General features: G+C 40.3%; 1 protein-coding gene across 1 annotated transcript; it reads right to left on the bottom strand.

Annotated features, from left to right (window-relative positions):
* Nucleotides 1-250,148: 250,148 nt before the first annotated feature.
* Nucleotides 250,149-1,024,774, bottom strand: NALF1 (NALCN channel auxiliary factor 1). Its single transcript, XM_075562620.1, has 3 exons — nt 1,023,845-1,024,774; nt 305,422-305,593; nt 250,149-250,438 (listed from the first exon to the last, which is right to left on the bottom strand). Exons 1-3 carry the CDS (start codon nt 1,024,772-1,024,774, stop codon nt 250,149-250,151), a joined length of 1,392 nt encoding a protein of 463 aa, XP_075418735.1.
* Between the last annotated feature and the right edge of the window lie 128,659 nt (nt 1,024,775-1,153,433).

The raw sequence follows: 1,153,433 nt of genomic DNA, 5'->3' as shown, positions 1-1,153,433 counted from the left end.
ATCCAGCATAGAAGTTGAGTTGGTGGGAGGAACGGTGGGTCTACTAAGGCATGTCTGATCCCTGCCTCTTGGCACTAGGGAAGCCAGAGGAGGTCAGCTCCATTCATCCAGTTTACGGTACTTACCAAACAAAGCAAAAATATATATGTGCCAGATAGTCAGACAACTTATAGTGTGCGGCATAACATTGCCATTTCCTCTTTATTTTCATATTAACATGTATAGATTTTTCAAATGGAATATATCTACATATTATTTCCTTTTAGAATGTTTTAATTAAATGAATTTGGATGTTGGTTGGATGAATATGATTTAGATGCTGCAAATCGGGAACACTTGTTCACTTTAATTTGTTAAAAATGTAAGTTTGTTAAATTAAAAATAATATATCAAAAGATATTTCTGCTGTTTTTATACCAAATACAATTATAAAATATGGAATTTAAATCTTGAACATCATTTGGCTACTCATCATTTGTTAATTCTTCCCCCCTCTCTTGTTTTAAAGAGATAGACTACCAAGTTTTCAAACATACATACTTTATTTTAGATTATTCAGATTTTAAAAGCTTCGAATGCTCTAATTTTAAGGAAATTCCTTTACTAAGTGATTTAATTAAAGAATTTCAACAAAATTTCAAGAAAATGATAAGGAACTCATTTTATTAAATTTTAATGTCATCTTAAATATTTTTGGTAAAGTTAAATTGCTTAATATGGCTCTTTTATACATTATCTTGTAACTGCCAACCAGTGAATGGGAGGAAACACAAATAATGTATAGAGGGCTTGGAGATTGGTTAGTCTTGCCATTCAGCGCAGTGTAAGAGTGAACTGTTTCAAAGGTAAGATCAGGAATCCCAGGATATCAAAAAAGAACTGCCACCAGTGGATCCGTGCACTCCATGGTGTGTGGAATCAGTGGTGGTGGCTGCAGAGGCCCTGCGAGGACGAGGCAGAGCAGGGACGGCATGCCCTGACCATGAGGCAGATCCTATGAAGGAGCGCACCGACCCTATGAAGCAGAGCACCTGGCTTCTGTGTCCTCAGAACGAAGGAGAAGCCCATGGACCAAGAGGCTGAGAGGCTCAGGAAGAGAGAAAAAGTGTCGTAGGTAAAAGAGTTAGATCCACATCATTTTGTAACCAGACAACAGAGCTGTACTTCACCTGCAGCTTCTCTAATACACCTCTATTAATTATGAGCATTGTCTGTGAGTTATGTGGCCACGGTAATGAATGATTGAATCCAACAGATAGGGAGAATGCTGTGGGAGGGTAAATAGGTGTTGGAAGTAGGATAAGCGTTTCGGTGGTGGTGGTGGTGGTGGTGGTGGTGGTTACAGGGACGGGGCTGGGGGGTGGTGGTGGTGGTTATAAAGGGAGGCAACAATCTCAAGAAGAAAAGAATGCTTGGAAACTGCTTGTGGTAGCAATTGTATAATACTGCTTGATGTGATTGAACTATGGAATGATATGATAGATGTGTTAACTCCAAATTAACAAGATAATATATATCTTGTTATATATATTTAAATAAAAAGAGTAGGATACAGAAGGCTGGAGGGTAGAGACATGTCTGGTCTCCACTTTATGGCACTTGGTCTTGGGCCGGTTTCCAGCGGGATTCCCCTTTTCTTTCCTGTAGGCACTAGGAGGTTGGAGGTGGCTCCTCTGCTCTGCTCCTTCATATGACACCAAGGTTCTTCCAAGTATTTCAAAATCTCATTGGTTGAGTATAGCAAACAGAAAGTGAATTGTCTTGTTGAAGAAAACCCTTACTGCCCTTGGGTCAATTCGGACTCAGAGTGACCCTATAGTATAGGACAGGGTAGAATTTCCCCTGTGGGTTTCTGAGGCTATGACTTTTACTGGAATAGAAAGCCTCATCTTTCTCCCAAGGAGCACTTGGTGATTTCAAACTGTGCACCTTGAGGAGTGCAGCCCAACACAGAACCACTGCTCTGTAAGCACATTAGTGTCCATATATTTCTCAACAATAACACTGTCTTATCATAATGCCGTGCTTACTGATATTTAAACTTCGCACTATCAGTAAAAATAAATTAACAAATAGAAAGCAACAAAACCCAGAATGTATTTCTAATTTTGAACTTCTAATTTATTTGGATAAAAGTATTTACAAGAATACTTCACATTTGACTGGATGGCTACCAAAGTTTTCGAATCTCTGAACGGGATGAAAAAGCAATTGACTGTTTTTATTCTTTGAAACATCTGATAGCACTGATATAAAACTGATAGAATTCTTGGGCAAGTTCTTTTGCCAATGCAGAAAACACACAAAGATTGCTTTACTTCTGTAAGTGCCGGAGAAAACTTGAAATTAAAACCACGTGAAATTAATTTGACTGAGTCATTGATCCAAATGAAAGTCATGATTCACTGAGTGGTATGTAAACAGTCCTTCCCCAGAACTGTTAGATGATCTTTGTGGTGAATCTCAGAAATAACCGGTACATTTTGATGGTTTTCAGCAGTTCTGTCTGCTCTGGTTGTCATGGAGGTCAGTGCATGACTCCAATTCTGCCCTTCTCTGCTCTAGGGAAGAGAAATGTGCAGACACAATTAATGCAATCTACTTGTTCATCACCAACCTTCTTGAAACATGTAAGTCCAAAGCTTTATTTTCTTTGAATAATCACTTTCTCTTTTTGTAGTTTAGTTACTGAAAGAATTTTTCAAAATAAAAAGCATTACCAAACAATAATAAACAAATAGTTGTGGATTTGCCATGAGGATGAGACAGAGTCCCAGCTATCTGTACTGCATTGTACCTGCCTGGCCTCTATTTTCTTTTCATATTTGCCTGCCATCTACCCTAAGAGTGTCCATCTTCTCCACTGAGCTACTGAGGAGTCATCTGGGACTTACAGCTCATGGAGTATACGAAGACAACCGTCACAGCAGAACTGGGTGCGTTTTGGAGCTGAGAGTCTACAAGAGGAGTGTAAATATTTTACATTATAGAGGCAAGAGGAGCGACTGGATCCAACATTGCATGTGTTAGTGAATATCCCACATGCTTTTCTTGAAAGGAAACCCGATAGAGGAAGTCTAGTTGTGATGGGATGTTTCCTCTCTTGTACACATATTTCAACCAAGGAGGATAAAGAATAGGACCTTCGGACTTTGGGGTGACGGAGCGCTAGGAAAGCTATGGGTGGGCTTCACAGACATCAAGAACCTCCTAAAGTACCATGTACAATATTGTGAGCGACCAATAAGTCTTGTGAAATTTTCAAAGAGGTTAATTAGTAGAAAAATATATTCAAAACATGAAAATAAGGCAAAACCATGGATGGCATGCACTTCTATGTCATTTTGGGTTATTGTTCAACAAGTTCTCTCGATATCTCTATAACATATTACACTTTGAAATTATTCTTGGGCAAGTTTTAAGGCTCAGTGCGGTTATATGTTAATTGCAGATTTCTGTATTAAGTTAGGAGACTTATTGGCACAATGATTAAGAGCCTGGCTGCTAACCTCTTGCTCCAGAGGAGAAAGTTGTGACAGTCTGCTTCCATAAATATGGCAGCCTTAGGAATATTCTGGGGCAATTCTACTTTGTCTTATAGAATTACTGTGATTTGGAATTGACATACACAATGGAATTTGTGTCACTTTTTTTCTAATAGATTATAGCAACCCCCAAAGATCTAGTCTTATTGTTATAAAGTGTATTGATCTGTTCACTATTTAACCTACCCATCTCACTCGAAAATCCACGTTTTAAAAATGCATTTCCTGAGTATCTACTCAGGCTTCTTTTCCGCAGATGTTCTTGGGACTAGCATTTTCTTAACTCCGGCACTAACTAAGGAGCTTCAAAAACAGTTTTGACCTCAGTAATTCTGTATTGATATGCAAAACATATATGTGACTATTTAAAGATGACACTTTAACATGTCAAATTACTAAACACCTCTGGTACAGAGGCTGCCAGAGGACACAAGGCAATACAAGGAATACAACTCTTCCGACACTTATCTTCACCCTGGAAACTATCAAGCAAGAATAAGGATGCGGTACAAGTGCTGCAGTTGTTTAGTAAGGAAGTAGAGAAAACTCGCTTTCCTCCCCAGAAATTGGTGCAAAACAGGAACCTCACCTGTGTTTGTGCAGGCTGTGCAGCAGAAAACTTCTGGCTTATTCCTGACATCTACATCTACACAGCCCTTTGTTTAGTCTTACAAAATTCTCAGTCACAGAGCTTGCAGAAATGCAAGGCAAGTTTTTGAGACTGAGGATCAAGAACAACAACAAAACAGATTTTCCCTATCCAAAGTGCATCTATCCCTTAATGCACACACATCGGGGACGAGAATTTACAATTACAGGAAGAAAGGCAGTACCCATATAATCCACTGTTGGCCTGGGAAGTTATCCCTTTATTTATTCACATATGACTTTGTTCTTTTATCCAAACTTATTGTTACCTGCTTTCTGAATGTTAGGCTGAGTCGAGATTCTGGAGTTTCAATGCAGATGTGTTTGGAGGATTCGTGATTAGAGAATAATTAAAAGACAGACATTGTAGGATACTCTTGGGATTTGATGAGGACAGTTCTTATCCACATGCTGGAGATGGGGACATACATAGTAACTCCCTAAGTGTGTATACGTGTGTGTGTGTGTGTGTGTGTGTGTTGGGGGGAGGGGTGTATCCAGAAATAAAGAGCTGGAAGAAAGTTTAAGGCAACATGAAATGTATAGGGAAAAGCTAAAAGTGATGAAAGATTATGACTGATTTAATGGATTGGCAGAAGTGAAAATAGCTTAATGTGTTTAGAGATATGATGTTAAAGGAAAAACCAGAGGCCAGAACACAACAGGTCTTCGAAGACATCTTAAATATTTTGATCTTTTGATATTTTCTAAATACTACTTCTCCTAGTCTTCAACTATTATCATATGCTCAACCAGATTTATTGAGAAGACTTTGGGTGTGTTTGGATGTAACCGAATATTTCCTCACCTCTGTTGCTCCCCCTCTCCCCTGACTCCCACATACAACCCAGTGTCTTTCTGAACTTCTAACTCAGAGCAGAAGAAGAAGCAGTGAATTTGATGCCCAAGTTTAGGCAGCATGCTCCATGCAACTCATATAATCTGTGATGATATCTCAAAACTCAAAAAAATTCACTGTCTTTGAGCAGATGCGAACACATAGTGACCCTATAGGACAGGGCAGAGATGTCCCTATGAGTTTCTGAAAGTATAACTCTGAACAGAAGTAGAAAGCCTCTCTTTCTCCTGAGGTGTGGCTGGTGGTTTTGAACTGCTCACCTTGAAGTTAGCAGCCCAATGTGTAACCACAATGATATAAACTGATATTAACCAACGGTAAGTTATTTGCACAGGGAGTGAGATGGTGCAGATGGAGTCTGAGATTTGAAATAGATCAGAAATCATAGTCAACAGTTAATAGACAGAGAAAAGAATGAGTTTGAACATTTATATTAAAATAAAATGACTACTTTTGAGCCAGTAGTTTTCTATTTGTTTCTAAGTGGCTGAAAACAAGTGACCACAGACTTATCAAGGTGCTGTATACTTACAAATAATAAAACAAAATGGTCCCTTTCAAATATTGTCTTCCAAAGAAACTTTCTTGTAGTACAGTGGTGCATTTAAAGATATATTTCAATGTGCACATTTTGAAATTTAAACTTTTTAAAAGATCGATTACTTCAAAAACATACTGGAGACTAACTTATCCCATGTGAAATTATAACAAGTTTTACCAAATGTGTCAATTTTATGACATCACTTTTCAGACTAGCTACTTTTAGCAGTTTTCCTTTTAAAAATTTTTATACTTTGCACTTGGTTCAGTTTTTGTTTACAAGTGGAAAGGGTTTACTGCAATTGATTTCTTTGGATACTCTTTGGTTGTTTGGTCAACGGTGAGCCTTTTTCTCAAGATAGATTTCTCAGCCCCGTTAATCACACTATTTGTTAGATTCCTCACACCCTAAGGAGAACAAACTCCTTCCCGGTGCAGCCTCCATCCACGCAGCAGATATTGTAAAGTGAAGCGAAGGAGAAGACATTTAGGCTTCCCTTAATTAAAGCCCTAATCTACTACAGTTTGTGTTGGGGAAAAAATCAATCACAAGCTACCTACAAAAAAGAAAACTAGTTCATTGTGAAACTTCAGTGAATTTAACACCTGAGCTAACCAGTAAAGGGGCATATGTACACCCATCTTTATTCAAGGATTATAGTTTTTTTAGTCTTATCAGTTATCTGCACATTGAAACTATTTTGCTGGTTTATTGATCCTTTTGATCTGAGCTGCTGCTTTATCAGCCATGATGTCCTTCTCCTGGGACTGGTCTCTCTGGCAACATGAATAAGGACTGGAGACCAAATCTTACTATCTTCTCTTCTCAGGAACATTCTGGCTGTACTTCATCCAAGATCTATTTGTAGTCCGGCAGTACCTGGTGTCCTCAATATGTGTCTTCGACAATATAATTCCAGGTCATACAGTCTTCTTTGTCCAGATTACAGTGTCTAGCATGCACGTGAGGCGATTAGACTTGGTTCAGACCCAGCTTATTACTTAAAGGGACAGCTTCGCTTTCTAACTCTTGAAAGAGGTGTTTTGCAGCAGATCTGTGCAATACAATGCAGAGTTCAATGTTTTGACCTCTGCTTCCATGGTGTCGATTGCATATCCAATTAAAATTAGTTCTTTGACACCTTTAACATTTTTTATGATCATAATGTTGTTAACTGGTCCAGTCATGGGGATTGTAGTTCTTTTCATGTTAAAGTGTAACGTATACTGAAGGCTGCCGTCTTCGGTCAGCATCAGTGACTGCTTTCAGCCCTCTTCCCTTAAAACAAGAAGGGTTGTGTCATCTTCACATCACAAATTGGTATTGACTCTTCCCCCTATCCTGAAATTGTGTTCTTCAGATAGTCTATCTTTTTTGGATTATTCACTCAGGACACAGATGGAGAAAGGATAGTGAAAAGACAGAAATCTGATTTCAAACCATCTTGTGTCCATTGTTACCTAATGTCCTTTTCGTCTATTTACAGGTTCCATGTAAGCACGATTGCCTGGAATTTTCATTCTTTGAAATAACTCACATAGTTAGGATCTTGTGAAAAACTATGCGGGGACCACATCCGACCTCCTGTCTCTCAAGGCTGATTGACACAGGCAGAGGTCAGAGATGCCCCACCCTCCATCCCTTTGTACTCTATTGTGTCACCAACCATCTCTCCTAGGTCACTCTACTTCTGTGGTTGGGTTCAATAATTAATTGTAATGGCCCACACAGAACTCAAAGAAAGTGTTCATGATTAGGGGGTTTATTATGGAAGTCAACAATTTGCAAATTTGGTGAGAAATGGTCTAAATAGTCTCTTCTCTGCCATGCCTACTGAAGGCCACTCTCTAATCCGTAGTCACTTGGCCTGGCCTCTGCCTTGCTTGAACATATTACAAAGCTCTAATAGGACTACCAGTAAATGCCCAAACGGCATGACACTACTATAGACCTCAATCTGAAGGCACTCATTTCCAGCTCTGTCGGTCAACAAACCTACATCACCCAATTAAGTGTCCAGGGGCACCCTATTCCCCAAGCCAGCCTACTGATAAAAATCATTCAGCTTAACTTGCTGTGTGGACTGAGAAGTACACCACTCTGTCGCACACTCTGGCTTCTAGTTCTTCTGTTGCTGGTCCTCTGTCATTTTCAAAGATGCCTCCTCCTTAATGCTCATGGATCTTGGGTTCCATCTCCATCTTTCCTCTCTTGTTGGTAGTTAGCTTTCTCCTTTCTGTTTCTGAGATGGCTGATTTTATACCCAGCAGGATGGCAATAACAATGAACCTTGTTAATCACTGACACTGGAATTATATAATACAATCAGCATATCCCTTCACCTTATTTAAACCCATCAGGAAAGTGAATATTGTTTGATGGGAATAACAAAGGCTGTGTGTAAGAATCATATTAATTCACTGCATTGAAGATCCATATAGTTAAATGCCTTTGCATAGACAATAAAACACAGGCAAACATCTTTTTGATATTCCCTGTTTTCAGTCACGATACACCTGCCTTCAGCAATGTTATCACTCTTTCCACATCCTCTTCTGAATTCAACCTGAATTTCTAGCAACTCCCTCTCAATGTACTACTGCAACCATTTTTTAAAAATTTATTGTCAGCAAAATCGACCTATGTGAGATATTGACATTGTTTCATAATTTCTATATCCTCTTGCATTCCTTTTCTTTAGAATGCGTGAAAATATGAATGCTTTCCAATCTTTTGGACAGGTAGCTATGTGGAGAATTTCTTGGCATATGCCAGTGAGAGCTTTGAGCATTGGATCAATTTGTTGAAACAATTCAATTGGTCTCCTGTCAACTCTTGGTGTCATGTTTCTAGCCAACACCTTCAGTGCAGCTTGAACTTTCTCCTCAATAGCATGGATTCTTCATCGCGTACTATTTCCTGAAGTGGCTGAAAGTCAAACAATTCATTTAAGTTCAGTGACTCTATTTTTTCTGTTTTCCACATCATTCATTCATTTTCCCATGAGGTCGTTCAAAATGACAACTCAAGGTTTACATTTTGTGTCGGTTCTTTCAGCTTGAGGAAAACTAAGTGTATGCTTCCGTTTTGTTTTTCTAATTCCAGCTCATTCACAGTTCATTATAATAATCTACCTTGTAATTTTTTTAATTGATGCATTTGAATTTTGATGCTGAAGAAGAATATTGAAATTACCATGGACTGCTAAAAGGACAAACTGATCCATCTTGGAAGAAGTATAGACAGAGTGCTACTTAGAGTCAAGAACTGTGATATTTCATCATACATGCTTTGGACGTGTGGTCAAAAGTGAATAGTCCTTGACATCTTGCCAAAGACAAGACAAAAAGACATCATGATTGGTAAAGTAGAGTGTCAATTAGGAGAGAAAGGTCTTCAAGGAGATGGATTGATACCTGTTCATTTCAGCTCACAAATGCCTTCGATATCAAGGTCAGGCACGCCATTAAAATTTTTTTTACAACTTATAATTTTCATACATCATATATTCTAGGTTCCAATTCTTAGTGGATAGTTAGTTATTTCTTTTCAATTTGAGTTAGCTCCATCAGCAAATGAAGGTCCTACAAGCTGTACACTATCCCAGACTCCACTTGAAGAAAGCAGGTCTTCTCAGTTTTACCCTTAGAGCCTCATCTTCTGGTACTACATCAAATATTTCTTTTGCTGTTCTTCCTATGATTGACTGGCCAAATTTCTCAGAAGTTTATCACTAGATTTACTCTACATTTCCTTCTTCCTAGATTTACCCAATCAGAAAACTCTGCTAAAACTTATCCGCCATAACAGACTGTGCTGTTATTTAAAATTTCGGTGGAATAATCTAGTATCACAGCAATTTGCAAGCAATGTACAGTAAACTGACCAAAGAGTGGTAGATTTGTGTGTGTGCAGACACACACATATATATGTACAGATGAGCATTATGGGATGTTGACCAGTTTGTTCAGAAAACTACAGTATCATAACAGGATGCTCTCCATAGCATGCTAGTTGATAAATGAAAAATTTTTAAATTTTCTCTAGAAAAATGGAAGATAGATCAAAAGGAGTTAGTGTATTAGTCCTCTGAGTAAGAGAGGTTTTAAAGACTCTGGAAAAGAACATAAAATAAATCTAATCTTAGTATTGTGAAGACCTTTCAAAAATTCTAAACAGGGCATTATTGATTTTTTAAAATCATTTAATTGGGGGCTCATATAGCTCTTATAACAATACATACATACATACATACATTGAGTCAAGTACATTTATATATTTGTTTCATCATCATTTTCAAAGCATTTTCTTTCTACTTGAGTCCTTGGTATCAGTGCCTCATATTTCCCCCTACCTCCCTCCCCCTCCCTCCCTCTCTCATGAACACTTGATAATTTAGAAATTATTATTTTTCATGCCTTACATACACCAATGTCTTGCTTTACCCACTTTTCTGTTGTCCATCCCCCAGGGAGGGGCTTATATGTAGGCCATTGTGATCGGTTCCCCCTTTCTCCTCTCACCTTTTCCTTCCCTTCCTGGTATGCTACTCTCATTATTGGTCCTGAGGGGGTTATGTGTTCTGGATTCCCTGTGTTTCCAGCACTTATCTTTACCCGTGTACATGCTCTTGTCTAGCTGGATTTATAAGGTAGAATTAGGATCATGATAGTGGTGGGGAGGAAGCCTTAAAGAACTAAATGAGAGTTGTATGTTTCATCGTTGCTATACTGCACCCTGACTGGCTCTTCTCTTCATTGTGACCCTTCTGTAAGGGTATGTCCAATTGTCTACAGATGGGTTTTGGGTCTCCACTCCACATCCGCCCTGAGTCACATTGACATGATTATTTTGTTCTGGGTCTTTGATGCCTGATACCTGATTCCATTGATACCTCATGATCACACAGGTGAGTGTGCTTCCTCCATGTGGACTATTTCTCAGCTAGATGGCTGCTTGTTTATCTTGAAGCATTTAAGACCCCAGACGCTATATCTTTTGATAGCCGGGCACCATCAGCTTTCTTCACCATATTTGCTATGCACCCATTTTGTTTTTGGCGATTGTCTTGGGAAGGTGAGCATCATGAGCATCATGGAATGCCACGTTGAGGGAGTACTTGAGTACTTGAGTAGAGGCCCAATGTCTGCCTGCTACCTTAATACTAAGCCTATAAATATGTATATAGAGCTATCTCCCTATTGTTTTATATAAATATATTTACACATGTACATGCCTGTATTAAAAAGGGCATTCTTCTCTATTTTGTGGGTAAAGAGTTTAGGAGTTTATGTTTACTGCCACAGGTGATAGGAATTATTTGAATGCCCTAACGTGAAGGTAGCACAGGTCTGAACAATATTTTTTCCCTGTTGTCCCTAGGAATCAGAAGGGGTTCCCAGGCAACTAAAAATCGAGAGCAGCTGACCATGTGGATTAGATGTAGACATCTGGTAGAAGTGTGTAGGCTGCGCTGAAGCTACGGAGCGGTGTCTTCACTATTAGTTCTATTGAACACTAAATGATGATAATGGCATTGACAATGGCAGTGACAGTGAATGCTAAGTTTATCTGCTAGACCCCAGAACCAAACTCACTGCCATCGAATTGACGCCGGCTCATAGCAACCCTAGAGGACAGGCTAGAACTGCCCAAGATTGTAACTGTGGGTGAGAGTAGAAAGCCTCGCATTTCTCCCTGGAACAGCTGCTGGCTTCAAGCTGCTGAACTTTCACATCCACAGTCAAAGGCAAAGCCACTACACCATGAAGTATGGTGTCTCCGTAACCAGGGTAAAATCTTCAGGTCTGCATCTGAGTGGATTATTAAGGGGCATGTTCGCAGATCCAACAGAGTAGAAAATAAATCTTTGTTGAATAAATAAATGAAAGGATGATGCTAAAGACAACCCTAGTATTTTTTAAAATTTCAGGAACTGAAAAGAATAATGCTGGTTGACCAAAAAAAGAGAAGATGTGGAACATGTGCTGGATTGGAATTAAAGATATGATTCAGATTTAGTTGCAAGGGAAGTCACTCTTTCTAAAATCTTCCACAAGCAATGAATTTGCAGAAGAGAATTCAGGAGAGAGTTTGCAGGTACGGACAAATGATTCTCATAAAGAAAATAGTTGACACCTTGTGTCCAGATTCCATATGGTGTTTTCATTTAGCTACAGTAGTGAAACTCAGAAACCAACCCACAGGGCTTCGCTGTGAATCGGCATCCACTCCATGGCCGGGAATTTGCTTCTGAGGGGGTGGGTAAGGTATCCTGGTGGAGTAAAGTTGACGCATGGGCCTGCTAACACAAGGTACTGGTTCAAAACCCCCAGTGGCTCTGTAGGAGAAAGAGAAGGCTTTTTATTCTCATAAAGAATTGCAGACTTGACTTGCAGGGACATGGCGGCAAGGTCGAAGCACCCACGTTGGGAGCTCCGTGAGTGCTTGCTCATTTGGGGAAGTGGGAGGCTGAGAGGGAGATCCGGGATGTGCAGTTGGCCTCCGGGCACCCTAGGGGTCTGCTTGGGTGCTTGGGCCAAGCCTCCCTGCAGCACTGATCTGCCCTGCCCCACCCACGCACACATGCTGCCAAGCTGCTAGTGTGTGTGAACTGGTGCCCAGGCCACATAGCCTGCACCACTCACCACCAAACACGGTCCACAGCTGCCCACCCCCATCCCCACCTCCACTGGCCTGACCACCACCGTTCACCACCGACCACCTGCTGCCATTTTTCAAAGGTGCATGGATGTGGTGCCCTTCACTCCCCACCCCACCTCATCCCCCTCCTGCATTGCCTGCGGAACTTGTGCATGGCCCCACATCTGCCCAGCCCAGTCCACATGACCCAGGCCACTGGTGCTATCCTGAGACTTGTGATCCTGTGTTCCACCCTGTGCACCCCACGGTCGGTGGCTGACAGCCCCAGCCAGGCTGCACAATAGGAGTACTGGAAGCCATAGAGGAATATGGCAAAGTGGCAGGATAGAAGAAGCCAATTGGATTGTTATATAAAACTGATGAGATCTGAGAAAAAGAGATGAAGAAGTGAGTAAGTACCCTTCACAACAGGCAAGCATAAAGTGAAATATCTAGGGATATACCAAACCAAAAAAACCAAAAGACCCGTACAAGGAAAATTGCAGAACATAAGTTCATAATTCCAATACTAGCCTATATGTCTGATAACAATCTATAAAGTCCTCTTCAGACTCACAAAACACACACAATGACACCAAATGCAGGATGCTCACAAGCCAGTGAATAGAAAGTCTTTGGCTCCAGTGGCATTGTAAGTATCTCAGTGCTGGAAGGAGTCTCCATGTGGCTTCTCCAGCTCCCAAGGTCTGGTTGCGTCCAAGTGTATTGTCTTCTGCAATGTGTCCCAGGGAGTGAGACTTGTCAGTAGAGAGAGAGGGGTGTCTTCCACCTCCAAAGAGGAAGTACCAGATTCCCCAGAATTCTCAGAAGGCCATGCCCACAGAAGTCTCATGGGCTTTCTCCAGATTGACAGCCTAGACTCCACCCCTACTCTCTTAATCCTTAACTTGACACCAGATTAGGCAATTACCACAACTTTAAAATTTATTATACAGTTACGGTTGTCAAAATATCATGGTAATGGTATAATGAGAGATATCCAGTTCAATGGATAAGAACAGAAAGTCCAGAACTATAAGCAGCAGCATACAAATAACTGATCTTTTATAAGGGCCCCAAACATATGAATGCCCTGTTTAATAAATGGACCTGGAAAACCTGGATGTCAACCTGCACAAGAATGAAGCAAATCCTTACCTCACTCCATACACAAGAACAAATCCACAGTACATTACATACCTTGAAATAAAACCTCAAACTCTCAGGATTATCAATTTAAAAAACCAAGACAAAGCTAAGAACTTTGGCTCAGGGAATCCATGGGCTAACAGAATTAACAAATTATACACTCTCAGAGGAAGAGAGCTTAGATGGGAAGGACATACTAAAGATAAAAACTGTGTATATCAAATGAGTTGAGCAAGAGAGTAACAAAAGAGCCCACAGACTGGGAAAAGATATTTGGTGATGACAGATTGGATAAAGGGCTTATTACTAAAATCTTCAGAATCCTCCAAGCCTACAACAAGAATAAAATGAATAGCCCACTGAGGAGGTGGGCAAAAGATTTGAACAGAAGATTGACAAAGGAGAAAATCTGCATGTCTGGTAATCATATAAGAAAATGCTCCCAATCATTAGCCATCCATAAAATGCAAATTAAAACAATTATGAGATGCCACCTAACACCCACAAAGAGCCCAACTAAAAAAAAATCAGAAAGCAACAAATGTTGGAGGGGTGTGGTGAGAGAGGAACTCTCACTGCTGGTGGTCTTGTAGATATGTAGATATGAGAAGTGATTTGGCAATACCTAAAACAGAAGTTGAGATACTGTATAACCAAGAAATTCCACTACTGAAAATATCCCCAGAAGAATTAAGAAATAGACCATGCAAAAACATCTGTTCTCCAACGTTCATTACTGCACAGTTCACTATTGCAAAGAATTGGAAGCAGCCATAATTTATATCAATAGATGAATGGATTATAAAACTTTGTGGTATATCCACACAATGGAATATTCAACATACCTAAAAAATAGTGATGCACACACATGGGAGCAAACCAACAGGAGGATCCGACAGACCAGCGATGGGAGTGAAGCCTCGAAGTACCCAAGGAGTCCCAACTGTAGATGTCTGACTCTGGAGAGAGCCTTTGGCACCTCACCCGAACTGGTTGGGGCCACACACTCACAAGGGGGCCACAGTGAACGTCTAAAAGTATAATGGGGTGTGGGTTGGGGGCACTAGACTGCTACATCCCTTATTGCAGGAAGAGCAATAGGGACCTATAGGATGCCCTTTTGGACATGAAGGCTGGGGACTAAAAGGGTATAAGTGACATTAGCTAAACAGGCCCCAGGATATGGAACACTAAAAGAAAAGGGGATTGGACTAGGGATTATAACAGGTCTTTCCCACTATTTAACAGAGAGATATTCATCTTCTCTGGGTCAGGATACCAGTTAGACTTAGGACTATTTATATAGTTGTTCTCTTCTTTTCTTTTTTCTTTGTTTTGTTTTGGTGTCTATATAAGATAGGCAGGATAAGCAACCCATGGAGACAGCCACAGGACCAGGACCGATGGTTGGTTGGGTGGGGGTGGGAGGAGTGTATAGAAGGGATGGAGGCAGGGGGAGGGGGTGGTGAGCCCATAGTGACAGGGACAGGGAATAGCAAGGGTAGGAAATTGGTGGGGAGGAGGGTGTAGTGTTCCTGGTTGGGTTCGATCAATAGAAAAGTATGTGAGAGGAATTACTGAGAGGTAAATAATGGGGAAGCATGATGGTGGGGCAGTTGGAAAGAAAAAAGATAAAGAAGAAAGAAGAGGAAGGCAAAAATTTATATACAAGGGGATACTAAACAAAAAGAAAAACCATTTTTTCAAAGCTTTGCATTAATTTTTTTTTTACAAAACAACTTTCTCACCTTCAAATTACACTTAATTTCTCAAATAGACTATTCCATTCTTGGAAGCATTTTTCAAATTCATCTGTTTGGATGGATGATCGCACCTCCTTCATTTTTTTCTTCACCTCTTCTACTTTGTCAAATTGTTGTCCTTTCATGTCCCTCTTCATTCTCAGAAATAAAAAGAAGTTGAAGTTAGTGAGGTCAGGTGAGTAAGGTGCATGGGGCAAGAGAGGCATGCTGTGTTTTGCCCCAAACTGGCATATTGAGATGGTACATTATCGTGGTAGCAAAACCAGTCCCCCATCTGCCATAAATTAGGCCTATATTTGTTGCAAACTGTTACTCAATCTTTTCAGAACCTCTAAATAGAAAGCTTGATTAACAGTTTGACCTAGTGGAATGAACTTCCAATGCACTATAAGTCCACATTTTCATCCCTTCAGGAAGTTGACGGATATCCAAAATGAGGTTTGTCATCAATTGAAATTTTGCCTTTTTTGAAATGAGAAAAGCACTCATACCCTTGTGTTTTTTCCATAGTGCTGTCCTTGTAAGCTGTGTTCAACATCACAACAGTTTCTGTGGCGTTTATCCAGAGCAGAAAACAAAATTTCATAGCTGTACACTGTTCTGATAAATTGGCCATAATAAAAAATAAGGTTCGAGTGAAATGGCACTGTGACCAGGGAGAACCTTCCCAGGCGATGCCACTGGGTGCACTAACTCAGAGCAAGTTGCTAAATGTTCACCTAACAGGAAAAATGCGTACTATGTAAGCTCACCTCCAGCTGAGTACCCCCTCATATATAGGTATAAATATAGATATATCAATATGTAAACATATACTTATGAAAATATAGGTGTATTTGTCTATACATGTACATAGATATACATACAACAAGGAAGCAGATGGACTTGTGCCTCTATTAAAATTTCACCTCTGTACAAGGACAGCTTGTTCTACTAACGTGGCACTGTATGATACTCACCTTCCTGGCACAATTGCTGAAGAAAAAAATGGGTGCATAAGCAAAAGTGAAGAAAGCTGATGGTGTCCAGCTATTAAAAAGATATAGCAATAAGAAAACCTATGGTTGAAGAAAGAAAAGGGAAGAGAAAAAGATGAAAGGGTTGCCTAATTTATGGGTTGGACCGTGGGATGGAACCCCATGGAAAAGGCAAAGTAGAGGGGGAAGAAGGAGGTGGGGAGAAGGGTGTGGTGAGCAGATGGCATCATGGACAGGAGATCAGCTAGAGAAATGGAACAGGCATCTAGAAGTTAGAAATCCTGTGTGTATTAGAGCAACACCAAGTTAGTAGAGAAGAAGCACTAAGAGGTGGAAGAAGGGGGAAAGTGATGGCAGAGCAGGAGGAGGCAAAAGGAAACAGAGGCAAGCTCTAGGAAACAAAGGCATAGATAGGGAGATTAACAGAGGTGTGCATTTATGTAAATACATTAATCTATAACAATAGTGATATATACATATATACTGGGTCTACAGACAGGCCTTGGGTCTTGGCTCATAGCTTCCCTCAATACAAGAACACTTTGTTCTAACAAATTGGCATTCTGTGATGCTCACCCTCCCCCCCAGCTTCCCCTTCCTCCCCGCCCCCACCCCTGCAATCACTGAAGACAAAATGGGTGCATAAGCAGATGTGGTAAGACAGAAATGGTGCCAAGGTATTAAAAGATATAGGGTCTTAAAGGCTTGAAGTTTAAAAAGCAATTACCCAAGAGTGAAGCAAAAAGCCCACATGGAAGAAGCACACCAGCCAGTGAGATCGTGAGGTATTGAGCATCAGAAGATCCACAACAAACAGTCAACAAACAAACAAAAATGCATTGGTGAGAATGGAGGGGAGTTGGAGGGGAGACCCCAAACCCATCTATGGACAATGGAACATCCCCCCACAGAGGGGTCTTAGGGATGGGAATTATTAATCAGGATGCAGTAGAGCACTAATGGGTCAACAATATACCTCTGTTTCCTGGAGGCCTCCTCACCCCCCACTATTACAACCTTAGTGCTGCCTCCCAATCGAGACTAGACAGGAGCATGCACATAGGTATAGGCAAGAGATAAAACTCAAAACACATGGAATCCAGGAACAGGAATGGAAATGGAGATATCAAAGGGTAGGGGGAAGGAAGAGAGAGGTGGGGAGGGAGGGGGCACTGAATGTAATGAATGGCACATAACCACACACCCCCAGTCAAAGGGAAGAACAACAAAAACCAGAATGGAAGGGAGTTGGCGGTCGGAGTGAGATTTGAGAATAATTAACAATCTACAATCTATCAGGGAGCCACGAGGGTTGGGAGTGGCGGAGGGAGGGAGGGAAAGAAGGAGGAGCTGGTCCCAAGGGCTCAATGGAAAGTAAATGTCTAGAAAAAACAATGGAATGTATGTATGAATATGTGGGATAAAATTGATACATGATTTGTAACAAGAGTTGTAAGAGCCCCCAATAAAATGCTTTAAAAAACCAACAAAGAAAAATATTATTAAAAAGAAAACAAATATAGCAGATAGATATCGCATCTGCGTTTTAAAGGCTTGTGGTCTAACAAGCGGCCATTGAATAGAGTAGCAACAAAGTCCACATGGAAGAAGCATATCAGTCTACGTGATCATGAAGTTTCGAGGGAGTAGGTATCAGAAATCCAAAAACAAGCAATCAAATTGATTGGAAGCAGCATGGACAAAGTAGAGTCCCCAAACCCACCTGCAACACACTTGGACTGTCCCTCACAGAGGGGTCACATTGGGAGGGGGTATCTCAGGCTGTGGTATAGCACAAAGGAAACGCATAAGTATTCTCTGGTTTTTAAATATTTCCTCCCCTTACTATCAAGAATTATATTTCACCTCACTAATAATGTTAGACCTACATATATTCGTGCCAGAATGGATGACCCTTTAGAATCAGCAACAAGAGTAATGATCCCCTGAGAATACAGGAAGACAGGGAGGGAAGGGGGAGCTGATAGCAATGATGACACTATAACTCCAACGAGGGGAGCAAATAACAAAATTGTAGGTGAATGGATATATTGTGTGGGGTAAAATATGACTAAAATAGATTGTAATAATAATAAGAATATATAACCACAACAACAGCAGCTTCTGGGGTGAAGGGTGGGGGAGGGAGGTGATAAAGGATATTACAGAGTTCAAGAAGAAAGAAAATGTTTTAAAACTGATTGTAGTAATAATTTGTACAATACCACATGATCTATTTGAATTATGGGCTGTTCTGATATCTGTAAGAGTTCCCAATAAAATGATGAATAAGAAAAAAAAGATTGAAGTCTTGAAAACCCATATGAGGCAGTTTTACCATGTTCTATAGGGCTACCGTGAGTTGAAATTGACTCAATGGCATTGAGTTTGGCTTGACTTTGAGATGATGCTGACACTTAGGTGCAACTACTACTTAAATTCATATTGCCCACTGTTTTTTTATGACCATTTATTTGTTGGGACAGCCTGTGAGATAGACATTAGTACCTCATGAAGGAGGAAACTGAGGATGAGAAAGGTCATGTGACTTGTTGAGAATCACAACCAACATTATACTCACTTCTGTTCCATAGAGCAAACTGCCTCAAACCAGAGAGACTGGAACTATCCATACAGAGTTGATCGTCAGCTGTCATGTAGCACCTCAACTGTTGTTGTGTTTTATCCATTTTGATTCTAGAAGTCTGACTAAACCAACCATATACCTATCCTTCATGTTTGTTCCTTTCTCTGAAAAGTTCCATTGTCATGGTAAGAATAGTCTGTGCACTGTGAGTCCACTACTTAAGTTATCTCACATTTCAGTCAAACGATGAGCCATTAAAATAAGTTAGAAGGGAAAATGTAACTAAATTCTCAGCAAGAGATGATTTTATATGTTTTTTCTTCTAAATAATTATAGGCTTATTCATGCTTTGAATTTTTTTCCCTCTGTACTCATTTTTATATCCGTAGTAGCAAAAGGTATCAGATAAAAGATAGTTTCCTCCAGTTCCCCACTCAAGAAAAGCAAATATGCACGGACACACATCCGAAGTGATCTCCACCTTGTCTTTCTGAAGAACTTTACCCCTTACTGTTACTTCACAATGAGATCATGAGCGACATCTGAGTTTAAGTGTTTAGCCGTGTGTGTATTATGGCTTACAGAATGGATTTGTTAAGGTATTGACTTCAGAGACACATACAGCAGCCCTGGGAAAGAATCTAATTACTACTGTTGGTTTGGAAAAAGCTTTGACTAGTTCATGAGTAGAAAGAATTAAATTTGTTTCTGACCAAATGTCTGTCAAAAGAGAGGGCATTACTGGACATGACTTCTTACTTTCCTATCAAGTCGAATTTAAATATCACTGTCCCTCATAATAGTTATTGTGCTGAGATACCATGTAACTCAGATGAGAAAACGGTGATTTAGTGGTTGGCTTTCCAGAATAGTCACTTCATTATATTTCTGCATTCCAAATCCTTCCCAGGTCATCAACATTTATAACAACACATCTGTATTCGATATGTCTTTGGATCCCCAAGTGCCTAGCTTTGTTAAATAATATGTGTTCTAAAATATTTGTTGAATAAATGTATACTTGTGTCAGCAATGAAAGTAAAGGGCTAACAATGTCAGGCTAGATGACATTGAAGGTCTCATTTACATTCCCTGCTTTTCCAAATTCATTATCCTCAGATAGGGCTCATGTGGTCTGTGGTTGTCATCTCTTCCCCACTTCCTACCATCCTCCCCTCAGAAAATGAGCAAAACAAAGCAAAAAACAGTTGAAAGAGAAATCATTTTTAAATCAATTTAGAAGAGTTAGAAATTTGACTGTATAGATCAATTTAATTGACTGAATTAAGCCAAGTAGTAGAATTATATAAAATGGCGGACCAGTAGAGTTTATTGTATAGACTATAATTTTACTGCTTCCAACTGTGTTATGGAGTGGGAATCAAAGCAGAATTTCTCACACTATGAACCAAGGCTCACAAATGGTCAAAAGAATTAACTTTCTGGATTGGAATAGGATTTAAAAACTAATAGGCTAGAAGTGAAATGGAATGAAGCCAAGGAAAAGACAGAGGAAAAATAAAACCAAAGCAAAATAAAACCAAACCCTTTTGGTTCAGTTAAATATGTAAAACTGACTGGGACCTCTCCACTTGTGCACACGGTCAAAGGCTTGCAACACAATGATCTAGAAACAAACCAACAAACCCTAAAGGTCCTTGGATGGTGCAGGCAGTATGTGTTTGGCCCATAACCTGAAGGTGTGTGGTTCGAATCAAGCCAAGGGTACCCTTGAAGACCAGGTCTGACAGTCTGCTTTTGGAAAGACCACAGCTAAGTAAGTCCTATAGGGCTGTTTTCTCTCTGTTTCACCTGGAGTTGCCAAGTGTCTGAACTGACTCAAAGGCACAGGCAACAATGACAACAGAGGAATGTTAGCATCACATATAAGTGAGGTTATAGTTAGAAGATGTCACTGTTTTCCTAGGTCTAGATAAAAGGCATAAACGCTTCTGCCTAGTTAATACTGGCAGGCTACATGTAAGTTCTGACTCGATACCAGCAGACCAATTCCGTAAAATGATTGACTTGGTGTGACCGTGGGCACAGCCTGCCTCACCATATAAAAGGCACTGTGTTAAGAGCGGCATTAAGCGGGGGAAATCTGCAAAACATCTCTAGTTGCAGGGAAGGTCAGACTAATTCTGTTTTTTAACAGAAAAGCCTGTTACAGAACACATTAAAAGAAAAACACTTTCATTACTTTCTCACCCGTTCAGCTCTCCGCTGACAGGAAAAGGCTTAGAGCATTTGTTAAGTGCTTCACAGAATAACTTAGAAGCAATTGTGAGGCGCATACTCATTGTTCGCATGCAAATTGTGGCTGGAATGGCTTAGTAATTATTTATTGACCTTTATTCCCCAAATCATGCTCATTAATTACCCTTCATTTTCTTAGCTGATCCCATTTACATAGCTTGCTTTTAGATATACTCATATCCATGTTTTATTGATGATTTGATTATGAATATTAACAGTATTTAGTCAGCCTATACATATGTATTCGTTTGTTGACATTTCAGTTAGTGTAATTTACTCATTCATTTGAAATCATTCATTGTTTTTGACAATGTTCTTGAATATGTGCTAGATTCCAGAGAAGCTATGCATATCCTAGAACACTCGGCCTTTAGGAAGTTTGCAATTTGGCTGCGGGTAATTGGCATGGAGCCCTCCCATGATAGCAGGACAGTGGGATGGTGGGTTTGAGTTTGGGGTGTGAAAGATCCTGATAGAGCGGTGAGGTGAGCATGGGGCTGCTAACTTCAAGGTTGGCGGTGCAAACCACTGGTCATTCTACGGGAGAAAGATGGGCTTCCTCCACCCATAATCATGCACAGTCATGGAGGGGTACTGTACGCTGGAATAGACTCACTGGCAGCAAGTTCCGGTTGGCATTATGGGAATATTGGGCAGAGAAATAAGATCAGACAAGGCATTAAAGAAAGCTACTCTGTGAAAGTGATACTGAGGTGAGATTTAACTGATGGAGTGGCCAGCCAGGAAGCGGCTGTTGGGGTAAGTGGTGGTGGAATGGTAAGACCCAAAGAGTAGCAGGAACACAAAAACTATACCAACCTCATAGCTTGTCATTGGACCACATAATTACAATAACTTATTAACAATTAACTTCTTCCCCTACATTTTATCCCGGATGACATGGCCAATGTAAGGACCTTACATTGTATTTCCACCATGGCACTCCTTCTAGTCACGGAAGATACATTTTATTCTGACAACTAGGATTCTCCCTGATTAAATGACCCATTTCTTTTTAATTTTGCTCTTTTGACTGCCCTTACATTTCTTCTTTTCTCACTTTCATTTTTTCACCCTAATTACTTTAGAGAAAGCAGAGATCATTAATCATTTCAGCTTTATCCCTCTTCCCAACAACTACAATGGACCCAATCCCTCGTTCCATCCTCATGTTTCAGAGGAAGAGATATGCTTTTAATCGTCTGGCCTTTTGCAAGGTGGGCAGTTCAAACCCAGCCGGTGACTATTAGAAAAAGACCTGGTAGTCTGCTCCCATACAGAGTACAGCTAAGAAAATATTATGGGCGAGTTCTACTCTGTCACACGGGGTCACTATGACCTGGAATTCTAGCACTCAATAACTATATATATATTTTGATCCATATGCATGATTTTAATTACAACACAATGACCAATGACTCTAAAAACAGTATCTAAGTTCCATCACCTAAGATCTCAATTCATACATGCAGCTGTCTACTAGACCCTGCTATCTCAACCTAAGGAGCATTATTGACACTGAAACCAATTGTGATTTTTAACTTGAAGAAAATAGTGTTAAAAATTAAGTAGATAAAAAGCATTCATCAGCTAACAGTCATCCAGCAATAAATGGTCATCAAGTCAATTCATCCTATGATTTTAAAAAGTGATTTTTTTAACACTTCATATAAATTTCACAGCAACTTTACCTAATAGGTATGATTTTTATCCTCATTTATAGATAAGTCTAAGAGAGACGGACACACCTTTTCCCCAATGTTATGTGGCTCATTTATAGCAGAAATTAACCATAAGCATAGTTCTGGTCATATTCCAAAATCCTTGCTTTTAAATATTTGAGCTATACTGTTCTCACATATTTATTCCTTAAACAACAGTATTCTGAAAGCATCATGTTCATCTCAACGTCTTTAGGTACATCTGTTGCTTCTTCTTCTTCTCTCTTTTGCCAATTATAAACTGTAATAAAGAATCCGGAAGAAGAATTTTCAGGTTTAGTGTGCTCACACAGTTAATGGCAGACCCAGTAATTGATTCCAAATTTAGTCATGGACATCATTTAAAATTAAATTAAACCTCTAAGTCTTTGTGTATTTTGGAGTTGCAAATTATTTGAGGACTATCTATAATATTTATTTTAATCAAATGTAGTCTTTCTAAATTCATAAAGAAGCAAGCCACTACCAATGCTCAATACCATTAAACAAGTGAGCCTCCATTTCTCTTTTCAGTATTATTTTAAAACCAGAATTCTAAGGAAACATTCTCTTTAAGTACATTATGAAGCTACTTTTTGTGATCTCTTATCTGTGATGACAAAATGAAATATTACTGCACAACTTTTTTCTTCCCCCTTCCTTAAAATGAGAACTAACCGCTGAGACAGCACCCATGAAAAGGCAGATAACACAGATTTCAAATGACAGAAGGAACAAAAACCAGCCTATCAGAATGCCTTACAAACTTAACGCCAACAGAAAGATAATTTTGTTCCTGAATAATCATTAAGGTTTTGAAAAGAAACAATATTAAGCTGATTGCTTAAGGTCAGCCTTGAGAACGACGTTTTTGTTCCTGTGGAGGCAAATCTGTACCCTGATCTCCCACAGGATCAGAGAGAAAAGAGTCTTATCCCATGTTATTGACAAACCAAAGATGTTTCAAAAGTTGTGAAAAAAAATAACACTAACCTGGGGGGTTGGGGCGGAGGGGGAGACAGGAAGAAGATAAAAATGTGCATGTTAATGCTGAATAAACTTTTCAGGTGATGAATGTAAAAGTAACTTTAAAAAATTTCCCGTCATTTTAAAACACCATCACAGAGTGATATATATTTTTAATAATTATTCCCCAGAATTAACACGCTCAAGAAACATACCCAGTAGTTAAATTTAATTTTCTATCAGTGTTTGTATTGTTATTGTTTCTAAATAAAGCATTTTAAAACTCCCCCCATGTTTATAACCCCACAACATCCATTGCTCCCAAAGCATTCAGGATGAGCTCGGGGTGAGCCTGTTGCATTTGTTCCTTGGATTTTCATCTACCATCCTGCCAAGGGTGGTTAACTGCAATATGCTGAGAGTCTTTGGGTGGCACGATTTCTTGTGCGATTATTCACACCCATGCATAACCCACTAGCTCAGGATGACTTGCTCCTCTTGCTTAAGAAATAGCACCTAGATGAGCAAGACATTTAACAAGTTCTTGTTAAACAGTTGTCAAGACTGCTTAGTAGGTAATGCTCTGACTATGTCTAAGTTATATATTTTTAAAGTTTTCTTAGATCAGAGGTTTTGTACTTCCTGACTCTCTCATTTTTAAAAACATGTCTTAACACTTCGCTTCCTTTGCACAATCCCATGTTATTGATTTGAAATATGTTTTAAGAAAAAGTGGCAAAATCTTCCCCATATTACATTCTCTATGAAAATACTGCATTTGGAAACAGAAGGATAAGTTTAAAAAAAAAAGAATCCTAATATACTCTCTGAAGTGCTGTAAGACCTATAACAAAAAAAAGTTGTAAAATGTGCTATAGCTCATACTTAATGAGATAATATTTGATTCACACATTTCTTTCAAACCATCATGATCAAATGGATAAACGTTAAGATTCATACAACTTTAAGGATTTCCTATAAAAGCACTATCTTTAAAGTTTTCTTATGATTCAATATCCAGAAATACTGTCACAGTGGTTTTATCCCATTGAAGTCTTTAATATAAACACTTAAATATTTTCCTTTTCAGCAGTTACAGCCTTTAGAAAATTAAGTTCCTCACAGGCAAAGAATTATATAGCATTACCTATGTATGTTAGGATGGTAATTTTTATTTTCTGTGTTCAGATTAATTTGGGAATCTAGTTAAAAGCGATGAACCCATGCTTAAAACATTAATATACATGCACATAATTTTTGTATGTTAGTTTGAGAGCTTCTCAAATCCCCTGTAGTTTTGAACCTCACAGAGTAACATTTCTAAAGACAGTATCATGCCATAACATAACCAGCAGTGTACATTATTAGATTCCCATTCCTCGGCCAACCAGCTGTGGTTCAGTCCTTACCAGTCATCAGGAGTCAGCCCCCTGAGCAGCCTTTCTCAGTGCCTCAGGGGAATGTTGGGGCTGGTTTCAGTTTCCCCTTGTATTCACTCAATTCCTAGAAAGAAAATTTAAGGAAAAAAGAGAAATAAATTCATTTGAGAAGATCAAACTAACCATGCCATAAGTTGTGGTTACAGTGAATACCAGGATCATTTATATTTCATTAATTTAAAACATAGTATTGTTACTTATGCAAAGAAAGATCAATGTTATGCTTTCATTAAACATATCACCTGGGAATTTAAAAACATTTGCTCAAGGTGAGCCGTGGTCTCTTCATTTCATAGGTGGAAAAATATGTTTGGAGAGGTCGAGGACAAAGGCAAACGGAAAAATACGGCTCACTGTGTGACGATATTTAAGATCTGGCCAGATGATCATTTAGCGGGAATGAAGTAAAGAGTCAAGTATGTGACTGGTGATGGACAATTTTGGGTGTCTTTCAGAGGTTCCTTGATTTTTATTATTAAAAACACAGGTGGTCTGGATGATTATAACTGAGCCAGGAGACAGGTAAGTGGCCCATGTGGAGTTTCCCAACAAATAAGGAAGTCTCTACAGTCACCAAAAACAAAAACAAACAAGCCTTTAAAGGTGGAGCTTATGAACTGGCTGTCTTGAGCTAAAAATAGATTATGGACATTTGCCAGTGTTTTTCCGTCTTGACCCCTTTTCAGAGCCATAGTAGCGGTCAGTTCTCAGGATAAGGAAGCAGAGATCAGAAAGGTCAGTAACATAAGTCACTCTGACTGAGGCAGAAAGAGGATGTGTTATCTAATTCCCCGTCCTTTTTCCTGCTGTCTTGCTTTCTGCCTGTGCTTTTATCAGTTTAGCGGAGGAGGGTTAACTCAATGGTTCCCATTATTAACCCCCAAATCCACATGCCACTCTGGGTTGTACTCCTAGTGGTGTCTCAGAGGGAATTAAATATTCTCGATCTAATAACAGCCATCCTGTTTAGCCACGGTCTCTCGTTGTGTGCTCAGATCCAGGAGTTGCCTGGGGAGTGGTGAGTAAGGAAGCAAGATGGCGCTAAACCAAGACCAACTGCCCCAACGCTGGTGTGACCCGTGTTCAATCAGATTACCTTCCTTTCTTGATATCACCATGGCTTGAATGCTCCTGCTGAAGGGGGCCTGCCTTGTTTTGTGGGACCCCTTGTTGAAACCGAAACCTGGAAATAACAGGGCATACATTTCCAGGGTGAAGGCAGTTTACAGCAAATATGGCTAAATATTCCCCAACCCCCATCTGGCTGCTCCAAAAGTACTCTTCCAGGAACTCGCAGTGATGGTGGGAAAACAAACGATCCTCTTTAATTCGTAGCAAGATTTATTCTGCCACCTGGACGATTGTACCTTCACCTACTAAAGGTCACAAATCATGATCTGAAGAAGAACATTTTATTAGCAAGGCTTTTTATGAACCTTGGCTAACGTAGTTTTAAAATAAATTGTCCACTAAAAATCAAACCAAGCTCTTGAAAAACAAATCCGCCCACAGCACCTTAGAGTTTTGAATGTAAAGATAAGAGCTTGAAATCCAAGTTACTTAAAAATCTGAACAGAAACTTCACACCTGCAGATCATCTTAGAAATGTGCAAAATGCAGACACATTTTAACAAATATAGAAATAACATCCACACATTAGAAATAGAAACTGAGAAATATGAAATCTTATAAGCTTGCCATAAACTTTTGAAAGAGAAAAAATAAAATGACCCCAAAGGAACAGATCAGTGACTTTTATCATTTTAATGCTAAAATGCAAAGACATTCACTATCGTTTCTAACACATTAATTTTTATAGGAAGGCATTTCAAAAGTCACTTGCCTGAAAGTGTAAATTTAAGACATTAAGGAGTTTTCTTAGGAGAAAGGCTTGGCTGGGCTGATTGGAATGATGAGATCAATTGACATCTTTATATTACCCCTTCTTGAATCTGCAAAGAGGAGTCTATCCTCATAGAGATTATAATGGAAGGTTCCCAAACCAAAACCAAACTATAGCCACTCATTCGGCCCATTCCAACTTATAGGTTTTCTGAGAATGCGGATGAGCACGGGAGCAGGCAACTTCATCTCTCTCCTGCAGTGGGCGCTGTTGGGTTTGATCTGCTGATTTGGAGGTGAGTAGCCCAATGGCTAACCCACAGCACTGTGAAAGTATAGATACTTTATATTTACAGAGAAGAAATAATTAGAAAGCAATATACCAAGAGAAAGCAAAATGTGGAAAAGCCTTAATATTTCAATTCTATTTTTCCATGCACTTTTTGTAGGCTCCTCATGATATCAAGTATTACATGGATGGTGAGGTAGTTAGTTTATTGTGCCAACCTGGCCGATAAACATATGTGGAATTAATTGAAGGGCGGAGGGATAAATGGCTCCACGAGCATCACCTTTCTAGTTCTCGGGTCTCTTGCTTTCTGATGGTCAGACCAGGGTGCAGCTGCCTTAGCCAGTTCCCTGCTTCAGCTGGCAAGGTTCACTTCCTGCAAGACATCCCTGAGGAGAAGTCACATGGACCTACCCTGATGCAGCCCGGAGTGCTGGAGCAGCCGTGTGGAGACCCCTGCCAGCGCTGAGATGCTTACACATTCACGGACTCAGCTTTCCTCCTGCAGTCGGCATCATAGTGTGTGTTTTGTGAGATGGAGGAGGACTTTGTGGATTGGTGTTGGACATATGGGTTAATGTTGGACTTGTGGGCTTGGGCAGCACTGGGCTGGGATGTTTTCTTGATGTGCACTTATGCTTTATATAAAGCTCTCTCTTATACATGAGTTTCTGTGGATTTGTTTCTCTAATGTACCCAGACTAAAACAGATGGGTATAGCCCCTAAATTCAGGGGTTGTCTAGGTGAAGGGGAACACAGAACAGCCAAGGCAGAATCAGTGTTTGTAGGATCTTAGGAAGGAACTGAAGTGTGCATTACACTCAACTGACAGATACAGCATCATGCCTCGTGTTCATTAGCCGTCCAGTAAATGACAGGTGAATTTAACAAACACCCATGATTTCTCAACTTTCAAAATCACTTTCTACTTTTGATGGTTTGGTAATGTTAACCTAAACCTGGGCGTGATGCCCACCCATGTAAATTTTATGAGAAAATGAAAAAATGATATTCAGCGCTCCTGTCACAGTTATAAAATTTGAAAATCCATAAGTGTAAACATCTTTTTTCCTTTTTATTTCTAGCATCTGTGTTACAGAGGTACCTCAATTACATCTCTGTTAAAGGCTATCCAATTTGCACAACTCCAGAGACCACTAGTCACATGAATTCAAGTGAAGGGATCCCAGTAGAATCTATGTGACCAGGACCCCCTACAGGTATGCGGTGCTTGGCTCTGGTTTCCTGTCGTCATACCTCCCTTGGGCACTTGGTACTGATTTTTATCTATCTCTTTTCTATTTTTTCTTACCCCCATCTACTGTCTGAGCTGACACACAACTACCTTTCAAGAATGCAAATCTGACTGTTTTATTCCTTTGTCTTACTTCTATCTGTCACTCATCCATTCTTTCCTCTATTCATTACTCAAAAATTACTATACTCTGATAGACACATACTGCTTTCATAAGAACAACCATGCTTCTCAAGATAACATGCTATTCCTTATCATCGCAATTTTCTCTCCATGTTCATAAATATGTTGTGGTTACGTGTTAGGGAATTGACGAGACCAAGGAACACCCATAGTTGTCTTGACCCGATTCCTGCCCATCTCACCAGGCACTCCTTATCTTGACTATGACACTCCATAGCTTGTCGAGAGTCTGCAGCTATTGTTTGGTAACACTACCAGGTTGTTCAGTGAGCTCTGGGAGTGCAGTGATCAACTTCCAGGCTGCTTTTGAAAAGGTCGCAGCTTTCACCCCAGCTGCTCTACGGGACAGAAATGTGGCCGCTGGCTTCCATTAAGATTACAGGCTGGGGGTCACTGTGAGTCAGAATCAACTCCGTGACAGTGGTTTTTCATGCTGTCCATTGAATCTTAGTGTTTTCTTATGCCTTTCCTTTTGTTGCATCCCCCCTTTTTTATCCTTAAGGATCCACGAAATGCCTACTATATAAAGCTATAGAATAGGGAATCATGGAGTTTTTTTTCCCCCACTGATGTATCCCTAGACCAGTATTAACATATAATAGACACACAATATATATTTGTTAAATGAATGAATCAATGAACTTAGTTCACATGACTTCCTGTGGAAAGTACTGGGAATCTGTTATCGCATGCATCCCAATAACTAAATGGGATCATCCCGAGTAGGTAATTCAAGGGAAGCCAGGGGCTTCCCATAACAGAGTGACCAGAGCAGCTGCCAGGAACTTTCCCAGGAAGACTTTTCCGAAGACGGGCTACTAAAAGTAAAAGGAAATGGTTAGGATTATAGAAAGCTGTAGATGCTAGCTTACAAAGGTGTCTCTTTTCTAAGAATCTGCTTTCCCCCTTTATGCTTGCTTGATTTTGCTTTACTTGTATATGAGTACACTTCTGATGAACCACACAAAAGTGTTTGCTTGTGTTAATTAGATACATACATACATACGTACGTACAAAAGTGACCGGAAACATGAGCAAAGGGTAAAACAAACCTGTTAGAACAATGTCCGGAAAGGCTCAAAACCATGTCAAATGAAGTTCATGAAAAATGCTAGGGGAAAAAGAATAGAACTGTTTTTTTGTTTGTTTTTTAAGCAACAACCAAAAAAAAAAGAAGAAGAAGAAGAAGAAGACATAGATCCTTGGGAAATACGTTAGCCTAAAACGGGACATAGAATTTCCTTTTGGCTTTACAGCATCTAATGCAGAGACTGTTTCCAAACTGTTAAGGGTAGAACAGATTTGATGGTGAAGAAATCAAAGCTCCAGCTAAATGTAAAGAAAATTTAAAATTAAACCTCTCAAAGCAAATCTCTATGCATATAGGAGTTTGTTTTTCATAAAAGCATAATCTCGGGGGAAAACACTCTCTTTACCATATTCTTAAATAGGTAGATGAGATAGGTTAACTACAGACCAGAAAATAGTGCAGATGTTCTGAAATTTTCAGAAAGTATAGCTTGTTGGAGATTTTGCCAAAAAGAAAATCAACTCTTTTGGGTGAATTGTTTTGTAAGGAGTTGATGGTTGTGAGTTTACTAAGAATCTCTGTGTCATGCGAGCTTTAGCAATTTAAATGTGTTTTAAGATTCCTAGATATGTGCTGAGATGCACTTTCTGCATTCGACAACATTACTGTGGTACGGCCGTGGCAGTGATAATGAAAGACTGGTGAGAGGGAGAGGAGAGAACGATGCCGGACCTTTCACAGAGTCCCGACGCCTGCATTCCATCTCTGTGTCCTTGTCGGTGGCAGTCATGAAGGGCTCCAAACATCCCTGCACACCTGTCGTTGGAGCCGTCTTTTTCACGACACATAGTAATCATTGAAACGAGAGCATAAAACAGCCTCATCTATGTTACGAATATAGATCCATTTTAGGACTATTGACTAACCTTTACTTCAAGTCCAGTGATTCTTAGAGTACCTATCAGAATACCTGGGCCACTGAATTAAAATGGATTTTGGAGATAATGTCCATTTTAAAACTGTGATAGGAGCGGTGTATTATTTCCAATTTCTGAAAACTTGAAATGCTTTCATTATTACATACTTAGGTAAATCTTTCCTTAGGATAGACATTTCATGGAACTTAACCTATTAAGTTCTGCTGATGAGCAATCAAATTTATTGCCACAAGGAGTCCTGTTGGCATAGTGGTTACATGTCGGCTGTGAGCCTCAGAGTTGGCAGTTCAAAACCACCAGCAGCTTTGAACCTGAAAGGCTTGGCTTTCTACTCCTATAAACTGTTACAGTCTCTGAAAACCCACAGGGGGTCGCGGTGAGTCAGCATTGATTCAAAGGCTGTGAGTTTGGTTTGGGGTTAGAGCTTGGCCATTGCCAAACATTTAGAGTGCGTTTTTCCGTCTATCTGGAGGTGAAGCTCTATTGGCAGCTGAATAAAATTAGTTTAACTAGTCTTGCTTTCTGAGTTCATACAGCAGCACAGCCCAATCAGGGAAATAATGCAGAGAAAGCAGAAAACTATAGAAATAAGGTTAAGATATAAGCATCTCAGCCATCAGTTTAGTGTGGTCATTGTTAATGGATCCTTGGCTGGTGTCTGCCCTAGTCTTATAAGTTATCTGTATAGGGAAATTGTGTGGACAGATGTGGGGGTGGGGGGTGGGAACCAACACTGTGTTAGTCTGGGTACTTTAGAGAAACAAATCCACAGAAACTCATGAATAAGAGAGAGTTTTATATAAAGGTTAACTGAACACCAGTAAAACACCCCAACCCAGTGCTGCCCAAGCCCACAAGTCCAACATTAACCCATATGTCCAACACCAATCCACAAAGTCCTCTTCCATCTCACAAAACACACACTATGATGCCGACTGCAGGAGGAAAAGCCAAATCAGTGAACGTGTAAGCATCTCAGCGCTGGCAGGGGTCTCCACACGGCTGCTCCAGCACCCAGGGCTACATCAAGGTAGGTCCATATGGTTTCTCCTCAGGGATGTCTTGCAGGAAGTGAGTCTTGCCAGCTGAAGCAGGGAACTGGCTAAGGCAGCTGCACCCTGGTCTGACCATCAGAAAGCAAGAGACCTGAGAACTAGAAAGGCGAGGCTCATGGAGCCATTTATCCCTCCGCCCTTCAATTAACCCCACATGCGCTTATCGGCCAGGTTGACACAATAAACTAACTACCTCAAACACCAATGTGTAAAATAAAGGGAACAAATACTTCCAGAGCTGATTGTGGCTATGAATGCATAGCCCTTCTTGATATGATTGAACAACTGAATTGTATGATACGCTAATTATTGCTCAATTGAAAATATATAAATAACAGAACAATATGAAGAGACTGGAATTTTCTCTTTCCATCTGTTTCAGAGGAAGAGATGCTGCAGGATTCAATAAGGAAGCATGAACAGAGTTGCAGGTTTAGGCAAACCAAGTTGATAGAAGGGTAACAGAGGCAGCCCGCTGTTAATCAGTACTGGTTTGGGATCTAGGATGTTAAGATTTGGTTTGCTAGAGTGCCAAAGCTAGCAGTCCTTTTACCCTCCACCCCCTTGCAGTAAAATTTCTTTTAAACTTGGTCAGCAAATGATGGCAAAGTAGACCATCTAAGAAAGCAAGGGCATTTAGATAAGCAATCATGGTTGAGACCTTTGGGGGTGGAAACCCCAAGGGTTCCTCCAAGTTCCCTGTGAACCATGTCTTCTTACTTGAAAATTGTTTGTTGTAACAAACCCACTGATTGTTCCCTTAAGCTACATAGTCTATGGTATATAACTGGCTTATTCTTCACTGAATCTTTGGAGCAGTCTTGGGAAGTAGGAAAACAACAACAGAAACCCACCATTTCCTTCTGTCAAGCAATTGCAGAAACAAATAGAATTTCTCAAATCAACCAGATTTGTATTCAAAAAATATATATATAACTAATGTACCCAAGGTTAGGCAAAGAAAAAATGTGATTTTAAAGTTAAAATTGAGCAGAATGGCAAGAGTGTATCCTGGAATTCGCATCCAATTCTGGAAGCATCACCTGAATGACCACACAAATCCATCTGTGACTCTCGGCAGCAGCTTTTCCATCAGGTAAGTGGAGGGTGCCATGTTTCGTGATGATAAGTGTAATAACCATAATTTGTATAGCATTTTGGAGTTTACAGAATGCTTCCCAGGCATTGCTGATTCGATATCCACCATAACCAAATAAAAGATTATGTGAAATTGCTGTATTAAGGATCGGGAGCTTGATGCTCAGAGAGATTGAGGTTTTTATGCGTGAACTCTTGGTCAAGCAGCTGATATGTAGCAGAGTCAGGACTGAAACCAGAAATTCCGTTCTGGCACTCTCTAATCCATGCCAGACCACCAGCAAACTGGGAGATCTTCAACAAGACCATGAACCTCTCACACTATAAATCTCCATTCTGAAAGGAAGGGCTTGAAGATTATAAAGTCCTTACAAGGAAGTAATCCAACAATTTTATACCACTGATGTTTACTTGTTTATTTAAATGACTTTACTTTAGGTATATTGGTACTAAGCATTAGGAATTCTGAAATATCATGCTATCCTAGAAGAAGTGAAAGAATAGAACTCCCTATATGTCTTCATGTTTCACACCCTAACCAAATTTAAGGGCAATTTTCTAAGAATGTTTTAAGAAGAATCTCAGATAGGAATCTAACTTTCCTTCCCATTTATATATATATATATATATATCCTTGCATTTCAAAATTCTGAACCTCATCTTAATTTCCAACTCAAAAGGGTGATTGCTTTCAATGATCAGGTATGACTGTATGAATCACACCTACCCCCTCCCTTTTGAAAATATCTTCCAATGTAATTGTAGAAAAACAAACAAACTGTTGCAGGCTTTTCAGTCTTAACAAAAGCAGCAAATCTGTGTGCCTAGAAAGTTCAAGCAGAGGCTAGCATCAATAGATACAACTTTAAAATAAACTTGGAAACAGAACTCTTTAGACTCTCCATTCTAGAGAAAGAAGAAGGAAACGTTTGAAGAAGGTCGGAATTTATGATCTGTACTCCAAATTCTTTGGCTCCAACCGGAGAAGAGTTTCAGCACAATGTGAACAATTTTCAGCCAACACCTTCTTTAAAACATCCTTTCAACTCTCTGGTTTACATGGATGGTGACTGGACACATATGTTAAGGGTATATGTTTACACCAAAGCTGATGCTGAAATAAAGCCACTGGTTATTCTTCATGTTCAATACTATCCACAGAGCTGTACAGCCAAACTGAACCCTCCTCAGACCCCAGGATCTTTTATATTCTGATTTGTTCAGTCCTAATGAGCCATTTTATGTGGTCATTGCTTTGGTTTGCTCAGCCTTCCTTGATCACCTGTCATATGTCCCATGTAGGGATCAAGCTTAAACTATCTCCTGTCAAGTTATCTCTTTCCATATGACCCCTTCTATATGTTTACTGCTATAAAATGATATTCACAATAATGCCAGAACCTGCCTAATTGTATAGGGGACAAAGACCAGAGCTAATTCCCAGGAAGCAGGTCGACCTGTCTCCACTCTTCACCTTTCTACCGATTCTGATACCAGGTATTCCTTCCATAGTATCTCCAGTTCTCTGCTGCTTTGACTATTGGTGGGAATGGCCACGCCGAACGCATGAACTGCACTTCCACGGTGACTTACTGTTATTATGGAAGTAACAGGCTGCACCTTGTTCTCCGGATCTGTATGAAAATTTATGTGCAATTAGATGCATATATATGCAAAATTCTGGTCCATTTCAAGGACTGGCCCTCTTTCCAGGGATACAAACCACCAGTCTCCTCTTTGTGGCCCACCCCACTTCAATTGCACAGTAGGATATAGTCAAGTAATTTGCATAAATATATTCCCCACTCCCTTCAAGGTCTGTGAAATAGACCACTGACCCGGCAGACTTCAGCACAGAGCTAGACAAAAAGCATCACACCACAAGTTATTTAATAACTTATCCAGGGAGTATCAATCAAGCCCTTAGTTAGAAAACTAGGGAAAAGGGGTTACCACAAAGAACTCTCAAATTGTTCTTCCAAAGAAGCAACAATAAAGGCCATGTCAGGGCCTCATTTGACCACACAGTCTCAATATTATATTTTGTGAGTTGACATTCCAAGGTTATTTCAGCTGAACTCAATGAGAGCCCTGGAAGAGACAGATGGTGCCATTGAAGATTTTAATTAAGGAGTGTTTATTAAAGACATTATTTGCTGCTCTAGAGGCAGAGTTATGGGACCACAAAAGGAGGGTAAAGCATTCAGGAATTAGAAATAGTGGGAAGTATTTTCACCGGTAGTCCTGAAAAGTCAAGAGTGGGGACCATATTTCTATGGCAATAGGTCAACGCATGGATGGGGCCCTATTGCTGGAAATTAGAGAAAGTTTGGAGCTCTAGAGAGAGACCTTCTCAACAGAAGCTGTTGTGAATAATTCAGCCCAAGAATGAAAATGTGTCAGAGGGACAACCATAGAAGTATCTCTGTTCAGTTGAACCCATAAAAATTCTGAGAGTGAGAGAGCCCTCATGATGTATCCTGAGAGGAATGAGCTCCGGAGAGATAAGAAGGGCAGAAAAGGGTGAAAGGAGAGTTGTTGCTCACGTGGTCGAAAAAATGGTGAATAAATTGTGTACTAAGAGAGAGGACACCCAGGGAATATTTCTTTGGTCCAAAGGAATTCCTCCCCGTCCCCATAAGTTCAGGCTGAGACAGGAAAGAGCAGCGTTAAGATGATGCTAGGAAGAGCAGGTTGAAAACATCCCAACATAATGGACTGTGGCATGTGATCAAACCTAAATGTAATAGGTAAATTCTTGAATTTTTCTACTAATTTGAATTTTCACTGGAGATCCATATTGGAAATCCTCAATGGAAAAAGGAAGTGAAATAGCTAATTCTTATCTCCTCTAAGATTCAAGCATCTTGAATTATAAAAAGAAGCACTTGTTCTTGCAACAAGTAAGGGAGCAATTACACATCTTTTCAAGAAATGACAAAATTGTACTTTCAGCTTCAAGGTGAGTAGAGTTTTTGCTACTCAAGATGAAGAATTTCTCCTGATTGTCAGGTTGCAAGGTTGGCTCAAAGAGACAACAGCACACAATCAAGTTTCTTGTATGTGACTACACTTTTTAAAATTCTGAAGCAAAGTCTTTTTCATAGAAAAGTTTCAAGCACAATATAAAGAACCCTTTCCCATAAACTATTGATGAATATATTTTAGCAGGAGGTTCTCCCCCCCTTCTTAATACTATAGCATATGTCTCCTATACGCAAGAAATGTTCTTCTCTCTATAAAAATCATTTTAAACTGGCCGTACCCACTGCCATTGATGTGATCCTGACTCATTCTCATCCAATATAGGGTTTCTGGGGCTTTTAAATCTTTACAGGAACAGACAAGCACAAGCTATCAACCCCGCTGGATGGGTTAACAGTCCAGCACTCACCGCATAGCACCATCATGCCTCCTACCATGTCAAAACACAGCTATCAGATGAGGAGAATAACATAGGACATGTCTGTCTTTATGGATTACACAGACAGACAGGCTGAGCCGTAACCATCCAGGCAGCCATAAAACTGCTAGGAATGAGACATGTAAAACGGGACTTCAAAGAGTTCACTGAAAAGAATCCCATTATCTTTTAAATCCATTATTTGGTAAACTTTTTGAAGCCCGAGTACACCTACTGACATCAACCATTTATAGGTTCTGTGCTTATCTGTGATTTTCCAAGACAGTTATACCATGTTGGCAAAGTGGAAGTTTATTATTATTAATCATTATCATTATTAGAAAGCAAACAGTCATAACAGCAAGTTCCTAAAAGAGGAATGGCTTGTCCTTCCCCAATTGCCCAACTGTGCCTGGATTTCTTTCATCTCTCCTTTCGTTTAAACTTTTTATTGTGAACTGGGGGAAGATGGACAGGGAAAACTGGCTTTCTATTCAACCATTCGTAAGCACTTGGTTTCATGGCCCTGTTTGTCAATCTACGCAATGTAGCAATACTCACGCTGTGGCCTCCTTACATTTCTGGCTTACATGTCTCCTTCCTTCCTAACTTCTTGCTTTGGAACGTGTCCTTGAGCAAATGCTACCCTTTGGATTTCAAGTGGTTGATTATCTTAAGCAGTGCATGCCTCTCTGGTGTTGTTATTTACCTAGTACACTTGTCCATTCTTTGGCTGAAACTTGAGTCACAGAGGTGAGTTCAGTCCCGTCTGCCAGGTGATTCAGGCCATCGTCTCCAGGTTTCCTCCGGTCTCAATCCAGTCAGCGAACCTGGTCTGTTTCATGATTTGGGTTTTGCTCCACAGTTCCTCCCATTCTGTCGAGGATCTTCCATGACAATCCTGGTCAGAATGGTAGCTGGGCACTGTGCAGTTCTCCGGGTTGTGGGAAGTGAGGTTCACATGGTCCATTAGTTCATTGCACTAATTGTTTCTATGGCCCTTCGATTTTCTTCACTCTCCTTTGTTCCAGATGAGCAGAGACTGATTGTTGCATCTTCAATGTTCCCGCACAAGCTTATGCAATTCTAGTTGCTACTCGTTAATATCGGATATAGAATGTTGTCTTTATGGACGCTGTTTTTTGTGCCCTTAGACCTTGGTATCCTCTGAGACTGCGGTCCTGAGCCCCCAGGCCACTGACTCATTCTCTCAAGGTGTTTGGCTATGTCTAAGATGTTTCAGAACTTTGCCTTCTGAATGCGCTGCTACGTTCCTGGGTTCATTTGTTTCATAGGGAAATGCATATGGTGAAATATCCTGTCAATCTCTATATAGTTGTGGATTGAGTCCACGCTGATATGGGTTGGCAGCCATAGCCTAGTTTTGGCTGGATGCTCTCTCCATGTTTTGAACGCAGCTGGTTACATCAGGATTTGGGGGTGGGGTGAGGCGTGGCTGAGGTTTCTGTTCGGTCATAGGCTGCATTGGCTTCTGCTACCACCATGCTACCTAGGCCTGCAAGTTTCTCTCGTTGCCACATAGCCAGGAGCCATCCTTCCCTCTTGCCTCACACAAGCAAACGTTACAGCTCTTTCAGCAATGCTGGCAACCTGCTTGACCAAACACTCTATCCTGTGGCATAAGATCATCTAAGGCAACCACAAAGAAGCCAAAACAGTGGAGAACATCTGTGGATCTGTACGGAAAAGGCTCTTGCAGTTGCAGAGGCTGGCACTTCCCAAGTCTGTGGGACAGATGCCTGGCTGGAGGCTTCTCTTTCTCACATAGGACTTCTCTTAACTCACTACAGGTGCTGGCGAACACAAGCCCATGCTGGGTGTAGGCTGTTGACTCACAGACTCTAAAGGCTAGTGAATCCGAAGGTCAGCAGGCAACACGACAGGCCACTAGCTGAAGTCCAAAGAACTGTAGGTCAGATGACAGCAAGCTAGGTGTACATTCCAGACTGAACCTTGCCAGTGCATTCTCCAAGGTAATTCCTTTTCAACCGATTGGTACTCAGAGAAGATCTTACCATGAAGGTGATCACATTATACTAGAATTCATCATGGGGCATTACTACATCATAATTTCTAAGCCACTAAGAATTGTGGCTCAATTATACTAATACTTCTCAGTTATACTAATACTTAACCTTGCCAACTACCTCATATGGTAAACATATGAAAACGAATCCCTTCTCACAGTGAGCCAAGACAATTATCCAAACTTCTTCAATTAATAATAATGGTCACAGTTGTTTTCAATGTGCTTAAGTTTGTGGCTGAGCTTCTTATTAAACACTAAATTTATATCCTGTTATTTTCAGATTTACCCTTTAGTTTTATATCTTGCTCCTTGAATAAGGAAGATTGAAGAAGAATTGATACATTTGAATTATGCAGCTGGAGAAGTCTTAGCTACCAAAAGGACAAACAAATCCATCTTGGGCTCTGTATAGCCAGAATGCTCCATATAGGCAAGGATGGTAAGGCCTGGTCTCTTGCACTTTAGTTATGTTGTCAGGAGAGACCAGTCCATGGAGAAGGGCATCAGGCTTGGAAATGTAGAAGGCAATGGAAAAAAATGAAGGCCCTGAAGAAGATGGGTGGACACAGTGGTTACAACAAAGGACTCACACATGGGAATATTTGTGAGGATATTTCGTCATGTTGTCCGTATGGTTGCTATGAGTGGGGCCTAGCTTTATAGCACCTAACAGCAGCAACAACACAAGGCATTGGAAACGATCATGCCACCACAATGGGGCTATTCGTACTATTTTGTAGACAAGTAAGCTGTGTGTGAAGTACAAATATTTGAACATAAAGCATATATTTAAATGAGATTCTCTAAAGTCCAATTTTGTCTTCAGCAAATTTTTTTCTTTAAAAATGATTTTATTCACAGTCAAAGTTGCACTCCTTTACTCTGTCACTCACCTGTGTAACTTTGTAAGAAAAGATGGTGGCTCAGCAGGTTAAGTGTTGGCCTCTAACTTCAAGGTCAGTGGCTGAACCCCATCAGTTGTCTCTGTGGGAGAAAGATGAGACCGTCAGTTCCTAAAAAGATGATAAAACTTGGGAAACATCAAGGAGCAGCTCTAGACTGTCCTGTAAGGTCACTGAGTTTGAACTGAGGCAACAGCCATGGGTTTGATTTTATTTGGTGCATAATTGGTGTTCAATGTTTCACAAAATAATTGATTCTTAAATCTCTGGACTTTCAATACCCAACTACTCCACTGTTTGCCACACAAGCCCTTATTTCTGGTTCAGGCCTAAATCATCACAGCTGAGAAAAATTAAAAAGTAGTAACTTGTATTTTGTTTCTCCACTCACTGTTCCACAATTTATAAGAATAAATTCTTAGAATTTTATTAATTTTTTACTAATTAAAATTCCATTTTAATTAGTAAAAATATTTGGATAATTTCATCTAGCTCAGGACACATTTTTATGTCTGATCTATTTTGTAGGAATAAACTAGTCTTTTTACAAGGGCTCTTAAATAGGAAGGAATTCCTGGGTAATGCAATTGGTTAACACGCTTTGTTGCTAACTGAAAGGTTGGAGGTTCCAGGCCATATAGATGTGTCTCAGAGAATGGGTTGATTGGTGTGATCGTTACAATAGGTTTATTGGAGCAACAAGGCCTCCATAGAAACATGTGGGTGGAGTTTAATCAGTTTTCTGCTTGATTGGAGGGAAACTAAGATAAATACCTTCCATAGTCAGCATCACATCTTTCGTCCTCCCTGGTGATCAGAGTATGCAGATGCTTGAGCAAATTCTTTGCCTTAACTGTGTGCTGTACTACCTGTGGGCCGAGCCAACCTGTGTATCATTTTGCTAGATCTTAGGCTCCTTCGAGACCTGCTTCACAGCACTGCTGGTGGGCACATCACTTGAGCTTGAGGCTGGTGGATCTTGTTGCCATGCAGTACATTTCTTGAGTTTGAGAACCCTTCGAGGCCTGCTTCATTAAGCTACCAAGCTACGGACTGTTGCTGCCTCAACCTGCTGTCTGCTGCCTGAGGAATGACTGCCTGAGGGCAGACTTGCCTGAGGGCAGATTCTGCAGCCTGCTTCCTTGACCTTGGGCCAGCAGCTCATGTGAGTTTAAGAACCTTCAGTATATTAACTGTTCCACAAGAGTGATTTAAATTAAGCCCTCTGTACTGCTGTGTGCATTAATTAGCTGTTATATTTCTTTCTTCTTGCTGTATAAATCTATCATCCATCTATCTATCTATCTATCTATCTATCTATCTATCTATCTATCTATCTATCTATCTATCTATCATCTATCTATCATCACAAGTGCCCGGGTTTTGTTTTTCTAGAGAACACTGCCTAGCACAGTTGGTAATCTGCTTCCTAAAAAGTTACCCATTAGGACCCAGTGGAGCACAGTTTTTTTGAGACACACGTGGAGTTGCCATGAGTCCGAATTGACACACTGGCAATAGTTAAAATCGGAAACCAATTTTATTTTCAAGTAAGAAGATTTTCTTTTCATTACTAATACATCAGACACACACCCAAAAGAATAACAGTAAACTACCAACTTCAGCCTGTATTATTCTACCAGATGGAAATGATACAGAAACTATATCAGGAAACATAAGCCAGAGGTGTTCTCCAAGATGTTCAAAGTACACCTGAACTTTTAGCTTTATTGTTCAAGCAGGAAATCACCCAATTAGCCACATTTTATATTTTCTCTCTTTCAAAGGATATATTTAAAGCTTATTTATATAAGTGGGTGTCACACAATCTAGTTCACTTTCGCAGATGACAAAGGTCTTGAGGGAAGTTAATGTTTAACTATTAACTTATCAAGCTAGCTCAGTCCCAAGGAATTCTTTCAAACAACAACCATATTGCCTTTGTTGTTGGCTCACCCTTTATTTTTATGCCCTACTAAACAGAATTGAATTAAAATAAAATTTGTGTAAGTGTATAATGCCCATGTAAGTAATCTTGCAAACGAGTGACTCATCTGAGCACCAGTATGCTGCAGTGCCAGAGGAAGCTTATGATTCAAATGCTACTATAGATTTTAGAAGACGGATGGTAAAGAGGCATTCTTATTTGAAATCTGATAGCCAAAGAAAAAGAAGGCATTTTTTAAAAATGCCAAGCAAGATAAATGCCAGTCAAACTTCAAAAAACATTTCATTTACATAGAAGAGGAGGGGTTTTTGAAAAAATGAATGGAAGGGATATTCTCCATTGGAGCTAGTGAAGATTACTTATTCATGCATGCAGTTTCTTGGAGACACCTCATATCAGTGTCACCAAGAGATAAAATTTTCTGGACTACTTGGTCCACTTTTCAAAATGATTGTTGTTTGATGCTGTCAATTTTAACTCATGGTGACCCCATGTGGCAGAGAACTTCCCAATGTGTTGCTCTAGCCTGTAAACTTAACAGAACGAGATCACCAGGTCTTTCCTCATGGAGAAGCTGAGTGGATTTAAAGCACCAGCCACTCGGGTATCAGCTGATGCCATCAAAACACACTAAAGCTTCGTGCTCAGGTGTTCATGTGTATGAGGGGGAAAGAAGAACTCACTTACCATTCTGATAAAAACATGAGTAGGTAATTTTTTAATGAGGAACTATCCATGACTCATCAAACCCCTCATGGTGCTACTTGGGTTTGAATTCTCTTCCTATATTAAGGGAAGAATTTAATGAAGTTGCTTTTTCCAAAGGAGAGGAAATGAGCATCGTGGCTCCCATGGACTGGCCACAGAGAGAGCTTCTTCTGACTTGGTTGAGACTGTGACAATTGGGAGACGGGGGAAACATCACTTGAGGTTCGTGTTGTTATATGAATATCTCACTAACAGATGATGTTCCGAGGGAGGTGGACGTTCCTTGCTTTGCAGGATATTACTACAGTCTTGTGAAGCACAGTGCTCCCAAATACTTCTACTACTGTACATGAACCTGTCATTCGCTATGTGATACTGAAACCCAATATTATCAAATACACATGTACTTGGATTTAGGTACCACAGCTAGAAAGAAGAGGCGCTTCTGCTATAGAAAGGCAAAGGATTTTTAATCAGATGAACTTAGCTTTAATTTGGCTCCATAATTTAATATATAGGCTCATGGATTCTTCTGTAAAATGGACATAATGCTACCTACCACTGATCTTTTGCTAAGAATTACATGAGAAATTGTACATGATACAATTTCATGTACAGAAAGTTCAAGAATAGATACAATAAATATGTTAGTCCGGGTAGACTAGAGAAACAAATCCATGGACACTCATATTGAATAAGAAAGAGGTTTATATACAAAAGTAGTTGAATATTGAGAAAGCATCACATCCCAGTCCAGATCAAGTCCACAAGTCTGTTATTAGCCCGTATGTCTGATACCAATCTGTGAAATCCTCTTCAGACTCATGAAACACATGCAATGATGGCTAATGCAGGAAGATCAAGGACCAACATGTGGGAAGTCTTAAAGATCCAGTGGCATTGTAAGCATCTCAGTGCTGGCAGGGGTCTCCATGTGACTTCTCCAGGTCCAGGGTCTGGCTGCCTCAGGGTAGGTCCACATGGCTTCTCCTCAGGGATGTCTGGCAGGGAGTGAGCAGAGAGAGAACGTATCTCTTGTCTCCAAGGAGGAAAATACAGAAGTTCCCAAAATTCTCAGGAGAAGCCCATGCCCACACAGAGGACTCATTGGCTATCTCCAGATTGGCAGGCTAGACTCCACCCCTACACTCTTAATCCTCAAATTGGCACAAGATTATGTAACTACCACAATTGCTAGTACATTTTAACAATACAAACAACTTTAGGTGTTTGAATTTTCAGTTGGATTGCTTTAACCTATTGCTCTCCTCTGGGTTTCTAGTTCATTAATTCTTCCAGGGAAATACAAATTTGAGGAGGAACTGAGTGATTCTCAAAGGTTAGTCTTAGCAGTCCTCTTTTGTGATAAATAGTCTTTCAATGCTACATTTAATATCATAAAATATGTGTACATAATACAATATGATATTATACACACCTAGTTTTAAAACCAATGCTCATGGAAGCAGGACTCGAGAAATCAAACACTAGCTTGCATTGAGTAAATCTGTCTCATAAGACCTCTTTAAAGTGTTGAAGAACAGCGATTTCACTCTGGGGAATAAGGACCTGATCCAATGCATGGCATTTTCTATCACCTCATATTTTTTCATATGCATATAAAAGCTGGAATTGAATAAGGAAGACTAGAGAAGAACTGATTCATTTGGATTATGAATATTAAATATGCTGTAAACTGCTCTTAGAACTAACACATTTTTCTTGGATGAAATACAGCCAGAGTGCCCCCTTAGAAGTAAGGATGACAAGCCTTCATGTCAAATATTTTGCTTCAGTTATGAGGAAGGACCAGAAGAACATCATGCTTAGTAAAGCAAAGGGCCAGAGGAGCAAAGAAAGTGCCCCAACCAGAAGAATGGACTGGGTGGCTGCAAGAATGGGCTCAAACCTCGCCACGATCCGTAGGGTAGCCCAGGACTAGGCAGGCTTTCATTCTGCTGTGCACCTATGTGCCTTATGAATTGGAACTGACACTGTAGCACCTCAAAAAAGCAGCACAGTTTAAAAATATAGTCATGAGAATTAAAAGTAAATAATTTTCAAATTCAATAATATATAGTTCTGAAAGTGAAGTCTCAATTCAGTCACACCACTCTCAAAGATATAATTGTCATTTGCTCACTTTTCTATGTAGGAGCTCCATGAATACAGTAGATAGAGATGCAGACACACTCAGAAGTGTCATAATAGTAATATAAGGACCAGCAGGAAAATCATGGGATTTTCTGAAAGGATGAATCATTTTGGGGAAAGCTGGTGGTTGTATGGGGCTGAGGTGGGGGTGGGGGATCAAGGGTGGAGGCAGGGAGAATGTCCTATTCCAATGTATACATAGTTATATTCCTGAAATAGTAAATTTTATATCGAAGCTGTATGACAGTTTTCCTTCACAATTAAACAGATGGGTTTGGGGAATGAACTATTATACTTAAGTTTTCTTGTCCAACATTAATACCCTGTGGAACCCTGGACAGTTATGGGAGATCTGGAACTGTTATTTAACTGTCATTTTCTGGAAACGGTGCTCCAGATTTCTGTTTATGAATTGCTTATAGAGCAAGAAAGGGTCCCTCTCTGGGACAGAGCAGTGGAGTGCTTGGTCACTAGCCACAGGGATTGAACCCAGAGACGCAGAGATAACCAGGAAAAATAGGTGCCCCAGAAGATTAAGATGGAGATCTGCTTCTGAAAGGTCACCACCCGGGAAAGCCCTTGGAGTAATTCTACTTTGTACACTTGGGGTCACCATGAGTCATAATCCATTTGATAGAAAACTCAGAAGACCGGGAGCCCAGAAGATGACATGACAGAATTTCTCAAAGAACATAGGACCATCCTGGGGAATTATTTTGGGGAGGTAAAAGAAAGAACAAAAATTGAGACTGTAATGAAAGGCAAGGGCATTTGTCCACACAGAATGGCGTCTACTCATTTTTCCAGGGGTGCAAGGACTGGCCTGTGAGAATTTCACTGGGGAACCTTCTCCGTGATCTAGCCCATTCTGACTTGCTTTTGCTCCCAGAACTCAATATTTTAAAAGGCCATTATTTGAAACCTTCAAAGATGCTCAAACTGACATTTTGACACGGCATAGATCTAAGAGTGCCAAATTCTTCTGGAGAGGGTTAGGGAGCTGGAAAGACTGTGTTCAGAAGCGCATTGACCTAGATGGCAGGCATGTGGAGACACAATAACTTCACATCTGGATAGTTTTGTTTAAGGAAGGTTTCTGCAATTGGTATCGATACATTTTAACTTATTCCCATACATATTTGCATCTATGGCAATCATTACTCACGTTGGTTCCTGTCAAGTACATTCTGATTCATAATAATCCTGAGTGTGAAGAGAAGGGGCTTTTGGAAGCAGGCGTCAGGTTTGTCTTCCTTGCTGCCTGTGGGTTGGTTCAATCTTTCAGTTCGTATTAGAGCTTTTCACCTTCCATCCACCCTGGAACTGCTCATTTCCATTATAGGTGTGAAAATAATGGTGTTCAGTCACCCAATATATAGGCATTATGCTTACTGTATTAGCCATATTAGGCTAGACTTTGGCCCAGAAAACCATTAGTACAATGAAAGTTTATATCTTGTTCACATAAAATTGAATATATACTGGGTTGCCCTCTTTGTTCTGGAAGATAAGTTCATTTAAACTTATGGACCCCAAAGCTTACAAAGAACAAAGAATGGTGGACATAGACTGTGTAATAACTCTTGAATGCTTTGGCCTAGAAATAGTACATGGATTACGCTCACATTTTGTTAGTCAGAACTAGACACGTGACCCCCCCCCCAGTCTAATTCAAATTGTGCCTTTGAGTTTCTGAAACTAAATCTTTATGGGAGCAGGCAGCCTCATCTTTCTCCTGTGGAGTAGCTGCTAGTTTCAAACTGCTGACCTTGTGGTTAGCAGCCTAACATATAACCCACAGTTCTAACAAGCATCCTTCCTAGTTGAAAAGAAGCTAATAGAGAAAGTAGATAAAAACATTTGATGAACACTCGCTCTACTTTCTAATCATAGTACTATTCTATTTATCAAGAAGTTGCCAACTTTATCTAATATAAAGAAATTAGAATAAAATTATGCTCACTAAGAGACTGGGGAATACTTTCTCCCTAATGCAGCAACATGATTAAAAGATTGTTTTTGGTAATAGTTATAAAGTCAGGTAGATAGTGTTATGCTGCATTGGGGAATATTTAAACATTTTGTAGAGTACTTTAGATTTTATTTTTCAGAAAATTAAGAGCCTTTGCTCCTCTATGAACAGAATAACAAACTACCTGAGAAAATTGGCATTAACCATGAAGTAACCATAATTGTGACTCCATAGTTTGGGCTGAATTATTGTAAGAATATGTGTTCATAGCAATGATAAAGTCAATTTCTATGTCTGAGTACTCTTTGGGGATAGATAAAATTGTTTTTCTGAATGTTGAGATGTTTAACCTTTTTTGTTCAAAACCTCAGTGAAAACATTAGCTATCTTCTAAGAATTTTTGAGTTGCATTAGCATTCATGATATGTAGGACACCTTGTAAAGGTGTACGAAGAATACAAAGGTTTTGTCATATAGGAATATCTTACAACCATCACCAATAATTCCAGAATATTTCAATCAAGTGTTACAATATTTGGGGGTAATTTTAAAACAAAAAATATAGTGTGACTCTTCTGCTTCTCCTAGTCTATAAATGAATGCAGATAGAGTAACTGAAGATTCAGTAAGAGAAACCAAGTCCCTAGCTTTAAAAAGCAGGAAATGGTGTCCATTGCAAAATGATGATTGCTGAAAAATTGGATGTCAGTCACCACTTTTTCTGATTCCTGCAGTCTCTGTGTGAGGAGTCAGAAGAGGAAACTAAGAGTGAAGCAAAATATCATACATTTAGATAGCACATTCTTGAAATGTGAAGACTGTGAAAATCCAGTTCTTCTTCAGTTGTTAAAGATGAAATCAGTGAAGTTAACTTCCTCTGCAGGTTGGATCATGACCCTTTTATATCCTTCTCTGCATATATTGAAGATGAGTTAGACACAAACCAAGGAAGGCAGCATAAATTAGAGTCTTTTTCAATCAGCAGGTACTAATTGAAGTGTCCAAGGCCATGGAAGGAAAAGTTTGTTGATGATGAAGAGGATCATGGCCAGTTTGGGATCTGCAAATAATGGAGTCTCCAAACAAATGGTCCACAAGAGCTATGGGAAGCCATTGAGTTACACACTTCTTAGGGTATCCAGGAAGGATCTAGGGTGACCAGAATCACAGGCCATCCATCCTCTCTAACCTTAATTGTCTAATCTATCTTCGAGTTCATTGATATTATTTGACATAATGGATCAGGATGCATAAAATGTTTTTCTTGATCCCTTTCCCACCAGCCCTAAAGTCTGTCCTGATTTCCAGGCACTAGGAAAGTTCTTGGCAGAATGCTCATCAGAGCAATTTTGTCATCTGTTACAGAAACAGTATTCTGGAAACTTGAGAAAATTCAATAGTGGGCTCAGGAGCCATGGAATGTCTACTGAGGTACTGCAGGGTCTGCATGCGGCTGACACTGGGAACACTATCCCAGATAATGGCTGTGCTGTTAGTCCGAGGTCCCAAAGATGGCTGTGAGAGACGGTAGTTTTTACAGTCAAATCTGGAGAGATTTTTTTTTGTTATTTTATATTGCTATTCAAGAAGAAATGAAGAATTGACAACAGAATTGTTCACGTCTCTGACAAAAGGCATCAAATTTTTGAGAACACTACTCATACTGAAAAAGCATTGAAAACTCTAAACTCAACTATTTTGAAAGCAAACTAAAGGATTAGCTCTCCTAAAAAGTAAGCACAGATATAATAAGTAAAGGTCAGGAAAACTAAAATAATTTGTTTGGTCTTAATATAAGTAGTTTTAGAAAAAAACAAGTGGAGAAGGGAATTCAAAATGTTTCCAAAGCTGAATGATGATGAGCATTACAAGTAAGAGTAAGTCCTTAGAAGACACATGCAAGCCGATCCAATGTAAAATAATTGAAACAAAAAAATCAGGAAAAAAATAGAGAACTTGCAGAGAACATTAAAAGAGGTGTTGGAAATGTTCAGTCTTCTGAGAAACAGAAAACTATTTTCACAAGATTCTTTAAAATGAAAAGAGATAGTGGACAAAAATATTACAGAGGAGAAAACAAACCTCAGCAAACTCTAGATTGCCTATGATGAAGTAAGTCCTGATTCATCAAGAGAGTTAGGTCAACTATATAGAGATGTTTTCCAAAGACTTGTTCCTGGGATGATAAAATGGATTGTGAGAACCTGGAATTGAACATGTCACAGTCACCGGTTATGGATTGAATGTGTCTTTCTACAATATATGTCGTAACTCCAAACTTCTATACTCAAGAATGTAATTACATTTTGAATTATGATTTATTTTTATGGCAATGAGAATATACCAGTGTAGGGTATGGTTTAAGCCAATCACTTTCCCCCAATTCAAATCCATTGCTTTTCAATTGATTTTATTTGATTCTAACCCTTAATAACCTAGAGTGTCCAAGACTATAAATATTTATGGGAGCAGATAACCCTCTCATAGAATGTACATGGGTTTGAACTACAGACCTTGTAGTTAGCAGTTCAGTGCTTATTAGACAGTGCTTCTAGGGCCCCTTTAGGATATAAAAAGAGCAAATTAGGCACAGTAAAGGAATAAAAAATGGAAAAGTAAGACAGATACACTTAAATATTATATTAGGTGAGGGTTTACATTTCAGATGATTACTTTATGAATAAAGTTTGACAACTAATAATGTCTGATTATCAACAGTTTGAACCTACCATTAAAATTCCCAATAGGCTACCACTCATCAACTCCCTGATTTCTAGTTTCCCTTTTGTGAACCGCTCTCACCCGAACTTAGCAACCTTCAACAGTGTAGCCCAGGATTCAGCAAACTGTGGCTAGGGAGCCATATGCTGCTCTTTCAGTACGTACATATGGCTCTGAAGTATAAAAGAATATTGTTCCTATAAGGGTGATCTCATTTGTTTTTAAAAGTATATTTAAGGTTCTTGACTAGTTTTTAAATTGTTGTGGGGGCAGGATTGACTCTTCCATCCCCAAAATTTGCCCACCCTGGTCTAACCCATTGCTTTATCTTATCTCCCTTGTCTCACTCTGCTCCACCCTCCACCTCGCTGAACCCACCTTCGGCCAAATCCAAAGTTTGTTCCCTTGGGCATAATTTTTAACATATATTTGTTAAAGATATAACAGTGGCCTCATATAACATTTGTCCTTTTGTGATTGGCTAATTTCACTCAGCATAATATTCTCCAGGTCCATCCATGTACTCTTAAAGATTACCGATGAAGCAAAGAATAGAAACTAAAGAGACAAGGACCTATCCCCTGAGCCAACAGAGAAGGATTTTTCCTAGACATGGCACCCTGAATTCAAGAGAAAGGAAATCTCTGAGAAAATAAATTTAAGCGTGTTAGTCACCTACTTGTGCTATTTCTGTTGAACAGCACCAAGAAACTAGGCATTAGACACAGAGACCTTTCAGAGGATGAATCCAAAAGAGTTTTGAAAGAAATGACTTATGCAATTGAGTTAAATAATTATAAACACTTGAAAGGAAAACTAATAAAGAAACTAGTATAATCAATGTACTTAAAGTTCATATAAAAAATCCACAGACCAAGAAAGTTGAGTCGCAGTTAGGCAACAACCAGTTAGAAAAGGAGACGTACAAAGTTCCAACAGACACCTAAAATTCTCCCTGAACTGTATCAATAAAAAGACATACCTATTGATGTGATATCTAACTTAGAATTTATCCTGTAACGACAGATACATGATAATATTTCCAAAGCATCCAAATGGGAAGAGCTGCATACCTATAAAATTCATGCCAAAATATTCCAAAAAGTTCTAAAGAACCACAGAGGATGCTATTATCAAACCATCTTAATTCCCTAAGGAGAAAACTCATGAATGGTACTGGCATGAGACCAGTGTATGGAGAAAAATCTTAGTAAAATAGGGAAACTAAATGCACATAATGTACATACATTTTTAGAGAAAGAATTTTAAAAATTATGAAAAGTACACTTCTTCCCTAATATTCTAAATGGAATATTAGTCAGAGGTCTGAGAGAGCAACCAGGAATACTCCAGAGAGCCTGACTCCCAGGGTGAAATGGTGTGGGCACTCAGGGCCTGCTGTCCAGTGTGGACTAGTTGATAAACCCTGAAATTCTTTCTAAGTGACTGTCTTTTTCCCTGAGAAGTTTCTTCAAAGAGCAAGCAAAAAATTGACATGTTGCTCCCCCTTAACCCTTCTAAAACCCTCCTGCCTTTAGGGCTCCATTTGAGCCAAGGTTTTGGTCTTAAACATTATCCTCTTGTTTGAGGTCAGATGTAACAGAAGGGTTCTAGACAGAGATTCCTGAGACTCAGATAGCCTGTACTTTCTTCTGAGTGGAAAGTCAAGGAATGAGTCTCCCATATTATTTTCCACTAATGATCTTAACTGGTCTATTAGCACTTTTCTTCACTGACAATAAGAAGCAGCACACTATGAAATTCTAGATTTGCTGTTTTGTCCACCAAACATGGAAATTCAAATAGGTCATGTTCTTAACCGACTAACCTTCCAGTGAATCTACATTTTTGTCTCTCTATACTATAGTATTATTATTGTCTTATAATATTATTTTATTAAGCGATATACAATAGCTCAATTTGGAACTTGATAGGTTATAATTATTAGTCCCATATTTTAAAACTGTAGGTGGTGTAATTATAGTATTTTTAATGTTACTAGCTAAAATATCCCAGAATCATTGTATATTGATTTTTACTGCTTAACAAGAGTTTTTACATGAGAACTTCCAGAGGTGGAAATGTTTCAAATCAAGTTTCACTTCTATAGTACAAAGACATGATATCCTCTGATTATAGGAAAATCTTTTATCACTATATATTGATTATATGCATATGAATTAATATATATTAATAATTAAAAACCACCAAAGTTTATCCCAGACGTTGCCATGCTTTGATTTAGATAGTCAGAATATGTATTGTGCTTATTAGTAATATGCCTTTCGATCTACACTTACTCACAGAAATGTAGTTATTGGAAATTCTGCCATGGCTTATATTTTGTCATTCTTGATTGATCACATTATGGTCAATTTATATTGTATTTCTATGTGCATAAATGACCATCAAAATACTGGATTAGGTATGTCACACATGTATTGTTTTCCAGGTAGTCCCTATGTGTTTTGTCCTACTTTTAGGCCCGTTGGAACACTAGTAGTGAGTTAGTAGGTTCCCAGTTGTGTTATTGCTAAGTCGACAGTTCAGACAGCTGCCTGGTTGTTGTATGAATCCACTTATCCTTACCATATAAGCTAGTTTCTGACATGGACAAACACACCTGAACTAAATTCAATGGAATCAGCTTGATATTGATTAAACTTAGGAGACTGACAGAGAGGTAAATAACAAAACAGAAACAATAACAACAACAAAACATCACTGTCATGTCAATTCCAACTCAGAGGGACCATATGGACAGAGTAGAATTGCCACCTAGGGTTTCCAGGCCTATAAATCCTTATGGAAGAAAATTGCCACATCTTTCTCCATCTGATTATAGGTTGATTGCTCAGCCACTGTGCTAAAAAAGATACTTGACGTGGAGTAGAGTCCATAAATAATTTTTAAATAATTAAATAACAGAGATTAACTTTTAAATGAATTTTTCTAGGTGCCTAAACCCGTCTATTTATATTTACTGTGAAACAGTTTCTTTTAACTCACCTTTCATACAATTCATTCATTTAAACTGTAAAATGCAATTTAGTATAGAGTTGTCTATTTTAATAATAAATTTTAGAACACCATCATCACTCTTAAAAGAAACTTTGTACCCATTAACAACCCTTCCTTATTTCCCTCCAGTCTTCCTAACTTTATGTAACTATGAAGTCATTCTGTCTCAAAAATGTGCCCATACTAAGAAATCCATTTAATGAAATCAACAACAGCATGTGATCTTTCATGTCTATACACTGAGCATAATGATTTGAAAGTTCTCACTAAAGCTAGTGATGAAGAAATTTAAAAGTTCATCAACAACTTTAGTTAAAAATTGATTAAGCAGGAGGCTTGGCCAAGATGACGACCAGATAGGTAGCTTACGCCTGGTGCTCTATGGAAATTGGTGAGTGGGGAGATTTGGGGGCCAAGTAGGGGTCACAAGTCTGTTGGTCAATTCCCAAGGCAGCTCAAAGCATGTCTCTAAACCAGAAGCTGACTTTATAACCCCATTGCCTGCACTCCCTGAGGACACCTGGGGTCTCAGGTCCACCAGCTGCCTATTTTGTGGCACTCAGGATGCCCGCTCTGCCTTGACCGGTACCACAGGCCAGCTAGGAATACAGCTGAGGCTTCTGCCCATCCTCGGTTATCCCCAGCAGGCCCACCAGACAGACAACCCCACACCCAGAGGTCTCTACTCAAAGGGCCCCGTCCATCTCGGCATTCCACACAGACCCGCTAGCGAGCTCCCCTCCCACAACCCCAACACACACACACACACACACACACACACACACACAGGTTCCCATCCTGCCTCAACTATTCAGGCCTGCCAGGCATCGGACATAAGTCAGAAGCTTGTGCAGCTGTGGCATACAGAAAACCATTGGGGCTTTCAAACTGCATCCTTCCATCTCCCTACTCAACCCCTCCCCACCCTGGGTTTCAAGCAGTGGACCTGCACCCTAACCGAAGTAATGGGCCCTGTATCCCACCTGCCTACCTGTGGGAAGTGCCCCTAGCCAGAAACAGATCACTCAATCCCCAAACCATCCCCAAACTACACTCCCTTGCACTTGGGGCAACACTTTTCAGGGAACTGCAGCATTCACAGCTGCAAATAGCCCTTAAGGAGACCTGAGGGTGGCTGGAGCACAAGGCATAGGCCAAGGTGTGAGGGAAATCCCAGCAGGACAAAGGTGAAACACAACCCCTCAAGGCAGTTGACTCTAGGCACTCTAGAGAAACAACAACATCAACCTCCCCAAAACAGAGCCCAGTGCTCTGAGACTCCCGGGAAAATGGCACCTAGTTCCAATAAATTGACCAAACACCAGCAAGCTGCTTCCACAGCTTCAACAAGAAAAGAGAAACAAATTCAAATGCCAGTGGCCACCTGGACCTAATGGTAGTCATAGTGAAGGCAAATGTTGACTTCCTACAAAAATAGACCTTCAGAATGCTGCTCAGAGTCATACAGGACATGAGGGAAGAATTACAGAAAAAGGAAGAAATGATAGAGGAGATAAAGGCCATATGTCAAAGAGAAATACAAGAACTAAGGGGCGAGATAAGGAAAACTAATAGCAAACTCACAGACTTCACCAAGAGAATGGAGGAGGTACAGAACCACACCAGTGACCTAGAAGACTCACAAGCAGGAATTAATGAACATGAGAAGAAGTCTAATAAGTTCATCAGAGAAGCTGAAGAAAACCTCATAACTATATCTGGTGCTGTGAGAAGGAACAGCATCAGGATAATTGGATACCAGAAAATGAATATAGAGGAAATCAATGTCAAAATGTGATGGAATTCTTGGAGGAGAACTTCCCTAGCTTAATGAATGAAAACCAGGCAACCATCTAGGAGGCTGAAAGAACACCAGATAGACTGAATCCCAAGAAGTCGCCAAGAAATAGAATTGTTAAACTATCCAACTATAAGGAAAAGGAGAAAATTATGAGAGCAGCTAGAGAAAAGCAGGCTATCGCATATGATGGCAAGCTGATAAGAATATGCTCAGACCTATCAGTAGACAGTATGAAGAAGAGAGGAGAGAGTGGAGCAGCATATTCCAAAAATTTTAGGAAAACGGTGCATTCCAAGAATACTCTATTCAGCCAAATTATCTATCAAAGTTGATGGGGAAGCGAGAGTCTTCCCAGTCAAGGAAAATCTCAAAGAAAGTGCTGAAAGTAACCCAGCACTACATAAGAACCTCGCCAACCCAATATGGGCAGAAGAACAACACTCACCAAGCACATATAAGAGACTGCCACCCAGATCAACTCGACCCAGAGGCCATCAAAGGGAAAACAGCCCCCAAGATAACATTGGCTCAAGGAACACACATGCACAACTCATGGAAAAGAAATGGAAGTAGGAAAACACCCAGCACAAGATAAAATGACATCACAGAATCTACAGAGAGATGTAATAACCTTGAATATGAATGGAATGAACTCAGACCTTAAGAGTCAGAGGTTAACAGATTGACTTAGAAAACACAACCTCTTCATCTGATGCCTGCAGGAGACATATCTTAAGATTACCAAAAAAAAAAAAAAAAAGGCTGAGAGTCAAAGACTGGAGAAAACATACCAAGAAAATAGCAGTTCATAAGAAAGCAGGAGTTGCAATCCTAATCTTGGATAAAATTGATCTCAAAGTGCAAACCATAAACAAGATAAGGAAGGACCCTATATAATGCTCAAGTAACCAGAGATCAAGGATTACTAATCATTCTAAACATTTACTTGCTGAACAAGCAATCAGTGGAATATGACAACCAAACTCTCCAAAAGATGATAAAAAGAAATCACAACTTCAACAATTATAGTAGGTGACTTGAATAGCCGCTCTCTGAGAAAGATATATCACTGGAAGGAAAATAAACTCAACAAGGACACTAAAGATCTGAGCACTATAATTAAATGATTTGACCGATAGATATCTAAAGAGCTCTCCACCCAAATACAAAAAATAAATTCACATTCTTTTCAAGCCCACATGGCACTTATTCCACACGCTGGGGAATAAGTCAAATCTGCATAAATTTAAGCACATTTATATTGTACAGACCTCTCTTTCTGACCACTGTGTCATAAGACTCGAAATCAACTAAAGGAAGATGAAGAAAGCAAGGGCATACAATTGGAGCATGACTAACTCTCTATTGCAAAAGGAGTGTGTACTTGTCCAGATCAGAGAGGAAATTAGGAAATTTCTAGAAACCAATGAGAATGAAAACACGACATACCAAAACTTATGGGACACAGCAAAGGCAGTTAGCAGAGGAAGTTTCATAGCAATACATACACACATAAAATAGGAAGAGATTTTCAGCAACTAGAGCAGAGTCAGCAAGACAATCCAACTAAGTGCTCTTAGAAAAGAAATAATAAAAATTAGGGCTGAGATTCAGGAGAGGGAAAATAAGAAAACTATGGAAAAGTTAATGCTGCTAAAAGTTGGTTCTTCGAAAGCAAAACAGAATCAACAGACCACTGGTGAACTTAACCAAATAAAGGAAGAAACAAATTTCAATAGCAAGGATGAGGGATGAAAGAGGGAACTTTAAAATGGACCCTAATGATTCAAAAGGATAATTACACAGTACTATGAAGTACTTTGCTCCAAAGAATTCAAAAACTTGGAAGACATGGACAAATACTTAGAAAAATAATCCCACTCTGGACTATCCCTGATGGATGTCAAGAATCTCAATAGACCCATAGCAATAGATGAAATAGACAAAGGTTATCAAGGGATTGCCAACAAAAATATCACCTGGACCAGATAGATTTACAGGAGAATTCTATCAAGCATTCAGTGAAGAACTGACACCACTCCTACACAAACTCTTCCAGAGCATAGAAAAAGATAGCAACCCCCCAAATTATTTCTATGAAGCTAGTATAACTCTGATACCTAAACCAGGCAAGAATCCCACACAAGAATCGAGGACTACAGACCATTTTTCTTAATGAATATCGATGCAAAAGTCCTTAACAAAATGCTGACCAACAGAATACAAAAGTTTATAACCCAAATAATGCACTATGACCAAGTGGAATTCATAGCAAGGATGGTTCGACATATGAAAGACCATCAGTACTATTCATCACATTGAAATGAAAAATTATAAGAACCACACGATACTATCGATAGATGCAGAAAAAACACATTCGACAACATCCAATTCCTGTGAGAAAATAGGAATGGAAGGAAAATTCTTCAATAGAATACAAACTATATATGAAAAACCAACAGCTAATGTGATAGTCAATGGAGAAAAGATGTGATCTATTCTGACAAAGGGAACTAGACCAGGATGTCCATTGTCCCCACTACTATTTAACATCATACTGGAGGTCCTAGCTAATAGTATAAGGCAAAGAAAAGACAACAAAAGTATTCATCTGGGGAAGGAAGAAGTGAATCTATTGTTATTCACAGATGATATGATTTTATATATGGAAAATTCCAAAAGTTGCACAAGAGGAGTACTGGAAGCAATAGAGGAAATATGGCAGATTGGCAGGTTACAAGGTTAACAAACAGAAGTCTATCGGACTATTATACACATTGGAAAAGACCACAGAAGAGGGGATCAAAAAGGTGATACACTTCACAATAGCCAAACACAAATTGAAATTTCTAGGGATATACCTTACTAAAAAAATAAAATATCTGTACGAGGAAAACTACAAAACACTATTAAAAGAAACCAAGGGTGACCTCAACCAATGAAAGGACATCTCATGCTCATAGATTGGAAGACTTAATATAGTAAAGATGTCAGTTCTGCCCAAGACACTATATAAGTTCAATGCTATCCCAGTCCAAATACCATCATCTTTCTTCAAAGAATTGGGGAAAAATATTGCCAACTTCATATGGAGAAGGAAGAAAGCCAGAATTAGCAGAGATCTCCTCAAGAAGAAGGACCAAGATGGAGGGCTTGCTTTACCTGGCTTAACACCTACTATACAGTCACAGTGGTCAAAACAGTTTGGTATTGCTATAATGATAGATATTCAGACCAATAGAAAAGGATTGAAAACCCAGAAATAAAATCATCATCATACAAACAGCTGATCTTTGAAAAGGGTCAAAAAATATCAAATGAGAGGCGGATGCCCTCTTCAACAAGTAGTGCTGGAAAAAAATGGATACCTATCTAATGAAAGTAACAAGTGTTGGATGGGCTGTGTAGAGATAGGAACTCTGGTTCCCTGCTGGTGAACCTGTAGGTATGTCCAACCACTATGGAAATTGGTTTGGTGATATTTAAAACAAATGGAAACTGAGCTACAATACAACTCAATAATCCCCCTACTGGACATATACCCAGAAAAGACAAAAAACTAACCGTGACCAGAGACATTTGTGCTCTAATGTTTGTGGTGGCACAGTTCACAATTGCAAGGACTTGGAAACAACCCACATTTCCATCAACAGACGAATGGATTAAAAAACTCTGGTACATACATACAAAGGATTATTATGCTCCCCTAAAAAGCAGTGATGAACACATGAAGCACATCACCGCTTGGGAAGAACTGGAGGAAATTATGCTATGGGAAGTAAGCCAAGCACAAAAGGATAAGTACAACTTGAGTCCACTGATGTAAGCTCAAAAAATGCAAAAGGGTCATAGGGAAGAAACTACTCTGTGCATACATTCCTGGGGTGAAGTCCATGCAATATGGCAGGGACCAGACTAAACCCAGGGATACATATGGTAACCAACTAAAGAGGCGGGGGTGGGGTGGGGGAAGAGACATGGGTAGCCAGGGAAACAAAACACCAACCCATCCAAGGGGAGGGTGTTCTTTATATCTCCACAGGGAAAGAGGGGCCAGACTTCAACCTGGTGCTCCAAGACAAGAACACAACACACTGGCATGAAGCAGGGAACCAGTAGAGAGACCTGAAGGGCTGGCCCCATTACCAAATAAGTGGACAGCCCCCTCTACCCCCAGAAGAATTCATTTCAGAGGACAGTACTGAAGCTACAGCTCAAGGAGAGGGACGTGTCTGATCAGAGAGCCCAGGAACAAATGAATGGGGAGGATAAAGGACACATCCTGGCGCACCAAGCACTGAAGACGATATTCCTGCTCAGAGCAGCCAATGCACAGGGAGGACCATAGGGCCGGCCCAATCACAAGACACAATGTCCCTCTGACCCACATAGCATTATGGGGGACAACACTGGAGGCACACTGCAGTAATTGTGCCTGCTCTGACCCCACCACACTGAGGTGAAACACTACGGGCATAACAACAGAACAGCAAAGGGAGCAGAACATTGAAGTCCCGAGGGAACCCCCAAAATAGACTGTGAGCCTTGGCATGGCACCCCATCAGACTTGACCAGAAAACACTCCTAAAGCTCAATAAATAAACTTTGAACTATTTATAGGCTTTTCTCTTTCTTTGTCATTGACATTTGTTGCTGTTATTGTAGCTATTCTTTTATTTTCTATTGTTGTTTTGATTTGCTTGGTCTTGTGCTTGTGCATATTATTATCTCTGCATGTCTATCTAGATAAGATAGGTGGGATAAATAACCCTGGAGGAGAAAACAATGGGATGACAGTTTCCCTGGGGACATGGGAGAGGGGGAGGCAGGGGAAAGGAAGTGGGTGTTGACAAACCCAGGGACAAGGGAACAACAAGTGACCGAAAATTCATGGCAAGGAGGATGTAGGAGGTCTGGTAGGGCTTGATCAAGGGCAATGTAACCGAGAGGATTTACTGAAACCCAAATGAAGGCTGAACATGATAGTGGGACAAGAGGAAAGTAAAAGGAAATAGAGGAAAGAACTAGGAGATAAAGGGAATTTATAGCGATCTAAATACAGGCATGTACATATGTAAATATGTTTATATATGATGATGGGAAAATAGATATATGTGCATATATTTTATAGGTTTATTACCAAGGTAACAGATGGACTTTGGGCCTCTACTCAAGTACTCTCTCAACATGGGAACACTTTGTTCTATTAAACTGACATTCCATGATGCCCACCTTCCTGACACAATCACTGAAGACAAAGCGGGTGCATAAGCAGATGTACTAAAGAAAGCTGATGGTACCTGGCTATCAAAAGATACAGCATCTGGGGTCTTAAAGACTTCAAGATAAACGAGCAGCCATCTAGCTGAGAAGCAACAAAGCCCACATGGATGAAGTACACCAGCCTGTGTGATCATTAGGTGTCAATGGGCACAGGTGGATATCAATGGACATCAAAGACCCAGAGCAAAAAATCATAATGTGAATGAGGGTGGTGGAAGGAGTGTGGAGTGGAAGCCCAAAGCAAATCTGTAGCAATTGGACATAACCTTACAGAAGTATTGTGGGGAGAAAACAGGCTAGTTGTGGTGCAGCATAGCATTGATGAAACATATAACTTTCCTCTGGTTCTTTAATGCACTGCCTCCCCACCCACTATCATGACCCTTATTCTACCTTACAAATCCAGCTTGACCAGAACATGTAAATGGGTACAGATAAGAGCTGGAAACACAAGGAATACAGGACAGATAAACTCCTTGGGACCAATATTGAGAATAGTCATAACAGGAGGGGAAGGGGAAGGTGGGGGAGAAAGAGGGAACCAATCACAATGATATGCTTATAACCCCCTCACAGGAAGATGGACAACAGATAAGGGGGGAGGGGAAGGGAGACATCAGACAGTGCAAGACTTAAAAATAATATTAATTTATAATTATCAAGGGTCTATGAAGGAGGGAGGTGGAGGGGAGGGAAAAATGAGGAACTGATACCAATGGCTCAAGTAGGAAGAAAATGCTTTGAAAATGATGATGGCAACATATGCACAAATGTGCTTGACACAATGGCTGACTGACTGGCTGGATGACTGGCTGGATGGATGGATTTGGATAAGAGTTGTATGAGCCCCCAATAAAATGATTAATATAAAAAATTATTAAGCATGCACTCAAGATGCATTGATAAGAATTGCTGATTACACTAAAAAGTTGGAAACAAAGAAGAGGCACCAATAATTGGAAAATATGATCTTGGTGATAGAAATGAAGCTGGAGTTAGAATGATAGAATTTTCAAGACCTATGATTTCTGTATTGCAAATAGTCTTTTCAACACAATAAAGGATACCTATATACATGGAACTCATCAAATGCAATACACAGGAATCACATTGACAACATCTGTGAGAAGAGGTGATGGAGAAGCTCAAGATGAACAGCCAAAATGAGGCCAGGGGCTGAAAGTGAAACAGACTACCAATTGCTCGTCAATAATTTAGGCTGAAGCTCAAAAACAACCAGTCCATGAGAGTCCAAATATGACCTTGAGTATAGATCTCACTCGAATTTAGGGAATAGCTCAAGAACAGATACAGGTCATTGAACACTAATAACAGAAGACTTGACAAACTGTAGCATGATATTAAGAAATAATAAAACAAAAGCTCTAAATGGAAAATTTCGAAGGACAAAGTATAGTGAAATGGGTAATGATATGAAGTTAGAAAGCCAAAAATGATGAACACACTCAGCATTTATCACGATGAAAGAACTAAAACAGATTCAAGCTTTGACTTTCAATATTGAAGGATTCTATGGGAAAAATATTAAACAATGTAGGAAGCATCAAAAGATGAAGGAATAAACAGAGTTGCTGTACCAAAAATAACTCTTACAACCATTTCAAGAGGCGGCATGTTATCAAGAACTACAGCTACTGAAAGAAGTAGTATAAGCTAAACTGAAGTCATTAGGAAAAAACAAGGCTCCAGGAATTGATGGCACACCAACTGTAACGTTTCAATAAGTTAATGGACTATTGGAAGCACTCGCTAGTCTACACCAACACTTTTGGAAAAAGCTAATGGGCCAACTGACTGGAAGAGATCCATGTTTGTGCCTATCCCAAAAAAGGCGACCCAACAGAATATGGAAATCATTAAAAATGTTATTAGTATCACATGCAAATGAAATTTGCTGGAGACAACGTAGTTTGTTATTATGCACCCAAATGTCTTTGCATTATCACTAAAAACAAGCATCTTTTTAGCATTATTTGCATTCAGCCAAGATCTGTCTGATATCAGCAGTGATATCCCTCTTTCCATGTCCCTCTCCTGGATGTGACTTGAATTTTTGTCAGCTCCCCTTTCATCAAAATTTTACTTTTCTGTGATATTGATGATATTTTTCAATAGTTGCCACATTCTGTTGGGTCAGCCTCCTTGGAATGGACACAAATATGCATCTCTGTCAGTCGGTCGGCAACTAGCTGTCCTACTAATTTGTTGGCATAGGCTAGTCAGCTTCCTGTACTACATCAGCTTGATGAGACATTTCAATTGATCTTGTAACCTGAATGACTTCTGTAAATAGAAAGTTTTATGTAGTGTGAAAATCAGATTTATTTCAGAAAAAGTTTCACATAAAATTTGATAGCATAATAAATTATTGGTACTAATTAGTGCTTTCCTACTTTTCCGAGAAATAGCACATACAAGGAAGTTTTGAAAAGTCTGTGCAAAAATGGAATCGCAAAATACTAAACATTTTCCTTAAACACTTGAAGCTCTCTAATACCTATTACTTGCAGAAAAATATGGCATAAATAATATTTTTGTCATTCATCCTTTTATATGTTATGTTTGTTAAAGGTTATTTTTTGTCCAAAGTAAATATGTTTATATTATTCTTAAAAAATAATTATATTTATGTGTGTCTTGCCCAAATTCAGGAAATGTTTTACCATATTACGATGATACTTAAGATTTTTTAAATTAAATATATTTTATGAATCTCATTATGTTTTTTCAAAATCATTTTATTGTGGCTCATACAACTCTTATCAAAATCCACACATGCATCAATTGTGTAAGCCGCACTTACACATTCGTTGTCCTCATCATTCTCAAAACTCAGTTTCTGCTTGGGTTACTGGAATCAGCTCCTCATTTACCTTTTTCCCCTCCCCCTCCCTCCCTGCTACCCCACCCCTCATGAACCATTGATAATTTATAAATTATTATTTTATCTTATTTTACACTGCCCGGCGGTGTCTCCTTTCACCCACTTTTCTGTTGCCCATCCCCCAGGGAGGAGGTTATATGTAAATCCTTGTGATCGGTTCCCCCTTTATACCCACCCCCTTTCCTCCAGGTATCGCCACTCTCACCACTGGTCCTGAGGGGTTCATCTGTCCTGGACTCCCTGTGTTTCCAGTTCCCATCTGTATGCTGTGCATCCTCTGGTCTAACCAGGTTTGCTAGGTAGAATTGGGATCATGATAGTTGGGGAGAGGAAGCGTTTAGGAAATAAAGGAAGGTTGTGAGTTTCATTATTGCTACACTGAACCCTGAGTGATCATCTCCGCACAACTACCCCTCTGCATGGGATGTCCGGTTGTCTACAGATGGGCATTGGGTCCCGATCACGTGCTCCCCTCATTCATGATGATATGATTCCCCGCCCCCAGCCCCTGCTTTTGGTGCTTGAAACCTAGTCGCCTCGGCAATTCATGATCACATATGTTGGTGTGCTGCTCCCATGTGGGCTTTGTTGCTTCTGGGCTAGATGGCCGCTTGTTTACTTTCAAGCCTTTAAGTACCTGGATGCTATATCTCTCAATAGGCAGGCACCATCAGCCTTCTTCACCACACTTACTTATGCACACATTCGTCTTCAGTGATCATGTTGGAAAGATGGGTATCATGGAATGATCATTTAGCTGAGCAAGGTGCTCTTGTATTAAGGGAATGTGCGTGAGGAGGCCCAATGGCCACCTGCTACCCTACTACTAAATCTATAAGTATATGCCCATAGGTTTATTTCCCCCATAATCATAAATATATTTACATATGTACATGTCTGTATTTAGGCTTCTATATATGCCCTTTGCCTCCTACTCCTTTCCTCTATTTCCTTACACTTTCCTCCTGTCCCACTACCATGTTCAGCCTTTATTCTGGTTTCAGTAATTCCTCTCAGTTACCTTACCTTTGGTCACTCCCTACCAGTTCTTCCATCCCCTCCCTCCACTGGTTTTGAAGGCCCGTTGTTCACTTTCCCTGGGTTGGCCAACACCTCCTCTCTTCCCCTATCTCCCACACTCTCATGTCTCTTCAGGACCACTGGTCCCATTATTTTGTTCAAACATTGTTTGTCCAGCCTATCTTATCTAGGTGGACCCGCAGATATATTAATAAGTGCATAAAATTGGGGATGGCTTTGACAGCAGCTAAGTGGCACATAAAATCATGGCGACGACGGCAGCAACACTGACAAGCTAATAAACGAAAAAGTCACTGACATACAAAATTTAAAAGAAGAGAAAAAAAATTAAAAAACAACAACAAAAAGACAGAAAAAAAAAGAAAAGCCTGTCAGTAGTTCAAGGTCTGTTTGTTGACCCTTAGGAGTGTTTTCCAGATGAGTCTGATGGTGTGCCATGTCCTGGCCCCAAATTCCATCCTTTATACTCCCTCGGGACCTCCTTGCTCTGCTTCCCCCACCACTCCATGGCATACCCCCAGTGTTTTGCCTCAGTGTGGTGGGGTCAGCTCAGTTTCATATCGTACATTGTGTCTCTGGTGCTGTCCCTTGTAGGACTATGGGTCAGTGCAGGATGCTGCATCTCGCCGTGGGGCCAGCTATATGGTTCTCTCAGTACATTGTGCACTCTGAGCTGGGCTATCGTCCTCTGAGCTTGGTGGGCCCAGGTGTGCTCTGCTCCGTTCCTCCTCCTTCCTTTGCTTCAGCTTCCTTCTGGGTGTGGTGTGGTAGGTCAGTTCCTTTCCCTCACCAGATGATCTATTTTCATTTTCTGTGGTACTTCCTTTGATGGTGGGGGTCGGGCTAATTCTGGTTAGGGCCGGTGTATGGTCCAGTTTCTTTGTGGATTCCTCTGCGTGTTAAATTGCCCTCCTGGTTTGTTTGGCGTGTCATGGTGGGATCCATATGCATGTTTCAGATCTGTCGGGACACAACCAATATTCTTCCCCTGGGTGGGTTAGTGCCCTGTTCCCCCATGCCTTTAACTCAGTTTCTCCCAACCCCGATTGTCCCTTCACCTGCCCCCTTCCCCTTTGTTATGTTGGATTCTCATGTACCTCCCTAGGTTTGGCCTGCCCTCCCTCCAACTAGCTGTTTATTGCGAGATAGGTGTTTATCCTTCTATTCCTGGCATGCTGATTTGTACTTACTTCAGGGGACTCATGTCATACCTGTCCTTTTGAGTTTGACTTACCTTGCGTAACATGATTCCTTCCTGCTCTTCCCATGAAACGACTTGTTTCATGTGACCGTCCGTGCTTTTCAGTGCTGCGTAGTACTCCATTGTGTGCATGTGCCAAGTTTACTAATCCATTCATCAATTGATGAAAATTAGGCTGTTTCCAAGTCTTTGCAATTGTGAATTGTGCCACAATAAACATTGCAGCGCAGATGACTGGTCGTGCTTTATTTGTTGCTTCCACCGGGTATATGTCCAGTAGAGGGATGGCTGGGTCATAGGTAGATCAATTTCCATTTTCTTTAGGTTTCGCCAGTGCTTTCCACAGTGGCTGTACAAATCTACATGACCACCAGCAGTGGAAGAGGGTTCCTACTTCACCACAGCCCCTCCAACACTTGTTGCTCTGTGATTTGCTAATTTGGGCTAGCCTCTGGGTTGTTAGGTGGTATCTCATGGTTGGTTTGATTTGCATTTCTCTTATGGCTAATGACCTGGAACACTTATTGGGCTTATGGGTCTCCTCCCTAGTGAAAGTTCTTTTCAGTTCTTTTGTCCACTTACTTAGGGGGTTAACTGTTTTCCTCTTTTTGCAGGCCATGAAAGTGTTGTAGATTTTAGTAATTAGCCCTTTGTCCAATGTGTCATTACTAAAAATCCTCTCCCAGTCTGTGGGTTGTCCTGTCACCCTCTTGGTGAAGTCTTTCAAGTTGCACAAGTGCTTTATTCTTATTAAATCCCATTTATCGATTTCCACTTCACCTGTGTGTGTATCCTTCCCTATTTCAGTGAGCCTATGAGTTCCCTGGACCAGTGCTCTGAGAATAGTCCCAATTCCCTCCTTGATGATCCTGATGGTTTGGGGTTTAACTTCTAAGTCTGTGATCTACCTTGAATTTATTCTTGTGCATGGGGTGAAGTAAACGTCATGTTTCATCTTTCTACATGTGGATATCCATTGTTTCCAGCACCACTTGTTAAAAAGGGCGATTGCTTCCCACTTGATGGTTTAGGACCCTTGTCAAAGATCCGTTGTCTATATGCTGATGGTTTTATTCTTGGGCTTTCTATTCTTTTCCACTGGTCTGAGAGTCTGTCGTTTTGCCAGTACCACACTGTTTTGACCACTGTAGCTGTGTAGTAGGCATTAAAATCTGGTAAGACTAGTCCTCCAACTGTGTCCTTCTTCTTGAGGAGTACTCTATTAATTCTGGATTTCTTCCCTCTCCATCTGAAATTGGTGGTCAATTTTTTCAATTCTATGTAAAAGGTTAAGGATATTTGAATTGGTATAGCATTGAACTTGTAAAGTGCTTTAGATAGGATTGTCATCTTTACTGTGTTAAGCCTTCCAATCTTCGAGCAGGGGATGTTCTTCCATTTGTGGAGGTCACTTCTGGTTTCCTGTAGTAGGGCTTATAGTTTTCCTTGTGTAGGTCTTTAGTATTTTTTTGTTGTTGTTAAATATATTTTGTTGTTAAATATATTCCTAGGTATTTCAGTTTGTTCTTAGCTACTGTGAAGTGTACTTCCTTCTAAATTCCCTCCTCCATGGTCCTGTCAAATGTGTATAGAAAACCTACTGACTTCTGTTTATTGATCTTGTATCCTGCCACTCTTCCATATTCCTCTATCAGTATGTACTCCAGCTGTGGAGCTCTTGGGGTTTTCAATGTACAGGATCATACCGTCTGAAAATAGTGATAGTTTTACATCCTCCTCTCCCATTTGGATCCCTTTGATGTCCTTCTGCTGTTTTTGTTGTTAGCCAGAACCTCCAAAACGATATTGAATAGAAGTGGGAATTAGGGGCATCCTTGTCTTTTACCCTTTTTCAGTGGGATTGTTTTTGTCTTTTCTCCATTGACTATGATGTTGACCGTTGGTCTTTCATAGACAGCTTGTATCAGCTTGAGGAACTTAACTTCCAATCCTATCTTCATGAGTGTCTTGATTATGAATGGGTGCTGGATGTTGTCAAATGCTTTTTCTGCATCTATGGATATTATCACATTGCTTTTATTCTTTTTCTTCTCAATGTGGTATATAATATTGATGGAATTTTGGATGTTAAACCATCCCTGCATCCCTAGGATGAATCCTACCTGGTCATGGGGTATGATATGTTTTATATACTTTTTTATTCTAATGGCCAAGATTTTGTTAAAGATTTTTGAATCTATGTTCTTGAGAGATATTGGTCTGCAATTCTCTATATCTGTGGGGTCTTTGTCCTTTTTGGGTATCAAAGTATTGCTGGCTTCGTGAAATGAGTTTAGGAGTTTGCCATCCTCTTCTATGTTATGGAATGTTTTGTGGAGGATCGGTGTCAACTTTTCCCTGAATGCTTGGTAGAATTCTGCTGTGAAGCCATCTGGCCCTGGGTTCTTTGTTGGTAGGTTTTTGATGACCCTCTCTATTTCTTCTTTCACTATGGGTTTGTTGAGGTTCTTGATCTCTGTCTGAGATAATCTAGGGAGAGACTGTTTTTCCAAATATGTATCCATGTCTTCCATGTTTCTGAATTCATTAGAATACAGACCTTCAAAGTACTTTGTGATTGTCCTTTTAATCTCATTGGGGTCTGTTGTTATTGCCCCCGATTCATCCCTCATCCTGGCTATTGATGTTTGCTCCTTTCTATCCTTGGTAAACTTTGCCAGAGGACTCTCAATCTTGTTAATTCTTTCGTAGAACTATCTTTCAGCTGTCTTCATCTTTTGCATTATTCTCTTGTCTTCCCACTGGTTTAACTCTGCCCTGATTTTTATTATTTATTTTCTCTTGCTATTGGAGGGGTTGTTCTGCTGACTCTGTTCTAGTTGTTGGAGGTTTTGTGTTAACGTATATGTCATATGTGTCTCTTCTTTTTTCATATATGCATTTAATGATATCAAGCTACCTCTGATAACTGCCTTTGCAGTATCCCATATATTTTGATATGTTGTATTCTCATTCTTGTTAGTTTCTAGAAACTTCCTAATATCCCCTCTAATCTGGGCCTGTACCTATTCATGTCGCAGGAGATCGTTGTTCATCCTCCAATTGGTTGCCCTTGCTTTTCTGGGCATCCTCTTATTAATCTCAAGTTCTATGGCATGGTGATCTGAGAAAGATGTCTGGATAATATCTATGTGTTTGAATTTACTCAGGTGGACTTGTGTCCCAGCATGTGGTCTGTTATTGAAAAAGATCCATGTGGACTTGAGAAGAATGTGAAATTCTTTGCATTCAGATGGAAAGCTTTATAAATGTCCATCAGGCCCCGTTGCCTAATTACATTGTTTAGCTCTATGGCTTCCTTGCTGAGCTTCTTTCGGAGTGATCTGTCTTTCTCTGATAGCGAAGTGTTAAAGTCACCTACTATGATTGTTGGTTCCGTGATTTCTTTTTTCATCTTTTTAATAGTTTGTTTGATGAAATTCGCCACACCATTATTAGGAGCGTAAACATTCAATATGCTAAGTGCTTCCTGGTTTACTGAACCTTTGAGCATTATGTAGCGTCCAATTAGGGAGCTGGGATAGTTGAGGGGAAAATGCTCTTCAGATCAGCAAGAATTCCCAAGTCCCTGCAGGCCTGTAGAGTTGAGCCTGTGGGGAGAAGTTACACAGGCGGGAGAATCACCAGAGGGGTGAGCCTCCTGTACCGTCTGGAAATGGCTCCGGCCACAAGGAGTGCTCAGGGAGGCACAAGCTGCAATGCCTGCCTCCTATGCCTGCTGGAATTGCACTTGGGCAGGCTTAGAAGCTGGTGCTGGGGACCCTTCAGGGCATCGCAGTGGTGAGAGCTGGCTGGAGCACACAGATGGCTCTGGCTGGAATCACAAACCTGCGTCCTAGCCTCCCTAGCAGGTGGGCCACTTATCCCTTGAGCCACCAGGCCTGTGAGCGGCACAGGCTCCTCAGCGACGTGTTCCAAGCCGGTTCGGACAGCGGAAGCTCTGGTGGGAAACAGTGGGCAATGGCGCCTGCCCTACACCCTGGGAGGAATGCACCACGACAGGCTTAGAGTTCAGAGCCGCTGGCCGGTAGAAACGCCTCAGCACACCAGGGAGGGCAAAGCCTTGTTGCTCGTGCTCCCAATAGGCAGGAGCATCCACTGTCATGCCCAGTGCTGTCAGCGCTGTAAAGAGTGACCTGCAGGAGACAGGTTTAGCGTTCCAGGCTGCGGGCACAGGGCTCTGCGGTGACGCACACCAGCCTGAAGGGGCTCTGGTGGAAACACAGTGTCGGGTATGGAAGTGGGAAGGTCTCCGGCTGCAGGCTCGCAGCTTCCCTAGCTGGGAGTGATGCTGGAGCTAAGCTGGTGGGGGTCGGTGGCTGGGCAAACGGGGTGCTGTTGGAGAGGTCCCAGGCAGCAATGGGGGTGGACGGTCCCCAGTGGAGGTTGCCCAGGCAGCTCTCGGTAGATTGCAGGTCAGTTACCTGGGCCTTGGATGAATGAAGGAAGGGACGAGACGTGGGCCCAAGGGCACATTGCTGCCACGTGGGGAGAGGGGAACCACAGGAAAGGGAAACATCTCTCCTAGTGGGGTCACATGAGTGTAAAGCTGCTGTAGGGGGTCCCGCCACTGCTGCACAAGTCTCAGCAGAGCAGGCAAGCGACTCTGGGTGAGGGATCCTGGTCTGAGAATGGAGTTGGGCTATAGCTAGTTGCGGCTGCGGTGGTGGCAGCCTAATGACCTGAGATGTCCCAAGAATCGGGTCCTGGATCACGGAGGTCCCGGCTCAGGTAAAAGTGCGTGGGGGTGGGGTGCTGTCCTGGGGGGATATTTCACTCACCAGACTCCTTCCACTTGGCTACCCGGACACCAAACCCACCTTGTTTGAAAGAGCTCTCAGAGTATGTGGGTCCCCTGATCCGCCATCTTATTATCCTCTCCTCGTTACGTTTTAAAAGTAAGATATGTTTCCTATATTTGATAAGGACAAGAGGGAGAGATATTTAATAGAATATTTTTTATTAATGGCTTTGTGAAGTAAGGGAATTCTGGAACCCTTTATTTTACTCAGGGAGAACTTGTATGTAATAAGCAGAATGAGTATATTGCCTAGTTTACAATCAGGAAACGTGTATGTCAGGAATGTATCTTTTTGCCTTATTATTCATTCTGTATCTCAACCAAATAATTTGAGAAAGTGAGCTATATTAAGAAGAACACGACATCTAGATTGGAGAAAGCCTCAGTAACTGTGATATGCAGATGACACGAGCTTGCTTGCTGAAATCAATGAGAAATTGAAGCACTTGCTGATAAAGATCAAACTCTAAAACATTCAGCATAGATTACACCTAAACATAAAGTAAACTACAAATCCTTATAACTCAGTTAATAAGAAACATCGTGATAAATGAGTAAAGACTGACATTGTCAAGGATTTAATTTTATTGGAATCTACAACCAATGCTCACTGAAGTTACAGTCAGAAAATCAAATGATGTTCTTGTTTTGAACAAATTAATTGCTAAAGATCTCTTTAAAGTGTTAAAAAGCAACGATGTCACTTTGAAGATTAAGTGCACTTGATCTAGGTTATAGTAATTTCAATTGCCTTATACACATGTGGAAACTGGACAATTAATAAGGAAGACTAATCCAAAGGCATCCATAAAGAAGAGTTGATGCCCTTAAATTAAAGTCTTGGTTAAATAAATAAATAAATAAACCACGACAGATAGAAGAATGAACAAATATGTTTTATTAAATCATATTATTGGGGGCTTGCACAATTCTAATCACAATTCATACGTACATCCATTGCATCAAGCACATATGCACATTTGTTGCCATCATCCTTCTGAAAACACCTGCCCTCTACTTGGACCCCCAACATCAACTGCTCATTTCCCCCCTCCCTCCCCACTGCCCCCTACCTCATGAACCCTTCATAATTCACAAACCATTTTAATACTGTCATCTGTTACACTGTCCAACGTTTCCCCCTGCCATCTTCTCTGCTGTCCATCCCCCAGGTAGGAGGCTATACCTAGATGCTTGTAATTAGTTCTCCCTCTCTACCTGACATTCCCTCCATCCTCCAGGCATCGCCACTCTCACCACTGGTCCTGAAAGGGTCATCTACCCTGGATTCCCTGTGTTTCCAGTTCCTATCTGTACCAATGTACATCCTCTGGTCTAGCCACATTTGTAAGGTAGAATTGGGATCATGATAGTGGGGGGCATTGGGGGGGGAAGAAAGCATTTAAGAACCAGAGGCAAGTTATATGCCTAATCATTGTGACCCCACACTCTGACTGGCTCATCTCCTCCCTACAATCCTTCAGTAAGGGGGTGTCCGGTTGGCTACCGATGGGCTTTGTGTCTCCACTGTGCACTCACCCACATTTACAATGATTTGATTTTTTGTTCCTTGGTGCTTGATACCTGATCCCTTTGACAGCTCATGGCCACACAGGCTGGTGTGTTTCTTCCATGTGGGCTTTGTTGCTTCTGAACTAGATGGCCACTTGTTTATCTTCAAGCCTTTAAGAACCCAGATGGTATACATTTTGATAACTGGGTACCATCAGGTTTCTTCGCCACATTTGCTTATGCACACATTTTTCTTTAGCAATCGTGTCGGGAAGGTGTGCATCCTGGAATGCCAATTTAATAGAACAACGTGTTCTTGTATTGAGTAAGTGCTTGAGTGGAGGCCCAATGTCCATCTGCTGTCTTAATACTAAATCTATACATATATGCACATATATCTGTTTCCCCACACTCTCATATAAATATATTTACATATGTATATTCCAGTCTTTAGACCTCTACAAATACCCTTTGTCACCTAGTGCTTTCCTCTATTTCCTTTTACTTTCCTCTTGTCCCACTATCATTCACTATCACAACAAATATGTTTTATAAGGATATTCCTTAGAATTAAGGATGGTAAGATAGCACTACTTCATCTCATGTACTTTGGACATGTTTTCAGAAGGGATACATCTCTAGCAAAAGATATTTACTGGCTTAAGTAGAAGGTCCCAAGAAAAGAAAAATAGAACATGAAGTGTTGCCTCAGTGCCTCTAGCAATGGACTCAAAGTTAGTGACAATTGTGTAATTACAGAGGACAGGCATCATTTTGTTGTGCATAGAGGCTATGAATCCAAACTGATTGAATGGCACTTAATAACATGAACAATTCATTTTGGAATTCTATATGCACTAATTTTTCAGCAGTATGCATTTACTGAGAATAAACTCATCATAAACTTTGAGGTGTGAATTTTTTCCCATACAGATTTATACTTATCCATATATAATTCTAAAGGAATCTGATGGGGTACTGGTTTGTGTTGGGCTCTGATACACATGGTTGGCAGTTTGAAACCACCAGAAGCTCCATGGGAGAATGACTGGGATTTCTACTCCTGTAAAGAGTTAGTTTTGGAAACTACAAAGGGGCCACTGTGAGTCAGCATGGACTTGATGGCATTGATTATTTTGGATCTGTAATTCTATTTGTATATTTCAGACTAAGTTATTAGAAGATGCCACATATCTCTGCTATTTATTTAAATTAGTAAATTTCAGTTTTCAATATAGGGCAAGTGAATTATAATAAGTTGCTCATTCTTATGCTTTTATTTAATCAATGTTTGTTAAGTTTTTGACTCACTAAATACAATTTGGTCAGGTGGAGACAGAATAAGTTTCACTAAACCATCTCTCTATAGAACACCACACCCACTGATTCTGACCTTTAATTTTTAAATCCTCATTAAAAATTCAGTTTTAATCAGAATCTCTACAATAAGTTATTTTATGACCATGAAAGTAGGGCAATTGCTGTGAAATAACAGAGAGAAGAATGGACTATGTCTCTAGGGAACTTATCGGAAGATAAAAACTTAACATGAAAAAGTCCCAGGGTGATGCACAAACTTGAAACTATATAATATCAGAAATAATTGATGTCTTGTGGTATTAGGACTAGAGACTGGGAACACATAAGGTTTATCTTCAATATTTAAGTGGCTATCATTTTGTGACAGACTGATTTGATATTGTAGACACAATTCCTGTAAGGTAAAGTTTAAACAAGGAGTGTAAGCTACAAGAATGGGAGTGTCAGGTAACCAAGTAGAATATTACTTAATGGCTTTATGTTTATGAAGACGGAAGCTGATGTCTCTTAAAGTCGTATTTTCCCTGTCAGTGGTCTATTCAAACATGGGACTCAGTCTACACCCGTGCCATGTTTGTTGGTAGGATATCCATGATACCAAGTTTGTCTAAGTACCAGGTTGTTACTTATTTAATAATGCTCCCAAATTTAAGATTTTATGAATCTGCAAGGCAAAGGCAAAGCCCAAAGAAGTATTGAGCAGTAAAGCTGGGCGGTGCTGGCTATAAGAAGCAAATATCAAAGATGGTGAAAGAGTCTAAGGTGGCTGAGCAGGGGAAGGGAAACGTTGTAGGTGTCTTGGGAAGTTGTTCAGGGTTTGAAGACTATTCTGAGGGAATTCGAAAGGGAGGCCAAAGAATCCTCAAGCAGATTCAGTGGTCAGCTTGACTCAAAGAGAGCTCACGTGGAAATGTGTAAAAATCAGGACTCTGTGTACTATAAATTGGCAGGTGTCGTGTCAGGAATGCTGGCAGCAGGCAATACAATACCCAATTCCAAAGGGGACTAAAAATGAGTGTCCAAACAGAAGCACAGCGTTCTAATTTCTAGGAAAATGATGCTCGATGAAAGGGGCAGAACTCAGGTCACCTACAGGAACTAATGAGAGTAACCTATTCCCATCAAATTGATTCTGACTCCTGACCTCCTAACGACCCTATAGGACAAAATCAAATTACTCCGTAAGATTTCTGTAAATATTTATGGTAGCAGACAGCTTCATTTTGTTCTTCCACAGAGTGGCTTGTGGATTTGAACTTCTGACCTGTGGTCTAATGCAAAGCCCTCTATACTACCAGGGCATGTAATAAGAGTAAACCAATACCATAAATTCCAAATAAATTATGTCTCCCCAGATCTGAACTCCGACATGGAGTTCTGTACAAGGACTTTCAGGAACAAGTCAAATGTTAAACTTGTATGGCTTACAACTCATGTAACATAAGAGTAACACCAATCAAAATGCTGATCTCTTGCTGTTCCTCTGAAGTATTAATCTGAGCTTCTAAATGTTTATTGTTAGTCAGAATGTTGACTTCAGAATTTGAGAATGAGGTCAGTTATATACCTGGAAACCAAGCAGTTTTAGCTGTGCATTGGGAATAAGGGAAGGAAGGAGTATTTTAATTTGTATCTCACCTCTCATCCTAGGATATGTTATCAAGAAGATTTGAGAAGATGTGCTGTTACTCCACATGAACGGGCCCCCAGTCAATTGATAATGCCTGCGTGGGCTCAAGAAAGTGAAGGTCAACCCACGTACCACAAGTTCATTATTCCTGGACATTATCAGTCTACATTAGAGAGAAGGCTATGAAATGACCTGGAAACATCACTGGACTGAAGGTTTATGACTTCGTATTAGCATTAAGGGCAGTGGTTCTCAAACTTCCTGATGCTGGAACCCTTTCAGACAGTTCCTCGTGTTGTGGGGACCTCCAACCATAAAATTATTTTTGTTGCTACTTCATAACCGTAATTTTGCTATTGTTATGAATCCGACAACCCCTGTGAAAGGGTCATTCGACCTCCAAAGGGGTTGTGAGCCACAAGTTGAGAACCACTGACTAAGGGGAATCACTGGAAGAAAGTGACCATCTGGGATGAATCCTCCCGGTGTGAACCTGGTTTAACTGAACAAGGTTGGGGAGACAGGTTGATCAGGAGAGAAGCTTTTCTTCAACAGCTGTGTTTCTGGCTCTCAGTTTTCACTCTAGTGTGAGAAATGGAATTCCATGCCCTGATGCTAAATTTTCTGTGCAGTGAATTGTAAAAGCAATTGCCAGTAAGAATTATTTCATGTACACATAATCCCCTGTGCAGCATCCTGCAAATTTATTCATGATCTTCTCCAGCTAATATGAGGAAACTCAGCTGCAGTGCCAAAATGACAGGATGATTTATATATAAAACTGCAATCCACATTAAAATTCTTCCACTTGATCCCGTGCTCTGGAATTTGAAGGGGAGTACAAGAGGTGTTTTAAAAAGAACCTGTCCTGTGGTCAGATGTGCAGGTAGGTGATTACCATCATTGCTCATGTGAAGTAGAATGTGTTTCTTAGGAACATATAGGAGGAAGACACTGAAGAAAAGCCAGCCACATTAATATGGAAGCTAACCAAAAATGATGAAACCAAAATGGATTGAAATGCTACCTCAAGCCCATTTTAAAGACAGAGAACTGTTGAGACTCATCTAAGAATCTATAACTATTAGAGGCAGAACATAACTGGATATTAAATCTGCAATGTGTAAAGTCATCTTGCTTTTCACATTCTCAAGAGGCACTTTGGGTTTCTGATATCTTCTAGTTATCCTCATTCCCAAGATAAAACATCTGAATTTTGGTGAGTACATTCACTCCTTGTCTCCTCCTCTCTCACCTCATGCAAACGAAACTCAAGTGTTAATTTATGCTTATTTTTCTGCTGACTTAACTCTTGCTTTTTGCTTCTTCCTCTTCTCTTCATATGTTCCTGTCTCCCTCAAATGGTTTCTGTAAGGGCATATTAATTAGCTGGGTTTGATTTTCCTCTTGGGCATACTTTATGAGTTGCCATGTTTATAAAATACATTTTTATAAAGTTTTATGCTCATAAAATACATATTATACCTTCTTTCTCTGGCTCTGAATCCTTAAGGAGTATCATTTCCTCACAACCTTAGCCTCACATTCAAGGTTCGGACTCCAGAACTCGCCTCAAATTCTCTTCCACAAACACACAAATCCTTCCCTTAATGCTCCTCTGGGAATTTACACACACATCCTCACACACCCACCCCAAAACACATACAATAAAGATTTATATATGAAAGGAGTTTGCATATATGAGCAGATGTGTGACATCTTGTCAGTGTGTACATATCTATAAAATTGCTCCCATCCCATTGACTTCTACTCATTGTTTGCATGTCAACCTGTACGGAAACACTGTGGTAAGAGAACATCTAGCACTACTCCCCTGGATTCAGCTTGTTGAACACCACCCTATAAGCACTTAGACTCAATGGACATTCCCTTCCACTTACTATCTGCTACTGATTCCTTAACGAAGCACTCCCAGCCCCACTGAATTAGTCTATTTGCTGCCCCCAAGAATATGGACCGTACTGTCTTGCTTCTATACACTTTAATTTTTTCCCCTCTTTCTCTCTGTTCAAACCCAGACTGGATTCTTTTCCAACTTACCTACAGCTGTTTTCCTTTGATGTCATTTCTTGATCACCATGAGTGGAAGAATATTTTCTGCTCCACATGTCTTGCACGGTGAGATGAGAGTGCGCTCGTCCTGGACTGTCTTCTCAATCACTGGGATGCTTGGGGCAGCACCTGTACATGTGAGTGCCCTCCATCCTCGGGTGCTCAGACTCCAACCTGTATCTGATAACGTTCTGATGTGAGCCACAGTGTTTTCATTGGACATTCATGGAATTACCCCCTCAGGCCTTTCCTGGTAGTTGTGTCCTGAAATCTGCCTAGCAGAGGTGGCCCTGCTGGTCTTAGAAATACTGGAGGCAAAAGAAAAGGTGGTGAAGGGAGATGCCGGATAGGGCAAGATATGACAAAATAATAATTTATAAATTAGGGCTCATGAGGGAGGGGGGAGCGGGAGGGAGGGGAAAAAGAGGACTTGATGAACAGGGCTTAAGTGGAGAGCAAATTCTTTGAAAATGATGAGGGTAAAGAATGTACAGATGTGCTTTATACAATTGATGTATGTATATGTATGGATTGTGATAAAAGTTGTATGAGTCCCTAATAAAATGTTAAAAAAAAAAAACAAAACAGCAAAAAAAAAAAAAAAGAGAAATACTAGAGACAAAGCTTCTAACATCATAGCAACATGAAAGCCACCACAGTGTGGTCAACTGACCAATGGTGAGGTGGAGGGATCAAACCTCATATTACTTAATAATTTCAATACAAAGAACTCATAAAAATCATAAATGCCTTATATTGTAATTATTTTGCATGTTTTATTTCATTGTAGATGAGAACAATGGTGTTGCTAATATTTGTATTTCCTAGAGAATTTGACCCAAAGAGTAAATTGATAATATTGTTTCAAAATAAAGCACCTGTCATAATACTTAATAGTCATAATATAAGCCAAAAGGTCCTTAATAATAAACAGGATAGTGTTATTAGAAAATCGGAAATATTGAGGAATTTCTGAAAAGTACGAAAAAGGTATTTTAATAAAAGCTAGTGAACATTTTGTTTTTCCACAGATTAGGAAAAAGAAAAATAACAGGTTTCTATGCGAAAACATAGGAGGAAGTATTAGAAAAACATTAGGTTTCTGAATAGCAAAGTGTAATGTTTGAGGACTATGCTACAGGACAAATAATTTCTCTCTTGGAATTTCTTAAGACTCTGCCCTACCATACGAACACTGTAGCATTTGGGCAAAATTAGAATACTTTCAAAAATAAAGAGTTGCTGAAAGTTTATTTAGTCATGCATTATTTCAGCTAAAAACAATGAAAAGCAAATGCAATAAAAATACAAGCAATCTCAGAAGAAGAGGACATAGGTTTCCATAGAGGTGGAGCTCACGTCTGAGGGGGAAGAAAACCTCAGATAAATTATTGATAGTTGGCTAGAAATAATCATTCCAAATGAGAGCCTGGAGTCTAAGGGCTACCTGCAAGCATCTGTAAGAAGAAAATAGATAGTGTCATATAAAACGAGTGATTATCTTCTTGGTCAAGTAAAAAGAAAGGTAATTATAAAGTAGAGTTAAAATAGAGAGAGATGATGAAAATAAATCATGGCCCCCAAATGAAATTCCGACATACTATTTTAGCAATTGATGGAGTTTAAAGAAGAGTGCCTTTTGAAATAACAAAGTCAAACAAACACCGTGCAGGTAATTCATAGGACAAGAGGAAGCTGACTGATATCCTCAATTCAAGTATAATCTCTTTGGATTTATGATAGCCACAAGCTATAATTACTTCACTATGATTTTCTTTTCTAGAGAGTGATTTATCACTTTTTATATAATAGCCCCAGCTTCAAAAGTTTTCAAAAATTTAAAATGTTCTGAGGATCTTTAAGAATTAAGAGTCCATGTCGAAAGACATTTTAATTCTAAACTCAGAAAAATTTTAAATTTTATTCATTTATATTTTAATAAATATAATTATAATATAGCATTTTAATTCATGGGACTTTCTTAGAATCATTTTCTCTATTTTCCAAATTTTATGCTACTGTGTATTGTTTTAAAATAAAATATCAGTACATAACATTTTAAACAAATACGTTCATTAAAAGTATCAAGCATATATATTTTTGTGTGTGTGTGTGTGTGTATAGGAAAAAGTTTTATATACCAGAGCAACTGAATATTGAGAAAACATTCCAGCCCAGTCCAGATCAAGTCCAAAAGTCCGATATTAGTCCATAGCTCCAATACCAGTCTACAAAGCCATCTTATTATGAAAGGCATTCAACGACACCTAATGCAGGAAGATCATAGGTCAGTGGGTGGGAAGTCTTGCGGCTCCAGTGGCGTTGTAAGCATCTCAGTGCTTGCAGGGGGCTCCATGTGGTTCCTGTGGCTTCAGAGGTCTGGTCCTATCAGCTTCTCTCCATGTGTCTTCTCCACAGGGATGTTTGGCAGGGAGTGAGCAGAGAGAGCAAGTGTCTCCCGCCTCCAAAGAGGAAAATATAGGAGTTCCCAGAATCCTTATAAGAAGGCTATGCCCACAAAGAGGCCGCAATGGCTATATCCTGATTGATAGGCTAGATTTCACTCCTACACTTAAAAAAATCATTTATTGGGGGCCTCTAACAACTCTTCTTACAATCCATACCTCAGTTGTATCTGACACATTCATACATATTTCCACTGTTCTTGTCTAGATATTTACTTTCCATGGAGCACTTGGGATCAGCTTCTCTTTTATTCCTTCCGTCCTATCCCGGCCAAAACCCTAGTGACCTCCTGATAGATTGCAGATTGTTAATTATTTTCAAATCTTATATGGACCGCTGTCTCCTTTCCCCTCTGGTTTCTGTTGTCCCCACCCTCCCAGATGGGGGTGTGTGGTTATGTGCCATTCTTGGGATAGATGGCCCCCTCCCTCACCACCTGTCCCCACCCTCATCCTACCCTTTTGGCATCTCTATTGCCATTCCTGTTCCTGGGTTCCATGTGCTGTGAGTTTTATCTCTTGCCTACACCTACGTACATGCTCCCGTCTCGTCTAGATTGGGAGGTGGCACTGGGGTTATGATAGGGAGGGTGAGGAGGTGTGGTCCATTAGTGCTCTACTGCACCCTGATTGACTCATCCCCTCCCTGTGAGCCCTCTGTGTTCCATTGTCCATAGATGGGTTTTGAGTCTCCACTTCAACCCAGCTCCATTCTCACCAATGTGTTTTTGTTTGTTTGTTGACTGTTGTGAATCTTCTGATCCCGTTGTCTGGTCTGGATGACACCTCATGATCACACTGGCTACTGTGCTTCTTCCATGAGGGTTTATTGTCAAACACATACCTGTAATGCTTTAAATTATTGTAACCCTTACCCGGAAACCATTAGAGTATTTGGTAGATATTGATTGGTTTCTCAGGCCCTGATGCTGACTGCCAAGCTGCCATCTTGCTGCCCTTCCTTCCCTTCTGCTAATAAAAAAGACATTTTTGGTTTACATTGAATTGTTCAGTACAGTTATTAAATACTATTACTGATATTTAATCCAAAGTTAACTTTCCTCCTATTTTGAGGAACACAAACTTCAAATTTTTTAATGAAATCATTGAGGTTTATAAAGAAAAACAAAATGAAATAAAGCAACCCAACTTGCTTCAAAATCAAGGGAGGAGGCAATCTAATAATTTGAAAAATAATCAGGAATCTTTAACAAGTAAACATTATTTTTGTCTGTTTTCAACTCATAGTGATAGACTAGAATTGGTTTTCATGGAAGCAAATCACAAGGTTTTTCTGCTGCAGAACAATGGGCTTGGGTTTGAACCACTATCCTTCCAGTTACTGATTTGATATTTAACTATTGTATTGTACCACTACCGCTACGGAGGTGATGCCGACTCATGACAATTCCATACCTACTGCAGTAGAACTGTGATACAAAGCACTTTAGATGCCTTTTATTTGTTTCTATGTATTATCTATCTATCTGCCTATCTATCATCTTCTTTTTATTTATTTAATATTCCTGCAGCAGAGTTCTAGGCCTTCTTCTGAAATGACTGAATAATTTCCACAAGATATTTAATTAGTAAACAGTGGAGTATATGTGCAGTCATAAAAATGAAGCTGAAGGAGTAGAAAATTGGGGGGGGGGTACCTAAGCTGGTGGGTTGGTAACAGAATGTTGTACAATCGAGCTGGGCTTGGATGAAAACACGATGACCTCAAGAAACTACCGAGAGAAATGCGAACGACAGGGAAGCAGGTGAGACTGACAAAGACCAGCGCACCAGCATGAGGCCTGCCATACTTCGGTCTAAATTCAACAAGAGAAGCTGTAGAGCAGTGTTAGGGACTTAAAGTGAAAATGCAACCATTGGAGTTGGACAGGCTTTCACTTGAAACCCATTAGGGAGCAGATGTGCAACCAAATGGTTTGTCCTGTTTAAGTTCGATTGTCTTTATCTTCAAAACGGAGATAAGAATTCTTATCCAAGCCCTAAACTCAGCATTTTCTTTTTAGCTATAATGGGTTCCTGCCTAGCAGGTGGCGTAATGTGTGGCATGTAGCATACACTCAGTACACGGTCAACCATCATCATCATCATCATCATCATCATCATCATCATCATCATCATCTTTACTCTGGTAGGTATGGAAACAAAATCGATCCAGTTTAGTCTGCAAAGAGGGCCAGAAGTTTCAGGTATCTAACTTTGGACTGGTGACATTTTTGTGGTCTAAGAGGATCTGATATTACAAAGCATATTATTTGAAGGTGGGTGGAGATTCAGAGCAGAGCTGTGGCCTGATCAAAAGAAAGGGAGAGCTGACAGACGGTTGTGCAGAATATAGGTTGCATGGTGTGGATATACACAGGAAGGGCTGAAGACTTCTGAACTTTGTTTCAGATACAAAGGGCTGAAGTTTAGTCAGGTCTGTTCTAGGTACATGGTGACTACGTACATTCCAGCTGCTCAAGGTGCATCTGGATGTGAGCCCCCTCGGGCTTCATCCACTGTGGTTCTATTTTCGGTTGAATTGGTTTTCCAAGTAGCGACTCTCTCTCAACAATGCATTGGGTGGTTGAGCTCTATTTCTCCCTGCCATCAAGTCAATTCTAATTCACAATGGCCCGATGGACAGAGCAGAGATGCTGACTTTGTAATTAGCAGCGCACTGTGTAGCCCACTACACCAGCTGGGCTCCCTTTGAATGACTGAAGGAGTGTTGACCCATACATTTATCCCTGACTTCTACTCCCGACGATTTTTGTTGACCTGATATAGTGTAATTGGGATAGAGAACCAGAATTAAATTCATTCCTGTATACATTGAAATAATCATAGTGAGGGGGTGGGGATAAAAACACCTTACTAACGTTGACATGTTTCTGACTCATAGAAGCTCCATTGTTGTTAGGTGCTGTCTAGCTGTCCTGACTCGTAGCACAACAGAACAAAATACCCCCCGGATGGTGCCATCCTCACAAGTGTTGTCATGTTTGAGGCCATGGTTGCAGCCACTGGGTCGCTGCACCTTGTTGATGGCCTTCATCCTTTTCATGGCCTCTGCTTTACCAAACATGCCTTTCTCCAGGACCTGGTCTCTCCTGACAACCTTGCCTCTAAGGAGCATTCTGGACATATTTACTCCAAGACAGATTTCTTTGTTCTTTGGGAAATCCATGATACTTTCAATATTTTTCACCAGCACCGTAATCCAAATGCATCCGTTCTCCTTTAATCTTCCTTATGTAATGCCAAACCTTCACATGCAGATAGCTTGATGGAAATACCTTGACCTAGGTCAGGTGCACCTTAGTTCTTGTGTTAGTCTGAGTAGACTAGAGAAACAAATCTAGAAATACTCATACATGTATAAGGAAGAGATTTATATCAAAGATTAATTGCATATTAAGAAAACATCCCAGCCTGGTCTAGATCAAGTCCATAAGTCTGATATTAGCCCATATTTCCAATGCAAGTCTATAATTTCCTCTTTAGACTCACACAACACATGTAATGACAACAAAAGCAGGAAGATCACAGGCCACTGGGGGAAAGGTCTTGGGGATGTAGTGGCAGTGGAAGCAGCTCGGCACTGGCATGGGTCTCCCTAGCACTGCTCTAGCTCCAAGGCTCTGGTTCCATCCGGGGTCTCCATGTGTCTTGTCAGCAGGAAGACAAGCAGAGCGTCTGTGTGCATCTGGCCTCCAGTCAGCTATTTATCTCCATTGAGCCTCCAAATGAGGTCATCATGCTGCAACCCGATTGACAGGCTTGACTCCACCCCTTCACAAGTCAACAGGAGATCATGTAACTGCCACAGTCCTCAAAGAAACCTCCTTGCTTTTCAATACTCTAAAGAGGTTTTATGCAGCAGATTGACCCACTGTAATATATCATGTGATCTCTTGACTGCTACATAGCAACTACGGGACAGAGCAAACTGCGTACTTGGGATTTCCAGGCTGTAAATCTTCATGGAAGTACACAGTTTCCTTTTCCCTTTGAGCTCCCTGTTGACCCCAAGGGGCACTGGTTGGTTTTGAACCACTGTGGACAGAGTAGAACTGCTGACCTTGTAGTTAGCAATTCAACTCATAACCCATTATACCACCAGGGCAATGCCCTCAGAGCCCCACTGGCATTATGTGCTACACAAGGTCAGCAGTTCAAAAACACCAGCCACTCTTTTTACACCTGAGAAGATCGACAGTCTCAGAAACTCACAGGGGTATTTCTACCCGGTCCTTTGGGGCCGCTTCGAGTAGGAAATGACTCAACATCAGTGAGTTTGGCATACAGCTAAATAGAGATGAAAACTGCAGGCCTGAAAATTGGAGGCTTCGGTTATATAAAGATCCTAACATCCCCCCATTCTTGACTCTTAATTCTAGAAATAGCTACTATCTTGGGCTCAATCCCAAATTCTAATTTAATTGAGACACTATTTACCCATACTCAAGTTTAAAGACTATGAGAAGGCTCTTCAAACTGAAACTCTGCATGGTGCAAATAGTTAACGCACTCAGCTGTTCACTGAAAGACTCGAGATTTGATTCCATCAATGAATGCCTTGAAACAAAGACTTTGAAATCAAATTCTATAAAATGAGCCGCTGATACCTTATAGAGTACTGTTCTACTTGGACAAGATGAGATTGCTATGAATTTAATTTGACTTGATGGAAACTGGTTAATCCCCCCTACCCCCACTACACACACACACACACACACACACACACACACACACACGCACAATCCAAATCCACTGCCACAGAGTCAATTCCATTTTAGAATGACTTTCTACCAGGTTTCCAGGGCAGGGAATCTTTATAAGAACACTCTCCTCTTTTGGGTTTGAACACTGACCCTGAAGTTGGCAGCCCAAGGCTTATCAAATAGCCCCACCAGGACTCTTTTAATTCCATATAAGAAACCCTGACCCTTAACAAGCCCTCTTGAAAGAAAACTTAAAGGTACAGGCAATACCTATGTGGGCAAGAGCAATAGGAATGTCTTTAAAAGCCTGAGACTACAGGAGCATAGCACTGTGATCACAGCTGTACCTTCAAAGTTTCTAAAAAGAAACAGTCTCCTTCAGGGATTTGTTTGTCTAAACGAGGCCTCTTCAACAGGGTGAGGTAGTTTTGAAGAGGAACTCATTAGTAATTTTGTCCAAGTGTTCAAATAAAAAAGAACGGTCTATCAATTAGTCACTGGTGATACTCTTAGAGCTAATGTCTGTGATATTAATAGGTCTATGTTGCATATTTATTAAAGTTGCACACGCAAACATATTTATTAAGTTCTTCCATTCAACTTTCCAGTAAAGCTTGAAGTCAATGTGATGTTTCCACAATCGTGACCCTATTTTTATATCTGCTCTTGCAGAACACACCCCAGCGGTGCAATCGAGGCTGAAGCTGGTCCGTGAGTGACATGTTGGTTTGTCTGTTTGAAAACGCCGAGTGTGTGTGATGTGATCTGCAGTCTGTTAGTTCATTCATCATTACATATGGCCCATTGACAGGCGATCGCAACTTTATTCATCATTACAGTTGGGTGGTTGACAGATGACAGATGTCAGTTAGAAATGACTCTCTTACACACAGCCAACCAATCACTAGACAATCATAAAAGGTGGGGACAATATCTGAGCCAACAGATGGCTTGGCCTGTCTTGATTAGGCAGTAATTAAACATTTTGGCTAGAAACTCCATTTTTGAGGGTTGCATGAAGAAGTTGTCACTCAACCCCATCTGTAAGGATTTATTCTATCACAGAACAGGCTTCCGCTGCCATTCAGGCTCTCCACAGTAGTTAGCACAAGTATACTTCCAGAGCCTTTCTGATCAAACCAATTGCGGAAAAATCAAAACATAAGTCAAGTCATGTTTAATTCTTCACACAGATACAACTGAATGATAAAATAGCAGCTTTATGGTTATCAGAGATGGCTTTAATAGACTATGTATCCTCTAAAATTTTTCTTTACATTATTGCTAATGCTTATGTTTAAGAAAGTTGCTTTTTTTTTAACCCCAACTATGATTCTTTATTTGATTATTTGTACAAAGGAGTTACATCATATTCTCTGGCCAAAGGCATGGTATTTCAGACTGGTCCTATGAACATGAAAGGAATGAGCTCCTTCAAATGAAAAGGAAACCAATTGAGCTAAAACTCTCCTCATCAGAGACCTTACCCAGACTCACTTCTGTGGATTCTCTGCTTCGTGCTTCTTCTTCCTGTTTCACAGAACTTTTTCTATAGCTGCATTGCTATCTCACAAATGTTCTATGTACAAGGAAGAATATGTACCCATTGGGAAATATAATGCAAAATTTAAAAGGCTATAAAATCTTTTGGCATAATATAGGAAATGTGCCATTGGAGGATAAAATCTTGTTTAGTATTAATTAGTAAATTAACTAATTTGTACCAAAACAAATGTTAATTTTTGAAGAAATCATGTAGAGTTTTACCGAGGGAAAAATATCTCTTAAGACCTGTGGATTTCCTTGCTTCAGCGAGTGCCTATATTTCAAAGAAGCTAATATTTATATTTATTGATGGAAAAACACGTTAATATATTAAATTAAAATTATCAACATGCTTGTTTTTAATCAAATCCTATATTTTAAAAAATCTTAAAGTTGGTTTCCTTTAAGGAATGGCTTCTCATTAAAGAAAAATATAAGACACAGAATCATAAATAATAAAGAAGACATTGCTGGAACTGAATTGTTAGCTGCTGCTTCTTCATGTTAGCATTCCTGGCCACATGCTCCATTTGCAGTACACTAAAGTTTATTGTTCATTAACATATGGGAGCATTATAACTCCCACAGTCCTCACCGTGTGTGGCAGAGTTGTACATTATAGATCTTTCTGGTCATAGACAATAGGCTGGACAAGAAAACCCACATCTTCAAAAACTTACCTCATACGAAGCAAGAGCACACTACTGATACTTCCTAATTGAGGATGATTATGTATTTTCTTTACAATTACCCTCATTTTCAATCTCCCCTCCTCCAACAGCTTTATTGGCATACATTTTAAATATAACACAAGTCACCTTTTCAATCATATTAAGTGCTGGCCAGTTACCAGTCATGAGTTGGTAGAGTAATTTAAACTCCCAGGCTCTTCAGCTCACAACTGGATCAGCATGGACCCAACATCCAAGGATTATCTTCTGAGGGTGGCCATTAAGTGAAAGCTAGAGAAGTTGAGGGAATGGAAGTTGAGGGTAATGAGTCAGGGACAGACACGGACTCAGACTGCTCTAATGACCTTGAGGAGTTAGTCACAAGCTCAGAAGTCCAGACTCCTTACTTGTAAGAAAAGAATATCATGGAGTAAAGACAATACTATTGAACGGTAAGTACAAAAGGGGGCAAAGCTTAATGTGAAGGGAGGCACCTCAGAAGAAAAGCCTGGTGATTTGCTTCTGAAAAAAAATCAGCCCTTTATCATGGGAGAGGGGGAGGAGAAGGAGCGCGGTGAGCCCAAAACAACAGGGACAGGGGAATAGCAAGGGATCTAAAATTGATGGTGAGGAGGGCACAGCATTCGTGGTCCTGTTTAATCAATTGATATGTATCCGAGAGGAATTACTGAGAGGTGAATGATGGGTAAACATAATGGGGTGAGAAAAAGAGGAAAGAACCAAAAAGAAAAAATTATATATAAGTATAAATACAGTTATGTATATATGCAAATATATAAAGATAGGTGCATTTGTCTATGTGTATGAGTATATATGTATATAATGTAGACATGTATATGTATATTATGTATATATGTATAAGTATATATACAATAAGGAATTAGATGGACTTTGATCCTCTACTTAAATCTTACCTCAGTACAATAACAGTTTGTTCTAATAATGTAGCAAGGTATGATCCTTACCTTCCTGACACCTTGAAGACAAAATGGGTGCATAAGCAAATGTGGCAAAGAAAGCTGATGGTGCCAGGTTATTGAAAGAGATAGTGTCTGGGGTCTTAAAGGCTTGAAGTTAAACAGGCGGCCGTCTAGCAGGGAAGCAACAAAGCTCACATGGAAGAAGCATATTATCCTGTGTGATCATGAGGTGTCAATGAGAATAAGTATCAGAAAATTGTCTGTGCTCCTTCACTTTGAATTGATGTAAAGGAGCATAGACAAAGAGGACCCCAAATGCACTTGTAAGACAATAGGACATTCCCTCACAGAAGGACAACACAGAAGGGATGATATATCCAGGGTGCATGATAGCACTGATGGAACACATAACTATCCTTTAGTTCTTTAATACTTGCTCCCTTTACTACTATGGCATTAGTTTACCTCGTTAATCTTGTGAGACCTATGTATATTCATTTGTATAATTAAGATCATTCAATGCATGAAATCCAAGCTAGATAAGGCCCACAGAAATAGTAATGGGAGTAATGATTTCCTGTGGGTGTGGGAAAGTGGGTGGGGTGGCAAATAACAGAATTGTAGGTGAATGGATGCACTGGATGGTGTAAGATATGGCATAAATAAATAAATCATACATATAATATAATATTAAGGACTCCTGCATGGGGGGCGGATAAAGGAGAGGTGATATCAAATAGTTCAAGAAGAAAAAAAAGTTGACACTGATGGTGGCAGCAATTGTATAATTATGCTTTATCTAATTGAATTATTGATTATTATAATATCTGCTAGAGCTCATAATAAAATGATTTTTTTAATCAGCTCCTGAAAACGCTATGGAGAGTAGTTTTTTTATGACACTTGTCCTGTCTCCTTAAGTTGGATAGACATGAGTTGTGGTTGACTAGATAGCAACTGGGTGTGGAAGATTGGGAGGTATGTGAAATTTCCTAGTGCAGCATCTCCAAATCACCAAGCAATTAGAATTCCTTATCATCATATTTCTTAATAAAAATGGCTCTCTGCTTAGTAATGATCAATGCTCATTGTTCTGTGAAAATAAGTTAGAAGAATTAGTCATAGTGGATTAGGAGTCAGCCTGCTAACCACAAGGTTAGCAGTATGAAACCATCAACTGCTCTGAGCGAAGAAGATGCGGCTTTTTATTCCCTTAAAGAGTTACAGACTCAGAAAGACACAGGGGCACCTTACCCCTGCCTTACCGGCTCACTGTGAGTCAAAGTTGATTCAATGATGGTGAGGGTCGCAGTTTTTTTTGGTTGATTTTTTTTTAAAGTCCGAGGAGTTGGAGATTCAAAATGTCTCAAATATCCAAATCTTTCAAGAGGTTACTTTGCTCAATTCCTACCCCATGGCCTGCCCCTGCCTCCACACTGCCTTGATTGTGTTCCCTCATATCTCTGGGTTCTGTGATTTGCTGCCGCACCTCCCAGAGACCTTCTAAATGTTAAGGACAGCTCTCACCTGGCTGTGGATGCTGTAAAGCCCCAAATCTGAAGATCAAGCCAAGAGGTGAGCCAGAATGCAAACATGACAGAAAGTCCAAGCAGATCTTCTTGCTTCCACCAAAACTCAGCCAGGAAAACAGAGCCCAAAGCATAACCCACGATGCCCCCACGGGCCCTATTGCCCCAGCAACCCTCTTCTGAGACTCTATAACTCTTTATAGGAGTAGAAAGCCTCATCTGTGTCAGACGAGCAGCTGCTGGTTTTGAATTGCTGACCCAATGGTTAGCAGCCCAACATGTTGTCCAATACACTAGCATGCCTACAGACCCCCCTTCTAGCTCCTTGATTTCTCAGTCACCCTCCCCACAGGCTCTGTATTTACTGTGAAGTCTCCTCACTGTGAAACCTAATTGTCCCCATCCTTCAAGAGCCGCTTCTCCCCTCTACCCTCTAAGTCACTCTGGTCTCAGGCAGGCTGTCACTCCTTCTTCTGAACTACCATCTCAGTGACAGTTTATACTTAGTGTGTCAACTGTAATCAAGCACTACTGAGACAACTATCAGGATCCCAATTGTTTATGTCTTTTCTCTCTTAAAACGTTCTATGCCCCATGGGAGGCAGGATCTTGCTTATTCAACGCAGTGTTCTAACTCTCAGGAGTCAGAGACTCAAAATCCTTAAGTGCACAGAGTAGACACTGAAGTGCATGATGATCAGTTCTTCCCTGTCGTCAGCGTAAATACCAAAGAGTGAACTTGCTGCTGTGCCAGATGCTGGGCAGCTGATTCAGACTGACAGGGACCCTGCATACAGCGAATGAAGCACTGCCGGGTCCTGTGCCTTCCTTGCAAATGCTGCTAGGTTTGAACCCAGTATTGCAGCCACTGTGCTGACCCATCTCTTATTCTGTGACCCTTTACAATTCATGAGTTAGTCACCCAAGACGAGATATAAACACACGAGTGAGCGCCCAGCGAGTGAACGCACAGCACAGAATACACTCAAATCACCGCCATCTAGCCAATTCTGACTCATGCATCGTACAGAACAGAGCAGAACTGCCCCTGTGGGCTTTTTGAGACTCTAATTCTTTTTTTCTTTTAACCTCAAATATATATTTTATTTTTCTCTTTGACAATTTTATTGGCATATGTCATATGTCATGCAATTTAATAATTTAATTACGTCAAGAAGACTTGCATAATCATCAATTTTAGAAAAATTTTTTCCTCCTTGTACCCATTGTTATTAGGTCCCCATTGCCCCTCGACTTCTTTTGTCATATTCCCAAGGAAGCATTAACCCAGTTACTGTCTCTATAGATTTATCTATCCCAGAATTTACATACAGAAAAAACCATTAAAATAATAATAAAGTAAAACAGAGAAAAACCTCAGTCTAAAAGAAAGCATAAAATATTAAAAACTAGGAAAAATTAAAAATGGACCAAAATGTTGATGAAATGATCAGGTGTTAAATTTTAACCTACTTGCTTCTACAGGGACCCACTTTCTAATGCATTCTGCATGACAGCAAGGCTGTTCACAGCCTGGCCTATGATCAAAGGGAATTCCCCTTTCTCGCATGGAGCAGCAAGTAGCCCCAAACTACTAACCACGAAGTCTAACCCACCACGCCACCAGGGCTCCTGCATGGCACGTAGCAGATACTCAATACATACCTATTGAATTGGAAAATAAATGGGTGATTAGATTTTATTTACATTACTCTGTCTAGTTTATATCAACATTGATGAATGTTATAACCTTATTAAAGATTATTAAGCAAGGGAAGAGGCTATCATTCCCACCAGGGAGAAAGAAGTTAAAGTTTCTAACAGATTAGAAAATAAAGAATAGACTTTTCCTAATACTACCATTTCTAAAGTAGTAAAGGGTGTCACAAACTACAGCAATCTATTGTAAGGCACTAAAATAACTGTTGCTCTGGGCTGGTTAATGATACCTCGTTAGTGATAGAAGATAATTAGATGATAAGGGCAAGATTCATTGACCTTTCAAAGGCTTTTGATTTACTAAATGACACTGTTGGATAAGCTAATTAAATTTGGCTTTTCTCCTGCAGTGATGGCTGGGGTCTGATCTCATTTGATTAGTAAGAAAAATCAGGGGTTGTTTTAAGGCTATCAGCCTGATTTATTACTATTCGTATCTGATGGTGCCTTAGGGCTCAATAACTGATAGACTTTATTTTATTTATTTTAAAATTATCTCTCTGATGCTAGGGATAAGCCAGGAAATCACTTATAGAGCAATAGTAATCCCACTTTAAATAATGTCTCCCTTAGTGTTCCAGAAGTCAATGTGCTTCTCCTCCCGAGACGCTGTACTCCGCAGCAAGGAAAACTGTGAAAGATCGCTTTCTCGATCGTGAAAACATTACTTGGTGGCCAACTCCCCTGATACACATGGAGGCAAACAAATCTGAATTTAAGAAAAGCAAGCACTTTGGTAAAAATTTAGTTAGTTAGGCAGTCTATCTAGTTGTCAGTTTTCAGGTAATTTCTTGCCTGTAATGCAATTCCCTTTCCAATGGTAATAGCTTGGCATTTTTTTCTGAATAAAATACTGTTTTGGCTGTGTTAAATCAAGCCCTACATTGAATTAGAGACTACACAGTAAGAGAGAAAATGCTGAATTTCTCCACCCCCCCACCACCCTTCCTTCTTAGATTGACGCATATACTTACAATGCTTAGCACCAACAAAAAGCCTTTAATTCTGTTCTTCATTGATTGTTGGTAAAGGTAAAGACCATAAAGCAGTCTTCCTTTTAAATCAAATAAGTCTTATTTTTCAGAACCTGGGAGTGTACATTCATTTGGCTTAGGCTTTCAAGGACACACCTGTAAACAGTCATCCAAAAAAATTGAGCTGAACTCTAAGAATGTAGTACATCATGATTCCCAGCTAGACTGTGTGGGCCAATGGCAACTTGACCTTCTGACTGCTCTCTTACATAATAGAGAGCACCCACCAGTTGCTCTTCAGTTCCTTCCCACTTTTGGTAAGCCCGTGGATGTCAATGTAAAAACCCTGCTTCCGGGGTCTCATGAATGCAACACCCCAGAAGTAGATTACCAGTCTTTTCTTCTAAGATGCCTCATGTTGTTGTTAGGTGCTATCGAGTCGGCTTTGACCCAGATTGACCCTATGCACAACAGATGCCTCTGAGTGGATTCGAACCTCTAACTTTCACTTGAAAGCCAAGCACTGGTCACCATTTGCATCTCAAAGGAGGCCACTAGAATGCAATACCTAGCGAAGAGCAAATGAGCAAAAAATAAATTTAAAAAAATTTTAATGAAAAAACTATGGTGATTATATGCAGGTTCTGCTTTGGATAAATTACATGATTTAACAATGTGATAGAATGAACATTACATTTGATACTCTTGGACCTGATGGAAGACTGAATTTCTAATATTAATTATCCAGTTTGGGGGTGTGTGTGATATTTTGGTTGTGTGGAAAGGATAGAGGCATGCCACACCCCGGTGTACAAATTCATGTTGACAAGGGCCATGCACACAGAGGAGTGGTGACTTCTGGAAGGATAATTACCCATGAGACTAAAAGTCCTGTTTTATTTTTGTTTTGTTTTTTTCTTTCTCCCTGACCTCATTTCCTACCCTGCTGGTTATTGGTAGATAATGATTTTAGTACCAAAATAAACCTTTTAATTATTCAATCTTTCTTGTGAAAAAAAAGAAAAGAGAATTACATTCATTTCGTGCTTGCAAACGTTAATCAGAATCTGAGAGATGTGTTAAATGAAAGTCCAAATGGAAAGTTAATGTTATTTAGGGTCAGTTGACCCAAGGCCCTCCAACAAGAGTATTTTATTAGTAATTCTTCAAGAGTAAGGGCAAATCCTTAAAAATGATAAGTTTGATTTAAAAAAATTCTTTCAACATAAACATATAAAGTTGATATAGCCTTCCTATCTATTGGATCAATGAAGTGCGCCTTGTTCTGGTTGCTTCTCTTATTGATTTCTCTCTCTTTTGTAAGGACTCAGTGAATTGACCAATGTAAAAATACCTGCCCCAGCAGTTTGTCCCTCTCAGGAGAGATAGGCATCACATACAGATTCAGAGTCTCTCTCAACTGTGGTTCCAGGAAGATGTTCGTGTCCATCGCAGGATCCTGAAGGAGTTGAAACCAGACCATTACTGTTGGAGCAAATGTCCGGGTAGATATAGAAAACCCCACTCAGAAGACATACATAGAGTAGAACCATGGGTATAAAACATAATGCAAACAAGCCCTTACTAGGCTGGCTTTTCCAATCACACCTCCTTTTAAATCTCTCTGTATACAAGTACTATTCCCCTATCTGGATAGCGGAAGTCAGAGGAGGAAGGACTGAGTATGAGAGAAAGTTCTTCTTTTTGTAAGTGCAGAAATGTCACAAAGGATGATTCCAGCTCTCTATATTCAGGGCATCCAATTCCAGGACAAATTCTAGTAGATGCTATTTCTCATTAGTATTCTTTCTGGGATGGTGGAGTTACGTTCATTAATAACCCAAAGGGGAAGTCACTTGTGAATCTTAAATACTTCTGTAGTTATTGGATAATGTATATTGTTCATAATGCTCCTGTAAGGGGGGGTACTGAGTGTCCAAAATTATCACTCCCATTTCTCATGGGAGGAAGGCGAGCCAGAAGGAAGTTAAGTACCTTAGTTAGGTGGAGACTAGTTTAGGCACAGACAGAGCAACCCGTTGCCTTTTATTGTTGAAAATTACGTTCTTTCTCTAGGGAGATCTAATTTCCATATGCTCTCCCATCCACCACCCTCTAGTTTCTTATTATACGAGGAAACCACAGCTTCTCCCATAAATATTTTTCTTCCCTCCAATAGCGCTGTAACTAAGACTTAGAAGTATGGAATCCCACCACGCCGTCATCCCCTCCTTCTTTGAGGCACTCCATTTATCACCAGTTATTTCTCCAGCAGCACTAATAACCCCAATCAGGCTTGACTATTTTTTAAACACAGGCATAAATATTCTGTGGAGGGAAACTACTCCAGTTAGGGAGCAGGGGGCCATTTGTTCTGTGTTCATTTATTTTGCATCATTAGAGGGCAAAGGGATATTTTCTAGCATGCTTGTCTGATTTCCCCAGATTAAAACTTGTGCCTCTGAGAAAGCTTTTCCACTTTCACCCTCTATGTGTCTCTTGTGATCACTTCATATCCAGACAAGAGAAGCAGCTTCAGTAATTGCAGTCTTAATTGGTAAGCATGGATCTCCAGGCTGCACTTACATGTCTCATCATGTCAGGTTGCTCCACAATTGTCTGTCTCTCTAGAAATCACATTATTCCCAAGATGTGTACCATACATGCCTTTCAATTTCAATTACTGTATTAAATCCCACACTCCACTCCTGCTCGTCTCAACGATGTAGACTGTGAGAAATTGGAGATGGGGGAAACACCTGCAGGCACTCTGGCATGTGAAAATGTGTGTGTGTGTGTGTGTGTGTGTTTGTGTGTGTGTGTGTAAACCCTAGTCAAGAAATTAATGAATAAGTGCCTTTCAGAGAGAAAACAGTGAGGCGCTCCTCCAGGGTCTTCACGGGGCCCAGACCCCATGTGTCTTGGCAGGGACAACTGGCTTAGTATTTCTCAGCAGACTGAAGATGAAATTGCTTATTGAGATTGGAAATAAAAATAATGAAACCATAAGATCACAGAAATCCACGGATTTTAGAGTTGAAAGGAACCTTGGAGGATATCTGACTTAATTCCTTCTTCGATGATAAATATGAGTCTGAGTCACGGAGAGGTTAGAATATTTAGAGAAAATAGTTCCATGGTTCTGTTTCCTTGCTTCTTTAAGGGCTTGCTGTATGTTTGTTTGTTTTTGTCTGCAGTGTGTCCTCTCTCAGGGTCAGTCCTTGATTGTGCTTTGATAGTGACATGTTCAAGGCAGATAAAAGGAGGATTACTTGCATTTTTAAACTTCTTTTTGTGAATTCTAATGGTCAGAAATTCACTATGATTCCATTATGGAAAGAAACTATATCCCTAAGAGCATCTTAATATTATAATATAAACTGTTTGACAGTACCTTATAATATTCTTTCTGTCCTCTATACATAGTTAAATCCAATTGTCTTTCTTTGAATTCTTCTTCACCTCAACTGTGAAAATGTCTACTAAGTCATGAAGGAACCAAACAGATTGTTTCTCTGCTGTTGTTCTTGCTATTGTGTGTCCTTTACTTGTGGCAACCCGTGTGATAGAAGAGAACTACCATGTAGTGCTCTCTAGGCTACAATCTTTCAAAAAAGAGATCAGAGTTTTTTCTCCCTCAGAAATTCTGGATTCGTTTGTACAACTGACCTTTTGTTCAGTAGCCCAGGGCTTAACCCTTGGACCACCAGGACTCACTACATCTCCTAAAATAATGACATATTTCTGCACAATTGCTGCTCAAGATCTCTTTAAAGTGTTGAAAAGCAAGGACTTAAAGGTGCACTTGCCCCAAGTCATGGTATTTTCAATAGCTTCCTATGCAGGTGAAAATGGGGCATTGCAGAAAAAGACCAAAGAATAGATACATTTGAATATGAGGTTGGTGCAGAATACAGAAAGTACTACAGACTGTCAAAAGAATGAACACATCTGTCCCGAAGAAGTACAGCTGGAATGCTCCTTAGAGGCAGAGATGGTGAGACTTCAGTCAATGTACTTTGGCCCATGTTACCAGGAGAGCCCAGTCCCTGGAAATGGACATCATCTTTGGTGACATAGAGGGCCAGTGGAAAGGAGCAAAGCCCCTGACTAAAGGGGTTGACAGAGTGGCCTCAACAATGGGCTTAAACCCAAGAAAACTGTGACTGCGCAGGACCACGCAGTGTTGCTTCTATTGCTCTTTGGATCTCGATGACTCCGAACTGACCCAATGGCACCTAAGAACCACAGCAACAAGCTCACTGTAAAATTCAAAATTCGCACACTGTCATGAATACATGCAACTAGTACAGTATACACACTAATATAAACAACACCTACAACAAAACTCATTGAGACTATAAAACGTTACAGGAGCAGACCACCTCATATTTCTTCTAAGAAGTGGCTGCTGCATTTGAATACCTACCTTGCAGTTAGTAGTTCAATGCTTAACTCCCAGCACCACCAGGAAGCCTTTCCGTAAGGATAGGAGGTGAAAATACCAAGAGAAATGTCAAATTCTGAACTTTAAAAAAAATTGCTATTGGTTGATGTCTATTTGTAGAATATTCCATCTTGTCTTGGTATCAATTACCTTACTGAGAAGTCTTATAAATATATGATCACTCAATCAGAAAAATTACATATCCATATACACTTAGAATTCTTAAAAAAATCATTTTATTAGAAGCTCTTACAGATGTTGTAAGAATCCATAATTCAATTAGATCAAATTTAATTGTACAATTGATTACCATCCATTTCCAAACATATTTTTTCTTCTTGAACTCTGATATCAGCTCTCATTTTTTGGAAAACTTCTAGAGCATCTAAAGACCTTGGGGACAAGAAGCTTTTTTATGAATAAGAAACAATGACCTACTTATAACCCCCTCCCAAAGGGATGGACAACAGACAAAGGGGTAAAGGGAGACATTGGATAGTGCAAGACATGAAAAAAATAATTTATAAATTATCAAGGATGCATGATGGAGGGAGGAAGGGGAAGGGAGAGGCAAAATGAGGAGCTGATACCAAGGGTTCAAGTCAAAAGAAAATGCTTTGAAAATGATGATGGCAACATACGTACAAATGTGCTTGACACATTGTATGTATGGATTGTGATTAGAGTTCTATGAGCCTCAATAAAATGATTAAAAAATAAATATTGTGTTTTCCAGATTGATTTAAGAGTTGACCTTGTGTTATAGTCAAGTTGGACCAATGGTAGAACAATGTCTAAAATAGTTACTGAAGGGTTTATGAGTAGAGCAGATGATTGAATCTGGTGAAAAATCTACCAGTCAAAGATTAAAAAAACAAACAGAAAAAAACACTTGAAATAACTACACCTGGAGATTAACCAATATAAAAAAGCTGATAAATATATTGATAATAACATTGGCATAAAATAAGGATAAAAATACAAATAAGATTAGAGTTATTAATTAAATGTTTTATTATGCTTTAATATTTCCAAAGAATTTTAACTATGGGATGCAGGTGTGGTTAAATTAAGAATAGTTATCTCAAACAACCCTCCCATCAAAGGTGAGCCAAAGTTCAAAATAATATAATCCATGACAAATGTGTATATTTTTAGAAAAGCAGAATTATGTGAAATATCAATGCACACAGAGTTAAAGAAAATAAATGTAGTTCACTAGAGCTTGAAATTCCTCAAGACAGTCTTTGATGAAATTCCAAAAACAATGACTGGCATCGTGAGGAGGTGAATCCATTAGTTAGGATTTTTAGTAATTCTGGAAAATGGAAAAAGAGCATATTTCACTGAAAGACACATTTTTTGTAATTGCACAAGAAAAACAAACAAACTGAAAGCTGTAGACTTAAGGTCCATAATTTATTTCGATCATAACTTATATCTAATACTTTTTCCTGACATGGAACAAGGCATTATACATTGGGAAGAGAGCAAAATGAGTCCACTTAAACATAAAATGTGATTTCTATACTAAAGAAAATATGGGGATCATAAAATTTACATTGAAGGTGGTATTAGAGTATTGGCACAGTGAACCGAACCATGAAGAGATCAATGAAGATATATTTTGGGTAATTGTTCTAGTGGAGTTGTGGATTAAATAGAAATTTTGTCATAAAAAATGGTTTAATGAGGGTATACGGACAGAGAAGGAGGGCCAATTGTTTTTAGTTTTACCTTTCTGCTATATTAAAATATTTTCCTGCAATTAGAATTGTTGGCTGAGGAAGGTATTTCAATCAATTCACCAGTGACTGAATTCTTCAAAGAGGATTCAGGGCATAACAGCTTACTTTCCAAGTGATGGCTGTAAGTGGAGACAAACCTTCCTACGCCCATCTTCCTTAAGGCTGTATGTGAAGGCGGATTGCAAAATCAGGGTGCTCTTGACATTTTGCAACAAGTGCGACCAATTAATTCAGCTAAAGCATTAGCCAACGGGTCCGCTTGGTGTCACATAGACAAAACAACAGAGTACAGTAGCCAAATCTGTCACTTTTATCAAGCGATTATTTTGAGGCATGTGATTATGGGTCTCACTTATTATTCCAGGCTTTGAGGATATCTATCTTAATGAGACTATAGGTATTGTGAAAGGAAACAGAGATATACTTTCCTTAAGGGAAAATAGTGCTTTCCCCAGTGGAAATTATTACACGGTAATTTCTAAGAAAGAAGAGGCTATGGAAAGAAAGGTTTCTCTTTTACAATTTGGGGTTGGGGATTGTGAAAGGAGTGGTTTACAGACTATATCCCAGAATGCTCTCTGGGTTTGCCCAGACAATGTCAAACAAATAAATGCCAAACATTATTGGGATGGTTTATCCCATTTCTTTCATATGTGAAGCTCCGTTGATTTATAGAGGGTTTGAACTTACAAGCGCTCTTATCTTGGTCTAGAATCTCCAGAGGCATAACAAGTGCCTGCCACCATGGACACACATCTATAGGGTGCTTTTGTTTGTTTATCATCTTCCATTAAAAACCCTCTTCTTTGGCAAAGCCAATCTTGCTTTCATGTTATTTGAAATAAGTGCTCATACAAGTGTACCTAATATGGGGTGTGCCCTGTCGTGTCCGCAGCCACTGATGATTCAGAATTTTGATTTGAAAGTGTACTCCCTGATTTATTCTTTATTCTCCATACAGAATGATGAGGGTCATTGCAAGTCAGAATCTAGTTGACAGCAGTTAGAATTCCTGCCTTAGAAGGCCCGGAGGCAGCTGGAAAGCCTTTGAATGACTAGAGTATTGGGGATTTATTTATTTTTGTCTGCATCTTTTGTGCATCAATCTTTGCAATATACTTTTAAATGGATCTTTTTAAAGTCCAAAGAGTACTTTGCTATAGGTGCAAGCAAATAATAAGTGTACTAAATACAAATAGTTAATTTTATGTTTAAAAAATAATTACAAATTATAGCATAGCTTTAGATTATCCCCTGATTTCCCTTGTTATTAAATAATTTTAAATAGTCAACTGAAACAATTTCAATTTTTTCCTAAAATATACACAATTAGTAATATTGATTTTTGCCCGGGAACCAATCCTCTGGTTTTAATACAAATTCAATTATGGCCATAAATGTGAATGGCCAGTGTCAATCCAGAAACTACCCGAGATAAACAGAAGCATTGTGGCAAGCCACACATCAACATGGAGAGGAGGTTAATGAGATTTGGTGGGGCCAAGATCCATGGGTTGTGGTTGGACTCAAGAAAAGTGTAAAGAGGTAATTTGGGGGCATGAGGTCATTCAGGTTGAATTCTAATCTAGGACTGATGGATTTACACCAGGATTCTAGGACCATAAAGACAGAACACAGAGAACAAGTAGGTCCGTGTAAAATCTAAAGACTCAGTAGTGTACAGAAGGCACTGTCTTGTGCTTTGTGAAGAGATGGGACAGGATTTGAAGAGTGTATGTCCCCCTCCATGATCAGGAGCTCGCTCCCCTGGGGGAAGTGAGCCAGGGACCACAGAGCAGAGTCTTGGAAGCAGTTCAGGCTACTTGAGGAGCAGAGACTCAATCCCTCTACTTAAATGTAGGCTGCACCCACAGGAAAGAGATCGGCCAACCAAAGACAAGGTGGTTTTCCTTGGGAGGACAACCCACACCACGATGTCCAGGAAGACAGTATTTTTGTAACATTCCCACAGAGGCCAAATCTGTCCAAGTTGGGAGGGATTTGAAGAAGTTGAGATGGTTTCTCACATCGCCAGTTGGGGACTGTGCCAGAGTTCCTACTATTGATACCCCAGGAAAAGATGGGACCCTTGTATTCTCAGCCCAGGTCAGGACCTTCGGGGTTGGGAGAAGTGTTTCTTAAGTCTCCAGTTCCCACTGAATAATAAATTATTTTAATTTCCTTCAATACGGTCAAGAGTAAAATTCCCCAGGGTTGGAGCCCTTGTCTCTGACATCCACTGGCCACCTACCTGGCGATGGTCAAATTATTTAAAATTTCTGAACTTCTACTTCCACACACACCCCGCCCCCATCTGTGGTATGTCGATAAAATCACTACCATGCCAATTTGTTTGAGGTTTAAATAAGAGGTAAAGTGGGTGGAAGCTTCCATAATGTAGCAGGTGTGTTTAATGTTTCTTTGTAAATGTTGAATTGCATAAGATCTGTACTGAGAGCCTGCTCTCCAGACCTGCTGCCCTAGTTATTTACTTAGATCCTTTGGCTTTAACCAGAAACTCCATGTCCATGACTTCATGTTTATATTTCCTGCTGTAACCAAGGCTCTGAGTTCTAAACTTTCATGCATAATGTCTGTACAACTGCCGGAAGGGCAACATGAGGTTAGGATTGTCTTGACTACTTTAATCCTTTGCTATGGACTGCTGCATAAATTATTACTTGTGCCTCCCCATCCCCAATGTGTTAATAATAATAATACCGCTATCAGTTACATGAAGAGATTCAATGTATCAATGTATGTAAAGTGCTTAAAACAAAGCTTGGTGTATAGTCAGAACTCAAGACATATGGGAGCTTATCAGATCCATTGAATTTTAATAGACACCTCAAACTGAACACCACTGTCTAAACAGAGATATTTGCTATGTTGAGATGGGATATCTATTGTCAAGGTCATATTTTGGCTCTTGTGGGCTTGTTTGAATTTTCTTCAACTTCATTGATGGTCTCTCCCTCAGTCATACTCTAGTCGTGTTTTAACTAATAATATTGGACTTCTCCTTTGACTCTTGCCACAGAAGTAGTCCATTTGATTCTTGTGTATTCCATTTGCAAAGGTCTGTGTGTGCACTCATTTGTTTATGATGTTGGAACAAAGTACTTGCAATGAAGAGGCTATTGGTCTCCCAAATTGTATCATTCAATCCACAGCCATGCTTTCTCTCACCAAAGTTATTTTCCAACAATTTATACTTCCTCGTTGTCTTCAACATTCATATTCCAACTTCCAAAATTATTAAGGCAATTTGATTGCGTGTTTGATCAATTTCACACTGAAGAAAATGAAAACAAGTTTACCAGCGTGAAAATATGATTTTGAATGTTTTGACCTTGAATTTAGAGACATCTTGAGAAGACATTTGCGTATTGAATTTTAAGGACAGAAGCCACGATGAGCTGTGGGATGTCATCGAGAACATCATACTGAAGGAAGCAAGAGGTCCTCACAAAGATAAGAAAAAAAGAAAAAAACAAAATGGAAGTCAGATGAGACTACAACACTTGATCTTTAGCATAAATTAGCTAAAGTGAATTGAATGAATGATGAAGTAACAGAGCTTAACAGAAAATTATACATTCTGAAGAGAAAGTAGCTTATTATAATAAAGTGTAAAGACATCTAGAGTTAGAAAGCCTGAAAGGACGAACAAGCTTAGCATATCTCAAGATGAAAGAAATGAAGAAAAACATTAAGCCTCAAATTGCAATAGTGAAGAATTCTGTAGGCAAAATATTGAATGATGCGTGAAGCATCAGAAGAAAATGGAAGAAATACATGTTCACTGTACCAACCAGAATGGGTTGACATTCAACCATTTCAAGAAGTAGCATATATTCAAGGACTGGTGGTACTGAGGGAAGAATTCCGAGCTACACCGAAATTGTTAGTGAACAAGACTCTGGGAATTGATGCACTGCCAATTAAATTATTCTTGTGGATCCAGTGATGGTGGAAGAATCTTCAGGGCTCTGGCTGCCATCAGCATGATTTTATGTAGCTTGAAAACAGGAAGGTCAGGCAGAGTGTGGCCCTCCTCTAAGGAGAATGAGAGGAAGTTCCCAGAATCCCCATGAGAAGACCACTCCCACACGAAGATCTCAGCAGGCTGAGAACTGACTGACAGGTTAGATTCCACCACTAAACCTGTTTATCCAGTTGACATGAAATTACATAACTACCACAGAAAGTGGTAGTTGAAGATAATTCAAAACAGGTTGCAACAGTCCATTAACAGAGCACAGCCAGACATCAAGTCGGATTCAGATGGGAACATAAAGCAAGGCCTCTAACTGACACTGTCAGATAGGTATTGCCTGAAAGCAGAGTATACCAGAAAGGTGTTTTATAGACTGCTCAAAGGTATTTGACTATGTGGATCATAAACAACAATGGTTAATTTTTTTTTGAAGAATAGCAATTCCTTAGCAATTAAATGAGCTCATGAAGAACCTGTACATAGACTAAGAGGCATTAGATCAATAGAACAAGGTAAGAGTTTATGGCTTTAAAACAGGAGAGGTGTGCTGCCTTTCATCAGACTTACCCAATCTATATGCTGAACCAATAGGTAATCAGAGAATCTCAACTATAGAAGAAGTATGTGAAATCAGGATTGGAAGAAGGCTTATTAAGAACCTTCAATGTGCAGATGAGATAACCCTGTTTGTCAAAAGCCAGAGGGACTTGAGACACTTTCTCATGCCAATAAAAGACTATATAGACTATAACTCAAGATAGAGGGGAAAAAATCACATCACAATAAAAGGAGACTAGATTGAAGATGTTAAGGATTTGCTTTTATTTGTAGACACAATAAATGCTCCAGGAAGCAGGAGTCAAGAAATTAAGCTCTCTATTGTGTTGGGCACATTTGGTTTAAAGTGTTAGATAGCAAAAATGTCACTCTGATTTCCTATCTCCTCATATGTATGGGGAAGTTGGACAATGAGTTAGGAAGGCTGCAGGAGAAATTAATGTATTTGAATTACTTTGCTGATAAAAAGTATTGGCTGTCCTATGGACTGCCAGAAGAACAAAAAAATTTCTTGAAAGTCATTACAAGGATCTACATATAACACCCTTTGTCGGGGATGGACTATGGAAATGTGGGTGAAGGAACACGTTGGACAGTGTAAGACATGACAAAAAATAATAATTTATAAATTATTAAGTGTTCGTGAGGGAGATGGGGTGGGGAGGGAAGGGAAAAAATGAGCTGATACCAAGGGTTCAAGCAGAAAGCAAATGTTTTGAGAATGATGATGGTAACAAATGTACAAATGTGCTTGACACAGTGGATGTATATATGGATGGGGATGAGTTGTATAAGCCCCCAATAAAATGATTTTTTTTAAGTGAAGATGGTGAAACTTCATTTTACATATTTTGAGCATATTATAAGGGAAGTCCAGTCCCTGGAAGAGGAAATCGTGGAAAGAAGAGGAAGTGGACTGGCAACGTGGCTGCACACACCACTTGTGAGGATGGATCAGGGTGAGGCAGTGTTTCATCCAGTTGTGCACAGGGTGGCATTCAGGAGCAACACATCTAAAGAGAAAGGGGCCCTGGTGGCACAGTGGTTAAAATGCTCGACCATGGACTGGGAGTCATTCTAATGCTCTTCCAAGGCAGTCTGCTTCTGTTCCACTTTACAGTATTGAAAAACCTATAGGGCAGTTCTACAGTGCTCTGTAAGACTACCGGGAGTCTGAATCAACTCACAGTTGAGCTTGCTTCAGGTTTAGTATCTAACCACCACCTAGAGCTTCCCAAGTCCCATCTGGCACTCTTTCATTCAGCTGTGCACTCATTCAGGAAGGACTTAGAATGTGACCAACAACAGGCTAGGGGTAGTTTATTTCCATCAAATTATTTCTGACTCATGGTGACCCCTCACAGCAGAGCAGAACAACCAGACAGGCCAGTGGTTCTCAACCTTCCTAATGCCGCGACCCTTTCAGACAGTTCCTCATGTGTGGCGACCGCAGCCATAAAATTATTTTTGTTGCTACTTCATCACTGTCATTTTGCTACGGTTATGAATTGGGCGACCCCTGTGAAAGGGTCATTTGACTCCCAAAGGGGTCACGATCACAGGTTGAGAACCGCTGCTCTAGGGTGTGTAAGGTTATGACCCTTTGGCAAGTAGAGAGCTGGCACAATCTTCCAAGGTGCCTGTGAGCGGGTTTGAACCTCTAACCTTTTGGCTGGATGTAATGTGCTTAGCTGTTATACCACCTGGAGACAGGAGTGAGCATAGAGTGGCTGTGAAGATGGAGCTCACATTTTAGGGGAAAGGAAGAAACATTGTTCTATATAGAATGAATACACAATGAAATTTCAATCTTCTCCGTCTCAGTCCACAGCTCCACAATCCACAGGTTCAGCACACATGAATGAGTATGTGACTACTGTCTAAACTCATTCTACAAAATTCTCCTCTCTGCTGCAGCCTCAACAGATTTCTTTCTGCTTCTCAGGTGTGTTAGGTTTGTCCCTGGATACAATGCTTCCTCACCTGGAATTCCCTTCCTGTGATCTCCCACCCCCACCCAGTCCCCCCACCCCCATGGTTGTTTTGTTTTAGAATCCAGAATTTGGACCCAAATGCTTTCTTCACAAAAAGATCTTCCTCGTCTTATCTCACTTTTTCTCAGTAGCCTGAATCAGGTGTCCCCAGTATGTTTATTCTGAAGTAATTTATGTTTTCCTTCCTTATTGTCTTCTTGCTACAAAAATGAAAGCTCTCCATGAGAAAAGATCTTTTTAGTTCTGTGTATCACCATATTGCTTCATTTACAAATCCTGGTCTTTGTCCATGCTCAGCAACATTTATATATAAATGAAAAAATAAATGCATACTGTGTCATTGTTCCTTCTCCGTGGGGCTTCATCAGTATGCTAATTTTTTCCAGGTCTCCTCTTAAGAGAAGGCCTCAAATTTATAGTCTATTTGAGATAATGCATATGATTATTTTAGTTATATTGATATTATTTTTAAAAATTTTCAGATGAACTTGTTTGTCACTAAAGACCTCTAATCTATGTAAATTTTACTTAAAACATTGTTTTCATTGAAAACCCGACATTTTGGGAGTAGATCTGTAGGACTTAGACATTAATTAATGTCTGGGACTATTCTTACTTTTAAATGAAGAAACACTAACAGAGGATCATGTACCTTGAAATATTCTCTGCAAACTCTGGCTCTTCTGGGTTTATTTGTTTGTTTGTGGTTTTATTTGTTTATTTTGCTCTGAGGATTGAGGAAATGGCCTGGAAGCGACCTCAGACTTCTCTGGCCCAGTAGAGAGAAGGAGAATCCAGCACTATCTACATCAGCCCAAGACCAATTTCTATGAGGCAGAAGTAAGACACGTCTCCACCCTTCAACCTTCATTACCCTATGCTGATACCAACCGTCTGCCCCTTGCCACTGCTTCTTGGATGTATTTGATCATTCATTTCAATGGCCGCACCAAATTCATAGATAGCATACTAGCAATTTGGGGTGTATGTTGGGAAGTTATCCGATTGCTACAAGTTGGGAAAAAAAAACAACAAAAATACAGTCCTAAATCTACCTCAGTGCTTCTCAGTCATGCAAGTGGCCGTGTCCCTAGCTCATCCTCAACCTCGCACTAACTGCACCCCTGGGCTTCTGCCTTGTTCTGTGGGCTAGGAAACTCCCCCGCTCCATCATCATCTTGGTGTGGTGCCTCTGCTCTGTCACATAGTCTCAATGTTGCAACCCCGAGGTCTTTGCTGCCTCTACCACTTCTGTCGGGCATCTCATAGGTGCGATGCTGGTAGCTTTTCTTTCTTGGTAGCTGTGGAATTTCCCTTCCTGCTTCAGAGATTGCTTACTCACATACACAGTGACACTCACATACACAGTGACACTCACATACACAGTGACACTCATATACATAGACACTCATATACACAGTGACACTCATATACACAGTGACACTCATACACAGTGACACTCACATACACAGTGACACTCACATACACAGTGACACTCACATACACAGTGACACTCACATACACAGTGACACATACACAGTGACACTCCTATACACAGTGACACTCATATACACACTCACATACACAGTGACACTCACATACACGGTGACACTCGCATACACAGTGACACTCGCATACACAGTGACACTCGCATACACACTCACATACACACAGACACTCACATACGCAGTGAAACTCACATACACAGTGACACTCACATACACAGTGACACTCATATACACACTCACATACACAGTGACACTCGCATACACAGTGACACTCGCATACACAGTGACACTCACATACACAGTGACACTCGCATACACAGTGACACTCGCATACACAGTGACACTCACATACACAGTGACACTCATATACACACTCACATACACAGTGACACTCGCATACACAGTGACACTCGCATACACAGTGACACTCGCATACACAGTGACACTCATATACACACTCACATACACAGTGAAACTCACATACAAAGTGACACTCATACATAGTGACACTCACATACACAGTGACACATACACAGTGACACTCGCATACACAGTGACACTCATATACACACTCACATACACAGTGAAACTCACATACAAAGTGACACTCATACACAGTGACACTCACATACACAGTGACACATACACAGTGACACTCACATACACACTCACATACAGAGTGACACTCACATACAGAGTGACCCTCACATACATGGTGACACTTGCATACACAGTGACACTCGCATACACAGTGACACTCACATACACAGTGACACTCATATACACACTCACATACACAGTGAAACTCACATACAAAGTGACACTCATATACACAGTGACACTCACATACACAGTGACACTCACATACACAGTGACACTCGCATACACAGTGACACATACACAGTGACACTCACATACACACTCACATACAGAGTGACACTCACATACACGGTGACACTCGCATACACGGTGACACTCGCATACACGGTGACACTCGCATACACGGTGACACTCACATACACAGTGACACTCATATACACACTCACATACACACAGACACTCACATACGCAGTGAAACTCACATACACAGTGACACTCGCATACACAGTGACACTCACATACACAGTGACACTCACATACACAGTGACACATACACAGTGACACTCACATACACAGTGACACTCACATACACAGTGACACTCATATACAGAGTGAATGGTAAAACCAACCCATTCCCAAAGTTAGAGCGGGCTTGGGAAGTCTGGAGTTGTGTTTAGCTACCAAACCGAAGGCAGCGCACCGTGCGTGATTGGATTCAGACTCACAACAATCCTACAGGACAGAGTAGAGCTGCCCTATTGGGTGTCCAAGACTGGGAAGCTTTACAAAGTGTGTACTCTACTGCCGGAGTTGCATGTGCTCACTCAGTTATTGGATGGGAGTTCTAAAATCTATAGAAGAACAACACCAAGCAATTCCACTCCATCACAAGGATGCAGACCTAGATGTCTTCCTTATGGTTACTACTGACCATGGAAGACCCCCAAGATGGACTGTCAGTTATTGCAACAATGAGTCCAAGTCAAACAACTATTAGGATATCACAGGCCCTGGCAGTGTTTTGTTCTGCTCTCCTGAGGGACACCGTGAGTTGAAATTGAGTAGATGGTACATAACAGCCATGAAAACAAGTTCATATGATTATATAATAAATCACATAACACACATTTAGATTCAATAGTGAGATTTTGTTCAACACAGGCATTTAATGTTTTCTTTGCATTTTATGCCTAGTTATATATATTCATATTTTATGTTTTTTATATATAATTATGCAGAGTATATGTTATTTTTATGTTGCCTCCAAATGAGGGTTGGGATTCTAATCTGTGGCTCTAGTTCCATTTGAGAATAGAGTTTTCTTTGTTATATCCATGAGCCAATATCAGTATAAGAAGAGCCGTACCTCTCCTGGGCATTTGAGGTATAAGAACAGATCAGGCACGGAAAAGCAAGCTAGCAAATATGCGTGCATGAATGGAGAAACATTGATGCCTATGGAAATCCCCAAGGAATAAATACTGAGAAGCAATGGTGGAGAAGCGGAGACAAAGATGATCCCACAGAATGTACAGAGAGCGCGCCTCGCGTGAGGTCATGTGCACTGAATTTGGACTTCTAGCTTTCTACAATATAATAAAATACATTTTCATTCTTTAAAGCTACCCATTTATGTTATTTCCGTTATAGCAGCAGGCGGTAACTAAAACAGTGAAATAAAACTAAAATGAAATAGATCTAGTTTATTGTTCCTAGGTGCCTTCGAGTTGGTTACGACCCATAGCGAATCTACCACAACAGAATCAAACACCGCGTGGTGCAGTGGTCCTGGGCCGCCGTCACCACTGCTCCTGTGCCCGGGTTGATTGTGCAGCCTTCGTATAAATCGGCCTCGTGGAGGACCTTCTTCTTTTCCCTGCTGCTCCGCTTTACCAAGTCTGATGTCCTCCTCCAGGGACTGTCCTCTCCTGACAACATGCACAAAGTAGGTAAGTCTGTCTAGTCTTCTCTCTCAGGAGCACTTTGACTATATTTCTTCCAAGACATATCTGTTGGTCCTTTTAGTAGCCCCTGGTCCTTTCAGTGTTCTTTTCCAGCCCCACAATGCAAATATGTCTATTCTTTCCCACCCTTCTTTACTCAGTGTCTAACTGCCACACGCGCACAGGCAATGGGGGATAGATGGCATGGGTTGTGTCGGACGCACTAACTTCTCCCAGCAGCAGCCTTGCTTCGCAGTACTCCAAACAAGTTCTTGTGCAGCCGATTGACCGAAGGCAACACATCTTTTCATCTCTTCACTGCTGCTTCCAGGAGCCTTGATTGTGAATCCAAGCAAGACAAAATCCTTGCCAACTTCAAATTTTTTCTCCCTTGATCGTGATGCTACCTACTGGTCCAGTGGTGAGAATTTTGGTCACCTTTACCTTCGGTTGTAATCCACACTGAAGACTGCAATCCTTAATCTTCGTCAGCAAGCACTTTAATTCCTCCTCACTCTTAGCAAGCAAGGTTATGCCATCTGCATATCATAGGTTGTTAATAAACTTTCCTCCAATCCTGATGCCACGTTCTGCTTCATATAGGTCAACTTTTCTCACTATCTGCTCAGCATACAGACTAAACAAGCATGATGAGGGAAACAACCCATTTCTTTTATTTATTTATTTTAAATCATTTTATCGGGGGATCATACAACTCTCATCACAATGCACACATCAGTGGAACCAGGCACGTTTGTACATATGTTGCCCTCAATCTTCCCTTGTTCTATTTGCGCAACTGCCTCTGGATGAATGTACCATTTTCTCATGAGCACAATTAGAAGCTTTTTTGAATTCCTTTTCTTCTCAACATTATGCAAAGTTTATTATGGCCCACACAGTCGGATACCTTTGCATAGTCAGTAAAATATAGTAATCATATTTCTGGTATTCTCTGCTTTGACCCAGCATCCATCAGGCATGAGCAATGATATCCCTTGTTCCACATCCTCTTCTGAATCTGACCTGATTACTGATTACTAGATATACAGATATATGAGGGGACTTCAGAAACTCCATGAAGAGATCACTGAAGGTATGGGTGCTATAGACAAATGTGGCTTAAAAACACACACACACAAAATGATGGTTCCTGGCTATCAGACAGAATAAGGTCTAGGGTTTTAAAGGCTTGTCTTAAAATAAGCAACCATCTCAGTGAGGCATCAACTAACTCCATATAGAAAAATCACACCAGCCTCTGTGATCCAAGGATGTATCTAATCAAACCCAACTCCAAAGGCGGGAGTGATATGAAAGCTTAAATCATGAACACCTGGTTTACAGAAGGCTATGGTTGACAGTGAAAGCCCAATATCCATTTTCAAGGTTCCCACATGGATTAAAAGCTCCAGTGAATCTCCTCTGACGATAATCCGGGATTATATAGCCTGGCTATCAGACAGAGAATCTTGTAAAGTCGGTTATAGCAGATGTAGTCAGGTTAAAATAAAATACCTTATCACTTCATCTCCCATTTGAACCACTTTAAAGTTGTTTTAGTTAAAAACAAAACAAAAAAGTAAAGGGAAAATAAATGTGGATTTAGCGTCCAGTGAATCGCTTCTTACCGTAGACCAGGGCTGTGAGCAGCCTGCTGTAATGCAGACTGCATTGGAAAGTGGATTATTGCAGATGCAGTTGCGTAGGTTAAAATTTAACATTTTCTCATTTAGTCTCCCTTTGATCCATTTTAAATGTGTTTTAATTTTCAATATTTTCTGCTGTCTCTTCAATTGATGACTTTTTCTGTTTTATTTTGTTGTTTTTCTGCATCTGAAATCCAGGATAGGTAAATCTATAGAGACAACAATTGGCTTTATGATGTCGTGGGGGTATGGCAGGAGTGGCTGGAGGGAAACGGGGAGCCAATAACAATGAGTACAAGAAAGAAGAAAATGTTCTAAAATATTTTAATTCCATTTACCCATAAACTTTTTGAAGCATACACATATACTGAACTGAGTTAAATAAATATATATATATCAAGACAAAATAAAATCATTGATAACTTCAAAGGATCCATTACATTGGGTAAATCTACTGCACAGGACTGAAGGGAGAATGGATGGATTTGAATGATGGTGCTGGTAAAGAATATTGAAAGCTGCATGGACTACCAAAAGAAGAAACAAATCTGTCTTGGAAGAAGTACAGCCAGAATGCTTTTTAGAAGGAAGGATGGCGAAATTTTGTTTCATGTACTTTGGACAGGTTATCAGGAGAGACCAGTCCTGGGACAAAGGCATCATGCTTAGTACAGTGAAGAAACATTAGAAAATAGGAAGACCCTGGATGAGATGGATTGACACAGTGGTTGCAACAATGAGCTTAAGCATATGAACAATTGTGAGGCTGGTGCAGCATTTCAGGCTGTTGCACATAAGGTCACTGGGGGTCTGGACAGACCTGCATTACCTAACAGCAGCAGCAGCAACAACAACAACACATAAATAAAACAACTGTGTACATACACATATACGTGTATATAGAGACACACACATGCTTCAAAACATTTGTAGATGAATGCACTTAAATGAAAATGAACATTTTCCATGAACTTTTTGAAATGCCTTGTACATCTACATAAATAATATTTTATTGTACATCTATATAAATAATATTTTAATAATATTTTATAAATAAAAAAACCTTGGCCTTTTATTGAGTTTTGGCTTAAAAGAGTGTACACAGTAAATTAAGTTCCCATTTGACAATTTCCACTCCAATTTTTAGTGACATTAATTTACATTTATCACAATGTGACAATATTCCTTCTTGCATTTTTTGTTCCCCCAAGGATATGTAGCATTTTATTTTAAAAGAAACTGTGGGCAACCTTTCAGAAAATCTTCTTTGAAACTTCCAGAAAAGCCCTGCAGCCTTTACCACAATGCCTCTAAGATCAGATATAGAATTGGAAGCACACTGTCCCTACTTTTATGAGCACTGCTGTACTCAAACTCGTTGTTTTCTTTAAAGAAAAACACACAGTTCTATTGACAAAGAATTCATGCACCTCACAATTCAATGGTTTAAGGATTTTAAAAAGAGCTGTCCAACCATCACCACAATCAACTTTTGAACATTTTATCATTCTTGTGTCCATGACTCCCATCACCCTCCAAGTCTCCTCTGCTATAATGCCAAGTAATTATTAATCTAGTTTCTATCTCTACAGATTTATCTATTGTGGATTTCATAAAGAGAAAATCATATCCCTGCAACTAATATTCCAACAACAACACATAAAACCCAGAGAAATCTGAACCCAAGAGAAAGCAAAAGATAGAAGGACTAGACCAAATTAAAAAATAGATGGAAAGGAAATGTTAATGGTGATATGTCAAATGTTAGCCTAACTCTATCAGCAGTATTCCACTTCCCTGCACAGTCTGTCTGAAGGCAAGACGATGTTCATCCCTGCTCAAGATGACAAGGGAATTCGCTGGAATTTCACCCTCATGGGAACTCTGGAAATAGGCTTGGGGATTCTACTGTCATCCATGACTTTCTGCACACCAGGTTCTCAGAATGTAAACTCTAAGTGAATTATCTCTGATATTTGATTTTATTGTGTACAGTCCTTGGAATTAATTAGGGATTATAATTAAATATAAGCTTAGAATCCATTTGTGTACCTGAAGTTTATATATATCCTTGGTCCACCTCAGAGGCAGCATCATCAGCTTCACCATTCTCTTTTATTTTGTTCGGTTTGTTTCTTCTGCAGTACTCTAGTTTACCTGTCCCCTAATCGTCTATCCTGTGACTTTGAGTAATTGTTGACTGTTTAGTCTTGGACCAATGGTTTTTAAGTAGGATATGAATCTTTCAGAAAATGTTCTTTATTTTGTGGGACATCCTGATACTTCATTGAAGGGCAATTTTAGGAAACAGGCTCATCGAAAATATTAGTCTTAGGGTTAAAGTAGGGGTGTCTTCTTTTCTCTGCTGCTCCAGCTTATTTGGCTTAAAACCATTTTTAAGATTAAAAATCAGTGGTTAATCTAATATAAATTATATTTCTGCTCCATATTTTTCTCCCATTCTATATAAATCCAATTATTCTATCCCCAGGTGTAACCTGGCACCACCTAATTCTTCTGGTCTCAATTCCGATGCATTTGCGGCTTATGGAAATCTGTTTCTTCTCTGTGCTTTTTAGTTACCTTCTACGGCTTTGTTCCCTATGAATAGAGGCATGCATTTGTATCACAGATAGCCATTTTCAAGTTTTTAGACTCCAGAGGCTTCACCAGGAGGCAGATCCTATATATATCATGCCTTATATCAATTGACCAAGTTGTATCATGAAAAGTATGGTCCGAAGTCTTCAAACCAAGCAAACCAATGTTGGAAGAGTTTTAGTTATGCCTGAGGAATATATGTATCTGTGTCTGAAATTCAGTGACTTATTTAACGTGGCCTTTCCAGCTAGAGTCCTGTGACTCCCAGACAATGATTGAGTAGGACCAGGAAAATAAGGTACATGTATTTTGTGATAATTTGGTTAATCTATGAGTCCTGGCATGGATTGTCCTCAACTTTGTCATATGACATTATAGCTCTCCACAGGTTATGTTGTGAATTCTGACCTGTAGGTGTTAATGAGACAAAACGTGTTGTTGTTATGTGCAATTGAGGCAGATTCCAGCTCATGATGCCCCTATAAACTGCACAGCGAACTGTGCCCGGTCCTGCTCCATCCCCACAAGTTTTCCGATGGTTGAGCCCATTGTTGCAACCACTGTGACAAATCATCTGGACAAGGACTTTCCTCTTTTTTTGCTGCCCCTCTCCATTACCACGCATGATGTCCTCCTCCAGGGATTGGTCTCTCCTGATAATAGGTCCAAATTGTGTGAATCTTGCCATCCTAGCCTCTAATGAATTAGGTTATGCTAATTAAATTAGGTTATAGTATGCCAGTGAGACAGAATCAAGATATGATTCATTTAAGTCAGCACCTTTACTAAAGGAACCCCTCACGTTTGAGTCACCCCTTTGATCTTACCAGAAATAGTAGGAGGGAGAAGCAGGCAGAGAAACAGGACCTTCCTATCGCCAAGGAAGCCGAGTCAGGGGAAGAGTGCATCCTTAGACATGGACTATCTGTAATGGAAAACTTCTAGGTCCAGGAGAAAAAACGCTTTACTATTGCAGATGGTGAGAAACATGGGAAAGCAGTGACAGAGAAATGGTGACAATAGAACTAGAAGGTGGTCAGAGGACACAGTAAGCTCTCCAGTCCATGGAGGAAGAGAGCTGTTAGCCTTAGAGCAGATTTGTTGTCAGCACGGGGTACCTCGAGACTCTTATTGACTCAGGGAGCAGGAGAGTTGAGCATCTTCGGGCAGAGGTTCACAGGTGAGTGGGATGCCTCTGAGCATCTGTTGGTGGAGCTAAGGAGATGTGCATGAGCATTTCACCTGCTGAGCTGGTCCCAAAGACCCAAGAGGCCTGCAAGGCCACGGAACTGAGGGCTTGGCCTCCACATGGAGACCTGCGTGCAGGTGAAGCTGAGAAGTCTGTCCTGTTGGACACGGTTATCTAGTTTGACTTTTTAAAACCTGAATGGCAACCTACTTCTCCAATGAGTCTTAGAATTAGGAGTGTGGTCTCCAAGTTCTACGTGTCGACTGCAAAGGATTATGAAGCTCTAGAGAGAAGAAGAGAAGGCTGTAGGAGAGAGAGTTTGGGTTAGAATTGTAAAAAGGCTGGAACAAGGAGATATTTCTGACCTCTGTTTCATAGAAATCCATCTTGAGCTGCTGCTAAGAGTGATTCTGCCTTTTCTGAAGTTGTCTTTGTTTTTCAGTGCCGTTGAGTCAGTTCCAACTCATAGTGACCCTGTGAAGAACAGAACAAAATGCCTCCGCTCCTCTGCCCTCCTCACAGTTGTTCTCTGGCTTGGGCACATTGTTGTAGCCCCTGTGTCTTTCCATCTAGTCAAAGGTGTGCCAGGCTTCCCCTCTATTTCACCACACATAGCATCCTTTCCCAAGGACTGGTCTCTCCTGATAACGGGCCCAAAGGACATGAGACAAAGGCTTGCCATCCTTGCTTCTAAGGAGCATTCTGGTTGTACTTCTTCTAAGACAGATTTGTTAGTTCTTTTGGCAGTCCAAGATACTTTCAGTATTACTACCAACACCCTAATTCAATGCATTACTTCTCCAGTCTTCCTTAATCAATGTCCAACTTTTACATATGAGGGCTACCACCCCCCCGGGGGAGGCACTGGAAAATTTATTTAAAGCTATGTATTTAATTTTTTTTACAAAACAAATTTATCACCCTTAAAGTACTCTCCATTATACTTAATACCTGTCTCAAATCCACAATTCAATTCTTGGAAACATTCTTCAAATTCATTTTTTTGGATGACTGATAGACACTCTCTCATTTTTCAATTCACCTCTTCTATACCGTCGTCAAATTGCTGTCCTTTCATGACCTACTGCATTCACAGAAACAAAAAGAAGTCGCTTGGAGTGAGGTCAAGTGATTAAGTTACGTGGGGCAAAACAGCCATGCTGTTTTTTGTCAAAAACTGGCGCACTGTGATGGCTGTGTGAGCAGATGCATTGTCGTGGTGGCTAAACCAGTTCTCCATCTGTATAAATCAGGTCTTTTATGTGGCCCACTGTTACTGCTATCTTTTCAGAGCCTCTAAATAGAAAGCTTGATGTGGTGGAATGAACTGCAAATGCACTACAAGTCAACATTTTTGTCCATTTGGGAAGTTGACAGATGTCCAGAATGAGATTTGTCATTAATTGACATTTCACCTCTTTTGAAATGAGAAAACCACTTATACACTTGAGTTTTTCCCATAACGCTGTCCTTGTAAGCTTTCAACATCACAATTGTTTCTGCAGCATCCCCACCCCACCCCCACCGCAAGCAGGAAACAAAATTTCACAGCTGCACACTGTTATCTTAAATCAGCCACCACAAAAAAAAAAAATGAGGTGTGAGCAAAACTGCTCTTGCAAAAAAATTCACTGTGACTAGAGAGAACCTCCCCAGGCGACACCACTGGGTGCACTAACTCAGAGAGGGTTGCTGGATGGTTGTCTGATGATAGTGTGTTAAAACTATCTTATAAGACGTAGAACTACTTTGCAAGATGTGGAACTATTTACAAGACGCGGAACTTCATTGCAAGATGCTGAATTACATTCCACCTATGAACAAAAGTGACTCCATTTTGAGAGGGACTAAAAGCCCATAAAGAAATGCTGAATCACTGCACACTCACTGAAAAGAAGTAGACCCCCTACCAGGGCGGAACCTAGAAGCTCTCCAGACACATCTGGGTAACCCTGATAAGACCTTGAATGATGTCAAAGTGTCAGCAAGACCGCCTATAAAAGGCCCAATTAGAGAGACTGAACTCAGAGAGCGAGGAACCAAGGGGGAGGCATCAGCTCCTGCTCTCTCCAACTCCACCCGGATGAGTACCCCGATGAAGGCCATGCCTAAGGGATTGAGGGTCAGCGACTGATAGGATGCTGAATTGATCTTGTATTACCCTTACAGCTAATGACTTAAGTTAACTTTACGGTTGTTAGATTGTTTGATGTGTGTTTGAAGTGAATAAACTGAACATTCAAAAATGTTAAAGAGTATTAAGGAATTATTGATCACACTGCTCTGTGACATTGTCTAGTGGGAAAAATGCATACTACAAAAGCTCCACCCAGTGGAGCTGTTTTACAGTTTTTGGGGGGAGATATATACATGAGGTTAAAAGTACCATGGCTTGAGTTGAGTCAGGTGTTCCTTAGTCTTTAAAGCAGCAGTTCTCAACTTGTGGGTCATGACCCCTTTGGGGGTTGAGATAGTTTATTGTGCCAACCTGTCCAATAAACCCACGTGGGATTAATTGAAGGGCAGAGAGATAAATGGCTCGGCGAGCCTTGCCTTTCTTATCTCTTGCTCTTTGATCATCAGACCAGTGTGTGGCTGCCTTGCTTGTTCTGTGCCTCAATTTGCAAGCTACGGTACCTGTGGGACACCTAACCTGTGGACTGTGTCGCTGTAATTTGAGGTTCCTGCTTTGCCACACCATTGGAATTTACATGTCTTGAGCTGGAGACTGTTGGACCCTGTCATCTGGCTGACTGTTGGTGACCTGCTTGCTGTTTTCTGCCTGTATCCGAAAGCCTGCATTGCTCTACAGAGGACTACCCAGTGGACCTCAAGACTTGAAGGACTGCCAGTGTCTCACAACTGTCTCACAGGAGTGAGTTGAGCTGAGCCATTTGATCTGCTTTATAATTTAATTAGCTCTTTATTTCTTACGTTATATATCTATATAAATATATATAAAAGTATTAGCATTCTGATTTTGTTTCTCTAGAGAACTCTGTCTAACACATTTTGGCACCAGAAGTGCTTCTAGAGAAATAAAATCTTAAATATGGGCTTCTTAAATTGGCTCTCCAGCCTGATTAGCCTTAACAGCACTAAAAATGCTACTTCTACACCCAAAAGCATGGACACGTCTGCTACTCTTACTAATAATCCATGGTGTGAAAAAGCAAAGCTAACATCTACAGTATCACCACTGGTAGATGAGGTGCTGGTGCGAGGAGAGGTTCTGGGGGAGCATATCTTTGATATTTGACAGGGAAGCTGGTTTGTTGGCGGGTCCTTCTTACAATGGAAGTGTGATTAAGGAGAGGGATGGTCTTGGAGTCTCAGAAGGAAGCGCACCTCAGGTGCAGACTATCAGATTTGAAAGTTTCCGTCTGTGCTACAAAGAGAATTCTCTCCTCTAGTAATAGAGCTGACATTGCTGAGAACCAGGTCCAAAGTCTTATTACGCGAGTGGCTGAATTACAACGTCAGCTGAATTGCAGATCTAGAGCAGTGTGTGATACCAAAGCGAGGGCATTGATCAGAAAAAGTGGGCACCCTTCAGGGATGGGATGGGAACATGGGATGGGAACATATGGGCTAATGATCGAGAAGAGGAGGCTCTTGAGCTCCTAGAAACAATTGACCTAGCGCTGTCAATAGATCCACCCCTCCCAGGTGAAGGTATGAATTCACTATCAATAAAACAATCCACACCTGAGCAGATTAGCCAAACTGCTCAAGTTGAAATGCCATGTTGGGCTGCATCGGTAGCATTGCCTGAGGGAGATGCCTTACAAGATGTTGCTGAGAGCACCCGGGAAACACCCTCACCACCCATTCTTTCCTCTAGACCTGTAACTAAAATAAAGTATCAGAAAGCTCCTAAAGATGAGATTGAGATGATTGCCCAAGAAGAAGCATGCTATACTCACAAAGATCTGCTCCAATTTTCAAATAGAAGCCTGGGGAATATCCCTGGGAATGGTTACTAAGGGTGTGGGATACTGATGCACAAAATATAATATTACACCAGTCTGAGTTTCTGGATATGAGACCCCCAAGCACAGATTCTTCTTTCAATGTCTCTGAGAGAGGCTAAGAGAGGATCTCATTCTTCATTTGGTTGGTTCGCTGAAGCATGAACTGCTAGATGGCCTAGATTAGACCAACTTGAAGTACTTGATCTACCATGGTACACTGTGGAGGAAGGCATCCAAAAGCTTAGGGAAATTGGTATGTTGGAATGGATCTATCAGGATATTACCATAGACCCCAAAAGGGGGTGTCCTGAGGACATACTCTTTACCACCACCATAAGGAACAAGTTTGTGAAGTGGGCCCCAACATCTCTAAAGATTCCTGTAATTGCTATTTTATGTACAACAGTGGGATTGCTGTAAGCAAATTCTGACCTTTGCCCACAATGGGGCTGATTGGTCCCTGTGGTGTCAGAGGGCCGGTGTCAGGACTGAATCAACAGAGACAGGGTGGGAGTGGTTATAATAGACAACAAGGTTTCCGTGGTAATCAAAGCAACCTGTCTCGTGTGGAATTATGGCATTTGTGTCCCTAAGAATGAAATAAATGGGAAACCTACTAAATATTTACATGATCTATACAGGCAGAAGAATGGTAGATCAGGTGAACAGCAGAATAGACAGTCACGATCACTCAATCAATTCCCAGACCTGAGCCAGTTTGCAGACCCACAACCCCTTGAATGGGGGAAGGCCGGGTACCTTTGAAGGAGGACCCTGCTACATCACCGAAGGTTTATACCATTAGTCTTTCTTCTATCCTTCCCCAAAGGTACCTGTGGCCTTTCACAATTGACTGTTCATTGTGGGAAAGGAAATAATCAAATGTTTCAGAGATCCCTGGACACTGATTCAGAACTGACACTAACTCCATGAGACTCAAAGTGTTTTGAAGGCCCACCAGTCAGAGTGGGGACTTATGGAGGTTAAGTTATCAATGGAACTTTAGCTCATGTATGCCTCACTGTGGGTCCAGTGGGCCCCTGAACCCATTCTGTAGTTATTTCCCCAGTTCCAGAATGCATCATTGGAATAGACATATGTAGTAACCGGTAAAACCCCCATATTGGATCCCTGAGATGTGGAATAAGGGCTACCAGGGTAGGAAAGGCCAAGTGGACACCATTAGAACTGCCATTGCCTAGGAAAATTGTAAACCAAAAGGAGTGCCTCATTACTGGAGGGATTGCAGAGATCAGTGCCACCATCAAAGACTTGAAAGATGCAGGGGTGGTGATTCCTACCACATCTCCATTTAACTCACCTATTTGGTCTGTAAAGAAGACAGATGGATCCTGGAGAATGACAGTAGATTATCATTAACTTAACCAGGTGGTGACTCCAATTGCTGCTGCTGTTCCAGGTGTGATTTCATTGCTCGAGCAAATTAATACTTCTCCTGGTACTTGGTATGCAGCTGTTGATCTGGCTAATGCCTTCTTCTCAACACCAGTCTCAAAAGACCACCAGAAGCAGTTTGCCTTTACCTGGCAGGGGAAACAATAAACTTTCACAACTCTCCCCCAGGGGTATATCATCTCTTTTTCCCTGTGCCATAATTTAGTCTGAAGAGACCTTGATCGTCTGTCTATTCTACAAAATGTTGCACTGGTCCATTATATTGATGACATTATGGTGATTGGATCCACTAAGGAGGATGTATCAAAGACTCTAGATTCATTGGTACAACATCTGTGTACAAGAGGTAGGGAAATTAACCCAATGAAGATTCAGGCACTCTTGACCTCAGTAAAATTTCTAGGGGTCCAGTGGTGTGGGGCATATAGAGATATTGCTACTAAAGTGAAGAATATGCTATTGCCTTTAGCTCCCCCAATGACTAAAAAAGAGGCACAAGGCCTAGTGGACCTCCTCTTGTTTTTGGAGGCAACATCTCCCTCACTTGGGTATTTTGCTTTGAGCTATTTATCAAGTGACACGAAAGGCCTCCAATTTGGAATGGGGCCCAGAACCAGCAAAGGCTCTCCAACAGGTTCAGGCTGCTGTACAAGCTGCTTTGCCACTGGGACCATATGATCCAGCTGATCCAGTGTTGCTAGAGGTGTCAGTTGCAGATATAGATGCAGCGTGGAGTCCCTGGCAGACCCCTGTTGGTGAATCACAGTGTAGACTGTTGGGATTTTGGAGTAAAGTCCTGCAATCCTCTGCAGACAACTACTCCCCCTTTGAAAAACAACTGTTGGCTGTTACTTGGCCTTGGTAGACACTGAAAGACTCACCATGGGCCACCAAGTCACCGTGAGGCCTGAACTACCTATCATGAAATGGGTACTGTCTGACCCAGGGAATCATAAAGTTGGACGTGAGCAGCAACACTCCATTGAGATCGGAACAAAGCAGGACCTGAAGGGACAAGTAAGCTGCATGAAGAAGTGGCCCAAATGCCCATAGTCTCCATTCCTGTCCCATTAACTTATTTTTCCTTTCTGTCCCATTAACTTCTGCACCTATGGCCTCTTGGGGAGTTCCTTACCATACTTTAAGTGAAGAACAAAAAGTCATGCTTGGTTTACGGATGGCTCTGCACAATATGCAGGTGCCATTTGTAAGTGGACAGTGGCAGCATGACAGCCCTTTCTGGGATCTCCCTAAAGGACAGTGGTGAAGGGAAATCTTCCCAATGGGCAGAACTTTGAACAGTGTACCCGGCCATTCAGTTTGCCTGACAGGAGAAATGGCCAGATGTGAGACTGTATACTGATTCATGGGCTGTGGCTAATGACTTGGCTGGATGGTCAGGGAATTCAAAGGAACATGATTGGAAAATTTGTGACAAGGAGGTGTGGGGAAGAGGTACGTGGATAGACCTCAATGAATGGGCCAAGAAAGTAAAGGTAATTGTTATCTCATGTGAACGCTCACCAAAGGGTTACCTCTGAAGAGGAGGACTTTAATAATCAAGTAGATAAGATGACATGCACTGTGGAGACTGATCCTCCTCTTTCCTCTGCCACTCCTGTTATTGCCCAATGAGCACATCAACAAAGTGGACATGGTGGCAGGGATGGAGGTTATGCATGGGCAAAACAACATGGACTTCCACTCACCAAGGCTGACTTGGTCACTGCCACTGCTACTGCTGAGTGCTCTATTTACCAGCAGCAGAAACCAACATTAAGTTCAAGATATGGGACCATTCCTTGGGGAGATCAACAAGCAACTTGGTGGCACCTTGAGTACATTAGACCACTTCCAACATTGAGGGGGCAGCATTTTGTTCTTACTGGAGTAGACACCTACTCTGGATATGGATTTTTCTTCCCTTCACACAATGCTTCTGCCAAAACTACCATTTGTGGACTTACAGAATGCCTCATCCACCCGCATGGCATCCCACATAGTATTGCTTCAGATCCTGGAACTTACTTAACAGCAAGCGGGGGTGCTTGCTGAGGGCAAAGGTAATACAGAATGAGTAATAGGAGAAGGTAGTTAGGTAGTTCTACCTATCATTTACGGCCACATGAAAATTGCAAAAGTGAGGTTTGAACTTGTCAGTGTATTTTCTTTATGTGTGCTTATTGAATAACTTTCCTTTGTTCATGTAAGATATACCAGATACAACTGGACTCAGTTTGTTTTCATTTAAATATATGATAGATGTTTGATGTTAACTATAAGTGTGTTTTCATTAATGTCCAGAAATTATATATGGCTAAAGAATTGTGTACAGGTGCCAAGCTGGCAAGGGGTGGATTGAGGTAGTTTATTGTGCCTACCTTGCTGATAAACACATGTCAGATTAATTGAAGGGTGGAGAGATAAATGGCTCAGTGAGCCTCACCTTTCTTGTCTCTTGCTCTTTGATCATCAGACCAGTGTGTGGCTGCCTTGATTGTTCTTTGTAGCTTCAATCTGGAAGCTACACTACCTGTGGGACACCTAACCTGTGGACTGTGTTGCTGTAATTTGAAGTTCTTTCAAGACCTGCTTTGCCACATCATTGGAATTTACATCTCTTGAGCTGGGGACTGTTGGAGTCATCTGGCTGACTGTTGGTGATCTACTTTGCTGTTTGCTGCCTGTGCCTAGATAGCCTGAATTGCTCTGCAGAGGACTACCCGGTGGCCCTCAAGACTTGAAGTACTGCCAGTGTATCAGAACAGTGTCATGGGAGTGAGCTGCACTGAGCAATTTGATCTGCTTTACAATTTAATTAATTGTTTATGTCTTATGTTATATACCTATCTATCTGTATAAATATATATAAAAGTATTAGCATTCTGATTTTGTTTTTCTAGAGAACCCTTTCTTACACAGGGGTCGAATGACCCTTTCAGAGGGGTTACCTGATTCATAACAGTAGCAAAATTACAGCTATAAAGCAGCAACAAAAATAATTTTATGGTTGGGGAATCATCACAACATGAGGACCTGTGTTAAAGGGTCACGGCATTAGAAAGGTTGAGAATCACTGCTTTAAAGTAACATCTATGCATATATGTATCTACATATATACCAAATGTCCTAGACCTATCCATATGTGCCCAAATGCTCATATCTACTTGATTGTACTATATTCACGGCATCCTGATTCTGTGCCATTCTTCCCATTACCAAAAATCACGACTGTCTACAATGTAAAATATACTTTCCCCCTTTCCCCTACCTGGAAACCACCAATGAACATTCATCTCTCTGTAGTCTTTGTTGTCCCATTAGACACAAGAGCAGAGCCCATCATTTTCTACTTATTTTTCTTTGCAGGGTTTTTGTGTGTTTTTGCTTAAAACTTAGAGCTCTGATCCAGTTTTGTGTATGTGTGAGGCATAGGTTCTCGTTTATTCTCTGCAAGTGGATATTCCGTTTTGCCAATGCCATTCATATTGAGTGGATTTTGTTGGTCTTCAACAAAAAATCACTCATAATTGGTTAGGTGTAATTTTGAGTCCCCAATTCTATTCAACATGTTTCCCTGTCTGTTGTTGAATTGATGCTCGGTTGTTTTGATCCTAGTGGCTGTGTGATAGGTTTTGATATCTGGGAGTATAAGGCATGCTGCTTTGTTTTCTTTTATACTGCTTTGGCTATTTTCTATTTTTACCCTTTCTATATGAAAGTGGTCATTAGCTTTTCTTTTCAGCGACCAATATGGAGATTTGTATCAGGGTTGCACTGGTTCTGTAGGTGACTTTAGGTAGAGTTGACATCTTGGCTCTGTTAAGTTTTCCAGTCCCGGAGCACCGGATCTCTTTCCATTCAGAGACCTCTTTTAGCCTCATCCTGTAATCTTTTCTAATTTTAAGTGTTATTATTGGATATCTTTTTCAGAGCACTTTTTGATAGTGTAACCCAAACTGATTTTTATCTATTGACCTGGCACCACTGCTGATCTCCTATTAGTTCTAGCAGTTTTCTTTCCATTAGCAACTCAGCTGTCAACCCACTGCACACCAGGGCTCCTGTGACGAGCAGTTTTCTTAATGTGATCTTTGTGACCATCTAGAATAGGATTATGTCTTCCACAAGCAGAAATCTTTTAACTTTCTGATTTGCATACATTTTATTCCTCTTTCTTGAACAGGATTGCCAGCACAATATTATGATCTTGATTAAGAGTGGTGATACAGAGCATTTTTTTTCCATTCTCATTCTCAAAAGGAAAGACATTCAGTCTTGCTACCTTATATTTAATGTTAGCTGTTTGTTTTCATATATCTTTAATTATATTGAGAACATATCCCTCTGTTCCTGTTTTGCTGAGGGTTTCTTTTCTCCTAATGTGGAGAGTGTTGATGTTTTTCAAGTGCGTTTTCCACATTAAATGAGATGACCACATCATTATTGCCCTTTGTTTTATAGGTGGTGAGTTCCATTGAATACTTTTGTAATGTGAAGTCCTGGTATGAATTCCACTCGATCATGTGTATGATTTTTAAAATACATTGCTAAAATCTCTTAGGTAGAATTGTTGAAAATTTCCCCTCTATGTTCATAAAGGTTATTGATCTGTAATTAAAAATTTTTTTGCCTCTACTTGATTTTGGTATCAGGATTATGGTGGCATTACAGAAAAAGTTGATGGTGTTTCTTTCACATCTCTATTTACTCCATATGTTTCCTTTTGTTAGTTTCTAGTTTCATATCAGCATCAAAAGTATGTATGATGGTATAATTTTAATCTCCTTAAATTTGTTGAGACTTACTTTGTTTCCTAGCACATGCTTCCATTTGAGAACTGTCTGTGTGTTGCTCGGATGTTGGGGCGTGTTCGATGTAGGTGCAATTATTTTTATGGCTTTATTTAAGTTTTTAATGCTAGTGATCTTTTTAATGTGCTGTGTATAATTGAAAGTGGTATGCTGAAGTGCTGTTACTTTACGCTGGAGTTGTCTTTCTTCCTTCACATTAGCCAGTATTTGTTACACTGTTCAGGCGCATTGTTGTGCGGCACATACTCATATATATTTAAAAGTCTACGCATTCTTGCTGCGTTGACTATTTTGTGATGTATTGTCCTTTGTCTCTTGGATTAGATTTCAATTTTATCTGTTATCAGTATGAAGAAAATATTTTTATCCATACATTTCCAGGTTGCTTGTGTCTTATGTAGAAAGTGTCTGTTGCTATTTTAAATTCATATTACCACTCTCTCTGCCTTTTTCATGGGGCATTTAGATCATTGACATTTAAAGTTAACACAGAAAACCAAGCGTCTACCTCACGTGCTTTGTTAATGTTTTGACTGTATTGGATCTTCTTTGTTATTTTTCTGACTTTGTTGGCATTTGACTGCTTTATTATAATGAGCATTTTCCCCCTGAATGTTTCCTCTTAGTTATTTCTTAGTTGTTATGACAGCACATAACTTGCAATTGCAATAACTTAACATGTTAATGTAAATATATTGATATGTTCCACACTACCCTATTTCTATTATTGGGTTTTTACAAACACTAATATACTGCCATATTCAATAAGTTTACTTTATATATTTTTCCTTACAATTTTGAAATCATATTGTGTGCAGGACTTAGTTAATGATTGAGCTGATTCCTTAGTAATATCATCCACTTAATATTTCTATCGCAATGCTATTGTGTTTTTGAGACATAACTCTCTTGTTCTTTATGTGTTTCCTGTGCTTAGATATGAATATTTATTTCTCCCATTCTCATCTGTAGAGTACTAACTTGAGAAATAGTTGCAGAACTGGTCTGGAGGTGGTTCATTCGAGGATTTTTGCTTGATTAGGAATGTCTTGATTTTCCACTATTTTCGAATGACAACTTTGCTAGGCACAAACATTTTTGTTGTGAATAATTTTTTGTAAATAATTTTCTGTCAGTACCGTAAACATGTTGTTCCACTGATTCTCATGAAAGGCTCTTTGTAATATAGATATCTATTCTGATTTCAGAATTTATTCCTGGTGTTAGGTTTAGAAAAATTTTATTAGGATAAGTCATGGAATTAATATTTTGCTCTCTCTTTTAATTGAATTCATGCATTTTTTTAGATTTGAAGACTTGGTTCCCTGTTCAGATCTGGAGAATCTTTTCTGATTATCTTTTTAAAAATTATTTCTGTGCATTTTTGTTCTCAATGATCTGGGATACAGCTAATTATTTTGTTTTATTCTCATGTTTTAGAAGTTCTTTATTTTAATGTTTTCAGTTTCTACATAATCTCTCATTTTGTTCTTTCGTTTATTCCCTCATCTCCACTAAGTTGTTCATGCTTTCTTTAAACCTACAAAGAGACTTTTAAAAGTTTGTGAGAAAAATCCATTACCTTCTAATTCCATTTCTCCAGACGTTTGTAGCCTCCTTATATTTGGCACTATAATCTGAAATGATCATTTCTTTGTCTTATCCTGGCCTCCAGAGGAGAAATATCCTATTTATGGTTTGCTTTTGATTATTGCTTTTTCTCTTGTAATTGTGTGTGTTTTACTGTGCTTTCCTGTTGTTGTTTTATTTTTACTGAAGGTGGACAATTTTGTTGCCATTTTTATTATTTAACTTTGTTTTGTTTTCTTTTATTTGTGGGAAGCTTTTTCAATGGCATGCCTGGTAACCCAGGGGCAGTCACCTAACTAACAATTGAAAGCCAGGGCCCATATTTCCCAGTCACTCTCTGGAACACCGCTGCAGCAGCTCACCTCCACAAAGACTGCCAGTCCTGGGCACTCCACAGGCATTTCCACTTCGCCTCACACAGTCTCTAAGTCTACAGTGACCCAGGAGCAGCAGGAGCAAGCCTGGTGGTCTCAAGAACCACTAGAGGACACGGTTATTTTCCGTTTGGGGGTTTGGTTGGTTTGTTTACTGCCAGTGCTGATTCAGCAGGTCTAGATATTTGATCTCTGGAATCCAACATGCAGGCAGAAGAGATGGGGTTTGCTCTTTCTATATAGAAACCTGATAGTGGTGCTTGACTTTCCTAAGATGAACATGAAAGGCTCTCTCTGGCTCTCCCTCATGGGTGTTTCTACCCAGGCCTGCCCATAACGTCTCTGTGTATGTCCTTATCCCACTGGTTGCCCTGAAAGTCTGCGGTATTTCCATTGCTTTGCTGTCCTTGTTGATCCTTCTGGTCCTAGTGTCCATCTGTCTCAGGCCTCAACACAATGCAGTAGCCATGTCTTGCAGAGCCAAGGTCTTTCCTCAGCCTCTCCCCGTGGCATTACCTGCCAACTCCCACAGCCACTTTTCTTTTAATTAAAATTTTTAAATCGTTTTATTAGGGGCTCATACAACTCTTATCACAATCCATGCATACATCAATTGTGTAAAGCACATTCATACATTCATTGCCCTCATCATTCTCAAAAATATTTGCTCTCCACGTAAGCCCCTGGCATCAAGTCTTCATTTTTCCCCTCCTTCCCCACTCCCCCCTTCCTCATGAACCCTTGATAATTTATAAATTATTATTTTGTCATATCTTGCCCTGTTCGATGTCTCTCTTCACCCACTTTTCCATTGTCCACCCCCCAGGGAGGAGGTCACATGTAGATCCTCGATATTGGTTCCCCCTTTCCAACCCACCCTCCCTAGCCCCTCCCAATATGGCCACTAACACCACTGGTCCTGAGAGGATCATCCACCCTGGATTTCCTGTGTCTCCAGTTCCTATCTGTACCACTGTACAACATCTGGTCTAGCCAGACTTGCAAGGTAGGATTGGGATCATAATAGTGGGATGGGGGGCAGAGGAAGCATTTAGGATCTAGAGGGAAGTTGTATTTTTCATCGTTGCTACATCACACCCTGACTGGCTCATCTCCTCCCTGAGACCCTTCTGTAGGGGAATGTCAGTGGCCTACAAATAGGCTTTGGGTCTCCACTCTGAACTCCCCCCCTCATTCACTATGGTAAGATTTTTTTGTTCTGATGAGGCCTGATACCTGATCCCTTCAACACCTTGTGATCTCACAGGCTGGTGTGCTTTTCCAACCAACTTCTCCCATGTGGGCTTTGTTGCATCTGAGCCAGATGGCCACTTGTTTACCTTCAAGCCTTTAAGACCTCAGACACTATATCTTTCGATAGCCGGGCACCATCAGCTTTCTTTGCCACATTTGCTTATGTACTCATTTGTCTTCAGCGATCCTATCAGGGAGGTGAACATGCAATAATATGAATTTTTTGTTCTTTGATGCCTGATAACTGATCCCTTCAGCACCTCGTGATCACAGAGGCTGGTGGGCTTCTTCCATGTGGGCTTTGTTGCTTCTGAGCTAGATGGCCACTTGTGGGCCCCATAGGATGCCAATTTAATAGAAGAAAGTATTCTTTCATTGGGGGAGTACTTGAATAGAGACCCAATATCCTTCTGCTACCTTAATATTAAACCTAATAAATATATGCACATAGATCTATTTCCCCACAGCTACTTTTCACAACCTTAAACACTAACAAGTCCACTGCCTCCTTGGTTTAGACCTTTTTCTGTGTTCCTTGTTTGCTATGCTACCCAGTCTCATCCCAAAATTCCTGGGAGAACAAGCACTTCTTGTATTAGTGGGTGAATTTTACCAGGTTCTGTGCCAACCTCGCTCTGCCTCATGCCTACTTCTGTACTTATCAGACTCTCCAATCCCTTAGCTGCTATCTGGGGTTCTGAGATTTCAGTCTGTGCGTGTGTTCTATTTGTTGTTGATTTGACCAGTTAGTAGGGGCATTAAATGGGAGCCTGCACTCATTTTACCATCTTGCTCCACTTTTCTATAAATATAGTTTTGTTATATTACTTATTAAATTATTAATCAACTATAAAGATTTTGCTTTGTGATATGCACCACACTACATGTTCGTGACAAAAAGGAAAAGGAGAAAAAAAACAACTTTGCATTCCAAGAGGAAGAAGTATGTGTGAGAAAGTCTCACTGAGCAGAGGATGGGCACGTGCTTCTGCCTTGGAAGCTAGTGGGGGGAGGGTTGATTAAGAAGTTATCACTTGAATTGAGCTCCTCGGATAGCTTTTCTAGGGAAGAAGGACCTGAATGACAGTCATTGACTAAAAACGACGTGTGTAAGTTACAGAGGAAATGGGAAAGTGGGTAGAAATCTAACCAGTTTGACGTGGAAGGAATATAGGAAAGGACATGATGGTAAGTGAAGAAAGAGGTAGTAGGGAATCAGAGTGGATTTGACTTAAAGATTCTTGTTTTGCACAGCGTTTTTTATTTATATTCTGGAAAGTCAATAGAATGTCAGGGGCAATGGGGCCGCTTGACCATTGTGATGATGCTGTGCTGAAAGGATGGTGATGTGCATGTATGTCAGTCAGGAGAACTTCCATGGTAGCTGTTCTCGTATTTCAGGGGAAACATACTAGGACCATAATGACGTTGCCGTAAGGGGAATGGAATGCCAAAATTTGAGAGACCACAGAGAACGGAGACTGTTTTGTGGTAATTTAAATGTTGGAGTTTGCAAGTTTTCTAGACTTGATAGTTAAATGGCAATGAAGTCATTCACTGAGACCTAAATTATAGATGGTAGAACACAATTTAAGATGGGAATGAATTCCACGCTGGAACTGTGAGATCTGCTTATTGCAGACAGTTAGAAATACAGCTCTAGATGGAGGAAGAGCATTCATGCACGTGATTTCTTATTTATATTGATGATATTTGGATCCTGACGGTGAAGAACAGCTGACAGAAAGTGGAAAAAATGGCCAATAGACACAGTGGGTCCCTGTGGGCAATGGCGAAGGAATCTGAGCCAAAAGAACAAAAACCACGAGAAAATCCAATTTTGAAGAAATGGAAACTAAAAAGGCAAAATAAACAAACTGACAAACGCAATGAATTTCCTAAGTAACTGCAGCACAGAAACTAGGACCTGGCCGCCCATGAAAAAGACTCACGGTGACTCCAGGTTTGTCCCAACAGAATTGCACTTCATTGGATTTGTAAACTCAAACCTCCATCTTCTCAGTTCCTCTCTGAGTGAAGATCATTTGCACCCCACCACAGTAAGTGTCTATGAACAGGAGAATAGATTGAAATTCCTCAGAGAAACAGAATGAAAATCCATGCGCATTTACAAGTGTAATGTCACATTGCCGAGAATGTTTTCTTTTGGGTCTTTCTTCTATTCCCTCTCTCTCGTCTGGGTTAACTTCCACGTGTACCTATCACTGTATCCATGTCCCCTCCGCAAAGAGTTCGAGCGGCATTGGGCTGCTAACACAAGGCGGCAGTTCAAACCAACCAGTCCCTGCACAATAGTGATTTACGATCTTCAAACTCTGAAGGGGTTTTCTCCTAGAGGTTGCTCTCAATTGGAATATACTCTAAGGATGTGGGTTTGGTTTTGTTTTTTTTGGCCCCCACCCTATGAAAATGTTTGCCAGACAATACATTGATCAACAATTTGTATGAGTGTTTTAATTTGTACATTAACAACAATGTAGTTCTCTGTAGCTTGAAACCCAGATTCAAAGGCAAATAATTAGAATTGTCCAAAAGCTTTGTTCAGAAGGCAAGACCACCAGAATGCTGCTTACCTTAGCCAAAAATCAGAACACTACTCCCATATACAATATGTTAAATGAATTTTCATATGCAAAGGAAAGTTAATAGTGGTTAATATAATGTCACAGAAAGATATTATATTAGGCAAAACAAAAAGTTTCAAAACTCTGGCTATAGTCTGATTTAATTAATGTATCCATTTTCCTGGAGCAACAGAGGAAGAAGGAGGGTCATAAACAGGAGAAGGAAATCGAATATGTGGCTAATTGCCTTCATGAACCATGAAACCAGAAGAATGGAGTGTTGACTAGCTACCAATAGTGGATGTTGTGATGAAAGATCTATGAAAGAAAAGTGGTCAATAGACCAAAAAAATGCAGAACAGGTTTTTCAAATGATGATAAAATGTAGATTTTCTGGAGGCATGGTAGCTGGATAACCCCCTGAAATTTACCCAAGAGAATCTTTAAATCTGTTCAAGAGGGTTGTCTGGTCACGAGTAGCAAATCCTTTCCCACCACCAGGAGGAAAACATCCAGAAAGATAAAGTGGGGGGAAAGCAAACATGGAACCTCCTCCATAGAGAAGTAACACTAGCCCCCTGAAGTCCAGAGACGGCAGAGTGGGAGTGGGCAGAGGGAAAGGGGAAAGGGGAAACAGGCTACAGGATGTCTAGCCCTTCCTCCAGCCTGCCCAGTTCACTGGACTCACAGCAGATTTGTGTGCCCACCTGGTTTCCCAGCAGGTGTGGATTCCATACACTTCGCCCCCCAGGATTCCTATGCAGCCTTCTCTTCCCTTGGCCAACCTGTGTCACATGCATTCGACTCTGACCAGCCGGCATAACTGCCTTGCTTCCCAGCAGATGCACGTATTGTTCCCTCCAGGCCTCTGGCTGGCCTGAGCACCTGCCCTCCTGCCCCATCCCCCTCTCTTTTCCTAGCTGATCTCCTAGCCAGCATCCCATTAGACCACCCGAGGCCATCCAGAGTAACAACCTGCCCTTTGCAGAGGTTAGTGCCTCCCCCAAACACCGTGGGCTGTCCTGAGGAACAGCCTCTCCTCCTAGATGGCATCTGGTGCCCAGTTGTGCTTTGTCCTCTTGGAGATTTCCCCCTCTGAATGATGTGAGCCCAGCTTTCAATTATTAGGTGCCATGGACTGTCCTCCTTGACCTGTTCTCTGCCCTGCGATACCTCTTCACCTTCTAAATAGAGGTCTGGTCTCTGGTCCTGCTGCCCCACATGGCCTCCTTGCCTCATGGCCAGCATCCTACCTAACTAGTCCACGCATCTGGCTGCGAAGAGCCCCCCACATTTTCTACTGTTCATTTGGCCCTCATTCTGTGTGCCCCCAATCTAGATCTGGAACCTACCAAGGCATCCTCACCTTCTCCCCTTCCCAATCAAGGCCAAGGAAAGAAGTCTTGGAGCAGCCAGGGGAAAAGTAACAGTCACATTCAAAGGGACAGCAACTAGCATAAGCTTGCATTTTTCAGCAGACACCAAGCAGGCAAGAAGACTACACAGTGGCACATATGGTCTTGGAGAAAAAAATTCCAACCAAGATGCTGGTATCCAGTAAAATTGTCCCTCAAACAAGAGGGGGAGACAACAGGCATTTCCAGAAATGGAGAAATTAAAGGAATTTGCAAACCTGTTCTGACTCCCACAGCACGCTTTGTTAATCTGCTTGATCTGATGATTAATTGCAATGGCCACACAGACCTCAAAGACAGTCATCAAGATTATGGAGTGTATTAGGGAAGTGAACAGGGTGCAGTTCAGGTATGAAATGCTTAGGATAGAGTTGTCCTGTAAGAGCATGCAACAAAGTTCTTTCAGGTCTCTAATACATGCCCGAATGGCCTGCCTCTCCACCATAAGCTTCCACTCAAAAGCACTTGACTCTAGCTCCAGGATTCAGCAAGCCTAGTTCCACCACTGAAATGCCCAGAAGCGCCCTATTTACCAGACCAGCCTCCAGGCCCAAAGTATTCAACTAAGCTTCTGTCTGGGCTGGCAAGTCTACAACTCTGTTTCATACTCTGGCTCCTGATGCCGCTGCCCCTCTACCACTCCTCTGGTATCACAGTTGTCGCTTGGATCAAGGAGGTTCACAGTGCTGGAATCTTGTGGTCCAGATAACATGCTCCTCTCCTGCTGCTTGCTGGCAGTGTGCTTCTGAGATGGCTCACCTAGCAGGATGGCAATCACAATGAATCCTGCTAACAAGCACTTACATCTGAATCCTCTCCATATCCTCGCCAACCGTCCTTACCCAGACCCACAAAGAAAGGATTGTTTTGTGGCGGTTACAGAGACTGTGGCCAGAAAAGCCATAAATAATTCATTGTATTGCAAAACTTTAAACCAAAATTCTTCCCCAAAGCCTTTTGAAACCAAACAGTAGTTTAGCTTCCCCCAGAACATATCCCTGCCGATGAGTCAATTGCAACTCATAATTACCTCCTAGGGTAGTGTCGAACTGCCCCTGTGACGTTTTGCAGGGGTAGAAAGCTTCATATTATTCCAGTGGAGCAGCTGCTGATTACGACTGCTGACTTTGCAGTTCACCGAATGTCTACCATGAGCATCGTTCTCTTCTACTGTTTATCTAGATGGGATCTAACTGATAATAGAAACTAGAAAGATGCAATAGGAAGTATAGACAGGATTCATTGAAGTTATGGCAACACGGAGACGGAAGGTGGGAATGGGGAGGTGGGTGTGGGGTAAAGGTGGGAGGTGTTGTGTCATACAAGTAGGCCTGTAGTATATGGACCAAAATGTAAAACACAATGATTTTCCAAGGAAGTGGAGGTTTTTTCTTACCTGTGTGTTCTAAAATAATGGATGTATGTCAATTTTGTAATAAGAGACTAATATAATAAAAGCCTTATAAATGAGGAAAGTGAAAACACAAGCACTAGAAGAGTGACGTGAGCGATACAGGAAGCAAGAGGGTGTAGATTTTCTGCCTTTTAATAATATATATATATTTAGGTGTAGGAATGAGATGCTTCTATTGTAACCTTGCCAACTGTATGGTCAACAGTTCAAAACCCCCAGCCACTCCATGGGACACACGTGAAGCTTTCCATTCCTGCAAAGGATTCGCCTCCCAAAGCCACAGGGACGGTCCTACCTGTCTGATAGGGTTGCTAAGAGCTGGAAATAACTCGATGACAGTGAGTAGATTAGTTTGTCTATTTGTGTTTCTGTCTGTCTGCCTGTTTGTTTTGAAGACAGTACCAGGAGGGAGCCCTGGTGGTTTAGTCGGTTACAATTGGGGTGCTAGCTGAAAGGTCAGCAGTTCAAAACTAACCACAGCTCCATGGGAGAAAGCTGAGCCCGAGTTGACTTGCTGGCAGTGAGCAGGTACTTCAGAGAACTTGCAGAACAGAATAGTTCAGTGCTGGGCTGCTAACTAAAGTGTTAGCAGTGTGAGTTCACCTAGAAACTCCATGGGAAAAAGACCTAGTGGTGTTTTCCATCAGGATTATTACTTGCAGCCATTGAGTTGATTCTGACTCATAGTGACCCTGTAGTCGGAGAAATTCCATGGGTGAGTTCTACTCACTTATGTAGGATAGGGTCACTATGAGTAGAGGTTGATGCAGTAGCATACAACAACAAAAGAAAAGTGTTGAGCATAAAGAAGAAAGACAACAAATATGATTAGAAAGAAGGATAATTAAGGGTTTCTTAGGAAAAAGGAGCCCTGGCAGGTTATTAACTGAAAGTTGATGGTTTGAATCCACTCAATGGCTCTGAAGGTAAAAAGACCTGGGGAAAAGCTTCCAGTCTAGAAAATCATAATGGGCAGTTCCACTCTAGCTTCAAAGGTTTTTGTGAATTAGAATGAATCTGAAAGATTCAACCACAACATATCTTAGGACAGAGGAAATGATCTGCCTTTTCCTGGACAGAGTGCAGGAGATAGGGATTCCTTCCCAACTTGATTTATTCAACAGTAGAAAGGATGGGGAAAGAGTTTGGGTGATACCTTGATTAAGCACTCAATTGGTACCGGAAAGACCTAAAGTTCAATACCATAAACTGCTCTAAGGGAACAAAGATATGGCTTTTTGTAGGAAGGCTGGGAACTGAAAACTCCACTTCTCCTTGAAGTGGGAAGTAGACATGTACCGAGTCCAAGGAAATCCTCATACAGAGAGTGCACCATGATGGTGGTGAACCCGTGAGACAATGACAAGCATGGAGTGATTGTCCAGGTGACTTTCAAATGCAGAAAGGGCTGTGAGTGAGTTGTGTGACTCACTGGAGAGTAAAAACAGAAACCTCTGTGTGGGAGTTACATCATCTGGTGTCAATTTGAGGCTTAAGAAAGAAGGGGTGCAGTTTAGCCTGTCAATCAGGTCGCAGTTTGATGACCTCAATTGGAGCTGCTAAAGAGATAGTTCACTCCCCGCGAGACATTCATGAAAATGAGCCACATGGAGACACACTGATGGTGCCAGACCTTGGAGCTGGAAGAACCATGTGGAGACCCACGCCAGTGCTGAGCTGCTTCCACCGGCACTGGATCCACAAGACTTTCCACTCACTGGATCTTCCTGCACTCAGTGTCATTGCATGTGTTTCGTGAGTCTGAAGAGGAACTTGCAAACTGGTATCAGACTTATGGACTTGATCTGGACTGGGGTGGGGTGTGTTCTCAAAATTCAATTGCTCTTTCTGGTACACACATGAGTGTCTATGAATTTGTTTCTCTAGTCCACCTGGACTAACACACTCTGTGTGAATATATGGTATGGATTTTCCTGTTCTCTGATTTTAATACAAATGCTACACACACATACACACTCTTTTTTTAAGGGAAGTCTTTTTTTAAGTAGAAATATGCTTGGACATGGTGTGCTTTCTGGGAAGAATAGAATATATTTTAGTTTAATAATATTGCTTCTAGCCACTCACTTTCATTGTTTCTTACTTTGTAGAGTTATATTCCTGCCATGCCTAGCAATGGTGTATCACTGGAGTCTGTGTTCGGTTACTTGGAATTTGGGGACCTCTGTATGTACACACTTCATTTTCAAAATATCACATTAACCATTGCCATCAGTTTGCTTTTGCAAACAGGCGTTGCTCACACGGTGTCAATGGTGAGGTGCTTGGGCACTGATGTGTCAGAGCTCCCAGTGCTAGTGGTTTATGTGGAAAGAGAATGAGCATTATAATTTCAGCCTTGATCCCAAAAGGAAGAGGCTGTCAGGTTTGAGCAGGCTTTAAGGAGCACTTTACTATAAGCCTATGTGAGATCTTACAATATTGGTCTGGGCAGATAGAATAAAATCATATGAAAGGGCTGGGTAAATGACATCATAACAATATCTTACAAGCACACCATGGGAAACCAAGCAAGCAGGTAAGACGCATCTTGAGGCCCTAAGAAAAGGATTAGTAGAATCCAGACCGTGCCTATAAGACTGTGACCAGTATGCACCCAAATGGAGGCACCATGGTGCTGCTTGTTGTTGGGTGCCGTCATTCTGACTCATAGCAACCCATTATGGCCAAGAACTTCCCCAAAGGGGGTTCTTGGCTGTGATCTTTAAGCATTAGCTTGCTAGGTCTTTTCCTATAGTGTCTGGATGGGTTCAAACTGCCAAGGTTCCACTTAGCATCTGAGTAAGCTCATAGACATTTGCGCTACCAGGAGTCTTTGTGGAAGAACTACAAGTAGATGATAAGAGAATGAGAATATCAAGGAAACAACACACATGTTGGAAATTTGACATCCTGTACTCTTTATTGTGGTTTATCTCTATGCATGCTCAAGAAATATTTCTCTCAAATATGTTTCTATTAAAAAGCCCTGCCAGACCTCTTAATACAGACATGCCCATGTGTAAAAATCAACTCACCAAGTGGTAGCTGGTAACCGATGTCAGATCTCAGAGGGTGGGAACTAGACCTACGGTACTGAGAAGGGGAAATGGAAATAATGCAACTCCAGGCTGAGGATTGCTGATTAGAGATGGGAAAAGAAGACGGGCCCCATGTGTCTACCTGCTCTCACAAAATGGCCTGGGGGATAGCAGTACCTCTACTTGCTATGTTGTCACAGCTACATAGTTGACTTTCAAATGGAAGGAAACAACACCTGTGTAGTTGAGGCCAAGAGGGACTCTAGAATTAGTCAATTGCAATAACCCAGCATCTATGGTTTCTGACGCATTTAGCAACAGGCCACAGTTCCAAAGCAATTCTTGTAAGGGTGTGTTAATTAGCATTGTCAATAGGATACATGGATTTTCACTTAGAAGATACAGGTGTTCATGATACACAAGTTGGTTAAAGTGTTTAGAATTATGTTTTATCTTTACATGAAGAGATTCTAACAGTCTAACAGAATTCCAAAGATGGCTGTCAAGTTGGTAAACCTTACCTGGTCTTGTGGACTGTCACAGGTTCAGGTAGTGGCCTAACTCTAACATTTGGTTGTCTGGAGTCTGCTTCTTCAAGATGGGTATACTTACCCGAAATTGAGCTAGGACTTCACAGCAAAAAAGACAGGTTTCTTGTCCATTTTATTTTCCATTAAATGCCTTCACAGGTGGCAGAACACTGATGCAAAAAGTAATATATAGGTTGTCTGACCATGTGAAATCATTTTCCCTGGAAAGTGCCCATAGATGCCAGTATGCTAACAATACTCTTCTTTCAGGCTCAAAACTGTCCTGGTTACTGACAAATTCATGTAGAACTTGCTATCCCTCATCTACCTCTAATCTACTAGCAGAACCTAATGCTTGTTAAGGTGTGTAATATAAGATCAAACCAAGGGACTACAGGATTCTTGGTGAATTGAATCCTAAAGGCAGTAAGATTGTAGATGTATCAAAATAATTTTGCTCCCATATTTTCACTGAAGAGAGAGAGGTACTGCCACTTAAAAAAAACCAATTTATTAGGGGCTCATACAACTCTTATCACAGTCCATACATATAGATACATCAATTGTATAAAGCACATCTGTGCATTCTTTGCCCTAATCATTTTCTTTTTTTTCTCCTCTTTTCTTTTTTTACATTTTATTAGGGACTCATACAACTCTTATCACAATCCATACATATACATACATCAATTGTATAAAGCACATCCATACATTCCCTGCCCCAATCATTCTCAAAGCATTTGCTCTCCACTTAAGCCCTTTGCATCAGGTCCACTTTTTTTCCCCTCCCTTCCCGCTCCCCCCTCCCTCATGTGGCCTTGGTAATTTATACATCGTTATTTTGTCATATCTTGCCCTATCTGGAGTCTCCCTTCGCCCTCCTTCTCTGCCATCCCTCTCCCAGGGAGGAGGTCACAAGTGGATCCTTGTAATCAGTTCCCCCTTTCCAACCCACTCACCCTCCACTCTCCCAGTATCGCACCTCACACCCCTGGTCCTGAAGGTATCATCCACCCTAGATTCCCTGTGCCTCCAGCCCTCATATGTATCAGTGTATAGCCTCTGCCCTATCCAGCCCTGCAAGGTAGAATTTGGATCATGGTAGTTGGGGGAAGGAAGCATCCAGGATCTGGAGGAAAGCTGTGTTCTTCATCGGTACTACCTCGCACCCTGATTGACCCATCTCCTCTCCTAAACCCCTCTATGAGGGGATCTCCATTGGCTGACACTTGGGCCTTGGTTCTCCACTCTGCACTCCCCCCTTCATTCAATATGGTATATATACACACACATATATACATACACACACATATATATACATATACACACATATATCTTTTTTTTTTTGGCATGATGCCTTATACCTGGTCCCTTTGGCACCTCGTGATCGCACTGGCTGGTGTGCTTCTTCCATGTGGGCTTTTTTACTTCTGAGCTAGATGGCCGCTTGTTTATCTGCAAGCCTTTAAGACCCCAGACACTATCTCTTTTGATAGCCGGGCACCATCAGCTTTCTTCGCCACATTTGCTTATGCACCCATTTGTCTTCAGCGATCCTATCATGGAAGTGTGCAGCCAATGATATGATTTTTTTGTTCGTTGATGCCTGGTAACTGATCCCTTCGGGACCACGCGATCACACAGGCTGGTGTGTTCTTCCATGTGGACTTTGTTGCTTCTGAGCTAGATGGCCGCTTGTTTATCTTCAAGCCTTTAAGACCCCACTCACTATCTTTTTTGATAGCCGGGCACCATCAGCTTTCTTTACCACATTTACTTGTTCACCCACTTTGGCTTCAGCAGTTGTGTCGGGAGAGTGATCATCATAGAGTTCCAATTTAATAAAATAAAGTATTCATGCATTGAGGGAGTGTTTGAGTAGAGGCCCAAGGTCCTTCCGCCACCTTAATACTTAACCTATAAATATAGACAGATAGATCTATTTCCATATCCTCCTATATATATTTGCATGTACATGTCTTTGTCTAGACCTCCATAAATGCCCTTTGACTCCTAGCTCTTTCCTCCATCTCCCTTTACTTTCCTCCTGCCCTACTACCATGCTTCGTCGCCACCTGGGCTAGAGTATACCTCTTCTCTACGCAACCTTACCCTTGATGAGGTACTGCCACCTTTAAAGTAAAATTCATGCTTGAAAAATTAATAGCTCTGTTGGCAATGCTGCCATGAAGGCTAGAAGTCCTTACCAAGTTTCTATACCTAATAATTCCAATCCCCAAACCTGTGGGTTTCCTTACCCTGACAGACGTCAAGCAGACATTGTTCCTCAAGGCTTTGAACCAGATTCAGTTTAATATAGAAAAGTTTGATGGTCCCTGTTCCAATATTTGTGCTCATTTATGTCCATAACAGTAGTCTTAATGGAAAATAGTTATTTCAATCATCTTAAGTAGCTTATGTACAATGATTGAATAAAAATGGAAAGATTCAGTTATCTTTGGCCTGCTTTCAAGCTTCCTGACACAAATGTCAGTTTAGTGATGTATGAGAAGAGATGAAATTATTCTGATTCACTTCATCTTGCCCCTCAAATTGTATTTGAACCAAGCTTGTACTTACTCAATTATAATAAATAGTTACAAAGTCTTTAATACTCCATGAGGTCAACCACTATCTCATTTCTTTCTACTGAAAGATCAACATTTGTGTCACTGATTGGCATCTTGTAGCCTCTCAATATTTTCTGAATTGTATTCTTAGACACTTAAGTCTGAACATCTGCTGATTAATATTTAGGTGTAAATACTAGTATCAATGGGCCACCATTAATCAATACCCACTATTTCTTGAATACTGAAGAGACTGGTGTTGTCTTGTTTGGGCTGTTAGCTGTCATTGAGCTGGCCTTTGACTCATGGAGATCCCCTGTACAATGGAACCAGATGCTTCCCAGATCTCGACTACTCCTATGATCGGTTGCTGATGGAATTCGTCTTGATTCCTGAAACCCATGTAGTATCATAACCACACACCTCTATTGACAAAGAGACTATGAATGAGGTGCATTAGTCTAGAGTGGAAACTATATCTCCCTTATGGAAGTAGCAAATTATTCCACGGAGCCTCTGCTGGCTCTTTAAAATGTCTTAGCCTGCATTCCAGAGGGAGGCGAACCCAGGGATGCTTGTATGTGCATAAGCAGAATTTTATACCCAGAAACTGGTGTTGTAGATGTGGGTAAGCCAAAGTGCAGGCAGGCTCCAAGGCTGCGAATTGGATGTAAAGTGGAGTCCCCGCATGGCAGGGATGATGCACATAGGATCAGCAGAAGGCCAGATGCTGCTGGTTGCAGAAATGAACAAGTCAAAGGTTGGTGAGTCAGATAAGAGATGCTTGAATGGGGGATGTGAGCCATTAGCACGACCAGCCCCCCAGAAATCACATTAAAAATATTCACTAACCAGGAGGATGTCCTGGTGGTGCTTAGGGTACGTGTTAGACTGCTGCTAATCTTAAGGTTGTGGTTTTAAATCCCTCAACACCTCTGAAAGCTTAGCTGTTCTTGTAAAGATCTACAACCTTGGAAACCCTGTATGGTGTCATTATGAGACAACATTGAGTGAATGGCAATGTTTTGGGTTTTGTTTGTTTGTTTGTTTGTTTTTTAAGGCACAGGCAAGGAGCACAATGATTAAGCACTGGTTGCTAACAGAAAGATTAGCAATTCAAACACTCCAAATGCTGCCTGCAGAACAGAGATTCAATCATGTGATTTGGTAAAGGTCCGGGTACAAACTTGGAAACTCTACAGGGTTTCTCCGTGTTAGGGGGTCACTGTGTGCTGGAGTTGAATTGATGGTATCGTGTTTGGTTGGTTTTAAGGCTCAAATTGTAATGTATAGACAGTAAGATTTGCATGGACAAATATGTTATAAAAAACATATGCATACATATATATGCTAAATATGTAAAACAATGTTTGCCATTTCAAAAACCTTTAAATGTTTGATTTAGTGGCATTAAACACATCCATCATTTTGTGAACCCATATCCATTTTCAACCTTCCCCCTCATTGTTAATGTAAGATTAAAGACTCCTGTTTACTCCTGGTAACCACTAATAAGCTTAAGTCTGTATATTTTGGTCTGTTCCTGGTGTTTCATCCCACTGGGATTAGATAATATCTTTCCTTTAATAACTAATATTTCATTCAGCATCCATTTTTCTTTTCTTTTAAACATTGTATTAGGGGCTCATACAACATGTATCGCAATCCATACATATATATACATCAATTGTATCAAGCACATCTGTATATTCCTTGCCCTAATCATTCTCAAAGCATTTGCTCTCCACTTAAGTCCTTTGCATCAGGTCCTCTTTGTTTTCCCCTCCCTCACCACTCCCCCCTCCCTCATGAGCCCTTGATAATTTCTAGATTATTATTTTGTCATATCTTGCCCTATCTGGCATCTCCCTTCACCCCCTTCTCTGTTGTCCATCCCCCAGGGAGGAGATCACTTGCAGATCCTTGTAATCGGTTCCCCCTTTCCAACCCACTCACCCTCCACTCTCCCAACATCGCCTCTCACACCCCTGATCCTGAAGGTATCATCTACCCTGGATTCCCTGTGCCTCCAGCTCCCATATGCACCAGTGTACAACCTCTGCTCTATCCAATCCTGCAAGGAAGAATTCGGATCATGGTGGTTGGTGGGGAGGAAGCATTCAGGATCTGGGGGAAAGCTGTATTCTTCAATGGTACTACATCGCACCCTGACTGACTCATCTCTCCCCTAGACCCCTCTTTGAGGGGATCTCCCTTGGCCAACAAATGAACTTTGGGTCTCCACTCTGCACTCCCCACTTCATTCACTATGGTAAGATTTTTTTTACGATGCCTTATACCTGATCCCTTTGGCACCTCGTGATCGCACAGGCTGGTGTGCTTCTTCCATGTGGGTTTTGTTGCTTCTGAGCTAGATGGCCGCTTGTTTACCTTCAAGCCTTTGAGGCCCCAGACACTATCTCTTTTGACAGCCAGGCACCATCAGCTTTCTTCACCATATTTACTTGTTCACCCGCTTTGGCTTCAGCAGTTGCATCGGGAGGGTGAGCATCATAGAATGCCAATGTAATAGCAGAAAGTATTCATGCATTGAGGGAGTGCTTGAGTAGAGGCCCAAGGTCCACCTTAATACTAAACCTATAAATATAGACACATAGATCTATTTCCCTATCCTCATATATATATTTGCATGTACATGTCTTTGTCTAGTTCTCTATAAATGCCCTTTGTCTCTGAGCTCTTTCCCCTATTTCCCTTGACTTTCCTCCTGCCCCACTATCATGCTCCATCCTCACCTGGGTTACAGCTATACCTCTTCTTTTTTACGTATCCTTACCCGTGATCATTCCCTACCAGGCCTGCCACCCCTCCCCCCCACCAATTTTGGGTCCCATGTTGTTCCTTTGTCCCTGGGTTTGTTAACACCACTTCCTTATGCCCCCCTCACCACCTCCCCCTATTCCAAGTCCCCCCAGAACTGTTGGTCCCATTGTATTTCTGCCAGATAGTTCATCCAGTCTGTCTTATTTAGACAGACTTGTGGAGATAATAACATGCACAAAAACAAGACAGAGGAAAACAAAGCATCAGTATACAACCAGACAACAAACAACAACAATAAACCACTGACAAAGAACAAAACACATCAAGAAAGAAAAGCTTGTGGTTAGTTCAATGATCATTTTTTTGGCCTTTATGAGTGTTTTCCAGTCCAGTCTGTTGGGTACCACGCCCTGGCCCCAAAGTCCACTTTCAGCATTCCCTAGGGGCCTTGCCACTCCATTCCCTTGCTGTTCCACTGCACTCCCCCAGTGCTTTGCCTCGGTGTGGTGGGATCAGGTCAGGTGCAATTCGGACACTGTGTCTCCGGTGCTGTCCCCTGTAGCACCATTGGTCACTGAGGGGCATCATGTCTCATAGTGGGGCCAGCCATGTTGTCATCTCTGTAGACTGGCTGCTCTAATCAGGAACATCATCCTCACGGCCTGGAGGGCCAGGCTGTGCTCCACTCTCTCCTCCTCCCCCTTCATCTGCTCCAGTGTGCTCTGATCAGATATATCCCTCTCCTGGAGCTGCAGAATCAATGTCGTCCTTTGAAACAAATTCTTTTGGGGGGAGGGGCAGGAATCCACTTAATTTTTGGTGCTAGGCCAGCCTGCCGGACATCTCCACTGGTTCCCTACTCCACGCCGGAATGTTGCATTCACACCTTGTGGCACTGGGTTGAAGTCTGGTCCCTCTTTCCCTGTGGAGATATAAACAATACCCTCCCCTTGGGTGCGTTAGTGCCCCATGTCCCCGCTCCCCTTTGCTTCTTTATATTCATCCTTTTATTTTCCTTTCCCCAGCTCCTCCAATGTTGTCTACCATGTGCATCCCTGGTTTTGATCTGGTCTCTGCCATACTACACAGTCTTCACCCCAAAAATGTTTGTATACAATAGCTTTTTCCCTCTTCCACTTTTGCATTTTTTTTAATACTTACCTCAGTGGGCTCATGTTGTTCTTGTCCTTTTGTGCCTGACTTCTTCGCTTAGCATGATTTCCTCAAGTTCTCACCATGCCGCTATGTGTCTCATAAGTTCATCACTGCTTTTTAGTGATTCAGCATCCATTTTTCAAGGCTCACCATGTAGAAGAGATCAGAACCTCTTCTCTTTTTGTGACTGAGTATCTATCCCATTTTTGTATATTCATTTGTTTATTGGTACACAGCTTATTTCTACCTAATGACTTGAGAAAAAAAGCTGCAGTGTCTGCTTACATTCTGGCGATCCATTCTTTTGCCAGCATACTAGGATAGGAAATACTAGATCATATGGTAATATTAGTTTGATTAAACAGAGGATCCAGGAAGATGAGGGAAGCCCCCCATGACATGAAATGATATAGTAAGAACAATAATGAACTCAAACATGCCAATGATCACAAAGTTGGGGCTGAACAGGGAAGGGTAAGTACTATGATGCATATGGTTACCATGAACATGGTAAGACCTTACTGACCAGAACAATCAAAAGTTACTAAACAGCTCAATATTCAAAGCCAGTCACTGACAAACCTTGAAACCAAGCATGCAATGTGGCACAGTGGGTTATGTGTTAGGTTGCTAACTGTACATCTGGACTTGGGACCCACACCACATCTAGGAAGAAAGATAAAGCTTTCTGTTACTATAAAGACTTACAGCCCTGGAAACCCACAAGAACAGTTTTATGCTGTTCTATGGTGTTTCTAGCAATTGGAACCAACTCAATAGCAGTATGTTTGTTTGTTTGACTGTTTAGTATGAAAACCTGACTTGCTGGCAAAGTCCAGTGATCCTTAAGAGAGACCTAGGAATGATGGGCCACGGCTACTTACCAGAATGCATAGTGACATCAAATATTTAATCAGCTGAGATGGTCAAATTTATGAGTACTCACTGTATGTCGGTCCTGTTTATTTACTGCTTAGGGAAGGAATCTGCTAAACCAATGCCTGTGGATGAAACTACCAAATTATGGGGGGAAAACTGTTTATACAAATGTATTAAGAGGTCCAGTTCTTTATGATGGGGAAGAAGAGAGAGACTCTCAGAGAATAAAAGGGGTGGCTCCTGAATTCTGTCAGCTCTCTTCCCTTGCGTCTTGTTCTTCTGCTAGGAGTGCCTCTCACGTCTGCTCGGTGCGTCAGTTACATGGCCACAGAGCCTCGGTGCTGCCCCTGTGTACACAAAACCGTAGGAAACTGCCTTTATTAACGAGAGTGCTTGCCCACTGGAACTATTTGCTTCCATTCATAATTCATCGACATTCTCGCTAAATAAATATTGGGGTATTTACTCATCCTAAGCAATTATCTTAAAGAAGGTACAATTCATCACAAAGGTTCATAAACTGGGAGGCTTGAGTATTTTTTTAAAAATCTAATTAAATAAAGTCCACTTTTAATAGCAAATACCCCTTTCTCATGCATATGTGTTAACGACTTACCAGTCCTGGAAATGAGATGCCAGCGAAGATGATCAATTAAAACACAGCAACTCGCCTCTCTCCTGGAGTGTGACTACTGTAGTGGAATTTAAAGAACGTAACAGCTGCTTCGCCTATGGACTATGAGCAGGTAGGCATATGCTTTCTCTTACGAACCTTATGAAGTGCGATAGAAAAACTATAGGCCGCTGACAGTAGTGCCAGGGGAGCCTAGTCTTCTCTTCCATGTCAAACGGTGGTGCCTGGATTTTGAATCAGATCCATTCCTAGGTGGGTTTTAAGTAAAAATATAGGTAATTTGGAACCACTACATACTATTCTTATCGAGCTGTTCTTTAATGCTAGACAAGACTAGACACCTTTCCCAAGATTTAAGAACTGTCTCTGTAGTAAGCAAAGGTGATTGCTATGGAGAAGAATGTGGTGCTAGTAGGATTGGTTCAGTTCTTTCACAATGAGGGCATATTTACCTAACAGTGCTGTCAATACGTCGGACTTCCGTAACTTGGTAACTGCCAATATATGGATTCAAGTAGGTAGTGACCAACGCATGTCACATGGACACTCAGCAACTCCTCCAGTCTGCTTTGGCCATTTAATGAAATCTGCAAAGGTGGTGGTGGTCAGTGGGGGAGGGGGTGATAGGTAATAGAACCAAGACATCCATCATGTTCCAGGATATCCGAGCTCAGAGGGGGAATTTGGTCTCATTCCCAGCTCTCAGAGACTTAAAAGAAATCTTTAACACCAGCACATCCTTCTTACATCTTTCAGTGTGAGTGGATAATCATTAGTGTTTCCTCGTGGATTATGTCAGCTCTTAAATTAAATAAATTAGGCATGGAAACAAGCAGGGTTTTTATTTGTTTGCTGCTGCACTTTCATTCTTCCCATGCCTATACCTGGCTTCTCTTGTGAGATAGAGGCTGCTCTGGGTATTGTAATAAAATCCTCCTGTTGACTTTACCTAGAGAATTGGGCAGTAATTCAAATAAGTTCCTTCTTCTGCTAAATCTCGTACCCTGCTCTTATCCCTATGACAAAACTGCCTCCTTATCATTAACCTCAAAAATGCAATGGAGTGCTGTCACAAATGCTATGGATATTGGCCAACATGCAAGCACTTTTGCTAGAAATATTTTGATGCTATTCCTAAGGTTTCAATGGTTAATTCCTCTGAAGTGGACAGCCTATTCCTTCTTCCTAGTTTGTTCTTATTCTGGAAGGTCCACTGAAACCTGTACCCTTTGGGTCACTGTACTGAGATTTGAAATAATAATGACATCGCTTTTTAATATCCCAGCAACACACAAGCCACCACAGGACGACAAACTGACAGGCAAGGGGTGGAAAGAAGTACAAACTGAGGGACCAGTGGTAAAAGAGTTACAGCCAGAATTCTCCTAAGAGACACAGAAGACAACCCTTGGTCTGACTTATATACTTAGGTACTCAGGAGAGACCAGTCCCTGGAGAAGGGCATTTTGTTTGGTAAAGTAGCGGGACAGAGTCAAAGAAGAAGATCTTTGATAAGATGGATTAACACAGCGGCTGCCACTATGGTCTCAAACGCAACAACACTTGTGAGGATGGCGCAGGCCTGTGCAGTACTTCATTCTGTTGTGCATAGGGCGGGAATAGGTCCTACTGGGCCTTCATTTGCTGATGGCGAGTGACTCAAGGTGAGGAGAAACAGGGGCAAAATCTTCTGATGATTAGAACTTTGAATGTCTGAAGTATGAACTTGGGAAAATTGGAAGAGGCGAAAAATAAAATGGAACTCATGAAAATTGATATCCTAGCCACCAGTGAGCTGAAAGGGGCTGGGATTGGCCATTTTGAATCAGATTTACAATGCTGGAATAATGCAATCAAGAGCAAAGACACGGTATTCATTGTCAGAAAGGATCTTGCTAAATTCATTATGAAGTAGCATGCTGTTGAGGAGGCAGGGGGAGACGTCAAACAGCGTAACATATGACAAATAATAATAATTTCTGAATTATGAAGGGTTCATGAGGGAGGGGGAACAGGGAGGGAGGGGGAAAATGAGGAATGGATATCAAGGGCTCAAGTAGAAAGCAAATGTCTTGAGAATGATGATGGCAACAAATGTACAAATACGCTTGATACAATGGATGGATGTATGGATTGTGATAAGAACTGTATGAGCCCTCGATAAAATGATTTTTAAAATATCATGCTGTTTGTGATAGGATTATATCTCTCAACAACTTCAGTTTGAAATTAATCAAATGTGCACTCAAGAGGCATTGTCATTGGAGATGGGAATGCAAAAGTTGTAACCAAAGAGGAAAGAATAGTAGTTGTCAAATATTGTCTCAGTGATAGGAAAGAGACAGGGCATTCTCATTTAAAAGATAGAAAAGAAAGAAAAGATCAAAGTGGATGTCAGAAGAGACTCTGAAAACCTGTTACTAATCTTGGATGAAAGAAATCATGACACAAATGAAAAAAAGGATGAAGTCAGGGAGCCAAACATTTTCCAAGGGAAGTTCAAGAAGACAAAGCCAAATATGATGACAAAACGTGCCTGGGCCAATAATTAGAAAACCAAAAGGTGAGAACTCAAGAAACAATCGAAGCCATGAGTTGCAATCTTGAAAGATTCTAGAGGCAAAAAATTGAACGATCCAGGAAGCATTAAAAGAAGATGGAAAAGCATAAAAAATGGAAAGATTACACACTTATTCTACCAAAAATAACTAGTCAACATTCCATACTTTCAGCATATGAATGAGAATCCATGTTACTGAAGGAAGACATCCAAACTGCACTGAAAGCAGAACTCCAGGAATTAGTGGAATACTGAGTGAAAGGTTGCAGCAAGCTGAAGAAGCCAATGGAAGCACTGACTAGTCTGTGCCAGAAAACTTGGAAGACAGCAACTTGGCCAATTGACTGGAAGAGATCCATATTTTGCCCATTCCAAAGAAAGGCGACTCAACATAATGCTCAACCTGTATGTCACATGCAAGTACAATTCTGCTTGGGAACATTCAGCAATGGTTGCCACTGTACCTTGACAGGGAACTCCCAAAAGTGCAGGCCAGGTTCAGAAGAGGACCTGGGACAAGGGATAGCAACGCTGATGTCAGATCGCTCTTGGATCAAGGAAGAGAATACTGGAAACATGCTTATTTATGTTTCACTGTCTATGCAAAGGCATTCTACTGTGTAGGTAACCTTGGGAAGCATGGAATTCCAGACCACCTCATGGTGCTCATTTGGAATTTGTGCATGGATCAAGAGGCAATTGTGCAAACAGAACAAAGGTATACTGCATGGTTTAAAATCAGAAAAGGTGTGCTTCAGGAGTGTATCCTTTCACAATGTTTGTTCAATCTCTATGCTGAGCAAATCATCAGAGAAGCTGGATTATATGATGAAGAATGTGGCATCAGGGTTAGAGGAAGGCTTATGAGCAACCTGCCTAATGCAGATGACGTAACCTTGCTTGCTGAGTATGAGGAGGACTTGAAGCACTTGGTGATGAAGATCAAAGATTGAAGCCTTCACTATGGATTACAACTCAATGTAAAGTAAGACCGAAGTCCTCAAAACTGGCCCAATTGGTAACATCAGGATGAATGGGAAAAAAGGTTGAAGTTGTCAAGGATTTTGTCTTTCTTGAATCCACAAACAATGCTCATAGAAGCAGCAGTCAAGATATCAAAAGATGAGTTACATTAGGTAAATCTGCTGCACAAGACCTCTTTGGAGTACGGAAGAGCTAGGATATTACTTTGAGGACAAACACATGCCTGACTCAAGCCCTGATATTCTCCATTGCATCATAGGCATGTGGAAGTTCAGCACTGAATAAGGAAGACCCTACAAGAGTAGATGCATGTGTGTTGTGGAGCTAGCTATGAATATCAAATATACCACGGATTGATAGAAGGAAAACAGATCTGTCTTGGAAGAAGTAAGGCCAGGTGCTCTTTAGAGGCAAAGATGGCAAGACATACTCCAGCAGTCCCTGGGGAAGGACATCATGTTTGGTAAAGTGGAAGGGCAGCAAAAAAGAGGAAGGCCCTGAATGAGTTGGACTGAGTCCACAGTAGCTGCATCAATGGGCTCAGGCACAGGAACAGTATAAGGATGGCCCCGGACTGGGCAGTGTTTGTACTGTTGTGCAAGGGCTGTCCATGAGTTGGATCTGACTCCATGACACCTCACAGCAACAACAGACAGCGAGACAGGACCAAGCAGAGAAGGTGGAGATTCAGGTAGAGCACGTGGAGAGTCCATGACAACACCCTGGAGACACATTTGTTTCCTGTAACCCCTTGGGACCCCAGGTGGAAGTTCCCAAGAATCTTGCACACATAGGAACCTTTACAAATGGTATGTGTAAGGAGTCAGTGAGAAACTCCAAGGCTGGCCATACTTGGCTAGTAAGATTTTCTCTTACGAAGCCCTGTGTCTTTCAAAAGTATATTTTTCTTTTAGTAAGGAAAGACCCTGAATTTCTGGGAGCACGGATTTTCCTTTTTCCCAGAATCATTTTTCCCCCCTTCTGTAGCTGGGTTTAATAATCAGAATTGTCATACAAATTCTAAAATGTCACCCACTCTGGTTCTTACAAGTTACAAAGGTGTAGCTTTCTGCTTTGTTTTAATGAATTGGATGCACATTGCCAGAGGAAATTAGTTTTCCATTTCAACAATCCATCCGCATTGCTTTTCACCATCGATTCAATCTCCACAATTTAACATCACTCACTCCATTTCTTCTCTTCATTTCCTTTTTCTATTCTTTCTTTCTCCTTAAACTTTCTTCTTTTCTGAACTTTCTTCTTGGGACAATACTTCTGTTTTATTTTTTCACTTTTTTTGTGCTTTATTATTTTTTTAAAAATTATTTGGAGATAATCCACATATCATACAATTCAATAGTTTAATCATATTAAGAAGGGTTATACAATCTTGACCATAATCAATTTTAGAACATTTTCTTCTTCCTTATACTCCTGTGACTAGCTCCTATTTCCCGACATGCCCCCAAGGAACCATTAATCCAGTTATTGTCTCTACAGAATCACCCATTCTGGGGCTAATATATCAAAAACAATCAAAGACAAAACCCAAAGAAACAATAATGCTAGCAACAATAACCAAATAAAATAGATGAATGGCTCAATAGAAAACAAAGCAGAAAATATTAAAAACTAGAACAACTTTAAAATGAGCCCAAATGAGATCAAATGATAAGGTGTTAAAATTTAACCCAGTTATCACTCCCATGTTCCACTGTCCAAGGCACCAGGCATGCTAGCAACAACATTTCTCTGGTTGATTGTTAGTAGGAGTTCCTAGAACCCTGGTGTTATTGTTCACCTTATATGCCTGCCTGTTATTTGGGAGAAATGGAACAAGGATTTGGTTTCATTCCAGCCCTGGAAGACTGACCAAGTGTGATAATCATGGAGGTCTACCAGCCTTTGTGTGAACAGTAAACCTCTTTTTGTGATTTGAGTTTTAATCCACATCATCTCCCACTCTATTCAGGACCCTTTCAGACTGGTGTGCAGTGGGAGCCCTGTTCTTCTGCTCTCAGGCTCATGAAGGCTGGGGTTTTCACGGTCCACTAATTCCTTGGACTAATTTTTCTCACGTGTCTTTGATTTTTCCACACTCCTCTTTGCACTGGAGAGGGAGTGGCCAGTAGTTGCTCTTAAGCTTTTTAAAATCTCAATCTTATCACCAAAGTTGAATTTATAACATTTTATTTATGGACAATTTTGTACCAGTTAACCTTGATATCCTTTGTGACTATGGTCCTGAGCCCCAATACCCAGTGAAAGTATTTGATTATGACTTAGAAGTTTATATAACTTGCTCCCTGAATGCCCTGCAATATTCATGGCTATATTGCAGCATAGGCAAATACATATGTAGACATATCCTGTATCAAATCTTATACATCTTTCTAAGTGTACCCTTTCTACTTTCCAGAGACATTTTTCAGCTTGTTTATGTATCGATAGTTTACTGCTATTACAGGATTGTATGTATAATAAATAGTATTTGCCTTTGTAGCTTTAACTCTCCTACTTCTCCCAGGGATCAAGGCAAAGAATTTAACTTTACTTGGATCCACAATCAATGCTCATGGAAGCAACAGTCAAGAAGTCAAATGATGTATATTACATGGGATTATCTGCTGCAGGTTTGCTTGTTAAACTGTTGAAGAGAAAATATTTTATTTTGAAAACTAAGATGTACCTGGGCCAAGCCATGGCATTTTCAACCATCTCATATGCACATGGAAGTTGGACAATTACTAAGAAGACTGTGGAAGAATTGATGGAATGGAATGGTGATGGTGAAGACAATTGAAAATACCGCAGGCTGCTGGAACACATCCTTAGATGTGAGGATGGTCAGACTTCCTCTCCTGTGCTTAGGACATGTTCTCAGGAGGGATCTTGGAAAAGGACATCCTGCTTGATGGAGTAGCAGGGGAGAGAAGAAGAAAAAGTCTTTCAACAAGCTAGGTTAACACAGTGACCGCATCAGTGAACTCAAACCTAACAATTTGTGAGAAACAAAACACATGTAAAAGCAGGCAGTGTGGCATTCTGTTGTGTATAACTAAAAACAACCCCCACCCCCCAAAAAAACACAACTCCTTGTCATCCAGTCAGTGATGACTCATAGCAACCCCTGTCACTGTTTATGAGACTGTAACTGCTTCAGGAAGTAGAGAGTGTAGCATGCCTCCTGTGGAGCCGCTGGTGGTTTCTAACTGCCGACCCTGAGGCTTGCGCCCCAACATGTAACCACTGCACCACCAAAGCTTCTGTTTTGCATAGCGTCCGTTTACATCTGAACCAACTCAACGGCATCTAACAACATAATGAACAGCCCCTTCTTGTCTCTTCCTTCCACTTTACTCAAGTGAGCATGAAGGGGCATCAAAAGGTTCACAGAAGAATGTAATTGAAAGATAAAGGAATTATTTCACAAACTTTTTAAGCCTCTCATCTGTATACACCTTCTAGTTAGTGACGTTTTTCCTTTCTCTCCTACCTCTGGTAACCACAAAAAATGTGCCTTTTATATGAAAACCTTTTCTGGCATTTTTACTACTGAAGTCTCATAGACTAGTTGTTCTTTTGTGACTGATTAATTTCACTCAGTGTAATGTTCTCCAAGTGCATCCGTGATTTGAGGTGCCTCATCCATTGATCAGAACTGTTTAAAATTGTCTAGTATTTCATTGCATGCACATACCATAGTTTGTTTATCCATTCATCCATTGATATGAATTTAGGTTGTTTCCATCTTTTATGCTACGGATGTTTCAGAATTTTATAAAATGAAAGGTTAAGTTTTGATTCCTTGCCGGAAACCAAAGTTTTATTTTAATCCTAGGTAAATGGGATTATAAGTGCATTAGAAGTTTGTGAAAAATCATTATTAATTATATTTAAGAGGGCACATTTGACGCCTGTGTAAAAAGAGTCCTTAAAAAAAAGTCGTGTAAAAGCCAGATGACAAATATATATATACATATATATATATAAATTAATTAATTACTTTAGAAAGCCAGATGATGACTACTACTATTCTAGTAATGGCTCTTCATTGAAAATTTTGTGTCACTTAGGAATATGGACTGTCTTCAGCTAGGTTCTAGAGAAGCTCATTTTTTTATATATAAGGTTTATATAATGAAAATAACTCACAACGTTGTAGACATGGACAAATTCCAAGAAGTGGGTCAGATGGTTAATTTGATGCCTCTCCCGACTTGTGGACTTGTGGAAGCTAGTGAACCCAAGATCAACAGGAAGAAACAGGTTTGTGGCTGCAGAGGGGAAGGAATCCAAGGTCAATAAGCCAGATTTGGGGCTGCTGATGACTCCCATATTGGATAGACCATTGGCTCAAGTTCAACGAGTTGGAAGTCTAGAAGCCACATGCAAGAGCCAGACCCAGCCAAAAGCAAGCAAGCTTTTATATAGCATCTACTTATATTGAAATCAGGCCAAACCCTTGAGGAAATTTCATCATGGGTAATGAGTAGGTCTTCACTACCAAATCACTGAGAATCCTGTCGCAGACAAGTTGCCACAAAAATCTGAACTATCATATATATCTGCTTTATTTCCCTTCTTTTTGCTTTTGTCTCTCCAATTTGAATAAAAATTATATTTTCTATTTGCTGTCTGATTATAGTAATTAATGAAAACATGTTAATGTGGCATTTATTCTTTCCCCTTTTTGCATAATGTCTAGTCTTAGTGCTCAATAGTTTCATATGTTTTATTATTTTCTTAAAATGCAGAATTGATAAGCCTTCTTAAATATTTTCATCTCTTGTACTGTATAATATCATAACTAATATTAGTGAACAAAGGATTATTGAATATTTTCTAATGCATTTCATTGTGTAGAACAGCAATGTTGTGTTGCGTATCTAAATGACCAAATACCAATTCCCAGTTGCAAACATGAAGTATCTGAAAGCAGCTATCTTATTCTCGAAAACTTCTTTCCATAGAAAAGAGCAAATAAAGTCTGTGTGAAGGACACTATTGGTTCTCAGAAATTCCAAGGGCAGTTTCCAAAGTCAAAAAATAAAATATTCATATCATTCATAGGCTTTCCAGAAATGTATATCATAAAGTAAACATGTCCTTTATATTTCAAAAACGGTTCAAACCCACCACCTGCAGTGGTATAGGGTTTCACTGTTAACCATAAGAGGTGATGATTGGAACCCACCGACTAATCTGTCTGCGGGAGAAAGGTGTAGCAGTCGGCTTCTGGAAACCTTTCCAGCCTTGGAAACCCGATGAGGCTGTTTTACTTTTCCATTGGGGTCACCAAGAGTCAGAAACAATTCCATGGAAATGTGTTGGGTTTGGATTTGGGGCTGTAGAAGTTAAATCCAGTGCTTTACTACAGAGAGCATCTCTTATTTGAAAGTTAAAATCCACACCTTTGCACCTATCACCATGTCCTCATATATCCTGTGGCAGCTAGATTTTGTGTCAATTAAAATATCGTGAAAGTGAAGGGGTGGATTCTAACCTGTCCATCAGGACACAGCTGGTGATATTGCCTTTGGAAGCGTGGCCTTTTTATAAAGAAGAAACTTGGACCCTCCCTCTCTCTGTGTCCCTCCGACTTCTTGCTTGCTGGAATGCCGTGTCTCCTTGAGGCCCCATATGGGCTCTCCAACCCTGAGAGCTGTGGGTGACCTGCCGTGTTTCCACCAGCCTCGGATCTATGGGACGGTGCACCATTGACCTAAGTTCTTCCTGCATTCTGCTTCACCTGTCGGCATCATCAGCCTGAAGCTACCAGTAACTGAAGAGGGCCCTGGTTTGCATCAGACATAGGACTTGAGTTGGATGGGCTGAGATGCCTTCCTTCTATAAGATTACTTTTTAATATAAAACATTTTTCTACTTATATGAATGCCACTGAAGGCCCCTATCATGTTGTTTGTTTCTGTAGACAACATAGCCTAACATACATCTGCATGCTCTGGCATTGCATTTTTCACAATTGACATCAAGTCAATAGTCCAGTTGTAAAAAATAATTTGAATAATATGATGAGGATTCAAAAATGTGTGATAAGTTCTATTATCTTTTAATTCTATTTTTCCACACATTTTTGAAGCTCTCTCATATTACCTGAAACACTTTTCAGACTGGCAATTTGGAAGAACATTAAAATGCATGCACATGCCAAGCATACACACACACACACACACACACTGAAAAATTCTAAAAGCCTGCCATCATTGAATTGCTCCTACTACATGTGATATAGTGACTGCATACATTGTTCTTGGTTCTAAATTTCATGGAAGCTGGACACCAGGTTTTCATTTCTTATTATGTGCAGTATCACTGGGTGGGTCTGAACTGCCCATTTTAGAAGTAACAGTTGATCATAAACTGCTTGTGCTCTCTAGGAATCTTGGAAGAAGAGAGAACGTTACAATATAGAGTGAATGTGTAATGCAGACATATGAAGTGTTACTTTTTATCAAGGTTATCAAAAAGTTACAAGTAAGATCATGCATATTCTTTCAGTTAGTACGCAGCTTTTGTCTGCTTTCTGAAACCTTCCTGGATGCAATAATGAGGTGACTGATTGGACTTGTCTGTGTGCTCCATTTTTGGTGGGGAGCTCACCTGGATCCACTAGTGAGATGACTGATATTGGTCATGTGTGTATGCTCCATGGTTTGGCGGGGAGCTTATCTGGATCCAGTGGTAAGATGACTGGTATTGGTCATGTCTGTGTGCTCCATGGTTTGGTGGGGAGCTCATCTGGATCCAGTAGTGAGGTGACTGATATTGGTCATGTATGCTTGCTCCATGGTTTGGTGGGGAGTGCCTCTCTTTCAATGTCCTCTGTTCCCAAAGGAATGGGTGAGCTCCAAAACTTATTTTACTTGCCATGGAAATCACACTAAGCAAGAACAAAAAGGAAGAGCTGTTATCAAAGTTTTAGAACTGCTCTTCAAGGTGAGTACAGCTAAGGTCATTTCAAGTAAAAAACAAACAAAACCCCACCGTTGATGGATGAGGAGTAGTAAGGGAGACATGCTCTCATTTCAAATATCAAAATAACTCAAAATGTCCACACTTTAATCACTTTTGTCAAACCACATATTTTAAATGCATTGGGTACAGGAGAGGACGGCTAAACGTCATGAAAAATTGAAAATGTATTTTTATTTCCGCAATGATGAAGTGACATTGCATTTTTCAGTACTCTGCTGTTCGCTGGTTTTTCAAAATTTATTGGCGTGATACCCCAGTCAGTCCCAACGTCAATCAACTTTATTAAATATTTATTTCCTGCTAAAGAAAATAAATGAGAAAGTGAGACATGCTAATAATCAAGTGCATGAATGAATATCAAGAGGCAATTTTTAAGTGTCTAGTTTCAAATTTGTCACCTTTCATTTTACTTATAAACAATATTCCTAGATCTTTAACACATTTCTTTTGTTATAGCTTCCATTTCTATTAGAATAATATGGGCATTTTTTATTTATTAGAGCTGGTTTTTAAAACATTCACACATGCTTTTGAATTACAGAAAGATGAAATATAAATGTATCTGATAGTAAAAGGGTGACTTAAACATCATGCTTTTCAAAGAAGAGAGGGAGGGTGAAGTTCTGGTAAAAGAAGATGCTAAATCACAAATTTTAGCTGCAATGGGTGAATAATTCTTGGGAGAGAATAATGTTCAAATTCTTAGAGCCAATGAAGGTTTTATTTGTCTAAAATTATCACCACTAGCACTGACTTTCAGAAAGTCACAGAACTTGAGGAGGGCACCTCTCCTACTCTTACTGGTTTCAAACCAAGGATTAATGCATGTTAATGAATAATAAATCATTACACTGTCAGATCCAATACCAATTTACTAATTATTGAACAATATAGTTCCCTTGCTTTCTACAGATATCTGACTTGTGTTTCAAATGAAGGTAGCGCAGTGGTGTGAAAACAAGCAGTACCACCTTAATTGTTCTCAATAGCATAATTGTACAATCTGGTTTTCTCTGAAATGGCCTCTGTAAACGGAATGACGAATCTGATTGCATTGGAGCTTGGTTTCATTCTGATACAGCATCCTCTTATGCCACCCAGCCTGGTACACCGAGGGTGTTTACACTGTGTTTCTCCATCTGAAAAGGCAGGTCATTTAAGGAACATACTAGCAAGTTCTCGGGAGGATGAGACAACATACGTAGAGAGTTCTCCAATATTGCTTACTGGAAGCAACTGTGATTTTGAACAGATGGAACTAGGTAAGAAGCTTTACAGATCCCAGAGAAGTACTCCCATTGAGGAAAGGCAGTTCAGGGTGGAGAGCCCAGTGAAATCTGTATCATTTCCTGTGAAAACGCAGAAGCCTTGTGAGCTCGTCTTACCCATCCTAGAAAGTCACATTATTTCAAAGGAAAAGCTACTTCTCTGTGTTCCCAGCCATCTTCAAGGTGACTATGTACCAATTATTCCCCTGTTATTTTTTTCCTCTGAGCTTTGAATACTTATAGCAGGAAGTGGACTATTCAGAGGGCTGAATAATTGTTGGCGGAAGGACAAGTGAGTGAGGGAGTGAGAGAGAGAGAAGGATGTTTCAGGAGAGAAATATTTGAGAATTCCTGAGCTTGAAGAACACGGTGTGAAGAGGTGCCCTAAGGCTGTGACCTGACCCTTCTTAGAACTATGTATGTCATGCTTATCATTTGATTTTAAGGGAGGAGATATGAAATAATTCAATGGTTCGATTCCATTTAAAACCAACCTTTAATTACTTAAGGTCTAAGAGTAGTTTATGTTTATGTGATTTAGAAAAGGTTGTCAAGTTAATTAGATATGGGAAATTAATGAGATTGCTATTTAGCACTCTTGGTTCTACCCAAGATGAGAGCAGAGTTGTCTAGTGGGAGAATTCTCCCCTGCTATGTAGAGAACTGGGTTCTATTCCTTGCCTCAGACACACCTCAGCACAGCCCCTACCCCTTGCTCAGGAGAGCCAGGTGTTGCTGTGGGGCTGAGCAGGTTTCAGGGGAACTTCCAGTCTAAAACAGAGGCCTGGTGATCTATTTCTGAAATTCAGCCCATGAAAACCTTATAAATCACAATGGTCTGATCTGCATCACATCATAGGGAAAGCCCAGGAATAGACAGTGTTTCCTTTGATTGTTTCATTGGGTTGCCATCCATCAAAAGCCCGCTAGCTCTATGGCAGCTAACAAAGGCAACAACACACTAAAAATAAGTTCTTGCCTGCACTTTTTACTTATTAATTTGAACATGCCAATAGTTTACTCTCAGATTGTCTAGTACTTAACATTGCGCTAGACATTTTTGAGAGCAAACAAGAAAACAAGTGTCATAAATTTTAAATCAGGAACTATGGATCTAAGGATCCCTGCTTGCACAGTGGGTTTAATGTTGGACTGCTAACCAAAAGGTTAGTAGTTCAAGCCCACCACCCACTCTGTGGGAGAAATATGAGGTTGTCTGCTTCTATAAAGTTTCATAATGCTGGAAACTCAATGGAGCTGTTCTACTCTGGCTTAGGGAGTCTCTATGAGTCAGAATCACCTCTACGACACCAAGGTAATTATAGAGCTACAAAGATATAACTAGAAATCACAGATAAATCCTTGAGAAATTATTTCATGAAAGTTTACTTATAGTTAATTGTATCTAACTGAAGGCATCGAGTATGTAATGTTAGTATGCACACCATGATAATGCAGTGCTTGAATACTTGGCTACTCCCCAGAAGGTCATCAGTTCTAGCCCATCAGCCATCCCACAGCAGAAAGACAAGGTGGCGTCAGTAAAAATGTGCAGCCTTGAAAAAATTTAGAGTTCTACTCTACCCTACAGGGTCACTATGAATAGGAATCAACTTGATAACAATGGGTATCTTGATTTTTAAAGTTAATAGCAACCTGAGGGAGATTTGTAGAGAGTTCACAAAAAATAACAATAACAGCAAGAAAATGTAAACTTATAATATTCATTGAGCTTTTAAAGGAGGGGAATGTATTTACTGTATTTAAATGTTTCAATCCCTAAAGCAATGTGTCCTCTACCAGTGCCTGGGTGTTAAAGAGATTGGCATATGACCTGGGGAAAATATTTATTGAGCTCTTTCTCTGATTATCTATCTTTGAGTTCTCTAGAACTAGTAGGTTCTGCACTGGCAATCAAGGCATTTTGATTTCTTGTAAGACATACATTTCCTTCGTAAAGGCTTTAACTTGGAGTGCTGGTCTATAGGATGATCTTTTGTAAATGTTCTTAGTGTGAGTCGGTACTAGCAAATCCCTGGCCTCCCCACCTGTAATTAAACGATTGCCCCAAAGCCATCATTTCCAACACTTAATTATAAATCCAAATCCTCTAATTTCTAGAACCCGAGAATCAGAATAAATTTGAATTTGCATACCTATGCAAAGTTGGAATGGCATCGTGTCACCATTTTTCATGGGGTACAATTGGCAACTTGGCCACATTTCCTAAATATGCATGTTATTGCAAACAAGAATAAGTCTTCTTTCCTCCTGCTCCACAGAGCACAAGAGATCATGCATGTAGGGAGGGGATGCAGTGTGACGTGGGCATGCTCTCCTCTCCTTTCTCCTTTGGACAAGTTCCCTTGACAGGGCTCTCTGGTATTAGCTATGGTACGGCACTCCGATCCTGACTGTCCTGTGTAGGTGATTTTGAGAGGGAGCTCTGCACGGGGTGGACTGTACATTTCTATAGAACGAGTGACCACCATATGTAACGTCTACTATATTGTCAGGAAGAGCTGCCTCTCCCTATTGCAGGAAGCCTCTGTTTACAACCTAACAACCAAGCGTGCTGCGAGGAGCTAATGGTGCCTACTGGATTTTGCACTGTGTGGAACAAATAGTATGTTAGGTTAAGATAAATTTACTACTCAGGCAGGAAATGTCATAACTCCATGACATTAAGGAGTGGTACTGGCCTTAGAGATTATTTTAGAAACTGGCAAACAGGTTTAACTCCCAAGATACTTCTGCATGATTAGGCATAGTTCCCAATACACTAGCTGATGATCTGTGTTAAGAACCTCCTGAACGTTGCCTATACGCAGTAGTAAATAGAGCCAAGTGGATTTGTTCTGTTCGCCATGTGTATAATAAACATTGTTTGTTTGTTTGTTTTGCTGTACCATCCTCTTACAGTCCACTCCTAATCGTGTTCAAGTCCCTCCTTTTTCCATCGAGGAAACTGGTATTTAGAGGGATAAACTGATTCTATGTTGTTTTACATTTCACCGTGAACAGGGATTTCCTAAACTTGGGCATAGCTGAGATATTTCATTGTCACTCTGAAGAGTAAAAGAGAATTTTTTTATTGGGATTTCTGATACATCTGAATTTCAACGTCTCTAATTTAGATATGCAATAAGTATAAATATCTTAAACTATACAACTTCGTGAATATTTAGTAGGAGAAGATATTTTAATCTAATATATTGCTATAATGCTTAATCTAAATCCTACAGATTATTTAAATCATGATAGCAAGAGATAATATGTAATGAGAAAATCAGATGATTTTTAAAGAACTTCTCTGTGTGTGGAAAGTTAGTATTTAATAAAGGCCTTTACATGTCATGAAGGAGTTTGAAATCACTTATAAATCAATGATGCTCAACCTTGGCACTATGGACATCATGGGGAAGTCATCACTTTCAATGGGTCGGAATTGACTAGAGAGCATTCTGTTTGGGTCTTAGTCTTAGACATTGCAAGGTGCTTCGCAGCAGCCTAACCTCCACTCGTATATGCAGGAGGTACCTCTCTCCCCACGTCATGAAATGCACAGTGTCTCAAGACAGTGTCATAGCAGTCAAAAATGTCCCAGTGGAGAATTACTAACTACGTCAGTAGCTCGAAGTCTATAGTTAGAAGCCTCTAGGAATTATTAAGAAAGGAATTATTTGATGTGGGCTTTTAGAGTGATTAATCTGTCATCTCTAGCAGGATGAATTATTTATTTAAACTGTATAACCTAATGGCATGTTTTGGAATGTTTTTAACTAGATGGGTTCAAGAGGGACATTGCAAGATGATATGATTTTAGGAAGCCATCTCATTGATTTGTTGTTGTTGCTGTTCATTTCAAACCTACCTAGTGACCATTCAAAGGGCACCAGACACTGGGGAATAGAGTGACAAGAAATATGATTCTTGTGCATGTGAACTCCAGAGTCCAGAGGGGAATGCCATTAAACAAGCAATGGCAACTGAGCGGTGGTTCCCAGGGGACAGGAGGTTGCCTCACCTGGAAGATCTGTGACATCACAGATTGCTGGATTCAATCCCACAAAGTTGCTGATTCAGTGGATCTGAGGGAATTTCAAGATAACTTACATTCTAACAAGTTTTGAAGTGATATTGTTGCACAAGGCACTAGATTTGAGGACTACTGTCGCAGCATCTACTTGGATGACAAAATTACCTATTGCAATGGGTGCTCACCTGTAAGGCCTCTTGAAAGGTATGCATGTGTGATGTAGCTAGATGAGTGAGTGGAGGGAGATGCTGAAGATGAGGGGAAATCATTCCAGACACACAGACACAGCGTTGAAATAATGTGTCTTGAGTATGGCACATGAAAAGTTAGGTTTTTTATTTTATATTTTTAACAGTAAGCTAATACTAGAGCTTATGACATGTCAGAGTTAGACCTAAAGTATGCATCCAGTTAAACAGAACAAAAGCTCTTTTGTGGTATGCAAACATACATAGAAATATTATTGCAATATTGACAACATTATTTTAATTGTATGGCTTGTCGATACACCTTGTACACATTTACATCTACACTGCATATGATGGTTGAGTCTGGTTGTTTATTTACCTCCCATCTCCATACCAATGCCTGACACAACGTGCGCTAATGGGGGAGTCTTCACTCACTCTTGGGCAATATTGGAGACATATTGATCAGTTTATCACTTGGAAAATACTAAAGGTGTTAGGCTGGGAACCTTGGAGAAGCAATACCAGTGAAGTGTGTGTGTGTGTGTGTGTGTGTGTGTGTGTGTATAAAGATATGTGGCTCACAGTTGTAGATGTGGGTAAGTCCAGTGTAGTTCGAGTTCATGGGTTAGATGTTAAGCTGGAGGCATCTCTTAACTCATGGTTCTGTACTAGCTAATGAAATAGGAAGCAGGAAGACCACTGGCTGATTGATACAGACTTGAAAGAACCCAACATCAGCAGGACACAGATGGCTCATGGGATTGTCAGACTATATGGCAGCCCACTGATTTGAGTCTAAAGAACCACAGAATTATTGAAATAGATGCAGGTTCCAGAATCAGGAAAAGTGAGCTAAGCTTCCTCCCTCCTTGATTTATATAGAAATAGGCCAAATCCCCGGTGAAAATTCCCATTAATTGCATCAAGGTTGTGGTTGTATTAAGGGGGTAGCACTAATTTTCCCACAACTACTATGCTCAAAATAGATCCTATCATGACATTTATTACATTATGTTAGATCACATCATGGGGAAAGCCTCAAATTTCCAAGAAGCCTGACCCAACTAAGTTGACATAAAACTCAACTATTACACTAGCCCAGTCATGACTTATTTTCTAGGTCAGAACCACTATATAAAAGTGTCCATCATGGAAACTAGAAAACAAACAAAAAAATGTATTGGGATTGACAGCTATGGAAACCCTATGTCAGCTCACCATGAGACAGAATGGAGTCAGGAGCAGTGAATTTTGGTTTTTTTGTTTGCTTGTTTTTACAACTAAGAGAATTCAAGGTCAAGTGAGTAATAAACCCACTTGGCTCACCAGACTAGAGAATCATGATTCCTCAATCAATTTCCAGACTTAAGCCTCTTTACAGACCCATGAACTCTTGAATGAAGGGAAATCTAGGTCCCCTTCAGTAAAGACCCCTCTGAACTGTCAAAAACGTATGCTATTAATCTCAACACAAAAATGTACGCTATTACTCTCGACATGGTGGTCACGATGACAGCTTCAAACATGGCACCCTCTGCATGGATGGCACTGGGTCAAGCATTCTTTTGTTCGGTTGCACCGCCTGGTTTACAAAGAATCAAAAGTGATTCCACAGCTCTTAAGGACAACAGCAATCTTTCTCCCTCTCCTCCCCAAAGGCATCTTCGGTGTTCAAGGAGAATGCCTGGCCAGTGAGGGAAAGGAGCAATCAGGTGGTTACCAGATACTGGCTGTGAGCTGACGCTAATTTCAGGAGACTCAGAACATCACTGCAGTCACCAGTCAGGAGGGCTGGAATGGTGGTCAGGTTAATAATGGAATCTTAGCACAGGTCAGTCTGAGCCCATCCTGGAGTGACTTACCCATTCCAGAATGCATCATTCGATTAGGCAAACTCAGCAGCTGGTACAAGGGGTAACTGCTTTTCTGACAGGAAAAATCAAGTGGAAGCTGTTAAAACTGCTTTTCCCTAGGAAAATTGTCACCCATACCCAATGCTGCATTCTTGGAGGGCCTGCCTAGCGTAGTGCTCCCATCAAAGACTCGGAGGACGCAGGGGTGCTGATGCCCACCACATTTCCATTGTGTGCTCACCTAATTGGCCTGTGCAAAAAGCAGATGGATTTTGGAGACTGTCAGTGGATTGTTGCAAACTTTACCAGGTGGTGATTCTAATGGAGGCTGCCTTTCCAGATGTGGTTTCATGGCCTGAGCAAATTAATGCATCTGCTGGTACCTGTTACGCAGCTAGCTATTGATCTGGCCAATACCTTTCTCTCAATTCTTGTTTGGAAGGAACACCAGAAGCAATTTGCCTTCAGCTGGCAGGAAGGCAATTGTAATGCCCTATCTTCTCCGTTTATCAGCTCTCTAGCCTTGTATCATACTTCAGTTTGTAAGGAGCTGGGTCGCCTTTCCTTTTCCTAGGGTGTCACACTGGTCCCTCGCACTGAAGAGCTATGCGGACTAAGCACAGTCAGGAAGCGCTATCCGTGACACTAGGCATAGTAGTGCTGGAGAGTGGGAAATTAACCAGGCCAAAATGAAGATTCCTTCTTCCTCAGTGAACGTTCCTCGAGGTTCAACGGTGTGGGACATAGCTAGGTATTCCTTTTAAAGTGCAGGATAAATAATAGCACCCAGGAGTCCCTACAACCTGAAAGGAGGCCCAATACCTAGTGGGTTTCTGACTTTTTGAGGCCATCCCATCACTCTCGTTTGGCTCTGCTAAAACAGCCTCTTTATCAAGTGACTTGCAAAGCTGTTAGCTTTGAGGGGGGCCCAAAGCAAGAGAAGATTCTGCGAGCAGAGCTGGCTGCTTTGCAGGCTGCTCTGCCACATGGACTATGGGGTTCACAGATTCAGTGGTTCTCAACGTAGATTGGTAGATTGAAATGCAATTTGGTGTCTTTGGCAGAACCCCACTGATGAATCACAACATAAATACTTAAGATTTTGGAGCAAACCTATGCCATCCTCTTGAGATAGCTCTCTCCTTTCAAGAATGAGCTTGTATTTGTTACTGGGGCATAGTGGTAATAGGAGATTTTGTAGTGAGTAGAACTTAGTGGGCAGTAATTTTAAATATCCATTATGATTACATGACCAGATATAGAAAGACTAATTTCTTTTGGTATTTCTCCCTCTTTTCAGTACACTTGTGTAAAAGAAATATTTTTGTTTACTTCTTTTTTTTCACCACTCATTATAAATTTGAGATGTAAGCAGGCCTAGTGTATTTTGGATGAATACACATTAATTGCATCATGTTAAATGCAAGTATGGCTTTATATTTTTTTAGTTGAGATACTATGTAGGTGTTAAGGAAATGTGTATTTGTGCTACGTTGACAAAGGGTGGACTTGATAGTTAAGGTTGTATGTCAATTGGATAGGGCAAGATTCTCAGTGGTTTAGCAGACATTGTGTAATCATCCTCTATTTTGTGATCTGATGTGATCTGTGGTTAGTTGGAAAGGTAGTCTTCTTTGGGACTCTAGCCTGCTAACATAGATGATAGATTAGAAAGATAGAAAGATGATTGAGATAGATAGATGTTGTTAGGTTTCATCAAGTCAGCTCTGACCCATAGCAGCCCCAAGCACAACAGAACGAAACTGCCCAGCCTTGTGCCATCCTAAAAATTGTTCTTATGTTAGAGCCTATTGATGTAGCCACTGTATCAATCCATCTTGTCAAGAGCCTTCTTGTTTTAAACTGCCCTTCCAAGCATGATGGCTTTTTTTAGGGACTGATCTTTCCTGAGGACATGTCTAAATTATGTAAGATTAAAGTTCACCGTCCATGATACTAAGGAGCACCTGGCCGTACTTCTTCCAAGGCAGATGGACTTGTCCTTTTGGAAGTGCGTGGTACTGTTCGATACTCTTCTCCAGCGCCACAATGAATATGCACCCATCCTTCTTCTGTCTTCCGTATTCAATGTCCCACTTTCACGCGCATATGAGGGATTGAAAACACCATGGCATGAGTCAAGTGCATCTTAGTTCGCACAGTAACCTCCCTGCTTCTCAGTCCTCTAAAGAGATCTTATGCAGCAGGTTTACCCTAGGCAGCAGGTCGCTGGATCTCGACTGCTGCTGTCATGATCAGTGATTGCAGATCATGTCAGAGCAGGTGACCTATCGGTCTAATTAGAAGGATTTTTGTCTTCTTTACATTGAGTTGTAATCTACACTGCGGGCTTCAATCCTTCATCTTCATCAGCAAGTGCTTCCAGTCCTCCTCACTTTCAGTACTGTGATGTCTGCAGATCACACGCAGGTTGTTAATCAGCCTTCCTCCAGTCCTGATGCCACATTCTTCTTCATACTGTCCCCTTTCTCTGATGATTTGCTCAGCACACAGATTGAGGAAGTATGGTGAGAGGACACAGCCCTGACACACACCATTCCAACAACCAGGTGTTCTGGAATTACTATTCTTATTAACATTATCCATAGTTTATTTTAGGGTTCACACAGTTAAATGCCTTTGAATAGTTTATAAAGCAGAGTAAGCATCTTTTTTATATTCTCTGCTTTGAGCCTAGATCAATCTGACATCAGCAATGATATCTGTATTGGTTAAGATTTATTGTGACAACCTGACCGATAAACACATGTGCGACTAATTAAAGGGCAGAGTGATAAATGGCTCGGCAAGTCTCATCTTCCTAGTTTTCGAGTCTCTTGCTAAGGTAGGGTACACCTACCTTAGCCAGTTCCCTGCTTCAGCTGGCAAGGCTCACTTTCTGTCAGACATCTCTCTGGAGAAGCCACATGGACCTACCCTGATGCAGCCCTGGGTGCTGGAGCAGCCGTGTGGAGACCCCTGCCAGTGCTGAGATGCTTACACATTCACTGACTCGGCTTTCCTCCTGCAGTTGGTGTCATTGCGTGTGTTTTGTGAGATGGAGGAGGACTTTGTGGATTGGTGTTGGGCATATGGGTTAATGTCGGACTTATGGGCTTGGACTGCACTGGGTTGGGATGCTTTCTTAATGTCAACTTACCCTTTATGTAAAACTCTTTCATATACATAAGTTTCTGTGTATTTGTTTCCCTAGTTTACCCAGACTAACACAATATCCCTGGTTCTCTTCTGAATATGGTTTGAAACACTGTCAGCTCCCTTTCAATGTACTACTGCAATGTTGCTAGATGATAGATTATGACAGACGATAGATAGATAGATAGATAGATAGATAGATAGATAGATAGATAGATAGAGATAATATTCTGAAAAAGCTCACCATCTTTTATCCTCCGTCCAATTTATTATTCTCTGACATCTAGTTTTTGGGACACATGCTAGAAGCCTGACATCTGTCCTAAAGATTGTTGGTTTATTAGCCCCTGAATCCACATGGGTCAAATTCTCCAAACGTAAAGACTAGTTTCTATTTGACTTGCCTTTAAGGGAATAAGAACCTACTCCTACAGTGAAAGGATATTATTAAGGGTATTAAGGATAAATCACGCAGCCAATAATGCCCATATAGAAGCAAAGAATATTGCAAGTGAGGAACCCAATCAAGAACTATAGCAGGTTAATCGTTTTTGTCAGGTAATCATTTTTATTAATACCATAACCCTTTCTTAAGAGTAATCTAATTTTGTGTACCGCTTTATTGGTTTAAAAATTTTTTATTTCCATATTTACTGTATGCATTAATAAACCACCTTTGGTTAAAAAAAATAGAAACCACATGAATCAGTAAAACTTCCAGCCTAACGTCTCTCTCTCTCTCTCTCTCTCTCTCTCTCTCTCTCTCTCTCTCTCTCTCTCTCTCTCTCTCTATCACACACACACGCACCATGCACGCATGCACACACACACACACACATGAAATCTCATCCAAGGTCTTACTAATGACAGATGATAAGAAACTGAATAGTTTCTAACAAAACTCAGAGAATGCAAATAGATCTGGAAGTGCACAGAATATGAATCCGGGGCTTGCAAACCCAATCAAGTAGTCTTATCTGTCATGGCCAAAATGGTTTTATCAGAAGATAAAATAAACTATATAATTTGATAAGATATGATAATTACTACTGTCAAATAACTCTGAATAAAAACTCCAGTGTCTAAACAAGATTGGTTGTACCCTAAAAAAGAGTTCTTTTTCTCCTGCCAAAGTAAGGCTTATCATACCTGACTAAGCTGCATGAGGGTGTTTCAAGATGTTCTTGGAGAATGGAGTTTAGGGAAGGGAAGATAACTCCTATTACTTTGGGAAGAAGATAAACAATAAACTCTACTTTTGAAAAATGTCTAACACTTATGTCTAGCACTTATTTTTTTAAACATTTTATTAGGGACTCATACAACTCTTATCACAATCCATACAAACATCAATGGTGTAAAGCACATCTGTACATTCTTTGCCCTCATCATCCTCAAAGCATTTGCTCTCCACTTAAGCCCTTTGCATCAGGTCCTCTTCTTTCCCCCTTCCTCCCCAGTCCCCCCTCCCTCATGAGCCCTTGATAATTTATAAATAATTATTTTGTCATATCTTGCCCTGTCCGATGTCTCCCTTCACCCCCTTATCTGTTGTCTGTCCCCCAGGGAGGAGGTCACATGTAGATCCTTGTAATCGGTTCCCTTTCTAACCCACTCTCCTTTTACCCTCCCAGTATCGCCAGTCATACCCCTGGTCCTGAAGGTATCATCTGCCCTGGATGCCCTGTGCCTCCAGCTCCTATCTGCACCAGTGTACATCCTCTGCTCTATCCAGACTTGCAAAGTAGAATTTGGATCATGATAGTGGGGGGGGGGGGAGGAATCATTTAGGAACTGGAGGAAAGCTGTATTCTTCATTGGTGCTGCATTGCACCCTGACTGACTCATCTCCTCCCCTAGACCCCTCTGCAAGGGGATCTCCAGTGGCCGACAAATGGGCTTTGGGTCTCCACTCTTCACTTCCCCCTTCATTCACTATGGTGAGGTTTTTTTTTTTTCTGATGTTGCCTTATACCTGATCCCTTTGACACCTCGTGATCCCCATACTCTGGTGTGCTTCTTCCATGTGGGCTTTGTTGCTTCTGAGCTAGATAGCTGCTTGTTTACCTTCAAGCCTTGACGACCCCAGATGCTATCTCTTTTGATAGCCGGGCACCACCAGCTTTCTTTGTCATATTTGCTTTTGCACCCGTTTATCCTCAGCGATCGTATCATGGAGGTTTGCACCCAGTGATATGATTTTTTGTTCCTTCATGCCTGATAACTGATCCCCTCGGAAACACGTGATCACACCCGTTGGTGTGTTCTTCCATATGGGCTTTGTTGCTTCTGAGCTAGATGGCCGCTTGTTTATATTCAAACCTGTAAGCCCTCAGACGCTATATCTTTTGATAGCCGGGCACCATTAGCTTTCTGCACCACATTTGCTTGTTCACCCGCTTTGTCTTCAGCAGTTGTGTCAGGAGGGTGAGCATCATAGAATGCCAATTTAATAGAAGAAAGTATTCATGCATTGAGGGAGTACTTGAGTAGAGGGCCAATATCCTTCTGCCACCTTAATACTAAACCTATAAATATAGGCACATAGATCTATTTCCCCATTTTCATATGTATATTTGCATATGTACATGTCTTTGTCTATACCTCTGTAAATACCCTTTGCCTCCAGCTCTTTCCTCTATTTCCCTTGACTTTCCTCCTGCCCCAATATCATGTTCTGTCCCCACCTGGGTTTCAGCTATACCTCTTCATTACTTTACCCTTGATCATTCCCTACCAGGCCTGCTACACCCCCTCACCACCAATTTGGATCACTTGTTGTTCCCTTGTCCCTGGGTTGTTAACACCACTCCCTTTCCCCTGACCTCTCCCTATCCCAAGTCCCCCCGGAACTGTCGGTCCAGTTGTTTTTCCTCCAGATAGTTCATCCAGCCTGTCTTATTTAGACAGACCTGAGGAGATGATAAATTTAGTTTTCTGTTCCTATTTTTGAAATATATTCACTATTCACCTCATTTTGGTTACCACATACAGTTTTTGATAGCTCCTTAGAATTGTTCAATTCCAAGTACTTTATAGCTGCTTTAGAATGCTCCAAAAGGTTAACTTTGTAATATTTTGGTTGTGGAAAATTTATTTTAAATGATGATATTTAAGTGTTTCTCAAACTGTCCAGAGAATAATAACACTTCGGAATTATCAAGCGTTTCCCTCCAGCGAGATCATAGCGCTTTCCAGTGCTCGCTACAAGCTCTCAGAACCACCCTGCCAAATATAATTTCAGCTTCAACTTCTGAAAGGGCATCATTTACCCATAAGCAGATCACATTTTGTCTCTTCAGTTTCTTAATTTGAAAATGAAGTATTTCTATTAAATCTATAATGGCCTTTTAAAATATGAATATTTAGATTGGGTACTTTTGGAAAATGAGAAGGCTGCTTTTGAGCATCCAATCCTATACCCCTCTTTGAAAATTCAATCATCAAAGCACCTCCCTTTGCATCTCTCATCATCCTGTTCTCCTGAGAGTTATGTGAGTTTCTTAAAATGCACTTACGATAGATGATTCTTTAAAACAACTGCTGGGTCGGTGTGCTGTAAAACAATGTAACTTCAAATGGTGGAAACAGCTTCGGGAGAACAAAGTCCCTTTCCAGCTCCTTGCCTCATTGAACAGACTGAAGGGCCTATCTAAAGGGCAAGGCCCTGAATGGCTAGGTTATCACAGTGAAAAGCTCAGCCCCAAGGAACTTACTTCAGTGAAGAGCGAGCCCTCAGTGCCTGTGTGTGGAGGATAAAAAAAGAAAGAACAAAGGCTCCAGCCCATTCACAGAGCAAGCATTCACTGGGCCGGGCTGCTTGGTGAAAGCAGTCTTCAATGTGCTTCAAGTCGAACAAAACTGAGGGGGAAATATACGCTAGTGTTATTACAAACTTAGAGGGGAAAATAGATATCACTTCCATTTAGGGAGGATACAGGTTTTGGGAGCAGATGCGTCAAGGTAATTAGTAAGTGCATATATGTCATAGTCATGAGATAGGCCTGCCGGATTACAGATGGACTTAACGGCATGGGTCTGACATCTCTCATTAGCAGCGTGTATTGTCGTCTTGGCAATATACTTGCTATTAATAAAATAAACAAAGTGGCCAAATGGCAGAATAATATTCATCAATAATACGTCCCCCTCACTAAAAGATTTGGAGGGAGGTATGAGGTTTTAAAATTCAGCGGTTTCAAGCATGCGACCAAAGATAGATAAGCAGAAAGCCTGGCTGTTTTGCATTGCAGGTAGGCATTTGACAAGGTCTTGGCCAAGTTAAGATAAATCACAAAACCGTTTGATCTTCAGTCGGCGAGATAGAAAGAGAAGGAATCACAAATATTTACATCCAGTCTGATGTCCCAGGTGGAATGGTTGCAAACCATTAAGACCTCCAAAATAGATGGCACAACGCTAGCCATGCTTTGATGACTTGATACCCATCTGAGCATTTTCCATTTCCCTAGTAAACACCACCAATGCTGGAAAAGTGGCGTATCTATACAAAGAAGGAGTCTCTGATGCATAACGCCATTGCCCTATCCTTGTTTGAAGGCCTACATAGCGATTACAATTTTATTTTAAGTTTTGTACTATTAATTTTCAAATTTTCCACTTTGTTGCTATACTGATGAGAACCAGACCATGAGTGGCATTACAAAGGGGTTTTTGTAATGAGTGTGCATTATGAAGGCCCATGAGTGGGATATAGAAGAAAAACGAGCTTTTCTGCTCTTGGGCAGAGTTACACTCTCTGAAACCTACAGGGGCAGTTCTGTCTTGTCCCATAGGGTTTCTATGAGCTGGAATCGACTGGATAGCAATACCTTTTGGTTGAGGGGCAGGACAAATGGTTTGTGCTTAGGTGCTCACAGGTTGACAGTTTGAACTCACTCGTCAGCACCATGGAAGAAGGATCTCTGGATCTTCTGTACAGATGAAAGTCAAGGAAACTCTCAGGAATCACACACCACATCATTATTCAAAGTCAATGGCTGGGGATGCAGGATAGGCAGGCGCCAGCCTGTTGTGGGCATGATGTTCGTCATCCTTGTTCTCCAGATGCAGAATACCGCATTTGATGTATACTTTTTGTTTGTTCCACATATAAAGCTTAACAACAAAAACCCAAACTGGAAGCATTCACAATTGAAAAAGTTCTTAAAATAGACGATGCCCAGATTAAAATGAGGAACTAGGCACGTGTTTGCTTTGCTTCCTTACTTAGAAAGCAAACGGCCTGCAAAAGCATTCTATTTGATATAAAAATCTGCAGTGCCTCCACCCAAAGTGCACCTAATTCTCCTTTTTTTTAAAGCTCCCCAATTCCTTTATATTGCTCCTATTTCAGAAGCTCTATAGCTGAGAGCAAATTGAACTGAAATGGAATTCTTAGTAGGCATAATTTTCTCCACCTTTATAAAGAAGAATTCTAGGCCAGAATCTGATGAGCTGATCTTATTGCTTCTGCAACAGTTAGATAAGCTTAGAACTGATTCACTCCTTGGTAGAATAGACAGAGTTTGGGGGGAAAAAAAACCCAGCAAGCCTTAGCCGATATTAAATGCACTTACCCGCTGTTTATATATTGCTCTTTACATTCGGTCACAATGCCATTTAAATAATACATTGTTTTCAGCTTCATAGCTTTCACTAAGACATAAGGAAGGTCAGGCTATACAGATTGTTTCAGGTCTTGCCATTGGCCTGAATGTCTGCCACTGGGATTTAATCTCACCTTTTTTGTATATTTATACAATATTTATTGAGTCAGGATCCGTGTGATGCTCCGTTGAGCATGGGCACAGTTTATAGAGTCGCCTCCCTTTGGTAATGCAGCCACTGCTTGCCCTGACATCTCTGAAATTCTCTTGCAAGCTCTGAAACCCAGCAGGAGTGAGGGCAGGCCTTGCTTGGTTTTTATTTATCTACATGATTGGGCACCTTTCTACTCTCTGTGCCTCCTTAAAGGAGAAATAGTTTTGAAAGCCCAAGCACAAATTGAATGAGGCCTGGATGAGGCTGTTCACCAGCATAGTGACTGGCACCGAGGAAGAGACAAATAAGTCCGTGCTGAATGGATTAGGTGACGAAGCTTCTATTTTGGAATTTCGTTTAGCTTGTAGCTTTATGAATCTCTTAAGGCAAAGTTCTCTTATAACACACCCCCTTACATTTTCTTCTTCCTCTGTGTGTTGTCACGAAAACAATTGAACTTAAAGAATATGTTTTAGTGTACTATACCAAACACATTGCTGAGTTGATTTTGACTCTTGTGTTTGTTAGGTGAAGTTGAGTTGATTCTGACCCAGTGACCACGTGTACAACAGAGCTGCACAGCACCCAGTTTTGTTCTATCTTCACAATTTTTCTTATTTTTGAACCCACTATTACAGCCCCTGGGCCAATCCATCTTTTCCAGAGTCTTCCTCTTTTATACTTCCTCTCTTTATCAAGTGATATTCATTTTTTTAAAGGGACTGGTCTTTCCTAATAACATGTCAAAGTACAGTTGATGAAGTCGCACCATTCCTGATTCTAAGGTGAATTCTGGCTGTACCTCTTCCAAAATATATTTGCTTATTATTTTGGTAGGCCATGGGATTTTCCATTTTCTTCACCAGCACCATAATTCCAAAGCATCCATTCCTCTTTAGCGGTCCTTAGTCAATGTTCAACTTCCATGGGTCTATGAGACCTTTGACAATTGCTAGCTTGGGCCGGGCACACTTTAATCCCTAAAGTAACATCTTTGCTTTTCAACACTTTAAAGAGGTCTGGTGCAGCAGATTTACATAATGCAATTTGTCTTCTGATCTCTTGCTTGCTGCTTCCATGAGCATTGATTGTGGATACAAGCAAGAGGAAATCCTTGACAACTTCAACTTTTTCTTCGTCTGTTGTGAGGTTTTGGGTTTTCTTTACATTGAGTAGTGATCCATACTGACTCATAGAGATCCCATTAGACAGGGCAGAACTCGCATATGGGGAGGCCAAGTCTAAGTGGAAGCTGTCCGATTTGCCCCTGAAGTGCAGCTCGTGTATTTGAATATCTGACTGCTTGTTTAACAGGCAAGCGCTTAACCGCTGGATCACCAGGGATGATGGATGTGCTATAACTAATAGTATAACATAGGCAGTCCTGCCCCATGGGGTACACTCTGTGGTTTATTCCAACTTTGATTGCCAGGAAAACTCCGTCTGGAGTGAAGAACAAACAGAACATTTATTTGATCATTTTATAGTCCTTTGCACTTCCCCCATCCTCTATTTGATTCAACGTTTTGTTTAAGACCCAAGACATGTGGATTCAGATTTAGTCCAAAGTTTTGTGACAATACATTTCATTTTTATATTTCATTAGCAAAATGATGATAAAATTGACACCTAGTTTATGCAACCATGGCAAGCCAGCATCTAAGATGTGTGCTAGCGCTGTGCCAGCTGCATGAGAGATGATGTGACCAAGTTCTCATACGATATAACACTTAGATTGGCCACTGTGCATTTCAGCATCACTAACACATGATTTATATTGTGTCCTTCATGACCAAAATAAAACCCTGAACAAATTCTCCTCACTACATATCTAGATCCTTCACCTTATAATTAATGCCTTTTTTGGGGGGGGTGATAAGAGTGACTATTAATATCCACTCTGTGCAGATAATGATATAATAACAAATATTATCTTCTAGGATTAAGTACATGCTGACTCCGTCTACTTGAACTTATAAGAGAATAAATGTGACAGGGGGCTTCAAAATTTTGTATAACAATTCCATTAAGCCACAAATTTTAGACCCATATTTACAGTAGAATCCATAGAGACAAGAGTTTCCAGTGTATAAGCATTAAGTGTTCGGTGATCCTGATCTTGTGATTGAAGTACCACAGACCCGGGCTAGGTTTCCTACTACCCATACCACTGAGCTGCATTCATCCTTCATTTCTCCCGACTCCACGTAGCCCTCTTAGAACCAGTTTCCGAAATTCCTTGGCACAATCACATGACGTGCGATTTCTACAATATGTGTACCTTTATCTTTGTTGCCCATGTACCTATAGGAGTGTCTTTGATTTCTACTTGCTTAATAAATTCTGATCAACACCAGTGAAAGATTTTCTTTTCTTGGAAACTCTCCTTAATTTCTGTAGATGAATAAAGCACTTCTCCCTAATTTCTGCAGATGAGTTAAGTGTTTCCGTGTATGAAAGAGAGGAAGTAATCAGTCAATAACTTTATTTTTCTCTTTTCCTCAAAGGTGGGAAATTTTGAAGTTAATCTTTATTATCATGCCATCTACCATTGTTTGTTATATGGCAATATTTCCAGGTCAATATTCTCAGTGATTTGGCAGTTATGGTCTAGTAATCTCCCATGTTGTGACATAATACAATATAATCAACTCTGTAATAGTATACGCTGTGAGTAGCCAATCAATTATACGAAGTTTAAGGTGGAATGCAAACCTCTTACTCAGATAAAACTTGTTACACATTGAAAGGAAATTTCTTCAGGGTGTCACCTATTTCCTATATAAGTAGATGCTATGGAAAAACATGCTTGCTTTTTGCTGGGTCTGGGCCTGGATCCAGGTCATTTATTTCTAGTTCTTTGGACTTGAACCAATAGTCCACCACATGGTCTGCCTATCTCAGGAGCCATCAGCAACTTGCTAATTGCAAGCCATACAACTGATGGCCTGCCTCCTTGTGAATGCATCCTCCTCTGCACTCACAGGTCTGTGGTGTTGCTGTCTATGTTGGGTCCATCAGTCCCCAAAGCTGCTCAAGGATAACTTGCATCATGAGTCAAAGTCCTACCCTTCTTGCCTTTAAAGAGCATTCTGGCCATAGACAGTCGGTGATAATTATCAGCTCAAAAAATAAGGACTGCTTCAATCAGACACGTATTCTCTTTGTAATTCCTTTACTTGTGTCCTAGGACCAAGAGCCTTTCTTTGTGTCCCTCTTAGGCCTTCTTGTGTCTTTTTTGTATACTTTAGGATATTTTACCTTGGGCTATTAAACACCCACCTATGCCAAATGCAATACATCTTTTGATCTCTTAACTTCTGCTTCTATGAGCATTGATTGTATAGTTTGTGTGAGACAATATCCTTGACAGCTTCAATCTTTTCTCCATTGATCATGATGCTATCTAGTGGTCCCACTGTGGGATTTTGATCTTCTTTAGATACAGTTGTAATCCATTCTGAAGGCTGCAGTCCTTGATGTCCATCAGAAAATGCTTCAAGTCCTCCTCACTTTCACAAGTATGTTTGTGTCATCGAATAGCACAGTTTGTTACTTATCATATATACTCAAGTATATGCTGACCCAAATATCAGGCAAGGCATCTGATTTTACCACAGAAACTGCATAAGAGATGTGCTGAACTTATTAATGTTTCTGCATGTCTATCTAGATAAGATAGATAGGATAAACAATTCAGAGATGAAAAGAATGGGACCAATGGTTCCGGGGGGATAAGAAAGAAGGGGAGGTGGGAGAAAGGAAGGGGAGTGGGGAACCAACCCAGGTACAAGGGAACAACAGGTGAACCAAAATCAATGGAAGGAAGATCATGGGGTGCCTAGTGGGGCTCAATAAAAGGCTATGTAGCAGCAAGGAATTACTAAACACAAATGACCGAACATGATGGTGGGACAAGAGGGAAGTAAGTGAAAATAGAGGAAAGAATCAGGAGGTAAAGGACTTTTATAGAGGCCTAAATAAAGCATGTACATGTGTAAATTTATTTATATATAACAAGAGGGGAACAGAACTATGCACTCATATCTATATGTTGAGAATGATGGTTGCAGATGGATATTGGGCCTCAAATCAAGTACTCCCTTAACACAAGAACACTCTGTTCTAACAATCTGGCACTCGGTGATGCTCACCTACCCGACAGGATCGCTGAAGACAAAATGGGTGCCTAAACAAATATGGTGAAGTTGATGGTGCCTGGCTATCAAAAGATATAGCATCTGGGGTCTTAAAGGCTTGTAGATAAACAAACAGCCATCTAGCTGAGAAGAAACAAAGCCCACATGGCAGAAGAACACTAGCCTGTGTAATCATGAGGTATTGATGGGATCAGGTATCAGGCATCTAAGACCCAGAATAAAACCATACTCAAGGTGAATTGGGTAGGGGCATGGAGTGGAGACCCAATGCCCATCTGTAGACAATTGGACATCCCCTAACAGAGGGGTTATAGGGAAAAGATGAGCCAGTCAGGGTACAGTATAGCACCAATGAAACACACAATTTTCCTTTAGCTCTTTGATGCTTCCATCCCCCACTATCTTGACTTCAATTCTACTTGACAAATCAGATTAGACCAAAGCGTGCACATTGCTACAGATAAGAACCCGAAACATAGGTAAATCCCTCAGGGCCAACAAGGAGAGTAGAGATAATAGGAGGATTAGGAAAGGGTGGGGGAGAAAAGGGGAATCAATCATAAGGATCGACATAGAACTCCCTTTCAGGAGGATGAATAACGGTAAAGTGGGTGAGGGGCGATGGAAGATGATGTATCATATGGAAAAAATAATCTATAACTTAGGGTTGTGAGGGAGGGCAGGCGGGGGAGGGAGAGGGAAGGAATGGGGAGCTGATATCAAGGACCCAAGTGGGAAGAGAACACTTTGAAAATGATGACGGTGGCATATGTGCAAATGTGCTTAACACATTAGGGGAATGCATGGATTGTGATAAGAGATGTAAAAGACCCTAATTAAAGTGTTTCAAAAAAAAAAGGAAAGAAAGATGTGCTGAAAAACTCGGCTTATACATGAGTATGTACGGTAGCCTTCCTTCAATTCTGATGCCACATTCTTCTTCATATACCCCAGCTTCTCTTATTATTTGCTCAGCATACAGTATGATACAACCCTGCCGCACAATTTTCCTATTTGAAACCATGTAATATTCACTTGTTGCATTTGCAAAATTGCCTCTTGATCTATGTACGAGTTCCACATAAGCAAAATGAGGTGTCTGGGACTCCCATTCTTCTTAACATTGTCCACAGTTTGTTATGAACCACACAGTCTAATGTCTCAGAATAGTCATTAGACACAAGTACAAATCTTTCTGGTGTTGTCTGCTTTTGAGCCCAAATCCATCTGAAATCAGCAATGATATCCCTTGTTTTATGGTAATAGGTAATTAGAAAGCAGCTGCTAAAAAACAACAGTCTATCTCCCAAAGTAGTCACTTTCTGGTCTTTCTATACAAAGTTTACAGCTTCTGTTCCAGATTTCTTTATTTCAAATGACGGTACTCTCATTCTTGTCATTCAGGTTGCAAACCACATTAGTTATCTAGAGCCTTCTGTGTGTTAACTATTTCTAATCACAAGAACATTACGTAAATATATTTCTTTTAAAAGTCCCTAACAAACTCTTTTCCCATTTTCCCATACGTATCATGCTAGGTCTAACGATAACAGCTATTTGATTCATTTCCCTATGTTATCACGGAAGGCCCTATTTGTTAATTATCCTAGCGCCATGAAGTCATCTCTTCTTCATGTCTTGAGCAGTCATTCCCTGAAATTACTCTTAAATCCATCTTACTATATAATGTTGAATCTCAAAACACTTTGAGAATTTTGGTCTTTTTTTTTTGTTGTTGAGAATTTTGAGGAATCCTTCAGAACGGATTAAAAACATATGTAAGGCTTGGCTGATCACCACTCTACATGTTTCAACACCAGACACATATGTGAAATGGGACCAAATGGAAGATAAACAACTTATCTGCCATAGCAAACCGAGTTTATAATGCAAATTTTTTATTTCATGAAAAGATTTTTACTCTGAAGTCTCCTCTATCGGCTCTTTTCCAGTCTGGCCTCTGTGCAATACTTTTCTGTTTCCCATGTTTACATTTTAGTTTTCTCATCTTCTTTCCAGGGGATATTACCCATTTTCTCTGCTCCCCCCCACCCTACCCCACCTCTTACGTGGTTGCTGTTATTGTTAACCATCTCCCAGCCAGACTTGAGCAAATGGTGGCCTTTGACCTAATGGCATCTCTTGCATAATTGAATGAAATGCTGCATAGCCTTATATAATTTTTATGCTTTTATGGATCAATCCGTTGTAACTGATGGAATCTTCTTTGGCCAATTCGCATAAATAAATGACCCAGACTTTCCATTCTTAGTCTGGAAACTTCACTGATGTCTTTTCAGCATCTTTGCAACATTTCAGCCTCCACTTACATGCAGATGGTAGCTGTGTGTGTGATGTATTAGCCTGAAATAAAACTGGGGTCTCAAGCATGTAAAGTGAAAGACAAAGATTTCTAACACTGAACTCTCTCAAATGCTCTTCCTTGATAAAACCTTCTAATGGTTTTCTATTCTGCACTTCCTTTCTTTGGATGTTTGCTTTTTGTAGGTGTACCACAAACAACTAACTTATATTGCCTCCAATATTTTGCCAAATATATTATATGTGCTTTTGCCTATATTATAAGTCTATGGGCAAATGGCTAATACTCAGCTGACAACTGGATAGTTGGTGGTTCAAAGCCACCCAGTGGTTCCATAGGAGGAAAGATATGATGATCTCCTTCTTTCCAAGAAAGCCCCACGGGGCAGTTTTACTCTGTGGTATGGGGATCTCAATGAATTGCATGGACTTGAAATAGCCCAACAATTAACAAGTACTGCTCTAGGTTAGGACTTCAGTTGCCAAAATTTCATTGGAATAAGTTATGGGTCATTGCTGAGAACTGGGAGATCAAAGCTTGCTGGTGTGAGGCTGAAGAATCCAGGTGTAAGTGACTAAGGATGAGAAAGCTACTCAAAAACTCTCCCTCCCATTGAGTCGATACCAATTCACAGTGACCCTATAGAACAGGGCAGAACTGCCCCTTTGAGTTTTTGAGCTAGAACTGTTTATGGGCGTAGTAAGCCCCAACGAGCAACTGGAAACTCAATGAGTAAGCACTGCACCACTAGCACCCCTAAACAACTCTTCATATTTCCATTCAGCAAGGGCTCCTATCTGCAAAGTTTCATGGTTGATTGAGAGGCACAACAACAGATATGCTGCTGGTGGAATACTTGGAGTCAGGTGAGACAAATAGTAAATTCAGCACTTCATGTTATGATGTAGTTAAAGTTGAGGCATATAAAGTGGAATGATAAGAAATATGTGGGTGGAAAGCTGACTGAGTCAGGGGACTGGAGGACATGTTAAGACTACTCTGTTCAAGCAAGTAGAAAAAGAGATGAACTGAGACAAAGCCAAAAATGTAGTTACAAAAACTGAACTGGAATGATGAGCGTGCAGAGAATCTTAGATCTTGGGTTCGACGTCTTCAAGGAATTGGCTGGATGTTTAATCCAGTTGACCATAGAAGACAGATATACAGGTTGCCTTGCAGTATTGGGGCTTGTAAACAAGTGGACTAAAGCTCTTAGCTGAAGCTGTGAATGTCCACAGATAAGAGCCCTGAGGAAGACAGGGGCTGATACCCTTCTATCACACCTCTTTTGATCCCAAACACTTAGTACAGTGTTTACCACCAGCTGGCACTCTGTGTATGTTTTACTGCTCCTGAAGAAGATTGTAAGTAGTGCTATGTTTGTATCGTGCACAAATGAGTTTAAAAAGACGGCAGGTCAGACAGGGGAGGCAGACGAACAGGTATAAAAAAGACAGTTGTGAATTTAGAGGTGAAATGCCAGTGCTGACCTATTTACATGAAGATGAGCAGTGTATGACAGAGATAGAGCCTATTTCATACCACCACTAAAAGGCTGACATTACAAAAGGAAGAAAGTAAAAACCAAAGCAAGAAAGAAGACATGGGAATAGGAGAACGGATGATCCTCCAGACCATAATCTACAGCTGATGCTGTTTGGCCTGCCGTGTCCAGAGGGGATGCCCGAAATCTCTTAATTGATTGGCGAGAAAAGGGAAAGAGTTTGTCTGAGAGGGAAATGGATTTTCATAAGGAAATAATATGAAAATTGACCAATCATTCACTGGCCTTGAGATATACATCCAAGAACCTTCTCTTCAATGTACACAAATGTACACATCACATCAAATTCACATCCAGGAAAAGTTAGAGCAAAAAGTACAATAGGTGGGAAATGCACAAAATACCTCAATCTGATGATAGACAAGTGGATAAGACAGGGGCATCATCAAGAGTGTAGAGGCCCTGATATGGCCACCTACCTACCAAGCCCAAAATGGAATTCAGAGACAGGTGTCACTGGATTTCGGCACCGATTGCATTATGCTCCTCTGTTTTGAGAACAGCAATTGGGATGGATGGTCAGAAAGGAGAGCAATTTCCTTCAATGACAGAAAAGGGCCAACTTTCATGGTGGTGTTCCCTTATTTAAATAATGGATTAAGGTTAGGGGAGAAAAGTTTTGTCTGGCTTAGGATTCAATTTGAAGCAATATTAAGCTTTATTTGTATTGAATCCTCACTTGTTTTTTTGTTTGTGTTTTGTTTTGTTTTGTTTTGAGCAAAAGAAACTCCAAATTCAGCCCTATGGAATCTCCTGCTAGCCCTCCCACTATGAAACTCTTTGCAAACAAAACTCATGAGAGTGTTTATTTAAACTATATTCTTTTATAACAAACTGGGATTTATTCTTAGAGCTGCTGATTGAACACTTTAATTTACAAACGGGTTTCCCAAAGCTTCATAAAGCCACCAGATGCAAAGAAAAGTGTCCGCATCACCGTGTCGCGCCTGTTTCATGCAGGCAATATTGTAAACAGCACTCTGGGGAGAGGTTTCAGAAGTGCATTTAATTGCATTTTCCACTTCTCGTAACAGCAAGGGATTAAGCTGAGATGGAACGTAATGGAACCTGCTCCATCCTATCTGCTTGAAGCAAGAGAGGAGAGGCATACATGATGGTGAGCTTGCCAGGGAAAAAACTGCCGTCATATTGATTTGAGTAAGCTCATGAATGACCAAGAGAAAATAAATTAATTTGTATTTTAAGTTTTCTGGTAGTAAGTGGCAGTGACATACATAAAAGTGCAGCTCACATTTTCCAAAAAATATCCATTCTTACAATAGAATCTTAATTTCAAAAATAAATTCTAACAGGTATTATATATGCTACATCATTTTAATTTTTCTAAAATTTCTATCCATATATGATTTTAAATATATGAACTGTGGAAACAGATGAGTCCTATTTACAGAAATTTTTAGCTTATTTGGAGCAATTAAAATACCGTGAACCATAGAATACCAATTGGCAAGAGACATGAGCTGCATGTTTGCCTGCATTATTTCCACTCATGTAAAACAATCTTTTAAAAGAAAATAAACACTCACTGCCATTGAGTTGGTTCTGACTCCTGATGGGTGACAGGGTAAAAATGGCCTCGTGGATTTCACAGACAGTGTATGGGAATCAAAAGCCTCATCTTTCTCCCACTGGGCAGCCTGTGATTTCAAAATGCTGACTTTGTAGTTAGCAGCCAAATGAATGAATAGCCACCATGCCACCTGGACTCCTCCCTCAGATCTTGGGAGAAATATATTGACGTCTGTAAAAATAAAACAAAACAAAAATCTTATTTTAAAAATCTCTCTCCTACACTTATAAATAGCAGCCTGTGGGAAATAGAGGTTTCCTTTGGATATGTTAATGAGTCAAACTTAGAGAAGTAGTGCGTGTCCTAAACCTTATCACATCTGAGTGGTGTCTTATAAGAAAAGCTGGCTAGACATAAAGAAATGTACACAGTGGGAAAACAAGATCCATCTAGAAGTCATTGAACAAAAGAGACTCCCAGTGCTTTTGATGTTGTGTTAGACAAGAAAAAGCATGCCCCAGAAGCAACACAGCAAGAGCATAGCTTCATCCAAATGCCCAAATTTATCTTTCTTGCCTCTAAAACTAAGAAAATGAAAGTTTGTTCTTTAAAACTACCTATTTATGCTATTTTTTTAATGGCAGAAGTAGGAAACTAAGATACATAGATACTGCCTGGACAACCTACTATAAAACAAAACAAAACAAAAACAAAAAAGGAAAGGAAAGCCTGTTGCCTTTGAGTTAATTCTGGTTTTTGGCGACTCTGTATATAGAGCAGAACTGCTTAATAGGGGTGCCTGGGCTCGAACTTGGCAGAAACAAGCCTTTGTTCTACAGTGCTGCTGGTTAACAGTGCCGATTGGTAGGTTAATGGTTGAATTTGCACTGTTAGCAACCACCTGAGCCTTAAAGCATCTTTAATATATACACATTTGTATAACTTTAAATAATGTGTTTAGTTTCTGTGTTAGTCTGGGTACTTTAGAGAAACAAATCCACAGAAACTCATGTATAAGAGAAAGTTTTATATAAAGGTTAAGTGCACATCAAGAAAACATACCAACCTAGTGCTGCCCAAGCCCACAAGTCCAACAGTAACCCATATATCCAACATCAATCTACAAAGTCCTCCTCCATCTCACCAAATAGACCCAATGATGCCGCCTGCAGGAGGAAAGCTGAGTTAGTGAATGTGCAAGCATCTCAGCGCTGACAGGGTCTCCACATGGCTGGTCCAGCACCCAGGGAAGCATCGGGGTAGGTCCATGTGGCTTCTCCTCAGGGACGTCTTGCAAGAAGTGAGCCTTGCCAGCTGAAGTAGGGAACTGGCTAAGGGAGCTGCACCCTGGTCTGACCATCACAAAGCAAGAGACCTGAGAACTAGAAAGGCGAGGCTCACCGAGCCATATATCTCTCTGCCCTTCAATTAACCCCACATGTGTTTATCAGCCAGGTTGGCACTATAAACTACTACTTCAGTTTCATAATGGGTTTGTTGAGAGACTCACTGGATTATCTGCTCAGCTACAAGCTAAACTCACCCTGAGGTATCTTGGGATGATGGTTAGAATTTATATCAACTGGACCTGTCTGAAAGTGTAGGGATGGAGTCCATGCTATCAGCCAGGTTGCACAGTCCAATGACACCTCCTTGGGGAGATTGCCTTTTTATAAGGCAGAGAGTGAGACCTTTCTGGGCCTTCATCCTTTCTGCTTGCTGGGTGTCCGTATCTGCCTCCACGGCCAGCCCCATGTGGGCTGCTGGCCCTGGGAGCCAACCTGGGAGCTGTCGTTTCCCCATTGATGTAGAATCCACACACCTCTGCCCCCACCAGACTGCGGGGGCACTGCTTCCCATTCCACCCTTCTGTGCCAGAGACCTGCAGCTCCATGCATCTGGCTAGGATCAGACCCATGGACTTGATTGGGCTGGACTAGGTTGGGATGCCTTCTTGATATAATATTACTTCTCAAGAGAAAGTTCTTTCTTAAACATGTATGAGTGTCACTGGTTTTGTTTCCCTAGGCAACCCAGCCCAGTACATACCTCATAAGACAGGCCTAGAGAGCAACTTCTGAAGGGTCCTTGCCTTTAAAATGTTTATGAAGCAGCTTTACCCTCACATACGTGCTCACCACGAGTCAGAGGGGTTTCTGTGATACCTCACAAACGCACGTGTTGTACAATTCTGGCTGCGTAAGTAGATTAGGGCTGAGCTAGTGTGCCTCCTTAATCACCTATGTCCAAATCACTTGGGTGATTTCTAGGAGTTAAAAATGCAAGCTTCAACCAGCACACTTAAATCTGAATTCTAGCCCCCACCCCCACGCCCCAGGAGCTTATTCTACACACAAAAGTCTGAGAATGGGTGTTCTACAAAATATTAAAGGTCTCTCCATCGGATTCTCTTGGGGCCAGTTAGAAACTGTTTAAACAAGAATTGGCGAGATGTCTTATATGACACAAACTCGTGCGTGCTACTTGAAGTAGAAGATTGCAGACTTCGTAGTGTTTTACGTATAATTTATTACATCAGTTGATGACATGTAGTTGCATACTGCAGCGTCATCTGCAACACGCACACCTTCTCTCCCTAACACCAAACAGGCATTGCACGGACCGAAAGGGACCTAATTGCTACAACAATCTCCAAATCTCAGGGGCTTGAGGTGGCGTCAGCCTATTGTACCCTCCATGTTATTATTCAGACACGCAGACTTTTCCCACAGGTTGACTGCACTTGGCCGTGTGGCTCAGAGTTCTGCAGGGACGGCTCTGCTTCTAGCGGGCAAAAAAGGAAAGGCAGAGACGAGCGGGAAGCATCGTGTCAGAACTGTGGAGAGGTGCGGTCCAGAAGTGGTGAATACCACTTAGTGACCTTAGATCAGGCACCAGGGTTCTCTGCAATCAAGGACAGTTGAAGAACAGTCTTGTGTGGGCCGACTGACAGGAAGTCATGGGTTTGGTAAACTAATGTCCAGCTCTGGCATACCACGTGTCTCCATTCAGTGCCCGGCCACTGCATCTGAGGTTCACAGATGTTTCTGCCTTTGGAAAAAAGAATAGTGACACCTTCTTCAGAAGAGAATGCTGACCATTGGGTGAGATAAATATGCAAAGCATCCAGAATGACGGATGACACACAATAAGGACTTCATGTGAGTGACTCCCAGGATACCCCCCTGTGTTCTCATAACAGTGAGGAACGGTATTCTGAAACTCATCATCTGCTGTTTCTTTATTTGTTAACATGTATTTTTCTAGTTTGTTTTCCCCTCTGTGCAAGAAATTTCATTAATTTTTATATTCCTAATGACTTAGCATCATCTTCATTAAAAATACAGTGGCAAAGACTCTCGATCAAAAATAAAAATTAAAAAACCAAGCTCTACCACTTACCCGCTGTTTAATATCTCTTTGTCTCCATTTTCAAGCTCATATACTGAAGATGATAATGGAGCTCACCTCATGGGAATTTGTGTGAATTAACAAATATAAATGCTTAATAGAGTGTCGGGCAAATAACAGACAATAAATGTAAGTCATTCAAAGCATTAGTCTTACCTCTGCTACATAGTGGGTGAAATTGAGATACAGAGGAATGTGCGAGACAGCAGAGGCTGGTAAAAACCAGCAGGATACGAGGCAGCCAATCTGTTCATTAAAGTTTTTGTAAAGGAACTTTGCAGATTTCAGTCTAAATCAAACAACTCTAAAGTATACAAATGTGCAATTGATACATGCAAATGATATTTTGCATTTCATCAAAAAGACTCTCAGTGCTGGAGTAGGGGCAAATGCACTCCTAATGAAAACCTTTTTTCTTTTAAATAAAGAGATAGTATGTTCATTTTTCTCATATTGCAAACTTTAGCTGCCATTTAGGAATTAAGAAATCTGAGCCTTCCTGTGTTGAAGTGGAGGTGGGAATGGTGGGAGAAATTTTCAAAAAACGTCCAGTGAGTCAGAGTTAGGGAAAGATTATATATACATACATATCCTGAGCAGTTATCTGGGAAGCTATCCTTTTGATTTATAGATGGGAGCTAAAGTCTAAATGCTAGATAATTTGCATTTAAAAGGTCAGCAAAGTATGTGGCACAGTTGTCAACAAAAGAATACAATTTATTGTCGATAATTATTAAGACTTCAAAGTGGATTCAAATCCATTGAAACCTAGTTAATAAGAAAGCTCTTTCTTTCTGTTCTTTACAAAGTTAAACATTCACCTGACATTTCTTTTAACAATATGCTATGAGTCACATATTTCACCCTGACACACAGGCAAATCTGAAATGTCTGCACATGTCCAAGTGTAGGCATACTATAAGAATAAATTATGATTTAATGGATAGTTAATAAAATGCATAACTTCATTAAGTAGTTTAGAGGTTGGTCTTAAGTAACATTCACCTGCTTATTCTCATTTCCCCTGCTCAGTCTCAAGTATGACACCTAAAATTGAAGAAGAAAAACATCGTATTAAAGGATAAGAAATTGTTTATTAATCAGAGAATTTTTTAAAGAGCTCACAAAAAAATAATCTTTAAAACATTATATTGCCCACTCGTCCCTTAGACCGGCAAGCCAGGGCCCTTGGTCCGAGGTTGTATTGGTATCTTTGTTCTGAAAGGGATAGAGGCTCAAGGGTATAGACAGTACAGTGAAAACAAGAAAAGCGATGCCAATGACAATCTTGTTACACTATCTACAAATGTGGGGGGGAACCCCAAATCTCAACTCTGGAATTTCTGTCAGTTCAGATGACAAGTGTTCCCGTCTCTCAGACATTAAAATGATGCAGACAAGGATAAGGAGGTTTCCTTTGGTCCCGGAGACTAGATCAAAGCAAACCTGTATAAAAGCAGATCAGAAAAAATAATAGAAGATATGGCATAAAAATTTGTATAGAAGAGCAGTCAGACACTTAAAAGGGCACAGGGAATTGAGGTTGACCAGTGACTGCTCAGAGCAATTCCTCAGGAAGGTGCAGAATTTCAACTGCTTCAAGGGGATCCTCTACACCCCAAGCCCCAGAACCAAAGGTTTTTCTGTTTCTTTCCCTCCAAATTTCAAACTCACACTTTCTGCCAAAGCGATTCCTTATGTTAAACACTCCTCTGCATTTCTTCGTTGATTTATTTTTATTTCTTGATTTGGCATCCGTACTAATGTATCCCAAAGAGGGAGAGCCCGGGGTAGCACTAGAAAGCTCCTGAGGGGCTGTGAAAAAAGATAAGCATATTCTACCCTGGATTATGTACTAGAGTATACAAACTTTTCATTGCTTGTGGGGCACTCAGTAGTTTTTGGTTTTGATTTTTTTTCTGAAAAGGGGGAAGTAGGGCCAAAGAAGTTTGGGAATCTATAATCAACCTACATATATAAAAAACCCAGCCAAAGACACTGTTATCCAGGCCATTTCAACTCACAGCAACTCTGTAGGGCTGAATCTAACTGCTTCTTAGGGTTGACACGACAGCCTCATCCTTCTAGTGTGAACTGCCCCATCTGAGATGAGCACTTCCATGCTTCACCCCTTATTCCACCGGTGCAGTTTCCCAATGCATACTCAGCTAGATCTTGAGGGAAGCGCAAAAGTGTTGCTGGTGTAACTATGTTTCGGTTCCAGTGTGGTTAGTTGCTCTGAAGGTTTCATGAGGCGCCACATAGCTGCCCTGATGTTAAAACAGTATAGAGAATTCTTTACATCTATGACATGAAATACTTTTTCAAATTATTCCATCCCAGAGCCACTGACTGTAGCACAGGGCAGAGTTTCCAAGTTGATCAATCCTTAGAGGAGCAGACGTCCTCGCCTGTCTCTGAGAAGAGGACGGTGAACCCACAGCATAATCCCCACGTACACCCAGGATCTTTCTTTGGACTAAACTACCATTCAAACCACACAAAAAAATTGTAAGTTGATTATATTTATTTTTGAAATAGCCTATTCAGGACCAAGCACATTGAGGATCAGTGCTGAGGAGGATGGTTAGTAGAATCAGAAACAACTGGCTGTGAAACGAAGCATTGTCATCTACAAAGCTCTATCAAGTCACCTTGGAAAAACTGCATGACTCTTTGGGACTTGTTTTTCTCGTTTATAATAGTTCACACAGAGATCAAGTAACAGTCACCCATAATTTATGGGAAGGGCTAAATATTTTACTCCAATTTGAATTTCCCTATGCTGTGTAAATAATATAATAATCATGGCTAATGATTATTTAGCCCTTACTACATCCCAAGGGCAGTTCTTTGATAAGTTGTTCCTCATTTAATTCCTGCAACCACCCTACAAAGTCAATATAGTTATCCTGTCCAAAAATGAAGGACCAAAAGTAGAAAGGGTTTGGATAACTAAACTATCATCCATCAAGGTTACCACCAAGTGGGGACACTACTCTTTGAATAGCGGATGCCATAGTCCACTCTCTTTATCCTTATGCTAAGTATTTAGGCAGCCGTTATTTCCTGAGTGTGCATGATGTTTTAGGCAGTATTTTAGTGAACAAAGATACATACAGTGGACAATAAAAGAGACACGAATGCCTGTCCTTAGTAATAACATTCTATCTTCGGAATAACCCAAAAGCAGAAGAGAACTACCCCGTTTGCAGGAGCAGAAAGCCTCAGATTTCTCTGAAGGAGAAGCTCATGGGTTCTAACTGCCGACCTTGTGGTCAGCAGTTCAGTGTGTAACGCATTTCAGCGCATGTGCTGATGGGCTCTAGTGGCGTAGTGGGTTCCTGCATGGCTGCTAACCCACAAGATGGGTGATTCTGACTCATCAGCTGCTCTTCCAGAGAACAGTTAGTCTTTCTGCTTCGGTCGGAATATACAGCCTCAGAAACCCTACAAAGGGCAACTATGGGTGCAGATGACTGAATGGCAGTGGGTGGGTGGCTATGCCAAGTAGATTTCAACTCATGGTGTACAGACTAGACCTGTTACAGAGGCCTTTCAAGGTTGAGATCTTGGAAGTAGATTGTGAGAATTTTGGAATAGATTGTCAGACCTTGGCAGTAGATTTCTAAACTTTTGTTCCGACAGGCCTCTAGATAGATCAGAACTCTTTGACTAATAGTTGAATACGGGACTCCATCGCCCAGGGACTATGGCTGCTATGCTAAGTTCTTAAATAATTATCATATATTTCATAAATTATTTCTATGAGCTCTGTATTGATTTTGTTTCACTTTATAAATAAGGAATGTACTGTTTATCATCTGCAAGAATTTTACATAACTGCGCAGAGTAACAATAGCAAGTAGCAAAAAAATGTCTTTATTTCATTCAACTAATAGAGTGATTTTTAACCAATTCAAATATTGGTTTATATCCATTTTCATTATGATCAACTTTTTGGTCTATATCAACAGTTCAATAAATTAATAGGCTCAGTACGTTTTCTTCAAATTTACTGGGCTATTTAAAAGTTGTTTTTATGAACAAATTATTATTCTTATTTCACTTGTAGCTCAACCAAAAGTGTGCAGGATATGAAGGCTTAGTTCCCAGGTCAAGTTTATTGGTCAGGATTCCTGATATTTATCACTAATTAATGCCCTTACTTAACTGCCATGGGTTGCTGTGAATGTTAAGTGAAATACTTTATTTAAATCTTAATTTGAGGGCTAGTACATATTAAGAGCTCAATACACAGGGGCCATTATTAGATAAAACTAGAGAGATATCTCCAGTTCCCGGTGATGCAGATAGTTAATGCACGCAGTTGTTGACTGAAAGAATGGAGGTTCGAGTCCACCTAGAGGCAACTTGGGAGAAAGACTAGTTTGCTACTTCTGAAACACAAGACTTCGAAAATCCTATGGACTAGACTAGAGACAACTCTACAGCACCTGGCTTCTGGCAGGGTCATTTCTAATAGATCCGTCGGAGAGTCATTTAGGACATTTAGCAGAAACTCTAAGTACAAGGATAAAAATAGAACTGCTGCCGAACAGTGAGGACAGTAAGATCTTATGATGGGAGACCCACTAGGCACTGCTGGATAGAGAAACGTATTATTAGCAGAAAACGAAACCTTGACCCTGCCTAATGGAGTGCGGCAGAGAAGCTGAGGTGAAGCGAGGCTCGGCATTTGCGCCCAGAAGGGATACTGCAATCTAAAATTGGTAGCTTTCCTTGCCTAAAACAAGGGCCTTTGTCTATTGAGAATGTGACGGTATATGTTTGGGTGAAGGAAAACTCTACAGGGGAGTTATATCCCATTTGGAAAAGGGTTCGGAAATGTTTGTGAGTGGCTCTTTTAAAATGCGGTTTAGCATCCACACTCGGCAGCTCCACTGACACGAATCAGCTGCAGGCGTCCCAGCAAGGACAATAAAGATGAATTTTGTAAACTTTTCCTTTCATTACAAATCGTGCTTACTTTTTAAGTTCAGAAACCAGCAGAGTTTCCAGTAGTATCCAACAGTTAGAGCTTGAAAGGAAAATGAAATCTCTGAGATTAATTCTTCAAACACAGGCCCCAGAACACCCCAAAGTGGGATTTGGGGCAAGAAGGAGGGGGTCCACAGATGCAGGGTGGTGTATGTGGTCGAAGTTCAACAAATACACCCTGGATGTGCAAAAACAAAGGAAGCAAAACGAAACAAATCAAAAGCCTCAACGATTAGCTGAACCTCATTGCGTAACTTAGTCTTTATTAACTATCATTTTTCATTTCTTGAAATTCATTTTCTTTATGGGAGATTTACTTCGCAGATAATGTTTTCCTCCATTCAGTGGACCCTCGTTGTTATTCAGATCAAAAGCCCTTCATTGAATTGACCTGTAAGCACCCTCAATGTAGTTTCCACCCAGGTTCTGCCAATTTCCTGTGACTTGATAGTACCCAAAGGGATCCAAACAAAATACCAAACTCAGCACCGTTGAGTTGACTGACTCACAGCGACTCAGTCTGACATAGTAGAACTGTCCCCTCTGGATTCTAAGACTGTAAATCTTGACCAGAGCAGACAGCTTCATCTGCCACACAGCGAGTGTTAGTTTCAAACTGACCTTGTGGTTAGCCACCCAGCACCCAGCCCGCAGCACCATCAGGATTCTGATTCTGGGCGCTCCAAATGCAGAAAGAGAATCTTCCCTTGGGCTCTACTGATGTTCAGAGTCTCCCGAAGTGTTTGTTAGTTTCTCTACATCAAAATGATCCTCCTGAAACATCTTATGTTGAAATTAAGTATTGCCTATTTTTGAGATCCAAGAGACACACAATTTCGATACTCTTATACAAATTAAAAAATCAAAAAACAACCTTCGCCTAATTAGGCCAATGACTGTCAAGGACATGTTCTCAACCTTTGTTGCTATTGTTGTTATTTTGGGAACATAAAGCTGAAAGATAAATCAGCTGGATTACAAAAGACCAAATTTGTTGCTTCGTTTAGTTTTATTGCTTTTAAGGAAATTTTAGTGTTCTTGTGAGGCATCCGGATGGTGAAAGCTCCGTAATTTAATTTGAAGTGATGTAAGTTATGAGGGTAGTGAACCAGGGATTTGGGTCATGCTACAATCCTAAGAACTTAATACCCCGATGATATTGGTAGCAATTTTTGTTATCACTCTTGATACGGCATTTGATTCAAAGAGGAAGAGTAAAACCACCCAAACACAAGCCCTTCTAGAGCACACAATACTAATTTAACATGTAATTAGAACTAACAATCTCTTTTCGTTTATAGAGTAGTCTCTGATGACCTTTGAGGTCGGTGGCAAGATGAGACATTAGCTTATAATTATGCTTTGATTTGCAATGAAAAATTGAAAAGACTATTCCTGTCCACTTGAAGAAAGGGCAAAATGTTCAAGGGTGAAGCATTACTGCCATCTCCTGGAATTATTTGTTATATCAACTTCTAGAAAGAAAGGGCTCTTTTAACAAGAAACCAAATATTTATTAAATCATTTTACTTACTCAGGACGACCATTTTCCTTTTTGACTCTCTAACGAATCAATTTAAATGTCATTATTTTATGCAATTTCCTGAAATTAAAAATGGTGTATTAAAAATGGTGTATACATCTTTTTGAAATCCAGATATGAACTAATGAGCCAGAAAAAAGTAGGAGCGCTAATAATGGCTGTTAATATAACGCATTTATAAGACATTTTCAAAGAGCACTTAATATATGTTTTCTCATTTAGCTTCATTTCATCCTCGGGAGGAAGCAAATCATTATATTTTATTTGTACAACTTCTTTAATCTGTTGTTGCAAGGAGTAATTGATTTTTCAAATTCAAGTCTTAGACACTTAATTTGAAAGCTTTTGTGATTCGCTTATGTGTTTTCACCCAACCATATCAGCAAACGATCGTGCTGAAGTACATGGAAGTGGATGATTAAATCTCTTGAACCAATACTAATCCCTAACCAGAACAGAAGGGACAGCAACACACTTTCTAGTGAAATACTGTTCGTTTAGAGTTTTTCATCATCTCATCCTGTCTTTAAAATGAAAACTTTGGTAAAAAGATGAGATAACACACCATTGGATTTAATTATAATTTATGATCCACTTAAGCATTGACCCCTGCCCCAAATCAGAGTTTACTCTTTCATTTCTGTATCCAGAAAAGAAAATCGCATGATTCTTTGCTTCAGGACTAGAGGGATTACAGGATGATTGCCCGCACTCTGGTTTATATCCATGGTTGCACAAAGGGAAATCCAGATGGGGAATATTTGCTTTGGATTTGAGCAAGAAATTTGCTAATGCTTGTTTTTTATTTTCTCTTTGGGAAACTTCATAATTTTAGGCTCTGCATGGTTGCTTGCAGGAATATATCCCGGGCTGAAAATGTGGGTTCGTTCATCCATAGGATTCATCTGAGTTGGGTAGTGACCAAAGCTTAAGCCCATTCTAATTGTGTAAAATAAAAACCAATTACCTTTTGAAGCTCTCATCTTATAAGTCCCTAGAGCATGTTCACCGTAATGTGTCAGTTTGCCAAGTCAAGATCTTGGGAAAATATCACTGAGATCTGGGTGTTTGCCCTCTGAAGCTTTATAACCGTCCTGTGACTACCAGCACCCCTGTTTTCAGATGTACAGCCATCTCTTTAAGGCCACAGTCAGTGAGTAAGTGCTATACAGAAACAGGGTTCCAACACAGTCTCCAAAGGCTCTATGGAAATCTGCTGCACAATACTTCTCTCTTGCTTAATCTAATGGTTTCAACTAGATACGGGTATAACTAAGAAGGGGTGTACTGATAAATGGAAACAAATTATAGGGCCCCTGAATTAAAATATGTAATACATTTTATAAGCAATATTAAAATGTAGTTTCATTAATGCATGAGCAAAAAAAAGAATAAATGAAAATTCTTTTTGCTAGGAGATGGGAAAAACAGACTTGTGTCCTTTTCAAATTTCACTCTGCCACCGGAGCCCAGGGATTTAAGCTGCATAAGACTGGACCACGAAGCACATTTACAAAGTTTTCCCATAGTACACTAGGAAAAACTTGTGTCGTACTGGGGAATTGATTGTGGGAATGAAAAACAGTGAACACATGGGCAAGCTATGCGAGAAAGGGTTTGAGTAAGAGGAAAAACTGTCAAAAACACTCAATGTTCTGGATCGTTCAGCTGTGCACTGGAACCAGTCATTAAGATAGAAATATAAGCTTGAGGCATCTCTAAAGATGTTTTTAGTTTGGGACATATTGGATTTGAAATGCCAAAATATATTCAGATGGAGTGTTGTAGCTGGGATTTAGTTACTCACACAAAACAAAGACACCAGGCCTGGGATATGGGATTGCAAGTTCGTAACTCATTGATTGTATTGATGTCCTGGAAGAGCCTGAGATCACCACCCGGGGCCAGTAAGAGAAGTGGGAGATATTGAACCCAACCTTGAGGGTGTGATCTGAGGCAATGGAGGAAAGAGGAAAGGAAACAGAGGAGGGCTGGCTTAGAGAACTGAAGTCAGACAGCAACGAATAGAAGGTATTTCAAGAAGCAAGGAGTGTTGAAGAGCTGCAGAAAGGTCTAGCTGAAAGATCTAGCTGGGGTGCCCACTGGTTTTTTGACAAGGAAGTCATTAGTAACCCCACAGAGAGACATTATTTTGGAGAGAAACCGGTTAGAAGGTGACCTGCAGGGAGCTGAACAGGAACAGGAAAGTGAGGACGTAAAGATAGGAAGTGTAAACAACTCTTTGAAAAAGTTTGGTTTAAGTGGAGAGAGAGTTTTCGGTAGGCAGGTCGTGTGTTTATAGTAGGATGGGCAAATGAAAACGAGCTAAGAAGTGTGTACAAGTATCCAAGAAAGGAAAAAGCTACAGAGACAAGAATCAATATATGTGACTAGACTTCCAAATGTCATGGAAAAACATCATGGAATTTTTCTACAAGCTCCCCCCACCCAAACCATTTTATTAGGAGCTAATCCAGACATAATATTTTAATCACATCAAGTGGTATTTTAGAATTGCTACCACGATCCATTTCAAAACATTTTCTTTCTTCTTGATCTCCTTTGTATCAGCTCCCCTTTCTCCCCCCATCCGCACCTCCCTCTTCGTGTACACCCATGACCCCTTATTCTAGTACCTTCTCTATGGGTTCATCCAACCTGGGTTTTGTATCCTGAAAAACAGACAAATAGCTAACAAAGATTCAAGAAGGCTATCCACAAGGACAAAATACATCAGAGATACACCTCAATGTGAAGAACAAAAACACACACAGAGAAAATATTGAAAACCAAATCAGGCCCAAAGGGCAACAGTGGGCAGATCAAGTGACAGGATCTCAACTGTTCATGTCCAGTTTATCATTTTGATCTACCACCATCATCTCGAAGGAAGGCCCTAAAAATGCCAGGAGGGAATGGTGTTTTGAAACCAAATGGATGGATAACCAAAACCAAGCTCACTGTCAAAGTTGACTCAGAGAGACCCACTGTGGGGGTCTGGGACCGTCTCTGTAAGTGGAAAGCCCAGTCTCTCTCCCACTGCTGCCCCTGTGGGCTGCAGGTCCACACATCCCTGCCCCACCAACAGGGCTCCAATGGGTGGATAAGGAGAAAGGTGTCATTCATATTGCCACTCTGATTATTTTAACAAGGGAGAGGCGCACAGGGTGCAGGAATCAACCTGACAGCCATCGCTAGCAACAGAAAGTGTACAAATCGGTGGTCGTTTCTCTTTGCTCTGAGAAGTAGGAAAATGGATTGTTTGCTCTGGTCAAAGGGTAATAAAAAGGCCGGTGATTTGAGAAGAGAAAAATAATATTTGGAAAAAACTGCTAGAGAGGCGAGGATATCTAAAATAACCATTTCAAGAAAGAGACAGAGAAGGTGAGTTTGGTGTGGTAGTAGTGTGCTCTCCTCCAGGTCCCCGTCGCGGTTAGATATGATGTGTTTGTAATGGCGCCAAAGAGCATTGGGGTATGTTTTTCTTCTGAGTAGATATATGACTATTCCACAAGGGTAAGATGTTGGCAGGCAAGTGCGATAGAAAGAATCTAGGTTTAGAGTTTGGATAACACACACAAACGTTACTGTTTATCAGTATTTCCCAAAGTGGGTGATTCCGCCCCTTCATGGGATGCTGGAATGGTCCAGCAGTTTGCAAAAGCGATATCTACGATGTAATGTAGATTATGGGTTCTAGTACAAAAGTGTTTAGTTGCTAGTGGGAGGTGCTGAGTAAAAGCATTGTTTGTTGTTTTTTCCTGAAAAAGGGTGGTAGGTAAAAAAAAATTGAGAACCAATGGTTTCAAATGATAGGTGATAGAATTTGAACCTGGGAAGAAAAGACACAAATTCAGGACAGACCTGACCAGGTGGTGCGTGGACCGTAGGCCCTGATGAAGCTGAGAATGTGAGGCGAGGCAGTGTGCTCCCAAGAGAGAAAGCGCGGGGCCTGCAGGTTGCGATCGATCACCATGGAGCATTCTTTCTGCTTTCAAAGTGCCCCCTCCGTGAGCACTGACGCGCCCCATCACTTTTCTGTTCCATCTTCGGTAAAGGAAATTGTGCTCCAAATACAGTCTTAATTCCATATTTAGAACAGCTACTTTCTTTTTCCTTTCTTATTTATTGTAAAAACCAGCTTGTTTTTTTTAACAGTGTCGCTGGTATATCATTCACATAGCATGTGCTTCCGGAGTTCAATCACATTGATTAGCATTGTGCAACCATCACCACAATCAATTTCGAATATTTCTTCTTCCTTGTATGATTTTTAATATTCCACTTCCTGCCATGTCCCTTTGAAACTATTCATATGGAAGTTGTCTCTAGAGGTTTATCTGTCCTGGGTCTCCTCTAGAGAAAAAAAAAGTACAAAATCAAAACAAAACACAAACAGCCCAACAAAAATGACAGGATGAAGCAGAGAAACACCTCAATTGAAAATGAAGCAGCAAATATTAAAACCGAGAACAATAAGTTATACATTGGCTCAGGAGGGAGCTCACATAATGATGTGTCACATTTTGACCGAACCACCACTTCAGACATCCACCCTACGATGTACTCTGTCTGATGGCAGGGCCTTGACGAAGCCTGTTCCACAGGCAGAGGGGATACACCAGAGACTCAATCCGCATACTGGACCCTGTGAAAAGGTTCTGGGCTTTCACTGCCATCCAAAGCCTTCTGCAGACTGGGTTTTCAGCATTTACTCGATGATACTGTCCCCACCCACCCGCAGGTCTGGTTTTCATCACTTACAATTCTTAGAACACGTAGGTTGGTCCAACAGCCTGTTTGAGGACGCAATACTGCAGTGGAGAAATGAAGGGCCTGCTCTCTCTTTCCCATTCTCTATCCACAGCCCTCCAGTCTACCTGCACTTAGCTGGAGAGCTTTTCCTTCTACATCCCATGAGCTTATGCCCAGCAGTGTCATTTGTCGGGAGGAAGCAGGTGGTAGTACAGTGGAAGAATTCTTGCTTTCATGATGGAAAGCTGGGATTCCCAGTTTCTGTACCTCATGCACACTCATCACCGATCTCTCAGTGGATGCTTGTGTGTTGTTATGATGCTGAATAAGTTTCAGAAGAGCTTCCAAACTAAGATGGACTAGGAAGAAAGGCCTGGTGAGCTACTTCTAAAAACCAGCTAGTGAAGACCTGTAGATCACAAAGGCTGATCTGCATCTGATCAGTGGGATCATACGGTGCCCTGTAGCATTTAGTTTTGTGCCTGGAGTCAGTCACCAGGAGTTCAGAATCCCTACTCTAAGTCAGTTTACAACAAGAATTATTTGTTTCCTGTGTCCATGTTCTCTAGATTTAGAATATTGGCAGAAGAATGTATATGTCTATGATAATTTTCCTCCACTTCATTTTGTACTAATGGAGAGGCTTTATCACACAGTTGTCCTCTACATTCCAACACACACACACACACATGTATGTGCACGTGAGCACACACACACACACATACACACACACACATAGCTTGACACCAAAAGATTGTATGTGTTTTCTGTAGGAACCTTAACCATTGCTGGGATTAAGTACAAGTTCCAGGAGGAGAAGGATAGAGGGAAAGTGCTTCGGAAAATTAATATAGAATGAAAGGGCCAGAGGCCCACACAAGATAGAGGTTCAAAATCCAGATGCCTGAGGGTTTTCCTGACCGAAGGTAGCTATAGCATAAACTCAGCCAACGCCCATAACTGCTCTTTGGTCCCAGAACTGACCTCAGACGTTTGTCCATCCTTCCCAGTGGTGAGGATGCAATTCACCTTCAACTCAATGAAGGGAGAAGTGGTGTTCCCCAAATAATACATGTACTTGACCATGCAAAAGTCAACAGGCCAGTGAAAAAGAGGAAGACCCTCAGTGCACTGGATTGACGCAGTGGTTGCAGCCATGGTTTCAGGGCGAACAACAATCATTAGGAGGGCAGAGAACTGGATAGTGTTTCCCTCTGTTCGCGGGGTTTCCAATGAATCAGAACTGACTCAGTGGCATCTCATAGCAACAACAACAAGAAGTTGGGAATTAACATTAATTTGATCCCCACCAAATGTCAACATAGAGTATAATGATATGAAAAATAAAGTATTATTTTTAGTCTTAAATATATGCTTTTAAAATGATAACTTTTTGAAGTACGGATATAATTGCTTAACTTGTGTATGAACAGTCAAATATATGAATAGCACAATGTTTTCTTTAGTTGTTAAAATAATATTTTTCCAATATCCAATGTTTAGTAACTAATATTTTGTGTAGTCAATGTAATGAACTAATTTCCTATCCCTTATATTATTTTATTGAACTATGTCTAACTCTATCGGGCCTTAGTGACATTCCTGTGTCCTTCACAGAGACTACTGTTATGGAGTGGGCATAGTTTTTCCTTTCTGCAGCAAGTATCTACATGGCAAGTCATTGAATTATCACACACCTTCCTGTGACTTCTCTGTGTCCTGGCATCATAAACCATAGCTATGCTTTTGAATAATAAAAAGTGAAGGTATCATTACTGGGTCAGTGGGTGTCATGAATTAAAGATGAAAGACTGAAATGACAAGCTTATTTCTAAAATTTTACTTAATAGAATATCCAATTGACTAAATTTTAATGTTTCCTAAACTGTGTTCTCTTAGGTATATATAAAGAGCCAAATGGAAAATCTCAAAGTGCAGATCAAGGAAATAAAATACGGCATTGTAATCAAATGTACAATGAACTTGATTTCGAAAGACACAAAGAAAGAACATGCTCAGCATATCTTAAAAGCCAAAAATTGAGGACAAAAATGCAGGTCTTGGATTGAATTATTGAAGGATTTTATGGGCAAAATGTTGAACAGTGCAACAAGTATCAAAATCAGAGGAACAGAATCCAGTACTTGTCATGAGAGTCGGTCAATATGCAACCATTTCAAGAGGTAGCAGATGATCAAGAACCAATGGCATTGAAGGAAGAAGTCCAAGATTCACTGAAGGCAGTGACAAAAATAAACTTCCAAGAATACCAATGCAAACACTTTCAGATGGTGATGAAGCCTGGAAGCACTCACTTGTCTCTGCCCCCAAATGGGGAAGACAGCTACTTGGCCAACCGATTGGAAGAGATCCATATTTATGCCTACTCCAAAGAAAGCTGACTCAAAGAATGTGGAAATTATCAAACAATATCAATACTATCACAGACAAGTAAAATTTTCCTGAAGATAATTTAAAAATAGTTACAAGAGTACATCGAGAGAGACCTGTGTGAAGTTCAACCCAGATTTGGAAGAAGAGATAGACTTAGCACACGAACATTGCTGACATCAGATGAATTTTGGCTGGGAGCAGAGACTACTAAAAATAGGTTTACTTTGTTTCATTGCATATGCAAATGCATTTGGCTGTATAGATCATAACACATTATGATAATATTGAGAATAATGGGAATTACTGTGATTATGAGGAACCTACACATAGGGAGTTGTTCACACAGAATAAGGGACTGCTGTATGGTTTAAAATTGGGAAAATGTCCATATTTCGCCATATTGAATCAATTTGAATTCTTAGCAAATAATAAGAGAAACTGGGTTATACAACAAACGAGGTGGCTCACGGCTGGAGGAAAGCTTATTAACAATATGCAGAGCAAACAACCTAGCTTGCTGAAAGCCAGGAGCTCTCGAAGCACTTGCTGATGAAGATTAAAAAGTCCCTAGACTGATGGGGAGCATCATGATCAACAGAGGATGGGCTAAAGTTATCGCAGGTTTGATTCGGCTTGGATTTGCCCTCAAGGCTCCTGGTAGCAGCACTCAAAGAAAAGAAACCAAAGCATTGCACTTCACAAACCTGGGGCACGAGGCCTTCTTTAAAGAGTTGACGAGGAATGATCTCACTTTGAGGACTGCGTTGCTTCTGACCCAATCCATACTATTTTCACCTGCCTCATATGCAAGTGAAAGTTGCGCAATGAATAAAAAAGCAAGCAGGGAATGGTGCAGTTGAAAGGTGGTGTTGGTGAAGATTTTTGAAAAGCCCACGGACTCCCTGAAGAGCAAACAAACCTGGCTTTGAAGAAGAGCTAGGTTGCTTCGTAAAATCCAAGATGGCCAGACTTCATCTCAAGTGCCTTCCAAATGGTCTCAGGAGAGACCAGTCCTTGAAAAGGGACATCATGCCTGGTAATGTAGCACCAGTGTCATAGAAGGCTCTCAGCAAGGTGCACTGACACAGTGGGTTGGGACATAACCATGATCGTGAGGACAGCACCAGGCTGGGCAGCGCTGGCATCTGTTGCAATAGGTCACTATGATTGGGAATCACCTGGAAGGCCTCTAACAACCCCAGCAATGTCCTTGAATATTTGCTAGCAAAATATCCAGTAAATGCAGTTTAGACGATCTCTAGTCTAACTTCCTCTGGCTCCAATTTACACAACCTTGATAACTGTGATAGGAAGGCTTATTGTGCCAACCTGGCCAATGAACACATGTGGGATTAATTGAAGGACACAGAGATAAATGGCTTGATGAGCCTCACCTTTCTTGTGTCTTGCTCTTTGATGATCGGACCAGTGCTCAGCTACCTTAGCTGGTTCTCTGTCTCAATTTGCAAGCTACACTACCTGAGCAACACTTAACCCGTAAACTGTCACTGTTCTTTGAGGTTCCTTCAAGACCTGCTTCGCCACACTACTGGAGAATACATTGCTTGAGCTGGGGGCTGTTGGACCCTGTCATCTGTCTGATTGTTGGTGAGTTGTCTTGCTGTTTGCTGCCTGTGCCCAGATAGCCGGAATTGCTCTACAGAGGACTACCTGGCGGCCCTCAAGACTTGAAAGACTGCCAGTGTATTAGCTGTCTCATGGAAGTAACTTGCACTGAGCCATTGTACTGCTCTATAGATTAGTTAACTTAATTTCTTATTAAGTTATTGTGTATACACACACACACACAATCATTAGTGTCCTGGTTTTGTTTCTCTAGAGAACTCTGTCTAACAAAATTGCTACCAGGATTGATTCTAGAGAAATAAAATCATAAATATGGGCTTGTTAAATTGGCTCTCCAGCCTGATTAGGCTTAACAGCTGTGATAATGCTATTTTTACCCCTACAGGCATGGATAAGTGTGCTACTCTTACTAATCCATGGTGTGAAGTAGCAAAGCTAATATCTACAGTAGCACCACCGATGGATGAGGTGCTGGTGAAAGGAGAGGCTCTGAGTGATCATATCTTTGATATTTTCCAGCTGTTTTGTTAGGATGACAAGTGTAGGGAAGCTGGTTGACTGGTCCCCCTTACAATGGAAAGTGTGATTAAGGAGAGGGATGTTCTCAGAACCTCAGAAGCACACCTAAAGTGCCAAATAACAGACCTAAAATCTTCTGCTATACAGATCTAGAGCAGTGTCTGATAATAAAGTGAAAGCATTGATAGGAAAATGTTGGGACCCTGAAACATGGGATGGAACATATGGACTGATGATCCAGCAGAGGCGGATATTGAGCCCCACTAGAAATGATTGAACCACCCCAGTCAATATATCCACCCCTCCTAGCTGAAGGTATTAATCCACTGTCAATAAAACAAGCCCCACCTGAGCAGATTAGCCAAACTGTTCAAGCTGAAATGCCAGATTGGGCTACATCTGTAGCATTGCCTGAGGGAGATGTCTTACAAGATATTGCTGATAGCACCCGGGAAACACCCTCACAACCCATTATTTCCACTAGACCTGTAACTAAAATTAAGGCTCAGAAAGCTCCTAAAAGTGAGGTCGAGATGATTACCCAGGAAGAAGTGTGCTATACTCACAAAGATCTGCTCAAATTTTCTAATATGTATGAGCAGAAGCCTGGGGATTAACCCTGGGAATGGTTACTAAGGGTGTGGATACTGGTGCATGAAATGTAATTTTAGACCAGTCTGAATTTCTGGATATGGGGCCCCTAAGCAGTGATTCCTTTTTCTGTGAGAGAGGCTAAGAGAGGATCTAATTCTTCTTTTGGTTAGTTCATTGAAGCATGGACTGCCAGATGGCCTAGATTAGACCAACTTGAAGTATCTGATCTACCTTGGTACACTGGAGAAGGCTGCATCGAGCAAAGGGCTGAAGTGGAGAGCGAATGCTTTGAGAATGATTGTGGTGGGGAATGTATGGATGTGCTTTATACAATTGATGTATGTATATGTATGGATTGTGATAGGAGTTGTGTGAGTCCCTAATAAAATGTAAAAAAGGAAGAAAAAAATAGATATTTATCAAAGTATACTAACATTTATTAAATGAAATGTATGAAAACCAAAAAAAAAAAAAAGAAGGCTGCATCAAAAAGCTTAGGGAAATTGGTATGTTAGAATGGATCTTTCAGGATATTCCCATAGACCCAAAAAAGGGGGTGTCCTGAGGACATACCCTTCAACACAACCATAAGGAACAAGTTTGCAAAGGGGGCCCCAGCATCTTTGAAGACTCTAGTAATTGCTATTTTATATGCAACAGGATTAACACTGGGAACTTCCCTAAACCAACTCCGTCATTTGCCTACAATGGGGTTGATTGGGCCCCTTGGTGGTAGAAGGCAGGTGTCAGCACTGAATCAACAGAGACAGGGTGAATGTAGCTATAATAGACAGCAAGGTTTCCATAGAAATTAGAGCAACCTGTCTCATGTGGACTTATGCATTGACTACTTAGTCATAGGGTCCCTAGGATTGAAATACATGGGAAACCTATACATGATCTATATAAGTGGAAGAATGCTTGATCAGGTGAACAGCAGAATAGGTAGTCACGATCACTCAGTCAATTCCCAGACCTGAGCCAGTTTACAGATTCACAACCCATTGAATGAAGGGAAGGCTGGGTCCCTTTGAAGAAGGACCCTGTTACATCACCGAAGGTTTATACTGTTAGTCTTTCTTCTAGCCTTCCCCAATGGGACCCGCAGCCTTTCACAAGAGTGACTGCTCATTGAGGAAAAGGAAATAATCAAAATTTTCAGAGATAACGACACTGGCTATGAAAAGACACTAATATGAGGAGACTCAATGTGTTTTGATGGCCCACAGGTCAGAGTGAGGACTTATGGAGGTCAAGTTATCAATAGATTTTTAGCTCAGGTACACCTCTCTGTGGGTCCAGTGGGCCACCTAACCCAGAAATTACCAATGGTTATTTCCCCAGTTCCAGAATGCATCATTGGAGTAGACATACTTAGTAACTTGCAGAACCCCCATATTGGATCCCTGAAATGTCGAATAAGGGCTATCATGGTAGGAAAGGCCAAGTGGACACCATTAGAACTGCCATTGTCTAGGGAAATAGTAAACCAAAAGCAGTACCGCATTCCTGGAGGGATTGCAGAGATCAGTGCCACCATCAAAGACTTGAAAGATGCAGGGGTGGTGATTCCTACCACATCCCCGTTTAACTCACCTATTTGGTCTGTAAAGAAGACAGATGGATCCTGGAGAATGACAGTGGATTATCCTAAACTTAACCAGGTGGTGACTCCAATTGCTGCTGCTGTTCCAGATGTGATTCCTTGCTCGAGCAAATTAATACTTCTCCAGGTACTTGCTAAGTAGCTATTGATCTGGCCAATGCCCTCTTCTCAATACCAGTCTCAAAGGACCATCAGAAGCCATTTGCCTTTACCTGGCAGGGGCAACAATAAACTTTCACAACTCTCCCCCAGGGGTATATCAACTCTTCTTCCCTGTGCCATAATGTAGTCTGAAGAGACCTTGATTGCCTGTCATTCCACAAAATGTCACACTGATCCATTATATTGATGACATTATGCTGATTGGCCCCACCAAGGAGGATGTATTAAAGACTCTAGATTCATTGGTATAATATCTGTGTACAGGAGGTTGGGAAATTAACCCAAAAAATATTTAGGTACCATGAACATCAATAAAATTTCTGGGGGTCCGTTGGTGTGGGGCATGTTGGATCATTCCTACTAAAGTGAAAAATAAACTATTGCATCTGGCCCCCACAACAATAAACAGGAGACACAATGTGTAGTGGGCCTCTTCAGATTTTGGAGGCAGCATCTCCCTCACTTGGGTGTTTTGCTTTGAGCTATTTATCAAGTGACATGAAAGACCTCCAATTTGGAGTGGGGCCCAGAACAAGAAAAGGCTCTCCAACAGGTTCAGGCTGCTGTGCAAGCTGCTTTGCCACTGGGACCATATGATCTAGCTGACCCGAAGGTGCTAGAGGTGTCAGTTGTAGATAAAGATGCAGTGTGGGGTCTGCCACACTGGTGAGTCACAGCGTAGACCATTGGGATTTTGGAGTAAAGTCTTGTCATCTTCTGCAGACAACTATTCCCCCTTTGAAACACAGCTGTTGGCCTGTTACTGGGTCTTGGTGGAGACTGAACACCTCACCATGGGCCACCAAGTCACCATGAGGCCTGAGCTGCCCATCATGAACTGAGTATTTTCTAATGCACAGAGTCATAATGGAAGTGGTATATATGAGATTGGGCCAAAGCAGGACCTGAAGGTACAAGTAAGCTGCATGAAGAAGTGGCCCAAATGCCCACAGTCTCCACTCCTGTCCCATTAACTTCTTTTTCCCAGTCTGCACTTATGGCCTCCTGGGGAGTTCCTTACCATGCTTTAAGTGAAGACCAAAAAAGTCATGCTTGGTTTATGGATGGCTCTGCACGACGTGCAGGTGCCACTCGTAAGTGGACAGCAGCAGCACTGCAGCCCCTTTCTGGGATCGCCCTAAAGGACAGTGGTGAAGAGAAATCTTCCCAATGGGCAGAACTTCAAGCAGAGTACCAAACCGTTCAGTTTGCCTGGAAGGAAAAGGAAAAATGGCCAGATGTGAGATTGTGTACTGTTCATGGGCCGTGGCTAATGGTGTGGCTGATGGTCAGGGAATTGGAAGGAACATAATTGGAAAATTGGTGACAAGGAGGTGTGGGGAAGAGGTATGTGGATAGACCTCTCTGAATGGACCAAGAAATTAAAGATAACCATGTGTCATGTGAACGCTCACCAAAGAGTTACCTCTGAAGAGGAGGACTTTAATGATCAAGTGGATAAGATGACACACACTGTGGACACTGGTCCTCCTCTTTCCTCTGCCACTCCTGTTATCACCCAATGGACACATGGGCAAAGTGGACATGGTGGCAGGGATGGAGGCTATGCATGGGTACAACAACATGGACTTCTACTCACCAAGGCTGACTTGGCCACTGCCACTGCTGAGTTCCCCATTGCCAGCAGCAGAAACCAACATTAAGTCCAAGATATGGGGCCATTCCTCAGGGAGGTCAACCGGTAACCTGGTGGCAGGTCAATTACACAGGACCTCTTCAGTCATGGAGGGGACAGCATTTTGTTCTTACTGGAGTAGGTACCTACTTGGGATATGGATTCACCTTCCATGCACCCAACGCTTCTGCCAAAACTACCATTTGTGGACTTACAGAATGCCTCATCCACCGGCATGGCATCCCACATAGCACTGCTTCAGATCAAGGAACTCACTTCACAGCAAATGCAGTGCGGCAATGCGCCCATTCCCATGGAATCCACTGGTCGTATCATGTTCCTCATCATCCTGAAGCTGCTGGCTTGATAGAACAATGTAATGGGCTCCCTAAAGACACAATTATGCCATCAACTAGGTGGCAACAACTTGCAAGAATGGGTTAATGTTCTCCAGGAAGCTGTATACGCTCTAAACCAGCGGCCAATATATGGTGCTGTGTCTCTAATGGCCAGAATTCATGCGTCCAGGAAACAAGGGTTGGAAACCAGAGTGGCACCACTCACTATTACCCCTAGTGACCCACACAGCATTTTTGCTTCCTGTCCCAGCAACCCTATGTGCTTCAGGCATGGGGTCCTGGTCCCAAAGTAAGGAACTCTCCCACCTGGATACACAGCATGATTCCACTGAACTGGCAGCTGAGAATGGCCCCTGGCCACTTTGGGCTTTTCATGGCTTTGGATAAACAGGTCAGGAAGGGTGTCCCTGTACTGAGTGGTGTGATTGATCCTGATTACCAAGGAGAAATTGGACTGGTGCTGCATAATGGAGGTAAAGAAGAATATGTCTGGAATCCAGGAGATCCCATAGGCCGATTCTTAGTGCTACCACACCCTGTGATTGAAGTAAATGGTAAGTTACAGCAACCCAATCCTGACAGGACTTATAATGACCCAGAACCCTCAGGAATGAAGATCTGGGTCACTCCACCAGGCCAAAAACCCACATCCAGCTGAGGTGCTTGCCGAGGGCAAAGGTCATATAGAATGGGTAGTAGAAGGTTGTTCTACCTATCAGTTACAATCATGTGATCAATTACAAATGGAAGGTTTGCAATTTTCAGTATATTTTCTTTATATGTGCTTGTGGAATATCTTTCCTTGTTCATGTATGATGTATCAGATATAATTGGACACAGTGTGTTTTCATTTATATGTATTATAGATGTTTGATGGTAAGTATAAGTGTGATTTCATTAATGTCTAGAAATTATATATGGCTAAAAAATTGTGTACAGGTGCCAAGTTGGGAAGGAGTTAATTGTGATAGGTAGGTTTATTTATTCTGCCACCCTGGCCAATGAACACAAGTGGAATTAATTGAAGGACAGAGAGATAAATGGCTTGGCAAACCTCGTCCTTTCTTGTCTCTTGCTCTTTGATGATCATACCAGTGTGTGGCTGCCTGAGCTTGTTCTCTGCCTCAATTTGTAAGCTACACTGCCTCTGCGACATCTAACCCATGAACTGTGTCACTGTAGTTTGAGGATCCTTCAAGACCTGCTTTGGCATGCTACTGGAGTATACATCACTTGAGCTGGGGCCTGTCCGACCCTGTCATCTGGATGACTGTTGGTGACCTGCCTTGCTACGAAGGACTGCCAGTGTATTAGCTGTCTCATGGAAGTAAGTTGCACTGAGCCATTTGTACTGCTCTATAGATGAAATAACTTTATTATATCCATAAATATATATAAAATCATTAGTGTCCTGGTTTTGTTTCTCTAGAGAACCCTGTCTGGCATCATAACTAAAATTACTTTTCAAAGTTCCTGCTGCTTTATCATTTAGTGTTGTACAATTGTAATGATGATGATGATAACAAATAACTACTTTCTACTGAGTCTTTTACATGCCAAGCCTTTTCGTGTTTTCATTCCTCACAAGCACTCATGAAGTAGATTGTATTATCTAAGTTATTTTACAGATGAAGAAATAAGGATACAGTGAGATTCAGTTTCCAGGGTTATATGATTCAGCAATGCCTCTACTACGATTCTAAGTCAGTAGTGTGATTCCAATGAACTCGCTTTTACACTGATGTTCTCTCATGAATGATATTACAAATGAACTAAGTCAACTATGTGCCCTTGTTTTGAAATGTCAGTCAAACCAGATGGACAGTTTTACATCAGTCAAACTGTCATCACCAAGATATCTTATTTCATTTTGTTAACTTTCTAGTCAGTAAATTAGCTCATCATATTGAGCTCTCCTCAGTACCTCACGCTTGCTTTCTTCTTGTCCATGGCTCTTTGTATCCACAAATAATAGGACATATACCATGCCTTTCTTCCAAGTTATCTTTTTTCCTTATCCTATTATTTAATATTCTGTTATTAAAACTTTTACTCCATTCTTAATCTTTCCTATCTCTATTTATCCCACTTCATAAACTTAAAAAAGAAGGATCACCTTTGACTTTTCTCCTTTCTTAATGTACACACGCAATTAAGCACCAGGTTCAGATGGCTCTGCCTTAAAAAAAAAATCACAAAATCAACTGCTTCTGATCGCTTTGGGCTATAATCAAATGCAACCGAAGATACAGCTATTCTTACTTGTAATGGTTTTCATTGACTTCCACTCTTGATACATTACAGTCATTTCTCAGCACTGGCTAACGTATCACATTACCCTTCAGTGGTTTTATATTATACTTACAAAAACAAAACAAGCAACTAAGCTCAGTGACGTAATTTAGAAACGAAACACATGTTATCCCATTTTAGATTTGAGAAAGTCATGGCGACTGGTTAAGCATCCAATCTCAAGTCTCATGGCAGTAGTTGAAAACCACCAGCGGCTCTGTGGAAGAAAGACAAGGCTTTCTATTCCTGAAAAGAAGGATCAGTCTCTGAAACCCGCTGGAAAATGTCCTGAAGGTCACTATGACCTTCACTATGGGTCACTAGGAGTTGGAATCTACTCCATGGTAGTGAGTTAAATGGTCATACTTTCACACTGTGATCTACTTAACATACCTAATTTTCACTGTCCACAACATATGGAGAGTATGATATTTGATTGTTAGGGTTATGAATAAATGTGGTAATCTAAATAAAAATTTTGGCAAAAGCTCATGAAATATCTATAGATAACTATCTTTATGTAAATAATCATGTCTTTCCTGGTATTTTGCAATAACTCCTAAAGAGTTTCCAAATCTTTATATTCTTCCAATTTTTAATCCTATTTACACACTATGATTCCAGATTTATTTTCTTGTACTCTTATATGATCTTGCCAAAAAGTCCAATCGAGTTGTAATGTGTTTTATATAAATATTAAACCTTTATTTTGATGACATATGTGTTCTAAAAGTTGCCAAAACTTAATACCTTTTCCTAAACTTTAAAATCCTGCACTTCAATCGAATATAATTTTCATGGTCACTGCACATATCTTACATTTTCAGGCAGCATGTACATGTCTTCATTTTTGTCTGGAAAACACTACTTTATTTTTTTGTTTAGGAAGCTTTCATTCTTTAAAACTGTATTTTTCTAGTAATCCTCCCACAGTTTTCCATCTAGAGCCTTTCTGCAGCATATTTCTTAAGAACATCATGTGAACTTCATTCCACTTCTCACTAGTTGGTTTTGTTTCATCACAATGTATTTTAATGTACAGAAATAATAGAATACCACTTGTTTATAATAAATCATTTAAAATATATATTTTACCTTTTCCATAGGTTAATATATTATTTATAATACATGTCATATTTGTTAAATATAATCATGAAAAAGGATATTCTCTATAGTAGTGTTGAGAAACCACTATAGATTCATATTTTTCTTCCGATGTTATAGTTACATCTTACCAATTTGATGTGTTATGTATTACTTTTGTAGTACTTACATGATTTCATGGGAACTTGCTATAGAGAAGTGTAGGGGTGGAGTCTAGCCTATCAGCCAGGTCACAGTTTGGAGATGCCTCCCTGTGGCTTTCTCAAGAGGAGAGCCCTGTGGCCCTCCCTCGCCTTCTCTGCCTTCACCTTCCTGCTGGTGAACCATGCTGGCACCTGCCACAGCCGGGAGTTACATCCACCGCTAGGGGACACATGACTTTGCATATGACTGCTTTCTGCTTCATTGCAGGTGGTTTTGTGAGTCTGAAGATAGACTCATATTGGATAGACTCATTTAGTTGAACTGGGCTGGGATATTTCCTTGATATAGAATTGTTTCTTGATACAAAGCTCTTTCTTATACATATATATGAGTCTCACTGGATTGGTTCCTCTATTCAATCTGGCCTAACACATTATGGTGCATTGGGAGTAGGGTACTAGAGAAACAAATCATGAAGAAGGAGAATGGATTGAACATTAAAATTATTAATCTAGGGAATTGAAAATACATTAAAATGAAATGGAACATGTAAAATCAATATTCTAATGATTAATGAAATAAAATGGGCTGCTATTGACTACTTTGAATCAGACAATTATATAGTCTATTGTACCAGGAATGATAAAACTTAGATGAAGAGTGTTGCATTCATTGTTAAAAAGAACATTTCAAGATCTACACTGAAGTATGATGCTATTAGTTATAAGATAATATCCATGCACCTGTAAGCAAAACCAGTAAACCCAAGCATTATTCAAGTTTATGTTTGAGCCACTAATGCCACAGAGGAGAAAATTAAATAATTTTACTACTTGTATTGTCTAAAATTGATCCAACATGCAATCAGGATGCATTGGTAATTACTGGTAATTAGCATGAGAAAGTTGCAAACAAAAAAGAAGGATCAACAGTTGGGAAATATATTCTTAGTGTTACAAACAAAACTAGAACTTTCAATGTAGAATTCTGCAAGACTAATGACTTATATGGTGCAAATAACTTTTACCAACAATGTAAATAATGACTATTTATGTGGTCTTCACCTGATGGAATACATCCGAATCAAACTAGATTGGTGGAAAGAAACCATGGGAAAACATAAAATAAGCAGCCAGAACAAATACTGACATGGCTCATGTGGACCAGACCATACTTTCTCATCAGCAAATTCAAATTGAAGCTGAAGAAAATTAAAACAAGCCCCACTCGATCCAAAACACAACCCTGCTTATATCACATTGAATTTGGAGACAACCTCAAAAGCATCATTGACACATTGAACGTGACAGCACCTAACAACAATTGTAACCCCAGTGAGGTAGCCCTTAATTTCTTTCAGTTGCATCTAAAATTTTAAAATCAGTATGTACATATCACAATGAGTGAGGAGCCATGCTGATGTAACACTCAGCTCAGCTGCTCACCCCAAGAGTCAAACCTACCCAACGTCTTTGATGGAAAAGACCTCGTCATCTGCTCACATACAGATTATAACCAGGGAATCCTGTGGGTAAGGTAGGCTCTGTTTTACAGGGACCTCGAGTCTGGCTTGATGAAAGAGCACACAATTATGGGAACAATTATTATGAGTAAATAAATATTTTTCATATGAGCCACATAATATAATAATCTTTTTATACTTATATATTTTCTGAAATTTTAAATTGTTATTCATGTGTACGGGTTGTCTTTGAAATAGCTTACATTTTTCTTAAATGCACCATTATCATTTCTATCAAGTTCTATTTTCTCCAAATACTGCTTTCCCTCTTTCCCTGCTATTCTCTTATCCAATCAGATTGTTTTCTTTCTCATCCTGTAGTTTTATAGTAAGCAGGACTTCCTTTCACTTCTTTCCAAGATGAGTTTGTTCTAGTCTCAACTCCACAGGCAACGGAAATTACTGCTTCTGAGCAGCTATTCTTTTGTTAAAACAGATGCTGATTTTTTGTTGCTGAGTCATCTCTTTCCTAATCCTACATATTTTTGTTATAGATTGTGCCTCCATGGCTTGATACTCTGTATATGAGTCACCGTGAATGCAACTAGGCCCACAGAAGTTAATTCTGGAATGTAGTGACCCTCTGAGACAGAGAAGAACTCACCCATAGGGTTTCTGAAAATGTAAATCTTTTAAAAAAATCATTTTATTGGGAGCTCATACAGATATTATAATAATCCATAATTCAATTAGATTAAGCATATTTGTACAATTGCTGCCACCATCATTTTCAAAGCATTTTCTTTCTTCTTGAACTCCTTGGTGTAAGCCCCCTTGATCTGCCCCCCAAGAATCCTTATTATATATTAGTTATTTGTTTATTTTGGCCATGTCTTACACCATCCATTGTATCCGTTCATCTGCATCTCTGTTATTTGCTCCCCTCAAGTGGGGTTATACAGTCATCATTGCTATCTTTCCCCCCTGTAAGCCATTTACGATGACAAGAATTCCTGATTCTAAATTTGTGTATACATAGAACACGCAAGTTTCAAAAGTACAACAGTGATCTGAAGCAAAGGACACGGCTCTGTGCAAAAATCTGAAGGTTCTTTCCTAGAACTGCTCCATAAAATCCTACAGAAAATTTCACATAGCATCATTTGCTTCTATGGATATGATCTGCTGAACCGTAATGTTCAAAAAGCAAAGCCTCTTGCACTGAGGCTGTATAAAATTTTCTCATTCATTCTGGTAATGTTAAAGGTATCTACCTTACTTTCAATAACATCTAGACTTACAGCCAAAAAGGTAAGGGTCTGTGAACAGGGTGACTTCTGTAAATTATATTTAAAAAGTGTGGTTCCTTAAAGGACCGGTGCCTATCAGACTTCAAGAGATTTTAGAGCTAAATGGATTAATCAACACTTATTACGCCACCCATTTATTTAATCTGTAGATGCAGCATAATGAAGCATCCTGAGGTAACTTTGAGTAAACCCCTATGACTGACATTGAATTACTGCTTCATATTTCCATAATTTCACTTTTTTGTTTCTAAAAGTTTGACAATTTTTTGGCCTATTTCACCACTATAAGGTATCACAATTGTTACTGAAACTATGGAGTCCATTTCAATGAATGCATTTCTCACTTTAATCCATAGTTATAGAAAAGTTCCAGAATAATTATCAAATAGCATATATACTCAAGTATAAGCTGACTTGAAATTTTCTAAATAAAATTTTGACATTTTTATTTTGAAATTTCGGGTTGGCTTATACTCAGGTATATATGGTAACTTTCTGTGGAAACTATTGCTTCTTTCACCTACATTATGCCTAATATTTTAGTTTTCTGGGCCCTGAGAATTGACATAGTTGAGAAGGAGATGAAGTCTTGGCATGCAAAAAGAACACCCTACATTCGGCAAGTAAGATGGCAGGCTGCTGGCTCAAGACTAAAGAACCAGAGGTCAGATTACAAACCAGAAGCAGGATCCTGATTTAGCAAAAATAAAACTTTTCCATTTATATCACTAGCAGACCATACCCTTAAGAAAACATTTTCAATTTATTGCTCCTTTCAGTTCTCATAATGGAGGCAGTTACTCGATGTTAGATGACTTCATGGGGGATTTCTACACATTCACTGAAAAATCATTAAGAGCCAGGATAGACAAATGGTAAGTATCAGACACCAGTTTCTTTGGTTACAATAGTCTCTGCCATCCTCCTGCCATCAAAATGGAAATCACACCACGGTATGCTGTCATGTATACATACGTAGCACGATAGATACCACACCTATTGTACATCCTACTACTTCTTTCCAATCAATACTCTGTTCCAACCATAGCTGTGAATGCTTATTATCATATTAATCAACATAAAGTTTCCTTTAAGTAAATAATTTCGGAGCTTTTGAATTTAAATGCTAATGAGATTTTTATGTAAAGATTCTTAGAACCTTCATTTTGTAACATAACCTACATTAAGGGTTTTTACTATTATTATTATTTCTTCTTCTCTTTTATTTTTTTAACTCAGGAGTACTGTTCTTCGGGGCACATTGAAATACTACTCTAAATCTTAATGTCTCATTCTATTCCTTGTTGATATAGCATCATAGTTTGACTTTTGTCCAGTGTTAGTTTTCTGTTGCTGTATAACATATTACCAGAAATCTAGCTGCTTGAAATAATATACCTCTATTGTTTCATATAGCTCTGTCACTTAGATTCTCCTGAGTCAACCATCAGGAGGCTGGACAAGGCAGCAGTATCATCTGAAGCTTCACTGGGAAATAAATTCCGTTTCATTGGCAGAATTCACTTTTTTTCTGGTGTGCTTTTCAGATAGATTTTTGCTGTTAATCAGAGGACCCTTTCATCAAGGCCGTGAGTTTCCCCAAATAAGCCCACAAGGAGGCAGCTTATTTGCTCAAATTAGTAGAGAGTGTGGGACAAATAAGATGGACAGTCCCATCTTTCTTTTTTTTTTTGTTTCTAATTTTTTTAATGTTTTATTAGGGACTCATACAACTCATCACAATCCATATATATATATATATATATATATATATATATATATATATAAATTGTGTAAAGCACAGCTGTACATTCATTGCCCTCATCTTTATCAAAGCATTTGCTCTCCACTTAAGCCCTTGGCATCAGGTCTTCATTTTTTCCCCGCCCTCCCTGCTTCTCCTTCCCTCATGAGCCCTTGATAATTTATAAATTATTATTTTGTCATATGTTGCCCTGTCCAATGTCTCCCTTCACCCCCTTTTCTGTTGTCCATCCCCCAGGGAGGAGGTCACATATAGATCCTTGTAATTGGTTCCCTCTTTCCAACCCACTCTCCCTCTACCCTCCCAGTATTGCCACTCACACCCCTGGTCCTGAAGGTATCATCCACCCTGGATTCCCTGTGCCTCCTCCAGCTTCTATCTGCACCAGTGTACATCCTCTGCTCTATCCAGACTTGCAAGGTAGAATTCAGATCATGATAAGTGGGGAGGGGAGGGGGAGGAAGGATTTAGGAACTAGAGGAAAGCTGTCTTCTTCATCGGTGTTTCATCGCACCCTGACTGACTCATCTCCTCCCCTAGACCCCTCTGCAAGGGGATCTCCAGTGGCCAACAAATGGGCTATGGGTCTCCACTCTGCACTTCCCTCTTCATTCACTATGGTAAGATTTTTTTTTGTTCTGATGATGCCTTATACCTGATCCCTTTGACACCTCATGATCACACAGGCTGGTGTGCTTCTTCCATGTGGGCTTTGTTGCTTCTGAGCTAGATGGCTGCTTGTTCACCTTCAAGTCTTTAAGACCCCCAAACACTACACCTTTTGATAGCTAAGCACCAACAGCTTTCTTTGCCACATTTGCTTATGCACCCGTTTGTCCTCAGCGATCGTATCATGGAGGTGTGCACCCAATGATATGACTTTTTGTTCTTTGAAGCCTGATAACTGATCCCTTCAGAAACACGTGATCACACAGGCTGGTGTGTTCTTCCATGTGGGCTTTATTGCTTCTGAGCTAGATGGCCGCTTGTTTATCTTCAAGCCTTTAAGATCACAGACACATATCTTTTGATAGGCACCATCAGCTTTCTTCACCACATTTGCTTATTCACCCGCTTTGTCTTCAGCCGTTGTGTCGGGAGGATGAGCATCATAGAATGCCAATTTAATAGAAGAAAGTATTCTTGCATTGAGGGAGTACTTGAGTGGAGGCAAAATGTCCTTCTGACACCTTAATACTAAACCTGTAAATATAGGCACATAGATCTATTTCCCCATCCTCATATATATATATTTGCATATGTTCATGTCTTTGTCTAGACCTCTATAACTGCCCTTTGCCTCCCAGCTCTTTCCTCTATTTCCCTTTATGTGGCATGATCACATCTGAGTCCTGGGGGTGAGGTTTGTTCACCAACTGCTTTATGGGAGAAAAATGCGTCCATCCAATTCTGTAAGTATTTGCAGTCATGGAAACTCTATCGGGTCAGTTCTACTTTGTCCTATAGACTCACTATGAATCAGAATTGACTGAACAATGGGTTTTGTTTGGTTTAATCACATGTACATATACATAGTCATATGAATTCCATTATATATTTCCTTATCCTATTGGTTAGAAGCAAATTCTAAAAACACCTTCCCCTCATACACTAAAGGAATGAAATTACACAAAAGAGCAAACACCAGCAGATGGCGAACATTGGTGTCTTCCTTAATAGTCTGTCCATCAGACTTACTTTCTCTCTCTCTATCCATCTTTTGATTTATGTATTAGTAGCCCCAAGGTCACCAGTGCAATCCACCATATTTTCTTTGGGAGAAAAACGGGACTTTCTACTCCTTTAAAGAATTAGTCTCAGAAACCCAGAGGGGCACTTGTACCCTGTCCTATAGAGTTATAATGAGTCAGCATGGACTAATAGCTTTGAGTTTAGTTATCTATATATTCATTTTTGAATGGAATTTTTCTTTACTTTGGCTGCAGCCTAGTAATTAAGTGGAAAAGCAAGGAGCCCTGGAGCACAGCGGGCTATAGATTGAGCTGCAAACAACCAAGTTGGCATTTCTAAACCACCAACAACCCCTTGGAGAAAGATGAAACTATCTCTTCCCATAAAGATCCATCTCAAACACCCACAGTGTTCTACTCTCCAGTAAGGGAGCCATTGACTCCAGGGTGGTGAATTGTTTTTCTTTTGAGTTTGGCTGAGGAATATACTTGGTTTTATATGTAATACACAGCTTAAACTCTCAGGGTTTCTTTTTGTTGTTGTTACCTGTTTCCTTCAAAACAAATACTTCTCAATGGAAAAATGAATAAGTAATGATAAATCTAGTAATGTTAGTTTCTTCAACAGCGTAGGTTTATTTATTTATTCGATGTGTCTTACATTTGACTATTTGCTGCCAAAAAGATGCCCGGCTCAGTCCTAGACGTATGACTGTGCTAAGGGGGTTATGCGAATCGGGACAGAATTCCAGGGATGCCATTTGGAGAACTTCATTGCTTTTCTTCGTAGCTGCCCTGGACTTGATTCCAACATCTAAGTTACATTGCCTCTTCCAGTGCTTCGGAAAAGGAAGGATTCCTGGAAGCTTAGTGGTTACACTTTGGACTACTAAGTGGATGTTAGGAGTTCGATACCACTATCAGCTTAATGAGAGAAACACAGGGCTTCCGACTCCCGTAAAAAGTGACTGTCTTGGAAACTCACCGGGGCATTTCTCCCTGTTCTCCAGGTTTGGGATGAGTAGAAATGGACTTTGCAGTGAGGGATGGGATCATGGGAGAAGGCTCTCCAATAGGATGCAGGCTGACTTTCGCTACACTGGTACTCTCTTCAGGTGACAGCTATCTATATACCATAATTTTTTTCAAAATTTCCAAGCATTATCTCCTCTGGCTTAATATGCCAGCACATTTTAAAATCCAAGGACATCGCCTCTCAAGTGGTTTCCAAGTGACACATTGCACCATCATTTGTTTATACTCATGAATTGGAATTTTTATGATTATGCAAACAAAACTCTGAAGGTGAATTGGGTGCCAGAAATATGTAGATTGTGTAATAAAGCCAAACATAAACATCATAGGGTCATTCACGCCTTTGCATTACTTCTACGTCTTTTCCATGCTATTAGTATGGATAATTAAGTCGACTGAAATTTCAAAGCTGCATCTGCATAAAAAGCCACCAAACTATCAGAACATTCAATGGTGATTGCAATGTTCCCCACGTTGACACTATCTTCTTAACTAATTTGCTTTATTATCTTTCCAAGATGTGTCCCTTCTGATTTGAGTAACCTGGAACAAAGCAGCCCATTTGGCTCAATGTAGTATTTCTTTTGGCTCACAATTTCATAACATACAATTGAGTTCACATCGCAGTAGAAAAATTGTTCTGCCAACATTGCCTAATAACACTATCCCTCTTTTCCACCGGGCAGCTAATTATTCTCTAGGTATATGCAAACACATAACGAGAAGCTCATGATGTTTTATAAATTTCTTTTTTACTTAGAACTTTTTCCTCCTAATAAAAGAAGTCTTCGATTTTTGGAAAGAAAATTGGTTATAATCCAAATATTTATATGAAAAATGTCTGGCTGAACTTTTTAATGCTTTTTTCCACAGATGCAGTTCTGAAAATTTTGGTCAGAATTCCAGCAAAATAGCAATAACTATTTATTGACAGCCTATAGTTTGTTAAATAGTTTTACACTTTGAGTTCTGCCTTCTTCATCAGGTTTTCATTGTCTACTCATCCTTAAATTTGTTTCATGCATACCAGAAATTGGCAAGTATTTTCAGTAAATGCTAGAGTTACGATATTTTGATGGGTTTCTCAGGCCATCAGCTTTCTGTAGCAACCACTCAATGCTGTCAATTATAATGCAAAAGCAGCAATATGGCCATATTAATACTTTATCCTTTCCAGACAGAGCAATCTAAGTTTCACATACTTTTCATGTCTCATGAGATATGATTTATCTTTTGATTCCATTCCTCTCCCATCTAATTAGAAATGTAAACCAACGTGCTTAGCTTGCCAGCTCTACCAAAGACAGGTAGCATCAAGATATGGCCAATTCTCTTGTTAACGCTTGATACTATCATGCTCTCTCCCTCAGATTCTTTGTGTCGGTCCTTCTTTCTAGCTAGAATGATCCCTATTATTCTTTCGCCTTTATTTTATATCTCACTTTTATCAAAGTAATTCACAATCACTTGCACAACCATAAGAACTCAATTCAATGATAATGTTCTTAAGGAAGCCTGTCTGTGGGTGGATTAAAGAGAGAACTTGTTTAAGAATAAACTGGAAGATTTGAGTCCACGCAGAGATAGAAAGCGAAGTCTAGTAATACAATTTTATAAATTCCAGCACGGAAATCACTATGGGTCAGTATTCTGTTCTGATGCATGTGATGTTGCCATGAATTAAGATCAACTCAAAGGCAACTATTGAGTTATGGAAGCCTGTATGACTACAAATACCTAACGAACTTTTCTAAGGAGAAGTACAGATTTGCTGGGACAGTAGGCTGTAGTAGAGGATAGAGCTGGAGCTGACTTCTCATAAGTAATGCATGTGTTAGATGTTGACTCCTTTTGACTCAGAGTGCCCTGTGTAGAAAATACGAGAAAGAACAAAATAGTACCCGGTCCTGCATCACCCTGACAATCACGGCTGTGGCTTGAGCCTGTGTTGCAACCATGTGTCAACCCATGTCATGGAGGGTCTTCTTTTTCACGGACCTGTTTAACCACATGTGATGGTCTGCACCAGAGAGTCATCCCTCTTGGTAACCTAGAACAGAATCTCTTCGTTCTCACTTCTGGGGAACATTCTGGCTGTATTTTCTAGACAGATTTGTTTGTTTTTCTGGCAGTACATTGTATACTCAATTTTTCCCCAACACCATAATTAAAATGTATGAATTTTTCATTTATCTTTCTTATTTATTACCAGCTTTCCTATGCATGTGAGGTGATTGAAAATACCATGACTTAGGTCAGCAGCATTTAGTCCTCAGTCTGAAGGCAAAAGATTAAGGCTATAAAAATAAAAAAGATCAAGTCTGTCTGACTCTAAAGTTCTTGCTCTTCTCATTATTGTGCTACTGTATTTAAATGATTATGTAAATTTATTCCATTCCATTTAAAATAGAAAGGGTTTTGTTTCCATAAATTCTGTGTGAAACTTAAATTTGAAGACAAAAAACCTTTCTTTCACTGATGGAGATTTTACTCTGATATTTGTTTAATTGTGTGTGTCTCTTCTAGCCTCTGCTTTTAAAAATTGTGATTCCATCTGTATGTCTTCAAAAACTAAATTAGTCTCTGCTTGATTTTTTAAAATCAAAACTCTTTTTTTAGTAATGAAATGCATTTCTAGTAAAATGAAACAATTTTTTAGGTAATGAGAGTGTTATTACAATTGGTGGGACACATAGGCTCTGAAGCAGGGGTTGGTGGGATAAGGTTTTCTCTTCAGAGGCACACAATTATACAGACCTCCACCAGGTAGAAACACACTCTAAAAATGAGCTGGTAGCTTTCTAAAACTATGTGCGTGTATGTGTGTATAATTTTTTGAATACTTGGAATAATTTCCCTAGTTGACCTTCTGCACTGCTAATTCAATTCTACAAAAATCTCAATTTATTAGCATGACATTTTAGATTAAAATTATTTTCAATAATATGTTAATATGTTTTCTGATATTTAGCTTTTCTTAAGGACCCTTATGGCATAGTGGCTACTAATTGCAAGGTGAGCTGCTAATTGCAAGGCGAGCAGTTGAAACCACCAGCAACTCCACGGGGAAAGATGGTTACAGTCTTTATTTATTTATCAGGAGTATTCTTCCATGTTATGATTATTGACTTTTAAAAAAATATATTTGTAGTCTATTAAGATCCTTCATGAGAAGGAAAATTTGACTTTTTAAAAAAATCATTTCATTGGGGGCTCGTACAATTCTTATCACAATGCATACATACATCCATTGTGTCAAGAACATATGTACATTTTTGCCATCATCATTCTCAAAACATTTGCCTTCTACTTGAGCCTTTGGTATCAGCTCCTCATTTTCCCCCTCTCTCCCCACCACCCCCTACCACATGAACCCTTCATCATTCATAAATTATTATTATTTTGTCATGTATTATACTGTCCGAGGTCTCCCCCCCCACTTCTTCTCTGCTGTCCCTCTCCCTGGAGGAGACTATACGTAGATTCTTGTAATCAGTTCCCCCTTTCTACCCCACATTCTCTTTACCCTCCTGGCATTGCCATCTCACCACTGGTCCTGAAAGAGTCATCTGTCCTGGATTCCCTGTGTTTCCAGTTGATATCTGTACCTATGTACATCCTCTGGTCTAGCCAGATTTGTAAGGTAGAATTTGGATCATGATAGCGGTGGGGAGGGAACACTTAAGAACTAGAGGAAAGTTATATGTTTCATCGTGGCTACCCTGCACCCTGAGTGGTTCATCTCCTCCCCCACAACCCTTCAGTAAGGAGTGTCTGGTTGGCTACCAATGGGCTGTGCGTCTCCACTCTGCACTAACCCACATTTTCAATGATATGATTTTTTGTTCCTTGATGCTTGATACCTGAACCCTTCGACAGCACCTGGTCACACAGGCTGGTGTGTTTCTTCCATGTGGATTTTGTTGCTTCTGAGCTAGATGGCTACTTGTTTATCTTCGAGCCTTTAAGACCCCAGACACTATATCTTTTGATAGCTCTGGGCACCATCAGCTTTCTTCAACACATTTGCTTATGCACAGATTTGCCTTCAGTGATCATATCAGGAAGGTGGGCACCCACTGATATGAGTTTTAGTTCTTTGATATCTAATAACTGGTCCGTTCTACACCTCGTGGTCAGCCAAACTGGTGTGTTTCTTCCATGTGGACTTTGTTGCTTCTGAGCTAGATGGCTGCTTGTTTATCTTCAAGCCTTAAGACCCCAGATGCTATATCTTTTGACAGCCGGGCACCATCAGCTTTTTTCACCACATTTGCTTATGCACACATTTTTCTTTAGCAATCATGTCAGGAAAGTGTGCATCCTGGAATGCCATTTTAATAGAACAACGTGTTCTTGCATTGATTAAGTGCTTGAGTGGAGGCCCGATGTCCATTCCTCAGGAAACGGTTTATTCTTTCATTCTCTAGCTGTATAGCAAAATTAAAGCCAAGTCTCTTAAACCAAAGGTCCTCATTTATAGCTACTCTTTGGACACCTTAGGTGGTTAAGTGGTAGATGTTTCACTGATTTGCCATCCAATGGGCTGACAGTTTTTAAGAAATCAAGACCACCACCATTTCCTGCTGTTGGTGCCTGTGGTTCAGCAGGAAAACAAACGTCAGTGGGCAATTTCCCATTCATAGTCGAGAAAAATGCTGTCTTTATTCCTGCGTGTTCTTAAATTTACTCTGTGAAAATGTTAAGTTTCTCTTATTTCCATTGGAACCAGCCATGTCAAGGACGCACACGTAATCTGTGTCCTGTTTAGCTGGGAGGGAAGAAAGCTCATTGAACCGCCAAATCTCCCATGGATCTCTATTTCTCCTCTCATGCTGATCCTGAGTCTTTTATCTGTCAGCAAAGAAGATCACCTTCCCAGTATGATTATGTTTTATTGAGATTTGGAGAATGCTATTTGTTTTTAACATGCTTCCTCTGCAGTAACACAGTGTTGGAGTCCAGTTCACAGATGAGTCTTTTATATAATTGTATGCAGGCCACCCAAAATCAGTACCTAATTCTGATGATAAAAAATACGACTTCAATTAAAAAATTTAAATGCTTTATTTGTGTATCTTGAAAGATGTGAGCTTCAGTAGAAGATGAATATTATTGGTATAAATATTCATGGCTATCAACATGGATTTCATGATACAATCTTTGGGTGCATCATAGGATTATTTAAGACTCCCTTGGTTTTGTTAAGGAGCTCTGATGGTATAATGGGTTGTGCACTGAGGTGCTGCCACAAGATTCTTAGTTTTATTATGTGTTCTTTGAGATCATTTATGTGTAAAACTGTGACAATATAACTCAGAAGGTATTGATTTGTTTTGTTGAGCTACATACCTATGTGAAAGTTGTCATTTGGTAACAAGTTTTTTAAGACATTTTATTAGGGACTCATACAACTCCTATCACAATCCATGCATACATCAGTTGTATAAAGCACAGCTGTACATTCGTTGCTCACATCATTTTCAAAGCATTTGCTCTCCACTTAAGCCCTTTGCATCAAGTCCTCTTTTTTCCTCTCATTCCCTCCTCCCCCTCCCTCATGAGCCCTTGATAATTTATAAATTATTATTTGGTCATATCTTGCCCTGTCCGGTGTCTCCCTTCACCCCCTTTTCTGTTGTCCATCCCCCAGGGAGGAGGTCACATTTTTAAAATTAAAATATAAGTACATTAATTTTTAGGCCTAACACATGTCACCATCAGTCAGAATTGGCAACTAACAACATTATAGAGAAATGAAACAAAAAGTCATTATAACTAAGCCAGTTATTTTGTTTCTTTCAAATTAAGTTTCGTATCTGATGTAAACAAAAGACAGCAAAACAAAATTTAACATTCCCAAAGCATCTTCCATTCTAAAGATGGAAGATCTTTCATCAACATTTTTCCATTGTTTGTTGGTTTGCCTGTAGTTGTGTCCCAAATGATTTTTAATGAGGATGCATCTGAGCATAAACTATTTTTAACTCTGGCTCCAGAGTTCAGCGTTTAATCAGAAAATACTTAAAATCATGTCTTTCAAAACAAGTCCAAATCATTATTTTCTAAAACGAGTCATCATGGCAAAGCACTCTTTGTGTATTTTTAAAATTCTCGCTTTTCAAAAATAAACTTTAGAAAAGATTATAAGACCTATGACATAATTTCAACACACATGGCATTTCTTTAATATTATGTTTCCTTTAATGAGATTATATTTAATTTTAGGCAGTAATTCTCTACCAGGGACAATATGCCCTACAAAAGATATTTGGCAGTGTCTGGAGAGATATTGAATTTATTACAGTTAGGAAGGTACTATAAGCAATGTGTTGATGGAGGCCAGGAATACTAGTAAGCACATTAGACAACAAAGAACAACCTTTGGAGATTATATATATATATATATATATATTCCAGCCCCAAATATAAATATTATTGAAGTTGATAAAAACTGATCTAAAGATATAATTCATAAAAAAGGGACACAAGGATACTTATTCTTTGTTGTGTTAGATTGTTCTGATTCAAGCAATGGTAAAAATTATTCTGAATGAATTGCAATTTTAACCTAAAACAGAAATCGGATCCCTGGCTGTATACTAGTTATGTCCTGGCTTGCGATTAGCAATGTCGGCAGTTCAAAACCGCCTGCAGTCCTAATGTAGACAGTCAGGTATCGTCTTGAAGCCCCACAGGGGACACCTCTAGGGTTGCTAAGAGTTGAGATAGACCTGATTGCAGGGAGCTAGACTTGCAAAAAAGAAACCAGGCATTTCTGTATCCCTGAACAAAAGGCGATTTAGTGTCAGAGACAACTTTAGCCTAGATGAAAATATTAAAATCCAAAAGATTGTCAGAAATTAATGTCATGTGTAGATGACAACCAGGTACAAAGGGCTATGATTCTGTGATAACTGCTTGTCATGTGAAATCTACTTAGGCAATTTCTACCAGTAGTTTGATTCAAAAAAGACAACACTATCTGAGACATTTATGTTTATTTTTTTTGGATACAAACCTACATAGTCATTGAGTAAGGATTTTGCTGGTTGAACTACCGTATATACTCGAGTATAAGCCGACCCGAATATCAGCCAAGGCAACTAATTTTACCACAAAAACTACATTAAGAATGTGCTGAAAACTCAGCTTAAACATGAGAATATATGGTAATACTAAAATTGGATTGTTGATAAAATCCAGTTTGGAAGTAGTGTTTCTACATAGAATCAAATATACTTTATTGAATTTCTTATTTAACAAAATTATTGATTAGTCTCATAACTAGGTATACAGACTTCCATTTTGAAACCAACCCAGGCAACACATTAATGTGAACTGGGCCATTCAGAGAACACTGCAAATCTGTACTGTACTCTTGACTGCAAAAATATAAAGTGTTTGATCCACTTGATAATCATCGGTATTATTTTGTATGAAAAACCATATTATTTCTATGAGGGTTATTTAAAGGGTGTGGCATTTTCCCTTGTGAAAAATTAAGATTTTCAATATAGATTTAAATAGCTCAGTTACTTGCTCCCTTTAATACATTCTCACTCTAAACAGCATTTGGGGATCATGGAGAACCGTCTCCTGGGCAATTTTCTTAGTTACTTGGCTTTCCGAAGAGGAATACTGTTTGGTGGGAGGTGGGGGGGAGGATTCTGTAATGACAAACAATCTGACCGAGGATTTTCTATGTACAAGGCACTGCATTAGCCTTTCAGAAAGACAGTTATGTCACCAAATATCTCTAATACAAAACAAAATTGTTTATAATTATTTCATCCTAGAATTTTAAGAAAGGAAAGAGCCATGCAATTTTGCATTAAAAAGAATTTAAAAATACATGTGGCACCAATTATTTTATTTTAGAAAATATCAAAAATCATTTTAAAAAGTTAAGCTTTTTGCTCAGTAGCAAAAAAAAGTCATTCAATTTCCCTTCATGTTTTATTGGCGCTCTAAGCAGATCTATCCCTGGAAATACATGAACTAAATGGCTACATTAATATCAAGGGCATGCGCATACTGAGTCACAGTGCTTGTCAAATAAACAACATGAATATCTGTTTATAGCTAAAAAGCCTCTCATATAATCTGAGAGATCTTCTCAGAATGAGTTTCATAAAAATAAATATTAAAGCACACTGTAGATTTTATCAGGCAACTTCATTTATTAAACATAAAAATACGTGTGCCTGAACATTTATATAACTACAAGAGTAAGTGAAAAATATTGCTTCTATGATTCCAGCTCATACATGCACAGGGTTATTTTCAGACAATGCAGCTTTAAAAATGGGTCAGTTGATCGCTGCAAACCAAATTTCTCAATAATCCGCTGGTGGGAAAACTGCACCAAGTGGCCATATCTGACCTCTTTTGGCCACCTTATAACCATGAGGGAAAGGCCAGACATGCCTCCACCCTTCATGGTTGTTGTTGTTTTTTTTAATCTATTCTGACACCAGCTGTGTCTCCCATAGCACACCACTTTGCTGGTGGGGTCTATAAACTGTTGCATTGGCCACACAGAACTCACAATTATGGACTGGTTATTGGGGGAAGTTCAATGGCCCTGATAGCATAGTGGGTTATGCACTGGGCTGCTAAGAATAAGGTCAGTAGTTTGAAACTACCAGCTGCTCCTCAAGAGAAACATGAAGGTTTCTACTCCAGTACCAGTTCTTCTCTGTCCTATAGGGTGGATAAAAGTCAGAATTGACTCAATGGCACAAAGTTGAGTTTGCTTATTTGGGAAGTTAATAGGTTAAAAAAAAATCTTGAAGGATACAGTCATGAAGGCACAGCATCACCTCTCCTCAGCCAGCAGCCATGTATCTCTCAAGTCCTCATTCTCTTATCCACGTGGTTCTTTGGTCTCTCCTTTCATGGACCAGAGAGCTAGTTCTGCCTCCATTTCAACATCACACTGCTGCTCCTCTGCTCTCTCCCATCGTCTTAATGCTGCAGCCTCTGGTGACTCTGGTCTCAGCTCTGTCACTTTAGATAGAAATCTGAAATGTTCTTCACTCGTACTTCCTTTTCTTGTGGTCCAGAGAATTCTCTCTGAATTCCTGCTTCAGAGTTGGTGGTTGTCCATAGAGGGATAGCTTTGATGGAGGTGTGTTTTCTATCAGCAGACCCTATCCCCAAAGAAATAAAGTATGGTGATGATTCACGCCTCTACTGTAGAGGTAAATTAATCTCATCTTAATCCTGTCCCTTAGCAGAGTGGATAATTCCTTCCAAAATGGGATTCTAGCCATAGGCATAGAAACTTGAATTTATAACACCCAAGGGATTATGGCTAGGAGGGAAATATTGTGATTGTTTGTTGTTGTTCTTGTTAGGTACCACCGAGTCAATTCCAACTCATAAGAACTCTGCACACAACAGAACCAAGCACTTCCCTGCACTGTGCCAGCCTCGAAATTAGTCTTACGTTGGAGCCAATTGTTTCACTCACTGGGTCAATCCATGTCATTTAGGGCCTTCGTTTTTGCCCCTGCCTCTGTGCTTCACCAAGCATGATGTCCTTTTACAGGCACTGGTCTCTGCTGATAAAATGATCAAAGTATGAAATGGAGTCTTGCCATTCTTGCCTCTAAGGGGAATTCTGGATGTACCTATTCCAAGAGAGATTGATTCCTTTGGAAATCCATAGGATTTTCAATATTGTTCGCCAACACTGTAATTCAGTATTTGGATTCTCCTCAGGCTTCATTATTTAATGTTTAACTTTCAAATACATATGAGGAATTGAAGATACCATGGTTTGGGTCATGCACCCCTTAGTCCTCAGAGTAAATTCTTTGCCTTTCAACACTTTAGAAAGGCCTTGTGCACCAGATTTACCCAATATAATACGTCACTTGATCTTTTGACTGCTACTTTCATTCCATGAGCTTGATTACGGATAGAAGCAAGAGGAAATCTTTGATGACGTCCATCTTTTTGCTGTGCATCCTGTGCTGTTACCTAATGGTCCATTTGTGAGGACTTTGGTTTTCTACACATTCAGCTGTGATTCATTGAAGAATGTAATCCTTGATCTTCATCATCAGGTACTTCTAGCCCTCCTCACTTTTAGCAAGCAAGGTTGTGCCATCTGCACATTGAGTTTCTTAATAAGCCTTCCTCCAATCCTGATGCTTCATTAATCATATATTAATAAATAATCATATAATCCAGCTTCATTGATTATTTGTTCAATGTACAGATTGAATAAGTATGATAAGAGGAAATAATGCTGACACACAGTTTTCTTTATTTTAAACCAAGCTGTAGTTTCTTGTTCTGTCCCTACAATTGCCTCTTGATCCAGGTATAGAATCTATGTGTGCACAGAATGAAATATTCTGGAATTCCCATTCTTCTCAAAGTTTTCCATAGTTTGTTATGATCTACACAGTTGAATGCCTTACCATAGTCTATAAAACACACATTATTTAGGATTCTGTTTTTAGCCAAGATCCATCTGATGTTAATAATATTCTTTGTTTATATCCTCTTGTATGTTTGATCGATTTCAGGTGGAAGAAGTTGGTAGAGTCCTCCAGCTTAGTCATGATTAACTTTATTTGCTTTATAAATTTGAGTACTATCTGTATTGATGGGATTACCTTATATACTGGTAGATATTATTCCAAATAGACACCATAGTATTTCAAAGTATATCTTGAAATGTCCTTTTTGAAAACAAATGCAATGTTATGCCTCTTGAATTTGACCTCCCTGGCATAGTAAATCATATAATTGTCCAATTCAAAGTGATCAATATCAGTCAATTTCAATTCACTAATACCTAGGATCTTCATCTTTAGGCATTCCATTTCATTTTTGATGACTTCCAATTTTTCTAGATTCATACCTTGTACATTCCAAGTTCCAATTATTAATAGATGATTGCAGTTTGTTCATCCCATTTTGAGTTGTGCCTATCAGAAAAATGAAGGTCCTGATGGATTTACTCTGTCAGTTGTCATTGTGATCAATCTTGAATATATCCTAACTGATCTTAGAGATTACCCAAGAACAGATTTGATGCATTGAGCATTAATGACCCAAAACCAGGTGACTTGTGGGATAGCAAGGACAATGTGCATAAATAAAAGAAACTGGTCATTTAAAAGACCAAAGAGAAAGAATAGCCCAAAATTTAAGATATTCTGATACTTATTCTTAAATGTAAACTAAATTGAAATGAAGACATTATAAAGTAAACTATTTGAGCAAAAAATGTGAAGGGAAGCTTGAGGAGACAAAAGAGATGATCATATTTAACAGGAAAAGACCTGTAGTTGGAAATCCGGAACAGAGAACATGTCCAGCATTCCTCAAGCTGAGAGATCTCAGGGGAACTCCGGGCCTTGAGTTGTAACCTTAAGGGATTCTACAGGCAAAATATCAAATAAGGCAGGGAATATCCAAAACAAAAATAAAGATGTAGATAATCTACAGAATAACTGTAGATTGGTCATAAATATACTCCTAAAATATTTGGTCCTCATCTTGATACATAGTTTGTCAGGTTAAAAAAGAAAACCTTTCAACTTCTGAAGGCATTGCTAAATTATCTTCAGCCTAGGGGAATGCAAATGAGAGTTCTGATACTGGTATGATTTTTCACTCAGTTTTATGACATTTTATTCCTTTTATCTAGATAACATTAAACTGTTCTCTTTAGCTCAGTTATTCTCCAATCTCATCAGGATGAGTCTTTCATGAATTTTGTCAAAAAATTATGTTGTACCTTTCTAACTTCCAATCACTGTTTCTTCAGCACTGGAAACTTTTCTAGTTTGTTCTCACTTTCTCTAACCCTCTGTGTTGGATGCTACTTCAATGGCTACCAAGGAAGCATATCTTGGTATAGTACCTTGGGGTGCAGTGAATTACTTAAAAGGACCATTCTTACTATGGTCTTGTGACTCTTGCAAAATGATTGGGTGACAAAATAGATAAGCACGATAGGATTGGACAGGTTGACAATTGTGCATTTCAGGAGCTGGGAATACTTGTGGAGGTAGGGCCATGCAAACCAAGTATATGGAACATTAATGAAGAGATTGGCTGATTGTGCTATCCTGTTAAGAGAAATCCAACACCACAAGTGAAAGAAGAACTCATCATCAAGAAGACCTGGAAGCAGAGTGTGTTTTGGACCAGAATCTTTAAGCTGAGAACTTCCTAGACACAGTAGACAGGAGTTTCAGTAGTAGAAATGACCCCCAAAAAGTAGAAAATAATGGCCAAGAAATAGCACCAATAGAACCAGGAGACTAGCTCCCTGAGAAAGTGTGGTAGGCTTCCTTGCCCACTAAAGCAACTATAGTGGGAAGGTTGGCCATCAAAACAAGAGCCTTTGGACAGGAGGTATTCTATTGAAGTTTGGTGCCTTCAGGCACTTGTCTACAGTTATAAAGAGTTTTTTTATAACACTCCCGTATCAGGATGGGATTTGTAGGGTCAAGGTGTCAAGGGGCTGAAGGGAGAGTTGAGAGAGGTTTACCTGTGGGCACAGTTGAGAATCTGTCTTGACCACAGACATATTCTGAGTTACTTGTTACTTCACTAATCAATCCCATAATTGTGATTCTAGTCTGTAAGATTGAACTTGACTGTTTTAAGAATTGAGTTTAGTATCTGATTCTACTTTGTTTATATTGATATCCTCTGATTATTGTTGTTGATATAAGTATTTATAGAAATTATTGGGAAGTATGAAAATAGAGAGCGTGTAAACCTGCTTGCCTGGAGCCATTAAAATTTGATCTTTAAATAGGTTGAAGACACTCCTGCAAAGAAAGCTCTGAAAAGATAAGTCCCACCCAGTGCTTTGGAGTGCTCAGGGTGTTTGTATTCAAAGACTCTTGCCTAAGGGGCCATTGTTGACAGATAGAATCAAAAAGAAGGAACTCTGGATATTTGAATTTTTAACCAGTGGTTTTTGTCAGAAGCTGGAAAATATCTGAAACCATGACGAAAGCTCTCTAGGACTGAACATTAAAGAGAGCTTGTGGGAAGGCTGAAATGCTTGCTAGGTGACCATCTGGATCCACTTATTGAATAGAAGTGGGAGAAAAGCAGCAATAGAGAGATGGGTTGAGTCTGGCCACTGACACCCATGGACCTAGTTTACAGGAACTAGAGGTGAAGATGAGAGCGGGTTGACTGGTCTGAATTCATGACTTAGCCCAAGGGGGCTAGAGTTGTTGAAAATTTGTGACAGGCCCATGGTCTAAAAGTGAGATGACAGCCTGGTGAGGCTATGTAAGGCAACCCACATTGAGATGACCAGAACCCAATCAGATGAAGAGAAGATATTTGAGCCTGTAAACTAGTGCATATTGCTGCAGACTTTATGGATGGCCTGTTCTGATTTAACTTTGCTTATGGATGTGGATATATTTTTTCAAATTTGTTTCCCCAACAGTTTTATTGGCATAGAATTCACATATCATAAAATTCAATAGCTCAATCACACCAAGATGAGTGGTTCATTCATCACCACAATAAATTTTAGAACATTTTCATTCTTGTACTCATTGCTAATTAGCTCCCATTTTCCTCCCAGTCTCTGCTGGCATACCTTCAAGGAGCCATTAATCCAGTTACTGTCTCTATAGATTTACCTATTCTGAAGCTCATACACAGAAAAACATCATAAAGCAAATTCCTGAACTTCTACTGGATCTGTCCACATGATTGCTTAAGTATACAGTGCAGATGATTGCAATCTCTCTGAAATCCTAAGGTGATGGATGTGGATTTTACAAGGTTCCAATTGGAATGAAGATTCTTCATGTCGGAGAATATGATTGTCTCCTCAGAGCACCAGGTTGATGTAAGTGGGCAGTATAGAAATTGGATACCCAAAATGGGGTGGAATAAAGGCATGAAGTGGTTGGCTTAGAAACTTTTATAGGTGGGATATACATTCATAAGATTATAGGATTAAGATGAAGGTGTTACTTAACTGCAATTGTTAGGCATAGAATATTTTTGTTTTCTTCACTTAGAGAATGTTATGTTTAAATGAGAGTGGCACATTTTTTAATTGTATGCATTTTAATTTTATCCTGTTAGGTACAGATCTGATTTTATTTGTTTGTTTGAAAATTATATATGCTAGAGAGTTATGTTTAAAATGTCAAACTGACAAGGGATGGTCTGTGGTAGCTACATAAACTGGTGCCAATTTGAGGATTAAGAGTCTGAGGGTGGAGTCTAGTCTGTTAATAAGGATATATATAGCCAATGAGGTCTCAGTTTGGCCAGGGCCTTCTCCTGAGGATTCTGGGAACTCCTGTATTTCCTCCTGGGAGGCAGGAGACACACTCTTCTGCTCACTCCCTGAGAGACATCCCTATGGAAAAGACACATGGAGAGAGGCTGATGGAGCCAGACCTCTGGAGTGAGAGAGCCACATTGAGAGCCCTGCCAGTGCTGTGATGCTTACAATGCCACTTGATCCACAAGACTTCCCACCCACTGGTCTGTGATCTTCCAGCATTCAGCATCATTGCATGTGTTTCATGAGTCTGAAGAGGATTTTATAGATTGGTAGCAGACATATGGGCTAATATCGGACTTATGGACTTGATCTGAACTGGGCTGGGATATTTTCTCAATATTCAACTGCTCTTGTATATAAAGCTCTTTCTTATACACATATGAGTCTCCATGGATTAGTTTCTCTAGTCTACCCACACTGGCACACATTCAAAACATTAATGAAACACTTCTAGATACACATTTTAATATAATAATATAATAATTTGGTATTTTCCACAAGGTAGTGCCTGTTTGTTATTATAAACCATTTTATGTACCTCAAATTTGTAATACAACAAGCTCTACTGGGATTGATTTATAACTGCAGCTTTTATATAAGTCAGATATTTGTAACTCTGGGAATTCTTATAAAGGAAAAAATAGTTTGGGAACCTATCAGTGGTTTAGAAAATAATTAGCTGATTACTAGGAGAGAAAGATGGAAGAGGAGCCTCGATAGAGTGGTCAAGGTTATACTGTGCAGCAGGCTAGACAACTACCTTCAGGAGTTTATTGTGTTATATAAGTGAATTGATTCTGAGTAACATTGGTTTTCTCTGTATTACAATTTTAGTGTTTTTACCATCCTTGATGGGAAAATTGCTTCTGGAGTACTGCTCTTCCCTTGCCATGAGTATTTGCTCTGGTTCTGTGGCCTGGCTGAGGTTAGCTCTGAAGCAAGAGAGTACCACCGTTCACGCAGGTAATTTAACAAAATTAGTTAACCTCTACCTAATCAATGGATCCAGGATCATGGAATCAATCATGAGGCTACATAAGAGAAGTGAGGAATGGGCTAGTGACAGGACCACAAGAGGGAGTTCAGTTCGGCCCTGTCTCCTAAGGGGATGAACAAAAGACCCTGTGAAACAAGGGATGAGCGAAGGAATCTGTGAGAAGTGGCTTGGCGAGCACTTTCACTTTGAAGTCAGGCCCCAGTCAGATTTGGCACAGGACTGTACTTGAAGATAATTCTGAGACATGTTGACCCAGAGCAGTAGTCCAAATAAAACTGGAAGTAATGACTTATGAGACTCAAGGAAGAACTGAGTAACTAATTAGAAAGTTGCTGGACCACCTGGAGAGTGGCAACCCCCTCCCTTTTGAAAATAAACTGGAAACATTCCTTTAGATAATGTCCTCATCTCAACACAGGATGTGGGACCAGCTTTGCTTCCAGGGAGATGTGTATATCAACTATGTTTAAAGTGTCCCTTCTCACCTCCAGAGAGGTTCCCATTTAATTTCTTTTGAAGGGACTCTATGCCTTAATGAATTTTTGGCTTACCTCTTTGTTGCTGTGTGTGTGAGTGTGCGGCTTATCTATGAATCCTAATAAACCACACTGGTTCAGAGATTGCTAGTTCCCCTGTGGACAACAGTTCAGAAACCAAACTTCACAGCTAAGAAAGTGAAACTTCAGACTCTTAAGTGATATTCTTAATTGTTCTTACCTGTGATGGCTAAAATGAGGCCTGTAAGAGATGTTAAGCTAAAAGTTAAAAGTGGAAATGCTGCTTCCAAAGTGGCAGAGGACAAAAGTGAGGCTGGTTAAACACGAAGGTTGCTATGAGACCAAGACCTGCTCCACAAGTTTCGAGAGAACCACGCATGTATGCATGTGCATGTGATATTCTGAAATGGGTAAGAAACAAATGAACTTGAATGTGGTTTCAAGACAACACTATGAATGTTGGTCTCTATTACCTCATTCAGTCACTGCCCTCGAGTTGATTCCCACTCATTGTGACCCATAGGACATGCTAGAACTGCCTCCGTGTTTTGGAGCTGTAACTCTTTCCAGAAGAAAGGCCTGTCTTAGAGAGAGTAGACTGGGGAGGATGCAAGATGGCAAGCAAGTAGCACACACAGGAGGGACTGCGCAGGGAACGGTGCAAAGGATCAACTGAGAGGGATCTCCTACCCTTCCAGACCACAGGATTATCAGCATAAAGATAAGTAGACACAGATTTACTAAAATTAAAGAGCAGCCATGTCTGTCAATAAGACTCCCTGTTGTGATTAGCCCATAGCAGCACTAGCCAGCTGAGAGAAGACTCTTAAATTTCTAACAGAACCTGACCCAGTGCTTGGGCTAACTCGGTGGAGGAGCAGTGTAGCTGCAGGGATGTAGTTCTAGAGTCCAGAGCAGACAAAAGTATAAATGGCTTTGTCTCACTGCCTAGGCGGAGAGAACTCTGGTAGAAGCCTCATAGCCCTAACTCTCCAGTAACAGGGACAATACAGCCCTCAGAGATGCAGGGATACACATGGACTAATCAACAGGCATATTTAGGGAATACAAGCCTAGGGAACTCCAGGCCCACTCTACAAAACTAACCCCCTTTCCATGTGGTAAAGCTCAGCACAGCCCTTGATCTTAAGACATCCCAAAAGCCCCAAGAGCTTTGATAACATGTCATTAAAAGTTTTTGTTTTCTTTTTCTACTTCTCTGGGTAGCAGCTTAATATACGTCTGGCTCATTAACAAAGTATTAGTACAACAAAACAAGTAGAAGCTGCTATTTTACTAACAAAGGCAGGGAGTTTAGGCTTAGACAGAGACGGAAAGGCTAGGGGCCCAGAAGCGGCTCTAGGTGCACTTAACTAGCTGTCCACTAGCTGTTCTGTGACTCGAGGCCATGGTCAGTAGCCCAAGCCTCTCACATAAACCACCTGTCACTTCTTTATTCCTCCCTCCTACGCCACCTAGGTAGGTGGTAGATATAGATCATTCTCCCAAACCCACTTGGTCACCATCACTATCCAAAAAGAGCAAACACCATCACCTCTGATCTGATTCAACTGAGATCTCTTCTCTCAAGATAATTCCATCACCAGGATACAGGACTCACATCCATAGCAGACACCAAAATCATTCTCCTAACCATAATTTTAACCCTACTCTGACACCAAAAACAGTGACTCTCAACCTGTGGGTCGTGACCCTTTCACAGGGGTCATCTGATTCATAACAGTAGCAAAATTACAGTTATGAAGCAGCAACAAAAATAATTTTGTGCTGGGGGGGTGGTCACCACAAGATGAGGAATTGTTTTAAAGGGTTACGGCATTAGGAAGGTTGAGAACTACTGCCTTACAAGAATGCAAGCTAGTAAAATATCATATTACAATATACATTGTCCCCAATTGCTTAAACTTATGCTCCACTTAGTCCTGAAACCCCCAAGGGCAAGGTGCGAGACCTAGCTGCTCTTTTTTTCTTGAATTGTTGTTGCTCTGTGTTCTATCACTCTTAGACCTTCACCCGCTTGTGAAAAGAGTTAGACTATATGCTTTTCATTCATCTTCAATCAGGACTTCCCCATTTGTCGGTATTTGTAGGTACAAAGGGACAGGGCATATATGGGTTGTCACCCTAAAACACAGAACTATTTTTCAAAGCTATGTATGTATAATTAAGGTATAAGTGATAGTTCCAGGGTTAATTGTAATTGTAGAAAATATAGCTGCAATTATAAAAGAGGGTTTAGGGAATGAATTCTTCCTGTATGGGAAGGACAATGGACAATGATTGGAAGAGCTGTGGAGAAATGACATGTCTTGGTATGGCTACATAGTCTTCCATCCACAGTGTTTGCACCTTCAAATTAATTTTAGAGGACTAACTCAGACTGGTCAGTTTTGCTTCTTTGCCACTCCTTCCAGGAAACCCTACTTTTCTGCTGAGTTCAAGACTGTGTTGCAATGAGTATAACAAACAGAGACAATGCTCATGGGCATTTAGGAGGGAAGTTAACAGGTCTAACAAATCAGAATTAGAAAACATTAAGGATGCAGTCTTTGGTCCAGTGCAGCACCGCTTCTCAGTCAACCATGTCTTTCTCTGGTCCCCAGCCTCAGCCCCACGATCTAGGTCTCTATCATGTTCTGGAGGCCAGGGAGCCCATTGCTCAACCTGATGACCTTGGCAATTCTCCTCTGCTGCTCTGTCTCAGTGTGACACAGACTTTGGTGCCTCTGCTGTCCCTACCACTGCAGGCAGCAATCTCAAAAGTGCTCCACTGGGGACCCTTCCTTCCTGATGACCCTGGAGTTCCTTGCTCCTGCTCCTGAAGGGCCTCTAGTATACAGAGTATGGTCCGTTGCTCTGGGTGCTGTCACTCCTATATCCTCCCCCCCCTCTTAAGAAAAAAAATTGGGCACTATTCCTATAATACATCTTCATTTGTGAATTTCCCAGTAGGTTTATACATTAGGTTTTGTTTTGTATACATCGAATAATAGTGTGCCGAGGTTTTTTCTTTATGGTTTTCAGATATTTTTCAAATGTATGTTATGGTAGCTAAATAATCTGGTGTCAATTTGGGACCTGAGAGGATTAAGAGAGAAAGGGTGGAGTCTAGTCTGTCAATCAGGTCATAGTCAATGAGGCCTCTGTGTAGGCATGGCCTTCTCCTGAGAATTCTGGGAACTCCTGTTTTTCCTTATTGAAGGCAGGAGACACTACTCTTTCTCAGTTTTCTACTGACAAGGCTGACTCCCTGTGAGACATCTCTGAGGAGAAGCCATATGGACCTACCCTGATACAACCCTGGGTGCTAGAGAAGTCACATGGAGGACCATGCCAGAGCTGAGATGTTCACAATGCCACAAGACTTTCCACCTACTGACCTGTGATTTTCCTGCATTCAGCATCATTGCATGTGTTTTGTGAGTCAGAAGACTTTATAGCCTAGTATCAGACATAGGGGCTAATATCAGACTTATGGACTTGATCTGGACAGGGCTGGGATGTCTTCTCAGTATTCAACTTCTCTTCCATATAAACTTCTTTCTTGTACACAAATGTGTGTCCATGAATTTGTTTTTCTAGTCTACCCAGACTAACACATATGGATGTTTGTTTTTAAAAAGCTGTTAAGTCTTTATGTACACATATACGATGTTTGGCTTGTATGATGTTTCCCTTTTAAACATAATATGCTTACAAATGTTTCACTTTTACAAAGAATTTGGTGAATGGATTTAAAAATTGGCTGTACCATTTTATAGCATTGCCATATATCTAAATCAATTAGGATTCATGTCAACACTGAAATAGAGAAAACATCCTGGGATTTCCCACACGTTGTAATCTTTATGGAAGCAGACAGCGACATTTCTCTGCCATGGAGCAGAGACGGGGTTCAAACCACTGACGTTTTAGTGATCAGCCGAGCACTTCAACCGGGATGCCACCGGGGTCCCCCTTTCACGTTTACACAAGAAGCTTACAGAAATTCGACTGCATCACCAACATTTAGTATTGGAAGTTTTTCTTTTATTCTCTTCCTTTCCTTTCATATTTTTTAACTTTAGCTTTTCCAAATGGGTAAATAGTATGTCTCATCACAGGAAGCTATATAGGAAATTTTTTACTTAAAGAAAATACATGTATGAAGTATTTGGTAATGACGAGACTTCAAATCAGCCATTGCTTTAGGGAATATTTTAGTTTGGGCAAAGAGAAGAAATTGTTCTTTGCACCATTTTCAGAAGTTTCTGTAGTTTTGTGAACTATTATGATAGTTACAAAGTGAAAAAAAAGCCTAAAAAGTATTTCATAATCTGAAATGAATGTTATTAAAATTATAGGAACCTTATGCTTAAAAGGCTATATAATTGGCTAAAATCCTTCGCCAGACAACTTAGGTAAATTCTGAACTTTTAAAAAATCATTTCATTGGGGGCTCATACAACCCTTATCACAATCTATACATCCATCCATTATGTCAGGCACATTTGTACATGTGTTGCCATCATCATTCTCAAAACATTTGCTTTCTACTCAAGCCCCTCCCTCCTCAAGCCCCTCCCTAATGAACCTTTGATAATTTATAAATTATTATTATTTATTCATGTCTTACACTGTCCAATGTTTCTTTTCACCCACATTTCTGTTGTCAATTTCCCAGGGAGGGGATTATATGTAGATCCTTGTAATTGGTTCCCCCTTTTACCCCACCTTCCCTCAAACCTCCCTGTATCACCACTCTCACCACTAGGCCTGAAGGGTTCACCTGTCCTGGATTCTCTGTGCTTCCAGTTCCTATCTGTACCAGTGTACAGCCACTGTTCTAGCCAGCTTTGTAAGGTAGAATTGAGGTCATGATAGTGGGATGGAGGAAGCATTTAAGAACTAGAGGAAAGATGTGTGTGTGTTTGTGTATGTGCAGTTCATTCTTGACTTCTTTCTACCCTTAAGTCAATGCTAACTTGGGGGCTGTTTTCTCTTTGTTGCCCTATGAGTGGGATTGTTCTATGTGGCGTTCTCTTATTTATGCTTGGTGAGTGATGTTCTTCTGCCCCTATGTGGTTGGCAAGGATCTTTTATAGGGCTGAGTTTCTTCTAATATATTCTTTGACTTTTTCCTTGTCTGGGAATGCTCTTACTTCTTCATCTATCTTAATAGATAATTTGACTGGGTAGAGTATTCTTGGATTTGTGTTATTTTACTTCAATTTTTGGAATATATTACTCTACTCTCTATACTTCTTTGTAGTTTCTGCTGATAGGTCTGAGCATATGCATATTTGGAAACCTTTATATGTGATTGCTTGTTTTTCCCTAGCTGTTCTCATGATTTTCTCCTTTCCTCAAAGTTGGATAGTTTAACTTATGTGTCTTGGTGACTTCTTGAAATGTAGTCCTGATGGTGTTCTTTCAGCCTCCTGAATGGTTGCCTGGTTTACATTCATTACACCAGGGAAGATTTTAATCCAAGAATTCTCTGACTACTGTTGCAGACAACTTCTTTGGTGTGTTTTCCTCTGGTAATCCAATTATTCTGAGGTTGTTCCTCTTCATAACATCAGACATAGCTCTTAGGTTTTCTTCAGCATCTCTAATGATCTTATTAGATTTTCCCCCTCATTTGTTAAAGTCTGCTTGGTTGTCCTCTAAGTCACTTGTGTGGTTCTCTGCCTTCTCCAGTCAATTGGTGAAGTCTGTGAATCTACTACTGGATTTTGTTATCTAATCCCTAAGCTCTTATATTTCTCTTTAGTATGTGAACTTTATCTCCTCTATCACTTCATCCTTTCTTTGTATTGCTTCCCTCATATCCTGTATGACTCCAGCATCATTCTGATAATTTATTTCTGTGGCAGATTAATATCTGCTTCTTCTATGCACATTGTTAAGTTCAGGACATCTACCATTACCTTTTGTTCTCCTGTTTGTTTGTTTTTTTTTATCGAGGTTGTTGGGGCTGATTGCTGTTTGTGGTACATTGTTTTAGAAGATCCAGGGGCCATTTTCCAGGGAGTTGAAGGGCTTTCTCTGGGAGACTCACAGGAATGCTTCTTTGAACTGCCTACAGCTAAATTCACTATGAAATTGGTCTACCACGTTATCCTTCTTTCACTAGTCAGTCAGTATTCTGTTCTTTGGAGGGCAAGTTGGATGGTCCTCTCAGGGGACACTGGCTGGGCTTTTGTGGACCCATGAGGATGGTACTGTACTAAGTGATCTCACAAGAAGTCATGTTGCTGTGACCCGTGGCAGTTTGGGGCACCACAGAGGGTGTGTGGGGTGCCCGCTGCAATGGGAGTTCCACAGAAGGCTGGTGGGTTGCCCGCTCTGGTGTAGAGCACAGCGAATAGTGGGTGGAATTGCCCTATTCTGGTTGATTTCTGTGGAGGTTGGACAATGGTTCCCGCAGCACATGGAATGTTGGCGAGTGCTGGCTGAGCTGTCTTAGACTGTGTGACACACTATAGCAGGCGGGAAGAAGTTCCCTCAGTCATGTGGAACCACAGACGATGGATTGGAGCTCCCCCAGCCATGCAGGCAGGATTTCCCCAGAAGAGATTGGCAGGATTTCCCCAGCCACATGTTAAGCACTTAGAGGGAGTGCATTTGGGTGGAATTTCCCTGGGATGAAGGTGGGCAGGATTTCCCCTGGAGTAAGTTCAGCAGGATATCCCCTGGCGGAGGGTGGGTGGTCTTTCCCCAGCCTTATGTTATGCTGCAGAGGGTGGAGCTCGCCCATTTGGGTGGAAGGCAGGCACAAATGCCCTAGGTTAAGGGGAGTATTCTAGAAGTGGGCAATGATGTGTGAGAGAAAAGGAAGAGAAAAAGAAAAAAAAGAAAGCCCACTGTGACTATGAGAGAATAGAGAGAAGAGTGGGAAGCAAAAGAAACAATATCGCTGAGCCCCAATCCCTGACCATGGGGCTGGAGGGGCTTAACCCCTGCCCCAAGGCAGCAGCAAGCTGTGACTGTGTTGAGATAAAGCCCCTGTACCATCTCCAAATGTTCCCAGTTATGGCCGAGACAGTGGTGGGGCTGTGGTCACACCCTAACTGGTCTCGACTGTAGTAAGCCAAAGCTCCAGCCTCTCAAAACTCGGTGGATCCGTGCCTAGTTATTCTTGTGATGTTCCTCCTGGGACCCGGCAGTGTGGAATTTCCCTCTTCATCACTCTCCTGTGAAGTCCCTCGGGTATGTGTTACTCAGTCATGATCTTCCCAGAAGTCCCTGGTTCTCACCGTTTTTGTTAATGAAGAAATTACCTAATTTAATCTCATGATGAGAATTTTACTTTTTATGTTCAATAATAAGTTTAAAATCTATAGTTTTAGCTCTGAAATAGCAGAGACATATCTCTTTTTACCTTAAAAATCAAATACATGTTTATTTTTATGCTAATTCTATAAACCCATGCTCATCTAGCCAAGTCTGACTCATGAAATCTTGATTAAATAATACTATTTAGCATTTGGACCAGTGAGACTGTTGGAAACCTTTGAGATACTGGCTGGCTGTTTGAACACCCCCTCATCACCCCCCTACTCCCACTGTGCTGCGGGAAACAAAGCCCCAGCAAACTTCATCTGTGAAGATTATGGAGGGAGTGCGGTGAATAGGAATCAATACACATTTGTTTGTGTTTGGTTTGCTTTCCCGCTCACCTGGTACAATTGTGCGAATCCGTATCATCTTAGTGACCATGCACACAGTGCAGTGGGCTCTCTGTGGTCCCAATCTATTTTCTCTCCTGAATTGTGTATTGGATGAGTAGTCAAGCTAAATGATTAACCTTTGCCTCTGACTTTCTTCTCCCCTCCCTGCCCTCCTTTCCCTTCTTCCGTTCTTTAGTTTCCTCTCCCTCTTTCTCTCTTCCACCCCTGTCCTTTGTCCTGCCCTCTGTCCTTCCCTTTCTAATGCCATGTTTATTTTGTTACTCCCTTTGTCACTTTATTAAAAATCACCACTTCCCACTGATTGTTTATCTTAACATTTCTCTAATGTATGCCTCTTCTAGTTCTCATTTGCAACTGCATTGGTTCAAAATCTCAATGCTACCTTGCCTTGACTCTCACTGCCCCTGCCCTTTTAGATTCACCCTGCTCAATCTGCTCCCTGGTGCTGTTGCCGTGGATTGAATCCTGTTCCCCCCAAAGATATAGGGAAGTCCTAAAAACCCCATGCATCTGAGGAGGTGACCCTGCTTAAGGAACCCCATTTTAGATTTTTCTTTCTCAAAGATTAAGGATAAACAGGGAAACAGATACATACACAGAAGGCAGAATATGAGGAATTATCTTCAAGAAACTCCCAGAACTACCAGAAACTGAAGGAGGCAAGGAAGGATCTTTTTTATAACCAACAGAGAAAGCACAGTTCTGTAGGTACCCTGCCTACAGGCTTCTTGCCTACAGGAAGAATACATTTCTGTATTTTCAAGCCACTTACTTTATATTATTTTGGTGCCATAGCCCCAGGAACCTAAGAAAGTTTCAAGGGAAAGTAATTCATAGTTCAGTTCTTAATTATTTCCATCACCCTTGCCTTTCTCAAGCTTTTCACACTCTAATTTTAAGAAAAGACATTTCTATCTATTTATCATCTATCTAGCTATCATCTCTATATAATGAATTATTCATTATTCACTCACTGCCATTATGTCAATTCTGGCATATAACTATCTCTGTGGGTTTCTGAAACTGTTAAACCTTAGCATGAGTAGAAAGTTTCTCTCAAGGAGTAGCTGTTGATTTCCAACTGATTTCATGATTAGCAGCCGAACACATAATGCAATACTTCGTCACTGGGGCTTCTGAATTTTATATATAATGAAGTATATATAAATATATAATCAATCATATAAGTATATAGATTATATTTGTGTGTGAATATACATAATATGTGCAATGTGTGTATATACAAATATATAAATATAATTCCTCCACTTGACTGTCAATTTGTTGTACTGTGTTGACTTTGTGTTACTGTGATGCTGTATCACTGGTATTTCAAATGCCAGCAGGGTCACCTGAAGTGAAAGATTTCCGCAGAGCTCCGGACTAAGAACACACTATGAAGAAGGCATTGGCTATCCATTAAGGAAGACGTTGCCACTGAAAACCTCATATGAGCATGGAAACATTGTCAGATACTGAAGACCTAATGCATGTAAATAGAACATTGCCAGAGCAGGATTCAAGGATGGGTCCTTGAGTCAGAAGATACTCCAAATGTGACTGAGGGGAAGCTGTTTTCCCAAAGCAGAATTGGCCTTGTTGACGTGAATGAAATGAAGAAGAGGACGTAGAAAAGAGATATCATTGCTCATGCAGATCGATCTTGACTCAAAACAAATGCCCGAAAGATGTTTACTTGTGTTGCATTGACTACGCAAAGGAATTCTACTGTGTGGATCTTAAAAAACCATGGATAACCTTAAGAAGAATGAAAATTCTAGAATACTTCATTGTGTTCATTGTACATGGATCAAGGGGCAATTGTGCAAAATAACAAAGGACTACTTACTGGTTTATACATAGGAAAGTTGTATCTGGGTTGTATCCTCTGACCATACTTATTCACTCTTTATGCAGAAAAAATCATCAGATAATTTGGATTATAAAGAAGAATGTTGGAGGGGAGGGAACATTTGAATTGATTGTGATGATGTATACATAACTCTTTAAAAAGAGATTTAACTATGGAAGTGCATGATATATAAATACTATATCAAGAAAAACACTAAAAAAACTAAACAAAACAAATGAATAATGGTTACAGTGGGTGAAAGAGAAAATGTTGTTGCTTAGCAGCATCGAGTTTATGTTAATTGTGGTAGAATAATTTGTAAAAGGATATCAATAATATTTGTGCAACACAAAGAGTATAATCAATTGCACTGGATTATACATGTGGTAGTCATTGAATTGGAAAAGGTTTTGTTGTGTATATTTTTTGCTATAATTTAAAAAATAAGTTAATTTATAAGAATGAGTACAAGGAAGAAACATATGTTCTAGAATTGATTGTGGTAAGAATTATACAACTATTCTTGATATGAGTCCATTATTGAGTTGTATGGCATGTGGATGAAGTGCCAATATAACTGGTAAAAAAGTCACAAAAATATGGCATCAGGTTTGGAGGAAGGCTTATTAACAGCCTTCACTATGCAGATGATGTAATAATCCTTGCTGAAAGTGAGGAGGATTTGAAGCACTTGCTGATGAAGATTAAGGATTGAAGCCTTCAGTATGAATTGCAACTCAATGTAAGGAAGACCAAACTCCTTACAACTGGACCAATAGGTAACATCTTGATAAAAGGAGAAAATGTTGTCAAGGATTTTGTCTTGCTTGAATTCACAATCAAGGTTCACCACAATATTCAGTAGTTAAGAGATCAAAAATTGCATTAGGTAAATCTGCTGCACAATACCTCTGCAGTGTACTGATAAGGAAATATGTTCCTTTGAGGACTAAGATGAGCTTGACCAAAGCCATGGTATTTTCAATGGCCTCATCTGGGTGTGAAAGTTAGACATTGACTATAAAGACTGAAGAAGAACAGATGCTGATGAATTGAGGTTCTGGAAATGAATATGGAAAGCACCATGGATTGCTAACAAGGACAAACAAATCGCATTGGAAGAAATATAGCCAGTTGTGCATTTTAGAGGCAGGAATTGTATGATTTTGCCTTACGTACTTTGGGTATATAGTCAGGAAAGACCATTGCCTGGAGGAGATGGTGTTTGTTAAAAGGAAGGGAAAGGGGAAAAAAGAGAAAGTCCCTCAATGAGATGGATTGACAGAGTGGACGCAATAGGTTCAGACTTTGGAACAATTGTGAGGATGGTACAAGAGTGGGCAGTGTTTTGTTGTGCATAGGGACACTATAGGTTGGAACCAACTGGGGAGCAACTAACAACAGTATGAGTTGGAATCAACTTGATGAAAGGGGTTTGTGTTTTGCTACATATTATATTGATATAGCATACATATATATGTGTGTGTGTGTGTGTGTGTGTGTGTGTCATCTTCCCTTAAGGATCAGTTTCCAGGTCCCAACTTTGGTTAAAATACCAGGTCTATTTTCTCTCACTTTCTAAAAGGTTTCTATAGCCACAGCTGCCTCTGTGCACTTTATCAAGGTCTCTTCAATTTCTCTTAGTATGTGACTGCAATGTTTGTCTTCCTTTGGCTTTTGTAACTTTGATGATTAAATTAGATTCACTTCATTTTCCAAAGTTCTTTCATTTCTGACCATCACAGTTGCTTATAAAGAATTTAAAGTTCACCGTGTTCTTGCCATTCCATGGTAATTATAAAAAATTCCCTCTCTTTTAACCAAACTAATGATCAACTAAATAAATATATGTATTTGTCCTGGAGTTGATTTTGAATCGTGGTTTCAAGAAATAACTGTGTTCATTAAGGAAGCAAATTGGTAAGTTTTCTTCAAGGAACCTATAGGTTGTTTTGACAATCAGCCACCTGCTTAGTATCCCAGGGCATAACCCTTTGGGTCATCTAGAAGACCCAGAATGCATCTGTTTCCCCCAAACCTAGATTAGATGCTGGTACATGTACGATGCTTAGTAAGTTTCTTCACATAAACAAAGTGGTGGATTGATCAAGAAATGACAAGCCAAGACACGTACACTGTTCTCAAAATAAAAAGAATAATCATCAACTTAATATTCAGTTATTTTCACTTTTTATGAAATTCACATTCAAATGAAAAGGAAGAAAATTAATCTAGGTAATGTTATCTTTCAATACCCTGATCCATGTTTTTGCTATCTAGAAATTTTGTTAGTGTCAAATAGAACATCTGATTCACCTTGTTTAGGTTTGATTGCAGACATCAGCAACCTTTATCAGTGCTCCGTAGTAGAATTACTGAAGAAGGGTGTACATAAGTTAGGAGGTGTACCATTGTCAGATGATGAACATTGAGCATTGAAAGGGAATGTTAAGTGTAACACTTCATAATTTCCTATGTCATGTCACAAATGAGAACTTTTACTTTGTACGCATCTTGAGAAAAGTTGAAAGAAATGTTCATTGATAGACCAAGTTCACAAGCTAAACAAGGAAGAAAATTTCTTTATCTGCTTTTTGCAATATAGTCAATAACCTACTGATTTGATACATTGATTATTTTATGAGTTAGCTGCTAATTGCAATTGCACAATTATAACATTCTAGATAGTTTTAAAGAAAAAAAGCTTAATATCTTCTCTTTAGTCTTTTTTTAGATGTATGTGCATAGCTAACACAAATGACACAATTGTCTAATTTGTGAAGTATTCTGATAGACATAAAACTCAGAAGCTTTGATGGATGGGGAGTGAATCTTGAAAAAGATGTGATCTGTATAAAAAACATAAAGACCATAATTTCTCAAGCTTTTCTTTAAATACCATGGGCAATGCAATTACATTTCCATCTGGTTTGAAGCATATTTTTCTATTTCAAAATAAAAAAATTGAAACGATACTCCCTATATTTGATTAGACTATATGTAAACCAAACATCTAACCCTCCAAAGTCAAGCTCATTCTTTGCATGTTTCACTGTATCCTATGAGGTTTTTATAGTAGTAGTATTCACAATCTCAGACCTGCAAGCAATATTTCTTTGGAAGTCATTGTAATAAATTAGTGTTTATTATTTTAGTATAAAATTAAAGGGTTTGTTGATGAATTAAATTTGTTATAATAATAGAATATTTTATGTAACACATATCACATATCTTAAATTGGTTCCTACACAATTCTAAGGATTGTGAGTCAATATAGTAAAACAATTTAAAAAATCACAGCAATATTAAGAACAGCACTACCAACACTATAGCCCATATTTGTGAGATCAATTCCTGAAGTTGAGATGAACAGCGAGGGTGGAGAGGAGAGGATATGAAAGAGACCAGAGTAAATGCAAGGAATTACATCTCCTTGTGACCACATGGGTTTTTCATTTTATACATATTTGGACTGAGAGATGAGTAAAGCAATTTTAACTGTAACTCTCTAACTGCGCAGTTTCATTTGAAATTTGAAGAGATACAGAACCCTATAACAAAAGGAAATTTCTGAAAACCCAAATGAATTAAATAAGATGTTCTGTTTTCTTAAGGGGGGAATAAAATAAAATAAAACACAAACGTATACATTTTAGTCTCTATTTATGGGAAATTACTGGAGAATGCATTACATATAGATTACTTAATTTTGTATCATGCTGTGCCTGTTGCATATTTAAAACCTGATTTGATTTGATTTCAGAGAAAAGGAAATTGCATTAAGCACAATGCTTTCGGTGAGCTTGACTTTCGCATAGAGCAGTAGAAATGCTTCATCAAATCTGAGTAATAATGGAAATGCTTGGAAACAGACCTCATTCTTATTAGATTGAAGTAAGATAATTACGATATGCTTTTAGGTGAAGAAAAACAAATGAATGACCTCAAATATTTCTGATCCTTCCTAAAAATGAAATCTTAAGTACTTGCTTTCAGCAACAGCTATGATCATGACTGCATCTTCACATTGTTTATTTAAAGACATCATCAATGTAGACATATATGCAACTTGAAGGATCAAGATACTTCAGTTGTCTTTCATTTAATATAGTGGCCCCTGGTTTCCTTGATGAAATAATAAGCCATTTAGTCAGTCAATTTTATGAACTTTACTAGGCTGTTCTTGTATTTCGCACCATATATAAACATGCTGTTATGAACTATTGAGTCGATTTTTGACTCAGTCATCCAAAGTGACAGGGTGAATTTACCTTGTGGGTTGGCTGGTGGGTTGATTGATTGGTTGGTGGGTGGGTTGGTTGGTAGGGGGGTTGGTTTGTTAGTTCATTGATTGGTGGGTCGGTGGGTGGGTTGGTTGGTTAGTTGGTGGGTGGATAGGCTGGTTACGCTGTCATATTGAAGGCAGCAGAGCACTTCCATGGAGCCACTGGACAGCTTCCAACAACCAGTCTTCCAGTTAAAAGCCAAGTGCTTAAGCATTGAATACGTATAGGCAGGGACAAAAATTAAAATAAGACACAAAAGAAAGAAGTCAAATGGAACTCCTTTACTTTTCATAGCTAACTAAATAAAAGTTTTTCAAAGTAGATTTAAAAACTTCCAAAAAAAATTAAGTTTACCATTCTAGATCAATTGCCCAATGACATAGATGGGGCATGAGTATTCACCTAAATGATTAATCAAACACAGCAAGCAACAGAGTATAAATATATTTTAGCACAGTTTCTGTGCCTTTTAATTCCTTGAATTGTATTGACTTGAGAATTTTCAGTTTAAGGAATAAACTCTTCCTTAAAAATTGATGCAGTAAAGCTTGTTAATTTCTACATTTTTCTCAAAGTCTCAGAATATATTGGATGTAGTATTTTTCTCTGTGTTTTTATTTTCATAAGAATTCTCTTTTGAGTACATTCAGAAAAATCAAATTAAATATAATATATATGTGTTTATGTAGGTTCTTAGTTTGGGTATGTTACACATCATCAACAAATCTAAGTAAAGTGAAAATGGAGGCCATTGGGTTTCAGGGCAAACATGAAAACATGCATTATGGAATAGAAATAAAGCTCTGTATAGGTTATCTATGTTATAGTGCAATGGTAGGTGGGAACTTGACATAGGATGGAATTTGCTAATCCATCAAATCGTCTTCCAGTTAATCAGAAGAGACAGTGGGTGTCTTGAAGCAGCTGGTGGTGCACTGAAATGGGGTTGATTCTTCATCTCTGAAGAGAGATCTGTTTATAAATCCATGGACTGACTCCCAACAAATAAACACTGGGACTTTGAATGTTTCTGAAGATATTAGTTATAAACAGATAAAAAGAGTAGGTCAAAATATATGCAAATATGTTAGAATACTTAATAAGTGATATGTAGGTGGACTGGGAAGAGAGAACTGCATTCATGAAGTAAGATCCATTGATCAAGAAGCCTGCTTAATTCATTTACCTCAGCTTCATTAAGAAAGCCTGAGACATCCTAACTTATTTCACTGTGACTTTACTTTATGGAAACTATAATATTACTGTTAAGATGAGAGGCATTGATTCAGCGAATATATTCATTCTTAATAAGTTCAAATTTATGACCATATTTTTTGCTTACACGATCAAATGACTTACGTTAAAAAAACTATGAGTGCTATCAAAAACACCTTGAGGCTGCATCATTACATTCTAGGTAAATTTATTCTTGTACGTGAAACTACCTCTGCTCTTCATCAGCATTTGATGGGAGAGAAACGTAGAAACCAAAGTTGCTTACATGAAAAGTCATGAAAACTCAATTTAAAACAGTAATGTCTATCAGCTCTTTCCAATTTCACTGAGAAAACATTCTACATTTAAAATGTGAGTGCTTCTAAAAACGTATAATTAAGAGTTAAATCAGTGCAATTTGCAACCCTGAAAGGTTTTCAGCAGCAGTCTCTATTAGTCAGTAAATACAGTTTCACTTCATAGATGAGTAATCATTATAACTTATTGCTATTGGGTTATGGTCTCTGCAGGTAGTCCCTGATTTACCACATATTCAAATTATCATGGACCACACTTTGCTAGTTTCAGCACATCTATGTAGATTATGTGCAATGTTACAATATAGTGGTAGGTTTATATGTAGTGTTTCCAATCCCTAAAGACAGATGAAGGTCAGATTAAAAAAGATATTGATGTAAAAATATTAATAATAATCATGAAAATAAATTAGGTACATGACTTATTTTGGAACCAATTCTCTGCATTATTTATATCATTTAAGCCTCAGGTAGTCTCTGTGGTATTTTTCTTAACCTCATAAAGCCTCTTGTTCACATAATTAAATCATACCCATGACAACAGGTACCAATTTTAGGGCTCAACCTACTGCTTTTATGCCAAGATCCTGGTCCTGATGGTGAAAATTCAATTAAAACCTATACAGCACGGCCACTTCTTAGGTATACATTAAAAACAAAAAGCAAAAAAACTCCTCTGATTATCTTTCCTTTAACTTCCAAGAGGTTTTTTTTTTAATTGGCAGCAGAGTGAAACAAAATGAAATATGGACAGCCATACTACATGCTATACCTATACTAGCTTTGGAAGGTAGTTTCTATTTTTGCTGCTTTTCATTTAAAACTTAGTGCTTTATTATGAACATTTTGGACTCTTAAAGAAAATAAATTATGTTCCCAGAGTATGTTCAAAATCTAAGTATCCAATTGAATCCCAGAGAAAAACTATGAAATTTGAAAGCCTAAGGCATAGTTTGATTTTTATCTTATGATTTCCAACCTTTGTGGCCATGGGAATAATCTCTAGATGATTCATTTTCAACTTTTATGTGAACATACTGGTCAGGTAAGCAGAGTCCGCTGTATCCACAGATCGAAGAACACATGCCTAAAATTTTGTTTCATTTGAGAGAATTGATTATATATTTTATCATTACTTGAGGAATTTATAAAATCTGTAATAGAACTGGATACTTTGTATAAGTATCATGGAGATGCTGCTTTAAACTGAGCTCACTTTCCTCAATTGAGTGTTGTTGATGCAGCTTTGTCTAATGCCTATTCGTAACCTATTCGTTTTTTGCCCCCTGAACATCATTAGCTCTTGACAGATGCTAAAAGGTTTTACTGAGTTAGAAATTGTTGTTCATTAATGGAGATACTTTGCTGGTCTCTTTTCCATAGCAAAGTAGGTGTTTTTGTTTTCCCCAAAGAACATGCTGTTCAAATAAATAGGGATCATTCGTAATAGCAACTCGGTTTGTTATTATGGACTAAATAATTTGGTTGGTAAAGCTTTATTTGCAAATGATCTCTATGCATATGAAATGTCAATGGCTATATATTCTTTTCGCTTTATATATACAAATACATGCATACATAATATAATACCTGTCTGCAGTTCCAATAAAAGCAAGCAAGCCCTGTGATTTTAGCATTCTGAGGCAACACCTTCAGTCGTAAGAACATTACAAATTTATTTCATAGGAAAAATTAAAATGGTGCCTCAGCTTGATCAATATTTCAATGACGTCATGTCAAGTTATCACATATAGTCTTCTAATGCAGGTATTTGGCAAATGGATATGAATTCCAACTACTGTATATACTCGAGTATAAGCTGACCCAAGTATCAGGCGAGGCACCTAACTTAACCACAAAAATTGCTTTAAAATGCTGAAAAATGGCTTATGCACAAGCATATATGGTACATTTTTCTCCTCCACCATTACCCCTGGCAAACTGTTACATTTAAGCATTCATATAAAAAATGATTTCTCTCTTTCCTTCTTCCTCCCTCCCTCTCTTCTAAGTCCTTCCTTTTTCTTCCTTCTTTCTTCCCTTCCCCCAGTCCTCCCTCCTTCCCTCCCTGCTGCCCTCGCTCCCTGTGCTTTCTGTCTACTTGCCTGTCTTCTTTAATTTTAAGCACTATTTGCTCTGCTACTTTTCAGTTCATTGGTAATAAATTAAATTATTTTTAGCTAATGATGTCATTTAGAAGACAATGTTCACTGACTATATTATGGAGGAGAGGAAGAATAATTTCCTTATAATTAAATAAAACAAAATGTATGACCAAATGAAACTTCAATAAGAAACAGCACAACTTTAGCTATATTTTTAGCATATGGCTTGACAGTATTAGCATATTCCAGAACTGGAATTTCTCCTCTGCAGAAAATAACACAATATGAAACAAAGAGAATGCCTGTCCCATACAATTGTGAAATGCATATTATTTACGTGGCTTTCATCTTGCTTGCAGAAGTAATAGATTTAATCACAGTTCATTATCAAGTATGCAATCGATGCTCACTCTAAAACATGGAGTACGATGTTGATTGGAAAGGAGCAGGGCCTGAATTAATTCTGTCAAAATTAACACATGCACAACATCATGCATGATCAAGTTTGTGCCAGGAAACATTAGTAGAAATGATAAGTGGATGCAGTGAACTGTGCACCATCTCTGATTCTTTCTTAACTTTATCAGGATTTCACTGCCTATTTGGACTCTTTAGCTGCCAACAGGATAAACAGCCTCACTTCATGCATCAATGGAAATGGTGTGTGGGGGGGGGTTGGAGTGGAGGAGGGAGCTGTTACACATGGATACCAGTAAATATCAGGTGTTGATATTATTCTCATTTAATAAGTATAAATTAATGTAAATGAACAAGGCAAGAAACTATATGGAAAACTTGCAGACAGTACCAAAGCTGGCTGATTTGTTGGAAGGAAAGGACTCCTCCTTTCTTCCTATTACTCTTCCTCATCTTATTCATGACTTTATATTTGCAAATCGTGCTGCATTGGTTTTTTCAACGTCTGAAATTATCTTGGTTCTTTTTGCTTTCCCTCTTTAAGCTACCATCCACTTGAACCCCTAAAACACAGGGATGCGGGACATGTCGATGCCTTAACCAGTGGTCAAAAGATACTCAGGGAAATGAAAGACTATTTTGGTTTCCCAGTGATGCTGTTTTCATCACTTCCCAGTGTTTAGAAATAGAAACTTGTTGTCATACCAGTAAAAGGAAATTGGCTAAGCCATCACATCTGTGCTGATGTATTGTTTTCCTCAAAGGATGGAAATAAATGCCAATGGGATGAACAAAGAAATGTGAGGACCCATAAGGAAATGGATCATTATCTGGTCTTCCCACAGCAGAGCTGGAGAGAGATTACAGCAAACTTTGTCCATCTGGTGTGTACGGGTGCTTCAAGAAGTTCAGAGAGCAGTTGAGCAAGGGCTGGCCTATTGAGCGCACTTAGGCATGCCTCCTGAGCTGCCATCCGCGGGGATGGCTTTGAAATGCTCACCGCCATTGAACTCTGCATTCCACCAGTACTTCCGGCTTTGAAAACGCTCATTTCTACAAGTCTAAAGAGTTGCATCATCTCAATGCGGTTGATATGTCCTCACGAACCATTCCTCAGCCCACGCACACCTTCAAAAAAGCACCATTTTTTCCCAATAACGAAAATACCGGTGTCTGTGTACACACGCGGATGCATTTGCATTTGTATTCAACGTTTTTCTTTAAAGGAACAAAAACTGGAACATTTTGCATTTGGGGTATTTTTTTTGTATTTGCACAGATCATTTTAAGATTTTTAAGTCTCAATAAAAACACTCTTAAAACAAAGAATCTAGTAAAATATTTAGGCATGTACTGCTAAACCATTCTAGCAATTTTATTAAGCAATACCTTTATTATTTTTGAATATTCTTAACAGACTGGAACAAAACAATTTTTTTATCCAAAACAAAATATGCATACTGTACGCATGTCGCAGGGTTAAGTATGATGCAGAGGTTAAAGTCTCTTTGAACAAAAACAAATGCTTGGGGGAATTTCATAGCTATAAAGTTAGCAACTAAATTTTGTTCGCTAAGAGGACCTTTTCTAGAATTTTCCTTCATCTCCCAGCTACACAGCAAACATATCTGAAGTGCACTTCCCAAGTGTAGTTTGAGAATAGGAAGGAATGTAAAGTGTTTGTTAATCATATTTTGTTTTTGTTTGTTTTTTTAAAAACAGCCCTTATTGAACTCTTCCTTCCACTGATTCTACTGTAAACTCATAAAAATCCTTTGAAGAAAGCAAATTCATATACACTCAGCAAGTGAAATGTTCCCACACACAAAATAAATAAATAAATGCGAACCAGGCAATCCGATTCCTCCTCTTTTCCTAATTACCTAGGATATGTCAGGATGCTACAGATTTTGCACTTTCACAAAAAATGGCTGACCTATTTATTTTTAAAAGAAGTTGTTCCGTTGTGATAATGCATAATCGCATACATTGTATACCTGAAGTGAATTTAAACAATATCGGGGGAAATACTGGGGTAAAAGTGTATATATTTTGCGTACTGCAGCTGTGTGAGCATTTCTAGTATCTCTTCCACACCAAAAGAAGAAGAAGAAGAGGAAGAAGAAGAAGAAGTCCAGATTGATTCCTCAGACTCTGCTCCCACTAACATGGCCAGCGTGGGGTCGTGTCAAATTATTGCAGCAGGACTGGAATCACAATGAGAGCCAGCCAGCCTCCAGCCTCCCAAGGCCGGGCTTTCTACGTCTACCTACCTCTTTACATTCTTGGTCCAGCTGACTGCTACTCATCACCTGACCGGAGCGAGTGGACTGGACATCTTGGAAATGGGGACTGGAGAAACAGAGTTCAAGATATATATTTTTTCTTTTCCCTTTATCTTCATTTCAACAGAAAAAAACGATACCTGTCTGATTCCCTCTACGATGGAGAGCTCTTGCTGTTCAGCTAAAAGGGAGCCCCCTGTCGGGCCCTCTTGGTTCTGCTCGGTTGTGGGTTTGTGCAGCAGCGGCTCAGGAGCCCACCTGGGTATGCACACCCGTTCACTGTGGTTACACAGACAGAAGCAAGTGGGTTGTTGTCTGCTTACGGGGATGAGAAGGGGAGCAGAGGAGGGCGGGGCCTGGAAGGGTGTGGATTCCTTGGAGAGAAGAGAGTAAGGGATATTTTTTTGGTAATTTTTCTTGTTTTCTGTTTTTTTTGTCTTTTTAAAATTTTAAATTATTTTTTTGTTGTTGTTTTTTGCTATACCACGGGGTCATAGCGATCATTCCTCTAATAGAAACTGACAGGACATAGAAGACAGAACTATCTGATGAACATACACGATGACTAGAAATATTGAAATAGAGACAGTGAAAAGACTTAGTGTACCTCTGAGAAACCATCCCCCAAAACAAATCCTGTATTAACAAGTGCAAAAAAATAAACAAACAAATAAACAAAACAAAAGCAAATAAAACCTCCAAACATTAAAACACAGTGTATAAAATGGTGTGAGAAATTTAAGTCACTTTACAGCCTTTTAGTCAAAAAAAAGCTGTGTTTGTGTCCTTGTTTGGATTCAGGCCCATCTTTTGAAATTTTACCCTAAAGGCCTTGCAAGAAGTCGTTAAAGGGTAAAAGCACCCAGTTTCTGTTACGTTTGACAGCAGCTTCATTTTTCCTGGTGGGCCAGTTGCTTCTCTGATGACGTGTCATCCTTCCGCTAGTCCTCATTGGTGGAGTTTTCGTCCAGTGCATTGATGCCTCCGAAGCTCAGTTCCGTTGCATTCTGCGCTGCGGAGGCTGTGAGTACTGTATGTAAGAGAATTAGTACAAGGACACAGAGTTTGAGTCTGCTGTTGCACAATCGTGTTGCTGACGATGCTGTGAGCGATGTCCTATGGCAGGAGTCACTTTTCTCCACTGTCCCTTTGGATAGGCTATTTGAGTGCTCTTCTCTCCTGACATCACAGCACTGTGGTTCATCATTGGTTAGAAAGGTTTCGTAGAGCCCTGTGGGATAAAGAAAGGAGAGTGTTTTGAAAAAGAAAACAGACAGCAAGAAGTTCACAGTAGTAACAATGAAGTTGTTCCTTAACATTTTGCATCCCAAAGTCTTAAAACAATGTACTATATCTAGGCCTGGTGGCATAGTGGGCTACCTACTGAGCTCTAACCACAGGTCAGTGCTTAGAACCCACCAACAGCTCTGAATCGGAAAGCGGAGGCTGTCTGCTCCCCACGTGATGTAAAGTCTTAGAAACCCAAAGCAGCAACTTTGTTCTGTCCTGTAAGAGGGCAATGATCCAGAATCAAATCCGTAGCAATGGGCTTGGTTTTCTGGTAAATATATGCATGCACGTGTGTGTACATATGTACACATACACACAACGCACATACGTGTCTATGTCTGTGTATATCCACCACTTCTCTGAAATTTGTTACTTTGCCATAAAATGGCAACATATATTTCGATGAGGCTGACAACTATGTCACCTATATTTCAAATACCAGTCACCGTAGACAGTTTTCAGCAGGGCATTTAGTGTAAATAAGATTAGGAATAAAAGTCTTGGCAACATACTTCAGAGAAAACTGGCCAGCAAATAACTCATGGACAGCAACGGAACATGGTCTGATAGAAAGCTGAGAGGTAAGTCCCTCAGGTTGGAACATACTGGACTTACTACTGGAGCACAGTTGTCTCATTGCAATAGAGTTGACCTTAGTGATGTAAATGGAGCAACGCTTTCAGGACATTCATTTACAGAAGTGGCGTGATGCAAAATAGGGAGAAATGGCTACAAATATACTTTTATAATCAGAATGTGAAATGTACAAAGTATGATCCTTGGGAAAATTTCCAAAATGAAATGGAATATTGATCAGATACTCTAGGTTTTAGGGAGTTGAAATGGACTGGTATTGACTACTTTGAATCAGAAAATTATATGGCTTGCTATTTAAGGAATGACAAAATTTGAAGAGAAACAGCATAGCATTCATCAAAAAGAACATTTCAAAATCTGTCCTGAAATACAATGCTGTCAATGCTAGGATCATATCTATATGCACACAGGAAGACCAACTCGTACTGCTATTATTTAATTTTACATACCAACCATTTAATCACAAAAATAAAGAACTTAAAGACGTTTACCCACTTCTTCAGAATGAAAGCAATTAAAACCACAACTAAGGTGTAATGATAATTACTGGTGATTTGAATGTAAAACTTGGAAACAAAGATGAAGTCTCAATGAATGGCCTTGGTGATAGTGAAGACATGAGAAATCAGATCATAGAATTTTGCAAGACCAACAGTAAATTCATAGGAAAAAACCCATTTTTAAAACAATACAAAAAGCAACTGACCACATGGACCTTGCGGGATACAATGAACAGGAACTGAATTAACCACACCTGTGGGCTGAGATGCTGAGCCGTTACCCACACCTGTAGGCTGAGATGCTGAGTCACTTAATGCCCTCAATCAAGTTAGACCCATGGCGGCCTGTGGCACAAATCATCAACTGCTCATTGAGGAGTTCAAGTAGCAGCGGAAGAGAAATAAATTAAGTCCAAGAGAGGAAAAATACCTCCTTGAGTACATCCCACTTGAATTTAAAGACCCTAAGCAAGAATAGATTTGATACAGTGAACACTAAAGACTGAAGACAGAAATATTGTGGGAATTACATAAGGAACCCAATACAGGAAGAAAGCAAGCTGTTATTAAAATGTAGAAAAGAAAGGAAAAACCAAAATGGATATCACAGCAGACTTTCAAACTTGCTTTTGAAGACAAAGTCCCTAAAGTTTATGTAAGAAATGGTGAGCTGAATAGAAGATTTGGAAAACGTGGCTCAAGAAAATAAAGACAATTATGAAATGTGTGAAGAATTGGAGTTAGAAATGCAAAGGGAAGAAAATATTTCAAGGTGAAATAACTGGAGGGAAAAAACATCAAGCCTTCAGTCACAATTTTGAAGCATTCTATGAGTAAAAAAATGAATGGCATATAAAGAAGGTAGAAAGAAGACACAGATTCACTATATCCAAATTCAGTAAGGAGGTAGCACATGGACAAGAACAAATGGTACTAAAGAAAGAAGCCAAGCTTCATTGTAGGCTTTGACAAAAATCAAAGCTCTAGGAATAAAGAAAGAAAGAACTCAGATACCGTGATAGTTAGATTTATTGTGCCAACCTGGCTAATGAACACATGAGGGATGAATTGAAGGATGGAGAGATAAATAGCTTGGGAACCTTGTCTTTTTCTCTTGTTTTCTGATGGTTGGACCAGGGTGCAGCTGCCTTAGCTAGTTCCCTGCTTCAGCTGGCAAGGCTCACTTCCTGCAAGACATTCCTGAAGAGAAGCCACATGGACCCAGCCTGATGCAACCCTGGGTGTTGGAGCAGTTGTGTGGGGACCCCTGCCAGCGCTGAGATGCTTAGACATTCACTGATGCTGCTTTCCTCCTGAATTTGGTGTTATTGCATGTGTTTTGTGAGATGGAGGAGGACTTTGTAGATCAGTATTGGACATATGGGCTAATGTTGGTCTTATGGGCGTGGACAGCACTGGGTTGGGATGCTTTCTCAATGTACACTTACCCTTGATATAAAACTCTCTTTTATAAAATACGAGTATCTATGAATTTTGTTTCTCTAGTCTACCATGACTAACTTAGATATTTCAACAAATGGATGCAATGCTAGAAGCCCTCACTCAGCTATGCCCAGGGATTTTAAAAAGAGCTACCTGGACAAATCACTAGAAAGTTCTATATGTGTGCCGATGTTAGTGATAGGTGATCTGACAGAATTTCTGAACAATATTACTAATTCTACATTCAAGCAAAATTATGATGAAGAAAAATTTTAAATCAGTTCCATAATGCATCAACTGGGACTACCAGAATCTCGAGCTGGATTAGGAAGAGGATGTGGAACATGCAGTACCATGGTTTATGTCGTATGGATCTTGGGTGAAAGGAGAGAATAACAATAGGTTTGCTTGTGTTTTATTGACTATGAAAAGGGATTCCACGGTGTGTCATACTAAATTATGTATCACCTTGTAAATAACGGGCATCTGAGGATCCTTAATCATACTCATGTGAAACCTGTATGTTGACCAAGAGGCAGTTGTTTGAAAAGAACAAGGGACTAAATACATCAGGTTTTAAAAAGAAGAAGGTGTGCATAAGGGGATGCATCCTTTCTCCACACTTATTTAATTTGTATGCTGAGAAACAAATACCCAGAGAACCTTGACCACACGAAGAATAATATGGCATAAGAATGGAATTAAAGAATGGGAGAATTATTACATTAATAACCTGTAATGTAAATGACACAACACGCATGTTTAAAATGAAGAGGATTTGAAGCACTTACTGATGAAGGATTGTACCTTCACAGAAATAGCACAGAAGTCCTCACAACCAGAGCAATATGCAACATAACAATAAATGATGAAAATATGAAATTGTCGTGGATTTTGATTTGCTTGGATCCACAATCAACATCTATGGGGAAAGCTTTCAATAAATCAAAGGTTATATTGCACTAGATAGTCTTGCGGCCGACTGATTTAATATGCTAAAAAATATAGATGTAAGATTGAGGGCTGAGGTGCCCTGACCCAAGCCTCCGAATCATATGAAAACTTGGCAGTGGATAAAGAAGACTGAAGGACAATCGCTGTATTTGAACTGTGGTTGTGCCAGAGGGCTATGCATGTCTTGGACTACCAGCAGAATGAACAAATCCGTCAATCCGAATGCTCCTCGGAAGAGCCAGCAGGAAGAGACTTTGTCCCTTGTCCTCTGGCCATGTTATCTGGAGGGACTTGCCACCGGCAAAGGATTTCATGCTTGGCAGATGGCCAGTAAAACAAAGGAAGACCCCCAGCACAGTGGCTCTAACAATAGGCTCAGACAAAGCAACAGAAAACAATGTGCTCAAACACAGCAACGATTGTGAAGATCTCATAATATGGGGAAGAAGTGCTTGCTTCTGCGGCAGTCAGTTCACTGTGAATTGGAAGTAACTCAATGGCACCTAACAACAACAAATACACATATATTTGTGTAGACATGTGTGCATACATCTACATATAGATTTCAAAAATGCATGGGAAAAGTCCATGATCTTTTAATTCCATTTTTTCACAAGTCTTTTGAAGCCACTCATGTTGTGTGTGTCTACTCTAGATACAGAGTAACCTATGAAATCCAGAACCCAGTGGAAAGCCATTTTGCCCCGGTCTCACAGTTGCTCTGCCTCTGACAGGGTGCAGTCTTACCACCTATCAATAGCTTGTTTAACTGGAAAATATTTGAATTTTTCTTTTCTGATACTTTTCTGTCTTCCACAGCTTCCAGCTTTCACATTTTAAAAAAAGTTTTATGGGGAAAGTAAAGTCAATACAATATAGAGTATAGTCAATATTTGTCTCCAAGCAGTACTTTTGTGCTCCTCAATTTGTTCTTCTATATCACCATCATCTGGACCAGGACATGTTTAGTATGTGATGAATACGTAATTTAAAAAATAAGGCAGATCAGAACTAGATATTCAAGATGGGCTTGTGGCCCAATAGACTTACCCAGCCTGTCATTTTAATACAAATGTTCTTCATTAATGCAATTCATAAGTAATGTTAAATCATTCTACTTAATGAAGTAGTCAATCAACTATAATACCATAGGTGTGAGAATCATGCCTACTAATCACTTCTTTTTTGCAGATCTCCGTCCTTTCTGGGTCAATGGGCATAATCCTCCACACATCCAATGCATAGCCAGTTACTTACATCTTTCTTGTCTTCTTTCCTTTGCTTTTCTATTTGGTGACTGCCTAAATTGAAGCCTTTATTATGTTTTGTTGGTATTGGCTATTTTGAATCAGAAAATGAGAAACTGATTCAAAGAAAAGTGAAATTCTCTAAGTTTTGAAAACACAATAACCACACTTGTTACCTGTAATCTTTCCTTTCTCTCTCTAGGTCTTTACAGAGCTATGGATGCCATTTTGCATTTCTTTATTGGACTGAAACATTTTCTCATGAGTGTTTACAGTCACATTTTCAAGTCCTTTCTTTGCTCAGCCTTTCATTGTAGACTTCACAACTTTAATATTGTCTCCATTTCCCCATTATTAAACTTTTCAAGCATGAGAGTATCATGACTAAATAGGCATAGCAAGTTCATTCTAACATTCACTCATCAATAATAATAATAATAATAGCTATCGATAGTATCTCTTTGCCTTCACTAAAATAGCAGCAATTAAGGGGAAGTGGGGCAGGAATCTGCTGTCCTTTCTTTCTAAGCTCATCTCTCAATGTTTTGCAATCCTGAAATGTTGACTTTTCCCGGAACACATGCTTTTCTGTGATGTTTTACCACTGGTCACGTCACTGGTTCTGCTTGGACTTCCTTAAACTTCACTTCTATTTTAATTATCCTTCAAGTTTAACTCACATGAAATTCACTGTGTGAAAGTCTAGATTTACAGTCTTGGGTTACTAGTGCATTTTGCAATTCTTCTAAGAGCCACTCCCCCTTTTTTAATGAACTTGGAAACAAATCCTATGTATTTCCAGCTTTGCTTTCCCAAATACATCTTAAAATGCCTGGACAAAATATATATTTAACAAACATTACATGAACAAAAACATGTGTTATAAAAAGTATCTATATTAAACAACACATGATGCACATCAATCTTCAGTTCCTTTTAAATAAATGATGAAGATAGTCTTATATTGATGCTTACAATATTCATTTCTTCTTAGGCATTCAAAGGTAAACTTCACCTTCGCCTAGGTAGAATATGGAAAAAAAACTGAATTAATGAGATCTGCAGCTCTGACATCTTTACCGTATGATATTTTATTTTTTCATATAAGCCACCTCATTGGTAGGTTAATCATACATCGAAGTATATGTTTTCCAATATTGTCTACAAAGAAAAAAATGTTGGCATTTAGGATTACAGGAATAGAAGTCTAAAGCTCATTTCAATTGCCATTTTAGGAGGTTAACAGGATACATTTAACGAAAGCATCCAAATAAAAGCTTTTCCAATGTTGCTCAGAGCTGCCTTGAAGATGTTTAACTGAAGTCATTTCCAAGAGAACAAAATGGTACAATCAAGTCAGCTTTATCATTTGGCCCCATCTTTATGACTGGCACAATTGTCATTTTATTTTCCCCTTATTTATTAGTCTAATAGAAGTTTTTATACAGTTATTCATGCATATATACTAAAGAGTTGAGCACAAGGTATCCTACAAAATAAAATAATTCGTCCATCTCCTCCATATCATCTTATTCAATCTCAGAGGTCAATACATTTAGATGTTAGTATATTTTTACCTCCATTTCTGTAAAAGGCATGTTTTATTATTTTCTTGATTAAAATGCTTTTAGCTGTAGCTATAGACTTATCATGAGAAAATAGAAGAATGCAATAATTTCCATTTTCTTCCCCTAGCACATATGTTCCCCACTTCCCTCCGTCTGTAATCACACCTCTGTAATGAGTTCTTTCAGTTTCCCTTTCTTCAACCAAACCCCAAACGCACTTGCCTTTGAACAATTCCAAGTTATAGTGGCCCTATAAGGCAGAGGAGAACTGCCTCTTTGGGTTTGTGGAAGTTAAATCTTTATGGGAGCAGAAAGTTTCCCCTTCAGAGTGGCTGGTGAGCTTAAAGGGCTAGTCTTGCAGCTCGCAGTGTGATGGGTAGCCCACTCTGCCACCGGGGAGATGGAAACACTGTTCTCAGTTTCACTCAAGCAGTACACTTGAATTTCCCCTTCTGATCTGATTTTATTTGTCCTAGAGCAAATAGTTACCTTTGTTGTTGTTGTTGTTGTTGTTGTTTTTAATATCCACTAATTTAACCCCAGATAACTTTTCCTTTCCTTCAGGGGCATAAGGTGTTTCACCTGGTTTATCTTTCTGGAGATCGACATCTTGGGATGTCGATCCATCATCTGATTCCATCATCTGGGATGGTTGATTCCATTCCAGGATGACTGCATAGCTTCCACTCTGGATCTCTTTGAGCCATTACCTTGGAAATTCACAGTGACGCTCTCCTGTGGTGGGTTTCTGCTTTCAGTATCCTGTACCTAATTCTTTCTCATTTTGTTAAGTGCTATTACTGCTACCTTCACAAGGAAAAGTCCATAGTGACAAATTCTCTAGCTACTGTTTACGTAAAAATATATTTATTCTACCTTACATTTCATTGATTGCTTGGTCTGGAATGGAAACTTTCTTTCTTTTTTTTTTCTATTGCCTCAGTATCAGCTCTTTTTTCCTGTCTCCCCACTCTCGTGACCCTTGATAAATTACAAATTTTATTATTTTATATTTTACAGACAGCTGTCTCCCTTCTCCCACAGTTTCTGTTGTTCTCTCAGGGGCGGGGAGGATGTGTGGGATGTGTGGTTATGTGTGGATCATTGTAATAGCTTCTGTTTTCCACCCCTCCGCTCCCCACCTTCAGAATGGAAACGTTCAAGATGGTAGAAACAATATTTTTCTTGTTTACTCAAGTATTATACTCGTGCTTGACTGGGGACATTCTGGGGCTCTTCGTTTAATTTCCTGACCTGAGACCTCTATTTCATAGAGCTGCTCAGTGCACTTGGGCAGCCTTGCCTTGGGACAATTTTGTGCAGATTTTTCTCCCCTCTCCCCCACCTCTTATATTTTAATTTCGAAGAATTCTGTTGATTTTGAAGCAACTCTTTTTAATTTCATAGTTAATACTCTATTTATATTCTCTTCTCTCTCTGAGATATTAATAGTACTATAGTTTATATTCCCTTTAGCATGGGCTATGCTTTGTGCAGGAAACATTTTTTCCCTCCTTATTCAAGTGGGAAGATTTAAACAAGAGTGTGTTCTTACTTGACTGTCTTCTGACATGAACAGCTCTGGGCTACCAGAACACTAAGTGGTCTTTTAAAATATGAGCTACATTGTGGAATGACATGCTTGAACTATTTAGATGGAGGGACTTTTACAGTTCTTTCGCTGGGTTGGTCAGACTTCTCAGAATGACAGTTCACCCAGTATCCCGTCGGCAGAGTGAAGGCTGGAGAGTCAGTTTTCAGAGAGCTAGATGTGAGAAGAGGGTTTAGTGGGAGACACTGTGGCCTTTCTGCACTTGCTAAATGGTGGCACAGCCTCCTTAACCAATTCTGGTATCATCTAGTCCAATAAAAGTATCTTTTAACATTTCAAAAATAATTATTCTGCTTATTCTCCTCCCTGCAAAGTCACCCTCTTCTTTCTAAAGTGGAGGAGGATGGAGGTGGGGTGGGGCTGCTTGTTTTTGGAGTAGGGAATAGGATAGGGAGCGAGCTCTGATTGATTCTTAAACAGATTAGTCACCAAAACTCTTTGTTTCATCTCCTTCAAAGTATGTTAAGCAGTCAGTTCCTGTATGTAGAAAGCTTTGGATGCAAATCAGTTTCCTGCTGCTTCAGTATCAAGGTTCCTATCAGTTCACACGCTCTTTAAGATGGACAGAAGCCTGGTGGTGTAGTGGGGTGCTCGGCAAGCTGCAAATTGCAAGGTCAGTAGTTTGAAACCCCAGTAGAAAGATGAAGTTTCCCTCTTCAGTAAAGATGTACAGTCTCAGAAACCCACAGAGACAATTCTACCCCATCCTAAAGGGTCGCTATGAATCGGAATGAACTGGATGGCAGTGTGTCTGGTTTTGAGTTTTTGGAAGACACGTCAATATATTTTTCTGGTTCCTAAGAAGAACTGAGGTTGTCTCCTTATCTATTCTTCTATCTTTCTGTGTTAATATCTTTAACATTTTCTTTTCTGCTGAGATTTCGCTGCAATATTTTATCGCTGCACTTTTCTCTGTATCACTGGGCTCGGTACTGAGTGAACTATGAGAGTCATCTGGTTTTTGGGGTCTCTCAGTTTATTTTGCTTTTCTGTTGTCTACAGTGTCACACATTCCTGTGTTCCTGCCCCTCAGTAGAGCAGAAGTCATTCTTCCAGCTAGACATGTTGCTTAGAAATAACTTCTATTGGAGAACCTCTCCAAAATCTATCCTGAGCTGAAGTGAGCATCCCTACTGAGATAGTAAAGGTTTATTGTGCCAACCTGGCCGATAAACACATGTGGGATTAATTGAAGGGTGGAGAGATAAATGGCTCAGTGAGCCTCACCTTCCTAGTTCTAGGGTATCTTGCTCTCTGATGGTTGAACCAGGGTGCAGCTGCCTTAGCAGTTCCCTGTTTCAGCTGGCAAGGCTGACTTCCTCTGAGATATCCCTGAGGAGAAGCCACATGGACCTACCCTGATGCAACCCTGGGTGCTGGAGCAGCCTCGTGGAGACTCCTGCCAGCACTGAGATGCTTAAATGAATTGGTTTTCCTCCTGCACGCAGCATCATTGTGTGTGTATTGTGAGATTTAGGAGGACTTTGTAAATTGGTGTTGGATATAGGGGCTAATGTTGGAATTATGGGCTTGGACAGCACTGGGTTTGGATGCTTTCTTAATGTACACTTACCCTTTATATAAAACTCTCATATATATTATATATACATATATATTTCTGTGGATTTGTTTCTTTAGTTTACCCAAACTAACACACCTACCTAAGGATTCTGCTTGCTCTAGACAGCCTGCCTCCAATGGATATAGGTTACTTCCTTTCAGTCAGAACATCTCTGATGCACATTCCGGATTGACATTTCCCCCACCTCAACCCCCTGTCCCCTAGCTTCATTACAGGGTTTTTGTTGTTGTTGTTGTTGTTTTAATATTTCCTTACAAATCCACTGGTCAGGTTTTGTATGAACCTTACCTAGAGAAATTTACTTTTGTCTACCATATAGAGAATTCAAGAATATACTGCAAACTGGAAATGAGTAATTTCTCAAACAGTAACATTATTATACAAATATATAGCTGATTGGATTTAGGAAGGAAAAATGAACAACTTTTAATTTAGTACAATGTTGTTCTGATATATTTTTCTTACAAAAATTTTAAATTGAAAGGTCACATAAGTATTATCTTTTATTTGGCATTGAATAATCCAGTTTCTTTTTATGCATCATAACAATAACAAAGCGCATAAATCACTGGCACCTGGTTGAGTTCAAGTCATAGTCCACAGCGATCCTATGAGACCAAAGGAGAACTGCCCAACAGTGTTTCCCTAGGCACTCCGATAGTGCTGTTTCCCCGTGGGGCTGCGAACTGCAAGGTCAACAATGGGAAATCATCAGCTGCTTCTCCGGGGAAAGATGGGGGATTTTCTACTCCCAGAAGAAAGACTTGCAGTCTCAGAAACCCATAGGAACAGATCTATCCTGTCCAATAGGGTCGGTATGAGTCGGCATCAACTTGATGGCAGTGAGAAATCTTTACAGAAGCAGGCTGACACATATTTCTCTAGGGCAATGGCTAGTTGATTCAAACCACCAATCTTTCAGGTTGTAGCCAAGTGCTTTAATCACTATCCCACTATACCAATAGGGATCCATCCCTATTATTATATATAAAATAACCATTTTATTAGTAGTACATCTCATAGTAACAATATCATGAAGCTTTTGTGAAATATTTTATGTAATACATTGAAAACCATTTAAAGCCATTTCAAAGACCGGCTGGGAGATAGGAAGCTCTCATACAATATTGGTCATTTCCATTAAATACTCAATGAAGTAGTAAAATCAAGATGATATTAAGAAGGATTTGAAGGAATTTAAAGAAAATTATTTTTCTTTACTTAATTGCTGTAGTCATTCAAAGGAACCTTCATTTTTCATGGCTTAAAACAAGTGTGATGAATATGAATACTATCTGAGCAAAGGAAATAATTAGACTAACACATAATATTCTTTTAAAAACAAATCCTTAATTTTCTTAGTTACATTTTACTATCTTCAATTCCCCCACTATATAAGACTAAATTTAATTTTCAAATATTTGTGTGAATCAGCTTTTAAAAAAATACAATTTTTGTTTGTAGAAAGTTGATTTTTAAAAGTAAAATGGAAAAGTGTGGAACAGAAACACTAATCAGATATGAACCCCTCATAATAATCAACCATTGATATCAAAAGGGCAGCATTTACCCTGAAGAACAGAATGGGAAGTCTGGAAAGAAGGATGAATGGAAGCAAGAAGCAAAGCATAGACTGGTGTCAATTTGAGACTTAAGAGTGAAGGGGTGGAGTTAACCTGTCAATCAGATCACAGGCTGATGACCTCATTTGGAGGCACTAAGGAGATAAATAGCCCACTGGAGGCATGATACATACTCCCTGCAAGCCATTACTGACAACAAGCCTGATGGGCCTACGTTGATGCAGTCAGAGTCCTGGAGCTGGAGGAGCCACATGGAGACCCACACCAGCACTGAGTTGTTTCTATAACCACTGGATTCATAAGACTTTCCACCCACTGGCCCATGATCTTCCTGCATTTGGCATCATTGCATGTGTTGCGTGAGTCTGTAGAGGACTTATAGATTGGTATCTGACATATGGGCTAATATTGGACTTAGGGACATGATCTGGACTGGGCTGGGATGTTTTCTCAATATTCAATTGCTCTTGTATATAAAGCTCTCTCTTATACACTCTTATACACTGTCTATGAATTTGTTTGTCTAGTCTCCCTAGACTAACACAGGGAGGAAGTGGGACACGTAAAGCTACCTGGAGCGAATTACAATCATTGAGATAAAACAATGTATGTATGAATTATTTTATCCCAAACTAATGTTCTCTACAAACCTTTTCCCAATTTATAGTAAAAAGGGTTTAATAATAACTGTGCAAAGTGAGAACAGACATTAAAGATTTGGAAACTTCTGTTGTACAAACCAAAGGGCAAGTGCTCTAGAATGTTTACCAAGGATGTGGTTGAACAAATTGTTGTTAAAGAAATTAAACCTGTATCTAACTGGTCTAACCCAGTACCACAGCAGAGTACCCATCAGCTTAGAATACAGGGGATAGAGAAAGAATGAAAGGAAAGAATTCAGTCCTCCTTTTGGGATTCTACAGGCAAGAAACAGGCCAAAGTCTCTCCACTTGTTAGCCTAAGGCCCATCTTTGAAATAGCTTGGAGGACAGTAGACCCGTTGAAAGGAGCATGGGTAGCAGAGCCGTCTTGGTTGTCAACGCTGAATCGCCAGGCTTCTGGATCGCCTAGGGTTGGCTCACAACCTCCAAGGCTTCAAGGAGTCAGATCTTTGCCACTTCAGTTCTGGAGCGCGGGGTATGTCAGGGGGGTAAGGGCCACCACCTAAAACTTAAGGGCAGGCCTGCCATGCCCATTGGGCAGAAGAATGGGACCCGTGGGGGCTGAGGTTAGAGTCGTCACTCAAATGGAGTAGGAGAGTCTGACTGCCCTAAGGGAGCAGAGTTGCTGTCTCAGTGGGCTAACGGGTCTCCACTCAGAATCCAGAGAACGGGGGCAGTACCCAGCATCTATTGCCCAGAGAGTCTCAGAGGACAGAAGGTCAATGTCAAGACTCGAATGCTAATGGAAATTGCTCCATTTGGTTTAGCACTTACTTAGTACCGACCCCCCCCCTTTAATATGTAATGTCAAAAGCTACCTATTCCACCATTGCACAGGTATATATAACAATATCTTTTCAAGAAAACTCCCCTTTCCTTAAGAAAAAGGCTTTTGCAAGGGATGTCCAGTTGTGTAGCATCAATGAAACACATAACGTTCCTCTAGGTCTTAAATGCTTCCTTCCCCCCTCCCCTACTATCATGATCCCAATTCTACCTTACAAACCTGGTTAGACCAGAGGATGTACAGTGGTACAGATGGGAACTGGAAACACAGGGAATCCAGGACAGATGAATTCCTCAGGACCAGTGGTGAGAGAGGTGACACCGGGAGGGTGGAGTGAAGGGGGGTGTAGAAAGGGTAACTGATTACAAGGATCTACATAGAACCTCCTCCCTGGGGGATGGACAATAGAAAAGTTGGCGAAGGGAGAGTTCGGATAGTGTAAGATATGATAAAATAATAATAACTTATAAATTATCAAGGGCTCATGAGGAAAGGGAAGTGGGGAGGGAGGGGGGAAATGAGGGGCTGATATCAAGGGCTCAAGCAGAAAGCAAATGTTTTGAGAATAATGAGGGCAACGAATAGAGGGCAATGAATATACAAGTATGCTTTACACAATTGACATATGTATGGATTGTGATAAGAGTTGTATGAGCCCCCCCCCCAAATAAAATGATTTTTAAAAGCACTTTTATTTACCTCTAATGATTTTAAAGACTCCCAAACCCAGGCTCTGGCAGCCTTGGATCACAGGTGAGAGCTAGGCAGGGAAGCTGTCTCTAGAAGGTGGGGATAGTGACAGTCTAGCAACGGTGGTGGATGCTGAGGAGGCCAGGTAGAGCAGTAGATACGACTGGGCACACTCCATTTCCCCCTTGCTGGCTGCTTCTAGACCTACCCCTGTCCTCCCATCGGCTGCTGCCGGCACTAGTACCTGCCTCTGCTACCACAGCAGCTCCTGCAACAGCAGCAGTGGCAGCAGCAGGCACAAAACCCACCAGATCAGGCTGACGTAAGGTTTTAGAATGTGTTCTTTACAGCAAGTTCAAGTCGTGCAATGTTCTGTTTGATAGAACGTAGTCTGGATATTGAGCAGTGCGGTCCTATACTTTGGAAAGAGGTCACGTGTATTCTATATTTCACAGAGGAAGAGGACTTTGATCCAGGATAGACTATGACCCAGACGACGACGAAAGTCTCATCTGTACGAGCTTGAGATGATTCAAGACTGAGACTTTGGATTTGGAGTTGATTTTAACACTGTCAAGATGAGGCGATAGAGTGACTGTCTTTTGGACATGGCAAAAGCATGGATTTGGGCAGGCCCGAGAGTGGCGTGGTACCAAATTGCATCTAATCATCGATTATGTCCCACCAAAACTATGTGTTTTACATTTGCACTCTTAAGCTGTGGTTATAATCCCATTTGGAAAGAAATTGTCTGTCATACTAATGAGGTAGGATTGAGGTAGCTTGTATTTTAAGTCAATCTCTTTTGAGACAAAGAAAAGATTAAAGAAGTGGGGAGAACAGAGATGGGGTAAAGTAGATGCTGAGGTACACGGAGATCCCAGGCAACCACCACGCAGGAGCTGCAGAGACAAGGACCTTCCTCCGGACCCACCACGGAGACAAAGTCTTCCCTCCCCTTGAGCTCCAAATTCTGACTTCTTTATTTTAAACTGTGAGAGAATGTGTTTTTGTTTAAGCCAAATATATGCATTTGAAGTTTATTTAGAAAAAAATCCAATAATAACTCTAGTGACAAAAAGGAGGAAAATGCCCACATTTGGATTTCTTACAATGGGAAAGGAAAATGAAGGAACTCTTGGCATTTGATTTTTCAGGTTTTTTAAAAAAAAATTATGTAGACACACAGTACAGAAACATAATCTATACATTTTATATTTAAAATATATTTAGTTTCTGTAATTGTGTTTTGCATTATGTTAGTCTTGATTTGATTTGCTAGTACTTGTATATGTCTCAAGTTGTAGAAAAAGAACATTTAAAAAATATTCTTTTACTCCCTAGAATAGTTTATGTAGCATGGACATTATAAACCTTTCTGGATCTAATTTATTTCTTCAAGTTAATTTAATCTTTTTCAATTTCTTTCATGGTTATTAATCTGTCAAAGCTTTTTTGGGGGTCAATTTTGATAGTACATACTTCTCTAAAAATATCTTGCCTTAATGAGAGTTAAAACTTTACTGAGTTGTGTATCACTGTCTCATTTAAAACTCTCAATTGGAATATAATCTTCTCATTGTTAATATTTAATACTTTTCTTTTCTCCTTGATTAGATTTGCAAAATTTTTATTTTTCTTACATTTATATTATGAAAGATAAAAATTTGGACATGTCAATACTTATTCTATTTTCTCATGCCTCAATTTTTTTCATTTATGCTAATGTGTTCTTCAACTTTAATTCAATTTTTTTGTTATTCTCCTTCAGACTCTATTTGGTTGAATGTCACATTACTCATTCAATACGTTTGCCTTAATAAGTCAAACATGGAGGTGGGAGGATGATGGAAACACAGTTTATGAACAAACAAACCCTTATCTACTGGAACCCAATTGCTCCGTTGGCATGGGGCAACTCCTTCAGTTTGGTGTATTTTCCTACGAACTGAATCCTGGAAACGCTGAGAATAATCCAGAATTGGAGAAGATCTAAGAAGAGAAAATCTACTGCTGACTGGATAAACATATGCAAAAGTAAACAAACAAAGTAGGAAGAAAAGATTTAAATGTTTTCTGAGGAGTATTTAGACTTGGCTGATGAAATTCAATATATCTTGGATGAGAGGGGTCCTTTGATGTAAGGGCTAACGAGGCCGCGTGGATCTGGATTTTCATGGAGAAAGGAGCCATGCTACCGCTGCCAGCGGGAAATTCCTACCATCTTACACAGCATCAACAGAACTAGATCAAGGCAATGGTGAAGTTTGTTGGAAGACCAATATGGATGGCCAAACAAAACAAAAATATGGATGGCCTACAACCGGCCTACTGACCAATTGGATGCTGGGAAACAGTACATAAAGTTTTTGGCCCAGGCAGTCTAAAGGTGCTCTCTGGAAGTGAACAGGGTAATTTTAAAGGTCCTAGGCAGATAATTGGGCAGAAAATAGCTATGTCTCCTATGGGTTTACACTTAAGGCTAGATAATCTTTCCTTTGCAAGATTACCTGATCAGAATCTTGAGTTACAGAAAGGAATAGTACATATGGTCGGGATATAGGTACAACTATGAAAATTCAGAGAGGCCACACTCATTTTCTGTCATTAGAACAAGAATAATGTGGTTCAGCAGTCCTTTGTGAGTTCTTTTGGGTTCATGTGTTTGACTTTAACCTGGATGAAAGTTTAGTTTCTTGAAATATGACTGCTTATATGCTTTCTGAATATCATTCATAAACTTTAATCCACAAATGCCATTCCAATATTAATAAAAGTATTTAGAGAATAGCCTAATTAAGCAAATCTAAGATACCTTTTCTCCAAAAATTATGCCCTGAGATGGAAGGTGGATGGGAAAGTGCCTCTCCTTCTTGGGTACACACTCAATTCTTTATGCCACATTCTAGTTCAGAACAGAGTAATTGCCTTAGTTTTATGGTCAGGGTTGGAATTTCTTAATATTTAGATGTAAATCAGGGGCCTTAAAATTCAATACAAACTTATCTTTTCTTTCCATATTTCTATGACTTCTTGAGGCCTCCTTGTAGAGTATTTTTATCTTGTTAGGTGCACTGATTTGGCCCCAACAATGACTCTGTGGACAACAGAGGAACACGCCACCTGAGCCCGCACCATTCTTACAGTTCTTGGGTTTTGAGCTCATTTCTGCTGCACTGTGTCAAACCATCTTGTGGAGGGACTTCCTCTTTGGGCTGCACAAATGAACTCCTTCTCCAGGGACGGGTTTATTCTGACAACATGTGCAAAGTTGGTGAGGCTTGGCACTGGCTAATGTTTTCAGTGCAGCTTGGACTTCTTTATTCAGGCGTTCTCGTTCATTTGCTACCTCTTGAAGTGGTGGGATGCGGGCGCATTCTTCTTAGAACAGCGCCACTGAGCATTCCTTCCATCTTCTTTGGATGCTTCCTGCACCAATCATTACTTTGTCTCTAGCATTTTTCACTATTGCAACTCAATAATGCATTTTTCCTTCGAAGGAGCATTCCAGCATACTTCTTCCAAGACAGAATTGTTGTATTGGAAGTCCGAGTTCCTTTCAGTATTCGTCACCAGCACTGGGGCGCAAATGCGTCAATTCTGCTTCGGGCTTCCTTATTCCATGCCCAGTATTCAAATACATGGGAAGCAATTGACAACACCATGAGATGGGTCAGGTGCACCTTAATCCTTGAAGTACTGTTCTTGCTATTCTACACTTCATGGCGGTCTAGTGCAGCAGATTTATCTAATGCAGTGCATCATTTAGTTTCTTAATTACGGATTCCATGAGCATTGATTTTTGAATCCAAGCAGGACGAAATCCTTGACAACCTCAATCTCTTCTCATTTATCACAACATTACCTATTCGTTTGGTTGTGAGGATTTGGGTTTTCTGAAGGCTACAGTCCTTGAACTTCATCAGCAAATGTTTCAATTCTTACTTTCAGCAAGGGAGGTTATGTCATCTGCATATGGCAGGTTGTTGATAACCCTTCCTCCAACTGTTACCACATTCTTTATCATGTGATCCAGCTTCTCGAATTATTTGCTCAGCATACAAACTGAATACATATAGTGACAGGATACAACCCCGACATACACCTTTCTGATTTTCAACCATGTAATATTACGTTGTTCAAGTCACACAACTGCTTCTTGCTCCATTACAGGTTCCACCTGAGCACAGTGAAGTGTTTTGGATAGGGTTCTTAAGGTTTTCCATAGTTTGCTATGATCCACATTGTCAAATGACTTTGCATAGTCAATAGAACACAACTAAACATCTTTCTGGTATTCTCTGCTTCCAGCCAGGGTCCATCGGACATTAGCAAAATCCTGCCTTGTTCCACGCCCTCTTCTGAAACTACCCTGAACCACTGGCAAGTTCTTGTTAGTATACTACTGCAAACTTTGTTGGACGATATCCAGCAAGATTTTCTTGCATGTGAGAACAATAATATTGTTCGATAGTTGGAGCAACCTGCTGGGTCACCTTTCTTTGGGATGTGTAAAAATATGGATCTCTTCCAGTCAGTTGGCCTAGACGCTGTCTTCCATATTTCCTGGCGTAGACAAATGAGTGCTATCAGTGCTTCGTTGGCTTGTTGAAACATTCCCAGTTGGTAGTCCATCAATTCCTAGAGCCTTTTCATTGGTTAATGTTTTCAGTGCAGCTTGGTTTCTTTCTTCAGTGCAATTGGTTCTTGCTCATTTGCTACCCTGAAGTGGTGAAATGTCAACTAGTTCTTTTTGTTATAGTGACTGAATATTCCTTTCACCTTCTTTGGATGCTTCCTGTAGCATTCAATAGTTTGCTCATAAAAATCCTTCAACATTGCAACTCGAGACTTGAATGTTTTTCTTCAGCTCTTTCAGTTTGAGAATTGCTAGGTATGTTCTTCCTTATTTTGATTTTCTAACTCTAGGTCTTTGCACATTTGATCATAAATGTTGACTTTGTCTTCTCGAGTTGCCCTTTGAAATTTGATTTTTTTAAATGTAATTTGATTTATTTTTTTTTTAATTTAAATCATTTTATTGGGGGCTCGAACAACTCATAGCAATCCATATATGCATCCACTGCATCAAGCACATTTGTACATTTGTTTCCCTCATCATTCTCAAAATATTTTCTTTCCACCAGGGCTCTTGGAATCAGTTCCTCATCACCCCCCACCCATTCCCCTTCCCTCATGAACCCTTGATAATTGATAAATTATGATTATTTTATCATATCTTACACTGCTTGACGTCTCCCTTCACCCACTTTACTGTTGTCCATCCCCCAGGTAGGAGGTTATATGTAGAGCCTTGTATTCGGTTCCCCCTTCTTACCCCCACCTCCCTCCACCCTCCCGGCATTGTCACTCTCACCAGTGGTCCTGAGGGGTTTGTCTGTCCTGGATTCCCTGCGTCTCCAGTTTCTATCTGCACCACTGTATATCTTCTGATCTAACCAGGTTTGTAAGGTAGAATTGGGATCATGATAGTGGGGTGGTGGGGGCGGGGGCGGGAAGTAAGCATTTAAGAACTAGAGGAAAGTTGTGTGGTTCATTGATGCTACATTGCACCCTGAGTGACTTGTCTACTCCCCGCTACTTCTCCTCAAAGGGGTGTCCAGTGGACTACAGATGATCCTTGGGTCCCCACCCTGCACTCCCCCTCATTCATGGTGATATGATTTTTTGTTCTTTGGTGCTTGATACCTAGTCCCTTTGACCCCTTGTCATCACACAGGCTGCTGTGCTTCCTCCATGTGGGCTTTGTTGCTTCTGGGCTAGATGGCCATGGCCGCTTGTTTAACTTCAAACCTTTAAGACCCCAGATGCTGTATCTCTTGATAGCTGGGCACCATCAGCCTTCTTCACTACACTTACTTATGCACTCATTTGTCTTCAGCGATTGTGTCAGGAAAGTGAGTAGCATGGAATGTCTATTTAGTCGAGCAAAGTGTTCTTGTATTGAGGAAGTACTTGGGTGGAGGCCCAATGTCCATCTGCTACCTTTATACTAAACCTATAAATATATGCACATAAATCTATTCCTCCCTTTTCATATATGAATATATTTACATATGTACATGCCTGTATTTAGGTCTCTATATATGCCCTTTGCCTCCTACTTCTTTCCTTTATTTCTTTTTTCTTTCATCTTGTCCCACTATCATGCTTAGCCTTCATTTGGGTTTCAATAATTCCTCTCGGTTACATTGCCTTTGATCACTCCCTACCAGGTGTCCCACCCCCTCCTTGCCACTGGTTATGATTCACTCCTTGTTCCCTTGTCCCTGGATTGGTTACCACCACTTCCCTTCCCCACCTCCCCCTTTTCCATGCCCCCTGGAACCGGTCCGTTGTTTCCTCCTCCACATTGTTTATCCTGCCTATCTTATCTAGATAGAACTGCAGAGATAATAATCTGCACATAAAAACTCGGCAGCACCAAACAAAGTGACACAGAAAAACAAAGCTACAGCAGCAGCAACAACAGCAAAAAGGCAATGACATACAACATTTTAAAGAAGAAGAAAAAAAGAAAGAAAAGCCTATATATAGTTCAGTGTCTGTTTGTTGACCTTTAGGGGTGTTTTCCAGCCAGGTCTGATGGGGTGCCACACCCTGACCCCAAAGTCTATTTGTGATACTCTCTTGGGACTTCCTTGTTCTGCTCCCCTTGCTGTTCTATTGTACACCTTTAGTGTTTTGCCTCCGTGTGTTGGGGTCAGCTTGGTCACACATCCCACACTGTGTTTCCAGTGTTGTCCCATGTAGGGCTATGGGTCAGTGCAGGATGTCACATCTTGTAGTGGGGCCGGCCATATGGTCCTCTCTGTGCATTGGCTGCTCTGAGCGGGGATATTGTTCTCAGGGCTGGTTGGGCCAGGGTGTGCTCCACTCCCTTCCTCCCCCTTCATTTTCCCTTTGAAATTTTCTAATCAGCTCTTTGACATAATCATTTATTCCATTTGTCTCAGCTACTCTACCATTAAGAACAAGCTTCAGTCTCTTCTGTCTTCCACTTTGATGTTTCTTTCTTTCCTGATTTCTAATGGCTTTTTGCTTTCTTAATGCATTATGTTCTGAATGTCACCTCAATGTTCAGTTTTCTGTCAGTAAGGTGCAGTGTATCAAATCTGTTATTTATATGTTCTCAAAATTCAGAGGAAATATATTTTGTGTTTTGGCTCTCCTGACCTGTTCTAGTTTTCTTCAGCTTTGGCTCAACTTACATATGAGTAATTAGTCACCTATCCCACATTTTGTCCTCATTTTGGCAACTGAATTGAGATACTCCATCATCTCCTCCGACAAATATAGTGAATTGATTTCCGTGTATTGCACGCTAGGAAATCCATGTGTATGTATAATCACTATGTTGTTGAAACAAAGATATTTGCTCTGCAAAAGTAATTGGTCTTTCAAAATCCTAAGATGTGATCAGTAACTTTATTTCCATTATGAAGGCCATATTTTCACACTATTGTTCCTTCTTCTTTGTTTCCAACTCTTGCATTCCAATCACCAATAATTATCAATGTATCTTGATTGTATACTTGATCAACTTCAGAGTGAGGGAGTTGGTAGAATTCTTCAGTTTATTCATCACTAGGTTTAGCATTGGTGGATACATTTGAATAAGAGATATAATGACTGGGTATCTTTGTATGGTGACAGATATTATCCCATCACTGGAAGGATTGTTGTACTTCAAGATAGACCTTTAAATTTCCATTGTGAAGATGAATGTGGTGTCATGCCTCACGAACTCAGCATTGTCACAGGAGCAAGCCAAATGTTTATCTGCTTAAAATTGGCCTATGCCTGTCCACTTCACCAATGCTAAGATATCGATTTTTTTTTCATTCTATTTCATTTCTGATGACTTCCAATTTTCCTAGATTCGTACTTGATAGATCTCAAGTTCTGATTATTAGTAGATATCTATAGCTATTCTTTTCATTTTTGAGTCATGCTCCATAGTAAGTGAAGGTCCTGAACCTTACTCCATTCTCATCATCATGGTTGACTCTACTTTGAGAAGGCAGCGCTTCCTTAGTTGTGTTTTCAGTGCCCTCTGGCCAGAGATTCATCTATCTGACAATATTCCACTGCTACTCATGAGGTTTTCAATATCTGACACCATTCCACTCTTTTTCATAAGCTATTCTGTGGTGAGTTCCCCAGAATTGAATTGCCTGTTCCTTCATCATAGGCTGTTTTCAGTCAGGGAGCTCTGCTGGAACCACACACCTTGCAGGAAACTGCTGGTCTTGAAATACTGGCACTATAGCACCCACCAGCACAGCAACACCCAAACCACCATAATACAATCAACTGGCAGACATTATGTCAGCAGTAGGTAAAGAAAATTCATTATTTTTATATTACCATCAGTCATTAATAGGCAGTGAATCTAGAAACAGGAGCCCTGGTAAGGTATCAGGTTAAGTACTCAACCAAATCACCCACCAATTCTTGGGCATTGATAGCGATGCGTCTTCCACTAAAGATCAGTCTTGAAACCGTCCACAACAGTCCTCCCCTCTCCTCGAGGGGCCCTATGAGTTGAAATGGACTTGATGCCATTGAGTTTTGAAATCTAGAAATATGAACGACATTCTTTTTTGCCTTCATTCACAATTTTGAAAAATGTTCTTTTTTCTATTATTGACATTCCTGCTGCTTTTACCATAATATTTGTCCCTTGGCAGTACTATAATCACTTTATTTGTCCTATTAGTTTGTTGTACTACAGTGACTTGCATGTTGCTATGATAGCTATGTTAATGGCTTTGTTTCCATCATTTCCAACACTGGTAGGGTCACCCAGAGGAGACAGCTTTAAGCATATCTCTTACTAAGTCCGAGGAGAAAGAAAGTCACTTCCAAAAATTTGCCAGTGAAAATCTTATGGGTCACAGAAACATTGTCCAGTGCACATGCTTTATATGTTAGGAAATATCAATCAATGGAAGTGAATATTGTATTTGGTAACATAGAGGGCCAGCAGGACTAGAAAGTCAGCAGGGTAGACCCTCAATGATACTGGCACAACTGTCCCCAACAACGGAATCAAACATGCCGCAATGAGGAGTTTGACACAGAACCATCCCTGTTTTATACTGTTGTATATAAGGACATGTGAGTTGAAAGTGAGTTATCGAGCTCTTTCAGCTGTTCCTGTCTGGTGACCTTGGACTGCTTACTTCATGGTCCATGGTTTAAGCCCCCACTTGCTCTGCAGGTGCAAGAAGAGGCTGTCCGTTCTTACAAAGATTCACAACCTCAGAAACTCTATATTGGGTTTCTGTGGGTTGGCATGGGCTGGGCTGGGTTTGATCTCTCCATATCTTTGTACATTTGCCTGATACATTTTATTATTTAATTTTCACATTCTTTATATTTTTCTCTGTAATGTGATCTACATTTCATTGCTTCACCATTACTGAAACTCAAAAGCACCAAACTCACAGCCATCTATTTGATGTCAATTCAAAGTCACTGTAGAACAGAGTAGTACACACCCTGGTGAGTTTAAGACTGTACATTTTTATGGAAGTACAGTAGAACCTGGGTACTTGACCGCATCACTACTTGACATACTCGGACTTTGACAAGAAATGTCGAGAAAATTTTGCATTGGAGCTCGAACAAAACATCAGACTCCAACCCAAGGCACAGGATTTCTGTAAACCAATGCAGGTCCCATTTCTGTAAACCAATGCAGGTCCTGTTTTGGTCACTGAGCGCTAGTTGCATTCTTAGTGCGTGTTGTTTAAACCGTTTATGGCTGTGTTTCAAGCGTTTTGCTATAGTTTTCTTAGTTTTTGTGCCTTTTTATACTGTTTTTACATAAGAGTTTTTTTTTTAAAGAAACATCATGATAAAGAACTAGTTAACCATGTTGTCGATATTGTTGTTGAAAATTTAGTAAATCCTTTTAGAGAACAGTTAAGGAGATGCCAACAGCAGACCACATTAAACAGGGGTTTTTTTGTTTTGTTTTGTTTTGTTTTGTTTTTCAGAGAAAGCCAGCCAGGTCCTGGTGAAAAAAAGCAAATAAGGGGAAAAAATCCCGAAAAGCAGCTATCAGCTGATTTTATGGAAGGGGATTCCCCTTCCACACAAAGTCTGTCTCTCTCTCTCTCTCCATCCCTCCTCTCAACATCCAGTTCCACAGATCCAGATCCACATCAATCTCCAGGCATGGGCCATACTGTACTTGTTACAAACATTTTAATGTGGTGTTTCTTATTTAAATTATATTATTTAACTGTGAACTTATTTACTTTGAAATTTCTGTGTAATGTTTTGTATAAAAAGGCAAGGTTAGGGTAAAACCTTGGTGGTCGAGAATGGAATAATCAATTTTCAGTTTATTCTTTTTCCCCTTTTTATCTTACATAATAGTTTTATTGTTTTTTGCCAGGTTATTCATATTTTTTCATTAACATGTTTAATTATTTTATTAGGGGCTTATACAACTCTTATCACAATCCATACATCAATTGTGTAAAGCACAGATGTACATTCATTGCCCTTATCATTCTCAAAACATTTGCTCTCCACTTAAGCCCTTGGCATCAGGTCCTCCTTTTTCCCCTCCTTCCCTGCTCCTCTCTCCCTCATGAGCCCTTGATAATTTACAAATTATTATTTTGTCATATCTTTCCCTGTCTGACATCTCCCTTCACCCACTTTTCTGTTGTCCGTCCCCCAGGGAGGAGGTCACATGTAGATTCTTGTAATCTGTTCCCTCTTTCCAACCCACTTTCCCTCTACCCTCCCAGTATTGCCTTTCACACCCCTGGTCCTGAAGGGATCATCTGCCCTGGATTCCCTGTGTTTCCAGTTCCTATCTGTACCAGTGTACATCCTCTGGTCTAGCCAGACTTGCAAGATAGAATTCAGATCATGATGGGGCGGTGGGGGGAGGATGCATTTAGGAACTAGAGGAAAGTTGTATTTCAGTTATTTCTTATGGGAAAAATTGATTCAGAACTTGACTGCATCACATCTTGACACTCCTCCTGGGACAGATTAGCATCAAAGTCTGATGTTCTACTGTAGAAAGTCTTTTATTTTCTCTGGCAGAATTGCTGGTGGTTTTGAACTGCTGTCCTTGGGGTTAATGTCCAAGTGCTTAACTCACGATGTCACCCGGGACAACCAAACCCAAAGCCAATGCACTGCAATTGAGTGTATTCTGACTCACGGCGACCCTATAGGACGGGGTAGCACTATCCTTGTGGGTTTCTGAGACTCGTGCATGTGACTTTATTGTACACTTTGTAGTGCTTGAGATCGCTTCCACTATAATTTTTGACAGTTTTGCTTTGCCGTGCCCTTCATTTTCTACCCTGAACTATGTGAACATATCTGTAAGTATATTTTTCCTAATTTGTAAAGCATGTCTATTTTTAATTTACCTTGTAATTTATTAAAGTTGTATTCTTTTAATTACAAATTTTCAACATTTTTGTCTAATGATCCAAATTAATAGTGCGATCGCATGCTATCACTGGAGTTGGTACCCCCCACTCCAGGAATGTCTGGCATCACTCCCCACAGATGTCCTTCATCCTAGAAAGCATGGCATCCTGTGTAAGGTCTAATATCAACTTTATTTATCGGATAAATCTGAATATAGCTGAAAATTGCTTACATGTAATATTTCTTAGATTATACATACATTGTTTCAATACTCCTTCATTCTCAAAAAGAGTAACTTCAAAAATACTAATTCTCACAACATTGTAGCTAAAACAGAAAATCTGACAAAATCAGCAACTATGAAAATAGCAGCAAATAAAGCATTAATTCATTATTGTGGTGTGTATAGACAAAACCACTTGAGTCAGAGCATTGTTGTGGTTGAAGTATGATGACAACTCTGATATGATCCGACTCTACCAAGTGCCATGGAGTTAATACTTCTGCCTCTTCCCACCACCTAGGACAGTGCAGGCCTGCTCCTGAGGGTTCCCAAGGCTGTAAACCTTTACAGGGGCCAGTGGCTCGAACTGCCGACATGGTTGCTGGCAGCCCAATGCAAACTGCTCTATGCCACCTGTGCTCCTTTTTGAAGTTTCCAAAGTAAGTGAGCATAGAATTTTATCTTTCTAAACTGGGTTTACAAAAATATTTTGTGTTGCGATAACTAAATATGGTATTAACAAAAACAATAATTGTCTGCTGAAACAATGCACAAACATTTAGTCTTTTTTTAATCATCCTCTCTGAAAGTGTTGCTGGGTAGACGGAACAGGGCAAGAGGGCCATTGGAAATGAAGAGAGAGGTGATAGCACCTTTCCTTTACCAATAGCTTCCCAGTACAAAAGGAGGTGGAAGGCAGAGACAGGCTGTTTTGGGAGGGACAGGATATGCACCCATGCCCCACCAGTGATTGGAGAATGGCAAGGGAAATCTCACTAGGGTCCTGGTCAGACCACAAGGGCACAACATGAACATGGGGTGGGTGTGCAACATTTGCAAAGGGGAGGTATACTACAAAGAGCCAGCCAATAACAGAAGGCCCACCATCAAGAACATAAAGATCTTAACTCCCCATCCAACAGTGTGCTTTCAAATGAGCCGAGGCCCATCTGCACAGTGTGCGAGATAGACTCCTTTAATAAACTCACTCATTACATTCCATTGTTTTTCCTATCTCTTGTCTGAATTCCTTATTAAGAGTGTGACAAGAATTGAGAGAGGAGGGGCCTGACACTTCTAGTTCCACTCAGTAGCTGTGTCACCCAGTGGGTGTCCCCACCCCAACTCCTTAATCATGCACTGGATCGATCACATAACTTCTCTTAATTTTATATCCTTGATCTCAGCCTTAGACTTAGTCACCACAGTCTTGGAGGAAAGAGTTTGTGCTACATTTTTCTTATTTCAATCTTGAAATGACTGATGATAAATGTTTACGATCTTTGTAAATTATATTTCTGCAAACTTTCATTTATTGCAACATTTACTTTTAAAATTCTATTTTTGTTTACTTATATCCCAGTCCAGTCATTATTTCACTCTTCAGCTCCTGTGTTTACAGGTCCATTTGTTTTTGAGTTGTATTGAAGGCTAGAATCACCTTTGGGATAAAATTTCGCCTATGCATTCATTCTTAAACAGACGTGCTCATATGCCTGCCTGCAAGACAGGGCATGTGGGTGTATGTAGGGACACATGCTAATGCTTGAAAATGGCTGCTTTAGCTAAGCAGGCACTTCTCATGTGCTCTCTGGACACTTCAGTCATCCTCTTGCACACACACACACATACACACACACAGAGCCATGGCACCACAGCATGGCCAGAGGATTCTTGACTGCTTCCTGCTCCTTCCATATTTTCTGAGTTTAAGGACTTTCATGTATGTTAGTATCGCGGGGTTAACGACTGCCACTTAAAATGCTGTAAGGAGTAAGTAGAGATCCAACGTCAGAGATCGAATGTCCTAGACCATAATACTATTTGAATTCTCTTCACTTGAAATATTCTGGGACTCTCAGTGGTTACACACTTGACTGGTTTCTGACTGTAGAGCAAAGAGATGACAGTCTGTTTTCTTAAAGATTAAACTCAAAAAGCAAACCCATTGCTCGCCGGCGGATTCCAGCTCATTCCAACTGTCAGCTAGACAGAGCTGGGCGAAGGGGTCAAAGGTCACAGTGAAAGGAAGCATAACGTAAAAGAGAGGTGGAGGCACACCGTCCCCAGGCCTCTCCAGCACAAAGAAAGCTGAACAGCAGATTAGACATGTTTCCTTATCAATGGAAGACAGGATGTTCACGCTACCCGCACAATGGCTGAATTCGTCCTTGGGTTTTAGGTCTGGCAGCAAGGACACAACATGGACTCTAGGGTACAAGGCAGATGTACCTGCAAAGGGGAGGTATGCTACAGAAGGCCTGCCAATAGCAGGACACAATCTAGTTCTTCAAGCTAGGAGGCTGTCACTTTAGTGGCAGCCCTTTGGTGTTCCACACTAGAACACCTTTCTCAATAGACTGGCTCATTCTGTCCAAGCCGTTTCACCAACTCTGGTCTGAATGCTTGCTGCCCCTTGTCTGATTTTTATTTATTTTGGAGGGTGGGGGTACAGAGGGTTGGGTAGGACAAGAGCCCAGGCTGGATAAGCTCAAATCACGTGTGTCCCCCTGTAACACAGGCATTCCCAGCAGGGTAGTTCGACTCTGCCCTCGCTGGTCATGAGCTGAAACCCACTCCATGGCAGCAGGCTTGGGTTGGTCTTGGTTGTATTGAACTCTAGCGGCAGATTAACTCAGCAGTCTTCTTGGTGTTGTTTCCCCCTGCGTTCCAGAGGGTGCTTGCCCGTGTTCAGATAACAAAGCCTCTTCTGGTGCAGGGGCTTCCTACCCAGCTTTTACCAGTGCTTTCTCATGAACACAGGCTTCAGGAATTTGAGCAGAATGTTCCTGAACATTCACTCCACTTGTGCTCATGCCCAAACTGGTCTCCTCTAAATAAGGACCCCGCGGAATCACAGATTTTCTTGATTTACATCTACGTCACACATCTTTGTAGGGGCAAAGATTCACATGTGAGCTCTCAGTGTGCTTTGATCCTATCTGCCCTCTATGACTGAACTGCATCCCCCTCCCTTGTTCGGGCACTAAATCCTCCCTCTTGTTTCCACGGTCCATTTTCACATTTCATTTCAATTAGAATGAGAAGCGAGGTAGTCAGATGCTTCTGTTGTTGTGACCACTTACTTTCAACTCCGGGTATTAGTAGTCCTAGTGTTTGGAGTCATTGATGCGGTTCAAGGTGTCACAGATAAAAGCAGAAAAGGTGATCTTTTACTCACATGCATTTGCAGTGGCGCCCTGAGGGAGATGCCCAGGTACAAACCCTGTGGAGTGACACTGTCAGAGTGGAGACATCAAAATGACTGTAAAGCACTTTTGTGCACTGTTTCAGCAGAAATGTCTTCTCAACATAGAATGATCTCTGCATTTAGTAAAAGTAACGAAAACATTCTTTGAAAGTTCAGCGTACACACCTCAATGCGTGATTAAGACTCCATGCTGGTCTACAATTTGCACCTTCCAATGGCTAGAGCTGTCCTTATTGCCAATTATATCGATGCTTCGAATCCGCTAGCTTATCTAACCAGGCTACACAGGAACAGCTGTTTTTGTTGTTGCTGCTGCTATTTGATTGTTTGTTAATTTTTTTGCTAACTGTATTTTCATAGTTGCTAACTTTGTCAAACTTTTTGATGCATTGATTATAATATGGTGATAATTATCTCGTGTTAGCCTATATCAATAATTTTTCTGGGAGCAAAATAAAAAAATAGTTTCTGCTTAGTTGCTAATACCATTATATTTCCATGCAGGAAGATTTTACTCCCCCGCCAAAAAAAAGTTGGTAGCATTCATGCTATCTAAGACCCATAACACTTAAGCAGATTACAACAATATTTATCACATAATATTCCATGGGTAAACTGATAATAAACATGATTGGGGATTATGTATGGTCTGGTAGAAGAGGAGGTTCTAAGGGAGTGGGGAACACCCTGTCTTCCCTGTGTGGGACACCGCCTACTGTTGACGCTGCTCATCCAAGAGTAGTGAGTGATAAGGTACTTTCATGGTAGAGTGAGCGAATATTTGGAAATAAGCCAAATAATGGACATGGAAAAATTATTCCACATGCATGGGAATCAGTCGAACTCTGGGATTGGTCAGTGTTTGCCATTCTTCTGGACCTATGTGAGTGACCTCTGAGAGAGGAAGACAGAGACTATCCCCAGCAGCAGGAGCTGCCACAGTGGTCTGGGACACCTGCCTGGAGAAGCATCAGCATCAGAGACTGTGAAGAAGAGTCCATGGCGGAGGCAAGACCATCTTAGAGGCGGCAGCCCTCCCTGACCCCTGAGCATCCGCAGGTGGGAGATTGGCTTGAAAAGGAGGGTGTCCTGTGGGAATTTAAAGAACCCTTGCCTAAGCAGAGCAGAGGCCCAAGTGTCATGTTTCTGAAGGCTCTAGACCAGCAAGTGAGGTACCTGTCAGCATGGCTGAGAAGAGATGTCGTGGGGGCAAAAACAAAAAGGACTACTTTACTTGTGACTTGTTAATTTCTCTAACCCCATCTTTCCCTGTCCTGCTGTAAATAAACAAACTCTAAATTCACTGCCATTGAGTTGATTCTGACTCATTACTTCCATAATTGACCAGTATAATCATGAGTGTTTTCTGTGGGTACTGTGTGGCCACATCACGGGATTATTTGACCCAGCAGAGAAGTAGAGTGACATAGGAGGGGTGATTGGTGTCAGAATTGGATAATTAAAGATGATGGGTGGAGGTTTGCCTTCTTCCTATTGAAGAGGGAGAAGGTCAGAGTGGCCCCTGTGCCATTGATTCAGAGGTCCAGGGGTTTACATTAGGTCCAAGGTGGTAATCCAGGTTAATCTGAATCTCCCCACATCTCGAGGCCCATAATCTTAACTATTCTTGGAAAGTCTCTCTCTCTCTCTCTCTCTCTCTCTCTCTCTCTCTCTCTCTCTCTCTCTCTCTCTCCCTCTCACACACACACACACACACTATTCCTGAAAAGTCACACACACACACACACTATTCCTGAAAAGTCACACACACACACAAACACTATTCCGGAAAAGCCACACACACACACACACACACACACACAAAACACTATTCCTGAGAAGTCACAACCCCCACTCGCACATATTCACAGATTCTAAACATTTTGTTATAAACATCTAGCACAGTCTGTCTTCTGCTCCCCAAAGATTCAAGTCTATGGCACATTCCAAATATACTCTTTTCTAATTCAAGGTTACTAATGTCTCATATCTAACTCAAAGTTACCAAAGATTACCATATCAATTCAAAGTGTAAAATCTCATCTAAATCCTATTGATTGAATATCTCCTAAATTTGATTATGCAAATGACTTAAATTGAGTAAAATCCATCCGGGGCAAACTTTCTTTTCATCTTTTGGCCTCTAACACAAAAGATTATCTGCTCATGGAATAAAATTATGAGGCAGGAATACGATAATAGCTATTCCACTTTAGAAAGGAAGAAAATCAGAGGGGGGAAAAAAGGTGCTATCAACCCGAACAGATTTTTTAATCACACCAGTGAGATACCTAACCTGGGGAATACATATTTGGGGTTCTCAGGCTCACCCTTTGAGTTTGCAGCTGAGTCATCTGAGTTGTCCTACTTCTTCCTCCCTATTTTTCAGCAGAGTTCATAAGCATGTCCTCTGCCAGGTGAATTGGGTGAGGGTATCCATTCAATTTACTTCTGTTTTCCTTTTTTCTATCCCTCTCAGTCGGAACTGTTAGTTTCTTTTGCTGATATAAAATTCTGAAGAACTTCCTAGGACTCGTATGTCACCTGATTGGACAAAAAAATCTTGCCACTGATATTTCCTACCTAATCCCATTTGCATTTTTGGCTTCTGCTGTGATGGCTGGTGGATGCACTGAATCTCTTCAAAGAACGTTCTGTGTGGCTTCTTCCCCTGACCCTTCAGCCTTTCTACTGTGTTTGGGAAGGGGCTGGATGGCGAATCCCCGGTTGTTTGATGTTCCTCTAAGTCACACTTATGTGCATTAAAGTTCTTAATTGTATGCCTTTTCATTTTTTCCTACTGGGTAGGTTGAAATTCTCCAAAGCCATTTTCATGAATTCTTTAGTTTCTTCTCTCAAAATATCTCTTTTCTCTAGCATTTTACCACAAGCAGCAAGAACAAACCAGATGATACCTTCAACATTTTGCTTGGAAGTTGCCTCAACTAACTACCTAAGTTCATTGTTTACAGTGTTTGCCTCCCTTGTAACTGCAGACTATAATTCTGCTATGTTTTCTCATTTTATACAATATGAATCTCCTTTCCTCCAATTTGCAATATGCATATTTCCCTCATTTCTTTCTGACCCCTTTGTGTACATATTTCTAGTAATATTATTTTTATGGCAATCTATACATTTTCTATTATGCTCCTCCATAATCTTCCATAATCTACCCACTGTCCAATTTCAAAGCCACTTAGACTTTTTAAAAAGGTGTTTTGCAACCCTTCTTTCAGTATTAAGATCTGCATTTGATTTTTATTGCCGTTGCTACAAATTACTACATATTTAACACCTGAAAACAATACTATCTTACAATTATATAATCTAGGTTGAATTGAATAATTTCTCTACTCAAGATTTCACCAAACCGAAGTCAAAAGTGTCAGCCAGTTTTAAGTTCTTATCAGGAGGGTGTGTGGGGGAATTTACATTGAGGCTTACTCAGGTTGTTGGCAAGATTTCATTTCCCTGTGACTGTAGGACTAGGATAGGGTACCCTGGCTGTGTAGCGGTTAGGTGTTGGGCTGCTAGCCACAAGATCAGCACTTTGAAAGTACCAGGCACTCCTGCGAGAAAGATGGGATTTTCTACTCCCATAAAGCGTTAGCCTCAGAAACTCACAGGGGCAGTTCTTCCCTGTCCTATAGAGTTGCTGTGTGTCCATCAGCATCAACTCCATAGCAGGGAGTTTGAGTTTTAAATGTTCAACCATTGGTCTCGCCCCGTTCAGAGGAAAGAAGAGTGAAGAAAATTGAAAGCACGGGAAAACAATGGATTAAATGGACGAATAAACCACTGGAACAACAGTCTGCCCAAATTAATTCCTCCGAAAGAAATCACACTAGAAGATCCTGGGTAAAACAGGAGAACACTATGGAACCAAACTCAAAATCAAGAAAAAGACCTCATTTCATGGTCAGGTAGAGACTAGTTGAACCCCTCAAACTGTGTTGCCTTGATCATTTTTCTGATCTTGGAAGAAACTCACCCCCATGGCTCATTTTTTATCCAAAAAATAAGTCTACTTTTTCTGATTTCTCCCACTTTGCCTGCCTATCTGATTGGCACATTTGCAGTGTGTGTGCATGTGTGTGTGTGATATGACACTAGGTCCATCCACCTAATTTAGCATCATAAACTGTCTATTTTAAATTGATTAAAGCCTTAATTCCATTTGCAAAATCCCTTTTTCTTAGACTCACTTCTGTGGAGTCAGTGCGACTCGAAGCAACCCGGTGTGGGTTTCCCGAGATGGCAGCTGTTTACAGGACTAAAAAGCCAGCCTGTCTGGGGCACACAGAACCCATGAACGTAACTCCAGGGTGAATATGAAAAAGAGCTGAAACCCTGACTACCCCATTGGAGCTAGTATTATGTTTGTTTCATCGAAAGTGTATTTCCTTTCTGCAACTTCTTTAGATACTCTGCTTATCTCTTGAGGTCTACAGTTCCAAGGAGATGTGTCTGCATTTTAAGAAAATAGTTTCTCCTTGGAGTCCCTTTAAACCCGAGGCCTGATCGTTATTCAAAACTGGCAAGATTGGTTGTCGCATGGCTGTTATAGCCCATCTCTTCCACCATTTCCACCTTGTTGTTTTTCTTTCTTTTATTCTCTCTCCACAAAGCCTACATTTGGTGAACCCGCCATTTCTATAACTGCAATGGCTTTTACCGTCTTCCTACCTTGTCACCTTGAATTCGTTGGTAAGACTCCCAGTGACCAGATTCATTTTTAGGGTAAGTGATCCCAGAGACAAACTGAGCGACTCAAGGGCAGCCATGGGAGCTCCCCGCGGAACCCAACTATAAGAAGAAGACCATGAAGCTGGGTTTGTCACAGTCATCTCAGGGAACTTATCCAATGTCTTAAAACAAAGTTCCTCTATCATAAAAAAAATACCACCAAGATATAAATAAGAATGGAAATAAGCAGTTTGCTCAGATGATTGCATTTAGTCTTTAAATTTTGATAATTTCTGGCCCTTTTGTTCTATGACTGTGCCTTCCTCCAAACTGATTCCCGAATGATTTCTCTCGGCAGAAGGGCCCCCACCTATGCTACCTTCTGTATCCCTATGCTACCTTTTGTATCCCTATGCTACCTTCTGTATCCCTGGCTCCAGCATCTTTCTCAACGCAGGTGTGCTTGTCAGCACGGCCCATCTCCTTTTTCTCTTCGAAACCCTGTCTCAGCTTTCTCCTCTGATACTGTCCCATTTTCTGGGTTTTCCTGCTTCCATATTAGAGTTTTAACTTCCACTCCAAAAGGACTTAGGAAGAAAGGGGAAGAAACTTTGGTTTCAATCTGTCAGTTTGATGCAGAAGCCACACTTGGATCCTATAGCAATAATTTAATCCCTGCCAAGGGAATTCGTTCCCATTATGTACATTGTAGTTTAGTGTTGCAGATGTTTTTTTTAATCAGTGTTTACTACCACTTCTTTTTAATATTTACATTGCAAATATACAATATGAAAGATATTCTATATTAGACACAATATAAAAATTTGCATTTTTATATTGTAAAGCGATCTCACATGAATATAATCAAGGAATTATTGAGAAGAAACCTTAATAAAGAAACAGGAACAGCAGCACCTGTAGCCAGTGTGATCCACCAGCATCTGTCCTCTTTCAGTGAAACAACGATAAAATAGATGATCTCTAGATAACTTGCTAATTATATTTGAGGCAGCTCACATATAAAATAGAAATCTAGAAAAAAAATCTATAACTAGTAGATATCATCTGAAGGAAGGTCTAAACTCATGAGTATATCTATATTTGTAGTTTCTTTTCTAACCCAAGGTAATGTCAAGTAACTGGAAAACACACATGAAAGATGTAGAATTGTTGTTGTTGTTGCTGTTGTGTTTGAGGGGCAGGACTATCAGATTTGTATTGATGATTAAAAGTTTGCATTGTTCTTAGTCTTATTTAACTTTACTTCTTCTTACATTGCTGAGAATAAGGATTACTACTCCACCACCCCTGTGTATTCTCAGACCCTAGAAAACAGCGTAGCTTCAAAAACCAATGAAGCATTTGCCGAATGAGGGGAGAAATGGAGAAATTATGGTCTAATAATCTGAATTGTGAGAGAATGTCACGATCAATTGACTACACTGGGCACAAAGCACAGAGTTGCAATCTAATTAGACACTATAGTCCGAGTATACATGCCAATAATAAAAGTGACATGGGATCTCAAGAAAGGTTCACACGCAGCCAGCTACAGAGAGGCATTTCAGACCTGTAAGCTAAGTACATGCCCTTTAGAGGGAATATAAATTGCTCTCAAACTGAAATTGATACAAAATTAAATTAAAATCAAAGGGCCATATTAACATGGCAGAAAAGTTTTACAGAGGAGTCACTCATTAAAATCAAAGCTGAGGAATAAATTAGCATTTGAAATGCCTTGATGCTAAGCAGAGAATTCCTTAGTCAATTATTTCTAAAGTTTCCTAGTATTTTACTAGAGGAACAAAGACTGCATGCAGACAGGGAGACAATAATCAAAACAGAAACCTACATGCACTGTTAAATCTCTTTACTATCACATTACACGTTGTTATTTTTATCCCAAATGGTTGCAAGGATTTTTCCTTTATTTTTAAAATTTGGGTGTGGCAATTATAGAAACTTATCCTAAGAAGAAGAGGACGATAAGTGAATGGATAAAAAAGAAAATAAACACTATATATTTCTTTTAATTCTTCACTCCACCTCTATCGGATCTTTTGATGACTGGATTGATTTTTGTTGGACCCCAAAGGATGGTGTAGAAGGAAACCATCTATACTCCTGGAGGAGCGGTCTGGCCTCCATAGTGCAGCTCTTTGCATCCGTGCAGAGCATCAAAGCCAGCTGGAGGCCGACATAGTGGGCATTTCCAAGACAGAGGGAGTCTATTCTGTTTTCGATGACAAATGCCTTCAAATGGACATGATACAAGTGACCAGGGAAAGTAATAAACGTAGTGAGCACTTTCTTTTTAGTCATTGACCATTGTTGCCACATGCTATCGCTATTTAGATTATATTCCTCTCTGACCTCGAGGGCATTTAAAGAATTTTAAAGTGCAGTGAAGAATTCAGAACAATTCATGTAACTGTTTCATATGAATCTACAGAAAAGTTTGGCTCTCTCACATGGGTGGGTGTTCCGTGACTTCATGTGCAGTGCTAGGTAGCTCAGCATTGGTTTTATTCCAATCATTTCCCAGGAAGCCACATAAACAAACTGCATATTCTTTTTCTAGAACGCTATCTATTTCGTTCTTTATCTACTTATTACTGTAATTATCCTCTATGAAATAGCACAGTGGGACCCAGATAAAGGAAATCAATGTCAATGTTTATTATGATGGCAGTCATTTTTCAATTTGGAAGTTCTTAATAACCATAAAACAAAAACATCCTTGAAAACAGGAAACTATGTAAATACGTCTGCAAACACGGTACCTCCTACAAAGAGTTGTAATTGAAGCGGCAGTATTGCGAATGCTTTGATCCATCAGTCTATTTAGAGAATGAACACACTGTCCGCTTTACTTGTTACAGAGAAAACCAGATTTTCCGTGTCGTCTCAGAATACATTCAAAAAAAGCTCCTTGTCTGTGCGTACTCATGCATCCACAGACGCAAACCAATGTCTTCCAGGCATGTAACAACACCTCATAAATAGATTCTGGCTTCAAAAGTAGGCCTCTTTTCAATTAGGGAGAAAGTATTTCTAACTGGATGCACTGTTTTTTGTTTTCTTTTGTTTTAAGAGTTGGGAGAGAGAAGGGGAAGCAAAGTTGTGATTTTCATTGACATGCTTTCCCTCAAAACCAAGGTCAACCTTAAGATGACACTAGTCTGCCTCGGAACCACAGCTCCGATCTTTCGAACCAAATACGTGAAAGCAGTTTAGGGACCTGGTAAGAAGACCAGTCTCAACAGTTATGTCAATATTAGATTTAACAGCAATACCACACAAAAATTCCCACACCAAGAACTACTATGACCTTTTCAGAGTTAAATCGAATCACTTAGTATTAGGAGTAGCAACATTTGAAGCAGAGAATTCAAACCAACGTGAAGCAGTTTTTGTGGTTGGTAACATCATTGCTAAGCAGGAGGGTGAGGGGTGGTTCAGGGTGGGGTGTAAGCGAATAACACTCATTAGAATGCACACACCAATGGAAAACAAAGTTATCTCCTAACCACACTTAATTTCCTCTGAATGGTTGAAAAGAATCACTTAGTGCAGACTCTGGCCTGGCAGATGCCAAAAGGCAACTTATTAGAAACGTATTCCCTTAGTTACAATACAATGCGCAGGGCAGAATGATGAGGCTTTTCAGCAGTGGTACTGTGGATTCTCTCACTGGCTTGTTTCCCAATCATAGCCTCGAGGATCATTAGTTTTCCTCCCTATTCTTAGAGACACACTTCTCTAAATTTAGTTTTAAGCAACTGACAATGGCTACTAATTGGTGGAAACAACGAGTTTAACTGTTGTGATACAGATGAAATACCAGGGAATTCTTTGTAGGAAAATCCCCGCATTTGACCATCTCAACTTTGATTTGGGAAATCGTGAATGCACGTTTTTGTAAATAATAAGAAAAGCAACAACGCTTTGAATAGCTTAGCTATATACTGTTTTTCTAATATTTCTTTTTGAAAAATATCTCCAGAAGAGTAGAAGCACCTATTGAACTCACCTATTGAACTAAGGCAGTGGTTCTCAACCTTCCTAATGACCCAACCCTTTAATACAGTTCCTCACGTTGTGGTGACTCCCAACCATAAAATTATTTTTGTTGTTACTTTACAACTGTCATTTTGCTACTGTTATGAATTGGTTGACCCCTGTGAATGGGTCATTCCATCCCCAAAGGGGTTGCGACCCACAGGTTGAGAACTAAGGGAACATACAAAAAATAAAAGTGAGTGTTTAAAGCATATATGCCTTTTAGAAAGAAATGTATTATATGAACTAAAATTAGGCTCCTAGGTGCCCCACCTAATTGACACGTGCAAAGTTTAATACAACCATCATTCTACTCCATGTCAGCAACACAGCGTCTCTTACAAATCTTTGTTGGTTAGAAGCAAAGATCCAGGAAAGGAAAATATACCTGGATGATGATAAAAAAATACTCAAGTATTAATTAAATGAAGATTAATTAATTAAGTATTAATTTAATTAAGTATTAATTAAATGAAGATTAGATGTTAAGAAGCAATATGAAAGAGAAAGAACAAATGTGCTGGAAGTGAAGAGGATTTAAAGCATGCACCGGTGGTGGTCAAAGCCTCCAGTCTGCAGTATAGCCTACACCGCACTGTAAAGCAAACAAGAATGCTCGCTACTGGACCCATAAGGGATACCACTAACAATGGAGAAGAGATTGAAGGAATCCATGATTTCTTCATTGTATATGGATCTATAATCCACACTCATGGCGGGGGGTGGGGGGGACTCAAGAGATCGATACGGGCAGGAAATCTGCTACAAAAGACAGCATTCAAATGCTGAAAAGTAAAATTGGTACTTCCAGGAATTAAAGGCTACTTGACCCAAGCCAAGGTATTTTCTTTTTAAAAAAATCATTTTATTGGGGCTCCTACAGTTCTTATCGCAATGCATCCATTGTGTCCAGCACATGTGCACATTTGTTGCCATCATCATTCTCCAAACAGTTGCCTTCTACTTGAGCCTTAATATCGGCTCCTCCTTTTTGCCCCTCCTTCCCTACTCCCCCCTCCTTCATGAACCCTTCATCATTTATAAATTATTATTATTTTGTCATATTTACGCTGTCCAACGTCTCCCCCTGCCCTCTCTTCTGCTGTCCACCCCCCAGGGAGGAGGCTATATGTAAATTCTTGTAATTGGTTCCCCCTTTCCGCCCCACCCTCCCTCCCAGTATCACCACTCTCACCACTGGTCCTGAAGGGACCATCTGTCCTGGATTCCCTGTGTTTCCAGTTGCTATCTGTACCAATGTACATCCTCTCATCTAACCAGATTTTTAAGGTAGAATTGGGATCATGATAATGGGGAGAGGAAGCATTTAAAAACTAGAGGAAAGTTATTTGGTTCATCGTTGCTACCCTGCACTCTGACTGGCTCATCTCCTCCCCACAATCCTTCAGTATGGGGTGGGGGGTGGTATCCAGTTGCCTATGGATGGACTTGTATGCAAGTAAGGAAGGCTGGAGAAGAATTGCTGTCTTTTCACTATGATGTTGATGAGGGCTATTGAGGAGTACTATGAACTGCCAGAAGAATTTGTGTCAGAAGAAGTACAACTGGAATGTTGAGACTTTGTCTGATATACAACTGATTCTTGGACAACAGTTGGTAAACTAAAGGGCTGGTGAAAAAGAGGAATAATCTCAAAGGCCCAGGACCGTGCAGTATTTCTTTCTGTTGCATATAGGCTGGTTATGAGTCATTGTCAAACGAATAGCCCCTGAGCAAGAACAGCAATGTGTACATGGAAGTTTCAGAGTAGTGTTAGTTAATGTGCTTGGAGATGAAGGGTAGTGAAATCCTATAGCACATAGTCTATTCTGACACACATGGGTTTCCTGTGGGTTGGACTCAAATCAACTGCAGCCAGTTTGTGCATGTGTAGAGCTTCACATTTAAAGAACTGTGAAAAAATAATAATAGGCAATATTATACTTGTAAGGTGGGAAAAATAATTCTAAATCTGCATGTTCACAGGAAAGCGGCCCCAGTGGTGCTAAGGGTTGGGGGCTGGGCTGCTCAACAGAAGGTTTGGAGTTCAAACCTGACAGTGGCTCTGGAGGAAGAAGACGAGGCTGTCAGCTCCTATAAAGATGTCCAGTACAGAAATCCTATCAAGGGTCATTATGAGTTGGAATTCACTCGATGGTAGTGGAGCACACACCCACTTGAGCACAGAGGAGTACACAGAGTATTCCGTAACCAAGCAGTGCCATACTCTGCTGGTGAGAATCTATATTTTATATTAAATTTGTGTAGCATTGTTGCCATAAGTATCAAGCCTAAATTTTACTAGCCCTTTTACCTGCGAAGTTCAAGTCAATGAATTTGGTTTGAGGAAATAAATCAATATTTATTGTAGCTTTTTAAAGTTGAAAACAATAGAAATGACAGTGTTGCATAACATAAACTAAATTTACTTTATGCTCAGAAATTATACAATAATGAGTGTTTAAAATAACATGATGAAAATATATTTAATGATACTCATTATATACTGTTATTTTTCTCTGGATGAAGGAAGTATGGGTTTTTAGTATCAGTTTTTGCATATTTGCTTAACTCTTTTTAAATGAGTAAGAATACCTTTTCTGTTATAAATATAACAGCAAATGATAGTATACAGAAAATATACTATGTTAGTATAGGATATTAGAACCCAAAAGTTTCATTGTAAAAAACAAAACAAAACCCAAACTCACTGCCATCCAGTCAATGTTGACTCAGGGGCGCTCGGTGAGTTTCCGACACTGTCACTGTTTACAGAAATAGAAAGCACAATCTTTCTCCTATGGCCCTGCTGGTGGTTTAGAGCTGTGGACCATGCATCACAGTCCAATCCATGACCACTAGACCTCCAGGGCTCTTACATTGTCCAAGGGACTAATTTATTCCTTCATATCCAGAATAGCAGCAACACATAGAGGGAGGATGCTGTTTCAGATCAGTCTGGTTTGGTTTTCTCATTTATTGATCAGAAGATGCATGCAGAGAAATTTACTTGGGTTTTCTTTGCTTGAATGATGAAACAGACAACAGTGGGCAGCTGTTTGATCAGACAGCATCCACTACCCTTTTGGGGAGCAGCACCCAGATTTCAAGTCCTTTTCCAATTTAGTGTGCAAGTGGGTCCGACCCCATCTCACCATGGGACCAGGACCACCATGACTACCCAGATTCCATCCAACTTGCTACAGTGATTGTTCAAGTGCAGGAATAGAGTTTAAACCAAGACAATGATACTTAGACATAGAACTTTTGCTAAAAATATTAGGCATCAGGTGACCTCCTTAGGTAACAATTTTGAAACTGAAGGGTATCCTCTGGTGCGATAAATCATGGGAGAAAAGTCAAGTCAAGATATGAATAAAAAGAGACGTAAAACTAGAATGGGAGCTGGGATAGAGCAAATTTATCTATATCTGTCTCATCGTTGATGTGTCCGCACGCCTATCTTATGTCAGTCTCTCTTGCTCTCTCTATCTATCTTTCTTTCAATTTATCTTTCATCTATGTATTGATCTATCCACCCTGTGTGAGACAAGTGAATAATATGCCCTAAAGTTTCCCCTCTTGCTTTTCTGTTACATGAACAATGGATTGTCTTTTTTTGCTCACAGCATTTCTGGTTCGATTTCGTCACTTAAAACAGGTCTTATTAGCACATGTACTACGCAGAAACATCTTGACAATTTAAAAAGTTAAGGAATCTATCTTAAGCATTGGCCTAAATGTCTTACACACATTAAATACTCAAATTATTTGCCAATTCTACTAACCCCAGAAAGAACAGTTTGAAACCACCAGCTTGCTGCTCCAGGAGAGAATGAGGAGTCTTTCTACTTCTGTGAAGAGTCAGATCAGGGAAATCCATAGCAAAGGTTCTACTCTGTCCTACCGGTGGCTATGCATCAGAATGAACTTGATGGTGTGCGGTTTGTTTGTTTTTGCTTTCAGTCTTGAGTGATGCTGGCAGTAAGTGCAATCACAGTGGTCGTTAAATGCTTACTGGTGCTTCTTAAAAGAAAATAAATTCAGGGTTATTTCCTTGTTTTGGAAATAACCTACTTCAGTCTGGATAAAGTTAATTTGTCTGTACTTCCTTTTCACATCTGCCGTGTGATAAAAGTCTACATACATATTTCTTTGAGAAGTTATTTCTTTGAGAGATAATTAATCGGTCCTTTCTTCCTCTGCACTTTTGAAATATTTTGCACATGATGCTTTCAGTCTAGAAATCATCAGATGGGTTTAGTGTTTCAAGTGAACTTATATTTACTAGGTTGTGGATTACATCATTGATCAAGTTTGGATTATGAGCATCTAGCATAATGACATGCCTGTCATAGGTATAGTAGGCACGATAATGATACTTCAAAAGGTGGCCATATCCTAATCCTGGGATTTGTGAATACATTACTTTATATGACCAAAAATTAAGGGTGCTATTTGGCTGATCTTAACATGAGGTGATTCTCCCAGAGGTCCCTTGGAGGTAGATTTGATGGTTTGCTTCAGAGAGGCCATAGTTTTGAAAGCCCTTTGGAGTAGTTCTGCTCTCTGCACACATTGCATTGGGTCATCATGGATAGACACCACTGGATGGCAACTGACAACGTCAATAACAATCCTTCATTAGCCGGGCAGGATCATCCCAATCTCATGAACTCTCAAAACCTGACGAAGGAGGCAAGAGCTTGGGCCAAGGTCTGTGACTTCAGAAGGACTTGCTCCACCACGGCTAACTTTAAAAATGGGTAAAGGAGGCCAAAGGTCACAGGTGGCCAATCAAATCAAAGATCGGCTTTCAGTTTACAACCAGAGAGAAAATTGGGAGCCCAGTCCCCCAACATCAGGGAACTGAAACCGTCAACAATCAAAAGATCAGAAAGCCGGTCTCCCCTGGAGCCCCTGCAGAAGCACAGAAGAATTGGCAGACATGTTGACGTTAGCTTTGTGATGCTACATTGTCCCTACAGACTTGTGGGAAAGTAACATTTTGTTATTCTTGAGTTAATTTAGTGTGATTAGTTAAGGCAGTGACCGGAAACATATACAAGGAGTCTTTAGCAAATGTTTATGGAATGAGGTAAAATGCAGAAGGATATCTTTTGGACAATGTGCTTAGAACATACTAATCAGTGTCTTGTATATTCTAAGGAAACTAAACAGCCCTACTTGTATCAAATGGTTTCTGACTCATGTCAGCCCTGTGGAAGGTCGCTGACAGCTTAATTTTTTATAAGATGGAGTACCCTATCTCTCTTCGCAGGAGCAACTGGTGGATTTCAGCCATCAATCTTGTTGTTACCAACCAGCGCTTATCCCGCAGTGCCAACAGAGTCCTGTCTGTTCTGTCTGTTATGAAAGAAATACACACACACACACGCGCACACACACACACTCACACACATTTGAAGGAGCCTCGGCGGCACAGGAAGCTTAGCCTTGGGCTGGTAACTGGGTGCTGGATGGTGCAAACCCATCCGTCAGCTGGTGGGAGACAGACGAGACTGCCTGCTCTCTTAAGACGACAGTCTCAGAAACCAACAGGACAGTTCTACTCTGTCCTAGAGGATCACCCTGAGTCAGAGTTTTGTCGGTGGCAATGGATTTTATCTTTTATATGCATTAACCACACTGAAAAATAATGTTTTTCCCCTCCTAGGCATGTATTTTATAATAAATGTAAGGAAATAATTTATAGCCATTCAAACTTGAGTGTAGACTTGTGCCTAGAAAGTCCCAAGTAAGAGAAAGTGAGTTTGTGTAAGACCTCACAATTCTGCTTACGCCAAGCAATCTGTGGAGGCCAGCAGGAAAGCCACCAGTGGGAGGTGGATAAATAACACAGGCTCCTTTTCTTCTAAAAGATCCTGGATTTGTAGACTCATTTCCTTCATTTTGTGTTCACATTTGCTTCTTTTGTATGTGTGTGCTGGTTTGTGGATGGTTCTTGATGATTGGGGGAGGGTTATTTGTACTAATGACACTTTGTAATTGACAGGTGCGGGTGCACCCTCGAGTGTGGAAATACGTCATTCTTTAGGCAAACACTGAAAGGAGCTGCAGTGGAGTAATGGCTAAGAGCTCCTCTGCTCACCAAATGTTTGGACCACAAGGTGTTCTGAGAAGCAAAAGACTCCGTAACTGGCCCCCCTAACGGTGACAGCCAGGAAATCTAAGGGTCAATTCTACATTGTCATATAGAGTCACTGTGAGACAGATGAATTTATTGGCATAGAATCGAAACAACAGTTAAAGAATGAGATTTAGAGATTGAAGGCTGTCCAGAGAGTAAAACTACTGTGTAAGACAATACTAGTCTCTCTTTCGGCCCCAAGCCATAGGGGTGGCATGTAAAATTAGACTAACAAATAGTAGCATGATAGGGAAAAAGAAGCACATTCTCAAATAGAAGGCAATCTACCTCGCGGCTGCTTAGTAGGTCAGATTTTAGAAGTAAAAATTCATAGTTTGCATATTCCTGACACAGGCTTTTTCAGATTGGGATCTAAGACACTGTAATTATTAAAGTAGGCAAAGTGGGCACGGCTTGCACAACAGCATAGCGAACTTATTGTGGTTCTAAATTTCCTCACAAGGAGATATAGGTAATTTTCAGAAATACTTTTATTTTATAATAAAAGTGATCTATAATGTTAATACCCTTTCATCTTCGTTATTACATTCTCCACATTAAGATTATCCTCTAAATCTTCTCAGCTGCGCCCGCTCATCATTTTTATAATTCCTTCTTCTTATTTCCTGTCCTCTCATCCTCTAAAACATATGAAGTACGCAAAATTTCATTTTCATACAAGACTTAGACATTATTCTACTCTTGTGCTTGTTTTATTCCAAAATTGCTAGATATTGTTCAGGTTTGGGAATGCATTTAAATGGTAATTCCCATAAGGTTATACATTTCATCACTTTCTAGGCTTTAAACATTTTTAAATCCAAGCCTTTCACGTTGTGCTGAGCCCAGTGGCAATGATCTGCATCCAGTTCCATACTGAGTCCCATATTGCATGCGGCAGGAGGAGTATCTCTGAAATACAAGAGTGCTGTTCTTATTTTATACTATGAATGGAGAACATTTTGTTTAAAGTGTATGTCACTCGTGGTTATTTGCCTGGCAGGACTTACTACCACTTTCAGATAAAGGCTGGGAAGTAGAGGGCCCCTGTTGACCTGGCTGGGCATCGTTCCTCTTACCCTGCCTTTCTTAACTTACTGTTCTTTCCTTGGAGACCCTTTGCTGTTCAAAAGAACAACTCCACAAATTCCTCATCTTCCTTCCTGCTTCCCTCCTTCCTCCCCTCCCTCTCTCCTTTCTTTCCTTCTTTCTTGTTAATGCTATTTGCATAGCACAAACATACTGGGCATAAAACCCTGTATCTTTGTTCAGACACAACAAGAGTAGCACATAAAATCAAAGTAGAAATGATAGAATGAGAGAACATACTCGGCACCAAATAGATATATTCTGCAATGATAAATGGATATATCACACACAAGAAAGACCCTACTTAATCCAACTCATCATAAAATGGAAAGGAGATAGGCAAGCACGTGGTTCAACTGCAACTCAGTGGGTGGTACAAAAGAGGGAGCACTAGAGGTGACCATGCTGGCACACTTCTAACTTTTCTTTCCAAGGGGCTAAGGGGTGAAGAGATGCAAAAGGAACTGACTGTCTGACAAGCATTTGGACCACTGGATCCCAAAGAGGGGGATGATCGTAAATGAAGCTGGAGGAGTCAACCATGGTTAGATCAAGCCCTGCTAAGGAGCTGAAACACTCCTGTAGGGAAACTAGGGCAGTAGGGGATTGGGGTGATCAGAATCCAGAATAGATAGAAAAGCAAAATCTTCCTAATTGCACAGATGCTTTGATTTATGAGTGGTACACCCATGTGCTGGTATCCTACTGACACAGACGAACTCACATGCGTAGAAAATGATGTAGCAATAAAAATATTTCTTGTTGGACTTCATTGAATAGCAGAGGATTGTAGATAGCCTTAATGATCGTCTTTAAAGACTGATGAAATATACTATGATAAATCTATAACTGGTCAACACAGTTTTCACTCTTTGAATTTAAAAAATATTGTACCATGTTTGTCTAATATCAACTGACCAGGAACTTTGCTGTGGTCATGTAACATAGCGAATCATGTATGTGGTGTCTAATCGTGGCCGAGTCTTTGAAGGTCTACTTATAGAGCTCTAAGAGGTCAAGGAGCAGTGGTGAGTCTGAACGGAGGTAGTTAAGATGCAGGTTCTCAGTGACAGTGGCTCCTCACCGACTGCAAGACATTACCTACATGACGAGATGAGAGGTGCCTAGTGAACATGATTTGGGTTTTAGAACCATATCTTGAAAATTGGGCTTTTTAAAAAAAATCATTTTATTAGGGGCTCATACAACTCCTATCAAAATCCATACATACATCAATTGTGTAAAGCACATTTGTACATTCGTTGCCCGCATCATTCTCAAAGCATTTGCTCTCCACCTAAGCCCCTGGCATCAGGTCTTCATTTTCCCCCTGCCTCCCGACTTCCCTTCTATCATGAACCCTTGATAATTTATAAATTACTATTTTGTCATATCTTGCTCTATCCTATGTCTCCCTTCACCCACTTTTCTGTTGTATGCCCCCCAGAAAATTTGGCTTCTAAAGCCAATATTTTCTATAGAAATTTTGACCTTATGTGTACATATGACATGCACATTAAAATGATCAGAAGTAGTGGTCCTTGTCTCTTTTCTATTATGAAAAGGATGAAACTTTTTAAAACTACCAATCGAACAAGAACTTACGGAATAAGAAGGAGACCCGAGTCTGCCTTGGACTTTTCTAGCTACCTTCACAAGGAGAGACTATCTGCCACCAGAACCGGTTTTGACCTCCGGTCACAAAGAACGGTCAAGCATTAAAGACATATTACTGAAGGTGGCAAGAAAGCCTACACTCACGAGTAAGGGTGTGGGTGCTGATACCTGTATTTTCACTGTCCTGGAACAGAGGTGGATGATGCTTTTACATTATGAACTAGAAAAAGAAGAAAAAGGCAATATGCTATACTTGGAAGTGAAAGATCAGTAAGTCAATAATGGCAATAAAATGGTCTTAAGGCTGACATTGTGTATTAATTAAACAAGAGTTAGATTCGTTCATTTTCCTCCTGGGAATTGATGCACTTGCTTCCTTTCCTAGAGTGGACACACTCCATTTTTGGAATTGACTTCAAAGCCAAATTTGAAGCCATGCCAAAACAAACAAACAAAACAGCAATCAAAGTTTCCAGTGTGAACTGCCTGCAAGCTTCAACAATAAGATACTTGAATAGTATGCATGTATATAAATTATATTCATATCAATATAGCTATAAATATACATATGCATGCGTTAGATACACTAATCATATATAAAAGAATTAATCATATACATGTCTGTGTGTGTATGCCCACATACACACTTGGATACTAGCCCCAAAACTCAAAGAGAAAACTGAACCATGTGACAATTGTTTACAAAGGAAAGGTTTTAAATAGTTTTAAATAATGGCTTCCTGATGGATATAAAAACTTGAGCCTCTGAATTTTGCTAATCCGAGGAGAAACACATGTTGAAGATATATTCTGATATTCTTTTGGTAAACACTAGGCATTATGATTATTTAATGAATTCTATCTTAGGACATTGATACTCCCATATACCTTATTTAAACCCCAAAGATTGAAAAGCCAGAGTTTCACAATTGAGAATAATTGGCTCATTTAAAAAATTTTTAAATGTACCTAATACCTTCTTTCACCAGGAGACACTAACCAACATTTATGTGTCTCAGTTATAAGATACAGATAAAAGTAATTGAAAGTGACTGAGCCTCGAGTAGAGTGCTGGGAATGCAAACATTCTTTGAAATCTTCCCTCTCTGTCTGTGCGCTCGCATCTCTGGGTATATGTGAGCATAAAATCCAATAAACTTGCTGGCCAATTGATCTGAAAATGATCGTCATCTAAGCATATCGTTTTCCGGAGATACTTGCACAGACTCTGGACATGACAACAGCCGGACAAGCTCTCCTTTCTGCATGTAAGCAGAAAAATGGTCTCTCTTGCAAAATACATGCAATTTTTCTTTTTAGTGTGAGCTATGCTGTTTCACAAGAAGGACATGTTTGTTGAACTGTGTAAAATTGCACAGGACAGATTGCGAGCTGAGCCCCCCCATCTTCTGCCTTATCCACGGGCGAGCCTTCCCTCGCTCTGTTACTACTAGAGAATGACATGCTTGCCTACAGATGACATCCTGGACGGTCTGACTGCCAGGAGAAACATGTAGCCATTGAAACATGAAACCAATAGCCAGGAAATATGGATCTATTCCTCCTTCTGAAATAAGCAATTCCTTTCGGAGGTGGGAAGGTAGGCATGACTGCTTAGGGCTGTGTAACCAAAGAAATGGGAAAACTCACACTGCCTTCCAGGTGAGTCCATCTCAGAGCCAGCGACTCTGGAGGATAGAGGCAGGTCCTCGGGGTTCTGCACTGCCGATCTGTCTGGGAGCAGAAAGCCCCATCTTTCTCATGCGGAGCAGCTGGTGGTTCTAATTCCGATTTACTCTAAAATTGCCTGAATCTGTAACCATTGAAGATAATCTTCAATTTTCAAAACGACGCCTTGTCTGGCATCACTATGAAGATGGGACGCATGCTTCCAACTGAACCAAACTTACAGTGCTTGAGTCGCTGCTGACTCCAAGTGATCCCATAGGACAGGGTAGGCTGGCCCTTGTGCATTTCCAAGACCGTTACTCTTTCTGAAAATAGAAATGACATCTTTCTTCCCCTGCACATTTAGTGAATTCAAATGATGGATCGTGACGTTTGCAGTCCCATATCTAATGCCCTACAGCCCCGGGGATTCACGTTTAGCAAAGATATTTTAAATGCAGACAAAGTAGGCACATGACTTTAATAAGTAGATTTTCACTTGCTGTGGAACATTCATCTTGGCCCAGTTATCCTTGAAAAATTGAAATTCCAGAATTAACTTCTTCCTCCTATGACCGAATGCCTTGCTTGCCCAAACTATAAACAAAACAAACAAACAAAAACCTGACTGTCGTGGAGTAGATTGCAACTCATAACAACCTTAGACGTGGAGAACAGATTAGAACTGTCCCCATGGTTCCACAAGCCGTAACTCTTTACTGGAGGGGAAAGCCTTGTGGTGAGCAGTCTCGCACATCATGCACACCGCTACCAGAGTGCCGCCTTTCCTGCAACCCGACTGTAAATATTTCTGCGTTTCAGCGTTCATAAACAGTTGTGTGGTTCTGGAGGGGCTGTATAATGATTAGGGTTCCATGACTGGCCTTGCCCTCGGGATGATCGCTGGACGTTTGCATCCAGTCTCCACGTGACCACGGACTAAGTCAGCTGTCCAGGTGCCTGGCATCCCCCGCCCCTCCCCTCTTTATGGGTAGCCTTCTAAAGTGCTGACTTCGGTAAAGGGTGCTATCCATTCCAGCTATTTCAGAGTGCCCTGGCCATGTTTGCCAAAAGCACACCCGTGTCCCGACACGGGAAGGTTAATAGGCAGTTGTGGGCTGATGGCAGTGAAAGTCTTCCAAGGGGGCACCAGAGGACAGCTAACAGGTTTTCTACGCAGCCTACCTGCAGCGCACCCTTTCAAGACGACAGGGCACTAAATCCACATAGACTCAGCTGCATAGAGCCCCCTGGTGTTGCTAACTTTGATCTAGGTTGGATTGTTGTTGGGACTGACTCCATTTCTGTCCATGAGAAGCTCAGACATATTGTTGCTCAGTATTTATCTCCCATGCTCTCGGACCATCTTATCTCTTTCATTTCTCCTCTTAAATCAGGCAAAGCATGGAAACGAAATGCAGAAAGGTCCGTGTAAGGTTAGACGTTCCCGAAAGTGTGTCCAAGTCAGCAACATAGAGATGAGTTTACCCACAAGCTCTTCCCTGGTGTCTGGCAAAGGGTGGTTTCCGGTGGACTAAGTCAGATGCCTTCCTTCCCTCAGGTCATCCCACTGAACTAAGCCCAGGATGAAAGCTGCAGTCACTTCGGAAGCCCTCACACTTGAGCTGTGTGTGAGCATGGGCAGACGGGCCAGACACATGGCCTATTTAACCGGGCACTCGGCTCTCAATGAGCCCGGGGACAATGAATTCAGGGCGGCTAAACACTGTCATCTCATTTTTATATAAGAAGGAAAATGAAGCATTGCAGTAGGCATGACTTTCCAAAATTCAGAGCCAAGAGAAGAATGCAGATCCCTTCATTTGTACCCCCAGGCATTGTGCTCCGAAGGCAAGCTTGAGTTTTGTGAATGGCTGTCAGGAAAAACTGTCTTTATGTATTCATGATCTGAATTCACCAGCAAGGATGTGATTTTCACTACATCTCGGAAACTAGAGTATAGTGATGTAAGGTGGGACCTCAAACATGAAGTTACTATAATATTTAATTTACATTTCTTTTTATTTCTTTTCATATTTTTACCATTTTTTTATGACCACCGGCCACTCCGCAGGAGAAAGACAAGGCTTTCTACTCCCATAAAGAGTGGCAGGCTCAGAAAGCCCCCAGAGCAGCCCCACCCTGTCCTGCAGGGTGGCTGTGGGTCAGAGCTGTAGCCAGGTCCACCAGTGGATGTTGTTGGTTTTAGGCTGTCCTGGCTCCTTTCTCTCCCTCTCTGCCTGCACTTTCACCATGTCGGTTAGGATTCTGACACACTCAAGCATTGTCAATCAATATTAAAGAAGGCTATGAATACGTGGGCACCTAGCATTCTTTCTGATAATTTAAAGAGTTATTTTTATATTATGAAAGAGATGGACACGTGAAGAAAATAGGGATATCGAAACGCTTACAAATGCACACATTAAAATATACGGAAAGTGGAGGTGTTTTTTCTTTTAAAGTAAAGGTCCTCTTCATTTTAGAAAATCTTTTTAAACATCCTTTTCAACTAACTAGTACTCTCTAAGCAAAAATCTTGAAAGTGTTCCTGCTTTCACAGCTGAGAACTCTCACACACGACTTAGGAGACGCCAGCTACCGGTATTTCCATGGTGAGGAACAGCGGTGAGGGGCTTGTCGGCTGGTGTTTCCTCCTGTTGTGCACTGGGTCACTAGGAGCCACAGCTGCCTCGATGGCACCTCACAACAACGACAGCACACAGGTCTTTGAGCTCCTTGCTAAGCTGATCCATGTTCATATCAAAGTTCTCACTGTTGAACCCTCTGGGAAAGATGTAAAAGTTGAACCATGCAGAGGGTCCCCCGCGCTCTACTGGGCCCTCCAGGTTTGCTGTGTGTCAGGACACTGGGTGTGTTCTGGTCTGCTCTGGCTCGGTTGGCTGACTGCTGGCAGTGCTCCTGGGTCCCCTTGGACGAGTGTGTCATAGCCCAGCACCGCCACGAGAGGGCTCACAGCCTCAGTGCACATCAGGCCTGTCAAGGTAACTCAGGCAGCAACCCACAGTGTTTTCTCAAGCGGCAGAAACATAACCTTATTCCTGTCGCAGCCAAAAAAAAAATGGAAGGCGGAATTTACATATCATTCTCAAAATATGTTTTATTTCTGTTGTCAGTGGCCCTCGGGCGGACCAACTTTTACTTCCTTTTCCCACTGATAATTTCTCTCGGAAAAATATAGCATCCAATCTAGGCGATTTTATCTATGAAGCAAATGGTGATTTTCATAATATTTGTTACTCTCGCACCACAGACCATGATACCCTGCTCTTCCTGTTTCTTTCACTTGGGTTCCTTGCAGGCAATCCAGGATTTCCCTAAGGGATTCCCTGAAAAGGAGAGGGACCTCCCATAATAATCACAGTGATGGGCTAACATTGAGGGGTTCAAGGACAAAGTTTCCCTCCCTTCTGTGAAAAGGGCTGACCACACACACACGATATAACCCCACCTGCTAACAGCACTGCTTGGGTAACTTTTGCCTCCAGATGCCTAATATTAAATAACAGGTTTCACCTTGACTTTCTGATGAATTCTTCAAATGCTTGTCCAAGGACATGCCAGAACTGTTCTTTCACGGAGAATCCAGAGACGTCTCAGGTAAGGAACGTGCCCTGCCCCTGTCTCTAGTAACAGCAGAGAGCAGAATGAGCCATAGAAGGACACAGCCTTCCTGCCATCTGCGTGTGCAGCCAGAGAACATTTGGTCATGACCTGCTGTACTGTCTTTAATCAAAGACATTGTGTAGCAGTGGATATGCATTTTCAGATTTCACTTTTGGCTTTGACTCTTGTCTGACTGGCTGGCATGAAAAATGGCAGATGATCAGAAAACATGAATTGTAAACCTTCTAATCCAGGACATGCATAAGTCATGTTTGCATCCTATGGAAGTGATGCACTGATCGCTGAGTTGCAAAATTGGTACCATGATTATATATGACACTTGATTATATAGAGCAGTGGTGTTCAACCTGTGGGTGGCGACCCCTTTGGGGGTCAAACGACCCTTTCACAGGGGTTTCCCGATTCATAACAGTAGCAAAATTACAGTTATGAAGTAGCAACAAAAATAATGTTATGGTTGGGGGGCTGGAGGTCACCACAACATGAGGAACTGTATTAAACGGTCTCAGCATTAGGAAGGTTGAGAACCATTGATTTAGAGGGATTTCCCCTCCACCACAACCACCACTCTGTTCTGAACCTACCAAATGCTCACCAATTCAGCGGACCAACATTCACTCTTTGGCAGATTATAGGAAGCCTAAGTACCACTCTATGCCTAAGAAAAGTTATGGGAGGAAGAACCTGGGTCCTATAACATTCTCTCTCCCAGGAGAGTCTTCACCGCAGCGCTGGTTTGTCACTAGAGAGAAGCACCTTGAACAGAACAGAGCCTCACTTGGCAGCAGCTGGCTCAGGATGCTTTGCAGTAATCTGCTTACTGAATACATTCAGAGGCTGACACAACAACTATGTAGATAATTCTCACTATCATTTTGGAGGAGCTCTCTCAACCCACTCCCCTCCCCACACTTTGACTCCCCCCCCCACCCTGAAAAAAAAGAGGAAAAAAAATGCAATGGAATCAATTCTGCCTCACAGTGATCCTACAGGACAGGGAAGAATTGCCCCTGTGGACAGCCAACACTGTAGCCCTTTGGGGGAATAGGAAGCCTTCTCTGGTGGTTTTGAACTGACCACCTGTAATTAGTAGGCCAACTGGCAGCCACTACATCAGCAGGGCTCCTTCGAGGGGCACTATAGAGGCTGAACATTGGATATATTTTCAGATGCCAGGGAAACCGCTATGCTGATCTTGAAGAAAGCTCCATCTAATAGGTAGCCATTTTTATGAGCCATAATAATGGAATAAAACCTTGACCGAATTGAAAACAAATCAATGACATTACTGAAAGCAAATTAGAACTAGCCTAGTCGGTTAATTTCTTTTAACAGGAGTGAGTTCAGTGATTGTCCATGTATCCGATTCCATGAATAAGCCATCGAAGAGATCTGATATCACGTGTGGTCACATAACATTGCTAGCACCTAAATTTATCTCTGCAACCAATGAGAAGAGTAGGAAAAAGGCATCGCTCTGGGTCTACTCTAGTTAGTCTGGTGTTTCTTGAGCACTGAGTCATTTCATTTGGAAAAACGCCTGGAATGGCTCGGGTGAAGCCCAAACTCATCTAAGAAGTCATCTGGATGTCTGGCCCCAGGCCTTTCTGGTTCCCCTCTAAGAGGCGCATTTCCCCAATGAAACGGCTTCACGTTTAGGAACACACGCTATGACTACCTGCGTTTTCCTGTTTGCTGGAAGCTGGCTGACTCAATCAGCAGCATGGGTTTAAGCAGAGGGGCACTGGGGTCTGCTCTCTATGCCAACACCTTCTAAACTGTGTCTCCAAATGGGGAAGGGGCAGGGGCCTCTGCTTGGAGCTCAATTCGAATGAAGACAGTGGTTTGCTCTGGACCCCTTTCCTTACTTGTAACTTCATAAGCATTATTTTACAAATAATAATTTATAAAAATAATAATTGAAAATGAAATAAAAATAAGATGGGCTCTTTCCCCATCCTATGCAGAAAGAGATTAAACCCCATCTCTGTGATTCTCATGGCCTTGCAAGACCAGTAAGGAAGAAGACATTGATGCAAACCTCTACTCCAGATTCACATACCTCCTGAAGGATCAGAAAATTCAGGGTGGATGTGGGGGTGAAGAAGAACTAGCTCCTCCGTCAACGGGGATGGGGTCTTTTCAACTCTGGAAATCTGACAAAAGCTTCTGACTTTTACAAGAAAAACAAAATAAAAATGATGTGCAGGTAAAGGCACAGGCAGTTTTAGACAAAGGTCTCCCACTTCATTCAAATCCTGGATGCCTCATTGACTCCAACGGACACCTCCTTTATTCAGAGCTCCAGGTAAAGGCCACGATCACTTAATAGCCTTTCGTGAATTTTGGCTAGAATTAAACGGAAAACATATTGGTGTCTTTCCTTCCTTCCTTCCTGGGCTCCCCTCTCTCTCTTTTCCTCCATCTCTATCCAGAAAAGAGGAGCAACCTCAAAAAAGAGCTGAGCATCCAATCATTTGTAGGAGCTGAAAATGATTGGGAAATCACTTTCCATCATGTGGCTCACGTGCATCTTTACAATGGCAACCGCTCATTGACAGCCCACTTGTTTTCTTATCTGGAATCCTGACAGCATAACTACACTGAGAGTATTGCCCTTACCCATGTCCTTTAGGGGACCTGGTGGCTGTGAAGTCATGACTTCACCATAGAAAGATCAGTAACGTCTACCTCCGTTACCTTTCAGTTGGATGGCACTCCTCAATATTTGGACAGCATAAGAAAGAATCAGTTCTAAGGGAGGGAGGGGAGGGAGGGGGGAAATTGAGTGGGGTGTTTTTTAATGGCTTATCATCTAGAGCTTGGAGTACATATCAGCAGGCAGGCAGTGAGGCATGTGTGGCTGATGGGTAGTTATGGCAATATGCAAGTTGAGGATAGTTGGACACATTTTCATATGGATCATTGAATTAAGTTTATTTTAGGGGGCTTCATGAAATATAATTTTAAAAAATAGGTCTTTAATATTTCTCGATTGGGGTTGTTCATACTATAATACTTGTACCAGTCTATAGTTTGTATGGATTTTTTTGGTATTATTTAAATCCATTCAATTTAAAAGCGAACCATGCAGCCATCCAAACCATCGTGATGTTAGAGGGTTGGACACGTTTTTGCGAAAGGATAACGTACAACAGTAGCCCTGATTCCTACACGCAGTTAGGGGAGAAGGAGCTTGTTCGTGTAGTCTGCTCCTCACGTTACGAAACAGACTGCTCTGGTCCTTTGCATCTTACTCTGTGTCTGAAACTGGACGTTCTTATACATATCCAGAAACTATGGGAAGATATTGGTCTTTTGCCCGGTCTGAATCATTTGCTCAAAGAAGTCAATAAACATGGTTAACTGGAAATAGAATCATTGTATGTCCCCTGTTCCTACGTAATGTTAATACACAGAAGCACGCGACTTGGGCACACATGCATGGATGCTGGTGATCATTTGTTTTTGAGATGGTGCGTCCTGGGATTCTCAGAAACCAAACCTGGCGATACGAGTGGGAAGGAGAAATACCACTTCCCTGGCCTCATCCCATCCTTTGTTCTGACGTGATGCGGAGGTCGTGCAGACAGACCGCCTGCCCTGCCTCCGCTCAAGTTGAAGTCAGTCGAACCATACTACTCTGCTGTCCTCAGAATTCTCCTTGTACAACGTGAGTTTGCGTGGGTGTCTCAGCTGATCTAGAGAGAATGGGCCATGGAATGGAAACGCCTCCACATCCACGTGGGAGCGCGCTCTGCTCATCTTACTGGAAGCTGGGGAACCTCCGGCTCTATCTTCCAGGTAAGGACCTGTGGGAGGAAAGCCCAAGGCAAACAAGCCACCCAGCCGCGAGCAGAACAGCACACGAGAGACCGGCTGCCGGCAGACGGCCCTGACTGTACCTGTGCAGATGAAACTGGAGAGTCCTCCGTAGATGACTTCGTCATTGTCGGGCAATATAAATGGACACCTTGTCTGAACCTCCAAACAGTATTGCTTGCAAGGAATGGTCTTTCTGCAGTTAAACTGCGTGACTTCAAAGTACTGGGAACAGAGCCAGGCTTTGTAGACAACCTGAAAGAAGAGAAGAGTCAAACATACGGAGGGATGGCACCAGTTCTCTGTCTGCTGGAAGGGCACGAGGGGCGGGAGGAGCTTGCCGGTTGCCCGTGCTCTGGGAGAACACGCGCATTTTGGAAAAGCCTTTGCACACCAAGCCGCAAGCGCCAACGCGGGAGCAGCGAAGGTCTTTGTAAATACGGACAAAGGCCTTATTTGTTTGAGCCCTTCCTTGAATCCAAGATAGATGTTGGCTTTTGCTTTGAGGTTTATTTGGGAAAGAATAATAATAATAGTGGATTGGGGCCGGACCTGCAGCAGTCCCCCCTGTCCCCCCTGTCCCCTCCACCACACACACACAAATCTGGTGATATGGAGAGTGATCGGCTGTACTGCAGTGGTTCTCAACCTGGCTAATACTGCCTGCCACCCTTTAAAACACTTCCTCGTGTTGTGGTGACCCCAACCATAAAATTATTCTTGTTGCTACTTCATAACTGTCATTTTGCTACTGCTATGAATCGGGCGTTCCCTGGGAAAGGATCTTTCGACTCCCAAAGGGGCCATGACCTACAGGTTGAGAACCGCTGCTGTAGTGATTTATGCAGCGTGCCATGCAAGGTCAGCTGGCTAGTCCCTCCAATTTCCTTTGCCTTGCTCAGACCTGCTATGCTTGCAGCGGACACTAGAGGGTGCTGACTCCTTTAGAAAGAAGACCCTGCAGAAAGCCAGGAAACTACCCACTAGTTAGTACTTGAACTTCAAGAGGCACAGAACAAGCAGAAATGGCCATTAATTTTAACGACTCACACCAAATGCATTAAAAATCGCATTTTCCAAAAGCCCAGGTACACCCAGCCTAGATGAGCGGCGATATTCTGAGTGGTAGTGAGGAGGAGGAGGAGGAGGAGGAAGAAGAGGAGCAGGAGTGAGATGCTCCTCAAAACAACCACATTGACCTTCAGAGGCCGTATGTCACAATACAATTATTGGTTACCTATTTACGGGTATTCCCGGCTTAACACAGATTGCAGGAATTCACGCTTAACATCTATTTCTTAGTAATATGTGGTCCAACCCAGCGTCCTCTTGTCTACTCCGACTCGAGGATTTCTGAGATTGTAAATCTTCATGGGCTCAGACAGCCTCATCTTTCTCCCACCGAGAGGCGGCCGAGTTCTAACTGCTGGTCTTGTGGTAACCATTCCAAAGCTTACCACAGCACCCCCACACAGGCCAGCACCACCAGGCCTCCAAAAGCTCATGGTGGAAGCTTATGTGCACTGCTCGCAGCCCCACAAGACAGAAAGGGAGCACACTTATAAAGAGCCTGACAATTATAATTAGTTTTAAAACTTGAAAAAAGTTATTAAACATATATCCGAACCTACATTCAATGGAGCAGTCAGAAAGGAATATTATGTAAGTCAAGGACTACCTGTATTTAATTTTTTAAACGTGAATGGACTATTGCATTAGTAAATGCACTATTTTTATGTCTATTTTGGGGCGATGGATAGAAAAATGAACTTTTATGATAAAACGCAGCACGCAGAATTCAGATAAAACAATGGCCAGAAAACATGTCTATCCAGTATGGTGTAATTGGCTGTCAGAGGGCAGGCTCTGATGGCATCACTGAGCTTCAGAATGACTTCCACCTACTTGACCCTGCTGCTTTCATCTATCTGATTCTAGGAATATTACGATTCACCTAAACCTCCCCCTCCCACTGTCCGCCAACCTTGATTACACTCCCTGTGGAAATGTGAGTGCGCTATAATTTCATGTCCAGTCAATCACCATCGAGTTGATGAGGACGCACGCGTGGCAGCCCATGTATGTCCGAGTCGACCTGTTGTCCATAGTGAGTTTTCAGAAAGTTTGAGGGGTGAGTTTTCAGAAAGTTGCCAGACCTTTCTTCCAAAGAATCTTTGGATGGGATCAAGCCTCCACCATTGCAGTTGGAGGCCACTTTTTGCATGGTATCAGGAGCATGTGCATAAACATCTGTTGTGGGTGTCTGGAGCTCTGGTCATGCTGTCAAGTAAGTGCTGGATGGCTTACCACAAGGTCACCTGTGCGCCTAGTATCAGCCAGGTGAGAGAGCAGAACAGCCCCACAGGGTGATGTGGGCTTCACAATGACTGGATCAGATCACCAGCTCTTTTCTGCAACAGAGTCTCTACTGGGTTTGAACTTCAGACCTCTCAGCTGTCCAGAATGAAACCACTGTGCCACTCAAAAGTACTCTCTACGTGGGATCGAGTCCAACTCATAGGGGTCAGGTTCGAACTGCCCTGTAAATTTCCAAGAGTGTAACTCTTTCCGGAGTAGAGAACCACATCTTTGTTCCACAGAACTACTGGTGGGGTTGAAATGGACACCTTGAGGTTAGCAGCCCCACTTAGGACCACTAACTTCACACGCGGAGGTCACAGCAATTGATACTAACAGCAAGGGTCATGCCTCGTGGTTATCACGTGCATACCATGCTCTAGGCCAGTCCCCATCTAATTCTCACCACACACTTAGACTCTAACAGCATTCCCACTCTGCTGCAATTACAAGTATTAGGACCACAGGCCTATGAGGGTTCCGAAGCCCGTGGTCTTTCAAAGCATCTACATTTACTCTGTAAACTTTTAAGAAGAATGGATCAGGAGGGAAGAGTTGCAATCAGAAGGGGGTTTCTGACTCACCTAAAATCATAACTGAATCGCAGGCCTCTGACTAGTCCAAGTTCATTTGGTAAGAGGACATTGGTCTTTATTGATGGTTAACTATTAGTCACACTAAAATGTCATTCTTTGATTAAACGCAACCAACTGGAGTGAGACAAGGTGACTGTGAAACCAGTTATAATTTTTAGGTAGTCAGTGTGGTTTTATTTTCTAAATTATTAAAAACAGAATCACCATATAGCTTCGTAAGGAAAATATGCATATACTTACGATCATGATACCTCCTTTGAGTGGACTAAACACCCTGAAAAACTTCCCTAGAAAAGCTAGGGGTTTAAATGTTCAAGTATGAGATGGAGCGAGAGTATATGGGCAGGTCTGTTTCAGAAGAAGGACAAAGAAATGTCCTCTAAGGGGAGAGTTTTCAAAACACCACTTCTATTAGTGCACTAGGGCAGTATCACACGATGGCACGGAGTTGTATACACTGATGGATGCAAATCCCCTTGTAAGAAATTGCCCACTCTGTATCTTTCTACGATTCTATGGAAGAGCGCTCCCTGTTTTCTCTTGGAAGGTACGCTTCCACGATTCCAGACAAATGCACCTGCTGTATGGGCTGGATTGTGTTCACCATTTCCATTCCCTAGTTCCTTTGGTGAAATTATTAAAATCAAATGGCTTCCCAAAGTCATCCACACCCTGGATCTGGTAGCTCTTAAGAAATGATCTCGGATGTATGGATTGTGATGAGTTGTATGAGTTCCCGATAACATTTTTTTTTAAAAGAAATGATGTCTCCTCAATGATGGACAATGGGCGGTCACATATCAAGGTTTCTCCTTTTTTTTTTTTGCTCTGGAAAATATTTCATTGGGAATATTTTTGCTACAATTGAAAACAATAATAATTATTACATTAATCACCGTGAGTGCAAGGAAGAAGAAACTATTCTGAAATGGATGGTGATGAGGATTGTACAACTCATCTTGATAGGATAGAAACATGGAATTGGATGAGGTTTCTTACACACATCCTCTTTCCACTCGGTTTCCTTGTGCCCAACGGATGAAAGATTCCCTTTGGATTCTAGTTTTCGAAAGCTGATTTCAGCTGTCTGTGATTCTCAGAGTTCCTGACTCAAACATTCCGGAGAGACCAAAGCAGTCCGAGAAACGCCACACGCTCCTGGGGAAGAGAGGGCTCACCATTGGCAGAGCCACCCACAGCATTCTGGAGCTTTCATGGGGCTGGACGGGCCTCCCAGGACAGATTCCTCCACAGCCTTGACTTCTGATGCTCCAACCCCAGTCTGCGGAATCCGCAACGAACAGACCTACCTTGAGTCATAAGCATTTCCTAAACTGGTCATTCTAGGGATGACGTACGTCAGAAGCAATGAGGGAAAACCCCCACTCAGGATGCGAACTCACTACCAGCAAGTGGGCTCTCCCTCACAGCCACCCTACAAGGACAGAGCAGAGCTGCCCCTGTGGCTTTCCAAGCCATCCCTTCTTGACTGCAGTGGACCGGCTCATCTTTCTCCCCCAGAGGCGCTGGTGGTTTGGAAATGCTGATCTTGGTGTATGCAGGTCCGTGTGCTACCCCCCTACCCCCAGGGCTCCATCTGAATGGGCAAAGGCAAACAAAAGTAAGCAGCGCAGGAGAGGTGTTTTATGGTTACTTAAAAATTATGATTGAAAAAAATAATTTTTACATAACTAAAGAACGTATCTCCCCTGGAAAGAGGCATGTTTGTGAACCCAGTGTCCAGGAGGGGGCGAACCGGTGTACTGCATGCTTGCCAAAGTATCCTGAAGTAGACAGATCTAGGTCTGCAAAGGAAGTAAGAAACGTCTTCTCTTCTGAGATAGTTAAAATATATTGTGTCAACCTGGCTGATAAACACATGTGGGGGTAATTGAAGGGTAGAGAACTAAATGGCTCAGTTAGCCTTGCCTTTCTAGTTTTCAGGTCTCTTGCTTTGTGATGGCCAGATCAGGGTGCAGCTTCCTTAGCCAATTCCCTGCTTCAGCTAGCAAGGCTCACTTCCTGCAAGACGTCCCTGAGGAGAAGCCACATGAACCTGCCCCAATGCAGCCCTGGGTGCTGGAGCAGCTGTGTGGAGACCCCTGCCAGCGCTGAGATGCTTACACATTCACTGCTTCGGCTTTCCTCATGTAATCGGCATCATTGCCTGTGTTTTGTGAGGTGAAGGAGGTCTTTGTAAATTGGTGTTGGACATATGGGTTAATGTTGGACTTGTGGGCTTGGGCAGCACTGGGTTGGGATGTTTTCTTGATGTGCACTTAACCTTTCTATAAAACTGTCTCTTATACATACGAGGTTCTGTGGATTTGTTTCCCTTATGTACCCAGACTAACACATCTACTCTTGAAAAGATTACTGAAAAGATAAATACGAGGTTCATAAAAATTTGAAAATGGTGTGGTGTAGAGAACACCGAAACCTCAGGGTCTGTGTGGAGAGGAGAGGTACACGGCAGGAGCTCTGGTTGCACAGTGGTGAAGCACGTGGCTGCTGCTCGCAGAAAGGCTGGTGATCGAAACCCACCAAGTGGAGGAAGCAGGAAATAGACCTGGTGCTCAAGCCGCTCCCAGAAAGAGCATCACCTAGCAACCCCCATAGGGCAGTCACCTGGATGTTGCTTTGACTCAGAATTGTCTCCAAGGTGCACAATAAGAAAAACTAGGGACTCTTTCCCGTGCTGATCACTGACAACATTGCCTCTCGCTGCCACTGAGTACACCCTGATCCCATGGCACAGAGTAGAACCGCCCTGTGGGTTTCCAAGACTGCAAATCTTCACGGAAGAGGAAGGTCTCATCTTTCTACTCTGTAGTGGCTCGTGGTTTCGAACTGCTGACATTGCAGTTAGCAGCCCAGTGCCTAACCACTATGCCACCAAGCTCCTGTTAGGCTCATCACAGTAGCGTGGTTTTTTAAACATGAATCAGAGGGAAAAGACAGAAAATAAATAGATCAGCATTGTATGAGATAAATAATAGTTTTATTCCCAGAAGAGGTGTAAAGGAATAAAATGGACTTCTTGAGAACTACTGAGTTTTCTATAATTGAGAAAATTCAAATAAAGTTTAAATGACTTTTGTCGAAATGTTGTGAGAAAAATTTCCATCAAAAGGATCTAAGAGACTTCCCAACTCATTTCCACACGTGTTTGAAGGAAGGAGGTTGAGAAAGGTAAATGTTTTATGGTGGAACAAATCTATAGAGAACCGAATGATTAGAGTTTTAGAGTGCTAAAGGATTTTAAAATAAAAGCAAAGAGTGAAAATTGAATATATTTGTCTTATTTTATGATGTTAGAACAGTAGAAAGGAGAGAAATCTTTATCATAGTGCTATAACCTAATATTGAGATATTACATAAATCATGTTTTAGATGTTACCAAATCATATGAATAATTATGTGATGGTAAATAAAAATAGCTACCCTACACATTTCATTGAGAACTTTCACCTTGTTTATCTGTAGAAGTATTTATATTTATGACATAATTGTGGCAATGAAGGACATTTCTTATAATCTGCTCATCTATGCATTCTTACTCCCACTAAGGCCTCTTGGAAATAACAATTGATTATACAAAAACTAGATACCCTGCTAGTGACATAAATCTGGAGTCTGACTGCTAACTCTAAGGTTATCATTTCAAAACCAACAGCTACTTCTTGGGCAAAAGCTGTGTCTATCTGATCCTATAGGGATTTACAGACCCAGACACTCGAGGCACGGTCACTCTGAGTCAGAATCAACTAAATGGCAGTGAGTAGTACATATACAAAAATGTGACTTCACAGTTGCCAAAGACAAAAATTTGCTGTATACAGTAATTTGGCTTAACAATACAGCAAATTTCAAGTTACAACTTTGAAATTGTCTGTGGCAAAAGAACACTCCAAGTCACAAAATGGCATAAATGGAGTTATTTTCACTTAATGTGGCAGTTACTTAATATCTTGTCAAGTTGGGCAAAGGGGTGGAGTCTAGGTGGTCAATCAGGATACAGCCAATGAGGCCTCTGTGTGGGCATGGCCTTCTCCTGAGGATTCTGGGAACTCCTGTTTGTCTTCCTCCCCAGAGGTGGGGCACACATTCTCTCTGCTTGACATTCCTGTCAAGCAGACCGGACAAGCCACATGGAGCCATGATGATGGCAGCCAGAGCCCTGGGACTGGAGAAGCCACGTGGAGACCCACGCCAGCGCTGAGATGCTTCTACCACCACTGTATCCACAAGACTTTCCACCCACTGGACTGTGATCTTCCTGTGTTTGGCATCATTGCATAAATCCGAAGAAGAATTTATAGACTGGTATCAGACATAGGGACTAATTTTGGACTTAAGGACTTGATCTGTACTGGGCTGGGATGGTTTTCTTTTAAATATACAATTACTCTTTGATATAAAGCTCTCTCTTGCACACACATGAGTATCCCTGGAGTTGTTTCTCTTGTCAACCTAGACTAACACATTTAATATTTAGATAATATATTTTTTCTTTTTTTCCCCTAAAACCTTTTAACTTCAAAAATGTTTTCTTCATAGTACTCCTGAGATGATTTGAGAAACATTATACCAATAATAAAATTGAGGTACCCAGATATTACACAGAACATAAATGGAAATCAGGTTTCCTAGCATATTGCTGTTTAGGAGCTGGACATGTACTCAGAGTCATAACCTCATGTACAACGGAAGGATAACCTGCTGGGGCCTGCACCACCCTCATAACTGTAACTGTGTGTGAGCTCACTCTTGCAGCTAGTGTCGATCTATATCATTGAGGGTGTTCTTCTCTTTCAACGATGTTCTATTTTCCCCAGCATGCTGTCCCTTTCTAGGAACTGGTTCCTTGTGAGAAATGGTTGAAGTACTTGAGGCAAATTTTGGCTATCTTTGTTTCTAAGGCGCATTCTGGTAGTACTTTTTTCCAAAGCAACTCTTTATTTTTCTTCTGGAAATTCACTTAATATTCTTTGCCACTAGCACAACTCAAAGGCACCAATTCTTTGGGGTCTTTAAAAATCATTGTCCAGCTTTTTCTTGCATCTGAGATGATTGGAAATGCCATGATTTGAATCAGGCAAGTGTTATTCCTTATAGTGGCCTATGTACTTGTTAATGATTTTAAAAGATATCATGCAGAAGATTTGCCGAAGCAATTTGTTGTTTGCCTTATTGGTTGCTGTGTCCATGGCTGTTGATTGTGGATCCAAGTAAATTGAAACTTTTTAAATTTTCAAAAATTTAAATTTTTTCATGTTGCTTATTGACCAAGTAATGAAGATTCTTAGTTTCTTTATGTTGACGTGTATGTGCTTCAAATTCTCCTTACTTTCAACAAATATGGTGCGCACACTGCATGTTTTGTTGTTGTTTGAGTCTTCTTCCAATTTTGAGGATGCTCAGTTCTTCATATAGTCCAGTTTCTCTACATATTTGCTCTGTGTTGAGATTGAATAACTAGAGTGAAAAGATACAACCCTGATATAGAGCTTTCCTGAGTTTAGACCATGTAGTAAATCTTTTTCTGGTCAAAGAACTGCCTCTTGGTCTATGTACAGATGCTACATGAGCACAATTAAGTGCTACAGAACAGCCTTTCCAGTCAGTGTTATCCATAGTTTGCTATGTTCCACATAGTTAAATGCCTTTGCATTCTTATTAAAACAACCCTTGTGCATTTTCTTCTTTCAACCAAGATCCATTTGACATCTGCCATGATAGCCATCTTTCCACATCCTTTTCTGAATCGAGCTTGAATTTCTGACAGTTCCCTCTTGATGTACTGCTGCAACTGTTTTGAGTTATCTTCAGTACATTTTTACTTGCAAGTGATATTAATGATATCGTGAACTATTTTCTACACGCTGTTGACCCACCTTCCTTTTCCATAGAAATGAAAATTTCTTCCAGTTGGTTGGCCAGATAAGTGTTTTCTAAATTTCTTGCCATAAAAAAATTGAACATTTGCAGTATTGCCTATGATTGGTAGACTCTCTTCATTGGTATTCCATCAATAGTGAAGTCTTACTTTTTTGGCCAATGCCTTCAGTGCAGGTTGTTTTTAAGAACTAGATTAGTGTGAGTTTCACTTTAGAGCACGCCCAAAGGGAAGTTTATACAGAATGGAACCTTATGTGTATCCCATTGGAGGACTTACAAAGGGATAAAGCAGGAAAAGTTCTGAACCTAAAGACTCACAAAGCCATGGATTCGCAGAAACAGAAACTGTTTTAGGGGCCGTCCCGACATGCATTTTAATTTTAAAGTAGTGGTTGGAGTGTGGACAGAGCATAGTTGATAGCAATAAAAGATGGAAGTCTAGAACCTGAATTCCTGGACATGAAGACCTTGTTTTTTTTTTTTTAATTATGTTTGCTAACTGATTTGGCCTACTGCTGCCTTTTCAGAAAAAAAAAAAGTATACACACACACACACACACTCAGCAGTCTCCTGGCAAATAAAACGTTTGCCCAGAATAAAGTGTAGGTATCTGCCTTTTCCGCCTGACTGTGGGGAACACGGGTAGTCCTTGTAGAGAAGCAGAGAAGAAAGGCTGGCAGTCTGCATCTGCACAGTGCAGCCAGGCAGCCCCATTGAGCTGTTGTACACTGAAATCAGCACCCACTGGGCAGCTAGGGGCCATGATTTTAAGCACTGCTTTTTCAAAATGTGTGATACCATTCCCCTGGGGTGGCAATTATTGGAAGCATCCGGGAGTGGAGGTGGGCGTGGGGGTGGGGGTACTTACTGCAAAAGAAGATACCTAGGCTTGATCCAGGATTATGAGTTATCTCACAAAAGATTTCATTGCTTGGAGGAGGGGAAGAATGCTTTTTTGTTGTTTTTTCTGAAAAGGGGTCAGTAGGCCAAATGCCTTTGGGAACCTATGCTTTGGGTTAATAGTAGCACACACCCAGATGCACTACTTATTTTGAAGCGTGTCCAATAAACATTATTCATTCCAAACATCTTCAGTTGTTGTTGTTGTTTGTTTTTTTTTGCAAGTCACTGTTTCAGAACCACACTTTTGAAAATTCCATTGTAATTTCGGCAAAACGGACAATAATGGTCACTTCTTACTTCCCGGGGGTGGCGGGGGTCGAGGAGACTTCCCCGTCTCTTCTCAACACGCACCTCTCCATTTTGCATGCCGACGATCGGAAGACGTGATCTACAGCAACCCAGGCAAGTGGGTGGGACATGCTCTTTCCACACTCCTCGTGCAGGTTATCTTGGAAGCAGCAAACCATCTTCATTCTCAGACGGGCTTCGACTGTAATGCGTTGCGTTGAAATGCTCAGAGGAATTCTTCCATCCGTGTCTCTGGGCAGAGATGTTAAGCTGTGCACCTGGGCAGACAATGATTTATGTGGACACATGATGAGCCTGAAGTAGGTATCCCTGTCATCTTGCTAATTAGTGTTTCCTTTAAAGTGGTAGGCAGCACAATCTGGATTCACAGTATGGTCATGATAAATGATTGTCAGCATATTCCTCTGTCAGGTTCTTACTACGTATCTTGATTCTAGAGATTCAACTGGGCTACAGCTCTAACACACGAGATGATCTTGGAGAGAATCCTCATAAACTGCCTATAGCTGGTAATTTCTCAATAGATGTCCAGATTCTCAAAATGTTAAGCATGATTGATTTCCCCAATATCTATCTCTATCTCTATCTATCACTATCTCTATATCTATATCTATATATTTAAATCTACCTAAATATTTACAAGCAGGCTTTGAGAGACATTAGGTGTAAACTACGTGGTCTCCGTACAGTTCTACGGGATTTCTTGCTTTGATCTAGCTGCGATAGGAACGTGTGTTTAAAACCAGTTGCATCAAGGTGGTTCCAATTCATCAGGTGGACCAGGGCGTGTTTAGAAACTAGTGACTAGCAGTCTCTCACCTTTGGTAAAGCGCAGACTAGAATAGAGCCTTCGGTAAGGCATGGAATAGCCAGGCGGCAGCTAGAATTACAGTGCAAATTAGTTTCACCTGCTGAAAAACAAGTGGCTTTTTTTTCTAAGTAAAATCTAAGGTATTGAAAATCACTGTCACCTTTATATTAGTTTTTTTCGCCACATATTAGTGAATATGTCCTTTGTACATTTGGAGCATTGGCTGATATATTTGATTAGATATTTTTCTACACGCTCTAATGCTTTAGTGGCCTGGGTTTTGAGTGTGTGTGGGTGAAATAATTGGTTCTGTAAGCATTAGCTTGCTATAGCAACCGCTTCAGGCTATTGTCCTTTGATGCATAAAGCATATAGTAACAATTATGAAGTAGCCACAACAACAGACTTGCGCAATAAAGGATCATGAAGATGGCACGGAGCGAGGCATCATTTTGTTCTGTGGCGCATAAGGTCATATGCATTGGCAATCGAGTGGATGTCAATAACAACGATGACTTTGACATTCCTAGTATCTGAGTGGCTTCTTTTATCTTTATCTGTGACACTACTTGATTCAAACATGTTGCTCCTGAAAATTGGAGACTGATATATTCTGAGTGACAAACCAACCAGCCAAAAATCGCTGCAGAAGGAGCTGAGTCACTTGTACAAGGATAGGTAAGATGGGCATTTAAAATTCAGACTTGGGGATAAAATTAATAAGATTCTACTCCCTAAAATATATAGACACCCTCCACAATTAACAACAAAAAAGACAGATTACCGAATCAAAACCTGGGCCAAGGACATAAACAGACACTTCAGAGAGGAAGCTATTTAAGTGGCACGATGGTTATGTGCTGGCCTTCCAACGCTGCAGGAGAAAGAGGGGGCTTTCCACTCCTGTAATGACTTAGCAGTCTTGGAAACCCACGGGGGAGTACTATTCTACCCTACAGGCTGATGTGAGTCAGAACTGGCTCGATGGCAGTGAGCTTTTGTAAACCCCTCACGTCCCATTGTGCACGCATACAAAATACTACTTATCAATAAAGAAAGTTTCAATACAACATATGAAATGGATTAACTATTGATCAAAATAAGTCAACCAGACACAAACCATCCTGTATGCTCTCCCTTTTGTGAAGTGACGGGAATAGAGGAATGCACAGAAAGTATTCTTTAATGATTACCAAAGGCCAGGGTGGGAAGGGTGAAGTGTGGCCAGCATCTTTCCAGTGGCGAGAAATGGGTAATGGGCATGAAAGCACACAATATGGGTGAAGTTGTACGTAGGCATATATGGGCAAATGCAAGGCTGTGTATGGTTTTTCAACAAGTGGCCAGAGATGTTGAAAGTAATGAGACAGAATCAATAATCCCATGGGCACCCCCCAGAAGAATTCACTTCAGAGGACAGCACTAAAGCTACAGCTCAGGAAGAGGGTCTTGTCTGACCAGAGCACACAGGAGCCAACAAGAGGGAAAGGGAAAAAAAAATAAGAGTGAAACCCATCTGGCTCAGCAAGCCCTGAGGACAATGTTTCTGCTCAGAGCAGTAACACACAGAGATGACCACAGGGCCGGCCTCACCACAGGACACAACATTCCTCTTTGACCCATAGCACCATTGAGGACAACACTAGGACACATGGCAGGATTTGTGCCCGCCCTGCGCACACTATGCTGAAGCCAACCATGGGGGGAATTCAGCAGAGCAACGGGGGGATCAGTGCAATGAAGTCCCCAGAGATAGATGTGGGGCCAGGGCATGGCACCCCATCAGACTTGACTGGAAAGCCCTCATGAAGGACAACAAATAGACCCTGAACTATTTATAGGGTTTTTGTTGTTGTTGTAGCTATTGTTTTACTTCCTATTGGTGCTTCATTGTATTCAATCTTGTGGTGATACATAGCATGTCTACATGGAAGGGATAGGTGGGATAAACAAGGCGGAAGAGAGAACAACAGGGTGACAGTTCCAAGGGGACATGGCAGAGAGGGAGGCGGGGGAAAGGAAGTGGGTGTTAACAAACTGAGGGACAAGGGAACAACAAGTGATCCAAAATCAGTGGCAAGGAGGGTGTAAGATGTCTGGCAGGGCTGGATCAAGGGCAATGTAACCGAGAGGAATTCCTAAAACTCAAATGAAGGCGGAGCATGATAGTGAGACTAGAGGAAAGTACAAGGAAATAGAGGAAAGAACTAGGAGGCGAAGTGTAGTTATAGATATGTATTCAGGCATATAGAGATGTAAATATATTTCTATATGACGAGGGGAAAATAGATCTATGTACATATATTGATAGGTTTAGTATTAAAGAAACAGATGGACAGTGGGGCAATTCTCCAGTACTCCCTCAACACAAGAACACTATGTTCTAACAATTAGGCAGTCTGAGGTGCTCACCTTCCTGGCACAATCGCTGAAGGCAATGAGTGCACAAGCAAATGTGGTGAAGAAAGCTGATGTTCCTGGCTACCAAAAGATATAGCGTCTTAAGTCCTAAAGGCCTGAATATAAACAAGTAGCCATCTAGTTGAGAAACAACAAAACCCACATGGAAGAAGCACACCGGTCTGTCCCAACTCGATCGCTGAGGACAAAATGGGTGCATAAGCAAGAGTGGTGAAGAAAAGTGATGGTTCTGGCTAGCAAAAGATATAGTGTCTGGGGTCTTAAAGGCTTAAAGATAAACCAAGGGCTATTTAACTGTGAAACAACAAAGCTCACAAGGAAGAAGCACACCAGCCTGTGAGATCACAAGGCATCTAAGGGATCAGGTATCAAGCACAAAAGACCAAAAAAAAAAATCATACATAGCATTGTGAATGAGGGGCAATGCAGAGTGGGGACCTAGGGCCCATCTGTGGGAAATTGGACATCCCTTTGCAGAAGGGCTGCGGGGAGGATACAAGCGAGTCAGGGTGCAGTGTAGCGGTGATAAAACATACAACTTTCCTCTAGTTCTTGAACTCATCCTCCCCCTCACTATTATGATACTAACTTTACCTTACAAATCCAGCGGGACCAGTGGATGTACACTAGTACAGAAGGGAACTGGAAATGCAGGGAATCCAGGACAGTTGAACCCCTCAGGACCAGTGATGAGAGTGGTGATATCAGCAGGGTGGAGGGACGGTGAGGGAGAAAGGGGGAACAGATTACAAGGATCTACATATAACCTCCTCCCTGGGGGATGGACAGCAGATAAGTGGGTGAAGGGAGATGACAGAGGGTGTGCAATATGACAAAATAGTAATATTTTATAAATTATCAAGGATTCATGGGGGAGGAGGGAGTGGGGAGGGAGGGAGAAAATGAGGCGCTGATACCAAGGGCTCAAATAGAAAGCAAATGTTTTGAGAATGATGATGGCAACATATGTACAAATATGCTTGACACAATGGATGGATGTATGGATTGTGATAAGAGTTGTACGAGCCTCCAATAAAATGATTTTTTTTAAAAACCCCATGGGATTAGCTCTCTTGTTTGGGGGTTTAAGTAAATGGTCTCATAAGAAATTTAATCAGTTTACATAATAGAGTTCTTCAAAGTTCTATTCTACCTTTCAGTAAGGTGAGTAGTATCAGAGGTCTTGAAAACTCATGAGGGGCCATTTAAAATACAAGTGAACTAAAAAGCTCACTGCTCTCAAGTCAGTGCTGACCCACAGCTACTCTGTAGGACTGAGTAGAACTGCCTTGTGCATTTCGGAGACAGTAACTTTTTATGGGATTAAAATGGCCTGTCTTTCTCCCATACTGGTTTTTATTCTTCTGGAACAAAAGAGAAAGAAACAATGGCAGCAGAGAAGAAATTGAATGACTGGACTAATTATTCACATAAACCACGCCCCTTCCCTCTCAAGATCAGAAGAATTAGATGATGCCCTGCTCCCACTGTGGAACATTCTAACCAGGGACCTACTAGATGCATCTTTCTTAAGAGGAGGATAATATGGAACAGAATTTCAAATTCCTAAAGAATTCAACTTACTGAACTTATTGAGGTTGCAAGAATGCTTGAGACTATGACCTTGAACAGTTGTTCAAAACTTGAAGTTATCCTCTGAAGCCACCTTGAAATTAAGTTATCAGTTCAGTCTAAAGTGTAAATAATGACACCTTTGAGTATTATCTTACTTAATATAAGATGCAATGGTCAACTGCTCTTTGAAAGAACAGATGTGAAGGTTGGAGGCAGGGAGATCAAGTAAATAGAAGTGAAACAAGTAGGATGAAGCTTAGGACAAAAGTGTTCAGTAGACAGGTAGTTACTAGACAGACTAACGCATGCCTTTCCCTAACAGTTCTATCAAATATCTAAAAGTGAAGATTAACAACGAAGGGAAAATGTGACCCCAGGTCACCCTGTGTAGATATCCACTTCTGGCATCAGGAAAGATCTCTGTACATGAGCTTCCTTCATCCGGGTTTCACACGAACGACAAAGATGACAGGAGCTTGGTTGGTGGGGACCTAGCACAGAGGGTTTCTTCCATGGAGGCAACTACTCAGCCTCTGTTGTGAGTGGATATTTCTGCTGTTTTCTTAAATAATCAACCTTTTCCCAAGTCAGAAAAGGATACATGGCCCAAATGACAGCTCTTTTTGCAGACTGCTAGTCACTCAGTGCCTTGAGAACACCATATTAGGTGTTCCATGGTATTCTAAGCAAACCATTTCTTTAAGCCAGGATTGGATGGTCTGTGTGAAAAGCGCCAATGATCCAATTAGAATTTACAGCTTAAAATGCTGTCAGGCAATCCTTTGATCTAGACTCAGTTTTGGCCTTCATATTTTAAGCAAGTTAAAAATGTCTTAAAAGTGGGAAAGCAGCCCTCTGTAGAGAAATGAATATAAGCGAGGCTGTAGATAAGAAATCTGAAAGTGGCCTTAAGCACATAAAGGAACACTTCAGCCAAGGAAAGGGAAAGAGCGCAATGTGATTCCTCTAGAGGAGGAGGGATTTTTGGTAGGCTTCTCTTATTTTTGTGGAACTCTCATGGATTCACTGAGCTGCGATGGTTAATAAAGCAACGAATATGTATTACACAGCGGAGAGTATATGCAGGAGACAGTGCATTCACCGGTGTTCCTTCTCATCACAGAGCTGTGATAAGTGATGCACAACGTTGCTATAGCCATGCTCCCTAAAACCAAACAGAGCGGGACTTACTGTAGCTCATCCAATCATAGAAGCTCCCTGACATGTCTACAAAAAGTTAATATGTCACTTCATCATGCAACCCAAAATAGGGACATTTTGAAATAATGTAAAATAAAATAAAGTAAAAATATGTATAGATGACTATTTTATATAGCAATTATACCTTAAGGAAGGAAGAAGCATATAAAATGCCTCGGAGGTATCTCGACATTTTCTAGTGCTCTGTCACACTGTCAGGGCAAATAATGCATAGTTGCTGCTTCTTTCGTCTGTGTGAGTTTCGCAAGGATAGTCAGCAAGACCAGAATAACCTGCCTTTGCTCAAGGAAGGTGCTGTTGTCTCTCTGTTTCTCCCCATAGACACGAAGACGTATGGTTGGGTCACCACACAGGGGATGCCCATCAAATCGTGTCTAACACCATGGTGATGATGTTTTGTTTTGTTTTTAATGTGCTTTTCTAATTGTCCTGCTAGTGCTGAGCAGGGACAGGAGTAACAACAGCTCCTTTGGGACACTGAGCAAACAAGCCCCTTGGGAATGCCATGTCAAATGTTACATGGCCCTTTAAACACTCTTTCTTGAAAGCTGATCTGACTGTCAGAAAAGTCCTCATCACCCTGTTAGAATGTACAGCTCAAAACAGAGTGAGCATCTTGATATCCTGACGGGGTACAGAATGGCCTGCTATGAAAGAGAAAGAAGTTAATGGCTTTGGATGAACAGTGGCTTCAGTGGTGTCATTTAATCTACCCATAAATCCAACGTTATTTCTGGAAACTCGCAATGGATCAGCGCTCTTGCTAAGGGTGATAAGGACGGGTTAAATATGCACAACATGCACGCTACACTCTAATGAAAGGAGACAGGCGCGGTGTGTTCAGCCGTGTGTCACTCTCAGTGCACTTCAGTCTGGAGAAGAAGAAATCACTGGTGACTGAGGGTTTCTGGAGGTTTGCTATGAAAGGAAGTCACGTGGGCGCACACACACGTCATAGAGGGAAGGTTATTAGAACTCTCAAAAAAGGGACAGGGGTGGAGAGGAAGGAAGGAGTTAATGAAAGATTTACTATGATCTGTTAATTGGCTAGGTGTTTCCACATGACGTGAGTGATATTATTCTGACTTTACAAATGTGAACGCGAAGACTCCGCAAGTGTAACTCATTTGGACAAGGTCCCGCAGCTGAATATAGCAGAGCCTGAACTGGAATGTAGGTCATGTTACTCCTCAGTCACAGCCCACATCAAAAATGGTTTTCACTGTGCCACAGACACAGTCAGATGTCACAATTATCAATTCATTGTGTTTAAGAATAGATGCTTGTGAGTTGCAAGAAGCAACTTCTTTCTGGGGGGAGGGGGGGTAAGGTTTTGGAAGCTGAAACATTTCCTATGCTCCATCGTTTACTCTTGCTTACTTTAATCACATTTCAGCAGTTTCTATGTGCAGTTTTCTTCTATCAGTTAAAAACTCAATCCCTTGCCATCTAGTTGATGTTGACCCAGAGAGACCTCATACCAAAACTTGCTCACTTAACATCAGGTTGATGCCAGCACACAGTGACCCTGTAGAACAGGGTAGAATTGTAGTGTCTGAGACTGTAACAGTTTATGTGAGTATAACACCTCCTCTTGCTCCCAATGAATGGCTGCTGGTTTTGTACTGGGGTTAGGAGTCCAAAACCAGAGTTATCAGCTGACAAAGCACAGTAAAACTGCCTCTTTGGGTTTCTAAGACTGTAACATTCAGGGTTGCAGAAAACATCTCTATGACATTAGAAAACCTTATCTTTCTCTGATGTTAGATGGTTGGTATGCACTGCCAATCTTGTGGCGAGAAGCTAAACTCATTATATTATCAGGTGTGCTAGTCTGGGTACTTTAGAGAAACAAATATATAAAGGTTAAGTTGCACATCAAGAAAACATCCCAAGCCCACAAGTCCAACATTAGCCCATAAGTCTGACACCAATCCACAAAGTCCTCCTCCATCTCACAAAACAGATGCAATGATGTCAACTGCAGGAGGAAAGCGGAGTCAGTGAATGTATAAGCATCTCAGCACTGGCAGAGGTCTCCACATGGGTGCTCCAGCACCCAGGGCTGCATTGGGGTAAGTCCATGTGGGTTCTCCTCATGGATGTCTTGCAGGAAGTAAGCTTCAGGGAACTGGCTAAGGCAGCTGCACCCTGATCTCACCATCAGAAAGTAAGAGACCCAAGAACTAGAAAGGCAAGGCTCACCAAGCCATTTATCCCTCTGCCCTTCAGTTAACCCCACATGTGTTTATCGGCCAGGTTGGCACAATAAACTAACTACCCCAATCCACCCCTTGCCAACCTGGCACCTGTACATAATTCTTTACCTTTAAGATTGAAATTAAGTAACACCTACACCTTAATGTTATAATCCTGTGAATATGTTCCCCCACCTATGAAAGTTTGTAAGCCAACCACTTCAGCCCTTTATCCCCCAATTTTGAGTATCCAATTTATATATTGCCCACTTACATCAAGCCAGTTCTCTGAGAAGGCAATCATATTTTTCAACATGAAGAGTCTTCATTTCATTGGAAGTTTGTGAAGTCTGCATCCATAAGCAAAATCAAATCTGGACAGACCATCCATGAAGTCAGCAACAATATGCACCAATTCACTAGCTCAAAAATCTCCAGCTGGTTGGGTTCTGGTCAATTCAATGTGGGCTGCCTCACTCAGCCTCCTCAGGATTCCCATTAGACCATGGGCTCTAAAGGCAGGTTGCCTTGCCTTTAGACCATGGGCTCTCACCAATACTCAACAAGCCTAGCCCCATCCTGATAGGTCATGAACCTTAGACCAGTCCACCTGCTCTCATCTTCTCCTCTTTTTCCTGTAAACTAAGTCCACAGGTGTCAGCGGCCAAACTCAACCCGTCTCTTTATTGCTGCATTTCTCCCACTTCTACTCAACAAGTGGATCCAGGTGGTCACCTAGCAAGCATTTCAGCCTGCTCTCAGGCTCCCTTTAACATTCAGTCCCAGAGAGGGATTTTCTTCATGGTTCCAGATTTTTTCCAGCTTCTGACAAAGACCATTGGTTCCCGAGTACTCCAAAGCACTGGGTGGGGCATATACTTCTTTGTAGACATGGCCTAAACCTACCTAAACATCAAATTTTAATGGCTCAAAGCAAGTGGGCTTACAAACTTTCTATTTTCATACTTCCCATTTTTCCCCATAAAATAACCTAGTAAATAGGGTGGCTTTATCTGACCTCTGGCTAGACAAGAGAAACTACCAGGAGGGAGAGGTCAAACAAACATCTACTCTCTATTTTATGATTTGTTTCTCCAGTGCCCCACTCACAAGGTACCATAATGTGTTAGTCTGGGTACATTAAAGAAACAAATCCACACAAACTAATGTAAAGGAGAGAGCTTTATATAAAGGTTAAGTGCACATCAAGAAAACATCCCAACCCAGTGCTGCCCAAGCCCACAAGTCGAACAGTAACCCATCAACCCATATGTTTAACACTAATCCACAAAGTCCTCCTCCATCTCACAAAACACATGCACTGATGCCGACTGCAGGAGGAAAGCCACAGCAGTGAATGTGGAAGAATCTCAGCTCTGGTAGGGGTCTCCACATGGGTGCTCCAGCACCCAGGGCTGCATCGGGGTAGGTCCATGTGGTTTTTCCTCAGGGATGTCCTACAGGAAGTAAGCCTTACCAGTTGAAGCAAGGAACTGCTAAGACAGCTGCACCCTTGTCCAACCATCACAAAGCAAGAGACTTGAGAACTAGAGAGGTGAGGCTCACCAAGCCATTTATCTCTTAAAAAATCATTTTATTGAAGGCTCATATAATTCTTATCACAATCCATACATACATCCATTGTGTCAAGAACATATGTACATTTGTTGCCACCATCATTCTCAAAACATTTAACTTTCTGTCCTTCAATTACCCCCACATGTGTTTATCGGCCAGGTTGGCACAATAAACTACCTCACCAGGTTTCCTACTTTTCTCCATGATCAAAGATTTTAAATATGTAAAAGCTAGACATGTGGTTGATCTTATAAAGGCAAACTTAAAACCCTATGAATTTTTGATGTGAGTAATAATATTTCTGAAAAGGACAAAACAATTCTGCTCATTAGAATAAACACCCACCACTAATTCAGAAGCTTAGTTCATATCATACAAGCTCCTCTACTTCTCGGGGGTTGGTTATTTTTACATGAAAATTATTCAGATTTGAGATTATACTGAAATTAAATTATGTTTTATTTATGTTCAAAACTGTACTTTCTAAACAGTTTTAGTACCCACCCTAATGAGTTTAAATGCTATCGTCTTCTCACTATAAATATTTACTGATATGTATATGCAGAAACTATTACATAAAGTGTAAATTTTTTAAAAATACACAAAACCTCAATGGAAGTGATGGGATAGTTGAATAATATAAGTATAACTTTAATATTTTCATGTCATTTCACAATGTATCATCTTGTACATATTCTTGGGGTATACACACCCACTTATTAGAAGTCCAGTTTAAGGCCTTTGCAAATTTCTTACAACTGACGGACACTACTGACAGTGATGTCTCCAGAGTGAACCAGAGACATAAATAAACCATAGATATAGGAATGGTTTGGGGGCTTGCATTTAATTCTTGACTCATTCTAAGAACAGTTAGTCCTTATTACGTGGATCTGATTGGTATGTGACGTCATGAGGTAATCAATGAAAATAGGGGTGCTACAGCAAGATTTGGTGAAGAAACAAGATGCTGCCAGACTTTCAGAAAGAACAGGGGCCTTAAAAGCTTGTCTTCAAACAAACAACCATCTAAGTAAGGCCTCAACTAAGTTTCCATGGAAGAAGCACACCAGTAAGTGTGATCCAGGGATTATAAGTACTATAATCCAAATCGAAAGTGGGGGAATGGCATTGGAGCTTAAACCGTGAACTCCTGGTTTGCATAAGGCTGTGGATGAAAGCGCAAAGTCCATTTGCAGGATCTACACATAGATTCAGCCTCCTGTGATTTCCCTCTCTGATCACAGTCCAGGGGTATGGATAGCTTTGGTATCAGTCAGAGACTGCTTTATAAATGAGCATCATAGATTAAAGTGTCATATCTGATTTAATCCCCTTTGACACATGTAGAAGTTATAGCAGTTAAAGAAAGAGTGAAGGGGGAGTGCCCGTAGATGACGCGTCTGGTAAATCCCTTCTGATGATAGAGTAGGGAGGCAGACAGCCTGGCCATCATAAAGAATGCCTTGAAAAGTGGACGATGACAGAGATAACGAGGCTAAGACTTAACCCCTTATCATCTGATCTCCCTTTGACCTATTGTAAAGTTACTCTCGTGTCTACTCTTTTGTATTTTCTATCAAATTGGCTTACTCCCTTTCGTTACTCCTGTTAGCTTTTTTGACTCTTTCTTTGTGTGGTACTTTTGTGTGTTTTCCAGCATATGAAATCCAGGTGAATCTAGAGAGACAGGAACCGGGTAAATGATTGCTTGACGTGTATGGCAAGGGAGGCTATGGGGCAATGGGGAGCTGATTACAAGGAGTACAGGAAAAGAAAATGTTCTAATATCGACTGTGGGGAGGATTGCACAACATTTCTTGGTATGACTGAATTATTGAATTTTTACGATATTTGAACTTCCCCATGAGTAATCGATGGTTTGTTCCACAATTAAACCATAGCTTTCTCTTGACTGATGATGATGAGTTTCAACAACATCTCTTGCAGTCAACTTGTGAATCCTCTGGGGAGGTCCAAGTGAATAATTATTGTTTTGTTGGAAAAAGGTGTTTCCAATGAATAAATCATTGGTCTGTCTGGAAGAGTTCCTTCATGCAGTCTCCAGTATTGCTTCTATCACCATGGATGTATTTTCTAACTACTGTTCCTTCTTCTTTGTTTCAAACGTTGGGAATCCAATTAAAAGTAATTCTCATAGTTCATAATACCAATTGAGAGAACACGACAGCTCAACTGCTTGTAATTTTATGATAGTCCACATGTCTCTCTTTACTCCTGAATTTAGTGGGCAATCATAAATATATTTTAATGCAAAATAATGCTTTTTAAGGTTATGAAATATTCACTATTATTGAAAGCTATAATGATTGGAATTCATACTCTGTAATAATAAGATTGCTGCTGCCAGTAGAAGGTGCAACTTCAGGGCAAAGAGTTATCACAAATTGTTTTGAGTAAAGCCTGGCAAAAAGTGCATAACCGTATTGAAATATGCCTAACTTAAATAAATAAAGAACTTCTTATTTCATTATGTAAATCTGACTATTTAATTTTTTCTTGAGAATGCATATTTATATTAATCGATAAAATGTAAGTTTTCACAGAAACTATTATTCTAGGCTTTAATATTACATATACTCTATCAGCTCCATGTAAGCAAATGCTAATCAGTAAAAAGCTTATGAATTCTATGTCCACGACATGCTTTCAAATGAAAGACAAGCCCTTTCCTTCCATAGAGGGTGTTATGCAGTGCCGATTACCAGGGTCTCTGAAATATGCATCTTAAGAAATCAGCCTTAATTTCAAATGATAATAAGGTTAACAGATCATTTCTAATCAGTGGCAATGATGAAGGTTTCTGGCTTAGCATTGATAGTGATCTCCAAAATGTGTACTTTGACACATCATGCATAAATTTTAATAAATATTAAAACATAAATCCCAAATTAGGGTTTCAGTTTATAGTCATATAAGATATTGCTTATTATAAGATTGCTCTCACTGTATTTGTAAGACATATCTATAACTAACAATTGTGTATTCTTTCTGCTGCTTTGTGGGAAACAACGATAACAACACTGACAACAACAAAAAAGAGGACAACAAAACAAACCTGCAACCAAGCACGTCAAAGTAAGAAGGCTCAGGGAACATTCACTTTTAAGTTTGAATATTGACCAGGTAATATTGACCAGCAGTGTGAGGTAGAATATCCCTTAATCTAAAATAACTAAGTGAATTTATCGTTTGCTCCTTTCTTGACATAGATGTACTGAACATCCAAATCAAAGAGCCATCCTCGTCCACTCAATTCTGGTGGCCACATGCATAGTTCAAACACACACACACACACACACACACACACACACACACGTCTTTGTAGCTTGACAGCGTCGATGACCATCTGCAGTGCCTGCACAGGTGGCCTTCACGGTGGCACGGGGGCTGAGCTGCCTCTCAATTGAAAGCAAAACAAGGCCCGCTTGCCCGGTGTGTGATTATCCTGTGCATTTCCCCCTCTCAGTAAAACTATGACCCCAATAGACCCTAAATAATTAAGGATTTAATAAACATTGTTTTGAGGGCCATTCAATTATAGCTTTGAGGTTCATTCAATTAGAAAGGAAATATTTTCCAGGATGGGTACTTGGGACTTAAATGCACAACACAACCCAATAGAAGCGTGCGAAATTCACTGCATGGGGGATTGGGGCTTTTTATTTGATCTGAAATAAATGCTTTTGGCATATTCTAATCAGAAAATTCTTGTAAAATCACAGTTTATTTCAATAATTTAGAATGGAAGATCCTCTTGATTATTTAGACTCAGTTTGAACTAGGAAACACCTTCCTATTTTCCAATGTGAACGTGAATTAATGTTAAGTATACATTTCTTGGAATGTATGAACACTTAGATGGAATGGTTTCTTTCATAGTAAAATTCCCAAATACTTGTTTCTATCATATTTTCCAAATGTACATCCCTCTTATTTGTTCATTATGGAATAAAGTAAGATAAACACATGAAGGATCCCAATGTTTGAGTTCCATAGACCTACAGATGTTAAACTACTGATCACATCAGTGCCCTGGCTGTGCATCACCACTGTCAGTCTAAGGCAACACAATCATGGGTTGAACAAGTCGAGGGACTCCTGGCGGTGCAGTAATTAAGCCTTGATCCGCTAACCCACCAGCCACTCTTTGGGCGAAAGTGGTGGCAATCGTTGTAAATGATTACAGCCTTGGAACCCCCCAAAGAAAGTTCTACTCTGTCCTCGAGGGCAGCGGTTCTCAACCTGTGAGTTGCGACCCCTTTGGGAGTCGAACGACCCTTTCACAGGGGTCACCCAATTCATAGCTGTAGCAACATTACAGTGATGGAATAGCACTGAAATTAATTGTATGGCTGGAGGGTCACGACAACATGAGGGATTGTATTAAAGGATGGCAACATTAGGAAGGCTGAGAACCACTGCTCTAGGGTCTCGATGAGTTGAAGTTAAGCTGATGACAGGCAGGTTGCTTGGTTTTATTGACAGGTAGGTAATTTCAAAACTTACAAATGCAACTTAGCATGCAAAAGCTAAGATAAAAACAACTAGCGCTTACTGTGTGCCAGACTCTTTCCATGCTCGTTAAATGCTCACAACAAACTTCTAAGTAATACTACCGCATTGATGCCCATTAATGCATGCCAGTTGATATGATGAGATTGAAAATGAATGGAGCAAAGTACATAACAGAGAGGGGTGGGCATGTTTAGTGAGAACGCGCTAAGTGAAACCATGATCGGCGACACCTGTTCATTGTGACATGCACTTAGCTTCCTTATTTGCGCACCATGTAACAATACTGGCCACGCAGTGTTTGAGGGAGGATGAAGTAACTTTATACAAGTAAAGGAAAATAAAGTACAATTGAAAAGTCTAACAAGACTTTGTCCATGACGTCTGTCGGCAGAGCCCCATGTTTTAGAAATAAATTCTCTTTGCGTAACACAATGGTAGAATGACTGAAATCACCTTTTTGATTTACAAATTCATTCCGGTAATATTTACTGAGTACCTATGATATCAAGCATAAGAGAAAGAAAATATTTACCCATCTTGACCAATCTGTATTTATTAACTCACTTAGAGAAGCTAGGGTATCCATGTAGCTAATGGATGCTTCAAGATAGTGTGCCCTGTTTGGAAAATACATATGAAAAAGGCAGCATTGGATTCTAAGCAGAACTCCATAATTGTCCTGCACTGTTCTCACTGCCAAAGCGATGGCCTCATTCAGTGAAACCAAAGCATCTACAGCCTTTGTTTTTGTCTTGTACAGAATCAACTCTTAAGTGATGGTACACTATGTACCCAGAAGATGGTGGTTGGTGAGAAGGCAAATCTTTCCATACTGTTCATTGCAGTTAGGTTAAAGATTAACCCCTTAATATTGGATCTCCCTTATAGTCTTTAAAAAATTTTTTTATTAATAAATCTTTTTATTGAGTCTCATACAACTCTTATCACAATCCGTACATACATCAATTGAGCAAAGCACCCTTATACATTCGTTGCACTCGTCATTCTCAAAATTCACCTTCCACTTGGGTTCCTGGAATCAGCTTGGTTTCCTTTTTCCCCCCTCCCCTTCCCTCCCTGCTCCCCACCTTCCCCCTGGTCCCTTAATAGTTTATAAATAATTATTATATCTTATCTTACACTGCCCGGTGTCTCCCCTCACCCATCTCCCCATTGCCCATCTCCCAGAGAGGAGGTTACACATAGGTCTCCAAGATCGGTTCTCCCTTTCTACACCCCCTTCCCTCCTGGTGTCGCCACTCCTACCGTGGGTGTTGAGGGGTTCATCTGTCCTAGATTCCCTGTGTTTCCAGATCCCTACTGTACATCCTCTGGTATAACCAGGTCCGCAAGGTAGAATTGGGGTCATGATAATTGGGAGGGGAGGAAGCATTCAGGAACTAGAGAAAGGTTTTGAGTTTCATTGTTGCTACACTGAACCCTGAGTGACTCATCTGCTTCCCACTACCCCTCTGGAAGGGATGTCCAGCTGTCTAGAGATGGGCCTTGGGTCCCTATCATGCACTCCCCCTCATTCACGGTGATGTGATTCCCACCCCCACCCCCCCGCCTTTGTTGTTTGAGACCTGGTCTCCACTGCCCTTCACGATCACCTATGTTGGTGTGCTGCTTCCGTGTGGGCTTTGTTGCTTCTGGGCTAGATGGCCGCTTGTTTGCTTTCAAGCCTTTGAGTCCCCAGATGCTATATCTCTCAGGAGCCGGGCACCATCAGCCTTCTTCACCACACTTGCTTATGCACACTTTCATCTTCAACGATTATGTGAGGAGGGTGGTCACACAATGGTTGTTTTTGTTCCTTGGTGTCTGCTTCATGGTCCATTCAACACCTTGTATTCGCTTAGGCTGTGTGCTTCTTCTCTGTGGGCTTTGTTGCTTCTGGGCTAGATGGCCGCTTGTTTGTCTTCAAGCCTTTAAGACCCCAGACGCTGTATCTTTTTGATAGCCGGGCACCATCAGCTTTCTTCAGCACGTTTGCTTACACACACGTCTGTCTTCAGTGATCATGTTAGGAAGGTGGGTATCATGCAATGACCATTTAGCAGGGCGAGGTGCTATTGTATTGGGGGAGTATGCGTGAGGAGGCCCAATGTCTATTTGCTACCCTACTACTGAACCTATAAATATATGCACATAGGTCTCCCTTATAGTCTTAGATGATCCTTAATCATAGGAAGTGAGAAGAGTGGAAGGCTCCGCGTTAGGAAAGTAGGGGCGTTACAGGAAGGCGAGAAGGCCGTCCCATCACAGCAGGGCTACAAAGTCTCAAAAGGACTTAATCAAGAGACTTTGTTGTCTCTCTCATCTCAAGCATAAGTCAAAATAATTCAGTCCTTCTCAGTTTCTTACCCCATACCTGGAATACCCTTAGGCACGAACATGCACATTTTGGAGAGGTTTGGCTTCTCTGCATGAACAGCCTTTGGTTTCAATGATTGAGCTTCCCTTTCAAAACTTCATTATCTTTTCTCTGGTCCAACCCAATCCGCTTCATGCATTGCCATGAAAGATGGGCCATTGGAATGTTTTATAGTGTTTTCTCGTTCACTCCCCTGCAAAATACGACACGAACGAGGGATCTCTCCGGTAAAATAGAAAGCATATTTTATACATGCATACTCAAATATTTTGAGGGACGAGTAGACCTAAGTGAGCAGATTCATTTCAGGTTTAATTTAAAATGTTGTAATGAGGGAATCGATCATGGCTAATGCAGGCTAATCTAACCACAGGAGCAATCATTGTGATAGGGACCACGTGCTGCTGGAACAAAGGGCGTCTCCAGGGCAGTTGTGTCTGAGGACAGGGGCCTGTGATAAAGAGAGTGTCAGGCTCATTTCTCAGGCTGGGGGACGAGCAACACCTGCAGCATAATTAGGTGCTCAAAGTCTGCTTGTATTTTAAAAGTGCTTTATGTAACTGTTCTTCTGCTTGAGGGGATGTCATTGGCTCAGCTGCTAACTTCCCTAGCATAGTTCAAGAGAGGAGGGCCAGTTGTCCACCGGAGCCTCGGAGTGCGTGAGAAGCTTGGAGAAGAGCTTGTTGACCAGAAGGAAGGGAAGCTCAAACCGAAAAAGCCGCATACACTATGCACGGACATTGATATTTTTATTCCTGGTGTTAAATCAATTCCCTTCTCTACACCCTGACTCAGGGCGCAGAGATCATTAAGAACACGTTTAAGTGCTTAATTGGGTTTTGAAGGAGGTTTCTCTATTAACATTAATTAAAGTCTCCCTAGGCTCAGGAAAGCTCATTTGCCAGGTAGGGGTTTTTCCAGGTTCGCTTAACTTCCGATTGCTGCCTCAGCAAAAGTTTTTGGAATCTCCCCCCTCCCCTCTTTTTTTGGCCTCAGGTTTCAAATCAGATTCCAATCTCAGCCCCTGGTGCCAGCAAGGAAAAAGGTAAAGAAAATGAATCGTGTTCCCTTTTGTGATGGAAGCATCAGTAAACTCCCAGAGAAGTCATTTTTCTCAGGAGTTTGCCCTTGAGAAGCAAGATAATTAGAAAGTTAGTGAAGTAATGAGTTAGTGTCTACTAACTGCCTGGAGTCAACTGTTTGTTTGTGCAGCTGCAATCTTCTGTTTATGGACCAAGAGCCACTCTCAACTGCATCGATCTTTATGTTGAATTGTAGTTTTCGTTTCACGAGTGTATTTATGATTTTAGGTTGAATACGATGAATTTCCTCCTAACCACCCATTTTTGACCTACAGCTTTCAAAATAAATATTCCAGAAATTCTAAATTTTATAGTAGGAAGAAAAGTATCTTGCAAACATTTCAGAGTCCTTGTTTTGCTCCCTTAGCTCTATTCTGTTGAATTTCAAAAGCAGTTCTTCATCGATGGATATGAACTTTAAACAAGGAATCAGGTCAGCCCAACTTTACCTTGGTTGCCTGTTGGCATGAAAAATAAAATCTCTTTGGGAGAATACGTTGTGTTCTTATATTTATAGCCACAGTCCTTCTCCCACTGCCCCGTCGGCTCTTTTGTTTTTTCAAATGTAAGGAGCAGAGGAACTTAGGCAAAACTCCACCTTCACGACGATAAACATTCAGTGCTTGTCAAGCATGTGTTGGGATGAATACAAAGCAGAGAGGACGAGGGAGATTAGAACTAGAGGAGGAAGAGAAAAATATCAAGACTGAGCATCAAGGCAGTAGAGGGCAAGAACAACAGATGATATCTTGATAACCCACTGCCATTGGGTTGATCTTCAAGACTCAGAGTGACGCTGTGTAGACTTTCTGAAGCTGTAAGTCTTTGCAAGAGTAGGTAGCCTCCTTACTAGCCTATAGAGTGACTGGTGGATTTGAACCTCTGATCTCGCAGCTAGCAGCCCAATGCTAGCCCCACCACCCTACCAGGGTTCAATATGTCTTGAAGTAGACTTTAATAGTGGTAGACCCATTGATGGTGGGTCTAGATTCAAGAGGTTGCAATCTACTAATAGAAAATTATTTTGCATACATTTAAAAATATTAATTGGCATATAAAGTTTATTAAAGAAAATTGACCCAGACAGGAGGGAAAGGGAATAGAAAACAAAGCATATGACAATATTAAGACTGTCATCAATGTAACATAAAACTCGTCAAATAAAAGAACTCCAGTTTCATCAATTAATAGCATACACATATTTTTGCCTGTGAAATCCCAACAGAAAATTAATGCTATTAAGCATTCCAAAATTTAAAACCAAACTCACTTCCATCAAGTCAGTTGTGACTCATAGGACCTTATCTATTATCTTAGCGATTGTGGCCCCTTTAATGGTTCCTAGAATCAGGGCAGTTGTTTTTGCCATGCTCTGAATAATTCTGAAGAGTTGAAGTTCTATTATCGTCAGACTAAGGAGAATTCTACATGACAAATCTATGTCTCCTATTTTATCCTCTTTGACTCTCAGCACTGCTACTGACCAATTTAATTGCACTTTTCTTTTACTGGTGACATCCTTCAGAGGAGGTCCTCGTTGGTGCAAACTCTCAGCACACTCAGCTGTTAACCAAAAGTTTGTGGGTTCTCATTCAATCTGGAGCATGTCTGCAGAAAAGCTGGTTGATATTTCGGGAAAAGTCAGATGCAGAAACCCCTGCAGAATACATTCCTACTCTGACACACAAGGGGCCTCCATGAGCTATAAGGCACCCAACGGTGGCTGGTTTTCTTCTCTAAGGCCTTCTGAGTAGAAAGTGTTTGTTACGTTTCTTCCAGCTGGTTTTGACTCATAGTGATCCTGTGTATAACACCACACAACACAACACTACTCTGTCCTGTGCCAGCCTCATACCTGTTCTTACATCTGAGCCCACTGAGGCAGCCAGTATGTCCATCCATCGTTTTGCTGTCCCTCTACTTTACCAAGCACGGTGTCCTTCTCCAAGGACTGGTCTCTCCTCAGATGTCGAATATAGGTGAGATGAAGTTTCGGTATCTCTTCCTCTAAGAAACACTCGGCTGTACTTCATCTGAGACAGATCTATTTGCTCTTTTAGCCATTCATAGCTCTTTCAATAGTCTTTGCCAGCACCATAATCAAATACATTGATTCTTTGGTCTTCTATCTTCAATGCCCATCTTTCAGATGCACGAAAGACCGAGGTGAATGAAAAGACCATGACTTGGATCAGGTGCCTCTTAGTTTTCAAAGGAATGTCCTTGCTTCTCACCATGTTCAAGAGGTCTTGTGCAGCAGCTTTATCCAATGCAATGCATCCGACTGCTGCTTCCAAGAGCATTGATTGTGGAGACAAGCAAGATGAAATCCTTGACAACTTTAATCTTTTCTCCTTCTCTCAAGATGCTACCTATGGGTCCCGCTGCAAGGACGCCAGTTCTCTTTACATTGGGTTGTAATCCATATTGAAGGCTGCAATCCTGACTATAGAACAATTAAAAGCTGTTAAAAAAGGTTCTCTTTCCTTCAAAGAGTTCTGTCAAGTTCTGTGAGTATGATTATGAAAACTAAAACTGATGTGTGCATTTGTAACAACAACCTAGAACAATGTGATATCCAGGAGGTACAGAAAATGGAGAACGGAAAACCTAACTTGTCCTTCAAAACGTTTTTCACTTTTCTACTTCATTGAAGATTGCAGAAAACACCCCCCACAGCAAGGACATCCCGATGTCTCATCGTGTATGAACGCATGTTCGCATTTTTAAACTCTTACAATTTATTTATTTATTTTGTTGTTTTCTAATCATAGAGTTCAAAGTGACTAGGTATTGATGAAATGTGTTTCAGTATCTTTGGAATAGCAGTCAAGCCTTGCTCGAGCATAAGGTCTGGAACGTATGGCCAGATGCTTGGGTATCGGTCTTACACGCTACAACCCTTTCCTCTGTTGCAGTCACCATTTACATCGGCACTTGGAAATAAAACCAAGATGATTAGGTGGATAAAAGCATGCCGCAGTACCCCTGTCATGGTACTTAACGTCCATATTGAAGGATGAAGGAAAGGACAAGTGAAAATAAGGGGAATAGTTGCTCGTCATTAGAGTGATCTGATAATGGTGTAGCAGTTTCCACAGATGGAAAGGATTCGGGTGGGGGTGGGGGTGGGGTCGGCAAGTAAATGGTGAAAGCCATTCTCAAAGGCCAAGAATTGGAATAAAATACCACTGACATAATGTTCACCGTGTTTTAGGCATTATAAGAAATCTAGAGAGATGACTTATAGCGTACAGGAGGATGTATGTAAGTTATATGCAAATACGCTGTTACTTTATATACGGTGTTTGAGCATCCAAGGGTCTTGGTGTCCAGAGAAGAGCATTGGTAATGGTGGTGGAGGTGATGGGCGATGAAGGGTTTGGGTGGGGCCTTCGGTTCATTTCCTGTGGATACTAAGGAAGGACTGTTATAAAGCCTACCAATAATTTCACATTGGTCGCTTATACTTAACATCTAGGCAGTTGCGTTATTGTAGTGCTAAAACAAAGGATAGCTAAGGAGAGATTTCATTTGGGGAGAACTTATTCTTTTCAGTTATTGTCCTAGATGTTAGAATGTGCCAAGACTCATATCATTCCTGTAACATCTTCACACAGTTGCCTGCCATTAGCCTTATCTTTACAGACGACGCCATTGGAACTCAGAGAAGTTAAGGAACTTGCTTAAGATTGCACAGGGGGTTTGTTTCAAAGCCAGACGTGGAACCTAAGCAGACTGAGTTCAGAGCCTACCTATGTTTTTCTAGCCTCTGATACACTTCTTCTCTTTTTGGGTGGTGGGAGATTTATTTATTCCTCTGCAGTTAAGAATCAAAAGAAAAGTTAGTATGATAATTAAATCTAGAGATCTGCTTTAATTCTGAAGGCTTTGAACAAATACAAATATAAAGGTTGCCATTGCTGCCTATGTCATATTTCGAACTCCTGTGTAAGGAGGATTGCTTAGACCAACAAGAAATGTAGACATGCGGGATGTAGAATAAGGGTGAGCCATTATGAGAAAAGCAGAACACAGTCACAGAAGACTGCACCAGAGAGAGTTTTTGAGAGCCATCCCTGGCTGCCTACATCATCATCTTCTAGAGAGAAAAGATTACAAGCTTAAACAAAAAGCATTTGGGTAGTTTCCTGTATCTGAATTGAAGTGATAATGGGGTCAAGCAGTTCTCACACCAGTTTCTTCTTTATAAATTCTTGAATTGAAAGAAGCTGCCAGGTACTAAATTCTGAGTGGAAAACATTCTCACTAGCTAACTGGGTTGGAATTGTGGTGCCCAAAGAGGGGGATGGGGTGGGGAAAGTACATGTACTTTGCTTATGAAGTTACAGAGGCTTATTTGCCTGGCTCTGCTGTGTGTTGCATAAGCAGGAAGAGCGGAAGCTAAACTGAATTCAGTGCCTGAACGATGACACTTACCACACAAGCCGTGCAGGTGGGAGAGAGACAGAGGACAAGGGAAAGCTTGAAGTAACACTTGTGCAAGGTACTCTTACATTTAGCATAAATAACCAAATACTGAGATGAGCAATAGAGTTTTTCCCTTTAAAATGAAATATGCCAACTGTACATAATATTGAAACAATGAATTTAAAAAGCTATCCTTTTTAACCCTCTACCTGGTAAAAGAGCCAAATTTTCGTCTTTTCTTGTAAAAGAGAGTGTCTGGAATGTATTTATCATTTAAGAATGTGTGATAGTTACATAATTTTGTGTCAACTTGAAGTCTAGCCTGTCAATCGCATCACAGCCTGATAGTGACCATAAGGAGGGTCCTGGGAATCCCCGCCCGGCCCTCCCCCCTCTCTCTGTCTTCATCTTCCTACTGGCAAGTCATTTGGAGACCCACTAGAGACCTGCCAGAGCCCTAGGAAGCATCCATTGCCATTGGCTCCACAAGATTTTTCACACACACGCCTGCAATCTTCCTGCAGTCTGCATCATTGCTTGTGGCCGCATGAGTCTGAAGAGGGATTTATGGACTAGTATCGAACTTATGGACTAGTATTAATCTAAGGACTTGATCTGGACTGGGCTGGAATGTTTTATTGATGCATAATCACGTCTTGATATACAGCTCTCTCTTATATGAGTATCACTGAATTTGTGTCTCTGGTCAACCTGACCAGATCTCACAAATGTACATTGGGCTTTCCACTGCCATTCGCAGCCTTCTGCAAACCAGAATCTCTTAGGCTCCAATACTACTCCCACCTTCGATTTTGGATTATGTAATTTACAATCCTTGGGTCACAGATGCTGGTGTGGTTCTTCCATGTGGCTTTAGTTGACATCTCACTTATGGCTGTTTGTTTGCAAACAAGCTTTTAAGACTCCAGATGACATTCTATCTGATAGCTGGGCTCCATCTTATGTCTTCATCACATCTTGCTATAGCACCCCTGTCTTCTGTGCCCACTTCCTGAGCATGAGTATTGAGCAGGGTCATGATGTAAGAACTCATTGTGATTAAATGGGAGCTAGGAGTTAGCGCGAGCCCCAAGTCCATTCCTAGATCTATGTTTTTATCTGCCTTTGGCTCCCCTTAGAGACCTCCTCGTTCATTTGAGGTAGAAACTCTTATTGATCATTTTCCCGGAACATAAGGATCTTCCATTAATATTGTCATTGATTAGTCCCTGGAACTAATTTTTAAAACACTATTGAGAGAAGTTAAGCCCATCATTTTAAACAAGGCCTAGTAGTGGTGATTTTTTGTATATGTTTTTTAGTAGTAAACCAACATGCTCTGCTTAACACTCTGTTTCCTCCTATTTTTAAATAAAGCAAACCCATGTACTGTTGGAACAGGCAACTTTCTCAGGGGCTTTGCCAGCTGGCCCCTTCTGGAGGGAATCTCCTGGTTTGGGCTCCATCGTCAGCCACAAGATTGCACAACCAGCACAGATAAGTCTGTGCCAATTTGTGACCTGATTATCCTTTCACGAGGGAGACATGTCCTTGAAGTGGCAGGGCTGTTTGGTGCTCTGCTTTAATGAGGATACCATTTTTTGTAAACATCAAAGACAGGCTGGACAGCCAGCCTCGGCAGGACAGAGCGGTTTCACCCAGCGCTGCCTGTCAGCCGGCCCTGGGCACAGCAGCAGATTGGGTCATGTGAAAAAGAAAACAGAAGCAGCTTCTGCAAGATCATCTGTTCTACTTCACCAAGGGTTACTGAGCCTTGTTAATAGCATCCTCAAATGACTTCCCCAGAGTCCCCACTACTGTCTCTGCAGAGACACAGCAAACAACGTAGCATATTGAGCGCCTTTCCTCCTTTGCTTTACTGATTTTAAACATCTTACGACTTGGATAATCTTAAAAACTGGCCCGTGATGTCTCTATTTTGGGTAATCACAGTCTGAGTGATTGGCACACAGCATCCTCTCTTTAGGCATCAGACAGCATTGATGACATGGTAATCCTAATGATCTGCTTTCTTGAATGTTAACCAGCCACAGAGTGGCTCTGGTACCCACCCCTCCCACTGCCTTCCTCCTAATAATTTTCATATCAAATTAATCCCCATCTAGGCTTCCTCTCAGGGGAAAGACAGACTCTCTCCTCCTGTGATGGTTTACCATCCCAGAAATCCCCAGCGGCCGTTCTAACCTGTTCAATAGGGTCACTATGAATCAGTATTGACTAGATGCCAATGAGTTCATCTGTTTTGGTTTAAGTCTTTCTCTGAACTCGAAACATCCAATTTTTTATTTTTGCACTTTCTTCTTCATAATTTTGAGTTTATCTAAAATTACTAATATATCATGATGCATTGAATGTTCTGTAGCTTATTAAAAATCTTACTAGAAATCAGTAAGAATAGGTTCTATTCATTATAAAACTTCACTGTCTTCTTAATATTCTCATATCGTGGAAGCCATCAATTAATTATTTACAAATAATAATAGTCTTTTAAAAATGTTGCTGCTTAAACAGGCACATTACAAACAACCCAAGGTTTAGTAAATGCATACTTCTAAAGACAGTGACTTCATCTGGGGTAGTGTGCTTTGGTTGCTTTTATGATTCATAAAACATCATTTTCAAGAATACTTTAATTAAATATTTGTCAAAGGTTTTGAAATGTTTTATGATAAAAGGATAAGAACTTCGAAGTGATAGAGATTGATTTTATTCTATTTAGGGCAATTAGAGAGGGTCTAATACATGGGAGGTATTGTGTTCCTGCTATACTTTTGGTGCTTTGAAAACAAGAGTTTTCCTCACTTGTGAATGCTAATATTTGGAATGGTACTATCACTGTGTGTGTACCTGCTGTACACACACACACACACACACACACACACACACTTATCCATTGCCTCTTCAGATTGTGACCTCCTTCCCCAGCCCCATCTGCTCAAGATGGAGAGGAAGGCTGGCACAGACAAAGACTGAAGTCCCCACGGGCTGCTATTGTTGGCTGTTCTCTGTGTTTGTGGTAGAGTTTCTCCGAGGTCATGGCATTCTGTCTGGTCTCAGATATGCTGTCTGAAAGAGGTACAGGGGAGTAGCTTCAAGAGAGGGCCAATCAGTAGGGGACTCTCAGTAGGGGAATAACTTTCTATAGGATTTGATTGCTCTTCCAGGATGACTGCACTTTTTACTGGATTTAATCTCTTACAATAAGGTACAGTGCTTCCTTAAGAAGAATAGAAGAATGGTTTGTACAGTCCAGAGATAGCAAAAGGGTAAGTTCCCAATGTAAAAGAATTGATAGAAACCATATCTTCATTTTGAAAACTGAAATACACATACAAATGTGTGTTTCTCAATGAAACACATCAATTGAGTGAAATATGAACTGTAATTCTCATTTCTCCATTAAGTTGTTTAATTATATTTCAAATGCCACCACACACATAACTTCTGGATATACGTATATACTTTTGAGTTTTCAACCATCTGGTTGGTTCTCCAACTTTTTGCACTTATGACAAGCAAAAAATCTATGATTTTATGTATTAACAATGAACATCACGGGGCAAAGTGACAGTTCCACTGACTGTAACGGCTGTGGTTAAATGTCACCTTGTCTAAGCCATGATTCTGGATCGAGGACCTAGCACAACTCATCTGGTTCTCAATCATTAGTGTTCAATGCATCAAACCTGTTCTTGATGTGAACACCATGTTCAAGGGGGATCTGCACAAGGTCACTTTTACTTAGTTTTACTTGTCTGGTTCTAGTGTACTTGCTTTAGTTTTCTTCACCTTCAACCTGAACTTGTGCATAAGTAATTTATGATCAGTTGTTTGGCCCCTGTCCTTGTTCTGACTGATGACCTCCCATTTGGTGAGGTCCATGCGTATAGCTGCCATTTATGTTGTTTAAAAAAGGTAATCACTATGAAGAAGTAGTTGTTCTTGCAAAATTATATCGTGTGATCTCTAACTTGGTTTATTTTTTCTAACCACTGATCTTCCTCATTGTTTCCCACCTTCTATTCCCATCACCAGTAATTATCAATGTATTTTGATCGCAAGCTTGATAAATTTCAGACTGCAGGTGTAGGTAGAATTCTTCAATTTCTTCATTGATGTCATTAGTGTTCAATGTATAATTTGAATAATAGTGATATATGCTGGGCTTCCTTGTATGCAAATGAATATTATCCTATTAAAGGCATCATTGTGCTTATGGATTCTGTAATGTGTCCATTCCTGGCTGTGGTAGTTACATAATCTGGTGTCAACTTGTGAAGGGGTAGAGTCTAGCCTGTCAATCAGGTTGCAGTTTGATGACTTCATTTTGGAAGCCCTACAGAGATTAAATAGCTCACTGGAGAAAAGACACACTCTCTTGCTCTCTCGGCTTTGTATTCCTGGTGACAAGACACATGGAGCTATGCTAGAGCCCTGGAGCTGGAAGAGCCAGATTGAGATTCACGCCAGTGCTGAGCTGCTTACACCACCACTGGATCCACAAGACTTTCCACCTGAGGCCTGTGATCTTCCTGTATTTTGTGTCAATGCATGTGTTTTGTGAGGCCAAAGTGGGATTTATACATTGGTGTTAGGCATATAAGCTAGTACCAGACTTGTGGACTTGATCTGAACTGGGTTGGGATGTTTTGTCAATATTCAATTGCTCTTGTATATAAAGATCTTTCTTATACCCACATGGGCATCTCTGAATTTGTTTCTCTAGTGTACTCAGACAAACACACTGGCATACTAAAGGCTATGACTAATTGATTCAACATGGCCAATACCTGATATGCATCTCTGTCCATTCCATTTCAGTTTGGATGCTTACTAATTTCCCTAGATCTTTATTTTGCTCCTTCCACATTCCAATTACTAATGGGTGCTTGAGTTGCTGCCCTCCTCTCATCTTGAGTCTTACCCCATCAGCAAATGAAAGGGCTGCACAGCTTTGTTCCATATACATCAATAAAGTGCACTCTCCTTTATGGAAGCAGTTCTTCCTTCCCCTGTAGCATTTGAATATCGTCCAGCTATAGGCTCCTGCTCAGGCTCTGTATCGCACTATGTTTGCTACTGCTCAAAAGACTTGCAGTGGCTAATCCTGCAGGCGTCCACTGCCAAGTCCTGCTTCCTAGTCTGTTGTAGTCTGCTGCTGAAACCTGTCCATCACCGGTCACCCTGCTGCATTTGAAATTCCAGGGGCATCGTTTCTAACATTGCAGCAACATAAAAACCACCACAATATGAGAAATGGACAGACAGCTAGTGTTAGCTCTCTTTCCAAAGCCACTGACTTTGAGTGACGTCTAACTCATCATGATCTTATATAGGATTTCAGACACCAGACATCCCTATAGGGACCGGAAGTCACATCTTTTTCCCAAGATCGACGGGTGGATTTGAACTACCAACGTTGTGGCTAGCAATCAAACCCTTTTATCCCACAGCACCACCACTACTCAGGAAACACATAACCTATTACCCTTGATTTATTATCTCTGTTCTGAAGCATTAAAACATATTTGGGCTAAGAGTAAAATTAAGGTTACATTTTTTTACAAAAAGAAAAAGGAACCAAATTCTATGCCCACTGCCATCACCTGATGCTGAGCATACTGACCCTACATAGGATTTCCAAGCATATATAGCTTTTCTTCTTTTTAGCACTGAATCTTTTAGTTTGGAAAAATTGGCGTGATAAAATCTATAAAACAGAGAGGCTGTCATTTTTTACATGTGCACTTTAGTGATATTGATTGTGTTCATCATGTTGTGCTGCTATTCCTATTTTGAGCATTTCATTTGGTTTTTCTTCTAGCTCTGCCCCCTAACATCTCATGGCCTAGGATGCAGCACTATACTACTGTGTGATTGCTTCAGGTCATATATATATAACTTATAGCATAATATATTTATCATAATACTATTGTAAAGAACTGTGTCACTATGACATACACCCTTGATTGTTAGAGATGTGGGGTTTGAATTATAGTACAGATCTATTTTAGAGGAATATAGTCACTGACAGTAGAATTTAGCATCATCACACGTGTGTATTTGGGAAAAATAAAAATTTTCAATGCAGTTAGAGCTTGTGCCCCCTGTTCTGTTACTTGGGACCAAGTAAGAAAATAGAGTAAATAGCAGAAGATAGCTTTTACGTATGTATGTATGTTTGTATGCATGCATGTATGTGTGTATGTATGCACTGTGCACGCATACATTCATGCTCACTCCCCGTGGCTTCTTTAGCTTCTTGGTGTGGGACCATGACAAACTCTCCTCTTGCTGTGGAATGACAAATTTTATGAGGAGATGCTGTGCACGGCCTGCATATCTTTTCATGAGCATCGAGCCTCAACCTTCACCCCAGGAGCTGCTGGGGGAAGGGGGGGTTCAGTAGGCATTGCCAACCACCAGCCTGTGCCACCAGTGGCCCTTAGGTGAGAGACTGCCTATTTAATAGATGAAACTTATTGCAAGGGTCAAAATCCTCAAATGTAGAGCCAAATGCTGTGTAATACAGCTAGGGTGGAAACCAGTCATTATTGTTTTTCCATTCTTTGGCCTTATACAAGGCCTCTTTGTATAAGCATCCACCAAGAGTGTTAAAGTGTGTTGTGCCAACCTGGCCGATAAACATGTGTGGGGTTAATTGAAGAGCAGAGAGACAAATGGCTCAGCGAGCCTCACCTTTCTAGTTCTCAGGTCTCTTGCTTCCTGATGGGCAGACCAGGTGCACCTGCCTTAGCCAGTTCCCTGCTTCAGCTGGCAAGGCCCACTTCCCTCAAGATGTCCCCGAGGAGAAGCCTTATGGACCTACCCTGATGCAGCCCCTGGAGCAGCTGTGTGGAGACCCTGCCAGCACTGAGATGCTTACATACCCACTGATTTGACTTTCCTCCTGCAGTTGCATCATTGCATGTGTTTTGTGAGATGGAGGAGGGCTTTTTGGATTGGTGTCAGACATATGGGTTAATGTTGGACTTGTGGGCTTAGGCAGCATTGGGTGGAGATGTTTTCTTGATGTGCACTTACCCTTTATATAAAACTCTCTCTTATATCCATATGAGTTTCAGTGGATTTGTTTCCCTAATGTACCTAGACTAACACATCCACTAATAACACGTTGATTACTGGATGAGACCGATGTGAGTTTCATGCTGTGTGTTTTCCTAAAATGATATGCTGGCACATGTATCATATAGGCAATGATTCAGTTCTGTAAACAAGGTTGCACTGAGCACCATCGGGCCAGTTCAAGATGGCCTCTGTTTCCTGGAGGAGTGAGGCAACCGCAGCAATCAGGTCAAGGCAAGCAACTCTGGGAGAATATTCCATCAGCCAGAGAAAGATTCCTAATACTTTACTGATCTGAATATGGAATGATGAGTTGTTACCCCATGACACCCAAAAGCAAAGGGCTCTGGGGCACAGGGCACACGAGTGACAGTACGGAGTCATGAAACCGCAAACTTCGGTAAAGGCAGAAAATAGCAGGCGATTTAGAACTCTGGTGAATTGCAAGGCAGATGGTGAGTTCAAAGAAACAAGAGGTGGGTCAAAGAAACAAGACCTTCTAAGTTATTCTAAAACAAGCTTAGACTTTATTATGTATTTAATGAGGATCTGCAGAAAATAAAGTGATTTTAACAAAGGAAGAACCATACTCAGAGATGATTTAGTTAGATTATTTTAACAGCTCTGTGGAGCATGTGTGTACATGGGGCAAGACTGTAAGAAAGGAAGATAGGCCACGTCTAAGCTTCAGAAAGAAAACGACGAAGGTCTGATGGAGTCACGGCAATAGGAAGAGCGAATTTCAGAACTGTCCCAAAGGATTAAGTGGATGCTTGAATAAATAATTGACTGACTGGAGAAGATAAAACAGAAAAGAGAGGAAATTTTTAAAACTGGATATCAAGTTTCTAGCTTGGGTCAATTGATATTGTTTATTGCAAGAGATTGTGAAAATGTGATATTTTCAAGAAACCAATAAGTTCCAACCTTTCTCTGCTTATGAAGTCACCAGGTGGTCATTCCAAAAGTAAACATTTATCTGCTTCTGTTATAAGATCACATTAAAGTGTTTACTTTCTCTTGTACACTCATCCCAGATTATTCATCATCTCCTTATCTACCCCATTGTGTTACCCCCCAAAAAATTCCCCAAACCCGTTGTTGCTGTTGAATTGGTTCCAATCATAGCAACCCCATAGGAGGAGAGGGAAGACCCACCCCATAGGGTTTCCAAGATTGCAATCTTTATGGAAGACAGCCCCATCTCGTTTCCATGGAGCCGCTGATGACTTCCAACCGTGGACCTTTCCGTTTCAACTGACTGTGGCAGCAAGACTCCTTATTCTGAGTTTGCCACAAGATAAAAATCTTCAAATAAGTTCTTTTATTATATCAGGTACAACATCTAGCTGTCTAAATTGATTCATTTACTACAAATTGATTATCCATGTTGCTAACAGTGAATAATAACTTTTTGTCCCATCAGTAAGGAAGAAAATCATCTTATGCACAATCTAAAATTTTAATTATGAATGATAACAGCCTCAACATGAGTTGTTGGAGAAGATATATGAATCATACAATGCTTGCTATAACGAGCAAACAAAAAGATAGCTAATACTCAGTTTGTCTTGAAAAATAATACATTGGGTAGCTAAGTAAATCTTCAGGGTAACTTGATAAGACCAGCCTGATTTCCACGGAATTTGATCAGGCTATAATATTATTTCAATGCCATTCCTTCTCTATTTAATCAGAATATTTGTCTTACTTCGTGTTTGGTTACCTCTAATGCATAGCACAGAGTTATAAACATGTGGAGCTGCTAGGGATTTGTGTGTTGTTCTGGTTGCATTAGAGAAACAAATCCACAGAAAATTATATGTAAAAGAGAGAGTTTTATCTATAGGGTAAGTGAACATCAAGAAAACATTCCAACCCAGTGCTGCGCAAGCCCACAAGTCCAACATTAGCCCATATGTCTGACACCAATCCAAAAAGTTCTCCTCAATCTCACAAAACACATGCAATGATGCCAACTACAGGAGGAAAGCCGAGTCAGTGAATGCAGAAGCAACTCAGCGCTGGCAGGGGTCTCCACATGGCTGCTCCAGCACCCAGGGCTGCATCCGGGTAGGTCAATGTGGTTTTTCCTAAGGGATGACTTGCAGGAAGTGGACCTTGCCAGCCAAAGCAGAAAACTGGCTAAGGCAGCTGCATCCTGGTCCGACCATCAGAAAGCAAGAGACCCGAAAACTAGAAAGGCGAGGCTCGCTGAGCTATTTATTGCTCTGCCTTTCAATTAACCCCACATGGCTTTATCGGCCAGGTTGGTACAATAAACTTTAACTATCTCAGACTTGTTCCTAGAGAAAGTAGCAGGAGAAGTCAGGACAGAGATCCTGGTTATTCCCTTGTGTCTGCCGCTGTATATTTGAAATGGAACCCATTACGTTATGCGTATGAGCTTGAATTGGCTCCATTTGAAAACAAAGCTTCCTTGCATTTCCTCCAAGTGTGATCCTTGTGGTTGATTGCCACAGGCTGCCCGGAGAGTCAGCACTTTAGTTGCCATGCAGCATGGTCATTCTCTGTTCATGCCCATATGAACACCTGTTACAACACTGAATGAAGTCATAGTCTGAGCCATCACACTTGATCTTGGTGATAAATAGCTAAATGTCAATTCGAAGGCAAGTGGGGAGATGTAGCGACTCCCTGGTGCGTGACAATGATCAACACGTTGAGCTGCTAACTGGAAGACTGTCAGTCCGTATCCAGTAAAAAGCCACTCGGAAGACAGGTCTGATCATCTCATTGGGAAAAATCAGCCGCTGAGAGCTATACGGGACACAATTCTGTTAGGAGGCTCACGCAGTTTCCATGAGTCTGTGTCACCATCGACCATCGACGGGGGTCAAGTGGATGGGGGGTCAAGTGGATGGTTAACATTTGTGAGAGAAATATATTGAACAAAAACATAAATTCTCACTAGTGTCCAGATAAGGTGCTTCTTTTATGTATCCTTGTGACTAAGTTACTTAATGTGTTAGTCTGGGTAGACTAGAGCAACAAACCCATGGACACACATATGTGTATAAGAAAGAGAGGTACATACAAGAGCAACTGAATATTGAGAAAACACCCCAGCCTAGTCCAGATCAAGGCCATAGTCCGATATTAGCCCATATATCTGATACCAATCTGTAAAGTCTCTTCAGACTCATGAAACACATGCAATGACGCCAAATGTAGAAGATCACAAGCCATTGGGTAGAAAGTCTCTGGATCCAGTGTCATTGGAAACATCTCAGCGCTGGCAGGGGTATCTGCATCAGGGTGGGTCCATGTATCTTGTCAGCTACTATGTCTCCCAGGGTATAGAGTAGTGAGTGAGAGTCCCTCCTGCCTCCAAGAAGCAATACTGGATTTCCCAGAATTCTCAGGAGAAGGTCATGCCCACACAGAGGTTTCATTGGCTATTTCTAGATTGACAGGCTAGACCCCACTCCTACACTCTTAATCCTCAAATTGATACCAGATTAGGTGACTACCACACTTAACCCTCTGTGCCTCAGTTTCCTTCTATTTATAAAAACAACGATACCTAGCTCATTGGAAGTTGTGAAAATTTAATGAGGAACACCAGGAAAATTCTGGTGTTTTTTAAAAAACTGTAACAACAATATCTGGCATACAATTAACATATATCTTATTATTGTTTGTTGTATTGAATTTAATCCCCTTCCTCAAGGATTCTGCTGCTTAGCTTTTCACCTGCAAAATGGAAATGCCTCTTTCCCAGTTTACTGAAGTTGATATTAGGGGGTGGGGGAGCTGGAATTGCCTGAGCACACAGGTGAGCAGAGTTGGCAGATGGCAAAGCTTCAGTTTGCTTCTTGGTTCCCAGCAGACACACACATGCTCAAGCCTTCCCAGGGTCCTGCTGGAAGCAGTCGGATTTATCATAGAAAGAATAGTGCCTGGTACATGACCGACGGCCCTGCAGGCTCTGAAAGATCTAGGGAAATCTTATTTCCAAATTAGTAGTGCTCCAGCTTTGGAGAAAGAAAAAAAGAAACAAACACACACTGTGACACCCTGGGACGAATAGAACATCTCGTCACTAAACATTAATTTTTACACTGCTTCCAACTGGCCCCGGAAACCCATTTCCTGGCTTGCATTCTGTGTTCAAAGAGAATATGACTGTGTCTTCCAAAGGGCTCTGCTCTGACCACAGCCTGCTCTTTGAACAAAGATGCTCTGCCTATGAGCAGGCAATGGATGCTTTCCCCTCCGCTTCCTTCTTCGCATTCTGCTGCAGGCAGCCTGGTGTTTTCATGGGGGGGGGGGGTGGAAAGCTGGGCAGTGTGTGGGGGGGTGGGGGGGGAAAGGGGGATGACCCTGGCTGGGAAGGCCCTTCTTTCTTCTTCATCTATGTCCTGCCCCAGGTGAGCTCCTGGCAGGGAGCCGTCAGGTGGTGACAGCAAGGAACTATGCAAAGGAGATCTGGAAGAGCAGCGAGCCTCATTTGATAGCAGGGGTCGTCTTGCATGTGTTTCACAGGATAGAGTACCACGTTCTTCCCCACCCCTACCCACTCCCAGGGGCACATTTTTTTCTGTCAAAATATTTGAACACGTTACGAGCGGTATGTTTTGAATTCATTTACATTTATTTAAGTTAACTTATTAGCATTAATTAACACCACATTAATAAACTATTCCAGGCTGTAGTCATGTGCACATTATGGAGGCCTCCGTTCATCTCAGGGTCCCTATTGCAGTGAAACATAACATGAAGGAGGTTTGGTTAGAGAGTCAACCCTGTCCTGCAATTGTGGGTGATATAAAGCCTCTGAGCACAGGATTTTTCCTAGATGTATCCTACAGAGTCTGGTGATGTGATACTTTAATGCTTGTTTACTAATGAAAAGTTGGCAGTTCAAACCCACTAACTGCCCTCGGGAGTGGCACAGCCGTCTGCTTCCCTCACCATTAACCCCCGACCTGCACTGTTGCCAAGCCCACTGGATTCCTAGTGATCCGCGAACAGTGTGGAACGGCTATGGAGGTTTCCTAGCCGGGACTCCTCAGAGAACCCGACTGCCACGTCTTTCTCACCCACAGTCGCTAGTGGCCCCCACGGTCACAAGGAGTATAAATTTACCCGGTGTGCACAGCAATAAAAATAATAATAAAGCGATGGTATTTGATTCACTAGATACTTACACAAGTATTTCCCACATTTGCTCTGTTAGCAAGTCCAATCAATCTTGCCTCCAATGAGCCTCACAAAAGTGCCCCTTCTCTCTATCGATACCCCCAGTCTGACACTGAGTCCCCAGTCCTCTTGCACACACACTCTCACCAGGACTCACTTGCAATCTAATTCAAACGAGTTGATGGGGAGTAATTGGGATTTAATTTCAACCCCAAACCCACTTCCATGGGGCAGATAACCTCATCTTCCTCCCTCAGAGTGACCGGTGGGTTTGATCCCTTGACCTTGCAGTTAGCAGTCTAGACGTATCCAACAGCACCACCACGGCTCTCCCTTGGCACTTAGATACACATGTAGATGTCTCATGACACACTGTGCCCACTGCCCAGATCGCCGTCGTTTCCTAGGTCTCTTTCCTTAAAGTCAGCCAGGTGTGCTTACTGCATTTCTTTACATCGTCGGAGGCCTCTTCTGCATCTGCTACTTCGGACTTCCGCTTGAATGCTATCTCCTAGATGAGGCAGGCCAAGATCTCTGGATTCCAGTGTCTCTTCCATTGTTCCTTCCATCGTTCTCTGTCACCGATCCTTCTGGCTTCTTTCATAGCCCTCCTCACAATGTGTACTTCTATGCTGTCTTTGTTTAGATGGTGTGTTTTCTTTTCCCCCTTCAAGTCAGGGAAGTCAGAGATCTTTGTTCATTCATTGCGCAGCCTCTAACATAATACCTTGGACGTATTGGCACTCAGTAAAATGTATTTAACAAACGAATGACTGAATAAATAAGATTTATGCACACAGGAGCAGAAGGAGGGTGTTTAGATATTTAAGCTATCTGCTTACATCAGCCTCTTGACTTGTTTAAGTGTTTGCTCCATTTATTTTGCCATTAATATTAGAAGAACATGATACGTGAGGGCCGATGACAGACATTCAAAAATGACAGGAAAATCTTGGCAGCTGTGACTGGTGGCCCATAGATGTGAAGCTAATAAATCGATGTGATATCCTCATTTGATTCCCATGCTGCGGGTTCTGTGAATGCTTGTGCAGTTCAAAGGATTTTCCACTTATCCCGCTTCTTTCTCTTCCCTCCTCTAATCCAATTTCTGAAGAAAAAAATTGTCTATAGCTTTTCCAAAAGCTCCCGGAATCCTCAAACTAGGTTAGCCTTGTGGACAATAAGAAAGTTGCCTTTTGCATTGAGCTCATCAATTAAAAGGCATATCAAGGACATTCCAACAATCGGTGCCGTCGTTTTGTGTCAAGATGTACTGTATAATTTTCCCTCCGCAGGAATTCATTTCAAGACCAGCAATAAATTATTCCACTGTCCATCTTCTCTCAGGACAATGACACCACAAAACCGGAGCCAGCAAAACAGGGACATGATAAAAATATTCAATTATTGTATTGATCTTACAAGGGAAGTGGTGTTTCTTATGATTTTCTGGTGGCCAAATATTCAAAGAACAACTTGATTGATCATTGCATCTACTGTCACTTTCCAGAGTTATAGATTAAGTCCAACCCTACATCCATTTATTTCTCACTTAAATGCCGTATAAGCTTGATCATGGTGACTAAGCATATTATGAAAATAGGTTCATTTTCCTCCTGGAAGCTTGAAAAAGGACATGAATTTTAGGCTTTAGAGGACAGAGCTGTTTTTCTTCATGAACATCAAAACCCAAAACTTAAACTCTCTGCCATTGAGTCAATGTTGACTTTCCAGGAGTACTTTCCAGAGTTTGAGGCCCTGTCAATCTTTACAAACTCAAGCAGCCTCATCTTTCTCCTGCAGTGTGGATGGTGGAGTCGAACTTCTGACCTTTCCGTTAGCAGCCTGATGTGTAACCCAAGAGTGTTGCTTCCTTTGTCGATAAATCCAACCCATCAAGTTGATTCCAACAGATATTGACCCTACATTGGATTCCAATGCTGGGAATCTCTCCAGGAGCTGACAGCACTATGGTTTTCTTCAGGAGTCTCCTAGTGACTGTGAGCGTGTGGTTAAGCAGGCCAGTGTTTCTCTTTCAGCACCACCAGGACTCTTTGGATATATTTATTGTTTTCTATGTCAACTGTCAGACCCAGCCTGTATTTGGGGGTTTCGATAATATGCTTCCTAAACATAACTTGAAACTTCTCTCTCTCTCTCACCTTCCTGAATAGTTTTTTTTTAATTGTTTTATTCTTGGTAGACAAAACTCAAGATCTCCTTGAGGAAACTGTATTTCTCGGCTTACTTCAGGGTCGGGTCAGGAGAGCGCAGGTCACAGGAGAGGTGTGGTGGCCGCACGCTATCTGGAGGTGGCGGTGACCTTATGCACGACAGAATCCAATGTCGCATGAGCCTGCTCCATTTTGAAGGACATTGGTATGTTTAAGCATTGTTATGGCTACTGTGTAGTGCTTTTCATCATAGAGGGCTTTTTTCCGGCAGTGTCCTGCATAATATTTGCCTTAACCAGTAAGTGTATGGGTCTGAACACTCCATACATGTGGCCGAATTGAATTGGATTCATAGCAACCCTGTACAGCGACCCCGAGGCTATACATCTTTCCCTGAGCAGATAGTCACATTCTTCTTCTAAAGAGTGAGGAGTGTATTTGAACCTTGGACTTTATGGTTAGCATACCAAAACTTACCCAACAATGCCGCCATGGTATATGGGTAATAAATAGGGAATCCTTTAACAAATAATAAAGCAATCCCCAAATATACATACAAGCTATTATTGTTATAAAGCTTAAGAAACTGTTATTACCAACCAACATTGCTTTGTGTTAGTAAGAGTTACTATATCATTTTGATAATCAGCATATTATTATATACTTGCTCTTCCCATATTAGTCACTGAGCTATCGTCTGTCCCTGGATTATGAATATTTTCTGTTCCTAAGTCTGTCTTTATGTCAAATATGTACCTAAACCTGAATAGCTAGGCAAGGTTTGTATCTAACTTCTGTTGCTCAGATGTGGCTACCGAGAGAGCTGGAGGTTTGACTCTACCCAGAGGAGCACTGAAATGAACGTCTGGCCAGGTACTTCTGGAAACCAGCTTTTGAGGACCCTGCAGAGTACAGCGCTCGTCGGACACATGTCGAGTGTCCATGAGCTGGAACAATCCATTTCATCTTAATTGGTCATCACACATGGAACATGGCAGAAGTTATACCTTGGATACTTTTCCCAAAATAATTCTATCTTGAAAAAAAGAGAGAAAGAAATCAGGAATGTTTTTCTTTGAAATTCCACTCAAATTAAAAGGCGTCCTCCATCTAGAGAGATAACCATCTCCTTTGGGAGTAATTCCCATGGCCATAGCTTGGCATCTCACTCCATCTTTCTCCTGCATAGAATGGAGGCCACACCTCCACCCCACAGGGCAAGCAAATAGATGTTTGCTCTTGTACAGAAAGCATCATACCCCAATTAGCAAACCGAGCTCACTGCCCCAACTCCACTCTGACTCATCGCAGCCTTAGTAGAACCAGCCGTCTTCTTCTCTTGGTGTTGGTGGTCTCTCTGCCTCCAAATCCCTCTCTAGTTCATCCTTCAAAAATGGTGATAATCTGCGTCCCCAGGTCCCCAGAGGTGTACTTCTCTCTTCATCCATGCATGCTTTGATTGAACGGTAATTCCTACTTTCTGGTAGATTTTCAAGTGTATTTTAAAGAACTCTTATTTGTTTTCAAACTCCACAGAATGAACGATACATGAACTTGTTTAGTTCTCACTTCCTCCTAATGATTACAAAGTTTCCCCTCACACCATGGGTATAAGACAATAGTACCGAAAGCCAGCAGTTTTCAACCTGTAGATCGAGACCCCTTTGGGGGTTGGATGACCCTTTCACAGGGGGCGCCCAATTCATAATGTTAGCAAAATTACAGCTATGAAGTAGAAACAGGAATAATTTTATGGTCAGGGAGTCACCACAACCTGAGGAACTGTATGAAAGGGTGGCGGCATTAAGAAGGTGGAGAGCCCCTAGGCCCCTGCCTCACGGCCTGCTCACCTCTAGATAATTATCATCCCTTGAGAGTGTGCTGGACCATAAGTGATGGAGTGCCCTTGCCTAGAGGAGGTTGCGAAAAGACTGTGCCTTCCTCTCCCAATGCTTTCTCTCGTTTATCCTGGAGTGGCTCAGGCCGGAAGAAGCAGCTGTCCTATTATAAGGTGACCCTGTGTAGATCCCTAGGAGAATTGAAGGCAGATCCGGGTCATGCCAACACCCAAGTGAGTCAACTTGGAAATGAATTCTCTTCTTGTCTAGTTTTGAGATAGCTCCACACCGAGTCAGAACCTAGGAAGTCAACCAGACCCAGGACCTCTCAGCTGTCTCTCTGAGCTTGTCAATACGGAAGCTGTGATGTAATACATGTTTGTCCTCGAATCTGATTAACCACTGGGATTTTTAGATAATGGTTAAAATGCACCTCGAGCAGTTTTAGCTTGTCAGTCTCTATCCAAAAAGAGAGGATTTACCTGGCCCTGAACATGCCTGGATGCCTGGGGTAAAGATGGAAAAAGAACAGGGGGAAGATGAAGCGGTGATGGCATTGATAGAGAAAAGTGGGACCTGTTCCATCGTTTTCTAATGGGAACAAATCAAAGTCAAAATGACTGAGTCATGCCCATGTGGGGGCTGAACTCACAAGCAGTTCACTAAACTGTTCTACCTGCTTTCCAACCTCCCAGCCTTTTCGCTCTTCCACCTGCTCTACCCTGCTGTCGCCCATGCAAGTGTCTAATATGCTACTGTGATCTATTTAATTCTTTATGCCTGAAACTTATAGTTGATGAACAATATTCAGGGTTGGTTTACTTGTATGGTGGCTTTTTCTACCCTTTTAGGCATGCTTTCATTTTTAGAATTGTAAGTAGACAGAACACAGAGTATCTGTCTCCATTCATTTTTGCCAACTATATTGTGGTAGTTACATCAGCTGGTGTCAATCTGAGAGTGAAGGGGTGGAGTTCAGCCTGTTACTCAGGTTGCAGCTGGATGACCTCATTTGGAGGCGCTAAGGTGATAAATATCTCACTGGAGATGGGACACGGGCTCTCTCCCTGTGAAACATGCTGACAATGAGCCTGATGGAGCTATGCTGATACAGCCAGAGCCCTGGAGCTGAAGGAGCCACATGGAGACCCTTGCCAGCACTGAGACACTTCTACCACCACTGGATCCATCAGACCTTCCACCCACTGGTATATAATCTTCCTTAAATCAGTATTATTGCATGGCTGCATGCGTCTAAAGAGGAATTTATGGACAAGTTTTGGATATATGAATTACTATAAGACTTATGGACTTGATCTGGACTGCGCTGGGATATTTTATCAGTATTCAATTGCTTTTATATAAAAAGCTCTTTGTTATACACATATGAGTCTCTCTGATTTGCTTCTCTAGTCTCCCTGGGCTAACACATATATGAACACACAAACAAAGCACCGTGGTGGCATATGGAGTACACTGCTAACGTTTTGATTTAAGGTCACATGGCTGGTTTTGAGGTACATCTACTGCCATTGTTAACAGATGTTCTCACTCAAAAACGTCCCTTCCATTTCTGCTTATGAGCCCATGGGAGCAGTCAGTATGAGACTTGATGGGAAGCCAGAAACCCAGTCAGGAATTGACTTCCCCCTTGCCTCCTGGATCATCAGAGATGGAGGAAGCAATTCTATTACTTTGACCATTCTTTCTTGTTGGACCACTGCTCTTAAAACTTGGAAGCTACTTTAAACCTAATCTGAAGAGGTCTTTCTGGCCTTCTAGCTGAGGAACTCCAAGGCCAACAGAGCAGTAATCTCTGAACTTCCTGTGTTTAAGTACACCTATGCCAAACCCATCCATGATAACAGAGTTAATGGAGAGAGGAGTGGGCTTAGAGAGCCACACGGACAGTTTCAAGCATAGATGCCCTAACTTATGTGGCCTATTTCCTCCCCTTCAGAACCCCATGTGCAATTAAAAAACGTTTGTACTGTAGCCTGTAACCCAGAGTAAAGTGTAGGTTCCTGCTTTTGCCACCCACACCCATTCCCAATCTAGCAACCTCCCCTAGGGGGCAGTATCATTGAGTTTGGGAAATACACAGGTACAGTATGTAGCCCTGTGTTCCAAGAAATCAGAATCCAAACTCACTGCCATCCAGCCAATGATAACTCACAGTGACTCTATAGGACAGGGAGAACTGGCCCTGCGAGTATCCAAGATTGCAACTCTCATGGGAGTAGCAAGCCCATCCTTCTCCCCTGGAGGGCCTGATGGTCTCAAACTGCTGGCCTTGCACTTAGCAGCCCAACACACGCTACCAAAGCTCCTTAACCATGCTTTGGGACCCATCTTTTCTGCCTATTAGAGCTGAGCTTCTGACATAAGGCCCAACTTCTTCTCACAGTATTTTAAGCTCATAAAACAGGTTTAAATGTTTGAATAAGCACTTATTATTTGATTATATTTAGTTGTCTGTTCTGTTGTTTTGGTTTGGAAAACAAGTAGTTGAACAAGTTAATCGTGCAGAATTTCAGCAAAACAGTTAAAATTCTGTTAGAATACTACAAAAAACAAACTTGGAATTTTATTAGGAAATTTCAGACATTTTAAATTCTTTCATCTTCGTGGTTCTCTCTTCCAAGTGATCTTACGGTGTTGTTTTGAGTTGTAATGTGGACCTTGAAGGCCCAGCATTCTCTACCCCAGTGTTCTCTGGCAGTTGGCCTGGGTCCCCAAGGGGTATAGACACTTGGGCCAAAGTGGCTTATTAGGTGCACATTACCAGGCATACTCCCTCTTTAGGGTGTTTATAAATATTGTTAGTCTTTTCCCCCACTTTTAGTCATTTTCCCCCACAACAACTAAATATTTTCTACCCAAAGAAAAAATTCTCACCTCATTTAATTTTAATTAGTTTGGCCTTTTGAATTATTATGCAAAATAAGAGGGATCTGTCGAAAATGCTACAGTGAGGAATAATGTATTCATTGAGATGCATAAGGGCAATGTGTTATGTAAGTTACCTAAAAATCCCTGATGCCTTTCTCCTCCTCAGTTGGAACCAAGGCACCTTCTAAGGTCAGGAATAAAAATGCTGTTTGATTTCTCAACTCATTTGGAGTCATATGTTGGAATGGAATGCCTTGAAAAATGCTGAAAGACAACCGTTTATTTATCTGTAGTAAGAGATGTAATCATTGCTCTCAATGGCAGCCCAAAGACGTTCTCTTCATACATATGATCAAAGCCAACGAGAATAGAAAATGATGATCAAATGTATGATTCTTCATAGAGTCTGACTTTAAAACAACCCTTAAATTTCTTTGGTGAAAATGTATTTAATAAGAAAAAATATGAATTAACTGCCTCAGGATAGCCACCCACTGCTGTCAAGTTGACTCTCAATCACAGTGACCTTGTAAGTAGAAGCACCCCAGAAGGCTTCTCAGGCTCTAAATCTTGAAGAAAACAGACGGCCTCGTATTTCTCCAGGGCAGTGCTGGGTGGGTTTGAATTGCCGACCTTCCCATCATGAGCTCAATGCTTAACTCACTGTGCCATCCTAGTAGACAAGAACAAGAAAGGACTATCACCTAGTGGGATCATGAAGTAAATGTCTAGCTGCATCACACACACTTGATAGAGTTCTATTGCTCAAAGGAGGGGGAGTGTGTCTGCTATTTGGACTGAAAAGGACTTTAATGAATCCGTTATCAAAAACCAAAGGCACCGATGATTAAAAGAGCGAGGGCCAGGAAAAGTGAAAACTCGGATCTTCAGAGGAGACTGTCTGTGTTTGTCTGAATTTCCAGAGGCAGAAACAAATACCAACAATCAACCCTCTGTGGGCTCAAAATGCCTGACTTTTGTAGCATTTCCAGATGGCTGAGTCTCCACCCATGTGCCTCTGTGCAATGCAGAGCAAGGTCACAGCCGGCCTTCTGCTCAAGCTCAGCGCTTGATAGTAGCTTACTGAAGTTGTGCGATAAGAAAGCAAAGGACATCAGCAACTAGCTTCTTGGAGGATATGCGCCTTGGCAGGGAAGCTTTAAGACACTTCATGAAATAAAATAAAAAATAGTACCAACGATTATTCTCCTCCTTGTTAAGACCACCACACGTCGCTGCAACCTGTTGCAAACTCCAGAACAAAGAGTGACGGAGGAAATGCTGCCCTGAGTAAGGGAAAAGGTCCAAGGCAGGCATACAGACAGTAAGGGACAGGCTCTTCACAAGGAATGCAGAAACAAAAGGCCATGGATTAAAGGAAAACAGCTCTGGTATTCAGCAGAGTTTGGAAGGGAATTCCAAGCACAAACTTACATTGTGCAGTTTCCAGGTGCTCTCTGCTGCAGGCAGGTCAGGTTTAGAAGTTAGGTCACAACTTAGCATTTTCTGCGGATGCCTTCCTAGTTTAGCTATGCAGCTGATTCTGGCTTACGCTGAGGTACTGTAGACGCCCATTCACAGGTTTCTATTCACCCGTTTCAATTCTTGCTATGATGTATACAATACGCTCAGTATTCCATAGGGCCTAAGGAAAAGTTAGCAGTAAGACTTAATTTAATAAAATCTGCCTCTATTTTGGAAGAGATGTGTGTTAAAAAATTGCACTCTCCAATACGATGTCCAGCAGACAGATGAGGGTTTTACATTTAAAATTAAATTAATCTATCCCCACAGCTATAGTCTCCCAATTCCAAACTCATAGGCAAGGGGTGGATTCTGACTCCTAACAAACCTATAGTGCAGGTGGGGTTATCCCAATGGGTTTCAAAACCCCAACTCTTTTCTTCCAACAGCTGCACGAGGCACATTTTAATTTCACAAATGACTCATCTCACATGTGACTTGCATCTATCATATCGAATGGCACAGATGAAACTTCACTGTCTTTGGAAACTGGTCAACTGAGTAGTCTTGTTCTACAGTTTGGTGACACCTTTTGAGGCGACAGAAACTTTGTCAGCATGTATATTAACGGACAATTTTTGTTCTCACTACATAGAAAGGAGAGTGACGTGATATTAAGCAAATCAAATTTACATTGATGAACGTGGACAAAAACATAGCAGTAAATACACACATACCTAATATTTTCTTAAAGGATGATTTAATCATTTACATGTGTATTTAGCATAGATACATGGCTCTACACTTGGTTTTGACTCTAAACTATGTATTTTTAAAAGAAAAATGATACAAGTTGCAATCTCAGAAAATGCACTGATTCCCCAGGTTACATTCAAAGCCAAATTTTTAGTCTACTCAGTGAGATTTCTTACCCATTTAATTTTAGTTTCATACAATGGGGAAGCATATTCAGGTTACTATGCACACAAAATTTACCTGTTAAAATGATAGTAACAGTGATGTGATGGGAGATCATTTTAACTTCAGTCATTGGTTTATAGACAGATATCATTGTGATGATTTATGGTCAGGGATGCTAAATTAAATAGAGTTCAAAGGGAATCATATTTTCTCACTGAGGAATAAACTTGGCGAAATGCAAAAATAATGTAAGATCAGTGAATGGAAAAAAGAAATTAATGTGGCAGCAATACATTTTCTTAGTGGTCTTGATTCGAGGGCAGTGAGTTGGTTTGATGAGTTAAATTAAATTGGATCACAAGTGCGTGACTTTAGAAAGTGTACATTATTTTCTCACAGTTTAGGTTGCCCTCCCTCACTGTCATCGGCCAATTCTGAATTGGAGGAACGACCTGCACCCCCTTGTGGGTTTCCAGGACTAGAACTCGGTATGGAAATAGAAAGCCTCATCTTTTCCCCACAGAGGCTAGACACCCAAAGGTAGGGTGCCAGGTTGGTGAGGGCTTTCTCCCTCAGTAGGATCTGTTTTTTAATCTCTTCAGCAGCTGTTTACTGGTTCTGCTTCAGGTTAGGCACCAATCTTTTCTCATCTCTGCTTCCTGGCTTTGCTCCTGTAATCTCTTTTATATCAAAAGAGATAGACTCAAGACACACTCTACATGGATACTCATCTTATCTTCTCAGAGTACAGATCACCCATTCTGAAGTGAGGTTTGAACTACGGGCATAGAAGGTCGTATTAATAGCACAGTTTTGGATGGGACACGGTTTGATCTCTAAAATAAAGACACAGTGACACGCACACAAGAATGCTAGTCAACAGTGCCTGTTCCCACTCATGGCCTTTTATTTTCCCTAATGAAATTGCCAACTTTGGGAAATGCAGGTATTTTGTGAGTGACTGTTGAGTGGGTTGTTTTCTACAAAAACAGCACAGGTACTCCAGCTATATCCTGTACTCCAGAGACAGACCCGTGGAGAAACTTGTCATCTGCACGTATTTTCTTTTAACTTCAGATGCAGGAGAAGTGGAAAGCTACGTCAACCTTGAATACAGACATGAAGAGTTTCCCAAACTTCATTATGCTAAAGATGTACTGCACATTGATTTTGTATTCTATTCATTTTTATTCATTTTTTTCTTTGTTTCAGCATTTAGAACCTATGCTGGCAAGTTAGGTTGCCTTTAAGCTTTATCTGTATGTTTCAATTTTGGAATTATATTCTTAACACTTTTAATCAGTATATGTACTAATTAAACACATCAACTAATCACCTTATAAAAATGTACTGTTACAGGGACTGTTTGAACGTGTGACCTTGCTGTAAGGGAAGTCAGTTAATGTAGGTCACCGATTCCCAGTGCTGGCAGCATGCATGCTTAGGGAGCTGATCCTAGGCACTGGTGTTCTTTTTAACTTTTGTTCTTACTCTCCCCAAGCTCCATATATAATCTTAATGTGCAGAACATATTGAGAATTATGAATCCAATACATTCTTCAGTACTGCTGGGACCCCCGACTACAAGGATGGACAATTATTTATTTGAAGTACTATTACTTGAAGGACACTATCACTTAAAAAAAAAATTACAAGACCGAAATAAACTATAAACAACACAAGCACTTATTCTATTACAAATGAGAGGGTATTAAAGAATTTCTAGGTATGTTGGACTGGGCACATACTTTCTCTTTGAGCCTTATTTTAGCGCAAGCAAGGCAGCCCTGGTGATACTGTAAGTTAGAGGATGAGGTGCTAAACGCAAAGTCAATGGTTCAATCCCACAAGCTACTTCCTGGTTGAAAAATGAGACTGTCTGCTCCATGAAGATTTATTCTTAGAAACCGATCTTGGGTTTCTATGAGTCAGAATCAATGCGCTGGCAGTGAGTTTGGGTACATTAGTGAGTTTGGGTTCGTTATACAACTTTTGAATGATTCAGAAGCTGTGCCACAATAAGTGATGGTGATTTGTTGAAGAATTTGTTGTAAGTTGAGTTTGGGTCAATCTTCTCAAAGTGAAGGCAAATTTACATAACATTAAAGAGCAAGTAGGCGCTGTTTTAAATAAGGAAACTAGGAAAGAACTTGCCTAAAGCAAGATGGTGATTGTAGCTCCCTTCGCATACAGGATTCCAAGGGCAGTTTGGAGACCAAGAATATTAGACTTGACTGGTTGACAGGATAGCAATCTTACCCAGATTTTTAAATTTTATTTTATTTTTAATGTGTTGTGCTCTCATTGTCAGAGAAAATGCAAAATGTCACTCTTCATCAGTTTGGACACATTTCTACAAAGTGAATTTCCTCACCAGTAAATTGCATGAAATAAAACTATTTCATATCTACACCTAGCAGATGTTAACATTTGGTTTACTCTGTAGCCTGCCACTTTGTAGGATGGGCAGCAAAGAGTTTATTCAAAAGCAAGCAAACCAAAAGCAACAATATAGCCGCCTATGCAGGTCAGGAGAAACAAGAAACCTTTCTCTTCCAAAGTCTCGGCTTGTCTCATTCTATACTTGGATGTTTCCACCTCTTTGAGTGTACTAGTTTTTAAACTCATATAATAAAGTAATTAGGATATTTCCAGAAAATGAAAATGTACCCATTCCAATTAGCCAGTGTTTAACAAGCATGTCCAATCTCATGCTTCCATCTCACTGCACCATGTAAGTGAAAAGCCATCTTTTTTTTTTCAGCCTCTGTAGCAGGACCAAGTTCAAACAACAGCAAGAAGCCCAGAGAGGCCGAGGAAGTCATGTTTCAGCCGGAACAGTAAAGAAATCACAGGAATTGAGGAAAAATACAACGCATAAGTCTCCCTGTTTTCTTAGTTTTTAACGACACAAATTTGGTAAATGCAGAACAGAAAACGTTGGCTCTGCAGATGAATGAGGCAGCCTTGCTGCCTCGGCCAATGACAACTAAGTGTCCTCAGGACAGAGATAAGCTCCTGCCAGTGCAGGCACAGACACTATGCCAAAGGGTCTCAGAAGTCACTGCAGAATTACAGGAGATAAACTTGGATGTGGATTCAAAGAATTCTCTAAACGGAAGGCATGAGAACACCTAAACTTAATTTTAAGAAGGTCAAAGAAGGTGGTGTAATAGAAGCAATATAAATTAAAATCTATTGTGTATCTTTTCATTTGTATTCTCTTACCAAGAACCTTTTCAAGTTTCATTTAGTGGGGAGTTACATTGTTGCGTTCAGGTGAAAGCCTGAGGCTGGGTGTGTTTGTTAGAGACTGGCTGATTGGCATGTGTCGATTGTCATTTCCTGGAAATACAGAATTATTTTCTTATATGACATTCAAAACCAGTATATTCAAAGAGATTTTAAAAGTCGTCGCAGTTAGTATAGAGTAAGACAAGCAGCTCTTTCCGTCTTCACCAAGAGAGGGCAGCCTCGCCCCTCTCCGGAGCTTCCTCTAACAACTGAGCAAGCCTGGACACACACAGCCAATAACAGAGAAATCTAATAGGTGCAAAGAAGGCGCCCAGCGGCTTGGCGATTTTGGAGCTGGAATGGCAGGATCAAGAGTTCTCTGAGCATTCTTCTTGCCTTCTTTCGCCATTCTTGACCGAGCTCTGTGGAAGCCGCCCGTCTGAAACAGCCAGCAAATGCAGGGAGGAAAACCTGGATCCCCTAGCCTGCGTACGAGAAAAAGTGTGTTTGAACAAAAGAACCTGTTTGGGGCACTAGGCCGCTCCCTGGGAGTCAATTGTGTATCTCTCCCAAGAGAAGAGAAGAGAAGATGGCAAGAACATTGGCTTATGTGTCCCTCTCTTCTCCGTGCTGACACAATGCCTGGGTGTTTGGGGTGTTTAATCTACATCGAATGCCAACTCTACCGAGGCTAAGTTTTGTACACAGTAATACATTCTAACCCATTTTGTCGCACCGTAGTCAGAGAGGGAGGAGCTGTTACCTTCTTCACTGTATAGTCCAGCATTCTCAAGCACAGGTGTACTGAACACACAGGTAGGAAGAAAGGAAGCTTCGTGCTACGTTCGGGAAGCTCTAGGTGTCAGGCTGCTAAGCACCAGGTTGCCAATCCAAACTTACCAGCTGCTTTGTAGACAGAAGTGAAGGCTCTCTGACAGTTTCAGAACCCTGGTGTAGACTCATTATGATGGCAGTGTTTTATTATTCATTCATTCATCTATCTATCTATCTATCTATCTATCTATCTACTTATTTATTTGTAGGAATTTTGTTTTAAGAGTTTGCAGAGGCACGGAACCAGAATTCCTTAAAAGAGATATAGTGAATTTTCATTAAAAAAAAGTATTATAGGAAGTACAGATTCATAATTTCTACAGGTCCTCCCGGTAATTTCTACAGGTAGAAATTTGATACTTAGCACTTGCCCATCTGTGACAGATTTGTCCCAAGGTAAGCTCAGCACCTACGGGAAGTGATAAGACATAAAATACATAACAAAAAGTTTGCCGTTCAGTGCCCAGACATCGCTGACAGTGTTCATCCACTGTAGTTCATCCACTGTGGTTCATTCTAACTTCTCAAGTTCCTCTCCAAGTCTCCAGATGGGAAACTCCGGGCTGCCCCCTCACCAAGTGGCTGCAGAGAAGCCAGGGCTGGCGACTAATTGTCATGAGATGACAGCCATTGACGATCTGGGCAGCTCAGTCCTCACTGGATATACATGACCAGGAATAGGCTCCCTGGGAAAAGGTTTGTTGTGGTATAATTGATTTATAATTTGGGAGAAATTGTATTTCAGTCTTATATAACTTAATCAATAAAATATTCAACTTTTAATGATTATTATTAGTTTATTGGTTTAGAGCTCTAAACTATCAAATTTTAGTTATATGAACTCCTGGAGTTAAAAAAAGTATTATTTAATACAGATGGTTGGATTTAGGAGAGATCATATATTCTTAATTTTTTCTTTTGAAAATCATTGGGTGCCTCTTAAAAAATGTAAGATCATAAAATCCAGAATGTATTCAATATCTTCTCCTGCTGCTACTCTCAGACATTTCCCTAGCACTACTTACAGATCTTGACTGTGCGGGAGATGGCTTTTACGTGGTGTGCAGGAACGATCTGTCCGTTTTATTTACAGATTTGTGGTTTCAATTTGAGAGCTAGAAGCATAGAAAATATCAAATTTGCATATTCTCTGCCAGAAGGGTAGTTCCTGGGCAGAAAAACACAATAAACGCTCAATTCTTTACTACCTCTTTCCTCTTGTGTTGGCAGAAGGTTTTTAATCTTCATTTTCAATCAGAACATTACTTTTTTTCCATTCACTTAGGTTTTAAAATGTCCTCATGTAGCAGTAACTCCATTTAGGTGAGAGAATGGGTCATATTCAGCTTCTCTGCAGCTCGGCAGATGCTAGGCAAAATAGTGTGTTTGCCAATAGAGCCCTTGTTGTTTACACAGCATGCTAACAGCCTCAATCATGTCATCATGGCTGATGTCTCACAAGAGTTGGGATGAAAAGGGGAATCAACCTCATGATACAGTTTTTACAAATCCAACTTCCATGTAAACATATTACAGAACTAACTCAAATATGATAATAAATCTTCATATATGCCAAGTATGTACATGACCAAATCTCAAACCAAACACACTACAATGTAGGCACATTTGATGCACAGCAACCTCATGTAGACTTTCAGGGACGTCAGACGTTACAGGAGTTGCATTTCATAAACTTCATGCAGTGTCTAATGCATAGAGCAACCTACGGTGTTACTCTTGCTATTATCTTTTTATCATTGATGCAACGTGGGCCATTTCTTTTGTTCTGTGCACAACCAAGACTTCAACACACTTTCCCTGGCCTTTGGAGGCATTCTCTTCATCCCTCGCCTTGCTTCAAATTGAGAACGCGTAGGAGCTGTATTACCTGGTCAGAACATTTACTGGCCATCCACTATGGTGAGAGGTTTTTAATATATAAAACTAGGCATGGCCACAGGGGGATAAATGTATTCAAACGAGAAGCGCTGGAGTTGCAGTCTTTTCTTTGTTTGTTACATACTACAACTAATTGTAAATGTATATGGTTTTTTTACCAGTTCTATTGGCATTTAATTCACACAGCACACAATTCAATAGTTCAATCATATCATGAAGACTTGTGCAATCATCACCACGATCAATTTCAGAACATTTTCTTCCCCCACCCCCTCCATGATTCAATCGCCTTTATGAGTTGGATAATCACCCTCAGTTCTACTCACTCCCCTTCCCACCCTCATGGTGTACTCCTGACGCTGTCCCCCCATCTGCACCCCCTACAAGCCCCAGCATCAGCTATTATCTCTATGCTGCCACCCGTTCACCTTTCAGAAACTGGTAAACTCAACAGAAACAAGAGAGAACAAAAAGGAATTGAAGTGGTGAAGATAAAACAATCATAATATAAAGATAAAAAATACCAGCAAGGTGTAAGGCAAAAGGACCACCATTAATATTTTAAAAGCCAGGGAAGAAGTTTTTGTCATGGAACAAGCCAGAGCTCCTTGCACCTGGAACAAATTCAGGTTGGGTCTAGAGCAGCGGCTCTCCCCCTCTGGGTAGCGACCCCTTTGGGGGGCTGAGCAACACTTTCACAGGGTCACCCGATTCATAACAGTAGCAAAATTTCAGTTCAACGTAGAAACGAAAATAATTTTATGATGGGTGTCACCACAACACGAGGCACTGTATTAAAGGGTCGCGGCATTAAGATGGTTGAGAACCACTGGTCTAGAGGGAGGTCAACTGACCTAGTATCAAGCTTGACCCAGTGTATCAGGATGACCATGAGCTATGCTACATAGTAAGGCTGTTCTAGACCTTTGCCTGCGGCTTAATCTGAGTAGATGCTCTGCAGGTGGTTGGGCTCCGCTGCCTTCCACGGCCTTCCATAAATTGGCTGTACACAATGTTAGCTCTCATCCTTTTCCCCTCGTCATATTTGGATTTTATTATTGGCCTCTTTGGATCACACAAGCTGGTGTGCTTCTTCCTTGTGAGCTAATTTGACCCTTCTCTTACATGGCTGCTTGCTTGAATACAAGCCTTTGAGACCGCAGACACTATTCCCTTCTGACTGATAACTGAGCACCATCTGCTTTCTTCACCTCCCTTTTCTCTAGCCCCTTAGCTTCAGTGATCATTCCGTGCAGGTAAACCTCAGTTACAGTCTCAGAAACCGAGGGGGGCCACTGTGAGTCAGCCTGGCTCTATGGCAGAGAGAGAGAGAAAGAGAGATTGCACTATTGGATGTGAATTGGACTTTTAGTCACAAGATTTTCAATGCAAACCCACCAGCATCTTAGCAGGAGAAAGTTGAGGTTCTAGGCTTCCATAAAGGCGTGCAGGGTTTAGAAGATCTGCTTCGTGGTTTATTAATAGGTAGTTTTTTTTCCAGCTCAACAAGACTAAGACAACTGCTTTACTGCAAAATGTGTCTATAGTTATCTAGTAATCAAATAATGTTTAAACATAAACTGTTTGAAACAAAGCTTGCATGTATGAACTAAAACCCTAATAGTAACACTTTTTGACTTTCCTTGGAATAATTCATATTGACCTGAAGTCGTTTTCAAGCAAAATGATTTCTCATAAGACTGTTCTTTTTCCTAAAGCCTCATCTGCCCTGGAATATTCACTAAAGCCAGTACTCAAACTATCCTGAGACCACGTTCTAGTTTAATAATAGATTAACTCACAAAACATAAAGGAATATTTGTCCACACTGTGCTCCTTAAAAAAATCTATATGAAAGTAAAAGGTCAGCAATTACTTTAAAGCACAGATGAAAAAGTGAGGGAATAAGGAAACAGGTTGTTGGAAACAGAAGACTACATGGGAATCATGAGCACGGTGACAGATGAAGAAGAATGTAACCAACATCACAGAGCAAATGGTATAGAAATTGTTCAATGGGGACACAATGTGCTGTGTAGCCTTTCAGTCAAAACACTATACAAGGCTATTAGAAGAAAGAAAAATAACATACTTTTATGAAGCCACCTACTATATCATTTAATAAGAGCCAAAGACACACATATATATATGTATATATATATTCTTGTCTGGAACAGTAAAAAGTCAATAATAAACTGGTTATAAACAGTGTCCATTGGAGAGATGACTACAGATCAAAATGACAAACCCGATATGAACAGTAACCTTGTAAGTTGATCCCTCGTTGGACCTGTTATGGTTTTCAACATTTTATGTGTTGTTGTTTTTTCTCCAAAGCGGGGTTTAGCTGTAATGAATTTTGTCATTGCGGATAGCCTCTTACATTTTTGCTCTTTGTTTTTTCTGTTTTTCAGTATATGAAATCGAGGATTGATGAGCCGGTAGAGACAGAAGTGGAATAAGGACTCCTGGGGGGCACAGTGGGGGACAGAGGGGAAGGCAGAGCAGATATCAAGGAGTTCAAGAAGAAAGAGAATGTTTGAAGCCGACTGTCCTAGCAATTGTACCATATTGCCTGATGTGTTTGAACTATGGAGTGATATGACCTGGTAATAAAAAGGTTTGGGGAAGAAAAGAAATGTCTGATCAGTCAAAGGTGAACATTTGCTTTTATCTTTTATTTCAAGGTCAATAAATAAAGCAAGATTAGCACTGTTTTTATCTTCTGTTTGTGTTGTGGGGGTTGGGGTGCTGAAATGCAAATTCTAATCTCTGTTTTCCATCTTCTCCAATGTCTTTGAAATCAGGAGCAAGATAAAGTGTCATACCTTGCCATGCCTCATGCCATTAGCTAATGAAACTCAAAAAGATTACGGTATCAGAATTCAAAAGATAGTAACTAGTTAAACATTGAGAACATTTATAAGGAGGAGATTTAGTAAGGATAAAAACAAAGTTATTCTCCAAGTTGGAAACCTTGTTGTGTGTTTGCATGGGTTGTGATTTATCCACAACTTACTATGTAATAAAGTTAATATAACAAATTAAGATGATATAAAAGCCAGTTGCTATATCTTGATCTTGGATTTCTTGAAGAGTGACATTTCAAGGGAAAGAAAACTAGAGTATTCTGCATTATCAATATGATTCAGAAATACTGACTTTAAGGCTCATGCTCTAGTGACTAAAAGTGGGTTACATGTTGGGCTGCTAATCACAAGGTCAGCAGTTCAAACCCACTAGCCTTTGCTCTGGAGAAAGATGAGGCTTTCTATTCCGTAGAGATGTATAGTCTCAGACACCTACAGCAGCAGTTCTACTCTGTCGTATAGATTATGTTGATGGCAGTGAGTTTGGTTTTATTGGTATAGTGACTACATGAAACCAGATGAAACCCAAATGAACTGCCATCCAGTTAATTCTGACTCAAAGTGACTCTATGGGACCCAGTAGAACTACTTACTGCCTTTTGGTTTCTGAGGTTGTAAATATTAATGGGATAAGACACTTTCAACTTTCACTATGGTTGGTGGTTTCTAACTGGTGGCCTTGTGACTCACAGCTCAACGCACAAACCATCAGCCCAGGGTTCCTTGACTAAATAAAGAGCATCTAAGAGCAAGGGGGATGGTTACATGATCTATAAACGGAAATCGATTTTGTATAGACTAAGGATGTGTAGATGTCACACAGGCAGAAAGATGCCTAAGTTGTTTTCCAGTATTTGAAGAAAATCCATGGTAATGCAGGATGGGTGGGTCCATATCCTCTCTCTCCAGTCACCAGTGAGTAAGCTCATAGTGCCCCATGTGTGCGTAGCACAACTGTTCCTTGCGGTTTTCAATGGCTACATTTTCTAAAGTAGATCTCCAGGATTTTCTTTGAAGGTGACACTGCCAGTGAGTATATGCAAACTTCCCATATGGTGGCTGGCAGGCATTATCATAACTGTTTATACCACCCAGGGGTGCCCAATTACAGATTTATGAATGACTTGTTACAGCCAGGGAGCCAATGTACTGCTTAACATAGAACCTGTGGTGGAGCTCTCTGAAAAAGAGTGGGAAGTCACTCTGGCTCAGAGTTGAACAAATTGAGGCAGCAATTAGGTGGTAATTTCGTTGAGGACCTTGAGCCCTAAAGTTGAGCTAGAATATATTTTGGCCCTTTCTAAATATTGAATTTGTATTCTGTCAAATCCTACCAGAAATTGCCCTAACAAGGGAATCACGGTTGTCATCTAGCTCATGCAGAAGTTTGAAACTGGCATGTCAGGAATTGAAATTTACTTAAAGACAGTTTGGAGGAAGGAGCAGGGAGTGGGGGGCGCAAGGCAGTGACAAAACCCTTGAGATTGGTATTAAGTCACTATTGAGAAACTGCAGTTGAAGGTCTAGAATATAAGAATTAGCAAGAAAGGAATTATTTATAAATCATCAAGGAGTCATGGGGGAGGGAAGGTGGGGACGGAAGGAAAAAATGAGGAGTTGATATCTAGGGCTCAAGTAGAAAGAAAATGTTTTGAAAAAGATGATGAAAACATATGTACAGATGTGTTGGAGACAATGGATGGATGTATGGAGCCCCTAATAAAATAAAAAAAGAAAGGGTTAAGGAATAGCAATAGCTGCAGTAGATTATGATTCCGCTGGAAATTATGCGGAATGTAATGATTCAAAAGCAGTTTAAATGTATCTGTTGAAACATAGGACACAATTAGGCTCTCCGATTTGAAGCCGGCCCAAAGATCGGGGGGTTGGGGGGAGCAGTCGTATGTATGACCCCATGACTTGTATTCTTGATGACAATTCATTTTCATACTATTCACAAGACACCTCTTTTGAACGCCAGGAATTCCTTTGCCACTTCCCTCTTGTGTTAAGACATTTCCACTCCACACAGATATATTTCTGGATGGAAAGACTTGTATTTCTCTCTGTGCCTAAGATAGTTTTTGCAAATGGTGAGTCTTGAGTGAATGGTTACCTTGTGTGCCTTTGTTTGAACTGAGTATGAAAATCAGCCTGTGCTCACTGGGAACCAGCGGTTCCACGGAGTCCTTACTTAAGGATTGAACCCATAGCCTTGCAAAATCTTACTCTGGAATCTCTGACTTTTTGTGGCTTTGAAGTAACACACCCTCTAAATGTCACATATTGACGTCATCAAAACCTGTCAATGTGTCTACCTGCTTCTCCTCTGAGCCTGTTTGCTGTGCAGGTGTCTCATGGCTGTCTCAGACATTTGAATTCATGATTTGGATTTACGCATCCAGGCAATTGCCAGAGAAGTAAGTTTATTAGTTACAAACTTCTAGATGGATGATTAGTGAAAATGTGCTCCCTGAATGAAGGTAATAATGGCATAGTGAGCTGCATGTCGGATTGCTAACAGACAGGTCAGGATTCAAAAGCACTAGCTCCTCTCTGAAGAACGACCTGGCGTCTGCCGCTTACAGAAACGGGCAGCCTTGGCGACCTGTCGGGCAGTTCTACACGGGCCAGCACAATTACTGCACGGCTGGCTCAGTTTGATGGCAGCAAGATTTGTTTGTTTGTTTGTTTGCTTTGGTCCGGGTCAAGAACGAGATACGAAACCCCCTTTTTCAGACTGTAGTACATGCAATCCAAAGAGGACCGAGGAAAAGATTCCCCTTCATAAGTGGACAGCATGGGTGACATAGTCATTACCTGTTGGAAATAGACTCCTTTCATCTTTGGGAACCTAGATAAGACTATAATGACAAAGGCAATATTCTGTTAAATCACGAGCATTTCAACTTCAGAGCATTTCAGCTCACAGTGCGTGGTTTTCAGAGCTCTCATGAACTTGTAATAGAATCGTATGTTTCACCTTGATCTTCCAGCTCCTTCTCTTCCACTGCTCCATTCAAAAATGTAAGTAGTGCTGGATTATCGACAGACTCTTCCGATTTGGCTTCCTGCAGGAGAGCTGACCAGAATATGGAAATATTCTTCTTCTCCTCATTGTCCGTTTACTTTTCCATTTACATTGTGAATTCCAAGAACCCGGACAGTCATGATACCTGGGGGCCCTGTGGCAGAGACGGGTGCTTACCACTCTGTGTTTGCTTTCTTCCCTGGCACCTGGCGAACCACTTTTCCCAACTGATTGTAGTTAAGGGACACGGGAAGCCTGCGTTCCAGCCAATAGGATGTAGCTGTGGGCTTCCTACATAGCTCTTTCAAGTCTGGCCCACGCACATCTGTTGCACATGCTCCTCTGCTCTTTCCTTCTCTGGCGTGCGCTGGGGCTGGTGTCTCCAGAAGATGGACCGAAGCTGGGTCACTGAGTCTCTGCACGGAGCCTCCTTTACTCAGATTTGGGATTTAAGGTTTAGACCATTTAGCCCACCCATCCTTGGGAAGCTACTGTTCACAAGTAGATAAAATTAAAAAACAAAGAAATGCATTAAGTATGCTGTTGGGTTCAGAGAGGAGGGGAGCAGGTTGAGATTACTAAATAAACAACATGAGATAAAATAGAAATCCATCTCTCTTAGACTCTATTGCAACTCTGCCCTCCTGGGCCTTGACCATGGCCATCCCCCCAGGTCCCTCAGCAAATGTGGCTGGTGTCAAAGAAAGAAGATGGTTTTGCGAGTGTCGATGGCTTATATTCATTCCTTTCCGTCCCCAATCCTATCGGTATTAATTTCCTGTTGATATATACCCTGACCCAGGTTCTCTGGGAGAGGTTTCCTCTCCCTTCAAGTCTTGACTATAATCAGGTTTAAGGCAAACACCTGATCTGAGTGCCCCAGGTACATCGCAGAGCTACCCTTTGGGCCTTGGGAGAGAGGCATTCTCTCTCTCTCTCTCTCTCTCTCTCTCTCTCTCTCTCTCTCTCTCTCTCTCTCTAGATGCCAGGGCCTGCGGCAAGGAGACTGGTGGCTCCGCTCCGTGATTGAGCTCAGAAAGGCCTCTGAGGGAATCTCCAGTGGTGCCATGAAAGCAAAGACTTTGAATTTTGATCCAAACATGACAGCTGGGGAGACCCCGGCCAATACACTTCTACTTCGCCCTTCAGGGCCACTTAAATCGTGATGAGCAATATGCAGTCCCGCCGTTGGCTTCAGAGAGGAAGGAAAGGAGTGAGACTTAATGAACAACATGATCTGAATCATGATGGCAATGAGTTAGAGACTGCTGGGATTGTGTTACTACCCCGGGGTAGGAAATCTGCTGACAAAACCAATAGAAGGAGAGGACAGAGTCATAGAAATGCCAGAGAACAGGAGAGGAACCACTGGATGAAACTGACCTTGAAGAGTGACCTGCCTCTGACTCCTGGTTACCTGAGCAACAGATCCCTTATTTGTTTAAATCATACACACACACACACTCACACACACATACATGAAAAAATAAAATCGTACTATTGCAGCTCCAAATTTAAGACCCGGTTTTTGTTGTTTACAGTTGTAAAATGGCTTTATGTTCTTAAATGTAAGATAAAACGTCCATGCTTTACAACAAAACACTTGACGTTTCAAATCACCTGTTAGCTAATGTGACTTTAATAAAGCTTTGTGCACACACCCACACATCACATACATACATAGATGTGTATAGATATGTATATATATCTATATGCTTTATCTAACCATTCTTAGTTTTTGTGGGTTCTTAAAATCATTTTATTGGGGGCTCTTACAGCTCTTATCACAATCCATACATCCATCCGTTGTATCAAGCACATTTGTACATATGTTGCCATCATCATTTTCAAAATATTTTCTTTCTACTTGGGCCCTTGGTATCAGCTCATTTCCCTCCTCCCCCATCCTCCCTCGCTCATGAACCCTGGATAATTTTATTTTTCTCTTGTCTTAAACCAACCAATGTCTCCCCACACCCCACTTTCTGTTGCCTGTCCCCCTGGAAGGGGGTGTATGTAGATCCTGTGATCATTGCTTCTTTCTCCCCACACCTTCTCCTTCCCCTTCTGGTATCGCTACCCTCATTATTGGTCCTGAGGGGTTTATCTGTCCTGGATTCCCTGTGATTCCAACTCTTATCTGTACGTGGACATGCTAGCCAGATTTATAAGGTAGAATTGGGGTCATGATCATGGAGGCGGTGGGGATCATTAAAGAACTAGAGGAAAGTTGTATGTTTCATCGGTGCTACACTGCATTCTGACTTGCTCATCTCTTCATTGTGACCCTTCTGTAAGGGGATGTCCAATTGCCTACAGATGGGCTTTGGGTCTCCATTCTGCACTCCCCCTCATTCACATTGATATGATTTTTTGTTCTGGGCAAGACCCAGTTTTATAAGCTTAAGAATTTTCTTTTCAGCCCCCACTCTCTCTTCATTTTCAAAAAAGTACCCCGGAAATGGAAATATATCTATGACATGTGCAACTTCCAAAGCATTTCTGGGATCATTTGCCTAAAGCTAGATCTTTAACTTCTGAAACCACTATTAATGCTCCCCCGATTTCAAGCAGTATACCACATCTAATTCATTTTATACTTACTGGGTTAGAACTGGATTTGTCTTTGATAAATGCGTCTTAAAATAAAGCAACAAATAAGATTCAAGTGTATTATGGTGCAATAAAATGTGATATAACTCAGAATCAACTCAACAGAGTTTGTGTTTTAAACCTGATCACATTTATTGACTTATTTATTTCTTTATTTGTTTGCATCTTTAGGATCACAATGGGATGTAAATTCATGAAATCTATCCAGCTTCTGCCTCTGATTCTAACAAAGAGAGCTATTGGGAAGAGTCTATGGAAGGTGCAGTGTTTCTTTCATGCAAGGCACACACTTCATCTCAAACTAGAGCAGTAGTTTCCTCAGCATGATCTCTTTCTCCTAAAGAATCCATTCACTTCCAAAGGAAATTGATAGAAGGACTAAAAATGGATTTTACCTAAGCACGCCTATTTCTTTACCTATGTGGTAAATGCATGCTTGTAAGGTTATATTGTGACAAGAATATGTACCATTTATATGTACCTAAATTATATATATACCTAAATAATTAGGTATTTAGGCTCCTACTTGGGATCTACACAACCTTTCACTGCAAACAAACTACTCCACGGAGCTCTCCTCTCTCCCCCAAAGCTCATGAACACACACATGCATATAAACAAGCACCTAGCCACGGACTAAATATAAAATTATATTTTTCATTTATATATATAATTCATCACCAAACTCACTGCCATTGACTTGATGTCCACTCATAGTGACCCTTTAGGGCAAGGTAGAACTGCCCCTGTGAGTTTCTGAGATTTTAATTCTTCATGGGAGTAGAAAGCTATATCTTTCTCTTGCCAAGTGACTGGTGGTTTTGACCTGCTGACCTAGAGGTTAGCAGCCCAAGCATACCCATGATGCAAACCAGGGCTCCTAGATAGGTGTGTATATGTAATAATATTCAAATCTGCAATCTTATCTGGATCAACTTGTATATAAATGTGTCTATGAATCTTTGCTTGATTATTTCAAACTGACCTTGTTTCACGAAAACTCCTACACATGTAGATTAATCAATGTGTAAATGATTTTAATAGTTCATTAACTTGTTAACTGTCCATAGAGCTGATCTCATCACTTCTCTACCATGTAACCCAAAATGATAGAACTTTTCAGAGATTAAAAACAGCACCAGGCTTAAGGCTTCTCTGCCTGTCTAACTGGTATTCACAGAGGCCTCATCGCAGGAGTCCGTGCAAAATGTTCTGTTAAATTAGAGTGAATTTGACCATTGCCTATGAAATTGTGAGCAGATTTAATTTGGTCAATGCAAAGTGTACACTTGGGAATTTGGGATACCAAATAGATTTTAAGGAGAAAGAAGCTGTAATTTGTCTTCATTCGTGATCTTTAAATCCCCTTACATAATCTTAATGCCATCTTTATATTTTCTGATGAAAATTTACATTATAGTTTGTGGTGAAATAAAATTTCACATTCTCTAATTATACTGCCAACTTCTTAACAATTCTTGAGATAATTTTAGAAAGGTAATTCCCTAAAGCTTGTTTATAATCATTGATTTATATACACAGATGATTTGTTTCTCATTACATTGTAAAGATTTAATTCATTTAACTGGTTTCTGCAAGAAACTCATTGGGGAAGCTATGGTTCTGTGATTAAATGGATATAATTATCCCACCGTTGATTATAAACTCGCCAGCGAAGGAGCCCTGGTGGCAGAGTGGGTAAACACCTGGATGCTAACTGCCAGACAGCTGTTAGAAGTCATGGACTCTTCTGAGAAAGATGGGGCTTTCTACCCTACAGGATAGAACGGCCTCTATGGGGATCATTTTCCTGTGGACCCGTTTGGCAGTTATGTCCCATAAAGTCACTGGGAGTGGAAATTGACTCAATGACAGTGAGTTTGTTTTTTGTTTGCTTGTTTGTTTTTTGGAGCCAAATTTGATGGCGTGAAGGGTTGCTCTTAAGCAGAAAGCATTTACCAGGTCTTGGGATGATATTTGACTATTTGGCTTTGCTGTCTTTACTCACTAGCTCTACTGACAATGCGGGATTTGTATACCTTTCTTTTATTTTTAATTGCACAAATAATAGGTCATTTAATTTTCATTTGAAAATAAGTTTTAGCCAATAGAAGTAGATGAAGGAAACCAATTGGTATATGTGCGAGATATATGGGAGGAAAAAAGCCCCCTTTGTGCTACCTCCACCACAACCTAACGTTAATCCCCCCTGCCTATGCTGGAAAGAAGAGATCTTCCATAGTTTGATACTTATCCCTTCGATACTTATTCTGTACACATATATTTGTGGGTACACACATCTCCCTGGCTGCTCAACTGCATGTGTAATCAACATTTTTCAGAATGGAATTACATTTGTTATTTTTCTACTTGCACATTGTATAAGTAGAATAGAATTTGTAAATACTTAGTTGTTGTGGTTTTTTAACTTCCTAATGGATAGATATTTACGTAGTTGCTAATATTTTCATGCTTTCAAACACTGTTGTATTGTGCAGGAATATATGTAGATAGATCTTCCTATGGAGGATATTTTTAAAGACCACCTGTCAGGTGAGAGAACATGTACATTGTGTCCTTACATGAATTCTGAGAAACACACCCTCCTGAAGGTGAGACTTCATCTTGTTTTCTATTTTTGACACTTTCTCTTCCAAAAAGATTGAAGTGATTTCATCGATAGTACTCATTCCTTGTTTTCTTATTTGATAAGCATATTTTCATATAGTTATTGGAACCATTATTTTTCTTTCATCAGTTGCCTGCACACACCTTTTCTCAGTTATCTATTGGGTTGCTTATCTCACCTTTAATGATTTGATGTTCCTTTCTAAGTTATTTTCCCATCTATACAGATTATTATATTTGGTTATTGTTAATGCTAATTTATCATATTATTCTCTTATTTCACTGTACTTTAAACATATTAACTCAGTGACCGAATTAACAATAAACTTTAATTGATTTTTAAGTCAAGCCATATACTTTACACTTTTAAAAAAGATATTCACATTTAGAGGAATGACCAGACTTACTTTGGTCTATAAATATGAGATTAGTTTGCCCAGGTGAATCTTTTCTTGAAATTTTTGTCATTTTTCACAAGGAAATGACATAAGAATAAAATAAATAATTTTAATATTTCTCAATTATATCTTCAGAAAGAAACCAGGCTTATAGCTTCAGTGTGAGCAGTTGTATAAAAGTAGAAAATACAACATTTGGTTGTATCTAAGGAGTTGAGAGATCATTTTCTCATATGCCCTCTCATTATTCTTTTCAAGCTTCCTGGATACAGGATCAAATATTACAATCTCTATTCCTAACATCAGGAAATGAGACAGAGAAAAGGTCTGCAAAGTAATCCTGCAGAAGGAAATGGTTCAATAGCCGAAGGTAATGCTACATACAAATTCTACAAGCAGGCCTAAAATGTATTTTCAATTTTCCTTCAATGACCTTAACTGGTTATATCTATCCCATTGTCTCATATAATATAGCTGGGTTTACTTGGGCATGATCCCAAATATATATATAAAATCACTATGACTTCCTCCTCCTAAAATGAAATAAATTACACATCTATTATAAAAGGAGATTTTAAAATCCCTATTTATTACAATTAAACACTTTGCCTACTTCAGTCTGGGAAAATAAATGGCTACAGGTATTGCTTATAACATGATCTCCGACTGTTAGAGAAAGATCTACTTTCTTTGTGCACATTGATTCTTTTCTTATTTAGGTTCTCTCTCCACTTTCTTCTATGTTAAGTTTCTTTCCCTCGTGTTTCGGCCATCGTCGCTGGAAAAATTAGATACCCTGACTACACGCATGGGCATCTATATTTTAAACAAATATGTGCACAATGTACATATATATTAAATATTTATCACTGTATACACACACACAGACAGGGGTAGAAGATCATGGGAAAAGCACACCACAAGAGTTGACCAAAGACAACTCAATTTCTATTCATGCAAAACAAAACAAAGACAGAGGCAATGAAACATGACTGCACATGTTTAAGTATCGTCCAATTATAACACAGTGCAAAAATCACTCTATTAAAAAGACCCAGCATCAACAACAAACAGCTTGGACTTTGGGTCCTGGGTTCACAGCCCTCCACAGTAGCTGACCTTTTCCAGGCTTGGCTGGTGCCCCATCTCTGATCTGACATTGACGGGCATTGTCTGGGAGGCCACCAACTTGTAGTTGACCTTTACATAGATTGGATACATCCCACTCCCTGGGAATGGAAAAACAAACACGCAAACAATCAAAAGCCCTGAAATTTCGAAGCTTAGCTGGAGCTTCGTGATGGAAGAGAATCGTTTCCTTCTGTGTGCGTTGGGCACGATGAACCTGGCAGGCAAAGTGAATGTAGGGTGGGAAAGGAAGAAGCAGAGACAACTGCCCAACCCAGATAACAGCATCAGACGGGACCCCAGCTGAAGGCTGAGAGGTGCAACTGGCTGGCTAAGTGAAGTCACTGTTTTAACGCTTCTCACCAGGTGAAAAGGAGCATTCGTTTTTTCATTAAAAGGTAAGTGCATCTCCCTTTAGGGATTGAGGCCTCATGCTGGGGCCTCTCCCTAAATCTTGTTCTTTGCATATCTTCATTGCTGCTTCTATTCATTATCCTCTTTGACCGTTATTAAAGCTGTTATGGCAGCTATGGTGCTTCCACGCGTTTTCTGTGACTGTTTTAATAAACTATCAAGTCCAATAGGAAAGTGCTGTGGGGTGTGGGAATTACGCCGGATCTGATCCAGCCACACCGAGGCAAAACACTAAGGGGGTGCAACAGAACAACAAGGGAATGCTGAAGGTAGACTTTGGGGCAAGGGCGTGGTGCCCCCAACAGACTGGATTGGAAAACACTCCGAAAGGCCAACAAACAGTCCTTGAACTAACTACAAGCTTTTCTTTCTTGTTGTGTTTTGGATTTTGTTATTGGTTTATTGTTGTTTTGTTGTATATTGTTGCTTGGTTTTGCTCTGTCTTGTTTTTGTGCATGTTATTATCTCTGCAGGTCTGTCTAAATAAGATAGGCTGGATGAACAATTTGGAGGAGAAAACATCAGGACCGACAGTTCCGGAGGGATATGGGAGAGGGGGATGGGAGGTAAATGTAGTGGTGTTAACAAACTCAGGGACAAGGGAACAAGTAATCCAAATCGGTGATGAGAAGAGTGTAGGAGGCCTGGTGGGGCATGATCAAGGTTAATGTAACCAAAAGGAATTACTGAATCCCAAATGAGGACTGAGAATGTTAGTGGGACAAGAGGAAAGTCAAAAGAAACAGAGGAATGAGTTAGGAGGAAAAGGGCATTTATAGAGATCTAAATAAAGGCGTGCACATATGCATATATACTTATATATGAGGATGTGGAAATAGATCTATGTGCATATATTTATAGGTTTAGTATTAAGATAGCAGAAGGACATTGGGCCTTCCTTCATTGCAAGAATAGTTTCTTCTATTAAATTGGCATTCTATGACGCTCACCTTCCTGACACAACCACTGAAGACAAAGCTGGTGAATAAGCAAATGTGGTGAAGAAAGCTGAAGGTGCCTGGCTCTCAAAACAGATAGCATCTGCGGTCTTAAAGGCTTAAAGGTAAACAAGTGGCCATTTTGCTCAGAAGCAACAAAGTCCACATGGTAGAAGCACATCAGTCTGTGTGATCACGAGCTGCTGAAGGGATTATTAGGCATCAAAGAACAAAAAATCATTTCATCGTGTGCTCACCTTCCTGATACAATCGCTGAAGATAAATGGGTGCATAAGCAAATGTGGTGAAGAAAGCTGATGGTGGCTGGCTATCAAAAAATATATTGCCTGCGGTCTTAAAAGCTTGAAGGTAAACAAGCGGCCATCTAGTTCAGAAGCAACAAAGTCCACACGAAAGAAGCACAGCAGCTTGTGAGATCACGAGGTTTGAAGGGATCAGGTATCAGGCATCATCAAAACAAAAAGTCTTATCACAGTGAATGAGGAGGGGAGTGTAGACTGGAGACCCAAAGCCCATTTGTAGGTCACTGGACATCCCCTTACAGAAGGACCTCCTGGTGGAGATGAGCCAGTCAGGGTGCGATGTAGCAGCAATGAAACATACAACTTTCCTCCTCCCCCACTATCATGATCCCAATTCTACCTTACAAATCTGGCTAGACCAGAGGATGCACACTGGTACAGATAGGAACTGGAAATGCAGGGAATCCATGACGGATGATTCCTTTGGGACCAGTGGTGTGAGTAGTGATACTGGGAGGGTAGAGGGAGGGCGGGTTGGAAAGAGGGAACCAATTACAAGGATCTACATGTGACCTCCTCCCTGGGGGATGGACAACAGAAACGTGGGTGAAGGGAGACGTAGGACAGGGAAAGATATGTCAAAATAATAATTTATAAATTATCAAGGGTTCATGAGAGAGGGGGGAACAGGGGGGAGAGGGGAAAAGTGAGGAGCTGATGCCAGGGGCTTAGGTGAAGAGAAAATGTTTGAGAATGATGAGGGAATGAATATACAGATGTATGTATGGATTGTGATAAGCGTTGTATGAGCCCCTAATAAAATGATTTTTTAAAAAAAGAAAAGAAAGTGCTGTGGGGAGATCAGTAAATGTCAGAAGCAGTAGAGAATTTGGGGGATCGGAGTACATTTGACTTCCTCACATTGGAATCAAGTTGGCACAGAGTCTCATGAGCAGGACTGTCCTTTCAGTTAGTGATCAAGAAAATTCTCTCTTTGACAATGACGAGGTACCAAATCATCAATGCCAATTGTTTTTAAAGCTTCTCTTCAAATGTGAAGTGTTATTCCCTATTCCAGGTTAAATTCTAAAACCAGAGTTGACTCTTTGGGAATCATCTCAGAGAGAGGTAAACCACTACAGCATCAGAACCAAAATGACAAATCCTAAACTTCATGTACAGAGTTTCTGAGCCGTAATCTTTACGGGAGCAGAAAGTCTCATCTTTCTCCCACAGAGCAGTTGTTGGTTTCAAACTGCTGACCATATGGTTAGCAGCCCAGTGTATAATCAACTGCACTAGGGCTCCATCAGACGTTACCCTCCAGTTAAGCCTCCACTTTCTAGCAAAGTATGCTCAGAATAACACAGTTGGTGTTGATTTCAGAGTTCAACCCATTCAGCCTTCTACACAAGAATGTTTCCTTGATAAATACTATTCTATATCTTATTTTCCTTCATCTTCTTCTTGCTCTCTGCTGTCTGGTAGGTTCTGACTTTCTGCAGAAGGGGACACAACACTCCATCCCATGCCATTCTCACAAGAGGTTTTATATTTGAGCCCATTGCTGCAGACACTGTGTCAATCCATCCTTTATTTTACACACGAGTTAATTGAATCATATACATAAAGTATTTCTTCATTGACCCCGTTCTAGAACCTGGAATCCCCGATAAATACTGGGCCTTGGGCCAAGGTTACTTTGCTGTGTTCATTTTTTCTAGAGTCAATCAATCAGTTAGAAACCTACTTTCTGCCAAGGAATGTGAGAGAAGCTGAAATAAAACCAGGGATGAACAGCTTGCAGTTTTAGCTGAGAATGTATACACAAGTAAAAGCTGACATATAAGATTGGTAACTAAACCCAAACACATTAGAGTTGAGTTGAGTTGAACTCCTAATGATTCTAGGTGACATTGTGATTCTAACCTGCTCAACTAGGTTGCCAAGACCTTACATCTTAAGAGGAGCAGAAAGCCTTGTTTGCTGGTGGGTTCAAATCACTCTCCTTGTAGTTAACAGTCCGATGATTACCTGGTTGAATCACCAGAGATGTGGAAAGTTTCCAAAAGCATGTATAAAAATGTGAACAAAAAAACTGATTAATGACTGGCAAGATTAAGAAGAACTGAGGGTGGAAGGGAAGCAGAGATACTATGGAATTATTGGAGTGATGAAATTGATATTTATATGATCTGTGGTGGCATATTCACAAATGCATATTTGATAAAATTGTGTGGAAACACATACAAAGACACGCCAACCATGTGCAGGCAAGTAAAATAAACCTGGAACGTCTTAGTAAGATAGGTGAATTTCAATGTCCATATTCTGGCTGTGCTGTTATAATGTGTTAAAAGTTGGAATCTACGTGTGGAGATTCAAGGACAATAGCATTTGAAGGACCTAGGTAAAGGGGCATAGGATTTCGGCAGTATTTTTATGGACCTACCGTATATACTCGATTATAAGCTGACCCAAAGATCAGCTGAGGCAATTAATTTTATCACAAAAACTGCATGAAAAATATGCTGAGAAACTTGGCTTAGACATGAGTATATATGGTATGTGAATCTACAATAGTCTCAGTATCAATTTCAATTAAACGTAAGGGACGAGGGGTAAATTTCATCTGTTGACTATAACTCCAAAATCTTCCATAAGACAATGATGTTTCAGCTTTGACCCAGAATAGAAATTGAGGAGTTGAAGAGCAGCGCAGGCAGCCGAGAGCCTATTCCAGGGACAAGTAGCCATATGTTTGGACTGCTTAAAGGACATAAGGCTAGAAAGTCCAGCTAGAATTACTAAGAAAAGTCCACCAGAGAGCACTAGAAAGGGAATTGATCTTACAATGAAACTCAGTAATAAGCAAGTGAACTAAAGACACAATACTTCTTTGAGTTTTCACACTTTTGGGGGGGGGGTAATGTGTTATAAATAGGGAGAATTTAAATATGCCTCAGGCCCTAAGGTCTAAGGTTGAATGGGGTTAAAGCTCTGCCCAGCAAGTAGGAAAGGAACCCTAGTGCCCTCGTGGATGGAATGTTGGGGCATTAACCACAGAGCAGTGGTTTGAAGCCACCAGATGCTCTGCTGGAGAAAGGTGAGGCTCTCTGCTCCCATAAAGATGCACAGCCTCAGAATCCCCCAGGCCATTCTGCTCTGCCCTCCAAGGTCACTATGTGAATTGGAATCGACTTTGTGGCAATGAGTTTGGTTTTGATTTGAGTCAAAAGGAGCTAGTGGACTTGAAGCCCAACATGAACTCGCTAAGTGGTTATCAAGTAACTAAAAACGTTCTCATCTCCCTGTGTGAAGAAAATGGTTTGTTTATTTGTTTGTTTGTTGTTATTGTTTTTCCCCCAAGAAGCCCTGCTGATGCAGTGGGTTAGGAGGTGGGCTGCTTACTGAAAGGCTGGCAGCTTTAAACAACCAGCTGCTAAAAGGGAGAGAGTCTGCTTCCACGGAGACTGACAAGCTCAGAAACCCCAGTGAGTCCTTCTACTCTGTTGCTATTAGTTGGAATAGATTTTATGACAGTGGACTTGGTTTGGGGTTATGGTGATATTATCAGGTAAGTGTTTTAATAAATTCTGGATGTCGAGTGGAGATTTGATTAGAAATGGGGGAACTAGCTAAAGGGGAGTGCTTTAGAGGCTGTAGCAATAGTCAAATATCGTGAGTATTAATCAAAGAGATGTCATTGTGGATGGAAAACAAAGGATAGATTCAGGACATATTTGGATGCTAAAAGAGTTCTACTTAGTATTGCAAACAGTGCGTGCCAGATAGACCTGAAAGAAGCAAGGGCCTAAGGGTCAAATATTGTGATCCATTGCTGAAAGGCTCCGGAGGGGAGACTTTTTATGTTATCTTAGAATAGAGCAGTGTTTGAGAATGTGGAGAGACTGGAACCCTTGGATACTGGTAGAGGGACTTGGAAACAGTAGAAGCACTGTGGAAAGCCATATGAGGCTTCCTGTAGCCAGTGCAATAGAAATACCATGTGACCCAGCGATCTCTCTGTGGGGTACACACCCTAAAGAAATCAGGAACAAAGCACGAGCAGACATGCGCACACCCATGTATCACAGCACTATTTGAGATAGCAAGAAGAAGGAAACAGCCTAAAATCCCATTGGTGGAGGAATGGATGATTAAACATGGGTAGATAGATACAATGTTATACTATGCCTCACTAGGGACTAATGATGAGACTGTCAAACAACTCATGCTATGGATGAATCTGTAAGATATTATGTGGATTGAAGTGAGTCGATCAAATACTGTATGAGATAAATGCTGTAAGGAAAAATCAGGAAAGCAGGTTTTCATATAAAAAGAAATCGACTTTGGTGTTTATAGGTAAGGGAGGCAGAGCACAGAAAGAAAGGGAACAACTGGGAATCATCAGTGAATAAATTAAAAAATTTAAGTTTGACCTGTTTTATTTCAATATGTAACAGTCTGTGTAGCAACTCATTCTGTAGTTCTTAAGAGTACATTCCAACGTGAAATTAAAACGTGTATTATTTTTCTTGCCAACTATATCCTAGCACATGGAAGCAATATTACGCCATTTAAAGATTCCAGGGCTAGTGACAGGGTCATCAGTGGCAGCAAATGATCACAAAGGGGACAGGCAGTGACAGAACATGAATTGGTAGACTGTTGACCTTACTAGCAAATCTAGTTCTTATAGGAAGAACAAACAGGTTTTTCATATTTTTCTGAACTGTGAATGACAGAATTTGAAAATAACCAGTGATATATCATGCTAAAAAAAATTTAAAGTGCATATTATGGAAGACAGTTATTTGGACAACTTACTGGAAGAAATATATAGTTGTGCCCACTGTAAAAAATACTGACTGATCCAACAGATTGTGGACTTTATTGAACAGGATCACTGAAATCACATGCAGGTAAACTTTACTGAAGAGCATTCAGAACTAGTTGCAGTCAGAAATTCCAAAAAGGACATGACTGAGGGGCATCATGGCCGATGTCAGATGACTCTTAGCTGAAAGCAGAAATCCGTTTGCCAGTGTTTTGTTGGTGACGCAAAGGCATCTGATTGTGTGAATCAGAACACAATACAGATACCTTTAGGAAGAAGAGAAATCCAGAACAGTCTCTTGGGTTTATGTGGAATCTGTGCATAAACCAACATGCAGTCATTCTAATAGAAAGAGCATTATTACTTTTTATGCAGTATTAAAGCAGGATAAAATCAGGAAAGGGGTGTGTCAGAGTTAAATCCATGTACCCTACTCATTCAATATGTGTGTGAGCAGGTCATAGAAGAAGCTGGGCTATGGAGGAAGGATGTGTCAACAGGATTGAAAGAAGACTCATAAACAACCAGTGGTTTGCTGAAGACACAGCCTTGTTTACTGAAAGCAAAGAGGACTCGACACACTGATGAAGATCAAGTGCCATGGAATAAACCTCCACATAAGGAACACAGAATCCTTAGCAGCGTGATGACACATGGAGATGTATAGAAATTTACAAAGGTTTTATTTTACTTGGATTGACAACCAATGCCAGCAGTAGCAACTGTGAAAAAAAAACAGCAATGGATGTAGTGGATCAGGTGAATCTGCTGTAAAATACCTCTTTAAAGTGCTTTAGTATGTCTCTGTAAATTTCATATAAAGCATCTCTATAAAACATTTATTTAAATTTTTAAAAGATGTCGCTCTAAGGACTAAGGTGTTGCTCACATGATATTCTCACCTGCCTTCCATGCAGTGATCGCATGAATAGCCGTGTAGCACACAGAGAAGGCAAAGCAATGTTTGAGGAAGACAAATCTCTTGGGTGTTTGCAGAAAATATTGAACATCCCATGGAAAGTCAGAAAAATGAACAAAGTTGTCTTGGACAAAATGCATCTGGAATATGTCCTGGAGGGACATGCACTTCGTACATGTCATCAGGAGGAGCCGATCTTAGGGAGAAACACTGTGCTTGGAAAGGTAGAGGCTCATCAAAGAGACAAAGCCCCTAAAGGAGAGACTCTCTCAATGGACGCCAGAGTGGACTCGATAATAGCAATGATTATGAGGAGAGCACAGGATGGTGTGGTGTTTGTGTGTGTGTCAGGCCGTGTTGACTAGAGGAACAAATCCAGGGACTCATATATGTGTAAGAGAGCTTCATAGCGAGACGTAATTCTGTATCAAGCAAACATCTCAACCCGGTCCAAATCAAGTCCATATGTCCGATACTAGTCGATAAATCCCTCTTAAGACTCTCGAAGTCACATGCAATGGTGCAGAACATGGGAAGATCACAGGCGGGTGGGTGTGGGGTTGCATGGGTCCGATGGCGGTGGCCGCATCCCAGGGCTCGTACAAGTCTCAGAGTGGCTCACCAGCAGGTTTATATATTCTGGTACATAAACAGCATGAAGATGAAGGCAGAGAGAAACAGAGGAGGTTCCCAGGATCCTCATTATGAGAAGGCCTTACCCACAATGATGCACCAGCAAGTTGTGACCTGATTGACAGGCTAGACTCCACCCATATCTTCTAACTCTTGCCACACACACACACACACACACACACACACAATCACTGTGTGTGTGCACACGCATGCAATGTTACTGTGACTAAACTGATTTGATGGCACATCACAACAAGAAAGCAGCATTCATAAAATGGCCAAGCATTATGAAGAGTGTTAAAAAAATTCTACAATTATTGGTCATTCATTCTACCGAACTATTAATGGTGCATAAGAAATAATTTCCCAAGGACCAACGGTATTACAATTTCATATTCTGAGATAGTCCATGCACTATCTTCCAGGTTAATTTATTTTATGGTTTGCTTGATCCGCAACCTGAATGAGCTGAGAAGAGAGCATGCGTTAACTTGTGAGCACTCCCACCAGGGAATGACCTCGATTGCGGTTTGTCGGCCGAGCAGAAGGACAGGTTGTTCTGTGCTCAGAAACCGTGAGTTAAGAAAGAAGTCGTTTTTAGCCTCTAATTTCATGACAATGTATTATACAATGAACAAAAGCTAATGTATACTTTTAAAGATTATCTGTGAAGCGAATGTAAATCTATCACTAACCTGTGACTACGGAGTGAATGCGTTATAAACAGAGTGCTTTCCATTCAGCTGCTGACCCATTATTTTGCTATTTCATAAACCACATAGTATATCACAGTCTAATTCTGAACCGAGATTTCATTGCCAGTTCTAGTTTGCCCATGCACTTAACTGATTCTGATTTTCAAACTAATATAGATAAATAAAAATCATTTTCCATATTTTATAAATGATGATGATAATGGGATTTTAACAAGGCCTCACATTTCAGTAGTTACACAAAACTCTATTCTAGAGTTTGTTTTTAGGTAGCCACTGCTCTATACTTGCAAACTCTGTGTAACAATATAACAATGAAAGTGCCCAACAATGGGAACACCTCCATACACCATAATATGTATATTTATGCACACAAGTATTTAAATTTTGGGCTGACAAAATCAATCAAGCTACAGAAATTTCTACCCAGGGAGAATTCATTATCAGGTGTTGCTTTTTATTAGATGGGAGTAGGGCAGATGTGTTTAATTTGATGTGATGATGCGCTTTTCAATTCCCTGTATCTTTGCCATTGGAATGCAGTTACTCTAGGTTAATGTCTTGTGTTGGGTAATATAATTTATGCAACCATTTAAAACTTTCACCAGAAAAGAACAAGTCCATAGTTTAACATCAAAACGTATTTTTTATCCTTGAGTACATTGTATCCATGTCATAGACTATTAAAACGCCCAAAAAGTCATTTTTCAGAAAGATTTATGCAAGAAAGCAAGTGGCATAAATCACTAGTTATTTGATGGACTGTTGAGACTAAGCGATCTTGTAGGCACACGTCAGCTCAGGCCAAGGAAATCCTATCATCGTCACGAAAGAAGGAGATGAAAATGGCAGCACTTACAAAATACACAAAATAACATATTATTGCGATGGAATATGGAACTAATTATAAAGAAGACATGTTTATGCTTTCATCAAATCTGAATGATATGGTACTGATATGCTGTGAAACTGAACATAGCAATGAAAGTCTAGATCATGAACAATGTCATTTAAGAAACTTTGAACTGTTTACAGCCACATACCATTATCTGTGTTATAGCAGTATTACTCATATTATTCCCAACTTCCAATAAAATGATTTTCAGTCAAATGTTATCAGAAACTATCATTAGCCAGACTAGCACAAGAGCCTACATGTGCTCAGATATTGTTGTCCTTAATGATGAATACATTGTAAAACCATACTTTAAAGATATATGTCATTCAACATTTGTCAATTCAAGATTTTTCTCCTGTACAATTTAGAACATCAAGTTATCATGTACAATTTTCACTAACATCTGTTATCAAATATTCCATCATCTAAACCAGAAACCCAATATTTCCTAACCAATGCTCCCTCTTTTCTGTTTCCCACCACCTTTAAGTAATACTTGTACTGGTGGCATAGCAGCTTATCTGTTGGGCTACCCACCTCAAGGTCACCAATGAGCTCTGTGGGAAATGGATGAGATTTTCTACTCCTTTAAAGAGTGACAGTCTCGGAAACTCACAGGGGCAGGTCTACCTTGTCCTTGTCCTAGAGGGTTGCCATGAGTCAGAACTGACTCAATTGCAGTGGGGTGTACAGCAACGGGACAGAGGAATCCACTGGGGAGAAGAAATATGACCAGGAGTACACAAAGTAAATAGGGAGCTACAGTTACCTTCTAAGATGGAATGCAGTGTCTCCATCGAAAGAGGGCTGAAGACATACGACAGGAGCAATATAAGGTACAGGTAGAATCATACTGCAATGTTATGGACTATTAGGCTATGTAAAAAAGCAGTAAAATAGTAACAGGCTTTAATGACAGCACAGGGTGATATTGGGTTATGACACTACTTATAATGGCCGTGTTTATTTATTTATTTACAAAAGTAAATGTTTATACCTGCTCCATTGACAATTATTAAGAAAACCTCCGTTTATTTCACTTCATTTACATAGTTCAAAAGTGACTATCACATTTATTTTAAAGACTACATCAAGAGATAAATACATTTAAAAATAAAAATAAGAAACATCTAAAATGTACACATTTATGTTTAAAATGAAAGGTGTTCTAAAACGTAAAAGCCATTTTAAACCAAATTACCTAAATATAAGAATTTTAACTCTTAATTATATTTTTGAAATATAACTTTGTTCTACCACTAAGTATGCATCTCCACGAGAAAGATGAAAAGAAAACTCCCCAAGAAACATTTCCACCTTTAACGAAATTACCTTCCCATTAAGTACGTCACGTAAAAGATGCAGCATTTTATTCATCTGCTAGTCTTTCCCCGGGTTCTAGGAAATTATTTGGACTTTCTGGCAATTTAAGGCAGTTGTTTCCTTCAACTGTGACTAAGAAAAAGAAATAAGGCACAGTGAGTATCTTCAAGAATTTTAATTTATTACTTAGGAATTGCAGAGTGTTTTCCTGTCTTCATGTCTGAGAAGCATTTTGAGTGCAATAATTAAGAGAAATTTTAATCATCTAGCCAAATCTCCTTCCACCGATCTAATTATTAGGAAAGCTGTATTTTCAGCTAGTCGATATATGCAACTTTCTTTAAAAATTAATCAATTTAGCTTTGTTATTCTTTTTACTTAGTTTTCTCTTCTTAGAAAAGGGAGCATTCCCAGCACCAAAAATTAAGTGGATTCCTGCCCCTCCCCCGAAAAGAATTTGTTCCAAAGGACGACATTGACTCTGCAGCTCCGGGAGATGAACATATCTGATCAGAGCACACGGGAGAAGATGAACGGGCAGGAGGAGAGAGTGGAGCACAGCCTGGCCCACCAGGCCGTGATGATGATGTTCCTGAGTAGAGCAGCTAGTCCACAGAGAGAACAACATATCTGGCCCCACCATGAGAAATGATGCCAATCAGTGACTAAGGGCGATACAGGGGACTGCACCGGAGATGCAGTGTGGGAATTGCACCTGACCTGATCCCACCACACCGAGGCAAATCACTGGGGGAGTGCATCGGAACAGCAAGGGAAGGGAGTGGCAAGGTCCCCAGGGAATGCTGAAAGTGGACTTTGGGGCCAGGGTGTGGTACCCCAACAGACTGGACTGGAAAACGCTCCTAAGGGCCAGCAAACGATGCCTGAACTAACTACAAGCTTTCTCTTGTGAACTGTTTTGTTCTGTTCTTTGTCAGTGGTTTGTTTTTGTTGTTTTGTTGTCTGGTTGCGTACTGTTGCTTTATTTTCCTCTGTCTTGTTTTCGTGCATGTTAGTGTCTCCACAGGTCTGTCTGAATAGGACAGGCTGGATGAACTATCTGGAGGAAAAACAACGGGACCGACAGTTCCGGGGGCACTTAGGGTGGGGGGGTAGGGGGGGTAAGAAAGTGGTGTTAACAAACCCAGGGACAAGGGAACAACATGGGACCCCAAATGGTAGAGAAGGGGGAGTGGCAGGCCTGGTGGGAAATGATCAAGGGTAAGGTTGCTTAGAGAAGAGGTATACTCTAGCCCAGGTGGCGACGAAGCATGGTAGTAGGGCAGGAGGAAAGTCAAGGGAGATGGAGGAAAGAGCTAGGAGTCAAAGGGCATTCATGGAGGTCTAGACAAAGACATGTACATGCAAACATATATAGGAGGATGGGGAAATAGATCTATGTGTCTATATTTATAGGTCAAGTATTAAGGTGGCGGAAGGACCTTGGGCCTCTACTCAAACACTCCCTCAATGCATGAATACCTTCTTTTATTAAATTGGAACTCTATGATGCTCACTCTCCCGACACAACGGCTGGAGCCAAAGTGGGTGAACAAGTAAATGTGGTGAAGAAAGTTGATGGTGCCTGGCTATCAAAAGAGATAGTGACTGGGGTCTTAAAGACTTGAAGATAAACAAGCGGCCATCTAGCTCAGAAGCAACAAAGTCCACATGGAAGAACACACCAGCCTGTGTGATCGAGTGGTCCCGAAGGGATCAGTTACCAGGCATCAAAGAACAAAAAATCATATCATTGACTGCACACCTCCATGATAGGATCGCTGAAGACAAATGGGTGCATAAGCAAATGTGGTGAAGAAAGCTGATGGTCCCCGGCTATCAAAAGAGATAGTGCCTGGGGTCTTAAAGGCTTGAAGGTGAACAAGCGGCCATCTAGCTCAGAAGCAAAATAGCCCACATGGAAGAAGCACACCGGCCAGTGTGATCAGGAGGTGCCAAGGTACCAGATATAAGGCATCATGCAAAAAAAAAAAGATATAAGTGTGTGTATGTATGTGTATATGTATATATGTATATATATATATACCATATGAAATGAAGGGGGAAGTGCAGAGTGGAGACCCAAGGCCCAAGTGTCGGCCAATGGAGATACCCTCATAGAGGGGTTTAGGAGAGGAGATGGGTTAATTAGGGTGCGAGGTAGTACCGATGAAGAACACAGCTTTCCCCCAGATCCTGGATGCTTCCTCCCCCCAATTACCATGATCTGAATTCTACCTTGCAGGACTGGATAGGGCAGAGGCTGTACACTGGTACATATGAGGGCTGGAGGCACAGAGAATCCAGGGTGGATGATACCTTCAGGACCAAGGGTGTGAGGGGCGATGCTGGGAGAGTGGAGGGTGAGTGGGTTGGAAGGGGGGAACTGATTACAAGGATCCACATGTGACCTCTTCCCTGGGAGAGGGACAGCAGAGAAGGGGGGAAGGGAGACTCCGGATAGGGCAAGATATGACAAAATAACAATGTATAAATTACCAAGGGCACATGAGGGAGAGGGTAAAGGGGAGGGAGGCGAAAAAAAAAAGAGGACCTGATGCAAGGGGCTTAAGTGGAGAGCAAATGCCTTGAGAATGATTGGGGCAGGGAATGTATGGATGTGCTTTATACAATTGATGTATGTATATGTATGGATTGTGATGAGAGTTGTATGAGCCCCTAATAAAATGTAAAAAAAGAAATGAGGAGAAAAAAATGATTAGGGCAAAGACTGTACAGATGTGCTTTATACAATTGATGTATGTATATGTATGAACTGTGATAAGAATTGTATGAGCCCCAATAAATTGTTTAAAAAAAAAGAAAAGGGAGCATTGCAGTGTATTTACATCTGCTTTAGGTAACTTCAGCTACACACTCAATTGTCATAAAGAAAAGTGTTCTATTCCCATTCTTGGTCAAGATGTTGTTGTGGAAATTATCTTCAGCCCGAGAAGAGACTTTATCAGAATCTACATTTGCATGTTGGCTGTCATGGTCCTCTTAGCCTTGTTTTAGAAAAAAAAAAAAGGCTTCATGACATCGCTCAAACTGCTCATGAAATTGGCTTAAAAACCAGTGTTGAAAAAGTGATACTAAGAAAAAAGAAAAATTGATACTTCCCATTTCTGTCTTTTTCTCCACGTCTGTCACTTTGCTTCTGTCCCCACTCACATTATCGGTCAACTGTTAGCTGTTCGTTCTTTCACTTCCGTGTTACTAATATCACTGAGATAGTTTACAGGAATGTTTGGGAAACTGCAAACATTAAATCAACACGATTTTGCAAAAATAAGCAAATGCTAACACTCACTTGGCTCTCTGACCTATTCTGTCCTCTCCTCTTTTCTATCAATCTCCCAGGAATTCTTCTGAGGAGACTCTATTGCCTCATTTTCTGTGTGCAAACATTTTATTAAATATTCACATTGTCATGCTTGCACCCTGACTAATGAGAAAATTGATCAAAAATTGGTCAAAAGTAGCCAATATTTTCTCATTGTATATCATGGTTTAAGGATGTAGACAATTAGCTTTTTTTGGCTACTTTACATATGTGTCATAAGATATTGTTTCTCATGTAATCATCTGTTGTAGTCATGATCAAGCCTCCGATCACATACATGTGTCGCTTCGAATGAAGGGATTTCGTAGAAGAAGGGTTCGTTGCTGTCTGTAGCATTAGCCATGTTTTTGGTCCATTCATTTCCAGAGAGATCGGGACTGAATTTTAAATTTGACTTTCCTAAACTCCTCACCCAATATTGTTTTGCTTATCATCTGCCAAACATATTAAAAAATAGAACCACTCCTAGTAAGTGCAGAGTATGTGATAGTATACAAACATGCACATAGAGTATACATGCAAATATAGAGAGGTGCAGATATGGATAGGGATGGGGACATCGAAATGTAGTTACATACTTAAAACTGAAACTAGACTCACTGCTATCGAGTGGATTCCAACATATATACAAGGCTTCAAAAAGTTCATGGGAAAAATTCCATCCTTTCAGTTCTCTCTTCATTTTTTCACACACTTTTTTGAAGCCCTGTGCATATAATGATCTGAGACGTCCAACTGCAAACTCCCCAGAATGAGGTCTCTGTGGGTTGGTTTTCCTCCTTTTTCTCTGTGACTCTGTGGTGTTACCTGCACTCTTGGCACTGTGTGAGTCTATGGAGTTTCTCATTATCTATGAGCCCAGAGCAAAAATGAGTGCAATATATTATGAATTTATCATCTAATTTGGATGTTTTATACAAATGAACTACTTGCCTGCAAATTCATAGGCATGCATTTGCTTTTGAATCTAATTATTTGCAGTACACTTGTATGATACTGTTTAGCTATGAAACATAGGAACCTGAGAAAGCAGGGGGAAAAGATCATGTGGTTTTGAACAAATATTTTGAAGAATATTGTTCAGAGTAACTTGGAAGCTTTAAATATTCTACCACACTATTGTTGCTTGTCAAAAACCTAGATGTCCCTTTCCACATGAAAACAAAGTAAACGGGAACGTGAGGCAGTACCACTGTTGAATGGAAGGCAAATAAACATCATCTCTCCTCAGAACTCCAGCTGCCCATGTTCCCCCACCCTTACCATTTGTTAAGAATGATCTGTGCTCCCTTAAACCCCCATTTCGAGCAGCAGCCTCTCACTAACATGCAATAATGGCCATCTAGCTTTGGACTCTTCCAATGTTCATTAAACTTACCTTGCATCCCCCATACTTGATTGAGGCTATCAGGTTGCTATGAGTCGAAACCAACTCAATAGCACTGTGTTTCGTTTTAGTTTTCTACAGAGTAAGTGATATTTGTCCCATTGCCCATTTCTCATGAGGGCAAACTATCTGAGCAATGCCCTGATTCCCTCCTCCTCTGAGACATGGCACCATCAAGCATCCTCTTTGTCTCTCCCATCGTCAGTCTCTCCATCTCTAAGTCCGTAACTCAGCCTACAAAATGCTTCCTCATTCTGAAAACATCCTTCCTGCAACCTTGCTTCTTGGCACTGTATATTCTTATCCCTGCTCTTCCTTGTCAGTCATCCCACCACCTTTAATTCCAGTCTACATACTCAATAATTACTTGCAATCTACGCCCCCCCCCCATGTAATAGAAACGGCTGTTTTCTAAAGTTACCGGTTACTTTCTAAATACCAATTAAGATGACATTAAACAAAAAATCTGCTGCTTTCTACAACACCACAACTAGTATGTTCCTTTATAAATTCTCTATTCTCTAGATGGACTGAACTAACAAGATCGACACTGTACTCTATGCCTCTGAAATCGATGATAATTCCTGGAATTCCCCTAATGACAATCTCCAATTGCTAAGTTAATTTTCCTCTTTACTCTATAGGCCCACCTTGAATCCTTCTTTTTACTGTGAAAATGATTCCTTGCTACTCTGAAATTTCATAGCTCTTATTTTTTTCACCTATAGAGCTTCAATTATCTGATTAGTTACATTTGTAAGTGTTATTGTACCCACTTCTCGCCTATTGATATGGTTAGATTGCAAAGACCAGGTCATTATATGAAAGTTGGTGTTATATGAAAATGTAAGATGATTGCATCAGACCACGTAATGGAAGACAATTACATAACTATCAAATCATATCACTAAATAACTGCCAATTTATATCACGAATAACTGTCGAACCTCTGAGAAGCATAGCTCAGGCAAGAAACATCTAGCCTTAGCCATAAGAACAAGTATTACTCTTACCCCAGACCTTGGTGTTCAATACTACTAGATGTATATTACTAAGCCACAAAAATGATCAGATGGCAGATTACATTATTTTTGTCATAGCTGTAAAGTGTTGGGTAATATTCTAGTTGATAAGTGAGGAGCAAGTGTATTTCTTTACTTACATAAATTGCATCAAGACTGTTAATTTCATACATCTTTTAAAGTTTTTGCAATATGAGTGTAATAATTGGTATTCTATACGAGATCCAGAAGTGTGTTGGGACACAAAGTGTACTATGTTTATTAATTATTTCCTGAATAACTGAAGGATGAAGCTCAGCATATATTGATTAATTTTCTTCAAAAAAATTAAGAAAGAAACTTGAAAATCAGATAAAGAACCAGTCTATAGGACAAAATGAGCCAAGATCTTCTCTTTCTTGATACCCAACATTGGCTCCTCTGCAGTGAGCTGAAAAAAACTAAATGGTGCCAAATAACAGTAGTGGCAATCCTGAGCAAGGACATGGGTATTGGTTCCTGATGAGATGGTAGAAAAAAATCTAGAAGAATTCCTAATTTTCAAAGGACCCAGATGGAGGTTTATGAGATTGGAGGACTCCCTGAGACTATTGCCCTGAAATAGCTTTTAGACCTGGAAGTGAAGCTATCTTTTGAAGCTACCATTGAAATCACCTATTAATTGAGTTGTATGGAAGCTTTAAAGAGTAAAGAATGTCAACCTTGTGTCCTGTGATATTTTTAAAAATTAGCTATATGAGAACCCCTGGCTATGGGCAAAGAGCCACCTGGTTGGTGGTGATGCTCTTATAAAATAATTTAGCTATATGAGACAAAACTGTCCACAGATTCTCTAATACATGCATAAGAATATTGGAGCGCAATGAGACAAAATAATGGGAATAACACAACAACGATGGGAATAATGAGACTGTAGACAAAATGGGAAGACAGTAACCAATGTCAATGAACATTATGTGTGGAAATGGTTGAATGGAAATCCGTTTTGCTGTGCATACTTAGATCAAAAATACAATCAAATATCTTTGACAAGCATTATCACAGGGGTATATTCCACAGAGTACAGCCAGAATTTTAGAATCCTAGTACACTTCTGTTCGCTATTAAACTATCCTTAAAATGAATTTCACTCAAACAAGTGCCAGTTTGCCTTTAGTTATGATGTAAACTGGAAGACTTTAAGATAGTTTATGCCCCGATTTACCCCTTTTAGGAAAACTGTTGATGGAAAATTGTGATAGTTAGGTTTATTGTGCCAACCTGGCCAATAGGAACATGTGGGCAGAGAGCATGGAAATCAAAGGGTCGTAAGACCATCCCCTGTCTCTCTTGCTCTCTGGTGATTGGACCAGCATGCTGCTGCTTTAGCTGGTTCTCTGTCTCAACCTGTGTACTTCACTACCTGCGGGCCAAGTCAACCCATGGATCCTGGTGCTAGGGCTTGAGGCTCCTTTGAGATCTGCTTCACCAAGCTGCTTAAGCATACGTTGCTTGAGCTTGAGGCTGATGGACCCTGTCATTATTCTTCATTTTGAGTTCCCCTTGCGGCCTGCTTCCTGACTGCTGCTGACCCACCCTGCTATCTGCTGCCCTAGGGCAGACTCAACCTGTTTTGTCTGGGGGAGGACTCCATTGTCTGCTTCCTTGACCTTGGACTGAAGCCTCCTCTGTGAGTTGAACAGCTTTCAGTATATTGACTGTTCCACAAGAGTGAGTTGAACTGAACCCTCTGTACTGCTGTATGGACTACTTAGCTTTTATATTCCTTCTCACTGTAAAAATCAATCTATCTATCTATCATCTATCTAATCATAAGTGTCCTGGTTTTGTTTCTCTGGAGAACCCTTCCTAACACAGGGATTCTACAAACATAATGAAAAAGAGCAGTTTGTATGTGTGTGTTTTCTACTACCCATCTATGAAAACAAAATAGATATAGACTTCCATGCCAAACTTGAAAGTTTTACAGTTGGAGAACAACTGTCTAGATTTCCCAGAGCATCTGAGAGATGGTGCTGTGATTTAAAAAAAGAAAAGAAAAAACAGGGGGAGTATTGCAACCCTTTCATTGAAAATTTTATATAATCATTTTTATGTTTAGCTTATTTAAAATTTCTATGAAATATTCTATGACATGTGTTCATCTTTTCATATGCCAATCTAACAAGCTAATGTAAAGATCTTTGTCTAATCAGCAGCTCTATCCCTGCAAATATTCATTGGTGACTATGTTCATTTAATCCAAAAATATTTATTGAGTGCTTGCAACACAGAAGTTACTGCTAGGTTATTTGGGAGCTGTAAAGATGAAACAGACCAAATGTCTGCTTCTAAAAGACTCATGGTATAATACGCAACATAAACATACACACACACATACACAACCCTCCGATGCAAGGTTCACAGTGCTAAGTCTCCTTCCTAAAAGCATCACAAATGAAATGCCATGGGAGTTCATGAGATAAAGTGGACTCCTTCAGCATCCGGAAGGAGCAGGAAAACATTCTCAAAAAGGTAGAGCTCGAGCTGATCCTAGAACAATGGGAAAATAATATAACTAGAGAAAACAAGCGGGGTCCTGAAGGCATCGAGGTTACCAGTTGGGCTGTAATTCACAAGGTCAACAGTTCCAAACTACTGCCTGCTCCCAGAGGGAAAACCAGAGATTTCTACTCCTGTACAGAGTTACAGCCTTGGAAACTAACAGGGGAAATTCTACCTGGTCCTATAGGGCTGCTATGAGTTGGCCTGGACTCGATGGAATGGGTTTATGAATGAAAAAACAAAATGAGGCAACAGTAAAGAAGGTACTTCACAGTCCAGCGCTGTGGGCCATAATCCGTCTTAGAGCAGTTCTCATGAAACAGGGAGGAAGGGAACAGGAAGGCGTGGACACTTGAGTGATAGCATCACCCGTTTATAGCAGACAGATATGAAGATAGTCCATAAGACTGACTTCCCTGAACCTGAACCCAGAGATGTCTTGCCCTTCCCAGACTACATTCACTACCAAGTAGTGTGTATTTGAGTAAACTGGGAAGGAAGACATCAAGGAAATACACATGCAATACTGGAGATGAATCTTATCTCCTGTCAAACACACTTGGCCTTGTGTTTTTAAACAATATCATTGAAGTCTACATGCCAGCATTAATGCTAACATCCAGGCTACACAAAGCAACTAAAGTGAGGATTAAATTATATGACAAGTGTGGCATGGCTTATTGGTCCAGGTATGAGGGTTTGGCTTTCCTTCCATCTCAGGGTGATCTGTGCTACAGTTTGGAGTCTTTGCTCCTCCGCAGTAAGTGCTTCTAGCCCACCTTGCTTTCTGCAAGCAAGCTGGTGCCATTTGTATTCGGCAAGTTGTTAATGAGTTTTCCTTTAATCATGATATCAGAGTCATCATTTGCACCACCATCTGAGATTACTTTTTCAGTATAATGATTGAATAAATATGATGAAATATTTAACAAATTAATGTCTCTTACAATTCCTTTTTTACATTTAAAGGATATTTATAACATAGAGAAATATCCCCTAATGGGGAAGTCCTATGCTTTCACATGTAATCCCTGTAAACCAAATTATACCACAGGGTACCATATACAATGACAACATACACATGAACATGTATGAAGGAGGTGTGTTCAAAAATGTTAACTGGTTGTTTAGAGATCAGAGAATTAGGCAGACGATAATCAGATCCAAATGAGCTTATCTTTTCAGGGATCAGACAATCTGAGTGTACACATGCAAATCCATCAATCTCCATCTGTAGTCATCCAGCTGAGAGCCATTTGGAGATAAAATAAGCTATTTCCTGGAAGAATTATTCCCCAACGCTCCACCAAAATAGTTCGGAATATAGATGTTTCAATGACTAAAAGAACATTAAAGAAATAGGACTGACCACTCCTATGCATCACGATTTATAAGGAAATGGATGTTTGAGAGGGTAAATAGATGTAAAAAACCAGTTCACCACCAGGGCCAGTAGTGGTGGAATGAACTTGCTGGAGGGCAGGAAAGAGTGGACTTTGGGTAGGAATATGCGGGTGAAGAGGGGCAGGTAGAAGGACATTGCCATTTCCACGTGCTTCCCTAGATCTAGACGTCAGTAGATCTTCTTGGTGGAATTTCTTTCTTAAGCTTTGTGTTTATAAGGATTCCCACTTCTTGGCAACCCACCATCATCTCAACTCCCTGAAGCACTTACAACACAGAAACTGAATATACATTTTGATACAAATTATATCTGATGAGTTCAGTGACTTTATGTCATAAAACTTTTTAGTGATTTTTATAACTTGTGAAATTTCTCCCTTGAAAGTAAATTTTTAAAATGGAGGGAAATTCTGTATATCAATATTGTATTTTGAAAATGAATTCATGGCAATTTAAGGAAATAATTTAATACTGAGGGGTTTGCCCTTTGTCACACATACATTTGGGTGTGTGCTGTCTACAGCTTTTTATTGATTGGCTTATATTTCTGAGTTTATCTTTATGTTTTCATGCCATTGAATGAAAGGAAAAATAATGTCTTAGCAGACTCATTTGGAAAACAGTTATTAATTGAAGGTTTAGAGCAGTGGTTCTCCACCTTCCTAATGCCACGACCCTTTAATACAGTTCCTCAGGTTGTGGTAAACACTCAACCATAAAATTATTTTCCTTGCTACTTAATAACTATAATTTTGCTCCTGTTATGAATTGGACAACCTCTGCGAAAAGGTCGTTTGGCCTCCAAAGGGGTCACGACCCACAGGTTGAGAACCCCTGGTTTAGCATCTTCTGAAGTCTTCACTAGATTGTGATGCCAATGTTAAAAACAAAGTCTCTTGATTGCTCTTAGTCAGCTAAAGCTCATTCTAATGAACCATACTCTACCCCAGAGGTTGTCTCATCTGAGGCAGGTTATCCAGTTTTCCATAGTTAGAGTGTTGTGTAACAGCCAGTTCAAATATACAGTCACATAAGCAATTCTCCTCCCGACTACAGATCTCTGCTCTGGAAGCCCGTTCTTCACCAGTCATCTATATTAGTACACACAACGAGGGGAAAACGATGCTTACTGTTTCTGGGATATGTTTTTTTTAAATTTTTTTATTGGGGCTCATACAACTCTTATCACAATCCATAATACATCAATTGAGTAAAGTACCCTTATACATTCGTTGCCTTCGTCATTCTCAAAATTCGCCTTCCACTTGGGTTCCTGGAATCAGCTCGGTTTCCTTTTTTCCCCTTCCCCAACCTCCCCACTTCCCCCTGTTTCCTTAATAGTTTATAGATAATTATTTTATCTTATCTTACACTGCCTGGCGTCTCCCCTCACCCATCTTCCCATTGCCCATCTCCCAGAGAGGAGGTTACACAAAGATCTCCAAGATCGGTTCTCCCTTTCTACACCCCCTTCCCTCCCGGTGTCGCCACTCCCACCGCTGGTGTTGAGGGGTTCAAGATGGTCCAGACTAAAAATCTCTCTTTAGGTGGGTTTATAGCAATAAAGGAAAACCTGAAGTGCCCCAAAGCCCAAGATTTATATTACCCACCTCTGGAGGTACCTCATATTTTAAAAAGTAAGGAAAAATATATTTTGAAAGTTATTGTTATAAAAATATAAGGAAGACAACATTTGCCAATTCAATATTCTTCACAGGTCTATCAAACAATGACGGCGGTAGTGCTGTGTGGCCAAACTAATGCCACGCCGCATTTTCCATCCTCCCAAACAAAAACTACGCCAAGGAAAGCCAGGGTTGAATGCAAGGTTTTGTGTCTCTCAAACGGAAATGTCACATAGGTTCCCTAACACCGAATGCAGACCCTCATTTACTTACTGTCAAATAGAACACATTCATGAAATAATTTGACTTTGTGTATGTTTCAGTAAAACGAAGGCTGAAATTTAAAGGGGAAAATCCCCCCGCCGCGATAGTTATTCACGTATCAGAATGTGAGTCTTTAAAAAATATGTATTCGCTTGGCATTAATTTTATTTTCCCTTAAGAACATGAAGTGCATGCTTGTAAGGCATGCGGATGGCGTGTGATTGAGAGCACGGCTCCCAGAATGCGCAGTTCTAAGCCGCAGGTGGAGGAGAACCTGACCTGCTCGTACAAAGATCACAGGCCCGGAAACCTAGAGGGACAGTTCTCCTCGCTCCTGTAAGGTCACGACAAATTGGAAATGACTGGCAGGAACAGAACCATCCTATTCACCCCCCCACACCCCACTGCAATACATGAATTGTTGATTTACACAGATGAAGCTCTTAAGTGACTAGACACTATTTACACAAATAATGGGGGTTGGTGATAGGACGAAGCCTTCAATAACACTCATTCACAAAGACAGAACCATGCCTACAAGATCAATTCTTATTTTTAGTCAACCGTAAACAAAAGATGAATCATAGAAAAGTTAGGAGACCCTCTAGGCCTTATTTCCCTTTTTCTCAGGGACACTTGCGTGAGCTCCATGAGAATGGCTGACTTGGCCAGGCTCCAAGTCCAAAATGGCTTCAGGCAGAAACACGGTCAATTCCTTCATGCAGTGATAATTAAACCTGAGTTGTCTGGGTGGTTGGATGGTATTTCCTTAGGCACAGAGGAAGATGGCAGTTCTCGGAATGGTCCCTTGTTAACAATGTAAATTCCTGCGCTGGTCTTCAGGAAACCCGGAGTGGTGCCCAGGAAAAGACATGTGTATGAAGCATCCAAGATTATTTTGAGACACAGACTCAACAACAACAACAACAACAACAAAAATTAAACCCAGGAAACGGAAAACATCTTCTTGGACAGGTGCCGTGGAGAAAATAGCCTTATTGAAAACCGCCAATATTTTGCACTGTCGAGAGCAAGTTTTGCATTTAAAAAAGGAAGGGGTGGGGTTTCAGGCAAGCTGTCTGAGACCCCTAACTAGAAGCAGAGAGGGCTCGATTTGCTTTCTTCTCTGTGAGGTGAGGTTAGTGGGGTCTCCTCGGAAAGGATGCTATTTGCTCTCTTCAGCTTCTCCACAAAACGCCGCCCTCCACTCTCCCCACCGTCATGGAAAAGACCACGTTGAGCATGGACAGAGGGAGTGGCTAAAAGAGAAAATTACGCACAAGTTGCTATAGACCTGGGTCTGATAGGACCTTAGGCAGTGTCTTTGGCTTCCTATGCACATTATTTTATTTAATCTGAATAACCTTTAATGGCCTGGAAAATTTTTTTTAAATCCTACAAACAAACAAAAGGGCTGCGTTGCTTTTTTTATTTATTAAGGCCAACTGAGACGTAATTGTCCACTGTCACACAGCGACTGAACATCAAAATCAAAATTTAATCTCAATCCTCTCCCCTCCACACAAGCACTAGCTGCAGGATTTAGAAGTTACTTAATAATAATTTTTCAAAAGCTACAAACCACAAAAATATTAGATAACATTTATCTTAAAATGTACCCTTCTTGCTAATATTCATCCCACACCTGACATATGCCAGCTACTTTCTAAAGTATTTTCTATGTAGTTCTTACTTAGGAATTTAGCATTCAACAGTGCTGTAAAGTCAGTACTACTATTACCTCCATTATAAACATATGGGGAAAGAGGGCCCCCAAAAGAGAATTGAGAATTCGAACCCCATCAAACCATAACCTTTCTGTCTGCTGTGCACATTACATGCATGTGATGTTTTTTTTAATAGTGGTTCTCGGTATATATGTTAAAGATTAACTTCTTTAAACTAAAGGTTTGACTAAAATACCAAATCCATATAGCTGTTGCGAAGATTAACAGGAGACAAACACACAGTTTGGAACATACACTAAATGCGGAATGAAATGTTACAGCTGAGTTAGGGGATGTGGCTGGAGGGAAGACACTCAGAACAGGAGTCTTACCTTGATTCGAAGGTGTTGGGAAGTCAAGGCTGAGTGAAGGATATTGAGAGAAGGATTTTTAATACATTTCTAAGAGTCAGGTATTATCTAAGAAGATGACGTATTTCATGGAGGTCTAGACAAAGACATGTACATGCAAATATATATAGGAAGATGGGGAAATAGATCTATGTGTCTATATTTATCGGTCAAGTATTAAGGTGGCGGAAGGACCTTGGGCCTCTACTCAAACACTCCCTCAATGCATGAATACCTTCTTTTATTAAATTGGAACTCTATGATGCTCACTCTCCCGACACAACGACTGGAGCCAAAGTGGGTGAACAAGTAAATGTGGTGAAGAAAGCTGATGGTGCCCGGCTATCAAAAGAGATAGTGACTGGGGTCTTAAAGACTTGAAGATAAACAAGCGGCCATCTAGCTCAGAAGCAACAAAGTCCACACGGAAGAACACACCAGCCTGTGTGATCGAGTGGTCCCGAAGGGATCAGTTATCAGGCATCAAAGAACAAAAAATCATATCATTGACTGCACACCTCCATGATAGGATCGCTGAAGACAAATGGGTGCATAAGCAAATGTGGTGAAGAAAGCTGATGGTGCCCGGCTATCAAAAGAGATAGTGACTGGGGTCTTAAAGGCTTGAAGATAAACAAGCGGCCATCTAGCTCAGAAGCAACAAAGTCCACATGGAAGAACACACCAGCCTGTGTGATCGAGTGGTCCCAAAGGGATCAGTTACCAGACATCAAAGAACAAAAAATCATATCATGGACTGCACACCTCCATGATAGGATCGCTGAAGACAAATGGGTGCATAAGCAAATGTGGTGAAGAAAGCTGATGGTGCCCGGCTATCAAGAGAGATAGTGTCTGGGGTCTTAAAGGCTTGAAGGTGAACAAGCGGCCATCTAGCTCAGAAGCAAAAAAGCCCACAGGGAAGAAGCACACCGGCCAGTGCGATCACGAGGTGCCAAGGGACCAGGTATAAGGCATTATGCAAAAAAAACAACAACGATATAAGTGTGTGTATATATGTGTATATGTATATATATACCATATTAAATGAAGGGGGAAGTGCAGAGTGGAGACCCAAGGCCCAAGTGTTGGCCAATGGAGATCCCCTCATAGAGGGGTTTAGGAGAGGAGATGGGTTAATTAGGGTGCGAGGTAGTACTGATGAAGAACACAGCTTTCCCCCAGATCCTGGATGCTTCCTCCCCCCAACTACCATGATCCGAATTCTACCTTGCAGGACTGGATAGGGCAGAGGCTGTACACTGGTACATATGAGGGCTGGAGGCACAGGGAATCCAGGGTGGATGATACCTTCAGGACCAAGGGTGTGAGGGGCGATGCTGGGAGAGTGGAGGGTGAGTGGGTTGGAAGGGGGGAACTGATTATAAGGATCCACATGTGACCTCTTCCCTGGGAGAGGGACAGCAGAGAAGGGGGGAAGGGAGACTCCGGATAGGGCAAGATATGACAAAATAACGAGGTATAAATTACCAAGGGCACATGAGGGAGGGGGGAAAGGGGAGGGAGGGGAAAAAAAAAGAGGACCTGATGCAAGGGGCTTAAGTGGAGAGCAAATGCCTTGAGAATGATTGGGGCAGGGAATGTATGGATGTGCTTTATACAATTGATGTATGTATATGTATGGATGGTGATAAGAGTTGTATGGGTCCCTAATAAAATGTAAAAAAAGAAAAGAGGAGAAAAAAATGATTAGGGCAGGGACTGTACAGATGTGCTTTATACAATTGATGTATGTATATGTATGAACTGTGATAAGAATTGTATGAGCCCCTAATAAATTGTTAAAATTAAAAAAAATTTTAAAAAAAGATAAAAAAGAAAATGATTAGGGCAAAGAATGTACAGATGTGTTTTATACAATTGATGTATGTATATGTATGGATTGTGATAAGAGTTGTATGAGCCCCTAATAAAATGTTTTTTAATAAGAAAAAATGAACGATAAAAAAAAGAAGATGATGTATATTTAAACCCTTTAATCATCATTCCTGATCGTTACTGCTCTAACCCAGAACATACAGGCTAAGTGACTCAATGATGTACTGTTAATTCAAATTGAGCATGAGGAAAACCAGAAGGTTTTGATTTCATAGATTAAAGGGAAGATTATACTTTTAGGGCAGAAGTTTCCTCAAAGAACATTCACAATTTCATGTCCAGAAAGTAAATGATTATGACGCAGTGGGATATACACGGGACTCCCATATGGAAATGCCATGAAGCACTGAGAAAAGATGGAATAATACGGATGCAGAGAGGCAGAGATCCCCAGAAGGATATAAAAACTCTAGCTGTATGGGGCAGTCTTTCAGGGAGATTGTATTGCCTTCCAGATCTCTCAATAAACACATGCTGTTGCTCACCCTATCTCTGGGATTGCCTAGGTAGCTAGCAGCTAGACCTTAGTTCAGTTTCAATATGGTATAGTGGGTTATGCTTTCTGCTGCTAACTGTAAGTTGCCTGGTTCAAACCCACTAGCCATTCTTCAGGAGATGGAAGAGGCGTTAATAAAAGTAATTATAGAAATTACCCATTGTCTGAACTCTTTTGCAGGTTGGTATTTTGAATTGGCACAGAAGTTCTACAACTGGATTTCTTAAATGAAAGAAGCATAAAATCTGAAGAAACATGCTTGCTGAAGTACATTCTGGCAATGTTTACATAAGGTAGACACAACATTCAAAGCCATTTTTTAAAAACCTAACCATTGCCAATTTGGACCTATTTCCAGGTTGACATATATGTTTTTATTTAGTTTAATAAGATACAAATTAACAGGGAAAACAAAATTGCATAATATAATCAAATTAAAGCATTTCCCTAAACTGTATTAAACCAGACTGCCAAAAACCACTGCCCCGAAGAGTACTTGTAATGCATCCAAATTAATATTCTTTGCTAATTTATTCTACTGTCTAACTTTTGAATGTTTCAAAAGAATAACAAGAAGCCATACCTCCTTAGTGCTATTAAAAATAGATGCAGATGAATTTGTCCATTGCCTATGATTTCTGGTAATAACATTTTAAAGGAATGTTGAATGAATATTCATCAGTTAAGCCAAAAATACATGAGTATAAAATAGGATAGGATCTCTAAGGTGTGATTAAAATAGGAATCATGGCAAAGAACCAAGGACATTGTATAAACTTGGGAGCTAGAACTAGCATGGCCCTAGACACAAGGATTGCAACAAAACTCTTGTTTAAGATTGCTGGTTACAGCTTTACTGAGGAAAGTTTTCAGCAAGAGCTGTTATGGGGTGCCATCAAGTCGGCTCTTACCTATAGCAACCGTATGAACCACAGAACAAAACACTTCAGAGTCACAGCTGTACCTATGCCCGTGCCCATTGGTGCAGCCACACTGTCAGTCCCTCTCCTTGAGGACCCTCCTCCTTTTCTCTGCCCTTCCACTTTACCAAAGATACATTGCTAAGAGTTGGAATCGACTCAATGGCGTTGGTATTTTTGTTGTTGTTGTTCGTTGTGTGTGTGGGGGGCGTGGTTTATATGTTCTCTATGAGTCAAATCCCTGTGAGTTGAAGGTGACCCAAAAGAATTAGGAAACTATAGAATAATATAATTAATATCATATGAAAATGAAGTTTTGCTGAAGATCATCTAGCAACGGTTGCAGCAGCACATTGACTGGTTGCTGCCAGAGGTTCAGGAAGGATTCAGACAACTTGGAACAAAATTGCTGGTTTCAGATGGATCTTAGTTCAAAGCAAAGAATACCAGAAAGATGTTCCATTAACTATACAAAAGCAATCGAATATGTGGATCATAACAAACTATGGAAAGCCTTGAGAAGAATGGGAATTCCATAACACTTGTGTCCATTCAGAACTTGTACATGGATCAAGAGGGAGGTGTGCAAATAGAAAAGGAGGATGCTGTATGGTTTAGAATCAGGAAAAGAGTTGTGGCCTCTCACCATACTCAAGAGAAGCTGGATTATATAAAGAAGAACGGGGCACCAGGTTTGGAGGAAGGTTATTAACAACCTGCAATAGGCGATAACACAACCTTAACATGAGAAGGATTTGAAGCAATTGCTGATGAAGATCAAGGATTTCAGGCATCAGTATAAATTGCAATTCAATGTAAAGAAGACCAAAATTCTCATTATGGGACCAATAGGTAACATCAAGATAAGTTTAGAAATGGTTAAAGTTGTAAAAGATTCAGTCGAGCTTGGATCCACAACCAATGTTCATGGAAGCAGCAGTCAAAAGGTCTTTAAAAGTATTGAAAAGCTTGCTTAACTTCCAGCCTTGAAGACCCCAGATGCTATGTCTTTTAATAGTGGGGCAACATCTGCTTTATTTACCACGTTTGCTTATGCATCGATTTTGTCTTCAGCGATCGTGTTGGGAAGGTGAGTATCATATATTGCCACATTATTAGAACAAATCATTCTTGTATTGAGGTAGGATTTAAGTAGAGGTCCAAAGTTCATCTGTTTCCTTATTTTATTTACATATGTATGCATACATAGATACATATATCTATCTTTATGTTTATATATTTCCATAAGTACATATCTATATTTATACCTATATATGTTTTACTTCCTTACTGTTTCCTCTATTTTTTTGTTCTTTCCTCCTGTCTCACTATCATGTTCACTCACCTTTCACCTCTCAGGAAGTAACCCTTTTTGTCTGGGCCTTAAAGTTTTGAATTTAAACAAGCAGTTGCCTAGCAGGGAAGCAACAAAGCCCACATGGAAGAAGCACGACAGTCTGTGTGATCATGAGGTGTCAACTGGAATAGGTATCAGAAGTTCAAGTGATCAAAATGATGTGAAGAAGCATAGCCAAAGCCCACTGTAAGACAGTTGGACAGTACCTCACAGAGGGGCCACCCGGAAAGGATAATATATCCAGGCACATTAGTCTGGGTACATTAAAGAAACAAATCCACAGAAACTCAAATATGTAAGAGAAAGTTTTAGATAAAGGGTAAGTGCACATCAAGAAAACATCCCAATCCAGTGCTTCCTAACATTAGCCCATATATTGGACACCAATCTACAAAGTCATCCTCCATCTCACAAAACACACGCAATGATACCAACTTCAGGAGGAAAACCAAGTCAACGAATGTGTCAGCATCTCAGCACTGGTAGGGTTCTCCACAAGTCAGCATCTCAGCGCTGGCAGAGGTCTCTAATAGCTGCTCCAGCACGCAGGGCTGCATTGGGGTAAGTCCATGTGGCTTCCCCTTGGGGATGTCTTTCAGGAAGTGAGCCTTGCCAGCTAAAGCAGGGAACTGGTTAAGGCAGCTGCACCCTGGTCTGACCATCAGAAAGTTAGAGACCCAAGAACTCAGAAGGCAAGGCTCATGAAGCCATTTATCTCTCCACCCTTCAATTAACCCTACATGTGTTTATCGGCCAGGTTGGCACAATAAACTTTAACTGTATCACCAGGGTAGAGTAAAGCACTGATAAAGCACATAATTATCCTCTGGTTCTTTAAAATTCCAACTTCCACTATTATGGCCTCAGTTTTACCTCACTAATTTCACTAGACCTGCGTATGCACTTTGGTACAAAGAGGGTGTTTCGATGCACGGAATCTAAGATAGATAAACCCTCAGAAACAGTAATGAGAGTAATGATTCCCTGAGGGTATGGGAATAGAGGGGGATATAGGGTAGAAGGGGGAATACAGAGGAGATGGGGGAACTGATAGCAACCATGACTGTTTAATCCCACTGGATGGGAATGGAATGAACATCAGAATTTTAGGTGAATAGATACATTGTAATCCAAGTTTTTTATGGCAAAATAAACAACAACTATAATAATATATTAAGGGTTCAGGGGGATAGTAGAGTGGGGAAGGGGGGGATAAAGCTGATATCAAGGAGTTCAAGAAGAAAGAAAATGTATTGAAAATGATTATGGCAGCAATTGTACAATTGTGCTTGATCCAACGGTCCTATGGATTGTAATTATATGTGTAGAAGCTCCTATTAAATGTTTAAGCAGAGATAAAGAGGAAAAGTATTGAAAAACAAGGGAGTAAGGTGCGCCTTAGTCCCTTTGAGGACCTTTACTTTGAGGACTAAGGTGCGCCTGCCTCTAGCTATTTTCTCTTCAATTGGTGCATATGTGAAAGTTGGACACTGAAGAAGAATCTAGGCGAGTGAATTATGGTGCTAGCAAAGGATAAAGAAAACACTTTGGACTGCCAGAAGAACAAATAAATCAGTCTTGGAAGAAGTTCAACCACAGAATGTTCCTTAGAGGTAAGGCTGGCAAGACTTTGTCTCACCTACTCTGGACATGTTATCTGGAGAGACCAGTTCCTGCACAAGGACATCATTCTTGGTGCAACAATAGGCTCAAATATAAGAATGACGTGAAGAGCGTGCAGGGCCAGGAAGGGTTTGGTTCTGTTGCACATAAGGTCACTACGAGTCGGAACTGGCCCCTAACAACAACATGCATCCAATCACCAGGATGGCAGTGGGTTTGGTTATGGTTAATACATCTAATATTAGGAGCCCTGGCGGTGCAATGGTTAAAGGCTCAGTTGTAAACAAATGATTAAATTATCCATTGGTCATTCGAACACATTTAGCAACTCAGCAAAAGAAAGTCTTGATGATTTGCTTCCATAAAAATGACACCCAAGAAAACCTGATGGGCCAGTACTCCTGACACGTGGGGTTGGTCAGAGTCAGAAATAATCAAAGGCATTCAACAGCAACACACCAGGCAAGGTTGACATAATGGTAACAGATGACATAATGAGGTAAGAGATGGACGTGGCTAGAGATTAGATTCCAAGGTGGTGAGCAGGGTTCCTTTGTGTGAGAACCGTGGAGCGATCACTTGAATGAAAAAGAGAAGCCCCTTGTTCAGGTAACTGGAAGAATGCATTACTATAAGGTACACATACACCATGAAGCTGATTTCAACTCAGTGACCAGCTTAACGCGTTGCTCACTGCGCCACTAGGGCTCCTTAAGTCACACATAAGTAAAGTAATTTGGAATTTGTTAGCCTATTGGTGCAGCACCACTAATTCACCTTTGATCCACATAGACTAGAGTATTATTTTTATTCATTAACAGAGCTGTAATAGGACAACCACCGCCAATAGAATCCACTTAGTTGGTGTTTCCCCCCCCCCCCCCCATTGGTTTTGCTGATGGGCTCTAGTATTACTGTCGAATTTTCTCTGTCTCACTAAATATGCAACTCGGTGGAAGGAAAGATCAACTCTCTGTCATTGTATTTTGACTCCTGGGATGAGGACATAGTAAGCAAAATAATGTTTCCGGAAGGGTTTAATTACTGCCTTGATAATGAAAAGAGACACGATTTTTCTCAACTTTACCACTACTGCTAGCGAGATCTTATAAAATCAGATAACTTCTCTGGGTTTAATAGGAGGCCATGGGATGTGAAAAAATGTAAGCACTCAGCTACTAATCAGAGATTTGATTCCATGTGGCAGGACCTGGGACACAAACCTGGGGAGGCACTTATGAAGAGTCATGGTCATTCAAAGAAGGGACAACTCGATCTTTGCATTTTACCAAAGAATTCACAAAAGGTCATATTTCAGAAAGTGTACTTCACAGAATGAAGATAAATGAAAAATGTTTTCAGAATTTATGGAGAAAGGAAATGACTGTCAGAGTCACTGATAAAAACTTTGAAGGCAGAACTAGCTTGGCTGATAACATTTTAAATTAAACTAACCCCATTACAGCACTTTTTTTTACTTTTATAATTAGACTTATTTTTATACTTTAATAACAACTTTTTAAATTATTTAACAGATGGTAACATGGAGCAGACTTAATGAGTAGTTGCTGAATAGATTATAGCCGCATGGCTGTCAATCGTGTGCACATGATAAGTAAAAAGAAAAACAAAGCACATTTATGAATGTCTGCATGGATCCACACAGGTCAAATGATGCTATCCAATTCTGTGAGAAATTACTGGACAATTAAAAGGGGCACTCATTGTAGTAAAATCCATTTGATCACCCTAAACTTGCCAAACACCGCAGTCAAAATAATTTCTATATTTATTAATTAAAGGATGGGCAAATTTCATAGAGCTTGATTGTAAAAAGTAAAGAAATTTATCTATATCTGTATTTTTAAATTTTTATTTATCGATTTAGACTTGCAGAAACATTACAAAGATAACACAGCTATCTCCCCTGTACCTTTCACCCTTCTGAGCGTAACAAAAACAACTTATGGAATCATGGAACAATGACCAACACCAGGAAATTAATTTTGGTACAGTGTTCTTGATTATTTTTCTCTGCTATGAATTTTCTGTTCAATCTAGAAAGTCCTATTGTCATTTGTTCTGGTGTCTTCCTATCCTCCTCCATTCTATGACATTTTCTCATTATTCCTTTGTCTTATATGATTCCGACATCTTTGATTAGCACTGGTCATGTCACCACCATCAAGCTGATTGCAACTGACAGCGGTGCTGGGACAGAGTGGAACTGTCCCCTTTCTTAGGTGGTACATCCTTCGCTGATCTTGTTATTAACAACCCAATCCCATTCCCTACAATGCCACCAGCGCTCCTGTTTTGGGAGCTCCTTGCTGGTGCTGTTGAGTCAGTGTTGGACTGCTAATCACAAGGTTCAAAGCCACAAGCCACTCTGTTGGAGATAAATGAGGCTGTCTGCTCCTGTGATATTTACAGCTTCAGAAATCCTGTCGATGTTTTATTTTATTATTAGTTGTCAGTCACTGGGTTCTGACCCCTAGCGACCCTACACACTACAGAAGGAAACACTGCCTGGTCCTGTGCCATGTTCACCAGTATTCATATACTTGAGCCCATTGTTGCAGCCAAGGTGTCACTCCATTGCCTGCCGGGCCTTTCTCTGTGTCTCTGGCCTTCTACTGTCCCAAGCATGATATCATTCTTCTGAGACCGGCTCTCCTGACATGTCCAGAGTAATTAAGACGGAATCTTGCTATCCTTGCCTCTAAGGGGCACTGTGGACTGAATTCTCTCCAGTTAGATTATTTTGTTGTTTTAGCAGCTCATGGTACTTTCCGTCTTCTTGTGCAGCCCCCAACTGAAGGCAGTGAGGCTTTCCTTGTTGTTGTTTGTATATGTGTGGGTTGGTCCTCTTGCAGAAGGCTTTCCCTGTGCTACTTATCTGCCCTTTCTTCATGTTTAGATGATCTGTTGGCAAGAACACAGAGAGTCTCATAGCTACTAATGAAGGGCGGCTGGCTTGAATGAGTAAAGAGGCAACTAAGAGCAAAAAGATCCAGTTCTGAAAACCCTAGCCATTTAAATTCCTACAGAGCAAAATTCTACTCTGCAATCCCCTGGGGCCTCCATGAGTTGGAATTCCCTCTTTGGCACCTGGTTTGGGTTCATGATGGGCATTTTTCCTATTGCTGCTGATATTCATCTGGATCACTTAGTAAAGTTGGTGTCAGCTGGATTTCTCCACTGTGAAGTGATTGTTTTATTCAGCTATATTTTATAAATATCTTGGGGAAGAAATATTGAAACTGTGGGAGTATCTTTTTTCAATCTCTCACCTACTCGATCATTTACAACGTCTGTAAGTGGATCTTCTCTTCAATAACTATGACTAATTGTAATTTTATGTTTCATGAGTTCGTTTCAAACGTGCATGTCCGTGCGTGCGCGCGCACACACACACACACACACACACACACACACACACACACACTACTGCTACTGCTTACAGTCTGGAAAACCATGTGGGCAGGCTCACCCTTATTGCAAGGGAGCACTGAGTCAAAATTAACTCAATGACAGCTATCAAAAACAATCACATAATATTAGACTGAGTCTAAAAGGTACATTAGGCAGATCAAACTAGTGTCAAAATCCTACTAAACCTTAATTTTATAGGAAATGAAAGAGGCTTCGGGGAAAAATATTTATTGATACACTCCTCTAGATCAGACGTACCAATGTATAGTGTGTGTGTGAGAGGTCATGGATGGAAAGTGCCAGAGGACAGAGGAAAGACTAAAATATTTCCTGTAAAAAATCTCACATAGAAGGTGTCAGGCAAGAGGATATTGGCCTAGTTCCAACATGTCTCAATTATCGGAAGGGAATGAGAATTCTGGTTCCTAAGTCAGACTTTGAATGTATCCCTATGAAGTACTCTCAGAGTGGGCAGGATCCATGGATGGTGTAAGGGAAAAATAATCTCTAATTTCTTTATTATATCAAGGAAGACTTTTTTTTAATTTTCTCTTTAGTTTGCAGGGATTTTTGCTGTGTTCAAAGGCAAAGAGGTTCTGGGCATCACCAACAGAGTCGGCTGAGCAGATTCATGGTGAAAATCCGGGGTTTCCATTACACCCGCGGAGCTCATTGGACCCTCACATACATGCAGCCACGTTGTGGGCTTGCTTACAAATAACAAGAGAAATGTTGTGTTCCTTTGTCCAGGTGAGATGCCCTCTCCCCTAAATGTTTGTGAGCAAGCTAGTAGTCCTATTTAGAGAGTATGGACTTCTGAAATGTGTGACTAAATTAACATCTGAGTTCACTCTAACCTACTATCTAGCAAGGCTCGAGGAAACGGAAGTGCTGTTATTAAAGGATATCGTTCAAAACACGTATACATATACATGGCACAATGCTTCTCTTCTGACCATCATTCATGCAAATTTGCCCATCTCAACCCAGTTGGAGAGCTAGCTTACATGGTCTTTGCCAAGTTTAGAATAAAGACCTAATAGGGCTATACTTTCTGCAGTTGATGCCAGGGGTTCTAAGCTTAATCAGTTGTGTTTGTAGTCCTCAATCAACTAAGTAAATTCTCATTTATATTGCTGTTTTAGTTAGGCTCATTTGGACAAGTAGATTGCTTGATAGTAATGTTTACACTACTTCTAAATAACAAAAAATGAGCATACTTGGCAAGCTGAATTGCTTTTTTAAAAAAAAATACTTTTATTGGGGGGCTCTTACATCTTTCTCACAATCCATACATTCATCCAGTGCATCAAGCACATCTGTGCTGACTTGTTTCTATAAACCATCTCCACAGTGGCAGCATTCATTTGCTTGGGACAAGGAATGTAAAGGAATTATTTTTACCTCAAATGTTCATTTGAAGCTAAACTGTCATGCTGCTTGAGTAGTTTCAGGTTTGTCATTTCCTTACTGACAGTTTATAGGATGACATGTGAGAGTCTGCATCTAAAGGACAATAAAAACAATGCCATTCATTTGAGAAATAGCGTGTTAAAATGTACAAGACTCCTGATTGTTTCCCTTCGCCGGGCAGTTTAAAACTGCACGAGCTAAAGTAATATCCAAACAAGAGGAAGAACTTCACAGCTAAAGCGAACATTTATTTCAATAAATTTTCCAGTATTAGAGTATACATTTCTAGGGCAATTATAATGCAGGGGCGTGGTAAATATGTTAAATTCCCATCATCTAACAACTCTCATATGTTCCGCAATGTGTCAGGCTATAAGACCCAATGGGAAGTTAAATTCAGGCTTGAGGCTCTACCTAGTGAATCCCTTAAGGATTGCTTCCCTGTATTCTTTTGTTTTGCCTTATTTATGTTGTGTTATAAAATGATTTCATTTTCTGATGAAAAGATGGTGTCTACAAAACACATCCAAGCCTGCTTGCGATTTCAACCCTGTGAACTGTGGCCAGGCAGAGACAATTGACTTCCTTTCAGAATCACCGACATCTGCCCAAGGCTGACTTTTCTGAATGGCAACAAAGCCTCCTCTCAAGCTTTCAACCAATTCTGACATCCATACCCTCTGTCTTCCTCTGCCTGCCTTTGCTAATCTGTTACACTGGATGCATAGGACTCACAGACAATACATACACTTCTAACTTACGGACATGGTTAGCATCTAAAGATCAGGTTGTTATGTAAAAATGCAGGTACCCGAAGAGGAAGAGGTCATCCAGAAGGCCCTGTAGCTTAGGTACTAGAAACGGTTGTGTTACCCAGCCCCACAGTGCTCTGGAGACTTAGGCTCATCTGTGAGTGCTGGCGTGTGAGTGGACCTGAGATCAGCCAGTGGACTAAAGGTACCAGTGTTGGTTCTGGGGTTGGACAACCAGCAGGGTCAGGGATCAAGTTCATTGCTAGGAGTGAATGCTCATGTCCTTGTCCCTAGAATGTTGCTACTCACATGCATATGGAAGCAGGATGTGCGCTGCTGGTCTTTGAGGTCTTGGAATCTGAGGCCAAAGACTGGAGACAAACAGCTTCTCTGTTAGCTGGAGCTCAGCAGCAGCAGCAAGGCAACGGACACCAAGCTTGTTTCAACCTCTTTTCTGCATTCCCCCTACCCGTGTCTGGTGGCAGCACTGGGTCCCTACAGGGAGAGCCCTGGAGTAGAGGAGAGCAGCAGCCACCTCCCCTGCCTCTGCCTCCTCTGGTTGCTTCCCAGCCTTGTCCAGAAGGGTACTTGAAAATCAGCCTTAGTTCCCTCTTTGACACAAAGCACTGGGCCATACTGAAAAAAAAAAATTAAATAAACCTTCTTGGCTCTAGTAGGGACAATGAGATCAGCAAGAAGCCTCTTGGAGAGTTGACTGTTTCAGCTATAAGTCTGGCAGACATGAAAAATGCTTAATTCTTCTTCTTTTAAAAAAAATCAAATACTTTTATTGGGGACTCTTACCATGATCCTTACATTCATGTACTGTGTCAAACACATTTGCCCATATGTTGCCATTATCATTTTCTAAGCATTTTCCCTCTACTTGGACCCTTGATATCAGCTCATTTTTCCTCCTTTCCCTTCCCTCCCCTTCCTCCCTCATTAACCCTTGATAAATTATAAATGATTATTTTCATATTTTAAACCCTCCACTGTCTCCCTTCAACCACTTTTCTGTTGTTCGTCCTCCTGGGAGGGGGTTATAATCAATTCCTCTTTTATCCCCCTACTTCCCCTTACCCTCCTGGTATCTCTATTCTCATTGTTGATCCTGAGGGGTTTATCTGTCCTGGATTCCCTGTGTTGTAGGCTCTTATCTGTAGCAGTGTGCATGCTCTGGTCTAACCTGATTTGTAAATTAGAATTAAGGTCATGATAGTGGGCGGGAGGAAGCATTAAAGAACTATAAGGCAGTTGCATGCTTCATTGGTGCTATACTGCACCCTGACTGACTCCTCTCTTCCTTGTGACCCTTATGTAAGGGGATGTCCAATTGTCTTCACATGGGCTTTGGGTCTCCACTCCAGGTCCCCCTTCCCCATTCATATTGGTATGATTTTGTTCTGGGTCTTAGATGCCTGCTACCTGATCCCATCGACACCTCATGGTCACGCAGGCTGCTGTGCTTCTTCCATGTGGGCTTTGTTTTGAGAAGTACTTAATCCGATCAGATTGATTTTTAGCATTAATTATAGTTCATATATATATACACACATATATATATATATATATATATATATATATATATATATATATATATATATATATATATATATATATATATATATATTCTCCCCTTCATGAGAGCCAAGAGTGGTTTTAATTCCTTCATTGATGTGCACGTGCATAAGAATGGGGCATGGACTCAGACTACTCGGTCTCTAACTTTACCAGTGATGGAGTTGCCATCCAACCCACTCAGACTCCTGGTGACCTCCTGGGCCATAGAAGAGGATTGTACTCCTTGGGTTGTTCAGTAGCTGAACTCGCTAATGTAGCGCTCCCATCCTTTCTCGTGAGGTGTTTCTACATGCACTCAAACCCACGGTCTTTTATTTAGCAGTGGAACAAACCATCTGTTTGCATCGGCTTTAAAGTCTCAAACTCTGCTACTGCTGCAATCTCCCAGAAGGATACACATTTCTCAGGGCCAGGTTATACACTATGTGAATTAAATGGGAAGTTCTGGAGGTATGACCAAGCATCAGTTTTTACACCTTTTTATGTATCTCACCATGATGCCACATTAGAGAACAACCAAGCTTCTCTCATGCTCTTATGGCCTTCTTCCTCTGACTAATAGGAGTAGACTTTAGGTTGTACACTCTATTAATACACTCAACTGCTAGCCACCAGGCTGGAGGCTCAAATCAACTCAGAATCACCTTAGAAGAAAGTTCTGGCAATGTATTTCCAAAAAGTGTCATTAAAGCCCAATGGAGCACAGTACTACTCTGGTACACACGGGTGACCGTGAGACCTTGCAGACTCAATGGCAAGTAGTAAAAAGGAATACACATTCCTTGCTCTGTTCTGTTTGCCGTGACTATATATATACCATATTCTGTTTAAATGATTCTTCATGCCTACTAGCATCAAAAGATTCTTATTTTTTGATAGGAAAATTATTAACTGGAAGAAAGAAACACATTTCCTAATCTGATTGGCAGAACAAACTATTGCTTGATTTTTTTTTTTAGGAAAACATGTTATTGGCCCTATAATGGCAAACATTTAATTTGATGGCAGAAATTAAGCAAGCAAATGGCATCAGTCTTAAAACCCCACTGTTCTTTATCATTCTATTCAGGGTTGTTCTAAGGAATCAGCTCAACTAACAGCAAGAGAAGGAATTGGACAATCTTTGACACCGACAGCAAGGGAAGGAATTGGGCAATCTTTGATACCGATAGAATGATGATATGACTAACTATGGAGGGGTGCGCATGATCTGTGCAGAAAGAGAATCTTCATTCACTTTATGGAAAACGTTTTAAGCATATATATGGTGATTCATGATCATGTATAGTTAATTACTTAGAAATGATCTATTCATCTGTAATCTCTGTTTCAATTTAATTATTATTAATGATATTATAACTCTCATCTAAAGAGCCATTAACATTATAAAATACATTGAGTTGTCCTAATTAGTGCTCTCTATTATTCCTTTCTGGGTTATAATAGCCATTGCAATGGCTACACAGGACTCACAGACAACATGATTAAGAGTTTATTAAGGAAGTTAACAAGTTGTAATGCCAGTGAGAAATTCTCAGGATAGTTATTTATTAGGATATCTTTCTTTTAGGCTTGCTAATAAATGCCTGAAGGGGCCCATTGCTCTGTTGGAAGCCTCAACCTGAAGGCTTTAAGCTAAAGCTCCTTGGGGCAGCACACCCTGCTTCCTGAATAAGTACCCAGAGGCACCTCATTCTAGGAAGCCTCAGCCCCCACACATTCAGTAATGAGGTCATTGGTCAGGAAGCCTAGCCTCCCCAATGAAGTGCCCAGAGGCACCCCTGTCTGCAAGCCGGTCTCCTGCACAAAAGCACTCAGCTTTAGTTGCTCAGTGGGTTGGGAAGTCCACATTCTGTTCTGTGCTCTGACTCCTGGTTCTGATGCTGCTCTTCTGATGATCTAGCTGTCCTGTTGATCCAGGAGGTTCACTGCACATGATCCAGAAGGTTCACTGCACAGGATCCAGGAGTTCACTGCACAGGATCCAGGAGTTCACTGCACAGGATCCAGGAGTTCACTGCACAGGATCCACGAGATTCACTGCACAGGATCCAGGAGTTCACTGCACAGGGTCCAGGAGTTCACTGCACAGGGTACAGGAGTTCACTGCACAGGATCCACGAGGTTCACTGCACATGATCCAGGAGTTCACTGCACAGGATTCAGGAGTTCACTGCACAGGATCCAGGAGTTCACTGCACAGGATCCAGGAGTTCACTGCACAGGATCCACGAGGTTCACTGCACATGATCCAGGAGTTCACTGCACAGGATCCACGAGGTTCACTGCACAGGATCCAGGAGTTCACTGCACAGGATCCAGGAGGTTCACAGTATCACTCCTGGATCTTGCTAGCAATGAGTTTTCTTCTGCTTCTCAGAGGGATCCTTTTATACACAGCAGGATGGCATTCCAGGGAATCCTGGAGTTACTCACAAGGCAATCCTATCAGTATCTTTCTTCATCTTCATACCAGACCCACAAGCGATAAGCTGTTTGGTAGGAATTTGAGGCTTTGGCTAGATGAGTCACTTTAAATAATTCATGACCTCTGCGTATGTCATGTTACACTCCTAGTATACTGTCAATGTATGTTATCGGTGTGGAAAGGGATGATACCACGACACTTTACATGTTGTAACATACCCACAAAATGACCGGAAGGTTCACTAGAAACTATTTTGAATTTATGACCTCGAATTCCCACAGCATTAATAACACAAATTAAATATAGAACACACAGAGAATTTTTCTAACAATATGAAGATGTTTCAATTGTTTTTTCCTTTTTTTTAAACTCATTCAAAGCAAATAACCTCTGAATCAGCAGTTCTTAGCCTTCAGGTTGCGACTCCTTTGGAGGTCGAACAACCCTTTTACAGGGTCTTTTGATTCATAACAGGAGCAAAATTACAGTTTTGAAGTAGCAACAAAAATAATTTTATGGCTGGGGGTTCACCACAACATGAGAGACTGTATTAAAAGGTTGTGGCATTAGGAAGGTTGAGAACCGCTGCTCTAAATGGCCAAAGAACATAAAATAATTTATACATTGGAGTAAAATAGACAGTCACTTAATGATTATGAAGATAGCCCAAATCATTGTGCCCAAATCTAAAGAATGTGTTACTTTGTCACTCAGGAACTTGAGCTCAGGAAAGGAAGCCGAGCAAAGTGTTGGTGTAACTTGCACTGGCCGTCACAGTGAGAGTGAGATGGCTATCAGTGTATGGTTTGGGAAAACAGTGTGCAATATAAATCTAGACGTTCTAGGGTACATGTGATTCTCTAATTCTGCCTTTTAGATCACTTTCCTAAAATGTAATCCTGAAAAAAGAAAAAAAAAAGCATGAGATTTGGCCATGTGATGCATTTTTGCAAGTTCTTGTTTTTCTTTTCCAAAGCGCATATTTATCCTTTGGGCTCTTTGTTGACAATTAGTCTAACATTGGTGGAACCCAGATAGGCGGTATTTTTAACTGGATGAGATAGAGAGCACCAGATGCCTCATGGCTATCCATAGATCATGACTGTTCTCTGGTCTGCATAGTTCTTGTTTAGGACTTCCTTTGACTTTTCATTCTAAAATAATATTTCATAATACTTATGACCGATAATTTTTTAAATGTGGAATATATTTCATTTCTAACCCAATTGGCAGTACTTAAGCTAGAGATCAATTACATCTTATCTAGCTTTAATGTAGCAGCACTAATACCCATTGGGTGGCTCACTCCTAACAGCAAGCTCAGCAGTTTGAAACCAGATGTCACTCCATAAGAGAAAGATGAGGCTTTCCAGTCATGGAGAGTGTGACAGTCTTGGAATCCACGGGGCATTTCTACCTTGTCTTCTAGTGTTATAACGAGATCTTTTTTGTTGTTTAGCCATTCAGAAAGCTACTGGGCTCCCTGTTGGTGTAGTGGTAACACCTTGGGCTGCAATACTACTGTCAGCAGTGTAAAACCACCAGCAGCTCCTTGAACAACTTTCTACGCCCTTTCACAGTCTCAGAAACCCACAGAGGTCACTATGAGTTAGCAGTGACTCAATGGCAACAGGAGCAGACTACTTTTTAGGTTTGATGGATCAGGAATCTATTCTAGAGGGATTTTTTGGTTTAGTTTTTAAAGAAGCACACTGTATATATTTACACAGCCATCTCAAGAAATGAAATCAACAAAATCCTGTCAAACTCTCCATATATATGGGGTTCTTTCCCACCTACCTTTCCTCTCACCATCCTCAGTAACCTATCTCTCACCTCTCCCTGATCCTGCCCCCCGTCCATGGCCTCCTCATAGTCATCAAAGTCTTGTCTTTGGTTTAGAAGTGATATATTTTCCTTTGTTTTATTTAATTATGTTATTTATATATTAATTCTCATAGACTGACAAGAGAAGAGTTTTGTTTTGTTTTTTAATCTGACTCGGGAGTACAAACTAGAATTCTCTCAATAAGAGAGCAACACGAGTGTCCAAAGTGAGAAATAGAAGCAGCAACAGTCACTTGGAGAGAATCTATTCAATTGTAATAAAATTCACTTTTGTGAATTTAATGGCAAGGTTGGAGCTTGGTAGATAGGATTAGACTTTCTGGGTGTTTTATTCCAATCATGAGTTACTATTTTGTTCACTGTTACATAGACTATAGTTCATTTGTAACATACAGAAAATTGCTCCTAAACCACAGTGCTTATTGACCAGTTGTAGTTATCATTTGACTTGTCTTTCATCTACTAAAATCATGGTTTGTTCTGTTTTTCCTTTTTGGTTGCATCCATTTATTTTTTACTAGAGAGCATTCCTTGTAAGTAAAGAACTGAAAACTAGTTTAGCTCTTCATTTTGAAGCAGAATTTACGTAGGACCACTCACCCAACCCATTGCCATATGCCGTTGGCATTGAGTTGATTCTGATTTATAGCGACCTTGTCTTGGGTTCCTGAGGCTTCAAATCTTCACAGGAGTAGTTAGCCTCATCTTTATGCCAGTTGTTGGGTTTGAACCATTGACCTTGCGGTTGGTTACGCGCGTCTAGTGCTTACCTGACAGATTATCTAAATATCACCGACATCAATTTCCTAGTCCCTTTGATTTATGTGCTTTACCTGGTTAGAATGCAAGCATAGTGGTGGGGTTTTGTCTGTTTTCACATTTTAATGTCTCAGTACTTCAGGTATCAAATTGTGACTTAGTTTAGAAAATTTAAAAAAGGAAATGAATTTTCTTTTATGAGGGTATACTTTGTAACAACAAATTAGCATCATAAATTTCACCCTATCACATATAAAGTAAAAGAATTACACTATTTCGTTTATATAGTATTATGTAAATATATATGGTTTCTAATCATAAAGTACAATGATTTCCTCTGTGATGAATAAAGACCAAATGCTGGTAAAATGACAAGGAAAAATGAGGAAAATATGACCTAAAGGCAAAGAGCAAGAGAGATTAGTCTGAGAAGCAAACAACCTGGAACTAGCCAAATACCTGCATGACATTATAACACTTATTTTTGTTTTCTGGGAAATGAGACAGTTCTCCAGCTGCTCCCATCTCCACTATCAGTACTGCTTGTATTATTTTTGCTAAAGGCACTTCCTCTGCAGTCTGAGTGAAAAAGAACAGCAAAGAAGATCTAGGACACGCAGGTAATTCATGTCCCCACCCAGCACACTTCTTTTTAAAGATAAGCATGTTGATCATTGCAGTTATATGCACTTGGAATCTTTAGGTTAAAAAACCACTTGAAAATTAAAAGAGTTGATACTACTGGTTTAATCAACAGTTCTTTAAGAGATCTGCTATGTGAGAACTTATCAAATGTTTAACTAAGAAAACATCTATTTGTTATTCATGAGTTTACTGGTTTAGAGGTGAAGATTGTAGCATATTAGAAATATATGTGTTCTTTTAATAGAGGATTGCATTTAAATTCGCATTACATGAAGAGGGAGTTATTATGTCACGGTGTTGAAGAAAGAAGAAAATGTTTTGAAATGGATGGGGAAGCATGTGTACACTACTGCTCGATGCAATTGAACTATGGAAAGATATGATCTCTGTATCAGTTCCCAATAAAATGGTTTTGAAAAAAAATAGAGTTACTAAAAGAGTTGATTAGTCATTTTGATTTAAATCTTCATTCTTAATTATGAAATAAAAGTTAAGAATAATAACGCATGAAAGGAAAGTTGCCAGTCTGAAATGATTTAAAAGAAAACAAGCCAACAAAAAAACAACATGGAGAAATTGTCATGAGGCAGGGAGGAAGAGAAATACATGAACAAGCTCCAATATTATAAAACTTGATATCCTCACAGACATAAAAGCAATTACTGAATTTATGATAGGATAATTGAGTATTCGTGGCCAGATAATAAAAACTAGCCCCCTGAATAGAAATTGGATACTAAAAAAAGACAAAAATTTTAAATGCCATAGCTAAGAGAAATAAAATCAATGAAAACATAGAAAAATAAAATGAGGAAATCTTCCTGAAGGAAGAAAATGAAAAAATTAAAAAGAGAGGCAATGATAGAGGAATGGTCAAGAAGAGGATCAAGAATGGTACTAGAATAAGTAATGAATGTTCCCAAAATAGGAGAGGGAGCTAATGAGAAATAGGAAAGATATATTTTCAGGACATGTTTTTATATTGAAAATACTCTAACCATAACCTAAACTAACCTGAAAGTTAAATTATACTAAAGAAAGAAAACCTGCCACAGCAAGTGGCCAAAAATTCTTGCAATTTATGGCAACCAGAATAAAGACATAGGCTGGGAACTGCTGGGTGAATAAGAAAGATGCCATATATTAGAGATTGGGGACATAAATGGCCATGGACACTCAGAGACAATATTGGGAAGTACAATGGGAGAGAGCTGAGCAATATCACTAAAATTCTAAGTACAATTATATTTTAGTCTAGATTTTTTTTGGCTGAAAGAACTTTATTTGACTTTGACCTTTAATCAATAACTTAGCTGGGTATAAAAACATCAGCTTTTTTTTTTTTAAGTAAACACTATCTTTTTTTTTTTTTTTAGTTTAATGGTCACATTGCTGTTTTCTGTAACTCCTGGCCACTCCTTTATGGTATGATTTGGATTTTTGACCCTCAATCTCTTAAATACTAGTTTTCAAGACTTATCTTTGTTCACTTTCATACTTTTCTTCCTCCTGTCCTTGCTTCCTGATTTCATCCCCATCAGATCATTCTCCTGACTGCAAATGTCTGAGTCAATTGTCTGAAATCATGTCAAATTGTTCAAAAATGGATGCAGCTTTTCTATATATAACAATGTTTCCTTTTTTTAAGTCCAATAGTTGTGTCATTATTAATATTCCATCTCCTTCATTATCCTTACTCTCACATCTATTTTTTTAACCAAGGCTGACCATCTTTTAATAATTTGAAAATTTGTACAATTTCATTGATCCCTATAGCCATTTCTCAATCAAAGACTACAATTACATGATGTTCATTTAGACTAGAATGGAGGGGCCAGAGGTACAAACAGTTAAGATGTCAGACTGCTAAACAAAATGTTGGATGTCGAAGTCCACTCAGGTGTCTTGGAAGAGAGTTCTGACAATTTACTTTCCAAAAATCAGCCACTAGAACTCAACACCAAAAAAAACCCCCCAAAAAAAACAACCAACTCACAGCTATCCAGTCAAAGCTGACGGATAACAGCACCCTGTGGACTCCTGAGACTGTACCTATTTATAGGAGTAGAGAGAAAGTCCAGCTTTTCTCCTGAGCAGCTGCTGGTGCTGTTGACCACTCAGACTGTAGCCCAACATCGACCCGCTATACCACCCGGGTTAAACTCTGACAAACAAAGTGGTGCCAGGAGGGATTGCTTGGTTGACTAGAATCATTTTTTTCCCCTCTGAACTTAGTCTTACCAATTATTTCAGCAGTGACATACTTTTCTTTTGGAAAATTTCAACCACCATAATCTTAGTTAGATGTACTCTTTCTTATTCAATGAATTTTACCCACTGGATTTGTGTTATCTTTTACTTTATTATATTTCCCATTAGGTATCAATTCCAAACAAAACCCTGTTCATTTTACCATTAATATAACTAAGGCACAGCACTGGAAAAATTGCTTAGTAGGCACCAAAAACTATTATATTAAGATATAGCTCGGGGAGAACAGCTGGTCTGACTTGCACACATGGGGGCAAATCAAGAGGAGAGTACAACAGACCAGTGATGGTAAACTCACGAATTCCCCAAAGTATTATCATCATAGACCTCTGACTCGGAGGGCAGCACTTAGTACTCCTTCTGAACTGGTTGGAGATTACTCACAAGTGGGCCAAATTGAATATCAAAGGCATTACTGGGCGGAGGTGGGCATGGGACTGGGCCACTAGACTGCTGCATGTCTGGCTGCCAGAGTAGCAATGAGAACGTCTAGGATGCTCAACTTTCTGACACGAATGCTGAAGATGAAAAGGGTGTATGTGTTGCTAGACAAGTGGGTCCCTGGATATGCAGCTCGCCTGAACTGGTGGCTTCTAACACGCCCTTCTCTCTATTTAACAGAGAACTATTTACCTGCTCTATGTCAGGACACCTTTTAGGCTTGTGACTGTTTATTTGTTTGCTTTGTGTTTATCTATACAAGAAAGGCAGGGTAGGCAATCTTACGGAGACAGTGACTGGTTGGACAGTTTCTGGGGGGCACGGGAGGGGATTGGGGAACCAGGGGGACATTTCGTGTTCTAACATTGATGGTAAGGAGTGTGTAGCTTTTCTGGTCATGTTTGATCTATTGAGTTGTCTTTCAGAGGAATTACTGAGAGGTGAACCATGAGTAAGCATGGTAGAGGGGCAGGAGGGAAAAATTAGAGAAAATACAAAAATGTATATATGTGTACTTTTTAATATATGTATTTATATGCAAATGCAATAGGTAAACAGATGGACTTTGGGTCTCTACTTAAATCTTACCTCAGTAAAAGACAGTTTGTTCTAATAATGTAGCATTGTATGATATTCATCTCCCTGACAAGATTTCTGAAGACCAAATGGGTGCATAAGCAAATGTGATGAAGAAAGCTGATAGGACCTGGCTATTAAAAATGATAGCATCTGGACTATTAAAAGCTTGTAGTTAATCAAGTGGCCATCTAGCAGTGAAGCAACAAAGCTCACAGGGAAGAAGCACACCAGTCTGTGTGATTATGAGGTGTTGACAGGAAAAGTACCAGAAGTTCAAAAACAAGCAAACCAAATAGATGTGAAGCGGCATGGATGTAGTGGAGACCCAAACCCCTTTCAGAAGGGCCACATGGAAGGGTGTGGTATAGCATTGCTGAATCATATAACCATCCTCTAGTTCTTTAATATTTCATCCCCTTACTATTATGGTTTTTATTTGTTCTAGCTCCTTAATTATGTAAGATTTGCATTTGATAATTTGTATATTGAAGATAGTTTGGGAAATGAAAGCCAAGATAGACTCTTCAGAAACAATAACTGAGTGATGGTTCCCTGGGAGTACAGTGAGAGATGGGGGAGGAGAGAGAAATAGGGACCTGATAGCATTGATGACTATATAACCCCATTGTTAGCTATAATGGATTGTGTAAGATATGGCAAAACAAACAAAAAGCAATCTATTATAGGGTGAAAAAAGAGTTCCTTGTGGGTCGGATGGGGCAGGAAGGGGATAAGGGGGAGCTGATATCAAGGAGTTCAAGAACAAAGAAAATATTTTGAAACTGATTGTGGTAGCAATTGTACAATATTGCTTGATGTGATTGAACTATGGAATGTTATATCTGTAAGAGCTCCTAATAAAATGGTTAAAGTGAAAAAAAATTGACAAGTGTAAAAAAATCAAAACAATTCAAATGCCAAATGGTGGAATAAGATAACTAATAAATAATCTTCACTGTGTTTCTTCTGTTTTACGTTGTGCCAACCCAATGCAGCATATGGGGTTATTCTATGAAGAGCCACCTCTCCTAAAGTATGGATAAAACTGTAAAACATCACGTTTTCCCTCAAAATATCCCCTTTTCTCAGTCATACTTTTCAGTATCACAGTCAGGAATTGTATACTTCACTTCATTACACAATAAACCACATCTCACTGCCATCGAGTTGATGCCAACTCACGGATACCCTGCAGGATAGAGTTGAATTGCCCCTGTGAGTTTTCCATACTGTAACTCTTTATTGGAATACAAAGTCCTCCATGGTTTTCAAGACTGTAATATTTATGGATAGAAAGTTGATGGTTACCTCTCATCTATCTGTTTGTCTTACGGAATGTTTTGTGTTAAGAGATGGCACTGGTTTTTCAAGTTGCAAAAGAGTTACCCATTGTAGAAAAGTTTCAACAGAGATTCCAGACTAAGAAAGAGGAAGAGAAGAGACTGGCTATCTAATTCTGAAAATTAGCCTGTGAAAATCATATAAATATCAATGAAACACTAGCTCATAGAGTGCCAGAATATGGAGCCTTCAGGTCTGAAGGCAATCAAAATAGGACTAGTGAAGATCGAAGTCTTAAAAGTAGTGTGGATCTCAATCAAGTGGATTGGTGCAAAGCTTCTATGTGGATTGAGCAAAGGTTTACTTGTTGAAATGTCAAGATTTTAAATGATAAGAAATTCCTGAAACTATTCATTTATAATCACATTTTGAAAATTAGAATCTCTCAAATATTAAATGGAATGCTTGAAGATCTATTTCCTATGCATCAGTGAGCTGAAATGGGCTGGAATTGGCCATTTTGAATCAGCCAACCAGAAGGTCTGCTATGCTGGTAATGTCAAATTGAAGAGGGATGATGTTTCAATCATCATCAAATCCATGGTGAAGAACATTGCTGCCACTGATAAGATGATATCTAAACACCTACAAGGAAGATCAGTTAATATGGTTACTATTCAAAATTCTATACCAACCATAATGCCAAAGATTAAGGAATTGAAGATTTTGCTAACTTCTGTGACTGAAATTGATCAACTCTGTAATTAAGAAGCAGTAACCAATACTGGTGATTGGAATTTGCAAGCTGAAAATAAAGTAGGATCAGGAGTTGAAAAACATGGTCTTGGTAATATATATACCGATGGAGATCACATGACAGAATTTGTTAGACCAAAGACTTATTGATTACAAATATCCTTTTTCACCCCCAACAACATAAAAGGGTGGTCACACACAGAGAGCTTTCCAGATAGAATGCACAGGAGTCAAAATGACTTTAGAAAAGGATGATGGAGAACACCAGTGTCATCAGTCAGATCAATGTAAGGGGCTGATGTTGAAAGAGACGACTGACCCTAAGATGACACTAAGAAAATTAAAACAGATCCATGAGAGCCAAAGTCCAACCTAGACTTTAGTCCCAGAGTATATCCCACCTGAATTTAGAAGCCATCTCAAGAACAGACTTGATGCATTGAACACAAATGAGCAAAGACCACAAAAGTTATGAAATGACATCAAGGACTGCACACACGAAGCAATACAAAATGTCATTAAAGATACAACAATGAAAAAACAAAGGGAGGTTTCAATACTTGATATTGAACATATAACTAAATTAAACAGAAAAAATGAAGTAAAAGGAGCTAAATATAAGATCTCTAAGGACAGCTTGAGAAGAAAACATTGAATTGAAATGTATACAGGTATGGCATTAGAAATAAAAACTGAAGAACAAAGTAGGAATTTTTCAAACTGAAAAAAAAAGAAGTTCAAGCCTCAAGTTGCAATATTGAAGAATTCTATTGACAAGATAGTGAGCTACAATGGAAGATGGAATGGCTGCACAGTCACTATATTAAAAAAATTGGATGCAACTTCATTTTAGGAATTAGCATAAGAACAAGAAATGATGGTAATGAGGGAAGAAGTCCAAGTTTCATAAAAGCATTGGGAAAAGAACATGTTATAAGAATTGCTGGAATACCAATGAAGAAGTTTCCACAAATGCATGCAATGATGGAAGTATTTCTCATCTGTGTGGAAGAAATTCATATATGTATTCATTCCAAACAAAAATTACCCAATAGAGTGCAGAAATAATTGGACAATATCAACATTAAACACAACTAAAATTTTGCTAAAATTATTCAGAAACAGTTGGAGTAGTACATCAACAGGGAATTATGAGTGATGGCAGCCAGCTATAGAAGAGGACATGGAATGAGGGATATCATTGTTGATGTCAGAGGGATGTTGACTGAAAGCAAAGAATACCACATTTGTATATATGTTGTTAACAAGTACCTATGAATATGTGTATCAACCAAAATTATGGATAGTATTGCCAAGAATAGAAATTCTATAACACGTAATTGTGTTCATACAAAACATGTACTTAGATAGAGAGGCAGTTCTTCAAACAAAACAGGGTTTAAAAGCAAGAACAGTGTGTATCCGGATTGTACCCTTTCCCCATAATTACTCATTCTGTTCATTGAACAAGTAATCTGAGAGCTGAAGAATAACCTGACATTCGAAGAATAACTTGACATTGAGATTAGAGGAAAGCTCATGAAAACATGTCATATGCAGATGACACAACGTTGCTTGCTAAAACTGAAGTGGGCTTGAAGCACTTGATGAGGTGAAAGAGTACGTACAGGTTTAGTATAAATTACAATTAAACATAAGGAAAGCAAAAAACATTTTTTTTCACAACTAGCCTAAAAACAACATAATGCTAAACGGACATAAGACTGAAGTTGTTAAGGATTTCATTTCACTTGGCTAAACAATCAATGTCTATGAAATTGGCAGTCAAGAAATTAAATGACATGTTGCATTAGGAAAATATGCTCCAAGAGAGAATGTAAAATGTTAGAAAGCAAAAATGAGGAGTAAGGTGTGTCTGACCCAAGGCATGATATATGTTCAATCATCTAGTGCTTGCGAAAGTTGAACAATCAATAAGGATGGCAAAGAAGAGTTGCTGCATTTGAGTTATGGGGTTGGTGAAGACGATTGAGACTGCCTGGAGAAGAACCAAATCTGTCCTGAATGAAGCACAGCGAGAATGCTCCACAGAAACAAGGATGAACTCTGGACGTGTTATCTGCAAGAACTAGTCCCTAGAAGAGAACATTATGCTTGGTCAAGTAGAAGGTCAGTGAAAAAGAGATAGACCCTCAATAAGACAGATTGAAACCAGGGGTTTAAACATAACAAAAGATGGCGGAGAGGCCAGCATCTCACTGGATGGTACCCAAGGCGGCTCTGAGCAGGAACCAAGGGATGACACCAAACAACAACGAAATCATAGATCTTCGAAAGCTGTGCAATGAATTAAGAAAGCTGAAGTAAATTTGATGCATTTCAATTCTGATATTGGCAAAAAATATTGAATGAATATTGAATATACCAGAAACTGCCAGAAGAATGAACAAATTTGTCTGGGAAGAAGTGAAGCTAGAATGCTCTTGGAAAGTGATGGTAAGGTTTTGCTCCCATGTACTTTGGAGCTGTTCTCAAGAAAGACCAGTCCCTGGAGAAAGACATCATGCTTGGTAAAATAGATGGTCAGGGGGAAAAGGGACCCTCACTGAGATGGACTGGCACATGGCTGCAACAATGACTTAAACAACCCAACTGTCGTGCAGGTGCCCCAGGACTGGGAAATGTTTCTTCTGCTATACAGAGTTGCCATGAGCTTGATCCAACTACGAACAACAATAATCGTTATGGAAATGGACTTGCACCTTTTTCTCTTCCAGAGAGGTCGGTGGGGGTCAAACAACTGACCTTCAGGTTGGCAGCTGAGCACATGGACCCCCCTGCTTCCAGGGCTCTTCCTCATTGGAGTAGTCCATCAAATCCAAGTCAAAAAGCTTAAAAGTTTATAACTTACAGTAGCTGTTCCCGACTTTTTCAAAATTTACTTTATTTTCATGTTGCTGGCTTCTTTGCAACTAGACTGCCTGGTATTGTATTATCTGTTGTCCCCCCCAAAATAGCACCAAAACCTTTAATTAAGTCATTGCAACGATCACAAGTAATAAGGGAGAAGTACTGAAACACTTATAAAAGCAAATACCTCCTTAATATATTTTTAGAAAGGTAAGCAAAAAATATTTTCTAGGAAAAGAGAAAGCATATTGCTGTTCTGAAGACATGGAATGTAGATAGTTATAGTATAAATATAGGTAATCTTAATTATCAGTCTAATTTTGCTTCTATTGCAAGCATACTTCGTTTTATGGCTAGTGTCTCAGCATCTATGAGAAAAGTGACTCAGCAAAATAAACCATTACTTTGGAGTAGAGGGTGGTTATTTGGTGGTAGATAGTGTGAAAGTTGCTTATGTTGCTTTACGTAACATTCACACAACATTTTCACGCAGTTTAAGAATACTATCTACCTAATGTCATGGTTTGGCTTATTTTAAGCATTCTCATCTACTTACTAAAACAGAACTAGCAAGAACCCATTGTTGAAATTTTGAAAGAAATTATATCCTTCAATTCGGACATGTCAATTTCAACAGGATCATCCCTACCAATGCAAGTTACTGAAGTTCTACTGATTGACATGGATTACTCTTTATTTAAGCACCATGGAATAAATTAGTCAAAAAATGAAATATCAAATGTAGGTTGAATGGTTTGTGCTATCAATTTTAGATTATGTAATCTGAGTGTGCTGTAGTTAATTTCATACAGAGAAAAAAATGATCGCATTGCCATTTCCTTTTTAGCAACCAATGAATCAACAAACTTGTATGAATGTACCAATAATGAGAATTCTGAAGGAAAAAATGGGATTGAAATCAAGTTCTAAGCATATCACCTGAGGTTTCCAATTATGAGAGGTAATAACGTTCCTCCCTGTTGTAAATTTCTGAGGGTCAGGAATTTACTACTTAGATGTGACCATCATAAATTTTACTTTCCTTGGCAATTACATTTTATTTTATTTAGCAGAAATAAACACCATTGGTTTCTTATAAGTAGACATCTTGGAAACAAATCAATGAAGCATGTCTTATAAGATCAACTGTGTTCGGAAGAACACCTGCTGTCATTCTCAATGAGGTAACTTTTAATAAAGATCCCCGTTCTTGATCATCTGAGATAGCATTCACAGTAATCTCTAGTGAAATGTGAGAGCAGAGAGGAAATGTAGGAAGACCCAGGGTTCTGACATGAGAAGACCTTGGCTAAATTTCAGCTCGATTATTTTTACACGTTTCGCTTAATATAAGATATTCAAGTTTTCCAAGCCTCAGCTTATTGTCTGATAAATTAAGCTAATTAGATCATTTATTTTTTCAGAATTAGCTGGCCCATGAATAAAATATTTAAATACATATTTTTAATTATGAATAATATAATTAAAATATAGTTGGAATTGTATACCAATTATATTACCAAGACCATTCTGAGAGCCCAGAGGGAGGGGCAGAGAGAGAGAGGGGGCTATGCTGTCTATGATACTGACACCAATTGTATCAGTAAGGATTAAGCAAACTAGCGCCTGGAAAGAAATTGAAGAGCCTAGGAGAACCAACCTTAACTTCAAGGCTTAACAGTGATCCAGTTCCTAAACTCTAATCTTAAAAACACAAAATTGAATACCAGATGGTTATAGGTAAGAAGGAAGAGCCCTAGAGGTGTAGATGGTTGCATAGTGGTCTATTAATTGCATGGTCAGAAGTTCAAAACCACCAATTTCTCCTCAGGAGGAGAATGGAGCTTTCTGCTCTCAGAAAGTCTGAAGAGTTTCAGAAACTCACGGGGGCAGTTCTGTTCTGTCCTATAAGGTCACTGTGAGTGGGAACTGACTTGAAGGTAGAGAGATAGGTAGAAAATAGTATATGTAAAGGGGATTTCTTTGCATTTAATTGAAAGATTGTAAATATTAAGAATAAAAACCAAATTATTATAATAGCTTATAACGTGGATATTTATATTAGAGAACATATTGAAACAATGAATCTATTTTATAATCTTCAACAATAATAATTAAAGAAGTTTCTGCTTACCAGAAAGACTATAAAATATGTGAGATTAAAAAATATAGTAAATATATAATACTAATAAAAATAAAAGATCATAAAAATTCTCACAACAACATAAAAACAAACAAAATTAACAACTTAGCTGAAGTAACAAAATTAACTATCAGTTGAATACAGGATTAAAAAGCTAAATTTGGGGAATTTAAAGTGTTTAGTAACCATGCAAAATCCAAAAAAACATAAGCATAAATAAATATAATGGACACAGGGAGCAATAACAGAGGATTTTAGCACTTTTCTGGTGCTTTTTAGAAGTATGTTAATATGATGAGGAAGTAAGGCTTATTAACTCTGCCACAAAGAAATAACAAAAGGAAAAACAAGAAGCATATTAAGCATTTTTATTAACGTTCACTTAACCATGGTAGTAAGAAACATGTCCATATTTAGACATTCTTTATAAATGATTGATGGCTTTCTGAACATCAAATGGTATCAGGCAACACATAATAAACACAGTTTTGGGGGGTATCTCCCCTTGATATTAACAGCTCTAAAACGACGTGTTGAAACAGAAGCTCGTAGTCATGTTCCCATTTTTGTAGCAAACCTGTCACTGCTTAACCAAATTCTAAGTGGTTGGATTGCTGTATACATTGAAGTTGAAAAAAAAAATGTAACGAGTTATATCCAGCCCAAACTCACAGCCAACAAGTTGATTCCAACTCACAGCGACAGAGAAGAAATGCTCCTTTGGATTTCCAAAACTAAATTCTATGGCAGTAGCCAGCCACATAGTTTTCCCTAAATTCATTTTATAGAGAGTTATGTATGGGTACTACTTTCCTGAAAACTAAAATAATGTCGGTAGGTAGAGGAACCATTTGTAAATTAGAATTTTCAGATTATATCGATATTATCCAGATTGGAATTTAACAGTATATTGTGTGAGGAAGAGTAGGAATATTGTATTTTCTGGGGATGTCCTCATGTACTGTGTGGGAATGTCCTCATGTACTGTGGTAGGAATGTCCTCATGTACTGTGTGGGTATGTCCCCATAAACTGTGTGGGATGTCCCCATAAACTGTGTGGGATGTCCTCATGTACTGTGGTGGTAATGTCCTCATGTATGTGTAGGATGTCCTCATGTACTGTGTGGGGATGTCCTCATGTACTGTGGTGGGAATGTCCTCATGTACTGTGGTGGGAATGTCTTCATGTACTCTGTGGGAATGTTCTCATGTACTGTGTGGGGATGTCCTCATGTACTCTGTGGGGAGGTCCTCATGTACTGTGTTGGGAATGTCTTCATGTACTGTGTGGGGAATGAAAGTTGGAATTACCTTTGGGAGTACAATTTGGATATATTTATACAAGTTTTAAATATTTTCACCTTTTGACAACAATATCACTTCTAAAAATTTTACCACTGACATTCAGATATGGAAAAACTATATATTGGAAATTATTAATTTATTGTTTAGAGGACAGTAATAGGTGAGCAAGCTAAAGGTTCATTAATAGAGAATGGATTAAACAACATTCACAACAATTGAAAGTTATTAGATCTATTTGTACTAAAGAAACTATATCCACGATAAAATATTAAATTACCAAATCAAGTTGAGTTGTATAAACATAGTTGCTTCCTTTATTATGTGCATTTTAAGTAAATGAATGCATATTTCCAAGACATATGCATACAATGTTTTCTTCAATATACATTATACTTATTTAGAGGGAGAAGATGGCACAACATAGTTCAGAATTCAATTTGCCAGACCACCAAAATCCTACAATCTTAACACGATGCTGTTTGACTGACACAGAAGGTCCCAAAACATAATCCTGTTTCAGTTTTTAGGCAGATCAATCGTGAAGGGTCTCATAAAAAATAGTAAGTGCTCCAGGTTTTTAAATGATGAGTCATATAAGATTATCGATCTGATCAACACTGTACAGAAGAACATCATGATCAGATTTACCTAATGGATGAGCAACGTCAAGGGCAGCAAGACCAATGTAGGGAAGCTTAACAAAATGACCAGTTGAGAATACAATGAAAAGAAAATAGGGATCTGACATTAAGCCAGTGCAGCAAGGATGGACAGGCTGAAATGCAGAGAGGATAGATTTTTAAAAGAACACTTGCTAAAAACTGGTGAGTAGTCCATTCACTGTCAGATGGTATGAAGAAAGTCCTGAACAAATGTCGTGCACTGTTCTTGAAAGGTCACCATTCCGGAAATGTAACAACAGTAACATGAGGGAGATGCTAATGTTATCATCTTTAGAAAATTGTTATATTTAAATAACTTTTCCACTTCATGAAATCAGCAAATAGTGAGACCACAATTAAGAACTAAAACATGCTAACGCCATTTGATGTGTATTAACCACACTCGACCTCTCTTCAGGCCGGCTTGATGTCACACTGCTAAAATGACAGCAGAATTCCAGAGTGGGAAAACGGGTGACAGGAGCTACTACAAATCTGAATGCAGGAATGAAAGAGCACCTAGGTTAAGTTGAGAAACCCATGAGTCTTCCAAGTTGACCAGTCTAGGAGAAACTTTGAGGCAGAATATGGTACCAACTAACAATTTCAAGTATTTTACCCTTTGAACATATAAAGTATGCAGACATGGACTGACAATATAGAAAAATAGGAACAATTGTAATCTATTCAAATAGATCAGAAACTGCATGGTCCAGGAAAAAGAAAAAACAGCTACACCAGTAGTCTTTTCCTTGGAAAAAAATTATTACTTCCCACCAAAGACAAAATCAAAGATAGACCTAATCAACCAAGAAAACAAAGTCACTTCTTCCTATCACCCCCACGGCTAGTCACAGGAATCCACAAGTCAAGTTGGCCTTTCCCAAATCTTTCAACTATTTTAATACTATCTTAAGTCAACTTCTGAGTTGGAGAAAATGGGGATAGAGATCTACATGGAGTTAAATTTTCAATAGAGACAAGATTTAGTACAAGTGAGAATCAGGAATTATTTCCACAAAATTTCCATTATACTTAATAATTATTTAATAATCCAAGGAATAGTGTAAATTTGACTAATTGACACCTTTTGACTAAGTGAAATTTGATCAAGTACTATATATACCCTAAGTATTAGATAACGAGGAGGCTGTCTTCTCCCAAAAAAGATGTACAAAACCACAGCAACTCAAGATTAGAACATTATGACGGCAGTAGATTTGCGTTGGCATATCCAAAAGATGATGGTAGGGATTAGGGACATGACACCATTTATTCATGTCATCGTATTGAGTATAAATGTTCACCTGGTGATGATCACTAATGTTTCTTCTAATTGTGAATCCCTGTAGATTTTTATCCATAAGACTGTCTGAACAGAAACCATATATCTTTTAAAATATGTCTGAGTATATGAGAATAGAAGTAGGCTAAAGCAGATTTTAAGCTAAAGAGAAAATGCTATAGAGATGAGGAATATCTAAAGGACATGTATTTTAAATGAAGGCAAATGTTTTTATTTTTGTTGGTAATGTATTCATTCTACTTTCCCCATCAATATTAAACATCATAATTATGGGCCTTTAAATTTGAAAAGTGGAGTTTCTGAGATAAATTAACACACTGAAGGGAGCAGGGAGCTGAAAGAACAGAACAAGCAATTTTATTTTTTCTGAATATTGAGACAAAAATATGGGAACATTGCAAGTGATTGATAATGAGTATTAATCATTTTCCCTGTAGTTTGTGCAATTTTCACTGTGAGAACATCTCGAACTCCACTGGAAACATTGAATTTTCTTTGTGATTTGAAGAAAAGGCTACACTTAGCAAGTTTGTTCCAAGTGTTTTAAATGCTGATTTCAGGAATAATTAGTAAGATGACTTTCTGAGGACAGGACATGAGCCAACCTTTTCTCTGTGGAAAAGAAGTTCATTCCATTTTCAGACAAGTGTAAATTGTCGAAAAGTAGTCTTCATCTTGATTTGAATTTGCTTCCCACCAATTCAGTGGGTTGTGTCTACTCTTGCCAGAGTAAGTGAGGTTCTCCAGCTGACTTCTTCCTTACCCCACAGAGCACAGACACATTCAAAGAGATCATCATTTAAGCAAAACAAAACAAAATAACTTTTTCCCTTGTGTCATCCTGTCCTTACATTGTCTCCTTTTCTAGTGATACTGGTTTTGTCAATATCCCCTTGAAAAATATGACGTGTGACATACAAGAAATCCAAATTGAGAGGGTTTTTAACCTTTTCTCATCTATGAATGGAAGGCCGGTCTTTGGCTTATTTATTTAGGTATGTCTTAAGCTTTGGTAACCTCATGGCCTACTCTATGGGGCCATAAAGAGTGGCTGTTGTTTTGTTGTTGTTGTTGTTGTTATGCTAAGTCTCCTTGACTTGGATTTGTGAAGATCACATTTGAATCTAGACATACACAGTAATGAAGAACATAATTTTAGAAGACGTCCACTCAGCCATACTCCTCTTTAAGTGAGTATCATGACATTTTGGAACTTACTTTCTTTGCTTATATCATCAGAAAGAAATCACTAGAAATGTACAGTCTGCTAGGTACAGCAAGGGGTCAAGGAAAACAAGAGAAATCTCAGTGAAGTGGACTGACATAGAGCTCCAGAGTAGATTCAAACATACCAAGGGTCATGAAAATGACATAGGGATGAGTTACATACGTTTTTTTTTTCTCCCGTTACAACTAAGTCAACACAAACCAGAGCAGGCTTAATAGCAAATAACAACAGCGATAAATATTTTCTTGAGGAAAGTTTTAATCATTTCATTTATAGACAAGAAGAGTATTGATAAGCACAGAATTCAGATACAGTGGTTGGATGGTGTTCGTCAACATTCCAGACGGCCATAGATGATATTCAAATTTATAAATCAACAAAATTACAAATACTTTGTGTTGTGGGACTTGGACTTTGCCTCGAAATATTTGAGTTAAAGAATATTATATCCACAAATCCTCAGGATCTTTTTTATACACTTCAACTCTTTCTGCTCTGTCTTTAGGACAGGTACCTAACCTGCAGATCACCATGTTTTAAGCTTCTCTACATTTTGAGTCTTTCACCATTATACTTTTCTGAATTTTTGCCCCCTTCCAAATTTTCTACATTTGTCCTCGGGGAGAAATTTTGAGTTTCCAAACTTGTTCTTAGTGTCTGTGCTTCAACTCTATCAATGGCCTTTCAGTGCTTGTCTTTCATGTTAGATGGTAAAGGATGAAGATTGCCTTGTCTATGCACACCCAGAATACCCTAGAATTTATAAGAACTCTTTGTTACAATAACTGAGTGTACAATAACTAACAGAAAAACATATTGTTGGAGGATTTTTTCTTTTGTTAATCTTTTTAAAACTATATTTATGTTTAAATAAAAATTAACCAAGGAGTTAATTAGGACTAATTCTGCCTTTAATTTTGGTGAGCAATTTTTTTTTCATCAGTCAGAAAGAGGCTTTAGAAATTTTCATTTCATTTTTGACCCGTATCTTTGAGAAGTATTTTCTAACATTTCCTATTCTTTTTGAAATTATAACACTGTATATTTATCATCAAATATTTATTTCAAAGTGGTTATCATTTTTAAGTAGCTTGCTTTTATCCACTAAAAGGTTTTTAAAGCCAATTTTATCTTTTTCTCCCTCTAGGTTTAACATGATTACCTAGAGTCACCAGAGACAGTTTCAAATTTGCATTTCTGAAATCGCTTTCCAAAAGCTTGACCTTGTAATGAACTTTCTAGTTAGCAGATGAAATTTGAAAGCAATGTACTTTGAAAAGTCTACATTTATAGGAGCATTCAGAATGTGTGTGCATACTCAAAGGCGGAAAATTTAAGGACAGATCCCTAAATTCCAAATAAGTATGTTGTTCCAGGTAATATCATTATATAAAGGGGCACCTGTCATTAGCCGAATCATTCTATGTCCTTGCCATATATTAAACTATGATATACTGTGTATAAGAGTGATGAGGATGTGTATGCGTATTATTTGTGTATATATAAGCTAACAAAACAAAGGTCAACATGTCCTGAAATATGCCCTACTCTTCAGGCGCTGATACTACTTATAAGAAAATCATTCCTTGAAGAAAGTGGAAGCCTAGTGGACTGATGTAGAGAGTGATGCTGCAGTATTCACTGTCAAATCATGCAAGGTATAGTATTCAGTGCCCCATAGGCAGCCTACACTGTGATATTAACGAAGCATGGATGGGTCAATATGCTCATTTTAAGCATCTTAAGTGATTTATATCTATTGCTACAAAATTGATTTGCTGGAGGAATTTAATCAATTGAAAAGAAAACTTGTAATCCAGTTCATCCTGTCAAATATACTCTGCTACAGCTAGTGCTGTGTTGAAATTATTAGTGGCTTCTTTAAAATATGGAAGTATTCTGTTAACACATAATTTATTGTTTGTGTACTAAAATCTAAAGGTTTTCCACAATTTCTTACAATTACTATAAATTAAACTGTCCATTTTGTACTAAGAAAATGATAAAATATAATGCAGTATAATTCAATAATAATATAATGCAATATGATATCCTAAATATGATATAATAATGAGTTACTTTCTCCAAGCATTTATACTTTTTCAAGTTCTTTAATATCTAATTCTTTATTAGTCACATAACAGCCCTATGAGTCACATGTGTTAGTGTTGTTTTGATCAAAGAAAAAAATCATAGATGATAGTGGCTGATTCAAAATTAGTCAGGGCATTTCAGAGTTGAGACTAGAAAATGTATCAAAGCCTTGATTTCTCTACTTTGGCTTTAATATTTTATTCTATAGTTTTTGTTAGTTCACCACCCCCCCAAAAAAAGTAAACCTATTTTCCATCAATCTTTTTGTTTCCAACAACATCAGGAAAGAGCAATATCATAATTTTCAGGAATTAGTGTTGGGTAGGGGTGAAATAGGAACAAATTTTCAAGCTCAAATTCTTGGAAGTTGAAATTTTAGCTTTCTACTAGTCATGGGATACCTGAAGGCACGGTGAGTCTTACTTAGACAACAACAGAAATTGTTTCCACTTGAAATACATGAATTTGTGCAACCAGAGCTGATCTAACAATTTCCCAAGCTTTGATGACCTATAGTTATATGACCAATTATAGGATTTAAAGCAGCAGTCTCAACCTGTGTGTCTTGACCCCTTTGGGGGTCGAACGACCTTTTCACAGGGGTCACCTGATTCATAACAGTAGCAAAATTACAGTGATAAAGTAGCAACAAAAATAATTTTATGGTTGGGGGGTCACCACACACTGAGGAAAGGGTCATGGCATTAGGAAGGTTGAGAATCACTGAGTAACACAATCATCTTTATTATGCATTAGCATTTTCCATGTGCTATGCATTATATGTAATTTATATGTATTATTTTAATGAATTTTTAGAACATTTTCTGTTTTTCCCATTTTATAAACAATGAAAAGCAAGCCCTGGATTAAGTTATTTGCCTATGCTTAGCAAGTAGGAAAATCCAAGTTTGGACAGATTCGTTAGCTCAGAACACTCTCCAAAGTTTGAGTAGCCTGTGGTGGTACAATGATTTTCTGACCTGAAACAGAGTTTCAAATTTGCAACTAGACTACGGAACTAAGACACATGGGAGTTTGCTCTTCAGGGTGATGCTGTTGGACTACAGCCTTTCTTAGTCCAGGTATGGCTTTAGCCAGTTGATTTGTGTTTATGGCCCAACCAGAGGTTCGCTGAATGCTGCCAGTCGAAAAGAACCCCACCTCCCACAGGTGAACCCTGTAATGAAAATTTTTATCATCACTGAGGTCAAGGGCCAAGAGCTAGGAGTTGACGGAGCTGATGGTTTATAGCATGACTCTTTATATTGCTATTTAATATTTGTTTTGTGAAAGGAATTTGCCTTCTACATGGCTAAGTTATTGATAACAAAATTGTAGCTCTTATCTTAAAATATCAGAGTTAATACAATCTATGTAAAGGGTCCTAAAGGTAGTTGACTTAACTTAATTGGCTACGGATTTTTCACGCAACAATATAGCCTTGCTTATAAAGGGATAGGTAAAGAAAGCTGAGTTTCTTTCACCCTAAAACCCTATTTAGACTGTACTCACTAGATGAACAAATCTTTTTATGAAGCAAATGCAGTATGAATGAGATCATTGTGTCCTGAAGAATTTTGTAATGAATGATATTTTAATAGGTTGCCATTCACATATTTAAAGCAGTCTTTTCTATTATCAGGCATTTGGTATAATTACCACTTAATCAAATGTCACTGAGTGTCCTCAATATGGTAATAATATATCAGGGTTGTGAATAATTTCAGGCTGATTGATGGGACATGATCATAGCGGTACTTAGAAAAAACTTTTTACTGACTTGAACCACCAGACCATGGAAGCTGTTGACTGTGGGTGACCATTTAGCTTTCTGGTTTTTTTTACGTCTGAGTTGTAATGCCAATCTTCCAGTACCTAATGACTTATATGTAAGTACTTGGCAGTTAGAAAAATAGCCATCAGTTATTAAAGGTAAACTGTGATTAGATTGGGTGTATGTCATTGCCCCTGAGACTTCCTCTTCTAATTGTGCCACCTGCTCCACTCAACTCCTAAAGACTTGTCAGGTATTAGCTTGAATGTCATTTTCTCTTCCCTCAACACTTCTCCTTTCAACTTCCCAGCACACCCACGCACATGCGCACATTTCTATTCAGTTTTCTTAGTTTCGTGTTTTAATGAAAAGGAAGCAAACAAGCAAACAAAGGAAACCAATCGCTGTTGAGTCCATCCCAACTCCTGGCAAGCCCCGGTGTGTAAGAGTATCATTGTCACAGAATTTTCAGTGGCCTGATTTTCAGAAGAGATGGTCAAGCCTTCTTTTGAGATGCCTCTGGGAGGGCTGGGACATTCAAAATTTTGGTTAGCTGCGAAGTACATTGTGTGTCCCACCCCTGGGCTATGGTCTCACAAAACCCATCTTGTGGCTGTCCAGTCAAGACTGACTCATAGAAATCTTATTGGAAAGAAGACTATCCCATAGTGTTTCCAAGTCTGTAATCTTGACTGGAGCAGACTGCTACACCCCCACCCACCACCCACCCACCTCCAGGGACCAGGTGCTTGGTTTGAAGGCCAATCTTTGGATTGTCAGCCAAGCACATAACCATTGTGCCACCAGGGCTGCTGTTCACCAATCACCGCAGCCTGTCATTCCCCTTCCTAGACTTAACACAGACCGACTCCAGGGCTTAGCCTGCTGCAGGTGCTGAACACATACTTTCTCAGAGGCTCATTGAAGCCAGTGTTTTATTATTGTCAACCAGCATTTTATCTTAACCCAGACTCAAGAGTCCATGTCCATACCATAAAAATGTCCATAAAGCAATTTCGTTTGGGCACTTATTCTAGGACTCATCCTCTCTGGCTTCTAGCAATACCCAGGCATGTGCAAGAATGGAAGATATTCTACTCGTACAATACAATGTTCTTAATCTTTTAGCCTTGTCCTGGGAAATAAATTTCCTCATCTCATCTTTTTTGAAAAGATGAAACAGAGAGATAACCTTCTAATCCAGAGCCTAAGCCTCTACCTTCACAGTAGGAAATTACACTTATGAAACAGCACTTACGGTTTCTGGAATCATCTACTCAGTGGTTGTCTAAACTGTTGGAAATGTACCTCTATTGCAGCATCCCAAGCAGAAGCAATTCCAGTCCACATCAAAAACAGCTTCAGAACAAGGAGTTTAAGCCAATATTTCAATAAATAATATTTTATTTCCGTTTGGGATCTAAGGTACAAATTATTGCACCAATATGATATTGCAGCATATTTGCCTTTGTAAGCTAGGCAGACTTTATCACTCAAGTTAAATGATCAGACTCAGGAGATATATACTAAATACCCAAGGAGAAAATTGTCCCATAAACTGAATTTATGTCTTTAAAATGCTATTTTAAAAACAAGAGAAAGTGAATATAAACTTTGTGCAATTTAGAAAATCACCGTTTAAGAATAGAAGTTTGATGTACATGTGTCTGGACAGAGATTGGCAAGTCAATGCAAGAAAGCTTGAACTCATTTTGCAGCGGGCCATGTAGCATTTAATAAGCAAATGGCATTCAAAGGAATCTTGCACTCAGGAGAACGTTTGCTATAGAGTAGCCAGAATATCCCATGCTTGAAAGATTTTACAGCAGGCCATTTTCAAATTACCCAGTAGCTTCTAGGTGGGTGGGTGGGTAGTTTGTTTGACTCTTGGGTTTTTTGGTTTGTTTGTTATTTTTTTTTTTGCCTTATGAGTGAGGGAAATCGCTCACATGCTTTGATGACAAACTATATCTTTGGATTTGGAGCCCCGGTGATGTCATGGTCATGTTGGGTTGTGACCCGAAAGATCCAGAGTTGGAATCCACCAGCTGGGAGAAAGATGAGGATGATGGGTTTTTTGCTCAGAGTTACAGCCTCAGAAACTCACAAAGGCTCATCTACCCATCCTATTGGGGTCACTGTGAGTTGGCATTAACTTGATGACACTGAGATTTGTGTTTAGACCTTTTCAACTTAGACCATCTCTCCTTCCCTGGCCACTTGGGTCACAGAACTTGGATGAGTGCAGTCTGGTAGCCAAACACTTGTGAAGCATCTTTGCTTCTGGACAACTCAAGTGGAGTATCCCCAGGAGGAGGGTAAGCTGCTCTAGGCTCAGGCTTCCCCAGGGAGAGTCAAAAGAGACGTTGAACCCAGGGCACTGACCAGCGGTGTAGGCCCAAGGCCAGGTGCTGAGGTGTCCACTTGACTCATAGGGACTGTGTGTGACCTTGGAGGGCAGCCCCACAGGCTTCTCTAGATTGTGATCTTCCCAGGAGCAGATTGTCAGCTCTTCTCTCCCGCGGGCCTGCTGGGTGGGCAGCAGCTGAGTGCTTGACCCTGACACCACGAACACTTCAGAAGAAGGGAAACGCTGACCAATGAGAGGAATTGCTCTGATAACTCAGCTTCTCAAAAGGAGCACCTTGGACCTTTCTCTACTCGATGACGAGGGAAAACATGATGTGGACAAAGATGTGGACACACACCTCCAGGTTGCCTGCTATTCGGGTATCTACACGCACACATACTGCATAACTCGATCCTTCGTTTGTATCCAGCTATTTGATACTGTGATGACACGTGAAATTTGTAGGAATTAGGCCATCAATCGAACCAAATTTCTTTTGATTCTCATTTAGGGTGAAAAATACACCAAAGGAGTATGAAGATTATATAAAAGCACCGTCTCTTGGGATGTAAGAATATTGTGTCGTTTTTCCTCCACTCCAAACTGAGCTCATAAATTTGCAATTACAGAGGCTGTTTTTTTTTTCTTATATACTAGGTTTGTGCTTTCATTTTTTCCAAGCACTGGGGCTCTGTCACCATAGTGACACAGGGATACTGGAATAAATGTGGTTCCAGCAATAATTGTCTCATATTTGTATACAAACAGCTGAACTGAATCTTTCCATTTCAAATGCTATCACGAAAATAATGTTCATGTTTACACATTTATTTTAAATGCATGAAAATATTTCTATCGTTTTAACCCTTATGTCACTTTTCTTTTTATCTCTCTCTTTTCTCTAATGATGATAAATATTTTATAGACTGAATACATCCTATCCTGCAAAATGCAAAAATGTAAGATGCCCAACAACTTACCTAGAGGATGTAATAATTGCAATACATTTAGATTAAGATGATAAAATAAGTGCAAAGGAAATGAAGGTACTACTACAGGAAATATTCATTTTTCTCTAAAGTGTTTTAAATTTAATGTAAGGACCACAAGTTAATGCTAAATTAGAAACTTCAGCTTTATAAAGCAAATAAAAGAGTTGTATTTGATTTTTTATATTGGCTAGCATTCAGAGGAATGTCAACATTGATTATGACAAATAATTGGGGTATAATGTAATATACTAATTATCATTTGATCTTTCTTTTGACCCACTTTAAAGCTGTTGCCATTTTTAAAAATAAAAGTGAAAGAGAAATACATGTGGATTAAACTCCCGGCATCCCTTGTGACCATGGGACATGCATGTGAGTGGCCTTGCTATCACGCAGTACGCATTGAAAAGTGGATTGGTGTAGATGCAGTTAGGGTAAGATTTTGCACCCTATCATTTGATCTTTCCTATGATCCATTTAAATTTGCTTTAGGTTTTAATATTTTTTACTTATTTTTAATTGAGGCTGTCATTCCTTTTACTTTGTTAGTTTCTTTTTTGATTTTTCTGCATATGAAATCTGGGATAGGTAAATATATATATATAGTAACTGGCTTAGTGACTCCTTGGGGGCATGGCAGAGGAGGTTGGGGGAAATGAGGAATAACAATGTGTCCAAGAATGAGGAAAATGTTCTAACAGTGATTGTGGTGATGCTTATATAACCCTCCTTTTGTCCCCACATTTTTATTGCCAAGTAATTTATATATCATATAATTATATCAAGGAGAATTGTACAATCACCTTCACATCAAGCAATTACTTTTTGAAAATAATTAAACACTTTATTGGGAGCTCTTAGAGATATATAACATTCCATACTTCAGTCACATCAAGCAGTATTTGTACAAACTTTCTTGAGTGATGGAACTATTAAATTGTATGATGTGAATTATATGCCAAAACTGTTGAAAAATAAATTAAATAAAACAAACCTCTTAACTTTGTCCAATGGTGTCACTCTGAGTCAGAATTGATTGGTGGCAAAACCAGGAAGCAATTTATTAATAAAAATACAAATAATTTAAGATATGTAGGCAACTTTATTTAGTATGATTATTATTTATTACATATATGACTAAATTTCCCCAGGATGACAAAACCCATATTGAAATCTAGTCTGGCTACCCTATTTCAAATGGAATAATTTGAAACCCAGAAACGTGGACTGGGGTATTGAAGTGTGTAGTCACTTAGTAACACATTCAGAACAAAAACTTTGTTCTTAATCCGGCAAGACCAGAGCATGTACATGGGTACAGATAAGAGCTGGAAACACAGGGAATTCAGGACAGATAACCCCCTCAGGACCATTAATGAGAGTAGCGATACCAGGAGGGGAAGGGGAAGGTGGGGGGAGATCACAAGGATCTACATAATACAGTAATAACTGTTAGCTGCTTGTTTTTCATTTGAGAGCATTTTTTACACATTGTACACAATTTTATATTAGCCAATAATTGTATAAATTATTATGCATAGTTTTTAAGCTATGGAAAGTATTGGGAATTTTTTAAAATGAAATGCTTATCAAATGTTTTCATAATATATTTTGATTTCCTATAGCCCAGAAGATTGACACAAATTATGAAAAAGCACACACTTCAAGAAACATAACAATAGTCTGTGAATGTACAAGAGCCCGGCCCATAGCATATTGTATGTCAACATCTATTTTTTTTAAAAAAGATGTATTTACAAAATATCTCCTTTAAAATGAACTTTATCGGTACATTTTAATGAAATTTTCAAGGAGCAATTCCCAGATACAAATTTGGCAGCTGCTTTATTCCTAGAATTGCATACTGTATAATGGTAAGTAACCAGTCTTTGATTACACACTCACTGCCAACAAGTCTATTCTGACACCTGGTGACCCTGCCAAAAATTCGTTAAAGGAGCAAGAAATGGTCAACTCTCAAATATGTTTATTTATGGGTTCTATCCCCTGCAAATCGCCTGGAACACACATTTGCAGAAAAGTGAAAACATTTAGATTTAACCACAGTGCCACCTGGCATACAAGTGGAGAATATAAACATGGCAGGGAATTGAAACAAATTGTTTAAATGGAGTGAGGAAATCTTCAGCAGAGGAGCAGCAGGCACAGAAAGTGCTGGCTAGCAGGCATCCTCTCACCACTGCGGCCCATGGCCTTCCTCAGGTCAGAGCTGCTGCCAGAGGAAAGCCCTTCCGTGGCTGGAGGCAAGCGACTGCATTACCAGAATACAAATAATCAATCTGCCACGCAGGGAGCCCATACATCACCCGAACACCAATGCGAACCTGAATTCCTAGGACTGTGTCAAAATAGATATTTTTTAAAACAATGAAAGCTTACTGTGAATTTAATTCTGATACATTTTCAAGCAATATGTAAACAGCACCCTGGAAGGAGTCCATGAATGCAGAGCCTGTGGCTGTTCAGCGGAAGCATCTAACTCCCATCAAATGACCTGTCCCTCCCTGAGCAGCAGCAGCAGAGGATGGAGAGCTTGGGAAAGAGTGGCGGACGTCTCAGCCCGTGGAGCGTGGACAGATGAGTGCTTTGGGGCTTGCTGAGTGGGGTTCCGTTGGGTGCTGAATTGGAGACTCTGGGCTTGCTGAGCCCATGGAAGTGGAGCAGAGTGCTTGCAGACTGAGGCTTCCTGGAGGCACGTGCCTCTGGGCCCATGATTCAGGGAGCTAGGATTGCTGGCCCATCGAGCTGGAGCTGAATGCCTTCAGGTTGTGGCATCCCCCTGAATTGTAGGCCCCTTTGGGCATTTATGTTTGTTGTTAGGCTCTAGGGAGGCAGCCCTCACTCAAAGAAACCCTAAGTTCAACAGAACAAGACACCACCCAGTCCTGCACCGTCCTCAGGACTGTTCTTATGTTTGCGCCCGACATTGCAGAGACAGTGCCAGTCCATCTCTCTGAGGTTGATGTTTGTGGCCCTCCACTCACTTGGCCAAGCACTTTGTCCTTCTCCAGGGGCTGATCTCCTCTGAGAACATATCCAAATTGCTGGAGACTAAGCTCTACCATCCTTGGCTCTGTATTCTGGCTATACTTCTGTGTTAGTCCGGGTAGACTTGAGAAACAAATCCAGGGAGACTCATATGTATGTAAGAGAAAACTTTTGATCCAAGAGTAATTGTACATTAAGAAAACATCTCAGCCCAATCAAGATCAAGTCCATAAGTCCGATATTACCCCATATGTTGGTACTAGTCCATAAATTCCTCTTTAGACTCACACTGCCATGCAATGATGCTGAATGCAGGAAGATCACGGGCCAGTGGGTAGAAAGTCTTGTGAATCCAGTGGCGATGGAAAAATCTCAGCGCTGGTATGGGTCTCCATGTAGCTCCTATTCTACTCTATCAGAGGGTTCCATGTGACTTGTCAACAGGAATGTCTCTCAGGGAGTAAGTGCATCTGGCCTCCAGGGAACTATTTATCTCTGTTGCACCTCCAAATGAGGTCATCAAGGTGCAACCTGATTGACAGGCTAAACTACACTCCGTTCACTCTTAATAGTCTTAAGTTGACACCAGATTGTATAACCACCACAGCTTCTTTCAACACAGATCCATTTGTTCTCTTTGAAGTACCTGGCACTTTCAATATTCTTCACCAATACCATGATTCAAATGCATCACTTTTTCTTCCTTATTCAATGTCCAACTTTCCAGTGCATATGAAGCAAAAGGAAATACCAGGGTTTGTGTCAAGTGCTTAGCCCTCAAAGTAACCTTGCTTTTCACTTTCAACACTTTAGGGCTTGCGCAGCTGGTTTGCATAATGCAATTCGTTCTTTGTTTGTTTTTCATCTCTCGACAGATGCTTCCATGCGCCTTGATTATGATGCAATCCTTGACCACTTCAAACTTTTCTCCATTTATCCTGATATTACCTATTGATCCAGTGTGGTGAGAACTTCTTCTGTGCATTGAGGTGTCACACTGAAGGCTGGGGTCCTTGATCTTTCTCAGCAAGTGCTTTCAGTCCTCCTCGCATTCAGCCAGCAAAGTGGTGCCATCTACCTATCAAAGATCATTAATAAGCCTGTATCTGACCTTCATACCACATTGTGCTTTATATAATCCAGCTTCTCTTATATTGGCTCAGCATACAGACTGACATGGTAGAGGACACCACCCTGATGCACACCTTCCCTGATTTTAAACTCTGCAGCATTCCCTTGTTCTGTCCGCATCACTCCCTCTTGCATTTTCAGGTTCCGCATGAGCACGGTGAAGTTCTCTGGAAATGTCACTCTTCTCCAGGGCATTCATAGCTGTGACTCACACAGCTTAATGCCTGTGCATTGTCAAGGAAATACAAGTAATACAAGTATTCTCTTTTCCAAGCCAACATCCATCTGACATCAGCAATGATATCCATTGTCCCAGGTTCTTTCTGAATTTGGCCTGAACGTCAGGCAGCTGCCCCTCAATTGACAGTTGCAATTATTGTTGGATGATCTTCAGTAAAATTTTACTATATGTGATAACAATGATATTATTCTATAATTTATCCATTCTGTTGGGCCACCTTTCTTTGAAAAAGATACAGATATGGATCTCTTCCTGTCAGTTGGTCAAGTAGCCGTCTTTCCCAAATTTCTTGTCATGTACAAGTGAGTGCTTCCAGTATTTCATTAGCTAGTTGAAACATTTCAATTGATATTCTGTCAATTCCTGGAGCTTAATTTTTGGGTAATGTTTTCAGTGAAGCTTGGTTATTTCTTCAATACCTTTGGGCATTTATTAGCAGGCCTGAAAGGCCTTTGTACTACATCATCCTGAAAAACTCTACTCTGAACACTTTCTACTGGCATCACAACGAACCTTCCTTAATAGGGAATTCTGTCTGTAAGTTCTATGTATCCATTGCAGTGGATATTAGAATGCAGAGAGCTGAAATACAGAACATTAATTAAGACAACACAAAGGAATATTGAGAAACAAGAAATTCTAAAGAGAGTTCAGAGGGAGAAAAAAGTCTCTCAGTGTACCCAAATTAATTTCACTGCTATCCAATAGCCAACTGACTCACCACACACACACACACACACACACACACACATCATATAAAACCCACTGCCACTGTGTGACTTAAACTCATACAGATCCTATAGGGCAGAGGAAAACTGCCCCTTTGGGTTTCTGAGGTTTTAAATCGTTAAAAGGACAGGTAGCCTCATCTTTCTCCCATAGACTGGGAGTCAAAGGCTGGGGTTAAACCACCTGCCTTTCAGTTAGCAGAATAACCACAGCAGCACCCATGTGGCAAAGGAGGAGGAAGTGCAAGTGAAAATAGAGGCAGGGCGCAGTCCCTGTTCTCTTTGCTCTGAGAGGACAGAAAGCGACTCCTCCAATCTGAGAAGGGAAAGGGAAATGTTGACGTGTCTTGTATTTGCCTTGATATTCAAGAACTCAGTGTGTGTGATTTACAAACTGCAGAATTCCTCGCTGATGAATAATTCAGAGAAGAGGATGTGTTTTTATATTTTGAGGCTTCTTTCAAGTTTCCCTTAAATAAAGGGAATATATTATGTTCATTCATATCACTGTTTCATTCATGAAGCTATGTTTGGAAGTCTAAGAAATACTTCAGCAAAATTTAGAAAGCCACAGTTAAAAGAAAACTAAGCATAACTTAAATGTTCTTACTATAGTACAATTTATGTGATGGCAGGTCAAATTCAAGAAGACACATTCATTGAGAAAGGATTGACTACAGCAGTGTTGATGTAGGATTTGACTATCGGGGTTTCAATATTAACATGGGAATATCTTTCCAAATTTTGCATCTCAGAATGGATGCATTTCAAAAAGTGCTGCATTAATAAATCTGACTTGATTTTTTGATACACACACCCAGCCCAAACTTTACCACCAGAGCTCCTTATATACATGTGCATGTATATGTGGATGCATTTATGTCTATGTATGCATGCACAGAGACACACACACATCACCCTTTAGTGAAATGCAAGACACACACATGTAAAGCTATCACGCTCTCTATTCCTAGCGGGCAGGAGGAAAGCAGAGTACGAAGCTACTCACACACTTGTTTGAGGAACAAAACGGCAGATTTGCTTTATAAATTGCTGTTGATTCTCTCAATTTCATGGTGTTTTGTTTTGCAGGGTAAAATGAAAAGCGAGGCTCCCGGGCTCAGTTGGAGTTTGTGTTGGAGGCTTATATCATCACTTGCTATTGGTGATGATGTTTTTACAGTTTGAGTTTGAGCTTTTGAATACACTGCTTGTGAAAACTAAGGAGAAAATAGGGATGCCAAAGGGCCTTCTTGCCTGCGAGGCTCAGTGTCCTCTTCAGTGCTACAGTCAGGAGGAGGCCCAGAGGCTGGCTGCTGCTCGCCCTCCTGCATTATCTGTAACTCAGCACTAATGAGAGAGAGAGAGAGAGAGAGAGAGAGAGAGAGAGAGAGAGAGAGAGAGAGAGAAGCAGCTGTGGAGTTTAAATCCTCTGTAGGGAGAGGGGAAGTGTCCAAATGGGATCATGGACAATGGTTTCCATGATCTCATCTTAAATCTCTTGGAAGTTAAAAGTAATGGCCTCAGCTATGTGAGAACATTTAATTTATTTGGACTTTATCTTCAGTGTTACCTGATAACCTCTACTTGGCAATATCACTAAAATAGCAGCTCCTGAATCTTCTGTATAATATATTTGGCAAATAAAACTGATCAAGTGTTTCCAAGTTATAAGTAATCTTCATCTATCTTCAAAAAGTGCTAGAGGAAGCACATACAAGGCTCCATATTCAATCTCTCGGAGCAATGACCTTTTCTTTTCTTTTGTCTAGAAGAAAGAGCTCCTTTTACTTTTCCACCACTTTTAAAGTAATTTTAAAACTGTACTCAGGAGACAGGTTTCTGACTTTTTCGTGACTATATAAAAATATGAAGTCATTTAGAAAGATAATTGATTTTGTTCCTTTTAACTTGAAGCGGCATATAAATTTACTTTTTCTCTTTTAACTATACTTCAGACTAACCATAATGCACCTATCTGAGGTAGAAGTAGGAACCAATCAAAGCAGACAGCTGACAATACCAATGGCAGATGTTTGCCTCGAGTTCTCAGTGTCAAATTGTCCACTCTATCCTGCCCTGAAATTATCTGTAGGCCCATATTTTGCCCAAGTGAGATCAAGCAAAGCAAGCTTCCTGTCATTGAGTCAATGCTGACTCACAGCCCTGCTCTGGGGGTTTCTGGGCCTGTCACTGTGGCCTTGAGTAGAAAGGCCAGCCTTTCTCCCAGGAAGGAGTTGCTGTGTTCAAACTGTGGACAGGGTCTATCTCAGCCCAATGCATTACCCTTTCCCCACCAGGACCCCTAAGGGAGATAATGGGCTGTATTTACTTCTTTAATAAAGAGTAAGCGTCTACAGGTTTAGCTTTATCTTTTCAATAGGAAGAAATGCATCCTTCCAAATTTCAATCATTTAAAAATTGTTTTTAATTTTCAAAAAATGTACAGTGGAACCCAGTACTCGACTGCACCAGGACCGCATCATCCAATTTCGACATGAAATGTCGAGAAAATTTTGCATTGGAGTTCAAAGAAAACATCAAAATCAGACCCGATGCACGTGATTTTTGTAAACAAAAGCAGTTCGTGTCTCAGTCACTCAGCATTAGTTGGCGTTGTTAGTACGTGTTGTTTAAACCTTTCATGGCTGTGTTTTACTATAATTTTCTTACTTATTGTGGCTTTTTGTACTGTTTTTAGATTGGGTCTAAGAAAGTTTTTTTAAAAGAATCATGATAAGGAACTGGTTAACCGTGTTATTGATATTGATGATAATTTAGTAAACCCTTTTAAAAAATTAGTGAAGGAAATGTCAACAGCAGATCACATTAGACAGATTTTTATTTTTAAGAAAAAGCCAGGCAGGTCCTATTGAAAAAAAGGCAAAGAAGGGGGGAAAACTCCTGGAAAGCAGCTACCAGTTGATTTGATGGAAGGGGATTCCCCTCCAAACAACGACTCTCTCTCCCCATGGCCTCTCCACGTCCGTGTCCACAGATCCAGATCCTCATCGATCCCAAGGTATGGGCCATACTGTAGTTGTTAAAAACTTAAAATAAAATTTCTTATTTATATTATATTATATTATTTAAATCTGAACTTACTTACTTTGAATTTTCCGTGCAATGTTTGGTATAAAAAGACAAAGTTAGGGTAAAAACTTGGTGGTGGAGAATGGATTAATCTGTCTTTAGTTATTTCTTATGGGAAAATTGATTTGAACTCAACCTTTTGTTCAGCTTCCCCTTTCTAGCTGAATACATATTTTAAAATTTAAAGTCTGTGTTATTTAAAATATATGATAACTGTGTGTGTGTTAAAATGTATTCCAGAGGTTTCACAGTTCACATGTTTAAGTAACTGAATGCATACACAGACATCTCTTTCTCTATCATTCTATGTACATACAGAACACACATAGGGTGGCTTTAAATAACACATGAAAAATTAAATACAAAGCTAATGGAATTTTCCACAATTTTTTATATATCCATGGGTACCCCAATATATCTATGGGTTTGTATGTCCCAAAAAACAGAAAAAAAAAAAAAAAAGCTCTGCTGGGTGAAGCTTTCATAGTACTCATTTTCCTGCAAGATGAGCAAGGAGCAAATCAGTCTGAATCAGTGCACCCATTGGTGTCACCTGGGAAGGTTCCCTCTGGTCACAGTGAATTTTTTCGTAAAATCAGTTTCACTGGAGTATCTTTTTTGTTTTCTCCTTGTTTTGTGATGGCTGATTTAAGAGAACAGCATGTGGCTGTAAAAATTTTTTCCCACTCAGAAAAAATGCCACAGAAACTTTTGTGATGCTGAACTCCACTTACAAGGACAGCACTGTGGTAAAAACTCAAGTGGATGCGTGGTTTTCTCATTTCACACAAGGTGACATGTTGATTGATGACAAACCTTCTTCTGGATGTCTTCCAACTTCCCAAATTGACAAAAATATTGACAAAATTAATGCATAAGTGCTTGAAGACCAATGATGGACCACTGAAGAGATGGGGAGGTTGTCTGTACCATCTTGGATCTTGGTTCTGCTCATGTTGTTTTTATAAATTATTTTATTGGGAGCTCATACAACTCTTATCACAATCTATCCATCCATCCATCCATTGTGTAAAGCACATTTGTACATTCATCGCCCTCATTATTCTCAAACATTTGCTCTCCACTTTAACTCTTGGTATCAGCTCCTCATTTTTGCCTCTCCATCCCTGCCCCTCCTCCCTCATGAACCCTTGCTAATTTTAAAATTATTATTATTTTGCCATGTCTTACACTGTCCGATGTCTTCCTTCACCAACTTTTCTGTTGTCTGTCCCCCAGGGAGGGGGGTATATGTAGATCCTTGTAATCTGTTCCTCCTTCCTACCCCACCTTCACTCCACTCTCCAGGTATTACCAGTCTCACCACTGGTCCTTCCTATCTGTGCTGGTGTACATCCTCTGGTCTATTTGTAAGGTAGAATTGGGATCATGACAGTTGTGGGGAGGAGGCATTTAAGAACTGGAGGAAAGATGTATGCTTCATTGTTGCTGCCCTGCACCCTGACTGGCTCGTCTGCTCCCTGCGACCCTTCTGTTTGGGGTTGAGAAGGGTCACTTCAGACTTTATGCCCCAGGTTCGGATTGACCAGGACAAGAGAAATGAGTGGAAACTTGCCTGGTTTTGTAAGAACAGCTCCAAAGCAAACCAGACTTTTTCCCCCCAAGGTCATTACTGGTGAGGAGACATGGTGCTGTTCTTTTGATCCAGAAAGCAAACATCAATAAAGCCAGTGAACGAGGCCATCGTCACCTCACCCCAAAAAAACTCATCCAGTGAATTCAAAGATCAAGATGATGTTCATTTGTTTGTTTGATGTGAGGGGGGTAGTGCATTTGGAGTTGGTCCACCAGGTCAGACTATTAGTCAAGATTTCTACTTAGACATTATGAAAAGATTGCAGAACAGTGTGCAACAGAAAAGGGCTGGTTTGTGGCACATGGGGGACTGGTTTTGCCACCGTGACAATGAACCTTTTCATGCAGTCATCTCAGTGCACCAGTTTTTGGCAAAAAAAACACTACATGCTTCTCTTGCCCCATGCACCTGACCTCATGACGTGCAGCTTCCTTTTGTTTCTGTGAATGCAGAGAGACATGCGAGGAGAGTGATTTGAAGATGCCATGTGGTGGAGAAGAAAAGGAGGGAGGTTCTTTCAGCGATTCAAACAGATGAGTTTGGAAAATGTTTTCAAGAATGGAATTGCACAATTGACAAATGTATTAAGTGTAATGGAGAGTGTTTTGAAGGTGATAAAGTTGTGCTGTAAAAAAAATTAAATATGTACCTTTGAAAAATTTTCTGTTTTTTTGGCAGGTATCCTCTTTGTGCCTGTGTGTGTGTATGTATGTGTGTGTATTCCCCAAATATATAACACTGTGTAAATTGTGTCATATATGGTTGCATATTATGTATACATACATACACACATTGATATGCATTCATTATGTAGTCCTAATGTAGTCTATATTATTTATGTTATGTTTATAATGTTATTTGTTTTTGGAATATATAAAATAGGAATATAATATATAATATTTTACATTTGTGAATAAATATGGTTCTAGTAGTAATTGTTCCATATATATCTATTTGTACACAAAAAACTGCATCTTTTCATGTCAAATGTGATCAGGATAAACTGAAACTATCATGAAGACCATCATATAATACTCTAAACAAGGACATAAATGAAATGTAGGCCAGTGAATTTCTTTCAAATACATGAAAATATTTCTTCCATTTTATCCTTTTATACCAGGAGGCTTCATCAAGTTCATAGAAAAATTATATTGATCCTCAAATTTTTCCACAAACTTTTCGAAGCTCCAGTATAGAGTGCCATGTCCCAGTCACTAAAAATGCACATATTTTCACTTATTATCTTTCTGAAATTAGGAGATAGCTTGCAAATGATATCTCCTTAAATTCAGTGACATACAACATAATGCTTCCTTATATCACATGTATATTATTAATGGGCATAGCATAGCTAAATTTGAGCTTTTACACTGTGCCAAGTGAAACTCTAGCCTAATGTATCCAAGTCTCAGGAAATTCCCCTTGCCTTTTAAGATTACATAGCATTTAAACCCAGGTTTCAGTTTGTCCACTTTTTTGTGTGTGCATGTGTTACAATAACACCAATCTTGACATGTCGATTTCAAAATTGTAAACATTTGTCAAAGATGTGTGTATCCCGGTTTCTGTAATACCACAGTCAATTTGTTCCTTTTAAGATGCATCCTTTTCAATGGTTCATTTATATTCTTTTTTTATTCTATTAATTTAGAAACTGAAGCACCAAGAGGACAGCACATTCTCTGGGAAGAGCGAGATTATTGTATATTTCACTAAAAACAGTCCAAGTAGAATCATTATTTTTAATGCTTGCCATTAACCATGTGACTGGATACCACATGTGTGTGTCTGTGTCATTTCCACTGTGGGTACCAAAAGTCTTCATTTTACTCAGGTAAGATTGGTGCTTTAATATTTCCCTTGTATTCTTGATTAATTTCCCACATAATATACTTTACATAAAATATATTACTTTTAACTAATAGTCTCTTCCTCATCCAAAAGCACAGTGTCTGTATGTCTGTATGTCTCGGGCAGCCCACTAAATCACAGTCCTTAATCTTAGCTGAAGGATGTTAGGCTTTAGCTGTGTGGAACTCTACTGATTCAGAGGATGAAAGTTAGTTGGAAAGATCAAGGGGAAAAAATCCTGAAAATTTCTCCTTTCCCAATATCTCAGCTCCTGTAACACCCACACAGACCTTTCATTTTAATCAGCATATTGAATAGTGACGGAGATTTTGAAAGTACATGGTGTTAAGGACAAAGAGACCCAGAAAATGTAAATGGCTAAGATAAATGTCTTTTGACTTTGTACATACCCTTAACAATTCAAACAGAGCTCCTCTGTCCAGGAATTGCTTCTCAAGTCTTTGTATTCGGAGACATATGGTACAATAGAGTGAAATCATAAACACAGGTAACATATGCAAAGTAATTTTTGTTTATTTTGTTCTTAAACAAACCACCCACATTATATGTATTGACTTCCTATTAAGAGTGGAGCTTCCAGAATAAGATTGCCTGAGTCTAAATCCTTGAATTGCAACCTGCCAGTTATGTGATACATTTGGGCAACTTAATTCTCCATGCTTCATTTTCCTTATCCTTCCAAAAGGTGAGAGCTAATAGGTCCCATGAATTTGGGCGACGGGGTATATAGATAGACACAGGGATACCAATGTTGCTTATGTGTGTATATACAGATGGGAAGGGAGCGCCGATGGTGTAGTGGCTACACATTCGGCTACTAGCCACAAGGTCAGCCGTTTGAACCCACTAGCCACTCTTCTGGAGAATGACAAAGCTTTCTACTCTCATAAAGAGTTACAGTCTTGGAAATCCATAGGAGCATTTCTGTCTAGCCCTAAAGGGTCACTGTGAGTCAGAATCAACTAAACGGCAATGTGTTTTGATTGTTTAAACATGGGAAGCCATTAAGTGTTAAGGGTTGGGTTTGTAACTAAATATATTTTTCTCTGACCATATCAGCTAAATAGTGACATAATCAAACAATTCAATTAGCTTATCAGTTAGTATAACTTGTCCCATGATTGATCTTGATACACATACTTGTTGAAATAGTTCCTTTTGGAACTATGTGCAATCCAATCCAAGAGAATAAAGACTAATGGGATACATTAATCTTTTATGTATCCAATTAACTTTTTAAAAGAGCGATTGTAGCAAAACTAATGGAGACAACTTAGATGCAGTATAGCCTATTCAGAAAGTAACTTCATTCAATCAAGTAATAATTTTTATTTTTGTTTTGCAGGAAAAAAGACTACTAGACTCATACACTGCCTTTGGATCAATTCTTCCTCTGAAAAGCCCCATAAGACATAACAAAACAGCTCCATAGGTTTCCAAGACCAAATCTTCATGGGAGCAGACAGTTTCATCTTTCTCCCACAGAGGGCTGGTGGGCTTGAACACTGGACTTAGAAATAGCAGTCCAACATATAACCTATTAGGGTTCCCCATAGCTTCTTGACAAAATAACTATAGCATAATAAACATGTCCTTGTCCAAAACCCCTAACAATCTGCTTCCATAAGATTATAGCCAAGAAAATCTTATAGGACAGTTGTATTCTCTAGCATGGGCTCACCATGAGTCTAAACAAACTTAACAACATCGGCCACTAAGTATATCATCATTGGAGAGAACTTGAATTAAAATGTTTAAAGGAAAACCCTCATATATTTTGTGTCTAGCAATGGAAGAGATGGATTTATAATCCACGGTTATATACAGTTTGTGTTTATTTTATAGTTAGAGCACAGAATTTTTAAAGTACAGGAGATTGGGTTCTCCTGATAGACTTCATAGAAATTGGGCTACGATTTCTCTCAAGAAGCAAAGCTAGGGAACCCTTCCCACAGTCAACAATTACCCCCTGGGCCTGCTTTCCCCGTGCAATAAAAATGACCTGCACATCAGACTGCATACCAGGACAGAGTCCGGCCTTGTCAACTCAGCTTTCTCTAACGTGAGTTATCTTCCAGGACTGGCAGACTCTGAATTATGAAGACAACGGCTTCCAAATCCAAGTGTAGATTTGTAGCAGTGTCTCTAGTCAGATCTTAACACAGAAATAAAACCTTATGTAAAAACACTGAATTTCTATACTGAGATGAAAAATATATAATTATTTACCAGTAACTGAGGCAATGAGGCAGAGGCACATAGATGGACTACAAAGCATGTCTCCTTGAATCGACGTCCTAATTTGCCTCTAACTGATGTGTTGCCTTGGGAAGTCACTGATGTTCTCACTGCCTCCGTTTCCTCATGGGTTAAAAAAGTGGTATCCCACTGGCTGTGGAGTCGACCTGGCTCATGGTGACTCTAACTTACAATGACTCCATGATCCAGAGCAGACTTTCTCACCCTTCCTCATGCTGCAGCCCTTTCATACAGCTCCTCATCTGGTGGTGACCCCCAACCAGAACATTATTTTTGTTGCTACTTCATCACTGTCATTTTGCTACTGTTATGAATCATCATGTAAATATCTGATGTGCAGGATGTAGTTTCATTGTTACAAATTTAACATAATTAAAGCAGAGTGATTAATCCCAAAACAATATGAAATTATAGAGGTGAAATATTTATTTCTAATGAAAAAAAATGAAATTTTGTCTCGAAGCATGGTGTAGCATGGGTAACAGTCTGAACATAACAACCGTAAACTACATTGCATTAAAGCCAACATCAGTGGGAAGGTTAAGATAGCTTCTTTCTCACCAAATCAGAAATTCTCAAGGCAGTCTTTGCAAGAGCACAATGAAGGTCATCTTCCACAACAAGTCTACTCCTGTATTTAAACTTGATAACCAACACACTGGAAAACCCTGTTTCACAAAGATACGTTGTTAGAAATGGAAGACGAATGTGCAATGCAGTCTCAGGTAGAACAGTGCATGACTGCAAACCCTTGATCCAGAATTTTGTAGCTGGCATTGTAGAGAAATCATTTCTCGCTGCATCATTGCAAAGAAGTTCAATGACCTCTTGTGCTGTCTCAGGAACATCTCCAACTTTGATTGAGAATGGGTTTCTGGCAGGTGCAAATGAGGTGTCAGGTAGATTAGTAAAGTACAATGAAATTTCATCTGCAAGCATGTGCAAATGTTCTTTCACAGAAATTGTCATCGTAATCCTTTTGTCTGATTCAATGTCATGTTCCTCAAAGAAAGCAGAGAAAGTAGGCAACATGTAAAATTTGTTTTCATCCATATTTTTTTTTTGCCAAAGCTTAAGTTTCATTTGGAATGATCACATCTTTTCAGACAGATCGAGGCATGTTGCACTTGGTTCTTACAGTGATAAATTGAATCCATTCAAGATGGCAAAGATGTCAAACAAGTAAGTAATTTTCTGCAGTTCACTTTTATTGCTGAGAAGTGCTTCAAATGGTGGTCTTACTTTCTGATTAAAAAACATTCTGAGTTCATCACAAAGCTCAAAAACACATTTTAAACCTTTTCCTCTCGACAATCATATCACTTTGTGTGAAATAGCAGAGCATCGTTTGGTGCATCCAACTCATTGCACAGTTGTGAAAACAGTTGACTCTTTCAAGTACTCGCCTTTACAAAATTAACAGAACTTATGACACTTTTCATTACTTCTTGTAACTCTTGTGACAGCATTTTTGTTACTAATACTTGTTGATGAATCATACAGTGAGTTCTGAGGACTTTTGGTGACTCATTCAGTATCAAATGTTGAAATCCTGATCAACATGCTAGCATAGCTGGAGCACCATCTGTGCAAACACCACAAAGCTTTTCCCAAGAGATCTCATGCTCTTTCAGACATGAACCATGTCAAATACATCAGGTGCAGTAGTTGTCATTTCAAGGATTGCAAAAAGGAAACTCATCTTTAAAGTCGCCATCATTAATATACCTCACGTAAGCCAGCAACTGTGAATAGATTGCAATGTCTGCAGATTCATCAAGTTGGATGCCAAATATTGGAAGTGGCGAAGATTTAATTTCCTGGATTACCTGATCAAGAATACCAGCAGACATATCATCTCTTCTTCTGCAGACAGTGTCATTAGATAAGAAAATTGCACTCAATTTCACAACAAATTCATCTCTGATCATGACTCAAACAATGTCTTTGGCTGTTGGCAGCATTAAATCCTCAGCAATGGTGTGAGGATTCATAGCTCTGGCAATTCTGAGTGACACCAAATAGGAAGCTTCAACGGCTGCTACATTTTGTTTGTGGTACTTGCCACCAGTGTCAAGTCTGGTTTTCTTGAGTCCATCAGCTTTGCTTCTAAAATAGTTGATATCCTTGCCAGCAGAGCTCGGATACTTGCTATCAAATGGCATTTTAGTTTGTTTGGCTTGATAGATTTGGCTGATAGAACTTCACAGCAAATACATTGTAGTTTCTCAATTCCTGTTTTAATTATTGAAGCAAAACCATACTTTAAAAATCCTCACTATATATTTTTTCTTAATGTTCTTCTCTATATGATCCATTGTCATGGGATGGTTTGTTAAATGAACATAATATATAACAATAGCTTTAATAATACAAAGGATGATACATGGCACAGTTCAGTCAGTACAGTTCATTAAAGTTTCCTATGATTTACCAATGGTTTTTTTTATATACCTGTTACTATCACAATGAGGAATTATTCACATCAACCATAGCTGAATATAGAAAGACCGATCAGCATCCAGATTAAGTTCCCATGGTGTGTGTGTGTGTGTGTGTGTGTGTGTATGCCATAGTTGATTTTACATTTACCCAGTAATTATAATTCATAAAGTGTCATTTTATCTCCAATACTGCTACTTTCAACACAGTAGCTGCTTTCTACACAGTAGCTGCTGTCTACACAGAAGCTGCTCTCTACACATGTGTGACTGGTCTGCATACGTACGTTATAGTGCCAACCCTGTCACATACACCTGTATTTGTACAATGTGTATGTGACAGGGTTGGCATGATGATGTCATAACGCTGGGCGTATCTGCATATGGGTGGGCCTGCCTGGAGATAGATAGAGGAGCGGTGTCTTGGTTCCTAAGACCATCAGAAATGTTTTCTAAAAGTCTTGCGTGCCCTGTGAAAGGGTTGTTTGACCCTTTCTCTACCCAAAGGGGTCAAGATCCACAGGTCGAGATCCACAGGTTTCAGAGTATAACTATACTCCATAGGGTTCTCAATGGTTTACTATTTGTAAATAGATGACTAGTTTTTTTCCCCCTGAGGCATCTTGGATTGGACTTGACCTTCCAAATTAGGTTAGCATCTAAGCTTGTTAACCCAATCTGCCCACTGCTACAGCGTGAGTGCTAACTCACAGCAGCCCATGGGACAAAACAGAGCTGCTCCTAAGATTCCTGAGAGTGTAAATGATGGAAACAGCCTCTTTCTCTAACCTGGAGCAGCTGGTGATTTCAGTTACTGATCTTTCTGAGAGTGGCCCAATGTATAACCACTATGTTCCCAGGAATGTTAACCATGGACGACTAAATGAAGGCTAATACGTTTAAAGTGTTTACATATGTCAGAAATTATAAGCACAGTATGTGCTTACTACATAAAATAAGCATAGCATAAATGGTATCATATATATACATACATATTGGATTCATTTGATGTTACATTTGAAATGGACATTTATAAGGCTTTTACTGTTTTTACAATCACAGGTTAAGTGCTTCAGGCAGGGATAAGCCATACAGAATAAAACTGTCCTAAGTTTGGCCTATTAGAATACAGTTACAGTGCCTAATATTGATCTTATTTGGCTTGGGTGTGTTTACTTTTAACATTAATTTTGAAGAAGAATAAAATTACATGGCTATAGACTTAAAACTGTGACTTACAATAGAGCCAACTTTATATATCTTTGAGTATTTAATGGAGGACATTTGATGATTTTTCTTCTTTTGTGGAATTTCAGGAGAATGGGCAAATTTTTAGGAAAACCTGGGTGGCATAAATAGTTAAGAAGTTTGACTGCTAACCTAAAGGCTGCATGTTTGAATCTAAATAGAGGTACCCTGGAACAGAGAAAAAAAATCAAAGATTGAATATCCTAGGCAACACATCTCATCTATGAAAGTCAGAGACCCTGTGAGTCAGAATGGATGCGGGACAACAATTTTTTTTGTTACAATGTTGTCAATGATTTTTCCTCTCCTCAGATCTTTTCCCATCAGGAGCCTATAAAAATATACAAGAAAACAATGGACACAATCCAGCCTGGATGATATCTACCTTTTTATTTACTTGGTAGTAAAACAGATAATGTTTCTATTCTAATAAATCCAGGAAATATATAGAGATATGTTAAAAATAATAAATACATCCTCAAGGTCAAAGGGGACACAGCAACTCTCATGTGGCCCTTGGAGTGGGGATATCGCTTTAGTGGGCCAGCCTCATCCTCACGAAGGAGCACCAAGCTGAGGCCTTGCTGGGGCTCCTGGTCTCAGTGTGGTATGCTGCCAGGTTTCCAAGGACAGCCTAACCCACCTGCCTCGGAGTCATCCCTTCAAGTTGGACACAAAGTGTGACTGCTTGACCTGGTCACCTCCAAACAATGCTATCCTTCCTTTGTTCTAATGTGCCCTACCTATTTTAATCATGAATCTTCTGACACCTGGAATTTCAAGGCCAAGTCTCACCTCTGTTCTAGCAGACCAAACACACCAGGGCATGTCATGACTTCTGAAACAAGCTTCACTAAATAATCTCCATCATGATTACAAGCAGTCTCCACTTACCCAGCGACAATACCATCTACTTTAAAATTCCATCATCTTTCTCTTCGCAGGAGAAATTCCTAGGCAAATCAAATAATGATGAGCATGAAATGGCCAACTGTGAATTGATGGGCCTGTCCTTATTCTGGGCTTCTTGTCGAACAGTATGGATGCAAATAGATCTGTGGTTTTAGTCAAATGAAAAAAGGCAGGGGTAGGGGGTTGAGGGGGGGGGCTTTCTAGTTACTAACCATACCTCTCTAACTTGCTGCAAATATTGTTGTTACACTAATAACAATGTATAAACTTCAACTTCAACAATGTCCTCTGAGCCTGGGATGCTGATAAGAGTTAATTGCCGGTTGTCCATGAAATGTTCCAAGCTTCTAAAATGCATGGTTGTTGTGACGCAAATGCTACAGCGGGTACATTTTCCAAATCAACAACTACTCTGTAACCAGGCAGGATGGGGATCTCGCTTCTTGTACCTCCCAGCAGAGGAGAGGGGAAGCAGATTTCTCCCTTCCTAGTTTAGGAAATGTCAAGCCCTGCTGACACTCTCCCTAAAGCATTCATTTCAAAATATTGCTATTATTTGACTGATTTAATTCCATTGCAAGCCCCCAAATAAAACAAAACCAAAAACCCAATGGCTTTTACATCACTCGGATCTATTGTTTAAATTGTTTTTATTTCCTTTCTGAAGAAACCAGGGAAGACCTTTTGGATCTTTACATAATTAATTGATTTGCTAAGACATGTATGTATTTTATGGATAAAACATTTTAAGTTAACTGGAATAAATGATAGATGGTTTGTGTTTTAAGAAAGCATCTCACTGGCATGAAATGTGTCCGTTTATCCAGAAAGCAACTGCCACACTCTAATGGGCCCCCATAAACATGTTGGATATTTGGGGACTTACAGGGGGTGGAACACACATCCTTTTCTCCATCTTTAATGAAGAGCCTGTACACTTGCTGCCTTTAAGCACAGGTAATGTGTATTTTCAGATGAAGCTGACATTTAATATTTTAATGTGAAATCATGAATATTTCATATGCACAGGATACTTTTTCATCCTTTTTACAGTACAGTAAGATTGGAGAGTGCCACACCTGGGCATGACTGCCGTGTTTCCCCAGGTTTCACCTGTTGTCTGCCTCTGACGGCGTGCCGTCTTACCACGGTTCTTTTGCTCCTGGAAAATAGCCGAGTTGTCCTTTCTGACGGACTGGTGCTCCTTGTCCAGTATCCAGCTTTTGGAGAAAATGGATACAAATCCTTGACAAGTACTACAACAAGCTCTCAGTCACTCCCTCATTGCCGTTTCCTTCTCGTTACAGCCATCTTCCATTTGGACTGCTCCTCTGTCCCACAGAGAAAACAAAGGCGCTGAGAACCGAGACCTGCCCATTCTTCAATTGAATGTCCTTGCTGCTCGTTGGCTGGGGGAAAGGCTTGTGTTGAGTAAGTGACCCTGGCCACAGCTACACGCCTTGCGGAGCTCAGTGGCTCACAGTCACATAGGGCGCAGTTGGCGTTTAGGAAGTCCTGTGAATTAAGAGTTGTGAAGTGTAATTTCCTGGGGGCATTTCCATTACCCTGATGTGGTCTTAGAGTTTCTAGTATGTGGGTTTCAAAGGAGAAAAATTGCTTCTTCATTCAGCAACTGAACTAATCAGAAATGTTTTCAGGAAGCATTGACGGCTCAGCGCATGGCTCCTGGAACCCTGGCTTGTCTCTGTGGTCTTAGATAGAAGGTGCGTTGCCCCCTGGAGACAGGAAAGCATCCTCCGTGCCCTCCCGTGGCCCACAGATGTGTGGTCATTGTGTGCAAAGCTGGCCTGAGAGAAAGGTAAGGAGATCATGTTCACTACCTTATCTTCCTCCAGCAAAATATCCAGAAGCAGGACCTCTGAACTATCTGGGATTCAGCTTCACCGCTTTGCTCGTGCTCACTGATTTATGATACACAGAGGGTTATAATATCCAGAAAAATCAATTTATTAAAATTAGTTAAATTACAAGTGCGTTTCATCAACCTAAGTTACAATAATATCTTAATTCTGAGTTCATCTGAAACAAACAAAGAAACACCCCAAGCATATACAAACAAACAAAAATCGACTCCCTTCATCAAGCTGATTTCACCTCACAGTGACCTTACAGAACAGAGGGGAAGGCCCCCAGGAGCATTCCAAGACTTTAACTCTTTTTCTTTGTTTTAAATCATTTTATTGGGGGTGCTTACAGCTCTTATCACAACCCATCCATACCTCCATTGTGTGAAGCACATTTGTACATATGTTGCCATCATCATTTTCAAAACATTTCCTTTCTACTTGAGCCCTTGAGCTGATGCTCATTTTCCCGGTTCCCCACTCTCCCTCCCACATGAAGACTTTATCATTTAGATTTTTAAAAATGTCATGTTTTACACTTCCCACTGTCTTCCTTCACTCACTTTTTGGTTGCCTGTCCCTCTAGGAAGGATCTATATCATTGTGAACAGTTCCCCCTTTTTCTCCCACCTTCCCCTTCCACTCCTGAGATCGCTACTCATGCTATTGGTTCTGAAGGTTTTATCTGTCCTGGATTCCCTGTGTTTCCAGCTCTTATCTGTACCCGTGCACATGCTCTGGTCTAGCCAGATTTGTAAGGTAGAATTGGGGTCATGATAGTGGGGGGGGGAGCATTAAAGAACTAGAGGAAAGTTATATGTTTCATCAGTGCTACACTGAACAGAAAAGAGCAGAAAACTACAGGGAACTGAAAGGAGGGCTAATGGAGAAAAGGTCAGGCTATCCTCAATGTGAACTGTAGACAAGTGCAGGCAAGTTCACCTAAGTAGAAGTAGAGAGGAAGAACATAAAGTTGTGGAAAAGGTGCTGAGAAGGCTGTGGAGTAGGAAATAGCCTGGGCGCATAAGATTGAGTGCCCAGTTTGTGCCAGGATCTTGAATGTTGTAGCTGCCAGTAAATGTTTGAAGATAAGCTGAAGTTTTCCATCTACTTGCTCCAGAGAGAGAGAGAGAGAGAGAGAGAGAGAGAGAGAACAAGAGGTGGCTGTCAATGTGATTACTTGTACTTTAGTTAGTAACAATATTATATTAAATTTCTCTATTGGCTCTTTTTTTTATTTTTAACCATGTATAATCTATCTGTCTATCTATGTGGTGGGCAGAAAAATAATCCTTTCAAATATATCCCCATCCTAATTCATGAGAATCTATTAATAAGTTACAGTGCCCAGTAAAAGGAACTTAGCAGATGTCATTAAGGTTGTAGACTTTTAAAGAGAGAGCTTACCCTGCATTTTCTGTGTAGGTGCAATATAATCATACGTGTCTTTAAATCCAAAAGCTTTTACCAATGGGAGGCAGACATGCCTCATAATGGAAAGTCAGAGGGACTCCCAGTGTGAGCAAGAGTCCAGGCACCACTGCTGGCTCTCATGTGTTTGTCAGCACCAGCAGTCTGCTGCCAGGGAGTCGGTCCCCACTGACAGCAGCCCTGGAGGGCAGGATGCCCCTTAGGGTCTATGAGCCTGCAGATCTTCACAGAAGCAGCCAACTTCATCTCCCCCCCACCCCCACCCCCCACAGCAAGGTGGTGGGTTTGCATGATTGACCTCATGGGTAGTGGAGGGGGTCCACATATTCAGAACACAGAGAGATCCCTAGGAGTTAAGAGTCAACCCCAATGATGGAGTGGAAACCATTCTATGGCTATAAGTGACTGGATCTGCCAACAGAATTTTGAAGGGCTTCTTGGCAGCAAAAGTCCAAATCGTTTGCACCAGCACACTGCTTTTGGCATAATTCAACCAGGAATGGAGAGTGTCGTTGGTAGTAACACAGAACTCTGACATTCAGAATCATGAGATAATGAACATGGTATCCAAAGCCATGAGCATCAGGGGACTTTGTTAAACAGCAGTGGATAAGCAATAACACGTGTTTCAATGTGACCATGTACAAGTCACTGTGACCTGGATGCAGGTCAATTTATAATATAAACACGATCTCTTAGGTCATTTAGAAACCAACTGACCATTCTTATATATGAGATGTACTTATAATTAGATTGTATTGTAATATAAAGAAGATGAAACCGTGTTCAGTCAGCACCTACTTGTTCATAGGCACTTTCTAACTGTGTAGCGTTTGTTGACTCCCTTATTTTTCACCAATTTGTATGATTTTCCCATTTTGCTGATGACATATTCTGAATATAAATAGCTTCTTCAAAGTCACATGGAAATTTGAACCCACTTCTTTTTTTGCTCCAAGGTCCTAATTCTTTCTAATGCCATTTAACTTAAGAGGTACATTTGGAATTGTGGTGTAATATAAACAGCAGTCTAAACTTATTTCTTGCTTAGCTTGCTATTTAAAACTAGAACTTCTATAGAACCCCTTACTGTTGAGTAAATTCCAATTCATTGTTGTGCCTCATTGCTGCCAAGAAAAAAACATCCTTTAGGGTTTTCTTGCTGAAATCTTTAGGGAATCAGACAAATGGGTCTTGTTATGTGTACCATGGAGAGGGCAAATGCAAGGTAATGTTAGCCATTGAAATGGTAATCAGTCAGTAAGAGTCTGAGAGTGTATCATTGCGCTGCATCCTATTAAGTCTTATCATGGGGTCAGGGACCTTTCTGGGAGAAGGGAGGTCAGCATGGGTGTGCTCACTATGAGGGACACTCGAACCCATCAGCCACTCCGCAGGAGCAAGATGAGGCTGCGCCTGTGGAGATGAACCACCTCAGACGCTGTATGGAGAGTCACTGTGAGTCAGAACCGACTCAAGGGCGGTGAGAGACAAAACTAAGAAATTTGGGAACGGTACAAACAAAAGGTTGTCTTCTCCTGGAAGTGAGTCTCAAAAGGATTTTGGCTGCTATCCAAAAGGTTGGCCGTTCAAACCTACTTAAGGGGTTCTATGGGGGGGGCACCCAGGAATATGCTTCCTAAAGACTGCCTCTGGGGTTGCTATGAGCTGAAGTCAGTTCAGTCACAGCCAACAGCAACACAAAGCAGAACTTCAATGGGTCACTGCATTGAGAACTTCTTGCCAATTGGGGCATGGGGGTGGGCAGGATGACCTTGGTGGCTATCTTCACAATGCCATTCTTTGCCCTTGATCGTCTCTGGCTGTGGATAGTGAAACCCATCGATAGGTTCCCCTTGTTCCCCTGGAAACAGTCATTTATGTTAACGTGAGGTGACAAGGTCTTTCTGCAGAACGAGGTTAGCAAACTCAAACTTGTCATCGTGTCATCTTAGGAAACAAAGGATAACTAGACACAGAAAGCAAGCTTTTAAAGGAAAAAAAACTACATTGGTGAATAAAATAAGGTACAAGTTATTCCAAGTAATACCCCCAGCAGGGGCATCGATCTCTAACTTCAATTTGAGGAACAAGGAATTTGGCAACTGTTAATTTTGGCAAAACGTTAAGTTCTAGGTTACATTCATCCCTGAAAGTTTGGAAGAAGAGGTCTGTATAAAAAATACTGACTGAAAATAGAGGAAAATAAGAGCATAATTTTAGTCTTGTAAGATATCTCTCTATAAGCCACAGTATTTATGGACTCAATAAGGTTCCCGGTACCTAAATATTCTGATGACTCTAGTAGCAGCTATGTCGTGTCTGTCTTGCTAAAGTCCTTTGTTACTATAACACATTATGATCTGGGGTCTTTGATGCCCACTCCTTCTCTAATCAGGAAAAACTTAACGCTGGCAACACATGCACCGCTTAAGATTTCCAAAATGGCAGCAATTTTGAGTGAAACTGTGTGTGACTGTAGCTATGAGGGGAAGTTTACAGTGTGTTTTCTCTAACTCAGTTCTCAGTGATTGTCTATATGTTCGAAGGCAAGCACAGAGTTGACAAACATATCAACTAAGTGCCGCTGGGCGCTCATTGGCAGCTGAGTGTTCAAGCTCTTAAGCGTCTAGAAGAAAACGGGAAATTCAACTCTAGTGAGCACAATTCCAAATGAGTTTTTTTTTAACTCAGATTATTTCGATGGCTATGCATCTACAAATAAACCTCAAATAGCATAGAGAGAAAGAATACAAATGGGGCTAGCTTTTATCATTTCAAAATTAATTCAATGTGTTTAACAAATGTTTCTAGGATGTGTTGGTTCTATATCCCACTGCCTTCCCTCTCACGCCTCCCTCTCGATCGCAGGAAAGGAGACACAAATATGCACAGCGTTCAAGAGACTACAGAGGACAGACCTTATAAAAATAAACACAGCTCAAACGCATTCGTTCTCCGGTGACTGACTGTGGGAATGAATAGAGACATGTTCTGTGTTCAACTCAACAAGGCCCGTGCGTTTCCATCAAATAGCCATTACCATAAGACATTTTCTTTGCCCTTTGAACAACAAATTGAAAAATGAATGTCAACCATGCAAACCTCACAGATTTCCCTGCGCCTTTTTTTAAGTGACAATTGTGCTCTTTAAACAAATATTTGATGAATAGTGTTAAGGTTCTACTCACAGAACACACTGTAAGGAACAGAAAGCCGTGTCCTACATACAGCGGCCTGTAATTAAGATGGATAAGAGTAACCACCCTACAATGAAGGCTCTTGCTGTAAAGAACATGTGTAGGAGACTGAAGTACAGTTTTAGTTGAGTGATCAGCGAAAATGATATGAATTGATAGCTTTGAAGTATTTGAACAAATAAAGGGGGAGAAAGAGCATTTCACCTAGAGCCACCTTTTCATTTTTCCCACAGTATCTCACCCTTATCCCCCACACCCCAGCCCCCCAAAACTATTCCTCCAAAAGAGCTGAGATGGAATCTGGATATGGTCTTGGGAAGTTGCACACACACTCACACACATGCGCGCACACCTTTTTTTTTTCAGACAACAAAGCAAAAACATACTGGTACACATTAGGTAACTTAGTCTAATAAATCATTATTGAGTGGTTTTCAAATAAACTACTAGGTACAAATGCCAACAAACTTCAAAGATTTAGTAGAAAAATCTGTTTTCTTTCAATTCTTCTTCTTTCTTTTGGAAGCTCCCTCATCCTCACAACCCTCTGATTCCTTTAACATTATCACCATCCTCTCCATCTCCATTATATGGAGGGATGGTAAAGAACAATTTCACTGACAAACATGCACTTGAAATAATCAGTATACATGAATGAATATATAATGAATGTGTGTATGTGTGTGCACATGTATTTATAACATATTTATATTTATATGCAAACACATGTGCATATTTATATGGCTATGTACATTTGTACACATGTTTCTTTCACATTCACATGGAGAGATACACACATGTACTTATATATACATACCATTTGTGTATTTATGTATATACATACCTTATGTGTATTTATATATAGTTAAGTCATTTAACATCTATGTCTTGCCCTATGAAATGATCATTATTATATTTGGACATTCTGCAACCACTGAATGTATTATAAGTTACAATCATTCCCCTAGCTAGGAAAATCTGGATCATATACAACCTATTATGAATCAACCCCCATAAAACCTATTAAATTAAATTTCTGAGGTGGATATGGTGTTTCCTAGCGGTAATGAATTGGACTGTGATCCTCATGGTCGACAGTTCAAAACCAACAGCAACACTGCGGGAGAACGACCAGGCTTTCTACTCAGTAAACAGTCACAGTCATGGAAAACCACGGGGGAGGGAGGGAGGCTGCTAGAAGTCAGCATTGACTGGAGGGCAGCGAGAATAACAAATCAATGCTATGTACTAAGACAAGCATTTTACCATGAAGTATTAAAAACAAATGGTGCCAGTTTGACTTACATACAGATGCTAACTAAAGACAGGTTTAGGAATGGACTTGTTTATCATCCAGGGACTGCCTGGGGGTCTGCACTACAACATTGTATACCTGGCAGCACAGTGATTTTGCATAGAAGAGGTGTGACATGCACACGCGGTGTGCCAGACGCTGCTGCATTTGCTTTGGTTGGTTATATCCCACATGTCAAATTCGTTGATTTGCGATTGCGAACTCTAGTAAGATATGATAATCCCACAGCTGTATAGGTGATCGAACATTGTCCAAGTGAACCTTATGCAGCTCATAGTGTGTGTGTGTGTGTGTGAGTTGTGTGTGTGTGTGTGTGTGTGTGTGAGTGTGTGTGTGTAGGCAAAATAAACTATAATGCTTATGACTTTAGGCTTCTGGAGCTAAATGACTGGGATTTGATTCCTGGCTCTATTGTTTGCTTTTCTCTGTTACCTTCAGAATATTACCTAACCTCTCTGAGCCTCGGTTTCCTCAAAGAAGGTGGTGGTGATAGCTCCCTTCTGAAGTATTTAAACTTCGCGGAGACAAAAGCTTATAAAATGTATTGCCATTGACTACATGCTCAGAAATAGTCTCCCAGAATAAACAATTTAACCTATTATTGATAAGGCAGATGAGCTAGTTAAGGTTTATTGTGCCTACCTGGCAGATAAGCACATGTGGGGTTAATTGAAGGGCAGAGGGACAAGAGTTTTGGTGAGCATTTTCTTTCTAGTTCTTGGGTCTCTTGCTTTCTGATGGCTGGACCATGATGCAGCTGCCTTAGGCAGTTCTCTGCTTCAACTGGCCAGGCTCACTTCCTGCAAGACATCCCTGAGGAGAAGCCACATGGACCTACCCCGATGCAGACCTACCCCGATGGAGACCCCTGCCATCACTGAGATGCTTACACATTCACTGACTTGGCTTTCCTCCTGCAGTCGGTGTCATTGCATGTGTTTTGTGAGATGGAGTAAGACTTTGTGGATTGGTGTCAGACATATGGGTTAATGTTGGACTTGTGGGCTTGGGCAGCACTGGGTTGGGACGCTTCCTGAACGTACACTTACCTTTTATAAAAACTCTCTCTTATACATGAGTTTCTGTGGATTTGTTTCCCTGGTTTACCTAGATTGACACACCAGTCCTGTATGCCCCCATCTGTGAGATATGCAAAGCTAATTGAATTGTTTAGAACACAGGCCTCGTTGTTTAAGGAGGACTGAAGAAGGAACTCCCCGAAGCATGTCTTTTTCACATCTGCACAGAAGCACAATGCTAGAAATGAAACCCACGATGATTCCTGCCATCGCCAGGAGAACAGGCCGTGTGTGTGGTCTCTGGCTGACTGAGCACATACATTATGCAAGCAAATTTAGTCAACATCTCCAATTTGGGATCTCAGCTAATGTACAAGGTTGAAAACCGTGACAATATGCATAATTGAAATGTTGATTTTGATGAGGAACATGTCTTTCTTGTAGTTATGAACAAGTTTCTTGGGGTCTCTGCCAACAGAGGAGGAAAGGCACGCGAAAGCAGGTTGAACGCTCGCCACTAACAGCTGCTTTGTCTCATCCTTTCAGCTACAAAAGCATTGTGAAAATGCCACCACGTGTTGACATCTGGTTTTACAAACTGCTGAAACGCGCAGGCATCTTTGGAGAGATCCAGAGACATGCTCCCTAACTTCCTGATAATCCTACCTTCGACACTTGGGAGGGTGCTGAAGAGCCGAGCAGGGTCCTTTTGATTTGGAACTGACTTGAAAGTACCTAAAAACATATTCTCAGTGAAGCAACCATTTCCGTGATGCTAGGCCATGAGCTCCCCTAGCAAATGCTTTGTGCAATCTCTTCCCCAAAATCATGCTCATGGCTTGGCCATTCTTATAATTTCTTCTCCTGTCTTCTCTCTGTGAGTCCACGTTCTCCTCTGATTTCTCCCTGGCTACACTAACCACAGAAAAGTCTCATGTAGTAGTCTCACCGCACTTACTGAGTTGCTGCACATAGATTTGTTATATATAGTTAATCTATTTGTTCTCTGCTCCGTGCTTCCTCTGCAAGGCTTTTGAGCTCCAAATTAATGTGCATTATGCTTTTCTAGCCTCCAATGTTTACATAGAATAAAATTATTTATTAAAATTAAAGTTATTGAATAAGAGTAGCATACCACCCTGTGAAGTAGAAAGGGAGAATATGCCTTTAAACGTTGTCAGTTTTAAGTTAGACTCGATACTTGCAACTCCATACAAGTTTCTCATTTTCTTCCTTCCGTTTACTAATTTCTTTCTCAATGGTGAGTTATCTCTTGTTTAGGCTGCACATAAACACATTGCTACCTCTGCAGAATGGTATTTTAATCACGTTTTAAATGGGATGCAAAATAAAGTGCTCTTAAGAGCTCTAAAGATTTTGTCTTTGGCCAGCTCCCATCTGAATGGGGTGTGTGTTCCTGGACCAGAGTGACAGAAAGGGACAATGCAGCCATCTTCGATTATAATGTGCTCATTTGCACTTTAATGAATAAATTAGTATGCCACATCAGTCCTGTGCCACTGTCATGATAAAACTTGCATTTGTATAACTTGTAATCATTTTCACCATGGGCACAAGGGAGAAATTAATTTTTAAACTCGACAGCCACAAATATGGTTATGTTACTGCTTGGATCTGAGAAGTTGCAAATGACTTGTAGCAACATGCAAGAGACAAGTTACAATTAAATGCACAGCAATAGAAATAATTACTTTGATGAAGGTTGGTGTAGCACTAATAAAGGGGCAATAAAAGTAGGTACTTGTATGCACTGACGAGTCTACAAATTGCATTGGAAATCAGATGAATCCGAGCCAAAGGAAGTTTGTGTAGAATTGCTAGTCATTTCTGACTTGATAGTGTATTAGAACCAACGCTTGATTTGAATTGTGTACATAACATCCGCAAACTTCATTACCTAGACTCCCCAGAGAATTTAGCCTCTATATTGACTGAACTTTCTCCACTTCCATATAAAAAACCTATTGGCATCATCAGTTCCGTTTGGCACTGCACTGCTAATGAGACAGTTCACCCTTTTCACATCACGGAAATTGGTAGATTTAGTTGTTATTTACCAAGTCGCATCCGGTTTTTGGTTTTAATTAGGGAAAATGTCAACCATATAAGAAGAAAAGAGAATGCTAATATCAAACTTCAGATAACATCATCTCGTTTGAAATATGTCCTTTTAGTGTACCACCTATATGACCACCCATTTGTCCCCCACTATGGGTTATGAAGAAAATAACAGATATTAAATGAATGCACTTTATTTACAAAATCATACTTTATACATAAATATAACTTCCGTAGCATTCTATCTAAAATATAAAATAATGACAAAAACACTCCCCTTATCTCTTTGTAATTTATAGTTGGATTCAAATCATGATGCAATTGGTTGATGATAGCCATCGTTCCTAATCTATAACTCTCCTTGCTACTCCCCACTCTTTCTTCTACAGTCTTTCTCTTTCTGTTTCTTTAATAATATATTTTGTTAATTAACTATGTCATTTTTCTGTAGAGTTTTCTATGATCTCAACTAACTGTTTACATTCTCTCACATATCTGAAAAATAGTATTAAAGCTATAGATTTTACTACTTTCATATTCTGTTTCTATTTCAATTTTGTCATATGTATAAACATATATCTCCCCCGCTACCATCAAGTGATTCTGACTCTTACCAACCTATAGATTTTCCAAGGGTACAAATCTTCATGGAAGCAAATAAGTTCCTCTTTTTCCAAGGGAGGTGACCTTGCCATTAGCAGTCCAACATTTATCAGGCACCTCCACCAATGCTCTTTATATGCATGTGATAATTATTTTTGTATCAGCAATGAAGGTAAAGAAAGCAATCGAGGGCTCACTTCCCTTCCCTTCCCAGTCCATTGTCCAAACCTTTGTTATCATGAGCATGATGCTTAGGCTGGTAAATGAAAATAACTATGTACTTCAATATCCTGTATAATTAAACCTGGGGGATTTTAGAAGTACCTACAAAAGAAAGTAACTTTTGATATGATCCTAGAACCCTCCCTAGCTGAGTCTACTACAAACAATCTGAGACTGCTACAAGAATGATGGCTAGCTGAGGGAATAGTCTGTAGGAGGTCATTGGCAATTCTGCTCCATTGCTCAGGAAGAGTTTAAATTCAAAGGCATCTATATAAAAGACATTAGTTGCCATGGGAAATGTCAAGAAGAGCATTTCAGGAGCTGGCACAGTGGTAACAACAAACAATCAGGGAGAGGAACCCGAATAGGAACCTGGATTTCAAGATCAAGAAGAAGAGGAAGCGAAAGGTAAGGGGCTGAGGGTGGGAGTAAATCAAAGGGCCGGCCAGGAAACAGGACAGCAGGACACTGTGGAATGCCAAAATGGAACCTGCTCTTATCAGGTGATCGGACCTGATGCCGCCCAGGCTCATTTTCATAAAGACACAGGAACAAAGTGAAAAGGGAAGGAATTAATATTTGTTGTGAGTCTACAAGTTTTTATTTAAATCTCACAACAACTAAATAAGGTAAGTATCCCCATCCCTGTTTGTAAGTGCGAAAAGGAAGTTAAACAATTAGCCAATGTGGCAGACATGACCAGCGCTCACCAATGTGGCCTCTCCTTCTACGCTTGGGGGCACATTTTCTCATCTAGCAGAAACTCAGCCCAAACCCAGGGCACTTCGGGCAGTAAGCAATGAGTGCGAGAGAAGACGGCACTACTGGCTGGAGGAATCAGGATTCAGTGCCTAATTCTCCTATCGCTTTTCTTTTATCCTAGCCATGCTAAATCCTTGTGTTGAGGCGGCACAGACATACGGTGGGTCCCTGAGGGGCAGTAGGCAGTGATAAACAGAAGACTCCTTACCAGGCTGCATTCCGTATGTACGAAGAGAAAAATATACCTGATTTGTTTAAGCCGCTAAAAATGTGGAGCTGTTACCAGAGCTTATCAACAACAACAATAATACGACCTGTCACAGAATGGACCCCACTTCACAGCGATCCCCTGGGACAGGGCAGGACTGCTCCATAGGGTCCCCATAGCTGCAATGTTTACCGACACAGACTGTCACAGATCTCTCTCCCCGCAGAGGATCCACGCTGCTTACGTTTCAGTCAGCGGTCAACCCTGTATCCACCGCATCACCAGGGCTCCTTGTGAGAAACCTGACCCACGCTCATCAGTACCACAATCAGAGGACATAACTCTGGTTGCAAAAAATAAAAATAAAAAAAGCAGAGAGAGAGGAAAAGACAGCATGGGGGATAGAAGAAAACTAAGGGGAGGTGGTATATGAGAGAAGACGCGTCTTTGAAGACATTTTGTAGAAAGGGAGCAAAGGATAAGCATTTAAAGGGAAGACTAGGTCAGAAGATGGCTTAATGGCAATGTTCATGTAAAGAGGCAAAAAAAAAATGGTCGGAGGAATATGAGCCCTCCTTGCCCTTTTGAAACCCCACTTGCTCCATTATAAATTCTCCACACCTGTGCCAGTGCATGTCTCCATGTGCACACAGACAGATGAATCACTTGGAATATGAGTGTGTTTTTTAAACAGGGGTGTTATCTACAGTGGGTGGAGTGTCTTGGTTACCTACCTATACATAGCTTTGTGCTCATGATATAGACAGGACCTCTATTTTATATCGTCTTTCCTAAAATAACCATGCTCCAAAAATTTAGAAGTTATCCCATATTAATTAGAATTTAAAAATACATATCATATATACAAGAAACTTCTACTGGAATCACTTAACACTGTACAGATTTCAATGTCAAATCACCCTGGTTCATTTAGCTTTCCCCTCCTATTTAAACTGTCCTCCCGCCAATTTCTAGCAAAACTGTAGAATACACTCCATGTACTAATCTTTACCACAACTGCCACCAAGTTGATCTTTCTTCATGTGACTCTACCCAGGGCTTCCTACACTGTACATCACATCCTTAGAGGAACAGCGCCTCAGCTTCCTCCCAGGGAGCATTCAGTAGGTTTGAACCATCAATCTTGCAGCTGTTAGCCCAACACTTAACTCACCACACCATCAGGGTTCCTGGATTCATCTTAGGTCTTTACACATGATCACAAAGCATGGCCTCTAGTCTTGTTCTGAACACTGTTTCTAACTTGGAAGACTTCAATAAATTTGGTTTATCTGATTTTCTCAAAATTATATGTGATTTTATTTGGGGCATGCATGGTGAATAAATCTGGCTTAATAATTCTCTGATCAGAATTGCTTCAAGGGTGCTTATAAGTAAATTCACAAAGTCGGCATGTCTACTTCAAAGTAAGGCTGCAGAAAAGCTCGCATCTAAAGCATGCGGAGCTTCCTGAGAGAGGGTACTGAGCATCACATTGATAGGTGGCTTCATTTACAAAGGATGTGGAGAAGTAAGAAGAAGATAGACATCAATAAAAGCAAAGTGCACTGTTTTGTTCATCATACACATTCCCATAAATCTTTTTATAAGAAGTAAGAAAACATATTGTGTTGGGGTACCATTCATAACACCTTACTTGAAGCATATTTTCCCACTGAGAAACAAAAACTGCTACATATTAGTTTTAAAATATCTCTGTTTTGAAACCACTGATACAACTTAAGAGACTTTAATAATGTGTGAGATGTGTCCTAGAGCCAGAATGTTCCTTTAGAGGCAAGGATGGTGAGACTTCAGCTCACATACTTTGGACATGTTAGCAGGAGAAAAGTCCCTAGAGAAAGACATCATGTTTGGTTCAAAGCCCAGTGAAAAAGATGAAGTCCTTGGATGGACACACTGGCTGTAACCCTAGGATCAAACCTCAGAAAAATTATGAAGATGGTGCAGGAGGCAGCAATATCTTATTTGTGGTACACAGACTCACTCTTCATCAAAACCAACTCAATGTCTTCTAACGACAACATGATCTGTCCCTTAAGGCTTTTGAAATTAAATTGATATTGTCTAATAGGATAAATCTTCAGAACCACAGAGGATCGAGAGATGCAAAGTGTGATATAGACTTCAAACCTACATACGTTTACATATATGACATGTCAAAAGTGTTAAAACTTGAGTAGTGATGTAATAATGGTACACAAATACCCAATGGCAAATCATTCTCGTACTTCAGTCTGTATCACATTCACATCTGGGTTCCGATCTTGTGCCCCCTGAAGGAAAATGTTTCAGACTGCTATATTCTCAGCTCAGTTCTCAGCACAGTGATTTCCATTAAGAACAAATACACTCAACCAGATACTGTTGACTAATTGGAGATTAGATGCAGTTTAAGAAAGTCAAGGTTGTACACTGGTGCAGATAAGAGCTGGAGGCACAGGGAACCCAGGGTGGATGATACCTTCAGGACCAGGGGTGTGAGGGGCGATACTAGGAGGGTAGAGGGTGAATGGGTTGGAAAGGGGGAAGCGATTACAAGAATCTACATGTGACCTCCTCCCTGGGGGACGGACAACAGAAAAGGGGGTGACGGGAGATGCCAGATAGGGCAAGATATGACAAAATAATAATTTATAAATTATCGAGGGCTCATGAGGGAGGGGGTAGCGGGGAGGGAGGGGAAAAAAGAGGACCTGATGCAAAGGGCTTAAGTGGAGAGCAAATGGCTTGAAAATGATGAGGGCAAAGAATGATCAGATGTGCTTTATACAATTGATGTATGTATATGTATGGATAGTGATAAGAGTTATATGAGCCCCTAATAAAATGTTTTAAAAAAATAAAATAAATAAAATTTTAAAAAAGAAAGAAAGTCAAGGATCTTAATAGAAATGGGGAACTCGGGTCAGCCATCAGCATTCTTACAAATTCAGATTCATAAAAGTGCAGGAACACGCATCTCTGCTCGCCCGACAGCGTGGCATGGGAGGATGGGATTTGTGACACTGAGGCAAATTTTTTCTGTCATTCAGAATATTTGAGATGTAAGGATGCTGATCCTCTCCAGAGCTTTGCTTCAACAGAAGACGTGTCCACTTGAAAACACTCACCAACGTTCTATTGTGATGGGCATGGGTTTACGTTGAAAGCCATCAGACCAAGTGGAAACGTATACAAAAGCCACCCAGCTGTTAAGACCCTCCTTCCTTAGCAGCTAAGAGTACTTTGTCAATCTAAGTGCAAAGGCAGGCTGCTGCGGGGGGTTCTGCTTTCCTCTAGTGAATTAACCTTGCTCATTCTTCCATGTTCAGTCCTGAGTCCTTTCACTCTCCACTGATGCTCTGGCATTTCTGAACAAGTTATATGCACACATCTTTCCATTCCGTCTCCTTTCTCTCTGAAGCTTTAGACCTAAAGAAATGTGGAAAAGAGTCCAGAAGCCTGGATACCACCTATATTGTCCTACGCGCCCAGGTGGTGTAGTGGTTATGCATTGTTGTGCTCGCTGCAGGCTCAACAATTCAAGACCATCAGCCACTCCTTAGGAGAAAGACAGGGGTTCTACCCACATAAAGGGTTAAAACCTCAGAAACCCACGGGGCAGTTACATGCCTGTCCTACAGGGTCGCGATGAGTCAGCATGGATTGATGGCAGTGAGCTTGGATATCTCAAGTGATCTGCAGTCAGCCAGGTGGCTGGGCAAACCTGCCCTGCTCCCAAGAGCAGAAGCATTTTGACTTAACAAAAGGAGAAAGTAACTTTTAGCTTCATTTGCAGACTTTTCAGTCAGGGAATGGCTTGTTGAATTCGAAGTAGAAAGAAAGAACCTCTTCCAGAAATATCACCAATTTAATAGATTCCCCTGAGCCTCGCCCTCATTAGATTATAAAATAACCCTAAAGCTATGCACTTAAATAGATATATTTTTTCCTACTTTTGCTCACTATTCTAAATGACTACTCCCTGCAGACTGTCTGCCTTACACAGTGTTCACTTTGATATTTGGAAGTTCAATTAGCAGGCAACAATGAGATCACACATCCGTTCAGGATGTCCCTGCATGCCGAACAAAATAAAATACATAATCCAATCAACAGAAATCATAGTGATAAGAAGTTTCCGTGCATTTGGCTACAAAACAATACAAACGTTCTTAGCATGTACAGAGGCTGACGAGGAGAGATAGAATTAGTGCCGTAATCTCATTGGGAGGTAGTGGTGGGCCAGTGGGTAAGTGTTGCTTTGGTAACCCAAAGGTCATTGGCTTGAACCCACAAGCTGCTCGGAGTGAGAAAAGTCAAGCAATCAGCTCCTAAGGATTTACAGTCTCAGAAACCCTATGGAGCAATCATACTCTGTCCTATAGGATTGCTAGGAGTTGGAATCAACTTGGCAGCAGCAGGTAGTAGGTCTCTCAAAGTAATTGTCTCTATCCTGACCTGCTTAACTCACCAGTACTAAATGGCATCAATCATTCACATAGTATTTTTTTAACTTGGAGTTAATACATATATCATACCTTTCCATAGTTCAATCACATCAAGCAGTATCGTACAATTGCTACCACAATCAGTTCCCAAACACTCTTTTTCTTCCTGGACTCCTTGACATAGGCTCCTTTTTGCCACCATCCCCTGATCACTGTACCCCTCCCCTGAAACCCTTATTCTGCTTGCTGTCCCTATAGATTCATCAATCTTGGGTTCTATATACCAGAAACCAAGAACACATGTAACACAAATTCAAGAGGGTGACCCCCAAAGACCTAACCCATCTGAGACAAATCCTAATATGAACAAGCAAAAACCAGAAAATATGGAAACTCTTGCTTACAGGCTCATTCTATTTATTTTGCATGAAATGCAGGTCCCATTCGTGCTCAACTTGTTTTCTGTTTAAAAATTCCACTCACTGCCACCATGCCCTTAGAAATAAGGAAAGGTCCATTCTTCTGAATGTCCACATTACCTTATTTCCTACTCTGTTACAGCACTTACTCTGTCAGATTCTAAGTTGTTGTTGTTTAAACACTTGTTCCAAGATGACTGTGGGTATGAACTCCGGTCACAGAAATTCATGAATCATTTTTGTATTTATTTTTCAATATTTGACTATAACATTTTTGCTTGAGGGCTCTATATTGTTTCTCAAAAACTCGTTTTTGCTTATTTCAAGTACATTCCGATGGTTTAAGCAAGCATACAAAAGAGAGTATTTCTGTAATCCTACCACTAAGAGCTAAACAGAGAAAACCTGGCATTGTACATATTTCCAATATTTATGTATTTCCATTGTGTCTGACTATAGACCGTATATACTTGTGTATAAGCTGAGTTTTTAAGCACATTTTAAATGCAATTTTTGTGGTAAATTCGGTGACTCGGCTGATATTCGGGTTGGCTTCTACTTGAGTATATACGGTATGTGCATATAAAATATTAACTGAAATTTCATTGCATTGTTTTTATTCTGTCCTCCTGAAACAACAGATTTAAAAAGACGATTTAAAGAGGGCTAATATGCTTATTGAATCAATATTTAGAGGAACCGTGTTTTTTGCTCAAACATGGGGATCTACATGGGTTCCTAATGATTTATTTGTACGTGCTCATCAAATGGCTCTTTATATTGTATATAGTTTTTAAGAACGACTACAAATACAAATGTAGTCCAAAAGCAAAGTCACTGTCATTGAGTCAGTGCTGACTCATGTTGATGACCCCGTGGGTTCCCAAGACGGTAACTCTTGAAGGAGGAGAAAGCCCAGTCTTCTCCACAGACCTGCTGGTGGTCCCCAACTGCTGACCATGCGGATAGCAGCTCAGTGCATAACCGCCACCCTATCCCACCCCCAGGGCTCATACAAATACAGTAGATGGTATAAAAATAATTTATCCTTAAAATCACCTCTTTTAAAAGTTAGTACATAAAACAATAAAATAAAGTTGGTCATCCCCCCAATGTTCTTAATTTAGATTCTTTCTAAAGACAACCTTGGAACAAAAATTAGAAGATTGCAATGGGGGCCATATGAAAAATGTCTCATTGACTAAGCTGAAGGAGGCATAGAAAATACATTGTTAACATTTTTTTAGGAATTAAAATTCATACAAATTGCCCTGCAGGAGGACAGCTAATCTGCTTGTAGAAAGAAGGCTTGTAGAAAAGCTAACCAGGCTTCAGAAACAGCAATTTCACTTTGGAAAAGGAGAGTGTCTATTAGCCCGAGGCACAGAAAGAACAAATCTATGAACTTGACATAAGGATAAAACTCCTAGTTCCTTCCTTCTAAACTGTAGTTTGGGCAAGCTAGTTTTCCTGTAAATAACCCTGTCTGATCACTTCCAGATCACCAAGCCCTCAGCTCTCAGTGCACAGGCATAACGCCCGCAGAGAGATGAATCAGCACCAGCTGGGAGGTTTGCATTCTTCTCTCCGGAAATTGAGTCTCCTCTGACATCACGCTCAGAGGGACTTGAGTGTCCTGAGTTCCTACAGAGAATTCAAACAGACTGTTGGAAAGACCTGACTGACTCATGAGGAGAAACTGAGCTCTATAAGACTTTCAATGGCATCACATTCGGAATAGCCAGGAGTTCACCTTTCAATCTCTAGTCACTCAGTTATCGGTGAATATGTTCACTATTTGCACCACCCAGACACCTATCAGAATATATCGCCCATAGTTGCCTTTAAGTTGGTCCTGATTGATGGTGACCTTTTGTGTTACCTAAGGACGTATTGCCTAGTCCTGTACCATGGTCACATCTGTTGGGTTCTTTCCAACCATTGTCATAGTTATTGTGTCAGTGCATCCATGAAATGTTTCACTAGTTTCATCTGATCTATGAGAATACAGTAATGCGAGTAAACTGTTTTTGAAGATGATCCAACAACAGTTGCTACAGTCCGTTAACAGGGAGTTCTAGTGGTTCAGGCTGGCTTCAGAAGAGCACTCAGAATGAAGGACAGCATTGCTGATGTCAGATGGATCTTGACTGAAGACAGAGAGTACCAAGTAGAAGTTTACTTGCAATTTAGTAACAATGCAGAGGCAATTTAGTAACAATGCAGAGGCATTTGATTGCAATTTAGTAACAATGCAGAGGCATTATATAGAGTATAACATCTATAGAGAGCATTAAGAAGAATGCTTATGTGTAACTTGTGCATGGACCAAGAGGCAATTATAAAAGCAGAGCAAGGGAAGGATGCATGGTTTAAAATCAGGGTTGTATGATGTCACCATACTTCTTCTATCAGTATCTTAACAAAGCAACAGAGAAGCTGGCTTAGGTGAAGAAGAATGTACCACCAGGATTCAAGGAGGCTCATTAACAAACTCCGATCTGTAGATGACACAACGATGCTTGCTGAGAGTAAGGACTTGAAATGCTTGCAGAAGAAGAGGATTTCAGCCTTAAGGATGGATTTCAATTCAATGTAACGAAAGCAAAACGTCTTACAAGTGAACCACTTGGTTACATCATGATACACAGAGAAAAGTTTGAACTTGGATCTTGCTTGGGCCCACAATCAATGTTCACGGAAGCAGCATTCAAGAGATCAAACTATGCATTGCATTTGGTACAGAGGCTGCACAAAACTTCTTTAAGTGTTGAAATGCTCAGAGACTATGTCGAGGACTTCAGTGTGCATGACACAAGTTGTGTTTTCCATTGCCTCCTATGCATTGGGCATTGAATCAGGAAGATTGAAGAAAAATCGATGCATTTGAACTTTGGTGTTGGTGAAGAATATTGAAGGTAAAATAATAAACAGATCTGTTCTATAAGAAATAAAGCCAGAATATAACATAGAGGCAAGGTTGACAAGACTCATCTTATGTACTTTGGTTGTATTATCAGGAGAGACCAGTCCCTGTAGAAGGACATCATGCTTGGTACAGAGTGAAGGCCCTCAAGGAGATGGATGGACCCAGTGGCTGCAACAATAGGCTCACATATAAGACAATTGTGAGGCTGGTGCAGGAACCAGTGGTGGTTCCTTTTCTTGTACGTGGGGTCACCGTGAGTCAGAACTGACTCAGCGGGACTTGGCAACAGCTTTGGCGTACAGTAGAAGGCAAAGTAGCAAATGTGGAATAGGAGATCTAGATTCAACTTTTTATTTTCTGGGATGGGATTTTCTCGACTGAAAATTGAGGGAGTGTTATGAAAAAAATATTTTAGATATTCTGAAAGGATAACCCAGAGTATAAAGTGGCTTCAAAAAGTTTATGAGAAAATAGAATGAAAATATAATGGACTACACTATTTAATGAGATGACTACTAAGCCTCTTATTTATGATAAAGTCTATCAATGAGGACAAAGGATTTGTTTTGACAAAGAGGCAGCTTTTAAATGAGGCACCTTGAGGATTGCAATTGTATGGAAATCTAACCATCCAATGACTTCTCATTTGCTGGGTTTGTGTTGAGCAATCTCATGGTTGCTGGTGATTCTTCTGATGCAGAATACATTTAATCACATACAATGGGCACCAGCTACATTTGCTTCAGGAGTCAAGGTCGGTGTGTTGTTGCCTTGTTGCCATTGTTCTCACAGTTCTAAAGATAATTAAATGTATCTTTTGAAGTAAAAATGTAACCAAACTCTCTCAGTTCTTTCTCATCCTAGGACCCTATACAGTTAAAAATAACTAAGAGGCTGGCCTCTCACATCTTGTCCGGCTTAGAATTCTGTGACCGACTTAGTGCACGTCCTCTCTGAGGTGCACAGTGCCTCGCTGCTGGAAAGACCTGCAAAACTCAGCAAAGCCTCCGTGGCTGCATGTGTCGCCAACAAGAGGCAAGTGTGGAAAGAATCAATCATTACAGATGAATAGAAGTGCCTATTTCTTTCATCTTTAAAACTCACATAATCCCTTCTAATGCTAGGGTTGTAACAATGTGTGCGTAATTTAAAAGTCCTGAAAACGATTTTCCGCAAATTCTCCCTGACAATATTGTCATGCCTGTGATTTCTATTTTAGACACCTCTGTGGCATGAGATGCAATGCCTCTTTTACAACAACCCAATCGTGACTCAGAAATATAATGCACAAGTCATGAGTATCCTACGCCAAGTTGAATCTAATTTATAAGTCACACGACTATATCCTTTTATTCTCATAGGCCACCATTACTCACTGATTGCTTGCAGGTTGAAAGACATTGTATTTATCTATAAAGTACATTCTGGCCTCTAGGAGTTTGAAATTTAGCCCCAAAGAAATATAAAATGAAATTATAATGAGAAGATGAATTATCTGATATATATCATGAAGGTAATCATAGAATGGAACGTACATTCTGAAAAAGAGTTCTTTTTTTAATTTAACTTAATTTAAAATTTTTATTTTATTTTATTGGGGACCCTTACAGCTCTTACCACAAGCCATACTTGTTCCATTTTGTCAAACACATCTGTAGATATGTTGCCATCATCTTTTTCAAAACAATTCCTTTCTACTTGAGCCTCTGGCATCAGAAAAATGGTACTTATAGTTAAAGTAAACTATCAAAGAAGAGGGCACGATCTTCGATTAGATGAGATCATTGAAAGATAAATCTATGAGTATAGGTGATGAGGTTGTTGTTCTTATTGTTAGGTGTCCTTGGATCGGTTCTAACCCATAGCAACCCCATTCACAATAGAAATAAACACAGCCGGGCCCTGAGATACCCTCATAATTGTTCTTATGTTTGGGCCCATTCTTTCAGTCACTGTGTCAGTTAATTTCTTTCAGGACCTTACTCTTTTTTGCTGCCCCTCTGCATGACCAACTGTGGTAGATATATAACCATTCATCAATTTGAGGATTAAGGGTGAAGGGTTGGAGTCTAGCTTGTCAATCAGATCATAGCCAATGAGGCCTCTTGGGTGGGCATGGCCTTCTGAGAATTCTGAGAAATCCGGTACTTCCTCCTTGGAGGCAGAAGACATAGCAGCTGACAAGATATATGGACCCACCCTGATGCAGAGAACCCTGCTAGCACTGAGATGTTTCCAATGCCACTGGATCCAAAGCTTCTCTACCCACTGGCCTGTGATCTTCTACATTTGGCATCATTACATGTATTTCATGAGTCTGAAGAGGATTTTATAGATTGCTATCCGACATATGGGCTAATTTCGGACTTATGGACTTGATCTGGACTGGGCTGGGATGTTTTCTCAATGTTCAATTGCTCTTGTATATACATCTCTTTCTTATATACATATGTGTGTCGGTGGATTTGTTTCTCTAGTCTACTCAGGCTAACACACCAACCATGATGTCCTTCTCCAGGGACTGGTCTCTCTTGACAACAAGTCAAAATTATGTAAGAGGAAGACTTGCCATTCTTGCCTCCAGGGAACATTCTGACTGTACTGCAGAGATAGATCACTTTGTCCTCTGGGCACTCCACGGTATTTTCAATCTTCTTCTCCAGCACCATAGTTCAAATGCATGGATTCTTCTTTCGTCTTCTTTAGTCAATGTCCAACTTTCACTTGCATCTGAGGCAATCAAAGACCATAGCTCGGGTCTGATAGTTCAAATGCATGGATTCTTCTTTGGTCTTCTTTAGTCAATGTCCAACTTTCACTTGCATCTGAGGCAATCAAAAGACCATAGCTCGGGTCTGGTACACCTTAGTCCTCAGAGTAACATCGTTGCTTTTCAATACTCTCAAGAGACCTTGGGCACCAGACTAACAGGCATATGACAATACTTTCAGATTGCGTTCTGAAGCATTTAGCCTATTACTAAAAATATCTGGAAAGAGGCACCAGTGCCTCCCCATACATTTCAATGCATTAAAAGTCACTGGAATCTCTGAAGAAAGCATGTTTAACTTTGCTTAGCTCAACATTCCTTAGACATATAAAACCACACACTGACCTCTTTGTGTGTGTCTCTGTTGCCTGCCACTCTTGCTTTCCCCATTATATTTCTCTTTCTTATATATTCTCTTTCTTATTAAGAAATCTGCAGATTTCTTACTGTAATCAAATATATCTGGGGAAGATTCTAATTGCGCCACTCCTCGTCTCTGTGAGCTTAATGAATTGATGTAAATTATGTGAACCTCAGTTTATTTCTCTTTAAACCAGGATAATAAACCATACACAGTTTAATTTATTTAGGGTTGTCCATATAACTACATAAGTTACGCAATCATTATAGAAAATCCGTGTTTTCCTGTAATGTACACTGAGTTTCTAGCGGAGGATAATGGCTCATGGGATCTTCATAGATTATGGGTTTCCTTCCTCTCTTCCTTTTCTCAAAAGTTCACTGCAATCAAATGGATTCCAGCTCCTCATGACCCCATAGGACAGGGTAGCACTGCCTCTGTGGGTTCCCAAGACTGTAACTCTTTAGTGGAGTAGAATGATGCATCTTCTCGGGCAAACATGTCGGTAGTTCCAAGTGCTGCCCTTGAGGTTAGCAGCCCCACATGTAAGTAGGACCAAACAAGGAAATGAGATTGAAAGGAGTGTCAAGTCCAAAGCAGGGTTGAAGTCAAGATAAAGTTCTCTTGACATTCAGCACACAGTCCCTGATAAATAGAACATGCAATTTCATTCTGAGTGCCAGGCAATGGGATCTTTGTACATGAAAAAATGTCTGAGACTTAGGATCCCAAATGGAATGGATCCACATAAAAAACCTGAAATTCCAGCTTATTGGATGATGGTTTAGTCAAATAGCAATGAGTAGCTGGAGCTCTGGGACCCGAATCCAAACAGGTCTTCACTTTGCATTACACTGTAGCCCTCAACGTTGAAGGAGGATGGACCTCACGTGGAAAACTGGCTAGTAGCACCTTCTCTGGGCTAACTCATAAGAGAGAGCCCTACATGAGGTTGTTTAAAGTCACTTTGGACTTAGAATAGCACCAGAGGGTCATGCTTTCTTTTTCTTTCGCTTAATCTCCACACCTGCTTCCTCTACCCCTCCATTTTTTTAATATGATGCTTAGTTTGAATCCAATCACACCAAAACTCATGGCTCATAGAAACCAGGTAAATCTGGCTTGAATACCTTTTGGAGCACAGCTCTGCTCTGCATGCACAGGGTCACCGTGGTAACCTAAAGGAAGCTAACAATGACAATTACCTCTACAAGTGGCTCAATGATGATCTCTCCAATATCAGAAGGGGGGAAATATATGTGCTTAAACCCAATCAATTCATTTTCACGGGATAAATGTTTCACAGTCAGGATTCTAACAATTTTACTTGAAACAATAAAAATAGATGTCGATGAGTCATGCGAGCTATGGTATTATGCACATTTATGCTTCTGAATGTTAAACTTTCAAGTGTACGGTTTCCTACCAAACCATCTTTATTATATGTGAAAACCAGACTTGGAATTTTCTACTACCAGGCCAGTGAAGGAGGGAAAGAAAACCAGGAAGAGAGGGTATGAGGACAAACTCTCAGCATTCATAGTTAAGGAGTCTGGGAGGCCAAGACTCCCGTGAAAGAAACCTCCATGTTCCTGGGTTGGAGATGCATATCCCACTTGCATTCTCCTAAGTGAAAGTTATTCCCCACTATGCCCTCCACAGGAATGCCAATTTTAAGGTGCTGCTTGCAAGCACGTGGTTGCTACTATGTTCCCTTGAAGGTCAACTGCTGGAAGGCTATCTGCCCAAAGGCTGTCTGCCCTCTAAGGCAATCAGACCCTGCTGTCTGTCCCACACTAAGTATGATTCTGATGAGAATAATCTACTGTCCCTCAAGTCAATGCAGAGTTGGCCTGCCATCTTGATTAACCTGCCATCTTGATTCTAAAATCCACGCAGTTTGCTCCATGGGCTTTTCTGACACATGTGTGTCTCTGGTGCCTCCCCTTCCTATTTTGTGTCCACCCTTAGCTTGTTACCCTCCTGTCACAGATGTGTCTCATGCCCAACCCCTTCCTGTTACATGTGTGTGCTTAGTGGGGCTTGCTTGCCCGAGATGATTTAAGTCTGTGAGCCAATAAAGTCCCGATTCACTCTCGTTCCAGTCATCATGTTTTATCTTGTCTGAGTTTTTACCTTAATTTACCCCTCAATTACCATTGGATTTATTTGATAGTGGGGAGGCTGATCCCTCACAGTGAAGAAAAATAAAAAAATTCCTTTTACATTTCTCATGATCTTACAGAGGAAGTCTGGAAAATGCTTACTCATAGTCCACAATATCACTCTTATTGAAATGAACCTAAGAAGGTGGGAGGGGTGGAGGAAGGTGGGAGGGGTGGAAGATCCTGCAAATTTCTCTCCTGTAGACACACGGGTAATGTTTCACCTTTGGGCTTCGTCCAATTTCATGTTTACTAAGTAGCTGCACTATTGCATAATGCGTTACACATTTTCTATCATCAATTGTGTAAAAACAAATAATACTAGGGATATATGAGAACAAACGTGTCAAAATGATCAGAACGCTAAAGGAAAAAGAAAAATACACTGTAGAGCGTGAGGCACGAGGCTTTGTTTCACTCAGTGAAGCATCTCCTGTCAATCCCACAGGAGACCTCTCCTGATCTAAGTTTATTATCAATTTTAGTCATTAGATAATAAACGCTAGTTCTATATTGCTTAAATGTAGAATTTTGTAGGTTATACATAACATTTTCTTGTGAAACCTGTCGACATTGAATGACAAAGATGCTCATTATAATATCATTAGTAGCTGAGCAGTCTGTTCTTATGCAGCTCTTTTTCCTTTAATTGCTAACTCACTCTTTAGAAATGTATTGATAACAATTCACAGATAATTCCGACTGTTCACTTGTAGCTCAAACACCGGAAGCCTCGGAAAACATCAGTGACTATAGAAATACTGGGACAACCAAAAACAATAGCATAGAGTGCATGCAGCTGCACCTGCTGCGTGGCCAGGGTGGCATTGTAATCGGGTAACGCTGCAACTCTGGCAGGAGCACATTCGAAGGTGGGGACATAATTTATCATACGCTTTTAAGCATGTAGGTCATGTGGACAATGTTTTTGTTGTTAGAAGTCACTACAGGGATAATACAATTAAGGAAAGTAAATTTCAGTTTCAACACTGAACAAAAACTTATAGTCACGAACCTTCTAGCAATAGCAGTGACTAGAGCTCCAAATTTGAGGAATGGGTCCACCACCCAAGATGGAACCCTTTTATCTGAATAAGTCTGCACACACACACACACACACACACACCACACCACACACACACATACACCACACGCATATCACATACACAACACACATGCCACACCCATGCACACATACCACACACACATACAACACAGACATACCACACACTTACACACACATACATATACCACACACATATACCACACTCACATACCACATGGATACACACACCACACACATACACACACCACACACATACACACACCATACGCATACACACACCACACATATACACACAAAGAATATCCTATGAAAGATTCAGAAAGAAGATTCCAAAATGTTAAGAGAAGGGTAAGGAGTGAAATTGGGAACATGGAAAAATGAGTATGGTAGCCCACCTCCAAGCTGTCCTCAACGATCCCTGCCTTTTGTGATAGGGATCCATCATCATGAAGGCCAGCCCATGTTTGAGCTCTCTCTGGAGCTCTGTCTAAAACACACACACACACACACACACACACACACACACACTATAGCCTGTGCCTCCAAGGATAGGGCATAGTCTTGTATCTCTGAACTCCACAGTTTAAGAAAAGCCAGATCTAATCACGAGGACTCTGAAGCAGTCTGGCTAGGGAAGAAACGCCGTGAGAGCTACAGGTCCAGGCAGTCCAACACGGTGACTATGATGCAGGAGAAGGCGCCTGCCACAATGGCCTCGTTAGCCTGCTTCAGAGTCCCTGACCCACAGACTCTCTTGGAGAATGCATTGATAGTTATTTTGAGATGGATAATTTGTTCTAGGATGTCCCGGTAATTTGTTACACCACAATAGCTAATTGGGTGATTGGTTATATAACAATAGATAACTAGTTCATTGTGATTGAGAACCTCTCACTTTCCCCTATTAATATTCTTTTATTTTGATGTGACTGTATTCAGATAAGCATCACAAGAGTAACAACCCCACCTAGCTTGCTTATTTATCTTTTCCCACCCACCCCCATCGTACCTGCCTCATGATGAGCACTCAATCAATATGCGGCAATGAATTGAATAGTGGATTTCAATGAAGAGTAAGCATCTCATCTACAAAAACGACCAAAAGAATCTCTGCTCAGGGACCTGCCACCTTCTGTGCAGGGCCCGCTGAAGGCCTGGCACTGTCTCCAAGGATTCGAATATGCCCTTGCCCTATGTGCGGCCTATACATATATCAAATGTTCCACCAACCTAAAAATAAAATTCATTTCCCAATGATAAGGCTGCACTTCACGCTCGCCACAGCAGGTGGTCTGCACCAGAGTGAGGTGGCGAAAAGTGGTTCTCCATCCTGATTGCTGAGCAGAATCATCTGGAGAGCTTTTAAAATTAGATTCTCCACGCCTGATCCCATTAAGCGGAGAGATACTGGTTGGAGACCTCAGAAACTACGATCTTCAAACAGCCTCTCACTTACGTGTTTAAAATATGCTCAACCACCATTCTTGTGCAGAGTCTCTAAATAACCCACCTCTGTAGGCTTTAAAAAATGTTTTGAATTACTTTTGACTGGAATCATTACATTATATTTTCAAGACAAAACGTGTGGGTCTTTTTAATTTACAACATAGCATTTCTAAATACATAATTAATAATTAGGGACTCGGTACAAACAAATGGGCAGTTCTGGTCTGTGTAAATTATTTGATATGGTTTTGGGTTTTTTTTTTCCTGTTTACTTTTTTAATCATCATGTTTGATGCGGAATAGGATGATGTGCTTGTGGAGGATTTGGAACACGTTTCTGGAGCTCTCACCAAATGATTGGGTGGGATCATGCCATCAAGACGTGTGTGACACCAGTAGAAAGGCTGGGTCAGTTTTCATGACCGCTCCCCTGGCTATCAGTGGGGTGACTTGTCATTTGAAGAAGCAGTAGAGACCAGAGAAAGTCCGAGGACCTTGGAAGAGCACATTCAAGATCTCTGTGGAAGTGGTGGTGACTTTGGGGACCACAGGCATCTGAGCCTGTGGATGGAGGCTCCGAGGAGCAGAATCTGGATGAGGGGGTACTTTCTCCTCATCTGGCCGGAGACTTTGAACAATGGGACAGAGTAGCAGGCAGGCACCGACTCCTGTCATCAATGGCCAAAGGACCACGTGGCAGAGAGGCTGAAAACTGTAGAGAGACTAGCTTCTGGTGGTGGATACCAATGACCACAGCCTTACTGTTTGCTGGAACTGATTGCTGACCCCCTAATAAACCCCATTAATTGTGACTGTTGTCTGGGAGTTCTAAATGGCCCTTGCAATGAATTTTTGAATCCAGAATAGATGCAGAGTGGTGCGGGAGGAACAGTAGGTGTCTGAATAGGGAACAGGGGATGGAGGACCGAGTTGTGTCTGACTCTGTAGAGAAGCCAGAGGAGGTTTGCTATTACCCACCATTCCAGTTAAGGTCGCCCTCTCCTCTATCTTCTCATTAGAACCAATGACGTTCATTAGTGAGTCCTCTTGCTGAAGTTAAAAACAACCTAAGTCTCATTTTTAATTATTTTCCCCCATTATATCCCACACCGAGTGATACAGATTCGACGTTCCGAATTGATTTTCAACTCCACCACTTCTTACTTAGTACTCTCATCCCACCGTTGTGCAGTTCTGCTTCCTCTCTCCTTTCTTACCCAGCCTACCTGCATTGCGGTCTTCTGCTCTATGGGGACCAAGTGTGATCTTTCTAGGTGATGAGTCTGATCATGTTATTTCCAAGCTCAAATTCCCCTGCCTCACCCCCACCACCCGCCCCCAGCATACAAAATATTCTGAAAGGGACCACATTAGATTAGAAGGTCTTAAATAGAGAGGGAGAAAAATGTGGAAGAGAACTCAAAATCATAAAGTGGTCAGGCTTACTTGTTGCCTAGGGCCTTTGGGACCCCCTCAATTATGATCCTTTGTCACCCTTCAGGACTGGATCCACACTCATTCTTGGCTTGGCTTACAGCCAAAGAAGTCCAGAAGGGAACAGTAATAGGAGTAGGTATACCCTCCTGCACTGACCAACCATCTGGGCAGCTGTCACCCAAGTAGGAAGCTCAGAAGGGTTAGCAAAGGCTGAGGAATGGAAACCGTGCACGTATGGAAGAAGCGGAAGGAGGAGGTTTCCATTGAGTGGATTTCAATAAACGTGATGGAACCACACGTGCATGGAGGGAATGTGTACCATGAAAGGTTAGGAAAGAAGAAAAAACACAGAAGTGAAGGTGACAGGACTTCGTCGCATCTTCCCTGGACATATTTGAAGAGAGAACGGTGCCTGGAGTAGAACATCATGATCATTAAAGTAGAGGGGCAGCAAAAGACGAAGACCCTCCAGAAGATGCAGTCAAGGAGCTAGATCTGGTTGGCAAGCTTTTGAGGCAGAAGAGCCAGTCCTGTCCCTCACAATTGAAAAAGTATTCAAGAGCCATGATTACATTTTACAAACAAATAAAATCACCATTCTCAGAATAATATTCCTGAAAATTTTTCCATTTTACTTTGGAGCCACATGCACGTTCAGAAAGAGCCACATCCAGCTGAAGATCCTCCCATGGGCTTTGCTTCAAGGACCGGCTAAGTACAGCAGAGTGCGCGGCCGATGCAGACGCAGTAGATTTCCTTCTGCTGTCCTCCAAGGGAGCACCCCTGCATGCACTTCACAGCAACAACTTGAATGTGAATGTCAGACCATTGGATATAAAATAAACTTCAATCAGATTCTATGATTGGCATAAGGCGATTTTTTGTGTTAACAATACATTTTTGAGGTACAGAAATAATTAAAAGGAAAGAGTGTCATAATCAACTCTATCTGTGAAAACATTTCATGGTTGTGTTCCATGTACAGATACCGTGGTGTGTAGAAAAGATCAGGGAAGGGAGACGTATCACAGAAGTTCAAGGACAAGGAAAGTTAAGTGAAATCACTCTGAACAGATTAGTGTCTGCTGCCCAGAGGTGTGCATGGACTTGGGGGCACTGACCTTTCTGCACCGTATCATTTTCCTACCCTAGCACCTGTCAAGCAAGAGGCCTACCCGACTCACTCCCATTTCCTCCTGTAGCGGTGCCTTGCATTCAATTGGCTGAAAACTGCTGGAGAAAATTGTACAACCAAGAAAATTGATTACACTCTACAGTTGTGGCAACTGACCTCAAAAGACCTTCTAAACTGCCCAGCAATTGTTTGCTATTTGTGTTAACTCACTCCTGCTCACCACAGTGACTATTTTAAAACCTTCCTTCGTCTCTGCAGACACTTACAATACAAATTGAACTCTTGGTCCAGGAGCCCTGGTGGTGTCATGGTTATGCATGGGGCTGTGGATCCATTCCACATGGTTGGCAGTTCCAAACCATCAGCAGCAGGTCTATGGGGGAAAGACCGGGCTTTCTACTCCCCCCAATTGTTACAATCTGGGAAAGCGACACGGGGTCGCTATGAGTCAGCATTGACTCCAGGCAGGGAGTTTGGTTTGCAGATGGTCCCCAGCTAATGAGATCACTGTGCTTCCGGTTTAGTAGAGAAAGCAGACACCAACTGAAGGCAACTCACAAATGGCCACAGCTACACCCACAACTATCTGTCCTGCCCTTCCCTGCTCTGGAAACAGGTGGCCCCCTGGTCTTCTGCACCCATCCCCCTCCCTAAGGCCTGGTGCTCACTAGAAGGGCAGTTCGCAGGGCTTGACAGCCATAAATTCTCCTCTTCCCAGGAGGGAAGACTGCCAGGATTATCAAGGGCAGAAAGCAGAAGTCAGATCTGAGGACAGGTAGGAAGATGAGGTGCAAATCACTCAGCTCAGGGAAGAACCTCCTCCCATTGTGCCTGTTCCTGCTTTTGTTTGTTTCTTGTTTTGTTTGATTTACAATAGCCACTACATCCATGTCCCTGCTTCAACTAAAAGGAGGAGTGGGGAGAATCTGAGCCCCTGCTTCTGAAAGGTCACAACTTTGAAATCCAGGGAAACAGTTCTCTGCACACACGGGGCCAACATGGTTCACAATAGACTGGACTGCACCTCACATGAACTAAAGCCTACCAGCTCAGAGACCGAAAGGACCTTTTGCCAAGGACCTTTTGCCCTGTTTGTTTCCTTAATTTGCCTGCTAAAACATAAAAGGACCTGAGAGCTAGACGCCGACTTTTTTCATTCTTCAAAATAATGTAGCCATTTGGACTAATCTTTTGACAAAATAAGTTAGTTGACTTCTCAGACACTTCTTACTTCATAGGTAACACTGCAGCTCCCAGGCCTGTAGTGACTTGATAAAGCCCCCTTCCCTCTATCTCCTGGCTCTCTTCTCGCAGCTTCTATCTGACATGATTGTTGAGTTGCGTTCCACCTCCCCAATCCTTCCTCTCTTGCCTTCTCTTCGGTGGCCACCGCAGAGTTGGAATAGAGGCAGAACTTAAAATGTGTCCAACAATCCACACCGAGATCACGCGTGCACGCTGCCGGGCAATGAAAAGCCCCACACATTTTTATTCTACCTTCTCCGCAATGACAGAACAATTCTCTCAAGAGAATAAGCCTGGAGGTGACTTACAAATTTGCATACCGTAATTCCCCAAAGTTATGACTTCCTCACGGAACGCCATCAATCCCAAGAAACATAGGCTTTGTATAGATACACTTGAGTTCTATTTGCAGTGGATATTACCATGTAAACAGCTCCTTAGCTGGTTAATAGTTTGAAAATAATCTATATCTCTACCTATATACACATTCATACTCAAACATAGAAGTTATCATATACCGAATTTCACTGACAGATTACTTTACAGATTAAAACGTGGACATATCTCATCAAGAGCTTTTGCCTATTCCAAAATAGTAATCGCTTTCTAAACTTCTTATAAAAATGAAATTTCTTTGAGAACTTTTTTTACCTTTAAACACCATAAACATGAGAATTTGACATTAAATTTTGGTTTAAAATGACAAAATATTGAGTGAATATTTTAAAAACTGAAATATTATTTGTATTACTATTATTACTCATTGTGGAAAATGTAGAAAAGAAAATAATAGAAAAATCTATAATTAGCCTTGTAAGAATGTTTATGTATTCCAACAGATGTTTTTTCCTCCCCAAAAGGAAACATTTCCTATATGTCAAACAATAAGACATTGAGTCCCACTTGTGGAATAAGTGTTAAAGTAAGTGGCATGTTGGTGTTGTGAAATGTAAAAATAAGGGATTCCTAATGGAAATGAAATTATATTACACTAATTTAGATTTTGTTGTTGTTTACCTTAGATACGTTTAAAAAATGTAATATCACTATTATGGGTTGATAGATCATTGTTAACAGTGCTCTACATTCCACAAAGAAAGTATAACTTCTATGCTAGGTAACTTACAGGTCCTCTTTTTAAACAGGAATTATTTTATCTGTAGAGGACACCTTGAAAGCTACAAATGATTTTAAATAAAATTGGAAGGTTCAATTTCCTGTGTAACTGAACAACAATCACTGCATGTTCTGTTGAGTGATAACCCAGAAATAACCATAGTAGTGGGCAGTTAATTAATTATAGCGTCTCTTATCACCAAGGAAACAGTCAAAACCAAATAAGAATAACTTCAAATGTCCTAGTCCCAAACTGGGCTTGAGTTTATTATTGCTATAGAAACTATTGTTCAGAGATTCTGAAAACCATCCAGAATTTCGAGGTTTCAGCAGAGTCTAAACAACACAATTTGTGGATTGAATTTGTCCCACTGTTTGGTTGCTTCTGATCTCCAGGGAGATTCCAAGGTCTGAGAAGCAAGGTAGGGTAGGGTAAAAGATAAATAAAGCCAAGGAGCAGTTAAGCTCTCTTCCCATGTCAAGAAATGGAGCCTTATTTTAGGGAAGGTTGCTAACAGCTTGCACTCTCCCCATTCTTTCATTGTTTTCAATGATGACTCAGAGTCCTGCATCTGAACTGCCAGCCACCCAGAGAGCATTCTTCCTCCTTCTTTGATGGCCTCCTCCAGGAAGCCTCCTCTGACTAATGCACCTCCAGCTGATCCCTCCTTCCCTTCAACACCTCACAACCAATGAAACAATAAGACATATGACACGTCTTGGGATAACCTATCACAAAATGCTATTTTTTTTTGGAAAGGGATGATAGACTGAGGGGATCATATGGGATTTATACTCAAAGCTGATATTTAAAATGCTCTGTGCTCAATCAATATGACATAGAGATGCTATAAATGCCAAGACAATGATGAATAAATGCTCTATTCTAAACACCTAGACTCACCTGTGAATTTTTTCTCTCTATCTTTTTAAAAAACTCTTTCAGAGATTAAAGAAAACAACACACTTATACTAATTTATTTTTAATGACAGAAGAGACTGTTTCTTTCCGATTCTGAAAACTTAATAGATTCCCTAATGATTCTAAAAAACAACTCCCTAATGGTTCTAAAAAACAACTACCATTTAATATTATTTTCATGTTATTATTTATGCTATTTATTAGTTATTAACTGAAAATAACTTCTAACATATTTTAAAAGAATATTTAATGTCCTTAATATTTTGACTTTAATTTTGTGCCAGAAAAAAAATTTAATTTCCTGGCCTTTACTAGATATTTTTATACTTGCAGTACTTTGCTTTCTTGAGCGTTGAAGTTCTCAGGAAATGTGGAATAGTGAGCTACTGATTGAGCTGCTAATCACCTGGTCAGTGGTTTGAGCCCACCTGTCCTTCTACTGGAGAAACATGAGGCTGTTTGCTACCATAAGTGAAGGTTTACTCTCTCAGAGCATCAACGGCAGTGCTATTCTGTTATAGGGGACACTAGAGTAAGACTCAACCCACTGGCATTGAGTTTGGGTTGCCTTTTTTTTTTTTGAGATTGGATTATGAAAACAAAAATAATGTCCAACTACAAAAGTAAACATTTCTAGTGATGGTATAAAAAGGCATTAAAAAAAAAGGCATTTGACCTCAAAGCCTTAACCAAGGAAACCGAAACGCCTGCTCGTGGTATGAAATGGACACATGGGGCAGGACTGAAGGGTTGTCAAGGGTTTCTGGAACCTTTACAGTTGGCGGGTTTGGTACACTGACTTTTCCATCCATCAGCAGCAAAGCCTTTAACTACTGCATCTGTAGGGTGCCTTTGAAATATAAACCCCCAAATATCACTGACATCAAGTCAATTCTAACCCACAGTGACCCCATAGAGCAGAGAGCAACTGGCCCTGTGGCTTTCTGAGATTGTCAATCTTTACAGAAGTGAAGCCTCCTCTTTCTGCCATAGAGCAGCCAGGCTAGTGGCTTCAAGCAACTGATCTTGAGGTTACTTGTCTAACATGTAACCTACCACACCACTAGGGCTCCTTTAGAAATATAAAGCTAGGAGTACATTTGTGAGTCAAAGAGATATGCAAGCATTAATATGAGAAAATTCTATGTGATCAGACATTATGCTTTGTTCTAAAGTCTGTCCCTAAAATGTTCTGTGCCTCTTCCCAGGAGCCCTGACAGCACAGGTACACCATGCATCAGAATCCTCGTGACAACGGGGCACTGGGTGCTGGTCTAAGACATGGAGCTGTTGCTCACCTGAGAAAGCATGTCCTATAACCCCCAAGAGAAAGGTCCCAGCTGATGAGCTGATCCTGCATCACAGCAACCCCTTAAGAAGGTGGAAGTTCCCCTTTGAGTTTCTGAGACTGCCAATCTTTAGGAGAGCAGCAAGCCTCATCTTCTGCCCTCACAGCTACTGGTGGGATTGAGCCTGCAACCTTGTGGTTAGCAGGGCAGTGCTTAATCCGAAGTACCACTAGGACCCCCTATCTGTCCATTTTATTCTGTTCTAGAGGTTTGCTGTGCGTTGGAACCTATTTGAGGCCAGTGAGAATTCTGAGAACTTTCTATCCAGATTTTAAAGTAATTATTAAAATTTATTTGGGATAAGGAAAGTCTCTTTTTTAATGCACCCTACCCCAAGTATGGTGTAGTGGTTAGCACTGGTTGTTAACAGTGAGGTTAGCAGTTTAAAACCACCAGTGTCTCCTGAGAGAAAAAGGACGAAGTCTCATCTTTCTATGAACTACTCCCGTCTCAGGGACTCAGCAAGGCAGTTCAACCCTGGGTAGGGTCCCCACAGATTGACTTAACAACTGTGCATTGGGGATTTGGTTTGGTTTGACAGGCAATGGGAATCAAACTTGACATTGCATTGAGCAAATCTTCTGTGTAAGACTTCTTTGAAATGTTGAAAAATAAGTAATTGGAGGACTAAAGGGAATCTGACCTGAGCCATGAGATTTTCCATAGCAGTATATACATATGAAGAGGACTACTATGGGTTCACCTCAATTTGGTGGCAGGGAGTTCATTTGCATATGAATGTTGAATACTAAATAAGGAAGACTATAGAACAATGGATGCACTTGAATTTTGGTGTTGGCAAAGAATACTGCCTGAAGAATAAACTAATCTGTCTTGGAAGAAGTGCTGCCAAGTGCTCCTTGAAACTAGGATGGAGAGACTTAGAATGACATATTTTGGACATGTATGTACTCAGGAGAGAAAAGGACATCAGGCTTCGTAGAGGGTCCGCGACCAAGAGGAAGACCTTCAACAGGATGGACCAATATATTGGTTGCAACAATGGATTCAAACATAACAATTGTGAGGATGGCTGAGGACAGGGAAGTATTTCTTCCTGTTCATAAGGTCTCTATGAGTTGTAATCCACTAGATGGCACCATACAAGAGAGTTGGAAGCTCCTAGATGGTGTGGATGGTTAATTGCTGGTCCACGAACTGAAAGGGCAGCAAAGAGGCCAAGGGACCATAAGCTTCAGGAGATGACCAGAGAGAAATGCTTCCTGAAATGCTGAGAAGAGGTGCATCAGACAAACAAAACAAAACAAAACAAAAACCCTGTCTCCTGAATGTTTCTGATCCATGTTTGTGATTACCTGTTAACTTCTCTAATAAACTCCCATCATCCCATAATATTGTCTATGTGATGAAACTCATTGCTTCAGATCAGGGAGTCCAGCAAGGTAGTACAATGGGCTGGACATCTGATGTCAGAATAAGGTGAAGAAGGATTGACTGTGAAGTGATGCCTGGCCTTTGCCCAACATCCTCGGGAAGATGGAAAACGGGATTCTCCTTCCCTCTAATAAAATTAGAGCAGGTCAGCCATGGCTCCCATAACTTTAGTTAGTGTCTGATATGGATTTTTCTTTTGATATGGATTTTTAAATGAACTTTTCTCCCTTTGAGTATATGCATGCTAAAATTAAAGCACAATCACAATTGTGAATGAAATAGTTAAGCAAAATGTGTCCTTTCCTATAAGCCAATACAGAAAAATGAGGTCAATGCATAAAGGATTTGAAAGGTGAAATATAATAATGTTGCTTTCTAAGAAAGAATCTATCAAGTACTCTATCTTCCAATTAGCATCACATCTGGGGGTTGGACTTCCTGGGTTTGGATCAGAACTTTGAACCAGTTCATTCTTCTTTGAGCCCCTATTCAGAACTTTCATTCCCACCCCAAATAGCTGGACTCAGAATCTGTATTTAACAAGATCTGTAAGACTTGCTGGAGGATCTTGTGTGAATTCTGGTTCTGATTCCATTTATCTGGAGTGGAAAGGTGTCATTTCTCAGTGGTGGTTGTGTCATCTAGAATTAATCATTTCAAAGCCTGGTTTTAATCTCAGCTCTACCACACAGTGTGGGACTTCAAATAGGTAGATGATTCCTCCTAAATCTGCTACTCTGTTTGAAATAAAAATTCGACAATAATATCCATATCTGCTTTATTTGGCTGTAAAAGTAAATCATATCATTGAAATAAAGTGGTTTGTATAGGGCAGGCACCTATTAAAAGCCAAGTGAATGTTAGTTGTTGCTAGCACAATCCCTAGGTTTTACAAGCAGTTAACAAGCATGGCTGTTGACCAAGTGTGGTCTTCAATGACCTCCCTTCCAGTAGAACCTCAGAAGAAAGGTAGGGGGTCTACTTAAGGAATGTCACCGCCCTTGCAAACCTTATGAAGCACAGTACACACTGACCCACCTGAAGAGGTCGACTGAGGTGTACGTATCAATTATTATCACCATTACTATCCCACAGCTAGCAATAAGAAATATCCCAAAAGCTAACAATAAGAATATCTCAAAGTTAACAACAACAAAATAAGGCAAATATTTTCTCCCTTGTTTTCACTTTTCTCTTAAATTTCTTTTATGGACCTACTTAACGGAGCATTTAAATGATATAAAAGGATCCAGTCAATGTTTTTAAGTTCTTGGAAATTAATTGTACTTAGAGCTTCTTAAAATAACAGGTTTTCATTCTATTTAGAGAACTAATTCTGTTTTGCTCAGTAGATCACAATCTGTGTATGTCAATTCTTAGAAACTAGTGCTAAAAGGAGCAAATCCCATATTTCTACATTCTGTTCTTATTTATAGAAAATGCTATTTCATAGCATAAAAAATCTTCTCATGTAGTAATGATATTTAACTTGAAGAGAAAGAATATTCCTAGGGAATCTAGATACATAGTCAACATAAACAAATATTCTAGGGACATGAGTGGCCCCTTATCCCGCAGCAGCTGTGAAGTTCACTAGAGGATTCTCTACCGTGTCACCCGTATACGGGGAGGGGGGCTGCTTTCATTTATACCAAAACCAGATACTCTCCCACTTATCCGATTTCAAACAGAAGACATCCTCCATTTTTAAATGGAATTGCAATTTGACTCTTTAAATACAACTGCACAGATTTCACAGCCTGACTCTGGAGGAAACCGTAAAATACTGAAACCGTAAAACTGAAGCAAAACAATTCCAGCCTCGAGTTGAAATACTGCAGGATTCTATGGGCCAAATAATGAACAATGCTGGCAGCATCAAAAGTAGATGGAGGGATTATTATTACAATGGGTCACAGTACCAGAAACAACTGATTGACATTCTACCGTTTTGAGAGGTTGAAAACGGCCGAGAATCAAAGAAATGAAAGAAGACATCCAAGGCGATCTGTGGGCACTGGAGAGAAGGAAGCCTCCAGGGGCTCTCAGAAAGCCAGTTGAAATGCCGCATCACAGTGAAGCAATGCTGGAAACAACTGCAGAGAGTTCCAGAGTATCCATGCCACAAAATTAGGAACCTGGCCAGCTGATAGAAAGTGATCTATATCAGAGACCATTCCAAAAAACAAAGGTTATCCAAAAGAATGCCCAAACAAAGTCCCTGCTATCACAAGCAAGTGAAATGTGTTGAAGATCAATCTAAAGTAGCTGCAGCAGTGTATCCACAGGCTACTGTCAGAAGCTCAAGCCCCCGTCAGAACAGGGCATGCAAGGAGAGCTATTGCTGCGGATTTCAGATGGATCTTGGCTAAAAGTAGAACACACCAGAAAGGGATTCACCTGTGTTTTATTGATTTGGTAAAGGCATTCACCTGTGTAGGTCCTAACCTATCATGGATAACATTTGAAGAAAGGAATCCCAGAGCACCTAATTATGCTCACATGAGCCTGTCCGTAGACCAACAGGTGGTTGTTTGAAGATAAAAAGGAGATCCTGCATATTTTAAAAATAAAAGAAGTTATATATCATGGTGGTATCCGTACATCGTACTTAATCCTATCTGGATGCTCGGCAAATAATCTGAGACGTGGAACTGCATGGGGTATCCCCCAACAAAAGAAAACAATCAGCTTTACACCAGGACCAATATGAAACATCACGATAAACAGGATCTTATTTTTCTTGGATCCTTAAGCAGTGCTCGTGAAAGAAGCAGTCAAGATACCAAACAATTTATTGGACTGAGAAAGGCTGCTACAAATCAGCCTGTTATAGGTGTTTAAACCAAACAAACAACGAAGTCACCTTGAGAAAATAAGAGGCCCCTGCGGTAGTTGTGGTATTTTCAATTCATGTCACAACTGCACAAGGAATAAGGAAGACTAAAAGGTTCTTGATACCTTTTAATTATGGAGCTGGTGGAAAATTGTAAAAACATCATGGACTGCCAAAGAATGAACATATCGGCCTTGGAAGAAGTGCAACCAGAAAGCCTCTTGGAAGCAGACATGGCAAGATGCTGTTTCATGTACTCCGGACCTGCTACCCGGAGGGACCAGCCAGTCTCTGGAAAAGCCTGTTCTGTTTGTTAATGTAGAAGTTTCAGCAAAAATGGTGCCATCCCTTGACCAGAGGAACTGACACCATGACTGAAAAAACAGTCCCAAACAGAGCAACGATTGTGAGGATGACAGAAAACTGAGCAGTGTTCCATCCTGCTGTGCAGAGCACAACTATGAGAGAGAGGTGACTGGATAGGGCATATGGTCATTATTCCTTTCTATGTCTGGTCTTCCAGCGAGAGCAGCTTTAGTAAACGCTGCCTTCAGGTTGACAGGTAGATAGCAACTCAGAGATCGATAGCCTGACTCCATGTTTATTCCCCTCAATATTATATTACTTGAATACAGAATTTCTAGATTTACCACAAAGTATAAAGTGCCTAAAGGCTATATATATATATATATATATATATATATATATATATATATATATATATATATATATATGTGTGTGTGTGTGTGTGTGTGTGTGTGTGTGCAAGAGACTCCTTGATTGGCTGTCTGCGAATCAAACTATACCTTCTTCATGCTAAGTAACCTCTTCAGAATCAAACCTAAATGATTGTGGAAGTTATGTCCTTCAAGTTTGTGTATCATTTGCCTGGCTTATTAGAAGTGTACTTCTAGATAACTATTTTGGCTACTCCAACTATTCCAAAATAACTCTCTTAGTTCTTCCTGTAACTGCCCATTCTTTAGAAATCCCCTGAATTGCCACCCTATGAAAATCTTTTTAACCAGATGAGACTGGTTATTTTGTGAGATTTTTTTTTTTTTTCAGAAAAATGCCTTAGTCGTTGCCCCTCTTGTGTAGTAGCTAATGATATAATCCCTGACAAGCTTCTGGAAACGTGAGAAATAGGCTAGATCACTTCAAAGCTCTCACACTCTAATGGAATTTGATGACTCAATCACAAAGATGCCCGCACACGTTTCACTAGCCACGCTGTAAAGTTATCTAAGATCGCTTCCTCTAATGCCCCTACCTGTCCCTCAAGCATCACTTAAGTTCCTGTGCTGAGTTCAGAGGTGAAAGGAAAGTAATATATGAAGATGAATGACCCAGGCAAGGGGATTCAAGGAAAGGACAAGTTATCCTTTAAGTAAAAGTGACGATGTTAAAAAAAAAGAAACAGCTTTGTCAACAGACTCTTCGGGATATAAGTGGCATCGCAGAGCAAACTATGACACATGTCCTCAGGATGGCAGTTCATGTATCAGATTTTTTTTCCTCTGTAGAAAAAGCCTTAGCAACACATCAGTAGTAACTTTAAAAAAAGAAGACAATGATAGATCGATACATCCTGGGTGGAGAGAAGAGAGACTCTTAATAAAGGTATGTTGGTCCGTTTGAAATGTGATCTAGACAAATGTGACAGCAATTAAGCTGTTGTTGTTTTTTTTTTCTGGACATGATCTAGAGGTGAACTTTCAGAACTCGGAGACATTTCAAACTCTTTATCGGTCTTTATGTGAATTGATTCGTCCACCTTTGTGACAACAGCCGGGAGGATATTTCACAAAGACTGTCTGTCCCATGTTCTACCCCCCATCAAGCAAGGCCGAGCTGCAGGTCCTTTTGTGACTTCACAAAGCTGAAGTCTTCCGAATAAGACCTGACTTATCTTTACACCTTTAATAGGCTTCTGTCAACCCCTACTGATTGGGTTTTACTGCCTGCCTGTCGACCCCGCTGTCTTGTTCAATTGAAAAGCTTGCTGCGAGATTAAAAGAAAGTTCTCCGGGTAGGTGCACAGAATCTGCTCTGTGTCGGGAGAATGCAAGTCCCCTGAAAAAGATACAATGTCAGAGATCAGTTCTACTCAGAGTTGAGTTTTGTATAATGATGATACCATGAAAGGTACAGCTTCCTGAGAACCGAGAGCAGATCTATGGCATCAGAATCTGTGCCTGGAGAAAGGGGCACAGGTGCAAGCTGGGCAAGGGAACAATTGGTCAGGCAGCTGCCCTAGTTTTGCGTACGATGTCTGGAATTCACAGGTAGTGCACCCCACCGCACCCCGTGAAGCCTTTGTCAAAAGGCGTGAAAGATGTGCACGCGCCCTTGAGTCATTCCCGAAGTTATCTTTTCTGGCCTTCTTTGGTATACGTCGTCTCGCGTCTTACCTCGCCACACCCCCACCGCATCTTTTGACCATTCTTTCTTATTAAAAAAGTATTTGTCTCACCTCTCTTCCTGGACTTCCTCATACACGTTCTATCACCACCACCTCCTTCCTTTCCGACATCCCCCAAAGGATGTCCTCCATCTCACGGCTTTCTGCAAATCCCTATAGCCTATCGGCAACACCCATCTCTGTTCACCCTTCCCTCCCACCCCTCCCTCCCCATGTTCAGAAAGCTTTGATGTCACTAAGCTTTGATGTCACTAAGCTTTGGTACACTGGCTAAAGGACCGGAAGTACACTGCAATGTAGCCTGGGTTTTTTTTTCTTATAATACTTTCTCATTTATTGCATGGAACATTTGAAAGACACTCAAAATAGATTTCTTTTCACCTCACTTCTTACCAAAGGGAAAAAGGTATCATGTATATTTTATTACTCAGAATGCTTTCTGGCTATTGAGCAGAGTACTGCACTGAGATTTAAAAGCTTATCCATCCCTATTTGTTTCTGTTAAACTTACATGAAGCCTCTGCTCAAATACATCAACAACCGTAACACTAGAGAGACACCAAGCATTTAGGTTTGGGAGAAGTCTTCATGTTAAATTTACCCCCATTTTTGTTCTAATGCTTTCCCTTTTCAAATACATAAGAACTTGGAATGAGTAACCCTTTATGTCTGAAAAAGCAAACCTCTCACACTAAACAAAGGCACTTATGAAAGATATTATACAAAATAAATCATGTATAGTTTATGACAATGTTTAATAACCTAAGAGGATAATACTTGCCTGAATAGAGACTGCTCATTTTCCCGCTGAACTGCTTTTGTATGCAAATACCCTCCACTGAGGAAAAGTAAACTATATTGAGAGGGAATGATCCCTGTTTTCACATGTTCATCATGGGCTTAGAACTTTATGGAAATGAAGAAGCACAAATATTCAAAACAGAAAAAAAATCTCACTGCCATCAGGTTGATGCTGACTCATAGCCACCCTATATGACAGATTAGAACTTCCCCTGTGAATATCTGAGCCTGTAACTCTTTACAGGGGTACAAATCCCTTTCTCCCACGGAGCTGGCTGGTGGTTTTGAACCGTTGACTTTGAGGATCACAGACCAAAGTGTGCAGATGCTCCATTGGAGAAAGCCTGGGCTTTCTACTCCCGTAGACAGTTACAGTCTCAGAAATGCATTGAGTCAGCATTGACTCACTGGCAGTGAGTTGATTTTTTGTTTATGGAAAGGGTAGCTATAACATTCAAAATGTACTATACAATATCAACAACAGCAACAATGACTGTAATTGTCATAGCGCAAGAGATGCAAGAGCACACTACATATTACATTAAGCATTCGGGTACTCTATTCTTAAACTTGCTCTAACTGTAAATGTGTTTCACACCCCAAGTTTCCCAGGCTACAGAGTAATCTCTGCATCATGTAATCATCAATCTTCTAAGAAAGCATTCATTCCTTCGATGCATGATTCTTTGCTACAGGAAGATAGTCCCTGAGCATCCAGGCTTTCCCTGAGCCTCGTCAGAGACAGGCTGAAGTATGGGGATGGTGAGAAGATGCCCTGTCACCCCCCACTGGGCAAGGCTGCTGCTTTTGCACATTTCCATGAAGCTTATTTCCCATGCCTGGTACCAATCCAACATGTGATCTCATTTATTCAGCTCATTATGAATTCACAATCAATTGTTTTTCTCTCCCAACACATGCACATGCCGGGAGGCAACATCAACAATGGCATGCTTTGGTCTGCTTTCTTTACTGACCACAATCCTTGAAGGCAATAGCCAGCACTAATCCAAATAAAATTGCTTGTAGTCGAATCTCTGATAATTATTTCATTTTACAGGTGAGAAAGGGAAGGCACAAATAAATTAAGTAAATCTCGTATTTCATGAGGAAATGTAGCTAGAACCCTAGTGGATGGCATAAAACCAAATTAGGAATATACTTCTGGCAAAACCATCTCTCAGAGTATTGAGAATATGTCTGAACTAGGGGTGTTAGAAATAAAGATCAAAAGCAATTGGAGGGTATGTTACAGAATGGAATAAAGGAGACCTCTCACAATATTTGGCATTTGATGAAAAATGAAAACATTTTTTGACATCTAATATGTACCCCACACAAACAAGTTCATTGCCATTGAGTTGATTCAGACTCTTGGTGACCCTGTAGGACAGGGTAGATATGCCCCGTGGGCTTCTGAGACTGCAACTCTTTACAGGAGTAGAAAACCTCATCTTCCTCCCTTGAAGTGGCTGGTGGTTTTGAACCGCCAACCTTGTAGTTAGCAGCCTAACTTGTAACCACTGTGCCACCAAGACTCTCTGAAACTCTTTCATGGCCATCAGGTCCATCTCAACTCATAACAACTCTATAGGACAGGGTAAAACTGCCCTAGGGGGTTGGCGAGACCACCACCTCTTACGAGAATAGAAAGCCCCATCTTCTCCTGTGGAGTGGCTGGTCGTTTTGAACTGTCATCTCTGCAGTTAGCAGTCCAATCTGTAACCACCACACCACCAGGAACGTGTAAGGCAGGGGTATAATGCGGAGGAAGGAACATCTAGCTGACATACCCAATAGCGTGAGGCGATAGAAAGCGTGCAAGTGCATCACAAAGCAACCATGCTGCTATTCTCCTATGGTCCACTTCCACAGAGCCCACAGGGAGAGTGTCTTCCCGGCCATTGTGCATGAAAGCCAGGTGAGGGGGAATGAAACATCTCTATTCAGATCATGCAAAGATGCCCTGGACACTGTAAACCACTTCCAGGCCGCATCTCAGTTCAGTGATGCAAATAAATATGCAGGCCAGCCTAATAAAAGAATGTTTGTTCTAAATGCCTTTGAACTTAAGGCTGCTCTCTTGTCTTTTATCATGAGCTCCTTCTTCCTTCCGCTCCCTCGCCCTTCTCTCACTGATCCCCAATGTGTCTCTAGTCTAGCTGGTGGATTATGGATGGGGTTGACCTCCCATTTGTTTACACGGGGAAATGTTTGACCCTCAGCTGTGCTACGCAACAATATTTAAGGTAACTCTTTATTTGCTGTGTCCTGTACAAAGCTCATGTTAAATAGTCACCGGTACTTTAACAAACTCTGGTAATGTAGACAGCCCCTATCTGCAGCCATGCCTACTGACTGCTTTCAGAAATTGCCAGCCTGGCCCTCACTACTCACGTTTCACATTTCCCCCTGCAGGGACGCGGGACACACTCATCTCTTCTCTCTCCCCACATTTGAGGAAGTGACCAAGATTCCATAGGATGATGGTGGGACCTACACCATACCCATCGTTCTTTTTGAAAACAAAGTGCATCTTTTCCATATGTGTGTTTGTGTGTGTGTGAGAGAGATATAACGCAACTTTGTCTTATTGACCTCCTTGACTTAAAGGACAGACTATAGGTCACTTAACATCACAAAACTGGCTTAAGACTGCCTTCATTCAAATTGGGTGTGTGTGGTGTATATTCTGTTTCCAAGGTATCATCTGTGTTTGGGAATCTGGTCAACCTCTGCCTATAATCGTTTCACTAAAACACAGAGAATAGCAGACACGATTCAGCCAGGATGAACAAATAAACCACCCCTGAAGGCAGGACGTCTCCCGGGAGAGGGGGTAAGGGTGCACAGCGGAGGGCACTGCTGAGAGGGAAAGGAGCTGGCTCACATGGGACTGCATGGGATGTGCCTGTATTCACAGACCTGGAGAAAGAACAGGCCAGAGGGCAGCTACTAGGAGAAAGGAATGGAGGAGGGATCAGGAAAAAAAGAAAGAAAACCTTTAAAAATCTGTCATTTCATTAACTAAACAAGCCTTTGAAGATATTTAAATTTTGCTCTGATATTTTAGTTATCACAAACAGTTATATGAGAAAGGAACATTTTCATTAACTTGATGTACAACTTACTCAACTTTGAACAATTCTGGAACTATTTATAAATGTGCCTATTTTTTTCATTTAAAAAGAAGGGAGGAGAAAAAGAAGAGATGCAAATGTATATTTATTTTTCTGGTCTGAGTTAGTCATATGGTTTCATGGGACATTACTTTGATTTTATAAATGCTTTTAAAACATCTCACTGCTCATTGTCTGTAGGGCTAGAGCAGCAGCGGGCAGACTGCTAGCTTGCTCTGTGGCTTGGGGCAAAATGCCCAGCTTCTCCAGGGGTCCTTTGTCCAGAGGGAAAGGGACGCTACTCAACTTTTATTACACTCCAACGTTGAGAGGGTCAATACCTTGCACACTCAATGGGCAATAAGTGACCAAAAAGTCTAAAACAAATATAAAACAATGCCAAAGGTTCTCATGAGGGCAGTGGCTAAGCATGGGTGTGCTAATTCAAAGTCCATTATTTGAATTCACCGGTTCCTCTGCTTGAGAACAGACCTGGAAATCTCCTCCCTTAAAGATGGAAAACCCCAAGGAGTGGTCCACACTCTCCTCCAGGGAGGATCACTAGGAGTTGGAACACACTTGAAGGCAAACAACAACAACACGAATTTTAAAAATTAGAGATGAGAATTTTATTTTTTATTATTGTGGTATCCAGAAACAATGATTGATGATTACTTTAACTAAAACATAAGACAATCATTCTTTCACAGACATGTAGACATATCACCATTCAGCTAAGGTGACTTTGAACAGGTACAATTCAATGTAAAATCTGATCTATGCATAACTCTTGATTTTACGAAAAATCCCTAAAGAGAGAGAGAGAGAAAAACAAGTAAAAGTAATGACAAGCTGGACTTGCAGCTTACGTTCTGATTATCACAGCCATCCAAGAAGTAAAGCAGAGGTACTTCTCGGCCCGTTTACGGAAAGGAATAAAGAGTTACATTTGTGTAATGCACGGCGAGGCCTGGGGCTGAGAGGCTAGTACGACAGGGGCTAAGAAGTGAGAACTGACGGCCGTGATGAGAGGGCACCGACAACATGTAACATATGCATGGCGTCACCCCTAACACACTTGCTGGTTTTGTATAAGCACATTCGGAAGTTGTATCACACTTTTCTTATTAGCACTCTGGTTAATAAGTTACTATTTTAGTAGTAGTTCAGGCAAAGGTATTAATTAAAAATTATAATCTCTATTTCACCAGAGGTAGCTAGTTCAGTAACTCATTAAAATGATACTGGAAATATTTATACAGCTTTCAGACTACTTCTAGAAATGATTAGAAAATTTCAGCCATTGAAAATAAATGAGGCTTTAAAACAATGAGGGTATGTGCATGTGTGTCTATGTGTGCACTGCTCTGTCCAAGGGTAGATATGAGTGTGACCATCTCAACCTAAGACATTTTTTAAAGGAAGTTGGAGGGTGTTAATCATTACTCTATGGCAAAAGTGTAAACTCAGATCACGAGAGACCAGTTGGATCTACAGAGGATCTGAGTGATTACTAGGACAGCAAGGTAGGGGACAACGCAAAGTGTGATTTCTGGGGAGCAGTGTCCCTTCAGCATCGACTTTTGGAGTTTAAGTATGCTTACAGGGATATCTTGTCTAAATTAGTAAATTTTCAGAGAAAATATTATAAAAATATTTTTCTCACACAAATACTTGTTAGTTGGAAGGTTTCATAGGAAAGAATGATTGGGGGGGGAGCCGACACCCTTATGGACCGTAAAGTTTCTCCAACAATGTAAGTCACATGAATCGAGCTCAGTAGCCCACAGGTGACATGGACAGTGCAATGGAAGCCAAAACACTGCAAGAAATACGCAAGGACGAAGAACAAAAGAAACTCAACTGATATTTTCCTTAAGCCAGCAAAAGTGGTAAGAAGCCAAGCAAGTTGGATATTTCAATGGGCACTTCCAGTGATAGCCTGTTTCATTAAATCAAAGAGCATTGTTTTTGAGTTCTCAATATGTGCTAGGTGCTAAAGGAGAAGGAAAACTATAATAAGACAGAGTTCACACCATTAAGAAATTAATAGACTTATTAAGAGTAGAAAGGGGGAACTGATTATAAGGATCTACATAACCTCCTCCCTGGGGGAAGGACAACAGAAAAGTAGAAGAAGTGAGATGTCGGACAGTGTAAGATAGAACAAAATAATAATAATTTCTAAATTATCAAGGGTTCCTGAGGGAGGGGAGAGTGGAGATGGAGGGGGAGGAACTGAAGAGCTGATGACAGGGGCTTAAATGGAGAGCAAATGTTTTGAGAATGATGAGAGTAACAAATGTACAAATGCGCTTTCTACAATTGATGTATGTATGCATTGTGATAAGAGTTGTATGAGCCCCAATAACATTATTTTTATAAAAAGAGTTACAAGAAGTCCTTTGGTTAGTATTGGTCTGCTAACCAAACGTTGGCAGTTCAAACCCACCAGCTGCCTTGAGAGAGGCAGATGAGGCTGTCAACTTTTCCAGCACTGGAAACCCTAGGGAGCAGGTATACTCTGCCTTACAGGGTCCCTGTAAGGCACAATGGGCTCGACAGCAGGGGGTTGGTTTATGAAGAGCATATGAGAATTGAGATCGATAATGTTCGTAGGAAAAAAAAACATTATTAGACAATAAAGAAAACCTAACCTAATGAATATACATGGGTTGCCTTTGTGTTTGTGGCAGCATTAAAGAGGAAAAAAATATTTTTAGCATTATGATAATCTTATTGATCACACTGCGTGAATTCCACTGTTAACTTCTCTGTTGGCTGTTAAATTGACTGCTGCTCATTCAATCAGCCCTCAGTTTGATCCCTGAAGAAGGCAAGACCTTCCTAACACTGTAGTCAATAACAGCCTCCCTGAAGACCAGCAACAGAGCGGAAGACAGCTCCTAACTATTAAGAGCTCCACAGGAAGTATAGGCAAGGCAGTGTTTTCTTTATTTTTGAAATTCCAGGCTTTCAGGGCTGGTCTTTGAGCTGTGTTGCCATGAATCCACAGACATACCTTTCTGAGGCTTACATCTTTATGTTGCTGCTGCTGCTTCTGCTCCACACTGTGTGTGTCATGATCACTGAAACATTTTGGTGGAAGAGACAAGAATTAGCACTCAAGGGGTATTCACTTATAATCCTGCTGTTGTGTAATCTGGCTACACTTTTAAGAAAATACAGCTGTGCTACAAAGCTCTCTTCAATGATGAGAACTTCCTAAACAAAGCCCTCCAATGTAACAAAGTAGTACTACTAGGGCCCTCTCCGGAGCCCTGGTGGTGGTATAGTGGGTGATGTGATGAGTTGTGATTCCCCAAGGTAAGCAGTTCAAAACCACCAGCCGCTTTGAGGGAGAAACATGGGGTTTTCTACTCCTGTAAACAGAGTCTCAGGAAACCCAGGGGGTCGCTCCACCCTCTCCTGTGAGGTCACTTTGAATCAGCATTGACTCAAAGGCATGGAGGGTGTGAGCGTTAGTCTAGAGCCCTAGGCAAGGCAGATGTTTGTTTCCCCCAAATCAGACTGTGTTTTCAAATGTCTCTGCAATCAGTGGATGACTGCAGACAAGTTCTCTCCACAGGAAACTTGACTTAGTCTCCTCAGAATACCTCGAAACACCAAAACAAGAGTCCCAATCAAAACTTCAGTATCTTCTAATGGGATATGTTGGGCCAATCAAATTCAAAATGAAGAGATCAGCTTAGACAGTCACGATGGATGCTTTTGGTCTGCTTGTGTGGGGATTTCAAGGATGTAATCTCAATGGTTCTTCAAAGGAAACAAGGTGATCACGAGGTCTTATTAGGATATTTAAAGAAAATGAAAAATTGCACGGGTGAGAAAAAGCTCAGGGGAATTGCCCAAAGCAGTGTTGTAGTTTCCTTTATGACAGCACACCTGTTCATTGTTCAAGGGTGGAAAAGGCTGTCCTAGGAGCACTTCCCTGAGAAAGCTGACTCCAGAGGCCGTGCATCCTGATCTTGCCTCTGCAGTCTTCCTTTGCTTCCCTAATCTCAAAGCTCATTTCAAAGGAACATAATTGAAGTCCCTGGGAGATGCCCAAACTTCCATTTTGGTGTGGTGTGAATTGAAGAGTGCACAATTCTTCAGGGAAGAATCGAGATGGAGCTACCCCCTTAAGAAGTGTGCAGACATGGAAGGTCACTGCAGAGACCGTGACTTAACATGTTGATGGCTTCTGGTCAACAGAGGCGTCTATGAGTTTACAGCAATGCTTTGTGACTTACCCTCTGACTGAAGGAACTGGAGCAGCGGGGGGAATGACTTTTGAGAGCATGATAAACATGCCGAGTTTATAAGAACAATAGAGGATGTTAATGGAAAATCTTTTGTAAAGGCATCATGAGTAGATCATGAAAAGCCATCGTGATGGATTAAGTTACATACTATCAGAAAAGGACGTAGAGTCTTCAACTACCAGAAGAGTTGAGAGAGATGTCAGCCATCTTCCTGCTCAGGTCCCTACATCAGAGAGTCTATGGAAATTTTGAGAGGTGTTTGAAAAACGGCATTTAGGGGGAGGTCATAAATGAGAAACATTTCAGTTATAAAATTATATGCTTATAAAATATATATGAAGTACAATTCTAAGGTCATTTATGGAACCATTTAAGATAATGCCAGAGGTCAAAGAAAGTAAGAGGGCCTCTAGGACTATACTTGTATCTGGACGATAAAGCACTACCATTAGTGGAAGGTCTAACGTTTGCCAGAGTCCAAAGTATTGGCTTTCACTACCCCATACAGCAATTGCATGAATTTCAAACACTAGAGGGCAGCAGACCAGCCGCCCAATTAGGGGAGCTGCAAGGGCGACTTCCATGAAGCCTGTTCTTACAGCCAACTCCGCTGCGGTCTGTTTCTCTCAACAATTCTACACACGACTGGTGGCCGATTGCTTTCTTCTGCTCCCTTATATCTCCTTTTGCTTTTCCCTGCCTGTGAGAGTTTAAGAAGATGCTTCAAGACCCTATCTTTGTTTCCAGGTCGAGTAAAACTGTCTGCAATGGAATGTCCATGAGCCTTGAGTAGGCATCTGAAATACTTCATGTGTCTAGCTCGAACTTTTATAGTTAGACTAAAAACATCGTTCTTCATAAATTCATACAAACCAGCACAAATGATTCACAGGTAGACCTGAGTCAGGAAGTGATTACCTCGTGTACCTGAGTTTCTGTCTGTGTGAACCTTATGATGGTTGTGGTCCATAGGATTCAACATTTGATGTTTTTGAAACCCCACAAAAAGCCATGGACATCAGTCCTCCCTTTTGCTTCATAGTTTCCAAACAAAATACCTGTGGCGAAATGAAATCACTTATGTCTCTTCGACCGACCCACATGCTTTCTAATGCCCTCCAAGTAAATGGGTGGGAGCATGTAAGTAGGGCATTAAATAAAAAAAAAAAAAAAAAACCCAAAACACTGCCCTCAAGTCAACGATGGCCCAGAGTGTCTCAAAGTCTACACGTTTGTAGAGAAGCAGGACACCTCATCTCTCTCTGATGGAGTGGCTGGCTGGTGCCAGCCTGGTGGCAAGTGGTTCAGTGCTTACCTAGAGATGTCTCTGATGTGGGTATTGGTCAGTTTTGCCGTCCTGCTGGCGATAAAATAAGTGAGTTACTGCAGAAGCAAAGTAGAAGTGCCACCAGCAGAGCCTGTGAGAGATTCCTGAAGTGGCAGAGGCATCAGAGGTACCAGGAACCTCAGCCCAAGACCATGAGATGGAGCAGAAGAACTGCACTGAGTCCTGAGACACAGAGTAGTGTCATGGGGCTAAATGGCTGACATCATGGATGCCTGGACCACAGAGGCAGAGACCAAGGATCAGAGCGACATTCCTTCCAGACTAGCTGAGAAGTAGGGCTTCGGATAAAAGTTAGAGTCCCTAATAACCCCCTAACCATGAGTTCATTTATAAGTTGTATGCTACCATTACTTCAGGGGTATCAGCACGAGCAGAGTGGTAGAGTGTCTTGGGAGGGAGGGGTGGGAGCAGAGGAGGGAGGGAGGCTTGGCTGCCCTCTGCCTGGGGCAGTCAGCTAGAACAAGGGCCTAGTTGGGTTCTCTTTTTTGTTTTTCTTCTCAGAGGAGGTCAGTGGATATGGACCCCAGACCCTTTCCTCAAAAAGCAGTTACAGCTTCCAATTGTAACCTGTGTGAACCTCATCCCTCCTTAACCAGTGATCATAAACCAAGGAAGATGGATCAGAAAGTCCTTCTGAATTTTAATAATAGCACACCTTTCTATATATAGAAAGTGTTAACATCTCCCAAATAACCCATGGATCGACATATAAGGAGGCTCTCATATTGTAATATAAATGATGATCACCTTGGAAAGTGGTTAAAATAGAATGGCTATTCTCCTGTTCTATAATCAATCCTGTTCCCGATGAGCTGGACTGATGTTCACTTATTCTTCCTCTACCACCTTCACAATGTTCCAGAAGCAGAGAAATAATGGCCAATTCCTACCTGAGCTTGATTGTCTTTTTGAAAAAAAAAAAAAAAGATTTTTTTTCTTAAACTTTATGGTAAAGGTCAAAATTTCCACTTTGAAAATGCATTTTGAAGAAAGAAGAGTGGAAGGCAACTTCTTGCAAAGTTGTCTTTTACATAATTTCTTATTATTTAAGCTGTCCAAGGTGACAACCAGAAAAGGTTACTATTAGCAAGGTACAACTCTCTGAATTTATTAAGTAGACTAAGAACAGGAAGATTGCCCGTCAGCCCAGAATACAGGGGCTGAAATAATCAATGTTAGCAGCTATAATTAATCTATCCATCTAAAAATTAAAACATCAAACTACATATAGAATAAGTGGACAATGTGAATGATAGCTCTCAAGAACATATCAAGCCTGCTTGGTGATACTCCTGAAAATTGAGTGGCGGATGATGGTTCTTACTAGTATTCTTCTTTAGAATAAATAAATATTATAGGAGGATATTGGCAGCTGTTCCTAATACTAATTATTTCTTCATGTTATTGATGATAAACTAAATGACCTATTAATTCAGAGTAAATACACTGATACTCCTGAATATAATTGACTATCACTCAACATAAATGAAGATATATGGTAAAGAGTTGATCATTAATACCATATATACTTGAATATAAGTGGACCTGAATCTCAGCTGAGGCACCTAATTTTACCACAAAAAAATTGCATTAAAAATGTGCTGAAAAACTCGGCCTATACATGTGTCTATAACGTATGTATTTATTTTATAAGTGAATGAAACAGCTGAAGCATGGGGAATCAAAACCCCTTATACATCAACCAATCAAGCAATCGTCTCACTGTTGACATGGCTGTTGTGGGGCGCCATCTAGTTCGTTAGCCCTACGGCGGCTCCGTGTGGACTAGACAGAAACGCTGCCCAGTAGTGAGCCTTCCTGACATGTGTCCCTGTGCTGGCGCCCGTTGCTGCGGCGACTGTGTCGATCCATCTTGCTGGGGTTCTTCTTTTCCGTTGCCACATCCATGTTACCAAGCATGATGTGCTTCATCAGGGACTGCTCTCTCCTGACAACACTTGCCGAGCATACGAGTTCAAGTCTTGCCATCCTTACCTCTAAGGAGCACTCTGGCCAAACTTGTCCCCAGACAGGCCAGTTGGGCCTTTTCGTAGTCCACGGTACTTTCAGCACCACAATTCCAATGCACCCATTCTCCTTCTGTCTCCCATATTCAATGCCCAATGTTCCCATGCAGATGAGGTCATTGTAAATCCCATGGCCTGGGTCAGGCACACCTTAGTCCTCAAAGAAAAAGCCTCCCTTCTCAATACTCTAAAGAGGTTTTATGCGCAGATTTACCTAAGGCAATTCATCTTTTGATCTCTTGACTGTTGCTTCCAAGAGCATTAATGAGTGGATCCAAGCCTGACAAAATTCTGGTGACCTTCCCACTTTTTCTCTATTTATCACAATGTTACCTACTGGTCTAGCTGTGAGGACTTGAATCCTCTTCACCTCGAGTTGTAAACCAAACTGTAGGCTACAACCCTTGCTCTTCATCAGCAAGTGCTTCCAATCCTCCTCACTCTCAGTAAATGAGGTTGTGTCCTCTGCACGCCGCAGGGTGTTTATAAGCCTCCTCCAATCCTGATTCCATGTCCTTTCATATAATCCAGCTTCTCTGTTATTTACTCAACTGTAACAGTAGCCAGATCTAAATGTAAGGAAGCTGAAATGCGGGGTATTATGGGACGTTTCCATACTTGAAATAGAACATCACATTGCTAAAACATGCTGAATCACTGTCCAGAGAGCCAGTTCCATGCAGGGCATGGTCATAGGTTCTAGCCAGCACAACACCTTCAACCAGGATTCTAATGAGACAAATGCAGGTGAGACCACCTGCATCATATTTATTGTGGAAATTGTAGACCTAGGAATCTGTGTATACATATGGGTCCCACAATGCAAATTTCATAAGCAGCTCTCAATTATTTTGCTTATTGGAGAACAAACAGAAATGAGCAGCATTGTATTTTAAAATGACAATATTATATCACCTAGTATAACATAATGTAAATAACATTATATTACATTGAATTACATTAAATTGCATATATAATTATATATGAAGGGACTATAAAAATTCAGAGAAAATGGAATGAAAAGATAATGGAATTTCTCCATTGATGTTTTGTAGTTCTTCATACACACACGCGCGGGCACGAGAGCTATGTATTTTTGTTTTAAACTAAGAAAGGGACCTACCAGTGTGAATCAATGATGTGATGTCCCACCAGAAGTGCTTTGGACCCAGGCATGGTTCCCTGGGCTCCCTGCCTCAGCAGCTCAGCAGCTGCTACCATGGTAATGGGAAGAGCTGCCCCAAGAATGGAGCCTCCAAGCCGGTCTGCCTCGTGGCTTTCCTCAGCTACAAGGCCAGGCAGACACACATACGCATGCGATTCATAGGCCAGGATCCGAGATGAACATGACAAAAGTGGTAGAAGCTGAGATCATCAAGGAGAGTCCTCTGGTGGTGGTGCTGGGCCTCGAGGACTGCGTGCAAAAGTGAACGGTCTCCAACCTTCAGGAAGGTCTTTGCTGGTCCAGCAGCAATGAATGCAAGCACCGCTTCTCTAAGAACTGGCGCACGTCCAGCAAGAAGGCTGTCGGCCTGTTCTGCAAGTAGCGCAGGAGGACGAGGGCGAGAAGGAGCTGGAGAAGGACTTCAGCAGCATGAAGCACTGTCAGGGCCTCTGTGTCATGGCACGCGCCCACAAGTGACTGCTTCCCCTGTACCAGAGGCTCACCTGATGGAGATGCAGGTGAATGGGGGCTTGGTGGCTGAAAAACTGGGGTTGGTCCGGGAGAAGCTGGAACAGCAAATGAACTAGGTATTCCCGCAGGATGAGATGAAGAAGGTATTCCAACAGGATGAGATGATAAATGTCATCGGGTGACTCAGGACAAGGGCTATAAAGGAGTCACCAAGAAGCTGCCCTGAATGAACCGCAAAGGTCTGCACAAGGTGGCTTGTTTTGGGGGAGTGGCATCTGACCTGTGTGGCCTTCTCGGTGGTTCGTGCCAAGCAGAAGGGCTGCCCATCACCACCCGAAGATCAACAAGAAGAGCGGTCAGCACTACGTCATCAAGGACAGCTAACGGATCAGAACACGGCCTCCACTGAATACAACCTGTCTGACAAGAGCGCCAGCCATGATGGCGAGACCGATGACTCTGTCATGCCCACTCTGTGCAAATCCCTGCTGTTACTCACCAAACACGTCCCCTCAGAGTTTGGGCACAGCCGCCTCCATATGGTGGAGGAGAAGAAAATTTTCCCTGGACCACTCAAGACAGGGAAATGCCAAGGAAGAAGGCATGCAGCAGAACGCGCAGCTTGTAGAGTCATAATAAGAATTATTTTCCAATGGAAAGACGGAAATTTTAAAAAGAAAGGGATGTTGTTGTTCATTTTATGTGAACATAGGCACACATGAATAGAGACAAGAGACAAGTGGGCTTTCCCTTTGGAATAAAGAGAAGATACACAATATAGTGATATGCTCAACGTGTATGATTCATTCGCCCTGGCCTTCCTTAAAATAAATAAGTGAAAATTACATACATGGTGTGAGATGGAAGACATAAGGCCACATGATGAAAGAAAAGGCCACCCACTCCCGCTCGCTCGGTCCAGTGCTCCGCAAGCTTCATGGGCCTGCAGTGTCACCTCTGGGCTCCGGCCATCCCACGTATCATACCGTCAAGCCCCGGTCAAGCTGAGTTTCTTGGTTTCACATTTCCTGGAAAAATCCAGATCTTCCTCAGACTCTGCTAATAACCCGGAATGTAAAGAGACAAACCATGACATGCATTGACAAAAGGAAAATGAGTAGCTAAACACCCTAATTTTAACATCAATTTCTATTAAAATGCTTAAATACTTTGTCTTTTTTAAAATATCAACATGTCATTAAAAAGGACAAAGCATAATCAAACATTGAAAACAAAGGAAAAAACAATGGTATATTCACGAATTACAGTATGGTTTGTACCCTTTGGTTGCCAAGGTGAATTTTTTATATGAAATGATCTGTCAAGTAAATTCATTGCATAATGATGCTCCTCTTAAGAGATCATAATATTTCATTTAAACCACACGCTAGAACAACAGTATAATTAAATGACCCTAGAATAAAAATTGAGTTGTGTTCTACTATGATGCTCATTAATTCTTGATTTTATATCTCTATCTGCCTCAGCTTTTCATACTGTACCTCATGCACATGATCCTTTAGTAAACAATTAAATTATGCAAATATTGAGTTTTAATGCACAATTAGTTATATTAACAAGTATTAATTTGTCCTATTATCAGTTATTTATGCTAATTGGGACATGGATTATTCAAAAGATTAACTAAGGTTTTTTTATAGTAGATGATTTATTTGTAGTTATTTTTTCTCTATAATTACACTTAGCTTAGGCAAACTTTAAAAATAATCTGCATTTACAAAATAAACAAGACCTTTGACTATATTTTTTGGCAATAGATTTTAAATTGTGTGTGAAAATCCTTATATTATAAATACAGAGAGATGATTTTCTGGTTGAGGAGGGTTGGAATGAGGATTTAGAGACTGTATTTCTAGTAAGCTTCTAGTTGATTCTGATGTTTCTGGAAGCTAGAGAGTAATAATTATTTCTCACTTAACTTTCGGCCAGGAGTCCATTCTGACTCCTAACCACAGGGTAAGGACAGGACAGAACCACCAGGGGGCGTGTGACATTGTAACTCTTTGCAGAAGCAGACAGCCTCCTCCCTTTCTCCTGGCAGTCTCACACTGCTGTGCTAACCATAAGCAGCCTGGCACATCATCTCTCCACCACCAGGGCTCCTGGAAGAACCATGTAGACGAGGTGAAACCAGATGAGGCATCCAGATTGGAGGGAAGCTTGTTAAAATCTGCAATATACAGACCATGCAAACTTGCTTGCTGAAAGCTGGGAACCCTGGATGAATTTGCTGACGAAGACCATTGCAAAGAAGAGAACATATAAAATCTCAGTACTGGACCAGTAGATAACCGCATGATAAATGGAGAACAGCTGGAAGGTGTCAACGACTTCATTCAGCTGAGATTTACCGTCAATGACAGAGCAGTCAAGGAATCAAAGGACACGGGGCATTGGGAGAATCTGTTGCACAAGATCTCCTTTTAAAAAAAAGAGAGATAGAGAAATGTGGGTTAAGGGTGACAGTGGATGGTGAAAAATATGAAAATAAAAATGATTCATAAATTATCAAGGGTTCATGAGAGTAGGAAGGTAGGGGGGAGATGGGGGAAAAAGAGGAGCTAACACAAACAGCTCAAGCAGAAAGAAATTGCTTCGGAAATAATGATGGAACCATATGTACAAATATGCTTGATACAATTGATGTATGGATTGTTATAAGAGCTGTAAGAGCCCCCAATAACATAATTTATTAAAATTAAATAAATAAAATATTGAAGAGCAGGGTATCACGTTTGAGAAGCAAGGTGTGGCTAATCCAAACAGTAATATTTTTCAGTCTCCTTCTATGCATGTGGAAATTTGAAACCGATTTAGGAAGACTGAGGAAGATTTGGGGCCGTTGGATTATGAGATTGGGAAAGACCACTGAAAGAACCACGAGCTGCCAGAAGAACAGACATCTGTCTTGGAAGAAGGGCAGCCAGAGTGCTCCTGAAAAGACAAGAAGGCAAGACTTCGGCTGGCCAAGTGGCTGTAGCAATGGGTCCATACATAACAACTATTGTGCAGAGGCATAGAGCTGGCTACTTTCACTCCTTGATTTTTGGATAGCAGCCCACTGTTCCACCAAGACTCCTTATGTAGAATTGAGCCAAGGGCACTTCCTAATGTGGAAATTCAAGTTGATCACTGGTGGTAAAAACCACATACAATTGATTTGGATTCACTGCAACCCTAAAGGGCAGAGAAGAATTACCCTGTAGGGATTCTAAGGTTTTAATCTTTATGAAAGTAGAGTTACACTTTTTTTTTCTCCCTTCAGGTAGTTAGTGGATTTAAACTGTGGGACTTCCAATCAGCGGTTGAACACTTAACCAATAAGCCACCAGGCGCATTCCGTAGGGATCGACATTTATACAGGTGGAAAACAACATCAGCGTCCTCAGATGTTTCCAATTAAAAATCAGTTCGTTCCAATAATTGATTTTTCACCAACAATCCATGAAATCATAGTTGCCATTGGAAATTTATTGTTAGTAGTGAAACATGTTCTCGTGTTCTTTGTAATTAATGGCACCAATTTCAAACTCCAACTTATATGAGAATATGGTTATTGATCACAATTTAGAAACATTTTAGTCCTTAATGGACAGCTTTGCAAATCACGTCATCTCAACAGTTCAGCTTCTGATACTTTTTGTTAAAAAAATCATTTTATTAGGAGCTCATACAACTCTTATCACAATCCATACATACATCAATTGGGTAAAGCACATCCATATATTCATTGCCCTCTCTGATACATCTCAATGGTTTGCATTACTGAAAAACAAAGCTTCTAAACTGAAAAGTACAAATATCTTTTTTGAAAGCAAGAAACTCAGATCAAACCAAGCTGGAAGAGCTTGGAGTTAAGCAATCATTTGACATTTGATAGTTTCTAATATATTGATTAAGTAACTAAGTTTAGCATTAAGCTAAATAGATTAATCTCTTATGGATTCTTGTAACAAAGGCACATTAATCTCTATACTTGGATTGAGCAGACTCTGAACTAGTCTCCAATGATCCCCATCTCCTGGTATTTCTGTGCATGTGTAATCTTCATTCCAGGATTTTGTCACGTGGTTCCTAGTAGTCACCCTGGTAGCAGACACTTCCCCTTTCTGGCTTGAACTAAGAACGAAGCAAGGGTGGAATCATCTATGTGGTAAAACAAACCGAAGGCAGTCACTGCAAGGAAGTAAATTTTGCCAACAACCACGGGAGCTTGGACATGAGTCTTAGCCCAGTCAAGCGTTCAGAGGAAACCCTAGAGCTGTCTTCCTCAGGGACAGCTACGCTCTGTCTGGACTCGGATAGACAGACTTTGACATGAATAAATAGGTGTTGTGTTAAGCCAGTACTTTTGTGGTAATTTGTTCTGGAGGAACAGTTAGCTAATACAACACCCCAGTCCTCTTTCCTTTATAACAAAATCTTGGCTGTTGAATTGCTCCTTGCTCAGGGAAATAGCCTGTGTGACCAAGTAGGACTGTCTCATGAGTTACTGTGACGGCAGTCTTGGCAGAAGCAGATTGCCTGGCCTTTCTTCTGCTGTGCTGTTGGACGAGCTCACACTGCTCACTGTGAGGTGAGTAGAGCAGCACTAACTGTTTGCACCACCCAGGGTCTTCTCCAGGTTCTAAAAGTCGCTACATGTCTTGATCTCATCAATACATCAATTAGAGAAATCATTAAGCGTCAGCATGTTTTCTTTTAGAGATGATAGACAGATTACAGGTTTTGAGGTCCATCCAAGCTGCATATGGAAGCTCTCTGCAAAGTAATTAACCTCTTTTAACCTTTGTTCTCTCATTTATAAAACGGACTTACGCTATTCTTATTTCAGGGGATGTACGCAGCATACACCATGACGATAGTTGACTTAGCAGGTTAGGTGGAAGTGTCTCACTTGAAGTCATAAAGACAATACTGCTCTTCTGCCAGGTCAACTATTTACCTCCACAGCAGTCTACTGTCCAATATCACACCCCAGCAAGAACCTTGCGAATAAGAAGTATCCCCCACCCAAAACAAACAAACAAACAAACAAACAAACAAAACAGAAGTATCCCAAGGTAGAACTTTTTGTCACATCAACTTGCCCAGGCTTTGGTGTCTACGGGCTTTACTTTTAACCTCTGATATGATAGCTGAATTTCATGCTACATGTGAGTCTGTTGCTTCCGTATCTGACACAGGGTTTTGCATCCCACCTTTGAGTTCATCTTCTTGCTCAGGCCATGTCCCAGAAGCTTTGCGTGCAGCCTGGGGCTCTCATGGAAACAACTAATGGAACAGTCTCTAACGCTTGTACGTAAAATATATATTTTTGAGCTAATTTTTTATTAGCTGAAATCTAACACTCCTCTGTAATCAGTGCACTTACTCTCAGGGGCGTGCAAGCAATTGGTAGAATTCCCACTGATTGAGAGCTTCTCTGCAGTCTGGTCTGGGAGACAAAACAGTCTGTCTGAAGAGGCGAATTCCTTAGACGACTTCACATTTTACTTATTTGGCCTTTAAAATGTACAATTCACCATTTAAAATGTGCTCTGAAATATGAAACCCAACAACAAGCACATTTTTCCTGGTTTTTATCACATGGTCAACCTACTACCCCAACAAGGTGCTAGCTTCACCCTTCACAGTGGGGAGGAGAGGGTGGTGGATCATTTCAATCAATGATGACCGTAGAAGATGAGCTTGTCCATAGGAAATCACATATTTTCTTTTGCCCCCACAACAAAGAGATAAACAAAACAAATGAAAACAAAGTATTCAACTTTTTTTAAAGGAAAACTCTATGATTGAAATTGTGGAACTTTTTTCTTTTTCATTTTTATTTGAGCAGAATCTTCTTTTCCCACTCCAACTCAAACAGACTCCCATAGCTGGAAAAAAGCCAGTCAAAAGACAGCTTTTTCCCGTTGGCTAAATTAATGGTACTCTCAATAGAATTACCTTATGCCCCAGAGCGATGATTCATAATGTTCTCTATTATAAAATGATAATATGTCTGTAAAATGAGCCAGAGACACATACACATCATAGATCTATGAGTGGATTTTGAACTCACATTTAATTCTAGCCCTAAGAACAATTAGTTCTTATGACATGGCCCTGCTGGGTGCTCACTTTCATGAAGAGACGGGTGCTGTCGCAAAGTGTAATGAAGAAACCAGATGGTGTCAGAAAAACAGCACCTGGTGTCTAAGGGCTTGTTTCCAAACAAGGCATCTAACTGAGGCATCAACCAACTTCTCGTGCAAGAAGCACACCAGCCTTTGTGATCCAAAAGTTTTAACTAATTAAATCAAAACCTAAAGGAGGAAATGGAATCAGAGCTTAAATGGTGAACACCCGGTTTGCAGAACTGTGGGTGACAATGGAAGCCCCAAAGACATTTGCAGGGTCCCCCATGGATTGCATCTCTGGTGTGAGGGCTGTGAATAGCCTGCTATGAGACAGAGAAGGCTGTAAAGTCGGTGATGACAGGGGCAGTTCATCTACAATGTAATGCCCTATCATTGTATCTCCATTTTGACCGATTGCAAAGTTGTTTCCGTTTTTAATATTTTCTCCTTTCTCTTTGATTGATTTTTCTATGTTTGGTCTAGCGATTATTGTTGGCTTGTTTGTTTGCTTCCTTCCTTTGCATGATTTTGTTTTGTTTTGTATGTATGATGTCCTATAAGACATCTAGGAGAGGTAGGTCTATAAAGTTAGCAACGGGATAGGGGCGTGGCGTGAGAGCATGGGAGCAAATGGGGAACTAACAACAATGGGTATGAGAAGATGATCTGCAGCTGATTTGTGGAAATATTCTTAATATGAGTGAGGGATTAAATTGTGTGAGATGTGAAGTATATGCCAATAGAAATACGGTATTTTAAGAAAAGGAAAAAGAGAAGAGTTTCTAATCAAACTTTAACCTTCTGAATAGGATAACATAATTGTAAGGCTAAATGTCATCATTGTTATCAGTAGAGTTTTAATTTGGATTTTAATATTTCAGGGTGCAATCAATAAACATTCAAACCAATAAAGGTCTATTTGCAGACGTCTATAAGACAGGGGCATGACAATATACCAACATCATAATAAAATTAACCTTAACATTGAATGCCACTTGGAATTCCAACATTTTTGAATAATGGATTCGCCTTTCACTTGTCCTGGGAATAATTTTTAACCCTAAAATTTGTGTCTTAAAATTCCATTGACTGAGATTCTGGGAGTGTGCAACTTGCAACAGAAAGGTAAAACCAAACTCTAAAGCTCTGACAAGATGAGAACATTTTATAAATAAATGGACATTCCAGTGTTCTCAGTAGCCCCTTGATAACTTCCCTGAATTAATGGTGACTTACAAGAATGTGCCCACTAATAGAACCTGGCTTATTTCCTTAAAAAAAATTACCTGCTTCTACAATGGTCAAATAAAGCATCACAAAATGTAAAATTAAAATTGCTACATAGAAAGCAAAGGCTAAAATCAATGTAAAATGTAACTATCTACGAAGGAGCTTATTGACAAAAGCATGCAATAGGCTCTTGTGAAAGACTTAGGGATGTGCTTTATACAATTGATGTATGTATATGTATGAACTGTGATAAGAATTGTATGAGCCTCAATAAATTGTTAAAAAAATTACAAAAAATAAAATAAAATAAAGAGGTCTTATGCATCAAAAAAAAAAAAGACTTAGGGAACAAATCGCAGTGCTGAATAATGAAGAGGAAAGACAACGATGCTGTTAGAAAATCAGCGAAGAGTGTATTAATATCCATTACGTCTACTTCAGTATGCTAAAAAATGAATCTTGTGGGTCTGATTATTTGTAATTTGTGCATTTCCTGAAACCGAGTTAAGACGACACAGTTCTCATTTTTCCTGCTCTATTGGATGGATAGCGCAGTTAAAAGGCTAGTGGACAATTATTTTGAGGAAGGTTGACTACAGCAAGGGATAAGACCCTGCGGCTTTGGCGTCTAGTACACAGTCATCCTATAAGGGACGTGCATCAATAGTCTGTGATTACACAAACCCAAACCAAACTTCCTCATTGAGTCCAGGCCAACTCAACGCGACCCTATAGGACAGGGCACAACTGCCCCTCTGGGGTTCCTAGCCTGCAGCTCCTTAAGGCAGTAGAAAGCCCCATCTTTTCCCCAAGGAGCAGCCAGTGGTTACTAAGGGCAAACCTCATAACCACCATGTCACCAACTCTTCTCCAAGCTGAACATCCAGCCTTTAGAAACTGTGCTATGAATTACAGTGAGGCCCTGACACACAGGGGCTGCTATGAATTAGAATCGATTCTATGGCCACTGTTTTTACTTGTTTTACGACGTTTTGGTAAGAACCCTGGTGGTGTAGCGGTTACAGGTTGGGCTGCGCTCCTCAAGGTCTGCCATTGGAAACCACCCAGGGAGAGAGATAGAATTGACCCCATGCCAGTGAGGTTTTATTATTTTTTTTTGGGGGGGGGGATGTTGAATGTTTGTTACATTAAAAGTGGTTGTTACATAGTACTAAGTCAATGGCTAAACATAGGGAACCGCAATGCTTAAGGTACAAGATCGCCTTATCTGAAGAGTATAATTTTTTACCAAATAATAGGAATGACCAATATTAAATCATATCTTAGTTTTCATACATAGATTTCTATAGATAAGCCCAGGCAGCGAACTGAAATCTCCTAAGAGATCAAATATCTCTCTAGACCTTTATTGCCTGGGGCCTCACTCCGCACTGCTGTTCTGTTGGTGCCGATTCATCAGCACTCTCCGTGGCGGTCTGACCGGGAATGGCAGTGGGTTAGAACCATTGACATTTTGGTGGGCCACTGCGAGAGAGCTTTAAGCATCATACTACCAGGCTTGGCTCCAAAGAGAGTTCTGTAAACCCTCCTGAAATCTAGTGCCGTGCAGTGCTGTTTTCTAACTGCTCCTTTCCTCCGCTCAGCAGCAGCGTGAGAACACCAAACCCTTTCTCCTTGTTCTGAAGCTCACAGAATGCCCTCTTCTGGTGAACATACAATCTGAGCCAGTGTGATGCAGTTTCCGATTTCAATTTGTGCAATTCCTACTAGGCCGCAGGACCCACCTGGAAGTGTTGGCTACACATTAAAGTACATCTTGAAAAAGCAAACCCATTCCAATTGGCTATAGTGTAGCTTCATTAATAAGCAAGGGAAGAAGGAGGCTTACACTTATACCTCAGTCTGTGTCTTTGGAAAGCTTGCTTTGAAGTCTGGGAATCTTCTGAGTCTATCTCCTTGCGTTTTGGCTGCATTTTAAGTAAGGAGACAATCAAGAAGGGAATTAAGAAGTACATGAGTTTTATTTTTTTTTAATTCAAGATTTCTGTTTTGGCCAAGAGAACCTATTTTAGATTAATAAAACTGGAGAGAGAGAGAGAGAGAGAGAGAGAGAGAGAGAGAGAGAGAGAGAGAGAGAGAGAGAGAGAGACCGAGACCTGTGGCTCAGGTTAGAATTTTTGTTAGAGATATCAAAAATTATCATTAGTTCAGTCTTTTTTATTGGCACATCATTGGCACACCATACACTTCCATCCTTCAATTTTCAATCATATCATGGAGAAGTGTACAGACATTACCATATCAATTTTAGAACATCCCCCACCACCACCCCCAGCATCATGGTGAGATCACCTTGAAAATGATTTGAACAATCACAGTGCTAGTCCTCCCTCCCCTCTCCTGGCTTCATTTCCCACTCCCCAAATCCCCCTTCCTCCCCAACACACTCTCCTCCCCCCTGCGTCCTCTCCTCACCCCTGCGTTAGTTATTAGCATGATTCATCCACAGCTCCTGTGTGTCACAAACTGGGAAAACCAACAGAAACCATACAAAAAATTCAAAATAGGGTGATAAGGATAAATTAAGAAGAATATAAAGAACAAAATACAAATATTGAATAAGAAAGAAAAGACCCTCATCAACATGCCAACAGCCACACTGCAGTCTTTTTACCACCCCAAACACAGTCCAAAATAATAAATTAAAAAAAAATAACTCAGTCTCTCTAGAAGTTCCTATGTTGAGTTAATGAAAAAATGAAAAATTTTCCATCTTGTTCTATCTCCAAGAAAACCATCATCAGTGCCCAGAACTATGTCCTGGATTCTGACTGATGTAGAAATCCAGTCCCCTCTTTCGACTAATCTTGCTGTCAGGAAAACTAAAGGTTTTGGAGATGAAGGAAACATATCAATGAAACTAATTCTACATGCTTCCTGTCTGAAGTCTCTAAATTATTTTTAAATGATTTTTATGACTATGATTAGGATTCTATTGCTTTGAGCTCTTGGACGTTCTAAGCATTTTCCATTACTTGATATTGGAGCAACTCTGCCTATGAGGCAGTAGTTGACAATTATTGATACGAGGCAGACCGTGCATACAGTAAACAGTGGGCGATTCTCAGAGGTGGTTCTGCATGGTCACTCTGCACAACACTATTGGGACATCAGCTATTCCTTATGCCCCTGTGGTCTATGCCCATAAGAGGACAACCGTCAGCTTGGCTGAATGTTATGGTCAGGTTGCTTCCCAACCATTTATGCTTTTGAGAAAGATGAAGGATTGTAAAATATTAATTACTGAATAAATGATATGCTGTGCATTGTGGAAATCACTGGGGAGAGTTCTACTTAGCACAAAGATTATAGAGCGTGAGGAGAAGCTGATATACTGATAATTATGCTTGAATACATAAATCAGAAATAAGCCTAAGCCAAATATCTACTTTTGGTGTATCGTTTCTGTCAATGCTGCTCATATTCAAGTGTGCTAGTTTATCACAGAAAATAAATTCAGATTTTCTTTTCCTTAATAGTACAAGAACATTCAGCATGGCCATGATCAGGAGATCAGAAAATTAAACAGCAAAAACCCAGTATTAAATAAGCTGTCAGTTTTATATTGAGAAAAGAGGCTTGACTTCATCCACGCAGTTCTTAGACATGGGAATGGTAGCTAATGAACTGCCCGATGTGTTAGACTTTAGGCCTCAGCTCAATTTAACAGGCTCTTAAAAAAGGTGCACTGAACAACAATACAATGGATTTTCTTAACTACTCAACCACAGCTGCAGGGAAATCTTGATGGTTCATTCCATACTGCTTTATGCATTCACCTAATCTTGATGGAATGTCCTGAATAGTGGCCGATGTTGGAAAACTAACAGAAATGATCCCTCACTGAGTATTGGGAGCATTGAGTCTTGGGAATAAACAACCTGACTCATGCACACATAATGGAAAATGTCAACCTGTGACTCAGAAAGGAAAGGATAACCAGAGGATCAGAACTGTTGGGAAGGAAGAAGGGAAGTTTTTTCCTAGAGAACTTGCTCTTGTGTTCATCTCTGAATGGATGTTCATTATGGTGAATCACTTAAGCCCAATGGAACAATGCACCATCAAGGCTTCAGAGGGAGAGAAGGGGTAGACGTATCCAGAAACTAAAGGAACATCAATGAAGATACAGGGAGGGGATGGGCCCATGCTGTAAACCTTGCACACAATATCTCATTCGATGATTAGAACAACTGACACAATATGTGCTACTGTCATATTTTATTGTATTTTAAGTGAAAACAAAGTCTTGTTGTCCTGGTCATAATTTATAGATCTGGATTCTGAGAAGAAGAAAGAATCTGAATTGTATTAAGATACCAGGTAGCTCAACAATAACAAAAACCCAAACTTACTGCCACTGAGAGGATCCTGACTCAGAGTGACCTGACAGGATGGAGTAGATTTTCCCCTTTGGGCTTCTGAGGCTGCAAATCGTAAGTGGAACAAAAAAGCCTCCTTTGTCTCCCATGGAGTGGCTGGTAGGTTCCAGCTGCTGACGTGGGTGCCTGCATCTCCACACAGTGCCTCATCTCAAGAGTTTCCCTGCTTTTCATTGCCTGTCATCACATGCTTTGCAGAGAACAAATCCGACCGTCATAAAAGAAACATTTTCCCCTAATTGCTTATGATCCCAGAGACTAATAGTCATTTCATTGGCATCAGACAGCGAGAGTGATCAGAGAGGATTTAACAGAAGTGTACAGTAGCAAATACACTGATTCAACAAATCCAAAATGCTACAATCACAGATAAACACAGGTAAAAATCACATGGTCTTTTGATGCCTTTCTGTAGAAAATGTATGAAAAACTCCGTTTCTATATGGTATTAATGCATGGTCATGGCTCAAGAAGTGGTGACATTTTTAACTATCATAGGCTCAGGAAGGTTTAATTTCTTCCTTTCCCCCCAAAATAGTTGTGGTAATGGAACAATAAAAGTCAATTTTCATCCCCCAACTTATTTACATTCTATCCCGCAGTTAATTTTTCTCCATGAAATGCGTTTTTCAACGGACTTCCAGGAGGTCATGTTCTTCTGCTTCTCTATGACTTCCTCTCCGGGCCTCTTCCTCTTTAACATGCCACAATCTGAGGACATTCCATGTTCAATCTCAGGACATTCCATGGCTTTTGGATGATGGACCCTACATGTATCTCTCATCTTTCTCTTCTCTGAACTCTAGATTTGTCCCTCTCATTGTCTATTTGATGGCGTGACTTAGAAGCCCAGTCAGAATTTTAAACTGAGCACACACAGAACTCAGCTTTTGGCTTATCTCCTGTGAATCTTTTCTTCGCTACAGCTCTTTCTCTTCACAGGCAAGTACAGTCTTTAGATTGCTCAAAGACAAAACAAAAAAGGCCATACATATATTTTTTGGGAAAGCCCATTATTTAGTTCATTCTTCCACATCCCACATCTAATACACCAGAACCCCCCAGAACATCTCCACCTTTGATAAAATCAGCACCTAACACCAGAAATCATGAGATGCCTCCTCCTCGCCTCTTGCTATGTGTCTTGGTAGTGGATTTCAGTACAGCAGGGTAAGATATATGGGGCATGTTGTTGTCATTTTATGAGACAAAAGAAAGTGAAAAAGGAGAATCAAAGTGACAGTTTAAATTATTTTACACTTTATAAATCATTATATCATGGAAATTTTATTTCATGCACAAAATACATACGCATATTTATACTGGATCCTGGGGTGAATTTATTACAGTAGCAAATTGTCGAAGATATTTGAAAGACACTTCCACAGGGCAGTCCAATAAATCTTCTCATAACGCAAGTGTAAACATGCTATGGCTGTTTGAAATCCTTCCATGACTCCCCATCACTCAGGGAGTCCATGCAGAATCCCGGCCGTGACCGATGCCCTGGCCTTCTCTCCGAACTCATCTCTCAACCTGCCCCTTACATCAGTGCTCCCGGCACACTGACTGGCCATCCTGCTGACTGGGGACCTATGCAAAGCACTCTCTTCTTCTTTTTTTTCCTCTGTCCAGTTCTTTCCCTTCCAGCTGCCACAGCCGACTCGCACTCTCTTCTTTAAGGTCTTTTCCCTCTTCTCGGGAGCTTCTTTCCTCCACGAAGCAGTGTGATTTTCTACTGCATTACCAGAGGCCTGTCCTCTCCTCTACATGTAAAATAACACTTGCCCAAACTTTTCCCTCATTATCTCTTTTTTGTCATACTATATCAAGAGCTAATCCTATTGTTTTCATTTATTGGTTGATATTATATCCCCACCCATTGGAATGTCTATGAAGCAGAGGATTTGATCTGCTCTCTGTACTCAGAAGAGAAGAGGTGCCTGGAACACAGCAGATGCTCAGGAAACATTTAATGTGTGGATGGATAAGTTCCAATTCAGCGTCTGATGGCAAAATCTGAACTTCTATTTTCTACAGCTTTTCCATGCATTTAACAATTGGACACTAATTGAGATTGGTATAAAATGATGACCGGTAATTTATGTTTAAACAAAGAAATTAATTCGATTTGGGGCAAAATTAGAAGTGAAGTAAACTGAAGGAGTTTGGGTTGTTTTCCAAGCACAGAAGCGATTGAAGCCCAGCACACATGCTGATAAGCTATGATGGTATGTATTTTAACTGTCAGGGTTATAAAATAGCACACATTTAGTGGCTATCATAGTCAATACATTTTTCAGAGAATCTAATGTTCAGTGGCATACTTTCAGTATTGCTCTGGAAAAGTATATATCTTTTTTTATTTTTATTTTCTAATTTATGCCAGTATTCAACACTCTCTTTCTGTAAAGTATGAGCAAAACAGCAAAACAAATCCCAACTAGATATGCCACACGGGATCAACAGAGACACAAAAGTCAATCCAAGACTACAAACCCCCGGAGGATCTATCGATACTGTCCAACAAGCCTAGAGACTCCGTTACTGAATTCTTGTCCTTAGCTTGGAAGAATTGTAGATAGCGAGAATTGTAAAGAAACAAGAAACTAAACACAAAATCAAAACAAATCCAAAAAAAAAAAACCCACTTAAAATTGTATCTGAGTAGGGAACAGGGAGGAAAGACATTCAATGTCTTAGAGGGAACCAGGAGTCTGATTTGTATCCCATTTAGCTGTGTATCATCTGGATTTTATATGCAAATCACTTCAGGAAGAATCAGTTCAACATTGATTTGCATTCTTTATTTAAAATTGTAAACAGAAAGGTCGTGGGGAATTCTGTACATGTTGTGAATAACATCCAGGCAGAGTGCAATGTTGACTGAATGTTACTTCTGAATAAAGTAAGTTAGAAAGAAACTTCAAAATAATGAGTCCAAAGGATTCCACAATCATCTGACTTGTGATAATAGTACAATTAGGGGATTGGGAAAGCGACAATACATGGATAGTCACCACGCTAGCAGGACAATCGGTTGTTACTGTTTTGGTTCAGCTGCATGTTTAGAATGGGGAAGATAGACATTTTCTGTTAACTGGGTTACATACATGCCTTGGCTCTTAGGATCTTAGGAACAGTTTGAAATAGGCTTCTTGGGCAAGGTTAGGCAACGTGAAAATCAGGCACAGGTGAGAACATTTAAGAAAGCGCTCGCCCCGCAGTGCGGTGATCAGGTGTCCAGCAGGTAATGAGATGTTCGGCTGTTTGAGTCCAACTCAGTGGGAGAAGGATTTGGCAGTTTCTTCGATAAAAAATAAAAATCACAGCCTTGGAAACTACTGGGAAATTCTACTCTGTCCTATGGGATCTGTAAGAGTCTGAATTCATCTCTGCAGCAAAGGGTTTGGCTTGGGGGATGGCAGTGAAATTAGTGGCTCCCCCTTTGCTGCAGGGATCCTGACACATTTCTTCTGGCAACATTTTGTGACAGGCCAAGCTAATTTCTCAGCAACATGAAATCCTAAACTAACTTGAAACCATGGGTGCCTTCTCCATTCAGGCAGTCCAGGAACCCATGCCCACTAGGAGTCAAGAGCTGTATCAGACTCTGCAGAAAGAATGGGAGGAGGCTGCCACCACCTGCTCCTTTGTGGCACTTCCAGCAAGGGAGGGAGAGCTGGGACACATGGGCCTCAGTGTGGTACGTCAACCAGAGTAGCAGAATATTAAGGGTTCAAAAACACAGAAGAGCTGTGCTGTACTAACAGTAATCCATAACACCCTGCCCTTCTTTGGACACACACATGCATCTACGGCCTTAACTACTACCCTCCATACCCAATCCACTGCCAAAAATCAGTGAGCCTCATAGCAACCCATAAAACAAGGCAGGACTGTGCCATAGGGTCTCGAAGGTGGACATCTTTACTCCACCTTCTTGTCACATCCTCCTTGCACAAAGAAGCTAATTAAACCAAGGTCCACCCCACAATGGCTCCTTCACTAGTAGACTCATGCAATGCAATGTGATAGGGTCTGAAGAATAACTGTCCTAAAGAGTTAACTTGTAACAGATAAGAACATCTAAGAAGGTAAGTGAGATCAGAAGAAGAAGACAACCCAGGTAGAGAGAACAAGCTGGATAGCAGAGAAGGAAAGCAACTTATTGTTGAAGAAGAAAATCATAACAGACATTTCCCTTGGATTTTAGATTTTTTTTCTTATTTGTGAAACCAAATATTAACCATGAAAGACCTGATTGAAGTGCAAAACCTGCCCAGACTCTGCTCTGCCTGCAATGTAAATTTGATTTGGAGTACTAGAAAAAAAAAACACAGCCAATAAACTATCAGATGGGTGTAAGTGAACACAGGAGTGCTAACACGGCAAGTCAGAAGTCGTCGGCTCTCTGCGGATCTCAGTGTATATCGGCAGAGCTGGCGGGGCGGGGCAAGGCTTAACCAATCATGTTAAAATTAGCCAATTGTTGATAGTTTATGCTTTTCATTTAATAACTTATTGTCACTAAGGTATTTTGAGCCATTGCCCCCCTCCTACAAAATCCCCAGTGACCCAGCAGAACAATCAAATTACAGAACCACATCATTCATATCACATGCAAGTAGAATTTTACTGAGGGTTATCTCAAAGCAGTTGCAGGAATATATTGGCAGGGAGCTGCCATAGGATCGGGCCGGATTCAAAAGAGGGCTTGGAACAAGGGGTATCTTTGCTGACGTCAGATGGACTTTGGCTGTATGTAGAGAATACCAGAAAGATGTTTGCTGGTGTTTTATTGACTACACAATGGCATTCAACTGTGTAGATCATAAGAGACTATGAGTATCCTTAAGAAAAAAGGGAATTCTAGAACATGCCATTTTACCCACATGGAACCTGTACACGGTTCAAGAAACAGTGGTGAGAACAGAGCATGATTTAACATCAGGAAAGGTGTGTCAAAGTTATATCCTCTCACCGTGTTTATTCAATCAGTATAATGAGCAAATAGTCAGAGAAGCTGGGATACATGAAGAATGTCTCATCAGGACTGGAAGAAGGCTTATTGCTTGCTGTGGAGGATCTGAAGCACTTGATGATAAAGATCAAGGATGGCAGCCGTCAGGATGGGGTTCAGCCCAAAGCAAGAAAACCCAACCCCTCACAACTGGACCAATAGGTCACATCCTGATAAATGGAGAGAAAGTGACATTGTCAAGGATTTCATCTCATTTGGATCCACAACCAACGCTTATGGAAGCAGCAGTCAAGAGATCAAGGACATTATATTTGGTAAAGTAGAAGGGCAGCGAAAGAGAAGAAGTCCCTCAACTAGATGGATTCACCCAGTGGCTACAACAATAAACTTAAACATAAGAACATTGGGGAGGGTAATATAGGACTCTGGCAGTGTTTTGTGTAAATGTACCTGGGCTTGCTGAGAGTCAATACAGACTTGAGGGTACCTACCTGTGTACTGGGTCAGTGTAGTCTCCCCAGCTGCCTACAGAGTAGATCCTCAAAATACAGATTTCGGTCTCCACTTCCTTGAACTGGGGCTCACTGCTAACAGAGCAATGCTGGTTGGCACTGAAGAAGTTCACACATCTTTGTCGGATGGGAGTGGTGCTGGTGGGCAATGGGGGTGACGTGCTGAGACTCAGACTCAGGAGGTTGGTAAAGTTCTCTCTTCTTCTATTTTATTTTAAGAACAACTGGGTTAATAATATAACTTCCACTTTTAAACACCTGACAATCCACAGAATAATATAGTCTGTTCAACGCACAATTTCACAGTTAAGGGAGCTGTGACTCTCAGGGCGACAGAAACACCATTTGGTCCAGCTTTCCACGCACTTAAATGATACTTTCTCAGAGGAAGCCAGGTTCGTTTGTTTTTTCCGGATTCAATAAAGACAATGATCATAGCTATCAATGATTGAACATTTATATAGTATTTATATGTGTGATTAATGTCTTTCAACAGATACCACACGCAAAAAATCACCCCATTCAATCCTCACCATATTCCTATGACTAGGATTTCAATGCCTATCACGGGTTACAATCTGAGAAACCCAGAGGGAGTCACTGTGAGTCAGCATTGACGTAATGGCAGTGAGTTATAAATGGTGCATAACCATTACCTTCATGCAATGGATAAAAATTGAATATAAGTGCCAATAAGAAATAACGTGATCCCTAACACAATTAACTAGTGAACATCTTACCGTGGCATCTGCTAGGTATATTATCTCCAGAGAGATTGTGTTTTCATCTCATTAATCATTTTATAGGATCCCATTGATTTTCTGTGGCTTCCAATTTATTAGTATTATTGAAGATGTGGATTACTAGCTATAATGAGCTTTCTGGGTATCTTCACCAGCACCATACTGAACCCAAAGCAGACTCATGACCGTGGAGTGTTGCCCACACAAAACAATCCTATAGGACAAGATCGAACTGTCCCTGTGGGTTTCTGAGACACACCTCTGTAGGGGAGTAGAAAGCCCATTGTTCTTCCAAGAAAGAGGCTGACTAGTGGTTTCGAACTGCTGACCTTTCAGAATGTAGCCCAGTGCATAACCATTCTGCCACGAGGGCTCCCTCGCGAGCACCTTAAGTTCCCATCAAAGTGGATTATAATAAAGCCTGGCTCTGTTTGCATTCTGGTAGGTATCCAACAGGTAGGTTAGAGGAAATGCTGGCTACGTTTGTGTCCGATGAGGAAATCACAACTGCTGTATTCATATCTTGCCGAATACATTCTGAACTTCATTGTCACATGATGTTAAGGCTGTAACAACGCAGAAGCCAATTGTTGAGACAGAAGCTACCTTGCGATGTTTACAATACTATCACATGGAGGGAATGCAGATCCAACTACCAGCATCACAAATGCCACATTCTCTGAGGGAGCTGGTTAAACTTTACCAAAGGAGAGCCTGCTACCGCATCACAGTCATCTTACAGGGGAAGTGTTCCACTTTCTTCTAGTTGAGTTTATAGAATCGTAATGTTGAACAGGAAAAGAAGCATAGTGTGTGGTTAGGGTACACCTTTTCATCCAGCAAAAGTACTTTATAAAAAAGAAAATATAGTGAAAAAACCTTTCCTATTTTTATGATATATGGAAGTTAAGTGGTATTTTTTATTGGAATGTAAACTGGAATTTTCAATTTCATTATTATTAATTTTCTTGCCAAAAGTAGGGCATGTGTTCAAGAACCTGGCAGAAGGAAACACAGTATCTGTGAAAATAAACCTGTTTCCACAGAGTCCCAACATGAAAGTCAGCCAACTCAGTTTTCTCAAACCCGCTCACTGCCAGCGAGGGGATTCTGACTCGCAGTGACCTGATAGGACAAAGTCAAACTGCTCCCGGGGGTTTCTGAGACTTGACCCTTTACAGAAGCAAAAGGCCTCACCTATCACTTACGGAGAAATTTCTGGGTTTGAACTGCTGACTTTGCAGTAAGCAGCCCAATGTGTAACCCACTACCCCACCGGGCTCTTCTCAGTTTTCCAGGGCTGCTATAACACAAGCGCATGGCTTCAACAAACATAACTTTATTTTTTCACAGTTTGTTGCCGTCATCAGGGGCTGTTGAGCTGATCAGACTCAGGACAACCCTGTGTATACCAGAACCAAGCACTGCCTTTCCTGTGCTTTCTTCACAATCGTACCGGTTTGAGTCCATTTTTAAAGGTTCTGGGTAAATCCATCTCTTTGTAGGTCACCAACCCTCTAATTTACCAAGTCTGTTGCCCTTCTCCAGAGAGTGGTCCCTCTGGATAACAAGTTCAGAGTGTATGTAGGCGATGGAGTTTCGCCTTCCTTGCTTCTAAGTAGCAAGCAGCCTGGCTGTGCTTTTTCCAACACGATTTGTTTGTTCTTTCTGCGGTTTAGAAGACAACTCTTGAATTCAGACTTCGGCTCTACAGGAAGGCCTTTGTCTCTATCAGTTCTGGAAGAAAGTCCTCTATATGAGGGGGTACCAAAGAAAGCCCTATATATAAGGGGGTTATTATATCATTACATAACCACCAAACCACTGAGAATCATGCCTCACTCAAGTTTGCACATATTATTCTCATTCTCACTGTGACCTAAGTAGGTTCTCACTCATAGTGACCCTTCAGAGACAGGGTAGAACGCCCCTGGAGATGTCCAAGATTGTATGTCTTTACAGGAGTGGAAAACCTTGTTTTTCTCCCAGGGAGCAGCTGGTGGCTTCAAACTGCTGACCAACACAGTCAGCAGCCCAGCCTGTAACTGTCACACTGCCAAGGCTCACAATTTACCCATTACATTAATCTTTTTTTTGGTTTGTTTTGAGTTTTGTGTTTGTGTGAGGCATTTAACATTAATTTATTGTACAGTGTGTGTACGTACTAATGTAATATTTATTAGGTTTATACTAGTGTCATATTTTGGCAAATGGTTCTGAATAAATTAAGCTTAATTACCATATAATTCTAAGTGCATGTTATTTACAATGATAAAGAAGGTTAAAAGTGTTAAGTACAAGAAACAAAATTTTATCATTTAAATCTCATCCAATTAATTATTTGCATATCATAAACAATACAAAAAACATGACAACTGCAATCTTACTTATCTTTTATAATAATCTACAATTAAAAAAAATAAGGAACCCTGGTATCGCTATGAAGTATTGGCCTGCAAACATCAAGGTTCCAGGTTCAAACCCACTCGCAACTCTGAGGGAATAAGATGAGGCTCTTAGCTCCCATAAAGAATTCTAGCCTTGGAAATAGGGTTGTTATCCGTCAGAATTAACTAGATGGCAGTAAGTTTGGTTTGGGGATAAAACAAGCTCTAGACCAAGATGATTAAAATAAAAATGAGAGTATTGAATTTGGGGTACAATTAATTAAAATAAAATCACATGAGTGATTAACAAGATGAATATCTCATCTGTTTACTGGACACTTATTCACTTTTTGTAAATTAACTCTTCATGTACTTTACCCATTTTGCTAGTGTGATAGATGTATTGCTAATTTATGCTGATTATATGTTGTGAATGTATTTAAAAAGTATTTTGCGAAAAGATTTTTCTCCATTTTCATTTATTGCGTAATCATTTAAAATGCAATTCTAAGCAGTATTTTGAATACATTTTAAAATTTAGGTCAAGAGAACCACCTATTAAATATATTCTTTAAAAGATCTTACCTGACTGATATGTTTTTAGTCTTCAATGGTTTTTTTAAAAATGTTTAAATGTAATATATTCAAATATTCAAGTTGAAATGAATTTGGTAAAAAGCATGAAGCAGTAATTAACATATCTTCTTCCACCCTCATCATCCTTTCCCTCCTTTCTAATTTTAGTCCAAATGCTTAGCCCTAAACCCCTGCTGCATTATTTATTAATTAATACTTCTTTCTTTTTTCGGAAGTGCACATCTGTCCTCCTCCCGTCCCCCTTCTGCACACTCTCACTTCGGTCTCACTATACGGTGTCATTTCAGTCAGTCCACTAGAGAATCAATTTGCTAAAAGGCCAGTTCACCTCTGTGCCTGAACTGCGTTTCTGGGAGGAGGACCCTAGACGCAGAGTGGGTCTGTTTTGGTTCAACCTTTAAAACAATTCCTCCTGCTGTGGTGACCGCCCCCACCAACCATACAATTATTTTCGTTGCTACTTCATACCTGTCATTTTGCTACTGTTATGAATCGGGCGACTCCTGTGAAAGGGTCATTGGACCCCCAAAAGGGTTATGACCCACGGGTTGAGAACCATCGATCGAACCACGCCTTTTGAGTGGCCTCTTTCGCTCCTCATCAGTCCCCTCACCTTCGGGATCCAGAGCCTGAGCCGTGGAGAAACCGGGTACAGGGGAGCTTCCGCTGACCCATGGAAGTATCATGGGATTCAGAGTCGAACTGCATCTCCAGAGGGTTTCCCTGTCTGTGACCTTTTGGAAAAATCTATCACCAGATCTTTATTCTGAGGCTTCTCTGGGTTTGGTTGGAACTGCCAAGCTTTCAGACAGGGCTTGTTATGCCAACCTCTATTTCTTAGGTTCTCCCAGCAGAGAGCTCCCGCCCTCCTGGGGATTTGCCTCCACATCAGCAGGGAGTAGAGGTAGATCGATCTGACCTTCATTAAAGTAACACCACGGCAGTCACAGGGTCAGTCCAGTTTGTGCATGGTCCTCCGATTTTTGCCGCCCTCTACTTTACCAAGCACTAGGCCCTTGGCAGTCACTGTCTCCTCTGACACCATGTCCAAAATACTTGAGAAGCATGCTTGCTTCTAAGGAGCATTCTGGCTGTACGTCTTCCTGGCAGGTTTGTCTGTTCTTTTGGCAGCCCGTGCTAATTTCATTGAGCGTGTCATGAAACTATATTATAGTAGAAATATTAATAGGGAGATGATATTGGAATTCACTGTATCCATAGAGTATTATAGTTAATTGAATGCTAAATAACGTATGGACTATAATAGTCTACATTTGCTAAAAATACAAACTGAAAAGTGGACAACTAAAATTCAGTATAAATCGTCAAAAACTGTTATAACCACATCATCCAACAATAACACATATAAGTGGTTAAACGAAACAATTTAGTAAATATTTAAATTTTGTAACTTTGCAAAGAGAGTTTTGGTAAATAGCCCGGCCTCTCTCATGCCCCTAATTTCTCCCACTGTCCTGTGATTCAGTACTTCAAGTCCTGTTGCAAACCCTTAATTTGTTTCTCTTTTTTCAGAGATTTTTTTGGACAATAAGTACTTCCCAGTATTTATTACCACAGACAAATTTACAATTAATTCCTGAATTTTAAAATCACAAAGGTGAGTAGAAATTTCACTGAGTTAAAGTGTAAATAAGTGTTAGTTTCAAATATATTGATATTTTTGGAATATTGAGCTTTACATCAATAAGGTAATATTTTTAAAAGAATTTTCTTTCAGCTACTCTCATATTTACAGAGCTCTCACTTTAGAAATCCTGAAAATTCCTTATTAAATTTAGATTTATATATAATGAGAAATACTATAGTTTCCCAATTACATTTTATGCATACTTTTAAAAATGGTCTTCCCATTGGCCACTCTAGTCTTTGTTCCAATTTTAGTAAATTTCTTGAGTTTTCCAAAGATAAGATTGAATCAAACTTTAATGCTATTGTTTTCCTACTTGCTCATGCTTATATACAACTCTGGGGCCAAATCTTATAAAATGCTTTGCTTTCCACGAAGCAACCTTTTATTTCTATTTTTTAAAATACAAATTACTTTCTACAACATACATCTCCATATTGATCAGGGACAATGTTATAAAATTGTGACAGCATCTGTGTGTGTTTCATCAGTTTTTAGAAGTAGAACCCTACTATTCAGTCTATGACAATACATCTTTCTAAGTGGTCTTCTCCTACATTTTCACTTGAACATTTTCAGATATTTATATCCCTCTCCGATATTCTAGAAACAAGTGATTCATTACTGCAGTGCAGGTAAAAAGATTAAAAGAAAATTGTGTACGATGCAATAATCCAAGTGACCAATTGTGATATTTAACTTAAAATGCACATAAACAGAATAAAGATATTAGTCTTTAAGTGAGCGCTAATGCGTGGTGATCGTATGTGTAGCAGAAAGAGGTCCTGTCAGCTTCAGGTGGTCATCATGTTACTCCCTCGCACAGCTAACTTCTTTGAAATTTGCCGACCCTCTCATTTGCCAAGCACAAGATCTTTCTGTACTGACTGGTTTTAATGACTAATCGTAAGTGAGCAAGATCAGGTCTTGCCATCTGGGATTTTAAGAAGCATTCTGGCTGTATTTCTTCTGGGGCTGATTTGTTTCTTATTCTGGAAGTTCACTGTATATTCAATGTTCTTCCCCAACATAAAAAATGCAAACCATTCCATGATTTTCTTTTTCATTTTTCTGCTGTTGCATTCCTAAATAAATGTTTAAAACACTTTATTAAGTAGTTTGCCATCTATTTTTCTTAAGCTTACTTTTGTCAACATTTTAAAAATGTGCGTGTTTAATTGGTAATGTGCAAAGTTAATGGATCTTCTATGAAGTTTCAGAGTGAAACTCTATCTCTGCAATTGTCTCAGCCTAATACACATCCTCACCTCATATGCAATGATTCTCCCAAATGATTCTTTTTGAATTTGAGGGGCCAATAGCTTAAAAGAATAACAAGAGCAATCAAAAAGTTATGTTAAGTCTGAGATAATGAAAACAATATTCATTTGTACGTCTACTTCCACATGCCCAGCACCCTAAAGAATGAACCGGGGCCAGAGTGAAGCTGCTGTGTTTCCCTCATGAGAAACAAAGACTCCTGTGCTTGGGAGCAGCAGTAGCAGTGCATCCAGTCCCACCTAGACTAGACCAGATTTAGGATTAGTAGTGGGTGAAAACTGGAAAGTCTTCCCTTACATGAATCCTGTTAACAGCATAGCAGATTTCAATATCATGCAAAAATATTAATTTTTAAAGCCTTGAAATGTTCTAAAGCAACAAAGTATCATGGACTTGTGACATCCAGGCTGCCCTCACAGCGACTTCACTGCCAACATGTGGACCATGAGGCCGAATACTTGCAGTAAGTGCTCTCACCGTCTCACTTGGCTCCAACTCTCAAAGGAAATGGACAAAGAAAACACAAACTGGGTCCTCACTTTACTTTCTATTTGAAATCATCTATAGTCATTCTTGGGAACAAAATCTTCCAGTAATTTGCTTCAATGTGCTTATGCAATTAGTAGATTTTTCCAGTTCCTATAATGAACTGGGGATCTTATCCTACTTAGACAGATACCTCCACAGGTATAATTGGGGTTGATAATCTGACATCTGAGACCAATCGTGAGAAAATGTGTCAATATACCCTACATTAAGCTTACATGTATAACTCCCTATCATTGCTTTAGACGGAAAAGTCTGTAATGAACTCATGTAAAATATTTTCATCCCATGTGAAAAATAAAATGCACCTCAGAGTTCTAATAACATTTCCACCATTCAAATCATTCTGAAAAGGCAATACATTTTTATTATAAATTTAGTTAAGGCATATCTACAGTACTCTAGATCTGCCAACTGCTTTAGACTGATTCTCCATGAAGAAGCTAAATCTTCAAATTCTTAATTTTCTAGACACTTTTACGGAAAAGCAAGAATGCATACACATGGAGGATGATATGTTTAAGTATCCTCCAGAGCAGTATGTATATATACGTACACATGTATTTTACTTTTAGCATGTTCCTCAATTTCGTTTTGTCTAATGTTTCATCATGATTAAATTCAAGGTGCAGCTCTTCCCCGCCAACAATAACAATGCCACAAAGACGCTGCCCTGTTGTCCTTGGTGGACCATTAGAGACTGCAACGTGGGGAGATGTCTCTTTCCTGGTGCTGTTAACTTTGACTACATGGTTAAATGGAGGCTTGGCAGGTGACTCTGCTGTAACATTATTATTTTCTCCATCTAAGTGAAGTCCCTGTGGGATGGTGAAGGTTATGTCCACCAGACACTTCTGGATTAGAGGAGGGGTGGAGCTCAACTTATCGATTATGTTGCAGTCCAGTAACACGCCCATGGCATCATAGCCTTTTTGTAGAAGAGAGAGACCAAGGCGAGTCAAGTCATATTGGATCTTTCCTCTTCTGCAGGAGCTGGGACTTGCAACTGGTTCCTAGCTCTTCTGTTGCACTATCTGTTAATCCTAGGAGCTGTCAGCAGACTACCGAGCGTGGAGTCATTCAGCCAGACCTCTGCATTCTCCCCCCACCCCTCACCGACTGTGCTCTGGGCCTCTGCTCTCTCTACCTTGCCATCTAGCTTTCTGTTCATTCGCTTCCATGAGTCAAGTGAAGCCTAACTTGAATTGCACTGGATTTACCTATCACTTCAACTCTGTGAGCCGTTTCTTGATATGAACCTCTTTATATGTATAACACGCAAGTGTCACTGGCTTTGCTGCTTTAGGGAAAAAAACAATCTAAGACACACCGTGTGGTACAAACCATTGGCCTACTCCTGTGCCAGCTGAAGGACTGGAGGTTAAGTCCACCCAAGTTCCTTTGAGATTGAAACACTGTGGACCACAGTCAGTCCTGACAGGCAGGGGTTCCAGCAACGGGTGTGCACCTGAGAGCAGTTGGCATCACGGATCAGGGGCTGGGAAGCTCGTTGCATGCCAGGCCATTGGCCTGTCGCTCTGCCTGTTTTAGCTGACAAGCGTCAGCATCTGGGAAGGAAACTTGTCTACAGCCATTAATGCAGCATCATTGGAAAATGGTGACTTGCTCTGTCAATGACCCCTTGTGTATTTATTAACTGCGATTGTACACTAATGAAGAAGATGCAGCTAATGATGCCCCTTACGGCCCTGAATGAGATGATGGGGGGGGCGGGGCTTTCTCTCTCCAGACATATAGTCCTGTATCCCTAATTCCACCCGTGACAAAACCTGAAAATGATGTAGCTAAAAAGTAGAAGAGAAAAGCAAGAGAGAGATGTGGAGAAAAGAAGAAGGAGAGCACAGATTTGGAAAATTATTATTTGCTAATTGGAACACTGGTCCTTTTCAAATGTAAAAACAATAGACAGTTTGTATTTCTAACCTAAGACTCATGGAAATGTACCCTCTTTGGTCTTATTTGTTTAACAGCACCAAGACAATACATCTCCTTTCTTTCAACTGTCAATGATCCGAGCTGAAGATAGACAAGGCGAGTTTTGTCTTAGACGCATGCAAGGAGCCCTGGTGGTACAGTGGTTTTGACAGGGGCTGTCAAGCCATAAGGGCAGCAGTACAAATCCATCACCAATGCTGAGGAATGCAGAGGAGGCAAGCCTCAAGGGAACAATTCGGCTCTTTCCTAGAGGGTTGCTATGAAGCAGTGTTGACTGGACAGTGGTGAGTTTTCTGTGAGACTTTCACAACTGGTCAATAAAAAAAAGAAATTTTCCCCAAGAGGAAAAACACATGGAAATTATCTACACCCTTTTTTCAGATTCAGATAGCTAACTCTGCACACACAACTATCCCTATGTTATTCACCACCTCTACCCACACTCCATAAGCAGTAGGCCTGACTGCATGTTTCCATTATGTAGTTTGCGTTCTCTATTAAAATACTGTCTTTAGTGTCACGAGCAACAACATATTGGTTTCTTTCTTCTCACAGATGATAATTGGTAACAAGCCCCATCGGCCCACTATGCACTGTACATGTTATTATCAAACTTTAATTATAATAGTTCATTTAAATCTCATAGTAATCCTAAGAGGTGGGCACATTATTGCCCCCGACTATGGATAAGGACAAAGAGAAATTGGTTCCTTAGCATCCTGATCATCACACAAGGCATCCATGTTCAAATAATAAGATATCAGAACCTACCTATTTTATGACTATGCCACAGTGACGCCCTGGTGAGCATGTGAACTAGCAAAGCAACGTAGGAAGACTTCTCTGTTGTTTTTAAGGCATGGACAGCAGTTACTGAAGAACTATTATTCTACCTACCTGGAATGAAAGAGGGAACCGATTACAAGGATCTACATGTGACCTCCTCCCTGGACGGACAACAGAAAAGGGGGTGAAGGGAGACGTCGGACAGGGTAAGAAATGACAAAATAATAATTTATAAATTATCAAGGGCTCATGAGGGAGGGGGAAGTAGGGAGGGAAGGGGGAAAAAAAGAGGACCTGATGCAAAGGGCTTAAGTGGAGAGCAAATGCTTTGAGAATGATGAGGGCAAAGAATGTACGGATGTGCTTTACACAATTGATGTATGTATATGTATGGATTGTGTGTATGTATGGATTGTGATAAGAGTTGTATGAGCCCCTAATAAAATGTTTTTTTTTTAAAAAAGACTAAAGAAGACTTTTCTCTTAATTTGGGAAGAGCCTGTCTTCTCATATGCATATAGGAAGTGCTGACATTCCAAGTACATGTAGGTTGTACTTATATATGATTAACAAATCATATTTTAATTTATTATTAATGATGCTCTGAAGGATCATTTATCTACCTCCCCCACAAAGAAAAAAAAGATAGCTGTATAAAGGAATTAAAGTCATCGTTGACGAGAAACCTTATAACATTTCACTTCTCCTTAGACATGCTCCACATATGCCATCTCATCTTTCTGTTCATGCCCCGTCGATCTCTAACAGGCTTCTGTGAAAGGCCACTTGATTTTCTAAAGCTCTGCAGGGAATTTTAAGATTTCCAAAGTAATGAGTGATTAGCAGTTCACTAAAGTGTTCATTTCCAAGTACTTCGGTTTTTCAGAAGAAGGCAGGGGACTGTGCCGGGCCTGCATCTCTCTCTTCCTCAACGTTTCCCTGTAAATGAGACAAAGTGGGTCGTCCTTCCACTGTTCATGATTTTACAATACTCCTCGTCCTTCCCAGTGAACCCAATAGGTCTAGGCTCTCTGAGTCCTGTACTGACAGGTAAACAAAGACTTCCCTAACAAATGAAAATTGGTTTTTGCCGCTTGCTTCCCCTACTGACAATATTCAGGAGGCGATTTAAACAGAATCAAGCTGCCCTAGAAAACTCTTAAGAAGCGAAGAGTTTACAAAGTCCGGCAAATGTAGAGCTACATTGTTTGAAACAACAAACACAACGAGAAAGGAAATGTGCATGGACAGTGAATACATACTTCCGCTTGATCAGTAATTTGTCATCAGCCTCAAAGCACAATACCCCAAAGAAAGAGTCATTGGCGAGTCTAGCCTGAAAAGTTTCTAAATGACATCCCAAATTGAAATAAGGAATTAATTATATAGCCAATATGAAATTATGCTGAATATATTTTATTTCCTTTATAAAGAAATAAAGGAAGAAAAAAGAATGACCAAATTAATAAGTCATTATTGGAAATCCTGACTTCCTATTGACTTGGACGATTTTCATTATTTTTTAAATGAATGTACGAAATATGAATCTTGCCGTAATTATGTCAAACATTTTTTACTGATTACTCACTTACTCCTGACAGCATAGTAAGACAGACGATAACGCACCAGTTTTAAAAATTAAGAAAGTTAAAGTCAGTGAATCATCAAGGAACTGCTGAAGGGGAAAACTTGACATTGAACTACTTTGTGGTACACAAGCAGAGGTCTTCGTCCTGGAGTTGATGTTTTGAGGGGAGCAGGAAACATTTTGCGGCTGGATAATGACTTAAAACCTTCCTAAAGAACATGGGAGTAGCCAGACTATGCTGGTTGAGAAGATATGCATCACATGTCTATCAAACTTCCTTTAGTTCTAAACCATGTTGCCAACACCAGCGTGAGGAAATGGTGGTATGGGGACCGTGTCTCACCTCCTCCAGCAGCATGACCAAGGAGGAAGGGAAGTGAAACCTTAGTTTATCTTCCCGAGTCTTATTCCAATGAGGTAGCGCTCCAACATGGCTCCACCCTCATTCTGCCACCACCACCCCTCACATCTTCTTAATAACACCAGCAGCCACTTCTTTCTCTGCTCCTCCACCTCTTAGCCACCCAGCTCCTTACCCGGGGCCCTGCTTGGGCAGGTTGTACAGCGTTCCCGTAGTATTGAGGAATACCAAAGGACACCCTGCTCTGCAAGTCAGTCCCCTGTCCAAAGGGATGTGATTTCACTCATTCTGTGGGACAGAAGCCTGCTGGTTTATCTCCTGTCTGTACGACTGCTTCTCTAAGCAGGGATCTCCGGTATGCATGACTCCTCCTTCAATTGGCCCTGGGTTCTGTTCCAGGCTCCCTTTATACCCAGTGAAGTGGCAACATTGACCACTCCCCGAGTTAGAGTCCTCTACAACTTACCTGTATCCTCCTACAAAGGCTTTAGATAAAAGTACCATACAGTCAATTCACTCAGCACATAAAATATGAGGTATGAGTTCCTTAACCTCTTCTTTCTCCAAAGAGGTAAACTAGATTTCACATTTCCCTGTTCATGGCAATACAGTTATATATGTTCATTTATATCATATTCTGGTTGTCCTTTGGTCATGTGGGAGGGCTGGATGGTGGGAACCCAGCCATGTGTCTAAGCTGCAGTCTAAGCAACTTATCAAAGCAAATGGTTCTCATCTCAGGAACTTAGGGACTAGAGGGTCAGACCAGACTGGCAAAAATTCTACCATGCCCTTGTGATGCAGTCTTAAGCAAATCATTAAACCAAACCAAAGGTCTTTGTGTGAAAAGAAATGCATCATATTATCATGGTAGACAAAATCCTCTACCAAGTACCTCTCACTTTGTCACACCGTGGTGACTTGCAAGTTGTGATGCCGGAAGCTATGTCACTGGCATTCCAAATGCTAGTGTGGTCACTCATAAGGAACAGGTTTCAGCAGAGCTTTCAGAATAAGGACAGAGTCAGAAGAAGGACTAGTTTGTCCACTTCAGAGGGATTAGCCACTGCAAACCTTGTGAAAAACAGCAGAGCCTTGTTAGATATAGTAATAAAGGATGCGCTCCTCGCTTTGCCTGGCACTAAGCAGCACTGAAGAAGAGCTGCACCCTCAAAGGACACTGTGCTTGGAGCAGTGGAGGGTCAGGGGAAAAGTGAAGACCCCTGAAGAAACAGATCGACACAATGGCTGCTACAAGGGGTAGTTCAGCATAACAACCCTAGGCTCCAAAACAACTGCAACGGTAGGTCATTGTTCATTCCGCTGCACATAGAGGTCATGTGACTGGGGACCATGGTGAGGACTTCACAAGAACTGGTGAAATCCAACTGGCCTCTCCAACATGCCCCGTTCCTGGTGTGCACATACCTTCTCTCCGCTACTCATTCAAACCGCGAGCTTGGCAGTTTGCAGGAGATCTTAAAATGGGAAGAATATGTGGCTGGATCTAACCAAATTATAGGCCACTTTGAAACTAAAGAGGTTGTTTGCTTTTTTCTGTTCATCACAGAAAAGAAATAACAGATTCAATGCCTGAAGTAAAATTGGCTGGTAAAAAGTGTTCCATGTTGCCTTGATGATGGAGAGGACCATGTGACAAAGAATGCAGAAGGAGCTAGAGACAGAGAACAGCCCTCACTGACAACTAGCAGGAAAACAAGGAACTCAGCCTTCATAACCACAAAGAATTAAATTTGGCCAACCACGCATGGGCTTGGGAAAAAATTAAGTGCCAGATGGAAACTACAGTTCCAGCCACGACATACATTTCACCCTCCAAACCAAAGTAGGCTCATTTCCATCCAGTTAATGCTGACTCATATAGACCCTAGAGGTCAGGGTAGAATTGCCCTGTCAATTTTGAGACTATAACACTAAGGGAGGAGAAAGTCCCTTCTTTCTCCCAAGGAGCAGCTGGTGGTTTTGAACTGCAGACCTTGCAGTTCACAGTCTGATGAGAGCTACAGTGGGAAATTCAGAGAGCCACACTGTGACTGGAACCCCGTACAAAGATCCCTGGTGGCACAATGGGGTACAAGTTGGTCTCCTAACAAGAAGTTAGTGGTTCAAACCCTTTAGATGCAAGAAAAATGAGGCTTTCTCCTCCTGCAAAGATTTCCAGCCTCAGAAATCCAAAGGGTGCAGTTCTACACAGTCCTGTAGGGTCATTACGATAGGGGTTGATTCACGACAATTGGTTAAGGTATTCTTTAAACCTTCAAATCTGATATGACAGCACTCAAATCAACTTCAATTTCTATTCATTTTCTTAGGATAATGCCATAGTTCTAATGATTCCCTATCAAATATTCGATTTAATCCTTTTTTTTTTAGCAATGCATTTTACTTGAGCAAAATGTTACAGTAAGTTGGTTAACTGGCATTTTATTGGTTCTTTATCATTTTAAATTTAATTTGTAAATGTTTTACCTCTTATTTTGTGAGATGTACAATAAAATAATATTTTAACAAATATAAGAAATGTTGAAATAAAAATATATTAAATGAAACAAAAAAAACCCACTACACTCTCCCAAATTAATTTACCCCTCTCTGTACCACAACCACATGCCCTATCCTTGTTCCTGAAGGTGCCACACCCATTCAAAACCTGGGGTGGGGAGGCCATCGGGTTCACCTGCACAGAATCCACACTCACAGTTTGTATCCATCCCTCATCTCCAACCTGTGCCAACTCAACTCAACTCAACTCACCTCAATCCTTACATTTCCCGTATTACTTGCTCAGGGAAGCTTTCCTTAACGTCTCAAGCCAGGAAAGGCTCTTTATTAAATGCTATCACAGGACTGAGTTCTTTCCTTCAGAACAGATAAGAGAGTCGATTGATTGGTAGCTTCTATTTGTTCACCCGTGCTAGACTGTAAACTTCAGGAAAGTTAGAGATTGCGGATCAAATAAACAAAACGAGGAACGGAGCCCTGTTGTTGTTTTTTTTTTTCGGGGTGGGGGGCAGTGCTTATGAGCTGGGCTGCGGTCTGGATGGTCAGCAGTTTAAAGCCACCAGCAGCTCCATGGTGGAAAACCTGGTCTTTCTACTCCTGTCCACAGTTAGAGTCTCAGAAACCCACAGAGGCTCAGCAGGAATCCACGTTGTCTCGATGGCAAAGAGAGGTTTTTCGGTGACAAGCTTACCAAGGTCAAGACCAATTGGCAAGGAAATTAGCTGTTATCCAACTGACTTTAGAGCCTATGCAATTTGTTTTACATTTGAAGGCACAGTTTCATCCCAGACTTTTAAATGCAAAAGTGTACTTAGGATGATATTTTTTCCACATATGAGTATTTTCAAAATGAACCATTGAACACACAGAAACAAACAACAACAACAACAACAACAAACAACCAAGCAAACAAATCATGAGGAGCTTGTAGAAGGCCAATCAGATGTGGTTTTGAAAGAAATTTAAGAGTGGGACCTCCATAACTGCTTCTGTCTAACGAGGTTCTGTTCTAGCAGTTTTAATACAGCTTCAGCTTTGCTTTCATTTTGTTTTCAATTAAACATGCACTACCTTAAAACGCACACATTCAAGAGTTTCACCATGCTGCTTCTTTGACTCCACGCCCCCCCCCCCAACAACTTACTTGGAAAAATGTACTCGATGCGATCTTGCTATGCTGAGCCATAAAATCACTCAGATTTAGAATTTTTGATAAAATGATGCAATAGAGGAGTTGTTAAAGCCGATTACTGTACAGGTTTTATAAAATGAAGATAATAATATCTGTCATATTATGTGAAATTGTCAGGCAGTCAGAAAGGGACAGGGGTTGTCCCTCCCCGTGCCTGAAGGCCCCCATAGAGGAGGTTGGCAGAGAATCAGGCGAGAATTAAATACCAATAAAGACCTTAACTGGGCAGGCTCAAATTCAAGCTCCCCGAAGCCAGGTGGGCTTCATTCAGCCAATGGGGTCAACCAGTACCTTCCATCACGTCTCCCCAGCCAGAGGTTAAGTTACCCTGGCCACTGGAAAGCAGCATCTTTTCTCTTTATTTCGACCCTGCTTCTGTGCTCAGGCCGTGCCAAGGTCTCTCTGGCTTCAGTTCACCACATGTGGGCGCACAGTCTCACTAGCTTGCCCCAGTTCAGCTGTGAGCCTAAGGTAGTTAGTTTATTGTGCCAACCTGGCCGATAAACACGTGTGGGGTTAATTGAAGGGTGGAGGAATAAATGGCTCAGCGAGCCTCGCCTTTCGGGTTCTTGGGTCTCTTGCTTTGTGATGGTCAGACCAGGGTGCGGCTGCCTTAGCAGTTCCCTGCTTTAGCTGCCAAGGCTGACTTCCTGTGAGACATCCCTGTGGAGAAGCTACATGGACCTACCCCAATGCAACCCTGGGTGCTGGACCGGTCGGGTAGAGAACCTTGCCATCGCTGAGATGCTTACACATTCACTGATAAGCCTATCTTCCTGCAGTTGGCATCATAGTGTGTGCTTTGTGAGATGGAGGAGGACTTTGTGGATTGGTGTTGGACATATGGGTTAATGGGTTAATGTTGGACTTGTGGGCTTGGGCAGCACTGGGTTGGGATGTTTTCTTGATGTGCACTTAACCTTTATATAAAACTCTCTCTTATATATGAGTTTGTGGATTTGTTCCTCTACAGGACCCAGACTAACACAGAGCCCAGCACAGTTTATGTGCGGTTTTGCACCCTTCCCTGAAATACCGTATTCTCCTATGAGGCTGTGAAACCTGAAGCTTCTTCCATCCTTTGTACAAATCCACTTGGATCACAGACCAGGCTTCTGCGTGAATTCTTTCTCATGTGAAACCAGGAACCAAGGTATTACCTACCCGAGAAACCTAACAAAATAACACTTAGCACATTGTATAACTTAAATAATGTTAGCCAATGATCTCTATTATTATCATATCATCTGCATTTTCATGTAGCAGAAGTAATTATGCAAACCTTTATTTGGGTAGGGATTCAAGATGATTGAAGAATGATGATTTGATTAAATAATAAAAATTGCTAACGTTTCCAGGAAAACCCTCAAATAATCTCATTGCCTTCTAGTTGATTGCAAACCACAGAGACCCTGCTTTCTGTTTCTCAGTTTGTAAATGTTGACCGAGGCGGCAAGTATCATCTTTCTCAATTGTAGCAGGTGGTGGATTTGAACCAACAAAGTTGTGGTCAGGTGCTCAGTATCTAACTCACAGCTCCCCCAGGGTTCCTGAGAGCACCCTGACTAGATGAAGGCAAATGTATTACTGAGATAATTTTCACTGATCAAAGAGACAGGTTTAAACATGTTCTGCTTGAAAAGAAATATCAACTATGTCCTTGAAAAATTTCCAAGTAATTTGCACATTATACCAGTAATGTTGGAAATTTCCAACAGACGCATATATGTAAGGTAGTTAATGAAATTTATTTCCATTAGATACAGGCTAACAGAATATTGCTTCTAGAACATATATATATATATATATATATATATATGATTTTATTCAAAACAGAATGTGCTTCAGTACTCATAGTGACCCCATGAGCAAGGGAAAATTGCTCCTTTCCATTCCTGAAACTATACATCTTTATGACAGCCAGGGCCAAACCATTCTCTGGGTGGCTGTGGGTTGGAGCTGGTGGTCTTGTGGTTCGTTAGCAACCCACTATGCCACCAGGGCTCCTTAAGTTATGTACCATTTTTTACTTTTATTTTTTTTAAATCTTACATCTAAGTCTCTTGTTTTTTTCTTTTTAAGAGTAACATATACTTACTGTATTGCCTCCAAGCAGTTTTTTTTAGATCGAAATTGTAACAGCAGATGCATTTATTTTATATTACAAACAAAACAAAACAAAAACCAGTTCAACATGATTAAGCATAAAATCATCACAGTCATTGTTACTGGTTGGGACTTTATGTACTTTTTCTCTTTCAAGCGACATATTTCCTGAAGGAAAATGAGATGTTTGCTTCCATTCTTCTTCCCAAAAGAAGAACTGCCTAAGACACAGAGTGACTACAGGAAGAACTGTAATGAGGCGGTCAGAGTTAGATAGTCTACACAGGTCATACTTTAAATCAGCTGACTTTGAGATAAAGGACAGGTGGAAATCTGAAGAAGAGGTTACTGTCACTAGGTGCCATCAAGTCGGTTCTGACTCATCATGACCCTTTGTGCAACAGAACAGAACAGAACACTGCCCGGTCTCGCACCAGCCCCACCGTCGTTCGTACATCTGGGCCCATGGCGGCGGTCTCTGTGTCAGTCCATCTCGTGTAGTGAGGGTGCTCCTCTTTATCGCTGCCTGTGCTAGCCTAGCTTGACTACTCATAACAAATGCATAGACACTCATATGTGTAAGAGAGCACTTTACAACAAAGAGCAATTTTATATTAAGTAAACATCCGAGCCAAGTCCAGATCCATAAGTTCTATAGAGTCCTAAAGTTTGATACTAGTCTATAAATTCTTCTACAGACCCATGGAGCACATGCAATGGTATTGAAATCAGGAAAATCACAGGTCACTCGGTGAAAAGTCTTGTGGAAGTATCTCCACACTGGCACGGGTCTCCTGACATGAGCATAGCTTCATGTGGCTTGTCAACAGGAATTTCTCACAGAGAGGATGTGTGTCTCGCCTCCAGGGAGGAAGACAGGAGTTCCCAGAGTCCCCAGGAGAAGGCCATATCCACATAGAGACATGATTGGCCATGACCTGATTGACAGTCTAGACTCCACCCCTTCGCTCAAGTTGACAGGAGATTATGTAACTGCCACGCTGCCCCTCTCCCATGCATGATGTCCTTCTCTAGGGAACGGTCTCTCCCAACAACATGTACGAAATACATGAAATGATGTCTCACTGTCTTTGCCTCCAAGGAGAATTGCATCCTTGTGGTTTTTAATTAAAAATAAATCCTGCCTTATACTTATCTGTGGCTCAGGGATATGGTCATGAGCATAAGGAAATAAGGAATTGGATATCCTGTTTAGATCCAATTACTGAGTTTCTGCCTTGAGTGGTTTTTCAAGAGTTGTTCATAAGACGACTGAGGGCGAAGTTCCAGGAACATGAAGCTTCAGTCCTAAATTGCATTGTGGGTGGGATGAAAAAGGATAAAGATATCTCAAAATTGAGTATCCTAAAGAAAAATTGAATCTGATTCAACAGACACATATTAATTTAAAGTATCCTCTAGGGCCTGAAAGACAAACATCCTTACTTAGAAGGAAAGATTTCTATCTGAAAAAGAATGCTATAATTATTGAAACAGAATTATTGGGGAAGAAACACTTTTCAGGAAATGTGGTTGGAAGATTTTTCCTAGAAGAGGAGTTGTCGGAATTAATTCTTGAAGGAGTATGTAGAGCAATGGACTCTTAGGTCCCAGACACCAGGCCGCTGTGCAAAAAGTGACTTCATCCAAAAATAGAGGGTGAGCACATCACATCACAAAAGTCATTGCACACCCACCAATCGACAGCATGCCAGAGTCCAGTTTTCATGATTACATAACTGCTACCAACCCACTGAGAATACCGGTCCAGCCAAATCGGCACATAACCTTAGCCATCAGAGTCACCATTTTACACCGTGGGAGACCCTAGGGAGTAGTTCCGCATTGCCCCATAGCATGACTCTGAGTTGGCATTGACTCCATGGTGATGGGTTTGGTTGAGTGGGGTCCCATGTCCAGGGTTACTGGTGGCATGGTGGGGTAAGCATGGCACTGTTAATAAATAGGCCTGCACTTAGAATCTACCAGCTCTTCCCAGGAGAATGATCCGGCAGTCGGCTGCATTAACAAGCTTACAGTCTTGAGGGAGTTCTACTTTGTTCTACTGGGTCACTGTGAGTCACAACTGACTCTACATCAGTGAACTTGGTTTATGTAGCTAATCTCTAGGGTTTACCATGTGCTGTGACCTCTTATAAATCTTTTACATCTATTAACTCTATTTAATTCTTGGCACTGTTCTATGATATCATTATCCTATTTCAGAGAAAAGGGAGATTACAAAACAGAGAGTGACTTGCCCAATGTCTCATAGCTTCTATTAATTGTTCAATCAGTACTGTGTCTTGGCAAGATATGCCTAGATTTGGAGAAGTTTACCCCTTGCTGGACTGATAAATCAGTTATGTGGATTAGTGACATCTCTATGTCAACAATCATTTTCTGGATCGCACTTACCCAGCATCTGAGAGGTACAGGAATATGTTCTTGAAGAATTTTTAAGCAAAAATATTTGATAGTTAATTCATTGCTCATGGTGCCCTTTATATTTCTTTTTTAATTTTCATTGAGTATGTTTTTCTGCAACTTAAGGTCCCTGAGTGGTACAGACTGTTCATATATTCACTGCTAACTGACAGGGCAGCGAATCAACTCCACACAGAGCCTCCTTGCAGAGGACCGGGAAGGGTGGAGGTGGGGAGGGGGGTCAGGCAATCTACTTTCAAAGATTCAGCTATTGAAAACCTTCTGTAACTTAGATACATTTTATCTCACATGGATAGCCATAAAGCTGCTTAGACTCCAAGGCAACTGGAGTTACTAACAGCCCTTCATCCGGTGCTGGATGTTTAAGACCCTATTTCTCCAGGGTTTCAATGCAGCATCAACATTTTAAAGTGAAATCAGGTTGATTAATGAGTTTTATTATGGATCAGTAATCACGCTGGGCCCTAATAGAATAACCATTTCTTTGAAATACCCAATGGCTGATTTATTTAGGTTTCTCCAAAAATGATTGTAAGTAGTCCAACCATTTTCCATGTGTTTGTTATTTTATTGGTCAAATATACACATATCCTTTCCAGATATCATGCCACTCATGAATGTAATGTAGGGAAAATGCAGAGGTCACATAATACCTCTAAAAGCTGATATTAATTTGGGCGAGGGAAGAGGAAAGGAGGAATATATAAACATTACATATTTTATTTATATATCTAATTTAATTATTTTAATTTTTAAACAATGTAGACAATGTAATCAAATTTGAATGTGGAATAGCATAATTGAGTGAATTTATTGTTGAATCAAAACTCATGCTTAAGAGTGTTTTTAAACAAAGCATTCTTCAAGAGAGAGAAAATCTTACGTTGGAGAACTCAGAGTCCCTCCAATTGCCTTATTTTATTTAACAATGGCTATCAGGTCAAAGGCATAAATCTGACTTGAACAGTTGAAACTTTGTCAGTATATCCCCCCGATGATGTAGACTGGACCCGATCTGGTTTCCAAAAATTTCCTTATTTTTTATTTGTATTGGTTCATTTGGTATTTGTTTGTTCATACTATCTCAGAGGTGTTATGTCAATGAAGGTCACCCTCCTGAAGCTGTCTTATATGCTTTTCCATTTGTCAGTATATGAAACCCAGGATTGATGAACCTATAGGGACAGCAAGTAGATTTAGGGACTAGAGGGGAGGGAGGTCCCAGTGGTGGGGGCAGCTCACAGGGAGACAAGGTCAAGGAATCCATGTAGAGGAAGAATGTTTAGATACTATTGGTAGTGGCAATGGTCCAATTCTATTTGATGTGATTCAAATGTGGAATGATATATGTATAAAATCCCAACTAATAATTTTTAAAAAACCAACATTTTCTTAAAATAAGATCCCTCACTAATTTACAGGGCTTCAAAGCTGATAAGAAATGACTAGGTGATATAGAATCAAAATTATAATCTAGTGACTATTGAGCTAAAATACTTGAAATTAACTTGACCAGGGATAAAAGTATAGCCCCTCAGTCCAACCTATCAACTACACATGTACAGATTTGGGGGCATTATAGAAGCATTCTGTCTCATAAATACCTGAGAATTTCTAGTAATCTTAAGATTAAAATTTTACAAAGCTATTAAACATATAAAACTTGAGTTTATTTAAGCTGTTCTAGATAACAACTAGTATATCATACATGGATGTGCTCCTCAGTTCTGATTCCTAATATTAAGAAAAATATCAATCTCTACAGAATGAGTTCATTGCAAGACAAGACAAATGCAGGGAGGCTCTGGAATATTCTTATATTATTTTCCCACATGCTGAAAAATAATCCTTATCAGTTCATTGGGACATCATAGTGAACAGGATAAATAATTCCTATAAGCTGTGTTTGACATACTAAGGCCAATGAGGTAACAAATCCCAAAAGTTTATATTCAGATCAGTTCTATGTGATTCTACTATTTAGTCTCCATAATTTGGTCCTATTAACTTTGTCCAAGTGAATCATCTTCCTTATCTTCATCTTAATGACACTACTATGTGACAGTAAGATCTCTATATTGATTTTTTGCTCTGAACACCGAGTGTATGATTATTCTCTTAGCTTAAGTATTAATGGTGTCTTCCGCACATATACAACACAACACAGAGATTCATTTGTATGATAAATTGTTCGGTCACCTTATTTAGAACCAAGCTACCATTATATTTCATTGCAGAACACAACTTGGACTGATGAACCAATTGCTATTACCAGTAACAGACGGTACGTAGAACTGTGGTGGAGTCCTGGCTCATCTTTCAAGAGTACCATGGGCCCTGAGCCTTATTTATAATGGTCACAGGAGTGAAGGATGGTCAACCATCCTGTTTAGGCACAAAGGACTATGCATATCTCTGGACCACCACCAGATTTCCATGTCTATGTTTGTGCAAAATTACTACCTCTTATAGCTCTGCTCCTCTTCTTTTCAACAGATTTTCATAATTTATATTCTGTGAGACAGCTTAACCCTAATGCTCTAAAACAATCATTATATATAACAGACTAATTTCACTCATATTCAACCTAAATGGTAGTAGTTTAATATAGCATCATAGGAATGGAACAAAAAAGAATACTTACTGAAAGTATTTTTTAGTTTTTAGTGATTCGTATAAGAGGCTGCTTTTATGAAAGTGCACCATTCAGATTTTTTATTTATTTAAAATTAAATACTTTTATTGGGGGCCCTTATATCTCTTATCACAATATATACATTTATCCAGTGTATCAAGTACGTTTGCACATATGCTGCCATCATCATTTTCAAAGCATTCTCTTCCCACTTGAGCCCCTGATATCAGCTCCCCATTTCTTCCCCCACCCTCCCCTGCCCGCCCTTCCTCACAAATCCTTGATAAGTTATAGATCATTATTTTTATATCTTACATTGTCCTTCTTTGCCCCTCACCCACTTTTCTGTTGTTTGTCCCCTTGAGTGGGGTTATAGGTTGATCGTTGTGATTGATTCTCCATTTCTCCCCCTTCCATCCCCTAATCCTCCTGGTATCTCTACTCTCATTGTTGGCCCTGGGAGGTTTATCTATCCTGATCCCCTGTGTTGCGGCTCTTAACTGTAGCCGTGTGCATGTTCTGGTCTAATCTGATTTATAAGGAAGAATTGAGGTCATGATAGTGGGGGGAAGGAAGCACAAGAGGGGAATAGAACTATGTACTCATATCTATATGTTAAGAATTAAGGTTGCAGATGGACATTGGGCCTCGACTCAAGTACTCCCTTAACACAAGAACACTTTGTTCTAACAATCCAACAATATGTGATGCTCACCTTCCCGACACAATCACTGAAGACAAAATGGGTACATAAGTAAATGTGGTGAAGAAAGCTGATGGTGCCTGGATATTGAAGGATATAGCATCTGGAGTCTTTCATAAAGCCTTGAAGATAAACAAGCAGCCATCTAGCTGAGAAGCAACAAAGACTACATGGGAGAAACACACCAGCCTGTGTGATTATGAGGTGTCGTATAGATGGGATCTGGTACCAGGCATTTAAGACCCAGAACAAAGTCATACCCAAGGTAAACGGGGTGGGACATGGACTGGAGACCCAATGAGCCAGTCAGGATGCAGTATAGCATCGGTGAAACACATAACTTTCCTCTACTTCTTTGATGCTTCCTTCCCCCATACTCATGGCCTCATTCAGATTACTTTATCAAACCATATTTTCACCATTACATTCTTCAAACTTTTCTGGCAGGATTTTCATGAAATTGGTGGTTCTCAACCTCGAATGCACATTAGAAATTACCCAGGGAGTTTAAAATAACAATGATGCTCTGATTCCAACAAATCAGATAAATCAGAATCTCGGGCAGGAGGGGTGGTGGTGGTGGTGGTGGTGAGGATGGCAATGTATAGGCATCAGTACATTTGAAAAACATCTCTGGCCAATCTAAGTAGTATAGAGTTAAAGTGTAGAATTGCTGCTGTCAATGAACCAATGTGCAAAGAAATCTAGTTTTTGGCTACGCCCTAATCTTAGACCTCCACATGGGATTGGCATGAGTTCACAGTTCCTTGTATCTAAATACAAAGCCCCAACAAGATAACACCAAATGATGACATTGCCTGATGTGACCCTTTTTTCTATGGCAGCAGTCTCCTCCCCGAGAAGTCTGCCTCCGAATAGAGCCCGTCATTGAAATAGACAGAGATTTCTAGATGGCACTGAGTGTGATAACATATACATTTTCTTCCGTAGGTATTTTTGCTTCAGTTGGGGTTAAGAAGATTTGTTGATGCAGCCAAAATACCTTATTATCTTTTATTATTTAGCCTCTATAATAAATAGGTGAACAAAAATATGGTGGCTTCAAAAGGAATCTCATCCCCAGAGGATGACAATAATAAGCATGTTTACATAGTACTAACCTTGAAAAACACCACTGAGATTCTCCATGGGCTTTGAAAAACTTTTCCCCAATGTGGAGTGGAGAATATACTGAAAAGTAATAATAATAACTTCACCTTAGAGGAGGATTGGTTAGGGGGATATGGGATTGAGTTTGCCTAAAATAAAGGAAGAGGATGAACTTTAGGTGTTACCTTTCATTAGATAAACCAAGCACATGCATCCGTTTTGCCAGGTTTGCTGAGTTGTGGATTTATTAATTTCTGAACTGTCTAGTGCATTATTACAGAGACATAGAGTCTTTTCTTTGTTTTATCTTTGTGACACAGATAGCACTTCTAATGCAGTCACCAGCCCAACCATCTGCTCCATGAAGGTAATGACAGGAGCACTTGAACTTGTTCCCCATGCGAGCAGGCTGATAGCACAGGGCTCTGAAGATGCCAGCGCGCTACTTGAAGTAAGCAACCCTCTGATGTCTGTTATTTGCAAGACTTTGAAATATATTCACATCTTCACCATATATGGGAAGAGTATGAGAGTGAACGAGAGCAAGCCAAGATGAAGGATGAAGAATGAGTAGAGACTAATTGATATTATCAAAAGGAAACAGCAATCTGATGTGAGAACACTCTCTCTTTTGATTACGGAGAACAAGTCTCCGTGTTTTGGGGGAAGACATAGCTGTAATCTACTTTACCTCCCTCAGGGTGCGATTACTCACGGCAACAGCTAAAGAACAACATCACGAGCGACATGCTGTAGTCCAATGGAGCAGAAAAGCAGCTGGATCAGTTGACATATGTGAAGCTGAGTCAGAAATGACTGCTTTAGAGAGGCTACTTTTCTAAACCTGCTAAGTACAAAATTTAGAGGGCAAGCAGATAATAAGGAAAACAATAAACCATGTTGCTTTGACCAGTGGGGTTTGTGTGTTTATTTCTTCTGCAGTGGACAGTGCCTTTCTAATATATATTTTCATAGCTGCTGAAACATATTCCCAGAAATAATATTTGTACTGATAACAGGCCAGAGCAAAACCAACTACAGAAGTTGCTTTACGCAGAAGAAAAGCAACCAAATGTTTCAAAGATCCATTGCCTTGAATCCAGACTTTTTACATGGAATTGAATAATATATAAAAGGAGCTAATCCATCACCAACAAATGACGGTTCTCCCAATGAGAGCAAAATGTGTTATCTCATGGAATACAGGGGAGACCCCAAAATATTACTTCAGTGCAGAAGAAGCATTTGAGGCCCATTCTATATCCATTCATAACCCAAACTGCCAGCCAATCAGGCAGAAAAGGAAATTTCCTTTATTTCATGAGCATCTAGGGAAAACCTACAGCTAATACCATGGTAAATGGTGGACAAAACATTTTCCCTGCAGATTGCGAGGAAGGTAGGTGTGTTCATGCTTTCCACTTTCATTCAGTGGTATCCTACGGGCTCTCGTAGTACAATAAGACAAGTTTAAACGAGAAAAATAACAGCTCTAAGTTCAGAAGAAAAACAAACAGGTAAAACTCTCCTTAGGGCATTATTGTTCATACCAGGGGGGCGCGAGGGAACTAAGGTATTTTACAAAGCAAGTTCTAGAGTAGTACGAGTGGTGCTACCAGGTAAGCTTGGGCTGCTAACGATGCGGTCAGTGGTTCAAATTCTGCAACAACTCCATGGGAGAAGCATGAAGTTATCTGCTCCACCAAAGATTTCCAGCTTCAGAAATCCTATATGAAATCACGATGGACTGGAATTGACTTGATGGTGGTAGTTTATAAGATTATCAAGAGAGCAAAATCAGTTTTTATGTACAAACTGCAAACTTTGCTCATGAAAAGACTCCCTGCATTGTATGAATAGGTACATCACAGTTTGGAAAAATATTTGTAAAATGATATATATCTAACAAACATTTAAGTAAAGTCCAGTATTTAGGAGATATAACACACTAATAGAACTAGACCTCACTAATAAAATGTCAAGGAATCTAAAAATAACCTCAAACAGACTCATCAAATTGCACAATATCTGAATGGCAAGTAAAGATCTGGAAAAGAGTTTCCATCTCATCAGTCATAAAAGAAGTGCCATTTAAAAGTAAAGACCCAGCTGGACCAAAGGATGTACACTGGTACAGATAGGAACTGGAAATACAGGGAATCCAGGACAGATGAACTCCTCAGGACTAGTGGTGAGAGTGGTGATATCAGGAGGGTGGAGGGAAGCTGAGGGAGAAAGGGGGAACAGATTACAAGGATCCACATATAACCTCCTCTCTGGGGGATGGACAGCAGAGAAGTGGGTGAGGGAGACGTTGGATGGTATAAGATATGATAAAATAATAATAATTTATAAATTTTCAAGGGTTAAGGGGGAGAGGGGAGTGGGGAGGGAGGGGAAAACTGAGGAGCTGATACCAAGGGGTGAAGTAGAAAAGCGGGTGTTTTGAGAAAGATGATGGCAACATATGTACGAATGTGCTGGACACAAATGATGTATGCACAGATTGTGAAAAGAATTATATGAGCCCCTAATAAAATAATAAATAAATGAAATAAAATAGGAGGAAACTTTAAAAAAAGAATTGAATGTGGATCTAAGCAATATGAAATCCTTGACTATGTCAGTATTGGTCCTTTGTGATGATATTATCGATTACTCCAGTTGGGAGGATTTGGGTTTTCTTCGTAGTAAGTGTAATTCATATTTAAGGCTCCAATCCTTGAGTTTCGTCAGCAAGTGCTTTAATCTCCCTCATAATCAGCAAGCAAGGTTGTATAATCTGCGTGTTGTAAGACATTAATAATTCTTCCTCCAGTCCTGAGACCACATTCTTTATGGATAGATGTATTTTATGTATATGATGATTCATATTGTTTGTCTGGCAAACAAACAAGAAAACATTGTCATTGACTCCCTTACAACTCAGAGTGAAATTACAGGACCGAGAGTAAAAGTGCCACACAGGAGTTCCAAGATTGTAAATCTTTATGGAACAGACTTCCACAGCATTTTTCCACGGAGCAGGTGATGGGTTTTGACCATTGGTATTTCGGTTAAAGTGCTTTACCACTGGAACACCAGGACTACACAGTAACATTCTATGTCCCTGAGCATATGCAAAATATAAATGTTCACTCATATAAAACTTTGATCACATCCCGCTGTGTTTACCTCAAATGAAAAAAGTCTGCTTTGTCATAAAAAAAATGCAGGAGATGCTACCGCGTCAATGACTGCTTAGACACAAACCAATCACATGCAGGCGCAGGCCGACTTCTTACACAGGTTGTGAGGAGTATAAAGTCGTCCAACCACTTTAAAACAGTTAAGTCTGCTTATGTTGTAGAAAGGCAGGCCTATCTACCTATCACATAATCGGTGGTTCTACGTATCACTATTTTCCTAAGAGAAAAAACAAGCAATACAACAATAAGAGAACATGTATGCGAATGTCCAGAGCAACGGTCCTCACAATGGCCGGTGACTAGGAAGCGGCTAAGTGTCCTTTTACGGAAGATGGGCGGAACCAAGAAGAGGAAACAACTGCTGGATGTATCTCAGAAACATTATGGGCGACAGAGACCCTACAAAGAAGCGTGTATCCTTTCTAACTCAACGTATGTGAAGGCAATAGCTGGCAGAGTGACAGTAGGCTGGTCCATGTGGGAATAGGAGTAAGTGTTCTTTAGAACATCTCATGAGAGAGCTCCCTGGGGTCATCTCATAGAAATTGGTATGAGCGTATATTATGCAAATGGAGGCACTTTTCAGAACTCACAGCGTGGGAACATAGCATCTGAGCGTTACTGAATTTAATGTGAGTTCTGCCCTAAGGAAATGAGCAGAAAGAACGACAAAGAGTGACCTGTAGCTAGTGACACACGTGCTGAAGTATTTCATGGTGGTCATGTACACAATGCCTGCATCGTACTATGTCTACAATTAATTGCATTCAACTTGACAGACCCAATAGGTCTGTAAGGATGAGAGCAATCCTGAAATACAGGCTAAAACCATAAAGACCTCTATGAATCAGAAATATCAGAAAGAGAAGCTATGGTTTCTGGACATAGCTTGCATCTAGACCGACGCACTTATGAGCGTAATTTTCCATCTCTCTAACCCTTCTTGAAGAATTCTTTGCATTCGTGCATTGCACGTTAAATTTCTTGGTGTAACTTTCCTGGCTTTTTCTCATCAACACAGTTTTCAATTGGCTTAAATTTCTTCCTAATACGTCCCCCTGATCATCCTGGGTCTTTGGAAAAGCATCTATCAAGAAGCCCAAGGAGGAAGCCTGGACAACAGTAGCTTGGGCATCTGGTAGATCTTCTCAGAAACCAAAAGACTGGACTGTCTTGTGGAGGTATCTTAGTGAGGCATCTCACAGTGACCCCATGGAATAGGGTAGAATGACCCCTGTGGGTTTCTGTGACAGGACCTCTTTATAAGTTGGAATTGGCTCAAGGACAGTGAGTTTGAGTTTTTTGTTTTGTTTCCATTGTAATAAGACTAAATGAAACAAGTGTATGACTAGAACACTTGTCTGCAGCCATCTACTGGGCTCAGACTCTTAAACATGTTTTGTTTGGAACAAGCACTTGCATTTGATAAGTGGATACATATTACTAATACTTTTTGACTCATCATCTTATATGATAAAGCAAATATAGTAGAGGGTTCATTTTATAATATCTTACGGAGAGGTGGATGTCATATATATGTATATATCTTGAAAGAAAATGTTCTTACATGTACATGAAAATTCTGATTCAGCTGATTATTTAAAACTATAACCCTTGAAATGTCTCTCAATCATGAGTTCAGTACAGACATAGGGTTTTAGAAATACTCACCAAGATGAATACAAATAAAATATTTATGTGGAAAGAAACTTCCTTGTACATGTCTTCCATTTCCGTACTGGAGAGCTGTGCCTCCTCGGAGGTGACTGGCATGCGGGACATACGGGTGACGCTGTCAGGCAGTGCCACCAAAGGGGCTGGCGCTAGCATTCTTGTGCTCAGTGCTTCGCCAGAAACAGTGTTCCACTTAGTAATGTTTATTTTTTTAAAATCCATCTATTAATTAAAGCAACAAAAGCAGGTGTCCCTGTTTGCTTCTCAAGAGAAACTGGCCGCCTCGGCCCACAATATCGTCGCAGGTGTCTCTGTGTGGCCATTAACTTTAAGGCGTGTTGTTACGCTCTGGGGGCTTGTATTTAAATTCAGAGACGTCACACATCATAACTAGAAGTTAGAGGGAAGCATGTTCATACAACACACTACCTAAAAGACAAACATCTTTATAAGAATTCACAAATATCTTAACTCTTCCATTAAGCACATTTTATATTTAGCAAGCCCCACGCTGAAGAAATGGGTGCCTCATCCTAATGTAAGCTTCTCTGATAATTTAGTAATCAAAAGCCGGCAGAAAGAGACCCCAGGCTCACCCCACTCTGAGCCTTACTCAGAAAGCTTTGCACAGGTTCACCTCCGTGTGGCTGGGATTGGACGCACTGCACGTAAAGGAAGCATACACGAACGCCTGAGAAGGAAGACAGGAGATTATCATCCAGCCAGTATCTGCAGAAACAGCACTGACAGGTTTCCGTTCGCCTTTCCAGTAATTGCTCATGTTCATTAGGACTCCCTCCTTGACCTCTCATCTGGATTTCCACAATAGGAATATCTGGACAATTAAAGAAAACCTCACTTGCCCTTGGATTTTGATTTTAGAAAGGAAGAAGAAAAAAGAAAGATCATTGACATGCATAGGTTCTCTCCTCTCTAGTAACTGTGATATCATCTCTCTTTTTTTTACAACATTTCTTGTATCAGCTAATTTGATGTGTTATTCTCCCTGACTCTGAAATTTATTGTTAGGAGACTTTGTTTTCAGCTAGAGTTAATCCATTTCCAGGGTATACTTCATACTTCAGCCTGCCTTTTCTCCTAAGAGTGTATGTACCACAAGCTACTTCCATGTGAGACCAGCTACAAAAATAAATGAATAATTCTGAAAATACTCTCAGGTGATTAGAGAAAGGAAAGCAGGAGCAGGTGTGAGCATGAAAGGTAGGCATTTTTCCTTTGAATGAATTATCCTTGAACTGTGATTGAATCGCAAAACAAATTATACATCACTGTCAATTTAAGAGGAATAAGTTTCTGTGCTTCAATCATATTTATGTTTTAACATTTGGATCTTTAAAAGCAATTGCTTCCATTTAATATTTCACAAATTCTTATTTATTCATTACCTTACCTTCACATCATATGCATAATTAGAGAATCATAAAGGAACAGGTCTAACAAGTTTTCTACTTAAATGCCCTTATGCAGCACACAAAACTTCAGAAATGTATTTTGAAAATGCACGCAATATGGACTCATGTCTATCTTTATATAGTCTTGAATTAAGAATCTACACTTGGATTGACAACAGTAGCGTATCCTAGATACAAGAACTGGAGAGAGTCTTATGAAATAAATACATGTGTGTGGGAGTACTAGATGAGGGGAATATATTAATTAATACAACAAAATAGACCGCAAAACAGTTATTTTGATTGGGATGTTATCATGTATGCTATAGATGATGCAATTAATAAGCCAAGGAAGTTAAAGACTATGACATGTTTCCCTGTTTTTATTTTATTTTTTCCAAAAAATACTTACTGAGAATCTACTGTGCGCACTTTTCCAAGGACTAGAAAAACAAGCTTTGGTAAGATTTGTTCTGATGCCTGATACCTGATCCCTTCAACACCTCGTGATCGCACCGGCTGGTGTGCTACTTCCATGTGGGTTTTTTGCTTCTGAGCTAGATGGCCACTTCAATGGGGGGGGGGAGTGTGGAGTGGAGGCACAAAGCCCATTTGTAGGCCACTGGACATCCCCTTACAGAAGGGTTTCGGGGAGGAGACAAGCTAATCAGGGTGTGATGTAGCAACGATGAAAAATACAACTTTTCTCTAGGTCCTCAATGCTTCCTCCGGCCCCCTCCCCACCAATATCATGATCCCAATTCTACCTTGCAAGTCTGGCTAGATCAGAGGATGTACACTGGTACAGCTAGGAACTGGAAACACAGGGAATCCAGGGCGGATGATCCCTTCAGGACCAGTGGTGTGAGTGGCGATATTGGGAGGGTAGAGGGAGGATGGGTTGGAAAGGGGGAACCAATTACAAGGATCTACATGTGACTTCCTCTCTGGGGAATGGACAACAGAAAAGTGAGTGAAGGGAGACATCAGACAGTGCAAAATATGAAAAAATAACAATTTGTAAATTATCAAGGGTTCATGAGGGAGGGGGGAGGAGAGGAGGGAGGGGAAAATGAGCTGATGCCAGGGGCTTAAGTGGAAAGCAAATGTTTTGAGAATGATGAGGGCAATGAATGTACAAATGTGCCTTACACAATTGATGTATGTACGATTGTGATAAGAGTTGTATGATCCCCTAATAAAATGATTTTTTTAAAAAAGTACTCAATGTCAAGTTTCAGAAAAAAATGTGATATGTGAAGTTTAATATTTCCAGGTAAACTTGTAGTCTAAAACATTAATTGGACCAAGAATTTCTTCTGTTTCTTTGGAATGCAATATATGCTTAAACAAAGAGTCAATTTAAATATATTTAAAGTGAATCTTTGTGTATATATTTAAAAATTAATATAATAATTATATATAATTATTTAAAACAAAACAAAAGAACAAGCTTTGAACTGAGTCATCAGACAAAGTGAACTGAATGGTGTGGTCTATGAATGACAGGTCACTCTATCGCTGAAGTAGGAAGTATGTTAAGGACAAATTAAACACTAGAAAGTTGAGTATTTGTTCTGTCAACACATTTACTGAAATTTAGACTGATTTGTGAAGGGGAGTATAACAATGAATCTTGGTAAAAATTGGATCTTAGTGAATTATCTAAATCCTGTAAATTATAATTCAGGTGTTGAAACCGATTTCTCTGCAATGCCTACTGATTACGCTTATTGGATTCTTTATCAGTAGCTTTGTTGATATACCAGAAAATCCTCTCCATGCAACCTTATCTAAATCCCTGACTAGTTTTTCCATTCTAATTTTATTTTGGCTGCTTTTGTATAAAATAAGCAAAATATGTATACTTTTCAATAATATAAACTGGTGACCACATTGCTATATTCATTTCAAGGAATAATCCTATCCCTACGACACTTTTGAAAATCACGGATTTAAAAGGCACTTCCATCATATACCTATTAGTCACCTTGGTGCCAAGTCTGACTTGGTTCAAGCCTGTGTATAAAGACTGTTCTATGGAGTTTTCAAAAAAGTCCAAAGTCCATCACCAGGTTTATCTCCCAAGACGTAGCTTGGTTGCTTCAAGCTCACAATCGTCTATTAATTGAGTGCTAACCCACGTAACGCGGGGTTCTTCTGGAGAAAGCCCTGTAAAAATTCTCCAAAGCTGGCATCTGGTGGTAGTTGTTAAATCTGGCAATCTTAGAGAAGTAAAGCCCCGAACTGTTGGTCAGCTACGGAGATTCCATTGACTTTGGCGTCTTTGGTAAACTCCTTAGAAGCGTGTTGAACGAGAGTGTGACAGGCTCACCTAAGTGTGCATCTGAGGGACTAGCCACGTATTTGGTTACTCAATCTTTACAACAGTCTTAAGTTAGTTTTTGTGATAAGAAACCTGATCACAACCTTTTACAATAGGATGCCAACATGGACACATAGCATGTTCGATTTTAAAATAGAAGAGAGCGATAAGAGATACACCAAGGATTTTTTTTAAGTACTTGAAGAGTCCTTTTTATAAGCCAACTGTTTTTATTCGATACTTTTTAGGGGTATGGAAAATATCAGTTGTGAAATCCTGTCCACATTAATTCTGGGCAAATGTCCTTCATCCCCTGAGCCAGTTCTATTTTGTCACATGGAGTCACTTTGAGCCTGAGAAACAGACATGTTACTTAATGCTCATTGCAGCACTATTCACAAGATCTTCAGAATAGAAAAGAACTAAATGTCCATCAATAGATGAATGCATAATGTGGTACACACATACAATGGAATACTACTCACCAAGAATTAACAAATAAAGTCTTGATGCTGGCTATAACATGAACAGTGCTTGCAGATATTATGCTGAGTGAAATATGTTATTCACAGAGGATAATAATTATATGACATCACTTGTATAAGAAGACCAAAGCAAGTGAATGCATAGAGACCTAAGCTTATTAGTGGTTACTAGAGGTGGAAGACAGTAGGAAGGAGTAGTTTCAGCTTATGGAAGATTGAGTTTTGGTTAATATGCTGGAATAAATGCATTGACTAAGGGCAGTGTTACACAGCCACATAATGTAATTACTGTAAGTCATAAACCTGTGAAAAATTGAATTGTGAATGCCTATGTTTACAATGACCAAAACAAAGAGTAGCTGTCCAGGCTCTTTATGCATCCCCAGTGATTTTGTGTTCTTTAGTACTTTGATTTGAAGGTGTAGGGCCATAGATTCTTGGAGCATCAGCTCACTGACTTAATATCATGTTTCATAATTCTCCTAGTTCCTTGCATAGTGTCTGGACTCTTAAAAGCTTGCAAGCAACCATTTAAGGTACAGCAATTGATCTACATTCACCTGAGGCAAGAGAAGAAGGAAGGAGAAAGTAGAAAACTCTGCTGTGCTGTGCTGTACTTCCATGCACAACTGCCTCCTTTGCCATGAGACCAGAAGAACCAGGAAGTGCTCTTCTACTATGAATTATTATTTGGAGTTAAGAGCCTATAGAAGAATCCTGATGGAAAGGGTAGAAATACAAAACAGATTTGGAAATCCTCAAGGAAGACATTTCTTCAGTCATGAAGTCTAGATGAATCCCTGAAGCTATAGCTCTGAGAACAGCTTCACATTGTAAACCAAAAATATCCCCCTGAAGACTTCTTAATAGCTTAGTTTAATTAGTAGAGCATACCTGCGTTGAGCACTGTGCTTTCTAAAGACTATCTATATGGGATTAAATGGATAATAATCGTTGAAAAGACTAAACAGAAAAAAATAGGGAGCTATGGGTATATATTGATTTGAGAAGAACAGATCAGAAAATAAAGAAGTGAATAGGTGAACAACTTTAATATAATAGTGAATGTCACAGACTTGTACATGTATAAATGGTTTAACTTGTGTATATTCTGCTGTGCATATTCTCAATAATAACAAACATTAACTAAATAAAGTGGTACATTGGAATCATGCAGAAAATTAGGTTCATTAAAATATAATAATTGTTGAAAATATTTTAAGTGTTAGATCTAGACTAATTCTTGGATAAATCCCTCAGATAACTGGATTACTCTTTTATTTGTGTTAATTGGCTATATTAGAGCTATGTATTGACATTTATATTTATACAATTTTGTGTCATCTTGAATAAGACTTTGTTCTTTTCCCAAATAAAAAATCGCTGTAACAAGGACAATAATAGTGTTGATACATGTTATTATAAATTTGAAATTTTTCAATGTTTTATTTTTAGTCATTTCCAAATATGTATCAGCATGATTAAAAATAATAAGTTTGAATTACCAATTAATCAGCTTCAATAATTATTAATATTTTGCCCATCTCATCTCTTGTGATACATACATATTTTATCTTTTAATATTTAATACATATTTACATGTGTATATATGTAAATATTTAAAGCTAAACACAATCTCTGGATTAGATTCTAACACATGGACACTATCAGGTGTGGTTCTGCTACAGAGTGGCCAGTGTGAAATCTTTATAAAACTAGATTGGTATGTCTTTCTCTTAAGGAGAAGTGCGTAATTCTAACTGCTGACATTTCGGTTAGGGTTTAATCAATGACCCATCAGGGGTTCTCAATTGTCCTATCTATCTCTCTATGTTTATCTATCTATCGTGCATCCGTGTATTCACACATATAAGTATCCTTTTTTATGAAACTGGAAATTATAATCTATGCAAAACTAGAAATATACTCTGGATGATATTTTTCTCTGTCCTCTTTAATAGAGTTCAAATCCATCAGCTTCCCCAAAGGAGAAAGATGAAACTGTGCCTGTAAAGTTTTACAGCCTGGACTCACAAGGAGGCGGAATTGACTTGAAATCCAGTGATTTTTTTGCTCACTATTTTACCTAAAATATGGAGATTTCTTTCCAACATTAATGTCCAACAGTATTAGTTCTCATCCCAGTGGAGCAGTTCACCATGTGGATATAACATAACGTCCATAAATACTTTCCTTTTCTCACTAGTATAACTAGTGCAGGGATGTACAGTTTTGTGTACTTATCTGTAGGAGATTTCAAATTTACTTTCTTAAGTTATGTTTCTGGAAGTGGTACTATTACATGTTTTTAAAAATAATTGTTATAATGCTTAGCTCCTTCTATCCTCTTCATTTGTATACCTGTTGAAATAAAGAAAGGCTCAAGTGGATAAGACATTTTTATGATAAAATATAGGATGTCCTGGAGGGCCACAAACAGTTAACCAGGACACTAGGAGCTAAAAGGTGGGCTCTTTGAACCCACCCAGACATGGTGGAGGAACAGGTGCTTCTGAAGGTCAGGGTCTACAAACTCAACTCGGTGGGTGTAATTCTACTCTTAATTATAAGAGGTTGTCACGAATGGAAATTTACTTAACAAACGGATCTGTTGTTTTGGTGCAAAACCCTCATCCTCTACACTCTTCTACAAGAATATTATTCACGACCTCTGTAAAGAACAGAAGAGGAAGAAGGCTCGGAAATAAGCAAGCCAGTTGCCTGGGAACGTTTTTTGAGTTAAGAAATCTGAAAATGTCAGAAATAATCATGAGTCCTGTTGCGCCAATAGGCATACGCTTGCCTCCCTACAGGTAGAAAGGAAGTTTCCTCCTACCTTGTTCCACTCAGCACCTGGCAGAGTGCTTGACAGATCCCACCCGCTGCTCACTAGTGGATCCAGTCTCACAGTGATCCCACAGAGGGTTTTAGAGACTGGAAATCTTCCAGGCGCAGACAATCTCATCTGTCTCCCTTGGAGAGGCTAGTGAGTTCAAATCAATATCAGTCTGCTGAATAGAGGAACTATTACATAGTTGTTTGGCAATCTAAAAAATGCGTACTCCCCTCTCTGTGAGCAAGAATGCATTTCATTTTTAAAATCATTTTATTGGGGGCTCATACAACTCTTATCACAATCCATCCATCCATCCATTGTGTCAAGCATATTTGTACATTTGTTGCATTCATCACTCTCCAAACATTTGCTTTCTACTTGAGCCCTTGGTATCAGCTCCTCATTTTACGCCTCCTCTCCACTCCCTCCTCCCTCAAGAACCCTTGATAATTTTGTTAATCCTTGATAATTTATAGATTATTCTTATTTTATCCTATCTTACGCTGTCCGGCGTCTCCCTTCACCCGCTTTACTGTAGTCCATTCCCAGGGAGGAGGTTCATTGTTTTCTGGTTTGTTAATTTGCTTAAGGAAGCAGTGGCTGATCGCGCTTATAAAGTAGAAAAGTTACACTTTACAAGGTTCCTCATCATTATTATTTTTCTCCTCAGCAAGATGACTTAGAACCGGTTTGCTTCTGGCTGCCTAGGGCCTTTCTCTTCAGAACTCTCTGAGACCAGAACTCTCAAACTCCTATTTCTATCATTCCTCTCTTGAGAAAAACCCGCTATTCTGAGGGCTGTCACCTCGGAAATCTTATTTTACTTAAGTACTAAAATCTATAAATGCATCGAGCTTTTGCACTCTGAACAGTATTAATATGAACTTTTACTGAGATTTAACAATATGCTCGGTACTATTCTGAGCTCAACGGGCATTGTTGTTGCTTCCTTTGGCTCCAAGGGAATTGTTACAATTATTCTCATTTTACAGGCTAAAAAACCACATCACCGAGAATATAATTGCCAGGGGTTATTCATCTAGTACCTCACAGAACCACTCTGGTGTCATTCAGTTCCAGAGCGCAGCAATCTGACTGCATTCTGTGGTTTGCATTTGCACCTCAAGACACCCCAGTGTCACTAAACTCTTTCAGTAACTTACAATGTCCTGCAGCAAACTATGGGAATTGTTGCAATGAAGTGGGCTCTCTGCACTTGCCTTTGGTTGGGTTGTGCCTTAGACGCTCTTGTGGCTTCCGCTACAGGTGGGAAGCCCGGCGGGGCAGTGGGTTAAGGGTTGGACAAAGGCAGTTGTTCAAACTCACCATTCGCCCAAAGCAGCAAGGTGGATCAGAGGAACAGTTCCACTTTGACCTCTAAGCTATTAGGAGTAAGAATCGACTCAAAGGCAGTGGATTTGGGTTTGAGTTGCATTTGAGAGAATTTGAAAGCCTTCTCATAGTCTTGGTCTACAAAGCTGTTATCTTCTCTTTCAAATACAGTGCCATTTTGATTTCTACTCCTGGCTTTTTATTGATTTCCTGATAGTTAATTAGCCTTGAAATTGTTCCTCTTCTTCTTCATCCATTGTTCCTGACGGTCTCTGGCCCCAGTCTGACCTTCTATTCCTTCTTGTGCTCTACATTCAGGACATGTCTTGGCCTCACATTGGACATGGCTGGTTGAGAACTTCCTATCTTTATCTTGGCATCAGGACATTGCTCGTCATCCATTCCCTGCATAGCAACGGTGGGACTCATGTTACCAAATGCAGCAAAGAAAAATATGCATATGGATTATAAATACAATGTGAATGTTCACTGTGGCCTTCGGGTATTTGAAATTTTGCTTGCATAGAAAAAAATCAGGGAGATAATGGTCGCATCTTGAACCATTTGACTCTACCTTACCACAGAGTTTCCCTGACTCCTAGACATAAAGAAACAGATATAGTATCCACATATCATGTGTGCCCATATTTCAATTGCTTTAAAAAAGAATTGCACATATATTATAACAATCAGTTCTAGTGTTCCCTCAGACATTCATTGTTTGCTCCCTAAATCCTCTCACCCTTCTTATCCCAACCCATATCCCCAGTAACACGAAGAGTATACTCCCTGGCACTGAAGCGTACACACAGGGCACTGAAGTATACAAGCAGAAGCTGTTGGATTGGAGGATGTTTTGCTGGTTATGTGTTTGCTACAATTTAAAAAATAATTACATGAATAACAATGAGTACACAGGGAAGAAGAAAATGTTCTAGAATTGTTTGTAGTGATAATTGTAGAACTCTTCTTAATATGATTGAGTTATTGAATTGTATGACTTGTGGGTGAACTGTCAATAAAACTGTTAAAAACAAAAATAGAATATTTATATGATATTTTGAAGGAAGCAATTGGAGGGATAGTTCAAAAATGGACCATGGCTATGCTAGAGGCCATAATCTGGATGCATACTGCCATTTATATATATATATATATATCTATATATATATAGATATATATATACACACACACACACACACACACACACACACATATATATATATAATTGTATCATTTGAAAAAAAAAGTGGACCTGCTCCCTACAAGGAGCTATGTTAGCAACAAGATATTCAGGGATGTATAACAAATACAAATGTGTATTTTTATATAGTATTGGCCCTGGAAATATTTTGTCTAGGATGCGTTCCACTCTCTCTTCCTCCCCCTTCATTTGCTCCCATGTGTTTTGATCAGACACCTTCCTCTCCTAGAGTTGCAGCTTCAGTGCTGTCCTCTAAAATAAATTCTTCTGAGTGGAGGGGCAGCTGTCCATATAACTGGGATTGGGGCAGCACAATCAGTTTAAAACACTGCCCTCTTTCTTAAACTCCATGACACTAGTTCCCCATTGCTGCTAATCCCTCATCTGTACTTCACCAGGAACGTTTGTTTCTACTTGCTGTCTCCATAGGTCCATCAATCCTGGGTTTCATATAGTGAAAACCAGAAAAAAATAGATAACAATACATATGGGATAAACTCCAATATGGAAAAACAATACACTCAAACACAGAGAAAATGTTGAAAACCAGATTAGATCCAAGTGACTAGGCTTTGACCATTCAAGTTTTGGTTCTCATTTTGATCTCCTATGGTTATCTCTCCAATGTACTCTGATAACCAGCTTGTTCTCCTCCCGCTCTTAAGGATAAAGGGAAATCACCAGAGGCATAGTTCCTGTTTAGGCCTCACAAAGGTATCTTGGGCTTCCTCTGTCATCCATAGCCTTCTGCATAGGCTCCCAGTCTGTTACTTCCTTAGGCTTTGGATGATAAAATTTACAATCCTTTGGTGACTACTGTTGGTGTGCTTCTCTAGGTGGAGTTCATTGACATCTCACTTAGATAGCTGCTTGTTTGGACACAAGCCTTAAAGATCCCAGGCACTATTTTATCTGACAGCCAGGCACCATCTAATTTCTTCACCACATTTTTCTATAGCACACATGTCTTCTGTGTTCCCTTCCTGTGGACATGATGTGAGAACTAATTGTTCTTAAACCAGAGCTAGGAGTTAGTGCAGGCCTGGAGGACAATATCCATACTCTGAACAGGCAATGCACAGAGTGGACCATATGGCTGATCCCACTATGAGACTATGGTCCCTCACTGACCCATGACCCTACAGGGGACAAAACTGGAGACACAGTGGCAGGATTGGCCAGAGGCAAAACACTAAGGGTGTGCAGCAGAGCAGCAGGAGGAGTAGAACAGGGAGGACTGGAGGGAGTGCCTAGGATAGACTTTGGGGCCAGGGTATGGCACCCCATGGGACTAAATTGAAGGAAACTCTTAGAGGTCAACAAACAGACCTTGAATTATTTACAGGAATTTCTTTGTAAATTTGTTTTATCTATTTCTTATTTTTTTGCCATTGGATTTTGCGTTGTTCTCATCGTTTTGTTTTCTTTTGTCACTTTGTTTTGCTATGTCTTGTTTTTGTTTGCATATTATTATGTCTGCAGGTCTATCTAGATAAGATAGGCTGGACAAACAGTTTGGAGGAAAAAACAACAGTACTGATGGTTCTTGGGGGACATGGGAGAGTGGGAGGTGGGTGAAAGGAGGTGGTGTTGACTAACCAAGGGACAAGGGAACAATAAGTGATCCAAAATCAGTGGCAAGGACGGTGTGAGAGGCCTGGGATTGATCAAGAACTTTGTAACCCAGAGGAATTACTGAAACCCAAATGAAGGCTGAGCATGATAGTGGGACAAGAGGAAAGTATAAGTAAACAGAGGAAAGAACCAGGAGGCAAAGGGCATTTATAGAGGTCTAATTACAGGCATGTACATATGTAAATATATTTATATATAATGATGGGAAATAGATCCATGTGCATATATCTATAGGATTAGTATTAAGGCAGCAGGTGGACATTGGGTCTCCAGTCAAGTACTTCCTCAATGCAAGAATAATTTGTTCTATTAAATTGGCATTCTATGATGCTCACATTCCCGACACAACCGCTGAAGACAAAGCAGGTGAATAAGTAAATGTGGTGAAGAAAGCTGATGGTGCCCAGCTATCAAAAGACATAGCATAGGGGGACTTAAAGGCTTGAAGGTAAACAAACGGCCATCTAACTCAGAAACAACAAAGCCCACATGGAAGAAGTACACCAGCCTGTGTGACCATGAGGTGTAGAAGGAATCAGGTATCAGGCATCAAAGAACAAAACAATTATATCATTGTACATAAAGGGGAGTGCATATTGGGGACCCAAAGCCCATCTGTAGGCAACTGGACATCCCCCTACAGAAGGGTCACGGGGAGGAGATGAGCCAATCAAGCTGTAGTATAGCAATGATGAAACATACAACCTTCCTCTAGTTCTTAAATGCTGCCTCTTCCCCCTAGCCCCCAATATCATGATCCCAATTTTACCTTAAAAATCTGGCTAGACCAGAGGATCTACACTGGTACAGAGAGAAACTGGAAACACAGGGAATCTAGGACAGATGATTCCTTCAGGACCAGTGGTGAGAGTGGTGATACCTGGAGGGTGGAGGGAAGGTGGGGTAGAAAGGGGTAACCAACTATAAGGAACTACATATAACTTCCTCACTGGGGACAACAGGGAAGTGTGTGAAGGGAGACATTGGACAGTGTAAGATATGACAAAATAATAATAAACTATCAAGGGTTCAGGAGGGAGGGGGAAACAAAAGGAGCTGATACCAAGGGCTCAAGTAGAAAGCAAATGTTTTGAGAATGATGAGAGCAACAAATATACCAATGTGCTTGACATACAATAGATGGATGGATGGATTGTGATGAGTTGTATGAGCCCCCAATAAAATGATTTTTAAAAATGGTGTTCTGAGATTGTACATTGTTCCATGAGTAGAGAGCCTTGTCTTTCTTCCCCTGAGTGGCTGGTGATTTCGAACTGCTGACATTACAGTTAGCAGCCCCACATGTCAACCACTACAGCACCATGCCTGCTTTACAAGATCTTCCCGTATCTTCTTACAAGTGCCCTGCTGGCACACATAACCTAACAATCACAGGGGGCATCGAGTTTATGTTAATGGTGGTGGAACAATTTGGAGAGGACTATAAATCATGGTTGTACAGCATGGAGTAGCATCAATGGCACCGAATGATGCATGTAGAAGTTGTTGAATCAGACAATGTTCTGTTGTGTATATTTTTGATAAAATTGAAAAAATATTCAATGAAAAACAATTAGTATAAGGAAGACGAAAATGCTCCAAAATTGATTGTGATAAAGATTGAATAACTCAACTTGATAAGCTGGAATGATTGAATCGTATGCTATGTGCATGAAGTGCCAATAAAACTGTAAATCAATGAATAAAAAACTGATTGTGGTAGCCATTGTACAATACTGCTTAATGGGATTGAACTATGGGACAATATGATATCTGTATTAAATCACAATAAAATAGCTTTATAAAACCAAAGTGCGAAAGGAAAACAAACAAATAAATAAAATCTGTTGTATTTGAGGATCTTGGGTACATGAGAGTAGAGCATCAATTGATCCCTCATAGAAGAAGTTGGTGCTAGAAAGGTAGATTATGGAGAAAAGTTATGTATAAAATAATAATAACCAACATTCCCACAGCTAATAATATGTTTAGGAACTATTATCAATCCTTTAATAATAATATTTAATACATCACCCCAACAAGCTATAGGTATGTCCTATTATTATTCCAAATGTGTAGGCTAAAACAATGAAATACAGACACACAGAAACATATAGGATTGGAAAACTTCACAGGAATTCAGTGGTAAGTGGGTGGAGACTTTCTCTTATGATCATTATCACTTTCATTAGGATGTGTTGACCTATGTTGACACCAGTCCTATTTTTCATATTATTTATCCTTAACGAGATAGTGCCAAAAGTATGATCACTAAAGGGTATTAGAATTAAAGCAAAACACACTCAAAAGATAAGGTAAATTATAACATGCTTACTAACATTTATAATTTTATAAGTCAGGCCTAATAACTCTATCCACATTAGAGTTTGCTCAAGAATTAGTGCTACAATGATAGATAACATATGTCACAGAGAGGTTGTTGAAATAATATAAACCTTAAAGGGCTGACGAGCTTAAAGAAACTAATGCGAAAGGAAGATTAGTAAGCCATTGACATTGAGTGGATTCTGATTCATGGTTCCCACATACGTGTCATAGTAAAGTCATATTCTCCAAGGTTTTCACTGGTTGGATTTTTTGTTTGCTTGTTTTTGTTTTGTTTTGTTTTTTGTTTTTTGTTTTTGTGGGTGGGAAGCGGGTAAATCATCAGGACTTTCTTTAAAAATGAATACCGGCAGATTTGAACCTCTATCCTTTTAGTTAGCAGTCAAGAGCTCCTATCCACTCCGGAGCTCCAGAGCTGTGGTAATGAAGAGGAATGTGGGAAAACTGGAACGTGTTGATCACCACGCCCAGGAGAAGGGCTGTCCCTGTGGCCAGCACTGTGCAGAAGACGAAGAGACAGCAGAAACCGATGTGTAGGAGAATTGGTAAGCTTGAAAGGGGATTTTAATAGAGCACTTTCTGAGGTAAAGTTTGGAAAATTCTACGTCTGGAAGATGAGGTAAAGGAGTACAATGGGAAAGTGAAAGCATTGCATTTGTCCTGCTCAGAGTGACAGGGACAGTGCAGTGCCCAGGAGACGGGAGTATTGCCTGTGCTCCAGAGAGAGAGAGGGACAACAGCCAAGAAAGGCTGCCATGCATAAGGCACCTAAGGATGCCATGGGTGAAATGTCTAGGCTCGATGGCTTGAACTAGATTGAAATTGAGAAACATAGTGAATTGGATATTGGAAAGGAACCCAAATGATTGTCAAGCTCATTAGCTACCACTAATAGTTATAAACATATAATTTGCAAGAACATGAAAGAACCCAAATTTATGTTGCCAATACTAAATATCCAACTAATGGAAAATATAGGCTCTGAGTTGGCTGTGAAACCCTCCAATGATGAGTTAAATTCCCTGCAGACAATGTTTCAACTCCTGGTTTTGCCAGATGGATGTGAGTCACAGCACAGGAAATAACACTGGGGTTCGTATTCTTTTGCTCAGACAAAGGATATGGGCTCTCTGGAAACCGTTGCCCTACAGAGGAAATAAAAACCCAAAGGGAGGCCATTAGGTGGACTGTGCCCAACCGAGCAAACCCTTAGTGGTGCGCAAAAGGTGGGTCAGAGCTCAAGGTCAGGAAACCAGGGATGGCAGGACCCCACCAGCGCCCAGAAAAGGGGGAATGCTTGCTTCTCCCAGAGTCCACATGCACATATAAAGACCTGTCAGTTAGATGTCTCTAACTACGTCGTCTCTTTTGGGGGTGGGGGTGAAGGCAGAACATGGTATGGCTCAGTCAATTAGGTTTTCCTGGTTTTCCCTTTTTACTTATTATATTTTTGGTGTTTAACCATGACTCTTCTTGTAAAACATATGCTATTGGGATTCGTTTAAGTTTTAGACTACACCATCATGTCCTAATCACTTGGAGGTTAAAATCCTCAGAACATATAGAAGTTATGAAGGGTGAAGAATGAAGAGAGGTAGCTCTATGAGCATATGCAATAATAGGGTAGACCCCAAACCCACTGGCATTGACTCAATTGAGACTCATCATAACCCAATGGGGAGAGAGTATAATGGTCCCATAGGTTTCAAAAGTTGTAAATCTTTAGAGACACAGACTGCCTTTTCTTTCTCCCATAGATCAGTTGGTGAGCTTGAACCATTCACCTTTTAGTAAGCAGCCAGGAGCTTCAATTACTGTGCCAGCACGGATGCTCAGCAGTACCTAATACCTTTAAGAAGCTAGTAATTGATAAATTTGAATAAGTGCATGAGTTTTTTTTCTCTTTTTTCAATTTCCAGTGTCTTTATTTACTTTCTGCCTCAAAATTTCCTCACTTAGGCTTTACACATGAATATTTCTCCATAGATTGATAGATAAAAAGATAAACAGACAGATAAATTCATAGGAAGACAGACAATAAATAAGGAAAGCTGGAAAGAATCGATGATTTTGAATTATGGTGCTGGTGGAGATTATTAAATAGGCCCTGGAGTTCCAGAAGAACTAACAAATCTGTTTTGGAAGAATTACAATCAGAATGCTCCTTAGAAGCTAGAATGGCAAACGTCTGCACCTTGTGCAACTGGGACAATCAGAGGAGAGATCATCTCTGAAAAAGGACATCATCCTTAGTACAGTAGAAAGCGAGAAAAACCCTCACGGGGGCAGATCAACACAGTAGTGATAACACAATCTCAAACAAAACAATGGTGAGGACAGCACAGGACCAGTCAGTGTTTGCTGTTGCTGTACACAGTGGAGATTGGCTCCATGAGACTTAACGACAATAACATATATATTGACCACTTATCTCTCTACTTTCTTGTTCACTTCTTTCCTTCTCTGTAACTCTCGGGCTTCATAAATAAACTATATGCAATCCTTCCTATTTCACAGCTTTTGGTTTTACCTTGCCCCAATCACATCTATTACTCTATGGATTAGCCAGTATCACAATGTCAAGGACAAAGCCCATCTTACTTAGTGAATTCTTCATCTTTATTTTGATGATGCATACACTGATATGATATGCACTTCATTTTTTAGTTTTTCTTGATCATTTTATTGGGGGCTCACAATCCATACATGCATCCATTATGTCAAGCACATTTGTACATTTGTTGCCATCGTAATTTATAAAACATTTTCTTTCTACTTGAGCCCTTGGTATCAGCGTCTCATTTTCCCCTCCCTCATGAACCCTTGATAATTTATAAATTAATATTATTTTTTCATGTCTCACACTGACTGATATCTCCCTTCACCCACTTTTCTGTTGTCCATCCCCCTGGGAGGGGGTTATAAGCAGATCAATAGATCAATGTGATTGGTTCCCCCTTTTATCCCCTACCTTCCCCTTCTCCTCCTGGTTTTGTTACTCTCAATATTGGTCCTGAGGGGCCTATCTGTCCTGGATTCTCTGTGCCTCCAGCTCTTATTTGTACCTGTGTACATCCTCTGGTCTAGCCAGATTTGTAAGGTAGAATTGGGGTCATGATTGGGGACATGGAGGAAGCATTAAAGAACTAGAGGAAAATTGTATGTTTCACCCGTGCTATACGCACCCTGACTGGCTCATCGCCTTCCTTGACCCTTCTGGAAGAGGATGTCCAATTGTATACAGAGAGGTTTGGGGTCTCCACTCCGCACGCACTTCCCATCATTCACAGTGATAGAACTTTTTTGGTTGTTGTTCTGGGTCTTTGATGCTTGGTACTTGACCCTATTGGCACCTTGTGATCACGCAGGCTGATGTGCTTCTTCCATGTGGGCTTTGTTTCTTCTCAACCAGATGGCTGCTTGTTTACCTTCAAGCCTTTAAGACCCCAGACACTCTAGCTTTTGATAGCCGGGCACCGTCATGTCTGCACTTTAATGATCTCTCACCCTATCTGGCGTGATTTTTGCTTTGTGGGTGTTCCTGGTTTCTGGGCATTCTTTTATCTAGCAAGCTGTCTACTTCCTACCTCAGTGTTCCTTTGACCTCGCTGCTGCACCCTCTTCTTTCCCCTCCTCTCATTGTTAATTCTCACCACCTTTTTTCTTAGTCCAGCATTCCTTGATGGTCAATTTTTAATGAACAGTCTCTTAATCTGAAGGTGAAAATATGAATGCTGTCACAAACATAATTGTTTTTAGGTTGCAGTTTTGGTTAGATTACCCCCTACAAAGTTTCATTCAATATCCAGATGGAATTTTCAATTTGAGGGATTGTGCCCTCTGACTTCTTTTGAACATATTTAAGATGTGAAAGCACTAGGGTTTGATTTCTCTCTGAAAACCAGCTGGAACGCATCCTAGGGGAGAGGCCATGATCTCTCCAGCTCCTCCAGAGCCCCTTCCTGAAGCTGAGAGCCGTGTCAGCTATTCTCTGGGCTCTGTAGGCACATTTTCCTTTACTTATTTTGGACTCCTATTATTATTGCTGTTTGGTATGGATTAAATACTATCTGTAATCAACTGCATTAAAATGACTTATGTATCATCAATAATATATTAGGTATGGTTAATGAAAAATTGCTACAAAATGTAATAAACTAGGAGTATTATAATACTCAATTACTGGTTTCATTAAGCAGTATAACCTATTGTATCTCTAATTAAATCAAACAGTTAACTATTAATGTTTATTATGAGTCATAAGTAAGATCAAACACCAGAATTCTATAGTAGAATTTTCATTCCCTATCAGTTCCCTGTTGTCTTTTGGGTCAAGGGATTGTAGAAGGGCAAGGTTGGACCAGGAGAGTAATGAGGACCTTCTTCATTGAGAGGTAGCACAAGAATCCCATTCAGAATGTGGAAAGTTAGCCTGGGAGTGAAATGCATCAAGATTTTAAAGCATTCTTGTTCTTAACACGAGGTTGTGCTCCAGCACCGAGGGGCTTTTATTTTGACATTGTGGCCCCATATGATTAAGTCAAACATCTCTAAGGTTTCCTTGGCTGCAGTCTTCATAAGAGATGATTGTCACGTCTTTTTTTCATTGAGCTTCTTGGTGGCTTTGAACCACCAACATTTCTGTTAGTTGTTGAGTACTTAACCATTGCACTACCAAAGCTAATTCCAAACACTGTTGTCTGCTTAATTCAGAGCCAGATCCATGTTCTTCCCCTAACGTGAGCAGTTAAAAGGAAAAAGGAATGGTGAACATTTACAACACAGTGTAATCCAGATCTACACCTCCCACAACAGTTATCAACAAATTGGAGGTTTTGCTTCTCAGTTGAGTAATTGACTGACTAACAAAAGAACCCTGGTGGCAGAGTGCTTCATGTGTTGGACGGCAAGTTGGACAGCTGGAACCCTCCAGCCACACTGCTGGAAACAGACAGAACTGTCTGCCCCTGTGATGGTTCCACAGTCTTGTCCTCCCCAAGGAGCAATTTTTATCCACCCTACAGAGTCTCTGTGAGTCAGAATGGACTTACTTAACGGCAGTGGTGGATTTTAGAGTCTACATTGCTGAAGACCAGTAGGATTAAGCCAGTTGAATTGCAACCATCTCAATGGGTCCATTCACTGGACCAATTTCATTCTAGTAACATATTTGGGGTTTCTAAATGACATTCCATGACTCTGCTTCAGGATCTTCATACTTCATATATGATTGTAGTTTCCCATGTAATCCCCTACATTTTTCCCTCAGTCAAGCATGGGAGAACCTTTTGATTGTACGTGGCTTTGAGAGAAATATTTTGAAGATATATAATCTATTATCACAGAAACCTTGGAGGTGCTGTTAGACCTCGATAGCCTCACCATGTATCAGAATGGACTCCGTGACAATGGTTGATGTCTCTTTAACTCTCTCAACTCCTCTTATAATTCCCCATGTCTTCGTGACTAATTTTAGATCAAAAACAAGCAAACAGAAGTTCTCCATGCTTACCTCTAACAAAGGTCTACATATATGGTGCGTGAGAAGTCCACTCTCACATTGATTTCTTATAATCACCACGGGAGAAGTATATCCAATTAGAGTAGTCTGTCATTAAGGAAATGAGATTTGATAAATATGAATTGTCTCTCACCAATCCAAGGAAGAAGGCAATTCTATACATATACATCACCACAGAGAAGTTATATAAAATTTCCTGTCTTTATTTAGCTCAGGAGTTTAAGACAAGGAGCTTTATATGGCAGCTGGTGATGAGCAAGTGTAAGGCCATAGTCGGAAGGAAGGTGACTGAGTAAGGAAACTCATATTTTCAATAGAATCATTGAAAAGAGTCTTTCCTTAGCTTTTCCTTCAAAATTGGATAAATACTGTCTGAATGTGACAGAAGTTTAAATCCAAACCCTGATGATACGGGTTAGAATAAAATTAAAAAGTCTTCATGAGGCAATGACACATAGAATATAGCTACAGGACATTGTAACTGAAAGGGTCATTCAAGGTTATGCAACAAATGCTGGAAAGGCTTCCTCATGGCCTCTCACTCACCAGTGAAAGTGTCGCAAGCAACTTGCATTCTCCTTGGGCCATAGAGAACTATTGGGTATAATATCCTAGATTGTGAAAGGATGGTTGAGATTTTCAGACCCTCCCAACCAACACTAGCATTTATCTAATACATAAGATCGTGTGTTCAGTGCAGGGCATGGTGCTAAGGCTGAGTGATGCAGGCGAGGCAGGCACCAGAGAGACAGGAGGGGCCTTTGTGATTGGACTTAGATACCTTGGGAGCTAGAATAAATTCTTACTATTTAGATTGCTTACAGGATGTTGGCTATTCCATTTGCTAAGTGGGTAACTATATTTTCATATTCAAGGATACAATAGGAGTATTACAGAAATTTTTTTGAACTCACTACAACTTGTGTATTATTCAAAGCTTAGAGATAACAATAATTGTTGAAAATAGAAACCTACAAGTCTTCTTTTGTTTAGAAAGTCCAACAAATGCACACTTTCTAGAAGTGTGTCTCTGGCTTGCTTGCTTTCTTTACCTTTGGCGATCCTTGTTAATTACCCTCACACCCTTATATAGTTACAGACTATGGTTTCTTAAAGGACGTTTCCAACAAAAGCACAGATGTTTTGTTTCTGTGCTGGTAATGAATTATCTATTTTTTTTAAACTTCTTCAGATGACATGGTTCAACTGGCACATACTTGGTGACATTTTCTGAGGTTAAATTCTCACATTTTCACCCTATTCCTCTTACCCACTCTCAAAACTCAAGCAGCAGAAATAAAATGAGGAATTCATTTTGCATTTATTCATTTGTTAAAAAGAAAAACCTTCATGATGATTTCATGGTAGACATATTACTAGGAGGGAAAAGTGTTAGAATAGTTCATTTCATCTTTTGAGGGAAACTAGATGAGTAAATGACCAGCTTCCTCATGTTACATAATGACCACTAGCGAGCCCCGATGAGTCTCTAAGGCACAGCGTGTGCCCTGTGGGCACAGTAGTTAAGCATTCAGCTGCTAACTCCAAAGCTGCCGGTTCGAATCCATGGAGAAAGGTCAGGCAGTCTGCTTATCAGATGATTCACAGCTTTGGGAAGTCTGTTGGGCGGTTCTACTCTGTCGCTGTGACTCGGAATCAACTCGCTGGCAATGAGATGGTCATTTGGAGATGTCCCTACTGGTAAGCACCAGAGTGCTGCGAATGGTAAAGGACTCTACTATTCACCTGAAAATTGGTGGCTTGAACCTACACAAGTTGTCCTTGGAAAGTAACTTTGGCAATTCATTGCGAAAAGGCCACAACCTTGAAGACCCTATGGAGTCCTGGGCTCCTCAAGATCCGAATCTACTCAGGGACAGTGGGTTTGATTTCAGGTTCATTTGTGTAAAAGGCCCTTTGCTCCGACCTAGGAGACGAGAGAAAGTCGCCCCCCCCCCGCCCCCGGAAGAGTCATCAACGTGTGCGAATGTCACGAAGTGCAGCCATTTCAATGGGCGACTCGCTTAGAAACATGGGGAGGAGGAGAGAGAGGGCGGGCAAAGATGCCTGACAAATTCCGTTTGGCTTGGGCCACTGGCTCAGATAGAAAAAGACGGCAAGCGAATGAAGCACGTGCAAAGGGAAGCAACATAAAGTCATTGAAACATGTAAATACTGTCCTCAGGTGTAAACTTCAAGATAAACATTTCAATTAGGCAGTCCAAAATAGCAGGTGCAAAAGTGGACAGACAGATATGTAGAATAGAAAAGTCAGGATTGCGTTGAAATGTTTGGTGTGGGTCAAAAGTGGTACTTGAAGATGAGAACAGAAAGGATTTTATACAGAAAAACATGTGTGGAACAGGGAAGACAATCCAAGAAGGAAACCTGTCAATAACATGAGTGAGAAATGGGGTCCCATTGCATCCTGTTGGAAGCTGAAAACTTGGAAGACAGAAAACTCATCAGTTTGGACTAGTCCCCCAGATCTCACACGCCTCATCAGAAAAACGGCTTTAGAAAGATCTTGGGGGTTGGCAGAATGCCGGGGGAGATGGTCTTTTAATTCTATTTTCCACCAACTTTTGGAAGCCTGCTCATACCTATTATTGGCAAAAAAAATTATGTCTAAAATAGATTTCTCCCAATAGTTTTCCTAAAAATATGAACAGTCAAAAACTCTCATCAAGTTATTCTTATTTCTCGTTACAACCCTATCTAGAATTTCCAAGGCTGTACATCTTTATGGGAACAGATTGCCTCATTGTTCTCCATAGGAGCAACTGGTGGATTTGAACAGCTGACCTGTGGTGATCAGCCAATCACTTAACCTACCATGCCACCAGGGTACCTCTTTGTCATGGCATCAGTCCATCATAACTCACTGCCATCAAGTCAATCACAACTCGTATTGACTCTAGAGGGCAGAGCAGACCTGGCCCTGTGGGTTCCAAGGCTGTCCCTCTTTATGAGAGCAGAAAGCCTCCTCTTCCTCTGAGGCGCATGTATGTCATGGTTTTGAACTGCTGAGCTTGTGGTTAGCAGCCCCACGTGGGTTCCTTCATATCATACAGCTAATAAATTATACACTGAATTTTTAAAGGAAAGCTTGAAACAATAAATAAGAAGAATGGCTTTGTTGACTTGAAACGAACAAAGAACTTTCTCAGTACAAGCATGAAACATAATAAAGCAGAAGATTGGTTACTATGGCTGCATAGAAATATAAAGCATTGTATCATAGAAATATAAAGCATTGTATCATAGACTGCAATAACGTTGCAATGTTGTATTCTTTCCTTTTTTAGTATATATATATATATATATATATATATATATATATATATATATATATATCTTATTTTCACTAACAGAGTTCAGAACATATTCACGGCCAAAGAAGGCCAGGTGGTGTAGTGGCCATGTGCTAGGCTGTTAAGGTGAAAAGTTGACAGTTTTAACACATCCAGTGGCTTCATGGGAGCAAGTAGCAACTGCCTGTGCTTCTGTACAGATGACAGCCTTGCAAACCCTCTGATCCAGCTCTGCTGTGTCCCATTGGGTCACTATGACTTTGGATTGACACAGCAACCTACAACCACCACCACTAATATTTCAGAAGCTTAAAAAATCATATCCCGTTTTTTTTGCGCGGCACCCATAGGATTCCTTTGACCATGCGGCCTGTCAGAGACTGCTCCGGCACACACATCTCTCCCCTCCCACGAAGATGACCAGACCGCACAAGCAAGCCAAGACAAGCCCCTCTCCCTCTCGGTTCCTGCCTTCTTAAGGGTTCCAGGGGAGGTGTGGTGAACGACACCAGGTCGATCCCATTGGCTGAATTGCAGTCACCTGGCCCAGGTGGGCTGCTCCAGGTGTAATGCCCATCTGGGCCCACCGGTGGGAAAATCCAGCTTTTGTCCTTTGCTGGCTCTCCTGGGCATGCGTAAATGGACTTCCCAATTCCCTAGGCTAAGCTACCTAACAATATCATATCACAGCTCATAAGGTCTTCTACCGTTAGTGTTCAATGCATCAAGCCTGTTCTTGACACGTTCTTGAAATTCAGGTGGGATAGACTGAAGGTTGTATTTTGGCTCTTGTGGATTGTGTTAATTTTCTTCAGCTGTACCCTGAACCAAAATATGAGCAGCCCCTGGTCTGGTTAAAAAAAAATCATATCCCAAGATTGCAATATTTAAAAACCCTAGAAGGGCCCTGCCAGACAAGTTGGTGTGTGTTGCAGCAAAAGAAAACAAAACTCCTGTGTATAAGAAAATCCTTCCTGAGCAATGCTTTTTTGCCACTTTCCCGACATGTGTGTGTGTGTGTGTGTGTGTGTGTTTTGGTGCTGATGTTTTATATTTTGGAACCTAAGCAAATGTTTAATTAAAAAGTGAAATGAATATTCCTTTATATCTCACTTCTTTCATCTGAACCCTGAGAAGCAAGAGTGGGAGGGTGACAAGATGATAAATTAAAAAGCAAGAAGCCCGGTCACCTCCAGGGATTCACAACCTCCACAGTTATCCCCAAGCGGCTCCGCTCTGCCTACCTCAAAGAAGACTCCTTACAAGGAGGGATTTGTAGATGGGAGCTCGACAACCAGCGTGATCGACTCTTTACATAACATCTAATTATTTTTCTAATTTAACACCCTTCTCAAAATTCTGAGAATTGGCACCCACCTCTAATATTATGAACGAATAATTGACATCCGGGGTATTATTTTGTGCTAGGAGTAGGTGTGCTGTGTCCTAGTATGCTTACTTTTAATGCTTTTTTTCCCCCTCTAGGTCTGTTATTCTTTAAAAAAATTTCCTTGGCATCAAACTCAATTTCTGCAGAAGGCACACAGAATTCTGTGCTTAAGCAAAGCATAGATCTATTTTGCACATAGCAAATCTCACCACAGATTTCCAACATCGAGTTATCTTTTGTAAGGTGGCTCACAGTGTAAGTCAAAACTTTTAGAGATAACAGCATCAGATATGGAAGTCAGCATGCTGAAACATGGGCATTGACATGGCTGCCATCGGTCTTACTGGGATTATGCCCTTCTTTCGACTTGTATTTCTTAAGGCAAAATGATTCGAGAACATAATTTTCTTTTAAAGACGTTTTATGGATGCCGGAATATCACTGGTTGTCAGGTGAATTTGATCATGGGTACCCAATGGAAAGGCTGATGTTTTGAATCCTCCCCAGTGGTCTGTGGGAGAAAATCTCTGAAATCCGTTTGCTTCTGTGAAGATTCCAGCCAGGAAAACACAGAGAGGGAAGTTCTACTCTGTCAATGGACATCACTCTAAGTCAACATCTACTCAATGAGACCCAATCGCAGCAACCGCTGACAAAATATGACCCACTGGTTGCCTTCAATATAATTTTCCTTTTGAAAAACAAAACATGTGTAAAGTTATGTCCTTTTTACTACTTTAATGTGGACCTCTAGCCCCTTCTAAAATACCAAGCATAAACATCAGAGTTTACTGCCTCGATGGTAAATCTTCATTTAAAAGATCCAAAGTCAGGGTGCTGCTTTCTGAAAAGGGCACATTACATGAAAATCTGAAGACCGATTAAAGAGCAGAGCTATAGATTAAGTCCTAACGTCTCCCACATTTATCTTTAGCGTGTTAGAAGAATAAAATAGTTCAGTCTTCCTTTACAAACGAGATCTACTCCAATGATGTTGAGAAAATGATTGTGTTCATTTTGAGAACTATCAAATGAATATAAGTTAGAATTGGCAGCTTGTCTGAGTGCAGTGGGGTCACAACTAATAATCACAGTCATTTACAGGGCCCTTTGTTCTTTCTCTACCTCCACTGCTTCACTTGACCATTCTTAGGGGGCAGGGAGAAAGAAATGGCCTGCATAAATCACAAGCATCAATGACATGAAGGGATTAAAATTGAAGGAACCCATTCTACAATATGCAAAATGTCTCCACAGTTAATGTCATTTGTCAGCTAAAGCATTGTAAACAATATTAGACTTATTGGTTGAAGAACATGACATTTAAAAATTGCTTTGAGGATAATTTACTTTTCTCTGTATTAAACTTCCAATTTATTGTGTGTAAATTTTTAAACAGCACCATATATGTGGTAGAAAGAATAAGAAATGTACTCCTTCCCAATGCGGATATTTTGTTTTCTACGAGGTCAGAGAGAGTGTCCTGAAATTATGTCTGCTTCTTCCTTTTTATTTCCAAGATTCAGTGAGAGTGTCCTCCTTCTACATGCTTTCAGATATCTTTTTACATGATGTTTCTAACAGCCAAGAGCTTGATGTTCACTGATAAAGAAATAGATGCTAAATTGAGCTAAATAAGGATGTTTACCCATGTCCTTCTTCCTCCAGGCCTGCCTTACAATGCCAGCTCTCTCTAACAATGTGAAATATAAAAGCAACAGGCTAGTCACTTTTGCATCTTTAGACAGCCACTTACCTAATATTTCATGCTTCCTCTGGCTTTGCAAACATTGACTTTGAACCTCATCTTTCCACTCCTTTCTGGGAGGGGAAACCCTCGCAAGGAAGCCTTTCACCATTTGCCCACAAATGAGTGAAGTTTGACACTTAGCGTACTCCGAGTTAAAGTAAAGATCAAGGTTGGGCATCTTTGCTTTCTACCGTAGCTGAAAATCACCAGCAATTCTTGAAAGACTTTGTCATAATCCAGAGAAACCCAAGCACAAAATCTAATGCTTGAACAACTACAAGGTTTTTCTGGGTTTTTTTTGTTTGTTTGTTTTTAACCAAAACAAGCCCACACATCCCCTTACAGAAGGGTCATGGGGAGGAGACGAGCCAGTGAGGGTGCAGGATAGCACCAATGAAACATACAACTTCCCTCTAGTTCTTTACTGATTCCTCCCCCCATTATCATGATCCCAATTCTACCTTACACATCTGGCTAGACCAGAGGATGTGCACTGGTACAGATCAGAGCTGGAAACACAGGGAATCCAGGAAAGGTAAACCCCTCAGGACCAATAATGAGAGTAGCGATGCCAGGAGGGGAAGGAGAAGGTGGGGAGGAAAGAGGGGGGGAACCAATCACAGGGATCTACATATAACTCCCTCCCTGGGGGACAGACAACAGAAAAGCGTGTGAAGGGAGACATTGGACAGTGTAAGAGATGACAAAATAATAATAATTTATTAATTATCAAGGGTTCCTGAGAGAGGGAGGGTAGGAAAGGGAGGGGAAAAATGAGAAGCTGATACCAAGGGTTCAGGTAGACAGAAAATGTTTTGAGAATGATGATGTCAACAAATGTACAAACGTGCTTCACACAATGGATGGATGAATGGATTGTGATAAGAGTTGTATAAGCCCGCAATAAAATGATTTTTTTAAGTCCACAAGTTGGTTGATATATACACACATATATGCATAAGTATATGGGAATTTTAGGAGTTTCTGAGATTCATTTATTCCTTCATTGTTTATTTATACTACAATGATAAATAAAAGAAAGAATCGAAAAGGCAGATAAGGTTATTTATCTTTCGAGATGTTTCTAAATGGAGAAGCATGCGAAGAGAGTAAAAGTCAGAGAGAGCCACACAGGTGTCTATAATGTCATGTAAGTAAAAATAAAATGCTCGGCACGGGTGGCACAGTGGCGTTACTGATCTTCAACATGGAAGGAGAAGGAGTGTGAGTAGCGGCACTTTCATAGATTTATGAACATTCAGTAGAGAAAGAAAAGAACATATGTAAACTGACGGAAAACTGTGGAGGGAGAAGGCACAGGGGGCAAGGATGACACTCCACAACTGAGAAGCCGTGTTGAATGAGCACGCCCCTGGAGCTGAAGCTGTGCTTTTCCTGGGAATAAGGAGAATTAGTGTCTGGACTGTGGGGAACTCATACCCTCATTGTGGAAACTGATGTGTTAACAATTCATTTCAATAACCAATCATAGTAAGTACTGTGAGCAAGGAAAAGAAACTACTAATTATGCTGAAAAAAGTAACATTCTTCATGGTTCTGACCCATTGGCCTGCTGGACACAGAAACTCATATGCCTGTCCAGACAGGTGAGCTGGAATCTCCAGTATAGTACAGCCTAAGTTCTGTCGTCTTGATCAATTGACCTGTGCTAGACAAATTCTCAGGAGAGGGCGCTGGAAACAGACATCATGGTGGGTAAGGTCGAGGGTCAGTGTCTAAGAGAAAGATCCCCACAAGATGGAGTGACACAGTGCCTACCTCAGTTGTGAGGTGGCACAGGGTCTGTTTCGTTCTATTGTAGATATGGCTGCTTTGAGCTGGAACTGATGTCCAACAGCAATGATTCTGATCATAAACAAAATAAAGTGGAGCTATGTTCCATTGCAAATTTGCATAAATTATGACACATGAATATGACGGATGCATGCAATAACTACTCAATTAAAAACTTTGTTCTCACTATTATTCCACAGGAAAATTGATGATGCTTAAATACCAAATGCTTGACAATAGAATAAATAGTATGGTGATAATGGAATCAAATATATGCCAGTGTCAAATCTAGGAGAATGTATCAAAGAGTTTGTTTGGAATTCCTTATGAATCTTTTCATTAGAATGTTTATAGTTTTAGAAATCATGTTTAAATACATGCACTATAATCTGTTACATGGCATTATGAAGAATCCCTGCTTTTCATTCTCCAATAAACAATATGAAATCATCTCTTTATTCATTAAGGATTGATCCTATTGTTCATATGTTGCCTCTTTAGTAACTTCACCTTTTTATCTTTTGTCGATGCACTTTTATTGGTACTAGTATGTTGTGTTTACACTTGTATGTAGAGTCTTCAAAGATTTGTGGGAAGTGGAAATGTGGCAGTTACATAATCTACTCTCAACGTGAGGAAGAGGTGGAGTCTAGACAGTCAGTTAGGTCATAGCCTGGTGTTCTCATTTGGAGGCACAATGAGATAAGTACCTCACTGGAGTCTGGACACACTCTCTCTACCACACGTTCCTGTTGAAAAGCCACATGGAGTTATGCTGCTGGAGCCAGAGAACGCAAGCTGGAGGGGCCACATGGAGACCCAAGCTAGAGCTGAGAAGCTTCCATGGCCACTAGGTCCACAAGACTTTCCACCCACTGGCCTGTGATCTGCCTGCATTCGGTATCATTGCATATGTTGCATGAGTCTGAAGAGGAATTTAATAGACTGGTATCAGACATATGGACTAATATCGGACTATGGACCTGAACTGGACTGGGCTGGGATGTTTTCTTAATATACAATTACTCTTTAATATAAACCTCTTTCTTATACACACATGAGCTGCCCGGGTTTGTTTCTCTAGTCTATCCAGAATAAAAGATAAGAAATTTTTATGACAAGCTTTTTGAAGTCCCCTTGCTTGTGTTTGTACAATGGTTAAGCAGTCAGTTACTAATCAAAACGTGTCAATGGTTCAAATTTAGCAGTAATTCTGAGCAAATAAGTGTGGTGATTGGCTTTTATAAAGACATATTTTTGAAATCCCCATGCAGCCACTTTATTCTATTCTATAGGAGTCATTAAGAGTCAGAATGGATTATATGGAAATGTGTGTGTGTGTGTGTGTGTGTGTGTGTGTGTGTGTGTATTGGTGGTGATGATGGTGTTCTTGTTGCTGTTTGGTGTCTTCCAGTTGGTTCCAACTCATAGTAATCCCTTGTCCAACAGTCTATAACTCTGCTTGATCCTGCACCATCTTCACAAACGTTCTCATGTTTAAGCCAGTGGGTTAATCCACACTGTTGAGCGTCTTCCTTTTTTGGGGTGTCTTCTACTAGACCAAGCAGGACGTCCTTTATGAGGGACTGATCTCTCCGGGTACATGTCCAAAGTACATGAGAGGAGGACTTGGTTGTTCAAGGGTTGAGTGCAATGCTGCTGGTTGGATGGTTGGGATTCGCTCGGGGCCTCTATGGGAGAAAGAATGTGTTATCTACTCTCGTACAGATTACAGTTTAATAACTCTTAGGCAAGCTTGCCTGGGCTTGTTCTTAAGAGTTGTTACAGTTGAATAACTCTTGGGAAATTTGCCTGGGCTTGTTCTTAATGATTTACCAAAAATATCCACATGTTATCTAGCCACACAGAAGTTGCGATCCTGGTGGCTATCTCTCATAGGGTCCTGAGCCATACCTTGACCATCAGGTAGCCAGGTGGGCCAAAGCCCCAGAAGCAACCACTTAAACTACTTTTGATCTGTAATAATGTGTGCATAGCACACACAGTCCATTCCTTCTTCTGTAGTCACATCTGCAGCTGCAATGGATTGATTGAGTTGCCATCATTCATGATTCTGTGGCCTGTTCTGTTGTCGTCAATCATATATAATTAGTTTCATGACCATGGATCACTTGACTCCATTTTGGCAACATGTTGACGGGTTTCACCTCCCAGAAGACTGCTTTTGTTTTTCCCTTTGTCCTGCTTAAGGCTTAATGAAGGGGTCTCTATAAAAGAAAATCAAATTATAGTTTACAAAATTTTGTGAGGCAGTTCAGTCCTGTCACATGGAATCACTAGGAGTGAAAAATCAACCTGACAGCACCGAACAACAATATATATTTAAGATGAAGCGTCAAAAAGTTCATGGGAGAACAAATGAAAAGATCAGGGAATTTTTAAAAGCTGTCTCTTGTATGTGGGTATAATTATTCATATCGTGTAACAGTAGTATGTGGAACCTTAGTTAAGATCATAGAGATGATGTGTATATGATGAAATACAAAGTATATTAACTGATCTCTTGGGGGAAATGCAAGTCATATGCATACATTGTAGTTCAAAAGACTGGGTGAGTGCTAGAAATGGCTTCAAGAACCATAAAAATGGATGATGGATTGTGATTTTTTTAAAAAAACATTTTCATTTTTACCCTTCTGATAAAACTGTCTATTCAAGTTAAAGATGCTCACATAACAATCTGTGCTTTTTCCAGAACTGTGTAGACCAGGGCAGCTGTGTGTGCGCAGCACTGTTTACTGCTGTAAATTCACACGGGGCACTACCATGTCTGTGTAATATTCAAACGGGCTGCTTTGCAACAGTTGTTAATATGGCTTCCTTCCCCCAAATAGCTAAGGCGTTGGAAATGTAAAAGCAAACACTTATATTGACATCTCCCTCTAATTATCATTTACTTCAAGATTCCATGAAATTAAGAGACGTGCTAATATAAGAAAGAAAATGCTGCAAAATGTACTATTAGATGCGGGGGAGGGGGCAAGGGAGGGGGCAGGGAGGGGTAGAACAGGGACAGAAGAGGGGCTGGAGGGAGGAGAAAGGGTAGAAAGGGCACCTGGGTAGGGGATCAAACAGCAGCATTTGTTATTACTTACTCTCTTTGGGTCTGAAGCACAAACTTAGATATTATGCAAGTTTCAAAAATGTTAAGTGCTATCAAGGCAATTTTAACTCAGAAAATCCTCCGTGATGGAGTAGAATTGCCCTATAGAGTTGCAGAGGCGAGGCTGGAATTGTTACAGCCTACTACCCTCTTTTTCTGATGACATCTCTTGATTAGTTACAACCATCCACCTTCCATTAACAGCAGATTGTTGAAGCACTGAGATACCCAGCCTCCTTTGTCTTTCTAATAAGGTGTCAACATGATTGACCATGGGTGGGGTCCCTCCTTGGGTGGGGTGGGGTCCCTCCCCTTCTCATTTGTACTTCCAAGTCCATTAGAGAGAGATGGGGTCAGGCCTGCTAAGGAGTGTGTAACTTGGTGACTGTGCGTGCCTTCCTTCATGTCACTTCAGCGTGGACACACTGGGATGCACTCAGAGGGTCGCATTTCTCTGACACTGTCCTTTCCTGTGGGTGCATAATCTCATCGGTGCCAGGAGACACCCGAGCACATGATTGGAGTGTGGTAGCAGCCAGGACAAGGGGGGTGGACAGGGTGCCTCCTTAGGCTCTGGGGCAGGACTCTAGAATTTGCCAGAGGAGAAGAGGGCACCCGGAGTGTGAGAGGTCAACAAGAGGCCCTCTGACGTAGCTGACACCCTCTGAACAGAGGAGGAAACTCCCATCAGCACCAGCTCCACATGGGAGGCTGCGCTTCTCAGCCTTCCTCATGCCGAGACCCTTTCATACAGTGGGGACCCCCCAACCATAACATCATTTTCATCGCGACACCATCACTGTAATTCTGCTACTGCTATGAACTGAGCAACCCCTGTGAAAGGGTCGTTCACCGCCCCCCCACCCACCCCCACCCCCGCAAGAGGTTGGACCCACAGGTTGAGAACCGCTGACGCGGAGCATTTTGTTTTCATAAGTAAGATGTCAATTCCTATAAAGTTAGTAAGAGCTGGAGTTGATGTGGAAAAGTATAATCATAATGAAGTTTTATTTAGAAATGGCTAAATAAATTATCTGGGGGAAGCATTGGCTCTTTTAGTTCAATGAAATGGACACAATTAAATCAGAATGCAATGGAGCTGGAGGGAGAAATTACCCATCTATCTGGGGAGGCTCTTTATTGAGAGCTGTTCAAGCAACACTGCATCGGAACCACACAAATCGATCAGTACTTAACCACGTGCTAAAGTATAATTGTTTCCCCCTCGCTCCCCGCAAAGGCAATGTATAAATGGGCGAGAGAGAACGACGATAACCCGAAAACCACTGGCACGGGAAGTCTCGGGGGACAGATTCATCGCAAAGCAGACATTGCAGTTCTAGAGCTAAACACATTCTGTTGGGAAGTGAACCAGGGCTCAGGCTACATATGTTGCCTGAGAAACAAAAAGATAGTCAATGGAATTACTCTGGGGAGTGTACCATTCTCAGACAACAGAGCCATTGAGGCATACTGGTAACACTTGCGCTGTTAACCACAAGGCCTTCCCTTGGAAACCACCAGCCTCTCAGTGGGAGAAGGATGAAACTTTCTACTCCCATAAAGAGTCAAGATATGATAAAATAATAATTTATAAATTATCAAGGGTTCATGAGGAAGACGGGAGCGGGAAGGGAGGAGGAGAAAGAAAATTGAGGAGCTGATGCCAGGAGCCCAAGCAGAAAGCGAGAGTTTTGAGAATGATGAAGGCAATGAATGTATAAGTCGGCTTTACACAATTGATGTATGTGTGGATTGTGATGACTTGCACGAGTCCCAATAAAATTATTTAAAAAAAAAAAAGAATGCCGTGGGAACAGTTCTAACCCATCCTCTTGAGCTGCTAGAGTCAAAATTGACTCGATAGCAGCGAGTTTATCTCAGAGAACTAAGGATGTGTGCGGTACACTGGTCAGTTGCAGACCATCTGTGTTGGTCCAGACATTTCAGGGCCACAGGTCATCTTTATTTAACTACACATTTTGAAAGATGGCCCATTCACCAAAGAGGGGTGATTGAAAATCAGATAGTTTATACTTGCAGGACCTCAAGTGCTACGTGGTACGTTACATGATATGTAGATTTAGAAGGTCAGCCTCGATGCCAACTGTCTGATCATGGTTAAGTCCTGAACCATCTGAGCCCAGTGTGTCTGTGTTTTTCCCTAATGCATAAAATGATGCATCTCTGGCTGCAGAGATGACCACAGAGACCCACTGCTGGGGCAATTAATACAAGTGATTTGCTAATGAGCCAAAAGGTATTTAGAAACTCAGGGATCAATTAATTTGTAAGTCAACAAACAGTTTAGAGGAGCAATGAGAGCATTTAAATGGACAGTAATTCCTGTTAGAATACAAATCATTTTCATGTGAACCAGAAAAGCATTTTAATGTGATGCTTGAAGCCCTTACTATTAACATTGCCAGTCAAGGAAACTGAGTAAAAAAAAGTCCTATGAAACAAAAACCATCGATTTCCTCTATTTCAGCTTCAAGAGAAAAAAAGGCCAGCTGAATATTCAATAAACTAATGATAAGTGAGATTTCAAGACATCTTACAGTTTAATAACCAGGACAGAAAGGAATAGCCTTTACATGACTTGACTGTTTGTTTCCAGCAAATCCCTGCCCAGGAAGATAAAAATATAAACTGGTAAATAACTTATTATTTGCTTCATGAACTTTTCCAAAATCTATCAGCTCTCTTCAGCATGGTAGGTTGATCAAACAGAAAAATGTCTCTCTTATAAAAACAAAATTAAACTCACAATAATGACTTAAAAAGCCTTTCACCCCTCTCGACCTACTGTTCTAAAACCACAGCATCACATTTTCCCTCAATTCAAATTAGATTCCTGCATTGAAAGACCTACCTGAAATCATCTGAGTCCAGAACAAAAGCAGATAAATATCCATTCGCCTGGCCTCCCACTCCTGACAATGCCTGGATTACTGCCGAGGTGAGCTCTTCCTTATGGGAGACAACAAACTCAACTTTGCTGGCCTAAAAGGTCCTTGTAGTAACCTACCCGGGAGGTGGCATTCATTTCCTTACACAAAAATGTGGGAGATTTTTCACGCACACCGACAGACCCTAAATTCAAAACTCACGCATGGCCTTGGAATGAATAATAAGGTTTCAAGTGATAAGGTTTCTATATGTGATTCTTATATCTCATTGGACTTTTTTTTCCTCTCAGAACCTAACACATTCTAATTTATCGTGCAATGTAGTAAGTAAATTTTGGATGATTAAAAACGTAGCTCCTTCAAGTGAAACGTTAACAATGCAATATAATGTAGAACACAGGTAAAGCATTCTACCTGAGGCTATGCATAGTAGTTTACTAAGTATTTAATAAATGACAGGCAGTTTTCCTTATGCTAAGTCATTCAAGCCTCACAAAAACCATCATGGGGTATATTAAATCATCATTTCCATAATACAGATCAATCAAACGATAGTTACTCAACTTGTTTACACTCATCCCAAAGTTCACAAAAATTCTTATTTTCGAGTCTGTTTTAACCTACTACAATCAGATGCTTTCTTTTATTTTTATTAATATGTTCATTGCATTTGTTTTTTTTCCTTATCTGGGAAATTGAAGGAAGATAAAGTTGCTTGGCTTTCACCTTTAAAGCATGCAGTCCAGGCTATTTCAACACCAAGTCACTTCTGCATGGCTAGAGTATAGAGTTTTATTAATGATGAACATCTATATTTGGGCTTACTGCATCACTCTTCATAATAACCAAGGTGTGGAAACATCGGAAAGACCTATCGACTGAAGAGCGGCTATACACTGTGGTATATACATACCCAAAACCTATCTCACTGCCTCGAGGTGATGCGGACTCATGGTGACCCCATAGGACAGGGCAGAACTGCCCCCATGAGAGTCTGAGATTATGACTCTTTAAGGGAGTAGGAAGCCATGTCCTTCTTTAAAGACTTGGTGCTTTAAAACTCTGAACTTCTGACTTCTTGGATTGCAGCCCAACTTGTAACCACTCCGCCAATGGAACAATTAAAATGGAAAGACATTCTGATGCTCACGAGGACATTATGCTGAGCCAAGATGAGGGTAACGCAAAACCAAACCCACAGTCATCGAGGTGATTCTGACTCATATCTGACCCTATTGGATAGAGTAGAGCTGTCCCTGTGGTTCCAGAGACCCCAAATCTTCACAGGTGTGCAAAGCCTTCTCTTTCTCTCGTGAAGTGGCTAGGGATTTTGAACTGCTGACGTGTGGTAGGTGTAACCCACTACACCATAAGAGGGTAGTTAGAAAGTCTTGATAGAGCATAGACACCTTTATTAAACAATAATATCAAAATGTGACACTCTTATTTCTGGACATAGCCTGCATCTACCTCTATACACTTCTGAAAACGATGTTTCTAACTCATTCGTTGTCCACAGTATTGCAAAATGCTGGTTTGGATATGCACGTTCAGTTTGGGGAACAAAAAGAGTTAGGAGAAAGGATGGAATATTCTTTTAATACCCTTCAAGAATGAGGAGGTGTATTGTCCCGATGGTGGGTGGGGTGGGGAGATTCTGCACAACTTTCCTGGTTTTTTTCTCACCCAGGTAGTTTTCAATATTCATAAATGATCTTAAGAAAGCCCCAGATTGCCCTTTATCCTTTGTGAAAATCTCCCAGCAAATCTCTCCAAACAAATACCTCCTAATCTCCTGAGCTGACTTCCCAACCTTGAACTGAGCTGGCCCAGCAGATCTCCCATGGAAACCCTGTTTTGATTGGGCCTTTTGCTGAACGCTCCCTAAGAAGACTGATGCAAATATGTTCCTGAGAGAACTGATCTGCAGCCATGCACTAATTGCAGAAGCATGTGAAACATGTTGTTTTTAGATTGTACCTCAGCATGTATGAGCTGGACCTAGAGCAATACTTTTTTACTTATCCTCATTCACTACGCCCCAAAATACAAATACTGCATGCTATCACTTATAACAAATGCATGAATTCACAGAGCTTCCAAAAGGTCATGGGGGGAGAGAAAAAATCCATGATCTTTTAATTCAGTTGTTCCATCTATTTTGTTAAGTCCCTTTGTATACAGAAGTAGACTAAATTAAAAAGGGCTGCTGGATGTGGTAGGGAGAGGGAAAGAAGGCGCGTTGTGTTGGTGTGCCTTGTAGGCTTACAAATGGTGGTAGAACGGGCTGGAAAATGGGTCCAGAACTGGGGAGTGCCATCAGTCACTGACGTGTCCATGTCGACATTGATGGCATATCGCACTTGGGGTTATGAACAGATTTCTATCAAGGAATATGCTTTTGGGAAATACATAGGACCCTGGAAAGAAATATACTCATTCCAAATCATAAAATAAAATAATTCCTGATTTTTGGTGGAGGCTACAACTTTGAAAGTTCCTCTGGAGTTTCATCATACAGAGTCCTTGGGCAACTAGGAGAATGAAGGGTTTTTTTTTTTCATGTCAAAGTACCTTTTTTTATTCGGTTTAATGATCAGTATCAAAGGAATATCTGACACTTGTCAGTTCTGAACTTCCTTAGAAAAGGCAGTGCAAGTAAGTACATTCAAGGAGTGATGGGGTTCAGCTACACTTGTGGTTCTTGCCCGGATGCTTCCTTTTCCAAAAGCATGGTGGATGTTTGCCTATCTGAATTGGAAATGCAACCCTCCCCCCACCCCCCAAGATATCTGTCCTACAATCACAGGGTGTCTGTTAAATTTTTCACAATTTCTTTCTCTGTCACTAACAACCTCTTCTGAACAATCTTGCTTCATAATCCCTCTAGTTTGTTTTTTTTTCTTTCACAGTCACATTAAAAACAAACAAACAAATATCCTATGATCTTCAACACTTAGAAATATTGTCATTACTTTCACATATCTGCCTAAGGAATTGGATTGTAATTCTGGTCTCCTCCACCCTAGCTTTTTAAACAGATTGTTCTATCTGTCATTGGCACATTTCCCACATATGTGCACCTTCATAATCACAACTCGCAGCTCCTATGTGATTAGCACCATTGGTTAATTTGAAATATGAATTAATGGGCTTTTAATTGATATAGTCTCTGGAAAAACACAATGGAAAAAGAGGAACTACTTCCTCCTTTCTAGTTATCTGCACAACTAATTAACATCCATCCAGTGCTTTCCAGAAAGAGATTATGATCCTGTGACTTCAGCCTCTGATACAACAATATTTTCAACACATGAAACGGGAAAGATTTACATAAGAAACTTCTTTGTCACTGATTTCCATTTTAAATTAAAGGGCATTGTTTCTCCAGAATTCACAAGGAGCTTCACACAGTAGAATGAATATGTCACTTTTGAAAAGTTGTGGGCATTGATGTCCAGTCAATATTTTTTCTCCCTTTGCCTCCCTCTAATGGAATTGTTCGCTATGTCAAGAATGAGGCAGGTTATATAAGTAATGTGCGGCTTGGTCAAGGGCAGAGGAAAAATGTACGTTGTCAAAGTCCACGTTTCAGGAAGAGTCAAATGTAATTATCAAACGAGGGTCATTCATTTACTTATAACATGGAGACAAAAATGCCAAAGCTGAGTTGGGCCATAAGAAGATAAGATCTTTTGAGCACTCCGTCTTATTTTTTTGGTAAGGGTGAGGGAGCGGAGAGTGGCCGAAGAACACACAGCCAATAAATAAAGGCACTGACCTTTGAAACCAGACAAGCTGGCTGTTTTGTTTTGTTTGTTAAATAGCAGCAATATTATGAATTCTCATCCAGTTAAGCTCACTCAAAGTCATTCATTTGCTAGACATTTGTTAATGAAATCATTCCAGTATACCTGCCTTATAGTATCCTGACTAAAATTCGTTCTTCAGTGAGATTCCATATTGCTACATGCCATGGGGCTCAATCATCTCTAAACAATAGTTAGAGCTGCACATATTAAATGGCTATTATATCTTTCATCATAGTCTAAAGGTAAATGTTTTTGAATCTGAAATCACATTATATAAGATAACAGAACCTTCAAAGCTCCAGGAACCAGAAAGCGTAAACATAATATTCCTATATTTCAAATTCTGTATACATTATGTAGATAAAAATGATCTTGAGTCCATGTATTGATATTTCTAGTAATTATAGTACACTTAAAACATATTCCAATATTTTATGTTAACACGGGTTGGTCAGGATTCCTCCATGATAGAATCTAACAATGTGGTCAACTCCATGATGGTATCTTCTGTGAAACAGGCAAGCGGTTTTAGGGAGAACTGACCTCTTTAATCTTGTCACAATCTTGATAAGATTCAGGGAAATTTCATTCAGATCATGGCTGACTCTTTGTATACATTGGCAGGTTATGAAAGCTAGATGACTTCTCCTGCTGAATCTGGGTCCTGCATCTTATCGGACTACTATTGGATCCCAGGAGCCATCAGTGGAGTGCCAATTTTGGATTCATTTAAGCCAGCATCCACTAGCCTGTGGTATTCCTGCTTCCTCTTTCTGCATCTAATTCATCAGCCTTCCTATTCATTCTGCAGCACAGGAGTCAGGAAAGGCCTTTAGTTTCATTCTGAATTTCTAGAACTCTACTTCTAGAACTGTCTGGGCCACTTCTGGATATAAATCTTTCAAGACAACACATACAAGCATCCTTGGTTTTGTTTCTCTAGAGAATCCAGCTTAACATACAAAGTAAAACAAACTACCCCAAACAAACAAACCCTCAATGCCATTGAGTCAATGACAACTCACAGAGACCGCATAGTACAGGATAGAACTGACTCAGTAGATTTCCAAGACCGTAATTCTTTACAGGTGAAAAGTCATGACACAGCTGGGGGTTTTGAACTGCTGACCTTATGGTTAGCAGTTCAATGCATATCCAATCTGTAGAAGGTCCATGCTTTGCATGTTAGTTCTTTTGTCCATCTAAATATGTTCTAGCAGCATTTGGATCTTTGAAGCTAATGTCTTGTCTTTTATTAATTACTTTAAAACCATCTGACAAACATAGTACCCCTGGATTCACTGCTAAGAGTTTGATTTGCACAATTAGGCAGAAATTGCATTATAATATCAGTGAGATCAAGAGGTAGCAGAACTGAAGAAAATGTGTTTCTTTGCTGCATAGTTGACTGGGTTTCAGACTGAAACACTCCCTCAGACGGAAATCTGTGCATGCCTAAAATTCAACATACATGAAATATTATCTTAAAACGCTTTACTATAAATCTTAGATGGTATGCCCCAAATGATTTAATACTCTAATGGTTTTCTTTTCTACTGAAAATAAGTTACAATCATCAACAAACTAACTACACAGAACTAACCGTTTTTTAAATTTCACGGGGCGTACAAATAGATACACTGCTTTTGACATTTCCAATTGATATTTTAATGCAATTTAAATCTATCCAGTACTGCGGAGATGAAAGGCGGTGCTCTAGGAGGATGAAGGATGGGGATAGGCTGTCTTCACAATGAGAGGCTTCCTGGAATGACAAAGTAGTGAGAAGCTGATAAGAACTTGCTACAAGCTAGAAAGCCTTAAGGGAATATCTCAGCCAAACCAACCAACCATAAAACTCAGAACTACCAGTCAATTCTGACTTATACAGATCCTATAGATCAGCATAGCATTGTCCCGTCTGAGTTTCCAAGACTAAACTCATTACTGGCGTGGAAAGTCTCATCGTTCTCCCATGGATCAGGTGGTGGTTTCGAACAGCTGTTCTTGAGGTTAGCAGCCCAGCTTGTAACCCACTATGCCACCAGGTTTCCTAGAGAAAGACAGGGTGAATCTAATTATAAGCATAAGGAAAGCTGATATTAGAAGATATGAACTGTTGAGACAAGTCATCTCCTCTAAGGTTGTGTGGCTTTCATGGCACCTCACTTCACCCAAGGGTGGAAAGGCCATGGGCTTTGGTCGAAGTAGATGATGCTATCTAAGTCATTCCAGAACTGTTCTATTTATCCATAGATTTGCCATCTGCTTGAAATCGATTTCTCAAGTTGCATTTTTCTTTTTATTTTTCACTCCGAGCCCAAGTTGCATTTTTCAACACATAATATTTTTTTAGTTTTGTTATCTTTTTTTAACATTTTATTAGGGGCTCATACAACTCTTATCACAATCCATACATACACATACATCAATTGTATAAAGCACATCCGCACATTCCCTGCCCCAATCATTCTCAAAGCATTTGCTCTCCACTTAAGCCCTTTGCATCAGGTCCTCTTCCCCGCCCCTCCCTCCTCGCTACCCCCTCCCTCATGTGCTCTTGGTAATTTATACATTGTTATTTTGTCATATCTTGCCCTATCCGGAGTCTCCCTTCCCCCCCTTCTCTGCTGTCCATCTCCCAGGGAGGAGGTTACATGTGGATCCTTGTAATCAGTTCCCCATTTCCAACCCACTCACCCTCCACTCTCTCAGCATTGCCCCTCACACATAATATTTTATAATGCCCTTTCATGGCCACAGCGGTAGGAGAGAACTCAAGTGTAGGACAGAGAACATCTGCTTTTTTAAAAAGGAGGCAGGGGACCTGACCTCATTTCCGTGTGACAAGTAAAGCGGCGTCCTACAATCTGCAATTAAACTATGAGACATGAGCAAGCTTTGATAGCAGTGTCATTGATAACCCTATAGCATGACTGTTCACCAAACCGTCAGCAGTCCAGATCCACCAGGTGCTCCTCAGGATCAGAAGAGGCATTTTACTCCCACAAAGAGTTGCAATAGCGGAAACCCACAGGGGCAGTTCTGTTTTGTCATGCAGGGTCACTCTCAGTTGGAACTGAATCCATGGTAGTGACATTTGTGTGTGGTAGTTATATAAAATGACACCTTAGCAAGGACTTAGGACGTGCCTACATTCATCATCCTGGGACAAGAGGGCAGTGTATCATCCCATAGAAAAGCAACCACAACTCCCTGCTATGCAGTCCATTCTGACCCATCATGCCCTAAAGGGCAGAGTGGAGCTGCTCACAGACAGGATTTCCACAGCTGTGGTCTTTACGGGAGTAGACACACATGCTTCTCCTACAAAGTAGATGGTGCATTCCAGACTACCAGCCTTTTGCTTAGATTGCTTTTCACCACTGTGCCAACCTGGGAACATGGAAGAGAGTATGAGGCACTTCGACAGTGCCAGGAGAGGAACGAGTTGGAATTAAATCAGCCCCAAAGCAGTTCCCTCATGATTCTGCTGAAAGCTTGTCCTTAATTCATCATGAGCAGTCAAATTAAAAATATATTTGGAAATCAGAGGCTCCTTCCTTTCCTTCCCAATTAGTATTCAGAGATCTTCCAGGCAAAGTTCTTCCCAGAGAGGCTTTCCTTGACCTTATACCAGGGTCAACCCCGAGTACAGGCCTCCCATCATCAAGGACCCCTACTATCACCTATGAGAGCAGGACTTAACATTTATTGGTGGGACCACCTGGCTGATGTCTACCTCCTAAATAGTACATGCACTTCCTTAAAGAGAGCTGCCTCATTGAGTATGCTTGCTTTCAGTGATGTTTGTACATTCTGCTTCATATATATGCTTTATGTTAACTCACGTAATGTGCATCCAATTCTCATCTCATATTCCACATTTCCTTGATTCAAACACAATCTCATCCCTGGCATTGTGGCTCGTCTGAAATCTAGTTTTAATTGTCAGTGTCTTATTTTGTTTGTTTGTTTTGCATTTTCTCCTTTTTCTTTCTTAGTCTTATAATTAATAGTATATTAGTTCTCATGAACAACATATGTGTTGCATTTATGTAATCAAATTTCCATAACTTGTAGGAGTCTCACTAATTAATAATCTATAAAGGGTGTTTCTTTCTTTTAAAATCTGTATACATAGATAGAATGTACCGTCAAAGTTAGAAATGACTAGCCAAATATAGTTCATATCATTTTAAAACTGGGGTAATTTTGTTACCCATGCAGTGTTTGAAACTGTTTACACTGATAATTATTAAATGTCTCTCAGCTTTACATAGAAAGGAATTGGAGCTTCGATTTGAAATCTGTTTTTTTTTTACTCTGACATTTGTGACAGCACAATAATATAACACTAAATCAGCAAATAAAATAACAACCTTTGCAAAATTTAAATATATTATATAGCTATAATAACTTTTTAAAGCTTTAAAGTTTTAAAGCATTTTAAACTTTTTATAGGGGATGCATATGCTAATTTGATTATGTATAAAATCTCTTATGACCCTCTACAAAAAGATAAAAGGAGTAGATATTACTGGTGTTTTTTACCTTGTTAATTGTAAGTCTATATATTATTTTGGAAGTCAAATACCTTATCTGCAGCAAGTATATGGAGAAGTTAGCATCTGCTCCAGATTTCCTACCTCTCAAATCTCATTAGTTTCCCACCAAATCACCGTAGCACAATGCAGAAGGCCAAAACAGAATGAGAAAGTCACCGTTCATTATAGCTTGTTGACAGCAGCAAAGTAATTGAAATAAAGAAATATGTGCCCAATATTTCTACATAATATAGTACTCCTGGAAAAATCTATTTCCCCCGCATATTCTATATTCAATATAGAACTGGTATTGCTGTCCATTGATGGCTTGACTTTTTTGCTTTATAAACACTTTCTGGTAAATGACTTTAGGAAATGGGCCTATTTTCCTTCACAAGAACACATGAGATGTCTGGAACTTATTCTCTCACATTGTGAAGTCCCCACAAGACCTTTGCAAAGGGAACTAGCTTGGTGAAGGAAGACGCGCATGTGCCTTGCAGTGAGGACGGCATCCTCTCTGGTCACTGTCTTTTCTCCTGTCCCTATCCAGGTGAAATGAAGAAGAAGATTCCACCAAGGCAATTACTCTACAGGTTTGCAGTCTCTGGACCATTCGGGGGATATGTGTTGAATGAATGACTTATGGATTGTGATAAGAGTTGAATGAACCCCTAATCAAATGTAAAAAAAAAAAAAAGAATAGAACCGTCTAGTCCACTGGCATCTCTGATTAGCATCCCTCATAGGAATAAGTATACTTAGCATTGCAGGTAACAGGAGACAATGAAGACAACCATGTAATCTAGAGATATTCAGCTGGTTGTACAGCGTTCTCCGTGGTAGAAAGAGCGCGCACTGAAGTCCCGGCAGTCGTTCTCTATGAGCAGCAGAAGGCGACGTTCATTGCTCCAGTCGGAGCTGCACGGACACAGGAGAGAGCATCTCCGCAGCGAAACTGGAGTGCACAGCTGTCACAATCCGGTTGTAACTCTGAAAGCCTTTCAGAAAGGTCCCTGTGGCAGAGTATTTGCCTTTAGGGGGCTGCCAGTGATCCAAGTACTTGACCAGTAGAATATGATGGGGTAGCAAACTCTGATTCTCTGTATTACCTCACATGACTTCGTAGCCTCGGAAGTATGCTGAGCCTGCCTTATGGTTTCAGCGAATTCCCTAAGTGTGCACGTGTGATTACGCGTGCTGCGGAGTAGCGCTTCCTGGGTAATTGCTACCCTTACGATCAGGACCGCATCCCCAGTTGTGCGGTGTGTACCCGCTTTCCCTTTGGAGACAAGGCAGGGTGTCTCACGGCTGCCTCTCACCGTGATTGCCAATTAGTAAAAATTAATTAGACACTTTACTGGCACTTTCGCTCTGGCCGCAGCCAGGTGGATACGAAGATCCCATTCCCGTTTCCCCGCACTGGAAAGCTCCAGACAGCTAGTGACATCAACCTGCTTGTCGGGAAGGTGGTTCTGCAAACGCAAAGCAGCGAGTCGCAGGGCAAAGATGTGAATGGACGACACTCGATTTGAACCCGGGGCTTGCAGTGAACTGCTCCGCATTTCCTTCATTTCCTTCACTGGTGGCCAGTCAACGGCAAAACTGAGTGCACCATGACCTTGACACTGCTTGTGTCCTGTTCATATCTAGATTCTGTCCTAAGGAATGCATCTGCGTGCAGATTCTTTAAACCCTTCACTAAAGTAGTCCCATCAAAGAGGTATTCGTGCCATCGAGTTGATGCTGATGCAGTGGATCGTTTAGCACGAGTAGGATTGCCCTTGTGGATTTTGGAGACAGCGACTCTTTCAGGGAATAGAAAGCCCATCTTATTACCGTCACCCTCCAGGGTAGGAAAGCCCTTTACCTTTACCTACATTTAAGTAATACTAAAATCTGATAGAGACATTCTGAGCTAAAAGTACAGGGCCTAAGGTGACCTGGCCGTTTTTTTTTTCCCTCTGAATGCCATGCTCCTTCTTCTGGGAATGAGGGTTCAAAGGGTGTGATGTGGAGGGAGATTTGCCTAGAAAAGGGTCTCACCCATCTTCTGCAATATGGTCACTCCTTCTCATAGTTAACGCCAAGAGAAATATATTCTTGAGGAAACATGCCCCCTTCCTGCCAATTTCCCTGTTAAAAGCTCTTCAGCCCTTGTCATGCAGTGGGTATGCACTTGGCTACTCACGAAGTTAGCTGGTTGGAACTCATGTTTTCTCTCCACTGAGAACAAAGACCTGGTGATGTGTTCCTATGAGGACTGCAGGGGGGAAAGCCCTATAGGACGGCTCTACTCTCTCACAACGAATAACTACGTAAGCAAACATGCCTTCGATGGCACCCACAAGGAACAACACTTGGAAGAGTTGTGCTTTTCATAAACGTGTGAAATTATTTGCGTGTCCGATGCCTGTCTACCTCCTCTTCTGTCCACTACACTTCCAAATCATGCAATAGCCATGTTCTTCTGCCTCAGTTATGTCCAGAACCAAACACAGAGCTAGATGTGGAGGTGCGAACTTAAATGATTGGTCAAATGTGAGAACCCTCAGGTGGATCAAGGCTGTTTAGCGAGGCGTGGTGGTCATCTGTGTTCATAGACTGAAACCAAGTCAAAGTGACTGGATACATCAGGCTTTATGCTTAGACCAGTAGACGGAGTTCACCTCATAATTAGAAATGGACCATAAAGGTGTGTGTGTGTGTGTGTGTAGTTAAACCATATGTACATGGTAATAGAAGTTGATATAAATTATTAGGAGGAAGGAAACTATAGAAATAACAGTTGAAAGGTGAAAGGACAGGGAAAGCAAGGTGCCAACATTCTAGGAAGGAGCCATTTTTATTCATTTATTTTTCATTAAACAGTGTCCAATTCTCACGCTTGAATTGGGACAGCTGGCCCATCTATGACTAGTAGTGGGATTCAGCCAGTTTAGACTGATTCGTAAGAACCAATACCTACGTTTTTGTTGAGTTGGTCAAACTGGTTGTTTAAATGGCACTTGTAATCAGAGTTCTTGCTTAGGTGGGAAGCTGGGCAGCCACCCCATGTGGAAACCACAAATTTGCATTCTTACTCTTCTTTAACATTCATTCATCTGCACAGCAGTGGTAACTTGATGTCATGTTGCAACCATAAACTAGCTTTCAGTAGAGATGTATTGTACTTAAAACAGTCATTAGGACAGTGGACCAGTTTTTAAATCACTCAAACCCCACCACATCCTGAAACCCAGAGACTGAGCATTTAGAAAGTGCGGGTTCATGAGGTAGCGGGAGTGGGGAGGGAGGGGGAACATGAGCAGCAGATATTAAGGGCTCAAATAGACGGCAAATGTTTTGAGAATGATGATGGCAACACACGTACATATGTTCTTGACACAATGGATGGATGTATGGATTGTGATAAGAATTGTATGAGCCCCCAATAAAATGATTACCAAAAAAAAAAAAAGGTGCCAATGATATGGATGTGTCTGCATGTTTCATGGCTTAGTGTTGGTTAAAAGTTGCTCCTCCTCTATGCGGTCTAGGAAGCAACAGCATCAAAGGTTGGTGGAGAAAATGCAGGCACAGAAGGCAAGGAAAGAGGCGCTTTCTTTGTGCATTGCTTACATACTCTTTCCAGTCGGAAGAGGGATGGATGCAAGGGAATGGATACACTGGTAGCATGTTTCTTAGTCCCCTCATTATCATAACTATATTTCATTTAGTGCCCTTTGTGTGCCCAAAGGGGTCAGTTTGATGCTGCTCTCGTGGAAGTAATTAAATGTGGGGAAATCCTACAACTCTTTTCTAATTATGTTCCACATGATGAATACATTTATGAACCTGAGGGCCGTACAAATATCTATACCAAATTTTCTGAACTCTAATTATAAAAAGGAAGCAGTGAACTAAGAGAGAGTTCTTCAGGCCCAGCCCAGATCCAGGTATGATGCACCCCCCTGTCACTCCCCCAGCTTCCTGAAGAATGCACTACAGGGGACAACACTGAAGATACAGTCTGGGGACAGCAGCAGTTCTGCCCAGACTACACAGGAGCAAACTAAGAGGGAGAGGGGGAGAGAGAGAGAGAGAGAGAGAGAGAGAGAGAGAGAGAGAGAGAGAGAGAGAGAGAGAGAGAGAGAGAACAGTATCATGGCCCACCAAGCCTTGAGGAAAACACGCCTTCTCTGAGTATCCAATACAGAGAGGACTGTAGGGTTAGCCCCCCCATAAGATACAAAGCCCCTCACTGACCCACAGAATTCCAGGGGACAGCACTGGAGGCACAGTGTGGGAATTGTGCCCTGTCTATCCCCCCTTCCCACCTCTCCTTGGAGTGGGGGCAAAACACAACGGAAGGTTGTACAACAGAGCAGCAAGGGGAGCAAAGCAAAGAAGTTCATGAGGAATTCCAAAAATCGACTTTGAACTGGAGGGCTGGGGGTGGGTGGGGAGAGGGATGGGCACCTCATCAAACCCTATCAGCTAACATTCATAAGGGTCAGCAGACAGGCCTGGAACTAGGCTTTTTTGTTTTGTTTTCTCTCTCTTTTCTGCCCTATGACCATCTATATAAGATAGGCAGGATAAACAACCCCAAGGAGAAAAGTGTGGGACCAACAGTTCAGGGTTGGGGAAGGCATGGGAGAGTAGGAGGTGGGGGGAAGGTTTGCGGGAGCCATTAAACTCAAGGAAAAGGGAACAACAAGTGATCTAAGATTGATGGCAAGGAGGGTGTAGAATGCCCTGTGGGGTTTGATCAAGTGCAATGCAGCCGAGAGAAAGTGCTGAGAACCGAATGAAGGTCTAGCATGATAGTGGGACAGGAGGATAGAAAAGGGAAATAGAGGAAAGAATCAGGAGACAAAATACATTCATAGAGGTATAAATACAGGCATGTATATATGTAAATATATTAATATTTAACAATAGAGATATAAGTCTATATATATATATATATATATATATTAAGTATTATGGTAGCAGATAGACATTGGGCCTCTACTCGGACCCTCCTTCAATGCAAGAACTCTGTTCTAGTATGTTTTGTGATGCTTACTTGCCCGACACGATCACTGAAGACAAAATAGGTGCATAAGCAAATATGGCAAGAAAGCTGATAGTGCACGGCTATGCACCACCACCAGCACACACTGCTATCCAGTCCTGTGAATTCTGGCTACTTGCCACTCTATAGCCAGAAGTGTCCCATTGGATTCTGAGGCTGTAATTTTTATGGAAGCAGATTGCCAAATCTCATGGATTTGAACCATCCATATTTAGGTTGCTTATAACCTGCCACATCACCAGGGTTCCTTCTCAGATAACTAGTAGGGTAAAACACTGGTAGTTTTTGCACATAATTCCATCCATATGGATACAACTTGGAAAATGAGTTTCTAGATAATGAGTTATCTTCTTCTTTGGATAATGGATATTAATGTCATTAAGGTTAACAAATATATAGAACACAATTTTCAAAATTCCACAGATTTAAACTGCTAGGGAAACTTTTCATAAAGAGCATTTTTCTTTTTGTAGCAGATGTTTATTCTAATGCCACATGTTCGTCCTACTGCCACAAGGCGGATCTAGTATTAGAGCCATTCACTGATAAACTTTGCATGAGATTTTCTCTTTCTCTCATAAGCTTTCACTTAGGGAAAAAGAAGAGACATAGTCAACACTCCTGTGGGCTTTTTGCTTCAGGTTTATTGAAGAGAAACACATTGTACTGTAAGAAAATGGCAAATAATGAATAAGTGCAATAAATTCAACTCAATCCCTATGCATTTTGGAAGCAAGCATTACAGGGTGAATTCAAAACAGAAGGTTTTAGAGAGAAGGATGACCTAATGTACTATTTTATCTGGGTAAAATAAAATCACATATGTGATATCCTTGATTTAAATGGTAACCCAATTACCTGCCTCATGGGTATCTAATACACATCTTATAGTTCTAACAAGCTGATGGCTAACTGCTAGAGATAATATGCATGAAAAAAGAAATAAAATTGTGAGAGAAAATGTGCAGTGTGGACTCACTATCTAAGAGCTCACGTGACTGAGATGGAACAAACTAAAGGGACATTTGTAGGTTGACAGCAGCAACCTGGGAGCTGTGGTTCTGAACTTTATAAAAGCTTAAACAGTTTATCCATGGCTCTCCCTCTAGAGGCACATAGAAATGATTTGATCAATTACAGGGCATGACGGACAATCCAAGAAAGCCATCTACAGTTTAGGGTGTAGATAATTGACTTCAGGTGGGAGAGAAAGGTCAGAGTTCACTTTATCTGCAGAGGAGACATGGTTTCCTACAAAGCACAACATACTACTTTGATCGTTACACAGGGTTTGGAGGGCCCAAGGGTGCCCTAGCAAGAGAGCAATTGGGAGCTGCTAGTCAACCATCCAGCTCCTTGGGGGTCACCTAGCAGACGTATGGATTCTTGATCCAGTTGCAGAAATTAGTCCCGAGTCTCTACCTTTACAGAAGATTAAATCGATAATGTAATTGTAGGAATTAGAAAGAACAACGGGAATTTTCAAGGGATCGAAATAGCCACTTTAGAAGCTAACTGCTAAAGTTTTCACCTGTACTTTTTATCTTACATTTAATATCTTGGATTATTACCCCACACTCATGCTTACTCTTTCCCCTATATAAACACAATGTCTTTCTCTCTTTAGAGTACTCAAGTGACTTTAGTAAACCAAATTATGATAGTTGTACTGTACATTTAATTTATTTTTACAATTATTATTGTAAAACGGGGGCACAAAATGAAAAAATGTATAATACAATGCATAAAATGAATCAAAGTAAAGAAATGATAAACTTATGATTATCAATAATAATAATAATTACCCCACCACTGACTGATGCTTGGTAAACATCAAAGGTATTATCACTACATTCTTACAGTACTATTTTAAACTCATCCTGACACTAAAGATGAATGGAAGCAAAAATAGTACCAGAGATTGATGAGCTACAGTCTGCATCCTCTGTCCTGGCCTCTTGCCTTTTTCTTGTGTTACATTCCCCTGCAACATTGCTTCTTAGCCTCTTTCATCCTATGGACCCTCAGCTCACGCATCACTTCCTCAAGGAATCATGCTGGCCCCAGGGTTTCCTGTAGTACTCTATCCAGAGCTCTAGAACGGAAATTCTACTTTTTTTCTATAACTGTCTTTTTAAATTTTAATTTCCTCTTCCCCTTAACTAGTTGCTCTACCCACTTGACCATCATCTGGAATTCAGATGTTTTCTTAGAATCCAAGAGAATAAAGGATAAGGACAAATATTAACTTTCAAGATTCTGCTAATGGATGCACTTCAGGTAAAATTAAGGATATATATATATAAATATATATATATATACACATATATATATACATATATATACACACACATATACTTATTTATATTCAGAGCAGGCAAAACCCAAGTTCCCAAAAAGAAATAAAAAAGTTTACAATGCCATTTTCTTTGAGGCGAAACATCTGCAACCATAAAGAGACAGCTGTTGTAATGACTTCACAGTAATATTGGTATGTAGAATAATGATGAAAAACAGAACAATCTATTACTAAGAACAAATATGGCCCAATTTGAGTTTATGATTGGAATTTTAAGCAAGAGTTGGTTATCCACATCAAGAGAGGTTTCAAAAATTTTGTGCAAAAATTCCACTAATTCCATTTTTCCTATGGACATTTGAAGCCTATATGGTACATTTGTTTGAAATTGCTCCAAGTGCTCCTCTAACCAGGATTCTATCTTTATAATTTGATCCTTCTGTGACAGCCTGGCTCTAAAGGAACATGTAAGTTCCCTTCCCATTGGGTACATGGGAGATATTTAAGTGGTACCAGTTATTCAACTGTGTGGATCAGAACAAACAATGGACAATCTTGAGAAGGATGGGAATTCCAGAACACTTCCTTGTGCTCATGAGGAACTTGTACAGAAATCAAGAGGCAGCTGTGCGCACAGAACACTACAGGTTTGCGAATCAGGAAAGGTGTGTGTCAGGCTTGTGTCCTCTCACACGACTTGTTCAATCTGCACGCTGAGCAAATACTCAAAGAAGATGAACGATATGAAGAAGCATGTGGCATCAGGATTGGTGGACAGAAACAACCTATGGTGTACCAATGACATGTCTTTTGTTGAAAGTGAGGAGAACTTGAAGCACTTGCTGAGGAAGAACAAGGACTTTGGTTTTCAGTGTGGATGACAACTCAATGTAAAGAAGACCCAAATCCTCACAACGGAACCAATGTTACCAATAGGTAACATTGTGATACATGGAGAAAAGGTTGGAATTGTCACGGTGTTTTCTCGCCTGGATCCACACTCAGAAGTTCATGAAAGCAATGCTGGAAACATGGAGTCATGGTAACCTGTCCTATGCAGCAGCTATGCGTCAATCTACTCAATGACGTTGAATACTTGTGTCTTTTGTTGATGACTGAGCAGCGGTGGCAACGTGAGTCAGGTGGTGGGCAGCTGACGGCATAGTCCACATTCCAAAACCACTCACTGCTTTTTGGGCAAAGGACTCCTGCTCCCCAACAGATGTATATTTTGAAAACTCTGTATGGGGTCACTACTTGTCACAATTGACATGGTACTGGGTACCAATTGGTTGGTAGACCGGTGAATTGGTGGTGTTAAAGTCTACTTTAATAACTCAAAATATATGTGATTCGAGTGTAAAAAGAATTCTGCTGACTTTGCTCATTAAAATAAAGAACATCCCCCCAAAAAAATCAACAACAGAGTGCCAATGGAGTTGATTGGATTGTGATGAGTTGTATGAGCCCCCAATAAAATGATTTTTTTCAAAAAGAAGAAGAAAGGGGAGTCTGCTGATTTTCTCCATCAAAAACCCTGTAACGGGCTGTGATCATTAGTTATGACCTCACTCCACACAGGCAAGCAAAGAGAATGAGGGTTGCTTTTTTTGGGGGGGGGGGGGTCGAGAGGGGTTACAGTGGTAGATTGTGGGTAAAAGGGAGACAATGTCAAGGAGCCCAGGAAGAAAAATAACATTCAGAAACTGATTGTGGTAGCAATTGTACAATTCTGCTTGACATGCTTGAATTACTCCCACTAAATGATATTTTTAAAAAACATAGGAAGGAAAGAAAAAAGAAAGAAAAATAAGAGAGGACTAAAATTTTAACAAAGCACAAGTTCTAAACCACGTCTTCATCCTGAGTCTCTGTACCATGCTGCCTTCTTCATCTGAATGATTGCCATTCTGGACATCTTTCAGTTTCTCAAAAGTCCAACCCATGGCCTCTGCATCAGCTGTCGTGTCTCCCTAAATGGTTTCCTCCAGCCTAGGTGGTCCTCATGAACCTTCCATGATCTCCCTGGTCAGATCAATTCCCTTAACCATCCCTTCCTATATCCTTGGAAACACAGCTGAGATTTGAAATAGGCTGTGGATGATTCTTTCTATCATATTTTTCCCAAATTATGAAAACAAGGACACAGTCCTGTTTGGGTATATTCTCCACTCTGGGAAGAATTAGTTCTAAGTGGGTCATTCATTGGGATGCTGAGCACCGGGTCAGCAAGCAGTTCATGTCCACCAGGCCCCCTGCACAGTAGAAAGACGGAGTCTGTGTGCTCCTTTAGAGCTTAGAGCCTCCAAAGCTTGTAGCGGCAACCATCTTCTGTCCCAAAGGGCTGCTGGGAGTCCCAGTGGACTCAATGGGAAGGAGCGAGGGAGCCGACTTTAAAGGGCGTCAGCTCCATGCTTGCCGACTTTTCTTTGGTTGGGGACAATGTCTCTTTTCTTATGTCAAAATGTCCCTCCTAAGTTGAAGGAAGTGCTAAAAAGATGCCATAAACATGCCTCAGAAGACACAGCTGCATCCTTGAGACTTTTTGTCTATAATATTCTACTCCAGACCTGCTTTCGACAGTTATGGGTGATTTGCTCAGCTACCTGTGATCTTCATTGTCGGCCAAACCATTCATTAAAGCAAAACAAAATGCAGTGAGTTTTTGTTTGGTAACTTTGTATATTTTATTTTTCCTATATTTTTTAATTATCTTGGGAAAGGCACAGTGGGAATGAGGACTCTTTGTCTGACTTACTTTAAACACTATCAGGAGGCAGTGGGCCTTGGAGACAGACAGACAGGCTTGGTGAAGTACAGGGCAAGAGGCAAAGAGGAAGGGGCCCGGTGAGACAGACTGGCCACGGGGCTGCGGCACTGGGCTCGCACGCTCAGATGGCACCAAACAACAACAGGTGTGTTAAACTTTCTCTTCTCAGATTTCCTTTTAGAAGATCAGTATATTTCCTCTGGCATGATTACAGTTAAAATAGTCTTGTTTTTTAAGGGATGTATCTGTGTAGACCTGTACTCAAAAGGGCTTTCAAGGACAGATTTGCTCTTCTGCAGTCACTGGCTAGAATCGAACCTCCCATCATTTGGTTAGCAGCAGGTACATCGACTACTGGCAGCGCCCAACTATTCAAAAATATGTGTAGGTATATGATTATCTTCATCCTTCATTTCTGCACTCTAGCAAACAGCAACAGCTGAAGGCAAATAAACAAATACTCCTCTGAGGCATTTCCAACTGTAGGTTGATCGCCCCAAACGTCTTACTTTGTTTAGATGTCTTTGGTCTCTGGGCTCTCAACAATTCAACATGGGAAACAAGCTCTTGAATTTTGGGAAAAATATAAAACCCATGAGACAGCCCACAATATAGGGTTGAAAGAAACAGTTCTCGATACCAAGTGGAAGCCGCAGAGATGATCATAATGTTCTTCCCCTTGACCGCTCAGGTTCACAATCAAGGTTCCCAGTAACAGGCCACCTGTGACCAGTTCCCTATGAGGAATAGGACTCCACATGTTGTAATTGTTAGCGTGAACTTTGTTCCATGAGAATCCTGGCTTAAATTGTAACACTGTGAAAGTCATGGCAATGTGGAGTGAATAAAGCACAAGTGGGAATGCCAATGCCAGCCTGGCTCAGACAAGGCCAACAATAAAGACTTGATGACCAGCTTGTTTTAAAGACAGGATAATGAGCACAAATAGATGGAGCAAGTAAATATCAAAAGAAGAACATTGCGCAGAAAGAAATGTGTATTTGGAGATGATGGAGAAAGGGGTATTAAAACACCTATTGTGATCAGGTCTTTTAAGTGCATGAAAAGCTTCTTGTCTCCCCGAAAAACACCAGTGCTCAATAGAAATAGTGGCTGTTGAAATAGTTTGGGGTTCCCACAACGAAGACCACCTATACATCTCTTGAAGGCCCAGTGAAACGGAGTAAACTACGCTTCCTGAAACAGAGGCTTGAACTAAAATGTGCCGTGTTTGAACCACAGGGGTATTTTGGTTAATGGATGTGCTGACCCTTCTAGTGTTGTCTATAATCTTACAAACGGTCCTGCTTTCAAGGGACAAATCCAATCACAGTAATACCAGCAGCAACAACAAAAAAGTTCTCGGGTGTTTAGGAATGTTGAATTGAGATGAAAAAGAGAGAGAGAAAGAGATTTAAATTAGCATCTTGATTTCTATGAATATTTTTATAAAACCACTGGAAACTTAGAAATTGTTGATACTATATCCAAATGCAAACTAGGCTTTTCTCATCCATCTGCATATCCACCAGGAAGTGCAAAATATGCTTTGTCTGGCTGCATTTAGACTGTACATAAAACAAAATACTTTGGTAATATTCTGTATGCCTTGTTGAGATTTTCAAAGTGAAAGTTTTGGTCACTTTTCAGTTGCTTCAAAAAATATACAGAGGCAACTGAAAATAATATATTTTGAATTCACACAAAGTGAAGGATACTTCATTAGACAAGCTGACTTTCATTGTGGTTGGCTGGCGTAAAGGTGTTAACAATGTTGATATACTATAAAATCGTATTTTCAACCTGTGAGGCAGGAAGGATGTCCTTTTGAATGTAGAAACAGATGAAGGAAAAACACAGAAAAAAAAACAGAAACTTACAGGGGAGGAGAAACCTATATGCTGTTTCTCCTAAGCTGTTTTACAAACTTTGAGATCCCAGGAGCACAGAAGGGGATGAACTGGCTCCAGCAGAGTTGTCTGCTCTTGTATAAAGGCTGCCATACAAATTTATACGGGACAAGAATGGCTTAGTTTTTGGAAAGGAGAAATTCTGAAGTAAAACAAAACAGAAGTTACCAGAGGAGGGCACATACGCTAAAGACAATGTCTTTAAATTTATTTATTAAAATGATCATTTATTATAATACTGTGTCAGGAAAGGAGGTATGCCAGGGTTGTAGCCTCTCACTATACTTATTAATTCTGTATGCTGAGCAATGAATCAGCGAAGCTGGATTATATAAAGAAGAATGTGGCGTGATTGCAGGAATTCTTATTAACAACCTGTGATGTGCAGATGACACAACCTTGCTTTCTGAAAGTAAGGAGGACTTGAAGCACTTGCTAAACAAGATCAAGGATTGCAGCCTCCAGTATGTATCATAAGTCAATATAAATAAAACCAAAATACTCACTACTGGATCAAACGATAACAATATGATATGTGGAGGGAAAAACAAGTTGAAGTTGTCAAGGATTTCATCTTGTTGGGATCCATAATCAAGGCTCAAGAGAGCAACAGTCAACGGCTCATTGGGTAAATCTACTGCACAAAACCTCTTTAAAGTGTTGAATATCTAGGTTATTACTTTGAGGACTATAGTTTGCCTGATAAAAGTCATCATATTTTCTATTGCCTCATATGCATGTGAAATTTGGACATTCAATAAGGAAGTCTGAAGGAGAATCAATGTGTTTGAATTGTGGTGCTGGAGAAGAATATTGAGAAGTACCGAGAGAGAGAGAGAGAGAGAGAGAGAGAGAGAGAGAGAGAGAGAGAGAGAGAGAGAGAGAGAGAGACAGACAGACAGAGAGAGAGAGAGAGAGAGAGAGAGAGAGAGAGAGAAATGCCAAAATCAATCAATAAATAAAATAAGAAAAGTACCATGGACTTCCAAAAAAAGAAAAAAAACAAATCAATCCATCTTCAAAGATATAGTCATGATGCTCCTTAGAGGCAAGGATGGCAAGACTTCATCTCACATTCTTTGGACATGTTGTCAGGATAGACCAGTCTCTGGGAAAGGACATCATGTTTAGTAATATAGAGATACACCAAAAATAGGGAGACCCTCCACCTGGAAGACTGACGCCTTGGCTGCAACAATGGGCCCAAACACAGGAACAAGTGTGAGGACGGGGCCAGACCACTGGACAGGGTTTCCTTCTGTTGTATATCGAGGCGCTCTGTGTCGGAACTGACTCAATGGCACCTACCAACCACAACTCCCCAAACAAGCAAAGTGGAAGAGCATGTGGGGAGACCTGACCACTCATTCCTGCAGGGTACAGTCTGCTTCTCCTAGTCAGTGAATCCTACCTGCGCTCTAGTGCTCATACTTCAGGGGATCCTCAGCCAGGGGCCGTCACCTTGGACTGATCAGGAACCAACACAACTTGGTCTGACAAGAGCAGGGCTGCAGGTCGATGGGAAAATTACATTTGACTTTATTCGGTTCCCCTATTCCATGAGAAAAGTGAATCTACACTAATGGATAACGAACAATTTGGGGAAGGAGAGTGAGGATGTTTGCACAGCCTGAGGAATGCCATCCATGTCACTGACTTGCATGTATAGCTATTGTTGCATCATTAGATTTTCTGCTGTGTGTATTTCAGCAACAAAAATAAAGTAGATTCTTAAAAACTAATAATAATTTAAAAGATCACCTAGAGGTAGCAGGCAGTTCAGAGAAGTCCTACTGGAAAAGGAGACAGAGGGAGAGAGAGTACCCACTGTCTCATAGAACAGGTAAACAACGTACCATTGTTATTTTAATTATTTAAAAATAAACATGAATGATACTTAAGAAGTTCTAGCTTTAGTGTTCTGCTTTTTAAAATTCATCTTGTAAATATTAAAAATACATAATGATCTGGCCTGCACAATACACTCCCTAGAAAAGTTTTAAAGAATCAAAGGAAATTTTGTATCCATAAACAGAACGAAATATTATTAAAATAATCGGGCTTTTTCACTCACACATACTTTGTATAGGACAAGGCAGAACTGCCCTCATGCATTTCTAAGTCTCGCTGTTTATGGGAAGAGCAGCCTCATCTTTCTCACACAGCGCATTCATTGATTTCAAACTGCTGACCTTGAGGTGAGCAACCCAATGTGTAACTCATTCTCTCACCAGGACTTCTGACCTGCATGTATATAGAGTTGGTAATCAAAACGTTGTATGTTTTCAGCTAATCTAAATCTTTGCCCATGTAAGAATGAAACTGAGTTGAGGAAGATGAAGACACATTGTTTGCTTCTCAAATTCTGATTTTTATCAGAATGATAAAAATATAAAACCAATTACCTGGAATTTTTTACTTTTTTAATTCGATATTAAAACATGCAAGATATTGAATATCCAAATAAATACCATATGAAACTGATCTTGCAAACAACCTCTGCTTATAAATAACAAACCCCACTAAAGAAAGGGACACTGAGTGATGAATTTGTTTTAAATTCAAAGGGGAGAAGATGGGAAAATACTGCTCAAGTGGCAGGCCAAGTTGTCCCCTGAACAAAGGCTCCGCTGGAGACAAACAGGATTTGAGATCTTACGTAGAAAGGTGAGGCATAATATACGCAATGTATGCTAGGGAACAGAAGAAAGTCACAGAGATGTCCGTTTCTGATTATTGTTAAAAAGGGTTCTGCATTTCTAAAAGTCAGTTGTATCTGCCCAGTGATTTTGGAAATCAGTATGTTTAGTGCAGAAAGAGTTAAGGGAAGATGATGAGCTTGATCAGAGGGCGAACATACTGCTGTCGTGTTAAGAAGAGGCTAAGGTGGTGCAAAGACACGAGGAGAAAAGGTGAACTTCAGAATGTCATTTAAGCTTCAGAAGTGGCTTACAAATGAAAGTATTTCCAGAATACGACAGATTGTGGGAAAATTAAATTGGAGTTTGCTTTTTATTGTTGTTGCTGATATGGTTTATGTTTATTCAACAAAATGAATAAAAAGATGCACGGTGGACAATTTCTTTATTTGAAGAAGTTGGAAGGAATTATGTCAGGTTAATAATAATAATTCAAAAATACATTTGGGAAATGCAAAACTCAAAAAACTAAATTCACTGCCAGTTAGTTGATGGTGACTCAGAGAGACTTTCTAGACAGGTCACTGAACGGATGACTGATATTTTGGAAGTAGATCACCCCGCCTTCCTTCCAATGCACCTCTGAATACACTAAAATAGCAAACCTTCCAGTTAGTGTCAGGCATGTTAACAATGCACACAACCCAGGGACTCAAGATGACTAACAGAATCATGCATCATGTGTGGGCTTAAGCATATTTGCATGCATGTGTACACACTCACACACATACATGTGTACACACATACCTATGAAGCAGCCCTAAAGACAATTTCATTCCAAGAGAGCTGATAAAAGATCAGCATACTAACTGGTGACATTGACATCATGCCTTAGCTGTATTAATTTTATCAATGTAATAATATCTGGGAAACAAAAACAAACGTGCTTCATTGTCACTGCATAGAATTCATCAGAACAGGCCAACTGAAAGGTAATCCTTCAAACACTGAAGGGCTATGTCTCACATTTGGAGAATTTCAAATGCATGGAACTCATAAATTATTAGAATGAAGTGGTAGTCTTACATCTAATGGTTATCTATATACATGGAGGGGCAGAATTCAAAGTCAATTTATTTCAGAAGCCATGGAAACTCCACCTTCTTAGGCAATTTAGAAGATAGGCTTCCAATATGGCCTCCACCAAGTCACATATTATTTTAGTAATGTGATTTATGGCACCATTCTGAGGACTGAGGATACCATTTACAAAGAAGACAGATTTGAAACCAAAATAATAATAATAATGGATTGAATAATCATATCCTTGCCTTTCCCATTCCTCTTTCAGGCTTTTCTAAAGTTGACGCAGACCCCTTATATTATCCTCATTTCTTCTTCTGTGTGCAATTGACTTAAGACATTTTCTTCATCTTGTATCTGCATCATCTAGTATAATTTTTATCTTGTTATTTTCAAAGAGTACTCTGACAGACAACTCTATTGTTTTCTCCAGCATCTCATTATCTCTAAAGCACATCTTAACATTCCACTTTCAAAGGTCAGATATAAAAGTAGCATCAAAATTATCTACACTATCAAAACAGATCACACGCAGCTTATAGGTCAACTCTGTGAATTATTATGTGTAACGTTAAAAATTTACAATGTGAATTGTCATCAAAAGAATATTGCAAGGGTTGGCAATGTAATATTTATCAATCCTAAACTATAGAGAGCTATAAAGCGACTCCAATGTTTTGTTCTTACTTTTGTCTTAAAAATTATATTTCATAAAATCTCTTAAGCTTGGCATCTCTACACTATGACTCTCATCTTAGTTTTGAAATTCTTTTGTTGTTGCTGTTATTTCTATTGTGCATCAACCATCCTTTGTGTGCTAGTACAGGTTGACGAGAGAAACAAATCCAGAGATACTCATATGTAAGAGCAGACTTTATATCAAAGAGCAATTGTACATTGAGAAAACATCCCACCCCAGTCCAGATCAAGCCCATAAGTCTGATATTAGCCCATACGTCCGATACTAATCTATAAACTCCTCTTCAGACTCACACAACACAGGCAATGGTGCCGAATGGAGGAAGATCACAGGTCAGTGGATGAAAGTCTTATGGATCCAGTGGGGGTATAAGCATCTCAGTGCTGGTGTGGGTCTCCACATGGCTCCTCCAGCTCCAGGGCTCTAGCATAGCTCACTGTGTCTTCTCATCAGGAAGACTAAGCAGAGAATGCTTCTGTGTCCCACCTCCAGTGGGCTATTTATTTCCATAGTGCCTCCAAATGAGTTCATCAAGCTGCGACCTGATTGACAGGCTAAACTCCACCCCTTCTCAAGTCGGCAGATTATATAGCTGCCACACTTGCCTGCATGAAGACATCTCATAAGATCAAAGCTGCTGAAACCACCGGGTATTTTGTACAATAACATCATAATCTCGTGTGTTCAAAGAGCAGTTTTTACTCTAAGAAAGGGAAACATATCAGGGTAATGTCATTCTGTGCATTTGACAAATCGATTTCTTCATCTAATGTTCAGTATTAACATTAGATGAGGGCTGTTGCTAGGTGCCATCTAGTCAGTTCTGACTCATGGTGACCCTGTGTACAACAGAAGGAAACCTCGCCCCATCCTGGGCCATGCTCAGCATTGCTCTTAGATGTGAGCTCATCAATGCAGCCACCGTGTCAATGCATCATGCGGAATGTCTTCCTCTTTCTCTCCATCTCTCTACTTTATCAAGGAGGATACTGGTCGCTCCTGATAACGTCCAGATAGGTGAGGCCAAGTCTCGCCACCCTTGTTTCCAAGGAGAATTTTGACCATAGTTCTTCCAAGACAGATCTGTTTGTTCATTTTCCATCATACTTTCAATATTCTTAGCCAGCACCATAACTCAAATGCATAGATTCTTCTTTGGTCCTCCTCACTCAATGTTCAAATTTCACTTGTATATGAGACAACTGAAAACAATTGTGGCTCGAGTGAGGTATACCTTAGTCCCCAAAGTAACAGCCTAGCTTTTCAACACTTTAAAGAAGTCTTGTGTGGAATATTTACCATGGGGATAGAATTGCTTTTTATTGTTGCATTTGTGTGAACTGAGCAGTGAAGAAGATGAATTTCCTAGAAAATATAAAAGGAATGATTTTTCATTTGTCCCTTCTGTGGAATATGACTTGAGCTCTTTCCCTCCATGTGTGTAGTCTATTAAGAACAATGTAACAATCCAACTCAAAAGCTTGGATTTGCTTTGCACACTAACAAATATCAAAGAATTATAGTTTGGATTCTGTTTGGAGTGGGAAGCAAGGACTCCCCACTTCCCCACTTCAAATTTAAAAGCAATGAAGTATTTTCTCATTTGCAGTTTATATCTGACCAAGAAAAAATGTTTATTGGTCCAAATTTGCAAAGAGAGGACTCAGTTTGTATTATGGACTCTGACAGTAGAAATGCTGCACTGTCTCAGTAACAGATATCAACAATTTAACCTTTCAAAAATATTGTGGAGCTCCGATAAATACATTTACTGCATAGATATGTGTGTGAGAGAAAGACAAGTCTGCTTGGAAAATGTTTAAAACTGACCACGAGACACGCAGAAACACTGAATCAATATTAATTTTCATTTTTCAGGAAAATGGCTTTGGAAGATGTTTCTGGTAACAGAGACTGCTTACCTACGGGGATAGACAATTTGGCAACGGAAATTGGTAATAATTTCACAACTTGATTGATGTAATTGTTTCCACTGAATTGTTCACATAAATGTTGAATTGGAAAATGTCTAAATTTTTATAACAATTATATCTAGGTTTTCAAAAAGAACATTGCATTTCCCCGCATATCCTTCTCCACCCAATTTCTCATCCTTGTGCAAACCCACACAGGCTGATATCTCCTATGACAATCTGTGCTGACTCCTTGAGAGTATTTTCATTTTAAAAATACATGATTGTTTAGCTCAGCTGTTATTAATTAGAAGAGCAAATGGAGGGTTAGAGAAGGAATTCACCTAAAGAGATAAATCTAATAAGAAAGATAAGCCCCTCTCCTGCCTGATTTCCTTACTGCAGGGACTTGCCTGGGGTGGCCCTGAACATCGTTAATCTGTTCCTTTGACATTTTGGGTGAACCTCAGATTAAAAAAAAATTTCCCCAAATATTATGCTTCTTTCCATGTTAAAGAGTGGAGTCTGGAATATTAGATACTTTTTTAAGAAAATGAGATTAAAGTCGGCAAAGACATTAAATCTAGGCACTTTCCCTTAAAAAATGCATGCTTTGATGAAATATAATTTCTTAAAACCTTTGAGAAAACAGAGCTAATGAATTAATTGAGTACTGGAGACGACTATTTTTCCTTCGAATATATATAATATATAATATGGAGATATTGCTTGCTCTCTACTATGTGCAAAGCATCCTTTTCACTACTGGTAACAATTCTATTCAGAGATCCCTGGGGTCAAAGTGATGAAAGCACTTGGGTGCTGACTGCAAGCCTGCGCCACTCTATGAGACAAAGATGCGGCGATCTGTGTCTACATATATATATATTTACAGGCTTGGAAACCCTGTGGGGCAGCTCTACCCTATTCTACAGGGCCATTCTGAGTCACAACCAACTCTGGGAAAGCAGTCTGTTTATTTGGTTTGGTTTGGTTGTTTGTTTTAACAGTGTTACTGAAAGGACTCTTCCAATCTGCAGAGGTGCACTCCAGTCCCTGAGGCTGCAGGCGAGTCGGTTGATTTGAGGCTAGAGAGCAGTGTGGCCGACTCAGAGACCTCAGGCTGAATGCTACCAGGAGACTGGTTTGACTTGACTCACAGTCCCCAAACTGAAATTGAATGCCTTAAGCTAGCCCAAGCCTTTCAGGCCTAGCTCCCCTAGGAAATCCTCCCACCCACTGCTAGCATTCTCTCCGGTTTCTTCCCTGCAGATCCATGAAGGCATTTTAAACTGGCTGTAAACATGTGGCAGATGTGAGAAGACAAAGCAGACCAACATTGAAGGTGCCAAAAAAGCCAACCCCCATTTTTTTCAAATGTTTTCTCCAGGCTCACCTCATTCCTAAATCATATCCTATTCAGTATACCCTACTTCCACGAAGACCTTTCTATTCCCAGCTATGGCACCTTTTAGCCAGCTGGCATATTGGTTGTGTAGTCAGCTGAAAACTGAAAAGTTGGCAGTTTGAATCCATTTAGCAGCCTCTCAGGAGAAAGGTCGGGTAATGTGTTTCTATAAAGATTACTGTCTTGGAAACCCTAGACCAGACTTCAACCCGGTACTCCAAGATGTGAATGCAACATATCAGAATGAAGCAGGGAACCAATAGAGAGGTCTGAGGGGACAGCCCCAATCCCAATGACATGGATACTCCTCCCTTCCCCCTGAAGAATTTATTTCAGAGGACAGTGCTGAAGTTGCAGCTCAGGGAGAGGGACATGTCTGATCAGAGCACACGGGAGCAAATGAAGGGAGAGGAAGAGAGAGGGGAGCACAACCTGGCCCACCAAGTCTTGAGGATGATATCCCTGCTCACAGCAGCCAATGCACAGAGAGGACCATATGGCCAACTCCAAAACAAGTCATGACATCCCAAGCCCTATAGGGGACAACACTGGAGATACAGTGCAGGAATTGTGTCTGATCTGGACCCACCACACCAAGGCAAAACACTAAGGGTGTGCAGCAGCACACCAAGGGGAGCAGAGCAAGGAAATCCTGCAGGAATAGCAAAAATAGGCTTTGAGGCCAGGGTGTGGCACCCCATCAGACTAAACTGGAAAATACCCCTAAGGGTCAACAAACAGACCTTGAACTATTGACAGGCCTTTTTTCCCCTGTCATTGGTTTTTGTTGTTGTTTTGTTTTCTTTTGTTGGTGTTTTGCTCTGTCTTGTTTTTGTGAATATTATTATCTCTGTAAGTTTATCTAGATAAGATAGGTGGGATAAATAATCTGCAGGAGAAAACAACTGAACAGACAGTTCTGGGCGGGGTGGCATGGGAGACGGGGAGGCAGGGGAAAGGAAGGGCTGTTAACAAACCCAGGGACAAGGGAACAACAAGTGATCCAAAATCTATGGTGAGGAGGGTGTTGGAGACCTGGTAGGGTTTGATCAAGGGAAATGAAACCAAGAGGAATTACTGAAACCCAAATGAAGGCTGAACATGATAGTGGGACAAGACGAAAGTAAAAGTAAATAGAAGAAAGAACTAGGAGGCAAAGGGCATTTACAGAGGTCTAAATACAGGAATGTACATATATAAATATATTTATATATGAGAATGGGGAAATAGATCTATGTGCATATATTTATAGGTTTAATATTAAGGTAGCAGATGGACATTGGGCCTCCACTCAAGTACTCCCTCGATGCAAGAACACTTTGTTCTATTAAACTGGCATTCCATGATGCTCTCCTTCACAACACTATCTCTGAAGACAAAGTGGGTGCATAAGGAAATGTGGGGAAGAAAGCTGATGGTGTCTGGCTTTCAAAAGATATGGCATCTGGGATTTTAAAGGCTTGAAGGTAAACAAACAGCCATCTAGCTCAGAAACAACAAAGCCCACATGGAAGAAGCACACCAGCCTGTGTGATCACGAGGTATCCATGGGATCAGGTATCAGGCATCAAAGAAATAAAATCATATCATTGTGAATGAGGGGGAGTGTGGAGTGGAGACCCAAAGCCCATCTGTAGGCAACTGGACATCCCCTTACAGAAGGGTCATGGGGAGGAGACGAACCAGTCAGGGTGCAGTGTAGAACCGATGAAACATACAGCTTTCCTCTAGTTCCTTAATGCTTCCTCCTCCCCACTATCATGTTCCCAATTCTACCTTACAAATCTGGCTAGACCAGAGGATGTACACTGGTACAGAACAGAGCTGGAAACACAGGGAATCCAGGACAGATAAGCCCTTCATGACCAAGAAGGAGAGTAGCAATACCAGCAGGATAATGGGAAGGTGGGGTAGAAAGGGACAGCCGATCACAAGGATGTACATATGACCCTCTCCCTGGGACAGACAACAGAAAAGTGGGTGAGGGGAGACATTGGACAGTGTAAGACATGACAAAATAATGATAATTAATAAATTATGATGAGTTTATGAGGAGGAATATGGGAAGGGAGGAGAAAAAATGAGGAGCTGATACCAAGGGCTCAAGTAGCAAAAGTGTTTTGAGAATGATGATGTACAAATGTACAAATGTGCTTGACACAAAGGATGGATGTATGGATTGTGATAAGAGTTGTATGAGCCCCAATAAAATGATTTTTTAAAGGAAAGAACAAAAAAAAAAGAAACCCTATTGCACAATTCCACTCTATTACATGGGGGAGCTGTGTGCCCCAAGTAGACTTGATTACACCCTAAGATTATGGGTTTTCTAGGGCAAATAGCCATCTTGCATGAAATTGCTTAGATCATGCAGGTCCAGTAACTCCGTTGGTTTAAATAAATGTGGGAAACCGAGGACCTGGAAAGAAGTGTATGTGTCGGTTCTCAGCACCCACTACCACAGGGATTACACGCCATCCCTGGTGCAAGGCTTGCCTCCACCGTCAAGACATGGAAAGCGCTGTAATACATACATTCCAGGAATGGCATTTCTCTGCATCTCATCTACCTCCCATACATGCTAATAATATAAGGCTGTATCCAACTGACCACCTGGTTCTGCAAGTATGCAGTTAACGGACCTCTAAGGGTATTTGTCCCCTTTGCCCCTTAGCTTAAGGAGCACTTTTGTCCCTCTCGTCCCTTGCATAACTGGTACTCCCCTTGAGGTATTATTCCTCTTGAGGACTTGCAGTAGTCAAGACTGGTGCATTGCCCATTTGTCTGATGTGTATGTGTGTTAAGAGGCTTGCGTGTCTGAAGAACTACATAAGCCCCATTTAAATAGACTTAAAACCACTCTCCCCATTCTTGTTTCTCCCGAGGATGGAGTTGAGCCCCTGGGACACCCCTGTCTCTCTTTGTCTTCTTCAGTTGTGCACATCACTCTGCAGGACCATTCCACTGTGGGGTTAGACCCCACATACATGTTTATTCAATACACAGTCGGGAGAATAGCTACTCCGTGTCTGACATAGATTCATTAGACCCTGGGATATCATGTGTCAGAAAACAGACAACGTCTCTTTCAGGGAGGCTGTGTTCTAAGAGGGGACACAGAAAATATATGAATAAACAAATGCTGTTGTACTTGAAAATAATCTAATACATTTTAAAAGGGCAAGGTGTTGCGGAGTAACTGTGGAGCCTCTTGAGCCGGTGTTGCAAGGTGTTGCGGAGTAACTGTGGAGCCTCTTGAGCCGGTGACAAGAAACCGAGAACTGACAGGCTGAAGGAACTCTTAAATAACCAAACTCTCTGCCACCACATCAACTCGGACTCACAGTGACCCTGTGGGGCAGGGCAGATCCGTCCCTGTGGGTTTCCAAGAGTGTACAATGGGCGTAGCAAACCTCATATCTCTCCCACGGAGTGGCTGCTAGTTTTCAATTGCGGGTCTTGTCGGTAGCAGTCCAATGCACAAACCACTAGGCAACCAGGGCTGCTGGGATGGAGGGAAGGATCATGCAACTATCTATGGAAAATTGGTCCATGCTGTAGAAGAATATTCTCTGAAGAGTTTGGGAAGCTCAGAACCATCTCAGAGAGCAGAGGACATTTCCGAAGACTCTGAAGGGCATTGGAGCAGCTCAAAAGCAGGGAAGACGGAGGTGTTGAGGACAGTGAGAAAGCAGCTGAGATCTGACGTGTGATGGAACACTGTTGGAGCATCTTGAACAAGGAAGGTCGTGTTCTGGTGTGTGGTTGAAACCGTCACTCTAACGGCTGTGGAGATGCGCAGAGGTGTGTTCTTAGAGGTAACAGAGGGTGAGAGTGAGGGAGAAGATCCATTTCAGACTTAGGTTGGTAGAAGTTACTAACAGACTGACTGGAAAGTAGGGAATGAAAGCAAGAGACAACCGTTTATGACTCCAAGGCATGTAGCCTGACAACTAAGGAAACAGAGGAGTGCACCTTTGTGGGTGGTGGAGAGAAAGGACGATGGACGTTTGGTTTATCAGATGCTTGCAATGTGCTTGATGCAGACAACTGGATACACCAAGGGAAATTTTGCATAGATCGTTAGATTTCTATTATTAAATATTTTTGTTGCTATAAAAAATACCCTGAACCCAGTAAGAGTAATCCTCCTGGCCCTATGCAGGTATTAATTTGATTTCTAACTCTGACCATTTTATAAAAAAATGATAAAATATGTGGTCTCAGATGACAAGTTTATTTTTCTCAAAATGATGCTTATTTCTAAAAAAATTTCAGAACCTATTTCTTATTTATTTCTCTTTCTCTTGAGTAATTCTATTGCATAAAGCATATATTTATCCATTCATGAACAGATGGACCCTCAGGGATGTTTCCAGTCTCTGACTAATGTTAATAAAGCTGGTACATTTGTATTCATGTTTTTGTGTTATCTTATGTTTTCAGACCTCTTGGTGTGTGTGTGGGGGGGGTGGCATTGTGAGTTAATACGCAGTGGGATATGAATGCTAGTAATTCCCCTACCATGAGTTAGGACCCCACATCAAGGGCAGTTAACAAGGACAATAGGATTTAGGAATCAGTTCAGGATCTGTCTACATATAAAAGCCCAACTAGTGTCCCCACTCCTTCAAGTTGTCTCTGTTTGTCAATGTTGGTGTTTTCTAGTATGGCACCAGTGCCTTTTGAATTTAGTTTGCTTAAAATTTACATCCTTTGAACTAGGTTGCTGTTGTTCTTATTAGAACTGTCCAGTTGGCTCTGACTCGTGGTGACCTGGTGCACAACAGAACAAACTGCCTGGGTCGCACGTCATCCTCATGATCACTCTTGGATCTGAATCCGCTGTCGTGGCCAGGGTATCAAGCCATCTCCTTGAAGGTCTTCCTCTTTATTTATATACTCTACTTACTTTTGTTACTTTCTCAAGTACCCTTTAAAGTATGTCACTGCCATGTTTATTGAAAGAAATAGAAATTACTGTCGCTCCTTGTTGAATGAATAATCAAAGAGCAATACAAAAAGTCTACTTAAATGGACAAATGGAGGAGGGAACCAGTGGAGAGGTCTGGGAGGCTGGCCCCAGCACCATAAATTAAGTGGATTCCTGCCCCTCCCCCAAAAAGAATTTGTTCCAAAGGACGACATTGACTCTGCAGCTATGGGAGATGGACATATTTGATCAGAGCACACGGGAGCAGATGAAGGGGCAGGAGGAGAGAGTGGAGCACAGCCTGGCCCACCAGGCCGTGATGATGATGTTCCTGAGTAGAGCAGCCAGTCCACAGAGAGAACAACATGGCTGGCCCTACTATGAGACATGATGCCCCTCAGTGACTAAGGGCGATACAGGGGACAGCACCGGAGACACAGTGTGGGAATTGCACCTGAACTGATACCACCACACCTAGGCAAATCACTGGGGGAGTGCAGCGGAACAGCAAGGGAATGGAGTGGCAAGGTCCCCAGGGAATGCTGAAAGTGGACTTTGGGGCCAGGGCGTGGTGCCCCAACAGACTGGACTGGAAAACGCTCCTAAGGGCCAGCAAATGATCCCTGAACTAACTACAAGCTTTTCTCTTGTGAACTGTTTTGTTCTGTTCTTTTTCAGTGGTTTGTTTTGGTTGTTTTGTTGTCTGGTTGTATACTGTTGCTTTGTTTTCCTCTGTCTAGTTTTCGTGCATGTTAGTGACTCCACAGGTCTGTCTGAATAGGACAGGCTGGATGAACTATCTGGATGAAAAACAACGGGACCGACAGTTCCGGGGGGACTTGGGGTGGGGGGGGTAGGGGGAGTAAGGAAGTGGTGTTAACAAACCCAGGGACAAGGGAAAAACATGGGACCCCAAATGGTAGAGAAGGGGGAGTGGCAGGCCTGGTGGGAAATGATCAAGGGTAAGGTTGCTTAGAGAAGAGGTATACTCTAGCCCAGGTGGCGATGAAGCATGGTAGTAGGGCAGGAGGAAGGTCAAGGGAGATGGAGGAAAGAGCTAGGAGTCAAAGGGCATTCATGGAGGTCTAGACAAAGACATGTACATGCAAATATATATAGGAGGATGGGGAAATAGATCTATGTGTCTATATTTATAGGTCAAGTATTAAGGTGGCGGAAGGACCTTGGGCCTCTACTCAAACACTCCCTCAATGCATGAATACCTTCTTTTATTAAATTGGAACTCTATGATGCTCACTCTCCCGACACAACGGCTGGAGCCAAAGTGGGTGAACAAGTAAATGTGGTGAAGAAAGCTGATGGTGCCCGGCTATCAAAAGAGATAGTGACTGGGGTCTTAAAGGCTTGAAGATAAACAAGCGGCCATCTAGCTCAGAAGCAACAAAGTCCACATGGAAGAACACACCAGCCTGTGTGATCGAGTGGTCCCAAAGGGATCAGTTACCAGGCATCACAGAACAAAAAATCATATCATTGACTGCACACCTCCATGATAGGATCGCTGAAGACAAATGGGTGCATAAGCAAATGTGGTGAAGAAAGCTGATGGTGCCCGGCTATCAAAAGAGATAGTGTCTGGGGTCTTAAAGGCTTGAAGGTGAACAAGCGGCCATCTAGCTCAGAAGCAAATAAGCCCACATGGAAGAAGCACACCGGCCAGTGCGATCACGAGGTGCCCAAGGGACCAGGTATAAGGCATCATGCAAAAAAGAAAAGACATAAGTGTGTGTATGTATGTGTATATATGTGTATATGTATATATGTATGTGTATATATGTATATATATATCATATTAAATGAAGGGGGAAGTGCAGAGTGGAGACCCAAGGCTCAAGTGTCGGCCAATGGAGATCCCCTCACAGAGGGGTTTAGGAGAGGAGATGGGTCAATTAGGGTGTGAGGTAGTATCGATGAAGAACACAGCTTTCCCCCAGATCCTGGATGCTTCCTCCCCCCAACTACCATGATCCGAATTCTACCTTGCAGGGCTGGATAGGACAGAGGCTGTACACTGGTACATATGAGGGTTGGAGGTACAGGGAATCCAGGGTGGATGATACCTTCAGGACCAAAGGTGTGAGGGACGATGCTGGGAGAGTGGAGGGTGAGTGGGTTGGAAAGGGGGAACGGATTACAAGGATCCACATGTGGCCTCTTCCCTGGGAGAGGGACAGCAGAGAAGGGGGGAAGGGAGACTCCGGATAGGGCAAGATATGACAAAATAACGAGGTATAAATTACCAAGGGCATATGAGGGAGGGGGGAATAGGGAGGGAGGGGGACAAAAAAAAGAGGACCTGATGCAAGGGGCTTAAGTGGAGAGCAAATGCCTTGAGAATGATTGGGGCAGGGAATGTATGGATGTGCTTTATACAATTGATGTATGTATATGTATGGATTGTGGTAAGAGTTGTTTGAGTCCCTAATAAAATGTAAAAGAAGAAAAGAGAAAAAAATGATTAGGGCAAAGACTGTACAGATGTGCTTTATACAATTGATGTATGTATATGTATGAACTGTGAAAAGAATTGTATCAGCCCCAATAAATTGTTAAAATAAAAAAAATTAAAATTAAAATAGATCAATAAAATGCCATTTCAAAACCTAAAAAAAAAAATGGACAAATGGAGGCTGGATAGAGAAACTAAGAAAGGAAATACTGGAATATGTGGCTGGATGCATCAAGAATACAATGCCTGAACCTTCTTCTACGACCTTGCTTTGATGGCCCTTTCCACTCTGGGGAGAAAGGCTTGGCTTTCTACCACCATAAACAATTAGTCTGAGAAACTCACAGGGGTTACTATGAGTCATCATTGACTTAATTTGGTTTGGGGTATATTCTCGAAATGTTTCCTACTGCCCACCCCCCCAAAGTTCATAATTAAAAAAAAGAATAATAAATTATAATCTGCTATGTAGCTATTATGAGTCTCCGCAAGTGGAATTATTCATGGGGATATTCATCTCTTAAAGAAGTGTGAACAGAATGATATAATAATGTTGTTTTACACATCCCCTGGTGGTAAGCATCAGTGGAGTGAATACTTGGTTTATGACATCGTTAAGATGCATTCATTCAATTCTTTTCATTCCGTTGCAAATTGAGTCAATCAATGGAATCAAATTGAGTTCTTTCCTCTTCCTCCTTGCAGGTGCACTACCTGTTCCTGACCCTCACCACTGCAGCTGGTCAGAGAAGACCAGTGGAGGGGCATACATCTGCAGATTGCCACATCTACGGAAGATTACATAATCCAGTTGGAAGTAGGGTAGGCAGGGGCCCCCCCAATATCCTCACTTCAGGCTTGCTGACTACAGTTTGGGAGATTTCCCATTACACTTTCAGAATACCACCCATAAACTTTGGGGTCCCCAGGGTCCCCTCACTTCTAACAGGCATCTTCAGGCTTGATAATGTGTTAGAACAACTCCGCGTACTCTGAAAATGCTGTATGTGTGATTACAATGTGATTATCGGGAAAATGATCCAAATGAAGAGGCACATAAGGCAGTCTGGGAAGGTTCCCAATGTGCACCTTCCATGTACTTTTAGGGCCCCCTCAAGCATAGGGATGCATCTCTTAACATTAACCAGACATTCTACGAAACGGCACGCTATGTGATTTGGGCATTGCACAAACATCATGTTTACACCTGCTGACAGAGATCAAAGGAATGAACGGAGGCAGGAGCAGCAGCTAAGAAAGCAACTGTTAGAACAGATCCAGGAGAAGAAGTGAGAAGGAGAGAGAGCATGCCTCGACCCACCCACAGGTCTACCCACCCTAACAAACCTAGGAGCCTGCTCCGGAGCAGGGTCATCTGCCGGACTGGCCTGAATTTTACTTGTGCCCTAGTGCTGCCAGTCTCTGGTCTGGGATCTTGGAGCCATTATGATGAAGTAAAAAAGAGAGAGAGAGAGAGAGAGAGAGAGAGAGAGAGAGAGAGAGAGACGTTGGCAGGGGAGATGTTTTCCCTTTAAAATAAAACAAATAAGCAAAAATGTATGGTCTCATGTAGCAAGTTCATGTAACAGAATGGTGTCTGATGGGCTACTGGGGGCTGTAGACCTGTACTAAAGTCTTTCACCAAGTCTTTCCTGAAGCCCAAAGAACTTCCATCTTCTTAATTTGTACTAAGGCTTCATGATAAGGCATGGTTGATTGAATCACATCTCTCTCCTATCAGGATTGCTGATAAATTAAAGAGATGGTTTCTTCGGACATTCTCAGTCACTACCTAAATTCATTACTAACCTCATTACCATAACCTATCAGGCAGGTGTAGTCTCGAGCCTCTATTAGCAATAAAAAGGAAATAGTCACTCTGGAGAATTTAAGGTATCGCTCCGGCACTAAAGACATAGACGTCAATGCAAACCTTCACCGTGTAAAATAACAAATAGGTTGGATGTTTAAGATTCATCATAAATGATTTAGGGGGATAATTAAACTATGGAATTTATTATCACACACAAATAATTAGTCCCCCTAGTGAGAAAATATTGGATGGCAAAATGAGAGAAAGACTGCTTCTCAGGGGTGGGAGTTATGTCAGAGCTGATTCATGGGCAGGTCAGACAACCTCTCTGACTCTGCGTGCCCTGTGTAATGTCAAAACCATATCCATTGCCACTGAATTGATTACAGCTGATAGCAACCTTTCTTGACACGGCAAAAGCACCCCATAGATTTTTCCGTGCTCTTCGCATGTCCAGAAGGAGACAGCCACGTTTTTCTCCCATGGACCAGCTGAGGATTTGAACCGCTGGCCTTTGGTTCGGATCCAAGCATTTTAACCAGCGGCAGCGGGGGTTCCTCTCTATTATGTAGGAGGTAATAAGTCAACCTTCAAATTTTTGAAGAATAAATTACACATCTAAGTACCCTCATTTTCAAGACCTTCCAAATCCATTCAGTTCTTTCCTTGAGCAGTGTGCTAAAAAAATTTTTTTTTAAACAAAGCACAAATTAAAACTTCCAGGGTAATTCCAGCTGTGCATTATTACAGGTTTCAACAAAACAAAGATGCCCTAATCTCACAAATGAAGCAGAATCAGGAATAGAAAGCCAACCAAATAAGCCTCATGAACCAGAGAACAGAGCCAAATAAATCATTTACTTTTTATAAACAACTCATCAACCACAACAATGAAATATGTAAGAAAACAAAACACTTTCTTATGCCTAATAATTATAAAACTTGGAATTGAGGAACTGCCTTTTGTTATATAACTGTTATTATTTTAATTTTAAAAATTAATATCAAAATACAGTGATTTCCAAATTATATTTTAACAAATCACCAAGATAAATAAATGCAAACATGTATGAGGAGGCATCAAAAGTCTATGGGAAGTGTCATTACTTTATGTAGATAAATATAAAATCCTAAGTATATGTAGGCTTTTTCATTCAGATAATCTATTTCCAAGAAAACTCAAATCAGAAAAATGTTTTATATGCAGACCTGATTGAGGCACGATTATGCATTTAGTTATATTTATATAACTTACATCTTCCTGTCACATACTACCATATCATACACTAAAGCGTATGCACACACACCTCCAAACACTTTTGGTGCCTGCAATGCAGTAAATTATTTGATATGACCCTTCTAGCTGTAGTCTTTCAGAACTCTCACCAACTGACTAGGAAGGGCAATAGAAGCAAACATAAGGTATTAGTGGTCCATGAAAAGGGTTTGATGTCTTATTAATAATGTACATAAGGGACATGACAGCCCTATAGATGAAACCATGTAAATGAGGTATATGGAACACTAATGTCAAGATGAGTCAGCTTTGCCATTTTTGTTGGACTTAAAATGAGCCTACCCAGAGGCAACAAGGGGGATGGTGTGGTGTCTCATTAACATCAAGGAAAAAATGAGTCAGCCAGTATAGTGACCCAGGATCCCTGCACTGAACGCCCCCAATCCAGGAGGCAGAGCGCTCTGAACCCAGAGATCGAAAGAGAGTGGAAGGAAGAGTACCAGAGAAGTAGTGTAGAAAAGCAGCAGGATCAACGCTAGACAAACCAGTGGCTTCCCAGTTCACGGAGTGAGAGAGCTGAATATCACTTGGCCAGAGTCTTCTGGCAAAGTGGCATGCCTCGTAGAATTTATCTTGCTGGTAGAATGAGGTGCCTTTGAAGCCATAATGGACAGAATTAAGAGAACTTTGTAATATTTGTCCAGTCTGTACAGAGACCAAGGAGTCCCATAGCTAAGAAGGCCAGAGCCTAAGAGGAGCGTGCCTTTGGGTATGGGTAGAGACTGTCCAGACCAAGGAGCTGGATCCTGAGCCCATCACACTTGAACTGTAACCTGCTAATTCCCTGATCAATCTCATCATCATGAACATTACATATGAACTCCATGTAGCCATTGTATTAAATTTTTGAACCTCATAGAAGAAGAAAATGTGGTGGGAATGACAGTAGTTGTCAAAAATAGTAATTAAAAGAAAAGTTGAAGTGTAGAGGTATGTTTGGTCTCTACTTCACAGGTATGTTGACGTTGAACTGATGCTGATGGTGGTTGTCCTCCCTCCCCATTGTAACACGAGCAAAGGTCCGAGTCCAGCTCCACACCCATTCGGAAGTGACGTTATTACATGCATATTGGATTGAATTGGCTATGATAGTTATTTTTCATTATTTTATCTTCAGAAAACCCAAATAATGACTAAGAAGTAACTTTATCAGGAAAGTACGGCTAACTTTACTATCATAAAACTCTCACAACAAAAATTTCCAGATTAAAAGACTTAGGAGAAGCAGATGTAAGTGAAAAGATGGAGGCATAGAGTGACATGAGCACGGCCTTCATTTCTGGACTAGTCACACTTCAGAGACAAAATTCTTTTCTGTCTCCCTGGAGCCATATGTACTTTGCACAATGCTACTTTTGCAATATTATCAACAATCTTTCTTAAAAAACATAACAAAACAAACAAAAAAACAACCTCTAGTACTAGATTCAGATTAATCTCATCACTTTGCCTATTACAAAGCAATACCTTAAGAAGTAAATTGGCAATACATAGCAATTAACATTAACCACTGCAAAACACTGTCCTTACCGCTATCATGACAATAATTGCTTTCTATTGGATAGTCCTTTGAAATATTTAAAAGATCAATTGGTTTTACACTTGCTCTGGTGTTTCCTTTATAAAATTCATATCACTGTTTAACACTTATTGACAGCTTTGATGTTCCTATAATGAGGGTGTTATTTGAGTGGTAACATTCGTGTTCCTGGGAATTCGGAAGCCAGTTCCCATTCCTTTTGGTCTCTAACTCTTGGGGAGATTCAGCTGTTCACTGGGTTGGACCAGCTGTCCACTTGCAGGGCCATGGCCTCCTTTTCCAGAGCAATCAGCTCAGAGACACTGTGACACACTAGACGCAGGATCTCCTCCCCTTGGAGCCTCCAGAAGAAGGTCTATTCCCTTACTTTAAGATGTAAAATCCAGAGAACCCAAAGTCAGGATCCCAAAAGAATTGGAATAGAGTTTGTCTTTGGCAGATTTCTAAAGTACCATCAAAGATAAAACTAAAATCTTCAAACACAATGGTTGTAAACTCAGCATTAAACTTTAAAATCGATCACATTCCTAAAAAGAACAAAGAAGCACACACAGACACATACAGAAAAAAAAAAAAGCTTAGGCAACATTTGGAGGACAAAGGTGGGTCTGACTCAAGCTATGGGATTTCCAATCACCCCCTATGGAAGCAGACGCTGAAATAAATAGGGAAGATCACAGAAGAATCGGTGCATTGGGGTTCCTGTGTTAGCCAAGAACATTGAATGTATCATGGATGATCAGAAGAACAAAACTAATATGTTTTTGAAAAAGAGCAGCCAGAATGCTCCTTAGAGGTGACGGGACATTGCATCTCATGTCGTTTGCTTGCGTTGTTAGGAGATGGCCTTCCGGGAGGAAAGGTGCTTGCGACGGAGCAGAAGAAAGGTCCTTGGCATGGTGGATGAGCACAGTGGCTACAAGAACAGACTGGGGCATAGGAACGGTTGTGAGGAAGGCCAGGACAGGGACGTGCGCTCCTCATTGTACGTAGGGGAGGCGTGAGTAAAGCTGACTCCACAGCACTTCAAAACCACCCCAGCAAATAACCCTGCGCGGGGATGCGGCTGGGGCAGCGGCTAAAGTGCTCAACTGCTAACCTAAGGTTTTTGGTTTGGACTTTCCAGGCGCATCCTAGGACATAGACAGCTGCCTTTATAAAGGGTTTCAGCCTTGGGAACCCTCTGGAGGCAGTCCTGCTCTGCCCCGCTAGGGGCACTGCTCATTAGCATCTACTTGAGGGGGACCGATTTGAGTCTTTATTTTGTATAATCCTGCGTGTTGAATATTGTTATATGCAAACGAAAGTTGACCACTAGTGGAGAAAGAGAAACGCAGCCTCTGAAATACTGGGATTCCCCCGTCAATCACAGGGAAGGCTTGACAGGCTCTGACGGAACATCAGTCTCACTGCAAGCCAGAGAGAGGACCACTCTGCCACCACATGGGAGCACACATGAAAACATGAACATTGTGCAGACTGATGAGTTGGTCAAGCAGCTCTCTATTCTGGCTAAGGCAAGTGAGTCCTCTTTCCTTCTAAATGAGAACTTCCACCTCCAACTCATCTTCCTTCTATCATCTCAAGACACAGGAAGCTCCCCAGTCAGACTCTTCTCCCTCAGGTTTCATGCCAGCATTCCATGCCGCCTTCTTTAGACCCTCTCCAAAAGCAACCAGCACAAACCCAAATCAATGATCAATCCTTTCAAACATTCTCTCGGTGGGATTTCTGAGGCAGGCACAACCACCACCTAGCTGCCAGTGGAGGCTTGTGTGTGGCTACGATACTGGACAGTCTTCCAAGAAGTTTCCCAAATAAGGGAGTCTAGGAAGAAGTGGGTAGTGATCTACTGCTGAAAATCAGACCCTGGAAACCTGATGAGTAGCAATGAGCGCATCAGGCACCAATGACTGGGATTGTGCAGAATGGGACTATGTTCAATCATTCCCCTGTGCAAACGGCTGCCAAGCAGCAGGAACTGACTTGATATCAGCTAATGACAACCAACAGCCTCACACTGTGCCACACCACGTGTCCCCATGGTGTCTTCTTCTTCCATGCAAAGACCAATCACCCAACATCTGTAAGGACAAACGCGCTCCTGGCATTATCTGACTGGGGCAATGGACAGGTTGAAACTCAAGAGACTTCAGTAACACAATGGAAGTGAGAAATATTTTAATTAGCCCAAGAAGATATCACTTATCTTCTGTTGTCTATAACTTTTCTTACAGGATCATATTATTATGCATAACCCTAGGATAGATGTCATGCAGTTGGATTCACAAGAAGCTCAAATCTAGGCTGAAAGGCAATCAGAGGACGAGGCCACATGAATGGCCTCCAGCCACGTAATGCCGGGCACCCAGCTGTAGTGAAATAAACGGGATAAGTCCTGTTTGCATGGAGAAATAACAGATGCCATGGTGAAGCTTGGGACTGGTGCAAAGGCTTGGCATACCAAAGTCATGGAGCAAGTGAAGGCATATGAAAATATGCAGAAGTAGAAAAGAATAATAATTATTATTATTATTAGGAAAACACCATCAATGCCCGACTCACTGTCATCACAAATCCCAGTTGAAAATAATAATGGGAAACAAGTTAGCATCTCAGTACTACAATGAGCAAAATCTTTGTACATGCTTTACATGAATTATCACTAATTTTTCTCATAACAATATTAATACTGACACCTTCAATTTTATCCTATGGAGAAATTTTGGCATAGAGGACATTTTGGCACTAGGTAACTTGACTAAGGTCTCCTGCAGTTGAGAAATGGCTCAGCCGGGTCTCAATTTTTTAGGACAACAACAACAAAAATGAAATAGCCATACCTCTACTTATAATGTTTGATTTCTTCATTTAATTTTGCATATTGAAAGCATGTCATTTTACAAGTACTTCTATTTACATTCCCAAATCCAGAAATCAAAATTATTCAATGATCTGTCAATATGTGGGACCTTTGTTTTGAATATGTAGAGTAGTTAGTTACCCAGAGCAAATCACCTTCATTTCCCAAATGTCTGAGAAGTGCAGTTGGCTTTCTGTGAAGCTTTTACAGATGTCTGACTGCCAAACCACACAAAAGCACTTCTGTAATACAAGGGTAAAGCAAAAGGCCTTTCAGCAACGTTCTAGAAAGTTTTATTAAACAAAAATGTCAAAGTCCAAAGCCCTTTACTGCAACATATCTCCCATCCTAGGCAATGGATTTTGGAAAGCCGTGTTTCCGTCTCTCCAGCCATTTCATTGACTATGCAAAGGCCCTCAGCTGCGTGATCACAACAAACGATGGATAGCCTTGAGAGAATGAGAACTCCAGAACACTTCGTTAGGCCCGCGGGGAACTTGGACGTGAATCAAGACGCACCTGTGCGGACAGAACAAAGGGATAGTGCATGGTTTACAATCAGGAAAGGTATGCTTCAGGGTTGTATCCTCTCCCCATACATATTCAGTCAATATGGTGAGCAAGTAACCAGAGAAGATAGATTATATGAAGAAGAATGTGGTATCAGGATTAGAGGAAGGCTGAGTAACTACCTAACATATGCAGATGACACAACCTTGCTCGCTGAAAGTGAGAGGACTTGAAGCACTTGCTGATGAAGGTCGAGGATGGCAACTTCATACTGATTGCAACTCAATGTAAAGAAAGTTGAAATCCTCATGACTGACAAAATAGGTAGCATCATTACACATGAAGAAAAGTTTGAAGTCGTCAAGAGTTTCATCTTGCTTGGATCCATAGTCAATGCTTATGGAAACAAATGTCAGCAGATCAGAAAATGCGTCACATTGGGTAACTGTGCTGCACAAGATTGCTTTACAGTACTGAAAAGCAAGGATGTTACATTGAAAACTAAGGTGCACCTGACCCAAGCCATGCTATTGTCTCAGATGCACATGAAAATTGGACATGGGATGAGGAAGATCGAATGAAAATCAATGCATGAAACTATGGTGTTGGCCAAGAATAGTGAAAGCACCATGAACTGCCAAAAGAACAGTCATGGAGGAAGAGCAGCCAGAGACCCTTAGAGACAACGATGACAACCTTGCCCCACATATGCAGAGCACGTTGTCAGGGGAGACCAGTTCCTGGAGAAAGATGTCGTGCTTGGTAAAGTGGAAGGGCAGGAAAAAAGAAACCCCTCAACTAAATGGATTGACATAGTGGCTGCAATGGGCTCAGACATAGGAACAATTGTGACACTGGCATGGGACCAGGTGGTGTTTGTTTGTCCTATTGTACATATGGTCACTATATGAGTTTCAAGACTCAAGGGAACCAGGCACCAATAACCCTTCGTCAAAGCATTCTGCACTCTGATTTACACCTCATCCAGACGGCACTGGTGAGCATCAAGAGAGGAGTTTCCTTTGTGTACCTTTAAAATGTTCCTTACGTTTGGAAAACAAAATGGAGTCTGGGAAGGCAAGACCAGGACTGTATTGCGATGCGCTAAGGTTTCCCAAAGGTATCCTCATAGGAATGAGAAGATCTTTGCCCTTCTCAGAGAATGAGTAGATGCACTGGCATGATTAACAAGAAACGACAAAACTATCCTCACAGCAACTTTCATTTTCTTAGCCTTTTTTTTTCCATCTGTGTAGTTTCCATTTTCTTAAAACATCTTCATAATATTCCTCCTTGATTGTTCTGTGTTCTTCAGCAATAATCTACCAACATTCTGCCTTTGAAAAAAAAAAAAGCTTCTACAAACTTCTGAACAGATCTCTCTGCCCTGACTTGAACTGGTCCAGTAGATTCCCTCCTAGACCACTGTGCTGATTGGACACACACCCTCCCCACCACCGAGATTCTACTAAGAGGTTGTAGCCACCAGATCAAGGCACCTGGAAGCATGACTTGCTTTTACTAAGTCCATGCATGTGGGAACTAGATTCCTAGTCACAATAAATGTTTGTTTCCCTCTATAGTACTTTCCCTTGTTTTTATTCACTCCTATAGTTATATGAGGGGGCTTTTAAAAATCCGTGGAAAAATTCCATGATCTTTACAGCTAATTTTTCCCCAAAGACTTTTTGAAGTCGTCCCCACCCCCTATATGTGTCTCACATCCTGTGCTCCAGTATAAACACAGTGCCATGGAACCACTAGTGCGTTTGAGCCGCCAGCCTGGAGGTCAGCCATCCATGCTTATCCAGCAGCACACCGGGGCTCCTTTCAGGAAGGTTGATTTGTTTCCATACGTTGGCCTTACAGTAAGGATCACGTTTTAAGTTATTTAGATCACCAGTAAAGGAAGTCATAGAAAATAAGCATCAACACTAGCATTGCATATAATCACCTCGTCAATATTTCCTTCCAAGAGAATGTTTTCAAAAGACGTGCGGACGTGATATGGAGGACTCTGTGAGATCTCCAACGTATGACACCACTGTTTTGGCGGGGAGAGAATTTTTCAGAGAAACCCGAGCTCTTATGGATCTTTGGGTCTATCAGGTAACTAGTTACTGATCACCATGCATTTGGCATCCATCAGTGAAAGGTAGGAAAAGTTTTGAATGTTTGATTTAAGTTCTATTTTAACTTTAATTAAAAAAAAATCCTGCCCAAACTGGTTTAAATTATTTGTGTCTGTGTGTGTGTTTAATGCTATAAGTCTTATCATCACTTCAAATATGTACCTTTCGTTAGTGGAGCTTTGTATTGTGGGAGAGAAATAGGTTTTGTTAAGATCAGAGTTTTCCAGCTTCTTGCCTTCACATTCTGATCTAATTAAAGGTTATGTGATAGGAAATGAGAGAGGTGCTTTTGAGGGTTGATAATAGAAGCAATAATTTAAAAAAAACAAAATCCCCCAGAAACATTGCCTGGGTCTTTGATCAATTATGACAGTCCACAAATAGAGGTGATCTGGATGTCTCTTTGGCATTTCCCTTGGAGATAGTAAGTGTTCTTGGGAGAATGGTTATCTTACCTCAGAGAAAGCTGAACTGTGCAGAGATTTGAATAGGCAGTAGAGAAGATCCTTGGCCTCAGAATTCACAAGACATGCTTCAAAGGGGCTCAATGCCTTTTGATGACCATTGAAGGGAGCTGATGATTTGTAGAACCTCTTCTATCTAGTACTCCAGAGTTAGGGGGAAGCGGGGCCACAATAAATGTATGGCTTACTTGTTTGAAGACTTGCTGTAAATAAACTTCAGGCAATTGCCTTACACAACTGAATTCTTTGAGAAGGATTTGCACCTTCCACATCGCAGCTCTCTATACACATTGTCTTATTTTGAGGACTCTGCTTATTTACTCAGAGAGTTTAGGGGATTTGATAAAAGGCATAAAATGAGAAAATAGTGAACTTGTATTCAAATCCTGCACTGTAGGAGCTAAAGGCAATTTTCTCACCATTTAAATTTTTATTCAAGATATTTGGTTGAATTAATGGAGAGACCCAAGCCAATGCCATCAAGTATACTTTGACCCATGGTGATCACATATGTGGTTTCTGAAGTTTTCATCTTTATAGGAGAAGATGGTCTGATATTGGCTAGTGGTTGGTGGGTTTGAACCACCAAATTTGTGGTTATCTGTCTGACACTTACCCGACAGTGCCATCTAGAAGGGATATGTAGGTGACAAATAGTCGTGAAAGTGGGTAGTGGGACCAGAGCTCTCCCTTTGTTTACACATCAGGCACTTCTCATATCCTTCCTGTGGAAAGTACAGAAACACAGACTCTACACCCAAAATGCGCTCACTGTTGTGATCTAGAAAAATCAAGCTGTTTATGCAAACTGCAACTTGTGTGACCACAATTATGTGATTTAACTTCTCTGAGTAAGCTTACCCCTTATGAAATAATTTTTTAAAATGAAGGTACCCATCCAAAGAAAAAATTTGAAAATGAAATAGGCTTTTTTGGTAAAAGTATACTCTAAGGAGTACAGAAAATGTTCAAACATATTGACTATTATCATTAAAAAATTTGACACCTGAGTCCCAAACCTGTCAGATGACTATAAGAAGGAGAAAGTTAGATGGGGTAAATAATTGGAAGGACAGAGAAGTTTAAAATCATTAGAACTTTTGTGTAAATTCCAATTCACACAAGGTCTCAGCACATTAAGTACTAAATTAAATAACAGAATATTGAGTGCTTACGACAACTGAGGCATTGTAAGGATGAACCATCTTATAATCACCTGATAGCAAGCACACATAGTAGGTTTGTCTTGTGCAGCAGGAAGGGAAAGGAAAAATTTAATAAGCCAATGAGACTTGTCTCAAATGGCAAGGCTTCATAATCACACATGTTACACATCAAATCTATTCAGTCCAGTCTCAATAGCCATATTCTGATGCACTGTTTTCTTCATAATAGCTATAATTTTTTTTAACCTTCACTGACATCGAGTAGATGCTGACCCATAGTGATCCTAGAGAACCAGGTAAAACTGCCCCTATGGGTACCTACCTCAAGAATGTAACAACTCTTTACTAGAGTAGAAAACCTCTACTTTCACTGGCAGTGCAGCTTCTGGTTTTGAACCGCTAACCTTGCATTTAGCAGCTCAATGCATAACTCCTAAGCACCCAGAGCTCTGGAGTGGCTTTAGAGTGCTACACAAGTATATGTTAATATAACCAAACTTAAACGATTAATTTGAGTTCCCTTCACATCATCTTCCTAGTCCTCTGCGCAATCTCATGGGCCGATTGCTTGTCATGCCTCAGGCAATGTGACAGCTCTCCCATCAGGCTCATATCTATAGTTAGGCAGCAGTGGAAATGGTCCCACTGTATTCACTGAATTAAGAAAGCAATGCTTTGAAGAAAAAGAGCATATGTCATTTTCTTGATGCTTGATGTCCCTTAAAATGATCACATTCAAAAGTAACCATGGTTTTGTAATGTATAGAGTAGCAGTCTTTAAGTAACAGCATATGCCATGAAATGGTCAAAAAGAATTAAGGGAACAGGTGAAGAAATCATTCCAGGTGTTGGAGATGAGAGAGCAGGTGGTCCCAGAGATTTGTAAGGAAATTGCATTTCAGGCATTGAGTCTAACCTGAAAGGAACTGAGAAAATCTCACAGCAATGGGAGAGTGAATGGAGTGTGCTGGGCTATGTGCATAAGAGACTGTGATAAGAGAGCGCCACATTTCCGGGATGGGCTACTCAATGGTTCTGAAAGTACAATTCAAACAGCCACTCTGAGGGTTGAAGCTCTTGGGTATGAGCTGCAGGGTTTTAAAGAGTAAAAGGTTGATATTTGAAACACTAGCAAGACAGCTCATATTCAGTTGTTTCTTCTTTTATTTAAGATGTCAAACATCTGGGTTTCAGGTCTCAGATGTGGAGGAGGAAAGAACAGTAGCCAGAGCAAAATGAATCTGAACTAATCTGCACATGTGACAAACAGCAATGCTTTACGGAACAGAGCACAGGTCACCTATGTGAGGTTCCATGCTCATTAAAAATGCAAAAGCAACTAGGATTGTGTGAAGTACAGAGTCCAAACTCAAAACCTTAAATGTACGGCCACAGAATCAACTCTGACTCATGTGACCCTATAGGACAGAGGGCTGCGTGGGAGCAGAAAACCTCAAATTTTCTCCCACAGAGCTGCTGGTGGTTTTGAACTGCTGATCTTTTGGTAACAGCCCAATTTGTAACACATCACTACACTGGGTAGCTTTATGGAGCAGCGGTTCTCAACCTGTGGGTCGCAACCCCTTTGTGAGTCAAATGACCCTTTCACAGGGGTCGACTAAGACCATTGGAAAACACATATTTCTGATGGTCTTGGGAACAGAGACACCGCTCCTTTATCCATGTAGCAAATATGATCACATACCCGGTGTCAAGACTGTTACCCATGCTACACTGTGCTTCAACAGAATTTCTTTGATGTGTAAGAAGAAATAAATATTTCACAATATATAATTACATATTATTTGTGATTACCCACTATGCTTTAATTATGTCCAATTTGTAACAATGGAGATATATCCTGCATATCAGATATTTACAGTATGATTCATAAAGTAGCAAAATTACAGTTATGAAGTAGCAAAGAAAATAATTTTATGGTTGGGGGTCAGCACATGAGGAACTATATTAAAGGGTCGTGGCATTAGGAAGGTTGAAAACCACTGCGATAGAGTTACGATCTTTAAATACTACCACAAACCATAGCTTGGCAATAAAGAGCATTAACTTTTAAGATGAATTTTTTCTCCATTGTATTAATTTATGCTCCTTTTTTTGATTTATCACTGCCTTTCATTTCCTCTATAAAACCATAAACAATATATTTTTAGCCAACTTGCAACTGTTCAGCAATCACATTTGGAAGAAAAATTATTTTGTATTGTGATGATTAATCTCTTAAGCTCTCTGTGGTATGCAAAGAGATTGAATTTAGCATATAGGAAACTCTGAGTGCAGTCCCTTTCCCACTTCTTAATTGCTTCTCACCAGGGCGCTTCCCTACCCACTTCACTTATTTCCTTCCAGCTATTGACGGATTCAGAAGCGCGGGCGGCATCCTGGTTACACATCGGGCTGCCACCCTGGGGTCAGCAATTGCAAACCTGAGCTGTGCCCCAAGGAAAAGGTCCAAAACAGGCCGACCACACAACCCTTAACGATTCTGTTTATTAAGTAGGTTGGTTCAAATAGCTTAATATAAGTGTTTATATCCCGAAGACTTAGTAGCCATCTCCAAAGAAATGCACATGCATTTGAAAGATACCTTTCCTGTAGTCTTAGCTTATCTTCTGGGAGAAAGACAGGGCTTTCTACTCCCATGAAGAGCTGCAGCCTCAAACTCACAGGGACAGTTCAAATCTGTCCTAAGGGGTTGCTGAGAGCCAACACTGCCTCCATGGCAGCCAGTTGGAGTTGGAGTTCCCTGCCAGTTGGGGGCACAGCAGTGGTCTACCTGTACATGCTCGCCTTGCACCAGGGGAGACAGGAGTTTGATTCCTGACCACTGCACTGCATGCAGAGCCACCGCCCAACCGCCAGTAAAGGTGGGCTTGGTGCTGCGAGGCTGAAAGATTTGGAAGAAAATCATCTTGGAAATCCTTTGGATCACAACCGTTAAATTGCATTGTCTATGCTGTCAGCGTGGTCAAGGCTGACCTGAAGGCAGTTAATTAATATTGGACCATTCCGTGATATTTTTCAAAATAAACAAAACGTATACCTTGTTGATTGCTAAAAAATGAGTATCAGGGATTTTTAAAAATAAGAACAAGATTCCAAAGCTCTAAACGTCAGTATTTTATGCAGATGACTTGAACTGAGGTATGACCGGGCTGACATCCACCGAAGAGGAGAAATGGTACCTCTCTTCTGTCTGAAAATCGCTTCTCCATTAGTATGAAGTACAGAGATGTTGTCACTATTTATTCCTCTCTCTTCATTTCCTTAATTTGTACATATGAATGTCAGCATGGTAATATTTTTTAGGCCTGTCTAAGATTATATAAAATCTCATGTGTATATAGATCTTAGCACCTGTTTCTAATATATTTTGCTGTTTAGAAAAAAATATATCCCGTTTGATATAAACATATACTGACAACATATTTTTAATAGCTAGAGATCACATAGAAGGCGGTAATTTTATGGGAATGACACATGACTCATTTCATTTCATTTCTGATCAACACTGGGTGAACTTAGCTCTTTAGCTGGAATTTGGAAGTGTCCAGCAGCGGGGGGAGGTGAGAGCAGTTTTATAAAATCCATGAAATGAAAACTGAGCTGCTTAGATGAGGAAGCTTCACAGACTTTATGGAAACATTCTATTATTTTTTAAACCCATTCCCGAACAATTTTTATGTCCCCTGTGTGTGCACGCGTGTGTATATGCATGTGTGTGTGTGTGTTTGTGTAAAGCACCTACGTGGGAGGAGAGGTCTGCTTCTATGGAAGAACCACAATTCTATAAAGCCTAAGGGAAGTAAAAGGTAGGTAAAAACTAACTTTATAAACTACTATTATACAGTTGAAATGATTCACAATTCTTGTTCTGAAGGGATACTGTCAGGAAAACACAAATAGTAATTTAGCTCCAGGATTAGAGAAAATATTAGGCTAATGCTTGTCAATTTCTAAATGTTAAGTTTCACAGTCTCATGATTTTCCTTTATTAATTTACGTGTGCTCTCACTCATCTGCTCGTTCACACACATTCAACACATTCCATTGTGTGTCAGTCACGTTTCCAGACACATGGGACACCTAGGGCTGCAAACCTGAGGTACAGTACATGTTGAGTTTACATTCTACTAGAGAGAGATGAAAGATATGTACAGGCATAATGCATGAGTACACGTGTGCTATTATAGAAGGTGAAGCCTTTAGGGGGCAGAAATGTATTTAAAAACAAACCCGGGTACATAGGATACTCAGGAGTGCAGGGACTGGGGCAGTCAAGTTCAGGAGTCAGTATTCAGTGGACCACTGACCTTTTTGGATCCTGCTATCACTTTTGCCTAATGTAGAATAAAAAGGGTCTCCAAATCAGCCTGTGATGATTATATATTATAGGCATATATTTAAATTTGGAGTATTTTTCAAAACCAATGAGGCTTTGCTTTTCATATGGACCATCCTAAATCAATTTAAGAACATCTCCACATCACAGCAATTTATTTGGGAGAGTGAATGCGCAGTGGCTCCACACAAGCTAAGAAGGGCAGAGCGATTCTCGGAGAAATACAAGCAGGGTTACAATCCAGAGTGGAAACTCAGGTCACAGTGACCCTTGCCAGAAAGCAAACTTGAATAAGGGTGTGAGTCAAGCAACAAAGTACAAAAACAAATAAGGGGCCGAGGGCTTAGAGCATGTGAACATGATACCAGAATTCTGGTACAATTGTAAGAGGCAGACTTTATAATGTGCCTTCAGGAGAGCTTTAGTGAAACACACTAGAAAACTGTTTATGGTATATGTTTCTAACCAATCACAATTTCCAAAACAAAAAAATCAAACCCATGACCATCGAGTCCCTTCTGCCTCATCACAGCCATGTAGGCTAGAGGAGAACTGCCCCTTTGGATTTCCTCAAAGGGAGCCGAGATGCTGGTGGGGTCAAACTGCCGACCTTGCAGTTAGCAGCTCAACTTGTAACACCCAGAGATAAAAAGGAAAGAGAACCAAGTTACAGATATCGCATATGTTTTGTTTTCATTGGTCTCCAATCAGAATAATGTTGCAGGCGGACCCTGGGTTACACAGGGGCTGCAATCCCAAGCATGTCTTTCTGTCACAATGTACAGAGAAGTTGAAGCAGATGCATATTGTCCTGATTTGGTGGGCTACTGGGCTAGCCGTTGGACTGCTACTGGTATAAGGACAGCCTCCCTTCGGGGAAACACTGGAGAATAACAACTAACATCTAGTGTATGGCTTGCCCAGGGATTGTCATTGGTGGAGGCAAAATAAGTTTATCCAAACTTGCTTCTTCACTGCTGAGGACAAGGCAACATGAGACAGGATTCTATGACATATATCCCCAAACTGAAGCCTCAAAATACAAACATTTAATATCAAAATACTAAATAAAACTAAATCTACATGACCTACCAATTATTTTCAGCCAAGCCCAAAATAGTCTTCCTCCATTCCAGTTATATCTCACGAGACCACCAAGAGAGATTGGAAGAGAAAAATAAAGTAGCTAGTCTGTTTGTTTCAGGTATTATTCCTCAAGAATGGCTTTACATTAATCTAATGTAGCTAGAAAGCGGACATGTTAACAAATCTCACACTCTGATGAGCTTAAATTGGATCATAATATGATGCATTAATTCAATGAAGCACTGGCAACAAATTAACATTTAAGAAAGTAATATAAGATGATAATGATTGCTATTGGTAGGCACCATCCAGCCAATTTCAACTTGCAACCACGTATGACAGAGCAGATCTTCCCCCATAGAATTTCCTCACCTTCAATTGTTTTGGGTGGTTTAAAACTAGGAAATTTATTTATTTTTTAAACTAGGAAATTCTAAATTTCTAAAATTTCTTCCCATAAAACTGATCTGCCCAATGCAGACCCTAATAAATATAATATGCTGAAGAGTGTCCTGAGTTTTGAAAAAATAAAGTCTAATCATGGGAGAGAATCCTCATAGCAAAACAGTTAAACCCTCGGGTGCTCACCCCAAAGGTGGCCCTTTGAGCAAGTCCTGCATCAGGGTTGAATCCTCTGACCATATTTATTCCATCTGTATGATGAGCAAATAACCCAAGAAGCTGTAATATAAGAAGTAGAATAGGGCAGCAGGATTAGAGAAAGGCCTATTTATAACCTTCGATACGCAGATGATAACCTTGCTGGGTGGAAATGAGGACTTGAAGCTCTTGCTGATGAAGAGCAAGGACTGCGGCCTTCAGGATGGATCACAACTCACTATAAGAAAGCCAACATTGTCACACCTGGACCATGAGGTAGCATCCTAATAACCTCAGAAAGATTGAAGTTGTCAAAGATTTCCTCTTGTTTGAATCCACAATCAATGTTCATGAAAGCAGTAGTCAAGAGATCAGAGGACACATTATATTGGGTAAATCTGCTGCCCAACTTCTCTAAAGTGCCAGAAAGCAAGGAAGTCAGTCACTTTAAAGACTAAGGTATTCCTGACCCAAGCCATGGCATTTTCAATGGTCTCATATGCATGTGGACATTGAATGAGGACCAAAGAAAAATGGATGCATATGAACTATGTTGTTGGCAAAGAATATTGAAATGATTACGGACTGCCAAGGGAACAAACGGATCTGTCTTGGAAGCAGTGTACGCAGAGTGCTCCTCAGAGGTGAGGATGGTATGCAATTTCTGGAAAGGGCACCGTGCTTGGTCAAGGAGAGGGGCAGCACAGAAGAAAAGGCCCTGCAGCCGATGAATGGATGGACCCATCGCTGCAACAATGGGCTCACACATCAGCTGTGCTGGGAGGATGGCACAGGACAGGGCTGTGCTTCGTTCTACTGTTCGCAGGGTCGCTCAGGTCCGAACTGACTAGGTGGGCCTAACAACAACAACAACAACAACAACAACAAACAACAACAACTGTATTCCCTGGAATAGCTCCCCAGGACCTGCTCTCACAGAGCCTCTGGGAGAACTCACAGGGTCACCTTTGGGGTGAGCAGTTGAGGACTTAACTGTTGTGCTATGAGGACTCTCTCCCATGGTTAGATTTTATTTTTTCATAACTCAGGACACTCTTTAGCATATTGTATTTATTAAGGGTCTGCATCGGGCAGATCAGTTTTAAGTTTTACCGGAAGAAAGTTTAGAAAACGGAGGTTTGCTTGCACTGACCTAAGTCACTGGTCTTTGAAAGTTCACATGACTCCACTTTGCTTTTATGAAAGACCTGCATTAGAATGTGTTTCAGGAACCCAAAGTACTGCTGTTACATAAACAGGCAAGCATTCACATTCAACTATTCATTTTGCAGCAAGTCCTTAGGGAGGCAGAGAGCACCCTAACCATCCAGAGTAGCCTTGCTAACCTCTTCGACTGGGAAGTACATTCCCTGTGTCACTCTCAACTGGCCTTGAGTTTGAACTATGTCTGCGAGCATTTCCTGTGCGTCTGTTTGCAAGCTGTATTCTAAAGTAGAAGAAAAGCCTAAGCATATGCTTCTGCTTGGTATAAGATAGAGCATCATGAAGCAATTCAATCATGGCGAATGAAATAAATACACTGTATGAGTGTGCGTGTGTGTGCATGTTGAATTTGCCGGCTAGTTCCCTAGCGGGTTGCCCTCATCACCACACCAGGCAGCCCTCTAGTATGTTTCTACAAATCTGGAAAGTGAAACTATGCTGTACATACAGCATTTCTACTCTATTTACATATGCTATGAACTCACTGTCATATTATTACCTGTCATGATCTGGGAGGTTGGCCTTTGGAGATTAGAATGCTCAAAATGTCCCCCATATCAATGAGTAATAATGACTTCTTCATTTTACACCATGGAAACTTAAGAGACAATTCCAAGGAAGGCACCACCTTTGAATCCTGGGAGACATTTGAATCAGATTCCATGCATGTATGAGGAAAAACCTGTATGTGAAAGCAAAGACGATCCGTTATCAAAGCTACTGTTTTTCAAAGTCTAGTTGGCTTTCAAGTTGATGACACTTTGCTCGGCTACGACTAGTCGGAAAAGAGTATAACTGAATCCCAGAGCTCTCTATTTAATTCACATGCTGTCATCTAAGGTGTGTTCTTACTAAAAGCACAGAAGCCAAAGGTCAAAGGAGAATAAATATCAATACTATAAAACAGAAGGGGAAGATCTGAGATATATCTGGGGAGAATGAGCTCAGAGAGGTGAGATGTCCTTTACTTAAGTCCAAAAGCAGCAACAACAAAAAAATCCATAATGTGGTATTAATAGTAACCACAGTAACTCACACTTACTATAGTGTTACATTGTAGTTGGCACCTGAATGAGTATTTTACATTCAGTTTCGCATGACCAAGCATTAGTCATGAAATTAATCATTGATGTATCGAACCCTTTGCATGGCTCAGGAGCCCTAGCTGTTACGTGCTGGCCGCTATGTGCAAGTTGAACAGTTACAAATAATCAACCATTTTGCAAGAGAGAGATGAGGAGTTCCACTCCTGTCAAGACTTGCAGCCTTGACAACCTAGAGGAGCAGTTTACTCCATTCAGCAGGGTCCCTATGAGTCCCAGTCGACTCACTGACAGGGAGCTTGAGTTTTCAGTGGTATGTGCAGGGCTCAGGACCTGGTGGTTCTCAGCAGGGGAGACGTGCTACTCTGGTAGCACAATTGTTCCTTGTGTGCACTTTCTCATGGATTGGCCTCGAGCACTATTATCCTCTAAGGGTGGAGCTCCCTTGTCTGACAATCAGAAATGCCTTCCCACCAGGTAGCGGGCTGGTGGCAGCCAGCTGTATGGCCTTGCCTGCTGGAACTAATGGGATATGCGCCAGGCCTCCAAGAGTTCATGTGGCACTGTGGTTTTCTCTGGAAATGTCCATGGCATGGGTTGGCAAAGACATATCAAATGATTTATGGCTTACACTGCTGTTGGCTGCCCCTGACTTGGCCCCTGGCTCAATGCAACTCCATTCTACACATTTTATAATATACTTAGGAAATATCTGTGAGAAGTAAAACCCTATCAAAGGACTAAAAATATATAGTAACCTCTCGACACTTTTATCCTCACTAGAACACTATTACCCAGAGGTCTCAAGGCTTTGATGATAAAATGCCTGAAGCCATGACTTTCAATGGAATGCCAACTCTAATTTCATTTGTGTCTGAAAATTCTCTATGGGGATAATCTGATTTGTAGTATATTCCTCTTCATTAAAACAACCCATAAACCCAAATGTCTTTATAAAGACTTAAAAGAAAGAATAGCATTATCTTTTCTATAGTTTACATCTAAACAAAAGTTATACAGGCTAATCTCTGTATGGTAACTTAGAAGGAGCACTACCTTTGTAACTTCCTGAGGACCCTTTTCATTACATTTCCATAACAACTGAAACCATCACCAAGAAGTAAATTCCAATTCATTGCAACCCTCAGGGGCCAAGTAGAGATGCTCCCTAGGCTTTACAGAAACACAAGTTTGTCCAGTGGCTTCAAACCGCCAACCTTTCAGTTAGCTTCACCACGGTCCAGTTTATAAAGGATATATCCAGGGAACATACTCAATATTAAATTTCATTGGGAGTCTTGGTGTAGTTGTTGCCTGCAAGGTCAGTAGTTCGAAACCATGAGCCACCCCTCTGGAGAGGCTCTCAAGGAGGCAAATTGAGGTGCTGGCAGAGATGGTCTCAGGAAATCATGTCTGAGATTCTCTTTCATTTTAAATCACTTTTCTTCTACATTGGTATCTATTGAGTTTCCATTGTCCACAAAACTCCTTGCTAGAGTCTCTAGGGGCCCCATACTGGCAGTCAGATAATAAAGTCATTGTCATCATCATCATTATAACTAATACTTCACAAAGCCCACAGGACATCCCAACATTATTCCCATTTTATATACTTGGTGTCTGAGGTGCACGGACTGCCTACCTCCTAGAATCACACAGTCAGCAGTGAAGGAGCCAGAGCCTGAACCAGCAATTAAATGGAGAGCCAGCGTTGTACCTGTGGGGAACAAATGTTCTAAGACCATTCTCTGAGGATGATAGTTCAGAAAATGCTGTCTTAAAATTTTTTTAAAAATAGTATTGCAGTTCATAGCTGGCCATTAGCTACATGTTTTCCTTTTCTTAATTGTCATACATTCTATGCCATTGGCTAAATTCTGACACTCTTATGCCTCAGGGAGATGATTGGTAATGTTCTCTAACATAAAATGACATCGATGTCTCTAAAGTGAACCAGAGAAATATATAAACCATAGATATCTGAATGGATTTTCGGCTCACACTTAATTCTAGCCCCGATCTGAAAAGAATTAGTTCTTATGACATTGCCCTGCTTGATTCTCAGCCTTATGAAGAAGACATTACTAAAGATCTGAGTGCTGTTGCCAAGTGTGACAAAGAAACTACAAAGTGCCCAGCTATCAGAAAGAATAGCATCTTGGTTCTTAAGGGCTTGTCTTCAAAGAAGCTGCATCTGAATGAGGCGTACACATGGATCACACGCTGGTCTATGTGATCCAAAGATTGCCAATAATAGAATCAAAAACCCAAAGACGGAATGCCACCAGAGCTTAAATTGTGAGCACCTGGCTAGGAGAAGCCTATAGACAACAGTGGCAGCCCCCAAACCCATTTGGATGGTGGGCACATGGACTAAGCTTCAGGTGAATCCCGTCGGCCAAAGTCAAGGGATATGAACAGTCTTGTTATCAGACGGAGAGGATTGTAAAGGTAATTATGGCAGACATGATCATGTTAAAAGGTAATATTTTATCATTTGATCTCCCCTTTGACACTTTTTAAATTGTTATTTTTCCAGTTTAAAAAGGGGGGTAGTAGAACCACCTGTGGATTAAGGCTGGTGACTCCTTCGCACCTGAGAGCAGGGCTGTGAATAGCTGTGCTCTCCTGCCGAGAACGTGGGGAAGTGGATTGTTACAGATGCAGTTAAGTGAAAATTTAACCCGATTATCCTTTGATCTCCTTTTTGAACCCACCAAGAATTTGTTCAAGGTTTTAATATTTTCTGCTTTCATTTTGCTTGAGGTTTGTCTCTGTTTTACTTGGTTTTTATTGTTAGTTTTGTTGGTGATTTTGTTTTTGTGTATGTTTTTCTGCATATGAAATCCAGAATATTAGTTATAGAGAATGTAACTGAATTGATGATAGCTTGGGGTTGTGGCAGGGAGGTTTGGGGGAAATGAAGAGCTAATAACAATGAGTATAAAAAAATAATATTCTAAAATCGATTGTGTTCATTATTGTACAACTCCTTGTGATGTTATAGAAGTGAGTTGTCTGATATGTGGCTTATGTGCCAATAAAACTGTTTAAGATAATAAACAGAAATATTGAAAGTGTATGCTGATGCTGAAATATGCATTGGAATCAAATACACATTGGAACCAAAGAGGCTCTGAAATCAAAGCCTCAGTGTCCATTGGCACCCTGCAGCCACATCTCTCTAGAAGGTGCACACTCTGCCTCCAGAGTGACTGCAGCCTTCGGAATTCGGTGGGACATGTCACCTCGGTTCTGTGGGGTCACTATGAGTCCAGGAGTTGGCATGGACTCCACAACAGTGGGTGTGGCTTGGTCTTTTGATTTAAGCACAGATTGAGAATCAAACCCTGTGAGCCCAAACATCTTGCCTGCTCATGTCAGTAGACATCCAAACAATGCATGACTCAGAAATGGACTGCCCAGGAGAGGGCGAACCTGGGTATCTCCTGCCTTTACCTCCAGGCATCGTATTGGATGAACTGACTCACCGTTCCTTCAGGTTTTTACTGATGTATCCCTTTATATATGAATCCTACCCTGAGAACGCAATTTAAATTGCAATTTGCTTCATCCTGAATTTACTTTTTTCCACATATTTATGAGCATTGACTTAACCAGAGTAATACATATTTTTTTTAGTTTGGCTTCACAAAAACAAGGACTTCTGTCTGTTTTCTTCACATACATATTTTTAGAACCTAGACCATTAGCTGACTATTCAGGTTCAGGGTGAGCTCTTCTTGGAGGAAGGAAGTCTTACTTTTATTAGGTGATTAGCCTTATCTCAACAGCCCCCTGATACTACTCATAATTTAAATTTAAAGTAGCAAGTCATTCAAATGGAGTATTTTGGGTACATCAAAGACTTAAAAAACATAAAAGGGCATAGATCATTTCTACTTCTGCACTTCCCTGAAATTTGATCTATTCGAGGACTAATTCTTCTCTCACATTTTTGTTTCAAAAATAAGTCTTCTTCCAAATAAAAACAAACCAACAAAAATTTCAAAACTTTCTGTCAATTACCCTGCATCTTACTGCTATTTTTTTAAAAAATTGCAAAACAATCCCAGGTGCTGAAGAATGGGATAATTTGAAATACTGGTGTAAGTAGGCAGGCAATAATGAAGTAAATCCTCTTATGATTATATCCCAATCCTATTACAAGTTCAGCTTTTTTGACAATTGAGGAGAAAATAATAGCTCTATCAGGTGACAACAAGGAAAACCAATTGTCAAGGTTGAAGCTTTATTTCCCTCCTTAATCCTATTGGATCTCTCTTGTGTCTCCTATCCGCCACAGAAAGCCACTGACACTAAAGTTCTCTTCTCTTTACCCCGGGATTCTGCCAGTCTCCCTTAGCGACCTCATTACCTCTGAAAGTCATGCCTCTCTCCGTTTGTTTTCATTCTAGTTCCTTATCTTCTCCCCTTATCTCCTATTTTTGAAATATTTCATCTATTCCTTAATGCCTGATGATAAGGATTTTTTCCCCTAATCTACTGCTTGTATTTGTGTAGGTTTTGGAGTTCTTCTCTGTAGAGCTTCTTTCAGTTTGATTAAAATTTCTCCCTCAATTCAAATCTTGTTGGAAGATTGGTGAGTGATTTTTAATGCATTTTCTTAGGTGTTTCAGTATCCATTTTTTAATTCTCAAGAAGTTCTACAAAGGTGATGCCTGGGAGAACTTTAGGAATACAGAATCACAACCTTAAGATGACAAAAATGCCTGAGTAGGTCATCTACTCCCCACACCCCCTTCAAGGCTATAAGGTGACCCTCAATTTACATGAGGGTAGAAAGTGAATGATGATTCAAAAGAGAGGTGGATGCCAAAAAGTAATGATGGGGAAATACTAATCCAGGACAAAGTATTGGTTGGAAATGGCCAGGAAAGCATGGAATTCAACACCTTTTATTTCACTGTGCCATACTGGGAGAGCAGCCCAAGATAGACGGCTTTCTGTACATACAAAGATTCTTAAAGTTTGCAGCCGAGCAGCTCATGGGTTATTTCAGATGATCAGCAGGGGATCAAGCACGGTCTCCATGGGCATCATTCTACATCTACATTTTGACAGACCCAAAGTCAACCTCTGGTAAGATTCTTAAAGTTTGCAGCCGAGCAGCTAATGGGTTATTTCAGATGATCAGCAGGGGATCAAGCACGGTCTCCATGGGCATCATTCTACATCTACATTTTGACAGACCCAAAGTCAACCTCTGGTGAGAATCACGGAATCGCTGTGAAGGAGCTCACTTTCCAGGCTCTGTGGTTGGCTCGGCAGCTGGAAGTGGAGGTTGGAGTTTTCAGGGTCAGTCCTCTCACGTTTCCAGTCTAGGTGTCTGAGGGATTGGTATTACTGACCGCTTGGAATGATGCTCATGAGCATGATGCATATTGTGAGGACAAATAGAATGAATGATTTTTTGTTTAAATGGTATACTCAAATGAGGAGAGTTTTTTTAATTATAAAAATATTTGAGTAAGTGAAGAAAAATCAATATCTTAAGTTAGTGGGTATGATTACCATGTTGTCTCCATTTAGGATGAAGATACATATATAGCTTTATTCAGTAGACATATTATTACATCCAGAAATATAAAATTCAATGGCTCTATAAAAATGCATTATACGAATTCATTTTTAAGTTACTGAGAAAATTCCCTATGATGCACATAGCTGTTATTCGCAAGTTTTGTTTATTTATTCATTTGCTATAAAATAAACACGAACCTTGGTTATTCTATCATGTGGAAGATTTTTTTTAATTCCAGTGGTATCAATCACTGTATCTAACATCATATACCAGCCTTTGCAATCCCTGACAGCAGTTTGAATGGTGAATTATCTAATGCAGCTCTTCGAGCCAACGTTGGCTAACGCCCACTAATTGACCTTCTCCTGCATGTATCTGCCTAGAAAAGGGAAGACATGGATAAGATTCACCTGTGAGTAATTAAGACCAAGCCTCATTGTAATACCATCCGACTGGGTATAAAATAGTCCTCTGCGAACCAGGAGAGGGATATCACTACCAGCTAGAGCCGGGAGTGGAGCGTATCCTCTAGACCCAGAGACACCTGTGCTTTGCACATCCTCGATTCAGACGACAGCTGTGTCCTGAGGAGAGCCATGGGAGAACCCGGAGTCAGAGTGTGAAACAGACTGTAGGACTGCTCAGCCCACGGAGCAAGTAAAGCTGAATGCAGGAGGATGGCTTGTGGAGTGCTGCCTCTGGACACGTCGTGGAAGGAACTGGACTTTGCTGACTCACAAGTGGAGCTGCATCTCTTCGGACTGTGCTGGCATGTACCACATGCACCGCCTGTGGGCACTTCACTCAGGGAGCTGGGCTCAATGACTAATGAAGCTTGAGCAACGGAGCTCCGGTGGGTTGAGGCTCATAGTGGCATGGCATGCCTTTTTATCTTAATAGCCGCTAAAATTGATATTTCTGTATGCATTCTGTTTTGTGGATCTTAGCACATGTATCGCAAAACTCCGACTGCTATCCAGTGGATTTCGACTTTTGGCTCACTGCCAAGGAGTCAATTCCAGCTCACAGCAAGCAGGGTTCCTCAAACTACGGCCTGCGGGCCCCATGCGGCCCACGAGGATACTTATCCTGGCGGCCGGGTGATTTTGCCCCGTTTTGTTTTCTACTCCAAAATAAGATATGTGCAGTGTGCATAGGAATTTGTTCACAGTTTTTTTTAAAACTATAGTCCAGCCCTCCAACAAGTCTGAGGGACAGTGAACTGGCCCCCTGTTTAAAAAGTTTGAGGACCCCTGCCAATCTAGGGCATCCAGGGCTGGTTCCTGTGGGTCTCTGACACTGTACATGCTTATGAAAGCTGGGAGACTCATCTTTCTCTCTTTGGCTCATAATGAACCTATAGATTTGTATAGTCACGACCACAATAAGTGTGCACAACAGTCTATCCAGGCCCCTCATCCCCGCCCCACACTCACACTTTCCATATAAAAGGACACAATGCCCTGAATGAACTTTGTCACATCATGTCCTGATGAACAGCAGTCTCCTGGGCTTGTCTTACTTGTATTTCAAACTGTCGACTACTTAATAAACCCTTTAATTGTGAATACTGTCAGTGAGTTCTCAATGGCCATTGCCATTAATATTAAAATCCAAATGAAAAATTGGGGGAGGCTGTTTGAGGGACAAAATTTACAACTCGATCTCCAAAATTTCTTTCATATTGAATTCCCAACAATAATGTATGAAAATGTTGATTTCTTCCCTCCCTCTTAAGATGTACTGTCAAATATAAGATGCTCTCAGGATATTTAAGCAGTAATGACACCATTAATTGAGATTCTGGGGAAGAACAAAGAAGCAGGGAGAAAAGTATAGGTTTTGAAGTTATTTGCATGGTTGTCTGTAAACATGATCCATAAAAATTAATGAGGTTTCCTTTAAAAAAATAAGAATATGGGGTGGGGAGAAACGTACGTTCCAAGTTTCTATTTTCAGATCATGCCCGGCTTTGGGGGTTGTAGAAAATGTAGATGTGATGATCAACAAAGGAGAAGAAAAATAAGAAGAGGACATGATAGATGAGGTTAAAACAGAAAGAAAAGAAACGAAGGAAACTGCCTCCTAATAATAATTAGCACTGGAATCATTCAGTATCCCAAAGTCTCTGAGCACACTGCAGCCTAATCATCTGAATTGTAGAGCACTCTGGATGCAGAGGTAGTAATGTCAGTGAAACCTGGATAACAAAGAAATAAGATAGAGTGCTTAAAGGTTTGCTCGACCTTGGCAATTTCAGGAACTCAAAACCTCGGGTTGAGAAAAGAAATGTTGACTCTCTTCTAAATTACTGTCTATATAATATTTACACATCTCAGTTTCAGATGATTTGGGGAGCCATAGTTCAGCAGCTGCAGCTTAAAAGCTGTGAATTTAAACATCTTAGTATAACAGCTGAGAAACTTGTTCTCGGTTTAATTTTTTAAAATTTAAATTTCCAGGAGACACTGAGAACTTCCAAGCTTCACAAGTTTACCCCAGCATTTCTGAGTTTTTTTTCCTCATTGGGGCTGTGGAGAGAGAATAAGCTATAGATGACTGAACGAATCTTGAGCATTGCAAAAGGGTACATTGAAACCAGCTTTATCACAAAATAAAATGAATGTTTCTAGTATATTCTGTTATGTGAATCTCAGCACATGTATCCCACAACCCTCACTAGTCATAGTGACCACATAGATGCGTGTAATCACTATCACAGTCCATCCCTTACACCAATCCCCTATCCCCACACTTCACACTATTCATCTAAAGGCATACCGTTTCTTTAATAATTAACATTCTCAGCTGAAAACTGAAAGTTTGAGGTGTGAGTCCAGCAGTAGCCAAATACCAACAATATACTTTTAAAAATAGCTTGCTATCAACCCCATGAAACATCGTTCTACTGAATGGGATCACCAGGAGTCAAAATCAACTCTACAACAACTGATATAAAGTTGCCCAATCTCCTTATCCCCAACCCCTTGCAATCATAGATACCTTCTCTATAACTTGGTCTTTCTAGACTGTCCTACAAATGGAATCATATAGTGTATAACTTTGAGTTTGAACCTGACTTCTTCCAATTATTATAAGCCCTCTGATATTCATCTATCATGCAACATGTACAACACCTCTCTTTCTGTCTTTCTCTTTCTCTCTCTCCTCTCTCTCTCTCTCTCTCTCTCTCTCTCTCTCTCTCTCTCTCTCTCTCTCTCTCTCTCTCTCTCTCACACACACACACACACACACACACACACTTTTTGAGTACTAGTCCATGAGAATTGACATATATATAAAGATGATAGATAGATAGATAGATAAAGATAGGTACTCACAGTTGGTTTATCCACTCACCTACTGAAAGATATTTGGGTTGTTTCCTATTTTTAACCACTATGAATTGAAAGAGCTTCTGTAAATAGTTCAGTGCCAACACTTGTGTTTATGTCTAGGCAATTTTGTAAGGAGACCTGGCATAAACTTGTTTGCACTGTACTGCTAACCAAAAAGTTAGTGGCTCAAACCTATCCAACAACAGCACGGAAGAAAAAACAATCTAGCAATCTTCTGCCATACAGATTACAGCCAAGAAACCAAACTATAGAGCAGTAGTTCTCCAAAACAGAAGGGCTCACCATGAGTCAGAATGAACTCTGGGGCAGTGAGTTTGGGTTTCGGTTTAAATACCTAGGAGTACAATTTCTGGGTCATAACGTCAATGATCTTAATTCTATAAGAAACAGAAACTTTACTTTTAAGGTGGCTCTTCTATTTTGTACTATTTCTTTTGGCAACATGCAAGAATTCTAACTGTTTAGCAGGATTTGGTATTGCTAGTGTATGTGTGTGTATAGGTATGTATATAATTTTAGTCATCCTAATGCATTTGTTGTGATACTCCATAGTGATTTTAATCCCCATGTCTCTCGTGGTTTAGTTGCTGAACATATTTTCTTTGATATTGTCATCCATCCATCCTATTGATAAAGGGTCTACTCATACCTACTGCCTATTTTTAACCCGTGTTGTTTGCTTTCTAGTGTTTGGGTTTTGTATGTTCTTTGAATATTCAATATACAAAGGTTTATGCTTCGCAAATACTTCCCCTCAGTTCCTAGATGTATTTTCATTCTCTGCCGCCTTTTACTGAGTAAAGGTTTTCCATACCTTTTTTTTTTTGTTTCCTCTTCATTTCCCACCCCCTTTTTATGTCTTCCCTTTAGAGTTCTGTAGTGTCTGTCTCTGTTTGTCTCGTGAGCAACTGGGAGTGCAGGTACTCTGATGATAATGAGACCCTTTAGGTAGACCGAGAAGATTGTCCCTGCACCCTCTTCTTGAGTGTGTAGTCATCAGGGGAAGGCTTTCCCGGGCAGCAATTGATGTACCTCTTTCTGAGGTTTTTTTATCTCTTAACTCCGTTTCAATTGATTGTTTCATCTTATTTTTGTATCCGCTAGCAGAAAAGCTGGGAGTCCCTGCACAGGCAGGTTATTTGTGTGAAAAATTCAATATTTATTATTCATTTCATGCATTCTTTTCCAAGGCAACATAGAGAACCTGATACTTTTTGAGGATCGAGCTGCATGCTAACTACAAATAAGATGATTACAGTAGGATAAACTGTGAAAAAGGAATATTTTGTAGCAAGAGGATCCTTAACAATGGCTGTGGCATCAGTCCAGCTGAGTTGAGTATGGCCGATAAGATGTAGAGATGGGAGCAGAGCAGGAGCATCTGAAATCCCTCTGAGAATGAATCCAGCTCTGTGTTCAGAAAGTCTCAGCCTTGAGCTATCCGACATCCATTCAAAATCGTCCAGTTTCTAAAGAGACTGTAGGTCCATGAAACAGTATTTGCTACTCAGGGGGCCAAAAAAAAAAGAGTCAAGAAAATATTTAAGAGTGAAGAAAATATTTTGCGACATGAGGTGGCTGGGAAAGTGTTTGCCTACTGGATGACAGGATGAGAACAAATTAAATTGAGAACAAGTGTAGCCTAACCTAGTTCTGACCCAACTGATCCTATACGGAAGATCCACTGAGACATTTAAGTAGAACACTACGAAATTAGGACAGGGATGACTTGTAAACCGCCCTGATACTTGGCAGTGTGTGTCTTAGTGTTTTCTAATTAACCCCAGTGGTATTTCAAACGTTATTTTTCTATTGCCTTAAGCGGTGAGAAAAAGATCTCAGGTCAGGCTAGGATGTGCTGAGGTTTGCTTGGGGAATTGCCACTGCTGACCCGCTGTCATTGGCGGAGCGCTTGGATGTAGAGAGGGATGAATGGATTTGCTCTGCTCCACCGACATGCTTACCTTGGTTCCACTGTGATATATTGTTAACATTTGCAAAAAGGTCCAAAGGATAGAGAGGGCAACACAAACAGGGATGCTGATGATGCAGCGGGGCTGGGGGTGGGGATGCAGGGATAGTGCTTGCATAGACGTGCTTCTTCCTGGAAGTATGATTCTTTAATTTCCTAATCATTATTTGAGACACTAAACCCGTACCAACTGATGGCAGTGAGTTTTGAGCTGATTTGAGTATGGCTTTGGAATGACATGCACGCACACCTTCTCATACCGGACTGATAGCTGAAGAAGGTTTTCCCTCAATATGAAAGCCTTTGGGTAGTTTGAGCCTGCCCATATTTTTCATCCCTAAAAAGTAAGACTTTATGTACTTTTAAAGTACTTGATTTGCTGTCAGAGACTATAATTGATACTCAAAATTAATGAGGTCATTACTAATATAATTGAAAGAGTATCAACTAATTTAAAAATGCAAGTGTATATCAACACATTCCTAAAACACAAGCAAATTATTTTATAAAGAAAGCTCAAAAACATTCTCTGCAATTAATCTAGACAATAATTTGCATGTTGATAATAACAATTAAGAAGACATCAACATCTTTTACTGATTAGAGAAGAATTGTTTGCTCAATAGGGGCAATTTGCTCATCTACATACTAAAGTACTGAAAACTTTGTTTTTGTTGAAATAAAACATAAGTTTACAATCCAGTGTATAAAACAAAGTATAAGAAGTTTTTCTTTCATGACTTAGTGCTTCTAAGTACACTGCCTTGGGGGGTGGGGGGGAGGGGAATAGAGAGAGAAATAAATAAAGCTACATAACTACATTCTAAAAGAGTACCATGTCAGTCTTTTGCGATCTTTAATAGACTCACATGTTCCTTTAAATTAAAAAGAGAGCGCGAGAGAGGGTGCAAGTCAAATTAAGGAGAGATTCATTATCTGAATCCCAGGAACTTTTAATTTTGATCTTGTAAAATTATTTGCATCACCGAAGCCTCCAAAATGTTCGGTGCTCAACTTCTGGAGGCACCTAAGGGACTCAGTCATGTTCATCAAGCTCCACAGTACAAGTTGAGCAGGTGCTTGGTCAAAGGGACCCAGTGCTGTGACCTGAGGAACAGCACCACCTGATCAGGACAGCTGCATTGCTGGCAAAGCTGAAGGTGACCAGGCCCTGGAGCTCCTGCAGGGGCATGCTCTCACGCTGCTTTTCACACACAGGAAGTGGTAGTGGCAGAGGAGCTCAGCAGTCTGCCGTCACCAAAGGGTCAAAGGGGATTCTAGTCTGTTCCCTAAATCTTCACCAGGAAAAATTGACTCAATGAGAGCGTGTCTCCTTGGGCTTTTTTGTTCTTTGTAAATCATTTTATTGGGGGTTTATACAAATCTTATCACAATCCATCCATCCATCGTGTCAAGCACATTTGTACATTTGTTGCCATCATCAATTTCAAAACATGCTCTTACTACTTGAGCCCTTGGTATCAACTCCTCATTCTTCCCCTCCCTCCCTCATGAACCCTTAAAATTAAAAATAATAATAATTTATATTTGTTTTTAATGCAGATATGATTCATTAGTATGTTTAGTAATGGATGGAACACTGAGTGCATGGAATCAAACCACTCTTACTAAGTTGTTAAAAATGTGAGGCTCTAGGTAAGGAATTGAAGAAAACATAACACACAGGTGAATATTTTAATGAATAAGAAATGTCCTCGCACCACAACCTTATGCATACAGATTCTGCTCGGTCACTTGCTTATTGAGCTGTTCTCTTCCGGGCTGGTCCCTAGTGTCCTTCCGATGAAGTGCTGACTCCATAGCCAGACCACACAGAGTTGTTCCCCTCCCATGGGACTCTAACCCTCTGCATTCCCCTCCCTGTGCTAGACAAGGGCTTCTCCTCAAATGGATGGAGAATCACATGTCAGGAAGGCCACGGAATCATGTTAGTCTATTGGGATGGCTACTAGACTCTTAACTTAGAAGAAATAAGTGAATGACTACGTGAGAAAATAATTACTAAAAAGCAGAAAGATGACATCAGTCTGCCATGGCTAAGCTGTCTGAACTTGAGAAGACATTAATCCCCCTGGGCCTTAAAACTGAATTTGAAAAAAATCTATGCACATATCACCCCAAAAAAAGATTAGAAAAGAGATGGGGATGCCGTTACAGTGTTGTTGTTGCTAGGTGCCCTGGAGTGGTGTGATGCCCAGCTGAACGAACTCCTGCACGTTCCTTTGCCACCTTACAGCCACCCTGTCAATCCATCTCGCTGAGGGGCTTCCTCGTTTGGCCTGCTCTTCCACTGTGCCAAACATGATGTCCTTCTCCAGGGGCTGGTCCCTCCTGAAAATATAGTCGATGCATGGAAGGCAAAGTCTATCATGCCATACCTCTAAGGAGCAGTCTGGCCTTACTTCTTCTCATACAGATTGGTTTGTCCTTTCCGCAGTCCAAGGTACGGTCAATATTCTTCTCGAGCACCACAAATCCAATGCATTGATTCTTCTACAGTCATCCTTACTCAATGTACAACTGTCACATGTATATGATGCAGTCAGGAAGACCATGGCTTGGGTTAGGTGCAGCGTTGTCCTCAAAGTAACATCCTTGCACTTCAATACTATAAAGAGGTCTTGCGCAGTATATTTACCTAACACACTGTGTCTTTGAATCTCTTGATGGTTGCTTCCATCACCATCGATTTTGGATCCAAACAAGACAAAATTCTTGACAACTTCCACCTTGTCTCCCATTATCATGATGTTACCTATTGGTCCAGGTGTGATTATTTTGATCTTCCTTACATTGAGTTGTTATTCATACTGAATATAATCCTTAGTTTTCTTCAGCTAGTGCTTCAATTTCTCCGGACTTTCAGGAAGCAAGGCTGTGTGTCTGCATACCTCAGGTTACTAATAGCCTTCCTCCAATCCTAATGCCGCATTCTTTTTCATATAACCCATCTTCTCTGATGATTTGTTCAGCACAGAGGTTGAACCGTATGGTAAGAGGATACACTCCTTGATATATACCTTTCCTGGTTTTCTGGTTTTCAGCCATGCAGTAGTCCCTTGTTCTGATCCCACAACTGTCTCTTGATCTAGGTACAAGTTCTGAATGAGCACACTGATGTGGAATCCCCAATATGATCCATACAGTCTAATGCCTTTGTATTGTCAATAAAACACAAGTAAACATCTTTCTGGTATTCTCTTTATTGAGCCACGGTTCATCTGACAACAGCAATGATATCCCTTGTTCCATGTCCCTTTCTGAATCCAGCCTGAACTTCTGGCAGTTCCCTGTCAATGTACTGCTACAACCGTTGTTGGATGATCTTAGGCAACACTTTACTTCTGTGCAATGTCAATTATATCACTCTAGTTTGAGCATTCTATTAGGTCACATTTCTTTGGAATGGCACAAATATGGATCGCTTGCAGTCAGTTGGCCAAGTAGCTATATTTCAAGTTCAAGCATCATCAACTTTCTACACATTTCAATGAGCACCCCATCAATTCCTGGAGTCTTGTTTTGGGCTAATGCATTTAATAGAGTTTGAACTTCTTCTTCAGTATCACTGGTTCTTGATCATATGCTACCTTCTGAAATAGTGGAATGTCAGCTCGTTCTTTTTGGTAAAGTGTCTATGTGTGTTCTCCCATCTTCTCTTGATGCTAGCTAAATCTTTCAATATTCTGCCTACAGAACCTTTGAAAGCTGCAACTCTAGGCTTGACTTTTTCTTGAATTCTTTCAGTTTCAGATATGCTGAGAATGTTCTTCCCTTTTGTTTTTCTAATTCTAGGTCTTTGCACATTTCATTACAATATTTAGATTTGTCTTCTTGAGTTAGCCCTTTGAAAGTTCCTATTAAGATCCTTGACATCATCTTTTTCCCCATTTGCTTTAGCTAGTTTATGATTAAGTGCAAGTTTTAGAGTCTCTTCTGAGACCCACTTTGGTTGATTCTTTCCTGTCTTCTTTTTTTGTTTTATTTAAAAATTAATTTGGTGCTGTTATTCAGAATATGAGGATATACAAAACCACATACCAATTCAACAATGTGTACATGAACATTTCATGAGACTGATCATATTTCCATGTTGTACAATGATTCTCACTTCTTTCTTTTTTAAATCATTTTATTGGGGGCTCATACAACTCTTATCACAATCCATCCATCCACCCATTGTGTCAAGCAGATCTGTACCTTTGCTGCCATCATCACTCTCAAAACATTTGCTTTCCACCTGTGGCCCTGGGATCAGCTCCTCAGTTTTCCTCTCCCTCCCTGCTCCCCACTACCTCATGAATCCTTGATAACCTATAAATTATCATTATTTTGTCATATCCCATACTGTCTGACGTTTCACTTCACCCACTTTTCTCTCGTCTGTCTCACTTCTTTTTCTGGGTTGCTTCTCCCCATTAATGTGAACTCAATAACCCCTAAGCATTCTATTTAATCTTCTGAGTTGGTGTTGTCAATTTGATCCTATACAGCCAGTTCTTAAAAGAGCATAATATTAAAGGAAGACATTAAAAAAAACCTGGTTAAGCCAAACAATTGCTAGGTTTTAAGAAGATTTAAGGGGGTAGTCTTGGTTTAAGGCTTAAAGACACCTTACAGCAATTGTTTTGAGAGCTGACAGTTTCTTTTAATATGCTTGTCGGTTTCTACAACTATGAAATTAACCTGGAATGATTAGCAGTTCTTCCAACTAGCATTAAAGTAGGCTTTTGTTTAAATCATCCATCCAGGATTTGGGTTTGTCTTTGCCCTTTGTCAGCTCTGTTGACATATGAGTAGCGTGGAAAATGGTCACTTTCTTCTGCTATATCCTGTCTCATATTCACGCACAATCACCATCATCACTGTCACACTCACAGGCTTTCTGCTGCAAACCCTTCAGATTACATTCTTTTCCTAGGCAGGGTTTCTGCGTGTTCTGTTTCCTGCTTCTATCCATTCTACCACTGCTCTCCCAATCCCTTATCTAGCCCAGGGTTGGCTCCTTCCCCTGAAGTCTTCTCCCTTGCAAAAATCCAAGGGGGAATTGTGAGATTACCACCGCCAAGTTCATTGTTCATCAGAAAGGTCTTGCAACCCACTTCTGGAAAAGAAAAAAAAAAACAGCCCTTGCTTCTTAATGACCTTTTGCTTTCTTCATGAATGATGGTCTTGGTATCCAACCACGGCTCATCAGGTCTTCTGTCATTAGAGATCAGTGTGTCACTTGTCTTCTTGAGATGTTCTTGAAATTCAAGTGGGATCAAGTTGAAGTAATATTTTGGCTCTTGTGGATTTGTTTTAATACTATTCAGATTTATCCTGAACTTACATATTATTGACGTTCTGTTCCACCACCAACCCCTGGTCTGGATTTAGCTACTGATATTGAGTTTCAACATCATGTTTTCCACAGATGTGGTCAATTTGATGTCCGTGTGTCTCTTTTGGGGAAGCACATGGGTCTAGTTGCCTTTTGTATTGTTGAAAGAAGGTATTTGCTATGAATAAGATGTTAGTTTTTCCAAGTCCTATCATGCTATCTCCAGCTTAATTTATATCACTAAGTCCATATTTTCAAATTATGGTTCCTTTCTCTTTGTTTTCAGCTTTTATATTCTTATCATTAATAACTGTCAAGGCATCTTTGATCAATTTCCAATTGAGATCATTGGTAGAATTCTTCAATTCCTTCCTTCATCACCAGCTTTTGTGGTTGGTGCATGAATTTGAATGCTAGTTGCATTGATTGGATTTCCATCAAGGCTGATAGATATGCTCACATCACAGACAGCATTACACTTCACAATGGATTTACCAAGCTCCTTTCTGACAATGCATGCCATGCCATTGCTCTGATGGTGATTTTCCAGGCAGAGTAAACCTTATGATTTCATGAGTCAAAATAGCCAATGCCAGTCTATTTCAGCTCACCAATGCCTAGGATATTGACCTTCAGGCGCCCTTTCATTTTTGCCCACTTTCAATTTTCCCAACTTCATACTTCATACATTCCATGCTCCAATCATGAGCAGACTTTTGGAGCTGTTTCTCTTTACCTTGAGTTGTGCCCCATCAGGAAATGAAGATCCCGAAGACACCAATCCCACAGGCTTTATCTGACTGGTGACACGGTGGTTGACTCCCCCCAATAAATCATCCCTTCTTCAGCCTCATTTTGAGTGCCCTAAGATCTGAGGCACCCAACATCTGGCAATATCCCAGCCACTGTTCTCCTGCCTTTGTTTAGGCTTTCAGTATTTGACAAGATTTCAAAGCTGTGGTGAAGTTCTTCAGTGACTTCTTCCTCCAAAACCCAAAGAATCTTCATTGTTGATTCTTAATCTGGAAGTTCCACCGACACCTGTTCACTGTGGGTGACCCTGCTGGTATTTGAAATACCAGTGACATGGCTTCCAGCATCACAGCGACACACAAGCCACCACAGGGTGGCGAAGAGGATTTGGAAACAGAGTGATATGAATGAGTTATGCCCATGAAACAAACAAAGATAATCTGGCAGTTCTGGTGGCCCCAAAACTTTATGCCTTTGAAATTTCATGCAACCCGATGTTTTCACATGACATACACTGGAAATCCTAACATATCGATTGTTAGCCTAATATAAACTTTCAGATAACAGATAAGCAATGCTCCTTTCCACCCAATATAGAATGAGCATATAAGATAAACCCTGATCAGTACTGCTTGTCAATGGATGTGCAATGGTTTCAAGATGTGTTTGAGGATATGAGTGTTCTGTGAGAGGCGAAGAAACATCACTTGATGATATCTTAGTCGGGTTTCGACCTTAAGAGTCTTAGAAATCATGGCAGCTGTGCAGGTAATGGTCACTTAGTTTGGCACTCTTCATCCACTGACTCTGTGGTTTTGAGGGAATTAACTCACTGGCAGTGGATTTTTTTGTTTTTATTTTGTTGACATAAAAAGTTAAATAGAAAGTCATAATCCCCCTAATGCTGCATGCTGATTTTTCAAATACAATCAACAATTCATTATCAAGGGTCCAGTGCAGGACTTCGGTTGGCACTGCATATCAGTATAGCAATACATGCTTCTCCTAAAACCCAAAGAAATGAGGAGCCAATGCTAGGGCCTTACATGGGAGAAATGTTCTGAGAATGATGAGGGTAACTCATGTATAAATGTGCTTTATACAATTGATGTATGTATGGATTATGACATGAGTTGTGTGAGCCCCAATAAAATGATTAAAGAAAAATAAACAAAGAAACAAGCACATCTATTCCCATTGGTTCCTAGCAACCCAGAAAGCACAGTGTTGAACTGCTTCTTTGGACTTCTTAAGCTGAAAATCTCTACAGGAGCAGAGAACCTCATCTATCTTCTGCAGAGCAGCTGGTGGGTTTGAACAGCCAACCTTGTGGTTCACACTTAATTCTGAACACCCTGTGACACCATAGCTTATGCAATATGTCAATTGTGGTGCCTCCAGGGCATTGTTTTATTCAAGTTGATTTCATGTCATAGAGACCCTATAGGACAAGGTATAACTGCCCTATGAGATTTCTTAGGCTGTAAATCTTTGTGAAAACCAGCTGCCTTATCTTTCGTCTCCAGAGAAACCGGTGGATTTGAACAGCTGCCCTATGTATCAACCAAGCATTTTTAGGGTGGAGCCACAAGGGATCCTTGAAGTATAACTAAGGACTCTTGAAATATCCTGGTTCCTTGAGGTTAGGTCAGGCAAGGCTCCCTAGAAATGGGGAGATAATAGCAAGGAGTACAAGAAAAAATAAACATTCTAAACTTGATTGTGGTAATGATTGTACAACACACCTTGTTATGATTGAACTATTGAATCGTATAATACCTGGATTATGTCACAATAACCCTGTTTAGTAAAAAAATACTAATAAAGTAGCACTTTCACTAATGGGAATATATGGGGATTCCAGTAAACAATCATTTTTAAATTTGTTTTCCTGTTTGCTACCTGTACCTTGCATTCTTGCAGTGAAATGTAAGCATTTAAGCTACTTTATCATGACCATATCTCTAGAGCCATGAAGAATCTGGTACAAAGTAAGTGGTCAGGAAATAATTATGAAATGAAGAAAGTATGTTCACATAAATAAAAGCAGAGTCAAAAATGTCTAATTGCTTAGTATTTTTCAGGTTAGAAGAAATGTCACAAGGTCCCACTGTATGAGCTATGATTATTTTAATGTGCCCACATGCATCCATAGAACACACAAAATGCTCGGGCTCAAATACAACCTGTTGGAACAACATAGCAGCTATAGCCTAAGAGGCAGAAGGGTAAACAACACTTCAAATCAACGCTAGAGCAAACACACAATACCCATCATATTCCATCAACCAGAATCTCTTCAGAACATTGAAGCTAATAATCTGTGAAATGCAGCTGATGATGTATAAAGAGATGCATTTCTAAGAATGACACAAATTATGCATGATTTAACCCATTCTCACAGTAAAATTCAGAAAAATTATGAACAGTAGCATAAGCGGTGGATTGATTTTGGCCCTGGGCAAAGAATATCTTCTGTATTTTAACTGAAATTGTTGGTGAAGAAATTTTATGTGTGTAAAAATCTTAAGAGACAGAACTCTCCTCAATCACTTTATTATAAAAATCCCTCTGAGAAACAGTCTGATATACAGATATTTGCCTACCTCTTAGTTTCTTAATATAAGCATTTAATATATGTTTATACATTATGCATTGCTATATAAGTATATTATGTAATATGTATATCGACACAATAAATGTATTATAGTTCATGTATTTAGTGGCCCCCTACAAGGAAGGCAGACTCTTGAGTCCCTGGCCCTCCTTATTAATTTGCTTTCGTCAACCTTCCCCATAAATTACAATTCAATATCAAATTGGAGCTTTTAGTCTAAATTTTCACTGGTCATCATTGCTTTTGTCTTTTCTGATTGGTATATTTATGATTTTTCTATCTGCATACTCATCTTATTCTATATTGGACTAACATATGTGTTACAGATACTTCTTCTAGGTTCTCATTTGTGTTTTATTTTTATGATGATTTCTAGGTGCAAGAGTAGATTTTTGCAGTGCACCTTCTCTACATTTTATGAGCCCATATATATTACTAATTTCCTTACAATTTTATTTGATTGGTTTTATGCGTGAGAAGTTCTGTTATGCTGTGAGCATGCATTTAAATATTTGCTATATATTTGCTTTCCCATATTGGCAGTACCGTTTTTCTCTAATGTAGCTGAGTTAGCTGTTGTTATATTGATGTGCCACTGAGTCAGCTCTAACTCATAAAGCCCCTGTCTATGTGCGACAGAATGAAACACCACCAGGCCTGTGCCATCCTCATAATTGTTCTTGTGTTTGAGCCCATTGTTGCACTTACTCTGAAAATTCATCTGGTCCACACACCCAAGGATGCATCACCTGGCTACCAACTAATAGGCAAGTTAGACTCCTCCCCTACATCCACACAGATCCCATCAAGTCGGTATAAAATCGAACTAACCAATACAGCGCCACAGATTACATGTTTCAAATTAAAAGAATATACTTTTGTTTGAAATATGGTGAGCAGACCCAGTGTGAGCTATGTGTCCATTTGAAGACAAGTATTGAGGACTCCACTGACAGTTTTCAAGGACTTTATTTCCCTGAACTTGGCTTTCATCATAGGAGTCACTACCAGTTTTCTCTTTGTGCTACAGGGTCTCTGCTGGAGGTATTCACTCTCGTGCCTCATGAGCCCCCCTGAGAAACATGAATTTATCTTAGGAAAGATTCAGAATTCGGCTTGTGTAAAACATCAGGTTTTGGGAACTGATTACAAGGATCCACATGTGACCTCTTCCCTGGGAGAGGGACAGCAGAAAAGGGGGGGAAGGGAGACTCAGGATAGGGCAAGATATGACAAAATAACGATGTATAAATTACCAAGGGCACATGAGGGAGGGGGGAAAGGGGAGGGAGGGGAAAAAAAAGGAGGACCTGATGCAAAGGGCTTAAGTGGAGAGCAAATGCCTTGAGAATGATTGGGGCAGGGAATGTATGGATGTGCTTTGTGCAATTGATGTATGTATATGTATGGATTGTGATAAGAGTTGTATGAGTCCCTAATAAAATGTAAAAAAAGAAAAGAGGAGAAAAAAATGATTAGGGCAAAGTCTGTACAGATGTGCTTTATACAATTGATGTATGTATATGTATGAGCTGTGATAAGAATTGTATGAGCCCCAATAAATTGTTTAAAAAAAAACATCAGGTTTTTAGTACATATAATTCAAATCTTTATTTCACAAACTACTACAATAAAAAATCAAAATGTCTCCCATGTATCTATAAATTGTGTTATGCATTATCAAAGGCATTTGATTATTTCTCAGAGATTTCATTTCAAAATTGTTTTTTATCTTCCTACTAGCTCACTTATATAACTAGCTTCTGATATTAATAGAAGTAATAAAAACTTCTATTTACAGAAAATATGAATCCCTGAAAAGCTAGGTATTTAGAAAATTAATTTAGGAATATAATGACATATTCGTGCTGGCTGCTAATATAAAATTGCAACTATATTACCAAAATGCTGGCCCACGATACTCCTCCAATTTTTTAAATAAGCAGTAAAATTGTTTTCTAAATGATATAAAAAATAACAATTAGGGCATCAGAAAATATACTTAAACAAATAAAGTATGTGTTAAACTGAATCAAAATACCCACTTAGTGGCCTGTCCTTTCAATCAAAACTTTTAATTATTTTACTCAAATATTCTCCCTATTTAAAGAGAAGCCCTGGAAGTATGAATAGAAATCAACCGGTTGTCCTGAGTTCAATTAGTTTTAGTTTATTCTAACTTAAATAAACTTAAAAGCATTTACTCTAAAGACATTGTTATGGGAAGAGGCCAAGGATATAAAAGAGCTGATACCAAGATATCAATAGAAAGTAAATATTTATAAAATAATGATAACATGAAATGTATAAATATGCCTGATACAATTGATGTATGAATTGTAATAAGAGCTGTAAGAGCCCCCAATAAGTCAAACTTTTAATTAAAAAATAATGAAAAGTCACTGTTTTCCCAATTAAAAATATTTCTATATAATTTTTTGCTAGCTTGTCAAGTAACTATGCTAGAAGTCACTATAGGAATATCCTATTTGAAATGTCTGGTATATTAATGATTATAATTAGTATCATCATGTCATGTTTTCCATTGTACATCTAGAATTAAGACAGGGTTTAAGAGCATCAGAATGGCCTTGCTGATGTTCATTGCTTACTCATGGGGAAACAAAGCAAGCCCACCAAACAAAACACACATCCCCAAATCCCTCTTCTGCTTGTGCCCTGGTGACATAGTGGGTTAAGCTTTGGAGTGCTCCTCAGAAGATTCAAAACCACCAACCACTCCACATAAGAAAGATGAGGTTTTCTAATCCAATTACAAGATTTACTGTCTCAGAATCCCACCAGGGCAGTTCCACTCTCTCCTCTAGGGTCGCTATTGAGTCAGAATGGACTCGATGGCAATGAGTCTGGCTTTGGGATTTTTGGTTTTGTTTTGGGGGGGCGGTTAAGTGGGGGACAGGAAGAATATTGATGCTGACAAAGTTATCATCAGAGATATCAAGACTTTATAAAGACATAGCATCTGGGGTCTTAAAGGCTTGAAGATAAATAAGCGGCCATCTAGCTCAGAAGTAACAAAGCTCACATGGAAGAACACACCAGGCTGTGTGATCCCGTGGTTCCGAAGGGATCAGTTATCAGGCATCAAAAAACAAAAAATCATACCATTGGGTGCCCACCTCCATGATACGATCGCCGAGGACAAACGGGTACATAAGCAAATGTGGCAAAGAAAGTTGATGGTGTCCGGATATCAAAAGAGATAGTGTCTGGGGTCTTAAAGGCTTGAAGGTGAACAAGTAGTCATCTAGCTAAGAAGCAACAAAGCCCACATGGAAGAAGCACACCAGCGTGTGCGATCACGAGGTGTTGAAGGGATCAGGTATAAGGCATCGTCAGAAAAAAAAAATCTTACCATAGTGAATGAAGGGGGAAGTGCAGAGTGGAGACCCAAAGCCTATTTGTCGGCCACTGGAGATCCCCTCCCAGAGGGGTTTAGGGGAGGAGATGAGTCAGTTAGGGTGCCATGTATCACCAATGAAGAACACAGCTTTCCTCCAGTTCCTAAATGCTTCCTCCACCCCAACTACCATGACCCGAATTCTACCTTGCAAGTCTGAATAGAGCAGAGGATGTACATTGGTGCAGATAGGAGCTGGAGGCAAAGGGAATCCAGGGGATACCTTCAGGGCCAGGGGTGTGAGGGGCAATACTGGGAGGGTAGAGGGTGAGTGGGTTGGAAAGAGGGAACTGATTACAAGGATCTACATGTGACCTCCTCCCTGGGGGATGGACAACAGAACAGGGGGTGAAGGGAGACGCTGGATAGGGCAAGATATGACAAAATCATAATTTATAAATTATCAAGGGCTCATGAGGGAGGGGGGAGCGGGGAGGGAGGGGAAAAAAGAGGACCGGATGCCAAGGGCTTAAGTGGAGAGCAAATGCTTTGAAAATGATGAGGGCAAAGAATGTACAGATGTGCTTTATGCAATTGATGTATGCATGGATTGTGATAAGAGGTGTATAAGTCCCTAGTAAAATGTAAAAAAAAAAGAAAAAAGAGTTGAAAACTAAGGGAATTTGTTTTGGTATTATGGAGTTGTTTTTACATTAGGTACAATCCGTTCTTTGGGTTTCGATGAAGAGTGGATGCATTTTATTAGAAAACAGGGAGAAAGAGGAATAGCAGGATTTAATCCTGCTGGAGCAGAACAGATGGAATGAAATGCTCCCTGGAGCCAAGGAACCGCCGACAACAAAGCTTTGTTGTGTGGAGAAAGACCCTGGAGCAGCGGGCAGAGGAAAGGAATGTCAGAAGAGAATCCAAAAGAAGTCTTTCAAAGTGCTTCCCTCATTTGTATCAGCAATGATTAGACCCTTTGGAGAAATGCAAGCTCTTTGGACCCACCTCAGACTTACAGAACCAAACTTACAGAACTCCACAGTGAGGCACCATTTCTAGTGCTTTACAAGACCTCCAGGTGAGTCTGATCATTAAAAAGTGATATTGAAAATAGATTTTGTTCTATATGTACACAGTAATATTTAGAAAAACTTAGCACATGATACAGGAACCCTGATGGTGTAATGGTTACACATTGCACTGTGATCCATATGGTCAGCAGTTCAAAGCCACCAGCAGCGTCCGGGAAGAAAGACTGGACTTTCTACTCCCATAAACAGTTACCATTTCAGAAACTCACGGGTGATCGCTAAGAGTCAGCACTGACTAAATAGCAGTGAGCTAGCATACTCCTATAACTTCACTGAAGCAAATTAAAGAACATCTGCAAATGTTCTTAGTCACATGACTTAAATATGTTGAGGTCTGGTGGCACAGTGACTGTAAATCTCAAGGTCACCATTTGAGACCATTAGTTGCTCCAAGGGAGAAAATAAGGCTTTCTACTCCTGTAAGGAGCCACTTTCTCAGAAACCCACGAGGACAGTTTTACCCTGCCCTACAGTAAATGGCGATTGTGCATTGTCATCAATTTTGTGGCAGTGAGCAAGCAGTGATTATGGTTAGAGACCTGAAGGCACAGTGCTTATAAATTAGGCTTTGCTCTCCAAAGTCAGAGGTTAGGAACTACCAGCTAACCCATAGGAGAAAGATGGTCCTATCTACTCCAGTAAACGGTTTCAGTCTCAGCATCCCCCTGGGGGTAGTTCTGCCCTGTCCTGCAGGCTCACCATGAAGCATTTGTTCAATGGCAGTGAGTTGCATAGATCTATAATGGATGACAGAAGACTCCTACCCAGTCCTCCTCGACGCCAGACCTTAGACTACTTGTAAGATGTATGACCTGTTGATTTTGCTATACATAATTGAGACATTAAAAAAATTGTTCCCTTAGTTCAAGATGGCATCATTTTAATGTTTGTTTTCATTTAAGAAAGCTTCTTAAACCCAAATTTTAAAATATATAAAGAAAAAAAAAGCCACCAACTTTGGTTCATTCATTGAGAATTTTAAATTCCCCTAAGTTATAGAAAAAATAAACAGGCAATTTTTAAGTTGTCCCAGGGCCATAGGCAAAAGTACACGTAGGCGCGAAATTCTTCCTAGTGCTCAGAGGTGTGTTTTTTGACACTATGGAGAGGTGTGGATGACATCGCAGTTGATGTGGTCAATAGAGTGTTTTCCATGGAATGCCCAGACCTCCGAGTGAAACTGTATCCCAATGGAAGAGAAGAGAATGAAGGATCCTTCATCCTCTGCTACTGCTGGAAGTACAACGGAATATATAAGATTTTGTTTGACAATCCTGAAGCGATTGCTTTGGATCTTCAATATAACCAATGCTTCAATATATTTTTATTACATAAATAACATTTGAGAGTCTAGCTTCTCTATCAGGATGTAAAGAGAGGGCCCCATATGCTAAAAGTACAATCATGGTTTTCTAAAATCAATAGTTTATGTGTTCATGGTTCATATGCTGACCAGGAGATAGAAAATCCAGACCATCTAAAAAAGTAAACATTTGTTTTTTGAAATACATAATTAAATAAAAACTCTGGTGTCATTTCCACAGGGGTTGCTGGTCACATTGTTTCCTGAATATTAAGATGCTGAATTCACTAAGAGTAAAAATCATGCCATCATCCTCCAAATTCAAAACATAAACAAAATCCATCCAATTTTAGAACCCCTGCCAACATAGCAGGGCCAGGGAGACAGTATCCATAACCTATGCCAAAGTGTTTGAGACATACACAAACAATAAACATTAAAAAGTATGCAAACTTTTCTACATAAGCTGACTGAGATGATATGGTGTTCTGATTAAAGATCCATGAAAGCCTGTGGCATTTTTTTAAAGACATTTCCAATAGCACTCCATTAGGACTTCCCCCTGTTAAATTAACTTTACAGACTTGTAATGGATTTCTTAATTAGACTTGTTATTAGCAAGAATATTAAATGAATTAAAAACAGTCCTGACAGCTACTTGTAATAAACACCACCAAAAATTGAAAAGCAAGATTTATGCTCCTACACCATCCAAAGCTTTTAATAACATTACAAATGTCTTGCAATTAATTATCCAACTGTCAAAGAATAAAAAAGCGAGGATCATTAGATGTCTGAGGAAAGTATCTTGTTACTTCAAAGATGAAGCTAATTATTGAAGCTAACATTCTATTCTCGTACGTGAAGGGCTTACCGCAGCTCACACGGGGCATTACAGACAGTGGCTATGAAATACTCCAAGTCACATTATCTTCTCCTTACTATATTGGTATGTTTCCCTGTAAAAGAAGATACAGCGATCCCATTACCATGAAACCATTTGGAAGAGAACTTTGTCTCACATCAAACCTATCTCATGGATCATGGTTTGGAAGCAGCCTGCTAAAATTGGCAGGAATTCAACTCCTCTGCCCCAAAGAGAGTAGGCATGCTAACCTGGCACCTCTAAGAATGCAAGGTGTGGTATTTTGTCATCTTGGAGATGAACTTACAGGTAAGGCATTATTCAACATTCAGATCAGAGAGCAAGATTTTTCAGGCAATGCTTTGTACCAGTCTATGAATTATATATGGTGAATTGCAAATATTTGCTTGACTATAATTACAAATGAGAATGGTTAGCTTTACTCTGCTTTAAACATCTATTAAAATACCTGATATTCTATCCATTCATTAGGTAAATTAAGGCAAATGTATGCACTGGTGGATGTACCACAGATGTGAAGCATTTGTTGCCTTATACGTTATCTGCCCCAAGAGAATTCACAGCATGATAAGAACAAGAAAAAGCAAATAGTAAAATACAATGTGATGAGTTAAATAATAGAGGGAAGTACATACAAATCACGTGATAGTGTCATGTGATCTAGGTTTTGGGCTATAAACAATTATGTCTGATTTATATTTTGCAAGATGAATTAGAGAAACTTTGCAAAGAATGTAAGTAGTGACAGAAAATGACTCAGGCTGATAGTTAACACATAGTGAACACCTGCTCTATGACAAATTTAGCCTCTCGGGATCACAGCACATGTAGACACTTACCTTAAGTCTATTATTTGAAATAATAAAATGAAATAAGATAAGCAAAATGAATGAACATAGATTAGGGGTTTGACTTTCCTATCAGATTACCTAGGAAAAGAAAAAGAAATCTGTCAAAATTCCCCTTAGAAGCAAAGATGGAGAGAATTCCTTCTCCTTAGAAGGAAGATGGAGAGAATTCCACTCACATATTTTGGACACATCAGAAGAGACCAGATTCTGGGTATGGACACCATGCTTGATAGAGTGAAGGGGCAGTGAGAAAGGGCAAGGCCCTTGACAAGATGGATGGCCTCAATGGCTGCAACACTGGCCTCAAGCATAAGAATGTTTGGGAGGGTGGCACAGGACAGGGCGGTGTTTCTTTCTGTTATTTATACAGTGGCTGTGACAGCTAACAACAACAAGAGTTTGCATGCTGGATGATCCACTTGATAGACATGTGTACTTGGGCAAGTTACTTAACAGTTAATAACTTTTACTTTGTTCATTGGAGTGGAGTTAGACTTGATCGCAATGTATTTCTGACATTTTTAAGAATAAAAAAAACCTTCCAAAATTAATCTTCTCCCACTAGTCCAAATTTATTGATTTGACCTCATTATTTATTCCATAATTCACTCATTCATTTAGGTAGTTAAAGCTGAAGTCCAAGCTCACACATATGATCAATAATAACATATTAATTAAAAATAAAAGTAAAGTAAAACTTCTTATTCTATACATGCTGCTGCTAAAGTGCATGCTGAGAATCCTCTAGAGCTCCTTAAAGATATGAGTCAACGTTGAATTAGCAACTAAAACCTTTCTTCAAGATTATGCTAGATGGCTAAAAATTTAAACTATTCTAATGATGATATGATTTATAATTATGTTCATGTTTCAAAAATATGAGATCCAAAGTATTCTGATTTTTTATGTTCCATAATAACTTAAACAAACCCTAGCAATCCCTTCACGTGTCATAATAACCTTTCCTCTGACAATTTTATCACTAGTCTCCCTATTATCACCTTCGCAAACATTATCCATGTTGTTTTATGAGATAACTAATATAAAATATTTATACGAATAGGGCTATCGTCAAATTTATATACCTTAGAGCATGAGAAAGTCTTTTCTTGGGGCAGATTGTATTGTTAAATTCAGAAGAGTTTCCTACATCAAATACCAAATGCCAATAAAAATAGCTCAAGGTAATTTGGGGGGTTTTGACTCCCCCCAGCGGTCCTGAAGAAGAAGTATCAGTCAGCCACTGGCTTCTGTAAAGATTTACACCAAGACAATCCTACTCATGTGATTTTCTCCTGAAACACGTGGAGTTGCCGGGAGATGGAAATGATTCAAAATCATAGGTTTCATATTGGTTTATGTTTCCGATTGAAACCTAAAACTAATGTTATATTTTAGGTGATGATCTCACTTTGGTTCACATTATTTAAAACAACAAAAATCCAAAACAGAATCACATATGATGAATCCAACTGCAATTAACTTAAGATCTTACTCAGGCCCACTCACAGGGACTATGATGAATGATCTATGTATTCTGTCATACCATTTTTTAATGAAAACAATTCAGTCAATAACAGATATATTTGCTTCCTAATTAACTTCCCCAGGGGGAAACAAGAGGGGTGATCTGTCATATAGGCATGTATATATGTTATATAATACAACATATACCATAAATTTGGCGTGCATATATACATACATTCATATAGGTACATTTTATCCTTGCCTTTGGAATGATGATATGTTCTATACCAAATTCTCAATGAGAATGAGCGGGTGCACTTATTAACTCTTTTCAAATCATTTTCAAGTTTTAGGATTCTTGACCTGACAAGCATTTCAGAGGTGAAGAGGACGCAGGAGTGAAACAGTATCTACCTAGTGGTAAGTTAATGTGTGACAGTAGCTATGTGGCTGATAAAAATGTTTGCTCTCAATCTAATATGCCTCTTGCTATTGAGTTCGCTTTGACTTGCAGTGACTTCCCGCGTGCAGAACTGTGCTGCACACGCTTTTCAGTGGCTGTCTTTTTCATGAGTACCATGCCAGGCCTTTCTTCTGAAATACCACTGGGAGGACTCATGTCTCCAACCTGTCAATGAGCAGCTGAACACAGCAAACATTTGCACCACCCAGGAACTCAAAATATCTAGGCAACTGTTACAGGATTTCAAAAAAAATAAAATCTACCAATGTGTGGGGAATGTGTTCAAGAAGGGAACAACAACCTAAGTCAAATTTACTAACCAAATATCCTGAAAATGAAATAGATCCGAACGCTTTCTTCTGCTAGGATTAGTCAGATAATTGAAGTGTGCAGCATGATAATAGCAAACTACATGCAGAACAATTTAAATGATGAAAAATCACACTTAGCAAATTATCAAATCACAATATGCTAACGCAGAAGAGGTTGGGTGACATAAGTATAGCACTAAGAGGGTCTTGCAGCATCAATTAAACCTTGTGGGACTTGCACAGAGAAAAGCATTTTGACTTTATGAAACCATTTCATTAGAAAGGCTTGTCATTTGTGATGTTATTTTAATATGCTCTGTGTTCCCACTTCAGATCCTTCTAGATTCCAAATGAGTCGAACCACAAATGAGAAAAGATGTGCTAGCTCTTGAAAACGAAGACGCTAGTAGCTATTTTCTTCAAACTTTCCCACTAGAAAATTTTGTAAATATATCTCAAAGGCAAAATAGAAATATGATTGTTTCCAAAGTCAAAATTTTAGTTTTGTTTTAAATCATTTTTTACCGCTGAGCTTAGATGAGTCTAGAGTTTAACAATACGCACGTTTTGAGTTAATTGTTGACCAGAAAGCCAACAGGAGTCATCATTGGCCAGATAAATAATGACTGTTTCTCTAATTATAGAAAGGTTTTTTTTTTATTTCCTCCCTAGATCTAGGAATGTACCTATTATTGGCATCAACTCTGGGTCATGGAACTTTCTTCTCCATCTCAGAATTGAAAGAGCTGAGAAAATATCTAGGTTTCAAAGTAGAAAAAAAGATTCATTGATGTTTTTTCATCAAGGAGTGTCAATTCTACATCAATCACTATGTGAGAAGGTGGACATGAGGACTGAGCAAAATGGGGACAGAAGTCGATCATAGGCTTTAAACAATGAGCCATACCCCTACAGTCCTCAGACACTGCAAACAGTTCAACTGCAGACAAGTTGTGGGCTAACCCAAAGTTTGGAGGTTCATGTCCAGCCAAAGGCACCTCCCCAGAAAAGCCTGGGGATCTACTTTCAGAAAACCAGTCGTCGAAAGCCCTAAGGAGTACAGGTCTCCTCTACAACCTGTGAAGTGGCCACGAGGACACCTGCCTCATTTCTGTTTTTGTTTTTGTCACCTCATAGCAGCAGGTGATGCGGCTCATGGACCAGCACCAGCAGGATGGGAAACTGGACTGTGTGCCTGAGCGCAGCTCAGAAGGAGGGATTCCAGAGCGGTTTCTGGAAGAACTTCCGAGCTGGAGGGAGAGCTGGCAGTCCCAGGGTGCTTCCTCCAGAGCTCAGTCCGGTCTGAAGGCCTGAGGAAGTAAGGGGGAGCATGGATTGCGACTGAAAGTTGGGCCTGGATCGGGATTACATGAGATCAGGTAGGTAGACAAGAACTTGAGAATGGAGAAAGAAAACCCTTTTGCAGATGAATGCCTAAACAAAAAGCAGATTCTCTGCACACTATCCTCTGTGCGGTCTAAACCACTGGGCCAGATCTAGCAGTGGAGCATGCTAACACGCCAAACAACTAGTTTCCTTCAATAACATGACTTTTCACTAGAGCACACGTCTTCCTAGAAAGAACGAGGTTGCCTTTTCCAGGCGCCTTCCTCGTCATTAAAAAGAGAAGAAAACAAACACACACACAGACAAACATGAAACAAGACAAAACAACAACAACAAAAATAAACCAGGTGTTCCTTTCATTGGAGGGCCCCAGGTCTCCCCATCAAACACCTGCGTGCTCCCTGCAGAGAGCTAGAAACTGCTGAGATGTCCTTCTTCCCAGGGAGTTACAGCCAACCACCCAATCACTCTTGTAAACTCCCACTTGGCCTCTCATATCCAGGGGCCACTGTGCCAGTGAAAGGCATTGCGGATTTACCCAGTCCCGCTGTTCTCTAGCCAGACTTATGTAAAGAGGAAGAGTTGCTACTTGACCTTAGAGCACTTAACAGATACCGACTGTGTTTGGCCTCCGGGCAAGAGGAATCAATAGAAATAATAAACACCCTGTGATACAGCTCCCTAGCCTTTCTGCTGGCAGGTTTGCCCCTAGATCCTCTTACATGCTTCATCTTAATTGACCTCTTGGGTGGTAAGCGTCCAGAATAAAAAGGGCTGAATTATTTAATTTTCAACTAGGATCAGCTCTCCTAAATACTACATTCATTTGCAGATTCATGGTCTATATTGACCTTTTTACTTGGGCTTGCAGGGGACAGCACAGTTCGAGCTGCTACCTCAAGTACTGTTCATACAAATCAATTAAGCATTACTGAGAGGCAAGTTTATTTTGTTGTTTCTCTCACTTGCTTTCTATGTCCTGTCATGGCTCGTTGTCCTCAAACTATCGAACCAGCCTCTCTATAGTAAAACAAAATCCACTGTCTTTAGATTGATTCTCATTCACAAAAGTCTAGTAGGACAGCAGAGACATGCCCCATAGACTTCCCCAAAAGCTGGAACTTTATGGAAGTCGAATGCCACATCTTTCTCCTGTGGAGTAACTGATGACTTCAAGCCAATGACCTTTCAGTTAGCAGCTGAGTGGTTAACAACTTTGCCACCAAGTCTCCTCAGTCTCACTGGGATAATGCCTAAATCAAACTCAAAGACAGATGTTCATTAGTTTAAAATATATATATACATAAACTTATTGATGGAACTTATAAGTAATGTTATCTTTGAGTAAGGAATAGAAATTATAGATTAGATTGCATGAAAAAAAAATCCTGGTAGAGTGAGATGCCCCTGGGCACTTAATTGGCAGAACTAAAAAGTCTTTGTAACACTTACAAATGCCAACAGGCCCAGGCCTGGATGGTCAAGGGCCACGGAGAAGTATAGCTGTGGGCATGACGAAGAGGCGTCCCTGGTTAAAGAATTGCGTCCTGAGTATTCCTGAATCTGAAAAGTAGCCTGTTCCTTCGCTAATGTCCCCCATCACTGTGATTACGGTCTGTGAGTTCGGTGTGACCACTGCGATGGATCGCTGACCCCAGCAGGGAAGGAGAGGGTAGGGTGCCTTGGGAAGGGCAGTTGGTGAGTGAGTCAGTTCAAAAATAGGGCAGTGGACAGTGCATGCATGTCTGACTTCTAGCTCAAAGGAAGCAGGCTTGGACAATAGCTAGTGGTTATTCTACTCTGATTTCTTATACTATGTTGATGATCAAGCTTCGTGGATTTGGGAGGGGAAAACGTATGTTAAGTTTTCTATAGACATTCGGCTAACGAAATCCTGGGCTGCATTTCTGTACCAAGGTGCAACAAAAAATTCTATATTCAGATTCCAAAACCAGTATCAAAGGCTGTCTCTCAATAATCAATCAGTTAATCAATTCAATGGTTGCTTTAACATTATGTATGTATTGATAGATCAAAAATTTTAAAAATGAATTATCTGATAGAGTAATCTACAAATTAACCATCTACCAAAAATTTGCTAAAGATGAGCATCCATAGGTAGAGCACAGCACACGGAGAGTTAAAGGAGAGCATAAATAGAGCTGGAAAACAGGAACGGGGTAAATAAAGAACAGCCTGGAGACATGATAAGAAACATCTCTAAGAAAATGTGAGCTGTACACAGCCCCGTGCCCCTTGCTCTCTGCTCCTTGCAGCTCTTCTTTAAGATGCCTGCAGACATGCACCAGGGGAGAGGAGGAGAGGGGGACCTTTGTCTTTCAGGCAGGGATTGACCGACCCATTTCCCTCATCACTGATACCTTCTATTCTAACAAGGAAATGTTCCTTTGAGCTGATCTCTAAGGATTCGGACACCTCGGGCAAGATTCACCATGTGAGTCTGACAAATCCTTCCAAGTTGGACCATGGTGGAGAACCGAAAATCGACATCATCCTCACCTCTGGGAGTGCACCCTGACTCTACTGGACACAGGAACTGTCATGCCCATGGCTGATCCCATCAATAAGCTGGGAACCATTGCCACGGCTGAAATCGAGCATTCGTGGAATTACTTGCTCCACTCACAATTGTGTGGTGAATAATTCTAAACATTTTAAGATACCTTCAGAATATAAAGTCAAAAACTGGTATCAATTCATGTGAGAGTGATTCAATACAAAGGAGAGCAATTTCAGTTCTCAAAAACTTGACAAAATCAGGTAACAGTCACCAGAAGACCCAAAAGAAAACAAAACAAACATATTCTTGAGAATGGGGGGAGGCAGTTGGCACAGAGACCCCAAATCTTTCTGTAGCCAATAGGACAACACCCCACGGAAGGGTCACAAGAAAGGGATGAGTCAACCAGGGTTCAGTAGAGCACCAATGAAGCACACGATATTTCTCTGGATCTTTGAGGTTTCCTCACCTCCAACTATTATGACCCCAGTCCAGTCTTTCAGTTCTGGCTAGACCTGAGTCTGTTCACTGTTACACGTAAGTGCTCACAACACACAGTTCCCAGAACAGATAAATCCCTCAGGAACAGAAATGGGAGAAGTGATACCAAGAGGGTAGAGGGAAGGTAGGGAAAGGAGGGGAGGAAGAGGAAACATTATGGCACTGAACGACATATAACCACCCGTCACCCCCAGGAGGAGGGACAACAGAAACCATGGGGGGAGTCAGAGGTCAGGGTAAGATAGGAACACAATAATAATTTATAATTGATCAAGGAGTCACGAGGAGGGGAGGGAGGGTGAAAAACAGGAGCTGATACCCTGGGCTCAAATAGAAAGCAAATGTTTAGAAAATGATGATGGCAACATATGTACACATACGCATGATACAATTGATATATGGAATGTTTGAATAGTTGTAAGAGCACCTGAAAAATGATTTTTAAATAAATTAATTAATTTTAAAAGATGAAGAAAAACACTTTTTAACCTTGAACTTATTATAGGTGTAATTTAAAAAATATTGCTAGTAGGGTGTGAGTTCATACATTCATGCACTTGTTCACAATTGACCATGTGTAAATATGTTTCGGTGATCATTGAATGATTGTAGACACGTTCTCTTTTTAATCCATTCATTGGAGTTCCCTTAACACCAAGAACTAGAAAGGTCCGATCCAAATGGACAACTGCATTGGTGAGAAAACAGCTAATAGAGTTGGGCCAAGGGAGTTTTTCCATCATGATTGTGGACATGTCCATTCTTCTATGGCTGTCCCAGGAATTTCCTGGGAAAATCTTCTCTCCTCCACCCTACTCACCTGATTTTGACCCTTCAAATGATTTTTGGGGGGAGGGGGTTTGTTCCCAAAAATCAAAGAACTAAAAGAAACACCCTTACGTATGCCAAAATTGACGTTTCAATGGTGAGATAATTGAAGTTGTCAAGGATTTCATCTTGCTAGGATCCATAGTCAATGCTCGTAGAAACTGCGGTCAAGAAATAGAATGGCGTATTGTGTTGGGTACATTTGTGCACATGACTTTTCTGAATTTCTGAAAAGGAATGATGTCACTTCAAGGACTAAGGTGCCCTGGACCCAAGCGATGGTGTTTCCTAGTTCCTCATCTGCCTCTGCAGATTCACCTATCCTAGATTTTATATTCAGAAAATCATACAAAACAAAGAGAAGAAACAAACGCACAAAACACCCATCTACCATGGCCAAGCCAAAGAAAAACCTCCATCAAAAAGAAAACAGGAACATTAAAAACTGAAATAACTTAAAAACGAGTCAAAAGGGAGATCAAATGATAAGGTGTTACATTTAACCTGACGACATAGGCCACAATCGACTTTACAAAGCTCTCTGACAGCCAGGCTAGTTATGTGCTTGCACTAAGATCAGAGGGGATTGGCCAGAGCCTTAATCCTTGTAGAAACCCTGAAAAAGAATGTTGGGGTTACACTATCATATAAGGTATTCAGCAAGGTGTTCAGAATTTAAGCTCTGAGATCATTCCCTCTTTCAAATTTGGATTTTATTATTTACAATCCATGGAGTACACAAGCTGGTATGCTCATTTCATGTGAATTTAGATGATGTCTCACTTAGATGGCTGCTTTTTTTTTTAAAAGCAAGTCTTTCCAAGACCACAGAAGCTATTCTTTCTAATAGCAGGAGACCATTTGATTTCTTCACCACACTTTGCTATAGTGCCCCTGTCAGTAGATATACGTATGCAAAAGCAGCATGAAGACTGAGCAGGAACTTTGCAATAATTAATAGGAGCCCTACTTGTGTAGTGGTTACAAGTTGGGATGAGAGCCTCATGATCAGCAGTTCAAAACCATCAGCAGCTTCTTGGGAGAAAGACTGGATTTTCTCTTCCAATAAATATTTATACTTTCAGAAACCCAAAGAGAGTAGCTCTAAGTCAGCATTGACTCAATGGCAGTGAATCTTTGTTTTTTCTTTTTGGTAATAAAAAAATTAGTCAAATGTTGGTATTCATGATTTCAAGCAATTGATAATAACTCTAACTTAATCTCTCAGTGCAAAATATGTGAAATGTAATTCAAATACACTGCCCTGACATTCATGATTTCCAATAACATTCTAATAAAGATTTCAATAATTATCTCCTGAAATTTTGTGTTTCTGCTATTTTTTATTTATTTCTATATTTAAAGATAATTTTATTGGGGGCTCTTACTGCTCTTATAACAATCCGTACATCAATTGTATCAAGCACATTTGTACAGATGTTGCCATCCTTATTTTCTAAACGTTCACATTCTATTTGAGCCCTTGATATCAGCACCTCTCCCCACCACCCATGACCCATCAATAAATTATTATTATTTTCATATTTTTCCCCGACCCCTGTCTCCCTTCCCTCATAGTTTCTGTCGTCTGTCCCTCTCAGGGGAGGGATAGGCATGGGGGGTGCGGTTATGTGTCTATCATTGCAATAGGTTCCCCATTGCCCACCGAATCCTTACCCTCCTGGTATCATTATTCCCATTTGTGTTCCTGAGGGGCTTATCTGACTTGGATTCTGTGTTAATGCTGTGTTCCCTGGTACTCTATCTACTTATCTTTCTATGTCTTGTTCCACTTGGCCTATCAGTGCATTCATTTCTTGGCCCAGTGTTTCTGTATGCAGCAACGGTAGCGTTTTGACCTTTATTATCTATACTTGCTATTCTGGTTAAGTTATTTTCTCTGGCTGGAATTATTTTTCTTCCACTTTCCAAATTTTATATTTCACTAACTTCGAAGGACCTCCAATTCTTTCACCTCTTTAAAACATTCAATATCATCCCAGTCACGTTTCTATCTTTCTAAATATTTGTTTGGAATCTACTGCATGCACTTTATCTGTTATATATTCTACAGGCAATAACCTTCCTTAGATATCTTAGTTTTATTCTTAAATAAAATGAATTTATGTGTATCTCACAATGCTCAGCCTCATTGTTCTCTTTGAAGGCAAAATTTTATCTTTGTCATCAAGGACATGGATGTGCAATACCTACACCACCACCACCACCCCCTACCCCACACACACTTTAAAAAATTCTGAGCCCTACTTGACATTGTGCCTAAGCTAAATATGAAAGAATTATCAAAATAGCTGCTGTTTTAAATGGAGTTAAGATAAAACTATATTAAGCTACACATAATTTTGGGTAAAATAATGCAATGGTTAAATCCATTATTTCTCATGTTCCTACTATTATTTTTAGGATTGCACATGAACGAAATGCTGGCTTTCAATCTTAAAACCATACGTGAGGACCATTCATGTTATTTTTGGAAGTTTTTCCTCAATAAATGGGTAATTCACAATATTAATGCTGAAATTTAATATCAACTCACACTAGTCTATTATTTTTGTAAACATCACTCCATTAAATTTGTGATGTTTCTTCTATTCTATTTATTCCTGTTAATGTAATAGATTTTGAGCAGGGTGATCTATTGTACTTAATAACTGTGATCTATATCTTTCAGATCTTTCCTTCAGTCATTTAATTTTCTTACCTGAGAGTAGTGGAAGTTAATAAAAGGATCAAAATCTACATAAGCTTCCTTTGTAATTAGAAAACATGAAAATAGTGTGAAATTATGTGGTTAAAGGTGAATATATATTCTGTCTAAAGTGTTATGTGCAACAATTCCATGAAGAACTAAACTTCCCTGACAGGATTATATCACCTTCAGAGAGATGCTGAAAGAAAATGTAGTTTTAAATGCAAGATAAACTGTATCCATCCCTTCAAGTTTTATTCAATGTGAGTTGAAAATATAAACCTGAGACATATTTGTTAATTGTTAAAACATATAACCATATGGCTATCACTTGTTAACTACCCAACAAATAATTATAAGTCTAGTAGGTGAGCAGGAAATGCATCTCGTACTTAAAATGAACCTCAAAATATGTCTATTTAATTTAATTAAGGCACTGGGAAAATTATGCATGGACAAATTTTAGTTAGGTCAGAAAAGATATGATAGATCACTTAATACATCATTTCATCATTCTCTGTGGAGCCAATTGACAGATTTTTAATGCTCCTCCAAAAGGTTAAGGGACTGATAGCACTTGTGTGCATAATTTTCTCATAAATAAGGAATGTCCTCACAGAGGGCAGATTTGCTGCAAAAAATATCTCTTCATTATAAAGCAAATAGGTCACCTTATCTGCAGTCATCACGAGCTCTCAGGGTAGACCGGCTTGGGTCTGAGTAAGCCATGGCATTTTCAATCACTTCATATGCATGTGGAAATGAGGACAATGCATCTGGGGCAGTGAAGAAGAATTGATGTATTTGAGTTCTTGCATTAACAAAGAATATTGAATACCGTGGACGTCCAGAAGAAGTACAGCTAGTACACTCCTTAGAAAATGAGTCTTTGTCTCTTGATTATTGGACTTGTGATCTGGAGGAACCCGTTCCTCATCATGTACGTCAAGTTTCATGAAGTCGAATCAGTCGAAAATAGGAAGACCCTCAGTGGGATGGACAGGCAATATGTGGCTCCAAACATAGGCTCAAATAAAATACATATGAGAATGGCTCAGGGCCAGGCAGTCCTTTGTTGTAATACCAAACGTTGCTATGCGTCAGAAACAGCATGACAGCAGGACCATAACAAGTATCCCAAATGGGGGTAGATGATGGCAACACCTCCTGGAGTTCCCACAAAACCATTCCTTGTTTTGACCTTTCTAAATGTCAGCTGTCCTTTCTTATAGAACATTCAGACTACATTCTGTGTCTTTGTAATGATCCTAGGTGACCAATATAAAGAAGAACATATGGATTGATGGGTCTTTTGATTACCGGCTCACGTGAAGCAGTACAAGTTTGACTGTGGTGGTTGCTAGCTGACATCCAGTGGACCTTCCATTTCTGTGCTGACTCCACAAACGCTACCCTGCTCCGACATCATCCTTATGATGAGTTACAGATTGAATCATTTGGATCCATAGGATTTATACTTGCTGATTTTTAAAGTAGATCGACAGGTTTTTTCTCCAATTATATTTAGTTTGGAAATTCCACTGAAAAAAATGCATCAATGAAAAGTATGTAAGTCTACACTGACAGGTGAGTGGAGACTGCTGAGAAGGGACACTGGCTGGAAGCTGGGAATCAGAACCGGATCTACACCACATCACAGACAGGATTCTACTACTAACCACCAAGGGTCTCGTTTGAGCATATTCCGAAGGTCTTTGACGTATGCTTTATGTAGAAAGTAACATCACATTTGAAAAAAATTATACGTTTTTAGTAGTTCATCTATATAGGCAGGTCTATGGATTATAAGATCTATTCCTATTTTTATCTTTAAGAATTTTTAGGTCAGTAGGAGTCAGTGTACGTATATTTTTATTTAGCCTTATTTCAGCATGAGAAAATACCTGAAGCCCTTTCTGTGATGTAAAATCTGCCTGTGCAGAGCGTGAAGGTGATTGTGATAAATGGATTTGTTGGATGTCAGAGTTGGCTCCAGAGTTGTTCAATAGGGGCACATTTATATAAACATAAAAGGAATTCTGAACTGAAACCATGCTGCTCCCCGCAAAGATGACATCTCTGCCTCAAAGATTGTGTTGCCCGACTCAAAAATGGTGGGCGGTGGTTTTGAAGGCGCATAGCTCTCCACAGCGTTGCCAGTCAGTCTAGCTCATCAGTCTCCTGCCGGGGTCCCGGTCCTCAGTCTCCCAATCCCAAGCTTCAATTCAGTTCTGGTGACTGTGCCTCATCTCCCCAACTGTCCCAATTCAGGTCTAATCCTGTTTTGCTTCCTTGGACATGACACAACCTATTCAAATGACTCTGAAGTCCTGGACATGGAGAGGGGAAGTAGGAGTCATCCCATACGTCAGATAATAGGAGCGCTGCCATATTCAGTTAAAATGTAAGCATGTACACGAGAATATTGCATGCCAGCACATAAAAAGAACAAAGCACCCAAGGAACCAATTTCCTCTTAAAACTAACACATTGCCTTTTAGACATAATTTTTAAAATAAATACTAAAATAAATATTCAGTGATCCTTTAATTATATTAAAGGTTTATAAATGAGTACAAATAGGTGTATTTTCATCATCAATATTAGATAAATATAAAGAAATAGAGGGAAGGTAAAAAGACAAAATGATTCTGAGCAAAAAATATGTATCTGATGTTTAAAACATTATTTTCTGACATAAAAGTGAGGGAAACTTTCATAAAACTGTTTTATAACATGCCAGAAATCCAATGCAACTAATGTACTTCATTCTTCAGAAAACAAGGCTTCAATAATTATACACTCAACAATCCTCCATAACCCTGTTCTGTGACCCTCACAGCTCATTGGCCCACTCAACTGCTAACTAAAGAGCGTGTCACCGACGGAGGGCCTGCTGATCTATTTCTGAAAAAGTACCATCCTAACTGAAATCCCCCGGTTCGCCTTGAGTTAGATTTGACTGAACAGCATTTTAAAAATTGATATAATTAATAAAATGAAAATCAAACTCAGTGCTATAAAGCCGATACCAAACCATAGAGACCTTACAGAACACGGTAGAACTGCCCTTGGTGGGTTTCTGAAACGGTCACTCTTTACGGTAGTAGAAAGCCTCATCTTTCGCCTGCAAAGTGGCTGGTGATTTTGATCTCCTTATCCTTGTTGGTTAATGCCCAACGTGTAACCATTATCCCACCAAGGTTTCTGGAATGCTTCATAGAAAGTCATTAAATGATGGCAAATGGAGACTCTGCTGTTTATGAAAAGGCTTTAAACTGTTAGTGTCAGAAGCCCACAGGGAGCTGCTCGGAGTCAGCACCGACTCAATGGCAGTGGTTCTCAACCTGGGGGTCACGACCCCTGGGTGTGTCTATCAATGACCCTTTCACAGAGGTTACCCGATTCATAACAGTAGCAAAATGACAGTGATGAAGTAGCAACGAAAATAATGTTATGGTTGGGGGTTTCCACCATAGGAGGAACGGCATGAAAGGGTCGCAGCATGGGGAAGGTGCAGAGCCGCTGCTATAGAAGAAAAGGAACGTGGCTGCCTGTAAACTTACCTTTACAGAGGACTATCCAGGAATTACAATAAATGCTTCACATACAGAAGTTAATCTTCATTTAACCGTATGATTGCTTCAGAAGGTAACATTATGATTTAATATAGATTGTGAGTATTTGAAATTGATCTACAAATTATCATAATTTGGTGTTTCTCATACCTTAGATGAATTATCCTATCAATAGAATTTTACTGATCAAAATTTCCATTGGTTTGACATTTGAATTGATAGACATATGAATTAAATTACGTTCCTTTACTTATGCATACCTTAATGTCATATCAGGGACTCTTGATGGTGCAAATAGTTAATATCCCTAGATGCTACCATCCTTGGAAGAAAGACTTTGTAATACACTTCAGAAAAATTAATTAGCTGTGGAAAACATTATAGAGCACAAATCTGCCCTGACTCATTTGGGATCGCCAAACTAAAATCATCTCAACAGCACTCTTTAATTTCTATACTTAACAGAAAGTCATGGTGGAGTCATGAGTTACACATTGGGCTGCTAACCACAAGTTCAAACCCAATGTGGTGATTACATGCTACGTCAACTGGCGTTTCTAAGAAAGTATAGAGGTGGAATCTAGCTATTGATCAACCTTGCTGATGCGACCTTGAGAGTGTGCTCTTCTTGTAAGAGAGACATTGTCCCGTCTTTCTAGCCCCTTCTCCTTCCTGCATGCTGGGTGTCATCCTGCATTCAGGGGTGCCCCATGTGGGTTCCCTGAGCTGGAGCGCTGTCAATACCCTGCCCTGTTCCCACTGACATTAGAGCCACGTGACTCTGCACCGAGTTCACTATGCTGTATCATTGGCCTCCAGCCACGTGTGCCCGGGGTGAGGCTCCCAGCTCGCATCAGACCCATGGACTTAAGCAGGACTGGGCTGGGCTGCCTTCTTGATGGAAGATGCCTCCTTGATAGGAAGCTCTTTCTTAGACATATATGGTTTTGTTTCTTGAGACCGCCCAGCCCCACACATCCACCAACCACTTATGGGAGAGAACTGAGATTCTCTCTTCCAGTAAAGATTTACAGCCTCTGAACCCCAGGGAGCAGTTCCCCTCTGACCTATGGGGTCACTGAGTCAAAACTGACTTATGGCAATGGTTTGTTTTGTGATGCTTTCAAGCGATGCCAACTGGAGGTTCTTTCCACTCTGCTGCCATTAGAAGGAACTCTGTGGGAGCAGTGGCTGAAGCTTTCAGCTGTTCCCCCAAAGCTGAGTGGTTTGGCCCCGACAGTCTGCTCTCGTGAAGAACACCATCGTGGAAACCCTCTTAGGCAGTTCTACTCTGTCAAATAGGGTCACAGAAATTGCCTAAAGAGCCATATATTTTTGTCTTTTGCTTTAATTTTTAATTGTATAAGGAAGTGAGATGTGAGGACCTCACAGATCTGCATCCATGTTTTGCTACTCAGAATTTAATCACGTAGCAGATTCCGTCACAGTAAGCCGGTGCACAACGGAATCTGCCTCTCCCTCTAAAGCGCTACCTGTGAACGCACAGGCAGCTTGAGGTGATGTAAAGAAGGTGGCCCCTTAATCAAAAGAGCTGTCCAATCCGTTCCCAGCATTGCCCCTCACTTGGTGGCCACCCGCTCTGTGTCTTCAGTTTCCTCCTTCACTCTTGAGGGAGCACTGTGACTTTGTGTGGTTGTGGCCTAAGGATCTACAGCAAAGCGGCTGCGCTGAGCTGAGCCCAGGGCAGAGAGCAAAGCAAGAGCCCGCCTGTGTCAGCCAGTGCCACTGACAGGGCCCTGGGATCTTGTGTGCATGAAGCTGTATTTGCAGATTTCTGGAGGTAAACTGAGAAGACAGAACTGTATTTATTCTCTTGTCTGGATCCACCATGTAGGGGCCAAAGGTCCCGTGGAAAAGGCTACAAGGAAAATTACCCTTTGTGCATGGGAGTTGGAGAGGCGAGAGTCCAAAGGACCGGTACTTCACTGAGTGGGTGAAAGTAGGCACAGAGTTGTCCGGTCCTGCCCCAAAGCTAAGCATCTCTAATCCAGGACTGAGATGAGGCCCTGCAATTAGGCACTGCGAGGCTTTGCAGCACGGGACCTGGTAGGCCAACCCTTTGGCAGCAAAGAGGCGGCAGCAGCAGTGATGCCCAGAGAAACTCAAGCAAGTGTTGAGATGCAGGAACCAGCGGGAAGTGCCCAAAGCATGGCTTGGTTTCTGTCAGACTGAATGTGTTATTATTTACACAGGTTCTAACTTGAGACTTTGAAATGGACTCTTCCTTTCTAATAGCCTCTTTTAGGGGCTCACCGTTCACGCTTGCTGTCCACAGTCTTACCTTGTGTCTATGTGCGTCTCTCTCCCTCTCCAGCGGGCACGAAGGCATAATGATAAATATTGGCATTGCTTAAGTGGATGGGGGGTCTTTGCCTCTGTCTAATGCACAATCAGGTCGCCTTGCAGGGCGAAGAGGGCAGCGGACAATGGTAGTGTGTGAGAAATGCTTAAGTAGGGAATGAATGAATGAATGCCAAGCAGTCCTCTGAACTCTGAGGTAAGCATTATAAATACTTTGGTCGCAGACAAGAATGAAATAAAGCCTTTGGTCCCAAACTACCTAGGGAAATTAAAATTGAAAGGTTTTTTTTCTTCCTCTCTCAAAAATTAAAGGTAAAAATGGTTGAACAATAAAATAATCACCTTAATTTGAGTGATTAGCTGAAGTCTCTAGTTATTCTGCTTGACAGCAAGCAAAAGAATTCAGTCAACGAGTTAGCAGATCACTTAATTATATTGTGATATGAAACTTCTAACAATTAAAACAGGTTGTGGAACAGGTGAGGAACCTGGTAGTTTCATGGGTTATGGTTGGGCTGTTAACCCAAGGTCAACAGTTTGAAACCACCAGCATCTCTGCAGGAAACAGATGAGGCAGTGTGACCCCACAAAGACTGATAGTCTGGTACAACCATGGGGGAGATTCAACCCTGTCCTATAGGGTCACTATGAGTGAGAATTGTCTCAATGGTGGTAAGTGGAATGAACTGATAAATCTCTTTGTGAAAATTATTGCTCAGCATATCTATTATGAGGGCGAAAATGTTTGAATGCATTAAAATAAGTAGAAGAAGTTCTCTAGAAATGCAAATTCACTTTGGACAACATTTATAACTTCCTCTCATTGAAACATCATTTATCCTCCCCCAAAGTAATAGCCAGAATTTTGATGATTTTTCTCGGGAAAGCCTTCACCCAGTTCACAAAAATAATAATACTGCCACCAAGCCCCGAGTATGATATTCCCTCTCAGAACATCCAATGCACAGAGAGGACCACAGGGCCGGCCCCACCACAAGACACGACATCCCTCAGGACCCATAGCACTGAGAGGGAGAACACTGGAAGCATACTGTGGGAATTGTACCTGATCTGATCCATCCAAACTGGGGTGAAACCATAAGGGCATGGAACAGAGCAGCAAGGGGAGCAAAGCAATGAAGTTCCTGAGGAATACCAAAATAGACTTTGGGGCCAGGGCATGGCACCCCATCAGACTTGCCTGGAAAACACACCTAAAAGTCAACAAATAGACCTGGAATTATTTATAGGCTTTTCTTCTTTTTGTCATTGGTTTCTTGTTGCTGTTTTGTTTTGCTCTGCCTTGTTTTTGTGCTTATGATTGTCTCTGCATGTCTATCTAGATAAGATAGGTGGGATAAACCATCCAGCGGAGAAAACAACAGGACCAAAAGTTGGTGGGGTGGGTTGGAGGGTGGGGCATAGGAATTGGAGAGGGGAGGCAGGGAAAGGAAGTGAGTGTTAACAAAACCAGGGACAAGGAAACAATAAGTGATCTAAAGTTGATGGCAAGGAAGATGTAGGATGCCTGGCAGAGATTGATTAAGGGCAATGTAACAGAGAGGAATTACTGAAACCCAAATGAAGGCTGAATGTGCTAGTGGGACAAGAGGATAGTAAAAGGAAATAGAGGAAAGAACTAAGAGGCAAAGGGCATTTATAGAAGTCTAAATGCAGGCATGTACATATGCAAATAGAGTTATAAATAACAATAGGGATATAGACCTATGTACATATAGTTAGATGTTAAGTATTAAGGTAGCAGACAGACATTGGGCCTCTACTGAAGTACTCTGTCAAAGCAAGAACACTTTGTTCTAATAACCTGGCATTCCATGATACTCACCTTCCCAACAAGATCATCGAAGACAAAATGGTGTATAGCAAATGTGGTGAAGAAAGCTAATGGATGGTACGAGGCTATCAAAAGATATAGCGTCTGGGGTTTTAAAGGCTTGAAGGTAAACAAGTGGTCATCTAGCTGAGAATCAAAGCCCACATGGAAGAAGACCACCAGCTTGTGTGATCATGAGGAGTCAATGGGATCAGGTATCCGATGTCAGAGACCCAGTCCAGTAAATCATATGAATGTCAATGAGGGAGAGTGCAGAGTGAGGATCCAAAGACCATCTGTGGACAATCGAACATCCCCTTACAGAAGGGTCCCAAGAAAGAGAAGATTCAATCTGGGTGCAGTATATCCCCGATGAAACATACACCATTCCTCTAGTTCTTTAGTGCTTCCTCCCACCTCACCCCCACTGTCGTGATCCCAATCCTACCTTATAAATCCAGCTAGACCAGAGGATGTTCACAGGTACAGATAAGAACTGGAAACACAGGGAATCCAGGACAGATAAGCCCCCCCCCCAGGATCAAAAATAAGAGTAGCCACACCAGGAGGTTAAGGGAAAGGTGAGGGAAGAAAGGGGGACCTGATCACAATGATCTACATATAACTCCCTCCCTGGGGGACAACCAACAGAAAAGTGGGTGAAGGGAGACATAAGTCATCGTAAGACATGATAAAATAATAATAATTTATAAAAGATCAAAGGATCATGGGAAGGGAGTGGGTAAAATGAGGAGCGGACACCAAGAGCTCAAGTAGAAAGAAAATGTTTTGAAAATGATGATGTCAACAACTGTACAAATGTTCTTGACACAATGTATGTATGTATTGTGATAAGAGCTGTAGGAGCCCTCAATACAATGATTTAAATAAATAAGTAAATAATACTAATTTTAAATTATCTGTAGAAGTCTCGTTAAATTAGTTATAAAAAGAAAACTATTAGGACAAATTCAGTTCCAATACCTTTAAATCTAGAGAGCTAAATAAATATTAATAGGGAGCAATATATAGTATCAGACAATCAGAAATAGAGTGCTATGTAGTTAGAATATTATTTAAATCACAGAAAATGAATATATATTTACAAATAAAATACTTAAAATAATGTAAGTGACATTATTTAATATTTTAAAAGTTAAATTAATATATTTCACTTAATTTTTTAAGAATGCACTGTCTGGTTTTAAAATTGGGATATATAATTCTCATGAAAGTTGTGATTGTGCTTTAACAGTTACAGTAAAATTACTGTAGCTGGAGATAGTTTAAACACATTATTATACATATTAAATCTTTTGGAGACATACAGTTGATTCAAATGGAGAGAAGAGATGGAAAAACAAACAGGAGAAGAGGAACCGATTAGGCACTGGAATGGGACTGGTAATGGGTTGTTTGTTGATCTCTAATGCTGTATGATGCTTCATTTCCTAAGTGTTTGTTTGTTACTAGGAGCCCTGGTGACAGACTGTCTAAGTGCTGAGCTGCTAACCAGAAGTCAACAGTCTCAACTCACTATCCAATCCAGTGGACGACAGTTTGCTTCTGAGAAAAGCATCAAAAAAAGAAAAACTACATAGAACAAACTTACTACCACTGAGTCCTTTCTGACTCATAGGGCCCCTATAGGAATGGGACTCTATATAGAAGAATAGAACACATGACACCCTGTAGGGGCCCAGTAAAACAGAATTGAACTTTTCTTTGGGTTTTTTAAGTTGTAAGTCTTTCTAGGAGTAGAAAAGCATATCTTTCTTTTGCAGAGCACCTATTGGATTAGAATTGCTGACCTTGCTATTACCAAGCCAACAGGAAACCTACTATGACACAAGGGGACTATAGGGAACCCTATAGGGACTTCTATCCTGTCCTTGCAGGGTGCTGTGAATTAGAATCCACTTGAAGGCAACAGATCAGGTTATTATGATCGCTGTTATTGTTAATATTCCGAAATGCCTCAGAACACATTATTTGCATTAGAACTGTTGTTTATTTTTCCTTCTTTGTTTTTAGTATTAAAACTCCAGAGCCTTCAAAGAACCAAATTGAATTCATATCTGTTTTATTGTTCAACCCTTCCTGATGATTAGGCTCCTCTGCTTATCTGACAGTGTTTAATAAAAGGAGGAGGAAGAAGTGGGGGAGGGCTCTGTTAGCAGATGAAAGAGAAGCAAATATATTTAATGCCACACACATTGTATAATGAAAGTACACAGTCTGCAAATGCCCATGTGCTGGATTATATTTTTGTTTTGTTTTATTACAACAGCTCGACAATTTAACTTTAAAAATGCAGAGGAAAGATTTAATTGGATTTTAAAACATTGACAAATATACTATATCTGATTTCACTCATTTTTCCTTTAAACAGTCAAAGTCTATCTTCTTAACAGGAATATCATTTGTTAGAGTGTTTGCTCTGTCTTGTTTTTTAAACATTCATTCCTTCGGTTATTTAACAAAATAGAATATTTGCTACACCGTGGAGGATGACACTTTGACTCACTTATTGCATGTGTCATCCTGAAGGACAAGTCTCAAGAAGGTATCATATTTAGTAAAGGTGAAGGCTAATGAATACGAGGAAAATGCTCAAAGAGGTAAATTGACCTGATACCAGTGACTCTGGACTCAGACACACCCACACTGCTGCAGATAGCTCAGATTTGGGACACAGTTTGTTGTCTTATCCACGTAGAATACCAAGACACCAAACTCCCTGCCATCGAGTCACTACCTACTCATCAAGCCCTGTGGGTTCCAGAGACTGCAACTCTTTATGTAAGTAGAAAGCCTCACCTTTGTTCCTGAAAAGCCGGCTGGTGGTTCGGAACTGCTGACCTTGTGGTTAGAAGCCCTCCAATGAGCCCTGGTAGGGTAGTGGGTGACACATAGAGCTGCTCACTGCGAGGGCAGCAGTTGGAAACTACTCTGCAAGGGACTTTGTCCTACAGGGATGCGACCAGTCAAAATGACAATGAGCGTGGTTTCTGGAATTTAGGCAGCTACAAACAATATGCTTACCGTAATTCTTATTTTGCTTTTCCAACTCTACCCTGTCCTTTAGGGTCACTATGAGTGGGCATCAACTCAAAGGCAATGAGTCAAGAGTTCAACTGGGTGGGCTACTTCTAAATTTACCTAGCCCTTTCTGTTTCAGGAAATTTTAGAAAGGGTATACGGGAGATGGTAAATATTTGTTTGTAGCTGAGTAGAAAATGAAAAAAATCTGAATTTTGTTAGTCATACCTTATATTGATATTCCCTGTTTAGAACATACAACAAAAAAAGCATTCAACCTCACCTCAATGCTTGCTATTTCTATTTTCTACTTTTTATTCAATATATTATAAGTCAATTTAAAACTCTTTTAAATATAATCTTGTAGATAATAATGAATCAATAATCATCCATCCCAGCTATATTCAGCAAAACTAGTTTCAATTTAGAATGATTTCTTTTCTTGTCCTAAAGGAGTAAAGCTAGTTACGAGCAGCTCTCACACCTGATTTGCTTTCCATTTTCAGCCTTGGAGATCAGCACTTGGCAGGTAGTAGACATTCTTTCAATAATTTTTAATGAGTGATGAATGTTTTCTTTGGAAGATCTAATTAGAAAATGAAACGTGTGCCTCCTATAAGCTTTTATAAACTGGAAGAAGCAAGCAAACTTGTTCTTCACTGCTGTGGAAATATTTCCAGCCCATTGTAGCATGTCTGAAGTATTTTACTCTGCCAGTTGATTGAACTTCAGATCTGTATAATGCGATGTTGGTTTTATTTTTAGATAAAATAGTAAAACCATGCCGGATAATGTTATTTTGTTATTTTTCCCTACTTGTATTATAATTACTTAACTCATCACAAAAGTTGTAGTATTTTCCAAGTAATTAACAGAATTACATCTTTTAAATATTAAATTGTGGTCAATATCAGCCAAATTGTCTATTTCTTTTGTTTTGTTTGTTTTTTTAAAATCATTTCTTTGGGGGCTCATAAGAGTCATCACAATCCACACATCCATCCATTGTGTCAAGAACATTTGTACGTTTGTTGCCATCATCATTCTCAAAACATTTTCTTTCCAATTGAGCCCTTGGTATCGGCTTCTCATTTTTCCTCCTCCCTCCCCAACCTTTTGTCGTTCATGAATTCTTGATAATTTATAAATTATTACTATTTTGCCATGTCTTACACTGACCAATGTCTCCCTTCTCCCACTTTTCTGTTGTCTGTACCCCTGGCACGGGTTATATGTAGATCATTGTGATCGGTTCTCCCTTTACACCCCACCTTACCCTTCCCCTCCTGGTATTGCTGCTCTAAATATTGGTCCTGAGGGGCTTATCTGTCCTGAAATCCCTGTGTTTCCAGCTCTGATCTGTACCCCTGTACATGCTCTGGTCTAGCCAATGTTGAAGGTAGAATTGGGGTCATGATAGTGGAGGGCAGGGAGGGGGAAGGATTAAAGAACTGGAAAAAAGTTTTATGTTTCATCGGTGAAACCCTGACTGGCTCATCTCCTCCCCGCAACCCTTCTGTTAAGGGGGTGTTCAGTTGCCTACAGATGGGTTTTGGGTCTTCCCTCCACATTCTGCCTCATTCACAATGATATGATTTTTTGTTCTGGGTCTTTGATGCCTGACACCTGATTCTATCGGCACCTCATGATCACACAGGCTGCTGTGCTTCTTCCATGTGGGTTTTGTTGTTTCTCAGCTAGATTACTGATTATTTATCTCAGACGCTATATGTTTTCATAGTCAGGCACCATCAGCTTTTTTCACCACATTTGCTTACGCATCCGCTTTGTCTTCAGCGATTGTGTGAGGAAGGTGAGCATCATGGAATGCCAGGTTAAGAGAATAAAGTGTTCTTGTGTTGAGGGAGTACTTGAGTAGAGGCACAATGTCCATCTGCTACCTTATTTATGCTAAACCTATAAATACATGTACATAGATCTATTTCCCCATCGCCATATATAAATATATTTACATATGTACCTGCCTCTACTGAGACCTCTATAAATGCCCTTTGCCTCCTAGTTTTTTCCTCTATTTCCTGTTACTCTGTTCTGGTTCCACTACCATGTTCATCCTTCAGGGCTTGATTAAGAGCAATGTAACTGAGAAGAATTATTGAAATTATCTCTATTTCAAGCCAAACTGGGAATATACTAGCTTTTCTTTAGTCCTAAGGTCTTTTGGTATTTTCTAGTTCAGATAAAGCAGCATTTCCCAAAGTGGGAGATACGACCACATGGGGGTTGGCTATTTGTAGGGAACTGCGTGTTCCCCTACCCTGGATTTAAGCCATGTACGACCTTTATGAATTTACTCTGTTTCCTGCCATACAAACTGTGCCCTGTAGTTTTACTGCCTTTGTTTCACCTGCCAGATGGTGGCTGTCTTGACCCTTGCTAGGATTGGTGCTCTTTCACTAGCAGCTGCTATGTTCATTGGTCAATACATGACTGGTGGCATTTCCCCCCAGGCGCCTAGTATGCTTCACTAGCATACTTACCTGTTCGATCACAGTTGCGCGCCATTTCTTCCTTATTTGGGAGATGCACGACTATTGGCTACCTCAGCTGTACCTTATTTCCATGTGACGTAATGGTGCCCGCCCTTCGCTGGCTATTTAAGCCTCTGCTCTCAGCTCAATAAACGAGGCTTGATCAGATTCCCGTCTTGCCTCCATTTCTCGCATCTCTTGCCCATCTTCATTCCCAGTCCCTCTTTCAGGTACCCACGTTGTTGATGACCCGCGGAACGGGACAGCCATTGGAATGGTGCGGGTAATGCAAAAACATATGCCTACACTTTATCCTGGATTCTGGGATATACTTGAAAAGTTTTTCATTGCAAGAGTGTGCTGAGTAATTCGGTAGGCATTGAGGGAGAGGCAATGGGACATAGGACTCTAGAATAATGTACGGACTGTGATGTTAACTGCATATTGCACTTACTTCAAATGTCGTTATCATCCTTACTGTTGACTGGAGAGTCGGTAAGGTTTTATTCATCTCCTTACTTTTCACTAGGTCTGGATTCCTGAGTGTTGTGTGCATTTGAGGGGTAACATCTATATGGGCCTTGCTTAGCAGTTTCCTGTTCAATTCCTCTCATATGAGGCTGTTTCCAAAAAATTCTTGGAGTGATGGAATTTAAAAAATAACAAAACTTTTCCATGGTATTTTTAAAGCTTCCCTGTATATTAAATGCTCAAATAAGTCATTTTTAAAAAGTATAGTAGTATTAGTATTATTTATTTACTAATCTGAACGTTTGCTGTAACTTGAACACTAAGTGTTTAATGTAGACTGGGTGTGATTTTTTTCCTAAATTTTCTCTACATATTAATGACCATAGAGGTTGCCTTTCCCATGCAGGATTCTAATTTTGAAGCAAAGTTACAAAATGCCATCTAGTTATGACAAAAAATTTTAAAATGCCTTAAAATTTAGAAAATGAGACTTGGGAAATAGGATACACTGTGAAACAAATCATCCCTAATGGTGCCAACATCAAGCCATACGACTCAGCCACTAAAAACCACTGCTGCCACCGCCAAGGGCCGCTTAGATGAGCCAGTGTGGGCGCTGACACAGACGGCCCATTTCTGGTCCCACTGCTGCTCTTGTCCTGGGAAACAGATGATAGTTAGCACTCCTTTAATTATTTTGTTTTTTCAGAGGCACAGTCTCATAGAGAGGAAAGGGAACTCATTTTACATAACAGAACACTCAGGCACAGACACATTATGTGTTTTTCTAAGGCACAAAATCCTCGGTCTTGAATTCTATTTCAATATGCTTTCTACCACAGAGTCAGAACATGCAAATAATCAAGCAAACCAACTAGATAACTGAAAGGAGTCATTGAGTAGATTAAAAAGAAAGGGAATCCTGCAACACAGGGAATCCAGGATAGCTATACCCCTCTGGGCCAACAATGAGAATGGAGACACCAGGAGGATTAGGTGAAGGTGGATAAGGGGGAATCAATCAGAAGGATCAACATATAACCCCTTTCCAGGGAGAGGAACAATGTAGAAGTGGGTGAAGGGCAACAGAAGGTAACATAAGATATGAAAATAATAATCTATAACTAATCAAGGGTTCATGAGGGAGGGTAGATATGGGAGGGAGGGGGGAAATGAGCTGATATAAAGTCCTCAAATAGAAAAAAAATTGAAAATGATGATGGCGACATATGTTCAAATGTGATTGATACAACGGATGTATATGTGGATTGTGATAAGAGATGTGAGAGTCCCCAATAAAAATATTTAAATAAACAAATAAAAAGAAAGGGAATTTGTAGCAATCTCAATTTTATTTTTTTCTGAAAAGAGTACATAAAATAGTATCAAATATAGCTAGTATCAATACTAGCTATATACTGTATCTATATAAGACAGTTACATATTTGTGGTATGTGCCACTGGCACAGTAGTCATTAACAACCTAAAGGCTCAAAATTCAAAAGGACTGAATGGAGGAAACAGAACCCCAACCCAAATGCATTCAAATCAGTGAAGTATAACGCAATCATTGAACTAGAACTCTGAGAAATCAAAATCAGTAAAGAAAATAAGAAAAGAAAAAGTTCTTCAAGTACTGATGAAGATGGTTTCAAGAGGGGAAAAATTAATAGCTCTGAAATACTGAAGGGAACCAGTCGTAAGTCTATGAATAGAACATGTGTCTTCTCTCTCTCTCAGTACATTATTAAGTTGTCTCAGGGGGAAACAGCTACTCATTAGCATAGGAATCTCTCCTTATGGGTCCTTATAAGGACTATAACGGATATGATGGACCATACAGTCCACTTTAAATTAATACAATAAATATCTATAAGGCTGCTATTTGCACCCTTCCTTATGTTCGCAAACTAGATCACCCACCCCGTGGCTCCAACCATGGACTCAACATGACAACCCTGCGAGGACAGCACAGGCCTGGCAGGGTTATCGCCTGTTGTCCACAAGGACACGGAGTTGGAACGGAACCAAACAACAATGTTCACCAATGTTAAACTATAAAATATTTATGTTTAAAACTATAATACAGATAAAACCCTTATGTAAGGGGAAAGAAAAGTTATTATTTGAAATAGACCAAGATTGGTGGGAGAACAAAGAAACCAAAAGGAGGGGCCTGGCAGTGACAAATCACCAGTGGTCAGAGGTAAATGTTTGAAGAAGGCAGGGATTCTGAGGAAGGAGTGGATGGTCATCCTGGTTTCCCTCAATCACAATCAATAACAGAGATCTCATTAATCAAAGTAAGAAACTCCAAAGAGTAATAAAATGTGTTTGTGATTATGGAAGAGTAGAGAATGGAGAAAATGAATTGGTTGAGATATGTTGCTTTTTAGAATCTAGCAATTAAATCTCAATAAGTAGTAAGTGTGTATTTACATAATTGTCTCCTCCCTCTATTGACTCTTCAAGCTAAGGCCTGTGTATTGCTAGCACTTAACTCTTCCACTGTGTGAATTGGTAACCTAGTGATATCACTATCAACACGCTATTAAATTGTCTGAAACCTTCCAATGCTTGCCATTGTAGATTCACCACCAAACTCAGCTAAATGGATCCCTGCCCGGTGTAACGATCATCCACAGAGTCAAGGAATGGCTCCCTCAGAGGATGTTGTTGCTCTTGTTACCATTTTCCATGGAGACACTTACAACTCAAAAGGGCCCCAGGGACAACAGAGCAAAGCCATCATGTCACTGACCATTAGTCAGTAACTTTTAAAAAGAGATTTTGCTGTTTTAACTTTGATTTGATATCTTGGAATGAAAACTGATGTTTATCTTCCATTTCAGTGTCCAGACTAGGGTTTGAAAATGTATATATGATTTCTTGGAATGCTGTCAACACTCTGAGATTAGTGTATGTCAACACGGGTTTAAGCTGCGCTGTCAGCCTGGAGCTCAAACTACTTTGAATAGAGTCTTCCTGCGAGCCTGTGCGCAGCACAGTTTCATTTCTACCAGAAAGGAGAGCAGCATGTTTGCAATTTGTGCATTCTGTTCTTATCTGTCACTTAATTTCTGGCTGCAGGACTGTTCCAGAAGATAAGAGATTGGAAACTCTAGTCCCTGGACTTGCTCTCGTTCCACCCCTGCTGTGTCTTTTCTATTTTGTATGCGTCCCACAGCAGCTGCAGCCTTGGATTTTGTGAAGATATCTGATCTAGCACTCAGAAACTTCCATTTCATTTTGCCCTGGAAAAAAACAACAACACATAACCACTCTGTTCATAAGCACTATGGATCTAAGTAGATCTTTAAAACTGTAATCTGCTTTGCTAGCTTCTCCAGGTATCAGCCTGCAAATGTAAGTCTCAAATCTTAAAAATATCAAGGATAATGAAATATGTTTCCAAGGCCCTCTGTATTCATTCATTCTTTAAAAAAAATACCTACCACGCTTCAGGCAAGAGGCAGTTACCAGGCCAACTAAAAGATGCTCCTTGCAGTGGTCTACCATGTTTGGCTGGATGGACAGTACTCTCTCTTTTCCATTGTAAGACAACTTTACCTCCCCTTCAAAGAAAGCCCCCACTGTTCCCATGGGAAACTTCTATTTTTCTCCTCCTTACCTCAAAACTGCCAAAGCTGACTTTTGAATGTTTAGAGTTACACTCTGTGAAGAACTCAGATGGCCAGGTGTTCACGCACTTGGTGTCGGGAAAAGCTGCTTCAGACAAACCGTTGAGTGGGAACAAAAATATGCTCAGTTATGTCATGGTGTTATGTTCGCTTACATGTTATGTGATGGGATATGTTTTGCTCCATTAGTATAAATGAAAATAGGTTTAATGTTTGGAAACTATGATTCACAGGATACAAATTCAGTGGAAAACCCAGTTCGAAAAGGAACAAAAGTGAATGAGACATAATCACTCTGAGCTAATGCTTGGTCTACTGGGGAAGAGGAGAACTTTATATGAACCTCAGCTACTGGGAGAAATCATAAGCTCCCATCAGTGAAAAAAAAATCAACTCTCATGGAAAAGTGGAACTAAATGTTTGGTTTTGACAAACACCATTATTCACATGGTCTTCTGTTTCCAAAGAGTGGTCCAAGTCTCGGGCATCAGCAGGATCAACATCTTTTGAAAGTTCATTAGGAGAGTGGACTAGGGGTCTCTGAGTCAGCAAATGCATTTTGCCACGTTTCCCAGGTGATCTGGGTGCACACTGCTGCTTGAGAAGACTGGATAGCATTTGATATTCATTCGTGTACATTCTGAAGCAAAATATATTTGCCACGTTGATTTCATAGGAGAATAAGAGATTGCAATTTTACTGCAACGTATTATTTATGCCTCTAAAGCCCTACTGTCCCTTCGCTCTGTCCGTTTTGGCTGAAAGTCTTTGAAGACAGTCCAGCTGAATAGCCCAGCGCAGTTACAAGGGAACCAAAAGAAAACATTACTATTCTGGTGGCTGGCAACAGCAGCAGCTGTTATGTAATTTTGTTATAAAGCTATTTCCTGCTACAGGAGAATTTGAAATAACATTTACTTGTATAATTCTAATTCTATTTAGTTTATCCATCCGGGGCCAAATAAAAAGCATAGATTAAACCACTATGAATATGTCAGACAGATAACCATTTTAGAATACTAGAGAATTAAATGTTGTTTACCAATATGTTATCCCTATATAAAAACACCTTTTCTAAGGTTTCCAATCATCGACGGTATATCACCTATCTCCCCCATCATTATTCAAGCAGAGCAGTCTTTTCTCCCCTTTCCCACTCCCTCTCAACACACCTGGAAGTATGCAGGGGAGAGCCTGGAAGGCAGCATCCACTGAACTGATGGAGTAAATATCCCCACCCTAATGCAGACCTGTATTGCTGCCATCTAAAACCTAATCTCTCACAATGAAATATGCAACCGATCACTGGTGGGGTGTTTTCACCTCAACAAATCCATGGATTGTAAAATGTTTTCATTTCAAGGATTTCAGAAATACCTATTGCAACAAAAAGCATCTGTGAATGTAGGAATGCAGTATAGAAGTGTGTATGTGCGTGTGTGTGTGTGTGAGTGTGTGTGTGTGAGTGTGTGTGTAGGTGTGTGTGTGTGTGAGTGTGAGTGTGTGTGTGTGTGAAAGAGAGAGAGCAACTAGCCTAGATTCAGCCAACACTGTCTCTCCTTAAACTGGGTCAAAGAGGAGCCATTGCCAGTCGCCTTATGTTCAGGTGTCTCTTTGCCTTCTGGTCAGGTCCTGAAGTCAACATTAAATCAAATTTTCTTTCACTATTTCTCAGCTGCAGGTTGACTTAAATGACAAGCCCTTTCCCTAGCTCCTTCTCATTACACCCCCTCAATCATTTCACCGTAATCTCAGGACCCAGGGACCTTCATTGCTGGAGATTGGACTCTGCTTTCTTCAGAGTCTTTCAGGTCAACATACAGCGTTTTCAGAATGGATGCCCTTTAACCACTGAAATGTGCTCCTGCCAGAAGTCTCCAGACATCTCCCTGCCCTCTGCTTACGTGGAACTACTTGCTCAAGTGAGCCAAATGGTCCTTTCATTCTAGGATGAACGGGCTAGTGACAAGGAGAGGACGGCTCCTTTAAACAGTCTTCCTGACTCAAAATCCAGCTAGCAGCAGCATGGTCTCATCACCTATCCAAAGTGACCAATCGCCTATCTAAAGTGACCAGTCACCTATCTAAAGTTGACCATGGAGTTTGAGATTCCGAGTCCAGATCCTCCATGCAAACAAATAGTTGATGTTGCCTCACTGGGAACCTGCAAGGCTACCCACTACCCACACAACTGTACATCGGAAATCTAAGGGAATATTACAAATGTGCATGAAAGCAGAATTATAAAGCACATACAAGGTTAATGGGGTTTTAATTTGTGTGTTGAGAATACAATTAGGCGTGAAAACAAAAGCTAATAATAAATGTTGTTTTCTTGTATTTCAATTTAGATTGGATTGGGTCTAAATCAAGGAAGAACAGGAAGTCTTGAGGAAAATATGATTTTACGAAATGTGGCATTTAAAGAATTAAATTAAATGTGCACAAGGAAGAGAAAGCAAAAGAAATAGAATCAGCAATATCGAATCAAGCAAAGAAAGAGGTAAATCAAGGTAACTGAAAACATGGGGAAGCGAAATGAAGTTAGGGAAAACGAAGAATAAAAATTCTAGAAAAAGAGCAAACAAGGGGTGATTGGGGGTTAAAAATAGTCAAAGGAAAAGCAAGAGAGCAACGTGAACTCAAAGGCACAGCGATCTCAAAATGACATACACGTCGTATAAGAACACAACTGTGTTGAAAAGAACGCAACCTTCAAAACACATCAGACCTTCCTATTGCAAACCAGATCCGAAGAGGCTCCAAAGAAAAGAGACACACGCAGAAATGCAAAAGAATGCAGTTTCCAGTGTGTCCACCTTCTCCCAAGACCTGACTCTGCCACAAGTAAAGCCTGTGACCCAAGCAAGGGGCGATTCCCGTTCGGGTTCACTTTCCTCATCTGCAAGAAAGGCAGTTAGCAGGATGTCGGTGTGTTTCAGCACATGACCTCTATCCCTTTTCTTTCCATGTATCACTTTGCAAAGCTTCCATTTTTTCTAACAAGAGTCGGGTTGAACTCTCCCCATTAATACTGATTAATCTTTCAAACTGGAAGATCCTACCAAACATTTCCATTGGTTTTGCTATGAACCCCTAGTAGTCACTCTCAGACAACATTGTCGATCATCTAAATTTCTCTTTGAAGACGGACACATTTTTTTTTCTCTGCCTGAGAGGTGATGGGACACAGGACTGCTATTGTTGACAGTCACCAATCTGTGAATTCCAACTAATGGCAGTTCTACCAGCACAGAGGAGAAACCCACTCCACAGAGTTTTCCTGGCTGTGACCTTTCAGAAGCAGATTGGCAGGCTTTATGGTTGAGGCGCCTCTGGGCAGGTCTGAACTGCCAACTACTTGATAGGCAGTCGTCCAACACTTAACCATTTGTGCCACCCAAGAACTCCTTGCCTTATGGATAGACTTTAATTCCTGGTTTAAATATGATCCGGTTCCTTCCCGATAGAGACGCATTATTTTCTCACCATCATGACGTGAATTATAATTTATTTTGACATGGGCCAAAATATTCCTTTCCTATTGAGAGTCAACTTGCTTTTAAAAACAGGGGTGAGGGTGGGATTTTAAGTGATGTGGAAATTTTTTTCTCAGCCACAGTAAGCTGAGAAGATAGTATTTCCTCACATAAAGTCAAGAGATGCAATGAAAGCATTCACCCACAGCGATAGATAAAGAGGATTTTATGAGCGGCATTTCACAGGATGTGTTGTCAACTTTACAAGCTGGGAGGGATTTTACAGAGCGCTTCAGCAGGGCACATTCCACTGGAAACGAGGTACTCTGTCAGCATTTTGTGCGCTCTCTAGATTTGCACGGTACCAAATATGAACATAAATAGCCATGGTGAGCAGAAGTAGAGGTGATGTCGTCTCTCTAGTCACAGTAGAAACACTGTAACAGTCATGACTGCCCTGGGATCAATCCCAGAGGTGAGGACTCCTCTGGAATATTAGCTGTAGCAGCTGAAAGGACCCAGTGATCTCTAGGTCTAGAAGCAGGGAAATATTACTAAGCCCTATACAGCTAATTTAATGACAGAAGAGAAGCAGCCTGGAATACACTATGCGGCACACCTGAAATTAAAGTGCCACGCATCTCACTGAAAGGAGGCCTGGGGGCTAGTGAGTTACACATCGGGCTGTTCATTGCAAGGTCACCAGTTTGAAACCATTAGCCCGTCCAAGGAAGAAAGATGAGGCTTTCTCCTCCCATAAAGAGTTACAGTCTCAGAAACCCAAAGAGACTCTTGTGAGTTACAAGGGACTCAGTGGCCGTGAGATGCAGTGGGCATTTCACAGAAGAGTCCTTAACCCCCCACCCCATTGCCATCTAGTCCAGTCAGAATCATAATGAGTCTAGAGAGGGGTTCCCAAATCTTCCTGAAAGCTGAGAGCCTCTTTTTTCTCGGGTTGGAAACAGTCACCATGCAGTCCAACATAGATCCAAACGCCACAGTGGGTTCCTGAGCAGCAGGGCACAAGTGAATGGGCTCTGCTCAGCTGGAAATCTGGAAGCCTGGGGGCCTTGAGTCTTCAGAGGCTCCTGGAAAGCCAGGTCTGGAGACCAGCCACTGAAATCCAACGGAAAAATGCTTTCTCTTCTCTGCCGCACATGGGGTCGCTGCCAGACATTGGAGCAGACACTGTGGCAGCTGCTTAGGTTTAGGTTCTGAGTCTCACAGTCTCACTGAAAGGAGATGGGGACCCAGCAGAATCTTGGTGCTGCCTCTGTAGGCTGTCTTCAGCACTGGCTGCTAATATGGTAATTCTTTTCATTGTCTGCATGAGATAAGATGGTTCTTTCTAGCCAACTTTTGGTTCCCCTTCATATGCTAGGAGACAATGACCGATTTAATAGGTTGCCCATCTCAAAAAAGAGATGTTGAAGAGAGGGACATTGACATTGTATTATAGACAAGATCAAGTGTTCCAGGCTGGGAGACTACAGTGGCAGTGTCCCAAAGTGGCTCCTGCCTGGGACAACTGCCCACAGCACAGGTGCGCTCGGGATATTTTTTAATGAAAGAAATGGGATGGGTTTTGTTTTGGAAGGAGGGACTAGGCTTCATTTCATTTTTCTTATTTGATTTTTTTTATAATTAGAAACATCCAAATGTTATCATTCAAAATATACAAATGTTAACTTTGAAATGCCTGAATGATGTAGACAAGCCAAATTTAAAACATCTAGTGCATTCCCATTAAAGTATTCCACAATTACATCCTTTATCCTTTGTCTACACATTTGGTCACCATCATCAGCTGAAGCGTATCCCTCCCACATATGGGGGAGCATGGTTCTCTTGTCAGCTTCTTTGTGACTTCCAGGAAGGCGACTCATTCTTGCCTCCTGGACGTTGGGCATGATGGCTTGTACTTCAGGGGGCTGGCAGGGAAGCCCTCTTGACTAGAGAGTTACTAGAACAGCTTTGTATTACATGAGAGAGAAACAAACTAGTTTAAGTGAACATTATTGTGTTGTTTCTGTTTTCTATATAAACATGATGACCAAATGACCCGGTGATTGATGAGTTTTCATTGAATTGTGATTGTTGTTAGATGCTCTGGAATTCGTTTCAACCCACGGCAACCCTCTGTGCTCTCGAACCAAGCACTGCCCAATTCTGTGCCAGGCTCACAATTGGGAGGCTTGAGTCCATTATCGCGGGCACTGGCACACTCCATCTATGTAAGGGTCTTCCGGGTTTTTGCTGACTCTCTGCTTTATCATGATTTCCTTTCCCAGGAACTGGTCTCTCCAAGCACGTGAGCGAGACTCTAGTCATTGTCACTGCTAAGAAGCCTCTGGCTGGGCTCCTTCCAGGGCAGAGCTCCACCTGCTATCGACAACAACATTTCTTCTCAGAGGGCACATTCTTCATTCTGTTCCTTTATCTACGCATATTTTCTTCTTTCGCTTACCACCGGACCATTGTGCCTTTATTATGTATTGTTTGTTTCTAGCTTGTTTCACTCCTTCCCATCTCAACTACAATGTAAAGTCCAGGAGAGCAGTGATTTTTCTTTTTTGGCTATTGGTCAATGTGATATTCCGTTTTCTATTAATGTTGGGCCGATGCCTACTCATGGGAATTCCATCTGGGTCAAAGTAGAACTGTGAATCCCCAGGTTTCTGATAACTCATTTTTGTAACTTAATCGCCAGACTTTTCTACTGGGGTGCTTCCAGGTGGATTTTAACCTCCAACTTTCCTGTACACAACCTAATGCGTTAACCACGCTTACTACACACGGATGGATATCCTCCTGTTGTTGCGAGGTACCATTGAGTCAATTCCAACTCATAGTGAGTGACCTCTGCTAATAAAGAGAAAAACAAGAAAACACTGCCTGGTCCTGTAGCACCCTCACAATTGTTCTTAATTCCAAGGCCATCAGTGCAGCAGCTGGGTCATTAGCACCAGCACCGCTGAGAATTAGTGTTCACTCAGTGCTTGCTGAACACGTGACTGAATGAGTAAGTCACTGGATAGTTACAGGGGATCTTGTCCTATGAGCAGATAAAGAAAACTCTTTTATTTGGTTATAAATGTTACTTTTGTAAACCTTTACGGCAGATCATGCTTTGCTTTTTCATGTTAACCAAGTCTCACAGATAACAATTGAAGGACAAGTGGGTAGCAGATCAAAGCCTCAAAGTCATAAAAGGCTGAATAGCCCTAATATTCTGCAGATCTTTGGTTGATTCCACAGCTTGAAACTCCTAAAGGACATGCAGATTCATCAAACTGCATATCAATGAACAGAATGCAGCCTTTCTTTTCAAAGATGTCACCTTTGAATGACATATGCAAAGTTGAAAGCCATGTAGAATACAGGAGAGGAAAATAAAGTCAATCAAATCTAGTTTGAAGAGTCCTCCTGGCTTGAAGGTTAAAGTCTCCCCTGTAAAAGAAAGGTCCTTGGTTCAAATCCAGCTGTAGATAGCCAGAAGAAAGATGAGCAGTCTGCTTACTTAAAGATCAAAAATTCCAAATCAAACCTGTGTTCGTTGAGTCAATCGCACTCACAGCAAACCCACAGAACCCAGTAGAACAGCCTCAAAGGCAGTCCAGGCTGTCGTCTGTAAGGAATGAGTGCCTGTCTCATCTTTCTACTACAGAACAGTTGGTATGTGCAAACTGCTTGCCTTTCTGTTAGCTGGCTAGCACTTAAACGCTGCCCCGTAGGAGTTCTTTCCGTGAAGATTACAGCCCGGGGAAGCCTGTAAGGCAGTTCCACTTGGTCCTTGTAGAGATTGCTGCTCATGAGTTTGAATTGGCTTGACTAAAATAAATTTGCTTTTTTATTTTTTTGGCATAGTCTAAAGGAGTCATAAAGGAACTCTGGGGGAGTAGCCCGTTGTGTGTTGGGTTGCTAACCTCAAGATCAGCAGTTCAAACCCACCAGGAGAAAGATGAGGCTTTCAGCTCCCATAAAAGATGTATAGCCCCTCTTCCCAAAGCGTCACTACAAGTTCACGTGGACTTATTGGCAATGGATTCAAGAAGGCGGCCAGGAGTTCTTGACAAGCTGTGATCACATGGCAGTAATTACTCTTAGACCTTAACCTATCATGTACAGTTTTCAGTTGGCATGGCTTATTTTGGAACTCTATTTTGTCCTGGCAATAGAAAATTATTCAGATACACTGTGATACTTACCTACCGTCATCGGGTCCATTCAAACTCATTGGGACCCCATATGGCAAAGATGAAGTGCACCTTTGGGTTTCTAAGGCTGTCACACTTTACAGGAGCAGAAAGGCTCATCTTTGTCCCAGAGAGCAACTGGTCCATTCAAAACCCGGGCCCACTCGTATCCCACTAGGTCCCCAGCATTCCTGTGCAGAGTTCATGGGCCATTTGTGAAAGGGAATGGTGCTATAAATGTTGGGTGAAATATTCAGATTAGCAAAATTTATAGAGCCAGGGGAGAAGGTAATAATCTCAGACTCAAAGGGACTGGTGCAATGCATTCATTCTGTATTCCAGAAAACTAGAGAGATGAAATAAAGAGCCAAAGCCTGTCTAGTTAGAGTGAGAACGAGGGCCAATACCCAACACAGAATGGTTTGTGCCTCAACATGGCAGCAGCCTAAGAGCTCCATCCTAAGAAGTCAGTCGATTCAGCATAGATCCCCTGACATTACACCTGAGACCCACACTTAAGTCACCCTATGCTGACGCATGGAACTGACGCTACAAAACTATAGGGCCAAGTAGAACTGTCTCGTGACATCCCCAGTGGTTTCTGTAAGTGTTGTGAGTCTCTGGATAAGTCTTTCTCCCTCAGAGTAGCTGGTGGGTTTGAACCACCACCGTTTGCGTGAACAGTCCCATGTTTAACCTACTATGGGCTCTTCTTCATACCCTGAACAGCAGACTTATTTAGAAATGTCAGGGTCTATAGTACAGCAGTATTGGTTCCAGGGTAGAATTCTCATCTTCCATGAGGGAGGGCGATTTGATTCAAGCACAGCCACCATTCATCTGTCACTGGTAGTTTGTGTGTTGCTGTGAAGCTGAACATATGTCAATTGAGCTTTCTGACTAAGATGAACTAAGAAGAACAATCTAGAAATCTCTCTATAGAGTCACACATGAAGGTCAGAAGTTGGCGTGTATATGCCAACTTGATGGCAGCCAAAACTAATGCATTAGTACAGGAAAGGGCTGAGAGCACAGTTGTCAATGGCGAGAAATGGCAGGACGAGGCATCTCACGGTATACAAAGATAATGTTCTGTTATCATCAGTAGACTCCCTCGTTGGCACTATGGTTAGCACTAGACTACTAAAAAGGTGAAGGTGCAAACCTGTTTAGAGGTGCCACAGAAGTAAGTCCTGGAGCTCTGATCTGGAGAGGAAACCCTTGGAAACCTTGGAAACCCTATGGGGCAGTTAGTCTCTGGACCCCTGGAGTCACCATCAGATGGAGAAGATTTAATGGTGACTAGCTACACTGCTATCCACGTGTCACCATTGCTCTCCCAGATCTAGCCAAATCCCCATCCTCTTTAAGCGTTTAGGGATCTTTTAATTATTCTTCCCCTTTTCTTGGGCTAGGGACGGACATCTGAGGGGCAATGTCAGCCAATAATGGGATGGTTTATGGGAATGAGATTTTACAATGTTAACAAAATATAAGTTATTGGAAAAATAGCCCGACGGGGGTGAGGGCGGCATATCGGACCTTCTCTGGCTACCCAAGGGAGGAGAAGCCAAATCCTCCCCAGCTCATGGCCTATTGCCAGGAGGCAAAAGTCAGACCTGTCCATAATCCTCCACACTTCTTTAACCTAGTCTGTCCCCAACGCTCCCATAATATTATACTTTTGTGCTTTGGGTGCTAATTGTTTGCAATGGCTACAAATAATACACACAATTAAATAATTTTATTAGTAAAGTTAACAGGTCATTCCAAGTCAGGATCAGGAAACAGGAAGAAGGCATCCTTGGTCCACAGAGACACGTTTCCTCAGCCGGCAGCCAAGTCTTCTTCCAGTCCTCCGCCTCGCATCCTGTGATTTCCTTGGCCGCCACTTCAGAGCCAGGAATCCAGCTTTCACGGTCTCATATGATCAGTGCTCTTCTATCTCTTAGTCTCGTGGTCTCAGCCTGCGTCCTTTGTTCTGTCCCATGTCCTCATGCCACAGTCTCGGCCTCTGGTGCCTGTGATCTTGCTTCTGCCACGTCTGTGTGCTCCCCTGCTGGCTCCTTCTCCGTGATCATCTGTGGAGCTCTCTTTGTTCTTTCTTCTAAGTAGGCTCATTCTCAAAGCCAGGGGACTGGCTATTAGCATGTCATACACCCTATTTGCATGGCCCCACCCAATTATTTGGTGGGAGTTACACAGACACACGTAGAAGAGCCATATAAAGAAACTTCACGTCGCCACAGTGATTATCCGTTCCCTCCGAACCACAGGCATTGAACTTGGAATCCTAATTTTAGATGCAAGAGAATGGGGTGTAGATATAAAGCAAGGTGCATGATGAAGATGTGCTTGGGAAGGTTTCTATAATGATTAGGTTTTGTGTCGACTTGACTGAGCCAGTTTGACAGTAATCTCCCATGATGTGACCTAACACAATGTAATCAAGTCAGTGATGAGATCTAACATGTGGTAATCACCTCTGAGCAAGCAGCAGTGGTGGTGGTTTGAGGCCCATTAATTAGGGAATTTGATGCAATTGGAAGAAAAACTCCTCAGAGGTATGACCTGCTCTTTTTAAAGCAGATTTCAGAGGAAAACTTGTCGCTTTTGTTGGATCTGGGTTCTAACCTCCTTTCAGATTGCCTCTGAATTCCAAAAGGCATCAATGAACTGATGATCTTTGCTTAATCTGGCTCTGCATCCACCATCCTGTGGTCTTCCTGGTTCATCTTCATAGACCATGATCCACTGAAGGTATACAAGTCAGGAGAAGCCTCAGCTCACCATCTGATGCATGACCTTGAACTAGTCTAGACTTTTCTACTTCCACAACTGGGTGAATCATTTATTTATTTTTTCCTTTGTTTTTAAATTTTTTTTCATTTATTGTTAGAAATCATTTTCTATGTACACCCATATGTAAGAATCACTAGTTTTATCTTTAGCAATAACACATCAGACAAAGGCCTTATTACTAAAATCTACAATACTTTGCAAGCATATAATATGAGAAAAACTGATTCCCCATTGAGGAGGTGGGCAAAGGACCTGAACAGAAGTTTCACAGAATCTGAAATCCCAATGGCCAATAAACATATGAGAAATTGTTCCTGATTATTAGCCATAGGGGAAATGCAAAACAAAACAACTATGAGATACCACCTAACACCCTCAAAGATATTCCAATTCAAAAAATCAGAAAGCAACAAATGTTGGAGGGGCTGTGGTGAGATAGGAACTCTCATCCACTGCTGGTGGACCTGTAGGTTTGTACAGCCACTATGGAAATTGATTTGGTGATTTCTCAAACAGATGGAAATTGAGTTACCATATGACCCAGCAATTCCCCTACTTTGTATTAGACCCAGAAGATGCAAGAAACAAACCACAGCCAGACATCTGTGCTCCAATGTTCATTGCGACCCAGTTCACATTCGCAAGGAGTTGGAAACAACCCAAATTTCCATCAACAGCTTAATGGATTAAAGAACTGTGTTACATACATACAATGGAGTATTATGCATCACTAAAAGGCAGTGATGAACGCATGAAGCATATCCATGCATGGGAAGAACAGGAGGAAATTATGCTAAGTGAGTAACCCAAGCACAAAAGAACAAGTATAACATGAGTCTGCTGAGGTAAGTTTATATATATATGGAGAGAGAAAGAGAGAGAGAGAGAGAGAGAGAGAGAGAGAGAGAGAGAGAGAGAGAGAGAGAGAGAGAGAGAGAGAACAGAAAGGTAAATGCAAAGGGGGCATAGGAAAAGAGCTACAGGTAGTATAGCAGGGGCCAGATCAAATCCAGGGGTACATATGGTAGCCAACTAAAACGGGAGTGGAGCGAGGAAAGAGGAAAGAAAAAAAAAAGATGTGTGATGGAGGAATAGGGCACTGACCCAGCCAAGGGGAGGGTATTGTTTCTATCTCCACAGGGAAAGAGGGACTAGATATAAAGCCAGTGCCAGATGAATGCAGTGTGCCAGCAAGAAGTGGGGATCCTGTGGAGGGACCTGAGGGCTTGGCCCCCATACCAGCTACGTGGACAACTGCCCCTCACGGGAGAAGAATTTACTTGAGAGGACAGCACTGAAGCTGCAGCTAGGGGAGAGGGGCATGTCTGATCAGAGCAAATGGTAGCAAATGAAGGGGGAGGAAGAGAGAGTGGAGCACATCCTGGCCCATCAGGCCTGGAGTATGATATCCCAGCTCTGAACAGCCTCTGGACAGAGTGGACTATATGACTGACCCCACTAGGAGACACACTGTCCCTTGATGGCCCAGGGCCCTAAGGGGACAACATTGGAGACTGGGACTGACCCAGACTGACCTTGTGACACCGAGGCAAACAAGTAAAAGCATGCGGCAGAGCAACCGTGGGAGCAGAGCAGGGAGCCCCCGAGGGAGTACAAAGGACAGACTCTCGGGCCAAAGCATGGCACCCCATTGGACCTGACTGAAGGACAGGCCTAGAGATCAAAAATCAGACCTTGGTCTATTTACAAGCTTTACTTTCTTTTAAAATTATTTTCTTTTAATTAATTCAGTCTTCTATGGAAAATTGTTTTCCTCTTTTGTTGTCATCACTGTGTTCTCACTCATCGCCTATCTTGCTATGACTTTATTTTTGGTGCATATTATTACCTATACAGATCTATCTAGATAAGGTAGACTGGATGATTAGTCTGGAGGAGAAAACAATGGGACCAATGGTTCCTGGGGGACACAGGAGAGGGGGAGGAGGGAGTAAGGAGGGGGTACTGCCCAACCCAGGGACAGGGGAGCAATAAGTGATCCAAAATCAGAAGCAAGGAGGGTGTGAGAGGACTGGTAGAGATTCAGCAAGGGCAAGGTAACCGAGATAAATTACTGAAATCCAAATGAAGGCTGAGCATGATAGTGGGACAAGAGGAAAGTAAAAGGAAATACAGGAAAGAACTAAGTGACAAAGGGTATTTATAGAGGTCTTAAGCCTGGAACGTACATATGTAAATATATTCATATAAGAGTGTGGGGAAACAGACCTATGTGCATATATTTATAGGTTTAGTATTAAGGCAGCAGATGGACATTGGGCCTCCACTCAGACACTTACTCAATGCAAGAACACGTTGTTCTATTAAATTGGCATTCCAGGACACACATCTTCCCAACACAATTGTTGAAGGAAAATGGGTGCATAAGCAAATGTGGTGAAGAAAGCTGCTGGTGCCCGGCTATCAAGAGATACAGTGTCTGGGGTATTAAAGGCTTGAAGATAAACAAGCGGCCATCTAGCAGAGAAGCATCAAAACCCACGAGGAAGAAGCACACCAGCCTGTCTGACCACAAGGTGCAGAAGGAACCAGTTATATCAGACATCAGAAAACTAAAAATCATATCAATGGGTGTCCACCTCTCTGATATGATCACTGAAGACAAATGTGTACATAAGCAAATGTCGTGAAGAAAGCTGCTGGTGCCCGGCTATCAAGAGATATAGCATCTGGGGTCGTAAAGGCTCGAAGATAAACAAGTGGCCATCTAGTACAGAAGCAATAAAGCCCACATTGAAGAAACACACCAGCCTGTGTGATCACGAGCTGTCAAAGGGAGAAGGTATCAAGCATCAAGGAACAAAAAATCATATCATTGAAAACGTGGGTGAATGCAGAGTGGAGACTCAAAGCCCATTGGTAGCCAACCAGACACCCCCTTACTGAAGGGTTGTGGGGAGGAGATGAGTCAGTCAGGGTGCAGGGTAGCAACGATGAAACATCTAACTGTCCTTGAGTTCTTAAATGCTTCCTCCCCCCCGCCCCTACTAACATGATCCCAATTCTACCTTACAAATCTGGCTAGACCAGAGGATGTACATAGGTACAGATAGCAACTGGAAGCACAGGGAATCCAGGACAGATGACTCCTTCAGGACTACTGGTTAGAGTGGAGATGCTTGGAGGGTGGAGAGAATGTGGGGTAGAAAGGAGGAACTGATTACAAGAATATACATATAGCCTCCTCCCTGCGGGATGGGCAGCAGAGAAGAAGCCTGGTGGGGGGAGACACCCGACAGTGTAACATGACAAAAAATAATAATTTATGAATGATGAAGGATTCATGAGGGACGGGGGATTGGGAGGGAGGGGGAAAATGAGCAGCAGATATTAAGGGCTCAAGTAAAAGGCAAATGTTTTGAGAATGACAATGGCAACAAAATGTACATATGTTCTTGACACAATGGATGGATGTATGGATTGTGATAAGAATTGTACGAGCCCACAATAAAATGATATATAAAAGAAGAATCACTAGTTTTACTTCTCTAGAAAATACAGCCTGATACAGTGTGCGTGTGCTGAAGCAAGCATACTGAAGCATGTAGGTTGAAGACATTTGGCATCTGATTTTTGATCAAGAGCAGGAACATAAATAAAAGATTGGAAAGATCAAACCTGATTAAGTTCTTTGTTGTCGTTGAGTTAGGAAATGAGAGAATAATCCACCACCCTCTTCCAAAATTTTTTCAGTGATGAAAGCAAATGTCTTTTACAGGTCTTCTCATTTTAGATAATGATTCAGATCTCTCAATGCTGGACTTAAATTCACTTCAAAGTTTCATTGCTCTATATAATCTGTCAATTAGTAATTTGTACATATTCACTAAGATACTTCCTCCACCATTGTTCTGAGCTATGCTTCAACTGAATGTACAGCTTATTACATAGTAAGGATGAGGACAGGGAACCACAGAGATTGAATCAAATGACTCAAATATTCAGAGTCGACTGGAGGAGATTTATTTTTAAATGTGATATGCTATATGTAGTAAAAGACTATACAAAGTCCTATACATAGGTTACCTACATAGGCCTTAAAGAGAAAGTACAAGTTTCTTGGTGTTCAAAGGAAGGATTCATAAATTAGATTTACAGACTAGAGCAGAGGAAGCCAGAAAAGAATGGGAATGGTCATTTTAGGAAGGAAGGAACAAACCCAAAACACTGGCATGGACATAGGACATGGCATTGTGTGTATGGCAGAATGGAACACCATCACGCCAGTCCAGATATCCACGGAGTCTGGGATGACAGACATAGAATATAAGTATTTATTAATTGTTGGCTTCATTTTTCATGCTCTGTCCAGGTCATCTCCTTAGTAGCTCTCACTCAAGGTGATTAAAAAGCAGTCAGTCCTACAAAGACTGGCAACTTATTTTTTTTTAACAATTTATTGGGGCTCATACAATTCTTATCACAGTTCATACATATACATACATCAATCGAATAAAGCACATCTGTACATTCTTTGCCCTAATCATTTTTTTCTCCTCTTTTCTTTTTTAACATTTTATTAGGGACTCAAACAACTCTTATCACAATCCATACATATACATACATCAATTGTATAAAGCACATCCATACATTCCCTGCCCCAATCAACTTATTTTTTTAACAGAATAGTCTCCAAATTCTATGAATCAAATTATACAGAACTTGTTTCTCTTTGTGGTAAAAATACAGAAATGGGCAGGCTGGGTCTCCCTGATGGTTCTACCCTATGAAGTTATCCTGGGCATTCCAAAGCACTTCCACCCTGTCATTCTGTCATCATGTTCTATATTACCCTTGTCTGTGTGATAGAAGTAAGCTTACCACCAAATATGAATTCCAACCTAGGAAACACAAGACAAAAAGTTTTGTAAAGGATCTGAAAATCTCATACACAGCTTTTAGTGACCTCTCATGGATTGAAACCTCAATGATCAAGACCCCAGCAAGTGGCATGAAGGAGGGTATGTGTAGTTTCAGTTGGCCCAAGAAGACCAAAATAATGGCTATGGGGAGGGGCAACTCGTCTTCTGGAACTCTTTAAATTAGTGGTGTTCTTAGCAATTCATTTCAATTGGACACTCTAACAATATGATACCCTTAAAGTGAATGACCATAATTACTTTACAAACTTAATAAATCTGTTATATTGTTCTATATTAAACCTATTAGTAATGCAATTTAAAGAAAGTGCTTACATTTTCCTGCCTCGATTTTGAATAGTTCTTCATTATCTAATTGAGCACATTATTTTCTATGCCCATTTTTATCTCTCAAACTTTCTATTCTGATGTTGTGAAAGGCCATCATTTCTGGAAACAGATACTACCCCAGTCTGATTGCCTCCTTGAATGCTGGATTATGCCAGATCTCTTACATTCTACTCTCTACTCCCTAAACCAGTGGTTCTCAACCTTCCTCATGCCATGACCCTTTCATATGGTTCCTCATGTTGTGGTGACCCCCAACCATAAAATTATATTTGTTGTTACTTCATAACTGTAATTTTGCTACTTTTATGAATCGGGCGACCCTGTGAAAGGGTTGTTTGACCCCCCAAAGGGGCCACGACCCACAGGTTGAGAACCACTGCTCTATACCCTTCATCCTCCCAACATTCCTCTTCATCCTCCCAACTTTGTCTGGCATTTGTTGTTTTATTTTGTTTTTTAATCATTTTATTGGGAGTTCTTACAGATACCATAATATCCTATAGTTCAAGCACCTCAAACCGTATTGTACAATTGCTGCCACAATCAGTTTCAAAATATTTTCTTTCTCCTTGAAATCAGTTCTCCTTCTTACTATCCCACCCCCGTACCCTGCAGGAACCCTTATTACTTTTTCCCTATAATCGTTTTTGTTTGTTTGTTTGCTGTATCTTACACAATCCAATGTATCATTTACATAGTACAATTCTGTTGTTCAATCCCATCTAGTGGGGTTATATAATCATCAGTACTATCAACTCCCTCCTTATCCCCTCACCCACCATCTTCTTCCTGTACCCTCAGGGAACCATTGCTCCTGTTACTGTTTCTGAAGCATTAGCTATCGTGGCTTCGATGTACTTAATGATCTTAAGTATACAAATGAACATCCGTCAATCGGACATGATCAATAAGGTAAAACAAATAAAAACCTAATAGTCAGGGGAGCAAATATTAAAGAACTAGAGGATAGTTATGTGGTTTATCAGTGCTATACTAACCCTGGATTTATAGCCACCCATATTTATTTATTTAGTTAGTTATCAATCACCTCTCTTCTCTTCTTTGGGTATCACTTCTAAAATGTTGCCTTTAGATGCATATCTACAGTCCAAAGGTTTGAAAATCAGTCTATTTAAAAATATTCTCTGCAGCTGTCCCCAGAACCTAAAATTCACCGGGTTCCGCAGTGAGTTCATGTTTGCTCTGCCCAAATGTGAGCCCTCTATCGTGTTCCATTCTTCAGCCACTGACACTTACAAAATGACCCCATGACTCCTTTCCTTTATTTGCTCTTATCACATAATTTGGTGACTGTTATGAAGTCAACTACATGGTCTGGCTCTTCTACCTCCATTTTTATAACCCCTACTGCATGATTGGGCTAGATCATGCAAACAGGGTGTGTAACACACTAATGGAGATGATTGATCCGTTCTGCTATTCCACTAAGTTTATAAACGAGTCATCTGAGAAGCAGGAAGAAAGCAAATACCATGGCCATCAAGAAAGAAGAGCCACCACACAGCAAATACCAGGTCCCTGCCTGCAGTGGCTCCTGCTGGAAGGGGCATCAACGTCGTGAGTCTGAGTAAAAGAGCTGCCCAGAAACCCTGAGCCAGGGAAGAGGTGCAACACCCATATCATGAGGCACAGTGGGCTTCCTGGCCCACTGAACACGGAATAAGACCACATCTCTGAAAGCCTACGGATCAGAAAGACATGTGACTCCTGTCTGAGAAGAGGCTCTACTGGGGACAAAATGTCCTTAATGATTTTTTTATCCTCATTTGTGGTATCTATCTATCTATCTATCTATCTATCTATCTATCTATCTATCTATCTATCTATCTATCATCTCTCTCTCTCCCACTATCTCTCTAGCTAGCTATCTAGTCTATCTACATGTATCAACACTTTGAGCAAGACACTAGGGAGAGAACTATGTGAAAAGATCAGATTCCTGATCTTAGAATGAAATCCACACTCTACTTTGGATTACATGGCCCTTCATGGTTTGTCCCTCCTCCTAAAGCCTACTGCTGTCCGTCTCACATCTCTATGTTCCAAGCGGCTTCTTTAAGAGCCGTGGTGGTGCCGTCAGTTAAGCATCAGACTGATAACCAAAAGGTTGCAATGTCAACTGAGCAGCCCCTCCAAGGGAGGAAGGGGAGATTGTCTCTTCCCATAAAGACTTATTGTCCTTGAAATTTTATTTGGATTTATATAAGTAAGAATACACCTAATGGCAATCAGTGTTTTGTGGTTTATTTTTCTTCAACATGTTCAGTTGGTTCCCATCCAAAGGCCAGAGTACATGTTTTCTCATTGCCTGTAAGGCTCTGCCTCCATTCTACGACTAGACCAGTGTTATAATTCAAATCTCAGCTCTGCAGAGTCCTTTAGGAGTGGTATGCTCTCGCCTATCAATTCAAAGGAACACCTCTCCATTCTAGACTCACCTGATTACATTAGACAGTTCTCGGTTTCTTCATTGTTCTTCTCACTCCATCCAATTATATTGCTATTTGTTGTACTGTGTGTGCCTTCTGATAAGAAAGCAAGCTTTCAGAACCTAAGGACTTTGTCTTATTTGCATTTCTATCTCTTAATCTAGAACTACACACCACAGAGAACACAGTTAATTAGTCTCTAGCTAATTAATAAAATTAAAAGCATGCATGCTTTCTTTCTTGTAGGGGAAAAATACCATTCTAGTATGCTGTCGTCAACAGATTTTCTCTTCTTTCTGAATGGTAATTAAAGATTGTTAGGAGACAAGGTGCACAAATTTGACAAATGCGAACTAAAGACTTAGTGGTAGCTGAGGAGCCAAAGGAAAAGGCTTTGAGGAACAAAAGGGGGAAAATAATCACTCTAACTATTGAAAAAAAATGACCCTTCACTGTGCCAATCTGACCAGGAGCCAAAGAGGTCTGAAATGATCTGGGAGACCAGAGACAGGTGGCCCAAACAGAGAACACCCAGAGAAATGCTCAGGAAAAGGCTCTGACTGTGGAGAAGCGATTTCTCAAGGAAAACATGGAGCTACTCTTCATGATTTGCTTGCAGTGCTTGCTCCTTGGAGGCATTCCGATTAGGCAAAAGCAAGCTGCTTCCCGACAGCAGTTTTCACAGGCGAGGTCATTACTGTGCTGTTGTTGCTTCATGTCATTGCCTGGATGTGAGAGCATGGCGCGCTCTCCTGTTGGCAACAACAATAACAGAAAATCACCAAACTCAAGACTGGAAAAGTGGAGACGCATCGAGAGCAGGAACCCTTATTACTGTGCTGTGTTGCTCGGTGCACAGTTAGCTCTCTTTCTGATGGAAACCATTCAACCGCCCTTTCATTCGGGACTAATCTTGATTATGCTATATGTCACAGAAATTTAATGTGGAATTTATTTCTGTCCAAGATGACAATAAGCTGTCAGTTTAATGTCCTTGCTAGTTTCGTGGTCCAGGATATGGAAACCACATAAGGAGAAGTTCCTGAACTACGAACAAAATATCACATTTCAGTTATAGCTAGAACACATTGTTCATGAGATAGAATATGCTTCTATTCCAGTAAGTGCAGAGATTAGACGTGTACCTTGAATATAATAAACCAACTCCTGCGGAATTCACCTCATGGATTAATTATGATTTCCTACTTCAGCACCAACTTATTTTACCAGATTCCCAAATTTTGTAATACTTGTATCAATGTTTTTTATATCATCACCTAAATAAAGCCCTTTGCATTTTCTTAAGATGTCTTTCTTCTTATGTTCATTTAAAACTATGAAACATAATTTGGTAAGCCAATGTCAGCCTGAGAGTTTGTCATTCTGTGGTGGTTTCTACTTTGCGATATTGCTGGAAGCTAAGCCACTGGTATTCCAATACCAGCAAGGTCACGTGTGGTGGACAGATTTCAGCAAACCTTTCAGACTAAGGCAGACTAGGAACAAAGGCCTCTGGCTAAGTGCGTCCAAGAATTAGCCTATGAAAACTCATGGATCACAACAGAAAACTCCCTGCTACTGTGCTAAGAGATGAGTCCGCCTGACTTTGAAGGTACTCACAATACCGAGCGGTTCCAAAAATGGAAGGACTAAAGTCTCGCTCCCAGGGACTGAGCAGGATCGGGACATGTCTCATTGGTGTAGTATTTGGGGATACCATGAGATGGCGCTGATGAGATGGCAGCTAAGGACCCCCACAGCAAGTTTTGTATAATTTAGATCACTTCTGTTTATAATAAATAATTCTATTAGTTTTTGGTAAGTGATGATATAATAAAATAAGGATGATCCATTCAAAAAATTTTAAAATGGCGACGGTGACTTTGAGTTCAATGTCACATAAATATCATTTTGGATAAACAAATTGTGTGAACCCTCAATTTAACTAACATTAAAAATACACCGTTGGCCTTCTCTTATCTAAAAAGGCCCAGGGTCCTTAAGCTGATGCCTATAACCATGTAAGAAATACTCAAATCCTAGGTGATTTGTATGTGTTTGCATGTTACAGGAGTGAACACATGCGGTTTAGAGTAAACGATCCAGATTTTGTCCCTAAGGAAGCGATTCTCCTCTGAAATAGCCTTTCTCTCCACTTCCTTGCGAATGTAGGCTTTCTCACTGCCCCTGGATATGTTTCTTCTTGCTCCTCACATCTCATTTTCCTTCCTTTCTGACCCCTATTCTAAAAGTAGAGCTAGAATACTCCTTGGAAATGAGGATGATGAGACTTACTCCATTTCAAATACGGTGGACATGTTATCAGAAGTGGTGAGGACATCACACTTCATGAAGGACGCAGAGAGTCGGTGACAAGGAGGAAGACTCTCAAAGAGATGGAGCGGCACACTGGCTGCAACAGCGGGCTCAGGAGGAGCATCAGCTGTTAAGACGGGGAGTGTTGTTCTGTTGTCAGAGGGCCTCTGTGGTTGGAACTGACTCAGTGGAACCTAACAACGCAACAGCATCGAGGGAGGAGCTATCCTGGAATCCACTTATAATTAGAGAGATTCCCCTTACTTCCTCATCATCTTCAATAAGGACGCACAGTCTAAAAATCATGCTGGACTTTAGGTTACATTCTGAAAGATGCCTGGTAGCGGAACATTTAGAAACTATGACTTTGTTTTACAGAAAATTGCTTAGACTATACAAAAACGGATGCTCTTTCCAATCAGCAACTCTTTTGTTCTAGCTTCTCAAATGCAATCAACGCATTTGCTTGAAAGAAGGACACATCAGTATCAGGAAGTCTGTCAAACATCGACGGACAAACACAAGATTGATATGCATGGTGGATCTGTGTGTGTGTCTGTGTGTGTGTTTATATAATAAACCAAATCCACTGTTACTGAGATGATACTTACTCATAAAGACCCTACAGGAAAAGGTAGAAGTGGTCCTGTGGGTGTCTAGGACCGGAACTCTTTAAGGAGTGCAAGCCTCCTTTTTCTCCCCCAGAGCAGCTGGTGGTTTGGAACTACTGACCTTATGGTTAGCAGCCTAACACATAACTGCTATGCCACCAGGGATCCTATAGGTATGAATAGATATTTAATATATTCCAGGAAATACATATTATGGTATAACAATATATTATATAACAGACTATATGTTGTGATACAATATAAAATATTGATATATATCACATAACTATATATGATCTCAATATAATGTCATATACTATATGTGTATAAGACTCGCCTGTGTTGGCTTAAGAGTAGTTTGAGTTGCTTACTGTGAACAGTGACTTGGCATGCCAGGTTGGCTGAAACTACCACTTAAAAGAAAATCAACCAAGCCGAACTCACTGCATGGTGTTGCTGCTGCCTCATTGCTACCCTTCAGGACAGGGTGAAAGTCCCCGGCTGGGGGTCGGGGATTGTACACTCTTCACAGGAAAGTACAAATACATCCAAGTGGAAAGCCTCCTCTTTTCTCTAGCAGTGAGGCGGGTGATTTTGAATTTCTGATCTTGTCGTTAGCAGCCCAACACGTAAGAACAGATAGTCGTAAATTAGAATTACTTAAAGTAGTTCAATGCATGATAGTTTTAAGAAACTAAGCTAACTTTTCTAAAACATGGATTCAAAGACCCTTATTTTTAGTGAAATCATACAATTTAAAACCATGAATGAAACCTTAAAGAAGCCATGGTCAATGTGTCAAATATGGAAAATTATTTGAAGAGATTTGAAAATTATTGCTGCTTATGGGAATGCCATGTATCAAAAGGTATCAAAAAGTATCATTTCTTCTTGCTACTGTATTAAGTAATATAAACCAAAGTGAAATGTTCTCCCAGCTGCCAATTTTATTCTAGCATGTTCCTATTTCTCACCTGTGATAAATAGAATATTTCATTTCTGATAGCAGGTACCTCTCAAGGTCAATGTTAAAACTATTCATGGGAAAGTTCTTTCCGTTCTAAATTGTTCCCATTGAAACCCACAGGTTGGGTGGTTCTATATATCTACTCAAATCCTTTGGATTCCTCCCTTTTGAATATTGGAGAGCCATATTGGAGAGTCGTATTCACTACACTGTTATGGTGACATCATTGTTGTTGTGTTACTGCACCTAGCCGTACTGTTTAATGTTAGGATGCCGTTAGTACCGTGACTATTAGCACCATGTAGCACTAGTTTCCTTAAGTGATTAAAAATCATCTCTCCACAGAGGCCCCCAAGATACAGTTCTTGACGAGGGTCACTGATAAGCTGGTGAAAGTTGCAGTGCTTGCCTGACTTCAGAGACTGTTTGTTTTCAGAGACGTCAAATGTCCCTTCTTTGAATACAAGAGGCAAGTCTCATCATCCTTTGAATCTCACCCAATTTCCCCCCCTCCAATAGGTTCTTAATAATACATGAAAATAAATAAATCAAATAATCTCTTCTATTCCTTTATCTGAATGTTTAGCTACAGTGCCATTTAGGAAATTACTAGAACACACCTTCAACCAAAGGTATCAAAGCCAATCGGCTAGGCGAGTGTGTTCAGTAAGCCCCAGGCATATAGGAGGAAAGAGAACTCCAATTAACCTTGTAAGAAATGTGAAGTTTCACTCCTGAGTTAGGACGGATAATTTCATCTCAGTAACAAAGAGTATTGCCATTTCTCTGAAAGTGATTTTACAGAGGCAAAGGATAAGAGTTGTACATTTCCTTTTCGAAGAAAAATGAAATACTGGATGAAATTCTACAGATGATGTTTCAGCCCAGTATCTATTCACTTCAGCAGAACCTCCTGTATCGTCCTCCACCATGGGAATCATCCATTTCTCATCACCCCCTTCCTGCTTGCACGAGCCTCATAGCCCAGCCGTCAGCCTCTGCCATCTGTGCCTGGATAACAGTCAAGGGCAATAAATACCTCAGCACAACAAAGCATCCTTCTTTGTGTGTCTTTCATTTTTCCCTGCCATCCCCACACACCAGTCTCCTAAACACACTGCATGGTATTTCATTAATGTAATCACTTGTTTCACTAATCCTTGCAGTGGGGGAGAAATATCAATTCTCTGACATCCCCTGCAAAGCACGTATTTAATTACTTTGGGCCATATGTCTGATACTGGAACATTTGCGTATGACAGAAGTAGAATTCCAAGTTAGTCCTCTTAGGCTCCTCATGCGAAAACTTCAGATGTGGAAGAGTGCATAGCAGTTCAGCGGGTGACACAATGCACTCAGGTCCTATCAGGCATTCCATGTCATGGAATAGGGAAGATGGTGTGAGGGAAAAACAGCCCAGCACGGTGAGGTGTCTACAGGGCAGGCCCAGGACGAAATCGTACTCTCCTGGGAAAAGGACTGCAGACAAAAAGCTAGTTAAATATGACTCTCCTTCACACATGTCCTCCTAATCTCGACCTCACTTTTCTCATTTATAAAGTAGGGTAATAATCGTCCCGCCAACTCACAGAATGGCAACCCTAGATCACCAGTAGGCTTGGGGGAGGGGGTGCGCAGACACTGTCAGAGGCAGTGATGAGCCAGGATCAGGAGATTGGCAGTGGTGGGTAGACCAGTGTTGCAGGGGAATGGGCTGCCCAGGCGGGGACATGCCACCTATCACACAGTATGGGAACATGGTACCTCCACCATCACCAGCCTCTCACTTCCAGTCAGGGAGTCAGCTCCGTGCAGATGTAGAGCAGGGTCAGGCTACTCTTCCTGGTAAGGTGGGAGTTCTTCCCCATCCACTCCACCCATGAGGTGTTGAGGGTAACACCAGAAGTTACTACACTGGGTCACATCCCCTATAACAATGCCAGTAGAATCCTGATGGAATTTCATGGTTAAAAACAGAACTACTAGCCTCAAAGTTGGCAGTTCAGACCCACCTTAGAGGATGGGCCTGGAGAAGATGAGACTTTCTACTCCCATAAAGAGTTACAGGTTTGGAAACACACAGAGTCACTTCTATCTTATCCTAGAGGATCACCAGGAGTTGGAAGGTATTAGATGGTACGGAGTTGTTGGGTTTATTTGTTTGTTTTTTCCTTAGTTGATGTAAAGTTACTGGAAAACTGAAGTTAATGAAAGTTAAAAATAAATGAAATTAGAGCAGGCAAGGAGTATGGTGAGGGGGTTCCAGACACCCACATCCTGCTGAGAGACGTGCGGCAGACAGCGAGGAGGGCTGTGCACAGGGATATGTGGATTCATTAGCAGCAAAAGTCACAACAACTGTGCACGCAAAAGTGAGTAATAGGTCTCTTTGGAAGATCAATATAATGCATTTCAAAACATGCACATGTCGGAACAAGTCTTTAGAGTACTGCTTCCCTATTCAGTCATATTTCACCCTCTACCCTCAGTTTCTCCATGGAAAACCGAAGCTTTTGAATGTACGTGTCGCTTTAGCGATGGCAACTCCTGCCAAGAGTTCATGGGGCTCAGCTTGTTGCATCTGGAAGACACAGGGCGGGAAGAAAGAAGCAGGAATGGGGAAGACGAGCGAGTAACTGTATCAATCAGTCTGACAGAATGGTGACGCAGCCTCCATCTGATCTAAAGGGAACGCCTCTAGGAAGGGCGGAACAACATGAAGAGCATGCAACTCAGAATTCCTTGTAATCTGTCCGGGGTGAAGGAAAGGTGTGGCGAGTGCTCCTACCCGATGCTTACCTAACAGCTGGCGCTGGTGTTGCTGTGCACATTACTGTGATGCGTGTATCTACCTCCAGCTGGTCTAGGAAGAGAGCACAGTGGAAGAGGCAAGTCGATATTTGTCCAGTGAGGTTAAGGAGTGAATTGGTTCGCCTGAAGGCGTAAGAGGGCTTTAAACGGTTCATATAAAAATGGAATTGAAAGAATTTTTCCCATAAAGCTTTGAAGGCCCCTTGTGTGTGGGAGCCAGAGGTCACGTGCCAGGCTGCTAACCAGCAGCAGGCAGAAGGTCAGCAGTTCAAAACCACCAGCCGCTCTGTGGGAAAAAAAGGGGGCTTTGTACTTCTGTACACAGCTTCTGTCTGGGAACCCCCCCAGAGCAGTTCTCCGAGGCCCTGTAGGATCAAGGTGAGTCAGAATCCACTCCATGGTAGCAAATTTTCTGAGTGTTCTGTATGCATCAGAATCCCAATCCTCTATTGTTGGCAGAGGTCTATTTGGAAATAGAGTTTTCTATGTCATGCGGATAAAATCCTATCAATGTAGGGAGTGTCCTGAACTTATAAAGAACCTCTCAGATGCAGACACAAGCAAGCACCCCAGACCTAGCAGTCTCCCCCTCCCAACCCATCCTGGTGAATGCTAAGATACAGACCAAGCTCATGCCCAGGGATGGCAGAGAGGCTTTCTCCCTGAATTTGGACCTCCAGCCTCCTGGCCTGTGATATATTAAATTTCAATGACAGCAGCAACCACCGAACTAAGCCCCCCCAACCACCCCAGGGTCTTGCCCTGTTAGGCTGTAAACTCCACAGCTCTCTTTTCAGCAATTTCAGGGACTCACACAGTAAAATGCCCTGGCTGGGTGGGTGGGTGAATGAATGATCTCTTACAGCTACACATTTTCTGGCTGCTCTGAAAAGCAGCTTTATTCCCCCATATCCAAGGAGCTACTCGCGCCCATCACCAAGGGCTGCTTCCACGGGGCCACCATGACACAGGCAATCTCATCAGCACATGCCTCCGCTCTGTCATGGTGAGCTCATCCGAGTCCCAAACCAGACCGCCCACATAGGACACTATGGACATACACATATTCCAGCGGATCATTAGGTGCACGAAATTAGTTTTCCAAATTAGCTAACAGGCCAGACCTCTGTAGGTAATTCTGAGCCTCCGTATGGATGCAGTGTGACACAGGAGAGTTTGGGTATTTTGCAGAGCCTGGAAAGAGTAATTAAGGAACACAGATGACAACCTTAGCTGTCTGGAAATAACAGACCCTGCATAATGGGCATCGAGAGGTGCCTGGGACAGAGAGAGACACCCTGTGCCTCTTTCACTGCTTTGGTTTTTCACAAATATGCCATTTGTGGTTAGAAAATAAAAATAGCATATGTTTTCCCTGAGCTGTTTCTGTCATGGGATTTTAGGGATCAAAAGCCCTCATGGTTCACCGGGTTCAGAGTTGGACGGCGAACTGCACGGTTGGCCATTCAGGGCCACCCGGCACTCCCCTGAGGGAAATCAGGCGGACTGCTCCTGCAGAGACTCTGAGTCTCATAACCTTAAGGAACTGCTCTGCTATGCCACATGACCGACTAGGAGGCAGGGGGACTCCAGAGAGAGCAGTGGGTCACTGTCATCGGTCGAGATAGGATTTACAATTTCTATATATGCATAAGTTCAACCGCTGTAGTATTGTCCTTTCAACTTTTTTTTCTCCCTCAATGGGATATACTTGGCATCATGAAGTAGCATCTGTCTGTACATAAAACAGAACCAATCATATTTTCCAGGCCTAATGAAAACAGAGCCAACTCAGTGGAAAATGCAGGGAGGGTACATGAACCTTTATAGATGGCAATACGACAATGTGATGTCATGTTCGGATATACTTAAAAGTATTTTAAAATGCTGAAAATGAACCACATGATCAAAATTTTAAACTTACTTCTGCCCCAAACAATTTAACAATAATTCAGGTTGACTGAAAATTTGTCTAAGATAATCAGAGCAGAAAATAGCAGAGAGATTACTGCCAAGATACTTTGGAGCACAATATTTTGATCATGGTTTTCTTGTTTTGGTGGTGGCATATAAAATTGATTTGCAAGAAGGCAAGAATCAAATGTTAATTTTTAGGGAAACCATGTTATTTTTGGTCTCATTTGTTCTCATTTACTCCCCTTAACTATGGTTATGAATACTAGATCACTGTGAGGACCTAGATAACAAAGAAAATAATTCAAACGTACTTTTTTTAACTGCCATTAAAACTTTTATCATGTTTCTGAAGCAGTACAAAAGCAAAATTTTAACTGTCTGACATTTTGTAGCTTTTTACTACGTAGTAACAAATGTTTTCGACTAAACTGAATTCATCTGGGAAAGTAATGCCTGAAATACCTTCTAATTTTATAAGTATTAAATCCATGATGTAGTTCATGTTCTAGAAATGTTTTCAAAATTTATTTAATCATATTAATTTGTTTTAATATCCAAATAATTATCTGTGACTTGCAGGTCAATGAGCTATAATATATATATGTATGTATACATATGTGAATATATATATACACACACACATGAATCCTGTACATAAGATGAAAAATCAAAACAGTTGCCATTGGATTGATTCCTATTGTGAGCATGTGTGCTAGGGTGACCTCGGGCTCCATCGAGCTTACGATGGCTGATTTTGGGGAAGTGATGGAAGCCGACTCAAACTTCCAACCTTTTGGTTAGCAGCAGATCACATTAAGCCTTTTCATCACCCAGGGATTCCACAACAGGTATAGTTGTACTTAAACATTCAATAAATTAGTTTTATTAAAGCACACCTGCTATTACTTAGTCTTCATAACATTAAGATGAATTTCTCTGATGTATGTATAATTAGTCTGCAATTGTGATTCAGAACATTAAAGTATAATATTTCCGAAACATAATTCACGTATAATTAGAAAGTGATTAAGGGTTTCGATTAACTAGTAAACTAGTTCCTTGTCTGACTGCCTGCCTTTAGAAAATCCCCCTGAGCCAGTAACTATATGCCATGACAATATCTGTTAACAACTTGCAAGAGCGGGTCGGATGAGCAGCCCATTTTACACAGAGGTAAAACTAGACCAATGACCTCCCACTGAGAGAACGTAGCCCTGGGCTCTTCTTCTTTAAAAAAAATTCAATTGAATGAATTTATATTCCTGTTCTCTTTTAACAAAAAATATACCAGTGATATATAAAAATTAAATTAATTGAAAATCACATATACTGCTTTGCCAAATAGCTGTGTCATGAAAACTACCACTATCATAGCAGTTAGATCAATGAAGTGCTTTTAAAACATAATTGGACAGTAACAAGTCTATGAAAATTAGAACAGCAAACATTTGGCTATTTAAGTGAGAATTGTATTTGTTTATATTTTTAAAATAATTAGAAATGAGGTCAGTAGTATCTCAAGTTGCAAAATAGTTGGGAGGAAAAAACAAAAAGAGTTAAGACAAATTCCTTGACAACTTTAGATGTTAAGAAGCCATAAAGAAAATCCTGGACAAATGATATATGAAATATGAAAATAAAAAATCCTGGAAAGATGATATATGAAAACAAAGAAAAGTGTTGTAACATGAAATTCAGGATAATTAATGTATGCTGTGGCAGTTATGGTTTTATGTCAACTTAATTATTCAGGATTCTTGGTCTAGAAGTTTAACATTCAGTAGTATCCCAGGATGTGATCTAACACAATGTAATCACAGCCAATCAATTGTAAGCTTCCATTCATGCCCTGACTGGATAACAGGCCTGATACAATTGAAAAGGACATTTCCTTAGGGTTTGCACTCCTAGTCTAAGGAAAATGTGGGAAAGCTTGCTTTGTTTTTTTTTCGGAGTCTGGATCTTGCAACTGGCTCTTTGATCCTCTCTGGTCCTTTGGACTTGATTCATATCAAGAAATAAAACTCTAGAACAATGTTTCCCAAAGTGTGTCATACTAACCCATGTGTGTGTGTGTTTGTGTATGTGCATGCGTGTGTGTGTGTACCACCGTGCTGGGATGGTTCCGTGGGGTCTACAAAGTAAGGTCTTCATACTTGAACCGAGATTATGGGCAATAGTACAAAGATTTTTCATTGCATGTGGGGTATTGAGTTGTTGTTATTGTTTGTTTGTTTTTTTCCCCTGAAAAATAAATAATAGGCCAAATAAGTTTCGAAACCTATGGTTTAGAACAATGGTTCTCAGCCTTCCTAATGCCGGAACCTTTAGTACAGTTCCTCATGTTGTAGTGACCCCACAACCATAAAATTATTTTTGTTGCTACTTCATAACTGTAATTTTGCTACTGTCATGAATTGAGCGTCCCTGTGAAAGGGTTGTCAGACGCGCCCCTCCCCAAAGGGGTGCAACCCACAGGTTAAGAACCTCTAGATTCTAGAACATTAAGCCTCAGAACCTCAGATGATATAGCAAATTGATTCTAAATTTCTGGACTGACATTCTGCGAAAGTGCCCTGGCAGTGCAGTGGGGGTGGGCATTGCGTCGCTAACTGCTCAGCTAGTGACTCACACATATCAGCTGCTCTGTGGGAGAACAGGCTCACTTTACTGTACGGGCTCACTGTGAACTGAAGTCAACTCAGTGGAAGTGAGCCTGTCTTGCTTTCGCCCAAATTTTCTAGATGCTGATTTTTCTCTCTTCACATTCAAATTCCTGGAAGTGATACCTCTGCCTCTCTGTGTTTCCTTTGCTCTCCAACCCATTGAAATGTGACTATTGAGGCACTTGCTCTACTGAAAGGGACAAAGTAAATTAAATGACATCCTTGCACAAAATGAGCCTTTTCTTTTCGCTTCCTGCCCTGCTGGAAACATATTAGCATCAACTCTCATATGGTCTTTGCTCAGAAATGACGCATCTCCTGGAGTCCATGTTGACTTTTCCTTAGCAAGCTCCTTCCGGACAATCCTATCCACTCTCTGGGTTTCAGTCTTCACCCTCAAGTCGATAGTCAGCACATCAAGATTTCCAGTCCAGACATAAGAGCGTCTATGTTGCTGGGCTCCTTTCTAAGCACCAAGTGAATACCTCAACCTACAACGTCAATCAGAGAAAGTCAACCACGTGTTATTCTTCGATAATATTGTTTTCCTATAATAATATTGTAAAATCTTCCCATCTAGAAATAGGATTTCCTTCTGACTTCCCACCAATATTCAATTACTTATCTTAAAATGTTTCCACAAACCATCTTGTAAGCACCATCTCAGCTATCAGGAAACTTCATCTCTCACACCGTCTGCTTGATCCATGTTGGGTCCCACATTCTGGTCCGTGCCATTTTCTACACACCTGTGGGGGACATGGCAGGCATGGCGTGCACTCGCATTCGGTCAATTCTGTTCCTGATACCCGTGCTCTTGGTGCTTGTTGTCTCAGAAATTAGGTGCTCAATCAATATTTGATGATTTGATTGATGAATCATGAATAAATGAATAGTTTTTGGATAATAAGTAAATGAGTTATTCATATGAATTCTATCACTGACATATGTAGTCAGTCACTTGTGGCATTAATAATATTAATCAATCTCTTTCTTTGCCTTCCTTTCTGTCTTACTCTGTATTTTTTCTCCACTAAACTGATCGCTTTTGCATGTTTTAAAATTTTCTTTCAAGGATTGCCCTGAAAAGAATCATTAAAGAAAAAAATCTACCCATTAGAGATTAATTTCTGAGAACAAGAAATAAAAAAGACCATAGTAGTAAAAATAATCCCATGTACTATGTTGAAAGCACAGTTATACTTGTAAACATAATTAGCCACTAAGACAATCATTCCTTGGTATTCACAGAGGATAGGAGGAGAGAAAAGACTGCTCCCAGGACTCTGAAAGATACTAAAATCTCGGAATGCACCAAGTCTCCTATAAAATGGTTAAGTATTTGCAGTACTACTTATGCTTATTCTCCTGCACCCTTTAAATCCTCCCTGCATTGCTTATAATACAGAACATAATATGCGTGCTTTGTGCATAGTACCTGACACTCTCACTTAGCTACTGAAATATTTATTTGGCTATTTAATTGCTTTGAAAGTATTTTCATCCCTGATTATTTGAAACATTGGATGTGGAATAGGTACAGAGGTAGTCCAGAAATTGAAGCATGACAATTATCCCTGAGTCTCACTTGGAAAAGTTAAGGAACATTTTACAGAATATTAAATGTTTTCCCAATGACAGCACAATCAGACAATTATGGCCAGAAAAAAAAAGAATAGACATTAAATTTCTGTATGCTCTCCGGCAAGTACTTTATTATCATTTAGCTTCATACCATTTCTAGTGCTAAATATTTCATAAATGATTTACTCTGTGATCATTCTTAAGGAGGCCTGGTAGCACAATAATTAAAGTGCCCAGTTGGAAACAGAGAAATCACTGGTTGGCACTCACCAGTTTTTCCATGACACAAAGGCAAGGCACTCACTTCCATAAAGCCTTGGAGAACCCCTGGGGCCATAGTGCCTTTGTAAGTTGTGTCACCTCCCCTCTCCCCAGGGAGAAGTGAATTATCATTGTTACTATGTACATAAGTACCAAGTTAAAAGGAACATGAACTGCCAAGAGAACCACCGGTGTCCCTAGAAAGGGTTCAGCCACAAAATAAAAGTGAATAGGAATCTTTCAGCCTATTTACATCAAACCCAACAACCTAATCAATTAAAAATAGAATACTTAGAAGCCCAGAAAAGTGTTTCCTTTTAATTGGAGTGCTTGTAATTTAGCATGTACTGTGACCTGAGAAAAACTATTCTTGTAGACTATAGTCTGAACGAGAAGAACAAATTCAGAGCATCTTCTCTCTTATCCATAAACTGTTAAAATTGTGAAAGAAATTTTAGAAACATCTGGTCTATTGTATTGTCCTTTGGGGTATGATGAGTCAGAATCAACTAGATGGCAGTGAGGATTTTTGTGTCTTTAATTGTGCTAATAAATAGCAACATCTAGATCGGTTATAAACTTATTATTATTATTATTATATGGCTAATTTCTGCCTTTAACTTTCCACCATGCACACTGACAATATTTCGTGACAAGCCTCAATAGTCGGCAGAGGCACTGGCCATTGAGAGTCAAGGACTTCAGCTTTCAGTATGGATTGCCACTCAGTGTGTGTGTGTGTATATATATATATATATATATATATAAAAGAAGAAATTCACAACTGGGCCTATAGACAACATCATGAGAAATAGGGAAATGATGCATATGGGAAAGTTGGACAACGAACAAGGATGACCACAGAAGAATTAGTACAGTTGGATTAATGAAAACACTGAATTGCCAGGAAAAAACAAAAAATAACCAAAGAAATCTGTCTTGGAAGAAGTATATCCAGACACTTCTTACAATCAAGGATGGTGAGACGTTGTTTGATGTACTTTGGACATGTTATCAGGAGAGATTGATTCCTGATAAAGAGCATCGTGTTTGGGAAAATAACAGGTCAGCAAAGAGAAAGATGAAAAAATAAAAGATAGATTGATTGACACGGCGATTGACCCAATAAGCTCCAACCTCAGAAGAAACGTATGCACGGTGCAGGATCCGGCAGTGTCTGTTCTCTCCTACGCAAGGCTGTAAGGAATCTGAACAGACCTGAAGTCCCATCACAACACCAGCACTTGTGTTCTTGTGTGAGCAATAAGTATTTCCTGTGCATGTTTGCTAATGGCCACAACCCTTTGAAAATGTTCTTTACAAACCTAAATTATATTTCGGGATAATACTTTCTGACGAAGACAGATTCAATTTTCTGCTTTAAATATCCAGCCTGATTCAATGATCGCAGCCATCAATGAAGACTGTAAGCAGTGTGTGAGGGAATGCTCTGAACAATTTCAAATAAATGGAGTATTAAAGCTCAATGCACCTAGCATAGTGTTCACCCACAGATTATGAGGGGTCCTACTGCAGACGGTCATCAAGATCTCCTTGCCAGCATTGGCTAACTCTCTCCGCATGCTGGCATGATCTGGCATTTCCGCTGAGTATTTTGATATTGCTATGGTTCCTACAAAAGGTAGCCAGAAGTATCGAGGTTTGAGAGCACCTCCAAAGACAGTCCAATTGACAGGCATCTACTTCTGACATAAACCAGTCACTGAACACTTGGTGTAACATATTTCCACTCTGACACAAAGGGAGATGCGATAAGATGGATTGACCTTGATTGCCACTGGTCAATAATAAACTGTGATAATAAACTGAAGAGGATGATTTCTGAAGTTGAGTGATAAGAAATAAAACCAGTGTTTACGTGTCCGGTGTGTTCAAAGGAAATGTAATTAAGTCAGGATCTGAAGGCAATAATAGAAAAGATCTGCGAAGGAGAGCTCAATCTACGCAAGAAGGCAACTGGGCAAATACAAAAGAATACACACGTCAGCACAAGTCTTGCCATGCTATGGCTTCCTCCTGGAGCAAAGTGGGCAGAACACCATGGTATGACATAGCCTCTAAAGAAGGTTAAGTGCCTTCTCATAGGAATGGGCGATTTTTCCTTCTTGTCTATTACTGTTTTCCCCTTAAACTGGAAATACATTTAATGCTACACTTTTCTCTAAGAAAAGACATCCTGCATTGAAGTTATCCCAAGTCCTTTAAAATGATGATGATTGACTCTTCTGAGTAGAGGCTACTATGTCTCCTGTTTCCATTAGGCACTTGTTTGTGACATTTTGATGTACTTTTCAATTGAGATAAAATGTAAATGACACTGTGTATTGGAGAACTGTAATATTGTAGGAAATCAGAAGAGCGAACAGCTTTGCCAAGCAAGTCCATTTAAAAGGCTTAGTATGAGAAGTTTTAGCACAGAGCAGGGCTGTGGATGACTAGAGGGCCTTGTGACTTGTGTATTAAATGTGCACAGGCATGTGGCACCACACCACGGACACATACCCAGGCATTCTGGCATCAACAGAGGAAGTGAATTAAAGCAACAGCGTTTTCAATAAAGCCTTTTGTATAAGATGAGGAGACTCCTACAGTAGGGTCTATCAATTTTCTCATCGCCCACACATTTCGGATCCAAGCTTGCCTTTCTATATTAAAGATGGAGCCAATGCAGGAACTCTGCTGTGTACATTGAGGTCCAGCTGAGACTATCAATCTCACACCCATAGCAATTCTTTCTTCTCAAGGCTTTTGTTCTCATAAACAATAGAGGTTACATAATGGGTGTACAAAGGGCCTTCTTCTAGGGGGGAAAGGAACATAGTTAATGCCAGGTCTTGGTGGTGGCGTGGGTTACTTGTTGGACTACTAATCAAAACATCAGCAGTGTGAAGCCCCAGCTGTCCATGGGGAAAGAGGAAGCTTTCAACCTCTGTATGGATTTACATTCTGGGAGAACACTGGGCAGTTCTACTTTGCCATAACTTTGCTATGAGCTGGAATCAACTTGATGGCAGCGAGTCTGTTTTTTGTTGTTTTTGTTATTTTTTTAGTTCAACACAATGCTAAGCAAGAAAGGAAACCTTATGCCGAGACTAAGACTATGAATTCCAAACTACTTTTTCACTTGAATAAAAATCACTTTTGGTGCTAATTGTAAAAATAAAAGCTCATTCATTATTAAGAGAATGAAAACATGAAGAACAAAAACAAAGTAATATTCAGCTAGAATCTTAACCCTATTTTCACGATGGTAATAGTTATTGCAAACATTTTGCTGTGTGTTCAGACTTTGAACTATGCATTCACACATGCACACACTCATCTCCATGTGCACGCACACTCACACACTTACACAGCATGCTCCTAACTGGTTATAGAAGTGTGATCTCATATTCTCCATCTATAATGATCTTTTGATCTACTGTTCTCTTTTGATTTTATGAATTTCTAATTATTGAACTGGCCAGAGGATCAGTCCTTACCATTTCTATACTCAACCATCTGGTAATCACAACCATGTTTTGGATAAATTTATACATTGATTGCCCCAAAATTCTCCATTTAAGAATTCTAATTTCATAAATGCTAAGACAGCATCAACAATTGAATGTTCCATGTGCATATCAAATTTAAAATACTTGAAACCATTTTTTTATTCTATACATTCCCTAAATACTCTTTCCCATTCTTGTACAGAGATTGCTCGAGATGTAATGATTATTCACTGGGCGGCTGGGGAAAGATGAGGCTTTCTACAGCTGCACAGATTGACAGTCTTAGAGACCCACAGGGTCAGTTGGATGCTGTCCACTGGGTTCCTCCAGATGACTATGTTTTGGTTCGGGAGTCTTGCGCATGGGCGTACAATGGTCATTCCATCTATCAGTCATTTTTCGCCTGTTTCTCCTATGAGTTCCATTTCTGAAAATAACTGCACCTCGGTTAGGGTCATCTGCAACCGTATAATTGCAAGGTTGGCTTCTTTATCTCATCTTGGTGTCTGATTAAACACCTGTTTATGAGAAAGGCCTCATTTGACTACCTAGCTGAAGCAGATTGCGCCCCCCCCCACCCCGCCCTGCTCCATTTATCATCATTTGTTTCCCCTAGCTTATTTTATTCTCACTCTCCACGACATGGCATTATCTGTGTTCCCCAATCACAATGGATTTTACCAGAAAGGAGGGAGAGAGGGGATGACTGTCTGTCTGTCTCCCCATTTCTTTACTCTCAGAGCCTAGAAACTTGCAGATTACAGAATAGATGTTCAATAAATATTTGATGACTCAAAAATCAGATATGTTATTGGCTTTTACACATTCATCAACATATGTATATCACAATTAATTTTCCTGATGGACGTTTCTGTTGTGTCGATATATCCAGAGCAATAACAATTCAAAACACGCCATTAGGGAAGAATATCTGTCTGGTAAAGAACATGCGTAGAAGTGACACGTTACATTGTAGAGTACCTGGAGCCGTCTGTCAGAAATGTTGCCAAATGCCTTCTCTAAAATACTTTTGTATGTTTTCCACCCAAACCAGCCTCCCATTTTCCCACAGTGGGTTACACGTTAGGCTGCTAGTCAGAAGCCTGGTAGTTCAAACCTCCTAGCTGCTCATTGAGAGACAGATGGGGCCTTCAGCTCTCTAAAGATTTCCAGCCTTGGAAGCCCACTGAGGCAGTTCTTCTCTGTCCTATAGAGTTGCTCTGATTTCCAATGGATTTGGTGGCAGTGAGTTTTTTGGTTGTGTGTGTGTGTGTACAAAGTTAGTATTACCAGACATTTAAGTGAGTGAAAAACTCTATTTTTTGACTCTTTTATTATTTTCTGTAATCTCATTAGCCTGTTGCAACATATTTCCTTATGCTTTTCATTGTTCAGGCAGGCTTACTCTAGGTGAATTTGATGGGCAAATAAGATACAAACTTAAGAATTATGATAAGTAAAAAGAAATGAAATGTAGAAATGTGGTATAGATTATTTAAATAATTTTAATGAAACAGGTTGCTGCTATTGCTGAGCATCAGCATGTCAATTTCTATTCCTAGAGTGCTTATAGAATACACACTGCCTTGTCCTGTGCTCTTGTCACAATAGATGTTATCTTGTAGACTCTGTGTTATATTTGCTGTTGTTTCACAATTGTTATTCTGTTGTAGCGATATAAATTGGTAAGCATCCTTTTTTAATTGGATCGATTATTTTAAAAATATTCAATTGTATGTAAGCCTTCAAATTTAGGTAACTTTAAACAGTTTTCATTATATAATGTAAGTACATTGTTAGATTATATGAAACTACATTGAATGAAACCATCCTACAAATCACAGACTATATACCAATGTTTTCATTAGTTATCATCTAGTAATTACACATAAAATCAAATCCTGGACTCCTCTATCGAAGCTCTAGAAAGCTCACTTCTTTAGGAACTGGTAGAGATGAAAAAATCAGGCTGACATTCAAAATTCAGGGTTAAAGATGATGTACTACAATGACAATTGGGAGACAGGAACACAGCAATCAAATTTAACTAAATATATCTAGATAATCTGATAGATTCTTGGATGATATCAAGGTTATGCAATTTATTCTGCATGCAGGATGAAAACAAAGACAGAACCATGTTAATTTTGCAATGCCTTGCTCACACTTTCAATATTTCAGAGAGAGAATAACTTAAGAGTTTTATTCTAAAAGAAGTGCTGTTAATTGTTGAGGGCATGCATAGAAATAGACTTGCAACATTTTAATGTAGATGAGTAGCTTATAAAACAGGAGCTAAGTATTCATATCACAAATATACTAAAATTCTCAGAAAAAGACATGACTATTTCTTATATCCTACTTACTCTACAGAAATAGATGTTACTTCAGCCATCAGCATAATATATGCCAATTACTTTAATTAATTAATGCTTGTTGTATACAAGCTAGGCATCTGTTTTGACTAGAGTCTTGGGGATACTGGTAAATAACATTAGCATGGACCCTAACTTCAGGAAGTTCCAGCTAAATGAAAGATAAAAATAAATAAAAGAATATAAGAGTCACTTGGGACAGATTGATATTTCACCAGTGCTTTGAAATATCCTGATGGAAAATTTGAATTGGACAGTATTTATTGAATAAATGGGTAAAATTGTGTGTAAGCAGGGTCAGAAAGGAACATTGGAAAGGGTCATGAAGGAACATCGTAAATGCAAAGGGCAGATGAAGCAAACATATTTATTAGTGGGCGTGTCAAGGCAAAGCACTTTGAGTTACAGTGTGGATAAATGAAAACAGATACTGGAGTAGTGGTATACTGATCACATAGGTTTTCTAGGTGCATGAAGAACTGGGTTTTCATTTTTAGAAAAGCAGAGAGCCAGTAAAGCTTTGCCAATAGGGGGCTTACAAGATCTGATTGTCCACTTAGAAAAATGTCTTCAGATTTATTTGCATCCATGTGTCTCTCTAGGAAATGGTCTTAGATGAAGTGACTTACCCAAAGTCATGCAATCCACCTACCGACCAACACAGGGTTTCTGTGCTGGTTTTTTTTTTTTTAAATATAAGGTGCATAGCTGGATCCAACAGCAAGAAGCATTGCTATTATATATATGAGGTTTTATTTGTTTGCCTCCTGACCAAATTCCTCTTGGTGGATGAATCATCTAATACAGCCACCTCTTCATCACAATCCCCAAAGCACTTTATCGACAATTTGGGGCAATTGTCTTGTTTGTTTATTCAACAGTTTTATTGGCACATGATTCGTAAGTTATACAATTCAATAATTCAAGCATCTCAAGAAGAATTGTACAATTATGACCATAATCAATTTTAGAACTTTTATATTTTTAAAATGGGAAAGAAAGAAAGAAAAGACAGAACTGTCTTTATTGTTAAGGGTAATTTTGGAACTCCCAAACCAAAATGAAAGAAAAGAAAAAACACTAAAGAATTAGCATTACCTGAGAAAAATGGGGCCAGAGTACATTTCTTGTTACAGCCAAAGATTTTAGCTAGAAAGTAATCACGCTATTACAGAAAATAAATGGCATTGTATCCAGAATGAAATGATTGAGTTTTTCCTTTAATTTCTCTCCTCACCACTTCATCTCTAGTCTCAGCTCCACCCTTTAACAGCACCATCTTCCCATTGTCCCCTTTAAGAAGGTTTATCGGTATGTCTAGACCATGATTTGGACAATTCCTTGCAATTAAGGTTCCTATGGTTGAATTACATAGCATACTTCTGAGCGGTGTGTAACACACCTGAGTGTTCATGCCAGCTCTAACACCGAAAAGGTCTACATTTTTTAGCAGGCCATTAACCTCTTTGGGATATAATGATTTTACAGGAGAGGCTTGGGCAGGGAAATCTAAAGAGGATTAACTATCTATGGAGCTGAAACAATTGAAGCAGAATTCTATATGTCAAATATTTTAAAGCAATTAAAGCACTGAAAAAAAAAACCTCTCTGAAAACAGATTATTTAGAGAGAAGCATGGTCTCTCAAAAAATAATGTATGATACATTTGACCAGAACAGACCACTGCTGACCTGCGGACTTAAGGCCAGTCCCTGAACCCCTGTGAAGTGGTATTTTTCCATTTTTTAAATGGAAAATAATAAACTTTTTTTCTCTATCTCAAAACTCTTAAGGGCATCATTTTGAGAAATTGCAGCATGCTATAAATGCTAATATAATGCTTTTTATTTCGACATTTCAAAATTTTAGATTTCATGTTGAAGCTTAGGTGATACAAGTCATTTGCGATAAGTTGCTATCTGAAGGGTTGAAAGTTCAAACCCACCTAGGGGGCCCAAGGAAGAAAGGCCTGGATAACTTTTCCCTTAAAGTTTACAGCCCAGAAAATGGCCTGGAACAATTGTGCTCTACCATATGGGGCCATCATGAGTCAGGGGCGGACTTGCAGGAAATGGAAAAATAAAATTTTCTCAGGTATTATACAATGGATCCATGGCCTATTTTAGCTTTCTTTTAAATAATTAAAAATTATTTGAAAATTTCAAAAGTACTTTGTTTCTATTAAAGGTTGGGTTGGTTCTTTTATTCCTCAGTGTCTAGCCCTGCAATTCATTTTCTCACATCTCACATGATACCATCCTGACTCAAGCCTCCATCATATGCTACAAAGCCAAAAGGAATAACTACATAAAACAGAGGATTCCCGGTGCTCACATTTTAGCATAATCAGGACATATTCACTTAAGGAATATAGCTTTCTTTTGTGATTTCATGGATACTTTCCTCATACCATAGCAATACTTTAGCCAAGGGGGGTGGGACATATTTAGAGCGAGAAGGAGCAGAAAAGTCTCTCTTCACACAGATTGGCTGGTCACAGTCATGCTGAAGAAAGAAAATTTGGGTTAGTGCCAATGGTTTCCTTATGGAGATGTTATCTTGAATTAAAAACCAGTCCCATTACTTGAGTTGTTTTATAAAGCAATGCCCAAATTAACCAAAGTCACCTCTTTTTGTCAGTAAATGCATTTGTAAGAATTAGCTATGAAATGCAAATGTTTCTGAAATGTGGCTGTCAGTGTTCATTACATTTGAAATTCACTTTCTAGTCACATTTGTGAGGTGAGTGATGCGATCATTTCAGGGACTCACATGACTGTTGTGTCCTCTTAGCAGACAATCTAGAAAAGTTGTCCCTGTCTATTTTTCAAGAAGGAAGACATCCATTTTCTACCCCTGATTGTCCAGAGTAAAGTACATACTCTCAAGTTAATTGGAGAAGATGGACAGCTATGAGGGACCATCGATAATTTTGAAGCAGTCCTAGTAGCGCAGAGCTTAATGCACTAGGCTGCTAACTACATGGTCCGCGATTTGAACCCACCAGCAACAGTTCCTTGGGAGGAAGGAAAAAGCAATTGGCTCATAAAGATTTATTGCCTTGGAAACTTTTGGAGCCAGTTCTAGCCTGTCCAGTAGAGTCCCTATGAATTAGAATCTACTCAACAGCAGTTGGTCTTAATGAGTTATTAGTGTTGTTTTCAAATTAATGATAGAGTCATTTTGTATTTTGAAATCAATGATAGAGAGGTATTTTTGCATTGTGCCAACATTCATAAAAAGCATGAGGGCTGAACAGAACTCAGATGTGAAGTGCATTCCTCTCCTTTTAAGAACAGATCAATAAGGAACACATTAACAAAGAGCCATTTTTTAACCTGGCCATAGGATCTGAGTTGGAGAAGAGACCAGAAATGACAGCCAGAATCCTTTGACTACTCTGTGGTTGACCAGTGAACCATGGTATCTGTGTCTGCTGCTCCATTTTCTATGTTTCCATCTGTTGCTCCAAATGCCAACAGGAGTCTGATGGATACAGTTATCTAGTTTGAAAATGCCAAGGCTTGTGCACATTTTGACACTCTGATGACACGTTCCGTAAACTGCGCCAGGCGATTGTCCCACTCTGCTACACCGCAGGGGGAGGGCTCCAGCAAGGGGTCACATGCAGGCGTCCCAGGCAGGGGGATGTGTTTTAACTCCAAGAATTTATTTCGAATTAAGGAAAAAGCCATTCGCAATTGAAAATCTTCCAGAGATAGCTCGTCCTCTAAGCATATCGGAAGACAAATAAAACCATATAGCTAAACCACGCCTATGCCATCAGAAGACAGCATTCAAGTTCTCAGACGTGGAAATACTAACTGCCCTCCTCCTCCGAACATTTTCTAAATCGGTGAATTTTAGATTAGCGAATAATTGAATGCATCATAATTGTATAATTTTGCTGATAATGATCATTCCAATTATGTAACCAGACCAAAAGTATTATTATTATTATTTTGTTTTAAAGTGGAATGATAGGGTTGTGTTTGATTGACCATATTAGATGACTCAGGATCAAAATAAAAAGAGCCCAATGAATTAGGCTAATGAAATTCTAACCTGCATTTAGTGGATGTTTTCAATCTCAGGAGACATATATGAAAAAATACTGCGGACTTCAGAGTCCAGAATGCGATAGTTTATAGATTGCTCTATGTTCTTTGGGAAGTGAAGTCATAAAGACAAAGAGGAAACTTAATATCTATAATTAAGCTGAGGAGTAAAGCATGGAAGGAGAAACGAGGTAGCATATAACAAGTTGTCTTTGAAATGGCAGAATATTTATACTTTGAAATATAAGTTCACAGGATGAAATTTATCTCATCAAATGTCTGTGTTCTTTCCAAGTTATCTCGTGACAATAAATAATAGCACCACAGTTATGAACCTCTGTTGGGTCCTTGAGATCAGATCTGAAAGATGGTGTAGAACGGACATCGGCATAAAAACTGACAGCTCCCTGCCAACTAGTCCATCCGACACGAGGACCCCACAGGACAGGGTAGAACTGCCCTTGTGGGTTTCTCAGACTGCAAATTTTTAAGAAAGCAGAATCTAATCCTCCTCCAAGGAAACTGTCAGCAGCCCAATTTATGATTCACTGTACTGCAAGGGACCCTGACATGACCATACGGAAAACTCCAAGCTCACTGATGTAGAATTGCTGCCGATTCATAGGCAATTCTACCTAATTGAGAAGCCCCATGTTTCTCCCTCAGGGAGGCTGGTAGTTTTGATCTGTCGACCTCTGCAGTTAGCAGCCCAATGCATAACCACTATGTCACCAGCGCTCCCAACTATTTTGGAAGCCAGGAGACAGTAACAATGCTACAAATACTGATGATGACGTCACTCAGTGAGTAGTTGTAGTTGCTGTCTTTCTTCTTCTTTTTAAAAGAATACTCTATAGTTTTTCTTCAGAGACAAGCTGAGAATTAAAACTTCAGCAATTTGTTCAAAGTCAAAGCCTCTGGGTTGCTGAGTCTGACCATAGATTGCTACAGAGATGAGCTCTTAAGAGCTTTGCTCTGTTACCTCCAACTGGAAAGCAAAAAATGTGGTCAAGGATGTTGCTTCATATAATCACATCTAATAACAGATGTGTTTCCCTCCACTCAAAATCCTAAGAAAATCCTTCTCTTCCTGTGACATAGTTTAAGGTAACGAATACTGTTGCCGGCATTAAAAATGCAATACAACCTCCCGCTCCTTCTCCACAGCAGCTCCTGGAAGAAAGTCAGTACTCTCTTACTCCTGGGTTGAGTGCAAGAGTTTCTAACACGTTCTAATTTCATTGTTAGACCTTGTCACTTCATGGCATAGTATCATGCTATTGATTTACCACTCCCATCCATTAGCTTCTGCTATGTCTACAACATGGGTTTCATAAACAATAATAAAGCAAACCAAGAGCAGTTCAAGGCAGGCACACTCCTCCTACAAAGAGAAGACTCCTAACTTGGAACTTCTTCAAAATGCTCATCTAGGTTCTTTGGGCAGCACCAGGTTCTACTCCATAGGCTGGGACGGTGTGTTCTTTTCCCATTGGCTGTTTCTAGAGCTGCCGAAGGTTGTTTCTGTTTCAGCAGAGTGGGATGCAGTCACTGCAGGGGAGGAACATCCTCCCCACACAGGAGAACATTGGTGAGAGGATGTTGTGGCATATCCTGGTCCCGTCCTGAGAAGCTAACATATCGCCACTGGCTGGGTCTACACATGTACCAGAAGCAGAGCTGAGGACGTCGGAATGTTAGGTATTCAGCAGTAAAATAGCTAACAGATTCCCCAAAATGCCCTAGAGAACATATTTCTTCAAATAAACCATTACTGCAGGCAAAACACACAATTTGAGAGGGGAAATGTGCTTTCTATGGCTTAAACACTTGCACATTAAGAAGTCCCCAAATGCGCCTCTTGCTAGCTTTGCCGCAATTATGACAATCATGCCGTAGGCTCCATGATAATGCAGTGGGTGAATAGTCCCTCAAAATCTTTGAGGGTGCATTCTCTACCTTCTTTTCTCAGTTAGTATTCTTTAAAGTATTTCAAGTACATTTAGTGATAACCATTTTTTATAATCTATGTTAAAACTGGTAATATCTTGATAATATCTACTTTCTACACATCAATGTAACGTTACACCCAGTTGATTATCTTCATATTTTCCATATATGGATCACCATATATTACCATATATTGCCTCCATGTTTGCTTACTGTTGTTATATTATGACCTATCTGCCACAATATTATTTCTTCTGGGGTACCGGGAATTTAAATCTCTTTATATGAAATATGTGTCGCTTACTCTGCAACCTAATTCCTATTATATTTAATATTCTGTGCAATTTCTAGTAATTATTTGAGTATGGTAGAATTTCAATAAGGCTGAAAGTTTGCAAGGTGTTTTAACTAAAAAATAAAAGAGCCAAAAGGAAGCCATATGGGATTTAAGAAATATATGGAATTGAACAATGGAACCCGGAAAACTAACACATTAGGAATTCACCTGTACTGGTCTAAGGCAAAAATATCTTTGGCCTTAAGTAAAATTTTGTAATATAAGTGAGATGTAGTGAATTAATATGTCCTCTCTAGACAGAACCTCTTATGTGTTTAATATAAATTCTGGCCTCTATGAGTGTGGTTATAATCCCATTTTGGAGGGAATTCTTTGCTATGCTAATAGGAAAGACTCAGTTGGGATGAAGTCAACACTTCAGTAAAGAGTGAGAACCAAATAACCACCTTTTCTATCTTTGGCAGCATTGCACGGCTGAAAAACGATCGCCTGCCTCCGCTCACGTCGTTCCTCGTGTATAACACCTGTCTCAGAAGCACAGGGGTAAAGCCCAGGGCCATTCGAAGAAAAGGCACCCATGGAGTGTGTTTGCGATCTCTGTCTGAAGTGGCACAAGACAATGACAGAGCAAAGGAAACAGAGGTGGAGACAAGGAGACCATGAGACAGAACAGAAGAGTAGCATGGAAACTATGAGACTGTGAGGCCGGTTTTCTGACCCAAAATGCAGAAGTCAAGCGACCATGTGGCTGAGAGCCTGGACCAGAGAGATGTAACTGCTGGCTGAGGAGCTGCACTGCTGTGGACTAAGGATGGCATCCTTACTGTTTAGTGATCTTGACTTGGGGCAACTTGCTGACTCCGCTAGTAAACCCCCTTCATCAGGAGAACTGTTGGTGAGTTCTGTGTGCCCATTACAATGAATTACGGGGAGGAATCTGTAAAAGAAGGAAGGAGCATGTAGGCATGTCTGATCTCTGACTTGTGGCAGTAGGAAAGCCAGAGGAGGTCAGATGTGCCCTCCCACCCCACCATCACTCCCTCACCCCCCCCCCCCGCCCGGCACCATTTGTATAATAAGAAATTTAAAAATATAAATACTGAGAATTCAATTCAGAAGTTGGGGAGATAAGCATGCAACTAGCTCAAAGAAAGAAAGAGATTTAACAAAATCGAAAGCAAAAGGTTTGTTTACAACACAACTAAGACTAATTCTTTGAATTTAATTGTAACGGTGAATTTTTAAGACTGGTTGTCTATTTTTTTTCCTCATGACAAGGTCTCAGATAAACAATAATCCTCATGTACCACCACATCAACCTTCTTCCTTCCCCCTCAAAATCCCATGCCCTAGCCTGGCTCTAACAAAGAGGTGAAATTATGATAGAATTAAAAAATTGGATTTTGGGGGCAGACTATATAAATTGAAGTCCCAGACTTCGCTTACTACATGTGTTTGTCCTGGGAAAGTTATCAAACCTCTCTTTCTACACTTTCCACCACCTTTATAAAATAACATCAGGAATGGAAACTGCATCATAGGAGTACTATAACACAAAAAGGAATCAACATTTGTAAAGCACTTTGAATCATGCTTATACACATGAGACACGTGTAGCAAACAATTTGACTTAGTTCTTTTTATTTAAAAAAGGCTGGGAGAATTTTCCAGAACTGCATTTACCTCTTGCCAACACTGAAACATGGACTACAAATACTACGCTTTATAAAACTTTGTCTTACCTCTATTTTGACGTCATATAATTTCAAAACATGTCATCACATTCTTTGGCATTTTTGCCCCCAAATCAAAACCTAGGTGTAATTTTACTGCAAGCATGAACGGGAATCAACTTGATGGCTGGGCTCCCCCCCGCCCCTATCTATAGGCTAACCTTAGTATATTTCTTGATGGGTAGAATATGTTAAAGGTCGATTAGATCATAAAAGTTAACACAGCTTCCACTAGCTCTAACTCATGGTATTCTTGCTGTTAGAACTGAAGAAACCCAAGCCAAAAAAGAGAGGCTTTGTGAGGATCTTAATGACCTCATTGCCAGTAACCTCCCAATCAGTGGTTCTCAAACTTCCGAATACTGCGACAAAGAGTCTTTAATATGGTTCCTCACGCTGTGGTGACCCCTAACCATGAAATTATTTTTGTTGCTACTTCATCACTGTACAGTTGCTACAGTTATGAGTCAGGTACCCCCTGTGAAAAGTTCGTTCGACCCCCAAAGGGGTCACAACCCACAGGTTGAGAACCACTGCTCTAAACTGAAAGCTTGATGAACAGTCTGACCTGGTGGAACGAACTCCATGTGCGCAATGAGAAGATATTGTCTTCTTTTGGGAAATTGGTACACATCCAGAAAGAGGTTTGTCATCAATGGACATTTCACCTTTTTTGAAATGAGAAAACCACTCGTACACTTGAGTTTTTCCCCTAGCGCTATCCTTGTAAGCTGTGTTCAACATCACAACAGTTTCTGTGGAATCTTTCCCTGGGCAAAATTTTCACACTGCACACTGTTCTCTTAAATCGGCCATGACAAAAAAAAAAAAAAATTCAAGCAATACTGCTTTTACAAAAAATTTGCTGTGACCAGAGAGAACCCTCCCAGGTGGTGCCCCTGGTGCGTCAATGTTCACCTATCAGGAAAAAGGGGTCCCAGGAGAGCTCTACTCTGCCCATCACAATTCCGTGGTCCAGTGGTACCCCTTGCATGTGTAAAAATATTTATATAGGTTTGAAGAACTCTGGAACTGGTTGGAGGGTGGAAGATGTATTGGTGAAAATAGCTTATGCTTGAAATGTAAGAAAGGGCAATGCAGATCCTACTCTTTAGTGTAATTTACCAGATTATAAAGCAAGGAGAAATCACATGATCCCTGTAACGGATAACAGGTTCTTCAATACCATTCTCATTTCTCTTTATAAAAACTTTGTAAACTGTAGTCAGGGAACATGGTAACACAAGAAGCATCGCGCTGGAGAAGATATTTGGATATATATGAATAATTTTTATCGAGACTCAATCTGCATATCCCCAGAGCTGACAATAAGAGAGAGCCTTCACACAGAGTTTGTGAGAGCAATTTTTTTGCTTGTTGATGCCTCTATCTCCAACACTAGATAACTAAGAAAGCAGTTAACTGGGACTTGAGTTTTAATTGTGTTGCTTATGTTTATTCTAAAATGTTGGGAAATGCCATTTGTTTGTAATGGAAGTGAAAGGAAAGAGTCTTTGGGAAGCCAGCAAAAAAGGCAGGGGTCTATGTGTGGGTGATGTAAGTCTCCCAGGCAGTCATCGCCGGGATTACCAGGCACGGTGTGCTTTCCTCAGCCGCAGAGTCAAGTGCGACAACTGACAGTAGATAGGCCTAGGACTGGTGCTGGTACCATCAGCAGAGGAGTGAGGTGTCAAGAAAACCGCTCCCTTATGACTGGAAACAAGATGGGCTTGCCAGATGGAGCTGCGCAGAGATGCAGCGAGTGCAGGAGCACTGAGCTCTGTCTCCGGGGCTGGGGTGGATGTATTTTAAGAGCAAAAACTGCCCTTTCAGGTTTAACAATTTTCACTGCCTTTTACGCGATAACTTCCTGTTTGCATCCACATTGGTATTTAGCTGTTCTCTTATAAAATGCCATCCTGTCGCGGCTGTAGCAAGGAAACATGACTTGGTGTCGTTTATTTATTTTTAACGTGTAGCTTCTGGGGGAGAAAGTGGGGAATCCAGAGCTACAGGCATCGAAGTGGGCAACTTCAAAGGAAAGATAAACCTCCTGGGGGAAACTTTTTTTTTTTCTTCCAAGATTTACCACTTGCTTGGTGTGTTGGATGGTTTTCTCTTCTCACGCAGTCAGTCCGGTTGTGGAGCTTTTGCTCTGCTGTCGTATCAGATCTGCTTTTTGAATCTGGTTCTTGAAATAGGAAGAGGGGCCCTAACGTTCACTGTCATCCGCTCCCTCCTCCCTGCCGGTTGGGAGCAAGAAGGAAAGGGCTGAGAGGCCCTAACAATAGCCCTGTTGGGTTCATGAACTTCTCACTCCTGCTGATTTTCTCTCTTGAGGACACTGCAGACACCTATGGGTAATTATTGGCGCCATTTACCTTACCATTTACCTTCTCTGTCAATGAATAGATCACTTCTCCTCCAACCAGCATTCTCTTTCTGAAGCCACTGCCTGCTACTGACATTTTGTTGATGTCGTATTTCTGTTCCTGTGTATGTCTGTTTATGGATGGGACTCTTATTCAAACCAGACTGTCCCATCAAATGACAATGAAGTTATGTCACAAAGACAGTGCCTGAATTGTATTAGTATTTTCCCCCAAAAAAGAGCACCATCCTTTTCCCATAGATTTCTGTCTACGTGTTATTGGAGCTGCCTTGCTGTATGGGGTTGGAGTGTCTAGAGAAGCCGGACCAGTGGCATTCATGTATGTCGGAACTTTATATTAAGAAAGCCTCCCAGCTCATCCAGCTCTGATCCATGGGGCTGCTGCTGGCGGGAGCCCTCTTCAGACTCAGGGAACTGAAAGCCTCTCTCAGAAGGTGAAATAAGATGCCGGAGATGCCGGCTGGCCGATGGCGAGTTGCATGGATCCAAGGTTGCAGAGAACATGGCAGGGTACGGACAGCTCAGAGGTAGGCTCCAGGGTTAGTGTCCCACATGGGGCCACCCTTGGAGGCAGATAGAGTCCCAACAAGGGTAAAGGCAAAAGGCAAGGAGAGGGGATGGGTGTTTTCACTGTAGCTCTTATGGAAAGGCCACACCACCAAGGAGGACTCATTGGCCACCTGATTGATAAGCTGGACGTCACCCCTGAACTTTCACACAGGTGTGGGTTGACAGCAAATCTACTGTCACCCTTGGCTTTCCTATTTCGGAACCCTCCCCTCATCCAACCCAACCCAAACCAAACTCACACTCTCAGGATGTTAGGGGATTCTGAGTAAGAATATAGATGGGGAACGATATATCTTTCAGACACAAACTGAATCTCCCATAAGCTGCCAAGACCAAGCAGTCTTACAACAAACACTCCCAAACCTGAAACTGATCACTTTAAAGGATATGCTAAGAATGTTGACAATGCTATTGGATACCACTCTAGGGTCATCTGAGGATTTAGAAATACTTCTCTACATGTATCCTGCTCATGCTGACTTAAGTTTCTTATCAGATAGGCACATTCTTGTCTTCTACCTGCCATGACTTCTTAAAATATTCCATTTCTGAAGGTAGCTGAGTACACGAGCTGATGAAACTCTGAGTCAACCCGTCACTCTCCACCAATATAGCTGCATGGTCTTAGTAACTTTATCTGAGAAGCCTTGTCGCACTTTCCACAGCTGTAAAATAGGGATAATAGAATATAACTAATATAATTGTTACGAGGAATTGATAAGACAATATTTGCAAAACCTTTTTAACCATGACTGGAACATGGTGAAATACTGTCAAACCATTCAATAAGCAAATGTACTATTTTCTGGGGAATAATTGTGCACATGTAGTCTCTGTTTCTACTCTGAAATACTGGATTCTGATACCTATTTTTGAAACGTAGTCTTTCCCTTAGTTTAATTCGAATACCAAACTGCCATCTCGAAAATCAACTTGTGGAAAATTGACCTCATCTCCCTGGAGCAATTCAACTAACACTGTGTGTGAATGGGTGTGCTCTATCAAGAAACAAAAACATTCTCTCTGAATTCATCTGTTCTCTCTACGGTAGCACACGCATGCCCGTAGTAGAAGAACTCTGTCCTGATTGTGTGTCCTGGGGGTGTATGCAGGCTGACCAGCTCGTGTTCATTTTACTGGGTTCTCCTGTTCCCACTGCTAAACAGCTCTACCCCATTTCTCTCCACTTGTCTGAATCTCACCATTGTTTTATAAATCTCACCTATTATCAGAAACTCATCATTGTTCGTTATAGCCCTCCCTGTGTTAACTCCTGCGGCACCTAAGATCCACAGGACGAATTTATCAAACATTGGACAGGAAATAGATCTTAAGGGCCCCAAGATATTGATCACTTACATCAACAGGGCTATGAGACATAACCTTAGGTGGCTGGACTCCGTGAGTAAATTATTTTCACTTAATCCAGTCTTACTGACACAAATTCTATAGAGCCATGTTCACTGTGTGTCCTGAGATGGAGAGGCGGAGGATCACTGGTCTACACTAATCATCTGATACACTGAAATTATTAACTTGGAGTGATATAATTTAATGTAAACAGCCATTAGACTCTTTTATATTATTAACCCTGCAAAGATTGATGAAAATTATTATTTGCGTCTCCCTTATCCAGCACAAGAGGCAGTGAAATATAATTCTGAAATGAAACCTCTTGTGGCCTAGAATTTAAGAGCGCATAATGATATACCCTACATCAAACTGTTGGGACGATTCAATGAGTAAATGTATTCAATGTGCCTGGAGCAAAGTTTGTTCTCAATACACGCTATCTGATTTCTTATGTGACTTCAGTTGGTTGTTGGAGATATCAGGGATCAGAAAGCTGATATTTGCATTGGCAAGATTACAGGGCCCCAGAAAAGAAAGGAGCTATTGAAAAGTTAACAATGAATATTGTTCCGTCTTGACAAAATTTTTAAAATTCTCCTGAACTCCTGATATATGGGCTCATGGCATTGGGGAGAATCGCACAGATCATCAACCCTTAAGTGTTCTTCAGAATCTTGAAGGAATGGGTCAATTGAGTTCAGGGCAGGTAAAACTACAGTCTAAGAAGCGATTCAGTTGAGCGCATTTGGCCTTGGCCATGGAGGGCTGCTGGATGATGATCTATGGTGCTGCCCACTTTGAGAAGGGGCACCTCCAGATTGACTGAAAAAGCACAAACAGACCCACGGATCTTGGTTCTATTCTATCTGATGTGTGTCCGAGTACATGTTGTGTTTTAGGATGCGTGGCCTACCCTTAATGATTCTGTTCCTATAAGAAACCCCACCAAGAAATAACCCCCTGCCAGCTAGTGGATCCATATTCAGAGTAACGCTACCTCTATGGGGTTTCTGAGGCCACACATCTATAAGGGAAGAGGCAGCCTCATCTTTCTCCCAAAGAGAAGGACTCTGAAAGCCTGCTCTGTGCTTTGATGCCCCCAAATAAACTGATTGCCCTCAAGTCAATGCCACTTCCCATGAATCTCATAGGTAAAGGTGGCTCTGTTCACAAGGTTCTGAGACTATAACTCTTTACAGGAACAGAAAGCCCCATCTTTCTCCTGCAGACAGGCTGGTGTTTTCAAACTGCTGGCCTTGTGGACAGCAGAAAAACTCATCATCACTGTGCCACCAGGGCTCCGTGCTTGAGCTTTGATGCTATCTCTTGATAGACAACATAGTAATGACCCATAGCTCCCTCGTGCCTTGTCCCTTCTTCGGAGGGCCATTCTCAATTACGTTAGTTTTGATGTTGCCTGACTAGAACTCTATCTATCATAATAAATATGTTCTATTATACTACATTTTGGTTTCACTGAATATTTAGTTGTTTTTTTCAATATGAAACTGAAATTTTGAATGTTGAGAACCAATGTTTCAGAAAACACATGCCCCTTATTCCCACACATACATACACATGCACATAATCATATGAATTGAAATCTGTTGGCAGGATTTTCTGACAATGAGTCTGTGCTTTGTGAGAACTCTCCCAAGTACAATTATGTCATTATACTTAATATTCTAGAAGCATCTGCATATTTTAGTTCAATAAATGCTAAGCCTTTTGTTGCCATATATGCTCACAGTCAGAGGTTTATGTTTTTAAAAAGTGCATCTATATCTTCTAAGGACAGTCATTTACTGGTGTTTTTCTGAAAATGCCAAGCTGAAAACAACAAACGCATTGTGGGGTTGGTTACTGAATTCAGGAAAGGTTTCTGAAAGCATAACTGGTAACAGTACTGAACACAGGTAGCAAGATCCTCACTCTTCCTTCTGTGAGTCCAAAGCAAATGTCAGTAGCTGCTATTTCATCCATCTTCAATAGAACAAATGTCAGATGAGCTGACATATTAGAAGACATATAGAACTTTGGGGTCATCAGGAGCCGTGATGAAAGAAGAAGCAAGGGTCAGTCCCTGTGCTGCCCAGCACTCTCCCCACTGAGAGTGGGCTGAGCCAGAACACCAACAGCAAGTCACACAACTCCTGCCTTGTATTCACGCAGCCCCAGAATACACAAATTACTTTTGCAGTCATATCTCACCGACAGAGAAAAATACAGAAAAAAAGCACTTAGGTATTAAAACGTATGTCTCTGATAAAACAATTGGTCTTGTTGTTGTTTCCCATGTGTAACAAAAAACATAATGGCTTTAAGAAAAGTATCTTTGTGACACAAAAAATATCTCAAGGTATATACACAGTGGATTTGTCCAGTATGGACAATTAAGGGCAAGCTAGATTCATGATGGACACATTTGATTGATCAGTTGTTTAAAAGTTCAAATAAAGGACATTAGGTATTTTCCATTTTAAATCTTGCTCCTTTACTGTGACAAGATTCATAGGTCTATACATTTAACCATGAACAGTCTAAAAGAAGACCCACCTCACTCCCCCTTTAGAAAGAAACCCAGGGTTACTCTTTCACACGGGGCACCTTCTGTTAGTGCTGTCATGAGTGAGCTCGCTGTGTCTCCACTCAAACATGGTGTCAGGCGTCCTAGGTGACATGTTGCGCTGCCAACCACATGGTCAGCAGTTAGAAACCTCCAGCTGCTCCGAGGGAGATGAGGCTTTCTGACCCAAAGAGGCTGACAGTCTCCGAAATCCACCAGAGGGATTCTATTCTGTCCCATGGGAGCACTAGGGGCAGAATGGGCCCGATGCCGGTGAGTTTGGTTTTGATCTCTCTCCCCAGAGAAACTTTGGTTCGAATCATCCCATCTAAGGCATTCTGTAGCTCTTCTCTGTACTTGAGGGAGGGAAGGAAGAAAGTGTCCTATCACCATTTGCTTGCAATAACAACGTTAGGTAGAGGCAAAAGAAGAAAAATTAGTTGAGAATTGAAAATAGTCTGACAAGTACCATGGGAGGTGATGGATGGTCATGCGAGATGAGTTCTAGTTGGGATGAACCATAACTAAAGAGGGTGAGGAGGGATTTCAATGTCTTACAGAAGACAATCATTTAACAAATTCAGAAAGGCTTACAAATATAAAATAAGTAAGTTGAGACAGAAAAGCCAGATGGAGGAAAGCCCTGTGTTGTGTTGTTGTTGTTTCAGTGTGACTCCCAACCGAGTTTTGAGCCCCAAAGAATCCAGGTGACAGAGTAGAACAGTCGCATAGTACTGCCTTGAACAGATACCCAGATCTTTATGCTACGGAGCCTCTGGGTGGGTTAAACCCACAACTGATTACAGTAGCCGCTGAATTGCGCAGGGATTGCCCCTCAGGCCTGCAGAGGGACGACACATTGAAATAATAGAATGACTGGACTCCCTGAAGGAACAGAAGGAGAGGTCGGGTGTATTAAGGGCCCTGACGCTTTTTCCTTTTCTCCCCTTTCAGTTTTCCCTGGAGCATTTTGACAAGCACCTTCTGAAACTCCTCAACAGATCTGCATGGTGACCCTTGATTGCTGGACTGCCACGGCCCAGATATTTTGTGATCTCACTCCTTTTTGGATATTTTCCTGTATCTCATTTTAAAGAGTGATTCCTATAACTAACCAAACTGAAAAGCAATAAATATACTATACAACTCATTAAAAACATGTAAAGTGCATAAAAAATAACAACAGTTTCTGATTTGTACTATGGAGCACACAAACACAGGGAATCAAAAAAGACTGGCTGTGCCTTGGAAGAAAGTCCTGGAGAGCTGAGCTGCTTCTGCGAGGCAGAAACTCACAAATTCTCTGCCATTGAGTTGAATCCTATTCACAGCAACCGTGTAGAACACGTTAGAACTCCCTCTGTGAGTTTCCTAGACAGAACTGTTTACAGGAGTAGAATGCCCTTCCTGTGGAGTGGTGGTGATTTCAAACAGCTGACCTTGAGGTTAGCAGCCCAAAGCATAGCCACTACGCCACCAGAGTTCCCTGGAAAAGTCACAGCCTTGACCATCTATGGAGAGGGTCGACTTTGGTGTAGGGGTCACCATGTTTCAGAATCAATTAAACAGTAAGCGCTTTGTGGCGGGGGGTAGGGTGGCCGCAGTGCAAACAAAATGGTCAGGAAGAACTTTTTGAAGCAAGATTTGAAGTGAGATCTAAATAAGCACAAAGAAAGCCACACACTTGGTCAATGCATTCCGATATCAGATAAAGGGAATTTGAGGACAAATTTCCCAAGGGAAGGAAGTGACTGATAGGCCAAAACCACATGGCAGAATAGCAGTGATTGGAGTCATGGACAAGCACTGTGGGAGAGGAGAGAGCCATGGGCTGCAGGAAGTATTACCAGGCACAGAATTTATGTTTTATCTAAGTGCAATGGGAAGCCATTTAAAGTTCTAAATTGATTGTAACAGTTTCTTACTTATACTCTAAAGAGATGACTTTGGCCCTTGTGCAGAAACCCAGTGAGACTTAGTTCAAGAGTGGAATTAAAGACATTATGAGAATGTTTTCACAGCTCTCTATCTATCATCTATCTATCTAACTATCTACAATTTGGAGATATACTAAGATCTAAATGAGCCCTAAAGGTGTACTAGCTAAGCACTAACTCAAACATTGGTAGATCAAACTCACCCGGCCCTCTCCAGGAGAAAGACATGGTGGTATACCTCCCCCCTATTAGTCTTGGCAATATTGAAGAGTAGGGTCTGAAGCCGTAGAATTTGTCAGCAGTCACCAAGGTGCAGCTATTAGTCTCTCTCTGCCCATAGAAGAATGAAGAAAATTGATGCTGCATGAAAACAATGAATTGGATAAACTGATGGGCCACATGAACATCACTCTCCATGACCCTGAGACCAGAAGGATTCATTGGTTCTTGGCTACCACTACCAACTGCTGTGAAAGGGACCGTGTTAGAATAGACAAAGTGGGAGAATATATGGACCAAACTCAATCAATCAATCTCTCTCTCTCTCTCACACACACACACACACACACACACACACACACACACACACACACACACACACACACCAGGCTTACTGGTCAGATGGAAACTGTAGAACCCTAAAGACAATGGACCTTAGTTCCTTCTGGTCTGAAAACGAGCTCACTTTCATGACTCATTTTTTCCGGGAAACAATCGAAAAGTCTATAAAGGGAAAATAACAATAGCGAGGTACACATACCGCAGAACAATCCGCCATTTGAGATCGAAAGGGTAGCATTTATCCAAGGACAACATTCAGTCAGGCTAGGAATGGAGATGGAATGGAAACAGACAATACAGGGGAAAGTGGGATTGCTGATGTTGTATTGCATGGATTACAATGTATGATATGAAATATAAATATGTATAAATGGAAAACCAACCTGCTCTGTAAGTCTTCACCTAACTCACAATAGAATGTCAAAAGGAAAACAGACCAGAAATTAATTTTCTCACAGTTCTAGAGGCTAACACTCCTCAAAGCGAGAAAGAAGACCTATGACCTTAAGAACGAGCACTCGTGGTGGATTGTTAAACACTAACTTAAGAATCGTATGCGACAGTTTTTCTGTCCTATAAGATCATGAAGTCAAATCAACTCGTTGGCAATAGGAGTTTGTGTTTTTGTTATGTTTTTTAAAAACAGTTTCATTGGTATATAATTCACATATCATATCTTGCAATAAAACAACCAAACTCACTGCCGTCCTGTCTATGCCAATTCATAGCAAACGTACGGGGCAGCTTGGAGCTGCCCCTCTCAATTTCTAAGACAGCAACTCTTTACCAAAGCCCTGTCTCTCTATCTCTGAACAGCTGGTGGTTTCAGACTGTTAGCTTCAGAGGGCACAGCCAAACACATAACCACTACACCCTCAGGACTCCTTCCCGGTCAGTAGTTCAATCGTATTTAAAATAATTGTGTAATAATTATCACAATCACTTTAGGGCAATAGGATGATTTAAAAATGCAGAAATAATGATATTGATTTTATTTCTTAAGTCAGAATCAGCTAGTAATTAGGTTCTGTTGTGTGTTATATTGAAGATGTAGAAATAATGACAACGGCTTGTTAGTTTTATTTCTTAAAAGTTTTTGATATGCTCCCTCTTCCTTATTCCTACTAGTGCTGCTCTCGAGAGCCGTCAGCTCACATAGAGAACATCACTGTCCTACAGAATGTCCTCTCAGATAGAAGAGCTCTACATTTGTGATGTCCAATACGATAGCCACTCCCCACGTGTCGCTGCTAAGCACTTGATTGAGTTATTTCATTTCACGCATTACATTTTGTATTCTATTCTTGTCAAATACATAATCTGTTGCTAAACTTGAATTTTAAAGATAAAAGTATTAACTGGCCAAAGAATTCCAGACTTACAGAAAATTACAGACCAATGGAACTAAAGAATATTTAGAGATCATTGAGTTTGGCCACCTGAGTTACATGCATCAAAACTGAAGCCACATGACGTGCTTCAGGATCCACAACTCGTTAATGGGTCACAGAACCAGGACAAGAAATCAAATCTCCTTCTTGTTGAGGTATATCTTGTATGCTTCCAATAAAAAGGTGCAGCATACGATTTAGCCCAAAAAACAGAAGCCAAAATTTTTGTTTTTACAAAGAAAGCCAAGGGCAAACATTGCATAAGCCCTAAGAACCTGGACATTGTTTTACTATTCAGTGTCCTTTGTCACAAGCAGATCACCAGGGTAGTAAGGGTGGTGGGGGAAATAAAGAGGTGTCTGTCATTGTGTGAGATCATTATTAAGTAATCTGGCACACATCAAGTGAATATTCTTTTCTGGCATTTGCCAAGTTGCTTTTATCTATCAGGCTTTTGATACTGAATAATACTTAATTGTGATGTTTGAAACCTGGTCCAAAAAAAAAAAAAAAGACAGGAAGAAAAAATGGTGTTAGACTAGCCAAGAAGCTTTTCACTGATGTCCCAAAGGACACCTTGGAGCCACGCTTTGATGGTGAGCCAGAGAAGCGATTTCAAAAGAATAGAGATGATGTGGTCAAGTGGGAAATACCCCCGGTGTTTTGAGCTATCCATACCTGAGGCACCAACAGCCTCATCATACACTAATAGAGAACATCTGTGTGGGCAATAATGCACCATTGTTTGAAGGCACCAGGATCATCTCTAATTGTGTGTGTTGGTTGGACATTATAGGAGGCACAGAGAAGGCGCTGATCCTGCAGTGAATGTTCACAAATCGTTTACAGGATTCTTTTCCAGCTGGATCCTTTCTCTGCCACGTTTCTCAACCACTGTGGGTCTCCAGCAGCAGTGGAATCAGTGGTGGCTGAGCAGGGCTTTCAGAGACTGACACCCAAATGATGTTGTCACAGATAGAAAAGCATAATAGCACATATGATCTCTCATCTCAACCTACTTTGTTCAGGTAAATTGTAAAATGGAAAGCGACGCGTAGTCTATTCAATACAAAGTTATACCAAGGCAGGCATTTGAACAGATAGTGGTAGTGTTGCATATTAAATGCATTTCTTCTTCATTCAAAATCTTCTGTTCATATTCTTTTTGCAACCAGCCCTGTGGTAGACATCTAGAAATATTTCTTCAAGGAGAACATGAATGTACGTTTCTCTATTATTCTACCTCGAAGTTTCTACTTGTTCCAATTAATCATCATCTATGCCACACAGAACACGCTCTAGTTTTCTGTTGAGTTGGTTAATTCATTGCAATAGCTCTACTGAACTCACAGATGATGCTCACAATTCAGGGGCTTTATTAGGGAAGTTGACAGGTGGCAATTCATGTAAGAAATGCTCAGAATACAATTGTTCAGTTAGGACAGTTTCTTCTGTGCTATACCTACAAGCAGGTAACTTTCTCTGGCTTTCCGCCACTTGCATCTGTCCTGCTTGACAATACTACAAAGCTCTTTTAGAGTTGCCAATAAATGCCCAAAGGGCATGTTACTCAGCCATAGACCTTAATCAGAAGACATCCTGTTCCAGTTCTGTTGGTGAGCTAAGTCAGCTCCCCCAATTAAGTACCTGGAAGTACCCCAACTACAAAATCACAGTCACTGTCATTTAACTGATTCTCACTCATAGTGACCCTATATGATGGAATAGAACTGCCCCCGTGGGCTTCTGAGACTGCAAGTCTTTATGGGAGTAGAAAGTCTTATTTTTCTCATGAGGTGCAGTTGGTGGCACTCAGATGTACTTGTCAATTACTCTGTCTCCTGCTCCCGTGCCTGGAACTGTGGTTGCTATTCTGCTACCAGAAGAGTTTCAGCTGTCTCCTGGATATCCAGATTTCAAGGTACAAAGGACCAACTCCATTCCTGACTCTTCTGGTCATCATAAACAACTATTAAAATTAAGTTTACTGATCTTTCTCTCTCTACCCCACTCCCCTTTTCTCTCTCTTTCTGGATTTCAGTGGGAGAAACACTGCTGACATCCAGATCTTTGTATATTTCATAACACTTAATTTCTTGATTCAAACAAGTTGCTATCTCATTGCCTTACAGTATATTGGTTGACAGCAGTACTGTGCTCCATAGAATATCTAATGGCTGATGTTTTAGAAGTACATTGCCAAGTCTTTCTCCTAATTAACTGTGATTGTATTTGAACTTCTAACCATTCTGCTAGTAACTGAATGTGTTCATTATTTGTACCACTTGAGAACTACTGCAAGCTTATTAAGAACTCAAATAGAGGATGTACTTGACTGATAATCCTGGAAGCATCATTCTGCCTAGTGGAACATGTGATTAGGATCAGTCCAACTCATGAACTTGAAAGTTTTGCTGTGGATCCATCCCATTATGGAAGGTATGTGGTGTTCTGGCTGGTTTTCAAGTTAGCAATTACATTCTGACTGCTTAAAGTCTCCCTGCAATTTCATCAAATTCTTCCTGTCCTAAATTACAGTGTTACCATTGCAATCCATTATTAAGTAGTTTGCATACTTCAAGGTCAATAAGGATATTCTCTTATTAGATTTTGAATTCAATAAATATTTACTAGAATTATTAAGGAGCCCAGAGGTGAAAGGAATTGTTGAAACATGAATGCATGCATCACTGACAATGAGAAATTTTCCCATTTCTATCAAGAAGCTGTGAACTGTGAGAAATGAGCCAGTAAACGAATGCTATTTGGTGAACTTTTAAGCCAAATTAGACTGACATAAAATTACAGAGAAAGAACTGTTATGTTCTCAGAAGAAGATGCCCAGCCACAGGGAATTGTCTTTTGCACGCTTGTTGTCATGTAGTACTGAGATGTTCTAATGGTAAGAAAATGGGTTGTTGTTTTCACTCGTGCATAATTGCTAGAATATTGCTTTCTGCTTCTGGGCATCCTTGTTCTTTGAGACAACAAACATTCACCCCAGAAATGCCTGAATCTAATACATGACTCTGACATATCAGTCCTCTGGTAGAAACTGAATGCCAAAAACCCATTGAAACATTGAGGCCCTGTACTTTACTGTGGCCATCATTAAGGTCAGAGGATAAAGCAGAGATCACCCAAGAATCCAATCCCGAGATCTCTGATCTTAGGTTTTTGATGGATCAGACAATTGCTCCCCACCCTTCAAGAGTCAGTTCTGCCAAGTCTATCTGGTAATGAAATGGTGGGATGATATTGTAATACTGGTATATGCATGAACCTTCCTTAATGAATCATTACTATAATCCACGTGATCTCTCTGTCTCTGCTAAATTCTACCCGCTCACCTCAGCGGTAAGCTACCAAAAGTACAAAAGCCATATTGTACAACAAAATATTTCTGGAAAGGAATTAGAAAGCCTTCACTAAGTGCAATATTTCCAGTTTTTTGAAGTTGAAAAATTCCTTTTGGGGAGGATGGTAGGTTGTCTCATAAAACAAACCTGTTGCCATCATGTCAATTCCGATTTATAATGACTTGTATGACAGAGTAGAACTGCTCCAGAGGTGTGGGAGTTACAGGATCTGGGGTCTATTTTAGACTATTAAGAGTTAAGAGGAAAAAAAAAAGAGTTAAGAGGTATAGTTTAGCCTGTCAATCAGGTTGTAGTTTGATGCCCGCATTTGGAGGTACTACTGAGATAAATAGCTCACTGGAGGCCAGACACACACACACACACACACACACACACACACACACACCTTCTGCTTTGTCTTCCTGTTGACAAGCCACATGGAGACATATTGATGACGCTAGAGCTCTGGAGATATAGGAGTCACACGGAGACCTCTGCCAGTGCTGAGATGTTTCCACCACTGGATCCACAAGACTTTCCACCGTTGCCCTGTGAACTTCCTGCATTTGGCATCATCACATGTGTTGCATGAGTGTGAAGAGGAATTTATAGATTGCTATAGGATATATGGGCTAAAATCATACTTATGGACTTGATCTGGAGTGGGCTGGGGTGTTTTCTTAATACACAATTACTCTTTGATATAAAGTTCTCCATTACACACATATGAGTGTCTCTGGATTTGTTTCTCTAGTCGAACACATCTTTCCAGAAGCAAACTGCTAATTCTTTGTCCTGCAGAGAAGCTGCTGGCTTCAAGCTGCTGACCCTACCACTTCACCACCAGGATTACCAAGGGTTACTTCATAAAGATTATATTTTCAATATTTAGCATGATGTCTGGACCATCATGGTGAGAAGCAAACCCATTGACACTCATGTGTGTGCAAGAAAGAGCTCTATAAAAACAATAGCAGGGCACTAACACACCCAAAGGGAAGGTATTGTTTATATCTCCCAAGGGAAAGGGACCAGACTTCAATCCGGAGCTCCAACATGTGAATGCAAAATGCTGGCATGGAGGAGGGAACCAGTGGAGAGGGCTGAGGGGTTGGACTCAATCCCAAGTACGTGGACACCTTCCCCTCCCTCCAGAAGAATTTATTTCAGAGGCCAGCACTGAAGCTGCAGCTCAGGGAAATGGACATGTCTAAGCAGAGCACATGGGAGCAAATGAAAGGGCAGGATGAAAGAGCAGAGCACATGCTGGCTCACAAAGCCTTGACAAAGAGATTCCTACTCAGAATAGCCAATCCACAGGGGAGGCCATGTGGCCAGCCCCACTGTGAGGCAAGGTATCCCTCACTGACCCATAGTCCTACAAGGGATAACACTGGAGACACAATGTGGGAATTCAACCCAATCTAATCCCACCACACCGAGGTGAAACACCAAGGGCATGTAACAGAACAGCAAGGGGAACAGAGCAACGGAGTCCCCAGGGAGTACTAAAAATAGCCTTTGGGCTCCTAGCTTGGCACCCCATCAGACTCAACCGGAAAGCACTCCTAAAAGCCAACAAATAGTCCTTGAACTAACTACAAGCTTTTCTTTTGTTGTTGATGTTGTGTTTTTTTGTTTTGTCATTGGCTTTTTGTTGTTGTTTTTTTTTCTTTTGTTGCTTGGTTTTTTTGTGTGTGTTATTATCTCCGCAAGTCTGTCTAAATAATATAGGCTGGATCAACAATCTAGAGCAGAAAATAATGGGGCCGACAGTTCCGGAGGGACATGGGAGAGGGGGAGGTTGGGGGAAATGAAGTTGTTAACAAACCCAGGGACAAGAGAACAACAAGTGATCCAAATAGGTGGTGAGGCAGGTATAGGAGACCTGGTAGGGCATGATCAAGGGTAATATAACCAAGAGGAATTACTGAAACCCAAATGAAGGCTGAGCATGATAGTGAGACATGAAGAAAGGAAAAGGAAGTAAAGGAAAGAGCTGGGAAGCAAAGGGTACTAATAGAGGTCTAACTTAAGTCATTTACATATGCAAATATATATAAGGATGGGGAAATAGATATGTAATATATTTATAAGTTTAGTATTAAGGTAGCAGATGTTCATTGGGCCCCAGTCAAGTACTCCCTCAATGAGAGAATACTTTGTTCCATTAAACTGGCATTCCATGATGCTCACCTTCCTTACATGATCACTGAAGACAAAGCGGGTACATAAGTAAATGTGTTGAAGAAAGCTGATAGAGCCCAGCTATAAAAAGATATAGCAACTAGCATCTTAAGGACTTGAAGGTAAACAAGCGGCCATCTAGATTAGAAGCAACAAAACCAACATGGAACAAGCATACCAGCTTGCGTGATCAAAAGGTGCTGAAGGAATCCGTTATCAGGCATCAAAGAACAAAAATCATATCATTATGTGCTCAAATTCCTGATATGATCGTTGAAGACCACAGGGTGCATAATGAAATGTGGTGAAGAAAGTTGATGGTGTCCTGCTATCAAAAGATATAGTGTCTGGGGTCTTAAAGGCTTGATGGTAAACAAGTGGCCATCTAGGTCAGAAGCAACAAAGCCCACATAGAAGAAGCACACCAGCCTGTGTGATCATGAGGTGTAGAAGGGATGAGGTATCAGGCATCAAAGAACAAAAAAATCATATCATTGTGAACGAGGGGGAGTGCAGTATGGGACCCAAAGCCCATCTGTAGGCAACTGGACATCCCCTTACAGAAGGGCCACGGGGAGGAGATGAGCAAGTCAGGGTGCAGTGTAGCAATGGTGAAACATACACCTTTCCTCTAGTTCCTAAATGCTGCCCCCATCCCCCCCACACACATTATCATGCTCCTAATTCTACCTTACAACTCGGTCTAGACCAGAGAATGTACACTGGTACAGTTAGGAACAAGAAATACAGGGAATCCAGGATGGATGATCCCTTCAGGACCAGTGGCTTGAGTGGCGATACTAGGTGGGTGGAGGGAGGGTGGGGTAGAAAAGAGGAGTCAATTACAGGGATCTACATATAACCTCCTCCCTGGGGGATGGACATGAGAAAACTGGGTAAAGGGAGACATCGGACAATGCAAGATATGACAAAATAATAATTCATAACTTATCGAGGGTTTGTGAGGGAGTGAGGAGAAAAAATGATGAGCTGATGCCAGAGGCTTAAGTGGAGAGCAAATGTTTTGAGAATGATGAGGGTAATGAATGTACACATGTGCTTTACACAATTGATGCAAGAATGGATTGTGATAAGAGTTGTATGAGCCCCCAATAAAATGATTTTTAAAAGAATAATTGTATATTAAAATAACATTCTAGGCCAGTCAAAATCAAGTCCATGAGTCCAATATTAGTACATATGTCTGATACCAGTGTGTAATTTCCTCTTCAGACTCGTGCAATACATGTAATGATGCCAAATGCAGGAAGAACACCGGCCATTGGGTGGAAAGTCTTGTGAATCCAGTGGTGGTAGAAGGATCTCAGTGGTGGTATGGGTCTCAATATGGCTCTTCCAGATCCAGGGCTCTCCCTCCATTAGTGTAGCTCCATGTGGCTTGTCAACAGGTTATGTCTCCCAGGGAAACAAAGCAGAGAGAGTGTGTCTGGCCTTGATCTCCTTAGCACCTGCAAATGAGGCAATCAAGCTGTAACCTGATTGAGAGGATAGCCTCCAACCCTTGCAAGTTGACAGGAGATGATGTCACTGCCAAAGTGAGCTATAAGTATTTAGTATTAAACAGTGGCAGCTGCAAAACTATAGAGTCACTTTGTGCTTTGGATATTAGATCTCAACTAGTTATCTTTGATTCTCAAATTCTGAATATTTAAATGAAAAGAAAACGGGTGGGAAAAAAGATAAAAGGAAATAACGCATTTAAAAACTACCATATATACTCGAACATAAGTCGACCCAAGTATAAGCCGAGGTACCTGATTATTATCTGGGAAACCAAAAAAACTGATTTACTCGAGTATAAGCCTAGGGTGGGAAATGTAGAAGCTATTGGTGAGTTTCAATAATCAAAACAAATGAAAATAAAATTACTAAAAATTGATATATCAGTGGGTTAATGTATTTAAATATTTATTTTAAATAAAAAATATAAATAAAAGGACAACAAGTCATTTAACATTAGTAAACCTGCACAGTAAGTGGAAAATAGGTTCAACAAAAACAATAAGGTATCAACAATGATACCTTAAGAGCACTATTCCCTGAGCTCAATGAGCAACCAAGCTAAAATGTAAAGAGTTAAAATCCTTCAAAACTGGATTCCTCATCATCATCCGTATCCCAATGCAGAGCTTCGGCTGGTGTGAGGTCATCATAGACACTGTCCTCACTGAGATCGCCATCATCACCATCACTGCTGTCATTTTCATACAAAGCACAGTCTTCACTGCCATCCATAGCATTACTAATACTACATTTCTGGAAGGCACGTCACACTATGTCTTCCGGAATGTCTTCCCATGCATCTCAAACCCACTTTGCTATTAAATCAGGCTTCATGAGAAGCCTTTTGTTAGTTGGGCTTGACCAGATGACACCCATTCATGCCACATCCTTCACACAGTCTTTAAAAGGCTTATTCAAAGATACATCCAGAGACTGCAGTACAGATGTAAGCCCACCTGGAATAACGGCTTAAAAAATTTTACTAGATTTTGCCAATTTTTTAATGTCATCTGATAGGTGGGCTCTGAGGGTATCCCAAACAAGTAACGATGGCTTTTTCTTTAAGGCTGCTCCTGATCATCGGCTCCAAATTTTTTGCAGCCATTTTTTTGTTCAGTCTTCATCCATCCATCCTTTAACATGTGCACGCACAGTAATTCTTGGTGGGAAATTGATCTTTTTAGGCAAGGTCTTTCTTTTAAAAATAATGACAGGACGTAGCTTAGTTCCATTAGCCAAACATGATAGAACAACTGTAGTGTTTTTTTTTTTTTATTTCTTGTGGTTTTGAGAAAAATGGTTTTGTCTCCTAAACTTGCCACAGTTCTGTTGCTTGGAAGATCAAAAGTCATCGCAGTTTCATCTATAATCCCAATATCTGACAGGTCAGAATTATACATCCTTTTTTGTTTTATAATAAATAACTGGAATGACATAATTTTCCCTTCAAGGTCTTGTGGCAATTTCTGGGAAATCTTTGTTCTTTGTCTCAAACATAGTAGGCCAAAGCTATTCATGAAACAGGTACACCATCCTGCTGACGCAGCAAAATTTTCAATGCCTGGTGCTTTATATTTGTCATCCTTAGCCATTTGTAGAGCACGTATGCAGATTCCCATGTGTGTTACACAGTAACCATTTTGACAACACTCCATAACCCATTTATGCAATTCACTCTCTAGACCCCCAAAAGAAGACGTTAAACCATGAGGAGCTTTTTTAGCTTTTGGAATCTGTTCCAAGTCAGGCTTTCTTTTCCGTCACACCCACACTTGCTTTTCATCAACACAGAATTCCCTACTTGCAATATTGTTATTGCTCTCTTCTGCACTTGTCACAACCTTCATTTTGAAGCCAACCTCATATGACTGGCATTTTTGTTTTGGTTCAAGAGTATACAAGGGGGAGGGAGGGAGTCCTTGTGGGTGGGGGTTGCAGGATGAAAATTAACATGGAGACCAGAGGGGAGAGGCAGCGCACAGCCAAAGACACATCCTTACCAGTTCAGCTGCTGGCATAAGTGAATCACTAGGAATTGAAGCCGTCCATGTCATAGGACGGATCTGATTGGTTAGATGTGAGTAAACAAACTTTCAAAGCCCTGCAGTGTCCGCAGGGCTTTGAATGAACAGTGAAGAAACGACAATCACCCGCGAGATAATGGGCGTTCATCCAGCTACCTGAAGGGGGGTGGGGGGTGGTTAGTGAGATATTATACCTCGCTGGGTACCACTGACCAGCGTATAAGCCAAACTCCAGTTTTTCAGCACATTTTTTGTGCTGAAACACTCAGTTTATACACAAGTATAATCAAGATAAATATATCCACAAACAGTAAGAACCTGTCTGAAATATTTGCTCTTCTCAAGGCCATCCGCAGATGCAGTTTCTCAACTCACTGCGTTTGGGTCTATTTCCACTCATAGCAATACCGTAGGAAGGGCAGAATTTCCCTAGTGAGTTTCTGACCGTGAAACTCTTTACTGGAGTAGAAAGCTTCATCTTTCGCCTGCAGAGCCCCTAGTGGTTTCAAACTGCTGACCCTGTGGCTAGCAGTCTAATATGTAACCCACTATACCACCAGGGTTCCTGAGTATGATACAAAACCAGACACTCTTTTGTTCTAATTTACATGAGGTTGCTATGAGTTAGCCTGCTTTGACTTCATGGTAGTTTCTTATATCTATCTATCTACCTATCTATCTATCTATCTATCATCTCTCTTCAAAGTTATAAAACAAACATAGAACAATTGTTTCTTTACATATTCTTTTTGTCTTGGTGATGCTATTTTTTCATTTGAAATATCATGATAGGTTAATAAGCTATATCACTCATGCATGCAGGTAGCATTCCCAACTTGGAAACAGGGTTAAAAAAAAAAAGTAAAGAAAATTTAATTCCCCCAAGTTGCTTTTGGGAAGGGTTTAAATGCTAAATGGAAAAGATTTCACATTCTTTGGTGAAGTATATTATCTCTCTCTCTCCAGGAGCTCTGTTGATACAGTAGGCTATACATAGAACTGTTCGTAGCAAGGTCAATTGTTCAAACTCAGCAACCAGCTTTTCTGCAGAAAACAGATGAAGCTGCTTGCTCCTGGAAAGATTACAGCCTCAGATCCCCCAGGGGCAGTTCTTCTCTGTCCTGTAGGCTCACCTGGGGTAGGATCTGACTCAATGCTGATGGGGAATATGAGTTTGAGCACCATCTGCACTGTGGCTGGTTTCTGTTATTGTGTGGATAGTTTGTGTCAATTGTACAAAACATCTGTAGAAAAAAAAATACATCTGTAGAAAGCCAGAGATGTGGCTTAATTGCTGTGAACTAGGGCACTGAGGTGGTAAATTGAATCACTGTGTCCTCCCAATATTTCCAGAAGTCTACTACATAGTAGATAACATATGTGACTATATGAAATATCTCATTACCTATGTAAATAGAATGAGCACATCTGGAAGGACACCTTAATTATTAGACACTATAACTCGATGCTATACATAGAAGGAAGAAAATTAGTCTAGCCCCCAAATCTGGTATATTAAAGTATCTGACACAAGCCAAGGGTTGAAAAACATACATATGGCTATAGCACATAGCAACAATAGTATGTAATCTATAGCTTTGCTTGATTAAAACTGTGTGACAAATAATCATAATCCTCTTCCATTTGTACTTAGGATGTGCAAACAATCTTCTTACATATTATGGCATTAGGTTCTTGATGGAAAATAATTTAGTGATGGTAAGATAATCATCCTGATTTTACAACCAAGGAAACTAAGACTCTGGAATGTTCTACCTATTATTTAGCTTGGATTAACATTTATTCAGATTTATATGTAAATCTTCCACTAAATCATTTTGATTCCACTAAATCATTCCACTTAAAAAAATGTGGTTTTTACACATTTAAGAGCATTTCATTTTGGGCTAGTGAGAATGAAAGACAGATTGGGAAAAAATAGGAGAGAATTGGTAGAGTTCTTTAAATTCAAATTATTGATAATGACTCTTGCTTTCCACAATATCTTAAGAGTTTCTTGGTAAAAACAACAACAACAACAACACAAAACTTATACCAGGGACTCATTAACCTGTACTTCTAGAAAAAACCACAGGGTGTCATTCTGTCTAATTCTTTTCAAGTAAAGTGTCTATAGCTGTAGCTATATCTCTTAATCTATATAATATAAATTTTATTATTTAGAGTAGGAATTCAGTCATACATCCTGAAAATAGAAATTATTTGATAAACATGGATTGAAACATCCTGCTTCTCATCATGTCTTTTCTGAGCGCAATACTCCACTCACACGCCTTCATTTAACTGTCATGGCCCTTCAGGATATATATTCTTTTTGAAAACATATGTACCCTTTATAACACAACAGGAAGAATATACAACACTTATTTAGGGACTAGTTTTTAATTAAACATACTACATGACCTTCTCAAATCAATATATTATCTACCATTTGCTCTAATAGCTGCAGAGTATTTCGATATGTGGATTTATGGATAGATCCTGGTTTGTGTGTGTGTGTGTGTGTGTGTGTGTGTGTTTCCTAATTTTCACTGTAAAACATGTGAATTGTAAAATGTTTTTGTTAGATGCCATGGATTTTATTTCAACTCACAGTAACCCCGGGTAACAGAGTAGTACTAGCCTGTAAGGTTTGGTAGGCTGCAATCCACTTGGAAGTAGATTGCTAACTCTCTCTATGGAAAGGCTGAGTGGGTTAGAACTTCCAACCCTTCAGTTGTCAGGTGAATACTTAAGTGTTGCTCCACCAGGGCTTCTTGAATTACAAATAAATAAATAAATAGATAAATAAATAAATAGATAGATAGATAGATAGATAGATAGATAGATAGATAGATAAATAGATAAATAAATAATTGCACTGTCATTTAGTGGATCCCACCTCATGACAACTCTGTAAGACAGCGTAGAACTGACCCTGTGAATTTCTGAGAGTGTTCGCAGGAGTAGAGTTGTAAAATAGGCATGGCTAAAATATGTTTGATTTGCTCATAAGTGGTCCTTGAATCTTGATTACCCTTAGCTGCCAACTCTGTGCCTTTTTGGATGATCAGACACTTTCTAGCTCATTCATCAACAATTGTCTTCTTATCGTCTCAATGCAGCTTTGAAGGCAGTGCAGAAAAGACAGTACAAAATGTAGAGGTAAATACTCTGTTAATTTTCCTCACGAGTCTGTGTTTTCCGGCACGAGTCAAAAGTAGCACATTTTGAGGTACTGAGCCATATGCATTTACAAATCTCTTGGCTTCTAATTGAAAGGTTGAAGGTCCACCCACTAGCTGCTCTAAGAGAGAACCTGTGACACTTTGCTTCCTTAAAAATGAAGACATTGGAAAGCCTTGGGGAAGCTCTACTCTGCCCTCTAAGGTCAAAATGCATCCCAATCTATGGAGGGCAATTGGCGTGGATTGGTATTTCTGATGTCCCAACCTTTGGCGTTTCCCAAGGAGCGCTTAACCCAACCATGTGCATAGCCGCCTTCTATCTATCCCGGTGCATTTGTCATCTGATGCTGAGATATGACCAGTCATCATGGTGTGGACATGGGACTCACACTTAGAGATTGACTTTTTTTCCCTTTAAAGATTAAATTTCCACTCAAATTCACAAACCCATGGCCATTGCATAGAGTTTTGAGACTAAAATCGTTAAGGGAGCAGCCAGGCTAGTCTTTCTTCCACAGAACCACTGACCTTGCAGTTTTCCTCTCGATGTGTAACCCAGTGTGCAACCAGGAAGGCTTTAAAAAAGAAACACACACACACACACGAACAAAACTCACTGCTATCGAGTTAATTCTAACTGAGTGTGATGCCACAGGACAGAGTAAACTAAACGTCCCTGTGGGTTTCCAAAACGGCACCTTTATATGGAAGCAGAAAGTTCATCTTTTTCTTGCAGGATGGCTAATACTTTTGAACTACTGTCCTATCAGCTAGCAGCCTAAACTATTTCCCATCACGCCACTAGGGTGCCTCTCAGTTTCCACCAGGGGTTGATAATGTGATGGTGACGCCTCTTGACTTGAGCAGCTTTTTGTAAGCACAGCATTGGATTAATCTCCACCAGGAAGGTATCTAATGTGGGGTGTGGTTGGGCAATGATGGTCAACATTTATGAGGCCAGAGTGCACTGTAGCCAAGCAGAAAGCAGGTGCTACCTTAGAAAAGATGCCCAGTCTCTCACCTTTAGCAGAAGACATCTCCCAGACATGGATCACCCACTGCAAATAGTTAGCTCTGCCTTAGGCTATGCCAGGATTGACTTAAAGTGAAAGGCATGACCTAAGGTGTTATACATGCAGGGGGCTAGCTATGTACTTTACCAAGATAGACATGCAATAGAATCCCCCTTGTTTCATTTCTTTGCACTTAGGTAGTGCTGGGTTTTATAGGAGGCATCAATTATCTATTCACAAATGTTTCTGAAAAGTCAGTTTACAAATGACCTGCCTTTATAAAAAACAACTACCTTTTGCTCCAATAACGATTCAGCTCAGCATTCATTTTCGGTTCATCATTCCCTCACACGGCCTTCCATCTGTCTCCCAGCCGAGGCTCGGCACATTTTCTCCTTTCGGAGGAGGGGTGATATTTCGGGAATGAATGTGCTTTTTAGGGTGGAATCATACGACACCAACACAACCAGTTGCAAAGTGAGAATTCATTCCTACCTGACACCAAATAGCTGTTTTGACTGATTATTTTCTGTGAACTGACAGGTTGTTTTGGCAATGTAGACACAAGCCTAGTCAATTTAGTGCATGAATGATACATGAGGCGTTCCATTTGGAAAGCAGAACATTTTTGCCGTTGTTCACTGAGCACCCAGGTTATTTATCTGGTTCAATAACACCCATTGAAAAGTAAATTCCGAAAAGCTTTTTTTTAAGCAAAAACCTGTTAATGTTATGCACTGTATGAAATTAGACAATATTAGCAGTGCTTATTTGATATGTTTTGTTAAGAGTTGGTGAACTGACAGCAAAACCTTCAAAAACATATTACGTTAACTACTCAAATTCTTCCTGGACCTACTGGCAAGGAGTTCTATTCAAAGGTGCCTATTGCCTTATTATTTATGACAGAAAAGTGGTACAACTGAGATAATCGGAATGAAGAAAACTATTAAAGAATTCAAGGTACATTTCATTTTTGGCAGTCTTGATTGCAGCATACTATAAGGGGAGATTAAAACAATGAGTCAATTTCAAAATGATATCTCATCTCTTTCTGCTCCTCTCTGTAACATTCCACAATGAGAGATTTAAAAATTTGAGTACTTTTCAGAACTTGAATCCAAACCTAGAGAAGGTAACTTTTGTTCCTGTTGAAATACTTTTGCACCAATTGATTTCATCACGGCTATCTGTACCAGTAAACTCAGGAAAGCTCTAATTATACAGAAAATGTACGATTAGTTCCCCTGGGATTTCGAAATTAGAGAGTAATTTTCAAAAAAATTTTGAAAGGAAAGAAGTACCTTGAGAGATTAAGCACTGTACCAGCTTGATCCCATCATAGTAATTTAGAAACTGTATTATTAAAATGAAAAGGCCTTTCCCCCATATGATTATAATTAGAAAAGCTCATAATGGGGCCCAGGATGTCAGGGAAGGCCATATTCTTCTCCGTGTTATTTACCATGGGAGGGTGTCTCTTCTTAGCATGTGAAAGTGAAACCTGATTGAAGCAAGCCTTTGTGCCTGTATTTGCTTGACGTGCAAGTTGCCTGATTGTCGGTAACAGGAACACATTCTTCCTTCTGAATCGAGGAGTGTGATTTTCTATCCAACTTATATTTTAAAGCCTACACAAGAAGCTCAAATTAGAGAGGGGGAGAAGCCACTCAGGAAACAATTTTCAACAGAGAAGGCAATAAAAAATACCACTTTGGATAAAGAATTTGTATCTACAGATCATCTGCTTCCCCTACCACCACCACCACCACCCTGCCCATCATTATTAATTCTCATTTTAGTTCGAAAAGCAACCTGCTTTCCAGAGAGAAAGTACACATGGGTGTACACTCCATGCACATGTCCTCCAAAGGTTTGTTTAATGTGCCAGCTCTTAGGTATTCTGAAACCCAGATCACTTTGACAGGAAGAAAGCAAATTTTAAAGCCTTCTGATGACTTGAAAATAGATACACTTAAAAAAAAATCACACACACCCCAAATAACCCCAAACGAAATAATAACCGAAAGACATTGGCATGTAATTCCACTTCCTTGGGTAATGCTCAAGTAGAATCTAGTATTCTTATGAAAATCATATTTTTTCACTCATCAATCTGAAAGTGTAAATGCTATCACAAAAATCAAATCTATAGTTCTTAACTGGCATGAACAATGTGTACGATTGATCTTTTCTCCTGAATTCTCACTTGGTTTGTTTTTAAGGGACAATCAGGCAGGCACCAAGGCTTGACATCCTCCCAAAGCAAGGTGTTTCATTTAAAAAGACAGCTCAAATCCATGCTCTGTGATCCTTTGGTCTTATTTTGGGGGGTTTCTTACTTTTGGGGAAACAGGGTAGTAAATTATAAGAGTTAACTGGTTTTCCATTCAAAGCAGGATGGCCTGGATGTCATCTCCTGTGGTATTTTTACACTCATAAAGCATGAGAGCCATCATGAAGGGTATACTGATACAATGTGTTCGCATGAGTGAGCAAATTGAAAAACGTACTAGTTCACCTAGGTTTGCCATTTTGCATATTAAAAAGAAGCATGTTTTTCAGGTTCACAGTGCTCTTTTCAAATGAGAGATTATTACAGTTTCGCATGCTCTGAACATCCTTTCAGTCATCCCTTCCTCCACTCCCGTTAGTCAGTCAGATAGACACCCTTTAAAGCCCTACTGTGATTTTGCAAATGGTGCTCAAAACCAAGGCAAGCAAAGGAATGAGAACCTTATCTGCTTTCCCTTGGAATGCCAAATCGGGTACATGGAGTTTAAAATTATGATTCAGGGTTCTTAAACATTTCCTTCCCCCAACTATCATGATCCCAATTCTACCTTGCAAACCTGGTTAGACCAGAGGATACACAATTGTACAGATGGTATCTGGAAACACAGGGAATCTAGGACAGATGAACCCCTCAGGACCAGCGGTGAGAGTGGTGATACCGGGAGGGAAGGGGCCTTAGAAAGGGGGAACCGATCTCGGGGATCTACATATAACCTCCTCACTGGGGGAATGGGCAACAGAAAAGTGGGTGAAGGGAGACGCTGGGCAGTGTAAGATAAGATCAAATAATAATTTATAAATTATTAAGTGTTCATGAGGGAGGGGGAGTGGGGAGAAAGGGGGAGGGCAAAAAGGAAAATGAGGAGCTGATTTCAGGAACCCAAGCGGAAGGCGAATTTTGAGAATGATGAGGGCAATGAATGTAAAAGTGTGCTTTACACAAGTGATGTATGTATGGATTGTGATAAGAGTTGTATGAACCCCAATAAAATGATTTTTAAAAAAATTATGATTCAGGGATTTTGTTCCAAGAAGTGTATAAAACACTTGGGCGCCGAGGCACATTCCTCTGGGAAAAGTCACGTTTTCTGCTTTCTTTCTTATTTAAAAGTGTTGAGGTTTGGGTGAAAGACTACTCAGCAAATTTGTTTTCCCCTCAGCAGTGGATGCATTTCTTTGCTCCGTAGCAAAGGTGGAATACTTTCAGTGAAAAAGCATTTTACCTTCTTCGTTTCTGGGATTCCTCCTTTCCATTCACCCTTCCTTTCTGCCCCTGCCTGTCTTGGGAGTTGTGTTTTTAGGCAAATGCCTCTCTTTGGGGCTCATGTGGTTGACTGCCGCGTGCAACATGTTACTCATGGGCATTATGAATCACGTCTTAGGTCTGTTTATTGTTTGGCTACAAGGTGATCCCTGAAGAGTCTCTACAGGTCACCGTTTCATGGTTTGTTGATTGCTATCAGTCTAGTAAATCTTTCTTTTTTATTATTTTGAATTTTCGTCCACATTGTCCTCCCACTCTGTCCAAGACCTTCCTCTGTGATCCTGATGAGAGAGGTTAGGTGTGGTAGCTGGGCATCTTCTAGTTCTCTGCTCAGACGGACACAAGAGCTGCTAAGGGGAGGAGTCACTGGCCTTGGGAGCTCAGGGTCATAATCTTGGGGGACATCTCCATTGACATAACCTAGTGCACAAACACAATGTTCAACATTCTGCTTTGGTGAGCAGCAACTGGGTTCAGAAAAGTTTGCGAGTTGCCATCTAAAAGGCAACAATCGATGCCTTCTTGTCTGTGCAAAGGAGAGGGAAGATAGTCAAAGACTCAAGTAAACGATTCGTCAAGGGACTGATAGCCAAAGAGCTCACAGATCCATTCTCATCCATTTCTCATCCCCTGCATCCACGAGGCCTCCATCCGTGGAGCTGAATTAAAACTCGTCAGACTAGGAGATATTCACTAACAACGTTACAGAGTTAAGTCAAAGGATAAGTCAGCCTTCTGAAATGTGTGTGCTTATAGCAAGAGCTATAATAAACTTCTTATTTATTTGACCATGGACCCTAACAATTTCTCTTTTGAAAACAATGTGAATTTATATGGAAGCATTATTATGATGTGTCATTCTGCTTTAATCCAATATCTATTTGTTTCTGTTAACATAAACAAAATCTTTGAAATCGATTTGCAATTACTTGCACTGAATTTGCAAGAATGCTCCACAGGGCATGAAAATACATGAGTGAAAACTGAGATTGAACTTTCTGGTAATTATATAGTTTCAGCTAAACTACTCTTTTGCTTCACTCATCCAAATCTAGAATCATCTATGACCTTTGGTTTGAGCTTCAGAAATTTACTGTTGGTAGCCTGCAAGATATGTTCGGAATATTGTATAGACAGGATAGGTTCTCTATGCTAGTTAAGTTAGCCTTTGTGCTAACTTGGTGAGTGCAGGGCCTGAAAAAGTTTGCCAGTAATCTCACATGATGTGATGAAGCGAAGCTTAATGTAGTCAAGTCATAACCCTTAGGCAATTGGAAGGATGTCTCCTCAGGGGTGTGCCCTGATCTGATTTCGCCCAGCTTTGTGGTAAGGCTTGTCACTTCTGCTGGGTCTGGATTCTGCATCTGATTCAGTGATGCCCTGCCATACTGCCTGCTGATCCTAGGAGACATCAACCTCCCACTGATCTTGGATTAATTGGACCCTCCATCTATTACCCTGTATGCCTCCTCCTTCATCTTCCTGATTTCTAGTAGCCACCTGAGTCACATGCCACAACATGTGATTCAGAGACAGACTGGACTGGACTAAGCCGCTTCTACAACTGTGCAATTGGCTTTCTTGATATAAATTTATTTTCATATTCTATATATACATAGAAATGTTGCTGGTTTTTGCTTTCCTAGAGACCCCAGCCTAACACACCAAAGCGGTTCAAAAGTGTCCAACTATCCTCTCATACTTGACTAATTGCTCTGTCTCTCGTTTGTGACTGAAAATGAGACTTTTCTATCTGTAGACCTGCATGTTTAGATGTGACTGTTTTGAAGATGTTTTGTATTGGCAAAATGCCTTCTGTATTTCCTTTCTCTTTTTTCTCTGATTTTCCAGTATGCGTGTTCCTTACTAAGTAAATAAGGCTAACATCATCGGTCATGCTGTACCTGCGGCAGGCGCTTTTCCGTCCCACCTTCTTCTTCCAGGTATCTGTGGCTCTCATACTTTCCAAGTGACACAGAACATGTTGCTAATTAAATAACAGGCCCAGTATAAAGAGGAAGAAGCAATACTTTGTAAGAAAGCTTCTAAGTGATCAACTTTACATTGATTCCTGTGAAGTTAAAATATAAGAGAAATCCCCTAAAAATGTGATAAACAACACGGAGACAAAGACAGTGAGATTTCCGACCATCCAGAATTGAAAGTGGAGATCTTCCCTCTGAGCTCTGTATGCTGAAGGCAGACTGCAAACACGGAGAAGGCACAGCAGGGATCACCACTGACAATCACTTGGCAGGCTGATTGTCCCGAGGATAATCGTGCACAGACTTGTCAAGATATTAAGTAGCAAAATGATTTGTTTGCTTTATGATCAGCCCCATATAGACATGCTGCCATCAAAGTAAGAGCAGTCCATCCTGCCTGCTATATATATGTATACAGTCAGAAATATCAGAGCTATTTCACATTATTTTTATTTATTAACAACCCCAGACTTATCGGTTCAGCCACATAATAATTGCATCTCATGTGCTCTTTCTTCCACTCGATTCCAACCTCAAAGGTGTAGAAAATGACAGACCTCTGAAACCTGACAATAACCCATGTTATAAACATCCATATGTAATATTCTAAATGTAGATTTTAAAAATTGCGAGTTGATCAGAATGAAAGATACTTATTAATTGCATGATTTGCATGTAGGCTGACCAAAACCTCACATCCTATTTAATTTAAACTGCATCTAATATATCCATAAAACTAAACCCCCAGCCTCACTGCTGACTCACAGTGACCCGACAGGACAGGGTAGCACTGTCTTTATGGGCTTTTGAGGCGGGAACTCTGTAGAAATAGAAAGCTAAATTTGTCCACAATTTCTATTTAAGCAGATACCACTCATTTGTCATACAGTGGTGGCATGCATGATGTTGTCATACTACGCCACTATTATTTCAAATACCAGCTGGATCACCCAGGGTGAACGGAGTTCAGTGGAGCTTATAGATCTAAGACATGCTAGAAAGGATGACCTAGGCATCTACTTCTGAAAAGCAGGCTCCTCGTGCACAGCAACGGAGCATTGCCTAACATATGCCAGAAGACATGCCCCATCAGTTAAAAGACACTGCACTCAGGATCTGGAAGAACAGTTTCTTCCCATAGATTCCATCACAATGTGAACGAGAAAAGCTCTCAGGGCCATTCTGTGCTGACAGAGGATGGGTCAACTTGAAAAGAAGCATCTGCAAAGAGCTATTAAAAATGAGAGCAAGGACTGTACAGAATATAAATCCAGGAAAATGGTAAATTGTTAAAAATTAAAGGGACCGCACAACGGTTGATATCCTAAGGCATCATTGATGTTAAATGGATTGGTGTGTCCATTGAGAAGTAGGCAAATATATGGTCGACTGTGACAGAAATGACATATTTGAAGAGAAGTGATATAATATTAATTATTAGAACATTTCAGAATATATCTTGAAGTAAAGCACTTCCAATAATAGTATATGATAACATTATTTTAGGGTAGTAGGAAGGCTAGTTTATAGTACTATTATTTAAATTTACACACCAATCATGATATAAAAAATGAAGAAATTGATTATTTTTACCAATTTATGCAATCTGAATTTAATTAGGCATGCAATTAATATGTATTCATAACTACTGATTGGAAAGTATACGTTGGAAACAAAGTAGCAGGATTGGTAGCTGGAAACTACACATAACTGGAAAATATAAAAATTACACTGGAGATAGGGTATAGGCTTTAGCAAGATCAATAACTTATTCATTAGCATTTTTTACCAATAGCCTATAGGGCAACTATATACACTGACATTACTAGATGGCATTATAGGAACAAAGTAGACCACATCTTTTGAAAGTGAGGATTGAATATCAATATTTTCCGTCAGAACAAGGCCCGGAGCTGCCAGCAAGGCAGACCAGCAGCTCCTGTGAAAGCGCTAGTTGAACTAAAATTAAAATAAATTCAGAAGAGCCAAAGGAAGATGTCACGTACAAAGCATCTGAATTTAAAGGCCACTCAAAAATAAGTTTGATGCATTAAACACTAATGATTAATGACCAGACACCTTGTGGAATGACAGGAAGGACAAAACACACCTGGAGAAAACAAAAGATAATTAAAAAGACAGGTGGGGACAAAAAGAGAGAATAAACTGGAGCCAGAAACTATGTGAAATTTGAAGATGTCAGGTGCTCCTGAGTGGGTTCCAACTCACAGTGACCCTGTGTACAAGAGAAGGACATATTGCCTCATCCTGTGCCATCTTCACAACTGTTGTGATACGTGAACCCATTGTTGCAGCCTCTGGGCTATCCATCTTGTTAAGAGCCTTCCTCCTTGTGTTGCCTCTATACTCCACCAACTGTAGTGGTTTCTCCCAAAAACATGTACCAGGTCTTGCAATCTTTACCTCTCAAACATGCTGGCTGTACTTCTTCCAAGGCAGGTTTGTTTCTTACTGAAACGAATATAAAAGTAGTTCAAGTGAAGGAAAGAGCCAATAAAATAAAAGCTGAAGAGAAGATTTCAAAGGGAAGATCAAGAGGATAAAGTATTGCAATGAAATATAAAAGACCTGGAATTACACAATGAAAAGAAAAGGACACACTCATAGTTTCTCAACTTTAAAAGAAAGGGAGACAAAGTCAAGCTTCCACTTGCGACTGTAAGGAAGAGCTCTAATGGCATGGTCGCATATGGCATGGTCAGATACAGCATGGTTGGATATGGCATGGTCAGATACAGCATGGTTGGATATGGCATGGTCAGATGATATGGCATGGTGAGATACCACATGGTCAGATATGGCATGGTCGGATGATGTGGCATGGTCAGATATGGCATGGTTGGATGATTGGCATGGTCAGATACCGCATGGTCAGATATGGCATGGTTAGATGATTGGCATGGTGAGATACCGCATGGTCAGATATAGCATGGTCGGATGATGTGACATGGTCAGATACAGCATGGTCAGATATGGCATGGTTGGATGATTGGCATGGTCAGATACCGCATGGTCAGATATGGCATGGTTAGATGATTGGCATGGTGAGATACCGCATGGTCAGATATAGCATGGTCGGATGATGTGACATGGTCAGATACAGCATGGTCAGATATGGCATGGTCGGATGATGTGACATGGTCAGATACTGCATGGTCAGATATGGCATGGTTGGATGATTGGCATGGTCAGATACCGCATGGTCAGATATGGCATGGTCGGATGATGTGACATGGTCAGAAACAGCATGGTCGGATAAGTACTGGAGTTAAAACTGGAGCATCCATGGTTCAAACCCACTACCCACTGAGCAGTTAAAAAGGGTACTTCAAGATGATCAGCTGCTCTAGAGGTGAAAAACAAGGCTTTCTGCTCCCATTGAGAGTTAAAAATCTCAGAAACCCAGAGGGGCAGTTCTACCCTGCCATACTGGTTCACTATGAATCAAAATCAATCTGATAGCAATGGGCTTGACTTAGTTTATCTGCTCTTGTAAAGATTTATCGCCTTGGGAACCCTAAGTAGGGGTGCTATGAACTGGACTGACTCAAGGGGAGTGGGTTTAGTTTGTTTTTGCTTGGTTATCAAAAGATTGAAGGATGCAGGAAGACCAAAAGAAGATGGAAGGCACACACACAATCACTGTACCAAAAAGAAATGACCACAGTCCAACTATTTCAGGAAGTAGTATATGATTAAGAATTGATAGAATTGATAGAATTGAAGGAACAAGTCCTAGTCACACAGATGACATTGCCCAAAATAAACTGATCTAATAACAATTGAGATGTTTCAACAAATAGCCGCGTGCTCAAAACATCACTGGCCTATAGTCATGAAATCTGCAAGACAGACAGCTACCTGGCCAACCAATGGAGAGAAATCATTATGGTGCTGATTCCAAAGAAATGAGCTCTAACAGAAAGCAAAATAATTATTGAACAGAGGATTAATATTGCCAAAATCAAAACCAAACTCACGGTCATTGAGTTGACTCTGATTCCCAGCATTCCTTTAGCACAAAGTAGAATAGCCTGCTTTGAATTTCAGAGACTTTAAATCTTTATGGAGGCAGACTGTCTCACCTTTCTCCCAGAGAGCAGTTAGTGGGATGAAACTCACCACCAATTACTTAAGGCACAACTCACTCTGCCACCAGTGCTCACATGAGCAAAGCGTTGCTGAAGATCCTTCAAAAGGAGGCGCAGCAGTACATCATCAGGGAACTGCCTGAAATCCAAATTAGCGTCAGAGGAGGATGTGAAACAAGAGATATCAGTGCATATGTCAGATGGATCTTGGATGAGGTCAGTGAATACTAGAAAGATGTTTGACTTTGTTTTATAGACTATGAAAAGGCATTAAATTGTGTAGATGATAGCAAATATAAACATTGAGAAGAATGGGCATTTTAGTACCCTAAATTATCCTCATGCAGAACCTGTATATAGTGCAAGAGGGAGTTGTTCAGGACAAGGGGGACCCAGTGATTTAAAATTTAAAAAGGTATGTACTGGGGCTGTGTCCTTTCAGTATGCTTATTCAATTTGTGTGGATAACAAAAAACTCAACAGTGGGCTAGATGCAGAAGAAAATGGCATCAGGGTTGGAGGAAAACTCATTGGTAACCTGCGCTATCTAGATGACACAGCCTTGCGTGCTAGAATGGAAGAGAACTTGGCGAACTTATTAGCACAGATCAAATAATATAGCCTTCAGTATGGATTGATTACACCTCAGCATAAAACAACAATCCTCATGACTGGATGAATAGACAACATTTTGCTAAATGGAGAATATATTTACATTATCAAATACTTCATTATACTTGGGTCTTCAAACGTGGATGCCACCAGCAATCAAGAAAAGTCAAATAATATATGGCATTTGGATGCGCCTGTCTCAAAAGATCTCTTTAAATGTTAAAATACAAGATGTCCCTTCAAGGACTAATGTGTGCCTGACTCAAGCCAGGTTATTTTCAATGCCCCCATTTGCATCTGAAAGCTGGACAATGAATAAAGAAAACTGCGGAAGAATTAAGGCCAAAGAATATTGAACATACCAGGAACTACCAGAATGAACAAGTCCGTCTTAAAAGAGATAGAGCCAGAATGTTCCTTAGAACAGAGGAGGGCTAGATCTCAGGCCTTATCCCTTGGACATGTTACCAAGAGCGACTATTCCCCAGAGAAAGACATCAGTGGGAAAACAGATGGCCCTTGATGCGATGGATTGACACAGAGGCTGAGTGAAACAAGGAACTCAAATGCGGGAAAGCCTGTGAGGCTGGCACAGGACTAGGCAGTGTCGCATTCTGTTGCACAGGGTCACCAGGTGTTGGACTTCACTTGATGGTCACTAACAACAACAAACCAGCACACGTAGCTCTGTCCAGGACGTTGAGATAAAATGAATCCGCATTCCATCCAAAATAAATGCAAATAAATGAAAACGGACTGTGATCTCAGAAGCTATCTGGAGGAGGAGAGCTTAAAATTTTGAAAAGAAAGCATCAACCTTTTCTAACAAACCTCATGAATAAAAAAAGACGAAAGCGCAGGTGTCTAGATTTCATTGACAGATTTCAATTAGTGCAGCTATTTTAAAAATTAGCACCTGGCTTCCATGAGGAGAAACATGCAAAATAAAATATACATGCAAATGTAGCAAGGGAGAAGAGCTGATCTGGTATCCTAATGCCATGCTTCAAAGTTTCACTTTTACTCAATTGTAAATAGGCCTTGTTTCACTATCATACCACAACAAACAAGTTGTATATTTTTATATGAAGGTAGGTCATTTCAAAAGTTGATGGCATTTAAATATCTACCTGTGTTAAAGTCTGTCATCATATTGAACGACTACAGAAAATGAAAAAATGAATTCTGAGAATGGCGATGTGAAATGGAAGGGAAATTGTGTCTGTACACTCAAGAACTCATAAAAACCACGGGGACATTGAGGACGCCACATATCCATTGAGCCTTTAGTCATCTCATCAGGAATATGCACAGCTGTAGATTCCTAACAGCTTTTCCAGGTCCATCATTCCAACATCATGCATCTTTTCTGTAGGAACATCCTTGTTATTGAGTATTTCTTGCTATTAATGTTGAAACATTGTCCCATCATGAATTTACCCCCATCCAATGCACTTGTGGACCTTCAGTGCTCATTGGGATGCGTTAGGGCCTGGCCCTCATCCACATCCTGCTACCACCTTTCTAAATTACCTCCTCTCTTTTCACCCTGCTGTTAGACGGAGTAATCGTATAAACATGAATCCGGGTTTATTTTATGCATTTTATTTTATCTTTTAGCTAAAGTTTACCTTTTATTTTAGGTATCTTTTTCACCCCTGGGTGCCACAGTTTAACCACTTGGCTGCCAACAGAGGGTTAAAAACTCCACACCAAACTCCCTGCCACTGAGTGAAAGGCTGACTGACAGCGACTCCCTGTGGGTTTCTGAGACTGTAACTGTTATGGGAGTAGAAAGCTCAGTCTTTCTCTGATGGAGCTGCTGGTGGTTTCGAACTGCAGACCATGCAGATCACAGTCCAGCATGTAACCATCTGGGCAGTTTGAATTCACCTCCAGAAAGATTGCTCCACAAAAAACCCCACCTCACTTCCATCAACTCAATTCTGACTCATCATGATCCAACAGGACAGGGTAGAACTACCTCTGTCTTTCTCAAAGACTAAAACTCTTTACAGGAGTAGAAAACTTAATTTTTCTCCTGAGGAACAATTTGTGGTTTCGAACTGCTGATATTGCTGTTAAAGCTCAACATGTGGTCACTACATCAGCAGGTCTCCTGTGGAGTATTTGACACTGTTGCTATGAGTTGGAATGGACTTGATGATAGTGCGTGATAAATATATATGTGTGTGTATATGTGGTTACATCTATAATCTCCACCCACTGCCACTGAAGTCATCTGAAACACATACAGCAATGAGCTGTTTCCCTAAAGATTTACAATCCCATAAGCCCTTTCCAGGCCCTGAGTTTGTGTGGTGTGTGTACACGTAAGGAACTTGTTTTACAAGATTGCTCTTGGACATACTGTAATACTCAGAAACATAGGAACTGAATAATATTTTGAAATAATCAAGATATAGTGTGCACTGAATTGCTAGTCCTTTATGAAATCATGCAGAATTAGAGAGCCACCTCCAAATCAGATTAACCGACAAACCTTTCCTACCCATACAAGTTACACTTAGCAAATAAAAACTGTCAAAGGAGCGAAGGCTAGCAGGAAGGCAGTGAATAACTAAAATGTCAAATTGCTGTCCCTGCCATTATACAGATTTATATTCCTGGGGGGAAATGCAATTAATACACGCAAACAAATGAGAGATGACATTTGGTTTCAACTGTGGTGGTGCGGCAGAAGTTTAGAAAAGGGAGAAAATTGTAGAGCTTGGAACAATTTTAAAGGCTAATTTTTCTAGGTGGGATGGAAGTTAAATTGCAAAAGATTTAGAAAAACAGAGGGGAGTAGAACAAACATAAAGGTGGGAAAATGACAGAAAAAAACAATCTAGAGGCAATTTTCCTGTATGGAGAAGATAGGAGCGAGCATTATGAAAGAAAAAAGTTATGCAAAAGAGAATGTTTAGCATTTTTTGGTTTCTATATCAAATGCTGGAAACAAACCTAATAGCAAGGTTTATAAAATTTTGGTTTATAAAACTATGATTTTACAAAAGCAAGATAGATGGTCACTCCTAAGACAATGGGCCTTGGCCAATCTTCAGCCTGGAACTGAACAATCAATCCTATCAGATAAAATAGGCAGCTCTGAAGGCAGGAATGGATGGGAAAGAAGGTGGAATAAAAATGGCAAACACGGGAAAGAGGTGGTGAAAGGGCTATTCCATTGTAAGGAATGCAATCAAGGCCAGGAAACAAGCAGTGCATGAATGTTGAGTAGAAAACTAATCCACTCTGTAACCTTTTACTCAAGCACTATGCAAAGTGGCAAACTTTACTACATAAAATAAATAAATCATAAAGCCACAATGAACTACCACCAGAATGAGCAAAGTAAGTAAGATGGACGATACCAAGTGTTGACAGGCTTGTGGAGAAACCGGAACTTCATACATGGCTGGAAAGGAAGATGGCTCCACTCTTTTTGAAAATAGTTTGGCACGTTTTGTGTTTTTAAAATAATAAATCATAAAATATACCTCTTATCACAATCCATACATACAACCTTTGTGTCAAGCACATTTGTACATTTATTGGCCATCCTCATTCTCAAAGCATTTTCTTACTACTTGAGCCTTAGATATCGGTTTATTTTTTCCCCTCCCTCCCCTTCTTCCCTTCCTCCCTCATGAACCCTTGATAATTTATAAATTATTATGTAATTTACCCAGAAATTCAACAATTGTAGTCCTAGCTATTTAACCAGGAAAATAAAAATATATTATCACACACACAAACACATGAGCTGTACATTTGTAAATTAACTTTTGATTTCTGATTCATATTTCTCCAATAGGAATCATGAGTCAAGATAAGCAATAATTTAGAATTGTTAAATGAATGTGTTGACAAGTGTTCTTTTACAAACTGTTGGACTTTTGACATCCATTAACATTAAAACTGAAAATCCCTTGATGTATTGGTCATTACATGCTATTAATGTGATCTCAATATTTGGCCGGTTACTGTCTGCCTATTCCCTTAAATAAACAAACAAATAAAAAATCAACTGCCAGAAAGTTGATGTTGAATCATAGAGACTGTATTTAGGGTTTCTGTGACTGGAAATCTTCACAGAAATAAAGAGCCTCATCTTTCTCCCATGAAGCAGCCTGTGACTTTGAACCCTGACCTCCCAGTTACCAGCCAAATACTTTCCCCACATCTATAAAGTGAAAATGCTAATAATAGTAGAACAATATCACCATTTGAAGAATTGAGCATAATGGTGCATGGAGAACACATAAGTTATAAAATAACACATGACTGTTACTTAAGACCCCTATAGTTATTAATATTCCCACAATAAAGGAAAATAAATTTTGGATAGGAAAAAAATTCCTATCTTATTTGCTTCATTCTCCTCCAGTTTACAAAATCATTAAACCTTAATCAGATTGCAAGATACATACTGAAAACAGTCACCAAATATGAGCTGCAGAAAAATAATCTTTTGAAAGTATACACTGAACGATAAATGGGAAGCTATCAATTGAAAGAATGAGTTCCCTGATTTGGTTTGAATCCACAGCAAAGGATGTGTAAAGCAGAAGGTAAAGCGAGTTTACCCGACATGATGAGAAGCACTCACTGCCACTACACCAAACAGATGAATTATTGAACCCATTATCCAGCGTGAGTTGATCCAGAAATCAAAGTTGCCAAACAAGAAATACAGTGAAATTAAATATGGATGAGTTTACTCATGCATTCATCTATTGCGAGTTTTAAAACAAAGGCACAGGCATGCACAATTATTAGAACTTGTCTAGTGCCAATTCTATAGACATGTAAGCTGAAACAAAAATAATTATTATATAATACATGTTTGCCCAAAGTAGAGATGAATCAAGAAAATATTTGTATAAGCCTTTATTTGCAATAAAAACAAAGCACTAAGGATATTTCTCAGTGATAGTTGCTCATTTTTATCCCTTTTGCTTCCATTTTATTTTTGAGACAGGTGTGATAGATGCTCTGAAAATTGATTCCTTTGAAATTTCATATATTATGTAGAAATAATAATGAGGCCTTCATAGAAGCTGTAAAATCAGTTTTAATTTTATAATTTACCAGTGGGGTTTTGTGCTTCATGCCAGTTATTTTGATTTTATTTAATAGTTCTGACAGGTAGCTAGATTAGGGATAAAGAGGGGTTGTCTCCACCAAATGCCTTCCCTAATGAAAATCAGCTGGAACTGCCACAATAAAGGGACTGGATAGACAGCAGGCCACTACGTGAAAATCCAAATTGTTCAGGCACAAACCCAGGCCTCCTACACCCAGGTGGAAGCTGACCTGGGAACACCCGCATTAGGCACCAGCAATATTATCTCACACTGGTGAGCCTAAACTCAGCCAATAAGGTTGGCCAGTACCTCAGCCATTGACAGGAGGGGTGAAATACCAGACTGAGGGCGTGCCACTCTCTTCTATGCAGGCACTCTCTTGCAGGTTGGAGGGTGAGATTTCTCCCATGTGTGTTCCCGCTCAGGGCCCTCTTTCTCTTTTGGGATTTCCTGCTCTTGGGTATGATTTTGTTCTGGGTCTTAGGTGCCTAGTACCTGATCCCATTGATACCTCATAATCACACGGGCTGGGATGCTTCTCCATGTGCACTTGTTGCTTCTCAGCTAGAAAGCCACTTGTTTATCTTCAAGTCTTTAAGAATACAGTTGCTATATCTTTTTATATAGCCAGGCACCATCAGTTTTCTTCACCAACTTTGCTTGTGCACCCATTTTGTCTTCAGCTCTTATGCCAGGAAGGTGAACATCTCAGACTGCCGAATTGTTAAACATATTAAGTGCATCTGTTCAATCGGTTTGATTTTGTTGTGTTCTTATGAGAATTGAAACAATTCTTATGGCAAACTGTCTTAAAGTCTTAGACCAGGCATCCTCAAACTATGGCCCGAAGCCACATGCGGCCCACCAAGGACATTTATCCAGCCTGCCGGGTGTTTTCGCCCCATTTGTTTTATAACTTCAAAATAAGATATATAGAGTGTGCACAGGAATTTGCTCATAGGTTTTTAAAAAAACTATAGCTCGCCCCTGCAATGGGTCTGAGGAACAGTGAACTGGACCCTGTTTAAAAAGTTTGAGGACCCCTCTCTTAGATAACTTTACTTACATTATAAGTGTTTTATTTTTGAATATTTTTCTTTTTCTCCTGTATTCAAATCGCATATTATAGCCAATAAAAATCTTAACACTATTTGATTTTGTACCATTAATGAGAGATTCAGCTAAGGCAAATGAACACTCTTGTGGCAGAGTCGACTTTACATTTACTTTCTCTGCAAAAAGAAAAAAACAAACCTCGCTACATCTTCCATGCAGTAATAATACTATACTAAAACTATTTGTGAAAAAGGAAAAAAATACTCCAGGAATTAATGGAGTATCAATTGAAATGTTTTAACTTGGGCACTTACTAGTCAATGTCAATAATTTTGGAAAACAGGTACATGGCCAACATCTTGGAAGAATTCCATGTGTACCCATTCCAAAGAAAGGTGACCCAACAGATTTTATTGACCAATATCACTCATACCAAATGTCAATAAGTTTTTGCTGAAAATAACTGAAAATTGGTTGCAGCAGTACATTGAGAAGGAGCTGCCACAAATTTTAGGTAGATTCAGAAGAGGACATCAAGACCTCATCTCATGTATCAGAAGAGATCAGTCCCTGGAAAAGGACACTGTGCCTGGTAAAGTAGAAGGTCAGTAAAAAGTGGGAGACCGTCCAGAAGATGAATTGACACAGTGGCTGCAACAAGAAACGCAAACATAACCACAGTGAGGAAGAAGGGTGACTAGGCAGTTCCCTTCTGTTATACAGAAAGTGTCTCTGCATCGGAGCCTACTACTCCATTGGATTTAAAACATCTAGGACTGATGTGCTCTGCTTGGTGTTTGTGGTTCCGATGACTCTATTGTGGCTCTTTCTGCAACTCATTTTGAGCTCTGCTGACATTTTATGGCCCACACTGACACCGAGTACACATGTGAGTGCATAAATAAGCCAGGGAAGATAGTCATGAAGAATATTAAAATTTGTCTTTAAGAAGAAATAAGTAAAGACCTACAATTCTTATATATCTACCCAAAACACAGTGCACCACCAAATGAGTCTATTCCATTCAGTTAATGTAATTGCCGATGTGCACCGACACGTTGGCTTTCCACTGTTGGCTTACCATATCAAATTAACTTCCATGTGATGAACACAAAGGTGAAAAGTCAACAGAGTAGGTCAGGTACTGCTTCCGACCAGCCACCTTTTTTATCTCACCTTTCTCCAGGATTGGCACTTAAAATAATACTTCTCTTTCTGCTTCAGTTGTTATGGGAATCGAGTGTGACAATGAACCCATCTATGAAAGCACCACAAATATAAAATTCTGTAAAACACATATTTATAACTCTTGGAGAAAGTACATTATTTAACATAAATATTGACAGATTCCTTTACCTCACATGGAAATGGTATAATTTATCTTTAGGAGTACATTCTTCTTTTGCTTAAGAAAGCCTCTTACTAAAATTGCTTATTTTGGGTAGCTGGAAACTCGGAAATTCCAGCTGCATAATATAAACAGAGGAGATTTCATTCATTCATTCATACAATCTTTTATTCAACAAATAATTACTGAATGCTGACTGGGTGTAGGAAGTACTACAGGTATAGCAGTTAACGGGGCGACCACATTCCTGCTTTATTGAGTCCTAGATCCTGGAGTGGAGAGAGTGAAAAAGTGATTAACAAATGGAATGGTAACTACATAAGACACTTTCAGAGAGTGACCTTTTCAATGAAGAAAAGAGGATCATGAGATATAAACAACAGCCAATGAACTCTCTGCCACGTGGTCCTTCAAAGAGCAGAGCCTGGATGAAAACAAAAGGCAGCCATGTGACGGACCTGGAAAAATGTTTTCTCAGGCGAGGGAATGGTTGAAATGAAAGTCCAGAGACTGAGGTAGCTTTGGGAGGAGAAAAAATACAGAAGGTGTATGAGGCTGGAACATACTGAGCTATGAAGAGAGAGATTTAGGCCGGAATCAGACCACAGAGATTTGACCTCACAGGCATGGAAGACCCCATGTGACTGACAACTGTAAACACACATAACATGTAAAATGCTTTTCACTATCGGGAGTTCAGTAAGCAATTGGTGATTGATTATTGTAGGAACAGCTGATTGATTACAGTACACTGACAGTCAAAGCAAATTGTTCTCCTGAGAGAAATAATGAAAAAGCTCGCTGTCCCTCCGGAGAAGATAATTTACCTAATGTAAGCGTTTTATTTTGCTGAAGGCCAAATGGATTTCTCTCATCCATCCTCCACTGTAGCCACACTGCATTCAAAGGAAAAATCTAATGGCATCTCCCTCTGTATACTGCATTCTCCAAAAACACAAGACCTTTCGAGATCTGTTCTTGCCAATTTCTGTAAAGCCATCATTCAGCAACCGTTCCTCTCTTTCTTCCCCAGTGGCCCAGCCAAATGTGTGTGTGTGTGTGTGTGTGTTTCACAAAATGTGCCTACCACTTCTGCATTCATTCATGGTGTTTACCTTGTCTGCAGAAAAACCTAACCTATGTGATGTTTCTTCTGGGGGTGATCCAACCTGTATTAATTGCAAGGCCAAGGTGATCTCACTGTAGTTTCTGCATCTTTCGATTTCATTGTTTTTTTCAAATTATTATTTCCCCTCAACAGACTTTAGCACTTCTTAGTAGCACAATTTTGAGTAAGTCCTTCTTCACACAGAGCAAGTATTTAACAAATAACTGAAGGTCAATGAAGTTTCCTGGGTAAAATTTTAAAAAGTACCAACTCATATGGTAGACAACTAAAAGGAGGTGGGGAAAGGAAAAAAATTATAATAATAGAAAAGAAATGGGTAGTGAGGTCACAGGGCACTAATGCAAAGGGGAGGGTATTGTTTGTATCACCACAGGGAAAGAGGGACCAGACTTCAGCCCAGTGCTCCAAGATGTGGATGCAACATGCCGGCATGGAGTAGGGAACCAGTAGAGAGGTCTGCAGGGCTGGCCCTAACCCAACTATTAAGTGAACACCTGCCCCTCCCCCAAGAAGAATTATTTCAAAGGATGGCATTGAATCTGCAGCTCCAGGAGATGGGCATATCTGATCAGAGTATATGGGAGCAGATGAAGGGGGAGGAGAAGACAGTGGAACAGATCCTGACTCACCAGGCATTGAGGACAATGTTCCAGAGTAGAGCAGCGAGACCAGAGAGAGGACCACAAGGCTGGCCCCACTATGAGAGACAACATCCCTCACTGACTCATACCCCTACGGGGGACAACAATGGAGACACAGTGTGGGAATTGCGCCTGATCTGATCCCACCACACCAAGGAAAACACTAAAGGGGTGCAACAGAACAGCAAGGGAACGGAGCAGCAAGGTGCCCAGGCAATGCTGAAGGTGGACTTTGCGGCCAGAGTGTGATGCCCCAACAGATTAGAAAACACCCCTAAAGGCTGATAAACAGTCCTTGAACTAACTACAAGCTTTCTTTCTTGTGTTGTGTTTTCTTTTTTTGTCATTGGTTTGTTGTTGTTGTTGCTGTTTTATTGTATATTGTTGCTTGGTTTTGCTCTGTCTTGTTTGTTGTGCATGTTATTATCTCCGCAGGTCTGTCTAAATAAGAGGCTAGATGAACAATCTGGAAGAGAAAACAACGGGACTGACAGTTCAGGGGGATATAGGAGAGGGGGAGGTGCGGGAAAAGATAGTAGTGTTAAAAAACCTGGGGACAAGGGAACAACAAGTGATCCAAATCAGTGATGAGGAGGGTGTGGGAGGCCTGGTAGGACATGATCAAGGGTAATGTAACCAATAGGAACTGCTGAAACCCAGGTAGGGACTGAGCATGAAAGTGGGACAGGAGGAATGTCAAAAGAAATAAGAGGAAAGAGCTGGGAGGCAAAGGGCATTTATAGAGATCTATATAAAGGTATGTACATATGCAAATATATTTATATATGAGGCGGGGGAAATAGATCTATGTGCATATATTTATAGATTTAGTATTAAGATAGCAGAAGGATATTGCACCTCCACTCAAGTACTCCCTCAAGGCAAGAATACTTTCTTCTAATAAATTGGCATTTTATGATGCTCACCTTCCCGACACAACCACTGAAACAAAGCGGTGAACAACCAAATGTGGTGAAGAAAGTTGAGGGTGCCCGGCTATCAAAAGATATAGCATCTGGGGTCTTAAAGTCTTGAAAGTAAATAAGCGGTCAACTGGCTCAGAAGCAACAAAGCCCACATGGAAGAAGCACACCAGCCTGTGTGGTCATGAGGTGTCAAAAAGATCAGGTATCAAAGAACAAAAAATCTTGTTATAGTGAATTAGGGGGGCAGTGCAGAGTGGAACCCCAAAGTCCATTTGTAGGTCACTGGACATCCCCATACAGAAGGGTCTTGGGGAGGAGACGAGCCAGTCAGGGTGTGATGTAGCAATGAGGAAACATACAACTTTCCTTGAATTCCTAAATACTCTTCCACTCCCTGCCCCACTGTCATGATCCCAATTCTATCTTACAAATCTGGCTAGACCAGAGGATGTACACTGGTACAGATAGAAACTGGAAACACAGGGAATCCAGGGCAGATGATCCCTTCAGGACCAGTGGTATGGCGATACTGGGAGGGCAGAGGGAGGGTGGGTTGGAGAGGGGAAACCGATTACAAGGATCTACATGTGATCACCTCCCTGGGGGACGGACAACAGAAAGTGGATGAAATGAGACGTTGTATAGGGCAAGATATGACAAAATAATAATTTATAAATTATCAAGGGTTTATGAGGGAGCAGAGAGCGGGAAGGGAGGGACAAAAATGAGGAGCTGATGCCAGGGGCTTAAGTAGAGAGCAAATGTTTTGAGAATGATGTGGGCAATGAATGTACAAATGTGCTTTACACAATTGTTGTATGTATGGATTGTGATAAGAGTTGTATAAGCCCCTAATAAAATAATTTTAAAAGTATCTACTTTTTGGCACTAGTTATGTTAGTTATTTCAGGTATAAATATCCATCCCACTGCCATGGGGTTAATTCCCTAAAGCTTTAGGTATTTTTAGTATTCATTGCATTCTTGTATTCGTTTCTTCTGTCATTCATTATGAGTAGAACCGCTTCTGCTCACGTTGATATTTCCAGTCGCCAAGACAGGTTGGGGAATCTCGGATGTGTACAAAGGACATAGCACGCAGTAACAATTTAACACTACCAGTTTCCCCTTGGGAGAAATAGGTGGCAGAATGCTTTCATAAATGTTTTCAAGCATGGACACCACATAGGGCAGTTCTACTTTGTCCCGTAGGAGTCCTGGAGGGGTATTGGGTTGACGAATGGTCGGCAATTCAAATCCACCAGCTGTTCCATAGGAAAGAATTGAGGCTTTCTACGCCTGTAAAAAGTTAGTCTTGAATAATCGGGTGGTCCCTCACAGAAGGGCCACGTGTAGCACAGCTCTGATCAAATACATAAATACCCTCTGCAAATCTAGCATGTTTAATATTTCCTACCCTTCCAATTATGGCCATAGCTTCACTTCATTAATATTTGAGACCCAAGGATGTTCATTTGTATAATTAAGGTCATTCAAGGCATGAACTCCAAGACAGATAAACCCTTCAGAAATAATAATGGGAGTAATGATTCCCAGAGGGCACAGGAAGAGGTGTGGGGACGGGGAGAAGAGGGAACCAATAGCAATAAGACTGTGTAACCCCACTCGTGGTGCATGACTAACAGAATTGTAGGTGAGCACACACATTGGATGGTGTAAGATATGGATATATCATAATGGGTGTAGGGTGGGGGAGGCAAGGGATAAAGGAGAGCTGATACCAAGAAGAAAGAAAATATTTTGAAAATGATGGTGGCACCTATTTTACATTTATACTTGATCTAATTGTATATGGTTTGTTATAATAGCTGTAAAATCTCCCAGTAAAATCATTTTGATAAATTAATCTCAAGAACCCACAGAGGCACTGTCCTACCAGGTCGCCATGAATCGGTATTGATTTGATGGCACTGAGTTTACTCTGTCCTTTAGAGTACCTATGAGCTAGAATGGGTTCAGTGAAAGTGAGTTTAGGTGTGCTTTAAGATAACTTGTAGTTGCCCTGAAATAAATATTGGTTGAGTTTATCAACATTCAAGATACGGCATTTGACTTATTTTGTATTATGGTCGGTTGGTATTGCTTTTTAGTATCAAATATCATACAAGCATATACATAACAACATAATGGCAAATCTTATATTCAAAGGATTAGAGTAATTGAATGCTTTAAATATTTATAATCTACCTCACCTTCTTGTTATTCTGGCATTGCTTTGGCAAATAAAACAGAAATCATTTAAAATTCTAATTAGAGAAAGCTTCTGCCAAAGCATACAAAAACAAGTTTTTACAATGTTGAAGGGGGTTCAGAGATTCTATGTCTGCCCCACCACCTTCCTCAGCATCAGTCAGAAGAATGATTCACCAATCATGTGACAAAGCCCACAGCTAAAGTGATGAGAATAAGGCTTACTTCTCAGGAGTGTAAACTTCTTTAGCACCAAAGAGTCAAGGTGGAGGATATGAGAAGAAAATTTTTAATGAAATATTCTCATTAAGTACAGTTTATTTGGTTGTATTCAACATAAACATAGTGTGTTTATGATAAAATAGGTGATCATTCATATTATTTTTGCCGACCTTTCAGATGCCATTCACATTGTCTTCCATTTAAATTCACGCCAATTTTATGACATTTTACGACGAGGAGTAGTAAATAAGAAAAGACAATTAACCTAGGGGTGGGCAGTGTTGAGTGGGGTCCAGCAGGGCAGAGGAATGTGCCTGTTTAGTGAAAAATACACAATGTATAAAAACAAATACAGAATTTATTTCCCCTGAAAGCTTCAATTTCATGAATATTTTCTAAGAAGAAAAACTTTCGTGAAATAAACATACTTATAAGATTTGACATCTGGCATTTGTCTTGTAAGAGCTGTATGAGGTATAAGGACAATAACAGAGACCTAAAAGATTCAGACATGAGAGCAATGATTAAGGTGCTTCTTTTGGATCTTGAAATCAGTATTAGACTGTAGGGAAAGGTGCAAACAATTAAAAAACATAAATGCTTTATGAGAAGATTTCAAAAAGTTCATGGAAAATGGAATTGAAAGATAATGAAAATTTCAAAAAAAGTTTAAAGCACCCTCATATTTAAAGCATTGACTTTCAGGTGGGGAACAAAGAAATACAGATTTGGGGATAGATATAATAGTGATAGCAAGAAGATTAATAGCTAAACACAATTAATTACTTATCAAGGAGCTTTTCCAAAGCTCTTGAATGATTGAATCCTCTAAATAGCCACATGAAGTATACATCTTTAGTGTGCTCACCTCCCCGATATGATCACTGAAGACAAATGGGTGCATAAGCAAATGTGGTGAAGAAAGCTGATGATGTCCAGCTATCAAAAGATATAGTATCTGGGGTCTTAAAGGCTTGAAGATAAACAAGCGGTCATCTAGCTGAGAAGCAACAAAGCCCACATGGAAGAAGCACACCAGCCTACGTGATCACGAGGTATGGAAGGGATCAGGTATCAGGCATCAAAGAACAAAAAATCAAATCACTGTGAATGAGGGGGAGTGCAAATTTGGGCCCAAGACCTATCTCTAGGCAACTGGACATCAGGGTGCAGTGTAGCAAGAATGAAACATACAACTTTACTTCCTAAATGCTTCCCCCCACCCCACCCCCATTATCATGATCCCAATTCTACCTTACAAATCTGGCTAGACCACAGGAAGTACACTGGTACAGATAGGAACTGGAAACACAGGGAATCCAGGACAGATAATTCCTGATGTGATTGATGATACTGGGAGGGTAGGGTAGAAAGGGGGAACCAAATACAATGATCTACATATAACCTCCTCTCTGGGGGATGGATAACATAAAAGTGGGTGAAGGGAGACTTCAGACAGTGTAAAATATGACAAAATAACAATAATTTATAAATTATCAAGGGTTCATGAGAGAGTAGGACGGGAGGGGGAAATGAGGAGTGGATACCAAGGGCTCAAGTAGAAAGCAAATGTTTTGAGAATGATGATGGCAACAAATGTACAAGTGTGCTTGACACAATGGATGGATGTATGGATTGTGATAAGAGTTATATGAGCCCCCAATAAAATGATTTTTTAAAGAGGGAACCAGTGGGTGAAAAAAAGAAATATCCATCTTTATGATTTTGTATTGTACAGATACAGGACTGGAAGCTTCCAGGGCTAAATAATTTGTCCAGTGTCCCATACCTGAAATGACAGGAGGAGAATCTGAGTTAAGACCATCAAACTTTGAATCCTGCGTTCTCAGCCATGACATCAGCCCAGGCACCAGAATATGAACGAAATGAAGGAAAAGAAACTGCTTTGGAAGCGCCTCAAAAGTGAGGACTTGATTCCATAATCTTTTTTGTTCCTCTGCAAATTCTGTAGGTCCCAACACAGAGCTGAGAACATAATAAGTGCCTAATTATTGTTTAAGGATTAATTCATACCACAAGATCTAACTTGTCACCATTTTCACTTGCTTGGCATCTCCAGCTGCTTTGGTATAAACATACTTCATTAGGAAAATCTATTCATGCAATTTCACTTCCTAACATGAGAACTAGGAAAACAAATGAAGTTGAAATAAAGGTGTTTGAAAAGCCTTCCTTGCTCTGACGTACACTTGCCTCCTCTCTTTGTAGAATCTCCAGAAAGGACTATCAGCCACCACTATCCCTGCCCATCTACACATGGCAGCACGACGTGGGTCAGAGCAAAGCCCCATTGGCTTTTTAGTGGTTGATGCCTAGGGAGTTGATCCCCTGGTCTTTCCTCCACGATGCCACGGGGCAAACGTGAACCTCCAACCTGAGGCAAGGTTGGTAACCAGTTGCATCACCTAGGAACTAGCGAATGCATTGTAGTTGTGCAATAAAAATGGCCAGGTGTCACAGAGTGTCTTTAGCATACTTCCATCTTACATCAGTTCTTTATCCAATTTATCCATCAAAGATGCGGCTTTGTAGTCTGCCTGTGACTGTCCTGTGTCCTCCAAGAAAAACAATCAAGGTCACTCCTTGATTATACAACAGCAACAGTTGCCACAGCCTTCTTAAACTGGTCTCTGTCTCACATTTAACATGCACACAGGCTCTCTCGGAAACCGCGGTTTTAAATGGCCCTCTTTGGAAGGGCCACTAATAACACTAGGACAAGTATATTACCGAGCGAACTTGACTGCAGCCATCCACGATGGATCACAGAGGCCTGCTTAAACACCTTGCACTTGGGGTATACCTGTGCACTAAGGGACTGGAACCTGGGGAGCAGAACCTTCTGACTTACCCTCATATTTCCATGACAATAAAGTACCGATGTTTATGTACTCATTTTTAACAGCCAATGGACTTTCAAACTACAGTGCTTACATTAACTATCTGTTATCTTAATCAACAGCCATTGAACAGTAGTTTACCAATAGTAAGTAGCTTATCCATAAGGAGATCTTACATAGATTGTGGAACATTGTGATGTAGTGGTGACGCATTGGGCTGCGATTTGCATGGTCAGCAGTTCGAAACAACCAGCCGCTCTGCTGGAAAAGGTCGGGCTTTCTACTCCCGTAAACCCTATTATAGTCTCAGAAACTCACACAGGGTCCCTCTGAGTCAGCATGGACTCGGTGGCAGTGAGTTGGGCTTGTTTGTTATTTTTAGCACCCGCAAAAGAGGGGCTTCTCCCTCCTTTTATTAATCATTTTATTGAGGGCTCTTACAATGCTTATTGCAATCCACACATCAATTGTATGAGGCGTATTTGTACATGTGTTGCCATCATTCTTTTCTAGACAGTTACTTTCTATTGAGCCCTTGGTATCAGCTCCTCTTTCTCTCCCCTCCCTCACCGCCCCCTCACCCTGGTGACCCCTTAATAGGTTATTAATTATTGTTATGGTCATATCTCCCACTGACCACTGTCTCCCTTCCCTCATGGTTTCCATTGTCCTTTCCCCTGGAGGGGTGTGTGTGGTTGGGTACTGATCATTGTGATCGGCTCCCGTTCCCCCCTTGATCCCCACCCCCACCCCTTAGCCCTTCCCATCTGGTGTCTCTCTTCCCATTCCTGATCCTGGGTTGTGTGTCCTGAGCTCTTATCTCTGGCTGCGCACATGCTCCGGTCTAGTCTGAAGTGAGAGGCATGGCTGGGGTCATGGTGGTGGGGGGTGAGGAAGCCTCAAGGAACCAGAGGAATATTGCGTGTTTCATCGGTGCTTTACTACCCCCTGGTCGACTCATCCCTACCCTGTGAAACCTTCTGTGGGGGATTTTCCATGGTCTCTGCTCTGATCCCCCATGGTCTGAACCATATTGTTTTCTTTGTTAGCTTGTTAAGGGGGCTTCTCTTAAAGAGGCAGACACATAGCATGGAAATGAAGGGCAGGAGGTATAGCTGGATCTGGAGAGAGCAGGAATCAAAACTCAGATCCCTGAAATCTGAATTTAGTCCTTACTTGCTTGTCTGGCTTCCTTCTTCAGTCTATATACAGACTGATCCCTCCACATGTGCAAGGAAACGATCATCAGCCCTGATTCGCCTCATTCTCTGTCCCCGGTTAGGAAATCAGCAGAATCCTAGACGCTGATTTTGCGAATCCCTCAATCTTTGGCTGGCATTGAACCCAGGGCTTTGGGTGGAGGCATACTCAACAGGGCCAAGGGGCAGTTCACCAGCTGTGGGGCCTGGTTCTCCATGGAATGTGGACCACTAACAACTCTGTGTATCAGAGCCACCCGGGGAACGTGGGAGCACCTCAATGCCCGGCCTTCATGCCACGGCAATTCAACCTGCAGATGGCAGGGGTAGAATGCCCACGCCAGCAGCTTTGAGAGCTTCTCAGGTTATTTTTGTAGACCGCCAAGGTTGAGAAACAGACCTTTCGGACATTTCTGTTCTCTGTGTGGTCCTTGGACAGCACCATCCTCATCACCTAGAGATGTGAGAGGTCACATTTCAGGCCCAAGCCCATATCTCTCGGATCCAAGCCTACATTTGAACAAAGTCCATGGATGGTTTTTATGCTCAGTGAACATTGAGAAGCCCAGCTTTAAACTCGCATAAGAGCTGGTAGGAAGTGACTGCTGTCACGCAGGCAATTGTATTTTCTCTAAAAATTAAGTTTGAGTTTCTTTCTTTCTTTTCCTATGACCCAGTTATCCAAGGCCCAAATCCTTCAATGCTAGCATAATATGAAATAATCTGAATAAAAATGCATCCACTTATCTAACAAGCATTTATTGAGGAAATGCCATGGGTCAAGTCATATACCAGATGTTATGGATGAAATAGATTTTCTATGACCAGCATATATAATGTGATCCTTGTGCACATTAAGCTGAAAAATCATCCTTTATGCTAATTCACAATGATCCATTAATAATGGTCATCTTTCTAATGTCAACATATTTCTCCTAAAAATGCAAACGACGCTTATCCCAGGTCAACCTCAGCCTGTCTTACTTATTGATGATGAAATGTGTCCAGACTGTAACAGCACATGCTAGCATAGCAAAAAGGCACACACACGAAAGTTGGAGACACAACAACCCGGAAATGAGTGAAAATCTAACTTACGTGAAGCAGGGCCATTTGAAAAATAGCCATAAAACCTGGTTTGTCATTAATAGATGCTCATTTTATCATTCTCATTGCTTTTCATGTTCAGGTCAGAAATCCATTGAAATTTACATAAAGAAAAATATTGTGCTCTGTTGCTGAATTAGGGATGCTTCTGGAAAAGGAGATTATGATGTTAAGACCTTCAGTGGGAGCCTGAATTCTGTGGCTATCATAATTCTCACTTGTATGAGACCCAGAGCACAGAGAGGATGTATTTCATGAAACGTATTTCATGACGTATTTAATGAAACAGCTTAACAGACACCAGATAGCCCCATACACAGTCAACTTGACAGCAGGATGATGTCATGAAGTTTTGCAGTTTGTTCTGTGTGGAGGGCACCTAGCCACAGGAGAGGGCCTCTGACTGGTTCAACAAAGTAAAACTGGAATGGAGTAGAATCTGTAAAACAAGGTTCTTGGAACAATAATCAGAACAGGAAACATCACGGGCCAAAGCCTCGGGATGGGTGTCTCAAGAGAGGTAGGTAGTAAGCCCCTTCAGGAGCCTGACGCGGGAGACTGGCTTAGTCCCAGGAGTGTGGAGTGTGAGCACACGCATCGTGGCATGGTCAGCTGACAACTTCAAGCTGGGTACCGCTGGTGCCAACTTTGCCAGGCAGGAGATTTGGTTGCAATGCAACACACCCACTGCCCTTGTTTTCCAAAAGAGAGATTAAATGTCTAGCAAGGCCTTGTCCCTAATTCCCGCTCTTGTTTCAATTCCAGCGAAGACACTTTATGGCCAGTAGTGATGCTACTCAAAAACTGTAGCCCCATAGAATGTAAGCTATGACACACAAGGGAAAAATAATCAAATAACCCTTCACGCAGGGGTTAGGGAAGCAACAGTGGAAGGAAACGTGTTAGAGTCTAAGAGTATGATCATAACCAACAAGGAAAAAGTCAGTGAGAAATGTAGAACAAAGCACAAGTCACCGCTATTGAGTCGATGCCGACTGATAGTGACCCTACAGGATGGACAGAACTGCCCCTGTGAGTTTCCTAGACTGTAACTGTTCATGGGAGTAGAGGCCTAGCCATGCCCCCTCAAAGTGGCTGGTGGTTTCAAACTGCCGACCTTGTGGTTAGCAGCCCAAAGTGTAACCACTAGACAACCAAGTCTCCTTCAGTGAGAAATAGTTTCATTAAATATCACTATTCACCCCCCAAATAGACTATGATAGTTACCCAGAGATAACTTTTCTGAGAATATATAAAGTATGTAAATAGCTTATAGTAGAATGAAGATAAGACAAAATCAAAGAATTGTAAATATTGTCTAAGATATATTGAAAGTGTAAGGGAGGTGGGAGGAGGATAAGGTAACGAACGATATTTTGTAAAGGGCCTTGTGTGAGGAGAGGAAGCAATAAAGAGGGAGGATTTGTTAGGAACATGAGGATTGTATTTCCTTCCCTATAATTTTATTCGTTTCTAATTTTCCAATTTTAATGTTGTTTTTATCATGACAAATATGTTTTCTATGTTAAAGGGAGAGTCGGAATTGCAGAGCAAGGAGCACCATCCCTGGCATTACCAAATGGCTCATTCTTTTAACTAAATCCCTTTGTTGCCATCCTGACTGCTAAGCAACCGCCTGATAATTCCGCTCCTGTGCAGTCAGCCTCCAGGGGAATAGGAGGCCACTGAGGTCGCCACAGATGCCTGGCCGGCATGACAGTTCTCTTTTGCATTGAGAAAAGAGAGAGAAGTTGATAGTGAGGAGACTGAAACGCCTGCCACTGAACTTCCAAAGATGAATTTTTAATGACAGGTACACGCAGCTGTGCAATCGCATCTGCTGATAGACGGAGCACTGCGACTTAGACAGCCCTATGCTTCTTGTTCCCAGTTTTCACAAGAGCCACCAGGTTTGGTCTTCTTTCCCTCTGTTTATAGACAAGGAAAATGAGGTTGAGACTCTGCCTCGGGTTACACAGGAACTACTGGCCAGACTGAATTTGAAGCAAAGCCTAAAGGACTTTCAAGAACAGACTTCTTGCACAGAAACCCAGGCCACACCAATACCATCGGGCTGTCACTGTGAGTCATCATCAAGTGCGTTCCAACTCAAGGTGATCCTACACACACAGAATAATACACTGCCCAGCCCTGCACCATCCTTCCCATTGCTCGGTTCTTGAACCCACTGTGGCTGCCACAGTGTCCCCCCATCTCCTTGATGGGCTTCCCCTCCTTCACTGCTCCTAGACTTTACCAAACTTGATGTCCTTCTCCGGGGACTGGTCTCTCTCTCCTGACCACATGTCTCATGACAACACACCCAATGTATGTTAAGATGAAGAGAACCCCTTTTAACTCTCTTAAATAATGCCTAGCTTCTCAGTTCAGCATCATAGGACAGAGGAAATCTATCTCTCTACCCATCTATCTATTCATCCGCTTATCTAACTGTGTGTATGTGCATTTAAGTAAAAAATCATAGTAGACAGTCTGACATTGTTCACATGTGTAAAACATTATCTCAAAATGTATTTTTAAACTTCAAAATGCCCTATCTTATATACATATATATGTTGAAGTTTACATGTTTAATGCAAACATGACTCTCTAACCATCCCCAGGGCAGCCCATCACCCCTCCACCAGCAGCAAAAGTGACCACTATCCTCAAACCCTAATAACATTGCTGAGTTCTCCCCAAATTTGAACTTCATGAAAATGGAATCACATCCTCAGTAGGTTTTGTATCATCTGTCTTCTTCCCTTAACATCATGCTCATGAGATCCATACAGACTGCTGTGCTGAACAAGAAATCATATGGCCTCGTTGCTTTCTTCCATTAGATGAACACATCACACGTTATGCTTTGTACGATGGCTGCGCCTTTGGCACCTCCAATTGTGAGCTATTATGAAGCGTGTTGCTATGAACTTATGTGAGCATTTCTGTGGATGTATATCAAGCAGTGAAGGTGCTGATGCCGTATGTATAGGAGCTTCTAGCCTTAGTACACGCAAACAGTTTTCAAAGTGATCGTTCCAGCTAATTGTTCAACACCAGTGACAGCGGCTCCACATGTTCATTCAGACTAAGGATTATCTTTTTAACTTTCACCAATTTGTGTATGAGTCAAGAAACATCACACTGTGATTTTAGCGTGCATCACCCTGATGATTGTGGAGTTGTAGAACGAGGCCCTCAGAGCAATGGATGATGGTAGGCTGCACAGCAAAGGGGTTGAAGGTTGAAAATGGATGTAAACAAAGGTTGAACATTAAGGATGTTTAACAAGTGACCACAGGAAGGAGCTCCTGATGACTACTCACGCGTGATGACCATACTCTTGCTTTCAGCAACTTCATTATGTCTCTGAGTTCAACTTGTGAGCAGTAAATAAGAAAACAATATGGAAATTGATTACTGCAAGCATCATTCAGGCGTGTGTAGGAATGTCTACTACATGTTATGTAACGTAAAATTGGAGTTAAAATTATGTTCTACAAGCTTTAATAGAGTGAAATGCTTTGCAGGACCCCAGGTAACATTAGAGGTTTGCCCACATAGACTAAACGGCAGGGTGGCAGTTTTCACCTCCTCAGAAGTGCCCCAGAAGAAAGGGCTGGTGACCTGCTGTGAAGAACACAGCCACAAAAACCCCAAGGAGCAATCCCGATGGGAAACATAGGTGCTGCCTCTGACCACAATCCACTTGATGGCAATAGGGGGACTTATTTAATGTGAGCTGCATCACATGTTACAACCTGAAAAAAAAACATGTTAATTTCAATCTCCTAACTGGCAATTGATTATTATAAGAGGGCCAATGAGTTAGTAAACCAAAATGGCTACTTTAAATTTTACCTGATAATTACCAAAAAATGTATTATCTGAATTATGTATATTACATCAAACTATTAAAAGACAAAAATGACTAGCTAGCAACTAGTTACACTTTTCCTCTGCCTATCTGGGAACAATCTATTTTCACACACACTCACGTTTTTAAATGGAGGATTTGTGATTTGAATTATACTGCAGATTAAAATGTCAAGGAGTATGTGTTCAGTTACAGGTAAATGCTCTTTAAGAATACACTTAGGTTTTAGGATGCTCTACCATAAAATTTAGATACATGGGTACATAAGTATGTACATTTTAAAATGTACTGAGCGTATGGCTATTGTGCTTTCCCGATTACATTTTTGTTTGTTTAAATCATTGTATTACATATTCCCTTTGTCAAGATTTGTATTTAAGTACTCTCTATTGAGTCAATTACTATTTCCTATACATAATTTTTCCCAGGGTATCTATTCAATGATTATTGCATGTTTGCCACATTATTCAATCCTTTCACGGTGGATTTTAAACACATAAAACTTTTCATGTAAGTAAAATGTCAGTGAAATAAATTCAATTTGTCCTGAAAAACTTGGAAAAAATGTTACGGCCATGTTAAATGATATTTAAGAGGGAAACTACAATATATAACTGGAGTTTCTCTCAAAAAATCTCTGCAATCCAGTGGACTCTGGCTGTTAGCACCTCTACGGGACAGAGCATACCTGTTCTTATAGGTCTTTGAGATTTGTGACTCTTTATTGGTGTCGAAATCCTCATCTTCCTCCCAAGGTACAGCTAGTCGTTTCATACTGCCAGCCATGTGGTTAACGGCCCAACACGTAACACCAGGTTATCTGATCAGTTTAACCTTTAGTATAACAGGCGATCTTCATGAAACCGTCCATTTAGTGATGTGCTGGATGCCCTCTACTAAAGAGAGGATCTTAAGCGCCTCTCCTTTAGAAGGCTGATTCTAGATGGACTGCTGCTGAGACTAATGAATTACGGAACCTAAGAGGAGAACGAACTAATGCTTAGAAAACATGCTTGATAAAGCGCTATGAATTAGAATGGAAACCAATGTTTTGTGGATCCCTCCATTTTGAAAATGAAAACTGTAAGTTGCCAATGAAGTCTAGAACTGGAGGATTTTATGTGACTTGTAGCATTTCATGCATTATCCTTAATAATATTGTCTCAATTCATCTTAAGAAGAGGACTCAATATGCCTACCCAGCCAATGGTAGTAGGCTCCTCCGGTTGAGGAAGCTAGCAGTCTAAACTACTTGGCAGGCTAGACCAACAGTTTGAGAGTGCAATGATGTTGCGCCACCTAGTGGCTCCCGTTTAGAGTTTGTGCCAACAATGTCAAGGGCATAATGCCACATCTGACTACCTGGAAGGAGGAGCCCTGATGGAGTTGGGATTTCCTTGGGCCGCCATGAGTGAGGTCACCAGTTTGAAACTACCAGCCGCGGGAGAACTCTCCCTTAAAAAGTTACAGTCTCAGAGAAGGTTCTACCCTGTTCTATGGGCTCACTAAGAGTCAGCAGTGATCACTCAATGGCAGTGAGTGATGTAAAGAATATGATATCCAGATAGGAACTGGAAACACAGGGAATCCAGGGTGAACGATCCCTTCAGCACCAGCAGTGTGAGGGGCGATACTGGGAGGGTAGAGGGAGAGTGGGTTGGAAAGAAGGAACCGATTACAAGGATCTACATGTGACCTCCTCCCTGGGGGACGGACAACAGAAAGGTGGGTGAAGGAAGACGTTGGACAGGGCAAGATATGACAAAATATTAATTTATTAATTATCAAGGGCTCACGAGGGAGGGGTGAGCGGGGAGGGAGGGGAAAAATGAGAACCCGATGTCAAGGGCGTAAGTGGAGAGCAAATGTTTTGAGAATGATGAGGGCAACGAATGTACAGATGTATTTTACACAATTGATGTGTGTATGGATTGTGATAAGAGTTGTATGAGCCCCTAATAAAATGATTAAAAAAGAATATGATATGCATTACCTCATTTAAACCCCAACATATTATAAGATAGAAACCAAAAAAGAGTGGTTATCTCAATTCTATATATGGAGAGAAAGGGAGGGCCTTACCCAGGGGATCACATTGAATTAACTTTGGCTTTGATTGTCTATCTAAGGCTCATTCTGGTCTGCGTTCTCTTTTTGCAAGAAGCAATCATGAGGAAGCTATGGTAATAGGTCATGTCAGGCCTGCTCTAAACACACCCCTCTGTTCTAACTGTACATTGCCAAAATGTCCAGGCATTCCCTGGGAATTCTGATTATCACCTTGGATTTCAAACTGGAGTCTGCCCTCAGGGACTTTCGTGTCTTAGAAACTTGACTTAGTGCTTGGCCATGGCCTTCAGCGTGTGAAAACGCCCTGCCACAATCAAAGCCTACAGACCGAGTCGATGATGTACGCGGTTATAGGATGAGCGTCATGAAACATTTTGAGAATATGGTTAAACAGATTTACAAGCACGTCTTCACAATGCACCGCATATCACTTACCTTTGAAATATATAGGCACGTTCAATATCCTTATCTATTTATTTATTTATTTATTTATTTATTTATTTATTTATTTATTTATGTTCAGTAGATAAAACACATGTCCCACCCACACCTCCATCTTTCAATGCTTCCCACCGTCACCAAACATAGCTGAAGCCCAGCTTCTTACTAAGGAACAGTTTCACAACTCTGTGGTTCCAACACATCCATCTGATGATCGCTGAGATCTGCACACTAAGATTTAGTTTCAAGCACTTAGGAATACATTTCCCAATAGGCTGAGATCAAACCAAAAATGAAACTCACTACTTTTGAGTCGTGCTGGCTCATCGTGACCCTGTAGGACAGGGTAGAACTGCCCGGTGAGGGTGGTAGTTACATGCTTTCATGTCAGCTTGAAGATGTACAAAAGTGTAGGGGTGGAGTCCAACCCTTTCCATCGACCTGATGGTCTCTCTTTGTGGGCTTGGCCTTCTCATAAGCAGGGTCCAGGTAACCGCCCTCTCTCTTGTCTTCATCTCTCTGCTGCTGAGCCTGAGAGCTGCCAGAGCAGGGTCATATTTCCAAAGACCTCCATTACACAAGAGTTTGCACCCTCTGGCTTTGATCTTCCTGCATTATCCATCTTTACATGGGCTGATGTAAGTCTGGAGAGAGACTCACATTCTAGTACTGGACCAATGGACTTGAATTTGGACTGGGTTGGGTCGTTTCTGGATATATAACTACGTTTTGATATAAAGCTCTTTCATACACATATTTGAGTATCGCTGGATTTGTTTCTGTAGCAAGCTGGCCCTGTCTTTCTGTTGAGGAGTGGCTGGTGGTTTTAAACTTCTGACCTTTAGGATCTCAGCCTGAAGTGTGACTACTATGGACCCAGGACTTTTTAATAAAGGGAAGATGTAAAAGAGGATGGATTTTGTGACCTTGATGCTCGGAAGTACAACCAGGACTAGAGAGACTACTCTCTATAAACTAAGGCTAATCTAAACCTTGAAAGATGTCCATTTTAATAAATTTAAGATACTAAAAACAAAGCAGAGATAGCATGAGGTTTTAAAATTGTCTTATAGTTGAAGGCTTCATGAACACTTGTAGTTGTATACTTTGCTGCAAATAACTTTGAGTTATGACTTCCAATTCTGGTTCTTGCCCTTTATGTATATATAGAGAGAGTAACTTGGTGACTTATTCTGGTACTTTGAACAATTCATTTAACCTTTTGGGCTACAGTTTCCTCAGCTACATAATCAGGTGATTATATAACCTTATGGACAAGGACTCTTTTTCTATTTAAATGACTGTTTTGCCTGTAATTGCGGGGCTGCATTTGCCATTCACATTTTATATTTGCATTGTTACTTAGTTACTATTCCTATTTTAAAATACATCAAGTATTTAATTTTGTAAATAGTTAAATGTACTGGTTAGAGAACTAGAAGTGTTTTTTTAAATTGCAGATATCTAAATAGAATATTGTTTGAAACATAGACTTCAGGTTTCCTTAAAATACACAATTATATTATGAGGTACAAACATGTAATGGATGTCTCATAGATTCAATAGATATTAGAGTAAGAGCTAAAGGGGAAAAGCTATGTAAACTAGACAGAAGGAGCCGCAGTTGGAGAGAAATACATTTAGTTCTGTGCTGGGCATGGTAAATTTGAATGATTCCAGAAAGGCAAAGATTCAGACAGAAGTCTGCATGATTAATGTCTAAGGAGCAAATAAATAAGTAAATAAAGGGGCCAGTTTACATAATTTAAGGAAGGGTTGTCACAGGGGATTTTCATCAGTCAATACAGCATGTGTGCCAGGTTGCACGCTAATGGCTGAGGAGAAAACTTGCATCAAAGGTCTCCCAGGGCCAAAATCAAGGAACTGGAGGCTTTGAAGAGAGAAGTTTTTCTATGACTTTTCAAACGTCTCGTGGCTCCAACTGTGGGCTTAAGCATAATAACTGCGGGGACGGAGCACGGGCTGGCAGTGCTTCTTTCTGTTGTTCATAGGATGGCTGTGCTTCTGCATCTACTCAACAGAGCCTAACAACAACACCCAGGACTGCCATGTGCCTTGGAGCAAGGCTCCTTCCCTCCATCTGCACAGCATCGTAACATCGCATCTCTCTGGCCATTCTGCTATAACAATTGGTGATACCACTTCTTGGGAGAGAGGGGAGGCTGGAATGATTCAGGCAGGGGGATGCAAAAGCAGATACCTATACCTTAACCCGAATTATGGGCTGTCATGCAAAAGTTTTTAACTGTCAGGAGGCACTGAGAAAATAGAAGTGCGGGATATAAGTAAGTTTGGGAACACACCTTCTACAGCCATGTGTCCTTCTGATCAGGTCCAGGGAAAGTTTCCAGCTTTAAAGCATCCTTGGGATTAGACTGGAACCCCAACTGGTTACGCGGCAAATTTTGACCACCTCAAAGGCCTCAAATGATGACATTGCAAAGTTTCTTTGCCATGTAATGTAACATAGTAACATACCCCAGGCACATACTAAGATACTCTGTATGCGAGTATCTTAGAAGACATTATCCTATTTTCCTTATCCTATCATTTAGCCCCCACACACTCATGCTGATGCCACATGTCAAGTACATCCAACCCTATCAAAATCCTCCCCTCCCCTCAATCGCAATTCATTACAGGTACTAGTGTGAAATATAAAAGCTCACCAAGTATTGTTCATATAAAAGTCCCACATTCAACCATCTGAGTCATCTAAATTAGGCTTGGGTGAGATTCTGCTTAAAACCTCTCTTGGATCAAAATTCCTCTCCCTCCCTGACCTGTAAATCAAGAAAATAGTTATCTGTTCCCAAAATACAATGGTAGGCCAGGAATAGGATACTAATTATTGACTAGACTTTATGATCCAAAAAAGGGTGAAAATAAATAGCAAAAAGGAGTCATTACTGGTCCCAAGCAATTTTGAAATTCAGCTGAAGAAACTCTATTTGCTTTCACAATGACTATATAATGTCATCATTTACAAATTCCACTTTCTACATAATTGTAAGAGACAATTCTGGCAAGCATTTTGTCGTATATCTGATTATGTATATACAATTTATGAAATATACATATAATTATTTTTTCTCCAATTTTAAATTACTTTACTTCCCAAACCTGACCACTTCACCTTTAATATTTATATTTCTAAGAAAAGTCCATACATATAAATTAGGGATCTTCTAGAATGATACATGCTTTCTCTTCCATGTTCCTCATTCCCTTCTGAGTCTGTCCTGCTGGTGTCACTAACATCGAGAGTTTTGCTAAAGTTCAATGTATCCGTCTGAAGGTATCCAGGCCTTTTCTCCTACATGCCTCATAATGCTGATCCTCATCAACTGCCATTTCCAAAGCAGCTACCACATTTGTAGGTACTTGTTACTGCCAAATCCTGTTTGTGGAACTAAATTGCAGCTAGTCTCCTCTCTCTTTTTAACTTGAGTTTAAAGGATCTTGAGGAAGAGACAATAAATAGATCGCTGCAAGAAAGTTGATTAGTATTATTGTAAGAAACATGTCAAGCTCTTTGGAGTACGCAAGATGTATTTGTTCTCCAAAACACTCTCCTGTGTTTCATTGGGATTTTGGAAAGTCTTTTCTATGTCATCATCCCTAATCCCGACTACTCGTGTATGGCTTTAAAACCTTTATTATATATTTTTGTCCCCTGTGTTAACTATTTCATTGAAAAATGGCTTTTACAAATGGGCGCATAAGCAAATGTGGTGAAGAAAGCTGATGGTGCCCAGCTATCAAAAGATATAGCATCTGAGAACTTAAAGGCTTGAAGATAAGAAGTGCCATCTAGCTGAGAAGCAACAAAGACCACATGGAAGAAGCACACCAGCCTGTGTTATCATGATGTGGAAGGGATGAGGTATCAGGGATCATCAGAACAAAAAATCATATCATTGTGAATGGGGGGGTGGTGCAGAGTGGAGACCCAAAGCCTATCTGTAGGCAATTGGACATCCCCTTACGGAAGGGTCGTTAGTAGGAGATGAGCTAGTGAGAGTGCAGTGAAACACACAACTTTCCTCTAGTTACTAAATGCTTCCTCGCACCCCCTACCCCCCCAATATCATGATCACAATTCTAGACCAGAGGATGTACACTGCTACAGGTAGGACCTGGAAACACATAAAGTCCAGGGTGGGTGATCCCTTCAGGACCAGTGGTGAGAGTAGCGATACCTGGAGGGTGGAGGGAGGATGGGGTGAAAAAAGAGATTACAAGGATCGACATATAACCTCCTCCCTGGGGGATGGACAACAAAAAAGTGGGTGAAGGGAGACCTCAGACAGGGTAAGATATGACAAAATAATAATTTATAAATTATCAAGGGTTCATGAGGGAAGGGGGAGTGGGAAGGAGGGGGGGAAATGAGGAGCTGAAGCCAGGGGCTTAGGTGGAGAGGAAATGTTTTGAGAATGATGCGGGCAATGAATGTACAAATGTTCTTTACACAATGGATATATGTATGGATTGTGATAAAAGTTGTATGAGCCCCTAATAAAATGATTACACAAACAAATAAATAAAAAGAAAGAAAAATAAGAAAAATGGCTTTTAATTTCTTCCAGATTGCAAAATCTATTGAGAATTTTGGTCTTCCTATTTAACCTCTCAGTTGCATTAAGATTATGTTGTTCCTCTCTGCTTCCTTGAACTATTCCCTCCCTTGGGTTTCTAGCACACCCCGCCGTCCTCGGGATTTCATCGTATTCCTCTGTCCTCCTCTCCTGGGTTCTTTTAAGGCACTCACTGCTTCCAGCTGGCAGATTAGGCCCAAGATTCAGTCCCTGGCCTCCTTTCTTCTTAAACCAAAGCCTGTCTTTGGAAAACCTTATCTTTGCTCATGATAACAACTATACATTCATCACTGCCCACGTTACATTTCTAGTCCAGTTATATTTTCTGAGCACTAGACATCAATATCCACCATTAAAATGGATAGAGACTTCACTTGGGGACATTTTATACACATCTTAAACCCAACCTGCCCAAACCCAGACATATTTATGAACTTCATCCCCCACCCACATACTCAAATGATCTCCTTTGAATTTCTACTGTGATAAGTAAAACCTATTAATCAAACTGTACAAATTAAGGACTGAAAGTCATTCATTTTGTTTTAATCATTTCATTGGGGGGCTCTTATAATATTCCATACATCGATTGTACCAAGCATATTTGTACATATGTTGGCATCATCATTTCCAAAACATTTTCTACTTGAGCCCTTGGTATAGGCTCCTCTTTTTCCCTTCCCTCTCCATTCTTGATCAATTATATAGTATAATTGTTACTGCATAGAAGTCATTCTTGATAGCAACTCTTTCTTCCTCCCACCAAACTTTATTACTTTTACTAGATTGGTTTTAAGTTTATGGAAAACACTAAACTTTAATTCAATTTTTCATAAATTTTTGAAGCCCTCTAAAAAGTTGGGGTTATTTATTTATCTCCATTTCCATCAATAGCTTTCATTTGTAATAGTGCATGATCATTCCACTAGATCTTCCCCTAGTGCCCAACTTCTCTCTTTTCTATTGAGTTCTTTACAATAGAGCCAGAATTATCTACTAAAACTAGAGACCTAATCAGCTCATTTATCTGCTTGAAATAACTCAAAGGCTTAGTACCACTCAATTTAGAAAGCATGAACTTTTGGCTGATAAGGGACTGTATTCTTTTCAATCCCTATGTTACATTCTTAAAAGTTTTCTTTCTCAGCTCGTGGTATTGACTGTATTGCACTTACACTGTGACAGTGTTCTTCCTACATCAGGATGTTCAAATGTATATTTATCACTGTCTAGATAGTTCCTCCTTCTCCAATTATTCAAACAGGTAATTCCTTCTCAGACTTTATGTTTCAATTCAAACATCCCTTCCTCAAGAACACTTTTACCCTGACAGACCAGTGAGATTCTCCAATTATTTGCGACTTTATGTTTCAGTTCAGATTTATCTTCCTCAAGAATAATTTTTTTCTGACAGACCAGTGAGATAAATTAAAATATCATTTTTATAATACATCATAGATGGCCAGAATAGCTATAAAATGCCTCTTACTACTTATTTAGAAGCACTGATTTGTCATGTTTTTTCTATGATCCTCCTATTAAGAGATGGAGTTGGCTAGTCCATTCCATTAACATAGGCAGGTCTTGCTATGTCATTGAGCAAATGAATACAGTAAAACTAGTATTGCATCACTTGTGAGTCTAGTCTTCAGAAGTATTGACAGTTTTCTTTATTATACCCATGAAACACTACCTGTTTTGTGGCTACGTAAAGTAGTCTATTGTACAAGCTATGAGAGGTTCTATAGAACTCCAAAGCCAATGGAACCCACTGCCATCGAGTCAATTCTGATTCACTGCGACCCTACTTAGGATGTCCAAGGCTATAAATCTTTACAGGTGCATATAGTAATATCTTTCTCCTGAGGAGCAACTGGTGCATTTGAACTGCTGACCTTGCCACTTGAAATCCAAAGCTAACCTGATAGGACCCTTAGCAGATGGTAGAGCCTCTTACAATTGACCTTTGCTGAGATCAATTGAAGAACAATCCCCTAGTTACTCTTGGTGGTGCTGTCATGTGCCACCAAGTGAGTTCTGGCCCAAAGCGACCCTATGCACAAAATAACACACTACCTGGCTTGCCCCACCCTCAGAGTTGTTCCTAGGATGGAACACATTGCAGCAGCTACTGGGCCCATTCATCTCCTTGTGGCCCTCCTCTCTTTCACCGCCCCTTTACTTAACCACACATGAAGTCCTTCCATGGGGACTATGCTCTCCTGACAAAATGTCCAAGGCATGTACAAGGATGTCTCGCTGTCTTTCCTTGTGTCTAAGGCACACTCTGGCATACTTCTTGCAAGTCAGATTTGCTTGTCCTCTTAGCCCACCAACGTACTTTCAATAGTCTTCAACCGACACCACAATTCAAAGGCATCAATTCTTCATCTCTCTTCCGTTTTCAATGTCCAACTTTCATATGTAAATGAGGCCATTGAAATCCCAGGGCTTGGGTCAGATACACCTTAGTCCTCAAAGAAACGTCCTTGCTTTTCAATACTCTGAAGAGGTTGTGTGCAGCAGATTTACCCAATGCAATGCAGCTTTTGATATTTTGACTGCTACTTCCATAAGCATAGATTGTAGATCCAAGTAAGATGAAAAAATCTTTGATAACTTCGATTTTTCTCTATGTATATTGTTGTCCACAGGTCCAGTTATGAGGATTTTGGTTCAGTTAGTTCTGCTTGCTATTCTGACAGTGCAAAGTATTGTCAATACTCTCTGTCGATACCATCATTTTAATTCATCGGTTCTTCTGCAGTCTTCTTTATTTTCCTCTAGAAGTCTCAAGATAGCTTTTTTATTTTCTTAGAAGTCTCAAGACAGTTAGTTAAATTTCTTTTCTTAATTATTTTATTCGGGGCTTGTGCAGTTCTTATCACAATCCATACATCCATTCACTGTGCCAAGCACATTTGTACATATGTTGCCATCATCATTTTAAAAACATTTTCTTTCTAATTGAACCCTTGGTATAAGCTCCTCATTTTCCCCTCCCTCCTCTCCCCTTCCTCCTTCCCTCACACACCCTTGATAATTTATAAATTTTATTATTTTTTCATGTCTTACACTGACCAATGTCTCCCTTCACTCACTTTTATGTTGTCCATCCCCCTGGTGGGGGTTACAGATAGATCGCTGTAATAGGTTCCCCCTCCCTCTCCCCACCTTCCCCTTACCCTCATTATTGGTCCTGAGGAGGTTATCTGTCCTGGATTCCCTGTGTTATGAGCTCTGATGTGTACCCGTGTACATGCTCTGGTCTAGCCAGATTTGTCAGGTAATATTGGGGTTATGATAGGGGGGAGGAGAAAGTATTAAAGAACAAGAGGAATGTTGTATATACTGCACCCTGACTGGCTCTTATCTTACTGTTTAGCTGTCACATACATTTAAAATGGCATGACTTGGGTCAGTATGGTCTTGTATGACGGTCCATTTGTGAGGACTGGGTTCCTTTGCACTGAGCTATAATCCACACTGAAGGTCTAAGTGCCTGATCAGCAGCAGCAACAGCGGTAAGTTCTCCCCTCTTTCCGCAAGCAAGGTCATGCCCTCGGCCTGTGCACAGGGAGTTACGAAGCCTTTGCCAATTCTGACGCCGCCTTCTACGTCATATAGTCCAGGCTCTGATGCCGTCTTCTACGTCGTATAGTCCAGGCTCTGACGCCACCTACTACGTCATATAGTCCAGGCTCTGACGCCGCCTTCTACGTCATATAGTCCAGGCTCTGACGCCGCCTTCTACGTCATATAGTCCAGGCTCTAGGATTAATTTGTGCAATGTACAAATTCAAAAAGTAAGGTGACAGTGTTGTGTCATTATGCTGACATACATTTTAATTACGATACAAAGAGAATGTGGGTGACAGCAATCAAACGACGTTTTCATCCCATCAAATAAGAGATGAGACATATTACAGTGCCTTCTTTAAACCTAATAACAGAGGACTGCCCATTCTTGACTTAAATTGAATCCATGCAGATAAAGCAAATACTGTGCAACTTCGAAACTCTCTAGAGTGTCTCTTTATCAACAGCACATCATGCTCAAAATCATATTAGAGAGACCTGATGAACCCAATTTGTTTGTTTAACATGTTTATTGGTAGGCAACCATGATGGATAATGAAATGCGAGTCTCCAGAGGAAACAAGTCATCATTCATTCAGTGAGTCATTGTTCCTCATGGTAATGTTGCTCATGAATAGGCTAATATTATGCTAATTGAACCCCTAATTTATTATTATTTTTGGCTTTTTACGCTCCAACCTAGATTTGCAACCACACTCTTAAAAAAAATGTCAACATGACCCCAAAGTTTTACATTCTGTTTCAAGGGTAAAACTGCACCAAATGAATGGCACCCTACACCACATGTAGACTGAGCACACGAGATTTCCATGTCCTGGAGGAGGGGCCCTTACATATCATAATCCTATTGCATTACTTTTGTTTACTTTTTTATCAATTAGGGAGTCTTCTAGTCAAAGAAAGGCTTTGCTTGGGTCTAAAGAATCGTGAAACATCAACCATATACAAATAATTAAGATATTAGGTATCAAATAAGAAAACAATTGCCCCCTGATTCCTATTAAATTGATGAGTATATTTGGGATTTTTAAATTTAGAAAATGTATGTGTGGGCAGGGAGCATAAAGATCACAAACCATTTTTCCTTAAATTTAATATTTTTTTAATGTGTTCAAACTTTGAAATCCTATCTCTTGTAATATTCCCAAAGTTACTGTTACCCACTTTTCTGTTTCTAGAATGGACACACCACTGAGTGGAGAAGCATCATGCCATCGCGTGCATCAGAGAGGTACTCCCACACTGTCCAGGGTGCATTCAAAAATTTCCCTTCATGCCCTCTGCCAACCATATTTCAAAAGAGGAATGATGAAGTAAGGAGTCAAACTTCACTCTCTAAGAATCTCAGCTTGGGTAAAATAATGACATTTTCTTCACGTGTAGAGAAATAAAATTGTATTAGATAGCAGTGTGTGTTAGAGTGTTATTGATTGACTTGTGTCCTCCAAAAACATGTGTTGAAATCCTAACCCCTTTATCTAGGGGATTTTAGCAGACTGATGCAGCAACTGATCTATGCCAAGAAATTGAAAATGAAAACCATCAGGTCAACTGACTAGAGGTGATCAACATTTGTACCTATTTCAAAGAAAGATGCCCCAACAGTGTATGGAAATTAATTTTAAAAATCTTGAATATCCATGGCATAAAATCTACTAAAGACAGTGTGTAAAATGTTGCAGCAGTGCATGGACAGGGATTGAAAGGCAGATTCAGAAGAGGATGCGGAACAAGGTGCATCACTGCTGACTGAAGTTGGATGGGACTGAGAGCAGAGGACACCAGAACGCTGTTTGCTTATGGTCTATTGCCCATGCAAAAGCATTCATCTGTGTGGATAGTACAAAACTATGGGTAGCATCGCAAAGAATGAGGAATGGGAATTCCATAGTTGTGCTCATGCAAAACCTGAACCCTGACCAGAGGCAGCCATTTGAACAGAAACAAGGGAATACAGCATGGGTTAAAATGAGGAAAATGTACATCAGAGCTGTGTTTTTCACTATACACATTCAGTCTGCATGTTGGGCCATTCATCTGAGAAGCTGTACTACGTGCAGAAGAACACAGCATCAGGACTGGAAGAAGGCCCCTCACACACATGACCATATGCAGAAGGCAATATACAGATGACTCAACGTTGCTTTCTTAAAGGGAACAGCTCTGACAGCACTTACTGGTGAAGACCAAAGACTGGGGCGTGTGCAACGAGGGAAAGGTAGTTGGTCCATGTGGATCACCAATGCGCTCAGAGAGGAACTCTAGAGAGCATGAGAACAAGATTTTCCCCGAAGAACTTCCTGTGAAAATAAATTTCTATTCTTAAATACCTGTGGGATTTCTGTTATAGTTGTACTAAGAAACTAAGACATATGATTATATAAACCTTAGTCAAACTAGTTATAACATATGTGCTTGACCATATATGATCAAGTGCTTGCAGTATCATTACATGATGCATTTGGTTTTCTGCTACAAGCATTTCTCACTTTGAGAATTGCTTTGGGGCAGACCTGAACTGGATTATTCAAAGGAATCACTGCATTGTATCATTCATTGTGAAATAAACTAAATCATTAAGCCTGTTATAAAGGATACATAATTCCCACCTACAGTTTTATGTTTACCTCTGAGTTTAAAGGATCCTTGCTACTGCTAAAAAATACAAAAATAAAAAAGAGAGATGTAAAATTTAATTTTGACTATCAATTATTTGGAAGAGGAACCTTAAAATATAGCACAGCAGGTTGGGAACCCTTGATTTTACAGAAAACATAGCAAGCAGTTAAAGAACATGAAAGTACATTTGTTAAAAATTACCGATTGACAGAAAGTTAGCAATGAGCATGTAACGCTGACTGCATCCTACATCTAGTTGGCATTTCAAATAAACGGCATTATTGGGGGGAAGAAGAAGTAAAGAAGGGGTTGTATGTCTTGCAAAGAAATATCTAAAGCTGAAAGCTGGTTCTGCCAGTGGGCCCCCTTTCATGGCCTTTCCCCTCTCAGGAGACATTCCAGTCCCTGGAGTTCCCAAAGCTGTCAAATATCATTTTGTCTATTTTCTAAATACAAGTAGATCAATGACTTTCAATCTCATCAAAACAAGACTCATTGAAATTGTATGGATTTGACAAATAAGTTTTATTTTCTTCAATAATAATAAAAGTTCCTCTGCCACTAGGGATAAATTAATTTTCATAAACCAATTTGGGATTATGTTAGAAGCAAGTACATTTCCCCGTCTAATCATCTAACGCTCTTACACAATCGACGATGCTCATTGTCAGGGAATGGCATGGATTACAAAAGTTAGCAGTGGGGGGGGGGACAAAAAATTTCATTTACTTTAAAATAAATTATTCATCACTTTCAATCCTTGGTGTATTTTCTAAAGCTAATGTAAGACACAATAGCTTTTAAAAAATCATTTTATTGGGAACTCATACAACTCTTATCACAATCCATGCATCCATTCATTGTGTCAAGCACCTTTGTACATTTGTTGCCATCATCATTCTCCAAACATTTGCTTTCTACTTGAGCCCTTGGTATCAGCTCCTCATTTTTCAGCTTTATTCTTTTTGTTTGTTTTTTATTCAGTACTTTTAGAGTTCAACAATAACACTATAGAATCCTGGGAACACTTGTCTCGTTAAATTTCCATTGCGGTTTCTCTGAAAATGAAACCAATGAGTAAAGTAATACCATTTGAAAAGGAAGATGAAGAAGGAAATGTTTGGGATATTTCAAAGAACCTGCCCTCTTCCTTTATTCTCTGTGATGCTGCATCCGTGAGTCCAAATCAGATTGCAGAGAAATATGGTAGAGGTTCGGGAAAACAAGTGCAGTGTGCACCAAGACATAACTGTTCCAGTCCTGAATGGAAAACTCTCACCTCACACTCTATCAGAGGTGTGCTCTCCAGATACATGTACAAACGAACATGAGACTGGGAGACAATCAAATAAGCCATTTCCAGCAGGATTAAAATGGTATTTCATGGTCAGGGCTCATTTTACCAATTTTAAAATGAAACATAAGGTGTTAGACACAATTCAAATATAATTTATAGAAGCTAGAGCATTATCAAATCTAAATGCCTTCTTAAGATATGTTGAGCAAATCCTCTGAGAAACTGGATGATATGAGGAAGAAGGAGGCATCGGACACGAGAACCGCGTGGGAACAGAACAGTCGGGATCCACGGAAGGCACAGCCCTGCTTGGTGGAAGCGAGGCGGATCGGAGTCATTTACTGATGGAGAGCCGAGCCTGCGAGCCCCAATATGAATTACACTTCCACATAAAGAAACAGAACTCCTCACAACCGGACTAACGGAAACCACCAGGACAGACAGGAGAATACTGACGTTGCTGAGCTTTTCCTCTTACTTGGATCCACAATCAAAGGCTACGGAAGCAGCAGGAAAGAAATCACAGGGCACATTGCATGAGGCAAATCTGAAGTAAAATACATCTTTTTTTAATCAGTTGGGGTTTAATACATATATCATTCCAAATTTCAATCACATCAAGTAAAATGTATAATTGCTACCACAATCAGTTTCCAAACATTCTTTTTCTAACTGGACTCCTTGACGTCATCTCCCTTTTACCCCACCCCCACCACTGTCATTCCTCCCCCCAGCCCCCTTATTTTATGTGCTGTCCCTCTAGGTTCATCAATGCTTGGTTTCATGAAAATGTTAAAGAGCAGATATGTCACTTTGAAGAATAAGGTTTGCCTGACCCACGCCACCATTTCCGATTGCTTTGTGAATGCACAAGCTGGACAATGAATAAGAGCAACTGCAGAATGATTGATGCACTTGAATCATGGTGTGGGTGAGGGACTCTGAATCCATCGCGGAGCACCCAAAGACAAGCAGCTCTGTCTTGGAAGATGCACACCCACAAGGCCCCTGGAAGGGGAACGGGAAGACTGTGTCTCAAGTGCTTGGCTATGTCATCTAGAGCAAAGAGTCATGGGAGAGGGTCAGGGAAAAGACGGAGACCCTCAGCACAATGGCTCGGCACAGGGCTTGCAACAGTGGGATCACACATAGCAGCAATGGGGATGGAGAAGCTGGGCTGGGGAATGTTTTGTTATCTTAATAAAATGTTGCAGGTGTGTACATATGTTGAATACATTAATTAATAAAAATACAGGTATTATTTATATGGCAATACACTGAGGTAGTGGATGAACTTCGGGCCTCAGTTCAAGCCCACCCTCAATGCAAAAACACTTTGTTCTAACAACCTGGCATTTTGTGATGCCTACCCTCCGATATGATCGCTGAAAATAAAACAGGTATATAAGAAAATGTGATAAAGAAAGCTGATGGTGCCTGTCTATCAAAAGATACAGCATCTGGGGTCTCAAAGGAATGAAGCTAAACAAGCGACCATCTAGCAGAGACGCAACAAGCCCACAAGGAAGAAACACACCAGCCTGTGTTATCACATGGTGTTGATGGGATCAGGTAACAGACATCAGAAGACCAAAAACAAACAAACAAAACATACTGTTGAAAATGAGAGGGTGCAGAGCAGAGACCCCCAAACCCATCTGTAGACAAAGGGACATCCCCTCAGAGAAGGGTCACAGGAAAGAATGAGCCAACCAGGGCCTAATATAGCCCCACTGAAACACACAATAGTCCTCCAGTTCCTTGAGGCTCCTTCAACCCCCACTATCATGACCCCAGTCCTGCCTTTCACATCGGGCTACACCGGAGCATGGACACTAGTTCAGATAAGAGCTCACAACACAGGGAATCCAGGTCAGATAAATCCCTCAGGAACAGAAATGGAAGTAGTGATATCAGGAGGGTGGGAGGGAGATGAGGGGAGGAGGGGAGGAGGGGAGAAGGGGAACCTACTGCAATGATCTACACATAACCACCATCACCACCACCCACCAGGAGGATGAGCAACAGAAACCATGGGGGCAGGGAGAGAGCGTTGGTGTAAGATATGAAAATAAAAATAATTTATAATTTATCAAGGGGTCATAAAGGTGGGAGAAGGGGAAGGAGGGTAAAAAGAGGAGCTGATACCAAGGGCTCAAATAAAAAGAAAATGTTTAGAAAATAATGATGGCAACATTTGTACAAATATGCTTGATTCAATTGATGTATGTAATGTTATAAGAGCTGTAAGAACCCCCAATAAAATGATCTTTAAATAGATAAGTAAATAAATGTTGTTATCCAGAGCTGCCATGAGTATGAACTGATTTGATGGCACCTAATACCAAGTTAATAATAGCAAAGTGAAACAGCACTAAGTTATTTGGTACATTTATTTTCATTATATTCATCTAACAGAATCTTAAGATCCATCATTAACTTTCATAAAACATTATAATTTGAAAAATCTGTATGATTTTTCATGTCATTTAAATGAATGACATTTAGGGATACTCTAATTTGAATATGTACTCTTAAGACGTATGTTGTTCTAAAATAGTATTTTGTGACATCTCTTAGAATACATCTGAGTTAGTTTATTGTGCCAACCTGGCTGATGAACACATGTTGGGTTAATTGAAGGGCAGAGGGATACATGGGTCAGTGAGCCTTGCCTTTCTAGTTCTCAGGTCTCTTGCTCTCTGATGGTCTGACTAGGGTGAAGCTGCCTTAACAATTGCCTGCTTCAGCTTGCAAGGCTGACTTCCAGCAGGACATCCCCAAGGAGAAGCCACATGGATCTACCCCATGCAGCCGTGGGTGCTGGAGCAGCTGTGTGGAGACCCCTGACAGTGCTAAGTTGTTTACACGCTCACTGACTTGGCTTTCCTCCTGCAGTCGGCATCATTGCATGTGTTTTGTGAGATGGAGGAGGACTTTGTGGATTGGTGTTGGACATATGGGTTAATGGGTTAATGTTGGACTTGTAGGCTTGGGCAGCACTAGGTTGGGATCTTTTCTTGATGTGTACTTACCCTTTATATTAAACTCTCTCTTATACATAAGCATCTGTGGATTTGTTTCTCTAAACTACCCAGACTAACACAACATCAATTCAATTTATTTAAATTGCAAATTTTACATATATACACATATACAAAAACACATACTCTATAGCTTTCTATTTGTGTTTCAACTTTAACTACAACATTACAAGGATGCTGGGAGCAATATAATATGAAAAGGCAAATAGATACTGCAGTTAGTAAATATATTTTAAAAGAAACCTATTGCTATGTATAGGCAATCATCGTGATAATTAGTTTGTAATGGTAGTATGTCCTATATAATTATTATGTACAAATCATTTATAATTTTAAAAAATTTAAGTAGCTATCAAGTAAACAATAATGCAACTAACAGAAAGTAAGCATGCCACAGCTCTTTTATATTTTGCCAAGCATGACTTGGATTAAACAAGTTAAACATCATCCTGTATGCTATTAAATGAAGGCTATACAGATGCAAAGTAAGGACCAGAGGAGGCATTCAGTGGGAGGAGATTGCTTCTCCATCACAGCTCCTTGACCCTCTCTCTCCACGTGTTTACTTACTGCTCACAGACCGAAAGCTCACTGAGAACTGCGTCGACTTGATTCGTATTATAGCCCCCATTTCACAGACAACCACGGCATTTAATCAAGCCTCAGTGACATTGTGAAGCCTTACATGAATAGACGTACTAAATCATCTAGATGGCAAAAAGGGAAGTTGGGGATTTTGTATTGCAGAAAATGAATTTGATTTGGAAGAGTAGTCATTATGGGGTCCTTTAAAGAGCAAAATGTAAGCATTTGTTACAACATGTACTTAAAAAAGTACTCTATCATTTTGTCAAACTTGAATTAGATTAAATTTATATAATTTCTGTACTGAATGGTTCATTTTAATTTTGTTCCAATTAATATACCTTCCTTTTCCATTTATTTAGATTGATGGGGAGGGTACATGGCCAAGGGAAACTCAATATTCTGGAAGTTACTATGCTGAGAGGGAAAAGTCTGCGATAGAATCGTGCACCGATTACCTATTTCCACCGGGCCATCATTTCTCTAGTTGTTTACCACAGATAAATAGAATCAAGTCCCTTTTTAGCCTACATGCAATTATTTTTATTATCAATTATTTTTTTAGAAATGCTGTGTCTATTCCGTAGTTTCTAAATGATTTTGAGATGTTCATGTGCACCATCCCTAGTCTCTTCTGCTCACACTGAAACAAAAAATGAAAACCTACTCCGATCCAGTCGATGTCAACCATACTGACTATAGAGAGTTCATAACCCTGTCGATCTTCACAGAGCAGCCTCATTTTCTCCCCCAGAGCTGCTGGCAAGTTTGAATGAACAGCCTGGTGGCCAGCAGCCTACAGCCTAACCCACATTGACACCAAGGACCTTTCCTGCCCACAGTGAACACAGGGAATGGATCTGTAAGACAGCCACCCTTCATAACGGGTGATCCCAAGTGACCTCCTAACTGGAAGCCATCCTGGAGGTATTTTCAAGGAGCAAACGGGGGAGAGACTCCCCTGCTGCCCCCACCCCTCCCCCAGGATAGACTGAATGATCAGCAGATGGCAGATACCTGGCTCAGCCTCTTGTCCAGGGCAAGTTACAAGGGCCTTTGCAGGATCAGGCATCAGGGCAAATGTGGTGATTCATCTACAGAGAGCTCTGTAGGGCAAACTCGGTTTTCTTCTACCTAGACTCTACGTACAGTGACTTCACAAAAACTGTCAAGTGACCCAGTGGAGAATCTATAGGTACTTTGAACAACGAGGTGCTATCTTAGGATCCCAAATGAAGGGGTTCTCTCTCTCTCTTCCCCTTTCTCTGTAGGTAACAAAAGCAAGAAGGAACAAATCAGCAGGCTTCGGAAAAATCCCTTATTTCATTTGCAATCCAGAGACTGTCATTGTTATCACTACTGAGCTGAAAGGAAAAATGAAGCCTGAGATTAAAGAGCAACACACACACACACACACACACACACACACACACACTATTTGGTAAAATGTGAACCTAACAACCTTGGTTCTTCAAGTTACTGCAGTGATTTCCTTAAAATGAGCTCAAGCTCCAGGTAGAGGGGAGCACTTATTTTCTGTATTTGACAAGCCCGCTGTGAAATGAGGGGAGGGCATGCTCTTGCTAGGTCTTACCAAAGGGCCATGCCCACACGGTTTCAAAACACCCGAATAAAAAGCCGAAAACCTTCTCAGACAATAAAACCCTGATTCTGTAAAATATCCCTGTGCTTTCCATATTTTAAATACACCTAATATTTTTCCTTATCACATCTTTTCAGGAATGTGCTCTTGCTACAGCTCTCTTCCCTTTCAAGTAGCAGCTCTTGAGAAGGTTTCCTCTGTGGATTGTTTACTGTGCATGGTGTTTAATAAGCACGTAGCAACAAAGCCATTTCTCTTCTCTGCTAGGAAACATTTTCCCCTAGGAAAATGCCCTGTTTTGTGTAAATGGCCTGGCTTATTTTAGAAGCAGTTTGGATGGAATACAGTACTTTTTCCATTCAACTGACACACACGCGCTTCGGCAGAAGGAGCCATGGTCTTGTTCGTCGCACTGTCCCTCAGAGCCTCTTGTGGAGTGCCTGCCGTGTGGTCATAATCAAGTGACTATCCATGAAGTAGACAGCCCTGGTGGTATCGCGATTATGTGTTGAGCTACTAACCTCAAGGTCAGCAGTTCTAAACCACCCGTCCTTCTTCAGGAGCAAGAAGAGACTTTCTTCTTCCTTAAATAGTTACAGTCTCAGAAACCCAAAGGGTGAGTTCTACCTCGTTCTGCAGGGTCCCGATGAGTCTTGATTGACATGATGGCAGTGAGAGTTGACACATCAATTAAAACATTGTATATAAAGTAAATGCGCTGGAATATTTTGCTTTTGAGAGTGGTTCTAAAATGAAACAAAAGGCCATAGTAATCTTTGATGGTATTAACTAAATAATTGAAGATCAAATCCTATTCTGCCTTGATTTCCATCCCATGAAGGTACCATTGCACAGAGTCAAAGATCAAAAATGAGGAATGAGGAGTAGAAAGGGAAGAAAGAAGATGGCAAGGGAAAAAGAAGGAATGGCCTGAACTCCAATCTTACCACAAATATTGCTGTGCTTTTTAAAGGCATTCAGGTGGATGCTTTATTTTAGCACTTCATTTCAACCCACCCATTGGGTTGTTTATTATAAGTGAAATTAGGATAAAATAAAATATTACTGGAACACTTAATAAGCTACTTTCAATAAAATAAACAAAACAAATATTGTTATTACTTGGTCAATTATATATCCAAGTCTATTGATGAGAAGGCTGTTGCATGCTTCACATCCTTATTTGAGAACAATGTCTTTATGAACTTTCATTGTCAGTGTCCAACTCTCTTAGGAGACCTACATACAGGTTTCCCCAATATGTTTACAATACACGCCCGCCATGTTATCAGAACTATCAATATTTTCTGCAGTGGAACCAATGTGCTCTTTTCCTGTTCCTCTCACATCCTGACCAGGCACACATTCTTTGTAAGGGTCACTTTAGGTACCTTCTGGTGGTTTTTCGTGTGTATTTGTGTTTCATTCTGCTATGAACATTAATATGTGTGAGTGAGCGTGCAAATATGTGTGTGGACATCTGTGAATGCGTCTGTGGGTGGCATGGTGAACGTGTGTGTGTGTGTGTGTGTGTGTGTGTGTGTGTGTGTGTATTTGAAGGGAAAGCGGCTGATCAATGATCCCAGTGAGAGGGGGGGAAAAGTTAGCAAAAACAATTTCGGGAAATAGGCACATTTTATTGACTCGGCTTTTAAATGGCAGGTGCATAATTTTGCCAGTATGGGTTGGGTGTAGATTGCATAGGCTCTGGAAGTCAAGAACCTATCACGCAAGCCTGGGATGTAATATGAGCCTGGCTTCAACTGGAACACTGACACTGCCATTTACTATCAGCATGGGTTGGGACATTTTACTAAAAATCATCAACTGCTTCTTCACCTGTAAACTGGTTGGGCTATATTGTCTTTCATCCAAGATGTCATTCATTGTAAGCAGAAGCATTTGTTTTAAGCACGATCAAAGAGACTTGTCTTTTATGGGCAGTATGTCTTGAAAGCAGTACAGTCAGAGTGCTTAGCAGTGAGGACAGCAAAGGCTTTGCTCCTAGTCTGGACATTTTATCAGAAAACCAGTCTCTGGAAAAGGCTATTTGGTTGACAGAAGGTCAATGAAAACAAAATCTCTTGATCGAATGGACCAAGTGGGTACAAAACTGGGCTCAAACATAACAATGGGTGAGCATGGTGCAGAACTGGGCGGTGTTTGGTTAAAAAGCCTATAGCGTCGGGTCACTGGGACACAGAATAAACTGGACAGCACCAAACCTAACAACATTAGAGGCACTGCCCGTGGTGTCCCTGGTGCCCATGGTGGCAGCTCCCTCTCCCATACTGGCCCCTTCTTTACCTTCCATTTCTCACTGCCACCCGCCCCTCGGATATATAACATATTCCTCTCACTTTTTATGCCGAGTCACTGGCCAGCCCTTTTGTTGCCTAATATGTGCAGACTCCCATAGCCTCAAGGTCTCGTCTGCTTCTATAAGAGGATTGCTGACCTGTTTTCTAAGTGAAATTCTGGTAAGAATTAGTATAATGTATTTCTTTCCATTGCTTCAATAGCAAACAAGTCACCAATTCCAGTTTCTGACCTCATTCACAAATGTTCCTCTTCCATTCTGTATATACCGTTTAAATCATACATTTTAATTGAAGTATTAAAGTCATCAGCAAAATAAAAACCTTATTATAATTAGCATCTGTTGTGATATGTTGGAATATAATACCTTTAATTAATATAGTAATAATACTGGTAATAATAATATATTTTTATAGAAAGAAATAGCCCATTACTCTCTTCCAATTTCACCTGTGGATGGTTGTCCAGTTTTGTGTTCGCAAAAGAGATGCTGACTTCCTCAGCTGCAGATACCTGGTATGCCAGGGCTCTGCCTGACTTCGTTTAGATCTGTCCACCGACTAACCACTTGGCTTGGTTGGTATCCCTTCTGGAACTCTACAGCTGAACGAAGGGCATCTTTTATTATGGGCTGCGTGATAGTAAACTCTTAGTTTTTGCTGAACTGAGTATGTCTCTGATGATGCCTTCTATCTTAAAAATGACTATGATTGAAAATTCACCCTTAAGGATATAGCTATATTTCTAAATTATTTTCTGGTTTTCCTATGTGCTTAAAGAAACCAATTGGCCTGCTTAAATCTTAGAGGCATGGTTTTTCCATGATTCTTTTCAGACCTTTTTCTTGGGACTTTGATTATGATGGCTCTTGATAGAAATTTCTTTCATTTATTCTTGCTGACATTTGGTCAGGCCTGTGTCTGGCAAAACACATGGCCATATATCAAACTACACATAGAGACAAATGCATACACATATATATGTGTGTACATGCACACATATGTGTACATACATAAGTGGGTTTATGCATCCACATATATACACGTATGTGTTTGTATATATACACACACATACACTGGAGGCCCTGGCAGGTCAGCATTTGACTGCCAACTTGAAGGTCATCAGGTCAAACCCACTAGCATCTCTGAGGCAGGAAAATGAGGCTGTCTGCTTACATAAAGATTTAAATGCCTCAGCATCCCAAAATAGGGTTGCTATGAGTTGAAATTAACTTGATGACAACACCACTGTAGGGTTGATTCCAATACCTGACAACCTTCCAGGGCAGACTGTTCCCTAGCATTGTAAGGCTGTAGATATAGACATTTATGAAGCCTTCTTATGCTGTCTAATAAGCACTGGACCGCTACACACAAGGCTGGCAGTTCACCACTGTTAGGGCGAAAGATGAAGCGATGTGATGCTGTAAGAAGATTCACAGCCTATATCGGTTCACTCAGAGCTGAAATCTCCGGGATGGCAGTGTGTTTGTTGTTTCTTGGTTTTATATATAATGGAATTGTCAGGGTTGCTAATGAATTCAATATAACTTGTTCTTTTTAAGATAATTATTTAAGAAGTTACAGTGTACCTATTTTTGTGACCTAGTTTTCATTTAAAAAAATCAATGACTAAATGTTTGAAATAGAGAATAAGATAGTCTAAACCTAATAAAAAACCCATGTACCCTCTGTCTTTTAAATTAGGACAGATTTTTGATAATGTAAACCATAGCCACTTAATTTGTTTAACAAAAATCTTGCTTTCAGCACGTTGGTTTCCATTTATTAATTATTTTCTATTTCTAGGCTTGCACTTAGCCTCAGCCTGAGAAATTCATCACATGAAGAATGAAAAGCTAACATGGACAATGTGAGAGGGTCCTTCTCTTCACTGTATAATCTTCCTTGGGGAACAAATATTCACGAGTAGAATGTAGCAAGATATAGAGAACTAGCTATAATTATTTTGTCAGGAGGGGGACTGGAATTTTTTTAAGTAAGGCTTATTCAGACCCATGAGCCTCTAAATTCTAAAACTTTCAAATAAAAGTTTGGCTTCCTTATCAGGAGCCAAAATTTATTGACCAGTTTTGTCTGGATTTGATGTCCAGGGTTTCTCACCAGCTCCTATTCCCTCACACTGTGTTCATCCACATCTTACCAGCATGCGGTAAAACCGGTTTTCTTCTTAGCAATGGGTAGTAGGAAAGAAACCCAATTAGGATGCATCACAGACTTTCATTTTAATTTGGAAAAAATACAGATTTTGGTTGTGTTGCAAAGGCAGTTAAAGAGCTTGCCTTTACTTTCACTTTGGCTGGTCTTCACTTGTCCAAAGAATTGTAAAAGGAACTCTCCCATAATGCCCAACAACCAAATTGTATTGGCCAGGTGGACCAGGGTCACAGATAACTAAATACAGAATGCATGACGGAGAAGCTGCCTAACAAAGAAAAGCAGTAAGCATATAATACCTTGCCACATAACCCAAGGATTAATTCAATTAGCATTACATCAATGTTCTTTGAAAATGGAATTACCTCCCATCTCACAGTTGGAGATAACATCCTATCATCCATCATTGCTGAGAAAATCATGGGTTCCACAGCCCAATTCACATTGAGGTAATTATGCCAAGCTAATAGGAAATGTCAAGGAATAAATATATTCTACAAATATATATACTTAAACCTGTTACAGCCCTTTCCAGAAAAAATAACATAAAAATAATAACATGAAGACAAGACATGTAAACAAGTAATCTACAGAGACTTCTTAAAGTTTCTCAACTCTCCAATTGTATCCATAACTTTTATAATTCCTCAGAGCATCTCTCTATGACTACAACCATCTGTGGTAGAGGTCTGTAACAAGAGTTTATTAACTATCACTCATGTTCCAAAAAGGACTAAATTTAAGAGTCCTTATTAGATATGAAAGGAGTGAATTTCTTCAAAAGCATCTATCCTTATTCTAAGCATTCACATTTTGTCTGTGGGCATACAACCTTTCTGCCTACAAGTGGTGCTTCTCTCCTCTCTCCAATGGACAACCATTGCTCTCCCTTGCTCTCGGTTCTCCCTTGCCCTCCTCCTCACAGCCTCACCTGGACGAGCACAACGTGCCACAGAGGGTAAGACCACAGCTACCACAACAAACATCCCTACTGCCCTCCAGACACTAGTTGACAATGAAATCCATCATTTCCCCTCTGTGGCTCTGGGGGTAGAACAGGGTCACTAACAGGGTACACCGGTTTTTGAGTCTCCAACTTCTGTTGAGCTGTCTAAATACGGGTAGGAGCCAGGGTAGACTATGGCTATGCATTGAGCTGCTAAGTACAAGGTCCACATTTTGCAATCACCAGCCGCTCTTTGGGACAAAGATGGGGCTTTCTACTCCCGTAAAGAAGTGCAGTCTTAGAAATCCATAGGGCAGTTTCACCTTCTTATCGGGTCACTCTGAATCAAATTGTGTTTTTAGCCCTTGCCAAAGCAATGTGTTGTGAACCATCCTCACCCAAAGTGTCCATTAAAATAATGTCAAAACAGAATATGACATCGAAATTCTTCTTTCCAGCGTATGCTATGATTTGAACCACTCTTCAAAGTAAAACTGGGAAATGAAGCTTTAATGTGAAATAAAGAAACGGAGTCTTCCTCCGTGCGCATATTCAGATAATGCCATTGATAGTGGTACTACAGAGAGTATTAATTATAACATTCATTCTAGAAAGATGCTCTCAAGCACGATAGATGTGTCTACAATTTCCAGCAGATTTCAGACTTAAACTCATGGCCATCACGTCAAGTCTGACTCCCAGTGGCCCTGGAGTTCAGCGGTTCTGCGATTGCAAATCTTCACAGGAGTAGAAAGTCTCCTCTGTCTCTGCCAGAATGACCGCTGGCTCCCAACGGCTGACCTTGTAGTCAGCCGACCAACAGGCTACCTCTTAAGGCACCAGGTATCCTCATAGGAAATTTAGCGCATTTTCATTTTCAAAATTTCCCCCCAACTAATATAGTCTAGAAATCATGAAAATTAAGATGAACTAAAATAAAGCATTTCTAAATTAATTTAGATTTTTAACTAAATTTAATTTTCTTGATATGTACATATTATTTACAGTAGTCATGTGTCAGCTTAATTAAATTAATCAAAAATTAACAAAGTATAAATCTGCCCCCATCTTACTTTGATGTTGAGTTGTCAGTTTGATTGATTCCTTTTCACTAAAACCATCATGTTTGTGCTATATAACTATAGTCTCAAAGTTTCATATAATAAAGTCTTACACACAAAAATGATATGCTGCAATATTTCATTCTTGAGGAAGAATGCTCGACTGCGTTGGGAGGTAAAGATAAATGCTCGTCATTCGTGTGATAATTTAGCTCATACAATTCATTCATCAGTTCCTAAGGAGAAAAATGTTGTTTCTGTCCCAAGGTAATAGACCTGAGTAGAAAACTGATGAAGTAAAATTGCTTTATCCTGCAGCCACCAAAGACCTTCACCAAGTGCGCAGCGCTACCCCACTGCAAGGGGAGAAAACACAGCTATGCTCTCTTCAGCAATTATGAAACTATGTGATTTTTAAGACCTCCAAAGCAAACAACGCCAATGAAGTTTAACACTAAATACAATTGTTCTATTTTTTTTTAGGTGCAGAATTTAATACATTGTACCAGAGTTTAACCACAGTAACATAAATTAAATTCTTAGAATTGTTAGCTCAGGAAGTAGATGATAATTTGTTTCAGGCACTTAGGAAACAATAGAGCATTTTGTTATCAGAAATATATCACCTTTTTTATTATTTAAACTCTAAAAGTCAGTATGTTCCAGGTAGTCTTTTGTTTTCACACTTCCACAAAGACTACACTTGACAATCTCACCAAAGGCTTCTCATTACTGAGCTTAATGAAACCTTTCCAGTGATTTGATTGGAGCTACCAGTAGCGTGCATGTGCATTGCGACCCCTTCAAACACTCTTTCTTTGGCCTCCTGGACACCACTTTCTGAGTCTGCTGTTCGGGTTCTTTTTCATTCTCCATTCTTGCTTTCTTCTCAACTCACAACTTTCTGGATGTGTGAGTAGCTGCAAGCTCTGTCCGTGACCATCGTCTGTGGACTCACATTTATTTCTTCTGTCTCACCCGATGTTATGGATTCACATATAATCTGTATGCTTGTGAATTTCAAGTATGCGACTCAAGCTCAGAAATTTCCGAAAGCTACGATCATATGTGTAACTGTCCGCTTGAAGCTACGGCATGAGCACCTACTGTTCGCCTAATTGCCACTGAGTCGGCAACAAGTCATCCAGTAAAACAGCCCATTGCCATGTTCACAATTGCTGTGTGGTCTGAGTTCGTTGTTGTGGCCACTGTGCATTGTGAATGCCTTCTCACAATGGGGGGGTGGGGGAGCTCAGCTTTCAGCACTTACCAGAGGATATTCCATGATCCACAAGGTTTGTGTTGGCTAATTTTCTGAAGTAGAACACCAGGTCTTAGTGCGGAACGGCCCTGAGACATGACCAACATGGGGGACACTGCTGGCACTTGAAAACCTCATGGCATAGTTTCCAGAATCATGGAAGCATGGAAGCTACCACCCTGCGACAACCCAACGGAATGGAGGTACTGAATTACCAGATGGGTAAAGCATGCCCACAGCTGCGCTCTTCTCTACACCAAATCCGCCTCCCCGTGCTCGGCAAGCCTCCATCTCCATTAGTGGGAATACCATTCCTTCCGTTTTTTAGAAGGAACGCTGGAGTCATCCTTTTCTCTTCTCGCTCATATCTCAACTCCAGTCTGTCTCCGTAGCTCGCCTGTTGGTTCTACGTTCAAAGTACATTCAAATCGCAGCCACTTCTCGCTACCTTCCATGGTAGCACTATGGAGAAGCTACGTTCACCTCTCACTTGAGTCATCACACTGGGCCTGGATTTACAGCATTGCGACCATCCCCTCGATTTACTTCTAACCCAAGGAACAATCTAATTCAGGTCATGGCCTCTTCAGAATAAAACTTCCTGTTAGCTTTCTTTGCACTCTAAGGAGCAGTCAACACCATTATGATGGTCTGCAAGGCTTTGCCTGCTCCCTATCCCCTTCCACCGCTCCCTACCCCTAAGGCTTGGAACTTCATTACTTCCCATTATCTGAGTAGTCTCCTGCTCTAATCATCTCTGTCATGCCTAGGATAATCTAAGAAACGATTCCCCTGGATGTGGACCGAGATGTGACTGTGTTGTCCCAAAGTGGAGTATTGTTTTCTGCAATGCACATTGTAATCGATTCTACTGTGGTACTCTGCATCCATCCTTAGTCACGACGACTGCGACTTTCCAGTGCACCTTGAATTTGACGGCTATATGCCCAAGCGTTTTTATCCCTTTCCTTTACACCCTCCAACAGGACTTGGGTTTTACAGTTTTTACTTTGGTTCTACAGTGACCTGACACAGTTCGCGATGGAGTAAGTGGAACAACCGTGAAATAGCTAAGCAGAAAGCGAAAAGGGATACGCTAAAGACCATTTGATAATGCGGCCCTTACAACCTGACACAATAAGGTGGCAAGTGGGGGATTAAATCTTTACAATCTGAGATATAAATATCTAAATGACAGGAGCTTATATTTTTCCTCATTTTCTTGCCAGGATTATTTTTAATGTAATATAAAAAGAGAATTATCCTAACAAGCAACCTGTGAGGTAGATCTGTGTGCTTATTCAAAGAATATCAAGGATATTGCTAAAGAAATAGACAATTGAAGATTCATATTGTTTATATCTTGATAGCTCTTTCTCTAGAGCAATACTATGCTATTTTTAAATATAAGCACTACAAATGCTATAAATAATAAGTTTTCACATTAGCTTTTGCTATAACCAAGCTTTAAGATAAATTTGTAAAACATTTCTAATAATATAAGGGGTACCCCAAAAATATATTTTCCCTAAAAATAATTAACTTTTTTATAAAAACAATTTTGTCATCTTCAATGTACTTGCCACTTAATACATTTATCAAATCTGAGATTCCATTCTTGGAAACATTTCTCAAACTCATCTCTGTGGATGGGTGACAGCACTCCCTCATTGTTACTTCACGTCTTCTAAGTCATCAGATGGTTGTCCTTTTGTGTCCCTCTTTATTCGTGGAAACAAGTAGCATGGAGTGAGGTCAGGTGAGTGAAGTGTGTGGTGCAAGAAAGGCTTGCTGTTTTTTGCCCCAAACTGGAGCACGATGATGGCTGAGTGAGCAGGTGCATTGTCATGGTGGCAAAATCAGTCTTCCATCTGCCACAAATTAGTTGTTTTGTTGCACACTGTTATGCAATCTTTTTAGAACCATTAAATAAAAAGCGTGATTAATAGTCTGACCTGCTGGAACAAACTCCCAATGCACTACAAGTTGACATTTTTGTCCATTTGGGAAGTTGGCAGATGTCCAGAATGAAGTTTGTCATCAACCAATATTTCACCTTTTTTTGAAACAAGAAAACCACTCATACACTTAAGTTTGTCCCCTAATGCTGTCCTTGTAAACTGTTTTCAACATCATCACAAAGGTTTCTGTGGCAACTTTTGGGAGCAGGAAACAAAATTCCACAGCCCCACACAATTTTCTTAAATTGGCCATCACATAAAACGAGGTTCGAGTGAAAATGTTTTATGGCAAAATTTACAATGACCAGACAGAACCTTCCCAGGTGGTGCCACTGAGTGCATGAGCTCAGAGCAAGTTAGTTGCTGGATGCTCACCTATCAGGAAAAATGTGTACTATGAAAGTTCTGCCCAGGGGAGCTTTTTTTCTGGGGTTTTTTTTTTTGGTGGGGGGGAACGGTTACCCCCTTCTATACAGGGTTTGTGATAAGCTAAATCTTAACAATTATTTTTTACTCCTCTTTCTCACAGCTCTAACTAGCAAGAGTAACTTTCAGTAGGATGCCTTACTGGGAGTAGACATATCTTGCTCAGCTCCATTATTTTCATATTTAATTAAATTTTACCTCATGTTTTGACATTGTTTATATTTTATAGGTTGCCTAAATGCTTTTAAAGATGTGGAGGATTAACAAAAGACAAAATATGTTAAAAAATCAGTAGTAGAAACTCTTAAATCCATTTAAATAGATAAGCAGTTGTTGTATTTATATATTTGTTGAGATTTTGAGTGTTATCTATATTTTAATTCACCCTCCATCTATTAATTTTCTGTTCTAGTGAATTAATCACAAATAAATCAATGTTCATTCATGGAATGTAGATATTTTGAGTGACAATATGAATTTATGAAACCCCCCTTCCACACAAAAATAACACATTAATGAGTCCTGAACTCACAGCACTCTCAATTCACAAAATCATACAATGGGATACTATTCTAACATTATTCACTTTAAATGAAATGTTTAATGTGCATCATTAGGAAGTTTTTCACTCTGTTGGAATTCTAATTTTTAAATATAACCTAAAGAGAAAAGAGAAGCCATTAATGCCACTGGAAATTTATCGCTTACAATAAAAGAGAGATTTGCTTTCACTTTATATTGTTACTTAAGTTGTGCCTCAAGTCCTCATTAATTCTGTAGGATTGTAAACTCAATGATTCCTAAAATTCTGACAGTATATTTGTGCTCAGAGCATCAGTATAAAATACAATATTATACATTTGATTGTGTACAATACAGATGTAATCCAGAAACATCTCGCAGAAAGCAAACCTACAGATTTTCCACTGACAGAGAGTAATAGAAAAGTGGGCAGACTGCACCCATCAAAGGTAAGAGATATGTGCAATGCAGAAAAACTAAGGAGTCTCATCAAACTCTGTCTCAGAGGTTTCCGGTATATGACACACATTTTAGAAAAAAATATACTGTTCAAAGTCCATTTTTAGAAAGGTAATAAGGTTTTTCCTTTAGAAATAAACCAGCTGTCTATTATTTTTAAAAAATAAATTAATCTAGGTAACTTCTACTGAGCTCAGAAAAAAAATATTTATCAAAATTTTGTGTATTATAAATATTAGATTATAAGGGTGAACTAATCAAATAATACCACAAAGAAGATTCCATTTAAAAAAAACCAAAATCAATATTTTTCTAGTTCTTTCTTTGTGTTTCTCTGCAGATCATCTCTCCATAGGTCTGGATTCGTATGTTTAACATTTTAAACATACTATAGCAGCTTAGCCATTTTTATTAATTATGGTTTTTAGGAAGACTTGGTGAAATCACAAATTTAACCCAAATTTAATTTGCTAACACAAATAGCTTCTCCTTTGCTTTGATAATAGTATATAATTCTTGTTCTGTTTTGCTTTCGGTCTCAATTATCAACTAATCTCCTAGATTTGGAAAATCCTGGAACCCTCTCTCTCTCATACCTGGTTGAAACCCAGCCACAATGGAAGCTTTCCTGCTGTCCTCCGGCTTGGTGGAGGCAGCAGGAGAGTTTGAGCTCATCATGCAAGTCTTCTCTATAATTTCCTATCCTCAGGGTCACTCGGATGAACCCTCCTACACTTGTGAGAACCGCCTAATGGGTTCCAACTTGCAGAGAGCCTGTAGGACCAAGGAGAGTTGCCCAGAAGAGGGTCTGAACATTCCAGCTACAGACCTGGCTGTGAGCCGTTATGCCCTTGTTGACTACACCGCTGAGCTCCTGACTAGGAACTCCCAAACTAGGTGCAGTTAGAAAGGGCTCTTGCCCTTGGGTCTTCTCTTTATCACATGCCTATATGACCTAATCTACATCTCGGTTTATCTCCATTTGAAAAGGAGGACACAGAAAACACAGTGAGGGGGGATCCCGAGCTAATGATAGACAATTCTTCTTTTCTCCCCTCCCCTTGGAGTTACACAACAGAGGAAGTTAAAATCAGGAATGACTCTGCCCTATGATATCAAAGATGTACTCATGTAGAGTACAGACCTCTCTGCCTTATGAGACTCCATGCATGAAATGCCCTATTATAAATCTAACAGCTTTTCATTTATAATTTAGCCATGGCTCATCACCTGCCTCAGAGGAATAGTATGAAATTTAATGAGATCAGGTCTAGGGGATGCGATGAGCTTTTTGGAAAAAAGACAGCCTATACTCAGTGTACTAAAAATTAGGATGCACTCCCGAGCTTTCGCTTTCAACTAAGAACATTTTAAAAACCACTCAAGTATCACACTCAATGTCCTTTGCTTTTATACTATCCTTTTCATATTTAGGAGGAGCCCTGGTGGCATGCTGATTTACACATTGGGCTGCTAACCACAAGGTCTGTAGTTCGAAACCAAGGGGGAAGAGGAGGCTTTTGGCTCCCATAAAGATTTACAACCATGGTAACTCAAAGACAACTCTACCCTGTCCTATACAGGGCTGCTATGAGTCAGAATTGACTCCTCCCCCATATTTATACCCTAAAACACACTGAGATAACTCAATTATATAGTATTCATTTTAAATTATACTTTTCTTATGTTTGTACTTTATGTTCACCGACAAAGCAAGTGTTGCCTGGGAATCCATCATCTATTAAATACTATGCTAGGTCTGAAATACAGAAAAGAGCAAGCCAAAAAGGAGAAAGATCGGATTCAAGCTTTTGGGAGAGAATGACTATAAATACGAACAACCAGTGATAGCTTATCTTATCTTTCTGCCTGCTATCTGCACGTAAAAACTGCCTTTTCAAATAACCACCACCAGCACCACCAAGAGTTACTCTTAATAGTATCTATTTAGAAGACTGCAGGAAAGGTTATACCTTAGAAAATGACAAAGTGTGGTACTACTGAATGTACTTTAAGCTGCCTTTATACATATTTACCCAAGTCCCAACTTGGATTCACATAAACACAAACAAGCACACATGAATGCGATCACACAGCACTAACAGAGCAAACCAATTCAACACCACATAAGTGAGTCCCTGGGCCTGCGGAAAGCGTTGGATTCCCTGCAGGAGCCCAGAGCTGCTGTCTGAATACTCCAACATCTGTTATTTACAGCAGGTTTAGTGTCGCCAGGAGTTAGAACTGACTCAATGGCACACAACAAAAACATTATTTTTCACATGTCATGACTGTTTTTCTTCATCCCCTCCCTGACATCATTTAAAATGCAAAATCTATTCTTAGTTTGTGGGCCATATAAAAGCAGTGTGGTAGACTTCGTCAGTGGGCTGCAGTTTGTCCCTTCTGCTCTAGAAAAATGCAATAGCTAATAAATAAATAATGGCAACAATGGCAATTGTTCATCTCATTTTAATTAACTTGTTCTGCCAGCAGATCAATAATATATTCACTATATTGTACATAAATATAATATCACTGATATGCTGACAAAATAACTTAGTATAAATTAACCATAATATAGATTAAATATATATTATACAGGATTACACAAATTAATGAGCTAGTAGAAGTGAGAATAAATAAGCAAAAATGCAAAACAGTAGAGAGCCTTTGACGGAGATGGCTGGCTGAAGTCTGGACTGTAGTTTCTAGAAGATGTTTTACCAGTTTGGGTTCACATTGACAATTGCTCTCTTTGCCACATCTCTTTTTCATGTACTTTTTGCACCAATGAATTGTGAAGAATGTGTATGGTAGCAAAGTCCTGACTATTCTCTGTGGGGTATCATTAATTCTTAGATCTTTTGAAATAAACAAACATAAACCAGCAAATGCATCTGAATTGTATGTCAAAATGAAGCAGAATCCGGCTTGGCTGTTTTGAAAGAGGTGACCCTCTTTGAAACACGTATGGAACCACAAGGCTTACACATTCAGCTTCACTTTAAAGACAATTCTGTGTCCCTGCAATGAACGTGATGCACTAGAGATCAGTCTTAATGGCAGGGATTAATCGTGCCCTTAGCATACAGCTGGTGGGAAGGCGGGATGTGATGTGAACGGGGCAAATAGAGGGCATATTGCCAGAGAGCCTCATGGTTTCATCGGCAGAAACACATTTCAAAATGATGCATTAACTTGGTAGATATTTATGTAGCTCTTGCATTATGAAGTCCCTAACATTGTCCTCAAACCTTGAGCCTGAGAAGTGTGTAGGGAGGTTTACTAAAACATGTGCCCTCCTAGGGAAAATGCTAGGCACCCTGGTGGCATAGTGGTTATGAATTGGTCAGCAGTTCAAAACGACTAGCTGCTCCTCCAGAGAAAGATGCAGCTTTCTACACCCATAAAGAACTACAGCTTTGGAAACCTAGGACAAAGGCAGTTCTCCACCCTGTCGTGTAGGATTGCTATAACTTGCACTGGGTGAAAACTCTGATTCTTTATGACCCAAAGTTGCCAACCTATTTGAAGAGTGGTTTCAGTTAATGTACCTCAAGAGATTTAGCAAAGAATTGGTATTCCATACATTCACAACCTCCTTTCTTGACAGAGCCTTAAAAGAGCGGAACAGTTTGAAATGTTTATGCATGCTCCACTGCTTCCTGGACTTTGATTTCTAGGCCCAGACATTTGATACATACTAGGATAACCTTCGTTTTCCATAGTGTATAAACAAATGTTCAAAAATGGAATGTATTAGATTGATGTTTTATTTTTCACAACATGATAATCTTTTCACTAAACACTTTTACCAAAGAAAATACACTTTTATCAAACTGTGTGCTCTGAAACTTGTTTGAAAGACAAAGACACGTGGTACTGTAACTGCCATAGGTTTGGATGCAGGTTGGGATTTATCTCCAGGAATCTTCACGCTCCCTATCAGGCAGAAGCAGTTGGTGCTATGGAGTAAGAGTCCATGGGAGGTACATAGAGTTAATGCAACAGGCTGCGAACGAGAAAAGTAAGCCACTCAAAGGTGCTTCGGGAGAAATGCCTGGTGACATCCTTCTTCAAAAGTAGTCTTGGGAAACCCTCGGTCACCAGTTCTACTTTGACACTCAGAGTTACACTACTTGGAGTGGACTATGGGGAAACGCGTTTTGTATTGTGGATTTGCATTCCATTTCCAAACCAAAGACCAAACTCAAGGCCATTGAGTTGATGCTGACTCATAAGGAACCTGTAGGTAGGAGGCCTCTCTTGTGAGTGTTTGAGACTAATTCTCTACAGGAATAGAAAGCCCAGTCATTCTCTTGCCTCTAAAAAGGGGTTGATAAATACTATTTGAACAAACAAATGACCCAGTGCTTGGTAGGGGATGGAGGAGGACCCCAACTGTGTAGGTTTCTTTCACTCCTACCTGAGAGAGAGTTTTATGCAGGGAGAATGTGGTGAGGTACAGCCTCAGCATTTTACAATGCCAGCCTTGGGTGCAGACAAGCCTTTGCAGAGTTGCGGTGGAGCACCCTAAGCAGGCTTCTGTGCCCAGACAGCATGCAGTCAACTCCTCCCTCAGGACTTATCAGTGTCCCAGATGGGCGACCTTCGCCATTCCCCAGACCTGGCTTACCCAGAGCCATGGTTCTCATCCTTCCTAAGGCCACACCCCTTTAATACAGTTCCTCATGTTGTGGTGACCACCAGCCCCAACCCATAAAAGCATTTTTGTTGCTAATTCATAATTGTAATTTTGCTACTGTTATGAATCAGGCGAGCCCTGTGAAAGGGTCATTTGACTCCCAAAGGGGCTGCGACCCACAGGTTGAGAACCGCTGCCCTAGAGCCTTCATCACTGAAGTACTTTGCAGTTCCCAGTCACCTCTTGTTTTTGTGCCTCTTGGGCCTCCTGTAAACAGCTCAGTCTCTGGAACTCACAGGGCAGCTCTACCCTGCCCTAAGGAAGGGTCTCTGCAAGTCAGCACCAACTCGATGGCAGTGAACACTGAAGAAACCTAAGTGGGGGAAAAAATGGCTCCTCACAATGACGTGCTTTGCAGCTCAATGTTCCTGGAATGGACAAGACATCTATTCCCTCTGAGAATGAGCTTCCCTAGACAAACCCTACTGCTCTGCACTGGATTGCATTTGCATCTAGAGTTGCAAGAAACGATTTTGTTTTTTTTACTACTCTGTTTTCCCTCCTTCTCCAAAATCAACATCTATAATTGCTTCATTTAAGAAGCTTGGAACGCATCTCATCAGGAGCTGTGGGGAACGGGTGCTGGTGTTTCCAGGGAATGGTATTTCCAGAGGCTCCCTGGCTTCCCTGCATTTCCACTGCCACGAAGCCAGCCCTCGCCGCCCACTCAGTGCTCAGCAGCTCTTTCAAGGGGAACGACTGTTGCCAAGCCAACCCATCCTAAAATTTGCCGTTTTACTTTCACAGAGAGGAAATGTTCTTTCTGTACAAACGCCTGCGATGACTGTGATGACAAGCAGCTAATGAGGTTTGTCCTGGGGAAGCATCAGCACTGCAGAGTTCAGAGAATAACATATTCCAAACCAATGAAGACTCAGATCGACTCTCTCTACTATTAAACTATGCCATGCATATGAGTCACATTATCTGTATATATGTATGTAGACATGTGTATATATAGGTAGATATCTGAGTATGTTGCAAAATCTACATATCAAATTTATGGACAAAGAAGTAAACATTTAAAGGGCTGATTTAAAAAAAATTAATATCAATATATTATCCTGTTCTTGTTAGGTGCCTAGAGTTGGTTCTAAACCATAGTGGCCCTACACACAATAGAACCAAACACTGTAAAGTCCCGCGTGATCCTCACAATTGTTCCTACACGTGAGCCCATTGATACAGCCACTGTGCCAATCCATCTCGTTGAGCCTAAAAGCCTTCTGATTATTCACTGCCCCACTGCCTTCCCAAACATGATGTCCTCCAGGGACTGGTCTCTCCTGACAATATGCCCAAAATATGTGCCACGCCGTCTTGCCATCCTTGCCTCCAAGGAGCACTCTGGTCTTTCTTCATCCAATACGGATTGCTTTGTCCTTTTCACACTCAATTGTGCTTTCCATTTTTTTTCTCTAGCTCCACAAATCAAACGTAGGGATTCCTCTTCAATCTTTTTTATTCAAGGTCCAATATTCACATGTGTGGTACTTACATAATCTGGTGTCAATTTGAGGATTAAGAATGTAGGGGTGGGGTCTAGCCTGTCAATCAGGATTTAGCCAATGAGGCCTCTGTGTGGGCATGGCCTTCTCCTGAGGATTCTGGGCACTCCTGTAATTCCTCCTTGGAGGCAGGAGACACTCTCTCCTCTAGACTCACTCCCTGTAAGACTCTGCTCACTCCCTGGGAGACATCCCTGTTGAGAAGACACATGGAACTATGCTAGTGCTCTGAGCCAGAAGAACAATGTGGAGACCACTGCCAGCACTGAGTTGCTTACAATGTCACTGGATCTACAGGACTTTCCACCCACTGGCCTGTGAGCTTTCTGTATTTGGCACCATTGCATGTGTTTCATGAGTCTGAAGAGGACACTATAGATTGGTATCGGGCATACGGGTTAATATTGGACTTATGGACTTGATCTGGACTAGGCTGGGATGTTTTCTCAATATTCAATTGCTCTTGTATATAAACCTCTTTCTTATATACATGTATCTATGAATTTGTTTCTCTAGTCTACCCTGACTAGCACAACATGTATATGATGTAATGAAGAATACCATCGCTGCGTAATCTCCACTTTAGTTCTCACAGTAAGATCCTTGCTCTTCAATTCTCTAAAGAGGTCTTATGCAGCTGATTTACCTAATCAACACATCTTTTGATCTCCTGACTGCTGCTTCCATGAACATGGATGGTGGATACAAGTAAGACAAAATCACTGACAACTTCAACCCTAGCTTCATTTATTACGATCTTGCCTAGTGGTCCAATTGTCAGGATTTTGGTCTTCCTTAGGTTGAGTTGTAATCCATACTGATCATGACAATCCTTGGTCTTTCTCAGCAAGTTTTCAAGTTCTCCTCAATTGTAGAAAGCACGGTTATCTCATCAGAACATTTCAGGTTGCTAATCAGTCTCCAAACCTGATGCCACATTTTTTTATACTAGTTTCTCTAATGGTTTACTCAGCATATAGACTGAACCAGTATGGTGAGAGGAGACAATCCTGATACACATCTTTACCGATTTTAAAGATTTATTTATAAAATCATTTTATTAGGGACTCATACAGCTCTCAACACAATCTATGCATGCATCCACTGTGTCAGCACATGTGTACATATGTTGCCATCATCGTTTTCAAAACATTTTCTTTCTATTCGAACCCTTGGTATCACTCATTTGCCTGCCCCCCTCCCTGCCTCATGAACCCTTGATAATTTATAAATGATTTCCTTCACCTTTCCTGATATTAAAACATGCAACAATCCCTTGTTCTGTTCACATAACTTCCTCTTAATCCACGTACAGCTGCCAAATGAACATAATGACGTGTTCTTGAATTCTCATTCTTCTCAAGGTTGTACAAAGGTTATTATGGTCCACACAGTTGAATAACTTTGCATAGCCAATGAAGCACAAGTAATCATCTTTCTATTATTCTCTACTTTGAGCCAAGATCCTTCTAATATCAGCAATGATATCTCTTGTCCTCTTCTGAATCCAACCTGAACTTCTGGCAATTTCCTGTCAATGTACCATTGTAACCATTGTTGGAGGATCTTAAGAAAAATGTTACTTGTATGTGATATGATATCAATGGCACTTTTCTATAGTTTATGCATTTTATTTGGTCACCTTCCTTTGGAATGGGCACAAATATGAATCTCTTCTAGTCCATTGGCCAGATAACAGTCTTTCAAATTTCCTGGCTTAGACAAGTAAATGCTCTCAGTGCTTCTTCAGCTCTCTGAATCATTAATTGGGCATCCCATCAATTCCTGGATCCTTGTCTTAGGCTCATGCATTTAGTTCAGGTAGAACTTCTTGAGTACCATTGGTTCTTAGAGCTACCTTCTGAAAGCGTAGATTGTCAATATATCATCCTATTAATGGTCTATTCCTCATCTTGGTTTTACATAACAAAATGACCAGAAATCCACATATGGTATTCGATACTATTAGTGCATCTGTCAAGCCATTTCTTGTTTGTTTGTTTTTATCAGTAAAACAGGATGTTGACTGGGTCCAAAATGTTCTGATCCCTGGTAGCATAGAGGTTACATGGTGGGCTGCTAACCCCAAGGTCAACAGTATGGAACTGCTCTGAGTGAGAAAGACAAGGTTTGCTATTCCCATAAAGAGTTACAGCCTCAGCAATCACCAGGGCAGGTCTATCATGCTCTGTGAAGGTCTCCACGAGTCAGAATGGACCCAATGGCCAGCAGTTTGGTTTGGGGTATTGCATATTTGCTCCATTTTGAAAAGGAAAGGAAAGGCAAGTAGTGATATCTGTTGCTAACCAAACTGTTGATGCTTGGTACATACACAATGGTCTCTTGGGAGACAAGACGTGGTGATCTGCTTCCCTTAACACTGCAACAAAGTAAAGCCCAGGGGGCAGTGGAACTCAGTACCACACGAATCACCCTATGTCAGAATCCACTTCTCTACACCCACCACCAACCGATTCTCTAGCTCCTCAGTCAAAAGTAGGCTGTACTACACACACACACACACACACACACACACACACACACACTCAACCCCTGTTCTTGGATGGTGTAATTAAAATTACATAAAATAATCAATTCAATTAGTCAGTAATTCTACTTGCATGACAAATATTCAGCAGTCACAGGGGACAATTCTAAACATGATAGGATTAGACTATGACTATCACCATAACCCTTGTTGAGTGTATTTTATGTAGTGGGCACAGTGCTAAGTACCTTGACTACATCCTTATATCACCTTCATTAAAATCTGATCATTGCTGGGCCGTTATAAAGGGTATTCCTCATCAGTGGGAATGGAAACTCAAAGAAGCTCAGGCTGTAAGGCAGTAAAGTCGGGCTGGATGGCTGTAAGACTCTCAGGCTACAAAGGTAAGTAGTGATGGACACCTACCATTGAACCTGAATTGACTGACTTTAAAATCCATTCTGCGACCTGACACTATCGTTGCTGCTCTGTAAGTTCGATTACAATTCATTTGACTCAGAGCAGAATTGTCCTCTAGGGTTTCCTAAGTCACAATCTTTACGCGGACAGCTCACCAGGTCTGTTATCTGATTAGTGCTTGGATGAATCTGACCCCAAACACAAAAGCATTTAATATTACTAAATTTAAATCATATCCCATTTTGGTTAATTTAGGTAAGTGATGAATACCCACAGAAATGCTACTAGAAAAAAGTACATAAAGTCACCTTAAAAATCCTTAGCAAAACTCCACTCAAACGTGTTCGTTGTAAGAGCGTGTCAAGAAGCATGACAATGCATGTAAGACACTTTCAAGGTAGATAACCAGAGGTCGTGGTTCCAACCCACCGGTCAGTCTGCACAATTTAATGACAGGCGATGTGCTCTGGTAATGAGCGACAGCACCAGAAACCCAATAGAGTTCTGTTAGGGTCCCCAGGTGTCAACAGTGGCGGTGGCTTGATTGTTCAAATAATGTAAAATTTATTCTCTACTCTGCATAGGAAAGATCTTCAAAAAAGTCAAATTCAGAAGCAATGTCAAAGGCAGCAATATAGGACATCTCTCTGACCTCTGGTATTTTCTGTCCAGGAAATCTTGGTGTCAAGGATCGTGGACCTGCTGCCAGAGAACTGGATTAGAAATTTAAATCCATATGAGCAAATCTGCTTGCATGGGTCAGAGGTCAGAAGTAGAGGTTGGCAGAGAGTGGCCCCTGGGTGTGGGTGACAGAAATGTATTACATAATGAAAATGTCATCAAAGTAAGTTGACAAGAGCCTCAAAATGGAGGTCATTGGGGGACGATGATGGTAACGAGGAGAAGCGAGATGGCATATTTTAAATTGAGCAGAAGGACTGAAAGACACAGATGGAAAACATCCAGCCAGAAAAGCCTAGCACTTTAGTCGGCCATTAGAGTAGGTGGCAAGCTTGATCCGGCAGTTTGTTCCCCAGGGCATAATTTCTGCCATGCCCTTGAAAACGCCCAGAGAGCAGCTACCCTGGCAAGGTTCACAGGGAAGCAGGGCCCCTGCACCGTCTGCTCTCCACGAGTCTGATTTTCCATTTGCCCCTCCAGCGCTCATCTCTTTTCTGTCTCTCACAACATCTTACCCCTCAACCTTGGTCAGTTGGCCGTTCCCCAGCTACTCTGCCCACCTCTCTGTGCTCCTCCCCAGGACTCAATTTCCCCTGCTTACTTTCCACGGGGGCATTTTTCTCTTGTAGTGATTGAGCTTCGCATCCTGAGCTCTTCTGTATTTCCGGTTGCCATTAGCTGAGGAACCATACGGCAGCTGCATTTAGCAGTAACATTCTGTTAAGAATGTAAAAACTACTGAGGGGCTGGGTTGGCAATTAAAAGTATCTTTGACAAACTGGAATTTAAAGGGACTGTCATTTGGGCATAGATTGGAACCCTATTATCGAAAGATTTCTAAAAGCCGGACACAGGTATCAAAAGAATTAGAGAGCCATTTATAAAAGTGTTTATTTGGGGAATTTTCAAATACAGCATGGCAGTGTTGGAATGATACAGTCCTGCGGAAAGGCGCCTCAGTGGTATGTACTTTGTGTAAGTGTGTGGCTGTCAGCCAGCGGGTAGGGGTTTGAATTCACAAGTGGCTCCGCTGGAAAAATGGACTTCTATAACGATGGAGAGCCTCAGAAACCCTCTGGGCAGTTATGCTTGGCTCCTCCTAGAAAGAGTTTTCAGATTCTTGGAATAATCGATGAACTTCTAGCCACTCTAAAGTATCCTAAGCCTTGCCCTTAAGTTGGTTTTATTGATTTGCTTTCATTTATGTTATAAAATGAGGACACTGTCAAAGACAGCAACTTCTAAAGACATGTGAATTTTACAATTTAAATAACCAGGCCATAGAGCTCCATGGAGAAACAACCACATTTGGTGAAAGACATACAACCTGGGGTTGATCCCAACTCACAGCGATCCTTGGAGAGAGCAAGAGAGTGCACACGCTCCTGAGGGTTCACGAAGCTGTGGCGCTTCACAGAGCAGACAGCCTCATCCGTCTCTCACAGAGTGGCTGCTGGATTCGTACCACTTTTCTTGTGGGTAACAGCCTAACACACACCATCCAGTTTCCTTATATCACTTTATGATCATTGTAGTAATCATCTCTTTTGTGTGTGTGCTCTTTCTAAAAGTATTATTTTTTTTTACTAAGAGATCATTTTATTGGGAGCTCTTACACCTCTTAGAACAATCCATACATCAGTTGCATCAAGCCTATTTGCACATATGTTGCCATCACTCTTTTCTAGATACTTACTTTCTATGGAGTCCTTGGTATCAGCTCCTCTTTTTCCCTTCCCTCCTCCCCCCACCCCCTGGTGACACCCTTGGTAGATTATAAATGATTATTTTCCTATCTCACACTGACCACTGTCTCCCTTCGCCCATGGTTTCTGTTGTTCTTCCCCCTGGAATGGGGTGCGCGGCTTTGTGCAGATCAGTGCTATGGGTTCTCCCTTCCTCCCACCTTCCCCCTACCCTTCTGGTAACCTGTTCCTAGATTCTGCGTGTCATGAGCTCTTATCTGTACCTGTGCACATGCTCCGGTCTAGCCTGCAGTGAGAGCAGCACTGGGGTCATGATAGGGGAGGCAGGGGGGGGTGGGCGGGGGGCGGAAGGAAACCTCAAGGAACCAGAGGAGTATTGTGTGTTTCATCGATGAATAATTTCTCTTAGACGAATCAATACCAATGTTTGTCATTGAATAAGGAAGATCAAAGCGCAATCGATACACATGGTGCTGGTAAAGAATATTGAAATTACCATGAACTACCAAAAGAATAAACAGATCTGTCTTGGAAGATGAACAGCCAGAATGTTCCTTACAGGTAAGGACAGGGAGATGGCTTCTCATGTATTTTGGACATTTATCAAGAGGAACTCATCTTGGGAGAAGGACGTCATGCTTGGTAAAGCAGAGAGGCAGCATAAAGGAGGAGGGCCCTGGATGAGATAGATGGAAACAGGAGCTGCAACAATGGGCCCAAATATAAGAACAATTGTGAGGATGACGCAGGACTAAGCAGTGCTTTGTTCTGTTGTCATTATGAGTCAGAACCAATTTGAGGGCGCAGGACAATGAGTGCCAAGGAGTTGGGGATTACTGATGTGCTAAATGTCCAACTCTTACATGTCTTCCCCACGTCTTTCTTGAATATAATCCTCACGTTTCTGGGGTCTACAAATTGTTGCAGCATCCAACAGAAACTTATGGAAGTTTGAGGAAGTGTCTCCCATGGTGGTGGATGCTGTTCTGTCCAAAATCCCAGGATCAGGCAGGGGTAAGCCAGATGCTGGGTCCAGGGCAGGTGCTGCCCTCTTGGCTCTTGCCAGGAATGAGACCACACACCCTGCTTCTTGGAGAGCTCATTTTATTTTCAGCAGGATGGAATTGCAGAGAATCCTGTTCAGGTTACTCACAAGTGAATCCTCTCAGTATCTTCCCCCACCTTCTTATCAGCCAGACCTATGCAAGGAACGGTCTTTCAGTGGGAGTTTTATTGAGAACCAATAGGGTAATCGAATTAACATATAACTCTTCACATTTCTACCCCAATATAATCATCTATTCTCCACTCTTGGACTGTATCTTACTTATGTGCCAATCACCTGGACCCTCTGCAAGGATATGTCCAGTAGGCATTGACTTCCCACTAATCTTAACCACCCAGGTTTTGCCCCAGGCCATTCCCGAAGCAGCTCTTCTCCTCTATGCTGAAGCCTACCGTTTGTTCAACCAAGAGTGTGGCATCAGTCATCCTCCCTACGAAGGTCAGGTCTGACTCTCATTATATTTCCTTTCATTAGCAGATAATGCCCTCCCAAAAGGGGCAATAGCCATGGGCACATGGAGTTCAGATTTATTATACATCATATAAGAGATTGCAGCTGAAAGGGCCCAATTACATGACTATAATTCAGCAATAAATTCTAATTGATTTAATACTCATAGCAAACATTAAGACAAGTCATACTGATCCTATTTATCACCTGAACTATGGCGAGCCAGGAGGAAGCTAATATGGACTTCTGAACACAGGAGCTCGTGGTTAAAATACCAAGTGTTTCTTCTTAGTTCATCCATACTAGCCTCTGACTAGGCAGCCAGCATTCTATAACTCCACTATAAGTCAGCATTGACTTAAGTTGAATAATTCTTTTAAATTTTATTAGTATTGACTTTTATCAGTATAATTGTAAATCATAGCATTGAAAGGAAACATCTGTGTCAGTCATCTAATCTTGTGTCAGTTTAAGGATTAAGATGTAGGAGTGGAGTCTAACCTGTCAATCTGGAGATAGCCAATGAGACTTCTGTGTGGGCACAGCCTTCTAAGAATTCTGGGAAATCTGGGACTTCCTCCTTGGAGACAGAAGACACCTCTCTCTCTGCCACTTCCTGAGAGACATTGCAGAAGACAAGCCACATGGATGCAACCAGACCTCGGAAGCCCGAGAAGCCACAGGGAGACTCTTGCCAGCACTGTGATGCTTACAACACCACAGGCCCCAAAGACTTTCTACCCACTGGCTTGTGATCGTCCTGCATTTGGCTTCATTACATGTGTTTTGTGAGTCTGAAGAGGATAGATTGGTATCAGAAATATAGGCTAATATCAGACTAGTAGCCTTGGACTGGACTGAGTTGGGACATTTTCTCAATGTTCAATTCCTCTTGTATATAAAACTGTTTTATACATATGTGTGTTCATAGATTTGTTTCTCTAGTCTACTCAGACTAACAAAACACTTGAGTTTGCGAATAGCAACATTGTGTGTAATATGTATTAAAGGTAGTCCCAATTTGGGATATATTCAAGTTATGACTACCTGCTGTTAGCAGACTGCTTTTTTGTTTTATTTTTAAAATACTGTACGATATGTACTACGTATAATGTTGAAGCACACAATCTGCTGACGTTATCATCATTCTAAGATGTTCAGTTTATTATGAACTGTTAAAAAACACTGTTGTATAGATTTATTTTTCTAAACGGAATCAAAGACTTCAGTTATATAAGCCTAGGTTCAAATGCTACTGTCTAGAGCAATATTCGTAGGTAGATTCAGAAAATAGTGAACTGTTACCTTGAAATATATGAAGAAAACCAGACTCCAAAACCAAACACCCTGTCATCAAATCAGTGACTACTCCTGGCGACCCCACAGGACCCTACGGAACAGAGCTGCCCCTCTGGCTTATGAGACTGCCCTCTTTGTGGGAGGAGAAAACCTTGTCTCCTTCCGGAGGAAATGCTAGTGGCTTTGAACTGTGGCTTGCTGCCCAGCAGGTAGCTACTGCCCACCAGGGCTCCTTATGATGAAGAAGATGAAGGAAAAAGAACAATGCAGACAAAGGATATAGTGTTCTGACTAGAAGCCCTTAGCCCCCTTCCCGGGAAATAGCGATCATCCTAACCATGCCGCTGGCACAGTCTTCAGTGCAACTGATGAAATGCCAACCTCAACAAACTCTTCCTCATCCGCAGAGTACATTTTGATGATCTGCATATTATTTGTGTGTGCATACGTATATATGTATTAAATATATCTATATGTTTATATGTAATCTTTTCCACCTCAAAGACAAATGAAGATCCGATTAATAAAGATACTGATAAAGAGGCAGAGATAATAAAAATGAAAAACAAAACCAAATTCGACTTAGGTCAGGACCCCTTTAAATGACCAAGCCAGTGTGAGCGCAACACAGCTCGTCATAAGTTGGGGACTGTCTGTACAAACAAGATGTAACCCTCCCCCCAAAGTCCCAACAAATAATCCTCAGGACAGACCATCATAAATACAGTTTGTTGTAACCGACATGTGACATAAGGAGGGGATTACCTGTATATTAAACTTTTAAGGTTGATGCAATACAAACTTCAAATGAGAAAGTTCACAGCAAACTAATAAACGATACAGTGCTTAAGCAAGAGGGAAAGGCTGTAAGTTAAGAAATGTCATATTTTTAATATGTAATTCACAGACTGGACAGCATCTAACGATCTCCAGAACTTTCCCCAGGGAATACTCAATGTAGGACATTTGGAATGAGAAGCTTTAAGTGTATTTGTTCTGAGAAGTTAACGTATTTTCCCATTGTCTCCCGGGGAACTAGTGCGTGGTTTGAACCAAAGAAAGGATGCAAATTTAAAGATATTCACATTAAGTGAAGGAGATCAACTGTTTACTCTGAAAGTGCTCATCTGGAAATTATAACTAAATTGGTTATAACGGTACTCCCAAAGAGTATGGTATCCTAGTAGAAGAAAGAAGAGGTACCATTTTGATTCATGTATTAAGTAAGGTCACAGCGGATGACTTAAAGGAACATGGGAAGATGGGCAGTAGGTGCCCTCAGAATTGTAGCTTAGCTTAGTGAATAAACACTGCCGTTTAGATGATGAAGAGAAAATGGGAGGCAGGAATCGGTGGTGAGGGGATCTCAAGTCAAGACAACAAAATCACTGCTATTACTTTGCTCCAATCTTCCAGGATCTATCTATTTGTGCTCTAACACTCGTGGAAAGTTTCTAACACTTACAAAGAAGATATACTCACAAAATGATGAGCTAAGTATACAGGTCACTCATATGTTCTTGTAGAGAGTTGGGAAATTCATTCCATGGTATGTAAATCTATGCCAAGAATTCAGCGCCATCTATATTTTACATCTGATTGTCCACATGGACTGGATTGGATTTTTTTCACTCACACAGGATTTTTGTATTTAAGGTGAGTTTAAAGTAAAACAAAGAGGTTGTACTGCATTCATATAACTTCTAGTTTAGATTTACTCAAGAATATGTACTTTTTCCAAAGTTGAAAAATGCAGGTTTTTGTTCAACTACCACCATTACCTATTTCCAAATAAGATGATGAACAAAAATGAATGTAACTAAAAACATATATATATATATAATTTAGGGAAATATTTGTACATAAATATTCACCACAATTAAATAAAGACAAAAATGCAGCAACTAATTAAAAGTATTGAAAAGGTCAAATATCAGAACTGTATTACTACATGGTTTATGGTGTCTATAGACTATCATATTTTTAAAGAGTATTTGATGGTATTTTGATGTTTCTCATTACTGTCAAAAAACAGTCTAAGAGTAGAAGAAAGACAAGCAGGGAGCCTGAACAAGACCCAAAAGAATGGAAGCTCCCATACATGCTGCTTGGGGAAACATGAGAAGAGGATGTATGCCGTGTTTCTCAGCCTCGGACACAGGATCTGTCACATTGCACAGACTTACTGACTATTTCACTAATATTTGGGTAAAGCCCTGAAGTAAAGGAAATACTATAGTTAAGTGAGTGAATGAGATAATTAGCCATAAATATTAAGGAAAAAAGAGGTGATCTGGAGGTATGCTGAGATTTATATATAATTGAGATGAAAACCATTCACTTGAAAAGTTAAAAAAAACACTTTTACCTCTCCTTCAATTAGTCTACTATACATCTATTGCAGTCCATTATAATTTTCAGCCACTTCATCCCTAAGAGATACCTAAATTTATCACATGGAATGTAATGATATTACGTGAAAAATGAATTTGGTTAAATAACCTAGCAGGCTCTAAATTTTGACACAATGCAGCCAAAGCACTTTTTTTTCATTTGCAACTGTAATTTTCTTGAACAATCAAATCGAGATTGATTTATATTATGCAAATCTGTCTCCATTTGAAGTAATCTAGTAATTACATTAATTCTGGTCTTTTTGTGGATTCTAGTTTTGTACTTCCAGCTACAAAAACCCTGAGTATGTTATCCTTGATCGGTTACTAGGTGGGAGGGGCTATGTATCTACCAAATAAAAATCTAAACCTAAATGCAAAAAAACCATGTTCAATGAAAATAGTCTAACTCATATAAACAATGTGCTGTTGATATAATTAAAGATAATCTTCTGAGTTTGACCTATATTCATGACTATGTCGAGCCAACAACATCTATTTATATATAAGAAGAGATCTATGCAGTCACTATGTACCTAAAATAACTTTATAATATGAATACTGTATTTTTATAGCAGTTCTTAAATTTTAATGCAATTCTGAGCAATTTAATATATTTCCAGGACAAATAGAATGGGTCAAACACCTTTCAGATACAATCATACAGAAACCTGATTCTGCTAATATGTAAGGCCAAAGTTTTTAAAATAGTATTCTTTGTTTTTATTGCTATGGAGATAAAGAGAAATTTAGTTGTTCCCCATTCATCAGCTAAAATATGATTGCTTATTCAATATTTTGTACCACATCATCATTTTAAGTTGCTATTTTAACCCTATAAATATAGTACAGCATGTTTCTCAGAATGAGGATAGTAATTTAAATATAAACATTGCATATAATACAATCCAATTCAGAAATGATAAAATGTTTCTCTAAGCACATGGATCATTGGCAAACACCTCACCAGGTATTGAGTATTACCTTTATTTTACAAAGTTGGAAGCTGAACATAAGTAATATTAAATCACATGCATAAGCTCATAGATTTAGTAGTAATGTTGCACACTGCCAGGTTAGCATACTGTCTGACCCAAGCATCTTTATATCGTACCAGCTCACAAAACAGAACTACATGGAGAAAAACTGCTTTCTGCTGATAGGATTACTTTATATTAAAATCAACAGCTAGGAGCAATACACAACACACACACACACATTCTACCATTAAAAATGTGGGCAGTGGGTTATTTGAATGGATGTTAAAGCTAGAAAGATTAGGAAAAGTTAGTGAGAGAGGCTGTCTCCAATCCTATAAACTCCAGTAAAGAGGAAGTCGCTTCGATTCTCCTTTAAAAATAGATTTCTCCCCACATGGAAGAAACACACCAGCCTACGTGACCACAAGCTGTCAAAGGGATCAGGTATCAAGCATCAAGGGAAAAAAATCATATCATTGAAAATGTGGGTGAGTGCAGAGTGGAGACTTAAAGCCCATTGGTAGCCAACCGGACACCCCTTACTGAAGGGTTGTGGGGAGGAGATGAGCCAGCCAGGGTGCTGGGTAGCAACGATGAAACTTATAACTTTGCTCTACTTCTTAAATGCTTCCTCCTCCCCCACCCACCCCCACTATCATGATCCCAATTCTACCTTACAAATTTGGCTAGACCAGAGGGTGTACATAGGTACAGATAGCAACTAGAAACACAGGGAATCCAGGACAGATGACTCCTTCAGGACAAGTGGTGAGAATGGCAATGCCTGGAGGGTGGAGAGAATGTGGGGTAGAAATGGGGAACTGATTACAAGAATCTGGGGAAGACTCAGCAGAGAAAACGGTGGGGGAGACGACAGACAGTGTAATATATGACAAAATAATAATAATTTATGAATGATGAAGGGTTCATGAGGTAGGGGGGAGTGGGGAGGGAGGGGGAAATGAGTAGCGGATATTAAGGGCTCAAGTAGAAGGCAAATGTTTTGAGGATGATGATGGTAACAGATGTACATATGTTCTTGACACAATGGATGGATGTATGGATTGTGATAAGAATTGTATGAAACCCCAATAAAATGATAAAAAAGAAAGAAATATTTCACAATATAAAAATAAAATAGATTTCTCAGGGCATCTTTCAGGGATGGAGCGGGCAGGGGGCAGGATGGGCTTCTTTGAAAACACTTGACTGCGTTATCTCTCCAGTTCCTAGTTGTTAAAGTACACACCGGTTGACAGGGGGCAGGCCGGTTTCTCTAAGTAGTCATCTGGAACAAATGCCTAAGGAAATCCCCAGTGGTGTGGGGGCACATGTTGCTTCTTTGTAATGCCACCAGCCATGATCATATTCATATTTGTCTGAACCCAAATCGGACTTTTGGAAAACTTGGGAAATAGTAAGCATGTCCACAGGCATCCGGACTTGTTGACGACACCATATGGAGGTTGAGAGTTGGATATGGTTTAAAATAGGGCTCGTGTCTGAGGAAGCAAAAGACAGCTGAACCAAGATTGTTGAGCTGGTGGTAGGTGGACAAACACGATCTTGCTACCTCGATGCCTATATGCTGGATGAAGATATGTATTATTTCAGCAAACCTGTGACTGACATTGTTCATGATTATTACGGTGAATCTAATCCCCATTGTTTGTGTAAATAGCACCCAGCCATGAAAGGATTGATTTTGTTCAAGTGAATATTTCAGGTACTGTGATATGGAGTGAACTTACTTTGGCCCAAAATTCCTCACTCAACAGGGCTTTAACAAAATTCGTACCAATAGGTAATCAAAGAAAGTATTAATGGAGGATACATTTAAAAATATATTTATTAATGGAAGGATCTTTATGCCACAGGGAGATGATCGATATGACTTTCTCCCATAATTTAACAAGGAGGTTTTGAAAGGGAACCAAAGACAGACCAAAAACAAAACCAACCAGCCAACCAAAGAAACACAGATCCAGGAATGGGTTTTGGTCTCTCACTAAATCCTGGCTCCAACTTAAGAATAATTGGTTCTTACATCATGACCCTGCTCGATACTCACCCTAAGGAAGGGAATGTGGGAGATATGGGTGCTGTCACAGAATGGGGTGAAGAAATTAGATGGTGTCCAGCTAGCAGATAAAATAGTGTCTCAGGTCTTAAAGGCTTGTCTCCAAACAAGCAGCCATCTAAGTGAGATGCCAACTACGTCCACATGGAAGAAGTGCACCAACATCAGTGACCAAAGGATTGTGAACCATATAATCCAAAGTTGAAGGGGGGAATAGTATCAGAGTCTAAATGTGAGAATACGGTTTGCAGAAAACTCTGGTTGACAGTGGGTGCCCACTGTCCCACATTTGTGGGAACTACATTCTAAATAAGCCTCCCATGATTCCCTTCCATCCATAATAGAGAAATGTAAAGAAACTGATTATCAGATCACACTCAAAAGATGGCTATAGGAGATCCAAAGTGTAAGCCTGACTTGAGCAGTTTACCCTTGTCAATTGATCCCCCCTCTGACGCACGTTAGGCCTGACCTGGTCCTCAACATTTTCTGTGTTTTTTTGTTTGTGTGTTGTTTGTTCATATTGGGGTTTCTCTGAGATGTGTTATGTTATTGGGGGCCACCCTCTTAAATTTGTATGATGTATTTCTTTTTTCTGGTTTTGAGTATATGCCCCCCAGGATTGATAAACCTATAGAGACAGCAGTAGTGGAAGGTTTTCTGAGAGAGTACAGTGGTGGTGGGTGGGGTGGTGGGGGAAGTAAAGGGAGCTGATTTCAAGGAGTTCAGGAAGGAAAATAATGCTTTGAAACTGTTTGTGGTAGTAATTGTCCAATAGAGCTAGTGAGATTAACTACGGAATATGATATCTGTATTAACTCCCATTAAAATAATTTGGAAAAAATAGGTTTATTACTTATAACAGTGGTATTAACAAGCTTGTAATCACGTGACTAGTGAATATAATGATTGATACAAGAAGTGGAAAAGTTTAAAATATCCATTTAAATTACAAAGGTTATAATGAAATAAATTCCTATCATCTAATTTACATCTTACAAAATTGGTTGCGCAGAAGCAACTATTATCAATTGTTATAGAGATTTCTTTTAGTATTTCTATATTTCTAAGAGACAGATCTTGAATAATTCTTGAATAATGTACTTTAGAAATTTCCTGTTGATATTTTTAAAATGGTGAATATGCCCCCCTCTTACCTCTCCCCTTTAGCTACTTCCTCATTCCTTTGTTTCCAATGTAGTTTATCTCTGTACTTGGGCTAGACCATTCAGCATAGTATACACTTTATGACTATTCAAATAAGTTCCTGCAGGGCCCAAACGGCAATATAATTTCACACAAATGCCTTTTCCTTCGCTCACAGCAAAGGCAGCACATTTCCCATATGCTTTGTTTTTTTAGGTGTTCATTATGAAATTTCCTCAAACATATCTACAAAAGTCTTACCCATTCCAACCTCCTTATGTCCAAACGTATCAGATAATAGCATCAGGCTCTCTCTCACTCTCTCTCTCTCTCTTGCTCTTTTAGTTTTCTGAATCTTCCATCCTGGGGTCTGTTATGGGAGAAATTCACCTTTGCTTGTCTCATCCCATAAAGCTCTGTGTTTAGGCATCTCCTGTTTCTTTCATGATTCATCCCATCGCTTAGGTGGAGCATAACCTCTCTAACTTCCTGGGATATGGAAGAAAACTTAAAAACAAACAACAGCAACAACAAAAATCCAACTGCCACATTTTCACAAGCGCACAACCTCCTATAGCTTTCCCCCACCTTGGCACTGTTTGGTTGGCTATGGAATTCCAAGTTTAAAAAAAAGTTTCAATCTGTCCCTTCTATCCATGTCTCTGTGGGCACCAAGCGATCCATCTTGTGGGGCTATGCAAATACTGGTAACGGGAATTAGTCAGTTTGTGTTGCCCTTCCCCTGCCTACAAGGATCAGACATCCCAGAAGCAGCAACACAAAGAAATCCCCTGACAGCCAGGAGAAGACCCAGCAGTCAAGCATGTTCAAGGTCTCAGAAGTAGCAAAGGCCTAGCCAGAGGCCTGGGGCTGCAGTGTGGAGATGGTGGGATACAACAACACCCGAGGCTGAGGAGGGGGGATCAACAGAAACTGTGAGGCACAGCTCAGGGAGGAAGAAGTTAAGGGAACCCCTTGGCTGAGAGGCTGAGGATCAGGCAAGGACTGGCTTCTGGCTAAGGAGAAGGGTGGCTGAGGACCAATGACTGATCTTTAACATTTTCTAACCACGGCTGTGGGAACCAGTTAGCTACCCTCATAAACCCACTTCCTTGTATGGGTTGTCTGTGAAGGCAGCATGACCACTGCCATGGTTGTTTGAAGCCAGGGAAACAGAGTGCCATGGGAGAAGTAGCTGAGGTCAGAATTGGGGGAAGAAGGATGGAGCGGGAGGCCGGGCTGGCCTCTGGCTCAGGGCAAGAGGCCTTGGGCTATTCTCCTCCCTTGTGTAACCAAAGGAGGTCAGCTACGGCATCTGTGCCTTTTTGCAGGTTCACGTTGGTGTCTATTTTTGCGGAGGTTTTTGCTTGTTTAGGTAGTTTTTGGTCTCTGATGGTATGTTTGACAGTGTGACTTTGTAGATTTCTTGACATGAGTCTCCATCCTCCCCTCCATTATTTGGTGGCTTGGTGGTCTGTATAATCTAAGGATGAGTATTTTCTAATTGTGGAAAGTAAGATTAGAAAGTTTACCCAAATGTCCTAAGCTTTTCCAATTCTGGAAAATACTGACATATGTCTTTCTTAATTTCCCTTTGCTTTTTCTTATGTGTTTCAATTATTTTCACATATTTACTAATTTTTCCTGTGTTGTTTCTCTCTTTAATTTTTATTCTACTTCTGGAAGATTTCAATTTACCATTTTTTTTGTTTTCTTTTTTTCCATTTTGAAATGATTACACCCTTAATTTCAAAAATCCCTTTCAGTTTTGACAAGTGGTCGTGTACTAGCCTCATTCTTATCTCAGAATACAACTGCGTTTAATCTTCATTCAGATATCGTCCAGCTTTTGTTTTCAATAGTTTGTTTTTGTTTACTGGGGACCATCTGGTTTAGCCTAAGAAGGCACCAGCAAGCTCCAACTCTGGAAACCTTTGCTTGAATACTAGCATTTTCACGACCAATGATAAAAATGGCAAGGAAATCAATGTTTCTGTCTCTATCATAACTCCCTGTGATTTGATCCTTAAACTTTACAATTGAGCTGTTCCCAAGCTACCATTTATCTGACCCATTTTATCTGAAGTCTAATCTGGATGTGAGGTGCAAAGCATGCCACGAATGTGGCTTAATTCAAGGAAATAGAGACTTCCAACCAGACTTTCAATGAGTCTCATGCCTGGCCTATATAATTTATGAAGATTGGTTCTTTCACTTTGAGAGACCCCTAGTCTGTACAATATGTCTGCCTTTAAATATATTCTTTCATTTCAAACTCTCTATCAGTCATATGAGAGAGATATCATTATCCATACCTTTAAACAAGCAGGAAATGGATGTTCCGAAGGCCAGGCCATTGGGAAATGATGGAGGCCCAGCTCACACCCACTTTCTCCTAAAACGAATTTGCTTCTCTTCACGCCATGTGGTATCACCTCCTTTACAAGAATGTCTACAGAGCAGCCTTGCCACCCTGCACTCCCACTACAGCCTGTGGCCGTGGCGGCGAATTTTTCAAAGGAGCTAGAATACAGGGAGGGTCAAACCACTGACAGCTGTTAGCGCCAGGATCGGCCTGACCAGATGGGCATGCACACAGGAGTACGCATTTGCTTGTGCGGCGCTGGCAGATGATGTAATATCATGCAGTGAGTTGCAGAAAGTCCATATGCCAACTTTTTAAGTGATTCCACACACCAGCATGAAGCCAATTGCGACCCACATTGATATTATATGGGGCTTTCCAAGCTGTAAATCTTTCTGGGAGCAGACAACCTCATCTTCCCCAAATGCAAAGACTGGCAGGTTTGAAGTCCTGACCTTGTCTAATCCACAGCTGCCTCAGTGATCTTTATAGAAGATCACACACACACACACACACACACACACACGATATTGCCGAATTGTGTTAACCCAGTGCTGTGTTAGTATACGACAGGGAATTTGTCATATCAGGAGTGTTATCAGACAGAAATAAAATACTAACTTATTAAGAAGCAAAATGAGGAAGTAATATAATTGTCCATACAATTTATTTGAAAGTAAAAGCTACAATGTGAACAAAATACCCAAAGGGGTTTATTTTGTTGCCATCCCTTGCTGACTAGAAATCAGGAAAAACTTGCTCTTTTCAGCATAAGAACATATAAATACACGCTTTGATGGAAACGGACAAGTCCGTCGGCTTCATTTTTAATCTGTTTCTTCCGTTGAGGCTTATGTTTGGCACTATGTTTGCAGCCAAGGGAGAGAGGAGTTAGTTAATTATTGTTCCAGCTGATAGATTCCACAGATATTTAAGGGGTAAAAGGAGAGAGAGAAACGTGTTTAGTGGTAAAGAAACTGTCAAACACGCAGCCTCAGAGAGCAAGAGTGCGACACCAGATGAGCGCAGCATGGAGATGACAGAGGGATACGTGACAAGGTCTTCTGTTAGGAATCGGTTCTCAGCCCCCTGCTGACACCAGAGAACGAGGAAGAGAGAGCTGGCGGTCTGCAGCATTCTGGAACGATGGGATTCAATCTTTGGTAGCAATGCAGGGCCTCCAATGAGCGTGCCCTTGATTTCTTCCATGGAGGGAACACTCATATGAAGAGTCACTCATGAAGCCGTAACTCGGCTCTCTTGCAGACATTATAAATTTATTCGCTCATCTTTTTTATGTCTATTTCCTAGGCATAGACGATGTACAAGGACCCCTGGTGACTCGGTGGGTGACACACTGAGCTGCTAAGCACAACATCGGCTCTACCACACAAGCCGCTCCCCAGCAGCAGGAGGCAGTCTGCTGCAGTAGAGAGCTGAGCCTTCGAAACCCTTGGGAGCAGTTTTTCTCTGTCCGCTCAGGTCACAAGGAGATCAATTCCAGGGCAGTATGTGAGTTTTGGATGACAAGTAGCGTATTCGAACAAGCACCTCAGGGAAACATGATATTGGCATCTAATTCACTATGTCTAATCAAGTTTAGTATTAGACTTTTCACATGTGGTCACATTAAATAGCTAAATTTAGCTAAATTATTTTATTATCATATTTGTTTACTCAAACCAAATTCCTCAAAGGACCCACCTTACAAAACTAATTTTAAAATCATTTAGGATGAGCATTAAATGTAGTTTATTTATTTTGGTAAACTTAAAGAAGTATTTGGCCTGAGCTAAACATAGTCATGAGGGAAATAAAAAATGATTTTATTTTTAAATGGAGAGAATATACTGTTTCAAAAGGCAACTCATTCTGAATAGACTGAGTTACGAATATTGATCACTGAGATGTCCCATCTACAAGAAAACAGCTTGTTAAAATTCTGCTTTATCAATCACTCTCTTGTGCAATATGTTTCCATTAGTTGACTATTAGAATCAGGTTAATATTTTCAATATGCAAATGGTTGTTAGAAACATGCCTTATCAAGTTAACCTTTCTATAATTTCAAACTATACATTGAATAACCATTTTGCCATGCCATATAAATGAAAGATAATGGGCCCCAATCCCAAGTAGCCGTTAGCAGCACATCACATTCAGTCTGTGCCACAGCTCTTAGATTCCAATTTCCAACAGTTTAACCAAGTCTGGAATCTACTTGAAAAAGACAAAATGTAAATAAGCACATGAGTTCACACCATTAATATGCCAAACCCGTAGGTAAATATTTTCTCTTTAAGAAACTGGGAGAGTTTCTCTTAAATAACAAAGAAAATTCAAAATACTGCAAACGGATTGATGCTTAGGAGACATCACCCTCCATCACTACTGCCTGTTCATCATTCCCACCACTGCCCCCACCAGTAATCACTAATAACCACTAATAACCATCAACATTATATCCTACTGTTGACATTTCCCCAAAGACAGGGAGGGAGAAGTGCTAAAGTAGCCCAAGCAAGCAGCTTTAAGATTCAGAAGTCAGAAAATTATTTTGGATTTGGATATTTAATGCCCCCTAAAGATTACTCTGGAAACCAGAGTACCTGGATTGGAGCTGTCTTTCAATTAATGGCTCTATAAATATATTTTTAAAACTCATTGCCACAGAATTGATTTTTCGCATAACAGCCCTCGAAGGCAGAAACCCACAATTGCCCTCTGTGGGTTTCTAAGGTTGTAACTCTTTTTTTTAGGTTGTAACTCTTTATGGAAGCAGAGAGCCTTATCTTTCTCCAACAGAGATGGGAGGAATTGATTTCACCTTTCTATAATTCCAAACTATACGTTGAACAACCATTTTGCCATGCCATATAAAGTAAGTGGTTTTGAACTGTTGACCTTGTGCATAGCAGCCCGAGCTAAACCAACCATGCCAACAGGCCTGCAAGAGGTCAGCAGTCCAAAATCATTAGCCATACTCCCAGAGAAAGATGAGGCTTTCTAATCCCATAAAAATTGTACAGTTTTGACAAACCACAGAGGTTTTACCCTGTCCCTTATGATTGCAATGAGTCATAATTGACTTAATAGCAGTGAGATGTATTTTTAAATCTCCTGATCATAAAGAAATGGTTCTGTTCTCTAAGAAAATTCTAGTCTAGTACAGCGCAATTCAATAGAATTGTCTTCAATAACGAATACCTCATTTATCTGTTCTTCCTGATATGGTAGCCACTAGTCACAGGTGATCTTAGACTATTTGCAGTGCAGGTAGTACAAAAGAGAGAATGAACTTTTCATTTTACTAAATTTTAATCAATGTAAGTTTAAATAAGCAAAAGAGACAAGTGGCTTCTAAATTGGATGTCACGGGCTTAACAGACTATTTCTGAGATGGCAGTGCTAGAGAAAGTTTACCATTTTTGAATCCTTTAATGCTTACTTTTAAAAACATTAAAAGTATGATTATATCATATATATTTATATATAAATTATAGATATATTTTATGATGGTACATTTGGAGCATTACAATCACTGAGCAGAGAGCCGGCAGAGGTTTTCCTCGTTTTATTTTTTCACTAATTCACTCAGTTTGCTTTAAAAATATAGATGGGAACTTATGGTTGATGCTACATTATTCATTTTAAGCCTGTGCTGATCAGCGTTTCCATGCGATACAGCGCGTGTAGCAAACACAGCAGGATAGGCATCCCAATGGAATGAGATAGATAGGCTATCAGTTATTTCAAATTGCACTTTAGGCAACCTAACTTTGATCTTGCGGCTGTTGTTGTTTAGTATAAAGTCAAACTATACCAAGTGGCAATAGCACATCCTTGGCACATATCTTACATGGGACTAGTATAAGAACAATCCATGTAAATGTTTGCCTCTAGTTGTCATCGATTCGGTGCCAAGATATGGCAGTCCGTGTAAAGCAGAAACATGGCCGGACCCTACACCAGCTTCGCAATGACCAGTATTTCTGAATCCATTTTTGCAGCAATTAAATCGTGTGCCCCAACCTAAATTAAACCGGAAGGCTCATCTTCCAGGATTACACGATTCCAGTATTACGTGATTTCTTTTGTTATCCCTAAGAATTTCTTAAGCTAACTCTCAGAAATAGATCACTGGTTCCTTCCTCGGAATTGGTTTGGAAGTTCAACTGCAATATATCCACCACATGTGGTCCATGCTGGTATTTGAAATGCTGGTACCATAACTGCCACCACAATAGCGATGTGCAAGCTGGCACAGTACAATGATTCTTCAGAGAGGGACCGTACATATGAGATAAGACAAGACGAAAAAAACAAATTTTAGAGTTAGATAACGTAGGATTTTTGTGTTGCATTTTATTGTACTTGTTTTTTTCCTTCTGAATATTATTTGCTTGGAAATGAGTGAAGCTAGATGGTATTATTTTAGGAACAATCCCTTTAAATGAAACTTACTCCATTCTACATTTTGTCTTTCCAGATAATGTCAATTCTTTTTTTTGAAATATTCAATTATTTATCATTCACAGACATATTTTATAATTTTAATAACTTCTCCCACCCAAGCCCTCTTTTGCAAGGTACATTGGAAGCAACTTGAGAGATGAGTTTATTTCTTATATGTAATTATACTGACCAAAACAGTACCCCTTTCTCAGTAGGTATCCAGAAATATTTATGGAATGGGGCTGTGTTATATAATAATACTTCACTAAAGTCTTTACCCTTATTTGTCTGTAGTGTTTGCACTAAAGCACCATCAAGTGCATGCATTTAGAAAAGAAGACTCAACCAACTGCACGCAGTGCCTCAGAAACTGTCCATGAATACACTATCAATTTGTTTCCCTTATCGTCTTGGGAATGTCTGTGTTCTGCCGCAATTGTTTATCAGCTTTGGTAACAAAAATATCATACTAATCTTAAAAACTCTATGGTCTTCAGCAGTAATTTCAAGTAGCATTCTCTAGAGTATTTCTTAATACCCCTTTCTAGAAGAACTGAAATATATGTGGTTAGCATGAATCAGAAAAGATTTGTCCACCAATGGTTTCATAGGAACAGAATGGAGACTGGCTAAGAATATACTTCTTCTTTGAATATGGATCTTGATTTTGTATTCCCAGTTAACAGGGAAGTATGCTGTGTGACAAGGGAGAGTTTCCAATGGAAATATTATTTTAAGGTGTTGATACTAGATAATTGTAGATATTTTCAGAGTAGGAGAAACGAGTCTTTATATATCTCTAAAATCATGTAAAATAATACCAGTAAGAATATTGTAGGGTAAGTCAAAGAGTATTGAGAAAACAACATCAAAATGTGTATTAAACAGAAAATATCAATTTATGAAGCATGAGTGATAATCAACTTGATGACTTTTAAAAACTGGTTTCCACATCCCTCCATTCTGGCTACTGTATTTCAAAAGGCGGCACTTCCATCTGTCTTACCATTCATTCCCAGCAGCATGCTACACTCTCCAAATTATAGCACATCAAAATGGCAGTTCAGACATCCTCTAGGGACTGCAATCAAGCCCCTTTGATGTTCTTTGGGTCTGTGGAACAAATAAGAAGTGTGAAGGGGCAAGATCAGGACTAGACGATGAACGGGGTAGGATTTCCCAATGTAATTCTCACGTGACAGCCTTGTTCTCCATCAAGAAAAAAACAGGTCCGTTGTTGTGGTCAAAGAAAAATTCCAGGGTATAGTTTTTCTGACTTTTTCTCACCAATGAATGTAGATTTCTAGTGTCATAGATCATTATTAAATCACTTTTATATTGAGTTATTTGTAACCCATGTATAATTTAATTAGTCTATATATTTTCTTTTTCTTTCTCCTCCCCTCTCCCCCCAACACACACACACAGGAAAGGTTCTTTTAATTCTGTACATCTAACTGCAGAACAAGACTACTTTATTCAAGAACACCAGCCTAATCTGCTGTAGGAGAGAGCAGGCTTTCTGGTGTCATTCAGTGTTTGAAGAGTGGAAAAACTGATCATGGCAGGAGATGGCGCCATATCTTACCATCCATAGTGAGGCAATGAATATTGAAAATACCCTAAGTGATGTCATTGTAAATGACAGTCTATTGCATATGGCCTTTGAAATAGCACACAAGGGACCATGTACACAGTCCATGGAACTGCTCACAGCTGATCAGACACTCTCACTCTTCCTAATTTTGATAAACAAGAAAGAAGACAAATCAGGTATACAAAATGGCCCATGTTTACATGAGTCTACAAAGAGGGATTGTTTCGTGAAATGAAATGGATGACAAGGGCTGTAGCATTTCTAATGGCCCAGCACATAAGTAATCTATATTTAATGCTATACTAAACATGAAAAAATTAGAATCATGTGATTCTTTTCTTTCATTATATTTATATAGTGAATTCCATGGATTGTTTTACTAATATTGAGCCACCCTTGCATATGTGGTATAAAACCCACTTGATCATGGTTTGTTTGTTTTTTTAAATGTTTTGCTGGGTTGCATTGTATCCAGATAAAATGTTGGGGATTTTTTCAGCATGAACACATTCTGCATGTGTGTTTCCATTACGATAAAACAAAAACAATGAAACAAAAGTTCTACTTTACCAAGTCCATCCTGACCCAGAGAAAGCCAGTAGGCAGTTTCTGGAACTGTAAATCTTCTCTACAGCACACAACTTCGTCTTTCTCCCACAGAAAAGCTAGTGAGTGAGAAATGCCAATCTGTGGTTAGCAGCCTGGGTTGACCCACTCTACTGCCAGCATTCCTTAGAAGGATCTTTTAAGGATGTTTACAATCACCAGAGCCGCCCTTAAATTCAGAATCCACCTAGGACCCAGAGAATATTTGGTGCCGATAGTCTTCCTTTTGCCGCTCTTCCTGACAAGCTATATTGATAAGCAGCGGCATGTCCCACATGTATTTAAAAACAAGGAGTTAGCCATGAGCAATGAAATGAACAGTGATAATAACAATAAAACAGAGGCTTGGGAGATACAAAGCTTAAAAATATGTTTGATTTTCAACCATCACCACAAAGTAAGTTCTGGATTCTGAATTGGCTGAGATCCAGGGTGCTTAAAGAGGCATACAAATTAATTTAGAAGGTTCATTTGGAAGATTTGATTATAAAGCCAAAGAGCTACCACACAGGTTGATACAGACACAGGAAAGAAGAGTCATAGAATACGAGCTTTGTTGCGGGGAGAATGAGAGCTTTGCCAGATGGCGCGCTGCAGTATTTGTAATTGGACTGTGTCATGTGCTAGAAGGGTTGTTTTTTTTTAAAAAAATAAAAGCCCTGAAAATGTCAAGCCGTGTGAAAGGCTCGTATGAAAAGGTGCAGAGCTGTCTTTCAGCAGAGAGTCTACAAAAGCTTTTCAAACTGTTGCCTCAAAACAGCTGCCGTGGTTTGATTCCCTAAATTCAAAAGACTTTCTCTTGGATGCTATCAAAGACGGAAGCTGACTTTTCCAACCCACGAACAAAATCGACATGGAGTCTGAAGGTTCACCCAGGCTTCGTTTCCATTTGGCTAGAAATGGACTGTGTCCAGCCTGTTGACGTGATGCTGAGGAGGGAGCCCACTTCTCCTTGTGGTTCCGAGAAGGGCAGATTGAGCTGCCTGTCCCTGTCACTGCAGAGAAATGCCTTCTGACCCTAATCTGCTAGTGAGCCCCACTGCCACCCTTCAGGGACAATCATTACAAGGATGCAGCTAATTCTCTCTATAAATAGCGCTCTTCAAGGTGGTTTTTCAATTTAATGATGTTCTTCTAACCACCTTATTTCTTCAGGGAAAAAAAGGGATTTCAAATATTGATCACCTTTGGAGAGAAAGCTACACACATTTGCATCCTCTCAAATCACAACAAAGCACAACAGCATCAATTGGGCATTGCTCCATTCTTAATTTATTGCACAAGGTTGTCTCTCTATTCTCTCCAAAGGCCTCTGGTCTTATCTTCTCTAATGCATGTAATGGCATAAACCAAAATTAACAAATATCGACATCTATTACTTCTGTGTTATATGCTCATCACTGTGCCAAGTGCTATATATAAACTAGCCCACACAACACTCGCAATAGTGTACTGTGATAAAACCAAAACCACATGCCCTGCCAACATGTGAATTCTGACTCATAGCCACGGTGATAAGCAGCTATGAGCTACATTTCATGGGAAATGCTGGTTAAAGGGATTGAATATGTTTTCTGAATTAACACAGCCAGTTTTAAAAGCAAATTGTGTGTTTACCATCATATTATCATAATTTGATCTCAATTTGGCAATTTATTCCCTGATTACCCAGTGACAGCTTAGAAGCGAAGTAAGAAAATAAAAAAAAATGAAGGGTTTGAATTAATCAAGATATGCAAAAAGTATATGTAATCAATACAATAAGTATAAGATATCCAATAAATATATGTTTTGTTTCATTTTTACCCTTTCTAAAGTTTGAAAAATAAAAGGAAAATGTTAGATACCTTTATTCTTCCTCCATACAAATATAGGCCTGTGTGTGTATGTATATGCATGTGTGTGTGTGTGTGTGTGTGTGTGTGTGTGTGTTGCAGGAGTGGCGGTGTGGAATTAGTTAATAAGAAGTGTGTGGAAGTAATATATACAAAAGGGGTTGAGTAGTCTTAAAAATAAAGCAAAAGAACAAAAAATAAATTAAACCAAGAGAGAGGAAGAGTAGGGCTGAAGAAAAGCATCCTCTTTGGAGTCAGAATCTGAAACCTTAGGTATGCAGCGTATCTTTCAGTAGCAGTGGAGTACCGGACGGTACCAGTTGATATTTAGAAAGGTCCTGCGATGGTAAAGGGGCCCTGAGGCATACTGTGCTACATGTGTGGCTGTCACTGCCAGGCCAGCAGTTTGAGGCTGCCCGGCCGACCACTGCAAAGACAGTCTCAGAAATCCACAGGGACAGTTCTACTCTGTCTTTGATGGTCCCTAGAAGTTGGATTGGCTCCATAGCATTGTTTCTTGTTTGTTTGTTTGTTTGTGGGTAGCACAAATGGTTTACACCCAACTACAAACCTAAAGGTTGGAAGTTCAAACCCACTGAGACACAACACAGCAGAAAGGCGACGTGATCTGTTTCCACGATTACAGCCAAGAACCCCCCTGTTGTAGGTCTTCTCTACACACGAGGTGGCCACGAGCTAGAATCAACCCTATTGCAATAGGGTTTCTGTTTTCACCACAGATTGAACCACTAATCTCTAAAGTCCTTTGCAATGTTTCATTCTATGGGATTAAATTTTTATGTTAAAATCCCATTTCACTTTAAGTACTTCATTTCTGGTTGATCATGAGATATGGTTGATGGGTACATTGCCTAAAGCTTAGAACTGAAATGGCTCAGGACTGCTCTTCCTAACCTTCAGACATGCTCCTATTTCCTGGATTGTCCTGTATTCCTAAATCAACTTTTAACCTTCAAAAAAGCATCAGTCCCTTAACTTGAGCAGGGCCATTCTCTGTTGTTTATTTGTGATCTGCTTTAATATTTCTCTAATTTCATTATCCATGTGTCTACACGAATGCTGTTTCCTTCTTGTTTAATTATAAATTCGGAAAGTAGGCACTGTGTCAAGGTATTATGTTGCACATTGTGCAACGGCTCAAAAAGTGAGCACAGTTGTTCTATCACCTGCAGAGCTACCTAGGGTGTGGCCCTGCCTAGCCGTGACAGGACACAGCACAGAAAAATACAGCACTGTTGAGAGTGTGCAGAACCTATGGGATAACAAGGATAGTGCTGTGGCCTCCCAGCATATAATGTAGTCACTGGGTAGATCAGGCCATATGCTAATTAGATTATTCTTGAATGTATGCGGTGGGTTGCACGTGGCGTGAACTTTGTAACAGGCCATGATTGGTTCGGATGCAAGTAGAGAAAGTCCATGAGTCGAGATCCTTTGAGAAGCAGTGCTCTATGGGATGCATTACTGGCCAAGATGGCTCTATGTTTATCATTACAATTCCCCACACAAAAACAGCAATGCTTATTCTGAGTTACCTGCGAGTAGCCTTCGTTCAATGTCTTAAAGGAAACACAAGCTCAGGAGATATGAATAGAGGGCTTATGGCACGGGAGTATTTCCCCCTATTTTGATAAGATTACTACCCCCGGAAAAAGGAAGTGAGAGCCAAGTGAAGGGCCTGGCACGCAACACATTTTCTCTGAATTTGCGCTCGAAAGCAGGAGAACCATGAGGCTGTGTGCTCAGGAAAGACGTGCAGCCCTGAATACCCTACACGGGGTGGCCAGCTGTCAGAATCAACACGATGACAGTGGGTTTTTGTTGTAGTTTCTATGGTTTTAATCTGTCAAAGTTTGCTCGATTCCATGCATAAAGCACAGTTGACTTTAGAAAGTTCAAAGACGGATCGATGTGATCTGTGAAAATCAGGGAGTCCATCTCAGGTGGAAATTCAAACCCATTTATGTGAGTCTTGAAGACAGCCTTAATACCCGATCACTCTCAATGCTTCCATCAAGACCACTGAGATGCTGGGAAAGGCATCAGATTCCTTTGCACTTCTTCGCCAGAGTCATTATCAAGAATAATAGCATCTTGAAAGGTGCAAAATCCACCAGAATCTTTGCATTTTGAAAAGAGAACTTCTAATCACTGGAGGGTAGTGGGCTCTGAGTTCAGCCAGGTATCCAATTCTATGAGGGAGAAAGAGTCCCAGGAAATCATATGGCCCTCAACTGCATTCGCCTCATGTATCCTCATGACAAAGCCTTCAAATATTCTCAATACTGAGTTAGGAAGAGAGTGTGGACAGTTAGTCCATTTTCTTCCCTCATCCCATTCCTGGTCCTGCTAGGAGAAAGGCCTGCTATAGGACAGGGTCTCCACATTTAAGTTTATACAGGAGCTGTTCTGGAAACTGCCTTCTTTTCCACTTCTCTCTGCAGGCACTTTTTGAAAACGTTAGAAGATACACTGCTGTCTAAACACCATCCCCCAAACGGGAGTATGTCCTGAACACCTGAGCTTCAATTAGAGGGCTGGTTCTCTTTCAATACTGTCTTTTTACATGAAATTTCTTTAAAGTCTAACAAGACATTAGACAGGAGTCTCGAGCTTTCCCAAAAGAAGAATGCCACAGATGCTGAGTTTGCTGGGCCCAGAGTCCAGATATCAAGTGCTGTTACTGACAGGTGCGCATCAAGAAAGCATCCCAACCCAACACTGCCCAAGCCCACAAGTCCAACATTAACCCATCAACCCATATGCCCAACACCAATCCACAAAGTCCTCCTCCATCTCACAAAGCACACGCAATGACACCAACTGCAGGAGGAAAGCCGAGTCAGTGAATGTATAAGCATCTCAGCACTGGCAAGGGTCTCCACATGGGTGCTCCAGCACCCAGGGCTGCATCAAGGTAGGTCTATGTGGCTTCTCTTCAGGGAGGTCTTACAGGAAGTGAGCCTTGACAGCTGAAGCAGGGAATTGGCTAAGGCAGCTGCACACTGGTCCGACCATCAGAAAGCAAGAGACCTGACAACTAAAAAGGCAAGGCTTACTGAGCCATTTATCCCTACACCTTTCAATTAACCCCACATGTATATATTGGCCAGGTTGGCACAATAAACTAACTAGCTCAATTCACCTCTTGCCAACCTGGCACCTGTACATAATTCTTTAGCTTAACCATTGCAACTAAGTAACACCTACACCTTAATCCTATAATCCTGTCAATATGTTCCCTCACCGATGAAAGTTTGTAAGCCAACCACTTCATGCCTTTATCCCCCAATTTGAGTATCCAATTCATATACTGCCCACTTAAATCAACCCTGTTCTCTGAGAAGAGAATCATATTTTGTTTTGTTTTTGCATGAAGATTCTTCATTCCAGTTGGAACCTTGTGAATTCCACATCCGTAAGCAAAGTCAAATCCAGACAGGACATCCGTGAAGTCAGTAACAATGTGTACCAGTTCACAGACTCAAAAATCTCCATCGGGTCGGGTTCTGGTCAACTCAATGTGGGCTGCCTCACTCAGCCTCCATAGGATGCCCATTGTTTGCCTTGCCTTTAGACCAAGGGCTCTCACCAATACTCAACAAGCCTACCCCCTCGTGCTAGCTCATGAACTTTAGACCAGTCAACTCACTCTCATCTTCTCCTTTTTCCCCCTGTAAATTAAGTCCACAGGTGTCAGTGGCCAAACTCAACCCATCTCTTTATTGCTGCATTACTCCAACTTCCACTCAACAAGTAGCTCCAGGTGGTCACCTAGCAAGCATTTCAGCCTGCTCACAGGCTCCCTTTAACATTCAGTCCCAGAGAGGAGTTTTCTGCATGGCTCCAGATTTTTTCCAGCTACTGACAAAGACTACCGGTTCCTGCGTACTGCAAATCATTGGGTGGGGCATATATTTTCAAAGCTTTCTTTACAGGCATGGACTACACCCATAAAAAGCTCAAATTTTACTGACTGAAAGCAAGTGAGCTTATAAGCTTTCTATTTGCCTACTTCCCATATTTTCCCCAGAAAACAACCGAGTGAAGTGTGGTTTTATCTGACCTCTGGCTAGAAAAAGAAGAAAAACTCCCAGGAGGGAGAGGTCAAAGGAACATCTACTCTCCATCTTATGATGTGTTTCTCCAGCACAGCACTCCCAGAGTAGAATGAAGAACAGAAAGGCATCTTTAGACGTTTTGCTGAATGATTAGTGAGATGGGCATGGCCCGGGTTCTCTGAAATGAGAATGGTGAATTTGAGAAAGCGTAAATTACTGAATCTCCTAGTTGGAAGAACGTGGAAAGAAGATCTATAGCAACTGTAAATTCCACGCTGACCCCTGCTACAACATCCTCAGCAGTTGAATATGAAAACAGTCCTTAAATGCCACAGTCTCCCAAGGCCGCACATGCTCTCTTTGAACTAAGTGCTTTACGCTGTGCCTGTGTGGTTCTTTAGGGTCCTTCCCTCGTTACTTCGAGCTGTGCCTGGTAGGAGCAGACATCAGAAAAAGCCTAGCCACTCAGTTGTTGCGAGGTGTGTGCCTTTTGGTCCAGATCAATCATATACCTTCTTAATGTACTGGGCTCTCCAAGCACAGGGCCTAGACCAGCTAAGCATCATCAGAGATCTGCTTAGAAATGCAAAAGCTCAAATCCCACTCCAGAACTAGGGAATCAGAAGCTCCTCCAGGGGTGGGCCCAGCCAGCTGGGCTGTTACAAACTCTCCAGGTGAGATGGGTGCACTCTTCAGTTTGGGAGCCACTGAGCTGGAAGAGCATGAAAGGGAAAGTATAGGAGAAGCTGGGAAGCTTGTGGGCTGTTGAAGAAGAAGGAGCAGAAGGTGTTCATGCGGCTAACTCGGGAATATCGAGTAAGAAGCTATCTCCGGGCTGTGGACGCTGCAGTTTTAACCAGGAAGGGAAAGGATAAACGGACCTGAATCCAGACAGGGGATGACTGATTCTCCAGTATAAAGTATAGATGTCAACTTCGACCCAATTCCCCTTAATGTTCCTTTATCCTGTTTCAATTCCCTAAAAGCAGAGGAGGAAGAAAACAGACTCCTCTTTTCTCTTTACTCCACCACCACCCATTCCCCAAACACACACACAGCCTCAGTCTTGCTTTCAGTGGCTGCCCCAGGCATGAAGAGGCCCTGAGGCTGACGAGGGGTGTGAGAGAGTCTGGCAGCTGAGTCACTCGGGATATGTAGCACAGCAATCTGAAAGCAGAGCAGCCACTCCATAAGACATGAGTCTAGAACCACTGTTGAACTGTAGTTTTCCGATCTAGCTGTGAGAAGACCTGGTGGTGGTGTGGCTATGCATTGGGATGCAATCCACATGGTCAGCAGTTTGAAACTCCGGGCTTTAGGGTTTTGAAACCCACAGGAGGCTCACTGTAAGTCAGCATGGACTTGGTGGCAGTGAGTTTGGTTGGGTTTTTAATTAACAGTAGTTTCTCTAATCCTTGTACCAATCCAACCAAATATCTATCTATCTATCTATATAAATATATGTATCCTCTTTGTGGTTGGCAAATGCAAGATTTCACAATCTATTCCCAAGGTCTCTAGTTTAACATTTGCAGGACGATCTATCTTATACCCAAGAATCTTGATGCACAGCCTTATCAATAAATCTTCTTTGCAAGGGCCCCCAGCAACGAACATGCTTCAGAAAGCAATTTGAGTAGCGGGTTCTCAGAAAAGCCGTTCTCATCATTGTCCTCTGACCATCCTCTAATTAACTGTAGAGCACACATGCTTGCAATGAAGTATTCTTCACCAATCATATCATCTCACATATATGTTATTCTCCAGTCTCTGCTTAGTATCTGCTCACAGGTATCCTGCCTATGGCTCCCATGCCTGTCTTTCAGCTAATGGCAAGGTAGTGGCTTCAGTTGCTACTTCCACATGTAAGAACATTGGCTTCTGTGTTTCAGGGAGAGCAACCGTTTTCACTCTTTGAATTTGGATGTTTCCCTGGTCTGGAAACTTTCTCTTAGGTCTCTAAAATATGGCAACTGAATCACCTTGGAAACTCTACTGGGTCATGGCATATTCTTATCCATCTTCCCTGGATCAGGGCTTGCTGGGGTTTTAGACCTCACTAACTGTTGCCTCAAAAGCGGGGTTGCAATGCTTGGCTGAATTCTGAGATGATTTTGCTATAGGCTGTGGCCCCCACAATTTAAACTCTTAGTCAATTTGCCACAGTCTACCACTTGCTCTAAATCAATTCCCAAAGTCTCTGAGCTCACAGAAGGGAGATGATCATCTCAAGTTTAGTAACGCAGGTTCAATGCATGGACAGCATTCCACTTAGTCAGCAAGTTCCTATTTTAGGTCTACTGCAGACGAGGCTCGGTGTTGTCGAATATAGTAATCACTAGTCCTGATGGAGGAGTTATTTACATTTTAACTAATTAAAATGAAAATGGATTTAAAAGTTCAGCTCTGGTGTCACCTATTGAAATTTTAGGCATGCTCACCTGTGGCTAGTGAGTACTGTCTCGGGCTGCACAGTTCTAGAACATTCCCTTCTTCTCAGACACTTTGTGGGACACTGCTAGATCCACAGTCATTTACTGGTTGTGTGACTTTGCCTAAACACGTGACCTTAAATTCTTCAACTGTACTACAGGATTATAATTCTAACAGTGTCGGAATTAAAGGAGATCGTGCCTGTCTGCTATACCAGGTGCTCTAAGATCTCATTAGACGTTTCCGGGTAGACAGGTGGGAAATGGACAAGAGAACCCCAAATCATAGCAGAGATCGGGCTTCCTGCTTGGATAGAGACTGGTGAGACCCCGCAGACCAGGGCCCTTCTTCACCCTTCAGACCTGATCTCACGTCTGTGGTGGAAAAATCAAGCATTCAAGACAAAAAATCAAGCATTCAAGCATTTCCTCAACAACATTGTTCAGAGGGTTAGGAACAAAGGAGGAGTGGGAACAGGAAACATTGGAAGAAAGTGAGGTAAGTGATGGGACCTTGAGGGGGTGGTGATGGTTGGCGTGAAACAAACTGTACACGCATTGTGGATTGTGAATCAGATGGTCTGCGCTGTGAGTGTTCACCTGGTTCATAATAATAAATAATAATAATAATAAAACCTTTGAAAGCATGAGCTAATGTGCATAAAGCTCTGGCTCTTACTTACCAAACAGTCAGAAAATGGTGATTTTCATAAACACTTTTCAGGTTATTGATTTTTCATTCATCAAAAAAATAGCAAGAAAGACATCTTGCTATCTTTTTTTAACCATCTGTCTATTCTTTATAACTTCTTGAAACCAATGAATAGAGAAGTTTCCATTCGCCCCGAGTTTTCAAATGATCACTTGATCAGGTACATAAATGCTTTTTATATTTAATCCTATTTTTCAGACTTACTCCATGAAATAATTTCTCAGCCTTTTTCAACAAGACTTTGCCAATCCTTCTCTAACTGCTTATTAAAAGACAAACAACGAGCAAACAAAAACAAAATAAATATCACTATAACTGTGTCCATCCCAAATGATATACAGGGATTCTCAGAAACCTTATAGGACCAGATAGCTTCATCTCTCCCCCACAAAGTCGCTGTGGGGTTTAAAGAGCTGGCCCAATGCCTAACCAAGTCCCTTGCAAATAAAGCTGCAAGGCTTATTTTCGGGAATCACAGAGTAAATTGTGTTTCTCTGCTCCAACCCAGTGGTCACTGTACCCATTCCTTTTTCGCATGATTCTCTGTTTGGAATACCCTCCCCCGTGTCCAATCGAATCCCACTGTCATGAGTCATTTGTCACTGCTGCCTTCAAACATACACCAATATGGTGGTATCCCTATTATGAACTGTTGATTATTCGCTGTGAGAGCTGCAGGCGACTTCTCTGCCATTACAATTCCTGAAAGACAAAAACAGGCTCTGCTCCGTCTGTCCCAGCCCCAGATCCGGCAGACTACCTGGTGGATATCAAGAGTGCAGGAATACCTGCTCACTGAGTGTTTAAGTTTTGCCTTCAACCACCTCAAGAACTGGGCAACAAATTGGTCCAATCAATTGATGGGAAGAACACCGTGGGGAAACCAGCGCCAGTTTATGTTCACAAGCATCGCCCATCTGCCTGCCACTGCGGTTTCGTCCATGTCCTTCAAATGACAGAGCACTCTGAAGCACATCATGCTGGGAGACCTTGGTGGTTCCCCACACCTTCTGAGTAAACGCCGTTTGAAATGCATCTGTTTACACCAAATTTATATATATTTATAAACCCTTATTTGGTTGTTTGTTTTTAATCATACTGGGTGAAAGAATCCAATCTATTCCAATCTTCGAAACCGAAGACTGGGGTAACAGGAGACGTTGATTTCAAAATGTATTTCTTCTCTCTTAGTGTTAGTGTCCTATTCAAAGTGCATTTTCCACGTGCAAAATGTGAAGAGTACACTGAAGTCCTACCACTGTATCAGTAGCTCTGGCGCGGGCATTCGTTTCAGACTGGATTGGCACTGGATGTGAGCAAACAGTCAAAGAACTATCCCCTGGGTGATGGTTTCCTTTAGGGCCTGCACTTCAATGGCGATATGGTGAATCATCAGATGTACACAATAAACCAACGCAGGAGAAGGTCATACCGGTTATGAGGGGAGACCCGAACCCCCAAAGGGCTTCTGCCATATTGGCTATGTCTGCCAGCCATTTCAGCCCCGTGTCCTCACCAGTCTCCTCCCTGCTCCAGAAGGAACCCGGGGCTCCGGCCAGCCTCCACGTGGCAGGTGAGACGTCCCCGCTGCTCCAAGGAGGAGGAGGAGGCTGGCTGCTCCTCTATGGCGCTGCTGTGACTGGGACTCTGTTCGATGACACCCAGTGGTCCTAACACAGACTCCGTGACAATCCTTCGGAAACCACTGCCTGTTTACATAAGCCAGAGCGATCAGTTCCTACAGACATCCTCGGTCTTCACGCTAGACTACCTTGTGACTGGCGCAGGTCTGCACATTTCAAGTTTCATAGATTCCTTGAAACGTGCGGAGAGAAGCTCTCTGCACAGTGGGGTGCAAACTCTGCTGTCCCCCACTGCACGTGCTGGGAACCGCCGTCCCCCTCCCCTTGTGGCCTCGGCGGCAGAAGGTGGCACATCAGGCCCCTTTCCTACCCTGGATTCTGGCCAGAGCATCAGCCCTGCCTGGGAACAGCATCGAAACATCAGTCTCCCAGGGAGTGATGGCGGCGCCCTAGGGCTTTCTCCAGGCTGCCTTTCACTTCTCATCTGAGCGGTCTCCCTGCCGAGGGATGCCAAGCAGCGTACTTTCTCCAGGCAAAGAAGAGAGCTGCAACACAGAGGAGCATGTTGGCGATAGCTAATTTCTAAGTAATCGCAGCGGCGCAGAGATGCATACATGCACGCGTCCCCCCATTTCATGAATATGCCTTAATCTCACGGAGCTGCATATCCACTCAGAAGGTTCTGGGTATATGCTCTGTTTACCCCAGTATTTGATACATTGAAGAAGTCATCGCTGAGGGGGCCCACCCCCACCGCAAACACACACACACACACACACACACACACACTTTTGAGCTCTAAGATCATTGCAAACTCAAAAGAGAGCGTTCATCAGGATCAGAAGGAAAGATGGTCTGCTGGCGTTCTACAGAGGCAGTGATTTAAACCAGTGGTTCTCAACCTTCCTCATGCCGCCACCCTTTCCTATAGTGCCCCATGTCGTGGTGAACCCCCAACCATACAATTATTTTCATTGCTACTTCATCAGTGTAATTTTGAGAATGTTAGGAATCTGGAGACCCCTGTGAAAGGGTCATTGGGCCCTCAAAGGGGACCCGACCTACAGGTTGAGAACGACTGATATAAACTGGCAGAGAGGGAGAGAGACAAGAGACAAAGAGAAAGGGCATATTCAATCTCATGGAGTATGGCCTGTTATCAAGCAACCAAGGTGTGTGGCTGTCCTGCCCATATTGAGTCCAATCAAAAGAAGAGACAGAGAAACGACGCCTCTAGGACAGAATGATGTGATTGTTCATGCCGTCGGAGAAGTCGGAGGAAGCCTGTTCTGTGTTTAACACTCCAGCCTAGCAATAAGCAGGGACAGAAACAAGACCAGCCAGATGCAGGAGGGCAGCTGCATGTCCATTCCTTAAGGGAGTTTCCTTCCAGAACCTTCATGAGTATTCCATGCGACACCACTCCTTTTCTCACACATCTCTTTGCCTATGAGACTTTATGGTATGAGAGTATATGGAAAAGGCTTTGAATCCAAACAGGCCTGGGTTCAAACCTGACTATAGCTAGCTGAATCTACCTGGCCAATTCACCAAACCCCTCCAGCCTTCATCTGCATCTGCAACATGGAAATAACATGTCGTTATCGGGTTAGGTATCAATCTTAAACACTATATATCGATCATTTTTTCATCCCAGGAAGTTCATATTGTTATAAAAAGAGAATGGATCTCAGGCTGCGTTTTTCAAAGGATCCCTTATGCAAGCCAAAAACTGCATCACTCTGTAGAGTAGCTCTGGGAAACAGTGCCTGGTATAGGCTCTATTATGTAGCAGTTCCAATGATTACATAATTTACCATTGGCTTTTGTATGTTTTCATCATAGATTTTCAACATGAAAAAAAAATCTTTAAAATAATCTAGTTTGAATTCATACCCAAAGTTGGAATCCCTTTGCAATAACCCTGATTAATTAATTATTGCCTTCACTCATACTGGGTATATGAGATGTGATAAATAAGAAATCAGGGGTGTGTTGCCTGAGCTACCCACCTCTAAAGGTGGCTCCTGACTATTCCTGGCAGCAGTGTCCTGCAGTCCTTATTGAGTGTGGGCATCCTCTGGAATCTGGAAATTAGCAGTCTATCGAAACTTGCTAACAAAATGTATTATTTTGTAAGAAGTGCTGTAAAATATGCTACATTCCTTAGATAGACCTGGAAAGAAAGAAACACTGAACTCAGAGGGAATCCAGTCAAGAAGAGCTTTCTTCCTGCTTGTGAGCAACTGCCCCCCAGAAGCCTGTTTTAAGATATTTTTAAATAGGAAATATCTCTTTTTGTTTATCTATCTATCTAGCTAGCTAGCTAGCTATCTAATCATGTAACCAATAAACAAAACAAAAAAAATGGATGGCCAAATAAATTGCAAAGCAAACCTTGATATTACTGCCCTGTGTCTTCAAAGTTAATTCCTGCTCACAGTAACTGTGTTGGATCGCATGTTCTGCCCGCATAGGGTTTCCAAAGCTGTAAGTTTGACCAGAGCAGACTGACATGTCTTACTTCCCATAGGGTCACCAGTGAATTCGAACTACTGACCATCTGCTTAGCAACCCACCTCTTAACCATTATGCCACCAGGGCTCCTTAAGATAAACTGAGACCTACAAAACAAACAAAAAACACCAACACTTAGAATTGTGAAGTGAGCACTTTTGTCTTGGTCCCTTTTAGGTGGCACATGTAGTTTCATGATAGCAAGTCAGCTGGATATACTTGAAGAACCATAAAAGAAGCCCTTAGAAATAAAGCTCCTACCTAGGATTAGAAGCCCTGACAAGATGGGATGACATAGAGGCCACAACCAGGGGTTCCACCAAGAGGAAACTTGTGTGGATGACACAGGACAAGGCAGGGCTTTCTTCTGTTGTCCACAGGGCCTGATGGGTCAGAACAGACTTGAGGACACCTGACACCCACCACCACCTACCGTTCCTCTACACTCCACGCCAGCACCCTGATTGCTGTCACTGCTAGTCGCTTTTGATGCCCTTCCAACTCCCGGGGAGCCCATGTGTGCAAAGCAGAATGGCTTCCCAGGGTTTCCAGGACCAGGACCTTTCAGAAGTGGCTTGCCAGACCTCTTTTGCAACTTGTGGCGGGTTGCAACTGCTAACCTTTGGGTTAGTAGTGCTTCACCATTTACCTCACCCACGGACCCACGGGCCATCCTAATTACCCAGATTCTGCCGTAGCAGAGCACGTTGCAGCAGATTAATTTGCAAAGCATATTGATGTTTCCAAAGAATATACAGAAAATGTGAGGCTAGTTTCATGTACGCATGCGCGTGTGTGTGTGTGTGAGAGAGAGAGAGACTTAAGAGTTTTGTTTGTTTTTTGACATATACATTCAATTTATAAATAGGAGGTTTTAATTCAGTGGTATACCTTTTCTGAGACCAGTTATTTTCTATGATTTATATTTTGCTTTTTCATTAGTTCTTCATTTTTATCTTGCTAAATTTGGAATACAAGCCAACCTCATCTTGTACACTTACAAAATGCTATTTTTATCTTAAAATACTAAAGAAATTACCTAGCATATGGAAAATACGTGATAATAAATTTTATCTTATAAATGTAGTGAAATATTTGAATAAGGATAAAATAATCCTTTATTTATGAGGTGAGATCAGTTCTTCAGTTTGCCAGCCTCATAGTTTTGATTAAAATATAAACAATGCACAGATATCTGAAATATTACAAAGGTCTTTTCGAGCTGTATTAATGATTTGCTTCAGAGATTCATCCTATTATCTACTATCATTCTAGATATAAATTGTATGCTCTTAAGAAATTGTCCAGACACATCGGATAAAGGGCTCATTACTAAAATCTATAACACCTTCATGGCCTGCCAAAAGAGGAAAACAGTTAACCCCCTAGGAAGTGGGCAAAAGAACTGAAAAGAACTTTCACTAGGGGGGAGACCTATATGTCCAAAAAGCATATGAGTAAGTGTTCCAGGTCATTAGCCATAGAGAAATCCAAATGAAAACAACCATGAGATACCACCTAACACCCCTGAGGCCAGCCCAAATCATCAAATCAGAGAGCAACAAGTGTTGGAGGGGCTGCGGTGAAGTAAGAACCCTCCTCCACTGCTGGTGGTTGTATAGATTTGTACAACCACTGTGGAAAGCAATCTGGAAATACTTAAAGAAAATGGAAATTGATCTACCCTATGACCCAGTCATCCCTCTACTGGGCATATACCTAGAGGAGGTACCAAATAAAACATAACCAGTCATCTGCAAACCACAATGTTTATTGTGGCACAATTCACAATCACAAAGGCTTAGAAACAACCTAAGTTTCCATCGATAGACGAGTGGATTAGTAAACTTTGTCACATTCACACAATGGAGTACTATGCAGCACTGAAAAGCACGGACAAACGCATGATACACGTTGTTTCATGGGAAGAGCTGGAAGGAATCATGTTAAGCGAGGTAAGCCAATCTCAAAAGGACAGGTATAACATGAGTTCCCTGAGGTAAGTACAATCAGCATGGCAGGAAGAGAAGAACAGACACTTACCTTGCAATAAATGGATGGAAACATAGGTAGTTGGGGAGAGGGCAAACCACACTCAGGGAGGTACATGTGAGTCCAACATAAAGGGGAAAGGAGGAAAGAGGAGGGAGAATTGGGGTGGGGAGAAACGTAGATGATGACATGTGGGGAGCAGGGCACTAATCCACCCAGGGGGAGAGTATTGGTTGTGTCCCCACAGAACTGGAATGTGCATACAGACCCCACCATGACATGCCAAACCAGGAGGGAAACATACCAGCCCCAACCAGAACCAGCCTGCCCCCCACCATGGAAGGGTGTGCCACAGAGAATGACAATAGACCCTCGGGGGGGGGGGTGGGGGGAAGGAACTGACCTACCATACCCAGTCAGGAGGCGGAAGCAAATGACGGGGGAGGACTGGAGTGGAGCACACCCTGGCCCACCAAGCTCAGAGGACAACAGCCCCACTCAGAGCAGCCAATGCACAGAGAGGACCATATGACCGGTCCCATTATGAGATGGGACATCCTGCACGGACCCATAGCCTTACATGGGACAACACTGGAGACACAGTGTGGGTTGTGTGACTGAGCTGACCCCACCACACTGAGGCAGAATACTAACGATGTGCAATAGAACAGCAAGGGGAGCAGAACTAGGAAGTCCCAAGGGAGTATCAAAAATAGACTTTGAGGCCAGGGCGTGACACCCCATCAGACTTAACAAGAAAACACTGCTAAAGGTCAACAAACAGACCTTGAAATATTTACAGGCTTTTCTTTATTTATTCCATTTTTTTCTTCTTTTAGATTTTGTATGTCAGTGGATTTTTTCAGTTGTTGCTGCCATGGTAGCTTTACTTTTCTGTGTCACTTTGCTTGGTGCTGGGGATATTTTATGTGTATATTATTATTTTCTCTGCAGGTCTATCTAGATAAGATAGGCTGGATAAACAATGTGGAGAAGAAAACAATGGTTCCAGGGGGACATGGGAGAGTGGGAGGTGGGGGAAGTGCAGTAGTGTTAATCAACCCAGGGACAAGGTAACAAGGAGCGATTGATAACCAGTGGCAAGGAGGGGGTGAGAGGACTGGTAGGGAGTGATCTAGGGCAATGTAACTGAGAGGAATTATTGAAACCCAAATGAAGACTGAGCATGATAGTGAGACATGAGGAAAGCAAAAGGAAATAGAGGAAAGAAATAGGAGGCAAAAGGCATACATAGAGGTCTAAATATAAGCATGTACACATGTAAATATATTTATATATGATGATGGGGGTATAGATTTATGTGTATATATTTACAGGTTTAGTAGTAAGGTAGCAGATGGACATTGGACCTCCACTCACATACTCCCTCAATACAAGAGCACATTGCTCTACTAAGCGGTCATTCCATAATATCTACCTTCCCGACACTACCACTGAAGACAAATGGGTGCGTAAGCAAATGTGGTGAAGAAAGCTGATGGTGCCCAGGTATCAAAAGATATAGTGCCTGGGGTTTTAAAGGCTTGTAGGTAAGCAAGCAGCCATCTAGCTCAGAAGCAACAAAGCCCACATGGAAGAAACAAACCAAGATGTTGAAGGGATCTGGTAGCAGACACCAAAGAACAAAAATTATCATTGTGTGCACACCTTCCCCATACAAACTCTGAAGACAAATGTGTGCATAAGTGTGGTGAAGAAGGCTGAAGGTGCCCAGCTATCAAGAGATATAGCGTCTGGGGTATTAAAGGCTTGAAGGTAAACAAGTGGCCATCTAACCCAGAAGCAACAAAGCCCACAGGGATAAGGTGACCAGACATCCCGCTTTTGGCAGGACAGTCTCGATTTTTAACAATTTGTCCTGCGTCCTGTGGCATTTTTAAAAAGTCCCGATATTTTGAAAGAATGCACAACAAGCTAGGGAACAATGGGAGAAAGAGAAGGGAATATACGGTTTTCAGCTGCCATGTGGCTATTTTGCTAGGATATGAATTTTATATTATTTTTGTTAATTTTATAATGTTAAACTTTAATAATAAAAAATAATTGTTGAGAACTGATTATTGAGAACTGCTTATCAAAGTTTGCATTGCTGATCAGTTGTTAGAATTCAACCACCATTGTTTGGACTTAATGAACAATGGCATTTTTTGACATTGACTATGACGAAAACATTTTGTAACTGTCTCTCAGACGATACACATCATACTGTTTGCTAGTGCTAGTTACGTGATGTCAACAAATCAGATATTCAGATAATTTAGGTAAGTTATTTATTTCATACTTACATAAATTTTCTTGAATTTAGCAGACAGTACTCATATTATTTATATTTGATAGTGGCGGCAAAAATGTCTAGCGCTGGCCTTGAAAGTGACACTTGCGACTTACATTATGGCAAATTCAGAGAAAAAATAATACAAGTTAAATTTGTTATTATTTAGAAAAAAATATAGGATTAAAATTAAAATAATTAATTAAAATATAGTCACTTTATAACAATCAAATTAATTTAATTTATAAGCTAACAATATGTTATGTAATTATGTACCTACTTGCTGTTTTTAAGCAATATGTATATAATACTTTATAATATAATTTAAATTTTTTTTTAATTTTTAACAGAATGAGTAAGAAAGAGGATGCAAATTCAACGATGATCTAAGAAGTGAATTTCCTTTTATTAAAAAAGCCAAAAGCAATTACATGGTAAAATGTGAGAAATGTAATGGTGAATTTTCTATTTCGCACGGCAGGAAGAATGAGATTTCAAAGCACTTGGAGACACAGAAACATAAAAGATATTTTAATACTGCTGCATCTTCCTCCAAAATACAGCATTTTTTTTTGGAAAACAACTTATGGAGACGAAGAAAAGAAATTAGCATTAGCAGAAGGACTTATGTCTTTTTATGCTATTAATCACAATCATTCCTTCAGATCTATGGACTGTACATCACAAGTTATCAAAAAGTTAATCAACAAAAATTTTGCCTGTGCTAGAACAAAATGCAAGGCAATTGTGTGTAATGTGATTTCCCCATATGCATTTTCAGAATTAAACAAAAATCTAGAAATATTAATTTTATATCCATATATTCTGATGCATCCAATCATAAGGATATAAAGTTATTTCCAAACATTATTAGATTTTTTGATTCGGAAACTGGAATAAAAATTAGAATTTTAGATTTTGTTTCTGTGCCTGGTGAAACTTCTGAAATAATTTTCAGTTCCATTATTACTATTTTGGGAAATATTAAATGATTGCATATTATGCAGACAACACAAATGCAAATTTTGGAGGAAAAGCGAGAAGAGGTACAAATAATATTTTTTATAAATTAAACAAAAACCTTAATCAAAACATTATTGGTGTTGGTTGTGCAGAGCACATAATACATAATACCATTCAAACAGCTGCTGATTTGTTTCCCATAGATGTGGAAAATATTGTTATTAAAATATATTCTTATTTCTATATATACACTGTTCATGTTGAAATGCTTAAAAAATTTGTGAAACTGTGGAAGTCAAATATCAGGAAATACTTGGACACAGTAAGACGTGATGGTTAGCTCTTTTGTCAGCTGTCTAAAGAATTTTGAAAATATACGATCCTTTGAAATCTTACTTTCTATCACTGGATAAATGTCCTAGAATTTTAGAAGACTTTTTTTGAAAAGGAATCTTCAAAAATTTGGATGGAGTTTGTACACAATCAAGCAGCTCTTTTTCAAAATGCTATAAAACTTACTGAAAGTGACAAAATTTCAGTAATCGAAGTAGCAGATGAAGTTAATAATTTAAAATTTCATTGTCAAGAGTGGTTTGAAAATAATTTTCTTCCGTTAACTATCCATAATAGTATAAGCCAGCTAAAAGAACAAGGTGCAATAAATCATGCAGATATGAATCATGTTAAAAAGTTCTATAGTAACTGCATAGATTATTTAGAAGAGTGAATGGTACACTACAAAGTTTTGAACATTTTCAATGGGTTACATTAAAACAAGAACTTAAGTGGAATGATGTGCAAAAACCATTCGATCATATTACTCAAAACTTCCCATACAGTAATATTTCCAAAAATGATCTTTTTAATGAGGTATCATTATTTAAAAATATATTGATAAGGAAAAGGTTAAATCTTGGGCATCAGCAAAAATCACAATAGAGAGCAAATAGTTAGAAATATCTCATCATTTTGAAGCAAACCATGTTCCATACAATAATGCACTAAAAATTGTGGAATACGTGCTGTCCTTACCAGGACCTAATGCTGTGAATGAATGCGTTTTTTTCTGTAGTAAATAAAGTGTGGATATCAGAAAAATCACAATTAAGTGTTGAGACTTTGAAAGCCTTTTTATGTGTGAAATATAATTTAACAAATTCTTGTGAAAATTTTCATTACCTTTTAAATGACAGCAATCTACTAAAAAATTCACTCAAATAAGAAATATGCCAAAGAATAAAAAATACTATACATATTTTAATGTATTATATTTGTAAATTGTACTTATGTTGAAATTAAAAATATATATTACAATGCTATTTTTGCATTCCCTGAAAATTTTTGTTGCTCCATACAGACCTAATGTTTAATCAAGAACACCCCCCCACCTCACCCCGGCCAATGTTGTCCCACTTTACCAATTTTAAAATCTGGTCACCTTACACAAGGAAGAAGCACAGCAGACTGTATGATCATGAGGGGTCGAAGGGATCAGGTTTCAAGCACCAAAGAACAAAAAAACATATAATTGTGAATGGGGGGGAGTGCAGAGTGGGGACCCAATGCCCATCTGTAGGCAACTAGACATCCCTTGGCAGAGGGGTAGCAGGGAGGAGATGATCCAGTCAGGGTGCAGTGTAGTATCAATGAAACAAACAACTTTCATCTAGTTCTTAAATGCTTCCTCCCCAAACCCCACTATCATGATCTCAATTCTACCTTACAAACCTGGTTAGACCAGAGAATGTACACTGGTACAGATAGGAACTGGAAACACAGGGAATCCAGGACAGATGAACCCCTCAGGACAAGTGGTGAGAGTGGCAATACTGGGAGGGTAGAGGGAAGGTGGGGTAGAAAGGGGGGACTGATGACAAGGATCTACACATAACCCCCCCCCTGGGAGATGGGCAACAGAAAAGTGGGTGAAGGGAGATGTCGGGCAGTGTAAGATAAAACAACATAATAATTTATAAATTATCAAGGGTTCATGAGGGAGGAGGGAGTGAGGAGAGAGGGGGAAAAAGTGAAAAATGAGGAGCTGATTCCAAGAGCCCAAGTGGGAAGCAAATGTTTTGAGAATGATGAGGGCAACAAATGTACAAATGTGCTTTACATAATTGATGTATGTATGGATTGTGATAAGAGTTGAATGAGCCCCCAATAAAATGATTCTTTTTTAAAAGAAAGAAAGAAATTGTCCAGAAACAGGAGGTGATAGATAACTGTTAGATAATTTTTTGAGAGGGTGATTTTCCTCATTGAATTAACAATGAGTATAAATAAAGTGGATAATTATTTACCTTTGTTTTAACTTTTAAAATCAATGCTTTCAGTCCCATAACAAATGACTGTTTTATATAAAGTGTAACTCACTGAAGAACATGAGTCATATATATGCTTATAAGAATATATGTGTATATACAGGTAGAGAAATATATGTACAAGAGGCTGTTTGAAGAACTCATATCCTCATAAGAGTTATATTTATATAAAATCAAATGCTTCTCATGGGGACAATTTCTCTTAAATCAATACAAATGTAAGCAATTTTCCATTTTGTTTATATTTATTTCCACCCAGATTCAGAAAATTACAAAGATTTTTTTTCAAAAAGTTGTCTATTATCTTCTACTTCTGGATGATTTTTAGGAGTAAATTATTTACATGGGCTATATGGCAGCCTAGTCGGTTAAGTATTGGACTGATACCCAGAAGGCTGCCGATCGGTGGTAGACAGATGAGCTTGTATTCTTTCATAAGGATTTACAGTCTCAAAGACCCCAAGGAGTTCATCTGTGTCCTCTAGCAATTGTCCTCTGTCCCTGGGTCAGAATCGAATCAATGGTGGTGGGAACCCCCCCACCACCACACACACAAACGCACGCATAGACACACCTGAGGAGGTTTGTCCCTGGGGTGTATGATATGTGTGTGTGGTGTCAACTCTGTAATGCATATATTTTAACCCACAAAACATATTTAATAGCAGGGTCTTTGTAAGACCCTTCAAGGATGTGCTCTGAATTATGATAAAAAATCAATATTTTTGCTCTTGCCTAGGAAACAACTACTAGGAGTATAAGAATTACACAACTTGAACTCCACATGAGGCTGTCCGCAGAGGCCATGGGACCATGATCTAAAACCCCCAAGCCAGTTGCCCTTGAGTTAATTCCAAGTCCTGTCAGTTCTACATACATCAGAGTAGAACTGTGCTTTGCAAGATTTTTAAGGGTTCATTTTTCAAAAGTAGATCACCAGGCCTTTCTTCCATGGCTCTACAAGGTGTTTTTTTTAATCACTCTCTATTTGGTTATCAGCTGAGTACATCATGACTTACACAAGAGATGAGAAATAAAGTATCAGATATACTTCTTATCTTTCTTCTCTAAACCTGACACAAGTGGTTTAAAAGTTAAGGGTTGGCAATCTATTCAGCAATTTTGAATTCATTTAGCATCATTGGGTATCAATGGCAAAACTCATTACATAGAATGCAGGTAACCAAACCCAAACTCACAGCCAAGGAGTCTATTCCAACACATATGGACCCTTTAGGTCAGGATCGAACTGCCATTAGTGGGATTCCAAGACTAACTCTACAGAGGTGGAAAGCCATGTTTTCCTCTGAGTAGCCAATGGTCTCAACCTGCTGACCTGGCTTTGCTGCCCAAAGCAGAAGCACTTCACCACCAGGGCTCCTCAGGACACAGGCCCCCACGCAACAACACCCTGTGCAGGCAGAGAGGATCCCTGGCCCCTGATTCACCATTAGTAGTAGCAACTGTAGGGAAATAGCGACACAAAGATGGACATGTTTTCATTTCAGTCTTTTTACTTTTTCCTTTCTCTTTGTGTTTGATGTAAAAATATACAAAGCACTCATGACTTCTGTAATCACTGTGTGTGGCTACAGAAGTAGATTAATTAACATTCTTCCAATATGCCAGGCGAAACAGGGAGGCACACCAAACTTGCTTCTCCATCTCTCTTTTCTTCTACCTTCTTAATGAAAGATTGAATAGTTACACCCTCAAGGCCAAGGTACACGGGCATATGAGAGTCCTGATATTGTATTATGCAAATTAGAGATGAAATCATATTTTGGAAAGGAAGGCTGCTGCTATCAAGAACTGACACACACACACACAAAACAAACAACACAAAACCTCCTTACCATCCAGTCGATGAGGACTTGAGGTGACCTCCCTAGGGTTTTCGCAGACGGGAACTGATCAGCACGAGAAGCCAGTCCTACTCCAGGGGAGCTGCTCGTGGCGGCTTCCAACTGAACAGTTGAAGAGTTAGGCAGAATGTACTGCTTAAAAACTTTAAACATTAAAAAAAAAAACCCAGCAGACTGTCCTTGGACTTGTGTGTATCCGGATGCTATGTTACGTACAGGAGACGTCTTTTGCATGAAGTTCTCTGTTTCAAAGAACATAGATCGAATGGGAAAAGAAAATTGAGGACTTATACAGAGGCCCAGGCATAGGAAGTCTATCCCTACTCCTGCCTCAGTTTCTCTAGAACTCTCAAACATGCCACAGTAGAAAATGGATGAAAAAGTTAAAAGTCTACAAGAGGCAAGAAATAGAGCGGGAACTGACCAGAAGGGTACCGCTGATGGCTCTTTGCGAGGAAAGCGTTGAAGGCCAAGCGTGTCTTTGGGTCATGAAGATGAATGTAGGCCCAGTTGGCCTTGGAAAGAAAAGGAAATCGTCAGTCTGTGCTTAAAGAAACAAATGGACCTTTTTAGAACTGCAAATGATCTTTAAAAAATTACATCCCCCAAGATTGAATGTCCAATTGCATTATTTCACTTCTTCAGCTTGTTTGACTTTTCTGAGTTTGTCCAACACCTCATCATGAAAAAGAAAGTCTCAGTCCTGTGGTAGCGCTCTGTGCTTTCCAAAGGCTGAGAGATGTCAAGACTCAGTATTGCTGTGCATCCTTTTACACCCTGCAGTGCACCATACCCCGGGATCCTGCGGTCCTGGGAGCATCCCTGAGGACAAGAGGGAAAGACAAAAGGGCTCCAGGAGTCCAGCAGTAGGCAGCTATTAGAGTCCTTGGTTCCAGCACCAGTTCCTGCACTTTCATCAGCTTCTGAACCTGGAGAGGAAGAAGAACCCAGCTGCGAGGAAAGAGCAGAAAGAGTTTCCTCTTTGAACTGCAAAACTTGACTTAAACGTGAGAAGTGGTCTCTTCTTCAGGAGCTCTCACAGCAGAGATGTCAGGTCCAAGAACAAGGGAAGGGTCTATGGCCAACAGGCAAAAAGAGTCATCCAATGAACGGACTACAACAAGGGAAAAACATAGGGTGTGACGTAGTTTGAAGACAGTCTGATGGTAATTTTTCAAGGTTATGAAAAATTTGCATATTATATAATGGTTAATCATGCCAGGAAATCCCAGGTCAAGTATCTCCTCTTCAGATGATACACCGTCTATACTTAGAAAAGACGGCATTTGTTCTGCAGGCCACCAACTACACATGAGATTGATCCAAACGGCATCTCATTTGACCCAAAGGCTGAATCCAGCCCATTGGATGCTTCAGTGCTGGAATGACCTAAGATTGGACATTAACCTTTTGAAAGGATGATTGAAAAGGATGGAGGAAGGAAAGGAGGTGAAAGGCAGGGAAGGAAGAGGATAAGGAAGAGGAGAATGTGGGATGACAGGAGATAGAAGTCATCCATTGCCGGAAGGGCTCAGCCTGAGAGACTGACTCCTCTGCAGAACATCTTGCAGAGGCCTTGCCGACCGGAGCCCTTGTAGAAATCTCAAAGCCCTTCACCGCATTGCACTTACACTTAAACTCTGAGGTAAGTAGCGGGATGCTGCTGTCACAATAGTTTATATTGCTAGAGACAAAAAATATAGAGAGGCCTGATATAAAGATATTAGGGATATTTTTTGTGTGTTGTGATTCTTTTTGTTTAATTAATAAATCTTTTTATTGGGGCTCATAAGGCTCTTATCACAATCTGTACATACATCAATTGAGCAAAGCACCCTTATACATTCATTGCACTCATCATTCTCATAATTCACCTTCCACTTGGGTTCCTGGAATCAGCTCGGTTTCCCTTTTTTTCCCTCTCCCCCTCCCTCCCCGCTCTCCCCTTCCCCCTGGTCCCTTGATAGTTTATAAATAATTATTATATCTTATCTTACACTCCCCAGCGTCTCCCGTCACCCACCTCCCCATTGCCCATCCCCCAGAGAGGAGGTTACATGTAGATCCCTGAGATCGGTTCTCCCTTTCTACACCCCCTTCCCTCCTGGTGTCACCACTCGCACCGCTGGGGTTGAGGGGTTCATCCGCCCTAGATTCCCTGTGTTTCCAGATCCCTGCTGCACCACTGTACATCCTCTGGTATAACCAGGTCCTCAAGGTAGAATTGGGGATATATTTGTGGAGGAATTGGAGCTGTGATTACACTAACATAAAAGATAATATCTTATCAGAGGGAGGTAAGCAGAAACTGATGAAAGGGAAGGAATATGGCATAGATGTATTTTTCAATCTTAAAAATTAGTTTTAACCAACTCAAATTAACTTGCGCCTCCCAGCTCCATTTGACCCTGAATAATGAATGAGTTCTACAATGTGGTCAGAATTTCATTGGACATAAGCCTAGTCTAACTGACTCATTCTAATTGTAACATTTATTGGGTTCCTACATCTTACAAGAAAAGATGCCCAGGTAGCACAATGGTTAAACTCTTGACTTCTCACCCAAAGGTTGGTGATTCAAATCCATTTAGTGGCTCAGTTGAAGAGAGACCTGGAAATGTAGTCCTGTGAAGGTTCCAGAGAAAGCCAAACCCCTGTCCTTGAATTGATTCCTACTTATGGTGACCTTACAAAGGGTTTTAAAGACTGCAAATATTACAGGGAGCAGTCAGCCCCATTTTTCAATGCATAGGAGCTGGTGGGTTTGAACAAGAGAACTTAAAATGATCAGCCCAATTCCAAATCATCAGGCCTCTAAGGACAGCCTAGGAAGCCCACAGGGCAGACTTACTCTGTTACATGGAATGCTCTAAGTTGAAATAGACCCAAGAGCACCTAACAACGACAGTCTAAACATCCTAAGTCTTCCAGATCTACAAAGCGCTTCACAAATACAAAGAAAAGCAATTTGTGTTTATTATTAGTAACAATATCTACAAAATAAATTTTCTAAGTTTGCTAGTAAGTTTGCTACTTGAAAAATCAAATTCTTGTCTCAGTGAGTACATCCCAAAAGTAGGTTCCCACATACAGATTACTATCCCCAGTCTTCATATCCTTAATATTAATATTTTACTTTAATAAAGTGACTTCTCAGCACAAATGAGCTCTTTAAAATGTTGGTGAAGCACATATTGGCCAAGATTCCAGTCACTCAAAGCTGTCCCATTATATCTTCATTTTCAACTCATATTCTCCAAAAAATGAACATTAATGAGATTTCAGTTCCAAAATTTTTAATTAAAAAAATTCTCATTTTAGCCATAACATCAATTAAATGTTGATATAATGTCTTGAAGACATTAAGATGACATTTAATAAATCTATTGTATCTCAGAAACAATTTTTAAACATTCTACAGATACCTTTCAATGCTTTTCAATAAAAGTATTATATTTATTTAATATATTGAGGTACCTGAGAGCAGCATCTAGACACTAGTAACTATTCCTGAATGTGTTTGCCACTGTTTTATCTTTTGCTTATAAGTAAATAAATAAATTCATAATATAGTCAAAAGATGCTAATGAAACAATAGGTACCCAGCTAACATACATCTCAATAGGCGGGTATGCACTAAAGTGTCTGCATAGGTAGGAATACTCTAGCACAGAGCGAAAGTACAGAAAATACTGGGAGAATACAGGAACCATTCCTACATCTTAAACTATAAGAACCAGAATTATTATGTGGCAATATGTTTGCTGTGGTCCCCTTTTTAGGGAGGTAGTGTGCTGAGCAGTTTTCCAGAAAACAAACCCCAAGCAGAATCTTCTCACAAATGTGTGGGAGGCTTATTCTCATGGAGATGGTGTGAATTGCCTCCGTGTGCAATACAAGATAATGAGTCCCCTCAAGTTACTAAAGCAGCAATATCACATGCTAGTCTCCAGAGCAGTATCCCTACTCTGTGAGGTTCTCGTGAAATTAGAGAGCTTAGAAAGGGGCATACAAAGATTCACCTACTAATTTAATGTATAATTTACTTTTTTTAACCTAAGTACCTTTCTCTATTCATAAGCCTCATGTATCTGACAAGCATTGGATAGAGCCGTCTAGGTTTGGACCAGAAGGCATCTCTAAGGCCACAAGAGGGGGAAGGGAGGGAGTAGGAATAAGAGACTGTCACAGAGGCTCCACTTCTGTAAATCAACTAATGGCGCACAAATTTTGACTCTTCTTAAGTAGTACTCCTCATTTCTAACCAACCTTGACACTTTTGCAGCTTGTAGACAGGAGCTTCTCCATCCTCTTTCAGAAAGTGTTTCTGATTTCCTCTCACTTGTCTTTGCATATAGTTCTGGATGGATAGATGGATGGATGGATGGATGGATGGATGGATGGATGGATGGATGGATGGATGGGTGGATGGATAAATTAGTTTAAACATCTGTGGGAGAAAGGTAAGGCATTCCACTCCCACAACAATATGTTCTTGGACACTCACAAGGGCAGCTCCACTCGGCCCTGTAGGGTGGCTATGAGTTGGAACTGAGTTGATGACTGGGAGTCAGTTAGTATAAACATATACTCGTATGTAGAATGTACACTAGGCTGTATGTGCATATGCATATATATTGTGTTTCGCAGAGTTCTCTAGAGAAACAAAAACAGGACACTAATGATTACATATACCTACATGAGGAGAGGTCTATACAGCGAGAAGGAGTATAACAGCTAATCAGTCCACACAGCAGCACAGAGGGCTCAGTTCAACTCACTTTCATGAAACAGTTAATATACTGAAGTCCTTCGACTCCCATGGGCTGCCCTAGTCAACCTGTCTATCAGGTCATGGCCTGATGGTGCCTCCTTGTGGGCATGCTCTTCCCATAAGGGGACCCTGGGAACCTCCCCTTCTCTCTGCTTCCACCTTCTGGTGGCTGACGCTGATTACAGCCAGAGCTCTGCCACTGCCAGTGGATCCACATGACTCTGCACCCACCAACATGTGATATTCCTGCATTCTTCTGAGTCTGAAGAGGGACTTGTGCACCAGTATCAGACTTACAGACTTAAGCTGGACTGGACTGGATGTTTTCTCGAAATACAAAGCTTTCTTATACATATGTGAATGTGACTGGATTTGTTTCTCTGGTCATCCTGGCCTAACACAGTATCTCACATAGAATAACATACGTACCTAATACCAGCCATCGAATTTTTGGTTTATCTCTAATCCTTCCTCAGCTAAGATGTGTGAAGACTTTAGGGAAGTTCATCCATTTCATAGAAGAGTAAGGTTTTACACATTATCATTCAAGTTCACAAAAGTCAAGGCTGGAGAAAAGGGCACCGTTGTTTACAGCCCAATCCTAAAACATTTCATGAATTAAAATAGAAACTTTCAAAGTAGGGCAGGACCTTGGAAGAAAAATGGAACTCCGGATCAAAAGTATCTTTTATTGAATCCCCCAGAAATACTGACTATTGGGGGGGGGGGGCAGAGTTAGTAAATTCCTCAAGTAAGATAGAAACTTCCTGGGGGCATTAAAATTAATAATAAAATCATGCATGTCTATGACACCAAACTTAGGAAGATGTCTAGTCTCAGCCAAAGGAATACTTGTGGCATGATTAAATCTTTGGCATTGATGAAAGGCTGTCAGTTCCAACATGACCAAGCGACCATGTGGGCAAAAGGCCCAGCGATTTCCTCCCATCAGGATTACAGTTGTATTTTGTCATAAGGGGTCACTATGTTATCGACGTGAGAAGGTGCCAGATGCCAAAATAATGCTCTGTTTAGATGTTTTCCTTTTTCTTGCTCTTTGATTCCCAAAATGCATCTATGTTTTACTTTGGAAACTCCTGCATCTTCATATCCCACAGAAAAGTCATGCTAACGACATCTCTGAAGGCTTCTAGAACTTCATTCAGCATGGCTGAAGTCTCAGTTCTTTATGTGTCCGTGTGGCGTCTCTGCAGGAAGTGACAGAATTATAGTCACGTGGAAGGTTTAAACCGCTCACAACAATGACTTTTAGCTCAGCAAGATGCGTCTTTAGAAAGGAAAACAGAACAGTACGCACATTGCCAAAGCCACTGGCACATCTATAGCACCTACTGAAAATTAAAGAAAACAAACAGCAAAGCCATTGTGATGATCCAACTTTATGTCATATTGATGTAGCTCTGTGAAGGCAGGGCTGGAACTTCATCTATCAATCAGGTGACAGTCTGCCGACACTTCCCTGGGGATGTGGTCTTTTTGTGAGTCCCAGTAGGGAGAACTATCTCACTTGCCCCAATTCACCTTCCTGCTTGCCCAGATCCCAGGTCTGCTTCTGTAGTGTTGGTCCCTGTGGTCTGCTGACCCTTGGGACTGTGGCACCCTGTGCCACGTTCCTGTTGACCTTGGAGCCACATAAGCCTGCGCACACCTGCCTGTGAGCTCCTCACTGCCCACTTGACCTTCTTGCTACATTCTCCTGCTTGAGTCTTCATGAATCTTCAGTCTGCAGGAGTTTCAGGGCCTGCAGGCAACCTCTGACCCACGGATTCTAATTGGATGGGGCTGGGCTCTTTTTTTTTTTTTTTGGTATAAAATGATTTCTTGATTTAAAGTTCTTCCTTATACCTATATTAGTGTCACTGGCTTTTTTTCCCTAAAATCAAGACACTCTCTCTTTCACTACCATCAAGTTGATTCTGATTCATATCAGAATAGAGTTGCCTTAAGTAGCCTTCTGGGACTGAAATCCTCATGAAGACTTGCTGGAGGTTTCGAACTGCTGAAGCTGTGGTTTGCAGCCCAACATGTAAACCCATTATGTCACCATAGCTCCTGACTTTTTGGAAATGAAGACTAGATTTTTTTAAAGAGTTTAAAAAACTGAATTTCTAATCTACAATTAAAAAAATCAATGACATAATACTAGATGCTACATGCTACTGCAAGTTTTCCTTCGGAGACAGGCTCCAAAGATAGAAGCATGGCAGCCATACACAGGGAAATATGGCCTTGTCATCAGATCATTGAGTTACGTGAGCATTTATGGGAGTCCCAGGCAATGATGAACCTGACCATTGAACTTGGGAAGACAAAAATCTCTAAAACACACCTAAGGTGCCAAGCAAGAGCAAATCCACTGAATCCCCACCCCCCTCACTTAATTTTGTCACAATAGAATTAAGAAAAGAGCTGGATGCTAGATGCAGTATAATTATTGTAAAATTAGTTTTGAAACAAAACAAAACATATTAAGTGTCACAAATTTTGTTTTAAAGCTATGGTACATAATAAAACCCACAGCATAATGAAAACAAACTTTGAATCTAGAAGATGCATTTGTAAATTCCAGTTCCTCTTTCAAGTGGATGGCTTGGACAAGAAGCCCATTGTTTTGAATTTAAATTTTCTCACTCATAAAATACCAATGATAATATTTATCCCCTAGGAACTGTATGAGGATGGAATAAGTTAGAAAATGTGTTCACATTAATAATTATTATGAGAATCAACATTAGTAGCATACACACTCTTTATTGCTGAAATTCGTATAAATAATTCTACCACTGATCCCCAAAATGATTATTTCCAAGTGCTTCCCATCCGTGATATTCCATCATCATTACAGGGCTAACTGAACACGGTGCTTTGAATGCCATGCTATAAGACGTAGTAAGGCAAAAGCGTGAACTAAACTCCATCCAGGTTGTCTAAGGAAGCAAGACACTAACATGCCTGGGAAGAAAAGTCACTAACAGTTGACTGGTGAGCCTGCCATCCCATCGTGAAAGCAAGTTTCCTCCAGGACACCTGATGAGCCGGAAGCCCAGAAGGCCTGGGTCCCTTGAACCCATTGGAAAGAGCTCTGGCGGAAACTAGTCACCCAGACCACGTCTTCTTTGCAGAGTCCCAGGAAACAAATTTCCAGTAGTTATATTAATTGTTGGTTCCCAATATGACAACTGGGCCTATGGAATTAAGGAATACTGAAGTAAATGTGTCTTTGTGACAAACCAAATATAGAGCATTTCTGACTTCCAAGCGATCAGGAATATAACATAAGGTTGGATGAATAAAATAATTAATGTGCAGAGAATGGCCAAATGTTTTTAGCCCCTATGTGAGTTTTGACAATTTGTCTCTTGCTGCTGACTGTACAGTGTTCTGGCCCTCTTTACCCAAAAAGATACTGTACTATCAGAATAATCGTCTCCAAATTCTCCATCACAATACCGATATGTCTATTGGTCTTTACGCTTAGTAAATAGGTAGATGGGTAAGGTGCAAAGAGGAAAGAAAAATGTAATACTTGTTTTGCTTCAAAACAGATCCCCTCAGAGCCCAGGACCAGAGAGCCAAATTTATAAACAGAATTAACTAATCATGCTTTAATGAAAATAGGAGATATCATGACAGCTGCGGTCTTCTAGATGTGAATTCATCTTATGAACGGATTGTTGGTAAAAGAAGACAAACTTCTCTTCCCAGTCCTCTTGCTTACAAAGGCAGGTCTATAAAAATGCAACAAGCCTCAAATTCCCATCAATTACATCATTCCAGTTAGCAATGTGTTTAAAATAGGCCTACCTAAGAGTGAGAACCGTGCATTTTTAAGCTCCCCAATGATTAACCTTATGCGTCAACTTGGCTAGGCTATACCAAGCTGTTTGGACAGACGCGAGTCCAGCTGCTGTCAGGAGGAGCTGTGTGTGGGTAAATCAGCTGCCCTCACACACAGCAGATCACAGTCCTCAGTGCATGGGTTTCACTCAACAGGGAGCGGCCTGCAGAGCATAAGGGAGTCTGCCTCCAGTGTTTTCTGCTTCAAGACTAGGAATTAGGGTTTCGGGAGAACCCCATTCAAACATTCCCTTCCATTTGGCCTATGGATTTGGGGATACAAGCCGGCAGGATTGACCTATTGATTCTGGATTTGCCACCCCCACATTCCTTGAAATAAATCACTGTTAATCTCTCCTGGTCCTACTTTATCCCATTTTATATTTAAGTAATTTTTTTCTGTTTTCTATACACCTCTCATGGCCTGCTATCTTTATGTTCATTTTATTTTCTTTCTTAAATCCATGAAAGCCTATAAAAACTCCAGGGAGAGGAAAAATCCCAACAGATTGATAATAAATACTGCTGACTTATCAAAATCATCAATGTGGGACTTAACCACAGAATGGAATGTAACTGAATATCAATCATATTTTTAATGATTTCTCTGGCAATTGTGCCAACACACACACACACACAAACACACAGAGCTAATCAGCTACATCGAAACACAACACTGTGTTTGCAAGACATGTGGCCACCTCAGTCACTCAATGCACTAGCAACATTAGGCTGAGTAATGTTTCTTTGTTGGCGTTTGCTTGTTGAATTGTTCATGCAGGTTGATTACACCCCTGTTGCTGCTGCTGTCGGTAGGTTTCTCTGAAAATGAGATGCTGCAATTCAGCAGGCGGGAATAAATCAGCACAAATAAGGCACAAACCTACTCACTCCTTTGTGTTTCAAAATACTTAGTTATGAATCTCTTTAAAATGTACATACTGTTAGTTCTCTAAAGAACGCCCAAGTATAGAGTCAAGTCCCAAGCTAGATTTTAAACTCCCACTGTTCAATTTGGGTGTTACATTAGTATGCAAACGTTCGAGGTCTTAAATAGTCTCTTCTTTCCATCTCAGTTCTGTTGCCTAGAAAACCTAGTTAATTAATTTATTGCTTTTAGTCAACAGAAGTTATGAGGGAGGTCAAAAGTGAATGGAAGACAAGTAGCTAAGGGGAGGCATGAAGGGACAAGGATAGACAGACGGACAACATGAATGCTTACAAAAAGTGGCAGGGGAGAGAGCATCGTTTAATACAAAGCAAACGAAAAGCAACACACTGCTATTCCCATCACTGCCTCTAGACTAACTTCGAATGACACCTGCCAATGATTCAAGGTCTGTGTTTCCAGTAACATGCTTTCCTGAATCATACGGATACGGTTTGTCCATTCAACTACTTTAAAACCCAGTTGAAAACCTTGTCAACTATTGCATATCCTTCATTTATTGTGAGCAGGAAAATATTATTATGAGTTTATCACATTATTAATATCTCTACTTGCATATATCATAAAACAATCATTCATTCCTTATGAGATATTGAATAATGTGCATTTTTTACTATGAATGATTTTTTTGAAATCCTTCTTTTCTTAGTATGTTGCTGTTGCTTCTAGAGTAGATTTCACTGTAAATCAATTTCCTAAATCAAAAGTGTGATTTCTAAGATTATTTGGGCATCTTGAAGTTATTTTTGAAAACAATAATAGTCCACTGAGACAGAGAATTCCTATTTACTAAAACATAGATACAAAGCATTAGATATTCTCCCTTTAAAACTTGTTGGGTTTTAATCTTGCTTCTGGGTAAAATTGATAGATCACTATTATTAAAATTTTCATTATGACAGGTAATCATTGTCCATACTTATTAGCCACGCTCTTATCAAATTATAACCATTAATTTTTACCCAGTATAAAAAGTTTTCTGGTTTCTAGCAAAAGAATCAAAATATAAATCCCTCTTTAATTTTTATATCCTTGTATAAAGAACTCTCTAGAGCCTAAGGGAACCAGAGTGGAAACAAATGTCTCAATTTGTAGATTATTTTTGCATCTTTAAAAACAAAAGCACCTTTCCATGGTGACTTGGATGGGGGGTTACTGAACCAATCAGTTTTCCTTTCAACAGTTCATCCTCATGATGTCCGATGTCAGTGACTGCAATCTCTGTACAGTGACATCACCACTTGCCTCATGTCCTCCACTCTACATCTGTCATCCTTCTTTCCTGTCCCCTCTGGCTTCTTCAGCAGCTGCCTTAGGCAAATGCTGCTCTTTTAATCTGAAATAGTTGACTGTTCTTTTACATATTGTAGGATAGCAGTTATCTAAAACACTAACGTGGTGGCACAGTCGGTTAGGTGTTGGGCTGCTAATGAAGAGGTCACCAGTTCTAAACCAACAGCAGCTCCTCTGGGAAAGATGAGGGTTTCTATTTTGAAAAGAGTAACAGTCTCAGAAACCCACCAGGTTCAGTCCCACCCTGTCCCACAGAGTTGCCATGAGTTGAAATTGACTCTAGGTCAATGAGTTTGTTTTTTGGTTTTTAGAGATCTGGGTGTATGTACAACTACAGAAAGAATTCTTTTTATCCCTCTCCAAATGTGCAGGGCAAAATATTTTTTCTGAAGAGTAGAAAATCTATTCATTTTTGACTACAGTAGAGAAGAAAAACGTGAAATCATTTTTAAAGCATAAATGATATGCAGTTAAATAAATGCAATCAGCATTACAGATGCACGGAAATCTCTGACTCAGTTTACTATTAAGGCAAACATGAAATCATGTAGAAATATACCTTTTTAGAATCAATTTTTTTATTATGGAAAAGCAATGCAATGAAAACACAAGTGACCGCCAGAAATGGATTGTTGGCTTAAGTGTTAGCCTCTAAAAGGCACTTGGTAATGTTTTTGAGAATTCTGGTCTATCAGGAACTCTGAATGACCATCAACTGAAAAAAAAACGTAGCAAATGGAACATTTAGTAATTGCAATGGTTTATAGCATGTGCATTGCTTTAGTGTTCTACCACACATGGAAAAGAGTAACAGGAAATACTTCTCTAAATGTTTTCCAATTCATTAATAGATTTTTTTCTATCCCCACATAAAAGAGCGTTTGTCCTGTATGAGAGGAACTATGGACTTTGCCCATTCACACTTTTTAAAATCCCCATTCCCGAGTTTCTCAGCTTTTTCTTATCCCTTTAAACAATCGTGTTGTTTCAAATAACGAGCATCTTGCGAATATACATGAAACAATAACAAACTTTCCTCAACGACAGTAGACTAGTACAAATTTGACCCTAAAACTGTACAATACATAATGCAAGGTTGTTAGAAATGACTTCAATACAATTTCAAAAGAAGTGGTCTCTCGTTTGCAGAGAGGAATTAGAAGGTAAATTTTAACATGAAAGAGCATATTTACTCAAAAATTCATTACAGGGTCACATTACTTGGTCACATGTTGGGCAAACTGTCTCACCTGCTGATAACGAGGTCAGTATCTGCTGAGCAATCAGGAGCATATGGTGACAAACATGTAGCTAGTACATGATGGGCTAATGCCGGGTCACAACACAGAATGTTCTTCAATTGGGACCTCGAGGTCATCCCTGCAGAACATTCCCATTACTCTTACTAGAGATATGCTATATACAATCTTTTTGCCAGAAATTAGATTTCTGTAAACCCCAGTTACAACTGAGATCTAGGACTTATCAAAATATCTGCTACTGTGGGGAACCATGTACTTTCTCATTGAAAATGATAGGTAGGGATACCCTGTGAACAATACAAACAAAACCATGTAACAGAACAAGAGAGATACAACCAACAACAATATTACAACTGCTGTCTTTAAAGATTAAGAATTAGAGACTTCAAACTGATTTTTGTTGTTGTCGAGGAGACTTGGCATGCAAATAACTACAAATGAATTAAATTTAAGGTAAATGAATTTCTTAAATACATAGCAAATCATTGGATTATTGATCACAACTGATCTTTCAGACTCATGCATACCGAATACAATAAATTCTACACATATGATTACAACACTGAAAGTGTTCCATAATATTTTCATTTATTTTCTCATGATTTTAATGACCAGTAAACTAGGCCATAGTAAACTTGTCACTTTGGAACATGATTATTTATAAACAGATAACATGTTGCGCCCACCACTGAGCCAAGAACAGTTTCAAATGGTTCCAAGTTCTGCCAGCTTTCTTGAAAATCTGAAAACAAATCCCCCTTAAAGCCATCACAAAGAATACAAAGGTGTTTTGGTATGATACCTAGAACAAGTTAATACTTCAGTAAGTAACAAGAGAGAAACAAATGCAGCCAGAAACACTTTTATGTATCATTAAATTTAGAACTCATTCACTCCTTCGTTCACTGAAAAATACCTTCATGTCTCTTTAACCTTAGAACTCATTCATCGCTTCATTCATGCAATCAACGCACATTTAATATGGTTTTATTTTATGCCAGGCTACTCTCACTGAATAGCATTTTGTTAGTTAAAATAAAATGAAGCCAAATGATTAAGATAATAGATTTATGACATGGTCTCATGAACCTCATCAATAGTGCAATTAACATACAAATTTCTATGCATATATTCAAATATCAATCATTTGTATCAAATGTTTATATGTTAAGTATTTCTCTGGAGCTAAATGGATTCTGAAGGATCCTTGGTGACTCGGCAGGTTAAGCACTGGACTGCTAATCTCAAGGTCAGCGGTGGGAGCCCAGTGCATCATTTGCACTCTGCTCTCTGGGGCCACTCGCGGTGAGTCCTAATGGACTGGATGGCGGAGAGTTGAATTGAATTCTCGAATTCCACTCTCAATTTCAACTTTCTCTCAGAGTTGATTTCCAAATAAGAAAAGCTAAAAAGTACATTTTCTATACAATACACAGAAAAACGTTACTAAGTAGTAATCATACTTGGAGAGCTCATTTAACATTTAGTGGAGATATTTCCAAAAGCATAAATTGATCGATAAAATTATTGTATACATTTCTTTGGATAAAGTGAAGATAGGGGGAAAATGGACCCATTACAAATAAGAAGCACCTATTTTAAGTGGTTTCCTCTTTTGTAGATTAATAAAGAGATTTATGTTTAAAATGCTATATCATAAATTTAATACTCTCTTAAGCATATATATATATATATATGAAATAAAAATGGTTTGTAGAAGCTTTATTTCTCTAACTTAGCTGCAGGAAAGTTTTTTTTCTTTTCTTTTTTTTTGTTACAATTGGCCTTTCAGCAACCGTGCACTAGGGCAAATGCCCAAGTACCAGTTCTCCAATTCTTGACATGTACAATTTTTAGGCTACTACAAAAAAGCTTAGAGAGACATAATTGCCAAAATGAACCCCAATCGTTATATTTCCTAAACATTTTAGGTCTTCAATGTTAATTATGAGAGAGAAATGTTGCAACCATGTCCCCAGGAAAAACATGGAATTGCACTGGAAGCCAGTCTTTTCCTCGCTCAGTATCATCCAGCATAGCAGCTTTCTGACAGCAGACAGGTCACTTTCAGCTCTTTCCCCACCAGACCTTGGACCTGTTGTTCCCTTTTTAATGACCTGATTAGTCACATGGCGACTTCTTACCCTACAAGCTTGAATTCAATTCTCATTTCGTATACACGCACCACCCTTCCAGGAGTGACCTTCTCTCCTTTCAGGTTATTCCCCTTTATGTGCTTCCTGCTTCCTCACTCACCATGGAGTACAAGTTCTTGTACGGAGGTGTCACGTCCATCTTGATCACCGATATAACCAGGGCCTGGCAGCTAATAGGCATTAATTAAATGTCCACCTAAATAACTTGTATAGGTATACAAACTATATGGCAGGCACAGGAAACTAATTCACAAGGGGTTGTGTGGTTTCCAAAAACTATGCAACCTTGTGTGTCTTTGTAAAAATGCAATCACTTTAACTAAATGAATAAACTTGCATGGTATTCTCCTAAGAAGGTTTTTTTTTTTCCCTAAAGACGTCTGGTAAACACTGTCAGTCCTATCTCATACCCTTATCCCCTCCACACACACAGTTTTCATGTATACAAGGAGCTTTCTGCCTGAGTGCTTTTTTGGCTGCTTGACATGCCTGGCAGCTCTGGCCAGAGTGGGAGAACTGAGAGCTAATGTACCTGGGAGTGGCCCTCAGCCCCTCTTCCTCCTCATTAGGTGAGAACACTTGGAAGGATCTATGACAAGGTCTTCCAAACATTTCCAGACCAACTGTGTCTCAGTTTGCCAGCCTATTAATTTGCTAATTAACACACATCCTTCCAGTTTCTGCTTCGCTCACCACTCTCCTATAAGTGTTTGCTAAGATCAATTCCAAAATAAATTGCTTGCACTCCAATCCTTGTTACAGAGTCTACTTCTGGGAAATCAGCATGTGACAGAAAACTCACAACACTCTGGTAGGAAATGACACTCTTAAATCACGGCAGTCTAACATTAAAGGAACAAGGGTCACAGTGAAACTACAGAGCAAGTGCCACAAAAGCTCTGGGGATGGATTTCTATGTGAAGATGGCATTTAAAGAAAAAGACAGAGATGCCATTTGTAAAGCAGAAGGCGGGAGGAGGGGGAAAGTGGGAGCAGGTATAGTGGAAGTTGTGTGGGAAACAGGGCAAGCCACGGGGTAGGTTAATAAGCTGTTTTCAATTTTAAGTGCAAAAATGATGATCTTATATGTAAACCCCATCTAATACACAATTTTTAAAAGTTTGTTTTTCTGTTTTGTTTTTAAAAAGAAAGTAATACGTATTATTTATATGCCAGGTATCGTGCCAACTCCTGTGCTATAGGATAAATAAACTTTGTTTGGATTGGCCAAAGAGATATTTAAGGATACAAAACAATAATTGCTATCATTAAGTTGATTCCAACTCATGGTGACCCATAGGACCGGGTACAACAGTCCTTGAGGGTTTCTGAGACTGCAGTTCTTCATAGGAGTAGAAAGTCTCATCTATCTCACACGGTGAGTGGTTTCACACTGCTGACGTTGTGGATTGTAGCCCAATGGATAATCACGATGCCACCCGGGCCCTTAGGGCTAAGAGTAGGCATGAAAAATTAAGAGTTACCATATTTACTCATGTCTAAGCCAACTTTTTCAGAAGATTTTTATGCAGTTTGGGTATTAAAATCAGGTACCAAGCTCAGCTGATATTTGGGTCGACTTATACTCGAGTACATATGGTATTCCTAAAGTAAAGACAATGAGAAAATCATGGAGGATGTTTATTAAGATTATATACAGACAACTCTGAAGGATTTGTTTGGCTGGAACTTTGATTGTGTGAAGAGGATTAATCAAAGAGCGATTAGATCACAGGGTGTCTGCTACGTGCAACCAAGGAGTTGTGATTATTTTCTACAAGTACTTGAGAATCTCAGTGTTTTGTTTTGTTTCTTTTTAAAGATAAGTAACATGATCAGAATGCGTCTAAGGAAAATTGGTTTTCTAATTGTGTGAAAAGAAGTTAGAATTGTGAAGGCCTACCAGAAGGCTAGTGCAAACTCTGGTTAGTGAGATTTAGAAATTAGGACAAATCTATAGCAATAGAAAGACAAGAGAGAAGGTATTGGATAGACATAAGCTGGTTGTTTATGAAGCAAAGGAGAGATTACAGAAAACAAACAAACATAGAAAGCACAGCAAAGAAGCCATCTCCAGTCAGATAGTCTTTGCTTCAACACAGTGCATGCTCTTACAAGCAATTTACAGGAGAGATTTAAGAATGTCTACCTATACAAGAAGGGAAGAAACCATATTCCATAAATTTGTTAGGGCGAAAACTAACCTGAATCTAAAACCCAGCTGATTGCCTGAAGATCAAAAGTACAATCATTGATGATAGTTGTTGTTATTTCTTTTTAATCCCCATGACCAATAATTAGTCAATGTTATTTCAAAAGCAGAACAACATCCCACTTCTGTTCACTCTACTTTGACTGGTCTCCACCCTTACAGAAAGATACACAGAAGATGGTGGAAGGTAGGGCTTGTGCACTGTGCTGAACGTGAGAGAGAATTCGACTGGGAGCGAAGACCCCGGAAGGAGAAGATCGCATTTCTACCATAAACTCGCTAGGTAGTATTAAGTTAATTACAGAAGCTCCCTCATCCTTTTTGAATAAATATTCACAATAGTGCAATATTAGATGAGTGTGAAATCTCTTGAAATTTTAACATCCTACATAAAGCTGCTACTGCTTCCGGTTGTTATCTTGTCTGCCATCAAGCCGGCTCAAAATCTTAGTAAGCCTGTATGCGCCAAAACAAAACACTTTCTAGTCCCGGGCCATCCTCACAAGTGGGGTTTCTTGGGGTGGTTGAATCCAGTGTTGTAACCACTGTGTCAATCTATTTCATGGAATATCTTAACTTTCTCTGAATCTCTCCCTTAGCAACTTGATTTCTGTTCCCAGGCACTGGCCTCTCCTCAGTACTTGTCCAAAGTCTGTGGAAAGAAGTCTCACGATCCTCACGTGGCTGAGCATTCTCGGTGTACTTCTGCCGAAGAGTTTTGTTTGCTCATCTGGAAGTTTGATGCCTTTTCCAATATTATTCACCAACACCAGTTTCTTCTTCCCCAACACAAACTTCATGCTACCCCTGGCCATTATTTTACTTCATCATAATTGGGCTACTTAGAAAATAATAAATTAAAAAACTATCCATAGTCACCCATGTATATTTTTCCAATTTAAAAATCCCAAATATAGTACCAATATTTATTATTTAATATAGTCAGTGAGTCAGAGCAATAACAGAGGTCCAGGATTGACCCCACTGAGTGCCAAATAAAGACGGATGAAAATAAATATTTAACAAAGATTGACTCGATGTCTAAATGGAATATATGCACTGTTAGATGGAAAAATCAGGCTTGTGTTCAAGACACCATAGGAAGCATGCCATTTCTGAACTCCATTTTTACTCGTAAATGTTTTCTTTTAGCGTTGGATTCCTATATATGAGCAGCTGTTCTTCAATACCTACAGCTAGGTGTTAGCAAAGTACTTGTTTTCAAGATATGTTTTGATGTCAGATTTTTAAGTATCAGGAAGCCCCACTCTCCCATCCTCCGCATCTTTTTAAACCAGAACGAGTCATTTGATTTATTTATTATTCAAAAAAAAGCTTCATTTATGCTTATTTACCTTTTTAACTTTGTCCTCGTACCTTAAACGCTTTCATGATTTTCTGCCCTTCAATGAGGAAACCCACATGATCCTGCCCAGGACACACATCTCCTGTGGAATCACCAATGGCCCTGCTGATTGATGTGGATATTGACAGGTCCCGCCTGTCTCCATCTGAGTAGCAAGCCTGCTTCTTATTTTCATGACTTGCGTGTCGTTCCACACTTTCCTCTCCGGGAATCCAGGACTTTCTAACGTGAGCCTTTCCGAGCAGCTAATACTGGTAGGCAGGTGCATCCAGTTCATCTGGTCACAGATCTGGGAAGGCTAAAGTGCCCATGCTCCATTAGGCTCTTAGACCAAATGTTTCCATCGTACCTATAAAATATACTTCCATCCAACTCAAAGTACCTCCAAATTCTATCTACTCTCATCTATTTTACTAAAAGATCAATATCTTAAACAGTCAGTATTAATTTTAACTTTGTCCATTGAAAAAAATAGGTGTGATATTCAAAGCCTTTTATAGCTTCATTTTGATTTCCATCTTTAGTCTTACCTCTTACATTAACTATATCGTGTGATGAAACGGACTTTTTAACACCAGGTTTATTTTGAGCAATTCTTCTATATGCATAAATTGGGGAACATTTTCATTCTAGAAAAAGCAAACGGCTTGAAGAAGCTAGGTTCCGTGGAACCTGTTCTGTCATATCTTTTCTCCCCAACATTGGCTGGGATTTGTTTGTTTTTGTTTTGACGTTTTACAGGGAGTTCGGTTGGGGTTAACATTTCAGATCATCATTTTTGTATTCGATGATTTAGGCAGTACTTCCCCTTGTCCTCATTGTTTTCCTCTTGTCCCTTTTGTAGATTATTGTGGTTGTTGCATAATCTGGTGTCAATTTGACAGGATTATGAGGGAAGGGGTGGAGTCTGGCCTGTCAATCAAGATATAAACAATGAAGCCTCTGTGTGGGCCTGGTCTTCTCCTGAGAATTCTGGGAACTCCTCTTTGTCCTCCTTGGAGGTGGAAGACTTCTTCGCACTCTACTCACTCCATTGGAAGCTCTCTACTGACAAGACTGACTCCTTATGAGACATCCCTGAGAAGACTTCACACGGACCTACCCTGATGCAGCCCTGGGAACTGGAGCAGCCACTTGGAGAACCCTGCTGATATATAATGTTAAAACTACTGCCTTTCTCCTTCCCCCATTCTTAAGGGTTGATACATTTTTATTCAGGTAAATGTAACATTCTTTTTTTTAACATTTTATTAGGGGCTCATACAACTCTTATCACAATCCATACATATACATACATCAATTAATTCTATTAAAGCCCCAAACTCAATATTATCCTATTGTCTCTGACTCATAGTGAAGCCATAGGACAGTTAGAATTGGCTTTATGGGTTTCCACACACCTGCAGTAGGTGGTGTATAAAACAGGTGCATCACATTTCTTTAGTGCTACTGTGGGATGCAGGTTACTTTGCAGGTCTACCTAAGTTACCTTGTTGAGTAGGCTTCCTGCAAGCTTAAGTTACCAATAGGGAGCAAAGAGAAATGTCTAAAAAAAGAGGAATATTTTACCTAATACTGTACCTAATTTTGCAAATTACTTGGCATTTCGTTACTGACACTGTTCTGTTCTTTGAGGTGAGATTATAAACCCCATGTCTCTCTATTAGTACTAAATGCCCAGTACATTACCTTTAGAATAGTCCCTAGCACAATTTAAACACTCAGTAAATACCTGTTAAATGACTTGAGAATTTATTAATATTTATTAATCAAGAATGATTTTTAAATCAGTTGCACTCACAGCCCTCTGGTGCTTAACTTGATGTCTTGAATATTTCAATTAAGCTGGTGAGAAAAGTTACAAGTGTTTATCATATAAAAATATAGGTGGGAAGCACTGGGGTAAAGATTTTACACTCATTGTTTGATTTAATTAGAACACTTTTCAATTTACAGAAAGAAATACTAGGATGCATCTGAGAATGAGGCAAAGAATAAGAAAAGGGACATTTCCAGTGTGATGTCATCCATCTGGTAACATAACTTTTGATCAGGGGAAAAGATGTATTCAGGAGCATGCAAGCATACAAGAGTGAGTCAAAAAGTTTGCTACCAGAATGTCCGTCCATGGATGCGCAGGGTGTTTCCAAACAAAATGGGTTTAAATACATCTCTGCAGTCAGTGGGTGGCCGAGGGAAAGTTCTCTCAGGAATACACTTATCAAACGGATAATGGACCCTCCAAAAAATTGTCCAATCAAAACAGTGTTCTACAGGGGCTCCTCTGGTCCAGAAAAACTGGAGAGAAGTGAGTTCAGAAGGTATTGATGACCGCTCTTTAGGATCCCAAAGGGGTTATCTTGACAGATTTTATCCAGCTTTATTACAGGAACTTATTACAAAGACGTTTTATGGAAATGGATATTGCATGGATGAGAGAAAGGACACAGGTAAGTTATGCTGAGAACTTCCCACCCCGTCATGACAATCAAGGTAGCTGCTCATTCTTGAAGGCTAGAAAGAGCTGTCCTCTTTTCAGTTTGTATGGGAAACTTATCCCGTTCACCTTCTGTAGCTGGTTTTGACACTTCAGATTTCTTTTTGTTCACAAAACTCAAAGAACATTTAAAAGACACATGAGTGATGGCCCTGAAGTATACCAAAACTGCTGTTTTGATATGGTGTAAATGAAAGAGCGCAAAAGCCTTCCAGGAAGCGCTGGAGTGACAGAGCGTGACCTTCAGCTATGTGAAGCCTTGGGTAGAGGACATATTCACAAACAATACCTTCACATTTTTATATTTTTAAAACAGTGTTTTCTACTATTTTGTAGATAGATATATATATGAAATATTATATAAGCTCTTCCCAGCTGCAATATGATAATCAAAATGAAAAATTCACATAATAATCATTATTATTCCCATGATCATGTCTATAAAATCCTATTCCTGAGAGATACTTCTTGAAAAAATACTCCCACCTGTATGAATGCACAGCATGATGATAATTTCATGTCATGCTGATCAACAACCATCAACTATGAAAGCAGCATTCAAAAAAAACAGTCGCCTCATCTGGTAAATCAATTGCAAATAATCTCTTCAAAATATTAAAAACCCACCTTGATGCCTGACCTAAGCCAGGGTCCTCTCCACTCCCTCAGATAATTAAAGTGCAGTATAATAAAAGTGGAAGGCAGATATCAAGAAAGGGAACCCTAAGAACTGGTGCATTTGAACGGTGGGGGTGGTGGCGAACATGAACTAGTTCATGGGTGGCCAACGGGAGACACAAATCACTCTTAGATGACTGCCAGCCAGCATGTTCAGGGAAGTGCTGGAGTGACAGAGCAAGGATGAGAAGACTTCCGCTTATTTCCTTGGACAGAGTGTCAAGGAAGGAGAGTCGTGGGCCTGGAGTGGGCTCCCTCTCATGGCAGCCCCAAGTGTGACAGAGTACGATAGCTCTCTCTGTAAAGCTCTGTGGACTACAGTCTTGATAGAGGCGCATCATCAGACCTGCTTTTCATAAGGACACGAGGCAGGTTCCAACCGCCAATCTCTAGGTTTGCAGCTGATCACAAACACTATGTGTCCCTCAAGGACCTGGTGACGTGAAGATTCGGTAAACACAGAGATGACTCTCAGTGTGGGGGAGTCACACAAGAAAGGGCTCAAACACAGCAAGCATCATTAAGATGACACAGTACCAGGCAATAGTTGGTTCTATTATGCATATGGTCACTGTGACTTTGAGCTGCGTCAAAGGCACCAAATAACAACACGAGATGTTTAATATATTATATGTGAAATTAACATGATGCTAGGACGTTAATAAATACTACTGAGACCATCAGAAACCTTTACCCTTTTACTAAACATGTTTTCTTATTTTGGCAATTCTGAGTTTCAATTTTATTTCATCTCAGTAAATTAAAAAGAAAGCATCTGTTATCTGGAGAACATTTTCATCTGTGTCAGAATTTACTATGAGAGAAAGTTTCAGAAGGATTGCTCACGCAAATTTACATCTATATTGTGAATGTTCACTATCTCCCTGCCACTGAACTACCAGTGCTTCATGGAGTAATATAAATATAATGTATTCTAATCACTCCCTAGCAATATTAATTCTGCCTCATAAAAAAACATGAAAAAATATTCTAATGAACACATTAAAAAGTAAATGATACTATGAACTCAATCTTGAATAAAATCTTGTATTTTATTCACCTCAGCTGATTAGATAGATACCATATTTCAACATTTGGTCAATATAAACATTATTTCTAAAATGTTTTACTTCCCTTTTTTGTGGTATATCTCCAAAATCTGGTATTTTACTTTTGTAGTATATCTCAATCGAGTACAGTATTACTTCACTGGTATAGAATTGATTCAAACTTATAGTGACCCTATGAAATGGAGTGGAACAGACATTATAGGTTTCCACAACTGTAAACATTTATGGGAGAAGAATGCCTCATCTTTCTCTTTTGGCACGGTTGGTGGTTTTGAATTGCTGACCTTGTGGTGAGTAGCACAGCTTGTCATCTACTAAGCCACCAAGGCTCCTTACAGTAAAATATAGGCCTAGTTCAGACACAAAAATATATAACATAAAAATATTTTACACTACTTCACTTTTTAAACTTAAACTACTTAAAATGTAATCCAGTTTAAAAGTTCTTTCTAAGCCTCACGAGTTCCTTTGCAACTATTCAATAGCCACATGTGGCCCATGGCCACCATATTGGGCAGCACAGATTCAGCAGCTGACACACCATCAAACAGCACTTTCAGCTCATAAAGTAGCATCTCTTACTGAGACTAAAAATAAGTATAGCATGATCTTCAAATCTTAAAACAAGTAGTCCTAAGTTTCACATAAAATAACCATGGAGAGTGAATTTCAGTAGAAACAGAAAGCACTGTAACCATTTACCCAAGAGTGAATTGATTTCCATTATATTTTTAAAAGGCTCATTATAAATTATAATCCTTTCAATATTTTATGTTGTTCTATTTTAGAATGAAGCCACCTATTATGAACTTTTTAATGAAAAAAGGGAAGAGATGGAGCAAGTAAAAGAAAAAATGAATAAAATTATTCTTTGTGGTAAATCCCTAACCAGCAAAATATTATCAAGCTTCTTTAATTTAAAAAGAAGATGAGCAAAAAAATAAAAAAGGGACATCACTGTAACTGATAGGAAAGCCTTTAAGTAGACAGAAGCTTTTCGCCAACAAAGTGGTCATTTTACGGTGGTGCTAGTACAGAATAGCGGATCCAGAACTGCTTTCTTTAGTACATGGTATGGGCGCCATAGTTTACATCTATATAGCTGTAAATGTTAATCTTTAAAATATAAAATAAAATCTTTAAAAGGTTAAGAAATATACTCCTCCAGGAAAGAAGGTATTGGTTTTTTGTTTGTTTCACAAAGTTACGCGGTATTGAATCTGAAATAAGTTATTTTTAAACATCTGCTCTACAAAGAACATCAACAATAAAATAATTGAATGTAATCTAGAAAGCCCACTACAAAGCTTGTAATCCTGGAAAACATAGGCGAGAGTCTAGCACGCAGGAAACTTAACTTGGAAGTCTCTTGACTGAGTTGTAAAACAGACTAGAAATTGATTATTCTCTTTGAACTATAAACAATTGTAGAAAATAACATACAAACGGAAGAGACTTTACCATGAAATAAGCCATTTCACAAGCTTTAGAGGGTGAAGATAACATGACTAGCCTTAACCTTTTCAAAGTGGGTAAATTATGCTAAAGTTCATAGAAAGAGCAGAGTAGGATCCAGTAATGTTCACATTGCTTTGTCCAAGACAGAGCTAAACAGAAACTTCATTTGTATGCACATGGGAACCACTCAGAACTCAAGATAATAAGAAACTGGCCTTGAAACGTATCACTGCAACTCTTCAGAGTCCAAGACAATTGTTGAGGTGCAATAGTTACAGATAAGTGATGTCAGAATGACAGACTTGGAATCAAACACACAACGTTAACAGACCTCAAAATTTTGCCCCCAAATATTAAGTATAGATTACGACTTTGGAACTGTATCATACATGTATGGTTTACTGAGCTGTCATAATACTGCAGACATAATTAACCTTAATGAACTTTTCACTACAAATATCTAAACCAGATGGTATTGAATATGTAAAAATCGAGGTGCATTACGACACTCACCCATAAATTACTTCATGTCTCAAATGCTATTTTACGATAAAGGACGTAATGCAGAAATCCATATAGATTATACACTCTATGAAGGATCACCCCGCGTCAAAAGAGATTTAGAAACGATCCAAAGTTGTATTTTACTGCTGAATACTAGCAATTTACACACACACATGCACACATAATGCACACACACACAAACATGGGCATCTGAAATGATATGTATAAATTAAAGTATTACATATTTTATAAGCCTATCCATTACCACTGAGTTCATTCCAACTCACAGCAACCTAAGGTAGGGTTTCTGAGACCATAAAACTTCACAAAAGCAAACACCTCATCTTTCTCCAGAGGAGTGGCTGATGGGTTTGCCCTCAACCATTAACCACACTGAACAGTTCACAGTCAAATTTCAAATCTACAGCACCACCTGGGTTTCTAAATGTATATGTTTAATACAGTGAATCTAATTTAGAATAATATAAAGAATTGATGCAATCTGGGTTTAGAATTTTACTTTACTACGTAACCAAAATATCATACTCATACCAAAAAGATACTTTTCATAGCTTATTAGATGTCAAATTAAAAAGCAAGCGCCATTACCATGAGTAAGTAAAAAGGCAGTGGGGATACAATCGGGGAACGTTAGTACTGCAGTGGTAGGATGCCTTCCTTCCATGTGGGCGGTCAAGGCTCAATGTCGGATCATGGCGCCTGCAGAAGGCCACCATGCCCCTGTCAGTAGAGGCCTGTGGGCCACTGTGATACCACAGCTGCCAGGCGAAGACTCCCCAGGACGAACAACCTGGAGATCCACTTCTGGTAAAGCAACCGGTGACACCTCCACTGCCTGATCTCATTGCACATGGAGTGCCAAAGGGCTGGGGACCAATGCAAAGGCAGCTAAGGATAAAATGTATGTGTCGAAATGAGTTTATCATGCCTACGTGATACACAAACATCCAAAAATATTACATGAAAGCTCTTAGGATGTAATCACAAATGAGACATCTTAAGTAAAAGCACCAGTGGCAAAGCAATCGCAATTACACAAATGCTCCTCCCCCCCGCCCCCAGCTTCTAACACAGGCTCGCAATACATTGATTTTCCTCACTGTTTTCATCCTGGTAAGTATTGTCTAACATTTTGGCTTTTGTGCTAATATAAATATTACAGCTTAATAAAATAAAGGCATTCTTTTCTGAGATTCATATCTGCTTTTCAATATCAATCTGTTTATGTCCTAATTCCTTTCAAGAAGATTAAGAATGCCTAATGAGCTTTCAACATTTAATGCTGCGTTTTAAATAAAGGGTCGGCAAAAGAACAGAAAACAACCTAAGTTATCGTATTTCTAAATATTAAGCAATTGGCAATGTCATTGCAGATTTAAATGTCTGTGGTTAATATCTAACTTTAGATTTATATGTGTAATGGAATAAAAAAGTTACTCTGTTTTGATCATCTCACCTCCTCTTTTAACATAATAAAAAATCAAGTGGAATCATGTTATAAATTTTATTATTCTTTCACCCACATAAGCATATGCCCTATGTCTTTAAGAACAAGAGTAACATGAAGAATGAGCCTCACTAGATTGCCTTACACTGAATTAGGCTGGATAAGGGGGAAGAAAAGAACTGTTCATTGTATCTTCTCCATCTGGGCCTCGATCTCTCTTTCTGGTGATTGTCCCTTTGTATGCGAGATTTATCCTTTCACACTTAGAAATGTTCCTAGTATTCTGGCATTCTTTTAGCTTCTTGAAGTCGTCATCTAAGTGTTTCCCTTTAACGAGTTAATTCTCATCGAGTTATAAGAGGGCTTCAATGCATTTAGATTTTCTGAGATCAACAACAAACTCTAGCCTGTGGGCCACACCCCAAATTTAGGCTGAATTTCTTGGCAGCAAAGTCATAAATCTTCTGGAATATTATAAAAACTAGCGAAACCATTTTTTTTTTAATGAACAGCTCATGAAGGAATCTAAAAGCTGTTTTGAAATACCTTAAGTTCTGGGAGAATTTTTCTTTTCTTTTTAAAATCATTTTATTGGGGTCTCGTAGAACGCTTACCACAATCCATCCATCCATCCATCGTGTCAAGCACATTTGTACATTTGCTGCCATCATCATTCTCAAAACATTTCCATTCCACTTGAGCCCTTGGTATCAGCTCCTCATCCCCCCACCACCACCCTTCCCCATTCTGCTCCCTCACAAGCCCCTGATAATTTATAAATTACTATTATTTTGTCATGTCTTAAACTGTCTGATGCTGGGGGGATTTTTCATGAATACATAAGACTGATTCAATTTTTTATATTAGATCAAGGTAAAAGAAAACCTGACATACTATTGATGTACATGTTCAATTTAGAGATGTGTTCCGTATAATTTGCATACACAAAATTTCAACTTCTTGAAGGTGTTGAAAAGCAAACTTTACAGAATACATCTTTCTCTATCTCTATCTATCTATCTATATCTGGTTTTAAGTGGGGGCAGGGGCTCCAAACAGTTCCTGGAAAGATAAAGACTTTTTCCACAAAAATTTTGAAGCTTCCCACACATAATCACTTGTTTTAAAATTCTCCAAATGATATAAGGCTGGACACAATGCAAGAGACACCTGGTGCCACCGTGGCTCCTGCGGTGGGCTGTGAACCACAAGGTCATCAGCTGGAAACCTCAAGAGAAAGATGCGGCTCTCTCCTCCAGTCAGTCTCAGAAACCCACGGGGGCAGTTCCACCCTGCCCTGCAGGGTCACTGTGAGTCAGAATCCACTCAATAGCAGTGAGTTTGTTCTTTGGTTTGGGACCAGGTCCAATAAGATCACTTGAACAATGATAAATATAAAGTGCTGCCTGCAGTTTCAAGAAGTTAATTGCTCAAATAAAGATGTGGTTTGGCTGGGCTGAGGGCTTGAATCGACTACGCGATGAGCAAACTGAATCAGAAAGCTGACAGAAATAGTTAAGGCATGATTCAGCTGCACTGACGCAGGGAAACTGTCCAAAGCAAAAGATTCTATTAAAGAGTACAGGTAGACCTGGGTTATGAGCCAGACCCATTCCTAAGTGTATCTTTACATTAATTTTGTAGGTAAGTTAGAACACGTGCCTACATCTTTTATTTAACCTTCCTGTAGTTCAAGAAAACTTCGAAGCTTTTTTAATGATTTCAGACCTGCGTGTCCAGCAAGTGAAGGTGATTGTAATGAAGACAGAATGTGCTGAGAAAAGGAGACAGTGCACGCACTTCAAAGTGAGGGCAAATGTAGAGAACATTAAATGGATTCTATAGAAAATATCTTTTCTGGAGATTCTTCCTTGAAGAAGTTAATTTGTGAGAAACTGGATTGTGATTCTGGATTCGAGGTCTTCTGGCAAATTAATGTTTCGTAATGATTCGTGAAGGACTGGTGGTTAAATGGTTGACGGTTAAAAGTGCTCTGTGGAACCCTCCCAGAAGCTTCAAAGGAGAGAAGACCTCTCTCTCTCAAAGCTTACAGCCGAGACAACGTAGTCACTGCCCTGCGGGGCAGTTACTCTCTGTCACCTGGATCTCCGCTGAGTCAAAATCACCTAAATGGCACACCACCACAATAAACGCGATCCTGAGACTCTCCTTCCGTTATTCTGTAACATAATTTCAAGTCTCAGCTCTAATATAGCTTAAACTAGAGGTCTAAGATAAAGTCTAAAAAACTGCATGCAGGATATATTTTCACCTCATCTTACAAGTCTGCTATTTAGCTGCATAAGAGACTACTGGGGTCACAGACATGTCACAATAGGAATTACAATATGGTAGCTAACATTCAAACGACAGAAGTTTTCAAGTAATCTCTAGAGAAAATAAACTTCGCAGACCAAAAAGGAAACCCTTTGAAAACAAACACCTATGCCCCCGAAACCACCTTGATTTTCCTTATTGCCGGAGGATTTGATTTAGATCCATTTTATATCTTCAGACCTTCCAGAAAATCTCACCTATGAGCCCTTTTGTCTTGTAAATAAAATGTAAAATACTTAGTTTAACACTGTATAATCTAGCGTCAAACTATGTGTGGTAGTTATATAATCTCATATCAACTTGAAGCTATGAGGAGTGAAGGGGTGGAGTCTAGCCTGTCAATCAGGTCACAACCTGGTGATGCCTCCTGGTGGGGATGGCCTTCCCCTGAGGATTCTGGGAATTTCCTCTCTCTCTTCATCTTCCTGTTGAGGAGCCACACTCAGAGAGCAGGAGGAGCCAGTGCTGAGATACTTCCACCAGCATCGGATCCACAAGACTTTCTATGGACCAGCCTGTGATCTCCCTGCATTCAGCATCATTGCATGTGCTGTGTAAATTTCTGAAGAGGTATTTACGGACTAGCATCAGACACATGGGCTAATATCAGACTCGTGGACTTGATCTGGACTGGACTGGGATGTTTTCTTAATATACAATTCCTCTGATATAAAACTCGGTCTTACACATTCATGAGTTTCCCTGGATTTGTTTCTTTAGTCAGCCCAGACTAACACCCTATCTTTCTAGCTTCTCTCTGTCATTGGGAGAAGGAGGAGGCTTTCCAGTTCCATGCAGAGTGAGCGTTTGGGAAAACTGACCCCAGGAACAGTTTTACGATTTCCTGTAGTGTAGCAACGAGTCAGAATTGACTCAGCGCCAAGAAGTTTGCTTTGCTTCTTCTCTACCATTACCATATTACTGTCACACTTTTTCTCAGACGAGCGATTCCCTAACCATGCCTCATATATTTTGTTTTGTTTTTGTTCACATTGTTGCTTCATTAAAATGCTTCTTTTTTATTCCCACCAGCGGAAATGCCAAAGATCTGCCAAAGTTTAACTGAAGACCACCTTATCCAAAAAATATGGAGTCCTAGTGGTTTAGTGGTTATACTTTGAGCTGCTAACTACAAGGTCAGCAGTTTGAAACCAGCAGCCATGCCTCAGGAGGAAGACTAAACCTTCTAACAAGATTTATAGTCTCAAAACCCCACAAGGGCAATTCCATCTGTCCGATAGGGTCACTATTGAGTCAGAATTGTCAATGACTGTGATTTCATTTTAAAGTTCCCATTTTGATTCAGGTGTTTATAGTGGCACTGGAATTCTGTATTTCTAAGAAGTTCCCCGATGATACAATACTGCCAACCCATGGGCTACATTTCGCAGTGTGTGCCTGCAGGCTACAAACACGTACTAGAATCCATGTGAGTCATACATTAAACTCGCTTTATATCAAGACATACAAACAACTAAGGTCTTTAAAAGGCCTTTTATCATAAAGTAAAATAAATAGTCCTAGAAAGACAGGAACAATTTGTGCATCCTTACAACAATATACAATTTATCCAATATTAAACTTGCATGCTTAACTCTATTTAACACCTCTAGGGATTTGTTAGCATTCAAATTATTACTCATGGCCCATAACCATGAATATCAATTTTTCAAAGTAGTAATGGGTCATAGGCAGTCCTAAAGGAGTACAAGGGAAGAAAAAGTTTCATCACTGAAGATAATAGCTGACCCTCAGAACAAAGAGCCCCGCTTCCTACTTCATATAAGGAATTAGTACAGAGGCCATAATGTGTTGCACAAGTCATTGTTCGGTTGTACACAAAGGCTTAAGGGTCTGATTTTCTGGTAACAACACTAGATAAACTTATCACACAAATCTTCATAATTAATCTTATGAAGTATGTAGTGCATTATCCTGAGACGTTTCCTGTAAGGAATGCATATGATAAGCTAACCTTGGCATGCGTGCCCTACTGTCCCTTTGTTTCCCCTGGTAAGGCCTCACTCTGGGAGTCCTGCGCACAGGCACATTGCTATGGAGGAGGAAGAAGACTCCAGACATGAGCACATTATTTTAACACCTGGCTCACTCTATACAAACTCTTCCAGAAATTAAAGCTTTGAAAAATGAACAGAGGGGAAAAAAGAAATGAAAAAGGAACAGAGTGGGGTCAGTAGACATCAAAAATCACTGCTCATGAGTTGATTCTAACTAACAGCAACCTATAAGGCAGAGCAGAATTGACTCCATAGGGTTTATTAAGTAGTACATCTTCATGGAAATAGACTGCCATGTCTTTCTCCTGGGAAGCTGCTGGTGGATTCAAACCACCAAACTTGTGGTTAGCAACTCAATGCTTAACCACCAACCCACCAGGGTTCGAGGAGCTCACCAGAGGAAGTTGAAAACCCATTGGGGCATAGTTGATAGGGAGGCAGGAAGGAGGACGATCTATGACTGTCATTGGGGTAGATCGGGGACCACTGGAAATTTGTGGAGAAGATGGAACAAAACGAAACAAAAACCTAGTGGAGGCATCATGTGGAGGGAAAACAGCAAGCAAAAAACAGGACTAACATTAAGGGGAGCTTTCCATTCTAGTTGCCAATGTGAGTCCATACACAGGAGAACACCCCCCCCCCCACACACACACACACACAAATATTTTCCCTTTATTATAATTGATTAAATTACAGCTTTTGTAGCTGAGATAGTAGACCTGTTCTAAGACCTTAGGACATTTTTTGGCTGCTCTATAAGATAAAACATTCATCAACTGAATTACTAGACTAACTGGAATTTACTGAAACAAACTGTTCACTTGATTTAAACAATTTGAAAAATCCTGTCAAAACATCTTGGTGTCTGTGACTGTGCCATCCTTAATGGTAATAGCTCATTAATAGCCTCTCATTTCAACATTATAAATAGTCTTCCATTATGTAATACTATAAATTTTCAGGGACTAATCTAATTATGTAGATAACTTGATTTTCTTATTCTTTGACTATCGTGACTATATGTCCAGCTACTTGCAACGCGTCCACATCAGAAATAGCAAGAGGAGGTTAAAATTAAAATGCAACATACACCCCGCCCATGTTATTTAGGCAATGCAAGCAAAACTTCGAACTGGGAAACGAGTTAAAAAGATCAAAGTAGCTCTGATGGTACTTTTAAAAATCTTCAATATACCTACTTATCTACCTGACTCCTCCCCACAGGAGCGAGAAGGACTCAATGTGTGGATAAGTGGATTACCACTTCAAACCCTCCAGCGGCTTTTCAGGAAACAGATGATGTTTTCTGCTCTATAAAGATTTACAGCCAAGAAAAACCCCACGGGCCAGTTCTACTCTCTCCTATAGGGAAGGTCTAAGTCAAAATCTACCGAACTGGAAGAAATTAGGATACATTAGGTTACAATTTGTATTGACATTATTGTCAACATCATGATCATTAACTGTAAATGCCCAAAGGCACACAACTAGTAGGTATACAAATATGATCCAAACCTAGGTGTTTTAAGAACTGATTCATTTATCCACTCATCAAGTATTTCATTACAATGCGCTATTGTAGTAGTTACATAATCTGTTGTCAATTTGCGGCTCAAGAATGAAAGGGTGGAGTTTAGCCTGTCAATCTGGTGGCAGCTTGATGACCTCATTTGGTGGTGCTAAGGAGTTAAAAAGCTGGAGGCGGGACACATGCTCAGTGGGAGACATTCTAGCTGACAAGACACATGGAGCTACACTAGTACCCTGAGCTGGAGGAGCCATGTAGGGCCACCTGCCAACACTGAGATGCTCACATGGCCACTGGATCCACAAGACTTTCTGCCCACTGGCCTGTGATATTCCTGAATGCAGCATCACTGTATGTGTTGCATGAGCATGAAGAGGAATTTATAGACTGGTACTGGGATGTTTTCTCAATATTCTATTGCTCTTGTATATAAAGCTCTTGCTTATACACATATCAGTGTCTATGAATTTGTTTCTTTCGTCTACCCAGACGAGCACAGCTCTGGTGCCAAGGAAATATGATGAATAGGTAGAATATTCTTATTTGTACAACTATTGTGCTTCTATTTCAAAATATGGACATTCTATCTTAAAAAAAAAAAAGAAACAAACCATCCAAAAGCCCCAAAAGGACATGTTTATGATAATGGGATGGATGCAAAGCACAGAGTAGGTATGTGTCTTACATTCAAGAAGAGTCTGTAGGTCTTTATCTGAAGAGTGAGGCAGGTGATTCCAATGTTAGCGGGGGTGGGGGGGTGGGGGGGTGAGGGGGGATCGTGCAGATAAAGGTACAGACACCCTTCTCCTTCAATGAGAGCTTAAGTAAAAGGTGGAAGGACTTCGTGTAGGACTGCAGAGCGGCCTCAAGCAGAGGAGGTTTAAATAGGCTTGAAAAGCAAGCAATATAGGCAGGAACCAGATCGAGAAAGTCTCAAAAATCATGTTATGGAGTTTTTATTTTATCTGAGAATTGATGGGGAATTATTATAAGCTTTATGAGAAAGGAAATTGGGGAAACCAAAACTGTACCTCTGGACCTCAGTCCTTGAGAATGCTGCAAAGTAATATCAAGTAACACATCTCTTTTGATAGGAATCTCCCCCTGATAGGCCTCATAGTTTTGCGTAAAGTGAGTAAAACAAATTTACCATTTTCCTTGGCATTTAGCAAATCCTTAGAAAGGATTCCACCTATCTTATAAAATCTTCCAAAGTAATTAGAAAATCAGCATGTCCACAAATAAGACTATCCATTTCAAGTACCCTTATTCTTCTTCCTCTGTCCTCCAATGGAATTAGTCACCAATCAGACCTCAGTGGACAAAAATAGTGACTCTAGTAAATTTAAAAATCCTCAGCTGTCTTCCTACATGTAAGGTCCACTTCAAATGTCCACTTATCACTTTAAAACGGTTATTTAGTTGTTCCATTATCATTTTCATCTGGCTAAATAACCAGTTCTTAAATTATGGCCTTTCAGAACATCTGGGATCTACACTTGAAATGTTTCAGTGCTAAAATTAAAAAAAAAAAAAAGTCAGATTTTCCCAGTTCTCTGGGGAGATAAATAGTAAGTACATAGGATTGGCTTGATTTTAAACATATCCCACAAAGCTTCAGGACCTGTTTCTAGATGTCTAAAACAAGCAACATTCATGAATGAATAAATAAACAACAGTGGGAAACACAAAGAGCTGATGATTTATATCACTGGCTTACATACTTGAAGTTCTAATGGTATAGGCAGACACATAATACACACTTTCTACTAGTGACATATTTAACATTTGGTATCATTGAATGAATATATCAATATTATTAGGCACAATTTCCAATCACTGGCAGAGGGGTCTCTCTTACTATGCACATGTAGCCTCACTGTACTTGTTTCAATATCTGGCCAAATAGTGGCTTGATGCCACTATCTGGAAAAATATTGACTTGCTATGGCTATCTGGTAAAGCCTCCTGATGAAGGGACTCCCAGTGCAGTTTAGGTAATGGTACTGTAAAAACAATCAACAAACTGGAAAAGCAAGTTCATCTGACTTCATAAAACTATTGTTGTTGTGAGACACTGTGGGGCTGATTTTGACTCATCACGACAGAATAGAACTACCTCTAAGAATGTTCTGTGCTGTAATCTTTACAGGCGGAACCACCAGTCTTTCTCCAGTAGAGCCCCAGGGTGGATTGGAATCACTGGTTCTTTGGTTGGCAGTCAAGGGCTTACCCACTATGCCACGAGCTCCTCCTAAAACTGACCCTACGCCAAGATGTCCATTCTGGGTTGTCAAGCATGTAAACATTAGGGTCAATAATTACTAATGACTATTTTCATTTTACAATTTTTCTAGAAAGATTTTCTCGGTATTGGGTCCTTGTATCGGGAGTTCTGGTGGCATAGCGGTTACAAGTTGGGCAGCTAACCAGAAGGTCAGCAGTTCAAAGCTATCAGCCCCTCCACAGGGAAACACGAGGCTTTCTATTCCCATAAAAAGCTCCAGTCTCAGAAACCTACAGGATAGTTTGGCGCTGTCCTACAGGGTCACTACGAGTCAGAATTGGCTCAAGAGCAGGAAGCTTGGGTATTTGAGGTCCCAGTATGTTTTAAAGTCAAGCCCTCTGGGGAGCTGCATGGGACTCGTTACTTTGCAGCCATTGGCCTAGCAGAACCCGTGCCGACACTGACCTGATGTAACTTATAACTTGGGCGTCATTCATGAAAGGAGATGCGGTTGCATCCGTTTCAATCAGTGCAAATTACTCCTGCTTGATGAGCACTCTCACAACAAGAGCTGTTCCTCTCCCACTGAGAGGGGTGTCGACTGGATCTAGTCGTCACTTCGCTAGCGCAGAGTTTCCACTGAATGCGAGGAAAGATGCTGCTGGGATTAGAATAGCCCAGAGATCGCCCCCACCACACATGTGCGCATGCACGACTCTAGGAGAGCTGCCGAAAGCTCACAACTTTTCATTTTTCTGCCTTGTTGTACCAATGGCAATGGACAGATTCCCCTCACACCACAAATATTCAACAAACCATCAATATCCATTTCCAAAGACCTGGATATCTTAAGAATCTCCAGTGACAAAGACCAATGAAATTGGCCTTATTTTAAAGTTTTTTCTAATTGCCTCTTGAAAATATTTACCTACCAAGAAAAATCGAAGGCTGAGGTTTAAGTTAATGTGTATGGGGCATAAATGGTTTTGTTCCATGGATGATAATATACTGAAGTGCATCTTTGGCCTATCACAGAAATGTGACACACACTAATAAAATATTTACTAATTTATTACCAAATATGTGTACATTTAATATAAATCTGTATACATCTTGTGTCGTGATTTAATTCTGACTCGTAGCAGCCCTATGACTATCATTTTTAAGGAAGCAGACTGCCACATCTTTTCTCTTTGGAACAACGAACAGACCGACTCAAGCTGCCAACATTTCCATTAGCACAGGTGTTGTCAGAACTCCTTTAAATACCATCATGAAGTTTCAAAGACACTGTGGGAAAAATTCATGATTTTCAGTTACCATTTTCCATGAGCTTTTTGAGAACTTCCTTGTATATGCATAAGAATCCCGGCATGCTAAACGTAAGATCATTGGTTCAAAACCAACAGCTCCTCCTCTAAGAGAAACCTGAGCTTGTCTACTCCCATTAAGATTTACAGTTTCAGGTACCTTAAATCTGGTCAGTATGAGTTGGAATCAGCTCTACGGCAGTGGGTTTCTCTGAGGCATTTTCTTATGTGCACCTACATATAACACTTAAAGATAGATTTGAAAATGCAATTGAGTGCTCATCTTCTATAGGGCCATTCAGTAAGGAGATACCCTAAACTGTGTGGCATCATTTTTAATCCTGTCGCTTGGCATCGTCCCGAACTCTTCTTTTAATTTATTTAACCTACCAACCTAATACATCCTACCTAGATTGGAAAGGGGTTTTTTGTTGTTGTTGTTGTTGTTAAATGAAATATTTAAAGGTACATATTATTAAATCTCTATAAATATTTGAGGAGCACATTATGTCTATGACAAATAACAACATCCTTTCGGGTTTAATCAACCAACTGCTTTAAATTCCTCTTGATCTTGGTCACATTGCTCTAGTTATATTTTTTGCTCCCCCACCCCCACCCCTTTTGCTCGCTGCACATTATGTCTATGACAAATAACATCCTTTCGGGTCTAATCAACCAACTGCTTTAAATTCCTCTTGATCTTGGTCACATTGCTCTAGTTATATTTTTTGCTCCCCCACCCCCACCCCTTTTGCTCGCTGCAAAAGTAAATGGCAGAGAGAACAGAAAGATGGTCCATCACCCCTCCACCAGAGACAACCACAGTTCCATTGGATGCCCATCCTCCCTATGAAGTTCAGGGGTGAGTATAATTACAGATGCAGGCATGGCTCTAATGAGGCCTGTACTCCTGTTCCATTGATGCCAGGAAGACCGGGGGGCTTTGTGAACCTCACTAGGACAATTTTTCTAGGATGAGTATCTATCATTCCTAGCGACCAAGTACATGAACTCGGTACCACTCACCTTGGACAGTGAACGGAAGCAAACACAGCTGCTGGGTAAAAGACCAAATGGAAGAGCACAACATTCTCACCCAGATGTTTGCTCTCTGTCTGTCTTTCCTTCCTTTCCCTTGTATTGGTACTGCCTCTCGTTTTCTTTCTTTTTCTATTAGGGAGTGATGGTGGTGGTACATAAGCTGCTTTCTGTTTCCATCAGCATCGTCATTTCTATGTGCATAACACTTCATTAAGCTTTGGTGAAAGTCTACACAGTAAGTGAGGTTACCAGTTGAGAAATTCCACACAAATCGTTTGGTACCTTTAGTCACCATGATTACTCGGTGTCCATATTTATCTCCTTTAGGTGAATTCTCGGTGTTCCCTTTCAAGTCCTCTAGTTTGCCTCCCTTATCTGCTCATCTTTGCTTTGAGTAACTGTTGACCTTATGTGTAATTAAAAAACAAGATAACACAGCTTATTCCACAGTCCATAGTGACCTTCTAGGGCAGAGCAGAAATGGCCCTGAGGGTTTGAACTGCTGACCATGCAGTTAGCAGCCCAGTGTCTAACCCACTGTGCCTTTCTTGGACGCGCCTTTATTCGACGATTTCACTAAAAGTGGATCGCAAGGGAGAGACATGGTTCTAGGTTTGAAAAGTACCGCAAGGCAATGGCTTCAGGGGGTTTTCTCTTTTCTACTCTTCCAGTTCATCTGGATTTTTTTCTTTAAACAAGACTTTGAGATCCACTCTGTCATTTCCTCTCATTCTGTCTGGGACCTGCTGTTCTACCTCCAGCCAGCACGGTCAGGGTGGAGACAGGCTCAGTGCTTTTCTTCGGTGTCAGGACAGACCTGCTGCCGCCGGCTCCCTTGGTGAATCTTCCGACTGAAAAATATTTTAGTTTGAAAATCGGACAGTTAAAAAAAAAGTGAGGAAGGTACTTCATGTTATTTTCTTCCAAGTGAAACTTTACGACAGAGTGTGCTGGAGACCCATTAGCAGAGAACTAAGGACGAGACGTGCACACTGTGCGTGCCTAGTGACGGCGTCCTCTCTGTCTCCGCTAGGTGAGCGATGAGGTTGAACCAATATAAACGGACACAGGTGGCATAAGTGTCAGGTAGGATATTTTTTAAATTGTTATTAATCTAGGTGTGCACTTAGATCCACACATGTAAACTATAAGAAAAATCCCCTCTTGTATTAAAGGTGTCATACTGATACATTATAGATAAAGCAATAGGCAAATAGTGGGGGTACAATTTAAAATAGACGACAAAATTACACACAAAAAAACAAATCAAGTGTACCCAAACATCCAGATTATGGAATATTTATTTTATTTATCTTAGTTATATTATCTTTAAACCAGCTACTGCAAAGACAAAGACATTAGATGAAACAGTCGTTGTGGTTGATGTTGTTAAAAGGCTTTGACTCACAGAAAAAAAAATTATAGTTTTCAAATTAAAAAGAAAACTCCACAAAGTACTCAGAGGTATGATGTTTATCATTTTACTTCACATCGTGGTCAAGAAAGCAGGCAACAACAGTTAGAGAAAAGAATCAGGAATATGAGAAGAGAAGGATTTAGACAGAGACAGTAGGGAGATATGTTAAAAGAAGGGGTGGGGGGTATGGAGATAGAGATGAAGAAATAATGATCTGCGTGCAGAAAATGACACAGAAATTTCCCTCCTGTGTTTTTTACCCACAGAAATAAAATGAAAGAAATAAATGCACAGAAACAGAGAAAAACCCTCCTCTGCATGTCATCCCCATACCGTGACGTGCTGGGGTAGTTTCTACAGCTAGAGTTACATCGTGATTTGTGACTGGGTGCAGATTGGCTTATTACTCCTTGTTACTTGACTCCAGAGCTGGATAAAATTAAATCAAGGGCTTGGGACTCCCTCTCCCTGCTACCCATCGAATGGTAATTGGGCAGCAGAGAAGGATTCTAGCCAGTTGCTATTCCAGTGCCCTAAGATGCCCTGCAAGATCTGCAAGGATGTAATTGAGTAGTCAGGATATTATATGTGAATTGCAGGCTCATTATATTCTTTATGTGATGTGTTGATGGTGTTGGGTGCACTGGAGTTGACTTTGACCTGTAGTGACCCCAAGGATAGACGGGAACAGCCTCAGACCGTTTCCTCGCTTACTGAAACAGATTCCCAGGTCATTCTTCTCCAGAGCCACTGGTGGGCCCAAACCTCTTTCTTTTGATGAGCAGTCGACTGCCACCGGAATCCCTTGGGAAATGTCCTAAACACAGGACAAACCCTTTGCCACCAGGTGAGTAACTATTTACCACAACCCTGCTCGTCGGTTTCTGAGACTATTAAACCTTTATTGGAGTAGAAAGTCATGCCTTTCTGCTCCAGCGTGGCTGGTGGTTTCAAACTGCTGACTTTTTGTCTCTTGGTGGTGGGATGGTTGTGCTTGGCTGCTAAGGTAGTTAGTTTATTGTGCCAACCTGGCCAATAAACACATGTGGGGTTAATTGATGGGAAGAAGGATAAATGGCTCGGTGAGCCTTGCCTTTCTAGTTCTCGGGTCTCTTGCTTTGTGATGGTCGGACCAGGGTGCAGCTACCTGTGCCAGTTCCCTGCTTCAGCTGGCAAGGCCCACTTCCTGTCACACATGCCCGAGGAGAAACCGCATGGACCTACCCCGATGCAGCCCTGGGTGCTGGAGCAGCTGCGTGGAGATCCCTGCCAGCGCTGGTTTGTTTACACATTCACTGACACGGCTTTCCTGCAGTAGGCCTCCTTGCATCTGTGTTTTGAGATGGAGGAGGGTTTTGTGGATTGGTATTGGACATATGGGTTAATGTTGGACTTGTGGGCTTGGGCAGACTGGGCTGGGATGTTTTCTTGATGTGCACTTAACCTTTATATAAAACTCTCTCTTATACAGGCATTTCTGTGGATTTAGTACCCAGACTAAAACAGCTGCCGATGATAAGAAAGGCTGGCAGGACACACCACCAGCCAGAAGGAGAAAAGCTGGGCTGTCTACTTCTATAAACATTAACCGCCTTGGAAAGTCTATGGAGCAATTCTGCCCTGACATAGAAGATTTATGTGGGTTGGAAACTATTCAGTGGCAGCACGTTTGATTATTAGACTTGACAGAAGGATAATGGGTTGTTTTGATTTTTTTAATTATGATTTGTTTTTGACTCTCTACAGAAACTAATTCACAGACCTTTGAATCACTAACCTTGTGGGTTATCATTGGAGCACAAACTGCACCACAAAAAGAGCCTCTCAAATCCTGACGCTTCCAAGTTCACTTTAGTTTTGTATCATTGTGATCATCTACAGCAGCCGTTCTCCGCCCGTGGGTTGAGACCCCTTTGGTCGTTGAACGACCCTTTCACAGGTGTTACCCAATGCATAACTGTAGCAAAGTTACAATGATGAGGCAGCAATGAAAATAATTTTATAGTTGGGGTCACTACGACATGAGGAACTGTATGAAAGGGTCTCGGCATTAGGAAGGTTGAAAACCACTGGTCTACAGTAATAGTGAGTTATTTAATATGTTTTTTGGTTTTGTTCTGTTTTTGTTTTTTGCTTCCTTCTATTTTTTGGGCGGGGGGGTTCCTAAAGTTCGGAGGTGATTTCTCAGTCCTCATCGCCCATGCAGTCTTAGACTGTCCATGGAAAGGAGGGCTGACTGGCCGTGTTCTCGTGTGGTGTGGCTCTTACTTTGTGTACCTAAAATGCTAAAACGCCAGAGTACTGTTCTCTAGTATCGAAGCACAGTGAATTATTCAGGTGCATGTAGAACAGATCTTGTAATTTGCTCTGTAAGGAGGGATCAGCATCTACAGGAAAAACATTTTCCCTAAGGATCCACACCTGAGCTGTAAAGTCTAAAAGATGCTGCAGGTACAATCATTTTACAAGTAAATAATATGGACCCTCTTGTCCCGTGACCCTTCGAAACACTCTCAAGTCTTTATCCAATTGTTTCTCCAAAGTTCGGGGCTGACCAACAGCCTTTCCTGCTTTGCCTTGGTCCTTAGAAAGACTCAAGAATGGCCAGAGTGCCATCTCAATGGTACTCTTGTGAAGAATTCATTTGATCTCTTTCTTCTTGGGGACATTGACTGTTCATTTAAATCTGTAATGACCTGAACTTTCACTTTCCTCCTCCCTTTGTAGAGAGCTTGCCAACTTCCTCTTTACTGGGTTTCTTTGCTTCTGGCAATTCTTTTGTGGCTTTGCTAGCTTTGGCCTAAATTGTCTTTGACCTTTAGCAGTCTTTGTGAGTCACTTATCTTCCCAGTTCCCAGGAATAAAGAAACTTGACTTTAGTACCTTAAATAATATCACCAGAAATATGCTTTTGCTAAAGGTCATAAAACAATTTCCATCTGAGGATGTATATATCCTATATTTTGTGTTTTATCCTGTGGTAAACAGATTCATCTAATGAGATAATAGTTCAAAAAATGAAGGTTTAAATGTAAAATTAACACAAACTTTTAAAATTTACTCCCTGGGTGTTCCTAAACCCAAAATTTCTATGAGGTTATGTTGTATTTTAGCATAAGATTGTTGTTGCTATATTATAAATAACTGGAATTTTACTTTTAAGAATATTTTTTCATTAGAAATACAAATAGATGGTAAAGGTTATATAATTATGAATATAAATAAGATCTAATACATTCCATGGTTATCGAGCATGTTGGAGGTCATTAAAGAAGACAGAAACGAAGACATAGTTCAAAGTCAGGAAAGGTGTGCATCAGGGTTGCACCCTATCAGCATCCCTCTTCAGTGGGTCTGCTGAGCAAGCACTCAGAGAAGCTGGATTAAATGAAGAATAATACAGTCTGGGATTGGAGGCAGATTTATGAACAAACTGTGATGTGCAAATGGCACGACCTTGCTTCCTGAGAGTGAGAGGCATGTGAAGCATTTGCTGATGACAAACCAGGATCGCAGCCTTTGGGATGGGTTACAAGTCAACGTAAAGAAGACCAAAACCCTCACCAAGGACCAAGAGGTAATGTGGTAAGTGGAGCAAAGATCAACGTTGTCACTGATTCTGTCTTGCTTAGCTCCACAATCAATGCTCTTGGAAACAGTCAAGAGAAACATGGAGCATTGCATTGAATCTGCTGCACAAGTCCTCTCTGAATTATAGAAAAGCTTACTGTTACTTTGAGGACTCAGTGTTATATCCATCGATGTTACTTTCAATCTCTTCATGTGCATGTGAAAGTTGGATATCGAATACGGAAAAACATGAAGAATTGATGCATTTAAATAATAGTACTGGCTCAGAATATTAAAAGTACTATGGACTGCCAAAATAGCAACCAAGTCTGTCTCAGAAGAAGTAGAGCCAGAAAGCCCCTTGGCAAGCACAGGCTTCCTGTGGGCATGTTAGCAGGAGACACCAGTCTCAGAGTAGACATCATGCCTGCTAAAGTGGGGGGGCAGTGATAAAGAGGAAGGCCCGTAGAAAGATGGAGTGACCCAGGAGCAGCAGCAATGGGCTCAAGCATAGGGACAATTGTGAAGATGGAACAGCCTAGAGGCAGCGGTTTGTGTGGTTGCGGGTAGGGTCCTTCATAATGGGGATGGATGGGAGGGAACCTCACAATAGCTTTGTTCACTGGAGTGGGCAAAGAAAATAGCTCTCCTCGGATGTGGAAGCATTGCAATGAGCAGAATAAAGAGATGGATCTTTGACTGAGCATATGTCCTCTGTGGAGTATCTAGACTTAGTGTGGTCAAAGCCTAGCTTGGTATTAACAATAGCGTATATTTCCATTTCCTGAGATTGATTCCACTAAAAACATATATTGTGTGAGATCCTTGACGTTGTGTAAAATATGAGATCAGATGAAAATCAAACAAACAAAATGGCAAAACAGCTTTATAAACAACGTAGCAAATGATGACCTGACTATTTTGAGATTTGCAGCATCGTTTAGAGCAGTATTTTCTAAAGTGAAAAAAATAAATAAAACTGTGGGGAACACAGTGAAGCAGATCTCTTCTTAAATGTTGGCTTTGCATATTAGACTATTAAAACCATGGGGAAACGTGGGATCTTGGAGAAACACCTTAACAAATGTGTGAAAGCAGTCTTCTAAGGGACACACTTTGAAAAATGTTGAAATATAAAGGCTTATTAAAAAAACTTCTACCATATGTTTCCAGTTAAAAATTAATGTTCAAATTACATGTAATGTAAGGTTCCAGAAAGATCTATATTAGAAATATTTTTAAACTGATTGAACATTAAATTAGCATCTGGAATATGCCTTATTAAGCATAAGACACACAGGGAAAATTGTGCTTAGTTCTTAAAGAACTAGATGTCATTAGTGGATAGTACACAAGTACTTAATTAAGGTAACCTAATTAATGTGGGTCTTAATTATGGTAAACAACATATTGTTTGTGGATTTTCAGATTTTGAGGGGGGATCGTAATATATTTTTATATCCTTGGTTTTTGACATATTATACCAGTTTTGGTCAGTACATGATGGATTGTTTTCAATTTTCAAATCAGAAACATGAACTGAAACAAAGATAGCACTAGAGAACTTGAAAATATCTGGATTCACATGATAAATCATACGCCAGGGTTATAAATCATGTTGCTATAAAAAAGGTTGAATCAAGACAGATATCTTTGTTTAAAGCCTCTATATGGTTATACTTTGATGTATTTGAGGAGCACTGGTGGAATAGTGGGTAATGTTTTAAGCTGCTAGTTGGAAGGTCAGCCATTTGAAATCTCCTTGGGGGAAAAGAAAAACAAAAATTGGCTTCTAAAGAGTTACAGTCTCCAAAACTCTCAGGGGCAGATCCACCCTATCCACTATGAGTGAAGATCGACTTGATGGCATTGATAGGGAGCTTGATGTATTTAATGAAGAAAATCTTGTGACTTCTTTGAGATGAGATAAGCAAACTAAGGCCTTTGAAAAAGAATGTCGATACATGGTTTCTTATCCTTGTCATATCTCTCTCCTCCATTTACCAATATATATTTTAAACAAAATTCTTTTTCTAGGAGAACATTTTCATATCTAGTCAGAGCATGTGTGTATTTCTAATTTCTCATTCTCTCCCGTATGATTTAGAAATCAGTGTCACCACTTTGTAGGTGTTGAGGTCAGCTAAGTTGCTCTTAAGATATTTGTTCTCTCATACTCTATTTCTGGTATTTTAAAGAGTTCTTTGCTCAGTTAATGCATTTAGTTGTTCAAAGAAGAAGGGAGACAAGAGAAGAACTGATGTCGTAGAATCATGCTGCTTGCAAAAACTCTGACATAAACCGCAGGCTGCCTGAAGAACAAACAAACCCCTCTGGGAAGAAATACAGCAGAATGCTCCTTAGAAGCCAGGCACGTGACATTTCTGAAGCACATTGGACAAGTGGTCAGGAGGTAGCTCATCCACAGGAGGAAGACATCATGTCTGGTAAAGTAGGAGGAGAGTGAAAGAGAGGGCTGTCTTCAAAGAGATAGATTGGTCGTGTTGGCAGCAAGAGGCTCAAATATAGTGATCACTGTGGGGCTGGTACAGAACGAGCCAGTGTTGTGGGGCCTTGTACATCGGGGTGCTATGCGTCAGAGCCAAATTGACGGCACCGACCACCACCCTTGTAGTTGTATGTGTATTTGTGAGACCAACCTCCACTTTCTTAGATCACACCGTGCATGCTTAAAAGGCTCTTATTATTCGCAGTTCATATCAAAGGAATTGTCAATGGCGTCAATGAAATTTTAAATCATCTAGGAACATAAAGGAATCAATCCATAGGCAATAACTACTGGTTTGCAAAAATAATAACGAGCAACTGATTTCATCCTGGCATTTCTTTCAAAATTAAGAGAACCCCTAAATAAAAACCTGGAAAAAAGTAGCCATGGATTTTTAAGTCAGATACGTCACTGTCTCTTTTTCCTGAAGAGATGAGATATTTTGGCATCATGACAACTGTTGTGATCCTAATTTTTTATCGGCAAAAAATGAGGTAAACTATCTAGCTGTTCCTTTGGTGATTAGTCTCCATTGTTTAATGGGATCCCAGGTGGAGCAGGGGATTAAGCATCGGGTTGCTAACAGCAAGGTAAGTGGTTCAAGGCCACTCGTCCCTCCACAGGAGAAAGAGACAGCACACAGCACTTGAAAAGCGGTACAGCCTCTGAGATGCTGCGTGGAGTTCCCCTCCATCCTCGAGTGCCGCTCTCAGTTGGAATGGCTTACTTGGTCATCTAAGGGCTAGTGCTTCAGCTCCTACTACATGCCAGCGTTGGTTCCAGGAAGTGAGAATGGGAAGTTGAGATACCAGCCTCAGTATGTGCCCTCCGAGAATTTCTGAGACCCTGTTGCGATGCATGGCCTATACTCTGAAGGTGTTGAAAATGTTACTAACAAACAGCCAGCAAAGAACTCTAATTCTTACAGAAATTTCTCTTTCTCAGCACCAAGGGGACTCTTTTTGCTCTGCTGTCTATTATTCTGCGTATATCCTTAGATGCTCCAGAGGACTTGATTTATTGGCGTAAATTCCTGCGTGCCACAGAATACTGTACTTCTCCGCTTTCATGTGATATTTCAAGTATTCCAAAACAATAGGGCCAAGTTCTCTTTTCATCGTTTCAAAGAATAATGGAACTGAGGTTTGGGGAGGGTAAATCACGTCTCTGAGACGTTAGTTTTACTTAGAAAATTATCAAACTAAAACCAACCCAGCAGGCTGGTTCTTGTGCTGACCCGATCCATAATGGTTCAGAAAATGAAATCAACAAAAATTTAGGCAAAGTTCACATTGCTTTAAATCACATTCCAATTGAGAAATTCAGCAAGGCAGGAAAACCAAAGGCAGTGATGTCAGATGCCTTGAGTTCACATCCTGAGTCCATCATTTACCAACTGAAACATCCTGGGCAAGGTCATTCTTTTCTCAGCTGCCTCATCGGTAGACGGTAGTGCATAATGGATCTCATCTCATATCGTTTTAGGGAAAATAATATAAGAAATGGTGCACAAGCATTTCTGGCACGTAGTGAGCGTTTGATAATAATAGGCGTAATAGGTAACACAGAAGAAACGGGTCAAGGATTTCTACCGGTATTGCAGCACAGTAAACAATTCCATGTCACAGTTTTAGTGACAGCGTTTAGACAGCACAATGAGATGAGATGCTTGCCTATTGATTAAAGTAATTTCAAAGCCTAGTTCTTGAGGACCCGCTTTGGACCAGGAACTAGGAGAGGTCTCAAGATACAAAGTTAAATAGCAAACGGCTCCTTTAAGGACACTGCAGGGTTGAGGACAGATACAAATGTAAACGCACACTGGACACCTGCATGCTGAAGTCTAAACCTCCTAGATTCTGTGGTGGCCCAGTAAACTAGCTCACACTGACGATGTCTTTCTGGAGCTTGGCAATTTGACACTTCACACAGGGGCCCTGGTACAGCTGTCACAGAACCATTAGGAGGAAGTCGCTATTAGTGCCTTATAGTTCATGTAAGAGAAACGGAGGTTAGAAACACTGTAAATATTCCATATTCACGCAGCTGTTTGGAGGCCCCTCCAGCAATGTGTCTCTACTATTTTAGTGGAAGAGCTGTAACATCCTGGTAGATTAAGAAAATCTAGTTTACGTAAGAGACAGAAAAGAAACTGAAAGACATTTTTTTTTTCTGAAAGACATATTTAAAAGAATTTGCTAAAGATAACCGTGAAAGTGCTCTTAAAAGATTGCGTGAAGAGTGGATACCTGTTATATGCTAAAAATAATTAATAAACATGTTTCCAATGGTCTCCAGAACTTTCTTCCATTGATGCTCTCATTTGCACTTTATTTTGTTGAAGTTCTGTGCTGATTGGTTTGCTGTTGCACTGAAATGGTCGTTTAATAAGACAGATTTCCATTGTGCATTTACTATTATTTTTAATTGATTGGGAATCCCAGAATGGAAGAGCCACTGCCATCAGCATGAGCCCATCGAAATTAATAAAAGATATTGGGGGGAGGGGAACCACAGGATTGTGCGGTGATTACATACTTCTTGGGCATTAACAGCAAGACATTGTTGCCAAAACTCTTTTGCAAACGGGCTACATGGCCAGAAACACAATATTAAAAGCAAAGGGAACGGTTGTCTCCCTCTTTTCCTGTGCAATATAATTCTACTCTCACACACATGAGGCTGACCGGAGTCCAAGTCTCACTTGATGGCAACAAACGTTGTGTTATGTCTTATTCCTGTATATGTGGAACACCATGCTTAAACCTGGACACCACCCCTTAAGAAGGAATTTAATTTCATTAGAATATGGTCCGAGGAGGAAAATCAAGAGAGAGAAATGTCTAAAGTGAGACTGTGTGATGGATGCGAGGTCAAAGGAAGAGGGAGTATTTGCTTCGAAGAAGTGGACTTTCAGAAGGATCATGACAGCTGGATTATGACATGAGGTAGACCGGCAGCACAAGCGGTCAGACTCTCAGAGATAAGCAGGGTTTGATTAAGGTAGATTCCAGGCCTGTGCTGGAAGAGGAATGGGGTATTTTTTTAATAAAAACTCACCTTATTGGGGGCTCTTTCAGCAATTATAACAATCCACAGATCCATTAGGTCAAGCACATTTGTTGCCATCATCCTTTTCAAAACATTTTCTTTCTACTTGAACCCTTGGTATCAGTTCCTCTCTGCCCCCTCCCTCCCTCATTTACCCTTGACAATTTATAAATTATTACTATTTTCATATCTTACACCTAGTACAAATTTTCTGTATACTTTCCATCTATTCTTTCAAGCATACACACTTACAACTAGCACTTCAGCCATCCTCTCTTTAGAGATGAGCACACTGAAGTCCAAAAAATGTTAGTGTACCTACTTAATGGCAAAGTTATTCTAAAAAACTTCAGATATTTAAAAAAAAACTTTTTGTTTGTGCTTATGACTGTCCTACACAGAAAATCGACAGGGTCTTAAACAATGTGTACATCCACTATGATTCCTTAATTATTACTTTGAATTGCCATGAAAGTTAATTGTGGAGAACTAGTATATTTATTTTGGTGAACTCTATTTTGTAGTCATAACAAAAATATGTGGATGCTGACAAGAAACCCATACATATGTATAAACACCAATTACTACAATAATTTGACATGCTAGCCTTACACATTTCTGATAATAGCTGTATGTGGCAGAAAACATTCCCATCACAGTTATGCGAGTGAGAATGACCATGGGGAATGCCTCGGTCAAAGGTATCACCTTCATTAGAGAGGCAGAGATATTGGAAGCTCACACAGCTTGAGTCCTGATTATGGCCCTCTTTCTCTTTTTCCTCTATTTTATATTTCTTTAATGCTACACCCAATGGTAACAGACTTACTATTTTGTGGCTAATATAAAAACAATTAGGTATATATTGCAATTTTTTGCATGCCTAGTTATGAGGGTAACAGAATGGAATCTGAGGCAACTGGACAGTGGCAGAGAAGCCCTGTTAAGTGCAGTGGTTCGTATTGGACTGATAACCACAAAGTCAGCAGTTTGAAACCCCCAGCTGTTCCCAGAGAGAAAACTGGGGCTTTCTACACCTGTAAAGAGTTATAGTCTTGGGAATTCATAGGTTAGTTCTATCCAGTCCCATAAAGTCAGTATGTGTCAGCAGTAACTCAATGGCAGTGAGACTCTGGCACCTTCCTATAACTAATGCATCATTCATTCTAGTAATTGCATTGGTGAATGAGGCGACTTGAAGGAGTGCTGATGTTGTAGGACGGTATACATTGAGCTGTTTTCCCCAAGGCCAGCAGTTCAAAACCACCAGCTACTCTGTGGGAGCAATATGAGGCTGTTTACTCATGTAATGATTCAAAGTCTCAAAAATTTTAAGGGGCACTATCCTGTCCCATCGGGTCACTGTAAATTAGAACTGACATGGTGGCAGTGGGTTTGATTTTGAGATGTACACTTCAAAGGTTGGCAGTTCAAAGTCATCTTTAGTTGCTTGGCCGGAGCTATAGGGCAATCTGTTTCCACACAGACTTACAGCCTTGGAAACCCCATGGGCAGCTCTATCCAGAGCTCCATTGTCACGATGAGGAAAAATGGAGTTGACAGCAGTGGGGTTTTGTAAGTAAAATAAGGGATTTCTGAAATTATCATTTAAAGGGGAAAAGTACATCCAGTTGACCCATCTTTTATCACAAGTTTAAAAGTTCTTATGCAATTCAAAAGTTAAACAAAACAAAAAATCACTCTCTTCTGCATTCTAAAGTGTATGTACTTGAATTATAAATTAGTGTATGTACAAATAAAATAGTGGCTATAAATATGTAATATATATTATATCTATATATTAAAAATTCATATGTTTACCCATTATTATGATTCATGAAGTTTTAGCCCCTACTTATTGTGTGCAAGGGCATACCAGCTATTGTTAGTAGTAATTATCTCATGACTGTAGAAAAGATAGTATGTTTCTTGGTCAATTTAGCTCAATGATAAGATGGTAGTAGAACTATAATATATGAATGGTACTTAAAGTATAACCTATAGATGGTAGTGGAACTATCATATACGGATGGTAGTGGAGTTCTAAATTTGAAAAATAGGTGCTGTGTTTGCCAGACAGTTGCTAAACTTTGGTAATGCTTTCCACATTTGAATTCTATCAAAACTACCTCCTTACTTATCTGTTTTTATCCACCTTCTCACCACTGTCTCAGCTAATAATCAATCCACCTTTCCGAAGTATTCTCCACACATGGATGTAAGTACTCTACAATCTTTCAACTCTCCCTACTCTTTCTACCTTGGTGCTCAAAGGGTGGAGCTTGTTGACTAAATTCACTTCTCTAATTGTTGTATAATTACGACTTCCTTCTTCAAATACTATCTCCATTCCACTCTTTCTTCATATGATCAATCTCCACTTAAACTTCCGGGTCAGTGCAGTCCTCTCCTGTCAAGCCGGGCTGACTCAGGCTATTTTGTTGTCCCATTCATGTGCTCCCCCAGTGCCTGGAGTACAACTCCAAACTGTAGTCAGAAGCAGTGTCGTTTGCCTTGACAATAGCACCCAGTACAAGGTGCGCCACAGAAAGTAAGAGCTTGTCTGGGTGACTAGAACACTTGACAACTCAATGAATGCACTTTAATTACCTACACTGCTGTTTGTTTGTTTGTTTTTAATCATGTAAAAAGGACATTTTTGTCAAGTTGCTAAGGAGTAAAAGAGCTAAATGGAGTTTCTGAAGGAAAAGGTGTTAGAAATATTAAAATTCAGAACTGAAGATTGATTTTAACAGGAAGCAAATATGGTTAGCCTAGTTAAGTTAATGGAACCTTAATTAGATTGGAGAGAAAACGAGTGTCTGACACAAATGGCATTTTGACTGCGGTAAGAACCGTGTCAGGGGTGACAAAGGAAGTTCATGGACTGCCTTAATTGCTCCCTAGGGGTGTCAGGGGATGAAATCCAGCCTCATCTGGATTGGACCAGGGGTAGAAATAATAATAAAGAAACATAGGGAGATAGCAGAAGTATATAGTCGATAAACATGCACATGTATAGACAAATGCAAAAATACAGAGCAATAGAAATAAATGGTGACATTAAACCAAATGTCTTAATGGCTTATCTTACATTTGTGGAAAATATATTTTGTGGGAATTATAATTTTATTAAAGTACAAACTACAGATCATAGGCTTTGTATACTGGTATCTAAAGGAAATTAAGAAAATGCTAATTTGATGTTTAATTCTTGATTTTTCTATCCATTTTGAGAAGTATAGATGATGAAAATAAAACCAGAAATAACAATAATAAAGAACTAACGTGTAATGGGCATTGAATAGATGTTAGGCCCTTCCAGTTTACTTTGTTTTTAACTCCATCGCTATCCTTCCGTAGGAGCGATGCAATTTTCATCTTGTAATGAATAAAATGGAGATACAGAGGGATACTTCCCACAGTCAGACAGCTAGACTCCGGCAGACTCCGGCTTTCCCATCACCTCTCTTCTCCCCCAGGCTGAGGCCAGAGTTATGGTGGTGGTGGTAGATGTTGGTCAGTGCCATTGCGCTGGTTCTGACTCACAAGAACCCGATGTGCAACACAATGATCTCATCCCGTCCTGGGCTTGGTCCCGTGCCATCCTGACAGTGACTGCGGTATTTGAGCCTATTGTTGCAGCCACTGGGTAAATCCGTCTCAAGGGTCTTACTCTTTTTGGCTGCCCTTCCACTTTAATAACTATGATGTCCTTTTCTAGTGATAATCTCTCCTGATAACATATCCAAATGCATAAGATAAAGTCTCACAATCATGCTTCTAAGGAGCGTTCTGGCTGTTCTCCCAAGAGAGATCTGTCTCTATTGTTGTCAGTCTATGGTACTTTCACCCAGCTGCTAGTGGGAGTTGATTATAAGTATTTAAATTCTTGTTCATTTATAATATTTGGCGCATCAACTTGTTAATCATTTATTTATTCAGTGGAATATATAGGCAAACAAATCATGATAAAAGATACTGAACTTTCCCACACACACCAAAAAATAAAACCACCCATGTGTGTGTTCTCTGTGATTTGCTTCTGTTTGTACTTTGTGCACACTTTGAAATGTGTAATATTATATATTTATGGTGAATTGTCAATAAATAATTGCTGAATTTAAAAGAAAAACCCCACGACTCAAAAATCATGTCAACTTAAGATGTGAGAATGATCCTGACACAACTTCCTAGAATGCTTGCACTATATACCTGGGATGATCAGAACCACAATCATACTGTAGACACTGTTTAAAGTCTCTTCTATGCACTGATGTACACATATTCGCTAAAATAAAGTGGAAAGGACCAGAGATAACACATGGCAAAAACTGTTCCCAAGAAAACCAGGAATCATAAGTGACATGGGTGCAAATAGGCAGCAAGTCACAGAAAGAATTGAAGATTAATATTAAAATAGACTAATTTAGAAACCTAGATGCAAGTATTTATAGCAATCAACTTATATTAAGAATGAATTATATGCATCTGTTCAATGAATAATCATGCACAAATCACTTCCTATAGAATGCAATGTTGGTGATGATGAAGGCATTTATGTTCAGGTGTATTGAAGACACAGGGCTGTCTCATGAAATATTTGTCAATTTCATATTTGTAGACATCAGTGAGAGCTATGCATACTTACAATTACAAGAAAGAGTTCTTTTTAAAAAATTGTAAGCATCACAGTCTGATCAATAATTTATATAATTTAACAGAAATTTAAAGAAACATTTTTCTAAATGTAAGTTTGCTTTGTTTTCTATAAAGTTCTAGTAGCCTTTGGGTACTGGTGTGGAAAGTTGTGGACCAGTTTATTCAATAAATATTCAGTGCTGTTGTTTTTCCATACCAAGCAAAATATGTGATAATAGCATTAGAATAAATTCATATCTATAAATTCCGTGTGTTAGATAGGTACCCTCTACTGACATTGTCAACCAACAGAATTGATCATGATGTAAGAAAAAGATAACACATGAGCTAGAGTCTGAAATTACAGACAGTTAATGCCACCTCAAAGAATTGATCAAATATAAAGATTCTACCAAATGTCATACAAAATGTTATGCTGAATGCTTTATTTCACATACTTACATGATTTCCCCAAGCTACATTAGTTGATGCCAAGCAAAGAGAAATTATTACCTAAATCTGCATCCATTAGATGGGTAATCTTAGCTTCAAAGTTTCTGCTATTATAAAGTCATAAATTTCCATCAGACTAAGTTATTCTGAATATATTTCTACTGGGATTTTAGGTTATAAAGTCTCTCCCACCTACATAGCATATTATAAATTCCGGTATCTAGACACAAATAAACCCACTTCAACTGAGCTGCTTCTTTAGTCTATAAATTGACAATGAATCACTGCAAAGTTCCTTTCTTTTTTAAAAAAATTCAGTCTTGGAAAATTGCTTGACATTGTCTGAGTAAAAAATTGAAATTGACTATCACTTCATAATACATCCTATTAACTCTTCATTTTAAGAAAGATTTTATTATCTAGACAAACCTAAATAGGCGAGAGAAATCTTCCTTGTTTGAAATATGCTTAGGTAAAAGAGTTAAATGTCTTCTTTAATAAATTATTCTGCAACTCGTTTATACCCAACCCAAACCTGCCATCTCGCAGCACATGCTTTAGTGTTGATGAGCTGGACAATATCAGCAGTTCAAAACCATCAGCTGCCCTGCTGAAGACAGGGGAGGCTTTCAAATCCTATAAAGAGTTTCAATGTCAGAAATCTACAGGGCCAGCTCTATCCTGTCCTATAGGGTCACTGTGACCCAGAGTTGACCTAATGGCAATGAATTTTGTTTTGTTTTCACTTAATTTATACCCTTGGAAGACTCACAACTGATGCCAATCTTGCAACTCAATCTTTAAGCCCTTGGTGCCATCTCTCCGTTTCTACTTTACACGAGGGCTGTTTTCCTGGAACCTTTGAATAGCTCCACTGTTGAATAACGTTTGTGCCTTGGCTTTGGGATTCTGAGGATATGCCTCTTCTAAGCGCTAGGCTCCTCAACTGGATAAAGTCACTAGACTTTGACAGTGTGGATTATAATGTCAAAAGACGTGGTTCTTTATTCAGAATAACATCTATTTTAGTAATCTGTTTCATTTTGTTTTGCTTTTCATTTCAAATATGGCAAGGCTTACCAGAAAATTGCAAATGCATTGGAAGACCAGCTTTTCAATCAACTCCCCCAATTCACCCGCCAGAAAATAAAAGAACTACTAAAATTGTGGCATGGGAAATAACTTGAACAAATAATTATAAAATCAGATATTATGGTGCTAAAGCAGCCACCACAGTAATATACACTCAATTACTGAATTCCTGATTCGTGAGCATTAGGGATACTAACCCTGCCATTGTAGGATTTCACGTATGTTAAACATGGGATCAGGAGGGCCCATCATTGCAGAAGGGGGCATCTTTGGTAGAGGGTTCACAAAATAAGTGGTAGAAAACATTAGTAGACATGTATAGAACACTTCTCTCAGCTAAAATACATGGATGATCAGCTTATAGGGATTAAAATTTGACTGACTGGACACTAAAAATAATGAGGGCTGGAGGCTAGAGCAAAACGCTCAGTCACACTCATTTTCTGAGGTAGGGACTGCCCCTGTTGGACTCGTACATATCATAATCAAGCAAAGAGGGTATGATAAAAACAAATATGTGGTTGTTTACTGGTTGCCAATTATCGGTAACCCTAAAAGCAAGAGGTGACATCCAGCCCCATATCCTCAGTATGGTCCCCTACTTCTTCTACAATCCAAGGGAGTAGTTCCGTGCCGTTAATGTGCTACAGGTGTGTTTAAGGTACAAGTCTGGCTCTCTTGGTGGACTTTGGCGAATCCTTCTGGTGTGACCATTGAAGGATGCTGTGCACCTGGAAAGGACACAGGCTGAAGTACCATGATCAAGAGCAGTAAAAGCCCCAAATCCTTTGGCAGCATCCCCACATTGATTAAACCTTCATCTCAGCAACTCTCCTCTGACCATTGACCAAGGATGTGAACAGCCTGGCTATCAGACACAGTGCCTAAGAAAGTGAATTAAAACCTGCGTTAAGTTAAAATTTAACAATTGATGATCTGTTCTCTCTTTTGACCGATCTTAATTTTGTTCTAGTTTGATTAATTTCTGCTCTCTTTAGGAGTGAAGTTTTTCTGTGGTTTATTCTGTAATTGTTGAGGGAAGGGTTTATGTTTTTACTTTATATGACATCCAGACTAGGTACAGATACAAAAACCAGTTGAATAGTTTCTTAGGATTGTGGCAGGGGAGACTGGAGTGGGGGGGTGGGGGGAGCTAATAATCATTACGAATTCACTCACAAAGAAGGGTCTAGAATTGATTGTGGCGATGATCACACAACCCCTTTCACATGTTTAGTCCATTGGAATGCATGGAATGGGAATCAAATGTGAATAAAACGAACAAAAAATATTTACTTTTGTAAAAGAGGCTCCTACATGTGATGGATGAATTGACGCAGGGTTATAACAATGGATAAAAGGTGGCCACCATTGTCAGCCTAGGGCAGAAGTGGACAGAGCTCCAATCTGTTGCACACGGTGGCTCTGAGTTGGAATGAAGTCAATGACATTGGGTTTTAAGTCAAACAAATGTCACATAGTTAGCAGGGAGTTTTTTGTTTGTTTGTTTGTTTGTTTTTTGTTAATAATGCTCTTTAGCTTGCTATCTTTTGAATATTGGTACAAAATAGTCATGCCTAAGGCAGAGTTTAAACTGCAGCAAGTCATTGGTTTTAAGTTTGTAAACAATCGGGAAAACTATATTTCTAAGCAAGAATGAAAGAAGCAGTAAAGAGACAAAAAAAACATTTTGTTTCACTTGGTCCCGGTCATTTCAATAATTGAGAGTGCAACAGGAAAACCGAAAGATAAAACAAAATAAAAACAGAAGTACCAAAGCATACGCACTCATCCCCAAAGGGGTTTGCTTGCAAATACAAATCCAATAAAAGTACACATAAGAAAATGGACCCCAAATAAGGTAAAGTCATTTTAAAGTCAAGTGTATTCAGTTTTGTTCAGAATGAAAGGAGAATTGCCAGGTATGCCTGTGTTTCTGGGGAAAATAAACCACAGCCAATCAACATCTAGGTCAATCTAATTTGCTTATTTTCGGGCAAAAATTGAAGACAAAAACCCAGGACACACTTGACAAAGAGGAGGAGGAGGGGCAGACGCTGCTCATCTGGAGAAAAAGAAAATCTTTGCAAAAGCTCAGCCTTCACAGGCAAGTTATCAAGCGAGGCACCACTTTAGAAGAATGAAAATCGTCATTAAATAGAGTAGTCCAGCCTTCCGTCTTACCATTTGTACAGGGAGCTAGATTTTTCTACATTTTTTAAAAAGAATCAGCAATAAATGAGGGAGGAAGGGACCTTCCTGTTCTCTGTGTGAAGCCACTCTCCTCAAACAAACTCAAGTGCAGCAGGCAGGGCTTTCTGTTCATTTCTTCTAGTTTGTGCCCTCCTTTCAGTGTAATGCCAGCCACATAATCACCGTGCTGCTTATTATTGATCTGAACAGTGCATTTCCCCTGGTTTTTATATCCTGCCCCCACGCCTATGACACCTTTCCATTCACTAATAAGTATTGGGGCCCTTCCATTGTATAGTAAAGTCCATTTTAGCATCGTGTATTTGTTCTTGCTACAAAAATTGCTTCTCAGAGACCATAATTAAAAATTGCATATTGAATATATTCCCAGTGAATGTTCTAATTCCTTTGTCTCCAGAGGTTACACTTCTTCTTTTTGTTTTCTTTCAGAATGGAGACTCTAATATTTATTTTGAAAGATATATTTCACTGTCTCAAACTTATTCATGGAAATTACTAAAACTATCCTTACAAAAATCTGTATTATCATAGTAACATTATTCTTATCCATTTCTGCTTACCTTCTTGTATCATGTTACATATGTCTTTCTGTTCTTTTACAACTTCTGTCCTTCCTCTCTTTTAAAAAAAAATTGAAATATATACAAGAATCGTATTAGGCATCCTATTATTAGTTTATTAAAATAGTGAATCCAGGGTGGCAATCCTGTGAGATGGGAGTGCCATGGCAGCGACCTTCCTTTAAATGATTGTGAGCAGCATTTGAGATACAAACAAACAAACAAACAACATAGCATGTAGTTTTCCAGGCCAAACCTTTTTGTCTCGTGCTATTTGGAACCCAGTCAATTGCCTGTAAGATCCTGGCAATCGCGGAAAGCAATCTGCGAAAATATACTGTGGAGCAAAATGCAAGTGATGTCAATTACAAATAAGAAAATATCAATTATGAACTCTGAGCGCTTAAATATGACAGGAATGTTTGTGGTTTCTCTTGTAAACCCACAACTCAAGAGATAGGCATAATGAGCCTTATTTCCTTGGGAAACGAGCACACACCATTGTGGAGGCTGATGCGCTCACTCACACAATAGACAGCTGCAGAGTTAGTAGTCTACCACCTTGACTTCGGCACCTCTGATGCCTGTGCTTCTAACCATCATATCCCCTGCATTCCTTTCAGTAATCAGTCTTCTCTTACTGGACCCGGGGAAACGCTTCCAAGTGAATGCGGCCTCTGACAGTTACTGCGGCGATTGAAACACCTTGCATGGGACACACTGCACAGTAATGAACACATTATTTAGTTCCGGCCACCAGTTTCCTTTCACTAGGCCTTATTAACAGCTTCTTCTATGGGGTTTGCTCAGCAGAGATCTGAGTAGGTAAGACACATTGCACGGTGACCTCGTTCAAAATGGGCAACAGTGTCGAAGACAGGATATACCCTCAAATGCAAACAAACAGAAAACAGTGTTTTTCTTCCTCTTCTTCATTTTCTTCACAAATTCAAGGGCAGCAATAACTAAAGCAGCAAACACGTGCCTTCCACACTTATCCCATCACCACCACCATCACCATCGCATCACTAAGCATTCAGATTCATTTATTCTACAAGGAATTCTTTATTTAAGGGGATGGAAAATGTGGCAGTTGATTAGTGATCATGGCATGTGATCCTGCCATTGGTTGCTTTAAAACTAGGCATGTGAAAAATATTGAATAGCTAAAGGTGCTCTTTATATTTTTACAAGAAAACTTATACTTTTCGAAGTGCTTGTTTCACTCATAGCAATAAATCACAGGGCAAGGGGGGGTGTCGTCTATAAACTGATTCTCAGGAGCTTTAAATAGCAGAATCAATGCATACTAAATCATTCTATGCAAAAGGGCAATGAGGAAGTGGTGAGATTTTGGAAATGGTATGTATGTGAGTGGACGAAAGACAAATGGCGAACTTGGCACTTGCAATACTCTTAGTTTCCCCTTTTTTTACAAAAGGGGTAGAAGAACCATTGCCAAAAATGAACGCAAAAATTCTATAGGTTGAGGAAAGTCAGTAAAATTGAAGCTTGGGAAGGGGGCGATTAAGGGAGGGAGAAAGGAAGCAAGAAAGGGAAGGCAGGGAGAATAATAAAGTTGTAAAAGGAAGGACCGGCCCATTACAGAGCCCTAGCTCTCCCGCTATCTGCTGCTTCTCTTCCAACCTAGCCTAGCCTCATCCTGGAGGACGCTTTTGCAAGCACCTGGACAGCAACAATTTCGATGGCTACATGAAGTCGATTGGTGTGGCTCATATGACCAAGCCTACCACAGTTCCTGAAGTGAATGGGGCGGGCAGGGGGGTGGAGCACCATCACCATAAAGAAACAGCACCTGCAAGAACACAGATATCAGCTTCAAGCTGGGAGTGGGGGAGTTCGATGAGACAATAGCAGAGGACAGGAAGGTCCAGGCTGGACAGCGGCAAACTTGTCCACCTGCAGAAGTAGGCAAGAGACTACCATGCAAGAGCCAGGTTCTGGGAACTTCACCCTGACACTCACCCACAGCAGTGCAGCTAGCACCCGCACCTACAGAAAGGAGCCCTGAGCCTGCTTACTGCGGACGCCCCCACGGACTGCTCTGCCAATGGGCTGTGAACACAGGACTCAGCACCAAATTACCTGATGCCCCCCCTTCTGGCATTGTGTATAAAGCCAAGTTGGTTAGAGTTCTAGCATCAGGTGGCACCAACCTGGTCGGACCCCCATTGTGTATACTTGTTTTGTTTGTTTAACTGTATCTACAAGGTGCTCTGAGGTCAATAAAGGAATTCCAAGCCCTCCCCACACTCCCCCCCAAAAGGAAGGAACAAAGGAGTTTTGATCAAAACTAAGTTTTAAAGGTTCCCTTAAAATAACAACAGTTTGCCCTTCACTACTAACGGAAGAGTTGCTGATTAAAATCCACCCTGCGGAATTGCAGAGGACAGCCTGGTGCTGAGTGCGCATAAAGTATGTGCGTCCTAAACAAATGGACAAATCAACATTAGGGGTGCTTTCTCTGTGAAACAGCGAGCGCAAGAGGGCTGCCATACTCAGAGTCCACTGAACAGCAACAGGTTGGTTTGATTTTGTTTTAAAGGACAGTGTCTACCAATTCTCTTACAATCCTCACAGTTACAGGAGCATTAATATCTGTTGGCTGTCAGAGCTGTAGAAGTATAATAGGGAGGAAAACGATGGAGTACACTGCATTCCAAGATAGCAGCTCAGAAATCATTTTCGTGGGCAAGCAAAGTAAGTCAAGCAAAATGTTCAATGCTGCATACAATGTAAGATGCTATATAAAATCCACTTAAACTATTTTAATTATTATTCATACTCTTCTGTATTCAAACAATTAAAGTGTCAATTGACTAACAAATAATTTCCCACTAGCAACTAAAATAACTATCAAATATTCCTTTTATTATCACTTGGGATGTATTTAGGTAATATCTTCTTTTCCCTAAAGTTATAAATGATAGCTATTTTGAGCAAAGACTCAATAATTGTTATTTACTTAAAGCAGACAGTTACTCTCATATTAACTCTACTTTCTCAGTCATATTTCAAGGAAGTTCATTTGCATAATTTATTTTGCTACAGGTTTTATACAATTGCAATTAACCTACTTCAATTTCCTTAAATAACATTTGCTCTCATTTGCTTAATTTAGTACTGTGGACATTTCTACAAATTATACAAAAATATAGGTACACTACTTAACAAAATACTAAGATATTTGCTAAGAAGCACTGAGAACTGTAATACAGTGTCATTTACTGTCAGGGAAATCTAGAGATTGTAGTTGATTGAATATAATTAATTCATTAAAATATTCTACACTGCCTCCATAGCTAATTTTCTTTCTGAAGTACGCAAGCATACAAAGCATAGTAATGAGACGTTTCCCAGATATTTCTGAATAGTTGATTAACTAGAGTATTAGGATGATGTCAACCTGTTTTAAAATATTTGCAAGAAAAGGGTTGACTAAGAGGGGGTGACATTTTATACAATCATAGGTAATGTTCTGACACTCTTCGGTTTATGTAAAATAAATTTCAAGAAAATCCAGTAAAAGACTCAAATTGCAAGACAGATGGCTTTTACAAGACCTTGGCCACTCTATCAGTAGAAAATATAGATCATAATATTGCACCCCTTAAAGGGTTTTACTAGAAACTGACTGGAAAATTAAAATTCTGCCAGGGGCCAACTAAATATGTGCCCTATATTGCTGACATAATATTCAGTTGGATGTGAACAGACTTTAATTTCATATCCTAATTAACATTGATAGAAGGCAATTTCAAAAATGTTTCACAACGATGAACTAAGCCTACTCAGCCTGCTCTCTAAAATTGGTCGTGAATCTATGCATAGTTTCCGTTTTTCTGTTGACTTCCTCATCATACACCCTTGAGTGTACTGAATGAATTATAATTACATGGATTACTCATGGCCTTTTATATATCTCATTAGCAGAAATTTATAACTACATGTTGCCATTTATGTTGCTCAACATGTTGATCTTACAAAATTTTATCATTCGATCTCCGGGGTCATTTCTGGTCTGAAGGCCGTTTTGTCCAACTACTAACCCCATAGCATTTCCAATCTTGCATGCCAGTGACACGTCATTATCACTGCACTTTGATTGCGTGTCTGACCAATTTCAAATCTTCAGTTTCTTCGACTCTGGCATTAGCGCTTGGTGGATAACTTTATGTAATCACCACTTTACCTGGTCTTCTTTCTAGATACAGTGCTCTACTTCAGAGTCAATCTTGAAATATTATTTTTAACGTGTTAACTGTTATTTAAAATTATTTAAAGAGTGACTGTACACACAGACCTTTCCAAAAAGCATACACAAGAATAAAATCAACCACATCTGTGGAAAGATATTTTGGTGGAGCTCAATATCATTATTTAGAGCAACGGCTCTCAACTTGTGGGTCACAACCCCCTTTTGGGGCCAAATGACAAGCTGTGGGTCATGAGTTCTTTCACGGGGTCACCTAAGACCATCCTAAAACACATATTTCTGATGGTTGGGGGCCACCACGGCATGAGGAACTGTATTAAAGAGTTGTGCCATTAGGAAGATTGAGAACCACTGATTTAGAGCAACACCAGGGAGCAACTAGATAGCATCAATTGCTCCTATGAAAGCTAACGTTGAAGCTGAAGAAAATGAAAACAAATGCCCGAGGGCTAAAGTTAAGCCATGATTATGTCCCTGTTGAATTTAGAGATCGTCTCCAGAATCGTTTGATGCAAAGACCAGAGAGATTGGAGGATGATATCGGGAATATCACACATGAAGAAACCAAAAAGTTGTTTTAAAGACAAGAAAGGAAGGAAGGAATAAAATGGATGTCAGGAGACTTTAAAACTTATTGTTGAATGTAGAGTAGATAAAGTGACAAGAATTAGTGAGCTTTAACAGGTGAACAGAATGTTTCACGGGGTGGTTGGAGAAGACAATCTAAAGTAGCATAATGGAGTAGGCAAATACCTGGAGGTAAATGATAAAAAGGGAATAACACACTTGCCATTGCTCCAGCTAGAAGCACTGATGAACAAATTCAAGAATCAACATGAAATAGCAAAGGATTCCATGGGGATTCTATGGATAAAATAGGAATGCCATGAGTTGGAACAGCCTGCACAACAGCAAACAAGAACACATGGGTAAGACGTTGACTGGGGAAGGCACAACAAAAGATGTAAAGACACAGAGTCATTGTACCAAACATAACTGGTGACATTCAACCATTTCAGTAGGTAACCTATGACCAAGATCCAATGGTCATAAGGCTATTGAAGGAAGAAAGGATCACTGAAGGAAGAAGTTCAAGCTGCACTGAAGGAACTATTTTAAAAAATGCGTCTAAAAACGAATTGAATACCAAATAAGATGGTTCAACAAATAGATACAATCACTGAAATATTCGGTCAACTATGCCAAGAAATTGAGAGGACAGCCAACTGGTAGATCTACTGGAAGAGATTCACAGTTGTGCCCCATCAAAAAAAATGTAAAAAAAAAACCAGAATGTGGAAATAATGGAACATTATCATTATTATTTCATGCAAGTAAAATGTTGCTGAAGATAATTTTAAAAATGGTTACCAGAATACATAGAACTTCAAGGTAAATTTAGAAGGGGACAGGGAGTGAGAGACATCTTTGCTGATAACAAACAGACCATGAATGAAAGCAGAGAATACCAGGAAGATGTTTATTTGTGTTTTATTGGCTATGCTGAGATGTTTTTTTATGATGCACGTGTGAATGATTTAAAATATATGGAAAGCCCTGTGAAGAATGGGCATTCAGAACACTGACTTGTGCTCATGCAGAGCCATGATATCATCCCCCAAGCAGTTATTCAAACAGAACTAAGGGATGTTTTTGCCCTGTTTAAAAGGGGAATTTTTGTATGCTTTAAAATCATGAAAGGTGTGCATCAGGGTTGCGTCCATATTTCATCTTGTATGCAGGTATAAAAACCACTGCATCACATTTGGGAAAAGGCTCCTTAACATCATATGACGGATGTTAAGGCAGATGACACAATATTGCTAACTGAACATACTTAGTTTTGAAGATCTAAGGATATAGCCTTCAACATAAAGAGAACACGAATCATCACAAGTGGACCAATAAATAACATAACCACAGAGGAAATATTGAAGTTCTTCCAAAATTTCTTTTCCTTAGATCCACAACCAAGGTCCTGGAGACACCAATAAATAAATCAAATGGCAAAGAGCATTGTGCAACTTAGCTGCACAAGTTTCTTTAAAGTGTTACAGAGCTAAGATGACAATGTGAGAACTCTGGTGCCCCTGAGAGGAACCACAATATTGCCAACCACTTCAAATGCACAGACAATGAATAAGGAAGATCAAAATAGTATTCATGCATTTGAATTGTGGTGCTGGCGGCATATTTATTGGATGTACAATGGACTTCCAATAGAATAGGCGGGTGTATCATGGAAGAAGTAGAATGAGAATGCTACTTAGAACCAAGAATGGTGACTCAGCCAAAAACCAAACTCACTACCATGGAGTCAAAGCTGACTCAGAGAGACCAACCCTCTACAGGTTTCTGAAACTGTAACTGTTTACAGGAGAAAAAGCCCAGTCTTTCTCCTGCAGAGCAGCTGCTGGCTTCCAACTCCAGACCATGCGGGTCACAGCCTGAAACGTAATGTCTCATCACTTAAAATATTTTATCATTTGTTTGTCTCACCTGTTTCCCAATTTCATTTTTTAAAATTCACTTGATTACATATTAATCAGTGGATACACATTTCCAAGAATGGAAAAGAGGTGTATAAAACCCTGGTGTAATAATTTAAGGAGTGGGCGGTGGGGCAAATATATGTCTAGCATGGATGGATGGATGGAGGAATAAAAAAGAAGGGGAAAGTTGATAAATTTGCTGGACACAATAAAAAGTTTGGCTAGTTCATCTACTGTTCCCATTCTTATAAAATATGTATGTTTAATTACTCATAAGACCAAAAGCATTCAGTGAGAATAGGTTCAAATGAACAGTTGATTTATGTCCAATCAAACTCAATTGCATGTAACAATGTGAAGCTCCCTAGAGGGAGTCAAATAAGCAGCCTGGAAAATCTCAACTTGGATTTCATTCATCGTATCTGTGCCTGTGGTTTTCTGGTTGATTCAGACACATAGTGACTCTGTGTTATGGAGCAGAACATTTCCCAGAATGGAAAAGAGATGCATATCACACAGGTTGTAAACAACCGCAGAGCTGCAGAAGGCAGGATCTGCCATGCTGCCGTGCCGGGGTCCCATGCAGCGAAGAGGAGCTGCCAACAGTTGACCTTTCCAATGGCAGCTGGGCACTTGACCATTGCACCGCCAGGGCTTCTTTATTCCGACAGACATTTCTTCTCAAATATTTACTAACTATCATCGATTTTCCCACAGTGTGCACTTCTGGGGACTGATGATTGCAGGTAGGAGGGAAATGGCTCGTTCTCTCAGAAAAGAAGGTGGTTGAGCTACTAAAGGAAATAAGCAAGAAACAGCTTAGAATTCCAAGGAGGGGCTGGGTCTGAGTTGGGAGACTTGCTGATATGAATTAACAGGTAATAACCACAATCTGATGGTACAAAACTTCTAAATGTAACACAAGTGGGTCAGGTGCGTTCTTTTGCTTTGTTTTTCTCTCTGGCGGTACTATGCTAGAGCAGTTTCCAGGATGTACGAATGAGGCTTTAAGTAGGCAGCAACTTCACGAGAGTCCATTTTTGTTTTGTCAGACCTAATCGCAGATACAATAATTTAAACATCTCAAACAATCTTCAGGGGAAATCCTATTAAGAAATATTTGATAGAACAATTTCATCATCTGTATATTTCTTTTCAAAATGCCACCTTGTTTGCATTTGACTGCACTTTGCAATCCATACTTTCATCATCACTTCCAGTACTGCAGTGGTTTTCCCCTCTAGACCAATGTCAGACTCTGTTAAAAGTGGTGAAAATGTTGGGCTTTATGATTGTGGGAGAAGTGGAAAGTAAAAGGAAATAGAGCAAAGAACTAGGTGAAAAGGGGGTATTTATAGAGGTCCAAAGACTGGAATGCACATATGTAAACATATTTATATGAGTGTAGGGATACAGATATATGAGCATATATTTATAGGTGTGGTACTAAGGCAGCAGATGGACATTGGGCCTCCACTCAAGCACTTACTCAATGCAAGAACACTTTGTTCTATTAAATTGGCATTCCAGGATGCACACCTTCCTGACACGATTGCTGAAGACAAATGTGTGCATAAGCAAATGTAGTGAAGAAAGCTGATGGTGCCTGGCTATCAAAAGATATAGCATCTGAGGTCTTAAAGGCTTGAAGATAAACAAGTGGCCATCTAGCTCAGAAGCATCAAAGCCCACATGGAAGAAGCACACCAGCTTGGCTGACCGCGAGGTATAGAAGGGACCAGTTATCAGACATCAAAGAACTAAAAATCATATCAATGGATTCCAACCTCCCTGATACAATCAATGAAGACAAACATGTGCATAAGCAAATGTGGTGAAGAAAGCTGATAGTGCCCAGCTATCAAAAGATATAGCATCTGGGGTCCTAAAGGCTCAAAGATAAACAAGTGGCCATCTAGCTCAGAAGGAACAAAGCCCACATGGAAGAAACACACCAGCCTGTGTGATCACGAACTGTCAAAGGGATCAGGTCTCAAGCATCAAGGAACAAAAAATCATATCATTGAAAACGTGAGTGAGTGCAGAGTGGAGACTCAAAGCCCATTGGTAGCCAAACAGACACCCCTTACTGAAGGGTTGTGGGGAGGAGATGAGCCAGTCAGGGTGCAGGGTAGCAATGATGAAACATGTAACTTTCCTTGAGTTCTTAAATTCTTCCCCCCCCCCACACACACACTATCATGATCCCAATTCTACCGTAAATATCTGGCTAGACCAGAGGGTGTACATAGGTACAGATAGCAACTGGAAACACAGGGAATCCAGGACAGATGACTCCTTCAGGACCAGTAGTGAGAGTGGCAATGCCTGGAGGGTGGAGAGAATGTGGGGTAGAAAGGGAGAACTGATTACAAGAATCTAGGGGAGGGACAGCAGAGAAGAAGGCAGGGGGAGATGTCAGACAGTGTAATATATGACAAAATAATAATTCATGAATGATGATGGGTTCATGAGTTAGGGGGGAAGGGGAGGGAGGGGGAAAATGAGCAGCAGCTATTAAGGGCTCAAGTAGAAGGCAAGTGTTTTGAGAAGGATGATGGCAACATATGTTCTTGACACAATGGATGTATGTATGCATTGTGATAAGAATTATATGAGCCCCCAATAAAATTATTTTTTTAATGTTTGGATTTATTTGTGTCTATGGCTTTATTTGTTAAGCTAAGTAGGGGGAAAAAAGTGGTTCCAGAATAACAAAGGTCACAAGGTTTAAGGAACGCCCTTCTATGTCAACGAAATGAGCAGAGGATGCTTGGTGGAACTCTTGTGATAAACTCAGCATGGAAGCCCCTTGTTCCAGATGAGGATGGCACTGTCAGGTTTCATCTGGATCCTAATCATTTTCATCCAATCTTTTCTCCAACAGAACCACCTCCCCCCCACCTCCCCACCAATAGTTTGGCTCTGCTATTGTTTTCTGCTACACAATCAAGTGTCTTAAGTCTACTGCATCCATAGTTGTTCTCAAAATCAGGGTGGTCTGACCTAAGGCTTGGGAACTAGCATTCCATTCAGTATTTGTGACTTCAGGGGCCTTGATAGGTTCTGACTCTGCTAGTACCAGCAGAGGTTTCCTGATCTCTGGATGAGTGGAAGATGGTTCGGTGTTGCTTTGACAATCTTCCAAGCATAAAAGAGAATGATTTAGGCATGAGGCTGATCACTTTCGATGCGCATAGGATGTGATGGCATAAGGTATGGCAAGAACCTCTTTCAGAATGGTTCATACAAAGCTCATCCAAAGGAGCCCTGGTGGTGTAGTGTTTACATGTTGGGCTGCAATTCGAAGCCAGCAGTTCCAAGGTATTGTCCACTCCACAGAAGAAAAACAGGGCTTCTACTCCGATGAAGAGTTACGGTCTTGGAAACCCACAGGGGGAGTCCTGCCTGGCCCTGTAAGGTCTCTGCAAGTCAGTATTGGCAGTAAGTTTAGTTTTCTGGGAGTTCTTCAAGGAGTTGAAGAATAATGATGTCCCAGTTGCTTGCTAAAGTCGTGGGTCCCAGAAAATCACACTGGATGCAACAATGGGCTCAAAGGTAGCACTAATTGTGAGACCTGCACAGGACAAGGCAACGTGTGTTCTGTGACACACAAGATCGCTGAGTCAGAGCCAACTAACAAGACTTCACAGAACAGCTAAGGTTGAGGCAGTTTGGAATATAAGGAGCCCCATGGAAGAGGATTTGTTAACACATAAGGACTCAAAGAGCATCAGATGTCAAACTTAACTGACTGAGCCAACAGTGTTGAAGGATGAAATTGTTTCAACTGAAATGTGAAATCTCACCAGAGAAAAATATTTGAAGTAGAACGTTGCCATCACTCAATGTGTCCCAAAATATGCTATCTTCACTTCTCGCAAGAAAGGTGAGTGAAGCAAAGGAACTTACCACTCCATTGAATCCAATCATCTGTGCAAACAAAATACAAGGAAAAGGGTTCTTTTTGTCAGGTGTGGCTTACATATGTTTAGTTGTGTGTTTGTTTCCCAAAAATTATAAATAGAATTTTCTATCTTGTTTTTCGTCTCCTTCATACATTCTCTAAGTTCCACATCAGAGCGTCTACTCTGGCTTCTTCCCAGGTACATCGCAAGAATGCAGGACTGCAGCGCAAGAATGAAGAGCTCGAAAGACCGAGGAACGTGTTTCTATTTTCTGAGTGGCAATGAGTTCATACAGACACTATGTAGGTGGACAATTTTGGAAAGAAACCCATTGCTTTATACTAACCAGGCATCCATTCACCACTGATCTATCACAGCTCTGCTATGGGACACTATGGGACAGAACTGACAGATAAGTCACCTTCTCTCTTTGCTTGGGAGCTCACTTTTGAAATGGTTTAATCAGTGGTTCTCAACCTTCCTCATGCCATGACCCTTTAATACAATGCCTCATGTGGTGGTGACCCCCCAACCATAAAATTATTTGCATTGCTACTTCATCAACTGGAATTTCTCTACTGTTATGAATTGGGCGACCCCTGTGAAAGGGTTGTTTGACCCCAAAGGGATAGCGACCCACAGGGTGAGAAGCACTGGTTAAGATTTTTAGGAGTCATTGGGCCATTGGGCTCCTAAAAAATGGCCAAGTTGTTTAGACAACGAAACAGAATCTACTTTACCCTTCCCACAATTCTTTTTTTAACAAACAAAAACATTTTTAACACTATATATGTGTGTGTGTGTGTGTGTGTGTGTGTGTGTATATATATATATATATATCTCCCCATGGTGTATCTCCATCAACTTGAATTTACTGATTCACTGATGTAAGACAAAATTCAAATTTTCCTTACCTTTCATTAATTTTAAACTGTTCAAATTAACTTTCCATAAAAAACTTGGACTTTACCAATTTAATGACATAAAAATGTTATATACTTGGAACAGTAAAAATACCAGGGTAATTACAGTTCTTTGAAATATTGGAGTTGCTCTTTTTAGTTGCCTGAATCCAGGGAGATTATTTTAAAAGGTAATTGTTTAGGCTGATCCACCAATGTCAGTGATGTATTTCATTGTGTTAAATTACAAATCATATCTTCTGCCATGGTATTTTAATATATTTAAATCCCCAAATTCCTTTAAATTTAATTGAAAGCAAAGGGATTACTATTTACTAGACCAAAAGCAAATTCTATAGAACACTGCCATTTTGTAGATTTCTAAGAGTTTATTTTTCTATATTATATGTGATTTGCACAGAAGTGTAAATATAACCATTTACTTTCCCCTCAGGTGATTCAAAACCTTTCCATGAAATTAGCTTGCCATTTCAAACTTTTTTTTAAACCTTGCATTGTTTCACACATTGTTTTATATGTCATGGGAAATACGTAAATGGTATCTTAAGGCATTTAAGATAACTTTCCCCCAGATAATTATCAGATAAATGTTTTTATTCTCTAACTAATATTCCTCAGAGAGGGGGAAATAAGGAAGGAGTGATCATCGACTGCAAGATCGGTCTGCCTTCTGACCCTATTTTTGTATCCATGAAAAACAATGTTTGCAAGCTTCAGCCTTTCTAAATTATATTTTGAGTAAATAAATATCAGATTGAGAAATGGATATACTCTTGTGAATACCATGTGTAAATAACCCTCAAAATGGATAACCACAGGAATAAATTTATATAGCAATGGCACATTTTCTATAGTTCTGAAAGTCTTCAGAGTCATTTGACAAGTACCTTTAGAATGGAATAACTCCATGTTGTGACTAGAGTCCTGAGCCATGATGGGCTTTCGGATTATCTTCTGTGGATGCCTCAGGCCTGATCTATGAAATGTATAGTGCTGCAGATCAAAATGCAAAAGAAAAAAAAATGTAATGCATCAGAGTGAAAGATTTAGCCCAAATATCGCGAGTTTAGAAAGAAAAGAGAATGATTTCCTTTAAATATTATTTGATGAATGCTCCATTTTATAAATAAGATCTTGTTGAATTATTAGAAAGAAGCATGGAGAAACATGTGAATTAAGAAGCCCGTCCCTTTTATAGCAATTTCAGATTGTAGATATTTTTAACAACATATTTACATGCCTAACACACTTTAAAATGACCTAGAGAGCAAGGAATGGATGAGAAGGTACATGCATTTGCTGAGAGATGACCTAGTTTTCAGTGCGAAATGTTCTACGTGCTGCCAGGTTCCATTATCAACAGCTTTAAAATACTCTATGCCTCTAGGTGTTTCATTAATGTAGTCACTGATGATGAGCTCAAATATTGGTATTTTCAATTTGAGAAAGCATGAACTATAATATGTCCTGTTTTAGCACTTCTAAAAAATGTAGAAATGTTAAATCTCTCTAAGTCAAATTAAAGACATTATCCCAGATGAGAATCATAAATAGGAAATGACTGGAGACACATTGTGTTTCAAATAGTCTATTACGCTTGTGTTCTTTTCTTAATGTGATGTCATAATGCTTGGAAATGTTAAGAGCAGACAATTTCATGAGTTTTACAAACCAATGGATCATTCATTTATCATTAAATATCGAGTTAAATGTGACATAGGGTCAGAAGAGCAAAACTGTTTTTATGTGGGTTTGATTTGGTTCATCAAGTAGATGAGAAAATTTGAAAAGAAGTTTCAGACTATGTGTCATCAACGTCATTTCTAACAGTATGAAGTTTCCAATGAAACAGGAATGTCTACATTTAATTTCTCTTCTAGGGTTTCAACCAAGCACAAGAAGTAGAAAATCACATTTTGTTTGTTGGCTTCAATAGTCCTTTTTAACCCCCAAATTTAAATGTAACAAATCAACAAGATGTATTTAAAACTTCTGAGTCATAGGAAACTATGCTTCATTTCTTAGCTCTCAAAATAATACACACACACACACACACACACACACAATGCCTTTGCTAGTAGAAGATCTATCATTATTTTGCAAAGTTGGAATAAGGTTTTGGCAGATTGATCTTGTTTTCTATTTGGGTGAGTTTTGCTACAACCTACTTAAAATCTAAATATCAAGCTTATTAAAATGTTTGCTACCGAATTATGCTTCTAAAAGAACAAGATGGTATATTTTGACACCATCATTATTAATCCCCCTCATGATTTATTGCTTGAAAATTAAAATATAAAATATTCAATATTGCAAGTATGATTTTATTGATATGAAATCTGGCTTATTCAACTTCATAAAACATTTTGTAATGTAGCAAAAAATTATTCTCCATATATAATATATGGCTCTGAAATACAAAAGTCATCATGGACAAATACACACTGTGATAAGTTATCTCTACACTCAGATATTTCTGCAAAGGCTGACAGAATGAAATCAGTAACAGGAAAATTCTGAAATGCTATACAAAAAATATAAAAATGTTCAATATGGATAAAGACTAGTTCTCTATCCCTCTTTCCAAGTTACACACGCACACATGCGCGCACACACAAACACACACACACCACTGCCAGTAGATGCTTCTCCTCAAAGAACGACTTGTAAATTTTATCGTACTCTTACCACACTACATTATTCACATATACTAAAATAAAGATTCATTAGCAATCACTCAACTCAGATGATCACAATGAGTTGCTCTTTCTACAAATGATAATATATGCAAGAAGCAAACATCTCATCTCGGGAGTTCAAGACAACCCTCAATGATAGGCAGTCTAATTTAGGAAAATTACCTGCTTATTTTTCTTCAGGCTTTATGTAGTTCATTTATCAAAGAGAACCAAAGTGTCCACCGAATTTGCAAGGTAATTGTGGGACCCAAATGCTCCTGGGAATATCTTCTAAGGATTGCCTAATAAATGACCACCAACTAATGTCCATGATGAAATATCTACGATATTTATTTCAGCTTTTCCACACTAAAGGGTTTTGTCTTTTTTTCCCCTTAAAAACATACATTTCAACTTGTTTTTAAATTTTGCTTCCAAATGGTTGTCTTCCATTGCAGAGCCAGCTACTTTAAACTGTAGCCCTCTGCCATTTTTCTCCCTTATGAACCATTTAAATTTGTTTTAGTTTTTAATATTTTCTGCTTCCTTTTCCATTATTTTTTATCTGTTTGTATTTGTTTTTTATGTCTGTCTGTAAATGAACTTTAGGAGAGGGAGATCTGTAGAGACAGTAAGTGGTTTAATGGTCCCTTGTGGGTGTGGCAGGGGAGGCTGAGAGGCAATGGGGAGCCAATAACTCAGTAGATGGATGAAGAAAACGTCCTAAATCTGACTGTGGTAATGGCTGCATACCTCTTCTTGACGTGATTGAAGCTTTGAATTTTGACAATGGATTATAAGCCAATACAACTGTTGAGGGAGTTAAAAAAATCTACATTTGTCTCACTCCCTGATTGCCCATACAATTACCGCTTTAGTTTCAAAACCTATTTACCCTCACCAGGATCATCAGCCACGATCAGAAGGCTTTCAAAAAAACACAAATAAATAGTGGGAAAAGAAACTCAGCTAATAGGAACAGTCTGCCCCATTTCAGTTTGACTTCTAATTGTGATAGAATTGCCTCACACACATAACAAGAGCTTCCTGGAGAGAGGAAGAGAATGCTGTCAGGAAGTAGGAGCATAAAATGAAGGCCTGTCTGAAGTTGTTTTCAGAAATTGATCAAAATTTATTTCCCAGCTTCCACTGGTAATATTAGATTTTAACTGGGCATAAGGTCAAGAAATCTAATAAGGCAAGACCAAATGGAAGTGCTTTTCATTAAGAGTATCCTATTCAAGACCCACCCTCCAGAGCAAATGAAGGTGACTAAATAAAGAGTGGCTAAGAGTGAGGATCCACTCAACAGCAATGGGTTCATTAGGTCTGTATGAATATGTCATCGTGATTGTATTAATTAACATCAAATTTGTGCCAGAAACCTTGTTTTCTGAAATCCTGTTAGCAGTTAAAATCTGTGTTTATATGTAACATTCTTATACATAATATACATATGATCTAATATTAATATATATATATAGTGATACATGGGTATTATTACATCTTTTTCAAAAATTCCATCTATAGAGTAGACTTCAAAATCCACAGTAAGGTGGGCTTTCCAAGCTGCTCATTAATATTATCACCCATCCCCATAATGCATCTCTAGCACTGTGATCTTTTAACTTGTGCAAATAAAAATGTTCTCCTGATAATGGCTACACAGATCATATTCTAATATTACTATTCAAATGTCTTCTTATGGCTGGTTGTTTATTGCCCAGGAAGCTACCTCATGTTTCTAACAATTATTGTAGGTTTGTACATACCTAACTTCTCATGATTACAAGAACTTAATTTTTTTTTCCTAAGCCAAAGCTTCTTTTTTTTTTAAACATGGGGCTCATACAACTCTTATCACAATCCATACATATACATACATCAATTGTATAAAGCACATCTGTACATTCTTTGCCCTAATCATTTTCAAAGCAGTTGGCCAAAGCTTCTTTTTACAAGGAATACAGAATTATAGAAATTTGTAAAAAATAGTAGCATTCTTTCCATTCCTGGTGTTACAGGGTTTTAAAAATCTTGTTCTATCTCAGCTTTATCGAGATAATATTAGCAACTTTCCTTATAAATAAATACAGTAGCACAGACTTGGTCAAATTTTTATAAATCATGAACTCAACAGGTTTGAATAAAAAGGGTTTTTTATGTGTTATTTGTCCACAGCAGATTACCACGGTGGCAAGGAAACCAAAACTATAGTTAAGTTGATACAAAATGACTTTTATATTCCACAAAGGCATTATAGGTACTGAAGATAGTTTACTTAAAAATAAACTCTTAAGTAAATAAATGAAACATAAAACAGTATGAATCTACCAAAGAAATGACCATAGGGGATGATCAAATAAACAATAGTTCAGTAAAAATTAAATCCTGAAAGGTCACAAAATAAGTTTTTAAAACCTCAATCTTGTTTTAATGTCTCTTTCTGTGTTGTATTACTTTCTCATAGAAGTCACTTATTAGGTTCAATTGGCTGTATGAATACATATTGTTGGGCAGTCTAGAAAAGTAAACAATGAAACCATCAAAGAATTCTTTTTGTTCATCTTATAAGGACAGGGGCTGTGGTTTCAATCAATAAAATAGGAAAATTCAAATTGAATATAAATCCACGTGGTCTCCCCTATCCCAGAATAAGTCTAGACATTAGATCAGAGTGAGAAAGAAGTGGTGGAATGATGGTCCTGATCTGCTTGGAAACCAGTCTATGAATTATATTAGTGTTGCCAGCTAACACTAGCTAACCAGCTAGTGTTTTATTTCCTCACATCTGTTGGAAATCAGAAATGATATAATCAATTTAAGCATCCATGTTATCTTATGACATGTAATTATACCTCATGAGAACATGAGAAGAAACATATATATGGAAAAGCAAAGAAACTAGAGCTTTATATGTTAACTTGGGCAAAGAACCATTAAAAAAGTCAACGCAATAGCTCCGGATGTGTGTGCAAGAAGAATATTCTTGTGTCTGGATAGTCATATCTGCCCAATGACGCCTCCAGCTCCAGTAAAGGTTTATAGCCCGGGAAACTCAGAGGGACATTTCTCCTTGGTCCCCTAGGGTGTCTATGATGACTGGAGGAAGGGGAGTGGTTTTATTTTGTTTTGTTTTGTAAACAAATGAGAGGGATTTGTTAATTTTTCTCATAAAAGTCACCAGGAGACATGCTTTCCTTAAAGAAGTTGACTTAATTATTCGCATGATCATGCTAACACTCAAGTGATGGGGAAAGGTGTTTAGAACCACTTGTCCACCCTTCAGGCACAGCCGGCCACCACCAGAAACACACAAACAAGGAAGCCACAGTCCAGGCCCCTTGCTCACTCTGCAACGTTCCAGTCTTGGGAGGGGAAGTGTCCGACTAAATAAAACTGTTTATGGATTGTGCACAGGCATATTTTAGAAACAGAGATAAATAGTGGCTCAATGTTAAAGACCAGAAAAGACACACCAACATCTAAACATATTGATGGAATGATAATACAAATATTAGATAAAATAGACTTTAAACGAAACGAGACATTACACAAATAAAATGCAATGCTCTCTGAGGAAATACATGGTCAATCTTTGCAGCTCAAATTTGACACCAAAGCATAGGAAATCAAACAACAAAGGGACACATGGGATTTCATCAAAATTAAACACAAAAATGCTCCAGAGGATACAAAAGTAAAAGGAAAAGAATCCATAAAATATGGCAAAAATATCTGAAAACCTTACAATTGACAAGAGACTTGTATCTACAATATATAGACTATTTCCCAACTAATAAAAAGATAAATATTTAAATTAAACTAGGTAAAGAATAGCAGTAGATATTTTCTACAAACTTTGTACATGGAAGTGGAAATCAAAATCATAATGAGCTACCATGTCACACCTACTATAATATGGTTAGAATAATATATAAATAATTGCAAATCTTAGCAAAGATGTCAAGAACTTGGAATGTCTGTAGCGTGCACCATGGGAATGAAAAATAGTTCAGTCATTTTGGTAGCCAGTCAGATCGCTGCAGTGTAAATTTAAAGTTTAAAGTGAAATCTAAGGCAATCCCTTTCCTCTACCTATATAACCAAGGGAAATGAAAATATATGTGCATACCAAATTTGTCTAAGAATATTCATAGAAACACTATTCAATATAAGCCAAAGTGAAAACAAGCTAAATGTCATCTACTAATGTAAAATAAAACTATGTGAGATCTCATACAATGGAATATTACTTCGTAAAGAAAGAAACTATCAAGACAGCATTGAAAACATCATGCTGTGTGAAAACCCATTCAGAAAATACCACTTATTATATTATGTCGTGTTTATAGTATTTTCAAAGTAGGCCAATAGAGACAGAGGTATATTAGGGACTGTCTAGGGCTGATTGTGATTAGGCAATGAGGCATACCTTTCAGTGGATACATAATTTCTTTTTGAAGTAATAAAACTATTACATTGATTATGATCACAACTTTTTAACTATCAATATACTAATTCGATTAAGTTTTACACTGACTGGCAGAACTGGGTAGTATGAGAATTATGTTGAAATTCAGCTGGTACACATTAAACATTTTTAAAAGTTGGTTTTTGTTTGGATTTGTTGTTTATGTACAGCACAGTATTGGGGCATGCTTGCCTTTATGAGACAGGGCTACTGGTCCACCTAACATCATGCAAGAAGGCACTTGTCTTAAGTTAATATACAATAAAGTTCTGCTAAATTGTATTTTTATGCAGGATATGTCCTCCTGACTGATATATACTAATAAATTCTGTCTAGCCACTGAAGAAATATCCAGGGATAGTTAAAAGTAAACAATGTTGGTCCACAAATCAAGCTAATACATTCATGAGTAGCATTTTCTATTTTATTTTATTGTGGCATATTGCCCATTTTATTTCATACACAAGGAATTATAGGAATTTTGTAAAATGTTATTGTATTTTCTAAGGCTCTTCAGGAATTAACTGTTAAAATGGAAATCAAAAGAAAGAGAACCTTTACATGAATTGCCAATATAAATAAGAACAATGTGTGATGAAAATATAAATGAATGAATAAATATCAAGGTCTTTATCAAAGGTCATATAAAACATACAGCACAGCTGAAACTGGAAAGCAGTATGATTTAATATAGCGATTGGACAGCAATGCGCTTCGAAGTTGTGGTTTAATGTACACAATAACAAGTAGCTATAAAAACAACCATTAGCACTTGTCATATCCCTGTAAATTAGTCAGATTGATGTGTCTAAAACTAATGGCCATTTTAAAGAAAGACCAGCATTGTAACACAATGCGAGTTAGAATGCAGACATTTCTTTAAAAGGACAGCTGTGCTTCATTTTCGTCCGGGGAGAAAGATCCGGTGGTGCTTTTGTAAGTGATGGAGTACTAACCACCGGGCGTTGTGAAAACCGCCAGGTGCCCCAAACGAGAAAGGTGAGGCGGTCGTTTGCTCCTTTAAGATTTACAGCCTCGGAATCCCTGTGTAAGTCAGTGGCAGTGGGATTCGTTTGAGGCTGACTACAACGAGGGTGATAGCCACAACGATATAAAAATAAACATGCTATGGTATTTCAACATATTTTTACTTTAATCTTTAAAACATTCATCACAGGATGTTTGGGGAATTTTATCTAAGTAGACTAAGTATCTTCTATCTCCTCTCCCACTTCCTTCTTAAAGACAGCTCTCTTCCACATTTCTGACATTACATGTGCTCATATCTCTCTGCCTCCCCTGACATGTGAAGGCATTTGGAATCACTCACCAATCATAGAAGACTTCCCATTGTTCCGCAGTCATGCTCAAGTTGAAGGGACTCTAGACCGCAGCATTCACTGGCTTTACCAGGTCCACCACGCTTGTCCTCGACCACCTTGTCAAACTCCTTGAAAGTTTATTTCCTTTTTGAGTCCTGCACGTCTTCCAAAGAGCCCTGGATGGTACAACAGCTAAGCACTAGACTGCTACATTCAAGGTCAACCCACCAGCCACCACAGGAAAAGCCTGGGCATCTATCTACTCTTGTAAAGATTGTGAACTAAAATAAGCCAACCTCGCTGCCATTCAGTGAATGCTGACAGACTCATATCAGCCCCCTGTAGGTTTCCAAGGCTGTAACTGCTTACTGGAGTAGAAAGCCATCTCTCTCCAGAGGAGCTGCTAGTGGTTTTGAACTGCCGACCATGTGGATACAGTCCAGTGTGGAGCCACTACATCACCAAGGCTCCTGGTTGTCAAGAGTCGAGTCCCCAATAATTGCTGAACACACTGTCCCTTGTCAATTGGATTTCCTTTGCTTGATTTATTTTTTATACTACAATAGTAGAGTTGATGGAGCCCTGGGGGCACAGTGCGTGCACGTTGGGCTGATAATTGGAAGCTCAGCACTTCAGAAACAGCACCCACTCCCTGGGAGAAAGACCTGGCTTTCTACTCCTGTAAAGAGTTGAAGTCTCAGAAACCTACCAGGGCAGTTCTACCCTGTCCTACAGTATCATAGTATCACTATGATATTACATGAACTTGATGGCATGAGTGAGTGAATAACAATCTAAAGAACCTTCCTTTATATTCACTTGTTAATTTGACACATATTTGTTGAATTCCAGTTGCTCCTTTAAGTGTTGGCAACACAAACAAAAGCACAGCTAACACTCACTAGAAACTGTTGGGAAGTAAGAAATGAAATAAACCATGAATTCCTAGCCTTCTTGAAATCCCCCTTTATGCCATCTACTAAGCAGTGCTCTCTCTGGTATGCAAGGAATGTTAAGCAGCAAGCATTTTCTGACTGGGCTTAGAGAGCAGATTAATACTGTTGGACATTTTACAGTGATGTAAACTGAGACCAGGCTGGGTCCGGTATTCCCTGACACAGTCAAAGGACCCTACCCACCTGTGGCTCTTACTTCTTACGGGACAGGAGAGCATGAGAAGAAGGGGCAGAGAAAGCAACACTCTAAAGGCCCAGAAATGTGGTGTTGGAGGCAAGTATTCCAGGCACACTGAGAACAGCAGCACGCACAGATTGCAGAGTGGGTTCCAGGTGGGCCTCTTCAATGCAAGGTCCACAGTTTGAAACCACCAGCTGCTTGTGGAGAGAAAGATGGAGATTATACGCCTGTAAAGAGTCGCAAGTAAGTGTATGTGAGAAGACAGACTCTAAGTCACATGAGTGTTGCCAGGGAATCGGGAACAGAGGCTGACAAGAGAGAAGGCTCTTTCCTCACAGCTAAGAGAACAGGAAAGATAGAGAGAGTGTTGGTGCCCTCAATCTCAGAATTCCTCCTCCAAAAGCACTATGACAAAACAAGCATATGCTCCTAAATGTCACTAACTTGTGGTGTTTCTACTAGAGCATCATTAAGAAACCAAGACACTCGTCTTATTTTGAAGGTCTTTGGGGGTAGAGGGTTTTCTTTTTAAACATATATGCTTTACAACCCACACAGAACTCTACAAGTAAAATTAGAATGCTCCTTAGAAAGGAAAATGGTGTGACTTCCTCCGCCATACTATGGACATGCTAAGAGAAGGATCAGTCCCTGGAAAAGACGTTCTGCTTGGTAAAGTATAGGGTCAGCTAACATGACACTGGTTGTGAGCATGGTGCAGGAGGATTGGACACTCAGTGTTTTGTCATTTTTAAAAATAATTTTATTGGGGGCTCTTACAGCTCTTATATCATCCCAACCAATCCATTGTATGAAGCATACTGGTACATGTGTTGCCATCATCATTTTCTAAAGATTTACTTTCTATTTGAGCCCTGGGTATCAACTCAGTGTTTTGTTTTCTTGTGAATAGGGTGGTCAGGAATTGGTGCCAAGAGGATGGCCCCTAAAAACAACATGCACACTCTACACAGCCTTAGCACCAGGTAAGAATGCAGCAAATACTTCCATTAGGGAGGGATGTGCTCTGCTGTTTTTCCTATTCTTCCCACATAATTTTCAGAGTCAACTGGACTCATTGCTAAACCATATATTTTCATGACTCTGTCTCCAATTACCTGAATCACAGTTATAGTTTAAAAATTGACTGCACATACAGACCTGACATTTACTTTGGATGGATTATTCCAAAGTTCTTTCTAGTACACCACACAGGCAGACTGAAATGGCTCTCAGTCTAGTTACTTAAAGCTCGCTCTCGGCCTTGTCAAGGTGCTGACATGCAAACTTATGTTTTCCAAACCTGCCAGACAAAAGTGTATAGTGCTTAGAGAATCCAGAAGCCTAAATGACAATTTCCAAATGAATTTTGGGAGGGTTAATCTATGTCTCTTTATCTACTCCATGGATCTAACCCGTTGTGCTTCAGGGCTTCACATTTTAATAGAAAACACCGGTATATGTTTTCCAGAACTCACTGCATTGATATTTCTGTCACAGTGCCTGCTGCTTTACAGTGATTTCCCCGTTCTAGTCTGTAGCTTAATAACCACAGGAGACACTGATTTGGCAAAATGTGATATTGCTTCATGATCTATTACATAATGAAAATTGGAAGTGTGGCTACAAAAATGTGCCTGCTCTTTTTTCCCACATTTTAGAAAAATAAAATTCAGCCTACTCAACTCTTACTTTCACATAGGTGAAGTACATGTGGGAAAAACAAACGTCCACGTTGAAAATGCCCTCCAGGTAGCATGTCATCAACTATAGGAATGTAAGCACATATTACACTCACCACCTAAATGTGTGCCACTGTTGATATTAACTCACATTAAAAATGCCTCTAGAGCTTAAAATACATGCTTCTTTCAAGACCAATCATGTTTCTGTACTTCAATATAATTTTTTCTACTTTATTTAATTGTACTTTTCTGGACAGAGCTTATGAAATTTTAGCTTATGTATAGCCGTCTCGAATCTATTACAACTTCAACACAAACCACTGCCACTGAGGGGTGTCTGCCTCATAACCCCTCTCTGAGCAGACACCTCAGTCCTTTCTCCCTCACATCAACCATGCAGTTAGGAGCCCAGTGCCTAGACCACAGCAACACTGGCGTTACATAAACATGAATTCATATGATTTCTCATCGGTAGTTATGCAAGGCAACGTCGCATCTGCTCCACGTCCCTGATCAGGCCCTTGCGCTTCAAAACTATCAGAATCACAAAAACAAGGCAAGGCTGAGACATTTCACAGATCAGAGGAGACAGAGGGGCCTTGACAAATCAAGGCAATCTGCTAGCTTGGGTTGAATTGAGCATTAAAGAGGAAAAGAAGAGAACACCTTGTGAAAGTCAAATACAATCTGGAGATCATTAGGAAGAACTGACCAATGTTTTCTTCTCAGTTTTCAGACAGGTAACCATGGTTAGGTCAAATGTTACTGTGGTGAAGTGAAATGTCTTACTAGGGCTCTTCTATCCATGTCTCTGTGACACCCACCAGATGCCTGGATGGGAGGGAGTATGCAAATAGGGTGTAGGGAACACCAGGAGAGGGGATTGGTCTATTTTTTGCCATTCTCCTGAATTATTACAAGAAGAGCTCTCAGATGCAGAATTCTCAAGATGATCAAGCAAGATGAACCACTAGGGAACCATATTCTAAAATTCCTAACTGAAGTGGTGAAGGCCAAGATCAGAGGCACCAGAGGCCTCGGCACAGAAACCATGGGACAGAGCAAAGAAGTCACCATGGAAACAGAGTAGAAAGTCTGTGCCCTGGAGAGACAAGAGCCTCAAACAGTGAGGTGGAGAGGTCTGTGGGCTTCCAAGCCTGTGGAAGCAGAAGTCAGGGGACCACTTACCTGAAAGGTGGAGGACTTGAAAGAGGAAGACTTGGACACTATCTGAAAAGGCATTGCCATGAGCCAGTGACAGTATTTTATGATCCCGGTTTATGGAAACCTGTTCACTTCTCTCATATACTGCCATCATCCTCAGTATTGTGTGCGAGGGATGTGTGGCCATTGCAATGTGTGGCCAAAGTAGCAGAGAAATGCAATGGCATTGGGAAGATCAGTTGTCAGAATAGGGATAAAAAAGGAAGGAAGGAAGGAAGGAAGGACGGAGATATGTCTGATCTCTAGCTCTCATGTCTCCTTTGTGTACTGAGGGATGATCAGACATGGCTTTCTCAGCATTTACTGAGTTATCAGTGTGGGAAACTCTATGAGAAGCATGCAGAAACTATATCATCTTCAGCATAATGTCTGTTTGTTTTCTTTTTGTAAACCTAAATACTTTCTATCATGCAGAGTGCAGTGGATTTTGAGTTGCTTTCTATTTGGGGGGGTGTTTTTCTGTGTATGGAACTCAAGACAGGCAGAAGTATAGAGACCAAGACTGCCTTGTTGGCACGGGAGGCTCAGGAGAAATGGAGAGCTGATTACAAAGAGTACAGGAAAGAAGACACGTTCCAGTGGGTTGTGCAGTTGATTGTACAACTCTCTTTCATACAACTCAACTATTGAATTGTATGATATATGAATGATATGCCAATAAAATTGCATAAAGTAAAAACCAAAAACCTAAAGAGATGGCAAACTAGATAAGCAGATCTACTCCCACAGAGGGTATGCCATGCTGCCTTTTCAGGTCCCTGTGAGTCAGAACTGACTCAATGGCTAAGAGTTTGGTTTGGGAGTATGTGCATTTACAAAAAAAAAAAAAAAGGAATTAATAGAATCACATCTCTTCTGAGCAAAAATCAATGAACCAAAATGGAATGTTGACTCCACCTTCACTGGTAGTCTGTATTATAATGCAAATGAAGATGTCAATTGAGACAAAATAACACGAGTCATACAAACAAAGCAGGGAGAACAAGAAGAGTTAAAACCAATGTTTGAATCTAATTTGCTATTTTTTAACATATCATTGCACTTTCTCATCCTTTCATCCTTAAACAACTTATTTTCTACAATGACATACCTGGTATTTAAATATAAGCATATTTTTTAAAACCACTATCAGCCTCATCAGAAGAAAAGTCTAGTTTCAAAGGACAAGCAACTAGAAACAGCAGGGAGCACAGTCCTCCTCGGTCACACAGGGGGTCACTGTGCCATGAATGGGAATCCACTCAAGGACAACTAGTTTCTTCTGTTTCTTTTTTTAATTTGCTTCAAGTGGCCATGCTACAATACAGCACTCAAAAAAATTCTAAGAAATCATAAAAAAAGATGTACAGCAACTGGGCTCAAACATGTTTTCTCTTTTCTTACCTGTTATGCACTTTGGTGTACATAAAAAACAACCACATATGAACATGCATGTCCCTCTTTCTGAAAAAAGGTAAGAGTATCAGTCTGCAAATTCTGCATCCTGGGAGGCTGGCTATTCGCAGAGTCTCTTGTCAGGAAAGCGCTAATGCTGCTGGGAGAAGGGGGCATCATGTTTCTATTCCACGGGGACATGCAGCGCAGGTTGCCCTCCATTCATTTTCATGGCAGTGCCCCTGTGGCTAGAGCACTCCTTTCCCTCCACACAGGTTAATACGGGCCATTCCAAAGGATGTAGAAGAGCCCATTTCTTTTCAACCCTTGGGTCTCAAAACAGGGGCTTTATCCCAGCTTCATGAGCATCACCTGTGGCCTCCTTCTCAATGCTCTAGCCGCCCTGCCAGGTGATTCAAATACACATCCTCCTGTGAGAAGCACTGGTTGCCATCAGAGCAATGTAAAGCAGACAGCGCCCCTACCACGTCATGCACATCTTCTCCACATGGATGACGGCACGCGGATATTGTCCAAGTGCTGAGCTCCCACGCGCCACCTGCTTCCCTTCCTCTCTGCTTCAGCACCCACAGGATGGAACACGTCCCAACGTGAGCACTAGAGTTGATGGAGAAACTGCAGTAAAATTATGGAAAGATACTTAGGAGATTTGTTCAATCGAAGAAGAACAAGGGCAACGTCTGGCTGGAAAGGGTGAATCCAGAGACGGAAATGGTCAGTTAAACTGCAATGGTTAAACCAAAATTTATGGAGTGTGAATAGTAATTTATCTTTCTGAGGACACTGGCAGTCTCTTTCCATTGTGTCTACTTAGCGTGTTTGCCGGTGGCCACAACAAACAATTGGGCTCAAGCAATCCCAGCCTGCTGTGCATGAGTGTCTGGGTCAAGGTGCTTGGACGCTGGTATGTGTATATCAGGCCTGTCCATCGTTACACAGTCCCCAGAGTTCCCCCGCACCAGCACCCTTCCGAATGGCACTTTGTCATTTCACTGGCCAATGTCAGAAGTGTAAGAGTAGAAGATAAAGTAAGACATTGCTTTCTGCCTCTCGTAAAGCCCAGGGCACCATCCAATGTGCCCCTAACTCTGCTGGTTTCAATGCCATAACTGTGGTTAAGGATTTTACTTGTTTATTTAGACTCCTGTGTCCCAGGAGATGTTTAGAAAGTAAATTGCTCCAACATTCCATTCAGAACAACCAAGAACAAGAAAACACAGGCCCAAGTGCTGGCCTTTGTAACTAATAGACTGTGGTGTGATGGGAGACATGAACTGTAACCTATCTTCCAGAAACTCTCTCAGGTGTGAAAGAAGACTATTGGTCTACTCTGCGAAGTCTCCGGTGTTAGAAGACATTTTAATTCCAAGCCTTATTCCTCGCCCTAATGTGCTATTCAATCGGGACAATCCCATTTTAGGGTCAAATGCCATAGGATCTCAAAGCTGAAGATACTTTTTAAACTTTTTAATCATTTCATCTTTTGTCAGAATCTTCTTTTTTCCTTCCTCATCTAACTCTTGCCTCCAGCCAGAACCAGGTCTCAATCTTTATGCACCAAGTCAAATAAGCAATTTTCAGAGAGCATTCCCTCAATAATCAGTGAAAATAATTATTTAATCATCAAAACCACTAAGATCATTAAGAAGTTCTAAGACCACACATTTGTCCAAAATAGTCACCTCCACTTGTCACTCATATAAATTCTGTTCACTCAAAATGTTCCAATGGGTGATGACCAAACTAACAAAATCCAACAAGGTAACTGCATTTTGATTAAAAACTAGGGCAATCCACCACTGAGTAAAGCTAGGATCCAGCTGGCAATTCTCTAAATGCACCAATTTTCCCGGAGAATACTTCAGGCCGAGGAAACAAAACAAAATGTGTAAAGAAATCTGAGAAAAAACTCATTTGAAGTACTTGAAAGGGGTCTCTTTCTATCCTGGAGCTAAGGGGCCTGAGGCCACAGAGATTTATGCACAGGGCAGCTTACCAAAGATCATGGGTTTTAGACCCCCTGCCCTCAGCTGCTGCCCTGCGGCAGCTGCAGCTGTCAGATTCTGAGATTTAGAACCTCAGAAACCCTGCTTGCTCCTATAGGGTTCATGTGAGTTGGGATGGGCCTGATGACAGTGGTCTTCTGCAGCGACCCCAGGTAAGTGCCACATTCCTTATGTGTCTGTGTGAGTGCCACAGGTGGATAGCCCAAACCACAGTGCAAACTCCTTCACCAACCCCAGTCTCAGCAAGTCTATGGGAAACTGAGCAGTGGAAACTGCAAGAGGGGGCGCTGTCAAGAAGGCAGGAATGCGCGCATGCTTCGAAAAGAAGATCATGACCGGACAGGCTGGCAGGGTGAAGCAGGAAGAGGTATTTTCCACAGGAAGAGAAGGCAAGTTGTAAAATATTTTCAGCAAGTACAATTGGTAATTTTCCTAGAGCATTTTGGCTGCATGAAGAATAGTGGAGAAGATCGCCATCAACTCCCAGAGAAGAAGAGGTGAGCTTTGGAGCCCAACACACTTATATGTGAATTCTACTCTCCCTTGTGACAATTCCTAGAGGTGCTGCCAGGTCGTCATTGGACTGGGACCCACAGGGCCTGTACTCACACCCACAGCAGCTCTGTAGGAGAACGGTGAGGCCGTCTACTCCTGTAAAAAAGTACAGTCTGGGGAACCCTAAGTAGTGTCTCTATGCGTCAGAACTAACTCTCTTACTAATATGACTTTGGGGAAAGACACCTAACTTTTTACATTTTGGTTTTCTCATTAATAAAAGACTCATTATGGCCCTCAGAGAACTGTCAATAAAGCAACATGTCCTTCAGAGATAGTAGGACACATGGGAGGTACTCAATCTTCAATTTAGGAGAAAAGCAAGAACTTGTTGACATCTGTGAGAAGGAAAACAAGAAGAAACGTAGCAAATGAACATGGCAATGCAGTTAGATTATCTCCGGCAACTCACCCAGCTAAGCAGACGGATTGAAGACATGCACCTAAGTATTGCTGTGCTCCAAGTGAGGACTCAGAAGGCACCGTACTTAAGAGCTGTATGGCTGTAGTGAAAATCCGAGGGCGGACCTATTAAATAAGGAAGAACGATATGGCAGTCTGCGCTCGTCCAGTCGGAGAGTCTGGAAACCTCGCACAGTACTCCCCTCTGTCCTTTCAGGATCGCTACAAGTCATGATCCGGTGGCAGGCAACGTTTTGTTTTGGGATCCACAGGTGAGATTCAGAATCATCTTCAGACGATCCTTTTTTGCTGCTATTGTGTGCTGTGTAGTTGAAACCAAAGGATGGCAACGCTGTATGACAGAGGAGAACCGCCCCAGGCGGCTTCCCAGGTTGTAATCGCTACAGAAGCAGATCTCTGGGGCTCCCCTCCCCCCCCAACCCCCTGGAGCAACTAGATGCATTTGGACCAAAGCCATATGGCTTTGGGGTTAGTCATGGAGCATTTAACAATTGTGCCACAAGGGTTGCTTGACATTCCCGGAGTCCCTGGCGGTCTAATTATGGCAGTAATTTTGTACCCAAAGCTGTACATTGTTACAGGTTACACTTTATCACTCTGTGTCTGTGTGTGTCTTTTAGACTTGCAGTTTTGAATTTCCTGCCCAGTTCCACCCCCATGCAGTGACACTGCATGCAGAGAATGGAATAGAAGGGAAAGAGGAAGTCAGATGGCTCTGCGATCACAGCGGAGGACACAGCTGGACTGGCGAGCAGTTAAGGGACTTCTCTGCAGTGTAATCCCGAGTGTAGCTCGGGGTTACCACTTCTGACAGTTAATGTTACCCCCAACCACACTCACAATTACCGCCAGCAGGGAGGTTAAGACAAGCATCTAACAGACTGGACTGGAAAACACTCCTAAAGGCCAACAAACGATGCTTGAACTAACTACAAGTTTTCTTTCTTGATGTGTTTTGTTTTGTTCTTTGTCAGTTGTTTGTTGTTGTTTTGTTGTATATTGTTGCTTTTTGTTTTTCTCTGTCTTGTTTTTGTACATGTTATTATCTCCACAGGTCTGTCTAAATAAGATAGGCTGGATGAATTATCTGGAGGAAAAACAACAGGACTGACAGTTCCAGGAGGGCATGGATAGGGGGAGGTGGGGATAAGGAAGTGGTGTTAGCAAACCCAGGGACAAGGGAAAAACAAGGGCTCCAAATCAGTGGTGAGGTGGGTGTGGCAGGCCTCTTAGGGAATGTTCAAGGGTAAGGTAACTAAGAGGTATAGCTGAAACCCAGGTGGGGAGGGAGCATGATAGTGGGACAGGAGGAAAGTGAAGGGGTAAAATAGAGGAAAGAGCTAGAAGGCAAAGGGCATTTATAGAGGTCTATACAAAGACATGTACACATGCAAATATATATATGAGGATGGGGAAATAGATCTATGTGCCTATATTTATAGCTTTAGTATTAAGGTGGCGGAAGGACCTTGGACCTCTACTCAAGCACTCCCTCAATGCATGAATAGTTTATTATATTAAATTGCCACTCTACGATGCTCACCCTCCCGACACAACCGCTGAAGCCAAAGCAGGTGAACAAAGCCGATGGTGCCCGGCTATCAAAAGATATAGCATCTGGGTTCTTAAAGGCTTGTAGATAAACAAGCTGCCATCTAGCTCAGAAGCATCAAAGCCCACATGGAAGAACACACCAACCTGTGTGATCACGTGGTTCCAAAGGGATCAGTTATCAGGCATCAAAGAACAAAAAATCATATCATTAGGTGCACACCTCCATGATATGATCGCTGAGGACAAACAGGTGCATAAGCAAATGTGGTGAAGAAAGCTGATGGTGCCAGGCTATCAAAAGAGATAGTGCCTGGGGTCTTAAAGGCTTGAAGGTAAACAAGTGGCCATCTAGCTCAGAAGCAACAAAGCCCACATGGAAGAAGCACACCAGTCTGTGTGATCATGAGGTGTTGAAGGGATCAGGTATAAGGCATCATCAGGGGAAAAAAAAATCTTACCATTATGAATGAAGGGGGAAGTGCAGAGTGGAGACCCAAAGCCCATGTGTTGGCTACTGGAAATCCCCTCACAGAGGGGTCTAGGGGAGGAAATGAGTCAGTCAGGGTGTGATATAGCACGGATGAAGAATACAGCTTTCCTCCAGTTCCTAAATGCTTCCTCCCCCCCAACTATCATGATCCGAATTCTACCTTGAAAGTCTGGATAAAGCAGAGGATGTACACTGGTGCAGATAGGAGCTGGAGGCACAGGGAATCCAGGGCAGATGATACCTTCAGGACCAGGAGTGTGAGGGGCAATACTCGGAAGTTAGAGGGTGAGTGGGTTGGAAAGAGGGAACTGATTACAAGGACCTACATGTGACCTCTTCCCTGGGGGAAAGAAAACAGAAAAGGGGTGAAGGAAGACATCGGACAGGGCAAGATATGACAAAATAATAATTTAAAAATTATCGAGGGCTCATGAGGGAGGGGGGAGCGGGAAGGGAGGGGAAAAAAGAGAACTTGATGCAATGGGCTTAAGTGGAGAGCAAATGCTTTGAAAAATGATGAGGACAAAAATGTACAGATGTGCTTTACACAATCGATGTATGTATGGATTGTGATAAGAGTTGTATGAGGCCCTAATAAAATGTTTTTAAAAAATAAAAGGACAAATATTGCACTGAATCTCTTTTGACCAATAGAATCTAATACCACGTGAGTCCCCTTAAAAATAGACATAAACATTAGAATGAGCTATATTTCATTTAAGGATGCCTCCTTTTCCCAATGATTACAAAGCTACGTGCAGAAGATGTCCTGACTTTATTTGCAGGTCGGCATTGCCTTCTTTCCTCCTGGTCTCTCTGCGGCTCTCGTGGAGATTCAAGTGTCTCTGGACTGAAGATCATATGGATTTCTTGAGAAGTCGCTTTGTCTTCCATCTCTGGCCTTCCAGGAATAATGTTTTTCAGAGCAAGGCAGTTGGGTGCAAAACTGTCAAGAAAAGAAGCATTGCCAGGAACTCAACAGCCACCTGGCCATAAGGAAATGCCATCCAACATGAAACCCAACTGTCGCAGGCCAGCCAGGGCCATGCTGCACCGCCGGCCAATTCATTCCATTCGCTTTTTTTGTTTCTTTTGGGGAGTTTTGCTGTTGTTCGTGTGACCTGCATTTAATTAACTACTGCCCATATTTGTGTTTATTGTATATTTAGTAAATAATTTAATCTTTGCCCTGCAAACCAATACTCTTAATTGCTTTCACTAAACTTGTTTAAAAATATTATGGTTGTAAACACTCAACCTTATTTCCCACAGACACATGAAAATGAAAAGATAAAATGCTTCTTTCTTTCCTTTTCAAGACAGTGCTAAATTGGGGGGTGGGGGGAAATATATATATAGTGGTTATAATTTTAAGAAAATTAAAAGAGAATCTATTTCAGAAAAGACACCAAAAATGTGTTTTTAACAGAGAAAAGAAATTTGTACAGAAATACCCACATCTTTATTTTTTTTAATTTGAGCAAAAAAGGCAGCAGATGACAATAGAAAATGTTTTGTCCCTCAGTCAGAATCTGCTTAAAGCCATTTAGCCTGCCATGCCATTGTGTATTCATATCACTGGCCACTCTGCCAGTGACAGAGATCATACAGAGTCCCAACAAACCAAAGGGATCTTGAATTAGATTTCATATTATTCCTCATTTGGGCAATTTTCAGTTCAGTCTTAAAATGATGATAGCTCTTTTATTACACTACACAATCTTATCATTCTTTTTGAAAAGGTTTTTATGAGTAATTAGAATTAAGGCTCCCCTTAGTATGGTTTGCATTCCAAATTTTTCTATTATTACATGGCCAATATTCATCTCATAGGATGTGGCTCTAATCTGTAGTCACTGCAGTGAGCCCACAAATTCAAAAGAAATCAGGTTCATGAACTGTATAGTAATCACATCTGCATAAATTAGGTTTGAGCTAAACATTTATCCATAACTCATTTCATTTAATTTGATTAAATCAAACCACTACAAAAATATATTGCTTTCTGACATTCAGTAACAGTGGTAGTATTGGTTTTTCTTCCTATAGAAGAAAATCATTTTAAGAAAAGTTAGAATATAATATACATTGAATCTCTCTCTCTCTCTCTCTCTCTCTCTCTCTCTCTGTATTTCTCCATCTATCCACATTTCTTAACAGCAAACAGCTGTTCTCTTTCTGGTGCATTATCCAGCTATGTGGTACCTCTTTTCAGAGAAGATGAACTTCTGACCGGAGAAGCAAATGAAAGAGAAATGGCTTAGCCCTGGGTCACCTGTTAAAGAACTGTACAAGGCAGACATGGATTCATATTTTCAACGGACATGGACAGGGATGTGGATTCAGGTTAGTGTGGAGAACCAGGCCTGATGTCCCATCTTGGCTGTGAGTATAAGGTAGTGGGAACAAGGACGTTTCCTGAAGCAGTTCCAGGATGTGCGTGCTTCCTCCCTGACCAAAGTTTTAACACAGCCCTTCTCCATTGTCACTACTCTGCTTTCAGAGATGGCTGGATCATCAAAATGCCCGCTCATTCTTTGGAGATAAGATTGTAGCTGGTTAGTTAAACCAAATATAGAGGAGGATCTGAGACGGTAAGCTATATATGTTGGAGAACCATTGACATAAATGCGACAATCTTAAAGGAACAGACTGATGTAGGCAAAATGGATCCCCACCCCTAATTGCTTGAGTGGCTAGGAATACTGAAGTATCTAAAACTAACAATATGTACCCAGAGTATCAGGTGAGTTAGGTAATCTTTGTACAAGTCTTAAAAAGAGATAAAGTATTAAAGAGGTTTTCCATCATTGTTTATCTAAAACAGAGGGAAAAAATATTGGAGGGAGGGGGGCTAACAGGATTATACAGAGGGTGCCTGACGACCATTATCAATGTCCCTGAGAGGTCATGGATAAAGTGGGTGGAAAATGTGGCACAAAACTTAAAATCCTAAAATGCAAGCCCAGCTCGCTGGTTGGCTAGAGACTGGTGGAAGCCACGGGATGACGGCCCTTAATCACCAGTAGGTTTGGACAGGAACTCACCCCATGGCTCCCTTTTCCAGCCAAAGAATAAATACGCAGATCTATGCAGGGAATTGCAGTACGAGAGAGGTATGCACGTCTTAGAATAAGCAACCATTTGAGATCCCAAGGTTAGCATTTAGTCAAGGATAAAGTTCAGAAGAGCTAGGGGAAAGGAGGAACCAGGGGATGTGGAATCAATGAGACGAACAAAATGTGTACTAATTGCTGCATGGAAAATGGATGGATCTGTTCCTGAAACCTTCACCTAATTTACAACAAGAAGTTAAAAGAAGAAGGGGAACTGTGTGTCAAGGCCCCAAAGGGGCACCTGCTGTTTCCTGGTGTGCTATTCAGTTCCCCACCTCCCGGACCCTTACCCCTGGCCTTGAAAGATGTGGCATTTCAAAGTGAACAGACAAAAAAGAGCCTAAGGGGAATGCAAGGAAAGAGCAAACCTTGAAAATCAAACCTTCCAGGTGATGAAAATTCTCCCAGGCACAACGTGTGTGGGTAGGGAGGCACTGGAAGAAAAGCAACAAAAGGTATATCAAATGAAGCGATAGGCACGCTGCCTCTAAAAACTAGCCAATGAAAGATACGCACATGTCCCCAGTGCTTCCCTCCACAGGCGGCGCAGGGAATGGGTGGCCTTTATTCCTCCGATTTTGTTCTTTCTTCCCCCCAAACCCTTCCTCTCTATGATTTCATCAGTCTCCACAGATTTAAGACTCTTCTGGACTGCAAGTCACTGAAGTGAGGGACATGCAACTCAGTGTTGGGGCCAGATGATTCACTGGGACATTAAATAGAATGAAAACTAAATTCACTGCCATGGATTTGATTCTGACTCCTATAGACCCTAGAGGACAGGGCCAAACTGCCCTTTGGGTTTCTGAGGAGTAGACAGTCTCATCTTTCAAGGACAGGCTGGTGGGTGGGTTCAAACTGCTACACTATGATCAGCAGCTGATTGTGCAAAGCACTAAGAAACCAAGACTCCATCTCACCTCACTGGGGCATTGGAAGAAAATAACAGAACTTAAAAAAAATGTATGTTAAAATATGAACAAATTGAGAATGCTGAATATTGAGATTAAGATTGAAATGGATGCTTTCCCTCCATTATGATGTCAAGAGAGCACATGTTACATACAGCATGTGAGGTCACTGAAGAAGCAGGGAGAGGTGCAGTAAGAGGACTGACGGGTGACCTCATTCGGGCTAAAGCACAACATTACAACAAGAGACGGTAACAGTGTCTGCAATAAAAGTGGGATCTAAGATAATACGTAAAGTGCAAGCACAAGGGATTGACTTGACAAGAGCAGTGTTGAAGCTTGTCCTCAAAAAATACATTTTTCCATGATCTCCATTTCAAAATAAAAACACGGACAGTCCATTCAAATCATAACCAGAACCAGCTCAAATAATTCACATTATAAAAGATACTGTTTGGGCTCTGAATCTGAAATAGCTGTTGACAAAAATAATCCCGGCTTTAAATGACCTTGAAATATTATATAAGTAAAAATGAAGCCATTAAAAAACTTAGCTATAGTGTTTAACAACTACCGGCAGTCATCCCCACTTAAAGCAGTTTCACGTGGAACACTATAACAGAACTTTCTAATAACTTGAAAAAGTGGAAAGCGACCACAACAAAATATAATAACCTGCAGAGATGCATTGGTTGATTTGGGGTCGAAGTACTTAAAATAGTTATCATGCTCAAAAGGAATTAAAACATGCTTCTTTTGAATAAAGATATGTTTTAACTTTTCTGAGCAATTTCAAATGGTCTGATGTGTTTCAACAGAGGAAGGAGTTTTTAAAACTCGAATGATTTTTTTTAAAAAACATGCTTACGTTTAGTTTCAAGGAGAGGGTTTATTTAATGGGGAGTAAGAAAGATAGCCCTGATTTTATGGAATATATATATATGTGAACTCCCACTTTGGATGAGAAATGTTTTAAAGTGTAAGTAGCTGCATCATTTGGGATTATGCTCCTGAAAACAGGGTATGCCACATCTGAACTCTAACCAAACGCAGAATGTTCAATATGTTTCAAAATCTTCCAACGTGTCAACTCACTATAATGATGTAAGCATTCAACTTATCTCTTTTCCTTTGAAGGAACAATGGATTTTTTTTTGAAAACATAGAAATTCAACAGCCACAGTCAATAGTTGGAAGTAGAAAATGTGTAGGCTCATAGAATGAAGTTGAAAATGAATCTAATGCTTTAATCAACACATCCCCAAATGATTTTCTCCCATTTGGAGCTATGTACTTTTGTGGTAACATTTTCCACTGCCGTTCCCAATATGAAATCCAGAAAAATCTGACTATAATGAACTGAGACCTAGAGTTTTTTACAGGGGCTTGCTAATAAACTATTAAACTAAAGCATTTCAAAATAATGATGAAATTCAATCTTATGATTTTCACCTCCATGTCAATTTCATGAGGGTGGCAAAGAGTCTCCATGCATTAAGAACTAAAGACAACATTTTCACTTCTTTAAAACTTATTTAGCATTCTATTTTAAATATATTGTTATAATACTTATTATAATTAAGTGAAAACATTTTGTATCACAAATATTGTTGGGAAAATTTTGTATTAGATTCAAAATAAGCCACCTTGTCTACTCTGTGGATTATTGGCTGAAACGTTACTTTTTTTCCCCTCTACTGACACGAGAGTTTTGGACTCCTGAGTGTGGCCAGTAGTGTTGAAAGGTTGCTTCCAAGGAGCAGCCAACAGGTAAGCACTCCATCACCAGGACTCTATAGATTTAACTGATAGAACTTAATTTGCTGTTTTCAATAAAACTATTTTCACTACCGTTCTTATAACATTACATTTAATTATTGACACTAGTCTTACATATTTGAATGTTTCCATCTTTATATAGTAGCATAGACATTTAACTTTTTTGTGTGTGTGCCATGTTTGACTTTAGGGTTTATGATCAATGGTCAGGGCCAAACTTCTATATCTTCTCAGAAAAAGTGGTAAAAATATAATATTTTATGTAAACAAGCAACAACAAAGAAAAGTAAATAATAAGTTTAAAGTTTCTCAATCAAGTAGTCAAAGTGTTGGGATAAAACTGGATATTTCTGCTCCCATAGTATCTAATGCTACTACAGTGCTTTTCACAACAAGGTACAGATGTGTGACATCATTGTATCTTCTCAGAATAAAATGTTCTTTTTCAATATTGTGTACGCAAATCTCTCTCTCTCTTTAATAATGACAACTCTGAGGAAGAATCAGCCAGCCTGATAATGTACTAGACAGTTTTTGTCTTTCCTTGGAGCCTGAAAGTGGGAGACTATGTTTTCAAACAGAAGCCTAGCATTGATCATTGATGGCAGCACTCAGGAGGAAAGAGAAAAAGCAGAGGGATGAATGAATGAAATGAATCCTCTTCCAGAGTTTCCACCATGCTGTGAGAGGTGGTCTGCAGGGGATGGCCCAATGAGGTTGGCAATTAATGATGCAATAACTGAGTAAATGATTAACCAGGGTAATTAAAAAGATTTTGAATCTCATTTCTAAATGTTACTCCAGACAGCTAGATTTTTTGCCTGGAGAGAAGATCTACTCTCTAAGATATTTTTTCTAATAAGACAACTGGAACATCTTACATTCTCTTATCTTCTATTTGGTAGATAAAGATAACTTTCTGAGGAACATATACATTAAGACATGTCAATTCTGCTAAGGTATAAGATGCAATTTAATTTTGAAAATTCTGTCAAAACATTGTTCATGTGTAGCATTACATTCCTAGCTGTGGGTGATAATTTCCCGTACAACGAAACAAGTCACTCACAGAGGTTCCTAAGGAAACAAGGGATGAACACCAAGCTAATCCCCCGTTGAATGTGACAGCAAGTGGCACAGAGGAAGAAAGGGAAGATAATTGATAGGAGACTTACTATAAATGAGTGCCTTGAAAGACTGATTGTTTAAAGAAAGCACTAATCAGAAAACATTAGTCCCTCCCTTTGCCATTCATTTTTTCTCATCGAAAGAGCTCACCCATGGCGTCTGATAAAGGTCAATGACCTTTACAATAAAAAAAGTTTGCTGTACCTTTGCTTGCCTTTCAGCCATGATACATTGCAGAGTTAAAAAGGAAACCACATAAGCACCTAAGAGCAAGAGTCCACACTGTTTAAGACGACACCTTGAAATATTTTAGATTCATAAAATATCCGCAATGGCAAAATTCTTTATACAATTTATCGATATCTCTCCCCCATGGGGTGGCATCACGTAGTCACCTCACTTCCCCCACAAACCCACACATAGTTTTTTATATGGTGAAAACATACCGCTACACCGATGTTGACTTCTGTGACTCGATGGGACCGTTTTGTCACCTGGACCACTTCCCCTCAAATCAGAGGTCCCAACCTGGCTTTAGAACGTCCTCTTCCTCTGGGTTGATTCCAGCCTGCGAAGGACGGCGTCCGAGCCTTGAGTCTTTGAAGACTAGGCTGAGTTGGTGGAAATAAGAAAACAGCCCAAGATCCATAGGCAAGACGATGCCCCCGGTCTCAACGAATTATTAACAATATGTGTGAAGTGTATAAATAACATGGGTCGAAGAATACTGGCGGGAAATAGGAGAAATGCCAACATTCCTTCAGAGGCGGAACGCTTGCATCCACTGATTGGTAGCACAGAGCAAGGCGCCAGGGTGGGCGGCACGGCGGGTTACGAAACTGGAAACCACCTGCACCTGGGCCTGAGAAACAGGAGGTTTTCCACCCTGTGGTGATTCACAGTCCCGAGACCAGACCGGGTTCTGTCCTCTATAGAGTTGCTAAGAGTCGGAAATAAACTCGATGGCAGGGAGTGTGGCTTAGTCTTGCACTTTAGCATGTAGCGGGTGAATGTATCCTTATTTTGATGATTAGAACAATCCTACTAGAATACATGGAGCTACGATTCCCATTTAATATGCAGAGATAGGGGCTTAATGAAGCGAAGGATCTTCCTCACCAGCTAGAGCAGCGGCTCTCAACTTGTGGGCCGTGACCCCTTTGGGGGTCATACACAGGTTTCGCCCGATTCGTCACAGTAGCAAAATTACAGTGATGAAGTTGCAACGAAGATAAATTTATGGTTGGGGGTCACCGCAACATGAGGCACTGTATGAAAGGGCTGTGACATGAGGAGGGTTGAGAGCCACTGGGCTAGAAGAGCCATGAAGCCCGAGGAACTGGAAGACAGGATTTGCACACAGACAGTGGTGCAGGCCAGTCTGCAGTCAGCGGAATACAGAAGCCATTTTTGTGGACATGTTCGTACACATCCTCCTTGCAAGACAGTCTTAAATGCAATCTGTGCCAATACAAAAAGAATAAAAGACCTTATAAGAGTTTGTCCTGCATTGCAATGAAGGTAGTTAAGGGAGGAATTTACATAATGATGTCTCATTGTTGATTATGCCTAGCAGCTAACAAGAAGGATACTGTCTTCTTTGCGAAAATGGATACAGAGCCCCTGGGTGCTCAGGAGATGGGATTTTATTTCATTGTATAAACTTATTATTTTAATTAGGAAGATGGTAGAAAAGAAGTATTGGATAATTCTGGGTTGAAATGTGACTCTTCATTTGAAAGGTCGATGAAACCAAACTAATGGGCATCAAATAGGCTGTGACTTGGGTTTTCTTAGCAGTGAAAGTTATGACCTGACATCATGTGCTCGTTCAGGAGTCACTAGCCTGGTGACTCTGGGCAAGTTGTCCCACATGCATTACTGAGGCCAAGTCGTGTAAAAAGTCCTGTAAACTGTAAAGCATCTTATGCATGTTCCTAACATCTCGAGCTGTTAGCCAGAACCTCAGTTACAAATCCATCATTTCAAACAAGTAGATAACAGATGAAACCACGGGGAGAAGATGTGGGCCAAACATGAGCCCAAGGGGGCAGATACGATCTCAAAGACTCAAGTTTTGATTTGCTCAATGAAAACAAAACAAACCAAAAATCAGTACAATGATAATCGTTATAGCGATGAATGGCTGCCCCCCTGCCTTTTCTGTCTCTTAGCATTGGTGACCCTCCTCAGTGGGATTTGTCTCAGCTTCAAATGCACCTCTACAATGCCCTTAGGCAACCTCCTTTCACAGAGAATTGAGGTGAGCTGTCTGTGTACAGACAACAGGGCCTGAAATAGGGAGTGGCTGCTGAGAACCCAGAAATATATGTAAGCTCGATGGACAGAAATGACCTAAAATAATCTGGGGAGCGTTTCGGAACCCTGAAAGCCCCACTGACTGCAGGGTCTCTCCCAGGAGTCAGCGGACATCTGCTTTCATTTATTCTCCCCAGCACTTCACAGGGCCTGCCGTGGTTTAGAAAGGTCCTTTGATGAGGATGATGAATGGGAACTGCTTCTTGGCCAGTTCTCCCTGCATAAAAGATGGCCTGAAAACCTCTAAGGTAATCTCAGGGCAGCTGCTCTGCAAGGGGGTCTCCATCATTCCATTTTACTGGTTTGTCCACATAGGTCCCCAAACTGACGAGCCACCGCGAAGGCCTTAAAATATTATTTATATGTGTGCTCAGAATATGAATAGAGGTGACTGTGACTTCCTTTTTAGATTAAATTTCCATGCACGGAAGCATGGAAGCTTCACGTTTGTGAAGGAGGGGGTTTCTGAAGCCTCTGTGTGGGATCCTTTCTCCACCTGTACTCACTCATGAGTTCTGTGGCCCTGCCCCACCCTTGCTACTCTCAGTGCAGCGGGAACACAACTTCATCAGCATCACCTGGGAGCGGGTGCAAGCTGCACTTCCCACCCTACGACAAGCCCACGGAAGGAGACAGCACTGTAACAAGCTCCCAGGGGGACTCACATGCACATTAACAGTTTGAGAAGCAATGCTATAGATATGTGTTCTTCTAGCAACTTGAAATTTTTTCTTCCTTCCTTTGGTCCTTTCTTTGTGGATCCTATGCAGAGCATCCTCCCTTTGGACATCAGTGGCTTTTCCTATTCAGAGGGGACTTCGTGAACCAGTCTGTTAACGGCATTTAAAACGGTATTGCATATACCAGGAGTCTGCACCAGGTTATCATGCTGACTAAAGTGTGTTTACCAGAAACAATGGAGACAGTAACCTAACAGAAAGGTGCTTCCCCCGTCTCTTTTATTCAAGCTAGCATTTAAATTCATGCCAAATAAACCACCACTGTAATCATCTCCCCGCCCCTGTGATGTCACTTGGCTTGAAAAGGAAATGCTGTGAGAGGTCCCAGTTTATGCAGAGCAGGTGGGAGGGTGAGGGGGGGGGGGCTCTTCAGTCATTGACTTTCAAGGAGTTCAGAGCTGTTTTGAGTAGGAAAGGCATTACCTGAAAACAAATCCTCTTCCATCACATTTTACTGGTGAGTAATCATTGTATGGGAGGATAAGGAGTGCTACTGCGCCGGCAGAATGCAGGCAGCTGTTTCCACCCCCAAAGTCTGCAGGTGCCTTGCCGCCAACCTTGATTCTGATCCTGTGAGTCTGAGCCTTGTCCTCTCTGCCACAAAGCAGTCTTGATGACCTCTCCTTTCCTGAAATAGCTAGTACAAGCTGTTAGGTAGCTAGAGCGGGACCAGGTGTGTCTACTGAGCCAAATTATGGCCCTTGAGCCAAGAAGGTGGTACAAGTGGGTGGGCCCAACCTAAGCCAGGTGGGCTTAATTCAGCCAATGGGGTCAACCAGTACCATCCACCATGCCTCCCAGAATAAGGCCCCAAAAGTTCAGAACCAGGAAACGACTGCTCTCTTTTTCCAGCTGTTCCTAGGCCTTCTGCTTGGTCATGCTGTGGTCGGTCTCTCTCTCTCTCTCTCTCTCTCTCTCTCTCTCTCTCTCTCTCTCTCTCTCTCTCTCTCCCTTTCCCTCCCCGCCTCCTTCCCTCCCTCCCCACCACCATTCCCCCAGGCCACCATGCGGGTGCTGGCTTCAGTTAACTGTGAAACCTGAAAGTAGGCAATCCTTTTAAAACCCCACTTGGATCATAAACCGGGCTTCAGCATGAATTCTTTCTCATGCAAACCCAGCCAAGAACCAAGGTATTTCCCACCTGAGAAAGCTAACAGAACTAGTAATTCCCCATCTCTAGGGAGCAAAAAGAAGAATGGCTTTGTAGGGAGACCATGGGAAAGGGGGTGATGTTTACATGACTCCATGGCAGTGCATTTTGGTAAAGCGAGTCTGGTGCTTAGTGCATTCTCTGACCAAAGCAACCCAACCGACTAGCCGCTTCCTGTGAAAGCTCAGCTGTGACCTAAATGGTGTCTTCCCAACTCTAATTTTCCCTCCTCCCAGGTTCCCATCTCTATAACCAACAAAAAATCTTGTTCTTCATCGAGTACTTTCCCTCTTCCATTTTAATTTGTTTATCATTTTTACATGGCTTGTATCCAAATTCTTTCACTTATCATGACCGAATGGAAACTAAATCATCACTGACTAGCTAAGAGTGTGTGTCTGGTACCTGGCACCATGCAGGCATTTCTGGGCATGAACTCGGACACCTTCTGAAGCCACCTCGGTTGCTGGCCCCTTTTCCCAGCAGAGAGACTACGGCAGAGATGGGTGAAATGCCCTGATTGAGGTCACACAGAAAGCTCAGACTGGTAGTCCCAACCTAGTCAACAAGGTCTTTGGTGTTTGAAACAAAATGTGCATATACTTCTAAATTTTATTTCAATTTTAGAATCTTCATGACTCATAAGAAAATTTGAAGATAAAGAACAAAGTAGAAGGTGGTGAACGTCATTATTTTGGTTGTACTATGTATCATTCTAAGTTGGAATTGACTCACAGACAATGAGTTTGGTTTGGAGAGTTTATGGATAACTTGAAGTGGTGAAGTGATACAGGACGTTAGATTTCACTTTCATTTAAATGTGTATCCCTTTCCCTTAATTACAGTGGTTCTCAACCTTCTTAATGCCGTGCCCATTTAATACAGTTCCTCATGTTGTGGTGCCCATAAAATTCTATTTGTTGCTACTTCATAACTGCAATTTTACTACAGTTATGAATCAGGCAACCCCTGTGAACTGGTCATTCGACGCCACCCCCACCCCCAAGGGGATAGCAACCCACAGGTTGCAAACTGCTACTTTATTACAAAGTAACATACACAATTACTGTGCTAATCCATGTAAACTATTCATTTCCTATGTCATTTCAATCTGAGAGGATTTTAGACTACAGGTGGAGTGTTTGTTGTTTCTGTTGTTAAGTGCCTTCCAGTCAGTTCTGACTCACAGTGACAAGAGAACTAACCCTGCCACTGCTGCACCATCCTCACAACTGTTATGTGTGAGCCACTGGGTCAGTCTAACGCTTGCGGGGTCACTTTCCCAAGTATGATGTCCTTTTCCAGGGACCTGTTCTCTCTGACATGTCCAAAGGATGAGATATCAAGTCTTTCCATTCTCGATTCTAAGGAGCATTCTGAATATATTCTTTTCCAAGACATATTTGTTTGTTCTTTTGGCAGTCCAAGGTACTTTCAATCTTCTTCAACAGAAGCACGGTTCTAATGCATAGATTTGTCTTCAGTGTTCCTGATTCAATGTGCAATTTTCACATGCGAATGAGGAAATTGGCAGCGCCGTGGCTTGGGTCCGGCGCACCTTAGTTCTCAAAAGATGTACAAACTGATAGCACCAATATCCCACATTCAAGATGGAACCCTGCCCGGTGCGATCTGTTAACACAATGGACCTCTCCCCACATGGCTGCAAGTCCAAGAGGTGCCTTGGAGACGAGCTTTGGCCGTCAACCTGCAAAACCCCACCGTGGGAAACCCTGCGGAGCACGACAGTTCTACCCTGGCACACATCATTCCCTCTCCCAGTTGACCCCATGGCAACTCATTTCACTGGTGTGGACGCTCAAGGACTGGACTAAAAGAAGTACGAAGTATGCTCAGTGGAGGGACAGGGCTCTTCAGCAATGTTCCTGCCATATAAACTGGTAGTCATTAATCACCCATTGACTCATTAATCGCTCAGTCACTTATGAACAGCCTGCTATATAGCAAATCATGTACATGCAAATCTGCAAAAAGAAAAGAAGAGAGAATTTAGTCTTCTGGATTGGCAACTTCAGAAGAATGGTGCTCTATTAAAGTGCATGCAAATCAGAGTGAACTTTAGCTACACGTAATAAGGAAATCTCAACTAATAGTAACCTCCAGGCAGGGCTTTTGAGACGGTAGCTGTGTTTCTACTCTCGTGGAAAGAGGACATAAAATCAGAGGTGATGTGGTCTACGAGGGTTCAGGGGTGCCGCTATCATCAGGTTCCCAAGCAGAACTTCATCCTTCTCACATGACAGGACCTTTATCTTCAAGGTTAAAGATGGCTACTGATGCACTTGTGTTCCAGGTAGGAAGACAAAGAGATCAAAGAAAAGCAATGCTTCTTCCCCTTCAAGATGACTTAATTCAATGACTACACTAAAGTTCGGTGCACATTCCATTGGCTAGTATTTTTGTCACAAATATAGCTGCAAGTTAATTCAGAATGCTGGGGTCTGTTAGTGAATAGTCAACAGAGACTGGCTACTTGGAGCACAGAGGGTAGTGGGGTTCAGGGTTAGAATGCTCCCCTAATGTGAGGGAGGATCGGTTTGATTCCTGGCTGATACACAACCACCACCCACATGTCACGGGAGGTGTACGAGTTGCTATGATACAGATCCCTGGGAGAGACTTCACTTTAAAACAGATTACAAGAATGATCTGGCAATCTGTTTCTAAAATCAGTCATTGAAGAGCTTTGTGGGTCACAGAAGTGTGACTGTTGTGAACAGGGTCACCAAGACGAGCAGCACTTAACAAAAACAAGACATAAAGATGAAACAAACAGATTAAAAATAAATAAAGGACGTTTTCCAAATATGAGAGACACCAGGACTCCTCTCATTCCTCAATACCTGATGCCCTTTTCCATCCCTGGATCTTGGTTATTGGAATTCTGATCTAGGATGCTCTTTCCTTTTCCTGTTTGTTAAGATGCTGCTCACCCTAATAGTTCAATTTCCAAGCCACTTCTTTAGTGACATATTTCCTAGGCCTTCTCTTGAATTGGACCCCCGCCTTGCGGTCGCACAGCAGTCTAGCTTGGGTTATAAATAGTTTTAAGCCACTCTGTGTCTCCCTTCTGAGTATATGCTCTATGAGGAAATGGGTCATAAGGAGATGTATCCTTGGAGTCAACACGTATGAATGAAGTGATTATTTTGGACAAATATTTAGAATAGAGAACGCACTTGATAAATATTTGTTAAATCACTGCATTCCACTTATTGTTAGGTGCATCTAAGTTGGATCCAACCCAGAGGAACACTTTGTACAACTGAATGAACCACTGCCTAGCCCTGCGCAGTCTTTAGGGATGTTGTTGTTTGAACTTCATATATTCCACATAGTGAGCTTTAATTGTGCTTTAGATTACAGATTCAAAGGAGAAGACAAAGAATTTAGGGAATTGTCTGTGCCTCCATCTGACATTGGCAGATTTACTAGCTAAGAAAGGGGAATTGGCTGCTAGGATGTCACACTGTGCTGTGCATAGATGTTAAAATGATCCAACCACTAACCAAAGTGGAGTCCTGGTGGAGTCGAGGTAACTAGAGTAGAAATCCTCATCTTTTCTCTCACTGAGCATCTGGTGGTTTTGAACTGCTGACCTCACTGTCATTTAGTATAATGGATATCATGAGTACTGGTGGCATAATGGGTTATGTGATTGGGCTGCTAATTCCAGGGTCAGCAGTTTGAAACCACTAGCTGCTACACAAGAGAAAGATGCGGATTTCTACTGCTGTCAAGATTTACCACCTGAGAAACCCAGTCAATAGCAGTTGGGATTGACTTGCTATCAGGGAGTTTGATTTCTTTCTCTTTCTTGCTTGTTTGCTTTCTGTTCAGAGTTAGTTTCCCTTCAAAAAAATAAATAAGTAAACAAATAAAAATGTTTCGGAGCCACAAAAACAAATCTTCAGCACTGATAGTGGAGCAAAAACAATAAAAAAATTCCCTGCCATTGAGCTGATACTGACTCATAGAAGCCCCACAGACTAGGTGGGCCTGTCAAGAAATAGCCTCACCTGTCTCCTATGAAGAGGCTGGTAGATTTGAACTTCTGATCTTTGGGTTACCAGAACAACATGTAACCCTCTATGCCATCTGAGCAACTTTTATTTGCCATTTCAAATAAAATTTAAAAGGAAAACTGTAATTTCTGTTTAAAAAGAGAATCCTGAAATAAAAATATTTTAAAATTTTTTAAACTGTGTTTTGCTTTGTTTTGGTTTTACGCATCACATTTTACAAAAACTGTTTTACATTGCCAGGGGGATCCATGTTCTTTGAATAAATTCTAGGAAAGAAGTAGCTTACACCTCTGCTTAAATTTTTGCAATATTCCCGGCATGCTTATGGTATCATTTAAATAGCAAATATTCTGGCAAAGTGCCCCTACTCCTCAATTATCAACTGTCCCATAATTCAATATCTCAAATTTATGACACCAGTTAAAAATATTCATTTGTTGCTAGGTGCTTTGAAGTCATTCCATATTCATAGCAGCCTGGCAGGCGAGTGGAGGAAAGAGCGCCGTGAGCACCCTCTTCATCACTGGAATTTAACCATGGCAGTAAGCGCTCGTCACAAACCATGTGGAGAAACATGCATGTATATATAATTTTATATCATTTTGACCCTGGATAACATGTAGGTAAAATATGTATCAATACTATTTTATTAAGAAAATAATGTATTTCATTATGCTGCTCATCTTCGGAAAACATTCCTATTTATAATTTGGATAAAGTATGTTATGCATTCCACATGTGTTCATATGTTGACATTTTTAATGTTTTAGCAAAATTGACCGCTCCTAAAAGTATAGTGGATTGACCCAGAGGCTGCAACAACGGGCCCAGATGGAAGAAGACTTGTGAAGGGGCACTGGGCCAGACTGTGTTTCACTCTGCTGTACACAGGGAAAGGGAATGAGATTCAACAGCCCCTAGCAACTCTAAGAAAAGAGCATATTAAGGCATACAAAGCAATAGATACCTGTTTTTCCTTAAAATACACAATGCATGCTTGATGTACGCATGGTGGAAAAATCCTATACTCACAAATCAGAATTAAAAACATGCCTGAAAATATATTTAGACATCAAGTACAGTAATTCCATTTTATGGACAAAAAAATAGCTGATAAAGATCTCATTACTTTGTGTAAAGTCACAAAGAAATAGTTTACCTACTACAAAAAATAGGGTATGTTGACATTTTAAGAACAATTGAAGTAGCACTGATTTTTGTGATGTAAAGCTCATGTTGCTTTCAAAATTACATGTGTAGACAAAAAATAAATGACACACAGAAGTTAAAGGAACACTTATATGTGTTGATCGACAAGTCAAATCCATTGTTTAAAGGTTCTGTGGTGGTGGTGTATGGTTTTATGGAATCTCAAATTGTGCTGGACATAAATATTTTACCATGGTTCTTACCAAAGGGTTTCATGTCTAAATAGGCTTGGATATTCACAAAGCACATCCATGCACACAGGCTCTGAGTAGACTTGTCATGAAGAAACACAACTTTTAAAGATATGCAACTTTTTAAAAAGGAAATATTTCAGTTTTCAGATACATGAGGGAGCTTCAGATAGTTTGTAAAAAAAGGGGGGGGTGGTTTCCCCATAAACTTTTTGAAATCTTCTTGTATTTTAACCACACACCCTTTCAACATCTGCTAAACCCCTAGGTAAGTAGTCATTCCCCAACACAATCCTTGGGAAAACTTGACAGTGATTCAATTCATCTTGGCAAATCACTGGGAAAAAGACATCTGCCACTGTGCTATTATGTCCCAGCTTTTGGTTTAGGTAATCCTGGGATAGCTCCCTGGAACCCCTGGTGAGGTAATGGAGCCATGGCTAGTGATTTGGCAATGAACCCTAGGTGGCTGGCCTAGGAACTGCTGTTAGGTGACTGACGGAAACCCAACAACAAGAGCGACAGCAAAGAGACACTTCATTCACCAGCTTTTTGCATGTTGTCTTTTAGAAAAGATCTCACTCGGAGCTCTCCCAAGCCAAGGAACCACCCAGGCTCCATGAATTAACGTTCAAATCAGCAAGACCCCTTATAACCTACAACGTTACTGGTGTTAGCTCTCAGTGTGTCCATTTCCACGGCCAGAGCATTGAAATACATCTCACAAAGGGCCTTCATGGGCCCCTCAATGGTGAGTGCTTCCTTACACCACTGTTTTACCTGGAAAACTGGTTAGATGTATCCAGCACACACGTTTATGGTTCTTGCAATGTGCCAGCCGTTAGTCCTTTTGCTTTACCACTTTGAGTGCATGCCATCTTCAACAACTGTCAGGGGGCGGGAGGGAGGGTGGTGGTGGTGGTAGGTAGGGTATTGTTACCCTTCTGTTGCACATCAAGAAGCCACTTGAGAAAAGGTAAGCAAAGGGCTTAAGTCTGCTTCTACACTGCGCCATCAGAGTCTGAGTTTCGACATTCTGTCTACGGAGCTCACGCATTACTGATGGAAGCATCCATGCAAATAGCTGCTCTGCTGAAGGATGCGCTGCATGACAAGAGTTCCTCGCAGTTGACCTTACTGATGGTCACGTCTTCTCATATGTCACAAAACTGTGATCCTATAAATAAGGGAACAGGCTCATTTGCCCTTGTCAAACAAATAGCAATCTCCTCAGAGTTTTCTGTTGGAGGCTCTAGACGCTTCATTTCATATGGACAACGTTGACTGTGCAGCAAAGGTTGCTCCACAGGTTCATTTCACCTACCTTCCTAAGCATTAAGGAGGAACAGGGCACATGGAATGATGTCACAGAAATATAAAAAGGTACACAGGCAACAAATACTTATGAAACACTATTCCCTAGAATGGTGGTGCCCAGTAGTAGAACCCTTGGGCACATGTAGATATTTATATTTTAAAACAATTAAAATTAAATTAAAAAGTTCAGTTCTTCAGTCTTACTATCTGCATTTCAGATGCTTCATAGCCGTATTTGGCCATTGGCTGCTATATTAAGCAGCACACATATTTTTTATAGAAAGTTCAATTGAATAAATGTGATTTTAAATAACCTTAGGCAAAAAATGTGTAACCTACTGCCTAAAATAAAGAATAGCTAACCTCACTGTAAAGAGAAAAAAAAACACTTAGTTTTTCTCCTGTGCCTATGAAAGGATTATCTAACTTTTCAGATAAAAATATAATAACATTATAATACTCTAAAGTGGCAATTTAATGAAATTATTTTCATTCTGGAACTTGGGCTTTAGTGCTGAAAGCTTTGGTATTCTTTTAAATTCTCCTTGATATTTTCTGAGATGCCTAGGTAATTGCTCATATGCATGCAATTTTCTAATCTTGCAACTGTTATACTGAACCTCATTTGACTGGTTTCACTCTCAACTTTTTCCCTGTAAAATTACTCAAAAGTTCACTAGTAATCTCCTTGATAACATGAAATTTACATCAAACTGCCAATAAGCTGCGGCCAGGCCTACTCAGAAAGTAAAATAAAAAAACACCCAGGTCAAATAATGATGCAGATGAAGAAAGGTTCCAAAATGATTGTATGAGTCAAACTTCAAGGTCCAGAACCCCCATCTTTCATGGGATGATTGTGGACCCTGAGCAACAAAATGATGACTTTCTCTGGGAATAATCCAAGGAGGTTGAAGCCCGCTTGAATATTCCTCTAAAAGGTGAAAAACATGATCATTTAATTCCACCTTTCCAAAATAATTTTGAAGTCGCTCATGCATAATACTGGGTGCTAATGTGGCTAGACCTGGAGAAGGTAGCAAGCCCCAGGGTGCATACATTTGTCTCCGATGCCTTTCTTGCAAGGGGCATATAAGAAGGCAAATGCCTTCATGATTTCTCTGAGCTTGTATTTTGTTCATGTCTTTGCATTGCTTGTTTTCAGATACAAAAGGAGAGGACCAGTCCCTGGAGAAGGACATCATGCTTAGTAAAATTGGAGGGGGAGGGAGGGGTAGCAAAAAAGAGGAGGATTAGCCCAGTGGCTGAAGCCAATGGGCTCTATCAGAACAACTGAGAAGATGGCGAGGATCCGGGTAGGGTTTTGTCCCATTGTGCACAGGGTGGTTGTGAGCGGAAACTGCCTGGACAGCACCAATGACAACAAGGCAACGTGGTACCGAGCCAACAACAGTGGTCAGTAGTTATCATGGGTGTGTCCAGTACAATGCTGGAACCAATGACTCATCAGCTGTCGGATTGCTTCACTGGAAATTGAGTACATTATGTTCTATGAGCCAAAAATATCCCAGATCATCATGTGAAGCCTCTAATTGAAATTGAAAAATATCTGATGCACTTATGTCTTCCACATATTTTTATTATAAATGATTTATATCTTATATCTAAAATGTGGACATGTACCCAAACTACTCAGAACTTGCACATTTTTATAAATGATGGATGATTCTCTTAAACCTATAAGATTTGTCATAGTCAGGCATTTTAAAAATATGATAATAATTAATTATCAGCTTGCAAAGAGGTCAACACAAACATCCGAGGAAAAATAAGGTATATTCCTTAAATAGTATCTAGTAAAGAACAAAATTACTAATCAATTAATCAATCGAAAAGCCAGAGTGCCAAGAGGCTAAATGACAACTAAACATTAAGAATTTTTTTAAATCCCTAATTATCAATCCACAACTCATATGCTAACTTTATCCATGTGTGCAAGTCTCTACCCTCATTTTGCCGCCTCCTCTTGATAGATCAAATATTCATGATAAACTGTCTAAGAAGTCATTTTTTAAAAAAAGTCATTTTGCTTAAGTGAAAAATATCTGTGGAAATCTCAAGATGGTTCAAAGAAATAGGGGTGGGGGGAACTGGATGGATTACTAAATAGAGGATTATGGATAATTTTAAGTAAGTAAATATCTTTGCAGTAGAAAACCAGTAAGTACAGCTAAACTGAGGATCATTATGAATGTTTTGTGTTGTTTTATGCTGACTAACTGTCTTCCTCAAAACTCTCGGTCTATTTCTTTGAACAGGTGAAATTAAATATGGGACTCTCTGTGAGAGAGAGGTCACTGGCAATACGTCTCGATCCCCAAGCACAGCATGGTTTTTATGAGCAGATGTCTGAGGGAAAACAATTTTCTTCGAGAAGATTGGCATAGTGGTAGCCTTCCTAGAACTGGAGTAAGGATTTAAGGTTTTCAGACATCATCACTTGAATGATTTGGCTCAGGAATTTTAGTCAAGCGCACGAGACCAGAACGGAACAAGTCCAATAATTAAAAACCTCCTCTCTGAAATTGGCTGTGTTGTCAGCAAATATGGGCTCAGAACCAGCATTCCTAAACCGCAGACATTTTTATCAATTAATCAAAAACTAACAAAAAGGAATGTAAACTCTTTGCTAAGCTCTCAAAGAAATGTAAGCGTCCCCCTGGTGTGTTCACTGACTGTGAGGTGCCAACACTTGGATGTTTGCACAGCGGTTTCCTCCAATGACGTGCATTTCCTGAAGTATTTTGAAGGTTCTTTCTCTCTTTCACCTACAGCAAGTACTTTGTTCATGGACTTACCTGAAATCTAATTACAAGGCACTTTCCAGTGCTGGGATGAAACAAAAAATGATTCCTGAAACTTCTTCACTTAGAGCATCAAAGTATCTAAGACCCTCTTTGTCTTTGGTCTTTCGTTCGCTCTCCTTTATTCACCAAATATGCTGGCTGCCTTTGGGTTTCAGCCTTTTCCCACATATTACCTGCATGTCCACTGTGATGGGTTTTCTTGGCCAACATGGTTCCCAAAAGGACACGTGGGTGGAGTTTAGCCTGTAGATCAGGTCGCAGTTTGATTACAGGGCAACCAAGATAAATGACTTTCCCAGGCTGGCCTCCCTCCCTCTTGCTCCCAGGAGGCCGGCCACACACTCTCTGCCTTCACCTTCTTGTGGACAAGTCACATGATGCCATGCTGAGTCCTGCGAGAGCCCTGGAGATGCTTCCACTGCCACTGGATCCACAAGACTTTCCACCCACTGGCCTCTGATCTTCCTGTAGTTTGCATCGTTGCATGTGCTGCATGAATCTGAAGAGGGATTTTGGACTAGAGTCGGATTTATGGGCTAATATCAGACTTAAGGACTTGGTGTGGACTCGGCTGAGTTGTTTTCTTCATATGCAATGACCCTTTGATACCAAGCTCTCTCTCCTACATACGTGCGTATGAGTGCCCTGTATTTGTTTCTCTGGTCAACCTGGCCTAACACGGTAGCAATAATTCCTTATTTGAATCTGTTATTTTTTATCATCCAGCCCCCTGATATATGCCTAACGCATAGTTAGGTATCATTATATAATTGTTTAACTGATACAAGACTTTTTCTCATTGTATACAATCCATAATTGAGTCACAACGTTACCAAAAATTAAATTTACATGTAATGGACATCAAATTCTGAATGTCATATCATGAAAGTTCGGGACTCTGTTAAACTAAAGGCCAGATGGGTTTAAGCAAGTGTCATTGACTACTAGGTCAAGTGCCACACACTGCTTGACACAACCCTCTGACGCAATCTAACACAAGTCAAACTATTTCTTATTCTTGTGCCAGCACTGGCCATCATTTGAAAACGTGCTGGGAATTATGCATCTACCCATATCTGTAGGCTCAATCTTGACATTTTATCAAGATCCCGATAGTCTGTTAGTAAAAGTAGATGAATCCACTGGTAAACTAACCAAAGGATTTTGACTCCTTATTCCAAATTTATTTAATAGCGGATCCAGCCAAAAGCTTCTAATTCACATGTGAGGGTCTCTTTGCTGCCTTCCCTGGGATATAGGTCATATATATATCATATATATATATATCATATATCAGTCATGGAAATAGGAGTGAGTAGGAAAATATTCCATTTGCAAATGCAATCAAGACTCAAAACTAACAGAATAAACTAAATATTTTAAAGATGTTTGGAAAGGAAGCAAACATGTTAACCAAGGCTCAGAAATCATGTTTTGTAAAAAAGATATTGGTATTGCTTTTCAAGAGTCATTGCAAAAGCATGTTTCATCGACATGTCCCACTTAACTACTGAAACTTCAAAACATACTTGTTCTCTATTCCTGATCTCTTCCTGATGCAAAATGGTTGTGTAAAGTAATGTATAGTATGACACACCATTCTCACCCAGCTTATAGAGAAACTTATTGTTTAAAGGGCTCTTGATATAGCTCACAATAAGATTTTAAACTTAAAATTCTCTCCATTAACACTTGTATGTGAAAATAAATGTCAATTGTGTAGCAAATTGTTAGTAACCATAAATAAAATATAAACTTGAAGAAATGGTAGGAAAACAACTAAACATGAGAATCAATGAACCAAGTAGAAAAAAAGCTGCTAAGAAGTACAAACTTAAATTTCTATTCATAAATGTTAAAAATCATCATATATTCAAATACTATTCTAATAATCCAGTTCGAACACTATTTTAAAACACTTCAAAATACAATTCCTTTAGAAATTGGCTATGAATGACTATTAGTGTCCATATTTCTCAATAACAATTCTTACCCTCATTGAAGTTACACTGAACATCCAAGTCATTATGCAAGAATTTTTTTGTAATATGCTAATAAGAATTCAAAAATTAATTATTATGTAGGTCATTCTTAAAATATACTTCAATAGAGTTTTAAGGAACAAAATGTCTTTCCTTTGGATTTAATCTTATGAAAAGCATATTCAACAATAACTATAACTGAATTCAATATTCAACAATTCTCACTGCACACTAGTTCTTCACACTTCATCTTCCTTTCATTCATCACAAAACGTTAAAATACCTTCAGTCCTTAATAAAGCTAATCATAATACAGTAATTATATGAATCATGCTTTGATTTGAAGAAATCCAGCCACCCCTGATAGTTTGACAATGGAATGAAATAATTTCAAATGAAGAGATAGATTTGTTTAATTTCTCTTTTCTTAATTAAAACAAGATTACAACATTGTGATCCGGCACAGCTTTATCTAAAAAGCCACACAGAAAAGACTGCAGCTGAGTTGTGCTTGAGCTCCTGGAGAGTAGACTTAACAAGGGAAGACTCTAGCATTTATGGGTACCTGACCTTATTATTTTTTTAATGTTTAATGAACATAAAATAGATTTTTTCCAAATTAAATGTGTCCAATGAAAAACATTGTTTCAAGTGTAGAGCAATGATGACAATTACTTTGACTCCTGATGTTCATTTTTTAGAGCACCTCAATTCCAAATCAGTAATTATGTATTGAAAACAGCATTCACACAGATTAATAGCCAGTTGAGAATGTCCAGCAAGACAATGAGATCCCTGGAAGACAAATAAAAAATTCAGAAGGTTTCTTGTTGTTGCTGCTTCTGCTCTTTTCCTTATTCTTAATTTTGGCTAAATGCATGAGTTTCTTTCATCACTTTGGTGTGACCTATCCAAATGAGAAACCAGTCAGGGTGTGTTCCCTTTGAATACTAAGGGGATGTATTAATTGGTTATGCATGGAATTATTTTGCAAGTAGAAATCACATATTAGCAGTGGTTACACATTAGGCTGCTAAACACAAGATCAGCAGTTCAGAGACCAGCAGCTTCTCTGCGGGAGAAAGCCGAGGCTTTCTCCTCCCGTAAACAGGACAGTCAGGAAACTCACAAGGGCAGGTCTACCCTGTCCCGTATGATCACTATGAGTTGGACGCAGCTTTGAAGTCCAGTTAACCAATTACCAGGTCTAGTTTGTGGTGTGTTCAAGAACTACCTAATGACAGGAAAGGGCGGAAGTTGTGGTGGACGGGGTTTGGGTGAGTTTCAGCTTTGCTTGGCTAAATCTTTCAATATGTTTTAGTCTCTAATAAATAAAACTATACCCATTTCTTAGACAGAATGAATCCTGACACTAGAAAATAAGCTCCAATTAGTAAATATTCTAACTCCTTTGGCCTATTTAGGTGGGGTTTTTTTTTACGTCTTAATATCTTTGTAACACATAGAAGATAACTATGATTGAACACAAATCTTAAATTTTGGATTTCTTTGGCTCCTGTGCTTTTTGGAAGATTTCAAAATAGTGCTTGTTGTACACAAATCTCCACTCCAACTCTCACGCCCTAGAAAGTTATGATTTGCTTTGAAACCACTGACATTTACAAATCACGGGTGCAAAAGACTGATTTATCACATATACCAATGTGATCTATATTATAATAGTTTCTAACGAACCCTGGTGGTGCTGTAGCCTAGGCATTTGGCTAACCACAAGGTCAACTGATCGAAGCCACCAGGTGGAGAAAGATGAGGTTGTCTGCTCCCATAAAAATCTACCGTCTCTGAAACTCGAGATCAGGTCACTATGACTCAATGGCAGTAGTTTGGGATTTGTGCTATATAATTGTTGATACTGTCACTAAGAAAGCTTTCCTTTTCCCCTGGGATACGAGGGTTGAATTGGATCACAGACAGAACACTGAAATATACAAGCACTTCATTGAACGCCGGCTCTGCACTGTAGCCTTTTCCTCCATGGTGGATTGTACTGCAGCTTGCCAGACAGTCTAGTTAGTTCTCTTCCTGCTCTGTTGAGCAGAGAAGTGGTTTGTGACTTGTGTCAGTCAATTTATGTGCCATAAATCACTCAAGCTGTACTTTTAAGAGCCAGAGTATGGCACCGTTTCTCTTTACCCGCTGCCATGGGACTGACAATGTAGACAGACATTGTTCTGTGAGCCTGAATCCGACAGAGACAAAGCAGAACGGCTCCATGGGCAATCTACGCCAGGCATCTGGTGTAAGCAAGAAAGGAAACTAGCTGGTAATGTTGCTAGCCACTGAGATTTGGGCATGTTTGGGTGAGAACTATTTCGGTATAACCGGGCCATTCTCGATCGATGCACTTTTCTGGTTTCTGTAACACAGCTTTCATTTCTGAGACCTAAGTTTGCAAAAGGCTGTAGTTTGCAGCGGAAGCCCTAAATCCACTTATGAGCCTCCACATAAATTCAGCTCACATTGAATACCTTCTGCCCATTAGGCAGCAGTGTGAACAGCCTTGCCCTCAAGCAGAGTGCATTAGAGATTGATGGTTCTGTCACTCTCCTAGCCAATTTAGGGCATTTCCTTAGTGTGTTTTTAATGGAATTTGAAGTGCTGGGGTCTCATGGTCATGAGTCACATCCTGATTGCCTGGGTAGGAAGTCTCTGAATCAATCGTGTAGGCTCTTCTATCCAATATGATTTACATGCTCTGTTCCAATCCGGAGCCTGGTGGTAGAGTAGTTATTGGGCTGTTTTACTGCAAAGGCAGCAATTCAAAACCACCAGCTACTCAGCTGGAGAGCGCTGGTGCTTTCTATTTCAGTAAAGAATTGCAATCTCAGAAAAAGACAGGGGTAGTTCGACCCTCTCCTATGGGGTTGCTAAGAGTTGGAATGGATTCAATGTAAGTGAGTTTTTTGCGGTCTATTTATTTGCTTATTTATTTGTTTGTTTATCTATCTATTTATTTATTTAAATTTCAATCATGGTCCTGGCTCCTGCTTCTGTAGTCCTACCTATAACTGAGATGTTCTGATAAAACACCAAGGATGCTTTTGTGACAGTCTCCTTTGTCCTCCCTTACCTTTGTCATGTCTCTGAATCTCTGAAACCATGGATACCATGATGACCTCATGCTACTGGTCTCTGTCTCCCCAGCGATGCATTCTTGTGTGGTGCCTTTTAGTCTTAACATCTTTCTCTTTTCATTACATATAAATGCTCTTCAAAAATTACATTTGAAGAGGGACTCTCCTTTTGCACCTCAAAACCCTCCTCAACTGTGCTCCAGCCCTCCTTTCCTACTCCACATCCACCACTCCTCTCTTTAACAAAATCAACCATCATCAACAACTTATCAAGTCCTCACCTCTGAAGAGTCAATGTATGAAAGACATCAGGCTCCGGCTTTGTAGCTAAATGATGCTCAATGGTTTCCGCTCCTGCAAGAATCTCTGGCACTCTGACACTGGTAAAAAGTTCTAGTAATAATTCCACTAAGGTGTGAGAGGAAGATGCTAGACTAGTCTTCAAATAGTGTCTACAGGCCTATTTCAAACCTGACTGCTGAGCCCCTTCGTCTGAATTCATCCTGTGGGCAGCATTCCAGCCACGGAGATTTATGCGGATGACTAACGAGGTAGATGGGATTACTGCATTGGTCCAAATAAATCCATCTTATTATCAGAGTTGCTGAGAAACTACAGGTTCTAAAGATTCATTAATTTACCCTGACATGCTTTCTTGGGACACATATTGTATTTCACTAAAGTAATTATTTGGCATTTATTATTACATAGAGAAAATGTCTTAGCTTTTTAAAAATCTATTTTGAGGCAACCCTTAGAATTTATTTTACTTAAAATAAAGTTTGATGGACACAAAAAAGCTTGGAAATAATATTTTTTAATTCATTGACTGAAGTTCCACTTTATTTATGTATAACCATGTCTAACAAATTGTATTTAACTACCTCCCACAAATAGAAGTTATTTGCATTTAATCCTAACAATGGCCTCCTGTATTTACAGTTATATATTTATCAGCCACATCTTGATTTAGTGACAACATAAAATAAGAATAGACATGTTTCCTACCTAAGATGATCATGATTTAAATGACTTAAATCAAGATGATCATGCTTTAAATCATGCCTTGGATTTAAATCTTTAAACTAATTTCAGATGATCTATACAATAATATGTTTGAGCGACTTTCAGACTTATAGATGTGTGAACAAACTGAGATGCCAACCACAGTCCCTGCCTCCTGATGGGCAAGCCCTGGTTGGACGCCTTGCTCATGAATGTGGTCAAGACCTTTGATTCGCTCCTAAACAACACAATATGGCAAAGGTGAAAAGGTGTCACTTACGAGATTACCAAAAACGGTCACATCTGTCTTGAGGAGACGGTCTCTCTCTCTTGATGGCTTTAGAGTGCCAGGTTGTGAGCTGCCTAAATTGGACCACAGGGCAAAGTACTGAAGGCAGCCTCCGGCCAACAGTCAGGAAGACAGAGGCCCTCGGTCCAACAGCCTGCAGGGAACTAAGTTCTGCCAAAAACTGTGAGAGCTTGGAGTCTGAGTGTCCCTAGCAGAGCCTGAGATGACACCTCAGCTCGGGCTGACATCTTGTTTGCAGCTTGCTGAGCATGGAGTTAAACTGTGTCCTGATATCAGGTCCGCAGACACTGAGACAATGTGCGCCAGCCTGCTAATCATGGTGCTCTGGTGACAGAGTGGTTACACGTTGGGCTGCTAACCCCAAGGTCACCAGTTCTAAACCACCAGCTGCTCCATGGGAGAAAGATGAGGCTTTCTACTCTGGTAAAGAGTTACAGTCTTGGAAACCCACAGGGAAGATTCTACCCTGTCCTAAACGGTTCCATTGGGTCAGAACTGTTTTAATGGCAATGCTTTTGTTTGTTTGTTTGTTTTGATCATCCATTAATTAAGAAACTCTGGTGGCACTGTGGGTGAAGTGCTAGGCTGCTAATGAAAAGTTTGGGGCTCAGTCCTACCAGTGGCTCCATCAAAACAGAAGAATGCATTGTTCCCATAAATATATGCAACCTTGCATGTGGGTAAGCAGTTCCAAGCTGTTCTATAGGGTTACATGAGTCAGGAACAACTTGATAGCAGTGAGAATTGGGAGTTGCTTGCTGACACAAGAGAAGCCCTGGTGATCTAGTGGTTATGCTTGGGGCTGTGATCCACACAGTGGGCAGTTCAAAATCAGAAGCAGCTCTGTGGGCTTTCCACTCCTGTAAACAATTACAGTCTTGGAAACCCCCAGGGTATCACTGTGAGTCAACAGTGACTCAATGGCAGAGACTTTACTTTTGGAGGTGACGCAAGAGGATCCCTGATCCCGAGAACACTCATCGGGCTGCTAACCACAAAGTCAGCAGTTCAAAAGTACCAATCATTTAGCTCGAGAAGCGAGGCATTCAGATCTCTAACTAGTCACAGTTTGGGAGCCCCACAGGAGCAGTTCCACCCTTTCCTATAGGGTCAATGTGAACCGGGTTCAGGCAATGAGTTTGGTTTATTAGAGGTGACAAAAATGGGACAACAGGGGAGATGTTGGCTGTGAAAAGCCCATGTGGGGGTGGGTGTTGGGGAGGAGGGTTTCTGAAGCAAAGCCTGGCGATCTACCGTAGGAAGGTCACAGGTTCGAAACACTCCTTGAGCGGTGCCTGTCTGCACACATGACGTTACCGCTCAATGTAGAAGAATCTGTTAAAATTATAGCAATGCATGACGAAGCAATACAGCGGTCTTCTTTACTTTTATTGTAAGTAGAAAACAAAGAGCCCCTCAGAGCAGTTTCACCTTGATCTACACTTTAAAAAGAAATCAAACACATTATTACTCCACTTTTGAAATCACCAGTGGAAATTGGCAAACGACTCTGTTGATAAAAATCGATTCAATCACTGAGGAAGTTGATGAATGCTTTCCTTCATGAACACTGAGTGTTTGACCCGCCCAGGAGTTTGATAATGTGGCTTGACCCCGATTACACAACACCTGTCTTTTCCGTGTGCTTTCCACATTCCCCTTTAACTCAGATGCTATTTCAAATAAACTAAAGGACCTTTAGGTTTGGAAACACTCTTTGCAATATTCAAAGCGTATGGTTGAAGGGTTTATGATCAAAGAAGTGATCATTTTAACATAAGCATGAAAATGCAAATCTTTTCTCTTAAGAGCAATAGAAATTGTGTGTCTAGGAGAGAGGTTCATGATAATTGCCCACTTGAAGTTGTTACATGTTTCTGGGCAGATGAAATTATTCAATTGCAAGAGGATTATTTCTCTTTGGTTTCTTGATTGAAAAAACAAGATGTGAGGATTTCAACTAATTTTCCAGATTATACAATCCTAAAACCGCTTTTCTCTCAAGAAGTCCAACAGATGTATTTTGAAACTTGTAGTTATTTGGAACCGTAGTGTCAATTTTTTTGTTCCAAACACATATTAGTATAATATAGATGGAAAAATACATATTAGTATAATCCAATGAAAGAAGCAAGAAATAGGTTTCCTAAATCCCCAGTGGATGGTGCTGTCTTTCTATGGCTTATTCATATTCATCTTCAAACTGTAGTTTTTCATTTATATTCCATTATAGCTAATTAATATCATACAAGTGGATTCAAAGATTTTCCAAGAAAATTCCATTATCTTTTCATTGTATTTTACCACAAATTTTTGGACACTCCCTCATATATCTCATAACACCTCAGGATAGATGCATATTCATTGACAAAGAAATATTACTGGATGAATTAAATGAACTGGGAAGGAAAAGTATCATATGAACAGCTTCACAGAGTTACTTATCCACACTATTAAGCAGAAGGATAAATAGTTCAATACACTATACAAAGCAAGATAGGTCTATTTTATTTGCATTGTCATTACATGTATTCAATGGGACCTTTCCCATAATTGAGAAATGAGTCAAATATGATGTAGCCCTATCCTAGTCATCTGCCGCTGGGTCAAGGACCACCCCCAAACCCATCAGTTGAAAACAGCAGCTATTTCCCTTATGTTTGAGGATTCAGGAGATGAGGGGCCCAGACAGTGTATAGTGAACGCAAGCTGTTCTATCCTCTGAAATAACCGGCTCTGGGCTGGAAAGGTTTGATGACTTGGCATGGCTTAACTGAGCAGGGCTGGAATCACCCGCAGGTTTCGTTACTTATGAATCAGCGTCAGTCCAGAGAGGATTCAGAAAGCACCGTTTAGAAGAAGCTTAGCCAAAAAAAAAAAAAAAAAAGAAGAAGAAGAAGAAATAGCCATTGCCTTACGGGTGTGGTTTGGCCTTCCTCACAGCATGGGGGGCATTCTTGTGTTAGGGGCACTTTTGACATGAGAACTCAGAACTTCCACAATACATGTTCCAGTGAACAAGTTGAAAACTGCATGCACTTTTTATTGCAGGGTGTCCCTTGGGCTCATTGTTTGCTGGAAGCAGGCACAGCATGCCCAGGTTCAAAGGGCCATTGTGCTTGTGCCAATCAGTGGAAGTGCAGTCAAAGACTGGACATCCAGGTTTTATAATCAACACAAGGTAATTTTGTGTGCACGCATGCTCTCTGTTTCTCCTCCTCTCCCGCTTTTTCCTTCCCTCTCTCGTTTTCTCATTCCATCCCTTCCTCCCTCTTTCCTTAATCTTTTTCTTTTAGAAAAACAAATCGGATAAGCAAGCTGCATTTTATAGATTTATGGTATAAGCTGCTCACATGTGCTGCTGAAATTATCTTAAAGCTAATATTTAGATAGATGTCTCATTTTCTTCCATTTTCAATCCTCCATAATCTTTAAATGATAGGCTTTCTTCTGGACGATATAGTGACAAAAAGCAAGCATGTGGTGATAGTTAAGAGCCTTGATAAAAAGTCCTGTGGCCTAGCTTTCCTTCACTAGTTATAAAGTGGTGAGAATTGTGAAACTTATGCCACAGAATTAAATTGACCTGACACCAATGGTAAGTGCTGTTAATTATTAGGATCTTAAAACCAAAAACTAAACTTACTGCCGTTAAGTCAATGCCAACTCATAGCAACCCTATAGGACAGGATAGAACTTCCCTGTAAGTTTCCGAGACCAACCATTTACAGGAGTAGAAAGCCCTGTCTTTCTCCCCAGGAGAAGCTGGTGATTTCAAACTGTTGACCTTGCAGTTAGCAGCCCAATGCTTAATCACTATGCTACCAAAGGTCCTTAATTATCTTAGCAGAGGTGAAAATTTCCCTCCAGTTTTGGACATAGTTTTACTCTCTTTCTAAAATTCAAATTAAATTAAAATGTAAAATTTAGTCAAATCACATATTTTATGAAGAGAAATAATATTATTTACCATAATTATTCTCAATATATTTGAGTTGCTAATGGTACCAAGTTTTCTTCACATCTTTTTATCAAAGCAGCCACATTAGTTGCTTGTATTTGTCACTGGAGGGGAAGATTTTTCCCAAAGGGCTCTGGTGACCATTAGGGATATAATCTCTCTCGTTTTAGATGTGCTACTCTAGTCTGTAATTTGAAAAAGTACATAATAATTTTGGAAGGTAATATTTTTAAATATTTGCATATTATTTGAATTGGGGGGGGGGCGTGTAGGAAGCATCTGGCTGATCAAGGTGTTTACTAATGGGTGACTATTTAGTCCCCTGCATCTCTGCATCTCTGCATCTCTGCAAACAAAAGCATTGCAAAATGACTGTTGTTTGTGACTTTGCTGCTAAAAGCATTGAGGTACAACTCAGTTATTTATAATCTCTTTGAGGCTCTCTTGAATCCTGCATATCCATGTGATTGTCCTTGAACCTAGTGCTTTTATTATTCTAAAGTTAAGAAACTGTGACTAGTTAAGTAACATTTGCATAGATAAGAGTTTAGGAATGTTTAAGTTCTTTGATGTTTGTTTTGTAACCAATTCCCTTGTGTAAGAAGAGTATATATACCAAGCTTCAAATACACTCAAGACTCCAGTCCATCAGATTGGAGTCCCACCCCACCCCCATCCCATGTTTGTACATAGCTCTTTCTTTTCCTTTCATGCACACGCCTCAGTTCGAACCCAGCTTGATGCGGGATAGCTGGTCTAATACCCCGCAGGGGCGGGGATAGTTGACCTGTATATGTAATTTCTCAGTTGGTGAAATAATCTTGAGGCTACCAACATTTGTGTTAAATCGTCCAAAAAGCATCCTGTAGTGAGGAAAGGGATATGTCAAATTTTTATGCCAACATCCCTACTTCCATCTCTCTCAGTTTCACAGTCTCCTAATTGACTGGCACCTTAAGCCAACTTATTGTGACCAAGCAGCAGCAGAAGACTCCATCCTTTGTGAGCATGTATATTTTCAGGATATGTAATTGTATATCAAGTATATCGTTGAATTAATCAATAAAGTTGCTATTTCCTTGTCACGTCTCTCTTACCCTTTTCTGTTGAGTGGAAGCTTCTCTGTTTTAATCCTCTCCTAATTTTTACTATGCAAAACAGGTTATAATATCTTTCAGGATTCTGACAATTCATCAAGTGATCAGTAGAACCAAATAATGATTAAAACACCAATTTGGTTGGTTGGTTTTTCTTTCTCAATTGCTTCTGGGAAAAGGTTCACAAATGAATAGTTATCTCTTTTTTTAAATGGCCAGATTAAAGATATATGCCCCCAACTGCTATCTCTGGAGTAATTAGACTGCCGCTTATTACTTTTCAAACCCATAATTACCCATAAAGGAGCATGTACAAATAAACTAGTGTGTTTATATTTCCCACATAAAAGGCTCTGCTGTTTAGCAATAAAGATATCAAACATCATATTTTATAAAATTGGTCTTTTGTAATTATCTGGCTTGGAAGCCTACTGATTTGCAGAGGGAGAAAATGAATTTCTCATGAGCAAGTGAAATAGGGAAAACCTGGGGTAGGGCGGAAACACCATTTCAATTCCAAAGCTCCGAAGACGAACTAATTCTTTCTTCCCACAGCTGAAATGAGACCCTTTGGAAAGGGAAGACTGGCCCAGATTGGTACTCAGTAGTAGATTTCACATTAAAAGAATTTACATACCTTGTCATCTCTGTGAGCATTGGGATGACTCTAGAAAGAAAAAACCAAATATGTCCCTGTGATGTCCTACCTTTCTTGATTTAATAGTGACTGTTTACCTATGGATTTTGTGTGTGTTTTTAATGTCCTCACGTGAGTCACACGCGATGAAATGCACCGTTAGCTATCTTCTACTTCAGTTTCTAAATTACAGTTTTCGAGGTAGCCACAGTGCTCGCATTACCCAAGAATAGTTTCCACTAAAGATCTATTTCTTAAAAGACTAGCATATGTTTCTTTCCCTTAGTAAACGCAAAGCTGTAAGGCAAGAACGCATCTCGGGGTAATGATCACAAATTAAATTATTCAAATGTTCTTTATGCGGCATACGTTAATACATCTGGACAACAATTGTCATTACCTTTGCAAAGAAGCATATGACCGTTCTGAGAAAAGGCTGCCTTCTCCAGGACTGACAGTGAGTGGATCCTTCCGACCTGTCTCCTTCCACAGCAAGCCCCCAAAGTGCAAAGGGTAGCTCTTCATTATGTGTAAAGCTCAGGGGAACTCTGCTGAACGGCCCTTTGGAAAATTCCCTTTAGTAGCTTGTCACACAAGATGCATTGTAGATTGTCATGTTATTAAAAATAAGCCCAATTGAATAAAAATAGACACAGGGCATACCAAATGGCTCAGATTGATGACAGCATTATACTGACAAGAGTGAATTGTTATACTCTATCAAGGGCAGGAAATATCATGTTGTGCTTTCTCTGTTGCATTTGCTGCATCATTTCAGCTACTTCATCTTGTTCCATGTATTTCATATGCCAAGCCATTAAGAAAAATTAAGAAATAAAGTCAACACGGATACAAAGCTACAAAGCTTTGAAACCTTCTTTCTTAGTGAATGATTTCTGGTTGACAGTCTTTGTCAGAAATAAGGTGCCTCTAGGGATTTCATATGTCAAGCCATTAAGATAAATGAATGTTTGGATAAATTCATTTTCTTTTATATGCCCCTGTTACCCATCTCCTAAGAGAGAGAGAGAGAGTAGGGTGTGGATAAAAGATGTGTGCCAATGTATATGGTATCCTTGAGCATTAAGGCTACGCCCAGGGGAGGAGCAGACTTGGGTTAAATGTTTGCCTATGCCAAGCTTATTCAAACTTCCACATTATTTCTTCTTGGCTACTCTACTCCTTAGTTACGCTATTAGAGAATTTTGCCCACATTGTTGGATTGTTATGGAGAATAAATAAAAGAAGGATGCTAAAGTTATTTCTTTACCCCTTGTTTGATTGGTGCTATTCCATGACACCAGGGATTTTGACAAAGCGACCTCATCCTATTGAAAAATTTTCTAAGATAGATGATAGGAATGTATTAATGGATGAAAAGAAGTACTCTATAACCAATGGGAAAACTTTAAGACAAATCTTTCCTTTCCAAGTGCCATCCTATTTTTGAGGCCTACTATACTCTAGAAGGTTGTTGGTTGCTTGAGAGTGTATATCAGTGATTGATGTTCTTGTCATAAGAGTAAAACATATATACATACACAAGAGAAAGATTAGTCTAATTTAGTTCCTAGCCACTTCTAAGATAAGCAAATGCAATTGATTAATTTCTTACCAGTAAAATTTAAACTATTATACTATAATAGGAGGAAGAGAAATTGCTCAAAGTTCAAGTCATTTGGTGTTAAGGCTTTCCTTCGATAAATTCTAAGTACTGTTATGATGGGGAAAGTGTTTGCATAAGAAAAATGTTTATGTGAGAACAGGAGGTGCTGAAGGGATCAGTTATTAGGCATCAAAGAAAAAAAAGTCATACCATTGTGTGCTCACCTCCCTGATACATTGCTGAAGACAAAGCGGGTAAATAAGCAAATGTGGTGAAGAAAGCCAGCTGTCAAGAGATATAGCATCTGAGGTCTTAAAGGCTTGAAGATAAACAAGCAGCCATCTAACTCAGAAGCAACAAAGCCCACATAGAAGAAGCACACCAGCCTGTGCGATCACTAGGTGTCGAAGGGATCAGGGATCAGGCATCATCAAAACAAAAATCATAACATTGTGAATGAGGAAGGAGTGTGGAGTGGAGACCCAAAGCCCATTTGTAGGCCACTGGATATCCCTTACGGAAGGGGCTCAGGAGGAGATGAACCAGTCAGGGTGCGATGTATCAAAGATGAAACATACAACTTTCCTCTAATTCCTAAATTCTTCCTCCTCCCACCCACTATCATGATCCCAATTCTACCTTACAAGTCTGGCTAGACCAGAAGATGTTCACTGGTACAGAGGGGAACTGGAAACCCAGGGAATCCAGGGGGGATGATTCCTTCAGGACCAATGGTGTGAGTGTGATACTGGGAGGGTGGAGGGAAGTTGAGGGAGAAAGGGGGAACCGATTACAAGAATCTACATATAACCTCCTCCTCCTTGGGGCATGGACAATGGAAAAGTGGGTGAGGGGAGATGTTGGACAGTGAAAGATATGACAAAAATAATAATTTATAAATTATCAAGGGTTCATAAGGAAGGGGGAGTGGGGAGGGAGGGGAAAAATGAGGAGCTGATGCCAAGGACTTAAGTGAAGAGCAAATATTTTGAGAATGATGAGGGCAACGAGTGTATAAATGTGCTTTACACAATTGATGTACGTATGAATTGTGATAAGAGTTATATGAGCCCCTAATAATTTTTTAAAGAAGAAAATTGTTCTATTTTATGTGTAATGTACTTTTTATTGGGGTTTTGGCAATAAGTGCAATCTCATGGTAAAAAGTTATCATTTTGAGCACCTCTTTTTCTCCCTAAGGATATTGGACAGAATATTAAGAAGCACCTGGACTACCTGCAACTTCATAGCAGCCAAATCCCATCCTGTTTTTATATCTTCCATAGCAATGTACTCCTGATTTCACTTTATAGCCCATTCCATTGTGGGAGAATATGGCTCTTTCCATGGGTTCTTCTTCCTCATGTGGAGCATACTTCTCCTGGTCCCTGAAGCCTGCACACTGGGCCCCATTATAACCCCCATGGAGATACAAAGATAGCATAATACAAGGCCATGGGATGTTTCTGAGGTTTCATAAGGTCGCCAGGAATCAGAGTCAACACTCTCGACTTGTACGTACAGATCTAACCTTTGTAGTCTTTTTTGCAGATCTCTTCTCCACCCCAAATATCAAATAATGTTCTGTCTCAGATTGCTTAGCATTCTCCACATTGTTTATGCTGCTATCTCACTTCTCTGCTTCTAGGATACAATCCATACCCATGCTCCTTTCTTACACGGCATATCCAGAACATATCCACCTAAAATCATTGATTCCAGAAATTAATATGTCATTTTTGACTGATCTCAATCCCAATTTCTTCTTCTTCTTGTATTTATGATCCCATTAAGTAGAATGAATATCCACCTCAGGTAGTTAGTTTAGTGTACCAACCTGGCTGAAAAACACATGTGGGATTAATTGAAGGGTGGAGAGATAAATGGCTTGGTGAGCCTCGCCTTTCTTGTCTCTTGCTCTTTGATCATCAGACCAGTATGCAGCTGCCTTGCTTGTTCTTTGCCTCAATTTGCAAGCTACACTACCTATGGGACACCTAACCCATGGACTATGTCGCTGTAATTTGAGGTTCCTTTGACACCTGCTTCGCCACATCATTGGAATTTACATCTCTTGAGCTGAGGACTGTAAGACCCTGTCATCTGGCTGACTGTTGGTGACCTGCCTTACTGTTTGCTGTCTGTGCCCAGATATCCTGAATTGTTCTACAGAGGACTACCCGGCAGCCCTCAAGACTCGAAGGACTACCATTGTCTCACAGCTGTCTCATGGGAGTGAGTTGCACTGAGCCATTTGTACTGCTTTATAATTTAATTGACTGTTTATTTCTTATGGTATACATCTAGCTATCTGTATAAATACATATAAAATTATTAGTATTCTGGTTTTATTTTTCTAAAGAACCCTGTCTAACACACCACCCATTCTCACATTTTATAAATCTAGGATTATAGCCTCTCTCTACATACCATTCAGTTTTTAAATACCGTCAATTTGAACTCAGAATCTTCTCCAGAACTGAATCTTTTATCTTAAATTATAGCCACAGAGATAGTTTAGCAATTTACTATCCAGTATAGTAACCACTATTCACACCAAACCCAAATCAAACACTGATAATTGAGTCAATGCTGGCCCCTCACAGCCCTATAGGTCAGCGTAGAACTGCCCCTGAGGGTTTTTGACATTGTAACTCTTTACAAGATTAAAAAAGCCTCCTCTTTCTCCCGAAGAGCAGCTGGTGGTTTCGAACTGCTGACCTTGCTATTAGAAGCCCTATGTGTAACCACTACATCAAAAGCTACTTAAATCTAAACTAATAAAAATTAAATAAAGTTTAAAATTCTCATCCCCATTCATAGAAGCCATGTTTTGAGGATACACGTGGCCAATGACCACCATACTCACAGCACAGACTATAAAACATTGACATTGTAACCCAAACTGTGGTTGGAGAGTGATGATTTTGAAGATCGCAATATACTCACAATAAAGAGAGCGGCTTTGAAATCGGTCTCCCTAACATCAATTCACCCTACTCCCAACCACTGTCACATTGCTCCAGGCATCACTTTGGAGAGAGAGAGAGAGAGAGAGAGAGAGAGAGAGAGAGAGAGAGAGAGAGAGAGAGAGAGAGAGAGAGAGAGAGAGAGAGAGAGAGAAAGCTCCACCTCACTGCTGTAGTTCACATGCCTCCCGATATGTTCTACAGAGAATGACATCCAAGACGTTGCTGTTGTTCCAACTTACAGACACCCTCTGAAGAACTGAACAAAATACTCCCTGGTTGCACATGAGGGAGACAAAAACAAATCTTGAACTTAACAAGTTTTCCAGGAAGCTTCCTGGAACATGAATGAAACCATGAACAGAAGGCAGACATCCTCAAGAGGAGGAGGAGCGGGGAGGAAGATAAAAAGGAAAAGTTGCTAATTTTGACTGATGCACAGAGCAGGGCCGCTGACATTCACAGCCCTTCTGTGTTTTTCATAGAAGTGGTTACAAGGGGATAGAGTATTGCATTGGCCCAGCATACACATCTGTGCAGATATACTACGACTAAGGTCCATAGCAGTATTTAAATAGTGCTGAACTTGTATTTTTCACAGGACTTTTTTGTTTTTAACCATCTGCGGTAGCTTCTACAACATTTTGTTCATAAATGGCTGAATGTAGAAACAGACTACCAAGTGAGAAAATAATAAAATATCACCTCAACTCATCCCCCACTTAAATAGTTACATTCATTCCTGCAAACCATAGCACTTGTGCATAATAACCTAAGTTATAACCACGGGAAGAATGAAAGCACACAGATGCAATCACACACATTTGTTGAACTTTTCTTATTTCAGCTTTCAATAATGAGAATAGATTTGAACATTCCAATAAAGAATCTTCACTATTGCATGTCCCCCCAAAATGCACTGGGACACATAATGATGTCCCAATGGGTTTTCAAGACTGTAACTGTTTACTGGAGTAGAAAGCCCAGTCTTTCTCCCAAGGAGCTGCTTGGTGGTTTGGAACTGGGGACCATGCTGACCAAAGCCCAAGGCTTAACTGCTACATATTGGATGTAGTACACATTGATTGGAGAAAACTTAGTTTTAACGTTTACACGATCCTTTCAATTAAATTGTTAAATAGAAGACAGAGGTTGCAATCACTTCAAATCATAACAATTTTAAACTTCTTGAAATTAATTCCTGAATTAAGTTTGATACTAATCGGTGACGACACATTGTAGTTTGTATCTTCGTAGATGTTACCAATTTATTCCAGAATTGTAAAAGAAAGTAACAAATAAATAAAAAATCTCCCAACCTTGTGTCTGAGCGTTCCTGTCCGAGAGGGCACACACACAAAGAAGATGAGTAATCATCTAGATTTTTTTAAAAGAATAGAAAAAGAAAGAATAGGCCCTGGAAGCATGGGATATATTATGAAAAGCCAATTCTATAGAATAAAATTAAAGACAAAAGCAATGTAGTTGGGGTCTCTATAAGTAAATAACGGATTAGTGTCACAAGGATAAGTTGTGTTTCACAAATTCAATTGGTGTGAACAGCCCATAATTTATTCCCCAGTAGACTCACTCAATTCTGACTAAAAGACAAGAAATCCACATCCAACCAACCTCTTCTTGTGCATTGCAATCTCCAGTCTTCTCTCCGTCTGTCTGTCTCATTGTCTCTGCATCCTCTTCTGGCACATCTCTGAACCCTCTTAGCCAGCGCTCCTCTTCCCCTGTCTGTGGTCAGATCATGTCACATTTGTTCCACGCCCTCAAGCTATGTCCAGTTGCCTTACGACGACTCTAAATTTATTTGTCTGAATTCCACACTCATCAGTTTCCTGAATGGGATTATCATGTACTGCTAAACATACGTAATCAAAGGACTTTCTACATTGGTAGCCAACTACAATAGTGCTTCTCAGTCTGGAAGTGCAAATGCCACAGGAGAGAAAATACACGTGGCCCCTGCACCAACCCCACTGAAAGCCACACCCAGTGCCATCAAGTCCACTCAGATTCAGTGCGCTCTTGGAGGACGGAACTGCCCCTGTGGGTCTCTGAGACTACAACTCTTGAAGATGTTAAAAATAGAAAGCCTGGTCTGTCTCCCCCAGAGTGGATGGTTGGTTTGAACTTCTGGCCTGGAAGTTAGCAGCCCAAAGAGTAACCACAGAGCCACCAGGGCTGCTAGGCTACCACCAAACGCAAATATGTAAATCACAATCTCTTGGAGTAGAGGGATGGTCAGTCTTAGGTAATCCCATACCCTTGGCTTTCTGGAAACTCTCCAAGAGGTTCCAATGTGACTCTAATGATCACTGATCTAAAGCAAATTCTCACAACCTAGTGTAACTGTAATACAACTTCACATACAGTAAACAAGTCAACAGTTGGTTCTTCCTCGCTGGGTGGACCATACAGAGGATGAAGCACTGAAAAGGAAGGCAGGAAGTAAAAATAGAGGCAATAGGACTCCCTAGCTGTGTGTTTGTTCTTAAGTCACCTCTGCAGCATGGCAAATTAGCCTAATGGATTATGATTTATAGGCAGAGGAGGGAAGAGAAAGGATTGCTTGATTTTCTTACCTTTATAGACTTTCATTCACCCTGTATATACTGACATTACCTGATAAAAATGATCAAAACCATTAATAACAGCAATTATTCAAAGACATTGTGACTGTGCCCTATATTGCCACCAATTTGACCTAGTTTCCCACCTAAAGTGAAAGCATTTTTTTCTTTTCTGTCAACACAACAAATGGCATCTAAAGTTAAGATAAGTCTGGTGTTTCCCTACAGAAATGAAACACAGGTGTATGTGTCGGCAGTTTTTCTTTAGTGAAAAGAGATTAAAGCATAAATTCAGGTCATAAAAATTGGATATGATGGTGGCTTTAACTTTACTAATAATCTTAGTAATCATTAAAAATTATTATCTGCATGGCCAGACCTCAATTTTGTATGGAAGCAAAATATGGTCTGAAAATAATAAATGAGGTTGCATAATAAAAGGAATGTCTGCAGACGTAATGTCCACCTCTGGACAGTGGCTTGCATGCACAATAGTAGGAAATCAATTGCAAAATATTACATAAAGTCCGACATATAAGGAAAAAGAATATTGAGATATTTTATTATCCTTTTTCAGAAACCTATTCATTTGAGAGTCTAGAGTATGTGACAGCAAAGATAAAGAAGAACAAAAGATCTGCCATTTGTCAACTTGCACATTACGCAAACCAAGCTATGTGTTCACACTGATTAACGTTTGTAAGAGATAACAGTAAAGAGGGCAATCTGAGTCACAACGTTGTGACATATGCCTAGAGGCTGTAAGTTATCCTATTGATCAATATGTATTAAATGAAAATAAGTAATATGATCCACTTATAAATGAGTCCACAAAAATAAGAATATGATATTGTCTATATTCCTGAGACTGCCTGGATTAAATCTATTCTATGAAAACTGAAGTAAATATGATGCAGTGATTTGTGTTAGAATCTAATCTCAAATCCACTTTCACCGACATTTTCTGTTAAAGTGTAGTAAGTAAATAAAATTACCAATAGCTACAGAAGCTTATCTCTAGTATAGAAAGGCACGCTCTGTAAATTTTTCAGTCTTCGAGTTTCTATTTGCAAAAATTATTTGTAAGGAATGACACATGAAAGTGAAATTCACTCTTAAGTAAACAAAACATGTTATTAATATATATTCATAGTTGTATAGCAAAGACTACTTCCTTTTTTACTCTTTCCCTTCAACCTAAAAATTTTGCAGGTTCACATTCTTTTTCATCAACATTATGTTTCTTAACATCACAAATGGCAAAGCTAATTATTGTCATTCATTCTAATATTCCATGTACAGAACATAGCAGCTGGAAATTGATAGTATAAATGCTGTATAAAATTGTTCATTATTTGGCCATCTACTACTTGCTCAGTAGATATGTATTTCTACTTTGTAAATGAAAGCAGTTACTTCCCAGAATATTATGAAATTATAATATCTACTACTTGCTGTAATACCAAGGTTTGCCTAAATAAATCAAAGTTGATTCTGGTCTCCAGTTTTCACACTCACAGTACCATGATGATGTTGAAATTATTTTTAGCTTATTCCACATAATGGGTCAGAAATTTCTTTAAAACATTTAAATTAAAAAACAATTAAATCAATTTCTATACATGGAAACCAAGACATAGTAACCCTTAAAAATTATAAACTACATTAGTAATTCGATGACATATGGCTATAATAAAAATATATTTAATTTTCTTTATTTTCCTGTTCTACAATTTAGATAAGTATGGCTTTTAAGGAAGTATTAGTATTAAATCTTCTCAATATATTATCCACTCTAGATACATAATACATTTCCTTTTAATGCAACATGGGGCTTTTTATTTATTCTAAAATATGGGGAAAGTATTCATTTGTAGCCATGGGCTAAGATCACATAGTCGGCAGTTCAAAACCAGGAGCATCTCTGTGGGAGAAAGACTGGGCTTTCTCCTCCCATAAAGAGTTACCGTCTCAGAAACTCACACACAGTCACTGTGAGTCAGCAGTGACTTGATGGCAGTGAGTTTGCTTAGCTTTAACGTATTACTGATAGTCATCATTTCACAATGTTTAAAATAAATAAAAAGTGTTCAGAGAGAAGCTCCCGACTCGGATTCATTTTGTAAAGTATCAGTTTAATCCCTGTGGTGTAGTTCGGATGTGGGTATATTAGTGAGTTTGTTTGTTTTTGAGGGATTTTTTCTTCTTCAGAATCTGAAATTACACATTTAACAAAATAATGATGCTTATTTTACATTTCTATATCCTAACCAGTTGATCTATGAGTCATCAACCAAGAACAACTGCACCTTATATCTGCAATTTTGGAGACTATAATTTTGTAAAGTGGGATTTCTTTAAATGGACATGACTGAAAAGTATCTACAACATATCATAGGTGATAAGGACTGTGTCTATATTTAGTTTTCATTGTAGGAATTTTTAAAAAGCAGTCCGTTTTTACAACGTGTTTTGTGTACTGTTAATAACTATCACTTTTTACAATATGCAATCCAGAAGTACTCCGTCATAATATAAATTAATTTAGTACACAGCCTATGGCTATGATATCAATTTAAACTTCAAAATTAACTCAGGTCTTGGGAAAGGCCATTTATTATGTATTTATTTGCATTTTTGACCAAAGATATACTGGCTGACATTTTCTAATATGCCATAGTTGATGTGGCAATGTGGACTATCTTTCAAATATTTAACGTTTGCAAGTTGAACTTATTGAAAATTGCTTGCGTGTTTACACTCAGGGTAGCAAACTTAAACTCTTACAAGGTAGCACTCTTAAATTTCAAGATATAAACATGATGAAACATCTTGAACTTTTTATTAGTGATGGCTTTAGAAAACCCAATAGTGCCTTGTCTTTACTATTTCAGGGCCACATACCTTGCCACAATAAATAACCACTGTACAAATGCTCGCTTTTCATTATTATTCATTCATTAATTATTGTTGCTACCATTAATATTAATTCTGATGAAGTCACATATTTTTGTGGTTCAAAACAAAGTTTCAGATGCATTGATCAAGTGAAGTGGTATTTTAAATTAATGTTGTAAAGTTAACATTGCTATTTTCAAAATGGGACTCTACTTCTACTCTTAAGAATATCAATACAGAGGGAGCCCAAGATTCATTTGTGGGAACGACATAGGAAACAAGGCATAGAAAACAAGGCTCCGGTGCACTCCCTCCATCACAATGGAGGGGTGGGAGGAAAGTAGTTACTAAACAGAGGGTATTGGAGAGATGAGTATAGAAGAGCAAAGGCATAAATCTGCCTTGAACAGTTAACACCTTGTCAGTTGATCCCCACTGTGATGCATGCTGGACCTGATCTGGTTTTCAAAATTTTCTGTATTTTTGTTTGGTCTTGTTTTGTTTTTGTTCGTTCGCATTAGGGTGTATTTCAGAGGTGTGATGTCATCAGAGATCATCCTCTTGAAGCTGTGTTTTATGTTTTTCTGGTTTTCAGACTATGAAACTCAGGAATGATGAACCTATAGGGACAGCAAGTAGAATATGGGTTTTGGGGGATGGGAAGGTACAGTGGTGGTGGTGGAGTAACAGGGAGACAATGTCAAGGAGTCCAGGAAGAAAAAGAATATTTGGGAACAAATTGTGGTAGCAATTTGTACAGTTCTTCTTGGTGTGGTTGAACTATGGAATTATATGATATGATATATGTATTAACTCCCAATTAAAAATAAAAAGAATTTCAATAATACATAGTCAATCTGCATTCTCTCATTTATCAAAAGCACATCTAGTCAACCCAAACTAAAATACAATCCTTGAACTACATTCATGTAAAATAAATATCTCTTACCCTAATCAGCTTGTCAAAATTTCAGAAAATCCTTTAAATTCTATTTCTACTGCTCCGCCTTCCCATCAATGTCTTCCTGACAACGCAAGTGAGGCAGGCGGAGAGACTATTGTTTTCAGTGAGGGTTAGGAGTCAAAAAAGTGCTAAGAAAACATAGAACGGGAGGTGAGATTGAAAAGCAAATTCATTTCTATTGTACTGATTTTTTTTAAAAGTTACTTTTAGGACAAAGCATTAAGACAAAACCACTGAGAGTTAGTTGGTCATCACTGTTTTGACAAAAGTCACTGCAGCAGCCTCCACAGCTGAATGCGTTTGCAAACTCGAGTTTCAGCACCAAGGATAGCAACACTCAGAAAAGGCTCTTTAGAAACGGGCATGCTCTTTTTCACCAATGAAGGTGATATTCAACAGGAACATAGTGCATGTTAAAGTGTCCAGTACATTCTAGCTTAGCAGTAGACATGTGACAGTAATTCTGGGAGCAGTCTGAAAATCAAGTTAATTACGTAAGGTGTCTGATAAATACATGAACAATGGTAAGCGATCACTAGATACCTAATTACAACTTGACGCTCGCAGTCTCCGATTCACGATTATTCACAAGTTCAAGGGAGGAAAAACATTACAGGACACCAGACTTTCTAAACAACCAGAACAACTCCTACAAAAAACCGGTCGAATGCTTTTTCTTAACCCTGCTTAAACAACGACAAAACACTCGCCACAGTCCGCCCTTCCTTAGTGATGGTATCAAGAGGATTCCAGTGTGCTAATCCACACAGCAAGCCATGCACGCTGCTCTCTGACTAGTCTGCCTTTCGCTGTGGTCATCCGCATGCAGTCTTATCAATGTCATCCTAAAAAGTAACAATCAAATTCCAGTTTTCACGAAAGGTAGCAGGGCTTGAGCCCGCTGCATAGTTCTAAGAAGTACAAGACAACAACCATTCCCTCATCTCAGAAGCCCAGCGTCTGGCTTGATCTTTCAGTCCCCACAAGCACCGCATCCCATCGAAGTTAGTCCGCCAGCAGTCCGCTGGGCATCTATCTCTGACTCGGCCAGCAAGTCAACCTCTTACATCCACGGGAACCGCGCTGGGGAGGGAGACAGGAGGATATTTCAGAAACACAGTAGAAAAGACCACAACCAAGCAAAGTGGCAGACAGAGCAGATTGGGGCGGGCGCAGGCAGTGGATGGGGGGTGGGGTGAGGGTGGGGGGATGGGGGTCAGAGGGTCCGCCGTTCCTACCTTGCAGTCCTCCGGACACGATTTCACCGAGTACTCCCCTGATTGTAAATATTTATGGAGCACACTTTCAAACTCTTCGTACTTCTCCTGAGCGTGGTGGTCGTAGTCTTGGTAAGCCTCCACACATTGCCTGCAGGTGGTCATCTCGCCGTCCTCCTGAAGCACCACATCCAGACTGCAGTTCAAAGTGTTGGGGCTGGACCACCCCGAGAACAACTCCCAAAGTGTGTAGGAATTACAAAACGAAAGGTAAAAATCCGACAAGTTCCAAAGCGGCGTTGGGTGCTTCCCTCTCACCTGCTGCTCCTCCCCCCTCGCCGCCACCCCCCGACTCCAGTTCCTGGCGCACACGGCGTCCGCGTCCTCTACGGTGAAGCACTGGCCCGAAGAGGTGCCCTGCGGGTAACAAGTCTCCAGGCGCCACACAGGTCTGGCAGAGTTTCCTAGAAAAAGAGCCTGGCTCCGGTTGGTTTTGCCTCGCTTGCCCTTGCCGCCGCCGCCGCCGTCTCCAGGAGAGGGGGGCAGGGTGGGGGACGAGGAGGCGGAGAGGAGTCTGTGTGTCTGGGCGGCGGGCAAGGACTCCCCCATGCTTGCCAAGAGCGTGGGCCAGGAGGGCTCCTGCGGCCGCGGTCGCTGCTGCTGTTGTTGCTGCTGCTGCTGCCGCTGCCGCTGTTGCTGCTGCCGCTGCTGCTGATGCTGCTGATGCTGCTGCTGCTGCTCCTTGTCCCGGGCCCGGGTCAGTTTGGCCTCGGCGCAGAACCACAAGTGATCAGAGAGCAGGACTGTGAAAAACAAGAGAGATGCCAGAGACAGTCGCCATTTCTGAGCCCTCTCTGAATCGGTGAACGGTTTCTCGTGCTCCCTGGGTGCTGCCAACCAGATTTTTAAGCCGTCGTCATACTGCCGACACATCCAAGCACCCCTGGTCATATTTTGGGAACGCACAGCCCTGGTCGACTCCACCGTGAGGGCTCCGGTGCCGGTGTCACCACAATATGCATTGACTTAAAGGGTTTAATTTCCTTATCCCCTCCTCCCGTTTCTTCTTTCTCTCTCTGTCTCCCCCCCCCCCTTCTCTCTTTCCCTCTCTCTCCCTCTCTTTTCTCTCTCCCTCTCTCTCTCCCTGTGCCTACAGCAATATTACCAGGCTTTGGAGGAAGATCTGACTTGCTTCAGATCTAATCACCAGCAGACCCCATCCTCTGCAGAATGGGAAACAATAATGCAGAGAGAGAGAGAAAAGAGAGGGAGAGAGAGAGAGAGAGTGGCGGAGGAGGCTAGTGCTGGTGGCCGGCGGGGAGGCTGAGTGCAGGAGGTGATCGTGGACGTGGCGGGTGGCTTGGCGCCGCTCCTCTCATCCAGGCATCGTCAGCGCGCGGGTCCCCATGGCCCTGCTGAGGCCAGCCCGCTCTCCCCTGCCAGGGGCATGCCGCGTCTCCGCTGCCCACTGACGGCGACCAGAGCGCCTCCCCTCCTCTTCTCCTCCACTTCTCCTCCTCTTCCTCCTCCTTTTCCTTCTCCTTTTTCTTCTCCTCCTCCTCCTCCTACTTCGCTCTCTCTCTCCCCTAGTCCAGAGCCTGGGCAGCCGCCGCCGGCAGGGCTGTCCCTCCCCCCCACCCCCCACCCCGCGCTCTAACTGCCGCCGCCGCCGCCGCCGCCGCTGCAGGTCTGCCCGCGGGCGCTGCCGCCGCCGCCGCCGCCGCCGCCGCCCGGGCTCCCACTGCTGACGCCGCCGCCGCCGCCGCCGCTGCAGCTGCTGCTGGGCTCCTGCGGCGCCCGCCGCGCGCCGTCCTCCCCGGACCGAGGGGCCGAAACGCCTGCGTGGGGCCTCCCGAGAGCCACGGTCATCTTCAGTCCCTGGGCTAAGTTGCCGCCATCTTCGTCCAGAAGAAACACTTTTTTGGGGGGGAGCGCTGGCTTTTGCGTCATCTCCTCCCGCGCCCAGCGCTCTCCATCCTGGCGCATTGGCACCACATTCGGCCCTAGGAGGAGGGCGAAGACTGAAGACGGGAGGAGGAGGTGGGGGCCGACTTTGGGGGGCCACCCCCTTACCGGACCCCACCCTCCGCACACATGGCCTTTCTGAGCTCAGGTGGTGGCTCTTTCCGTTCCATGCCCCCTCCCCACTCTTTCTTCTTCTTCTTGGGTCCCTTCCTCTTCCTCCTTTGAGCGCGAAGACCGCAGGACTGGAGATGCTGTTTCATTTCTTCAGCATCTTCGCACTCCCTTCCCTCTCTGTTCCTGGAAAAAGTCCAAGTTTCAGGTGGGCAGCTAGAGATTTTGACTGGGCCAGGGTCTCAGTGCACTTTTCTTAACTATTGGATAGTTTCCTGAAAATGGATTAGTGGGAGGCAGGGGCGCTAACTAACTGTCCAGAGGAGCCAGGGTGACATTTGGTAGCGTTGAATGTACTTCAGGATCTCTAGACAACGAGAGATCCTCAGCCTCAAGGAGTTAAGGTATTTTGTCCATCTTAAATATGCTGCAGAAATGAGCATATGTAACAAACCGCTGCACGCTTGGTCATGTTTCCATACTCTGAAGTAAAGAAGAGATTCGACGTGACCTCCTATAATCCTAGGGAAAAAATAACAGTAAAAAAATAACCTGCCCTTTCCACCCTTTAATTGCAAGCAATTCCTCCTCTGATCAGAAACATCCTAAACTCCTGAATCCCCCACTCCACCCCATGGAGGCTGCCACAGCCCCGGTCCCTACTGCCCCCTCCCCTGCGCCCCACACAAACATGCACACACAGAGAGAGAATGGGGCTTTTCGGTCACCCAGGACTTCCGCAGCAGCCGGTGAGTTCGGCTCCCAGGCAGTCCGCGGTCGGAGCCAGGCGCTCCAGTCCGAGTCTCTGGCGCCCCTTAGCGTTGGTACTCGGAGTCTGAGAAAGGAAAGGAACAATCAAGGGGGGGGGGGTGTGCGTGTGTGATGTGGAGCGCCCCCGCTGCGTCCTGCCCGTTATAGGTGGCTACTGTGCTACTGTGCGGAAACTCACTGCGTTACGTTTACAAAACAAACAACAAACCCCTTTCTTTATATCGTCTCCTTCCGCACCCCACACTGGGGGTTGTGCGTCTGCGGGGCATTTCCTGAAAGCGCACTAGCAGAGCTCCACTCAATCGAGCTCTCTGTGGGGGGCAGCCGGACGTGCTGCCTGCTCCACCTGGCCAATGCTGCGTGGCCCTCCCTTTGCGGCCTTAAGGAGCCCACTCCACTGCCTGGGCGGATACTCCAACGTGCAAAGTTAGGGTGTCCTCTGTCAACACCACGAACTCGAAAACTTAAAATCAATTCGGAGAGGTGGTGAGTGTAGGGGGAAGAATCCCCAACCTCATTTTATTTTTGAAATGAGAAATTGCAAAATATGCTGGTGGAATTTAGCCAGCCAATCCCTTCTGCAAATCAGTAAGATATACAGTAGAACTTATCACGGTGTATTTTATACTCCAGGAAAACATATGGAGTGGCCAACCTCACTGCATCCAACTTGATGCTGATTAAACTAGCATATGTTATGTGACATTTTAAGACAGGGTTTTGATATTTTTAGTACTATAATTATTGAGATGTGAATGATTCAAAATTAATTGATTAATGATCGAGTTCTAAAAGGCACCACTTACACTTCTTCTGGCAAATTCATACTTACTTTACAGACTCTGTGGCCAAAAAAAAAAAAAGTTTTCTTTTGAAAACGTCACATGAAAAAAACCATATTTTTTACTTGTATGTGAACCTAGCTTAAACTGAGGGGGTAGTCTTTCAATCCTTGCATATTTTGCTAATTTAAATAACTTTGACATTGACTAAAATTTTCTTCTTTAGCCAATGACAGATATAAATTGAGGTGAAATAATGCAATGGGAAACTCCCATAATGTTCTAGAAAGCAGTTGATTTTGTCTCCCATCCACTCACCATGATTGTTTTCTACTTAAGCATAAATGTAATATTGTCGTAAGCAAAGTCAAATTTAAATAAAATCTTAAATATAAAAAAAGAAGTGACGAAAATACTCAAGTGAAACTCATTGCCGTCCAGTGGACTCTGACTCGGAGAAACCCGTGGGTCTGTGTAGAACTGACCCTGTAACTTTGTACAGAAATAGAAAACTTCCTCTTTCTCCTGGAGAGCAGTTGGTGGGTTTGAACATCTGATTTTGCGCCCTACCACATAACGCACTACGCCACCAGGGCTGGCTCCCTACGAGTGAAGAGTCTGGCCTTTTCTATTGTGCATATACTTTTGAAGATAGTATCAGAAATCTGCATTTCTCTGTCTCAATAAAAGTAGTTCTGCAGAGCATGAAAATAAATCTATTACATTCTAAATCCTAAAATGATTCCTTCTTCCTTTAGTTGTCAACCTGTAAACCCTTTTGAAGCAGTGAAGATTAAATTTAATAATCTTTTATATAACTTTGGGGCATTTTTTATATTAAGGGGTTTTGCTTGCTTGTTTATTTTCTCTTCTCTCAATTTGGTTGCTTAATACTTAGAAGACAGGATTTCATTTTATAATTATTTCATGGTATAATTATTTTTCGGTCTCTCCTCTTTCTCCTATCCATCCCCAACTTCACTGCTTTTCACTCCTTTTCTTAATTTGAATATCTTGTCTAGAGAGATGTATATTTTTCTTTCTCAAAAAATCCTCAACTGAGAAAGCTGACAGGAGGTCCCTGAGCAGGAGAAACACAAGCAGGAATCTCACAGGCAGATTTAGACAGAGCCCCAGGTCACATGGGTGATCTGAGAGATCATGCTTTCTTGCATGAAAGTGAAAATATACCAGGGACCCTCTGCTATTCCCAAGTAGAACAAAGCAACTGTCGCAATGACTCCAGATCCGAAATACCTGGACAGCTCAGGTCAGGCTAACTTCTGTTCCCGGTGATTCACATGCCTTGGATATATAAAGGAGCCTTGAGTACGCTGTCTGTAAGAGTCGCACTGCCAGCCCAAGTTGGCTGTGCAAACCACTGGGAGCTCTTCTGAAGAATGACGGGGCTCTCTGTCTCTGCAAAGGCTTACAAAGCCTCTCACCACAGTGATTAACATTGTCCTGGTTATTTATAAAGAAGACCCTTACTTAAATTATTTTTCAAAGAAAAAAGCTGACAGTTCTGCATGTGTGTTCGAAATACATATTTAGGTGACTTCTCTCATGGCAGGTATAGTATCCTTTTTACTATTCCTTTTTCCCAATCCCACCACTCTTAATGTGCTGATTTATCTTCCTCTTAAACTTTGTCTTTGCTCACCTGCAGTTTTACCCTCTGTTGAAGACACATTTCTTTGTAATGGTAAATCATAATAACTGTCTGGATAGTGCATTTCAAGCTAAGGACCAAACAGTTATGTTGGAATCACAAGACTTTACAAGTACTCTAAGCCAGTGCTCACAACTTCCCCTATAGTTTTGACCACTTAGAAAATCTTCAACATTGCTAAATAGCTTCTGGAGAAATCCCATCACCTGTCAAGAATCACTGCTCTGTAGACATTCTCAAAGTAACAGATACCTAATTCATATCTGCATGGAGAAATGTCTGCCATTAAAAATGGTGTGAATTTTTTTATTATTCATGAAACTAAGCTATGAGCGCTTCACCTAAAATAGCTGCTCCATACATCTTTTGACATTGTTTTTAGGTGACATTTAGTCAGTTCCAACTCCGTCACCCAATGCACAACAGAAGAAATACTACCAGGTCTTGTGCCAGACTCACATCTGTTGCTATGCTTCTGCCCATCATTGCAAGTACAACCCCTGTGCCAACCAAGCATGATGATGGCCTTCTCCAGGCACTGATCTCTCCTGACAATATGTCCAAAGCACACGAAATGAAGTCTCACCATATTTGCTTCTAAGGAACATTCTGGCCATACCTCTTACAAGGCAGGTTTGTTTGTTCTTTGGTAGTCCTTGGTACTTTTCAAGATTCTTCACCAGCACCAGAATTCAAAGGCACCGATTCTCCTTTGGTCTTCCTTCTTCAGTATCCCACTTTCACGTGAAGATAATGCCACCGAAAATGCCATGGCTTGGGTCAGCACACCTTAGTCCTCAAAGTAACACCTTGCTTTTCAACACCTTAATGAGGTCTTGTGCAGCAGAATATCCACCACCTCATGCCATGAGTCGTTTGATCTTCTGACTGCTGCTTCCTTAAGCCTTGATGGTGGATTCAAGCATTTATCATGGGGTCACCTTTTGTTCTATGTGTCAGGATTTGGGGTTTCTTTACATTGACTTGTAATGCACACTGAAGGCTGCAATCCCTGATCCTCATCTGCAAGTGCTTCAAGTGCTCCTCGCTTATGCTACCTTTTTCTTCGTCTAGTTCCAGCCCATCTTCTCTGATTATCTACTCAGCGTACTAATTGAATAAGTTTGGTAATAGGATATAACCCTGATGCACACCTATCCTGATTTTTACCATTCAGTGTTCATTTGTTCTGTTCACACTGCTCCGTGATCCATGTACCAGTTCGGCATGAGCAAAATGCAGTGTTTGGAAGGCCCGTTCTTCTCAAGATGATCCATAGGTTAATGTGAGCCACACTGTCAAATTCCTTTGAAGAGTTATTAAAACACATATAAACATCTTTCCAGTATCATCTGCTTCCAGGCAGGCCAGATTCAGCTCGCTGTCTCTGTACTGCTACAACTATTGTTGAATGATCTTCGGCAAAATTTGACTTGCATTGTAATGTCAGCTATATTGTTCTATAATTTGTGCAATCTATTACATCACCTGAAATGAGTACAATAAAGATCTGTTCCAGTGAGCTGGCCATGTAGCTGTCTTTCAAGTGTCCTGGCATGGACAAGTGAACACTTTCAGTGTTTTGTCACCTCACTGACTCATTTCAATCAGTATTCTGTCAATTCCTGGAGCCTTGTTTTTGGTTAATGCCTTCTTTGAAGCTTGGACTTCTTCCTTCATTCCATTAGTTCTTGATCGTAGGACAAAATTTTTAAAAGAAAGGAACATATTGAAACATCCTATACCTTTCCATATGATAGAAAACTAAAGGAATAATTGATGCCCTTCATTTAAATACACTTAATAATCAGATATTGTTAAAACTCTAAGCTTGAGAAAAATCTGATTTAATTCGCTTGTTTATTAATCAGACAATTGTCTGATCTATACGTGAAATGGGCTTCATGGAAGTACAATGAAAATATAATGGTATTTTCATGAATTTTTAAAAGTTCCATCACGTCTATTTGCTTCAGGTGCCTTCGGTTTGGTTCTGCATGTCACGACCCTCTGTGCAGCCGCGCTGAACCCTGCGCATTCCTCTGCCGTCGGCACAGTTGTTACTGTGCTCACGGCCTGGTGGGAGCCCAGCATACAGGAGCCCTGCTGAAACAGGGTGTTACGTATTGGACTGCGTAGACTCTAGCAGTGCTTCTCCACCTTCCTAATGCCTTGACTCTTTCATACAGTTCCTCATGTTGTTCAGTTCCCAACCATAAAATTATTTTGGTTGCTACTTCACAACTGTAAATTTGCTACTGTTGTGAATAGGGTGACCCCTGTGAAAGTGTCGTTTGACCCCTAAAAGGGTCATGACCCACAGAGTGAGAACCACTGGCTTAGCACAAAGCCAGTGGTTCAAATACAACAGCTGCTCTGAGGGAGAAATATAAGGTTGTCTGCTCCAGTAAAGCTTTTCCACTTGAGAATCTCGATGTGGTAGTTTTACTCTGTCTCATAGGGTCACTGTGAGTCAGAATAGACATTGATCGCCGTGAGCTTGCTGGATAGATATAAATATCACAAGTGTATGTTCACCATGTAGAAGTTTTAAAAATAAGCAACTCAAAAGGGCATGAGAGATCCTGACACATATATAATCACTATTTCCATTTTGCACCATAGAGCATTTATTTCTTATTTCAAATCTCTTGCTTTGTGATAGTTCCTAATTCCGATTTGTTGAAGGATCCCAATGGGAACGATGAGACCCCACATCTCCCTTCTAATTCCAGCCACAGACACACAAGTGATGCGGGATCTCCATATAGCCTTCCGACAGCACGCGTGTGCGCATGTGTGATTAAATCAGAAAGAGTCCTAGGAATGAAAAAATAATAATACAAACGAAGAAATGGGACCTTAAGTTAAACGTCCATAACTAATCCCACAAGAGACAGTCGCTAAACAAATTCTACTGTGGTTTGTTTTTGGGTTTTTTTTTTTGCTTATTAATCTTTAAATCGACTCCATGTTTCCCCTCAAAATATATTAGACCACGTCTGATGTACTCAATTGACGTAGCAGTATGTTTCCTCAGTTTTGAAACTGGAAAAGAAGGCTTTGCATACTCACCTCGGTTCTTGACTCTGACTCACGGTGACTTGATGTAAAACGAAGAAACTGCTCTTGCTCTGGCTTCGTGATGGCCACTGTTCTTGGTGGGGCAGTTATAGCTATTGGGTCGATCCATCTCGCTGATGGTTTCCCTGGTTTCTGTTGACCAACTATTTTACCAGGCATGATGCCTTTTCTGGCAATTGAACCTCACTGATGACATGTTCAAAGAAGCAAATCTGTCTCGTCATCCTAGATTCTAATGAAATGCCGGTTGTATTTCTTCTAAGACTGATTTGCTTGTTTCTTTAGCAATTGACAATATCTTAAGTATTCCTCACCATCACCATAATTGGAATGCATCAATTCTCTTGTCTCTCTTGCTATTCACCTTTTGCATACATATGAGGTGACTGAAAAGACCAAGACTGGGGTTAGAGACACCTTAGTCATCAAAGGTACCTCGTTACATTTTAAAATTTCAGAGGGGCTTTTTTTGCAGCAGATTTGCCCAACATAAGACATTATTTCATATCTTGGCTAAAATAGTTCTCAATTGTATTAAATCACTGTGTTAGTCTGGGTACTTTAGGGAAACAAATCCACAGAAACTCGTGTGTAAGAGAGAGTTTTATATAAAGGTTAAATGCGCATCAAGAAAACATCCCAACCTAGTGCTGCACAAGTCCACAAGTCCAATATTAACCCATATGTTCAACACCAAGCCACAAAGCCCTTCTCCATCTCACAAAACAGACACAGTGATGCCAACTGCAGGAGGAAAGCCGAGTCAGTGAATGTGTAAACATCACAGCGCCAGAAAGGATCTCCACACAGTTGCTCCAGCACCCAGGACTGCATGAAGGTCGGTCCATGTGGCTTCTCCTCAGGGATGTCTTGCAGGAAGTGAGCCTTGCCAGCTAAAGCAAGGAACTGGCTAGGGCAGCTGCAGCTGCACTCTGTTCCAACCATCAGAAAGCAGGAGACCCGAGAACTTGAAAGGCGAGGCTCACTGAGCCATTTATCCCTCCACCCTGCAATTAACCCCACATGTGTTTATTGGTCAGGTTGGCACAATAAACTAACTACCTCAATCCACCACTTGCCAACCTGGAACCTGTACATAATTCTTTAGCTTCATGATTGATATTAAGTAACGCCTACACCTTAATCCTAAAATCCTGTGAATATGTTCCCCCACCTATGAAAGTTGGCACAATAAACTAACTACCTCAACCACTTATGATAATTATCAAGCCCCCAATAGCTTGCCCTACCCCCTTAATTTCTCTTCTCCCTCTTGTGGCATGCTACTTTCCTTTCAGCCAAACCAATGTCAGCCTCTTAAACCCTCTGAGAAGCAGGAGGGAGCTCATTCCCAGCAAGAGTGGAGCAGAGCATGCCCTTGAACCCAAGACTTCTGTGCAGGGACCCTCTGGATCCAGATAACAATTACAGCATCCGAAGAGCCGTAGTCGAACCGAGAGCCAAGCACGGAACAGAGTGATGGACTTCCCAACTCATGGGGCAAGGAAAGATGAGTGCCTTTGTTGTTTCCTTCTAGACTGCTGCTTCCATGAATATTGATGGTTGAGTCGAGCAGGATGAAATCCTTCACAGCTTTGATCTTTCTCCGTTTATCATGCCGACTATTGGATCACTTGGGAGGACTTCGGTCTTCTTTCCATTGATTTGCAATTTCATACTGAAGGCTGCAGTCCTTGATCTCCCTTGGCAAATGTTTCAAGTCTTCCTCAATTTCAATAAGAAGGTTGAATCATCTACAAAGAGAAAGTTGCTAATAAGCCTTTCTTCAACCTCCACATTGTTGCACATTCCCTAATACTTCATCTTGTCCCATTTCCCTTCAAACTTTTCCATTGAACTCTTTCACATCATCATTTATTTCATTTGCTTTACCTTCTCTACAGTCAAGACAAGTTTCAGAGTCTCTTCTGAAATCCCATCTGATCCTTTCTTTTCTCTTTAATGACCTTTTGCTTTCTTAATTTATGGTGTGATGGACGTCATTCCACAGCTCATCAAATCTTCTGTCATTAGTGTTCTATGAGTCAATTCTGTTCTTAAGATAGTCTCAAATCCAGGTGGGATAGGCTCAAGGTTGTGTTTTCACTATTGTGTGCTTGTTTCAATGTTCTTTAATTTGAACCAGAACTTATATGTGAGCAACTGAAAGTCTGTTACACAATTAGCTCCTGGATTCATTTTAGCTGCTGATGTTGAGCTTTTTCAGAGCCTCATCCCGGAGATGTAGTCATTTTACCCCTGTTCCATCTGGCAAAGTCCACCTGTACAGTCACTAATGACATTGCTGACAAAAGGCATTTGCAATTAACAAGCCATTTGTCTTGCAAAATTCTATCATGCAATCTCCAACTTCATTTTTGTCACCAAGTCCATGTTTTCCAACTACTGTTCCTTCCTCCATCATTGGCATTCCAATCCCCAATAACTATTAATGCATCTTAATCGCATATTTGATCAAGTCCAGACTAAAGAACTTGGCAGAATTCTTCAGCTTCTTTATTACTAGCTTTACTGGTTGGTGCATGAAGCTGTATGATAGCTGTAATGACTGGCTGGATGCCATTCCTTTTGAAAATGTCATCCAGGCATAGGGAATCATATGATTGATTGATTCAAAATGACCAATACGAGCCCATCTCAGCTCACTAATGCCAAAGTTATTGCTTTCATATGCTCCATTTCATTTGATGACTTCTAATTTCCCTGGATTTGTATTTCATATGTTCCACATTCCTATTATTAATACATGTCTGTAGCTCTGTGTGTGTTTTTCTTCTCTTTGTGAGTGGTGATCATCAGCAAAGAAGATGCTTAAAGCTTTCCTGCATTCACATCATTGTGACTGCCTCCACTTTAGGATGAGTCATATTTTGAGTGCCTTATAGCCTGAGGGGCTCATCATCTGGCACATATGGATGACAATGTTCCTCTGCTATTCATATTCAGTCTCTGAACCCTCAGAAGTGAGCCATCCATTCCTTCTCTGTAGTCTGTTCTTGGTCTGCAAGCTCCACTGCAATCTGCCCTTGGGTAACCCTCCTGGTATTTGGCATACAGGTAACCTCACTTTTAGCATTACAGCAACATGCAAACCACCACCACAGTATGGCAGACTGACAGACAAGTGGTGCATTTGAGGTACTACACTATAGTTAATCCTGGTTATTTCTTAATTTTTAAAAATATCTGAACCTTGTCTTAATCTAATGGTTTTCTGTAAGATAATTTTAAGAGTGCACTTCCACTGAAATGAAAGTGTTAACCAATTGCAGTGTTTTCTCTAGGCCAGTATTGCTGTGAGCTTTCATAAGACTGTGATGAAAGATCGTATCTGACTTCTTGAAGCTGTTCAAGAAGCTGAGAAAATAGTCAGCCCCAAATTACAATACAATGGGGAGGTACTACTGAGAGCATTTGAAATGTGGAATCCTCCTTTGCTGAGGAGGAGCAGTCAAACTGAAACAGATTTTGAGAAGAGTAAAATAGTTCAGGGATTTTGAACAGAATCAGGAGAACATTTCTGGGAAAAGAACCAGGATGTTCAGACTCAGAAGGTTGAACCCAGATCCTGGGAGAATTAATTTATTACAGGAATGTTCTGACATTCCACTCCATTATGTGGGGAAGGATCAAGCAATAAAACTATAGAAAAGGACTTAGATTGGACTGATTTATAATGAAATAAAAATTTTCACTCAAAGGTGATTATAGTTTAGTGAACAAATTTTCAATTATTGAAATATCATCTCCATTAACATCTCTGTAATAGAAATAGAAAGGTAAAATATGAGGGGGCCTTTAAAAGTTAATGGAACTTTAAAATTATATTTTAGTCAATCTTTTCATTAATTTTTTTTAAAAAGTCCTCTAGTTCAGGGAAGAATAAAGGTATTAAACATATTATGAAATGCTGTGTTTTATTAGTCTATCAGCTGAAAGTCTGCATATCGGAAAAGAACAGCAAATAGTTTGACGGGAATTGAAGCTTCTTTTATTAAAAGCATCAGGTTGGAAAGTTGGAAACTCCTGCGGTGGATTTACCTGAGAATATGACTAATGGGATAGAGTGGTGTCACAGCACAGGTACCTTTCACAAAGCTAGGGACAATCCACGGTAGCAAACACATCACAGTGTATGAGATGGTGACATGATTGAGCCCTGTTGCTGCACGGTTGGTTAAGTATTCAACTGCTAGCTACACAGTCAGTGGATCAAACCCATCAGCTGCTCTGTGAAAGAAAGATGAGATTATCTGTCTTGGTAAAGATTTACAGCCTCAGATAATAGGGTTTCTAAGAGTGGAGATTAACTTGATCATGGTGGGTTTGAATGAGTTTGTTGACATATTATTATTTTACAAGGGAAAAGAATAAGAATAGCAAGTGTTGACGTTTGCACTCCAACTATGATACGCACACTATCAATATACAATCTCTGCGTCGTGCAACTGGTTAAGTAGTTGGTTGGTTGAGCCCACCTATTGGCACTCAGCAAGTAGGTCTGGCTGGCAATGTACTTCCCAAATTATAGCCAAAGAAAACTCTATGGAGCACGCTTTGACTCAGATACATAGAGTCACTGTGATTCAGAAATAACCGCAGGGAAACTGCTTTTGTTCGCTTTTTATATATAACATGTATGAAAGCCCTTCAAAGGTTCGAGGAAATTGAATGAAAAAAAAAAAAGGAATTTTTCCAGGAACTCTTTGAAGTCCCTTCATGTGTATGTAGAGAAACATTGGCTTATATGTATGTTTGTATATATAATTACATTGACATTTATATATATAGGGGCTTTAAACAATTTATTGGGGGAAAAATCCAATAACTTTCATTTCCATTTTCCACAAACTTTTTGAAATCCATTCATATATATATGAATATATATATTATAGCCCTATTTTATTGCTAAGATTATTGTTTGATATATGCATATATCCTCTAAAATGCATATTTCTTACTTTATTATACATATATTTCACAGGTAGCTGTATTTTTCCTGTGTAAATTGACAAATGCCCTAAGTATCTGAAGGGAGATGACTTTCTTAGTCTGTTTTTATATTATAAAACAATAAAGTAATGTCTGTTTTGTTCTCCAAATTTTGTACTTACCACTCAGAGTTAAATACATTTGCCAAATACTACTTCTTACCTGTTAAAAGTAGTCAAAGAGAGAAGAGGTAATTTATTACTGTGAAAATCCTTATTGGGATATGTCCTCCTCACAAATAAAATAAATAACAGGATCAGTTTTTTGATTTATGAAAGTGTGGATATGTTCTGGAGATACCCAAACAGATAAGGTCTCTGTGTTGTTCTTATAGCTGCATTAATGTATTCATGTGCCATGTATGATAAAAAATACTGCATTACTATATAAGTATTTACCCTTTTTTTTAATATGTGCTTTCAGAATTAATTCTACCAAGAACTTAACTCACTGTCATAGAGTCGACAGCAATCCATAGCAGCCTATAGGCCTGGGCAGAACTAACTGCCCCTATGGGTTTCTAAGTCTGTGCTTCTTTTTCTTAAAGACAGTAACACTTTATGGGAGTAGAAAGCCCGATTTTTCTCCTTTAGATTGGCTAGTGGTTTCAAACTGCTGACATTTCAGATAGCGCCCCAATGCATAACCTACCAGAGCTTCTAGACAAGTGAACATTGTTAATCAGCATTTCTACATTAAAACAACAAATTCAGCATAAATAGCTAGTAAAGGTTAGCCCGAGTGTACTTATAAAGGAGATAAGATTAAACCATATACTTTTAAGTTCATTATGTGAAACCCTCTTTAAACACAAAAGCATATGCTAGTACCATAAGGTTCTTGAAGCTCAAAAATCTCACTGCCATGAAGTTGATTCTGACTACACCACCAGGGTTCCTAGAAGGTCCGTGCGGCTCCTGTGAATTCCCTGAAATAGTAACTGTATCCATGGTCTCTCTGTGGTCTCTTATCTGTCTTGACTTGATCAGATTGCTTGAGTTAATCTGGCACACCCCACCCACCCCCAACCCCCACTGTCTGGGTTACCTCTATTGTAATCTAGCTCTGAGAGTAATCGAGCTCTACCCTGGAAACATAATTCTACCGAACTGGAGTGTACTCCGAAGAACTGCAACCCCACCCCACCCTTGGTGACTTACAGTAGCTGATGGGTTCTTCTATCCAGAACATGGTCATTGGATAAATTCCCCAGTATTCAGTCAATTGAAGACCAAAACCAAACCAAACTCCAATAAATTTCTATGAATGCAGACCTTTGTGTGCAGACTACAACTGCAATGCATGGGGATTCCGAGTCTGTGACCTTTCCAAAGCAGATTGCTAAACTCATTTTCCAAGTCTCCCAATCCCCATTACAAGACCCATTGCTTTCAAGTTCATTTCAACTCATAGCAATCTTATAAAACAAAGTACAACCATGGGATTTCCAAGGCTGCAATCTTTATGGAGACACCCTACAAGTTAAGCACTTGGTTGCTAATTGATTCTTACTTGTGGTGACCTACGAATATTAACTTCTCTAATAATGCCCCTCCCCCATCATCATGAGTATTGTTTGTGAGTTTTTTTGTGGCCATGACAACAGATTATGGAATTCAGCAGAAGAGTAGATGACTTCAGCTGGGACTTTGGGTGTCAGAACAATGGAAGGCAGTTTGGATAGTGGGAGCATGTCTAATTTGAACCTCAGCAACCATCCTTAGCCTGGTTGGAGGTGGATTCACCATCCTGCTTGTGGGGCTGAAGGAGGTCAGACCTAGCCCACACCATTTCCGCAGCATGGCCTCCTAACACTGGAGATGAAAACATAGGTGTTCATACACTAGAGTACCTTGAATCACTATATTCTTCTGCACTTCAGGGCCATCCAGGATATACCCATGAATCTGTTAAAATCAAATGCTCCCCATTCATCTATGGTGTAAATATTGGTCTCTATCTGTCTAAAGCAAATAAAAAAGTGAAAGAAATCAAAGATTTATGAAAATAAACCATCCAAAGAATCAATGGGCTAGGTAAACCTCAGACTCTGGATCATAAAAGCAGAAGAATTTGATGGTGAAGAGTTCCCAGACTCAAAAACTCAGAAAGAGATCACAGTAAAAGGTACTGGATAAAGTGTGAGAAAAACTTGGAACAAAAGTAAAATAATAAATACAGATCTCATAAACACTGGATGAACACTCGAGACTGTTCAAACATTCGAACACTGGAGCCCTTGGCTGTGCTCTGAGCCTTCAACTAAACCCAATCCTCTTGCTCAACTTTCAGCCTATACAACGAACACTAATACTAGAGAGCTACATACATCTTAGAACAGATGGCCTTCAAGCAAATGACTATGCAAGATCAAAAGAGTAGCCCATGGCCAGAGATAAAGCTCACCAGGCAGAGAAAGGTGGGCAAGAGAGACCAATCAAAAAGGGGGACACTAGAAAGAAGTGGGAAAAATGTTATTACATGGTGGGGATTGCCAGCAATGCTACAAAACAAAATATGTTTAGATTGTTGAATGGAAGACCAATTTACTCTGCTAGCTTTCATGCAAATCACAATGAAGTTATTTTAAAGAGCTGGTCCTCCTGTCTTTCTTAGAGATGGTACAGAAATTTGTGCTTTGTAACACTATATTTTTCTCAGGGTTTGCATCACTTTTCAACCTGGATACCAGTCCAAGATTTGGGGGGGGGGGGGTTAAAATTCCAGCATGAGCTTACTGGGAAAATTCTGAGCTCCCTGAGAGAAGAAAGCCAATAAGTGAGTGTTGAAGAATGTGCATAAAACAGACATAAGACAAGTGGGGTGTGATAAAAATGTTCAAAGGAGGGTTTGTTCCTCTATGAGTACACCCCTGAGGATCTAAGGATAACACCTTAATGAGATCCCTAGGAAAATGTGCTAAGACCTGGCTAAGGTGGCTCTTAAGCTTAGAAAAAAAATAGTGCTTCCCCTTTAAAGCAGAAATACAGGCACCACCATGGCCAGTGATGGAGTAAAGATCAAAAGACCCTAAGAAGTGGGGATGCCAGAGCAAGTATAGTACATGGGACACAGAAACCCAGCAACTGACTTTCACCACCACCCCCTACCGGGTGGTCCCATAGAGCACTCGGTTTGCTAAAGCCATTTTGAATGTATTAGATAGAGTTACTCAGTTGTAGCTATCCTTTGCAAGAGATGTTGTAACATGACATGGCTCACAAGTAGTAAAAAGGATGAAAGACTCACAAAATGACAGAGTTTAAGTGAAATACACAGTAGCCAGAGATAAAACTTTGGAGCTCAGCAGGAACAGAGGTAAAGGGGAAACACAGGTTCTCCAGTATTGCAAATTATATTATACTTCAGCATAGACTTTCAGAAGGGATTTGATGGTGTGTATTGATGCATTCTCTAAAGAATCTAAATCAATGAAGCTTATATATGTATATCTATTAACTATGGTCATTGAGTTCATTCTACTCTGTTCTATAGTAACCCCATAGGGGAGGTAGAACTGCCCCCTTTGAGTTTCCAATACATTATCTCTGTCAGGGAACACACAAGCTTTATCTTTCTCCTACAACACAGCTGGCCAGTTTGAACCACTGACCTTGAGGTTAGTTAAGTTTTTAACTAACTAACTATTAGGGGTACATACGACTCATCACAATCTATACTTCATACATCAATTGTGTAAGGCACATTTGTACATTCATTGCCCTCATCATTCTCAAAACATTTGCTCTCTACGTAAGCCCCTGGCATCAGCTCCTCATTCTGCCCCCCTCCCTCTCCCTTCCCTCTCCTCTCTTAACTCCCTCATGAATGCTTGATAATTTAGAAATTATTATTGTGTCATATCTTACACTGTCTGACATCTCCCTTCACCCACTTTTCTGTTGTTTGTCCCCAAGAGAGGAGGTTATATGTAGATCCTTGTAATTGGTTCCCACTCTCGACCCCACCCTCCCTCTACCCTCCCGGCATCACTACCCTCACCACTGGTCCTGAAGGGATCATCCACCCTGGATTCCCTGTGTTTCCAGTTCCTATCTTACCAGTGTACCTCCCCCTGGTCTAGCCAGATCTGTAAGGTAGAATTGGGATCGTGATAGTGGGGTGGGGGAGGAAGCATTCAGGAACTAGGTGAAAGTTGTATGTTTCATCATTGCTACACTGTACCCTGACAGGTTTGACTCTTCCCTGTGGCCCTTCTTTAAGGGGGTGTTTTCTACAGATGAGCTTTGGGTCTCCACTCCACACTCCCCCTCATTCACAATGATATGATTTGTTGTTCTGATGACGCCTGATACCTGATCCCTTCCACACCTGGTGAGCGCACAGACTGATGTGCTTCTTCCATGTGGGCTTTGTTGCTTCTGAGCAAGATGGCCACTTGTTTACCTTCAAGTCTTTAAGACCCAAGATGATATATCTTTTGATAGCTGGGCACCATCATCTTTCTTCACCACATTTGCTTATGAACCCATTTCTCTTCAGAGATCGTATCGGGGAGGTGAACACACAATAATATGATTTCTTTTGTTCTTGGATGCCTGATAACAGATTCCTTCAGCACCCCGTGATCACACAGGCTGGTGTGCATCTTCCATGTGGGCTTTGTTGCATCTGAGCTAGATGGCCACTTGTTTACTGTCAAGCCTTTAAGACCCCAGATGCTACATCTTTAATAGCTGGGCACCATCAGCTTTCTTCACCACACTGTTTTGTCTTCAGTGATTGTATTAGGAAGGTGAGCATCATGGAATGCCAGTTTAATAGAACAAAGTATTCCTGCATTCAGGGAGTACTTGAGTGGAGGCCCAATGTACATCTGCTACCTTAATACTGAACCTATACATATATTCACATAGATCTATTTCCACATCCTCATATATAAATATATTTACATACTTACATGCTTATATTTAGACATATATGTGTGTGTGTCCTTTGCCTCCTAGCTCTTTCCTCTATTTCCTTTTACCTTCCTCTTGTCTCCCTCTCATGTTCAGCCTTCATTTGGGTTTCAGTAATTCCTCTCGGTTACATTACACTTGGTTACGCCCTGCCAGGCCTCCCACACCCTCCTCACCACCGATTTGGATCACTTGCTGTTCCCTTGTCCCTGGATTTGTTAACACCACTTCCTTTCCCCTCACTTCCCCCCTCTCCCATGTTCACCTGGAACTGTCTGTCCCATTGTTTTCTCCTCCAGATTGTTGATCCAGCCAATCTTATTTAGACAGACCTGCAGAGATAAGAACATGCACAAAAACAAGACACAGCAAAACCAAACAACAAAAGAAAACAAAACAACAACACCACCAACAAACCTATCACACAGAAAACAAAATACAACAACAAGAAAGAAAAGCTTGTAGTTAGCTCAAGGACTGTTTTTTGGCCTTTAGGAGTATTTTCTGGTTGAGTCTGATGAGCCACCAAGCCCTAGCCTCAAAGTCTATTTTTGGTATTCCCTGGGGACGTTGTCACTCTGTTTCCCTTGCTGTTCTTTTGCACACCCTTAGTGTTTTGCCTCGGTATGGTGGGATCAGATCAGACAGAATTCCCACACTGTGTCTCCTGTAGGGCTACGGGTCAGTGAGTTATGTTGTGTCTCATAGTGGGACCAGCCATATAGTCTTCTGTGTGGATTTACTGTTCTGAGTGGGAATCTTTTCTTCAAGGCTTTGTGGGCCAGGATATGCTCCACTTCCTCTTCCAAACTTCACGTAGAGCTTAAAGTGGTTTATATCAAAGAATGCTTACACAGTTGTAGCGACAGGCATTTCCTAAGTCCATGAGTCAGATGTCAGGCTGGAGGTTTCTTCTTGTTCAAGAAGCTGCAGCGGCTGATGATCCCACAACTGGCACATTAGATGGCAAGCTTCTCACTGCAAAGATGAATGAATACAAGGCCCATAGATAAAATAGCAGACTGCTCAATGCAATAAGCAGGCAATACAGTTCAACTCCCAAGACCTGGAGGTTGGAGTATTAGGCAGATGCGTGATCAAGACACCGCAAAAAAGGCAGTTTTTTCCACAGCATCTATTTATGTTGGAAGCAGATCATACCCCCATGGAAACTTCCTTTCAATTGATTGGATCAAAGCTGTGATCTAAGTAAAGGTTTTGCATACCATCCAGTTCTTCTTCAGACTGATTGGCTACTCAGCAGATCCCATTCCAGGCGCAAGTACGTTGTGTTAGAGCACATCAGGGGGATTTGTAGGCCTTCCCTGCAAAACCATGGAGAATTCTGGCCCAGTCAAGTTGACACAGAATCTTAACTGTCAAAGATGCCAAATTTCATTTCTAGTACTGAAAACCCTTAGAAATACTTTTAAATGTAATTAAAATGGCATAAATAAAAATATAGGAAGTAGCATTATATTTGATTAAACTAAAAAATTTAGAATGTTCTAACTTTTCATCAATAGAGAATGATTTAATAACTATATTTTTCTATAAAAGAGTCAGTATTATTAAGTAATGAGTAATATGTATACAAACAAATGAGAAGTTTTTAAAAACATGCAATGGAAACACACATACACAAAATTATCACAGTAAGCATACAATGATTTAAATTATATTTTAACAATCTATATGTGTATCTCATATGTATACAAGAAGGTTCAGAGAGGAAACACACCACACTTTGACCAGTAGCTAACTCTGTACAGCTGAGTTAGACTAGGAAGATGGAGTAGAGGAAAAGATGTAATAGAGTAATGAAATAACTACATTCTTCAGTGGTTAATCACTTAGGGCATCTCATAGTGTTTAATTACTTAGGGTATTATATTTTCATAAATACTTAAAAGAGATTTTTTTTGTTTGTTTTAAAATTTAAATAAAGCAGTAACATACTGTATGTGGATCCCCCTGAGAAAAAGATAATCTTAAGAGTTCTTTCTTTTGTGTACTTTTGAGATTTCTGATTTGTAATTCACATTACCACTTTTCTTTCAGTAATCATCTATTTTGGGCTAGTATCATCAAAGGAAATAGAGAATGCAAAATATTCAGACTATTTCCGGTTTGAAGCTACAAGAAACAACAGAGAACATCAAATCAATTCTACCCACATCTCCCTGACTAGAGTTCAGACAACCAGAACACATGATTCCCAGGCCCCTCTCGCATTACCCTGTTGTGACTGAAACATTGTTGTCAGAAAGCAAAAACCTACATGAAGAACAGCTGAGACGCAGTGAATTCAGGCTACTTGATGCCTTTAATTCAAATTTTTGTAGGATGTGTCAGATTTTGCTGCCACCTTTTGCCCATGCTGAACTAAATGTTCGTCAGATATTGCCTTGGATTTCTATATGTAGATAAGAATAAGATGGTTTAAATCATTCTGCCTGAGATTTCTTCAGTTAAAGATGCTAGACGGTTTCTTGTTTGTTCAGTGGGCAGCTAATTATGCCTCCGTCAGAAATCTTTTTATAACTGATGAGTTGCCATGCCTTATTAATTGGATGATAGTAAACTAGTTAAGATATAGGACTTCACCAGTGATCATATTTTGTATCATGTGATGGCATATAAAATACATAGCTGATACTGTTGACATTTCTGAAGTTACAGAATATAAAGATTGTTAAATACACTTGAGATCAAAATCTAGGGGCACCTCAATTCAAGAAAACTTTACTTTAAGGAGTAGATACTAAGCCAAGTTCAATTATTTTTCATAAGTACTCACTTTGATTAAACACAAAGAAAAAGGAAACAGAGACCATTAAGAACTTCAGTGGACTAGAAAGAGTTATTGAGGGTGAGAAATATATAAACGCTGATTAACTGACACAAGTTGAGGAAAAGTTTAAAACAAAAGACCAACACTACAATTCTCATCTCTATTGAGTTGATTTCTACTCATAGTACAAAGTCGAAAACAGCTTCATTTCTGAGAGAAAAATCTTGAAGGACCAGACAACCTCATCTTTCTCCTGTTGGGTTGTGGCTGGGTTTGAACTTGTGCCTGGTTTGCAACCCAGTGTCCAACTCACAACATCACTACAGTTGCTTAACATTGCAATACAAAAATTGCAACCTTTTGTTTCGATCACTATTTAAATTCAATAGTAGAGGTAATAAATTCAGTAAAAAGATCCTTAATAAATAAATTATTGAAAATGTCAGTTAATAAAAGTACTTTGCAATGTAATGCTTATTAAAATGAAGCATTCCAACATACTTTCATAGACTCCTGAATTTGTATTTTAAAATAGATTTCATTTTTGTAAAAATTATATCTGTGTTTGAATAAAATGTAAATATACCAACTAGTACCTACAAAGGGGCTTCAGAAAGGTCATGGCAATTTTCTAGGAGCTCTTCATTCCATGTTTTCCATGGTTTTGAAGTTTATTAAAAGATTCAGAACAAAATCTATAAAATATTAATATTGATTATTGAGAAGTGGGAGATTCACCATCAATGTAGAAACTTTGAATTTATGTTTCTGACAATTTTATTTTAAATCATAAGAATTCTAGTGATCTGATAATTTTTGACAATTCACAAATTATTTCAGAAACTGCAAATCAATCCATTGTGATAACGAAATGGGGCAAATAATGATGTTATATACTATAATAGAGCTGATAGAATTTCCAAAGAGTCCAAAAGTCAAACCCTCAGTGGTTAGTGAGTGTATGCAGATGAAGGTACAAGGTGGGAGGTGAAAATATATCCCAAAGACCTACAAAAACCAATATTTTGCCAACCGATACTTACCCCAAACTAGAGGATTCCATGTAGATTTAGACACTGAGAAGATTAAATATTACAGGAAAGACTGGAAAAATCCACTACAGTATCCAAGTTGCTGATAAGCACAAATAATCTAGGAAGTGGGAACTTCAAATGGGGCCATGGTAGCTTGAACCCCTGAAATTCCCAGAAATATCAGCAAATCCTCTCTTTTGGACCATAAGTGCCAAATGCTGAGAAATCAAAACAAAATACTAGAGTGATGGAATTAAATTTGAACTGAGAAGGAATCTTAGAAGTGAGAGTTAGAAAAAGTTGAAGTGACCAAGGGGAAAATTTTCACGAGAAACCAATCCAAAATGTACAGAAAAACAAGATGGATCATGCGAGGTTTAGTGCTCCACTCTCAATACATGTGAGCTCCAGGGCTGGTTATACAGGGTAACCATCCTGAGAAAGACTTAAGTCAGAAAGATTTTATTTTAAATGGCTACACACAGAGTGATGGGACCATAGTTTGTGCTCACCGTGAAAACAGCAGAAGAGAAAACCCCTGAGCTTTGATCCCAAGGAAGCATCCTAACTCATACCTTTCATCATCTCATGTACTAGGGGAACAAAAGAGCAATATAATTTAATGTCACAGAAAATATTTCCATGAAAAATATGACATTAGATCTCTTAATATTCTGACAGATAATGAAAACATATCAAAAACATGTGGCCACAAAGCCAATGAAATTATACACTGACTTTTCATGCAGATCTAATAGAATTTTCTTTTATAAAAAGCTTTGAAATAACCAATTAAAATGAGCAATGTTTAGAAATTATATGGCTAAATGGGACATGCTGTTAGGTGCTACTGAGTTTTTCCCTACTAAAAGAGGCCAAATGGACAACTGAATGAGATGCTGTCTCATACTGCACCACACTCACAATCATACTCGGGTTGGAACCTATATTTGTTGCCACTCCATCTCTTTCTCTGCTAGTCTGCTTCACAAAACATGATGTTCTTCTCCAAGGCTTGGTCCCACCTGATATCATGTTCAATGTGTGTAAAAGAAGTCCTTCCATTCTTGCTCCTGGGAAGCATTCTGGTGGTTCTTCTTCCAGGGCAGTTTAATTTCTTCTTCTGATAGCCCGTGGCATTTTTCCATATTCTTCAGCAACACCATAATCCAAAGGCAGCAATTCTTCTTTGGCCTTCTTCATTCAATGTCCAACTTTCTCATGCATGTGAGGCAATTGACAATACCACACATTGAGTCAGGAGCACCTTTGTTTTTAAAGTGTCACCCTTCCTTTTCAACACTTTAAAAACAGTTTTGCTCAGTAGATTTACCCAATGTAATGTGTCTTTGATCTCTTGACTACTTTTTTGATGAGCCTTGACTATGGAATCAGCAAGATGAAATCCTTGAACTTCAATAATTTCCCCATTTACATTGAAATTCTCAGAGTTGCAGCCCATACTTAACTCTCTAATTTTCAGCAATTGCTTCAAGTCTTCCTGCTTCGCAGCAAGCAAGATTGTACCATCTGTATATTGCAATTTATTTATAAGCCTTCCTCCAATCCTGAGCCACAAGCTTTTCCCATATAGCTCACATTCTTGTTGAATTATATTTTAAAAATTTTGTTTCTTTTGTGAAAATATGTTGGGAAATCTTCACTCTAAGCATCCAATAAATAGAGTACTAAGAAACATCAGCTTTTGAGTCACTGGATGAACTACAATTATTGAAAATAAACATTGCAAGCTGGAAATAGTGAAAATGATCCATAGAAAAGCAAGAGAAGCACTGAACAAATCAAACGGAGAGCTCAAATGCTATGCAGAGTTCAATTCTGAAAAGCTGGCAGTGCAATTTGAATTACTTTGGATTATGACAAGAATTTTTAATTAAAGTCCTATTTTAATAAGATAAATTCTTCTCATGGGAAAATAATGAAATAATGCTTATGATTTTCAAATTATGAATTTGGTAAAATATTCAAAATAATAACAATAAATAAAATCAACTGCTTGAAAATATTTTCTTATAATCCTTTTTTCAAAGAGGATGATCAAAGTAGAAGAAATTACATGGGAGATATTTTGGTGGAAGATTTGCACATTTCATTTTAGTAGAAGATAAAAAGCCTCCATCTAACAGTTCTCAGTGTAACCAGTCAACTCAAGCAGGGAGGAATATTTTCTCAAAAATATTTTAGGTCTACAGAGAAAATTCAATTCAGCTTTACAATAATTTCAATATTGTTAACCATAGAAAAATTTTGAATAAGATTACAATAATTTTATAATACATTCAAATAAGACTATACTAAAAGACATTTACTTCTGAAAATTACCAGTGTTAGAGTATTAATATGTAAGTAATGATGTGAATATGACTAAGATGAATTGTTTTGCTTTTTTATCTTTTAACACTGAAAATCAATAACATAATTTTTTATGTGTTTAACCTGTATAATGTATGTTGTTGCTAGTTTCCATTGAGTTGGCTCTCACTCCTTGTGTTAGACTGGTTGACTCGAGAAACAAATTCATAGACACTCATGTGTAGAAGATAGAGCTTTATATCAAAGATCAATTGTACATTAAGAAAACATCCCGGCCCACTCTATCTCAAGTCCATAAGTCTGATATTACCCCATATGTCAATACTAGTCCATAAATCCCTCTTTAAACTCACGCAGCCAAGTACTGAAGCTGAATGCAGGAAGATCACAGGCCAGTGGATGGAAAGTTGTGTAGATCCAATGGTGGTGGAAGCATCTTAGTGCTGGTGTGGGTCTCTGCATGGATCCTCCAGCTGCAGGGATCAGGCTCTATCAGCCTGACTCCATGCGGCTTGTCAACAGGAATGTCTCCCAGGGAGACTGTGTATCCTGCCTCCAGCGAGCAATTTACCTCCATAGTGCCTCCAAATGAGGTCATCATGCTGCCACCTGATTGACAAGCTAAATTCCACCCCTTCACTCTTAGTTGTCTCACATTGACACCAGATTATGTAAATATTACACTCCTGGTAACTGCAGGTGTGCGAAATAGAACTGCTGCTTAGCATTCTTAAAGAAGATATTTCAGGAGCAAATCACCAGGAGTGTCCACTTAGGTGTCTCTGTGTGTTAGAACCTCCAGTCTCTTAGCTAATAGTCAAAAGAGTCATGGTCTTAACCATTTGCATCGCTCAAAGAACTCATATAATGCATACATGTTATAATTATAATAGTTTATAGGCGTAGGAGCCCTGGACACATAGGAGTTACACATTGGGCTGATAACCACAGAGTCAGCAGTTGGAAACCACCAGCTGTTCTGCAGGAGAGAGATGAGAATTTCACCTCCTGGAGAGACTAAAGTCTTGGAAACCGACCGGGCAGTTCTAGTCTGTCCTCTACGTTTGCTATGAGTCAGAAGTGACTCAATGACAATGAATTCAAAGTAGATATAAATTCAACTTCTATGGGTTCATCAATATAATAAAATCAAGCTATAAATGGAAAAATAACTATTTCTAAAATTTGTTTAAATTGATTTTTTAGAGCTTTCTTTCACCCTCAAATGTTCTCCTATTTGGCAAGTAAACAATATGACTACTATATGATTAATAGAGTGTGAGACTGGGTAATAAAACTTTTTAAAGGTATCAACAGGGTAGAGAGTTTAGACTGTTTCAATAATATTGGCTTCAATAAATGGTGCTAGAATAATTGTGTTAACATAAAAGTGATGCTTCCTCCCCACCACCACTATCATGATCCCAATTCTACCTTACAAATCTGGCTAGACCAGAGGATGTACATTGATATGGATAGCAAAAGGAAACACAGGGAATCCAGGACAGATGACTCCTTCAGGACCAGTGGTGAGAGTGGCGATGCCTGGAGGGTGGAGAGAATGTGGGGTAGAAAGGGGGAACTGATTACAAGAATCTACATATAGCCTCTTCCCTGGGGGACGGACAGCAGAGAAGAGGGCAGGGGGAGACATCAGACAGTGTAACATATGACAAAACAATAATAATGTATGTATTATGACGGTTCATGAGGTAGGAGGAGTGGGGAAGGAGGGGGAAAATGAGCAGCCAATATTAAGGGCTCAAGTAGAAGGCAAATGTTTTGAGAATGATGATGGCAACAAATGTACGTATGTGCTTGACACAATGTATGTATGTATGGATTGTGATAAGAATTGTATGAACCCCCAATAAAATGAATTTTAAATAAATAAATAAAAAGTGATGCTTGATACCATTATACCAGAAAAAAAAACCTAAACCCTCAAACATTTAAAAATAGCTTTTCAAAGGAGAAATTTTTAATCCTTAATGCCACAGGGAAATTGCTTCCTCACTTCAAAATAAGCAATAATTTATTTTTAAAGACCCAAGGAAAAATACCTATGTTTCATACTGTCTAGTGAACAACAAAATAGAATTATGATATATTAAGAACAACTTTAAACCTATAGAGGAACAATATGTGTGCCAAGAAATATGAAAACCAATTAAAATGTCCATAAACTGGGATGGAAGTACACGTTCCTCATAAATGGTAAAATTCAAATGGTTAATAAACAAGTGGTATTGTGATAATTAGTTAAATGTCAGAGAAATACTAAGAGAAGTGAATGATACAAGTTCCATTGATTACCAACATACTGGGGGAACATCTGAAAAGATCAAGTGGAGCGAAGCTGTGAAGCTAAATGAATTCTAGTACATTCTGTTAAGGAATGTCCATTGTTCATATCCATGGAAGAACATTTTGGACTTGTCTTCTAACATTATAAACAAACTGTTAAAATAACCTGTTTATATCTTATAGCCAGCCCACTCACTTTTATGTAGACATCTTAGAGAAATGTCTGCTGTTTACACAAAACACTTGGATGTGATTATCATGTTTTATTTCATTTTATTTTGTAGTAGCATCATACAGGAAAGAACAAAAAATATCCATCAACATTATCATGAATAAATGATGTGAAGTTATTAATAGTAGAGAATATTATTGTTAATGATTGAACTGAAATTGCATTCTATGCTTTACATGACCCTCATAAGTGCATTATTGAGCAAAACAGCCAATGAAAACATGCTTAGTATGTGTGGATTTTCAAAGCAGGAAGTCATAGTATATTGTTTGGGAATACATACGTAGGTAGTAACAGCAAAACAATGTAACGAGAAGATTAGTATAGGAATCTATTCTAGACAGTATATATCTTGTAGAAAAATAGGAAGGGAGCCATTCACCTATTTCTCATTTTCAGTCTCCTATAAACTTGCTCATATGCTGCAGAGGTAAAGAGAGAAGTCAAACCTGCTCATCAATATTATATCTGATTGATCAGAAAAATGGATTAATAGGTAGACCTGTAGCTAAGCAAAGCTCATAGAACTAAATGCTTTGTGTTTTGTTGGTTTCTGTTTAGAATTCTTGAGAATAAAAATCCTCTCTTTTTATACCAACATCACTGGAGAGAACAAGGCATTTCTGCTTGGAGTTATGGGTCGCCATCTTGGCATAGGAAGGAGAGAGGTTGGCAGATAGTAGACTCAGAAGAATGAAGCTGAGTCAAGAGATGGAGTATGGAGATCACCTCTCAATTTTTGAATCAGTACTTGACAAAATAGAATCTCTCCCTGGAAAGGGCTGTTATGTGAGATATTGAGTTGTCCTTCTTTTTCTGCTTAAGAAAAATTAGATTGGTTTCTCTAGTGCTTGCAACTAAGAGGTCAATTTAGATTGGTTTCTCTATTGCTTGCAACTAAGAGGTCTGACTAATACAACACAAGTAATCAAAATGTCTCAAATCACAATTTCAATTTCCAATATACACATCTGACTTGGCTCTCAAAGTCACATGCCTACAAAATTACTGACCCATATAAAAACCAAATAGTTTATATTTGAAATGCAGGGACACACAATGCGTCTTGAGCCTAAATGTTTTCCTTTAGGGATTCCCTTTCCTTTTGGCATCTGTTACTATCGTACGTACTCGTGTATAAGCCAAGTTTTTCTGCACAAAATATATACCGAAAAACTCAGGTTCAGGTTATACACGGGTCAGTGGTACCCCATCGAGGTGAGGTGTAACATCTCGCTGGGACCCCCTGAGGTAACGGGACAAGAGCCGTTATCTCGCAGGTGATTGCCATTTCTCTGCTGTTCATTCAAAGTCCCACTGACACTACAGGACTTTGAGTGTTTGTTTACTCACATCTAACCAATCAAAGTCCTCCTATGACGTGGACGGCTCCAATTTGCAGAAGCAGCCATAGTGATTCACTTACGCTGGCAGCTGAACTGGTAAGGATGTGTCTGTGTCTGTGTTCCATCTCTCCCCTATGGTCTCTGTGTTAATTCACATCCTGCATCCCCCACCCATAAGGACTCCTCCCCCCCCACTCCTCATGGCTAACACATCACTGGGGGGAGGGGGCGCATTACCATGAAAGTTCTTTTTCAAAGTCTTGTTTTTTTTTTTATCTTATTAGAAATGGATACTCTTGAACCAAAACAAAAATGCCAGTCTTATGAGGCTGGTTTCAAAATGAAGGTTGTGTCAAGAGCAGGAGAGAGCAATAACAGTATTGCAAGTAGGGAATTCTGTGTTGAGGAAAAGCAAGTGAGGGAGTGGTGGAAATGAAGGCTGACTTGAAACAGATTCCAAAAGCTAATAAAACTCATCGTGGTTTAGCGTCTTTTTATGGGTCTCTAGAGAGTGAATTTCATAAATGGGTTATGGAGTGTCGTCAAAATGATTACTGCATAACACGCATGAGAATCCGCATATGTGCTCTACAAATGGCTAAGGTTGACAAATATAAAGCGTCAGCAAGATGGTGTACCTGCTTCATGAATCGATTTGGCCTACTATGTTTGAAACAAAGAACAAAGATTTCTCAGAAATTGCCACAAGACCTTGAAGAAAAAATTATGTCATTCCAGTCATTTATTAGAAAACAAAGAAGGATTTATAATTATGACCTAGCAGATTTGGGAATATGGATGAAACTGCTATGACTTTTCATCTTCCAAGCAACAGAACTGTGGTAAGTTTAGGAGAAAAAACCATTTTTCTCAAAACGACAGGAAATGAAAAACAACATTTTACATTTCTTCTATCATGTTTGGCTAATGGAACTAAGCTGCGTCCTGTCATTATTTTTAAAAGAAAGACCTTGCCTAAAAGGATAAATTCCCTACCAAGAATTTCTGTGCGTGCACATGTTAAAGGCTGGATGGATGAAGACTGAACAAAAAAATGGCTGCAAGAAATTTGGAACCGACGACCAGGAGCAGCCTTAAAGAATAAGCCATATTTACTTGTTTGGGATATGTTCAGAGCCCACCTATCAGATGACATTAAAAGAAAAATTGGCAAAATCTAGTAAAGTTATTTTAGCCATTATTCCAGGTGGGCTTACATCTGTACTGCAGCCTCTCGATGTATCTTTGAATAAGCCTTTTAAAGACTGTGTGCAAAGGATGTGGCATGAATGGATGTCATCTGGTCAAGCCCGACTAACAAAAGGAGGAAATCTCATGAAGCTGACATAGAGTGAATAGCAAAGTGGGTTCGAGATGCATGGGAAGACATTCCAGAAGACACGGTGCGATGTGCCTTCCAGAAATGTAGTATTAGTAATGCTATGGATGGCAGTGAAGACTGCGCTTGGTATGAAAATGACAGCAGTGATGGTGATGACGGCCATCTCAGTGAGGACAGCGTCTATGATGACCTCACACCAGCTGAAGCTCTGCATTGGGATACGGATGATGATGAGTAATCCAGTTTTGAAAGATTTTAACTCTTTACATTTTAGCTTGGTTGCTGATCGAGCTCAGGGAATAGTGCTCTTAAGGTATCATTGTTGATACCTTATTGTTTTTGTTGAACCTATTTTCCACTTACGGTGCTGGTTTACTAATGTTAAATGATTTGTTCTTTTATTTATGTTTTTTATTTAAAATAAATATTTAAATATATTACCCCACTGATGTCTCAATTTTTAGTTATTTTATTTTCATTTGTTTTGATTATTGAAACTCACCAATAGCTTCTTCATTTTCCACCGTAGGTTTATACTCGAGTCAATCAGTTTTTCTGGTTTCCCAGGTAATAATTAGGTGCCTCGGCTTATACTCAGGATGGCCTATATTTGAGTATATACAGTATTTATTTTTACATATCCACCTTGTCACACAATATTCTGCTACAATGTTCTCTTGTATTACTACCTTGCAGCATAATTTATCCAAGCCTCACATACATAGTAAAGGGATTGATTTTTTAATTAGGTTTAAGTCCTACATTTAAAGATCACTATATTTATGACACATCACAGGCTGAATAAATCATGATAATTAACTGAAGTTAATTGAACCACAATATCCATTGTATAGCTTGACTGTGTCCCCCAGCGTACATATTCAAATTAAGCCCCTGTATCTGTAATCATGACCTTATTTGGAAAGGAGGGGTTACCTTGGTTATGTGAATGGAGTCATTTCAGAATGTGGAGGGTCCAAAACTAATCACTTTTGAGTTCTAAGAAGAGTAGAACAGACATGAACGCATATGGAAGAAATCAGAAGCCAATGAAGAATAGTCTACAAGCAAATTGAGGGCCATTAGTCACCAGAAACTAGGAGAGTCCCATAGGAGGAATCCATGTGGCAGAGATGCTGATTTAAACTTTTAGTGAGAAAGCCACCCACTTCTTTTATGGCAGCACTAGATAAGGAAGACAATTCTTATCTGGTAAATTGGTGTTGAGATACTGTAGACTCATAAAGTTGTTGCAAAGACAAAATAAAATGATACATGCAGAAGCTCACCAGGAAGTGCTTAAAAGTATTTATTGGGAAACCACATGGTTTCAATCCCTGGCTCTGTCAATGTACTATCCCTGAGAACTTGAGCAGGTTTGTATTTCAAATATTCTTATCTGTCTAATCGAGATAATAACTTTGAGCATTGCTGTGAGATTTAGATAACAAGAGTGCTGAGACTAGTGCTTAATATTTAATGTGTATTTTAATATTTATTTGCTTTTACTATTAGAATCGAATCCTTTGGAAAATGCCTAGCAAACAATAAGTGTTAACTGTTAACATGAAGCAAAATTACTAATACAAAGATGCGAGATTTGCTATCACTACAGAATCTATAATTATTAAAGAACAGCATTATGGGGAGGACCAACTTCCTAGTGGGGCAAAAAAATACTAACAATACTTTCAAGGACCCTAAGAGGTTATTGTGACTGCTAACATGCTTCTAATAAGCCACATTAGTCTGAATTTCTGTGCACCCCCTGGGGACCCAGGCCATGTGCCATAGAACACAGGGACATGAATCCTGGATCTTTGAGGGACACAACATGCTCCAAAGGCCATACCAGAGAGATGCAATGTGGAAACCCGACTGAGTAAACTAGATTGTATGTCAAATATGCCTGTCACCTGAGGCCTTAAGATAGAAACAACGTGGCACATAAAGAAGCAGAGAGAACTAAATCAAGAATATTGAATTGTCACTAGGCAGATTATCATTTACTTACTACTGCAAGACCTACTCCTTGTATCCATTATTCTGGCAGACCTGTGTGTGTATTGTGGGTGAATAGCGTTATGAATTTTGCCTGCCCACCAACTCCTATCTTCTGTGCAAAAGTGTCCAGTCCCATAAAGACTTATTCTGTACAAGTTAATAATCCTACACATATTACATCTCCCTCTCTCAGGAGTTCCATGAACTAATCAATGTTATTATAAACAGAAAGTCTTTATTATTCAGGGAGATGATCAGTAAGTTTCTCTAACATAAATCAACAAAGATATCTCTAAAGTGAATTGAAGGCAGATAAACAGATTTAGGAATGGATTGGGGGTTTACACTTAATCCTAGCTCTAATTTAAGAACAATAAGTTGTTATGACATGGCCCTGCTTGATTCTCACCCACACGCAGGAAACACAGAAGATATAGGTGCCATAGCAAAGTGGAGTGAAGAAATTAGGTGGTGCCTGGCTATCAGATAGAACAGCATCAGGGGTCCTAAAAGTTTGTTTCCAAAAATGCAGCCATTTAAGTAAGATGTCAACTAAACCCACATGGAAGAAGCACACCAACATAAATGATCCAAGGATTGGAAATGGTTTAATCTAAATCTGAAGGAGAGAATAGTCTCAGAGTTGAAATTGTGAGACACTGGAGTGCAGAAGGCTATAGATGAAAGTGGAAGCCTAGAATACATCTACACAGGGACTAACCCTTCAGTGATTTCCCTCTCTCCATAACTGAGGGATGGGAATAATCTGACTATCAGAGCGTGTTAGAGAGATGACTATCTAGATTAAAGTCATAAAGCTGACTTGAATGGTTAGAACCTTGTCATTTGATCACCCTTCTGATACATGTTGAGTTTCATCTGGTTTTCAATATTTTCTGGGGGAGTTTCATATTAGGGTTTTTCACTCTTATTTTGTCATAGTGGGTAGCCTCTGTGACTCTCTGTTATGAATTTTTCTATTTTTTTGGTAGATGAAACCCAGAATAGGAGACTCTATAGTTACAACAGCTACAAGAAGTGTTCCTGGGGGGTGGCAGGGGGGGTGGCGTGAGAGAAGGGGAAGGTGATATCAAAGCATTCTAGAAGCAAGAAAATATTTTGAAACTGATTTTGCTAGCAATTGTACATTGAAATATGGAATGATATGGTATTTGGATTAGCTATTAATAAAATGGTTTGGGTAAAAAATAAAGAATAGCATTAAAATATTATGATTAATATTATGACAGTAAATCTGACAAGATAAAATTGAAAAATCCTTTGGATAACACAACTTATCAAAGCTAGCCCAAGAAGAAATATGAAATATGGGAAAATAAAAACTAAATTTCAAAATCCTTATAACTCCAAATATAATTTTGAATTCCATTTTCTTACAAAATTTTCAAGCCCATCTATATAATTTATAATCAGAAACTTCTCCACAGTGAAAATTCTGGTCTGAGATTGTTTTACTGTTAAATTCTATCAAATATGTACTAATATAATACTATTAATGTTGTTGATGGTTTATGAATATAAAGAGGAAATTTTCCTTACTGAGTTTATGAAGCTAGCATCCCTACTGATAAAACTTGACAATGATATTACAAGAAAAAAGAAATCGTGCTCCAGATAGAAACCTTCATAATATAAAAAAGTACAAAAGCCAGTCAGGCAATATAGCAGAAGGACAATCCATCTTGATCAAGTAAGTTTATGCTTGAAATACAAGGTTCATGTAGATAGGGAAATCAGTACACAAAAATGGAGACATTAGCAGAATAAAAGAGAAATGTATAGAAACATTCAAAAATCAGAAGAAAACAAAAGCAAATGCATCACCTACTCATAATAAAATCTCTCATCCAATTAGGGCTCGAAGGGAGCTTCCGCAGCCTGACAAAGAATACGTAGCTAATTAAATGATACGCCCCTCCCCCACACCCAAATACATGTCCTCTCTTAATAGTTTTTTGTTGTTGTTGTTTACTTTTTGTAAGATTATGCACAACAGAAGGAAGCACTACCGTGTCCAGTGACAACACTTGCTGTGCTTGAACTCACTGCGGCAGCCACTGTGTCAATCCATTGAGGTCTTCCTCATTTTCATTGACCTCTACTTTACCGAGCGGGATATTCTGCTCCAGGGACTGGCTCCTCCTAATAATATGTCCAAAGTGCGCGAGACAATGTCTCTAACCCTCTCATTAAAGGAGTTTTCACATTTGTTCTGTCTGATTGGGCCTTAAATCTAATGAAAATTACTCTTGCAACAAACGCATAGCGCATAGACGCAGATCCACAGAAAAGAAGGAAGTGATATAAACAAAGAGGGAGACGTTGGAGAAATGTGGTTATAAAGCAACGACAGCTTGCAGTCACCAGACACTGGAGGAATTGGGGGATGGAAGCTTCCCTTCTATCTTCACTGAGAGCAAGACCTGGTCAATAGCATCCTGTAAGACTGTTGGACTCCAAAACTGTGAAAACGTAAATTTCTGTTGTTTAAACTGTTCAGTGTTTGGATAACGTGTTAATACCATCAGAAACTACCAGGCTACCAGTGTCTCACTAGAATTCATGTTCATCAGGAACTTCAGAGTGTGACCTTGTCCCTAACGGATTTTACTGCACGCCAATTTTAAATTCCACATAACATAACTCAATAGGAAAATATTACATAAAATTTTAAATTCTCAAGGATAGCAGAAGCAAAACCATACCCATAAAATAACATGACATTGAAATTGAGCTTCATACAGTGATATGGTAGAAAGTTTTACAAAATCCTCCCAGTGCATAAATCCCAAAAGACAATTAAAGCAAGCAAACAAACAAACAAAAAACCCAGACAGTCCAAAGAATTAGCTTGATATTTGATGTGCCCACCAAAATGTTGCTGATTAAAAATTTGCAGCACAATGGCTGGCAGCAGAGAGGCTGAAAAGTGGAGCAGAGATTTAGGTAATGGCACAGGATTTAAGAAACAAAACGGAGAGTCGGTACAGTATAGGGGGGATTATTTTTCCTCTCCTCAACTGAAATAAATAAAAGAAGATTTTATTTTTACTAAGATCCACTAGGGTGTTCTTTTTTATTTTTAGGTTTAACCCACAATTGCTTAAGTCTTCTAAGAGTCAAGTGGTGAAGTTCAAGTGAGGTCAAGTCTGTCTTTTGTGACAAGCTCCCCATATCAGAAACAATTTAGTGGGCCTCCAATCAGAATCCGGAGCAGGAGAGTCAGAAATCTGGAGCCTGCCATTTATATTGAGTACTTCAACTTAGGGGCTGAGTCACACCTGCACCACCTCTAGATTTGGAAACCCGAGCTGAAGTTTCTGATGCCAACATCACTGTGGAATCATGTATTCTATTTTCTACTATTCAGGGTTGCCTTCCACCCTTCTTTCTCCGGAAATAACTTCAATAATTTCAATAATTTAGGGGTATTCTTTAATCTTGTATGGAAGTCTGCTTTTTCTTTTTGATAAAGTTTTTATTCAATGTATAGAGTGCCTGCATTCACAGCACTTTTATCTAGCCAAGCTGATTTCCCAAATTCCACACTACAGCACTTTGTGCAAAAGCAGAGACATTTTCTGCTTTCTTTGCTGTCTGGAAGAAAATTGACATCAAAATTCTGGCAACTCTCCATATCACTTCACACTAGTTCAAGTGCACTGCACATCAGTTCAGAAATGGAGGAATTTCAGGGTGTGAGACCAGATGTAATTCTTAATGCCAGGCCCTGAAAACTTTCCATTTATATCTGTCACTTCTCCTGAGACCCATCATTTCTCTAACATTTCAGTGACATATTGTAACACCAACTCAAAATTCTACATGCTGGTTTCTGGCACTGTGTTTTCTACAAATGTTTCTGGTAACACCAGGAATTCAGAACTTCCTTGCTATCCAGACTGTGTGTTTTGGGGATCACCTGAAGGGTAGCAAAAAGTTTTTCTCACACCAAGTTTGACTGCCACACATATCTTTCTACATGGCTTGCTCTCCTTGTTGTTAGCTGCTATCAAGTCCACTCCATCTTGTGGTTACTTATGGATAACAGAACAAGACATTGATTGTTCTGCGACATGTTCATGATCACTGATCCATACGTTCGAGCCCATTGTTGCAGCTACTGTTTTAGTACCTGCTTACTCAGAGGATTCCTCTCCCAACACTCTCTTGCTATCCTTAAGATTTTGGGGGGTTCATTACCAAAAGTGGATCACCAGGTCATTTTTCCTTGTCTGTCTTAGCCTAGAAGTTCTATGAAAACTTGTAAGCCCTAAGTGGCCTATCATATGACTTGACAACTTCAACATCTTTATTAAAAATTAACTCTGACAATGTAATTAAACTCTAATTTTCACTTTTTTATAGAACCAACTGTTTTGTTTCTGTTTTTTAAGCCAATCTACTATCGGAGCTCTGGTGGTGTAGTGGTTACTTGTTGGGCTGAGATCTGGTGGTTGGTGGTTCAAAACCACCAGCAGATCCTTGGGAGAAAGACTGGGATTTTCACTTCTGTAAACAGTTACAGTCTCTGAAACCCACAGGAGGTCACAAGAGTCAGCATCCTCTCAATGGCAATGAATTTGGAATGTGGATATTAAATAGAATGGAGTCCTGGGGCATAGTTGATTAGTCATGGTTGATGAGAAAGATAAGATAAGATAAGATAAGATAGTCTGCTCTTTTATAGCTTTACAGACTTTGAAGCCCCCAGGAGCAATTCTACTCTGTCCATAGGGCTTCTAAGAGTCAGAATTCACTTGATAGAAGTGACTCTGGTTTTTGAGATTTATAGTAAATGCCTACAGTTTTTCATGAATATGATTTTCTGCCTGAACTATAACATCTTAGAGCTTGCAATGCACAGAATTTCCAACTAACACCTTGAACATGTTTTCATAATTTCAGTGACCTCAAGGTGATACGTTATGATCATAACAGACTACGACTTAACCATGTGAGTGCCCCATCTCTTCACATGGAAGAACTGCTGGCAGGTGTTGGGAGAGTTAAGTGCCCTGGTGGCATGGTAGGTTGTGCACCGGGCTGCTAACCACAAGGTCAATAGTGTGAAGCCTGAAGTCACTCCAAGGAAGAGGGTGAAGCTTTCTACTCAGACAATGATTTACAGTCCTGAAAACTCACACGGCCAAGCCTACTCTGTCCTGTAGACTTGCTATGAATCACAATAGAATCCATGGCAGTGGGTTTGTTTCTTTTTAAGTGGTGAGAGTTCAATTGATTAAATTTTAAGGGATAATTTAATCTAAAACATATCTTAGTATACAAATAAAACATAATAAGTGAACAGCAGTAAAAGTCCCAGGTATTTAAAAACTTGGAAAAAATTAACTCTAAACATTTCTTTCCCTGAAGTGGGGAACCAAGTCCTTCTTCCTGGGGAGACAAGTCCACTTGGCTGTCAGTTTGTAATATTGTGGCGGCTTGTGTTTTGCTGTCATGTGGAAATTATGTCACTGGTATGTCAAATACCAGTAAAGTCATCCAAAGTGAACAGGTTTGGGTGGAGCTTCCAGGCTAAGAATAGACAACAAAGAAGGACTTGGCTGTATACATTGAGACAACCTTTATCCAGATAAGTTTGGTAAAATATATCAAAGTACAAAATGAGTATTTGCGATTTAAATAATTATTATAATGAAATAATCAAATAATAAGAAATATATATATAAAAGAACACCATGTTGTTTTATAATAATAAAAAAAGGATATGAAGGTAAAATATTATTTAATGATTGATCAAAAAGGGACTTGATAAGAAAATTTTATTTATAAATATACACTGAATCAATTTAGATTACTTCATTGGTGTACTAAATGCTTCAATAACAGTACATGCAATGATAGATAGACATGCAGGCTAAATGTGTATGGGGAACAATGGAAATAAACCTATGAATAAATTAAAAATTACATATACATGTTTGACAAAGGATAGTTGTATATGGATAGTTATTTTTGATGAAAATATAACCACACATGCACAAATGTGATGGAGCATTCAGAGAGCAAACTTATGGAACCGTCTGAGCATAACCAAATACCCTGACAGAGCGAATCACTGGGTGCAGGGGCTTGTTGAAGGCCACTAAGACTCAGCCTTGAAGTGACTGAGAATTCTCATCACCTATGTGCCAGTGTTTGCTGATTTCTTCTGCAACTTAACATTCTGAACAGACTATCAAGAAGAAGAAAGTATGCAAGGTCTGGGAAAATAGGTTGTTTTAATTTTCTCAAGGATGTCTGGCTTGGCAGAAGATAGAGTTGCTATGTGTATCAATTGTGCTTGCTTAGAATGAGATAATAAACCCCGGGTTGTTTCTGCATGGATAAAAGGAGTACGTAGAATAAACTTAGGGCTTCAATATTCACTGTTGCCCTCCCAATACTTTCTGTCTCTCTTTTCCACCTTAATCTTCACTCCCCCTTTCAGGACTATTCGACTCATCGGCTGGCTCCGACAATACTGGGGCCCGAAACAGGGACCTGGAAACGGGGGAGAAAGTGAAGGACACCACAGATTGCAAAGGTGTACATGAAGAGATTGTTGGTGCAGTGAGTAGCTATTGGGAGAAAAATGGGGCAAGGAAATAGCAAATAGATTTTTGTAAATATACTTCAAAATATGTTAAAAGCTAGAGGAGCAAAAGTAAGCTGCCAAAGATTAGAGAAGTTTTTAGATTTTGTGGTTAAGGTATGTCCTTGGTTTCCTGAGGACAAGACTGTAAATATTGAAACTTGGGAAAAAGTAGGGCAATGGTTAAAAGATCACTATGTTGCTAATGGAACTATTAAGGTTCCCATAGAAACGTTTAGTCTGTGGAATTTAGTTAGGGATAGCCTGGACCCTAGACATGAGGGACTCCGGGGTGAGAACAATTCATTTGCATGCTCAAACAGAAGTGAAAGTAAAGTTCCTTCTGCACCTCCACCTCCTCCTTCTCCGCTGCTGACACCGCTGAAAAGTAAACTTGTGGGCTTTGAAAGCAAGTATGAGGAACCCCTGGAGATGCAGGAGCAGTTAGAGGATGCAGTTAGTTAGTCGGCTGGCGATGCGGAACAGTTAGAGGACGAGGTGGCACATTATCATGATGAGGACTTAGGAACTTTTGCCGCCCCCAAGACGCTTCAACCTGAGAGTCATGACCAGGTGCAAGAGACTCAGGAGTCCTGCCGGGATGAAACTAAGATGGTAGGCTGGGAAGAAGCTTTGCATCCTTAGCAGCAAAAGTGAGGGAGATGCGACTCAAGTTAACAGAAAAGCACTCTCCGATAGAGTCCCAGGAATGGGTGCCAAAACTTACTGGGGCCAAGGTATTTCAGAGGCCTCAGAGTGCGCTCAGCGAAAAGAATCCTTTTCTAGAAGACTTGCCAGTTGTAGCCCTAGTTGTGACTAGGGCTCCAGGGAAACGATCTATGCTCAGTTCTGCCGCACCTGCTGCAGCAGAACAAGGAGAGGATGTAGGGGAGCTCAGTATGATGTTCCCTGTGACTGAGCAACAGGATGCCCATAGTAATCTGCTCAGAGATCATACTCCAATTCCTTTCAAACAGCTAAAAGAACTCGAGGTTGCTTGTGCCCAATATGGCCCAACCGCTCCTTTCACTCAATCTTTATTAGATACACTTTCCGTCCCGGTGCTTTTCCCCGCAGAATGGAAACAATTGGCTTTTGAAAATGCAAATACTGCCTGCCAGGCAGCACTGAGACCTTTTAGAAAAAAGGGCAACCTGTCCGATTAGATCAGACTATGCTCAGACATTGGACCTTCCTTTACTCGGGGGCTTGCTATAGCAGCTGCTTTGCAAGGAAAAACACTTGCGGAGGATTAATGATACTATGGAACTTATGGGAGCCCTGCAGCCTGGGCTCCCTTCTCCCTCTGCTATTCCAGCCAATACATATAACATCATTATAGACTTAAAATATTGTTTTTATACAATCCCCTTGGATCCAAATTATTGTAAAAGATTTGCCATCCACCAACTTTAAAGAACCTATGAAGAGGTATCATTGGCTTGTTTTGCCTCCAGGTATGGTCCAGACCCAGTATTAATATGGGGACGAGGGCATGTTTGTGTTTTTCCGCAGGATGCTGATGGAGCACGGTGGCTGCCAGAACGGTTGGTGTGGTTTGCAAACCACGAAGATGGTAATTTGCCTCGGAGTGCTTCTGGGGACATTGCGCAGTGAGCAGTACTGGGCTTATGTTCCTGTTCCACCCCTCTTACATCCTGCTATCTGGGAAGGTCCGGAAATCACAGTGTGTGTTAATGACTCATGTCTTCCCTGTACACAATGAAGGAAGTAATCTTCCCACTCCACAGTCTTTTTCCCCCTGGACTAGAGACTCAAAAGAATAATAAAACCATATTGTGGAGATTGTGTCTCATGGACAAGCCCATCTGGTGTAGCATCACAAAAGAGAGATACATCATCTATTGGTCCAGAAAGCAGGACAATACTAAAAAAAATACTGCCGAATGGGAAAAGGGCCTGTCTGCAGGACTTTGGTGGTCAGACTCAGGTTTTCCACAAACTCAATGGTAGAAAATAGGGGCTGCTTTGGAGGACATGAAGCTTATGGGCCCTTCCTCCAGACCACAGGGAAACATTACTGCCTGCGTACCATTGACTTATGTACTGTTTACAGGGAATATTACAATAGATCATGATGATTCTAAGTTTAACATGTCTTATAATAATTATAATTTCTCTAATTGTATTACCTGAACCCCTGAAAGTATTGTCATCACCACTTTGTATCAAACTTCTTTTGTTATGCTGCCAGTGAATACTACTGGGCCTTGGTATTCAGAAAGAGGGTTACAAGTATTAGAAGAGATTGCAAAATCATTAACCAGACCTAAGCGCTTTGTAGGTTTGCTTATAGCAAGTATTTAGCTCTATTCAGTTTAGTTGATACTGCTACTACTGCAGCAATTGTACTTTCACAAAACATACAAACTGCCCACTTTGTAAATGAATTATCCAAAAATATGACTAATGTGTTGGGTACTCAAGAAGATATTGACAGGAAGTTAGAACAAAAAATAAATGTTCTTTATGACATTATCAGGTATTTAGGAGACGAGGTGCAGGGGCTTAAGGCCAGCTCTAGTCTACAGTGCCATGCTGTACGTACATGGATCTGTGTTACACCTACACAGTACAACAGCAGTCAGCATCGCTGGATTAAAGTGAAGAAGCATCTTCAAGGTATTTGGCACAATGCTGACTCTTTAGATTTATTACAACCCCCTCAAGAAATATTAGCCATGAAAGATGCTAAGTCTCTTGATTTTGACGCCGCTAAGGTGGCTGAGGATGGGCACCAGCATTTTTGAGATGCTTTCCCTTCGTTGGGAAGTCTCAGAGGCCTGCCTCACATACGAGTGTCCCTGGTCACAGCAGGAGTGGGCGTATTGTTGATTTTATGCATCGTCCCTATAATATTGCCCAAGGTTGTTGAATTAATGGCCTTAGGAACAAAACTTCATGAAGTGCACTTGCACACTTTGCCCCCTCCCCAAACAGGGGTGTAAGGCAGAGGCTGGATATCCAGAGACAGGTAAGATCGAGTCTGAGTCTCCCAACCTAAGACAGGTCATAGTCGCCTGAAGGAATGTGACTGATGACGGGTAAGGGCGATTTCAGAACTCGACAACCTAAGACAGGAACAGTCATCTGCCGGTGTTTTGAGTAAAGATGTCTTTAGGAAATAAAGAGGGGTAGATGTTGAATGCTATTGAGACTCAGCCCTGAAGTGGCTGAGAATTCTCATCACCTATGTGCCAGTGTTTGCTGATTTCTTCTGCATCTTAACGTTTAAACAGACTGTCAAGAAGAAGAAAGTATGCAAGGTCTGGGAAAATAGGTTGTTTTAATTTTCTCAAGGATGTCTGGCTTGGCAGAAGATAGAATTGCTATGTGTATCATTTGTGCTTGCATAACAATGAGATAATTAACCCCGGGTTGTTTGTGCACGGATAAAAGGAGTATGTAGAATAAACTTGGGGCTTCAGTATTGACTGTTGCCCTCCCAATACTTTCTGTCTCTCTTTTTTCTCTTAATCCTCACTCCCCTTTCAGGACTGTTCGACTCTTCGGCTGGCTCCGACAGGGGCTCAAGATCACTATATCATGAAATATCTAGGTAAATTGACATAATGTAGTCCATAAAAATAAATTTCTACATCTCTAAAGTGTTTCCAATTTAATTGAAGTAGTTCGTCCAGTGTAGTAATGAATCACACAAGCATCAGTCTCCATCGCTCTAAGAACAGAACTTGATGGTGACTGGCTTCCAATACCAACTGTTTAGAAAAGGGTCATGTTTAAAAGTCCTGGATAGAGTAGGATGAGAAAAAAATGTGGCATAAATATATCATCATGAAGATGGGCAGACATACTAGACAGCTAAAGATTGAAGAAAATCCTGGGGCTGTGGCCCTTATCTATCCTGAAATGAATTCACATCTTTAGGTCTGAAATGAACTCACATCTCTGGTTCCGTTTTTAACCCAAGTAGTAGCCAGGTCAGTCAGGGGAATGATGACATTAGTTATAAGGTATGAACACTTTGAATAATCAACCAATGAGGTCAAAAGGACATCGTTTAGATCCTAAGGGAAAAGTTCAGACGTGTTAGGAAAGAAAAAGGAGCAAAAATAAGGAACATAGAGAGGAAGTGAGAGTTTTGGTATTTTATTGTGAGAATTGCAATCAATGAATTAAACACCTTGTGTATGAAAAACTGATCGGTTTGTAAACTTTCCCCTAATTCATAATAAAAATTAAAAAAAATTATTAATGCATTTTCAAGCTTTATATTTTTTGTGGCCTTGTATCACATAGATAGGTAATAAATTCCCAATTTGCATTAGTTCTCTGATTAATTTTTAGATAGTGCGGTTGTCTGTAACATAGAAACCAAAGAGGTTTAATACTCATGACACATTCCAGAGGCAGATATAAGCTAGTTGAACATCTTAATTCAGTATTTTAAAACTTAAGTAAATAACAACGGGTTACATTAGAGCACATTCCTTGTAGTATTAATAGAACATCCTAGTGCCTTGGGCTCCATTGTGATCATTGGTGTCTGATACTCAGTGTTTTGTTTCCCATACAGGGATTTAGAGTACACAGTATAACAATGAAAAACAACACTTACAAAAGGCTATGAACTCTTCTTGATATATGATGTGCATTAACTTAGCACAATTGCCAAAATGAAGAACAAATCTTTCTTAGAAGCATAGCCAGAGTGCTCCTTAGAATTGAGCTTGGTAAGAATTTGATTAATATCTCTGGGACATGTAATCAGGAGGATCCAGGCCTTGGAGAAGACTCATGTTGGGCAAACTTGAGTGTAAGGAAAAGAGATTGGCACACTGGCTGCAACAATGGATGCAAACATTGCAACGATTGTGAGGAAGCTGCAGGATCAGACAATGTTGTGTTATGTTAAACAAAGGTTTGGTATGAATAGGAATCAAATGGGAGAATTTTCAACATTACTTTGGTGGCAATATAGGAGCCCTGAGGGTGCTGTGAATTAAACGTTGGACTGATAACCACAAGGTCAGTGGTTCAAACCTAGATAACTAAAAACTAGCAGACCATCTGCTCCCATACACATTTATAGCCTTGGAAATGTTATATATATAGTTAGTTATACGTTGGAATTGCTTTGGTGTCAGATAGTTCGTTTTGATTCATGGAACTTATACACACACACACACACACACACTAAAGTATATGGAAGGGGGAATCCATGCATTCTTTCTAGAGTGAACTATCTCTCCAAATGGGAAGAAACATAAAGGGAAAATGGCTGGTTAAAAATTATAAAACCTCACAACAATAAAATGTCTTGTGTTATTTACAATATGTAAATTTAAGTAAATGACAAAAGCAACAAAAAGAGAAGAGTGAAAATGAAATTGAGTTTGTTTTATTTTGGAGGTAAAACCTAATTTAAATTTAGTGTAAGATAGGACAGATGCATTTTGTAATCCAGATAGTGATAATTTTAGGAAAAAATAAAAAATCTAACAGAGGAGGAAAATGGAAAGATGAAAATTCTTTATTACACAACTAAAAAAAAGAGAAGAAACTATACATACAGATAGAGAAATAGGAAATAAACAATAACATAACCAAGTGATTGCAACAATATCAGTAATAGGATTAAGCTCAAGTAATGCAAAGATTTAATTAAAATTTGAATTGTATGATATGTGAATTATATACCGATGCAAATATTAAAAAATACAATACAATAATAAAGGTTTACAAAAAGTGAAATAGGAAATAAAACACAAGAGCAACAAACAGCCAAACCACAAGTTGGGTCTTTGAGAATGTCAACAAGATGAACAAGTCTGTAGCTAGACTGACAAAGAAAACTAGAGGGAAACAAAACATCTAAATTTAGAAGTGAAAGTGTGGCATTGCAAGAAACTGAACAGAATATAGACCGAGGATCTTAAGAGAATATTATCAATAATTGTATGCCAACAAATTAGTAAACTTAGAGAAAACAGACACATTCCTAGTAACACACAAACTACTTAAAATGGGTCAAGAAACAATAAGACAAAATTCTCACTACATTAATACCAAGTGGAAGAGATAGAATCAGTGACTTAAAAATTCCTAACAGCACCAACACGTCCCGCACCAGATGGCTTCCCTGGAGACTTCCACTAAACATTTCTCAGAAAAGGGACACCACTTCTGCCTCAGAAGCTAAAATTAAATTTTACTTCCCCTCATTTATTTCTTCTGGTGCATTAGGTTTTGGGGGCATAAACAACAGCATTTTGAATCTAATAAACTTTTTTACATGTGCTAAATTAAGTACTTTACTCAGAATGGGAAAAAGATTGGTATTTTGAGAAGGGTCATTTCTCTTTCTTCCCATACACTTTTGACATTTGGGGGCTAGTTAAGTCAGACATAAGCATATCTGGTTGACTTGGGTTTAGAGAAGAGGCAAATTAAATAGGTCTTATATTTTTGAGATCCAACATTTATAAGACTATGCATAGCTTAGGAGAAGGTCATTGGATGTGGCAGTGTTTTTATGTGTTGTACTTGTGAATTTAACTCTTTTTTGTCCCCCAAACACTAAGGGCGTGCAACAGAACAGCAAGGGTTAAAGAGCAAGGAAGTCCTGATGGAATACCAAGAATAGACTTTGGGGCCAGGGCATGGCACCCCATCAGATTTGACTGGAAAACATTCCTAAAGGACAACAAACAGACCTAGAACTATTTACAGGCTTTTCTCTTTTTTGTCATTGTTTTTTGTTTTGTTGCTTAGTCTTGCTTTGTCTTGTTTTTTGTGCATATTATTATCTCTGTAGGTCTATCTAGATGAGATAGGTGGGACAAACACTCTGGAGGACAAAGCAACAGAACCGACAGTTCTGGGGGGACATCAGGGAGGGGGAGGTGGGGAAAAGAAGTGGGTGTTAACAAACCCAGGGACAGGGAACAACAGTGACAAAAATTGAATGCAAGTAGGGTGCAGGAGGCCTGGTAGGGCTTGATCAAGGGCAATATAACCAAGAGGAGTTGCTGAAACCCAAATGAAGGCTGAGCATGATAGTGGGTCAAGAGCAAAGTAAAAGGAAATACAGGAAATAACTAAGTGGCAAAGGGTATTTATAGATGTATAAATAAAGGCATGTACATATGTAAATATATTTATATATGATGGGGAAATATATCTATGTGTATATATTTATGTGTTTACTACTAAAGTAGCAGATGGGCACTGGGCTTCTTCTCAAGTACTCCCTCAATGCAAGAACACTTTGTTTTATTAAACTGGCATTTCATGATTCTCACCTTCCCGACACGATCACTGAAGACAAAGTGGGTGCACAAGCAAACATGGTGAAGAAAGCTGATGGTGCCCAGCTATCAAGGAATAAAGCATTTGGTGTCTTAAAGGCTTGAAGATAAACAAGCGGCCATCCAGCTGAGAAACCCAAAATCCCACATGGAAGAAGCACACCAGCGTATGTGATCATGAGGTGTCAATAAGATCAGGTATCAGTCATTATCTGAACAAAAAATCATATCATTGTGAATGAGGGGGAGTGCGGAATGGAGACCTAAAGCACATTTGTAGACAACTAGATATCCCCTTACATAAAGGTCACAGAGAGGAGACAAGCCAGTCAGGGTACAGTATAGTAATGATGAAGCATACAACTTTCCTCTATTTCTTTAGTCGATCCTCACTGCCCCCCAACCCCTACCATCAAGATGCCAGTTCTACTTAAAAATCCGGCTAGACCAGAGGATATACACTGGTACAGAGAGAACTGGAAACACAGGGAATCCAGGACAGATAAAGCCCCTAGGACCAATAATGAGAGTGGCGATACCAGGAGGGAAAGAGGAATCTGGGGTAGAAGGGGACAACCAATCACAAGGATCTACATATAACCCCGTCCCTGGGGGACAGACAACTGAAAAGTGGGTGAGGGGAGACGTGGGACAGTGTAAAACATGACAAAATAATAATAAGTTATCATGAGAGAGAGCGTGGAGAGGGCAGAGAGCTGAAACCAAGGGTTCAAGTAGAAAGAAAATGTTTTCAAAATAATGATGGCAACATATGTACAAATTTGCTTGACACAATGGATGGATATATGGATTGTGATACATTGTTTGAGCCACCAATAAAATGATTTTTAATGTAATTGTGTCCATCTTAATATACCCTCATAAAATAATTATATTATTGGGAAGTTGATGCTTCAAATATGCACTTTACTGGTATTCACCTCTTTTCACAGCCTCCCAACATCCAAATATTGAAGAAAAATTAGATTATTTGTATTGAAGTAGACTGAGTTCTTCATCACCCTCATCACGTTTCTAAAGATGGTTACTATTGCAGAGACTTCACAAATTCTTGAATAAGAACTGCTTGTAGTGACAAAGAACCTATTTTTAACACCATCTACTTCTGTATTAACTTCTTCTAGAACATATTAACTTCTTTCAGAACATAAATACATCAGATGCCATCTGCTTGCAGTGATTTATCATTACACAGTCTCTGAGTTGTTCTGTCACTTCCGTTGCCACTTTTTCTTATTCAAAATGAAAGGAATGGTTGTCACGGGGACAATGATTGTCATGTGGGACACTTCAGTGGACAACGACGCTCCTAAAGGGCCTTGTAAGCACCTCTCAGACTTACTGAGTGTCAGGCTCCCAATACTCCCTGATCACCTTCCACACTTCGACTCTCTACTACTGTTCAGAGAAACCTTTTCCAAAAAAGTGCGTGAAGGCAGATGTCGGGCAGTTTAAGATATGAAAAACTGATGATAATTTATAAATTATCAAGGGTTCACGAGTGAGGGGGGAGTGGGGAAGGAGGGGGAAAACGAGCTGATACACAGAATAGATGATCTAATTGATATATTCATGTTTGACTGGAAATCAGTCACACTTCTCTGTTCAAATTCTTATATTTTATTTCCTGTATTTTTCAATCAGTCCAGTTCAATGTATGCGGGTTATCTTTTGTTTTATTAAAAACTGATAGAGAGGGACTCCAGGAAGATGGCCACCAGATAGGTAGCTCACACCCGCAGTCCCGAGGAGATCGGTGAGTGGGGAGAGTTGGGGGCGGAGTAGAGCTTTCAAATCTGTCTATTTGATTCCTAAGACCACCCAGAGCATCTCTCAGACCAAGAGGTGGACCCCCACCTGATCGCCAGGGCTCCGTGTGGACACCCATGGTCTCTGGTGCAGCACTCTGGGTGGCGACTCTGCCGGGACCGGCGCTACAGGGCAGCCAGGTGCACTGCTGAAGCTGTGCCAGCCTCCGCACTCTGCGCAAAACCGTCAGTCAGCAACCCCACCCCACCTCAGGGTGTCCGGGGTCCCTGTGTGTGCTCCAGCCACCATACTCCCCACCCCCTGTAGACTCGGGCCCCGCCCGGGCACCCCTCGTGGTCCAGGGGGCCATACCTCCCCCCCACCTTCTCCTGGGAGGCGGGCACACAGCGCCACAGCCAGGCAGAAGGCAGAGGCTGCGGTCTTGCCTTAGTGCTCCACACGAACCATCAATCAGACGTGCCACATGCTCCGAGGTCTCAGCCCAGAGGTGTCCACCCCGTCACAGCGCTCCTTGAAGATCCGTCAGCTTGCCTCCTCCCTGGGCCTCCCCTGCCACCCGTGCCCCTATACATACACACACCCGTACACACACACAGGCACGCAGAGATTCCCATTCTGTCACACCACTTCAGGCCTGCCAGGCAGAGGACCCAAGTCTGGCAGAACTTTCTGCAGCTGTGGCATAAGAACCCAAGCCATTGGGACTTGCTCAATGCATTCGCCCTTCTCCCTGCTCACTCTATCCCACCCTTTGGGCTCCAAGTGGTGCATCTGCACACCAGTCACCGGCCCCCATCACACCTGCCTACTGAGGGAATTGCCCCTAGCAAGAACCATATCACCCAACCCTCAACCCATCCCCTAAATATGCTCCCATGCACTGAGGCCAATACTTTCTATCAGACCACAGTGTGCAAAGCTGCAAACAGCCCTTCAGGCGACCTAAAGGTGACTGCTGCACAAACCATAGGCCAAGGCTAGAGGGAATCCCCAGCAGGACAAAGGTGAAACACAACTCAAAGGGACAGTTGGCTAAAGTAATCAGCTGAAACACCAACACCAACCTCTCAAAGAGAGAGCCCAGGGTTCTGAGACACCCAGGGAAATGGCACCAATTTCCGACAAATCAACAAAAACACCAGAAGCCTGCTTCCACAGTTTCAACAAGAAAAGAGAAACAAAATCCAATGCCAGAGGACCACCTGGACCTAACAGCAGTCATAGAAAAGGCAGAGGTTGACCTCCCACAGAAAGAAATATTCAGAATGCTGCTTGGAGCCATACAGAACATGAGGGAAACATTACAAAAAAAAAAAAAGGATGTAAATGATAGAGGAAATAAAGGCTCTGCACCAAAGGGAAATACAGGAGTCAAAGGGTGAGATAACAAAAAACTAATAGCAAACTCATGGTCTTTGCTTGAGAATGGAGGAGGCAGAGAACTGCACCAGTGACTTAGAGGATTCGTAAGCAGAAATTAATAAACGTGAGGAAAAGTCTAACAAGTTCATCAGAGAAGGTGAAGAAAACCTCAGAGCCATGTCTGACGCTGAGAAGAAACATCAGAATTATTGGTCTGCTGGAGGAATGCACATCAAGGAAACCAGCATCCAAAATAGTGATGGAGTGCTTGGAGGCAAACTTCTCTAACTTAATAAATGAAAACCAGGCAACTATCCAGGAGACTGAAAGAACAACGGCTATACTGAATCCCCAGAAGAAGTCACCAAGACATAGAGTTGTTAAACTTTCCAACTTTGAGGAAAAGGAGAAAATTAAGAGAGCAGTTAGGGAAAAACAGGCAACCACGTATAAAGGAAAACAGATAAGAATATGCGCAGACCTGTCAGCAGACATTATGAAGAAGAGGAGACAGTGGAGCAGCATATTCTGAAAATTGCAGGAAAATAACACAAACCCAAGAATACTCTATCAGGGCAAATGATCTATCAAAATTGAGGGAGAAGTGAGAGTCTTCCCGGGCAAGGAAAGCCTCAAAGAATATGCTAAAAGGAACCCAGCACGACAAAAGATCCTCACTGACCCAGTATGAGCAGAAGAATAAGACTCACCAAGCACATACAAGAGACCGCCACACAGAACACCTCCACTCAGAGACCATCAATGGAAAACAGCCCCAAGATAGAACGGGCTCAACGATGGAAAGAAGGCAAGAATAATCCACAAACACACATATGCACAGCCCACAGAAAAGAAAGGAAGGTAGGAAAACACCCAACACAAGAGAGATAAAAGGACATCACAGGGTCCACAGATAGATGTAATAACCCAGAATATTAATGGTTTGAACTCTGGCCTTAAGAGACAGAGGCTAAATAGACTGCCTTGGAAAACACAAACCCTTGATCTACTGCCTACAGGAGACACATCTCAACATCACAGATAAAAACAGGTTGAGAATCAAAGGCTGGAGAAAATACCAGTTGCAAAGTCTAATTAAAAAAAAAAAAGCCGGGGCTGAAATCCTAATCTCATATAAAATAGACCTCAAAGTGCAAACCATAAAAAGAGATAAGGATGAACACTATATAATGCTCAAGGGAGCATTACATAAAGAACCAATAAGCATTTTAAACATTTACTCGCCAAACAAGTGTCCAGCAGAATATGTCAAGCTAACACTGCAAAGGATGAAAAAAGAAATCACAGCCTCAAGAATTATAGTAGGTGACTTCAATGCACGGCTCTCTGAGAAAGATAGATCACTCGGAAAGAAACTCAACAAGGAGACTAAAGATCTAAACACTGTAATTAGACAACTTGACCTGATAGATATCTACAGAACTCTCCACCCAAACAAAATTGAATTCACATTCTATTCAAGTCCACATGGCACATTTACAAAAATAGACCACAGGCTAGGGCACAGTTGAATCTACATAAATTCAAGTACATTAATATCATACAGACTTCTCTCTCTGAACACTATGCCATAAGATTGGAAATAAACAAAAGGAAGATAAAGAAATCAAGGACAAACCATTGGACAATATATAAATTATTGCAAAAGGAGAGCACACTGGCTCAGATCAGAGATGAAATTAGGAAATTTCTAGAAACCAACGAGAAAGAAAACATGACATACCAAAACTTATGGGACACAGCAAAGGCAGTCATCAGAGGAAGCCTCATAGCATTACATGCACACATAAAGAAGGAGAGGCTTATGATTGATACACTGGCACAAAATTTACAGCAACTAGAGTGGAGTCAGCAAGAAAATCCAACTAACAGAAAAAGAAAATAAATAATAAGAATTAGATCTGAGATTCAGGAGAGAGAAAATAAGAAAACTATGGGAAAAATCAATGCTCCAAAATTTGGTACTTTGAATTGATAAATCCAATTGAGAAACCTCTTGTGAATTTGACCAAAGAAAGAAATGAACAGATTTCAATAGCAAGCATGAGGGATGAAAGAGGGAATATTACAATGGACCATAGTGAAATCAAAAGGATAATTATGCTGGATAGGACAGAGGCTGTACACTGGTGTATATGAGGGTTGGAGGTACAGGGAATCCAGGGTGGATGATACCTTCAGGACCAAGGGTGTGAGGGACGATGCTGGGAGAGTGGAGGGTGAGTGGGTTGGAAAGGGGCAACTGATTACAAGGATCCACATGTGACCTCCTCCCTGGGAGAGGGACAGCAGAGAAGGGGGGAAGGGAGACTCCGGATAGGGCAAGATATGACAAAATAACGATGTATAAATTACCAAGGGCATATGAGGGAGGGGGGAATGGGGAGGGAGGGGGGGGGAAGAGGACCTGATGCAAGGGGCTTAAGTGGAGAGCAAATGCCTTGAGAATGATTGGGGCAGGGAATGTATGGATGTGCTTTATACAGTTGATGTATGTATATGTATGGATTGTGGTAAGAGTTGTATGAGTCCCTAATAAAATGTAAAAGAAGAAAAGAGAAAAAATGATTAGGGCAAAGACTGTACAAATGTGCTTTATACAATTGATGTATGTATATGTATGAACTGTGAAAAGAATTGTATGAGCCCCAATAAATTGTTAAAAAAAAAAGGATAATTACACAGTAATATGAAGGACTGTACTCCAAAGAATTCAAAAACTTGGAAGACATGGACGAATTCTTGGAAAAACAATCCCTCCCTAGATTATTCCCAATGGCCATCAAGAACCTCAGCAGACCCATATCAATAGAATAAATAGACAAGGCTATCAAAGAATTACCAACCAAGAAGACACCGGGACCAGACGGATTCACTGGTGAATTCTATCAAGCATTCAGGGAAGAACTGACACCAATCCTACCCAAACTCTTCCACACCATAGAAGAAGATGGCAAACTCCAAAATTCCTTCTGTGAAGCTAGCATACTCTGATACCTAAACTGAGCAAAAATCCCACAAGAATTGAGAACTACAGACCAATTTCCCTATTGCATATCGATGCAAAAATCCTTTAAAAAATACTAGTAAAGAGAATACAAAAATATATAAAACAAATAATTCACCATGACCAAGTGGGATTCATACCAGGGATGCAGGGATGGTTAAACATAGGTAAGACTATTAGTCTTATTCATCACATTGAAACGAAGAAATATAAGAACCACGTGATAATATCAATAGATGCAGAAAAAGCATTCTACAACATCCAACACCAATTCATGTTTAAGACACTCAAGAAGATAGGAATGGAAGGAAAATTCCTCAATGTAATACAAGGTATATATGCTAAACCAACAGCCAATGTGGTAGTCAATGGAGAAAAGACAAGATCAAATTTTCTGAAAAGGGGGACTAGACAAGGCTGTCCCCTGTCCCCACTCCTATTTAACATCGTGCTGCAGGTCCTGGCTAACAATATAAGGCAAAGAAAGGACATCAAAGGTATTCGTCTGGGGAAGGAAGTGAAACTATCGTTATTTGCAGATGATATGATTTAATATATGGAAAATCCTAAAAGTTCCACAAGAGGAGTACTGGAAGCAATAGAGGAATATGGCAGAGTAGCAGGTTACAAGACCAACAACCAGAAGTCTATTGCACTACTATATACACCCGACAAGGACACAGAAGAGGAGGTAAAAAGGGGGTACCCTTCACAATAGCCAAACACAAATTGAAATATTTAGGGATATACCTGACTCAAAAACAAAAGATCTGTATGAGGAAAACAATAAAACACGATTAAAAGAAACCAAGGATGACCTCAACAAATGGAAGGAGATCCCATGCTCGTGGATTGGCAGACTCAATATTGTAAAGATATCAATTCTACCCCAGTCACTATATAAGTTCAATGCTATCCAGATCCAAACACCTGCAACTTTCTTCAAAGAGTTTGAAAAACAGATTACCAGCTTCATATGGAGAGGGAAGAAACCGAGAATTAGCAGAGGACTCCTTAAGAAGAAGGGGGGCTTGCTTTACCCGACTTTAGCACCTACTAGACAGCCACAGTGGTCAAAACAGTGTGGTACTGGTATAATGATCGATATTCAGATCAATGAAAAATGATTGAAAATCCAGAAATAAAATCATCAGCATACAGACAACTGATCTTTGATAAGGAGCCAAAAATTATCAAATGGGAAGAAGTGGATGCCCTCTTCAATTCATGGTGCTGGGAAAAAATGGATATGTAGCTGCAGAAAAATGAAGCAAAACCTAATTTACCTCACTCCATGCACAAGAATACACTCAAGGTGGATCACAGACCTTGAGATAAAACCCCAAACTATTAGGGCCATCAATGAGGAAATTGGGGCAAACCTGAGAACCTTGGCACAGGGATTTCATAGGCTATCGGAAATCGGGAAGGATACCAACACAGAGGAGGCACAAATTGACCAATGGGACATACTAAAAATAAAACACTTACGTACATCAAAAGAATTCACTGAGAGTAGTAAGAGGGACTACAGAATGGGAAAACATCTTTAGCAATGACACACCAGACAAAGGCCTTATTACTAAAATCTACAATACAGTGCTAAACTGCAAGAAAAAAACCATTTGTCTATTCAGGAGGTGGGCAATGGACCTGAGCAGGAGTTTCTCAAGGGCAGAAATCCAAATGGCCAATAAATATATGAGAAATGTTCCAGATCTTGAGTCATAAGAGAAATGCAAATTAAAACAATTATGAGGTTCCACCTAACACCCTCAAGGATAGCTCAATTCAAGAAACCAAAAAGTAACAAATGTTGGAGGGGATGCGGAGAGATAGGAACTGCTGGTGGACTTGTAGGTGTGTACAAACATTATGGAAATCGATTTGGCAATATCTAAAACAGTTGGAAATTGAGCTACCTTATGATCCAGCAATCCCCCTACTGAGCATATACCCAGAAGAGACAAAAAACAAACCACGGCCAGACATCTGTGCCCCAATGTTCATCACGGCACAGTTAACAATTGCAAGGAGTTGGAAACAGCCCAAATTCCCATCAACAGAAGAATGGATTAAAAAACTCTGGTACATACATACAGTGGAGTATTACACATCCCTAAAAAGCAATGATGAACGCAGGAAGCACATTGCCGCATGGGAAGAACTGGAGGAGATCATGCTAAGTGAAGTAAACCATGCACAAAAAGACAAGTACCACATGAGTCTGATGAGGTAAGCTAAAAAAAAAATTCTAAAGGGGCACAGGGAAGAAGATGCTGTATACATATGTCCCTGGGGTGAGGCCCAGGTAATACGGCAGGGGCCAGACTAAACTCAGGGATACATATGGGATACATATGGTAGCCCATTAAAAGGGAGAATGGGTAGCCGGGGGAGCAGGGCACTAACCCACACAGGGGGAGGGTGTTGATTGTGTTTCCACAGGGAAAGAGAGACCAGATTTCAACCTGGAGCTCCAAGATAAGAAGGCAACACACTGACATGAAGCAGGGAACGGATAGAGAGGCTTGAGGGGCCAGTCCCATTACCAACTAAGTGGACAGCACCACCCTCCCCCCAAGAAGAATTCACTTCAGAGGAAAGCACTGACGCTACTGCTCAAGAAGAGGGGAAGAGGGATTGGTCTGATCAGAGCACACAGGAGCCAATGAGGGGGCCTAGGGGAAAAAAAAGAGAAAAGAGTGACGCACATCCTAGCTCACCAAGCCCTGAGGACAATGTTCCTGCTCAGAAAAGCAATGGACAGAGATGACCACAGGGCCAGCCCCACCATGGGACACAGCGTTCCTCACTGACCCCAGCACCATTGGGAACAACACTAGAGACACACTGCGGGAATTGTGCCCACCATGAGCTCACCACACTGAAAGCAGCCTCTGGGACAGCAGTATAGTAGCGAGGGAAGCAGAGCAATGTAGTCCCCAGGGATAGAGGTGGTGACAGGGCATGGCACCCCATCAGACTGACTGGGAAGCACCTGTGAAGAAAAACAAACAGATCCTGAACTATTCATGTTTATGAGTGTATACATGTGTGTGTTGTAGCTATTGTTTTACTTTTTGTTGTTGCTTCGTGGTACTCAGTCTTGTGTTAGTACATAGCATGTCTACCTGGAAGGGATAGGTGGAATAAACAAGCAGGAGAACAACAGGATGACAGTTCCAGGGGGACATGGGGGTAGCGGAGGCGGGGAAAAGGAAGAAGGTATTAACAAGCCCAGGGACAAGGGAATAATAAGTGATCCAAAATCAGTGTCAAGGAGGGTCTGGGAGGTCTGGCAGGGCTGGATCAAGGGCAATGTAACCGAGAGGAATTCCTAAAACCCAAATGAAGGCAGAACATGATAGTGGGACAAGAGGAATGTACAAAGAAACAGGAAAGAACTAGGAGGCAAAGGGCAAAGGGTAGTCATAGAGATTTAAATATAGACATATAAAGATGCAAATATCTTTGTATACAACGAGGGGGAAATAGAGCTATGTACATATATTTATAGATTTAGTATTAAGGAAACAGATTGACAGTGGACCCCTGTTCAAGTACTTCCTTAACACAAGAACACTTTGTTCTAACATTTTGGCAGTCTGTGATGCTCACCTACCTGGTACGATTACTGATGACAATCGGTGTAGAAGCAACTGTGGTGAAGAAAGCTGATGGTGCCCGGCTAGCAAAAGATATAGCACCTGAAGTCTTAAAGACCTGAATATAAACAAGCAGTCATCCAGCTAAGAGACAAGAAAACCCACATGGAAGAAGCACACTGCCCTGTCCCGACTTGATCGCTGAGGACAAAGTGGGTGCATAAGCAAAAGTTGTGAACAAAGCTGATGGTGCCTGGCTATCAAATGATATAGCATCAGGGGTCTTAAAGACTTGACAACAATCAGGCGGTCATCTAGCTAAGAAACAATACAGCCCACATGGAAGAAGCACACCAGCCTACTCCAACAGGAACACTGAAGACAAATAGGGTGCATAGGCAAATGCAGTGAAGAAAGCTGATGGTGCCCAGTTGTCAAAGTATATAGAATCTGGGTTCCCATAGGCTGGAAGATAAACAAGGGGCCATCTAAGTGAGAAACAACAAAGCCCATGTGGAAAATGCACACCAGCCTATGAGATGACAAGGTGTTGAAGGGATCAGGTATCAGGCATCAAAGACAAAAAAAAAATCATAGCATTGTGAATGAGGGGGAGTTCAGAGTGGGGACCCAGGGCCCATCTGGGGGAAGTTGGACTTCCCCTTGCAGAAGGGCTATGGGAAGGTGACGAGCCAGTCATAGTGCAGTGTAGCAATGATGAAACAATTTTCCTCTAGTTCTTAAATGCTTCCTCCCCTACACTACCATGATCCCAATTCTACCTTACATAACTTTCTGGACCAGAAGATGTATACTGGCAGAGGTAGGAACTGGAAATACAGGGAATCAGGACAGATGAAACCCTCGGGATTAGTGGTAAGAGTGGCGATACCGGGAGGGTGGAGGAAGGGTGAGGGAGAAAGGGGGAACAGATGACAAAGTCTAAATATAACCTCCTTCCTGGAAGACAGACAGAGAACTGGGTGAGAAAGACGTCGGATGGTGTAAGATATGATAAAATAATAATTATTTATAAATTATCAAGGGTTCAGGGGGAAGGGGAGTGGGGAGGGAGAGGTAAAATGAGGAACAGATACCAAGGGCTCAAGTAGAAAGCAGATGTTTTGAGAATGATGATGGCAACATATGTACGAATATGCTAGATACAAATGATGTATGTACAGATTGTGAAAAGAGTTGTATGAGTCCCTAATAAAATGATTTTTAAAAAACTGATAGATAGCCATCAAATTTGGATTTATAGTTTGGTAAATTTTCAGTCATTTTTCCCCACTACAGACATACATAAGTACATGCATGTAAAACAAAGTTATACCTATAGTTTACATTCCATACATTACTAATTTGGTGGTGAGAAAATTTGTCATTTCTCTGTTACAAATCTTGAAAGCATGGTAGCATTAATAAAACGTAACTAAACACATATTTCTCATTGTTTTGGTTAAGTATAGGTTTCCCTGTATTGTGGAAATCACTGTTTCTCTTCTATCAAAAGCAATTCTAAATTCAAGTTAGTGGGAGTGCCCTTGATTAACAAACAAGCAAAAAAAGGTTGGAAATATATATGCAAATAAACCATAGTAATTAACAGTAAGTTTCTTATCACATCTGTGACAATGATACTTTTTTGATTTTTCCCTTTATCTATTTTTTGCTTTGTGTCCATTCTTACAAGGAATGGTTCTCTATCCTTAACAGTTAACGTCATTAAGAGGGGAAGAGGTGTGAACCTTATGTTTAAAAAAAAAAATCTAAACCAAACAGTACCACAGTCAATCCCAGCTCATTGCACCCCTCAAGGACAGGGTAGAGGTGTTTCTCTTCCAGAGATTGTAACTCTTTAAGGGAATTAAGAGTCTTGTCTTTCTCCCCTAGAGTCCGGCATTTCTGAACTGCTGACCTTGTAGTTAGTAGCCCGACCTGTAACCTTATAACATCAAGTGGAGGCAAAATTACTGACACTAAATGTATAGCCAAATGAATAAGGCAGACATTCTCTAAAATCTCTATATTTCCAAAACGGCATCTACTCAGCCACCCAGTACTTGGCATTGTGTAAATTTCCATGGTCATGCCACAATTAGAGCATGACTGACATTGAGAGTACCGTGCTCCTGCAGAATAAAAACATTAAGCTGAATATCGTGTGTTTCTATTTAGTACAAATATAAGTGGTCTTCAAAATGAAATTATATTTAACCTCATTAACAATGGAAAACATAACATGTTAATGGAAATCAGTGACTCAGCAATAAAATTGGTGATGTTAATAAAAAGAGTCAACAAAGTGACAGAGTATAAAAATTAGTTGGATTTTTTTATACGAACAAAGAGAATCCTGAAATGAAATTAGGAAAACAATAGCATTTATAGTTGATCCTCCAAAGATGAAATACTTAGGAATAAAACTAACAAGCAGCACGAGATATCTGTACAAAGAAAACTATAATATTACTTTAAGAAATCAAGAGACCTACATAAATGAAAAACTATCCCATGTTCATGGGTATGAAGACAACATGAAAATGTCAAGACTACCTAAGATAATGCCCATCAATTCAAGCATTGACCTTCAAATATTTGAAAAATTAATCTCCAACTGTATACGGAAAGGTAAAAGATCTAAGATATACAAAGAACTACTAAAGAAGAACAAAGTAGTAAGCCTCTCACTTCCTGGTCTCAAAACCTACTGCACAATTCTAATAGTCTGAACAGTCTGGCACTGGTATAATCATAGATACACTGACCAATGAAACATAATTGAAAACCAGAAGTAAATCTCTGCACACACAGGGAGCTGATCTCTGGCAGAAGATCAAAACACGGTAAATGAGGAAAAATATCCTTTAAAAATAATGTTGGCAAAATTGGACATCTATTTTCAGTTGAATGAAACAGGAGCCATACATCATTCCATATTCAACAAGAGCTCAAAGTGAAATAAAGATCTAAATGTAAAATCTAGAACTATAACAACCAACAACATGAAATAGGGAACACTTAGGGGCCATAATATGTGGCATAAATGCATTACTAAATATAATTAAAAATACAAAAGCAGAAAAAGATAAATTAGATGACATGTTAGATGCTGTGAAGTCTGTTCCCACTTGGTCATCCCCAGAATTGTTCTGTTTGAGCCTCTTATATCAGCCACTGTGTTTACCCAATTCCTTGAAAGTCTTGCATTTTGTTGTTGACTCTCTACCAAACAAGATGCCCTCTTTTAGGGACTGATGTCTCCTGAGAATACATCCAAAGCACATGGGACAAAGTCTAGCCATCCTAACTTACTTTTAAAGAGCATTCTGACTGTACTTTTTCCAAGACAGATTTGTTTGTTCTTCTGATTGTCCACAGTACTTTCTGATTGTCCACAGTACTTTCAATGTCCTTTGTCAGCAGCACAATTTGAATACACTGAGTCTCTTTGGTCATCTGTATTCATTGTCCGATTTTTTCACATGCCTATGAAGGAATTGAAATTGCCATGGCTTATGTCAAGTGCATGTTAGTCCTCAAATGGCACTCTTGTTCTTCAACAGTTTGAAGAGATTCTGTGCAGGTCTGACTAATACAATGCATTGATTTCTTTTTATTATTAATCATTTTATGATAAAGTCTTACTGATATATCAATTCATAATTCAGTTAGGTAAGCATAATTTTACAATTGCTACCACATCAGTTTCAAAACATTTTCTTTCTTCTTGAACTCTTTGATAACAGCTTCCTTTTATTGCCCCCACCCACCTAACCCCCAGGAACCTTTATTTATATATATATAAAATGATAAAAATATTTATATATAAATGTATATAATTCTTTTATTATATAAAACATATATATTACATTTAGTTTATATAAATATATGTGTGTATATTTTCCATATTTTACACCATCCAATGTATCCGTTCACCTGCAATTCTGCTATTTGTTTCCCTCGAGTGGGGTTATACAGTTATCATTGCTATCAGCTCCCCTTCTCCCGCCCCCACCTCTTCCTGTACCCTCAGGGAATCATTCCCATTACAGTTTCTGAAGGGTTATCTATCTTGACTTTTATGCATGGAATGCTCTTAATTATACAAATAAATCTACCCAGGTCTAACAAGATTAGTGAGGTAGAACAAAGACCATAACAGTAAGGGGAGTAAATATTAAAGTACTAGAGGATGGTTATGTTTTTCCTCAGTGCCATACTGCTCCCTAGATTTATCATCCCTTCCTTGTGTAACTTCTGTGAGCGACTGTCCAATGATCTTACAGGTGGATTTTGGATCTCCACTTTATCTACACTCCCTCTTGTCCATTTGAATACTTGTTTTTGAACTCCTGATACCTCTTTAGTCAACACCTCTTGATCACACAGGCTAGTGTGCTTTTTCCACACTGCTAGTGTGGGCTTTGTTGCTTCTCTGCTAGATGGATGCTTGTTTAACTACAAGACTTTAAGACCCCAGACACTATATCTTTTAATAGCCGGGCACCATCAGCTTTCTTCACTACATTTGCTTATGTGCCCATTTTGTCTTCAGCGTTCCTGTAGGGAAGGGGAAGTTGAGTATCATAGAGTGCCATATTATTAGAACAAACCATTCTTGTACTGAGGTAAGATTTAAGTAGAGGCCCAAAGTCCATCTGCTTCCTTGTTGTATTTATATATATATATATATATTTACATAGACAAATATAACTATCTTTATATATTAACATATATACATATCTATATTTATACCTATGCATATATTTTTTATTTCTTCTTTCTTCTTTTTCTCTTTTCTTTTGTCCTGCCCTACTATCATGTTTACCCATTGTTCACCTCTCAGTAATTCCTCCCAGATACATCTCTATTGATCAAACAAACCAGAGACACTGCACCCTTCTCACTGTCAATTTTAGAATCTTTGCTATTCCCCGGTCACTGTTGTTATTAGCTAACCACTCACACCCCACCACCTTGCCCTCCCCTCTCCCCGCCTTACCCGAACTGTTGGTACCTTCACCGTCTCCTTGGGATTGCTTATCCTGCCTATCTTATATAGACAGACACCAAAAGAAAAAAAGAAAGAAAGTCCATACAAATAGTTCTAAGTCTAAGTGTTATCCTGACCCAGAGAAGATGGGTATCTCTCTGTTAAATAGCAAGCCAGACCTGTTATAATCCATCAGTCCAATCCTCTCTTCTTTCAGGGTTCCTCATCCTGGGACCCACTTACCTAACAGCACTTACATCATTTTATTCCTCAGCATTCATGACCAAAAGGAGCACCTCCTACAAGTCCACAGTGCTCTTCCTTCAGTCAGGGAAGGAGCGGTCTAGCACCTCCCTCCCACCCCAGCACACATTTAGACTTTCAGTGTGGTCCCCTTGTGAGTATCCCCAACCAGTTCAGATGAGTTGCCAAGAACTGTCCCCCGAGTCAAAAGTCTCCAATGGGAATTCCTCAGGGATTTTCTGGCTTTGTTCCCATTGCTGATCTGTTGTACTCCCTCCTTGGTTTGCCCCATGTGGGTGGGTCAGACTGACTGCACTCCCTAAATGGTATCTTCAGTGTAATCCTCTACAGCACTATCATCTAGAGAGGGGATGCCTTGTTGTGTCTCCAGTTGAGGCCAGCCCTTCAGTTCTCTGTGAATGAGCTGTTCCAAGCAGGAACGTCACCCTCAAGTGTTCGTGCACCAGAATGAGGTCTACTCTGGGACTCCCTTTCCTGTGGAGACATACAAATGCCCTTCCCTTGGGAGGATTAGTGCCCTGGTTCCACATTGTCATCTTTTTTCACGCCCCAGCCCTCTGTAGGCCTTAAAGGCATATGAGAAGGAGAGGGGAAAGATGTCTTTCAGCACAGGTGTTATCTGCATCATTTCTTCTTTCTTTCTTTCTTTCTTTCTTTCTTTCTTTCTTTCTTTCTTTGTTTCTTTGTTTCTTTCTTTCTTTCTTTCTTTCTTTCTTTCTTTCTGATGTTCATGTCATTTGGTTTAGTCTGGCTCATGCCAGAGTATCTGATCTGAATTCTGGCAACTGAGGCTTAAGTGCATTTTCACTTATGTTCGTTCTGCTGGTTGAGTTTACCTCAGTGGATTCATATTGTACTTGTACTTTTGTGCTTGGCTAAATTCATTCAGTATAATATCTTCCACTCTTTCGAGATGAGGCACTTCATCTTTTCATCACTATGTTTTAGGGATGCATAGTACTCCATTAAGTGTATATACCAGAGTTTTTAAATACATTCATCTATTGCAATTTAGGCTATTTCCAATTCTTTGTGATTGTGAACTGTGTAGAGAGGGGAATTGGAGCACAGATGTCTGGTTGTGGTCTTTTTCTTATTTCTTCTGGGTATATACCCAGTAGTGGGGTTGCTGGGTCATAAGGTAACTTGATTCCCATCTGTTTTAGGTATCTCCAAGTCACTTTCTGCAGTGGCTGTATATATCTATAAGACCACCAGCAATGAATGAGTTTCTATCTCACCACACTCCCTCCAACATTTTTACTTTATGATTTTTATTGGGTTATCTTTGTGGATATTGGGTGATATCTCATAGTTGTTTTAATTTGCATTTCCTGGATGGCTAATGATTGTGAGCATTTTCTCAAATGTTAATTGGCCATTAGGGTTTCCTCCCTTGTGAACCTTCTGTTCAAGACTTGTGCCCACCTCCTCAGTGGGCATGTCGCTTTTTCTTAGTGTAAGCTTGCAGGATTGTATTATAGATTTTAGTAATATGCCCTTGGTCTGATATGTCATTGCTAAATATATTTTCCCACACTGTGGGCACTCTTATTATTTTCTTGAAGATGTCTTTTGATGGACACAAGTGTTTTATCTTTATTATGCCCCACATATCTATTTTATCTTCCTCATAGCGTGTATCCTTACTTTTTTTCTGATAGCCTATGTATTCCCTACACTAAGGTTCTTAGCTTTGTCCCAATTTTCCCACTGATGATCCTGATAGTTTTGGGTTTTACCTTGAGGTCTGTGAACCACCTTGAATTTGTTCTTGTGAGTGGAGTGAAGTAAGGGTGTTGGGTCATTCTTCAGCAGGTTGACATCCAATTTTTCCATCACCCTTTGTTAAAGCAAGCATCCACTTTCCGTTTGACATTTTGGGGCCCTTATTGAACATCAGATGTTTGCACACTGCTGTATTTTTATTTCTGGATTTTCTGCTCCTATCCATTGGTCCATGTATCTAACATTATATTAGTACTGTGCTGTCTTGACAACTGTAGTTCTATACGTTTCTAAGTCAGGCATTGAAAGTCCTCACACTTTATTCTTCTTCAAGAGGATTTCTTTGCTAATATGTGGCTTCTTCTCATTCCATATGAAATGAGTTTTTGCCATTTCTTTGAAAAATAGGCTGGTATTTGAGTCAGGATTGCATTGAACTAATATAGTTCCTTAGGTAAACTTAACATCTTTATAATTTTGAGTTTTCTGGTCCACAATCATGGGATATTCTTCAATTTGTGAAGGTCCCTTTTAGTTTCTTATAATAAGATTCTCTAGTTTTCTTCCTATAGATCTTTGGGTTTTTCAGGTTAGGTATATCCCTAGATATCTCAATTTATGCTTGGCTACTGTAAAGGGTACTATCTTCTTGATCTCTTGTACTGTGATCCCATCCAATATATATAATCAATTGCAATTCAATTGATTTCTGCTTATTGACTTTGTATCTTGCCACTCTACCATTTCCTCTGTCACTTCCAGCACTCCTAATGCGGAGCCTCTGGGGTTCTCAATATGTAAAATATCATCTGCAAAAAAACAAAAATGCTAGTTTCACTTCTTTCCTGAGACAAATACCTTTGATCTCCTTCCATTGCCTTATGTTATTAGCTAGGACCTCCAGAAGGATGTTGAGAAAAGTGGGGACAAGGGGCACGCTTCTCTGATCCACTTTTGCAGTGGGAATATTTTCATCTTTTCTCCATTGATTGTAAGGCTGACTGTGGGATTTGCATACATAGTTTGTATTCAATTGAGACAATTTCCTTCCAGTTCTATCTTGTTGACTGTCTTAATTAGAAATGACTGTTGAATGTTGTCAAATGCTTTTTCTGCATCTATTGATATTACCATGTGGTTCTTGTCCTTTTTCTTGTCAATGTGGTACATAATGTTGATGGATTTTCTGATGTTGAACCATCCCTGCATCCGTGGTCTGAATCCCATTAGGTCATGATGAATTATTCGTGTTGTATACTTTTGTATTCTAGTATTTTAATGGTCAGAATTTTGCTAAGGATTTTTTTCATCGATGTTTATTAGAGATATCGGCCTGTAGTTCTCTATTCTTGTGGGATCCTTTCCCCAGTTTTGGTATCAGTATTATATTAGCTTCATAGAATGTGCTTGTGAGTTTACTATCCTTTTCTATGCCCTGGAAGAGCTTGTGTCAGCTCTTTCCTTAATGCTTTGTCGAATTCTCCTATGAAGCCATCTGGACTGGGTCTTTCTTTAGTTGGTAATCTTATCTGTGTCTTCTTTTGCTATGGGTCTGCTCTGGTTCTTGGCGTCCATATGAGATAATCTGGGGAGGGTTTGTTTTCCCAGATATTTGTCCATGTCTTCCAAATTGTTCCAAGTTTATTAAAGTATTGCCCTTCTCTTGCTTTCTTTTAGTAGCTGCTGTTATGGCTTGTTGTCTGCATGGCATTTTGGTGGATCCTGGCACAAGTTTCCTAGGGGTCCCTCCATTATTTGCTTTCTTGACTGCTGTTTCCAAGAGTACTGATCACAGATCTAAGAAAAATAACATATTTTACAACTTCAATCTTTTCATTTATAATGATAATGTTTATTGGTCAAGTTATGAGGATTTTAGTTGGTTATTTCTTTTTAAAATTTAGTTATAATCAACACTGAAGGTTGTATTCATGGATCTTTATCAGCAAGTTCTTCAAGTAAATCCTGGCTTTCAGTAAATGAGGTTGTGCCATCTGCATATTAGAGGTTGTTAATAAGCCTCTCTCTAATCTTGATGACACATTCTTCTACATATAGTTCAACTTCTCATATTATTTACTCATCATACACACTAAGCAAGTAGGCCTCATACCTTTCCCAGTTTTAAATCATGCAGTGTTCTCTTTTTAAGGACAATGTCTTGCTCCATGTACAGATTCCACAGGAACACAATGATGCTGTGTGAAGTTTCCTTCTTTCTCAGTGTTATTCATATTTTGTTCTGATCCAGAAGATTAAATGCTTTCGTATTGTCAAAACACATGTAAACATCTTTCTAGTGTTCTCTGCTTTCAGCCAAGATTTACCTGATTTTAGCAATCTTATCCCGCATTCTCGCCCTTTTCTGGATCTGGTTTAAATTTACTTGCTTGTGATGTTAATGATACTGTAAGATAATTTTGTGTTCTGTTAGATCAATATTCTTTGTAATTGACCACTTTAAGACTTAATGTCTTGGTCTAGAGGAATGAATGCTTCCTTTGCTTAATCATCTTATTGAAATATTTCTATTGATATTTCATCAAATTCTGGAGTTTTGCTTTTGTTAATACTTTCAGGGGAGTATTAATGACTGGACATCCTAAAAACAAGACACTTACATGCATCAAAAGTGTAAAAAGAGATCCTACATGTAGGATTTTTTTAAAAATAGCATATCAGACAAAAGACTAACCTTTAAAATTTGTAGAAAACTTTAGCAAGCCAGCAAGAAAACGACACACACACACACACACACACACAAAACAAACAACCAAAAAAAAAAACAGATGGGGTAGGAAAAGAGCATAAAAGAGATACATCACAAAATAAGACATTTATGTGAACAATACATAGGAATAAATATTTGTAATCGTTAGCTAAGTTGGCATTTTGAAACCAGCTGGTCTACAGAAAAAAGATGAGGCTCTCTACATTCATAAAATTTACAGTCTCTGAAACTCACCGGAGCAATTATGCTGTCCTATAAGATCACTGTGAGTCAGAATTGACTTTATGGCAGTGATTACCTCAAATCATACATGGAAGAGAATAGTCCTTCAGTCGATGGAGAAAAGGGGCAGTTCAGAAAGAGGGTATAGAATTTATCTATGCTATCTCATTAGAATAAAATGAATTAAACTTTCTGGACAAAATTAGAACATTAAATATTGAGGAATTAGATGAGAAAGATTAATGGAGATAAGGATTTAGAGGAAAAGATGTTTAGAACTGGTGACTATATGGGGAATTCAGCAGAAACAAAGATAGTTAAACTGAATAATAATATCAGAAGTGAAACATAAAAACAGTACATTAAGTATCTGATAGAAGACACTGACAGCTCACTTGAATAAATAGAAAATAGTCCAACCATAAAGCAAAAAGAAATATAAATTAAAATTCAACATCACAGTAGACACATGCGGGACATCAAATAAAATAGCATAAATGTATTTTGAAATCCAGAAGGAGAGGAAAAAGACAATAATCACACACACTCAAAAAAAGCTGAAGAGATATTGGCCTAAGTCTTCTAAAACTGATCAGAAAAATCAACTACAAACCTAAAATTTCAGAATATCTCAAGAAGTGTAAGTACAATAAGAATTGCATTTATGCGTGCATCCCATAGTAAAATGCTAAAAACCAAAAATAAAAGGGAAAATAAGACCCATTCTCACCATGGAATGTACAATAGGGAAGAGAGATTGATGTCTTTTCTTCCCAAACAAATACAAACAAACAAACGAAATCCGACGAAATTATGAAACTAAGCAATTCAACTGAAAAATCATCAAGGCAACATTCTATTTTCAGCCAAATATAATTTAAGAATCACAGAGCAAATAAAATGTCTGAGAAGTTAAGGAAACTGCTCCCCAGCACGGACACTTCCAAAAGCAAAATAAACAAACAAAACAAACAACAACAAATATTAAAGAAATGTCAAGTTGAAATGAAATACCAGATTAAAATCCAGATCACTAAAGCGTAAAATCCAAACCAAACTCAGTGCCACTGGATCGATCACTGATAGTGATCCTACAGGACAGAAAAGAATGGTCCCATAGGCGTCCCAAGATGAAAAAGCTTTATAGAAACAGACGGTCAAATCTCTCCTGATAGGAATTGCTGGTAGTTTCCAATAGTCAGCATTTGAGCACTTGAATAACCAAGCCACCAGGGCTTAATCCAAGGGGGGAAGACCACTCAGTGTTATTTTTGTCTTACTCCTGGAATTATATTTTGACTGACTAGTTTGAAGCAAAAATAAAGTCAACACATTGGAAATTTTAGAATTAAAATGCAGGTTCCCATACTATCTAAAAGTCAAGTGTTCCTATGAGACTTTTCCTACATTCAAAAGAAGTAAAGTGAAGAAGCAATTGCTATTAATTGACTTGGGAAAATTGTGGGTGTCCGCAGACCTACCCCACGGCCCACATAACCTACCAAGCTGTAACAGATAACAAATAAAACCTAAGGTAACACTAACGTACAGTGTTCATAGACACCATTCACAGCTACAATGCTAAATGCTGAGTGTCCAGGTGACTCTTGAGCATGTCACTCTCCCATGCTTCATTATTGACTCGTTAAATCAACTTTGAAAATGATTCACCTTTTTCCATAAAGGCTAAAATCCTCCTTGAATTTCTTTTGTCAAGCGAAACCAGGCATTAATAGAGGTCTTTGATCAAAGCAAATTGCCATAAAACAAACTTTGGAAAAGTGAGAGATACCTCTCTATGACTGTTACTGGGATGCTCAGAAGGACTTGCCAATGCCAAGCAGATTTTCACAAAAGGAAGCACTTCATTGTGCCCACATGTGGCTCAGTGGATTCTTACCTGGAGACTGAGCCGATTCTTACCTGGAGACTGAGCCCCTACCTCCCAACCTGGAGCATTTTAAAGGGAAGGGGAATGGGTTTACAGAGAGGTCTGTGATAAGTCAGTGAGTCACCAGGTGTGAACATACAGAACCAGAAACAAGAAGTTATTTGGGGCATACAGGGATTGGCTGGCCAGTGGTTCGCACTAGCAGGTTACAGAAGCAGAAGCAGGCAAGTGGGTTACAGGAGTGGATAAGGGGAGAGGCTAATGGTCATTGGAGGCTTTTCACATTCCTTAGCTTTCTTTATCTCTGGATCAGTGCTTTGTCCCTGCTTCATGAAAACCATTATGTTTGCTTATGTGATGTTCTCAGATCACTTAGGTAAAATTTACTACATGCTTCTATGTTTTCTACAGCTTCTATGATTTCTCTTACAGCAATGTACTAATGGACAACATGGGAAGATTGTGCTTAGACAGATGTACAAATAAAGTCAAAACATCAGGGAGATGTTTAGAAATACACATTTTGGAGTTATTAATGTATTTACACTCCTTAATATTAATGAGAGCACTTAGAAATAAGAGAAGTCAGTGCTATAATGCACCTTGGTTGAATCATCTCCTTTCCTTATAACCCTTGTGTGTGTGTGTGTGTGTGTGCGTGCGCGCGCGCCTGTGTGTGTGATATCCAAATGTCTACAGATGGGGCTTTGAGTCTCCACTCCAAACCACCTCATTTACATCAATATAGTTGCTTGTTTCTGATCTTTTGATACCTGATACCTGACCCCATGGACACCTCATGATCGCACAGGCTGGTGTGCTTCCTCCAGGTGGACTTATTTGCTTCCCTTCTGGATGGCTGCTTGTTTATCTTCAAGCCTTTAAGATCACAGATGATGTATCTTTTGATAGCCGAACACCATCCAATCTCTTCATCACATTTGCTTATGCACCCATTTTGTCTGCAGCGATTATGTCAAGAAGGTGAGTATGAAATGAAACACACATCATTCCTCTAGTTCCTGAATGCTTCCTCCCCTCCACTACCATGATCCAGTTCTACCTCACAAATCTGGCTAGACTGGAGAACACACATGGATACAGATAAGAGCTCTGGACACACGGAATTCAGGACAGATGAACACCTCCGGAACAGTAGTGGGAATACAGATATCATTGGAAACTAACACTGGAGTCCTAGAAGCTAAATTAAGTGTGTTCCAAGCTCACAGGCTTCTCAAGTCCAGTGAGTTATTTAATATGGACCTTCTAGCCACAGTCTTTGAACCCCTACTAAATGACTGAGTAGAAACATGAAAATAGAGTGTATGAAACTCTAACTAGGCAGTCAGTCCATTTTATTATCCCCCAGAGCATAAAAGGAGACTGGCAGACTTCCCAGCCCACAGAGTGAGCAAGTAGTGCGCTGCAGGCCAGAGGCTCACTTGCAGAGTCCAGTGCTTTGAGCTAGGTTTTTGGATCCACGGTGCTAGAAATGAGTGCCTTTCAGCTGAGGCTTATGCAGGGGTTGGATGCCCTTTTGGCATTGAGCAGCTGTGCTAAAAGGATAACACTTTCCTGAGCCGAGCAGAGGCCCCAGGAGCCTGTGATTAAGTGATTGGGGGCCAGAGAAAAGCATGTCTTCAGATAAGGCTAAAAACCCAAACAAACCAAAAACCGTACTCAGCATCAGAGAAATACTGTATCCTGAATATTTCTAATCTTGAATTGTAATCTATTAACTTTCCTAATAAACATTAGAATTGTGAGTACCATCTGTGAGTTCTGTATAGCCATTGCAACTGATTACCCAAACAAGCAGTAGAGTACTGTGAGTTACATAATCTCTTGTCAACTTGAGGGAAGGGCAGAGTCTAGACTGTCAATCAGGTCACAGCCTAATGATGTTTCCTTGTGGGTGTGGCCTTCTCATTAGGATTCTGGGAACTTCCTCTCTTTCTACCTGGAGATGGGCCCCACTCTCTCCACTTTCACATTCCCATTGACAAGCCCTGGAGCCAAGCTGATGGCAGCTGGAGGCCTGGAAATGCATCCACCACCATGGGATCCACAAGACCTTGCACTCACTGGTCTGTGATCTGTCTACATTTTGCATCACTGCATGTGACTGCATGAGTCGGAAGAGTGGTTTATGGATAAGTATTGGACTTACGGGCTAGTATTGAACTTATGGACTTGATCTGGACTGGGCTGGGATGTTTTCTTAATATACAATTACTCTTTGATAGAAAGCTCTCTCTTACACACATATGAGTATCTCTGGATTTGTTTCTCTAGGGAACCTGGCCTAACACAAGTGCCAGAGGGAGGGTGATTGGGCCCAGAACTGGTGAAGAAAGTTGGTGAAGGCATGTCTGACCTCTACTTTATAGGAATCAGCCTTGGGCTGGTATTGAGTTGGATTTTACTTCCATCTTATGAAGTCACAGGGGATCAGCTGCTGTCCCCATTCTATTCTTACACAAACAATAGCCAAAGTGTGTGTGTGTGGGGGGGGTAGTTTTGTTGTTGTTGTTTTAAATTACACAAGTTGCTGGTAATCTTGACAATATAAATTGAGTGGATTGGCTGAAGCAAACCAATCTTAAGGTTTCAGGTAGCTATTTTTACAGTTGGTGGAAGAAAATACCAATTATTTTCTGCTCATCCTACCATGACTCAGAAGTTTGGTTTGTTTACCACAGGAAACATTGGACTCTGCTTTATTCTTTCAGCCGTATTATCATGGATAGAGATGGATGTGGTAGCTGGCTGAATCATTTTCTGGGACTTTGTTTCTTTGAGTGGCATCTGACAGACATAGATTATCCAAGCTGTCCCCTGCACTACATGGTGCCTCCAGTGGAGTGACTAAACAGCTCTCCACTGGCTGGGATTGCTCTTCAGTGCAGTCAATTATATGATGGCATCCTTCTATTCACAGTGCTCCATTTCAGCATGTGCTGTAAGTCCTGGCTGCTATGCCTGTGGTTCCATCTACGCCTCTGCCAGTTTGTCACCCAGCTTTTGTGCTTCTCCAGAGCTAGAAGCTATGACACAAGCTCTCCAAATCCTAATAGGCTCACCCATGGTGGGCAAGCCTCAGTAATTTCCAGATGAAGACAGGCAGAAGGAGGAGGTGGTGAGATCCATTTATTTAAAAATTAACCACTAAACTCTTATAGATAGTAGTATAGCATTGCCTGTCATTATGCTGGAAGATTAGGCCCTAAGGTTGGAAGGCACTCAAAATATGACGAGACCAGGGCTACCTCCTCCAAGTAGAATCGAGTCTAATGACTTCAGTAGAGCAAAGCTTGAGAGACCATTGCTTGCTGATGTGGCATGACTCGCAATGAGAAGTACCAGACAGCAACCGCCCTTCATCATTAGAATGTAGAATGTTGGAAATATGAAGACAGGAAAATTGGAAGCTGTTAAAAATGAAAGTATAATAATTGATATCCTAGGAATCATTGAGATCCAGGGCCAATTTGAATCAGATAATCCTATGAGGAAGTTTTACAAAGTTCATGAAAAACTTTTCTTTTACATGATCATTGTGAAACACCCCTGCATGACCTACTTTGCCAGAAATGGCATAATGGAAGAGCAATGGAACAGCATTCTTGTTAAAAAGAACACTTCAAGATCTAGCCTATAATATACCACTGTCACTGACAGGATTATATCTAAATGGATACAAGAAAGACAATTTAATATAATAGTCAAAAATTTTAGCGAAAGATTTTTTAACCAATTTATGTACCCGAAAATTGATCAAATATGCAACCAACATGAATTTATTATTACTCATTATTTATTATTACTCATTAATGGCAATGTTGTAAACAAAGAAGGATCAAGAGTTGGAAAACTATAGCTTTGCAGATAAGAATGATGCAGGAGTGCACATGACAGAATTTTGTAAAACCAATGACTTACTCATTGCAAATCCCATTTCCAGCTACACAAACGGCAGCTATACACTAGGACCTAGTTGAATGATATGGACATTACGAAATCAACTATATCTATGGAAAGAGGCAATGGAGACACTATCATCAGTCAGAACAAGAGTAGGTCACAACTGTGAAACAGACTAGCAATTGGAGCTGAATAAAATCAAGACAAGTCTAAGGGAGCCAAAGTACCACTTTGATTATATCCCACCTGAATTAAGAGACCATCCTAAATATAGACTTCACACATTGAACATTAATGATTAAAAGCCAGATGAGTTTTACAATGGTATCAAAGACATTATACATGACAAAAGTAGGTCATCAAAAAGATGAGACAATAAAAAAGCAATATGTATGTCAGAAGAGACTCTGAAGCTTTCTCTAGAACATAGAGAAGTGACATGAAAGGAAAAAATGATGGAGTAAAAGAACTGATCAGGAGATTTCAAAGAGTAATTAGAGAAGAGAAAATGAAGTGTTATAATGAAATGTTGAAAGGTGTGGTGGTAGAAAACCAAGAGAGAAGAGCAAGCTTGGTATTTCTCAACTAAAAGAAGTGAAGAAAAAATAAATCAACCTTTGTCCATGTATTCCTTCAATCTTGCAACTATAGATCTAATAATCTACTTTATATAACTAATAAATGTAAAGATTGTATTCTTATCTGGTCTAAGGGGTTAACATTTCACAATTTTTGTAACAGTTGAAATAATGTGTCAAAAACAAATTGACACAGCAGCAGATTATTTGAACAATATGCATAAACCATTGTCTTGAAATGTTGGGATTAAAATACAGACAGGAAGGGAGGGGAGGAGACTGGAAGAGAGAAAGAGGGAAGGGGGGAAGGAGAGAGGGAATGAAATGGAAGGAATCCAAAGTCACTGTACCTAAAATAACTGGTTGATGTTCAATATTTCAAGTATTATTATATAATTATGAACTCATGGTGTTGGAGGAAGAAGTCCAAGCTGCTATGAAGGCACTGGCAAAACAAGGTTCCAAAAATTTATGAGATAACAATCAAAGTATTTCAACAAGTGTATGTAGTGCCTGACGGACTCATTTATGATGCCAAGAAAATTGGAAAACACTGGCAACCTGGCGATGAACGGAAATATACTTAGATTTATTACCATTGTAAAGAGAAGTGAATCAACAGAATGCAGAAATTACGGAATCATTGATATCCTACACAAGTAAAATTGTACTTAAGAATACTCAAAATTGGTTGCATTAGTATATCAACAGAATGTGGCCAGAAATGCAAGCCAGATTTGGCATAGGGCATGAAATGAGGGACATCATTGCCAATCTCAAATGCATCTTGGCTGAAAGCAGAGAAAACAAGAAAGATGTTCACCTATGTTTCATGAACTCTGCAAAGACATTTGACTCTGTGGATTATAGCAAATTATGGATAACATTATAAAGAATGAGGATTCCAAAACAATTTATTATACCTATATAGAAAACACAGAGACCTATTGGCATAGACCAATAGGCAAATAAAACAGGGGGATACTGTGTGGTTTGCAATCTGGAAAGGGGTTGTATGCTTTCAACATACTTAACAAGTGGAGAATCTGAAGAACATGGAATCAGATTAAAAGGCTCACTAACAACGTGATAAACAGTGACACACCCTTGCTTGTTGAAAGTGAACTTGAAGCATTCGCTAATGCTGATCAAAGGCTACACCCTTCAATATGGATTACACCTCAACATGAAGGAAACAACAATCCTCATAACTCCACCAATAAGCAATATTATGATCGATGGAGAATTGTGTGATGTTCTCAAGCATTTCATTTACCTGAATCCATGATCAACGTAGTTGGAGTATAAAATGATGCAGAGCATTAAGCAAATCTTATACACAGCCCATATCATCATGGTGGAGCAGTCCTTGTAGATTAACATCATATTTGGTAAGGTGAGGGTCAGAGAAAAGAGCAAGACTCACAATGAGATAGATTGACACGGGAGTCCCTTATTGGGTTCAGACTGTGCGATGGGTACAGGACTGAGCAGTGTTTGCTGTTGTTGTTGAATCCAGGGTTTCTATGTGTCAGAATAGACAACAAGGCCCATGGTTAGGGTTGTATTTTGGAGTTAGTTTTGCATTATGTTAATAAGGCAGGACTATGATGAAATATCCATAGCAATGGAACTATATAGCTGAGGTCTCAACCTGACTTGAGCCACATGTCATCTTATAGTATCATGGGGGAGAGAAAGAGAGAAGGAAGCAGAGAAATCAGGACCTCATTACCACCAAGAATAGAGGGGAGAAGAGTGCATTCTTTGGGTCTGGTGTCCCTGCACTGGGAGCCTCCCAGATCTGGGAGAGAGAGCGATAGCACCGGAGATGATGAGAGACTAAAACAGACAACAGCAGAGGAGTGGCAGCAAAGGGGGCAGATGATTCAGTCGAACCAACAGAACAGCACAAGACAGTGGATTGAGTCTCCTGGTCTCTGGGGTAAGAAAGATGGTTGCCTTTGCGCGGGAGGCGTACTGATGGAATGGGGTGTCTCTGGCAATTTAGTGAAAAGTGGTTCCCTGACCTTTGGTATTAGAGCTGAGCACTTGTTGACTGAGGCTTAGTGGTGGAATATGTGTCCCTGGGCACTTATTTTCAGAGTTAAAAGCTTTGTAACACTTGCCAAAGTAGGACAAAAGCCAGGTTTGGGTATTGAGGACTACACAGACACCTATCTGCATGCATCTCTGAGAAGAGGTTGTCCTGATTAGAGAACTATATCCTGAGAATTTATGGATCTAAATGGTAACCTGTTTCTTCCTTATTAAGCCCCACGACTGTGAATATTGCCTATAAGTTCTGTGTTATCATTGCAATGATTACTGAACACAGCTGATAGAGAAGACAAAGGAGAGGAGGGCAGGTATCAGGACTGGTGAAATTGCTCGGGAATGAAGGATGTCTGACACATCCTCAGGATAATTGGGCTTGTGCTGTTCATGCTCAATTCTCCAACCCTTGTTTGAAGCTAGAGAATGAGGTCAAGTGCCATTTTAAAGGCTCTTTCTATTAAAATTTCTTATTTCAGATTTGCACAGCATTATGATCTCAGTGACATTGAATAATTCTGGTTGCTTTAACCCAGAATCAATTTTCAAATATACTAAGAAACTCTGTGCAAAAATGTCCTGGGGAAGCATCTTACCTCCTCTAATCTCACAAGGGGAGAGTCAAACTCAACAGCGCAATGCTGATCCATACGAAATGGATGAGACAAGCCTTCAATGTCCAACTTTCTTGACTGTCTCTTGCATGATGCTTTCTCCTCTTTGCTGCATTTGATAATCATTGCAGTGGTCACAGCACACTCACAGACAATACTAATTTAGTAGAGAAGGAACAGGTTACAAATCAGGATCAGGAATACTCAGGATACAGCTCTTGGCTTTGGACAATTGTGCCTCAACTGGGCCACAAGCTGATCTGTTTATGGCCACTGGCCCCTTGGTCAACTCCTGGCTCTGCTCGGGTGGTGTTGCAAAGTTAAATTAACTGTGCTAGTAAATACCCAGAGAGATCCCACTCCACCAGGAAGCTCAGTCCTCAGGAGTCCTGCTTGAGCTCTGTGGTGGAATGACATTTCTTAATATGACTATTTCAGCCATGCCTCTGAACTCCCACCAAGTGCTTGGATTGGGATATGTAAACAGGGCTCGTGTAACACGAATAGAGGACATTGGTTCATTTTTGTTACAAATCCCTTGGTTATAAGAATGAGCCATGTTTGAAGCAGGATCAGAGAGAAAAAGTCCAGGACCATCAGGAGCGCATGTTCCAGATCTCTGTCTGATACAGCAGAGGCTGAGACCACAGGCACCCGAGGCTGTGGCACAGACATGATGGAATAAACAAGAGTGCCAGCGCTGAAACAATGAGACGGGGAGACCAAGAGGCAGACTGGCTTCCTGGTCTGCAGATGAAAAAGCCAAGGGCTATGGGATGGGAGGCAGAGGAGTGGAAGGAGACTAGGTTACTGGTTGAGAAGTACTGCTGTGGAACGAAGGCTCACTGTTTATTGATCCCTGTTAACTTCCCTAATTTTGAGTATTGTCTGTGAGTTCTGTGTGGCCCTTGCAACAAATTATTGAATCCAGCAGAGAAGCAGAGAGCCCTAGAAGGAATGGTTGGTGTCAGAGTAGATAAAGAAGAACAGGGTGTGGAGGCATGTCTTGCCCATGCCTCTTGGCAAGTAGGAAGCCAGGAGAAGTCTGATATGGCTTTCCATACTATTTATGGTAAGCCCTATGGGTCAGCAAACCTAGATATCCCAACAGCCCAGAAGCACCTCACTTCATCACCAAGCTTCCCACTTAAAGCACTCAGCTCTCTCACTCTGCGACCTAGGCTGCTTGCCAGTGTGCCTTGTGCTTCTCTCTGGTTCAGTGTCCTCTGCTGCTGCCATTTTCTGCCACCATTCACCTCATCTCTTTAGACCTTCCTTGTTGTAGCTCAGAATGCTGGAGGGAGGCTGCTCTCTGTTTTGGAGAGAGGAGAGAGATGATCCTCCCTGGTTCCCAGGGCATGTTTCCCCACTGGCCTTTCTCTCGATTATAGTGAGATATCCCTTTCTGACTCTAGGATGCCTCATGTTAAGCCTAGAGGGATGCAAAGCTAACCAATCCCCTCTTAGGCTTCATACATCTTATTTGCATGGTCCCACCCTCATAAGGGAGCCATAGACCTTATTTACAAGGTTAGCACATTCTTCCATCCCAGTATTGGGCCACAAGCACCTCACGTTTGCATAGTCAATTGGTAGGAGTTAGGAAACTTAGGCTAGAAGAGCTGTAAAAAGTCATTCACTATAATACATTCTTCATTGGACCTTGCTTCAGAAGTTACTTAAATATTCTGGAGTGCTGGGATCAGGAGGAAATGACAGCAATAAGAAGATTATAATTCAGTTGCTCAGGAAAAAAGGCTTCCAAATCCACTTCTGAAAAAACAATTAAAAAATCAGTTGACATTCCCAGTTGATGACTTTTGGTTTAATTGGTTAGGTTACAGAAGAAAAATAAATGAAATGTTTTTTTGAATTTATTACAATTATGTGAAACTATTAGCAGCATGCATAGAATAAGCCCTAATAAAAGACAGTCATCTTCATTATAAAATTCACTCTGTTTTTCTCTTGGGCACTATTGCCTCTACCCTCTTCTCCTCTAAGTAAAATATCAAAGGAAAGCTGATTTTGAATAGCCCCAACTCTAAATCTAAATTCCTTGCAAATATAATGAGAATTAATCTGAAAACATAATGGTTAAAGCAATAATGATTCTATTTTAAAAAGAACTTTCTCTGCAGTTAATTAAATTCCAATTTGAGGCCTATGTCATTGGGTTAAGTGGAGATTCGATCTGATTCATTTCATGGAAATCCTATAACCTATGGATTTTGAATATGTGTCATATGAGCTGTGAAAGGGGGTACCCCACTCCTGTTTCTTCCTCATCATGGTTCCTGAAATCGTCCCTGCTCAAGGAGTCCATTCTAGACAGGCAGCTTCACTCCCCCTTGGTAATGGGGGTGTGATGAAAACCTGGTGCGTTCCATTTTGATCATGGGAATATGATTAACACTTGCGACCCAGGCCTATGGAAGCCAGGTCTCGGCTTATACCGTGACTTCTATGAGGTGTTGCTATTTGCTGGAATGCAGCCAACCAGGAGGCAGAGTGAGGCTTCTGGAAACACAAAGGCCTGCTGATCTAATCATTCTTCTGAGAAGTCTCACTCCCTCTCCGGTGAAGGGTAAGTACATGGTAGAGCGCTGACCATAGAATTTGTAACTCCCATCAATAACAAGAGGAAAGCATGCAAATAAGGTGTAGCGTGCTGAAGCACGTCTGACTCCGACCTCATGGGAATCATTCCGGTGCAGAGGTGGAGCTGAATTCCCCACTCTCCTTGTGCGGCCGGACGATGTCGCATTTGGCTTCCACAGCGATCTCTCACCCTTTCGTCATGGCTTGCCCAGTTTGGCAGCCTCCCCTACCTCCTTACCTCATGAAGAGTTCTAGCTATTCCATCTCAGCTCCATTTGTCATATTTCATTTGCTCATTATTTTGTTTACTAGATCCTATGTAGGAGCAGTAGCACTGTAATCTGAAATGCCAATCGGTATGAACCCATTTGCTAGTAGACGGATTGCATTCTATTAAATCACTGCCATCCAATTGATTCTGGCTCGTAGCAACCCTTTAGAGGTCCATAAACAAACGTCAACCACATTATCTCACAAAGAGTGTCACAAAACGGGCTTTCTGAAAGGTGGAGGGTGTCTCAGTGGCCATCTAGAATTCAGTATATGATAAATAATCTACATTTTTTAGTAATAAAATGCGATGTGATATTACTAAAATAAAAAAAAGATTTTCTGATTTTATACAACTTGCAAAGCTGTTTGGGACCCATTTTATTATTAGGCTTAAAATGATTTGCAAAGACAGGAAGGGCTGCTTGCTCCATCCCCTTTTTGCTAGACATATAAAGTGAGCTTCGGTCAACTTATTAATTTCCCAGATCTACCAGGAGGTAATGATTTCTAGAGGACCGACTTAAACTTATATCCTCTGTCTCAGAACAAATAACTGTCTTCTCATTACAATCAAATTGCAAGCCCATTATAGGAAGGAAGCATACTGTACACCTTTAGATGTATTCAGAAATGAAGTTACAAAGAGCTGACAATGGGCAATCTTTACCCACAGTCTCCACGCATCATTATGTGTTACCCTCCCTGTCGGAGCAGAGGGGACGAGTCTCAGATTTAAACTTCACTGCATGCAAGGAGGGTAGCTGTTAGTTTATTTTATATTAGCATTCATTTTCCTCTCTGACTAGAAATATCACTTCAACTCCACTCACCATGGCAACAAAACAGCTGAAGATTCTTGCAGCTTGCCTAGTGAGGAAAAATACTTGAAAATATCCCTTGGTTCTAAAATTGGTTTTGTTTTCACAGTAACACATAAAGCAACTGAGGAACGAGGGGTATCACTATACATTGCAGATGGACTCACCCAGCAGAAGAGTGGAGGATGGACCAGAGAGGGAGAAAAGGAAATGGGGGGGTGGGGGGAGAAATTTTTTAAGAGAGGGAGGGAAGGAGAGAGGGCAGAGTAGGGGAGAAGTAAGGAGAAGGGAGGAGAGAGGCCTGGCATATCCGTGCCCTTGAAAACACGCGCTTCAATAAACCGTTCTCACTTGTCTCATTGCATGCGCTAAGTATTCGCTGTTTACCTGGCTATCAATTCCAATTGGACTATGATTTTCCTGATAGCAATGGTCTTATTCATCATTAAACGCCCATGGCACTTTCTAAGTGTGTATTGGATAAGGGCTAAATGAATATTTTATTAACCCAAATAAAATGCCAAATAAACGATTTTTGCAATTCCAACAGTTTCAGTGATACTGGTTTGAAAGGAATGGCAAAGTTTTGGTTTTGTTTTTTAACTCTTAACTGTGGCAAACCACATGAGCCAGACGCTCTGGCCCCTTCTCCTAGGAGGCTTGCAAAATGCAAAAAAAAATAGATATATATGTATATATATGTGTGTGTGTGTATATATATATACCATATTGAATGAAGGGGGAAGAGCAGAGTGGAGAACCAAGACCCAAGTGTCGGCCAATGGAGATCCCCTCATAGAGGGGTTTAGGAGAGTAGATGGGTTAATTAGGGTACGAGGTAGTACCGATGAAGAACACAGCTTTCCCCCAGATCCTGGATGCTTCCTCCCCCCAACTACCATGATCCGAATTCTACCTTGCAGGGCTGGATAGGGCAGAGGCTGTACACTGGTGCATATGAGGGCTGGAGACACAGGGAATCCAGGGTGGATGATACCTTCAGGACCAAGGGTGTGAGGGGTGATGCTGGGAGAGTGGAGGTTGAGTGGGTTGGAAAGGGGAAACTGATTACAAGGATCCACATGTGACCTCCTCCCTGGGAGAGGGACAGCAGAGAAGGGGGGAAGGGAGACTCCAGATAGGGCAAGATATGACAAAATAACGATGTATAAATTACCAAGGGCACATGAGGGAGGGGGGAAAGGGGAGGGAGGGGAAAAAAAAGAGGACCTGATGCAAAGGGCTTAAGTGGAGAGTAAATGCTTGGAGAATGATTGGGGCAGGGAATGTATGGATGTCCTTTATACAATTGATGTATGTATATGTATGGATTGTGATAGGAGTTGTATGAGTCCCTAATAAAATGTAAAAAAAGAAGAGAAAAAAAATGATTAGGGCAAAGAATGTACAGATGTGCTTTATACAAATGATGTATGTATATGTATGAACTGTGATAAGAGTTGTATGAGCCCCTAATAAATTGTTTAAAAAATAATAAAATGTTTAAAAAATGCTTCTGTCAAATGCTGTTTACTCAGAGAGTTCATATCCAGTTGAGTAAAACTAGACATATTTAGAAAGGCAAACATGTTGCCAGGTAAATGCGATCATGGACTAGACAGCCGCAATGTAATGATGACATCTGTTCTTCTTAGGTTTAGTCTTTGGGTATAATACAGAGATTTGATTACATATTTGGGGGGATGACTAGGTTGCAGTTCTGTACTGAAACAGCTCTTCTATGAAGGAGAAAGGGCTTCCTCCAGGTTTGTTTGGGTTTTTTGGGGGGCAGCTGAGCAGTCACGTTGGTAGTATTCTGTCCTCAGCATCTGATCATGAATAGGGGCTGAGTTCCATTCAGTCTCCAGTGTTCACCTCTGTGCCAGGGGTGGGTGGTGGGTGATGGAGAGGAGCGGGGTAGAGAAAAGAAACAAAAGGAGCAATCAAACAATCAGTACAACAAAGTACTTTGTAGTGTCTTCCAATCCAGACCAATTTCAATAGTATACCATTGCATTACATTTCTACTTTACAAATATTAGGGATATAATGCATCTCAATTGCACAGAATAAACACCAAGCAAACAAAAACTCATTGAGTGATGTTGACTCATAGGAACTATATAGGATTGAGTAGAACTGTCATGGTGGATTTCTGAGAAGGCAGCTCTATATGGGAGTAGAGCGTCTCATCTTTCTCCTAATAGCATAGATATATAGTAGTGACATAATTAGAAAAGAATGAGTTTTAAGTATGCATTACTTTCATTTTAATAATATTAATTGAATTGTAAGCGTATGCACTTTATAGCATGGCAGGGCTGCAGTTAAAAACTTTGACCATCTGCTTTTGCTCACTGGGAAGTGCTAGCTCTGACATCCTATTTAATATTGGCATGCTAGTTCTGCCCTGGATTTCAGGGAGACAGGGCATATATATCACCAGATCTCCTTACACTCTCTCTTTCACGGAAAAACTCAAGCTTTACGCTTTCAAGGTATCACCCTCTTTTTCAAGGAGAGCCCTTCTTTTTTGTTATCAATTGGGTGAAGGCTTGTAGAGCAGATCATCAGTTTTATATCCAACAATCCATATACATTGTCTTCATCTTATTTATGTCAATCCCATCTATCGATCCCCCCTTATCCCACTTCCACTCTGTGTTGTCTGCTCTTCTTTCTCTGTCTTGTCTAATGTGTGTGAGTCTTGTCCTTGGGAAAATGCTGCCTGCTTCGATGGCATGCTTTCTGCAGCACCAAGTGCACAGCCTCCTGTAATGCACAACGGTGGCACAGACATGCAGGACTAGTCCTGTCATGCGCTGTCATTGTAAGCTATAACCCAGCAGGGTGCAGGGTTTTCACAGTGCTGAGCCTTTATGCAGCGAGGCCGCTTGTATTTGGCAGATCTGAGGACAAGAAGGGAAGAGCACCAGTAGCGAACTCAAACCCACATGTCTCTGCATATTATAAAGAATGAGACCAGAGTGCGTATAATGCACTACATAACAAGGGGAATTTCTGACTAAGAAAGTAACCATTCAAGGAAGGACGAGCTTCTGGAGTGCTCTTGCACTGGATAAACTTACACAGGCAAAGTCACGTTCCAGAGAATTCCCGGTAGGGGGAAAAAACGAAATGAACTTGTAGGGAATTCTGTACCGGTTGTTCCCCTCCCCCCTCACAAATTTCACAGATTTTACTTGAAAAAAATATGTGCAAACTTGATTATACGATGTACCTGAATTAACTAGGGACTTGTTTTTCCTTCCAGGCTAGATTTTTAGCTTTCCTGAGCCACATACAATTTTTGTTCATTCTAGACAAATCCTAGAGCATTTGAATTGCTTTACTAGATAGGCAGTTGGGTAAACAGCAGTCTTGTAGATTCTAAAGTGAAAAAAAGAAATTCATTTTGCAATTAGTACTGTGACACTGATCTTCTTGCCAGAGGCTGGGAAGAATTCAGAGGTGAGAGAGATCTACAGAACCAGGAAGAACCCAAGCAGAGCAATGCTAGCATTTAACAGAACGGATTGTATAAAATGGAACTGGATGGCTAGTTTTACTAGCAAGAGTCTTCTGTAAAAATGTTGCCAGGATCCCTGGGGCTGAAATCTGGTATTCTTCAGTAACCATCATTTAGGAACAATCTTAAACAACAGAAAATCTGCCATTGAAAACACATTTGAAACATTGTTATCGAAGCTCATTTCTTCTTTGACACACAGGGGGGGGGGAGTTTTTCTTGAGTTGAGTTAACATAAAGCCATTGTTGGTTTATTTGTTTGTCTTTCAGTAGCAAGGAGATCAATGAGAAACCGCAGAACACAGTGACCAATGGGGAACTTGTATTCCTTGGCTGCCATAAGACTACAGCATGGCCTTGCAGTCGTCCTGAGTCTATCTTGCAGAGAGACGTGAGGATGTCCTTATGTTAGAGATGTTTCTTTTTAAGAACATCAAGCATTTACTCAAAAGACTGCTTACACCTCCCATGAGATGGAATGTTGTAGATTGATTTAAAGAAATGTTTTCCACTTCCTAGTGAAAAGGGAGTTGTAAAGAAGAGGGATCTGTTTCAGACATGTCAGGAGAGAAGGAAAGTGGTTGAGTTTTGTTCTCATATTTGAGTGTGGTATGTGTAAATTTATGACTTTTTCTTTCAAGTATTCTTATGTATCCCAAACAAAGTTTGAATGCTTGAATAAAAAATGGCATTGAGTTTAGTGCACCCATGTTGGTATGCAAGTCATTTAATTTTCCCTATTACATTATACCTTGATGTACTTCTGTTTAAAGCATCCTTCAGCTGCTGTTGAGAAATCAACCAGCATATCCAAATAGCACGTCTCCCTGGCCTATACCCAATCACCCTCCAATGTACAAATGAAGAAAATGAAGTTTACCCCCCAAAAGGTAGATGGCTTGCCTAAGGTCAAGTGTTCAGGAACTCGTATAAAAACTGAAGTCTCTTGATGCCTAATGGTGTGCCCTTTCATTTTAAATGTGCCACTCCAATCATTTATTAAAAACATTTATGCAGCAACTCCTTCGTTCCAGCACCAGGAATCCAGTTCTTTTAGAGAATTGTCAGTCATTGTTCACAGGACACTTCATGCCTCTCATCAGCCTGCCATTTATTTCTTCATTTGGTTTGTTTTTTTAATAATGCTTTGAGAGGAAGATTTCAAATGGAAAAATTCAGATATCAGGGGTGGGCGGCTCGTCCAACAAAGATCTTTGTTTTTATACAAAAGAAAATATTAATAAAGTATTGCAAGCATTTCTTCTGCCCCTGTTGGTAAGCTTTCTTTTTCATTGATGGATTGGTTTGGTCTGGTTTGTCCTGTCTAAATAATGATTCAGAGCAGACAGCTTCTATCTAAGAAGAGGCAGAAAGGGAAAAAGGAAAAGAAAAGAAAACCCAGAGCCTCTTTCTGGGAGCTAACCCCAATTACAGTCATCAAAGAGAAATAGGAGCTATCTCTTTTAAAGTCTGGGAAAATTGCCCCTGATAACATGTAACTATGATGGTTTCTTTCTCATATATGGTGCCAAGCATTGGTTCACCTTGCCATTGACAGAAATATTATAAAACCGCAATCATTCACAATTTCCTATGGACAGGAAGCCAAATAATAATCTTTCCAAGAATAGACTTTGCTTTCACCCTCTTCTCTTGTGGTAACTTATATAATTTGTCTTTAGGGACTGAGTGGACTCAGGCACCATGGCATAACACTCTGGGAATATTTATGATGATCAAAATCTTATTTTCCATATGCGAGAGGATTTTACCACATGACAGGTAATCATAAATTTTGACTAGTCAGGAAGAGTTTTCTCAAAATACTACTGTGCAGGGGTTTCTCAGAAATCTGGGCTCTGACCCTTGACCCGACCTCCTGTGCAACCCCCACCCCCTATTTTTTTATTTATTAAACATGCCCTCAATTCACTAATTTTTTTTGGTTAAGGTAAGTATATCAACTAATGACCTCCATACCATGCCCAGCAAGTAATAAGACACTTTGTACCTTACATATCTGTCAAGATGAGGTATTTCATATGTAAGTAACTCATTATTTATTATTTTACCCAGAGCCCTCTGTAAAATCAGGAGACTTGATATGTGAGGAAGTAGGAGTGAAGCTGAAACTGTCAGTCATTGGTGACAGGACACTTCCGTTTGACAGGAGAAAGATGTTTCATAGAAGATGGCTCACACGATGCTGGGACATCACCGAGCTACTCCCATTGAGAGCGTGCTCGTGAATATTCTCTGAATCAAGAATGTCTGCTCAATTAAGTGCAGTAAAATTCAAGGAAACATGGTCTCTCTGGGACATGTTGTGTCAATGGGAAAAAAATCTTCGCCAAGACTATATAACTAAAAATTGGTGCTCATATGTGTTAGTGAACTAAATTCAACTTAATGATCAAAACAAGTATCAAGCTAAGTGTTTTGTTTTCATTGCACCCCGTTGATAATATCTAAAAGAACGTTGGCAGACCATTGCAATGGTCTTTTCATTGCTGGAATTCCGAGCAAAGCACACTTGTGATGTAAATGGTCCGGAGCATGTTTCAGAGGATGGCATGATAACGGAGAGCTAGTGGTGTTGGCAAATGAGGAAGATAAAACCCTCAGAGTTTCATCAGATCCTCAAAGATATCAGATCTCGGGATTACAAACGCATTTTAAAAAAAGTTTAAAATTCTAAGGTGGGGGTGGGGGACAGGCATTAAAGGTATGTATGAGTAAAGACTGTTGCTGTTTGGTGCCATTGAGTAGATCCCAATCTATAGCAGCCCTGTGCAGAACAGACTGAAGCACCGCCCAGGCTGGGCCATCCTCACAATGGTTATTACTCTGGAGCCCACTGCTGCAGCCACTGTGCCGATCCATCTCCTTGAGACCCTTCCTCTTTGTCACTGCCCTTCTACTTTACCAAACATGATGTCCTTCTCCACTGACTGATGCCTCCTGACAATAGGCCTGAAGTATGTGAGACAAAAGCTTGCCATCCTCATTCTAAGGAGCACTCCGGTCATACTTCTTCCATGACAGTTTGGTTTGTCCTTTTAACAGTCCATGGTATTTTCAATATTCTCCCCCAGCACCACAATTCACACATATCGTCTTCTTTATTCAATATCCAACTTTCACAGGCATGTAAGTCAATTGAAAATACCATGGCCTGGGTCAGGTGCGCCTTAGTCCTCAACGTGACATCCTTACTTTTCAATCCTCTGAAGAGATCTTGGGTAGCGGCACATCATTTGAACTCTCCACTGCTGCTTCCGGTAGCATTGGTTATGGATCTAAGCAAGATATAATCTTTAACAATCTCAACCTTTTCTCTTTTTACCATGACGCTACCTGTTGATCCAGGTGTGAGGATTTTGGTCTTCTTTACATTGAGGTGTGAAGTTGAGGTATTTCATATGTCAGCCACTCAGTGTTTATTATTTTACCCAGAGCCCTCTGTAAAATCCCTGAGTTGTAATCTATAGTGAAAGGTGCATTCCTTGATCTCCATCTGCAACTGTTTCAAGTTCTCCTTACTTTCAGCAAGCAAGGTGGTGTCATCTGCATATTGAAGATTATTAATAAGCCTTCCTCTACTCCTGATGCCACAGTCTTCTTCAGATCCGCCACCTTCTCTGATTATTTGCTCAGCATACAGATTGACTACAGATGGTGAGAGGATACAACCCTGAGGAACAATTTTACTTACTCTTTATTTTTCAAATCATTTTATTTTGGGCTCATACAGCTCTTATCACAAGCCATTGTGTCAAGTGCATTTGTACATACTTTGCCATCATCCTTTTCAAAACATTTTCTTTCTACTTGAACCCTTGATAGCAGCTCATTCCACGCACTCTCTTCCCTCATGAACCTTTGATAATTTATAATTTTTTTCATGTCTTACACTGACCAATGTCACCCACTTTTCTGTTGTCTGTCCCCCTGGGGATGGACATCATCGTGTAGATCATTGTGATCGGTTCCCTCTTTCTCCCTCCACCTTCCCCTTACCCTCCTGGTATCGTTACCCTCATTATTGGTCTGAGGAGTTTATCTGTCTAAATTCCCTGTGTTTCCAGCGTTTATCTGTACCAGTGTATGTGCTCTGGTATAGTAAGATTTGTAAGGTAGAACTGGGGTCATGATAGTGGAGGTGGGAGGCGAAGGCAGCATTAAAGAACTAGAGGAAAGCTGTATGTTTCATCGGTGCTATACTGCTCCCTAACTAGCTCATCTCTTCCTTGTGACCCTTCTGTAAGGGGATGTCCAATTGTCTACAGATGGGTTTTGGGTCTCCTCTTTGCACTCCCCCTCATTCACATTGATATGTTTTTTTTTCTTGGTCTTTGATGCTGGATACCTGATCCTATCAACACCTTATGGTCACAAAGGCCGGTGTGCTTCTTGCATGTGGGCTTTGTTGCTTCTCAGCTAGATGGTTACTTGTTTATCTTCAAGCCTTTATTTATTTTAAACTTCTACTTATTTTAATCTAGGCATCATTCCTTGTTCTATTAGCACAATTACCTCTTGATCCATGTTCAAGTTCCACATGAGCACAATGAAGTGTTCTGGAATTCTCGCTCTTCTCAAGGTTATCTATAGTTTGCTATGATCCACACAGCCAAATGACTTAGTGTATAGTCAGTAAAACATGAGTAACCATCTTTTTTGTATTCTTTGCTTTGAGCCAAGGTTCATCTGACCTCACTAATGATATTCCTTGTTCCATGTCCTCTTCTGGATCAGGTCTGAACTTCTGGCAGTTTCTTGTCAATGTACTGCTGCAATCATTGTCGGATGACCGTGAACAAAGTTTTGGCTGCATGTGATATCAATGGTATTGTTGGATAGTTGGAGCACTGCTGGTGGGTCACCTTTCTTTTGAATGGGTAAAATATTAATTTCATCCAGTCAGTTGACCAAGTAGCTGTCTTGCAAATTTCCTGGCATAGATGAGTGAGTTCTTCCCAGTGTTTCATCAGTTTGTTGAAACATTTCAATTGGTGTTCCATCCATTCCTGAAGCTTTGTCCTTGACCAATGCCTCCGGCGCAGCTTGAACTTCTTCCATCAGCACTGTTGTTTCTTAGTCATGGACTGTCTCCTAAAATGGTGGAATGTGGACTACTTCTTTTTGGAATAGCGGCTCTGTGCATTCTTTCTATCTTCCTTTGAGCTTCCCGCATTCAATATTTTCCCCATAGAATCTTTCAATGTTGCAACTTGCAACTCGAGGCTTGAATTTTTTTTTCTTGAGTTCTCTCTGTTTCAGATATACTGATTTTCTAATTCTAGGTCTTTGCACATTTCATCACAATATTTGACTTTGCCTTCTTGAGTTGCCATCTCAAATTTTCTATTCAGCTGTTTGACGTCATCCTTTCTTTTATTTTCTTTAGCTACTCCATGCTTAAGAGCAAGTTTCAGAGACTCTGTGGATATCCACTTTCATTTTATCCCCTTTTTTTCACCCCCTGTATTTGTAGTGACATTTTCCTTTCTTCATGAATCATGTTCTTGAGTGTTCCCCAACAGGTCATTAGGCCTTCTGTCATTAGAGTTCAATGCCTCAAATCTGTTTTTAAGCTATGCTCAAATTCTGGTGGGAGAGATTTAAAGTTTATTTTGACCTACAAGAACTTCTTTTAATTTTCTTCAGCTTTATCCTATTACATAGGAGCAATTGATAGTCTGTGCCACAGTCTGCTCATAGTCTGGCTTTAGCTGCTGATAGTGAATTTCTTCATCATTTTTTCCCACAGGTGTAGTGAATTTCATTTCTGTTTATTCTACACGGAGAAACCCATGTGTGTAGTCATCTTTTCAGTTGTTGGCAAAAGGTATTTGCTATGAACAAGTCTTTGGTTTTGAAAAATTCTGTCATGTGACCGTCAGCTTAGGTTCTATTAACAAGTCCGTATTTTCCAACTACTATTCCTTCCTTTTGGTTTTCAATATTCACATTCCAATTGTCAGTAATTACCAACGCATCTTGATGACATGTTTTATCCATTTCAGACTGAAGTCATTGGCCAAATTATTTAATTTCTTCATCATTATCTTTCATGGTTGGTATATAAATTTCAATAATAGTTGCATTGGATTTCCTGGCAGGAAGATAGATATAAACCTAACTCAGAAAGCATTCTACTTCATGACAGATTTTGCAATGACATTTTTGACAATTAACGTCATGCCATTCTTCTTGACTGTTATTCCTGACACAGTAAATCATAGGATTTTATGATTCAAAATGGCCAATACCAGTCCATTTCAACTAACTAATGCCTACGATATGAGTCTTCATGGATTTTAGCTCACTTTTGACCCCTACAAATTTTTCTTAATTTATAGCTCCTGCATTCCAAATTCTGATCATGAGCAGATTATTGCAGCTGTTTCTCCTTACCTTGAACTTCAGCAAATGAAGATCCTAAAGACTTCACTCCTATAGGTTTCACCCTGCTCGAGTCACCATGGTAGGCTCCACTCTGAGAAATTAGCTCCCCCTCCGTCACATTTCTTGTGCCCGCCTGTCTGAAGGCAGGATCTCTGACAATATTCTGCTTTCATTCATTAGACCTTCAGTGTCTGACAAGAGTTTGAAAGTGTGCATACGATTTTCAGCAGATCTCTCTTCCAAAGTAGGGAGGCAAGGCCTTATTTGTCATCTGTTCTTAGTGTGGAAGCTCTGCTGAAGCCTGTTTACGTTGAAGGACCCTGCAGACTTTTGAAATACTAGTGACATAGCTTCCAGCACCACAGCAACACCCAAGCCACTACCATAGGACACACTGACAGATGGGTGGGGAGATCACAGACTAAGCAACTGTGAACAGTGAATTGGAGGAGCCAAGGGGGCCTCCCCATAGCAAAGCAAGTCTCATCTCTGTTTCCCTGAGAATGATTGTAACCAGTCTCCACCCCAAGGAGCATTGCCAGCATAAAACAACGGAACAAACAGCAAAACAGGCTTGCCTCTTGTAACACATGCGAAAGTGAAAAAATAAAATGAAAGCACATACTCTATTGAAGCGATTTTAAAAGAGTCAATGTTTGCATTGAAATCTCTGAGAGAGTTGCTTTGACCAGACTGTGTAGGACCATAAAGGGAGACAAAGATATCAGAACAAAGAACAGAGCTTGCTTTAGTCTCCTACCTCTCACCTAAAGCTCTTTTCTTTCTACCCTCTGGGAAATTGTTTTGAAAGATGCATAATCTGGTCTATTTTCTTTTAAATATGTATAAATATGTGTGTACACACACAAATATATATATCTAACATATATGTAAAGGGCATGCATATATATCATCAATATTACTCAACCACACCCTACTTTCAAAATAACTAGCATCTTTTGCGGCAAGCCATCCCATCCCACTGCTTTCTGCTCACAGGTTTGCTTGGTATCCCGGCGTGGGCCACTCGTGGCTGCCTGCAGTGTGATGATCCTGATAGTAAGCCTGGGAGAGTCCCTGCCTCTCCATTAAACAGCTCCTCCAAGATTTCTCCATGGGAGGTTGCCCCAAATCTGGTCCTCTGCGGCATTATTGACCCCTATCTGCCAGCCTGTGGTGACTTGGCAAGACAGGGAAATGATGGATGAAAGAGGAGAAAGTTGCATGCATCCATACGTTTCTTTCTGTAGAGCTCCAGAACTGGACCATGTTTTTTTGCTAGGTTCTGTTGCAACACCCAGTGAGCCTAGAAAGAAAATATTGGCAGGCCCAGCATCCTCCTGATAATTGTTATTATGTTTGACCTACCATTGCAGATACGTGTCAATCTATCTCGTTGAGGGCCTTCCTCTTTTCCACTGCCTCTCTATGTTAACAGGCATGATGTCCTTTTCAGAGATTGATCACTCCAGATTACATGACCGTAATACTTGAGACACAGTCTCCCCATCCTAAGGAGGATGGTTGTACTTTTTCCAAGACAGGGACTTTGTTGTTGTTGTTCTAGTAACCATTGGTACTCTCAATATTTTTCCTCAACACCCTAGTGCAAATGTATCAATTCTTTTGCATTGTCCAATTATCACATATGCATGTACAATTACTGACAATACGACAGCTGTGTCAGATGCACCTCAGTCCTTCGAGCGATCTTCTCCTGTTCAACGATGGAAAGAAGTCTTGTGTGTCTATGGCAAAATGACATTCGATTTCTTGATGGCCACTTCCATGAGCATTTATTGTGAATCCAAGAAAAATGGAAGTCTTGACAACTTCAAGCTTTTCTCCATTTTTCATGGCGGCCATTGGATAGTTGTGAGGATTTGGGTTTCCTTTACATTGTGTTGTAAAATATACTGATGGCTGAAGTCTTTGATCTTTATCAGCCAGTGCTTAAAGTCCTCCTCACTTTCAACAAACGAGGTTGTTCACCTGCACACTGCATGTTGTTAATAAGCCTTCTATCCACAGTGACGTCTTATGCTCCTTCGCATAATTCATTTTCTCAGGTTATTTTCTCAGCATACAGATTAAATAGTATGGTCAAAGATACAACCCTGATGCACACTGTTCCTGATTTTAAATCCCATAGTATTTCCTTGTTCTCACCAAACAACTGCCTCTTGGTCCACACATAGGTTTTGCACGAGCACAAGGAGCTTTTTTGTAGTTCCCATTTTTCTCATTGTTATCTACAACTTATTATGATCCATCAATGATATATGACCTCCCATGGCTACAAAAATGAGGAGGATCCAATGCCTCACCAGCCCAAGGCTAATTTGCCACAAAGCAGAGGTCAGACCTACCCCATCCTTCATCTTTTTACCCTGTTATGAAACCAATCTTTCCTCTGAGCACACTATACCTCTCCGGTGACTTCAATAACCCATTGTAACAACCACATGAAATTCACAGACAATACTCCAATTGTGGGAATTTATTAGGGGTATTAACAGTTACCTCAAATCAGGATCAGAAAAGATTAAGGATGCAGTCATTTCCCACAACAGTGCATCTACTCCGCCTGCAGCCAAGTTTCTTGCAGACCTCAGCTTCTCAGCCACATGGTGCCTTGGTTTCTACTCCCATGGGCCATAAAACCTACGTGCCACTGCACCTTGCTGGTTCATAGACTCTGGTCTCCTGTTCGCAGCCTCTCTGCTCTGTCCCAGTGTGGCTCCATTGCTTTCGCCTGTGGTCTCTGTGCGGCAGTCTCTGGAGCCTCCAGTCTTATCCTTTGAGGCCAGGATCTCAAATGTGCTCTGTTAATGATCCCTTGGCCTGATGGTCCTAACATTTCACTCTCTGTTTCTGAGGTGGTGTTCTTACACACAGAATAATGGTTTCGAGGGTAGTGTGGCTGTTGTCTTTCAGCAGACTATACCACCAAGGAAACAAAGGGGAGTGACTTGATTGACATCCTCTGGCAAAGGAGAAACTCAGAATGTGTCCTATCTTAGCCTTGTGCATAACAGGGAAACGGGACTATAATAAAAGAACAGAGCCTAGAATTTACAATGCATCACTAAAATGGATACTGGATAGAATTCTACATGAAGAATTTTTCTGCTACATTAAGAAATTTTATTTCACCATATCTGGGTTAGGGAAGGTTCTCTAGAGAAACAAAATCAGGAAACTTATGAGTATATATATATTTCATATTATTTATGCATAAATAATAGGATAAGCTTATACAGCAAGAAGGAATATAACAGCTAATGAGTCCACACAGCAGTACAGAGAGCTCAGTTCTACTCACTTCTGTGGAACAGTTAATATACTGGAAGTCCTTCAACTCACATGGGCTGATATGCCTAAGGTCAAGGAAGCACACAGTGGAGTACTCGCTTGGGCAAGGCAGACGGAATCTGCACACAAGCAGCAAATAATAGGGTAGGTGAGCAACAATCAGTAGCTCAGGAGCTTAGCAAAGCAGGCCAGACTGGGATATCAAACTCAAGCAATGCAAGACAACAGGATCCACTAGCCTGAAACTCGAGCCACGTATGCACCAGCGGCATGGCAAACCAAGTCTCAAAGGAGCCTCAAACTCTTATCTACACAATCCATAGGTAGCCTTCGCCCACAGGTAGTGCAGGTCACAGGGTGAGGCAGGGAGCTAGCTAAAGCAGCAGTATGCTGGTCTGATCATCAAAGGGCAAGAGGAGTGGTGGTCGTGGTCATGGAGAACCTTGAAGAGCCATTTATCTCTTTGCCCTCCAATCAAACTGTGACTTATTAATCCCATATGTTCCTATTGGTCAGGTTGGCACAATAAACCTAAATATCAAAGTCCACCCCATGCCAACTTGGCAGCTGTACACAATTCTTTAACTATATATAATTTCCAGATATTAATGAAGTCACACTTACACCTAACATCATATATCTATCACACATATCAATGAAAACACACTGAGTCTAATTGTATCTGATCTATTGTACATGGACAAAAGGAAAGATATTCAATAAAGACATATTAAAAGGAAATACTGACAATCACAAATCTTGCATTTGTAATTGATCACGTGGTCGTAACTGATAGGTAAAACTACCTTCTTCTACAACACATTGTGTTTTATCGTTGCCCTTAGGCAGGACCTCAGCTTTCCTGGGTTCTTTGCCTGGTGAGGTGACCCAGACCTTCATTCCTGAGGGGGCTGGGTCATTTGACATCCTGTCAAGATTGGGTTGCTGTAGTTTACCATTTAGTTTTATTACAGGCATGGTAGTACTAAGAGTCGGTCTATGGAATCCCCTAGTTTCCAGACATATTCTTCTTTATATCCATTATGTAGCACCAGTCCAATTCCTCCTTGGTAATCAGGACCAATCACACTACTCAGTGCAGTGATAGCCTTCCTGACCTGTTGGTCCAAAGGCATGAGAAGCCCAAAGTGGCCAGGGGGCATTCTCAGCTGCCAGTTCACTGGAGTTCGTGCAGTGTTTCCAGGTGGGAGGGTTCCTCCCTTTGGGACCAGGACCTCCAGGACTGAGGAACACAGGGTTGGTGAGACAGGAAGCAACAATGCTGCAAGGGGATCACTAGGACTAATAGTGAGTGGTGCCACTCCAGCTTCCACCCCTTGGTTCCTGGATCGGTGAATTCTGGCTATTAGAAACACAACACCATATATTGATCACTGGCTTAGAGCATATATAGCCTCTTGGAGAACATTGCCCTAGTCCCACAAGGTGTTACCACCCAGCAGGCACTGTAATCGCATCTTTAGGAGGCCATTCCATTCTTTCTCTCAAGCCAGCTTCTACAGGATGATGAGGAACATGATACGACCAGTAGATACCATGGTTGTGAGGCCATTGCCGCACTGCATTTGCTGTGAAGTGAGTTCCTTGATCTGAAGCAATGCTATGTGAGATGCCATGCCGGTGTATGAGGCATTCTGTAAGTCCAAGAATGGTAGATTTGGCAGAAGCATTGCATGCTGGGAAGGCAAATCCATATCCAGAGTAGGTGTCTATTCCAGTAAGAACAAAAGGCTGTACCCTCCATGATGGAAGTGGTCCTATGCCAACAACCTGCCACCAGGTTGTTGTTTGATCTCCCAAGTAATGGGCCCATATCTTGGATTCAATGTTGGCTTCTGTTGCTGGCAAATGGAGCACTCAGCAGTGGCAGTGCCAAGTCAGCCTTGGTGAGTGCAAGTTCATATTATTGTGCCCATGCTTAATCTCCATTCCTGCCACCATGTCCACTTTGTTCCAGTGCCCATTGGACGATAACAGGAGTGGCAGAGGAAAGAGGAGGACCAGTCTCCACAGTGTGTGTCATCTTATCCACTTGATCATTAACGTCCTCCTCTTCAGAGGTAACTCTTTGGTGAGCATTCACATGACACATGGTTATCTTTACTTTCTTAGTCCATTCAGAGAGGTCTATCCACATACCTCTTCCCCACATTTCCTTATCACCAATTTTCCAATCATGTTCCTTCCAGTTCCCTGACCATCCAGGCAAGCCATTAGCCACAGCCATGAACCAGTATACAGTCTCTCGTCTGGCCATTTCTCCTTCCAGGCAAACTGAACGGCCAGGTGCACTGCTCCTAGTTCTGCCCATTGGGAGGATTTCCCTTCACCACTGTCCTTTAGGGAGATCCCAGAAAGGGGCTGTAGTGCTGTTGCTGTCCACTTACAAGTGGCACCTGCATATCATACAGAGCCATCAGTATACCAAGCAAGAATTGTCTGTTGCTCAGTCAATGTATCATAAGGAACTCCACAGGAGGCCATAGGTGCAGACTAGGAAAAGGAAGTTTTTATGACAGGAGTGGAAACTGTGGGCATTTGGGCCACTTCTTCATGCAGCTTACTTGTCCCTTCAGGTACTGCTCAGGCCTGATCTCGTATATACCACTTCTATTTAACAAGGAGTATTGCTGCACATGTCCAACTTTTTGACTCTATGGGTCAGACAATACCCAGTTCATGCTGGGCAGCTCAGGCCTCATGGGGACTTGGAACTAGAGTTGTAAAAATGTGTTAAGTTGACAAGTAGTGGTCTGTGGCAGTTACATAATCTGTCCACATGAGTGACAGGGTGGAGTCTAGCCTGTTCTACCCTGGAGGCTAAACACACATACTCTTTCTGCTTTGTCTTCCTGCTGACAAGACACATGGAGCCACACTGATCCCAGCCAGTGCCCTGCAGCTGGAGGAGCCACCTGGAGACCAATGCCAGTGCTGAGATGTTTCCACAGCCACTGGATCCACAAAATGTTCCCCGCACAAGACTTTCCTGTGATCTTCCTGTAGTCAGCATCATTGCATGTGATTCGGGAGTCTGAAGAGGAATTTATCGACTGTTAATAGACTTATGGGCTAATATTGGACTTATGGACTTGATCTGGACTGGGATGACATATTTTCTTAATATACAATTACTCTTTGGTATAAAGCTCTCTCACACACATATGAGCATCTCTGGATTTGTTTCTCTAGTCAACCCAGACTAACACATTTACATTAGAGACTCAGAAAGGTAGAGACTCCTAGTATGTCCTATATTAACCTTGTGCATAGCAGAGAAATGGAACTATAATACAAGAATAGAGGGTAGAATTTCCAGTACATCACAAAAATGGATTATGGATAGAAGTGCTACATTAAAATTTTTTTATTTCACTACACCCATACATGCAAGTGTCTTTGAATAGTCAATATAACACAAGGAAACATATTTCTGGTATTCTGTGCTTTCAGCCAACATCCATCTGACCTCAGCAATGATATTCCTTGTTCCACATCCTCTCCTGAATCCTGCCTGAACTACTGTATACTCCCTGTCAATGTACTACTGCAACCATTGTTGGATGATCTTTAGCAAAATTTGTCTTTCATGTGATATCAATGATATTGTTCTATAATTTGAGCATTCTTTTGTGTCCCCTTTCTCTGGAATTTCCAAAATATGGATCCTTTCCCATCAGTTGGCCAAGTCATTATCTTACAAATTTCTGGGCATAGATGAGTAAGTGCACCCAGTGCTTTCCTTTCATTTTTACTCCGAGTTTACTGTAAGTTACTTTATAATGAATTCCTTTTAAATTACATCATCCACAGGTACAAAGAGATGAGTGACAGTCCTATGTAGACCACTGTTGATGGTCTGAATAGTCACGCCCATGAACACAGCTAAGAACAGCTGACCCAAGTAAAGCTGACAAGACTAGAAAGATATTGTACTAAGGTTAACCTCCAAATTATGGTTTATAGCTGTATAAACAGAACAATTATTTTCATCATGAAGGAAACTGTGTGGCGGTCTATGCCTCTGTGTCTGACCTCCTCACGAGGCCAAGGTCAGTCAGCCTCCAACTTCCATCCATCTTGACCTTACTCTCACTGCTGCTCTCCCTCTCACCAGGTTTCACGTCCTTGGTGAGTTCAACAATTACTTGCAAATGCTATGTAAACTCACAGAAAACATTTATGATTATGGCTTATTAGAGAAACTACCAGATGTCACTATGTCAAGGATGCCTTTTCTTTTGTCTCCAGCCACTTCTTTGAGCCACTCTGGCACACATACCCCTCTCTGATCCTCAGTTTCTCAGCCACGCAATCTCTAGACCTGTGTCTAATTCCATGCACCAGGCAGCCCAACCATTGCTCTTCCCCATGACCTTGGCACGACTGCGCTTCTCTGTCTCATCGTTTTGGCATGACTCCTCTGCTCTTTCTCATGGTCCTGGTGCTGCAAGCCCCAGTATCTCAGCTACATCTGCCACTCCCAACAAAGATCTCTCAATCCACTCCACAAGTGGTTCTTTTGTATCTTCATAATGGTTGGGTTTCTCTTCTTGCTTCTAAGATGCCTCACTCTTATACCCAGCAGAATGAAAAATGCTGACCAATTCTTGAGTTAGAAATCTCTAAGCCTTATTTGTAGGATCCCACTTAGTTATTTAAACTATGCACAGAAGAGCCACACCTCACCATTTCATTCTACCACATTCAACCATTTAGAAATTGTTCCATTTTTAAATTCATTTGCTTAGCTATGAATATGTTGTTTGGGACAATACACAATCCCCCCCCTCAAAAAAAAAACTGAACCAAAATAAACTTACAATAATTAGATGTTGCTCTGTTTGATGAAATTTAATGTATATTTAAAGATCAAGGCTTAAGTTATTTTTATGAGGCTCTTTTATTACTTAAAATATAATAACCAGCTTTTACCGAATCTCAGTCTCAAAACCACATTATATGTTTTAGAATAATTATGACTAATTACATTTTTAATATGGCATCCTACGAACAGATAGGAGAATCACAGATATTTTATGTATATAAACTATCAGCCACTCCCATTTGTCCTGCACTTCAGCTACTGATGCTGATATCAAACAAAAACAATAAAATGGTTATATAATTACAACACAGCAACATTGAACAAACTATTATTGCAGTTTGCCTGTATCACGTTAGAGAACGTCACAGATCAGTCATGCCTTTGACTCCTACTGACTCCCTTCATAAGTCTTCCTTTACTAAATACTTCTTGCCTCCAGATAGACCCTATTAATCCATTGAAGCAAGTGCTAAAGTCACTCCCAAGTCAGAACCCTGCAGGGAGAAAAGAAATCCTATGTAGAAGGTACAATCCATTGGTCAGACACAAACAGAAGGTTTTAACTCTGGTTGATACAGAAGTAAAACGCTCCCTTTTCTTTAGAAACACGGAACAGTCGCAAGATCATCCCCTTGTCCAAATAAAGTCCAGGGGCAGATTCTCTGTGGAAGAATCCCAACTGCAAGTAAAGTATTTAAAACAGTCACCAGATATATTGTCTTTGTTAACAAATGTTTATAGTGACCTGAGCACATAGGTTGAGCTACACCTGAGCGACTATAAAGAGAGGTTTTGAACATTCTCTAAAATCATTGAAATTTTTATAAGGTGAAAAGCAGATATTATCCTAACCGTGGAACAGCAGACATAAGGAAGTGTGTACATAGATTTGCTGATGATCAGAAACTAAATGGGATAACACAAAGAGAAGATACAAAACAATCTGTTGTGTTTTCGAAGCCTTGTTGGCTACAGTACTTCAGGTCCGCTTTGGGTGAACCCCCAGGGCTTCAACTTAGAAAATCCATGAACACAGTGAGCCATGTAAACTGTGAAGCGAAACGGGAGGCAACACACAAAGCTGGGGTCCCAGCGGTGTGCGCTTTGCAAAGGAACAGTCCCTGGAAAAGGGAGTTCCCGAATCGCCCGAAAGCAAAGGTAGAATCCTGATCCCTGGCCCTAAATAGCAAAGGCCACAACTCTTTGAGGATGAGATCCAGAGGATTGCCTGACTCCCACTGACAAGGTGAGCCCATCTCCACCACTCCTGCACACACTTAGGTTACCAAAGAGGTGACAGAAAAAAAACATTTTTTAGGCTTAATCCAAGAGCTGCTCACTTTGTGTTAAATAATGGTAAGCTATCCTTCAAATGATATTTGAAGAACCACCTGGACTAAGTTTTTGACTTTTCTTCTTCTCCTCTTCCTCCTTCTTCTATTAACAAAAATTCCAACAGTTTTATTAGCACATAATTCACCTATCATACAGTTGAACAGTTTAATCATTCAATCTCATCAAGGGGAGTTGCACGATCACCACCACCTCTATCTTAGAGCCTCCTCCACCCTCCCACCCCACCCCCCGTTTATATTGTCTTTAAACTGAGTGGTGCAGTCACGACCAGTTCTAGTGCTCCCTCGCCCCTCCCGCCTTCATTGTTTGTCCCATACATCCACTTCTCCTCCTTTTCGGCCATATCTCACCCCTGAATTCCCTATCGCTCATATCCCACCCCTGAATTTCCTATCACTCATATCTCACCCCTGCATTCTCTATAGCACCTTGTATCATCATTTAGTCTATCCTCCTGTATGTCACACCTGGGAAACCCAATAGAAAGCAGTGAAACCCAACTCACACTAAGGTGGTAAGGAGAAGATCACAATAGTATAAAGACAAAAATAAAAATGATGCATCAGAGGGAGAAGACTCCCATCAGCATTCAAAAAGCCAGGGGAAAAATTCCTGTCATGGGACATCTAAGAGATACTTGTACCCAGTACTAATTCAGGTGGTGTTTATAGGGAGGACAACTGGCCTGGTACCAAGTTCAGAACTCTTGCCTTTGGTTAGAGTGGGTTTGCCAGCCGCTTGGTCTGACTAGATACTTTGTAGATGGGTATTGGTCTCCCACTGTCCTTTACAGCCTTCTCCAAATTGAGTGTTTTTAAATTTTAGTTCTGATACTTTTCACCATTTTCAAATTTTGTAATTGTCATCTTTGGATCACACAAGCTGGTGTGCTTCTTCAGTGTGGACTGAGTTGTTTCCTCACTTTGATGGTTACTCGTTTGAATACAATCCGTTAAGACCCCAGATACTATTGTGATTGATAGCCGGGCACCATCTGCTTTCTTCACCACACTTTCCTGTAGCACCCTTATCTTCAGTGAAGTTGAGTATCCAGCAGAGTTATGATATAAGAATTAAGTGTTCTTAAGTTAGAACTAGGATTTAGTGCAAGCCCAGTATTCATTCCTGGATCTATGTTATTTTTTTAACTTGCTATAATTTGGAAATTAATACATATGTCATGTCACTCCATAGTTCAATCATGTCAAACATAATCATACAATTTCTTCCATAATCAGTCTCCAGACATATTTTTCCTTCCTGGGCTTCTTGACATCATTTCTTTCTTACTTCCCCCACCCCTCTACATCACCCTTGTTATATTTCTTTCCCTAGAGGCTCAGCATCCCTGGGTTCCATTTACTGAAAAACAGAGAACTTTCCTCTTAGTCATGAAATAGTCACCAGAACTTAATCCCATTCATTTTTCATGTGCAGAATACCCCATCCTTCTTATCAAGAAGAAGGTCATTGAGTAAATTAGGAATTGCTGTGTTTATTTTAAATAATCAAGTTACTATTATAAACAAGATTCAAGGAGTATACCTATTAGCTCCACTAGAAGCATATCCATCATATGGCAACCCAAGAGAAATCCAGGTGGTGTGATGGTTATGCATTGGGCAGTTAACTGCAAGGCCAGCAGTGAAAAATCAGCCCCTCCTTGGAAGAAAGACAGGATTTCTACTTCTGTGAAGAGTGCCAGTCTCAGAAACTCATAGGGGGCAGTTCGACCATGTCCTGCGGGGTTGCGCTGACTCTGCATCCACTCGATGGCAGTGAGCTTGTTTTGTGGCATGGCAAGCCATCGCTGAATAGTTCTGAACACATACTGGCCCAGATAAATCTTAAAGAAGAAAGAATACTAGCCAGCCCAAAGGAAAGATCAAGTAGCACCTGTCAAACTAAAAGTTAAGACTAGGAGTTGCTCTCCCTTAGCACACATAATAACCACTGAATCCCAAACTCAAATCCATACATCAAATAACTACGTGGTCTCATCCCTGTACTTGACAAGACTCAGGGTCAGTTTAGATAAACACTCATAAATTCTCCTTACTAGTGAACCACCAGTGAAGAACGAATCAGTGTTCAGTGAAGAAATAACAATTGTTTATGCTGGAGACGGTCTGTCTGAGGCAGTCATGCTGACCAGAGCTGCACAAGGCCATCGAGATGGCAGAAGGACAACGAACAAAGACAGAAGCCCCTAAATCCCACCTCCGACCCCGAGCCCAAGGAACCTAGAAAAGCAATTCTCCCTGTCCCCTCAGGGAGACAATCTTTTGGAGGATACACAAAATATAATATTTCTAATATATCATATACTACATACACACACACACACACACACACACACACACCTATATAGCAAATCTCAATTTCCCAGCCACCCTCCATTCTCAAAAGAGTGTCCTTTTCACCAGGCCCTCCTGACTAAAATGTTTAGCAACAACTATAACTTTCAGAAAAATAAAAGTGTTGAAATTAAAGGTCCAATTGTGGGTGGTGCTGGGGAGGACAGAGTGGGTTCGGACTCATAAGGGCTCCACGTTCCACAGAAGGAAATCCTGCCCAGTTCTGTGCTGTCCTCGCACCACGTGCTGTGTTTGAGTCCAGTGGAGCAGTCCCTGTGGCACTCCATCATGGCGAGAGTCTTCTTGCTTTCTCCATGGCTCTCCACTTCCTCAAGCATGAGGTCTTTCTCCAGCGACTGATTCCTCCTGACAACATGTCCAACGTAAATCAGATGCACCGTCGCCCTCCTCCATTAGAAAGAGCATTCTGGTTGTACTTCATGCAAGATACATTTGTCTGTTCTTCTGGCAGTTCGTGATATATTTAATATTCTTTTCCGAAACCACAATTCCAAGACATCAATTCTTCTCTAACACAAATGAAGCAACAAAAAATACTACAGCTTGAGGTCAGACACACCTAAATTCTCAAAATGACATTCATGGTTTTAATCAGTTTCTAAAGATGTCGTTGGGTGCAGTTTTGTTGAATGCAATGCATCATTTCATTTCTTTTAAAAAATTATTTTATTGGGGGCTTGTACAGCTTTATCACAATCCATACGTACATCCACTATGTCAAGCACATTTGTACATTTGTTGCCATCATCATTCTCAAAACATTTGTTTCTATTTGAGCCCTTGATATCAGCTCCTCATTTCCCCTTCCCTCGCCCTCCCTCATGAACCCTTGATGATTTATAAATTATTTTGTCATATCTTACACTGTCTGTCATATCCCTTCACCCACTTTTCTGTTGTCCATCCACTAGGGAGGAGGTTATATGTAGATACTTGTAATTGGTTCCTCCTTTCCAACCCACCCTCCCTTCACCCTCCTGGTATCGCCACTTCCACCACTGGTCCTGAAGGGATCACCTGTCCTGGATTTCCTGTGTTGCCTCCAAAGGCACTCATGATGGAGCCAAGTAAACGAAACGCTTGACAACTTAAATCTGTTCTTCATTTCTGACGATGCTGTTGATGGGCCTGGTTGTGATAATGTGTTCTCTTTCAATCTAATTGCCATCTGTACTGGAGGCTGTCGTCTTCGATCTTCATCAGCAAGTGGTTTCTTCGAGTTCCCGTCACTTCCAGCAAAACACACGTGTGTCCCTGCGTACGGAGGTGTCATGAGCCTTCTCTTCCTCCCGATGCTGGACTCTTCTTCATATAGTCTCACTTCTCAGATTATTTGCTGAGCACACAGATGGAATAAATAAGTTGAAAGATTGCAACACTGAAGCACAGCTATCCTGGTTTACATCATGCAGTGTCCCCATATTCTCTTCATATGACTGCCTCTTAATCTATGTACGAGTCTTGATGAGCACAATTGTCATCTGTAATTTATTGTGATGTGCACAATCAAGAAGCTCTGCATCGTCAGAGAAACACAGGTCAACACCTTTGTGTCACTGTCGACATCCAGCCGAGATCCATCTGGTATCAGCACTGACATTTTTCATTGCACATCCTCTTCTGAATATGTCCCGGGGAAACTGATTCTGAATTCTTTTCAGCAAATTTTTATTTCCACACAGTATGAATGATTTTGTTTTATAATGTACACATTCTGTGAGACCACCTTTCCTTGGCAGGGACAGGACACGGGTCTCTTCCAGTTGCTTGGCCATGTCGCTCTCCTCCAAACTTTTTTGCATAGAGAAGTGTGAGTCCTGTCAGAGTGGCAAAAATTGTATTGAAAATTTGCAGTTGGTTGTCTGTCAATTGCTGGAGGCCTGCTGCTTGCCAGTGCCTTCGGTGCCTCTTGGACTTCTTACTGTAATGACATCAGCTCTTGGTCACATGCTACCTCCTGAAATGACTGAACATTGACCGATTTTTTTTTTGGTATAGTTCCTCTGTGTTTTCCTTTCATATTCCTTTGTTTCTTCCTGTATCATTCAATATTCTGTCTTTAGAATCCAATATTACACTTAGAGGTTTAAATTTTTTCTTCAGTTTTTTTTCAGTTAGTGAAATTGGGAGCTCTTACCGTTTGTTTTTCTAACTCCATTATTTTACACGTTTTATGATTGCAGAAAATGGCATGGAGATAGACAAGTCTGACCTCCTCTGGTTCCCCTATTGCTACAAGGCAAGAGTCCAACATACCTTAAGACTCCATCTTTCCTTACCTATTCTGACACCAAACATTTTCTCACACCGCTTTTATCTTTTGGGGTTCCGTAATGTGTTGCAATGGCTACAAAGAACTCGCAAACAATATGAATAATTAAGGGAGTTGGTTAGGAAATCAATAGGCCACCACACGTCAGGATTAGTAAACAGTAAAACAGTGAAGATGTAAGCCTTAGTCTCTTTTACCAGCAGCCAAGTCTCTCTCTATGGTCCTCAGTCTCTCCAGTACATGGTCTCATCACCTTTGCCTCTATAGAACAAGGAGGCAGCCTGCTTGTCACACAATCCATAGTCTCAGGACAGGTAAGGCGAAGGCACCTTTGGTAGTTACGTAATCTATTGTCAGTTTGAGACTTATGAGGGATGGGGTACAGTTTGGCCTGTCAGTCAAGTCACAGCTTGATGACCTCGTTTGGAGACCCTAAGGAGATAAATAGCTCGTTGAAGGTGGGACACATGCTCAGTCCCTGTGAGACATTTTTGTTGACAAGCCACATGGAGACAGGCTGATGGCAGTCAGAGCCTTGGAGCTGAAGGAACCACGTAGAGACCTGTGCCAGTACTCAGATGCCTCTGCCACCACTGGGTCCACAAGCCTTCCCACCCTGTGGCCTGTGATCATCCTGCATTTGGTGTCATTGCATGTGCTGGGTGAGTCTGAAGAGGAATTTATAGACTGGTACTAGACATAATGGACTAATATTGGACTTATGGACTTGATATGGACTGGGATGGTTTCTCAATATTCAATTGCTCTTGTATATAAAGCTCTTTCTTATATACATATGAGTGTCTGTGAATTTGTTTCTCTAGTCTACCCAGACTAACACAATACTCCATAGTCTCAATACTGATCCTCTTGATTATCTGTGCCTAAGTCTCAGATGCATCTGGTTTAGGCAGCTTCTGCCACTTCAGAAAGAGATCGTTAACATGCTCTTCCAAGATCCTTAGGGTTTCACTATCTCTTCATAAGTATGGCTCATCCAGTCTGAGGGGCCGGCACCAATCACAATTTTGTGGACACCTGCCCACCCCACCATCCCACCCCCAGAAGAAGTTATTTTAGAAGACAGCACTGAATCTGCAGCTCCAGGAGAGGGACATGTTTGATCAGAGCACACAGGAGCAAATGAAGGGAGAGGAAGAGTGGAGCACATCCTGGCCCACCGATCCTTGAGGATGATATTCTCGCTCAGAGCAGCCAATCCACAGAGAAGACCATATGGCTGACCCCACTATGAGACACAACATCCCTCACTGACCCATAGTCCTACAGGGGACAACACTGGAGACCCAGTGTAGGATTTCCTCCCCATTTGATCTCACCACACCGAGGCAAAACACTAAGGTCATGGAACAGAACAGCAAGGGGAACAGAGCAACGAAGTCCCCAGGGAATACCAAAAATAGACTTTGGGGCCAGGGCTTGATGCCCCATCAGACTTGACCGGAAAACACTCCTAAAGGCCAACAAACAGTCCTTGAACTAACTACAAGCTTTTCTTTCTTGTAGTTGTGTTTTGTTTGTCATTGGCTTGTTGCTGTTATTGTTTTATTTTGTTGCTTGGTTTTGCTCTGTCTTGTTTTTGTGCATGTTCTGATCTCTGCAGGTCTCTCTAAATAAGATAGTCTGGATGAACAATCTGGAGGAGAAAACAACAGAACCAACAGTTCCGGGGGGACCTGGGAGAGGGGGAGGTGGGGAGAAAGAAAGTAGTGTTAACAAACCCAGGGACAGGGGAGCAACAAGTGATCCAAATCAGTGGTGAGGAGGGTGTAAGGGGTCTGGTAGTGTGTGATCAAGGGTAATGTAACTGAGAGGAATTCCTAAAACCCAAATGAAGGCTGAACATCATAGTGGGACAAGAGGAAAGTAAAAGGAAATAGAGGAAAGAAGTAGGAGGCAAAGTGTATTTATAGAGGTCTAAATAAAGGCATGTATATATGTAAATATATTTATATATGAGTATGTGGTAATAGATCTATGTGCATCTATGTATAGGTTTAGTATTAAGGTAGCAGATGGACAATGGGCCTCCACTCAAGTACTCCCTAAATGCAAGAATACTTTGTTCTATTAAAATGGCATTCTGTGGTAATCATCTTCCCCACACAACTGCTGAAGACAATGTGGTGTGGTGAAGAAAGCTGATAGTGCCCGGCTATCAAAAGATATAGTGTCTGTGGTCTTAAAGGCTTGCAGGTAAACAAACGGTCATCTAGCTCAGAAGCAACATAGTCCACATGGAAGAAGCACACCATTCTGCATGATTACAAGGTGCTGAAAGGACCAGTTATCAGGCATAAAAGGACAAAAATCCATATAATTGTGTGTTCACCTCCCAGATACGATCACTGAAGACAAATGGGTGCAGAAGCAAATGTGGTAAAGAAAGCTGATGGTGCCTGGCTATCAAAAGTTATAGCGTCAGGGGTTTTAAAGGCTTGAAGGTCAACAAGCGGCCATCTAGCTCAGAAGCAACAAAGCCCACATGGAAGAAGCAAACCAGCCTGTGTGATCATGAGGTATCGAAGGGATCAGGTATCAGGCATCATCAGAACAAAAAAATCATATCATTGTGAATAATGGGGGGTGTGGAGTGGAGACCCAAAGCCAATCTATAGGCAATTGGACATCCCCTTATGGAAGGGTCTTGGGGAGGAGAGGAGCCTGTCAGTTTGCAGTGTACCAATGATGAAACAGACAACTTTCTTCTAGTTTCTAAATGCTTCCTCCCTACCCCACCCCTGCCCACTATCATGATCCCAATTCTACCTTATAAATCTGGCTATACCAGGGGTTGTACACTGGTAAAGATAGGAACTGGAAACACAGGGAATCCAGGGAAGATGATCTCTTCAGCACCAGTGGTGAGAGTGGTGATACCAGGAGGGAGGGTAGGGTGGAAAGGGGGAACCAATTACAAGGATCTACATATAACCTATTCCCTGGGGCTAGACAACAGAAAAATGGGTAAAGGGAGACACCGGAGGGTGTAAGATATGACAAAATAATTTATAAATTATCAAGGGTTCATGAGGGAGTGTGGTGCTGGGAGGGAGGGAAAATAGGAGTTAATGTCAGGGGCTTAAGTGGAGAGCAAATGTTTGGAGAATGATGAGGGCAATGAATGTACAAATGTGCTTTGCACAATTCGTATACAAAGTGATTGTGATAAGAGTTGTATGAGCCCCTAATAAAATTATTAAAAGAAAAAAAATGACTCATCCTTAAGCTCCTGGCAGGTGGTAATTAAAACTGACCAATCTCCTCTATTAGTGTTACAGAAGGCCTATTTGCATAGTCCCACTCAATCATTTGGTGGTGGTTACAGAGACTTTGGTAGAAGCGACATATTAAAACATTTTGGTCTACCTTATTCCACCACAATGGTATAGCTCTGGAGCTTATATTTAAATGTGTAATCCATTGTACCAATATCAAGTTATTTTAATTACCACTGCTGTATAACAGTGTTTGACATCAGGGAGAGGCCTCCTACTCTGCTTTTGTTTTTTTAATAGTGTTTTATTTATCCTGGATTTCTTCCCTGTTCAGATGAAATTGTTGATTAGGTTTTTCCATTTTTGAGGAATTGTGCTAGTATTTAAATGGGCATTCCATTGAATTTATAGAATGCTTTTGGAAATACTGACATTTTCACTACATTAAGTATTTCCATCCATGAACAGAGGCATTCTTTCATTTATGTAAGTTTTGTTTGGTTTCTTTTTTTTTCTTTTTTTACATTTTATTAGTGACTCATACAACTCTTATCACAATCCATACATATACATACATCAATTGTATAAAGCACATCCATACATTCCCTGCCCCAATCATTCTCAAAGCATTTGCTCTCCACTTAAGCCCTTTGCATCAGGTCCTCTTTTTTATCCCCTCCCTCCCCGCTCCCCCCTCCCTCATGTGCCCTTGGTAATTTATACACCGTTATTTTGTCATATCTTGCCCTATCCGGAGTCTCCCTTCCCCCTTCTTCTCTGCTGTCCCTCTCCCAGGGAGGAGGTCACATGTGAATCCTTGTAATCAGTTCCCCCTTTCCAACCCACTCACTCTCCACTCTCCCAGTATCGCCCCTCACACCCTTGGTCCTGAAGGTGTCGTCCACCCTGGATTCCCTGTGCCTCCAGCCCTCATACGTACCAGTGTACAACCTCTGCCCTATCCAGCCCTTCAAGGTAGAATTCGGATCATGGTAGTTGGGGGAGGAAGCATCCAGGATCTGGGGGAAAGATGTGTTCCTCATCAGTACTACCTGGCACTTCTTTTGGTTTCTTATAGAAGTGTTTATCATTTTCTTTGTATAAATCTTTTGTTTCTCTGGTTAGAAGTGGAGTTTTTAGCTATGGCTTTTCTATCCATAGTCTTTGTAGTGCCTGCCCACTAACTGGGTGGTAGCATGCAAATGTGGTAGAGTGGATTCTAAGATGTGGATTCGTGAGTTTGGCCATTCATTGGGTATAAGACTGAGCTCTGTTAGAAGCTGGAGGATGAATTCCATGGGTATCCAGAAAGAAGAATCACCAGTGAAGTCTGAACTGGAAGAGATACCAAAAGCAACAGAGGCTGCAATACCGGGACCAGGAACAAAGGATAGGCTTCCTAGTCCATGGAACAAGCAAAGGAGAGGGCTGTTGTGCGGGAAGCCAACTTGTAGAATGGAGTTCCCTTTGCACATTTATCAATGCTAAAGGAGCTTTGTGACATTTGCCTGAAGAGGGCAGAGGCCAAGGGATCTTGTGCTGAGGACTGTGTCTGCCAGCATGACTTAGGAGAGATACTGTGGACACAGCATTACCTCCTTGTTTGCTGATCCTGACTTGTGAACTCCCCTAAGAAATCCCCAGGATCATGAGTAGTCGCTGTAAATTCTGCATGAAGATTGCAATGGGTGATTGAATCCAGCAGAGAAAGAGTGTGGTGGGATGATTAGTTCGTGTCTGATAGGGTAAAAGAAGGTGGAGGGTGAAGACATATCTGATATCTGCTTCATAGAAATCATCCCTGGGCAGATGGGATGTGGGATTCTCCTCCTCATTTATGTAGCCAGATGATGTCAGATATGGTCCTCATGGAATTTTCTCAATAGCCTGTGTCCATGATTATATTCAATATCAGAAAATGATTATATTAAGTGAATAAAAATCACAAAATTGTGACAAGTCATTCCACAACATTTTTTTAATGGATCATGCCTAGAAAGATGGTGAAATCATGTAAACTTTATTTGACTTTGGTATTCTATTCTATTCATTTGACTTTGGTATTTCATAATTCCAGAAACATTTCTAGCCAAAAATATTGCTTATGGGGCTTGATGGTTTTAACTGATATGAAACTGAGAGCTCACAATGAATTTTGAAATGTGGCAATTCTGACAAGAAATATCTTTGAAGAGATTAAACCATGTATCAAATGGATAATCAGAATTCAAGGAGTCGTTATCGGAGGGATTCTCTTCTTTCTTTGAAAATAAGATGAGTCTTTGTTTAAACTATTCTGAGGGAGATGATTGGTTTTAGGCTGTCTTATTTCATTTGTCAATGTTTCCATGCAATAAAACCAAATGATCTCATTTGCTTCTTTGAGACGTACCCGAAGGTTTATAAAACGAGAAAAAATAGTGCCATAAAAAAGAGCAAAGTAACTTGGAAACAATGTGGTAGAATTTTAAAAATATCATAAAAAATAATAATTAAGTCAGATGACAAAAATACAGTGATAGCTATTATGTATCGGAGACATTGGGTTTCACATGTGGGTAAGTCAAGACTGTTCATCAAAAGTACAAAGTCACCCAGAGTGGCCAAGGAGATGACCTTTCATCAAAAGTACAAAGTCACCCAGAGTGGCCAAGGAGATGACCTTGAAAGGATGCAGCAGTTCTACTCGGCACACATGGGACCCGCCCGGGTTGGAGGAACTTGGAAACCATAGCAATCTATGGTATCTATACATATTGTGATAATAAGTTCCTTAGAGGCATAAATACCAGACAAGTCTCAAGGAGTTGGAGATTAAAGATGTCTTCAATGTCCAACTCTGCCAAGGGGTTATTCAACTCCATTTCCTGCCCTCCCCACCCCCAAGTATTCTCTCCTGCCCCTGGGCTTGGCAATTGGCTGCAATGTTTCACAGAAAACTCCTAAAACGTTTAGGCAACGTCTCACGTGGTTGTGGATGCGTTAAGTCTCAAATCTAAAGTTGAGGCAGAAGTGAATCAAATGCAAAGTCCAGAATTAGAAGCCAAAAATGTCCAAAAGTCAAAGCAAATCTTCTTGTTTCTATCAAAGCTCAATCAGGAGACAGAAGCATGGCTTTGATGGAGACCATATACCTCCAAAGAAACGAAGATAGGCATCTAAGTCACGTCCTGAAGCAGAGTCTAAAACTACCCCCAAGGAAACAAAATGGGATCAAAGCCACAGACATGAAGTCCAGAATTATAATGCACCACATAAGGAATTATGCTTAGAAGGGCCATATTCATTGACTACAACTCACATTAGTCTATTTATACATTATCTGTGCCTTTGAGAATATCATAAAAAGTGCTTCCTGAGTTCCTAGCTGAGATTGAAGATGTACTACGGAACCAGTAAGACTGTGCCAAAGGTAAAAGAAAATTGAAGAACTTCCTAGAATCATTGTGGCCCCACACAGCGTTTTCTATGGTTTAAAAGTCATACATTTTCATATATCTGTACATACACACAAAAGAAGACTATTGAGACATAGTCACTATGCAATATCATGATACATATATCTGAATACATATAGATTAACAAGACAATAGTATATAAAATGTATACATATGAAGTGTTTGAAGTTTCAAAAGGGCATGGAAAAGTTAATGGGATTTTTTCATAGAAAATTGGAATCCCCTTCATTACTGTACTATATTATATGCTATGATATTGTATTGTATTATTGAACTATACTATGTTATGTTATATCATATTATTATATTAACTTATTCTTATGATTTATACTTATATTATCAGAATAATCATTTATCCTGTATAGAAACATTTTATAATAACTGCATAAAGTTATTTTAAATATATAAATTCTATCATCAATTATTAGATATTTGGACTAGTTATAATTCAACTACTGTGAGCAACATTGGCTGTAAACATTTGTCCAAAGAGCAAAAATCAACTTTTAAATGGAGATGCTTACCTCTCAATGTTGGACTTAGAAATAACAATCAATGCAGGCTGTGCTTCCTAATGCCCAGCCTTCCTTTGCAGAGGAGAAGCAGACACATGGTTGCTGCTTATTTTCACAGCAGTCAGTAGGTAAAGAAAGCCTATTAATAGAGAAGAATTTATTAGTCAGACTTATTGCAAAAAGGCTTTTCAGTGATTTTCCAGATAATGTACCAACTATATTAATTGAATAGCAACTGTGTGCCAGACAACTTGCTAGATGATTTATATGTAATAAATTATCTAATCTTCACAAGAACCCTCTGGCATGGGGGATTTCATGCATTCTCATTTTATGGGGACAGAAAATGATGCACAAAAGTACTGCAATTTGCCCATGGTCAGTCAAGACCTGAATCATTTTGCCTCATAGCACAAATGATATCTTGAGCAAGTACTCCTGTTATTTAATAACACCTGTGTTTTATGAGAGGATCCCTAATGGATCTGTGCAGGGACAATTTTAAAGGCACCAGTACAAGGTATAAACCCACTACCAATATAAAGAAATATCATGGGAAAAAACCCCATGACAGAAGATAAATCAAACTAGTGTTATCTCCTAAAAAATGTACATTTATGTACCTCAAATATTTTTAATAGGCATCAGCAGGCACATAACAAAAACATATTGTTGAGAATGAGAGGGGTTGGAACAGAGATCCAATGCCCATCTGTAGAGAGTGGAACAATCTCCTCACGGAGGGGCCACAGGGAAGGGGTGAGTCACCACAGTGCAGTAAAGCATCCATGAAACAAACTATATTCCACTGGGTCCTTGAGGCTTCCTCACCCCCCACTATCATGACCCCAGTGCTACCTCTCAACTCAGACTAGATTGTAACATGTACACAGGTATGGAAAGGGATGGGAGCTCATGACACACAGGATCCAGGAACAGAAGTTGGAATAATGATATCAGAAGGGTAGGGGGAAGAAGGGGAGAGGAAGGGAGAAAGGGGGAACTGAACGCAATGATAGACACATAACCATACACCTCTCTACAGGGGGAAAAACAATATAACATATGGATGAAGGGAGACAGCGGTCAGTGTGAGAGATGAAAATAATAACAATATATAATCTATCACGGGGCTGTGAGGGTAGGGGATAGGGAGGGTGGGGGAAGAGCTGATACCAAGGGCTCAATAGAAAGCAAATGTCTAGAAAAGAGTGAGGGCAACATATGTACAAACATGCCTGATTCAATTGATGTATGGATTGTGATAAGAGTTGTATGAGCCCTAATAAAATGATTTAAAGTAAAAAGATGTGTAGTTACATAATTTCATGAACACTTGATAATAGAATGTAGGGGTGGAGTTTAGCCTGTCAAGCAGGTAGGTTACAGCCTACTGATGTCTCCTTGTGGGTGTGGCCTTCTCCTAAGGAGGGTCATCTCTGTCCGCCTTCACCTTCCTGCTGTTGAAACTCTCAGAGAGCTGCGAGAGTTGTGGAGACGCATCTACTGCCATTGGATCCACAAGACTTGGCACTCACCGGCCTGCACTCACAATTTTAAATTTGTTCTAAATAGTTTAAATTTTTAAAAATTGATCATTTTATTGGGAGCTCTTACAGATATCATAGCATTCAATCACATCAAGCAGTATTGTACAGTTGCTACCACAATCAATTTCAAAATGTTTTTTCTTAAGCTCCTTGATATCAGCAATTACTTTTCCCCCTAATGCACACACACACACACACACACACACACAAATTTTTGTTGCCAATCTTACATGAGCCAATATATTCATCCATAAAAAATTCTGTTGATCCCATTAAATGGGGGTGATACACTCATCAATGCTATCAGCTCCCTATCCTCTCACCCACCCCCAACATACACACACCACCTTACTGCAGCTTCAGGGAACCATTTCTTCTGTTATTGTTCCTCAATGGTCATCTATCTTGACTTTCATGTACTGAGTAATCTTAAATATGCAAATGAACATATGCAAATCTAACATAGTTTCTTTCTCTTTGATTTTTCCCGTTTGATCTTATTGTTTGCTCTCTCTTTCTCTCTCTCTCTCTCTCTCTCTCTCTCTCTCTCTCTCTCTCTCTCTCTCTCTCTCCCTCTACACACACACACGCACGCACGCACACACACACACACACATACCGTTAAAGGGAGTTTCCTTTTGTTTTTCATTTGTTTCTGATAACATCCAGGTTAGGTGCATGTACTCTTAGAGCCATGACAGGGAAGAGTACCGGGGAATGGGGAGCTACTAACAACGAGCACAAGAAAGAAGTAAAGGTTCTAAAATTGATTGTGGTGACAATTGCACAGCTCCTTGTTAACATGTGTAAACCGTTGGCTCGTATGATATGTGAATTATATGTTGATAAAACTGTTAAAATAAACAAAATACTATACTATACTAGCATTATAAAAGAAAAAATAAGAAATCTGGTTTCACCTCAAAGTAAGCAGGCTTTGAAAGCGATTGCAAGGTCATTAGAGAAGGAGGGGAGTTGGGAAAAGATAGGTCAACATTCATCATAGGTACTTACTGCAATACTGTCACTGTTCTACTAGGTTGGACTATGTAACTGGGGGTTTTTTGGTATGTGTTTTCTTGTGTGTGTTATACTCTGCAAATAAAAGGAAAAGAGATAGAGATAGATATATAGAGAGAACACAATCTTGAAAACACTCCAATTTCCTTCTTCATCAGACACAAGCACTGGTCTCAGTGGTTACAGAAAGAGGACCAGTAACATTCAAACTTTCTTCAATGCTTTTGTAGCATATAAGTTAATTTCAAACTTAAAAAAAAAGAAATCATCACTCTTGTTACTGTTTCTGAAGGGTTATGTATCATGGCTTCCATGTACCACTCTTAAATATGCAAATGAATACACACAAATCTAAATGATTAATTAGGTAAAACAAATAAAAACCATAACAGTAAGGAAAATAAATATATAGATATAAGGGGAGAATATAGATAACCCTTCAGAAACAGTAACAGGAGTATGGTTCCCTGAAGGTACAGTAAGTGGGTGGGTGGTGGGTTAGGTTGCTCATAGCATTGATGAGTGTACCACCCCACGTGATGGGAGCAAACAACAGAATTGTATGTGAGTGGATATATTGTATTGTGTAAAAAAACTATTATAAGGAAAAATAAATAAATAAGAGTCTGGGGGCTAATAAGGGAGTGGGGATAAAGGGGAGCTGATATCAAAGAGTCAAAGAAGAAAGAAAATGTTTTGAAATTGATTGTGGCAGCAATTGTACAATACTGATTGATGTGGTTCAGCTGTGGAATGTCATGATATCTGTAAGAGCTCCCAATAAAATGATTAATATTTAAAAATCATTAAAAAAAACCCTGATCATTACACTTCACTTCACTGCCCCTTCCCTTCACTCCACCATCACCCCTGTGAAGTGATCCTCCTAGTAACACATGAAGTCATGCTTTTGTTACTACTAGGCTATTTGGACAAATAAAATTCCAGATCCTCAATAAACACAGATGAAACTATTAATTCTTTGAATGTACACTCAGGTATTTTACTAACCCTGCTTTCTTTTATGGTTAGATAAAATCTTAATAAGTAGATATTGTGCCCCCTTTATACTAATGAGAAAGCTAAGACACCAATGAACTAAGAAACTCACACTGATCACATCAATTACGTGTGTGTGTGTGTGTGTGTGTGTGTGTGTGTGTGTGGTGGGTGTGGTGGGTGTGGGTTGGTGGGTTATCTTGCAGTTCCTGGCTGTCCAGTTCCCAGACACTTGCTCATTCCAGCATCACCTCTACCTTTCCTAAAGGCAATCAAACTCACCTCTCATCACTTAAATTCACCACAAACATTATCTCAGATTAGTTTTAGTGAAGCATAGCTCTAAGGATACTAATCTCTGATTTACAAATGACCAAGAATCCAGTATTGCTTTGAATGCTGTCCAAAATATGGTGCCCAAACTTGCCATAAGGATTTTTTGTCTTTTAGAACATACTCTGTGTAGTCCAATTCAGTCAAATTATTTTATATTAACATATTTTAGTGTTTCTTACCTTCATATTTTCCCTAGGGATTGATTTTGACAGGTGAACTTTCACACTGGTCACAATATTTCTTTATTCTTCAAGTTTCATAAATGGTATTTGAGAAATATAACTATCTTATTATAACCTTGGATATTCTACTGCACTCTAATGGCACTGTTGACTCCAAAGATGTAAAACAAAACAAAAAATCGATAAACTCATTACCATCAACTCATGGTGACCCTACAAGTCAGGGTGGACCTGCTCCTGGGTTCTGAGACTGTCACTCTTGATGGGAGTGGACAGCCCCCTCTCTCCAATAGAGCAGCTGGTGGCATAGCAGTCCAATGTAGCACCACAATCGTTCTTTAAAATACCTTTTGTATTTTTAAGTTTTCCCAATTTGAACCAACTAAACCTCATAGTTAAGGTTTTCTCAAGGTTGTCTTTTGAAGTAAAATTAATTAAGATGATTAAAAAGTGAAATCATTAAGAGTGAGCACTGATTTATCCAGTTCCTCATCCTTAAAGTTGGTATTCTCTATGTCTTACATCTTCATTTCCTGAGGTTCTTAAACATTATTTTATTAAAATTATGAGTTGAAGAAATTTTTGCTAAATTCAAATAAGATCTTTTGCAATATGCCCTTAAAAGTAAAGAGACTTAACACAATTAAATGACATTTTAAATATTTCATGTTTCTCCATTTTACTACATCATTTGCTTCTAGACATCATTTCTCAAAAAATCTGCTTATTTCAAAACAGGAACGACTTTGGTGTTTGCATCTACACTAAGTAAACTCATTTTTGCTCATATGTGAGGCTTCTACTTAAATTATTTTATTTTAATCATTGTTCAAGGAAAGAAAGAAAGGCTTATGCATATAGGTAGAGCAAATAATTTTGTGGAGAGAATTCTCTTAAAATTTGAAGTTGTATCACTAAGCAGCTTATATTATATTTTGTGTGGAGTCAGGACGTGAATTAGAACACAGTACCCTCTCTGTACTTCCTTTTTTCCTCTATACACATAACCTAAGTGGTTTCTTTCTTTCTTTCTTCCTTCCTTCCTTCCTTCCTTCCTTCCTTCCTTCCTTCCTTCCTCCCTCCCTCCCTCCCTCCCTCCCTTCCTTCCTTCCTTCCTTCCTTCCTTCCTTCCTTCCTTCCTTCCTTCCTTTTTCTCTCTTTCTTTCTTCCCAGAAGCACGTCCATGTATTTTATCACCAAATCTTGCTGACAATCCATAGCTTTCATTTCCCGACTTTATAGGTTGGCGTTTCGACCATATCACTCATTCACTCACCGTCTTTCTCTGGAGTCCAACCACTGCCCTACCAAGGCTCCTATTTGTGCTCACTAGCACAAGGAAACTAACAGTTACTGGTCACTGATACCTAAATTAGTAGGGTGGAGCCTAAGGGAAGGACCCCACTACAAGCAGCTTTTACACCTCTAATAGGAAACCATACCCTTCTTTTGGAGACCCCTGTCCAATGACACGCTCTTGTAGGGTCGTTATGAGTTGACATCCACTCAATAGCATTGAGTGATCTGATGACAAATTGAAGGGAGATTGTCATGGCTTTGTTTAATCTAACTCAAGACAGTTCTGAAGAACAATTGTATTTCCAGAGCCTACTTACCTGTGCATTCCAGATCGGCTTTTCTAGAAAGTACAATCTGTCAAGAAGTTTAGCTGTAGGAGTTTATTAAAGTATGCATTTTAGACCAAAATCTGAGGAAGAATTTCTTCCAAAAAAAAAGAATCGGACTTTTTTTGTCCCAGTGTGCGTGTGTGTGTGCCTTCATGTGTCTGCTGATTATATGATTTTTGCTTACAATTATGTAAGGAAAAGATACCAACATCAGTCTTCATCGTGTGCGAATGAATCTGTCTGCATATCTGCATGTTATTGTAGACTTGCTGAGCGCCAGGTTGCCCTTTTCTCTTCACCATGTGTTTAGGAGATTGACGTTGGCCTCAAGGCATGTTAATTATAGCCAGGATGGCTTTTTACATCTGCCTATGAGCTGCCTCTCCCTCTAAGCTGTAAGATCTGTGAGGTCAGAATCGTGCATATGGAACATGTCTAATTAACTGTGGTTGAACAAACTCCCAAATTCACATTGTCATATTAATGAGTGAATGAATGAGATGCGGGTGTCCAGCCCTCAGTAACTGATGTTTTCACAGCTGTCTGAACATACCTTAAACAGCATAAAGAGCACATGGTCTGAAATATTACTAGATGATCATTCCAAGAATTCCAAAGCATAAGGTCAGGTCTGAAAAATAAACTACTGAAGGACGCCAAATATGTCATAGTTAACTCCTTCACATTGAAGCAGTGGCAAGAAAAATTGAACAAATACTGGCTTTTGTTGAACAAGTAACACAAATTGCCTGTGGCCATGTTCACCTGGCCCCGTAGTCTTTTCCTTGTGATACCCCCCACTCAGCCTGCCTTTACTTTATTATAAATTAATCAACATATTATTAATATAGTTCATCTGAACATTAGTCTATTTAGAAAAAACAATCATGGCAGGTATTTTTCCCCAACAGCATGAAGAAAATGAGAAGGAATGATTACAGGTTAGTTTCTTGATATTAAAAATAAATCTATAAATAGGAAATGGAATAACTGACCATTATAGAAAATAAAATAAAAATATAAAAGATTGCTTTATCAAAACTGCTTAGAGAAGAAAGATTGAAAAAATAGATGTACTGTACTAAAAATATTAGTCTATCTTTCACCATAAGAACAAGAACCAGTAGTTCTGAAGGTGTTCAAGCTTCACCAGAAACATTAGACAAAAAATAGACTCCAGGAATTGATGGAATAACAATTGGAAATTGCCAATTTCAACATGCTAACGAAACACTGGAACCACTCCCTCATAATATACCAAGAAATTTGGAGACTCCTACCTGGACAACTTACTAGAAGGGATGCATATTTGCACCCATTTTAAAGAAAGATGAGCCAACACAACGCTGAAATTATAACTGTCACAGGTAAAGTTTTGCTGAAAACTATCCAACCACAGTTGCAGCAGAGTATTGACAGGGAGCTGCCACATGCTTGGGTCACGTTCAGAGAAGGATGAGGAACAAAGAATGTCATTGTTGACATCAGATGAATATTGGTCAAAAGAAGAGAATATCCGAACCATGTTTACTTGTATTTTATTAACTACTCCAACGCATTTGACATTGTGCATCCTAATAAACTATGGATAGCTTTAAGAAAAATGAGCACTTAATTATGCTCATGTGGAATCTGTATTTGGATCAAGAGACTGCTGTTGAACAAGAACCGGGGGATACTGAATAGTTTATAATCAGGGCAAGTGTGTAGGTGTGCAAGAAAGGGTTGTCTGCTCTCACGACAGTTATCAGAGAAGCTGGATGATATGAAGAATATGATCTCCGGATTGGAGGAAGGCTTAGTCACAACCTGGGATGTGCAGTGACACAAATTTGCTTCCTGAGAGTGAGTGGGAATTGAAGCACTTGCTGGTGAAGATCAAGGACTGCAGCCTGCAATATAGATTACAACTCAATGTGAAGTAAACCAAAAATCCTCACAACGGGACCTATAGGTAACATCATGATAAATGGAGGAAAGCTTGAAGCCGTCAAGAATTTAATCTTGCTTGGATCTGCCATCAATGTTGACGGAAGCAGAAGTCCAGAGATCAAAAGATGCATCACCTTATGTAAATCTACTGCACACCTTATGTAAATCTACTGTTTAAAATATTAAATAGTAAGGCCGGTACTTTGAGGATTAAGGTGTGCCTGACCCAAGCCATGGTATTTTCAGTTGCCTCGTATGTAGGTGAAAGTTGGATATTGAATAAGGAAGACGAAGAACAACCAATGCATTTGGATTATGGTGCTAGCAAAGAATATTGGAAGTACCAGGGGCTGCCCAAAGAGTCAACAAATCTGTCTTGGAAGAAATACAGCCAGGGTGCTCTTTAGAGGCAAGGAAGGCAAGACTTCATCTCAGAGTGTGGACATGTTGTCAGAAGGGATCAGTTCCTGAAGAAAGACGTGTTTGGTAAAATAGTGGAGCAACCAAGCAAGGAGAAGACCCCGAGGAAGGTGGATTGACACCATGGGCTCGAACTCACGAATGGTAGTAAGGATGGGCTGTGTTTCATTCTGCTGTACACACGGTCTCCATCAGTCAGGGCTGACTCGATGGCACCTAACTACACCAACAACAGCACGATGTTTTGTTTTCCTTTGAAATGTTATGTTTATATAATATCTGTTATAGGTATAAAGAAAATTTTCATTTACCAAAGTATTGACTAGCCTCCCGACCTGTTCTCTCCCCAAATCTTCTTTGTTTACCAGCTGGATAATACAGTTCTGTGAAAAATTTAAATAATTCCCATGTCTCTGGAATAATTTATCTTGTGGCTACTTTTCTACTTGAGCTGGGATCATCTTCAACATCAATTGTCAAGGTATCTAACACACTAAATGAATGAAATATAGATATCTTATTACGAGTGCCATTAGATTACAATCGCGAGGAAGAGAGCATCTGAGCTTACGTCACCTCTTCATCCATCACTCACTGAGCAGACAAATGTCAACAGACAAACTCAGCTTGTTCTGAGAAAAGTAGCCAGTTGGTGTTTCTGAGAAATAATGAACCAGCAGGAACTCCAATCTTCATGACACTGAGTGAGAAGGAGATTGATGGGTTTTCCAACTTATAAAAATAGCAGGAGAAGCTCATCGGCATTCCAAACCATGCCCTTTATGTATGGAGTGAAGTATAGACCGGGATGAGAGAGGATTAGCTAAGAGGGATAGGAAACAGGGTGAATGAGTGAGATTTGGGTGTCCTCACTTCTTTGCCATAGGAAGGTCACTAGCTGCAAAACATTAGATTGACACTCAATCCAGATGAATTAAAAAAAACCACATCAATACATCTGAGAGCAGACATTTATGCCTCAACTACATTAAATTCTATTTTCCTCTCAAAGACAGAATGATTACCACCAAGAAAAATTGCTTTTGAAAAATGAAAGTGCATGGACTGAGGTGGAATACCATAATGCCAGAGAATTTCTCTCTTGAGACATGACCCAAGTCTTTAAATTCATAAGTACCACAGAGTCACAACATTTAGCAAAATCTTTTCTTAACACACTTAACTGGTGTGGAAATATTAGCTTACTGGGAAAAATTAAGATCGATTTAAGAATACCATTTTTATTTATAACAATGAGATCACTTATACTCGACAAAATAAAATGGAATAATTTAAGTGATTTCTACTAGGTGTTCTTGAAAGTATGAGGGAATATAAATAATTACAAAGGGGAAACAAGGGTCTGCATATATTGCAATATGTTTATTTTATTTATTATTTAATTAATATTGAGGAATAACTAAATCGATTGAGAAATAATACAATAATGTGTGTTAAAGATAAATTGATGAACAAAGCATTCCTATTGTTATGTTTTCCTAGAAGGTATCATGAAGGAATAGAAAAACTAGGATAAAATAACAGATCATAAATATTGAGGATTAAAGTAATGCACATATTTCCATATAACTGAAGCAATCAAGGGTAGAAAAGGGGAAATATATGCTTTCTGGTCATTTCTAAGAATCAAAGGGAAAGATGAAAATAGAATAATTTTTGATACTCAGATAATCACACTTAGAAATATTTTGTGAAATGTAAGCAGATAAAAGTCAAAGAGAAGTACTACAGAGTCTTCAAGGCCAGGGAAAAGGATCTTCCCCAGACAGAAAATATATTCTGCCAAGTCAACCTCAAACTTTATGAAAGAAGAAAGTGAATACTATTTTCAAAGTGCTTCAATAAAATAACTTCAGAACTATTGCTGTACATCCAACTAAATGATCACTGAAATAAAAAAAGTAAAATGGAACTATTGTCCTCTGTTCAAGGTATCAAAATGGTTTAGTCCAACAACTTTCATTTATAAATTCAACTTCACCTATAAAATCCGTTGGAATTATAAACATCGGCTTTATAAACACAATTGTGGAATGTGCTCTAGTGAACGCAGCAATATAACGAAGGATGAAAGAAATTGATGAAAGTTGTTAGCGGCATTGGAATCAATTCCAATGGACAACATATGTGTGCAGAATATGATTACTCTACAGGATCTTCAAGGATGGGATTATGTAGAAGTGAACCATCAAAACTTTGTGGGGGGATTCAACTGCCGGCTTTCCAGCTAAGAGTTGAAAAGTTAAGTTTAATGTTTTCCCAGTAAACAAGGACCAACACAGACACACACACCCAAGATTATGTTCCTAACAATGTAAACTATAATGTTAGACATTTTGCAATGCATTGATTGAGGAAGACTGGGGCATGCCAGGAGAGAAAAAGAAGCCACGGGCAGGTGGAAGCTAGTAAACATATTCATGAGGAAGGACAGGACAAAAGTAAATAATAAAAACTTTGCTACCAGGATCCCAGTTCACACATTCACAGGGAAATTCCAAACAGAGTTATTTTAAACCCAGTTCTCCAAGCAGTGGCTGGCTGCTCTGTACTTTGTCTCAGAAATAAACTTGTCTTCTTTTCATTAAAAAGTCTTTAAAAAAAAAAAGACTAATCAAAGCGGTGGTTTCTCACTAGATCTGGGCTAGTTAAAGAAGCGCAAGGGAGTCGCATCATTGAATAAATCCTCTAGGCCAGCTCTGGAAGCAGTGGAACTGCTGTGAAGAAACTCATAGGATAATGTGATAGATTTTCTCAAAGGAAACAGCCTGGTCGAGGAATTTATGATGCAGCCATTTTAAGAAAATCCAAAACTGAATTCAAAGTCAGCACTGCTCTGCAAAGCACATTGCTAAGGGTATTAAAACACAAGCCACAGACCAGGAGAGACAGGTTTCAAGGCCAATGTAACGGTGCAGTGAATTAGGTAATATGCCCCTTCTAGCCATAGTCAGTCACTCCACACAATGATTTGAGTATAATCATGCAGATTGGACGTATTTCTTCCTTTCCTAATGAGTCTAGGTAAGGAGAAGTGGGGGAGATGTGGACAGGATTTTATGACTCAAATGGAATAATTGGTTAACAGGGTTAATTGTTAATTGCAAAACCCTGGAACTCTAACATGGGGACTGATGAATTTGGCCATCTCACTGGCTATTAAATGGGCTGTTCCAGAAGCAGTCATGCAGTGGGAATCTCGCTGCAATCAAGAATGCAGGGCTAGGAGTGCAGTGCCTTGTTTGGACCTTGAGAACATGCACTACTGCTCCTTCAGGAGAAGGAGTGTTAAGACACAGGTGGCGAAACAGCAGAGCAGTAAAGGAGTGAAAGTGCTGGTGGATTTCCTGGTCTCTGGAGTGAATAGAGCTTAGTGCCTTTAGGCAAGTGACTTACTTGCAGTGTTGTTTGCCTTCCGGCACTTATTTGGATGAGTCTTTGTGATGCACAAGCTTTCACTGGCTGACATTCAGGCGTAGATTTCCTGCAAATAAAGTTAAATCCAAAAACATAGTATTGAATGACGATATTGAAAAATTCATTCTAATTTTACCATTGTTGTATACGTTTTCAAAATTGTTTCATTCACATTGTTATTTTCATGAGAGTCGTCCATGTAAACATGGAAATTGATGAGTAGTATTCCTCTGTAAGAAAATATCACAAAATTGCTTATCGATTCTATTATTTATGAAAATTTACATTTTCAATGTTTACAGTAAAGAATAGAGCACAAAGTCAGAGTTTTCTTTGTTGAGATTCATGGTCTGGAAGAAAAAAATGTGGATAATCAAGTACTATGTGTTCATATCAACCTCTCTTAAAATGACCAAATTAGCCCCTAAAATGGTTGTACCCATGCCTAACTCCATCTGCCATAATAGACTTGACAATGCTCTCTGTGACAGCAGGGCTGTTCACAGTCCTTGAATATGGTCTGAGGTGATTCATCAGAGGTTTGATCCATATGGGAACATTGCAAGTTGATTTGGGACGTCCAGAGTCAACCTTAGCCTTTGGCAACCCAGGTGTTCACAATTTAGGTGTTCACCAAAATTCATTTTCATATGTATGATGTAAAAGTTACCATTTGGACAAGTTACACAGGAAAAGTTACACATTTGCCTGTTTTCACAATACTCTTATACTTACTTTGGTGCGTACTATAATTTAAATGACAATCTGTCTTAGTAATCTTTGATTCATTAGGTGTCATCTAGTTAGTTCTGACTCACAGTAAACCTCTCTCTACAAAACAGAAGGGAAAGCTGCCTGGTCCCGTGCCGTCCTCACAATTGCTCCTGTGCTAGAGCCCATTGTCAAAGTCTTCATCTTTGTCACCACCACCCCCCTCCACTTTACAAAACATGATGTCCTTCTCTAGGGACTGGTCTCTACTGGCATGTCCAAAATATGTAAGACAATGTCTGGCTATCCTTGCATCTAAGGAGTGCTCTGGGCATATTTCTTCTAAGATAGATGGTTTGTTCATTTGGCAATGCATGGTGCTATTGATATTCTTCTCCAGCACCACCTTTCAAACACATCAACTCTTCTTCAGTTTTCCTTATTTAATACCCAACTTTCACATGCATACCAGGTGATTGGAAATATCAAGACTTGGGTCAGCACATCTGAATCCTCAAAGTAACCTCCCTGTTTCTCAAGATTCCCAAGAGGTGTTGAGCAGCAGATTTACTCAATGCTTTTGATCTCTTGGCTGCTACTTCTATAAGCATTGATTGTGGATCCATGGAAGATAAAATCCTTAAAAACTTCTAACTTTTCTCCATCAATCATGATCTTACTTTTTGGTCCAGTTGTGAGGATTTTGGTCTTCTTTACTTGGAGTTGTGATCCATATGAAAGGCAGCATGCAATCCGTGATCTTCCTCAGGAAGTGCTTCACATTCTCCTAGCTTTCAGCAAGCAAGGTTTTTTCATTGGCATCTGACAGGTTGTTAATATGCTTTCCTCTGATCTTTATGCCACATTCTTCACATAATTCAGTTTCTCTGATGATTTGCTCAACATACAGATTGAACAAGTATTGTGAGAAAATATACAACCCTGTCACTCACCTTTTCCATCTTTAAATCATGCAGTACTCCTTTCGTTACCTAATGCTGCTGAAATTGGAATACCACAAGTAGATGATTTTAACAAGCAGAATCTCTCTCTCTCTCTCTCTCTCTCTCTCTCTCTCTCTCTCTCTCTCTCTCTCTCTCTCTCAGATTAAAGGGCTGTAAACCTGGATTTAGGGGTAGAGATAGGTTTGGGGAAAGGCTCGTTCTCTGTGTTGGTTCACAGTTTAAGAGGAAGGATCCCGTCTCTTCTCAGTATCTGTGCATCCAGTGCTCCTTGGAAATCTCCATGTATCTTGATGCTAATCCTCCCCTGGGTCTAGGAGGTTCCCAGCACAGGGGCTCTGCTTCCAAATGACGTGTTCTGTTCTCTAATCTTCTTTCTTCTTGGCATTATGGTCTTCCCGTGCTCTTGTTTGTTCCTCTTTCCTTTTATCTCTTGTGAGCCAAGCCACACTCAGGGCAACTCCCTGTACATCAAATGCGGACCTCAAGGTTCCCTGATCGAAGATGATCACCTTAGGTTACATCAAGTGGAATTATCACACTGCATAACTGTTCAGCTTTAAGGAGCAAACTGACACACACTTGGTGGAGGCACAATTCATTCCACGGCATAGTCCTAATCACACATGAAACAGTGGCTGGTTTTTGTTATTCTTAAAGTAAAACAGGCTCTGTTTATCATCCCCGAAGTCATATACATGTTTGCTCTTCTTTCATATGGCATTAAGGGACAATAAAACATTTAGATGATGATGGGATAGAAAAAAAGGACTATTTAGACATAGGATATAAAATCTCCTAGGTGGTCCTCAGGTGACATATCAAAAGCAAGGTAAACATATTGCCAGCAAAGTGATTTGGGCTCATATTGGCCCAACATGATAGGGTAGAACTACCCCATAAGGTTTCCAAGGCCAGGAATTTTTATAGAAGCTGATTGTCAGATCATTCTCCCTTGAAGCAGCTGCTGCATTTGAACCAATGACTTTTCAGTTAGCAGATTTGGCCTCTAAATATCGTTGCCACATGGCTTCTCAGATAACATAAAAATTTTCAACTAAAGATGACTGAACGTTTTGAGGTGGTAAGGCTGTATGCCAACGTGATGGTACCTATGTAGAGGTAGGGAGGAAATCCAACTTGTCGATCAGGTGGTAACCTGGTGATGCCTCCTTGGGTGTATAGCCTTTTCACATGACAGACAGTGAGAACTTCTCTCCCTATGTCCCATTTCCCCCCTGCTTGTTTGGATTCTGTGTCTGTCTCAGTGGCAGCCTCATGTGGGTCACTGACTCCAGGAGCTGCTGATGCCCTGTCATGCTGCTCCCATTGACCTTGAGTCCTGCCACACACACAGTGACCTTGGATCCATGTAACTCTGTACCCACAGGCCTATGAAAGCCCTGATTCCTGCTTCACCTTTCTGCATCATTGGCCTTCAACTACATGAGTCTGAAGAGGGCTCAGGCTAGCATTAGACCCATGGACTTTAGTTGGACTGGGCTAAGACACCTACTTGATATACAATTATTTCTTGATATAAAGTTCTGTCTTATACATATATAGTGTCACTGGTTTGGTTTGGTTTCACTAGACCACTCAGAGTCACACAGGTATCAAGGAACATTGCATTTCTTTGTAAATTCTATTGAAATCTAGAATCACTACAAACTAAAACAACCCTTTAAAAAACCAAATCTGTATAAATCTTTCAATACAACAGATATTGGTAAGTTGCAACTGGCATTTGAATGGAGAGGGACTATCAGAGCTCATCAAGAACAGTTCTGGTGTTTTCTGAAAAGTTTTTATATCAAGTAAATTAATTAGAATGTATATATTTCAAGAAAAACATTTGGCATATAGAATAAAGCATTCTTCATTTGTTCTATATTGTCTTAATGCTCATGCTAAAAATGGTGAAAACAAGGAAAAATATCTCATTTTTTTGAGATCATCTTTATTGGGGGCTCTTACATATCTTATAACAATCCATACATCAATTGTATCAAGCACTTTTGTACATATGTTGCCATAATAATTCTCTAAACATTTACTTTCTATTTGAGCCTTGGTATCAACTCCTCTTTTTACCCTCCCCCCTTCCACTCTCATGACCCCCTTGATAAATTATAAATTATTATTAATTTCATATCTTACACCATATCTCCCTCCCCCATGGTTTCTTCCCTCTTCCTCTTCTCACCTTCCCCCTACCCTCTTGGCATTGCTATGCCCATTTCTGGTCCTGAGAGTTTTATCTGACCTAGATTCCATGTGTCCTGAGCTCTTATCTGTACCTGTGTACATGCTCTGGGCTAGCCTGTAATGAAAGACAGGATTGCCTCATCCCTTCCTTGTGACCCTTATGTGGGGGGCTGTCCTATTGTCTACAGATGGGTTTGGGGTCTCTGCTCTGACCCCCCTCGTTCTCAACAATATGTTTGTTTGGTTGGTTTGGGCCTTCTTATGCCTGTTACCTGATCCCATCAACACCTCATGAACACACAGGCTGGTGTTCTTCTGCCATGTAATCTTCTCATTTTTTCATGTGTTACTTCAGGAGATGAAGCCTACTTCTCCCATCTGCAAACACGAGATGGCCACATGACTTGCTTCAACCAATTCAACAAAAACAGATTCTTGAAAATTTCCTGTATATTGGTGTTCATTCTCAGAAATTTGAGTCAGAAATAAAATGATTCTAAACTAGCCTTCTTGTAACAGGAAGCAGAGAAAGGATCAAGGAACCAAAGCTTTGGATAGAGGTATAAGCATAAGTTTGTACCTATGCAAATACATTAATCCATAAAAATAGAGGTATTGGGCTAGGTACATATATTTATATGGCAATACAATGAGGTAGTGGATGGACTTCGGGACTCTGGTCAAGCCCTTCCTCAATACAAGAACACTTTGTTCTAAAAAACTGGCATTCTGTGATGCTCACCCTCCTGCATAATCACTGACGACAAAATGGGTACATAAGCAAATGTGGTGAAGAAAGCAGATGGTGACCTGCTATTAGAAGATATAGCTTCTGGAGTCTTAAAGGCTTGAAGTTAAACAAAGTGTGGCCATTGAAGTGAAACAAATGGCTATCCAGCAGAGAAGCACAAGCCCACATCGAAGAAACACATCAGCTGGTGCTATCATAAGGTGTCATCAGGACCAGATAACAGGCATCAGAAAACCCATAACAAACAAACAAACAAAATCATATCAAGGAGAATGAGGGAGGCTGGAGCAAAGATCCAAAGCCCATCTGTAGACAATGAAATATACCCCCACAAAGTGGCCACAGGGAAGGGATGAGTCAACCAGGGTGCAGAAAAGCATCAATGGAACACATAATATTCCTCTGCTTCCTTGAGGCTTCCTCACCCCCCTCTGTCATGACCCCAGTGCTGCTTCTTACTTCGGACTACGCCAGAGCATGTACACAGGTGTAGATAAGAGACAAAAGCTCATGACACATGGAATCCAGGAACAGGAATGGTAATAGCAATATAAGAAGGGTAGGGGGACAGTGGGGAGAAGCAAGGGGAAAGGGGGAACTGATTGCAATGATTGACACATAACCACATACACCCCTCCAGTGGGAAAAACAACAGAAACCACGGGGGAAGGGAGACAGCCAGCGGTTGGCGTGAGATATGAAAATAACAATAATTTAGAATCCATCAAGAGGTCATGAGGATGGGGTGGACAGAGGGAAAAAAGAGGAGCTGATGCCAAGGACTTGATAGAAAGTCAATATCTAGAAAGGAATGATGCAAACTATGTACAAATATACCTGATACAACTGATGTATGGATCGTAATAAGGGCTGTAAGAGCCCCTAATAAAGTGATCTTTTAATAAAATAAATAAATAAACTAGACTTCTTGAAAGCGAGACATCATAAGTAAAGTCATCAACTATCAGAGACATCACTGAAGCCATCTTAGAAGATGCAGAGCTGAGTGGTCCCCTGAATTACTCAGCCACATGAATGCTCCCATGCCAAATTATGCATCAATAGATAACAAAGACAACAACCTGTGTTCCAGGCAAAAGAACAAAAAAACTCACTGCAATTGAATTGGTGCTGAAGCCGACTCATAACAACCCTATGAAACAGGGCAGAACGGCCCCTGCAAGTTTCTCTTTACCGGAGTAGAAAGCCTCGTTTTCCTACTGGGAAGCAGCTGATAGTTCAAACTGCTGACCAGGTGGATTGCAGCTCCAGGTGTAATCACTGGGGGGCCATGGCTGCATTCCAGACATGTAATCAAGAACACAATGCTCTATATTTGATCCTTCCAAGTTTTTCTTGACGTTTGACTCTACATGGAATGCTTTCTTCATTCTTCCTATTTATCAAAATCCTGTTAATTACGCTACTGTGATTTTCTTGAATGGAAAAGAACTACATTATACATCTCATCAGTATTTATTCCCTAATAGAATACATGGTATAGCATACAATAGAAGTCCAAGGACTACTAAAGGGGCAAATTGCTTTGCCTTGGAATAAGTACAGCCAGAGGGCTTCTTGAAGCCAGGATGGCAAGACTTCATCTTACGTACTTTGGACATATCTTCAGGAGAGACCAGTCCCTGGAGAAGGATGTCATGCTTAGTAACGTGGAGGGGCAGCAAAGGTGAGATAGATGCTCAAGGAGATGGACTAACACCTTAGCTGCAACAATAGGCTCAGGGACAGGAACAATTGGAAGAATAGAAGATGTCCTTGCAGTGTTTGGTCCTGGTGTGCATTGTGTAGCTATGGGTCATAACTGGCCCAATGACACCTAACAACAAAATATGCATACAGGTATATACATATTTCAAAAAGCTGATGAAGCACTGGAGCCACTCACTCATCTATGCAAAGAAATTTAGAAGACAACTACTTGGCCAACTACTGGAGAAAACCATATTTGTACCCATTCCCCAAAAAAGCAACCCAACAGAATGCTCAAATTATAGAATAATATCATTGATATTACATTTAAGTAAAGTTTTGCTGAAGTTCATCAAATGGTTGCTCCAGTTCATTTACAGTGAGCTTCCAGAGGTTCAGGCTGGATTCAGAAGAGGTTGTGAAACAAGGGATATCATTGCTGATGTCAGATGGATCTTGGATCAATGCAGGGAATAGAAGAATGATGTTTATTGTGTTTTATTGATTATGCCAAGATATTTGACTGTGTGTGAATCATAATAAGCTACAGATATCCTTGAGAAGAAAGGGAATTCTTGTGCTCCTGCGGACTTCACACTTAAACAGCAGCCAAGGCTGATTTCTAAGAGGCAGGGGTCGGGTCTGTCTCTGTCCTTCAATGTTCATGATCAGTTGTGGCATCAACAATCCAGTCCCTCCCACAGCACTCTCTATTTCTCAGCTGGGTTTAAAAATTCATTTCAGTAGCCATCCAGAACTCACAGGTAAAACTCAATGATTATAGGAGTTAATACCTTCTCTACTAGAGAAGTTAATAGGTTATAATTTAGGATCTGAAATGTTCAGGCCATTTTGCTTCCAATCAAAACAGCCTCTTTGCTGTGCTGCAGGTATGCCTCTCTGGTCCTTGGTCTCAAAGCCACAGAGTCCCTTGCCCTCTGCCTTCTTCAGGCTATGTTCAAGAGCTTGTTTAGTGCTATCAATAAATGTCCACAAGGCAAGCTACCCCGACATTAACCTTCGCCAAAAGGCATTCAGCTCCAGGTTTGGAATCTGCAAGTCTAGCTCCCCTATTAAATGTCTGGGGACATCTCATTTCATAAATTAGCCTCCTCTTTAAAAAGTACTCGTCTTTACTTAGTCCAAGGCCAGAAAGCCCACCACACTGTCTTATGCTCTGGCTCTTGGTTCTGTTACTGTCATTCCTTTACCACTGTTCAGTGGCTCAGCTTTCAGCCCTCGGAATTGATGGTGTTAAATGTGCAGGGATGCTCAACTGCTGGCTTTTCTTTCTTGGTCCTGGTGAAATATCCCTACCTGCTCCTGAGATGGCTCTTTTTATACCTAGCAGCATGGAAATATTGACCAATCCTTATGTGCCAATTCTATTAATTCAAATGTAGCCCTGTTAACACACAATTGAATCTTATCAGCATCTCCCCTCACCACACCTTCTTCGACCCATCAGTAAAAGGTCATTTGCTAGGCGTTACAAAGATTATTGCTACCAGAGACATATTAAATGATTGATGCACACAGAGAAACATACAATTATTTTGAAAGACAAAAATATATCATTGAAGTTCTAAAACCTCAATGGAATCCAGTGTGTTCTCAACTAGAAGGACTTCATTATGTATTTCATAAGTTGTGAATTTATTTGAGAATTGGCTTCATAATATTAAATGACTTGCAATCTGTTTATTCAGTTAACAAATATGCATTGAACCCACACAATGTATATTACATCTTACAGATAATTTTATGAATCCTGTCTTTAACATGATAGTAACAACCAGATATGGGCTAGGGACACTAAAACGAAATACAGGAAGATAAGTTTCTGATACACTGTAGGTAGATTCTTATTAGATAACTATTTGATTTTTTAAAACATAGCAATTTAAATGGATAAAAATTCAGCCAGAGATTTAACAGTGAATCTGGGTTTTAAAGATGGCATATTGGCACTGTAATTATTTAGCACATATGTGAATTCTACTTTCAACTTCAGTCTGGCAACTGATTTCAAAACATGTCACTGCTACTTGTTTACCTGGTTGCATTCAAACTGTCCTCTGCTTTAGAAAATGAGTGTAAACGAGTCAACCTAGTATTAATCAACTGGAAGGCTTAACAGGATGTAATTATTTTCAAGGTTTGAAACAGACATTTGAATCAGTAATAAGTTTATAACAGCAAACACATAGAATGATCAGGGGTGGTTTAGGGTATGTCTGGGAAAGAGTGTATGACTCAACACCATAATAGCATTTAAAAATACATTTGAAATGTTGATTTAACTATAAACTTATTCTACATAGCTC

The sequence above is a fragment of the Tenrec ecaudatus genome, chromosome 11 (assembly GCF_050624435.1).
Source record: "Tenrec ecaudatus isolate mTenEca1 chromosome 11, mTenEca1.hap1, whole genome shotgun sequence".
Lineage (NCBI taxonomy): Eukaryota > Metazoa > Chordata > Mammalia > Afrosoricida > Tenrecidae > Tenrec > Tenrec ecaudatus.
The sequence above is the reverse complement of the archived record's forward strand: the minus strand, read 5'-3'. Positions and strand labels throughout refer to the sequence as shown.

Coding starts and splice junctions, on each gene's coding strand:
- NALF1 (XM_075562620.1), bottom strand. CDS start 1,024,774: ATGACCAGGGGTGCTTGGATGTGTCGGCAGTATGACGACGGCTTAAAA. Junction 305,594..1,023,844: donor CGTGTCCGGAGGACTGCAAG/GTAGGAACGGCG, acceptor CTCTTCTTTCAG/GTTGTCTACAAAGCCTGGCT. Junction 250,439..305,421: donor CTCCAGTTTCATCTGCACAG/GTACAGTCAGGG, acceptor TTTATCCCACAG/GGCTCTACGAAACCTTTCTA.